The 1,153,433-nt window shown below is 45.3% G+C and overlaps 1 protein-coding gene, 3 long non-coding RNA genes and 1 pseudogene across 13 annotated transcripts in view; 2 read left to right on the top strand and 3 right to left on the bottom strand.

The window, feature by feature from the left end:
* Positions 1-180,504: 180,504 nt before the first annotated feature.
* PTPRT (protein tyrosine phosphatase receptor type T) lies at positions 180,505-1,123,672 on the bottom strand. 9 transcript variants are annotated; one of them, XM_081096943.1, is made up of 33 exons: positions 1,123,408-1,123,672; positions 859,980-860,105; positions 782,744-783,015; positions 773,619-773,700; positions 766,031-766,146; positions 747,892-748,066; positions 683,991-684,284; positions 524,211-524,507; positions 508,300-508,409; positions 419,138-419,339; positions 417,662-417,764; positions 381,467-381,740; positions 360,326-360,362; positions 346,936-346,992; positions 329,405-329,540; positions 323,521-323,550; positions 297,541-297,689; positions 259,443-259,633; positions 241,031-241,118; positions 226,738-226,814; positions 218,595-218,631; positions 216,948-217,045; positions 214,706-214,765; positions 213,925-214,041; positions 210,121-210,275; positions 206,413-206,548; positions 204,243-204,392; positions 203,474-203,647; positions 199,604-199,735; positions 186,047-186,172; positions 184,839-185,002; positions 182,079-182,214; positions 180,505-181,373 (listed from the first exon to the last, which is right to left on the bottom strand). In XM_081096943.1, exons 1-33 carry the CDS (start codon positions 1,123,493-1,123,495, stop codon positions 181,320-181,322), a joined length of 4,443 nt encoding a protein of 1,480 aa, XP_080953069.1. In that variant the 5' UTR covers positions 1,123,496-1,123,672; the 3' UTR covers positions 180,505-181,319. The 9 variants fall into 9 exon arrangements, with proteins under 9 accessions (XP_080953069.1, XP_080953071.1, XP_080953070.1 ...); XM_081096945.1 differs by lacking the exon at positions 214,706-214,765; XM_081096944.1 differs by lacking the exon at positions 346,936-346,992.
* LOC308523217 lies at positions 186,062-187,752 on the top strand. Its single transcript, XR_013996312.1, has 2 exons — positions 186,062-186,153; positions 187,574-187,752. It is a non-coding gene; the product is annotated as an uncharacterized lncRNA (long non-coding RNA).
* On the bottom strand, positions 1,056,368-1,057,048 carry LOC308523523 (HAUS augmin-like complex subunit 2; annotated as a pseudogene). The gene has a single exon. The product of its transcript is annotated as an HAUS augmin-like complex subunit 2 (transcript).
* Positions 1,123,673-1,123,815: 143 nt separating the features above from the next.
* LOC308523063 lies at positions 1,123,816-1,134,547 on the top strand. Its single transcript, XR_013996287.1, has 3 exons — positions 1,123,816-1,124,002; positions 1,125,937-1,126,048; positions 1,128,858-1,134,547. It is a non-coding gene; the product is annotated as an uncharacterized lncRNA (long non-coding RNA).
* An 11,969-nt stretch (positions 1,134,548-1,146,516) lies between these two features.
* The window catches only part of LOC308523064, a 16,580-nt gene continuing 9,663 nt past the window's right edge, over positions 1,146,517-1,153,433 (bottom strand). The window contains exon 3 of the long non-coding RNA XR_013996288.1: positions 1,146,517-1,146,571. This is a non-coding gene — a long non-coding RNA (uncharacterized lncRNA). The remainder of the gene's footprint in view (positions 1,146,572-1,153,433) is intronic.

The following is a 1,153,433-nucleotide window of genomic DNA, read 5'->3' as shown; positions in this document are numbered from 1 at the left end:
CCGACCTGCTTGCCCCCAAATGCCCCCCCCCACCAGCATGATCACCCCCAACTGCCCTCCCCTGCAGACCTGCTTGCCCCCACCTTCCCACCCCACTGGCCTGCTAACCCCCAGCTGCCCCCCTGCTAGCCTGTTCACTCCAAACTGCCCCCCCCTGCCCCTGCTGTCCTGATCACCTCCAACTGAACCCCACTGATGGCCTGCTTGCCCCCAACTGGCCCCCCTGCTGGTCTGCTTACCCCCAATGGCCCCGCCCCCCACCGGCCTGATTACCCACAATTGCCCTCCCCTCTTGGCCTCTAACCGCCTCTACCTCGGCCCCGCCACCATGGCTTTGTCCAGAAGAACCTCCGGAAGGTCTCCTGGAAGGTCTCCCAGTCTAATTAGCATATTACCATTTTATTAGTATAGATTCCTTTTTTCCCTAAGTGGGTGCCATGTGTCTGGCATGAGTTGCCCCCTTCCATGCCTACTGCCAGCTTGGTCTTCCCTCCTCATGGTTCCATTTCATTCTGGGCTTTGCTTTTACTACACCTGTACCCTCTCCTTGTTTCCTCAGCAGCAGTTCCTAGTATTGCTAGCTTCTGTCTGTCTTTCCAGCCTTGTTTCCCTCCTAAACTTTTTTTATAGAGTCAAAATCCACACAAGATACAATTAACCATTTTAAAGTGTACCATTCGGTGGCATTTAACGCGTTCATAACATTGTGTGCACATCACCTCTAGTTTCAGAACTTTTCATACCCCACAACACCTCAGTCTTTCCCCATCTTCTAGTAACCACTAATCTCTCTCTCTCTGGATTTTCCTCTTCTGGGTATTTCATATGAAAGGAATTGTACACGTGACCTTTGTGTCTGGAGTCTTTCCCTCAGTATAATGTTTTTAGGGTTCATCTATGCCTTATACTTGAGTATGTATCAGAATCACCTGGAGGGCTCGTTAAAAACCAGCTTCCATGAAGGGCAGGTGGGCCTGAGAATTTGCATTTTCAATAAGTTCCCAGGATTGCTGCCGCTGCTGGTCTGGAGACCGCCCTTGGGAACCACCAGCTTACAAAGCAAAGAATTAAGGGGATTGTGATATGGCCATATCAAAGAGTATTACTGCCACAGGCCTGGGCAGCCATAACAGTGAATGAAGTACTGATGTAAGTCGTCTAGTAAGGTCCCTTCAGTTGAACCATCTGGGGTGAATCCATTTCCTGTACATCCTGAGCAGGGCAAGGGGTCTCAACAGCTTCAGTCTTAGAAGTGGAGATGAGTTACTTGAATTTCCTCTTGTTGCCCAGTGTACTCAGGGAAGCCTGGGGACTTGTGCTTGCCTAGGATGAGTTCTTCCAGGTAGTAAGCTATAGGCATTGCTCATGTTCATGGCTCAAGCCCAAGCCAGAGCTAACTATTCATCTGAACAAGAGCTGGACTTGAAGCCCAGAGAGGAAAGACCCTCATTTTCCCAAGACGAAAGGGAAGCTGGAGTGGGAAATGGAGGTCAGAAGAACTCTGGAGAAAAATGCTCTGTTTGATGAATAACAATTTATAGAAAAACAGCCTCACGTGATTCATACGTTTTGGGTGACTGTGGTCCCAGCTGGGTCAGAGCTGAGTCTGACACATACTTGGCTTTCAGAAATAGGTAAATGAGACCATTCTTCCCCCTCACTTCTTTGTGTTCACTTACATTGATTTCATGGATGTTAGGAGTCTCCTACAAAAGAAATTGAACATGGTTCACATTTGGGGTTAAACATGTCTGATGATCCTTAGGCAGGCTCAAAAGAAGCGAAGGGCTTAGGTAAGAGCATCTGGATGCCTAGGAGAGAATTCATCACAGGAAAAGAAAGCATGTAGCCAACTTGTTAGTTTCTGCCACAGGCCTGGGGAGTAGGGTGTTCCAGGTACAACGTAAATTGTCCCCTTTCCTCATTCAATCATTTTCTGAGCATGTATGTTTTCTAGAAGAGATGGGTAAAAAATACTCATAATATTGCTAGACCTTAGGAGTTCAGCCAACTCCTCTGTGAGATCCCTCTACTAGAGGAGAGAAGAAAGGAAGTGGGAGAATGAGGTGCACACACAAACCCCCAAATATAAAAAAAGTCCAGAGTAGTGTCAGCAGCAGGGCATACGTGACCTGAGGGATGTCCAGGTCAGCCACCTAGATTGAAGTCATTGGGGTGGGTCAGATAGGAATCTAAGGTGACATTGGACCTTCTGTGAGAAACTCCTCCTTGGGGAGTCTCAGGGAGGAGGACTGTCAAGGTGTGTGTGTGTGTGTGTGTGTGTGTGTGTGTGTGTGTGTGTTGGGGGGTGAGGATGACAGCCTGATTTCCTCCCACCTCCCTCTCTGAATAAACTACTTGCACTTGAATCCTTACCTCAAGGCCAGCTTCTGGGGGCCCCAAGCAACATCCACCTGATTGGCCATCCTGGAAGAATGGCCAGTGCAAATATGGGTATGAGATCTTAGGATTCAGATAACACTTGTTCTGTTACAGTCTGGAACTGATCGAAGAGGAAGATTGTCTTTGGGGTAAAGTGGGTTAACAATGGAGTTTAATTCTGTTAAATAATTGCCTGCTCTCAGGTACTTGGTGAAGGAAAGCACATAGCCCTATTTGGGATTCACCTTGAATGTGTTTAATTCTCCTGGTTCTGGGTTGCTACCATGGTAACAAGAGTAATTAACTTTAATTGCTACATCCCTCTCTTATTTTGTTCACCATCTCCCTCCACTCCAGTTCATTCTGAATTTGCTTTGAAGTATTTTAGTGAAGCAGTCAGAACTCCTATCTGCCTTCATCTGCACATTGAGAATATCCTCTTTCTGATTTTATTGGGCTACATGTTCCTGCCGTCTGTACATTCATTTATTTGATGATAACGCACATGCATATTATAGCTGAGGCCTTGAAACAGGGTTCAGCAGTTAGAAAACAGAGCGATAACTACTAGGGCAGTGTTTGGTCCCCTTTGTCAACTCAAAACATCTGTTTGGCCTATGGGGGCACCTTGGTTTATTACTGTCATTAGGAGCTGTCAGTCAGAGGAACTGAGACCTGCATTTCCCACTGAGATGTTGAATTCTAAAAACCTACATTACTTACCAAGAGCTCAGTCCTGCTTCACATTTTTTTAAAGAAGAAACTTCTGAATTTATGTTCATAAATTTGTATTCACTTCTAGGAATCATTCAAAAGGCAAATTATGGTGTTTTTGATAGATATCTCTCACACAAAAAAATAAAATAAATGAAGGGGCTCTTCTGATAACTTTGTGCTACATCTTCTTGGTCTACCTGATTTCAGAATTGCGGGGGTGTACAGCTTCACACTGGTACATTCATAAAATGGAATGCTATGCAACATTAAAAACAAGTTAAGTCTGCTCATCCACTCAATAGCACCTGGCCATGTGATAGGTTCTTGGAAGTAAAAATGAGTCAGACATGATCCCTGATATGATGTATCATATCACAGTCTCACAGGAGTTGATGAACACAGAAAAGATAATTAAAATATACCCTGACAAGTTCATGGAAATATAGGGAGTAAGACAGGCGGGGTGATGGACATATTTTGGGCAGAGAGCCCAGATCATCGTGTATAAGTTGTGGCATTTATAGTCAGGGACCAGACCTAAAGTGTTGTAAGAGCTAGTCTTAGAGGAGACAAATGAACTGCCTGTTGTTCATAGGCCTGTTAGCATTGTAGGTCCTTGGAGGCCAGCTGGTCCAACCTTTACTTGTATCCTCTTCACGGAATCCTTGCAAGGTAATCATCCAGTATCAGCGTGGCACTTCCTGGTGCTCTTCTGGCGAGGTCTGTACCCTGACTGGGGAGCACAAATGGGAGATAGCACTTCTTTGCAACTTTGCTCATTGGGTAAAACGACTGGCTTTACCCAATCATTTCTGCTTCTGGGTTGGCTTCGCATATTCCCCTGCAGAATGAATAGACCCTGGTTTGTTTAGCTGTTCCTCACATAACATCTTGCAGCCCTATCAATCCTTCCTCCTAAATATCTCTTGAATCTGGTTCCTTCTCTTCATCTCCATAATTAATTAGCATAGAAAAAGAGACAAAAAGGCATGTGGTCATTACCTCAAGTTACTCTATTTTGGACCTCTCTCTTCTCTGCTTTAGACAAATGCAGCAGCCTGCTCCCTGGCTTCCCAGCTTCCGTTTTGCCTTTTCAACTTCATTTTTACTGTAGGAAGAGCAGTTCTTCTAAAATGAAGAATTGCTTCTAAATGCCATGTTTCTAAAATGCCTTTCCCCTTTTTGAGACCGTCCAGTGGTTTTCCCATCATCTTCACATAATATGCCCCTTAAGATTTGCAGTGTCTGGTCTAATCACAGCTCCCAGCACTTCCTTTGGCAGAGGACGCTCCTTTCAGAAAGTGCTTTAACTCTTGGTTGTGCCATGACACCTCTGGTCCCAGTGTTCACGTAGATGTGTCCCTTATTCTGCAGTGTATACCTCTGATCCTCCTGGAGAACTGCTCACCTTTCAGGCTGTAGTTCATCGATACCTTCCTCTGGCAAACCACCACTGAGAGGACCCACCTCTCCAGCTCAGGGGTCTGTGATACAGATTTTTCCTTCTAAATTAAGATAACTTATATACACTTAAGTAGACCCATTTTAGTATACAGCCACTCAAAGATATAAATCATCTCCCACACCCCAAAGGCTCCCTCATATTTCCTTTACTAGATCCTTCTCAGAAGTAACTGCTGTCACCATAGGTTAGTATTGCCTTCTTTAAACTTCTTACATACGGAATCATGCTGAATTCACATTTTGTATTTGGCTCCTTTCACTCAACTGTGTTGTTGCATGTGGCAGTAGCTCACTGTTTTTCTTTCCCATGTGTTATTCCGTTGTATGACCCATTTTATGGCGATCCCATAAGTTTTTGATCCATTCTACGCTTGATGGGCATTTCAGCTGTTTTCAATTTTTGCCTGTTATGTGTATTGCTGCCATGAACATTTGTGTCTTTTGCTGAACATATGCATTTATTTTTTCTTATACTATATATAAGAATATATATACTGAAAGATTTCATTTCTTTTCCAAAATATTTGTTGCCTCTTTGTTTTCTGAGCTTTTCCCCATTGGACCCATCCTTACAAGTGGATTTTACTTTCCACCCAGTTGCTACAAGAGCTGACTGTGTGACCTGCTTTGTCCAATGAAACGTGATAGAAACAATGTGTGTCACTTCCGATCAGAAGCTTTAAGAACGGTTGCATGGTTCAGCCATTGTGCTTTTCACTCTGACATGAGATTGGCATAGAGACTGGTCCTCCATTCTGGGTCCTAATATAAAGATCAAGTGGAGCAGAGCCACAGCTGACCCATAATGCACATCAATAAGAGCAAGAACTAAACATTTGTGGTTATAAACAAGTGGAATCTAGGGACTGTTTGTTACTACAGCAAAACTTACTCTAAGCTGACTGATACAAAGCTTCTCCTTGCTCTCACAGCACCTTATAAATTCCTCTATCATTAAAGGCACACATTCCAATGAAGTGTTTTTTAACTTTCTCTCCATTTGCCTCCTTCTACCACACCCTAACCTGTAGAGGCTGAGACTATGCATGTCTTGATCATGATTGTTCGATAAACAAACAGTAGGTTTACAATGCATAGTCACTCAATGGGAATGTCTTTCAACCTTTTGTTGATGGGAAAGTCAGTTTTCCTAGGTGCCCTCCCCATAGTGAGAGGTCTGGAAGGGAGCACTATTTCCAAGTGGAGCCTGATTAGTGAGGAGAGAGAATAGTTCTAACTTGCTTTCCTATGGATATGCTTCTCCTAATGATGTGGCTCAGGGTGGTTTTAGCCTGTCTGATAGTGACACCCCACTTTTGGTTCATGTTGACTTCACTGTTGACTTGGACTCTGGAATTTCTCCTTACTGCACTGCTGCTAAGCCAGTTTCCCCTGGCTTTGGGCAGAGATGTCCTTCATGACCTTACTGATCCTCATGTGCCTCTGTCAATAAGCCCACTCTCTCATCTTTCCCTGGAGTCTACGTTTACTTGTTTGTTTGTATATTTATTTTAACCATGCCTTCCTCACTGCTTTTTCCTTTCCCATATCTGCTTGTTCTATCTCACCCTGTCTGTCCTCCAGCAATGCCAAATTACCCCATTTTGAATCTTATCGCAAACCTTTGTCCACTTCTGATTGATGTGGGCATTTGTCAGCTCCCAGCAAATTGAGCTTCATTGTGTTGGAGTATAAAGGTGCCAGAGTAAGAAATAGCTTGGTCAAAAATTAGCACCTGCAATTTTGGACACCTGCTATTATTGTAACTTTTGACTTGGGGATCAAATTTGAAGACTCTGTATTTTCTTATTGTCTTGTAGGTGTTCTTTACATGCTTGGGGATTTAATTCTTGATTGTCTACATGCATTATAAACAGTTGTACCCACTTTGTCCAGTCTTTTCACTTTCTTTACAGTACCCCCTTTTTTATAGAGAAGGCTTTAATTTGTCAGTCTTTCCTTTATGTCTTGTGCTTTTCTCTCTTGCTTAAGAAAAATTTCCCAAACTTGAGTCTACAAAGGAAGTGTATATTTTCTTCTAAAATTATTTTCACATTTAGGCCTCTAATCCATCTGCAATTTAAAAAATTATATGTGGCATAAAGCAAAGGTGTAATTTTATTTTATACAGAAGTCAAATTGCCAAGCTATGGAATGACTATAGAGATACATAATGCTTTCATATAGTTCATTCACTTATACAGGTAGATTTGCTTTTGTGCTCTATTCCGCCCCACAGGCTATGGTTTTATTCCTGCACCAATGCCTTTCTGCCCATTATTGTAGTTTAATCCTATCTTTCCTTTCTTTTAAGGTAATCCTACCCTGTCCCTTGTTATTTTTCAGAATTGCCTTGGCTATACTTGGATTTTCACTCACATGTGAATTTTGGAATTAGCATAAGTTCCATGAAAAGCTCCATTTGGATTTTGATTAGAATTATATGGAATTTATAAATTAATTTGTGGAGAGTTGGCATCTTTATGTCTTCTTTCCTGTACATAATGTAACTTGCCCTTTGTTCAGGCCTTCAAAAAGTTATATAATATGCTTTGTAATTTTCTTCATAAATCTCACACTCTTTGGAGTTAGATTTGTTCCCATTTACTTACTATTTTTGACTAATGTGAATACTGCTTTTTAAATTATAATTAAATTTTTATTTTTGAAGTATATTTTTTATTGATTTCAGAGAGGAAAGGAAAAGGAGAAAGAGATAGAAACATCAATGATGAGAGAGAAGCATTGATTGCCTGCCTCCTGCACACCCCACATTAGGGATCGAGCCGACAATTTGGGCATGTGCCTTGACTGAGAATCGAACCGTGACCTCCTGGTTCATAGGTGCATGCTTAATCACTGAACAACATAGCCAGGCTGAATACCGTATTTAAAAAGTTCTCTATGTATTTTCTAATTGGCTATATTTAGTATATAAAATAACTATTTTTATTTGAAAAATTTGAACTTAAAGTAAGCAATTGAACCAAAATATTTCATTAGTTCTAGTAGTTTTTAGATTCTCTGGGATTTTCAGGATAGCAATATATTGTAGGCAACTAGTGACAATTTTGCTTTTTACTTTTCCAAGCCTTGTGCCAGTTCTTGTATTTCTTCTTTTTCTTTGCCTGTTGGATTGACTAAGACCTTCAGAGGAACAGAAGGGGGAAATAATAGGTGCTTGAGTGTTTTCAATTTCAATGGACATTTGAGATTTAGCCAGAAGTACTATGTTTATTATAGTTATTATTATTATAGATACATTTTTAGGTTAAAAAACCCATTTCTCATGCTAAAATTGTAGGAATGACTTTGAGTTTTATTGGAATACCTTTTTCTATAACTATTGAGATAATGTTCTTATCTTTTACTATGCCAATGTGGTGCATCACATTGCCAAATTTGCTTGACTTCTAACCATCCTTGTATAAATTCATGGAGTCAATTCTATTTGACCATATTTTATAATTTAAAAATTTGGATTTAGTTGGCTATTTTTTAGGATATTCATATTAATATTTATAAGTGAATTGGCCTTGTTAATAATTATTTTACCTTGCCTATAAGATATTTGTATGTTGTCAATATGACATGTGTTGCATCCCTGTAGCTGGAGGTTCCATGCCCTTTGTCAAGTTTGATCACATGACATGCCTAGACCAATGTGTATAGGAGTGACTCTGTATCAGTCCAAGCCAAAACCAAGAGATTTTATTTATTTTATTAATAAATCTTTATTGTTCACATTATTATAGTTCCTCTTTTTCCCCCCCATAGCTCCCTTCCACCTGGTTCCAACCCCACCCCATGCCCCTTACCCCCGCCCCTTCCTCGTCCATAGGTGTACGATTTTTATCCAGTCTCTTCCCTCACCCCCCACACCCCCTTCCCCCCAAGAATTGTCAGTCCACTCCCTTTCTATGCCCCTGATTCTATTATATTCACCAGTTTATTCTGTTCATCAGATTTTTTATTCACTTGATTTTTAGATTCACTTGTTGATAGATATGTATTTGTTGTCACTTTGTTGTTCATAATTTTTATCTGTACCTTTTTCTTCTTCTTCCCCTTCTTAAAGAATACCCTTCAGCATTTCATATAATACTGGTTTGGTGGTGATGAACTCCTTTAGCTTTTTCTTATCTGTGAAGCTCTTTATCTGACCTTCAATTCTAAATGATAGCTTTGCTGGGTAGAGTATTCTTGGTTGTAGGTTCTTGCTATTCATCACTTTGAATATTTCTTGCCACTCCCTTCTGGCCTGCATGGTTTCTGTTGAGAAATCAGCTGACAGTCATATGGGTACTCCCTTGTAGGTAACTAACTGCTTTTCTCTTGCTGCTTTTAAGATTCTCTCTTTGTCTTTTGCCCTTGGCATTTTAATTATGATGTGTCTTGGTGTGGTCCTCTTTGGATTCCTCTTGTTTGGGGTTCTCTGCACTTCCTGGACTTGTAAGTCTATTTCTTTCACCAGATAGGGGAAGTTTTCTGTCATTATTTCTTCAAATAGGTTTTCGATATCTTGCTCTCTCTGTTCTTCTGGCACCCCCATAATTTGGATGTTGGTATGCTTGAAGTTGTCCCAGAGGCTCCTTACACTATCTTCATATTTTTGGATTCTTTTTTCTTTTTTCTTTTCTGGTTGGGTGTTGTTTGCTTCTTCGTATTTTAAATCTTTGACTTGATTCTTGGGATCCTTTAGTCTGCTGTTGGATCTCTGTATATTATTCTTTATTTCAGTCAGTGTATACTTAATTTCTGATTGGTCCTTTTTCATACCTCGAGGGTCTCACTAAATTTCTTGAAGGTTTCTAGAAAATTCTTGAAAAACCTTATAACTGTGGTTTTGAACTCTATATCCAGTAGTTTACTTTCCTCCATTTCTTTCGTTTGTGACATTTTTCTTTGTCTCTGCATTTTGGCTTCTTCCCTGTGTTGATATAGTGGCTTTTGTGCTAGGTGTCCTATAGGGCCCAGTGGCTCAGCCTCCCCGGTCACCTGAGGTTGACACTCTTGGTACACCCCTTTGTGGGCTGTGTGCACAGTCTTGTTGTAGTTAAGCCTTGATTGCTGTTGGTATCACTGGGAGGAATTGACCACCAGGCCAATTGCCTGTGAGGACCAACTGTGTCTACAATGGGAGAACTGCTGTGCTGGAGACACCCTTATGGAGCAGGACTTGCTTCAGTGGGGCTTTGGTGCTCACTGAGTCTAACCCCTTGAGTGTGTCGCTTATGGATGTGAAGAGTTGTACTCTGGTATGGTCTCACTCTGACCACTGGGTATGCTGGCTCTTGGATCTCCAAGGAGTTGCAAAGTCAGCCACTACCTGAGGCTACCCAGCAGGAGCTACAGAGAGATCTGCAGATTCCTCCTCTTTGTTTGGGGTTTGGAAGTGCCCAGATGAGCCCAGCTGTGAAGCAATGCCGGCTGCTGTCTAGGCCTTCTTTTGGAAGCTTTAGCGCTCTTTGACTCAGCTGCAGTTTGTTAGGTTTTAGATTGCAAAAGAACAAGCCATTCATATGCAAAAGCCTCTGCTCACAGCTTGGGTAGGTTTGTAAATTGGGTGGGGCGGGATCTCAGGGAATCATCAGGACAGAGCAAACTGCAATGGCTGCCAGTCTGCTCTGCCTCAGAGAGGTCCTGGGGTCTCTGTGTCCCATGGCTCCATGCAGGAACAATGGTTGCTGCAAGCACCTCTGTGAGAAAGCTGCCCTCAGGTTCGGCCCAATGCCAGACAGTCCAGTTTCTCCCCGTATGAGTCTGGGTCCCCAGAGTCTCGCCCGGAACTGGAGTTCAGAGCAGTTGGGAGCTTGTATCTCCTTCCCGATTGAAAAAGACAACCGTGTACCCAGTTTCCAGCCCATTTCGTGCGTGCCTCCTTACCTCTGCACTTCCACACCTCTGCACCTCCTACCGGTTTCAATGCGCTTTTCTCTTTCCTTCTAGTTGTAGAATTTCCACTCAGCCAGCCTTCCCGTGAAATCCAAGAGATTTTAAAAGAGGCATTACAACTATTTTACTACCTCTCTGGCTCCCTCTGCCCCCTGAAATGGGCCTGGTCCACATAGAGGAAGTTCCTTCAGCCTGGGCCCTGAATGTAGAATCACATGGAACAGAGACGCATTCTGGGACATGGCTGACCTGTAGCCCATATGTAATATACATGAGGAATACATGTTTGTTTTTGTTAGCCATAGAGATTTGTTGGGTTATCGCCACAGTAAAACTGACTCATTAGTTATCCACATCTGATTTTATTTTTATTTTTTATTTTATTTTTTAAAAAATATATTTTATTGATTTTTCACAGAGAGGAAGGGAGAGGGATAGAGAGTTAGAAACATCGATGAGAGAGAAACATCGATCAGCTGCCTCCTGCACATCTCCTACTGGAGATGTGCGTGCAACCAAGGTACATGCCCTTGACCGGAATCAAACCTGGGACCTTTCAGTCCGCAGGCCGACGCTCTATCCACTGAGCCAAACCGGTTCTGGTCACATCTGATTTTAGAATCAAGGGTAATCTAGCCTCATAAAATGGGCTGGTACCTTTTTTTTCTCTCCCCTGCAATATTCTGTTCTTCAAATGTTTGGTAAAATTTGATTAGAAAGCTGTCTGGGTCTGGTATATATGTTTGGGTGTAGATGAATTTTGACAAATGATTCAATTAAACGAATAGTTGTTGAGCCCTGGCCAGTGTTGCTCAGTGGGTTGGGCACCTAGGAGTTGCTGGTTTGATTCCCAGTCAAGGCACATGCCCACAACCGGGGCTTGATCTCAGGTAGGGGGTGTGCAGGAGGCTGCTGATCGATGTTCTGCTCTTACATTGATGTTTCTCTCTCTCTCTTTCCCTCTCCCTTCCTTTCTCTCTAAAAATCAAAGACTCCTAAAAAAAATACCTATTGATATATTCAGGTTTTTTCCTTGTGTCAATTAGGGCAATTTATAATTTTATGAAAAATTCTCTTTTTATCTATGTTTTATGTCAACCTAAAATTGTTTATAATAATGTTATGATGAAAAACCAAATTTTTGTTGTATTTTAATTATGACTGAATGAGACTAATATTTGTGCCTCATCTCTCTTTTTCTTGATCAAGCTTGTAGAAAGTTTATCTACATAATTAGTATTTTCAGAGAACCAGCTTCTTTGTCAAAACTGGTGTAAAAATTTCTACTTTTTCCTATTATTAATTTCTGATGTTATTTTTATTCCTTCTATTTTCTTGCATATTTGTTCTAGCTTTAAAAGTGAATGCATAATTCATGTATTCTCAGTATTTCTTATATTATTCATCATTATAAGAGTTGGCTGTATATAGCAGAGATGGAAAATAACAGTTGCTTAAGTAAGATGAAAGTTTATTTTCACACATAAAAATTCAGGGCTGGCATGGTAATTATGCTTTGCCAAAGCCTTAGGGAATCAGGATCCTTCTGTTCTATTGTTTATAGAGCATTGCTCTTATCTACCTGATGCAAGATAATCTATCTCTATGTTCCAACCAGCATGAAGGAGGAAGGGAATAAGAAATGATTCCCTCCCTCAAAGATACGACCTGGAAGTTGCATGTTCATATCTCATTGGCCAAAAGTCAATCTCATGGCCACACTAGAGAGGCTGGCAAATTTGGTGTTTATTCTGAAAAGCCAAATGTCCAGCTAAAAATCAAAGGATCTAATACTATGGGTTAAAAGGGATAGATACTGGAACAAAGATGTCTCTGCCACAGTCCAAGGAGAGAACACCAAAGCTCCTTGTAGTTACTGAATCTAACTAAAAGTCTATAGGATCTCTGGGTAATGCATAGTCCTGTCCATCAGGTCTAAATGTGCTTCCTCATGGTACTTAAAAATTACAAGATAAATTATGTGCCTGTCATGAAGCCAACAAGCAATGCTGAAGTAGGAGCTGGAAAACCAACAAACAAAAATCTCATTTGGACAGAGAAGGTGAAACACACAACAGCAAATGCTCCCCATTGCCCATCTAGCAGGCTCTGACTCTCTTTCTCTCCATCATTCTTTATGTTCCATGGATCACTTTTTGGATTTTTTTTTCTTGTCCATTATCCTTCCTGGCCACATCTGGCTCTTTTTGTGGACAAAAATGCTTTTGGAGCCCACTTCTTGCTGGTCCATGGAAAGTCAATTTTTGGTCAAACATTCATAGCCACCTCTCTTGTTCAGAAATAGATTTTTAGGCCTGAAGAATCTTGTGTTACTTTAAAAATTTTCCTGTGTGCCTTGCTCATTATTTTGTCTCTCAACTTAGTGGCAGTTAACTAGTTGCATCTTTTTTCAATAAATATACAGTTAGCCCCCAATATCTCCGTGTTTTGAATCCATGATTTCAACCAATTATGGCTCAAAAATAGTATTTTTGATCCATAGTTGGGAATCTGTGGTTGTGGAGGGCCGGCTGTATACATTGTTCTATGCCATTTTATATAAGGGACTTGAGCATCCATGGATTTTGGTATCCAGGGGATGAGGTGGGTGGGTCCTGGAACCAATCCTCCATGGACACTGAGGGGACAACTGTAGTTAAGTTTTGGGGAATCAAAAGTTATATGCAGATTTTTTACTTTACAGGGGTTGACGCCACTAACCCCAGTGTTATTCAAGGGTCACTGAATGTATATTCCCCTAGCCTCAGTGACCATACAGTTTATCTTCCAAAGCAGAGAATTTCTATTGCTAAATATTTAGTCTCTGCATAACAAAGATTACTAACTTTCCAACCTTCAGTATCCGAGTCAGCACTGCCCATGACCCTGCCAGTATTCTAATGCTAAATATACGTTTGTTACATTCAGCACTCCACTTCCAGGTACTCAAATTAGGTGTCTTTGTGTTTAACATAAACAGTGGCTTTCACACGATAAATGTTTATTTCTCATACTAATTTCTGGAGGTAGGCAGTCCCGGCCTACGAGGAGGAGGTTCTGCTCCATGAAATCCTCAGGATCTTTTTGTTTTGTGCTCCACCAGTCTTAAAGTGTTTTCCTTGTCCTTATGACTCTAGAAGAACCGCCACCTGGGGCGATTTGTCCTGGTTTTAGTTCTAAAAGTCTCATGTCTGGGAAACCCCTCAGTGCTGGGCAAATTAGTTGTTCACTATTTTATTTCCACCCCAACTGGGTGTCCTGCAATACAATTCTGATTCTAACAACCCAGAGTGAGCATCAGATTCCACAAGTTAAGGGCTCACTCTTTCACAAGACTGCCCCCACTTCAGACACCAGCTACAAGTGGGATCCCCAGGCCACTTGAATTTCTAAACAATTGGCCACCAATCCAGAAGGTTCCCACAACCCCCCTTAGGTGTGATAATTTGCTAAAATGATCCACAGAACTCACTGAAAGTGCTAAACTTAGAATTACTGTTTTATCATAGAGGATACACATAGGGAGGGACCTAGGAGGGTTCCAGATGCAGAGCTTTCTTGCCGTTGGCCTGTGGAGTCAGGGTTCATCACCCACTTGGCACAGCAGTGTGCACACCAATCAGGTAGCTCCTCTGAGCCTTGGTGTCCAGAGTTTTTATTGGTGTTTCATTATATAGGCACAACTGATGAAATCACAGCCACATGGATAAACTCAATATCAAGCCCTCCTCCACTGCCCAGAGGTTGGGCAGTTGAAAGTCTTAGCCCTCTAATCACATACTTTGGTCTTTCTGGTGACCAGTCTCCATCCTGGTCATTTCATTAGCGTAATAGAGATGCTCAGGAAATTTCCTAGGGTTTTTGAAGCTCTGTATCAGGAACCTGGGACAGAGACCAAACAAATTATTTATTATACTATAGTCAACCTACTGCTACCATATCTATATTTCTGTCAGCAGGAAGGTGAAAAGTGTCAAGAAGTCACTTTGAGGACATGATCAGACAATTGTACATATTACTTCTGTTCACAGTCCATTGCAAAACTTCAACACTGGGCTATTCTAACTGAAAGGGAGGCTGTGAAATGTGGTCTTCTGTCTTAGCAGCCATGTGCCTACCTAGAAACCAGAGGTTTTGTTATTATAGGAAAGAGGGAGAATAAATATTGAGGTACAGTTACTAGTGTAAGCCACATTTATTTCTTTGATAATTTATTAAGGTTATACTTCTTTTCTGATGTCCTGTTTTAGCTCTGTCCTTACAAGATGCATACATAGTCTTCCCATGGTTTCTCAGTTCTAAATATTTTAGGATTTCCCTTGTGATTTCTCTAATTCCCATGTGTCACATAAGAGTGTCCTTTAATTCACCAAATGATGTTTTCCTTTTTAGTAGGCATTTTGTTGATTTCCAATTTAATTCAATTGCTCTTACATAATATAGACATGATGTAATTCTTTGAAATGTATTAAGATTGTCTTTATGATCTACAACATGATCAGTTTTTATAAATTTTTATGTGGGCTAAAAAAAAGAATATAGTCTCTATTGTCTGATGCAAATTTAAAATAGGAACTCTCACCACTGTGTTGACCAAAGGCTATATCTGTATCTTTCCCCCCCCAAAATAGGATTATATTATATATATTATCTTGCAAATTTCTTTAACAATGCATTATGGAAATATTTCTATGTAAATACATATGACTTGATACACATTCTTAACTATTTTATCAGGACAAATTCCTTGTGTGGGATTGGTCCTTCCGAAGATATTATTTTTAAAAAGGCTTATAAATTATTGCCATGATTGTCCATTTGCCCCCAGCGGGGTCGAACCAGTTTTATTCTCTTCAGTCCCATAGAACATAGCCCATTTCTTGTACCTCCTTGAGCACTAGTTCATATTTTTTTATCTTTGCTGATGGGCAAACTGCTTCCCTTTGCTGATGAGGAGTGAGAAGCTCAGAGATGTACAGCACTTGTCAAAATAAGGCAGAGGGAACTGTAGGCATGGATCCTGCCTCTCATATCCTGTCAAAGGATTCAGGGTGGAAAAATGTCAAAATCCAGCAGTGCCTCTCTTTCACACCCAGAATTGTGAATTTGAGAATTCTTATGCTCTGTCCAGCACCAACTAGGCTGAAATTTTGTGAGGGAGCTGTCCTTCTCCTGAGGGATGGGTCAAGCCTGCCAACATCTATGCGTCATCTAGGACACAGAGCTTGACAGAATTTTTCAGCCAAATGTGTTTTCTTAGCTGGAAGCTGGAGAGCAATCACTTTCCTCTTTTGCTGGCTTGTGTAGCTCAGCTGGGTCCTGGTAGCTCTAGTCTTTGCCCAAATGTTTTTTGGACTTCCCTTCAGAAGCTGGCATCACGGAGGCCACCCACCTATCTCCATTAAGGTTATTGGTCCTTTGGAAGCAAACAGATGTAGCCAGTTGAATGCAGAAAACAGAATAACAATTGAACTTTTATACTTCTGATCCCATTGGAGCCCACACAATCCTGTGAGCTAAGGATGATTGTTATCCCTTTTATAGATGAAGGTTAGAACAGGGTAGGTAACTTGGGTTGGTTTACACAACTAGAAAGAGGCCTTCCGTGATCACCTTCACTGTGTAACTGGCTGTCCCCTGTCTGCCAATCGCTGTCAACATTTACTCTATTTTCTTAACATCACTGGCCACAGTGCATAATTATTGCCTTCTTTATTTGTTTACTTATTGTGTTAGCCTCCAAGATGGCACCCAATGACCCTCACCTTCCAGTGTTCAGGTCATTGTATAGTCTCTTCCAATTTTGAATCATGCTTGTCTGAGTGTAGCAGAAATGATGATGCATGACAGCTCTGCCCTGTTTGGGGAAGCCAGCTACATGGCCACAGGACACCCCAGCACCCCATAGAGAGGTCCACATAAAGAGTAACTGGAGCCTCCTACTAATGTGAGCACCTACTAGCCAGCCATGTGAATGAGCCACCTTGGAAGTGAGCTAATGGATCAAGCCTTCAGGTGACTACAGTCTGGATGACTCTACCTGCAATCTCACAAGAGACCTTTAGACATAACTGCCCATCCAAGCCACTCCCAGGTTCCTGATCCACTTGCCATCCCATTTGAGGTTTTGGAGTTGAAAATATGAGAGATAATGTTTATTATTGTTCGAAGCCAGTATTGGGTAATTAGGTATGCAGCAAGAGATAGCTAAGACACTATTTGTCAATCTCCCCTGGTAGATTGTAAACTCTGTGAGGGCAGGGTTCATGTCTCTCTGCTTCACCATTCCCACACCTAGAACAATGCCAAGCACACAGCAGCAACTTAATAAATATTTAGTGAATAAATGAATCGCTGAAAGTAGTAATGAGAGGATTGAAATTCGTGCTCTCACCTCACCTTCTGGCCCTTCCCCAAGTGCTCTATTCCTTCTCTTTCCTCCAGTGTTGATCCCCACAACTACCTGGGGGTGGGTTTTTTCTGTTGCCTATACAGCAATTCATAGTTAATTAAACCTTTGCATAAACAGAACAAGAGAGGATGTAAAAGTAATGAGCTGATAGCCCAGTGTGTATTATGTGGAGCTGAGAAGAGAATTTAATTTAGAGAAGAATTATGCACAGGCAAAGAGCAGTCCATTAAAACAAACCAACTGTCTGGAAAGAAGCTAAAACAAAAATGGATTCTGCATCCTGTGAAATAAACAGTGAAGCTGCACATCTGGGGCACTTTGGAATCTTCAGAGCTGAGGCCCATGTTGAATGGATAAGGGAGGCACTGTTATGTCAGCGAGAGGGTAGAAGGGTTCCCCTCCAGTGGGTTGCAAAATGTTCTTGCTGAAGCAAAGTTCTTAGGTAGCTTTGCTTACAACACATCTGTCTTAGTATGGGGTCCCCCAGAGTAGACTCTGAGTCAAGGATTCAAGTGCAAGCATTTTATTGGGAGATGCAAGGAATATGAGTAGATGAGGAAGGAGGTAATTTAAGGAAAGAAAGGTGGCAAATAAAGAATGAATTATTAATCCAAGTACCACGTTGGGCAACTGGAAGTTAGTCCCATGGATGGAAACTTTGAGAGACCCCAAAACACACACCTCAGATTTATCCCAAAGGGTGAGGGAGCTGGGATTGTTATACCCCCATACATGGGGGATATTCTCTTTCAGGCGCCAGGTGAATATAGGTACAGTGGCAAAGCCTGAAGGAAGGTCTCTGACAAAGATGCAGATGTGGCCACTGGAAGTGAAGCTGGTGTGATATAGTTGGTAAGAGGATCTGGGAATTATGGCCAGATTGCTGATGAGAATTGGCTGTGCCATGCCTGACTCATGAACTCTACCAATTTGGCTCCTGGGCTCCCAGAGGTTCTCTTTGACTTCTTCATTACCCACCAAGTTTGGGCATTGCCCTTCTGTCATTTTTCACATTCTCTCCATTCTCATTATCCTGATTCATTTTACCTGGATGAGGCATTCACTCCACAGAGATTTATTTCCTGCCCACTGAGCTAGATGCTGGAGATAGAGAGTTAATAAACATAGATGTGGAAGTAACAGTCTGGCCTTTTCAAAACCATAGGAACTCTTTAACATGCCCCTAGGAAAAAAATTGGAGTACAGGATTTCACCAATCTACCCAATTGTGCAAGATTCCCCAAACTCGTACTACAGGCCCCAAACATCCCCCCTCAAAAAATTAGCTCCTAAATCATATTGTTAGAGGCATTACAACAACCATGGTTTGGGGAAATCTAATTTCTTTTTTTATCTGTTTTTCTGCAGTCCTCTTTCTTCTCTAATCCTGAGTATTTCAAGGAGGCACCACCTTGCTGTTTCCTTTCCAAGAACTTTATGAGGCAGATGTCAAATTAGTATCTTAAAATAAACCTAATTCCTAATGATTTTTGTTACTGCAAAGGCTTAAACATTTTTTTAAGTTTCCAGACTTCATGGGGGAGGTATAGAAGCATCTATAATATACACTGAAACAAAAAACAAGTAAAAAAAAAGAGCAACCATGTTCATTTTTTTAGAGACAAATTAACTCCCAATTATTCAGCAATACTAAAGGAAGAAGACAATGCGACATTCATTTAGTGAAAAAAATATTTATTGAGCACTTATTATGTTCTAGGCTCCATGCTAAGCCCTGAAGATTACCAATCTATAAAGTGAGATGACATTCAGAAGTCAACAAGACCAGATCATGTAAGCCATGGTGAGGCATTTGAATTTTATTCTATGTGGGATATTGTGGTTGGTTGGTTGTATTAATGACCCCTATCCTTATAGACATGATCTTTGCCATGTAACGTAGCACTTCCCTTCTATCTGATTCTGGGCTTGGCCATGTTACTTGTTTTGAGCAATGTTATGTTAGCAAATAAGATTCAAATGGGAGCTCAAGAAACCCTTGCACGATTGGGCTTACTCATTCCTGCTCCTCTGTCTTTGACGTGGGAATTTTCCTAGGCTAGCCTGCTGGAGTATGACAACTGTGAAAAAGGGCTGAGGTAATCCAGTTATTCCAACTGAGGCCTTCCTAGAACAAACACTGTGCACCTGACCCCCTGGCACAACAAACACTGTGCACCTGACCCCCAGAGCAGCTGAGCCCAGCCTAGTCAGCAGAAGCCCACACATTTGTGGTTTTATGCCACCAGTGGTTGTTTACTATCCAGAGAACGGATACAGATGGGAAGTCATTGGAGGGTTTTAAGCAGAGAGCAATATAGTCTTATCAAGATTTCTCTGGTTGCAGTATAAATAATGTTATAATTCAGCAAGGATAGAATCGGGGAATTTAAAATTAGTAAAAAATCAATAGCAATCCTTGGGTGGACTCATATACACATTGACAATTTCCCAACATTTTCACAAGAAGATAATAGCTTATTAAGGGGAGGTCAGGACCTTGAAAATATCATGATAGGATATTGAACACTTAAGCACTTCCATTTCGATTGCAATCCATGTCTTTTACCTGGGATAACTTTAACTGTTAAATACCATTTCTCTGGAGAAACTCTTCCTAGTTCTTTTCTCAGATGAGGTGAGTATACCCTTTTAAAAAGCCTTCCCCCTTGCACTTATCATAATTGTAATGAAAAATTATGTAATTTATTTAATATCTACCATATCTCACTGGAAGCTCCTTGAGGCCGGGGATCAAACCTGTCTTCAGTCTTATGTCCCTAGCATAGTGCCTGGCACACTGAGGGCTCACAATAAATAGTTGTTATGTTTATGATATATTCTAACTCTTACTTGTAAGTAAATAGTTACTTACTACATTAGGGTATGCTAGGCTGCAGTAACAAATATAATCAAATATGCAGTGAATCATAATAGAATGTATTTTAAAAATATTATATATAATTTTAAATTTATAGAAAAGTCATAGGAATTGAACAAAGGATTCCTCATGTTTTTAACTCAGATTCTCCAGTTGTTAACATTTAAAAATAGTATTTGCCTTATTATTCTTTCTCTCTCCCACTCTCCCTTCCTTACCCCTCCCTCCCTCCTCCCTCCCTTCTTCCCTCCCTTCCCCCCCCTCTTCCTCCCTCCCACCTTTTTCTGAACCATTTGAGAGTAAGCTGCAGCATGGTTAATTAACTCTATATAGGTCAGTGTGTATTTTCCCCAAACAAGGACTCTTTTACATAACCTCAGTATGGCTTCAAAAGTAAAGACATTTATGGTTGGTACAGTAATACCATTCAATCACAGACCATTCAGATCTTGCCATCTCAATAAACATTCTTTATAAGCACCCTTATTTTTCGGGCCCAGGATTTATCCAGGATCCTGCATTACATTTAGTTGTCGTATCGCTCTAGTCCTCGTCAATCTGGAATAGTCCCTCAGTTTTTCCATTCTTCCATGCCTTTGACATTTTGGATGAGTACAGGCCAGATACTTCTGGAATGTTTCTCAGATTTTCTCATTCATCTGCTGTTTCTTCATGATTAAATTCTGGTTATACATTCATTGGTGTATATAAACTTTTAAGGTTCTGCCAGGTGGGTGTGAGATCTATCTACTAGTCTTGCAGCCACTGAAGATAAGCCTCATGTGTAAGTCCTCTTGCCTCTGTCCTTTGGTTTCTGTGATTGGTCCCTGTCATTTGCCTCTGTCTTTGATTTCTCAGTTTTTGTGTATATTAAAAATTCATACTGATGTCTCCAGTTCCAACCTCATTGCTAGCCTCCCTCCTTTTCCATGCTTTATCTCCCTCTCCGGCAGTGAGAAAACCGCTCTCATTGTGCTTAATCTAGTACTTCCTTTCTCAGTTCTTCTGTATGTAACCAACCTCCTGATTGTGCAGACTGGCTCCTTTGCCTTGACTCCTGTGAGCCTCTTGGTTTTGCACTGGGGACTGATCTTCCCCATTTCATGGTGGCCTTGCTGGACAAGCTCCTCTCTGCCTGCCCCCACATGTCCACAGGCCTGGTGGGCCCAGACCCCGGTTTCTCTGTGGTTGTGCAGGCTAAGCGAGCACTGACCCTGACTTTGGGCCCCATTTCTGGTACTGCTAGGTATTTACTTTTTACTGACATAACAGTCATGGGCAGGTGAAGAGTTCTGTGGTATAGGAGGAGGTCATAGAGAGGATGTGACTGCTGGTTGACCTGAGTGATGGACCCAGGCAATGGAGGCTCCTCCCTGCTTTCCTGTCCTTGGAATGTATGCTCTGTTCACCATTCCTATAGCCAGAGCTGCTTCAGGGATGCAGCCTTGAGAGAGTAAGGTGTAGCTGAGACCATCTGAACAATGTATATGACTGAACCCCATTAAGGCCTCTATATAAACATTTATAGTTCTGCCAGATGGGTGTGGAGATCTACCCCGGGAAGCTCCCAGAGGTGTAAACCATCAGAGGTATATGTATAGATTAAGTTTGACAGGTAAAATTCAGCATACTCTCTCTCTCCCCATCCTGAACTTCTTGTCCGTAGCCTTATTCTAATTAGAGAAGCTGCAGTTTTAGGATGGTCCCTGTCACTGTTCACTGCAGACGTGCAACCTTTTCCTGTCACTGTCTCCTTCAGCAGGAGAGATATCCTCTGAGTCCCCTGTGTTGTGTGGCTGTGCATGGACTGTTGCCCTTGGAATTGCTTTTTTATTTTGTGTTCCAGGTTTAGGAGGTATGGAACAGTGTCACAGAGCTCTGAGTTCAAATTCCAGCAGCACTGCTGACTGGCTGTGTGACCCTGGCCGAGTCATTTCACTTTTCTGAACTTTGCTATCTTACCTGTAAAACATGGTCCTACTTCATACGGTTGTGGTGAGGACAAGAGAACATAATATGTGTAAAATGCTCAAGGCAGTGCTTGGCATGCTAAGCACTCACTTAAATGGTAGCAGCTGCTATTCTCACTCCAGTTTTTGGTCCACTTATTCTAATAGGATCCTGGAATGTGTCATCCACATAGCAAGCATTTTAATCTGCTATCCAAATACAATGGGTTAGGAGTTATGCTGAAAGCCAGACCCCAACTCACTGTACGTGGGCACAGAACTGCACCAGGCCACCCCCTTTTCGGAACATCACACCCGTGGGCATCACAGGCTTCAGTTGTAGGGGAGTGCCAGTGTCTCCACGGCCTGCAGGCCAGCACCAGAGATGAAGGGCCTTCTGAGTGTCAGGCAACGAGGAGGCCCACATTGTCCCTACCCAGGGCTGGCTCATCGTACGGCAGGCCTCAGAGGAAATGTGAGAGGGCTCAGACAGGGCCCTCTTGTCACACAGACCACAATTGCCTGTGAGAACTGCCTCTGACAGGTCCAGGGAGATTGTCAGTACTCCCCCCGACTGGGCATTGACCACAGCCACCAGTGTTTCCCAACGACCAGCCACCATGCAGGCCTACCTGGCTCCCTCCTTGGAGCTGGTGTCTGTGTCTCCCTTATGTCCTCACCCCCTTGAGCCCAGGGCAGGGCCAAGAGAGAGGAATTGGAGAGCACCAGCCCCTGTTTAGTGTGGGTGAACATGTGCTGACTAATGCTGGAAGCTTCATGCACCCTCGGATGCCACCCATGAGATATTCAGAGATCATGGGCTGAGTATTAGACAATGAACAGTTTACCTGCGTTGGTCTCTTAGGATTGAGTGGGGAAACTCAGGAGAACTGGTCCTGGCTAGGTGTGGTTTGATTTGGCGATTCACCTTTCTTTCATGCTGGGGGCTTCTGTGCAGAGGAAACTACTGACAAATTGGCCTTTTAGGCTGACTTGAAATTGCCTTGGCCACTGACCATTACACTAAGCTGACTGCAAAGGCAGGAACTCACTGCCTGAGAACCTGGTCATGTTGCTATGGCAACCAGAAATCTGCTATCGCTTTGGCTCTCTGGGGTTAGAAGTGTCCACTGGGAGTAGAGGGGCCAGGCCAGAGGGGGTGAGGGGTGAGTAGAGTGGGGGGGGGCGTGGAAACAGGGAATTTGGTAGGTGAGGTTAGGAGATGGGTTAGGAAGTCCCACTTCCTGAGGTAGGAACTCAGTTCCCGTTCTCAGCTGGGCTTTGAACTGAGCCCCTAGGAACCCTTCCTTCTGAGACTCTCCTCTCCCAGGCTTCTGAGCTGGCTGAGACCTGGAGTGTGTCTTGGTATTCCCTTAGCAGAAATCATCTGTTCAAATTCGTCAAGGAAACTCCTAGCAGAATAGGGTGCTGGCTGACTTCAGCCCTCAGATAAGTCCCCCGCACAGAGCAGCAGATTGTGGGCTGTGAGCTGGTCTGTTCTGAATGTGCACACGTGGCCCTCTCTGTGCCCCAGTCCCCTCACATGAAAAATGGCATGAAAGATGACAATACGATTCCCATTTACCTATATGGCTGTTGTGAAAGTGAAAAGTAATGGTGCCTGTGAAAATACTTCATAAACTTTGCCTTAAGACTTGGGGGGCTTGGTGAATCTCCACTTCAGGAAATGGTGGCCAGTAGTGGCCCAGCCCCTGCTGTAAATCCAGGTGCCTAATCTGCAGACCCAAGGCTGGCTTGATGCATCCTTCATTTCCTCCTTTCCCCATCTCTGTTTCTCTGTGTGGTCATGGGCCAGCTCCCCTGTCCCCAACTAAATGACCGTATCTCATTCATTTCTGCAGCTTGGTTCCTCCCCCGGGCCCTCTCTCCTTCCTGCTCTGTTTCCTTTCTTGGACTAGCACGGAACTTGATCCCTGGTAGGAATGCAATAATTATTACTTAGAAATATGATATTTTAAAATCTAACCAATATTTATCATTATCTCAATGTCTCTGGCTTGTCTGTGTTTTGAGGGGGCCTCCCAGGAGCAGACCTTGAGATAAGGGTTCAAGGGCAAATAGCATATGTAGGAGGTGATCCCAGGAAGCACCGTAGGGGAGAGGGAGGTGAGACAGAAGGTGTGCACGGTTGAGAAAGTTACCACTGTGGGAATTCTGGGGGCCAGTGCAGATATGCCTCATTGTTACACTGCCCCAGGAACAAGGGAACTGGGGTACATATCTCTCAATGCCCATCAGTTTTAGAGGAAGTCGTCAAAAGAAGTGACTACTGGTTGATTCTCTAGCTGGACCTGGGCAATTGGAGACTTCTCATCCTCCCCTGTCCTTGGACTGTGTGCTCTGCCCGCTGTTCCCATAGTGGGAGCTATTTTCAAGCCTCAGCCTTGAGAGAGTAAGGTGTTGTTGAGACGGTCTGGACTGTGTATGTGACTGAGCCACATTAAGGCCTCTGTGTAAACTTCAAGATTCTGGTGTGCGGGTGTGGAGATCTTCTCGTCTTGTGACTGCCCAAGACAAGCCTCGAACGTGAGTCCCCTTGCTCATTTAAACCTGCCACCTACCAATCTGGAGTGGCCCGCCTCTTTCTTCCATCTTTCCCTGCTGTCCACGTGTGGGGGCCAGTTTCAGATTTCACCCAGAAAGCTCCAGAGTTTGCAAACCAACAGTTAGGCTGAGGGCTGTTGGGGACATTAAATCCCTGGATTGGGCTGTAGTTCATAAACGCCAGTGACTGTCAGAAGCACTTGGTGGTAATTCACAGAGTATTAAAAATGCAGATTCAGGCCTCCAGCTGGGAAGAGCCTAACCTGGCAGGCATGAGGGGGCCTGAAAACCTGCATTTCTCAGAGCCCTTGCCATCTCCTGTAGGTGATTCTGAGGGACAGATGACGGATCATTTCTCTTCTTGTTCTGCTTTTTGTTTAGAGCAGGGTCTGCAAATGTTCTCCGTAAAGGAACAGACGGAAAAGATTTTAGGCTCTGTGAGCCGTGTGGTCTCTGTTTCCACTATTCCATGCTGCTCTTGCAGTGAAAGCGGCCACAGACAATATGTAAGCAAATAGTGTGGCTGAGCTCCAACACAACTTTATTTTCAAAACAGGTGGCAGGTGGATTGGGCCCGCGGGTCATGGTCCGTCAACTCCTGTCTACAGGAAAGAACATGGACTTCAGAATTAGACTCATGTTTGCACCCTGGCTTGGCTGCTGGTCAGTGGTGTGACTTCTAGATGAGTCACTGTTTCTCTCACCCTCATTTTCCTCATCTGGACAATGCATATAATAATTTCCATCTCTCAGAGTTGTTTTGAGGGTAAATAGCATATACTAGTACATAGTTCCTGTCACAGGGAGGGGCTTAACGCCTGCCGATTTCCCTGTTCCCCTCTCCCTGCCTCCATGCCTGGAAGCCCGTGGCTGATTTGCTTGGTGGTGAACTCACCCACTGAACAAGGCTGCATTTATAAACTTAGACCCATATGACTTCTCATAACTCTGCCAGGCTCCAGGCAAATGAGAAGATCCCCTGGTCCGGGCCATCAGCTCAGTGCTGGGGTGCATGGCAGGCAGCAGCGCTGCGGGTGAGAAGGACCCCCGCTGGAATGTGATGATGGGTAGATCCGAGGCACAGACTGTTCTATAAGAGCCTCGGTGCTCAGTTTGGCTGTGAGCTGGCCAGACCAGTGGGAAAGCCTGTCAGTGACATGATTCACAGGGACGTATATAGGATTCATCAACCAGCTGCTTAGAAGAGTTATATTGCTTGTTCTGATAATCAGAAGAGAGAGAGAGAAAGAAGGAGAGAGAGAGTTCTCCTATAGGCTCTCATTGTGGATAAGGCTTTTAGCCCTATCATCAGAGCAAAGACAATATTGGGTTTCATGGGGCTTTTTCTTAAGTCCCGTAAGACAGGGAAGTGGCTGAATGCCAAAGTGCAGTTCAATAAAAGCAATCCCACGAGGGCCAGCATGTGGCCCTTTCATTCTCCGATGATGTGGCCTAACTCAAGGACAGCACTTAGAGTACCTGGCAGGACAGAAGGGTGCTGTAGGGTCCAGGCACTCTTCCACAAATGTTGGGCTCTTGATAAGGACTGAGTGTCAGTGGGTTGGAGGTCACTTATCTGGGAAGCAGCTATTCTGTGAAGCTCATTAAAGGCAGAGCTGTGTTCTTTTGACTGACTGCTGGGCTGGGGCGCACAGGTGACCTCTAATGAATGTGGAGGACCCACGCCTGAATACAGGGCCATCCCACCTCCCTAATAAGGTGAGTCTGGGACATACCTATGAGCAGATTAAGGGTCTTACATTGCCATTATAATTTTAGCCTGGATGATTTAAATAATGAGGGTTATGAAATGTCAAACTCAAACATAAAAGATTTCAAAACATCTAACTTTAAACAAAATAACTTTCTAGGGAAGCTTCCAATACTGGTTTAAAATATGAAAATTTTGACTTATGTCAGTTAGTTTTTACTATTTAACAAACATTCCAATATTTTAGCGTCTAAAACAGGGTGGGCAAACTTTTTGACTCCAGGGCCACAATGGGTTCTTAAACTGGACCGGAGGGCTGGAACAAAAGCATGGATGGAGTGTTTGTGTGAACTAATATAAATTCAAAGTAAACATCATTACATAAAAGGGTACGGTCTTTTTTTTTTTTAGTTTTATTCATTTCAAACGGGCCGGATCCGGCCTGCGGGCCGTAGTTTGCCCACGGCTGGTCTAAAATCATCAGCCATTTACTGCAGGGCCCAGTTGGGCATTTCTTCTAGTCTCTGTGGGGCTCAGTTGTGTGTCCGCATGTCACTGCCAAGTTAGCTGGGAGCTGGCTGGTCTAGGATTGCTTCAGTTGGGATGCTGTGTCTTGTTTCATATGATCTCTCATCCTCCAGCAGGCAGACTATCTAAGGTTTGCTCACATGGCATCTGGGTAGGGTTCCAAATAAGGAACTGTGAAGGTTTCTTGAGACCTTGGCTCAAAATTGATACAACATCACTTCTGCCACATACTTTTATTTTACTTTTTAAAATTAAAACGTTTTTTAGATAATTGTGGATTCACATACAGTTGCAAGAAATAATACAGAGAGATCCTGTGTACCCTTTACCCTGTTTCCTCCAATGGTGATATCTTGCAAAACTGTGGCATACTACTACAGCCCGGATGCTGACCTTGATACGTCAACATACAGAACATGTCCATTACTGCAGAGATCCATCTGTTTTAGAACCACATCCACTTCCCTCTTTTCCTCACCCCCACCTTAATCCTGGACAACCAGTAATCTGTTCTCTATTTCTATAATTTTGTCACTTTAAGAATGGAACTGTAATATATGTAACGCTTTGGGATTAGTTCCCCCCCCGCCCCCCCCCCCCCTCAACATAGTTCCCTGAAGATTCATCCAGGTTGTTGCATGAATTAAAAGTTTGTTCTTTGTTGTTCCATAGTGTGGATGTATCACAGTTTGTATAACTAGTGACTCATTGAAGGACCTCTGTGTTGTTTCCAATTTCTGGCTATCCTATATAATAAAAGCATAATATGCTAAGTGTCTAACTGTTCATTTGACCTTACGTTCAACCATTCTACCAGTCACTATGATGCGCACTGACCACCAGGGGGCAGACGCTCAGACTGGTAGATTAGCTAGCTTGCTTTTGGGGTCCAGCCGATTGGGACTGGGCTAGATGGGCTGGACACACCCTGGAGCCCTCCTGCAGTCCCTCCCCAGCCGGTCAACCTCCTGCGGTCCCTCCCCAGCTGCCTGCCCCCATCGGTCCCCATCGGCCCTGATCAGGACTGGGAAAGATGGCCCCAATCGGCCCCGATCGCTGGCCAGGCCGAGGGACCCCACCCATGTACAAATTTGTACACAGGCCTCTAGTTATGAATAAAAGCTCTATAACATTTGCATATTGATTTCAATGTAAACATACATTTTCATTTCTCTTGGATAATTATCCAAGAGTACAATTGCTGGGTTGTATGGCAATTACATGTTTACACCCCCACTGGTTGTGTATGAGCGATCCAGTTTCTTTTCATCCTCCCTGGTATTTGGTGATGCCATTTAAAACATTTTGAGGCATTCCAATAGATGTATAGTGATAATCTTTTTGTGATTTTAATTTGTGTTTTCCTAATGGCAAAGGATGTTGAGCATCTATGAATTTTAATCACCTATATATCCTCTAAGTGAAATGTCTCTCCATGTCCTTTGCCCATTTTCTAATAGCATTGCTTTTTTTGGTTAGTGTTTTTTTGAAAGAATTAATTATGTATTCTAGAGACTAGTCCTCTGTCAGACATGTGGTTTACAAATATTTTCTCTCACCCCATAGCTGTGTTTTAATACTCTCCAAATGGTCTTTTAAACAGAAAACGGGGAGAGAACCAAGATGGCGGCATAGGTTAACACCGGAGTTTGCTGCCTTGAACAACTACTTCAAAAGTGAAACTAAAAAACGGAACGGACATCACCCAGAACCACAGGAACGCTGGCTGAGTGAAAGTCCTACAACTAGGAGGAAAGAGAAACGCATACGGACACTCAGAGGAGGCGCAGTGCTGAAGTCAAATTCTGAGGTGCGGAGTGTGTGGAGCGGGCTGGCGGTGGAGGGCTTGGTTGGCGTTTTCAATCGGGAGGGAGTCGCAGACTCTGAGCTCCAGATACAGGCGAGTCTTTAGGGACCCAGACTCAAACGGGAGAAGCGGGACTGTCTGGCTTCGGTCAGAGCGAGTGCAGCTTTCTCTCCGAGGTTTGCAGCGGGTGCTGGGACTCAGAGAGGCAGAGCCCCTGGGGACAGGACTGAGAGCCACCATAACTGCTCTCTCCGGCCCACCCTATTGATCCTGTGTGACCCGCCCCGCCCAAGCCCTGCACAGAGGCATTTGCCGGATAGCCTCAGGCAAAGGCTAAATTAGCACCTCCCTAGAGGGCAGAAGTTCTCTCACTGCAGACACAGCTGATTCTCACAGCCACTTGGCCTGGAGGTCAAACTCCCCCTGGTATTAGCTACAACAATCAAGGTTTAACTATAAGACTGTGCACAAAGACCACTAGGGGGTGCACCAAGGAAGCATAACAAAATGCGGAGACAAAGAAACAGGACAAAATTGCCAATGGAAGATAGAGAGTTCAGAACCACACTTTTAAGGTCTCTCAAGAACTGTTTAGAAGCTGCCAATAAACTTAATGAGATCTACAAGAAAACTAATGAGACCCTCGATGTTATATTGGGGAACCAACTAGAAATTAAGCATACACGGACTGAAATAATGAATATTATACAGACTCCCGACAGCAGACCAGAGGAGCACAAGAATCAAGTCAATGATTTGAAATGCGAGGAAGCAAAAAACACCCAACCGGAAAAGCAAAATGAAAAAAGAATCCAAAAATGCGAGGATAGTGTAAGGAGCCTCTGGGACAGCTTCAAGCGTACCAACATCAGAATTATAGGGGTGCCAGAAGATGAAAGAGAGCAAGATATTGAAAACCTATTTGAGGAAATAATGACAGAAAACTTCCCCCACCTGGTGAAAGAAATGGACTTACAGGTCCAAGAAGCGCGGAGAACCCCAAACAAAAGGAATCCAAAGAGGACCACACCAAGACACATCATAATTAAAATGCCAAGAGCAAAAGATAAAGAGAGAATCTTAAAAACAGCAAGAGAAAGAAACTCAGTTACCTACAAGTGAATACCCATACGACTGTCAGCTGATTTCTCAACAGAAACTTTGCAGGCCAGAAGGGAGTGGCAAGAAATATTCAAAGTGATGAATACCAAGAACCTACAACCAAGATTACTTTATCCAGCAAAGCTATCATTCAGAATTAAAGGTCAGATAAAGAGCTTCACAGACAAGGAAAAGCTAAAGGAGTTCATCACCACCAAACCAGGATTATATGAAATGCTGCAAGGTATCCTTTAAGAAGAGGAAGAGAAAGAAAAAGGTAAAGATACAAATTATGAACAACAAATATGCATCTATCAACAAGTGAATCTAAGAATCAAGTGAATAAATAATCTGATGAACAGAATGAACTGGTGATTATAATAGAATCAGGGACATAGAAAGGGAATGGACTGATCATTCTTGAGGAGGAAAGGGGTGTGGGAGATGCAGGAAGAGACTGGACAAAAATCGTGCACCTATGGATGAGGACAGTGGGTGGGGAGTGAGGGCGGAGGGTGGGGCGGGAACTGGGAGGAGGGGAGTTATGGGGGGGAAAAAAGAGGAACAAATGTAATAATCTGAACAATAAAGATTTAATTTAAAAAAATTAAAAAAACAAAACAAAACAGAAAACGGTTTTCATTTTAATGAAATCCAATGTATTAATTTTTTCTTTTATGGATCATGCTTTTGATGTCAAGCCTAAAGACTGCCTAGCTGTAAATCCTGAAGCTTTTCTCCTATTTTTTTGTAAAAGCTTTATGGTGTTGTATTTTATATTTAAGTCTGTTCTCCATTTTTTTTTTAAAAAATATTTATTGTTGAGATTATTACATGTGTCCCTCTTTTTCCTCCCATAGCTCCCCTCCACCTGTTTATCATCCCCCCCTCCCCCAGGTCCTTGCCACCTTATTGTCTGTGTCCATAAGTACTGCATGCATGCATATAAGATCTTTGTCTAATTTCTTCCCGCACCCCGCCCCCCCCGACACCCTCTTTCCTCTGAGAGTCATCAGTCTGTTCCATTTCCATGCCCCTGATTCTCTTCCATTCACCAGTTTATTCTGTTCATTAGATTTCTTATTTGATTTTTAGATTCATTTGTTGATAGATATCTATTTGTTGTCACTTTTTTGTTCATTTTTATCTTTACCTTTTTTCTTCTTCCTCTTCTTAAAGAATAACCTTCTGCATTTCATATAATACTGGTTTGGTGGTGATGAACTCCTTTAGCTTTTTCTTATCTGTGAAGGTCTTTATCTGACCTTCAATTCTAAATGATAGCTTTGCTGGGTAGAGTATTCTTGGTTGTAGGTTCTTGGCATTCATCACTTTGAATATTTCTTGCCACTCCCTTCTGGCCTGCATAGTTTCTGTTGAGAAATCAGCTGACAGGCATATGGGTACTCCTTTGTAGGTAACTAACTGTTTTTTTCTTGCTGCTTTTAAGATTCTCTCTTTGTCTTTTGCCCTTGGTATTTTAATTATGATGTGTCTTTTTGTGGTCCCCTTTGGATTCCTCTTTTTTGGGGTTCTCTGTGCTTCCTGGACTTGTAAGTCTATTTCTTTCACCAGGTAGGGGAAGTTTTCTGTCATTATTTCTTCAAATAGGCTTTCAATATCTTGCTCTCTCACTTATTTCGCACCCCCATAATTTGGATGTTGGTATGCTTGAAGTTGTCCCAGAGGCTCCTTACACTATCTTCATATTTTGGGATTCTTTTTTCTTTTTGCTCTTCTGGTTGGGTGTTTTTGCTTCCTCGTATTTCAATCATTGACTTGATTCTTGGGATCCTCTAGTCTACTGTTGAATCCCTGTATATCATTCTTTATTTCAGTCAGTGTATGCTTAATTTCTGACTGGTCCTTTTCCATTTTTTTTGCATTCTCACTAAGATCCTTGAAGGTATCATTAAGTTCCTTGGAGGTTTCTAGAAGATTCTTGAGTAACCTTATAACTGTGGTTTTTGAACTCTATATTCAGTAGTTGCTTTCTCCCATTTCTTTCATTTGTCACATGTTTCTTTGTCTCTGCATTGTAGCTGCTTCCCTGTGTTTGTTTCTATATATTGGGTAGCTGCTAAATCTCCTTGAGTTGAGAGAGTGGCCTTGTGTAGTAGGTGTCCTATAGGGCCCAGTGGCTCAGCCTCCCCAGTCACCTGAGGTGGACACTCTTGGTGCACTCCTTTGTGGGCTGGGTGCACAGTCTTGTTGTAGTTGAGCCTTTATTGCTGTTGGTATCACTGGGAGGAATTGACCTCCAGGCCAATTGTCTGTGGGGACCAGCTGTGACTACAGTGGGAGAGCTGCTGTGCAGGAGACACCCTTAAGGGGAAGGACTTGCTTCAGTGGGGCTTTGGTGCTCACTGAGTCTGCCCCTTGAGTGTGTCACTTATGGATGTGAAGAGTTGTACTCTGGTATGGTCTCACTCTGACCACTGGGTATGCTGGCTCTTGGATCTCCAAGGAGGTGCAAAGTCAGCCACTGCCTGGGGTCACCCAGCAGGAACTACAGGGAGATCTGCAGATTCATTCTCTTTTATTGGGTTTGGAAGTGCCCAGATGAGGCCCAGCTATGAAGCAAGGCAGGCTGGTGCTGGTGCCAGCCTTGGGCCTTTTATTGATAGGTTTGGGGCTCCCTGACCCAGCTTCAGCTTGTTTGACAGGTCATAGGCTGAGAAAGGACAGGCCATTCATATGCTAAAGCCACTGCACACAGCTTGGGTGGGGTTGTAAATTGGGTGGGGTGAGGTCTCAGGGAATCTCCAGGGCGGAGCAAACAGAAATGTCTGCCAGTCAGCCTTGCACCAGGAAGGTCCCAGCATGGGAACAATGACTACTGCAAGCACCTCTCTCTGGAAGAAAGGTGCCCCCGTGTTCCTACCCCAATGCCAGACAGTCCAGTTTCTCCCCATATCTGTCTGGGTCCCTCAGAGCCTTGCCCAGCACTGGAAGTCAGAGCAAGCAGGAGCTGGCCTTTTAAGAGGAGCAGCTGGGTCTCTAGCAGCCTACGTGTCACTGAGCCCCAATCCGCACTGGTTTTTATAGTCTGTAGTTCTTACTGCCCGTAGGGATTTCTTTCCCCAGCTCTGGAACCCTGGTCTGTGGATCTGGTGTGGGGCTGGGACTCCTTGCTCCTCTTGGCGGCCTCCAAAGAGGTGATCTCTGCCGGATTAAAAAAGCAGCACACCCAGGTGCCAGACCAGCCTGTTCAGTGCCTCTGCACCTCCTACCAGTCTTGATGTTGCTTTCTTCTTTACCTCTCTAGTTGTAGTACTTCCACTCAGCCAGCTTTCCCGTGGTTCTGGATGGTAGTTGTTCAGTATTTTAGTTGTAATTTTGATGTGGTTGTGGGAGGCAGCAAGTACAGGCATTTACCTATGCTATCATCTTGGTTCCTTTCAAGTCTGTTCTCCTTTTAATGTTAAATTTTATGTAAGTTAATTTTCTTATGTTAGAATTAGGTCAAGATTCATTTTTCTTTTGCCTATGGATGTCCAGTTGCTCCAGAATAATTTATTGAAAGGCTATATTGCTTCCACTGAGTTGCTTTTATACTTTGTCAAAAGTCAGTTGGGCATATTTGTGTGGGTATAGTTTTGGGTTCTTGGTTCAATCCTCTGATCTGTGTTGTCTACCCCTTTGCCAATACCACACTATTTTGATGATTAACTATATAATGTATTAAAATTGGGTACACTGATTCATCCCACTTTCATCTTCTTTATAAGATTGTTTTAGTTATTAAGCCTTTGTGCTTTCATATAAAATTTAGAATAATCTTGCCTATATATACAACAAAATCTTACTGGGATTTTGATAGAAATTGCATTAAACCTGTTTATCAATTTGTGGAGAATTAGCATCTTTACTGTGTTGAGTCTTCCAATCCAACATGTTAAATCTTTCAATTTATTTAGGTCTTCTTTGATTTCCTTCACCAGGAGATTGTAGTTTTTGTCATACAAGTATTGTTCTTATTTTGTCATAATTTTTCTTTCAACCATCAAACATAATTAGAAAACTCAAGAGGAGAAGGAAATTACCCACAATATTTCTTCCTTGCTAATGTTCCAAGATTCTCTCTTTTATCATTTCATTTCTATTTATAGAATTTCCTATAACTATTCTTTTTTGGGTAGTACTGCTGGTGAGAAATTCTTAGTTTTCCTTCACCTGAGAAGTCATGTTTTTCCTTCATTCTTGAAGTATATTTTCACTGGATAAAAAATCTTTTAGTGCTTTAAAAATGTGCCACTTCCTTCTGGCTTCCATGGTTAGTGAGGAATCATTAGATTTCAAATTGTCATTCAAATTGTTTGGAGTTTACTTGCTTCTTGAATCTGTAGGTTTATGTATTTTTTCATATTTGGAAAGTTTCTTAGCTATTTTCTTTTTGAGTACTTTTCTGTCCTGCTCTTTCCCTTCTTTTTCCTGGACTCAAATAATATGAATGTTAGATCATTTGCTGTAGTTCCAAAGTTTCTGAGGCTCAGTTTCCCCCCAGTTTATTTCTGTTGTCTACATTAGGTAATTTCTATTTTTATATCTTTCAGTTCACTAATTCTCATCCCCCTTTTATTTTGCTTTTGAGCCCATCTATTGAGTTTTAAATTTTTCTCTATAAAGTTGTCTTATCAGGTTTCTGTATAAGATGTTAATGAGTATATAACAATAATCAATAGAATAAATGGGCTCAGTGATTACATCTCATATAGAATATTGGCCTGCAAAAATGAGAAGGGCCTATATATGCAAGGATGATATAAGTCAGTAAGATTGGTAAGAGCTACTGTTTTCTCATCAGAGCAGTCTTGAATGGTCCTGGAAGCAGGAGATATTCCACATGTATTTTTCAGAGTTTGAGCTTTTAAATAAATTTTATTTTACGAAGGAATATCATGAAGGGACAGGCAGAAAGCAGACCTGGGTCAAAAGTTCAAGGCACTTGCTTTTGTTTTTATTTTTTGTTAATCCTCACCTGAGGACATTTTTCCAATTGATATTTTTAGAGAGAGTGGAAGGAAGGGAAGAGAGAGAGAAAGAGAAAGAACCATTGATGTGGGAGAGACACATTGATCAGCTGTCTCCTGTATGCTTCCCAACTGGGTCTGGGGATCAAACTTGCAACCCAGGTACAAGCCCTTGACCAGGAATCAAAACTACGACCTTTTCGTTCATGGGCCAATGCTCTAACTACTAAACACTAGTCAGGGCTTGACTTTATTTATAAAGCAAAGCATGAGCCACTGCCTTGGCTCCCATGGCTCCTAGTGTTAGAATCCTACCTTGGGTCATTGTGATCCAGTTTCTTCAATGGCTCATAAGGACCCTCAGGATCTTACTCTTCTGCTCTCCAAAGGTACCTCTCATCTCTTATCCATCTACATGCACATCCATAAATGTTTTATTTTTAAAAATTTTTATCTTTATTGCTGAAAATATTACAGTTGTCCCTCTTCCTCCCCGCCCCCCCCCCCCCCCATTGATCCCTATCCACCCCACACCCGCCCCTCACAGGCCTTCACCACACTATTATCTGTGTCCTTGAATGTTTTCTTATACCTTCAAACATTCTTCCCCCATTTGTCTTCTTTGCTAAATCCCACTCATTGTTGAGACACAGTTCAGGAGTCTTACCCTGATGGAGACTTACTGACTCACTGTGTGGGATTAATCCCCTTGTTCTTTGCATCCACCCACCTTGATTTTCCACAAGTTTCCATTTCATTGCCTGTGACCCCTTTTATAAAGTAACATCTCTAGGGCAAAGTTGCAGTCTTCTCCACAGCCCTAACTCAGTGACGGCCAGTGTTTATTGACTAGCCAAGGTCTCTTGGCCTTGGTACGATTTCCTCTGCCATCCTACCTGTGCTTCACAACCAGCCTTCTTCTGTCCCAATCTGGGTCACAGGAAGGGGCATGTGGCTTTTAATTTGTAGTAAAGGCCTGTTCACACTTCAATTACATTTTCCAGATCAATTTTTAGAAGTAGAATCACGGTGCAAAGTGTATGATGAATTTTACAGCTTTTGAAGTGTATTGTCAAATACCCTCCAGAAAATTTACTCAGTCCTTCCATTTTCTTGAACACTTGCCATCACTCAAAATATTATCATTAAAAAACATTTTCCAATTTGGTAGGCAAAACAATGTTCTTTCATTGTTTTCTTACTATATCCATATATGTTTTAATGCAGGCTCTTATTTTTATGCCCTAAATTTCCATTCATAGTATTCCTAGAGGATCAACGAACATTTATGTAAATGCTTTCTACCCTCCTCCTGATCTTTTCTGGACATCTCAGAGTTCCATTAGGCAGGTATGAAGAGTGGGCCTCACACCAGGTTCAGTCTGTGTGTCCAGTTCGGTTTTAATCTTCCACACAGTCCTGAGTTGTTACGCAGTGTTGAGGGATCTCTTCCCCCTGTGTTCATGGTTATTTGGGCATGAGTACTGGGGATTCTTTCATGTTCTGCAATCATCATACACCCGAATCTGCTCTGGGCTGAGCTCTCTTGTCTTGTTTGGTATTAGGAGGAGATTAGAAGTGGCCTCCACAGGTGGTGAATAGAGCAATAACTGGAAAAACAAGTGAGATCAATATCTAATCCTGTGTAGCCAGCCAACCTTTTCAAAGCCACATCTGTATTGATTTGTGTGGGCGACACTTCCCTTTCTTGGGTAATCAGTCCCTTTGCTCAGCAGGTGAACAAGCGAGCAGTACTTACTCCAGCTTTGGAAGGAGCAAGGGTGTTTGCTTAACTCTGAGCTGCTGGAGGGGTGGGGGAAAGGCCCAGGGTGGACCAAATTCTCTGTGCAGTGGCCCAGTGATGTGGGATATTTTTCTGGTCTCATCCTTGTTCTAGATTGAAAGTTCACAATTCTGGAGATGGGGAGGGGTGGGTGGGGCAGAGGGATGTGACTCAGCACCATGGTGGAGAAGGTCAGTGAGCTCAATGAAAGAACAAATTATATTAAATGCCACTGTAGCCTCTAGTGAGATAAGCATTACAATTTTCATTGTACAGGTGAAGAGAATGGGGCTATAGGAAGACAAATTAATCACTCAAAATCACACAACTAGTGTCAAAGTTGAACTCAGATCTGGAGGACACCAGAGTTACTGTGTTCTGTACTTCATCTGAGGAGCCCAAATCTAGTGTTGTGTGGTCAAATACTACCTGGATTAAACTCTTCAGTCTGGGGCCTTGACAAGAAACCAGGGACATATGAGTTTGGGAAAAGGGGACATGTTATCAAGTATCTGAAGGACTATAGGATATGAAAGGGAAGTTAGAATTTGTTGTTGTTTTAAAGGCAAAAGTAGGATGAGAGAGTGGAAGTTACAGGAAAGCAGATTGTGCCTCCATGGGAGGAGCTGTAGGTCTGAGCATCTGCAGGTTTTAAACAGAGTACTGGGTTGCCCTGAGAGCTTTCCCAACATGGAGGCATGTTTTTGCGTAATGCTATACTTTTTAGTATTCTGTTCCTTTATCCTGGAGTGCCCAGCGAATTCCTACTCATCCTTTAAGACTTAGTGCAAATGCCATCCATCCATCCATCCATCCATGCACCTCCAAGTATTTATTGAATGCTTACTACATGCCAGGCAATGAGTTAGGAATTGGGGATCGTGATGAAGAAGACAGACACCGTCACTGACCTCATGTCATGGAGTGAATCTCTCTGTGGCTTTGTGGCATGAGCTTACTCAAGAGCTCCTAGTTGAGCCCAGTTTTTGCCCCCATGTCTAACTGCCTGAAGCTTTCTCTGGCAACCAGAGCCCACTCTGCTAGCGAAGCTCAGCAGACCAGAAGAGCCAGAGAATTAGCACCCTCTGGAAGCAATCCTCAATAAGTGCCTGATGGGAGTTGGTGTATTAAATACCCAGGATTCCTCATCTCTCAGGTGGGATAATTCTGAGGTGTCTGCTCTCCACCAACCCAGAGTTTCTGGTACAACTAAGATGCAGTTGCCCACAGTGATAATTGGTGGGTAATACACCCTGCGTTGGCTATTTCCGCCCCCCCCCCCCCCCCCCCCCCCCGTCTTACTTTCCCACTTCCCTATTGGAGTTTCCTGAGATCATCTTTTAAGTGAACTCCTTGCCCTTGAATTCTCTTGGTGTATACTTTGGAGGAACACAAACTGAGACACTGTTGATGGGTAAGAGTGGTTAGGAGGAAAAACAACCACATGAGAATAAAGATATTTATAGTCAAGGGCAGTGACTGTTGCCTATAATGCATGTACGTGGTACATGATTTTGTAGAGGTGATGATATAGTTTGTATATTGGTTTAGTTAGTAATAAAATGTGTGTGCATTGATGGCTTTCCTTTTCCCCTGGTACCATAAGAAAGACCAAGTCAAGCCAAAGATATGAAGTGAGGCAGAGCAGGGTTATCCCACATAGAATGTGAGCTCTGTGGGGCCAGTGATCACATTTTCTTTACTGCTTTAATTCATGGTCTGCAAAAGACCTCGATTCAGAACAGGCATCAGCGTTGTGGCACTGACCTGTAAATTCAAGTGTGCTCCCTATGGGTTGCAATTTTCACCACCATATTTAACAAGAAAAATCACAGCAGTCACTACCACAAAATTTATAGGGGATTTTTCATGGACCAGGCACTATGGTTGGTGCTCTAGATACATTTTCTCATTTAATATTCCCGACTTCTCTGTGAGGTAGTTCTATGATATCGGTGTTGGTCTTTAGCAGATGCTGGTGATGCCGCGCCTAATCTCACCAGCCCACCAGAATTCACCTGCAGCTGTGATTCCTATCAGTATAACAGCTCTCTATCCGAGTAGCCTGAGGGCTTTACCTGGCACCATGGAAACTTGCTCTACTGCACATACATAGATGGAACCTGAAAGTAGAATTAAAGATCTTGGGAATAGCCCTTACCAGTGAGAGAATGGAGTCAGCAGGTAATCTTTCTCAGCCTCTGACCCGTGTGAAGATGCTGGAGCCTGTTTTATGCTATTTCTCAGAGCTCTCCTTGTGGGATTGCGCTTTGGTGGCCCACAGCAGTAACCTGCTTATTAACACACACTTAACTGGCTTTTTCCCCTTCTCTGTGTCACTTTCTCTACTTCCTCACCCACCACAGAGAACCACCTGCATCCAAGTCCTTATCTCCAGGATCACTTTGAAGAACCTAAGCTAAGATTACCATCATATTACAATGAAGAAAATTGATATTCAGAAAGGTCAAGTGACTTGATCCTGGTTGCTCAGTTAGTAAGTGGTAGACCTGAGATTTGAACTCATTTATCTTTTCTGAATATAATCATGCAGTTCTATGTTGTATCCCAAAATAAAGACAAAAATTGTGTTCAGCCACAAAGGTAGGTTCCTTCATTCATTCACAGGCACCTACTATGTGCCAGAGTATTCCTTAGGTTCTAGAAATAAAGAATGAATAATGGCAGTGTTCCCAAGCATTTTAGAATCTAGTAGGGGAGTATCTTAGTCACTCAGGCTGCTATAATAAAGCACCACAGCTGTGATTCCGATCAGTATAACAGCTAGGTGACTTAAACAATAGGCATTTATTTCTCATAGCTCTAAAAGTCCAAGATCAAGGTAGTGGCAGATTTGCTTCCTGTTGAGGGCTCTCTTACTGGCTTGTAGATGGCTGCCTTCTTGCTGTGTGCTCATGTTGATTTTCCTTGGTGCATGTGTGTAGAGGTAACTAGATGATAGATAGATAGATAGATAGATAGATAGATAGATAGATAGTGAGGGCTAGCACTCATGTCCCTTCCTCTTCTTGTAAGGGCACTAAATCCATTAGGAGGGCAGGCAGTATCCTCCTGATCTTATCTAAACCTACCATCTCCCAAAGGCTTCACCTCCAAGGAACATCACATTGGGGGTCTGGGCTTCAATATACGAATCTTTGGGGAAACAAACATTCCGTTCATAACAAGGAGGCAGGTTGAAAGTAGTCACAAATACTGTAAAGAGCAAAAAAGGCTACAGAGAATAGAACCCATCAGAAATATTCTAGTTCGATTGCAGAAGAGCACAGTGGAAAAGTCAATGATATGGTTATTAATCAGCTCTATAAGAGCAATAACTTGGTAATTATATTTTATACATTCATTAAACATTTAAACCTCATTCTTATACACAATGGGGTTATAGCAAGACAATGTTAGTTGGTTCATTTTGTATTCAGTTTCCAAAGATGTTAACTGACATTTAATAGTTTGGTAATTGATCTATGTCATCTTAAATTATTGGTACAACCTTCAATGGAGGAAAGGAAAGTATTTCTGAAGCCCAGTGTACCTTCAGTGTTTTAATTTCTGTCACTTGTAGGTAAGAATTGCATCACTCTAAATTGTTACAAACAGTCTAGGGAGATGTACTCTTCCATGAGATGGTGTCGGAAGTCTCCAGGGGTAGCTTGCTTCATTAGTCCTTCACAATGGCCCTTTTGGTTAGCATATGGTATTTTTCATTTTCCTTCTTTCCTGTCTCAGCTCATTGTGATCTCTCCCATCTCTGATGAGGTCCAAACTTCACAGACCTCACTGCATCAAAGCTCTGCATGCTGATGCCTGCTGGTGCATAATTGATGCTTCAATCCGGGGATCAATGTCCAAACTGCCAGTGCCTCCACCTCTGGCTGTCAAAGGAGATGGCAACTGGTGTCCTCCATGTCCCTGTCTCTTAAAGGAGCCTTGTCTGCATTTCCTGATCTGCTTGTTTCCAAGGGGCCAATACCAGGCAGTGTTTTGTACTTGAAGAGTGAATCCCACAAGTCTCCTCATTCGGAAAGTGGGGTAGGATCTGTCTTAAGGACTATAGTAGACACTCTTCGTGCTCCATCCATATCTCTTTGGATCTTACCATTTCTGTGCATATTGACCTAACTTTTTATTGCTAGCACCTGCATTTCTTTTCCTGGGGGCTCTCTCACGCTGCCAAAGACTGTTCTCACAAGCATGGCAGCCGCAAATGCCAAGGAAATAATGTTCCCTGAGAGCAGGGACTAAAGGGAGTTGTTGTATAAATGTCTCAGCTCCTTCCCTCCTTGAATGGGCAATTGAAGTACATAATCTACACAGTATCCCAGAGCTCCCTGGTGGTATGAGATCCAATTTCCCATGGTGGTAACTGCTTGTGATAATACACCTTTTCTGACTTCCTGCCTTTCTCTGTCTCACTTCTCCACACCCCTACCAGTATTTCTTGCAATTATATCTCAAATAAACACTTGCACTCAAATTTTTGTCTCAGACTGTGCTTCTGCAAAACCCAAATTAAGACACAGGGTTGTGGCAAAGATTAAATAACATACACATGTGTACCTCTTAGCACAGTGTGTATACATATTAGTTGTCCAGTAAATATTTTGTTAAATAAATAAATTGATATATCCAGCTCCTTGAAATCATAACAGTTTTATGTTATTGTTTTATTGAAGCCCCAGTTCTGCATTTTTTTGGGTGGTTCTTGAATTCAACATCCCCATTTATCTCAATTTATAAAGAACAATTTCTATAGTTAAATAATTTAGAATCTACTTGTTTTCTTGGGTAACATTAGATTATTAAAAGTTTATAGTTTCCAAAAAGCAATATCCCATGGTCTGAGGGGCCTATAACAGAAATATTCACACATTTAAGATAGCATACACATTTATTCTATAGCATACACATCCTAGTAACAACAACTGCACATCTGCATTGAAGAAAATGGCTTTGGGTCATCTCACCAAGTCTGGGTCTTACGCATGTCTGCACAAGGATCCGTGGACCATGTCCTGATTGTCTTGTCCTTAGAATGACCACCACATTGCCATGACCCTTTTAATGCTTTACACAACTAGACTTTTAGTTTTAAGTATATAATAATTACAAACTAGTGATCCACAGGCTAATTCTGGATGACAGATATGTTTTGTTTGGTATAAAGAGTGAAAAAAAAAATCAGCCAGCCTTTAAATATTGGGGTATTTTATTGACTATCTGGATTTATGGCTTCTGTTGAAAATACTGAGCCTGAATTTCCATATGGCAGCATTCAGCAGGTGCTAAATAGCCACTATCCCTTCTCAGTGGGGCCTCTGGGCATAGCTTCTTGGTCTGCTATAGTCCCCACCACTCCCTATTCTCATCTATCCCACCTCTTTCAGTTATATTAACTGTCTTAGTTATTATCTTAGTTGGTGACCGTGGCTCTTTAGAGATGGGATGAGAACAAGATTCTCTTTTTCTTTCTTTCCTTTTCTCTATATTTTAAGGCTCAAAACAAGGCTCAGGGCGATTGGGGTTGGGGAGGGACCACAGGAGGGCTCCAGGGTATGTCCGGCGTGTCCAGCCCATCTTGCCCAGTCCCTACCAGCCAGACCCCAACAGCAAGCTAATCTACAGGTCGGAGCATCTGTCCCCTGGTGGTCAGTGCATGTCATAGCAACCAGTCAAACGGTCGAACGAATAGTCAGACACTTAGCATATTAGGCTTTTATTATATAGGATATATGTAACCCATATGCACAGAAAATAGTGTGGTGAAGGCCTGAAGGGTGGCAGTGCGGGTTGGAGGGAGTAAAAGGGGACATTTGTAATACTTTCAACAATAAAGATAAATTAAAAACAAATAAAACAGGGTACAAATTTATAGATCTTAAAAGAAGACTACATTAAATAAACACTTTAGCACCCAAATAATAAAATATAATTATGTTCTTCACAACCTACAAGATTATTTCATGGTGCATTACACATGGTGAGGCCTGGTAATGAGACAAAAGATTAAACTGTATGATCAGCATTAGTCCGTTTGCTCTGCGACTGGATACATAACCAATCCATTGAAGACAATGCAAAAGTCTGTTTGAGGTTATTTGGAAATGGGGTAGGAGGGCTGGGAGAAATGGCCCTTTTTGTCCTGTCCAATAATAGGTCTTGTTTTATTTAAAAAAAAAAACACACCCCATATTTATCTATATTATACCCACCTGGCCCCATACATATTTATCTATATTATTGACAATATTCCCTTACCTTAATCTACATCTCTGGCTGTTCTGTAACTTCCAATTTGTACTGCTTAATCCCTTCACCTTTTTCACCCAGGCTCCCAACCCTCCTCCCCTCTGACAGCTGTCAGTCTGTTCTCTGTATCTATGAGTCTTTTAATTTTGTTTGTTAGTTTATTTTGTTCATTAGATTCCACATATAAGTGAAATCATATGGTATTTGTCTTTCTCTGAGTAGTGCGTGTTTTAAGCACCTTAAATTGGTTTGCAATCGCTAATTTAATGTCACTGTTCTTTGCCTTTAATTCTGAGATGACTCCTCTTCTCCTTGGTTCCTTGGACAAATATAGTAAGAAAACCTCTTTGGCTAGAGTTATTGTTAACAAAATATAAAAGGGGAGGCATCTCTGAGTGTATCTGTGAGAAGATCACATGTTCTTGCTCTTTTGGTAGAAAGATGTTGTATGTAATTTTCCCTTTAAGCAGCTGCATCCTGAATAATACACAGAGGTTTGGTCTAGTCAGGAATGTGAAACACTTGTTTATCTGTCTCCCTGTTCCCCACCTCCATGGGGGGAATTGAGACAAGAACAAATACTCTGCTTTTAGAAATTAAATCCACTCTGATTAGTGTAAAATTCTTTAACATCACATGATCTCAAAACTCTGTTCTCTCAATTTGTCCATACTCTTCAAACTAAACATGATCCTCACATATATAATGTTGATGATCTTTAAACAGTCATTCTCAGCAAATGCCATTGTGTTCTCTGGGTGAAATCCATCTGGTCCCACACATAGATTAGGTATGCTGTGCCTCTCTCTTAATTTTACATTCCGTGGCGACTTGGCTCCCAAATCATGAGCACACTCTCAGATTTAGTGACCTCATTTCTCACCCATGGCAGCTTTAGTGACACTCAAATATATCATTCACTTTTTCCCCATTCCAAAATATACCAACATTATACACCATCATTTACCCATCCTGGCTTGTAGGTTATTTTTTTAAAAATCATTCTTATTCTGTCTAGACAAGGTTGATAATTTAACTGGAACTTACATCCATAGTAATTCAATAATTATCAAATTTGGAGGGAAAATGAATTCCCAACTTGGTGTTTTCCTATTTTAACACTGGCCCGGTTTTTTGAAATCTGTCTGTGACTTTTTTAAAAAAAAGACAGAACAGATTTTAGACCCAATTTAACTTTCAATTTATCAGCATCCTGTTCCAAAGAAATGAATGTAATTTCCACGTTTGAATTAATTCCTGATGCACTAGAGTACGGATTTAAACAGTAGGCAAATACAGCACTAATAAAAACAACAATTTCCCTCAGCTCCGTGCCAGCTCTTTAGCTGTGTGAAGGGACCACAGATGTCACCGTTCTGTGCCTCCAGCCTGTGGTAGCTTTCCGAAGAACGATGGGCATGGGCCGAGGTCCTGCAGCTCTGAGCAGGCCTCCCAGGAAACGTCATTTCTTCCTTTCCTTTCTCTGGTCTCTCTTTGAACTAAGCTCCTACATCTTCACTCTCTCTCCTTTATGGGGAGCTTTTCAGTTCCTTCACACACCCTGTGAAAGCACCACGCCATATGTAAAAATATATAAGAACAAAAAATCCAATTTCTTTCTAATACTCCCCCTCCCCATCCTCCTCCCACTCTTCTCCCTGGAGGAAACCATGGCTAATATTTTTATATGTAAATTTCTGTGGACAAATCTCCCTTTCTCGTCATGTTCCATTTAGATGCTGTGAATTCTTAGCAAAGTGGAAAGTAATGCAGATATAAAGGTAGAAGGATCAATTGTTTGGTGTGTGGGTAACCAGTCCACAGTTGACTTGTTTTGAGATGATATAGACTCGGCTTAAATGTAGTGTGCACATTGTCTTATCTTGAGAGATCCATATTCCTACCACCACTGTTCCAGACTCATGTGCTCCTTTGGGGGCTGTCAGTCACAATACCACATTCCTCTTGACCTCAGAAACGTGATGCAATCCAGTGCCAGTGAGCGCTCTTCTTTGTGACTGACAGATGAGCGTTGGGAAAGAGGACCTCTTTCTTTTAGACTGTGGGCCAAAGGGATAAATAGGGTCGAGGTTGCCAGTGGCCATCTCTCCCACCATGAAGAAAGAGCCTGCCTGAGAAAGAAGACGAAGCCCTGATGATCTGGTGCCAGAGCCAATGTCAGACTTCTTGAGTTTCATGAGCCAATATAGTCCCTTTATTTTAACTCAAGCCAGTTGGAGCCGGCTTTCTGTCACTGGCGATTGAAATGGTCCTGATGCATATGCTGAGTGAGTCATGTTTCTAGCAAACATCTAATTGTAAAATCTTCCCAAATCTGTGAATGAGTCAGAAAATTTGGCTTGTGTATACAGCTTCTGTGTAACATGAAGGCAACTGCTAAAGTAAATAATACACCAGCAGATCCAGTCTGTGGTATTATGACAGCACATAGAAGAGGTGTCTGATAAAGATGCCCTAGAGAAGGGGAGGGGGAATAGAAGCTCCCCAGGGAAGGGAAGGTGGGGCCACAGGTGAGGGCTAGGTTTGCTTTAGGGCAGAACAGGAGAGTTTGAAGATGGAGCTGCATTTTTCATGATTCATAGAGCTCTGATTTACTGGGTGGAAAGATGTGGGTAAGATGAGAGCAATGTGGGAACGGGGCAGGAGAGACAAAGCACAGAGCAGAGTGGGAATATAAGTATGGGAGAAGACAGCTAAGAGGAGAAACTAAGATCACCAGTTAACTAGACATAAGTTATAAAAAATATTTAGTTTCGGGGGAGGGAGTAGTGGTTGGCTCAGTCTGTAGGCATTAAGGGTACCTATATGATTTGGAGACAGTCAAGTGCTCATGTCTAAAGTAGTGATCTATTGATCCATTAATCCCTTTCCTTCCTCCCTCCTTCCCTCCCTTCCTTTCTTCCTTCCTTCCTTCCTTCCTTCCTTCCTTCCTTCCTTCCTTCCTTCCTTCCTTCTTTCCTTCCATGCATCCATCCTTCCATCTTTTCAGCCTTTATCCATCCCTTTTCAAGCATGCATTGAACTTCTATCATGTACCACGTACTGTGTTGTCAAGGATAAGGATGAAAAGATATGACTCTTATCTTTGGAGTACTCCAGTCTAGAGTGGGAAAAACATATATAAACAATCATTGCAACACAGTTTGCTAAGTGCAATAATAAAAGCTTTTGTAAAGTGTCAAGGGAAGGCATGTTGGTTATGAAGATTAAATGAGATTACATGTGTGAAAAGCACTTTGTGAGCTATTCAAATATTAGTCATTATTATAATCTTTAAAGCAACTCTCAGAGAAAGGCTTGGATTATTATCTCTTTAATTTTTTTTTATATTATAAGAGCTATCTAAAGTAACACAAATTTAAAAACAGAGAAAATAAGAACTTGCATGTGATTTGGCTGCTTTAACACTGGCATTGTTTTACATTTTGCCAAGTATCATTAGTGTTTTTATTCCTGGAATTTTATTTAATGTTTCCACATCTATATATATAAAAGTCTAATATGCAAATTGTCCCCTCAGGAGTTCGACCGGGAGACTGGGAGTTTGATTGCTTGCTATGATGTGCACTGTCCACCAGGGAGAGGCACAGAACGAAGGAAGGCCCCAGCTGGCAGTTGGCAGCCAGGGAAGGGAAGCCCCGGTTGGCAGCCAGAAGTCCCTGATCGGCCCTGATTGTCAGCTAGGCCTAGGGCCCCTACCGGTGCATGAATTTTGTGCACCGGGCCTCTAGTAGTTAATAACACTGCATATATCACAATACTGATTCTTTGCTTTTTAAGTTAAATTAGCTACATTTTAACCATGTGTACACCCATTTCTTAGGTCACATCCATGAGTGGGGGGAGTTGCCATAGTAAGAGTTGTGTTTCTGGCTCAGCCTTGGCCCAAACCCCACACTGCTGGTTCCTTATGAATTACTAGGACACTTTCAAAGAATGGCCATGTATGTTCCCTGCCTCTGCCATGGCCCTCTCTGCTACTCCAGGCATGGAGCTGTGCCCATGTCACTTTCCTCTCTGGGTTCTTGATGACTCTGAAAAGCCTCTTGGTCGGCTGATAAGCGACCCCTCTGTTCTGAGCTCTGTCACCACAACGAAGGGGAAAGTGGCCTTTGTGCCTACCTGAGTCACATCAGTGAACCAGTTTGTGCCCATAGTAGGTGCCCGAGATGGAGGGATATCCATGCTCACCCCACTTCCTCTCCTTTTATTCTCTTTTAAAGCTGATCCTATTAGGCTTCTTTTCCATCACTCCACTGATACAACTCTGTCACCAGTGACGTCCATGTTTCCAAGTTTAATGGTCAGTTCTCAGCCACCATCTTACTTGACTTATCAGCAACATTTGACACAGCTGATCTCTTTTTCCTTAGTTACCCTCCAGGACACTTTTTAGTCCCTTTCACTGTTTCTTCTTCATCTCCTTGACCTCTAAGGATTTCTCAATAGATACCGTATCTACACTCACTACTTAGATAATCTCACCCAGTCTCATGGCTTTAAATATAGGTAGGTAATGCCAAAATTTATCAATCCAACTTGGATCTCTCCTCTGAACTCCATATTCGTACATTCAATTGACTATTCAATATTTCCACACCAGAAGCCTGATGCATGAGATTTGTGCAAGAGTAGGCCTTCCTTCCCCTGGCTGCCGGCACCGGCTTCCCTTTGGCACCCGGGACCCAGGCCTTTGGTCTGGCTGCAGAGGAGAAGCCAAGCCTTGAGGCTTGGGTTCTCCACTGTGGCCGCAGCAAGGCTTGGCTTCAGTCTTCAGTCTTCAGTCTTCACTCTGTGCCTGTGTATGCAAATTAACCGCCATCTTTATTGGGTTAATTTGCATAGTCACTCTGATTGGATGGTGGGCGTAGCAGAGTGACACCAATTTGCATGGTTCTCTTTTATTAGTGTGGATAGCTATCGAACAGTTATCCTGAATCCCACCACTTCTCGCTACTTCTGCTGTCATCCCAATCTGAGGCACTAGCTCTGTCACAGATTACTGAAACAGCTTCTCCACTGGCCTCCCTGCATCAGCCCTAGTCTCCCTGCAATCTAATCTCTACATGGCAGCTATGCCACTTCTCTGCCCCAAACCTTCCACTGGCTCTCGTATCATTCACAGTCAAAGCCAAAACCTTGCTGCAGCCTAAAAGAGCCTATGAAGTGATCTAAAACCTTCTAGGTCACCTCATTTTAGTGTTACTAGCCTTCTTGTTGTTCCTCAAATACACTCCCACACTCCTAAATCAGGGCCTTGGCCTTAGCTGTTCCCCTCTGCTTGGCATGCTCTTTTTTAGTTTGTGAGGCTCATTACCTCACTTCTTTCAGATCTCTGATCAAATGCCATCTTTGCTCACCCTGTCCCATGTCTAGCAGTCTCTTACCTTTCTGTCTTTCTTTTATTGCACTAATCACTTGCTGACCATATGTATATGTATATGTATATGTATATGTATATGTATATGTACACATATATATGTATAATGCATATATGTATACATATGTTTGTTTATTACTCACCCTCTTGCTAGATTTTAAATCCTATGTCATGAGATCAAGAGCTTTCCCTCTGTGCCCACAGCAATTAGTAGAGTGGTATCTAGTTCATTAGTTCATGTTCAATAAATATGTATTTTTCCTCTTTGTCAACTCTTTCATATGTTCTCCTCCTCCTATGACATAGGAGAATATTCTACTCAAATTTTTTCTCCAATGAGGTAAAATCATATACTTCCCAACTTACTCTCTGAACCTCAGTTTCCTCATCCATAAAATGGATCTGATAATAAGTACACACTTTATTGGGTTGTTAGAAATAAATAAGGTATTGCACCGAAAGTCCATGCTCACAGTGCTTGACCCACAGAGTTGTTTTTAATGCAATTTTGAGCATTATAGAGTCAGACAAATCAGGATTTAAATGACTTATTATATCCAAAGTACTGAGAACAGTATCTAGCACATTTTATGTAAGTATGAGGTCTAATAATAATTATAATTTGATTCACTGTCAAGAATTATGCAATCTAGGACAATGACTTCATGTATCTTACCCAAATTCCTCATCTCTACTATAGGGACACAGTGGCTATTGTTGAAATTAAATAAAATATAGTATGTGTCATATCTACAACTCAAGATGCTATTAACTATTTCTCTATTGTGGGACAATAGGCTTATTTCGTTTTTTAAAACACTAGACAATGGTGCGATGAACATCTTTGTGCATAATGGTTTTCACACATTTTAGTTCATTTTCTTACCTTGGAATTCCAGAATCAAGTTTTTGAGTAAAAAAATGTATAAATGTTTTCGTGGCTCTTGTTACATATGCTGGATAGATTGGTTATCATTTGCAGAGAGTAGCTCTGAGCCTTCACTTGGTTGGTAAGTGTTAGACTCAAGATTGGTGCTCAGCGTGTACTGTATTTTGCTGCCTCTCACTCTTGTCCCCCTCTCTTCTTGACTGGGCATTGCCCCATTCACAGTTCTGTGGGTCAGGAATCTGGGAGTTGGTGAGCTGGGTGGTCTTGGCTCAGAGTGTCTCAAGAGCCTGCAGTCATCATGAGGCTGGAGAACCATTTTCCAAACTCACTCATGTGGTTCTTGGCAGGAGCTCTAGTTCCTCACCATGCAGATCTGTCCACAGGCTGCCTGGGTGCCTTCATACATGGCAGCTGGTTTCCCCCAGAGCATCCGGTCTAAGAGAGAGGGAGCCTGACGTACAAGACACAGCTTTTTAGACCCAATCTCAGAAGTAACATGCATACTGTCATTCCTGCTGTTCGATTGGTCACACAGCTCAACCTAGGTAAACATGGGAGGGTGGGGGGCTCTTGGAGGCTGGCTCCCACAAGAGTGAACTGTGGGATCACGGTTGTATCCTTGTCTCTCTCTTGCTTCTTATTCCTTAGCCACGTTCTGCCTTGCTTTGCAACTGCTTTCTGACATGACCAGACATTTAGGTACCTACTGTGTGCCAGTCACTGTGCTAGTTGCTTTCATAGATCCATTTAACCCTCACAATAACCAACGTGAGATTAATAAGACTCTGTCTTGCCAAATGGTCCTAGGACAAGCTAAAATTAGAGTGGAGATTCAAACTCAGGACTGGGACTGCGGAATTGTGTCCTTTCTATGACACCTTCTGGGCAGATGCTCAGTCTCTCTGACTACCATTTTAGCTCTTAGGAGCACCAAGAGCTGGCATTCAGAGAACAGTTGCCAGCTGGTCCTCCCTTGCCTGAAAACCACGAAAGCCTGGCCAGTGAGAATATATCCAGGAGAACAGATACTGCCCCAGTCTGCTCCTGGCTGGAGTCATCTCCAGCACGATGTCCAATATCAATACCAAAGTATGATTGGCAAACAATTCCAGCTTTTCATGTGTGCTTCATTGATTTCTGAAATCTCTTAATTCCTGTATTTTTCAGCAGTGGTTTTATTACCTGTGATTACCGGTGTTAAAGGTTATCTGTACCAGCTGCTCAGATTTAGTGAGGTGTCTTAGCCATTTCAGAGTCAGGCTGGTTCCCAGGGCTTCTCTGCCTGTCAGGTTTGATGGGATTTTCTTATTTACGTCTACCAGTTTTATAAGAATAAAAAAGAAAATCAGTTTTCTGAAAGAGCTATGAAAGGAAGGGTTATTATTATTATTTAATTAGAAATAAAACAGAGGAGTGTGGTGGCCATGAGAATAGAACGCACCTTTCAAACTTCCTGTTTGAGGATGTGCAACTGACTGAAGGCTCCAGCTGCTCCATTCTCTGTGCATCGCGGCTGTCTACTATGGCTGTCCTCCACACGGGCTGCTTTCTACAGAAAATTAAGGAAATTTACAGGAAACAAAATTAAGTAACTGGCCTGTAATCATTCAATTATAAGTAGAGCAGGTGAAATAAAATTTATATTTGAGATGTTCAGAGCAGGCTGGGCTCTCAGAACCAACATATCTGAGAAAAAGTGGAAGAAAGCCAAACTCATGGGAGACATGAGAACTCTTCTGAAATACTGCAAGGACTGTCATGTGAATGAGGAAATAAACTTATTCCTAATGGCTCCAGAGGGAGGAGCTTGATGACTCTCAAATGGTTATCTCTTGCCAACATTTTTCTTCTGAGCTCCAGCGTCATAAATATAACTACCTCCTGGACTTATCCATTTGCATGTCTCAGAGGCATTTCATACTTAACATGGCCAAAACTCATTTTGATTTATTTTCTTCAATGCTTGTTCCACCATTTGGGTTCCCAGACTTAGTAAATGACATTGACATCAATGGAATTTTTCACGATGAGAACATGGCACCATCCTGGACTCCTCTGTGTCCTTCACCCTGGACCTCTGATTGGTCACTCCAGTCTCCTGGTATATTGAGAAACCATACTTTGTTCATTTCTCTAACTGTATCAGTTATCTATAGCCGTGTAACAAAACTTAGCAGCTTAAAACAACAAACATTTATTAGCTCATTTTCTTTGGGAGAAGGACTCAGGGGCATCTTAGCTGGGTCCTCCATGTCTTCCACAATACTTCAGAGTGTCAGCTGTGGCTGCAGATAACTCTAGACCCAATTGGAGGAAAATCCATTTCCAAGTTCACTCACATGGCTGTTGCTAAGACTCAGTTCCTTGCTGGGTATTGACCCGAAGTCTCTCTCAATTTCTTGCCATGTGGGCCTCTCTCTCAGAGAGCTAATATCCTGCCTTCCTCGAGTGTGAGTGAGAAAGAGAAGGCAAGGAAGATGGAGAGGGGGTCATTATAATCTAATCTCAAAAGTGACAGCCCATAATTTTTTAAAGAATGTTTTTATTGATTTTAGAGAGGGAGGAAGAGAAGGACAGAGAGAGAGGGAGGAGAGAGAAAGAGGGAGAGGGAGGAAGAGAGAGAGAGAGGGAGAGAAATTGGCTTTTAAGCTTGCATTATATTATCTTGGGCTTTGGAAGGACTAGGGCCTCTTTCAAACTAACCAATCAATTTCCCAATTCTTTTCCGGCTGGTGTTGGGCCCTCCCCTAACCAACCCATTTCGTAGATCTTCCTGGATTCTGTGTCCCTTATCCAATCCAACCCTTTTCCAAGGCTAGACAGATAGGCCTCTATGGTTGCCATCTTGGCTCCTACTGGGAGTGTGCCCGGCAGAGGAATTTCCCTTTTATTGTTTGTTTTTCTCCTCCATAGTCTGTGCAAGTGGACCGGTGGTACACTGGGGCGATGGGAAAGCTGGTCCTTCCTCCCTACATGGTGGAGGGAGAGTGTTAATCTCCTTGGTGGGCCAGTGCTGCGATCCCCTGGGGTGTCTGAAACTGTAACTTTCAGACTTAATCAGGCTTACTGTCTGATTCAGCTCCCTAGTTGATTAGGATTGATGTTTGTTTTCCTTTGCCCCCTTCCTTTATTAATATCTAGCTACCTACGCTAACACCAGTGCAATGCATTGCCCTGGCTAGATACTCAATTTGTTAATTAATTTAACAGACATTGAGTACCTACTGTGTGCCAAATAATGTGATGTTCAGTGGTAGATAAAGAGATCTCTGTCCTTTCTAGGTGCTGGGATATTCTAGGTGCCAAAAGTCTAGTTGAAAGACAGGAGTTTCAGGAAGGCAGGTTTTGATTCCACACAATGAAGTTTTGTCCTTCTCAGAACTTTCCTGAGAGGCAGTAGCTTTTCTATGGAGGGGGTGAGTTTCCTATGGTCAGAGGTGTTCAGCAAAGCCAGAATGGCCACTTGGTGGGGATGTTGTAGAGAGGATAAAAATATAAGAGAGTTGCTTGTAAGAGAAGATTAAGGTCCTTTTCAGTGGCTAGGAATTAACATTTAAGAGAAACCTGGATGCAACAAGCATGATATAAATACAAGATAGCACCTTCTTAAAGCCTGTGGCTGCAAGTCAGTGTGAGGAAAAGGGGGTGGTCTTTGAATTTCCCAAGGCAGGAGTTTGAAGGCAGTGCTGACTTAGGATGGAGCTGGAATTGCAGCTCACAGTTGAAGGGACCTCCTGCAGCTGTAGAAATCACTCTTTGGACTAGACAAAGGACACCTTGCAGACACCCTGTGGTTCACAGCATGGCTGGGGAAATTGCAACCAAGGAATGGCTGTTACCCGCCACTTGGACAGGAAATGTCGCAGACAAAGCCTTGTTTTTCTGCTGTAGGAATTAAAGTTCAGAGGCAGCTGCAAGGAAATCAATACTGAGCTGCTAAACCCTTAATGAACAACAGCAAAAGGCTGATCATGTTGCCTAAAACAGCTTTTTTCAAAGCTGCTTGTCTGGAGTGGGAGTGCTAACAAGAATTGATTGGGTTCCTACTGGGTGTGGTTTCTGAGTGCAGCTATGCGGTGCAGGGAAAAGCAGTTGTGACAGGTTCAAGTCCCACTTGTTGGCTGAGTCATCTAGTCTGTTGTTAATGGCTTGGGGGTGGGGTTGAGTGGTGATCTAGTGGTTAGGTCTGTATAACGCTACTCATCCCTCTTTCCCTATTCCTGGGTCCTCTGGCAAAGAATCGCTAGATGAGAATCAAAGCCCCAGCTTTAAAGAAGATTGAAAAGGTGCTTAGAATTTCAATTCAAAGACCTCTGGGAGAAATGCAGTTGGAGAAGGTTGCTCTGGCCACTAGGCTTAACTGGGCTTCTTAGTCACTTTTGCTTAAACCTGTGTTCGTTTTCACCAAACAAACCTATAACTCTACAGAGAGAATGAACAGCTTGGCAGAAGGGAAGGCTCATGCCATATCATCCGTCACTGAGAGGTGGCCCAAAGTCACCCCCACATTGATCCTATTAGCCCGCCTCCTCCTGAGGGAGCTGGAAGTGTGGGTAGCAGTTTCCTTCTTTAGGGCCTGGAGAGAAATGTGAAGTGTTGTGGAAAAGGATGTTTCCACTGAGCCATTTAACTTGTCTGACTTTCCATTTCCCCATCTATCAAGTGGGCACAGAATTTCTACCCTATTTTCCATGCAGGGTTGTTGTGAGAAGCAAATGAAATCACATCAGTGGAAGTGCTTGCGAAACTAACTTGCTTCCTCCCTCTGAATGGGTCCTGATGCTTTTATTTGTAACCTAGGGGAGCAAGCCTGAGGTACAGAAGAAAAGCAAAACAAGGAACTGGCATTTATTGGACCACTTACTGTTTCTGATACTGCAGGAGGCTCTACAAAACCTCCTCACCCTCACAGCATCTCTACTGGCAATCATTAACACTCATATTTCACAAAAGAGGGAATGAAGTAGGATGATCAACCAGCAGGTTTGCCCATTAGAAGGGATTTCCTGGGGCACAGGACATTCTAGCCCCTGGAAAGTACTGGGTAAACCAGGATGAGCTGCCACCCCAAACTCAAGCCCAGAAAGGCTGAATAGTTTCCCTAGAACTCCACAGATGGTCAGTAGCAAGGTCAGATGGGAACTTGGGTCAGTGACCCTAAGACTCCTGTCTTTTCCTTAGACCTTTCTGCTTAAACTCTAGTTGGGCTGATAAAATGTGTAGATCTGAGTGGATTGCATGTCAAGGAGCTGCAGTAATCACTGTGATGGGGCTTAACAGGAAACAGAAAGCTTTGCTATAAAGGTGAGTTATTGGCCGTGCTACCTGAGACTTTAATCTCAAATGGTTCTCTTTTAAGGGGTTTCTTAAGGGGATATATAAGTTGGATGTGGACATGGATAATGTCCTGCATTATAAGCCAAGTGGTAGTACATTGGCTGGCATCTTTAAGGGGGTTGTTTAATACTGTTAGTGGGCCGTAGACCTGAAGAGCAGGGGCAGCTTATGAATAATGGTGGTTCCTGATTTGGTGTGTCCTAGGAGGAGCCCAATAATTGCATCCGGGTGACCTAGTTAAATCATCCTTTTCCTCAGAACGATTGTAACAGCCATGTACCTGACCTTCTCTGCAAAACATTCCTCAGTGACTTTCCATCAGCTCCTGAATCAACTCAGGCTCTTTAGCTTGGCTGACAAAGTCCTCCAGTGGCTGGCCCCAAGGTCCCTTACAGACTCACCTCCTGCCATCCTCAGCCTGGACTCCAGGAGCTTCCATCTGTGTGTATCTCCAGGCTCACTGTGCTGTGGCTGCCTCCCACTGTCCCCCCACCTCAGCTTCCTCCTCCCACATCTTCAGGCACTCACTTTCTCCTGCTCTTTATTCAAAATTCAGTTCAGGCAGCCCCTCCTCTAGGAAGATGCCCCTGCCTTGCCCCCTCTACCCCACCCACTTTAGGTGGCCTCCTCAGTACTGTGTCAATCACCCATCAGGCCTACCTTTCCCACTGGACTGTGAGTCCCTGGGGGACAGAAGCTGGTTCTAGTCTATCGGAAGGACTCCAAAGATGCTGTTGAAACAGACTGGACCAGGCAGGGACAGGAGCTGTTGTTCGCTTGGCACTGGGTCTATGAACTCCCATAGCTGGCTTACCCACACTCTGAGCACAATGGATTATGGAACAAGGAACTCAGCAATATTGCAATCATCAGTTTCAATTGCTGTGTGAGATGGGATTAGGGAATAGCAAACTGACAACCTGGCTTATTCTAAGGGCTAAATTAGGAACAAGATTGGCATGCTGGTGAGGAAAAGTGAGAGTCTGGGAGGTGTATGTGAGAGGGGAACTGGGGAGTGTGTATGTGGTGCCACTAAAAGTTAAAGTCAGAGGGCTTCAGGTTCAGAAATTAACTCTTGCCAGAGAGGCCACCTGTTGGAATTAAACTTTTTTTTTTTACAGCTCTTCTCTCAGTGGTTAAATATAACAGATTGGTAAATTCTATAACCAATTTGTCTATAGACAATAACTTGTCTATTGCCATTGTATCATTAGTGCCTGGCATGTGGTAGCAGCTCAAGAAATACTTCTTGAATGAATGAGTGACCACTCTAAAAACTGCTATAGGAGAAACCAAGATGGAGGCATAGGTAAACACTGGAAATTGCTGCCTTGCACAACAACTTCAAAAATACAACTAAAAGACAAAACGGACATCATCCAGAACCACAGGAAGGCTGGCTGAATGGAAATTCTACAACTAGAAGGAAAGAGAAAAGCACACTGAGACTCAGAGGAGGTGCAGAAGTTAAGTGCAGAGGTATGGAGGCACACGCGGAAAGGGCTGGCAGCTGAGGATGCAGTTGTCTTTTTCAATCGGAAGGGAGTCTCAAGCTCCTGACTGCTATGAACTCCAGTTCCAGGTGAGTCTCTGGGGACCCAGACTCATATAGGAGAAACTGGACTGTCTGGCATAGGTCAGAACTCGTGGGTGGCTTTCTCTCAGAGGTACTTGCAGCGATTACTGGGACACTGAGACTCGGGGCCTCTTAGGGTAGGACTGAGGAGCTGCCATAGCTGCTTGCTCTGCCCTGTTGATCCCCAGAGACCCAGCACCACCCAAGCTGTGTGCAGAAGCTTTTGCATATGAAAGGCCTTTGCAATCTGAAAATTACCTAACAAACCGCAGCTGGGTCAGAAAAACCCAGAACTTCCAAAAGAAGGCCCAAGGCCCCACAGCAGCTTACATTGCTTCACAGCTGGGCTCCTGCTGGGTAGCCTTAGGCTGAGGCTAAATTAGCACCTCCTTAGAGATCCAAGAGCCAGTGTACCCAGTGGTTAGAGTAGGACCATCCAGATTACAACTCCTCAGATCCATAAGGGACACACTCAGGGGGCAGACTCAGTGAGCACCAAAGCCCCACTGAAGCAAGTCTTGCCCCAGAAGAGTGTCTCCAGCACTGAAGTTCTCCCACTGCAGACACAGCTGATTCTCACAGCCAATTGACCTGGAGGTCAATTCCTCCCAGTGATACCTACAACAACCAAGGCTTAACTACAACAACACTGTGCACAAAGCCCACAAAGGGGTGCACCAAGAGTGTCCACCTCAGGTAATTGGAGAGGCTGAGCCACTGGACCCTATAGGACACCTAGCACAGAAAGACACTCTATCAACACAGGGAAGCATAAAAGATGTGGAGACAAAGAAACAGGTCACAAATGACAGAAATGGAGGAAAGCAAACTACTGGATATAGAGTTCAAAACCACACTTACAAGGTTTTTCAAGAATTTTCTAGAAACCGCCGATATATTTACTAAGACCCTCAATAAGTCTAGTGAGACCGCCGATAAATTTAGTGAGACCCTCAAGAAATCTAGTGAGACCCTGGAGGATATGAAAAAGGACCAACTAGAAATTAAGCATACACTGACTGAAATAAAGAATATTATACAGAGTTCCAATAGCAGACAAGAGGATTGCAAGTATCAAGTCAAAGATTTGAAATACAAAGAAGCAAAAACACCCAACCGGAAAAACAAAAAGAAAAAAGAATCCAAAAATATGAAGATAGTGTAAGGAGCCTCTGGGACAACTTCAAGCATCCCAACATCTGAATTATGGGGGTGCCAGAAGAAGAGAGAGAACAAGATATTGAAAACCTATTTGAAGAAATAATGACAGAAAACTTCCCCTACCTGGTGAAAGAAATAGACTTACAAGTCCAGGAAGCACAGAGAACCCCAAACAAGAGGAATCCAAAGAGGACCACACCACGACACACCATAATTAAAATGCCAAGAGCAAAAGACAAAGAGAGAATCTTAAAAGCAGCAAGAGAAAGACAGTTAGTTACCTACAAGGGAGTACCCATATGACTGTCAGCTGATTTCTCAACAGAAACTATGCAGGCCAGAAGGGAGTGGCAAGAAATATTCAAAGTGATGAATGCCAAGAACCTACAACCAAGATTACTTTACCCAGCAAAGCTATCATTCAGAATTGAAGGTCAGAAAAAGAGCTTCACAGATAAGAAAAAGCTAAAGGAATTCATCACCACCAAACCAGTATTAATTATATGAAATGCTGAAAGGTATCCTTTAAGAAGAGGAAGAAGAAAAAAAAGGTAAAGATACAAATTATTAAGAACAAATACACATCTATTAACAAGTGAATCTAAAAATCAATCAAGTGAATAAATAATCTGATGAACAGAATGAACTGGTGAATATAATAGAATCAGGGGCATAGAAAGGGAGTGGACTGACAATTCTCGGGGGGTAAGGGGTGTGGGGGGTGCGGGAAGAGACTGGAAAAAAATCGTACACCTATGGATGAGGACATTGTGGGGGAGGTAAGGGCAGAGGGTGAGCTGGGAACCGGGTGGAGGGGAGCTATAGGGGGAAAACAGGAACAACTATAATAATCTGAACAATAAAGATTTAATTTTAAAAAATAATAATAAAAAATAAAAAACAAATAAAAACTGCTATATGCCTCTACTTCACACAGCTGCTCTCGGTCTACCTCTTCCTGATCCTTTAAGCCCGTCTGCCAATCTCCATCCCATCTCCTTGCTGGTCCAGGAAAGTGAACCCTAGTTTCTGTCCACCTCAGCTTCCCTACCTTTATTTGTTGCAGAACTGCTTGGGCTCTGGTTCATCTCGGGGACAAAGACTTGTGGCTTGTCTTTGGCCCTGATCCTGGGCTTTATCTATGTGTTGCTTGGCATCTAGACCTTGGCTTACCTGTGTCCCTGGGCTTGGTCTACCCCTCTGCTCCCAGTGCTCACCTTTACCTTGGGTAGTTCTGGCATTAGCACTGTGGAAACTGCCATCTGGATGGGCTTGTTGGCATGCCCCTGGGCAGTTCAGCCCCAGCCCTTGTGAGAAGAGGATCATGCACTTTTGCAATGGATGGCCCGGTGCTGCCCCTTAGCACACCTTCCATCTCTGGCTGTCACTTTCCACAACCATTAAGATGTCAGGGTAGGCCAGATGCATACCTGCTGCTTCTCTGCGCCCCTCCTCTTTATCTGAGAGTTGAAAAGCCCCCACATTTATACAAGTCTTGGGTTTTGCAGCTTGATTTTGGCATTAAAAAACAGACACTGAGAACAACAGAACAAGACAGATAATCCAGAAGTAAACCCATGTATATAATTTTTGATAAAGGTGCTAAGAGTACAGAATGGAGAAAGGATAGTCTCTTCAATAAATGTTGCTGGGAAAACTGGATATCCACAAGCAAAAGAATGAAATTGGACCCTGTCTTACACCATTAAAAAAATCTACTCAAAATGGATTAAAGACTTAAACACAAGACCTAAAACTGTAACACTCTTAGAAGAAGACATAGGGGAAATCTTCTTCACATTGTTCTTGGCAATAATTTTTTGGATCTGGCACCAAAAGCAAAGTCAACAAAAGCAAAAATAAACAAGAGGAACTACATCAAATTAAAAAAGTTTCTGCACATCAAAACCATCAACAAAATGAAAAGGCTACCTATGGAATGGGAAAAGTTTTTCAAACCATATACTTGATAAGGAGTTAATATCCCCAAAATATAAGCAACTCTTACAACTTAATAACAAAAAACCAAATAACCCAATTTTGGGCAAAGGACCTAAAAAGACATTTTTCCAAAGAAGTCATACACATGGCCAATAGGTGTATGAAAAAATGTTCAATATCATTAATCATCAGGGAAATGAAAATCAAAACCACAATGAGATATCATCGTATATCTGTTAAATTATTTATCATCAAAAAGACAAGAGATAAGTGTTGGTGAGGATGTGAAGAAAAGGGAACCTGTTGATGGGAATGTAAATTGGGGCAGCCACTGTGGAAAACAGTACAGAGGTTTCTCAAATTTAAAATAAATTAAAAACGTTAAAACAGAACTACCACATCATCCAGCAATTGTACTTCTGGATACATATCCAAAGGAAGGAGGTGAAATCACTATTTTGAAGAGATATCTGCATTCCCATGTTCATTGCAGCATCATTCACAGTAGCCAAGATGTGGAAACAACCTGTTGATGAATGAATGAAGATGTGATACATATATACAATGCAATATTATCCAGCCATAAAAGAGGACATCCTTCTATTTGAGACAACATTGATGAACCTGGAGGACATTATGCTAAGTGAAATCAGCTAGACAGAGAAAGACAAATACAGTGGGGCCTTGACTTACGAGTGTCCCGACTAATGAGTTTTTTGAGATACGAGCCGTCTCTCGGCCGATTTTTTGCTTTGAGTTGCAAGCTAAAATTCGGGTTACGAGCCAGCTTCAGATACCCCACTGCTAGTTGGCGCAGCAAACGTCACAGTGAACGCCACAACATCAGCCCAGCATCACGTGTCTCACTCGTTCACTTTTTGATTTGACATACGAGTAATTTGAGTTACAAGCTCATAAGTCAAGGCCCCACTGCATGGTGTGGTGTCACTTATATGTGGAATTAAAAAATTATAGAAACAGAGAATGGAATGGTGGTTGCCAGGGGCTTGGTGTGGGTGGGTGGGAGAAATGGGGAGATGTTGGTCAAAGGATATAAACTTTCAGTTATATGATGAGTAAGTTCTGAGGACCTAGTGTACTGCATGGTGACTGTAGCTAATAGAGTATTGTATTCTTGAAACTTGCTAGGAGAGTATTCTCAGACACACACAAATGGTAACTATGTGAAGTGATGAATGTATTAATTAACTTGATTGTGGTAATCATTTCACAATGTAGAGTTATATCAAATCATCATGCTTTATACTTTAAATATATTATAATTTTATTTGTCAATTATACCTCAATAGAGCTGGAAATAGTCTTGGGTTTTATATTAAAAAGAGCCACAGAAATTAGAATTTAGGTTCCAAGGAAACAGTCACCTTTGGTTAGGCTGGATCAGAACTGGCCACTCTGGAGGAATTTTGGTCACATTGAATGCTGTGTGTGTGCATGTGCACATGTGTGGTGTTCATGAAATGTCAACCTGTGTAGGAGTGTATAAATGTACATATACATATGTGTGACATGGTGTGTGGAGTATAATGGGATATGTATATGTGGTGTGTGTGCGCATGGTGTACATGGTTCATACACATGTGTGGGCAGTGTACATGGTGCATATATACACATGTGTGCATGCCACACACACGTTTATATATTTGTGTGATGTGTCTGTGCAGAGTAAACCCACTTTTATACATGTGTGGTATGTGTAAACATGTGGGTATGTCATATGAATAGTATGTATACATCTGTGTGGCTTGTATAATTTATGTTTCTACACATATATGGTGTGGATGCACATGGTATGCATACACTTGTGTGAGTGTGGTGTGTGTAAAGAGGGAATATGTGGTGCAAATACATGTGTGTGGTGTGTGAGGGGATCCTGAAGTCCAGAGTCCTCAGTGGCTGCTCAGAGCCATTTGAGAAGGAAATGACCAAGGACACATAAGCCAAGGTCTCTGGTGGAGGAGCAGGGTGGAATCTCAAAATCCAGGAGCTCGAGGCAAAGCTGTAGTGCCTAGGTCAGGAAAGAGAGCAAGAGGCCTGTGGTCAGGAAAGAGAGCAAGAGGCCTGTGGAGACAAGGCCGTGAGTAAGGGGTGCTGGCATCTCCCTTCTCTTGCTGTGCAGGCTGGGTCAGCTGGCTTAGGGGCAGCCTCTGGGAAGGGAGCGTGGTGGTGCAGGCCTCTGTTGGCCATCACGGACAAGGTTTATAGGCATTCACACAGTGGCAGGGCCTGCATAAGGTGCTGAAAATGCTGAGACGAATCAGACGTAGTTCCTGGCTCACAGAAAACAAATGTGAGGACTGAGATCCCAGGGTGCCATGGGAGTGGGGAAAGGAAAGGAGGGAGGGAACGTTGGAGGGGAAAGGTGGGAGAGAGAAGTAGATATTCCTAGGACTGGGGTGGGGCACATTGACCAGAGCCCTCTGCTTGGAGTGTGGAGGACTGGCTGGAATTACAAGCCTGCATGCGATTTCTGCTAACTCTCCTCCTTTAAAATATATATTGTATATATTTGTATGGTTTTTAAATAAAATGAAGTGGGAGCCATCTCCTGGTTCCACTGGCCTCCCAACTGCCTTCCTACCCATCTTCCTCACTGCACCCCAGAAACCCAGGCCACTAAATCTGGTCCCTGTAATCCTGATTCAGCCCAACCCCAAATCCCAGGCCTTTGGGAGAGCTTTATTAGGTCATTTGGGAGACAAGAGCCTGAATTTTTGCCGTGTTTGCAAAAGTGATGAATGGTGGCAAAAGCTTGAGGATAAAATATTGTAATCAGGAGAGTATCCCCTCCCTCCCTCCCTCCTCCTCTGTCCCTGGATCTGGTGCTCACTGATTTCTGTGGAGTCAGCAGATAGATGGATGGCTTTTGCTAATGCTTTGCTAGAGATAGAATGTGTGGCAGGAATAGCCCTGTAGGCTCCCCAGAAAAAGAGAAACAGGAATAGCTCAGGGAGATAAAGGGAGTGAGAGGTGAAGTGGGCTGGGCATATATCAGAGTGAACAGGACATTCCTGCTGCGGCCCTGTCCACAGTGCTGAATCAGACACCGAGTCTTTGCTAATGTGCCCATGGTCTAATCTCTGTTACTTGACCTCCAAAGCTGGACACTTGCAGGAGGCTTTTACATGGTATACTCAGCTCCAGTCTAGAACCCCTCGATCCTTCCACCGGCTCTCAGCCATAATGATTTCCTAAGACACAACCCCCTCTCAGTGCTGCCTCACTCTCATACCTCCCAAGGCTTCCCATTGCCAACCAAGTCTTGTGCAAACCCCACAGTCTAGCATCAAAGGCTCATCATTTCACCACGACATCATTTCACCTCCTGGCACTCCATTTGGATACCATTGAACAGTTGTGCAGACAGATATTGTAAAACATGGCTTTCTGGTCTTTTCCTTCTGTTCTTCCACCTTGGCCTTTGGAAAATCCCATCTGATGTGTAAGGCCCACTTCAACTGTCATCTCTGCCATGCTGAATTTGCAAGGCCTACCACCAGATGCTATTTTGTCCTGTTACAGTATTTATTTCTCCAGGACTGTGGTTACTGTTACTCATGTTTATGTCAGTCTCCACCATTAGGCTGTGAACTTGTGAGGACAGCATCAGATTTCTTCTTCTGTCCTGCTTCATGTTTAACATATATTCAGTCAAGGTGATGCATTGAAATTTGTTGAATTAAAGTAATTGCAAAATATCCTACCTAATAAGGCAAAATTAATGTTATGGCAGTTTGGTGCGGAGTGCATCTCGGCAAAACCATCACCTTTATGGAGGAGAGGTGAGGATATGGTCTGTAGAGGATTTCTGAGCACATCATCTGAAGGCCTCTCTGTCACTGTTTCGTGGTGTATCCATGAGTTTTTGCTGTATAACAACTAACCTCAAAAATCTCAGTGGCTTATAACAACAGTTTATTTTATTGCTTGCAGGTTTGTAGGTCAGATAAACTTGGCTCCAGATTCATGGATTGAATAGTATAGAGGGTAGGGCTATTGCCACAGATGCAGAAGAGGGGGGTCATCACCAGTGACCCTTTTTTTTGAAAATACAAAATAGGGAAGAAAAAAATCAATATTTTTATTGATTTTAGAGAGGGAGGGAGAGGGGGAGAGAGAGAAAGAACCATCAGTGATGAGAGAAATTCATTGATTGGCTGCCTTCTGCACACCCCATACTGGGGATTGAGCCTGCAACCCAGGCATGCTCCCTGACCAGGAATTGAACTTGGACCTCCTGGGTCATAGCTCAACACTCAACCACTGAGCTACACTGGCCCAAGCACCAGTGACTCTTTTATGCCTTCTGCTTTTTCCCTGTGGGAATGTCTATCCTACACCTGGCCCACCATTGAATTTTGAAAGCAGATAACTTGTATATTTCATTTCACAGGTCCACAGATGGAGAGAAATTTTGCCCCAGAATGGATCATATCCAGAGTCCCACTGATACCTGATTTAGATGGTGAGATTTTGGACTTTTGTTCCAATTTCTTGAGTTGATGATATTTAGATTTTGGATTTAGAGTTGGTGCTGGAATGAGTTAAGACTTTTGGGAATGTTGGGTTGGGATGAATGTATTTTGCATGTGAGATGGATGTGAGTTTTGGGGACAAAGGGAAAACTGTAGTGGGACTGAATAGTGTTCCTCCATATTCATGTCCCCCTAGAACCTCAGAATGTACCTTATTTGAAAATAGGGTATTTTCAGATGCAATTAGGATGAGTGTCAAGAAGAGATCATACTGGACCCTAAGTCCAATGAGAGTGTCCTTATGAGAGATAGAGAAGGACACAGAGACACAGAGGAGAGGACAGTATGAAGATGGAGGCAGAGATTAGAGTGAAGCATCTATAAATCAAGGAACTCAAAGGGGCAAGAAGAATTCTTCCCTATAGCCATCGGAAGAAGCGCAGTCCTTCCCACACCTTGATTTTGGACTTCAGACCTCCAGAACTGTGAGAGAATAAATTTCTGTTGTTTTAAGCCAACAAGTTTATGGTGATTTGTTATGGCAGCTGCAGGAAACTAACATGGTTTATTTCAGGTTTATGCCTGTGTCTCCCTCTTCCCCCTGGACTGGTAGGTACCTTGGGTATGCTTGTTTTATGGAGGATCCCAAAAGTGCCAGAGGCCACGCCAAACCCTAGATGTATATTGTAGCTTCCTTTTGGGTTATTGCCACAACCCCATTGGCTCAAACAAATCACATGTCCAAGCCCATCATCAATGGAATGAGGAAATATACACTCTGCTTAGGTGGTGGCAGGAATTTTAAAGGGCTTGGAGGTGTGATTTTAATACAGGGAGGGAGTGAAGAATGGGAGACAGCAATCCAATCTACCTCAGCTTTGGGGAATAAAACACTCCAAGGAATAGGAGCAATAGCACATGGTTTGGAATGAAAAGACCTGTATTCATATCTTTGACCAGACTGGAACTTCTTCACTACATGTTTGTGATTAAGCCCCTTAAATTCTCTGAACTTCATTTTCCTCACCCAGGAAATGGAGACAAAAGTACCATTACTTATTGGGAAGATCAACTGCAGTGGAGCAGGTTAAAATTCTTCTCTAGTTTTTTCATGTGAAACCTGTGTCAAGAGCCCAAGTCAGGGAAAAAGCTAATGGGAACGCTGTCCCTAGTGGTTGGCAGGCAGAGAAGCTGAGAGAGGACCTGGCTGCAGGATGCAGGAGCCTCGCTCCCAACTCCAACCGGCCTGCCTGGGGGTGTCAAGGTTTCCATCCCAGCCAGGATGGGGCTCAGCCCTAGGTCCCATGTCCACACACACACTTCTGGGCTCTGCCCCATCCCATGCCCATCCCTGTTTCAGATCCTGCTGTCACCCAGACCCACATGACCAGTGGGGATAAGACCTCAGTGTGTCTGTAAGGATTCAACATGAGGAGGCGCGGGCACAGTGCTGGGCCCATGGTGCAGGCTCAGCACGTGTTGACAGCGCTGAAACACAAAACGGTGTGTTTACCAAATGAGCAAGGGCTTATGCACCCATCTGTTTCAGAGGTTTCCTCACTCAACAGAATTTACAGAAATGCCACCTGTTCATCTGCAGCCATCCACCAGGATGTGGAAATGGCTTAGATTAACTTGTTAAATCCATCAAAATGGTATCTGTTAAAATGGGATTTTATGTGTTGATCACATAAATATTCATAACTTCATGGCCATGCCCAAGCACATACCATTTGCTTCTGCTTTCCTGCCCCTCTGTCAGCAGAAAACATCACATGACAACAGAATGAAGCCAGTGTTATTTACCCAACACTGTGTTGGGACACCCCAGAGCAGGACGCTGCCAAGATAAGGTTTTTCTCACAGACAGCATGCAGCTGCTCCTGCCTTTCCCGCCATCCCTGGCACAGCTAACTCATGGCCTACTTTCCCCGTCATTCCAAAGCACACCGAGCACTGGCTTTATCCATCAGGCTTGTGTCCTTTCTTCAGGAGAAAGAAATCGATAGAAATTGATTTGAAAATGTCAAACCTTATCAACTGCCAACTGTCACTCCAAGACAGATATTTTATGGATAATGTAAATGTCTGATCTCACCAAGGCTCCAATAGTGTGGTGTCACTAATCAACCTACAAATATTCCCTGGGGGCCTATTACAAAGAGGAGCACAGTGGTGAAATTTGTAGACTCAGGAGCCAGACTGCCTGGGTTTACATCTTGGCCCCATTATTTAATTGCTGTGTGACCTTCAGAAAGTTATTTAACTTCTCTGAGCCTCAGAGGTCTCATAATAATGGGATATATGTCAAAGGGTTGTGACAATTAAATGATAACTCACATAAGCCACTTCTAAAATGTGGAGAACATTATGAGATCATGAAAAACATTAATCACTATTTATTATTCTATGTCATTTTACAAGGCATTGAAGGTTATCAGTCAGGCTAGTTGGAGGAGGCAAGGCACACAGAAGGCAAATGGGACACTTGATACATGGAAAGATTATAGAGGCCGGAGCCTGAAGTCCTGAGTTTGAATTTCACTCTGCCACTCATTAGCTCATGACTTCAAGCAGTTTCCCTGGAAGTTGGGGATCAATTCCCCTGTACCATGGGGATAAATCACAGTGATTGAGATGCAGGCTTGCTATATGTTCCTAGTTACAAAAACACTTTGAGACTAGAAATGCACAGGGCATGGGCTAGTAAATTTAGGAAAAGGTCATTACGTGGTATGAGTGGTAAATGCCAAATGCCAAATGCCAAATGTGTGGGACAGAGAAAGGTTCTGTGTCAAGATTCTGGGCAGGGCTTGTCATAAAGGGCCTATCAGAAAGGGTGGGATTGGACTGGGCTTTGTGAGGGAGCAGGCTTTGGATATTCCAAAGAGGACTGCCTGCACATACTGGGCCTACTCATAGCAAATAAGGGGTGAGCTTAGGAGAGCCTTGATGCAGCAAAGGGGAATTCTGGCATGATTTTTTACACTTTGGGAAGAATCTGGATTATTACAGTCAGTGTATCACCTGATCTGGGGTGAGCAACTACCTGGCTTTTGCAGAGTGTGGCTCTGAGGGGGGCAAGGGTTGAGGCAGGGGCTCATACAGTTGGTCAAAAATGATGTGGACTTGGGCTAGGACAGTGGTCGGCAAATTGCGGCTCGCGAGCTACATGCAGCTCTTTGGCCCCTTGATTGTAGCTCTTCCACAAAATACCACGTGCGGGCGTGCATGTACAGTGTGATTGAAACTGTACAGTGCGATTGAAACTTCGTGGCACATGCGCAGAAGTCGGTATTTTGTGGAAGAGCCACACTCAAGGGGCCAAAGAGCCGCATGTGGCTCGCGAGCCACAGTTTGCTGAGCCGCAGTTTGCCAACCACTGGGCTAGGACATTAGCAGAGGCAGTGGAGAAATACAGACAGATGCGAGGTCTTTGGAGGTAGAGCTGTCAGGACTTACTGATTTATTCATTCAGTTCATTAGTTCAACTGTTCTAGGTTCTGTGGATATAGCAACACACAAAAGGAACAAAAATGTGCTTATGTAGCTTAAGTGCTGGTGGGAGGTGGAATTCAGAGGAAGGAGAAGGAGTCGGGAGGGTGATTTTCTGCCTGGGGGGGATGGTGTGCTGCTATTTGCTTCATGATGCAGTTTGGAGGCCTTTAGTCACAAGTTGCTAAGGTGCATGGCTTGTCTTGACTGCTGCAGTTCCTCTTCTCCTTGGTGAGGGTTGGAGCCTTTTCTGGGTGGCTTGTTGTATGGTAAATGGGAACGTGGGTCCCTTCCCAAACTCCAACTCCCCTCCCACCCTGTAGGAATATGGTGAAGGCCATCAGGAAGCGGACTGTGGGACCGACCTTGGGAGCTTGGCCAACTCCTCCATCAAGAAATGGCCAAACAGACACTGCTCTCAGATATAAGCCTGGACTGTGAACAACTGCAGAGAAACAGCTTGAGTTTTGATCTCACACAGCTTTTGTGCCAGCATGTCCCCCTCCCCTTGTATGCCCTGTTTTGCTTCTTTTTTTTTTGTTACTCTATATAACTTTGTATTGGGAAAGTCTGGGTTTTGGTAAACTTTCACTGGCCTGCTGCCCCTGGTGTGGTCTGTCCACAGGCGGGATGGGACTTGACAGAAAACTTCACTGGTCAGCCACCTCCAGTGTGCACGTAAGTCCCAATAAGCCCATGTCTTTCACAGCTGTCCTTCGGGTTATTTTTTTGGAATAACCCAACAAAAAATATGCTGAGGTTTTCTCAGACCTTGGCTCTTTGAATAACACTTGTGCATTCTGTGTTCCACCATCTGCATCCTAGTGCCAGGGAAGAGTGGAAGTAAGGGCAGTGACTCCCCAGTGTCTGAGTTCCCATGCTGAAAGGTTACTCTTACAAACAGTCCCTCCACTCAGCTTGCACAGCTCCATCTATGCTGCAGGTCCAGGTGGTACTGTTATACTCTGCAAGGTGCTGTTATCATGGGAGGGTTCATCTCCTTCCTTGCATTTAGTAGCACTTGGTAGCTTCTAGGTTGAATCTGACCTTCAAAAGGCCCCACCTGGACAGGTAATCCAGCTTCCACTGCACTTTCCATATGTCACAATCAAAACACTATGACCATGTCTTGCTGACCAAGCAACATTGGACACATTGAACTAAGGGGATGAAATTCTAGAGGAGAGGCACAGCAGGAATAAAGGTGTGGAAGCATGAAGCTGCAGGAAGAGTTTGGGGCCCCTCCAGAACCTATGCTTGGGTTGCCCTGTGGGAGGTGGCCAGTATTTCTCTGAGTGCCTAACACCAGCTGGTAGGCCACCTTCACCTCCCTGCTGGGAGAATACATGGAAGAGGCCTCTCACTTAGAATTAAAAAGCGATCCTAGTGAACATAATTTCAGCAATTACCAAGGTTCAGTAATTATGCTAATGCTGATTCACAGAGGGCTGTTATCTGCCCAACATGTTCTCTGCACATTCTCTCCTTACCTGACGAACAGTGTTTTCGCACCACACATATGGTTTGCCTGTCATGTTAAGTGATGTTTGCATTTTTGAGCTTGTCAAGATACCAGGATGAGAGCTGAAGCTTAGTTCCCACCCCTAGCCAAGATTTTTGGGTGGGCTTCCTGATGGGTAAGGAAAGGAAAGGGGGGGAAGAAAAAGATAGCAGAAAAAAGAACCCCATTGGCTGAGGGGGGGATTATAGTTCGGAGGTGAAGTGAGCTGCATCAGGACCTGAGAGCTAGGATTTGTAACCTATCCTTCTGATTTCACATTTATCCAGGGTGAGTGGGAGGGTTGAGAGCCTGCCTTGTAGACGGTCTCCTCCTTTTATAACACAACAGCACTTTGTTTGGCTTGAAATGGTCAAGTACCATTTCTAGTTCTTGCTTCAAGTTGTAAGAGTGCTTAGAGATGATCTAAGTCTAAGACACTAATTCTCAAAGTGTGGTCTCTGGACCAGCAGCAGCATCACTGGAGAACTTGTTAGAAATACGAATTCTTGGGCCCCACACAGATCTATTGAATCAGAAACCCTGAGATTTCTGTGTTTTTTAACCCAGTAATTTATGCTCGATGCAGCCCTCCACGCGATTCTGAGGCAAGCTTAAGTTTGAGAATTACATTCTAGGTCAGTGATGGCGAACCTTTTGAGCTCGGCGTGTCAGCATTTTGAAAAACCCTAACTTAACTCTGGTGCCATGTCACATATAGAAATTTTTTGATATTTGAAACCATAGTAAAACAAAGACTTATATTTTTGATATTTATTTTATATATTTAAATGCCATTTAACAAAGAAAAATCAACCAAAAAAATGAGTTTGCGTGTCACCTCTCACACGCGTGTCATAGGTTCGCCATCACTGTTCTAGGTCCTTGATACTCAAAGTGTGGCCCCAAGCACAGCAGCATCAGCAGCAGCTGGGAGGTTGTAACTAAGGCAACATCTCAGGCCACACCTAGACCCACTCAGTCAGAGCCTGCACTTTAATAAGACCCCAGGTGATTTGCATGCACACTAGAGTTTGAGTATCATTTATGTAAGTTTCAGTACTCTCATTTACTGTTGACAAGAGACAAAATGACTTACTTGGTGGATGACTCACTAATTAGTGATAGAACTAGACTGCTATTACGATTACTTATTTTAATAACTAGCATTTATTGTGTACTTATTGAGGTCATTTCCTGGGAGCTTCTATCACCTGTGCTACTGTTTATACACTCTAAGGAGGGTTTACCATGTGCTGGCATGGCCCCTAATTTTTCCCATTTAATTCTCACCATACCCCTTTAAGGTAGGCATAGGAGACATCCTCTTATTTAGAATGAGTCTCTGTCCAGATAATTAAAAAAGTAAATGCAGGCAGGAAATCACACCTTAAGCATTTAATTTTAACATAAACATAGAAGTGTATGTTCATCCAGTAGTCTTTTGATGTGTGTGTGTGTGTATGTATGTGTGTGTATGTGTGTAGGGGGTTGTCAGTGTTTTTTCCGAGTACCAATCTTAACTTTTTTCTTTCTTACTTTAAATTGTTATATCTTTTGAGACCTAGTTTGGCTTTCTTTGGAGTGGGCAAAAATTTAAGGTGTGAAGAAATCTTAGGGCAGAATTTTTCTAGAATTTCATTTTTCTCAAACTCCTAATCCTACCGAATTTTTAAGAAAAGTGATTTGCAAAGTATTCAAACTCAGTTTTCATAGACACATTGAGTCCTAGATGATATTTAAAGTCGTGACGACAGTAACAAGTATAACTGGTATAAGCTTGGAACCAGTGCAAGAGTAAACAGCCTGCCTATGAGAAGCAGGAGTGATCGGGCGTTTTGGGAGCAGCATGCTAGCCCTGAACGTTCTGTGCCAGGGGCCTGTCCGCATGCCTGATGTCGGAAACAGAAGGAAGGTGCAGTGGCAGACAGCTGAGCTCTTAACCCCACGTTGTCATTCTCTCTCTGAGGTTTAGAAAGGTTAAGGACTCGTCTCAAAGTCGCACTGCTGGGAACTGAAACCCTGCCAGATGGCCCTCCCCTGATAGTCCCTTTTTGGTAAAAAAAAATTATATAATCAGCTGTTTTACCTATACGAATTAATGAATGCTCGTCTTTTATATGTAATTATAAATACGTCTCCAAACACACTCTTCTTTTCTTCCTGCACTCTCCCTGCTTCTGCGCTTACTTTGGCAAGAGGACTCGGTGTTCCTGACAGATGATGAGGCAAGGGAAATGGATGCGCTAATTGATTTAAATGTCCAAGAATCTGTATTCTCTGACAACACATTGTCCTTCTGGCAGAGGACCGCTTAATGGGGAAAATAGCTGCCGAAGGGAGAGTCAATGAGACTGAAATTTTAGTTGAACCCCTTGAAAAAGTATCCATGGGAAGCGTGTTATTTCATCTCCTCATCCTCCCATAGCAACCCATACATATATCTCATGTAAAGTTTCCTACATCCAGTGAAATACTATACCCATACATACGTCTTATGCAAAGTTTTCTACATCCAGTGAAATACTATACCTATACATGCTTCTTATGCAAAGTTTCCTACATCCAGTGAAATACTATACCCTGTGATCCTGGTTCTGGTATTACTTTTCTGCCTCATCTCTTTCCATGTGAGTTGTTGCAAGTTACTGTACTTCTATGCACAATCTGTAAAATGGGGATAAGAATAGTATTTGTCTACCAAATAGGGCTGCAGAGAGGTGTAAGTAGGAAATACTCCATATAATATCTGGTACTTGTAAATTCCCAATAAATGGTAGCTATTGTTTCTTTAATCCCTCTTCTCCAGGGAAAAGGCTTAATTAGATATAGGCAAACAATCTGTTTTAGGCTCTTTAAGTCTTCTTTTATGATCCAACTCAGTGCCAAGAACACAGTAAGTGCTTGATAACTATTGTCGGAAAGTCAAATACATGGATCTTGGGTCAGTGGTTCTCACTGCTCTGCTTCTGCACCTCACGATGGTCTGTGTGATGAGTTGTTTCCCTGTGTTAGTGCCTTTCATACTTCAGAAGTTCCAGTCTCTTCATCTGCAATTGCTTACAGTCTTCATGTTTCCTAGTTTAGACTTTCTCTGAACTGTGTTTTAAAGGGATCTTTTGTTGCTCTAATATTCTTAGCAAAATGCCTACCGGCAGTTGCTGGTAGAAATGGCAAATGGCTCATGTGGTTTACTGCTCTGTTCTGTTTCTCGGATCTGGGTGCCCTGTGGTCTGAGCGGTTTGTCTGTCTCTCGCTATCTCTGAGTACCACTTCGGTTTGATAGCCCCTGGCTTTGGGGCAGACACAATAACTTCTAGATTTGTCCTCCAGCTCTCTGTGTGGGAGTCTTCATGCTGCAGTACAAGTAATGGAAGTGTGATGGGTGGGAAGGAAGGAGTCATGGAGATGGCAGAGCAGTGCTGGGGCAGATGAGGAAGCTGAGGCAGCGTTCCCGGCAGCCTGGAAGTAAGTCCTTTGTGTCTCTGTGGAGTTTTAATCTGGAGTTGACTGGGAGAGGACCCGGATGATGGAACCCAGGTTGGGTGGATATGCAGGCCGTATGGTAAATGAGAACGTGGGCCCCGCCCATACGCCCACTCCCCTTCCCACCTGTGGGCCATCAGTAAGGACTGGGAGACCTTGGGAGCCTGGCCAGCTCCTCAGTCAAGGAAACAGCGTTTTGATCTCACACAGCTTTCACACGGCCCTCCTCCCCCTGCAAGCCGCGTTTTTCTCTGTTTTCTGTCCTCTGTAAAACTTTGTGCTGGGAAAGTCTGGACTTTAATGGAAGTTGATGCATTAATTGATTTAAATGTCCAACATAGAAGTGTATGTTCTACGAAACAACAGCACCGGTGCTGCCCTTCCGCAGTACGATGGGACTTAGCAGTTTACCTTCCCGGTTGGCCGCCACAGGTGCACACGTAAGTCCTAATAAACCCATGTCTTTTACAGCCACTCCTCTGGGTTCTTTCTTTGGAATGCAAGAACAATTCGCTGAGGTTTTCTGGGACCTCAGCACTTTGCATAACACGGGCATTTGGAGATCACCCGCAGTTCTTCTTATCTTGGTGTTTGTGCCGAATGCCTTCCAAGTGCCTCCCGCCCCTCAGATGTCCCCTTCATCTTCTCCACCTGCTCTTTTCCCAGGACGCCGACTCTTAAGGATCTCGTCAGCAGGTTCCTGTGCCTTCCGGCGTCAGCCAGGTGTCTCCCATCACTAGGGACGGAGGGAGGAGAGAGCGGTCAGGGCATGATTCCTCTCGAAGACCTGCCTCAGTCTGACTGTGCCTCTCACCTGAAGGTCAGTGTCCCTCTCAAGGTGGCCCCTTTTCCGTGGCCGTCCTTCTCGTTCTGGTACCTGCTCTCTCCCCTCACCATTTTGAGTCTGGAAAGGGTAACAGCCACACTGTTACTAATCTTGGGTACTGCACTATCCTTTGTAGTTTTCCTACTACCTGCCCACACCGAGGTAAACTGTCTCTTTATTAAACCCTCCTCTAATGATCTGGTATGAGTGTGTCTATTGCTATATGCCAAGCTCGGCTGTTACAGTCTCTAGTTGCTCTGCTTCTGTGGGAAGACGGTGGTGCCTGGGAGGCAGGAGGCACTTAGAGATAAAAATAGCCCAGTTGGTATGTAAGAGACATGGTTTCATTGTCAAGCAATAGAAAACAATTGTGGCTAATTTAAGCAGAAAAGGAATTTATTGGCGGGATAGTGGGTAACTTCAGAGAAAGAAGTTGGAAGGCTGAGGAGCAGGTAGGCAACTGGGCTGCAGGGACCACAGGAACATTCTGGTTGGGATGTGGCTGCTGGTTCCTGCTGTGCTGGGCCCCGTGGTGCTGTGGATGCATTCTCAACTGTATCTGCACCTTTGCATCACCCCACAGGGTGCAGAATCCCAGGGGAGAGCAGCTTTTGTCTGATACTAGGGCACATACAGAACCCTAGTTTCAGGAAGAGGGAAGAGAAGTTCAAGCTTCTCTCTTCTCTGACCTTATTCCTGTTTCAGACCAGAAGCCTACAGCAGACATGGAGGTTGTCCAAGGCTGGCTTCTTCCCTTTCCTCACCGCCTCCCCTCCTCCCACCCTGCCCCAATAGCTACCCCTGGCTTCTTCAGGGCTGGAATTGGGCAAGAGGGGAAGATAGGTGATGTAAGGAAGGCAAAGTCTTACTTGGCTGCTACTACCAGGTCCCGGTGTTACTGCTCTCTGGGTGTTAATGTTGGCGGGGCGGGGGGGTCTCTGCTTATTGGGTAGGCTTGGCAAGTGTTCAAAGCGGAATCTTGTTCTTCTTAACTGAATCTTTCTTCCTTCTGGCTAGTCATCTGGTATTCCATCCCTCCTGTTGGGGTCTCATCCCTGCTCCAGGCATTGTTGGGAGAAATCCAAAATGACCCAGGGCGGCACCCCCCAAGGACTGCTTAAAACCTATTGTTTCTCAGCACTTGTAGAAGGCCAGAGAGGGTTTAATTTTAACAACCTCATACAGTTCTGGTTGCTCATAATGGAGGCACGTCAACTAGCTGGTTTCAAGGTGCAGGGTGGCTGTACTTACATACCCAGAGAATTTGCCCCCTGGACATCCCTACACAGTGGCTGGACTTGGTTCCGTAAAGACTATGCCAGAACGACCTTTCCAAGCCCTGGGCATGAGCCAAGATGGAGAGAGCCCAGAAGAAAGACATGATTCTGTCAGGACAGGTATTCTCTGATAAAGGATTCTCGGAAGATAAGGAATTCCTCGAATTCTTACGTATTTCTAAAAGAACAAAGCCCCTTCTGATATCTCGTGATATTTAACACTTCTAAGTTGCCACTTGGCCAAGACCAAGTGTGCTTCAGTCTGGCTAAATTGACCTTTTATCTTTTCTTTTTTTTTCTTCTTTTTTTTTAGTGGTTGGTCAACCTTCATTCTGTTTCAAAGGCCTCATTTGCCACTTTGGAATAAGCAAATTTACTTTGCTATGTGTCAGCCCATATACTCAGGGCTGTTAGTTAATCTCAAATCTTTTTCTCAGTAAGAAACCTGGATACATGTAAATAAGGTGAATGTCTTTAGCCTAAGTATCGCCTACATTAAACTGGACCACAGAGTTTGGGATTTGGCTCCAGCTTGTCAGTAAGGGAGAAGATACCTATCCTGCATGATAGGTTTTTAAAATTTTTTGCTTCCCTGCCTCCCCCTCCACCCAACTGTAAAAGGGCAAGACACAGGATGGAGGTAAGGAAGGCTTCCCTAGATCATTACCATCATCCCAAACAAACAGATTCTCATTTTTCTGTGATGCTAAATTTTAGAAGAGATTTTTAAGATATTAAAGGAGAATGAATATATGAAATATTGATTTTATTATGCAAATGGAACTTAGAATCATGTTAGTGTTGGAAACTTTGGGAACCTCTGCTGATTGGGTAGGATGGTTTTTATTTTCCATCTAGTCATTTAAGGTCACAGATTATCCTATCTAATAAAAGAGAAACATGGTAATTAGCATACGACCGCTACCCTTCCCATTGGCTAATCAGGGCGATATGCGAATTAACTGCCAGCCAAGATGGTGGCCGGCAGCCAGGCAGCTGACGCGAACAAGGGGGCTTGCTTGCTTCAGTGACGGAGGAAGCCAAGCTTCCCCGCCTGCCTTGCCAGCCTCTCAGCCGCACTCTAAGCAACATTGTAACAAATATAGAAGCTAAACAAAACCCTGGGCTTCAGCCAGCAGGACTGCAACATTGTTTCAAACACAGAAGGTAAACAAAGGTCAGAAATCTGCTTTCAGCAGCGGAGGTCTCATAGCTGGAGCCGAGCCTCAGAGCTAAAGCTGGTCCAGAATAAAAAAAAAAAGGAAAAAAGGACAGGTTGGGAGCTTCAGTCACCCGCCAGCCTGAAAACGGCCCTCAGCCCCTCACCCAGGCTGGCCAGGCACCCCAGTGGGGACCCCCACCCTAAAGGGTGTGTGACCAGATGCAAACAGCCATCATCCCCTCACCCAGGCTGGCCAGGCACCCAAGTGGGACCCCCACCCTGAAGGGGGTGTGACCAGATGCAAACAACCATCATCCCCTCACCCAGGCTGGCCAGGCACCCAAGCGGGACCCCCACCCTGATCCAGGACACCCTTCAGGGCAAACCAGCCGGCACCCACCCGTGCACCAGGCTTTTATCCTATATAGTAAAAGGGTAATATGCCTCCTAGCACCGGGATCAGCAGAGCCTCGAGGCCTCCCAGCACTGGGATCAGTGTGACAGGGGGCAGCACCCAAACCCCCTGATCGCCCTGTGGCTCTGTGTGTGACAGGGGGTGGGGCCACAACCTCCCTATCTGCCCTGGTCTCTTTGTGACAGGGGGAGTTCCTCAATCCCCTGATCGGCCCTGCTCTGTGTGTGACAGGGTATGGAGCCCCAACCCTCCTGATGGGCCCTGCTCTGTGTGTGATAGGGGGCAGCGCCCCAACCCCTGATCGGCCCTGCTCTGTGCATGACAGGGGGTGGTGCCGCAACCTCCCTATCGACCCTGCCTTGAGTGTGACAGGGGGCAGTGCCCCAACCCCCAATCGGCCCTACCCTGAGCGTGACTAGGGGTGGCATCACAACCTCCCGATCCGCCCTGCTCTGTGCATGACAGGGGCGGCGCCCCAACTCCCCAATCGGCCCTGCTCTGAGCCCGACCAGGGGCTGCACCTAGGGATTGGGCCTGCCCTCTGCCACCTGGGAGCAGGCCTAAGCCAGCAGGTCGTTATCTCCCGAGGGGTCCCAGACTGTGAGAGGGCACAGGCCGGGCTGAGGGACCCCCTCTTTCCCCCGAGTGCACAAATTTTTGTGCACCGGGCCTCTAGTCCTATATAATAAAAGGCTAATATGCAAATCAACCAAATGGAGGAAGGATCTGTTGCTATGACATGCACTGACCACCAGGGGGCAGACGCTCATCACAGGAGTTGCCCCTTGGTGGTCAGTGAGCTCCCCCTGAAGCGCATGCAGCCAGAATCCAGGCTCACTGCTGGCAAGTACAGCAGAGGTGGCAGGAGCCTCTCCTGCCTCTGTGGCAGTAGGACATCACCCAAGCGCTCCCAGACTGCCAGAGAGTGCAGCCCAGGCTGAGGGACCCCTGAGTGCATGAATTTTGTGCACTGGGCCTCTAGTGTGCATATAAGTTAAAGAAATTCCTTTCTTTTGAAACAAAAATTTGTATCTCATCTCAAATTTTTATCATTATCATCTATAATCTTTTTATAAATCTTTATGTACATCCTTTATTAGTTTCTTTGGATAATTTTTAGAGATAAAATGACTAGGTAAAATATGAACTTAAAATATTTTTCATAAAATTTCAAACATATTACAAAAGTTAAGAGAATAGAGTATAAAGATTTTAAAAGCTTGTAATGTGCTTTTGAATGTTACCTAGCAGGAAGGTAACATTACTCAGTTACCTTCTAAATATATATATTTTTATATTTTTTTATATTTTATTGATTTTTTACAGAGAGGAAGGGAGAGGGATAGAGAGTTAGAAACATCGATGAGAGAGAAACATCGATCAGCTGCCTCCTGCACACTCCCCACCGGGGATGTGCCCACAACCAAGGTACATGCCCTTGACCGGAATCGAACCTGGGACCCTTCAGTCCACAGGCCGACGCTTTATCCACTGAGCCAAACCGGTTAGGGCCTCAGTTACCTTCTAGAAAGTTTCAACTTATACTCCCAAGTATTGATTTGTTTGAGAATGCCCATACCCTGACATTCTGCATGTTACTGAACTTTAATATTTTCTTATCAGTTCACTGAATGAGGAATGGTGTTAAATTATTGTTTTAACTTTTATCAATTCAATTACTAGGGAAGTCATTTTTTTTTTCTTGTATTTAGTGGTAATTTGTCTTGTTTCATGCATTTTCTAGCCATATACTGCATTCAATTTTATACTGCCCCATTCTTCTTTCTCTTGCTAATTTGTAAGGGGTCTTTAAATATTAAGGATATTAACCCTTTGGCAGGCACACTGCAGTTATTTTTCTCATTTGTCATTTGGCTTCCAATTTTCTTCATGGTATTTCTTGACATATTGAAATATTACATTTTTATATAGTTAGATCAATCAAGTTTTCACTGATGTTTTTCCTTCTTTTGGTTGCTTGCTTAGAACTCAAGCTTATATAAATTTCTACATATATATTATTTAACACTTAAATAGCTTCACATCTTACATATAACAGTCTTTAATACACCTGGGATTTATTTTGGCATATGGATGGTACAGGTGGTAGGTACTCTTTATAGTTAAGTAATTTGAGGAATGTTTATTAAATATAGTTTTTTTCTTATTGATTTAAAATGCTGCCATTATCATATACTAAATATTTATACCTAAGGCTTTTTATTGTGTTCATTGATCTGTCTAATCTTTTACTCCATCCAAATGGTTTTTATAATTGAAACTGTTTATAATGTTTTACCTCTTGGCGATTTCTCCTGACTCCCATTCTTCCAGCCAGTATTTCCTTTTTTTCCCCCAAAATTTGGGGCTTCTTTCAGATGTATATGCTAGCAGTTAGACTCTAGAATAATCCTTAGAATTTGATTAATTGCTTGAAATTTATAATTGATTTGGGATCATTTATATTTTTATGTGATTGGGTCTTACATCAGGACAATTCTATCGTTCTCTCTTCTGTGAGATAAGGTTTTTCTCCCCCCTGTGGCTTTAGTAAAGTTTTAACATTTTCTTCTTAAAAGCCTTATGTGTTGCTAATTAAATTTATTCTTAGGTATTTCATATTTTTTTGTTGCAATTGTGAATGGGATTACTTCCTCTCTGTTTTCTTACTGGTTATGACATATATGGGAAGCTGCTTAGTTTTTTTAAAATTTTTGTTTATTTATTGACTTTGAGAGAGAGGAAGGGAGGAAGAAAGAGGGAGACATTAATCTGCCACTTATTTATGCATTCATTGTGTTGATTCTTGTATGTGACCTGACCAGGGGTCGAACTGGCAACCTTGGTTTATTGGGATGATCTTTCAACCAACTGAGCTACCTGGCCAGGGCAGTAAGCTACTAGTTATTTGTAATATTTGATTTGTTACCACCAAGTTTCATGAAATATTTTATTAGTTCTGATAATTTAAAGTTGCTTCTCTTGGGTTTCTAAGTAGAAACTGGCATAATCTGCAATAACTATAATTTTGTATATTTTTCAATATTATTTTTTCTTCCTTTACCCTACCCCCTTTCTCCTTCCTCCCCATCTTTCACTCCCTTCTTTTTTTTTCTCTTTTTCCTTCCATTACCAGCACTTCTAGAATACTGTTAAATAATAATGAGCATTATTATGTTATGTTCTTGAATAGAAATGCCTCTCATGTTTTTCAGCTGTTTTTAATTTAAATTATCCTATATAATAAAAGGCTAATATGCAAATTGACTGAAGGGTGGAGCAACCAGTTGCCATGACATGCACTGACCACCAGGGGGTAGATGCTCAATGCAGGAGCTGCCCCCTGGTGGTCAGTGTGTTCCTACAGGGGGAACACCGCTCAGCCAGAAGCCAGGCTCAGGGCTGGCGAGTGCAGTGGTGGTGGCGGGAGCCCCTCCCACCTCTGTGGCAGTGCTAAGAATGTCCTACTGCCGGCTTAAGGTGTCAGTAGGACATTCCCCGAGGGCTCCCGGACTGCGAGAGGGTGCAGGCCAGGCTGAGGGACCTCCCAAGTGCACTAATTTCGTGCACCAGGCCTCTAGTATTTAATAATATTTCATGAGTTATTTGGCAACTATACTAATAATGATGTTGACCTGAGGTTTTTACTTTTCCTTCTGTTTTTTTTTTTGTACTCAGTTCTGCTAACTTGGAAAAATAGAGGAGGTGGTCTTTTAGTTTTTTTCTGTGCTCTGGAAGGGTTTACTTATTATGGTACACTAGAGACCCGGTGCACAGATTTGTGCACTGGTGGGGTCCCTAGGCCTGACCTGCAGGGATCTGGCCGAAACCAGCTCTCTGACATCCCCCGAGGGGTCCCGAATTGCGAGAGGGCTCAGGCTAGGCTGAGGGACCCCACTGGTGCATGATCAGGCCAGGGAGAGACCATGAAAGCTCCAGGGTGTGTCCAGCCCATCTTGCTTAGTCCCGATCGGCCAGACCCAAGTAGCAAGCTAACCTACTGGTCAGAGCATCTGCCCCTGGTGGTCAGTGCGCATCATAGCGACTGGTCGAATGGTCAAACAGTCAGACACTTAGCATATTAGGCTTTTATTATATACTAGAGGCCCGGTGCACAAAAATTTGTGCACTCGGGGGGGAGGGGGGTCCCTCAGCCCGGCCTGTGCCCTGTTGCAGTCTGGGACCCCTCGGGAGATAACGACCTGCTGGCTTAGGCCTGCTCCCGGGTGGCAGAGGGCAGGCCCAATCCCTAGGTGCAGCCCCTGGTCAGGTTCAGAACAGGGCCGATTGGGGAGTTGGGGCGCCGCCCCCTGTCATGCACAGAGCAGGGCGATTGGGAGGTTGTGATGCCACCCTCAGTCACACTCAGGGTAGGGCCGATTTGGGAGTTGGGGCACCGTCCCCTGTCACACTCAAGGCAGGGTCGATGGGGAGGTTGCGGCGCCACCCCCTGTCATGCACAGAGCAGGGCCAATCAGGGGGTTGGGGCACTGCCCCCTGTCACGCACAGAGCAGGGCCCATCAGGGGGTTTGGGCACTGCCCTCTATCACCCACAGAGCAGGGCCGATCAGGGGGTTGAGGTGCCGCCACTCTCACACTCAGGGCAGGGCCGATGGGGAGGTTATGGCTCTACCTCATCACACACAGAGCAGGGCCCGTGGGAGGAGGGGTTGGGGTGCCACACCCTGTCACACACAGAGCAGGGCCGATCATGGGGTTGGGGCGCCGCACCCTGTCACACACACAGCTGCAGGGCGGTCAGGGGGTTGGGGAGCTCCCCCCTATTAGGCACAGAGCAGGGCTGATCAGGGGGTTGGGGGCGCCTTCCCCTGTCACGAACAGAGCAGGGTGGATAGGGAGGTTGTGGCCCTGCCTCCTGTCACACACAGAGCCGCAGGGCGATCAGGAGGTTTGGGCACTGCCCCCTGTCACGCTGATCCTGGTGCCGGGAGGCCTCGCAGCTCCGCTGATCCCGGTGCTGGGAGGCATATTACCCTTTTACTATATAGGATAGAGGCCTGGTGCACAGGTGGGTGCCGGCTGGTTTGCCCTGAAGGGTGTCCTGGATCAGGGTGGGGGTCCCCACTGGGGTGCCTGGCCAGCCTGGGTGAGGGGATGATGGCTGTTTGCATCTGGTCACACCCCCTTCAGGGTGGGGGTCCCACTTGGGTGCCTGGCCAGCCTGGGTGAGGGGCTGAGGGCTGTTTTCAGGCTGGGGGTGACTGAAGCTCCCAACCGCTCCTTTTTTTCTTTTTTTATTCTGGGCCAGCTTTAGCTTTGAGGCTTGGCTCCAGCTCTTAGGCCTCCGCTGCTGAAAGTAGGTTTCTGGCCTTTGCTTACAATGTTGCGATCCTGCTGGCTGAAGCCTGGCAGACTAAAGCAGTTTTCTGGGGTTTTGTTTAGCTTCTATATTTGTTACATAGTTGCTTAGAGTTGCAGCTCAGAGGCCTGCAGCGGCAGGTGGGGAACGTTGGAGTCCTCCGTCACTGAAGCAAGCAAGCCTCATGTTAGTTTCAAGCTGCCTGGCTGCCGGCCGCCATCTTGGCTGGCAGTTAATTTGCATATTGCCCTGATTAGCCAATGGGAAGGGTAGTGGTTGTATGCCAATTACCATGTTTCTCTTTTATTAGATAGGATTAGGGGCCTGGTGCATGAAATTCATGCACAGGTACGGTACCTAGGCCTGGCCAGTGATCAGGGCCATCTTCCCTGTTGCCTGCAGCTGGCCCTGCCTCCCGCTGCCACCCACCCCTGGCTCCCTGTTCACCATAGTGTGATCAGAGCCTGCTGGCCAGGGTGAGGAACTGAGAGATTGGCCGTTCCCGCCCCCTCACTGGCCCTGCCCCACCACAGTTGCCCTGTGTGTGGGGAAACTGGTGGGGTGGGAGCCTTGGCCTGGTGCCACCCACCCCTGGTTACCCATTCACCGTCAGGCGATCAGAGCCTGCTGGCCGGGGAAAATGGGACCAAGAGGTGGTCAATGCACCTCACTGACTGATTGAGCAGGAATTCTGGTTGTTCTGCTGGGTCAATTTGCATATTACCCTTTTATTATATAGGATACTATTTGAAAATTTAGGAGAACCTACTTGTAAAACTGCTTGGATTTTGTTTGTTTTATGAGGGTAATTCGTTCTTTTTCTTCCCAGTTTTATTGAGATATAATTGACATATAGCACAGTATAAGTCTGAGGTGCACAGCATAATGACTTGACTTTCATATATTGTGAAGCGATTACCACATTAAGTTTAGTTAACATTCATCATAATTCACTTTAAGTGTATAATAGCTTTCCCTTTCCTAGCAGTGACTTCAGTTTACACTGGTGGACTCCCAGTGTTTTCCAGTGTTTATGGGAGTTTGCTCCTATGGCTGTAGCTGATTGAGTCAGCTATATTTTGATTTGGAAGTAGGGTCCTCTCCCCCCTTCTTTTTTATCTGACTTATTTAATTTTATTATATATATATATATATATATATATATATATATTTTTTTTTTTTTAAATTATAGTTCACATACAATATTTAGTTTAAGTTGTACAACATAGTGATCCAACTTTTTTTTTTTAAATATATTTTATTGATTTTTTACAGAGAGGAGAGGAAAGGGATAGAGAGTTAGAAACATCGATTAGAGAGAAACATTGAAGAGCTGCCTCCTGCACACTCCCCACTGGGGATGCGCCCACAACCAAGGCACATGCCCTTGACTGGAACCGAACCCGGGACCCTTGAGTCCGCCGGCCGACGCTCTATCCACTGAGCCAAACCAGTCAGGGCCCAACTTTTATATAACTTACAAAGTGATCACCATAATAAGTCTAGTAATTAGTTGTTATGAAATTACTGACTATATTCCCTATGCTGTACATTACATCCCTGTGACTTATTTAATAACTGAAAGTTTGTACCTTTTAATTCCTTTCTCCTTTTCCACCCATCTCCCTATCCCCTCCCCTCTGGCAACTATGAGTTTGTTCTCTGTATATATGAGTCTGTTTCTGTGTGTGTGTTTTTTGTCCATTTGTTTTGCTTTTTAGATTTCACATATAAGTAAAATCATACAGTATTTGTCTTTCTCTGACTTATTTCACTTAGCATAAAACCTCTAGGTCAGTGATGGCGAACCTATGACACGCGTGTCAGAGGTGACACGCAAACTCATTTTTTGGTTGATTTTTCTTTGTTAAGTGGCATTTAAATATATAAAATAAATATAAAAAATGTACATATTTGTTTTACTATGGTTGCAAATATCAAAAAATTTCTATATGTGACACGGCACCAGAGTTAAGTTAGGGTTTTTCAAAATGCTGACATGCCGAGCTCAAAAGGTTTGCCATCACTGCTCTAGGTTCATCCTTGTTGTTGCAAATGGCAAGATTTTATTCTTTTTTTTTTATGACTGAGTAATACTCCATTGTGTATATGTACCACATCTTCTTTACCTGTTCATTTATCAGTGGGTACCTAAGTTGCTTCTTGGTTATTGTAAATAATGCTGCAATGAACATAAGGGTTCCTATATCTTTTTGAATCATTACTTTCATTTTTTAGAATTAAACACCAGAAGTGGGATTGCTGGGTCATATAGTAACTCTGTTTTTAATTTTTTGAGGAATCTCCATAGTGTTTTCCATAGTGGCTGTACCAGGTTACAATCCTACCAACAGGTCATGAGGGTTTCCTTTTTTTAATATTCTCGCCAACGCTTGTTATTTGTGTCTTTTTGATAAAAGCCCTTCTGGCAGGTGTGAGGTGATACTTTATTGTGGTTTTGATTTGCATTTCCCTGATGATTAATGAAGTTGAGCATCCTTTCATGTGTCTGTTGGCCGTCTGTTTGTCCTCTTTGGAGAATTGTCTATTCAGACCTTCTGCCCATTGTATTGTTTGTTTTTATATTGAGTTAATGAGCTCTTTATATATTTTGGATATTGACACCTTATCAGATATGTCATTTGCAAATATCTTCTCCCATTCAGTAGATTGCTTTTTTGTCTTGTTGATGGTTTCCTTTGTTCAAAAATTTTTAGTTCCATGTGGTACAAATGAAATCCCCTTTTGATTGTGAGAGCCTTGATATGAGGAATCAGGAATTACAGCTAAACTGGATGCTTGCCACATGAAGGACAGAGGAATTGACTACTCTTAGAAAAACAATGAAATGATGAGAGAGTATTGACCACTCAAGTGTCTGGCTCTAGCTGTTCCTGATACTCAGCTCTAGGGAGTGCTTCTCATTCCTGTAGTTATAGGGATGCCCCATTATCCTCCCAATAAATCCCTTGTGCCAAGGTGAGTTTGAGTGGGATTTCTTGTACTTTTATTCATAAGAATACAGGCACTCTCTCTTCAAAATATTTCTTACACAATTAATGATTTTCTGGACTTTTTCAACTTTTCAGGTATTCTTTAGGAAAATATAAGTTACCCAAATTTATTTTATTCAGGATTTCTAATGTATTAGCATAGAGTAATACATAATGCTTTTTTGATCAGTAAAAAAAGAATGTACCCATTATTGCAAAAGATCCCATATACATTTTTTCTGTTTCTTTTTACAATCTTTTCTCATATAAAACAATCATATTATTAGAAACACGCATTTCAAAGATTGCATTATGAAAAAAATGGTTTCAATGTGACAAAAGAAGGTTGGGAGTTGGTTTCAGACCCACAATAAGTAGTTTTTCTTACAGAAATGTCAGTAATAAAGGTTCACTTATTTTTATTTCCTGCAGGTATATTTTATTATTAAAAACTAAAAATGAAAAATCGATTTATCAAAACTTACAGAAACAAAGCCAAATATCTCCTTATTTTCCCTTAAATTTGTAGAAGCAGAAACTTCCCATTCTTCTTGAGTCACCTTTGAACTTGACCTTACACTTTTGCTTGCAGCCCAGTTTACAAGAGCCAACGGTACAACAGAACCAGAGGATATGGAGACAAATGAACATATACATTTCTAGGATAATATTCAATCACTCAAACAAGACTGCAGGGGCCTTTCTGTTTTCAGGCTACAGCTTGTCTAATTCTGAACCAATAGTGGTTCTCATCAGTTAGCTGTGTACCAAACCACTTCAAAATGTAGTGCCTTAAAAAATCAACATGATCTCGTTGGCCATTGGGGCTGAGTTCAGATGAGATGTTCTTCTGGTCTTGGATGAGCGGGCTGCTGCCAGGCCAGCTGGGGACTGGTTAATTGAGGGGTGATCTCAGCTAGGATGGTTTCTCTCTACTCCATGTACTCCCTCATTTTCTAGCAGGCTGGTCTGGGCTTGCTCACAAGATGATGGTAGGGCTTGGAGAGAGTAACAGGAAGTGTGTAAGGTATCTGGAAGCCTGGGCTTAGAACTGCACAGACACTCAGAGTTGCTTTTGGACCTCTGCTCCTTTTGCCCCCACAAAGTAACCCTGTCCTGACTTCCATGATAATTACTTCCTTGCTTCTCCTTTTACTATTCCCACCTACATGTGTGTACCTAAACAGTATAGTTTAGTTTTTCCTGATGTTTGAACATTATATAAATGGCATAGTGCAGTTTATATTTGCCTGTCTGGCTTATTTGGCTTCATATTACTAGTATCTTTGTGAGATTCATTTGTGATGTGTAGCTCTAGTTCACTCATTTCAATTGCTGTTTATTTCATTGTATGAATACACTACAATTTATTTGTTTATTCTATCACATGAATATACCACCATTTGTTTGTTCATTTGACTACTAATGGGTTATTTTGGTTAATGGGTTTCTCCAGCTCTCTGGTTAATGAGTTGATAATGGATGTGTTGAAATGGGGTTAAATGGTTTGTTTCCAGTTCTTCTCTTTTATGAATAATGCTGTTTTAAACATTCTTATATATGTTTCTTGATGCATGTCAGCCTGCATTGCTGCAGAGAAATTGCTGGGTAAGAGTGTCTGAGCGTCTTTAACTTTACCTCCAAACTGCTTCACAGGGGCCATACCCCTGTGCGCCTTCACCAACAGTGCAGGAAGGTTTCCAGTGCAGCCATCTTGCCAGTCCCTTGGCACATCAGACTATTGATTTCAGTCATTCCAGTGGGTGTGTAGTGGTGTCTTGTTTCAATGCTTCTCTGATGACTGATAAGATTAAGTATTTTTTTACATTTTTTTTTTTTTGGTTGGGGAGGAGGACATTTGGATTTTCTTTTTTGGACAATATGTATTCGTCTCCTGTCCATTTTTCTATTGGGTGGAGTGTCTTCTTATTAACTTACTAGAGGCCCGGTGCATGAATTCATGCATGGATGGAGCCCCTTTATCTGGTTGGCAATTGGGGCTGATTGGGGCCGGCCGAGGGGAGGGACTGTGGTAAGTTGGTCAGCCAGGGGAGGTTGTCTGTGGGAGCGCACTGACCACCAGGGGGCAGCTCCTATGTTGAGCATTTGCCTCTTGGTGGTCAGTTCAGTGGACCAGTTGTAAAGGTCGCTTAGGCTTTTATATATATAGATAGGAGTCCTTTAAATATTCTAAGTTCTTTATTAGTTTTATAACTTCTTCTTTGGATTTCCCTGTTCATGATCTAATGGTATTTTTAAATAACTATAATACTTAATTATAATGTAGTTCAACTATTCTGTTTCTTATTTGGTTCACACTTTCTGTGTATGGTTTAAGAAAACTTCCTCTACCTCAAGACACTCTATTCCATTTTACTTTTCAGTTTCATTAATTTTTTTTTTATCAGGCTTTGTTTCTTTCTTGCACTTTTTTCAGGTTTAATTTGCTGTTCCTTTTCTAAATGTTTGGGATTGAATTCGTTGCTCATTGGTTTTTCAACCTGCATTTTCCCTAATATCTGCATGGCTTTAGTTATATTCCTGAGATTTTGATATATTTTCATTATGATTTAAATAAAAATATTATCTCATTTCCTTAGTGATTTCTTCTGTGATCCATGCGTTGTTTAGAAATGTATTTCTATTTTTAAATGTTCAAACATATGGGATTTTTTTGCTATTATTTGTTTCTGATTTTAAGCTTAATTTCATTGTAGTGAGATACCTTCCTTTGCATGATTTAAATCCTTTGAAATTTGCTGACTCTTGCTTTAGTTTTAGGATATGGCCAGTTTTTGTAATGACTGTTTTTCGTGTCTTTGTATTAAGCCTTTGTCTTATTAATTTCCTGGAGCACAACAGCTAAGACATGACAGTGGCATCTTCATTAGGAAGCCTAGACTTCATCAATATATGACAATTTTTACAGTCCTATTTAATAAGTTTTTGTGCCTTTAATTTACTTTATCTGATATGAATGTTGTACTTAAGCTTTTAAAATTTGCATTTGCTTAATACACATTTGCCTTTTTATGTTTAATATAAAAAGACACTTCATTTGTCCCTCTTGAAAACTCTGTAATTGGATTTTGTCTTTGACTTAATTTGGGAATTCTTTTCTTTTAATAATGGAATTTAGCTCATTGGCATTTATTGTTTAAACTATTTGATGTTACTTCTTTGGCTTTGTTTTATGCTTTTAATTTTTATGCCCTGTTGTTGTTTTTCTTTATCACTTACTACAGAACTATATTTATATTTTTTAAAATGCTATTTTGCAAGATGTATTTTAATTAGAGTTGTAGTTTTTATTAAGTTTTCAAAAGCATTCTTTAACTGATTGTTTTCTGATTTTTATAACAAAAAATCCTATTTTTGAGTGTTTCTACTTAATATACACTGTAAGCATGTTTTTATTCTCTTATCCTCAAATTCTTGGGTTTAATGAAAATAATCTAGTATCTTGCATCATGTTATTATTTTTAAAGAATAATTTGTGACATATGCATTATTTTATAAACAGATTTACAAGTATCATTTACAGGTTTCTCTTTCTAACCAGATGCAAAACTTATCATTGTCCTTTTATGTTTTGATATTCTTGAAGTTGAGCTGTTAACTTTGTATCATGTCTTGACTAATTGGTGTTCATTTCATGTTGTTTTTTAATTCCAGCAGTATTTTCTAAGTCCTTTATTGAGAATGCTGTTTTATTGCCTCTATACTGAAAAAGGACAGCTTTTCTGGGTCTAAAATTCTTGGGTCACAAAAGTTTTCAAGCTGTGTCCAGATATTCATTTCACCTGATGTTTGAAATCAGATATCTGAAATGTAGAGATATTTATAATCATCTTATTTACTTAATTTGGGAAAGCATTCTGTTCTTTTCTTCTTTTTATTCCTTCTGTTCTGTTCTAGCCTCTGCTGAAAATAAATTGTATGTTACATTGTCATTTTCTACCCTCCATTTTTATTATCTTCTTTTTTTTTTCATTTTTATCATTTTTTCTCCTAAATCGTGGGAAAGCTCCTAGTGTATTTTAAAATCTGCATGTGGATATATTTTTTCCAGTATAAATTTTGATTTTTTACCTCCATGAATTAAAAATTTTATTACATTTTTTAACTTTTCCTTTACTCAGATTTGTAACATTTCTGGCTTGTCTGTGTCAGGAAAAAGCTACACTATTTAAAATGACCCAGGAGTAGAGTACCTCCCAAAGTCTTTTAAAAAATTATAAATATATATTTTTTATTAAATTTATTGGGGTGACGTTGGTTGATAACATATGTTTCAAGTGTATATTTCTATAATCCTATCTAATAAAGAGGAATATGCTAATTTACTGCCCTGCCCTCAAAGATGCTGGTGCCCACAGCCAATACAGAGAGAATATGCTAATTGACTGCCCTGCCCTCAAAGATGGTGGCGCCCATAGCCAATAAGGAGGGAATATGCTAATTGACTGCCCCGCCCTCAAAGATGGCTGTGCCCACAGCCATAGGATGGCGGAACCCAGTCCTCTCAGCCCCGCCGCACACCTGCCTCAGGAGTCCCCCAGTCCCCTCAGCCCCCAGCCACCCAGGGCCGCCTGAGGCTCAGGTAACCAGGGGCGGCCGAGGCTTGTGCTGCCGGCAGTGGCAGCAGCAGAGGTGTAATGGGGGCATTGCCTTCCCCTGATCGCCGGGTCACCTCGCACCCCTGAGGGCTCCCGGACTGTGAGAGGCGGCAGGCCAGGCTGAGGGAACCCCTCTCCAGTGCATGAATTTTCATGTACCGGGCCTCTAGTATTTCTATAATGTGTACATCATTTGAAAATTGCACTATGTGCTCACCTCCCAAAGACTTGTCTGTCACAATGTATTTGACTCCCTTTACCCTCTGCATCCTCCTCCACCCCCTTCTCTGGTAACCACCCTACTGTTGTCTTTGTGAGTTTGTTTGTTGCTTTCTGTTTTACATCCCACATATGAGTGAAATCATACGGTTCTTTTCTTTTTCCAGCCGACTTATTTAGCTTAGCATGATAGTCTCAAGATCTATCTGTGTTGTCTCACATGGCAGTATTTTTTATGGCTGAGTAATGTGCTATTGTATACTACATCTTCTTTATTCAGTCATCTATCAAAGGACACTTAGGTTGTTTTCATGTCTTGGCTACTATGAATAATGCTGCAGTGAACATAAGCGTGCAGATATCTTTATGAATAAATGTTTTAAAATTTTTCGGATAGATACACAGAAGAGGGATTGCAGGGTCATTTGGTAGCTCTATTCTTAATTGTTATGAACAACCTCCATACTCTTTTCCATAGTGACTGTACCAATTATATTTCCACCAGTAGTGTATGAAGTTTTCCTTTTCCCCATTTCCTCTCTAACACTTATTATTTCTTGTTTTATTGATAATAGCCATTCTGACAGGTGTGAGGTGGTATCTCATTGTGGTTTTGATTTGCATTTCCCTTATACCTAATGAAGTTGAGCCTCTTTTCATATATCTATTGGCCATTTGTATGTCTTCTTGGGAAAAGTGTATGTTCAGGCCCTCTGTCCATTTTTTGATAGGATTTTTTTGTTGAGTTGTATGAATTCTATATATATATATTTAGAGTCCTGGTGCATGAATTCGTACACCAGTGGGGTTCCTTGGCCTGGCCTGTGGGATTGGCTGAAACCAGCTCTCTGACATCCCCTGAGGTGTCCCAGATTGTGAGAGGGCGCAGGCCAGGCCGAGGGACCCCACGGTGCATGATCAGGGCCAGGGAGGGATGCAGGAGGTTGGGCACCTGGGGAGGGACCGTGGGAGGGCTCCAGGGTGTGTCCAGCTTGCCTCGCTCAGTCCTGATTGGCTGGAACCCAGCAGCAAGCTAACATACCAGTCAGAACATCTGCCCCCTGGTAGTCAGTGCACATCATAGCAAGTGGTTGAGCGGCCTTAGCATATCATTAGCATAGTACACTTTGACTGGTTGAATGGCTGACCAGACTACCGGATATTTAGCATATTAGGCTTTTATTATATAGGATATATATATATTTTATTTCTTGAGAGAGAGATTTGTTGTTCCACTTATTTATGCATTCATTGGTTGATTCTTGTATGTGCCCTGACCAAGGATTGAACCCACAACCTTGGCATATCAAGATGGTGCCCTAACCAACTGAGCACCTAGCCAGGGCTATATTTTGGATATTAGCCCCTTATTGGAGATATTTGCGAATATCTTCTCCCATTTGGTTGGTTGCATTTTTGTTTTGTTGATGGTGTCTTTTGTGTGCAAAAGCTTTTTAGTTTGATATAATTCCATTCATTTATTTTTGCTTTTATTTCGCTTGGCTTTGGGATCCTGAAGTCTTTTCAGAGTCTCATCCACTCTCTCCCCAGATGGACCACTTTTTACTTAAAGAGATTATTTCAAACTCTTTGCCTTCGATCTGGTTTTACCTGTTTAGTACCTATGAAAACGCCATGGAAGTTTTTGGCATTCATTTAATAAATAGGCATCCATTGAATGCTTATTTTGTTCCAGGTACTGTCTTAGGCACTTGCAATCTATCAAAGAATGGGTAGATGAATATGCCCACTCTTAAAATTTTTAAAAATATTTAATAGTGGTAAAATATAAATAACATAAAATTTACCATATGAACCATTTAAAAAAAAACTGAGTGCGCCCCCTCTGTCTCTGACGGGGCTGCACTGCCTTTTGTCTCTGCATCTCTGTGCCCTGTCTGCCTGCATCTCTCTGCAGATGGGCTTTCTGTCCCACGGTGTTCTTCTGCCCCCACAACTTCGGCCTTGACCTGTGTGACTTGGGTTTTGAACTCCTATCATCTCTTAACTCAGTGGTTCTCAACCTTCTGGCCCTTTAAATACAGTTCCTCATGTTGTGACCCAACCATAAAATTATTTTCGTTGCTACTTCATAACAGTAATGTTGCTACTGTTATGAATCGTAATGTAAATATCTGATATGCAGGATGGTCTTAGGCGACCCCTGTGAAAGGGTCATTTGACTGCCAAAGGGGTCATGACCCACAGGTTTAGAACCGCTGCAACTGATCCAAACTCTGGTTCATCTAGTTGAGATTCTCAGTAGGGGAACCTGGTCACCTCATCCTACCCGTGTCACCAGATCCCGTAGGCCAGGTGATTAGGGGCGAGCAGTTGTGGCTGGAGAGGTGTACAAGTGGGATATCTATGTTGTAGGATGTAGGCAGGGCTAGGATGTTTTAGAAGAAGGTGAGCATAGGGAGGCAAAGCTTAACATCTTGAGCTCAGTTTGGATAATTTCTTGAATATTTCTAAGCCTCGGCAGTCAAAATGGAGAAGTTTGATCACATGAAGGTGATTGAGCAGAGAAGCTTAAATTAATTTCCAAAAGTTTGGATTATCAAATGAGATCATCTGTAGATAATATATCCGGCACAGTGCGGGGCAGGTGAGAGACAATTGATGAAAGTTAGTTTTTCCTTGTCCTCTGCTTCTCTTTTCTCCTCTTTAAAAGAAAAAAGACTAGGTCTCTTGTCTTAGCATTTTAAGGTGCGAGTCTTCCAACCTTATCCTCCTCCAGTTCTCTGCTGAACCCTATGTTCTGGTTAAACTGTTCTTTTAAAATAATGTAGCAAATGATGAGAGATTTCTTATGTTTTCCCAATTATAGCATAAGTATTTTCAGTTTCAAAATAAACATTTCAGGATGAATGGGCTATTGGTCAGTTATCCAGAAATCATACAAATCATGGTAGTCAGAGCCAATCCCTCTTTAAGTACTTCAATGTTTCCTATCACTGAGAGGATAAATTCACACTTTCCCCTTGTTCTACAAGGTGCATATGATCTTGTGTCCATCATCTCCCCAACAGAGCTCATTAAGCTCTAGTCCAACCATCTCTTTACTTATTACACCAAGCTCTTCCCCACATAAGATCCTCCACCCTTCCCTGTTTCTGAAATAGTCTTCTCTTACCTCTTCACCAAGATAACGTCTAAGTCTTAATCTAAAGAACACTTTTTCAGAGAGGCCTTTGCTGACCCCTCCTCCTACTCTCGGCTAGGTCAGGTCCCTAGTTCTATCCTCTTATAACATCTCTACATTGTTTGTTACATTCATTGCAATGCTAATAATGATAATATTTGTGGGATGATTTACAGAGTATCTATACTCTATTAGACTATAAGAGTCTTAGTCCATTCAGGCTGCTATAACGAAAATATCATAGAATGGGTGGCTTAAACAACAAACAGTTATTCTCACAGTTCTGGAGGCTGGGAAGTCCAAGAGCAAGGTGCTGGCAGATTTGGTGTTTGGTAAAGGCCCCCTTTCTGGTTCATAGATGGCCATCTTTTCATTGTGTCTTCACATTGTGGAAGGGTGGGGAGAAGCTCTCTGGAGTCTCTTTGATACGGACACTAATCCCATTCATGAAGGCTCCACCCTCATGACCTAATCATCCCAAAGGCTCCACCGTTAAATACCATCACATTAGGTAATAGACTTCAACATATAAATTTTGCGGGGACACAAGCATTCAGTCCCTAACAGTAAGCAACTTGAGGGCAATGATTATGTCCCATATCATTCACAGTTGCACCTTTGATGTTTATATCATTGCTTTGGCTCAAAGTAGGCATTGAGTCATTCATATGAGTGAGTAGAGAAGCTGATAGCTAATGCTTCTATAGTATTTGTAACCTGCCGGGCATGTTATAATCTCAATGGTGAGAATGAATGAATGAATAAATGTGCACAGTATAAACTCTTCTCCTGATTTTGGATGGGGTCAATACATTTTAAAAGCCTTCCCATACTGTAGCACACATACTAGGTGCTCAGTAAATGGTAGCCCTTGTTATGCTATCAAATTACTTGAGTTTGGCCGCACTGTCCAAAGAACCAGCTGAGACTCTCCGCATAACAGAAGAAATTGCCTATTGCTGTCATTGCGATTCTGAGTGAAAGGGGGCAAGATTGGTTTAGCCTTTTCTTCATGTTTCATTCCGTGGTTTGCTCAAGTTTTCCATGACCCATAACACCATCTGATAGAAGATTCTCAGGGCCTGATCATTTTCAAATGTTTATTTGCTTCTCTGCTCGCTAAGCTGTTCATGCCTATTTATCACCTGAACTAAAGAACAGGGCTGGCTCTGTCAGCCAGTAAATAGCTGACAGATGAGGTTGTATAATGAGAAAATTAGAACTTCACAGCTCCTGTGCAGGCTTAGAGTCCACTGTAATAGCTTGGAGCCCGCAGCAGCTTCTGAGCGGAAGGGAGACCTGATTCCAAGAAGAAATATGATAATTGGAGGCCTGGGGGAGGCCAGACGGCTTTGGCCAAATAGGAAATTACCTTCGGTTGCTCTGTTGCTATAATTCAGCAACTCCAATTATCACAAGGTGATAAAGTGTTGGACTGTGTTGTATAACACCTTTCCTTGTACATGTCCGAACCCATTAAAGGAGCTTTAATGAAATCATTATCCTTATGATACCTAATTACAGTAGATATTACTCCCACGATCAGTGTGGGACTAGTGAAATATAAGGAATCAAAGGACGGTGCAATTAATACAATATGTGAAAACTCCTCTGTGCTGCTTCAGGTGTAGGGCAGGGCTTGGGTGCTTCCAGGGGGTGCAGAGAGAAACATAAATCAGGACACAGCTTCTCTGGGAGGGAAGCAGAAGTAAGTGCTGCTAAACTAAGGGGCTGATTGTTACTCAAGCAATAAATGGGATTCTAAGCTTTCTGGTTGCCATGGCAGATAAAGAAACAAAAAAGTGCGTAGTGTTCTTTTCTTGACAATAGGCAGCACACGTGTGTATCTATCCAAATGGCATTCCCCCCTACAGCTTAACCCAAGTAGGAACTTATCACTTGGATTCGGGTAGCTGCTTCTTTCCTTTACTCTCTCTCTTCCCTGTCAGTCCTCCTAACCTCCCTTCTTCTTGTCTCTCCTTTAATCCATAGAAACAGAGGTGATTAGACTTTACCATTGGGTGTGCTCCCATTGCCCTTTCGCTAGGCTCAAGAGTGATTCCTAAGCTTCTTTGTACGTCTTTCTGGGAACAAACAGTTGGGTGTCTTAGCCAGGCTAGAGATTCTGCCAGGATTTTGAAACCATTTGATAGAATGATGAATCTAGAAGTGCCGATCACCTCTCCCTGCCTGATGGGCTTCCTGGGGGAGTTACGTGCTAGAAGCAGATGCCCAATGGGAGATGCAGAACTGCTTTATTAGGAGTGGAAGACAGTGACTAACACCTACTGGTGCAGAAGTCTGCTTGCTGCTGGGCCTGACTCCCACTTGGAAGCAGGAAGCCAAGAGCCTCACACCGCCCACATTTTACCACCACGACCCTGCCCGTTAGCACCTACCTTTAATCAATGTCTTAGATTTTGATCAGTTAGACTGGTGATACCTCTTCCCTTCGGGGTATTTAGGGGAGAGATTGGTGGGGCTTGTAGCATCTTTTCTCTGTGGGATTAAGGAGCAGCACTGCCCCACACCTGCACCCCAGTCCCGTCTCTGCATCTGCACAGCTTTTTCTGCTCTATAAACCTTGGGAAGCCCAACAAGGAGCATTTGCACCAGCTCCAGTATCCAGTCTCCCTGCTTCTCTGGGCATTTTCCCTCTGACCCTTTTCTGGCGAGAGTCTGGCCTTTCACCCCTTAAAGACTGCAAGTGCCTGGCCAGGTGTGGTACTCTTGGCACTGCCTCTTCTCGGCCTTCCTTTTCCTTCCCAGGCTTGGGATTGGAAACTTCTGACTTTGGTGCTGGAAGGCAGACTGTCCTGTGTTCTCCTCAATCAGAAATCATCTCAGCCCTTCGGGAGGGCCTGCTTGTGCTGGCTTGGATTGCATCTGCCAGGCATTGACAAAAGCTTTTTGGACCTATCATGCAGTCATTCCTTGCAAAGTGGCTACAGGGTGTCGGCTCTCTCTCTCTGTACAGGTGTGTATGTGTATGAATGTGTGTGTGTGTGTGTGTGTGTGTGTGTACATAAATCAGAGTCTTTTCTCCACATCAATTTTATTTCATTTATTTAGTATTCATTGAGCATGCATCATATGGCAAGAGCTGTACAGCTAAATACTGGGGAGATAGAGGCAAAAAGAAGACCTGGCATCTCTTCTCATGGATCTTAGATTCTAACAGGAGATAGAGGACCCCTATTCCCAACCCCTCCAGAAAGGAAAAAAATAAAGTATAAGCCATAATTCTGTGATGCTATTGATACAAGGTGTTTCCCTTACAAAGTTTTATTCACATTTCTTGAAACAGCGTGGTGCAGTAGGTAGTACATGAATAGGTTACCTAAGCTTTCTAAGCTTTGTTTTTCCCAACTGCAAACGGGAGATTCTAGCTTGAACTAGCTTGAGTGGGCAATCCCTGTGAAGGTTCATGTCTAAATACAGTGCCTAAAGTGAAAACGAGTATAGTTAAAATTTCTCCCTCAAAAATTCTCAAGCCCTTATATTTCCAGTATAGTATGATGTATAAATTCATAACATAAGCAATTCATAGGCAGTCACATGGAGTATATGAGTTAATATGCAAACTGTAATTTATAGTACTGTGTTTGTAAATTTTTTTTTAAAAAAGGTTCGACTATGTCAAACAGTCAATATTTGGATATTTTAAACTCATAAAAATGACAATTTCATGTTATTCAACCTAATAAATTGCTATTTTTCTCTTTTGCTTTTGTATAGCATTAAGGTTATTTTGTATGGGACACTAATCTCAAAGGATTGCTCTGGAGCTATCTTCAATGGTGGTGATGGTTGTACAACTTCATAAATTCACTAAAAACATTAAATTGTGCACTTAGGATGACTACATTTTATAATACACTTGAGGCTGGGCACATGAAATTTGTGTGCGGGTACGGTTGCTAGGCCTGGCCTGCAATCAGGGCCATCTTCCCCGGCTGCCCGCAGTTGGCCCCGGCCCTGCTGCCACCCACCCCTGGTTCCTTGTTCACCATTGGGCGATCGGAGCCTGCCGGCCGGGGGGGAGGGGAAGGGACCAAGAGATTGGCTATTCCTGCCTGCTCACTGGCCCCGCCCCCACTGCGGGTCATCCTCTGTGTGTGGGATGACTGGCGGGGTGGGGGCCTTGGCCTGGCACTGCCTGAGTCCCCTGCCACCCACCCCCAGTTTCCCGTTTGCCATTGGGCCCTGCTGGCTGGGGAAAGGAACCGAGAGGTGGTCAGTGCGCTCATAGTGACTGGTCAAGCAGTCGTTCTGGTCATTCACCATTAAGGTCAATTTGCATATTACCCTTTTATTATATAGGATCATTATACTCAGTAAAGGTATTAAAAGGAATGAAGGAGCTTGCTTGGGACAGGTGTGTGGTTGAGTTTGGTATATAGTGTTTCCCATTGTCCCTTTTGATGGGGAACTCGTAACATCCCTGTGAGGCAGGGAAGTCAGGTGTGGTCTCTATAAGGAAAAGACCCAGAGAGGTGAGGTGACTGGGCAGAGCCACAAAGCAGGTACGTAGCAAAGTTGGGGAGGAAACACCATCTGAGGCCCCAGGCTGCTTCCATTCTTTCCCCCACTTGGGGGGTGGGGGTCCCTCTCCTGCTACTCTGGCTCCACATGCTCTGAGGAGCCTGGAGTCAGAAAGCTGTGGAAAATGGATTTGCACAACGGCCTCCCTGGGGAGCCCACTTTGGAAATCATTTGTGACCTGTAATTGACCGTGACGTTACAAAAATTGGAACCTGAAAATCACAAACATGCTGGGTTATTAGATGGTGAAATTGCAGTTTCCCGTCAGCCTGCTGCTTCCTGACTTCTCATTCTTATTTTGGGGCTGGAGCTTGCAAATCCCCACAATTGACCCTCCTCCTTTGCCTGTGTGGGCTTGGGACACCTGGTTTTTCTGCTCAGGGGCAAGTGACAAGAGCCCTGGTCTCCAGCCAGGTGAGCCATTAGAGGAGGAAAGACAAGCTCTCCTTTATCTCATCAAGTCATACCCTTCCCTTTGGAGGAAGGGTGTGCGTGTGATCTGAGCCCTAAAGGGCTGACCTGGTTGCCTTTCCTTGGAACTTGTTCCCTCTTTGCTCAAGTTGCTCCAACTCAACCGGAGCTATTCCTCCAACGGGCTGTCATATTCCTTTCCTCAGGCCTTGGCACTGACTGTGCCCTCCACTGACACCAGAGATTATGTGGAGTGCCCCTGGTCCGGGCCGCGGGAGAAAGGTGCAGACACATGTGCTTAGGCTCTCAGGAGTCACCTTGGGTGCAGAACCTGCTGTATAATTAGTGGGCTCCGGTATAAATGAAAATGCAGGGCCCTGGTGAAAAAAATATTAAGAATTTCAAGATGGTGACAGCAGAGCGTTAAAGCAAGTATGGGACCTTCTGCGCACGGGGCCTATGAGACTGCTCAGGTCGCATGCCCATGAAGATGGCCCTGCTGGAAGCTTGGTCCCCCTCAAGACCCACATCCGTGTCTCTGGTGTCCGCTTCAGACACATCCCTTCATCCGTGCTTTCCCAGGCCGGACCCGCCTTGTGGTCTCTGTCCTGGGCATCTGCCTTCCAGTCATACTGTGCCCAGAGGGATGGCTGTAGAACAGCTGCGATCATTTGCCCCTGTCCTCAGAAGTCTCTAATAGCACCCCGCTGACTGGCTGTGGTTTTTAAGTCGTGATCAGCAGGACCCCTCTGGGCTCTGGGCCTGCTGCTGAGGGGGAGAGGTTGTCTCGCTGCTTCTCATCCCATTCCAAGCACAGCAGAGCCATTTTTATCTGTTTTGCATATATATTGGGCTTCCATATATGCTTTCATTTGAGGACATGTTTCTACTCCTAAAATAAAAATAGTTCTGGAAACTGCCGGCCACAGAATTAAATCCAAACTTCTTAGCTCAGTATTTAATGTGCCAGCTCAGAAGTTGGCAAACTTCGGTCCACAGGCCAAATCCAGCCAGCTGCTAAGGATAGTTCTCACAATTTTCTGAAGTGGTTACATTTTAAGTGATTGTATAACACCCGACATTTTTTCCTCAGTTTTGCCTCTTGGTCTGTGAAGCTTAAATATCTACTATCTGGCCCTTGAGAAAAAGTTGACTGATCCCTGATCTAGCCCTGACTTTCCTTCCCCCGATGAACGCCCAGGACTTCGCACACTTTCCCTACAGAGCCTGGCTCAGCACCTCGTTCTGAGGGAAGCTTGTCAAATAGAAAGCTAGGGTGACTACAGGCCTCGCTCACTGTGCTGGCAACATCATTCATATTAATTGAGCCCTTTTCACTCTTTTAAGTGTCTTCTCTGGGCAGGAAATGATGTGGTCATCCTATATGTAACTGACAGGAGAATTGAATGAAAGATAAAAAGCAACCAGCAAATTGTGTGATGAGTTATATTATCTTTGATTTTAAGGGCAGCTCCTAAAAAGGGTCCAAGTTCTGGCATTTGAGCAAATACCCAGAAATGACAAGCATTAGGAAAAAGAATCGCCTTGAACATCACTATGCTTCCATCGCATGTGTGATGGGTTTCTAGAACTAATGGCATCTTTGCTTGCCTAATTTCCTTAAAAGGATTTAAGCAATCTATCTGATTTTTAAAAGCAGCATGAGGCATGTTAACGGAAACCCATGTTGGGACACAAATGTAATCTCATGCCAGGTACGGAGTATTGTGTTTGGAGAAAGGCTGTATTTAGGGGGTGAGGGAAGGAGTTGTCTTTTCGTCGGCTGCTCTAGGAAATGAAGCATGTTGCCACTTTTTGTGCCTGGAGCCCAGCATGGGTGTTTATCTATAATGGGTCCAACTTTTAGAAGATGCCGACTCCAAATGACCTGGATATTGTCCAAATAAGTGTTTTAAAATTCCCAGTAATAACTAACCGACCATGAAGAATAACTCAATTGTGGATGACTCTAATTTTATTTCTAAACAAGCGCCTGCAGAAATCCTGGAGTTTAACATGATTTAAAAAGTTAAGGTACAGAGGCATACTTCTTAATGATCTCCCTCGCATCCATTTTGTAAAATCCATCCAGTCAAGCAGCGTAGTTTAAGGGAGCATGTATGCTTCCAGACTCTGGACTAGGCACCAGGAGGATGCAAACGATAACCCCACACACTCTCTGTCTCCCATGGGCTTGCTGCATAGATTTAGAGCCAATCGGCGCCCTCGGTGGTATGGCAATGGCCCGCTCGCCAGGCGAGAGGCTCTGAAATCATGAACAGGCTTATTGTTTATTACTGTGATAAGTGGTTTAAGGAACAATAAAACAGGGTAAAGGAATCGAGAATGATGGAGTTGGTGTGTTTATAGGGGGTAGTCTGGGAAGGTCTCTCTGGGGAGTGACATCTGAGCAGGGACCTATAGGAAGTGGGTCCAACAAGGTTTTATAATCCTTATTCTTCATTCTTGATGTGCTGTGTCAGTGTGTTTGGTATAAGGTCTCTAAATCCCCTCTAGGAGCCTCAGCTCTCCTAATAATAAAGACCAGTTTCTCTCAAGGCCCAAAGGAAAACATTCAAAGAACTGCATGAGCAGCTTCAACCTGTCACGCCTGGGAGCTGCCTTATGCTGAGGTTACAGACAGTCCTCTCCTATCAGTAAGTGGGGGAGAGGGGCTGCGAGTTCAGCCTGAGGGGAGGGTGTGGTAGAATAGGAATAACAGGCTCTGGAATGTAGGGCACCTCTCAGGGTTCCTGCTGAGATAAGGTGGCTGCTATTACGGACAACTCACATTTGTTGAACATTTGCCTTGTGCCAGGCTGGGTCATGACCTCTCCATGCATTAACTCAGTTGGTCCTCCCAACATACTAAAGATGAGGAGAGGGAGGAGGGTTTAAGAGGCAGAGATGGTGGAAATGGGCCCCTGGACTGTAAGTTTCATGAGGGTTGAGACTGTATCTTTCTTGTTCATTACTGTAAACTCAGGAATTAGCACAGAGCTTGGATAGTATCGATGCACAATAAGTGGTTTTGAACAAATGGACGAGTGAACGAATAGCACTAACAAAAGCACAGAGGGAGGTGTGTGTGAAAGCTATGTTGGGATTTAGAGTGGAGACAAGGAAATAAATACATAATGTCTTTTTCCTGGGACATAAGAGGGCTCTGTTTTCCAACTTCCCTTAGGATTAGCTTGGGGCCCTGCGACACTTCTGATCATGGACTAGTGGGAGTGACTTCTGGACTGAGGCAGTCAGGAACATACATGCCTCGCCTGGTTCTCCCTTCCCCTGTGGCAGCAACATTGGAAGCAACATAGCAAGACGGCAGAGCCATAAAATGTAACAGCCTGGATCTCTGAGTCACTGTATGGAAGAGGGCCACCAAATTAGCACCAGACTTTATGTGGGTGACATAGCTCTGTTATATTAGCCACTGAGATTTTGGGGTTTTTAAGTTATTATAGCATATCTTATTCTATTCTGATTAATACAGGACCAGATTGCCAAGGGTCTTGGATGCCAGGCTAAGGACTCTCTGCTCTTAAACAGCAATAAAAACCACCAGCAAATTTTGTCCTGTGCCTGTTGAGTCCCACATACTCATCTAGCGTAGGTCTATCTGTGGGTGTGAGAAAGCCTGACAGCTTATCCCTGCGATTGTGGCAGGAGACTCAATGTCATGAGAGCTTGGCTCCCTATGTCCACTTGAAAGACAAGAGCCAGACAGATTCCTGCTGAGAAAAGCCTTCTCTCCTTCCCCCCGGCCCAGTGGTCATTGTGACAGTCCGAGCACGTTGGCTGGCCTCCAGAATGGGCCTGGCAATAAGGCCTGATCAGAGACTAAAATGTCAGGTCGGGCTGGATGTGAATTTTATTTTGGGATGTTGAAAGTGGCTCAAACTTCAAAATCTATGTGATTGTCAATAAAGAAGCATACCTTACATATTAAGACAATGAGGCTGGAGGAAGGAAAAAAAACAACTATCAATTTAATCTTCAAACTGTTTATTTTTGAAAAACAGGAGCACACTTTACATGAAACTATTCTGTGCTTTTCTTATTTGTTTTACTTTATAATATGCCATGAACATCTACCCCAGCCTTTTTAATGGGTGCTTCTCCTCTCACAGAATGGGGTACCATCCTTAAGAAAGCTTGAGGCATTCTACTCTGGATGGACCGATTGTCTCTGGTTTTTCAGTACAGTGTGTCACAAATAAGGCAACGATGACTACCCTTGTACACATCCCTTTGTACACAGCCAAGTGTTTTTGTAGTGAAATGTCTGGGTTAGAGACATTTTTGTTTTTTTCAACTTGATAGGTGCTGCCAAATTGCTACCCTAAAGGGATGTGATAATTTACATTCCGGAGAATGGTGATATTTAATGGACCGATTCCCCGGAGAAACTCAGCACCTGCCTCGTGGTTGGGTATGAGGCGGAGCCCGCAGACCTTTGGAACATGTGTTTGACTTAAACTCTTTCATTTAATCTGTGGCTCAGGTCCTTCGCAGGAATCCAATCCAACCCGCAGGTGTTCCCCTCCACAAAGCGCACATTTAAGCCCTGAAAAATGGGAGGACTTAATCCAGTCTCTATCAGATCTAAATCAGAACATTTTTCCCCTTTTGCCATTTTAAATTACCTCTCAGCTCAGCCCCAGACTGAGTAATTCAGAGTTAATGGGATATGAAAGTCATGGTCCGTGGCATGATTGCGGGTACCTAGCCAGAGGCAAGCAAGATTTATTCTCTTGGAACCCAACTGGGTTGAAAAGGGCGATAAATCAGCAGGGCTATTGCTAGCTCCCCTTCTGCGGCAAGATTCATTCCAGTTTATCAGAATAATCATCTTAGGCCCTGAGGCTGGAGATAAACAGCCAAATGCAGAGCCCCCTATGTGGTAAGAGGCTGAGATGTCTTTCTGAAATTTCTTTTCCTAGATATGTTTGGATGGGGGTGGGTGGGGAGCTTGTTACCTTCTCTCGCAGTCCAGAGAAAGGAATTTATCTGTGTTCCCCTAAGAGGCTGGGATTTTGTACCCAGGAATACTGCTGGCTGCAGCTTCTGGTTGATCTGGCGATGTTGTGTAAAAGAGGATTTGGCGTCTCAGGCTGATTCATGTTGTCCTGTGCCCCGAATCCAGGGACACCCTCCTCCCTGACTTGGTCATCCTGCTGTTCACCATTCTGGCTCTTGGATCCTCTTGGGTTTTCCTTCTACTGGTGTCATTCCCTCAGATGATATCTTGCTGTTTTGTGGTGGTTGCTAGACTTTCCTTTGACCCACTTCATTGGTAACCACAACATGACACAGGGCAAAAGTCATTAAATGATCAGTAGCATGGAATCTTAAAGGGGCTTGTGTGTACATGCAAACACACAATTACCTCAAATGAGATGCCAAAGTGGCAAGAGCCAGCATCCACTGGCCACTCACTTAGGCTTAAGCCAAACTTATTTACTATCTCATTTTATTTCTCAGAGAATTCTGTGAGGTTGGCGTTACTGGTATACCCAGTTTACAGATGAGGAGACTGAGTCTTGGCCAGTTAGGAGCCATCTCGTTCTTCTCACATGGCCCTGCCCAGGTCTTTAGATCCAGTTCCTATTAATTTGCTAGATTTGATTAACACAAGGGGATCTTCTTAAGAAATGCTTTGTTCTGGTCCCCAAGTATTGAACATATTCATTGTAGGAGATGCCATTGGTGTCCCACACATATTCCATCATCCAGCCCAAAAGGTCACCTACAGAGCGTTCCCAGATACATCGAAGGCTTCCAGTAACTTCTCTGCCCAAATGAATAAACGAAGGCTGTTTCTCGGTGTCATAATAATCATAGCAACAAAGCATGATTCAGTACATACTAGGTTCCAGACACCTTTCTAACTGCTTGACGTGTATTAACCCTTCCAATCCCCATAGTTGGCACTCACTGCCTATTTGCTGGATGAACTGAAAACAGGCATGAGGAAATCAGGTCCTGGTGGAGCTGCTGGATGTGCCTCAAATCCATGGAGTAACCAGAACTTTCTGGTACATTCCAGGCTTCTGGAAAGAGCTTCCACCTCCCCTTCAAAGTTGATGGTATTTCCTAACCTTATAAAACCATCTCAGAGCCAGGTCCTACGGCGCTGCGTCTGGCCTGGTGCGTGCAGTTTCTAGGCCATTTCTCCCCCCTGCCAGGAAGACATAGAAGCTGCCGCTTCACCGAGCCCCCTAATAGCCAGGCCTTATTTTCCCTGCCACCCGGGGCTCTCTCTCACCATGAGCTTACTCTTGTGAGCTCTACACCACACACTGTAAAAGGAAAATGGTAATTAGAAGGAATGCTTGAGCAGGAGAACTTGTGTGGAAAATACTTTAGTTAAACGAAGCAGTGAAGATTGCCTTAAAGTGTTACTAGTATACCCCCCTCTTACCGCATCCCCCCCCCCCCCAGTGTAGCCATTCTCCTTGTGCAAGGAGGAGACGAGGAGGTACACAGGCTGTGTTGTGCCTCTGTGGGCGCCACCTCCCTAGGGCTTGGGGTCAGGGTGGTCCCCTGGCTGCCATGCCCGAGTGGTTGATGAGACCTGCAGGTTTAGCTTTGTCCCCCTTCACATCTCATCAACCTTGGACCAAAGGCCCAGCCCAGGTAGGTGGGGTTTAACTGGATTACATCTGTATTAGGGCCTCCATCTGAACCCCAAACAATTGCACAAGGAGAAGATTGGGGAATATACCATGGCAGTCCATGCAAGGACATCCCAACCCCTGCTTGCTTTCTCTATAGCATTTATTATCATCGGGAACTGTGTTATTTGTTTGTTGCCTTATCCCAACTGGACTGGGAAGACCATGGGGGCAAGGATTTGTTGGTCTGGTTTGCCTCGGTACCAGTGCCATGCACAGAGGTTGGCACATAATGGGCCCTCTGGGATATCGCATGAGGGAAGATCCTTTGCTCACTGCAAAATCCCCAATGTCTCAAACATTGCCTGGTACTTAGTTGGGCTTCTAGAGCATAAGGTCTGAGTAGGGACTGTGTCTCTTCGTCACTGTGTCTTCAGTGTTTAGCAGCCTACTAGGCACTCTAGGATGGAATCAGGAAACCTTCTCCGTAGAGGGACAGGTAGTCAGAATTTCCAGCTTTGTGGGCCATGTGGTCCCGGCATAACTACTCAACTTTGCTGTTGTAGTGTGAAAACAGACAGACCATTCATAAACAAATGGGTGTGGCTCTGTCCCAATAAAACTATATTTCCAAGAATAGACAACAGGCTGTATCTGGAGTAGCTTACTGACTCCTGCTATAATATAAGCTCCATAATAGCAGGTATCATTTTTTAATCTATGAATCTACACCCCATATCTAGAACAGTGCCTAGCACATAGTAAGTATGCAATAAATATATAATGAATGGATGGATGGATGAAAGTGGTTTTAGTCAACAGTTTCCTATGGGTCAGAGAGGAGGCAGGTAACAGAAATCTCCTTTTCTCTGGATGGTTTGATCAACATTATTCCCAAAACTAGAGGCCCAGTACATGAAATTTGTGCACTGGGGATGGGTGTCCCTCAGTCTAGCCTGCACCCTCTCCAATCTGGGACCCCTCAGGAGATGTTTGACTGCCGGTTTAGGCCCGATCCCACAGGCAGTCGGACATCCCTCTCACAATCTGGGACTGCTGGCTCTCAACTGTTTGCCTGCCTGCCTGCCTGCCTGATTGCCCCTAAACGCTTTTGCCTGCCAGCCTGATCACCCCCTAACCCAGCCGTGGGCAAACTATGGCCCGCGGGCCGGATCCAGCCCGTTTGAAATGAATAAAACTAAAAAAAAAAAAAAAAGACCGTACCCATTTATGTAATGATGTTTACTTTGAATTTATATTAGTTCACACAAACACTCCATCTATGCTTTTGTTCCGGCCCTCTGGTCCAGTTTAAGAACCCATTGTGGCCCTCGAGTCAAAAAGTTTGCCCACCCCTGCCCTAACCACTCTTCTGCCAGCCTGATCGATGCCTAACTGCTCCCCTGCCAGCCCGATCGCTCCCAACTGCCCTCCCCTGCTGGTCCAGTTGCCCCCAACTGCCCTCCCCTGCCAGCCCGGTTGCCCCTAACTGCTCTCCCCTGCTGGCCTAGTTGCCCCCAACTGCCCTCCCCTGCCAGCCCGGTTGCCCCTAACTGCTCTCCCCTGCTGGCGTGGTCGCTCCTAACTGCCCTCCCCTGCAGGCCTGGCCCCTCCCTTGCTGGCCCGGTCACCCCTAACTGCCTTCCCCTGCCAGCCTGGTCAACCCTAAGTGCCCTCCCCTGCAGGCCTGGCTTCCCCCCCCCCCCCAACTGCCCTCCCTCCCTTGCTGGCCTGGTTGCCCCCAACTGCCCTCCCTTGCTGACCTGGTCGCCCCCAACTGCCCTCCCCTGCTGGCCATCTTGTGGTGGCCATCTTGTGATGACATGGGGGCGGCCATCTTGTGACCATATGGGGGTGGCCATCTTGTGCAAGGGCAGGATGGTCAATTTGCATATTACCTCTTTATTTTATAGGATTGGGAGCCTAGAGGGCTTGGAGGGGACTGGAGTGGAGTTGGGACAAGTGATTTTGTCACATGGAGAATGGTGGAAGGAACTGGAGAGATTGAGCCTGGAGAAGAGAAGGGTCATGGAGGAAACATAGTTTATATATTGGAGGACTTTCCAGAAGTTAGTTAGTGGTTGTGGGACTTGGCTGATATGAGTAGCTTGGTAAGAAAATGAGCTCTCAATCTACTGGGAGCATTTGAATAGACATGGGGATGCTGTAGAAAGGATTCAAATATTGGATGGAGCAGGATTTGATGATATTTGGTTCCTTCTGGCCTCAAGAGCCCTCCTCATATGCATGTTTACAGTGTTATTCCCCAGGTGATAGATGGTGATTGCCCTTCAATGAAACCAGACTCCTCAGCTTGGTACTGGAGTCCCCTCAGGATTGGCCCCAGCCAACCACTCCTACCTCAGTGCTCCTGTTCGCCTGTAATCTGGTCCACTCCACCAAACACCATCCAACATCCTCCAAACTCCTGGCCTTTGCACATACAGTCCTGTATTGGCTTAGGTTCCCCCAGAAGGAGAACCTGAGGCAGAGATTCAAGGACAACTGAGACTTGATCCCATGAAGCCCTGAAGGGAGAATGGGAAAGTGAGATTGGGAAGGGAAGGCAGCCAGTAGGGTTATCAAACCTGTGGTGGTGGAGTTTAACCCCCATGGGAGTTTCCAGGAGTCAATGGAGAACACACCTCAGAGCTACCCCACCTGAAGGGTATTTACACATCAATCCCCCTCAGTTGTTAGCTAAGGGCTATTTTTGGGGTGGCATGGGAGAGTAGTGTGAGGAGGGGCTAATTTCCTAGGACCTCCTGGCCTCCACTTAGATGGGTAAAAGTGAGCATTGACAGTAGGAGAAAGCCCCCAGGCAAAGCCTGCAGGTAATGGCAGTAGGAAGTCCAGCACTGATGTGCTTTAGGAGGAGGGGCCATGAGGAGGGCATCCAGCAACATGGGCTAGAGCTTTTTCCTGTTTGGAACCCCCACGCTCTCTTCCGCTCTGATTTTGGTTTCTCCTCATGGTCATACAGGCTGCTATCTGGGAATGGAGAGCACCTGGTGCAAAAAGGTGTTATGAGTCAAGCGTTGATTGGCTCTAGCTCACATCAAATAAGATTTTGGTTGGACTAACGCAGTGGTTCTCAACCTTGGCTGCACATTAGAATCTCCTGGGAATCTTTTTAAAATCCTGATTTCTGGGCCTCATTCCGGAGGATTTTGAAAAGATTCCCAGGCGATTCTAATGTTCAAGGTTGAGAACCACTGGACTAAAGGATGTTTCACATGGATGTAATCTTACTTGCTGGTCCCGGGAAATGGATGGGATTCACTCATTTGGGCAAAGGCAGGTTGTACGTACAGTGATGGACAGTGATAACACAGGATAGCCTGAGTGTGCATTCAGTGTCCACACAGCCCCCCTCTGACCATTGAACCACTCAATCCCAGCCATTGTCACCCTGAAACAAATCCACTCAGACCCTTAGGGAGAGAAGGTTCACAACCCACTTCAGACCATATGTTTCAGGCTGCTGGCCTTTATGGGGGCCAGATCATTAGGGTTGTTTGAGCTCCCCAAGACTCAATCTTTCAGCTTCCTCCCCACTGGCTTCCAGCGTGCCTTGTGGCTGAGTGGCAGAAAGTAAGTGACAGGTTGGAAAGAAGTTCCACCCTTTCCACGTGCATCTTTCATTCATTGTTCATGCTATAAATATTGAGTGTCTCCTGTGAAACAAATGCAAACAAAACAGGGACCAGCCCTGTTCTCATGAAGTTCACCTCCTAGTGGGGAAGATGAACTTTAATCAAATAACCACACACGCATGTGATCACTGAATTAAGTATGTGTGTGGATCTGTAGACTGCTTGCTTAACATTTCGGGAAGACTGGCTAGGCCCTTGAAAATGCATCTGTGTAGCTTCAGGAAGAACAGCAGTGTATGGTAGAGAGCAAAGGAGTGGGGTGAGTGTGCTGATCTTGTGGCGGCCGGTAATTACAGCTGGTGCATTATTAATAAGCAAACACGCTGCCCCTGCCTCCCAGTTATGAACTGCAGCTTTGGCCGAATGCTGTTAAGCTTGAACCCTGAGCCTCGAATAGGATGTTTTGTCTTCTTGTTTAATGAAAGGTTTTAGGAAATAGAGATCTGTTACCAGGGGCATGCAATTATTTCTGGCATCAAGAGAGCCCGGCAGATCTTAGGAGGGTGCTGCTGGTGATAGTGGTGCTGTGGTGTCTGATGGCCCAGCTGAGCTTCCAGTGGGTGGGGACAATGGGGTGGGGGGAAGAGGAAGAAAGACCCTGTTGCTCGCCCCCTGCTAGGAAACCAATTGGAAACGTGAGGGATGGAGCCGCTCCACTTGTTTCCAAACTTCATCTGTTTTTCCTGTCACTGTGAATTGCTTTCTAGTTCTCAAGAGCATAATGCAATAGCAACCACTGTGACTGGGGTTTTCTTTTCGGAGGCAGTTAGCGCATTAACAAGAGGCAGTGCAAAGCCAGAAGAGCAGCCTTGACCCCTGAAGTCCATTATGCCCCAGGAAACTTCCCGCACAGCATCATCTACACACAATGACCCCTTTGGACAGATAGGGAATGGCCTTGACAAATGCAGAGGCCATTTGGGTCCATCTGCAGATGATGAACTTTGGCTTGAGAGAAGCAGAATTAAAAATAAAAATAAATCAGAAGTCCTACTCAGCTGAAAACAAGTTCAGATGTTGAAAAATGAAAACTGCGTGGATTTTACGCTCAGCTGTGTGTCCTTGGATTTAAGGCAGTGGTGTGATATTGGGCATCTTGACATCTCTGAGCCTGTGCTTTTTCATATGTAAATGTGTTTGTTCAACAGATATTTAAGATGAGATATTACATTTAGGGATATGGGCCGCTATGCTTTTAAGGGTCAGACATAGGGATGAGGTCAGAGAAGGAGAGAGGTATGTGGGACTCTGTTCTTTGGTGAGACACAGAAAGATGGTGAAAGGAACCTCTGTTTTGGACATGTCATGCATCCCAGGCCCTAGGGAGTATGGGTGAGATGAGGCAGATTTGAAAGGCCACCACCTAAGAGTGTCACCATCAAGAACAAATTGATTCTTGGCCTTAGGGAGGCAATAGGGATGGAAGGGAGACAGGACCTCAAATTTCCTGAATACTTACTGGGGTGCCAGGAAGCACATCACAAACATACTTGCGTCATATTGAGTCCCCAACTATCCAGCTGGGGGGATATTTTGCTCTTGTTTACAGATAACAAAATGGAGAGCCACACAGCTCGTAGATGGAAGAGCTGAGGTTCAAACCCAGATTTGACATCCCTGGTTATTTAAATAATAATAACGACAGCAAAACTCCGGTGAGGTTGTGCCACCTGTCAGATCATCATTTGGATTATTTGACTTAATTTTTCACAGCCACTTTATGAAGTACGGAGTATTATGATTTTTACCAATGAGGAAACTCAAGCTTAGAGAGCTGGTGTGACTTGCAAATAGAAGGGGTTTCAAAGGAGTGAGCGTGCCCTTGTGTGAGTTAGTGCTTTTAACCTCCTCATTGCATCATCCCGTGTCTGTGTGTGTGTGTGTGTGTGTGTGTGTGTGTGAATGAGTGAGTGTGGGTGTCCATGTTGCATAAGTAGGGGCATCACTCTTGGCTTATGGAGAAAATAGAGGCCACGGGCAAGAGTGATATTTATCTAGCCAGTGAAAGTGTGGTCTTTCAAGCACATTTTGCTGCAAAAGAAACCAAGTCCAGTCTTTGATGGGCTACACTCTGATGTGCTAACTGTAAGTTAATTCCTACCAGTATCTGCCCATTAAAGCCAGACCTGTTTAGGCAGCCCTGTTGGCAGCGTTTGTTTTTAAAGGTATTTGTAATTCAGAGGCTTCCGCTTAACTGATTTACCCCCTTCATCTCCTCATTAGATCTCAGGCACCCCTTGGTCTTCTCATCTTTTCCCAGGATCTCTGACTGGGGGTAGTCCTCTCCTCATCAATGAGCTCCTCTAGCTGGACCCTGTATCCCACGGATTAAAGGCAATTAAATGAGATAATGCATATGACATTGCTTTAAAACCATAAAGGGCCACACAGATGCAATGGGATATTATTGTAAGTCTTTCCCGTTAATGAGTAGTAATGAGCTAAGGCTTCAGATCCTGAACGCTACAGAGACCTAATATTTACCATATGGAAGCCTAATTTTCAAAGAGAATTAGAATGAACTGGGAGATGAAACACAAAAAAAATACTTTTTGATTCGTTTCCCTCTCCTTGTTCTCAAGATTTTGACCACAGTCTGCATGACGCTAAACGGTTGTGTGTGTTCTTAGCTAATTGCTTTAGGATAGCTGCCCCTACATTATTCCACATTTTCTTGGTCCTTTTGAAAGGGCCCTGGATTTTCTCTGTCAATTAAGTAACATCTCTAATTTGAGTTTGGGGAGGCGTGGGTGCTAGAATTGAGAGGACACAGCAGAATTCAGGATATCCCGTTTCTGGAAGTCAAGGTGTGGATGGAAACATCACTGCCAGGATGCCATCACTGAACTGAGACTTGAGATATTCCATGTAATGTTCTGGCACAGAGCCTAGCACTGAAACCAGCAGTTAGATGTAGTATTATCATCATTAATCAATATTGAGTCTCTGATAGATACACAGGCATGTTTCAAGTTTGGATCTTGTTTTCTTGACAGTGGGGAGCGAGTGAAGGTTCTTGAGAAGGTAGAGGGTGTTGAGCATAAGTTTTGTGTTTTGGGGACTTCAACTATGGTAACTGGTATTGGAGGAGGTATGTATAGCAACTAGAGTCAAGAAATCAGGTGGCGGCAGTTCCAAAAATCTTGGAGAGCACTAATAAGGGTCTGAAGTGGGTAGGGGCAGTGGGCTAGAGAAGAAGGTTAAAACGTGAGAGGTTATGAGACTGAACAGGACTTGGTGATTCATCAGCTATGGATTCTGAGAGTCTAGGTGACCCCCAGGTTTCTGGTTTAGGCTGCTGGATGGATACAGAAGGAAGAGCTATTGTGTGTGTTGGAGCGGAGGGAGGGGGGAGGAGGGATGATGAGATATATACTTGGAGCCAGAACCTTCATTCCAGTGGTTGGCATGACTGTTGGTTCTAGGACTCTTTTAGGATAATTCCCTCGTGGATTATTAGAGTCAGTTGTGCCCCAGAGACCCAAACAGAACATGAAAAAGCAGGATAGAATTATAAAATTAGAAGAACCTTGGGTGATCTCTTATTCCAACCCCTTCATCATACAGTTGAGGAAACTGGAGCACAGGAAGGGGAAGTGTCTTAGGGAAGGCCGTGTAAATACTTTATCAAGGATGTAGGTCGGGTATCTGAGCCCCCCCCTTGCTCCTCCCACCCCAAGACCTGGAGCTTCTTCCTACCCCACCCACAATGTTAAGGATTGAATCTACCTCAGACCAAATAGTTTTCCCAAAAGAAGTTAGACTTTGCTAATACCTCCAACTGGGGGAATATTTTTCTTTTTTAATTTTTTAAATTAAATTTTATTGGGGTGATATTAGTCATCATGGACATATATGTTTCATGTGTGGATTACTAATTTACAAAATCCATATATAGGGCCATGTGCCCACCACCCAAAGTCAAATCTTCTGTCACCTCATATTAGGACCCCTTTTCTCCCCACCCCCTCCCTCTGGCAACCATCACACTGCTGTTTGTGTTCATAAGTTTCAGTTTTATATTCCACATACGAGTGAAATCATATAGTTCTTAGCTGAAATATTTCAAGCTTCGAGTATAACTTGTTTCCTTTTTAATGAGCCCAGTTTGTAGACATATTAGTGCATGCACATGGCATCTGAAGAAGTGACTGTATGAATGGTGGAGGGTGGGTTGGAGGAGGAGAATGGGAGGTAGTCATGGGGTGAGAAGAGGGCAGACTAATGGATAGGGGAACAAGGCCAGATAGAAGTGCTGTGCTGGGGTGTGGAGGGAGAGGCACCCAGAGGGGTAATTAAAGAGAGTTTACAGAAAGGATAGGCCGAGTTAGAGGAAAGTACCAGGAGATGGTGAAGCATCAAAGGTCTTTCCCAACAGTGGGAAACTGCTATTCCTAGATTTGACGGATAAGGAGTGGGCACAGTTACCAGTACCCAAGAGAGAGCTGAGACTTTAGGAGAGAGCTCTCTAACAGGAGCTGTGGCCTTGGGTCTAGCAGGGAGGGAGCTGGAATATAAACACCTTGACTTTTCTCTTCCCTCCCCTCTATCTCCATCCATTGCTCAGTCCCAGCCAACAACCAGAGAGCAAAAGAGGGTGGTGATAGAGCCCATAGGGGTCATTCTCGGGGAGTTCATTGCAGAAGGGTAGAGAAGGGTAGTTGAGGGCAGGAGTGGCTTAGGGGGGCACAGCTATCACAAGACATAAATTCATATCTCCTCCCTTGCTTGGTCTTCCTACTCTTTTAAGCCAAACTGTGAAAGCCTGTCTTGTTACAAACCATTTTTCCATCCCAGCTTTTTGGGGGCTTTAGCTTCCTCATCTATTTTTCCCAGTCAGTGTCACACTCACAGCAAGCACCCCTTGGTTATGTGTCAAGTTTTCATCTCTGCCTGACCTTTAAAAACTCATGTCCTCCCCCGAGATCCCTGATGCATATGTTCTACTTCCCTCCCCCTGGGGCTACAAATGGCCAGAATGTCACAGCCTGCACCCATCTTTACCTGGACTTTTTGAAAAGTTCTTTAAGTTTTAGGGTGTGTGTCCAACCTTTTCTTGGTCGTTAGGAACTCTGAGCTGATATGATCACTTTCCCTCAAGCTCCTGTCACTTACAGTTTGCCAGCCAGTCCCTCTTTGCTGGTCATAATTAGGTCCGGAGAAGCGAGTCTCACTGGGAATTATGGAGCGAGGGAGGGAAGTCAAGAATCTCTTCCATTCCCTGTCTTCAGGTAAGTGGGACTTGGAGCAGACAAGTTAACCTCCCATGACTTCTAGAGTTTGTCTGTTCTGGGCTCCTGCCTGGACTCCTTTGTAGTCCCTGAAGTCCTGTCTTAATTTCAGCCCAGAACCCCAGTACCTTCTCCCCAGATGCCCAACAGCTATCACTGCCTGCCCACCCATGTGCCCAAATAATAGGACCTCCAAATAATGCCTCTTTGCAGTCTCTAGTCATGTGTGAACTCAAATCCAAATCCATCTATCTGCACATATCACCACCCATATCCTTTACCATTTTCTCCAGGTTGATTAATCCCATGTATAGGAGACAGAATAATGACACCCTTCTCCCCAAGATGTCCATTAGTCTAATCCCCAGAGTCTGTGAATATGTTACCCTACTTGGCAAAAGGGAAATTACAGATGTAATTAAGTTAAAGATCTTTTGATGAGAAAATTATCTTGAATTATCCACATGGGACCAATATAATCACAAGGATCTTTATAAGAGGAAGGTAAGAGGATCAGATTTAGAGAAGGTGATGTGATGATGGAAGCAGATGTTGGAGTGCTGCCATTGCTGGAAGGGGGTTATGAGCCAAGGAATTGGGGGGCAGCCTCTAGAAACTGGAAAAGGCAAGGAACCTCAAGAAAGAATAGGGTCTGGTCAACACCTTGATTTTAGCCCTATAAGACCTATTTCCAGACTTGTGACCTTCAAAAATTAGGAGAATAAATTTGTATTGTTTTAAGTCACTAAACTTGTGGTAATTTGTTACAGCAACAAGAGGAAACAGATGCACATTGTTACACAAGGCGTGTCCTATGGCAATGCCATCCCCTCAGAGCTCTTTAGAAAACAAAGGCCTCAGACCCCACCCCAGACCTCTCTTCACGATCTATTAATACCACATGCAGATGATTTCAATGCATATTAATCTGTGTGCTTTAATCTTCCCCTGGGGCCCCATATCTGCAGATTTAGCTCCAATTTGAATCAATCCAGATTAGGAAGGACCCAGAGCAAAAGGTATAGAATGCTGTGAGACAGAAGAAAAAATGAGCCCCTCCCCCCAACCTTTTTTATTGTTCACTCTTATTTAAGTCTGGTAAATAGAGGACTTACTTTTTGTTGTTGTTGTTAATCCTCACCCAAAGATATTTTTCCATTGATTTTCAGAGAAAGTAGAAGGGAGGGGGGATGTTGAGGAAGGGAGAAAGAGAGAGAGAGAGAGAGAGAGAGAGAGAGAGAGAGAGAGAGAGAGAGAAAAGAAAAGAACAAAAGAAAGAAAGAGAAAGAAGGAAACATCAATGTAAGAGAGATACCAGTACTTCAATTGCTTGCCTCTAGCATGCATCTGACTGGACCAGGGATTGAACCTGCAACCCTTGACTGGGAATTGGACCCGAGACACTTCAGTGTGTGGGCTGATGCTCTAATCACTGAGCAACACTGGCCAAGGCAAGGACCTGATTTTTCAAATTTATTTACTTGTTAATGTCTTATTATTTTTCCACTAGTGGCCCAGTGCATGAAATTTGTGCACATTAAAAGGGGATTAATTAGAGGAAATATTTTACTATTGCTATTTGCCCTTTCTCTATAATAGAAGTGTCAGAGATGAAAGAAAATTAGTAAAACATATATGAAAATCTTCCTCCTGTCAGAGTCTGGGGCATGCTGTGGGACCCAGAGTCAAGTCCCTGCCTACCTGTGGCACCTCAAAATCGTGCAACACCCAGACCCAGCTGGCACCACCCCCATTGGGCAAGATCCAGACCTGGCTGGCCCCACCCTTGTCAAGCCCCACAGGGTGGAGGTGCAGCCTCAGGTCCCCCGTCAAGCCCCGCTGGGCAGGGGGCATAGCCTCAGGTCCCCAGGCCTGGCGTTAGGCGGGGGGTGCAGCCTCAGGTCCCCTGGTGCATACTGGGTGGGGAGCACATCCTCAAGTCCCTCAGCACACCCTCAGGTCCTCCAGCCTGGTGCCGGGGTGGGCGGCATGGCCTGATGTCCCCCGTCAAGCCCCGCTGGGCAGGGGATGAGGCCTGACATTCCCCGTCAAGCCCTGCTGGGCTAGGGGCATGGCCTGATGTCCCCTGTCAAGCCCCGCTGGGCAGGGGATGAGGCCTGAGATTCCCCGTCAAGCCCTGCTGGGCTAGGGGCATGGCCTGAGGTCCCCTGTCAAGCCCCACTGGGTGGAGGGTGTGGCCTCAGGTCCCCCGGCCCGGTGCTGGGGTGGAGGGCGCAGCCTGAGGTCCCCTATCAAGCCCCACCAGGTAGGGGACACAGCCTCAGGTCCCTGCTGATTGCTTGTTAAGGCTCATTACGGGAACTCGACATCTTTGTGGGCATCTTTGTGATGGCGTGATGGTCAATTTGCATATTTCCTCTTTATTAGATGGGAATGGTGCTGAGGTTAGGGCAGAAGCAAATCCTTGATTCTGAAATTGTGGCCATCAGTCAATCATTGACTGGTCCTCACCATACTTGTTAAGGGACCAACTGCATTCCCAGCTCTGACTAACCCGATGAGCAAGAGGCACGAGCACTTGACAGTAATGATGAAGTGGGACTTGCTACAGCTGTGGAAATTAGATCTGCATGCTGTCCAGCCAGCACTGATGTGAACCCTGCTCTGGCCACGGCCTGGACAAGTGGATGGATCCAGACCCATTAATGGCTAGGAAACAAGGGGAAGAAACCCACACATGATGGGGGCCAGCACCAGATGAGCATATGTATTAGGCAATGAAGCCCAGTAATGTCCTCTCATAGTATATCCTTCTTGTGAAATATAGCATCTCTTTTTCTCAAGATAAGAAGGTTGTTACATTCATTGTTAGGCCAGTACAAGAAGCAATCACCTCACATAGTCTAGGAGGGAGCATATCTTTTGGATAGAGAGCTCTCCAATGGGCAGTGGTTGGGTGTCTTTCCTGCTGCCCCACTTAATGGGGTCATCTGGTTCCAGAACCACCTACTTCTAATGTTATTTCCATTTGCTTCTTGAATTTAGAACTCCTGTTTTGGGGTGGCCAGAATATCCTGAATTCTTTCACAAATTCCCCTTGGGAGAAAATCCTTAATAAAACTCCCTGGAGAGCCATGAGTTCTCTTCTCCCCAAATCTTGACATAACGAGAGAGCCCTGTGGATTGCCAGCCAGCATCATACTGGTTACCTCCTGGAGCCCACATGGGAAGGAGGCCTCATTGCTTTGAGCTAGTCCCTGGGTTGAAACAGGATTCTATGATAATTAACCAAATGAGGACACAGACATTCATGCCTTCCAAATTTGAAACACACATTGGCTAATTAATTCTAATTAGAGGCTGAAAGTTCCATGTGGCACAGTGAGCTTGTGTAATAGGTGGGATTTTCCCATTGTGTCTTGAACTTTTCCCAAGTTCATGAATGAAAATGGGCCTGGGGGACTTCTTTCCAGGCCTATGAGCTAGCTTGGCACCAGAAGTTACCCTTTCTTGGAAAAGGGTCTTTGGTGTTGTGGGAAGCAGGCATGGTGGCACTACAGGAAGCCCATCCATTGACAACGCCTCTAAGTACTCAACAAACACAGAGTGAACACCTGCATTGGCTAAGAATTGGGTTAGGTGCTGAAAGAGACCCCTTCCTCACTCCTTAGAATTTCAAAGTCTAGGTGGGGTGGTGCAAATGAATTGAGTGGATCCAATGGCACCCTAGCCAAAGCAGTAAGACAAGGAAAAAAAAAAGATACAAATATTGAAAGGAAGATCCAAATGACATGATTTGTATTCAGTTTATGTGACATTTGGAAAAGGCAAAATTATAGTGATGGAGAACATCTCGATGGTTACCAGCAGTTGGGGAGGGGAGGAGGCATTGACTAAAAAGGGGCAGCACAAAAGAATTGTTTGGAAATACTCTGTATCCTAACTGTGGTGGTGTTTATGCAAATCTATACCATGTGTTGAAACTATGAAGTGTACACAAAAGAAAAATCAAATTTTCCTGTTTATTATTTAAAGAAAAACAGACTATAGGTACATGTATCATCATCTATTCATCTCATAGTTTTGAGTGAAAAAAAATTGTTTTGTTTGAATTTTCAGACTATTTTGAAAAATGTGTCTTTAAAAAGTAATCCTTAGCTAAGTATATATACATGTGTTTTTATAACATGAAGATCTTTTGAGATGATGTATAAACTAATTGAAGTAAACAAAACAGGAAAGGATTGCATACTTTAATCCAAGCAAAAATTAATTAACATTAAATTGCTGAATTTAGGTTCATAAGGACAGATGGAGAGAGAATTCTCATGGCATTTGAGACTCTGATTCTATTTGTTTCTGAGCCCTTGGGTTTTGTTTATGCCTCAATATCCTTATGATAAATTTACCATAATTGCTTAAACTAAAACAGTCATGATTTATAGATGAGATGGCTGGGTTTAAAAAAAAATTCAAGAGATTCAGCTAAAAGCAGTTGATGCTAATAAGGGAGTTCAGTAAAGTAACTGGATACAAGATGAACATGAAAAAAAATAGCATTCCTATTGATCAGAAACATGTAATCAGAAAATGTAATGTATAAAAGGACCTCATTCATAATAGCAGCAGTGACAAAAGAGATAAATAAACTCTTTGGGATTAACTAGAAATAATGCCAGATTGATATGAAGGCAATTATGAAACTTTACCGAGGGCCATGAAGAATGGCCAGAATCAATGGGAAGACAGATTGCTGTCCTGGATGGGAAGAGTCAGTAGTTTAAAGATGCCAGTCCTTGCCAAAGTAGTATGTACTCTCACGGTGACATCAGTGAAAATCTTCATGAACAAAAGCATGGGGCATGTGAAAGTTGATTGCTTGGAAGGTAAGCTGTCCAGCTGGGCTATGGAGTTGGTAGAGAGGAGTAGCTAGATGTTCACCTGGGCCAGATCATGAAGAGACTTAGCTGCCGGCCCAAGGACTGTGACCTTCCTATGGCAGCTCATGGGACGCTTTCAAAGATTTAAATTTCAGCCCCAATAAGGTCAGACTTGTGTTTGAGAAATATATGTTGGCTGATGTGGATGATGGAAGGAAAGGGTGAGACCAAAGGCAGGGGGGTCCAACTAGGAGGCTGCTAAATGGAACAGCCTGAAATGACTACCATGTTACCTGACTCAAAGAAGTTTCTCAGTGAATGTTAGAGTCCTTTCTTTCCCACCCGCATTGTCTTCTCTGAAGCAAAAGTCTGGAGAAGATGTGAACTAGCACGTTTTTCCTGAGAGGGGTGGGTGGTTTCTGCAAACCTGGGATCCTGCGCCTCAGTGTGGTCAAGTTTCTTAAGGAAGATGCCAAGGTGTAGAGTCTGGGAACCTGGGTGGATAACACTAATAATAATTGCTACTCTTCATTAAGCATTTACTAACTGTGAGACAGGAACTAGCATTATCCCCACTGTTTCCCAAGGAGGTCACTGAGACTCAGAGGAGTTAAGTGCCCAAGTTTCTGGGACTGGATCTAACCTATGCATTCCCCTGTGACATCCCAGCACCTGGCAGAGACTTCAGCAGATGTTTGCTGTGTTAAGTCAGATGACCAGATGTTGCTTCTCTGGGAATTCACTTGCTGTGGGCTTGGCTGATGCCTCATCTTTATCAGTAAATCCTCTTCCCTCCCATAAATAAGTCACCAGTTGGCAAGAAGGGGCAGAGAAGGGTGAGGGGAGAGGGTGAAAGCAGGAAGGAAGGGGCTGAGTAATGGAACTGGATGTGTTTCTATAAATCAGGAACCACCCAGCTTGCTGCTGACCCAAGCGTCTTTATCAATTTGCTCCTCCACACCCCGTCAGCCTAGCACAATAAAACTTCCTGTCCATTTCAGGCCTAATCATGCAGAACGCAAATTCCTCAGCAGAGAGGCAGCTGCAAGGGTTGGGGCGCAATCCGCAGGACTGTTCATTTTCATCTTCTGGCACATAATGAAATCAGGGATGCACATCAGCTCACCAGTGCTGCTTTCCTCCACCTTGTTAAGTAAGCATCCCTCCTCCACTCTCATTAGGCTGCCGCAGGAAGGGGGACAAACATTTGCTGAAGGATTCCGGTGTGCTAGATACTGATATGCGATTCAGGCCCCTAAAGAGCCCGTTGACATAGGTATTATTCTCATTTTACAGCTGAGGAAACAACTCAGGAAATGGAGTGGTCCAAGGATGTAGCCAAGTGAGGGGTGGGCCTTGAAGGGACATACCTGTACAATTTCAAATCCTACATAAGTTGTTTGTTTGTTTGTTTTTGCAGTTGTGTTGATGATAATTTTTATATAATGTATTTGTTTTTTTGAGGGGGTTTCTGACAGAGAGATGAGAGAATTGAAGGTTATATTACTTTTCATCATTTACTTGGGTTCTGTAAATTTAATAAACATTTGCCAAGGGTCACATCCACTTGGCTCTGTTTTTAAAATATAGCTTGCCTGTCCACATTTCATGCTACATAGGAACAACAACAACAACAACAACAACGAAATAGTCCTGTTCTCCAGTTTCTGCTGCCTTTTCTTCTTAGTGTTTAGATGTCTTGGTTTACATTCTAGTCCATAAGATCTGCCCCAAGATCCCCATTCTTGCTTTGGAAACTATACTTAGCCTGCCTTCTCTTATTACCCCTTGTCCTGCCTCATCCAATTCCTCTTTTGCTCCCTCTCCCCACCCTGTACTACATAGGGACAGCTGCCTGTCCAGCTTAGACGAGAAACACCTGCGAGTCCCAACTCCACCCATCTGAACAACTTAGCACCTAGTTCTCCTTCGGGGAGAATTGAACACTCAGTATTGTGGGTATAGAAATGACAAAGACACCACTATTTTTTTTATTGTTGACGGTATTACAGATGTCTTCCTTTGCCCGCCTCCACCCAGCCCCTGTCCTACCATAGGCCTTCCCTACACTATTGTCTATGTTTATGGCTATGCTTATATGCATATATGTTCTTTGGTTAATCTTTTCCCATTCCCTCCATCCCCTTCCCCTTTGAGATATTTCATTTTGTTTCATGCATCCATGTCTCTGGACCCATTTTGTTCATCAGTTTATTTTGTTCATTAGATTCCACAGATGAGATCATATATCTGTCTTTCTCTAACTGGCTCATTTTGTTTAGCACAATAATCTCCAGGTCCATCCATATTGTCTCAAAGGGTAAGAGATCCTTCTTTTTTATGGCTGCATAGTATTCCATTGTGTAAATGTACCACGTCTTTTTTATCCACTCATCTACTGATGGGCACTTGGGCTGTTTCTAGATCTTAGCTATTGTAAATAATGCTGCTATGAACATAGGAGTGCATATATTATATCTGATTGGTGTTTCAGGAGTCTTAGGATATGTTGCCAGAAGTGTGATTGTCTGGTAAGATGGCAGTTACATTTTTAATTTTTTGAAGAAATCTTCACACTGTTTTCCATGCTGGCTGTACCAGTCCGCATTCCCACCAGCATTCTACTAGGGCAGTGATGGTGAACCTATGACACGCGTGTCAGAGGTGACACACAAACTCATTTTTTTGGTTGATTTTTCTTTGTTAAATGGCATTTAAATGTATAAAATAAATATCAAAAATATAAGTCTTTGTTTTACTATGGTTGCAAATATAAAAAAATTTCTGGTGACACAGCACCAGAGTTAAGTTAGGGTTTTTCAAAATGCTGACATGCTGAGCTCAAAAGGTTTGCCATCACTGTACTAGGGTTCCCTTTTCTCCACATCCTCACCAGCACTGATTGTTTGTTGATTTATTGATGGTAGCCATTCTGGCAGGCGTGAAGTGATAACTCATTATCATTTTAACTTGCATCTCCCAGATGATCACTGACTTCGAGCATTTTTTCATGTTTCTTGGTCATCTGTATGTCTTGGAGAAGTGTCTATTCAGTTCCTTTGTCCATTTTTAAATTAGATTGTTTATCTTCCTGGTGTTGAGTTGTATGAGTTCTTATATATTTTGGAAATTAACCCCTTATCAGATGTATCATTGGCGAATATGTTTTCCCATACAGTGGGTTCTCTTTTCATTTTGTTGGTGTTTTCTTTTGCTATATGGAAGCTTTTCAGTTTGATGTAGTCCCATTTGTTTATTTTTTCCTTTGTTTCTTTTGCTCGAGGGGCTGTATTGGTGAAAATACTGCTACACGAGATGTCTGAGATCTTACCGCCTATGTTTTCTTTTAGGATTTTTATGGTTCAGGACACATTTAAGTCTTTCATCCATTTTGAGTTTATTCTTGTGTATGGTATAAGTTGGTGGCAAAGACACCATTTTTGTCCTACATAAACGTGGAACTATAAATTGGGAGAGGGACACACACCAAGTAACTAAAAAATAGGCCATAATTAAATATAAAGGAAGTTGTTTTATAACACAAAGCCAATTAAGTCAAAGGCTTACTCAACTGATATAAGTCAAATATATCAATTGTATATGAGGACAAACATGAGCGATGACAATGAATGTACCTAGGTTAAATTTCCTTAGTAAAAGACAAGTTCATCTCAGATTTGGTTCAAAATGCACCAGAAGCCAATTACAGCTTTTGTGAAAGCTTCACCAAAGAGAGAGAAAAAAATATTAAAAATAAAACTGAGAATAAGAGTGACAATGTTAATATCAGGAAACATATATAGTGCAAGGCAAATTCAGTTAAGATACAGGGAGCCCTTTTAAACACACACACACACAGCCCTGATATTCAGAGATTGCTAAGCCTGTTTTTCTGTGATTCAGAATCACTGTTGATGAGCACATATGGCATCCTTCAGATGTTGGGGCAATGAACAAACAGCCCTACAAACGAACAAACAAAAAACACAAACCCAACACTCAAAACCAAAATAAAAACAAGAAAACCATCACATGGCCTTTGGCAAAAAATAGAAAAGAAAATGGATGATTAAGAATAATGCTTTTGATTTCATGGATTTGGATTAAATTTTGTGTTCTGCAAATGGATAGAAAAAATATGTTTCATTGTTCATAGACCACAGTGAACCTGTACTAATGTACAAAGAACACTGACAGTCTGAATATCAGAAATGGTTCTGGTTAAATTCTTTGATAGGTATCTTCCATATCTTTTAAGTTCAAGAGAATAGAAAAAATAGTTACATATTATTTGAAAATTAGGAAAATGACAACCCTGTATTTAAAAACATATAGAAAATGTCCAAATGTGTGTTTAAAGGGAAGTTGTGTCTCAATATTTTCAATTTAAACAAGATAGAATTAAAAGGAATGAAGCATAAAATAAAGATATTTGAAACTAGTAATTGCACATAAAGATAGTAATAGTGAAATCAGAAATTTATTAGCGAATGGGAAAGATAAATAAATCCAATAGTTGGCTTTTAAAAATTACAATAGAATAAATAAACTTCTGGCAATTATAATTTAGAAAGAGAGAAGGCTAGCTCAAATGCATAAAATTAGGACTGAACTAAAAAAGGAATTGAGTAGATAGTGGAGAAATGATATATTCTAAGAAAATATTGTAGACAACTTAATTCTAATATATTTGAAATTTTGTAAGAATTGTATGATTTTGAAAGCAAACATGAATTACCAAAAATGAAAAAAGAATTAGATCAATTGAGATTTCCTCATTTCAATGAAGACACCATTGCTTAATATGTAAGAGAATTTATTTTAGATTCAACCTTACCATTTTTTACCAGTTACTATGTAACCTTGGGCACAGTATTCACCTCTTTCAGCCTCGTTTTCTTCATCCATAAAATTGGGAGACTAATTTCCCCTCATGGTAATTTTGTTACCATCATATTAAATGATACCCATGAAATGTTTAGCACAGTGTTGGCCCATCATGAGTGTCTAATACATAATGGCCAATGGCATTGAACAAAAATTGGAAATAAGCCATCCAGCACTTTGGGTCCTACTGGATTTATGAATGCATTCCTTCATGCAATTTTCTACATGTATATTATATGCCAATATAAAAATAATTGTACCCCTTCTAACTTTCAAGGCATAGTTATCTTCCAAGTGATACAAAGAAAAAAAAAATTTCCATTTGGCACACAGTGACAAAGATGGATACCACCATTCTAAATAAAACAATGGCGAATTGAATCTACTCCTGTACTGAGTGAATGATATGCCATGACCAAGTAAGATTTACTTTGGAAATGCCAGGTAATTGAGCATCTATCATGGGATCATCAGTGTGTTAGACACTCCATTTGCACTAGATTAATTAGTGATCACAGAACATTATGAGTTACGGTTATTATTGTTTTACAGCTAAAGAAACTGTAGCAGGGAGAGGTTTACATAAATTGGTCAAAGCCAAGATCAGCACTAGGGCTGATATTCAACTCCAAGTCCAACTTACTCCAAAGTGTGAAAATAGTTTCTGCACATCATTCTGCGCCTGATTTAATAAATGCCTAAAGTTGTAGTTGACAATACTCACCCCCATTATTGAGGAAGATTCTTTAATTACTTAGGGTAGATACACTTTATGTAACATGATGAAAAAAGTCTATATTAAGCACTGAATTTCATGCTTAGTGATGAAATACCCAAGTCATTTCCAATAATTTCCTTTTTGTCTCCATTTAAAAATTTTATAGAAATTCTAGTCAATGTAATAATACATCAAGAATAAAATGAATAGCAATAAAAAAGAAAGACATTATCTTTATTTGAAAGTGATACATTTATCTGAATAGCTTATCCCAAATGATCAACTGAAATGATAATAAGACAGATCTAAAAGGTAAACAAATATTTATGAAATAGTAAAAATAGCTTATATATAGCTTAACATTACCATTTAGAAAATATAATGGAAAACAACTCAGATTTCTAGTAGCAATACAAATACAAAATAGGAACTTTAATAAGAATTGTAGAGGATATGCATGGAGAAAATGACAGTGATCAATTGGGAGAAATAAATGATGATGATTAAATGGGGAGGCATACCATATTACTGGTTGAGAACACTCTGTCTTACAAAAATGTCATTTTTTTTTCTCATCAATTTTATAGGTTTGAGCTAATCTTATTATAAATTTTATTCAGTAGGGGCAATGTCTTAGAATTCAGTGAGGTGATACCAGAATACATGTGAATGGAAAAAAAAATTTACGTTTTCAGGGGAGTGGAATGGGAGAATAAACATTCACTAAATGTATTCATTGATTTTAAGATTTTTAAAAACATTAAATTATATATCTAAGAATGGAGGGGATATGATAATCAGTAACTCCCAAATCTCCATGAATCCTTAAATTAAGACTTCTACTCCAGCACATACTTTCCTCCCATAAAGTGCATTAAAATTTAACTGAATAATGCATGTTTTCTTCAGAGCCCAATGATTCTATAAATACATGACTATAGAATGCTTAAAGCAATCAACTTTTAAACCAGGAAACACAGCTCTTAGCACGTCATAAGAGTTATTGCAATGGTGGAAAGGAACAGAAAAATCACAAAACCATGTTGAGATGTGAATGCTGGTGGTCAGCTGGGCATGGCCAGCTGGCCGTGGCTGGCAGATAAATGTCTCATCCACCTTCAAAGAACAGGTGATGAGAACCCATGCCTTAGCACAGTTAAGACTTTCTCAGGCATTACCTTGGTTTCTTTACAAGCAGAGCCTGAGATGAGGATTTTTGTGCAAATGATAACAGTGAAGGACACTTCAAAGGGTGTCATAAAAGCAGGACAGCAGGGAGAGAGAAGTCAAAATGCCCTTTCAACTGAAGTTTCACTTCGGATTCCACAGGAAGCTGGAGCATCAATGGGACTCTAGAGTTTTTGTGCTGTGAGGGAGCGGAGCTGAGCTTCTGTAACTCAGTTGTAGCCTGTCTTTGGCTCAGATGGGGGTAAAGTCTCCCAATCATCTCAGCTGGGGGTATCTGTGAGCCTTTAGCAGCAGCTAGGGGATGGGTGATCTGGTCTGTAAAGAGGGTCTTGGCAGATCTTATTGTATTCATGGCCATGGGTTATACTTTGTGGATTAGTCAAGACCATGAATTCATAAATGGCACAAATATCTACCATAATGTATAGAAACAGTTTGAACAAAACACACCCAAAATTTTGACAGCAACTATTCCTTTGTGATGGTCATTTTTATTTTGTTCTGAATCTTTAAAATGCTGCCCCCATTCTAAAAAATATGCACATGTATTAAACCAGAGAAGCGAATAACAGCTGCCCTGGGCAGTTGACTTGACCAGATGGATCTGGGTTCAGTTTGGCTTTGCACTCTAACATGTGACCTTGTTGCATGCTCCTTAGCCAGAGCCTCAGCTTTATCATCAGTAAAATGGGATTCACAGATGTGAAGCATTATATGAGTTGAGTGGCCTGGTGCATGGATTTGTGTACATTGAAAGGAAATTAATTAGAAGGTGGCTGGCAGGCCGGGACTGGGTGAGATGGGCCAGACACACCCTGGAGCCAACCTCCCATGGTCCCTCCTGGGCCAGCCACACCTGGGGCTGCAGCATGGCTCAAAGAGTGTCTGCACAGTGAGCGGGGTCCCTCTGGCAGGTGGGGTCCTTCCACCTGGCCTGTGGGGATCGGGCTGAAACTGGCTCTCTGACATCTCCCGAGGGGTCCCGGATTGTGAGAGGGTGGTTCTTGGGTGATGCACCTGGCTCCCTCCTCTCTGGTTCTGGGGTGCATCACCCAAGAACCGCCGCTGCCGAGTCACCACAGCTCAGCAGCTCTTGCGTTGAGTGTCTGCCCCCTGGTGGTCAGTGCACGTCATACCTACTGGCCAGTTGGCCGGACGGTTGCTTAGCCTTTTATATATTTCGATAATGCTATTTACTGGCCTAGAATCTGTTTTTCATTTTTCCTGATGTGGCATCTCCTGCTTGCTATGAGAACTGCTTCTGTCTTAGTCCATGCGGTTCCCAGGGGAATACCATAATCCTTTATCCCCATGTCTACAGTGGTAGATGTGTAACCCAGACTCAGGTAACCCCACCTTCAGAATCTCTCTCCAGATTTTGCCAAGTTGGAGAGCAGGTTCACCCTCTTTTCCCTAGATCACAGGTTTTGAGACTGTGATGTGGGACCTTCTAGGAGCTGTCCCAGCTCTTGCGTGGAGAGAGCCTTTCTGAACAGAACATGCCAGAGAAACAGAGGCAGACATTCTGGAGGCCACGTCCCCATTTCTGGCTTTGCCCTGTGTCTTCAAGTCTGTGTCTCAGCAGCTATCTTTCCTGTAAAGCCCCACCCACCCCTTTTTCCTTTGAGCTGGTTTGAGTTAGGTTCTTGGGACTTGCTGTTGAGACCCTCATTAATACAGGGCATGTTGCTGAGACAATTGCTCATGTCATTTCCTTTTCCTGGAATACCCACTGCTCACTCAATTCTGCTCATTTTCTCCTCCAGCCCGTAGAGATCTGCCTTTCTTTTCCACTGTCATGCTTTCCACCATCGATTTAGCCTTTGCTTCATTAGATGTCACAGGCTATTAGATCAGATCATAAGCATCTTTTTGTTCCCCTGAGTCCACTCCAACACAAACTGTTAAAATCAGAATTTAAAAGTCAAGTTAGAGAAAGAGAGAAGGAGATAAATGACCAATTCTGTAAAATAGGGAAACTGAGGTTTAGGCTTATGCAGCTTCTTGCCCAGATTAGAGACAGGACTGGATGCTGAGCTCATTTCTTGTCTAGGGTCCTTGACTCTTTGCAATGCCTGGACACTAGATGCCAAGACAAAATGAACATGGCCACACCAACAAGAGGATTATTTCTGTCTCCTTGTGACCACTGGTCCTGCGCCAGTCCTTAGAGCAGCGGTTCTCAACCTGTGGGTCGCGACCCCTTTGGGGGTCGAACAACCCTTTCACAGGGGTCACCTAAGACCATCGGAAAACACATATATAATTACATAGTGTTTTTGTGATTACTCACTATGCTTTAGTTATGTTCAATTTGTAACAATGAAAATACATCCTGCATATCAGATATTTATATTATGATTCATAACAGTAGCAAAATTACAGTTATGAAGTAGCAACAAAAATAATTTTATGGTTGGGGGTCACCACAACATGAGGAACTGTATAAAAGGGTCGTGGCATTAGGAAGGTTGAGAACCACTGCCTTAGAGAATCTCGATTTAGCTATGATGTGGTGAGAGGAGCTCTGGACATGGAGCCTGTAAAAGATGAGGTTAGGGACCTAGTTTCACACAGTGATTGCTGAGATCAAAGATAAACTATTCTTGCAAACATTTTTTTTTTGGTAAGTTGTAAGATTCTATAGAAATGGTGAGCATGAGGTCTCCTCTAGGTCTAAGATATTTTTGGTTGTCTAAATAAGTCATTGACTTTTTCCATCATGTGGGCCTGTGAATTCAGTGGAAAAATATGGTTAATATGGTTAAGTATTCTGAGTATTTTGATATTCTGAAAAGCCTCCTTCAAAAGCTCTCAAAGGCCAGTGATTTGAGCCAGATTTAGCAGAATAACTTAAATACTGAAGGTAATTTACCCAGGTCATGATGGTCCCTGGATTATTTTCCCTTAGAAATAATTCGAATAATTTAATTCAAGAGTAATTTTGAATTACAGTGATCTACATTATTTATTGATGCACTTCCTTTTCCCCTTTCCTAATATAAACACAGAGTTTCTGAAAGAGAATTCAGACCTTTTAATGTGCGTCTGTAGAAGGGCTGTGGACGCTGTGAGTAAACTTTCCTTCTTAAGCAGTTTAGTTTCATAGTCAAACTATTTAAATATTATGAAAGAGAGGAAAAAACCCATGAAAATTTAATTATCATTGAGAGAATAATGTATTTCCACATACCACATAATTTTAACACACCAAATATTTTTCAGAGTAACAATTATATTCTTCACTCAGGCATAAGATCACCTGGGTGTGTATGGATATTTCTCAAGAGATTGTTGCCATAGTGTTTGAACTGTGTGGATAGACACCTGGGGAGTGGTTATTTTAAAACTGGAAGTTTTCCGGCATTATGAGCAACATCTCAATTGGAATGAAATTTCCAAAAATGAAGTCTGGTCCTTTCTCTGTTCTCATAAAAGGGATTTCACCCTTGGCCTTCATTCACTATATAAACTCTTCCACCAGTTCCTTAGAAAAATAAAAATGAAAATAGTGTGTTTTTCTTTCGTTACAGATTGAATCACAATGGTAAATTGTCCTGTTAAGATAAATGGACAGAGCTATCGTTTCATCCTTGTCTGAAGAGATAACCAGGTTCACAGCATAAAAGAATCCATTTCCTACCCTCTCTCCTTGTCAACACGACGTCTTGCCACTGACTCGGGAAGGGGTGAGTTACTGAGGACACTTAATTTTGCTCCTTGAGTTTGTTCATGGTCCTGTGCTTATTGTAGATGAACTTAAAAGACACGGAAGGCCAATAGCCCTTTCCTCTTGGCATCACCCAGGAAATATCAGAATGGTTTTTCTTTTTTTCTATCTCTGTTTGTGGGTGTGTGTTATCAGCCTAGTCACAGGAAGGTGACTGGGATGCTTGTAGCTACTACTCTGTGCCATTTACCTACACAGGGTAGGGAGTTTACACAGATTAGCCAGCTAGTCTTTTACAATCTTTCTGTAAGGTAGGTGTTGTGATGCTCGTTTTACAGACAAGGGAACAGGTTTGGAGACGTGACATAACTTGACCAAAGCCACCTGGCTGGTAAGCAGAGGAGTGGTGTATATGATCGCAGTGTGGAGTTTTACCCCTTATACAAAGCAAGGAGAATATATTTTGTGAGCCAAAAATACAGATGCTAGATTTTCATTTGGCACAAAGGGCATTTGTACCCTTTTATGATATTTGTAATCGGGGGTTTTCCAGCAATCCAGGAAGTAAATGAGGTGTGTTTCAGTTCTGGCTTCATTTCCCACCCTCTGTCTTTCTCAGCTGAGGTTGTCTGTGTCTAAGGTAGGTCCCATCTGTAAGCACAGGGCAAATGTGGTAGCAAAGATGAATGTCAGTGGGAACACCTGAGTATCAATGTGGCAACATGATGACCTGTTTTACCTGGAGACTGTTATTGTTATCAACTTGATTTTGATGGATATGATTGATTATTTCATTTATTTAACAAACATTTACCAAGCATCTACCGTTAATCAGATAAACTTAAAGGTGCTGGAGAGAGAGTGATGAATAAGACAGAAATCTTTACATTGCTTTTTTTTTAAAAAAAATATGTTTTTATTGACTTTTAGAAAGAGAGGAAGGGAAAGAGAGAAAGATAGAAACATCAATGAGAGAGAAACATAGATTGGCTGCTTCCTGCATGTCCCCTACTGGGGATCAAGCCCACAACCTGGGCATGTGCCCTGACCCAGAATCAAACCAGCGACCTCTTAGTGCATGGTTCAACGCTCAACCACTGAGCCACATTGGCCAGGCAATCCTTACATTTCTTGAGTGCAAGACAGATGCTATGAGGATAAAAAGATGATGCCTATTCTTTTTTTAAAATTTCTTTATTAAGGTATTACATATGTGTCCTTATGCCCCCATTGTCCCCGCACACCCCCCCCCCCCACTCATGCCCTCACACCCCTGGTGTCTGTGTCCGTTGGTTAGGCTAATATGCATGCATGCAAGTCCTTTGGTTAATCTCTCCCCCTTACCCCCACCCTCCCCTACCTTCCCTCTGAGATTTGACGGTCTGATCAGTGCTTCTCTGTCTCTGGTTCTGTTTTTGTTCATCAGTTTATGTTGTTCATTATATTCCATAAATGAGTGAGATCATGTGATATTTATCTTTCTCTGACTGGCTTATTTCACTTAGCATAATGCTTTCCAGTTCCATCCATGCTGTTGTAAATGGTAAGAATTCCTTCTTTTTTACAGCAGTATAATATTCCATTGTGTAGATGTACCATAGTTTTTTAATCCACTCATCTGCTAATGGGCACTTAGGCTGTTTCCAAATCTTAGCTATGGTGAATTGTGCTGCTATGTACATAGGGGTGCATATATCCTTTCTGATTGGTGTTTCTAGTTTCTTGGGATATATTCCCAGAAGTGGGATCACAGGGTCAAATGGGAGTTCCATTTTTAGTTTTTTGAGGAAACTCCATACTGTTTTCCACAGTGGCTGCACCAGTCTGCATTCCCACCAGCAGTGCACAAGGGTTCCTTTTTCTCCACATCCTCGCCAGCACTTGTTGTTTGTTGATTTGTTGATGATAGCCATTCTGACAGGTGTGAGGTGGTACCACATTGTCATTTTGATTTGTATCTCTCGGATGATTAGTGACTTTGAGCATGTTTTCATATGTCTCTTGGCCTTCCTTCTGTCTTCTTTCGAAAAGTATCTATTTAGGTCCGTTGCCCATTTTTTGATTGGGTTGTTTATCTTCCTTTTGTTAAGTTGTATGAGTTCCTTGTAAATGTTGGAGATTAAACCCTTATCAGTGATAACATTGGCAGATGATGCCTATTCTTAAAGATTTTACAATGGAGTTGAAAAATCAAACGTTTTAACAGCTAACTTGACTGGTAGGTAATGAAACTAAACAGCCATGCAAGCACAGAATAGGATGGGGCAAGGTGGTGGTTAATTTTCACAGCAGAGATTCAAGAAATGGGTTGGGGCTCGGCTGTTTTAAATTATGGGACTGGAGAGATGAACTCTGTGCCCTGAACTCTGCTACAAAATCTTGGAGACCCCTGAACACAGATGTATAATCCCAACATATCTCAGGCTCCCAAATAGACCACTTTCTATGGAGTTACATGGTCAGGAAGAGTACAGGAGCCAAAAATTAATTGTGAGATTTTCAAGTCCATACTGAGTCATCCTTATTTCAGAGAAAACATCAGAAAAATTCCTCTCTCAGAGCACTGCCTTTCCTAGTATTATCATCCTTTTCCCAGATGGCAGAGGCTCCTGCTAACCCTTCCTTCTTACTCTTATATTCAACTCCTAACTAATAAAGTCTCACAAATACCCAGCTCACATGGCTTTCGTTTCTCTTCCTGACCTTCCCGCCGAACTGTCTTGGTTCCTTTTCTATGTGTATTGTTTTACCCTCTCTGACTTCTATTAATGTTTTCTTTTGCTGGCCAATTATCCAGATTTTCTTTAGCAAAAGTGCTGATGGAGATCAGAGAGCAAGAATCATTTTTTCCTGGGAATCCAGAGGAGGATGGACAATAGTGAATAATTATGTATTCATAATACATTTTGTCTGTATGATATCGGCACTGTGTGAATTGCTTTGTTAAAGGTCATCTTTGAGCAGAATCCCAGGTCCCTGGGAATCTTTGCAGAGCTGTCTTCTGGGAACTCTGGTCCTGATGGAAGAGGCCTTGAATCCTGTCATTTTGTCCAGATGTCCTGGCCCGCATTCCCAGCTTTCAGGGGCTCCCTGAGGACCCAGCCTGGGGGATGTAAATGTTTTCCTCAACTCTTGCCTTTCATCTAGTCTAGACTTCACTGAGGGCTAGAGTAAAGTCCCTCTCTATGTCAGGTGGGGATTCTGGCTGCCACTACAAATAAATACAAATGTTTCAGCGGCTCAGCACGGAAACTTCCTGCCTCCCGCACCTCCCAGTGCAGTGTTCCTGGTTGGCACATATTTCTCTTCCTTGTGGTAATTCAGGGTCCTGGCTGTTGGAGGTCTGCCATCATCAATAAATGTCTTCCAAGGTGACCCTCTGGGTCATTTCTCTTCCTATTAGCCAGAAGGGAAAAGACAGCAGGCATGAGTGGGCTATTATGCGAGGCCGGGAAGGGGTACTTCTGCCCATATTCCACCGGCTGGCACTCAGTCACATGGCTCCCAGAAGCAGGTCCTGAGCCACTGACTAATGTGCAGGTGATTTATGTAGGTGGTGCTCCCAGGAGAAACCCATGAAGAAGCAGGCAGGACGGGGAAGGGGAAGAGAGCGAAGAAGGGGGTAATTTCAGACCGAGTCCCTGAAGTTGGCGTGATCCTGTGGGGAGCTCTGGAGCATGAATTACACCTCGGTCTCACCTCAACCGAGGGCTCTAGGCTTTCAAACTCGGGCAGAGGGCTGCCCAGGGGCATGTGAACTCCTGGCCATTCCTGGCTCTTTGCCTCTGCAGGGCTCCATTAGCCAAGGACAGGCTCCCAGACAAGTTGCAGGTTAAAGCCTTGGAATAGAGCTCTCCAAAACAGGAGGATGGACATGCAGAAATAGTACACAGAACCCAAGGAGATTGGGCCACGCATGGAGAGCATCTACACGTACTACACTCAGTTACAAGGGGAGCTGAGAAATGCAATGTGACTTATCCTCAGAAAGAAGAGAAAAACATGAGCCTCAGTAAAATACAGCAGTGTCTTCCCCACATTTTTTTCAAAGGCCAAATTGCCTTTTTCTCTAAATACAGTGAATACAGTGTAAGTGAGTGTCTCATCAGACTTCCACAACTGAGCATGCGTGGGCGGCAGGGATGACATGGGGTAGGAAGAGAGGATACTTGTGTATTCTGGGTAAAATAAAAATTGTACAACCTAGCTCTTGTCTACAGTGACAGAAACTTCCAAAAGAAATTCTACTCTCCCCCCGCCCCCGAATGCCTTTCCTTCGGTCTGCCATGGGAACCCCCCTACCTGCTGATGTGGTCTTGGAGTACATCCCGGGCCTGGGAACAAAGCTGGAGCTCCTGGTCCTGGTTCCAGCTGACCTCCTTGGCCTCGTCTCCCACCAACCTCCTCTTACTCTCAATATTGCAGCCATTCCCAAGCCCACCTGGCTACTCCTGTCTCAGGGACCACTTCCCAAGTCCTTAGAATGCCAACTCCCTTCCTGTTGACCTGGTGAACTTCTATTTATTCTTCAAAGCCCAGCTCAGATGTCACTTCCTCTAAGTACACTTCCCAGCCTGCACAGATAACACTCTGTCTGAGTATCTTACAATCAGAAGTAGTAATAATGAATGCTATTTAATGAGCACGTACTCTGCACTCTACGGTCATTATCTGTCTCCGTTTTCACATTAACCCAGAACAGGAAGTGTTGTCTTATTTCACAGGGATGGGGTGGAGGGAGGTCGGCAGTTAAATTGGATGGCAGTACTCTACTCAAGAGTTGGCTGAAAAATCCTGAATTTGATCCTGTTTATTTTTTAAAGTGTGATCAAAATGAAAACACATCAAAATGTGTTTGTGTGTATATTTATATATACAAACATGCATAGACTATACTAGAGGCCTGATGCACGAAATTCATGCAAAGGGCTTGACCCTCGCAGCTGTGGCAACTGCCTTGGCCCTTGCAGCCCTGGCTTTATCTGGAAGGTTGTCCGGAAGGTCGTTCTGCTATTTGTCCATCTGGTCTAATTAGCATGTTACGCTTATATTATTATAGATAGGCAAACATAAACTTATATACATACACACATACATTTCTGTCATCTCCATCTCCATCTCTGTTTCTATCTGTATCTCTATATGTCTATGTCTGTCTCTAAGGGGTTCAGGGAGTTCAGTTTGAGAAACATTTTCCTGACACATTGCCTTTCTCTCTCTTCTACCAAGCTCACCATCTTTATCTCTGCTTTCCTCATCTTTTTTTCTCTGTTTCTTTGCTTCTCTCCCTCCTCCTCTCCATCCTTCTCTCTCCCCTTCTTCTGGGATGGGAAAGCCTGCCTGGCCCTTTGGTCTGCATTGCCTGTCCAAACTCCCAGCAAACAGGCTGTGTCACTGGACTTGGTTTCTGCAGAGAAACAGCTTGTTTAAATCTCCATCCAGGCTCTGTCCCCTTCCATGGGCCGGGGTGATGGATGGAGGCAATTATGGTCAGCATGCTTCCATTAGGGCCCTGCTAGCCCCAGGTACTGGCGGCCCCAGTGGGGCAGGTTAATTATGGTGTGGACCAGCAATGGTGAGAGGCCCACGGCAGGAGGGGCTGGGCTGCAGAACCTCAGAGGCTGAGCATCAGCACTCGGCAGTGTTCTGGGTCTAGCACATTCCTAATATGGGCCCTTGTGCCTTCAGAGCCATGTCCTGCCCTGTCCGGGGAATTCATGCCCATGCTGGGGCACCCATAAGCTCCGTGTGCCAGGAATCTGAGCTCTGGAGCCAGGCTGCCCGGCGTCAGCTCCTGTGCCTGCCTGGCCTTTGCGAGCTGGGGCTCCTTGGGCAAGGACTCACCCTCTGTGCTTCAGTTTCCTCATCTGTTAAATGGGGACAACAATGGGACTGACCTTTAGAGTTGTGAGTGTCAGATAACATGATCCAGGCAAAGCACTTGGCAGAGTCCCTGGCACACAGGGAGAACACAAGCAAAGGGAACTGTTACCATGGTGTCTGTAGACCACTTTGCTGAGCCCTCACAAGAAACCTGGAAGAGGGAATAAAGTCTGTTTCATAGGGGAGGAAACAGGCTCAGGCACATGAAATGACACAGGTGGAGGGTCGGGATGGGAGTTGAAGGATTTTAACTCTAAGCTCAGTGCTCCTTCTGCTGTGCTCAGCTGGCTATCTCTGGCCACCCCACCCTTTTCCTTGATGCTGGGATTGCCACATGCTCCTTTGCCTTTGAACGTTTGTTCCTGTCCCCTCAGTGCGGAGTCTGAAATCCTACCACCTTTGCATTAGAAAGAGCATGTCCAAGTTCACTCCCAATGTGGTTGGTGTAACGGGGGAACCTGTCCTGGCACTTGGCTCCCAGATGACTCCTCTCAGTTCTGCTACTAATGTTTTATGTAACCTCAAGGAACTCTTCCCTGCTCTGTGCCTCAGTTTCCCTATTTGGAAAATTGTCTCAGCCTTCCAGGTATCTGTCTATTGTTCAGAAATACTGGAGTGCCGTGCGGAGATGTGTGTACTAGGCATATTTATTGCAACGTTGCTCATAATAGTGAAAAATTGGAAAGCAGCTGATTATCAAACTGTTGTAGCAAATGAAGATAATGAAGAGGAACTCTGTGTACTGATGTGAAAATATGAGAAAATGTGGAAAGATGCATTTTTGAATACCAAAGACAAGTGACAGAATTGTATATATAGTATAGTCCTATTTACCTAAATAAAAGGATCTGGAAACTCTTGATATGCACATAGACTCATAGGCAAATGCATGGGAAAAGGTCTAGAAGGCTACACAACAGACTCTTATTAATAATTACTTCTGGGGAGAAGAGAAGGATGGGAGTGGTGGATAATAGGGGGGCTTTCACTTTTTATTTTATGCATTTTGGAATAGTTTTATGATATTGTCTTGATATATTGCTTGTTTGATAAGTTTGCTTGTTTTGGTAACAAAATGAAGGGACATGATGGTTTTCTCAGCTGTGACCACACCCTAGTCATTGGTGGTCCTGGGGTTTGGAGTTCCCACGCATCCTCGGTCTCCTGACCCAGGTCAGGGAGGGTCTCTGGGCGGTGAGGAGGATTCCACACTTTTGCCACTTCTAATTCTCTCCTTTTTATTGATTTTAGAAAGAGAGGAAGGGAGAGGGAGAGAAACATAGATTTGTTGTTCCACTTATTTATGCATTCATTGGTTAATTCTTGTATGTGCCCTGACCAGGAATGGAACCCCTGACCTTGGTGTATTGGGACGATGCTCTAACCCAGTGGTCAGCAAACTCATTAGTCAACAGAGCCAAATATCAACAGTACAACGATTGAAATTTCTTCTGAGAGCCAAATTTTTTAAACTTAAACTATATAGGTAGGTACATTGTTATTAACTTAATTAGGGCACTCCTAAGGCTTAGGAAGAGCCACACTCAAGGGGCCAAAGAGGCACATGTGGCTCGCGAGCTGCAGTTTGCCGACCACTGCTCTAACCAACTGAGCTACCTGTCCAGGGCTCTGGTCCTCTTCTCAGCGACTCAGGCTAGCCTTGATGGACTGCCTCAGGGCTTGGGGGAGGAGTGGAAGGACAAGGAAACTTCTTTCAAGCTGGTCCTTTGCGTAAGAAGGATCCAGAACTGATTGGGGCCAGTTGAGCCCAGCAGCCACCCAGACCACAGTCTGAGGTGTCAGACAAGATTTATTTATCTTCCCTGGTCTCCAGCAGTTCCTTCTGCTTATGTCACAGGCGGCTGCAGGAGCCCAAGCTCCAGGGGAAAAAACGCCTAAAGAGAAAGTCAGTATCGAGCTGCAGTTCCATCAGCCAGTCTGACCGGCTACCTCCCTTCACCGGGAAAACCTGCGGGACTTCAGGAAAATCGATTGGTTTCAGATCCGCTTCACTTCAGTCTCTCTTTGACCTAAGAACTGATTTTGTTGGGATTGTTTTCAGTGCCATCGAGCTAAAAACGACCCCCAGGGAGCTGGGGCAGGGACTAGGTCATCCTGGAAGTACCTCGAATGTGCGGTGAAATTATTTTCTAATAACAACCCAGATTAGCAAACGGGGGACACTCTGGCTCAGTGTTTTATGTCACCCAGCTCTCAGAGTGTGTTTACCTTTGTCCCGAGAATGGTTTTCTTTCTTGTAAGATGTACTGCTGTGTAGAGGTCCTTTATAGACAGAGGGATAAAGCACCGAAGTAATGCTGCTTGGCACGTGGTGTGTCAGAGGGGGCGGGAACAGGTGAAAGAAAGTCTTTGAAAGCCAGAGCTAAGTGCAGCTCCACACCTGAACTGTATCACAGCGTGCTGAGCCTTTCTCCTCGCCCAGCGGCTCAGCGTTTTGTCTCCCTTTTTCTTTCTCACCACCCTCTGTATCCTCCCACTCTCCCCTCTTTCCCTTCTCTCTGGGTCTCTTCTTTTTCACCCCGGGCCAGCCTGCCTCTCTGCTTCTTCGCTCCTCTCTCTCAGCCTCTTCCTCACTGTTGTTTTGTGTGTGTTTTTCTTTTGCCCTGCACATTTTCCTTTCTGTTTCACTTCTTTCCTCTTAAGTTGCCATCATTTAAAAACTAAATATATTTACTTCCCTGCTGTATTTTTTGTACTTGTGTTTTCTGTTCTGAATTTGAAGGCAGAGGAAATGAAGAGTTCATATTTTCATATCCTCGGAGTTACAAAGAAATTGGAACTCAAACAATAACAGCCCTAAATTCTGTATGGGATTACAGAAGGTTCTTTTTTTGGGGGGAGGAGGGGGAGATGAGGGAATTGGGAACCCTTGATAAAGGGAGTTGCTACTATAATCTCTGGGAATGTTAAAGCTTTAATTCTGATTTTTGACGTTGATTAACTTAATGATTAGATATTAATCATTACAGAAAATACAAGAGGAAATGCATTGGGAGATCTAGTCTTTTCTTCTTTAGTGACCCAATAAGTGGTTCGTGTTCTCTCTCTCTCTCTCTCTCTCTCTCTCTCTCTCTCTCTCTCTCTCTCTCTTTCTTTTTCCAGAATGTTCTATAGGACACAACAAAGACAGAACTGGCCTAGAGTTGAGAAATTTGTGTTTGAACCTTCGATCAGCTGTTTATTCGTTTTCTGACTCCTGGTAAGTCAACCTCTTTGAGGTTCAATTTCCTCACATGTGAAATGAAATTCATAAAGGTACTTTTCAGATTTGTGAAGATCAAGTAAGACAAGTGATGTGAAAATGTGCGACTTATCTTAGGGGTTTAATGAATGTGAGTTGATTGTCTTTCTTTCTAGGCTCTTCTGTGCTTCTCTCATTCCACCTGGGACATGTTTAAGCACTCAGGGCTCTGGGGCTCTGGGCAGGGGTCAGGACAAATAAAAGAAGGCTAAAAACCAGACCATCCTGCAAAACTCAATTTCAGTGTCACCTCCTTCAGGAAGCACCCCTGACTTCTCACTTCCCAAGTAGGGTTGGGTGGGCTCCCTTTGCCCCCACAGCACTCTTTCTTTAGCCTGACTCACTCCTCTGTGCCTGTCATGGAACTGTGCTCTCTCCAAGGCATGGGCAATATCATGCTCATTCCTGTACCCCCGGGGCAGAGCAGAGCCCACTGGAAGCCCTCAAGCAATGTGGGGTAAGCCTTTATTGAGCCTGGTCCTGTGTTGAATACTTTACATCTTTACATGTCCCGTCTCATTTGGACTTCAGAGCTGTGTGAGGGGACCGCTATTAGAATTCTCATTTTATAGACAAGGAAACCGAGTCTTCTAGGGATTAAGTACCTTACCCAAGATCACACATCTGGCAATGGGCAGAGACAGTTTATGAAACCCAGCAATCTACCTCCAGAGCTCATGTGTGTTATCACTATCTCCAACAGCAGAGAAAATGAAAGAATAAACATATAAAAATAAACTAATGAACCATGTAGCCTTGTAGGGACCACTCAGGGCTTAGTGATATAATTAACTTCAGTTTGAAGTTGGTCATAGTGAAGCAATAACAGCCCCAGAGACTAAATCCTGGACACTTTCCTCTGCTCTAATAAGAGATTTGAATAGCCTGAAATCCCTTACCTGTCTTGATAAATACAAATACAAAGAAATAAATAATGCAATAGCTTCTTTCCCTTACAACGGAGACTTTAGAGTCATAATTCTGCCCAAAAGCAAGCAAATTTGGGGAGGTGGAGGAGGAGAGTGAAGTTGCTTCTTAAACAGGCTAAAATAAATTTCCCAGGGAAATTACCAACCAGAGTAAATTCCATACATTTGATTTAATTGGCACCAGGCAAATGAAATAGGGAAGGAAAACATTCTTCTCAAAGTCGTTGAGGATGTCTGAGAAGCAAAAGCTGGGAACATCAGGATAATGTAGACACTAGCAGCAGCCACCAGACAAACTTCACATTAGCAGTAGAGGAAGAAAGAGCTTCCGTTCATTGCCTTCTCATTTGTCAGACACTGTACTCGAAGCTTACATATATTTTCTAATGCAATTTGTATGACTAACTTGAGAGGTAGGTATTATTGGCTGTTGCATCTCTTAGCTATTGCTGTGTAACAAACCACCCCATAACTCAGTGTCTTAAAGCAATAGTTTGTTATCCGTTACATGTCTGTGGATTGGCTGGAGCTTGACTTGTTCAAGCTGAACTTGCCTGGGATGGCTTTGTTTTTCACTGCAAGTCTGTGGGGTTGGCTGGTGTAGCTCTGGTCCATATATATTTGTTCTCTCCCTGTTAATAGTCAGTTAGATAGACTACGTTCATCCCATGTTGATGGAACTTCCATTCATACATCATCTCCCACTCTTTCCACCTCCTTTAAACCTTGGACTTTCTTGGATTCATTGCATACAAAACCAAGGTTAACCATCATCTCTGCTACCCCTGCCCTCACTCTAATGACCTTCCACCAACAGATCCTATCAAGCAAGGCTCCCCCCGGGATCTCATCACCACCCTATGGATGGTGATGCCTCTGTGGGGCCCCATCTAGGCTCTGCTGTGAGTCCTGGAGCTGTCCAGCATCCTGAAACAACAGACCAGGAACCTGGCATAGTGAATCCAGTTGTTGGCAATTAGACTGCTGTTCACCAGGCCCCATTGGATTCAGGAAGTTTCTGTTCTGGCTTTCTGCCTCAAGTGCACTGGGGAACGTGAAATACATGGGGAACTGTTAGTAACTGTAAGCAAACTCTCAGGGCTTAAAACATTTTGCTATTGGCCATGTTGAAAGCAAGGGATTACTGTGGCAATTCACACCTCACAAGGGAATTCAGTAAGACTTTTGTGAGGCGCTTTGCAGTTTGTAAGCCCCTTTTACACACACCATTTGCTCCGCGCTATCGAGGCAGAATTACTGTGCTCATTGTACAGATATGCAACTGGGCACCAGAAGACATTTCCTGTTCTGTGAACATAGAATGAGACTAAAGGAAGATGCAGGCCTGTGGACTTCTGAATGACTCATCTTTTTCCTTCCATTTCTCCTCTCAACAAATAGGATGGATTCAGTTGAATGAGTTGAATCATAGTTCTTTGGGGGAGGAAAACACATAGCAATATACCTAAGAAGATTGCAATCATGCATGCGAGTATTTGGTGAGGGCAAGGTAAGCGAGTATACAAGCAGGGATAATGGAAGATCAGCTATGAGCTTCATCCATTCATTCGTCCAACAAATATATATCAAGTGCCTACTGTGTGCATGGTCCTCTGAATGGCACTAGTGATATAAGAGTAAATAAGGCAGATATCATTCCTGCCCAGTCTAGAAAAGAAGTTACTAGAGAAGTAAGTTGGCAATGAAGCTCATAATTATCAGTTTTAATGAATTCTATTAAATGAGCAAATGAATACAATATTAAGATGGAATAATGGGGGTTAGCTACTTAGGTAAGGATATTTGAAAAGACTTTTCTGGAAATGTGAAGCTTAAGGTAAGACCGGAAGGCTGAAAAGTCATCTGGGCAAAGAGATAGGATAGGGTGTTCCAAGCAAAGATCATTTGCAAAGGGCCTGCGGCTAGAAAGAGTTTGGCATGTTGGAGGAACTGCAGAGACGCTCCTGTGGCTGAGGAAAAGTGAGTGTGGGAACAATGGGAGGTGAGACAGTAAAGGTAGGCAGGAGCCAGGGCATGCTGGGCCTTCTAGGCCCACTCCTTCTTTGTGTTATTAGTTACTTGGCAGAGAGTTTGGCACAAAGTAGGTGGCCGTAACGGGATGTCCTGGATTGGATACCCTAGAAAATGACCCTGGGATAAGAAAGTGAATGCTGGTGGTGATCCCAGGGAGCACCAGTTCATGAGTGGGGAAAAGGGAAGAAAAAAGCCAAAAAGGCAAGACGTGGAGCCGGTTACCTCTGTGGGCAACTGGGACTCAGTTTTTCAGGAAACTTCTGGGAGAGAGTGTCCAACTTTCCTCCGTTATTTGAACTGAGGGGCAGAGGAGCTGGGGTGTTTATCCACCAACCGCCATCAGTCCCTGGTTGAAGGCTGCACCTGAGGGTGGGAGGTAGGAGCTGTCACTTCCAGCCTGCCCTGAGGCAGCATCTCAGGTGTGCCGAGGGACTGTTGGGGGGCACTTATGGTGTCTGCTTCTGTAAGCCAGGTATGTGGCTGGGACGAGGTGAGCAAGGACAAAGGAAGGAGGAGATGCCAAAGGTATTGGCAGAAAGGAGAAGGAAAACCCCACCCTTTGAAGGACACCCTCCCTAGAGACGGTGCCAGGGAGCAGTGGCCAGAGGAGCAGGCCATCTCCCTGAGGGCTTGAGGGTCATGTTGCCACCTCATGGGGTGGACTTTGCTCCTCAGCTCTCCTCCTGAGGGCGTTCACCAGAGGCCTCTCCTCTGCACGGCTGAGGAGGAAGCCCCAGCTCTGCCCTTTTAACAAGGAGACCTTTCTTCTCAGGCTCGGCCCCTAACCCACTGTGGGGCCAAGGACACCCTGTTCCACAGGTGTCCCGTGTCGCCACTGGCCTGTGCACCTTCATCTCCCCCTCCCACCTTCCCCAGGCTTACCCTTTGCATCTTAGCCACAGTCCAAGCCTGGGAAGTGCTCACATTCTAAGGGAACATGTGGTATTTTGGGACCAGACCAGGGATGTTGGAAATGCCTTCAGAAGCACATTCAAAATAAGAACTTGTGTTCTCCGCAGCGTCCTAGATGATTAATGAGAAAAATCATATATTCCTCCCTCAGTTTTATGGGTAATAAAACCAACTGAACCTGTTTTTGTAGCTTGTGAAAGGCTAGCTAACAAATGATCTCGTTTGCTCCCCACAACAAACCAAGGAGGCAAATCCTGCTATTAGTCCCACTTAACAGATGAAGGCACCGAGGTTCAGGGGGCATTAGTGCTTTGCCCCTAATCCCGCGGGCAGTGAACAGAAGACACTCGATGAGTGCTTCTCTCCTGCTGACAGAATGAGCTCTTTCCCTTAGGAACACCTCAGCATTTTTTATGATGAAATGACAACCATTTCACTACAGTACTATTTAGCATAGAGATACCGGAAATGATCTATGTGCAACCAGAGGGAATCAAATGCCATGGAGCCAGGCATCTGAGGATTGAGGCCTATGAACCCAGGTGGCTAAATGTAAAGAAAGCAGCTTACACAGTTGTACTGTAGGTCAAGGTCAGTAAACTTTTCTGTAAAGGGCTGGCTGGATGGTAAATATTTGAGACTTGGCAGGCCATATGGTCTTTTGCCACAGCTACTCAACTCAGCCATCGTAGTGAAAAACAGCCATAGACTGATTTGTAAATGAATGGCTGTGGTTGTGTTCCAATAAAACTTTATTTACAAAATCAGGCAGAGGGCCAGATTTGGCCTCCAGGTGGTAGTTTGTACTGAGAATCCCTGTAGTAGTGAACATGATAAACTGTATGACTATTTCTGTCACTAGATGGCGCCCCTCCATTAGTGAGGTGCAGGTGCACTGAAAGCTGGGCTGCTTAACCACAGGTGGGAACTTGGGGAAGGAATAGATTATGGCAGGAATTGTACTGTAGGAGGGTGGGATCTGAGAAGAGTCTTAGTATAATTCAAATGACAGAAAGCACCCCCCCCCCCCATGTTCCAGGCACAGTTCAAGGCAATGGTGTGCCAGTAAATATTTTTCTTTACAAAATAACAAAATAAAATAAATAAATAAATAAATAAATAAATAAAACTTAAACTGCCCCATCCCCTCAGTATGTGGCATTTGTTGAGTTTTGTAGTGAAACACTTACATCATGACTGATTTCAAGCTGCTAACTTGTCATCAAACTGTTTCAAAACTCCCAACACTAAATAACGGAGGCTCACAAGCCAATACAAGCCAGCCTCAGCTTTCTCATTTCTCATCTTGTTTTCACATTCAGCTGGGCAGGTAGATGCTGCTACTACTACTAACTAACATTTGTTAAGCAATTACAATGTGCAGATACTCTGCTAGAGGTTTATATCTATGGTCTTATTTTGCAATCCTCACAACTCTGTAGGTACAGCTGTCAGGCCACTTTGCAGATGAGCCCATTGAGGCTTTAGAGCAGTGGTTCTCAACCTGTGGGTCGCGACTCCTTTGGCGGTCGAATGACCCTTTCACAGGGGTCGCCTAAGACCATCCTGCATATCAGATATTTACATTACGATTCATAACAGTAGCAACATTACAGTTATGAAGTAGCAACGAAAATAATTTTATGGTTGGATCACAACATGAGGAACTGTATTTAAAGGGTCAGAAGGTTGAGAACCACTGCTTTAGAGAAACTCCATATTGGCTCAAGGTGATATCACCTGGATTCAGCTCTTGCACTTTGATTCCCGAGGGCAAGCACTCAACCAGACCATACTCCATGCCTCTGCCATGGTTGGGCAAAGTGTAGGTGTTTAAATCTTGGCTTTACAGCTAAGGATTAAGTTTTTAAAAAGGTTAAACAAGGTGACTCACCTCTCAGACAGCGAGTTGTTGGTCACATTTGGATTCGAACCCAGTTCTTCCTGACTTCAGCATCTGTGTTTTTTCCACATGCCAAGGAGCTGAATTTAACCAGTTGTTCCCAGAGAAGGTGAGTTTGAGTAAGGATTTGAAGGAGGGGAGGAGCTCAGATGGACAGAGAAGCGAGAGACATGTATTCTTCCTGAGACGGATGCATGCTCAAAGGGAAGGTGTAGAAAGAAGCAGAAGTACTCACCACCTGAAGGGTTGAGAATAGGTTTTCTTGCTTGGGTCAGAAAGGGTAAGCTGGAAATGAAGGGGGGAAATGAGAAAGCCCAAGTAGAGAGGGGTCTGGTTTTGAGTTGCTGAATTAGAGGGGGACACGTGATGCTCTTCCAACAGAACAAGTATGGAGAGCTGGAGCCGGACTCAGAGCTGATCACTGGGGATCCAGGGAGGCATGACGTCACATGATGTGTGTGGAAGACAATGACAGGGGAACTGCTACTCTTCCCTACTCTCCCCCACCAGTCTGCTTCCATGGGGGAGACGGGATTCCCAGGCTCCTTAGGATGTTGCATGTAAAGGAAAGGGCATCAGACTAGAAATAAGAAATGTGGATTCTAGCTTCAGCTCATGGCCTCTTCTCAATTGCACTAATTTCTCTGAGCTTCCGGTTACTCATCTTTAAATTGAAGTAATGGTGGGTCCTTGTAGACAGTATATATATGGGTCATGTTTCCACGTCCACTCAGCCACCCTATGAAGTAGTGGATGTTAAGACATCTAGTTCAGTGCCCGGCACACCGTGGAACTCCAGCAATTGTTGCTCACTTAGCCTCTTCCAGACACCGATGTCCTGAGGAGGGTGGGCAGCAATGCTTCCAGGATCTTCGTGGTAAGCCCACACACCAGAGATCCTGTCCAGGCCATGACTGTCCTGCTCCACTGAGCTCCGTTCAGCAAGGGGCTGACTGAACACAAACTATGAGTAGAAACAAAGCCAGGTTTTACCTGTCAGTCTCTGAACATGGTTAGAAGAGACATAAGAAATAATATTAGTTACAAATGCACACTTTTCCCAAGGGAGAAAAACTCATGAGTATAAAAACATTGAAAAAGTTGACTTCAAATCTTAATCTATTGCAAGCGGGGAACCCAGAATATTCATGGGACAACAAAGGTCTAAATATCCTAATTTCCCTTAACTGTCCAGAATGGTGAGATCATCTAGGATCTCATTCATCCAGCACTTACTAGCCAAGCAATCCGAGTTATCTAGAATACATCTCAGAACCAAGGAAGAAATACCCTTTCCTCCGTCATCAGAACACACATATAAACTCATGTTTGTGGCAAAAATAGATGTCAGCAAATTCATGGGCTCCTAATGGCTCAGTCAACTTACTCATGGAAGAGAACCTTAGTTCTTCATTCTGAGCATCCTTACTCTCATACTAAATATAATTCCAATAGAATGGTTATCAGGTTTTCCACCCCAGAGGAGTTAGAAAGGATAGTGTGACTACATTTCCTATAAGCAAATTCTGTGAAAGCAGGAAGAAGGATTTGCTGATTACTTGATAGTGGAGGGAGAAGATGACAAGGCAATTTCAGAAGTGAAGAATTTGGAGCCATTTGGTATAGGAACAAATACTTCTCCACACTTTATCAGATATATCTGAGCATAGTCATTCAGACTCATAGCAAGCACATCCAAGTCACCTGGAAGAATTTAAATGGTGCTTAGGAAACGGTATTAGTCCATTCATTTCAGAAAGATTTCTCCAGTATGCCTTCTTTTCCTTTTTCTTTTTAGTTTTCCCTAAAAGTACATCCTGTCTTATGGAAAAGGTAGGGTCAGCTAACTGGGACACTGCTGTAGAATCTTCAGATCCTTCTGATTAGCTATAAAACGTGACAACCCTTAGTGTCGAGCAGGCTTTTTTTTTTTTTTTTTCATCTGCTCTAAAATACTCTCTTCTTGTTCCTTGGTTGTGGGATTTGATGAGCAAGTTCATTTCCACCTTCTGTTCTTCCTTTGTGCCCTGTGATTTTAGGACCCCTTTGAGGCTCCCTTTTCACAGATTGAGGCAGTTTGATTCTTAAAATCTGTTCTTTCCCGTAGGGCAGTCCATATAGTCATCTGGCTCCTGCCACCTCATTCTAGCCAGGATGCCTCCACACTGATCAGTGTCATGCCCTCTCTGCTCGCTTCTCTGAGTCACCAACATTTGCCCAAATAAGTTAATGTCTCATTCTTTTCTGCTATGAGTAACCCTTCTCATATAGTTTTTATTCTTCATGATCTTCTTGTAAGAGAAAGTTCTTCAAAGGAAAACAAACATCTTCTACTAACTTCCAGGGCTATACCCCTGGAAGTTAATATGTAATGACGGCAAAGGGTTTTTTCATGATGGGCAGATATGATCCAATCTGCACCTTCATAGCACCTTCTGGGCCCCATGTCTGTGGCCACCATGGGCATGTGCCACACCCTTCAGGGTGACTGGCAGCCTCCTTGCTATGCCTTCGGACTCTCCCTGGCACTCAGGCTAAGGCCAAGCTTCCCCTGGACTGCTCCTATCCCAAGGTTAACCACTTCAGGAGAACCATAGCCACGCGATTCTTGCTCCTCGAAGGGGCAACCTTTGCCAGGGTTCTTTCCATTGTCCTGACCAACACACTCTCAGAAGTGCATGTGGTCTGAGCTCTTCCCCTATGCATCTCTGTATGGGGCTCTCCCCATTTACTCTTGCTCCCTTTATCTTTCATAGGCATTTCCCCCAAGAGTGTCCTGCAAATCTAATCCCATCTTGGTTTCTGCTTCTCAGAGAATTAGAACTCACACAGTTTGTGATGCACAGTAGATATAAAAAATGTCAGTTGAGTTGAATTTATTGTGGTTTTATTGATCACCAGATATAGTCTTCAACAGACCATCTCTCCAACATGGGGGTGCCATAGCAACATGGTTAATCTTGCAGCACCAGCAAAGCTTCCTTCAACAAGACTGAACTCTCTGGGTGACTCAGGATCATCACCATGGGCAGTTGTTGACCAAGGAGCGAACTCTCTGGTAGCAGAATCTGCTGAGATAGTTAAGCCTGCTCACCCTTGTATGAGTGGCCCCAGATAGCTGTACTCATTGAGCTATTGTGTGTTTTTTAAATAGTTTTATTTTTCTGTCTGCCTTTCCTATCAGTGTTTTTAAATGCTGGAGCTGGGCTGGGCTTTAACCCCTAGAGTGCCAGGGAGCGCGATCGTGCTCCTCCTGTCTTTTGCCAAAAGTGCCGGGAGCGCTATCACGCTCCTCCTGCAGTGTCACTATTAGATGCTAGTAGTTCACTCTTTATTGACAGGTGGCACCTAAGTGCAGATTAGTTATGATGCCGAACGTTTGTAGTTCTAAAATTGACCACTGGCATTTATCTGCCTAATTTTTTACAGGTACTACAATTTTATGAAGTTTACTCAGATTTTGTAGCCCTAAAGCTTTGAAATGGCGTCCAGTTCTAAGCTTGCTTTTATTAGTGATGATATTGCTAAATATGTCAGTTCTTGCTGTGAAGATGACGATTTTGTGGAAGATATTGGAGAAGGGTGTCCCTCTATTTTAACATTATATGTTTTGTTCAAATTTTTTTTCTACTAGTATTTTATAATACAATCAGCAAACAATATATGTCCAAGATGAAAACAAATATAGTAAAGGTTTCCTTAAGTTTTTGAATATATAACTTCATTTACTTGCGATTCATAATTTTTTTCCTAAACTGCTGTAAAATCAGCAAAAATGCCTTGGCAATTTTAGCATAGTTCCTAGGATATTGGTTGGCACTCAAAGGGTTAAAGATCATTCATCAGATCTTCAGAACATGTCATCACCAGGCACTGGTCAGGGGCTGGAATTGAGAGTTAGATGAGAAACAATTCAGGATGACACTGAGTTGCAGGCTGGAGGTGAGGTGGAATGCCCAGTGATCCTTACTCAGCGCTCTGGCAAGTGCAGCACTTACAATGTTTGGGGAGTCTGCGAGGCCACAGGGCTGTTGCAACTGCACGACCTGATAGGTTGGTCAGTTGCTTGAAGAACATCACCTGGATGATGCCCATGCTCCTTGCCTGATGGTTCTTCATCAGCCCAGGAGACCAGGTAACTCAGTGGGATTCAATGTAGAAAAAAAGATCCACCAAGTTGGTGTCTAACCACATCTGCCAAGCACATCATCATCCACGATGAGCAGGTGGTGGGATTCTGGTGAAGGGTCTGAATATCTCCCTCCTCAGCCCTCCCCAAGCCTGGAATACTCATTCCATTGAGCTATTACTCCAGTGTTAACACTTTCCCTGTGTTATGTTTGAAAAAAATAAATAAATTTAAGAAAACCATTAAAAAAGAAACAATGATTTCCCTCAAGGTGGGAGCAAGGTCCAGCTCCTCATTTTACAGATGACAAACCAACTGGACAACATGTCTCAGTAGAGCCACCATGAAAAGGAAGATACAGGAAGTTAATGTGTAATGACAGCAAAGGGTTTTTTCATGATGGGCAGATATGATCCAATCTGCACCTTCATAGCACCTTCTGGGCCCCATGTCTGAGCCAGTCCACGATGGCAGAGAATCTCCTGCATGCCCACTCAGCTCTCACAGGCAGCTCGAGATTTCTGTGACTAAACAACATACTGAAAAAGATATTGCTGTGAGCTGACTGTATCAACAGGGACCTCATGCAGCTCACTTAATTGTTGATTTATCCTTTTGAGAGACTAAGCAATGCAGTGACTTGAGAATGGTGCCAGGCACGGGCATGGAGGAGGATGGGTTTTTCTGCATGGTGCAGAGTAATTGGGGTCTGGGAGCCTGTGTCTACTCCCCGCTCTGTCACTAATGCTCTGTGTGACCTTGGACAAGACATTTAACCTCTTTATGCTTCAATTATCTGCAAAATTGGATAATAATAAATACTACTTCGTTGCATTGTTGTTACAAAGAAGGGAGAGTCTCTATCTGAGAGCATTTTGGAAACAATTTGGCACTATATAAGGATCAGAGATAGTGATTATTAATTGTATTCTGGCACAACCTTTGACAGGATCATGCATTCATTTAGCAAGCATCTTTGTAACACTGTGTCTGACAATATTCTAAGTATTTCATAATCTTCTCAATACTATGAGATATGAACACTATTATTACCATGATTTTACAGATGAGGAAAATGAATAACAGAAATTAAATAACTTGCCCAAGGTCACACATCTGCATATCCAGGATTTTAACACAAGCAATCTGCTTTCATAGTCCATGTGTGCCACCACTACACTGAGGGACAGAATGTCCTGGCTTTTCTTCAAACCGGAATTTGACTCAGCAAAGTAGGCCTAGGGCAGAGAGAGAGAGAGAGAGAGAGAGAGAGAGAGAGAGAGAGAGAGAGAGAAGAAAGAAGAAAGAGACACAGACTCAAGAGGAAAGATAAAGGCAGAAAGAGGGGACAGGATCTTCATAGGAAGGGCCATGAGGTGGGGCTGAGCAATCTGACCAGGAAAGTAATGGTCATCCTAAAACACACCTGGGCAGGGTTGTCTTTCCACTCAGTCACCTGGAAGAGAACAGACAGAGGAGGGAGTTCTTAGGTGTGTCTCCTTGGAATAAGTTTGTTTGCCCATCATCAGAGAGGCCGTCATTCCTCATGATGGTTAACAGGCCATAGAGCCCCAAGCTGGTGCAGGGCCCAGGCCAGCAGCTCAATGTGCAGGAAAGGGACAGAGCTACTCACTCCAGTCTAGCTCCTAGCATGTGTCAGCATTGGGAAAGTATCTAAAAAGATGTAGTCCTGTCCTTAAGGTACTCACAGTCTGGTGGGGGAGGGAGATGGATAAATAAAAAAGTATAATGTCTTAGTCATGAGAAGTGATTATGTCGCAGACAAGCTCCCGTGATTCCCCCATTTCTTGGTATTCACATCCTTGTGTGATCCCCTCTTTTTGAGAATGGACTGGATTTACAGACGCGCTTCTAATGAACGGAATATGGCAGTAGTTAGTGACAGGATGCCACTTCTGAGATTGGGTTATAAAAGGACTGTGACACGTGACACCTCTCTCTCTGTGTCTGTCTGTCTGTCTGTATCTCTTACATCAAGGGAAACAAGCTCCCACGTTGTGAGAAGGCCTATGTTCCCAAGGAGTGGTGAGGCCCACCCTGTAGTGGCTCACGAGGAAATGAAGCCTATCAGCAACCACATGCGTGAGCCCGGAAGTGGCCCTTTCAGTCCCATTGAGCCTTGAGGTGTCAGCAGACCCTACTGACACCTTGACTGTAACTTCAAGAAAGACCTTAGCCAGAAGCGTCCAGTTAAGCTGCTCCCAGACACTGTGGGATAATAAATACTTGTTATTTTAAGCTGCTACATTTGGGGTAGTTCGTTACACAGCAATAGATAATTAATGCATGATAACACAAAAACTTCTCCAGACTAGCTTTAGAGAGGGAGTTATAATCAAATTGATAGTTAAAATAACAGATGTTTGCCAAATGCAGAGGGGTATTCTGAACAGTGCAACAGCCACAGAGGCTAGAGGAAATAGTCAGAGTTTGACCTGGCTAGAAAATAGAGGGTATCTGTAGGCCTGGTGGGGCCACAGTGGGAGACGAGGCCAGAGAAGTAAGTCTATAACATGGGCTAAGGAGTTTTGGTTACAGAAGCAGATTCCCCAATAGAATCATTCTCCAGAGATTTGGGTGGATTATCTGAACGAGGAGGTATGGAAAAGCCAGAGTCTGAAAAATCCTTGGAATAGTGGACCCTTTAAGACTCTAAATTCAGCAGCTTTCACTGCCATCGATTTCAAGCCTACAGTTCTCTCTGCCTCAGGGGCTTTTATTTTATTCCTCTTCTAATCATTCTCTATTGTCCTTAATGTTAAAATAAAATGGGATGCATGCCGCTTATTGCATGATTAGGGGGCTCACTGAAGACTTATTGACATTGTGTTCCCCCCACAGCCTCAGACATAGATCTGGGAGCTCCTTGTGAAACTGCCAGACTTCATATCATGGATGTGGAAAACGGAGTCTGGGCTGGACCCTGGCCCTCCTTCTCGGCCTGTAAAAGGCTCCCACCCCTTTTGCAGCCCAGTAAGGGCTATAATGCAGTGGTTAAGAAGGGAGGTTCTGAAGCCAGAGGTCTGGGTTAAAATCCTGGTTTTCAGCAGTCTTTGTGGGCTCAGATACATGACTTAACCTCTCCGCGTCTCAATTTATTCATCTGTAAAGCAGGGATTGGATCAGTGCCAACACCACAGGTTGTGGTGTTGATTAAACAAGATGCCATGCCTGGGAGTATCCCTGCACAGGATGCACTTACCAGGAACATCGCTTACTATTATTTGTCATGCGTCGGAAGGTTATTTCCCATTCAGATTCATTTTCGTTGTCTTGCTTTTTCCCTGTTGCTGACTGTAGAATAATTATGTGTATTAATTATGACTCAGAGTCCTAATTATGGCCCCAGCACATTGTTATCAGTAGCAACCAAAAGAGCTGTCTATGTCTACATGGGCTCAAGAATCAATATACTAGGTGTTCTAGTTCTCTGTTGCTGCATAACGATTTACCCCCAACCCCAGCAGCTTAAAACAACACATCTTTATTGTCTCCTAGTTTCTGTGGGTCAGGAATCTGGGCACAACCCAACAGGGTCCTTTGTTTTAGGGCCTCTCCCAGGCTGTAGTAAGTTGGCCGAGGCTGTGGTCCCATCTGAAGGACTCAGGACCTGCTTCCCAGCTCACGTTTGTTGGCAGGATTCACTCTTGTGAAGACCATTGGACTCATGGCCTCCGTTCCTTGTTGACTGGCATCTACCCTCAGTTCCTTACCTCAGTCCCAGAGCAGATCCCTGCTGCTGCCCCGAGCACATGGAGCTATAAGTATTTGCCACTGGCCCCAGGTTGGCGAGTTCTGGAGGGTAGGAGCTGGGTGGTATTGCTAGCACCTGGCTTAGTGCCTGGTACCAAAAAGGCACTCAGTAAACATTGATGGGGCTTGGGGATGCCATAGCCATTCCCTAGTGGGAGCTCCCAGAGCTGGTTGTTTGTATGCAGCCCTTCAGTTGAGTGGTGCCTGCCCTTAGTTCCATGTGCCATCATAGCACTGGCCACACCGATTACAGTGGACACTTCACTCATTTGCCTCCTGTCTTAGCTGTGTGCCTCCCCCCCAAGCCCCACAAAGTCGACCTTGAGACAAGGGTTTGGGTGTAAGTAGTTTATGTGGGAGGGGCTAACAGGATGAACTGCTACTGGTGGGGGGCGGTTTCAGGGGGGTGACTGGGGCTCAAGCCACTGGAGCTATTCTTATTCTCATTTTAAGAGCAGGAAGCTCAGGCACAGAAAGGATGTGTAGCTTGTCCAAGGTCACACAAGTAGAAAGTTAATTACTCCAGATAGCCTAGCCCAGAGCCCATCCTCTTACACCCTACAGCATAGTACTTCTCTGACAGTCAGTGTGCCAGGCACTGTGTAGGTGAGTTGTAAATGTGACCTGCTTTCATCTCCCCAGCAGTTTGGAAGATAGACCATATAGTCTTCATGTTATAAATAAAGAGAGAGGCTCAGAGAGGTAAAGAGGCTTTCCCCAGGCCACACAGCTCATATGTCAGGGAAACTGGATTGGAATACATGTGCCCTTACAAGCATATGAAAAGGAAATGAGTCCAAGTTATACCTCAGATTGTTAAGAATCCTGACAGGAGTACCAGGCGTGATGTAGAAATGCAAGGGTGGGTCCAACTCAGGGGATGTGGTAGGGAGCTGTGGAGAAGATGGGATTTGAGCGGGGCCTGGAAAGGTGGGTAAAGTGGAATAGGGGTGGAAGGGCACCCACAGGAGGGGAAATGCATGAGGCAGGTGAGTTAGACACGTGGGAGCAGGAAGGTGAGTTCGCTTAGGAAACATGGAGAGCTTCCGAGTCCGGGGGAGGCGTCCCCACCTGATGCTTCAGCAGTGGAAAGTGGGGGAGAGGGAGCCACAGGGGGCATGAGGAGGGCACACCCATGGCTCCTGCCTGACCCCCGGTCCTCCTTCCCTCACACCAGCAGCCTCGGGGGACCCCACAGGTCACCTGGGTCCTGGAGTCACATACACGGGAGCTGAGGGGCCTGCTGGGGTCTTTGCCAGTCAGGGCGGCTGGCCTGGGGTCTGCTGATCTGAATTTGTATCAAGTTGAACAGAGGCCCCTCCTGTTTTTCTGTGTGGGCCTCACATTTACTGACCCTGTCGGGAGATGACTGTGGAGAGCTAAGAGTCGCTGAGGGTGCTCGGAGGAACCCCACATGTTTCTCTCGGACTGGAATGGAGCAGGGTTGGCTTTGTGGTCACATTGAAACTTCAGCAAGATATTTTAAGAAATGAGCGCAAAGCAGTGTAAATTCAGAACTCTGTTTTTTCGCAATAAACATGTATTTTGTGTGTTGGGAAGGAAAACGGACTAAAGTGTAGGAAAGTGTGATGATCAAGATCTGACATAAATACATCAGCACAAAATGCAGACTCGGAAGCCAGGAGAGCCTTTTTCCCACATGGCTGGGGACGTCCCCATGCCATCTCCAGGGGCAGAGTTGTGAGCACACATTTTTTAATGCCTCCAGGGGCCCTATCTTCGCTGTGATGCCGGCAAAGCCTCAGTTGCTCTGATCTTTGGGCCCAGAGTCAGCTGGAGGAGGTGTTTCCAGTGCCATGTTACAGATGCCGGGCAAAGCCTGGGTTAGGGCTTCCAGGGGATGGTGCCCTGCGGATTCGGTCTGACTCCGGCTGGTGCTCATGTTCCTGGCTGTGCTCAGCTTCTCATACTCAATCCTTAGGCCCTTTGGCATCTCCTGGTGACCTCTCTATTGGTCTGTGCTAAGTTTCCCCTTTAACTGAGACTGTCTACATCAGCGGTTCTCAACCTGTGGGTTGCGACCCCTTTGGGGGTCGAACAACCCTTTCACAGGGGTCACCTAAGACCATCGGAAAACGCATATATAATTACATATTGTTTTTGTGATTAATCACTATGCTTTAATTATGTTCAATTTGTAGCAATGAAAATACATCCTGCATATCAGATATTTACATTGCGACTCATAACAGTAGCAAAATGACAGTTATGAAGTAGCCACGAAAATAATGTTATGGTTGGGGGTCACCACAACATGAGGAACTGTATGAAAGGGTCGCGGCATCAGGAAGGTTGAGAACCACTGGTCTACGTGTTCATGGAGTCTGGGTGGTGAGAAAGCCTCACCCGGTACTGACCGTCTGTGCTCCTGTTTTGTCTCCTCTGCCCTGTTCTGTGATGGATTTTTTTCCTGCTAAAGAGAAGTGCCCGAAACAGCCATTGTTACCATGAAACAAGGCTGAAATGCTGGGTGAACATTCCTGCCCACCAGGGAAGGTCCCGGGTTAAGTCCCAGTCCCTAGACATCGCTTCTCAGACTGGACTCCACATACCACCTGCATCTTTAAGTCGTAATGCTCTTCACCTTCCAGAAAGTCTGTAGTTCTTGGGTTGGTTTTGCTTTCTTCTGTTTTAATATCTCTTGTCTAGACATGCAGGAGCCTAGTGATACATTGCATTGTTTAATACTTTCACATTTATTTAATAAAGCACTTTTGCCTATATTAGGGGGCAGTGGTTTGGAGCACAGACTTTGAAGACACATTGCCTATATTCAAACCCTGGCCCTGTTACTGCAGGCTGTGTGACCTTGACCAAGCCCTCTTTCTGGACTCTTTCTCATATAATGGTGACAATAATATAGCCATAGACTTTATTATTGACATAATAAAGTCACAAATTGTTGTGGGGATAGATGAGTTATTAAATAAGACCTGCACATAGTAGGCCTACATAAGTGTTAGCTACTTTTATTTATGTTAGTAGTATTACTATTATTATTTACTCTCATAGCCAACTGGCAGGGCCCAGCTAGTGTCTGACTGGACCCATTCCCTAGACATCGCTTCTCAGACTGGACTCCACATACCACCTGCATCTGAATTACCTGGGAAATGTGCACAAGAATAAATGCCCGGGATTTCCCATGACCTACCAAATCAGAGCCTTGGAAGGTAGGGATGAGGAATCTGAATTTTTAACAAAGGCCCCCTGAATGCTTTTGCATCTTGACGTTAGAGAATCACAGCCCTATGTTGTAAGCTCCATTCAGGCAAGGATCTTAATTATATTTTTCAAGCTGGACACATAGGAAGAGTCCATCTCCCAGTTCCTTGCAGTTAGGTGAGACATGCACTGATATGTAGCTATTGGGCTGTAAGTAGAAACAAATTGTGTTACTTCTAGGCAAAACTATAGAAGAATAGGGGTGGTTCTGCATGTTCTTCTCTTCCCTTTCTGTCATCCTGGCTCCCTGGGTGGCTGTGTGGAATAGAGCCCCCTCACGGAACCACTATGGACATGGACTGTGAGTGAGAAATAAACTCCTGCTATGTTAAGCCCTGAAACTTCAGGATTAATTTGTTATTACAGCATAACCTAGCATTATTATCCTCACCAATACACAAGCTAAATTCATCATCTTTCAGTTGAATGTTGGACAATTGATTTATTTTCCATTAAGGCATTTAATGAGATTTGCTTCAAGCTCCAGTAATGGTTGCTGCTGAAATAATATCTGACTGCAGTGGACACAGCTGGGACACCTATGATGTACAATTTAAGGAAGTGCTCACTCATGGGTTTGTGCAAGTACAGGGTTAGCCAACGGAGAGTGAGTGCCTCCTTAAATTTTATACTCTAGGTGCTTCTCTTGCCTCACCCTGGTCCTGACCTGGCATTGGAAAGGCCCAACCTATTAATCTAAACATTGCTGTGGAGAGCAACTGATTTTTAAAGGAACAAATAACAATGATTTGTAATCTCACCCCGCTTCCATGTAACAATGACTTTCTGAGACCCACATGCCAGAACTAGGCACTGTCGCATTCCTTAAGGAGGTCACATTCAAATGAGGAGGCAGGCCAATAAGGGCAGCAGGTGTCGTTGGTTCTGAGAGGGGGGACAAGCTAAGAGCTCGGGAGCCTGGATGAGACAGAGGCTGCTCAGCTTGAGCTCTGAGGACAGCTTAGTTCCCATAGCAGGTGATGATGTGAAAATGCCACACAGAACAGTGCCACCTGCTGTGTTTGGAAAAGGGTTGGATGGTGACTGATGGCAATTATTCAAATGCCCCAAATGGCTGATGATTTGTAACTGGAATCTTACCGACATTCCAGCACAGACTTGGTCTCGTTTTCTAGAGAAGGTAGTTCCAGACACTCATCCATTGAAGAGGCGCATGTCAAGTGCTGAACACAGTGCCCAGCACCATGCCTGGTCATAGGAAGTGCTCAGGGAAGGTCAATTCTCCCTCCTCCTACTCCACTGGCTGGAGTGGAGTTGTGGGAATGATCAAAAGGATAGAGGCAGCAAGACGCTTTATAGTGAAGACATTAACAACATTAAAATAGTCAAAATAATAGCAATTTAATACTTATGATTTTCCAGACATGGATCTAAGCACTTTACCTGCAAGAACTCACCAAAAACTCAACGAGGGAGATACTTGTGTTCCTCCTCTACGGTTGCTGTGATAAATCACCACAAACATGGTGGGCTAAAACAGCACAAACCTATTATTCTACAGCTCTGGAGGTCAGAAGTCAGACTGGAGCTCACGGGGTTAAATTTACAGTGTTTGGAGGGCTCTCTTATTTCTGGAAGCTCTAGGAGAGAATCCATTTCCTTGCTTTTTCAGCTTCCAGAGGTCACCTGTGTCTCTCGGCTTGTGGTTCATTTCATCTTCAAAGCCTGCAGTGCCAGCTGAGTCTTCCTCCTGCTGCCATCTCTCTGTTCTCTCCTGCCTCCCTCTTTTCCTTTTAAAGATGTTATAATTACACTGGGTCCACCTGGATCATCCATGCCACTCTGTATCTTAAGGTCCGCTGATGAGCAAGCTCAACTCCATTTGCAACCTTAGTTCTCCTTTAGGTAACCTGACGTATTCACAGATCCTGAGGGATAGGACATGAACATCTTTGGGGGGTGGCATTATTCTGCCGACTAGAGAGAGTGCTGTTAATGAAAGAGGTGCAGTTAAAGGAAAGACAAAGGCCACCATGGAGAGTGGAAGAGTGATCACCGAGTTTACTTATTTACCAGCCAAGGGAAGACATGCTGGGGAGAAAATTCACCAAGTGGCTCCCTGAAGGGACAATGTCAAGGAATTTTATATGCTAGGAAAGGAAGGTTCCTTGTGGTTATGCTAATTAAGAACTGTAGTTTGCCTCCTGGCTTCGATGGCGAACGTGACTGGTTAAATGTCTCACTGTGTATTGGTCAAGAAAGAGTCTTCCCTTAGCTCTCTGCAGGGGGTCCTGTCCTGGTCACTCCACGTCCGTGGCTGTTTATCAGCTTCAGCTGATAGAGCCAGTGTGGGGACGTACAGCACTCAGTACTGTTCCAGGTGTAAAGGTGCCCTTTTATTTATTATTGCTCCCAATTTACAGATGAGGAGCCTGAGACTTAGAGAGGTGACATAGCTTGTGCATAGTGTTGGGGTCCAGCCCCAGCAGGTCCAGGGGTTCCCAAAGGTGTGGGTGGAGTCGGCAAAGAATGAATGACACGGAGACAGCGTTTGGTTGATCAGCATAGCGAGGTTCTTTTTTTATTCTCCTATTACATCTGTATTTATACCAGTTGATTTTAATCCTATCCATTCTATTCCAAAGGTTGGGGCTGTTTGTTATCTCCATTCCAAGGTCACTACTCTATTGTTCTGTTAAGCTACAAGGAAGTAACTGAAGGAGATTATCCTAAGTAAAGATTATGTAGTTTAAGTGTGATTGTTCGTAGTTGAAGTGATTAATTACCCGCCTGGCACTTAGGTAAGGGGTTTTATTCCCTTCCTTAGTCCTGTTAATCCCTAACTCCAGGAAAAAATCCCCACCTGGGGAAACAACCTTTCTCGGAGAGGTGACATTGGTTAAAACACATAGCGCTAAGAAGGGGAGCAAATATATTAAGAACAGTATGCCATATACCCCAGGTCCCTTGAAACATATGCTGTGCAGATGTTTCTTCCCTGCAGAGACTGTGTCAAGCAGCAAGGATGGACCGGCTTCCGGCAAATTCCTCCTTTTTTATTTTTTAAATGATAGCACATGTAAATCAGTGGCCACCTCTCGGATTGGGTTATTTAAGACTCGGAAGACCTGTTTGTGACTTTGCCAGCAGGTCAGTCTGAGGCTTAACCCTATATCGGCTCCCCACAGCATAGTAGAGCCAGGATTCAAACCTGAATAGTCAGATGCCAAGCCTCTCTTCTTAACCACTCACTCCAGGTCCTAAACTCCAGGCCTGGCTGGCACTCTTCTCTGTCCACCCGAGCCAAGGAAGAGGCTGCCATGGGGAAGTTAGCAATGGTACTTTCTGCAGGTCAAGAGTCTCAGATGGGAAAATCAATGCATAACCCTGCCAGGAGTTTTGGAAAAATGCATTTCCTGAGTGAACGGGAACATTTGCAGATGAAACTCACCAGCCATCAGGCAGTAACTCTAGCAGCAGAAAACATGATCAGCTTCTGACATTAACCTCAGGGCAGAAAGGAGTAGCTCATTAAGCTCTGGTGGGATGCTGACAGACACAGTCATGAGGCCGTGCTTATAAAGGACTTACAGTGGGGACCAGTGACACCTCATTACAGGTGCCCATCAAGGGCCTGTTCTTCCCTTTTCATCTCCCACCATCAATCTTCCAGGGCAGAGCCTGTAATTAGGACCTGTATTGACTCTTGATCAATTTGTTTTGTTAGGACAAGGAAGAGCACTTCTGGTTATGTGCACATTGGGAAGGTTGTCACTTGAAAGTGGGTGGGTGTGTTGGGGGTGGGGATGGGGGCAGTTGCTGGTGGTGGGTGGTACACCTGGGATTCCTGGCTCTGCCTGTAGCCATAGAAACGTGCCTGAGGGACTCATTTCCTTTGGGGCAACCATGACAGCTAGGACACACCCTTCTGTGAGATGAGCTGGGATTTCTGATACCGTCACTCAAGAATCACTTAGCGTTGCCACCTGCCATTTACCTGGCATACCCATCTGTGAGTCAGGCACTGCGCTGCATGTGAGTTAATTCTCACATGAAAAATGGAGGCTTATTGTGAAAAAGTAACTTGTCCCCATCAAGAGAGCCTGCGAGTATTTGTGAAGTTGTCTTAAATACATAATGACATTTAGACCAGAAGTGGGACAAGATCTTTGCTATAGCCCAGTGGGTGATGCTGTCATGTCTAAGGAAACTGTCATTAATTGGGTGGGAGAGGGCGGCTGGGAACAGTCCCATCCTAGCAAACAGGGGCCCCGGGGGCCAAGTTGGCTGAAGATGCGTTCCTCCCCCACCAGCCCCAGGGGACTGCTGCCGGCTGTCAGAATGCTTGTCTGCTTGTCTGCTCTGGAGATAGCAGATAAGCACCTCCTTGGGAAACAGACCATCTGACCCTCTGCTTCCAGCTTGTCACACATCTTGATCACAAACCCAGCTCTGCTTGCACTGCACCCACGGTCCCATGACAGCTGTCTGGTAATGAATTGTTCTCCCGTGCAGATTCTCTATGGATAGATAATGGCTGATTTTGCCATTGCACTTCCCACGTGAATTTAAATGTTGGCATTCGGTGTATGCATTGGCTTCTGGTAAGCTTAGAATAGGAGTCTAACCCCAAGGGATGTTCACACCCCTTATTCTGGACAAGCCACAGGAATACCGTCTGCAGCAGGAACGGCTCATGTCCCGAGTTGTGGAGGAGAGTGAGGGATGGAGAAGGTCCCTGCTCACTCAGCAGGTCTAGAGGAGCAGTGGTAGGGGCTGCTGTGCCCATGATTGAGTCACTATGCCCCTGAGGGGGGCCAGCTGCTATTACTGACACAAAATAGTGCCAGGAACTGTGTGTGATCCCAAAACACAAATGTATGAAAATAGCATTCCCTGTGGAGAAACATCAGCTCAACCAGGGAGAGTAAAGCCTGCATCAGGGCCACCTGCTGAGAACAGAGTGGGAGAGAGAGCTCCTGTAGCTGCTGCAAATGCATTGCACAGGAGAGGCTTAGAGATTAGCTACAGGATGCTGAGAGGTGCTCTGATCCTATCTCAGCACCACCAAGGAGACCAGCCCCCAGTGATAGTCTGAAACCCCACTTGTCACTCACTCTGGCCAGTGTACCAAAAGTGGGCCCAGTTCTTCCCCGAGCCCTAAAAACAGCAGGTGGGTCAGCAGATTCATTTTGGTGGTCTGTGCCTGGGCAGTCCCACTGTCTTAGCTGGGTGTCTGCTGGAGCAGGCTCTCGGACAGTGAATGGGTGCAGTGGTTATTTGAATGGTGATCTCAGAAAGCACTATAGAGAAATAGGGAAGTGAGGCAGGGAAGGAAAAGAATTATGAGCATTCATTCTTATCTTGCTTTGTCTGGTCTTCAGCCTCCATCAGTGGGGTATTGTGACAACAGACACTTACAAAACACAGGCAGGTCCCCCAGGGAGAGTGCTGAGGGGCAAGGGAAGGCTGAAACCAGCAGTGAGGGTGGGTGTCAGGCCTTTATGGGGACTGGTGGAACACCTCCTTCTGATGAGGGAAGCAAGGAGTGAAGTTGCACTAAATACCGAGGTTGCATTCTGGATCTCCAGAGCACTTATTTGGAGCCAGCTACTGTTTTGGCATCCAGGAATAGAGCTGAGTCAAACATTATCTTTGTCTTCACATTACTGTGATTCATGTGGCCAGTGAGGAAGAGGGGTCAGTCTTTTATCAGAGTTAGGGATCAATTTGGGGCAAGAGTCTGGGCTGCATCAGGAGTCAGTCTGAGGCCCAGGGTCAGGGGTCAGTCTCTGATCAAGAAACACGGTGAAAGTCACTAAACCACATAAATCTATTTCTTTGAACTTCCTTGCCAAAAGAGGCTTTAAATATTGGGTGGACTTGCTGGGTAGTCTGACGCACAACATTAATACCAATCATGATAGACCCATTCCCAGACACCAGGGCCCATTGACCTTGAACAAGGTGGGGAAGGGACTTACTAGGAGTTTAGAGCATCTTCTTACATTCTCATTATAGTATTCCCTGCTCATTGGGGTGAGGGCAGGAGGCACATAGTCTGATCAGAAAGACCCCTTTTGTAGAACTTGTTTGGGGGTGAGAGGCACCGTAAGATTTAAAGATCAGCCCATCTTAAGAATAAATCAGAGTTCCAAAGCAGAAAGATGTTTTGCACTGTAGAGAGACAGTAATTTCATAAAAAGGAATTGCTAATGTACCGCCTAACTATGCCAGTGATTTTAGCTGAACATTTTTCCATGTTAAACTCACAGAATGTCAGAGCTAGAGGGGTCCCCAGGGGTTGTTATGAGGAGTTGTCTTTAAGCTGTGCTCTCCGGAATCGTCCATTTCTCTGATGGTGCCTGTGGAGATGCTGGGGTTGGGATGTAAGGGGTCCACCCACATTCATTACCTCTTTGCATGGGGAATAAGCATTTTTGCCCATTCAGAGAAGACCTACTCAGTTCTTCACCAGTGTCCAAGTGCATTCACCTGAGGAGAGGTGGGTAAGAGATGCAGAAGAGGTGCCCTTCAAGGCAATGGCCATGTCATGCTTCTTGTGGACAACTGGGCAGTGAGGGACATAGACTGACAGAGACCTGTCACCTGGAGAAATGTTGTGGTCTGTCTCTCCAAAAGACCCACCCTGTGGAAGAGGAGTTGTTTTAAAGAAGCTTTTGTCCACATGCGTTCATTGCTTTTCCTGAGTATTTCAGTGAGAAGGTGCGCTTACGTGCATGTCCAGGTGAGTCTCCAGCATTACCACCTTCTGGCCACCTCTTAGTTTTTTTCCATGAAAAAAATAAAAGGGCATATCCCAATGACACTTAAAACCTTGGAAAGTTTTCTCCCAATTTTTGTGTTATCTTCTTCCTTCAGATCGATCAAGAGCCTCTTCCCATGGTTGTTTTAGATGTATTCATTCTTGTGATGACTTAGTCTTTTGCCGACTGTGTCAAGAGCTAGGAGTGAGGATATCAGAGAAACTGGATCGCTGTCTTTGAAAGTCTAAGTCAGGGGAAGAGGCAAGAGAGAGAGGGGGCAGTTGCCAGAGTGTAGGCAGCCAGATTAGCAGAGTGTTTGGTTTGAAGAGCACATTTGAGTGCTTGATCTCTGAGGGTATCGTTTACATAAACCACAATGTGAGTGGCGCCCCTGGTGGTGGGCGGTGCAGCCTGGCCTGACAAGCATGGTCACTCACTCTTGTGTTCCCCTGGCCACCTGTGTTTCTTGTGTGATTCCTGGATACAGTGCCAGGGCTTGGAGAACGGGATGACTGCTGGGGGCTGGTGGAAATGGGAAGGCATCATAAAGGAATAAGAGAAAAAGGGGTGCAAAAAGAAGAAAAGAGCATGTGGAGCAGGAGGTACTGTTGGTGAAGGCCTGGAAGCTAAACTGGACCAGGGCACATGTCTCTTCTTGGTCCTTGGTGGAACAGAAAGGGCAGAGAAGTAGGAGAGTAAATCTTGATCCATGTTTGCCCAAGTTTATTCTCTGTGGGAAGATAGCTGACTGTTCTTGGTCAAAGCGTGTGTGTGTGTGTGTGTGTGTGTGTGTGTGTCAGTGTGTGTGCATGCGCGCGCATTCTCCATATGCTTTATGCTGCCTTCCAGAACATTCCACCCTCCTGGTCCCCCTCTCAGTCCTCTAGTGCATCTGTTGTCCCTTTAAGGTCTTGGTGTTCTTAGAAGCTTGTTTCTCTCATCCTTATTGAAGTTCTCATTGTATTGAGAGGAATTTAGGTTGATTTGACTGGAGATGGGCTTTCAGGAGCCAATGAGGGCATTTCCCTTTAGATATTTAGCAGTAATTGTCTTATGAAGTGTTCTCAAGTCCATACTCGGAGAATAACCTATAATTTCTATTCAAATAGCCTCTAATGAGATTATGCTTTTATCAACTTCCGAGGCCAAGTCAGGCGGTGGAAAACATATATTTCGGATTCCTTGGCTCTTGGGCAAACTCAAAATGTGCCCCGAATATGCTTTGGAGTCTCATGGGGGCATGAGAAATAGACAGCTGAGGTGAGATGGAAGGCTTGAGAAGTCTGAGGCCCTTTAGAGGCTTTTCAATGCCTGCGTTATTTATTCACTCATTCAGAAAACACTGGCCAAACACCTACTGTATGCATATGCCAGTGCGCTAGTGCTATGCTATATGTGGGCATGAAAGGATGAATAAGGACCAGATTCTGTGCCACAAGAACAATGCACAGAATCCTGTGTGATGTGAGTGTATGCGGCGTGTGTATGTGCATGTGCATGACTTTGTACGGCAGACAGCGACATGGAGTCAGTGACAAAGTGTGATAAGAGCATCACTGGTTGGGTGACCGTACAATGTATCATCCAAATTGGGATACCTCTGGGATAAATGCTAAACCCTGGGCAACAAGCATAAACTGGGACCGTCCTAGGCAAAGCAAGACATGTGGTCCCCCTCCATGATGCTTGGCACAGGGAAGAGCAGCAGACATCCTGACAAAGTTCCCCTGGACCTTACAATGACCTCTCCCCATCCATCCTCATCTCCCTCCAGTTAGTAAGTCTCACTCCCTCATCCCTTCCCCTCGGAAGCCATCCGAGACCTGCCCACCAGACCTCGTCTTCCCCATGTACTCTCCTGTCTCTTTCCAACACTCGCCCTACGATGGTTTTACATGCACTTGTGCGACCACTTCATTGTGTATCTGCCTCCCTCACACCATGAAGATGGGGCCATCCGTGACCATTTTGTTTACCATGAGTGGGCATTCAATAAATACAGGAAGAGTGAGCAGGCTTGAGCCTTGCAGTACTGTCCTGCTTGGCCAGGTGACTGGGCACCCGGAGAAAGAAGGAGAGGACAGGGAAGGACCTGACTCAGAGGGTACTCGGTAGAGCTGGGTGGATGTGAAGTGTGGTGCCAGGAAGGTGCATGTGGGAGGGACACATGACCCAGTGTGGTTGATTGCCGGGTTTGGGAGGGGACCATGGAGAGGGGGCCACATCTTGGGTTTGCAGCTGCCTCACCTTCCTTTCCCGGACTTGGATTTGACTACATGAACTCGAAGTCATCTGCAAATATTCCTTCCTTTTACTGATATGGCTAACTGTTTAAGGACATTTCTCCTAACTGCCCCACCTTTTTATAGTCCTCACCTTGGTCAGGATTTCTCTCAGTTTTGGATAAAAGTTGAGAACAATGAGGAACACTCATAAAAGAGATGCTAGGGCTGGGTCTGGAAAGCGTGCCGCTTCCATGAGATGTCACACTGAGCACCGAGGTTGGGGGCTTCCTGTGATTAGTGGCATCGCAGGAAGACGCCAATCTCCAAACCATCAGGGACCAGCTGGATGACCAATGAGCATCTTTCTAGCTCGGAGAGGTCACGGGCTTACAAAATATGCACTAGGTAACACTATTTTTCATTCTTTTCCAGCTATAGGATTTTTGTTAAAAGTGTGTGTGTGTGTGTGTGTGTGTGTTTTCTCAAGGAGATTCTCTTAATTCAAAATGTGACATGTCCATCCACAGGGCCCCTGGAGCCTGGGTGGTCCTAACAGCAATTCGCCTTCCCCAGAGCACACAGGTGGGCATCCCACAAAGAGGCCTGAACCCGAGTCACTCTTCCGAAACCATGAGCCATTTCCTTAAGTGTATGATTTGCTTCCTTGACATCTCAGCTGCTCTCATGTCTTCTGAGCCCCGCACCAGCCCAGAAATTGCAACAGATAACAGCTCCCCAGTCACCTTCCCAGCGCCCTTTTCTCATCATCTCGGCTGACAGAGTCTGGAAAGGAAACGGGAAGAGAGGCTCATTTCCAGCAGCAGCGACAAGAATTTGCTAATTAAAATGAAAAGCCTCCATTCCCCCTATCAGCGAAGGAGGCTTCTGAGAGGCACCTAGAGGAAATCTTTCTCCAAACGAAATGGCCTTCCGACTGGGTCCTGGTAGAGCCCAGGCATCCATCTCGCGGCGGGAGGCGGGAACTGGGGCTTGCAGACCTGCCCTCAAAGTCTAAGGAGACCTCAGGACCCTTTCCAGGAGCTCCTGTCCCTTCCTCAGCCCCGGCAGCTCACGGGGATCCACATACATCTTCAGAGGTTCAGTAAATGTGAGTCAGAGGGCCTTTGGGTCATCCAGTCACGTGGTTTTCAACCCAGCTACAATAGGAAGATTGCCTGGTGAGGGTTTAAGATACTGATGCCCAGACCGATTACAAATGAATCGTTGGAGGGGCCTGGGCATCTGCATTCCACAAGAGCTACCCAGGTGACTGTTGCACAGGGAGGAGTGGGAGCTGCTGATCTTGTTTAATAGCCTTGTTTCTGGGTGAGGTGCTGAGGACCAGAGAAGGAGATGAAGCTGTCCCAGGCCACACAGTGGCAGAGCCTGGATTCCTGACTTGCTGGGTCTTTCCTCTACGCAGGGCTGCCCCCTGCTCTGCCTTCCTCACAGAAGTGGCCCCTCTCCATGGTTCCCTCCCACACCCTGCAATCAACCCCACTGGGTTATCTGTCCCTCCCACTGCTCCACTATGTGCGGAGGCAGCAAGATGAAAGGAGGGTAGGAAGGTGCTCTGTCCGAGGGCCTGTGGGCCAACGGTGATGATGTGTGTCTAAGCAGGTCTGGAGAATTGTCAGCAGAGGTCTCTGCATAAAGAATGAGGAGCCTCATGGGAGATGGTCACCCTAAGAGGAAAAGGGGTGAGATGTGTGAAGGTGGGCCAAGCAGCAGGGCCAGGTCCAAGGATGGGGAGAAGCATGGGGTACCTGACACGCAGCATCATGTTTCATTAGGTTGAATCATATGAAATTGTGGTACCTGGCCATTTCTGACCGACAGAAATGACAGTTCTACACGATGGGACATCATCATTCCGACAGCATTAAGGAGGTGATGAGGAAAAGGAGACCCAGCGACCGCCACAGGCGGACTCAGCGTCTCTCGGCCATTACGTTGTCTCCCCTCCTCTCTCTGCTGCCTTGGCCTCAGAGCTGCAGCCTGGGCCACACAAAGAAAGGAGCTGCAGCTTTCAAGTCATAACCAGTGATGACTGGGCAGCTAGAGGCCCAGGGGCCTAGTCCTGGTTTTTTTCACTTACATATTCTTCTTCTTAATATTATTATTTAATGATATAACATCCATAATTCCAGTAATTCTTCTAATTCTTGGACAACCCACTGAGACCTCAGTTTCCCCATACATAAAATGGGAATGTGACCCGGAGGGCTCTTCCTGCCTCCTCCATTTGGATGGCCTACTTAAGTCACCATGTACAGTGGCAAAGCATTTGCAGATTCCCGGAGCACCATGACCTGTATTGTTTGGTTTGAACTTTCCACAACCCAGTGAGATGGAAATAATTATCCCCAAATTTCAGCTGTAGCACCTGAGGTCCCAGGAGACCCTGGGCAATTGTGCAAGTCACAGAATGTTTTCCTGGCAGACGTGGATCCTGAATTCAGGTTTCCTGGCCCCTGACTGTAAGGGTTTTTATTCACAAAGGGGAGGCCCCCCGGGAAAGGCTGGAGTTTAGAATTGACCTCTATGGCCTAAGTTCCCTCTGTTTCATCACATGAGGGGTAGCAGGTGTATCCCATGGGGGTGGGAAGAAAGGACTTAACACCCAGCTTGCCTTTCCAGAGCTGCCCTGCCTCCTCACTCCCCTAGTCCACCCTGTTTCAACACCCCCAGCTTTCTAGAGAAGAAGGTATGTGGCCGTGAACTTCTTTGCATTTTCCTCTAAGATGCCTCTGTGAGTGGGAGCCAGCCTGGCAGAGTGGTTAAGAACATGGACTGCCTAAGTTTGAATCGTTGGTCTGCTGCTCACCAAATATGAGACCTGAAAAACACCTTTCTCCGCCTCTTTCCTCTTAATGGGAATGATAGTGGTTGCCTATATTACAAGATTATCAGGAGGAGCATATGAGTTATATAAGCACCTGCGTTTTGTCTTCCAGTCACGCTGAGTCTGATGGGAGTTGGGTAACTCTCCAGGGCCCTTGTATTGGACTCAGAGGTCCAGATTCCCTTCGCCCTGTGAAACACTTTAACATGTGGCTTCCAGAATCTCGCACATAGCACTTACCGGAAGTGACGTGTATTATCGCCCCTGAAAGGCAGGATTATTTTGTGAGTGCCACTGTCGCTGGCAGTATATATCAGTTTTGTTAAATATAAAATACTGTTTTATTTTTTTAAATATCAATTTTTCTATAGCTCTAGTTTATTTATTTATTGTTGTCAGTATTACAGGTGTCCCTCTTTCCTCCCCTCTTCCCTCCCCCCTCCCCGCCCCCTAGGCCTTCCCCACACTGTTGTCTGTGTCCATGGGCTATGCATATATGCATATGTATTCCTTGGTTAATCTCTTCCCATCTCCCCCATCCTCCTCCCCTTGGAAATTTGTCAGTCTGTTCCATGTATCTATACCTCTGGGCCTATTTTGTTTGTCAGTTTATTTTATTCATTAGATTCCACATATAAGTGAGATCATGTGAATATTTATCTTTCTCTGGCTGGTTTATTTCACTTAGCATAATAATCTCCAGGTTCATCATAAATGTTATTTTTAAAGAAGCCTCATTTTTTATGTGCTGATAGTTTAATCTTCTTACTGGAATCTTGTATTTTATTTCTGTTTGTTATTTCTTACTATACTCTCAGTTTAAAATGATATCACTTCTTATTCTTTTATGTGTTCTATTAATTTTGTGTTGTCTTTATAGCCACCGTGAGGAAGGAGTTTGGCAGGAGCAGTAGAAGGGAGAAACCCTATTGATGTCTGGGAAGTGTAGGGGCTGACATTCTTCCCACTCCAGCTACTTCTGTAGCCACCTCTGGATCAGTCATCTGTTCATTCAAAAACCTCACCTGGGATGCATATGGGATCCATGGTTGGCCTCCCGGGGCTTTGAGTCTTCACCTCTGGTTGCATGCTTGAGTTGTTGGAAAGGCGTTGCCACTGACATTTCCTCTAGGCCTGATGCGAGCCGCTGTATGGTTTTAAATCCACGGTTTCTGACGCTTGTAGCTTTGCCTTTTGAAGACAAACAAACCATGCCAGTAGCAAGCACAACCCAGTAGGGTGGGGGGGCTCACAGAGGTCCTATTCAGGAGGGTACCCCAGCCCAGTGTTGGGAAAGAGCAGAGGGGGCTGAGCTTCCCTGCAAATACCAGGAGGCATGTGGCACTACCCAGCCCCCAAGCCTCCTGAGCTATCACCTCCCACCTGGCAGGCCTGAGGAGGCCTCAGGGGCCAGGCCCCTTCCTCCCTTCCCTCTGTGGAAAGTGCTAAGCAGCAGCCTGCAAAGAGGAGCATACTCTTTAAGTTTTTGAATGGAGTCAGCTGGGAGGTCAACTGCGTTTGTCAGAACATATAGTGCCATGTGCTGGCTGAGAATTCTAAAATCTGAAAAGAATGGAAGCTTTCCCCCTGCAGAGTAGGGGTCTGGATCCTGGGGAAGCTCTTGGGGCATCAGGGGGAGTGAGGGCTGGGAGTCTCTGCTCCACATCAATCTCTCCAACGGTTGGTTGATGCCTTTCTAGGCAGCCTGCAGGGCTGTGGGGGTGCCTCTGCAGAGGGATTTCATCAGCTTACAGAGTGAAAACCGTAATGACAGTGTGCCCAACATCATGCACATTTAATCTCCTCCATCCCCATGACCTCGGGAATGGTATTTCTTTCACACAAAAGTCAACCACGGATCTCACCACTGATCTCTTGCCCTGCCCCAGACAGAGGCCTCTCCCTGCTTCCTTGTCTTGAAGGAGTGCCTGGACTCACAGGTCCTCCTCTCGCCTATGCCTACACCACTGTTCCTGGGAATTTTCTATGTTGGCTGATGTTCCAGCAATCCTCACTCCAATCTTAAAAACCCTACAAGCTCCTTAACCTGCTTCAGGAACTGGTAAGCAACAAATGACTTTGCATTGGTTGAGGGGGGCTCCTGAGAGTCAAGGGGAACTGTTTCTCAGCCCCTGTGAGCAGTGGAGCCCTCTCCACAGAGACCAGGCATCTCTCCTGCACTTACTCGTTGGGATGATAAAGGCATAAATCCCAGTGTGTTGTCTTAAAATGTAGGTTTTAAGCTTATTTTTTTCCCCAAGGGACCTGGAATTTAGAATATTTATCTCATCATACCCATGGCTTCAGATATTTTTCTCCCTCCAGTGGCATAGGAAAAGGAAAACTGTCCAGCAGTTTTCTTTCTGCATATGTCATGTGCCTCTCTGTCTCCTGTGACCAGGACACTTTACCTTTCAGGTTGTGCCAAGTAGGACATGAGCTGCCTTAGCACACTTCCCTCTGAAGGCACCGCAGTCTGTGTGGACATGTGGCACCTCTCTGAGGCTCTTTCAGCTGGCACCTGTTCCACACCCTGGGCAGCATCAGTCATCTCTGGGGAACTGGATGCCACAACCATCTGGGTGTCCCTGGGGCCCTACTTGGAGCCATTAGTGATGGCTGATTGCTCTCCTAGCCACTCAGAGAGACAGATGTATTCCCCAGTGAGGAAAATTCCTCACCTAGCTTCTTATTTTTGCACAGAACCTGATGGAGCTGAAAGGTGGGATATGGCATAAATCTTGGGGGCAGCTTTGCCCATTATCTCAGCTGGGGTCAACCTGTTAAAGTTGGTCCCTCTCTGCTTACTTCCATCTTCTCAACCAGGTAAAGACATTGTAATCCTTGGAGTAGTGCCTTGGAACCCGTTTGTCCTCATGGTTGCTTAGAGAAGTGAGAGGATCCGGAGTAGTAAGATGGACCAAAGACTTTTCATTGTCTATTGGGGAGGGGCTGGGGATTGGGTTGGTGGCCAAAGAGGGCCTAACTGTATTAGTAATATTCTGATTATTTTACCAGGTGGATGTATTTGTGTAATTAAAAATTAAGCAAAGGAATAATATGAACCTCTTAGGTCTTAGACAGTAACATAAATGGATGTACTGGGAACAATAAAATGAATTGAATTGAACTAAACCCAAAAGACAAAAAAGAAGAAAGAAAAGAAAAGAAAAAAGAAACAGCAACTCTGCTTTGGTGAATTGTAAGAGAGAAGTTGTCCCTGTCATTTTCTCTTGTCTTTGATCAATGGTGCTTAATAACATCAAACCAGTTTTATTCGAATTGTTATCTTGACAGATGTGAAACTTGTCCCTAATATCTAGTGTGACAAGAAATCCCAAGGAATTGATCAGATTGCATTCCTACATTGGTACTATGTAGTTTCAATTATTGTCTACAGATTCTTTGACACTTTTTTTTTTTTTATAGAGAATGAGTCTATGTCCTCCCCTTCTGAATCAGAGCTGACCTCACAACCAGTAGAATTCAACAGAAATGGCCCTTTGTAACATAGGAGGCCAAGTCCAAAAAGGCTGCTCCATTTCTGCCAGAATCTCTTGGGACACTCACTCTGGGCAAAGGTAGGGGCCAAGTGATGAGCCTGGCTCAGAGATCACGTGTAAACCTTAGTTGATAGCCCCGCCGACCTTCTAGCTAATAGCCAGCACCAACAGCAGCCATGTGCGTGAGCCATCTGGGACATCCGGCCCAACGAGGGCTTAAAGGTTCCCATAACCCAAGCCCACATCTGACTCTAACCACAGGACAGGCCCACACAAGAACTGGCCAGATAACCCCTCCCTGAACTCCTGATCCACAAAGTCATGATCAAAATTCAAACGGTGGTTTGGACTAATTTGTTATCCAGCAATAGTAACCATACAGTAGTCTTTTTCTTGTCTAATTATACTAGTTGGATTGGCATTGGCCAATAATAATAATAGCAATGATGTAAGCATTTATTTTAATGGAAACACACAAAATTTTCTTTATTATTTAATACATTGGCTGTATATATTAGGCATTCTGCAGTAATGTAGAACTTCAAATGCTCAGTGGCCAAGTACCCCAAAGTTCTGGAGGTCCAGGTAACCCCCAGGAGCGACTGTTCTCCATGTGGGGATTCAGTGACCCAGGCTGACGGGGCTTCCCTATCCTGTCTCTGTGCCATCTGAAACACAGACCTTCTTGATTGATGAAACGGGAAGAATATGCTGTAGAGTTTCAGCATTGAAATATGCAGCAATTAATCACTGTAGCATAGGATTGATGCCATTCATTTCTGCTCAAGCTTACTGGCCAGGACTTGTCAGACAACCCCTTTAGCCTGGATGGACAGAGAAGTAGAAGGTCATGCTTGCTACTCATTATTTTAACTCTTGTGCTAATAAAGTATTTTACTAGCTCGCTGATGCTATTATATTTAATCAGAGATTGATATTCAATTTTGTCCAGTGCTTTTTCAGTAGTTAAGAAGATACGATGTCTCTATCCTTTTTCCTATAGACTTCCTAATGTTGAGCTCTTCTAGAATTCCTGACGTACAGGCTTCTTGGACATGGCTTAGTATTCTTAAAAAGCAGCTAAATGTAATAAGAAATAATATTTAGTAAAAATCTTTGCAGTTTTAAATGTGACTTTAGATTGGGTATCTGTGCTATTTTAGCTGGATTGGGAAGCTTTTCCTTGTTTTCATTGTTCTGGAATAGTATATACAGCATAAAAATTTTTTGTTTGTTTGAGAGTTTGATCAAGTTCACTCATAAAACTATCTGTTCTTGTATCTTTTAGGAGAATTAACAACTTCAATTTTTCTTCTCTGATAATTGGTCCACTTGGGTCTTGTATTTTTAAAAAACAATTTTGGTAATACTCATAAATTTCCAAAATTATCTACTTGATCAAGATTTTAAAATATACTAGCCAGAGGTATTCATAATAATCCTTTTAAAATGCTGTGTAATTTCCTCAATCACTATTAAATCTCTTTTCAGTTTCCTAATTTTGGGTATTTGTGCTTTATCTTGATTAGAGTTGTCAGTAATTTGTTTTGTTGAATACAACAACAAAGAAGGTTCTTGGATTCAGTTATCAAACCTAGCGTTTTTCTTCATTTGTGTTTGTTGTAGAATGTGTTCCCTTTCCTGGCAGGGACTTGAGTTCATGGGCAGGCACTTTTTCTCATTCCTCCAGGTGTACCTCTGCTTTGAACTCCTGCATATTTTTCTGTGTCTTGGGGATGTTTTCCTGTTTGTTCATCCTTACAAGGGAAGTTCTGAGCTTGCTCAGAGGTGGGAGCTGCCAGGCCACGGTGGAGGGAAAGAGAGAGGAGGGGAAGGGAGCTGAGATTTAGTGTTATTTTTCTCTGCCAGTTCAGACATCCAACAGCCTGTGGGGGCAGGGGACTTCGCCAGAGCTGGGCTCTCGGCACAGGGAGCTGCATCAGCCCTGAAGAGGTTTGGCTCTGCATTAAGTGTTGGCTGGAACTCCCCTGCCCCTATCTTTCTCTGGCACATTTTCCCCATTGGGAACTAGCTGCCTACATGGTTCCTCAGGAGACATGTCCTGCCAAGGGCAGGACCACAGTTAGAATTGCTGTAGGCTCCTGACTTTGTGGGCCTGAATCCCCCATCCAGATAACTCCCCTATTCCACTGGCCAGTCCCCGTTGGTTGTGCTAATTGTGAAATTGGGCCCCCTGTGGGGCCACGGATAGTCCCTCTTACTGTTTACTGGGCAGGCTTTTGATTTGCAGCAAAAATATGAGATGGTATGGCCCCTGCTCCCAAATCTGAGTAGCAAATTAACACGCGACCCTTGGGATGAGCCTGGGATAGCTGGCCACCCACTGTGTGTGCAGGGTCCCATCTCGGACTAACAGCTGGAGGACGGGGTAGTGTGTATAGCTGAAGCCCAGTTTCCCAGGTGGTGACCCCCTAATGCAAAGCCTCAGACAATGTTTTATTTGGAAATATAAATCCAGGAAGCAAGGGGGGTGGGTGTGTAAATCAGACCAGGAGGGCGAGAGAGGCAACACAAGGTTGTGTTATGGAGTTGGCTATTTCTATGAGTCCGTTTGCTTACTCTGGAACCACTTGAAAAGTTATGTGAAATATAGCTCAGAACTGCCTTCAGAGGAAAGAAAGGAGGAAGCATTTCATTTGTTTGCAGGCTCGTCTTCCCTTGGTCAGAGGTTGCCCAATGGGGGCTTAACGCCCTGGATTCCTTGGGTGACACACATATGAGTAGGATCCTGTGGGCATCTCAGCACAGCATCAGGAATCTTGGGGCAGGAAGAGAGGTGCAGCGCCTGTCTGAGGGGAGGCACCATGGCTGTCCCTGCGGGAAACCTGAAGAAGTCTGCTTGGACATGGTGAGCACAGCCGTGGAGAAGCGGGGAGGCTGAGAATATTCAGTGATACGATACGCATCTATTTCACCTGGTCTTGTACACATTCCACTGACAGTGTGCTCCCTCCGGGGGCAATCCGCTGGGGGCATGAAGCTAATATCCTCAGCATGCATTTCTATAAGGTTCTCCCTGCCATTCTCCCTCCCACAGAGGTTCTTCTTAATGTCATTTCCTCTCCCAGGAGCTGGCAATGGACGATTGACCAGTTTTCTGAGTGAGTGCAGACCATCTGGAGGGTTGAAATGCTTCATTTTCTTGGAGGCCCCTTTACATGATCTAGCAATGCATGATTCAGCATCAACCCCTGGTGATTCTCATTTTAGCTGCTGTCTTTTAACCAGAGGAAACTCCTCTCGGGCCTGGCGGCAGAATTCCCAGCTTTTACTCTGCATTGTAGATATAGTAGAGGAGACCGGGGTGAGATGGAGTCAGTCATGATCACAAGGATGGCTTCTTGGTCCTGCCCTGCTCACCCTATGACCTACAGAGGGATGACTTCACCTTTCTCTTTAGGCACATAGAGCCACCAGGGTCCTCGTCATTCAGAAGGAGGTGGTAACCTTCCTCCTGGCTCAGTTGGCTCTTAAAGCCAGGCTCCCCATTCAACCATCAACTGAGGTAGGTGGTGACTGTCTGGAACAGCAGCCTCTAGCCTGCAGGCACTCCGGGTGGAGAGCAGGGTGGTGCTTAGGCTGCAAAATATCCCAGATTCTGCAAACCTACACCTGGCACACAGGGGTGGCATCCCTCACTGTGCATGCTGGCCCAGAGGCCAGCATGTGTGAGAGCACCTGAGTCTGGATGCACCCAAACCAGGTCAGTCAGGCTCAGGAATACTGGGGAGTTGTCAAGACAGATAAGGGATATTTAAGCATATTTCTATGGAAATATGACCATGGCATGGTGTTAAGTGAAAAGAAGTTTGTCTCAGAATGTGTGTGTGTGTGTGTGTGTGTGTGTGTGTGTGTGTGTGTCTGTATCTGCATAGAAAGGTCTGGAATGGCATAAAATATTAATAAGTACCTTTGAGAAGTGGTTACTTTCATCGTATGCCTCAAACAATTTTGAATTGAGGTTTTTCAAGTGAGTATATGCTATTTTTAAATAACTCTAAAAGATATTTCCATTTGGGGGAAAATGATAGGCCCCACAGCAAATTTGTTATTAGGAGATATGTAAAGTGTTAACCTTTAAAAATATTGTATTTTCCCAAAGTCAACTGTTACATTTGTGGCAAAAAAGAGTAAATACAGTGGGCAGAATTAGTGAGATTAACAAAATTAGGGACAAAGGGACGAGGATTACTGGCTGGCTGGCCTCCAGGTTCCCTACTCAGGACCCAAGCTGGGAAACACGTGTTCCCGGGTTCTGTGGCTTACCGGGGTCTGCTGGGCACTACACCCAGGTCCCTTAGGTTGCAGAACCCTGCCAGCGTTCCCAAGGCTGCATGGGAACAAAGTGAACCCTGGGCCCAGCCCTGTGGCTAATCTAGCTCATACTTAGAACTAGGGAACCAGGGTACTCTCAGGAGTTGGTTCTGGCTGTTTCTCCTGCTCATTTGGAAAGTAGAGCATGTGCATCCAACTCAGTGATTGGCAGCCTCATACCTTAGTTAGGGAACTGGTTTGTCTCCTTGTCACTTCAGGCCCTATCTGTCTCTCTATAACAAACAGCACCAACAGTTAGTTAGTGCTTGCGTCACTTTGCAGATGAGAAAGTTGAAGTTCATAAATATTAAGGGATTTTATGTGACTACACATTGCACTATAAAAGGGTTGGGTCTAAAATTGTTGTGTTAACTATCACCTGGGCACTGGGTAAGCATGTGGATTCCTGGGACCCTCCTGGACCTACTGAATCTGACTCTGCATATTTGGAAGTTTCTCAGGTGAACTGGCATAGGTAATCTATGGACCACTCTGAGATGAGAGGGTTAAAGGCTGCGCCTGGCACCATTAGTTTGGTACCTAATCACAGTATTTATTGGAACATTGAGAAGCAGGGTCCCTATGTCAAGGGGTGGAGTGTATTTCCCTGCTCTGTGATTTTGAGTATTGTCATGCAAGTAGCTTTGTCCAATGGGATGTTGCCAACATGACTCAGAATAACTTACATGATTGGACTTTCTCTCTCATGCTCCTGCTATCACCATGAGAAGCGGTTGCCTAGGCTGGCTTGCTGGCCCAGGAGGAGGATGAGACACCTGGAGCAGAGCTGTACCAGGCCAGGTGTCCCAGGCAAGCCTGGCCTGGAGTAGATAGAGCCCATAGTTGACACATGAGCAGGCCAGCTGATAACAGCTGAGCTCAGCCTAGATCAGTCAAGCCCCAGCTGGCCTCCCTAAAGGACTGCGGTTTCAAGTCACTGAGTTTTGGGGTGATATGTTATATGCAGATCCTGACATTGTGATTCTGTCGGGGCTTAAACATATGTGTGTTTAACAAACTTCCCGAGTGTTCTATGGACCACACTTGAGAAAAACTGTTTTAGACCCAACCCTGTTATAGTGTAATGTGTAATCATGTAAAATCCCTTAATATTTATGAACTTCAACTTTCTCCTCTGCAAAGAGGGGATACTATTTCCGGTGTCAGAGATATAAGGATTAAGGGAACATAAATATAATGAAACCTAGCTGATAATAGGTTTTTCTCCTCTTTCTTCTTTGACTCATCTCTACCTGACCCCGACCCAACGTCAGGAAGACACCAGAGCGAATATCTTAGGAAAACATGAATCTCAGGGTCACAGCTTTATTGTATAGATTTTCAACACAGCCATATTACAAACATTGTCAGGGAACATTTACAAGAATAAATAAGATGGACTTGCAGGTGTAAAAAGATTACACTTCACTGTAATGTACGTCAAAAAATATATCTGATATTCATTGACCTGACATTATTTACTTCTGCTTTTTTAAGCTAGAATTGGAAAGAAAAAGGAAGAAAAAAAAAAGAACATTGACAGCACAGTGCTGGCTTTTAAAAAAGTTGATTTATTTTGTTTTCTCTTCTCATACGTGCTTTATTTATCAAACACCCAAACTGTACAAGTGCAGGCCATCGGGGTTCACGAAGGAGGCTGATAACACTGTGGAGACTTCAGTCTCACGCAGTGGCATGTGCCCAGTGGATGTGAAAATGCCAGTCTCCATGGAGTTGAGTGAGAACCCCATGATGCTCCGAGAGGGCTATGATGGTATCCAGTAGTCAAGGCAATGGTAGAAGAAACCTGATCCTTTGCCTTTCATTGGGTAGTAGGATATAGGGTGGAAAGAGAAGGTATAAAAGTGCTTTGAGTCTGATTGCCAATATAGGTTAGCCTGGATTAGTCTGGCCTAGCTCAGGGTCCACCTGGCAATGAGATGAATAATAGTATAGGGATGGTTATAATTGTGTATCAACAGTCACTGTGCTTTTGCTTTGCAGTCTGCTCCAACAGGCCTAGAGTGGGGAGTGGGGCATGGGGGTAGAATTAACCTCTGGAGATAATGTATGTGGTAAGCAAAATCCTGTTCTGGGTCCTGCTTGGACCTTGATTGGTTCTGGCTCCCACTGGCAGCCTTGTTCGCCTTATGGCTGGTCTAGTCAGGGATCTTGGGCATTTGCTCTATACAAAAGCAGCTGTTCTTTCTGGGCTATTTGGTGATAACCAGCCTGGATGAGCCCTAGATCTGTTGCCAGAGCAGCATCTGGGCCTGCATGGTAGGGAGATTCGGGTAGGAGAGCAGGGATCTTCAACCTGCATAAACCAAGCACAATCTGCTTGGCTTTGTGCTCTGAGGAATAAAAGAGTTCAAACGTGATCCCAGCTCCATAAGCTCTCACCCTCCTCAGGGGAAGCAACTTAAAGGCCCGTACAGCAATGTTCCTGCTTCCCTTTAAAGAGATGCCTGGCTTCTGCTGGACCGCTGCTGAGACGGACAGCCTGTCCTCTCTGGCAGGCAGCAAGTTCTTCCTTATAGCTACTAAGTATCACCCATTGATCTTAGTTCCACTCGCAGGAGCGACCTGGGACTAACAAACTGCTTGAATTTTCTAACAATCTACAGACCAGGGGAGGATATGGGCACTAGTATTGTGCCTGACCCTTCAGAAGACTGATTCGACCTGGGATGACAACAATTTGCCCTCCGAGCCTCCATACAGCTTTGGGCACTTTGACCCAAGAAATATCTTATATCATTAATTTCCCATAGGGGAGATGGGGGCATGGTAGGCACTGAGAGTTTGTTGAACCATCATATGAGAGGTCCACTGATTTGTACTTGCAAGCTCAAAGGCGCTGAAGTACGTGTATTTCAATTTTGCAATTGTAGCAGGTTACATCACATCCCCCTTCCTCCCCCCAAATCTAAGGGTCTAACTCATCAGCCATCCATAAATGACATTAATTACACTGAGCTCCAGTCTTTCATACCAATACCTTTCTGTTCAACACTCTAAGGTCCCCAGACCCTCATTCTCTGAACATTCCAACCAGGGACCAGGGTTCAATTCTCACCACCCAAAGCAACTCTCAGATCCAGAAGGATGTTCCAGTAGCTCTTCCCTGTGGACCCTCTGCCATCTGAGTCCTCCCACATCCCTTGTATCAGCTCCAACGGGTATCCCCAACCTCTTAGATAACTAGGATGCCAGGCCTGGGGTCTAACATTGCGGGTGTGCTGACTGCTCATCCTGGGGACCTAACATTCATGGGTGGCTTTCAGAGGGTGATTGTGGCCCCTCTGATGACCTTTTCCTGCCTCTTCTGGAGGTAGGTAGGAGTGACGCAGAGATGACCTTGGTCTCTATAAGACAGTTGTATAGCCAGCCAATGCCATGCAGAAGTCTTTCTCTGGTTATTAATGAGCCAGAAGAGAATCTGCTCATATGAGCAAATGTGACTTAGACATCTCTGCTGTGCTTCTCAGGATCATGTCCCTGACTCTGAAATGAGACTAGAGGCCCTCCAATCTCTGCTACTGACTTCTCTCCCTGATGTTCAGACAATGTGTGACCTCAAAGGCAGGTCTCTGGGAGGTGAGGCCAAGGCCCTGCATTTGGTCACCTCTAGATAAGGATACAGGGAGAACCTCCAACATGGAGCCCTTGAATGGGAATTAGGAAAAGGCTGAATCTCAGCTGGTCTCCTCCAGTTGGACTTACTTTCCCCGCTTCCCTGTTTTATTCGGCTGTGATTTGGAGCTGGCATCATTGGCTAAGGAGCTCAGACTAGTTAGATGATGAGGCAGGCAAGTCAGGGCTTTGAGATGAAAAGGCCATCATGTCTCATCTTTAGAACTGCCCTGCAGCTTGGGTCAACCATTTGTTCCTAAGTCTGTTGGCCCAATATAATCTGTTGGCATCATGGCTTAGGATCCTGTTCATTTAACCCTTGGAATCACCCATGTTTTTCATGGCATTACTTCTGCCTCATCATGGTGCTGATGGCCTGTCTGTCCAGCCCAGGAGTGACCATTTACAGGCTAAGGGAGGGCAGCTTTCTTCATTCTGTTCTAAGGCAATGAGGTGCAGAATTATCCATCTCCTTCAATGGCTCTGGCTCTGGGCTGGGCAGTGCCTCCTGGATGCTCCTCCCTGGCCTTCACGTCTGCTGTCTGCAGCAGCCTTACTAGACTCACACCTCTGTGCACACAACAGATTCACCTGGAGCTGAGGAAGTGTGGGTCCTGGTGAGGGCATACAGTAAGAGCTAGCTCAGCCATGGGGAACGGGTGTGAATAAACATGATTGGCCAGAGGGAAAATTACCATCTTTGTCCTAAGATGCCGAGACTTACATAAAGCAACATCCTTGCTCTAGGTGGTTCTGGCTGGTCCTTCCCCATCCCCTGGCCTGCCGTATCATAGAAGCGATGGACCCAGTGGACCATATGCATCCTTGGTTCTGAGTATTCCTTTTAGGTCCCAACTTCCTGGCCTTGCCTTCCTGTTTTCCTGTCTGTAGCTTTCCAAATCTACCTCTTCTATTGGCCGAGGCTCTTCATTTCACATCTCTTCCTATTAACTGGTTGACCCAACAATCTATAGCCGAGAAATGGCTGGGCTGGGATTGAAGCTGGGCTGGGAAACTGAAGGCTGAGCTCTTTCTACCACAACCCATGCCTCACCAATGGATGAACTGTACCATGGCAACAGTGCTTCCTGGTAGCACCCCCTGCAGGGAGGGCCCTGTGTGTCATAGGAACCCATAAATATTGTGGTTTAAGTAAAGTGAAGAGCCTTCCAGACCCCAAGCCCTCATGTGCAGTGTGTGCTCAGGTTTGCTGCATCAGCAACCGTGTGGACTCCACCTGGACAAAGCTGCCGACAGCATAAACATATGCAGGTGGGGATGCTTCCTGGCTCCTCGTTCATACCTTCCTCTTCTCCCAACAGGGCACATAGCTGGGAGGTGAGAACCACGAGGCCCTGCACTAAGTGAGGGCACTCCCTTTGGGATCCAGAAATGAGAGGCTGGTCCCACTTGTGGAGACGCAGAGACCACAAGCAGGTTTCCTCTGCAGGGAGCAAGGTGAGTCCCCCTGTAAGTGGAGGGTGGGAAGGTACCATAGGGGAGGAGGTGTTTGAGAAAGCTCAACTTCTTAGGCACCGGTGCCCCGTCTCACCCAAGCCCTGGCCATGTGGGATCTTCGGGAGGCATCTCCACTCACCAGCCTCAGTTTCTTCTGGGTAAACTGGCCTAAGACCTGCTCACTGCCCTGCTATCTTGGGAGGTGGCTGGGTTGTGAGGAAATGAGGGACGAACGGCGGGAACCATCACTGGCCCTGGGCTGGGCAGTGGTTATCCCACTGTGGTCTGAGTTTTTACAGTTTTCCTTCTGCCTGAAGTCACATTTTAAATCCCTACCATTTGAAAGGATAGAAGCCACTGCCATTTTTTATCTGCCAGCTGTTTTACCCCTTCCTGAGCAGAATAAATCTTGGGATTTGTGTTAGTAGCCTTAGTCCCCTCATTCTGTATGGATGAGCCAAGATCTGAGAAAGGAACATATAACAGAGTGATTTGCTAGGCTGTAGGCTCTTTGAAGGCGGGGGAGCGCCGGCTGGAGCCGTGGACTGGAGCCAGGCGAGGCCAGCAGAACCAGTGGGGGCTGGGGCCCGGGGACCCGCTCGAGCTCACGGGGAAGGGCCCATGAAAGGAGAAGAGTGAGTTCTTCCTGGGGCTCCTTTTTCTTCCTTTGCTTTGAGATGTTTCTTTTTGAACCTCCAAAGTGACAGCCCTTCCTTGATCAAGTCCCCGGACTTCTAGACAGCTTCCGAGCCCATGCCACTGGGAGCAGCGTCTGTGGGTTCTTTCCATGTCCCCTCCTGTGGGCTCTGGCTGGGTCACCCTGCCCCTGGTAGAGCAGAGACCCCGTTTCTCACAGAAGCAGAAGCTCACAATCCCCTGCGTATTTTGTTCCAGCGACAAAATAATGAGCAGACAGACAAATAGATGTGATAGTAAAGAGTACATGCTGAAGGGAGTGTTTTCACAGTGTCTGATGAAGGGGAAGAGGCCGCCTGCCCAACACTGAGCTGAGTGCGTCACCCCGAGCTCCCTGTGGCCCATGGGGCGAAGCTGCACTGTTGGCTGAGCATTCACCCCTGACCCTGGCTCCTCTCCTGACCTCTGGGTGGGCTGCCCTTCCCCCCATACTGCCCCCACCCCAGGACTTCCCACACCTCTTTGCCATTGCCCATGCTGATCTTGGCCTGGATTTCCTGCAGTGGAGACCCAGCTGGGGTGGGAGTCACCTCCTCTAGGAAGCCCTAGGCAGGCTCCCTGCTCCGTGGCTCCTGCGCTGCACCGAGGTTCAGTTTCCCCAGTGCACTCTGAGCTGCTGATTCCTCCTGTCTGGGGCTAGAGCAGCCTCCACGATGCAGCTTCCTCCATCCCAGGCAACCCCAAGGCTGTCAGGTCCTGAGCCCAGGCCCCTGTGAGAGACAAGGTAGGGAGTCTCTGGTGGCAGACAGCATTGCCTGAGGGAACAGGGAATGGTTTTCACTGGCGAAGGAATGATTACAGGAGACTAGCTTTTCCTGGGGAGCCAGGAACGAGGCACTAAAATAGAGCTGAAATTCTGGGCCTCCCAGAAGAACTGGCACCAGAAAGAAAGAATTAAATTTCCATTTGTGGAGTTCTCTGCCCAGAAGTTTCTGGCCCTATTTTCCCTCCATAAAATAATTGCTTGGCTGAGGAAGGATGGAGAAAGTAAGGAAAATAAGTGTTATCGCCATTATTCGCCTTTCTGGAGCCCAGAATTTCACCGCCGAGGAAGATGCCTCGGCTTCCTCACGTAACATGGAGATAACGAAAGGGCACGCACTCTCCCCGGGGCGGGGGTGTCCCTAAGATTGTGGGATGGCACACGGAGTGGTTCACCCGGACGCACAGGAGATGCCTAGCAGATGCCGGCTCCCTGTCACTGACTCACGCATCCTTGGGCAGGACCCTAGTTTCCCAGGCCTGATCCCCTCGGCCTATTTTAAACCAAAGCATAACTGGCCCACAGTGGCCTTTGTCAGGATAGCAGCTGGGTTTCCTCGGAAGATTATGCTGAAAGCGGGGACTCAGCTGCCCAGAAGCCAGAGGAGCGGCCTCCGCCCAGCCGACTCTGCCTCGTCAGAGGCTGGGCCGTCCCAGGTGGGACCCTTTAAGGATGTTGCCTGATGACAGGCCTGAGCGATTGGTCCTGTAGCTACACATCCAAACTTCCTTCCCAGCCCCGCTCCCCCTTTTTTTTTTTTCACATAAGAGACTTAGATTTTACATCCCCCAAAAGAAAGTTTCTTTTAATATATGCTTTGGAAAATAATCAAATCTTATCCTGTCATCTCTCCCAAAGGGGGCGCCACCCAAGGGTCAGCAAGAGCCCTGCCTCCAGGCAGTGGTCCCTTTTCACAGACAAGGAGGAGCAGCCACCATCCCTGCAGTTCCACCCCCTCCCACCGAGGACAAAAAAGCAAAGAAAACCTTCATCCAAGAGTGCTGTGGACCCAGCAGGCTGGCGTGAGTGACAGAGGGCCAAGGCCCGGGCTGGGGAGGGTACAGAATGCTGGAGGGCTAGCTCCGTGCAGGCAGGGGGGCAGGATGGGGCCCCTGCTGTGGTCTCGGGACAGCCCCAGGTCACTGAAGGAGACTGCAGAGGGCAGCAGGGCAGGGACCCCAAGAGGCCAGTCACTGCGCCCACAGCGTGGAGGCGGAGACAATCCCCTCACTCCCAAGGAGAAGCAGGCCCGGAGGTACAGCGAGCCTGCATCTCCGAGCACCCCAGCTGGCTTGCCATGAGGTCCACACACTTGGAAAGCACAGAACAAGAGGTCGGGGAACTGGGAAGTCCGGGGCCTTGTTGTGGGTCCGCGTCTGTGGCCGGTGGGGGTGCAGGAAAAGCCTGGACCTTTCAGAACCTATTTCCCAGTTCCAGGAGCCCCTCAGAAGGTGCAGGGCCCACCCCAGGCATGAGATCACCAGTCTTCTCCTTGGAGTTGGGCCAGGTGCCGCCTCTTAGCCCGTCACTGCCATTCACAGAAAAGGGGGTTTGACTGCAGCAGCCTCTGGACTCCAGCAGGCTCCCCATCCCATCAGGCTAAAAGGAGCTTAAATATTCCAATGCCACCTCGTATACGAATTTATACTGTTCCTGAGAGGAGGAGAGAGGCAGACAGGGAGAAGGGAAGGCAGGAGAGAGAGGGAAAGGAAAGGAAAATGCATTTAGAGGTACGATTTTGGAACGAACTTTACCTACATCTGTGCTAACAGTCAGCTCAGAATTATCCGTGCAGATTCTGATTCAGTTGCTCTTGGGTGGGACTCAAGATTCGGCATTTCTACCAGGCTCCCATATGCTACTGCTGGTCTACACACCAGACTTTGAGGGGGACCCACTGAGAGTGGGTTAAAGACTCACATTAAAGTTATGTGTGGTCTGTCCCCATCATTGCACCAGGTCTTCTCATCGGGGGCTCTACCTGCCCAGTCTCTTTCCATCCCTTTCTCCAGTGTCCTATTCCAATACCGTATTCAAAAAATTAGCCTAAGTCAATTAGACTGGGATGGAACTGGATCCAAAACATAATCCACACTGTACAATCCAGAAGCCCTTCCCCTAAGCCTGGGTTAGTGGCACTTCCCTAAAGAACGGGCAGAGAGTAAAACAGAGTGGGGTGTATCAGGGTTAATATGTGGGCTGCCCTGCAGGAAAGAGAAGTTGGTGAGACTGGGAGCAAAGGATGTCGATTGTAGGTGATAAGTCACTGAGTGTTTTACTATTTGATGCTGGTTTCTTCCGGCACAGGGAACTAGGGTCACGCCCTGCCTGGGGGAGAACAGTTCTCGGGACACTCACCAGGGTCTCCACCATGTTGGACTTGTTGTTCCGCAGCGTTTTCACGATGTGGAACACATCAATGATGTTCTGCTGCTGGATCATCTCACACACGCTGCAGATGGCACAGAAGGTCCCGCTGCGGCCTCCCCCATTTCTAAACACAGGGGGAAGGGTAAGTCAGACTCCTTCGTGGGTGCCCCACTGGCATGGGGGAGTGACTACCTTGGCCAAGGTAAGGCATTGGCGAAAGCCCTAACCCGAGCCACATGTCAGGGTCTGTGTGCCCTGAACCTGCTGTGACCTTGGGTAAGTCACTCCTTGTCTGAGCTCCAAGTTTCCCATTCATGTAATGGAGGGGTTGGACTAGAGGACCCGGGAGAGTTCCGTTAGCTTGATGTTTCCTTGATTCTGTGAGCAGGTTATAGTCTCCATGGCACACCGACCCCAACCTTCAGGCCTTGTGGTGTCTTTATTCATGTGCCTGCATCCTTGTCCAAAGGGATGCTCTGGGTCCACCCACTCATCCAGTGAAGGCAGCTGAAGGTTGTGTATGATTTTCCTCCTAGTTTTCCCACCCACTAGGGACAGCCAGCCCAGGTGTTTGGGTGGGGGCCAGGCTGGGTCTGAGATACTGTGTCCTGAAGTGATAAGTCTCTATTTATACACCTGCGTAAGCAAGACCCTACAGCTCTGGAGAGTAGAGATAGAGAGTCCTTGGCAGGGCCAGCTCCCTGCCACTCCTTCTTTCTGAGCCTCCACATGTCATCTTCATGGAGACATCTCAACTCTTTACCGAGAGTCCCTTTTGGAATCTGCCTGATTCGGAACTCCTGGGCGTGTTGCCAAGAGTAACTAATGATTTCATGTAATGGTCTGTGTCTAAGGAACATCTGGATGAAACTAAGGCACTTGATCTCCCAGATGTTTTATCTATAGGACATCCAACGACCAGATGCTTCAAGTACAGACAATCGCCCTCATTCACTAGCCAGCGCCTGCATTTCAGGGTCTGTTTTGGTGACGGTGGCTCCCAGGGGTGCCAAGGTCCCTGTTGATAGAAGGACACCCCTGTGCTTTCCTTTGGTTCAAACTGCTGGTCACCTTGGACAGGGAAGAGAGGGATAAAAACCAATCACATAGGAAAGAGGAGGGAGGGTTCAGTATTTTCTGGAGCAAGAACAGCAGAGCCCAAGAGGAAGAGGCATCTCGGGCCAGTGGAGGGAGACCCTGGTGAGATGGGTGTGGCTCTGGGCTGAAGGAGAGCCCCCTGAGGGTGTGGGAGGGAACTGAAGGGAGCAGGGAACCAGCTGCCAGTTTCTGGGATGTGGGGAGAGCCAGCTCAGCCTGGCTGATGTCTCCCATCAATGAGACATGCAACACCTCATGGCATCTTCCTGGACTACAGTGGGCATCCCTTGGGAAGGGGGATTGCTACAGGTGATGGCCCTTGAGCTGTGTGTGTTGAACTTCGCTTTAAGCTCTGTGACTTTCTGACCTGCGTGTGCACCTCCTTTTAGAAAGAGAATAAGCTGGTTTTGAAAAGACAATTCTGAGGTCAGTAGGTGTTATTAATGCCTCCACTAACTCCACAAACAGTTATTCTGAAAAGGGGAAGTCTCTGGCCCAGTCTTCCTTAACACACCTTTTTAAAGAGGGGGTCCTCTCATTCATGTCTCCCCAATGACTTTAAGGTTCTAAGAAGCAAAGGGAATGGTTGTGAACCAGATGTTCCACACGAGCTGTCATCGCTCCCGGTTTGTTTTGGGTCTGAGGTCTCTAGGATCCTTCTCTTTATACTCCTATGGTGGACTTGGACACAGGCATTTGCATATTTGCTACCATGATATTGCAGATTTGTATGTTGGCAGATAAACTGTGTTTACTTTCTAAATATGTCACAAAGCCCCACAGAGCCTTACAATGACCTAATTCAGTGGATGAGTAAACTAAGGCTCATAAAATTAAGTGATTTCCGTGAAGACAGCTTGTCAGCCACAGTCCTCTAAGGGACCTGCCCTCCACCCTGCGTGATGACCTCAGGGTCTGTTTGACCCGGAACCCCTGCGCCCCAGCTATGCCTGTCCTAAGACAGGAGGTGAAGGTTCCATTTCACCTCAGTAATGGAAGTATGAACACAGCCGACCTGAGCCCACGGTGCCCTGGGAAAAGTGTTGCAGACACAGTGGATGAACCCCTTGGTTTACTCAGAGTGGGAGTGTGGGTTAATGGCTGGCATGTTAGCCTGGAGGCCAGTGGATTCTAATCAAAGCTCCTCTCTTAACTACTTGATGCCTCACCGCGACATGATAAAATCTACCTCACAGATGGAATGAGGTGACTCATTTTAACTGCCTGGCATTGAGCTCACTTAACCCATTCCCCTGTCCTCCTTTTCTTCAGGAAATGATAGAAGAGGGTTTAGTTGGTGGAACCCTCTTCATCCTGAGCCTTCTTGTGACTGGCAGGCCACATCCTGCTGGAGGGTGGGACTTACCTGCCTCCTGGGAGCATAGGGGTGTGGTCTGACCACACTCCATGTTTGGGGAAAGGCTACCAGGTTTTGCATCAGGAAAAATGTCACATAACATTAGTTCAGGGCAACCCCAGTCCATCGAGGGTTGAGATTCTTTGAATACACTCCCGTTGGCCTTTCAGGGATGTTGAGATGTGGTATAGCCAGGTGTGCCTAGGACTAGTGTTTGTGGCCAGCATCGTCAAGGCCGTCCTATCACCCACCACCCCGTGGCCCTGGAGATGCCTCCCTAGTACAGTACTCACAGGCAGTGGACCACGGTGCGTCCCTCCCGCCCGTCGTACTGCTCCTGCCACTTCTCCAGCCGCCGGACCACTTTGAGCAGAGAGCGCTTGGAGGGGGGCGTGTCCCGGTAGGCGGGCCAGCCAATGTACTGGAGGTGCTGGACTATACGGTACCCATCCTGAGGCTGAAAACAGAGAGGCTGTTAGGGCTGGTGCAGCATTGGGTGGAGGACAGACTAAATGAGGTCTCAGCCATGTCATCACGGGGAGTCACAGACTCTTTACCCATCTCTACACTGTTGTGCACACTGATTCTCCTGCCATGACTGCCCTGCACCCTTCTCAACCTGGAAAACTCCTACTCAGTCTTCAAAACCCAATTCAAACATTCCATTCCTCAGGAAAAACCTGCCCTCTCCCTGAGGTTCATGTGCCAGAATATGTCTCACTTTCCCACTAGATCAGTGATGGCGAACCTGTGACACTCATGTCAGAGGTGACACGTGAACTCATTTTTTTGATTGATTTTTCTTTGTTAAATGGCATTTAAATGTATAAAATAAATATCAAAAATATAAATCTTTGTTTTACTATGGTTGCAAATATCAAAACATTTCTACATGTGACACGGCACCAGAGTGAAGTGAGGGTTTTTCAAAATGCTGACACGCCGAGCTCAGAAGGTTCGCCCTCACTGCACTAGATGGTGAACTCTGAGGGCAGGAGCTGAGTTCTGGTCCCCTGGGCCCCAATAAAGGCCCGTGTCACTTTAGTCAGCCACCATTCCATAGGTTACTAATCTGCTCCCTTCCACCCATACTCCTCCACCCAGCCAGTGAGTTTCCTCTTGGAAGTGGCTCTTCTTCTTTTTGGTGTGGTTCCCAGGGTCTAGCCCAACGCTTACTGGATCCAATCAAAGGCTGCATCTACTGCCAAAACAGCGCGACACAGTGGGAAAGCGCTAATTTCTAAATGTTGTCTACATGGCAGCAAGTGTGTCAGGAAACAGGCAGATGGCAGGTGGGATGTCTCCCTGTGTGAACCTGTGTTGGAACCATGGCTGGAGCTGGCATTGGCAGAGGCATCGCTTCCCCAAGGACGAAATGATCCGAGAGTTCAGCCCGGACGCTCATTAGCGGCGGGTTCCTCTCCCACAGGCTCCATCTATTTGTGTGTGTGTGCGGTGGGGGAGAGGGCGGCGTGGGATGCAATGGCCGCCGCACGCTTACCCGAGCCATGTTGCAGATGCGGAATATTCTGTGGATGATGTCCTCGTCGATGTCTGCGGAGACGAACTCCACCTGGATGGGCCCGTAGCACCCGGAGGTCTTCTCAGGCCAGTACTGCATACAGAGCTGGGGAAGAGGCCACAGGGAGAGGCCGTGTGGGAGGGCGTTAGTCTCATGTATCACTAAGCCTTTCTTATCGTAGGCAGAACTCACTGGCTAGAGATGCAGAGTGTCATGTAGGAAATTAGACTCCGCTTCCCTATTGGGGAGCAGCCACCCATTTTGGGGTGTGTTGTTGAAAAGTCGAAGTTCTGAACACACAAACACTTTGCTGTGATGATTTCACACCATTTGCTAGACTTGCTGGGCCTCACTTTCCTCATCTGTAAAATGGGGAGAATGGTATTTACCTCGAAGCGCTGCTGTTAGACTTAAGTAGAACACTCCAAGGGAAGGGCAGGTATAACCTCTAGTTTTCTTTTCACTAATGTGAACCTCGGCAAACACTTCCCCATTCCAGGAAAACCTTTACAATCATTTCATGATCAGATCATGAACACTTTAGAATATATGTAAGCTTTGGCATCAGACATGCTTGGGTGCAAATCCAGGCTCTGCTCCTTACTAGCTGTGTGGCCCAGGCCTCAGTTCTCTAATATGTAAAATGGGGATAACTATGCTTACCTTACAAAAGGTGATGTAGCATGGTGTTGAGAGGTCTTGCCTGTGATCTTTCCTATTTTTCTGGAATTGTGAATCAGATCCTACAGCTGAGAGCAAAGGCGACGGTGGCCCCACAACCTAAGACAGTGTCTCAGCCAGAGATGGTTTTGCCACCCAGGGGACATTTGTCAATGTCTGGAGATACTGTTGATGGTCACACCTGGGGGTTTCTATGGGTATCTAGTGAGTGGAGGCCAGGATGCTGCTCAATATCCTCCAATGAGGGTATACCTTTCCCCCACCCAGGACTCTGGCCCCCAATATCAATAGTGCAGAGATTGAGAAACCATGGCCTAAGATCACAAGGGATTCCTTAGGTTTATAGTCTCATCAAGAAAGAGACAGACACTTCATTCTTCTCTATCTGTTAAGCCACCAGATGACTTCAGTTGGAAAAAGAACATTGAGATAGTTGGCAGGGGATGTGGCTCAGAGGGGCAAATGTGCTTCCTCAAATTCCTGCTTCCCAAGGATCATGGGGGTGAACTCTGTCCAGGTTTATAGGCCTCAGCATTGGGCACAGAAAAGAGCCAAGTTGAGGTTGTATGCTTGTCAGGGGCCACTCCAGCATGGACCCTCCACCTGGGGGTTGCCCAGAGGATGGAGCCAAGATTCACAAGACCCACCGAAGCCTCTGAGGGCCACTTGGTCTGCCACAGCCTACACCAGCTTGCAGACAGCAACCCAGTGGCCTCCTCACAGCTACCACGGATGCAGGATTTTCATGAAAGGGATCGATGTCCCTTTGTGGAGAGAGAGCAGTCACATGCAAAAGTGGATTTTCTCTATTCTTTCTCTCTCCAGAACTGGAACCAAATGGAAAAGCCAGGAGGAGGGAGGATGAAGGAGAGAGAAAGCACACATCTCCAAACATCCTAGCTGTGCAACCCAAATTCCGGTTCAGGGACAATATTGGTCACAGAATAGGCCACACCTGGCCAGCACCGATTCTGTCAGTAAAGTTTTATTGAAACACCGCTGTACTTCTTTGTTTATGTATTATTGTCTTGCGGTTGCTTTCGAGCTACAATGGCAGAGCTGAGCAGACCACATAGCCTGCAAAACCTAAAATATTTCCTATCTTGTCCTTCACAGAGAAAGTTGGCCGACCCCTACACTGTCAGCTTGTTCTGGGAATAAAGGAGATGGCGCATGTGAACAAACAGGCATGGCATAAGCACCCACTGAATCCCAGCGACTCACAGTATTATTGAGCCTATCAGTGCTCCACAAAATAACGATTATGATAATGCCTCACATTTAAAGCTGAAGGATTCTTCTTATCACCTGTCTGTAATAGTAAAGACCTAACGAATGGTGGTTGCTTTCCTGGCATCTCCACTGGGGGTTATCCGAGCATGTGTGTGGGTGGCTGTCACAGGGGCCCTGTGGCTGGACAGTCATCTGCTGAGCTGGGCGGTTATGACAGATCCACAATTTGACCTTCATTTCTCTTTGCCATTGGCTCTCCTGCCTTGTACCCTTCCCAAGTGGTGAGGGACCAGCACTGATAAGTCTGTGACTGGCCAGAGAAATCAGAACTCATCAGAACTTCCCATTAAAAAAATAATTGCCTTTATCATTTGCACTGAATTTGGCCTTGCCAGAAGTTGACCGTGATCCTGACATCAGGTACAGTGGTCCGAGGCATCAGGGAAAGTCCCCCCAATATTTTCAGTCTGGAGAGAATGTGGAATTATTTGTCTCTTTTAATAAGATTTCCAGACCAATTTCTCAAGCTAATAGGTTCTACTATGCCTCAAACAAGACTCCTACATTTGGGACACTTCCCTGCATTTGATTTTCCAGGTCACCCTCCCGTAATGCCTAGAGGGCTGGGGAAGTGTGTGGGGCCTTAATCCTAAATCAGAGCCATCCTTTCCCTTGAGTTCCCTCACTTGTGAGATGGCGGCAGCAACAGTGTGGGTGACGTGGCGTTTGAGCTGCCAAGGATCATCAGGGTCTCCCCACAGCTCAGGGGCCACACATAATCCAGCCCTGGGGACAGGAGGGAGGGGCGGGAGCCGAGTGTTCCCAGTGACCCTCTGGGGCTCAGAAATGATTCTCATCAACAAGAAATGTCCTCTGTGGTTTAGCTCAAGGCTGTCCTGGCCTCCAGCCGCTGGGGTTGTGCCTTGGTGGGCGCGGCCTTTCTGGCCATGTAGGCAGTGTAGCAAAAGGGCTCCCTGGGTTCAAATCCCAGCCCTGCCACTTTCTAGCTGAGTGGCTTGGCCAAATCTTTTAGCTTCTCCGAGTTATGAGTGGCTGTGGATCTGAATGTGTCTGCAAGTAGTGAGCACTCAGTAAATGTGAGCTACAATTATTAGGCAATTTGGGGGAGTGCCCCTCAAACAAGATGGATAAAGTGAAGTTTTTTTTTTTCTCCCTCCACTTAGTAGCTCTTAGGAAAATTTCTCTTTAAGATAATACCTAAAGGACTGCCCTTGTTAAAATTCCTGATCAACCAGCTTAGGGGAGCTGTGGGGACTGGACATGTTCTGCATGTCAAAGGAGAGAGACCTGTGGAATGTTCTGGAGGGGGACCCAGGAGATGGGAGAGGGAGGTTGGGATGCAGTGAAACGAAAATGAATCGATGTGTCATGTGACCCCCCTCCTAACCTAAATATTCAGCAAATTTATAATAATGTGCACAGTGCTCAATATGTATTGATTTCCTGTGGAAACCAGCGAGGAACTAAGCTTTCTTCCTGGGTGACAAAGAAACAAAGCAGAAACATATATGTGGTCTGAGGGCCAGACCACGAGCACGAGCATCAGCATTTTATAGAAATCTTGGGGGTGAGGACCCTGGAAATGGGGGGATTCAAAAGCCCACTTGACCCTCTGAAACAGCGGTTCTCAACCTGTGGGTCACGACCCCTCTGGCGGTCAAACGACCCTTTCACAGGGGTCTCACCTAAGACCATCCTGCATATCAGATATTTACATTACTATTCATAACAGTAGCAACATGACAGTTATGAAGTAGCAACGAAAATAACTTTATGGTTGGGTCACAACATGAGGAGCTGTATTTAAAGGGCCAGAAGGTTGAGAACCATTGCTCTAAAACCATGAGGTCCCCACTGACCTGGGGCCACATGTACACTCAGTACCACTTTGGCATTTTCTTCCTTAGATGGAAAACTGTCGAAATGGCTGTCTCCAAGAGTTGATTCACATCCTTTAGCCTAGAGCTGTGTTTGGCAAACCGTGGCTCGTGAGCCACATACGGCTCTTTGGCCCCTTGAATGTGGGTCTTCCACAAAATACCATGTGCGGGCGCGCACATACAGGGCGATTGAAACTTCATGGCCCATGCGCAGAAGTCTGTATTTTGTGGAAGAGCCACACTCAAGGGGCCAAAGAGCCGCATGTGGCTCGTGAGCTGCGGTTTGCCGAGCCGCAGTTTGCCAACCGCTGGCCTAGAGCCTGGACCAACAGCCTTTTTCCACCTTTCACTTCAGTATCTCCCTCCTTACCCAGCAGGGAGGGTGGTGCTGCCAGTCTGAGCGCTTCCTCACTTCAGACAGCAGGCTGTGCCAAGGACCACACCTGAGGGGAGCAAGCCCTGCTCGGATGCTGGTTAGAAACGGCCAGGCTTCCTCCAGCAAAGCAGAGCAGCTCTTGTTTACTGTCAGAACAAGTTAAACCAAGCGGAAGTCATGACGCCTGTGTGGATGGCCGGGAACAGCTGCCATATATTGTTCCACACGGTCTCCATGGCTGTGTGAGCCGTGCAAAGAGCAAGTTCATACGCGAACAATAACAAACACAAAGGCAGCTCCACTGTTAAACATCATCTGTTTTCACTGATGGACTCAGAAAGCTTGTTAGTCACTGATATAAATGTGCCCTGATGCATTGAACGGAAACTAGCATATGTCCTATTTGGGGAATAAACAACTTTAAAGCACATTTCTGTACACCTTAGTCTGCCTTTTGTTAATTAAATAATACTTTCACAAAACGGAAAAGCCAAGGAATATACAACTTCAGAAATTAAAGGCTTACTTGTCAAGGTCCCTCTAATCCACAGAGCAGGGTGGGTGGGGTGGGGTCGGGGGAACCTGGCCCAAGCCACCCAAGATGAAGTGAATTAGTATTTTTAAGAGAAAAACAGAAAAGACCCACCTGAATTGATTTTAAAATTCAGGTTCATGATTATAAAATTCCTTTAAATAGGTTTGATAAGGCGTCCAAATCAAATAATTGGTTTCAATACTGTGGCCAGTTAAGGAAGACAGATGGTGCGTGAAGCAGTGGACACAAAGCAAGGGACAGAGAGAGGCACATGGGCCATAATCATAGTGACCCGCACACCCCTCCTCCATGCAGCCTCTCCATGGTCGGACGGGTGAACAGTAGAGTCTCCATCAGGGTTGGAAACTGACTTATGACAGCTGCATCAGCATGCATTTCCAGAAAGGAAGGGGGGCCGCTTAGGAAAAGGGTGGGTGGAAGGCAAAGGCCAGGGCATGTTAGAAACAGGTAGGAGAGAGACAACTGAGATATGCAACTTAAGAATGGATCAATTTTTGGCTTCTAGTCAAGATGGAGGTGTAGGTAAACAAGGTATGAGAATCCTCCCATAACCACATCAAAAATACAACTAATCTTCAGAACACCCATCATTCAGAACCACCTGAAATCTGGCTGAATGGAAGTCCTACAACTAGGGAATTAAAGAAGCCACATCGAGCCTGTAGGAGAGGTGGAGGTGCTGAACGGGCAGGTCCCACACCCATGTGTGGCCTATTTTAATCTGGAGGGATACCTTGGCTGTGGAGGTACCCCTGAGAAGTGAGGGGTCCCAGCCCCACACCAGACCCCTCATCCCAGGCTTCCAGTGTTGGGAAGAGATGTCTTCACAAATTCAGGCTGTAAAAACCAGCAGGGGTTGTGGCTGAGTGACACCTCTTAAAGGGCCTGCACAGGGACTTACTCAACTCCCTTCCTCTGAGCTCCAGTGCTGGGGCAGCAGCTTGAAAGGAAACAGGGACATACGGGGAGGAACTGAATTGTCTGACATCAGGGCAAGAGCTGGGAGGCAGCTTTCTCCCACATAGAAGTGCTGGCAGAGGTCACTGTTCCTATGCTGAGACCTCCCCTGTCACAGAGTTGACTGGCAGATACCATATCTGAGTCTCCATCAACCTGGTTCACACTGTTCTCACCCTTCCCCACCCCCCCGCCCATCCCCCACCCCGGTGATTCCCTGAGACCCTGCCCCACCCAATTTTTGGGCTCATCCAAACCCTTTCCAGTGGCTTTTCCATACTGCTTTGGACTTTCCTAAACTCTCTCAAGTTGCTGCTAGCCTCAGGGTGTTCTGTACCTCTTGCTATGTAACCCCAGGCCTGGCACTAGCAGCAGCCAGTCTTGGTTCACAGCTTGGCCTCTTCTGGGCACCTCCAAGCCCAATACATGTAGCAGCCATCTGCAGATCCCTCAGTATTATGCCAGGTGGCCTCCAACAGGGTACAGGCAGGGTACATCTTGGGAGGCCGCAGAGCTAGTGCACCTGGTGGTCAGCTTCAGACCACACCAGATTACAGTCCTACCACATCCACAAGTGAAACACTCAAGAAGTGGACTCGGTGAGCACCAAAGCCCCACTGAAGCAAGTCTTGCTCCATAGGGTCGACACCTGCACGTCAGGTCTTTCACTGTAGTTGCAGCTGGCCCTCCCAGCCAATTGGCCTGGGGATCAATACTTCCCAGCAACACCAATAGCCATCAAGGCTCAACTACAACAGGACAGTGCACACAGCCCACACAGGGGTGCACCTGGAGTGCCCAGCTCAGGTGACTGGGGATGCTGTGCCACTGAGACTTACAGTACACCTACTACACAAGGCCACTCTACTAAGTCCCTGGAGACATAGAAGTTCTACCTAATACATAGGCACAAACACCAGAAAGCAGCCAAAATGTGGAGGCAAAGAAACATGTCACACATGAAAACTGGAGAAATCTCCAGAAAAAGAACTAAATGAAATGGAAGCAGGCAAACTACCAGATACAAAGTTCAAAACAATGGTTATAAAGATGCTTAAGGGACTTAGTGAGAATTTCCACAGCATGAAAAAGGACTTGGGAACCATAAAACACAACCAGTCAGAAATGAAGGATGCACTAACTGATATGAAGAATAATTTATAGGGAATCAACAGTAGAGGACACTGAGGATCAAATCAGCAATTTGGAATATGAGGAAGCAAAAACACCCAATCAGAACAGCAAAAAGAAAAAAGAATCCAAAATTATGAAGACAGTATAAGAAACTTCTGGGACAACTTCAGGTATACCAACATTCACATCGTGGAGGTGCCAGAAGGAAAAGAGGGAGCAAGAAATTGAAAACCTATTTGAAAAAATAATGACAAATTTCCCCTGCCTGGTGAAAGAAATAGACATACTCTGATCCTCCTCCTTCCACTTATAAGGATCCTGGATAACTCAGAACAATCTACACATTTCAAGATGCCTAACTTCATCACATTTGCTAAGTCCCTTTTATCATGTAAGATAACACATTAATGGGATTAGGATGTGGACATCTTTTGGGGGGCATGATTCCGCCCACCACACAGCCACACCCCAGAGCAGTCACAGAGGGTCTCCTGAGCTTTCTAAACAACGTGGTGGGTGTGGCATGGCCATGAAGAGGGCTTTCTTCTGTTTCTAACCCCTTCCCCCACAACTCTGGTCTAACCATAGAGGCCATTAAAGATGGACAAGCTCTTGTCAACGCTATTGGGGGTGACTGAAAATGTTCTTTCTGGTGTACCCATCAGAAACCACAGTGTCATTTACTGGATGTTGTGGTTCTGGGATTTTGCCCCACTAATCTGGCCATAGGCCTTTGGAGTCCCACAGAGCTAGAAAAGCCTCTAAGGTTGAATGTAGTTGCTTTGAGAGTCTTTACCTTGAGCCCCACCTATTCATAATTATCTTTGCACGACAGCCATTGTGGAGAACAGAAGAGTAGCTGTTGCTGGGGATGGATGGATGACTGAATGAAGTAATATTGGATTCTAAGCAGAGGCTGGCAGATCTGGCCAGCAGTGCAAGACAGCGAAGCACTCAGATCTCTCATCCAGTTCTCAACTTTATTTGCTGCAACTTATAGATACACCACCAACATGAGCCCCTATAGTCCCTAAACCACAGGATGTGGCATTGGTTTTCTTGGGAGCAATCTGATGTGCCTGGGACCTGGGGCTGCCCTGTTGGTGTTGCTGTGATGGCTGAAGCTACAGGCTGCCTTGGCACAGGCACCCTGGCAGATAAATGCTAGTGCCGCTTCAAAGAACACCCCTCCAGGTGCTGAGGGCAGCTTTTCTGATGCTCACGCTGTGTCATTGTTTATTTTCGCCAGGTGCCCAGCTGTTGTGGTGATATTTATATCAGTAAGTGCTCTATTCATCTACCAATTTCAGGGGATGCTTGCCAGCTGCGTATGGCAGCCAACCTCGGGGAACGTCTGAGCCTGATTGTTTGCATTTAGAGAATCAGTCCTCAAAGGCTGTATCAACATCTGGGGCTGAAAGATCTTCTTCATCCAGGGCCTGCCCTGAAAGGGGAAGCTACAGTCAATGAATGACCTTGACCTTTGCTTCTCTGTGTGTCCCAAAGTGAGGCTCTTTGAAAATCCTCCTCTGTGCCTGAGATCTGGTTTTGTAAAAAATAGATCTAGAGACATAGAAGCGTGGCACAGACTGTAGAATCTCAGAGGGAAGGTGGGCGTGGGTGGGTGGGAAGAGATTAATCAAAGAACTTATATGTATATATGCATAACCCATGGGCACAGATAATAGTGTGGTGAAGACCTGGGGGGCAGCGGGTGTAGAGTGTAGGGTGTAGGTGTAGGCAGTGATGGCGAACCTTTAGAGCTCGGCATGTCAGCATTTTGAAAAACCCTAACTTAACTCTGGTGCCGTGTCACATATAGAAATTTTTTGATATTTGCAACCATTTGCCACCATAGTAAAACAAAGATGTATATTTTTGACATTTATTTTATATATTTAAATGCTATTTAACAAAGAAAAATCAACCAAAAAAACGAGTTCGCGTGTCATCTCTGATACGCGTGTCATAGGTTTGCCATTACTTGTGTAGGGGGTCAATGGGGAAAAATGAGACATCTGTAATACTTCCAACAATAAAGATAAAACAACAATAAACACACACACACACACACACACACACAAAATGGATGTTGGGAAAAGGGAACAGTACACAGGCTTTCACTGGTTCTATTCTGCTCATGGGCTCATGCAGCAGCATTCACTCACTGTTTTACTTTTTCAGGCAAAGAAACCTGGCGGTGATACCTTCTGACTCTGGAACCCTGCAAGAGTCTTTGTTTTATGGAAATTGGTTTAATTTCATGGTTATCTCAAATTCCAACCATCTGTTGTTTGGGCCCAACCCTTGGGGTCATCCATTTTTCTCTCAACTTCCATATTTTGTTGGATCTATCTTATATACCTAGAACCCACTCCATTGCTACCACGGAGGTTGAGGCCACCATCTCCTGTCGCCTGGACTATTGCCGAAGTCCCTCTCTGTTCTCTCTGCTTCCACTCTTAGCAGCCACCCTCCCCCTCCCCACACCAACAGTCTATTCTCAACACAGCAGCCAGAGGGTTGCTTTTTAAAAAACTTTGAGTTACTTTTTCAAGTCACTCCTTTCTGCAAAACCTGTCAGTGGCTCCTCATTTCTCTCCAAGTAAAACCCAAAACTCTCCCTAGGAGCCTCCCCAGGCCTTCCGTGACCTGGTTCTGCTGTGTCTCTGTGTCACCTGCTGCAGCTGTGCCCACACTCACCCTGCTCCAGTCTCAGTGGCCTCCAAACTGTTCCTCAAATGGGCCAGGCCATGCCCCCCATAGGCCTTGGTGTGGGCTGGCCCTCAGCCTGGAATGCTCTTCCTGAGATGCTCATGTGGCTCGTCCTCTCACTCCTCCAAACCTCCCCTCGAATGAACTTCTCCATAGGGTGCACCTGGGTCACTCTATCACAGCGGCATCCTGTGCTTCAAACTAGCCTTCCGATCTTCATCAGCCTCTCATTTTTCTTTTCCCATCCATGTACCTTCTAACATGCAATTGAGGACACTATAGAGTGTGTGCTGTTTGTTGTCTCCCTGCTTTAGAACAGAACTTGCATGAATATTTCACAGATCTCCATCAAATATTCCAAAAATTTATATAAAACCAAGAGACCCAGGATAGCTGCAGAAATACTGAGAAAGAAGAATGAAGTTGGAGGAATCACAATACCAGATATCAAACTATACTATAAAACTACTGTAATCAAAACAGCCTGGAACTGGCCCAAGAACAGGCCTATAGACCTATGGAACAGAACAGAGAGCTCAGAAATTGACGCATGCCAATATGGCCAATTACTATTTGACAAAGGTGGTAAAAGCATACAATGGAGTAGAGATAGTCTCTTCAATAAATAGTGTTGGGGAAATTGAACAGGTATATGCAAAAAAAAAAAAAAAAGAAAAAAGAAACTAGTCCAGCAATTTACATGCTACACAAAAATAAAATGGATAAAAGACTTAAATTTAAGTCATGAAACCATAAAAATCCTACAAGGCAATAAAATCTCAGACATCTCTCATAGCAGTATTTTCACCGATACATTACCTAGGGCAAGGGAAACAAAGGGGAAAATTAACAAATGGGACTACATCAAACTAAAAAGCTTCTGCACAGCAAAAGAATCCATCAACAAAATGAAAAGGGAGCCTACTGTATGGGAAAACATATTTGCCAATGATGCATCTGGTAAGAGTTTAATTTCCAAAATATACAAAGAATTCATACACCTCAACATTAGGAAGGCAAACAATCCAATTAAAAAATGGGCAAAGGACCTGAATAGACACTTTTTCAAAGAGGACATACAGATGGCCAATAGATACATGGAAAAGGCTCAAAATCACTAATCATCAGAGAGATGCAAATTAAAATGACAATTAGGTATCATCTCACACCTGCCAGAATGGCTACCATCAATAAATCAAACAAGTACTGGAGAGGATGTGTAGAAAAGGGAACCCTAGTACACTGCTGGTGGGTATAGTCACTGTGGAAAATAGCATGGAATTGGGTCAAAAAATTAAAAATGTAACTGCCATTTGACCCAGTGATCCCACTTCTGGGACTATATCCTAAGAATCCCAAAGTACCAATCAGAAAGAATATATGCACCCCTATGTTTATAGCAGCATTATTTACAATAGCCATGATCTTGAAACAACCCAAGTGCCCATCAGTAGAAGAGTGGATTAAAAAAAAGCTGTGGTCCATTTACACAACGGAATACTATGTGGCTGTAAAAGAGAAGGATCTCTTACCCTTTGAAACAGCATGGAGGGACCTGGAGAGTATTATGCTAAGCAAAGTAAGGCAGTTAGAGAAAGACAAATATCACACGATCTCACTTATAAGTAGAATCTAAAGAACATAATAAACTGGTGAACAAAATAGGGCCAGAGGTATGGAAGTAGGAAACAGAATAACAGTCTCAGTGTGTGTGTGTGTGTGGGGGGGGGCGGGGGGCAGGAGGGGTGCTGGAGGAGATGACAGGAAGAGATTAGCCAAAGAACATACATGCATAACCTATGGACACAGAATAGAATGGGAAAGGCCTGGGGTGGGGCAGGGGTTGGGTGAGGGGGGCAAAAAGGGAGAAAATGGGAGACATCAGTAATACTGTCAACAATAAAATTTAAAAAATTCCATGAAAAGAAAATGAATAGAAGTTGCACGAGAGATGGGAGTTTTCTGCTTTCTTCCTATGTCTCGCTCAAGGATGCATTCCAGCACCCAGAACAGCGTCGGGCAAACAGCAGATATTCAGCTAACAAGGTCGAATGAACAAGCGGAATCTGTCCGGAATGTCTCTTGGGTGTGACTTGTCTCACGCCCAAGTCACACTCCTTTCCCTTCTGTAACCTGCGCCTCTCTTGGTCTCCCCAACCTTCCTGCTCCCTCCCCAGCTCCTCCCCTGCCTTCCCCACTGGGGCCAGTCACATCCCCAGACGCCTGATGACCCAGACTGGAACCCTGTCCATGACTACTTCTCATTCACCTCCACATCCACCTGGTCCCAAAACCTGGGCACTTCAGCTTTGGCAGTGTTTCCACATCCAGCCTCTGTTCTCCCGCCTCCTGGTCACCTGCTCAGCCAGATAATCCCTTTAATTCTGCACATTGGCAACACCCTCTGCCCCAGTCTCCCAGTTTCCAGATTTTTCCTTGTTTTTTTTCTCTTCACTGGTTCCCAGACTCAGCTTTCTAACAGGAACTCTGTCACACCACTGCACAATCTCTCAACATCTCTCCTCCCTGTACAGTATTTTCAATCCTGTATTCCTAGGAACCCCAGGGGTTCCACAAAGGTACCCAGATTAGGTGACTCTCTGAGAGGAATCTGGAGAAACTAAAAGAGCAGGTGGGTGAAGCTCTAGGCCCCCTGCCCCCACTTCAATGCTAGCAGGTCTCAATCATACCTCCTCCAGATATTGGGCTTGCATGGAAACTTCTAATCTGAAGAAAGGATTCTGTTGCATACAAAATAAAAGTCTTCAAAACAACCACCACTTACCTTGCTGCAGGCCAAGGCCCAAGCTCCTTACTGGGTGGGCAGCCCTCTGCAAGCTGGGCCCTGGCGCTTTCTAGCATCACCACCTTCTCCTGCTGACACACCCTGGGGCCCAGCCACACTGCACAGGAGCTGTGAGCTGCTCTGTGGACAAGCCTGCCCACATTCACCCCACCCTGCCTTGGCCCCAGCTGTTCCTTCTGCCTGGAATGTCCTTTCCCAGTGACTTCATCCCCCACAGCCGCATCTCTGCTGCCTTCCTTCAAGGCCACAGTCGCCTTCCTTTGAAGCCTTCCCTCACCCTGTGGGCAGAATTAATTGCTCCCCGTTCCCCGCGCACACAGCACTTGCCGCTGACCTCTATTATAGCGCTGCCCTGTGTGGTGGGACAATTTGCTCATCTGTCTCTGTAGCCAGACTGTGAGGTTGAGACCACAGCTCGGACCAGCTTTATCTCATTCCCACACAGGTGCACTGCGTTACTGCGAGTTTCCTTCAGGAAGTGAGAGGACTGCTTTTGAAAACCCCAGAGGAGGTGGCCAGTCTCCCCTCCTCTACCCAGGAGTGGCTGCCCTGCCATGGGATGTGGGTTCTAGAAGCTGTCTCAGAGAGGTGCTGTAGGCACATGATGCTTGGAGCCCTCAGACCCAGAGGGGCAAGGCATGAAGCCTGCTGGACATGAGGGCCACCTGTGACAAAGCCTGGGCTCGGTTTGGAGGTCAGTGGGCAAAGGGTCCAAGGTGCAAGCCCCAGGCTGTCCCGAAGGCTGCGTTGTGGAGGGGGTAGGGTGGGGTTGTGGCCAGGATATTCTGCAGGGCTGGAGACCCTCAGAGCTGGGGGCGGGGGGTCGGGGGGCGGTGGAAGCCTCCTCTGTGAGCTCTGTATGACTCAGAACAAGGCCCTAACTAGAGCCTGGGGAACGGAGCACAGAGTCAGGCTGGGCGGTGCGGGGCCAGACAAAGCCCGCACAAGTGGGAGTCAATACTGGGATATGGAGGGCCCTGGGGTGCAGGGCCTGCCAGGAGGTGCCCTGCAGAAGCGGAGTGGGCTTGCTTGGTGCTCACAGCCCCCGTGCCCATCAGACGGCAGCTCGGTGGGGCAGAGGCCCACTCTGCTGGATCTCAGGACTCTCCCTCCAACTCTAGGGCACGGCTGCCCTGACGCACCTGAGCACCTAGGGCAGTGCTGGGCCTCCTCCTACCTGGGCAGTGTCCATCTCATTCAGCATCACCACGGAGGAGCAGTTATAGTCGAACACCAGCCTCCAGAAGTCCGCCACGGTGTTGGGTAGAGGGTGCTGCGTGACCACGAAGGCCGCGGGCTGCTTGTGGCTCTGCAAAGGAACGACACAGGCTTCATAAATTACGCCCATCAGCGATGTTCTAATGCTGATGAGGCCCAGATGGTGTCAGAGGCCCCGAGCCTGCAAATAGGTTACACAAAGCACCTGGCCATTCTGTTATCTCTGGGTGCCCTGGCAGCAAAGGGGCGCCTCATAATGAACTCATTCTCCAAAATAGGACATTTCATTAGGAAAGTGTCACTTGGATGGGGATTATCCAAATAAATTTTTTGTGTCTTGGAGCTCAGCAAATAATCATCATTTTACTCCGAAATGAAAGGTTCTGGATGCAGATTTGCTTCTCTGCCGACCAAGGTTCCTCTTGGGATAAGTGGGATATCCGTGTCCCTTGCCCAGAATCCTGTAGGAGGAGTTGGCTAAGCCCGTGGCAGAGAGCATCCTGAGGGCCTTCTATTGCAGGAGGCTCATCCTGCCAAAGGCTGGAAGGAGGGCTGAGCTGGGCCGGTGGAAGATGGGCACTAGAGTGTCCAGTGGAGCAGGGAAAGGTTCCCATGTTTTAAAATCAGGCAGACCTGATTTCAAACCCAGCTTTGCCGCTTGTACATTATGTCATCCATCCATCCATTCATCCATGCATTCACCCATCATTCACTAATCCATGCAATCATTCATCCATGTATTCACCCATCTATGCATCTATCCACCCGTGCATCCATGCATCCATGCATCCATTCTTTCATTCATCCATGCATCCATCCAGCCATGCATTCATCCATGCATTCACTCATCCATGCATTCATTCATCCATGCATTCACTCATCCATGCATCCATCCATGCATTCACTCATCCATGCATTCATTCATTCATGCATTCACTCATCCATGCATTCATTCATCCATGCATCCATCCAGCCATGCATTCATCCATGCTTTCATTCATATGTGCATCTATCCATTCATCCATGCATTCATTTATCCATGCATTCATTCATTCAGGCATCATTTGCAAAATGACTTTTTTTGGTGCTAAGCACTGGCAAGTTATTAGATCTCTCCAAATCTTGGGTTCTTCATCTAGAAAATGGGAATCATAACTCCAAATGGATGATGTCCTACATATTGAGTGAGATTTGCCTGTGAAAGACCAGCAAGCAAGAACCAAGCTGTGAGCCCGCTGTCAGGGCAGACACACTCCTGACTTGGTTCTTCAACCTTGGCACGGGCATTGTGGGATATTGTGTTGGCACACTGACACCCAGTACTGGTCTAGCAAACAAACAAATTCAGCCCCATAGTCAGATGGGGAAACCGAGGGCCAGAGTAAATGGCCTAGGGGAGTCTGGACTACTCCTGAAGCTTCGACAGGGCTCTATTTATTACAGTTCCCTGAGAGAAGGTGCTTGGAAAGATTGGGAGCTTCTCTGCCCCACCAGTGGTCTGTGAAAACTGAGAAATAACCCATGTTTGCAACGAGTTCTCCTGGGAGCTGGTTCTTGTTGGAGTCCCAGTTGTTTTCAGTGGAGTCAGGAGTCAGCAGGAAGGTGGGGAGAGGAGAGGAGCTCGCCTATCCCAACCAGGTGAAGACCCTGCCAACGAGATTACCCAAAGCACCTGTCCATTCTGTGCTCCCTCAGTGTGCTTGTGGCAAAAAAAGAAAAAAAGAAGCCGTGTAATTGTGGATGCCACCTGTGCACTAAGGGGTCCTGTCTTCTAAGGGCCTCTTCCTGGTCAGTGTTATGGCCAGAGGAAGGTCTGGGAGGGCAAAATAATTTCCCCCAAAGCTGCACTCTAGCTGCAGACAGCATGTCTTTGGGCCACTGGCAGCCACGGAAAAGAATCCAGGCTTTCAGAGTAAAAAAATTGGTTCAGACTCTGACTCCATCGTTTCTTAGCTAGTTGGCCTGGAAAGAGTCATGGAAATACCCTGACACTCAGGGCTCATCCAGAAAATGGGGATGATAATAGGCAAATGAGGAGTGAGACGGTGTAAGTCCAGGGCCCGACGCGCGCCCAGCACTCGGTGAATGTTAGTTTTCTTCCCTTTCCCCGTCTCTCTGATAAATGCTCTATTAGGCCAGCACACCCGACAAAGCCTTATCTGAAAATATGTTCGAGATCCATGCTCCTGCCAGGTTTCAGGGATCGGCCAGCAATCCATTTCATGGATAACATCATCCTTTACCAGGGAAACATTAAAAATTAACCCAGAGGACTTCATATTTTTCTGCTGGGAGCGAAGCTGCTATGGTTACCAGATAAAGCACAGACTGAGCTAGAATACAGATAAGGACCTTTTCTTTTTCTTTTTTTGTAAGAAAGGCAAAGGCCCCAGTGATGGCTCACCGGAGAACTGCCCTGCGGACAAAGAGAATACGATCAGCCTCAGAGCTGGCTTGGCCGAAGGCCTGTGTCTCCAGGCAGCGTCTAACCTACTAAGTGGAGGCCAGGAGCATGTTTGATCCTTGCTTGGATGAGGCAGGCAGGGAGAGGCAGCCATGACAAGTGGAAGACAAATCTAGGAGAAATTGGAAGTGCAAGTGGACCCCCAGGCTCCACATTTTACCACACACACACACAAACATATATACATATGTACATATGCACACACCTTGACTTTGGAATGCTCTAAGCCAGGGTGGGCAAACTTTTTGACTCGAAGGCCACAATGGGTTCTTAAACTGGACCGGAGGGCCGGAACAAAAGCATGGATGGAGTGTTTGTGTGAACTAATATAAATTCAAAGTAAACATCATTACATAAAAGGGTACGGTCTTTTTTTTCAATAGTTTTATTCATTTCAAATGGGCCGGATCCGGCCCGCGGGCCGTAGTTTGCCCACGGCTGCTCTAAGCCCATGGTCGGTAAACCGTGGCTCGCGAGCCACATGCGGCTCTTCGGCCCCTTGAGTGTGGCTCTTCCACAAAATACCACGTGCGAGTGCGCACGTACAGTGCGATTGAAACTTCGTGGCCCATGCGCAGAAGTCGGTATTTTGTGGAAGAGCCGGTATTTTGTGGAAGAGCCACACTCAAGGGGCCAAAGAGCCGCATGTGGCTCGCGAGCCGCGGTTTGCCGAGCCACAGTTTGCTGACCACTGCTCTAAGCCAGTGGTTCTCAGCCTTGGCTGCACATTAGAATCACCTGGGAATTTTTAAAAATCCTGATTTCTGGGCCTCATCCTCCAGAAATTCTTTCTTTGTTACTAATGTTGCCCCACCCCATAACAAAGAAACAGGAGACAGGGCCCTTATCAGACTAGTCATGCCCCCTCCATGCTCCCTTTGCTGCCTCCCACCGCACTGACTGCGTGCCTACGAGGTGCCACCCTCATTCTTGCCTCTGCGCAGGAGTGGTCTGGGAACCTGCCTGGGCGCTCCTGCAGGGCAGAACCTAGGTCTTCACCGCCTTGTGCTCCCAGGGCCCACAAGGCCTGGCACGTCCAATGTTTCCAACACTGAACTCAAGGTGGAGAGTCGGCCTGTCGGCAGCAGGAGGGGGACTAGGCAGGCTGTGGCGTCGTGGGAGCCACTTTAAGCTTTTGGTCCATTCTTTCCAGACTCTTTATGGGAGCAAAGAGCCAAGAGCACAGCTTATACATGGGTTTGGACAAGAGCCTTCAGGGGAGCAAAGGTCCTCGGGGCCAGCAAGATCAAACGCAAGGAGAGAATGCCCGGGGAGGGTGGCCAGGGCCCTGGGTCCAGGCACCTCCACCTGGGGGGAGGCTTTCCCCTAGAGACCAGCAGGAGCGCGCCCCGAGGCTCAGCTTACATCCATCAGGGCTGCGTTGATGTAGTTGCTGGACTCTCCGTCCACGGAGATGAGGAAGGGCAGGCAGCGGTCCAGAGGCAGGACATCCATGCTCCGGTTCTTATCGTGGTTCCGAGGCAGGAGCCCGATGCTGCAGTCCTCGGGCCGGACGTGGGGCGTCACGATGTTGAGGGTCTGTGGGCGCAAAGGTGGACAGACAGACACAGCTCAGATGAGCGCCCGGAACCGAGGGGCAGTGATGTGCAAAGCCAGCCTCCCCCCATCTCCATCCTCCCAGCTGGGCCCTCCCGTGCCTTTCCCAGGACGGGCTCTCTTCTGCGGCGATTCTATCATCTGCGGGCCTCTCCAGCCCTGCGCGCCGAGAGCCCCTTCCAGGGGCTGTGACACCGCCACGCTGCCAGGGCTCAGGGGCTCCGACACAGCTCCCACCTCCTGCCAACCAGCTGAGCTAAGCTGCTCATCTCAGCCAGCGCTGCACTAAAGGGCGGGCCAGCGAGGAGGCCGTAAGGTGGGGGCGGAGATAGGAAACCCCTAATGAGGGTTAAATATCCCCTAAAGTGTCATCGAATGGGGGACAGAGTTTTTCCAGCATGCCTCTCAGAGAGAGAGCGGAGAATGGAGATGCCTGGATGAGCTGCGCAGGGTGGGTGAGACCCCGGGGGTTGGGGCGCGTGTCTGGAGAATTTCAGGGCTTGTGCTCTGCAGAGTAAGTCTTGCACGTACGGGGCCAGCGCTGAGCGGCCCAGCCAGTGACTAGCTGTGCCCCTACCTGAAATTCGTCTTTGATTTGGCTGGAGTTGGTCTGGGGGTCCAGTCTGCTGATGTTGTAGTAGAGGGAGCGGAACTCGCACACAGGGATGGCTGTGTTGCCGCAGAGGCACGCTTCCAGGATGGCGTCGTGCACAAACACGTACTGCTCCTGCAGAGGGAACAGGGCCCGGTGAGAGCAGCCGCTGGGACTTTGGTGTCCACACTGCACGCTGTGGCTGTGGGGGGGGCGTGACCAACACCACAGAATCGCTACTTTCCGTCCTAGAACCGGGAGGCCAAGCTTCCAGGTGTTTTGGTGGCTGCCTGCGCTGCGGTGACTCTTGTCCCTTTGTGAGACTGAACCGCACAGTCACTGATAAACGTCAGACACGGTGGACGTGCTGCAGCAGGTGCCCTTGGTGTCCTGCCCGTGTCCCCTCAGCGGTCACCGTGACCTGCTGGAGGCTGCTGATGCAAGTGCCCGGCATTCAGGCCGAGGGCTTTTCCTGGTCCCAGGGGCACCGCTGAGCTGCGTGCAGGGTGAGCCCGAGGGTGGAGAGTTGATGCCCCAGGAAGGAGCCTCCAGCGATGCCAGGTGGAGAGTAGGGGGACGAAGACCTAGGTCCCCCTCTCCTCGGTGGGTCACTTGGAAGAGTGTGCTCCCCACTATCTCAGAGCCCCCAGGGCTGGTTCCAGGTGTACACGGTGTCAGAGAACTTGGCACACACCTTACCAGGGTCCGGAAGCTTGCGTCCCCCCCCCCCAACCCCCACCAATTCTCAGTGTGCCTAGGGATCCCTCCCACTAATCCACTTGCCCTCAACTGCTAGTCTCAGGGGCTGCTCCTAAAACATGTGATGCCCCCTGTGCCATCTCAGCTCTCTGCACCTGGTGGTTCTCTTCTCCTGGGCACCACCCCCCCTTCTATGCCTCAATGTCTCGCTTCCTCTGGAAAGTCTTCTCTAAATTCACCAGGAGGAAGTTGGCGCTGTAACTTCCTTCACAAAGGTTTGCTGAGTGACTGTTTTCTGCAGAACTTGGCCCAGCTCTTTATATGAAATGCTTATCCAGATGCAAAAGATGATGTATTTGAATGTGCCTCTCCCCCACCAGACAGCAAGGACCACAATGTGTCCAGTGCCAGTCAGCCGTCCGCATGCCTGCACCTGGGGCAGGAGGAGGCCTCTCGGCTTAGCAGCCTCACCCAGAAGCTGGGACTGCCCATGGGAGCTGGCTCAGAGCCCACAGCAGGGCCGTATGTGGACAAGCCTACCAGCGGGGGCCTCCCTGCCGAGCCAGCAGCACCTGGCCAAGCCCAAACCGCGGGCAGTTTCCCTCTGCGGGGCTGACGACAGAAGCAGCTCTGCGTCCCATGCTGCCTGTCCTGGCTCCCACAGCCATCACTCAGACAGAAGAGGGCAGTTACAGGAATAACAAACCAAGGCTCCAAGGAGGAGGGACGGCAGAAGAGGCTGCCTGGCGAGAAAGTGTGATTCAGGGGGAAGAGCATGCCCAGAGGTCACACCAGCCCGGGCTCTACCATGATCTGGCTATGGGAGGCTTTGGGGACACAGTTGCTCAGTTTTTCCATTTGTAAGTGGGGGTGCAAATAGGATTTACCCCATAGGGTTGTGGTGAGGAGCAGAAACAGTTTCCTGAATGCAAAGAACCTAGCATGATGCTTGGCACATAGTAGGTGGTCCACAATAATGATGAGCCCCTGCCAGTTCCCTGGGTCTTGGGCTCAATAACTGGACAGAGGGGTGCCTGAAGGCCTGCTTCACCTCAAAGGCAGGGACTGTGCGTTCTCAGTAAGTTCACTGATTAAGCCATTCCGGCAGTGACGGAAGCAATGCTGGCCACAGAGTAGGCATTCAATATATGCTAGTCCTTCCCTATCTCTTCTCTCTTTCACCCAAGTTGACGATGCTATTCATTCAGTCCCTGTGCAGATGGGCTCAGAGATGGGGAACTTGCCACCATTCCTCATTGCTGAAAGTCTCTGAACTGTGGGACCCTGGGGTTGGCAAGGGCACCCTAGCATCAATGATGGTCTCACCACAGCAAGCCACCTACTCACTCACTGCCTTTTCTCTCACTCCCAGGCCCCTTTCTATAGGACGCCACCACCCATACTTCTCCTTGGCCAGGACTGCAGGTGGCCGGCTGGCTCAGGCCCCAGGACCCACCTCCGTCTGCACAAGGTTGACCCTCTGGGCTCTGAGCTCCCGCACACAGTTGAAGATGTCCACCACCCCTTCGTTCTCGGCCATGTCGAGCATGGTGTCGATGGCGATGAAGCAGCCGGTCCGCCCGGCCCCGGCGCTGCAAGAAAGGACAGGATCTGTGTCAGGGACCGTGGGGCGGGACCAGCCCTGGGAGGCTCCTCACACTCAGCCCTGTCGCCAGGACCCTGCAGAGGTGTGCGCTGCGGACGTCAGAACTGGGAGATTCCGATCAAACTGCGAGCCCAGTTCTCTCTTTTATAAAATGGGAGAATACTATTTGCCTTTGGGGCTATTTTATCAAGATTGGCTTATTTTTGTTGAATGCATTTAGCAAACACTCACTTGGCACTTACAAAGTACCAGGCATCAGTCTAAGTATTTCACCAATGCTACTTATTAATAATTCTCTTAGGAGGTTGTTAGGAAGTTTCTCACCCCATTTCACAGGTGAGAAAACAGGCACAGGGCGCTTACATTGTGCGATGTCACACCGCCGGCTGGTGTTGCAGCTGGGACTTAACCCAGGCAGTCTGGCTCCAGAGTCTGTGCTCTGCCACTTCCTTCTTAATAACAGTCATTGCACATACTCACGCTTACACACACACACACACACACACATACATGCTTACACTCAGGTATGCACAGTTTCCTCACCTGATGGCCAAAGATAACCCATCTAAAAGGTACCTAGCACACTGCGGATGCCTAATAAACATGTTCCCCCACTCTCTCCCTCCAAATCACCCTTTCTTTTATCTTCTTCGATAAATGGGTTGACAGATGGAAGCCAGGAAGGAGAGGAGAGAAATCGGAGAGCAGGTGAGTGAGAGGGCAGAAACCAGCTCTTCTGCACTGTCCCAAAGGCAGAGAGTGAGTCCCAGCCCTGGGTTTGGCTCCTCCTGCACCTGCTCCCCCTGGATCATGAGGCAGTGCCTCCATGAACTCTAAGAGCTGACGGCCCTGAGAGCCTGGTCTGGTATCAGGTCTCCTGATCCACACTCGATTCTGATGGCTGGTGGCTTCCTTAGGAGAATCTCAGACCAAGCACAAAATGGCAAATAATAATAATAATAATAATAATAATAATAATAATAATAAAAATCAAGGAGACCCTATGGACCACAGCTGCCCTCCCCAGATCGGCGCTGGGTTCCAAAGTCATGGTAGTGAGTGGAGGCCACTGGAATGTTTGCCTCAGAGCAGTGGTTCTCAACCTTCCTAATGCTGTGACCCCTTAATACAGTTCCTCGTGTTGTGACCCCCAATTTCATTGTTACAAATTGAACATAATTAAAGCAGTGATTAATCACACAAACAATATGTAATTATGTATGTGTTTTCCGATGGTCTTAGGCGACCCCTGTGAAAGGGTCGTTCGACCCCCAAAGGGGTCGCGACCCACAGGTTGAGAACCGCAGCCTTAGAGGCACACAGTTTTGGAAGCGAAGGCCAGACTGCCAGGGAGGCCACCTCGGCTGCGTGTTCGTCTGGCTTCCCTCATGGACGAGTGTCCTTGACTCACAATGTGGAAATGAAAGGAACACAAAGAGGAAGAAGGATGGGCCGTAAGGAGAGCGATGCTGGCTGAGCGTGAATCCAAGCAGGACAGGGAGTAGGACCAGCGCTGACAATGATGGGAGAGCAAAGCCCTGGAAACGCATCCTCGATCCGGAAAGTAGCCCGTGGGAGGCAGTCTCCACTCAGGGCACAATGCCACGGTTTGAATGAACTTCCCTACAGCATTCCATCCCCCACCGACCCAGGCCCCTCGGACGGGACGTGGGGGGCTGGCCCTCGGGGTCTAAGAGCCGCCCCAGCCAGGTCTTCTCTGAAATCTCGCCCTGGACCTGTTTGAGGGGAAAGAACTAACCTGACTCGATTTCGGACCTCGGATCCCTCACTAGTGAACAGCTGCTGGCGCCCATGAGCTCAATTTTCTTCCACGTACAACACACCTCCGTGCAGGGTTCTCTGGGAACCGAGCTGTGTTGATTTCAGCATCAGGCAGCAATTAAGCCCATGCTATTGGGGGTCAGAACCCTGGGGATCAAATTCTTACTCTGCCACTTCCTAGCTGTGTGACCTTGGGTAGATGATTCAACCGCTCCGAGCGTCAATACCCTCATCTTTAAAATGAGGCTGAAAATAAAACAGACCCACCATCTAGCGTTAATAGCACAATATGTGTAAATTGCATGAAATTATGTTGAAAAAGCATAATCCATGTAAATTGCTTTGCCCTGTGCCTGGCTACATAGCAATTTCTCAGTAAACGGTTGCTATTTATATTCACGAATATTTATTGAGCACCTATTAGGTAGGCATTAGAGGCTGGGTTTGGGAGTGGGGACGTGAGGATGAGTGAGACATGGCTCCCATCCTGCAGGATGAGCAGGCTGGAGTGGGGGCAGCAGTAAGAGGCAGAGAATGTCCGGAATCCCCTCTGGCACCTCGTATATGGTGGCCACCCATTCAATCTTCAGAAGCGCCTCCGGAGCGGGGCCACTCTGCGCAGGGGCGTTAAGGTGACTGGCTGTGGAGACAAGATCTCGTGCAGGGAGGGCCTGTAACTGTTTGCCATGGTCTCCCTTGCCCAGCTCTGGCTGCGCTTTGGGGCGTAGGACTTGAGGGCTAACATTCTGTTGTCATTGGATTGTAAAGAGATGGTAAGCGGAGACTATATGTAAAGCTCTCAGAGAGCCCAGGGTATGTGATGTGTATGACCTCCTAATCCTCAATGGCCTCATCTGTGAAATGGGATTTCTAATTCTCACCTCTGCGTGGTGGGGAGGGGACATGATGCTATGTGAGGAAGGGCTGGCTCTGAGACATCCTCCTTGACTTGACACAAGTCCCTGACTGACGGGGCTGTGCCAGGGCAGGGCCGAGACAGCCTGCCTGCAGGGCCTGAAGGACGGGCTGGCCCAAAGTCACGCTGGAAAAGAGAGTCCCTGGGAAGGAGGCGGGGAGGGCGCAGGCCAGCCAGCCCTCAGGTCTGGACGTCCACTCTCCTCCAATTCTTCAAGTCCTGACACAGCGCTCCATCTCCATTTAGGAGGATTCAGAGATGTGCTAGTCATTCCCACTGTGACTTCCCAGCTCGGAGCTGAACCTATCTCTTCTCTACAATAAGGTGAAACCTGGCGCTGTCCATTTTCTCTCTATTAGGGACCCTGCAGGCTGGAAATTGATTTTTAAAATAATAGAAATGAAAAGAAGCCACTTCCTCTGAGACACCCGCTCCTACTTCACAGGGCTGAGGGCGAGCGTCTGGAGGAAAGCAGGCTAGATGTCCCAGCTCGGTACACCGTGTGACCCAGGCCAAGTGTCTGCCTGCTCGGTGCCTCAGTGTCCTTATCTGTAAAATGGGAACGATAACGGTGCCCACCCGTCAGTGTCGGGTGAGAAGTAAGTTAAATAATGTGGGTAAAGGGCACATAGAGAAGATGCTGTCGGGGCCAAGCCCTTGTCCCCAGGGGGCAACAGAGATAACAATGAGTGCTACCGCCACTGCTATTGTTCTTGTGAGACCTCAGGACCTGGGCCTTATCAGAAAGCCCTGGGCACAGTGGACAGACAGGGGCCATGGACAAGATGGTGTCTCCCTCCCCGAGAGCAGATCTTTCGAGCGGGGGTGGGCGGGGGGGCGGCTGGGGGACTTTCACTTACCTGCAGTGAACCACGATGGGCCCGGCTTCGGGGGGGTTGAGGAACTTGACTTGGCGGACAAAGCCCAGGAGGCCAGTGGCATAGCAGGGGACGCCGTGGTCGGGCCAGCTGGTGAAGTGGAAGAGGCGGAGCTCCCGGATCTCGTGGTAGCCTTTCTGAGGAGAGAATGGGCCTCTCTGTTCCTGCAGCTGCTGCCCCCATATACCCTAGCCAGCGCCCGGGGCGCCACGGCGGCGGCACCGAGGAACCAGTCTCCTCCTGTTGGGGAGGCAAGGCCCTCACAGGGTTAATAGGCGCCCCTGCACAGAGGGTCTGTGGTCTGCCACATCTGGGAGCTTGGGAAGTAAAGTGAAAGGGACTGCAGTACTGCAGGACTTGTCAGAGCCTTTAGTGTGCTAATATACATCTGCCTCCCCGAGGGGGGCGGGCATTGTGACACCCCAGAGTTGCCCATGGACCTTCTTTGGACAAGTATTGCATGGAACTTGTATCCAGCAGAACAGATTCAGAGAAATGTTGGCCTTAAACACCAAGTTCAAATCATCTCCTGTGGAATACGAGGTCTTTCAGTGATTAGGTCTGGGGTCCTTCAGTTCCCAGTCCTGTCTATGACAGTTTCCGTGGCTTTAAAATAAATTAGCAGGCTTGTAATCAATTAGATTATTATTTAGAATAAGATATGGAACAAGTAAAAGTGGAGCTTCTCTGACGGATGGGTGTGTGTGAGTGTGTGTGTGTGTGTGGGGGGGGGGGGGGTGGGGGGAAGGCGGTGAGGGGGCGGGCTAGAGCTCCGCTTGGTTTCCCTTCTCCTCTCACCACCCCTCACACAGACACCCCCAGTCCAAGTGACGTTCCATGGCTATTCTATGGTCAGGCCATACCTCTGAGCCTTTGCTTATGCAGTGCCCCTACCTACTGTTTCCACTTAGCAGTCTCCTGCAGATATCTGGACAGCACTGAATAGGAAGCATGTTCAATTGTTCATTCTTCCAGTTAAAGAATATTCTCTGAGGGTTATCTGTGCCCGGCCACTAGGAAGGTGGAAATAAAAGCCTCTGTCCCTGGGACAGCTCATGATCTAGTCAGGGAGGTAGACTCCCAAGTGGATAATTCTATTAAAGCACATAAAGGAGTGTCAGCTAACCCCTTCTGGGGAGCGGAGAAATCAGAGAAGGCTTCCTGGAGGAGGGGATGCCTGAACTGTATCTTGAAACATATTGGTACTGAAAATAATGGCTAACATTTATTAATCATAGACTAGATGCCTGCCACTTTCTGAACACTTCCATGTATTAATTCACTGAATTGTCATACCAGTCCTCATACTGTTCTCTCTTTTTTTATGGATGAAGAAATTGAGGCTAAACAAGGTTAAGTAACAGGCCCAAGGTCACACAACTAGTAAGTTGTGAAGTTGCAATCTGAACCCTGGCTGTTGGCTCCACAGTCTGAACTCCTAAGCATTGTGACATACTGATGCCTGTGTGTGACTCGGTGAAGAGATGGAGGGATTCCCAGGCAGAGAGGCAGCACAGGCAAAGCATGGGGACAGGACTTTGCACGATATGTGCACAGAATCGCAAACAGCCCAGGGCAACTCCAGAGGAAAGTGGAAGACAGGCGAGGGCAGACAGCAGGACTGCGGGTGGGAGGTGGGGCAGGTGCTGGATCTTGGAAGGCCTGGAATTCCACCTCCAGGCCTTTAGACTTTGTCCCAGAGGTGCTGGGGAGCCCTAGGGAGGTTGCCCAGATGGTGGCACAGAAGAAGCATCAAACTTACATTTTGGGAGGACTGGATTTGGCTGGGTGTGTTGGAGGGCTGTGTAGAGGGCACTGTTGATACCCACCCAGATCCCCTTTCCTGGGCCAGGGCACCCCCCGGCTACTCTGAGTGTGGGCTGCAGACAGCTCAGAGTAACCCACTTATTCAGAGAATTGCTCTCAACCCAAAAGGAGCCACCTCCCCTGGCTGGGGCTGAAACTTAGAGTGACCGATTGACTTTGCCGGTCTGCCCAGGATGGAGGGGTTTCCCAGGAAATGGCACTTCCAGTGCTAAATTCAGGAGGGTCCTGGGCAAAACAGGATGATGGGTTACCCTAATGGGGTACCAAAGGCCTCTTGCCCAAGGATGGGATCATCTCTGTGGTGCAGTTCATGCCCCCGAGCTCCCGGTGGGAACAGGCTGAGGCTGGGCTCCAGCTGAGACCAACACCCTCACTGGCTCCTTCCCTGCCCGCCCTCACCTGCCTCCCTCCCCTTCTCAGCACACCATCAAGGGGACCCGAATCCTATCCTCAGGCTCTGCTTCGTGGAAACTCAAACTGCAAGACAGCAAGGCCAGAGGCAGGAAGCCCTGCTCGGAGGCTGCTACAGAGCCCGGCGGGAGTGAACAGAGGCCTGAGTTAAGGCACCTCCGGAAGAGCTGAAGTGGGAGAAGAGAAAAGAGCTTCAGGAATGCTTGGAGTTTTTCTCTCCATCCTCTGAGGCCAGGGGTCAACTCTATGGCACAGTTTATGCTTCGGAGGCCCCTATAAATCAGGCTAGACTTTCCCTCCTCTCTTCTGCTTCCCTTCCTCTCTTACAAGTTCCTCTCCAGAGTGGTCCCTAGATAAACCATGTGCATCCGAATCCTTGTCTCAGGCTCTGCTTCTAAAGAACCCGATCTAAGACCACATCGATGTACCTGTGGTCCTCCTTCCAGTGGGGGCGCTGCAGGGAGCAACCTGTATGTCCAGTACTCAGCTGTGCACACAGGACCTGCACCGTGCAAGGGCCAGCTTTGGTGCTCAGGAGGACTTGTCAAACCCCGACGGCACGGCTCTCAAGGCACTGAAGTCCCCGGTGCTTCTGCATCGCCAGGTCTGTGGCCACTGGACCCTGAGTGCTGCTGCTTTTGGAAAGTGGCATGGGGTGGAGTGGAGTGACAATGAGCTTCCAGCCAGGGGCTCACGCGTGAATCCTGGGCCGGCCACCCTGCGGCTGGGCCACTTTGCACGATTGACTTAAACACTCTGCCTAATTTTTTTCTTCTATAAAATGGGAGTAATCATCAGACCTACCTCAAGGGGTTGTTGGAGGACTACATGAGTTAATTTATGCAGAGCAGTTAGAAAAGCACCTGTTTAGTGAGTGCTCACTAAATGGTAGCTATCACTACAATAGGTATATAATAACAACGGTTCTGTAATAATTAAATCATAAATAGGAATAATAGTTTGCAATCCAATTCCTGTTCTCAAGCTCCTGCCACCCTGGCCTCCTTTCAGTGCCTAGGCCAGCATTTCTCAATCCCAACGCTGTTGGCAATTGGGGCTGGGCTATCCTGTGCATTGCAGGATGTTCATCAGCATCTCTGGCCTCACCCCCTAGAGGCCAGTAGCTCCCCTCCTTCCTCTGTTTTGACAACTGAAAATTGCCGAAGGTCCCCCATGGGACAAAACCACCCTGAGTTGAGAACCACAGGCCTAGAACATGCCAGAAAAGTCCACCCCCCTCATTATTTGCTTAATAATGGCTCCTCCTCCAGGCAGCCCTCTCTGACCACCTCATCCTCCCGTCTCCACTCGTGGCATATTTCTTTCGTGGCTTTTATCACAACGTGCCATTATTACTTTTCTTAGTCTGATGAATGCTGGAGGTGGGATCCTCTGGAGCAGGAGCGACATCTGACTCAATCGCTGATCTGTCCCTGGGACCAAGCACGGGATGGGTGCAGAGTGGACCTCGGTCACTGTGTGTCCTGAATGAACAGACCAGCTGGCTTACCTAGTGGACAGGCTGCCCACAGCCACAGGGACGCTTACCTTCTGGACCGTGAAGGTGCGTATGACGTATTCTGCCAGGGGCTCTGTTTCAATCAGGGTGACTTTAATGTCGCCGTAGACCTCCGTGTCATCCGGCCAGTACCGCACACACTTCACCTGCGAGGACGGACAGAGACGAGGACAGGTGAGCAGGTGGCTGGGTGTGAGCAGCCGCCTCACCTGGCTTTCCCGTTCAAATAAACCCAAGGGTGACTTTGGTGACATTTTGGTCGGAAGGGTCGGCTGGCCAGGGGTCGGCAACGTGCACGGGGCCAAGCTCACTCCCAGAGGAATTGGAGCCCTCAGGAATAATGGTAGTACCTTCTTTTGCAGAGCTCCGTATCATTTTCAAATCCATTATCAAATAGCTCTAGGCAAGCTAGGCAGATGGAATTCCCCGTGTTACAGATGAAATTAATATTCAAGTCTGGAGGTTTTGGTGGCTTGTCCTAGGTCACGTGGCCAGTTTTCTACCTTTGGCTGAATGGTCTGTCAGGCCGGGGCAGCTGATACCAGCAGAGCAGAGATGAGAATACAAGGAGGGAAACAGTGAAGAGGGAAAGCAGAAGTGGTCGGAGAGAACATCACTCTTCAGAGCGGGTAACCGGGGGCTGCGAGGACAAGGCGCTCTGCTGGGGAAGGATGGAAGGTGCTGGGCTCAAAGGGAGGACGCTGCCACCGCTCTCTGCTACCAACAAGCCATTCCCACATGTGACTGAGTCACACTCCACAGGAGGAAGAAGAGCTCATGGTTTTCCCCTTAAAAGAACAAAAGCATTACCATTCCGGGGGACGCCGCACGGCCTAGAGTGGCATTTCCCACAGTGTGTTCCGCTGGGTGCTAATAGGTGTTAGGTAAAAAACAAGAAAACAAAAACAAACAGAAAAGGTTTTGTGGTCAAATGAGTTTGGGAAATGCTGGATGAAACAAAGATAAACAGGCTGTTTTGCTACAGGACTACTCAGCTGGCTTAATGGACTAATGCTAATGTTTTCTTTTCTTTTCTTCTTCTTATGTTTGACTCTCCAAAAGGGGGCAAAGAGTATGGAGCATTTCCCAAACGTATTTAACCATGGAACCCTCTTCTCACTAAGCATCCTGCAGACTAGCATCCCATGGAACCCACTTAGGGAAATGCTGGTAGAGCGCAACAGGCTTTGGAGGCAAATGGATGCATTGCATCATGCTAACACTCAGTAGCTGTGCAGCTTCCAGAAAGGGCTGAGACCTCTCTGAGCCTCAGCTTCTGTCAATGATGACAGCTATCCTGACTGAGTGCTGACGATGTCTCACACTGTCCTCTGCAAACACTTTCCTGCATTATTGTAATTACTTATCACTATAACCATATAGCTAGCATTATTCCCATATTACAGATGAGGAATCAGAAGCACAGGGAGGCTAAGAAAATTGCCCCAGGTCAACAGTTAGGAAGGGATGGAGCCAGGATGCACAGCCAGGGCACCTGAATAATCGCCAGCAGAAGATCTGGTACCGCACGTGGCTCCTGGCCGGAGTTCCATTAGAGATGCTCTACTGCCCGCTTCCCAAATCCAAATGAGCTTCACGATTCACCCCTCCAGGGAGCCTGTCTGCGATGTGGGATGCGTTATAGAACAGGCTGGAAGTTGCCTCTGGATTCTTAGTCCTGGGATGGCATTTGTCCGCAGTAGGCACAGCCTGGGCCTCAGTCCCTGGGAAGCAGTCCTGGGTGGGGGCACCATGAGCACTAGCGTGAGAGTGGAGTTGTAGACCCTGCCCTGGGTCTGGCGGGGTGACGTCAGGGTAGTTACTCCATCCCTTTCCTCATCTGTAAACTGGGGAATGGACTAGACAAGAGTGGGCTCAAGGATCCAGTCTCTCCTGGCTCTGAACTCCTAGGAAGACTCGAGACGCCCACAGCCCTTTCCTGGGTTATGACTCACAGCCCAGATCTCCCTTCCCCACTATCTCGGAGGCCGGGACCCTATGTAACAAAAACTTACCTGCCCCCTCTTTCGTCAGCCCTCTGAACTCTAGTGTGTGTGCACCCTGCCGTGAACCCCGCAGCCCGCCCGCCCACACGCCACAGTTTACCAAGGAGGCGGCCGCCCGCTGGGCACAGCCTCCCGTTTCTAAGCCCTAGGAGTAGCTGAGGACCACACAGGGGAGGGTGAGAGAGAGCAGAGCGAGAAACCAAGGCCTGAACCCCAAAGAAGGTGGAGGTTGAGAGGTCAGGAAGCAGAAGGTCAAATGCTGCTGAGAGGTTGAGTACAATGAGAAGAGAGAAGTGGCTGCTGGACCTGCCCCATGAAGGATGTCGGTGATTGACAGCATCGCTGTGGATGGGATGGAGGAGGAGCTACGCTGGAGCGGGCAGAAGAGAGCCGAGTGCAGACACGGAGCCTGCGTGCCAGTCTTTAGAGTTTGGCAGAAAGGGAGGAACAAGAGCATCATTCCTGTTCGCCTGTCTCACAGTGTTAAGGGGGAAGGCACTCAGGAGGTTTGCATGCAAACACCTAGCAATTAGAAAGAGAATTACTTTCCAAGTGAAGGGGGCCTTGAGAAAATTCTTGAACAGAATCTGTGATTCAATGCCCTGTGGTCGCCTTGGAAGGGCAAGAATCACTTCCTCCTTCATATTAGGCTGAGCCAAAGAATCAGCCGATATTCTACCATTTGGGGTCAACAAAAACAGTCATTTTTCTGGTTCAACCTGACAATAGAGGGAAGAATGAGATGGTTGTAGACACAAGTAGATACAAGCTTTGTGATGTGAAGATGGCAGCGTTCACGTCTGATGCCTTACATTTCCTCAAACTCTATGAGATGACGTTGTCCTCGGAGAGCGAGGGTGGAGAGAGGAATGAGGGGTCTGAGGGAAAAGGACGTTCTTAGGGTGTGAAACAGAAGTGAGGATTTCTCCCTCCTAGGAGGCTGGGAGGTGAGATTTGGCATAGGAGGCATCTGGCACACGAACAGACACATGCTCAGGTGTGCGCCGCCAGCACTCTCTAGCCAGGCCACTGCAGGAGGGGCTTACCCTGCCCACTTCCACGAGGTTCGTGACCATGACGATGCTGGCCGAGTTCTCCTGCCAGATCATTCTCCAGAAGTCCTTCACGGTCTCCTGCATCGGACCTGCCAACAGAGAAGGTGACGGCAGGGTCAAAGGTCACAAGTCTCAGGAAGCAGCCAGGAGGCCGACCCTTCTGGCTGCTCAGCCCTGACTCCACATGGGTGAGTGACAGCGAGGCCAGAGAATCCTCGCGGGGCACCCAAGTAGCTGGGACTGGGGCCTGAGGCGTGGGAGGTCAAAGCATGGATAAGAAACCCACATTCCAAGCAGGCAAGGTCTGTGGCTCCCCTGGGAGTGCTACCAGCTTCTCTCCTCCTCCCTCGCTCATCCTCCTGCTCAGCCCCTTTCCACCAGCCCCTGATCCTGACCCATCACCTTCTCTGGACTATACTATGGGTTAATAATAGAGCTCAGTGGAGTTTTCCTAAACATTGGGCTCCAGACCTCAATGAGACAGAAGGACCCTGGGGTAGAGGGGCGGTGCTGGGAGCCAGATGCTGAGAGCACAAAGAGAAGATGCCGACTGTGAGCGTTGGTCTGAAGCTCAGACAGAAGGGGGAAGTAGACAAGGAGTGGGAGACAGGAGGGAGAATCCAAAGCCATTTCCTTGGAAAGTCCTCCTTCAACATTCTGGGCTTTCATTGTTTTTAAAATTACAAGAGCAATATATGTATTTGATATAAACGTTTGAGTGAGATACACACACACACACACACACACACACACACACACACACTCTAGAGGCCGAGTGCACAAAGTCCATGCACTGGTAGGGTCCCTAGCGGCTGCTGGCTGTTGGCTGGGTACTCCCTCCGGTCTCCCGGCCCACCCCTCCCCCTGGTCAACTCCTGGACAACCTCCCTAGTTGAGGGGACAATTTGCATACTACGCTTTTATTATATATATATATAATAAAATATATATATATATATATTTTATATATAAATAAAATAATTATATATATATATTAACAAGCATCATATCTATAATTTCTATTGTATGGATTTTCCCAAGCCCTTCATAATTCTTACCAAGCAGGATATTTCTCATAGCTGCATAATTTTTCATTATAGGGAACTATCACACCTTAACCAATCTACCAGTCGTTGGGCACTTAAGACTTTTCCCTTGTTTCCTGTTCTGGAAACACCATGAAGAGTATCTTCATATACAAGTCACTGTCCACATATGCAGCACCCACAGGAATTCCTCCCAGAGGGTCTGAGAGGTACGATGGGTTGTCAGCCTTCTGATCACACCGCCAGCTTGCTCTCTAGCCAGCTGGCTGCTCCCTTCTTCTGGGCTCACCCCCACCAAGGAGACAAGGGACCATCGGGTCCGCTTCTGGGTGGTGGATATCAGGGGCACCCCTGAGCCTGATGCTTGAGGTCCATCCTGCCTGACCATGTCCTGGTGCCACCTCCTTCCTCTCACTCAGGTTCCTCCCACGGTAGCTGAACTTGTCACCTCCTTCCTCCCCAATCAAACATTAGAACCTCCAGACCTCCGGAGGCTCTCCAGCCTGACCCTGTGCAACTTCTTCGCTGGCAGAAGCTCATTTCTTTCCTCAGTAAAGGGGAGGGCCCTTTAGAGGGAAAGGAGGACACTTACCTTGAGTCGCAATGTAGTGCCGAGGTCGATGGTAGCCCTGAGTAACAGAGAAAAGCACAGTGAAGGGCCTCCCGCCAAGCTTGCAAACAGCAATAATTATCCTTTCCAAGACACGGCTTCCTCATAGGCAAAATGGGAATAGCATTAGCCATTTCCCAGAGAAGTGGCAGAGATGAAATGAGGTAATGCATACAAAGTGCTTAGTAAATCACCGAATGTTCGCTATCACTATATGACTATAGCTGGGAGGTGCCCATACAGGCTTGCCTTGGAGCCAGTGGACAGGGAGCAACATTAGGTGGGCATCACTTATGCCCATGCACCCAGAAAGAGGTGGAAAAGAAATTTTGGGATTTCTGTGGGATATCAACCACCAAAAAGGTTTTCCTGGGCCATGATTATGTGCAGAACCCTGCACGAGGCCCTGTAGGGCCCCCGAGAGGAGAAAATAATTGCATTCGTGGCTCCTTGCATTAGAGACAATTAGAAAAACAACACTGGAACAGATGCTACACTGCCTCCCTGGGCAACATGGCTGGGCGTGGAATCGCAGTCCTGCTCAGTGGGAGGACCCCGCGTAGGTGTGACCCAGAGGCTGACAAAGTCACTTTCTGATCCCAAGATTTCCCTGTATGTTACAGAGTGGTCCCCTAGGCCCTGCGGGGCTCTGGTGGGGGTGACTCTGCTGCCCATAATTCTGATAGTTGGAGAAGAGGTTGAAGATGACTTTCTCTTCTGCCTGGACATGGCATACATGGAGGATCTGCTCTATTACAGAAAAGAAGCGTATCATATTGGGTAAAAGTTCACGTCTCGGAGGCAGATCTGCATTTAGCACATAGCACTGAATGAAATTAGCATTTATTGACTGAATAAATGAGTTAGTGAATGAATAAATTTAAGAAAACACACATATGAATTATGGAGTCTGCTGGTGGAGAGGCTGTTGACAGTCCTGAAGACCACTTTCCCTTATGGATAACCATCTCAGGAGATGCTGATTCCTACAGTTTGATGAACACCTATTTCTGTCTTAAGCTTTGTGGTCAGACTTTCTGTCCTGCTGAGGAAGAGGAGCTGCCTCAAGACCGCCTTCTTCAGGACTGAGCCAGACTTGGCATCTGTGTGGCTTAATGTGAAATAGACACAGCATCGTTGAGGTTCTAGATCTGCTTTCTGATTCAAAGACTAATTTCTGAGTCCTCCGCATTTCTCGACCTGTCTTCTACTTGCTCCATAAATATTTACCTAGGGCCTTCTAATCACTGGTAATGCTTGGGTTGACCGTCAGTACAACCCAAGGCCAATGTCATGACCAGATCTGTGGGACTGACCACCAGTAATCACAGCCCCTTCCGAAGTCTGTGTTTGAGTGGGACTATCTTCTTAGCGAGGCTGTCAGCTTCTTGAGGACAAACACTGCCTCCTAAGTGAAAAAAAGAATCCCACAGAGCCCAGTACAGCGTGAAGCTTAGAGCAATGCTCAACAAACAAGCTGCTGAGAGGACAGGGAGGAGGTAGCATAGCACTGTGATTATACGCACAGACCCTGGACCTAACTGCCTGGGTTTGAATCCTGGCTGTGTCCCTTCCACGCTGTGTGGTCTGGGGCAAGTTACTTAGCCTCCTTGGGCCTCAGCTGATTTTTTTGCTGTTCAATGGGGATAATAGTATTTACATTAGAGTGTTGCTGTTAGGATGAAATGACTTAATAGACAACAGTTCCTCTGTGCCAGGCACTATTCTAAGATTTAACATAGAGGTCTTTGTTACTGTTGTTATTTTATGGTTTATGTGCAAACATTTATCGAGTGTCTATCACAACTGAAAGTCAGTGTTGGCCCCTAGGGAGGCCCTGAGCTGGTAAGCCCTCCTCCCCTCCCCTCTGTTCTGCTCTGCCTATTAATGCAGGAACTGGGCTCGTCTTGGGACATGAGAGGCAGGAAGGCAGGTGACAGGTACAAAGAGCTATCTCTCCCTCCAAGTCAAGGTGGACAGAGTTTCCCAGGCTCACAGGGAGAACTAGACTCTAGGAGTGTTCTTGAGTAGGTTTGGGAACGAAAAATAGTACCTGAGAGTGTGGAAAGGTGTGGTTTCTCAGTCTACCCTCTTCTTACTTCTTATAGTCCTCATCCCCCCTGACCTGAGCCATGGCACCAGCCTCTTGCTGGCCTCCCTGCCTCCAGTCTGGCCCCACAGCCCATCTGCTTCCTGCCAGAGTGAATTCCCAATGCACATCTGATTAGATTATTTCCCACAGAAAAGCTGCAGGGGCTCCCACTTCCTGCAGAGTAATGTCCAAATGCGTTCGCCCGGCCGGGACTAGTCATCCGTCTCCATCCTCGTCCCCAGCCTCACTTCCTCTTGCCCTCTCTGTCCCCTTCCACAGCCCCACGTGCCTGTGTCCCAGCTTCCCACACTGCACTTCAAATGAGACCTCCCGCCTCCTGAGAGGCCCTGCAGGGCTCTGTATGTGCCCAGTTACCACACTCCCAACATGCACTGCGTTACGCTTTCTGTGCCCCGCCCCCCCCCCCCCCCCCCTGCCCGCCGGGCCATGGGACAGGTCACCAGAGCCGGGTGGAGTTTTCAGCCAAGGCTGGTTGGTGGCATACAGGCATGAATGTCTCTGAGGTGAGGCTGGGTCACTCTAATGAATGCACCAGCCAGAAGACAAAAGACCCCGTGGCGGAAACTGACTTGGAAGACCCTGATGTGCTTGAAAGTCGATGGGATACATTCTGAGCAAGAAATTCACGTTTCCATTGTGGAGTTAGGTGACTTGGGTTCCCTAGTTTGTTCACTCATTTGTCCTCTCGGTCATTCGATATTCAGTCAACAGGTGTTAACTGAGCACCTACTACCATGGACAAGGCCCTGGAAATACAACAGTGAGCCAGATGGAGGTGGACTCTGCTTCTGGGCAGCTTACCGGCAACAACAAACTGGGGTAGGGAAGGGGTGGGGCTTGTGGAGTTCCCATGGGGAACTGACTCAGCTGAGAAGGCAGGGAAGTATTCTCTAAGGTGGCTTGTAAGCCGAGCTTGGGCATCACTGTTATTCCCATTTCATCCCCTCAGCCATACTCCCAGTTTTCCTGCCACTGCCCCTGGACTCACTGGCTGTCTTGCTCTTCTTCAGAAACAATCATGTTTCTATCTGGAGGCCTTAGCAATGGCCATGCCCTGTGTCTGTCCCCAAAGAGCTGAACACTTGCTCTCTTCCTCACCCAGGCTTCTGCTGGCTGCCCGTCACCTCCTCAGAGAAGCCTTCCCTGCCCATCCTGTCAGCCTCTTTCTGCTGTCTCTACTTCCCTTCTTTTCAGAGCACGTATCACCACACGGCACAATGTTCTGTGTTTATTGACATGCCTATCGTCTGTTTGCCCCGTGGAACGAGAGCGCCAATGGGCAGGGCTGTGTCCGGCTTGCTCACGGCTGTGCCAGCCCAGAGAGTCTGCCTGGGCCACCAGCCTTGCTAAATGCACAGTGAGTGCATGCCTTCCCATGCTGCGTGTGAGCAGAGAGATGCTGCCTGGCCTCCAAGAACCCATACGGTCCCCAGAGAGAAAACATTCTAACCAGGAGCGAGACGCCGGCAGTGCTGATGAAAGGAAATGAACTGCTCCCCGGGGGCTCCTCTGGGGACCTGCCGATAGCTGGACAGAGATGTCCTAGCCTTAAAAGAACTTGGAGTTCATCGAAGCCCCACCTATACAGCACGCAGACCGCCTGCCAACCAGCACTGGGCCGGCCTGTATCTGTCTGTGAGCAACGGGAAAGAGGTTTGCATCCAAAACACATTCATCTCACTCTGCACTCGTGCATCTGTTACTTGCTGGGGACCCAGATACGATACTCACTTCCAGGCGGGTAATTTATAACAGATTCAAGTGGCCAGCACATTCTCAGGTGTGTAAACATCGCGGCCAGCGGGATGGTTCCGGCTGCAGCAGAAACCCGGCCTCCAGAGGCACAGACAGGGCCGGCCCATTCTGCTCACTGTCCATATGGAGTCGGTTTAATGGACTGTCAAGATCCCATTGTGGATAAGTGGTCCTAGTGTGGGCATTGGGAGAGCTGGGAGGATTTGGCTGGAGTGGAGACCAGGACAGAGGGGCGAGGACAAGAGAGCAGTCTCGAGCAGCGATCGCCAACCTTTTGGACCACCATTTGGTGACTGCTGCTCCAAAGGTTTCTTAAACCAGTGGTCTCCAACCTTGCGGACCTCACTGGACCACCAGTGATCCGCGGACCACTGGTTGGCGACCGCTGGTCTAGAGTATCGACTTGGCAGGAATACCCACAGAAACCCCAGGAGTTTTAGCTTTGCTGGAGTGTATAGCAGGTTCACAGTGAACGGGACTTTTCTGCCTTCTGGCATTAGGGACACTCCACCCTATCCTGTGGAGCCCCCTCAATCCTGTTCCACCCTTATTAACCTCTACTGGGTTAATCCCTTTGAGCAAGCCTCTGTTTCCCAGGGGGACCCTGACAGACAGACACCTTACATGAATTATCATGTTCTTGTGGAGGGACATGATTATCCCATGTTATAGACATCAGAACAAGTAAATAATTTACCCTAGACGTAACACTAGTAAGCAGAACTGCCGGGGTTCAATGGGCCCTAGGAGGACTGAATTCATGACTTTGGTCTGTGCGCCCTTGACTTTAACACTGAGACCCACACAGAGCCCAGCATCACATATTAAGACAGCATCTCGCAGAGGCTGCCTGGCCGTCTGCACACCCTGCTCCTTATGGAGGGAGAGGGCAGTGGTGTGTCCTGGGCAGGCAGAGAATGGATTCTAGCTGTGTGAACTTCAGCAAGGCTCTTAACCTCGGCCCTGGCTGCTTTTCCTCCTGGCCTGCAGAATGCACTGCAATGACAGGGTCTGGGAGAAATGGGAGGTGCTATTAGTATTGACACTGCAGAGATTTGCTTCCCTTTACAACAATTTCATTTGCTGCCTATAACCACCCAAGTGCACTTTGGCTCTGACTACACTCAGATGTTCACCTGGCTTTGGATGGAGTGTCTACCCAGAAAAGTGATTTCGGCTGGAGGTTACCACTCACATGACTCAGGCCTGCAGACCCCACATGGGCCATGGCCCTCGAGGCTAACACAGCCACTCAACTGCAGACAAGGTCAAGGGGAAATGGAGGGGACCGACTCAGTCTGGTTCAGCACACGCAGGAGGGGCAGCAGGAAGAGCCCTAGATGGAGCCATTCGGGTCTGGTTCCTTGCTTAGTCCTGCCGCTGACCAGCTGCATGGCCTTGGACAAGCTTTGCCATCTCTGCTTTCCCATCTGGAGAATGGGGTGGCTGCCTACCTTGGAGAGCTATTGAGAGGTCCCAATAAACGGACTCACTTAAAACCACTTACCACAGGGCTCAGGAGCGACCCATGTAGCACCTCTGGCTCTTGTCATCGCTTTTCTGTTGTTACTAAAGCCCGCAGGGCATGGAGGGGGAGGCACCCCTGACTCAGGCTCCCGCTCCCTCCTCCCTCACCTCCTAGCAGTGTGATCCTGAGGAAGTTGCATGACCCAGAAGCCTCAGCTTACTCTCCTGGAAATTACTTTGTGAGGTTGTGGTGCTAGTTCAGGTCATGCGGAAACAGAGGAGGTGATGAGTAATTCTTAGGTTGCTGTCAGCCCTTCTTGCCTGGCTGACTTTTACTCACAGATAAGGCAGCACTGTGTCTCCTCCTTCGGGAAGGCCTCACTGGTCCCCACCTCCACCTTGAGGCTTTGATTTTCCTTTGTGCCTCCATAGGCCCTGCTCTGTGAGGGTCTCTTTTCTAATCTGACTCCCTCATCAGACTTGAGTCCCTTTTAAGGTCTGTGTTCCCAGCACCCTGTGGAGGATCTGCTCGGTGCTCGAGGAATGAACCCTAATGCGCGCGGGAAAGGCTGAGTGCTCAGGTGCAGAGCAGACACACAGACACACTCACACACAGGCTGGAGACGGCTGTTCAGAGCTGCCATCTCCCGTGCGCTTTCCTGGAAGGGCCGAGGTGGCCGAGACCATGTCTATCGGGACTAAAGCTCCAGCCCCAGTTTCTGACAACCTGTGGGGCCTCTGTTAGCCAGGGTTGGGGCCGGGGGGCGGGGGGAGGTAGGAAACGCTCCAGGTGTTTCCCACAGGGGGAATTCAGTGTAGGGAGTTGGTCACACAGGTGATGAAGGAGCTGAGGAGCCAAACAGGGAACAGTGGGGCAACCAGAGGTCAGCAACAGTGGGAGGCTGCGACCACCCCTAGAACGAGCAGACAGTGGGAGACACACGCTGCCAGGGCCCAGGAGCTCGGGCACCTGTGGAGGCCGGGCCTGTGGCAGCCTGCCTGACAGGAGCTGGGGCCATGGCGGGACGCAGCCACTGCTGGAGCTGTCACCCAAGGCTGAGAAAGAGGAGGAGACATAGGCTGGCTTCTCCTTCCCTTCTCTTCACCCTCCAATCTCCCTTTAGTGCTTGCCATGCAGGGGTCAAGCTCACTTCTTTTCCTGCATATCTCTCTCTCTCTCTCTCTCTCTCTCTCTCTCTCTCTCTCTCTCTCTCTCATATGCACATACACAGATACACAGACACACACATTCACATATAGAGACACACACTCATACAGACAGACACACACAGACACACACTCATACCAATAATACAAAGCAGAATGGGGAAGCACAAGCAATAGATCTAAGGCAGGGGTGGGCAAACTTTTTGACGCGAGGGCCACAATGGGTTCTTAAACTGGACCGGAGGGCCGGGACAAAAGCATGGATGGAGTGTTTGTGTGAACTAATACAAATTCAAAGTAAACATCATTACATAAAAGGGTACGGTCTTTTTTTTTTTTTTTTTTTAGTTTTATTCATTTCAAACGGGCCGGATCTGGCCCGCGGGCTGTAGTTTGCCCACGGCTGATCTAAGGGCAACAGGCAAATGAGCAACACAAGGCTAATGCTTGTGGAATTAACAAGTCATCTGGTTTGAAAGCATTTTCTAGCTGATCTATAAAACACTTGCTAGTCCGAGGAACCCCGGTGGCTCTCTGAGCCCTTCACCAAGGCCCTTGGCTGCCAGCTGAGGTACCGAGAAGCTTGGCTGGAACCAGTCACCCTGGGTGTCCACCTAGCCCCGAGGTCATACGCCCCTTTGCGCCCTTTCCCACTCCCTGGGCGCCTGTCTTGGCCCTTATTGTATTAGTTCCCTCCTCAACAGTCTCTGGACACTGAAGCGCCCCTTTCCTATTCGGTGTCCTGATCCCAGCTTCTGATCTCTCTCACCCCTGGAATATGCCAGTCATCCCAAAGCTCAGCTCACCTCCTGGATCAAAGCCTTTCCATCACGGTTTCTTGCCTGCAGGATAAAGCCCGATCCCTGTTTGGCCCTAAACCACCCATGGCCTAGCTCCAACCATATTTCCCACTCCTTCCATTTCGGAGTCTGCTCCCCTCGAACTGAGCAGATGCATATCCGCGCTCCCAGCTGCTGCATCTCTGCCTCTGCTGTTCTCTCCAACCAGAGACCATCTTCCTCCTCTTTGCTCTCCAATGCTATCGGTGCTTGAAGCTTTGGTTCACACCACATTTTGCATTCCTGATGGAAGAAGCAATTTCCCCCCATCTCTGAACCCCTATAGCATTTTATCTGAACTTAAGACTCAGCCACTTTCTAGTTTGTTCTGAAATGATTGATGGGCACAGCTTATTTTCCTGCTAAGGTTTTAGAGGGTAGGACCATGGCATCTTAAGCTTTATGGTTCCCATAGCCTCCAGCACACAGTAGGCACTTTTAAATTCTTGTTTTCTAAATGGCTGTACCTTCAAATGAATGAATGAATGAATGAATGAATGAATGAACAGATACATATACAAATGAGTCAGCGGGTGAACAAACAAGACTGGCCTTTGTCCTGGGGCCCCGCAGAGCAGGCTACTCCAGCCCGCCTGAAGGTAGGCAGCTTTAGGTGGGGAGTTAACATGGGTCACGCTACTTTCACAAAGCAGGGAGGAGCCAGGCGGCTCTGGACATATTCTGGGAAGGCCACCTCTGGGGGAGAGTCAGGGGACAGCCACAGATTTTGAGCCTACGGCAGTCAACCCCAGCCCCTGGCTGCCCAGCCCCCAAAAGCACTCACATCAATGTAGTTGGCGTTGATGTAGTCGGAGTGTGGGTCTCCATCCAGCACCAGCAGCCTCACTCGGGAATGGTCATCTGCAGGGAGGTGGGGGGAGGAAGAGAGAGAGGGAGAGAGAGAGAGTAAGAGGATGGGTGAAAAGACACCATCAGGTGAGGAGCCAGCCCTGCCCTCTGTTAGAGCCACATTTGTTAATTACTGCACACTTGGCATCATGAGACTTTTGCACAAAACTTCTCATGTAACCCACCAGCTACCCTCAGTTATTGTCCCCATTTACAGATGAGGAAGCTGAGGCCTGGGGAGATTACTATGCCCTAAAGAGGACCTGTTTCTTCTCTTTTCCCCACCTGCCCTCCTGATGGCTTTGTCATTACCACCTAGGTGAGTCTTAGTGATTTTATCTTAAAACTAGAGGCCTGTTGCACGAAGAGATTCATGCAATAGGCCTTCCTTTCCCCTGGCTGCTGGCACTGGTTTTCCTCCGGCACCCAGCACCCAGGCCTTCGCTCTGGCCGGGCTCCAGCTGGAGCCGGCCCTGGAGCCATGAGGCTTCTGCTGCTCCACCGGGCCCCGGGGCCTTCGCTGCTCCGGCCCCCGGGCTGTCAGGCTTCGCTCCACTGCTTGGAGCCTACCTATGCAAATTAACCGCCATGTTTGTTAGGCTAATTTGCATACTCTCCTGATTGGCTGGTTAGCATAGCAAAGGTATGGTCAATTGACATGTTTGTCTATTATTAGGTAAGATGGGGATGGAAATACCTTCTCCATAGACAGTGCAAGGGAGACTATGTGAAAAGTCTCGGGAAGCAAGATGTATGGATGGGGATTAATGCGCTTCATTTTCATGCTTGTTTAAAAACGGCAAATTTACCTATTTTCCACTTGGGCACAAATTGCTTTTCTTTTGCCTCTTGGAGTATTGCTGCAAATAGACTGTTGGCCACATACTGCTATCAATACTATCATTCGAGCGGAGCTGACTAAATCATTATAAAAGAGGTCATCAATAACTGAAAACCATGTCACAGAGCATACCATTCCAAACACAATCTAGGCATAAACAAGATTTGCAGGCTTTGCTCGATGGCACGCTGGCTTCAAATAACACCAAATAAAAACCATTAAAAAAACAAGTACAGCAGAAGAATCAGATGAATCTTTTACAATTAAGTAAAGTGAGCTCCGCTATAGACACAAACACACGCAATCAGACCGCCCTGGCTGGGTCTGGCTGGGAGGAGGGGCTCAGCTGGCTGCCCAGGTCACTGTGCAGGTCCCTGAATGACTGGACATGACTTTAGGGCAGGGCTAGGGTTCTGAGTCAGTGGGTGGCAGAGCTTTGAGCATCCCCAGGGGTCCCATGCGGCAGGTCCTCATGGTGCTTGGTGACTGTATGAATGGATGACCTCACTGGACCCTGACAGTGATGCTGGGAAAGAAGCAGGATGGGTGCTGTTAGCCCTGATACAAATGAGGAAACTGAGGCTCACAAGGACTCACTGGCCATGGACAGGGGGAGATGAAGGTTGGAAGAGTGGGGTCCTCTCAACTCTGGGTCCAGCTCCTCCAGCCTCCAAAGAGGGGTGTAAGTGGATATGAGAAACCACTTCAAGTGTCCAGAGCAGAAGGAATTAACGATAGAGAAGTGGTCACATGGATGATGGACAAGTTGAAAAGCCAAATAGAAGAGGGTGAAGTAACTCAGAGGTCAGTACGGTGTCTCCTTAGGCATGCCTCCTGAGGGACGGTGGGGCAGAGGGAGGAGGTGGAGGTCCTGGAGCTCCGGGGCTGAGGCACCTGTGGGGACTGCAGCTGCAGTGGCTTCTTTGGTGAAAGCTGGAGAAAAGCTGGAGCCTGTGGTTGGGACAGACGGGGAGAAATACTCCTCCCCTGGCCTCTTCCTTTTTCCCACCTCCCAATCTCCCACCGGTACCTGCCATTGGCCAAACCTATACAGAATCCAGCTGCCCAGAGACTGAGAAATGCAACCTGCAGAGTTAGCTCTCTGTGAGCAAAAAGTGAGCAGAAGCAGGCAAGAAATGGGTCCCAGGATGAACACACAGGCCCAGGGCTGGGCAGCATACCACGCCCTAGCCATTAATTCACTACCTAATTCATTAATTAAAAAACTATTCATTCAGCATCTGCCATGTGCCAGCAGGGTGCTAGGCACTGAGATATACTGGATGCCACTTTAAAAAAATAATATATTTTTATTGATTTTAGAGAGAAGAAGGGAGAGGGTGAGACAGATAGAACATTAATGATGAGAGAATCATTGATTGGCTGCCTCCTGCACGCCACACACTGGGGATTGTGCCCATAACCCAGGCATGTGCCCTTGACCAGGAATTGAACTGTGACCTCCTGGTTCTTTGGTTGATGCTCAACCACTGAGCCATGCTGGCCAAGCCTGGATGCTACTTTTTTACTCATCATGGGGAAGAGTTCCAGTGGAAGCCAGTAAAGGAGTAGATGGGAGGTCTAAGTCACCCCTTTGGGTGGCTGGGGGAGTGGGGTGTGAAGGAGTCTGAAGCTAACCTTTATGGAGCTAATGACAGGTACCGGAGACTTTACATCCATGACCTTAATCCATCATTTATTCCCCCAAATAACTGAATAGATTATTGTAATAATACCATTCTGATGTAGTGTTATTATTCTTTCCATTTTACAGATGCAGAAACTGAGGCTCAGAGAGATTAAGCAAGTTTCCCTTGTTACACAGTCTGTAAGTAGCAGAGCTGAGATTCTATCCCAGGCCTTTCTGACCCTGGACCCCGATTCCGTCCACACGATGTGTAGTCCCTGGACTTTTTGCATCTCCCAGGCCCCACTCCTGGAGTCTGTGCAAGTGGTTGGTCCCCAGCCCCTGCAGTATTCTAGCCCAGAGATGGGGAACTTCCTGCGGGACAACCCACCCAGCAGGGGTCACATAGGGCTCAGCATCGAACTCTGAGCTCGGGCTGTTAAGCTTTGTCACCAGAGGCTACAGAATCTGTAAGCCTTAAAAAAGTGAAAATGCATATTGTGTTTTCACTCATTGGTCTCACTAATGACTTATCGATTCAAAAATCTCCTTCACTTACTGAGTTATGCTCCAGGGGTCTACAGCACTGGGAACAGAGGTTCTGGTATAAAATGTTGAAAGGTAATTTTCTTTAATATATAATGGAACTTAAAGTCTGAAAGCCAAAACTATTAAAAACAAAAACAAAAGGAAACAAACGTACTTCGTTCAATATTATTAAAGATGAACGTTGCCTCTAACTGCCAGATGATGGTGTTTGCCAACCTTCATTCACTGAGCACCTACTATGTGCAGGCTTGTTGAGGGGATTCAGAAAGTGTTATGAAAGTGATGCTCAAGCATAAGGAGAATCAAGCATAAGGGGACAGACTGTACTTAGAAGTGAAACCTCAAGATCTAAAAATAGAGAATAGAGGGCTCTGTGGAGCAATATATGAATGAGGAATTAATTAAAAGTGAGTAAGACTGTCCAGTGGACAATGAGGAAGGTCTTGCCATCAGAGGGACCTGCAAGGGAGAAGGCAGAGCTCCTGAAAAAGCAGGCACACTGTGAGCTGAGGAGTTCCTGTCTTGTAAATGCAGAGTGTGAAGGGATTAGCAGTGGGAGAGGAGACGGAGGAGGTGGCAGGGCTAGATGACAGAGGGCTCGCCACGCCATACTTGGATGCAAGTAACCATTCCCTGGGGTCGGCAGGGCATCCGCGTACAGACTCTGTATTCTGAGACTGTGAAAGGCTGTTTTAGTATGAAATGACCAGGACTCATTCTTACGTGATCTAACTTGTGGCAAGTGGGAATGTGAGGTATGAGGATGAGGTCACATCTGGGTTCAAATCTTAGCTCCACCATTTAGTACGTCACCTGATCTCTCTTAGCCTTGGGATCCTTAGCAAAATGGGGCCAATACTATATAGTTCACAGAATGCTGGGAGGATTGAGGAGGAAATGCAGGCATGGAGAGTGAAAGGACATTAAGAGAGTGAAAAGACGAGCCACAGACTGAGAGAAAACACCTATAAAAGACATATCTGATCTAGGACTTGTATTCACAATATATAGAAATACTCTTAAAACTCAACAATAAGAAAACAAATAAATCAGTTTTTTTTTGAACATCTGAACAGACATCTCACCCAAAAAGATATGCAGGCGAAATGTTCACCATCATATCTCATTAGGGGATTGCAAATGAAACACTGAGATACTTTTACACACCGACTAGAATGGCCCAATCCAGAACGCCAACAGCACCAAATGCTGGAGAGGATGTGGAGCAACAGGAACTCCCATTCATTGCTGGTGGGAATGCAAAATGCTTACTGAGGAAGACAGTTTCCTCCCACACTAAACACACTCTTACATGACCCAACAATTGCTCTCTCTGGTATTTACACAAAGGAGCTGAAAGCTTATGTGCACACGAATGTTTACAGCAGCTTGATTCACAATTGCCAAAAGCAAGATGTCCTCTGACAGGTGAATGGATAGATTGTAGGATATCCACACAATGGAATAGTATTCAGTGATATCTAGAAAGGAGGCATCAAGCCATGAAAAGACATGGAGGAGCCTTAAATGCATATGGGCAAGTGAAAGACGCCAGTGTGAAAAGGTTTCACAGTGTGAAATTCTAACCCCATGGGATTCTGGGAAAGGCACAACTATGGAGACAGTAAAAAGAGCAGCGGTTGCCAGGGACTTGGAGGGAGGGAGGAACAGGTGGAGGGCAGTGAAACCATTTTGCATGATACTGTAATGGTTGACACACGTCTTCATACACCAGTACATACCAAAGAACTGTACAACACAAAGAGTGAACTCTACAAAGTATGGACTTTCGTTAGTAACAATGGATCAATATTGGTTCATCTATTGGAACAAATGTATCACACCAATTCAAGATGTTATAACAGGGAAACTGGATATGGGGGGTGGGGGAAGGAGGGAGGAGGCATACGGGGGCTCCCTGTGCATTCTGCTCAAATTTTCGGTAAATCTATAAGTGCTCTAAGAAGTGTTAGGACAGTGCTGGGCATACAGCAGGTGCTTAATAAATGGTGGTTGTTGGCTGGATGTGAGGCAGGTTGTGTGCTGATGGCAGACACTTAGCAACTTAGTGCTCCCATCTGCCCTTGGTCCCACATGTCTAGTCACCTTTGTGCAGAGGCGAAGAGCTGTGTGTACTCATCAAAGGGCAGAACCCGGCCGCAGGTCTGCGGAAAGGCATTGCAAGGAGGAGCAGTGTCCTCATGGTTTATTTATTCCTTCCAGGAGATGCTAATATTATTCTGTGTCCCCTTCCTCGTCCAACTTTATATAATTAGAAGGATAAAAAATTGTGTTTATCCACACGCGCATGGAGAGAGATGGGGCAGCGGGCGGTGGGAAGGAGTTTACACAAGGTAATTTACAAGCAGCCCAGGACATTCATTATGCTCTATCTGCACTTTGCAAGCTTGAAAAGCGGCTAAATTGGTCCTCCTTGTTTGATATTCCAGACAAGGACTGAGAAGAGTCATACAGAGGAGACCGAGCTCCTCCAGGTGAGGGGAGGCCGGGGCGTGGCTCCACCTGGCTCCGGTGAGGAGGGGATGGCAGGAACTGGCTGGTGGGGACGGGACAACCGCTGGCAGCTGGTGGAGGGGAGGCACAACTGCAAGGACTTGGAGATCCAAAGTTGCCCCCCCACCCCCCCCACACACACACTGCCTCCGGCTCCTCAAACACAAATCCAGAGGCACAGAAACATCATCCCTTGGGGATCGATCTATTCCTGGTAGTTTCAGGACAGAGACCCATGGTCTGTTGGCAAATGTTTAACAAACAGCTCTCTGACGAGAAAAAGGCCCTGAGCGGCAACGGCTACCGATTTCTGTGCTATAAATACTCCGGCCATGACTGATCACAAGCTACCAACGTGGCCTCCCCTAGCTCACGAAATTCCTGAAAATGTAACAATCTGTTCTTGCAAGCTGGCGAGACCTGGCTCCAGGACACCACAGACAGAGAAGAAAGCCTTACTACGCGCACATGCCTTGTCTGATCTGAAGGGGTGGGACCCCCTTCCCAGTGCAGCCTCATGCACTGCTCCCCACACACTACTCTGGTAACCAGCCTTCTTTCAGCTGCTCAAATGCCTGATGTCTGCGGACCTCAGGGCCTTTGCACAGGTAAAGGAACACCCCCAGCCCCATAAGGCTGGCGACATCTCATTCCTCAGCTCAATGTCCTTTGTGACCAGAAGGAAGTCTTCTGTGATCTCTCCTCCCAGACCCTGAGAGCTCCCGGTACTAATACTTTCCTTCCCAGCTCTCAAGCAGTTCTATTTCTGTGACTGACTAACCCGTGGCTCTCCCCAGGCTCTACTTAAGGAAGGGCACCCTACTTACTATAGTGTGGGCCACAGAGCAGGTGCTCAATTATTATCTGTCCAATAAACAAATTCATATTTGTGTCTGAAAGGCTGAGAATGAGAGAGGGACAGGCCCCTTGTTTCAGCCATTCTGAAACACCGCCTGCTGCCCCATCTCCCTCCTGAAGGACAAGGCCAAGGCACCTATCTGTTGATCTGAACAAAGTCAGTAACAATGGCAAAAGGTGATTTTAGGGACCCCACGCTCTTTCCTGTACACAGGCTGGCAGAGTGTGCCTGGATCCTGTGCTCGAACTCATCCTCTCCCCACAGCAAACCCCTCACACTGCCTGCAGACCCAGCCTGTCCTGTCCTAAAATTGGCAGCCGATTCTTGTGTCCAGTAGGAGAGAGGCAAGGGGTTGGGTGGCTCTGGAGGCAGACCCCAGGTCTGTCACACACTAACCATATCACCCGGGGCAAGTTATGCACCTTCCCTGAGCCTCAGTTTACCCAATTATAACATCAGAATCACATCTACCTTAGCAGAGGTACAAGAGGAGACGTATAAAAACACCTGGAGTGGTGTAAGGCATCAGTATAAGTGTATACATTCAGTTTTACTATTATTCTAGAACAGTGGTTTTCACAATAAGTCCCTGGATCAATAGTATCAACATCTGGAAACATGCTAGAAATGAAAATTCCTGAGTCGCAATCCAGACCCGCTGAACGAGAAACTACGAGGCAGGGCCCAGCCATCTGTGTGTTAACGAGTCCTGCAGGAGATTCTGGTCCCACTCGGGGTTGAATGCTCAGACCAATGTCCAATTATTTAGCACAGAGGTGCCCTGGCCATTCACTTCCATTTGTCCTGGGAAAGACCAACAGTTCTTACTGGAACTGGGCCGTGAGACCAGAACCTACCTGTGCGAGGTGTGAGGTCCAGGAATGTCTTTACCTCTGTGGAGTGAGATGTTCCAGGTACTACTCTAGAAGCCTATGGATGCTATGCCATTAGCTTCTCATTGTCACCCTGTGAGGTATATGTCATCACCCTGTTTTATGGATGAGAACCTCAGGCTCCTGGAAGTTTAACTCTGGTGAAGGCACAAGGGTGAAAGCTTTCTTGTAGAGTGTGGGGTCCCTAACCCTCCTGGAACCCCAAGACCCGCTCCTCCACACCTCTTCCAGGCCAGTTCTCACCCCAGCTCTGTCCCAGCCACTGCGTTCCCACACACGCCCAAGGACTGGGCTCAGTTTCCTCTTTTGCACAGTTCTATCTCTCAAAGCAAATAGCCTCTTCCCCCCTCAGCAAAGGTAGCCCAATGAGTCACTCTTTTCAAGTCACATCCCCTCAAACAGAGGGTCACTTCCAGGGCTGGGGCTGGGAGAGACTGTCCTTGGGTACCTGATGCTCTTTCTTCCTGTCTCCTGGGCACTGAGGAGGGTAGAGAAAAGGTGCAATTTGTCAGAGGAAAGAGATTTGGCTCATTACGATGAACAGTGGAGCCGAAAAATCATTTTCCAGAAGAACTGGAAATGTTAATGCGTCCTCTTGCACAAGTGGATGGGGGGGGGGGGCAGAGGATTCCGCCGAGGCTGCCCGGGGAACCTCATTGAAGCAAAAGGTCTGCACATTTAGTCTCGATTGAATTACCATCATCAAGAGAGGTGGCGTGGGAGGAGAGCGAAACAGGAACATTCGTGCACCTCCCTGGCCCAGCAATTCCATGGTGGCTGAGGCTGGGCAGCTCCCCCTGCAGGGCCCTCTGGGGCAGCAGCTAGACTGTTAGAGGGACAGGGCCCATCTGGTGAGCTTCTCATTTCCGCCTAAGCAGGCCAAGCCCTTACCCCACGAGGGAAACTTTCAAGAAAGAGGCTTTGTACTTGAATTCCTTCAGAAACAGAATCTGAGGCAAGGATGTGAGTGCACGGAGTTGATTTGGGAGGTGACCCCAGGAAACACCAGGAGATGGGAAGTGAGAGGGAGAAAGGAAGGAAGCCAATATGGGTGAGTCATCCAGCAGTGACCACTGTAGGCACCTGGGCGTGGTCCTTCCAGGAACACTGGGAGAGAGTGCAGAACACAACCCTCTGGGCATCAGACTCTGGAGAGGGAGCTGGGGAACTTATACACTCACCCCAAGTCATCGGTTGGGGACTGATCCTGGGGACACAATATCCTGGCAGTCCTGGCCGGCCCTGCAAGCGGGCGGAGAGGCGCCAGTGCAGAGCACCAGGGTCTGTCGAGCCCAGGCCAGCGCCACCCTCAGAGACCATAAAATAACAACAACAAACCAACAAAAGGGTTGGGAGCACTGAACGAAGCCTCCATCTTGTCACCCCAGCTCGATTCCGCAGAAACCAGCAGAGAAATCTGCTGGGATGAAAGGCTCTTGGGCCTGTTTGGATCCTGAGTTCCTCCCTGGGAAGTGAGGACAGCTTCTCTGAAGAGCTGGTCCCAGGCTGCCATCTGTTCTGAGGTCGAGCCTTAGTACGTTCTTCCCCTCCCCCAAAGCATGATGTGCCTCGATGCAGAGGGACCCTGGGCAGGCAGCATGAGGCGTCCAGGCAGCCCATGTCCAGAGCCCTGGTCGTGGCTGCCCTACAGACGCCCTGTGTGACCCTGCTGACCTCTGGACAATTGCTCCTTGCCTGTGAACTCAAAGGGCTGAGACTAAGTCTCGTCTAGGATTACAGTCTGCACAGCAGATTCAATATTCATTCACCTTGGCATTGAGAGATGAGACACTGAGTGTCAGAGAGAGGAAGTGCCCGTGTGGAAGGTCATGAATGAGGTAAAGGGTGGAATTGAGACCAGCTTCCAGTCTGCCTGACCCACATCCAATACTCAAGTCCAGCTGAGCCCAGGGGATTGTGTTGACTTAGGAGAAAATAAGCCTAGAAAACGTACTGGCACCTGGTTCTCTAGTCCGGGAGGCTGTGGACAAGGTCGGAGGTTCTCAAACATGAACGGGCATCCGTGTCACCTGGAGAGCTTTGAGAAACACAGCTGGCTGGGCCTCCCCCCAGGATTTGATTCAGGAGGTCTGGGTGGGGCCCAAGAACGAGCATTTCCAGGTGACGCCGGTGCTGCTGCTCTGGGGCCCACACAGTGGGAGGCACTGGATGCGGTCTGCTGATTCCTTGTCCTCTGGCTCCTGGTGGGGTTTAGCCAATGGAAAGCACAGGCAGCAGGTGGGACAAAGAGAAAGGTGTGCATCAAGGTACTTCCTCCTTCTGCTCCCTTGGTGGGTCCCCATGCACACGATCGAGTCATGCTTCTCTGGGCCCTGGTCGCCTCTCCTTGCTGAGTCCTCTGGCCTGCGTGTAGTATTGGCCCCAGGGTGCTTCACTGTATCCGCATCTCCCTGAACCTAGCGCGCACTGTTGTAAAAACTCATGTCATTAAGTCTCCCTAAACCCCCTTATTTGAGGGTCCCATCTGTTTCCTGTTGGGACCCTGCCTGATTCCGGAAGGGAAGCCTAATTTTGTAAAATCTGCAACCCCCCAAGATCACTTCCTCTCCCGGGTGTAATTTCCTGTTCTAGAACTGCCCCATGGGGAATGCTCTGGTGTTCTTGAAATTTCCTCTTGTTCACAGTCCCCGCCGCCCAGAGCTACTTGAAAGCAAAGAGCCCTCTGTTCCGTTTTCCCCATTCATTTCCTTCCCTTTCACTTCCTTTTCATTCCCAGGCCCTGGAAACCCCACGGTCTCCATTACTAACTTCTAAACAGAATCCTGTGGAAGAAAGGGCTTATTTGGCCAAGGTTTCTCTTTCATTGCTTCATTTGCAGGCGGTGCCCTGTCCCCTTCTCTTTCCTGCTAATCTTTCCTTTCTCCCGGCCTGTTCCTTGTCCTCCACTCCAGCCGTCTGGCTTCCTTAAGATGCTAATCACTCCTGGTTTTCCTCTTGTGCCAGGGATAGTTCTAATTATCAAGCCTGGGCAGACTTCGCCTTCGGGATGGACACCTCCAAGGGCAGGAAGACTTTCTGTCCCTCAGGCTGTTTCTCTTTACCGTTCACATGGCAACTCCAGGACTTCTCTTTTCTTCCTAGGTTCCCTGTAGGTCTTGCACAGCTTTAGAACCCACTGGTTACCTTGGCACTGTCCCTGCTTCAGCCCTGATTTGTTGCAGAATCATGGACCCTTAAACTAGAAAGGAGACTCGGGTTTATTTAAGCCCAGCCAGGTGGTGTCATGAGGTGTATGAATTCCCTCTGCCTCAGTCTGGGTTTCCCCAGAAGTAGATGTAAGATGAGGATTACAGTGCTAGGAGTTGACATAGGAGGAGAGGGGTCACCCCGGGAAAGGGGGCAGGGAGACAGGTAAGAGAAGGCCACCCAGAGAGAGTGCGTTTTCAAGGCCATTCCTTCCGTGGGCAACTGCAGCCACCTCCCCGGGGATTTAGGAAAAGGTGTGAAATACACACCCAGGTGAGGAGCTGGGCTATTTCCTGGTCCAGGGGGAACCTGCCTTGTGCGTGGACAGAGCATCCTGACCAGCTTTGGAGAAAGTCCCAGGCAAAGAGACGCAGACATGAGGGCAGGATGAGGGGGAAGCAAGGGAGGCGCTTGCTCTCAGGGTTGTGCAGGTGCAGGGTCAAGGGCTGAGAGGGAGGAACCTCCTTGAATGTTGCAGACTGAGTGTCTCACCCACCTTACCCTCATCCTGGCCCTGGATGCTGGTACAGCCAGCTGGCATCGCTGCACAGGGAGGTAGTGAGGCCGTGGGGTGTGGGTGGGGCTCAGCACCTTCTGCACCCCAGTGGCAGAAGTCTAACCCCTTCGTTGTTCTCCCTGCTGCCTGGGATCCAGCCCCTGTTCTGCTCATTTAGGTTCACTGCCCTCTTCATCACTAAGAGACATTACTTGGACGTCTCTCCAAGTATCATCTTGATCCTGCCTTACTTCATCCATCTTTTTGAGTGTTCTCTATTTTATTTGGGAAGCCAGAGGGAGAGACCCACGGTTTAAGGCCTGTGGGGTCTTGCGGAGAATCTGTGTTTCCCAACATTCATTCCTATTTACTGAGCACAAACTATATGTCAGTTTTGGGGACACAGAAGCACAAGACAGTTGTGGTTCTGCTGTCACAGAGCATCTACTTTTGTGAGGGAGTCAGGCAGTCAACGGAGAGTCATGCAAATGCCTCCAACACCACAGTGATGAGGAGAGTTAAGGAAAAGTGCTCTAGGAGTGAATAATGGGGTTGTGTGCATATTCAGAAGATCTGAAGGATTCCCTGAGGAAGTGGCGACCTAGCTAAGGTCTAAAGAAAAAGTAGAATTAGTAGAAGAGAGGAGGAAAAGGCACTTTGATAGAGAGAACAAATGTGCAAGGCCCTATGGCATAGATGATCCTGGAAAGCTCCAGGGGCTGAAGGAAGGCCAGTGTAGCTTGTAGAGACCATTATGAAGAGGACACCGTGGGAAACGAGACCTGAGAGGCGGCTAAGAGACTCTGGACAAGGCGTGTTCATGAGCAAAGGGCAAAGTTTTCAGTAGGAAGATGACATGATCCAATTCAGGTCCCTCTGGCTTCTGTCAGGATCAGATAGGTAGACAGTTGGGGACAAAAATGGATATGGAGCAACCAAGAAGGAGGCAGGGCAGAGACCAGGGGAGAGCCAGTGATGGCGTGGGCAAAGGCGCTGAGAGCAGAGGGTGAGCAGTGGGGTCTGGAGAGATACATAGCTTTGCGTGGCCCCTCATCCTTGGCCCCCACAGGCTTTGGCCCTGATACCTGACCTAGCCTGGGTATCCCTGTCTCTCAGGAAGGCAGGGTCTCTTGTCTGTGCACTAGTCATCTATTTTTTCTTATCTGCACAACACCTCTGGGAGGAAAACATCCTTGTACCCATTTTACAGACAGAAGATTAAAGCTTAGAATGATCACATAATGTCTCACAGCCTATAATTTAGTGAGCATATCTGGACTCACAATCTAATAGGGGCAACAGACATGTGACCAGGTATTTTAGGGCTCAGTCCTCAAGCAGAGGATGGTTGGAGTGAGCAGCCACGTGTGCCCCAAATGGGAGCCCCCTGGGAGCAGAGGCCCAGGGTCCCACAGGGACTGGCACATAGGATGCCCACAAATCATAGGTCTCAACACACATTTCCTGATTGTTTGAATATCTCTTTCCAATGCTTCGCTTGCAAGAAATCTTGCTGTCTGCATTACTATCATCCAACAGACAAATTACAAATGTTTTTGATTAGTTCTGCCATTCATAGCCCATTCCTAAATCTGCACAGGAAACAGCTAAGCTGAAACTTCTGCCTCCTTCTTCCTCGACAAGCTGCCTGTATCTTACGCTTTTCTCTCTCCAAGCTTTTACTTAGGCAATGTCTAGACAGTTAACAAAACACTGAGTTGTGCTAGAAATAATCTGTTCTTCATGATCTTTTTTTTCTTTTTCTTTTTGGATGAGCTGGGTTACCCTGAGAGCTGGGACTAAGGAATGCTATGCACCTTGGTGAGATGTCAAAGGTCCAGGTGAGCTACACCGTGGCAGGCAAAGGCTGCTGCAGACTTCTGTTCTAATGAGATATGTACTCAGCACTTTGCACGAGGTAACTTTGTCCTCTCTGTACCTGTTGTGTGGAAGGCTGCACACACCAATCTTTGACAGTGACCATACTTGTGTGTGACCTGATATTTAGTTATATGGAAGCCTATCTCTCTCCCTCTTCTCTAGGAACTCCACCATGTACCGTCACACACAAGCATTGTTACTGACTTTGTTCAGGCCTCACCATCCCTTGCTGGGCCCAGTGCAGTCGCTTCTTGACTGGTTCCTCTGTTTCCTGCCTCTCCCAATCTAATCTACCCTCCCAATCATCTACCCGATAGATCTTTCCAAAATGGACATCTGATCATGCCTCCCTCCCCAACTGGCTTATTCCATGAGCCACATGGGTAGTCAGTGAATTCTGGTTAAAATGTGGTGGGATGATACATCCACCACACTGCTTATCCATCCACACTGCTTATCCGTGACTCTGAGAAAGTGAACTCCAAGCTATGAGGAGGAGGATGTTGGGCACTAAGGCCAAGGGTTCTATGTAGCTTCTTTCAACGACCCTATCTCTGTTATTATCGTCACTTTAAAGGTGAGGAAGTGAAGCTCGGAGCGGCCAGGAAACCTGCTCCGGGTCCCAGAGCCAGGACAGAAGCCAGGCAGTTTTTTTCTGCAGAGGCTCCAACCGCTCTGCACCACATCCCGTCAGGGCTGCCTGGAGCTCATTGCCAAGCAAAGCAATGTCCTTCCATGCCTCCCTGAGCTCCATGTAAAACATGCCTGCCCCCTGCAGGCTCAGTGACAACAAATGCCTGTGCCAATGCAGCCCTGAGCAGCAGGCACTCACCTTAGAGCCTCTGCCCCACTGGCGGTGGGGTCTGGCAGAAGTCATGATGCCCTAAGCTCAGAGCTTCTGGCTCCTTCCGGGCATCAAGCCTTGCTTGGGACTCTGCCTTCTGAGAGGAGCACTATTCTCTTACCTGGGTGTCCTCAGCCCCTCCCTCACGGCCTGGATCTTGCTCGTACCCTGAGTGACTTATAAGGTGGTACTCTGCACTAGAAGAACTGCTGGGAACAGGAACGATTCCTTTGCCTGGGCTTCCTTCCCAACCTGAGCAATTCTTGAGCAATGGGCAATGCCAGGCCAGACGCAGCTTCCAGAGGCTTCCTGGATCTACTCTGCTTGGACCCAGCTTCCCACCTGCCTCCTGGGCCTGAGGTCAGTCATGCTCTGTCACCCAGGCTGAAATACAGCTCCCAGCTTGGCATGTTGACCCAAAGCTGGAAACACCAAGGATAACTTGACAACAAACTCTAGGTAAATAATAGTAATGGTTTGGTTTCCAAAGCCTGGGACCTCCCAGAAGGGCACTTACAGGATATGATGTTTCCATATCGGTTCTTATTGCGATTTTCATCCTCCTTGGCTGTGTCCCATGAAGCAGTCTGCCCCTCTGGTAAGGCCTACAAAGGAAGGACAGAGTGGTTAGGATGGCCATGATAGAAGCACTATGCAGGTGAAGAAGAACCAGTGGGGAAACAGTACCCGCTGTAGTGGCTCACTCAGCATAAAGGGCTGTGTGGTGGTGGATGGGGCCTGGGGAGAACATAGACTGGGCCTCTCCATGGCCTTATTTCCTCCTTCATTGGCTCAGATGCTACTGAGGTCTTCTGTGTGCTATGAGCCCAAATCTGGTCCAGCAGGGGAGTCATTCATTCATTCATTCATTCGACAGATTTTTATTGTGTCCCTAATATGTGTTTGGCACTGTTCTACGTACTTGGGACACAGAGAAATAAACTAAGTGCTCCTTGAGCTTCCAGTCCTGGGAGGTGTAGCAAATGAACCAGAAAACATGTAAGTTTAGATGGTGGAAAATGTTATGAAGAAAATGAAGCTTGGAGAAGGGGTAGTATAGAGGATGAGGATTGTTTCAGATTACACAGTCTGGGAGGGCTTTTCTGAGAAGGTAACAGCTAAGCTATGATGTGAAAAGCCACTCATGCCAAGAAATGTAGGAAGCACTTTCTAGGCAGAGGGAACAGTAGATGCAAAGGTGATAACCAAGGACCAAGGATGAGGCAGGGAGAGCAGTGACAGGAGCACCGGAGAGGATGGAAGAGTTAGGATTAGAGGGGGCACTGCAGTCACTGGTAACCAGCTGGGTGTTACTCTAAGTGTAATGGGAAACCATCAGAGGGTTTTGAGCAGGGGAGTTACCGGATATGATTTATGTTTTACAAAGTACATTCTGGCTCACATATGAAATACACGCTCAGGGAGATCAATTAAGAAGTTGTTGCAATAGACCAGGTAAGAGATGATGGTACCTTGGGCCCTTGTACCAGGATGGCGGCAGTGGATGCAGTGAGAACTGAATATTTTCAGTTGAAGTTTGTAGGTTTGGGTTCAGGAGCAGACTCACTGCTTTTGCAAGAAACGAGGATCTGAATATGAGACTCTATTTGGGAGGCAGTCCTAAGAAGCATGGTTGTAAGAGTCCGGGAAGTAAGCCAATCAAGGGAAGAAAGTTCAACACAGGGTACATCAATGAACAGGTTACCACTGTGTGCCTGAGGCTTAATGCCATGGGCCCATTTCATTCTCCTACCAGAGGGAGAAGGGAGTTGGGCTGTTTATCCACCAATTTCCATCTATCATTGTTGAGGTTGACTCTTAGGAACTCCCTTAACGCTCTGCTGTGCTCTGTAGACAGGGTGTGCACATTCTTTTGTGCTGAGGAAGTCCTCAGGCAAAAAGTCACAGGTGTTTCCAGGAGGCAGGCACTGGGGACACTGTGTGGAGGGGATATGGGCAGGTCACCAACATATCCACTGAGGACGTGGACTGTGAAGCTGAGGCCCAGGCTGTTGGCTCGGAGAACTGAGTGGAGAGCCATGACAGTCACCGAGATGGAGAAGAAACAGCTAGGGAGAGACAGGATTGGGAGGCAAGAGATAAGTGTGTTTTGGGTACATACAGGGCTTAGAACAGTGTTTAGCCCTTGCTGAATACTATGTGCTTCTTAACATGTTCAAAACAATAAAAACAACAGTAGCAGCGACGGCCACGTTTGAGATGACTATTCGACATCCAAGCGAAGATGTGGAGCAGGAAGTTGGACAAAGAGGGGGAGGAAAGAGATGGGAGTTGTCAGTTTAAGAGGAGAAAGACAAGTAAACGACCAAATGGAATGACTGAACAGAGTTATGAGCCAAGTGTTATGGAAACACAGGGAGGGTATAGTTCAATGATGGCGAACCTATGACATGCGTGTCAGAGGTGACACACAAACTCATTTTTTTTGGTTGATTTTTTTTGTTAAATGGCATTTAAATATATAAAATAAATATCAAAATATAAGTCTTTGTTTTACTATGGTTGCAAATATCAAAAAATTTCTATATGTGACACAGCACCAGAGTTAAGTTAGGGTTTTTCAAAATGCTGACACGCCGAGCTCAAAAGGTTCGCCATCACTGGTATAGTTAATTATCTCAAATAGAAGGAAGCTGGGCATTTAAGGGAGCAGGGACAGCTTTAGCGAAGCTACAGAAGCATGAAGGTTGGGCAACACTTGGACTAGTGTTCCCACCCCTGCTTGTGGCCCTTGCGCTGCTTCTGGGATGGAATTTGCAGTATCTTCAGTCTACACAGGTCCTTGTTAGTAATGCAGGGGAAAGGAGCACCCACGCACCTCAATACACCAGCCTTGCCTTTGCCTATCTATTCCTTGCTAGGTCCATCCCGAGCAAGGAGGAATCTGTATCCTGCTTGGTCAGAAATTCAGCCATTCAGCGGGCCATGTTGGACAGATAGGCAGGACCACTGACTATAAGAAGCCCAGCCCATGCATGATGCCCCCTTTCTTGCTTCTAGTCTCCCACGTGTTAAGCCAGCTTGGCTGGGTCATTTTTAGAGCGGAGGTTGGCAAATTTTTTCTATAACGGGCCAGATAGTACACGGCTTGGGTTCTGTTGTAATTACTCCTACTCAGCTCCACTGTCGTAGAGTGAAAGCACTTGCAGACAGAGTGCAAACAAATGGGCATGGCTTCATTCCAATAAAACTATATTCACAAACACAGGTGTTGGATTTAGCCTATGGCTGTCATTTGCTGACTTTTGTGCTAGAACAGCGGTTCTCAACCTGTGGGTCGCGACCCTTTTGGGGGTCGAACAACCCTTTCACAGGGGTCGCCTAAGACCATCGGAAAAACACATATATAATTACATATTGTTTTTGTGATTAATCACTATGCTTTACTTATGTTCACTTTGTAACAATGAAATTGGGGGTCACCACAACATGAGGAACTGTATTAAAGGGTTGCAGCATTAGGAAGGTTGAGAATCACTGTTCTAGAAGGATGGCCATGGTCGTCAACTACGCAGCAGTTGGGTAGGTAGAATTGATGCCCATTCCAGATGGAATGGAGATGAGGTGGGAGGTCCCTGCCTGGGCTTCCTGAGCTAAGTCATGTTCTCCAATTTCGCTTGCCCAGGGTTTTAGGTTGGGGTAATGGAGTGCCTTCCCAGCTATCAGGGGATCACAACTTCGTTGTGTGTCTGAAACCGTTAGACAGACATCCTGGGGGAGAACCAAAATAGCAGTGTGGCTCTGGGCACCAATCTCTGCCTTAAATCCGAGTATGAGAAAAGTGCCATGGAGACAGTGACATGCTTATTTTACTGATGGAGGGCTTGCCTCCCCTGCCCTCTTCCTCTCCCTCATCCTCTTTTTGCTCCTCACTCGAGGTGACCACCACCCTGCATCCCTCTTGCCATCAGCACAGGCCATCTCTAGACTGCAAATGGCTCTTGCTTTTGCATGGAACTCTTAGAACTCAGATTCCAGGCCTTGGTCTCACCCTCCCACCGTAGCCTGGTGGCAACATCTGTTTCGGGGAACTTGCCAGGTCAACTTAGTATTCCTGGCTCTCCGCACGGGTGTGGCAGGCTGATCTCAGTGGCAGCACTGAACTTCTCAATGTTTCAGCTTATATTCTGGTGGTGATTTCCTATCTGAAACCCTCTGTGACAAAAGCCAACTGTATACCCAAGGATACCCACCAAAGTGGCATGAAGACAAGAAGCGGGCACTCCGAATGTTTACACACTAATTTTCTGGGGAAAGTATCTGTTGGGTACCTGCTATGTACCAGGGTTCGGGTTACAGTTCACGTAAGGTTTTGTTATGGCTACACAGTAACATAATCTGGGGGAGCTTTAAAACTCCCAAAGCCATGGCCCTAGCCCAGACCAATGAAATCAGACTCTGGGGATGAGACGCGAGCATTGGTTATGTTTAAAGCTCATGGGTGAGTCTAATGTGCAGCCATGATTCTTGCAAAAAGTGAATTTACCTGGAGAAATACTTTCCCATGGATCTCCTCACTGGTTTCTCTTGCTTTGGATCTGTCCCCTCCAATCCACTCTCCACTGTAATCAGAGAGATCTTTCTAAAATGTGAATAGGACCCAGTTACTCCCCATGCCATGGTCTTCAGGATAAGTTCTAAAGTCTTTAATATAAGGTCCTTAATGACTTCACCCTGCATCGCCTCTGCAGCCTCAGTGCTTGCCCTTATATTAATATTCCAATGATAAGGAACAAAATACAACACTGTAGACAATTTCAGGTGTTTCAAACTTCTGAGACTGACTTTACACATGCTGTTCCCTCTGCCTGGAATTCTCTTCCACCTGAGTCTACCTGGGAAACTTGTACATATCCTTCAAAACCCAGTTCAAGCATCTTCTCCTTTTGGAAACCTTCCCCCGTTCACCCTCCCACCACCCCACTGCATCCTCAACAACTTAGGCACTTTTTGTATTATTACAGGGACTCTTCTACATCTAATAATTTGAGTGTATTGTCTCCCAACTTGGTGATGGATTACTCCAGGGAAAGAATAGCATCTGTAACTCCAGAACCCAAGGCTGGCTCTGTACTCCATATGTGCTTGAATCACCCCTTTTGAATAAATTAATGAATGGGTAGATGGATGGAACAATGAGTGGGTAAGGTGGCTCCTGTGCATGCAGAAGGCAGAGATCCTGGAATCTCAGAGGGGCAAATGACTGGAAATCATCTGGTTGTGTTTCTATCCACAATTGCCTTCTAGGCAGCTGATAAGCTGATCTATAGCATCTGCTACTTGGATACCCTTAGCAATGTGCAACTCACTACCCAATAAAGCTTCCTGTCTCACTTTTGGATGGACCCACTGGACAGTGTTTTGTTTATTCTGACCTTTGCCCTGCTCCCTGGGTACTCCCCTCCCGAATAAGCAAGTACCCTCTGTACCGTGACACTGCAGGGATTTGATAAATGTCCCTGTCCACCCCTGGAGTCCTTGAATGATACGCAGTTGGATGTCTTCTCAGCATCCGACCATGCTTTTCAGGATGCACCCAGCATGCAGATCGCTTTTGAAAAATCTCAAACTAAACACCTGTGATAAAGGGCGCTTCTCTGTGGGAAACCATGCAGGACCCTGCCACAGCCCTGAGGGCCTCGGCCTCGCCCTGGCAGGGCTGAAGAATAATGTGGAGCTTGGGGGCCAGGAGGATGGTGACAAAGGCAGAAGAGGCAAGGCCGAAGGGAGCCGCCCACCCAGGAGTGAGCTGTAAGGATCCCCTAATTGGCATACTTTGATCACACATCCATTTCCCTTTTTAGGGAGCTGCAATCTAATAGGGGATAATCTCTTGAAAGAAAAAAAAATACGAGGGGGTAAAAGTATGAGAGAGAGACTCATCTCCATCTTCAAAGCAAGCCAGCGAGGGCATTATTTTTACATCAGCGGCTGGTTACAGTAGATTGACCAGGGAATTGTGGCAGTCATTAGGAGCTAATCACATTCTTTTGAAACCAAAATTGCCATCTCATTATCTCCATCCATTATCAGCCTCTGCTTTCCTTTTCCCGCTCTCTTCTCCTTAGAGGACTGAGCTCTATTTTCACACTCTTGTCTGTGAAAATGTTTCCTACTCAACAGCGCTGCTTCTCTAAGATGATCTCTCTCTCTCTCTCTCTCTCTCTCTCTCTCTCTCTCTCTCTCTCTCTCTCTCTCTTAGACCTAAAAGATGCATGTAGGGATGTCTTATTCACAGAATCCTCGAAAGTCAGATCTGTAAGGATCTGATGAAAAAAATTATTACCTCATTTTACAGATCAATAAAGTGATGTCCAGACAGGAAATGACTCGCTGAGTAATATGCACTGAATGGGTCTGCTCTCCTCCCTCCCTCCCTTCCTTCCACAGTGACCATCCGGGTTCTGGGCACCGTGCCGGGTCCTAGAAATAACAGCAATGGACATGGCAGGCGACTTCATGAATTTTATGTTTTAGTTGTGGGAAGGTGCAGACGATAAACAAATGCACAAGGCAATGGTTTCTAGTAAGTGCTGTGAAGACAATTAACAGGGTGCTGGGACAGATTGTGATTTGGGACAATGGGCTACTTTAGATGGCGTCAAGAGGGCAGGACTGTTTGAGAGAAGACATATGAGAAGGAGAAGAGCAGCCCCTGGCTCCTGGGGGCTGACACAGCACTCACAGCTGGACCCTGGTGCCCTCCGGTTGAACACAGACAATTTCACAGGATGCCAGCATCAGACAAGGCTACTCCGAGATCAAGATGGAGCAGATCCAAACCTGGCCACTCTGCAGTCATATACAAACACAGACAAAAATATGAACATTGCCCAAGCCAAAAATAAATGACCAAACATCTACTCTGGCTGATATGAGTGACTGCTTTTTCTTTGATATTTACAGCTATAGCCTCAATCTTGTGTTCCCTTCTTAGAGTTAAGATTTACTAAAACACCCAATCATTCCTCTCCCTACCACTGTCCAGTTGGGAACAAAGCCCTAAGTCACCTAACACAGCTCACCCACATTCCATGAGTCCCTTCAAACATCCTCTGCCCAAGCTGTCCCTTAGTTCCTAACCAGCCTGTTCAACTCCAAGTGTGTTCCCACGGGTCTCCATTGACACACTTGAGCTGAAAATGAAGTGCTGAGCAGAAGCTGGGAGAAAAACGTGCCAGGCTGAGGGACGGTGAGTGCCGAGGCCCTGAGATGGGAAGAGCTTGATGTGTCCTAGAACTTGAAGAAAGGCTCTCCAGAGCAGAGAGAATGAGAGCGAGAAAGCGACATAAATGGGGAGGGGTGGTGCTCAATTGAGATCTGGTGGACCCCAGGTAAGAATGGGAGTTTAATTCTAAGTCAATGGGAGTGCTTTGAACATTTTTTAAGCTGGAAAGGCTGAGCCAGTCCAGCATCATGACAAGTGGCTAACAGCATTTGTCTCTTTTTTAAAGATATATATTTTTTTACTAATTTCAGAGAGGAAGGGGGAGGGAGAGAGAGAGACAGAAACATCAATAATGAGAGAAAATCATTGATCAGCTACCTCCTGCATGTGCCCCGACCGGAAATTGAACCATGACCTCCTGGTTCATAGGTTGATGCTCAACTACTGAGCTATACTGGCTGGGCAGCACTTGTCTCTTGAACCCTTCCTTCATCCTTGCTGACAGGCTTCATAGACTCTAGGATAAAACTGTCATCTGGTTCCTGCCCCAGACTAACTCTTCCTATGGTTGCAACCCACACATCCACACATCCATCCATCCCCCCACCCACCCATTTATCACCCAACCATCCACTCACCCACCCACCCACCCACCCACTCTCCCAACCACAGAGCTGTACCCCCAGGAGGCAGTGTGGGCTCAGACCACATGACCACAGTCACAGGCTTCTTATGTCCTGTTGTGCTGAGTCAGCCCATAGGACTGTGCGACCTGCCCGTTTCCCCAATTACTACTTTAATTTCCAACTAGAACTGAGAATTGCCCCTAGTGCCTCCTTGGCTGGTTCCTTCTCCCCCTGTTGATTTGGCCCTGTGGAGATACAGGGTCCTTTCTGAAGCTTGCCACCCTTCTTTGGATGCTCTTCTTTGCACTTACGCCTCTTGGAGTTATTCCCCAAACAGTTAGATGTCTTGATAGAACAGAGCTTCTGAGAGCAGCTCACCTCCAATCCAAGACTGAGAACATCCTGGTCCATTTAATTCACCTGTTCATCCGCTATCCTCAGCAGATTCTGTCAGCTATGAGGCCCCCCTCATTGCCTTTGGCTTGACTGTATCCCTGGAGATAATTGGAAGTGATATGCCTTGAGGTGAAGCAAAACCAGGCCTGGGGGATGCTGACCCAGCAGTTCTTGGCTGATGCTTCAGAGCACAGCCAAGGGCCTGCTTCCTCCATGACCAGTCCTGGCGGCCAGGATTTTCCTGCGCCCCTGCCCACAATTGTACTCTCCTGGGCAGGGAGATTTCAGTCTTCACCAAGGAGGTGCCATTTTTACCTTGGCCTTTCATTCATTTATCTTGTCCAGAAATACCTCTTAATACCTCTTGTCCACTAACTATATGAGGCAAGGAGAACGTGGCGGTTTGCCAAAGACAGACAGAGTGTTTGAACATTTTTTTCTGCAAATCATCTCACCACTCCAAGTCTCTGTTAATTTTCCCGACAATGACGTCAATAATATGCCTTTCAGTTATGGTTGGGGGAAGGGTTTGACTACGAAGGGATAGCACGGGGGGGGGGGGGGGGGGGGGAGGGAGATTTTTGCTGATGGAACTCTCGTGTATTCTGATCCTGTTGGTGTTTGCATGACTATAATTTGTGAAAATGCATAGATCTGTACACCTCCCTCCCCAAAATGAATTTTACACTATGTAAATGAAAACCATAATGTGCCTCACGCAGTTCTGTGATGACCAGTGATTATTGAGAGAATGCCTCCAGGCACCCAGCACAATGCCTGTTCCATAGTAGGTGTTCTGAAGCTCTCCCATCCCCCTCTTTCCCAAGAATATGCTATTGGGCCCCCCTGGCTCACTCCTAAAATTCGCTCTCTGCCTCTCTTTGATTAGAAACAGCCAGTTTACTGTCACAAGACCAAAGATGGGGACTCCTGGCAACATCCCTACTGTTTTGTCTTGGACCCAAGGATTCCTAAAATGTAGGACCCTATGATTTCACTCATGTGTAGGAAAGCAACAAATGAACAACAGGAAAAATAAACAAATAAAAACTCACAAGCACAGACAACAGTATGCTGGTTACCAGCAAGAAGGGGGCTGGGGGGGTTAGTCAAAGGGGTCAAATACATGGTGATAAAAGAAGATTTAACGTTGGGTGGTGGGCACACAAGGCAATATATAGATGATGTATCAGAGAATTGTACCCTTGAAACCTATATAATCTTATTAATCAATGTCACCCCAGCAGATTTAATTAAAAATAAATAAAACTGGTACCATTCTGGGGAAACTGGGACAAGTTGCTTACTTTAGGTGCAGGTTGGACAAAGTATGCAGGAAGTGAGAAAGTTTTATAAGCTCTTGGAAGCCTAAGGTCTGGTTGCCATTGTGGTCCCTGGGTTTAGTGAACGCCCATGTTTCCCGGCGTCCGTGGCTAGCTGGGGGATGGCCGTGCAGGTTGTGTACAGAGCACCATGTCTCAGAGAGAACCATGGCCTGGTAGACATGGGAGATTTCTGTATAGTATATTATGAACATATTCTGGAAGGTGATAGTCCATTATCCTGAGACAGGTGTACCTTTTGCTATTTCACTCTAAGGGGCTGTATGAGTTAGTGGTGGCCCTGGCAGAGGCCGAGCTTTCAACAAATGCCTCCTTCTGTGCTGAAAGCACATGCCTCGGGGATTATAAATGTGGACAGAGAAGGCAGGAAAGGATGACTGATGACGTCTACTCGGAGTGGCATCAGGAGAGCAAACATTGTTGTGCACCATGTCACTAAGTAGAAGGTAATTTATGAGCCCTGCTGGGGAAGCTAAGTAGAAAACCAGATCCCAGCAAGACCGACAGGAGCTTTAGCGGGACAGGATGGCGAAATGTGCGTCTGCATGTTGAGTCACAAGACCTCCTTTAAAAGGCCCCGTGAAAAGCTACACAATTTTAAACGACAAATTTTAGGCCCATGGTTCCCAGAGTTTGGTAGGGATCCAAATTTCCCATGGAATTTTGTAAAATGAACAGGCCTGGGTCCTGATCCATGTCAACGAGCTCGTGTTTTAATGTTCTTCACTAATGTTCTAGCTGACTCTGACACGCAGGACTCACAGGTCTAGGAAGCATTTTAACTAGCATTCTGTTTTATAATTACACAGTGTGGTAAAACCATGATCTTCCTTTAAAGTAGGGTCTTTATTTTCTTTATTTAGCTTTCTAACTACCTCAAATGCCCCAAACAGTGCAAGGCACGGAGTAGGTACTCAATAAGTATTTCTGACAAAATGAAGTAGATGCCTATACTACCAGGCTTCAGAAGTCCATGCTATGTAGTCAGACCTTTCCCAGAAGATGAAATGTGGACCCAGAGATGGAAGAGTCTTGTCCAAGACCATCCAGTATGCAGAGCAGACTGAGACCGAGGTCTGGACTCTCAGCCAAGAGCTTTTTCTGTGGTTCTGCCTGAAACCTGCTCACTTGGTTGGGAAGGGTTCCTATATTAAACACAGAAAATATTGTCTCCTGGGTTACAAATAGAATTAAGTGGAAAAAATAACAATAAACTCAAAGGAAAAGAGTAAGTTAATAGAGCTCTTTCCTGTTGGAGAAATTTCCAGGTCTGAAACCTCTTGAGTTACTGATGTCTTTTGGCTCCCCCTGGAAATGGCCAATTCCCCACTTACTGCAATCCGCTGGGAATGGAGTGAAATGAGCAAGCAGGTGGAGTCCAAGATTTCCTATTTGGGTCATTATGAGTTCCCAGAGCTAGAGAACAACCACAGTCTTCCCTCTCATGATTTGGGCATCTGTTACAGATTCCCCCCGTGTCTACCCAGCATCACTCTCCTCTGGATGGAGAAGCTGGAAGAGAGTCTCTAAGGGCTCTGTTACCAACCGAGGAGAGAAAAAGCTGTGGGGGAAGCAGAAAGTCTACTCTGCCTGTGTTTAGCTGGCTCTGATCAGAGAAGAGGGCAACTGGGGCGACCTGAAGCATCCATCACAATAGTTACACCCCCGCCGGAGGCTGCCTGCCCACCACCATCCACAGAAGACAATGAGAAAGACAGCAACACCGGCCTCTCCCCACAAAACCATGCACATGGTGTGTCAGCACACAGCGTGACCGCCTGAGCTGGAAAACAAACTAACGCTTGCTCTTGATTAGGCTGCATCTCACTCCACACAGCTGTTCTTGGCTGCTTAAACAGTCTTAATGGAGCTATAATAAATAGATACCTTCTGGTCACCCTACTGGACTTGTTCCATTCATTAGAATGACAGACTGCCTGGACTGGACTGGTATTATTAACAGCTTCCCTTCCTTCTCTCCATTACAGTCACCTCTTCCTGTTGACCCCCATCTTCCCCAAACCCTCTATTCTTCTGATCATGATGATGGCTGGGGTTACAGGGCTCACAGACAGCCCCACTCTCCAGCTAAGTTCTCTGGGCATTTGCTGGCATGCTTCGTTTTGTTTTGTTTTGTTTTGGGGCAGGTGAGAGGATATGGGCAGGAGAAATAGGGTGGGGAGGAGGGAAGACTCTGTAGTCCACAATCAAATGCAGAAGCCCTTTGACTTTCCTGTGGCTGTGTGCCATTAGCAGGTCCCCACACCACTCCATGGGCATCAGATGTGACCAGCAGCAAGTACAGCTGGTGAGGTGATGGGTCTTGGGCATAAGCAGAGCATGTACTAGGGACTCTATGGATCTTTCTAGACCAGTGTCTCTCAACTTTATAGACATCTGGAAAACATAGAAAATGGAGATCTCTGGATCCCACCCCCAGGGAATCTGATTTAATTAGTAGGAAGATAGCCTGGATATTGGTGTTGTAAAAACTTCCCCAGGTAATTCTAACATGCAGCCAAGATTAAATACGTCTAAGACTCAAATCTGAATAGCAGGTGCAATTAATTTGCATTAGGCCTCCTTGAGTTCTTAGCAACTCAAGGCCCCTGGTCAATCACGGTTGCTAGGACTTCAGACACCTTAGTAGACATGAAAATAGATAGTTGGGCATATGAGTTTAGAAATTTGGGGGAAAAAACCTGGGCTGGAGAGAAAACTTTGGTAGTAGCCCCAGAGAGCGGGGTCCAGTAGGACTATCAGTAGGAGGAGAGCCAGCTGGCTTGCACATTAGTGCCTACATAGATTCTCAAAATATCCTGGACAGAAGTGCTCTTTGGACCATTTTGACCAACCCCCTCACCCTCATTGCATAAGTATGTAAATGGAGGCTCAGAGAGAGGGAGCGACCTGCCCATGGTCACCCATACACTTAATGAAAGAGACAGGATTTGAATTCAGGCATTTTGACTATCAATTCAGGATGATTCATACATAACTTCAAGTCATTGAACTTAAAAAAATATATATATCAAGAGACTCAAGTTTTCAGGCCAAAGAGAATGAGCTGATTTTATGGCTTTACATGAGAGAATGCGTGTGGGTTTGTGTGGGTTCCGGGCCAAGTCTCCTGTTTCAGGCAATCCCACCTTTTCCCTGAATCACTGTCCCAGCCACCTACCTATCTCTGCTCTTCCTGCTCAGATTAAGTTACATCTAAAACACAAATCCAGCTTTAAAACCCTGCTCCCTTCAATTTATCCCATGGCCCCTGGAATAAAATCCAAATTCCTTAGCCTGACAAATATCCCCTTGTCCCCACGCCATGCCTCCTCTACTGACAATTTCAGTCCCATCTCCCTCCATCTTTCCTCCCTGGTTTATATGTACCAAACTGCTCCCAGTTCTGGTAACTCAACCTACTGTGCATAACTCCATGCCAAAGCTTGTCTGTCCTAGTCCTTCCCTGCTTTTATTTGGTTATTCCTACTTCTCCAGCTTTTGTTCAAGCTTTATGTTTCCTAGAAAGCCACCGGCCACCAACCTTGAGGCTAGGCTTACTGCCTCCCATCCCCATGGGCATATCTCTATCATGACATTGTGCCAAGATTGTGAAATGATCAGTTCATATGCCTGTCTGTAAAAACAGACTCCAAGCTCCTCAGAACGCAAGGGCTCCATGTCATCTCCTCAGTTCCCATAACCTAATACAATGTCTGGTTTGTGGGAAGTACTCAGACATCTTAAAGCTGAAATTCCTTGAAGTTCCATCCCTGGTCCCTATCTTTTTCTCTGTTCACCTACTTGCTGACTATTAAGTCTTATGGCTTTACTATCACCTGTGTGTCAAAAACTCCCAATGTTTTCTCCCCAGCCCAGGCTTCTTGCCCAAATCTAGACTCATATACCCAACTACCTACTTTCCACGTCTACTATCTAGTAAACATTTTAAATTCTGTTCAAAATTAAACTCACAGTTGCTCCATTGTCCCCAGGTCTTCTCTACCTGCAGCTTCCCCATCTCCACTGGTGGCCACTCCATCCTTCCAGGGGCTCAGGTAGTAATAACCTTGGAGTCACCCTTGATTCCTCTGTTTCTCTCACATGCCACATCTGAGTGTCAGAAAATCCCATGGGCTCTATGCTGAAAATATATTTAAAATCCAACCACTTCTCACCACCTCCACGGCCACACCCTGGCTTGAGTCACCATTGTCTCTCACCCAAGTTTCTGCTGTGGCCTCTTAACTGGTCTTCCTGCTTTTACTCTTGCCTCCCGTTGACTATTCTCAAAGTAGTAGAGAGAATGAGTCTTTCAAACAATGTCAGATTGTTATCAGTTGTCTTCTGAAAACTCTGTAGTGGCTGTCATTTCGTTAAGAGTAAAAGCCAAAGTCCTATAATGGCTTAAAGGCATTATGTGGTCAACCCTCTTTATTTCTCCAATAGCATCTTCTATTAGTTTTACTCTTTGTTCACTTACTCATGACAACCTTGGCCTCCTTGTATATGCCGGATACATTACTCCCTTGATCTGGAACTCTCTTCCATCATGACTCTACTCAAATGCCGTCTTCAGATTAAGGACTACCCTTCTCCCCTATTTAATACTGGAACCCCCTCCTTCACTCCATGTCCCCAGGATACCCCATCTCCCGTCCTTGCTCTATTCTTTCCCCCCATCTATGGTATATTGTATCATCCAAAGATTGTATTTTCCAATACCTCCAAGTTCTGCATTCTCTCTTAGAATCTTGCAACAGCTCCTCCATCTATCCTTGGAGAGAGAGAGATGAGAGAGAGAGAGAGAGAGAGAGAGAGAGAGAGAGAGAGAGAGAGAGAAGTACTACTTCCCCTTCCCTAGAACATATACAGTTATTACTTGCTTATAATCAATAGCATGTTGTAGTAGTGATGCTGTGATGTCCAAGTCTAGGTCACTTACTTTCTTTCTACCTTGTTAGCTATGAAGCTCACTTTGGATCTATGAGGTGCCATGTAAGAAGTCCACTATCCTGAGGCAACCACGGTGTGAGGAAGCCCAGTCCACCTGAAGAGGCCATGTGTAGGTGCTCTAGCTGACAATCCCAGCTGAGATCCCATCTGGCAGTTTGCATCAATCACTAGACATGAAGTGAAGACTCTTGCAGATGCTTCCAGCCCCCCAGCCTTAGAGCCTTCCAAGTCCAGGCTTCAGACATCATGAAGCAGAAACAACTATTCCCCCTGTGCCCTGTCCAAATTCCTGACTCACAGAATCAGTGGGCACAATAAATTAGTTGTTTTATGTCACTCATATTTAGGATAGTTTATAACATAGTAAACAGTATTTGTCACTAGCACATGGCATTATTTACTAACATATCCCATTAAGTGACTGTAAAATAACTTAGTTTTAAGTCTACTGCTATTTCCTGTTTCCCCTGGTAGAACAGAAGCTTCGTGAGGGCATGGATCTTTGTCTGTTTTGTCCACTGTCATATCTAAAATATCTGGACCAGTCCTTGGGAATAGTAAATACTCAGTAAAAATTTAATGAATAAATTTGTGATTGTACAACTGAACTGAATTTTAGAAGACACGGCTTCCTTATTGCTGAGAGGTCCCTTCTATGTCAACTTGTCAAACCCACGCGTTGGTAAGAAAAACCAACAACACACTGAGCAGTGTAGGGGAGTGACAGGCAGTAAACAGAGCGCATAGCATGCTGTTTGAAAGTGGGATTGAGACCCAGGCATTTTGTCTTTAGAACACAGTCTTCAAGCAGTGCTGTGACTCCTGCGCAGCATGTAGACTGCGGGCATCACAGGGGCCTGATGATCAAAGCCATTCCCAGCGACGGTCTAGGAGAGGGAACTGGCGCACTGTGGAAAGACTCCCATTAAGTAATGTTTTTCAATTAACCTCCAGTTAATTGAAAAGTGCTGTTAACTAGAAGCTAAGCATTCCAGCTAACTGGTTAATATAATTTGGAACTAATTGAGGTCAAGGCTAGTCTAGTTAGTGATATTTCCAAATGATGAAACAACATGTATTATTTTCTTTTTCATTATAAAGGCAGTTTACTTCCATGCCAGAAAGTTTGGGAAAAACAAATGCACAAACAAACAGACATTGTATCAGTGTTAAATTGCCTCACTTTTATCACTGTGTTATGGTTATGGAAGAGTGCTGTCATCTGAATATTTGTCTGTGAGGTGTGTCCCCCAAAGTCAGGCATTGAAACTTAATCCACAATGTGATGGTATTAGGAAGGGAGGTCTTCGGGAGGTGTATAGGTCATGAGGGTGGAGCCCTCATGAATGGGATTGGTGCCCTCATAAAAGCGATCCACAGAGATCCCTCACCCCTTCCACCATGTGAGGGCACAGTGAGAAGATGGGCATCTATGAACCAGAAAGTGGGCTCCCACCAGACACTGAACCTGCTGACACCTTGATCTTGGACTTCCCTGCCTCTAGAACCTGTGAGAAATATTTTCTGTTGTTTATTTGAAAACCAGAGGCCCGGTGCATGGATTCGTGCACTGGTGGGATCCCTCGACCTGGCCTGTGCCCTCTGGCAATCTGGGACCCCTCGGGGGATGTTGGACTGCTGGTTTCAGCCCGATCCCTGCAGGCCAGGCCGAGGGACCCCCCTGGTGCACGAATCTGTGCAACGGGCCTCTAGTATGCATATAAGATCTTTGGTTAATCTCTTCCTGCCCTCCCTCTCCCCACTTCCCTCTGAGATTCATTAGTCTGCTCCATGTTTCCATGCCTGTGTATTGAGCATCTGCCCCCTGGTGGTCAGTGTGTGTGATAGCTACCAGTTGAGCGGTCAAATGATTACTTAGCCTTTTACATATATAGATGTTTAAAAAGTGCAAAAAGGCAAAAAAAAATTTTTTTTGACATCAACCACACAGGGATGGACACTTTTAAAAGAGATATCAATCTGGAAGGCAATGCACCAAAGTAGTCAAGTGTTTTCGTTTTCAAACTTTAGATCCCAAGTTCTTACAACCGTGTTTCTCAGGCTTTGACTACTTGTCACCCTTTTTGATGTCACAACGCTCCCCTGGTGTTATTTAAAACTTTAAAGCAAAGTACATATTATGACTAACATAGTAAACTACCATGATATTGAATATGCCTTTGCAAACAACACACCTTTTCCCGAACATTCGCTTAACAAACGGATCTATGTAGGTGTGGATAAGCACACAAACACACACACACACACACACATCATCCCTCATACTTTAAGGCAGTGGTTCCCAACCTTCCTAATGCCATGACCCTTTAATACAGTTCCTCATGTTGTGGTGACCCCCAACCATAAAATTATTTTTGTTGCTACTTCATAACTATAATTTTGCTACTGTTATGAATTGCAATATAAATATCTGATATGCAGGATGTATTTTCATTGTTACAAATTGAACATAACTAAAGCATAGTGAGTAATCACAAAAACAATATGTAATTATATATGTGTTTTCCGATGGTCTTAGGCGACCCTTGTGAAAGGGTCATTTGACCCCCAAATGGGTCGCGACCCACAGGTTGAGAACTGCTGCTTTAAGGGCTTGGGACCATTCAGCCAACCCACTAGGAGGTAAGGCCCAGGCATAGGAGGGAATGAGACAACCTCCTTTAACTCTGATCCTGACATCCTCCAAAAATTTGCAGGCAGCATATGAAAAATGCTGTTTTCCTTTGACCACATTTGCAATGAACTGCCGGTTCTCCTGAGCGGGTTGGTAATCACTCAGGTGCATTGACACAAACGCGTCTGCTCTCATAAATGTGTCAAGCATGCCCCTTGCCACCACATTTTACACTCTCATAAAGGTTTAGGACCAGACAGGTCCTTAGAAGTCACCTTATCCAAACTTCTCACTCAACCAACAAAGGAATTTTAATGCTCAGGTGACAAGATGAGATGCTAAGATCACACAGTGTGTTGCGTTGGAGCCCAGCTGTCTGGACCCCCTCGGAGCACAGTTTCATGACCTCACAGAGCTCCTGCAATCATTGCTTGGTAAGCTCCTTCTCAGAATATAGTCTGAGAGATAAACTTAGTCTGCATGATCCAGAATTCCAACTGGGTAGAGTCTGAGTCCATGCCTTCTCACGGTACACATGAAACTGAACCGAGTATAATGGGGGAACATGCTGAGTGTGGAAAAAGAGCCACAAAAAACCAGCTCATATAACTCAGAGCCTAGGACACAGTAGGTGCTCTCTAGATATTCTGGGGAGGAGGAGAGGGAGAGAGGAAAGGAAAAGTGAAAAAGGGAAATTCCCAAAGCTGGCTGCGATTGCATTCAGACTTGGGGTTGGAGAGTTGCGGGGCTCCTCTGGGAGAGTGAGGTGCTCTTTAGTTCAGGAAAACATCTTAATGAGTTTCCCTTCAAGTTTATTTCACTTTTTTTATTTGTAAAAGGGATCGCCTAATAGGCAAGGTTTGAAACAAAAGGAGTGAAACAAAGAAAGAGAAATTGTTCTGCCTCAGAAAGGAAAGGGTGTGTGGAGGCCTTTTCCTGGCTGCTGGGAGAAGGGAAAAAAAGGGAGTTTTGAGGACAATAAAAAGAACTTTTGGGAAAGGCAGTGGGTGGAGAGACCTGTGAGGAGATGAGAACCGTAGGACCGCTTGTATTCAGGCACTTCCTGTGCTTTGCTGCAAGCCACCACCCCTGGCCCAGCTACTACCCAAACCTCAGTAGCAATCATTACTCAAAAAACGCTAGGGTTAGAGATGCTTTGGGAGTAAGGAAAGGGGTGTCCGATGCAGAGGTGAGGAGAAGGGACAGAGAGAGGGCAGAGGCACTGGAGATGAGGCACTGACGTGGGGGCACTGAGAACACAGCAGGAGTGTGGTAATGAGGCAAGAAGTGCCCAGGAACAAGCCAGCCTCCCAGATGCACTGGCAGGGAGACCTGCCGGCTTCCCACAACATGTGGGCTGGGGGCTGGAGCCATTGGAGGTGCACACTGAGCAAAGCTGTGACTCCAAAGTGCAGAAACTTTGGAGATATCTGAGCAATGAAAGGAAGAGAGAGAGGGAGGGAGGGGGGGGGAGAGAGAGACAGAGAGAGAGAGAGAGAGAGAGAGGGGGGGGGGGAAGGGAGGGGGGAAAGGGAGGGGGGAAAGGAGGTTTAAGGGCCTTCAATGGTGCTTCTCAAATTTAAAGGGTATACAAGTCTCTCAAGTTCTGTTAAAAGCGGGTAAGTGATTCAGTAAGTCTGGGTGGGGCCGGAGATGGTGCATCTCCAACCGGCTCCCCGGAGACGCTGATGCTGCGGGTCCAGAGACTAAACTTTTAGTAGCAAAGCTTTAGCCCCAGAAGCTTCTGCACCCATCTGGGAGTGTCTGCACAGGCGGTCCCTTACCTCGTATTCCTCCTTGAACCCGTAGCCCTGGCCTCTCTTCATCTGGGTGATGTGCTGCAACAGATCAGCCACGCGGATGGCCGGCTGGAACTGGTCCCGGGGATAGCTCATCTCCATGGGGTCGCAGGCCCGGTAGGGGTGGGTCTGGATGGTGAGGGTGGGCTGGGACAGCTCTCCGCGGCTGCCATCTGCTTCAAAGAGAAGAGGCAGAACAGACCATCACCTATGGGAGTTTTGCCCTCGGTCTTCTGTGCCTTCCCTAGCGGGACCTGAGGAGGCCAGAGGGAACTAACTCATGATTCAACTAATAAAGAAATCAGAGAAAGAAAAGAGACACATTGCTTCCTGGGCATGGCTGTGGGACTAGACTGAAAAATTAAATCAACAAACCAACGTGTGAACACAACAGCCCTTGGTTCGTTCCATCTCAAGGGTACATATCGATGGAGTAAAGACCAAGTCCAGGTTGGCTGCCATCGCCGCCCTATCCCAGGCCTTCAGGATCGTCAGGGTGGTGTTGGCCAATCCTGGCCAATATCAGAACCACCAAGAAGCCAGGCAGGCTAGGTACTGGGAGCGCCCTCCTGTTTAGGAAGCAGGTGCCTGCCTGCAAAGCCTCAGGGTCCTGGAGACCAGGGCCACGTGCGTGCTTGCTTCGGATCCACCTGCCTGCATCCCCGGGACCCGGTGTCTCCACCAGTTTGTCTCTGTTGGGTGGTAGCCTGGGAGGAAGGAACTGGAGCCCCTCTCCAGCTGTGGGCTCTACAGCAGTGACCACCTTCGGCTTCCTGTCCAGCTTCCCCACCACTGAACACTCTTGCTCCAGGAGGGTCACGGAACCCACCTTGCAGGTAGGGAGGCCCGAATCTCCTCCTTTAGTTCTGCCCTTCGCCTCTCCCAGGCCTGGGTCCTAAGGCTCATTATCTCCTTCATATCATCCCTCCTTGATAAACGATCTCTATTTCCCCCGGTAATAATCCTTACACCCACTGCGTTGCTCTAACTGGCCTCTGTTCTTTGGCCACCCTGGGAACCGATGCCTGCTGAGGTTGGATTTGAGATTCTCTGTTCTCCTTGGACAACCACCTTCTAGTCCTACCCCCTCACTGCTTGGCATTCCTTGCTGGTCTTTTCAGGCTGGTGTATCTTCCCCAGAACCTCTGGGGTTGGTCTGCCCAACCTTTTCCCAACGACATGGACAGTCTATGCCCTGGACCTTCTGTCGGTGGCATGTATGAGATGAGGAGTCAGATTTGATGTATCTCAGCCAGGTATGTTCAGGCTCAGCCAGGCACCCCGGCAGGACCCCCCTAGGCCTATGCCATACCCATTCCCTGGGTGGCTTAACATATATTCCTGATTTTCTGCAACTTGTCATTTCAAAAACCATGTTTCCTTTAGCTTGGTTGTGCCTCATGTCACAATAGCCCATCGGACATTGACTCTGCACGTGAAGGTGAGCTCTCCTTCTGTGTGGCAGCCTGAGAAACACTGTTGCCAGGAAGGAAAGAATTGCCAACATAAAGATCTAGTTTACAGCTTTCTGCACAAGGAAGAAGGGTCTAGGTGAGAAGTTAGCACATAAAAATACCGATTACGTTTTCTCCGGGGATTTTAAATAACAGGGAACACATCCTCACTGGCATTGCTTAAACGTACTGCTTGGCAAACGTGGGGGCTGCTTCTCTTCTCCATCCATCTCACCCTGTGATGGGGAGTTAGACGTACTGGGAACCCACTCTATGCCAGGAACACAGGTTGGCACTGGCCGTGCACAGAGCGATGCAGATTCCACCCTCAAGTCTTGATGGTCTAGTAGGAAAACAGACAAGAACAGGAGCCGGAGAAGCCAGGTGCTTTTGGGTAAGAGCAAGGAGGTGGACAGGGGGTGATGGCGGTGGGTGGAAATGTGATGGGACAGACCGTGTGAGGGCCTGTCTAGAAACACCGTGAATGTGCAAGCATCTCTAAGCCAGTGGGAAGCTGTCGGAGGGTTTGAAGAGGAATCCTCTTTAAGGACTCCCACTACTTCATGTAGGGGTCATGCTGTCACGTTAGCAGCCAGGGAGATGAGGCATCTTGGGAGCACCATTCCAGTGATGGACTGGGAGGGGGCGGGAGTCGGGGACGGAGAAGCAAGGAGTGCCTGAGCTTGCTCCTCTAGATTCTGCCCTGCTCCCAGGAGAGGCGGAGCTGGCGCCTGGTGAGTGTCTCCTACCTAAGCCCCCATCCCCAGATGCCTTCAGAGACCCATGGTCTCCCCAAGGACTTGAGGCACGGGCTGCCTGGGAGAACGGCTGCCTGGCAGAGACAGGCTTCTTGGCAATGGGCACCTGGCAATTTTTGTGAGATGCCAAATGTTTCCAAAACCAAAGAGCTACCAATATGAATATTTTCCCTAAACACACGGCTTGACAGACTGTAAACTTGGTGTCGGCAAAACCAACGCTGCAACGGAAAATAAATGCATTTGAAATTGAGCAACTTGTGTTGCTATAACATTTGTAATAATGTCAATGCTGGAGCTAATGGTGCTATGAAGACTCGGAACCAAGGGATTTTCAAGGTTTATTAATTCAACTAGTTGGACTCTTTTTCCAATGCATCCGACCTCACCTATTCCCTTATTAACCTCCAATAATGCAGACGTGGTGCCTTTTATCACACCCCATTTCACCCGCCGCACTATACTTAATTTTCCATCATTAGGTTTAATGAAAACCCAATTTCACAACTCACTTCTCTCAGGAACCTACAAGTAATGCTACGTTTTTATCAGCCCCAATTAAAAAGCGTTATGATGTTCCTATTCGAAAGGGAGCCTTAAAACTAATGTGAGACTGCTGCTAATTCAAAAGGGTGCTGGAACTCACACGCCGTGCGTAAAATGTAACTCAAGCCAGCTGGCCCAGAGAGAGGGCATTTTTCATTTTTCTCCTCACCAGACCCTTAATTCTCAGGCCATCTCAACTTCTCATTTATGGGTCCTGCATGTTTATCAATCACATAATAATATTTTGGGTTTCTTTTGCCCTTTTCTGCAGCTGTTGCCTAAAACTGTGAATTCCCTTGCAGTAACTCTAGTCACTGTCTGTGAGGGCAGGTGGGGCGGGCAAAGGGATTTTGGTGACATGTCTGAGGTCCCGGGTCACCACCGTCCCCATTCCTCCTTTCTGCCTCTCTACCAGGTCCTCCTTCTTCTTCCTTGGGAGTCTGGCTTTGACCTTCTCTCTCTCTCTCTCTCTCTCTCTCTCTCTCTCTCTCTCTCTCTCTCTCTCTCTCTCTCTCTCTTACCTCTCTGCTACCAGCCACTATATATCTCCCTCTAGCTTCAGCCACATATTTCCAATTGCTTGCTAGGAACTGCCACTCCAACTGGTTAACAAATATTTACTGAATACCGACATTGTACAAAGCACGGTGTTAGATCCGTGTTCACATGGGGGTGGTGGTGCGGGGTGTGCTCAGAGGGAGATAAGTGCACCGCAGCCGAGCAGGAGGAAAGGAGAGATAAGAGTGCGTAAACAAGCCTAACAAAGGCGGGAAGGGACCCGCGTCTAGGAGATGGATAGGAGGATGATGTGCTACAGAGTTAGGCACCATGGAAACGCTTCCATGCTTTAGGCATTCACCATCCCATCTCTGTGGGTGTGGCCATATCTACCTACGACCTACTTCACCTCTGTCCAGTGGACCTTTCCATGGTGCTGGAAACGGGTCGTGCTGTGCGATATGGGAGCCCCTCACCACATGTGAAATATGGCTAATGTGACTGAGGGATGGAATTTTAAATTTTGTTTCATTTCAATTACTTTAAAGTTAAATTTCCACATGAGGCTACTGTGTCGGGACGCACAGATCTAGAGGAAGAAAGAGACAGGAAGATGAGAGCCTTCTGGAGCTACATGGTGGGGCAAAGGGGTCCAGTGGAAATATAGCGCAAGCCACATGTGTAACTGAAAATTTTCTCGTAGCAACATTAATTAAAAAGGAACAAGAATACATTTTTATTTAACCCAATACAGCAAATTAATATTTCAACATACAGTCCGTATAAAATTATTGCCGATGTATTTTACATTCTTTATCCTCATATCCACAGGTGTTGTGCTCTCACTCAATGTAATGGCAGATGGAATGAATGAAGTTCTCTGACCAAATGCAAAGGGTAGAACTTGTAAAACTAATAGTAAGTACAATGCCACCCACTGTACGATGTTTTACGAAGTTGAAATGGACATGATATAATTGGCAACTGACACTCATATACTTTGTTATTTGAAGTAACAGCGGCCTGAAGGATAGATAAAAAGTGTTTTTCTTTTCCTACGTCCTTTCCGGAGCTCAGAATCAGAGCCCCTAACAACCAAATATGAGGGGTTGGCATCTCCAAGCCCTTTCTCCCCTCAGTCCCTTTACGGGGGTCTCCGACGTGGCAACAACAACAGATGATGGATAAAGGCCTTTGTGCCCTGAATGCAGATTCAGTATCAGGAAGATTCTGTGATGGGAACACTCATGGGGATGGTGCCTTCAGGATTCACCTATTCCTTCCAATATATAAATCAATCCTCCATCCTCCTCTCTGTGGAGGGAGCATGCACTCCGCCCCCCCCCCCCCACACACACACACAACACACACAGCACCACATCGGAGGGAAGGATGGTGTCAGACAGGCCATAGGGGGGTGGGGCTGTGAAACTCCTGTTTCAGCCACAAGGAACAGATTCCAACCAGCTAGACAGCGAGGGCAGCAATGAGACCTGCCTGCTCGGTTTATGGAAATGCGTCCTGGAGTGGTATCTCCGCCGCCTTTAGAGTTAAGTGAACAGAAACAAAACAACACGGGTCTTAGAAAACCCCCATGTTACAAATAAGGAATAGGACACTCTTGGGTGCTGAGAAAAAGACAATTTTCAAAAGAAAAAAGCAGTCAGTGTTGGCTGTCTACCCAACCGCCATCTGGTACCTCCTTCCTTGCTGGCAGAGCCCTCAAATGAGTTTGGGTGCCTACATATTCCCATGTGGTGGGAGGATGACCCTCTCCCAGATCTAGGGGCACATTCCACTTTACTTGCAGGTGTTCTTATCCGCTCTGTCAAATTTTCAATGAGACAGAAGCTCCTAGGAAAGGGGTCCTTACTTCTATTTTTTAAAAATATATTTTTTTTTTATTGATTTCAGAGAGGAAGGGAGGAGGAGAGAGAGAAACATGAAGATCAATGATGAGAGAGAATCACCCATCAGCTGCCTTCTGCACGCCCCACTCTGGGGATTGAGCCCACACCCAGGCATGTGCCGTGACCCATAATCGAACCATGACCTTCCGGTTCATAGACTGACACTCAAACAACGAGCCATGCCGGCTGGGCTGTCCTTACTTCTAAGAGGAACATTCCAGTGGCCTCCCTGCTCCCCACATATTACCATACGTGGGGGTGATGCCTGCAGCTGCTAGAGCGATCGTGCATCCACACGGCCAGGCTGATGACAATGCCCCCGTGAGGTGGGCAAGTGGAGAACTTGAAAGAACTTGGGTCCTTAATGACATCCTTAAGCATCTCCTTCAGCCAACCATAGAACCAGCTCCAACTCCTGACTTCTGATCCTGTGAGATAATACATTAACTTATTCTTTAAACAAATTTGACTTTTTTCCTGTTACTGGAATCGTAACCTACATGACAGAAGATAGAAATGCATTGTAGAAAACGTGGAAGAATAAAGGAAGTGAAAGATTAAATAACAAGACAACAGATATTTCAAAACTTGGATCAAGTTAAGAAGCCACTAGAAAAAACTCTCTCTGGGTGCCTGGCTGGTGTGGCTCTTTGGTTGAGCATGGACCCATGAACCAAGAGGTCACCAGTTCAATTCCTGGTCAGGGCACATGCCCGGGCTGGATCCCTGGTATGGGGTGTGCAAGAGGCAGCCGATGGATGCTTCTCTCTCATCAATATTTCTATCTCTCTACCTCCCTCCCTTCCTCGCTCTCTAAAATCAATAAAAACTTTTTTTAAAAAAAAGAAAGAAAGAAAAACCCTTGCTGGGTGAGGCAAGGGAAGATTGTGAGGAAACCAAGAAGCAATGGCCGAATTGAAATGAGCGTTGGAATCTGTAATGAGAATAAGCAATAGGCAGAAACTTGCGGAAGATGAGTTTGAGAGCCTTGCAGTGAAAATGCAAGGGTATAACAATGAGATGTCTATTTCCTCTGTATCTATCATCTGCTCATGTGTGTTCATGTGCAAAGGCAACAAAAAGACATTTTCAGAGAAAAGAAAACAGACACATCGCAGCCAGATAATTGGTGTTGCTAAAGGAAAGAACCGAATAAATGGAACAGAAGAAATAATAAGAGGCATAATTTAAAAGCAGTTCTTTGGCAGAATAAAAACCTAAATCTTCAATAAAGAGTTCTCCACGTACAACTTAAAAATAGGACAGATCTCATAATTCAATTGTTTAAATAGTATTGACATAGAAATGCTCAGATAAACATCAAGGATGGGGAAAATGATTATCTGTAAAAGAAAAGAAACAATGCTAACCAAATTTAAATGCCAGAAAGCAGTGGAACACAATTTTTGAGGGGAAAATACTGTGCCCCAAACGATACACTCATATACGTTGTTTTTCATTAGGAGGCTACCGGCTCAGATCCCTGTCCAGAGGCATGGGGAGGTGGGGCAAAAACAAACAAACAAACAAACAAACAAAAAACTCCACAAGGTTGGAGGTAAGCATTTTATAAAAGAATCAATTTGTTAAACACCAAAATCAGTTTAACACAGATGTGACTATAAAAATGGAAACAAATGTGAATAAAATAGAATAAACTACAAAAAAGGATTCTTCTAGAGAAACTATATAAAAAGCGAATATAAAAATTCTTGCCTAACGTTTGAAATTTTACCAGCAAAAACCAGGAAGTAGGTGACGGATGCATCACTAAAAATACAAGTATATCAACTTCTGGTTGCCAGATGGGAGGGGGGTTGGGAGACGGGTGAAAAGGGGAAAGGATTAAGATGTGCAAATTGCCGGTTATAAACACAGTCCTGGGGCTGTAAAGTACAGCATTGGGAATATAGATAATAATATTGTAATAACTATGCATGGTGTCAGACGGGTGCTAGACTTATGGAGGTGAGCACTTTGTAACTTACATAAATTCTGATCACTATGCTATACACTTGAAACTAATATATGTCAACTGTAATTAAAAAATATTTTAAAAGTATATCTTCACCTTTCATGACAGACAGTCGACATATATTAATCTTGTTCTTAAAGGATCTCAAGCGTGTATGGTCACATCTCTGTAGTGTGTGTGTGTGTTTAAGTTAAAGGTATCAATTAGTAGAAAAAGAAGGGTATGTAGCTTTCAAATAGAGGCGAGGAAACCATGGGCCTTTACCACATGTGGTCTGTGTCCGCATTTATGTCACCGGTGTGATAGGCAAAATGCAAACACAGAAACCTGTGCAACCACCACTGAACATCCCCTGTTCTGACAAGTCAATGAAAAACCACCCTCTAGAGGTATTTTCATAATTCAACACACATTAATGCCCTCCACCCCCAACCAAACTGCCTCCACTGAAGAGAAACTCACAGAGGGAAAATAAAATATAAAGAATGGCAAGCCATCTGAGGAAGCTTGTCCCCATGAGGGGGAGCCGGGAGACGTGAGACACAGAGAAATATGCCTCCCAAGAATGGAAAATAATAAAACAATCAAAGAGACTATAAAATAGCCACATTCCGATTGATTAAAGAGAAAACGGAAGGCCCATGCACCACAGCAATCACGCAACCCATCACAGAGGAAGGATGGGCAGGTTTGAAAGTACAAACTTAACTTCTAGAGATGAAAAATCTAGTCACTGACAGTAGAAAGCAAGTAAATAAATATAAGAACAGATGTTAATGGAACACAATAGAAGTTAAAGACACAATAACGAAGCTGAGAAAAAGTAAAAGCTGGCTCTTTCCTTTGAAGACACCAATAAATTAGACAAACCTCTGCTAAAAATGACAGAGGGGGGGAAAAAGACACAAATAAACCACTTCCCAATTGTTAGAAACTGGCAGAACACGTTTATCACACGCTCAGACTGGCGAGTGAGTACATGGCCCGGAAAACCGTGAACACATCTGCAGACGGATGAAGGTGGCAGAGTCAGCAGCCACAGGTCAGATCAGCCCATCACCAGAGCACCGGCTTTTTTTTTTTTGACAAAGATGTTCTTTTTTGAGATAACTGTGGATTCACAGTCATAAGAAATAACAAAGAGAGGTTCTGTATACTCTTCACCAGTGTTATTATCTCGCATAGCTAAAGTACAACGTCACAATCATGGATACACTCCACGGACCTCACTCAGGTCTCAACAGGTTTACATGTGCTTGCGTGTGTGTTCATGTTGTGCATGTGTACATGTTTCATTTTATGCAATTTAATCACGTGTGCAGATTGCTGTGACCACCACCACAGCGAAAAGGATCCTTCATGCAACAGAAGGAGCCTGTGAGTTTTTCTCTTGTCTCTTGGCTGAGGGCTGCCTACTGGACCCTGGGTGGCTGTAGCAATAATGAAAAAAAGCATCTCTCAGTGTAACCCTGAAGTCTGCCAGAGCCCCACAAATGGGCCCCACATTCCCTGATGCTCCTATAATCCGGGGGTCCATAGGGCCACCATGTGTGGCTGTTTTGTTGTGCACTGCTCAACATTAGAGGGGCCATTCTTGTAAGAGCCTTGCTCTGTGACTTACTAGTACATCCTGTTCATTAAAAGCCATCAGTCTTTACTTAAGTGGTTAGTGGTGGGTCGTCATTTTCATTTTTCATAAATCATAAAGTGAGAGGTTCAATTGTGTAGAGAGGCAGGAATGAACGAATTATTAGTCTGTGGACTTAGCATCCTAAGAGCTGAGGCCGATTTAGGAAGGGGATCTCTTCTGTGGGCAGAGAATTGGACTCCCATGAGGGGTCTTGGGGATGTACATGTGTGTGTATGCATGTGCAAGTGTGTGTGTGGGGGGGCATGGCCTAGAAAATACATGGGTTTTCGCCCACTTCTCCCACCAGAGCTAAATGTTTTTTTAAATCTCTGTTTTATGAAATAGACTTCTAGGTAGGGTTGTTTTTGAAGAAAGGATTTTACTATAAACATAACCTTTGAAAACCATTGTTTTCTATTTTTTATGAGGGGGTCACAAATTTTTGAAAATCCATGGGAAAGCGAGACAGCAAAAGTGCTGACACCAGTGCTCCCTGGCACAGGCTTCATAAACCTAATTCAATTGAAACAAAAATGAAGCCATTGGGTGTGTCAGAAGCAATAGATGTGCAGCAGCAACAGGATGCTTAGGCCTTAACCACTTATTGATCCAAGAAGGAAGGAGGAGCATAAAGCTGAGGGCAGTGTACGAGAGCCTGGAAATACACTGTTAACTACAAAGGAGAAGAGATGTAATTCTGGACTTTCGGCATGTTTTAGCTCACTGGAAACACAGCCCTTTCGTGGAACACCTAAGTCTAGTGATTAATTACTACATATTCACCATTCGTTTGTACTATTAGACACATGTATGTGTGAATGATCCCACGTCCTGCGTGGTTCAGGGTTTGGGCTCTGGAAGACGAGCCGTACGCAAATGAAAGAAATGAGACAAGAAATAATTTGGAAATATTGGGGGCCAGGCGGACAAGCCCAATACAAGAGAAAGGACTTCCACTGGTGCCCAGGCCTCGCCAACCTTTTATTCAATTTTGGATACACATCTAGCTCTTAGTCAGGCAGGTAATTGCAGTAACAGACAGACTATCTTAAATGTCAGTAAATATTAGAAGGATTTACTCTGAGACTATTTGATCAGGAAATAGCTTGAGCCCCCATTGTCTGGACTAGACAATCGGTGCATAACTCTGGTCCTTGCCATGGCTTCAAGGTTCACCAGCATTCTGGGATCCTTGTTTACACTTCTCTGCTAGTGAAGACAATAGGTGGCTTCCTGCATATATGTACCACCAGAGGCACATATATGAACTTAATGAGTAGAAAAATATTCCATACTGACAATGAGATAGGTGTCTACACAATTTTGTAAACTAATGATAAAGTATGGTACAAATATTGGCTGGGAAGAAATGCGTTCCTGGGGAATGCTTACTTATCAGATGAGAGTGAAGTGTGGTAAAGTAAGAACTGTGAGTTTACTCAGTGTTGGAAAGATTAATACTAGTGTGAGGTTATTAAATGTTCTTAGTAAAAGTTCTGCATATGGCTGTGCATGTTAATATAAATAGTCGAAAGAGCTTAGAAGAACGTGTCTAGGTGAGTTAGTTACTTGAAGCAGAAATAATAAAGAAAAGTAATTTTAGAGTTTTGATAATATTTTAAGCAGGAAAGAGAATGATATTGGATGGCTTTTGAGAGGGAAATTGTGCAAAGAGATAGGCTGGGGTTGTATGAAGAAGGGTCTGAGTTACACATAAAGGGATCTACTGGGCCCGCAAGCATGACAACCTGCAGGTGGCTCCTGCATGCCATTTCCGTGTTTGGCAGGGCTACAAACAGTGGAAATAAAAACAAATAAAACTGGGTATTGGTAGAGTCGATTGGTTGACTCACCTTCCCCCCATCCCCAAATCATCATTAAGGTGAAATCTGGGCTACAGATGAACTTATCCTTAAAGTAAACCCAAATTGGCTGGGATTTCTAGTAACTGGGGAAGACTTCCACCTTGAAAATTCTGGGGTGGCTGAGAAATCTGATGTAACAAGGAAATAAATTATTCCAATTGGAAAGACTGAGAGACTCCCATCATATTTCCCTGAAGACAGGGAGGTGGTCAAATGTGTATTGACTTTGAACATAAATCAACCTGAGTAAAAACCCCAACACCACCACTTACGGTTGTGTGACTTTGGGCAAGTTATTTAACCTCTCTGAACCACAGTTTCCACAAAGGGTTTTTGAATGGTATCTATAAAAAATCATTAGAGAAAGGGAAAATGTAACACTATGGTTTATAATTGTTAGAAGTGCCAGACATTATAGGTCAACACAATAGAGAAAAAAGAGACGGTCCCTTCTCCCCATGTCCAGGACCCTCACATATGCTACCCCTCTCTTTCCCCAAAATGGCTGAAACAGCATCCTCACAGATCCCTGAATTCTCTTTTGTTTCTTTACAGTGAGGCATGAGCATTTTTTAGAAGTTCAAAGCTAAGCATGGCACCTCCTCTCTGAAGCCATTCATTGGCTGGCCACTGCCCTATGGCCATATTCCTGATCTTTACTATGGCTCTAAGGCTATGACTACTCTAGCTCCCACCTCTCTCACCTGCTGCATCTTGTGTCTCTTTGTCCTTTGCTCATGAGGCTGTAGCCATACACATTCTTGGCCACCTGAGAGTCTGCATGTGTGTGCTATTCTCCTGGAATGGTTAACATTCCCCAAAACTTCCAATTCCAAGTGGACTCCTATTCTTCCTTCAGAACTCAGCTCAAAAGTCACTCCCTTTTCTAGAACAGAAAGTTGATCTATGGTAGAAAAGAAGATCAGAACAGGGGTACCAATTGGCTTGAGTGGGGCAAGGTTTGCCTGGGAATGGCAGGAGGGATTTTCCTGGCCTGTATGCATATTATTAGGGGGTTGAGTGGCACCAATGTATGCAACTGTTGAACTCATGGAATGGAAAGCTTAAGATTTGTGCATTTATTTATATGTAAATTTTACCTGAAAGGAACAAAAAAAATAGAACACCCAGTCTGCATTATTGATATGCATAGTGCAGTACTAGGGCAGGGGAAAGCGTACTGATGTCTGAAATTTGCCTCTGCAATGCATAAAAAATCAAGATGGATTGAGGGAGGGATAGACAAAAAATAAGTGATAAAGTAAGTGTTATAAAATGTTAATGGTAGACTCTAGGTCAGCGGTTCTCAACCTGTGGGTCGCGACCCCTTTGGGGTTGAACGACCCTTTCACAGGGGTTGCCTAAGACCATCCTGCATATCAGATATTTACATTACGATTCATAACAGTAGCAACATTACAGTTATGAAGTAGCAATGAAAATAATTTTATGGTTGGGTCACAACATGAGGAACTGTATTTAAAGGGCCAGAAGGTTGAGAACCACTGCTCTAGGTGGTGAGTAGATGGGTGTTTACTGGAAAAAAATTATTAATTTTTCTGAATACTTGAAGATATCAAGGAACACACACCTGTATGCCCCATCCCCATCTGAGAGTTCCACGTTACATCCTAACAATATCACCTTCAGGAATCACAGTGTAGCTTTCTGAACCTGTATGTTGTCTCCATAATTATAATAGTGATTGGAAAATTCATAGTGAAATTATTTAATGTCTGTATCCTTCACTAGACTGTAAGCTCCATGAAGGCAGGTGCCCTGTCTCTGCTGTTTACTGTGGCATTTCCAGGACTAAGTGGCTGCTCACCAAATACTTATTTGTCAGGTAGGGACACCTGCCCCTCTGAAATCTGTCCTCCAACTTGCTAATAGACTCGACACCTGTCTGCTTCCAAGGTTCACCTCTCATGTCTTCATGTTCCTATGGTGAGAGTAGCAAGATCTTCTTTTCCTGCCTCAGTTCTATCAGCCTTGGGGGTTTAGGTAGCAAAGTCAAATTTACTGAAAATTCATTTCTTCCCCAGGTGGGCTTCTGGCATTTTAGTGACACCCAGATCCACTGAGCATCTCTCGGCCTGAAGGGTGTCAGCTTCCCTGAGATGGACATGTTTAGTTTGGGATGGACATAATTAGTTTCTCATTGGCTTCAGGGTTATGCCCAGCTTCTTGTGTTGTGTTTGTATCACTGCTTTCCAAGACCTGCAGCCTCATAGGACGATGCGTGATGGTAGGAAAGAACCTCAAACAATGCCTCACACTGAAAACATGGGCTTGTCTTATTTTCTCTCTCATTCATCAAAAATCGTAATAAGACAAAGGTATACAAAATAGTTGCAGAGTAATCCTTAGCTAAACTGGAAAAATTCCATTTTGACAGGTTGTGCAATCTTCAGTCTGACAGGTGACTCTGTGTTTCTTTGATGTGTAAGGAAGAGAAAATGAAGTGACTAAACTTGTCGGGGAGAGGAAATTTAAATGTGCAACAGCAGTTTGAAATGATTTTGTCATTGTACTGGCGGATAGGAGCCTGATTTCTCCATTTTAAACTATGCCCTGTATACTCAAGCGGAGTTTGTGGATATAATATACCACAGAGACAACAGCACACTGACAGCGGAAATAGTTATTGAGTTTTCACCCTGAGTTCTCATCCTGGTTTTGCCACGAAATTGTCTTGCACAATTACTTTCACTTTTGTGGATCTCATCTTTAAAATGGGGGAGTTGTTGATTTATTGGTGATAGCCATTCTGACACGTGTGAGGTGATATCTCATTGTGGTTTTAATTTTCATTTCTCTGATGATTAGTGATGTTGAACATTTTTTCCTATATCTATTGTCCATCTGTATGTCCTCTTTGGAGAAGTGTCTATTTAGGTCCTTTGCCCATTTTAAAATTGGATTGTCTTCCTGTTGTTGAGCTGTATAAGTTCTTTATATATTTTGGAGATCAACCCCTTATCTGATGTATGATTGGTGAATAGGCTCTCCCATACAGTGGATGAGTGGATAAAAAAGCTTTGGTACATTTACACAAAGGAATACTACTCAGCTGTAAAGAAACAAAATCTTACCCTTTGCAGCAGCGTGAATAGACCTGGAGATTATTATTATTATTTTTTTAAATATATTTTATTGACTTTTTTTTTTACAGAGAGGAAGGGAGAGAGATATAGAGAGTTAGAAACATTGATGAGAGAGAAACATCAATCAGCTGCCTCCTACACACCCCCTACTGGGGATGTGCCCACAACCAAGGTACATGCCCTTGACCAGAATTGAACCTGGGACCCTTCAGTCCCCAGGCCGACGCTCTATCCACTGAGCCAAACTGGCTAGGGAAGACCTGGACATTATTATGCTAAGTGAAACAAGCCAGTCAGAGAAAGACAAATACCATAGGATCTCACTTACATGTAGAATCTAATAAACGAAATAAACTGATGAACAAAATAGAAACAGAGTCATGGATTCATGAAGTAGACTGAGCTTTCAGAGGGGAGGGGCATGTGTGGGGGACTGGATGAAGGGATTAGCCAAAGAACATATATGCAGAAGCCATAGACAACATTGTGGTGATGGCCAGAGGGAAGCGAGGGTGGGGCTGGGTGGAGGTGGGCAAAGTGCGGGGAAAGGGGTGGAGAACATCTGGAATAGTGTCAAAAAAAAATTAGGGAGTTGGATTAGACCAATGCTTCTCAAACTTTACTATACATTCTATGGGGATAGTTGGTAATGCAGATTGTGACTCAGTGGGTCTAGAATGTGGCCTGAGAATCCGCATTGGTGGTGAGCTCTCAGGTAATGCCCAGGCTGATTGGTGGTCCATGAACCTGAACTTTGAGTAGCAAGGGATGGTCTCTAAAGGAACTTCCAGTTCAGAAATGCAATTTGTTCCTGAACAGTTCTAGCATTGCTCACAAAAAAGCAAACACTGTCCTTTATGCTTTTAGTGTGTGAATGAGGTAGTGAAGCTTTGCATTGTCCAAACACAACCTACAAAAAATTCCAAGCAACAAAGCCTTTACTCCGGGGAGAATAGACACCTAGCACCCTCACAAGAACTAATAATGCATTGTGTGCTCACCGAGGGGTAGCCTGGCAGATCCTCAAGGGCTGGGCTACAGAAGTTGATCACTGAAATGGCAGCCTACTTTGTTTAACGCAGCGGACCCCAAATCCTGGTGCTGGACGGGTCACTTAGAAAGTGTCTGAAACACAGATTCTTTGGCTCCTGACTCTGGACCTAAGAACTTAAAAGTTTTAGTTTGGGGTCAGTCATGTTTGGAAACTGCTGTTATAACCATGCAGTGGGGGAGGGAACAGGGACTAGAGCCAGAAAAAGGAATTTTGATTCAATTTCTGATGAAAACATGGTAAACATCAGTGCTGCAAGCCTGTTCACCAGCTTCTTCACACCTCATTGGCTTTTTTCTTTTTCTTAAAATTAACTTATATCTTTTCACAATATACAAAATAAGTCTATTACCAGGTTGTAGATACAAAATAATTAGCCATTTCCATTGGCTTTTTTTCATGGTAATGAAGGTGTGCAGGTCACAAAGGAATTGCTGTCATAGAGTAATAGACTGAATGGTTGCACTTGTGGGATGTCGGAGCTTAAAGGACCCCTCAAAGTCCGTCTACTGAAATGCACCAGAAGAACCAAGGTTAAATCCTGGCTCCACTGCTATTAACCGAAAGGCTTTTGGTAAAATTATTACAACATCTCACTTGTTAAGCTATATATTAACTGCTACATAAGAAACCCTAAAACTTAACAAGTTAAAATAACAAGTATCTACTATTCACCGTTTCTGAGAAATCTGAGTGCAGTATTCATGACTCAAGGTCTTTCACGAGGTTTCCCTCAAGCTATCAGCTGTGGTTATGTTCAAATCTCCAGACTCAACCCTGGAGAATCTGATTTCATGTTCCCTCACGTGATCATTGGTGATTAATTTTCTCATGGTTCCTGGAGCAAGGACCCAGCTCCTTGCTGGCTGTGGGCTGGAGACCTCCCTCCATTCCTGGCCCAGTGGACTTCTCCATAGGCAACTCCCAACAGAGCTCCCCACAGAGCAAGCAAATGAGACAGTGAGAGAAGATGAGAGCCACAGCCTACTATTGAAAGTTACATCCGAACTTACTTTGTCACATCCTAGTCATTAGAAGTCAGTGGCTAGATCCAGCCTGCATTCAAGGACAGGATTATGAGAAGATGTCAAATAGGAGGCAGGGATTATTTGGGTCATTTCAGAGACTGCCAACCACAAATCCTAAATGTCACTCCACAACGCTTTTGGGAGAATCCAAAGAAATAATGTCAATGCAATAGCATGTATAGACATTACAGCAATATAACATATAAGATTTCATTATGACAACTTATTCCAAGAGGCCCAATCAAAACCCTCCAACTGATTTTACTTAGCTTTGCTAAGTGTCTGATCCATTCGGCTAATGTAAGTTCTTTAATTCATGAAAGGTTCTAAACTTCTCTTTCTACACTTCTCCAAACATTTTCCCAACATCTGACACTTCAAGGGAAATAAATGGTTTTAATTTTCCTTAGAACATAAATTGCCATTGACAATAACTTTAATCACTAAAGAGTTAACAATGCACCTTGAATGGCTTTACCCAGATAAAAAATTCATTCCCTAAGTAAATGAATTAGCCACATAATTGACAGTCGATTCCAGTAATAAAACACTAATTAAGTGATTCTGCTAAGTAAAAAGTGCGGTGTGATGAATTTGCTAGACAATGGACTAACTAATAAAGTTTCATGTTAAGTAAATGGCCCATAATGGTAACTAAACTCTTGCCCTGTCTAGGATCAGTTGAAAAAGCAACACGGCTTTTAGGAAACAGTGACAGAAGTGACTGTGCCAGCCAACATCCTAACAACATTACACTGGGCTCTTTTCCAAGCAGGGACCAAGTCATAAGTCTGAATGAGATAAATGTACTAGATCTGGGGGCAAGGGCAGGGCAATCACTGTGGTCATAGCAAAGGTGACTGACCTAAAGGAGGACTTGGCCTATTCCAATATAGCCAGACTGCAGTCATAGCAGAACCCAGTAATGGGCAAGTGCTGGTAGCATTCAATGCCAGACCTTACTGGCTAAGGAAAGTCAGAATCAGCACCAAGGAGAGATCCTGGATGTGGTGGCTTCAGGAGAGGTTCCTAGAGATGGACATGTGCGTTGTCATAGACAAGGAGGTTGGAGGTTATCGGTTTGCTCTCTGCTTTAGGAAGCTAGGATGGCAATGGACTCAGCTCGCATAGGTACAAGGGTCTTTGTTGTCCTTGGGAAGCTTTATAATAGTGCTTCTGGAAGGATCTGGGTTCAGAGAAGTCCATGCTTCCCATGGCTTGGACTTCCAAGTCCTATCCAGCAAAGAACACTGCAGACTTTCCATCATTAAAACCTGTTCTCTGGACATTTACAGTTGGAACATGGTCTTAGTTTCCTTGCTTCTCCTTGAACACATCAGGCACACTCTTGCCTTGGGAGTCTCTAGCAAAAACACTTTTTTCTGACATGGCTTATACAGCTTATCTTTTTCAAGTCTTTGGTCCAATTTCATCTTCTGTAATACTGAAATACTTCCTCACACATCACTCCCAGCCCCACTTATGTTCTTCCATTTTTTCAAAGTACTTGTCATCGTACCTAAAAATAGACAAACATGTAAATAGACCATACCTCCACTATGCTCCCCAGCTAATCAGGAGAGTATGCAAATTAACCCAACAAAGATGGTGGTTAATTTGCATACGTAGGCCAAAGCGGCGGAGCCACAACTGAAGGCTCTGGCCAGAGCAGTGACCACTGAAGGCTCGGGCCAGAGCGAAGGCCTGGATCCCGGGTGCTGGAGGAAAACCAGTGCCGGCAGCCAGGGGAAGGGAAGGCCTATTGCACGAATCTCTTTGTGCAACGGGTCTCTAGTTTTCTATAATATACTTTTTATCTTTTATTATTGTCCATTGTTTATTTCCTATCTCTCTCTGTCCCCTACCACCACTACCATGTAAGTTCTATGAAGTCAAGGGTTTTTTTTTTTCTGTTTTATTCACTGATGTAGCAAGAGAGCCTATGACATGTTTAGTACATGGTAGGTGCTCACCACACATTACTGATTTAGTAACTGGCAGCAGGGTTCTGAAGCTTGTTATTCTCTAACCCAGTGGTTCTCAACCTTGGCTGCACATTAAATCACCTGGGAATCTTTATAAAATCCTGATTTCTGGGCCTCATCCTCTGGAAATTCTGTTTCTTTGTTACTAATGTTGTGGCCTCACCCCATAACAAAGAAACAGAATTTCCGAAGGATGAGGCCCAGAAATCAGGATTTTAAAAAGATTCCCAGGTGATTCTAATGTGCAGCCAAGGTTGAGAACCACTGCTCTAACTATTAAGGAGAATAGTTCAATACTAGAAACAGATGGAGTAAGGAACATCCTGTATCCTGGGATTTGAAGACATCACTAATAAATTATGCCATTCCCCCAGTGGCCTTTGAAGTGGGAGAAGCAGGCTACAGTAGTAAGATCATATGCAAGAGAAGGATTAGGTTTGAATTTAAGATCTATCACTTACTAGCTATGTGACCTTGAAAAGTTACTTAATCTCTCTGAGCCTCAGTCTTTTTATTGTGAAAGAAGCCTAGTGTTAATAATAATTGTTGAGAACCAAGATGGCGGCATAGGTTAATGCCGGAGTTTGCTGCTTTGAACAACTACTTCAAAAGTGAAACCAGAAAACCGAAGGGACATCACCCAGAACCACAGGAATGCTGGCTGAGTGGAGGTCCTACAACTAGGAGGAAAGAGAAACGCATAAGGACACTCAGAGGAGGCGCAGTGCTGAAGTCGAATTCTGAGGTGCGGAGTGCGCGGAGCGGGCTGGCGGCGGAGGGCGCGGTTGGCGTTTTCAATCGGGAGGGAGTCGCAGACTCTGAGCTCCAGATACAGGCGAGTCTTTAGGGACCCAGACTCAAACGGGAGAAGCGGGGCTGTCCTTCCGTCAGAGCGAGTGCAGCTTTCTCTCCGAGCTTTGCAGCCGTTGCTGGGACTCAGAGAGGCAGAGCCCCTGGGGACAGGACTGAGAGCCGCCATAACTGCTCTCTCAGGCCCACCCTGTTGATCCTGTGCGACCCGCCCCTCCCAAGCCCTGCACAGAGGCATTTGCCGAATAGCCTCAGGCAAAGGCTAGATTAGCACCTCCCTAGAGGACAGAAGTTCTCTCACTGCTGACACAGCTGATTCTCATAGCCACTTGGCCTGGAGGTCAAACCCTCCCTGGAATTAGCTACAACAATCAAGGTTTGTAAGACTGCGCACAAAGACCACTAGGGGGTGCACCAAGGAAGCATAACAAAATGCGGAGACAAAGAAACAGGACAAAATTGTCAATGGAAGATCTAGAGTTCAGAACCACACTTTTAAGGTCTCTCAAGAACTGTTTAGAAGCCGCCGATAAACTTAATGAGATCTACAAGAAATCTAATGAGACCCTCGATGTTGTGATAAAGAACCAACTAGAAATTAAGCATACACTGACTGAAATAAAGAATACTATACAGACTCCCAACAGCAGACCAGAGGAGCGCAAGAATCAAGTCAATGATTTGAAATGCGAGGAAGCAAAAAACACCCAACCAGAAAAGCGAAGTGAAAAAAGAATCCAAAAATGCGAGGATAGCGTAAGGAGCCTCTGGGACAGCTTCAAGTGTACCAACATCAGAATTATAGGGGTGCCAGAAGATGAGAGAGAGCAAGATATTGAAAACCTATTTGAAGAAATAATGACAGAAAACTTCCCCCACCTGGTGAAAGAAATGGACTTACAGGTCCAAGAAGCGCGGAGAACCCCAAACAAAAGGAATCCAAAGAGGACCACACCAAGACACATCATAATTAAAATGCCAAGAGCAAAAGATAAAGAGAGAATCTTAAAAACAGCAAGAGAAAGAAACTCAGTTACCTACAAGGGAATACCCATACGACTGTCAGCTGATTTCTCAACAGAAACTTTGCAGGCCAGAAGGGAGTGGCAAGAAATATTCAAAGTGATGAATACCAAGAACCTACAACCAAGATTACTTTATCCAGCAAAGCTATCATTCAGAATTGAAGGTCAGATAAAGTGCTTCACAGATAAGGAAAAGCTAAAGGAGTTCATCACCACCAAACCAGTATTATATGAAATGCTGAAAGGTATCCTTTAAGAAGAGGAAGAGGAAGAAAAAGGTAAAGATACAAATTATGAACAACAAATATGCATCTATCAACAAGTGAATCTAAGAATCAAGTGAATAAATAATCTGATGAACAGAATGAACTGTTGATTATAATAGAATCAGGGACATAGAAAGGGGATGGACTGACTATTCTTGCGGGGGAGAGGGGTGTGGGAGATGTGGGAAGAGACTGGACAAAAATCGTGCACCTATGGATGAGGACAGTGGGTGGGGAGTGAGGGCGGAGGGTGGGGCGGGAACTGGGAGGAGGGGAGTTATTTGGGGGGAAAAAAGAGGAACAAATGTAATAATCTGAACAATAAAGATTTAATTAAAAGAAAAAAAAAAAGACTATCCAACCAAAAAAAAAAAAAATAATAATTGTTGCTCTATAGTTTGTGAGAATTAAAGGATATAACATATGTACAACATCCTGCACAGTCCCTGACACATAGTTAGGGCTCCATAAATGTTAGGTTTTTCTACTTTCCTCTTTACAGACAATAAAGCATATCCCTTAATTCATAAGGGTAAGTAGGACTTTTCATGTTTTCCCAAACATTGACAAGATCCAAAAGAGAATAAAGTTGGAAAAGAGGAAGTAGTGAATGGAATGGGGGAGGGGAAGGAAGGGAAAAGAAGTTGGAAGCATTGGGCCTTCTGGAGGGGAGAGGAGAGGTCATGAGGGCAGAAGCAGCAGGGGCCACAGAGTAGTTCTGAAGATGTCCCTTTGGTTTCCAGGCCTTCACACAATTACAGAGTCTAAGGAAGCTAGTATTTGATTATGAGGCCTTTAGAGTTGATGATTAGGACAAAGATACCAAGATGAAGGCTTCTTAAGAAATCAAAGTGCATAATAATCTGATGTACAGAATGAACTGGTGATTATAATAGAATCAGGGACATAGAAAGGGAATGGACTGACTATTCTTGGGGGGGGGGAAGGGGTGTTGGAGATGCGGGAAGAGACTGGACAAAAATCGTGCACCTATGGATGAGGACAGTGGGTGGGGAGTGAGGGCGGAGGGTGGGGTGGGAACTGGGAGGAGGGGAGTTATGGGGGGAAGAAAGAGGAACAAATGTAATAATCTGAACAATAAAGATTTATTAAAAAAAAAGAAATCAAAGTGCTCGCCATATAGCTCTCTAAGACTAGTGCAAGGGTCTCCTTACCTCCACTATGGGGTCAAACCTAAGAACAGCATCTCCACGCCTCCAAGCCTTCATTTTTCCCAGCAGTGCACAAGGACAGTTGGGTGAGTACAGAATAATTAAAAGTGAATCACTGTGATCCACCTCGAATCACAAAATTAACATATGATTCATTCAACAAGCACTGATCAAGCATCAATCATAGGCCAGGCTCTATACTAGTCTCCAGAAATACAGTGGTAGCCAAAACAGAAGTGGTCTCTGAACTTTGGAGCTTACAGCCTAGTGAAGAAGACAAACATTAAGCAAAAAACTCCTAAGTGAATAAACATGTGCACACATGACACTTGTGGTTCATACCATGAGTGACTAAAACATAGTGCTATTAACAAAAAGGTCACTATTTCGATTGGAGATTGGGAAGCCCTCAAAAGGTGACAGTTAATCATAGATATGAAGGATAAATAGGGGATAAATAATAAATGATAGAGAGGAAGAATGTTCTAGGGAGAGGAAACAGAATTGTGGAAGCCATGAAGTTGGAAAATATTTAATGTTTTCAAAGAATAGGAAGTCAATATGAATGGACTCTATTGAGCAATCCAGAGAGAGGTCAAAGACGAGACCAAATCTGTAGACAGGAACCAGATCATTCTAAGCGTTAGAGGCCATGAAACACATGGTGACCCAGTGACGGGCTTTTAGTTGGACAGTAGCACGGGGATGCTTGCATTTTAAAACTGTGGAAAAATCCAGGCAAGTAGCTATTTTATAAGTAAAGCATGATAATGACATTGAATTATCCAGTGAACCTCTGCTGATGGGTCAATTTGAAAGGACAGTGATGTGTCAGAATGAGAAGAGATATAAATAAGCAAGTGTCCAGGGAGCAGCTTTGCAAGTGCATGCATTTGCCAGGGCACAGCTGGCGGAAGACTCGGTAGAGGGCCACATGGGTCTACACTGCGGCAGAAGCAGAAGTGACTGCTGGTTTGGAATGACTCTCTTCCTTTCGAAGCCTCTGTCACATCTGTAGATCAGAGAATTTCACCTAACCTAGATCAAAGACCCTGAAGATGAAAAGGGGTTTTTACTTTGGAAAAACTGAACTGGCCCAACGAGACATTAACTGAATAAGGACAGTCATTTCAAATATCAAACATGTCCGAATATTTCCAGGCATAACACCATCAAAATATTAACTGACCAAGCAGAGAGACAGATTCAATACTTGTGAACTTAAAAGCAGTCTTCCAAGTGGAATGCTGTAGAGCACCCTCTCTCTACCACCTGCTTCATTATGAAGAGCTGGTCACACCAACCGGTTTGCAGTGTCTGTTGATTCTGCAACCAGATATGTGTGGGTATGGGTGTGGGTGTGGATATATGTGTAAAATAAAATTTCCATGTACACCAATATTTTGTGCTGTCATTTTTCTTGAATCTGAAACAATACTTAGCTTTTATTAGCCTTATTAACTCCCACTCCAGTACTATTCTCCTCACTGCCCTAGAATAATCTTTCTAATGTTAGACATAATCCTGCCCTTCCACTTCTTAAAATCTGTGTTAGCTCCTTGCAGAAAACAATATATTTCTAACTCTCTAGTTTTTGAAACCTTTTAAAACAGTCCTTGATTTCTTTTCAGGTTCATTTCCTACCACTTAACCCCATGAAGCTAAAACTCCAAATGCTCCAGGAAGGTAAAAACACCCACAATTACAAATACAAGGGAAGGGACTTCCGGAGGAAAGGGTCAGTGTCAGTCTGACCTCTAGAAGGATCAGCACCTTGGGCAGAGACCTGCCCTTCACATTCTCTCAAGCCCTAGAGCAGTGGTTCTCAATCTTCCTAATGCCATGACCCTTTAATACAGTTACTCATGTTGTGGTGACCCCCAATTTCATTGTTACAAATTGAACATAATTAAAGCATAGTGATTAACCACAAAAACAATATGTAATTATATATGTGTTTTCCGATGGTCTTAAGCGACCCCTGTGAAAGGGTCATTTGACCCCTAAAGGGGTCATGACCCACAGGTTGAGAACCACTGCCTTAGAGGGACGTTCACATTATCAATGTCTTTTGGACTCTGTATTTTAGAAAATATATCTACACTCATAGGAAATTGTACAGGAGAGCTAAAGCTCTTTCCAGATTCTGAAAATCTTCAGAAACCCTGATGAACCATGTGCTAGTAATGGAAAAATTACCATTCTAACCCAAGTGGAAACTGGATATTTGAAAAATATTCCTATTTATTCTTGATTATATTAGCCAAGTAGATTTTCTAACACCTCAGTGCCTTATATTCTCTTCTTTTAGAACAGTATGGTAGTTTCTGTAAGATAACTATCGATTTCTTCTCTTCGTATAGGCATACACCTTTCCACTTATTGACAGGCGGAGCCTGTTTCTCCACTCTCTGAGGTGGGCCTGTGACTGCCTTTAATAATCATGTGCATCAGAAGTGATGCTGGCCAGTCTGGACCAAGCTTTGAGAAGACTGGCATTCCTCCGGGTGTTCTCAGAGCACTTGCTCTGGAGGAAGCAGCCGTCATGCACGAGTCTCATTTCCATGAGTCAGCCATGCTACAAGGAAGCCCGAGTTAGATGCAGAGGGAGAGCGCAATGCCGGCCAGCTCCAAATGTTCTAGTCATTTCAACCAAGGGGTCTGGCATGCAAATAAAAGAACCATTTGGGCATTCCATCCTCAGCAGATGCCACTCAAGGGAGAACCAAAGCCCCTGACACATGGCCTTGGAGAGCTGTCCCAGTTATATCCAGCCATGCAGGCCATTCCAGCCGAGTCTCCTCATGTTCATACAGACACAAGATACCCCTGCTGTGCCCTACCCAAACTCCAAGCCTACAAAACTGTGATAAACACACAGGGTTGTTGTTTGATGCCATTAGGTGCCCATATGGTATGTTATGCCAGAGCAAAGAGCAATAATATGTTTCTCACTTTCTGCCTTGACAAACTTGGGCCACTCATCCTTTAAAATTCAACTCCTCTGGGATATTTCCTTGATCATCTTGAAGCAGCCCAAGAAGCCTATTTTCATTTCCTATTTATATTCTACCAACTCGTCTTGGCTTTTTTCTCACCTCATAAACCAACATGATCCAAACCCCTTCCTAGTCAGCAAGTTTCAATAACTAAAGAAACATCTTAGCTCCCAGGACAAGGGGTGTGGGGAAGCCAGCTTTTCATCACCATATATGTTGAACCCATATAACAGGTGCCCACTGTCTCCCATAACCTTCTCAGATAACTGATGTTCCCGCGGCTACTTGGGAGGCCATCCAGTCAACGGAGTACCACAACCTGCTGTTACATCTTCTTCCTGTGTTTACTGTGTTTCTTGCTTATTCCACCGGCAGAGCCAGATAGCAGCCTATATGAGTCTGAAGACCACCAGTGGTTATCCTTTCCTTTCTTCCTGACCAGAGAAATGATCATATCACATTCCCAGACCAGCCAATGGTCGACTACTTGAGGACACTTTGAGTAGCAGTTCCCAGTTTTGCAGGAACCATAAAAAGAAACTTGTAAAGTTCCTGCTGGTATTGACAGACGAGGGGTTGGTGGCAGGGGTGGGAGACATGCTGAAATCTGGCAAAGAAGCATTCTTTGACTCCTTTCTGTCTGCACTCAATTCTGGATGCAGGAAACAGGACAACAGTATGTAGTGTGAGCTGTACCAGGCTTTCTAAATATCCATTTTTATTCTTTCTTAGTATACAGGATTGCTATGCCTGAGTCCCATCTGTGCATACATCCATCCACCTATGCACTCAACTAAATCAGAATTGGGGGGCACTCTGTGCTACACACCATGCTATATGCTGGGGATAGAGTAGTAAGCAGGACATAAATGGTCCCGCTCCCCCCTTGGAGCTTGCCATCCGTCACAGGGGTTGGACCTTCAATAAACCCATTTGGAAGATGAGGTCAGTGCTGAGGAAAAAGGGAACAAAATTCTATGACAGAATCTAACAATGAAATCCAATCTAGTCTGGGGAGAACGGGGTGGAGAATGGAAGAAATCCATGAGTTGAGATCTTACAGAGTCATTTAGGGACAGAGTGTGGGTGTAGCCAGTGCTCTAGACGAGGAGTTGGGAAACATTTCAGCTAAGGGCTAGAGAGTAAATATTTTAGGCTTTGTGAGCTAGATGGTCTCTGTAGCAATTACTCAGTTCTACTGATATAGCACAAAAGCAGCTACATATAGACTATTCTTTAAAAAAAATCATGGCTGTGTTCAAATAAATATTTACAAAAACAGAGAGTGGGCTGTATCTGGTCTATGGGCTGTAGTTTGCCCACCCTGCTCAAAATACAGTAACAGCATAAACAAAGGTGCCGTGGTAGAAGGGGCGTGGAAAAGGGGAAGCACCAAAACAAGAAGGCAGTGTAACTGCTGGGGCCCATAGAGAAAGGGGCAGTGAGATGTGAGAACCTAGAGAGGATGGCCAGGCAAGACCTGTAAGAAAGGTCAGGATGTGGACTTTGGCTTATAGCTTAAGAACAATCAGAAGCCAGGGATGGATGAGGCAACATGCTCAGATTCACCTTGAATAGCTCTCCCTGGCTGTTTAGAAGAACGTGGATTACAGAATGATAAGAATGAATATGAGGCTTATTTAGAGCAGTGATTTTCAACACTGGTGTGCTGAAAAAATTTAAAACATGCAATACCTGCCTGCTTAGTCAGGGGAACTGACCTCTCTTCCCCTATATTGTCAAATAAAATAATGACAAAAGCACACACAACAATAGCTGCCTGGTGTGAATGAATAAAAATTATAGCTATTTTTTTGTCAATCGATTGGCAAAAATATAGATTTTTTTTTTGGTGTGCTGCAGAATTTTAGTAACTAGTTTATGTGTGCCATGAGATGAAAACGGTTGAAAGTAGCTGATTTGGAGGCTACAGATCTTATTGAGGTAAGAGATCCTGTGACTTGGACAAGGATGGAGGCAGTAGATGTGGATGGATTTTCTAGACATATTGAAGATGTAGAATAATCCCAACTTGGTGTTGAGCTGATGTAGAGCGTAAGGCAAAGGGAAATGTCATGATGAATCTATACTGTATCTTTGATGAGTGGACCTTTACTCTTGTGTCTACGTATCGCCTCCTGTTTTAGTTCCAAGAAATATAATTTTTATTTTCATTTCCAGCCTCCATAAAATTAGGAAATCAACTCACATGGCTGGTAAGGTGAAAAGCAAACCACCTGAAGAGAGATGAATCACATAGTTAATGGGCCAGGACAGCTTCCTCTCACCAGGCACTAGCATCTCTCTACTACATCATGCCATATCACTGTTGCCTGTGTTCACTGTCATATCATGGGCTTTTTGAGGGTAGAACTGCTTTTGTCTTGTGTGTGTCACCGACACTTAGTAATTTGGTTGGGGGATTTTCTCACTTGATGTATGCCCATTCTCGAGGTAGGCTTGGGTTAGAGATGTATTAGATGTGATGTGAGTAGTTCTCTCAACACAGTCAAGAGCATTCCACCGAAAGTCAGCCTGAGTAAGCAACTTCAGGACACCCTCCTTCTGAAATGAGGAGACCATCAAAGGATGATGGCAATGGTAATGCAGAGGACAGAGGGGTTTTGCCTAACCTTGGCACTTTAATCTTTTCTTCCACTTCCTCAAATGCTACTTTTTAAAGACGTGCCCTTTCTAAACGTCTAATTCCTATCTTCTCTCTGCTGCCCACCTCTGGGGGCCATGGGACAACCTTACACCTGGGCAAGAACTTTAGGAGGGCTCCTTGACCTTTGTGGTAGAGTTAACCTTATGACTTCATTGATTTTCTAAGGTATGTAGATCCACCCCAATCCCTAACATATAAATCAGACTTTAGGCTCTTTGAAATTTCTACTTTGAATCAGAAAATTCTGCTTTAAATACTGAGATCCTGTCCTGGCAAGTGTTGCTCAGGGGTTATAGTGTTGGCCTGAAAACCAAAGGGTCGCAGGTTCAATTCCCAGTCAAGGACATTTACTGGGTTGCAGGTTCAATCCCTGTCCTCAGTTGGGGTATTTGTGGGAGGCAACCAATTGATCTTTCTCTCTCACATATCTCCCTCTCCTCTCCTCTCCTCTCCTCTCCTCTCCTCTCCTCTCCTCTCCTCTCCTCTCCTCTCCTCTCCTCTCCTCTCCTCTCCTCTCCTCCCCTCCCCTCCCCTCCCCTCTCCCCTCCTCCATACTTTCTTCACTTGAAACCTCTCTCTTAAAAACAACAACACAAAACTGAGATCTGCCAAAACCAGTTTGGCTCGGTGGATAGAGCGTTGGCCTTCGGACTGGGGGGTCCCGGGTTCGATTCCGGTCAAGGGCATGTACCTGGGTTGCGGGCACATCCCCAGTGGGAGATGTGCAGGAGGCGGCTGATCGATGTTTCTCTCCCATCGATGTTTCTAACTCTCTATCTCTCTCCCTTCCTCTCTGTAAAAAATCAATAAAATATATTAAAAAAACAAACAAAACCAAAACAAAACTGAGATCCTATCATAACCCAGGCTGAGTAGACAACCAGGAGGCCACCTAATCAATTGACTCCTTCGTACACTCTGAGTTCCATCTCAGGGCCCAGGTGGATGACCAGAAGGTTCTGCACTTGGACCACATCCACACAGCCCCTTTGATAGTCCCCTGTTTGCCCTCAGCTTTTACTGACTGCTTTTTTTTTTTTTATCAGCACTCCTCATATGTAAATCCTGGTTCAATGTTCTGGCTCTTTCATTTACTTGCTGAGTGACCCTGGGCATCCCACTGAATGGGTTTCATCTTGATGTGTCTCCGCTTCCTTATTCATGGCCAAGTCTTCAACCACCTTGTACACAATGAGATGCTTCAGTGGTTAGAAGACAGAAACCGGAGGAAGAACTAGTGAAGAAGCTTAGGAAATGGCTGGGGAGGAAGGAGAAACCCCAGGAGAGTAGGAGTCAAGCAAAGAAAGTATTTCAAGAAGGATGGGCTGCTGATAAGTCAACCACAAACCCAGGTCCAAACCCAGGTTTGGTTTCTCAGTAGCTGTGTGCCCTTGACCCAGTTACTTAATTTCTTTGAGCTCAGTTTCCCTAACCTGCCCCACAGAGTTGTTGAAAACATGAAATGAAATGATGCATGAAAAGTTCTTTGTCCAGTAATTACTCACAAAATGCTAGCTAGTCGAATTATTAGCTATGTTTTCAACTTACCAAGGCGGTAGCTGTGAGCTGAGGGGGGGAAAAAAGGTCTCTAAGCTGGGTTTCTTCTGCTACCTAGCAACTGTGTATTTACATTTTCAACATCACTTCTTTATCCCTGATTACTTTAGCAAGCACTTTGTAAGCGCCCCGTTGTAATTCAGGACCACCTGTGAGGTGTACAGAACAATTCTATTTTCTCCTCAAGATATAGAGGCCTGGCATAAATTGTCAAAAGCAACTTCAGCTTTGCAGCTTTACTGAGGTCTCTTTGGAAGGGTATTGAGAAGCAATGCCTGGCCAGCTCACAAAGGAAAGGCCTGTCGGTGATAAAACGCTGTCCCTACTTATCCACCATGCAAAGCTGAACCCAGACAAATCAAGACAACATGAGGCCAGGTTCCAACAGCATGCAAAGGCACCTAACGCTAAGATCACTCTAATTTCCTGGAAAGTGAATCTGATGAGGCTAGAAATGTTAAGTCCCAGAGGCAGAGTCCACATCTCTGGCCATATGAGCTCAAACCATAGCACCTTGTGCCCCAAACCCCCTTCTCTGAGCCCACCATGCTCCTTATTCCTCCAAGCCTTTGTCTCTTCCACCTGGGACAATCTTCCTCTGGTACTTCCTTCAAATCAAAATCCATTTCCTTGCATAGTACTCTGATCAGCGTTTCTGGGGCACTATCCATGCCTTTTCTCTATCACTTATCACATTAATTGAAACCAATCCACTTCCAAATCTCCTCTTGAAAGACAGTAATATTCCTGAAGGGAGACACCGTGTCTTATTTAACTTTACAATTTCTACATTGCTTGGCATATAGTCAGCATTCAATGAATATTTAAAGGAACACCTCAGCTTCTCCCATAACCAGGAAATGAAAAATATAATTCAATTACAGAAGGATCTGTTTTGTGTAGAAATCAGATTGGGGGTCTACAGAAAATATTTTAAGACAAACCAGTATTAACCAAAGTTTAGTCTTCTGCAGGAGACCATGGGACAAGGACTAGAGTGATCACAGCCCTCAATTCTAGCCCAGGTTCTGCGAGTGACTCAGTGAATGACCCTGAGAAAACGCAATTCTTCATCTTTAAGATGAGGAGTTGGATCAGATGGTGTCTAATATAATTTTTGGGTTTTGATGATATATGATATCCCTTTTTGAGTTTAATATCCTTCTCTGAAACTTGCCTTCATTTAACTCCTTAATGTCTGTGATGGATAATTTGTCAACTTTTTCAAGGCTACTTAAATTTCCATGTTTCACTTCCCAGGAATAAACAATCCCATTCAACACTGAGTTACCAGGAACTTAATAAGTGTGCCCTTTAATCTGTCAACCAAGTGGATGATCACAAGATATTCAATAACCCCTGTAAAATACTCGATAAAACTGGAGGCAGCGAGCTTGTAACATTCAATTCTTTTCCCAGATTCAATTTAATCCCGGAGCACCCAGAAAATATAATTGTGCCTGCAAACAGAATTTCGGGCATGAAAAAAAAATCATCTTCACAATGTTCTGTTGAAATCTTGGTTTCACTGTGTGACTCATGATTGCTTTTCCTTGTAAATTTCCACTCCTTCCACCCTGACTATTAGGATGTTTGCTGTTCAGACAAAAGGAGAGAAAGTTCCAGAGATGGTTGGGAGGGGACCTCTGGGCTTGGGACCCTCACAGCTATCCACAGGCTTAGCAGCCTTCAGGTCCTCTAAGTGTCAATGTCTCCTTGGTGAATCCACCTCGAGAAAGCGGAGGTCGAGCCTTCCTCTCCCAGGGTGCCCGTCACTCTACTGTTGCCAGGACAACAGCACATGGAGAACCAGGGCTTTGGAAGATGGCCGTCCTGGGCTTTACTATGTACTAGGATTCTCAAACTTGAACATGCGTCAGCATCACCTGGAAGGCTTGTTACAGGCAGTAAGCTTGAGGTTTAGTAGGCTTGGGGTGAGGCCCAAAAATTTACTTCCAAAAAGTTCCCAGGTGATGCTGATGCTGCTCATCTGGGGACCACATTTTGAGAATCACAGCTTTGAGCAAATGACTCATCATCTGTGGACTTTGGTTTCTCCTCTATAAAATGGGAATAATACTTCTACCTTACAAAGGGAAGCATAGTGGAGTGGTCTTGGCTGTGGGGTGTCAAACACACCTGGGCTTAAGTTCCAGCTCAGCTATTTAAACCTATAAAGTCTGGGGCAAGTTCCTCACTTTTTAAACCTCAGTTTCCTCACCTATAAATAATCAGGGATACTCATAACAGTTATTGAATCCTCCCAACATACTGATGAGATAAGATTATGCATATAAAACTCTCAGCTGGAAATGGGCTCATAATTAATGCTCAATAGATGATAATTGGTATTATGAACATTAATAATTATTACATTTTGAGGGCCCAAACTGGGATGATTAAGTGAGCTCACTGGCTGAAATAATCAGAAATCAAAAATATTTCAGTATGCTGGGATAACAGGGTCAAATCTCACAAAAAGACTCTGCTTGGATGAAATATAGAGTCCTTTACTTGGGCCCTCAAATTCATCTTCACCTGGGCTGAATGAGGCTGCCTTGTTTGGTAGATACGTGATAGACATTTGGAGGTTAATTCAAACATGAGCCTTGTATTCTGGACCCAGGTTTGGAATCCAGCAGAAGGGTAATGACAGCTCTCCGAACTGCCAGCAATTAAGCCCCATGAAGGGGGTCATATTTGTCTTGGACATAGACATAGGCCAAATGGAGACAGAGGTGTCAATCAAGATTTTGAGTAGACTGAAAAAGAGAAATGTATCCAGAAGAAGGCTGATGTGGGGACTGCTTAGCCTCAGGGAAGGACCTCCAGGGCATACAGGTGGCAGCAGTCCAACAGCTGGCGGAGGGGTGGGAGAGACAGGAAGAGAAAGACTGACTTCATTATCCATGTGACACCAGAGGGCAGACAAGGGCCAGCATATGGTTGCTGACCAATACATATTTGTGTGCAAAACCAGGAATGAATGAATGGGAGTTACAAGAGTAGATTTCAGGTTAAAAGAAGACAGAATTCATTACCAGAAGAATTGGAACCAAACATGGGCTTGGAGCTAGAAAATCTTATTTTGAATGCTAGTTCCATCACTCACTCATTCATTCATTCATTCATCCATCCAAACAAATCTCAATGAATATCAAATGGGCCAGATAGTTGAGCAATGGCCAGCGTATGTACTGGTCACCAACCATGAAGGGCCCAGAAATTCATTCTGAGGAATTTAGCCTTAATCTACCTCAGGAGCAATGGGGAAGCACTGAAGGATTTTAAGCAAAAGAGTAAAAGGTTAAGTTGGGGTATTACAAAGATGGGACAGCAGAAATGTATTTAACCTCATTGAGCTTAGGTTTCCTTACTTACGACATCAAGACAGTAATTCCTCCCTGGTAGCAAAGTTTTGAAAATTACAGATTATATGTGAACAGCCCTTAGCAAAATGACTGCCCCAGAGGAGCTCCTGAACAAAGGGAAGGTGGCATCAGCGATCCTTACCATGGCATGCTATCACATCCCTCATTTCTCCCGGGAAGGTCATGGTCACACCAATCTTTCCGGAGACCCATTTCTGCAGCTGGCTCACCATCCTCCTGAAAGGGTTAAGGAATCTTCCTCGGGAGTTTGCCATCACCCCAGCCAATCCCCACTACATTTAAAAAGTCATGATCTGTCTTCTCCATTTGAATTGTTTTAGTTACATAACACGTTTCTAAAATAATCAGGTTAAAATCTTGCCTGGTGCTTCCCTCTGCCTGATCCATCTCTGCCAAACCACCCCAGGGGGTATCAAGCTTGAACATTTCCATACCTGCCTGTAAGGAAACACTCTTATGTGGTCTGTGGGCTGAAAGACAGGTGGGGCATCAGGTGTCAGGATCCGCCCTCCTCCTAAGCAGCACATATCTCCTAAGGCTACTGTGTGCTGCCTACCAGGTATATGCTCAGTCACAGTGGAGGTGCAAAGTCAGGGGAAGGGCCTGGTGCCTCTTAGTGCAGGCTGCTAGTGCAGCCCCTGTTGGGCTGTGTCAAGATGCTCATTGCTGAGCCATCTGTTTGCACTGCTAGGCTGTGAGCTCTCTGTGGACAGGGGCCATTGCATGCTCACCTCTCTGTCCACCTACAGGGCTTGGACCAGCTCAGGAATGCCCAAGGATGGGACCATGGGTCTACAGTCCCAGCTTCTTAAGAAGCGGTTGTGACAATTCCCACAGATTCTGCCTGTGAGAGCATCCGATGCCCTAGGACCGTGGTCAGCAAATTGCGGCTCGCGAGCCACATGCGGCTCTTTGGTCCCTTGAGTGTGGCTCTTCCTAAGCCTTAGGAGTACCCTAATTAAGTTAATAACAATGTACCTACCTATATAGCTTAAGTTTAAAAAATTTGGCTCTCAAAAGAAATTTCAATCGTTGTGCTGTTGATATTTGACTCTGCTGACTAATGAGTTTGCCCACCACTGCCCTAGGAGTTCAGGCTCTGAAGCGGACAGAGGAACCAAGGGAAGGCCCTGAGCTCCCAGCCAGCAAGGCTGCTCATCTTGATCTCCTTTCTCTCCATCGCTAGCTTTGAGGTGGAGAGAAAGCTAAAGGTGAGAGGAAAGACAAAGGCACTTGGTTTTGAAAGTAAAACATGTGCTTTGGGGTCCAGACCTCACTATCTCTTCATCATGTGACTCGAGGAAGATCTTTTGATGTCTCAGTGCAGCAGTTTTCTCAACTGTAAACTGGGGCTAATAACAAACATACCAATTGTACAGGGTTCCTGTGAAAATGGACTGAGATGCCATATTTGAACATGCTGATCTCAGAGCCTGGCACCTCGTGGGGATCTGATTGGCTCCATGACAGGGCCTGCCCCAGGCCTCCATGTAGGACACAGCCGTGGCCGCAGCTTCTGCCCACATGGCTGAAAAGCTGGGTGACCATCGGGAGAGAAGTGGAGCTGAGCTCGCCCACAGCCTCAGTGCCCCTACTCAGTGAGACCTGTGAGCGGTGGGCTGCCACTGATGGTACAGGAGAAGCCAGATAATACTATTTGGCTTCGATCCCATCGTACTCTATGTGTGCAACGTTGAGCTTATTTACTTCAGTTCTTTGAAACTAGGTTTCCTCATTTAGGAAATGGTAATATTATTTAATTATGGGGTTCCTAGGAGACTTAAGTGTGGGGTTTGTATAAAGCATCAGATCTAGTAAGTGCCAATAAAAGTTATCTGCCTCTCTGGGCTTTCACTACTAGGAAGCTCAGAGGCAAATTGGAATTTGAAAGTTACCAGCTTGCATAGTTAGATTACTTTTTAAACATAATATAATTCCATTTTAATATAACCTGTTTTTGACCTCCGTGTCTTCATTTATGTTTTCCTGATCCCGATCATTTATTTCTCTTACAGCTGTCTTATTTTAGGTACTCTGACAAGATATTTCCCAAAGTCTTTGCAGAACTAGGTGGAGAGAACCTAACCGATGTCAGGAGAGATGGGTCCTCACTATGACTGTGCAAATGCCCGTGTGATGTGGGGCATGGGGTCTCTCAACCTCAGTTTTCTCATCTGTAGAATGAGCGCAACAATAAACCTGCTAGCTACCTCATGGTGCAAGAATAGGATCTCTCCTTTGCAAAAGTACTTTCATAAACTATGAAAACTTGTAAGAGAAAACATTTATTCTTTGTGAAACGATGCCCCATTTTACTTATTTTTGCAATAATCCCCTTCTTCAAACTGTGCCTGAGACTCATGGCACAGGGACAGTTATATATTAAGTGCTGAGAAACGGCCAATGAATCTCATCTCCGAGGCCTCAGCCATGCCCGTTGCCTTACTCAGCAGAGAGCTTGAAGGCCCAGTGTATTTTTGACCTAGATTGTCTTCACCCACCAGAGATGGAACCATTCCACAGAATGGAAGCATAAAAATAAAGACAGAGCTAACTAACAGTACCCAATGAGTGAGTCTGTCATATGCCATATGGGAAAGGCAGGCAACCAAAGTCCCTATCATAGGGAGTCAACAGGGATTTGTTTTGAAGCATTCTGACTTGGCCTGAAAATGAACAAGAAGATGACACCATGAATAAAAGATATAAAGATAAAGATCTAAATAGGGATATAAGAAGAAAGCCCCAGAAAACAACCCCAGTGAGTGAAAGATCTCAGAAAAAATAAAACACAACCAGGCACACAGGGCAATAAGATCAAAATCAGATTACTTGATTAAAGCCAGCATTTCTTTAAACTGAAAACAATGCATTGTTGGTCCTTGAAATATGACATGCACTCCTTTTTTCAAGAACGTCAAAGCAATGGCCCATACCCCACACAGCCCCATCACCCTTGCCACCCAGAGGTCATTGTTCCTAATGCAAAATTGGGGGGCTTGAATGAATGGATGTTGCAGAACTTAGCATAGCAATGACTTGGACTAGAAAACCCCAGAAAATAAACCTTTGCATGGAAAAGCAGAGTTTGAATTAGGTCAGGGCCCACCTGTTCAATAATGAAATAATTGCTCGGGGCACGTTCATCTGTAATCTTTTCCAATGTGACATCTATTCTTGTGCTCTGCTACTCTCAATGCTTCCTCACCATTTGCAAATAATCCTAGGCTAGGGCCTCCTAAAGACACTGCCGCCAAAGCAGACAGTCACTTCCCTAATGCCTCAAAAATAGATTCAATTTTATATACAGCAGGGTGATTTCAGAAGCAATTTCAACATCTCCAGTGTAAGCATTACTTATATTTTTTTCTCCCTCAAATCTTATTCCAGTGGTTCCACAAGGCACTTGGAAAGGTACCTGATGCATTCCAGGGCGCTCAGAAGGACCCAAGAGCATGTTTGTGGCTATAGCCTGAGGACACTAGCTGCATAGATTCAATCCTAACATGTTGATTGATGCAAACAAATGCAAAATTTCTTAATAACTGAATATAGTGTCAATTGAAATTTGTTTTTCCTGTCTTTTTAAAAAGCAGTATCATTAAAATGAATGCATATACATATATGTCTCTGTGTGAGTATATATAAAACACACATATCAATCCTCTTGAAATAGTATCTCTGGATTTTAAAATATCTGATTAGATTCTGTACAGTATTCTGCCTGTTCCTCTCTGGCTGGCTAATCCACCTCAGTCTTAGGCGCTTTCTTCTGAAGAGTCTAAGTTTTGGCCCATGAGGAAAAGGGTGATGATGTTTCCCCTTAAAATCTAAGAAACTGGTGTTACCCAGGTTTTTATTTCAGGTCAGAAAGCTTAAGGTCAGAAAACTTTGAGGTCACAATGATTGTCATGCGTCTTAGACCATAACCTTTTTGTCATTCAGAGTTCTCCAAGGACATTCTTATAAGTGCAAAAAAGGTGTGCACAAGAAACTGGCCTGTACAGGAAAGGTTTTGGGCAAATGGGTGGCATTCAGTCAGTATGTGTCATCAGCTAGACTTGCCCCGGGCCAAAAGCAGCAAAGTCAGTGACAAATTAATACAGCCAGCGGCTGGGGGGAATCCATAAGGGCATACCAAGCCCATTTCCTTGCTCATCCCTCTTTCGCTCTCCTGGTCCACGCCACTATCCCCTTTCCCCGGGCCCCAGGGAATGTATGAGTCCCAGCAATTGACTTTGGTTGAGAATGGAAAAGGACTGGCTTTATGGTTCGGCAGACCAGAAACTTGCTCTGCACTCAGAAAAATGAAAGCTAAGTATTTGTTCATGAAATAATCACTATGTGCCATTAGACTTTGTCTTTAAAGCCATTACTCAACTACAAGAAGTGCTCAGACTGAGCTTCATTAATAATGGGCAAACTGACAGCATGTGTCTATTGATAGAAGGCAAGGAGATGCACATGAAATCACCTATGTTGTATTTTTGCCAACATGTTTAACCTGAATGTAATCATGATGAAAAAATCAGATAAATCTGAATTGGGGAATACTCTATGGGACAACTGGTCTACCCTTTAAAAAAAAGTCAGCATCCTGAAAGATAAAATATAGGTGGGAGGGCTATTCTAGATGACAGGGGCTGAAGAGATATGATGACCAATCTAATGTGATCACTTCTATTGGATTAAAATAATAATCATGATGATAATAATAATAAATGTTAGGGCCATTGAGGAAATTCAACTATGGGCTGGTATATTAGGTATTGAACTAAGGTTACATTTCTTGGGTAGGATAAGTTCATTGTGGTTATGTTGAAGAGCTGTCCTAGTTCTTAGAAAACACATACTGAATTCTCTGGAGAATATATATGGAGAGAGCACACAAATATCACAAATATGAGCAATTTGTGAATCAAGCCAAAGTCTATAAGAGTATTCATTTTATGCCCCCTCCCAACCTTTTTATACATTTTTTATAAGTTTAAAACTAATCTCTCTTTCCCAAGGCAGCACATCAATATTTGAAAAAGCCATTTCTGCCCTTGAAGTTCAGTATTCTTAACCAGGGTCCCTATAGAACTCCCTGAGTGGCTTTTACCAAACCTACATCCCTCCTTACTCCTCATCCCTGCCTTACCCCTCGTCCCCTCCATACACCTCTTCCTTAAGGAGATTTTGATTCAGTGGGTAAGGCCTGGAACCCAGATATGCGTATTTTGAAAACTGCCTTGGATGGGTTGGTTCTGTGCTGCACAGGAGGTTAAGAACAACGGGTCTGAGTTACCCTCAGATCCTGGGTCCATCAGGAACTAGCAGTGGAACTCCGGGTAGGTCAGCACAACACCCTGAGCCTTGGAATCCTTTTCCATAAAATGGGAACAATAACACTGGCTGTGGTAGGGAGGAGGGCGGTCAGTAGACATTTGCTTTTTTTCTTTCTTCATCTTCTGAAGATCTGAATCATCCCAAACTGATCACATCGAAAGTGATTTTTACAAAATATGGTTTCTTCCATTTGTCATTGACACAGTGTGTGGAGGTCATCTGTCCATGCTCACATTCCTTTAGATTCCCTGCATTCCATTAAACCCAGAAAAAAAACAAAAAAAAACAACAAAACAAAACAAAAAAAAACACTGGCCGACAGAACGATCTGAACACAAGTCAGCTCTCTGGAGTCTGATCACCAAGGTAACGTTAGGTCACCCGTCTGGAGGATGCCCTCTGGAGGAGGGCCAACCCTGGAATCTCAGCCATTTCTGTTGGCTCGGGGTCCTGTATTAACTCCGCGTGAGGGCTCAGGTGTTCCTGACTAACTGCCACTTGGAACATTAGCTGGAGCTTGGAACTGGCCAAGGTTTGGGAGGCATAGCTTCCAGGTCTGAATATGCTACTCATCAGCGCTGGGACTTGAGAGAAGTTGCTTCTCTAAGCCTCAGTTTCCCAAGCATTCAAAACAGATACAGCAATAATCTATGACTCATCTACCTTACACGGTTTATATCAAATGTTGTTTTAAAAACTGTAAGACACTCAATTCAATATGGCATGTTTTTCTCCTTAAGTGCATAACCATGTCTTCCTCCTCCTTTTTTTTTTATTTTATTTTTTTTACTGTTATTAGTTTTAACCTGTCTTTATTTATGCCACAAACAGTTAAAATGGCTGACTCCATTTTAAGGCAATTCTTAAATTCTCCTTTTCACCCCACGATGGGTGGTCTCAACTTTTTCCCTGGAGAACTTTCATCCTGGGCCGTCCCAGGGAAGCACCTCAACCCCATGCCCGGCAGCACCTGAACACTGTGAGGGGTCCACAGCAGAGGTACCAGGGTCAAGTAGGACCACAGATATTCCCTTCCCTTGAGTGAGCTCAACTTACTGAATCCGTTAACATCCTGAGAGCTGGAGGAAAAGCCTTCATCATTGCGGCTGGTGCTGAGCTTGGTGGTGGGTTTGTCGGTCGAGGCCACAGGCCCCATCTCCCTCTGGGCTCCGCTCTGTGTCTCCTTCTGCTTCTTGGCCAGCTTCCTTTGGGACATGTGCAAGGGAAAAAATCACAGTCAGATGGTGCCAGTTGCATTGAGAAGACCAGATTGCTCTCTTTCCCTACCCATCATCCTCAACCCCAAACCTGGTTCAGTCTCCAGAAACAGAGTCAAAGTGGGTCCTCCAGTATCAAGGTGGAATAAACCTAAATCCTTCTAAAACCATTGGTGGCTTCTGTTTACTCAGAAATATGATATGCATCCTGCCTCATCCCCAACTATGGTGTGTCCTTGGAACAGGATGAACTTAGATGAGGTTAGAACAGGAATTCGGTGAGACTAGCATGATGCCTCCCTTACTCTCCTGTCAAAGGCATGAGAGGCCAGATTGATCTTTCTGTTCCCATGGCTCTGAATGAGATTTAAATGGAGTCTGACCTTTCTCAGGAACTGAGCTCATGAAATAGTTAAGAAAACAATGGTAGATTGAAGTAGGGGTTGGTGGTTGGCAGTGGGTGAGGGTGGAGTTTAGGTAGCCTTGTAGCTCAGAAGGAGAAAAGTTAAAGCTAAACTTGATGTATAGCTTTTAACTTAGGCATAACAGACTCTCAGAACCAGATGGGCATTTATAATAACACTAGTTTAGAGCAGTGCTTTTGAATTCTGGTGTAAATTGGAATCATTCGGAGAGCTGAACACACACATACAGGCCCAAGCTCATGGAAGTAGGACAGTGCCCGGACCTTTGCATGGCCACCAAGTTCCCCAGGTTATTCTGCCACTGCCCATTGAAGGTTAAAGCCATTAGTTTTAACAGCAGGCAGGCCTGGGCTCATACTCTACCTCTACCACCTGGCAGCTGCATGACCCAGGGCAAGTTCCTCTGTGTACTGTGGCAAATAACAGGACCGGCCTCAAAGGGATGTGAGAATTAAAAGAGACAACGTGTGAAACACAGACAGCATAGTGCCTGGCACACAGAGAACACCCAACCCAGCTGCTATGCTTGTTCTGATATCATCGCCACTGGATCAACTACATTCCAATGTCTGAAACCCCTTCCAACAGCCCCACTGTGAAATCCCCAGGTTATATCAAGTGATGGAGACTTTGACACCTAAGGAGCTAAAGGGTTAAAAGTTCTTCTTCACATGGATTTGAAATCTATTTCCCTTAAGTTTTAACTGTTTTGTCTTACATCTATCATCAGAGACATAAAAATAGGATTAAGCCCTCTTGCATATGATAGTTCTTCAAATGTGTCTGAAAGGCAGCATGGTCCCTCTGGGTTTTCCCAACATTTATGCATCTAAATATAGTTATTATGTTCCTATGACATGAAAGGCTATAGGTAAAATCTCAAGAGGAGATTCTTCTGGTTGTCTTCCTTCATTTTTCACAGAACTTGGTTTCAGATTTAATCTTGGTCCCTCCTATCTCAACGAGAGAAGAACAGATGTCCAAGAGAAGCCAAATACAGTGCCATATAAGAAATAATTCTTTAAAGTTGAACCCTCCTGATTATGAAATAGGCAGCTTCAAGAGGTAATGATCTCCCTGTCAGAAGAGGTATTAAGTGAAAGGATAAACCTGGACTTAGAGATGTTTGAGAGCAGTTCATCTAGGATCAATTCTAGTTGGACACTATGCTAGCATCCTCCTTTGCATGGGCCCCTTGACCTAGGTGTAGATCACACAGAATGACCAATGGCACACTTATCAGTAAATGAGTGTAACTTGAGAAGAGTTTATACAGGGGTGGGGAACCTTTTTCTGCCAAGGGCCATTTGGAGATTTATAACATCATTCTTGGACCATACCAAATTTTCAACTTAAAAATTAGCCTCTATATTTGGTCAGACTTTCATTAACTCACCCCTAATGCCTTTGCAGGGCCAGACCAAATGATTTCATGGGCCTTATATGTCCCACGGGCTGGATGTTCCCCACCACTGGCATAGAACCACCAACAAAGGCGAGAAGGGTGTAGGGAAACCCAAGGTATAATATATGACCAGAGAGCTGTCTACCACTCATGTGTCCAGAAGGAAAAGGGAGGAAGCAGTCACCAGAACCCAAAAGGAAAGAGTCCTGAAGAGGCCACCTGAATAGAAATGGCCTTCTCTTGAAGGAGCCAGCCAATCCTGAGCCAGAGGCATCATGGTCTGGCTACCTCCTCTACTCTACCCTGACCTCCTACAGTGGCTCTCATTCGCTGAGCCCAATGGGAAGCCAGTGACATGGAGTCCCTATGGATCCAGCTCTGAAAACAGAGAGCAGAGTGCAGAAGCTTGGAGAGTGGATCTGCTCCAGGAATCCCTACCCAGAAGAAAAGAAGTGATTCTACCTCCCTCCTTTGGCCACAAGTTGTATACGGATGCAGCCTAAAATGGAATTCTTTACCTTTTCTTTTCACCCATTGGTTTGGGGAAAGCTGGGCACTTAGGAGAAGGAATGTATCTTTCTTACAATGCGTTGGCCCCAAGCATACTGTTCCCCTAGTGAAACTATTCCAGGCAGATAGAAAAACCACAGGAAAGGTAGCATTGGATCAGTTTTTCCCACCACCTACCGGCAATCAGATAGGGAGCGGGGAACGCCAATGAAAGAAAAACGAGCAATTCTGCTACTGATGACATTTTGAAGCTTTATTCTTCATTTATTATCAAAAAGGAATATGTTTAAAAATGTATATGTGACCTTCTTAATCATAAATTTGATCAGATCCTTTGCCTCTACCTGAGCTTTGCTCACATCGCCCCAGGAGGAAATAAAAGGAAACTTGATAAGAAAGTAAACTTTAAAACTATAAATGACTATGTATTGGAGTCTTTGATATTTCCCTGGGGGCAGGACTCCTAACCAATCTCATTCCATTCAGGGTAAAATAATATGGAGAGAGCTGTCTTTGGCACAAATCATTGCTTTCCAAAGGGATAATATTAATAAAAAACAGCCTCGCTGCTTCTATGAAAAATGGCATTTCACAGAAATGTTTGGGCAGCTCTGAACACCTGGATAAATATATGAAACACTGAGCCTCTCCAAAACACGTATTTAAAAATTGGACAACTGAGTTGTAAAAACCGACATACGACATCCCTAGTACTTAGTAGCTCATGGTTGATGCTACCTGTTCATGATGATGATGATGATGATGATGATGATGATGCTCTATAGCAGTGGTTCTCAACCTGTGGGTCACGACCCCTTTGGGGGTCGAACGACCCTTTCACAGGGGTTGCCTAAGAACATCAGAAAACCCAATATAATTACATATTGTTTTTGTGATTAATCATTATGCTTTAATTATGTTCAATTTGTAACAATGAAATTGGGGGTCACCACAACATGAGGAACTGTATTAAAAGGTCGCGGCATTAGGAAGGTTGAGAACCATTGCTCTATAGTAATTTATAAAGGTATATACAGGTGTTTCAGCAACAGGTACACATGCTACAAAGTGGAAAGGGAGCTAATACAGAAGGAAATAAAATATAAAAGCACAGTCTGGGGACCTAACTTTATCAGAATTCAAATTTTAAGTATTAAAAATCCTCTCGGTAATAAAGAAAAAATTATAGCCTTTCCTATTGCCATAGAGTTTAATTGATTCCCCTCCCTTTTAAGAGAAGGGATAATCCAAGCCAGTGAGGAGGCCATATGAGACCCTCAGACTGTGGCTCCAGCTTCAATTCAGCCTTCTCTTTCACACCTGTCTCCTTGTTAGGAAACACCAATTACTCATCTCCCTTCTGCACCCATTCCTCAATACTCTGTTTCCTAAACATGCCCCCATTCTCCTCCACTGGCCACCACCTCTTCATCCTGAAAGGCTCAGTGGCTTTCCAGAGTCATATCTTGTTGAGATTTCCCCTAAACATACTTCCTCTTTTCTCTGCTTGGTTGACTCAGCCATTTAACTAGTATTTATTGAGCACCTACATGTGCCAATCTCCGCTAGGTGGAAGGAGGTCACAGTGACAAATCACTACACATAACTTTGACCTTCATAGAACAGAGATGCATGGCAAAGACAGGCACTAAACCGATAATACAGAACAAACATCAAATCACAAAGGTGCTAAAAGCCAAGGAGGAGAAACACACGAAGCTCTGAGAGACGTAATAGCTGGTTTGCGTCCTGGCAGGAGATCAAGCAATGCCTTGTTGCCATGTCAGCTCAGCACTTGACTAGTCCGCACACAGTGATTCAACTCTCCTGCCCACCAGGGCAAGAACCTCTTGAATGAAGGGCTTTTGACTTCTTGCACCTACTCTAGTTTCTTGCTGAGCGGCTGTACCGTAACTGGTGCTCAACAAATTTGTTGCACAAATTTATACTTAAAACCCTACAATCTGAAGTGTAGAAAGATTGTCATCCTACTCTGACTGCAAATTATAACCACTTAGAAAAAGACACATACAAGGAAAAAGGAAGAAAAACCTGCATGAAATTATTTCGTGACTTGGAATATTTATACTTATGAATATTTTCGGCTAATAACTTAGCATTTCCTTCCTGTGGTTGTCAACAGAACTCTTGGGATGCTCAAGGAATTAATGGAATGTTTACCAAAGTCAGAGATTTCCCCCCCCCTCAGGGCCTGCAGAAGAGCCACAGCTATAGATGTAAAACAAAAAGCAAAAAACAAAAACCTCATAAAATAGTCATGTGATACAGGGAATGGTCCTATAACTTATGGAATCCTCATATCCTTCAAGACTCACTTATTTGTGACTTCACAAACTTGGAATTTTCTTTTTCTCCTTGTTCTGAAATTCTTGCCAATTGGATCACACAATTTCACCAGCAGGGGGTACCAAAAGCTGGTGGAAAGAGAGCGTGCAGAAGCCTACGTATTCCTCTGCAGGTGCATTTATAGAGCTGGGGAATGTTTTAAGACCAGCAATCTGAAGTTTACTGCTTCTGACAGGTGGGGACAGTATGACATGGCCACAGCTCTTGGCATTCTTTGTTCTAACAGATCACTGCCAGGTCTCTCCGACCTTTGCTTGTTAGCTGAGTGAGGGCAGGCAGCAGGGCTGTGCCTGAGCTGGCCCTTGAGTCCTGTGGTTTAGTCTGAGCACCACACTTTATAAGGGAGAGCAGCAGGTGTGATGGCTCAGGGAGGGGCCTTAGGGCTGTGAAGGGTTCTGAAGTCATGCTATGTGAGGAGCAGTGGCCGAAACAGACATGTTTTTCATGGAGAGGGAATATTCAGGAAGGTTCTCTTCACACATCTGACTTCTGGCTCCATGTGGCCCCAGGGCTTAGGTTGGCTTGACAAAAGGAAGGCATTTCTAGCAAAGCAGAACTGTATGGGTCTCTTTTGGAAGTGCCTAGTGCCTGAATTGCCCTTGACATTCTTTCTCCTTTGGCAACCGTCTCTTTATCTTTTAAGGTCCAGCCCAAATTTCCCCAATTCTTAGAAGTCACTGTCCCCTTACCAACATCTCTAGTTTCTTCCCCTTTGCACATTAAGTTGTTGGAAAAATACTTAATGAGCACCTCCTTTGTACCAGGGGCTGCTAGGCAGAAGGTGACCATGAGGTGGAATGCCAGGTATGCCTGGCGCCCTATTTAGGCTTTTGGAAGTAAAAAGCTCCCTCTCATTGGAGGAGTTCAAGTAGAGACTGAGAAACTACCTGGACGAGAGGAAGTCGGGGATTCCAGCAACTGGACTCTGCAAAACCCTTGAATGTCCTCTGGGCTGAGAACAGGAGGCCCAGGTCTATCAGGGGAAGTCTTGGGGATCCACCAACGGTTCTTCCCTGGATGTGAAGAGCCACAGAGTCTCCTGGGGAGACACTAGCCAGGCACACTTCCCTTTCCCCATAGGGCTCTTCCCCCGACTCATCCTCCATTCGCATCCCTGGACAGGCTTCCCCAGGATAACAAAAGATCGGGACCCAGAGGGCCATCTCAGCCCATAGGATGTGGCCAAGAAAACACGCAGCTACACTCCACTCCCGGTGAAAGCTGGCTTCATACTCTTTGAAGCTAGGTTGCTGCTGTGTTTGGATCCACGATTGGATCTAATGCTGGAACGGAACTGAGCCATCTCTCATTTTACAGAAGAAGCTGAGGCGTAGACAGAGGAGAGGGGCTTAGGCAAGGCACACAGCCCCTGGTGGAAGCCACAGGCCTACCCTGCTTCTGCCTATGAGCTCAGGACACCTGCTCCAACTTTCCCCCACCTCCCTTTTCGGGATGACATCTGAAGTGCAAATGCAGTCCACCGTACACATGGCTCTCGTCCCTAATGAATGCAGCAGAGCCTCAGGAATCCAAACCCACTGACCCACAACTACTATCACTGAGGTAGGGGCCGGGCTGCACCATGTCAGAGTCAATATGTAAATGAGGGTATGGATGTGCGCAGGGTTTCAAGGAGAACACGCCCCTTTCTCTTATGTCAGGAGGTAGGGTGGAGTAGCAGTTAACACACTGGCTTTGGTGCCAGGCAGCCTGGCATCAGAACCTGGCTCCATCTCAGACTGGCTGTGTGAGCTCTCGCGAGTGACTGGTCCTTCGGCATGGCAGTGGCCCCCCACTGAGAATGCAGGTCTCGGCAGTGCTCATCTGGAAGATGGCTGTGGAGAGTAAACAGCAAGTGACCAGCAAAGCATGCTCCCCAGGGCATGGCACATAGTAAGCACTCAATAAATGCTCCCTGGTTATGATACCTTTTTCAATACAGGAAACAGCCATGTTGATTTAAATGACCTCATTATGTATTAAATGCAAATCCTCTAAAGCAGATGCTCTGAAGAATGGCTGTCCTCTGAAAACACTCTTTGATGTATTTTGGAGCCGTGTTTCTCAACCCTGGCTGCACAACTCACATGGGGAGCTTTAACAATTACAGATGAGATGCTAATGTAATCGGTCTGGGGCGCGGCCTGGGCGTCTGGGTTTTAGAAGCTTGCCAGGTGATTACAATGTGCCACCAGGCGTGAGCACTACTGATGAAGAACAGGGGTTCTCCAAGTGTGGTCTCTGCATCCGCAGCATCAGCTTCATCCAGAAATGTATTAGAAATGCAATTTCCTGGCCCCACCCCTGACCTACTGAATCAGAAACTCCAGGTGAGTAATAAGCCTTCCAGGCAATTCTAATGCATGCTAACGTTTGAGAACCTTGATGTTGAGTCCAGAGTTCTTATCAGCCCAGACTGTGTTGCTCAGTGGTTGAGCATCGACTATGAACCAGGAGGACACAGTTCGATTTCTGGTCAGGGCACATGCCCAGGTTGCGGGCTCACTCCCCAGTAGGATGCATGTAGGAGGCAGCTGATCCATGATCCTCTCTCATCGTTTATGTTTCTGTCTCCCTCTCCCTTTCCCTGCTTCTCTGAAATAAATAAAAATGTATTTTTTTAAAAAGAGTTCTGATCATGTTTCATCAGAAGGATCAGGAAGCTGGAGATATGGGTGCCAGCCTTGGGTCTCCAAAGAACTCACTGAGTTACCATGGACACACCCTTTTACCTCTGTGGGTGTTGATTTCCCTATAAGGTGGAGTTGTCATCTAAGAACCACAGCCAGAACTGACGCTTTATTTACCTGGCCAGTGTAGCTCAGTGGTTGCGCATTAACCCATGAACCAGGAGGTCATGGTTCAATTCCCAGTCAGGGCACATGCCCAGGTTGAGGGCTCGATCTTCAGTGGGAGGCATGCAGGTGGCAGCCGAGCAATGATTCTCTCTCATCATTGATGCTTCTATGTCTCTCTCCCTCTTCCTTCCTCTCTCTGAAATCCACAAAAACATGTATTTTTAAAAAGAACTGATGCTTTTTAAGTGACTGTTATTGGCTTGATTGTGCCCCACCTAAAAGACATGCTGACATCCTAACCTCTGGTACCTATGAACGTGACACTTGGAAATAGAGTCTTAACAGATGTCATCAAGTTAAGCTGCGGTCCTTAGGATGGGCCCTAATCCAGCGTGACTGGTGTCTTTAGGAGAAGACGGTAATTTGGACAGATGCACAGGGAATGCCAAGGACTGCTGGCCTCCACTAGGAAGAGGCAAAGAAGGATTCTGCTCAGAGTCTCAGAAGAGCATGACCCGCTGACACCTTGATTTCAGACATCTACTCTCCAGAACTGGGAGAGAATACATTTTGTTGTTTTATACCATCCAGTCTGTGGTACTCTGTTATGGCAGCCTTAGGAGATGAACACAACGACCACGAAACAGTACATCCTAATCTTATTTCATTTATGTACTAAACACTTATATAGCATTTATTCCATGCCAAGCACTATTCAAGGCTTTTACAAACACAGTGTATTAACTTCTGTAATTCTCCTAATAACTTGGATTGCAATGAAATTCCAACTCCTTAAGATCAAAGAGCGAGGCAGAGAATGTCCTCAGCCTTGGGTCCCCAAATAACTCACTGAGTTACCATGGACAGCCAGGCAGCCACGCCTCTAAATGTTCTCTGAGATCCCTGTTATGTCAGGTTCAGCCAAGGACCCATACCTATCTGTCCTTGTCCCAGGCTTTCTCAGCTGGCTCCCTTCCTCTCCAGGCAAACACACACACACACACACACACACACACCACAACACACACACACAGACACACATACACACACACACCACACACCACACACACACACACACACACCACAACACACACACAGACACACATACACACACACACACACACCACACCACACACACACACACACAACACACACACACAGACACACATACACAGGAGCGGCAGAAAGCTCATGTTCACACCATTCACATCCTTCAGGCAATGCACATCCTGTCTGCTCATTACCTCTCGTGGGCACCAATTCTGGAGCATAGCTGGTGGTCCTTCCTTTCCTACCTGTCACTTCCCCTTGGGGCTTCTCTGTGCTTCCACCAGAAGGGCAGTAATAGGAACAATAGCAGCAGATCTTACTACAATTTGAAAGGCTAAGGGATCTTGGCCACCACCCCTGCCCCCTCCAGCTCTCTGCTGTCTTGCTCTCCAAGGCTGTGCCTCCACAGTCTGTCTCTGCTGTCTTCTACCTGTGGCTGCATGTCTGTCTTCCCTGCCTGGATGGCTCTCCTTACATCACACTCTTTCCTCTAAGGCAGTGGTTCTCAACCTTGGCTGCACATTAGAATCACCTGGGAATCTTTTTAAAATCCTGATTTCTGGGCCTCATCCTCTGGAAATTCTGTTTCTTTGTTACTAATGTTGTGGCCCCACCCCATAACAAAGAAACAGAATTTCCGGAGGATGAGGCCCAGAAATCAGGATTTTAAAAAGATTCCCAGGTGATTCTAATGTGCAGCCAAGGTTGAGAACCACTGCTCTAAGGGCAGAGCCAGGCCCAGTCTAACCATCTTCTGGAACTGGCATGGGGACCAGCACAGGAGAAGGCCTAACACAGATGCAGGGCCCTCCTGCCTCTGGGCCTACGGCCATTCTGCCCCTTGGATCTTGAAGCAGAACTCAGTGGGAACAGCATGGGCTCTGGAGCCAGACTGACTGGGTTCAAATCTTGGCTGCAGCATTCACTAGCTATGTGGCCAATGACTTCGCCCAGTGGTTCTCAACCTTCCTGATGCTGCGACCCTTTCATACAGTTCCTCATGTTGTGGTGACCCCCAACCATACAATTATTTTCGTTGCTACTTCATAACTGTAATTTTGCTACTGTTATGAATCGTAATGTAAATATCTGATATGCAGGATATATTTAGGCGATCCCTGTGAAAGGGTCGTTCGATCCCCAAAGGGGTCGTGACCCACAGGTTGAGAACCGCTGACTTAGCCTCTTTATAACTCAGTTTCCTCATCTGTAAAATAGGAATGACCATAATGAATGGCCTCACAGCCATTTACAGTAGACACTGACTTATAGATATTAAAATTCTTACAACAGGACGGTCACCTACCAAATAAGCTCTATATAAAAGTTTGTTGAGTAACAGGCAAGGAGGAGGGAAAACATACCTCCTAGGAATAAGGGCACAGAATCTGTGATTCAGACAGTGGGAATGGCCCTGAATGCTCTCAGGCCACTGAGCTCGGAACCCCTGGCGAGGCTAATGGCCCTGTGTTCTTGGGGCTATGGGACTACCATGGACTTGGGCCCCTGGTTCTAAGCAGCTGTGAAATCACAATTGGGTCTTCATCCCCATGAGACGAAGACTCAGTTTCCTCATCCTTAGATTGGTATTTGGTACATCACAGAGTTACTATGGTGATTAGAAATAAGAAACGTTAATTTCGTCCTTTTTTGCCTCCTAGTCATTAACCTGCCCCTCCCATCACCTTTCATTGTAATAACTTACATAATATACATTAGTTCATATTTGTATTTCCTCTAGCATCTTGTTCAGCACTTGGCATAATGTTGTGAAAGCTTCAACAATGTTTACTGAATGACTGACTGAATGAATGGCACTTATAACTCCTTTATTGTTGCTCTGTCCCATGTCGTAGCATCCCCAGGATTTACACTTGACACTTGAATCTATTTCTGCATAAACTGCCCGAACTTGAACAGGTCCTACTTGTTATTATACAGGTTGGCCTTTTTCTGCAGACGGCGCACGTAGTGATTCTCAGACTTGAGGCGGTGTCAGAATCACCTGGAACGCTTGCCAAAATGGGGATTGTTGGGTTCCACCCTCAGAGTTTCTGATTTATTGAGACTGAGATAAGGCCGGTGAATTTGCATTTTCAAGTTCCTCAGAGATGCTGGGCCTTGACTTTGAGAACTACTGAGTGTCATCTTCCATCCCCCTGGGGACACATTCCATGTATCTGCTGTCTTTTCTCCATCAGTCACTTTAAATCTTACTCCCATCTCCCACCCCACTCCACTCCTGAAACTGCCAATGGGCATAATATACCCTTGACCCAGGATCCCCCATTTCCTCAGGACTTTATTCCAATGCAATAATAATAAAAAAGCAAATACACATATGTTATGTAGAGAACACTGGAAAACACGGCTTCATTTATTCCAGGGGCTTCTCAACCTTGGCACTATTGACATGTTGGGTGGGACTGTCCTTTGTTGTGTGGGTCTGTCTTGTGTATTTTAGGATTGTTGACAGCACCCTTGACCTCCACCGCAGAAGCCAGTAGCTCCCCAACTCCTATTACAAATATCTCCAGACACTGCCTAATGACCCCAAGTGGGAGTACAGGGCAGAGTTGCCCCTGGGTGAGAACCAGTGGTAAATACATATGAATGTATGACTGACATTAGTAGATACCAGCATTTGCTTGGTACCTTAAACATATCTGTAATCCTCATGGCAACACTATAAGGTGGTGACAATTTCCTTTGTTCTATAGAGGAGGGATTGAGGCCCAGAAGGGTTCACCTTAAACACAGAAAGCAGGTGAAGGGACCAGGTGGGATTTGAACCTGGTGCTGCAGCCTGCAGAGCCCTGCTCTCTCCCTCAGGCAGCTCTGCTCCTTTCCTGAAGAGCAAACAAACACTTACAGCCTCATAAATGTCTAACGAGAGGGGACCGGTTCAGTAAATTATGGTGCGTCCCCCGATGGAATATTATGCAGCTATTAAAATGATGGAGTGCCATTAAAAGGAAAACTCTGTAACAACATGGAAAAATGCTAACTGGATTACATTAAGTTAAAAAAAACAACACAGCAGCAAATAAAATTGTGATTACCACTATGAGAAAGTATAACTGTGCTGAAGTGTTAGATGGGAGGTATTAAGGATAATTTTCTTTTCTGCTTTGATATCCATTGTTATCAGAATGTCTTTGCAATCATTATTTTTAAGTAGCAGCACAGTAACGAAATCTGAGATGTTAGTTTGCCATTGGCCCTTCTTCCATCTGAATTAGTGGAATAAAGCTGCTTTAAATTCTTTGAGTGTGGGAAGGGTTTAAGACACTCTTACACCGCCCCCCAAGAACACTGTTGCATGTATGTTTCTGAACTAGGACATCTCCCCTTGCACTGACCAGCTTCCCCAACAGAGCAAGCTGCAAGCACAGAGAAACGTCTCTGAGGGCATCGGTGTGGATCACTGGGAGCAGGGCTTGTAGGAGCACGCGGTCTGTGAACATCAGCTGTGTCTGCCTGTCAGCGGGTACTGAGCGGAGCACCGGCCTCATGCATTATGCATAGAGAGTGGCCTGGCACCCTGGCCCAGCCGCGCAGGAGAAGTCGTGCATAAGGAACATCTGATGAACTGATTGGAATGTCAAAATGTCATTAAGGATAAATTAATAGATGTGTTACTTTGGCTGGAAGAGGCCATGCCAGCAAGACAACAGGCAGCCGGCGGGCTGTTCCCTGGCGCAAGACAGGCAACGTTTGCAAGAGATTCATGGTCTTTGTGCAATGTGAGGGGCTTTGCTGGGAGAAGAATAAACAGAAATGCTCCAGCACTTAAGCGCCGTAAAATCACAAGCATGAGATAAATTAATTAGCGTACACTAGGAAGGCGGCTGGTCCGTCTGCACTCCTGGGGAAAGCTAGAACGGATGGCACTGGGCTAGAGATGACAGTCTCCACACCAGCCTCCTAAAGAAATTTAGGAGCAATTGAATTTAATGTGCAATCATAAACTGCAGCTGATGGAAAGATAGGTCGGGTATGCGTTTGTGTTTTCATGGATACTATTTCTGTCTACTGTTTCACGCTCTTTGTGTCTGTAGGTCAAGTGTCTTAGGTGATAGGTGACTGGGGAGACCTGTGGCTGCCACTTGCTTCTAATGCCGCAGGAGGAAATTATAGTGCCTCAATGCAAGGGGCAACTCAGGGGAGCCTGACTCCCCTGTGGTATCCTACATAGGGGGTGGTCCATTCTCCCATGACGGGAGGCTCACTACCTCACATTCAACTTCTTCTATTGTCAGACAGGCATTGTTAGAAAGTTCTTTATACTTCCTTAGACTCTTCCTCCTTATAACTTAACAACAACAGCATAAGTAACAGCAAGAACAGCTAATGCGCATTGAGCATTTGCTAGGGGCTAGCCACTGGGACATGGTCAAGTTATAACCTTAACATGTGTCATCCCCACTTCCCAGTGTAGGAAACTGAAGACTAGAGAGGTGAGAGATATGTTCAGGACCACACAGCTAGTTTATAGGAAAGCCAAGATCCACACATAGGCCTGCCTAAAACCAAGTCTTAACATTTTAATTATCACACAGTTCTAAGTTCCATAACTTCCACTCATGGAATAGAGCCCAGCTTTTAGAGCACCACAACATAAAAGAAGGCAAACCAGAGAGGAATGAACCTTTTGAGCCCATATTGGGCACTTTGCTAAGCACCTGGCCTGGGTTGGTTAACCTAATCCATTTTTCATGCAACCGTCCTTTTTCTCCATCTGAGACCTCTTTTCTTGCCTTATTTTTTTTTTGTTCCAAGTACATTTATTTATTTATTTTTTAAATATATTTTATTCATTTTTTACAGAGAGGAAGAGAGAGAGAGATAGAGAGTTAGAAACATCGATGAGAGAGAAACATCGATCAGCTGCCTCCTGCACACCCCACACTGGGGAAGTGCCCACAACCCAGGTACATGCCCTTGACCGGAATCGAACCCGGGACCTTTCAGTCCGCAGGCCGACGCTCTATCCACTGAGCCAAACCGGTTTTGGCCCAAGTACATTTATTTTTAAAATATACAATAACCAGTGTCATTTCTACATATTAACAATGAATAATCAGAATATGGTGTGTGTGTGTGTAGGGGGAATACCACTTACAATAGCATGAAGAAAACAGAACATTCAGTATAAGTCCTCCCAAACATGCATGGGACCTGCATGCAGAAAACTGCAAGAGAATGCTGAAAGAAATCAAAGCAGACCCATGCCAACGAAGAGACAAACCATGTCCTAGACCAGAGGACTGGGTGTTAAGTCATCGATTCTCACCACATTGATCTGCCGATTCACTGCGAGCCCAATCAAAACCCAGCAGGGCTTCTTTCTTGCAGATACCAACAAGCTGATTCTAAAAATGCCATTGCACATTTATTTTGAAAGTGAAACGAGGAAGCCTCGAACCTCAACTCCCCAGAAAATGCAAGCTGATGACGCCTGTTGTCATGTTAAACATCATAGTCACCTGGGTGCATTTTTAATAGTGATTCTCTATGTCTGAGATGGCTGACTTTGAATGAAGTCCTCTCCATGGCACTATCCTATTTACAAGACACCAGAAACAAAAACAAGTTAAGGGACACAAGATTACTCTCCAATAAAGATTATACAATTTCATATAATTGTAAAAAGATGAATGATTTTTGTTCTTGTTTGATTCTTGTCCTATTTATGTAGTGAGTGCATGTAAAGTAATAAAGTAACCTGACTGGCGTGGCTCAGTGGTTGAGCATTGACCTATGAACAGGAGGTCATGGTTCAATTTCCGGTCAAGGCACATGCCCAGGCTGTGGATTTGATCCCCAGTGTGGGGCGTGTAGGAGGCAGGCGATCAATGCTTCTCTCTCATCACTGACGCTGCTATCTCTCTCTCCCTCCCCCTTCCTCTCTGAAATCAATAAAAATATATTAAAAATAATAAAATGGTTGGTATAGTTTTCTCTCCCCTTTATTATACTTTGGGGCAATGGTAAAACATTCAGGTAGGGACCACCTTTGAACCTTACTCATCACATAGTCTACCTGATTTCAGAGGCTGTAATCATTATTAGTTTTGCTAAAGTAGCTCCTTCAGAATCCTGTCACACCTTCTTCTCAGTCCATGACAAGAACATAGCCCCAGGAATCGACAACTATCTGTTCCATGGATCTCTTTTTACACACAGCCCGTGCCCCTGGCCAATTTGATGAGCTTTTATTGCCTTACATTTAAAATACTTCCTCATCAGAGCGACTTGCTGATTTCATGAGGTATCTATACGTAAGTGCTTTATAAACTGAAAAACACAAGTAGACACAGTACTATCTATAATAATAAAAGCATAATATCCTAATTAGACCAGATGTCCTTCTGGATGACCTTCCGGATGAAGCCAGGGCTTTGAGGGAAGCCCAGGTCCCGGGTGCTGGAGGGAAGCCCGTTCTGGCAGCTTGAGGAAGGAAGGCCTATTCTTGCACGAATTTCGTGCATCAGGCCTCTAGTAAAACATAAAGCACAATAATAATAACTGCAATGTTCTGAGCACCTTTTGTGCATCAGACATAGAGCTCCTTGTTAGGTATGGATTACATTATCGCAAGTAACCTAGAAAATCCCATAGCAGCCTTCACATTTGGTACAACTGTCCCTCATTCACAGAGGAAACTGAAGCTCAGAGAAGTTAGGTTAGAAAGCAGCAGAGGCCAGGATTCCAACCCAAATGCAGGAGTTCATGCTCCCTTTACTACAATACTACTTCTCGCTACGGAGTATTGTTTCCTTCGCCCTTCAGAGTCAAGGCACAGGCACAGTGCAACACCATTAAGGAGTGGGAGGTGAGATTGCGGAAGTATAATTTATTGAGCAAATTGCACCCAGCCTAGAAGGCTGAAGAAACCCTGTATATAGTAGGTGCATACACTTTGAGTCAGCCATAATCTCCTGGAAGACCCTTAGATTCCACATTTCCCGTAGCATTGCTGAATAAAGCAAAGACAAAAGTGTGGCATAAAATCCCTTATCAATCATATCTGAGCTTAGATTTTTCATCGGAAGTTGTCTCCTTGGTGGTAGATGTCCAAATCATAAATGACATGAGAAAGAGAGAATAAGGTAAAACACAGATTGTCTTAGCTTTTCTCCATTTCCCAAAATAGTGCATTGTCGTTAAGCTGTTTTGCAAAACAAAACAAGCCTTCTTTAGTCTGGAGGCTCAATTTGGTTTATAACCTTAATAAAACCATATTTTCACTCTTACAAAAGTCAAGTCTCCCATTAAAAACAGGTTAATGACCACACTAATCTTTCAATTCTTCCACTTAACGTGGGTGGTTGCAATATACACAAATTCCCACCCTCTTAGGATATTCTCTGCACAGTCGTCCTGAGCCATTGGAATGAAAAAGTGCCCCAGAAAGAAGCTCAGCCAATGTTTTCTAATTCTGCTTAAAAGGAGACTTCATTCATAAACAGAAGTATTGGGCCCTTGAGGGTTCATTGATGAAGAGAATGCTTATGAGCAGATATTTCTCAAGAGATTGATCGTGGCTGAGGGGTCTTTACTCCTCACAGGGAACCAACACCACTTTGGGGAGTGATTGTTATGAGAAATTAAATACTATTTTAAAATGAGCCTGGGGCATTTTTGCTATTCATTACATGGCCTCTCCACGTTTATTAACAGAATAAGAATTATCTACTTCAATATTTAAAGGAAGGAAATGGTGCTGTCAAATAGCATTCTATCTGCGATGAACTGGGCCCTCCAAACTCAGGTTCCATCATCCAAACCAAAGACGTAACTATTTGATGATGCCATGAGACCAAATTCTTAACTGAGGGTTACGTGGCCAGACACAGATCTCAAGCTACTCTTCCAATAGCCTATGTGCTATGATTCTAGCTTCTCAAACTCTCCCAGATGGATGGGTGATTCTCAATCATGGAACAGCTGTCCCAGGGAACTTGAAAATGTCTAGGCCTCAGTTAAGACTAATGCAACCCATCCTCCAGTCTTTCTTTATAGGTTGTGGCTTATAATCCCCTTTACCTGGCTGCCTCTGCAAACATACAGCAACTGCTCTGAGCTCCGTCCCCAGAAAGGAGGAAGGATTTCCACTGGGCCTGTGCAGAATCATGCCTCTTCTAAGGCAGGTTTTGGCCGGAACATTACAAAAGACAAGCCTGTCTCCTACCCCTTTCATTTAGACACAACCATGGCAGCCCTTCTACCTTCAACCACCACCTTTTTTTCCTACCTACTGGTCTACAGCCTTTCTGTATGACAGTGCCATTGACTACCCTGTGGTTCTGCCCAGGATCATTAATTAACTCTCGCGGATCCCCTCGCTGCTATCAGCAGGGAGGATGCCAAGATGAGGGATGTCCTACCCAATTGCTCAGAGAAGGAAATTGGTAAAGTTTAAGAATCACCATCTCAGTTGTCCTACTTCATTCTATTTGACGAACTCTTCTCTGTCACTTAGTTTGGTGGTGACAACCTCTATCACCCCACATCCCTCAGCACATCCAACCGCTGCTATGTGCTCGCTCAGCTCTAGCATTTAATGAATGACAATGATTTTAAGACAGTGAAGCCAGAAAGAAAAGGGGTGACTATGTCATTTCTTTAGGGAACCATTTTGCATCTGGCCTATACCAGGCACCCTGGCAGGACTGTTAGCAGGTGGGATCTTTCCTCAACACAGAGTCCAACTTCCTCCCTTTGTTATGGCATCACTGCTCCTCTTCATGTATTTATAACATTATGTTATAACTATTTGTTAACATGTCCAAGTTGCCTTTGACCTCCTTGAGAGAAGGATATTTCTCCCTAAATACATAAGACCTAGCTCGGAGTGTAGCACCAAGAAATTGCTCAGTAAATGCTTAAGAATGAAAGAGTGTGCCATCGAAACATCAGAGCTGTTCTGAAGTGCAGCGTTATTACCCCCATTTTCCATATGAGAGACTGACATGAGGGTGGAGTTAAGTGACTTAACTGAAACTGTGGGGCTGGAATGCCCAGGCTCTCTCCCGCATGGCACAGTTGTCTATGTAGTCATATCTTGCTAAGTACCTCTCAGCCCAACCAGACAACTAGGTAATCGGTGGGAAAGCACTTTGGAAGAGATAAAGCAGCATATAGTACAAACAAGATGTAATCGTTATCATCCTCATCACTGCAGAGCTTAACTAAAGCACCTCCTTCCATTAAAAGCACGATGCTGAGCACTTAGGCATCTTCCCGTTTGTGTATCTCAGAATCCTCTTCTAGCTGCGAGAGTCACTCCCGCTTTGGGGATGCTTGCTGGAGGCAAGCGCTTTCAGCATGAAACCCAGTCCTGCCCTGATGACCCATTGCTAAGGACACTCGCACTGGGCTCTTGGAAACCTGGTTCTCTGCTCTGGCTGGCTCAGCGCAAAGATCTCACTACAGTCTCTTTTGTGCTACTCCGTGAGCTCCCCCAGGCAGAAGCTATGAGTGAAGATGGGCACAGCCCTTGTGCCCAGCACAGGCACAGGTGAGAAAAAAATGCCTATGAATGAATGGCTGCCCAAGGGAGGACTTTGTAGAGTTTATTTATCATCAGTGAGCAACAAAGAGGTGACTCCAATTAGTTGGTGTACAGTGTCCACAGGCAATGAAGTGTGTGTGTTCAGGGGAGGAGCACACCACATGCTCAAATCCACTTGACGCTAGAGGCCCAAATGAAGAAAAGCCAAAGGGAGTGTCACAGGTGCGCTCCCTGAGAACTAGAGGCCGAGACAAAGATTGACAAGTGGGAGATGAATTATGAGGAAATTCTGGGGTCAATCTATGTGGAAGGGAAGAGAGCAGACGGGGAGGGAAGGAAAACGTGGGCAGAAGGGGAAGCTGAATGGCGATGCATTTGAAGTGATGACTTGAGCCAACCCCATGGAAAGTTCTGAAGCTGGGGTGACTTTTCCACCCCTGTGTTGACAGAATATATACATGACCTTGGGGGAGGCAGCTCTGAGTGGCAAGTGGTCCAGGAGGGGATTTTAGCCAAGAGCTGACTGCCAGCAGCAAGGAGAGTAACCTTCATTCTTGCAGGGGGAGCTGAGCAGCACATCACCGCGTCTGCCACAGGTCACCCCTCTCTGTCAACAGAGAAACCTTCTCCTCCCCCCTCTCCTTTTACATCTTCTTTACAAAGTTCAAATGCATACACAGAATAGAAGCATTTAGGATCACAGGCAGACCTTTCTAAGCCTCAGGACATCCTTAATACCTGCTTAGTATCAGAACTTAAAGTATAAACGTAAAACCTAAGTAGAAACATCTTTCACCACCTTTGGAGGGGAAATGCTCATTTGTATTCCCCTGATTAAGGTGACAGGTTCTGCCTTGTAGATTTGCTGTGTTTGGTGCTCATGACTGATGTGTTTAGACTCTACTTCAATAGAGTAAACAGTAAAGCACCATTCAGTCACACCCCTCTCCAAGTCTATCTGTACACAAGATGTACCAGTGCATTCATATCTATCTTGTTCCAGCAGTATTCATTAATTTTATCCATTTATAATTGTGGCATGTGAGTACATTTTGAAACCTAAAACCAAAATACAATTACAAAATTGATCTGAAAGCTGTGCTGTCACTTTCTGCCAAAATAAATAAAAATGCATATGAACTAACTTCCAGAGAATGGAAAAATGTAACTCCATGGGAGATAAAACAAAATGGGGGGCAGCCACCTCACACGTACGCTCATTTGTGTGTGTATTCATTCATGTCAACAACACAATCTTATGACGCCTGATTTGTTCTGGGCACCAGGCTAGTCACTGGGAAACGGACGATGAGGAATACACAGTCCTCCTCGACAAGGAGATAGATGTGCAAACACACCAAGGGCATTATAATCCACGGACGGTTCCTGAATGAATGAGTCAATGGGTGAATGGATGAAAGGGGAAGGCAAGAACAAAAATATGAGCCCAGGACTATGTGGGAGTTGGGATGGCTACCTAAATCGGAGAATACCATCTTCCTTCTTATTTGTTCATTAGTATTATTTAAATATATTTTTATGGATTTCAGAGAGGAAGGTAGAGGAAGACTGAGATAGAAACATCAATGATGATAGAGAATCACTGATTGGCTGCCTCCTGCACGCCCTCTACTGGAGATAGAGCCTGCAACCCGGGCATGTGCCCTGACCAGGAATCAAACCGTGACTCCTGGTTCATAGGTTGACGCTCAGCCATTGAGCTACACCAGCTGGGCCCATTTTCCCTTTTTGAAGGTATTGGACTTTTCCAGGCACAGAAGCTGGGTAGGTGTGCCAGAAAGAGGGCACCGCAAGTGCAAAGTACAAGGGAGGGACAGTTACATTGGGGTGATGTGAGGATGTCAGGAGAGGAGTTGTTCTCAGAGTTGTCATACAAAGTAATCATCTGAGAAGTGGCTTAGAATGCATATCCCCAGGCCTCACCCCCAAAGGGCAGGGCCAGGGAATCAGAATTCTCACCACAGTCTTCCTCTTGGCAGAACAGCAGAAGGATGACAGGCATCCTGACTTGCCTTCCTGGTAATGCTTTAGATTTTTCACCTGCCAGCATGTTTGCTGTTAGCTTTTGGTAATTGATACTTACCATTTTAAAATGGTTTCCTTTTATTCTTATTTTTTTCATCTTTATTTGAAGTGACTGATGAATTATATAAAATGCTTTTTGAGTATCTTTTGATATAGTCATTTTAAATTCCTCTTTAAATGCATCGAGGCAATGATATTTGACTTGTAATATTTACTGTGCAAATCTGTGTGCATTTGAGAAAAGGAGGCAGTTTCTTACTTTGGTTGAAGACCTACTATTATGCTAGACATTTCCCAAACATTACCTCATTGAATCCTTGCAAGATCTCTATGAGACATGCATTTTTTGGTTAATCCTCACCCAAGAATATTTTTCCATTGATTTTGAGAGAGTGGAAGGAAGGGGGTGAGACAGAGAGCGGGAGACATCACTGGGAGAGAGACACATTGATTGGCTGCCTCCTGCATGCGTCCTGACCAGGGCCAGGACTTGAGCCTGCAACCCAGAGGTATGAGCCTTGGACCGGAATTGAACCAGGACCCTTCAGTCCGTGGGCTGATGCTCTATCCACTGAGCCAAACCAGCTAGGGTGAGCTATGCATTTTTAAATCTCCACTTTACACATTAGGAAACTGAAATTCAGAAAAAAACTGAGTGGCTTGTCCAGGTCACCAATGCTAGACAGGGGAAAGGGTCCCTAAAACCCCAGAAATAAGGAAGATACAACGTCAGGAGTTACCTAAAAGTGGTAGCTCTTTGTTTCTTTTTAAGAACAGGTCATCTCCCTAGTGACTGTCACTGTTTTACCTTTTAATTTCATCTTGTTCTTTCATTCATCCACATACTTTCTAGGATTTCACTGTGCATGTGAGGGGCACCATGGGAAACACCCCAATGAACAAGAAACATCCTTAAGACATACTTGCTCCCGCCCGTGAGAACAAAGTCGCCGCAGTGAGAGTTTGGAGAAAAGGCCGTTCTCCCGGGTGGAGAGAATCAGGGAAGAGTTCCTGTAGGAGCCAGGGTTTGATCTGGACCTTGAAGAATAGATGTTGGATTTGAATATGTGGAAATGTGGAGAGAGAGGAAGAATACGGGAAAAGCCCAAGAATCCCAGTGTGTCCGCAGACAGGGACGAGCCCAGACCACCACTCTCTGCCTCTGTGCACCCGCGCAAAGCCTCCGTCCAAGGCCAAGTGCGTGAGGTGAGTGCTCCCTCCGCCAGAACAGCTGAAGATGTCTTAGTGCTTTTACACGAACGACTACACTAACATGTCTCTGCTCGAAACAATGCCTGCGCCCATCACACGCCTGGCGGTAAATCAGCCTGTGAACACAGGAAAGGCGAGGAGGACTCGGGAGGAGCATTTCTGTCAGCTCAGAGGGTGAGGGTAACAGCTGCGCTGTGTAACATGCCGCCCTTGTGTTGGCCACACTACACTCCCACTCTCTGATCGCCCCTGATGAAAATGCTGGAGAGTAAGTCACGGTGGTCATCACCACTTTGCAGATGAAGAAACTGAGGCTCAGAGTGGTTCCATGATGGTTCAAGGTCAGAACAGTTTGAGGAAGAGGAGGCAGACCTAGAATTGTGATGGAGGCCTGACATCCAAACCCACATTGTTCTCATTTTCTGGTGTGTGCACTGGACAAGGAAGGCTCCTGTTCTAGACTCTCCTGTGTCCCTGGATCTCAGGCCCTTCTGTCTGTGGCTGTCTTTATTCTGCTCATTAGAGCTCCCCTCACTCTAACCCCTTGATACCCCTGATCTGGCCGCCCAGTACTTTCAGCTCGGACCATGTGGCAAATCATGAGGACCACAAAGGCAGGATTGCCCCAACGGCCTCTGTGCTAGCCAGGAATAGCCACCACTTCTCGTCCCTAGCAAGGTACTGATGGCCATGCTCAGAACTGAAGCTCTCCAGGCAGCCAGTCTGGCATCTGAATCCTGGGTGTCCCGCAGCCTGGCCAAGGGCTCTCCTAGCACATGGTCCAGGCAGGACTCCATTCCTTCCCTGAAGAATAGGAATTGGTGAAAAGGATGAGTATGACTTGGGGGTATGTAGTCCTGGGTTCAAACCCTAGCCCTGTCACATCCTGGCTGTGGAATGTACTAATATACAGGTCCTCAAACCTCAGTCTTAATGTCTAAATATACTCAACACAATAGCACGTATCTTGAAGGGCTTGTAAGCATTAGAGGGGCCTGGCACATGGTAGCTGCCAACTGGGAATTCTTTTCGACTTCCGCCCCTTTCTAGGCTGGTTCAGGTGTGCTGCATTCACCTTTGTGTCTGCAACAGCAAACTCAAGGTGCAGCTCATAGTAGAGCTCAATGAAACAGGACAAATCTTGAACTTCATCCTGTCTGTATCTCCAAAGTCTAGGGAAGAGATTGGCAAAGTAGGACCCTCAGCTTAAATCTGGCCCACTGTCTGATTTTTTAAAATAAAACTTTTTTGTAATAAATCCATGCTCATTCATTTAATTGTTTATGGCCACTTTCATGTCATGATGTCAGCATTGAGTAGATGCAATGGAGACAGTCTGAGTCTGCAAAGCCAAAAATATTTACTTGCAGAAAAAGTTTGGGGACCCCTGCTCTTGTGTATGGGAACTTTCAGTGGAGGGGGGGAACCTGTGAGGGTCTTTGATGAAGAAGACATCCCCCAGCTTCTTCCTCACCCACACGTTATATCCTCTTTTCGTGGTTTTTCTATTTTTCTCTTTAGCTGTCCGGACCATCACATAACTTCTCTATCACTCATTTCCTTTCATATGTTGTTTATTTTCTATCAACTCCACTATAAAGCTCCACGTGGGCAGGGATTTTTGTTTGTTTTGCTCTTATATCCTGAAACTTTGACCAGTGCCTGGCACACAAGTGGGCACTCCACAAATATTTGTTGAATGAATAAACATGGATTTTATGGAAAAAAGTTGTTCAACCAAAGTGTGTTGGAGGCTTTCTCTTTCATGGACTAATTTTGAACTTTTCAAGGAACCTAGTAACTTCTCTCCCTCTCCCCCCTACACACACAACCCCTGGGAGAAGAGTATTATTTTTCTTATCTTAGAGATGAGACAACTGAGACTCTGGTTAAGTCAGTGCTTCTCAAACTTGAACATGTACATGAGTCACCAGGGATCTTGCTACCATGCAGGTTCTGACCCAGGAGGTCCAAGCAGGAACCAAGGTACTCCCAGGAGGTGCTCCCTGTCCCTAAACACTCTACCTCCAGTCCTTCCCTTCTGTAGCCACCCCACCTCCAGCATCTTCTGCACGGGCCCCTCGACTTTACCTACACACGTGCCCAGAACTTTCTGATCCTTCAAGTGGCTAATCTTACATTTCTCCACTATTTCAGGGCCTTTGGTTAAAAATAATTTCTTCTTTTCGTGGGCCCCAGACAGGCTGGCTTCCTTTCTCAACTCTACCCCATGACCTGTACGGGTGACTACTGATGGCCAAATGTCAGGGCTATGCCCACTCCCTCCACTTCCATCTGTCTGCAGCAACTCTGCTATTGTCAACCTCTCCTCCTGCAATGGCCTTCTCCTTGTGGTCCTTATAGCTCTCTTTCTGCTTCTATGTCAGCTTTTCCAAGTATTCTCTTCCTTCAAACATTTCACCATGGGCTGGCATGAGTTTCACATTCTACGATCTGTGACTCAGAACTCCAAGTCTGCACCAATTGAAGGGCTTTTGGTTATCCCTGTACCTTGAACTACAAGCACCTGCATATTTATCTCCTACACTCCCAAACTGTTCATGTTTGATTTCATCAGGGTGTCCAGCATAATCAATGCATGATAGAGAGTGGGCATCCAAAGACAGTGCCATGTACACTGGCTAAGAGACTGAAAGGGTGAGGTGCCCAGAGGTTGTGATGGGTCATTACATGCCCACAGAGACTGTGGAACATCTATGCCATAAGAACCCCTGGAAGATCAAGGAGATCTCAGGGGCCACCATGATAATGCCTTGGCCCCTTACAGTTTCTGAAAGGGGAAAGTAAGTAGTATTTCATGAGTGGCAACTTTGTGATAAGCACTTTACAAAATCATCTCATTTCTTCTTCAAGGTAACTCTATGAGCTAGGCACACTGATCCTACTTTAGAGCTAAGAAGAAGGAATCTCAAAGAGTTCAGAACATTTTCTCAAGGCTGCTTAACTGATGAGCTAACGTCCTAGTCATCTCTCCTACCACAGAGATGGGACTTGAACCCAGGGCTGCATAATTCCAAAAGCTCATAATTCCAGTATTGTGTCCTACCCCTATCCCTTTGAAGATGCAGTTCCCTTTGTTCAGAATTCTTATTTCTTCAATATTGGGTAAACCTGTCTCTAAAAACACTGATAACTATCCCTGCCCCATTAACAGTGAGTCACCCAACCAAGTGCGCTTACACCACCGTGCATACAGACACCTCTCAGTTGACGTGTCAAGTATTTGGTGTTATGCTAGTCTCTCAGGTAGGCTTGAGCACTGTTAGGGTGAGGCTCCAAGTCCTGGTCATCTCTCCAACCACAGTGTCTGGAATATAATGTGCATGTTCAATGTCTATTTGACAAGTGAATGAATGAGCAAAGGAAGCAAGTTCGTTGGTACTCCTAGTGTTGCTGGCGGGGCTCTGTTGATTTCTAGATAACACACAGGTAGTAATATCAGAATCTTATCTGCTTATTGCCTGGATCTAGTGACCTGTGGCCCTAAGAACTGAGCAGAGTGGGTGGAAGGGGCTTTTAGCTCCGTCTTCATCTGTGAAGGCTTCGGCAGATGATCACTGACAGTCATGGCCCCTCTCACAAGGCTGGGTTTCCCGGGGTGGAGGACAACATGGAATGATGGGCAACATACTTTACCAGGAGTCAGGCATTCTGAATTGAATCCCATAGTTTTGATAACTGAATGTGTGATTTCATATACCTCTCTGGACCTTGATTTTAAGGTATGGAAAATGTGTAATAGGAATATGAGACTAATTCAGTGGTTTTCTAATTTTACATTACCAAGAACCTATTTATGAAATATTTCTCCTTTATCCTCATGTTTTGTAAAGGTCTGGTTTAATACTGAGAAAAATCATCATCATTACTTAGAAAGTGTGATAATAAATGAACCGGCAATCAGCCAACAAAATGCAGTGACAGCATGAGAAAACTCAGGCTAAAACCCAGCTGAGATACGTCTAGTCCAAAGCAAAGACCTGGATGTCACCTGTGAAGCTGTTTTTAGATAAAGTCATGATTCCCTGTAGACTTCCTGAAAGAGTGGAAACAGTTGAGGAATTTCTTCCTAACCTTTAAGCCCCCAGCGCTACACAAATGGACTCCAAAGTTGCTGAGACTGTGAATCTGTTTTATGTGCTCAATTCTTGCAGGAGGATTAGGTTGATCTCTTGCTGGAATTTGAGAATTTCTACCTAGAAAATTACACTGACAACAGAGAAACAGCCCTGCACATCTCCAAAGATAGGGGGTGAAAAATCCAAGATGGCAGAAACATAATGGACACGAATAATGACTGTGTTTTCAAATGGCAAACATCTACACAAAATAAAAACTGGGGCTACAGACGGCTTAGACAGAAGTGACTATGAGAAACCCACAGACGGTTGGTTGGTGCAGGGAATGCATGCTACAGGTTCCCTTACAGGGCACAAAGCAAAGTTAACCCAGGGTCGATACTTACAAGTAATAGGAGTAGGAATAAGCATTTCTTCTATATATTGATGGGCAGTCAGATGAAGGAAATGTCCAAAAAGGGGGAAAAAGAAAAGACAAATAAACAAGAATTAGATTTATATAAAACCTCGATTCTTAGAAATGCACATAGTATTTCAGCATCCCTAAGCTCAAGGAGATGCACGTTTCTCTACTAGTCATCTTTGCTAAGAATCAGACACTTTCGGTGCTAGAAAAAAAATGAGAGCGCCCTCTTCTATGATGGAGAAACGCACTACTCATGCGGAGGAAGCCACCTCTCACATTGGCTATGTCAGTTGCTTGAACGTTCTTTCTTACGGTCACCTGAAACTAGCATTGTTGATGATGACATTTTAGTCTTGGGTCAGATTTCTCTGGCCTGGAACTAGTCTATCACTCTTTCACATGACAGTGCTGCTATGATCAAAGGAAAACCATAATGACTTCTATCTTTTCTGTTTCAGGTCAAATCACATCAGTCTCTATTTAGCAAGGTCATGCCAGAAGCAAGGAAATCGTGTAGCCAGCATCCAAGATGGCTTCCCAGAGATCCACAGGTCCCAGTGCTCATACCTATGTGTACTGTCTTGCCCCACACTGAATCAGAGCAGGCCCTATCTAACCAATAGAATGTAATAGATGTTATGCTTTGGGACTTTCTAGAATAGGTCAAGAAGAAGCCTTGCAACCGGGTCTTTGCAACTCTCATTTGAACCCTGAGTCTCCGTGTCAAAAGTCCAAGTATTCTGAGTTTGACATGCTGGGGAGAGCATGCAAAGAGAGCATGTGAGAGGCCCCAGGAGGGCATAAAGAGCTCCAGCCAGACCAGCAGTTCATAACCAGAGCAAAATTCAAACTTCATGAAAGAGCACTGCACCAACAGAGAGGAATTCCAGTCTTTAGTCTGAAGAGACTACAATGGGAATAAACGCTCTGTGCCTTCATTTCTTAATCTGATTCTTAGACTAGTTGAACTAGGTCAATGACATGGATAAATACCAATTTACATGCTTCGAGCTGTGGAAACATATGATGCCTTAGCATCCCAGTACTACCACTTGCTAACCGATGGCCTCGAGCAAATCACTAAATATCTCAGTTTCTCCATCTCAAGGTTGAGGGTAATAATTATCTATTGGCAAAAGTCACTGTGGGCATTAACATTAAATTATATTAATCTAAATTACATTTATATGATATATAAAGTATTATAAGAAAATTATATGAATCTAAAGCAATAGATTATATTAATCTAAACACCTGAAATAGAGTAGGCCTCAATAAAGACGAATTTATGACCCTACCTCATTCACAAATATAAGGTTTGCCGCTTCTCACTCTGGTGACCAAGAACAAAGTGTTCACCTCTTTAGGGATATTAAAATAGTAATAAAATATACTTAAGTAGCACTATTGTAAAGTCAGGCATTGTTCTTGGCTGTTATCAGGCATTAAATTATGTATTCCTCACAACCACCCTGGCAGATAAGTATTACTATCACCTCCTACATTACAGATGAGGAAACTGAGGCAAAAGGGGTTAAATATCTTGCCTAAGATCACTCAGTTGGTAACCAGATTTGATTGAGACATGGCTCTAAAGCTCATGTTCTTGATCACTAAACGGCTTTTTTTTGAGAAAGGAAGAAAACAGATGTGTGAGTCAGGCATTGAGAGGCCACATATTTATCTCTTCTAACCCGACCCACATCCCCAATAATAGAGCATTATTTTCATTTTTATTTGAGGAATCTCAGGCTCTAAGAGGTCACTCTTCACTAGGTCTAAGGTTTTGTGTATTTTGGGGCCAGTTGCAAGACCTCCATCCTGAGCCAGGATTTCATCACTGTCAGTAGCCCCAGGCTGCACTCAACATTCTGGACCCTCTGGCTTTTATGCTGCTAACCTTCAGGACTCACCTCTGCCTGGACTACCTCCTCATGACAACATGCTTCCTTAGCCTTCAACCTCCACTTCCAAACAGCTTTTCTGAGTTATCCTTTTTGTTACCAAAAGCCAGTGCTATCAAGGCAACTCCAGAATGACTACAACTGACAATCTTTTATTAATTGAGTAGCTTTCCCCAATTAAATGGCAAAGTGTTCCAGGCAGGAATTATAGTTCTTTATTCTGTGACCAAAACACAGTATATATGTGTGCTTTCTGTAAGGCTTAAAGAAGATTTACTGAAGGTCTAAATTTACAAGGATACTGTGATATTGCAAGTAACAGATTGCCTAAGACCAAAAATCCTGCGCAGGAAGACAGCTGTGCTTAGAAAAAAAACCAAAACCCAAACTTAACAAATAATGTACTGCAAAATCTTATTTTCAGCTGGCTTGTAAGACTGACTTGAGACACACTTCCCTTTTTGTTCCACGCTATGTAAACAGGACTAAATTGTCTATTTAACCATCTAGTTGGCCACCTACCAATCCATCTAGCACATACTGGTAAACCAATCCATCCCTCTCTCCATCCAACCATCCATTTAGCTACCCACTAAACTATCTATCCAGTTAGCCCATAAACACACACACACTCATCTAAATGGAGATACTCCCCCTGTGTATCTCCATGCAGCCCCGACTCTATAGGGCCCTGCTTTTAAAAAAAAAAACCAAGTCCAAAGAGCCAAAGGTATACAAAAAGAATTCTAAACTTTAACTTGCATCTTTTACAAACTGTAAGGGAACCCTGTTTGAATCACCCACCATCTCAGAATCCTTTCTGCAACCTTTCATTTTTCAAGGTCCCCTCTACCTATTACAAAACAACCAAGCAACGACAGCAAAACATCCCCTCTCTCTTTTCTCTTCTCTCTTTTTTCCCCTTACATTTTGAATGTAATTGATTTAGCTTCTTCAATTACTAGTAGTAAGTCCTTCCCCTGGTCCCCTGTACCTGTGACCCCATTCTCTGTCTGATGTCCAGTTTAATATCACAAAAGAAAACAACTAACAGCAAGAGAAAAACTCTCTTTGGAGAGTGACAAAGAAGCCCTAAGGCCAAAGAGGATGAGCACTGCAGGGGAAGAATCTAGGGACATCTTATGTATCCTGGAAATATTTGGCCACAACTTTGGTGAAGACTTTGAACCAGTTGGACCCACGAGGAGCAGGGAAAATGGAGCACCATGCCCACGTCCATGAAGGTTAGGGAGAAGACCTCGATCGAGCCAGGGAAGGGGATACAGCAGGTGTTGGACTTCTGGACCCAGGAACTAACTGTGGATCCTGATGGGACTGAAGAGATGCTGATACAGGATCCTGAGTTGTGATGATCTGCCTATCACTTAGGGGTTTCTTTTCCTTTAATAACACTTTCCCTTTAGGTTGCTGAGGACAGTGTTCTCGCCAGCAGTAAGTTAGCGACAGACTCAATCGGCAATGAAGTTTTCCCCATAAGAAGGAGCCCATGAAACCCTTTACTGGCCTTTGGGAATTTCTAGACATGAGAAAACATTGCAGGTCAGTGGAAAGAGTGTCGGTCTAGGCTTAATTTCTCCTTTTCTCCCTCTTTACCTTCCTCCTCTTTTCTTCTCTCTTCCCCTTTGCCCATCCGTACATGATTATCAACTAGTTCAGCAAAACAAATTTTCTCCAAAAGACACTGCCTATGTAAACACTGATTGGCAAACTCCCAACCTCCGCCCACGGCCACAACACCTGAGATTTGCCTCTTGGGGAGAAATGGTGATCATGTGACAGCTGCTGGCTGGGTGTGATGGATGATTTTCATAGAGGTGGAAGATGAAGATATGCAGAAGAGGTTAAAAACACACAAAGGGTCTCCCTTTATACTTGCTCTCACCCAGGAAACAGAAAGCTCTTTCCTCCCTCCCCAAAAGTCACACGTTTCAGAAATAGCTGTTGGGAAGGAAGTGAAATTTCTTCACAAGCTCGCAGACGATGGTGACGTGGGGGTAAGCCAGGCTTTAGAAAGAGCAAAATTGGAGGAGCATATCTGACTTACAAATCAGTGACAAAGAATGAGAACACTGCAGGTCTATCAAATAGAAATGCAATTTTATTGAACTGGCTACTTTTCCCAGGTAGACAATGCCAGTCTCCAATGTGCCTGCGATTCTAAGAAACATGATGATGATCTTGTAAATGCAATGCTCTTACCCCCCTCCTTCCTCCCATCCCAATCAAACCTAGCAGCTGACTTATCACCAAGACATTCAATACGGCCACATTTTAAGGATGATGGTAATAATATGACAACGCAGTGCTGTCCTTAACCCTCTGGGGGATTTTGCTCCCCAATATTAACATAGTGCCTTCCCTTCCCCTAATCTCTCCAACCACAAAATCAGCAGCTGGATGAGAACCTTAACTCTTCAGTCATTCACTTGGGAGCCTGAGGAAGAGAGCAGTCCTGTTAGACAAATGATGTCAAAAAAGGACAAGGTCCTACCAATAAGATGTTCTGGCACAGCACGCACTGATTGATTGAGAACAGAACCTACTGAGACACAGGGACATTCTGGTGCCACAATGACTAAGAGAAGGCTGACTGTGTGTATAGTGGGAACCATGATATTTCTGACTCACTGATGGCTGAAAATGGGAAATTATTATTATTTTTGTTTCATTTTCTTCATTTATATATTCACATGATCCCTTAAGTAGAAGCTGAATCACCTTGTCTTTGGGGCAATCTGTCCCTTTGTTTTTGTGGGGAATGAATTTCAGGAGCACTTTTTATTCTACAGATGGAAGCAAGGCCCTGGTCCTTATTACTGGGCTTGCCCTGAACTCTGTGAGTAACCAAATCCAGAGCTTCAGGCTGAGGTGTTAAGCAGTTTGTTCAATAATGTAAGAGTCTCTTTAACTTGGGGGCAGGGAAACTTGCAGGACATATTCTTATAATATAGGTACATGTTTGGTTTGCTCTGGCAGATCCAGGGAGCGGAAAGGTGGAGGCCAAGGTTGGGACCATGGTATTGAAGCTCAGAAGACATGAAGATGCATGATAGGCATGGAAACCTGGTACCAGACAGGGGCTAAGCAGAGGTAGGCAGGAGGACCCTCTGTTTAGAAGGATAACCAGTACACTATAGGCACAGTCACAGCTAATGTTGACCAGCTTTCCTGGTGGATATTTCCCTTCCCTCTCTGCAATTCCGCTCATTATCCTCCCCTTGCGAGTGCCCTATAAACAAGATGGCAGTGCAGGAATCTTGGGGATGAGGGAGGGATGGGTACCCTGGCTTTCATAAACAATACAGTCTAGAGAAAACACACACGATAGGAGAACATTGTGTTAGTTGACGTGCGCAGGGAGCCATCCTGTTGAGAGGTGACAAGCAGCACCAATCCAGCTGGGCAGGTTTTGTGGGACACAGAGGAAGGAAGGAACTGTTCCTTGAGACTATCCCACTACTGAAAGTTTTATCCCAGTCATGCCGAGCAAGGGCACCGGGAATGCTGCTGCTTGACCAAGGGAAATCAGGGGTAAAAGAGGATGAGAAGAGCGAAGCATTACTTTTCTGCATCTGCATTTCTGGGCTCATCTGTGTTCCTGGGGCTCCTCAGTTATTTTGATGACATGATCAATCACAACAGAGCAGTGAAATTAGAGAAGACCTGTTTCATGATATAAAGAATCCCACAGCACATCAAGGTGGCTGAACCACTATCTCATAAGAAACTGACCATCTCAGGGCCACATACAATGCAGGCAGCACATGCCCTTAGTCACCAACAAGATGAACCACAACTGGTCCAAGTATTTCAGGACCTTGGCAACCATAGCCATAGGTCCTTGCTGGAAAGTGATTAACAGAGCAATGACCTGCCCATGTGGCAGTGTTGTGGCCACCTGCAGTCGCTATAGTTGGCAGGACAGCAACCCAGACTCACCTCCTTTTGATGGTGAGCATCACGCCCAAGAGAATGATGATGAACATGAGAAGACCAGCAATCACTCCAGCCATCTTCACGGTGTTGTCCACCTGCTTCTCTGGCTCCACAGTGTTAGAATTCTGGGTGGAGGCACCTTGCAGGGGAAAAGGGGAGGATAAAGATGTTGAAAAGGCTCATACATGTAGCCAGACAATAATGGCAATGACAATGGCTTACATTTATTGAGAGCTAACTGTGTGCCAGGCACTGTGCTAAGGGTGTTACACATATAGCACCATTCAATCCTTCTGAGGATGAATCCCTTATGAGGTTGGGATTATTATCATATCCTTTCTTTTTCTTTTTTTTGCAGATGTAAAAAGGGACATTCAGAGAAATTGAGTCCCCTAGGGTTACCCAACCTTATCATCCTCTTTATTTTCCTTATCCTCAGTTGGAGGATTTTATCCCTCATACTGCTTATCTCTAGGATCAAGACATGGAATTACAGTTTGATTCTTGGGTTCATGAAATTATTCCAAACCCTACTTCATCCTTTCATGTAAGTGGTGAAAAAAACAGCTTTATGTTAAGGTAACACAATAAAACTCACTGTATTTACAAAGATAAAAACACAGTTTTGTGTTGTGCCTTACATGGAACAAATGGTGAGGTAGAAATCTAGTTTTTTAAAAGGAAATTTCCTTGGATTTGAATGCTTGTATGTGACTAAATCCATGTTTTGAATGTAGTGCTCATGCTGCAGGCTCTGCCAGACTCGAACTCAGTTCCAGATAGAAGTGTCCTCTGCCCTGGGCTGGGCCCTTTCATGGATCCACCTTTGTCAGTCCTCACAAACACTCCAACAAGCAGAAATGATTTTCCCATTTTGTAGATGAGAAAACCAAGGGAACTTGCTGAAGGTCACATGGCTGATAAAGGTCAGGGCCAGGATTCCACAGGTTTCTGATCCGAATCTAGGCCTCAAGAGTCAGAAACTCTGTATTCCACTTTCAAGTCCCCTGCCCCCATACAATGGTTTTGCTAATAGCAAAAGCAAGCAGGCAGAGAATGCCTCAGCTCGACCTCTTCATGCAACATACCAGGGAACAGAGGCTACTTCCCCCTCGAGACACCTGTGTGAACACTGCTGGAGAGCACTGCTGGCCTGGCACCCCTAGAAACCCCTACTGCTGCTCTTCAGCTTCCCAATGGTGCCAGGGAGGTCCCTAAATCCAAAGGATCCTCTTCCTCACTCATGCCTATTTTTCTGCTACCTCAGCACCAGCTCATCCATCATCAGCGACATCTTCTCTGGTTGCCTGTGCCCCTGGGAGGGTTCTTGTCTTTCCTCTCATTTCTGATAACTCTCTGTAACACTTTGTGCATACCTTAATGTCCCAATATTATTAGTTATTTGTTTCCCTATTTGTCTCCTCCAGTGGTCTGCAAGCTCCTCAGGGGCGAGGTTATGCCTCCTCTATCTTTGCTTCCTCATGTTAGCCCAGAGCCTGGCTCCTAATAGGTGTTCCCGTAATGTTTGCATTGTTCAATGTTTAGCTGAAGGGATGACATCGCTGCCCGCACACATTTGTTCTCATGAAACCAAATTGAGTTTCTCCTTTTCCAGCCACGTGTTCAGAGAACTCAGCTGAGTTGAAGGGACATTAATGCCCGTAAGCTATGATTCTGACTCCCCAGACTCCCTGATGGTTAAGAACATCCCTCCAGCACACGGATGCATCCCCTCTTCTTGCTTAAGAGCGTCCAGTGTTTACTTTATTAGAGCACCTTCCCCAGACTCTCTTGTAACTTAGACAAGCTGGGTTTACTCAGCCAACCCTCCCTAGTGAGAAGGCAAGTCTTCCAGAACAGGGAGTGCGTCCTAGTCACCTCTCTAACACCAGTGTCTAGTCCAGGCCTCCTTCCTTATAACTGTTGGTTAACAGATGATTATTGAATGTCATATAGGCAAGTGAACCAACAGTTATTTGCTTCATTCATTAATTTGCTACTGAGTACCCATGAAGTGTGCCAAACTGGGCTGTGTGCCAAAATGCTATCAGTGGGGTCAGAGTTCCTCCTTTTGGAAGGAGTTATGCAGGAGGGATTTTTTTTTTTCAGTTCCCCTCACCAGCTAAAGACAAAACTAGAGTATCAAATCCCAACACCATCTGCAGAGGCTTTACTTATCTAGAGCCAGAGAATTCCTGGGGGAGCCAGCTCACTGCCTCTTTGGCAGGGCTGGGCTCACATTCCAGAGTTGGGGCTGGTTCCCAGTAGCCCCCATGCAGCTCCCCTTTCCCAGTTTGGAAACAAGAATTCTGAGCTATGTCTAGTCCCAGAGATACATGACGTGACTAAGCACACAGGAGGCTGAGCAAACTCAGTGCAGTTTCCTTAATAGCGTCAGAGTCTTTGTATTTGGATTTGAAGGGATGGTCAGCTCTGGAGCATCCGCTCACAGGCGTAGCTGAACTTGACTTAGTGCCTGCTATGAGATCCTGTTCTAGAGACTGGGGTACAAAGGCAAAGGAGACCTGCAGAAGGTCCCAATTCCCCAGGAACACTGTTATTAGCTTGGTCTATGAGAGTCACACTTCATTCCTTCCAGACATAATCACAAGCACCCTTCATGTGCCAGGCATTTGGTTATACACAGTGAGAAAACAGGCACAGCTCCTGCCTTCAAAGAGCCTACAGTGAGTGTTGGATGGGGCTTAGGGGACAGGCTTAATGAACCAAGAACCAATAATAGTAAGCTTTCAACTCTATTAAGGATCAGAACTGCGAGGCACGTGACACTTGGGAAGTGTATAACGGGGAAATGAATAAGTGAATCTCTTCTGGGAGGAAGTGGCCAGTGGGGTGAGCTCCGAGGGAGGACAGGCTCTAACTAGTGGAAGAGAAAGGGAGAGGGTCACATGGGAACAGAAGAAAAAACAGCCTTGGCCCAGGCTGTGTGATGGGGCAAGGAGCCCAGAGCATTCAAGAAATGAAAGAGACGTAGTGTGATGAGGGTGAGAGAGAAGCTGGAGAGGACAGCACAGGTCAGTCCACACTGGACACAATAGGCCACAATGAGCGTTTTTGTCCTTAACCCCAAGAAAAATAGAAAGCCATCTGAGTGTTATTCATGGGGCAATGATGCAGTCAGATTTGTATTTCCAACACATCATTCTAGCTTCACTGTGGAGCCAAAGTGGATGGGAGAGATAAATTTTGCAGGCAAATGGGTGGGGGATGATAGTTGCCAGACTCAGATAATGGCAGTGCAGACAGAAAGATGCAATAAGAGAGATAATTACCTGAATTAGATATAAATAAAACCTCTTGATGGATTGGCTAGGGGAATAAGGGAGAGGGAACTGACGAGGAGGATCACAAGTCTTGGGCTTTCATAACAAAGTGGATGATGGTGCTTGCTGTTCATGGATTCAGGAAACAATAGAAAAAGAATAGCTTTAGAGGGAAAATGTGTGTGTTTGGGGAAATCTGAGCTTGAGAGATACTCTAGAAAAGTAGGAGCTCTAAAAGGAGGTCTGAGCTGGAGGTAAAAATGTTTGATTCGTATGCACCTAGATGGTACTTGAAGCTGGGAGTTGATGAAGTCACCCAGGGGGAGAATAAAGAGTGAAAGGAGACGCAGACTTAGATAGAGACTGGAAGGTCTGTGGTATTTAGTGAGTGGGTCGAGGAAGATGAGCCTGCATAGGAGAAAGAGAATAACTGGCCAGACAGGTAAGAAAAAGAACCAGGAGAGTATTGTGTCCTAGCACCAATAGAAGAGGGTGTTTCAAGAAGGAAGAAGAAATCAACAGTGCCAAGCACTGCTCCTAAGATAGAATCAAGCTCTATACCCAGGTGAAAGTGAGACTTTGGATGAGTACTTGAAAACCTTTCCCAAACAAGTTCTAAGATGTTTCTAAACAGAAGCACCTTCAGCAGTGCTCATGAACTAGCAATGGGACATACTTGGGGGGGTCACAGAGAATCTGTGACATTCAGAGAGGCCACCTCAACGGCCACAGCCCAGTGATTTAGACAGATTTAATAAATTCAGCCTAGAGTCATCAAACTGACATGCCAGACTCTATACAGCCAAGTTACTATGAGGAGCCATGCTTGGCTGGTCCACCTAGGCTCCAGATACAGGGACGTGAACATCCCCTGGGACATGGCAAGTCTAACTCCCACTTCAGCATCCTTTTAAGGGCCTTTGCTCTGGCTGCTGGGGATCTGTGCCTATGTTCATAAAGGAAGTGCTGACAGTGTTCAAAGGGGATACAGTATAGAGGAAAGGGCTCTGGGATCAAAGGCCAGGCAGGATGCACATGTGGCTGCTACATCTGAGAGGAAAACGAGAGGGATAGAGACAGAGGATAAGCCAGCCCTGGTCTTGTTGCAGTCAGGAATGTGTCTATGGGGCTCACATCTTAAGTGCTCCCAGAGCAGATGAGAACCTGTGAGAGGACTTAGGAAGCACATGAGGCTGGCTAATGTTGGGGGCTCCTGGCATTGTGATCAGCTGTCTCAGGCAGGCGCAGAGCTCCTTATCAAATAGAAGCTCATATCACTACTTCTTAAAAATTTAGCTTAAATGTACTGATCCATTACTGGGTGCAGAGCAATGTGCCAAGCACTTTTCATATAATAAGTCATTTGATCTTCTTAGCACTGGCCGCAGAAGGAGCTGGTTTTATTTTCTCTTTTATATAGATTAGAAATGTTCACAAAGGGTGACGTGACTTGTCCGAGGCATTAATCTAACTAATGAGTTTCAGAGCTGGGATTCTGTGTTTGGGACTCATCCCCTATCACTACAATGAACTGTCCTTGATGGAGTTGTAGTTAAGGAAATGCCAGCTCTCAGTCCACATAGAAGAAAAGCCATCTGACCCACTGGCCTGAAATCCAAGGGAGCTCATCTGAGAGGCAGAACTGGGAACCATTCAGTAATATGGTAGTTACATTCCATTTGTCCTAAGCCCATCCTTTTCACGAGAGTCAAACTCCCCAAAAGCTCTGTCCCTGGCCCTTAATGACTTCTATCAATTAAGCAGGAACTGAGTCCGAGAACTGAGAGAAAGGGAGGCATCTGAATGTATCTTCATCTCCGCGCTCTACTGGGAGCCAACCTGAGAATAGTCCAAGTAAATCAGAACTGGCAACAAGGTGCCAGGTGGTGGGTTTATCCACCTGGAGTCACTTCAAGGCTCCACTGGAGTCCTTTGTAGGATGTGGTCATCAAAACAACCAGTGAACTCAGCCTGCACTGGCAGAGGACCCCTGTCTACAACATGAGACTGCGCGCCCAACCTCCTACTCTAGCCAGCTGTGCCCTCCAAGCTCTCAGTGCCCCAAAAGGCTGAACCAGTCCTCTCCAAGCAGCCGATGCTAACCCTGCTCTTGACTCTTTCCACAAAAGCTATTGTGGCATAGAATCTAGTCCCCTCCTAGCTCCAGCTCAGAGTCCACATCTGGCTTTCACCATACTACTTGTCCACTTTTGCACATGGACGCATGGTACCCGAGGCATGGCTCTTGGTCTCTTGAAGTCTGTGCCCCCCTCTCAATATTCACCCCACACATAGGACCCTGTCACCATGATCTGTTTCTCCTACTGCCTCCTTTCATGTTACCAAACAACCGTGATGGTTTATATTCTCCCAGGTCTCCTAGGACCCAGCAAGGGCAATGATATTCAGCTCCACTCTGCATTAGAAGAACCAATTTGATGAGGCTTGTCCAGGTGGGGATCCCAGCCTCTGAGAGAGAGCTCCATGGTGAAGATAGGCCAAGAGCCTTGTCACTCAAAGTGTGGTCCACTGACCAGCAGCATCAGCATTACCTTGGGAACTTATAAAAAATGCAGAATCTCGGGCCCCACCCCAGATCTATTGAATCACCATTTTATCAAGGGCCCCAGGTGATTTGGGTGCTCATTAAAATCCAGATATCATTGACTTTGGAGGAGCAGAAGTCAGAATCAGGGCTTCTCAGCCTAGAGAAGGGAAGATTCATATGAGACCTAATCTTGTGTTCCAAAAGTTAAAGGACCATTGTGAAGGATGGAATAGACGTGGTCCCTTGAATTTTAAAGGTCAGAGCTAATGGTAGAAGAGTCAGGGATAGATCTGGGGCCAACACAAGGAAAGGATTTAATGTGGAAGCGCTAGCATGCTGATGCCCAGCCATTCTCTTTCAATGTGGCATTATGATGTAGAGGAGCACAAAAGCAGTCATGGTTCCCAAGTCCTTTTCAGAGTTAGCCCTCCCTTTACCTGCCTACTCTGTCTCCACCGGGTATCACCTCCTAGGCTTCTTGGATACTCAACCAAGCCCTCTCTATCTTGACCTTTCTTCTCCGCTATTGACCCCATCTCCCACCTCAACCCAGCACCCCTTGATTCCAGGGACACCCATGCTCTGGGTAAAAGACAATCTTCCTGTCATCCTTAGAACCATGAGACTCCCATAGGGCGCATCCCCAGACCCCCAAGTTACCAACAAAGGCAGGAAAATGTGTCACCAACAATGAAAGACATTGTCTGGGCACACAGTGTTCTCCCCATTAAGCGGAAGAGACCAAATGACCTCTAATGCTCCTTCTTGAGGTTTGAGATGCTATGGTTTTATGAGATGGGTCTAAAGTAATGGATTTAAAATTAGAAATACATGAGCTTGCTTCCAGACTCCATCACTCACGCATTGTGTGACCTCGATCAAAGCTGTTAACCAAATGCGATTTGATATCCTCATTTATAAAATAGGGAGTAAACACCAAGTTCACAGGGATTTTTCTAAGGATAAAATGTAACAATGGAAATAAAAATGCTTGGAAAACTCCGAGGAACTGCTCACACATGTGGCACACTGATAGCATGACCTCGGAACTGGTGCCAGAGAGACAGCAGGGTGTTTTGGTGTCTATAAACTGTGGGTGCACAGTGGGCACTGGGGCAATGCCTCCTTGCAACCTCCTGCCTGAGTTCATCCAATCCTTAGGATGAAGGCAGGCAGAGCCCCCCGCGTGATTCATTTCACTTCCTCCTATAGGCCAGGCCTGTCTCGGGCTCACATGTGGATGACTTAATGGCAGCAATAGCATAATTTGGCAACAAGGGATTCATGATTCATTCTCAAAGTGCTCTCACTGGCTACAGGCCCAGTTCTATAGCTATTTGCTCCGTAAAGATACGGAGCAAAAATAGAAGTTGTAGATAAAGAACATCTAATTGCAATTGATAAAACCAAGTAAATCCCAGTGGAAGCCTAACCCACGCTGATGATCATTGCTGACGGCGAGGAAAGGAAGCCAGCTCTCGGAGACACAACTCCTGAAAGTTGAAGTCTTTAAAATACTCAGTCACGCCGAAACCGGTTTGGCTCAGTGGATAGAGCGTTGGCCTGCGGACTGAAAGGTACCAGGTTCGATTCTGGTCAAGGGCATGTACCTGGGTTGTGGGCACATCCCCAGTAGGAGATGTGCAGGAGGCAGCTGATCGATGTTTCTCTCTCATCGATGTTTCTGACTCTCTATCCCTCTCCCTTCCTCTCTGTAAAAAATCAATGAAATATGTATTTTTTTTAAAAAAAGAAATTCCAAAAAAAAAAAAAATACTCAGTCGCCTTTTAGCCGTCCGAGGATGGACATATTATCCCCCAATCTTAGTGTGTTGGCAGTTCACCCATCTACTTAATGAGTTCCTTGAAGAGTTTCTCTGCTTTTACTCTGGCTTTATGTGCATCTAACGCCCAGTAGAGAGAAGCTTTGAAACCCTGCATCTGAGCTGCTGCTACCTCTATGCCAGAGAAAGTGTTAAGCATTGCAGGCTTCTTTGATTATGGGGTTTTTCCAAGCGGAGGCAACAGGGAAAAGATGAGGAAGCTGGGCAACTTTCCAGTTCTTCTAAAGCCAGGTACGCACCAAATCCCTTCTTGATTTTGCTGGAAGCGAATTCTCAGAATGGTAGGCTATTTTTAAGATGAAACTGAAGTCCAGATAGGAAAAGAGGTGGTAGGAAAGCATCTGCACCCTTCATTAGATGAAAGACTCCAGACTTTACAAATTGCACCCCAAGGGGTCAAGAGCATTTGTGACTGTGACCATGAACTAGGTTGGCAGTATTTGAGGACAGAGATCGTAGCACACAGGAGGGGTGCGAGAAGCCTGGGGAGAAACAAATGCTGTTGCTGACTTTTCTTTTAATGGAAAAATGTGGATTCCAGATATTTCACACGAATAAGTGTGATGTTGATACAGAAAAAAAAAAATAGACTGGATGATTAAGTCAGATTTTCTTTTCATTCCATTTACTAAAGGAGAGAATAACCACTAGAAACCAGCACAGGATCCACGTTAGTCAGCATTCAACCACGAAAAGGGAAACTGCTCCAAACACTTAAACTGGAGCAAATTTAGCAGAGAAGTGGTACCCAGGGTTCAGGAGAGGATGGTGAGGCAACCCAGAGGGTGACATCACAAGCTACTACCCAGCCCAGGCTGAGGAGACAAAGGGCAGAGGTGGGGCCATCTGGGCCCAGAGGTCAGGGTCCCCAACAGAAGTGAGACTTGGAGAACTGTGTCAGGCCTGTACGGTTCTTCCCTCTCGAGGCCACAAGGGAAGCCTTCTCCTTCCTCTTGCTCCACAGTTGATGTCTCCTTTTGGCCAAACCCGGTCACCTCTTGACATGAGGCCCAAGGGTCACCTGCACATCCCAGCACAGCAGGGGGTGAGCAACGGATGGATCTGAGGCCAAATGGGCCAAGGGCCAGCATGCGCTTTTCTATGAACGTGGGATGCTAGTTTCACCTTGTTGGCACTTCTGAGCGGTGTCTGGACTTGTACCTCCAGAAGAATGTCCAGTACTGTGTCTTGCACAAAGTCATGGCCAATATGGAGACACTTTGACTGGCTTTCAGGACAGCCAGGTGTAAAACTGGACTCTATCTACATGAGTCAGGATACCTGACCACATGTGAAACAGAAATATTATTAACAATAAAGAGTTAACATAGACTGGGAGTTTTCACTACAAGCCAGGATGCTGTTTTAAGCCCTTCATATATACTATCTCTTTTAATCCTCACTACAATGCTATGAAGTGGGTTTTCTCATCATACCCATTTCAGAGATGGGAAAGCTGAGGCTCAGAGAGACTAAGTAATAGTAGCAAGTGGCAGAGATGGAATTTGAACCCTGGCAGTCTGGTACAGAGTTTATTCTCTTTAAATCATTATACCATTCTGCTACCTCTCCCACAAACAGTGGGGAGACATTGCTAACCAGGGAAATCTGGTTGTCTTTCCTCAAATATCAGGAAGAAAAATGTAGACTGGTTTTTAGGGAATTTAGACCCTGATCATGACCGGCAGATTAAGATGCCTTTGCATTTATTCCTGTCCCTGCTCAGTTTGCCACCTGCTTGTATCATGCAGCTCCATTTATTCCAGCTTTTCTTTAAAATTATCTCATCTCCTCTCATGCCCTCTCACCAACATATAATATTCTAATATCCAAGGGATTGATGAACATGTCATATGAATCTTGTTATAAGGGCCAAATTATACAGACTTTGCTCAAATGATATTTACACTTGACCTTTTAAACTTAAGTTCCCTCATCCTTTTCATTTTCCTTGTAGATCAGCCACCATCTCCAAACCCTTAATATATTGCATTTAGCTTTATTATTAATCTCTGGGCTTTCTCTATAATACCTTTTTTGGTATTTAGCAACCAAAGCATCCCATAGAATTTCACAGAGAGACGAGTCTTGCTTAAGTTTAGGCAACTATTTTCTACTTTATTTCCAATACTCTTTCTTTGATCTCACGATGACTAATTTTTTAAATTGCTGGCTACCTCCCCCGCATCTCGGAATGCACCTCCATCACGAGATCTGGTGGATAATGGAGTACATAAGAAGGATTATTCCATCATTCTTCTAAGTGATATCACCTAGGATGTTTCTCAAAGTAATAAATAAATTGCCTCAATTCATCATATGACAGTAATTGCTTTTACCCAAGATTTAACTCAGAGGCAATGTCAAGTAGTTGGAAAATACTACAGAGAAACAGGATTTTCAAAGATAGCTCTACCCTGGCTGTGGAAAGCCACTGAATAAGTACTGAGTTAAGTATAAAGAAGATACAGATTTATAACATCCCAGACCCCCTCAGTATTACCCAGCCAGTCCTTAGAGGCGGGGATCGACTTCATCACAGACTCTACAACGGAAGCCGCTAAACACTGGCGACAGAGGCTGTTCTCTTTCCCGACTTTAATGGAGGTTAGCACCCCAGGAGATAGAAATAGCTTTAATTGATTGTTTGAAAGCACGCTGGCCACACAAATAAATTGTTCCTTAAGGTCTGATTCCACTTGTTCCCAGGCGTCTCCTGAATCTCTGTTTTCAGGTAGGCCTTGTTTTGCACAGCGAATGCTCTGTGGTCAAATTCTAGTTCAATCATGTTACACACGGTAGGAAAGGAGGCTAGAGAAACCCCGAGGGTGAATCGCTTCAGGGTGCAGGAAAACTCCTTTATTCTAAATTTTTAAAAAAATGCATTTGGTGCCCTAACCGGTTTGGCTCAGTGGATAGAGTGTCGGCCTGCGGACTCAAGGGTCCCAGGTTCGATTCCGGTCAAGGGCATGCACCTGGGTTGCGGACATATCTCCAGTAGTGAGTGTGCAGGAGGCAGCTGATCGATGTTTTTCTCGCATCGATGTTTCTAACTCTCTATCCCTCTCTCTTCCTCTCTGTAAAAATTCAATAAAATATATTTTAAAAAAATGCATTCGGAATTCAGCACAATGGACTTAGTTAAGACCAATCATGACTGACTGACATCAGGCACTGTCATTATTGACACAGCCCTCATAAGGCACATCCTTTCAAGGCTGTACTGGTGGTGGGCGGAGAACCCCTTTATGTTTCCCAAAGTCTCAGTTGCTCCCCCTTGTACCCAGGAAAGGCCTTCAGCAGGAGTGCCAGGACCCTACTCCATGACCAGAGTAGGACTGTAAGCTACAGCTAGAGTTGGGTTTGACACTGTCTAGGAACCCAGAGATGGGTGCACTTGGTAGACTGGTCTAGGCATCAGGACACAGTTAAGGTTAAGGACCAGGATGTGTCTGGGATAAGGGTCGAATCTGAAGGAGGAATCAGAAGTCAGCTGGCGGCTAGAGTTTGGGAGGGTTCTGCTGGCCAGTCAACCTATGCCCATGAAACCACACAAAGCTAAGTGGCCTCCAAATGGATCAGACCCATATATTGGCCTCATGAGCACCAACTCAACCCTTGGCCACCGGGGAGAAGTCTCGGCATTGCCCAATGTATCTTGGTGCCTGGATGATAATGAAGATAGTGGATCTGCCTGTGAGGTGATTACTAGACACACCTGCTGTCTGGGAGCTCACTAACATATTTGGAGAGAGAAGTGTGCAAGCTGACAATCCAAACTCAGTGGGATGGGTGCTAATAAACAGCTATGTAAAGAGAAGGGCAAGCATGATTCTGCTTAGGCACGGCTGGACTACACACCTCATTTCCACATGTCGTGAGCAGTGTGGGACAGGTCGGGTGGGCATCCCCGAGACCAGCCGGTGGCCGCCTGCCACCACTCCCTCCCCAGCTCCCTGTGGTCCAGACCAGTCTGTCCCGCTGATGAGGATGGAGAGGCCAAGTCTGCTCAGCCTGAGGCCCTGGCTCCTGCAGCAGAAATCTGTGTGCTGAGCCAGGAGCCCAGGCGGCTCAAAGCTGCTTAACGGTGGCAGAGAGGAGCACCCACGGCCTGCGCTGGGGATTAAGGGTTTAGTCTGAAGAGCAGATGTAAGAGGGAACACTCGCTCTTTTGGATGCTCTGTGGTAAAGTCCCTTTAGATTTTCCCAGGACCAGAGAGCGTGTAGCCACACTGAGCAGACTCATTCTTCCTGTGGGGTCAGAGCAGTCCTGGGGCAGCTGGCGGACAGGGGAGCCTTCGCAGGAGCAGTCAGTGGAGAGAGAAGCACAGAAGCCGACCAGGGATGGTCTACGGGTCATACAGTGCCAGGACTCTGAGAACAGGTTACGACAGCCTGGTTGGTGAGGGAGAGGCCAAGGCCAGGAGGCGACCAGCACAGGTGCCGAGACCATTCAAAGGCAGGAGGCAGGACCAGGAAGCGGGCATCAGAGCCACAGAGTGGAGACCAGTCCTGAGCCAGATGTGGAAAGGGGACCCACAGGGAGCCCCGCTGAGGTGGCAGCTCTTGGCCTTGGTCTCTGTGAGGACTTCAGGGCACAGCTCTGACAGTGGCCCCGCCCACTGCCCAGCGGTGAGGAGTGTGCGTCTCCAAGTACATTAGTTCCTGGGGCTGTTGTAACAAATGATCACAGGCCGGGTGGTTGAAAACCACTAAAATTTGGAGACGCAAGGTCTGAAGTCAAGGGGTGAGCAGGGCTCCCCTGAGACGGGGCAGAGTCCTTCCCGGCCCCGGCCTGGCTGTGGTGGTGGCTGGCAGTCCTGGGCGTTCCAATCTCTGCCTCTCGTCACACAGAGCTCTCTTTGTGTCTCTGTCTTCCGTGCCGTTTCTCTTCGTGTAAGGACACCGGTCATATTAGATTAGAGCCACCCATGACTTCATCTTTACTAATAACATCTGCAAAGACCCTCTTTTAAATAAGGTCACATTCACAGGAACGAGGGGTTGGGACTGCAACCCGTCTTTTCTGGGAGACACAATTCAACCCATCACGGCAGGTTCAGCTGAGTCATGATCTAAGCAGCCTGGGAATGGGCCACCCCTGGAAGGGAGGTCTTTGCATTTCATAAGTCAAATCAAATGCTAATAGGAGTCAGGGCCCAGTGGAGCACGTGGGAAGAGGGACAAGACTCCTGGGCGGTTACAGACTTAGCGGAATAGAAGGCTTCTAGAAGGACATGTCCTGGCTTTATCTGTCTGAACAGGGTAGCAGGGTGCACCAGGGGCTGAGGCGTCCCTAAAGCTCTTACTCAGAAACATAATTCAATTCTTTCCAACCGACTCCGGCCAAATTGATGCCCCCTGAAGTGACAGCACTGCCTGACTCAATGGGGCAGGAAGGGGGAGGAGAGGCAAAGATCTGCCTGGCTCAGGCAGCTTTGTCCAAATCTTGCCTCTGGAACAGGCAGCTTGCAGCGAACATCAGTGCGCCCGAGAAGGAGAGAGGTGCACAGGAGGGGGCGAGCAATCTCTAGGGAGGATTAGTGGAAGCATGAGCGGGATCAGAGAGAACCGCCAGTCAGCATGCAGCACGGAATTCAGATTAGTGCGGCGAAACTGAGCGAGGGTAATAAAACCAGCAGCGGGAATGGCATCGATTGTTGAGATTCCAGCCAAATCCACCACGAACATGTTTTCTTTCTTCCAGACTCTGCCCCTCGGTTTTGAAAGCAGCAACACTGAATCTCTGCTCTGTACTGAAAGCTGATCTGTGCCCCTCCCCAAAGGATGGGAAAGCAGCTCTTCTGTAAGCAAGAGAGGACAGAAGCAGAAGCCAAGATCGAGTGTGCAGTGCCTGTTACTGCTCACCTGGAGGCCTGGGGAGGTCTCCCCTGTGACGCCCAGGCTCCCGCCCCCAGCCCGACTTCCCCTGGGCCAGTACCATGCGAGCCCAGGCTGGGCGGTGGGCCCAGTGGGGCTGCACCAGCAGATCTGGGGGAGCCCCATTCAAAAGCTCCGGAAAGTCAGTCTCTAGAAAGCTTGGCAGGGGGAATGGGATAGAGGCAACTGGCCGTTTACTGAGCCTCCACACTGTGCACATTCACTTCTGTTCAGCAGCTGGGCACAGAGGCAGTCAAGACCTTTGAACCTCTAACTCTGCACTGTCCACAATGCCACCCGTGGTTTCTGAGCACGTGACCTGTGGCTGGTGTGACTGTGGAAGCGCCGGTTAAAGTTTATTTCATGTCAACGGATTTAAATTTAAAAACAGAAGCCGTGCTTGATTGTAAACACAGGGTTGACCTTTTTTAGGGTTACATTTTACTTTAACCGTTTAAAATGTAGCATCTGATCTGAGAAGTGCTCCACGTGTAAAATGCACACCAGATTTCAAAGACTTGGTGCAAAGAAAGAATGTAAAATATCTTTTATTCATAATTTGAAAATATTGATTACATGTTAAAATGATGATTATTGTATACATTGTGTTCAATGAACTGTGTTTAAATTAATTTCACCTGTTAGTTTTCTAATGTCACTTTAAAAACTTAAAATTATGTAACAGCTGAAATGCTATTTTTACTTAACAGTGCAATTCTCAGGGTTTTCAACAGGGGGCGCTTTTGCCCCTCCAGGAACATTTGGAAAGTCAGGAGATCTATTTGGTTGTGACAACTCAGAGATAAAGTGCTACCGGAATCCAATGGATAGGGGCCAGGGATGCTCCTAACTGTCCTACAATGTCCAGGATAGCTTCTCCCCCTCCCCGCCCCCCGGCCCCAATAAAGAATTATCTGCCCCCAGATGTCCCTTGTGCCAAGATTGAGAAGCCATGTCTTAGAGCAGGGATGGCGAACCTATGACACGTGTGTCAGAGGTGACATGCGAACTCATTTTTTTGGTTGACTTTTCTTTGTTAAATGGCATTTAAATATATAAAATAAATATCAAAGATATAAGTCTTTGTTTTACTATGGTTGCAAACATCAAAAAATTTCTATATGTGACACAGCACCAGAGTTAAGTGAGGGTTTTTCAAAATGCTGACACGCCGAGCTCAAAAGGTTCGCCATCACTGTCTTAGAGCACGGGGTCCTTGAAGGAAAGGCTAGCAGGTCAGAGCGACCTGAAGAGCTAGTTGGAGTCAACTGAGCAAAGAAGTGAAAGCTGCTCTCACACTGAGCGCCCCCCAATTCTCCAGAGGGAGCGGGGAGCCCGGAGAAGAGAAGTAACGTGCCCAGGGTCACAGGCAGGGAGTGGCAGAGCTCAGAGCTGAACTCAGTCTCAGCCCCCTCTGAATGCCACCTCTTCCTCGTGGTTCTTGCGCCGGTGACGGTGACGGTGTTTACTGTCCTCTACCGCCATCACTCAGACCCTGGCGGTCATCACTTACATCAGCCATTCTTGCTTGCAGGGGACGAGCGTGCACAAAACACACTTCAAGGGACCACCAGCTCAGAGAGAAACGCTCGCCGGCACCTCACCCATCAAACACGGCTAGGAAGGCAGGGAATAAATGGAACCCAGGGCAGTAAACCTGTCAGAGGGGGCCATTCCAACGCCTCAGGAGGCGAGAGGGAGGAACAAATGTGCCCTGTGGGACTGGCTCAGCTGAAAGGAGGCATTATCAGGCTGCTCGACGTGAACAGAGCCCAGGGAACAAGGACCCGCAAAACGAGCAGCTCACACACTCTGGGACGCACGGCTTCTCCACAACGTGGGTGTGAGCACAAGGGTGAGTCACTTTCCTCTCACCGTCATGTGTGTCCACCTGCAACTGCAACCCCTCCTGGGATGAGGGGGGCGCTGGAGGGCTGTGGCAGCGTGGGCAGGGGGCTGGCACTTGGTGCAGGGCTGCTCTGCGCTGCTCCTGCATAGAGCCCTCCCGGGGGTCCCCAGATGTAATCGTTTTTCCTTCCCTCGACTATTTGAGAGTAAGCTGGTGAGTCCCTAATGTAGCCTTTAATACGACTCTAGAGCAAGTGTGACAATTAGCGGTGCAGGTGAGACAAGGTTATGCAACTTGCTGAAGGTAATATGCCACTCCTGGGCAGTCAGTAGTGACGCATGGGGGTCAAGAGCAGGGACACAACCTGGCTGTGGTGACTACTGATGGGGCGTCGCCCAGATCTGTGGTGCTAACAGCCCACAGATACCCCTGTACCTCCAGAAGTGCCATCAGACCAAGGCTGTCACCTCCCCAGGAAATATGCACTCCCACGGCAGCCCACAGCCAGTGGCCGACTGACAAATGCCTGTTCCCTTGTCTCAGGGTAGAAGCAACTCTGTGATAGAACCCACACTCCAGAGCCCCTGTGGGCTCAGCTGATGCGGCTGCACATCCTCCCCCAGCTTCTTCCCCTGCCCCATTCTGACTCCCTCACATTCTTCTGAAGATGCTCCTCAATGAATAATCTGCACAGGAACCCCCGTCTCAGCCTCTGTGTCTAGGGAACCCCACCTTAGATACTCACTAGGAGCAATGCCTCTGAGTCTGGGAAGGGGGTGGACAGCACTGGACTTTGAAGGTATAGGGATGGCTGGACCCTCATCATCCCTACCTCCTGCACCTCCTCTCCCACCGTGCTAAATGGGCCAGCTAGGAACTAGGAGAGAAGAGCCACTGTCTGAGCAACAACTTTGAGAGGCAACAGTCAAATATTTGAAGTCTCCAAGAAATGTCCCACTGACCAGAAAGGGCCCCTGCAGTTGAGGTTCTAGGTCAGCAGGGTCTCTTGGGGACAACCTCTGACACACTTGGGCTCTGCAATCCCAACCTTGAAGAGTGGCAGGTGTTTATGTGAAATGAGCTCAGATTACCTGTTCAAGGGAAGGGCCTGGTGGTTCCTTCCAACAGCTACCTACTCCCACCCCACTGGTTTTCACACCCATTATCTTGCTTTCTCACAGAACACAACTCCAGAAGACCCTGCAAGTGCAGAGCATGTAAGCAAATGGTAAGAGACAGGTATTGCTATTCCTGCTTATAGATAAGAGCAGTGGGGATTGTCACATTTAAAAGGTTTGTCCAGGGCCTGGCCAGCATGGCTTAGTGATTGAGCATCGACCTATGAACCAAGAGGTCACAGTTTGATTCCTGGTCAGGACATATGCCCTGGTTGCAGGCTCAATGCACAGTGGGTGGGGGTGGGGGGTGGGGGTGAACCAGGAGGCAGCCAGTGAATGATTCTGTCTCATTGTTGCTGTTTCTAGCTCTCTCTTCCTATCCAAAATTAATAAAAATATATTAAAAATATTTAAAAAATAAAATAAAGGGCTTGTCTGAGACAAATGGTAGACCTGGGACCAGAGCCAGAGCTACTAACTTCCTAAGCACAGACATACTAGGCCACTTTCCTAGCCTCAGACCACTGCGTAGTTGTGAGTTGCCTGGGAAGCACTCCTTTAGTTCCTGGTGTGTTTGCTTGTTTGTTTTGAACACCACACACCTCTCCTTTGCAGCACCACCCATGGTTGGAGTCCTACCCTTATTTGTGTAGTGTTTTTTTTACTCTAATGGCTCTTTCCCCTCCCAGAAAGGCACAGGAACATGTCTTCTTTTGCTCATCATTGTATACATTGGTGCCTAGAACAGTACCCGGCACATAGTAGGTACTTTGTAAGTGTTAGTAGAATGGATAGATGGATGGATGGAGGGAGGAAGGGAGGGAGGGAGGGAGGAAGGGAGGGAGGGAGGGTGAGTAGGTGAGTGGATGGGTGAGTGGAAGAATGGGAGGATGGGTGGGTGGGTGGGGTGGAGGGACTGCCAATTCCTCTATGGTGCACCTGGCCTGGAGGACCTGCTGAGCGTGGGACACTCTCACTCCCCTCCCACCCGCCCAGGGCTCTGGTGATCACCTGTGGTGAGGAGGCAGAGTGGAGTCCCCGGGGTCACCTGGGCGCTGCCCATTGGTGCTGACCACAAGGAAGCCAGTCCCCAGGCAGCATGCAGAAGAGAAGGAGAGAGAGAAACACACATGAAAACGTGCGGCACAGTGAACAAAACGGCAGTTCTTGTGGCTCTGAAGAGCTCACACTAAACAGCAAAAGAACATCATGATCTAACCAAACAGGGCCTGAAATAGATTTTTAAAAAATGGAACAAGAATAAGAGTCACCATTTATCAAGCACCCACGACATGCCAGGTACTCTGCCAGGTACCTCACATACAATGTTTCTAAAACTTAGAACAACCAGGAAGGTCAGTGTTATTATAAATGAACCCATCACCTTTCCACCCGCACATCTCCTCTCCCAATTTCCCCTCCCTTAGTAAATGGTGCCACCATCCATGTAGCTAGCTGCTCAGTCTGGAAGCCTGGAGTCGTGCTTTGGCCCTCTTTTTTCCTGACCTCCCACTTCGAGTCACTCAGCATGCCTTATCAATTCTACCCCAGAAAACTTTAAGCTTCCGCCTTCTCTCCAATTCCATTTCCACTCAGTCTGAGCCACCCTCATGTTTCTCTTGGATCATTTAAGCAGCCCCTGAGCTGGACTTCCTGCCTCCAGGCTTGCTCCCCTTCAGTCCTCGTCCACCCTTTAGTCGAATGCATCAATGGCCCTGTCATTCCCAAAGTAAACTTCAGCTCATGGGCGCTCAGGGACAGTCCTCCGCCTGCCCCTCCCCTTCTCTCCACCCCCAGGATCACACTTTGTTCTGTCCAAGCACAGTCTCCTTTCCATCATCAACAGGCCCCTCTCTTCTTGTCTGTGGGCCTTACCTAAGCTTGTCACTTTGTGTGAGACACACACACCCCCTTCCTGCCTCTGCACCTGGCCACCAACTGCTCATTCTTCAGGTGACAGGTCTTTCTCTCTAGGGAGTCTTTAGTGTCTCACCTGGGACAGACACCTGTCCCACCGTATTATAAATGGCTGCTCTCCCCTCATTTCTATAATCTCCTTGAAGGAGGCCACAGTAATGTCCCGTTAACTGGTATACTTCTGTGGCCTTGCACTGCACCTGGCACATAGTAGGTACTCACTGAATATCTGTTAAGTTCTAGTAAATGAATGAACAAATGAAGAAATGATGAGTTAGAGAACTGATGTAACTTGCCCAAGGTCACAGACGTAATAACTGGCAGAGGCGGGAGCCAAACCCTGGATTGCCTGACTGATGTTCCTGTCCATTCAAACCCACCACTTGCCTCTCTAAAGAAGGTGAACTGGAAGGCATGAAAGTGTCCTACGCTGGCCAAAGGCTGCTGGTTTCTCTGGTGATTCATCCACAAAACCGCATAAAGTTCTTACGCAAAACAGAGAAACAGCCAGGGCATTTCAGACCAACTGGTAAACAGGAAATACATAATTGCAAAAATTCACAGGAAGGGCAAGCTTGACTAACAGCCGCGAGGTGCTGTAAAATGTCACCAACAATAAATTTGGTCAACAGCAAGCATAATACTCCTCCCTTCGAGGTGGGCGATGTCCCGTTTTCAAAGCACACTCCCAGGGAGAGGTCAGCAAACGATGGCTCATGAGCCAAATCCAACCACCCACTGGCTGTTTTCTGGGTGGTCATGAGCCCACAATGGTTTTTACAGTTTCAAATGGTTGAGAAAAAGGTAAAAAGAAGAGAAATAGTTTTTGACATATAAAAGATTATATAAAGTTCAAAATTCAGTGTCCGTAAATAAATGTTATTGGAACACAACCAGGTTTATTTTATATGTATGATCTATGCTTTTGTGCTATAATGACAAAGTCGGATCACTCTGACAGAGACCATATGGCCTGCAAAGCTAAAAAATATTTACTATCTGGCCCTTCAAAGAAATGTTTGCAAACCTTCTTCTAAGTGGCTATTTTTGTTAATTTTCCTTCCCATCTTTTGAGATAGGCAAGACAAACACTGTTGGCCTTGCATGTCAGAAAAAGAAATGGAAGGCCTGGGAGAAGAGATGAGTCATGTTTCCACCTGGCGTTTCAGCAGCATCCTCTTGTTCTCCCCTGCTCCTGCCTGTCCTTGCCCAAGAAGCCCTTCTCTGCCCAATTTTCTAACCTGTGAATAGGTGGCCTTCTGGACAAAGGCAGTCTGCTTCAGCACCTCCAAGGACCTCCCCTGTCTCGGGACAATGTGCTATGTATGCCATGGGGCCACCCAGGGTCCTTGGCGTCCTGGGCTTGCTGGCCACTTCAGCCTCACCTCTCATCACATGTGGCCTCTACTGGTCACATAGCATTCCAGCCATTGTTGCTTTGCCTTGTCCTATGCATGCTCTCTTGTCTCGTAATGAATTGCACACGCTCCTTCCTCAGCTCAGAAGATCTCCTTCCTCTCCAACCTTGTTCAATATGGTAATTATCACTCTTCTTTCAAACTGTGCCTCAACCACATACCTGAGAATGCTCATATGTGCTAGTATATATGTCAGACATTGATGAACATATTGAGACCATGCAGAAAAAAAAGGTCAGAATGCTGAGCACCTCAGACTTCCTTTCTGTTTTGTTCCCCCCCCCCCCCCCGCTTCTAAAGCAATTACTGTTAAATGCAAAAAGATGCTGATGAGCTAAAGATGGTATTGAAGCAGATAACCTCGAAGACAAACTAATTTCTTGGTTTATTAGCTTCAATATGTTGTGGAAGTGAAGACAGCTGATGGCTCCTTGAGTTTTCTGCTCCAGATCCCAGGACTTGGCTTGGACACCACTGAAGAGAGACCAAAGACCCATTACACCCTAAAGATTCTATTATCAACTATTTCTAGAAATAAAATCCTGAGAAGGAGTTAACAAATAGGAGTCAGGGAACCCTGACAGTGGTCCATGGAATATAACCCAGACCTTGGTATTGATAAGATTCAAAATGGTGCCATAGAAATGCCATGAGCTTTGGAGTTAGAGCTCAGCTATAGTTCTGAAGCACCTTGAGCTCTTTATTTAACCCATTTGAGCCAGTATGGCTTCAATATTTTAGTAAGGAAATTAATAATGACTATTTATTTAGTGCATAATATGGGCCAGATTTTAGTTCTATCATTGCATTGTAACTCATGTCAACATACACATGACTGGTACACAATGGGTGGTAATTTTGCATATCCCCTTTACCTTCAACTTCAACACAACATTGAAAATCCATCAATGAAAGCTCAAATGGAGCTTTATTATCTTTATTTATAACTAGAGGCCTGGTGCACAAAATTCATGCATGGGTAGAGTCCCTAAGGCTGGCCAGCAATCAGGGTCAATTGGGGCCTTCTGGCTGCTGGCCAGGGCCTTTCTTCCCTGGCTGACGGCTGCCAGCCGGGGTCCTTCCTTCATTCCGTGCTGCCCCCTGGTGATCAATGCATATCATAGTGAGCAATCAAACTCCCAATCTCCCGGTCAAACTCCCGAGGGGACAACTTGCATATAAGCCTTTTATATATATATATAGATATTTGTCTCCAGCCTACCCAAATTTTTCTCTTTCTTTGACCCCTTATTTTAAAAGACCTCTTATTTCCTTTGTAAGATGCAACCACTTTTGAACAACAGATTTGAGCTAAAGTCAAGGTCTTCAGTAGATAATTCTCATTTCTAGTTTACAGGAATGAACTGAGACTTCTTGAAGGACAAGTTGATCTTGGCTTTTGTTTTCCTGAATTCCATGACACCAGCTTTGTCTTCCTGAGTGGGGTGTGGAGAAGGTAGGCATGTGTGTGTTTGTATGTTGGGGAGGGTGGCAGTTTGAGAGAATCTACAGAGTAGGGGGTAGGTAAGCAACAGAACACTAGTAAGATGTACCAGCTATTATAGCAAGACAAATGTTAAAGAAAGGGTTGGGATATTTAAAGGTAATCTTTAGTTATTTTATGGTGCACTTATAATTAATTCTCTTCCTCCATTTTTGTCACAAGACCTTCAGGAAAATCCATACTATTCTCTTAGCATGTTAGGACCTAGAAGACACTGGGTGAAAGCAAAGGGGGCACAGATCAAGAAACCTTGTTACACGCAAGTAATTCTGAGAGCCCCAGCATGGAAAACTCATCTCAGTGGGCTTGGCCAGGGAAGAACAGCACCATCCTATGCAAACCTCAAACACACACCCTGGGCTTTCCCCTCTGAAAATCTGGGATTTCTAAGGACTGAACAACAACCAAAAGTTTTCCAATAGACTAGTCACTACAGTCTGGCCCAGGGGTGGGCAAAGTTTTTGACTCGAGGGCCACAATGGGTTCTTAAACTGGACCGGAGGGCCGGAACAAAAGCATGGAGGGAGTGTTTGTGTGAACTCATATAAATTCAAAGTAAACACCATTACATAAAAGGGTACGGTCTTTTTTTTTTTTTTTTTAGTTTTATTCATTTCAAAAAGGCCGGATCCGGCCCGCGGGCCGTAGTTCGCCCACGGCTGGTCTGGCCTCTCACAAGTGGTCCCTCATTATGGCCCCTACTCCAGTTACCATGGCGACATTTGGGCATCCTTTGGTCCTGAGACCCTTCTGAAATTTCTGGGAAGATGATGAGAAAAGGAAAAGTGTCACAGTCAAAGGTCAGCAAGTGGATGAGCAAGATCCTCTATTTTGTTAATAATTATATATTATTGTTATGTACGATCTCATCAAAATACAATGACCTATTAATGAAAAGGTTAAATGCTAAAAGCCGAGATCAGCATCATTCCTATCCCCTTTATTTCTGCTCTCTGAATCTAGCTGGAGTCTATTTGACAAAAGCCCGATTTGTACAATTGTATGAGATGTAATTAGAGTCCAGTCTTTCCTTTTCTTCCTTAGAGAACAGCAGAGAGAAAGATGTGCTGAGTAGACCTCAGTCTCCAGGTCTCATATCAGAGAAGGTCTAAAAGAGAGAAGGAAGCTCAAGTTGTTTATCATCTATTATTTTCTTGACCTTTCCCAGGCATTATCTCAAATAATCAGGAGAAAGAACTAATAATCTCAGGCTTAAAAGTGAAGTGATGGACTCATAGGTTGGGACTTGTCCAAGGTCAAACAGTTAAAGGTTTGGATGCAGGATTTCAATCCAGGTGTCTCTGATTCCCCATTATTCCATGCAACTGCTCAGGGAAACTTTACACGTAAAATATAGGACCTTCCATATAGCATTGGCCCAGTGGGGAAGGGAAGGGCAGGCATTTCAATCTTGCAGCAGACAATTCCTACTTCTGGCTTGGCTTCTCATATCACCTGTGCATGCTATCCCTGTGGACAAGGAAGCCATGGCCACATCATTCCCTCTCTCAGCTCCAGTCTTAGTATCTGAAAAATAAGGGCATCTCACTGGAGATACTGTCTGCAGGGGTGACCATCCACTATGGAGAATGAAGAGAAAATACTGGATGAAATGCTCTTTTTTTCATAATGGCTGAGCCACATTTACAAAAGGCCATCGCCCAAATCTCTTGTCTATTGCCATTGGGACAATGGGTTTAGTCCACCATGACCACCGGGCACCATGGAGCTATTGCTGACACTGGCCCCTTATCTCATGCTTCATTACTGAGGTTAGCTTTCAGCACCTACTCTGAGCGTTGGTTTTAATCATCGTTAGAAAGTGTATACTAGATTAAAACTGTGGCTGTCTTCTGCAAAGGAGCTCTGCAAAGGGCTTTATGAGTTTCCAGATTTATTTTATCTCAATGACTCGTCTCAGTTTGCAAATCAAATCAAAGCTGATTTTTCTAACTGCCACTTGGGTGCACCCAGCGGGAGTTGGCAGAACCAGCTGTGCTTCCTTGATGGCTGTGCCAGAGATGGGAGTGAAGATGCTTGCTGGGGGCCAGAGAGGTTCTAGAGCAGTGGTTCTCAACCTGTGGGTCATGACCCCTTTGGGGGTCGAACAACCCTTTCACAGGGGTCGCCTAAGACCATCGGAAAACACATATATAATTACATATTGTTTTTGTGAATAATCACTATGCTTTAATTATGTTCAATCTGTAACAATGAAAATACATCCTGCATATCAGATATTCACATTACGATTCATAACAGTAGCAACATTACAGTTATGAAGTAGCAACGAAAATAATTTTATGGTTGGGGGTCACCACAACATGAGGAACTATATTAAAGGGTCACGGCATTAGGAAGGTTGAGAACCACTGTTCTAGAGAGAAGGCAGCAGACAAGCAAGTACCTGCTCAATTCTACCGGGGTAGGGGGAGCAAGTCAAGGGAAGTGAATTTTATTTTCTGGAAAGAAAAAAGACAGACAGGACCTATGTGGCCTCAAAGATTGAGCGGCAGATTAATACTAGGGAACCATTTTGCGCTCATGACATTGAGGCTCTCTCTAACTGAGTGTCCAATAGTGGAAGGAACTCCCTGGGGGAGTATTGAGGTCCCTGTCACAGCAGGTACCAAGCAAAGCCTTGGGTGGTCTTTTTATTAGTGGGGATTGTAGATCACATAGTTAATCCCCACCTCTATCATTTTACTTCTACTTTCCAAGAGATAGTTCTGACAAGTAGCTTATGTTTGAAAAAATGAAACCGTGGAAGACTGACATGTTAGCATTCTATCTATCTATTGATTAATTTATTAATCAAGTGATACATCAATTCATTTATCCATTTGTTCATTCAACATGTTTTATTGAGCACCAATGTATGCTAGGATATGGGGACACAACAGTGCTCAAAATAGGCATAATCCTTTCACTTCACTTAGAATCTAGCCGAGAGATAGACAGTCAACATGCAAGTAAACATGATGAATGGTTTGAAAAAAGTACTGGGTACAATGAGAGTGGAGAATGCTGGGGATATATATTAGATTGGAGGTCAGGATGGTCTTTATAAGGAAATGAGGTTTCAGCTACAGTCAGAAAGATGTTATGCCTGTTAAGCAGATGCATATGGTGGCCAGATAATTTCAGGCAGAGGGGGCAGGATGGGCAAAGGTCCTGAGGTAGGAAGGAGCTTGATGTGTTTTGAAGAACTAAAAGAAGACCAATGTGCTGGAGTGTCTGTAGCAAATAAGAACATAAAGCCTGGATGAGGGTGGAGGGCAGGAAGTGGGCAGGTCACGCACACAGGTCTTGTGGATGCAAGGCCTGTGGGCAATAGAGAGTGGCAAAGTGCATGGAAGGGTGTCTGCAGGGAGGCAGGGGAAGAATTAGACCAACAGAGAATCATTTGGTAAAGAGGCTTGGATGGAACTGACTGTCAGTTTCCAGAAGAGGAGCTGACTGGTATGGTGCATGAACTGAGCCTCCAGAGCAGAAACCATTCTCCCTTAGCCTGCCATGTCTGAGCCAGAAGACATGGATTGAGCGACCTGGGTACCACCTGCAGCAGCTGCAGCCTGGACCGTCTTCCACCCGATGGGAGGATCATCTGCCATGGGAAGGTCTGTTTTATCTCTCACTGGAGCTTCAGCACCTTGGAAGTCTAAGTATCCCATCCCCAACTTTCATGTGATCCATTTTCTAAGGGTCACTTGGGGCATGTTTAGCTTACATCTTCAACCTGGTTCCTAAACTGAGTCCACGCCTCATCTTCCAAATGTAAACATTACTGAACGGGTCCAAGTGTATCTCCCACCCTCTTACTTGCCCTTTCTCACAGTTGCTGTTTTAACTGCAGAATAAATCTTACTTTTTAAATCAATTGGTGTGGTGTTTTTTTTGTTTTGTTTTGTTTTTTGTTTTGCTCTCTGATTCTTTAGTGCCCTCCCCCACTTCAAAGTCTGAATAATAGTTTTTTTTGTTTCCAAACCAAAACTTAATGTTTGTTACCTACTGTCTGCAGTTCTCTCTCTAGAACTCTGGGCAGATTCCCAGAGCTAGAGTGGGCCAAGCAAAGGGCTTTTAACTTTTTCTTTTAGCTCTTGAGTTGAGGCAATCCATTGGCTTGTTGCTATGCGTCAACCCAATGGTGAAATACAGCCTTTATATAATAAGAGCCCTGTGGTACCCAGATCTTCTCTTCAGGTTGGTATGCCATCTGCCAGATGCTGTGAGTGTTGAGGCTAAAGGTGTAAAGGCTTACACCGGAGACCTTCTCCAGAGACCTGTGCAAGTCTCAAGGGTGCCATTTCCCCTGGAGCCACCTGAGAGATCCTGGAGAGGGAGGGGGGAGGAGAAGAGGAGGTGCCAAGGACTGTGTGCTATGGGGGAGGAGGTAGCAACCCTGATCTTCTTGTCTCAAGGCAGGACAGGACAACTCTGGAGAAATTTACATTTCACCGGGATAGATTCTTGCTCAGCATTTTCTCACTCCCTGTCTCACTTCCCTCCTTCTCTTACAGATTTCTTCCAGGAGCCCTCCCTCAGAACCTCCCAAGCACCAAATCCCTGCCTCAGGCTCTGCTGCAGGGCAGCTGTCTTAAGACTGCTCCCTTTCTGCTTCATCTGCTCTTTGATAAATTCCACTTTCCCACTAGGTTCCTCAAAGTCAAAGCTAATGACAGCAGACCCCAGCTGAGGTAGGAGATAAAGAAGAATGTGAATCTGAGGCAATGACCACAGCCCCCATCAATGGAAAAGACTGCCCCCAGGCTTCTGAGATGAGCCCATCCTGACCCTGGAGTTAACCCTTCTATTGACAAACACCAAACACACCCACCCCACAGTCCCTTAGCTGCGTCTTCAACTTAAGGTTCTGATCTGCCTCTATAAATAGAAGTTGCCCTTGGTGACATGTGGATCCCCCAGCAGGATCCTCTCTAAACACAGGGCACTTGGCTCTTCCTGTGGGGGCGGGGAAGAGGTGGGCCAGGAGGGTGGATCCCCTCACAGTTTGAGGTTTGAGTCAGCTAGCCTCCCAGATCCCATCCTTGCTCTGGGTACCACACAATCCCAGTGCTAGTGGAGAAGGCGTGGTGCTGGGACAGGGAGGCAAAAGCCTCCTACACGGCACCAGTTCCGAGGAGCAGAGCCCGAGATGATGGTCTGGGGCACGCATGCCGTGACTACATGGGGCAACTTCAGTCCCGATTCTCTTTGGAAGCACTGGTCACAATGATCTGTAAAAGCATCCATATAATGTCTGTGTCCACACTAGGCTGTGAGCCTGCTGGGGACAGGAACCATGCCTGCCAGCTCACCACAAAATCCCAAGTTCTTTTCAAGATGCCTGGCTCATGCATGCTCATCGAGGAGCTGACTCCATGGAGGAAATAACAGTCATGGATAATAATAAAAAAAAATTCCAAAATACTTTGCAGTAAATAAAACACTTTTAAGTTTATCATATCATATCATATCAAAGAAACGGTGGGAGAGGTGTTGGCATGCTGGAGCTGGCTTGTACCAGTTGTCTAGAGCTGGTTGTTCAACATTCAAGATTTCTTTTTTTCTTTGTTGCCAGCCAGTGGTTAAACCATTGGCAATGTGAAACTGGACCTGGAGGGGATATTTATACCTGAATATCCACAAAGACAACAAATGAGGGCTTTTCTTTGACAAAGAGCAGGTCCATCAGCAAACCACTGGCAGTAGGTATGTTCAAAAGGTTCTATGAACGGGTAGATGGGGATCGCTTTACATGGGATGCGGCTGAGTTTCAGGAAGATCCAGGGAGACACCCAAGGCCTCTGAGCCTTGCTGCAGTGAGATGCTGACTCCAATGCCTTTACTCATTTTAGCAGGCGTTTTTCGAATGCCTACATGCACCAGGAACTTCCTGCCGTGGCAACACCTGATTGGCAAATTAGTGGTTAACATGGAGGGAAGTGCTGGTTCCTTCCCCAGGAAGCCCAGCCTGTTCAGGCCCCAGACCGTGATTGGATCAGCACCTGATGCTCCATCTTCATGTCGGGTCTGAGGAGGGTCCTGCTGCTACAGACTGGGGTCCTCTGCCTGAGGCCGCCTCATCTCACTCACCTTTGAAGGGAGCAGCAGCCAAGCTGGACCTCTAACCCCCCACACCCTGGCAGGGCTGGTTCCTGCTCCTTGCACAGCCTTGAAAGCTATGGGATCGCACTGTGGATGGCGAATAGACAGAGGCTCTGGTGGGAACCACATGGACACGCCCCTAACTGCATGCTTCCTATTTGGAGTTGAACAGTGACTCCCCCCTAAATTCAAATGTTAAAGTCCTAACCCCCAGGACCTCAGAATGTGACCTTATTTGGTAATAGGGTCCTTGCAGATGTAATTAGATAGGATGAGGACATACTGGAGTCGGGTGGGCCCCTAATTTCAATATGACCAGTGTTCTTGTACAGAGAAATTTGGACACAGAGATGCACACAGGGAGAACGCCATGTGACGGTGAAGGCAGAGATTGGAGTGGTCCTTCTACAAGCCAAGGAACCCCAAAGATTGCCAGCAAACGACCAGAAGCCGGGGAGAGGCCTGGAGCTGGTCCTGCCCTCACAGCCCTAAGGAGGAACCAACCCTGCTGGTGCTTTATGGCCTCCAGAACTGTGAGACAGTACATTTTGTTGTTTAAGCCACTCGATCTGTGCGCCTTTGGTACAACAGCCACAGAAAACCAATGCAGGTCCCTTTCTTAGCAACCCTCCAAACCAGGCAGCACTCCATTGGAGTGACACACAGTGACGTGACACGCAGACAAGGTGTGGCATCTCACAGAAGATGCGCGGAGCCTGGGATCAGGTCAGCATGGCCCTGCGTGTGTGTTCGGAGCTGTTCCGTTCCGAGTGGCAGCCCTCCAGGTCTGCGAGACTCACACGGCTAACCACACACACTGCCTGGTGTCACCATGGGCAGGGACAGGACACAGGCAGCTGCTTTCTCACCAGAGCCCTGGCCTCAAGCCTGCACAGAAGCTCACGCGCCAGGGGCTGAATGCCCCTGGCAGACACTTGAGGAGGTGCCGTAATGCCAGAGGTGGAGGAGCCTGGAGGAAACAGATGGCCCGTGGAATCTGCCACTGGGACTTCCCATACTCCTGGCACCTGAGGGATTCCCGGTATCGTATTTTCCTCTATTAAAAAGAATAGTGTTTTCAGCAAACCCACAAAGAGGGAAATTTGATTCAGAAAAGAAACAGGTTAAATATTGATTCCTAGCCTTCGATCCTGATACAGAGGCCCCATGGGCAGTGCATGGATTTAGATGGGGTTTGCCTTTAATCAACCAGGATGCTCCATTAGCAATGCCAGGCACAGAGAGACACTAACCAGACGCAGGTTCCCTTCCCTTGTCTTTGCTCTGCAGTCACCAAGTGCCCTCTTATCTGATGGGTGCTGTGCGGTATCCCTCCCTGAGCCGTGGTGGAGGGCATTCTACATCATCCAGCTCCCTGCCCCGTTCCCATGTGCTGCTGGAGCCCCGCTCTCGGGGCCACAGTGACAGCCCTCAATGAACTGGAAACCCCGCTGTGGCTGCTCAGAGCCACTCTGACTCCCGACTCCTCCAAGCTCTGCCGGGGCATGGCCAGCTGGGCACATATCATTCATTCATGTGTTGCTATCCCTCCAGACCTAATAGGTGCACACATTCCAATAAGGATGACTGTGATCTATAAGGTCAAACAGGAGGAGAAGCCCTAAGGGTGCTGAGGAGAGGTGAGAGCTTTCTGCTGCAGTTCTATAAGGACCACTCAGTTCTCCCGCAGACCAGCAAGGTGGCTTGGCAGCAGCATGCCAGGGTGGGCCTCTGTGCGCGCACAGTGGGTCCTCAATGTCCCAGGAAGCATGGTGGTACACACTCTCAGAGTCCCCATATATACCTACTGCTTGTCCAGTCACATGTTCCCAATTCTTAAGATATGATCCAACAAACTACTTGTTAGGTGGCCTATGTCTCAGAGGGTATCCTTAGATGCCCACATACCCCATGGTGGGCAGAACGACCACATCAACCCTCCCTTGTCTAGAAATCAAAGGCTAGAGGGGAAGCATGGAGCAGCATCACAGGGAGGGTTTCTACGTAAGTTGCTTCCCTCTCCTGGCTGCCTGTGTAAGCCGGACGCCACCAGTTGCCCTGCTTGCCGCCTAGAGCTCTAGAGCTACCCAATGAATGGTGCCCTCTTCCAGGTGATCTGTTTTCTTCAGGGGAAAAGTCTGCAAGGCTGTGATTTGTGTCACTTTTGCTTGCAGGCCATCCGTTCTCCTGGCCTCCTCACAAAGGGCATTTTATTTCTTTCTGTCTAGTAGCCTGAGTTCCCCAGAGGTAATAAGTTAGGGACATGCTGACCCCTCATGACTTCCGTGAAATCAGGAGATCTTGTTACAATGAGCCCTTAGTGCCCTGGCTTCTCCTTCCTCTCGCATCTTCTCTGTTCTGCCTACAAATTGATCTTATTTTCTTCAAGGTTGTAAAAGCTGTGTTTGGCTGGTCTTGGCACATGTTTGCCAAATAAACATAGATATTCTTTTCTTCTCTCTCCTTCTCCCTTCTGCCCTCCCTCCCCCTCTCTCTTTCTCTTAGTCTCTCTCTGTCTCAATCTGTCTCCCTTCCCCCATATATCTGTGCATTTTCTCTATATGTGTGCATGTGTCTATATATTCATATATACATATATATGTAGTTGGGCCATTGTTTTTATCTATACTTTATATCTATGACTATATTTATACTTATATTTATAATCGTCATTTCTAAGGAAGCAACCTATAAAACTGTATATGCTGTTAATAAAAGCAAGGAACAAAATAGAACTGCCCAATTTTGGTGTGTTTATATGGGAAGGATAGCTGTTAAAAATAGCAATTCTATAACAAAAAGATAAACCTGATATCTAACCATTCAACCCTGTAATAGGTTAAATGATAACAAACTATTCATTGATTTTTTAAAAAGAGTAATAAACAGAAATATGTACCAATTGAAAGAGCCAGACAATTCAATTATAATTAGGAAAACAAAAAGTGATGAGCCTGAACAATGTTGCCTTAGTTTTTGGAGGAAGTGTTGAAAATGCCAACTACAAAACAAAGCCATGTTTCTTTTCTCATTATTAAAGGCATCAACAGTAATCACCTCATTTTTGAAAGCCATGTGCCAATTGAATAAAGTACAAAACCCATAAGATAGGTTTAACAGACATGCTTAAAAATTTCAACATAAACAAACATCTAAATTCAAGAATATATAGCAGAAGAATATTTGAGTAAATTTATATTACCCACTGATTATTGTACCAGTTCATCCATCCATTGAGTCAACAAATATGTTCTGAGCTCTTGCTATCCTTTAGGCACTGTGTTATTAATATATACACAGTCAGGTATACATTAATGCCTAGATGCAAATGATTCCACTAAAAATAACAATTCTTTCTTGTTATTGTTGCCTAAACTCTCCCTGTGTGGCTAGAGGGAGGAATACTTAAGTGACTAAAGAATGGCTGAAGACAGACAAGAACATGCCAACATACCTTTCGTAGCCAGACGAACACAGTTGATTTTGGTCTCCTGTGAACAACAAAAGTAAGGCTCTCGTTAATTAGTTGTGGGTTTGGTTTGCTATATAAAGAAAAAATATATATATATATATTTGCATATATATGCATTAATATATACTTTTAATTATAATTTTAAGTTTGCCCTTTCCATTTTCCCCCCATTGGAATCACTTTTTAATTCTGTTTCTTCATTTCTTTTCAGTCTAGGCACACACTTTGTTCCTTTCACTTCCTGGTTCACATCACCTCATAAGCTTCTTCCCCAGACAAAACCACTGTATAATCATATCAGACATTGCCCACCAGAGAACAACTTTAACAACAACACTAAGTGGACACACGATGGCCTGCTGTGTGCTTTATTTAGCTGCATGGGTTCCTGAGAGAACCCATGGGTTTGTAGATGGAACCAAGGGCATCCTGGGGAAACTTTGTTTGCTATATATATAAAAGCCTAAGTGACCATTACGATCAGATGACTGGCTGGTGGGTGTGACACTCGATGCAAGAGCTGCCCCTTAGTGGTCAGTGTGCTCCACAGCCAACTTCCCATGGTCTGCCAACCTCCAGCCAACCTCCTGAGGTCCCTCCCCCCAGCCAATTCTAATTGGCCCCAATTGGGACTAGGTGAAATGGCCCTGAACAGCCCCGATCGCTGGCCAGGCCAAGGGACCCCACCCATGCATGAAATCGTGCACCGGGCCTCTAGTAGGTAACTAATGCATCTATATGCACAGACTGAAACAGACACGTGGCAATAGCCTGCCAATATGAAGGTTTAAGATTTAAATTGAGAAGTTCATGTTCAAAAAGTCACTTTGGCCCTGAGATCTCTGGTAGACGACAGTTTTCATAGATAATGTTGTGTGTGTGTATTTATGTGGCAATAGAAACTTTGCAGAGTGAACTATCTAATCATTGTTGGCTGGTCCCCTGTGGACAGAATCCATAAATTTTTGGTGTTGCTGGGCATGAAGTTGAATTACAGAAGATAATGAGCTTAGCCTATTTTATCAGGATCATCTCCCAGGAAGTCCTGGAACAATCTGAAAATTCCAGTTCACTAAGTTACGCCCCCGGCAACAGTCTGAATGCAGTGTGTAGCAATAAAAATAAAAGACAAAGAATGCAATGTGTGCGTGTCTCAGGAACACACTGTTGCCTTGCGAATGCTTCCTCATAGGAACAATTGCATTTTGAAGGCACTTGTGTTAGTTAGGCTAGAAAAGGTTATGCAAATATAACAAAACCCACGAACTTCAGTGGCTAGAACCAGCAAAGGCTTATTTTCCACTCCAGTTACATGTCCAATGTAGGTGTGTGGCTGGGTCTGGGAGGGCAGTGTGGTGGTTTTGGGAGATTCTCATCATGGGAATCACTCAGAGACAAAGGCTGAGTGGCACCTGCACTTCAACACAAGGCGTCAGTGTTCACTGAGGCAGGAGAAGAGAAGGCTGAAGAGTCTTGATTTACATACCACACTTTGTATCCGAAGCAACACTTCAGTTTTGACTCGGGTTTCCTTGGCTAGAACCAGTCATGTGGCCATGCCTAACATTAGCGAGGTTCCTGGAGTCACCCATGCACTCAGAAATAGAGAAATGATAATGTCTACAGCAGAGTCTGTTTTATCTATGCACACTTCTGAATGCTAGAAATTGTTACTTCTATTAAACTCAGGTATGACTCCTCAACGGTCTTGATTCTGTTCTCTAAACCAGCGGTCGCCAACCGGTAGTCCGCGAACCACAGGTGGTCCTTGAGGTCCGAAAGGTTGGCGACCGCTGCCCTAAACCATAGATAGTCTGCTCTTGTTTGCATAGGAAAGATGTCTGTATATTGTAAGATGGCTTTCAGTTCATTAACATTCTTGTTCCTCAACAATTTCTCATATGGTAAGAGTCTAAGGCAGGGGTGGGCAAACTTTTTGACTCGAGGGCCACAATGGGCTCTTAAACTGGACCGGAGGGCTGGAACAAAAGCATGGATGAAGTGTTTGTGTGAACTAATATAAATTCAAAGTAAACATCATTACATAAATGGGTACGGTCTTTTTTTTTTTTTTTTTTTTTTTAGTTTTATTCATTTCAAACGGGCTGGATCCGGCCCGCGGGCCGTAGTTTGCCCACGGCTGGTCTAAGGCCTTTGAATCATCCTAGCCACTCATCCTAGGACATCCTCCAGTTGTCCCTCTTAGTGAGAAAGGGCTATAAAAGGAAGCAACAGTCTCCACGTGGTCTTGTCAACATATGATCACCTAGCTAGTGACTTTTTTTTTCTACTTTCCTTACTTATACAGGGCTTCTATTAGCATAGCAACATCCTAATTTATCATTGATCACAATAAATTTGCCAACAACCTGTAACTCGTCCCCCCACTCCCCCAACCAAAATATATCTGCCTGCGTCTACATCTACAGATGTGGTTGTATTTCTGAAATTCAAGTACAGTCACACACACTATTACCTTCCATCTTCCTTGACTCATCTGATTACTACAACCTATCACCATATTCTCCACTATCTGCAAGTTTTGGGGCCTAATTTTTCTCGAACTTCATCCAGATAACTAATTAAGTAGGAACCTGTAAAAGGCCAATGGTAGAGCTCTGTGGCATGCACTAGAATACTTCTTCCAGGTTGGCATTCATCTGTTCATCAGTATCGAACTAGTTACTCATCTCCCCAAGTGCTTTGTCACTCAGGTGTTAGTGCTACATTTTCCCACAAAATAACTTGGGGAATAGGGTCAAATTTACTTCAGAGACTGATTCCCTGTCTATTGCATTGCTCTAATCTATCAGCCCAAGAACTCCCTTAAAGAAAGAAGGTTGGGTTGACATGACTTGTTCTTTGGGACAAGTGTTTTCTTTCCTCTCTGTTTTTATACTGAAAGTGTTCCCTTTTATAATAAATAATTGTTTTACTTTATAAAATGGAAAATGCAGATTTGTGAAAAGAATATGACACATTATGGTTTTAATATATGAAGTATTCATTTGAGGTGTTCATAAGATATTTGAAGTATGCTATATTTCAAGAAAATTTTTTTTAATAAACACATTCAGAATATGGAAAAAAGGAAGAATAACTGATAAAAAGATAGAAATAGAGTAGAACTCTCTACATAGGATGCCAAAAAAGCTTATGTCACAAATGAGTTAAAACTTAAAAATGATGACAAAGGGGATCAAACTAGTTTTTGTTGTTTTCATGATTGGAGAAAAAGCAAACTTCTTCACATCTTCTTGGCTTCTATTTTTGTTCTTTGGTTAAAAGGTCAGTGAACTGAAGCCTGAGATAGTTAAGGAAAGTACAACTGCAGAGAATTGAAGATCTGCTAATCATCGTGTACCACAATGATCATCACTGAGAAGTTGAATCTCATGGGAGAGGTGCTAAGAGACCAGAGATGGTCAGCAGGGCCTCCCACTTCATATTAAGACAAAGAAAAAAGATTTTGTAAATATTACATTAGAAAACTTGCCAATTCTGTGCATGATTGTTGAATATAGCTGTGGGCAAGGGTTTGAGAAGCCAACACTGTTGGGGGTAATTTGTAGTTATGTATCGAGACTTTAAAGAGAATCAATCTAATCTCTTTACCTCTAAGAATCTATTCTCAGTGAATCACCTTCAATGTAGAAGAACCTTTATATTCAAAGATGCTGGTTCTGGTGTTTTTATAAACGTGACAATGAAGAGCACCACATCTATCTAGCCCTACAGACATGATAAAGGAATTTGTGGCCTACCACACAGTGGAGTATTACCAAGCTGTTAACAAAAATGATTACAGGGCTATGCAATTACATGGAATAGTACACATAAGGAAATTAATGAATAAAGAAAAGCACAATTTTTATTACAACAAACAGGCAGACATAAGCATTGAAAAATAAGTTCTGAAGGAAATATATTAAATATTAAAAACTGTAGCCCAATCAGTTTGAAGTATAACATGTATGTGAATGGTTATAATGATCTTAAACACAATTTGCTAAATTCTCACAAGTAAATGCATATCGATGGCCAGCGCCTAGATCTAAACACCCAAAATTGCCAGCATTTCAGAAGCTTATCCTTGCTTCCCTGAGTCACTTCATCCTGAAAAGATGACCACTAATATATATATATTTAAACTTTAAAGATACAGTTTAAAGTGTGTTACATCAAAGGGAATCCTGAGTAGCTGCTACGGTTTATTCTACGTACTACCTTCTCTTCCCCACCACGTCATTTGAGAGTACTTTCTAATTCTCATTAGCATTCTCTTCCTTTCCACACTTGATGCATGAAATTGGGCCATTTCCCAACACCACCTTCTCCACCACACATCTCTTAAAATCTGTCCTCTGTAATCTTGTGCATGTCTGATTATGCTTAACTCTCCCTGGCTCTCACAAACATGACACTGACATGTACTCTTTCTTCCAAGTTCCTGACACTTTTAATTCCATAACCAATTTGTCTTTGTTGGTTTGACACAAGTACAGAATAACAAAGGCCTGGGCCACTCTCTTGACCTTCTGGGTGACTGAACTGTTAGCAAGCAAGTCTGGAATATGCTTGAAGTTTTGTATCCTATTGTATGGGAAGTCTGGCCAGTATGCACACGCCCAAAGTCCCCAATCAGTTCCATAAATAGGAAATGAGTACTATTTTTTTTTGTGTGCTTGGATTGAGTAAGGCTTTGGAAAGAGGAGAAACATTTCCTATTTTCTGTTCTATCTCCACAGTACAACACAGTTTCATTTCCCCATCATTTTAAAAAATTTATTGTTTTAATAATTAAAAAATATTTTTATTTGATTTCAGAGAGAAAGGGAGAGGGAGAGAGAGAGAGAAACATCAATGATGAAAGAGAATCCAATTGATTGGTTGCCTCCTTCATGCCCCACACTGGGGATCATGCTCATAACCTGGCCATGTGCCCTGGCCAGGAATTGAACCGTAACTTCCTGGTTCATAGGTCAACGCTCAATCCCTAAGCCAGGACAGCCGGGCTTCCCCATAATTTTAACCTCACTCATACTGCCTTCCTATGCCAGATTTGCAAATCTGCACACTTACCTTATTTTTTCATAATGTGTCACACCTATACCCCCTTACTTATTCATAACCTCCATTTTGAGACTAGGCCCAGTCTGATCCATCCATCCATCCATCCATCCATCCATCCATCCATCCATCCATCCATCCACACATCTATCTTTTGACTATTTACTGAAATTAGAGGATGTCTCTAATTAAGGGTCTTACAGTAGCTGTTATTTATTATCCAGAGGACTTAGGTTAAGTTTTATTGCCACCCTGATAAGAATCACTAGTTACCTGTGAAATACACACAATTCTTACTCTACTCTCCTATTTAATAGGAGTTAGCCCTAATCTCAGTTTCCAGTTACTCTAACTCAGGGGTGGGCAAACTTTTTGACTTGAGTGCCACAATGGGTTCTTAAACTGGACCGGAGGGCCGGAACAAAAGCATGGATGGAGTGTTTGTGTGAACTAATATAAATTCAAAGTAAACATCATTACATAAAAGGGCACGGTCTTTTTTTTTTTTTTTAGTTTTATTCATTTCAAACGGGCCGGATCTGGCCCGCGGGCCGTGGTTTGCCCATGGCTGCTCTAACTCATGCCTTTGTCTTCCCTAAGACTGAGCTGCTCCAGTTAATATGGGAGTTAGCCCTGATCCCACAGTCATTCTATAGTTTTCCAAATTACTTAAATCTATATAATTTTTACTTGTTAATTATACCTCCACTAGGGGCCCGATGCACAAAATTTGTGCAAGGGGCTTGGCCCTCACAACTGTGGTGGCTTGCCTGAGTTCTCGCAGCCCCAGCTTCGTCCAGAAGGTCGTTTGGCTGTCTAGTCTAATTAGCATATTATGCTTTTATTATTATAGATAATGCTGGAAAAAATGCTGGTAAACTAGATAGGATAAAATTAAATAAGAAAAGAGAATATTAAAAGAATTGAAAAGTATAAGGACAAAGATAACTACTGGAACAAAAAATGCAAAACTTTCTAAATATCAAAAGAAGTTTTAAAATAAAAGAGTAAGACATCGTAGCATGTATTATGAAATTAGAATAGTAAATTATGATATACAGAACATATGACAGAGTTAGGACCAACTATATTAGTCATATCAACAAATGTGAATAGGCTTAACTCATATAATTAAGTGAAAAAAAATTCAAATTGTGTCATAAAGCAACACCTAACTTTCTGCTCTATATAAAAGTCACACCTAAAATAAAGTAATTCAAAAAGGAGGCAACAATAAAGAAATGAGAGGAACTATAAAAGGCAAATGAAAAAAAAAAAGCAGCAGTAGTGATCCTGGTATCAAACAGAGTAAAATGCCATTTAAAACACATTAAACATAACAAAGGATACTTTTTCATGCTGAACCCACAATTAACAAGAAATATAATATCCATGAATATCTATAAACCAAAACCCACAATAATCACCTTTAGGAAGTAGAAACTACAGGAGATGCAAGAGAAGAAGAAAACTACTGTCAGTATAATTAACATCAAGTGGCAAACAAATAGGCAAAGATATAGAAGAGCTGTAATAAGTAAGCAGATCTGTGGATATGTATCAATTCCTACAGCCTGATAATAGAGGAAAAACTTCTTCTTATGAGCTTCTGAAACAGTCACAAAAATTGACCATAGATGAGATAATTAAGAAAGCATTGTAATGTCCCATGAAGCAGAAATATTGTAAGCGACATTCTACGATTATAATGTAATAAAATGAGAAATTATTAAGAATATGAAAGCCCGGCTGGTGTGGATCAGTGGTTGAGTGTTAACCTATGAACCAGGTGGTCACAGTTTGATTCCCGGTTAGGGTATATGCCCAGGTTGTGGGCTGGATCCTCAGTTGGGGGCTTGCAGAGAATCTGATTAATGATTGTCTCTCATCATTGATGTTTCTATTTCTCTCTTTTTCTCTCTTCCTCTCAGAAATCAATAAAAATAAAAAAGAAATCCATTCTTATAACATTGTGTGGACGAAAGGGGCCACACGCTGACCTGACAAGCTCAGGGAAGGCCTGCGTGGCAGCCTAGCAGACTCAGAGACCTAAAATAACCACAAAGGATGGTCTGAAATTAAACTTTAACTAAAAGCAGTTATGGTGGCCAGTTATGTCCTAAGCCAGTATCTTCACTGACAAGATCAACTTTGATCCTTACTGAGCCCATTTGCCTTTTTGCCTCTAAGATAACATTCCTTTGAAGTGTCTGGGTAACTTGTAACTTCCCTTTTTCTGGAACCCCTGGGGCATAACCAAATGTTCTGGGCACCAGGGCAGATACTACAAATTCCTTCATTATCATGTTGATTGATCCTGCACCCACCTAAGTAAGTGTCCATCATTTTACTTTTTACCCTATCACAGAGGTTCCCCCCCCTGCTTCGCTTAATCCCACCTCCTTAAATCTGTCACCAATGAATTTCATGTATAAATACGGATGTAACCCTGCCATTCTCCGGAGCACTATCTCAATTCATTGAGGTTCTGCTTCCCAGCATATGTCGACAGTTTGGCTCAAATAAACTCACAAAAATTCTTTACAGGCTTCAATGTTTTTTTTTACGTTAACAATAGCATTTTAATAGATCAAAGGAGAAATTTATACTTCCTCTACTCATGCAAAACAGCATTGGACATGGTTTTAACACCCATTCCTGATTTTAAACAAAACTCAAGAAAATAGGCATTGATGGATACTTTCATTACATGACAAGAATATATCTTAGTCCTAAAACCAGCATCTTATTTAGTGGGGACCTAGTCAAGGCATAACCACCAAGATCAAGAACAAGAGTAGGGGGTCCTTTATGCCTACTCGCCCTTTATATTGCACTGGAAGGATTAATCAGTGCAGGTGGATAAGAGAAATCAATTAGAAGCATACACTCTGGAAAATGAACTATCTCTGTTTGCAAATGATTTAACGGAATATCTGAAAACCCAACAAGAATCAGTAATACAAGGTAGCAGGGTATAAAATTAATATACAAAGTGAACAGTATCCATACCATCAGTCAAAGGACATCAAGGCAGCAAATCTCAATTTCAATGGCAACAAAGATTAAATACTTGGTAACAAACTTGAAACCTATAGAAGAGAACTTTACAACACCCCTTAAAAACACAGATGTAGACTTGAACAAACAGTACAAAAATATCCTCTGTTCTCAGCTAGGATAAGTCAACATCTTAAAGATGTCAGTTCACCCTAATTAATGTATAAATTTAATGCAATCCCAGTAAAATTAGTAATAGGCTTTTTATGGAGATGGACAGGTTGACACTAAAGCTTATATGAAAGGTGAATATCCCATAACTATGAAATCATGAGAGGCAAATTGAGTTGGGGGGGACCACCCTGTCAGATATTAAAGCACGGAGCCTCTAATTTCAACAGTGTGGTGCTAGTGAGGAAATAGGCAACGGGCTGGTGGAATAGAATGCAAAATTCAGAGGAAGACCCAAGAACACACAAAAACGTAAAATAGAAAAGTGCCATCTCAGATACTGGGGGTAAATATGAACTTTTTAAAAAATGTTGCTAGGACAACTAAATAGACATTTTTTGGGGAAAAGATATTGTTAGATACACACTTTATATCATATACAACAATAAATACCAAACATCAGAAAATTAAATGTAAAAAAAAAATTTAAACTTTTCAAGGTCTAGCAGCAAATATGAGTGAATTCCTTTATAACCTTGGCATACGAAAAGGCTTTTTCTATGTGACTCAAAGTCTGTATTCAATAAAGGGGGAAAAATAAAACACTTGGTTCCATTTCTTTCTTTTTCTTTTTGGCGTGTCAAAAACACTATAAGCAAAGTCTATAAAATTGCAACATATATCACAAAGAATTAATATCCCTGATACATAAATAGCTTTTAAAAATTAAGGAAGAAGAGGTATAAATCATGATAGAGAATTGGGCAAAAGACATACACAAGTAATTAAAGTTAAATAAAAAGTTTCCTAAACACATGAGAAGATGTTGACTTCACTTTCAATAAGAGAAGGGGGATTATTACTATATTAAGATAAAATGTCTAGCCCAGCAGGCATGGCTCAGTGGTTGAGCGTCAACCTATGAACCAGGAGGTCATGGTTCGATTCCTGGTGAGGGTACATACCTGGGTTGCAGGCTAGATCCCCAGTGTGGGGTGTGCAGGAGGCAGCCGATCGGTGATTCTCTCTCATTGATGTTTCTATCTCTCTCTACGTCTCCCTTCCTCTCTGAAATCAATTTAAAAAATTGTCTTATGTGTAACTTTGTCAAAAATTAAAGTTCGACCACAAACTGCTGGCGAGGCTGTGGAGAAACAATTAGTCTGGAACATTGCTAGAGGAAATGAAAATTGAGTCAACCCTTAAAACAGGGATTTAGAAATATCTATGAAGATTACTGATTTGTCAACCTTTTGATCCAACCATCCCTCTTCTAGGAATGTTCCCTGACACGCCTCCAACAATACAAAATACATATGTACACATTCCTTTACTGCAGAAATGTTTGCGATGGAGAAACAACCTATATGTCTACCTGTGAGAGTGACTGAATAAATTAAGATATATCTACATAACAGAGGACTATGGAAGCTATAAAAAATGAGGACGACCTCTATGAACGACTAAAAAATTGATTTCCAGGTATCTATAGTATGTTATCTTTTCTATAAGAAGGGGAAATAAAACACATATGAATCTCTTAATTTTGTAAAAAAAGACATTAAAAAGTTACAGTGTCCTCATCTACAGAATAGTAGCAATACCTTCCGCACATCTCTCTGGGTTGAACAAAATTTTGAGTGCACAAGTGCCGGAAAGTTGCAAAGACTACACATGAGTAGCTATATTATTGTAATAAATATATATTAGGACCATTGACAAGATGATTTTTCCTGCTTTCAACGGAATAAATTCCAAGCTTTTTGCATGGCATGCAAGGCCTCCCCCCTTTGTCTGGTTTCTGTCTCTGCCCCGCCTTCTCTCTATATCCTGGAACCAACCCCACCCCTTCTTCCCAACCTTTGGGCCTCTGCCCAGTAGCTCCCTTTGCAGGACACACCATGTCCTCTGCCCTGTTGTCTGCCTGGGAAATACCCATTTATCTTTCAATATGCAGCTCAAATGTTACTGTTTCTATGAGACTTTGCTAAGCACCCGCTCATCCGCTCCGCCCTAAGCTTCCAGCTGCACTCTGGGTATTCCACCAATGGGATTCCTGGTACAGTCTATTGTGCATAGTTGCTTTCATAACTGTCTTCCCCACTGGACTTTGGGTTCCCTGAGAGCAGGAACTATATCTTATTTATCTGTGTACCCTCCCCTCCCCCCGACTCAGAGCAAGCGCTTAATGAACGATTGGATTATCATCGTCATCATTGTCATCATCATTGGTGTGCTCACTTCCCCACTCTGGACTTCAGTTTCTGTTTCCGCCATCAGCAGACAACTGCACAGTCTGCAAGCTCCCTTTCCAAACTACTTTTTATGCCTGCCATCCACAGCACCAGGACGGAGCAGGAGAACAGCTGAACAAATCATCCCCTAATTGGGATGTCAGAAGTGCGGTTCTTCTGAACCTTGTGGAGAGAGGTTTAGACCTTGCACCAGGGACTGGTGACTCCCAGGTCGAAGCCAGCCTCAGTGAGAGCTGCCCTTCATGCCTCCCTGCACAGCTCCTCCCCGACCTCCATGATCCCTGCTCTCTGTGAGCATCCTTTGAGCTGTAATTACTAATTGATGTTTGTAAAGTCTTTGAAATTCTCAGGTGACAGATGTAATCAGAGGCCAATTTATTATGATAATTGCTATTAGTACAGCTCTTCATTATTTGTTGATGCTAATGGCAGGGCCAGCAGGTGTTTCAAGATTGAGAGGGGGATGGAGGCTGGCCACGTGTGGTGGGAGAGAGGGAAAAACATGGATGTGTCGGGGATTTGGAGTCTGTTAGGGACTCCCACTGGTTTCAGTCAAGTCAGATTCCACTTTGTGGGGTTATGACTCAGCAGGAAGCATGGCACTGAATGCACAGGACTGCCTGGCAGCATTTTTTATTTATTTTATTTTTAAATATCTATTTGTATTGATTTCAGAGTGGAAGGGAGAAGGAGAGAGAGGCAGAAACATCAATGATGAGAGAGAATCATTGACGAGTTGCCTCCTGTGCTCCCCACACTGGGGATCAAGCCTGCAACCCAGGCATGTGCTCTGACCGGAATAGAATCATGACCGCATTTTTACATGCACAGGTTCAAATCCAGCTTGGTTTCTTGGTCCTGGAAATGAAGATACACATGACACTGATTTACACATAACTCTTCTTGTTGGAGAATGGGTTTGAGACAAGGAAGGATGGATTTGGTAAGACCAATTAAGAGGCTGTTGGGGTTTCCCAGGCAAGAGATAATGGTACTCAGGACCAGGATGATGACACTGAAGATGAGAAAAATATATGGATTGGAGAGAAATTTAGAATGTAGAACCAGAAGAATTTGGTGACAACTGGATGGATATAGAAGTTGAAGTGTTTTGGCCAATCCACCCTTCTGAAATAGGAAAGACTTAGGAATGTTTTTGGAGGGAAGAACAATGTAAAAGATGGAACTTGACCAAAATACAGCCTCTGGGAAGAATTCACAGAAGAACTGTCTCACTTCTCCACCTGTCTTTCTATAAGTGCAACATTCCCAACCTTCCCTTGAAATTTTTCTCTCCTCAATGGATCCAGGGTATCACTTGGTGTCTCTGTATATGGGGACTTCACCGATTTTCTTTCTCCTCCCTGAACTCCCTCCTCCTGCATCCTGCCCACAGTCTATTGAAATTATTAAAATTTAATTGATAGGTTAAAAATCTCTGTGCACCCCTAGATTTTGCTTGTTCTTTCCTTCATGCACCTCCACACTCTGCTTTATATAAACCATCTATGATATTCTAATAATGATAGCTGGCAATGTTTATTGCCTGCCAATCACCATGATAGAATTTTTTATACATCGTCTCATTTAATATTTTCAAACATTTGTATAAAGTTGATACTAAGGACATTAAAACTGTCCAAATGAGAATGAGACTCAAGAGAGTCAAATTCACTTGTGTAAGGTCACATAGATGGTCAGCGCCAATCTATGTAATAGGAAAATAGGAAAGACTCCATACTAAGCATATTCATTAAAAATTCTGAGGGGAAAGAAACTTGAGATTCATTAATCTTATTTAATGGCATTAATTAATAGCATCAAGGCCATTATATAGCACAAGAAACAGACAGATTCCTTGAGTGTAAATGGCTCCATTAAATTCTAGTTTAATGTTGTATTATAACATTGATGGGGTATTTGAGAAAACTTGATATTATGATACTAGCTGGTTTCTCTTCAGGGCCCCTTATATATGGTCACACACACATGCATATGTATTTACACACACATATGTACACATTATATATATATGTATGCATATGTATATGATGTCATAAATACATATTTATATGATGTCATATATGTGATAAATCCCTCTTCTAGCATCTCTCGTGAAAAATATGTAATCTTCTTTCTATCTGGTAAGAGAGGCTATGCTAACCTGACATACAACCCTTCCTTTTTGCCTTGGCTTCCAGGAAACTCAAGAGTAAGAGATAGTGTTGTATTTCATTAACTACCTATACTAGGCCTCAGGTGCAATGATAACTTTCCTTCCATTTAGATTCTAAAGCTACTTTAAAACTTTGCTTTAACTGAATATGAATAGATACACATTCATATATACATGTGCAAATATATACATGCATATATGCACATGCTAAAATATTTATGTGTATGTATGTATATAAACACATATGTTGAATTGGCACACACATATTTACATTTGGAACACCTTCATTCGAGAGGTGTTGAGGGATGTGCAGAGTAATCACACCTACTGTTCCTCCTCACAAGGACCCCAGCGAGCTTGGGAGGGCACATCTCATGCCCACATGCCAGATGGGAAAACTGGAGTCCAGTATTCAGTTCATGTAGCTGAAACATGGCAGAGCCAGTACTGAAACCCATGCATCCAGTTTCCAAATTCAGAGATTTTCCCACTTTTTCATCATTTGGGGACCAATTGGACTGAACTTCATGGAGACTCTCAGTTTGGATGGGGCCTGATGGAGGCAGAAAGCTGCATAAGGAAACTTAGGTTGCTATTTCCATGAGCCTTTTGAGGACAGAGTCTAGAGCACTGATGCCTCAAGACTCAGGCTGACAAGATTATCAGCTGTCAACATTTGTGTAACCTTCATTTCCTTCTCCAAATGAGTTTAAAGTATATTTGCATTGAAAAGAAAATGTTCTTGGTCCCTCAGGTCTCATACCATGATAATAAAATCTGTAGGAACTGTGTGTGAGTGAAAAAATAAATTAGCAACCTGGGAGAGCTCATCTTGGTATTTGTACAAGATGACATTCAGGGAATTTCCCTCTCACCTGGAAGGAGGTGTTTGAGACCCAACAGGGTGTCAACAGAAGTTCAGAGCTTTCATGAGCAGGTGATGCCTCAAATGGTAGAACAGAGGCCTGGAGGGCTGGTGGTTCCCAGGAGACAGGCTCCACTGAGGACTAGAAAGGAGTCCTAGGCATGGAATGTAGGCTCTGCTGACAAAAGCCACACCAAGGCTTTCAGAATTGGTTATAAAAAGGTTGTGATGACAACCTCGGATTCCAAATATCTATTTCAGCCCTCTTCCTCACTTCCATAGGGCTGCTTCAGAGCTAATAAAACCCAGAAATATGCTCCTAACAGGATTATGCCAACAAGTCAGAAAAAGGGTGTAGACATTTGGTTCAGTTTTCTGTTACCTTGGCTCTGCCACTGATGCGTGGGAGAGATCTGAGGTTTTCTAAAGCCTCTCACCGCACTTCATGGGAGACTTAGAAGAACCACTGTCTTTCAGGTGGGGCAGTATCCCAGGGGGCATTAGATGTTTCTTTATCATATCTCCATGGAGGGAGGGAGGGAGGAAGGGAGGGAGGGAGAGAGAGAGAGAGAGAGAGAGAGAGAGAGAGCGCGAGAGAGAGAGAGAGAGCTGTTTAAAAGTCCCCCTTCATGTCCAATGTCAGAGGGAAGGCAGGGTTGGGTGGCTCAGTGGGAAGAGATCAACCAAAGAACTTATTTGCATATGTACATAACCCATGGATACAAACAATAGCATGGGGAAGGCCTGGGGTGGGGACAGGTTAGAAGGGGTCAATGGGGAAAAAAGGGGGAAATCTCTAATACTTTCAACAATAAAGATGAAAAAAAAGTCCTTCAGCAGGGAGTAACTGAGGCTCTGTGAGATCCCAGGGTGCACCTGGCAGTCCATACAGCCACTGATTTAAATGGAGTCACTTTGTCTGTGAGACTAGTCAGGAGTAGTTCAGTGGTCGGCAAACTCATTAGTCAACAGAGCCAAATATCAATAGTACAACGATTGACATTTCTTTTGAGAGCCAAATTTTTTAAACTTAAACTATATAGGTAGGTACTGTTATTAACTTAATTAGGGTACTCCTAAGGCTTAGGAAGAGCCACACTCAAGGGGCCAAAGAGTCGCATGCGGCTCGTAGGCCGCAGTTTGCCGACCACGGGTAGGTGAAAGCACCTTGCTTACTGTCTGGGTTACAGCAGGTGCTCAATAATAGAAAGTCCTCAGGACTTGTGGTAGGAGCTACATAGATGCTTCAAGATGGATTCTGGGTGTTATGGGAACTTGCAGGGAAAGCGTAGGTGTGATGAGGGAGTGTGGTGGTCATTAGGATGTTCTCACATATCCCCCTTCGCCCTTAGGTACACAGCTGGAATGTACTGCCTCAGTTTTGGAAGTTAAGCATGGCCACATGACTCGCCTTGGCCAATAGAATGTGAAAGCATTCCATATCATTTTTATGTGGAAGCTTTTTAGAATCAGTTACCCTACTTGCCACATTTCTCTTTCTCTGCCCTGGCGATTGTGAAAGCACGTGTCAATCGGACTTTCCATTAGCCTGAGTTCCAGTGTGACAATGATAAGCAGAGCCCTCTGCTGACTCATTGAGGACATGTAGGAGGAATGACAAATATTTTTCTGGTAATACACTGAGACTTCACGGTGGTTTGCTACTACAGCATAAGTGGTTAGAACTTTATCCTAAGCCAGGAGTTATCGTGTGTGGTCTTAGCTCATTTGAGTGTGGGTCCCCCACACCTTATTCCATGGCCCATCTGAGCTTTCCTCACGTGACATGTGAACTGTTAATAAACTAAAAAGAGAATGAGGACATGGGGGTGGGAGGGGCAAGTTCGTACCCAAAAGACAAGATCAATTATGTTAAAAGGTTCAATAGGAACAGCTGTCAGGCTTTACACCATGTATGAAAAGTTAAACAGAATAAAGCCTGTGGTGGGGTTGCAAAACATGGGTAAGTCAGGACAGTCAACAGCTGTTGACACAGTTCAGGAAGTCTTCCAGAGTTAGGAAGATATGTGCTTCCATGTGGAGCCCACTGGACAAATTGGCATATGCCAGGTAAGGATGCTCCAACTCCACCCCCTTCCCAGAGAAAGGGGAAAGAGAACAAATATTACAATAAACTGCCACAGACGCCTTATATGCATTGTGTCATTTACTCTCCCCAAAATTTGGGGATGTAGATCATTAATCACATAATGTATCTTGAGATGCTAAGTCACAGCCATAATTCAAAGCCCCGTCTGATGTCCAAGTCTCAGCTCCTTCCATCTCCCCATGCCATAGAAAACCCATCCACGTGCAAACACTTTTAAACAGTCCTTGGTCACAACTAAATACAGTTTCTTTCACTTCATTCACAGACACAGATTTTTCCCCCTTAAGCTAGCTCTACCTAGATTATCTCAACTATTATAATGTGATCACACTACAAACAATAGTCACCCTTCCTTCTCACTTCACTTATTTAGCTCAGCATCTGGCAGAGGCATCACCCAGGTAAAAAGTGTCCCCATGTGATAACAAGGATATGGCCAGGAAAGAGTTTTCTTTCTGCATAAAAAGAACACACACAACTGCATTGCTCCACAAGAGATGGCTTCTGACAGATATCGGGATGAATTTGCCACACTTGTTTTGCATTCAACCGTTAATTATGGTCCTTTCAACTTCACAATCATGGCTAATGATGGTGGGGAAACAGAGAACAGTAGAGTCAGCAGACCTCATTCTGGGAAGAGTGGGAGAGAAACAATACAAAACTGCACCCACCCACTGTTTACAACTGAGACTGCTACTCTGGGTACCATTTGGAGGAAATCAAGGCTGCCCAGAAGCCTGGAGTTTTGGAAATGAGACAGCTGGGGGAAAGTTTTACTACTCTAACGGAAGGAAAGTCCTTTAGGGCTCATCTATCTATGGTGGAAATAGCTCAGAACCACATCTCTCATGCTATAGTGAAATTCAGACTGTATTCACACTTATTTAGTACCTTTCAGTATTCAAGATCTTTTTTTCAATTCACTCTCAAATAAGTATTTCTTTTTTATAAATGAGAACACTGAGACTTAGAAACAACAAGAAACAAGTTGTAACCTCATTCATTCATTCATTCATTCATATAATGGTGCTGAGTATCTACTATGTGTTAAATATTATACTCAGTATGGAAGATACAGCAGCAAACAAAACAGAGTTCCTACCTCCTGAAGCTTAGTCTAACAAAGGAGTCACACACTATGGAAAAACAGGTGCAATTTAAAAACACTGAGCATTTTAAGACAATGAACAGGTTGGCATGCAAGTGAGTACTGGTGTGGATGAATCTTAGATAACATAGGTAGGGAGTTTCCAGAGGATGTGATATTAATGATGAAGTCTGAAAAATGAGAAGGCATTAGTTCTTCAAGGAATAAATAAAAGAGATTCAGGCAAAATAACGCTTGTGTAAAGGCCCTAATAAGTGAAAAATATATCTTGGGATGTTTGAGAAATAATATCTTAGAAAATGATCACGAGAAGAAGGGTGGTTCAAGTGTAGCAGGCAAACCCACATCTGAAGTATAATGTTAAGTCTGTCTATGAGAGAACAGGAGATAGGATGGAAGAGATACAGAAATCATGCCATGAGATAAACAGAAGTAATTGCATATTAAATATCAATAAGAAACGGCCTGGGTGGCCAAGGATGGTAGTTGGTGCTGTCATATTTCTCCAAAAGGCTGACATAGGAAAAAAGATTCGATTTGTTTCAATCAATACAAGATCTCAAGTGGAGAGAGTTAAGGAGACTGAATTTGCCTTTGCAGAAGAAAGAAAGTGCTGATAATTTTACCGGCTCCCCAAAGAATCAACTCTCTCTCCAGAGAATTGCAACAGGTCAAGCTGAAGCTATATAATGACCTGCCAAGAATGCTTTATTGGAGATATCATGTTGATTTCTAGTCTAGTCTAGACGACGCTTCAAAATCCATCCAACTCTAGAATGCTCCAGATCTCTAAGATAGTTGTATTCAAAACAAATGGTTACAATATGGCCTACCACAAGGAAGTGAGGTCCTTAGAATTCAGCACCAAGGACAGTGCCTATACAGACAGAATATTATTTCACACATTTATTTATTTTTTATTTCTCCCCTACTAGAATGTAAATGCTATGAGACAGGGAGTTCTTTGTCTGTCTGGCTTACTACTTTATTCCCAGCACTTAGAAGGGCATATTTTATTTTTACATATAGTATGAGCTTGCTAGATGTTTACTTAATCAGTAATATCTAACTCTTTTAAAAAATACGTTTTAATTGATTTTAGAAAGTGAGGAAGGGAGAGGGATAGAGAGAAACATCACTGAGATAGAAACATCGACCGACTGACTCCTGCACGCCCTTTACTGGAGATTGACCCCACAACCTGAGTGCGTACATTGACTTTGCCCTGACTTTGGAATTGAACTGGTAACCTCTTGGTTCATGGGTTGACGCTCAACCACTGAGACACACCATCAGGTTAATATCTAACTCTTAATTGCTTACTCAAAGTCACACAGTTAATATGGTTTTGTGTGTAGGCAGTGTGATTGTAAAGGCTGAATATTTAGCCATTTAATATTCATAGAATAAAGACATCTGGACCCTAAAATTCTTACCATGCTCTGACTGAAACTTTCAGGTAAAGTTGGGAGTAATGAACTTGATTGATAGTGAATTATTCAACTGGGACTACAACTACCCTGCAACAACTGGCCTTTATCCTTTTGTGTAACTTGTTTTAATTTAATATAACTTGGCTTCATCCTTTGTTTTTTAATCTTCCAGTACCAGGGATTTGCTGAATTCTGGTTTTTACTTGACCCAAGGTATATTTTCCACCTATTTTGAGGGGAGGAAAGCACTACTTTAAAAAAATCAAATCTAATGCATTTGTCTTACTTTATAGTTGCTTATTTTTATGTTTACTTATAACTTCCTTTGTTTCTCCCCCTTTACTTTGTAGGTTGTTGTTTTCTGGCTTTTTAATGATAGTTTGGAAGACTGCCTTTATGTTTAAAAACTATACCTTAAAAATTCTTGGTATCAAAAATAAAATAGCAGTATTTATTTCATCTTGTCTAGAGTAGAAAACCTAGCAGATTTTTATTTAGACTCATAAATCCTCTCTTTCTCAGTTTCTATTGACATAATAGTGAATTGCAGACCCAGATCACAATTGTTATTATTTTACATTACACATCCTCTCTTTAAGTATTAGTTTTTATATTAATCTTCTCTTTTGTAACATATTTGGAGCAAGTATTTAGCATCAACACTATATATAATTAGTGTCCATGCTCACTGTGGGTCATTTTATCCCATATTTCTCTACTCTTGATTTCTTTATTTTGATTCTTTGCTCAGCCAAATGCTCTTTGAATGATTTATTAGAAGCGGGGCCTGTGGGAGCCTGTGGATACTGAAAATGTCTTTCTGATGTATTGGCACAAGAACAACAACTTGGCTGATAAGGAATTTGTGGGTTATACCATTTTGACTCAAAAGTCCTCCAGGCTTAGCTGCACTGTGTGCTTGCTTTTTGATGTGAAGAAATCTGAGAGGGACCAGGCAGGGATTTGTCAGACTGAGAATAGCTTTTCTGCTCCTATGACCTTTTCACACAAACCCTGTTCAGTAAAACTTAATACTAAGTACAGTAATTGGAAGCAGTGTGGAATCTCTCTCTTGCCAGAAAAATACAACAGCTCCACAGATTTTCCTCTCTGTTCCTGTGAGGCCAACTGCACCCTCAGGACACCTGGCCCAAGCACCTTTCTGGTTCCATTCCTGCTTGTGTGTCATTACTGCAAGTCTTAGATCCAAAAGGGGAGGACACATGGTGTGGGCTTGAGAGCACAAATAATTACTGCTTACTGATTAGCAAGACCTTGCTCATCTTGGAAGGAGTAGTAGAAATTGCTTCCTAGATCAGCTAGCTTAAGAGTGGGGGGGGGGGGACACTTCATTCCCAAGGGCAAAACCCCATGTCTTGAGAAGGGGACTGTGGTGTGGTGTTTGGGGAGCAGAACCTCCAGAAGCCCTTCTTCTTCACCTGCTCTTCTGCTCAGGGCCGACAATGTTCCTCTTGGGGTCCAGTTGTCAGTGTTTGGGTTCTATAGTCTGGGTCTCTTGCTGGGTTCTTATGAGCATCGTAGCAGGAATGTAACAGAGTATGAATTGGGTACAACTATTACTCCTCTTCACAGCATGCAAACCCAACAGCATCTCCTGACATGTTGCCAAGAGCAGGAGAGCCACGCCTTCCCAGAGCTGTGCCGAACCAATAAACTGGCCGTTATGGGATGCAGTGAATCAGGAACAAGGTGGGCCCCAAGATGCTTCTGCCCATCTTCATGTCCCCCGCTTAATGCATCCGTGTTACATGCAGACGGAAGACCAGATGGGCAGGTGGAAGGCAGTTTGGCTGCTTCTCTTTGTAGCTTTATACTCTATGTGAGGAGTGTTGCTTGAACCAGTAATAAATGTAGAACTGAAATACCAATGTGGAATTTAAATGGGTCTGTGGACATTTTAAATGTTAATTAGCTCCTCAACCCAGGTTTCTCACAAGATGATGACTGCCACCAGAGCCTGCACAGGCTCTTCACACGTCACCAAATCTGCTTTGGCTCAGCTTCCCCTTCTCCAGCCACACTGGGGAGCAAGGCACCTGCTCCACTCCCTTGCATCACTATAAGGGCACATCTACATAACCTTAGCTATAGAGGCCTAGCATATATCAGTTGTTCATTATAATTTGTTGAATAAAATATATTAACCTGGAGTATGTCCACAAAGGCATCCTAGAGAGAAAAGATAAACTCGTGTCATAAGAGGGACTAGCTTGCAGAAAATAAGACCAGATGGTTGTGTTGTGCAGAGGGGAGGTGGAGAGTAGGAAAGATCTTCTGCAACGGAAAGACTACCACCTGAGAAGGCGATTGCATGGGTTTTATTGGTCCCCAAGAATATGGACCAAGAGCAATGCATAGAAGCTAGAATAAAATATATATTTTGTCCAGAAAAAATGCTTGACACACAGAAAGGTTACCTTGTCTTTGGGAGAAAAATATATTTTCTAATGGGATTAACCATAATAATAAAGGAGTTGGTATCCACTGATTAACTAAAATATGCTTATCCATTCACAGATATCAAATTGATAGGTATTTTATAGATGAGGAAATTAAGACTCAGGCCATGTGATTTGCCCAAGTGAAACACCATTTTTTTTTTAAATCCTCCAATACAGGGATCTACAATTTTTTTTCTGTAAAGGGTCATATAGTAAGTATTTTAGGCTTTATGGGGCAGAGAGTCTCCGTGTCAACTACTCAGCTGTATGGTCGCAGCATCAAAACAGTCATAGACTATATAAATGAAATGTCAGTGCTGTAGTAAAGACAAAATAAAACACCCTATTTGCAAAAAAAAAAAAGTATGATGCTGAATTTGATCCACACTCTGAAGCTGTACTGCCTTCTCATATGAGAAAGGGGAAAATATAAACAAGAGGAGCAGCGGCCTCCATGTGGCCATACTTACGCCATTGGCTTTGCTGAGCGCTTGGAAGTAGATACTGTAGCTTTTCAGAGGGGAAAGAGGAGGGTTCCAGTAGCCATTGTATGTCTTGTTGTCACCCACTGTGAAGGGCTGTGTGACAGGCAGGTTGGCGGGCTTCAACTCAGCAGCAAAGTAGTGCAGAGAATCCAGGCTGGAGGCGTTCCTATAGCTCACAGGCACCGAAAAGCACTCGATGATGTCAGCTGCCCGCCGTGATTTCTGAAGTCTTTCCTCCTTGACAACCAGCTGGTAAACACTGGACAGGATAGAGAAGAGGCAAATGAATGCTACTGGGTGGGATGAACTTGCTAGTCATTACCATCACCTCTCTCTACTGCTAAACCTCCCTCCTGGGCTCCAGACTTATAAACCACTGCTTTGTAGAAATCTACCTCCATTTACATGTTCCAAAGCCAGCTCACACTGGATATGTCCTTAAACGCAACTCTTCCCTACAAACCCGCCTGCTCCCCGACATTTCTTCCTTAGTGAAGGGTAGTGCTGCCCATCAAGTGGCCAGGTCTTGCACATGGGGCTCATCCTCAATCCTACCTCCTTATACTTCACTCCACACCTCGAATCAATAAGCCCTGTTGACTTGACATCTGCAATCTGCAGTTGCTCCTCCGCCTTCTCCTTCTCCCACTCATAATTCTGAGGATGGGCACGTATCCACCTCTTACCCAGACTCAATGGGTCTCTTTGTCTCTAATTTATTTGATCAACTAACCAGTCAATCTATTGATCTTCCTAATCATATAGCAGTGTCCCTTTTCAAACACTGTCATAAGCTGTCCATTATTTGAATGACATAACCAAAACTCCCCATCTGGCATTTGGGACACTTTGTGCCTGGCTTCGAGTCCACCTTTTGGAAGTCTGATCAAGGAGAAGAGAAGAAACAGCACATACAAGTTGTGCAAGTTTCGTGGCCCTAACCCATCCACTTTGGGAAGCAGTATGGGAAGAAAGAAAAAGAAAGTGGGTATTATTTTTGTTGATTGTAGTACCTTCATCCCATTATCAGTGCCTTGAAAATAGATTTATCTAAGCTGTTTTTACCTCACTGGCAATGATAAAATCATATCTAAGTGAGAATAACCCCCAAGAGACATATTCTAGTGCAAAAAATGTGGTTGCAATAAACTATTTAAGGTTATTTGTAAGTTAACAGGATTTTTTTTCTGTAGTAGAAAAATCCTGATAACATGAAAGAAGAACTTAAAATGCTCACCTCACAACAGAGTGTTTACTCACCCATTTTCCCTCCTGTGATACCTTCTCTATTTCTCCCAGTCAGAACACTGACATTTATGATCATATTTTCTGCATGACTTAACCCAGGGACCTCTTCTTTTAGGGCCCTGAAAACTATGCTGCAGCCCCACCTCAATGCATAAGGTCAAGGAGAGTCTGAACCTTCTGTCACCTCCTGGTTCTGGCATCCTTGCAGCTGCAGCTCACCTTCAACGCTACAGTGACTGACACCATCCTCATCTCTCCAGCTTTTCAGACCCAGGCTTGCCAGCAACTTGCATCCTGTAGTTTCAGTGTCTCCTGAGACAAGAACATTCTACTCCAGTCCCAAGTCGCAAGACCCCCCGCCCCCAGAGAGGACAGTTGCCTCAAACACCTTTAAGAGCAAAGCTTGCAGGAATTCCTCTGCAGGCTTTAGAGAGCCCCGCCTCTAGACAGTCATGCTTCCTCCAATTCTTGAACTAATGGTTTAGATGATCACTCCTGCTTCACTGAGAGAGATCATGGCCCTATCAGACCCATCCATCCATCACTGACACACCCTGTGGCCCCCTTTCTATATTTAGTGAAGATGTCTCCAGTCAAGGGCTGTATGCGTTTAGAATGCTGACATCAGATGATACAGTATACTGTAGCTCAAAATGGAAGGCTGCCTGACTTCGGAAGGGCACCTTTGGGCTCCTGTTCTCCCAGAAACAAACTTGTTTTAGTTCCAGTTCTCCCAGAATCAGGCTCTCAGCCAAGGTTTCAATGAAATGACGTGTTGCTAAGAAAGTGGACCCAGGAGAAACCAGTAAGGGAATAGGGAGAGGAGAGGGGAGGGAGCCAAGCAGGAATGTGATTTCGGGCAAAGATCCAGTCTCTCAGTCTGATCCTATTGGGAGCCCTGGAATATAAACTGTACCTCAGAGTTAATCTCATCTCAACCCAAGGGCATTTGGGCCTCCAGTGCCAATCAGTGAGTGGGTACGTACTCCACTGCAGAGACAGAAACTCCCAGGCACTCCCAGTTCATGTGGGGGGCAGAAGAGGTGGCTGTGGTAGTCTAATGGGGAACATTGGAAGAAGGTCAGGACGGAGAGCCATTCGCATCAAAGCACACAGAAGCTGCTGATCAGCACCCACAGAGTCCCCTACAGGGCACATGCGACTTGTGTAGGAGCAAAGATCCAGGTGTACAAGGTGGATTTCAACCTTTGTTTCCAGCCCCACTCAGCTGAGGCACATGGGATGTCCCATCGTTCACAGTGACGTTTCCACCACTGATTATTTTCTTGGATGATTCCACGTGTTCATTTGTAAACTTGTTTTACTTTTATACTTGTATACGAGCCACAGGTACAAAGAGTTATAAATATGTAAAATATAAAATATCTAAGAAATTATAAAATTAAAATAGTTCCAGTCCAGTGGGAGTCCTGCCGGGCAGCGCCCACATCCTTTAGTGGCTCCACTGGTCACTGTGCCCACCTTCACTTGCTGGCACTACAAGGTGTCCGTGGCTTACCTGTGCTCTTCTTACCAAGATTGTAACCAGGCATTTCTCCAAATAAGAAATTTAGAAGGAAATATCTGGATATTGAGTTAGCTCATGGCTACTGTGATTCCACTGTTCCTATGTCCATACATTGGACAGAAAAAAGCAACATGTTTTAAACATCAAAAATTTATACTGGCCGAAACCGGTTTGGCTCAGTGGATAGAGCGTCGGCCTGCGGACTGAGGGGTCCCAGGTTCGATTCCGGTCAAGGGCATGTACCTGGGCTGCGGGCACATCCCCAGTGGGAGATGTGCAGGAGGCGGCTGATCGATGTTTCTCTCCCATCGATGTTTCTAACTCTCTATCTCTCTCCTTTCCTCTCTGTAAAAAATCAATAAAATATATTTTAAAAAAAAATTTATACTGATTGTTCAGGCTGATATCGCCAATTCAAATCCAAAAACACAAAAGTCTTCCTCACCATCCCCATTCCACATTTGTTTTTCCTTTCTTCTTAAAAAAAATTTTTTTTTAAATTGATTTTAGAGAGAGCGGAAGGATAGGGAGAGAGAAACATCAATGTGAGAGAGAAACATTGATTGGCTGCCTCCTGAAATTCAGGCATGTGCCCTTACCAGGAATGGAACCAGTGGCCTCTCAGAGCATGGGGCAATGCTCAACTAACTGATCCACACTGGCCAGGGCTATTTTTCCTCTTCCCTACAGTGAGAACCCTCATTTCCAACATCAACATTTTCACTCATAAACTCTCTCACACAATACACACAAAATCGTCAGAACTAACTCATCAATGCCACAACCAACCTTAGTCCTCACGAGTAAAGTTTACAATTTCTGCCCTGCCCTGCTCTAGCTCCTTCCCAAACAACTCAGTCCCAACCCATTAGGCAGGGAGGAACAAGGCAGGTACCTGTATGTGAAGGGGGAAGCCCTGAGGGAGCGGAAGCCCACCCGGTGTCCCTGACACCTGTTCACATGATTTGCGAGGTCAAAACTAGTTTTAGAATAACATTAAGACATTCTCTGCCTTTTGCACATTCAATCTCTCACAAGGGTACTGTGGAGTTCTTGCATAGCCATAGGACTTCATGACCGCAAGGGGCTGAACTCTCTCCATTTACTTCAATCAAGCAACATAATGCCATAGTTTGAATGCAAAAACAGATAGAACCTAGCAGCCTTCTGAGTCCACTGGACGCTAGAGGTTAGCAAAAATGTAAAACAATGCTACACTTCTCACTAAATCACTAAATCAAATTAATTATTTTCATAAAAATATTTTATTGATGCTAACATGTAATGGGCTCACTACTATTATTTTCAATAAAATGATTTTTATTTAAAGTTTTGTTAAATGAATGAATATTTTAAAATATTTCTCAGTTGCGTTTTCTAATACGGTAAATTGATATCTAATATTAGGTATAACTCACGTAAATTAAACTCAAGATTTAAAAAATTTTGTTTGTATCCTTTGACTACCAATCAACCCCAGCAATCACCAATTTTCTTTCTGTTTCAATGAGTCCATTTCCTATAAGTTGGTTTTCCAGTATTATTGAGGTATAACTAACAAATAAAAATTATATATATTTAAGGTGTACAATGTGAGGCTTTGATATATGTATACATTGTGAAATGATTACTACAATCAAGCTAATTAACATACCCATCACCTCACATAGTAACCATTGTGTGTGGTAAGAATATTTAAGATTATTCTCTTAGCAATTTTCAAGTATAAAATGCAGTATTTACAGTTCTCCAGAACTTATTCATCCTGTACAACCCCTGGACCAACACCTCCCCATTTCCTCTACCCTCCAGCCTCTGACAATCACCATGCTCTAGTCTGCTTTTATGAATTGGACCATTTTAGACTCCACATATAAGAGAGATCATGCAGTATTTGTTTTTCTTTGTCTGACTTATTTCACTCAGTATAATGTCCTTCAGATTCATTCTTGTTACAAATGGCAGCTTTTCTGAATAATAACCCGTTGTTTCTTCATACCACACACTTTCAATTTCAACATGGACACAGGATTCAAGATCAATATACAAAAATCAATTATACTTTTATCATTAGCAAAGAAAAATCTGAAAATGAAATTAAGTAAGCACTTTCATTCACAACAGTATCAAAAAGAAGGGAGGGGGCAAAGGGGAGAGACCAACCAAAGGTCTTGTATGCATGCATATAAGCATAACCAATGGGCACAGACACCAGGGGGATGAGGGCATGAACGTGAGGGGGGAGGGGCAATGGGGGAATAGGGACACATATATAATACCTTAATCAATAAAGAAAAAAAAAGAATACTTAGAAATACATTTAAATAAAAGAATTGAAATATTTGTACAATGAAAAGTACAAAACATTGCTGAAAAAAATTGAAGACGATCTAAGTAAATGGAGATGTATTCCATGTTTATGGTTTGGAATAGTCAATTTTATGAAGATGGAAATTCTCAACAAATTTATCTATAGATTTTTAAAATTTTCTATTGAAATTATTGGGGTGATATTGATTAATAAAATTATATAGGTTTTAGGTGTACTATTCCTCTAATATACCTGTATATTGTATTGTGTGTTCACCACCCAAAGTCAAGTTTCTTTCTGCCACTATTTTTCCTTCTGTCACTATTTATCCCTCTCTTTACCCTCTTCGACCTCCCCCAGCCTTCCCTTTCCCTCTGGTAATCACCATACTGTTGTCTGTGTCTATAATTTTTTTTCTTTTTTGCTTATCCCTTCAACTTTTTCACCCAGTCTCCCAACCCCTCTCCCCTCTCTATCAGAAACCCAGAACACTTTTCTAAAAATGAACAAGCTGATACTAAAATGTACATGGAAATGCAAGGGTCCATAATAGAAAAAACAATTTAAAAATAAGAATAAAGTTGGAGGACTTACAGTTCCTAATTTCATAATGTATGCAAATCCATAGAGTAATAGATATAAAATAGACTTATAGATCAATTAAAGAGAATTGAGAGTCTAGAAAAAAACCACTATATTTATGATCAATTGATTCTTGACAAGATGCCAAGACAATTTCGTGGTCGAAGAATAACCTTTTAAGCAAATGATGCTGGGTCAATTAAACTCATATGAAAAAAAAATCTAAATTTAAATTCACACTACATAAGAACTAACAGATCTTTTTTTTTAATATTTTATTGATTTTTTACAGAGAGGGAGGGAGAGAGATAGAGAGTTAGAAACATCGATGGGAGAGAAACATCGATCAGCTGCCTCCTGCACATCTCCTACTGGGGATGTGCCGCAACCCAGGTACATGCCCTTGACCGGAATCGAACCCGGGACCCTTCAGTCCGCAGGCCGACGCTCTATCCACTGAGCCAAACCGGTTTCGGCCTAACAGATCTAATAGATAATAATATAACAAAACCAATAGATCATGGTCCTAAATAAGATAAGCTATAAAACTTCTAGGAGAAAATCTTCATGACCTTTGATTTAAAAAGGAGTATGTTGATATAACACCAAAATCATGAGCCATTAATGGGAGAAAAACACATAAATTGGATGTCATTAGACTTTTAAAAAAATTATGCTTCAAAACACACCATAAAAAGACAAGCTACACACTGAGAGAAAATATTTGCAAATCATGTGTATAGGACTCACATCCAGTATATGTCATTACAATTTAATAATAATAAGACAAACAAATCAATTAAAAATGGGCAAAATATTTGACTAGACATTTCTAAATATGAAATACAAGTGACCAACAAACTCATGAAAAGATGGTCAACCTCATTAGTCATTAGGGAAAAGTAAATTAAAACCACAATGAGAAACCACCACGCACATTCACTAGAATAGCTTATCAGTAAAAAGACAGACAATAGCAAGTGTTGACAAAGATTTGAGAAAACTGGGACCCTCCGGGGAGAAAAAATGGTTCAATCGCTTTGGAAAATAATCTAGTAGTTCCTTGACAAGGTAATCAAAAAGCTACCTTTCACCCAGCTCTTGCTATCCTAGGTTTCTACCCAAGAGAAATGAAAAAAATAGGCCTACACAAAACCTTGTATACACATGATAATAGCAGAATTATTCATGATAGCCAACATATTTAAACAATCTATATGTCCATCAACTGGTGAAAAAGTAAGCAGTATGTGGTACATCCATATAATGAAATATTCTTCAGCAACAAAAGAAACAAAGTACTGATACATTCTACATGGATGGAGCTCAAAAACATTATGCTAAATGAGAGAAGCCAGGCACAAAAGACTATCTATTGTATGATTTCATTCAGATGAAATGTCAAGAAAAGGCACTCTCATAGAGGCAGAAGCCTGATTAGCGATGCCCAGGACGGAAGGTGGGAGCAGGCGCCCACTGCACAGGGTGTTTTATGGTGTGATGAAATGTACTAAAGTGGAATCGTGGTGATTATAGCACAACCCCATACATTTACTGAAAATTATGGAACTGTACACTTAAAATAGGTGAACTTTATGGTATGAAAATTATATCTCAATAAAGCTGTTAAAGAAATGAAGGAAATGGACTGAATAATCTTGGATGTTCTTTCTCCCTTCGAAAGTCTGTGCCTTAGCATTCAACAGTGCACGTATTTTTATGCAAAAATGCTATAATAAACCTTTGGCATTATTGCACCAGAGGGGCTAAGAAACAAGTGTGAGTTTTGTAATCCCCAACAGAACGTAGCTTTGAATTACATTCTTCACATTAAAGGTCACTGGGAACTACGGAGCAGAAATTTACAATGGTATGTCTTAGTTAGTCAACCTTTTTTCCAAAGCTCTGGGAATTCCTGATTTTATTCACTATTTGCCTAGTCGCAATAGCTCTTAGAGGAGGCAAGGAAGTGGGAAGAGGTATGCATTTGCAATTTAATTTAGTCAGAATCTGTGCGTGTGCTTATTTCCTTGGCCTCTGACTAGCTGCGTGGCTTACTGACCCCTCTCTCAGCCTTTCATGTACTTATTCATTTATTCATCAGATATATTGAGTGATTATAGTGGAGCAGGTGCAAATTTGAATGGCACATGGCCCCTGACCCCAGGAGCTCAGAACTGAGGTGGGAAAGATGCATACTAACTGGATTCCACAATCCAGTGAGATGAGGGCAGGAAAAGGAACTCGGCTGCGGAAGCATTCTGAGAAGAGGGTGAGGACTAAATGAGATAATGTGTCTTAAAAGAGTGAAGTCTCCATAAAAGTTGGCTGGAGACCACAGCGTTGCTGCATGCATTATTATCACTGTGTTATCGAATTAGACAACAGAGACTTGCCTTGTTTTCCATTTGGACCCTTCTTTGATTGAATTGCACTTGATGCATTTAACAAAAGTGGATTTTGAGTAGAAATTTAGAGGGAGAAATTTATATTGTGTAAAGGAACCATAACAATTCAACTGAAGAGTTCAAATTAAGTTTTACTTATTTGCGAATGAAAGCTAAAAAAAAAACCCCCTGTAAGGAAAAACCAGACTTCTGATGATGGCCAGAGCTTCATCTCTTCTTTTTCAATATTTATTTATTTTTATTTTATTTTATTTTATTTTCCCGTCACCATTTATCCCTCTATGCCCTTTTCCATCTCCACCGCCGCCCCCCACCCCACCACAATCACCACACTGTTGTCCATATCTATGAGTTCTCTCTCTTTTTTTTCTTTTTTGCTCAATTCCTCCATCCACTCCCCAACAGCCCTCCCTCCTGAGCTGTCTGCTTTCTATCTATGAATCTGTCTCTATTTTGCTTGGTAGTTCAGTTTGTTCATTCAATTCCACATATGAGTGAAAAAAGAAATGTAACTGGCTTTAATTGAACTTGTCCTTTGCTTGAGATGTATTTTAAATCAAAATGCAGAAGACCTGGCTATTGCCCTCACATACTTCCTCTCTACCATGGGTCCTCTCTCGTTCACAGTAATGTACACAAGCAACTCATAGTGGCTCTAATTTCAATGTATAGCCTGAATCTGACCACTATCATCTCCATAGCTAACAGCCTGGCCCAAACTCCTCCCACTGGTCTCCCTGCTTCCACTCTTGCTCCCAACAATCTATTCTCAAAACAGTGGCTAGGGTGACCCTTCAAAAACATGACTGAGGGCTTGACACGCCTGTGCTCAAAGCCCTCCTATGGCTCCCACTTTACTTCGAGTAAAAGGCAACATCTTTACAATGTCTCTGAGGCCCTTTCTTATGAATTATCCGACTTCACCTCCTACCATTCTTCTCTAGGCACAGGGTCTCTTTGCTGGTCCTTGGCCACTCCAGACATGCTCCCATCTGAAGGCCTTTGCATTTGCTACCCTCTGTGCCTGGGGTGCTGTCCTTTAGACACACACAGCCTTTGGAGGGCTTGCTTCTTCGTCTCTGCCAGCGATGTCTTACCTGACCACCCTGCTTAAAATAGCAACCCCAACCCTGACACCACCATAGCCGATTACACTTCCCTGCTTTAGTTTTCTCCATATCATTTATCATCATCACTCACACTGTGTGTGTGTGTGTGCGTGTGTGTGGGTGTGTGTGTGGGGGGGGGGGGTGGTGTGTGTACATGCGCCTAAGAGGTTAAGTCATTTTAAAAGAGAACTGTAAGCACTGCAAATGTCAACCTTCCTTCAGGAAACAGCAACTGGATAGATAGACAGATATGAGGCCCGTTAGTTGATCTTTGGAGAGATGACCTTGATTTGGTGACCTTTTCTAAAGCCAACAGTGAACTGAAAAACAAGGTTGAGGTTTTAGTTCTGTCTCTACCACTCACTGGCTCCGTCTGACATGCTGAGCAAGTCACTTCACCTCCAGAACCTGCTTCTAAAATGGGATCTTCTGGCCACTGCGATAAGACACAAAACAGAAGAGAGATACATTTTAGAAAGGAAAGCAATTAATCATCATTCGTAGATAATATGGCCATGACCTATCGAAGAGAATCAACTGAAAGACTTTTGAAATTAATAAAAGAATTCAGTAAAGTGGTTTGAAAGAAGATAGAGATAAATAAACTGTACGCATGAAAAACAAGCTGGAGGATGTAAGGGGAAAATCTTGCTAGAAGAGAGTCCTTTAAAACAGCAGGGAACACAAATGAGAAATGTACAGGGCTGACACGGGAAGAAAAAGGCCGTTTCTGCCAAGCGGGCTTGGCAGAGTGGGTGTTAAATAATTGTGTGGAACGAAAGATGAATAAATGAACAAAATGCCGAAGTCCTGGGTGAAAGCATCACATGTTGTAAAGATGTCTGTTCTTGCCAAATCGATGTGTTTTCTTTGGGGGAAAAAGCAAACTGTATAAAATATGAGGCCGGTTAGGTGACATTTGGGAACCCTAAAGATGTGAATGACTTTAATTTAGAAATTCCAATAACTTCAATGAGATTTTCATATGTTTGTTTAAAATAGAAAATATAGCTAAGAAATGTTTTTAAACAAACAAAAAATGAGAGTTAAAAACCACTCCTGGATATTAAAGCATATTATGAAGTTAAAATAATTACACTATGGGTACTGTGGTATGATTTAAAAAAACACACACAAATAAGTGTGTGTGTGTGTGTGTGTGTGAATTTTACATATAGAAATAGAAACAACACAAATCAATGGAAAAAAGAAAAAATTATAAAAAAATAATCCTGGGTTGAATTTTTTAAAGCCTTATAGGAAACTGGAAATCTGAATATAAGCTATATGTGAGATGCTAGTTTATACCAATTCTACATTTCTTGAGTGTGTTGACTGCATTGTGGCTGTGTAGGAGATTGACCTTTTTCTCAGGAGATACAAACTAGAAGTCTTAAAGTGCCATGATTACTACAACTAACCTAGCAACCATTTGAGAGAGAGGAAAAAAGAGAGCAAGTAAATATGACAAAAATGTTTACAACTGGTGAATCTGAGGGAACAGTGTGTGCATGTTTATTGTACTATTCTTGCAACTTCCTGTAGGTTTACAATTTTAAAAAATCTTGAATGGAAAAACACATTTTAAGCTTTAACAATAGAACAACTTACAAAAAAAATAAAAAAAATGTGTCTGTGTATAAATTTGAAATGTCTAAATACAAGAATAAAAAACACAACAACAAATTAGAAAAGCTACTCCTCCCAGATGATATGACAGAGAGGAATCAATATTTTGATATTTGGTATGGAGGATAAAAATAACAAGGGGCCTACATCAAAATCAATAGTGTCTCTGTGCAAGTAAAACTATACACTATGTCTTCTCTGTATAATGAGATAGAATAGAACAAGGAATTATTAAACCAAAATTCTAAACAAATAAAAACGCCCAACTGGGAAAATAAGAACCTTCGTAAGTAACTCTCATGTCAAATAGGAAATCAAACCACAATTTCATACTCTTTAGAAACTATTTTGATGAGAACAATGATGTGTAATGCTTACGGGGTAGGACCAAACCTGTTTACAGAATCTGAGAAGTCTTTGTTATTAGACAAAAAGGATGACAATAAATTAATTAAGCATTCCATAAAATGAAAATCAGAGTAAACAACACTGGAGCCAGATGGCTTTTCCAATGAGTTCTTTCAATCTTTCAACAATTGATAATTCCCATGTTATATAAATAATTACATAAGACAGAAAAAGAGAAAAGGCATCTCCAATTGTTGCAATTTGTTCCTCTAATACACCATGACATTGGTTCCCCATAAGCAGGTCATTTTCCTTAGGAACCGAGAGATTTAAGTATAGAAAATCTGGGAAAATAGCACATAAATAAGTGCAAGTAAAAAACAATATGCTTATAGAAATAGATGATTATATAAGCATGTATTTGATAAAATTTAACACCTGTTTCTGATTTTTAAAAAAATATTTTTAAATTTATTTCAGAGAGAGGAAGGGAGAGGGAGAGAGAGACAGAAACATTAATGATGAGAGAGAATCATTGACTGGCTGCCTCCTACACGCTCTCTACTGGAGATCACTCACCCACTGAGCCACTCCTAGCTGGGCCTGTTTCTGATTTTTGTTTTTGTTGTGTTAATTCTCACCTGAAGATATTTCTCCATTGATTTTTTAGGAAGAGTGGAATAGAGGGGAAAGACAGAGAGAAATATCGATGTGAGAGAAACACAATGATTGGCTGCCTCCTGCATGCACCCAACCAGGGCTGGGGCCAGGGAGGAGCCTGCAACTGAGGTACGTGCCCTTGACAAGAATAGAATTTGGGACCCTTTGGTTCACAGGCTGATGCTCTATCCACTGAGCCAAATTGGCTAGGGCAGACATTAAGAGTCATGAAGATAAGTGGAAGAATTGAGATATTTTTCCTTATCATGTTTTAAAACACCTATTTCAAACCCACAAGCAACATCACACATGGGGGACATTTACTAGAGGGCTTGTCTTTGAGGTTGGGAATAACACATGCTGGTCAACTGTCAACATTATTTGGCAACATTGCTCAGAAAACTCTACCACACACAACAAAAAATACAACCAAAATAAGAGCTATAGCAATGGAAAATGAGGACGCAAAATTATCATTATTTGCAGATGATGTGATTGTTAGACTGGTAAACTAAGATAATAAAATTTAATGAAAGAAACTCACAAGAGGTTCTAGTAGATTGAATAGGCACAACATGTGCGCGCACACACACACACAGTTTCCCTAAAAAACAGCAAAATCCACTTAGTAAATATAATGGGAAAAAGATAGCACAGCTTAATATTAGCAAGAAACCATTTTAACAAGGTAGCAATGGATATCATTTACATGAAAAAAATCTGTGTACTTTTCCTGAAAAATAGTAGACTTGAACAAATAGGTTCGCTCTCTTTCAGTGTGATTTTCTAAGTTCATGTTAAATACTGCCATTTCAATTGATCAAGAATCCAGCAAATAGCTTGACTAGCATGATTGAGTGTTGACCTATGAACCAGGAGGTCACAGTTCGATTCCTGGTCAGGGCACATGCCCGGGTTGTAGGCTTGACCCCAGTGTGGGGAATGCAGGAGGCAGCTGATCAATGATTCTTTCATTACTGATGTTTCTATCTCTCTCTCCCTCTCCCTTCCTCTCTTAAATATATATATATATATATATATATATATATATATATATATATACACACACACACACACACACACACACACACACACACACATACTAGAGGCCCGGTGCACAAAAATTTGTGCACTCATGGCGGGGGGAGGGAATCCCTCAGCCCAACCTGTGCCCTCTCGCAGTCTGGGACCCCTCGGGGGATGACCACCTTCTGGCTTAGGCCAGCTCCCCGGGGGATTGGGCCTAAGCTGGCAATCAGACATCCCTCTGGCAGCCCCGCAGCCCTCAGGGGATGTCCACTTGCCAGCGGGGAGCAGGCCTAAGCTGCAATCGGACATCCTTAGCGCTGCTTAGGAGGCATGAGAGGCTCCCACCACGACCGCTGTACTGGCAGCCATTAACCTGGCTTGTGGCTGAGCAGAGCTCCCCCATGTGGGAGCACACTAACCACCAGAGGGCAGCTCCTGCATTGAGCGTCTGTCCCCTGGTGGTCAGTGTGTGTCATAGTGACCACTCATTCCCAGTCTTTCTGCTGTTAGGGTCAGTTTGGATATTACCCATTTACTATATAGGATAGAGGCCTGGTGCACGGGTGGGGGCCGGCTGGTTTGCCCTAAAGAGTGTCCCGGATCAGGGTGGGGGTCCCGCTTGGGTGCCTGGCCAGCCTGGGTGAGGGGCTGATGGCTGTTTGCAGCTGGTCACATCCCCTTCAGGGTGGGGGGTCCCACTTGGGTGCCTGGCCAGTCTGGGTGAGGGGCTGAGGGCCGTTTTCAGGCTGGCTGGTGACTGAAGCTCCCAGCCTCTCCTTTTTCTCTCTCTTTTTTTTAATTCTGGGATTTATTTACCTTCTATAATTGAAACTTTGTTGCTGTCACTGCTCTGAGGCCACAGCCTGCTGAAAGCAGGTATCTGGGGTTTGTTTAGCTTCTATAATTGAAACTTAGTTGCTTTCAGAGCTCAGAGCCAGGCCGCAGGAGGTGGGGAACCTTGGCTTCCTCCATCACTGGAGCAAGCAAGCCTCCTTCTTGCTCCAGCTCCGTGGCTGCCGGCCGCCATCTTGGTTGGCAGTTAATTTGCATATCGCCCTGATTAGCCAATGGGAAGCATAGCAAAGGTACGGTCAGTTACCCTTTTGTCTTTTATTAGATAGGATATACTAGAGGCCCTGTGCATGAATTCATGCACGGGTGGGGTCCAGCCAGCCCTCCCCGATTGGGGCCGATTAGGCCAGGCGGGCTGGGGGAGGGGATGCAGAAGGTTGGCTGGCCAGCCCTGCCCTCGATTGGGGTTGGGCAGGGGCAACTGGGGGCAGGGCTGGCCTGGGGGATGAACCGTAGGCGTTTGGCTGGCTGGCCTCGCCCTCTGGTCAAACTCCCAGTCGAACTCCCAGTTGTGGGGACAATTTACATATTAGCCTTTTATTATATAGGAGATATATATATATATATATTCCTATCTAGTAAAGAGGGAATATGCTAATTGACCCTCACACTGTCTCAAAGATGGTGGCACACACAGCCACCAGATGGCGGCACCCAGTCTCCTCAGCCCCATCGAGGTAGCAGGCATGCGCCTGCCTCTGGAGTCCCCCAGTTCTCTCAGCCCCCCAGCTGCCCAGGGCCAGCCCGAGGTGCAGGCAAGCCTCGGATGGCGGCAGACCAGCCGCCCAGGGCTGCCTGAGGCTCAGGTAACCAGGGCCAGCTGAGGCTTGCACTGCCGGCAGTGGCAACAGCAGAGGTGTCATGAGGGCATCACCTTCCCCGGATCGTTGGGTCGCCTCCCACCCCTGAGGGCTCCCGGACTATGAGAGGGGGCAGGCCGGGCTGAGGGACCCCCTCCTCCAGTGCATGAATTTTCATGCAGGTGCATGTGTGTGTGTGTGTGTGTGTGTGTGTGTGTGTGTGTGTATTCTAGCAATATATGGAGAGTTGACTTAGTTTACAGTGACCATTGACCAATAGCTCTCATTAGCTAATGGTGATAGCTCATTTAAAGAATAACTTTAAAACAGTTTACGTAGACTTAAGTAGTAAAGAGTGTTTGCAGCCAAGGGTGGCCATCTACAGCAGCTAGGAGAAGCAGAACACTGGAAGACCTCGCTACTCAGGGGTCCAGGAGCCAGCAGCATCCTCACCACCTAGGAATCTGCTGGAAATGCAGGCTCTCGGGTCCCATCCCAGATATCCCACATCAGAATATGTATTTTAAACCACCTCAGGTTCATTCACTTATGCAGTAAATTTTGTAAAGCAATAAAGTGAAGTAGAACACTTAAGGGACGTGAACATCTTCCTCTTTTTGTTTTTTTTTTTTGTGTGTTTTAATAAACATTCGGAGCATTTTATGTTTCTCAGTGGAGATCCAGGCTGTTTTCCTCACCCCAGGCCTCCCAATATTGGTGCCTTCCTCAGATGACCTGGGAAGCAACCCCTTTTTACCCTCCTGCCAAGTTCTTGGTTGAAATGTCATTGTTGTTTTCTAAAATCACCTTATATTGTGAGAGGAGCAAAGAAAAGAGAGAAAGTTGAACAAGGCTAGCTTCAGTGGGGATTCAGGCTCCAAAGTTCACAATTAAAACCCACCGTGATGCTTTCACAGAGGAAGATGCTACAGAGACTGACTGTTTTTAGAGTAATCAACAGGGTGGCCTTGCATGTCTCTACACACGACAAAGGCATTTGCTTAAGGAAAGGAAAGTGTCCGGGTGAAAATCCTCGAGTACTTTTCTGTCAGACCATCTAAAATCAATTATCCTCAAAAAGCCCTTCTAAGCTCTAAAAAGGTAAAAGGAATGATTATTAATGAACCATTAAATTAACCATAATAACTGGGATAACAGTGCCAGATAGGTCAAATAAATGCTACAGAAGAATTATAACACTAATTAAAATATTTCTCCTGTGGGAACAAGTGGCCCAAGATGAGGTTATTTGTAGGAATGCTGGGAGGTGAAAATCACCACCGATGTGTAGAGAATTGAAGGAGCCAGGTCTCCATCTGACACAGAATCAGCTGTGAATTCGAGCCCCTGCGACTCTCTGAATGTGGGCTTGGAAATAAGAACTTTGAACAAGCTCACCAAGGTATTTCTATAAACACCAAGTTTCAGGGATCTGCCTGTGGAAGGCTTGTCCTGAATTTGTGATATGAATCAGAGACCTTTGGGCACCATATCACTACCTAATGTAGCAGTTCTTAAGGTGGCCCATGAACCTCTGGAGGTCCCCAAGACCCTTTCAGTAATTCTGCAACATCATAATGATGTTAATAGTATGCTAAGACTGTCTTTGCCTTTTTTCACTGTGTTGATACTTGCAAATGCGATAATAGGGGTACAACTGCTCAGCATAATTCAAGGTAGTGGCACCCAACCGTTTGTCATTGTACTATATTCTTCACCAGCATATAGCAACTTGCTATAAAAAACAAGAATGCTGCTTTTCCCTAAGATATCCCAGATGAGGCAGTAAAAAGTGTTAATTTCAAACCTTGCATACACGTTTTTTAATATGCATGTGACACAATGGGAAGTATGCATATATCATGCCTCCTGCTCACTGAGTGACGTACTATGGTTTCTTAAGGAAAAATATCCCTGTGATTGTTTGAGTTGCAAGCTAAACTCATCACATTTTTAATGAAGGACGATTTTTCTTTTTTTGCAAGAATGATGGATACTTTGTGGTTTTTCACTTTGGATATTTGGTAAACATTTCCTCTAAAGTAAATGAAGTTTACATGTCACTGTAAGGAAACCGAGTATTTGTTCATAATTGAGCTTTCAAGGGAAAATTAGAATTTGAGAAACTTATCTGTCACTGTAAATTTGACAGGTTCCCAATACTTAAAACTTTACGGATGAGATTGGTGGTGAAGTTAGCAAATGTGATATTTTGATGTTATATCATAAAATGTGTCAGCATTTGGAAGATTTTTATAATTCAATGATTTTTTTTTTCAAATGAGGAATGCATGCCAGGATAAAAATCAAGGATAAAATATCTATTCAAAGGGCAATAACATTGATATGTTTTAATGTAACAATGTGAAAAGTTCACTAATATGGTTTTCTTGCAACTCAAGTTTAGGAAACTGCCACTCTCTGAGTTTTGGTGCAACATCAAAGAAGAATATCTACAGTTATATTGAAAGGCTATTACATACTCCTTTTTTTCCTAATTACATACCTGTGTGAATCTGGACATCCTTCACATATTTCAACCAAATCAAATCATGAGAACAGATTAAGTTTCAAACAGATATGAAAATCCAATTGTCTTCTATTAAGCCAAACATTAAACATATTTGCAAAAATGTGAAACAATGTACCTCTTCTCCCTAATTTTATTGTTTTGAAAAACATTAATGTTATTTATATTAATGTGTAATGTATTATTAAATGAATTATAATATTTTCTAAATGTAGCTTTAATGTCTAATACTATAAATATTGATGACAAAACCCAAATGAACAAAAAAAGCTCTTAGGGATCTTCATTATTTGTTAATAATGTAATGGGGTTTTGTGACTAAAAAGATTAAGAAACTTTGATCTAATCATGTATAAACAAACAAACAAACAAATAAATAAATAAATGGCTATGAAGATAAAGTTAGGGCTTCTCAATCTTGGTACTATTGGCATTTGGCTGGATAACCTTGGTGATGGGTCTGTCCTATACATTGGAGGGTGCCTAGAGGATCCCGGACCTCTACTCACTGGCTCAATGCCAGCAGCAGCCCCCATTTCTAAGTTGTAACAACCCAAACTCTCTCTAGACAGTGCCCCTGGAGGAGGAATGAATTCTGGTTCAGAACCGCAGCCATTGGTAAATGGGAAAAGGATGCTTAAAAAATGGGAAAAGACAACTTAAAGAGACTTCAATAGTATAAAAATACATGGAAAAATTCTGCCCTGCCAGTAAGCCAAGAAATGCATATCAAAATGATAATGTGCTTCCATTTAAAATCCATTAGGTTATCGAAGTAAACGTAAATGATAACAGGCCCTCTCCGGGAAGCTATGGTGAAGTTGGTGGGATTGTATAATTCCAGATAAGAAAAATTGATGCATCAAATTGGGGAAATAATTTGCAATGGCTTTCAAGGTCCATAAACACCTTTATGACATAGAAATACAAAGAGCATAGATTCTACAGTGTTAACATAGGTGCAAACTGTGCTATAGTTCAGATAGAGGTTGTATGTCAGGAGCTGGATTTGACTATAAAATCCCCCAGTCCAGAAACTGGTTTGGAAGAAAATGAACATTTTCACGACAAAAAAAATCAAGATATCTTTTTGTTTATAAGCTGAAGCCTTAAAATATTAAACACTTTTTGAAAAACCAATAAAAAAAATCTATTGTGAAAAAAATAAAATCTGCATTAAACTAGAATTTTGGGCTCTGAAACTTTACTAGCTGTGGGACCTTCTTTTAAATATTTAAATAACATTTGAAAATCTGAAGACAATAATATTGTCTCCATAAATGATTATTGTGAGAACTGGCTTAGACAATAATGTAAGTGAACGTCCAGTTAAAAGTGGAAGATTCAATGCACTCCATTTATCTCCTGTCTCTGCTGAGACGCCACTAAAATGACAGTAAAAGATTTAAAAAGGCATAAAAAATATATAAGAAAAAAAGAGCAGATGTAAAGGGCCATTCGTAGATGAGAAGTTTCAAAAAAATTCTGGAAGACTAAATGTGGTCAGAGGAGAGGAATCTGGTCTAGCAAGATAAAGAAAACGAAGTGGTAAAGTGATGCGAACAAGGGGAGTTGACTTGCCCAATGGATCTCGCTTAAGACTCGGATCCTGGATGGATGAAGTTTGGAGAGTGTGTAAGTGAAATGTGAGGCTGAAAACAGGGGTGCTGATCAAAAATCTGTACATGAAAAAATCAAACTCTTGAACCTGGGATTCTATGTGTCTATCCACTACCGCCCAGGCAGGAGACAGGAGGTTTCATCTTCGAAGAGTTGGAGTACCTCCATACTCCTTTCACGACACCTGACTTTTAAATATTGACTCCTGAGGCTCCCTGGGTTAGGGGAGAAACACTGCAACATGAAAGAGAGCAGTCAATTCAAATGTGAAAAAGTGACCCCAGAGAAAATAGAGATAATACAAGAGTCAGAAAAATCTCTCTTCTTCCCTCCCTCCCACCCGCCCCCCCCTCCTAGTCAAAATAGTATCTTCAGAAAAGTTAGAGAAATGATTGCCTCTATACACAAGAGTGATGCTATGAGGAAAAGAGGAAACATTTACAGAACAGTAAATGGTTTTTAAAGGGAAAATGTATGATTGCTAAAATTTTAAACAAATGCTAGACAAGGATTGGTATTTGTCTAGAAAAGAGGATGGAAAGACCAAAAGAAGAAAAAGAAAATGAAAAAAAAAGAGAGAGTATTTAACAGTTAAACTGAAATGATAGAGTTCTGTAGGTGAAAAAATGTATGAATACTATAATAAACATATTGCCTGAATAAAATAGAATAATTGTAAATTCTATGATGAATTAAAAAAAAGCACCACACTATCAAAGGTAGACACCATAATGGTTAACAGTTCAGATTGTGGAGCCAGACTGCTATGTTCAAATCCCAGATCAGCAACTACAAGCTGCATGAACTTAGGTAAGTTACTTAACCTTTCAGTTCTTCGGTTTCCCCATCTTAAAACACGGATGAGACTTGTTCTTTCCTTACAGGGTTTTGAGAATTAATGGAGTTAACATATGTAAAGGACTTAAAATAGTGTCTAGTACATAGTAAGCTTTAAGTTAATTATACAATACTATAACAAAAATAGTATCCCAGTTGGCACTGAAGTGACCTGCTTTTATAGAATTACAAAATTAGCCACTCTGTATTTATTTCACTAAAAATAGTGGCATAACTACACCGGGAAGCTAGAAAGAAGGCATTGGATGATTTAAAACAGCCAACGTCTCATCTGTAATAGCAGGATGTAAATAGATAATGTCTGTAATCAATTACTTTAAAATAGCACATTATGTAGTGACATTGCCAATTCCCAGAAGAAACGGCAAAGAATTTCAATGCAGTTGCCCCTGGGCCACAGGACTGGGGAGTTGAAAAAGGTGAAGCAAGGAATGATTTGACTATTTGATTTCCCAACTATGTGCCCTGGTTGGTTACTTTGAGATTTTTTAATTAAAGAATGAAAAAGGTTAATATATATGAATTGGCTGTCAGCGCCTGGCATATAAAAGTAGGCACTCAATACGTTTTAGTTCCATTTTATTCATTTCAGTAATTCCACTCCTGGGGATTTTTCCTATTTCAAGATATAGTACCAAAAGAAAAACATGAATAAATATGTTTATTGCTGGGTTATTCATAACAACAAATAACTGGAAATGACCTAAATTTTCAACCATACGGGAATGGTTAAGAATTATGCAAAAACCTGATGGAATGCTATGAACCAAGACCATAAGTTTATCATTCAGACGGCTATGAATTGGCTATAACCTACCACACACACACACACACACACACACACACACACACACACACACAGGGTCTCTGATGTGTTCAGACTAGGAAACAGAAACCTGAGAAAGACAAGGTATCTGAGCAGAGGAGATGCAGCTATAGTGTGTCTTAGGGCAACTTCCTCTCGCCCCCAGAGTCTCTGTGGATGGCTCACAGATGCTTGGGTCACTATGCCAGGGGAGTTGTTTTTTTTTTGTTGTTGTTTTTTAGCTGTGGCCTTTTATACTTAGAATTCACATCACTATTCAGGAGCATATATATTCACAATCTATGCCATTAATAGCAATTATTACTGATATGAAGGAGCCCCCTCCCTCATTTTACAGTCAGACCCAGCATCAGCAAAGCCCGGGCTCTCTGGAAGGCATCCTTAGCAGTGGCTCAGCCTCCAGCCAGACAAGACTTAGCAAAACCATTTGTTGACAAAGATATCGATGAAAACTATGACAATGATGAACAAAATGTATGATGTAATGCACTAGAGTCTCCATCAGAACCTACAGACAAGGCCTATAGCTCTCACAGATAATATGAGTTGGGCAAGCCAGGCTCTTGAATCTCTGGATGTGACCATGGGTGTCTACCACCCACCTCTTAGATTCATGCTTGTCAGCCTCTTCATTCATCAGAGCCTCTGGGAGGCCTCGCTAAAGCTCAGATTGCCAGGTTCCCCCGCAGAGTTCCGATGCAGCAGGTCGAGGTGTGGGAGTGTGGTTATGTACACTCCTAACAAATTCTCAGGTAATGCTGTTGGTTTACAACCAAACTTTGAAGACCATTGTGTTACAGGCACAGCATTTACCTAAACCAACTGGGATGAAAATTGAGACTTTGAAGAGGGAAGAGAAAGGCAGGTGGAAAAGTTTTCTAAGGGTCCCCCATCTGTCCTTTGTCCCAATGTCCACTGGGGTGAACCTTGCTTTGGTGGCCTTACCATTGCCACCCCCTTCCTGAGCTCCCTCCCAAGATTCTCCCACTGAACCAAGCATCCCCGATCGGCTTCCTGAACTGAAACATGACAACCTTACCCCATCTGCCTGCAGCCCATGAGTTGATGCAAGGGGCCACCTTTGCAGGTTCCAAGAAATTATGCATTCTTTATGGAGGAAATGAACACCTCAAGGCAAACTATAATTAGGAATTCTTCAATTCGGTTTATGCTTTTTCAATTAGACACTCTATAATTTTAATCATGGGAGCATTAACATGTTTCTGTAATTTATATACCTGGGGTATAATTAAGCCCGGGGAACACATCGCTCTAAACCTGAATGTGCGTGATTGTTTCCTGTCACACTTGCGGTACCACGGGTCCCTGGTGGCGAGACGGTGCCAGTTTCAGAGCCGTCTGTGGGCTGCAGAGGTCGGTGAGCAGCCCCCTGGCTTTGGGAATGTAAAGGCTGTTGTAGACCTTGTGCTGCCCTTGAACATCTGGCTCATGTGTGGAATCTGCATCCCAAAGCTTCAGCTCCTATTGTGACTTTCAAAACATTGCCACCATTGGAAACTGCTTTAGACAACTATTCTTGGAAACTAATTTCAATTAAGCAGGAACAGGGTGTCCTGGCAGGGGAGACGTTATCTGCGAGCAGATGGCTTTGAAGCTAAGAAACTGAACAATAGGCTGAAACTTAGCCTGGATGGGGACCAAGCTCCTTTTTTCCCCCATTGATTCCTCTTCTCACTTACTCTAATGCTGCTCCTCTCTCACCATTTCTCCTCTGCCTTTTAGCTACAAAGCAGGCCCTGCATCCTATGTGCAAGGTAGTTCTCTTGGGATTCTGAGCAGTTCTGCAAATTCAAGGAATTCGGAGGCACACAGAAAGTTTTTTGTGCTTATTCAGACTGCACCTCTGAACTTTCTGAAGGTTAAAAAACTTCCTTCCCACCCCCCTCATCTTCCTGCTCTCCCCACAATAGCAAATTCAGATTTGCTGACTGCAATAAAAGGAGAAAGAACATAATCAAAACTGGCCCGGGGGACAATGCCTACAGATTCCATCCCTGCTGAGTGACATGCCCATATTGCTGCGGCATTTGGGCACTCAATAGATTTTGTCTGATCTTAGGAAATATGAGACTTCTTATAGCGTGAAAGTAGGAATTGGATTTGGTGCTCCCAGACTGCACTACCCTTCCACAGGAGAATACAGATCTGTTCGGATCCTGCTGCTCAGGCTCACCAAACACCCATCTCCTCCCTAAGCCCCACATCTGCATAGAAGTGATATATTCAGATATGCTATCAGCATGCAGCAACACAGCACGGATTATGACAGGCGCCAGTCCTTGTCGTCACCATCAGAACATAGGGGCGTGTTTTCGGCCCCCACGTGGACAAGGATAGAGGAAGGGGGTGGCAGAGATCTGAGTTCAGCTCTTATGAGCTAACACTGATTATCTCCCTGCTGAAACACATACCAAAAGAAACACCAGAGTTTCAAAAGCTGTAAAACCAACAGGGGCAGCTCCACAATGAAATGCAAAACAATCGCTTCTCCAAGCCTTGAGAATGCGTCAACATTGGCACCAGGGAAGACAATACCTGGCTCCCTGCTCAGGCTCCCTCCCCGACCCCGAGGCCACCTACAGACTAGCCCAGGAGTGCTCAAGCTGTGGTTCAAGCCCAGCAGGGTGGGCGTTGTCTGGGAGCTTGTTCAACATTGGGAATGTAAAGGCTGTTGTAGACCCTGTGATGCCCTTAAACACGCAGATTCTCAGGCCCATCCCATTTCCCCTGGGATGAGCAGGGATCTACATATTTCCTTGCTCCCCAAGTGATATTCACTGAGGTGTGAAAACTCGGGGTAACCTATTTCCCAGACTTCATCCCAGCGAGGTGCAGCAATGGAATGTGGGAAGTCTAGTGTAGGAGGCCAGTGTCTCAGCAGCACATCAGCTCAACCATAGGTCCCTCTCTGGCTGCGGGGACTTACTTTTTATGCCTGTGTCTAAGCCCCCATTATAGTTCTTAATTCTCATAACAGGATCCCTGGCTTTTTAAAAATATATATTTTATTGATTTTTTACAGAGAGTAACGGAGAGAGATAGAGAGTTAGAAATATCGATGAGAGAGAAACATTGATCAGCTGCCTCCTGCACATCTCCCACTGGGGATGTGCCCGCAACCAAGGTATATGCCCTTGACCGGAATCGAACCCGGGACCCTTCAGTCCGTAGGCCGATGCTCTATCCACTGAGCCAAACTAGTCAGGGCAGGATCCCTGGCTTTTTACCTGTGTCTCAAAAGCCTACATTCATGGCCTCTCTGAAACCAAACCTGGACCTTGCCCTCTTTTCACTAGCCCTCCTTGGGCCTAGAGCAGTAGAATAAAACAGAATCCTTTGTTTTATGGTGGAGATGCTGCTCAGTAGGGTAGCCACTAGCCACACAGGGCTACTTAGGACGTGAAATGTGGACAGTACAACTAATGAATTGAAGTTATAATCTAATTCAGTTTTAATTAATTTAAATATCCCACGTAGCTCTGGTTGCAGCATTAGTCAGTGTAGATCTAAAGTCTTGTCCTTGATTACCGCTTGTGTTACTGGCGCTGCTGCCCCTTGCCCTGGCCATGAATACGCCCTTTTTACATTTATAATCTTTATAAATTGCGTAGTGAGCCTACAACCAAGTAGACATGTACTGGAAAAGAAGAGAATGCGTTGCGTAGTGAGCCTACAACCAAGTAGACATGTACTGGAAAAGAAGAGAATGCGTTGTGTTGTGAAAGGGGGTTAAGCACCCATTTCTTCTGCCTAGTGGCGGAGACTTGAAGCTTTAAGCTGTTCTTTTCCTACTAAAAAGCCAGAGCTTTCAGGATCACTTCTCTCACTGCTGCCCGGAGGAGGCATCCCTCTGAGCGGCTGCCACTGGCAGGAGCCAGCACTGTGCAGAAGGCTTCTGCAGGAGAGCCAACCTCCGTGGATGCACTGGCTCAGGAGAGCATCAGTGGATCAGGCTATAGAAATGCACTGATGGAGTTCCGCATGCAAAGTCTGACCTGTGGGCGGCTGCAGACCCAGAGAGGGAGAGCCATCGGTTGTCAGCTGTGCAGGATCTGAGGCAAAGCAGTGATGCCAACTGTCACAGGGCCGGGGGCAGCATGAGAAGGAAAAGTCAGCAGGGAAAGCACTGGGAAAAAGTGAGACCCAGGAGAAGGCATCTTGCAGAGACACTGGCTCCTGCAAAGGATGTCACCAGCTGCCCAGGGGGAGAGGATTAACATAAGAATTAGCTGCTCAGACTGTCCTTCCATCCATAGCCTGGACTCTGTATTCCTTGACCCACTGGCTTTGGTGACTGACCTTCACCATGAAGCCATTACCATCCATCCACCATCACTGCCAACATGGCTACACCTATGGCCATAGTATTCCATAGCAGGGTTCCATTACTGAAGCCTCCCCTTCGATCATCTTACTCCCCGAATCCCTCTTCCGGTCTCTGCAGCCTCTCCCCACTTTGTACCCCTGTATAAGAGTTTTCAACAGGCTGAGACCGGTTTGGCTCAGTGGATAGAGCATCGGCCTGTGGACTGAAGGGTCCCGGGTTCGATTCCGGTCGGGGGCATGTGCCTGGGTTGCGGGCATATCCCCAGTGGGAGATGTGCAGGAGGCAGCTGATCGATGTTTCTCTCTCATCGATGTTTCTATCTCTCTAACTCTCTCCCTTCCTCTCTCTAAAAAATCAATATATATTTTTAAAAAAAAAGAGTTTTCAACAGTATCGAGGTCGTCTGACCCTCAATATCTCTGTTACCTGCACCTCTACCTTCACAGGCTTTGTAGGTCAAGTCTGGAGTCTATGCTCCATGTCCAAGCACTTTTGTTGACACCATCAGCTTTGTTTTCCTGTGGCCCTCTATCAACTCGCGTGTCTCTCTTTGACGGTAAGACCTGCTCACAGTTCTTGGAGAAAATGAAACTGCACAATGTTGACCATCTTTCTTTTTAAAAAATGATTCTTCTTTTGACTTTCATGTTTGAACTCTGCTTTGATTGTCTTCTACCTCTCTGGCCAGTCCTGCTCTGCCTGTGTGGTTGCTGGAGAAGCGCAGATCTCTGTCTTGTCCCTCGCCTCTTCTCATACACATTCTCCCTGGATGAGGTCGTTCACTCAAACACCCCCTGAATGTGAATCCTAATTCTCAAGCCCCTGCTCAGATGCCTCCCCAGCACCCCAGCCTTTTGGGATTTAAATAGTCCCTGTGGTAGGAGGTGAACATGACGACCACACTCTGCTTTCCTTCATGCCAGCAGCAGTCTCGTCTCCATCTCTCCAGATGGCAGACAGTCCAAAATAGAACACTCTTCCCTCTTCATGTTCCAGCAACTGCTCCTGCTCCCTTTAAAATATTCTTTCTGAAACACCTGCTCTTCTTCCTTGGTTTGAGCTTAAGGACTATAATCCAGAATCCGTCAACACCAGACCCAATACTTACTAAGCTCGGTTGTTTGGGGGGCTGATAAAAGGAGACCTGCAATGCAATTAGGATGAGCAGATGTGGATGCAAAGCCACCTAAATTATTTGGGTGTCACCCTTCTTTCCTTTTCTTTGCCTGGGTAATCGGATTGCTGTTCTGTGCCACCCTCACCAGACTGACCCTGTCTCCTTGGATAGTTTCACTGGTGGTACTTATCTGTCCCATTAGTCATAGTTACATGGCCCCTTAGTCGCCATATGTACACGGTGGAACAGCCCCACAGGGAATAGCTCTGCAGCCATATTTATCCCATTATTCCTTATTGCTGGTCATTTCTTTTTGTATCTGGCTCCTCCTCTTTTCCAACCTGGTGCGATGAAGTCCTAGCACTTTCCGGCTTGGCGACAAGCGGTATGACTTGCAGAGCTAAGTCTCCTTGCCCATCTCCCAACTCCAAAGTGGAGTGCATTCTGTTCCTCATCTTCAGGCTCCAGAAAAGGTGGCCCAGAGAGCCAGGAACAAAGGAAAATCAATGACGTTTAGAAAAAGAGCATCTAAATGTAATCTCAGTTTCTCCTCTCTCCCCACGTGGACAGGGACTCATACACTCCCCAGGCCACACGTCAATAAGCCCTCCAGAGTTTCACTTGCCCATCCTCCTTGGACACCATCGTAGGCTGCTGTCTGAGAACCAGATGATAATGATGCCAGTTTTGCTCGCTGCAGCTCCATGGTCCAGCAAAGCCCTTCTGTGATTGTTTCAAGCGCTCTCACCCTGGGCTTCACAGCTATCACAGGGGTCCTGGAAGAAATTTGGCAATCGTTTCCTTTTCTTACCAATGATGTTTCTTATTTCTTTAAAAACTAGAGGCCCGGTTGGGCCCCTCAGCCTGACTTGCAGGGATCAGCCAAAACCTGTGCTCTGACATCCCCCGAGAGGTCCCAGATTGCAAGAGGGCGCAGACCAGGCCTAGGGACCTCACCGGTGCTCGATCGGGGCCAGGAAGGAACCAAGGGAGGGTTCCAGGGTGTGTTCGGTCCATCTCGCTCAGTCCCCATCAGCCAGACCCCAGCAGCAAGCTAACCTACCGGTCGGAGCGTCTGTCCCCGGGTGGTCAATGCACATCATAGCGACTGGTCGAACAGCTGAATGATCCGTCAGACACTTAGCATATTAGGCATATATATCTATATATAGATTGGCTGGATCTCCAATCTGTCCTGGAGCTCATCCTTGTGTATTTCAGAGCCTATAAGGCTAATTAGCTGCACGTGTCAGATGCAAAGGGCTCATTGGAGTGACGAGAACTGGCACTGACCTCAGAAGCCATTTGGCATGTTACACGGTCTACTAGCATTCCATCTGACATACCCCTCGTGCTCCACGCTGGAGTGGCACCCTCTGTGCACCATGCCTCAGGCAGGCCGTGAAAGCAGTCCACACATCCTAACTGCCTTGGAGAAGGTGCCTCAGAGGCCCCAGTGCTCACCTGGTCCACACATCAGGTCCTTGTCCAACTGGCTCCTAACACTCCCACTGGTTCCCAAGCCACCTTTACCATCAATGGTCTCTCCTGGACTTCCCTCCCTCAGTAATCCTCAGCTCAGAGAACGGCACCATCATCCACGCCAATGACCAACCCAGAAACCTGGGAGTCACCTGGACAATGTCTTTTCCTTTACACCCACCACCAGCTCCATAGAAAAGTCACCACCTAGTCATCCTCCCTCAAGTCTGAGCTCCATCACCACCACTACTCTGACCTGGTTCATCCTCTTTTCTCATCCTGACAACCATAACTGTCAACTGGTCTCTCTGACCCACTCTTGTCCCTCTGGTCTATTCTCCACAACGATGTCAGAAAGACCTTTTAAAAAAAGTAAGATGGATCACATTGTTTGCTTGCTTAAAGCCCCCCCCCCTTTTTTTTGGACTCCTCAATGCTTTTAGAATAGAAACAAAGACTGCGGTCTCTGGCTCTCTCTCCCAACCTCATCCTGTGCCTCTCTTTTTGTGTTTTCTCCCCATTACTGTCCTACTGGCCTCCTTTCAGTTTCTCTAACTTAATCCCTGGACTGAGTCTGACCCTCCTCTTATAAGAAGGAGTGAGACGTAGAAGGAAAGAAAACCAGTAAAGTGTGCATTGTCGAGCTGGCTCACATTTGGGAAATGGGCTCGATCCTAAAGCCAATGAGAGAGGAACAGTGTGGCAGCAGCCTCAGAAGGGTCCATCTGAAGGACAGGAGTCAGGGCATGGATGCCTAGACTCCCCTCCCCCACTGGCTGAAGGTTGCTCCTACAGTGTCAAATCCTTTGCACTTCTGACCTGCCTGCTCAGACTGAAGAAGATCCACAGGGCTTTGGAGAAAGCACCTAGGCCAGCGGTTCTCAACCTGTGGGTCGCGACCCCTTTGGCGGTCGAACGGCCCTTGCACAGGGGTCGCCTAAGACCATCCTGCATATCAGATATTTACATTACGATTCATAACAGTGGCAACATTACAGTTATGAAGTAGCAACGAAAATAATTTTATGGTTGGGTCACAACATGAGGAACTGTATTTAAAGGGCCAGAAGGTTGAGAACCACTGACCTAGGCAAAGCAGAAAAAGGCGGGACCTTGCAACTATCCATGGAACTGTCCAGCACAGCTACAGCTGAAAGCAGAGGGGGGTTGGTGACATGGACCCAGTAAGAATTGGCTGCTGCTAATAATAGCCAATCATTAGTGTCCGTGGCTCCGTCTGCACAGAGCTGTCTCTACCATTAGGATTTCAGCTGCACATGGGCCTGTTTTGATCATTTCTAAATCTTCAGTGCTCAGCAGTGTCTGGCACATGGTGTTTGTTCAAATTCAAATTAGGTATTTACTGACTTAATTAGTTAATGAATTGATAAACAAATGAAGGAGGGAACAGATAGACCTGACTCATCTCCTAGGATCTGGTCTCACCTCTCCTGCTTGGTGTGATTCTGTCTACCCACTCTGTGCCCAATATTGATAAGATCTCAGTTGAGGGAGCTCATGTGGATCCCAGTGCCCCTTCCTGAGGGGGATTTGGATTTTCTTTGTTTTGATCTCACACCCTAAGGAGGCATCTCCTCCAACTTGAGGGTATGGCTGACCTTATCTTGCTGGTCCTTCAGCAGCTGAGACACCCTAGCACTGTCTGCTTGCTTTGGTGTTTGTGAAAGGTGCTCGAATCTCAGGATCCATTGTTAAGGTAACATTGTCTCAAGGATTTGGGGACAACCTTGTAGATAACTGCACATTCCCTGATGCGTCACATGCTTGCCAACACCTGGCATGTGACAGCGCTCCCGTGCTGTGGGAGGAGCCTAGCACACAGGCACCAGCTCACAGCAGGGCTCCAAGAGTGCCCCATCCCATAGCTAGGGGGCAGGCAGCCGCTCCTGTCCCAGCAGCATGGCCACGCCAAGGAGCAAGTTGAGTAACTGCCAATTGCACTTTACACATTTTAGTTGACTGGATCTTCAAAACAATCTGTGACCTGGTAATGTATTCCCATTTTACCAACAAACAGCCTGAAGTTCAGAGAAGTAAGTAAATGGCCCAAGGGTGCCCCATGAGTCAACTGCATCAGATTTGATCTGCTTCCAGGAGCTGTCCCAAAGTACCAACTGGCAAGTTTGCTGTGGCTGGAAGAGCATGAGAGATGGAAGGTCATGGTCAGGGCCACACAAGAAGGTCACAGGCTCGTGGAGATGGAAAACGCAAGTCCCTGATAGAGGAGTGACCAGGACAGAGTGGGAGCCCAAGGAGGAGCTGGTGCATTCTGCTGCAGATGGGAATGGTCCTGCATGTGCCCACCAAATGCCCTCACACCTGTCAGGAAAAAGACCAAACCGCAAGTGGAGGTCTCTTTACCTGGCCCCTGCGGCTCATTGACTCTCACCCCTTCTCTGCTGCAGCCCACAGTGGTTCCATGAACACACTGTATGCCTTCTCTGCCTTGGCTCTTGCATAGGCTGCTTCCTCCTGGGTCACTAAGCACACGCCCCCTCATCCGACTGGTCCCAGATCAGGTAACCCTGCCTCCAAGAAGCTCTCCCTGCCTGAGCCACCAGGCTGAGGATGAATGCCTGCGCACCTGAACTCTGGGGAATCTCTGGCCAAGTCCACAGGCTCATCAGCAGTTTTTTCTTTTTCTGAATGTTCTTCCTATAGACCTGCACCATCTAAATTGGTAGCCATTAGCCACAACTTAAAAAAAAAATTAATTCCTCAGTCATATTTTAAGTGCTCAACAGCGACCTGTAGTTAGTGGTGACTATTTGGAGAACACAGAGATAGGACATTTTCATCATGGCAGGAGGTTCCACTGGACAGTGCTTACAGACTAGGGGGCAGATAAAACGGGCCAGTGAGGGGCACCTGCACAGTCCCGGCACCTGGCTCCTGCCAGGCGTGCAAAACAGATGTGCCGATTCACTCACTTAGGTTTTTTGTTGGTTTTATTTTTAGTGTCTACTAAATGCCAGGCACTGTCCCCAGGAAAGGGGATCTATTAGTGTCAAGCCTACCCCTTTCTTGGAGCTCACAGTCTAGTGAGGAACACACACGAAATAAACCCAGAGAAAACATGCAACACACGTGTAGCCCAATGAAAAGCTCAGGAAGGAATGATGAAGAAAGCACACAGGGCACTTGAGCAAAGCCTGGTAAGAGGGCAAGGCGAAAGGAAATAAAACCAGAAACGGGTCAGGGCCAGATTCTGGTGGGCCTTGAATTCCATGCTAAGAAGCTTGAACTTAAATGCGGTAGAAAGCCAGTGACCCATTTAAGAATTTTAAGCAGAAAAGTTAACTTGATCCAATTTGTGCATCTGAAGGACCATTCCAGCAGCTTGTGGGGGCTGGATAAAGATGATGAATGTATGCCAGGGAAACCAGCAAGGCGCCCTGGCAGGCTAGGAGAGTGGGGGGCGGGGTAGGTGGGGAAGGAGGGAGGGACAGAGGAGAGAAGAAAGAGATAATTCCCAAGCTGAGTCTGAGGTTGAGTGGACGGGCACCCTGACTGACTGGGTGAGGAGAGGGTGGGGGGAGAAAGGGGCGCCTCTAAGGAAGCCAGCTGGGGACCCAGGGGAGGGTCTGCTACAGAATCCGGGGCTCTTCCCGGCCCTACTTCAGGGACTGCATTAGGGGTGATTAATTCATGGCCAAGTTACTTTCTGAGGAAGGTTACTACAGATACATCAGCATGACAGGTGGGGCGTGGGGGAAGAAGGCCCGGCGTGTTCAAGTCAGAGCTGAATATTAGATTCTAGTCACTGTTTGATTGATCTTTTAAGCAATTCTGGGATTCTGTCACTTAAAAACCAATAAATCTTTGAAGGCCTGGGGAAAGCAATGCAAAAGCAATAAATCTCTATTGTGGAGCATTAGAAATATAGGCCAAGCTGCCGACGTGGTTTGGCTGGAGAGATGAGGGTGCGGGAGCCCACAGGGCAGTTTTCCCTCCCCATCTCCCCTCCTCGCCTCTGGGCCCGATCAATTCCACCAGAAAGTCAGACCCAAGGGGCTCCCAAGGGGCAGCAAGGGGCTGAGCATGGACAGAGCCCTGCTGGTGAGGCCGGGGGGCTGGGGTTCAGCTATGATGCTGTTAGAGGACAGGCAGACCCCACTCAGAGAGAGACATGCTGAGGTTCAAGTTACAGGCTCGCCCACACAGCCCAGAGTGAAGGGCCCCTGAGACCTCCTTTGCCTCCCCGTCACTTCCGAGTTGATGGCAGTTCCCTCGCCAGCATCCCCACTGAGTGGTTACTCAGTCATCACTTGAGGCCCCAGGCATGGGACACTCAGAACCTTCTAGGGGAGCAATGAACGCAAAGGCAGGAGGTGAGGTCCCTGTCCTGCGGTACAGGTAACAAGCTTGGTGACCTTGGGCCAATCATTTCACACCTTGACTACAGCTTCCTCTTCAGAAATGGAGAAGGTGTTTCCACCCACCTGATCTACTGGGTAAATGGCAATCGGATGATACAATGAAATTAAAGGAACTATCAGCTATGAATAGCATCCCGGGCATCCCTGACCCCATGCACTTAGTAAGCTCTTCATGTGCTGCAATCATGGCCTTTGTTGTTTTCTCAATTTTCTTCTTCCTTGACCTGCGGGACTCCACGTGGGCCCCCTGAGCTCATCTCTCCAGCCAGTCCTCTCCTCTCAGCCAACACAGTCACTGTCCTTACTGGCCTTGTCTTGCTGGTCCAGTTTCATTATCTGGTTTGTTTCCCTGCTGACGCCCCAGCTCCCTGCCCCATTCCCAGGAACACTTCCTGGATGCTAAACCTCAGGAGGACAGGCATGTGTGTAACCCACTTACCTCCCGCTCCTGGGACACAGCAAACGCTCAATTTGTTGAGTGACCTAATGGTCAGCTGCCTCCCAGCTGGGCACCCTAGTGCCCTGGCCTCACGGCGGACAGAGCTGAGGTAACGGAAATCTACTGTGACAGAGCCACTGCTGCCGTTGCGAGCTGCCCTGAAAGACTGCTGGGTGGCACGGGTTAGTCGCTTGCCCCTTCGTCAAATGCCCAGGCACCAGTCTGAAAATAGTCCCGGAAAGGAGTGTCCCCACCCTCAATGACCCAGAGCCCTGGGAAGAAACGCAGCCAGACCTCCCCACACGCGAAGCATTGCCCCTTTGGCAGTGACATTTATTTTCATTTTTTCCCATGGCAATGCCACCAAAATATGGCATGCCCAGCTTCCTCCTAGGGAGGTGCTAAGGTCTAGAGCAGGGGTGGGCAAACTTTTTGACTCGAGGGCCACAATGGGTTCTTAAACTGGACCGGAGGGCCGGAACAAAAGCATGGATGGAGTGTTTGTGTGAACTAATATAAATTCAAAGTAAACATCATTACATAAAAGGGTACGGTCTTTTATTTCAATAGTTTTATCCATTTCAAACGGGCCGAATCCGGCCCGCGGGCCGTAGTTTGCCCACGGCTGGTCTAGAGGAATGAGGGTTGGCTTAGGGTCAGTTTAAATGCTGCCCACACCGCTTGCTTACTTCGTGGTCTGCATCAACTCTCTGGGGTCTGTTTATCTCCGTTCCCATGACTGCAAAACGGGGAGACTGCTCTTGCCATGTTGTGAGGATACAGTTTATCTTTGGTGACAGGCATGCAGCAAGTCCTTGCTCATTAGATGAACGCTAGCAGGTCCTTTGCACTTGAAGACATGGAGCCTCATGCTACATTTCTGGGGGTAAGCCAGGAATCATGGGTGAACAACCATGGCCGTGAGGAGCTGCAGCATGCAGACCTCCTAATTTCTTGAGTCCCTGTGTCAGTTTTATTGAGTTCTCCTGGTTTTTTGTTGTTGTTTTTTGCTCCCTGCCAACTGTCATTTTTCACTGCTCCCCGGCACTTCCATTCCCACCTCTTAATTTACTGTGGTCTTAGGATGCATGAGATTACCAAACAGATGGGCAAGCTAAGAGCATGCAGGCTCAGAGGAAAGCGCAAGGGGCTTCTCTCTGTGGGAACTGGAAGAGCTTTCCCAGGAATGCCTGTTTGGGCAGCTCAGAGGTCCCCTTTGCTGGTCTCTGGAGGCAGGCAGGCCTGGATCCTAGTCCCAGCTTCATCACTTGCGGGCTCTGTGACTGAACTTCAGCTTCCTCATTTCTAATAGAAAGATCCTACTCTTAGGTTAGTCAAGGTTAAATTCTGGGAACACAGTAGTTGCTCAATAAAACATGGTGCTAATGACTTTGATGAGTTTTCAGAGTTTCATGGACATATAATCTGATTTATCCTGAGGATGGGACTCTAGTCCTCTGTACAAAATTTAACTTTATGCTGCTGGACCCATATTGCTTATTTCTCAGTACAATTTTTAAAAAAAGTTTTTTGGAAACTTTGTGCTGGAAAGAAGGTAGGGGATCTTAAGGAAAAAAGCAAAGGCCTTCCATCCCCACCATAGAATCAGGGTCTCGAAAAGCTTTGAAAATTTGAATAGGAAAGAAGCAGGCAACACTGTGACCTGGTGGCAGGACAGATTTTTCAAAATCCACTTTGAGCAGACCTTCCTAAGTTCCAAAGAGAAGCAGAAAAGCCAACGAAGAGACTCACTCTGACAGCCTGCCTTGCTGTGGCTTCTATATTTTATTTAGCCTCTGTGGAATCATTACCCTCCATACTTTCCAGATAAGCAAACCTCAGGCTCAGAGAGATGAAGTATCTGGTCCAAGGTTGCACGGCAGTGTTCTGAACCCAGGCTCCCTGTCACTAAGCTCCCATCCTTTCCATTGCCCCATAGAGAAGGCTGTGGGGAGTGGACGGAATCCACACCCCCAGGAACCCACCGTGGAAGCCAGGTAGCCAGGTCCCTCTGGAGGTAGTTTCGTAGGCTTGCAGCGTGAAAGGGGTTGCCTGGGTCTATTGTGTAAAAGTCCTGGGTGTGGGGTCAGCTGCACATGGATTGTGCAACATGGGATACACTGTTTCTCGTTTCTGGGCCTATTTTGCCATCTGGAAAGCTTTCAAAGATGTTGAAACATGACCAGTGCTGCTTCGTGAAAGAGGCACAAGCTGTGAAAGGGAGGCAGGCAAAGGTGGCCGAAGTGCAACATGTGCTTTAGCACCTGGAGGACCTGGGTTCAGTCTCAGCGTCCCTGCTTATTGTCTGTGCGCTCGTGGGAATTTCTGAGCCTGAGGATGAGAATAATAATATCTGAAAAGGAGGATAATAATATCTCAGTGTATAGACAGAACTGAATGACAATGTTATACGACAGTAACAGGAACAAAAGCAAGTAACTCAGCAACTATTTATTTGGTGTAAGAGCCACCAGCTGCCTGGGCTCACCACAGCCAGGTCCTGCAATGACCTATGTACAGGTGACAAGGCAAAAGTTCTCAGCTCAGGTGTCCCACAAACACTACACACGCCTGTTGCAAGGTCTGAAGATTCACCTGACTTAGAACAGAACATTGTTCAAAGCCTACGGAATTGAGGGGAACTTCCTAATTGCGGGCAACTGATTGGATCTGCCGCACTGCCTATAATTTCTGGGTAGAGTTGGATCCAGGTGGGAAAACAGATAACGAGCCCATCCCAATAGCCTCCTTCCTGGCTGGTCTCCTAGTCTCCAGTTTCATAAGAGTCACACTGCATCTGGCTCCCCAGGGCTCCTCAGAGAAGCCCGAGCATCTTAAACATGGCCCCACCGCCACCCCACCACTGCTGCCTTCATCTTTATGCCGAAGCAGACGGAACCACTCCTGGCTGCTCCCAGGACAGCAGGCTGCGTTTGTCCCCCATGCCTTTGCTCACGCTGGATCCTCTTACTGCTTTGGCAAAATCTCATACAACATTTAAGATCTAGCTCAGTGTCACCTCCTCTGGCAACTCTCCCCTCCGAGTCCTCATCATGACCCAGGCACATCTCCATACACATGCACTGTGTTGTAATTATCTTTTCATGTGTCTGTCTCCCCAGCGACAGTCTGGCTTTCTTTCGACCATGACTAGTTCACTGCTGTCTGCTAAGCAGTTAGACAGCCCCTGGCACAGAGGGAGTGCCCCATAAATACTTGTTGAATGGCTAAGTAAATGAATCGTTTTTATCCCCTGTGGCCCTCCCCCATTCCGGGCATCTAAGGTACTCAGTGCGTGCTTGTTGAACTGGACTGAGCCCATCTGAAAGCTGTTTCACCCTACACTCAACTTGATTTCAAGGGACTGCCGTCCTGTGATCGCTGAGCAAAGCTGGCAGTCAAGCTCGGAGCTGCTGCCCCTGTGCAAAGTGTAGCTGGTTTAAAAGAGATGCCCGCCTTCCTGGTAGCCACGTGCCAGGACCTGGCACTGGGGCAGCTCAGCCATGGAGAGGCTTTCATCACCTGGGCCATAAGCATGCTCCTGACCCCCAGCAACCTCTTGCGAAAATCAGCAGTAGGGCTGGGACTTCAAGCCCCAATGGGGGACCCTAGGACGCTAAGGCCCTACGCTGGCCCAGCCCAGAGGTCTGGCCCCATTCATGTCTCTGAGCAGGCAGGTTTCAGAGTTCAGCAAGTCTGCCCATTTGTCTGCTAATGCCAGTCAGACATGGAAAGATGATCTGGGCAGGAGGCTCAGTCTCCAGGCTCCCAACCCACTAAATAAATTTACTGTCCATGTGTTCCAGAAGGTTCTCTCCCAGCCTCCTCAGGTCCGCCTCGGCATGCTCCCTCAGAATCAGTTCCAACACCCATTGTGCAGAGAGAGGCTCCTGGCTCAGGGGCCCCCTGAACTGGGCATGGGCTGCTGGCCCTCCTCCTCCAGGAAGCCTGGCTCCTGGCCAGTCCGGCCCGAGCATTGATGGTGACACGACTCAGTGGGAGGTGTGCCTGGTGCAGAGAAGGAAAGTGTGAACTCTCGGCAAAGGCACCTCCTACCTGACAGGGGCTCCCCGGGACTGAGCAGGCTTCAGCATCACCGTGATGGTCGTGTCCGTTTCGTTGAGTGGGGTGTCTGTGTCATACTCAGGCATCGATGGAGCTGGGCAGAGAACAGAGAGAGTGTGGAGCTCAGCACAGGTCCCAAGCCCCACTCACTGCGGTGAAATCCTAGACCGTCCTGGCTTTGTAGCATTCATTCATTCATTCATTCATTCATTCCCCTTAAGGCCACCCCTAAGACACTCAGGATGACTGGAAGGAGGGTGTGTGGGGAAGCTTAGATGAGAGGCACATGGCATCCTAGGATTTCAGCAAAGAAGGTCCTGATCTCCAACCAGGCAGAGGGCTCCTCCAAGGTGCTGCAGAGCCTGGGGAAGGGTGGCAGTGATGTGGCCAGTAACCCTCAGCAATCAAAAAGTCCCACACGAATAAACAGATAAATGCAGGAAATGTAAGTACTCAACAAGGATGTGAGCACAGTCAACCTTGTTAAGCACATTAAAAATGTAAATTACAATGGTGATGAGTGATTCTTTTTTTTTTTTTTTCCTCATGAGACCCTCCCTCTCTCATCCCCAGCCCCACAGGAGTGAAACTAAATCTGATCCCTGGGGAAGGTAATTTAGCCATTTGCATTAAGTGCTATTAAAACCCACATCCCTTTTAATTCAGTATTTCAATTTCTGGAATTTAATCCCAAAGTTATAATCCAAACTGATGAATTAAACTTTATTCTGTAGCATGTTTATTGAAGCGTTATTTTATAAAATCATGGAAGCCGCAAATATATCCAACCACAGGGGAATGTTTAATTAAATTACGTCCGTCCGCTTGACAGAACATTATAATGAAAGCAATGTAGCAACATGGAAAATGCTTATGGTATAAACAGAAGTGAAAACATTAAGCTACCAAAAACACCATGGGTCTGTTATGCAAAATGTGCATGCATGCCAGCCAGAATTGCATAGACATTCTGAAACAATATAAATTGTAAAAAAGGCTCCCAGGTAATTCCGCCTGATGCTGACTGATGATGGAGGGGGCCCTACTGCAGACGGCAGGTGAAATCATGGACCATTGTGGCTTTGTAACATTCATTCATTCATCAGACATTTCATGAAGACCTCTGCTGTGCCCTGCCGTGCGTGCTAACAGGAATATTCCTGAAAATAAATCACATTTTTACAAGCCAATGTGTATGAAAAAATAAAGTACTACTTAATGCAACTGTGTAGTCTAATTTTTGGTGAATCGCTCAGTACGCCCTCTGGTCCGATGAGTGTAACTTTTACACATTAGTAAGTGTGTGGATTGGGTTTTCTTTGTGAGACTACAGAGGTAACATAGGAGGGGCAGCATTGCCTTGATCTCCAGTACTACACGGCGACAGCTGGCTCTGGCCTTTCTTCACTCCCAGGAAAATGAGGCATGGGGAAAAGCAAAGCAGCAACCACTTTCTGGAAGAGATACCTGAGATTTTGGTGGCGATCCTCGTGGTGACGGGGGGTCCGAAGCCCTTGGCTGTGCTGGCCTTGATGGTGAAGGAGTAGGTGGTCCCTGGGTACAGACCCACAAAGAGGTGGTGGGTTTCGTTCCGGAGCTTGAACACCTTCCCCCTCTGGCTGGAGAGGTCGGCACTCGGGTCCAGGGAGCCAACAGCCTTGTAGTTGATCTGCACAACAAGCGAGCAAGCAAACCGATTAACCCCTGGCTCGGGAAGCTGGCCGGCACTCAGGTGGAGGGACCTCAGGGGAGGACAGGAGAAGGCACACAGGCTTGGTCAGTGAGTTCCGATGCTGCTGTCCACCTTACAGGTCACCCAGCCTCGAAACAAGCCACCGTGGGCGCTCTGCACCACTGCTGCCCAATGGAAACACAACCCACACCATAGACATGCAATTTAGTTCCCTAGTGGTCACACTGAAATAGAAATAAAGTTAAAAAAATTAAATATTATATTTTGTCAAACCTAATATATGCAAAATATTTTAACCTGCAATTTACAGAAAGTTACTGCGATATTTTATACTCATATTTTATAATGTGAATACAATCTACATGTATTCACATGAAGTCCTCGACATCTCATATGTAGTTTGCCCATGGCACCTCTCCATTTGTACTCACACTAATTTTTGGTGAATCGCTCAGTACGCCCTCTGGTCCAATCAGTGTAACTTTTACACGTTAGTAAGTGTGTGGATTGGGTTTTCTTTGTGAGACTACAGAGGTAACATAGGAGGGGCAGCATCGCCTCCCATCCTTCCAGTGGCTGTTCACTGCCAGGCACTTCCTGCCAGCGCCTAAGCACAAAGCCCTCAAGCAAAGAGGCAGGCATGTGTCGCTTGCCTGACAAGGGCTCAACCTGCCCAGGCTCTGCTTGCAAAATGCCCAAATCTTTCAACTCTGGGCATTTCTCCTCCGGGGCTCACTCTGCTCCAGGCAGAATCTGGTCTCTCTCCTAGACACGTGGTCTCAATTGCTACAGCGCTTCATACAAGAGAGAAAAGTTACCTCTTGCTCCGAAAGCATGTGATACCCTTGCCAGAAAGAGAGAACTGCTTAGTTTTGAAGTGAAGTGGGTGTGTTCCCTTTTCTGCCTGGGTGTGGCCTTCCTGTCAAGCGTAGGACATTCATGGTGGAGGACAGAACAATGTAGGCGACTTACTTCGCTCTAGAAGAGAGGACCCAGAGGACGGGGTCTAACTTGCATTCATTTGGGGGCCCCAGCAGCACCCGATGCAGGTCCTAGAATCCAGGGGTGTATGGGAAACATTGTGAAGGAGCACTAAGTGAATGAATGAAGGTGCCCTTCCATTGATGCAGTGTGACTCCCTGTGGGGCAGGGGGATACAGAATAAAGAGCACAGGTTTTCGAGCCTAAGGGGCCTGGGTGTGATCCTGGGCCCGTGACTAGATACTGAACAACCACGAGAGCGCACAGTCTGTAGCTGCACGTGCATTTCATGTAGCTGCATGAAAGAGGCCAGGCACTGGAGAGCACCCTGTGTGTGACTCCATTTGTATAAAGTTCAACTGTATGCTGTTAGAGAAGCGTAGTAGTCCCGCGTGGCTAGCGGCCACCACATTGGACAGCGCATCTGTAGAGCAATGCTAGAGAGAGGCATCACAAGAAGAATTATTTGGAAAGATAGTGAAAAATGCAGTCCTCGGCCCCTACTGCAGGTGGCGTCATCTGCATTTTCTCATGCATTGCACTGCTTGTCTTCCCCCAACCTTGGGGGCATCAGGATACTTAATTCTCATTTTAGCGATGCAGAAACTGAAGCTCGGTTTGAAACAACTTGCATTAAATCATCATGTCTCAACATATCTTTGGGGAAGGCCCAGTTCTGGGTTTCCTAATCCATTGCACACTCATAATAATCCAAAGACCACATCACATGTGACTTGTCATGTGAGTCTGGCGATAGCCAGACTGGTCTACACTCTGTGCAAGAAGACATGACCCTTGACCACGAACTTGGGTGCCACGGCAATGCCAAGGCACTAGAGATGTTTCTAGGTGCTCACGCTCAAGTTCTGCACTTACCTGCTGTGAAAGTAACAAAACGGTTGGCGTCCTGGCAATGGCCCCATGGATCACACTTTGAGTACCCATGTTTCTAAATTAAACATTTGTGAACGTGGCAAATACAGGCTTTTTTGTCTATTTTATAAAAAATATATTTTATTGATTTTTTTACAGAGAGGAAGGGAGAGGGATAGAGAGTCAGAAACATCAATGAGCAAGAAACATTGATCAGCTGTCCTGCACACTCCCTACTGGGGATGTGCCCGCAACCAAGGTACATGCCCTTGACTGGAATTGAACCTGGGACCCTTCAGTCCGAGGCCAATGCTCTATCCACTGAGGAAACCGGTCAGGGCTTGTCTATTGATTTTTTCTAGTTTGTTCTATTAAAATATATTATTAGAGTATAAAACACACAGAAAACTCGGGCACAGTTGTATAATCAGCAGCCAATTAAGAGAGAGGACATTACCAGACCCCAAATTTCCCCCTCGCACCACTTCAATCCTTACCCACCACCTGTGGCAAGGTACCTTCTATCCTTGCCTCTAACAGCATACAGTTGAACTTTATACAAATGGAGTCACACACAGGGTGCTCTCCAGTGCCCGGCCTCTTTCATGCAGCTACATGAAATGCACGTGCAGCTACAGACTGTGCGCTCTCGTGGTTGTTCAGTATTCAGTCACGGGCCCAGGATCACACCCAGGCCCCTTAGGCTCGAAAACCTGTGCTCTTTATTCTGTATCCCCCTGCCCCACAGGGAGTCACACTGCATCAATGGAAGGGCACCTTCATTCATTCACTTAGTGCTCCTTCACAATGTTTCCCATACACCCCTGGATTCTAGGACCTGCATCGGGTGCTGCTGGGGCCCCCAAATGAATGCAAGTTAGACCCCGTCCTCTGGGTCCTCTCTTCTAGAGCGAAGTAAGTCACCTACATTGTTCTGTCCTCCACCATGAATGTCCTACGCTTGACAGGAAGGCCACACCCAGGCAGAAAAGGGAACACACCCACTTCACTTCAAAACTAGGCAGTTCTCTCTTTCTGGCAAGGGTATCATATGCTTTCGGAGCAAGAGGTAACTTTTCTCTCTTGTATGAAGCGCTGTAGCAATTGAGACCACGTGTCTAGGAGGGAGACCAGATTCTGCCTGGAGCAGAGTGAGCCCCGGAGGAGAAATGCCCAGAGTTGAAAGATTTGGGCATTTTGCAAGCAGAGCCTGGGCAGGTCCAGCCCTTGTCAGGCAAGCGACACATGCCTGCCTCTTTGCTTGAGGGCTTTGTGCTTAGGCGCTGGCAGGAAGTGCCTGGCAGTGAACAGCCACTGGAAGGATGGGAGGTGGGTCACGCCTTTCCCAGGCCCCCTTGCCACTGCAGCCCCCTAGGGGACTTCCCCAGGGGAGATGCTCCTCTGGCTTCCACAGGGAGCTGGCTGGGAAGCATACCCACCACTGGCTACCTTCCTTTCTCTTCCCCACCCCCTAGTGTCTCCCAAACTTCTCAATAATCGCTGGTATTCACACCTTAGTCTCAGGGGTCTGCATCTGAGAAACACGGAACTAAGACAACACAGGGGGTATCGCAGGGCAGAATTGAACTAATGCCCGAGGATGACAGGGATTCGGAGCAGGGGACAGGGTGTTCTAGGTTCTGGGCTGAGGGAGTTGCCTGAGCAGAGGCCTGGGTGGGAAAAGGCTCCTGAGAATAGAGGAAAGCCCAGTGTGACTGCAGAGTGGTGAGCAGCTGGGGGAGGTGAGGGTTCAGTGTGGGCTGGACTCCAGGTGTCCCCGGTGGCAGAAGGAGGAGCAGGTTCAGGGAACCCTGCCTGTGGCTGGGAACCCCAGCCCACAGCGGGGGGGGGGGGAGGGGGAAGGCATGCATATGCATCCTTTTGAAATCTCCCCCTAGTCCCCCTGGCTGGGCTGGTAGCAACTGCATTGATATACAGGCACTGGGAGGTAAAGCTCATGCCTTATTTACTAGCCAATTCCTTTCCTGCCCTCCAAATTCAATCCAGAAGCAACTCAATTTCCACCGAGCTGTCAATATAATCTACCGTGTTCCCCTGCTCTCCTAACCTTTCCTGGTATTACAGGATCCTCACTTACTTGTAATGAAACACTATGAATAAATCAATGTATGTTAATATAGCGTGTCTTCAATTTTTTATGGAGGGCTTCACCAAGCCGAATCCCCGCTGCTTTGTCAGAAACCGTCTTTGAAAAATTTAACTTGCAAGTTTTATGAACTGGCAACTTGGGGGGGGGGGGGTGGCTTGGGCTGGGAGGGAAAGGAGGAAGGTGAGAAAAATGGTATGGGATGGAGCTGTGGCCATAAAATACATAATGCAATGTGAATCTTCACTTGGAAGAGGAGAGAGAGAGAGATTTGTTGGAACAGCAAACATAAAATAAAGGGTGAGTTGGGGAAAAGGGTGCTGAGCTGCATGTCGACACAGACTCCAGGGACTGGGCTCTGGCTGCAACAAGGTGATCGAGGCCACCCAGTCTCTTCTGGTCTCCATCAGTGGGATCCCTAGCCAGGAGCCAGAGCGAGGACTTCAAAATGAGAATCTAATCACGTCATCCCTTAGAATCCACAGCTCTCCGGATTCAGACCGCATTGTTATCCCATGTTATCTTCATCAGCTCACGCCATGAGTTGGCCTCTCTTGGGCTCCCTCTTGCAACCGAGGCCTTATTACAGTGTCTAAAACGAGCCATGGTCCTTTTTGCTACAGGACAAGCTATTCTGTCAGCACAAAACACGGCTTTCCTTCCCCTGCCTCCCTCTCAACTCGTTACTGACTCCTCATCCTTAGATCTCACTTGAAATGACACTTGTCATGAGCACCTTCCCTGACTCCCACCTCCTCCATGTACCCAGCGTCACAACTCTCCTCTTTGAACTGTGAATGTGGATTTTACATTCAGCCATGCAATTATTTCATTGTGAGTCCCTTTCCCATTATCCCAAGGTTTGCAAAAGTAAAGCCTTAAAGCCAAACCCGGCCCCTAATCTGGTTTTGTAACTAGAAATGTATTGTAACACAGCTGTGCCATTCACGTATGCTTTGTCTTTGGCTGCCTCGACACGACAATGGCAGAATTAAGTCGTTGTGACTGAGACCCTGTGGCCCACACATTCATGAATATTTTCTCTCTGGGCCTGTGTAGAAAGCAGTGGATGACTCCTGTACTAGACTTTAAGCTCCAAGAGAGCACAGATCTTATCTGGTTTTTCTTCCATATTTCTTACTTTTGCATGGGTAAGTGAATGATCAAACTAGCCACGTGGCTTGAACCATTTGCTTAACCTCTCCGAGTCTTGGGTTCTTTAAGGGTTAAATAATAATTTCAATGCACCTTTAGCCTTTGCATCACGGCTCCATCAAAGGAGCAAAGAACAAGTTGCCCCTCTATCCTGAACTGAAGAGGCAGGGACAAGAGAGGCAGGGAGAACAGAAGGAAACCATTTCCCTTGAAGAGCCCCATCAGGAAGGACTTGAACATGCGTAGATTGGGCCACGCTGTGCTCCAGGCACTGGGCTCGGTACGACATAAGACCCTGTAGTCCCAAGTTCAGATAGAGCAGCTGTCTGACAAGACTCAGGTTCTGAGGATGAGATGGTACATGGGAGTTAAGGGCAGATCGGAGATAAGGATGAGGGATGCAGCCAGGGCTCAGAAGCAGCTGATCAGAAGATGCAATCATGACAAAAACACCATTTGGGGCACTTGCTATGTGCGAAGCACTGTGAGACGGGGTTCGCATAAAAATCGCCTTGTTTAAGCCTCAAAAAAGGGTATGGATTCTTTATGGTTATTCCCATTCCTCTGCTGAGGAAGCTGAGGCCAAAGGAGGTGACATGCTCAGTATGTGAGCAGAGGTGAGGGCAGCTATGTGTGTGACTGTGGGGCCTTCTGGAAGAACAGAGGGAAATCCACAGCTTATGAAGTTTTCTCTGCTGCCTCAACTTCACCATCATAGGTGCCGTGACGTGACAAAAACTTGGATAAGTCTATTCAAACACCCAGGGATGCCTTACTCTGCCTGGCAGAACTGATTGCTCCCAGATCTGTGTTCCCCAAAAGACTTCGTTCCCTGCAATATCCATCAATCCTGTCAGGAACGGGGATTTCTTCATCGATGTTTCCTCAGAACCCAGACCAGAGTCTAGTACAGAGTGGGTTCTCAATGAACATCTGTTGTTCATTGGGATGGGCTGTAAAAAAGGCTCACTCCCAAACAGATGACCCCATATTGAGCAAACACATGTAGCATCAATTATCATATAAAATGGGTCACAACCTGCCCACCTGAGCTTGACATTCCAGAAACATCCTCTATAGCTTTTACTATATCCATGGTAAACTATATCTTCATCCTAAACCCTTTGGGGGAGAGGGGAGTCAGCACCTTAAGTCATCCATCCACCTGCTCCCAAATTTCTCCAAATGGCTTCCAACTCAGATTCTGGAATTCTCAACACGGTAGAGTACTAATGAGACTACATGTGAAATAGATCAACGTGGATAGTTCATTGTATAAACGGTTAAATTCATTTAATTTTCTGTAAACTCAAATCACTGGTTAAAATATATACTTCCTTTTTGATCCACTGTGCAGGGATGGTCTTGGCCATCTTGGTGACCTCCAAGGCAAATGTACAAAAGGAGACAGTTCAAGGCAATCTCTGCCTGACAGAAGTGTAGTGTTGACTCATTGATTTCCTAGCAATTTAAAAATAACATGGGGGCGCATTCCTTCTGAAGAACAGTGAGGATGCACAGATGGCCACAACGCACGTGTCCGTGACTTCTTGCCCACGGGCCCTCATTGTCCCTAGAGAGCCTTGGACTATGGTAACCGCAGGAAAAAAAGATTATGATTGACATGCGGACTGCTGTGCCTGGTGTTTCCAGTACTATTGAGCCAGTGAGAGTGCAGGGACCTGCCACTTCTGTGCCCAGACAGCTAATGCTTCTGTTCTATTGAGATGAACTCATTCTCTCAGTCAACAGATGTTCATTGGGAACCCATTCTGTACTGGACTCTGGTCTGGGCTCTGAGGAAACATCGATGAAGACATCCCTGTTCCTGACAGGACTGATGGATATTGCAGGGAATGAAGTCTTTTTGGGAACACAGATCTGGGAGCAACTGGTTCTGCCAGGCAGAGTAAGGACAGCTTCCCCAAGAAGCTGCCAGGGGGCTGGGCTGGGCTGAGCCAGCGGTCCTCAACCTGGACTCCAGAGCATAGAATGCCCCCGGGGCTTTCTAAAAAGCACCAATGCCTGACCCTCCCCAGACTAATTGAATCCATGCTGTGGATACACATGCCTGGGCACTGGCACATGTTGAAGTACTTCAGGAGATTCGATTGCACAGCCGTGGCTGAGAGTACTGGAGCTGAGTCCTACGGCATGAAGGGACTAAGGAAAACCGCAGAAGGCAGCACATGCCACAGAAAACTTTCCTAAAGTTTCTGGAAGGAACTAGAAACTCACCATTCAATTCAATTATAATGGCTGTAGGAAGGATTCACTGATGAATGCTGAAGTTGGTGGGTGAAACAATATTCCCATAGCTTTATCTTCCCCAGATTTCCCAGCTACTGTTGTGGTTTCATCCTAAAAGCACAAATTTGTTGACATCTCCCAGAAGGAAGGTCCTAATTCCTCTCTCCTTGAGGGTGGGCTCTCTTTGAATGAATAGGGAAAACAGTAGCTTTAAAGTGGAGAGGGTCAACACTGTCCATGGGCTGAAGGTCAACACTGTCCATGATAAATCAGGTTGAGATTAAGGGCCCCCTGGCATGATGTGATGAGAAGGGTATATACCCTCTGTGGTCTCTTTTCCCCCCACCCAGAATCTCAGTCTATTAATGAGGAAAACATCAGACAAACAATGAGTACTCTTAGAAAATGTCAAAGTCATGAAAACAAGGAGAGATTGAGAAACTGTCACCAGCAGGAGAATGAGGAGACATGACACCTAAATGTTATGCAGGAATCTAGAAGGGAGAATAGGATATCTGCAGGAAACCATAGAAAATCAGGAAAAAGCAATACAAAACAACAATAAAAAGGTGTGGATGTTTAGGCCATCGTAATGCACAGACATGAATTCTTTATTTTGACACATATGCTACGGCTATGTGAGATGTTAGCAGTCAGCAAAGTTGTGGGAAGGGTAGAGAACTCTCTGCATTATTTTTGCAACTTTTCTGTAAATTCAGAATTATTTCAAAAGGAAACATTTAAGAAACAGCAACAAAAAGGTGGCCTGCTGGTTTGGGCACTTGTGAGGTCTTCGTGGCTGCAGAATAGAATCTACAACAGCTTCTCCTTGAGCTCTTGACTTGTGCTGAGCACTGGGGAGCCTATAGAAACTTCCAGTACAGTGAGGGGGCCAGGAGGGCCACAGGGATGAAGGACTACTGCTCTGAAGGAAGGGGAAGTGATTCTTGGGAGCATATAATAGAGAAGGCCTCTGGGCCAGGCAGTCTTCCTGTGTGCAAAGCTGCTCACCAGATGAAGGAGGTGGGAGAAAGGTGGGAGGGAGTAATGGGAAACGGAGGCAAGTGAAGCAAGAGGAAGCCTGAGAGATGCGCTTGGGTGGGATGACTACTGGGTACTGTGATGCTTTTGTACAAAGTAGGAAAAGGCCCCTCTCCAGGTTGATACAGTCCCCCCTCCATCCCAGCCCCCGACACTTCCATGAGCTAAGAGGGTCTTTGTGAGAAAAGATATCTTTATCGTGCCTCATCATATTCCTCCTGTCAGACACAGCCCAGAGCTCAGTGCATTCCCTCCTTTGGCGTGTGTTTCTGTGTCATACACACACTGTGCAGTAGTATGTGGCAGCCCTCTATTGAGGCCAGGTCAGGAAAGGCTTTATGTGAATACTCAGAGGCTTGGGTTTTATCGTGAGGATAATACGGAACTAGAGGGAAGGTGGGTTCTCCACAGGGGCGCGGGGTCATTCCCAGATTCAGCAACAGAGCTACTGAAATTGTGGCCTGGAGAAAAGAGCACATCGGTGTTAGAGGTGCTCACTGAAGGGTGCATCCCAGACCTACTGACCACAGTGTTGGTTAGGGGTAAGGGGGAGGATTCAGATCTGCAGGTGATTCTCATGCATGTCCAATTTCGAGACACACCTTCTCTGGCAAGGGGATGGAGAATTAAATTGACCAGAGGAACAGAACCACTTTGGAGGGTCTGGCTCTCACCCAGAGAGGGCCTGGCTCAGACTGGAAACTGGGGGGATGGAGAGAAGGAAGTGGACTTGAGAGCCACTGAGTCCTGGCTAGTGAGGGGTGAAATCCTTAGAAATGTAGGAATAAGAGAGAGCCAATATATGGCACCAGGCCTCGGGGAGATGAGCCTTCTACTGGAAACTATCTGTGAACATCCAGGAGGCTGATCCTCCTGATGATTCTGTCCTTCAGGAATGAGAAGAGTTGGGGAGGGAAGACCATTGGATTTCGGCCTTGCAGAGCCTGTGCTGAAGCCCAGATCTGCCATTTTCCAAGAGATGAGTGATTACTCACCAGCCAAAGTGCTCTATTAACAACTGGATGAGCGCAAACCCCTGGGCAGGGTTGCCAGGCTTCTTGGTTTCCCAAGCTGAGCTCCAGGCTCAGACTCAGACTCCGGGCTTGGTTGGCTGTGCCAGGGCTGCCTCGGCTGTGCTCCTTGCCCAGGGCTGCCAGCACAGGGGACAGTGCTGGCATCTACCCAGCATGAGAGCCCTGCTACTGCCCCTCAGGGATCTTATGTCCTCAGGGATCAAAGAGGCATTGCAGAAGGGAAATGGGTTTGTTTGCCCAGCATGGCTTTTGCAGATTCCCAGTCAATGCCATGTGGTCTGACTTCAGCTGGTTTCCTGGTGGCTTTGGGATCAAACACTAGGAGATAGCAAGCTGGGAATCCAGCCGGCCCAGGGTCTTTCCTATTCACCATCTATCAACCAAAACTGCAAGGTTAGCAGTCGGCAATAATAACAAGAATTAACATATATTGAGTGCTGATCTGGCGCCCAGTCTTCCCCTAAATCACCACCCTGCCCCCAGCTCTCAGACAGACTTTGGGAGGGAGGTCCTCCTGTTAATACACATCCTCCCAACCTTACCTCCGGGCTACTTCTCAGTCTACCCCCCTTCTCCCCCTCCACTGACCCATGGGAGGGATATTCTGACAGTTTCCCTCTTTCAAACTGCTCTGAATTTCAAAGACACAGTTAGGGCCACCATCAACTCTGATGGCTCTCAGCTGTCTCTCACTAACAAGTCATAATGCAGTTTAATAATATGAAGCTTAAACCTCCTTTCTGTTTTCAATCTCATGATGGGGTGTCCTGGGTGCGATGATTTCGTTACTTTCACAGAAACTTTCTTGCTTAATGAGTCTGTGATATTCCCAATTGCTTTTAGTCTGCGCTGCCATATTTCTTGGGCTTTTAAATGTGAGCAGCTTGCCTTCCAACGTCACACTCAACTGATTTCTGTTCTGCTGAGTTTAACCCGGTTACATTGCTAAGTTGCGTGACCAATTCCTTTCCGATTGGCTTTGGGTGTGGGGTGCAAGAGCAGTCGGATAATCCCTTGACCCTGCTCCCTGGAACCTGGCAGCCCGCCAGGGGCCTTTCTGGCAGAGACAGACAGCCTGGGGAAATCCTTCACTGAGGGCAGGGCCTGGATTCTATTTATTCATTGCTCTAACTGCCAGCTTTCAAGCTTGGCTCGGAGAAGTCAATGAGGTTTACTGAATAAATGAGGATTAGGAATGAACACGTAACAAACACAGAGTGTAGTACAGCTGGGTTTGCAATGAAGCCATTTTGATGCCAAAGTCCAGCATTTCCCACCCCACCCGTCAGTGCCCTTTGCAGACGTCCCTATGTGACCAGTTGCCAGGGGGGAGGACTGGCAGCGGGCGCCTGCAGCTGTCAGAACACAAGGTTTGTGGTGGGTCTGTCGGGGTGGCCACCCCCGGGAGAGACTTGAGAAGCATTCCTGGCAACTGAACCGATGCCCGTCTGGTATAGAGCCGGAACTCAGTTAAATGATTTATTTAATCGTTAGTGAGACCCCAGCTGGCAAAGCTCTTGTCCTCTGGGGTCTGTTTCCAAACCTGTAAAGTGGAAAGACCCTTCAGTACGTTTCCATTTTTGGTGGTTTTTCAAAATGGCCACAAATCATTTGACACTTTTCCCATGAAAGGTGAAGCTTACTAGTATGTCTCCTCTGGAGTCTAGGGGGACTTGTGGCTGCTTTGAGCAAAAGAATGTGGAGGAAGTGATGCTGTGTTACTTCTGAGACTAGGTCGCAAAAGGCAATGCAGCTCCTGACCTGTCCACAGGGGCACTCACATCTAAGCTGCAGTGTAAGAAGTCCCACCCCCTTAGGCCGCCATACTGTGAGGAAGCACAGGGCATGTGAAGAGGCCATGCGCAGATACTCTGGTTGATAGCTCCAGGTGCATCCAGTCTGAATCCTATCTGTCCGGGTCAGTGAGCAAGCCTGCAGAGATTCTGGTTCTCAGCTGTCTCATCACTCCCGGCCACTTGAGATTTCTTAGCTGAGTCCCTGGGCATCATGGGGCTGAAACAAGCCATCCTTGCTATGTCCTTTCAAATTCCTGACCCACAGAATCTGTTGAGCACAGTGAAATTGTGGCTTAATGCTACTAACTCTTGGAGTGGTGTGTTACACGGCAATGATAACTAGAACACTATTTGTCCATTATACTTGAGTGTTTCATTAAGAGCATGGATACCATTTTATTCACTTTTGTATCACAAAGAGGAACCACAATAGATGCTGGATAAATCCATAGTAACTTCTTAACCAAGTGATCAAAGTTAACTCCCGATAAATACTCTGAGTAATGCATATCACTTGTGTGGTATTTTTGCCAAAAATGCATAACCTAAATTGAAGTCTATAAAATGGACCAGAATAGAACAAAAGAAACCATCATCTTCAACAGTGCCAAGGACTGGAAAAACAAAGAAGGGCTGAGCGCTGGCCCGGATTGGGGGAGACAGAGGAGAAAGAACAAAGTAGTGCAAGGGCGGGTCCTAGACTGAATTGTGAACTAGGAAGAGGACATAAGTGGGGAAACAAGTGAAATTCAGATAGTCTGTCAACTATGATTTTCATCATATTGTAATTCATAATACTGACCACTGTTTCCTTCCTGGTTTTAATCATTTCACTATGGTCATGTATAATGCTAACATTAAGGGAAGCTGCGTGATAGGTATATAGAAACTTTGTACTTTCTCCAAGTTAAAAAAAAAAAAGTATTTTTAAACTAAATATTTTTCAAAGGAAGACAAAGGAAAAGTGTGCGAACTCACGTTGATTAGCTAACCTGGACTTGTGGAACCACAGGTCAGAAGCCAAAGGCTCAACCCTCTACTTCCGGCCACCTTGTAAAAATTCATTACAATAATGAGTTAACATTTATGGCCACTTAATGTTTGCCAAGCAAGGGCCATGCCAAACACGTTCATGCATCACTCACTATCATCACAAATTTATGAGGCTAGTCCCCTTTTTATTCCCATTTTACAGATGAGGAAACTGAGGCTTAGGGAGAAGTAAATTTCCAGGGTTCTCACATCAAGAAGGAGGCAGGGCCAGGTCTTGCCCTCAGGCATTGTCAATCTAGAATCCATCTGCTCAACCTCAGGGATCTGCTGGCATCATACTGAGTGGCTAGTCTGGTTTCCAGGGGCTGGGAGGCCAGAAACTCTGCTGTGAGAACCCATTTGTAGAAGAGGTAGCTGGGGTGAGAGGCATGCCTAGAGTGTGGAGGGACGGGGAGAGCTCCTGGAGAGGGACTTGGGGATATACAACCAAGGAAAGATCGGGGTAGAAGTGAATTTGGAGAGTGGAGGGAGACGAGGAGCCCTGCCACAGGAGGCGCTTCCCAGGTCCCCCAGAGGGTTTGTCCTGCCAGCCTGGAGCTCCTGCCTCCTACCAGAAGGCTAAAGCAGGGGCAGATTCCAGGCCCTTCAGAGGAGGAATCCACTGACCACATAATCACAGATTCGGGTCAGCCAGGGCTGAAGTCTGAAGTTCCACTGTTGCATTTTTTCCTTCATTCAGCAATTTTCTTATGAAATTAAAATAGAATTGATTTCCTCCATCCCCTTCTCTTAAATTAGGCATTAGGAAAGACATAAGCGATGGGCATATTGGAGATTTGAACATCAACTCAAACCAGCAGAGCACATTTGCAAGATGGTTTTTTAGCCCCTGTTATTAGGCGAAGGCTTTGTGAAAGTCTGTTTTTTTGGTTGTATCTCCTCCTCCCCAAGAACGGAAAGCTTTTGTTTCTCTTTTGGGGTAAAATGGGCACTTTTTCCTAATTCTCTGTTCCGCGGGTCTCAGGTTGGAAGCTTTCTCTTTTTTTCTAACCTTGCCCATGTGACATTTCCCCAGAAGCAGACACACAGCAGGTGACACTGCTATTTAGGGAACTGTCATTTCTGGAGAAATAGTTCATTATCAGGAAGCCCACACCCTCCTATCTGCAGTGACCGCAGGCCCTCAGCTGGGTCCAGAATGGAACCTCAGAGCTGGAGGAAGCTGCTTCAATTACAAAGCACTCAGGAGAACCCAAGGCTCAGAGAGGTCAAGAGGCATGCCTAAGGTCACACAGCACGTGGGTTTTTTCTAAGACAGCTGTGGGATAACAAAACAGCCTGGGAAGGAGTCAAAAACTCAACTCCGGCACAAATCCTGATTAGCAGATGTCTGTCTGGAGCAGGGCAGCCCACTAGAAATGTGAGCCACATTAAAAAGTTTTAATTTTTTTAGGAGCCAGGTTTAAAAAAGAAAAAAAAAAAAAAGCCATGGCCTGTGTGGCTCCGTTGGTTGGGTGTAGTCCCTCCCATTGGAAAGTGGCTGTTTATATTCCTGGTTAGGGCAGATGCTCAGGTTATGGGTTGCGGGCTCAGCCCTTGGTAGAGGGCGCTGGTTAGGGGAAGTTGCAGGAGGCAGCTGATTGATGTTTTGCTCTCACATCGATGTCTCTCCATCTCCCTTCTTCTAAAAATCAATAAAAAAAATCTTTAAAATATAAAAAGAAACAGCTGAAATTCATTTTAATAATATATTTCATTTGACTCAGATCTACAATGTTATTATCTCAACATGCAATCAACACAAAATAATTAATGGGGTATTTTATATTCTGGTTTTCCTAATAACTGTCTGAAATCCAGTGTGTATTTTGCACATCCTGCATACTGGTTCGGACTAGCCACCTTTCAAGTGCTCCACAGTCATGTGTAACCAGAGACTAGACAGTGCTGGTCTAGACCAGGGTTTCTCAACTTTTTAAAATGTTCATTTCCTAAGAAACCTATTTAGACATTTTTCCTTCATTTCCCCCATGAAATTTTAATCCTACAGGTATGTTCTATAGCTATCCGTGGGCTTTATGCACATCTTATCGCTGTTTATGCACTTTATGAATATGATGCATATGCATAAGAAGAGGATGATTTTTTTCACCCATCTCCTCCCTCCAAGAACCAATTTTCACCTCTTGTGGGCGGTAGCACCTGTGATGCATGATGTCGAACCAGCAGGAACGGCCCTGAACTTTCCGTTCTGATCTGTAAAATGAGGACTGGTGAGTGGGCAAAGCAGCTCTTGTGGGAAAGCCTCTCGCATTGCTGAGTGTGGCACTCGTGCTAAAAGTGGGTTGAGCTGGTACTTCTCAGACGTCGTTCCCTGCCACACTGTTCCCTGCCACACTGTGGGCAGCACTGGAGAGGTAGACCCTCTCCTCGGCCTGCATGTAGTTCCAGGGGTGTGTGCTATTTGCCCTGGTCCTCTCCTGCCTCAGGGGACTCCACCACACCGTACAGGGAGAGGTCAGGGGTGCTGTCCTTCAGCCTTCCACAGCTGGGCCAAGGGCAGTAGGACCTTTCGGATTGCAGCTTCATGTCCAGGGGACATGGACCAGGAAAAATGAACACAGATCCAGGATGCTGAGGAAAGAGTCTAGGAAGATGACCATGACCTACCCAGCATGCTGTTCCCAAGCTGAACCTCAGGCGTGTGGAGCTGACTTGAAGATGCCAAAAGCTCCCAAGCAGAGCTCCTGCAGGAGAGGACCCAGAGCTTGGCAGGGGGAGCCTTTGGTTTTAGCCTCCCACCAAGTCTGAGATCTTACAACCCATTGGCTCTTCTAGTCGAGGGAATTGGGCCGAGGCCCCCGCAGGGCTTTGGAGACCAGATACACTGCAGAGCTAACATTGAAGGTAACCCTAACTCTTGATGAGGCCCGCTCCTGGGATCCCAGCTCCTATCAAGATGCAGAACTCCCAAATTGCTCAAATGTGAAGAACAACTCAGAGGTATGCACATACAAGGCACAGGGTAATTCATAGGGGAGGTGGAGAGAATCATTCCATTGATTCGGATGAAGTCTTCTCCACCGAAAAATATCAAAATTTGCATGAAAGACATTTGCTAAAGTAGCAGCAATTTAAATACACTGTGAAGAGCTCTGAATAGAAATATAGACATTCTCACATGGAAACCTGTCTAGAATGGCTTCCCATCTGATGGCTGTTCTATGGGTTCACTGTTAGCCTGGGGCGGGGGTTCACTGATAGCCTGGGCCACCTAACCTGTGTGTGGGGGTGGAGGATCCTGACTCAGAACCGCCTCTCTGCCTGGCTCTTTCCTTCAATGATAGGCAGCCCCAGAGCCCAGGTTTTGCCTCCAAAGAGAGAATTCAGGATTCATGACAGAACTCCAACAACAAATGGGGCCCTTAGAGGAGGGAGCACCACAGGTCTCCCAATCTGAGCACCCGGAGAGCTGCATGGTGCCCAGTGCCCCCTCCTCTCCAGCCTGAATCTGTGTGTTGAAAGCTGCCTTCCCCAATCCCTCAACCACAGCTACCATTTCTGAGTCAGTGAAGGCAGTGGTTCCATGGACACATCTGCCAACTTGCCTTTAATTGCTCCGAGGACAGAAACGGTGCTAAGCCAAAAGGGTGGGCTGGCGCTCAACAGGCAGACGTGGTGGGGCCAGAGTTAGTCCCACTGCAAGCTGGAGATACACACGCTTTGAAGCAGGTGGCAGGGACACCAAGAGCCATGCCAAGAGAAAGGTCAGTGTGCAGAGGAGGATGGGACAGACAAACCAAAGGAAGCGGAGGCAGAGACAGGAGAAAGAGAGAGAAACCTGGGTATTCGACTTTCGGATGACATGTCCTTGACACCAAACCATTTTCCATCCACTCCCCAGGTGTTTCTGTCGAGCCAGTCTGAGCTATTTTGAGGGACTTCTGTTTCTTCAAAGTCTATTTCCCTGATGAGTACATCTCCTCTACATCATCACCTCCCTTGGATCTTCAATCCATTCCTTGCTCCTTCCTTAGTAAACAGATAAATGATCCTGGCTTTCCTGGCTCAGGAGCTGCCTCCGTGTCCCCTCCTCGATCTGTGTCCATGGTCCCGTCCTCCCCATCCCAAGTCCTGCACCCTGGGCCGCGGGTTCATCCAAAGTGCAGACTCCAAACCACTTTAATTCAAATGGGCACCTGGCACTCCCCGAGGCAGCACAGCTTGTCCAAGAAGCAGAGCTGAATGTCAACACCTTCATTTCACTGCCATGTAACTCGCGGGGCAACAGCCCAGGAAGCAGCTGTGTGGGCTGATAAGGGCTGCTCTGCCTTGTCAGAGTCCTCAGGCACCACCTGCAGAAACGGGCCAGCAATGCAGGGCCAGCAATGCGGGGCCAGCACGCGTGTCAGGTGTCCAGTCTCCCCCTTGAGCCACCTGCACACAGGCACACCATACCGCCGCCAGGCCACGTCCACAGGGTCCCTCAGGAGATGGGCTGGTTTTCTCCTGCTGTACCTAAAGCAACACTAGCCCCTCCGCCCTTTTCAAAACCAGGAGACAGCTTCCTGCAGTAGTTACGGGCCTGTGCTCTGCCACTTACTAGCTCTGAGACTGTGGACAAGTTGCTTAGCTTCTTGGTACCTCAATTTCTTCATCTGTTAAATGGGGATAATGAAGTCCCTATCTCATAGGTCTGACTAAGGAAGTATTGAGACAATATTGAGACAATACTTGCAAAGCCCTTAGAATAGTGCCTGGGACATAATAAGCACTCAGTAAAAGTACCTGCCATTATTATTGTGAAAACATTCAAGTCCTTCACTGGTTTTTCTTTGCTTTCACAATGAAAACAGCTATCTACACTGTGGCCCACAGATCCAGCATGGTTTGGCCCCTGCTGTCATCCCCATGCCATCTCAATGACCGCATGTCCCCTTGATCTTGCACTCAGATCACACTAGCCTTTTCCCTGTGCCTGGCACTGGCCCTGCATCTTCCACCAGAGGGATTGTGGCCATACTGCTCTTTCATCCCTTCCTGTTTGGTTAATGTCGTCACTTCCTCCGCTTCTCCACCCCATTGCCATTCCCTCAGGCAAGCCTTCCCCGTCCAAGTCCAATCTGCCATGATTGGCTCAGGAAGGACCAGACCACTGTGCACAACTCCAGGGAGCGCTGCTCAGATTGCAATCACGTGGAGGGCGCCCCCTAGAGGTGTACACAGTGCTTCCCTGCAGATCAGGGGTTGAGCCAGAGACAGGATCCACATCATTGGATAGTGAGGGAATAAGAACATGAAAACAACATGAACATTTGCCAACATTTTCTTTGTGACTCAGCACTGATGACTTAGTCTTATTCTCACATGGCTTCTTCTACCATTTTTTCCACTATGGCCTGGATATCTATAGCTAAGGTCCCACTTATAGAGAGTAACGAGGAAAAGGCTACTCTGGTCCTTCCCTGCAGCTACCTCGGAAGCAGACCTGCGCAGCCCATCTTACGTATGTAATTTCACATTTATTTGTTTGCCTCTGTGGTTAGTACCTGCCACTCCAACCAGACTAAGTAACATGCAAACAGGGGCCACATCTGCTAAGCTCCTGGCAGTTCCCTTCAGCGTCAGTGCCCAGGGTTGTCTTCCAGCCCCAAATTGCCAAGACAAGTGCCAAAAGTTCCAGCCCACTCCCTGGTGAGCGAGAAGGAGAGTTAGGAGCCTCAGCCACACCGGCTAATAAGTTCATGAGCCAGCCCAATCATCAAGGGAGGTATTGAGAGTTGTGTCCAGGCGAGCTGCTGGGTTGGAGCCTTCCTAGCCCTGTGTACATGAACCGGGGAGCAAGCCTGGGATCACCTTGGAAGGGTCAGATGAAGGACTGGCTGAGGCTGAGGACCCGAGTAAGCTGGTCTAGAATGTGGCTGGGCCATCGGCATGTTGGGCAAGCCTCCCCGACTCCTGGGATTGTCGGGGGAGGGGAGAACAGCTGAGAGGCTCTGCAACAGGAGGCCCCAAAGGTCCTTTACTTCCCTGGGAATCCAAGGTGTGATAAAGGAATAGAAAGTCCAACACTCAAGGATGAGACGCTGCTTCAAGTCTTGGCGCCCAAGTGAAGAAGAAAAATTAAAGACAGATCAGCAAGACAGGTGGTTAGGAAACAGGAATTTTGAATTGGAGGAAAAGAGGAATACTAAATTGTTGTTTTTTTTTTTTTAAAAAAAGACAGGGTCTACTCAATTTTGACAACAAGTTCTTAATTCAGGTTAGAGGATATCTAAATAGAGTATTAAAAACATTGAGCATTGAGACTTATATAGAAGAAACCCAAGTGTCCATACAATGGAAAGACTGACCAAGCTCAGAGGGAGGGGGAGGTTAACCAAAGAATTTGTATGCATATAGGCATCCATGGACACAGACAATAGTGTGGTGAAGGCCTGGGAGGGAGTCGGGGAGTGGGGGTGGGGGTGGTGGAGGGGGTCAATGGGAGGAAAAAAGAGAGCATATCTGTGATACTTTCAACAGTAAAGATAATTTTTTTTTAAAAAAGGAATGAAATTCTGACACATGCTATAAGATGAATGAACCTTGAAGACATTTTGCTAAGTAACTTAGACAGTTGCAAAAGACAAATTCTCTCCCATTCCACTTATATAGCGTGCCTAGAGCCGTACAATTCATTGAGACAGAAAGTAGACTGGTGGCTGGCAGGGACTGAGGGTTTGGGGCAATGGGGAGTTAATGGGTAGAGAGTTTCAGTTTTATAAGATGAAAGAGCTCTGGAGATGAATGATGGTGATGGCTGCACAATGTTACGTATGTATTTAACCACTGAGATGTACACTTAAAAATGGTTAAGATGGTACATTCTATCTTAGGTTTATAGTGCCACAATAAAAAAAAAAAGGGATACAAACCCCAAACACTGAGACTTTAGCTGCATTCTGGTAAGAAAAAAATGGCAGAGATCCAGCCAAAGCAGGCCTTTGGATATGAAGGACACACATGTTTTGAGCAACTACTGTGTGCCTGGTGCTATGCTAGGCTCCCCAGTATACACTGTACTATTGTTTACATAGTAGCATTATGAGATAAGTATCACTCCTTCAATTTACTGTTGACGAGACAGGCTCAGAGAGGGTGAGTGACTTCTAGGCCACGGAGGGAGAGGACACTGCTGGGCTCTGACTCCTATCTGACGAACAGGCAACAAGTCTTGTACGTGTCAAAAAGGGAGCATTTGAGGACAGAATTACAAATCTATCAGCTCATCCATATTTATTTTTCACCATTATTTTCAGGCAGGGGCTTAGGGTTTCTAAATATTTAGATTTTCATTTGTAAAGTGACAGGATCCTGCCAGTGACAGGAACTCTCAGAGGGAACAGGATTCACTCCTCTTTGAGTGTCACATCCCTAATGACCTTTCGTGCTGTGTCAGTGCTTCTGGCCGCCTCGATGCTAACGCTGGCCAGCAGCAGCCGCCTCTGACATCAAATGAACCTGTTGATGCAAATAGTCATTTGCAGCAGCAATAATAGAAATTACGGGCAGAGAGAGAGAGAGCGTTGCCATTTGCAAAGTGACCCTGACTGGGAGGCTCATGGGCGGGCAGAACAGGTGTGATACCATATTACAGAGGGCAGGGAGGAGAAGAAAGCCGGGGATGTGCACAGCCAGGAAGGGAGCCACCTGACCCCCAGGTGCACCATTTGATTCCAAGTTCAGTGCTCACTGCACCGGCCTACCTGTCATCAAACACATGATGGAAGCGACAGCAGGCCACGGTGACAGAGAGGCCACCTCACAGCATGAGCCATGCAGGACCCAGGGAGAAGCCTGAGCTGAGACAGAGGGCTACCTTAGGGGTGATGGGGAGGAGTGGAGAGGGGCCGATGGCCCTGTTTGGGGACTGGCTATCTCCCAAGGCATGGGGCATAGGAAGGGGCAAGGAGCAGCCCAGGGAGCAAAATGGGAGGCTCTTGCAAGTCTGCACCTACGAGTGAGCATCTCACCTGCCCTGGGTGTCTCACCTGTCCGACCTAGTCACTCACAACTGAGCAGGAATGCGGTGAGTCCTGGGGTGGTGGGGAGGGGATTCAACCTGTGTCTAGCCCAGGGGTGGGCAAACTTTTTGACTCGAGAGCCACAATGGGTTATTAAACTGGACCGGAGGGCCGGAACAAAAGCATGGATGGAGTGTTTGTGTGAACTAATATAAATTCAAAGTAAACAGCATTACATAAAAGGGTACAGTCTTTTTTTTTTTTTTAGTTTTATTCATTTCAAACCACAGCTGGTCTAGCCCCAGGGCAATCCTGCAGCTTCCAAGCAGACAGCATCCCTGCAACAGCACCGCCCCATCTGCCTCACCCTCAGCACCTGTTTATATCCCCCCCCCCCCCCCCCCAGTACAGAGGGAGTGTCTGCGGACCTCTGGGCTCAGGAGGTGTCTGGGTGTGGTCTGTAGACAAGAAGAAACTTCGCTCAACAAAGTAGCCAAATGTAAAGTAACTGAATCAGAAAGTAATTAGAAGTAAATGAAGGCGGCTAGCTGTTGGATACCTGGCCTAAACTTGTGAATCATGCAAGTAAAGAAAGAAAATGTACCTTGGAAAACAGAGTGCTAGAGTTTAAAATCAGGTTTAAAAAACATCAGAATCTACCATCAATGTTACTAAGTGCTGTTAAAAGGAGAATCACAAACTAAAAGATACATAAACATATATGGTAGAGAAAGTCAATGTCCTTAATATAGAAAATGTTCTTATAAATCAATAACAAGGATGAGTGTGTAAACAGAAAAAAGAAATAGATAACATGAATAGGAAATTCACTACGATTCACGTCATCAATGAGGAGTCAACGTCTCTAAAATCCAAATTTAAATTAGGCATCTAGGTTTGCTTTTCTAAGCAGTAAAGAGCTTTTAAAATAATATACAGCACTTTGCTAGCATGAAATTAAAAGGGCAGCTCAGTGCATTGCTGGTGGGGTTGTAAATCTCCTTGTGGGGCTGACCTCCGGGCTGGAAGCCGCCTAACAAGAGGTGAGTCACACTGAGGCTGCCACAGAGAGCAGAACCAACCATAACGAAAGAAAGCCGAGAACCAAAACTGCAGGCCAGGGCATCAATTTTTAAAGGACAATATACCACCAAGAATAATCTATTCCAGAAATTCAAAGATTATTACAATTTAGCATCCCTCATGTAATCAATTGTATCTATAGGTCGAAGTCCATCCCCAAGGATATCAAAATGGATTAGACAAAATTCCTTATCAGCTTATAAAGAAAAATCGAGGCATCCGTAATCCAGGAGAGAAAGAAGGCTTCCTTGACGGGAGGGGGAAACGTGCGTTATATCAGCATCTACTGCGTACCTGCCCCATGTCGGGGGTTATAACGGAGAGCCCACATGCAGGTTACATTCTAGTGGCGCGACAGGTGATAACCTAGTAAACAGATGAACAAAAAATTTAAAAATAAGTGATAAGAGTCTATAAAGAAAATCAGGACCAGGGCTGAGGGAGTGATGAGTAGCTGACTTCCTGTCTTCTGGGGGAAGAGTCAGGACAGACCTATAACGCCAGGCGCAGGTCAGAGGTGCCTGCTCCAACCACTATGGGTCAAGATGGCGATTAAGATGCCAGCACTTAGAAACAAACAAACAGACAAACAAACAAACAGCAGCAGCGACGAGCAGAGCAGCGTGTGTGAGGGTGTAAAGATTTTTGCAAAATTCTTTGGGGAAAAAAATGTGAAAGCTACACAAATTAGAACAGGTCCAGAACCCAAAGACTGGATTTTTGTCAACAGCAATGATCCCAATGGAGGGGGAAACTGCCCGGCCCCTCCACTAGGAACCTGTGACAAACAGGGCCAGGAAGATAGGGGGTTTCCATATGGAAGATGGAGCCCCGCTCCCTGCCCCAGCAGGGGAAACACAGCAACTCCCAGTTCCAAGAGCAGAGAGACGTTTAAAGTAGTTGATTCAGTGCAAAACTGCCTCTGAAATGTCATCAGGAAGGAATTTCCCTCACGCTGAAGACCTCATCTTACTCTTAAGAGCCCCCTATCAACCATACTCTTTCCCCAGGAGGGCTTCCCCAAAGTGTGTCCTTTCCGGCCACAACTGGTGGCATGTGTGACAGTGATCCGTGGCTCCGAATCTGTCCTCTGCTCCCTTTCATCCACCGGGCAGTCCAGCTGCCTGCTTGGAACACGCCTGGTGCTCCTGGCCACACAGGTGGTGGCCGCTCTGGGAGATGTCCACACCCAGCCCTCACCCCGCCCTCTCCTGAAGGGACATTCCAGGAGGCACAGTGGCCAAGAGCCCAGACTTCCGTGTTGGACAGACATGGGCAATGCTCATGACATGAAATGGGACTGAGAAGATCTGAGTAGACCGGGACAAAGAATTCCAGACAGCAGGAACAGCCGAGGAAAGGTCCGAGTCACAAAGCCGGGGCGTCTGAAGAATGGTCAGATTCTGGGCAGGGGAGCATGTGGAGAGGGAGGTGAGCCGATGTCAGATGGCTGGCAGGGCCCTGAAAGGCCCGATGAAGGGCTCAGGCTCGGTGACAGAGCAGCAGGAAGCCCACTCAGCATTAAGCCAGAGAGTGACATTATCCCATTTTCCTTTTTAGAGAAAGAACACGGTGGTGATGGTTTGAATCCATGCAAAGAAAAGATACAGAGCGAGAGGCGAGTGAGGCTGTCAGCTGCGTGTCTCTGAGCTCGTTTTGCAATTACTCCTTCCTCTGATAACTTGGATGGTTGCCATTCTTTCCACTGTTTCCTTCTCAGCAAAGGCCCAAGTTTCTGGTGCAGGAGGCCAGGGGGGAGAGCTTCCCAGGGCACTGATGGCAAACAACCCTCACCTGTGCTTGAGCAGTGTCCCCAGAAACACTCACAGGCGGCAGCAGTCAGGCAAGCCAAGGTCTGTCTGTGAGTCCAGGTGGGTTTGTGCACCCCTGGGCCCAGGCATGTGTGCCGACACCAGAAACCCTTAGGCAGGAGGCCCGCCATGGAAATCCAGAGATGCCCAAGCCACAGTGCTGTGAGCCGATGCTGGCTACTGTCCCGCATTTTGCTCCCCAACACACATACGCATGCATGCACGCGCGCGCGCACACACACACACACGTGAATGCATGTCACACATACACACCCACCTGCAACCAAGTGATTTATAATATTAACAAATATTCTCCCCTAAGTTCATATATGAAGGCTATAAAATTATGTCTGGCTGGTGACATGATTCCCTTCAGACCCTTGCCTCTCACTACCTCTTTATTCTGACCCCCACAAAAGGGAGTTACCCTACTAACTTGCAATTCACACTCATGATTCTGTGTTCACTCTCATGATTCTGTGTTTACTCTCATGGTTCTGTGTTCACACTCATGGTTCTGTGTTCGCACTCATGGTTCTGTGTTCACACTCATGGTTCTGTATTCGCACTCATGGTTCTGTGTTCACTCTCATGATTGTGTTTACTCTCATGGTTCTGTGTTCACACTCATGGTTCTGTGTTCGCTCTCATGGCTCTGTACTCACACTCATGGTTCTGTGTTCACTCTCATGGTTCTGTGTTCACACTCATGGTTCTGTGTTCACTCTCATGGTTCTGTGTTCACACTCATGGTTCTGTGTTCGCTCTCATGGCTCTGTACTCACACTCATGGTTCTGTGTTCACTCTCATGGTTCTGTGTTCACACTCATGGTTCTGTGTTCACTCTCATGGTTCTGTGTTCACACTCATGGTTCTGTGTTCGCTCTCATGGCTCTGTACTCACACTCATGGTTCTGTGTTCACTCTCATGGTTCTGTGTTCACACTCATGGTTCTGTGTTCACTCTCATGGTTCTGTGTTCGCACTCATGGTTCTGTGTTCACTCTCATGGCTCTGTGTTCACTCTCATGGTTCTGTGTTCACTCTCATGGCTCTGTGTTCACACTCATGGTTCTGTGTTCACTCTCATGGTTCTGTGTTCACTCTCATGGTTCTGTGTTCACTCTCATGGCTCTGTGGTCACTCTCATGGTTCTGTACTCACTCTCATGGTTCTGTGTTCACTCTCATGGTTCTGTGTTCACTCTCATGGTTCTGTGTTCACTCTCATGGTTCTGTGTTCACTCTCATGGCTCTGTGGTCACTCTCATGGTTCTGTACTCACTCTCATGGTTCTGTGTTCACTCTCATGGTTCTGTGTTCACACTCATGGCTCTGTGTTCACACTCATGGTTCTGTGTTCACTCTCATGGTTCTGTGTTCACTCTCATGGCTCTGTGTTCACTCTCATGGCTCTGTGTTCACTCTCATGGTTCTGTGTTCACTCTCATGGCTCTGTGTTCACTCTCATGGTTCTGTGTTCACTCTCATGGTTCTGTGGTCACTCTCATGGTTCTGTACTCACTCTCATGGTTCTGTGTTCACTCTCATGGCTCTGTGTTCACTCTCATGGTTCTGTGTTCACTCTCATGGTTCTGTGTTCACTCTCATGGCTCTGTGTTCACTCTCATGGTTCTGTGGTCACTCTCATGGTTCTGTACTCACTCTCATGGTTCTGTGTTCACTCTCATGGCTCTGTGTTCACTCTCATGGCTCTGTACTCACTCTCATGGTTCTGTGTTCACTCTCATGGTTCTGTGTTCACTCTCATGGTTCTGTGTTCACTCTCATGGCTCTGTGTTCACACTCATGGTTCTGTGTTCACTCTCATGGTTCTGTGTTCACTCTCATGGTTCTGTGTTCACTCTCATGGTTCTGTGTTCACACTCATGGTTCTGTGTTCACTCTCATGGTTCTGTGTTCACTCTCATGGCTTTGTGTTCACTCTCATGGTTCTGTGTTCGCACTCATGGTTCTGTGTTCACTCTCATGGTTCTGTGTTCACTCTCATGGCTCTGTGTTCACTCTCATGGCTCTGTGTTCACTCTCATGATTCTGTGTTCACACTCATGGCTCTGTGTTCACTCTCATGGCTCTGTGTTCACTCTCATGGTTCTGTGTTCACTCTCATGATTCTGTGTTCGCACTCATGGTTCTGTGTTCACTCTCATGGTTCTGTGTTCACTCTCATGGCTCTGTGTTCACTCTCATGGCTCTGTGTTCACTCTCATGATTCTGTGTTCACACTCATGGCTCTGTGTTCACTCTCATGATTCTGTGTTCACACTCATGGCTCTGTACTCACTCTCATGGTTCTGTGTTCACTCTCATGGTTCTGTGTTCGCACTCATGGTTCTGTGTTCACTCTCATGGCTTTGTGTTCACTCTCATGGTTCTGTGTTCACTCTCATGGTTCTGAACCACTTGCCCAGCCCTAGTGGGAACAGCATCATCTGCTCTCTTCCTATGGGGCTGTGGGATGAAAGGCCACCGTGGATTCGTGGGCATTTTCAGTGTTTGCAAGCTTCAGCAGGCAACCACACCAGACTCTGGCACAGAGAGGTTCTAAATATTAACAGGCTTGGCAGCCCATTCTCTGTATCACTCTGCAAGCACCGCTGGACTGGAAATAAATAACGTGGACCTAAAGCCCTGTGCTTCCACTTGTCAGCCTCATGACTATAGATGAGGCGTTTCCCAGCTCTCAGCCTCGATGCCCCATCTGTAAATAACGCCTGTAGGAGTCACGGCACAGGGTCAGGACCAGGGCAATAAATATCAGTGGCTTTGGAGCGGGGGGAGGGAGGAAGAAAGGGGAGAGGCGAAAGAGCAAGCCTACATGAAGTGGGAGCAGTATTATTTGCAATAATAATAATACAGGCCGCACCAGCAGCGCTGGTATCACAAATCCTCCAGCAGCAGCAGAGGAGCAGTGGCCATAAAAATAGCATCGTCCTCACTCACGACACACCAGGACTCGGGGTCCCGCCGACAGCAGGTGCTGATATGCCAGCAGCAGGGGTGGGGGCAGAATAAAAGGAGGAGCAGACATACGTAGTACATCTCACTGCTTAAGAATCCAGACTCGAGCCAAATGCTGAGTGGAAAAACCAAGTCTTCCCCTAACTAGCTGAGTGACCCTGGGAAGGTTGTTTCACCTTTCTGTGCCCTGGTTTCTATGTCTGTACAATGGCACCTCTCTTTTAGTTTCCTTGTGAAGATTACATGAGTACCCATAAGGGGGAGGGCAGGGTGTAGTGGAAGGGGCCAGGCTCTTAGAGGCAGGGTATGAATTATTCGATATCCAAAGAGGGCTGCTGAAATAGACTCCCCTTGCCCAGGTCTACAGGGCCCCACCACACCCTAACCATAGGAATGAGATCTACAGGAACCCCCTTTTCTGGCTTGACAGCCTTCCCTAGGGCGTCTCGGGCTGAGGGATTGCAGCTGGGTGTTTGGGAAGCCCGAGTGCACCGTCTGTCCATCCATTCATCCCTGGCCTTGGCTGAGCAGGAGAGAAGGGAAGGAGGGCCACTGTACACATGGGGAGGGGGGGAATCTCTGAAGTCGTAGCCAATGTCCCTTTGCTCTTCTGGTGGCCCCCTTCACTGGTCCCCATGCAAAAAGTAAATAATAAATAAGGCAATCCACTCTGTGTTTGCTGACTGCCTCAAAGGAATGGTGTGGCGAGGTGGAAATCATCTCATTGTACATAACTGTTAGGATTTTCCGTCTTTGGGAAGCTGGAGGAAGGCTTAAGCCCTTCACTCTATTCCCCCAATGTTCTGCTCATGGCAGGGGATCTTAGAGAAGGAAATACTCTGGTTCGGGTTTGCTGTAGGGCTGAGCATGGGAGAAGTAAAGGTGGAGGTCATCTTTCAGTAGAACAAGGAAATGGTAAAATGCACTTTGTATTGCACAGTTATAGGTAGCCAGGCAGCACAGTGTGGAGGAAAGAACATAAGATCCATTGGGAGATAAGGGGAGATGCAGCATTCTCATGCTGATGACTAGAACAGTGGGAGGCACACAGCAGGGACCAGGTAAACAGCTATTGAATCTATTAGTTTTGGATTCTTTTCTCAACTCTGATGCCAACTTCCTGTAAGACTCTGAACAGATCTCTCCTCTCCTTATCCTCAGTTCCTTCATCTGGCCTTGAAGACCCTTTTAAGCTCAGGTATTTTCTTCTCTTGATGCTCTGCTTCACTTTTTTTGCAACCTGATATTATCTTTTTCATTAATTGTCCACTGATTTTCTGTCTTCCCACAGGACAGTTTGCTCCACATGAGACTGTAAACTTGCCATTTGCTAAACCCTGTCTTCCCAACACTTGGCACAAAGCCCATTTCATAGCTGTACTCATGAATGCATGTTGAACAAAGTAAGGAGCATATGAGCTCTCTTTTATCAAGATCACATGAGGCATCTTAGCATCATGATTAAGATATGGGCTCTAGGTTCAGACTGCCTGTGTTCAGGCCTCAATCCCAGCACTTACTGGCCCTGTGGCTTTCTGCAAATTGATTAACTCCTTGAGGCTCAGTTTCCTCATCTGTACAATGGGGATACTAATGGTATTCACCTTGTAAGTTTGTGAGAAGATTAAATAACCCTCGCAAAACAATTAGAACAGTCCTGACATATAATAAGCACTCACTACTTACTAGCCACTATATTAGGACTGTCATCCTATATAATAAAGAGCTAATATGCAAATGGTCATCATGCCCCCATGCCCTGGTGCCAGGGGACCTGAGGCCAGGTGGGGAAACCTGAGGCTGCGCCCCCTGCCCCGGTGCTGGGGCCAGGGGATCTGAGGCTGCACCGGGGGACCTGAGGACGTGCCCCCCACCTGGCGGGGCTTGACGGGGGACCTGAGGCTGCGCCCCCTGCCCTGTGGGGCTTGACGGGGGTGGGCCAGCCAGGTCGGGGTCTTGTGCGATTTCGAGGTGCATGTGGGTGGGCGGGGACTTGACTCTGCATCCTGTGGCTTGCCCCAGACTCTGACAGGAGAGGGATTTTCATATACATTTTAGTAATTTTCTTTCATCTCTGACACTTCTATTATAGAGAAAGGGCAAATAGCAATATTAAAATAATTAATTCCCTTTTAATGTGCACGAATTTCATGCACCAAGCCACTAGTTCCTTAATAATTACCTAAGTAATTTAGAGAGAGAGAAAAAAAGAAATTTCTTGTGAATTCCACACATGGGTTGACAGATAAGACTTATTTCATACTTAGTGCTTCAGCTGTGCCCTCCACCCCTCCACTTTTCCACTTGGAATCCTGCATTCCATTTGTAATGTACACGCCTTTGCCTCTGCCTTAGATTCTCATCTCTCACATCTACCATCCCCTTCCTACTCTTGTTCCAGCAAAGTGCCTCTGGGCCTTGGCACATGATGCCCCCTGTATGTGTAATGGACTTCCCAGTTCTGCCAACTCACTAACGCCTGGTTATTGTTCAAGACCAAGTCAGGCCCCTTTATGCAGGAAAATTTCCCCTATTGCCTAAGCTGATGAAACACGTGATAAAATTCTATTTATTTCCCTGCAGAAATATAAAATTCCCAAGACAGAACATGAAAACAAAGACAAACTAGTGGGAGTGCTTTGGTATAACTCAATTGACGAGGATACCTCAAGGACACCAATTTGTGGGGAAACCTAGAACTAGGGCCCAAGTTCAAAGTGCCCACAGCCATGCTTCCCAGGTCCTCTCTGTCCCCAGAGCTGCCTGGGGTGCCTGGAGCTCACGCTCTCACTCCACCTCTTCTTCAAGTTCCTAAAGAGCTTTAATATGCCAGGTACCTCCTCTCTGGGCCTTCGCTCTGGCTGGGTGATTGGGAAAATGAAACACACTGGTCAAGGCCTGATACCCCCAAATTGTAATTTCAAGGTAATTTGACCTCCCTTCCTCTTGGGGATGCATGGGAAAGCTAAAGTCTCCTGGAATCAGTGTTGTGAAACTCAACAAAGAATGAAGGCGCCCCTCTGCCTTGCTCCGAAGCCTGTGTGAGACCAGCAGGACAATCAATTTCACAATCCTGTAAAGCTGATTGGAAGGTGATTACAAAGCCAGCCAGAGCATTCTGTCCGGGCTTTAAAAAGGCCTGTTGCCACGGGGAGGAAAGTGTACTCGGTCTGGCTAGCCACAGCATGGCCACCAACGCAAGGACTCCCTTCACTTCCTGAGCTTTAATCCTTTGCTCCTGAGATCCAGAGCCAATCCTGCCAAGGCCGATAGGGTGCATGTGTGGTGGGCGGTCCTCTAAGGATTAAGTTCAACTTGAGTAGATAGTGTTTGCACCAAACTGCTCCTGCAGGCTGACTGCGGAAAACCTCAGACTTCAGCAACGCCCTCCGATAAGCTTCTGCCTCAGTTTCCTCATCCCACTCTCTAGCTCCCTCTGGAACCTGGGGAGCTGGATTAATGCATGGATTTCCTTCCTAGACATTAAGCCCCAAGTAGAAAAGAGGAAGGTGATTATATAAGGAGCTTCAGCAAAGCCCCCAGGAGGTCAGCAAAGTGCAGAGAGAATGAACCCCCTTGGCCCTGGGGCTCCTGGAACAACCTCACACAAACTTACCATGTTCTGTCTTGAGTCTGTTTTTCTGCTTCTCTCACTGGTCTCTGGGCTCCATGAGAACAGGGTATGTTTCTCACTCATTGGGGCATCCTCGGTTATTATATTAGCTGACCCATGGGAGGGGCCTTTGGGATTCAATATCGGGTGATACTTCTATAACCACTTTAAAGTTAGGAATGACCAAATGACTTAGTCTGGGCAATGAAAAGTGAGTAAACATGACCCATTCTATCCAAGTAGATGCATTAAGAACTAACTGACTATATTAGTCTTCAACTCTCTTTAGAGCTCAGTTTCCAACTTAGACAATTGCAAACTAAGGTTAATCTATTGTGCTCCCTCCATGTCCAACATTCTGAGAATCTGGGAGTAGTCAGACACAAACACCCATGCAAAATTCCCTCCTCTCAAATCCAATGCACAGCATAGCAATATTTATAGAGAAAGGTGGCAGAGAAATGAGGCAGGAAACAAAGCAATTGTAACATTTTGGTAATATATCCAAGCCATAAAGATTTCATTAGCTTCCCTAATAGATTGCTAATGAAAAATAAGACCCTTTCCTATTTTACCTACGTTCTGAACATTAGAATCAACTTGCCTTTCCAAGCTTTGCACCCCATTTACATTAATTAGAAAGTTCCATATTAAGGAAAGCTTTTAATGGGCTGTTATTGCAGATGATTTTACTGGTGAGCCGCATTGTTCTGTTTAATAGCACATCAAATGGGATCTATAGAGGCTACTGTGATAAAATTGAACTTCTGATGGACTCCAGGGCTGAGCTGGCCTTTGTTGGGGGCTGAGGTCCAGGGAGAGTCTGATGAGGTGAAATGGCTCTTCCCTTTCCTGGGACTGGAGATTGTTTTGAAACATCCAAATGTTTCTGACTTCAGAAGTCCATACCGCCCCCTGCCTGGGTATACCCTTGACAGACGACTTCTGGATCCTTGCACAATACCCGGCAACATCATGCATCATGGTGGGCAAAGATGGAGCAGTCTTAGAACTGGGACCTAGGAACAGATTTCAGAAGAATGGATCGCCTGGCCAGGTGAAGAGTGTTGTGGAGCCAGGTGTCAGCTCTGTCCAGGGAAAGAAGGGATTTGAATATGTCTAGGGCAAAGGTAAGAGGGTACAGTGCTTGGGCAAACTGTGCTTCTAGACCTTAGGAAGTGGTTGCAAAAATGGCATAAGTCAGAACAACAACAAAATATGCCCACACATAACAGCAATTATACCAAAAAGAGCAAGGTGGGGTGAGGGGACAACTGCAATATCAGGGTGGATATAAGAGATGCGAGGGTTCTGGCATGCCACTCAGATGAAATTCTATAGGACAAAACCGGCTATTCCAGTTGTCTTGTCCCATCCGTGCTGTGCTGAGTGGTCCCACCACAGGTGTTCTTGCAGAGTGTCCTTGGTCCTGGCTTCCAGCTGCATATTGGTCATGGGCTCCCCACCTATCCCGTTAGTGTGCGAATAAACTGATTCTGGAGTCAATATGGGGTATAGTTTAGGAGTTTGAGCACTGGGGTTGTGTCTGGGTTCAGAACCCCAACTCTCCTGCTCTGGCTCCGGCAGCAGACGTTAGCGCTGGGCGGGACCGTGGTGCGCGGGAGCAAAGACTTTTCAGTAACCACCAGAGGCTCGCCCCGATGACAGCGACCGGCACCCTGCCTTGGTCTGGTGCCTCCGCTCACGTGCTCCACCATCCTGCTGCGGCCGATGCCGCCATGTTCCATGCTCTGCCACCTGCTGCCGACACCCTCCATGTTCCGCCCACGCCCCCTGGTGGTAAGCACACATCATAGCGACCAGTTGTTCCACCGTTCGGTCTATTTACATATTAGGGTTTTATATATATATAGATAGAAAAATATAGGAATAAATGCAAGCATATTTCACTGTATCCTCTTCTTACTTGAATATGATGTTCAGGACAAAAGCCCTCCATACTGTCAGAATCCATCATGCATCTTAGATTTAGTTCTACAACAGATTCCAACCAGGGAGATACATTGGGGTGGGACCTGAATATCATGTCACCCAAGGAATAACTAGAAGAATTTTTCAAGAAGAAAAAATTTTGTTGCTGCGTAGTGTTGGTTGTAACCTAGCAATCTGATGTCAGCCATGCTCAGAGGGAGTTTATGTATTCCTTCTAAGGGGGATCAGTGGGTGGAGGGGAAAGGGAGGTAGATATGGTAATAAAGATGGAAGATATATCAATCTGGGTTTGACATGAGGCACATCAGCTTGCTGCCTTGCAATGTTGTGAGTTCCCATCCCTGTGCAGATTCAAGATAAATATGGGTTCATTCATCAAATGCTTATGGAACATGGACCAGTACAGGGTCAGCGATAATAGCTGGGAACATGGAGATTAATAAGATGTGGTTCTTGCTTTGTAGTAATTCACCCTCCAGTGGAGAAGACAGGCCCATAAACAAATACTTAAATCAATGAGGCATGACATTCATCAGAGTAGAAACATGTACAAGGTTGTGTCAAAGCAAAGAGGTGATGGAGGGGAGAAGACAAGTGGGGAGTCAGAAGATGCTCTGGTGGGTGGTTACTCCTTTAGGTCTGATGGGAAAATGAGGGTGGTAGAGAAATAAATGAGTCTCTAGACAAGGAAACAACATCTAAAACAGCACAAGAATATGAACCAGCACGCAGGACTCTGCCGGAAGTTCAGCATTGCTAGAGCACAGGGTGAAAGGTAGGACCTAAGAGAGATGAGGCTGCAGAGGGAAGCCAGGACCCCATTTTGGAGCCCATGGGACTATTAAAAAGGGACAATCAGGGGGTGACATGGTTAGAATTTATCTATAGTTAATTAATTGGAACATCAAGGCAAAGTCCACAAAAAACATTACGGTGGCCTAACTGAAACGCGGAGGTAAAACTGAGTGGATTTGAAGATCCTCTGGATGCAGAGGGAGAGGGAAAAGCTGAGGATAGGAGCTCCCAGACTTCCCGAGGAAATGTCTCTTAGGGATGCTTAGGAGGAGTTGAACCGGATAATCTAAAGGAAAGAGGGACATTTCATTTATTGGACAGCTATTGGATGCCAGACATTGCTAGGATCTTACATATCTTCTTAACAACCCTGCAAGGGGAGAATTATTATCTTCATTACCCATGAGGAAATTGAAACTAGTTTATGTGTCCAAGATCATATAACTGAGGCCAAATTTAACCCAGAAGTATCTGCATTCCAAAAACCACATATCCCTAGAGATCCTCTAAGTGCCCTCTCACTTAAGTTTTCGGGATTCTAAGCACACCAGCTAATTCTTATCTGTTAAAATTTGCAACAGGGCAAGTCTTGGTCTCTGATTTATGCACAGCCTGGTTATATACTCTTTCCACATCAAATATATTCATATACAGCACATAATTCAAACATAGCATATACGTAGTACCTATAAATATCTTTCCTATGAAAGTGAGGCCATGTATTTCTGAATGATAAGGCCCTGCTTTAGGCAGTGATATAAACCAGCAGGCTGAAGGCCAAATAACTCTAGCCAGCCCAGAGATCCAATAAGGTAAAATACGCTTTGGAAGACAGCTTCAGGCCAGACATGTTTTTTCCTTGGCAATTATATGGAGACACCTTATTCAGCACAAGCCGACTGGCGCTAGAGTGTGAATTTCTGTTTAAAAGGCACCAGCAAGTCTTGCAGGCAAGAGTCTGATCTGAATTGAAGCTCCAGAGCTAGAGTTAGGGAACCAGAGTTTTTGTTTGTTTATTTTTGATGATTTTTTTTGGGGGGGGGGGTATTTTATTTGGAAATATCTGTCAAGAAAAATCTCACTAACATCCCCTTTCCTCCTCCTGAAATGCCCCTCCCTTCTATACTTTCCATTTGAAAACTCCCTCTAGGGCAGTAGCTTTTAAGTGGGGGAGATTTTGCCCCAAGGAACATTTGGGTCTCTCCAAAGACATTTTGGGATGTCACAATTTAGGGAGGGGCGGAGGGCATCTAGCAGGGGATAGGAATGCAGCTCACATCCTACAGTGCATAGGGCGGTAGGATTACACAACAGAGAATTATCAGTCCAAAATGTGCATAGCTCTGAGGTTGAGAAAGAGGGCTTTCCCTGATTTTCAAACTAAATTAGATCCACAAGACAAACGTTTTCATAGCAACGTAAACTCTTATTTTGTATCAGTCCTCACATTCTGTGGTGATATGCCAATGGTGTGATTACTTGATTGACACCCCTATGAGGGTGGGGACAGAATCTGTTTTCCTCCTCATTGTATTCAGGTAGCTAATACAGTGCCTAGCATGCGGCAGGTGATCAGTAAAGAGTTGATGAATGCACCAAAGCATAATGAAAGATGGAATGCAGTTAATTGGTGGTGTGTGCCTCTGAAATTATCTACATTCTCCACCGCTGCAGTTGGAAAAATTAATGGAAATATATAAATGGGTTAAGTGATTAACTAATTTAAAAAGTGTGAACTAGAAGTCATTTTTCACTCTGGCGCTGCCCATATGCACGGCACTCCATTTCAGCAAAGCAAGCTTCCAAGTTGGCTCCCAGTGATCCCTCCCTCCTGGTTTGCACACTCACGTGTAGTGACTCTCGCCTCCGAGGCTGGGTCATAAAATAGATTGTGATTTCTTCCTCTCTCTCTCGCATGACTCACTCTGGTGGAAGCCATCTGCCATGGCGAGAAGAGGCATAGATGATGAGGAACAGAGGCCTCCTGCTAACCAGCATGTGAGTGATCATCTTGGAAACAGATCCTCCAGCCTCGGTCCAGCCTACAGATGACACAGCCCCAGCTGACATCTGACTGCCAACTCATGAGACCCTGAGCCAAGGTCTTTCCTGAACCTCACAAAGTAGGTAAGATAATAGATACTTACTGTTTTACATGGGGTAAAAAATTATCCAAGAGGAGGGGCTGTCTCAAGTACTGAGCAGGAGGTTGCCATGTAGGAGTAAAAAGTCGTATTGTGGAGTCAGGGCTGAATAAAAAGCTTATTTGGATTTACTGCTGCATTATACTTGGTCCTGAGCAAATTACTTAGCTCTTTCCATTGCTTTTACAATAAGAAAGACAAATGCCACATGATCTCACTCATCTATGGAATCTATCGAACAATATAAACTAATGAACAAAATAGAACCAGAGACATGGATACAGACTGATAGATGGGAGGGGTGGGAGGACTGGATAAAAGAAAGTGAAGATATTGGCCAAAGAACATATATGCATAAACCATGGACACAGAGGAAAGGGGGTTGAGGACTGGGTATAGGTGGGCAATGGTGGGAGGTGGCCAGAGTGGGCCACACTGCCCTTACCACCACATCATGCCCTGCTCTGCCCTCCTGCCTCCTGCCCAATCTTGCTTCCCATTAGCTCTTGAGTGCCTCTATCCCACTGTTATACCTGGCACCACCTCTCTACCCAACAGACTCTACATGTTCCCTCATGTTTTGCTTCCATGTAGCTAATTCCAGCAGAGATAATCTTACTTCAACTCATTCAGTTCTTACACAGTCGTACATTTCCTCCCGTACCTTTTCTCAGACCTGACAGGGCATGTCTTTATTCCTGCCCTCTCTTCTAGCTGTGAGTCAACTAAGAATCTGAAAGTAAGAGGGCTGTTAGCATATATCAAGAAATATGTTTTCCATAAGAAAATAGAGGTTGACATTTTCTTCTGGTGGAGGGCATTTACAAGTCTTTTTTCTGATGCTTTCTCAAAAGTAAATCCACTTTATTTTTCTTACCTTAACCCACATCTTTACCTTTTAAAAATATAACTCCCGTTTTGCAGTCACCCACAGTTCACTTGGCTTAGGAGGAAGTGGGAGCTACAGAATCAGACAGAACTGGGTTTGGTTTCTATAAAAGATTGCAACACAATCTTAGTTCTCTCCCCGTTTCCCCAAAGATTCAGGGGGTCCCAATATACTGATAGGAAAAGGCCTGCCTGTGCCCTGGAGACTTGGAGGGCGTCCATATGCAAGAACTTTGATGCAGATGGAACCTGATGGAAAGGAACATCGATGGAAAACTTGGTGAAGTCAGTTCTGTTATAACACTTGTTTTGAAAATGCAAATGTGTACAGTTGTGAATCATTTGAACATAAGTGTTTGACTATATGTCGTTTTTAAAAGGTGAACTCCAGGTGATGCAAAACACTGCACCCAACTGAGCCCCGCCATATAGATACGCACAATGTGCACAGGTGCCCCCAACGTCCGCCTGCTCCCTCAGCTCACTGCCTGTTATCAGCCACATCTGGTGTTCCAACTTCTCCTGGGATCTCAGAGGAGCTTCCTCTCACTGCTACACAAGAACTCACCAACTTTAACCTGATGGCCACCTCCATGTGCAAACTGTAAGACTTTTACAAGGGAAAGTGCCGAATGTATGGTAGCATTTGTGTATTTCATAACTGTTTGCCATATGTAAAACTGTGTTACCATTTTTACTAGATTTCTTTTTATTTTTGTTACTGATAAAATTTTTTGAGTGTTTTCTCCCTAACTCCAATTTTCCCATAAGCCCATGTTTTGTTGTTGTTGTTGTTTTGCATAGTATGGTGATTTTTAGGAATGCATGAGTTACAGGGTGAGGCAAAAGTAGGTTTACATGAAATACAGAGTTTATTCTTGTATTATCATTTATTAATGATTGTATTATTTTCCATATGAACAACTGTAAGTCTACTTTTTCCCATCCTGTATTATATCGGAACGGACTGTATTCCCATGTGCTAGGTAAGTAAAGGGGAATGGATATCAACAGAATCCTACTGAAGAGTCAAGAAAGACCAGAGCTGGAAATACAACCTTCAGGGTGCCCAGTAGGGCAGGACTGGCCCCAAATGAATAAGTAGGACTTATTCATAAGGACTGTAAAAATGTACCAAGTCTATGGGGACATTACGAATCATTTTTTAAAAATTGAACTACTCAACGCTGGAGTGAGAGCCAAAATAATGGGCAGGAGGCTGGCAGGAAATCTGATAAGATGCCTTAAAAAAATCATCTTAGTAGAAGATACACTTGTTTATGTAGCATCCATTTTTCTCTCTCCTCTCTTCTTCTATTCTGCAAAGATTGATTTGTTGGGGTATCTGCCCTTCTCTAGGAAGGCCATTAATTCAGCACAGGGGACCTTATGCCTATCTAAGGAATAAATGTTGCATAATTTCAGCCAATCTTGATAACTCTAATTCCCTTACTATGATTGGTTTACGTGTGGGCATGTGACCAAGTTCTGGTCAATGCGATGTGAGAAGTACACTTTGAGCCTCTGGGAAAACCTGCTCACCTATAAAAAGAGACTGTTAGGAGGGGCTAGTGCCGTGTTCACAGGTGACTTGTGCGATCAGGACAGCTAGTTTCTGACTCTGAGGACAGCCTGCCTGAGGCCACCAGGGTTGGCAGAGCAGCTGACAGAGCAGAAACCTCTGATGATGTCTTTAAAATGATGCAGCCAGCCATTCCTCAGGATATGATAGGATGTCTTATATGATGTAACATATTTTCCATATTGTCTAAGGCATTCTGAGTTGACTCTTTGGTTCCTTACAGCCAAATGCATCCTGATTATTATCCTGTTTGTTTAGCAATGCTATTTTCAAAAGGAAGAACTGAAAAATATGAGTAAAAGTTGATATAAAAGGGAATTCATTGAACTATGATTTATAATAATGAACAACTAGAAAAACTAAATGTCCAAGATTAGGACATTGGCTAAATAGGTTGAGTCTATTTTATAGAATCCCTGAAAACCATTGGAATTATGCTGATATAAATGTATTGTTAGTGGAAAATGTTCAAAATGTTCTGGTCTCCTTTTCCTTCCTTAAAGTCATTTGTCAAAACATGAACTCTGATGAAGTCTACCTTCTCACCTGCTCTGAGCCTGCTGAACAACTGTAAGAAAAACAATGAAAAATGCTAGCTGGTCTCATTATAACTCCTGTACACTAGCTTCAAGCGATCCCTTAGTATTTCCTGGTGATGCCTGGACATTTCTCTATTTCAATCATTGTTTTAGATTCCCAAACCATTTTCTACTTTATAGAGTCTCTTCAAAGTTCCCATTCCTCCACTTACTCCTCACTCTTAGCTAATTACCCTGCTTCCTATTTCACTGAGACAATGGAAGCTCCATGAATGTAACCATGTCAACTGCCTCACATCCATCCACACACTCTGCCTCCTGTTGTTTTTGGAGGAACAGTTCATGCCGTATCTAAGGCCATCTCCACATGTGTGTGAGACCTCATGCCCTCTCACTTGCCAAAAAGACATTCCAATAGCAGTGTAAACCTCTTCATGATTAATTTCTATTAGATCATTCTCATCAGCTCTAATATTCCTCCCATTTAAAAAATACACAGAACTCTTCCCTTTCACCTAGAGAGCATCTCCTGCTACAGCCTCACATTTCTGTCCCCCTCTGCACTCATTCTCTCCCATTATTCACCACCTCCTCCTGCTTTCCTGAAACTCCCTGTAGTCAGGTTTCTGTACCCACCATTCCATAGAAACTGCTCCTAGAATGTCAACAACGACCTCCAGGTTGCTGAATCCAACGGTCGATTCTTAGTCCTTAATATACCTGAACCATCATCAGCATTTCACACAGTTCATCATTCTCTCCTTGAAAAGCTTTTTCACTTGACTTTCTGGACCCTGATTTCTTTTGGATCTTCTACCTCGTTGGCTGATCAGGTCAATCCCATTTAATTATTCTGCCTCGAATTCCTTACCTCCAAAATCCAACTATGCCGAAGCTCAGTCCCAATATCTCTCCAGTCTGTCTACACAAATACCCTATGATCTCCTCCAGTTTCACAGCTGTGAATTCCGCCAATAGGCTGGTATTTCCACCCTCATCTTCCAGAATTCAGACTGACATATTATCCAAAATATCTAACAGAATCCTGAGACTTAACACATCCTACATCTAAACCCAAATCTTGCCCCTGAAACCTGCTCCTTCCACTGTCTTTCCCACCCCAATTAATGACAACTCCACCCCTTACTTTATTTAGTCCAAAAACTTGGATTCATATCTGATTCCTTTCTTTCTCTCACATCCAAAATCTAATTTGTTACCAAATTCTACTGGCTTTACCTTCAAAATAGATCTGGAATTCTACCACTTTCCATCACTCCATCCTACTGACGTCTGAGATGTCATCATCTTTCACCTGTATTGTTGCAACGGCCTCCTAATCAGTATTCCTACCTCTACCCTTGTTCTTCTTCAGTCTATTCCCAGCAAAGCAGACAAAGTGATCCTTTTAAAAACAAGTCAACTCTTTTCTTCCATTCTTTCCCTCACTCACATGTTCCAATTGTACTAGTCTTATTTTCTTGGATGTAAGAGACACGCTTGCCCAAAGGAGCCTTTGCACTCACAGTTACTCTGCCTGGAAGAGTCTGTCCTTCTGGTGACATTTGCCTTCCATTTTTTCTCTGCTTAAAGGTCACCTGTGAAGCCAGATCTTCCTTTACCGCATTTAAAATAACAAGGTCCTCCCATACAGACACCTGTACACCATCTCCTCCTTACCTGCCTTAGTTTTTCTGTAGCTTTATCACCAGTAGGATAGGATACTATACAGTTAATTGCTTGTTCACTAGCATGTAACAGGTGTCACAGCTGCTGGGATTCTGTTGTTTTTTCCCCTCCACTGCTATTTTAGTGCCTGGGACAATGCTGGATCCACAGTGCATATTTAAGTACTAATTGCATGAATGAAAATACATTGTTAACTTAAATACAAGCTAACTGAAAAATTACATATATTTGTCCTGATTTTGTAAAGCAAGTATATGTGAAAGCTAATATTAATTGTACACTTTGTTATTCAAGCATGTTTGTCGAATACTTTCATACCTCAGCAAAATCACTAGTATCTCCATTTTCTAGAAGAGGAACCTGAGGTTTAAAAAACATGTAGTTAACTTTGTGTGTTAGATAAATTGAAAGTACCAAAGTAGTAGCAGCCATTTTTATCTAGTGTGAAGGCCCATGTTCTGTGGTGCAATTCCTCTAGGGGTGTGTGTGTGTGTGTGTGTGTGTGTGTGTGTGTGTGTCACAAAAAATTGTGAAACAATATGCTTGCAAACATGAAAGGGCCATTCCTTAATAAAACAATAGGCAAATAGAAACAGCCAGCAGACATGTATGATGTGATTAACCTCCTGGTTAGTAAAATGGAAGAAAATTAAAATAGTGAGATATGCTCCTTTTTGATTATATTGGCAAAAATAATTAAGCAGTAAGGCCCACAATTTTCTAACAAAATGATCATTTATGTGTGGAAATGTTCATGTGCAAGGATTTCCATCACAGAATTGATTATAACAGTGAAAAAATACCAATAATAAGAGCAGGTTAAACAAATTATGCACATCTTAAAGATGGAGCATTATACAATCATTAAAACGATGTAAAAGATTAGTTATAAGAATTGAAAATGATGAGTGCATTATTACATGAAAAAGGCAGACTACAAAACAGTGTGTTTAGTGGTATTGCAATCACGCATCAATAAGAACAAAAATACTTTGTATGTAAAAACTCTGGAAGGACATAAGTTTTAATAACAATTACCTCTGCAAAGAGATATTATGAGTGATAATTTTTAATATATCACCATCTAGGATACAATAAATTTAATTGCTTTATTATTTGTATTTTTGTATAACATAGTACTAAATTAGATACCTATTGGTACATCAGTGTTTAGTGGCTTAAAACAGCAACGACTTATTATTGGTCACTAGAGGCCTGGTGCACGGCATTCGTGCACTTGGGGTGGGGGTCCTTCAGCCCAGCCTGTGCCCTTTAGCAGTCTGGGAACCCTCAGCAGATGTCTGACTGATGGTTTCAGCCACAGTAGGACATCCTTAGTGCTGCCACAGAAGCAGGAGCGGCTCCCGCCACTGCCGCTGCGCTTGCCAGCCATGAGCCCAGCTTGTAGCTGAGTGGCACTACCCCTGTGGGAGTGCACTGACCACCAAGGGGCAGCTCCTGTGTTGAGCATTTGCCCCCTGGTGGTCAGTGCACATCATAGCGACCAGTCGTTCAGCTGTTCGGTCAATTTGCATATTAGTCTTTTATTATATAGGATAGTTGTGTGAGTTACAATTTGGACTGTTTTCTGCTGGGCTGGCTTGGGGTCACTCAAGTGGCTGCTGTCAGTCAGTTATCTGAAGGCTGGGCTGAGCTGGCCTCACTCACACATCTGGCAGTTAATGCTGACTACTGGTTAGGACACGTTGGTTCTCGTTTGATTTATCATTTTCCAGAAGGCCAGACTTGGCTTCTTCACAGAATGGTGACCTCAGGAGCCAAGAGTGTAAAAACAGACATTTCAAGTCAAGTCCTTGGAAGACTTAGCTTTCATACTTGCTCTTCATCACTTCTACCATATTCTGTTGGTCAAAGCAATTCACAGAGTGAGCACAGATTACAGGAGGTGGAGAAATTAGAGTCTACTTCTTTCTGTTCCCAGTGTCACAATGCCACATTACAATGGGGCAGAGGCCCAGGGCCGTGTGATTTATTGGTAGTATTACTAAGCAATCTAAGAGATGAACTACAGTAAATTATTCAATTTTCTCCTAATCCAATAGGCCTTCTCAAGATCCTCTCTTGAACCCAACTTATGTTTGCCTTTGGATTTAGTTGTCTGAGACTCTCTGGGGACTGGTGAGGTGGTTCCACAAGCACTTTGCTATGCACAAAAGACACAGTGGGATCATTACTGTACCTTATTATAAGAACAAAGATAGTCACAATGATGATATATTACCTATGATCATGGATTAGTATCTGGGGTGGAGTTATACTGAGTATGATATGGTATCTTACATTCAGATTGTCCCAAAGACTCATGCCTGAGTCATAGGATAGGGAAGAAAGAGTGCTGGTTTAGTTACTGTTAAATGGATTCCCCTGCTATAGTTGTAGCATCATTGTTCTCAATGCTAGAGCTATCAATCATCCCCATTTGGCAGGTAGGGATGAAAGAGCCTGCCCCACAACCATCAGCAGTACTGGTCCAGATATCACGATTAGTTTAGTGTCAGTGCCTTCCACGGATACCCAAGGATTTCCAAAACGATTCTTTGGCCGTAGGAACTGTGGTACCCTCAGAGGTCACCGCCCACATAATTACAACACAAGGACTACAAAAATATGGGCTAAATACAATTCTGTTGGTCCTAGCCACCAATTACACCACTTCTCACCATGGAAAAGATCATGTATTTTTCTAATATCTGACTTACAAAATGACTTTGGCAATATCACCTTTTGTAAATTGAAGATGGCCTGTAACTTGGTTGCCTTAGCAACAAATTAGAACATTAACATATGAATCCAGATGGTCATTCTAGGAAGACAAGAAATAGCCTCAGTCCACTTTGGAATGCACCCATCAGTACTGTCCACATCAACATTGGACATGATCCTAAGATATCTCATGTCCTTAACCTGATTCGGAGTCATGCACCTTCCCAAGGCCGGATTATGTTTTTCTCTTTGTTACAGAGACAGCAAGGTAGAGTAAAACTGATCGCTGACTTGGAGGCAAAACCCTTCTAGTCTCTGATTCAGGATCAGCAGTGTTAGAATCATACAGGGCTCCCATATGGCTACTTTTCCCTCTATAGAAGAATGGCTCTTGATGGGCACTATTGATGGATTGATTCATGTATTCAAATAATTTCTAGTGATAACTCACCTTTTGCCAGGCCCTGTGCTAGGTCCTAGGGATACAAGTATGACTATTATAATTTCTGCCCTCAAGGAGCTAAAGTCTGAAGAGGAAATGACATTTAAATTACTGCTGTGTGCTATGAGAAGGGACAACATAAAGATATTTGCAAAACCGGGTGAACCCAGGGGAGCCCAGATGAGGATGGGCTCATTCCTCTCTGAGTGGTTCAGGAAAGACCTTGAGGAGCCACAACATGCTGGATAAGGAAGTCTAAACAGGGCAGAGGGGGGACGAAGGAGCACCTTACAGAAGAAATGTTTGAGTAAAGGCCAGAACTGGGAGCTCATGGTGCATTCAGGGCAAGCTGGGCACTCTGATGTACCCAGGCTGAAAAAGTGAAAGGCAGGACCCTGCTGGGGCTTCACAGGTGGTAACTACTGAGGGTCCTGAGCAACAGGATCAAAGGCACATCCTAGAAAGCTGGTGGCAACTTTGAGGATGAGTTCAAGGAAGACAGCAAAGCAGTGTGGCGTTGTTTCCTTAGTTGAGGCAAGGGATGATGGGATTTTCACTGATGAGGCTAAACTGAGGGAGTAGGTGTTTGGTGGCCAGTTGAAGAAGAAGGGGGTTTGAAGAAGAGGGTGGAGCCCAAGATGTCCCCAGGTTTCTGGCTTGTAGATGGTGGGTCTACTTTTTACCAGGGCAGAAATACAGGACAGAAGCAATTTTGATAATTCAGATTTCAATTTGGAATAACTAAAAATGTCAAGACAGTTTTTTTAAGAAAAACCCCCCACAAAATTCAATATTTACTTAAAAAAACTCTATCAGAGTTGACATCTTAATGTCTTGCAGGCTTAATATCTTAGAAGCTTATTGATTTAGTCCTCCCACCCCCACTTACCATCCCTCTGAATATCTCCTAACAAAACAACCTGAAAGGAAAGTTCTGCCAAATCAAACCACTGCTTAAAGTGAACCTTGACAGGCTGGCATGGAGGAGCTGGGTAAGTGCATAAAGTGATAATAATATTTATATCCTATTTTGTAGTTTGCAGAGTGCTTCTACCCAATCCATCTTGCTGTAACAACAAGCCTTTAAGGAAAATATAAGTATTATTTTTAACCACTGTTTTAGGATGAGGAAACACACACACACACACACACACACACACACACACACACACACGGAATAGCACAAAGGCAGCCATGGGATACTGAGTCAGAGCCGGATTGAAATACCATCCCTGTAGATGATGCTCAGGTGTGAGTCTGGATGCATCATTGTTCTCTCCAAGCCCCAAGCCCGACCCTGTGGGATGGGGTTGGTAATGTGGTGAGGATCACATGCGATAATGGATGTGCCCGCACCAGCTTAACTAAAGGATGTTCAGATCCCTGGCACCATCGCTTTCACAGTCAGCCTGGTCAACCAACAGCAGAGGCAGATCTTTGGAACAAGCCCAGAGCCCTTGAAATGATCTCCATCTTCCTGTTAAAGATCATATTTAAAACACTTCCTAGCTGTAGCTTTTGACTGGCTGGACATCAGGGGTGTCTTTGCCATCCAGAGCCTGCTAACCACCCCACTGGTCACAGTTGGTGGACACCTGCCCTTTCAATCAGATCTTTTGTCCTGAGAATTTGAAATTGGGTCCCTCTGGTTCTAATCAAGCTAAGAACGGTTATAAGGAGCTACACTGGCACATTCCGCATGTGAAGGAGTCGGGGGAGAGCAGAGAGAGGTGATTAGTAGAGTGAAGTGGTTTGCAGAGGAAGCAGGGGAGCTGTGAAGAGCGAGGGAGAGAAAGATGGAGAGAAACAGAGCCAGCTGCTGCCTCAGTTTGTTGTGGGTTTTGGTTCCTCAAAGCTTTACTGACTTGAGATTTGTGAGTTACCCCTGTACCTTTCCAGCCAATCTTCCTCTCTTGATTAACCCAGGCGGAGTAGGTTTCTATTATTTGCAACCAACCAAGCCTAAGCTAAAACAAATGAGGGTCTATTTTTTCAGATAATTGGGCCCAAGAGGATGGAGGCAAGCACACAACCAACACATTTGTGAAAAACGCAAAGACATTTACATGCTCATTCTCAGAATGATGCCTATTTGATTATGGAAGGTAGAGCAGTGAAAAGGGGAAAAGCTGGGAACAGTATTGAGCCAGTCTGAACGGGATTGAGTGTGACCCAATGACCTATATCCAATGAAATTCAGCCATTGGGGGGGGGGGGGGAGAAAAAAACAAAAAGAGAGAGAGAGAGAGAGAGAGAGAGAGAGAGAGAGAGAGAGAGAGAGAGAGAAATGAGAGAGAAAGAGAAGGGGACTCAACAATCTAGTTTTCAACAAAGCGAAAGAGATAACAATGCCCAGTGTGGATCATGAGGCCTTGAATCTTGAGGAATTTGCAGTTTGCAGGAGCATCTGTGCTGCTCTTGCTGCCTTGGGTCTTGATTCTCTGGGAGAATTGTGGTGTATTGTGGTGTGTGTGTGTGTGTGTGTGTGTGTGCATCCTTGCATGTGTATACATGCTTATATGTGTTCACGCATGAATATGTGGGTTATGCAAAGGATGCAATAATATTTGACTCCAGGACTAGCTGAAATCAGCAGCTCCAACAATGACACAATTTTAAAAAAACATGTCTTTTGCCTTGGCCAGTGTGGCTCAGTAGGTTGAGCATCATCCCATGCACAAGTAGGTTACTGGTTCCATTCCCGGTCCAGGTCTCATGCCCAGTTGCTGTTTGATCCCAAAAGGGGGCCTGCAAGAAGCAGCTGATTGATGTACTCTCCCTCTTCCTTCCTCTTTCTCTAAATATCAATAAACTTAAACAAATAGAAATAAAAGACATCTGCTTCATTATTTGAAATGCAATATGCATAATATTTAAAAAATACGTAAAAGAAGGGGGAAAAAGCCCGAGTCCCATTATCCAAGACAGCATACTAAATATTTTCATGCATCTCCCCCCACGTTTCCTTTTCCCCTACTCATTTTTAAATGGCTTCTACTATTCTACATATGCAATTTTGCATTCTTCTTTTGTGACTTATTTTATTATGTAACCCTGCATCCTTGATTTTTGAATCTCCTAATAAACTTTATTTTTCCTTTTTATTGAATTTATTGAGGTGGCGCTGATTAACAAAATTATACAGGGTTGAGGTGCACAATTCCACAACACATCATCAGTACACTGTATTGTGTGTTCACTACCCCAAGTCAGGTCTCCTTCCATCACCATTTGTCCCCCCTACACCCTCTTCCAACTTCCCCCACCTTTGCCCTCCCCCTGGCAATCACCACACTGTTGTCCCTGTCCATGAGTTGCTTCTTTTGTCCTCTCTTTTGCTCTCCTTCCACCCCCTCCCACAGCTGTCAGCCTGCTCTTTGTCTATGAGTCTGTAATAAACATTTTTAATGACTCTAATATTCTATCATGACAAGTACCATCATTTACCTAAAAAAAAGTTTCTTGATATTTCAGTAGTTTCATTTTTCTCGCAATTACAAATGAGGCCATGATGATTAGTTTTATTAGCACAGCTGTTTTAAGCCTACGCCGGACTTGCATTGGCGAGTGTGTCACAGACAATGACCTTTCTCATGTGCTTCACAGATGGCTACTTTGCTAGCAACATGTGAGTGATAGGGACATGGTGTGCAGATGACCTTTTTAGGACCTGGGGAATTAAAACGAATTGACCTCCGGGTTAATTTTAATATTAAATAGATTAATTCATTTTGCCCTGAAGACTTTCAATCCTTAATTGCTCCCTTTAATAAACATGGCAACATTTTAAGTGACATCTTGGGACAAAATTGCCCTATTCAGTGATTGGCTGCATAAACAAAGTCCTACAGAAAAGTGTCTGAAGCCAGGGATCTCTCTCAGCCCTCTCACCACAACTCCCTATTTCACTCCCCTCCCCCACCTCATTAGTTCACAGTAGCAATGCCTTTACCCTTGGGCTCAGCCAAGTTCAAACCAGCCTGTTTGGGACAAGTGATCTATTCTCAGAATTGATGGTGTAGAGACTTATTCTGCTCCCTTTATACCTAAGGAAGAACTGGGCTCTTTTGTCTCCTTTATATGGGAGTCCACCCTCTCACCCTTCTAGGTCCTCTGGGCTTTTGCCCCCATTTCCAAAAACAGCACAGTTTTCCCAAGTCCCTTTGGAACCTCATCCTGATCCTCAGATGAACAGGAGCCCTGGGCTCTGCTGAGCTTCTCCCCCGACATCCAAATTCAATGCTATTCTCCACTTGAGGACGAGATGTGGTAGAGGCTGGCTAGATGTTCACCAAAGCCATCCCTCTGGCCACAAGCTTAGCTGTGGAGTATGCCTGAGTCCTGGCAATGGAAAGTGGGTGGAAGTGCTGTGTGCCACTTCTAGGCCTGGCTCATGAAACCCCGTGTGCAATTCATTCCTCTCTCTCTCTCTCCCTTTGCCCACCAGCCATGTCCCACAGATGACTCGAATGCCTAGGGGAAGATGGAGACACCAATAGAAAGAATCTGGGTCCTTGAATGACTGAGTAAAGCAGATCTCACACCCACACTCTCCAGCATTCATTCACTCATCACTCTTAGAACAGAATATGTGTGTGTGTGTGTGTGTGTGTGTGTATATTCATCATTATTTCCATTTTTCACCTATATCAGACCATCTACTATTGTACTTTCATATAGAAGCAATCTGATTCCAGAGCACGGGGAAGATACAGTATGGCAGGAAGCCCCCAAATTGACCAAATTCACTCTGTGGCTTTGAACCAAGTTCCTCTCCTTTCCCATCAGTGAAGCCAGGAAGCTATTCTACATCACACATAAGAATTTTTCTAGTCCTAGCATTTTATTCATTCGAAAATTTACAAGTGACAAGGGATTAGGAAAACATTTGATTTGACACCTTGAAAAGTATAAAGTCTAACAGTCATAAACAACATAGAGTCAAACATAAAATACCTGAAAACTTGAAGAGAATGTGATAAACATAACTGAAGTATGAGGTTTCACATTTCAAAAATTACTTTTTCAGAATTTGATGGATAAAATATAAAATCATGTGAGCACAGGCAGGATTAATAAAATCATATATATATATGTCTATATATGCATACACGTGCAAACATATCATGTATTTAGTGGCACACTTATACACTTAAAGTGCTTGAAGTCCCTTGAATGTACTTTCTTTCCTTATTTCCTTGATAAATACATATATATATATATCATATATATATCTATATATCTATATATCTATATATATATAATTATATGGCTAACAAGAGAATAATAATAACTTGTATTATAGGAACAATTATTTTTACATTTCTAATAATATTCTCATCCAATTAAAATAAAAATCTTAATTTCTTAGAAGTTAAAAAACTTGACCTTAAATACCCAGTCCTTAGATCAAACAGTTTATAGATATTATAAACTATCTAGAAAATAATGAATAAAAAAATAAGCGATTTCATGTTAAAACATGTGGCAGCGGCTATAGCTATGCTCAGTGTACAGGCATCCATGATGTTCCATTTTACCAACTAGAAAAAAGTAACAAAATAAACTAAATGAAATTAGTAGAAAATGAGGGTTGGAAATAACATTAAAAGGAAAAATATAAATAAAACCCTAAAGCTGCCCTTTTGAAAGCATCTGCACAGTTGGTGAAGCAAATAAAGAAAGTATAATATAAAGTAGTAGAGGCCCGGTGCATGAAAATTCATGCGCTGGAGGGGGTGTCCCTCAGCCCGGCCTGCCCACTCTCACAGTCCGGGAGCCCTCAGGGGCGGGAGGCAACCCGGTGATCAGGGGAAGGCGATGCCCCATCACACCTCTGCTGCTGCCACTGCCGGCAGTGCAAGCCTCAACCACCCCTGGTTACCTGAGCCTCAGGCAGCCCTGGGCGGCTTGGGGGCTGAGGGTACTGGGGGACTCCAGAGGCAGGTACTTGCCGTGAGCCTGCCACCCCAGCGGGGCTGAGGGGACTGGTTGCCATCATTTTGTGGCTGTGGGCGCTGCCATCTTTGAGGGCGGGGAAGTCAATTAGCATATTCCCTCCTTATTGGCTGTGGGTGCCACCATCTTTGTGATGGTGTGAGGGTCAATTAGCATATTCCCTCTTTATTAGATAGGATTAGGAAAAGGGAGGTGAGGTCATCATAAATTGAAGATATTAAATGCATTTGCAATTTTAAAGAGAGTACGCATCACTCTATAGCAGTGCATTTTAAAATCTAGAGAGTAATGCTATTTTTAGAAAAAAATAAATTCAATCAAGGAGCAGACAAGAATGGAAGAGTCTAAGAAAGTTTATTAGACATCTGTGATAAAAATCATATCAGGTCTAGATCCTTTTTCCAGCTGATTTTTTTTTTTATCTAGCCTTTTTATAAAGATAATCTGTGATAGGTAAATTATTTCAGTCCATATAAAAATAAAGAAAATGTTCCTACTCTTATTTTGTACAAAACATAATCTTGATGCTAAAACATGATACAAACAATGCAAAAAACCCCACCAGTGATCCATTTTGTTTATGTGTACAGATGGAAAATTTTAAACAAATGGGATTAATCAGTGCATCAAAAGGATTCACCAAGACTAAGCAAGAATTAATCCAACGGTGGTTCATTATCAGCTAATATATCAAAACCATGTATTCTAACCAGAAATTAGTGGGAAAAGCCATATGGTTGAAGCAATCGATGCTAAAGTGACATCTGTTATTGTGTCGCTCAGTATTTGTTTTCTCTTATTCTGGTAACTGAAACCAAAACTTTCCTCTGGGGATGCACCTGCTTCTCTCCACTCGGAGAATGAGGCCTGGATGGGACTCTACCCAGTTCGGGGAGGCGGGTGGAGCGTGTGCTGTACATCAGCCATTCAGACATTGCATTACCCTGATTATGATGCTTTGATTCAGGGGCAAGCCTGTGGCCCTCCCAAAGCCAGTGAGAGGGAACAAGATATTCTCTGGAATCCTAAGAATACCTCCACTTCTGCCATCACTGGGCTTGAAGCTAAGTGTATGAGTTTCAGAGTTGTTACAGCATATCAAGTGGCCACAGGGGAGAGTCCATAAGAGATACCAGATCTTAATGGCACCTTTGAGCTCTTATATCAAGCTGGACTCAAGCCAGCTTTATCCTGAGCCTTTTCACCTATAAAAGCCAATGCCTAGGGCAGCGGGGAGGAGTGAAGCGGAGTGCATCAATGGGGAAAAAAGAGGGACATCTGTAAAACTTTTAACAATAAAGATAATTTTTTTAATAAAGAAGCCAATGCATTTGATTTTTTTTCATTTCAGTTAGAACATTTTTTTTAATTGTTTTATTACTTAAAGTATTACAAAGGGTATTACATATGTGTCCTTTTTTTCCCCCTGACCTTAACAATCCCCTGGCCTCCCCTACCCCCCAGTGTCTTATGTTCATTGGTTATGCTTATATGCATGCATACGAGTCCTTCAGTTGATCTCTTACCCCACTCCCTCCTGCCCTCCCACCCTCCCCGGCCTTCCTGCTGCAGTTTGACAATCAGTTTGAGGCAACTCTGCCTCTGTATCTATTATTGTTCATAAGTTTATAATGGTCTCTATTATCCATGAATGAGTGAGATCATGTGGTATTTTTCCTTCATTGACTGGCTTATTTCACTTAGCATAATGCTCTCCAGTTCCATCCATGCTGTTGCAAATGGTAAGAGTTCCTTCTTTTTTATAGCAGCATAGTATTCCATCGTGTAGATGTACCACAGTTTTCTAATCCATTCATCTACTGATGGGCACTTAGGCTGTTTCCAGATCTTAGCTATGGTGAATTGTGCTTCTATGAACATATGGGTGCACATATCCTTTCTGATTGGTGTTTCTGGTTTCTTGGGATATATTCCTAGAATAGACACCTCTCAAAAGAGGACATTCAGAAAGCCAAGAGACATATGAAAACATGCTCAAAGTCACTAATCATCTGAGAGATGCAAATCAAAACAACAATGAGGTACCATCTCACACCTGTCAGACTGGCTATCATCAACAAATCAACAAACGACAAGTGCTGGAGAGGATGTGGAGAAAAAGGAACACTCGTGCACTGTTGGTGGGAATGCAGACTGGTGCAGCCACTATGGAAGACAGTATGGAGTTTCCTCAAAAAAACTAAAAATGGAACTCCCATTTGATTTTTGTTTAATCAAATTTGAGTTAAGATTTCCTGGCACTTGTGACAGAGGGACTCTTCATTGATATATGTATATGCCAAGATACATGTGATAAAATCCAGTAGACATTGTAATGGAAACTTTAACTAAAACAGGAACTGATGGGCACTACTTAAATATAATAAAGGTTCTTTAAAAAACCTTAGTACACCAACTACAATGAGATATCACCTCACACCTGCCAGAATGGCTACCATCCATAAATCAACAAACAATGAGTGTTGGTGAGGATGTGGAGAAAAGGGAACACTAGTTCACTGCTAGTGGGAACGCAGACTGGTGTAGCCACTATGGAAAACAGTATTGAGTTTCCTCAAAAAATAAAAAAATGGAACTACCGTTTGACCCAGCAATCCCACTTCTAAGACTATATCCTAAGAAGCCCAAAACACCAATCAGAAAGATTATGTGCATCTGTACATTTATAGCAGCATATTTACAATAGCTAAGGTCTGGAAATAGCCCAGGTACCTATTGATAGATGAATGGATAAGAAAGCTGTGGTACATTTACACAGTGGAATATTATGCAGCTGTAAAAAGAAGGATCTCTTACTCTTTGTGACAGCATAGATGGACCTGGAGAGTATTATGCTGAGTGAAATAAGCCAGTCAGAGAAAGACAAATATCACATGATTTCACTTATAAGTGGAATCTAATGAACATAATAAACTGATGAAGCATGGAGGCATGGAACAGACTTGACAAATCTCAGAGGGGAGGAGGGCGTGGAAGACAGGAAGAGATTAACCAGAGAAAAATCTATCTATATATATAAAGAGCCAGGGGCTGTCACATCCGAAAAAACTGAATGGACGACCGAATAGGCTGAGTGGGGCAACAAGACCGGCAGGGGGGTTAGTGAGGGACAACCAAACGACTGAACAGCAGGCTGCATGGGGTGACCAGGCCGGCATGGGGGGCAGTTGGGGGCAATCAGGCAGGCAGGCAGGTGAGCAGTTAGGAGCCAGCAGTCCTGGATTGTGAGAGGAATGTCCGACTGCTGGTTTAGGCCCAATCCACAAGATCGGATCTAAACCAGAAGTTGGACATCCCCCAATGGGTCCTGGATTGGAGAGGGTGCAGACTGGGCTGAGGGCCACCCCCCCCCCCCCCCCGCCGCCCATGTATGAATTTCATGCACCAGGCCTCTAATCTACACTAATAAAAGAGAAAAATGGTAATTGGCGTACGGCGATACCTTTTTCATTGGCTAATCAGGGCTATATGCAAATTAACTGCCAACTAAGATTGGCAGTTAACTGCCAACTAAGATTGGCAGTTAACTGCCAACAAGATGGCGGCTAATTTGCATATGTAGGCACAATGCAGGGAGGCGAAAGGGAAAGCAGGAAGAAGCCCCCTGCCACTGACAGTGATCTGAAACCCAGAGGGGGAGCTAAGAGCTGGGGGGCAGGGCAAAGGCGGCCCTGAGGCCGCCTTTGCCCTGCCCCCCAGCCATGATCGGAGAATCAGGCGCCTTTGCCGCCCTGGCCAGTGATAGCAGGAAGTAGGGGTGGAGCCAGTGATGGGAGCTGGGCATGGTCGAAGCTGGCAGTCTCAGGAGCTAGGGGTCCCTTGCCTGGGCCTAAAGCGAAGCCCATGATCGCGGCGCCCCCCACTGCCACTGCAGGTCCCCGCTGCCTGGGCCGGACGCCTAGGCCAGAGGCGTTAGGCCTGGGCAGGGGCGGAGCCTGCAACCGCGGGGAGCTGGGGGTCCCCTGCCCAGACCTGACACCTCTGCCGGAGGCCTCAGGCCTGGTCAAGGGGCCGATCCGGTGATTGGTGACCGGAGGGTGATGAGGGTCAACTCCTCTGGCTGAGGCATCAGGCCTGGGTGGGGGGTGGAGCCGGGGATTGGGGGGATATGATGGTCCCCTTGCCCAGGCCTGAAGCCTGGGTCAGAGGCGTCAGGCTTGGGCGGGGGGTGGAGCAAGCGATCAGAGGGAGATGGGAGTCCCCTGCCCAGGCATGATTCCTGGGCCAGAGGCCTCAGGCCTGGGCGGGGGCCAGAGCCAGTGATCGGGGGGAGATGGGGGTCCCCTGTCCAAGCCTGACACCTCTGGCGGAGGCGTCAGGTCTGGGCAAGGGGCCGATCAGGCAATCGGAGGGTGATGGGGGTCAACGCCTGAGGGCTCCCAGTATGTGAGAGGGGGCAGGCTGGGCTGAGGGACACTCCCCCCCCACACACACACCCAGTGCACGAATTTCGTGCACCGGGCCCCTAGTATATATATAAAAGCTTAAGTGACCAAACGGCCAGTCGCTATGATGCACACTGACCACCAGGGTGCAGATGCTCAATGCAGGAGCTGCCCCCTAGTGGTCAGTGAGCGCCCACAGCATGAGTACCGCTCAGTTGACTGACGGGCGCCAGACACTGGGCTAATGGCTGGCGAGCGCAGCTGTGGCAGCATGAGCCTCTCCCGCCTCCAGGGCAGTGCGCTACCGAGAGGCAGCAGGAGCAGTGGGGCCAGGATGAGCAGGAGCGGTATGGTGCCTGGCCTGGGCTCAGGTTCCACCCCAGCTGCCTGCTGCTTTGCGTACTACTACGTCCCTCGGGGGATGTTGGACTGCCAGTTTCGGGGTCCCGGATTGCAAGAGGGCACAGGCCAGGCTGAGGGACCACTGGGCCTCTAGTATATATATATGACTAATGTACATAGACAATAGTGTGGTGAAGGCCTGGGGTGGGGCAGTGCTGGGATGAGAGGGATAAAGTGGGGGGGGAAGGGTTTGGGAGACATCTGTAATACAACCAATAATAAAATTAAAAATTAAATTAAAAAGTAAACCTCACATTAAAGGGTAAAATACTGAAGCCGTTTCCTTTAAATCAAGAACATGACAGGCATGCTCACCTCCATTTTGATTGAAAGCTCTTTCGGTGGTTTAAGCTAATGTACTCAGTCATGAAATACTCGGGGAAAATACTGAAAAAGAAAGAACTGAATTGAATCTATCCGCAGATGATGTGATAGTAAACTCAAAACTTGAAAGACTGTGTTAGAAATTTGGGGGATTTATATAGGAGTTACTGATTTGGCTAGAACTGATCTAAGTATATAAAAATCAATGGCAATAATCAGAAACAAAAAATAAAAATCTTAATAGAAATTAAAAATAATGAGACAAGTAAGAAAATAGTTGACAGGAATGGTTCTGGACTTATTTTTAAAAAATCAATTAAACAATATAATGCATTGAAGACATAAAAACATGTCCTGAACAAGCAGAAATACCATATGTATTAATGAGAAAACTGAATATACTAAATATGTCAGTCCTTTCAAAGACAATAAGTATATGGAATATATCATTCAGAATCTTTATGACTTTCATAAAATTCACTACCAAACTATTTTAACATTTATATGGAAGACTATGTCTATGAAACCAAGAAATAGAAAATAGTAAAACAACAGAAAAAAGTCAATGAATTTAAGAACTGTTTTTGTATGTTGTTGCTTTTTTTATAAGACAAACAAAATGGGAGTTAAGGTATTACAAAAAATTAGAAATCAAATCAGGAACAATGTTAAATTGAATGTAGTATTTGTGCAAATTGGTGAATTAATGATTTCTTGGGTTAAAAAAGTACCAATAGGTTATTAGAAGGCAAAATATTTGAAAGAAGCAGCAGCCTCAAATAATTTGTGACTATTGTTTTCTGATTTAGTTTCAGAAGAAACTGTTAAAGGAAATATAAGAAAACTAAGATAATGCAAGTTAGTGTTTTAATAATCCCACCAGGACAGGGTTTGGCACAGCGCATGGATCAAGCCCAGCCTTCCCTCTGTTTTTGTAAGTTAAGTGTTATTGGAATATGGCCACACATATTTGTTACTGATTTTCTATGGTTGCTTTCACACCACCTACTTGGATTTAAAAAAAACACACACACACTTGTTTAATACTAAAAACAGCACAGACTGTACAGTTTCTGGTAATTCTATAAATTTAGGAAGACATTACAAAAGTAGGAATGAAGAAACAAAATTCAAAACCATTTGAAAATTTTTAAAAAATGTAATCAAAATTTAATTCAAATAAAAAATCAAAAGTACAGTTTGCTCCAGAAATTTTAGAAAAGAGCAATAACTATTATGCTTCATGCAAAAATTTAGGGAATGCTGCCCAAACTGCATATTTCATTGTTTCATTACATACAAAAATAGTGAAAATAAATTACTGAAGGCATTTAATTTGCCCAGCCTGGGTGGCTCAGTGATTGAGTGTCGACCTATGAACCAGGAGGTCATGGTTCAATTCCTGGTCAGGGCACATGCAAAGGTTTTTGGTCTCGATCCCCAGTGTGGGGGCCTGCAGGAGGCAGCCAATCAATGATTCTCTCTCATCATTGATGTTTCTGCCTCTTTCTCCCTTTCCCTTCCTCTCTGATATCAATAAAAACATTTTAAAAAACATAAAAAACACATACACATCCACAATATAAATATCTGAGATAAAAAGAAATTAATAAAGTAAAAAGTAGATTCAAAAGATATGTTTAAGATTTAATTTGTTGGAAAGCAAACCAATAATGGAACAGATAAACCAACAACTAATAAAATAAATAAAAAATAGAAAATAAAACTGTATTAAAAGGCACCTAATAACACAGCTACATAAATATAACAAAATATACCCAACACAGATATACATAAACCAAGTTTGTGGAACTGAAAAGAGAAATCCACAAATCCACAATGATAGCTGGAAACTTCAATACACCTTTCCCAGTACTTGATAGAACAGTAGATAGAATATCATTAAGACTAGAGAACAGGAGCCAAGTTAAATTATAAATGAACATGATGTAATTAGCATCTGCAGCACTCAACACCTACTACCAAAAGATATATTCTTTTCATGTGCACCTGACACATGCACCACAACAGACTTCATAGTGGACTATAAAACAAAACCCAGCAGATATAAAAACCTGTAAACATAGAAAATGTGTGCTCTGATCATAGCAGATATAAACTAAAAATTGTTAAGTATGTGAAAGTCTCCTAATATTTGTAAATGACACAAAATACTTCTAAATAATCCATGGGTCAAATAATGTACCATGAGGGAAATTAAGTTAAGGATAAGAACATAGTATTTCAACTAAGTGGAATAGTGGCAGACAGCTGAAACAGTACTGAAAAATTTACAGCACTAAGATGCCTGTACTAGAATATAAAAGTTCTCATGTTAATAATTTAAGCTGCACATTAAGAAACTAAAAAAAAGAGGGCAAATTAAATATAAAGAAAACAGAATAGAGGAAGTAAAAATCAGAAGTCAGTACAATCAGAAGACCAATAAGATGATGCAATAAAAAAACTGATTTAAAAAACCACAAAATTAACAAAACCATAGCCACCATAATCATGAGAGAAAAGGAAAAAAAAAAGCAATCATTAATGTCAATAATGAGAGAGGAAACATCACTACAGATCTTTGAGATATTAAAAGGAAAAGGGGGGATATTATGAATAATTCAATGCCAATATATTTATAACATAAAGTGAATTGATTGAAAAACACAAACTACCGAACTCACTCAAAAAGAATTAGAGGATAATAACCCAATTATCCTCATGTCTATTAAATAAGTTGCATTTGTAATTTAAAGAGCTTTCCATCAAGAAAAATTCAGACCCAGTGTTTTCATTGGAGAATTCTAGCAAAAATGGAAGAAGAAATATAATACAAGAGAAAGGGCAGTATTTTTAATAGGTGGTGCTAAACAGACATCCATATGTAAAAAATGAACCTTGACTCATACTTCACCATCCTATCTAATAAAAAAGAAAAAGGGTAATTGACCATACCTTTGCTACGCTTCCCATTGGCTAATCAGGGCGATATGCAAATTAACCGCCAACAAAGATGGCGGCCGGCAGCCACGCAGCTGAAGCAAGCAGGAGGCTTGCTTGCCCCAGTGATGGAGGAAGCCAAGGTTCCCCGCCTGCTGCGGCCCAGCTCTGAGCTCCGAAAGAAACAAAGTTTCAATTATAGAAGCTAAACAAACCCCAGATACCTGCTTTCAGCAGGCCGTGGCCACAGAGCTGGAGTGAGTAGGAGCCGTCTCTCAGCTCCAGTGATGGCAACAAAGTTTCAATTACAGAAGCTAAACAAAACCCAGATACCTGCTTTCAGCAGGCCATGGCCTCAGAGCTGGAGCGAGTAGGAGCCAGCTCTCAGCTCCAGTGACGGCAACAAAGTTTCAATTATAGAAGGTGAATAAATCCCAGAATAAAAAAAAGAAAAAAGGGAGAGGCTGGGAGCTTCAGTCACTGGCCAGCCTGAAAACGGCCCTCAGACCCTCACCCAGACTGGCCAGGCACCCCAGTGGGGACTCCCACCCTAAAGTGGGTGTGTACAGCCTGAAATCAGCCATCAGCCCCTCATCCAGGCTGGCCAGGCACCCAAGCAGGACCCCCACCCTGATCCGGGACACTCTTCAGGGCAAACCAGCCAGCCCCCACCCGTGCACCAGGCCTCTATCCTATATAGTAAAAGGGTAATATCCAAACTGACCCTAACAGCAGAGCGACTGGGAATCACTGGTCACTATGACACACACTGACCACCAGGGGGCAGATGATCAATGCAGGAGCTGCCCTCTGGTGGTCAGTGCGCTCCCACATGGGGGAGCTCTGCACAGCCACAAGCCAGGCTGATGGCTGCCAGTACAGCAGTGGTGGTGGGAGCCTCTCCTGCCTCCTCAGCAGCGCTAAGGATGTCTAGCTGCAGCTTAGGTCTGCTCCCCGCTGGCAAGTGGACATCCCCCGAGGGCTGCCGGGCTGCCAGAGGGATGTCTGACTGCCAGCTTAGGCCCAATTCCCCGAGGGGTCCCAGACTGCGAGAGGGCACAGGCCGGGCTGAGGGAAACCCTCCCCCCCACCTGAGTGCACAAATTTTTGTGCACCGGGCCTCTAGTATATAATAATTAACCCAAAACCAAACAGAAGAAATATGTTGTGACCTTGGGTTTAGGTGAACATTTTTTAGATATGACATAAAAAGCACAAAGCAACATATATTCAATTTCTTCGAGTTTGTTAAAATTAAAACCCTCTACTCTTCAAAGGACACTGTCAAGGAAATAAAAGAGAGATGCTGCGGACAGGTACAGAATGTGTGTAAAACACGTATTTGGTAGAGGACTATGTTTAGAATATACTATAAAGACCTCTTGAAATTCAATAATATGAAGGTGATCCAATTTTTTAAATAGGCAAGAGAGTTGAACAAACACTTCGCCAAAGCAGATATCTAGAAAGCAATAACATGAAAAATGTTCAACACCATTAGTCAGGAAAGTCCAAATTAAAACTATGATGAGCTCTTAGCCCTCACTCACTCACCTACTTGTATGGCCAAAGAAGTGGGGGTGGGGGGTAATCATGCAAAGTCCTAACAAGTGAGACACCTACATACCACTGCTGGGTATGTAAAATGGTAGAGTCACTTTGGAAAACATATTGGTGGTGTCTTATAAAGTTATACATATACTTTTACATGTGACCCATCCCACCCAATCCTAGATCTTTACCCAAGAGAAATAAAAATACATTTCTTCTGAAAGACTTGGACATAAGTATTCATAGCAGTTTTATTCATATTAGACAACATTGGAAACAACCTAAATTGCCATCCGTGGATGGATAAATGGTGATATATTCATACAATGAAATAACACTCAGCAAATAGGAAACAAATGTGATTGATGTTAACTAAACTTACTGTGGTAATCATTGTACAATATATACATATATCAAATCATTATGTGGGACACTGTAAACTAACATAGTATTATATAATTATATCTTAATAAAACTGGAAACAATAAAAAAACAAACTACTGATACATACAATAATAGAGATAAACCTTGAAAGCACTATGCTTAATGAAAGGAATCAGACTCAAAAACCTGTGTGATTCTATGTGATATCCTGGAAATAACATAACTATAGGGACAAAAATCAGACAGTGGTCTCCGGGGCCTGGAGAGAGGGGACATGGGGCTTGGGAATGTGCTTGGGGTTAGGGGTATGTTCTACATATCAATAGCAGTGGTGGTTCTACATCTGTACTCACTGGTCAAAATTCACTAAATCGTCTTGCTAACAAAAGGTAACTTTTAGTATATGTAAGTAATGCTTTTTTTTAAACTTTAAATTAATACACACAATATTATTTATAATAAAATAATCATGGACGATGATGAAATTAAAATGATATGGCTCATGTTTTTCTTAACCCTAGCAGTATTCTACTTGAAAGCCTAGATGAATTTCCAAGTATTCAGAAACTAACAAATTTGACTGAAAATAAAGGAAACTCTAAATAAATCCATAACCACCAATGAAACCACATAAGAATGTTCAAATGACCTGTGTTCCTCTCCTCTTTCTTCCCCAAAGCACCAGGACACCTGGTTTTATGAGATAATATTTTCACTTCTGTAAGAAATAGATTATTCCTATGGCAATGAAATGGTACTAGGCCATAGATGAAAGACAGACAACTTAGGAATTCCTGTCTTGGAACCATCTAACAGACAAAGCACAACTTTACAAAGATAGGCTTGAAAAACCTCCGGGCCAAACTTAGGAATATGGATGCAAAAATCCTAAATTCAATATTGTCAATTTAGCAGCCCACAGAAATAACTTTTACCATGTGATGAAATGAGATTGATTTGGGCTGTTCAAGATGATTCCACATTAGGAAATGTGCCTTCATTCATTACAACATTAAGAGGTCAAGGGAAGATCATCTGATCATTTCTGAAACCACAGTTTGATACCTTTTTTTTTTTTTAAATATATTTTATTGATTTTTTACAGAGAGGAAGGGAGAGAGATAGAGAGTTAGAAACATCGATGAGAGAGAACCATCGATCAGCTGCCTCCTGCACATCTCCTACTGGGGATATGCCCGCAACCCAGGTACATGCCCTTGACCGGAATCGAACCTGGGACCTCTCAGTCCGCAGGCCGGCGCTCTATCCACTGAGCCAAACCGGTTTCGGCCACAGTTTGATACCTTTGTCCAGGTCTCTCTCACACAGCTCACCACAGCCTGAATCCAGATCTCCTTCAAGGGCCCCTCCCTCCGAGTAGCTCTCTAGGGCTCTATTCTTTGAAATGCTGCCTCCCCTCCTGCCCAGCACCATCGCTCTCCATGAGAGTAAAGACTTTGCTGCCTCCAGCAGTGCCTGGTCCTGCTCAATAAATACTTGCTGCATGAATGTCATTAGCTGCCTATAAGGCTTTTAAAGGAATGAAGCATCCATTTCTGATAAAAGGCTTGGTGAGATGGAAATAAATCTGTTATATCTATATTATTGATTTTGGAGCGAGAGGAAGGGAGAGGGAGAGAAATATCGATGTGAGGGAGCAACATGGATCTGCTGTCTCCTGCACACCCTCTACTCAGGATTGAGACTGAAACCTGGGCATGCCCTGACCCGGAATTGAACTGGTGACCTTTGGTTCATGGAGTGACTGATGCTCAGCCACTGAACCACACCAGCCAGGCTCCAAATTGTTATATATTTTAAAATTACAAAAAAGAAAGGTACCTCAAATCCAAATCCTGCTTCATGTTTAATGTTGAAATAATTTAAGTGTTTCCATTAGATTCAGAATAAGGCTAGGATGTCCTCTATTCCAGACATAATTGCTACGGCAATTAATCAACAGGTTGAAATAAAAGGTAGGCCTGTCATTAAAATTGAGGTAAAAATAATTATTATTCACAAGTCAACGTTGGTGAATCAACTAAAAAAACATATCAGAGAAAAGAAAAATGTACTAAGGTGGCTGGTTACAAAATTAATGCAAAAATGCTAATTGCTTCACAATGTACACAAACTGAAAATGTTAGGGCAGGAATGATCAGTTTGAAAATGTAATGCTAGATAAATACTATACATAAAAGTTTTCAAGAAAGAAAAATCTAGAAACAAGCTTAACCAGAAATATGAAGTACCCACATGAATAAAGCTATGAAATTCTATTTGGAAATATAAAAGATTTTATGAAGCCATTACTAGGTGTTAGATGAGAAATTCAATATCATAAGGGTATCAATTCTTCCTAAATTAATACATAAATTCCAAGCAGGTACAATATAAAACCAATAGGGTTTATATTGCAACTTAACAAAATTCTCTACTACTTACCTGGGAAAATATATAAGTGAAAGTATCCAGTAAGTTTTCTAAAAAGAGAATGGAAATGGGTCTCTCAGATATTAGTAATGTGTTGTAAAGGTACAACATTAAAACCAGATAGTGGCAGTGTAGAACAGAACAGACAATCCTACAAACTTAAAATAATTATACATATATATAGATGGCATATACATACCATGTGTATATGTATATGTATGTATTTGCCATCTATATATATGTATAATTTTATATATGTGTGTGTATATATATATATATATATATATATATATATATTTGGTTAATGGTATTGAGGAAACTAATTAGATATCTTGGGGTAAACTGCACCAGTGGTAGTGATATTTGCATGGGATGTTGATCTTCAACATCATTTATAATGATGAAACTTTATTCACTCACATGATTAAGAAAAAGGTGATAAGTGGCCTTATAGTGAACTGCATGCTATACAGTACTTGGTAGTTGATAAAAATGAACTCAGGAGTTCTCTTTAAAGTACACTGATAGGAAAACAATATCCCTAATATATGTTGAGTCAGACAAGAGATGATAGGCTAACACATATGCAACATGAGCCAGCAATAAATAATTGTGCTCATGAATTTAAATGCATTCTCTTCCTATAGTGGGTTGAATGGTCACCCCTAAAAGATACGTTCACCAGGAAGATGGACTGTGTGTGGCCTTATCTGGAAATAGAGTCTTTTGTGGACGTTAGGTTAAGGATTTCAAGATAAGGTCATCCTAGACTAGAGTGGGCCCTACATCCAATGACAAGACTCCTTATAAAGAAGAGGGCGGTAGAAGACACTCACAGAAGAGGGCCATGAGAGAATGAGGCATAGGTTGGAGTTCCACAGCTACAAGCCAGGGAATGCCAAGGATATGGGCAGCCACCAGACGCTGGGAGTGAGGCGGGTAGAAGACTCTCCCCCCAGAGCCTCTAGAAAGACACTAGCACTGTCCATGCCTTCACTTTGGACTTCTGGGCTCCAGAACTATGAGAGAATAAATTCCTACTGTTTTTAAACAGCCACATTTGGGATAATTTGTTACAGAAGGCACAGGAAACCCATATGCTTCCCACCCTCATCAAATCCCCCTATTTATCTTTGAAAAATCGTCTTTCGTTCACTGCGTCCTTCAGCTCTTCCACACCCTCCAGGACTCACCAGCCTTCTATTTGCTGCCCTGAAGTTAAACAGAAGAAATTGCTTGTAACCTGACCCTATGCATAATTCATGGCTGAGTCTGGCTGTATCTGCTTTGTCAGCTTTTGATGCACCAGCTATAGAGATAATAGTGTTATCTGTATTAGAGGAATAGTGTCCAATAACAGGGGAATGGGTAAGTAAATTAGGATCCATCACCATGCTGAAATATTACATAGTCACTGAGTAAGATAATGATAAAGACTGGCAACAAGGGGGAAAAAGGTTTCTGACATAACTGTAAGTGGAAGAAAGTAGGCTATCAGATCATATCTGCAATGTAATAACTATGAAAAAATTCTTCCTAGATGTAGGCAAAGACTTACACAGTTTGATTTAGTGCTACAGTAAAACAGAAAACAGAAAGGTCACGGAAGCCTACTGTTTACCCCAGGGTGCCATAAAACCCACAGAAGGAGAAAGGGTGGCAAATGATCACCAAGTGAAGGGCCCTGTCTAGAAGCCCCACCAACCTTCGTCCTGAAGGGGAACTGAGGACTTCTTATGAAAGTATGGAGTATTGTGTTTTTGAATAAAGTTCAAGCTCTTCTGGCAAATTCCTCGTAAATAATACCAATCACTGGATCTTTCCAGATCTACCTCCTTGTGTCTAGCAACCCCCGCCCCCAAACACCTGTGCTGCACCTTGTGAAGACTCCTCATTGCCTGTACACCCCTTGCTGTTTTCTTCCTTGAAAACACAAAATAGGACTGTCCCTTTCTCCTTTCTCCCGGTTTTTGAACAAACACACCACCTGGTCATTCTTCAGGGCTCAGCTTGACTGCTCACTCATCCCTGACGTCTTCGGGGACTTCCCTGGTAAGGCCAGTTCCCCTGTGGGCTTCCAGAAGAGACCTGTGGCTCCCTCAGATGAGGACACTGAGTTGTGGATATGCCCTGTCCTAGGAGGCCACCTGGAGCTCAGAATCTTAGAAACTGACCAGCTTCCCTGGTTGGGAATCTCCAATATCTATCTAGGCCAGAGGCAGAGCTCCTGAGGGCAGCAGGCTTTCAGGCGATTGCATCTGGGAATGTTGAGGTCAGGGTGGACTCCAGCAGCACAGCATTAATGAGTCATGGAGGCAAAAGTCCAAGTGCTTATATGCATACATGCATAGCCCATGGACACAGAAAATAGTGTGGTGAGGGCCTGGGAGAGGCGGGTGTGAAGTGGATGGGGCTCAATGGGGAAAAAGGGGAACATCTGTAATACTTTCAACAACAAAGATAAATATATATATTGAAAAAAACCAAGGGCAATGGGCTGAGAAATGAATGGGAGGGAGAAGTAGAAATAGTTCATTGAGAGTGTATTATTTCCTTGGGCTATTATTGCAACAAATTACCAACAACTGGGTTATTTCCATGACAGATATTTATTTTTGGACAATTCTGGGTGTGGGCAGGGCCATGCTTTCTCTGAGAGCTCTATGGGGGCATCCTTTGGTGGTCGCCATCCTTGTAGGCAGACACCTTGGCCACATCCTTGGAGACACCACTCCAATCTCTGCCTCCGCTGTCACATGGTCTTCTCCCCGTGTCTGTCTCTGTGTCCAAAGGTCCCTCTTCTTATAAGGACAAGTCATTGGATCAGGCCCATCCTAATCCAGGATGACCTCATCTAAACGTAATGGCATCTGCAAAGGCCTTATTTCCAAATAAGGTCGCATTCATCAATACTGGAGGTTGGGACTGGAACAGATCTTTTTGGGGGCTGGGGCAGGGAAGGGATGCCCTTTCACTCAGCACAGAGAGTAATCTTCCTAGACATGTTAGGGATAAAAAAAAAATCACAGCTGGAGAAAAAGAACAAAATAATGAATAAGCTAATATCTATTACGTTTTCAAAACTCATTTATCTTTTGAGGCAAACATTAAGTCCTGCCCAACACACTCAAAATGGGTGACTAGCACGAAAGGGAGCCAACGGGGCCGCACTGATCCCTGCTCCAGGAGCGCTCACATGTGCTCACGCTGCCCTCGTGGCGAGACCCAGCGGCACTCACACCCCCCCGTGCCAAGGCGGAGACTGAGCTCTGGCTGCCGAGCGATGAAATGCAGGTAGAACAGACTGAAATGCGCTTTCAGTGGAAAAGCACCCGTGTTCCAATGTCTGCGCAAGAAAACAAAGTAAACTACCTGGATATTTTTCTACTGATTACATGTTCAAACGATACTATTTTGGATATCCCGGATTGAGTATGTTTACTGTTTCTTTATGGTTTTAAAAAACGTGGCTCCTATAAAACTTTACGTTACACCCACGCCTCACATGTTTATCTGATTTCATTGGAAGGTGTTGGTCTAAAGCAGTGGTCGGCAAACTCATGAGTCAACAGAGCCAAATACCAACAGCGCTTCTTCAAAACAGACTCGCCCGGGCCGCAAACCGACTTCTGCGCACGGGCCACGAAGATTCAATCGCACTGTATGTGCGCGCCCACACGTGGTATTTTGTGGAAGAGCCACACTCAAGGGGCCAAAGAGCCGCATGTGGCTCGCGAGCCGCAGTTTGCCGACCATGGTAAAAGTGACAACTGAGAAGTACAAGAATATGGATTAGACCCAAGGTTAGGACCCCTGCACTGACCCTTGCTTCCTTCAGGCCTCTGCCTCCATAGTGAGGACCACAGGTTAACAAACAGTGTTTCAGAAATAATGTGGAAATGGTTCACATATACACAGGGAGTGTGTGTGTCTGTGTGTGTGTGTGTGTGTGTGTGTGTGTGTGTGGTGGGAGGGCGGGGCGGGGAAGGCGGGGGGGGGGGGGGCAGTGATCATTAGTGTGGTTTGTAGCCAGGAAATGAAAGATAAGAGGAATGCGGCCATCAGCTTGCCCTCAGCATCACCGTCCAAATCAGATCAGAGCAGATGTAAACGGCCTGGACGGGGAAGAGGTGCTCCTAGATTATCAGGAGTGTTCCATGAAGAAAGAACGACCCTGAGGCTCAGATGGGGCTAGGAGCCTCCAGCCACATCATGGAAGTCCCTGCCACAACACTACCCCAGTCCTGTCCATAGGAGAGGCTGTCCTGGCTGGAGGACACCTCCTTGTGGTCCTGGGGTAGGCAGAGGCCATGAAAACCCTCACCTGCCTCCTCTTGCCTTTGACCAAGGCTCACTAAGCCTTCCTAAAGGGCTGCCTCCTATTAAAACATCCACTCCAGGGGGAGAGCCAGTGTGTCTCTTTGGTCCACTGATATATCCCAACTCTCTAGAACAGTCCCCAGGACATAGTAAGTGTTCAGTGAACAATGAACAAGTGAATGAGCGAGTGATGAGTGAACTGACCTCCCAGGAGCACTGCCTATAGGGAGAGGCCATGATGGCTCCATGAGGCTGGTCATCACTATGACTGCATGTGTGTGTGACTCTGTGTGCACCTGCTGTGCATGTGTCCACTCCTTCCTATGTCCCAGCACTACTACTACCCAATGCGTGACAAAGCCAGAAGTCAAGCCCAGCTGGCCAGGGTTGGAATCAAGCCCATGCCCAGCACATATGTGTCTGAAAAACTCAGCCATGTGTGGATGAGGGAGGTGCTCCCTCTCCTACAAGGAGAGCAGGAAAGGCCAGATGTTTTGCTGGAAAAAATATAGTTTCTCCTACTTTAGCATCTCTGCATTAGACCCTCTCCTCCTCACAGAACTTAGCCTCACCCCATTTTGGAACCTGGCATGTGGTTTGGGTGTTAACACTGTGGATCCTGGAATAGAGGCTCAGCTCCCTCTCCCCCTTGCCTCTCTCCTCCATCTCTCTATCCCCCAGCCACAGATCCAGCCACCTCCCACTCATGTTCCTCTTCTGGAAGTGGAGGGTCAGCTGAGGACCAACGGAGCAGTGGGATGCGAAGAGGTGGGTGGGATCTAAGATGAGGCATGTGGCTGCTTGCTCAGGGTGGAACTAGAGGCTGGTTGCTCCCTGCCACCTGCAGACATGAAAAGTATGCGGTTGTTAAAAGGTAACTGGTCACCCAAATCTGTGTAAAATCTCATCACAACCATGTTGCCAATGGGTGGGGCTCACAACTGATGGGGAAGCAGTGACGTGTGGGGAGGAAGGGAGGTCCGAGGGAAAGGCAGTTGTCCTGAGTAACACCTTGTCTGGTGGGGCAGGCCTCAGAGTAAGCCTGGGACATCTGATTGGGTTAGTGGTTCGCTGTGGGTTGACAAAGATACATGGAAATCTCAAACTCCTGTATCTGTGAATATGAACTTATTTGGATATAAGGTCTTTGCACATGCAATCAAGTTACAATGAAGTCATTAAGGTGGGTCCTAATCCAATATAACTGGTGTCCTTATAAAAGGAGAAGAGAGCCCAATCTGCATGGCTCAGTGGTTGAACATCAACCTATGAACCAGGAGGTCACAGATTGATTCCTGGTCAGGGCACATGCCAGGGTTGTGGGCTCGATCCCCACTGCAGGGTGTGCAGGAGGCAGCTGATCAATAATTCCCACTCATCATTGACGTTTCTATCTCTTTCTCCCTATCCCTTCCTCTCTGAAATCAATAAAAATATAGTTAAAAAAAGAGAAGAGATACAGACACTTAGGGAGAAGAACCATGTGAAAACTGAAACAGATCAGAGTGATGCAGATACAAGCCAAAGACTGCAGGGATCACTGGCACCACCAACACTAGGAGAGATTCATGTAACAGATTCTCCCTCAGAGCCTCCAGGAGGAACCAACCATGCCATCCTCTTGACTTTGGACTTCTAGCCTCTAGAGCTGTGAGGGAATACATCTCTCTTGTTTTAAGACACACAGCTTGTGGCAATTTGTCATGGCTGCCCTAGGAAACTAATGCATCATCACTGAGCCAGTTTTCTGGTCCCTTCAACCTTTGGAACCAAAGGGGAACCCACATTCAATGTCCAGAAGGTGCCCTGTGAGCAAGAACTCAATTCACTTGCATAGACCTTAGATCTCTACCCTACTGTGGTCACAAAGAAGGGACAGAAGCTCTTGGGTGCTGTCCAGGTTCACCTGGGTTGGTCAAGTTGTTGATGGTGTGTTTTCAATAAATCTGCAAATAAATGATGTGTATGGAGAGTGGAGGTGTTGGAGGGCAAAGTGGAGGCTTTGAGATACTGGCTTGCTGATACTGCCATCATTTCCTTTGATAGGTTTCAGGAAGGATGGTGATATGAGCAAATTGTCCTTTTAAAAACACCCTTCCGGTCACTCCATGATGCATGGAGTGTGGTGGGTGTGGACCGGCCATGAATAAAGGAGACCGTTAGGGCATTGCCGTAGTTGGGACAAGAGATGCTGATGGTCACAACCTGGGTGGTAAGATTACAGGAATGTGTCGGAAGCGGCACTTTGAAGACTGTCCATGGTCTGTGTGTTTGGGGTAGAGGAGCAGAGAGTGAAAGGGATTGGAGATGAGTCCATTCCATGCCAGGTATTATCAGGATCTTTCTCACCCATCACAGGCAAGGTCTAGGTTACCAACTGGCCAGAGTCACCATTGTTCTCTCCATGTACAGACAAGCGATCGGGCCCCAAAGAATGACTTACACAACATCACCGAGGGACTGGTGGCAAAGTCAGACTAGATCTCTCTTTACCACATGGTTCATAGTCCACTGTCTCTTCTGCCGTGCCCTGAACCTATCCTAACCTTGTGCCAAGTACACCCTTGCCTTGGCCTCCTTCCAGCTGAGGCCTCTGTGCTTATACAGCCCTTTTGACCAGAGCATGGGTTGATGCGATGCACCACTAAAGTGTAAACTCAGCATAAACCCAGAATGATGCCACGTGGCTATGTTCTTGGACATCCTGATCATAGTTCTGGAAATTTATCTAAAGGAAACAATGTAAAGATTGAAAAAAAGCAAATGCATGAAGATGTTCATTGAAGCTTCATTTATAATAGAGAAATATTGGAGACTGCGAATGCTTGTGGGGCGGTTAATAAATCCTGGTAGTGCTACTTGATGGGACATTGTGCAACCATTAAAACGCGAGGAATGTAACTGTGATATACTTTTAAGTGAGGAAAAAGCACTTACAATTACAGAGGTGCAATAATTACAAGTATATAAAAATTTCATATGCATACAGACAGGGACTAGAATAAAACACGGAAAAATGAAAATGTGAGAATCTAGTAATTAAAATTGTTTTCTTTGTGACTATTATTACATTTGATAAACATGAACAACTAACTTTTTATAACAAATTTAAAGTTTGTGCTAAACTCCAATGTAGCCCCCTATGTGTCCCTATTCATTTGGCACCTGCTGAACTCACCAGATGTTATCGAAATGCCGAAGGGACCCATCTCAAAGTGGCTTTTTGCCTCAGGAAACATATTTTGTTCCTGCCATATCAGTGACTTTGGATACTCAGGCTTTTCCCAACATCAACAAAGAAAACCTTGCTTTCCTCAGCTGGAATCCAATGTCACAGGTGCACTTTCTCTGTGCAAACAAATACCCTCAATTTACTAATAGAAACTTAAAGCCAGCATTGCAGCTTTCAAGGTTATACCAAGGGCATTGGCACCCTAGGACTCCTATAGGTCAGGATATATGACTCCCACCAATGGATTCCTGAGCCTCTGGCAGGAAACACTGGGTTAGTAATTGACAACTCATGCCTCCCTCTGACTGCTCATCTGAGAGATTCTGGTCCAATGGACAGTGCCGGTGGTAGAGAGGGAACACTGTTTTAAAAGCCTCAACCGCAGGCATAATGACCAACTCAGGGCCTGATTTGGGGATGACTTTCTCATGTACACGGTGACTGACATTCTGGCATGACTGACTGGTGTCATCTGATTCACGTCTATGGGGATGACGTGGCAGCCATCAGACCATGCCAAGCGCGGCGCAATCATAGTGAACTGCAGTGCTCCTGGGCATGGCAGAATAGACTTGGCCACTGCAGCCACAGGGGTATTTGGTTCTTCTCCAGGTGAGGACACAGACATAAAACTGCCGTTAGCAACATTATTCTCAAGGCAAGAATGCAGGAGGGAATCTGAGCCGGCATCAAGATATTACGCAGGGAGAATTCCAAGCTACAGAGAGGGGCATGTCTGTGAGGCATGCAGAAAGAGGATGGATTTAGGTGGACAGCCAAGGATAGAAGAGAACTTGGCAAAAGAAAATGGGCGAATTTTCCTTTTCCATATTTCTTTGACATTAAGTAACTTAATGCTCCAGCTAAAATTGGACAGATTAATTTTGGGGGGAAAGAAAGGACAAATAAAGTCATCCCACTGTGCATCCACCATGTGGCAGGCACTGTTCTAGATATTGTGGAAACTGGTAAATAAGACAAAGTCCCTGCCTTGAGATAGACACACACACACACACACACACACACACACACACACACATGCACGCACACACACCACTGCAATGTAATGACAGAATAATGCATGGGGGAGTGCATATACCACTTGGAGGAGGTGAAAAGAAATTCTTGAAAAGGGGTAACAATTGAGATGACTGACAAGCAAGTATTACCCCAGCGAACAGGAAGTGGGTGAGGGAGAGGGGGCTTGAAGGCAAAGTATCAACATAAACAAGTTCACAGGAAAAGAGCAGCTTCTGCATGGAGCTGCCAGTGAGTGGTTCAGTGCAGTTGAAACACAGGGATGGAAGCAGATGTCCAGGAAGGAGAATAAAGAGGACATGGCGGTCAGGGAGCAGCCCGGGTGCTCCATTGAAGAGCCCACACTCCGCTCTGCTGGTGAAAGGTTGTCCACGTTTGCTGGCCTGTGTATTTAATAAGTTGCTCTCATGGTTGATGTGAAAGGTGGATTTCAGAGAAAGATGACCAAGCACAGGAAGATCAAGCAGGAGCTGGAAGCAGGAGTCTTAGAGAAGGTGAGACCCCAACCAGGGCCAAGGCAGTACAGAGAGATTCCCCACAGTGGCTCTAAAATCTGGCTGCACAAGGGGCTCCCCTGGGTTCCAATTATAAGTACTGCCTGGCACTGCCCCTGACTCTGACTCATTATCTTTAAGGAGGACCCCGACCTCCCTGTCTTTGCAAAGCTCTGGTTTGAAAGCTCAGCTAGGTTGGCAAGCAGCTGATTTGGATGGTCAGATCTACTCTCCCTCCTGTCCTCTCTTCTTGCTTCCTTTCTAGAACTTTCTGTTGAGCACTTACAATAACAAGAATTTATTAATAGATTCGGAGACATAGAAGCATGAAACAGACTGCAGACTCTCAGAGGGAAGGGAGGGAAGGGTGTGTGGGTGGGTGGGAAGAGATCAACCAATGAACTTGTATGCATTTATGCATAACCCATGGGACTCAGACAATAGGGTGGTGAAGGCCTGGGAGCAGGAGCAGGGGAGGGCTAGAAAAGATCAATGGGGGTGGAAAAGGGGACATATGTAATACTTTCAACAATAAAGATTTCTTTAAAAGTCACTTTGGAGCAAAAAGTGTAAAAAAAAAGAAAAGGGAAAAGTCTTTTCATCTTCCAGTATTTCTCAAGCTCAAACACTTGGACACCCCCGAGCATAAGTGTGTGGACACCCAGGCGCGGGATCCCAAGGACACCCACAGGAGAGGCACTGCCCCGAGGGTGAGGGGTGACCACTGGGGGTTGGACTTGCTCTCCTGGGATTGAAACCACAAATTGAACTTCGTCACTGGGCACTGCTGTCCACACTTGATGATAGAAGCCATCATCCTATGGCCCAGGATAGGTTTCCTTTGTTATTTAAAGATAATAATTGATTTAAAAATGTGAAACTTCATAAACTGCCATGGTTGTTTATAGGGAGCTCAGCCCATTTTGACATTGCTCTGCAGATGTTTGAAAAGTAGTGTTTGGTTTTTTTCAAAATTGACTTGAAAAATAAAATGTTTGTTTTTTATTGATTTTGGAGAGAGAGGGAGAGGAAGGGAGAGATAGAAACAAAGATGACAGAGAAACATCAACCAGCTGCCTCCTGCATGCCCCCTACTGGGGATGTAGCCCACAACCTAGGTATGTGCCCTGACTGGGAACTGAACTGGTGACCTCTTGGTTCATGGGTCGACACTCAACCACTGAGTCACACTGGCCCGGCTCAAAACTGATTTGAAATGGGACACTTTTTACCACTATTGAGACATATTAACCCAATTTGCCTCCTGCAATTTTCCTTTGATGCTGACATACCAGACAGGGCATATTCGTGTCAGAAACGCATGTCAGAACCCTCCCGAAGCCATCGGGTCATGCACGCCATTCAGCTGCATAAGAGGGGAGGTCAGCACTTTGAATGCGTCCACTCAGCTGCAGAGATATTCAGGTTGAATGGGATTTGCAAACAGAATCATGACGATGAAACCACCTCTGCTGGGGACCATGAAGCTCCCCCATGTGTTCCCACCTGCTCTCTCCCTGCTCCGGCCCTTGTTCTGACTGAGAGGCACTCCAAAGACTTGACAGTTCTAGCTGGGAAGACTGTTCTAGCTGGGAAGACAGTTCTAGCTGGCTCCAGACCTCTGCCTCCCTCTCTGTCTCAAGGCTGCCTCTTTAACTCCCATCTGCGAGCTCTTGATCATCCCAGTCAGGTGGACTGACCATGACTGGGAGTTCAGATCGATTCCATGATCATCGAGTGCCTGTGGAGGAAGCACTATGGCTGACTAGTTAAGTGGATAGGTTTTATAACCCAACGTGGTAGGAATCCAGATTTTACTTACTAGTTGTGCAATCTTTGGCAAATTATATCGCCTCCCTAAGCCTCCATATTAATGGGGATCATCCTTGCTTGATGGAGTTTTGGGGTTTGAGATCAAGTCCACTCTGAATGGTACGTGGCAATGGTGACAGGGGTCTCAGTGGGGTCCCAGCAGGAAACGATGGATAATTCAAGGAGGAAGTGTTGACCCTGTCGGCAGGGTGAGGGAAACGAGGCAGAGTTGGAGAGGGTGGAGGTTCAGTACGGGAGAGATGGATGGAGGATGGAGCAGGTCCCAGAACTCAGAAGGTCACCTTGAGAGGAGCCTGGACCTTCCCTGAGGGAGCTGAGCAATAACGACCTTTCCTTTCTCCCCACCTTCTATCTGCTGCAGGGAGCCCTTCAGCTGAACAGAAGCGAAAAAGGCAAGGCACCTCAGTGATGTCTGAGAGTCAATCTCCAGAGCCAGAGGGCAGGCAGAGAAGGGTGGGGAGACTGAGAGTGGAAGGGAAGTTGTCCGCGCCACTGCCCTCCATGGAGGCCTACCATGTGCCGGGTCCTAGAATCTTAACAGGGAATGAGATATGCTCTTGGAAGTCTGAGAATTCTGAGCCTCACTGTAGACAGATGTAGAAATTAAGCAATCAGAGCACAGGGCAGTATGTGCTATCGTAACATAACAAGAAGGAAGCTCTCCTCCAGGTGGTTCAGAGAAACAGTCTCCCTGAAAGGGTCCTCGAGCCCTTGAGGTGCGGAGGGGCGCACAGACTTCACTCTAAGAAGGGAGGCATTGGGAGAGCATCCTAGAGAAAGGGAAGACGAGAACAAGGACAGTGTGGTATGGATGTCAAGTAAAGCCTGTGGATTTGGGGAGGCGGGAATAAAAACAGGAGAGGATGCTGGGGAGGCCATTCAGTGAGGAACCTGCTGGTCAACTTCAAAATGATTCAGATTCTATCTTGAGAGACACTGGGATCTGGGGGTGGATTTAGGGAGTAAAGTGATTAGTAAGACCTGTGTTTCAGCAAAATGGCTCTGGCCCCTCAGGGAAGAAAGTATTGGTTGCTATGACCCTGACCCATAAGAAGTGGCATCTAGTCCACAGATGGGCAGGGGAGGAACCTCATGCAGGTTAGGGAATTCTTGACTCGGTGCAGACCTAGTGCAGGGAGACCATGGTTCTAAAATTGGGGCTCCCAGATGTTCCCAACAGGATAGAAAATCTTGGCCCACAGGTAATTTCATGCTGCGCGTGTCAAACTTTAATGTGCAGAGAGGTCACCTAGGGACCCTATAACAATGCCGACCCTGCCTCAGCAGGTCTGGGGTGGAGCCTGAGATGGTGCATTTCTGAAGAGCTCCCAGAGGATGCTGATGACAGGAGAACACACTCCTAGTGGTTTGGCTTCAGAGCCCAAATGCCTCAACCTTCTCTTTCACAGATGAGCTCATTGAGGCCGTGGGAGGTGTGACTGGTGATGTATCACAGTCCGCTGGTGACAGAGCCTCTGGGAACCTTGCTTTGAGTCCTCCAGCTCAGAGTTCCATGGGGTCCCCAGGACCTTCTTGGAGATTAGTGAAGGCCAAGGCACTTAAAGGGCCTAGGGGAGGGGAAGTGAGCAATGAGTTGCTGAAGCAAGAGTGTTTCTGGCATGTCCTTGGAGAGCGTAAATGGATCTGCCAACATGTGATAAGCTCTTCACACATCCGCCTGCTCTGAGGGCATCATGAAAGCTGACATAAATCTCTGGTGAGCTGCCAAAGGCCTGCTTCCCAGACACAGTGATTGGCATTTAAAAAACCACGGGGCTCAAAGCACATGATCACACTTGGAGAACAATCTGTCAATATATATCGAGAGTCACAAGAATGACTCTTCAACCCTGTAATTTCATGGGGGGGGGGGGGAATTTCTAACATAGAAATACACCAAGTACACCAAGTAGAGGAGAAAGTAAAACAACCATGACATTGAATGGCTGCTAGGTAGCTATGACTGCAACATACTGCAGGTCCTCAAATAACATCGTTTTGTTCAGTATCACTATCTTATAATGTTGATGAGATGCTATAGGAACTTAACTCTTGTTCCTATCATTTAGCCTATGGCAAGATTGGTTTTGTCAAATGCATTTCGCTTAAAGCTGCAGAACTTATTGATGATGTTAAGTGAGGAATTACTGTATATCTAATTCTTACAATACTCCTAAATTGTAGGCTTGAATACTAATTCTCTTACATGAATTTTTAACAGTTTCAGAGTGTTAATTGGCCCAAGAGCTTTCCATCTAGTTAGTGTTAGAACTGGGATTTGAATCCAGGTCCATCCGATCGGAAGGCCATATTCTTTCTACCGGGACACAATGCCACCATATGCACGAGGTTCATTACAGAGTTATCAGAAATATGGAAACACAATAGAGGAATGAATAAGTAAACTAGGGTATATGTACACTCAATGGACAATTATGCCATCATTAAAAAAGATAAGCTGTTTCCATGGTGCTATAAAAGCTTCATGATTGTGATAAAACACTTAATGAAAAAGTACGATAGCAAATTTTATGTAATTGTAATTAGTTAGGTGAAAGATGCATGCATATTAACAGAGATAAAATACAAGGCAGAATAATTGTGCTAGGAGAAGAGTTTATAGGTGATGCTTTTCCCTTATACCCAGACTTTCTGTAATATTGTTATAAAAAATTCCTGGGGAAGTCTGAAATTACAGACATTTGTTGGTGGGAAGTGCATAGAGCTGGTGATATACTATATGATCCTGAAGGGCAGTTCCAATACTGTCTTGAAACCTCTACCCAGGCTCCGTGTTCCTGGGGCCCTGCACGTGCTCTGTGGTCCCGTGGCTCTGTGCGCTCTCCGTGTTCCTGCGGTGCTGCTGTGTTTCAGTCACAATCACGAAAACTCTCTCGATGGGTGATTAGTTAGACTTTCTCACCTATGGCATCTTCCTCCCTCCACAGAACTGGCCCCTTACTCCAAGTAACAGCACAGTCATTAGAAAGAACTGCCTTCCAGCATTGCCAATAGCACATTTACTCAGAAGGCGGGAAAGGACAAAGAGAGCAGCTAAGCCTCACCGAGTACAACATGCCTGATGCTAGGAGTGGCAGGACTAGGGTCCTAGACCATGGCTCTTGGGGCCAGTTCCTGACGGCTCCAGGGAGAGCACAAGTCCATCTCGTTCAGGGATCAAACAGCTGGAGAGAAGGGAGTGGCCAAGGCTATTCTCAACACCCACCTTGCCCACACCTACCTAGATACAATCTCCGTAGGTCTTTTGAAGTCCAAGCTTCACTTTGGGCCAAGGGCATAGCAACAGCTGCAGCTAGTGAGGTCTTGATACTCAGGAGCCCGGGGAAAACACAGCCACTGGTGTGCCTAACACAGTTTCTCCTGGAAGGCTGCTGAACCCAACGGGTTACATAGGACGGAGCATTTCTCTGCGCCTCTGCATACTCCTGAGGGTCTTCCTGGAGACAGGTGGACCCTCAGGAAACTATGCCTGCTGTCTGTCTTAATTTCCAACATCTCTAGTCCCCTTAACTTGCCATGCTTGATACAGACATATCTGAACTGTGCTTCAATCTACTGTCAACCGGACACAGCTGCCCAGTGGGGCTGGAGTACCTGGGAAGTTTCCCCAGAATCTGAGACCAGCTGTTTTATCTTCTTACTAGAGGCCCAGTGCACAGGATTTGTGCACTGGTCGGGGGCATGGCCTGTGGGGATTGGCCCACTGTGGGAGTGCTGCTCATCCCAGGAAGCTGAGCAGCTGTGGACCCGCCCTCTCAGTGGCTGCTCCCTGGTCCGGCATCTTCTGTGGAGCCAGAGCACTCACCTCTCCAGGGGACCCAGTTTGAGCTGGGCCCAGGGACAACAGCACTGAGAGGTAGTGGAGTAGGCCTCAGTCCCGCAGCGGCCACGAACCTGCCCCCAGCCTCCGGGGTCAGTCAGCTCTGTGAGTCCAGCGGCGGTGGGGCTGTGCAGACTGCAGGAGTCTGCAGGAGGCAGCAGGGAGTGAGGAGGAGCAGCCTGGGGGGAGGAGGCGACAATTGCAGCCCAGGTTTCTGCCCGCCAGCCTGGGGTTCGCAGTGGGAGCAGCCGCTCATCCCGGTCAGCCGCTCATCCCGGTCAGCACACTGACCACCAGGGGAAAGCTCCTGCATTGAGGGTGCCCCCGGGTGATCAGTGCACATCATAGCGACCGGTCGACCGGTTGTTCTGGTCATTCTGTCGTTCGGTCGCTGGGCTTTTATTATATAGGATTGGTCCATAATGCTGAGGTCCCAGCAGGCATTGCGACAGAGTTTGTTAAGAATATAACTATTGTAAAAAAGATCTAAAACTGAAACATGCTCGAAGTATAGAAAAACGAACAAAACAAAACAAGGAAGTGCAGTAAAAACAGCTTCTGGAGGACAAAGCTATGAGTGAATGCATCGGTTCTCAACCTTGGCTGCACATTAGAATCACCTGGGAATCTTTTTTTAAAATCCTGATTTCTGGGCCTCATCCTCAGGAAATTCTGTTTCTTTGTTACTAATGTTGTGGCCCCACCCCATAACAAAGAAACAGAATTTCCGGAGGATGAGGCCCAGAAATCAGGATTTTAAAAAAGATTCCCAGGGGATTCTAATGTGCAGCCAAGGTTGAGAACCACTGATACAGAGCTTCACCCACCCCACAGCGGTGCACTGAAAACAGGCTGGGAAGGTAGGTAGGCCTCATCCTGAATGCTATTCCCATTCCATTCGATTGGAAATGATCACCAAGCATGCTATGAGAGAGATTCCAAGGCCATGTCAGAGGTCAGTGAAAGGACATGCCCTGATTGATTATTGATCTGTCATGGGATTGGTATTAGGCAGGCATGGAACACACATGTGCTCCACATTGATCTCCACTTGTTAGCAAATAAGCAAACTGAGACTCAAACTTTAATACAAGGAGGAAAATATGACCACCACTTCTAACTCTGGGTTTATAGATTTCCATCCAAATTTGGACATATTGTTCTGTGCCCCTCCCTTAGGTCTATTCCTGCTGAACAGAGAGATACAGTATTTTGAGCGAAGTTCTGTGACCAGTGGAAGGCATGCAAACCCCTCTGCTTGCTATTGACAAATCTGCTGAAAAGGAAAAGGAGAGCAGATGGTCAAACTTTGCTAACCAGATATTTAGAGAGACCCAGGCCACCCTTTTACCCTAAACTTCTGTCTTACATCTAGGAAAATCAACGCACTCCAAAACAGAATGATTGGGAAGCAAAGTATGGCCTGTGTGCCTGGGGATCAGAGGACCAGGAAATGAAGAAGTTACGTAGATCACATTGAAATGGGAAAATGTTCAACATAGTGAACATTCAAATTTTGCAATATGGCCATAATCATGCACAAGATGTACTAGTAAATGCACAAGGACTAGAAAAAAATAAATCCATGGAAGCTGTTGAAGTGTGAGGGAGTAAGATAGGGGTTACTTTCCACTCCCCATCTTCCTGGCACCGTATAATGTTGTTGTGATGCCACTAACATTCACACAGGATAAATTATTTTTTAAAAAATCAAGCAGTCATAAAGAATATTTAAATATCTGTTGTAGCTGTTGCCTTAATTTTGATTCAAGGTTGGAATCCAGGTTTATTCATTAAGCAGATATATACTGAGTAGTGCTTAATGCCAGGTCCTGTTTTAGGTACTTGGGAAAAACAGATCCCTAACCTTGATAAGTGTACCTATTAGTGATTGGGTTCTGTGAATTAAATGTAAGCTCAGTGGTCACTGGAACCTCAGGTAGACTATTATAGATTATTAAAGGACTTAGGATATAATCTTATGTTTTTATATGGTTGTATCTGTCATATCTGTGGGCTAACTGAAGCTGAGAGTTATTTCTGACTATCATTGTACATCAGATCGAATGGAACCTCTCAATCTTCATTCATTAAAAAAAAATAGGGAGAACATATTGGCCAATGTTATATCCGATAAGGGCCTAATCTCCAACATCTATAGGGAACTCATACATCTTAACAAAAAGAAGATAAACAACCCAATCAAAAAATGGGCAAAGGACTTAAACAGACACCTTTCGAAAGTTGACAATACAGAAGGCCGAGGAACATATGAAAGCATGCTCAAAGTTGCTAATCATCCAAGAGATGCAAATTAAAATGACAATGAGATGCCATCTCACACCTGTCATAATGGCTATCATCAACAAATCAACAAATGACTGGTACAGCCACTGTGGAAAACAGTATGGAGTTTTCTCAAAAAACTAAAAATGGAACTCTCATTTGACCCAGTAATCCCACTTTTATGAATATATCCCAAGAAACTAGAAACACCAATCAGAAAGGATATATGCACCCCTATGTTCATAGCACCACAATGCACCATAGCTAAGATTTGGAAACAACCTAGGTGCCCATCAGCAGATGAGTGGATTAAAAAACTGTGGTACATCTACACAATGGAATATTATGCTGCTGTAAAAAAGAAGGGATTCTTACCATTTGTAATCGCATGGATGGAACTGGAGAGCATTATGCTAAGCGAAATAAGCCAATCAGAGAAAGATAAATATCACATGATCTCACTCATTTGTGGAATATAATGAACATTATAAACTGATGAACAAAAACAGATACAGAGACAAAGAAGCATCGAACAAACTGTTAAACTTCAGTGGGAAGTCAGGCGGGGGGTGAAGCGGGGAGGTAAGGGATCAACCAAAGGACTTGTATGCATGCATATCAGCATAACCAATGGACACAGACACTGGGGGTGAGGGCATCTCCTGGGAGGTGGGGGTGGCTGGGAGGAGGCCAATGGGGGAAAAGGGAGACATATGTAATACTATATGTAATACTTAAAACAATGAAATAAAGCTTAAAAAGTAAAAAATAAATAAATGAACTGAGCTTCTGTTTTCCAGACACTGGGTTCTCCAATGGTGAGTAATATAGATGTGGGTCCTGCCTTCATAGCACCTACCATACAGGGAGATGCACTCATAAATAAATACAGGAGTGGGCAAAAGTGGGTTATTAATAATAATAAATAATGCAAATTTTTTTAAAAAAATTAAATAAATAATGCAAAAATTAATAAATGAATACTAATCAAAGAATAAACTCCATGTTTTACATACTCACAACTGTAAGCCTCCTTTTGCCCACCCTGTATGTAATAATTAGTAATTGTGATGCATATTATTCAGGAAATGAAAGCAGTGATAGAGAATAGTGGTGAGTGGCTGGAGTCTCCTTTGCGACCGCTGGGGAGGGCCTTTCTGAGGAGGTAGCACGCCTGTTGGCGCCTGCAGTATGTGAATGAGTTGGCTATGGAAGACGAGGTGGAAGAGCTTTCAGGTACCTAAGAACTCCATGCACAAGGAGCCTGAGGCAGGAGGGCCCTGGGCACATGGAAGGATATAGAAGAAGGTCCTTGAGACTAGAGAGAAAAAGAGAATGCAAGATGCAAGGTCTTTTGGACCTAAGTTAGCAGTTTGGATTTTATGTCAAATGCAATCTCTCCATAAGTTAGGTACTAAAACTCTGGGAAACATTATAAAGAAGTTAAATAAATAGAGAGAGAGAGATTTAAGAGAGAGAGATTTAATTGTGTAAAGATGTCAGTTACCCCCCATGTTGTTCTACGCATTCAATGCAATTCTAATCAAAACTACAACAGGGATTTGCATTAAACGTGATAAGTGGATTCTAAATCAAAGAGCCATGGGCAAGAATAGCCACGATGTTTCTGAAGAAGGAGGAGGAGGAGGGGTCTGCTTTGGTAGAGATCAGGTGTAAGGGGGAGCTACAACTGTGATGACTGTATGTGGCTGTAATGCATGGTAGCCAGTGGGATGGAGAGCGCAGAAATGAATGAATGCATATGAGGAATTTGAGCACAGGTCAGATATGGCTGGCAGATCAAGGGAAAAGAGGGACTATTCTTAAAAGGGCCTGAGAAAGGTATTTATCCACATAGGAAAAAACGAATGTTGTACCCCATTCTCACTCCTTTCACATTAATTAAGAGCAGATAGGTTAGGGATTTAAACTTAGCAAAACTGTACATTTTTTAGTAGCACTCTAGGAAATGGTCTTTCTTACCTTGGTTTGGGGAACAGCTTAAGAATACAACGTGCTCACTATATATGCAAAGACTGATAAAATTTTCCATATTATAACCGAGGGCTTTTGTCATCAAATAATCTCTTAAAGAAAGTAAAAATGGCAAGTTACATATGTAACTCACAAAACAGTATTCAAAATACATAAAGAACTACTAATATCAATAAAAATAGGACAAATAATCCCATAGAAAAATGGGCAAAAGACACGAATGGACATCCCACAGAAAAGGAAATATAAATGAGGAACTAATATACTACAATATATTCAGCCTTGCTGAATGACTGAGGTGATACAGAGCAAGACAATGAGGAGATGCCATTGTATACCGATTTAAGTAGCCAAAAGGAAGAATGCTGACAATACCAGATACTGGAGAGAATTTGGAATCATTAAAGCTCTTATACTTTGCTGGCATAAGTGTAAATTGGTGAGAATAGTTTGGAAAATAGCTTGGCTCTTTTTTTTTTTTTTCCTTTTTGTGAAGTTCAACATTCATTGACCATATACCTAGTTTCTCGATATAAACTCAAGAAACTATTTTGCACAGATGCAATAGAAGGTATGTACAAAGATGCTTATATCATCACTGTTGATAAAGGCAATATACTGGAAGCAACCCCAGACACCTATCAAAGAATAATGTATAAATGTGTTCTAATGTCTTCGCAGGACGGAATACTATACAGCAGTCAAGATGAATGCACTGCAGCAGCACTCGCGGATAGGAATGACTGTTAGCACAAAATATGGAATTAAGATGTGCCAAAAGATTATATACAACTCAGAATCCTTTATTAAAGTTAAAAGACTGATAAAACAAAACAGTATGCCCTTAAGGAATGCATATAGGTAGTAAAACTACATAAAAAGGAATTATGTACATGATTCAGGATAGCAGGAGGAGTCAGGAGGGTGAGATTGGAGGACCTCATAAACAGATACAAGCTACTGCAAAAAGTGCTGGTTGTCCCGGTAGTTGGTGTGTTGTTACAAAAATGAATAAATACATACAAAAGAAGGCCACAGACAAACCAATGAGGAAAGTGTTTCATGAAACTAGGAGTAAGATCAATTCCAATTGGGGCACCTGAGTGGTAGGTCAGAGGAGGAAGGAGCCTTTGAATCTACCTGGTCCAATTCTTCCAGGTCACTGGTGTAGAAAACAAGGCCCAGGTACGGAAAGGGGATCACTATGGAAAACCAAATGTCAATAATCAATTTCCTCCTTGCACACTTCATGATTTGATTTGTAATGACACATGTGCACTAAACATATGCATGGAATAAAAGGGAGACCAGGAAAGCAATGATGATTTTTATGACGTATGTTTTGAAGGCCTCTGAAGAAGAACTGGTTTGTAGGTATGTATGTGTGTATGTATGTATGTATGTAGTGGCATGCATATGCATTTAAGTATGTATGCATGCATTGAGTCCATAATTATGTAGGCCAACACCCTGTACTTGGGTAAATTTTAGGTAGTCAAATAAAGGACCATTGACTCAGTGGGAGAGGAGGGAATGCCATCTGCCATCTCCTTTGTCTGATGAGAGCATAATCTCTGAATCAGAAATTTGAATTCCAGTCTCCAGAGACATCCCAGTAAAGGCTCCCAGTGCCCCATGGTGGGTGAATACTCGCAAACACCCTTCATTTAGGTCCCAAACACAGAGCTCTTTTGACCAAAATACATATAGAAGGGCTGGCCGGCTGAAAGCGGCAGGTCCATGCTGCCTTGCCCAGTCCTGGAGGAATTCCAACAGGAGTCTGTGACTCAGGTAAAACAGCTGAGATGAAAGGGGAACAACTTATGATGTTTAGAGACCCTTGGCAGCTTATACACCGCCTCGGGACAGAGCTCAGTGAAAGGACCACACACAGCCAGAGAGAGGGTTCCACTCAGATGTGTGGGCTGTTTCTCTCCAAAGCCTGCTGGGTGCACAGTGCCCCAAACATAGTTTCCCCCCCTGCAAGGAATGTGAGGAGAACCCAGGCTGTGCCAGACGCAGAACTACCTTTTCGTTTCCTTCCCTCCACTCTCCTAGGAAAACTGTACATGCCCAGGAATAAATTTAGCCTGCAGATTATTATTATTATTATTATTATTATTATTATTATTGTTAATCCTCACCTGAGGATATTTTTCCATTTATTTATTTTTTTTAGAATGGGAGGAAGGAAGGGAGTAGGGGAGAAAGAAAGCAACATCAATGGGAGAGAGACATTGCTTGGTTGTGTCCCACATGTACCCTGACTGGGCCAGGGATCGAACCTGCAACCCAGGTACGTGCCCGTGACCAGAAATCGAACCTAAATCCTTCAGTGTGTGGGCTGACACTCTAATCATTGAGCATACTGGCCAGGGCAAACTACAGATGTTTTTTAATGCAAAATTTTCCTTTATCAAAAGTTCTAACAGATAATTATGATAGAAGTTCACGAGAAACAGCTGGGAGCCTATTGAAGGTACAGGGAGTTCTCCTGTGACATTTGAATCTATGTCATGGATGTGAGGTGACCTGGCTCCTCCAGTCTAGGAGAAAACAGACATAGTGTGGTGTCTATGACACCCCCTATCGTTAACTCTCCAAAGAAATAGAGCAATTCCGAAGATGCAATTGAGAATGTGGGTACAGCCCAATCATGAATGATTCACCCATGCCTGCCTCAGGCCCATAAATGCACATGTGCATATACGTGCCAGTGTACAAGTACATAAACTCACAAACATACATGTTTATGCACCACACACAGCAAGACAAACCTACTTATCCACATGCGCACCCTGCAGGAGTACTTGCCATGCAGCAACCTCTGCTGTTTTCCTGTAGTCGAGCTGAATGATTAATGCTTCGTGCAAGGAATGTCTCCTTGCCAGGAGAACGTGATTTGCTGTTCTTTGGGTAACGAGCGTTATGCATCTGTTGATTCCTACTGTCAAGTTACCTGGCTCCATCGCAAACAGGTTGTAATAGCAAAAGGGAAAAAAACCCAAAACCACCCAGAGGCAAACATATAGGCATTCTTGATATTCCTCCAGTGGATGACAGACAGCTGTAATAGTCTCACTTACATAAATGCAACTTACTTCAGCACACAACTCCCCGTCCTTGCAGACGCCCAGTGCCAGAAATCATTCTTTTCAACCTCAGGCCATTCCTATTGAAACACCTGTCAACCTGTCTGTCAGCCCAGTGGACCCGAGTCTGGCATCTACTCGGGGATGCCTGCATTTTTCAGGTCTCTGGACGAGAAACATCCTATGGAGATTGAGTGATGGGCTGAAGATTAGGAAAAACAGCTCCTAGACATCCCAGGGCCCTGACTCTTAAGATTTAGGGGGGGCCTCTGGGCAAAATCTATTACATTTTGTGTGTGCATATGCCTTTTTTAATCTCACAAATAAACAACAGAACTGATTTCTACGACACAGGAAAAGGGAACAGATCTATAAGGTAAGGTCTGTGGTGGGCTCAGCATCAGCGTTGCAAGATGCCATTAGCAAAATGCAAAGGGAAACTGACAGAATGATACGGCCCTGTGTGTCTCCATTTACTCCACAAACTATCTGGTTAGCAACCTTGAGGAGAAATAGCCAACGCCTCTTGAACTTGAACCTTTAAAAACCAGCACCTAGCACCCACCTGTGCTTGAGTGAGTTGCCTGTAGTGTCCTATCTGACAGAGTTGGACTCTGGCAGAGTGAGAATGAAGACAGGGTCGCCTGTTTATTTAGGGGGCATTTGGCTAGGATAACGTAGCAAAAGAGATTAAGTGAATTCATTTTACTTCCTCCCAACTCTGGATGTATGTTAGAATTACCCAAGGAACTAATAAAAACCCCACATGGATAGAACCCTCCCACCCCCCAGGGATTCAGATTCATTTGGACTGCAATGAGGCCCAGGCATGCATCCATCATCCATTTATGTATCGACGTACCTATATATTTATCTACATTTGGGAGGCTCCCAAGGTATGATTCCAATCTCCACCGGGCTGTAGAACTACTAAACTGGTTAGAACACAACTTTCACCATTACTCCTTGTTAAGCTGAAGCATGAATCCACATAGTCAGCCAAGGAATATTAACTGAGCACATGTGAAAGCTCCTCTCTTACCTCCTCAGGATACGCTACTAAAAAGAAAGAACAAATATGGCAAGTATTAAGTTCAAGGCCAAAGGCTTTCAGGCTGGGGAAACAGGGAAGCGCTAACGTCACAGTTTACGTCTGAGGCTCATCTGCAGGTAGAATTCCCTCTTGCTCAGGGGAGCTCAGTCTTGTGTTCTATTCTGACCTTCAACTGATTGGATGAGGCCCACCCACATTAAGGAGGTTGATCTGCTTTACTTAGAGTCCACTTAAATGCCATCTCATCCAAAAACAGCATCACAGAAACATTCAGAACAATGTTTAACCTCATATCGGAGCACTGTGGCACCACTAAGTCAACACAGAATAATAGTCACATGGCCCATGATGGGCTAAACGTCCAGGAGGAGGCTGGATGATACTGAAGCACAACAACAGAACCAGAGCAGAGTGTGAAGATGGTACGGAATGCCGGGTGACGTGGAGAGTGGGCAGGGAACGCCTCCTGGAGGCGCAGAATATGAAGGAGAGGCATAGAATGAGAAGTATAAAGTAAAAACTCTTGTAGGCAGAAGGACTGAATCCACAAAGTCCTATGAGCTGCTAAGAACTGGGTGAGCTTGAGAAAATGCTAGAAGGCTGCAGGGGCTGCTACACACACAGCAATGGGGGGAAGGGCAGGACAGGACATTAGTGAGGCCAGCAGGGGCCAGGTCCTTCAGAGCCCTAGAGTTAAGATGAAGCCAAAGCAGGGAAGTGCCCGGATTAGATTTACATTTAGGGTGTTGGGTCTGGCTGAAGGGGGAGAAGTGGACTAGGGGAAGCATCAGTGGGGGGTGGGCAGTGAGGTCCTGAAATGGTCCCGGTAAGAGATGAGTGCTCAGATGCGGCCATGCGATCTAACTCGTGTCTTCTTTGGCAGCAGTAAATCAAACTTTCTAGAGCATTCGATGTTGTGGCAAGTGGTGAGGGAAACAGAGAATTCCCACATTTCTGGCTTAAACAATTCAAAAGAAACAAGAGCTTTTATCCTAGTTACCAGCCTGGCTCAAGTTATACCCAATAGCAGCCTGCATTATGCAAATTGTGTATCCTAATTAATGTAGATCCAGTTTGATTTATGCAAATTCTTGCTTTGGGCTGTATTAGTCATTTCCTGCCTGCACTACCTCTTGCCCATCAGGACCACTTCCCCCCCGCCTCCCCCCCCCCTCCCCCAACCCCTCATCCCATTGCTGCTCTATGGACCAGAGCCATGAGCATGTCTGGGGTCAGTGAGCTCTGAGTGGCCATAGCGGCTGAGTCCAAGGACAGGAGGAAGGTGTGTCTGACATCCAACCTGAGCCAGTACCGCCTATGGGCCTCTCTCTTTGAGAGTTTGCTGCTGAGCTCCTGTGTGCCACTGGTCCCTCTCTCCATCAGTGTGTGACTGCTCCAGTCCCTGGTAGAACTCCTCTGTCTCAGAACTCGCGCCCAGCCCTCCTGCCATGCACTCCCAGTACACTCGCTCACCATCTGCATGCTGCAAAAATATTGACCACCCCCCGACCCCATCGTACCTTTTAAAGGCACTCCCACACAGGAACGCCGCCTTATGTTATTGAGGCAGAGTGTGTGTTTTATTCAATTCTGAACGCCAGGCGCCTAGAATAGCTCACCAGATAAATGTCAATCAACTCTAGCATAATCAAGACACCCATTCCTGACTCATTAGGGCCTGCTCATTCCCTTTAAGCTTCTCAGATTTATACACTGTAATTAGAAACTTGGTGATTTTGACTGCTAAACAGAAAAGCTTAGAGGGACGCTTCCCATGTCTGAATTTTAAATATTTTCACACTTCGTTAACCCCGTTGCTGGTGTAACATCTTCTGGCCCAATTCCCTCACACTGCGTGATTTTTATTTTTGGATAGAGATGAGCACAATTAATTGAATTCAGACACATATTGATTACTGTTTTTCATGAACTCTGAACAGCTTGTCTGGGAGTGATTTTATTGAGGAGTCATTAAACAACTGTTTGGCTGGGCCGTGTCCCCCACGTCCGCATCCAGGCTGTAAGTGCCTGTCTGCAGGGTTGATGGCCTATTTGTGGGGAGCTGTGCTGTTCACAAGAGCAGTCAGAGCGGGAAAAGCCATACCCACTCTCTTCACACACTTGTCCCGCCTGGGGCACACTGAGATCCACTCAAACCCAAGCACGGCTCTGGCGGGGTCTGTGGGAACGGCCTGATTCCACTCCTGGTGAAAATACTCGGCTTGTGGGCCCCATGTGAGCAGGGACATCACTCAGATCGTTCAATGGCCACATTATTCATCCAAGGACTGCACTGCTTTCAGCAGGCGGAACTTTCCAGATCCAGACAATGAAGTTTTAGAATGTCTCTTGGACCAGTGCTTCTCACACTTCAATGTGCACATGAATCACCAGAAGATCTTGTTAAAACACAGACTCTGGTTCAGGGGGACTGGGCTGGGGCCTGAGATTCTGCATGTCTGATGCCCATCTGTGGACATGAGGCCTTTGACGTGACCTAAATCTGCACCGCCTACCACTCTGTGATCGAGAAGAGCATTCTGCGTCTCCCACTAAAGTATAGGTCCCTGGAGATCGGAGACCATGGTCAGATTCCTAACCTGAGTTACAGCAGGAATGAGGCAGATGTGACAAAGTTTCCACATCTCTATCTGGGCACAAGGTCTTCCAATAAAAAGCCGAGCTCTCATTGCAATTTCATAGATGATGGAAATGTCCTCGCCTCCTGGCACACTCTTCAGATGTTCCCAAGATGCTGATGTACCCACAGCCAGTTAGCCACACACCAGCCAGGTAATTGTTTAAGAATATAAATATGATTCCCAGGGCTCTTTATTCTTCTCTGGATAAAGCACACACTCTGCCCCTGCCCACCCATGGTCTTATCACTGTCCTTCACGCTCACAAAGCTTCAGTCACTCTGACCTCCTATTTGTCAAACATGCCAAAGCCATTTCTACCCCAGGGTCTTTGCACTAGCCATTTTTCTCCAAGTGTCATCACCTCTTTGCTTTCAGTGACGGGCCACAGGCAAGATTCCAACAGTAGAGCGACTCCAAAATGAGTTTTAAACCTTTGGTTTTGTTGGTTTGACATACATTTATTTTTCTCTTGATTCTTGCCCAGTTGGAGACTGGACCAGTCTGACACTTTCATATGACAATGAGAAGACTGAAGCCCAGAGATAGAATGCAACAGAATCAAAGCCACTCATTTTATGGGGGGGGGGGGGGGGCGCAAAACTGTCCAAGGACAGACCCAGAGGGGTTGAAAGTTAGAGTCATAGAGAAGAAAATGTAATCTTAACACAATACATAGTGCTTGGACCTGCACTGCTTAATAATATTTATAGTATTAGACCATTACAACCCACCTATACCTCTCCATTTTTGGCTTTTGACTTTGCTGAGTTCAAGGTTGAACTTAAGAAGAGGGAGACAATCTTGAATTTCTCTTTCATTTGTGTTATCCTATTTTTCTTTGTCACAAAATATACTTTTTGAGGCCAGAGAGGGTGATTTTTAATTTATGGATTTCTCTCTACAATTACAACAAGAACCTAATTTTAAAAATCAAATTGGTTTCATCTAATTAAATTTGGAAATTGCCTCATAAACATATACTCTGTTATAAATGTCTTTAAAAGCAAAGGCTCCCGCTTCCTGTCTGGAGCAGAATTAGGTTGAGCCCAGCATGGTGGTGGTGGTAGGGGGGAGGGGGAGACTCCCCATCTCTCTTCTCAGGAGGACACACTCCTTAATCAAGTGTCAAAACCCTCTAAAGACTCCTGGTCTACAGCAGTGCTTCTCGAACTCCAATGCCCACGTGAATCACAAACAGGCATCTTGTGAGAACAGAGACTCTGATTTGGGAGCTCTGGTGAAGCCTCACATGAAGTATGTCTAACCAGCCCCCAGGCACTGCTGATGCGACTGGTCCACGGACAACGCTGACTAACGGGCAAGACACTTGCACTTGAATTCAGGATCCATGAATTTGCCATCATGTGACTTTGGTCTTTTCACTTCACCACTCTGAGTCTCAATTTTCTCATTTTTATGCAATGATAAGAGCTAACATTTATTAATGAGATTTCTAAATGCCAGAGTACTAAACATATATTTATATATGCTTATAAATATAAATGAAAGGCTACCGGATAAACCCAAGGTTACATAGCAAGTAAGTGGCGGAGGATGAATCCTGGCCATAGTCCAATACTAGAAATGAGCTCTATCAGCCTTATCAAAGTTTAGTTTGTTCTTGTTTTGCAGTGAACTTCTATATAGCTCATTCTAATTCTGAAAGTATTTAGGAAGCTGCATTGCGTTGGCTTGAGTCCTTCCTGCCTGAGGAGGATCTGCTCCGTCTCTGATATAAGGTCCTGCTAATCCCGGGACAGCATCACTTGGAGGACAATAAAGAATGCCTGGTCCCCAGAGCAACGTTACAGCTCAAGAATCATGTGCCCCCAGGGAAGGGAGTGACGCTGGGATTCTTTTGGAAGCCCAGGGACTGGTGTGGGTAGGATGGGCATCATGCGAGCATTGTGGATGAATCGTAACCACTGCTTGCCAGGCCTGGGTCCTCTTGGCCGTGCCAGGACAGCCCAGCTCCCTGCGTCCTGAAACCTCTGCTGAAGCGATCGAGAATCTCTTCAATGCATCGCATGCCCATTTGCTTGGTCATCGGGGCTATCATGACAGCACAACAGTATGCCCTCATTTTCCTTCCACCGTGTCGGTGATTGTGTCTCACTCCCCTTTATGCCCTCAGTGGAGCTCTGAACAGAGCAGGTGTTCGCCAGCCTCAGGCTGAAGTCCATAGAAAGGAGCCTGACAAGAGATACAGCCAAAGGGGCCTCCTTACCTCGTACAGCGTGATGACCCCATTGGTCTCATTGGGAGGTTTCCACTGGATGTAGATCTTCTCCTCAAAGGGCCCCCCTTGGATGGACTCTAGAGGAACAGCACCTGGAACTGCAGAAGGGAAAAGTTAGGAGCTTGATGCCGCCTTCCGTCTCATGTCCCCCGCCTCACTGACCTGGAACAGGCGTTGGCCAAGTTTTCCTGTAAAGAGTCAGATAATCATTATTTTAGGCTTTGTGAGCCATACGGTCCCTGTTGCAACTACTCCACTTTGTGTTTGTAGCACAAAAACAGCCTAAGACAATCCATCAATAAACGGGCATGGCTTCATTTCAACAAAACTTTTATTTCTAAAAACAGGCAATGGGCTGGAGCGGACCCACAGGCCATAGTTTTTTCACCCTCCTCTAGGAAGCCCGATGGCTTTTGACCTGCAGACCGAGCAAGTCTGGTCTTGAACTAAACCTGACCAGGGTTGGAGGACATCTGCAGGTCCCCCCAGTCCTGCCAGCATGTGGGATTCTGGGGCTAGACTCGTGCCTTAGGACTGGTATTTGCAGAATGCAAAGTGAGCTTCACTTGCCAAACCTTGCCCAGTTTTCTCCAGCTACAGGAAGTGCTTCCTCAGCTGAATCCATCGGGAACTATGTGCCCTGAAGTCTCAATCCAATTAGAAGGAGCTCGCCATGCTCCGGGGAGGCAGCGATGCCGTCTCGCTGCTGAGCCTCCAATGTCTGGAACACGGGAGATGCTTGATAACCATTTGCTGGTTGGGTAACTAGGGGAATAAATGACCTATGCCAGCAGTTTGCCCTAATGAGCAAAACCTTTCCTAGGCTGCTTGGTACCCAGGTCCGTCTCCCAGCCAGCATCCTCCTGCTGGACCCCAGCATCGTGTGACAGCCTGCAAGATGCTGAACCACAAAATAAATAATTCCCCGAACTTCTTTATAACCCCCAAGGGAATCTTGAATTCATGTAAAGCATTACAGGACCTATTTATATGGTGGCCTTATAAAAGCAGGTACTTTTATGAAGCGCTTACTCTTTGATCAGAATTTTACATACATTATTTCATTGAAGCCCCAAACCAGCTCTGCCCAGTACTGATTAGCTCTTTTGCGCTGAGAAGGGAACTGAAGCTAAGAGAATCAAGTAACTCGCTCAAGGTCATATGGCTCTTAAATTATAATGAGGGAACTGAATACCTAACTGTGAGTTTCAAAGCATATACTCTTAATCACCACGCTCGCCTCTCTAGATAGAGCCTTGGCCATATGTTGCAATCAGTTCCCTATTGTTAAATTAAAATATATTTAGTTTTTCTCATTATGGACACGATACGCAGGATCTGTTGACTATTAAGAATATACAAAAAGATTTAAAGAAGAAAAGAACAAAATCACTCCTATTCCCCAGAACTGGAGATATTTTTATGCCTATGCATATACCTATTTATTTAAAAATTAAACTCCTACTGTGCATTTCGTGTTGTGATCCTTTTTTATAGCTAAACAAGTCACACTTAAAAAAACCTTTACATGTTCTTTGGGGCCATGTGTTTTAATGGCTGCCTAGGGAAGGACAGGCCCCATTCCAGCCACCAGCCCTTTATTACGGGCATTACATTTGGCTTAAATTCTTTATGATTATAAGCAACACTGTGATGAACATTCTTATAGGTATTTGCATGAAACTCTGATGTCCCTAAGACACATTTTTGGAAATCAATCTATTGAGCCAACATAGATGAACCATTTTATTTTAAAGGCTTTTGATATATATTACCATATTACCAGAAAGTTGGTACAACTCTGGGATCCCCAACAGAAAAATATGCCGATTTTCAACCTCTGCCACCACTGACTATTTAAAAAAATAAGTGTTTGTGTGTGTATCTTTTTTTAGAATACTGGAGAGAGTGGATTTGTTTTTCAGCTTAATTGGCCATTTGCATTGATTCTTTCATGAACATCCTCTCCATACCCTGTGCTCATTTCCCTGTATGGCTCTTCATTTTTGTTCATCATTGTTTTATGAGCTGGTAATTATAATCTGTTTTTAAGAACATAAGCTGTTTTGCATAAGTTACAAATATTTTTGTCAGTTTCTCATTTGCTTTTAAAATCTTTTAGGTATGTAGAAGCTTCGGAGTAGTCAGATCTCTTATTGCTTTTCCTTAACCATTCATCCTTTCCACAAATATTTACTGACTCTTTAATATGACCAAGGGGATGGCGGTGGTCCACTAGGGATACACCAATGGCTAAGAAAGATAGAGTCAAATCCTTGCTAAAGCTTGTGTTCTGAAAAGGGAGACAGACGTTAAATAAATAATTACACTCACAATTAAATTCTTAAAATTGTTATCAGGACTTGGAGATAAAGTGCAGGTGTCAGGAGAATTATAACAAGCAGAGAAAAACCAGTCTGGCAAATCAGGATAATATGTGAAAATAAATTCAAGTCAATGGGTAAGTAGAAGTTACTAGGGCAAAGGCGGGGAGGGTGTGTATTGAGTGGGGTGGATACCTTTGGGAGGGCAAGAGCAGGAGGAGAAAAACCATCTTGGGGAGGGGGCAGATATGGTAGCTTGGACCAGGGTGATGGTATACAGAGGACGTGCAGGAGATTTGGGGGTGCTGAACTAATATGAATTGGTGGTGATGGATAAGGGTGAAGAGCTGGAGAGAGGTGTTAAGGAAGACCCAGCTCTTCTGCTTTATACAACTGGAGTGGATCAGAGTGTTGTTCATAGAGAAGAAGCTCAGAGGAGAGTTAGTTTGGGAAAGCAGCCGCAGGTGGGCATTTGAGGGCAACCAGGCCATTGGGGGGGGGGGGGGCGCGCAGTTGGGCGATCAGGCCAGCAGGCTGAGGTAGTTAGGGGAGGCAGTTAGGGGTGACCAGGCCAGCGGGGGGTGGGGGGGGCAGTGAGGGGCGATCAGGCCAGCAGGCAGAGGCAGTTAGGGGTGATCACGCAGGCAGGCAGGTGATCCCCAGGATCGGGCCACACTTCTTTGGAGGCGTGTATGTGCCCTTGCGGCAATTTTGAGTTGCGGTGTTGGATATATGAGACTGGGACCAATGTTTAGAAATTAAAACCATGGGCAGGGAATAGATATTGTAGTAAGAATGTAGAGGGCAACAAAAAAAAGTAGGTCTAGGACTAAGCCCAGAGGAACTCCAATATTAACAAATAGGAAGAAAACAAAGACACTGAAAAATAGAGGCTGTGTTCAGAGAGGCAAGGGAAAACCAGGAAGGTGAGCTGTCATCTCAGCAGCAAAGGGAGGACCCAGAAGGGCTGGTGAAGAGTGACAGGTGTGGCCCTAGCCAGTTTGGCTCAATGGACAGGTCATCAGCCCGAAGACTGAAGGGTCCCAGATTTGATTTTGGTCAGGGGTATGTACTAGATTACAGGTTGCAGGCTTGATCCCCATGCAGGGAGACCACCTGTTTCTTTTTCTTTCTTCCTTTCTTCCTTCCTTCCTTCCTTCCTTCCTTCCTTCCTTCCTTCCTTCCTTCCTTCCTTCCCTCCCTCCCTCCCTCCCTCCCTCTCTCTTTCTTTCTTTCTTTTTTTCTTCTTCCTCCTCTCCTCTCCTCTCCTCTCCTCTCCTCTCCTCTCCTCTCCTCTCCTCTCCTCTTCTCTTCTCTTCTTTCTCTCTCTCTCTCTCTCTCTCTCTCTCTCTCTCTCTCTCTCTCTCTCCCCTCCCCCGTCTACTCTCTCTAAAACTCAATGGAAAAAATATCCTCAAGTGAGGATTAACAACAACAACAAAAGAGTGACAGGTGTGGCTAAGTAGTCAAGTAGGATGCAACCTCATATTTTCCAAGTGGATTCAGTGTCTCTAAGATTACTCATGACCCAAGCAAGAGTAATTTAGGATGAATGCTGGTGTTCCAAGCCATCCTGTAGTGGGTGGAGAAGGGAGTGGAAGGTGAGGGATTGTGCTGAGACAAGTGAACTATTTCGGATGTGATTGGGAGGAGAATGCAAGAAGTGGCAGGGACGAGATATGGAGCCAAAGTAGCGCCCCCTTCCAAACACAGGAAAGGTCATGGCATAATTAAGGGCAACCAGAAAAAATCCAGAATGGAAGTAAGAGGTGGAAGGGTGGGAAAGAGAGAGGAAGTAACTGACATTCGTGGGTCCGGAAAAGGCAGAAGCAGGGTGGGAGGAAAGAAAGCACCCTTCCCTCGGTGAGGTAAGAGAAGAGAAAGAGACTATGCAGCCGCTTAGAGGAGGGGAAATTGAAGTGTCCTATTGGCCCCATTTTCTTGAAAAGAGAAGGTGAAACCATCAACCAAATGTATAGTGAAAAGAGGAGATCCTTGAAGAATTTGGAGAAGTTTGAAAAGGTAGAAAGTGAAATGAGCACAGAGATGCAGTCTACTCATTAAGAAGAGTCTAGCTCTAGCCGGTTTGGCACAATGGATAGAGCGTCAGCCTGCTGACAGAAGGGTTCCAGGTTTGATTTTGGTCAAGGGCATGTACCTTTGTTGCAGGCTCCTCCCTGGCCTGGGCCCTAGTCTAAGTGTGTGCAGGAGACAACCAATTGATGTGTTTCTATCACATCGATATTTCTCTCTGTCTTTCCCTCTCTTTTCTACTCTCTTTAAAAAATCAATGGAAAAATATCTTTGAGTGAGGATTAAAAAAAAAAAAAAAGAAGGATCTATCTGATAGAGTGTGGGACTGTGAACATCAAGCTGTATCACAAGGAAGGCCTCTTGCTTTCTACCCACTCCATTCCAGATTAAAGCAAATTCTCTTTCTCACCCCAGATCATATCAATAGTCATCTGTATTTTCTCCTATTTATTTTATGATTTATTCCTATCTTTTTCTTTGTTAATCTAACACTGCAATTTATCTGGAATCTGTTGACCCTAAACAAACAGACAGAGGTCAGATATTTCTCCAGGAAAATGGATTTACTTGGACACAATGAAGAATTGATATTCAGGATATATGGTCTAATGGTGAACCACATGCAAGTCCTGAGAAACAAAGGAAAGGAAACTCATAGAGAAGAGGAAGTTGGGAGAGCCATTATAAACAAAGAATTCTTCCTGTTGGGATCCACCATTGATGTAGTGTGAGAGCTTCCCCCAGAGACCCTCCCAAATCCAATTTAAATGAGGTTTCTGTCTATTAATCTTTACAGTCTCTTTTTTATAGTTTGAGGTTCTTTGCATATTCTTGACTGATCCTTTCATTGGCTATCTATCTATATAAAAGCTAAGCGACCATCGCAACCAAACAGACGATCGAACAGGCTGTTTGGGGCGACTAGGCTGGCAGAGGGGTTAGTGAGGGGCAACCAAATGACCGAGCAGCAGGCTGCGTGGGGCAACCAGCCTGGCAGAGGGGTTAGTGAGGAGGGGCGACCAAACAACTGAGCAGCAGGCAGGTGAGCAGTTAGGAGCTAGAGGTGCAGGTTTGTGAGAGGGATGTCCGGCTGCCGGTTTAGGCCCGAGGGGTCCTGGATTGGAGAGGGTGCAGGCTAGGGGGATCCTCCCCCACCATGCACAAATTTCATGCACCAGGCCTCTAGTGTTATAAAAATCTTCTCTTGGTTTGTGTCTTCCCTTTCTCATTATGTTACCTTTGGATAAAGATAAACTCTTCAAAGTTTTTCTTTTATTATATGAGAGAAAGGAAGAGAAAGATAGACTTTGTAATTAGATTGTGGTAATTACTTCACAGTGTATATTAAATCATCATGTTATATATATTAAATATATACAATTCTATGTATCAACTATACCTCAAAAAAGCTGGGGGGGATGGGGGAGACAGACTTAGTAGCACATGCTGTTGGTAACCCACCCACATGCTAGCTACGCTTACTATGAAACCCTGGCTCCCTTCCTGAAGGCTGTGGAAGCAAACTTGGTCTCCATATAGGGCAGTGATTGGCAAACTCATTAGTCAAAAGAGCCAAATATCAACAGTACAACGATTGAAATTTCTTTTGAGAGCCAAATTTTTTAAACTTAAACTATATAAGTAGGTACATTGTTATTAACTTAATTAGGGTACTCCTAAGGCTTAGGAAGAGCCACACTCAAGGGGCCAAAGAGCCGCATGTGGCTCGCGAGCAGCAGTTTGCCGACCATGGACATAGGGCAAGCAATAAGTGTCAGAGAATTAATGCCCCCAAAACATCCTTCAATCAATGAAAGACAGGAAGCTGATGGTTAAATGTCCCAGTGTTCTAACAACTCCATTGGGTTAATTCTGAGACATGTCCTATTAGTATTTCCTAAACTACTCAATACTGAAACCCCAGTGCTGCTTATTATTATCATTTCTATTGTTTACAACCCACTACGGAGTGATACTATTATAAAATACACACACACACAATTAATAGGAAAGTAAAATTAAATAGTAAAAGTGAAATTAAAAACACAGAAAATGCAAGCGCCTTCTTTTTAAAAGCTTAACCTTTATTTATGCAATTGTCTTGTCACGAACCAGGAAGAGTGCACCGTCAGTGCCAGTCCCTGGATCACACTTAGAATGTCACTGTTCTAAACTCCAGTTATTCACCCAGTTATTTTCTTGACTAGAGGCCCGGTGCACAAAATTCATGCACTCGGGGGGGTCCCTCAGCCTGGCCTGTGCCTCTTGCAGTCCAGGAGCCCTTGGGGGATGGCTTAGGCGGGAGAGGCTCCTGCCACTGCCACTGTGCTCGCCAGCTGTGAGTCTGGCTTCTTACTGAGCGGCGCTCTCCCTGTGGGATCGCACTGACCACTAGGGGGCAACTCCTGCATTGAGTGTCTGGCCCCTGATGGTCAGTGTGCATCATAGCGACTGGTCATTCCACTGTTCGGTCAATTTGCATATTAGCCTTTTATTATATAGGATAACACGCCTTGTATTGGCTTATTTCTCTTGTCAGATTCAATTCCTTTCTTCATTACTAGTGTGCCCTAAGCCAACTCTTAAACTACTTGCATTTAAATCCATATCTCAGGGCCAGATAAACCCAAACAAAAACAATAAACCTAAACAAAAGTCTTACATAAAAATATTTTCTCTATGCTGAGATCACAAGAATGTTTTCTTAAATTTTCTTCAGTGTTAAAGTTATGCACTTTATAAAATGTCACCAAACCCACCTGCAATGGTGTTTTCATGTATGGTGTGAGGTAGGATCCAATTTAAATTCTTCTTCTCTATCCTAGGACCACTTAACGAAAATAATTTATTTACTCAAGTGGCCAGACATGCTACCTTTACCTTTCCTCACATTCCCATATATGTGTGTGTCTATTTCTAGGCTCCCTCTATTTTGTTCAATTGTTCTGGAATCTGTTAACTATCCTTGTGTTGAAACCACATCTTCTTATTAGGAAAGATTTGTAAGTCTTAACATCTGGTAGAGCAAGACCTATAACTTTGTACTTTTTGTTCAGGACTATCTTAGCTATTCTTGCCTTTTCTTCTTGCATATACATTTTAAAATGAGCTTGTAAATTACCAAAAAGTATCTGATTTCTGTATTGAAATAGCATAAATTAACCATCAATTTGAGAGATAATTTTTTCTTTATATATTATGTCTTTGGAATATTGTGGGTTTTCCTGCCCATAAACATAGTATACCTTTTATTTAGGTCTTTAATGTCTTTCAGTGTTTTCTGCATTTATATATACTATGCATATTAAAAGCTTTCATTAGGTTTATTTCTAAATACCATATATTTTATTGCTATTGTAAATAGCATCTTTAAAAATACCACATACTTGTTAGTTAAATGGAAATACAGGTGACTTTTTTAATGGTGACTTCTTTGTCAAACATGTTTTAGTCTCTTGTTAATTCTAATAATTTGTGTGCAAATTTCTTTGGGTTATCTATATAAATAATCAGGGCATCTGTGGTTAATAATAGTTTCATCTTTTTCCAGTCTTTTACTTTTTGTTTAATTTTCTTGTCTCCAACCAGAGCCACCAATACAATATTTAGTGATAATAACATGCATGTTTTCCAATGTTAATGAAAATGATTTTGTTATTTCATCCTCAAGTATGGTGTTTGCAGGTTTCTTTTAGTTATTACCCTCTATCAGCTTTAACTGATGCTTTCTCTGTATCTATTGCAGTAATTATATACTTTTGCCCCTCTCTTAGTTTGTTAATGCAGTGAATTACATTAATGGACTAATTAATGTTGAACCAATATTGATTTCCTGAAACAAACCAATCTTTTCCTAGTTGTAAACAGTGCCGGATTGGTTGTTAATGTTTTGTTTGGGGCATTTGCAGCTCATTGCTCTTTTTCCCATAATAAGTTTGTCTGGGTTAGATATCAAGGTTACACTGGTGTCTTGCTAGGGGTGGTGATGTGATTTGCCTCCTGGTTTAACAAGGTCATTTGAGCTGCTGTGCTGAGAAGAATACAGGGGCCAGAGCCTGAAGTAAAAGACCATTTAGGAGACCATGACAACAATCCAGGTTGGAAATCACAGCGGCTGGAACCAAAGAGCTAGCCGTAGAGGCTATAAGAAATGGTCAAAGTCTTGCTATATTGAAGGCTGAGTCAGGAGAAAATACTGGTGGGTGGGGTGTGAGGAGTGATCAGGGCTGCTGCCTTCCACACAGCAAGGGGGCACCAATCAGAGTGAATACAGAATGGTGTTCTCTGGAGTTGTGAGAGCCAGGGCCATGGATGTGATAGAAGCGAGGAATCAAAGTTTTTGACTCAAGCCACTAATAAAATGGAGTGGCCATTCACTAAAATGGAGAAGACTGGGGGAAGAGTGAGTTTTTTGGTGGCTGAGGGATGATCAGGAGGTTAGCTTTGGACGTGTCTAATTCCAGAGTACTATTAGCAGCCCAGGTGGTTAGGTTGTACAGGCAGTTAAATAAACGATTCTCAGGGGCAGGGGAGAGGTCTAGCCTGGAAATAACACTGGAGGAAATATTTAGCATGTAGGTGGATTTTAAAGCCCAGAGACTGGAGGAAATAATTAGAAGGAAGGAGTGTGGATCGATGGTTAGCAGACTATGCCGGCAGCCAAAGGCAACCGGCTAGCTGTTCAGTAAATAAAATTTTATTGGAACGCTGCTACACCCATTCATTTCTATGGTCAGGGTGAGATACAGAGGGTGAAATCGAGATTACAGAGGTATGGTAGGTTATTTTAAAATGGTTCTTTGCCCACGACGAATATAAATTTTGTGATGATCCCTGGTTTGGTTTTCCCTAGTTATGTATCTGATTAAAAAGCCGTCTTGCCATTGTCTGATATTGACCACACACCACTTAACACAGGGAGTGCATTAAGTGCTTCACATACAGACTTTCAGGTAGTACACCTTAAAGTGGCTGGTGGTATTATCACCCCCACGTCACAGATAGGGGCACTAAAGTGTGTAGCAGCAACTAATTTAACCAAGGCTGCATAGCAAAGTAGTGACTGGAACCTGGATATAGAGCAGGTCCTTCTGTCACCAAAGTATTTTCTGAATCACCCCTTTCTCCCATCGCCTGGTGACATGTGGGTTCAGAAAGGCTGCGAGGCAGCCACACCACTTGTGAGGGGCAAAGTCAGGAAGTCCCAGCCCCAGCCCCAGGCTTCTTTGCCACACCACACCCTCTATAGGTCAGGATGTCCTTTACGATGAAGCAGATTCATTCTCTTTTGCTTCAACTGGGTCTTTTTCTTCTTCCTCTCTCTCATTGTAAGGAAAAAAAAAAAAGACTTCTTGGAGGAAAATTCCTTCTTTGCCTTATCTTCTAATTCTGTGTTGTATTCCCCTTTTTTTTCCTGTATAATTTGTTAATGAATCCACATATTCCCGTTCCACAATTTCCTTTCTTCTTCTAACAGCATGGAACTTTCCATCCTTTTGACACAGTTCTACAACAAAGGTTAATTACTTTATAATTTCTTTCTCTTAAAAAAAAAAGGCACACTAAAATTGCTAATTTTAACTGTGCTTCTTGTCAGTGGGTTCATGGAAATTTACTGCAATTAAACCAGATGTTTTCTTGCACCTAAAAGTCAGGTGGTAATTTAAGGGAAATTTTCATTTCAACATAAAGAAAGACAGAGGAGGATCAAGGGAAGTTCCTCCTCTCTTCTCTTCTTTCTTCTCCTCCATTTTCATTTCTGAAAAGTGGGGCTAATAATGGTGACCTTGAGGGTAGTTGTGGGAAGTAACAAACCAGCTTATGTAAAAGCACAAAGTCCTTCACAGTCAACAAAGGTTTCCCTTCCTGCTTATCTGTCTAGGTGATTTCCCCCCCCTCTTATTACAGGTGGCATTTTTGTTACTTGGATGGTTTATTATAAAGAGAACCAGAACTAACTCAAGAAAAATCAGAATGATTTGAAAATGGTTCATAGGCCACCATTAATACGATTGCTAGTGAGCCTTCTGGAGATAAGACAGATTGAGACAAGTTCAATCTACTTGTGTTTTCCAGCTTTGTGGGAGGAAAAATATTTTTTCTGGATATATGTTTACATCTTAAGATGTCAAATGTATTTTTTTAATGGAACTAGACAGTGGTGAGTCAGTGAATGTCTCACAATAAGCTCTCTGGGTAAAACAAAACACCAATATGTCTGCGGACTTACATGGTGGAAATATCCCTACCATAGCTAATTTCAAGCAACAGATGTGATATCATGAAGCTCGGAGGCAGGAAGAAAGGCTAATGATCAGCTCTAGCAAGGTGATATGGATATTGTATGTAGCCTCCCCTTCTTAAACAGTGTATATAAACAGGGCCCTGTGCTATCATGAAAGAGGCATAAGTTCTGATGTTCATATATTCACTCAACAAATAGTTAATGAACACCTACTATGTGTCAGGCAAAAACTAAACATCTATATGCACACACACAGATAAAGCAGAGAGAATGTTAGGGAGGTTTTAAACAAGTATAAGATTGTACATTAGATAGTCAGGGGGATTATCAGGACCAAGATGTGTGGGTATATTTCTGGGCCCTTCCATTTGATACTTGGTAACCGTGGGCAGGTTCCTGACACTCTCTGAGCCTCAGGTTTCTCTTCCACACATCTGTGTCAACAGCACCTACGTCACAGCATTTGGCAACTGCACGAATGAAGCCTATCGGCAAAATGCCTAGCTTACGGTTAGCATTTGGACACCATAACTGCATTTCTCCTCACCCTTTATAATATCTCAAGGTCATCTGTATAAACACCAAAAATGTACTGAGCTCTAAGTGAGGGATGCCTTCAGGTCATACTAACATGTGCGTAGCTTCTTCCTGTTGGACTAAATGACTCTGAGCTGCATTACATATCGTCTGGCTGTCACTGCCTTTTATACTTCTCACTTTTTTCTTCTCCAGACTTCAGGGGCTGCACCATGCTCCCATATCTACACCTATCCCTAGCAACATGTACCCTCATTCTGGCTTCTGGTGCCCTGAGAAGCATGGTGAATAGGCCTGTTGGAAACGCATATCAAATACAGGTGCTCATTCCTGAGATACGTAAGTCTTCCCTACAATTAAAGTACATTTAGTATACTAAATGAAATAAGATATGGAGTATATGTGATTCATCATTTTATATATCAATTACGGTTACATATTGTATACTATATTATTAATCAGAATCAATTAAATTTTTTATAATTATTATAAATTATATGGGAGCCTAAATTTCTTTATTGTAAAATAAGAAAAACAATGTTGTTTCCTTGTTCACAATTTGGGGGTAAGATTTAATGAATCTGTGTTACTGGTGAAAGTGTGGAATGATACGTCTAAAGAAGAGTATGTCAACATCTAACAAACTGCATATGCCTTTACCCTTTGGTGCCAGTGATCCCACTTTTAAGAATTTCCCCTGAAAATACATCTCCACAAATACCAAGCAACATGTGCACAAGGCTATTTGCTACAGTTCTATTTGTCATAACAAATGATGGGAACAACCTACGTGTCCATAGGATCCTGCGTGAATACACGACGGCACAGCCACATGCTGAGGCCCCACAAAGGAGTGACATAGTCCACAAAGCGACACGGAGTGATTTCCGGGATGTATTAAAGTAAACAAAACCAGAAGATGTAGAGTACACCTATTATGCTATCTTTTATATAAAAAATAAGAGAAGGAAAAATCGTTTGTCCTTTTTTTTTGCAAGATAAACTATAGGAGAGATATTCCCGAAATGAATAAAAATGGTTCCCTTTCAGCTCAGCCGGTGTGGCTCAGTGATTGAGCATCCACCTATGAACCAGGAGGTCATGGTTCGATGACTGGTCGGGGCACATGCTTGGGTTACAGGCTTGATCCTCAGTAGGGGGTGTGCAGGAGGCGTCTGATCAATGATGCTCTCTCATCATTGATGTTTCTATCTCTCTCTCCCTCTATGAAATCAATACAAAATATATTTTTTTAAAAATGGTTACCTTTCAGGTGTAGATAGAAACAGTGGGGAAAAGGTAGAGTTGGTGGCAATACTCTGAGTGCACCTTTTTATTAGTTTGACTTTTGAACCATGTGCCTGTTTTGATATTAAAAATAATGACACTAAATAAAAAGGATGAGAGGGAAAGCAAGCCTCAAAATTGACACAAACAAACCTGAGTATCAAATTGATAATATAACCATGTAGAGAGAAGACGGAACCTTGAGCACTATGTTTTGACTGCCTAAGGAGAGAAACACTGAAAAGAAAATCTTTAACCTCACTTAGTTTGTTAGAAGGATTGGTATTGCAATTGTGAAACTATTTCATTTATAGTAGGATGGAGCAAATGAAAAAAAAAATCTGTGGGTTTTGGGAAACAGGGTTCTCACTGTGGGAAAAGGGAGATATATGAGTGGAATGAGGGCAAGTGCAGAAGACTCCTGAGGGGCTGGATTTGAGTCAGTATGAGCTCTTGATTTAAAAAGATAAATGATACCCCCCAGCTCTACTTACTGGAAGAGACTAGAGGCAATGACACCCCACCGAGCAGAGCACACCCAAGTTGTATATTTTAGTGCAAAGGTAGCACTGAAAGCACCCAGGAATCCTGAGAGGAGTGGCTGACTTCAGGCCTGGGGCCGAGACATTATGAGCACAGTTTAGAATATTTTGTGCCAGCAGCAAGGAAGACTAAAGAGAACATGTCAGAAGGACCCAGGAGCCAACTCGAAGGGACTCCCACTACCCATACATGAGACCATCTGAGCACTGAAAAGAATTATAAATAGTACTGGATTTTAATACATTGGGTCAAAAAATGACCTATGAGTCAATAGGGATACTAACTATGGGGAAGGGGATGAGGAGAGAAGAGCTCTCTATAAATATGAATGTTAATATGATTCAGGGCAGGATTGTGAAGGTGTGCTAAAATCACTGGCTGAAAAGTTCTAGAGGGATGGGATAGTCACAGCACCTCAAATATCACTGCACAGATTAGCTGATTTACAAGGGGAAAGGGGAGTGCATTTACAGTGACGGGACCGGTGGTCCCCATCTTATCTAAGCGACTGGTAGGGGGGCCCCCGACACATGGCACAGTGAGAGTACACACCACCAACCCAGGTGGCATTTTTGCCAAAAAATATCTCATATGCTGGTTTGTCACATAAAGTCAGGTTTAACTTACTGGCGCTGTCTATTTGATTATCGTTAAATTAATGCTAAATTTCTTAGATGCTCTTCGATGTTGTGGACATGTAGGAGAATGACCTTATCCTTAGGTCACCTATGCTGAAGAGTTCAGAGGTCAGGTGTCATGATTTCTGCCATTTCTTTTTAAACAGTAAAAAAAATATCACATGCATTTTTGTAAAGATTTCCCTACCATATGTATCATACATATTTATGCAAAGTGTTCACAAATGTTGAATCTAGGTGAAGGGTTTAGGGGTCTTTGTTTGATTACTTCAATTTTTCTATAGCTTTGAAACATTTCAAATGAAATCCTGGGTGTGAGTCATTGTATATAACAGGCCCCTGAGAGCCCAGAGCAGGGTAGGTCTCAGTTAATGGCAGTCGCAAAGACCATCACCAACATCGTCTTCATCTTTCAACACACTTGGCTGTGGGCTGATGAAAGATGGAGAAGGAACCACCAAATAAGTGAGCTGTGGTTTTGGCTGAGATTTTTGTGGAAAAGGGAAAAATAAAAAGCCTGTTTAGTCTCCTATCTAAGATGAAGCAGCAGGGCTCCGCGGCCATGAGCTTCTCTCACCAGCGGTGGATTACTTTGCAGGCCCTCAGCTGAAATGACAGACCCACAAATTCCCCAGAAGACAATTTTGTCACAGGGACAAAAGCAGCACGCGTCCAGTCAGCTCAACGCGAGAGGCTGCTCCTTGGCTTCCTGAGGGGGGTCATGGACTGGAGCCTGGCTCCAGCCTCGGCCTGTCCTGAGATGAATGAGTCCCACGGGAGCCCTCTTCAGGGGGATGGAACCTAATCCTGGTGGACAGAGGGTCCTGTGCTCTCTGAGACCTTCCTTCAGCCCAGTGGCTCCCCAGGCGGGACCACAGGAATAGCAATAAGACTAAGGACTGGTGTCTCATGTGCTGGTGTTTTTAATATGACGATGTCCACACATCTCTGCAGAGTAGGAATTAATGTTTTATTAATGCTGCTTAATTAAAATTTAATTTCAAAGCACTGCTGTACTCACGTTGTTTTGATAAAGGCTTTGTGAATTTTTTTCCCGGGTGACAAGGAGGAGAAAAGGAGAGGTTGGAGCAGGGCTTAAAGAAGGGACTTGGGAATTGCTGCTGCATATGCAGGTAGCCCTCCAAAAGCAGCCCAAAGTGGGCAGAGCATCTGGACAAAAACCAAACATCCTGAGCTGCTTCTGGATGAAGCCCTACTATTCATCTTCTGAGTCTTGAATATTCATGCTGGGTTTCCTTCAACACTGGCTCCTCCCTGTCTAGCAACCTATGGCCACGAGTTGCTAATCCATCCTTGCCCTGCCTCTGCTTCTCAGGTCAGGCACTGGCCACACTGCCATTCCTTGAGCATCTGGGTCACCTTTTCTACACCAGCTGAGGTAGTTGTCTAGAACTCTGGGGAGCTTTCCTAGGGCAGGTGTTTGGTTTCCGGGTTGCTGTGCTAGAAGGTCCTTTGCCAATAAATATTTTTTCCCTGTGATTTAGTGCAAATGTGACAGCGGCATTTATTGAAAACATACAATCTGCTGGGCATTATTTGAATTCTTTATATACCATCCCTTTTTATGAGCACAACCTAGAAGGCACTGGAGATATTTTTATCTCCATGTTATAGATGCAGAAACCCAGGCCCTGAGAGGTTAAGCAACGTGTCCTATGTGTTGCTTAACAAGAGTCCACCTTCTCAGATGCGGCATTATTCTACCTGCTGTGGGAGGGGCTGCGCATTTGTGAAACAATGGAGCCAGATCTGGGGAAAGGTCTGGAGGCTTTCTGAGGGGCCAAGCTCAGGGCCACAGCTCCTGGATGCAGGCAGAAGCCCGTGTTGGAGGCTGAAGGGAACAGGTTTACAGAAGCAGAACACACAGATCACCCGGAGAAGCCAATCCAGGGAGAGCTGGACCCACAAAAGGTTGAGGTTCATTGCAAGCAGGAAGGCGGGGCCAAGGTGACAGAGGCTGAGTCCCCACTGCTGCTTTTACCTAGAAGTACAGTCTGCGGGGGTTGCAAGGAGAATGGCTGCAAGGAACAATTTCCAGGGAGTCAGGAAGGGTTTGTCATGAAGGTGGGCTGTGTACAACGTCAAGTTCTATGGGAACAGCGCCCCCTGGAGTTGTGCAATGCATAGTCTGCACTGAAGACCTTGGAAAAGAGCAGATGCAGAGGGGAGATTACAGAAGTGGGAAGGATAAACACCTCAGAGCTGAGGGACATGGCCCGGTAGCAGGTCCAACATCCCCCACTCCCAAGTAAGGGCGCTTCCCTGACTCACCGTCCTCCTCTGTCTGCACCACCAGCTCCTCGCTCTCCATCCGGCCCTCGGGGTTGGACAGCAGGAGCCGCAGCCGGATGGTCATGAAGGGCCGCAGACCCCGCAGGGTGTAGTGGGAGGAGGTCTGGATGACCTCCTCAGCCTCGTACTGCTGCTGGTTGAACACGTACTGGTACTGCACCGTGAGGTTGTAGCTGTGGCAGCGGGTGACCGCGTAGCCAAAGGGCTCCCACTGCAGGGTCAGCTGCCGGGCCCGGATGTCCACAATCTCCACGTTCTGCGGGCCGTGCACTGGGTCTGCGGACACAAGCAAGGCACAAGAGGAGACTGTCAGGAAGGTGGGGTGGGGGGCCCGTAGAACAGTGGGGAGCAGCTCTTCCAGCCTATCACAGCCAGTCAGCCACTGCTTCGTGGGTTTTGCTGCATAGAATACAATTTATGTTCCTATAAATCAAACTCCTTTTTGTTACTTAAATACATGCATCTAAAAGAAACCATAACCATATAAAAGGGGAAACATAAATCACCTGCTGTAAATAAACATTAGCCATCAAAATAAACGCAAAATTGTTAAATTCTTAAGGGTTCATCAGGGTACCACGGAAAACCATCTTGGGTACCACCCACAGCACACCCAGCACTTTGGGGATGTGCTAAGAGAGAAGGCTGCAGGAGTTCTGACCTGCCTTCAATGAAGCCCCATCCGTTCCCCTGGGAAACCAGCCCCTCTCTCCAGTTACCCGCACACAGGTGCACACGCTGGGCATGCGACCCGGTGACTGCGCCTTGGAATTTCCCTTCCTTTCATTCACAACGCAACCCACCATTTCCTAGCCTTCAACCTCCTCCTCTCCTGTCCTCCTTTCCCAAACAGGCCCCTCCAGGGACATCATTCTAAACACAGATCTGACCATGCATTCTTACCCACGGGCTGTCTCCCACTCCATCCCTCCCACTGACCCTGCTCCCAGGCCCCCATCTAGAACATGAGCTCTGAATTATTTCATTATGAATATTCTATTCCTAATTTATACAAATGAAATAGATGTTTTTGTACAAAACAGATGATAACAAATGAATGCATTTTCTCTATCCCCACAAGCAAAGCTCATTCTAAGGTTTAGGCATTCATTAGAGTAGAAACAGAACTTCGTTTGTCATCAGCAGCCCCACAGGTTCTGTGTCAGAGTCTCTGTGACAGCAGTTAACACTGCCTGGAGACTGAATCCATAGATGTTCCCCCAAAGGACTTTACCAAGTTATGTAATCTCTGGGTCGTTGTTCTTTTTTATTTGTAAAATGGTGATGATAGTAGCCACCTTCATTCAGAGGAAAAGGGGGAGTCAGGTGAGATGCTGCTTGCAAAGCATTTAGAATTGCACCTGGAACTTAATACACACTCCATACACGACAGTTTTTCTTTTGCTGTAATAGGAGTAGTAATAAAAATAACAATAATGTTTCATACGCTGTATCTATTCTGAATGTCTTATAAGTGACAGTGCAGGGTAGCGTCCTTATGCAGAATGATGGATCCTAGCATCTCTCTGGTCCCCTCACAGCATAGGGTAAGGTTGCCTCTGCACCGATGCAGCCATAGGAAGGGAGAGAGGGGTCTTGATGCCCCTGAGTTTCCTGATCTGTCCTGAAATGTCTGCAACTTGTGCCAGAGCCTTACCAAAACCACTTCAAAGCATTCCTCGTTTGAGAAGGATCCCCAGATGTGTCAGCAGCCTGGCAAGCCAGTGCAGACCTGCTCGCGCACTGCTGGGGACAGTGGGCAGCCTGGCCCCAGCTCAATGGAGGAGCTCACGGTCACTCTCACAGCCCAGTTATCCATGCTCACGGGTCCTCTGTGTAAAGGAGAGCCAGCCTCCCAAAAGCAAGCGGATGACTTTGAAACTGTGACATTGAACAAGCTGTTGCTGAAGGTCCGCTGTGCTGAGCCCACGTGGAACGCAAGGTGGAAAGTGCGGTCCCCATAGCTGGGGGGGGTTATGATCCGGTGTGGCGGCGGCGGCTGCTGCTTGGCTTAAAAGCTCACACTGGCACGGGGACCATGTGCCAGCACAGGGACCGCGAGAGGCTGTTTGCTGGGAGCCCCCGGGCATCCCCACCAGCTCGCCCAGCTGGAGCCTTTCTGTTTGTCCAGAGGCCAGAACGGCCCTGGCAGGGAGGCTGCCACCCCTGCTCAGAGCCCATGGAACACTCCTTCTCAGGGTGGGTTTTCAAAGCCAATGCCCGGCCCTGAGGGGGTGAGTGCCCTCGGGCTCCCTCTCCCTCTCATTAGTGACTGAGAACAGGAACATTTAAGCCTCATTGAAGTCCAAAGCTGACACCCCATTTTGTCAGATATCTTAAGATATACCATATAATGTTACATATAATTATAGGATCTCCAATACTCGCTGAAAGCACAAACAAGACAAACAGACACTCTCTGATGGCCAGCAGCCACAGTGCTGAGTTCTGTCATCCGCATCATCGTGTGACACCATAGGAGAGGGACTGCCAGCCCATCTACAGACGAATAAACTGAGTCCCAGAGAGGTCCAGGAACTTGTATAGAGTAGCGAGACTACCAAATGGCAGACTGGGTTTTGAACTTGTGTCTGTCTGTCCCCACACCTAGTGTGCAAAGTAAGAAGACGTGCCTGACAGAGGGGCCTGGGAAGGGTGTGGGCAGGTTCTGTGCCTGCACCTGGGGAAGGGCATCCCGCCCCTCCCCCTCTCTCCTCTGCTCTGCTCTGCTGGCTGCCCGTCTCCTCCCCCTGGTGTTTCAACCCCTTCACTTGCTTCCACTGTGAAGGCTTCCCCCCTGCACTTCTGGGCAGACGTCTGGCTATTGCTTTCTCATATTGTTAACTGTTTCCTTATATGTTAATCACTTTACACTGTGACAGGTTTTTGTGTGTGTGTGTGTGTGTGTGTTTAATCTTCACCTGAGGATATGTTTTTATTGCTTTTCAAGAGAGAGGAAGGTGAAGAGAGAGAGAGAGAAACATCAATGTGAGAGAGAAACATTGATCGGTTGCCTTCCATATGTACCCTGACAGGGAAACCCACAACATAGGTATGTACCCTGAACAGGAACCCAGCCTGCAACCAACTCAACCACCCAGCCAGGGCTGCACTGTGACAGATTTTTAGAAACTGCCTCTGCCCAGTGGAAGGTAAGTTCCTGAGAGCAGATGATCTCTGCTCCCCCTCCAGCCATGCCCAGCCTGGGTCCCAAAGAGGGGACCTCAGCAACTGCCAGTCAAATGGATGCCCTGTTTTGTAAGTCTCACCATGACCTGTGAGGGCAGGCTGGTCCTTGCCTCACCCTAGAGCAGCGGTTCTCAACCTGTGGATCGTGACCCCTTTGGGGGTCGGACGACCCTTTCACAGGGGTCGCCTAAGACCATCGGAAAACATATAATTACATATTGTTTTTGTGATTAATCACTATGCTTTAATTATGTTCAATTTGTAACAATGAAATTGGGGGTCACCACAACATGAGGAACCGTATTAAAGGGTCGCGGCATCAGGAAGGTTGAGAACCACTGCCCTAGAGGAAAGCGAAGGTCTATGAGCTGAAATGGGTGCTCAGAGCCACATGGTAAAATCTGAAGTTCATGAGGGTCCTGTGATTCTGTGTCTGATCTGCACCGTGACACCCTGAGGGACTGGAACCAGGGGAAGGACACGAACAAGGGGCATGTCACAGCCATCAGGGCCTGGGAAGGCCTGGGGAGGATACTGTGAGAAAGCCCAGAACCATCAGGCAGGAGTGGCCGGAGCTTCAGGAGCCTGGGGTCGCCGCAGGGGGCAAAGACCACTGCCCTGTCCTCTCATCTGCTCTCCGGCTACTACAGCACTCTCCCCCTCGCTCACCTGTGCAGGTGTGCACGCAAACACCTCTCTGCTTCTCCGAAAGGAAGGAGCAGGCAGGGCACCTATTCAAAGAGGGCAAGAGATGCTGCACGCCTGCCACCAAGCACGGAGACTTCCTCCCAGAGCTGGAGGCCAGGGCACAGGGACAGTCATTGTTCCCTCCACCGCACCGGTGGCTGGCTGTCCTCAGACACACAGGGACCGCGGAGCCAGACAGAGCATGGCCTGAAGCCAGGCTCTGGCGCTCATGAGCTGCGTTGTGACCTTGGGCAAGGGCACTTCAGCACTTAGCCTCCACTCCGTCATCTATAAAGGAAAAATTATTGCGCTAATCTCAGAGGGCTGTTAATGACTATAAAATGAACTGAAGAGAGAGAGAAGAGAATTGCTTCTGCCTGACAGTGGGCATCCCTCTTAGATGGACGGGCCTCGCGTGGAGGGGAATAGAAGCTGCATTCCCAGGGCCCTGGGCTCAGTGGTGCTCAGGCCTCGGAGAAGGAGGAAAGTGGATTCCCTGGGTTGTTGGGATGGACCAGGAGAGGATGGGTGATCAAGATGGAAGACGGCTGGGTGGAGCCCAAGGTGACTGCTCTGTGTGTGACTCCTGGATCTCCCATACAGTCCTCAGAATACAGCAAAAACGGTTTGCTGTGATTGGACTTCCCGTGGGTTCGAGAAAGGGCTGAGGTTTGCCTGACTCACTCAGGCCAAAGGGGATACCGCCTGGAACCCAGTGACCAGCAGCAAAGGGGACTTGGCGAATATGTCCACATGCTATCACGCCTTGAGCTAGGATGTTGAGGGTACTCCGCACTGCAGAGATGAAGAGGCCAAGGAAGTCTCAGAGCATACGCACAGGGCAAGGAGGAGGGCTACACCATGCAGCAGGCTGTGTCCTGTAAGTCCGAGAGCTCCCATGCAGAACGGGAGAGGCCGTGGCTATTTATTGAGCACTAGCCCGGGCTAGGAAGGCACCTGCAGGATGAGAATGCTTCTCTGGCTTAGCGAATGGAGGCCAGTGAAGGAACATGACGTACCCAGGGCCACAAGCCAGGTCCCCGGTTCTGGGCTCCCGAGGCTCTTTGCACAGATGTCCAGCCCACTCAGCACTTGTCATGCTTTCTAGGAATTGCTGGTTCAGTTACTCATCACTCCTCCCAGCTGCAAGGGACCCATTCTGTTTGTCCAGAGCCCCCAGCACATGGCACGGGGTCTGCTGAGGGCTAGTTCATGTTTGTTAAAACGAGAGGAACAGATGGCGATCTGCCCTTGGGAGCTGAGCCCAGACCTCCAACGCCACGTCCCGTTCCGTAGCCTCCAGCAGGCCACCGAATCTTTAAGGGGAACGTGTCTATTTTTGCATTCCAGCAAGAGAATGTCCTAAAATCCCAGACAATGAAAACTAGCCTTGAGAACTAGTGTGACGGAGGCATTCACACGTTCAATCTGACCCCCCAAACCTCGGCCGCCAGACCCCGCTCCCGCTCCAGGAATAGCCTGCGGCAGGGAGACGCTCAGCTTTCCGTCCGGGTTGGTGCAAACAGGCTGGAAACTGCTGACAACGCCTGTGTGCTCAGTGGAGATTGGTTTTGTTGAATTGACTTTTTCTGTGTAAATACGTCCAAGTCTGGAGCCGATGCTTTCTGCCTCCAGATAAGGCCCCGTCCACACGACCTTCTTGAGTAACAGCCTACATGCATGCCACCGAGAGGGCAGACAGCACAGCAGAAGAGAGGGTGGCTCATCTGGGAGCCGGAAAATCATCCTCTGATGGAACAACGAATAGCTTATCCTCTGCGTGCACACGCTCTATGCCCTGAGACTTGGCGACGGGGCCTGTCCTGAGCCCAGGGCAGTAAGGACCCTCCGATCCTCTTCTGCTGTGGCCGCCTGGACAGGAGTCGGTGGTTCAAAGTGTTCCCTTTCCCGACAGGCTTCAGACACCCGAGTTCCCTGCCCCAGTGGCTTCAAACTCAGCGTGAAGCTTTGTTCAAACCTTTCCGCGGTCTGCCCTTTCAAGATCAGGTGTATTCCACATGTGTGCACCCTTAGGCCCACTGGGTGACCGAAGGATGGCTGTCTGGGGACAAGGCTTGAACATGAGGACTGAAGTCTCTGGACACATGTGCCTGAGGCCCTTTGTGGGGAGGACGGAGTCAGGTGAAAGGAGAAGGGATGTGCCACAGGCCTGTGTTTGTGTTCGCAGTCCCGGCCCAGCTGTGTCCTTGCACACGTAGGGACAGGAACATGTGCGTGCACGTGTCTGTGTCTGTCTGTGTGACTGACTGACTCCCGGTTTCAGAGGCTGCTTTGCTTTTGCAGCTGCCTCTGAAGGCAGGTTGGTCCTCCAAAAGTCTGGTCATGTCTCCCCTTTCCTGCTTGGGTCTCGCTAAAGCACTGCTGTCGATCTAATACCTGAACCCAACATGCACCCTCTTCCCTCCCAGTCCCCTTCCGCATTCCCACAGCTCTCTCCTGGAGCCCTTCCTAAAGCAGTAATGCATCCCGAGCCCGTCCACACCTCCACACCTTTGCCATGTTCTTCCCTGTGCTTGAGATGCCACAGGGCAAACTCCTATTCAGTATATTTAAAGCCCAGCTCCAATGCCAGCCTTTCCTTGTAACTTTGTCCAAAAGCCTTTCTTGCCCGGGCAGAGTCAATACCTGCTCCACCACCTGCTTCCTTGAACACACTGGCATGCTGCTTCCATTGCTCTTATCAAACTGCAGGTTTCTGTTTGCTTCATGCTCACCTCCCCTGCTGACTTGTTATCCCCTAGATCGCTTCGTTTCTATAATTGGAACATCTAGCTGTTTAGTAAATAAATATATCTAAGAATGAGTAAATACAGAAAGCAGGGGATGACTGAAGACCAAACCAGAATGATGGCCCTAATGTACTGCAGGGGAAAAGCCATAAGGAAAGAAGAGGGGAGGGAGGGGGGGATGAGGGCTCTCTTCACACTCCAATTGTTAAGGATAACCGTGTGGTTAAGTCAGACTTCGAGCCTTTTTTGTTCTCTATGGACCCAGTCTCCATCCCTGCTGTCAAAGGCAATAGCTGTGGAATCTCCTGATGACCTCAATCAAGGTAGAACATCTTATTAAAAAAGAACAGCAAAGCAGCTTTCCAATTCATGAATTTTCCACGTATTCATCTTTTGCATGTGGAGTTGGCTGTAACATATGTACTGTTCAAAGCTGAACCTAAACTGAGATAATTTGGGGCACGGGGCTGAAAATATGGAGGTGGATAACTTAAAATTAATTTTTTTAAAATCCATTTGGAGATGCAATTTGAATTCCTTTCAAATTAAATTGCAATGGAATCCTGGACAGCTGGAAACATTATTGCCAACATAATTTGATACTACAAGAGCAGTAATACATTGATAGATAGTTCGATGTGAACATTAATTTGCAATTTCAGCATGGAAATGACGCATGAAGAGAAAAAGAGGGAAAGGGAACTAAATTAAGATCCATCTTCTTTCTGACATCATCCAAACCCCACTCACTTGCTTACTTTCCCTCACCCCCTGTACTTTATTTCAGATGTCGGGTGGACAGGACTTTGCTGACTATCACCACAGACATTTAGGAAGGCAGGTAAGGACAGGGATTCCGAGGCTTTGGGGATGCTGGTCGTCTCAGTCCAGGGCCTCTGGGTCCTACCAATCCCGACAACCAGAACCATCTGATGCTGGAACATGTCCCCTTGTGAGAAGGTGACCTGGTTGTCACCCCCTTGTGGCAAGGCCAGAGAGAAGGTAACTCCTTCACACGTCCACTGGCTTACTCACTAACAAAAGAAGACGCTTTGAGCATGGAGGCATCCTGATGTGCTGAAAAGACTGGCTCTGTTATCACCTGGACCCAAAGCCCTATCCCATCCCTGTCTGTGCCTCATTGTTCTCGTGTGTAAAACATGAATGACACTCCCTGCCTTTTAGGGCTACGAGGTGAATTAAGGAGACAGTGTCCACCAAGCCCCCTGGCACAGCTACACTCCCTCAAATACAACTCCCACCTCCAGAAGGGAGGGAGGCAGGCGAGCCATTGAGGTAGAAGAGGAGTCCTGTAGGTTACCGTGGACCCCGGTCTGCTTCTCAGTCTAGTCCAGGGCTGGGTTCATTCGTTTAACCAACTTAGCAAGCGTCCAAAAATCAATTAGGTTCAGATATTGCTGCACCTACCCCTTCCTGTCTACAAACATGTCCTGTACTTCTGAGATGGGCAAGGCACGAGGGATACAGGTGAACGAGACAGACACTTTCTTGCCTTCCTGAGACTCATGTTCTAGAGGGGGATGCAGAGACAGCTGTGAAGGATGGAAGGATGCCCCCTGATGAGTCGTTGGCAGGGGACACGCGGGGCTTTCACGCAGCACTTGGCAGAAAGACAGCCTCGCGTCAGAAACTCAGCCGTGCCAATTTCATCACGGCTCGGGCACAACCCTTACGTTCTTTTGCATAGAAACCAGAAGCCACCAAAGAAATTGGAGGTGAGTTAAGGTTAATGATTCCCCAACAACTGCATTATTAGGTTATAATAAAAGCAAGTCTCGGGGCAAAGTCTCCTACACAGATGAGCATCAATTACACCACTGTTTATCAGTGAGCAGGTGCAAAGCAGGTCAAACAATTTATTCCATAAATGTCAACGTAGTCCCAGCAATCTGTCCTTGTAGGTGAGCTGGTGACTACCTTGCATGAGAAGGTCACCTGTGGCAGTTATGACAGTATTCTCAGGGAGGAGTTGACATTTTTTTTTTTTTTGTAAAGGGGCAGACAGTAAATACTTTATGCTTTGTGGGTCAGACAGTCTCTTGCAACCACTCATCTCTGCCCTTGTAGTGCAAAGGCAGACATAGGCGATACGCACACAAGTGAGCGAGGCTGTGTTTCAGTGAGAGTTGATTTACAAAAACAAGGCCACAGGCTGTAATTTGCCTCCTTTGTTCTAGGGGCAAAATCAATTAGCTACTGTCACATCAGAAAACCAGGAATCCCCTCATCCAATGGACGACACAGGACTGTTTAGGAATCCTGGCTTGGACACCATCCTAGGGTTAAAGGCTAGAAGACTTCTTGGGTTCCTCTTCTTTGCATAAGTCTGGAAAGTACTTTAAAAAATTGGCCAACCCACATATTATTGAGACCTTCCACTTTACCAATTAGAGTCCATTTATAATACTTATTATTATGCTAAGCAACAGGTCCCTGATTTCAACCACAACAACTAATTTCTGACATTTCCTGTGATAATTAGCAAAATAAAGGTTGTTGATCAAGGCATCAGAAGTACCTGGGCACTGTAGCTTTGCCTCTGGAGCAGTGGTTCTCAACCTTCCTAATGCCGAGACCCTTTAATATAGTTCCTCATGTGTGGTGACCCCCAAGCATAAAATTATTTTCGTTGCTACTTCATAACTGTAATTTTGCTACTGTTATGAATCGTAATGTAAATATCTGATATGCAGGATGTATTTTCATTGTTCGCGACCCACAGGTTGAGAACCGCTGCTGGGGCTTTTGACTGGACTACCCAGGATCTTCCCTAACCAGTGTGGTTTTAATTAGAAGGCTGGCAGCGTTGGGTTATACTAACTTAACCTACAGCTCGACCATAACATTCCCCTGATAACTACTGGAGAGTGAATCACCAGCAGTGCCATGTGGCATATACAGACCAAGAAAGCTGTCCTGAGGAAGGGGCCTTAGAGGAAGGATGGATAGGATTTAACAGGTGAAGGTATGGAGGAATGGGGCAGGGAGGGCCAGCAGTCAGAAGGTTAAACACCAGGCGAACAAGGCAGCACATTTCACATCCAAGAGACAAGAATCAAGGAGCAAGGGCCATCGAGATTCTGATGCAGGAGTGGGCAGGCCACAGGGGTAGCACGCCACCCCGCGCTCCCCCCCACCCCGCCCCCCGCCCGGCACAACCACACACACACACCTCTACACAGTGATGGGTGAGGCCAGTCTGGGTGTTACAGATTATAACAACCCCTCCTCCCACTCCTAAGAAGTGAGAGTAACAGCTAAGACAGTTGTAACAGTGTGATATGAGCATTCTTTACACTGGAAAAATTCAATCTTTTAATAAATATTTTTGAGTTCCTACCAGGTACAGGCACCATAAGAGATGTAGAAGTGGACCAAAGAGACAAAAACTCTCTCTGCCTTTCAGGGGCTTATGTTCTAGTGGGAAGGGGCGATCAAATAAATCAGAAGATTGCACAGTATGTCAGAGGGCAGTTAGTGATCTAGAGAAAAACCGAACAGGGAAGGGAGATTAGGGGCTCAGGGAAGCTTGTGCCTAAAACTTTACTTTGTTGATTTTAGGTTCTGCCACCAGCTCCTTGACCTTTTCTGATCTTTCCTCTTCATTTACACTGAAGTTCTTACTCTTTTTCTGAACACAGTTTATCTTGAAATGTTTATTGAGCACCTCTGGGGTGGTAGACTGAGTGTTGGGGACATAGTGTTAAAAATAGATGTAACTGATGGTTGCCAGGTAGAATAGGAAGGGGGATGGGCAAAAAGGTAAAGTGATTAAAAAGTACAAGTTGGCAGTTACAGAATAGTCATGGGGATGTAAAGTACAATATAAAGCATATTGTTGATAATATTCTAATAACTACGTATGGTGCCAGGTAGGTGGGCACTAGACTTATTGGGGGGATCACTTCGTAAGTTGGATAAATGTCTAACCACTATGCTGTACATTTGAAACTAATATAATATTGACTGTCAAGTGTATTTGTAAATTTAAAAAAAATTAAATATATGTGGTTCAAACAAACCACATCTCTGCTCCACCGCCTGGCTCTATGCTAGTTCTGCCAACAGGAGGCGATAGAGGGAGCCTGCAAGGCTGAGGAGGAGAAATAGTTTGCTGGCATCACTCCACCATCACTTATCCCTGGGGGTCCATTCTGTCACAACAGTTGGATCTAGTTTGCAGTTTCTCCAACACTTAAAGAGCCAGCCTCACTGCAGAACCTCAGAGATACCAGCATCAGCCAAAAAGCGCTACCTCTTCCAATCCTCAAATATTCATAATCCCAGCCTGTTCTCTCCAGCCCTTACCAATACCTGCTTCCCAAGCTGCTACGTGTATAACACCCTCCTGTTCTCTTTTCACCTTTTCGGTTTCCTAGCTGATCCTTTACATGTAGGTAACCAAAGCTTTCCAGACTTTCTCTGTTCATGGTGCACTTGGTATTTTGGTCATTTTTTTCATAGGTTCCTAACCAAAGAAATACCTAACAGTTTCCTTCATTAGTTAGACCAAGCAACTTAAGTATTTACAGCTTAACAACCTAACAACGGTTTGAGAAAACAGTACACACAAATCAAAGGAAAAGTAGTTTACTTCCGTTCTTAAATAAGCACAATTACTCACTAATGGGATGTGTGCATCTGTTGACCACTGAACAACTTCTCAGACTGGATGGAGATGAGACACGACGCTGTCGCCTGGTCCACACTGATCTTTGTGAAATACTTGCCTTTCTTCATGGCATCTACCAGAAGCCCAGCTTTGAGGGGCATAATGTCACCAAAAGCAACAGAGCCCAACCTCATGTTGAAACGGTGGACCACCTCCACTTAGTAGCTTGTACAGTGTCGCACAGATGACACTGTGTGTTTCATGATCATTTAAAGTTAAAAATGGAAATGCCCTCCCGTGGTGCCTTCATGAATTCTATGGTGTCCGGGGCTGCCTCGACACAGTTGAGAACCACAATTATTAACAATTTTTATAGGCAATCCACTCTGTTAAAATAACTCGGTGTGACTTATCTCTGAAGTAGGCCTTGCCTCAGGCCAGATCCCACTGTCTGAAATCCATGAACATTCTGCGGCCCCACCCTTCCTATCCATTCTGCCTGGTTAGCCCTGTTGGCCTCGCTGGCCACACTCTGCTTCTCAGCTCTGGCTCAGACCTGGGTCTCTGGCCTCTGCCCCGCCCGGAAGCAGCCACCAGGATGCTGCTGAGCTGAGCTGAGCTGAGCAGCAGCCTGATCAGCTGCACCTCTTACCAAGCCCACTGCTCAGGGCTCAAATAGCGGGAGGAATTAAATGGACACAGGCACAAGATTGCAGCCTGGAAAGAAAAGCTTTCGGATGTTTAAAAATTACTTTGGTGGCAGAGGAAATCAGGTTGGAAAGAGAGAAGCCATTTCTCAATTACATGGCTTCAGTTTCCAGAGAAAGGAGAAGAGTTTCAGGGTGGGAGTGGGGAGGAGGAGGCGAGCACATTGCATCTTCCGGGCTTCACTTCAATTCACACTTGATTCATGGCAAGTCCACTTGTCTATTGGGAAAAAAATGAATTAAAAAATAGAGGCTGGAGAAAGAATAAACCTGAAATATCTGTGATGGGCAGAAGCCATCTAGTGTTGGGCCAGGTGAGGTGTTTAGCATTCTGAGCACTTCCCTTCTCCTCGGGAACATTGGCCGAGAACAGCATGGGCCCTGGAATTAGGAACAGCCTTTGGTGGAGCTAATTTGCCATCACTGCGAGGCTGATGAGAAGCCATGGGTAAATCGAATTATTTCCAGAATATGTAAAACAAACAACCTGAAGGATTATCTCCTGGGCCCTGATAGCCCCTCTCCCAGAACTACTACTCCCTTCCCGCTCAGTGGCTTTTTATTCAGATCTGTGGCTTTTCAAAGCTGAGGCAACTCATAACTGTGAACCCCACCCCAGGACATCCTTGATCTCCCAAGGAACGGCATTAATCTGTAGCCAAGACTCGGGACTGCTGGACCTTGACGAGCCCGCTGTGTCAGCAACCCCGGAAATGCCTACCAAGCTTTTTGATGACGTCCAAAGCGTTATTCTTTGAAATGTACAAGAGTATCATTAAATTGAGGGGAAAATTTCAAACAAAGACCACTGTCAGTGAAAGGAGGCTTATTCTCTGTCGCGTCTCATTGGGGATTCACCTAGACAATGAGAAAGGGCATGCAACAAAGTGAGAGCTGCCCACTGCAGTCACCTGGAGGCAAAACCCAAGAAGAGAGCCCCAGTGGGAGAGGGGACAGCAGGACAGCAGATCGAAGACCCACCCACCCTCAGACTGTCTGCCTCGCTCATTTGGGAAGCGAGCTCTGGCCTCGCTGAGCACCTCTCAGCAAAGGTGTCGGGCTAAAATGTACGCCTTGTTTCCTGGCTGACCCCTTTAATAGGGGGTGGTGGCCCCTCACCATGACATCGTGAGACACAATCATAGCACAGGCTTGTGCATAAGCCACTAAATGATAATTCTTCACATCAGAATCGTGAAGAAATCAGCATCCTTCTCCTTGATTTTTACCTTTGAACTCCCCTTCTAAAGCTGCCCCTGAAAAATGTTTTCCTGTCAGTGTCATCAGTCACAAGGCCCTTCCTACGTTTCCCCTCCCCTCCATCTGCAAATAGTGTTGCTCATGTGCCCAATATTTTCACACACACACTCTCTCTCTCTCTCCTGACCACCAAAATTTATTGATGAACGTGTGACCTTGAATCAATCATTTTACCCTTTTGAGCCCCGATTTTATAACATGGGAAGTTACGATTCTTGTGAGGTGGCAATGAAACTCTATGTGCTCCTTTATTAGTGGGACACTGCTGGATAACATACCCCCTAACTCAGTAGTTTACAGGAACAGGCAGTTATTCTTGAGCTCCTGCATCTGTTTGTCTAACCTAGGCTGGGCTCAGCCAGGCTGGCTCCAGGCTGAGGACTGTGGCCAGGTCTGCTCCATGTGTTTATTCCAGAGCTCATCTCTAAGGCCAGGTGCTTTCCAGGATCATGCACCAGAGCCAAGCTAACCAATGCAAGAGCTCTGAAGGCCTCCCTCATGTCCTGTGTGCTACCACCGTATCCATCAAAGTAAGCCATTGAGCCAGACGAACACCAATGCGGCCATTCCTCCCACTGTGGTGAAGTAGGCGTGGGGGAGGTGAATATGGCTGAATGATAACCCAAACTATCACAGAACAAATGAGTTTATGTTTTGGTTAACCTGACCAGCCTGCACTTTTTCATGTAGCATAGATGAAATCTGACTTTGGGTCAGACCTTTGGGGAGCCAGAAGATTCTGCTATAAGACAAAGTGTATGCCATTTCCTGATCTACCTCCATGTGGACTATGATGTGATTTGTCCCTGTGAAAGACGGGCAGAAGAGAAAGCACACTGGCATTTGAAATCCTTCTCAATCTCCATAGGAACCTTCAGATCCACCAGCCCATTTGGTCAGGTAAATCATTCCTGCCCTCACCTCCCAGTGCTGGCTCAGACCATACCCCAATACATACCCTAGTATCCTCTGCCTCACATCAAAACTCCTGTGATTTGCCAAATAATGCCCCTACCCCCTAAGGATGCTAATACCCAGAACCTGTTACCTTATGTAGCAAAAGAAACACTGTGGATGCAATCAAGTTAAGGAAAATTATCCTGGATTATCTGGGAGGGCTAGATGTGCTCACAGGGTCTTTATAAGAGAGAAGCAGGAGGTCAGAGAGGAAAGAGACTGCTATGTTGCTGGCTTTGAAGATGGAGGAAGGGGTCATGAGCCAAGAAATTGAGGCAGCCTCTACAAACTGGAAAAGGCAAGGGGACAGGTCCTCCCTGAAAGTCCCCAGGAACACAGCCCTGCAGACCTATCTGAGACTTCTGACCTCCAGAATAATGTGATGGTGTTGCTTTAATCCATTATGTCAGTGTTGACTTGTTACAGCAGCCATGGGAAACGAATACAGCCCTCTGTATTGTTCTGCTTATTTCTATATTTTTCATCCACTCTCTTCACTCTCATTGCCTTTCCTTAATAGACACACATCATAGTTCACATACGTTCCTTTGCTTGAATGAATTCTTGTAAAACACAAGGCACTGTTTAGTATGCATGCATATCATTATGTAAATTGGAACGTCCTAGAGCTCCTTTACATCACTCAGCACTCGGCTCTGGCATCCACCCTCACTGCTGTGCACCTAGTCCATGACTCCAATCACTGCACCATGTTCCATGGCGTCTGTGCTCCTTGATTTACCCACCTGCTCCCACGAGGGACAAGCAGTTTCCAAATCATCACAACCAGAAATGGTGCTGCAGCACACCTCCTCAGGAAGCCCTCCTAGATTTGTGTGGCTTTCGTTGGGGAGTATAGTCCTGGGAACGGATGGACTGACTGACTTATAGGGTATGTATAAACTTAATTCAACAAAGTGCTCCTGGATTGCTTCTAGAAGAGTTGCACCTAAACTCCTTAGCTGTATGTGAAGGTTCCTGTGGACTCAGTCCATGGCAACAATTAGCATTATCCAATTTTAAAAATTTTTATCACCTACAAGGTATTTTCCCCATTACTATGTTAATTTACATTTTTCTAATATTAATGGATTTGATAATTTATTCATACATTCATTAGCCTTTTAAATTTTTATCTTTGTAAACTCCCAGTTCATCTCTTTTGCTCAATTAACTCCTCATTTGTAGGAATGCTTGGTATTGTCTAGATTTTTTTCTGTTAATTCTGTTTATGGTAATATGTGTTGAATAAAAATCCTTTGCTTTTGGTGCAGTAAAATCAACCACATTTTTAAAATTGATTTTTTAGAGAGAGAGGAAAGGAGAGAAACATCCATATGAGAGAGAATCAAGGATCCATCGGTAGGCACTCTAACCTCCAACCGGGGTATGTGCCCTGACTGGGAATCAAACCTGTGACTTTTCAGTGTATGGGACGATGCTCCAACCAACTGAGCCACACTGGCCAGAGTTCAACCACTTTTTTGTTGTTGTTGTTGTTGTTGTTAATCCTCACCCAAGGATATTTTTTTCTTTTTTTTTTTTTTTTTTTTTTTAGAAAGAGTGGAAGGGAGGGAATGAGGGGGAGAGAGGAAAACATAGATGTGAGAGAGACACATCTATTGGTTGCCTCTTGCCCAGGCCCAGACCCATGCTGGGAATCAAACCCACAACCCTTAGGTCTGAGGGCCGACAGTCTAACCACTGAGCTAGGTGGCCAGAGCTCAACCTCATTTTAAGTGATGGTTTGTTATTTTTAAAAATTTCTACCAAAATGGCAAATATGACTTCTGTCCTCAAGTTTTCTCCTTGTCCCAGACATATGGTCCAGTTGCACTTTTCAGTTCCGTTGAAGTTAGGTGTGGCCTTGAGACCTGGGTAGGCCTTGAGACCAGCCCCTGTGTGATGGTCCATTTCACTTTCCCTGGCTGCATAAGTTGTAGAACCTCTACAGAAATGAAGCAACTCTAAGTCTGGGTCCCTGAAGTCTTGAGGAAGCAGAGCCACCCTGCCAGCCGCTGTGGTCATAGGGCTTGATAGAGAGAAACTTCTGGGGTGGTTAAGCCACTGAGATTTGGGGGTCTTTGGCACTTGATCATACCTAGTCTGTCCTGACTATGTCCTGACTTGTTTGTTTCTTTATTTCTTTTCTCCCATTCCCTACTCCCTATCATAGGCAGCCCTTCTAATATCTTTATTTTGTGTCCTTAGAAAATCTATTGTATTATATGTGCATTTTTATTTAGATAAATATTATGTTTTCTTTTTCTGTTTTTTTACTTTCTTCACTCAGTACTATGTTTGCCTTCTATACTGCTGTCTATACACATGAAGTCAGTTGCTGCTCACTGCTGTGTGGTACTCACAGATGAGTAACTGGTGTCATTTCCCTCTCCTTCTCCCAGTGAAAGACATCCACTTTGTTTAAGAAGTCCTTGCCCAGCCCTGGCCAGTGTGGCCCAGTTGGTTGGAGAGGTGTCCCTTACACAGAAAGCTTGTGCTGACTGATCTCTCCCCCCCTCTCCCCTGTCTCCCTCTCCCTCTTCCTACTCCTCTCCGTCTCCCTCTCCCCCTCCCCGCTCTCTGCTTTTCTTTAAAACCAATTTAAACATTTTAAAAAGAAGTCCTTGTTCAGCACTAGGTTACAAAGTCATTCTTCAATATTCATTTCTAATTTTGTCAATTTATCTTTCACACTGACATCTTAGGTCTCCTGGAATCAGCCACCTTGGTAGGAGGTTTTAGTTTTCAGTTTTATTTTCTTCCACATAGTAAAAAAGTCTCCTTAAAAACACTTACTATATAGTTGGTCCAGCTGATTTGTGGAGCCTCCTTTATCCCACCTGAAGTTTCTGTATATGCATGGGTTCTATTGGCTCATTTGCCTCTTTGAGCATGAATACCAAGCTAGTTTCATAATTATGGCTTTATAGCATATATAATATATTTATACCTGTTAAGATAAGTCCCTCTTTTTTAAATCCCCCTCAAAGTTGACTGCTAACTATTGGTTTTTATTCTATATACATTTTAGAGAAAGTTCATCAAGTTCCTTAAAATTCCAATGGAAATTTTTATTGCCATTGCATTAAGTTTATAGATGAATTTGGGGAAAATTTTTATTTGTGTAATAATATCATCCCATCCATGAGCATGGATTTTTTTCTCCATTTATTCAGATCTTCCCTCAAATCTTTTATTAGTTGTAACGTTTTCTCCATTGAGATTTTATATATTACTAGAGGCCCGATGCATGAAAATTCATGCAAGAGTAGGCCTTCCTTCCCCCAGCTGCCAGCTCTGACTTCCCTCTCTCCTGCAGCCGACAGGCACCCAGGACCCAGGCTGCTTCCCTCCTCCAGTTGGCTTCCCTCTTGCCCTGGCTTGGTCAGGAAGGACATCCGGAATGTCGTTTGGTTTAATTAGCATATTACCCTTTTATTATTATAGATTGGGCTATTTAAATCCTAAATATCTTAAAATTTGTATTACAATTGCTTTAAATTAGATGTTCTGGCTCATTATTCCTAGTATTGATTTTTGCAAGTTGATCTTATATCTGGCAACCTCGTTGAACTTTCTTATTGTTTCTTACAATTTTTAAAATGTTTCTAAGAGGACTATCATGTCACCTACAAAGAATAAATTTTATGTCTTCTAATCTAATCCTTACACGTCTTATTTCTTTTTCTTTCCTTAAAGTGTGGACCAGAAATTCCAGCATGTTATATAGAGGGCTTTCTAGTCTGCCTGATTTGAAAAGGCATGCACCTAAATTTTCTATATTAAGTATATATATATTTTTTTTATTTTTAAATTCTTTATTAGTTAAGGTATTACAAATGTATAATGTTTGCTGTAGGATTTTGGCTTATAACCTTTGGCAATTAAAAAAAATTATCTCAAAATTATCAGGTAGGAATGTAAACTTGTACAGCCACTATGGAAAACAGAATGGAAGATACTTAAAAAATTAAGAATAAGGCTACCATATGAATCAGCACCCTCTTCTATGTACCTACCCCCAAAATTTGAAAACATGTATGCGTAAAGATGTATGTACCCCTATGTTCATTGCAGCATTATTCATGGTAGCCAACACATGGAAAACAATCTAGGTGTCCTTCTCTGAATGATTAAAGAAGATGTGGTACATATGTGCAACAGAATACTACTCAGCCATAAAATAAGATGAAATACTGCCATTTGAGACAGAGTAAAGAGGGTCAAATATATGGCGAGGGAAGTAGACTAGACCTTGGGTGGTGAACACACAATGCAATAAACAGATGATGTATTATGGAACTGTATACCTGAAACTTATATAATGTTATTAAGCAAATAGAGGCCTGATGCAAGAAATTCATGCAAGGGGGCTTGGCCCTCACAGTCCTGGCTTTATCCAGAAGGTCGTCCAGAAGGACATCTGGAAGGTCGTTTGGCTGTTTGGTCTAATTAGCATATTATCTCTTCATTATATAGGATGTTACCCCAATAAATTTAATTTTTAAGTTTCTTCTATATTTAGAAGCGTTTTTCAAATCATCATAAATTGATAACACACTTGATCAAATGCCTTGTCTCACTGATTAAGATGATCATTTGATTTTTATTCCTTATTTTGTTAATATAGTAAATTATACTAAAAAGGATATAGCTCAGGGACAGCCAGGTGAACCTGTTGGACAGGTGAGGCATGGGAATGGGCTGAGCTTCCATGCCCTCTCCCCTTGCACCACCCTCCCGGAACCTCCATGTGTTCACCCACCTGGAAGCTCTCTACCCTCTCCCTCTGGGTTTGGATGGAGGATTGATGACATCACTGTCCATTGGTGATCCAACTCTATCTCCTTCCCTCCTCTCCCCAGAGGCTGGGGTGAGACTGAAAGTCCCAACCCTCTAATCACATGGTTGGCCATCCAGGCTAGAAGCCCTCCCTCATTCTTAGGTGGAGTCTAAAAGGCACCGCATCCACATAACAAAGGACACCTTTATCTCTCTCATTACTTCAGAAATTCCAAGGGTTTTAGGATCTCCCTGACAGAAATGGACAAAGACCAAATATACAGTTCTTATTATAAATCACAACATCACAAGGGTTATTATGAAGAAACCTGCGATAAACATTCAGGTACAACAGTGGTTACCAACCTTTTTTTGGCCATGCCCCACCTAAGCTTCTCTAAAATCCTGATCTACCCCCCTCCCCAAATATAATTCTTATTTTTCAAAAAGTGAACGCCTATTCACATGGAGGAAGTCTAAAAAGGCCATTAACTTGGTCTAAACAAGTTTCCAAAAAACATGGCATCCATGAAAGAGAAAAAATAAAAGAATGAAAGGATAGTTAAGTACTGAGGAAGAAATCACTAAGAAATTGTAAAAACAAAAACAAAAAACAACACCACAATAATATGAAGTGATATGAAAAAATAGCAAATAAAGTTTCAAAACATATAACAGAGAACTGAAATCATAAATATCTCAGCATATATATTTTTATATGCTATATACGAGGCTCCTAGAACCATAAGAAATGCAAAAACTTCATTGTTAATAACTCATTCTTGAGTTGCCCCCCTTAAAAATCAAATTGCCCCCCTGTGGGGCATGTGCCCCATGATGGGAACCACCGATGTACAAGTTCCTGTGTGAACGTAAGTTCTCCTTTCTCTGAAGAAAATGTCTAAGAGTATAACTGCTGGGTCACATGTAAGCTCATTTTTAATTTTAAAATAAATAGACCAACTATTTCCTGGAGTGACTGGACTATTTCATCTTTCCACACGTCATGCCTGAGAGATCCAGGCTCTTCATCACCAGCATTTGGTGTGTTCACTATGCTTTATATTAGCCATCCAGGTAGGTGTAGTGATGCCTCCTGGCTGTAATTTGCATTTCCCTAATGGCTAATGATGTTGAACATCTTTTCATGTGCTTCTTGCCATCTGTATATCCAGCTCATTTGTTTTCTACTTTGGTTTCCTAGTAAATGAATTTAAAGCTCCAGATTTTCCTTTAAGTATTAAACTCGGCTCTGTTCTACAATAATACATGCTCTGCTTTCGTTACCATCCACTTCATGATCTCTTTAAGATTTCCTTTTTAATTCAAGGGTTATTTAGTAATATGCTACTTCATTGCCAAATTCATGAGATTTTTAACACTGCCCTTTAGTTATTAATCTCTATTTTTATTGTCTAACAGTTGGGGAACATGGTCTGTGTGATATGGAATCTTTAGAATTTAATTGGGCTTTTTTTAAAGTTCTAACACCTGTTCTATTTTTGTGACTTTTGTGTGTGCTAAAAAAAGTGTTTTCTCTGTGTGTAGCGTTCTATATATTAAAATTGTTTAATATTAATTTCCAGTGTATTACTAAGCTTGAGTTTTTGAGTTATATTTTTCAAATCTTCAACATCTGTTTATTTTTGTCTTTTGATATTGTTTAAATAGATTGATATCCTAATTTGGTCATTAACTTGCTTCCACTCAAATGACCATAACAACAACCATAATTTGTGAACACTTTCATATACATTTACATAAAATTTTAAATTCTGTGTGCCGGCACTTGGCTAAGCACTTTGCTTATCTCACCTTCACTTCTCACAATTATATGTGTCAACATCCCCCATTTTACAGATGAGGAGGGTTTAGAAGCCAAGTGATTGGGTCATGCATCCAGGAAACTTGTGGAGCTGACATTTAAATGCAGATTCATCTACTAAGTCCATGCTTTTAATGACTGCTCTACACTCAGCTTGCTCACGTGCAAAAGGAGGGGGTTTGGAGGTCTCTGAAGTTCCTTTTTCAGGTTAAGAAATTCTCCTCTAGTTAACATTTATTGAGTTCTTGCTCTGTAAGTCCCAGGCTCTGTGCTAAGCACTGTATGCGTATGATCTTAAATCAGGAAGCACTATCAGAGAGGGTTCCCAGCTAGCATCTGAACTCAGTGGTAATATGTTCCTAATCCAAATGCCCCTTGGTCTTCTATACTCAACCAGAGGTTTTAGAGACAAGAGCCTTCAGAGGGAGGAAGTCCTGTACTTATGAACACACCCCTCCCACAGTCCTCTGGTTGGCCCTGGGGACTCCTGGGAGAAGTCCCCTGTCCTCTTACTTGATGGAATTGCCCCTTCCACTTGCTTGTAATCTGAAGAACAGCATCTCTCTTTGATTCTCCAAAAGTGTAACACTCTGAAATACAGCACATGGCCCTTGCCCCAGGTACTTTCATGCTATTACCCACTTTCTTCTTCTTCACAGGTTCCTGCATCTCAACTCCCCATTTTCTAGGGAGGTACACATACTCCTTCACATTGCTAATTCTTCCTGTTTTCTTCCTGAAAAGCCCCACCCTTAAATAGACTGCTAAACCAAATACAACTTACAGTATCTTATGAGATGTGGGCTTTTCCCAATCATCACAACGCTTTTATCTACCTGCATTTTCTCCTTCCCCGTGCTTCCCTGGAGTAAGTGAGTTATTACCATGTTCAGCTTCACTAAATGGCTTTATATTATGGCGAGAGACCTCTGGAGAAATAACAATGAGATTACTGCATCTTTTGTTCTTAGAAAAATAATGTTGCAAAAAGACGCCTCTAATCTTCTATTTTAATTTGTTTTTATTGATCTCTTTCAAAATTAGGGAAACAAGTTTTCTCACTGCACATGTTATGACAATGCACGGGGAGGCCCCCGTTATAGAGAGTAATGAAGCTGGGCCCTGAAAGAGCCTTTTCATAAGGCAGGTGGAGAGAGGACGGAGGGTGAGCAAGTGCCTACAAAAGAAAATACAGAGAAGGAAACCCGCCAGATAATAATGGTCAACTCCTAGCAGTGGGTTCATGGGTGATGCGGCATCAAACACGCCTTCCATGCTCTCAAAAATACTAAGCCCTTCTCTCAACCACCATGTCACTATCGCATCAGTCCTCTTTATTTTCTTGGCACTTGTCACTTGCAGAAGTTATCTCATTCATTTATTTATGGAATTTCCTTGCCTGATTTCCTTTACCTTAGCCTGAATAATGCACAAAGACAAGAACTTTGTATATTTTGTTTTTCTGCTATTTCCCCAGTGCCTAGAATAATACTTGGTACATAATAGGTAGTCAGATATTTGGATAAATAAATGGATGAGCATGTGGATAAATGGATGGATGGATGGATGGATGGATGGATGGATGGATGGACGGACGGATGGATATGTGGAGTAAATGTTTTTTTCTGTCTCCAGTCTTCTGTGATTTCTAAGTCCCCTATAATGAGAAAAAAAAATCACTCTCTACTCAGAAAAACAATTAGGTTTAATTTAGCATCATTTCTCCTTAGAAAACGTCCTTAGGAACAAGTGGGTCTTCCTCCTCTGCTCTCCCGAGTGTCTGTACTTCTCATTGGACAGTGGGCTTTGTCATCCTATTACTCTATTTGTGTGCATTTCTTGTTTTCCCCACTGGAATCTAAGGCCCTTTGGTGTTTGACTCACAAACTGCTAGAGCAGGAAGGAACTTAGCAGGCCTAACTTTTCCTGTTCTAGATGAGGTCAGTGACACTCAGAGATGTGATCTATTCAAGCTCAACAGCAAAAGATAACCTAGGAAAACACTGCATTCTCCCTGCCATCATTTGTTGTTGTTCACACTGTCCTATGTCATTGGGTAAATCTGTGGGAGTTCCAGACTTTTACTGGGCGCCCAGACCTCTCACCTCTGCTGTCTGGCAGTGCCTTCTACATCTATTTGCACTCATATTCCCTACCTCAGGGCATCTACTCAGCTTCTGGAAGAAACAGGAAGAGCAGGCAAGTTGAAAAGCTACGCTGACATCTTTTCTCCTTATTTTGTATGCCATTGCACGTAGTATCCTACCCATTAGGCCCAAATAGCCAACAAGGAGAAGGGAAAATAGAACCATTTTCTGGAAAATGTCAAAAGGCACACAGACCATCCACAGTGATTTTCTGATAAATATGTGTTGAGCCTCTTTAAGCTTTGCCATCAGGAAGAGGTAGCTTAGCTCTCAAAAGAATTTTACTGTGAGATATGTAAGAAATGTGGAAAAGTTGCAAGTAAAACATAACAAACACTCCAAAACCTAGCATCACAGACCCTGAATTTAGGGTTTGGCATTCCATGAAGGCACGGGTATTCATGCTCTTTTTCCACTGACATGCATCTAAGAATTACAAAGTGTTTGCTTGCCGTTTTAAAAACTATATTATTGATATTACACATAGGGGTGGGCAAAAGTAGGGTTACAGTTGTAATACAAATAAATAATATAAAAATTAATACATAATAATAAACTGTTTCATGGTCTCACAACTGTAAATCCACTTTAGCCCACCCCAGCATGTATTTTTCTTCAGCTTCTATCATTTTAGTTCGATCCATTTATGTTGATATGTAGAGCTTGCGTCTATTCATTTTCACTACTACACTGTTTTTCACTTTATGGTTATACTACAGTTTGTTCATGCCTCTATGAATGTGTTCATTACTCTACTTGGATGTATTGATTTTTAGTTATGTTTGTGATTTGGGTCCTTTCATCTACTAACATAGTATGTCTCTCCATTTACCTCGGGCTTTTTAAAATTTCTTTAGTATAAATTTTATAATGTTCTAAGTCTTACCCATTGTTTAGTTGTTTTGTTGTACCAGGTTAAGTAGAAATAGGGTTGGGCATTCTTTCTTCCGTTTTTCTTGGTTTTAAAGATAATGTTTTAAAATTTCATCATTTATTATAATGTTTATTGTCTGCTTTTTAACCATGCCCCTTATCAAATTAAGAACATTATTTCTTATTCCTAGATTTATGAGACTTTTTAAAAATTTATTATCAATGGGTTTTTAATTTTACCAAATGATTTTATGCATCTATTCAGCTTTGAGTCCTCTATTTGGAATAATTAATGAGGTGATTACATTAACATATTTTCGAATGTTAAATGTGCTTGCATTTTCTCAATGAACCAACTTTGCTTTCATCTATTTATTCTTTTTACTTTTTAAATTTAAACTTTAATTGTAATATAACAAAATCTGTGGATGGTGGATATTCAAGTCCCTTATATAGGATGGTATAGTATTTGCATATCACCTATGCATGTCCCTTGTATACATACTTGAAATCATGTCTAGATTGCTTATAACACCTAATACAGTGGTTCTCAACCTTCCTAATGCCTCACCCCTTTAATACAGTTCCTCATGTTGTGGTGACCCCCAATTTCATTGTTACAAATTGAACATAATTAAAGCATAGCGATTAATCACAAAAATAATATGTAATTATATATGTGCTTTCCGATGGTCTTAGGCAACCCCTGTGAAAGGGTCGTTCGACCCCCAAAGGGGTCGCGACCCACAGGTTGAGAACTGCTGACCTAATACAATCTAAATATTGTATATATTCTTATATCATCTATATTCTTCTTTACCATACATTTTTTCACTCAAACATCATGTTTCTGACAGTCATCCATTTTCACATTGGTAATTCATTTTGGTGTTGGTTCACTCATTTTTACTGTCTTGGAAGATGAGATTATAGGAATGGATATAAATGATGATTTACTCATTAGTTCTCCTGACGTGGACATTTATGTGTTGGTGCCACAGTTTTTAGCTACTGTGGGCAAAGCTGCTCTGCTTGCTCATGTGTATAACTCCTAAGGGTACACGTGCGAGAGTTCCTCTCGTCCAGGCTTTATATCTGTGAATGAAATTACTGGGTATTATATTATACACACCTTCAACTTAATAGGTGGTGGCAAAATGTTTATCAAAGTGGTTCTAGCAAATTGCATTCTCATGAAAAGTCTTAAAAAGGTACTGTTGTTCTAAATAGTTTCTAATACTGGGTAATTCAGGCTGTTTGATTATTTCCAATCTTATATTTATCATTTTAACATCAGCTATATTTTTAGGCATCCTCTTTTATTCCTAATATTGTGTATTTATGCCAACTTTTTTTTTCCTTGAAAGAAAAACAGTGGAGTTTGGTGCTTTTTTTTTTTTTTTTTTACATGTTTTCAGAGCTTTGGCTTTGCTAACATACTTTGTTGTAACTTTCCTTATTTAATTAATGTCCACTCTAATATTTATTATTTCTTTTCTTCTATTACCCTTAGGCTTAATCTATTGCTCTTTTCTTACCTTCTTAAGATGAATCCTTAAATCATTAAATATTTGGCTATTCTTTTTTGTTGTTAATCCTCACCCGCGATTATTTTTCCATTGATTTTTTTAGAGAGAGTGGAAGGGAAGGGGAGAGACACAGAGAGAGAAACACCAATGTGAGAGAGACACATGAATTGGCTGCCTTGGGGATTGAGCCTGCAACCAAGGTGCATGCCCTTGATCAGAATCAAACCCGGGACCCTTCAGTCCATGCGCCGACACTCTCTCCACTGACCCAAACCGGCTAGGGCAAATATTAGGTTATTCTTTACAGCTATATAGTTCCCTCAAGGCATGGTGTAGCCAAAGCCCATGAATGTTATTTGTATTATTTTCACTGTCATTCAATTCTAAGTCATTTACACAATTTCCTTGATCATATATTCATTGATTTATAGAATGTGCAGGAGTGCTTTTACATTCCAAATATACAGGTTTCTATAAAGTTATATTTTTGCTTTTCATTTCTAACTTAATTTCACTGTGGTCAGAGGATGTAATTTGTGTGAAAATGACTAGGGTTTTGAGACTTGTTTTATTGACTGATGATCAATTTTTATGACTATTTTATGTGTTCTAGAGGAGAATGTATATATTCTCTTATCTTTAGATGCAGGATTTTATATTTTTCAACTGGATCTGTCTTATTGTGTCATGCAAATATTTTATTTCTCTACTATTTGCCTGCTTGGTCTGTCAGTTACAGAGAGATGTGTGTCTGATATCATCTCCAGGCACACTGCACAGCAGCCTCCTTGCTCTTCTTAGATCAAGTCCAGAATCCTGCCTCCTCAGGGCCAGTGTACTGGTGCTTCTGCACCTGAAATGCTCTCACCAGTCTATGCCCCTGCTTTCTCCTTCATTTCATTCATGTTATCTTATAAGGAAGCCCTACCTTCATCACGATCTAAACCACACCCCCATGCCCCATCACTTCCTGTCCCCTTACCCTCATTTATTTATTTTTCCTTCTGAGCATTTATCAAGAGCTGACACATTAAATACATGTTTTTCATTATCTTTTTCATCCAGGATGGGCTCTTCATAAAAAGCAGAAATTTTGATGTATTCATTGTTATTTCATCAGCACTTAAAAGGAAGCCTGGAGTAAAATAGATGCTCAGCAAACATTTGTTTAATGAGTGAATGATACCGACAGATCTGAAATATTCTCTCTGCAATTTTAAAAAAATTGGACTTCATGTATTTTCAAGGCATGTTATGACATGCACGCAACTCCCAGAATAAACAAAGCTTTTATGGCTGGGAAGAAAGTCAATCCTCTTTTAGCAAAAAAAATTGTTTTTTCAATTACATTTTACTTTGTTTCTTTTGTCTGATCCAAATAGGGTTTTGCCAGCTTTTTTCTATTGTTTTCTGATATATTCTCTCCACATTTGACTTTTAATTTCTCCGCATCTTTATATTTAGGTGTATATCTTAAAACTGTATAATTTGGATTCTGTTTTCTAGTCAAATGCAACAATTTCATATTTAAACTAGAGAGTTTAGTTCATTTACATTTGTTGAGAATATTGTTAAGAATTATTTTACCATTTTATGTTGCCTTGCTTTAGACATATCTATGAAAGTATACATTCAGATAGCTTCCATTTAGCATGTTTTATATTCTGGAAGCTGGCTGGGAGCACACACACAATTCAAATACCAACTCCCCCAACAAGGAAGTCCTGTTCAATTTCTTATTGAAGGTGAGTCTTCCTCTTTTCCTTTTTCTTTATTTTTAAGCATTTTTAAATGATTTTTAGAGAGAGGGGAAGGGAGAAGGAGAAACATTGATTGGCTTCCTCCTGCTCACCCCCTACTGGGGATCAAGCCCAGACCCGGGTATATGCCCTGACAGGGAATTGAACCCACAAACTTTCAGTGTACTAGATGACACCCAACCCACTGAACCACACAGGCCAGGGCAAGTTTTCTCTTTTTCTCTCCCTATTTGACCTCCAACCAAAGAGCTCAGTCACAAAAGGTACTGTTCTGCATATCAAAGGGTTGGTTCTTAAGTTGCAGATATATGCTCAACAGACTTCATGAATTTATTATTTTAAGTGGCTATGTGACAAATTAGATTCCTTAGTTATTTGTGGAGATGACAGGTTCTTAGGGTCCTAGGTGAGTGAGTTTGATAGGAGCAACAGGAGCCGCTGCTTTAAATGTGTAAATGGCACTTCTCTGCATATCAACAAGATGCTCCTACCCTTCTGCCTGGTCTCCTAGGGACACAGATGGCTCACAATCCTCTGTGACATTGAAGGAGGAAAGAAACATGAGCTATATTTGCTCTTTGTGTTTTCCATTGGAATGTGATTAAAGAATATTTTACTTTGTTCATTGTCCTTTTAAAAACATTCAGCTCAGTGAAAGGTTGAGTCAAAACAAGAAGTTGAAAAGCCTCCCTGTGTTCCCTCCCCATGGGTGCCATCACCGGTGGCAACAAAGTCAGTTCCAGGAACACAAAGCCTTTGACTCAGTAGAGGTTACCTACACCCTCACTCATGCTCAATGACCCCTTGGAGGATGTGGGAAGAACATTTCTATTTATTGACTCATCCTTTTAACATTCCCCTTTGGTGTATGTTTTATGTATAATACTAGAGGCCTGGTGTATGAAAATTTGTGCACTCAGGGGGCTCCCTCAGCCCGACCTGTGCCCTCTCGCAGTCTGGGTCCCATCAGTAGATGTCCACCTGCCAGCTTAGGCCCGCTCCCCAGGGGATCAGGCCTAAGCTGACAGTCAAACATCCCTCTGACAGCCCTCGGGGGATGTCCAACTAACAGCTTAGACCTAGGCTGTCAGTCGGACATCCTTAGCGCTGCCGAGGAGGCAGGAGAGGCTCCTGCCACCGCCACTGTGCTCACAGCTGTCAGCCCAGCTTGTGGCTGAATGGAGCTCCCCCTGTGGGAGCACACTGACCACGAGGGGGCAGCTCCTGTGTTGAGCGTCTGCCCCCTGGTGGTCAGTACACATTATAGCGACTGGTCGTTCCTGGTTGTTCCACGGTTACGGTCACTTTGCATATTACCTTTTTATTATACAGGATGTACCTATAATGCACATAATATATCACTCCAGTAATCTGTTTATATATTTATCTGTAAGTATATGTATGTATTTACAGGAAAAGTGAGCTCAGAAGTATTTCACTGATGAGATCTGACATTTTAAAAAATGAGTCCAATGGTTTCTGGGACAGATCTGATTGTCCATCCACACCATTCTGTGAGCATAGCCCAGGGGTGAGCAAACTTTTTGACTCTAGGGCCACAATGGGTTCTTAAACTGGACCGGAGGGCCGGAACAAAAGCATGGATGGAATGTTTGTGTGAACTAATATAAATTCAAAGTAAACATCATTACATAAAAGGGTATGGTCTTTTTTTTTTTTAGTTTTATTCATTTCAAACGGGCCGGATCCAGCCCGCGGGCCGTAGTTTGCCCACACCTGGCATAGCCCTATGAACCCACTGAGTAATATAATCCCACTCATATCTGGGGCTTTCTTTCTTTTTTGACCTTATTCCTAATGGAGACACTGGCACCTTCCAGGTTAATCTATTCCCCAAGTCCTTTCCTCCTACATTTTTTTCCTTCCTACTCTCTTTGTTCAAGACTCAGATTATGGCCACTCAGTTCCAGATATTTCTGGAATATTTTACTGTTCAAGGCAGTAAATAATATGGCACAGTATCTTATATAATTCCTGAATATATCTTTCCTGACTCAAGATAAAATGAGGGTCTCTTTTAGTATCAGGGCTCCCTGGAGGCCAGGGACTTTGAATAATCTGTGGTATTATTTCTAATATAATATGAAAAATCAAGATTAGGTGACTTTAGTAGGACACTATTCTCTTGGATCCTAGGGTATGACTGTGCCTCATTAAAAGAGTTGGTGCAGCATGGGTGGCCCTGGAGATTATTATGCTAAGTGAAACAGCCAGTCAGAGAAAGATAAATACCATATGATCTCAATTATATGTGGAATCTAATGAAAACAATAAACTGATAAACAAAACAGAACCAGAGGTATGGATACACAGAACAGACTGACAGATGGCGGAAGGCGGGGCTAGAGGAGGGCTGGAGAAAGGAAGGTGAAGGGATTAGCTAAAGAACATATATTCATAGCCCACAGATACAGACAACAGAGTGGTGAAGGCAGGGGGTGAGAGTGGGGGCTGGGTGGAGGAGGGCAAAGCTGGGGAAATGGAGGACATCTGCAATAGTGTCAACAATAACAAATTTAAATTAAAAAAGAAAGAGTTGGGGCAGTAAAAAGAGCAAGGTCTCTGAAAAAAACTATAGAACCACATTTACATCTCAGTTCCCAGATCCACCCAAGCTGTGAGGCCTTGACCACGTGTATTCATCAGGCGAGGCCAGGTTACTCTGCAGAAAAAAACAAGCCCCCAAATGTGGTTTAAAATGACAAATACTCATTTCTTACTCATGCGGTTGTCTACAGGCAGGCTAGAAGTGGGCGTGCACATCCTTATTACAGGTGGACCCAACCTGAAGAAGGGTCTGGAGGAAGAGCACACGGCGATCCATAACCTAGCTCTTTCAGCTTCCACCGATGAGACCTGCCACTTACCCTCACGGGGATACACCTCACCCAAGATGGCAAAGAAGCGCCATCCTATCATTAGCTCAGGAGGAGAACGAAAAATATTTGAGAATCCCACTAATGCCAATCACACCGCGTTCTTTAACATCTCTGATTCCCGGCCTTCTCTGTTAAGACAAGATAGTGATAAGGATAAAGATCGGATAAATCGGATAAATAGAACTAATGATTAACACAAGGCGTGCCCAGTGCAATGTCTGGTCAATGGCGAGCCTTAACGGATATTGTTTCCCTCCTTCCTTCATTATGTCCTCTTCCCTCCAGACCTGAGAATAAAGAAAATTGGTAGGAGCATGCCAGGGGCCCCGTTTCCAATTCCACTAAGAAACAAATGAAAATGGGCCGTGACAGCAGCCAGAGGGCAGGAGGCCAGGGTAGCCAGCCAGGCCCCCGGGATCAGACAGAATTTCATTACCCAGAGGATTTTAGCACAAAATAACGAGCCTCTAGAAAATCCAGTGAAGAGAAAGTTCACAACAGGGTCACAAAGGTACCCGGCCTCTCCGAGGACAATGCGCCATGTGCATCTGGACGAGGCCTGGCACTTTCATTAACATATTTAATCATGCTTTTATCTTTAATCATCAAATGGCTTAATGGTGTGCATTGTATTCCCAGGCCTGAAATAACCATGGTTATGTGGTTCTGTGATAGATGTTTTTAATAAAATCAGTAATTAGCCTGTGTGTGTGTGTGTGTGTGTGTGTGTTTTGTATCTTTCTGTTTCCCTTTTAATTTTGGCTTTTAGATATGTCAGGAAAAAAGACTAAGGTAGAACACTCAAAATACCATTTTCGTTTTGTTTTGTTTTGTTGTTGTAGTGCCTGAGTGTTGGAGGGGAAGGTGTGGTCTCAGGTGTGGATTACAATGCAAGCGTCCTGTAGGAATAGGTGAGAGTGGGGGTAGGTCAGGCCTGGGTTCAAGCTGGGTTTGAATCCCAGCCTTGTGAGGGAGGTTAGTCACATGAGCCCCCTGTGCTGAATTCTAAATCTGTAAAATGGCACACAACATCCCTCATCAAGTTGCTGGGGAGAAACACAAAGATGCTTAAAAAGTAATTAATTTAACAAACACTTAAACAGACTTTACTATGAACCAGGAACTATTCTAAATGGTTTAAAATATTAACTAATTTAATCCTCAATGCAACTGTACCAACATAGTTACTCTGAATATACCTCGTTTATAGCTGAGTAAACTAAGGCACAGAGAGGTTAAGCCACCTGCCCATGGCTCCACAGCTAGTAAGCAGCAGAGTTGGAATTGGAACCCAGACAGCCTGCCTCTAGGTCCATGCTTTAAACAGGTGAGCTGTTACTGCTGCTGTGATTGGCCCCATAAGCCCGTTTTTACTTAGCAGACTTGGCTTCTGGATTGGACATCGGGCTGCACACGTTGAACACCTGCCCCTCACAAGTTATCCCAACACCCCTTGCCTTAATTTAAGTTTCTAGTCGAACTGCTTTGTGGTGTGAGGTGTTCCATAGACTCATTTCTCAGTATCCGATAAAAGAAAAAAATAAGTCTGGTTTCTCTAATAATATTGTTTAAGGCCAATCACTGCGAACCTTTGCACTCTTCTCTGTAAAAGGAGGCTGCACCGGCCATTGTATAAATTGAAGGGATAGTAAAGCATGATCAGCTCTCATTCATTTAGCAACTATGTATTGAGACTCCACTTAGAGAAGTCTCTCTGAGGATACCCAGTGCTGTCCACACTGTGGCTTTCAACTACCCCTTCTCGGGGAGAATGGTCTTGGTAGTTTCCGTCAATCCTGACACCGCAGCTCCAGGACCCTCCCAGAAGAGATACAGCCCTCAGTAAGGAAAGAAGACACACTGTGGAACAAGAAACCGAGCTCCTCTACTGCAGCGGGACATGTCACCTCACCTTTGAGCCCCATCTATACAATAGGGTTGCCCTGAAAAACCAAGAATTTGAGAATGCAAAAATGTAACACCGTGCTGGGCACAGAGCAGTTTCTAATTAGATTTTACCACGTCCAAGAGACAAGGACCTTCAAGGCACATGGTGTGCCAGGTGCAAAAGCACCATCATCTTGTGTAAATCTCAAATCACATTGTGTGGTTCCAACATCCACTCTGCTGACCTGGGTATTGTGCATTCCTGGGGGCCTTCCTTCCCTAGGAACAGTAGCTTGTGGCCTACATTCTTCTTCTTGAATAGTCTGGCTTGGTTTTGTTTTGTTTTTTTATGAATTCTTGGGACTTTGTTGGGTTAAAATTCATTTGCAGTTTTGCCTTCCACATGGAAGAATTTAAACCCTATGAACTGTTAACAACAAAACAACAACAAAGAAAGGAGTTCCCAGGACAGACATACACAGGGGGAGGCAGGAGTGCCATAATGAGCACACAGGAGCTCAGATCCCCCCACTAAGGAAGCTTTTTTTCCAGGCCAAAAGGATGGAGTAAAACTACCTTTCCCATTATCCCCTTGGGCAAGAAATCAAGACACAGGGGCAGAACCCAGGGGCAACTGGCAAGAGGATAAAGGGAAATCCCTCAGAATGCAAGAAAGAGAGCTGTGGGTCCTGCAGGCAGGTGGGGAAGCTGTACTCCCCTATTTTTCTGTAGAATGAATTAGGGGAAAGGCCCATTCCTCAGCAAGAGCCCTGGTAAAAACTCAGAGTTTAAAATACCTGTTGAGCAAAAGCATTAATGAAAACCTTCCCTGTTCTGCAGATTATACAGATCTTTATACAACAGAACTATCCCAGCAGAGACCCAGCATGAGACAAGAATGGTGAGAAGTTGGGGGAAGCTGAACTTGAAACTCAAGGGGATGAGGAATTAAAATGGTGCTTGGACATAGACTTATATCTTATTCAGAGAGAACTCATCATCTCTAGTTTTTGATGACATACTGATGGTCAACAAGTTGAAGAGCAAATTATTAGTTCTCAGGTGATAAGTGTTGACCGTATTCCTGGAGCAGCCCCTGAACTGGGGACCGCAAAAATAAATCTGGAGATCAGGATTGGATACTCCCACCTTGACTGTTACTGCCACGATTCTGGTGACAAATGATCAGAAACTGGTAAAGAGGCTATTTTTTAGAGACCGATGTCTTAGTGAGGTATATCTCTGTCTACAAGTTCTATACCCATTGACTTTGCAGGTCTGCTTCTTGTTTTCAAAACCAAGGCCAAGTTCCTACCAATAACAGAAAAACACTTCTCCTCCACAGTAACCTCCATTCTTTACCTTAGGACAAAATTTAATTTTACACAGTGTGTACATCACTATCCAAAGTTTTCACAGCATGCTGAGCAAGACACAATATCCAGGAGGTACAAAGTGTAAACAGGAGAAGGCTCTATCCTCCCCTCTCCCCAAGCTGAGCTATCTGCTTCATTTCTCTCCTTGGAGGCAAATACGCTTAGTATTTTTGGAGGGAAGTCTTCCAAAGATATTCTGTATATATATATATATGCTAGAGGCCTGGTGCATGAAATTCATGCACAGGTAGGGACCATAGGACTGGCCAGCAATCAGAGTTGATCTGTGGAGCAACTGGTGGAGCAACTGGTGGGGCGACTGGGGGCCCCTACTCGCATCCACCTTGGCTGGCCTGGTGCCGCCCACTTGCCGGCCCCACCCCCCACCACCACCATTGGTCAGGGCCTGTGGGCTGGGGGCAGCTCCTGCGTTGAGTGTCTGCCGCCTGGTGGTCAGTGCGCATTATAGCGACTGGTTGTTCCACCATTCGGTCTATTTTCTTATTAGGATTTTATATAGATAGATTAAACATATAATTTCTAAAATTATCACAAAAAATATTTCTTGTGGTGGGTTAAAATTCTATGAATTATAATGTATACATTTCATGTACCCACCACCACTATCACATACAGAACAGCTTCATCATCCCCAAAAAATCTCTTGGTCTCTCCCTTCATAGTCATAATATTGCTGTCAACCTCTATCCCCAAACATCTAACCCCCGGCAGCCACTGGTCACTTCCTTTCACTATAGTTTTGTCTGTTCCAGAAGGACATGTAAATGTAATCATACAATATATAACCTTGTAAGCCTGTCTTCTTTCACTTAGTATAATGCCTTTAAATTTACTCAGTTGTTGAGTGTATCAATAGTTAATTCATTTTTATTGCTGAGTAATATTCCAATGTGCGGACATAGTTTGTTTAGCCATTAACCTATTGAATGCCACCAGTTTTTGGTAGTTATGAAAAGAGCTACTATAAACATTTGTGTACACAGTTTTATGTAAACATAACTTTTCATTTTTTTTCTAGGATAAATACTCGGGACTTGGGGTACTGGGTCATATGCAGGTATATGTCTTACTTAAAAACTAACAAACCATTTTTACATATTTTTAAGTTTGTTTTTTAACAAAATGGAAGCTGATTTTATACTTTGTTCTGCATTTTGATTTTTGATGTATCGGTACATTAGGTCTATCTTACTTTTTTAATTATGCAGTTTTGCTGTTGCTGTTATTGTGTTTTCTATTGATTTTTTTTGGTGTTTCCTAAGTATAAAATCACTCATTGTGCCAATTACTTCCTAGACCCTTGAAGATACCATTTATTTTTCTTAATTTATTAATTTCTGGATATTTTCTTTCTTATACTTCCTTTTGCTTATTTTGTTGACAAAATTATGATTTTTTGAGTTAGGTCCTTAATTCACACACATTAAGCATGAAAGAGTATAAATTAAGTCAATGAGTGCACATGGGCTATATCCTACCAGTTCTGATAATAAATTGTTTTACTGTAATTTTCTAGCTATTCTGTAATTTTAGTATTGATTTCTTCTTCTACATGAGAGGCATGTGAGAGGATCTCTCATTATTATTATTATACTAGAGGCCTGGTGCATGAATTTGTGCATGGGTGGGGCCCCCTGGGTGGCCTATGGTGATCGGGCTGAAACACACAGTCCAACATCACCTGCAGCATCTACCTGCTATGGGAGAGGCTCGCACTGCCGCAGTAGCACTCACCAGCCATGAGTCCTGCATCTGGCGTCCTCCTGAGGGAAGTGGCCTGTGGGATCAGGCTGAAACAGGCTCTCCGACATACCCTGAGGGGTCCCAGATTGCAAGAGGGCACAGGCCAGGCCAAAGGACCCCACCAGTGCACTATTGGGCCAGGGAGGGAACGGGGGAAGGCTCCAAGGCATATCCTGCCCATCTCATTCAGTCCCCATGGGCCAGACCCCAGCAGCAAACTAACCTATTGTTTGGAGCATCTTCCCCCTGGTGGTCAGTGCACGTCATAGCAAAGGTAGACTGTCCCCCGGTGGTACCTCATAGTGAGTGGTTGAATGGCCTTAGCATATATTAGCATATTACGCTTTGATTGATTGAACAGTTGACCGGTCACCAGATGACCAGACACTTAGCATATTAGGCTTTTATTATATAGGATACCTGCTATATATAAAGTTTAAATAATAAATAATAGAAAGAACACCCATCACCAACAATTTAAGAAACAGAACAGTATCAACACCTCAGCTCTGTTTTCCTCCCCTAATTTACATCCTTTTTTTAAACTAGAGGCAAATACACTATTCCAAAATTTGCACTAATCCTTCAATTACTTATATTTATAAATATGCAAATTATTGTTTTACCTTTATGTCAATGGAATCTTAATGAATGCATTCTACAAAATTTGCATTTACCTCTCAACACTGGAACTCACCCACTTTGATATTTGTAGCTATCATCATTTGCTCATTTTCACTGCTGCATAATATCCTATTGAGTGTAAGTATCACAACTGATTTATTCATTTTACTGCTGATGGGCCATTTGGAGTGCTTCCAAGTTTTAGCTTTTACAAACCAATTTGTTAAAAATAACCTGTGCATAAACCATAATATACAGGAACGAAAGTTTGTTTAGGTGAGGCTAAATGGAACAGCTAGGATGGAGGATAGATCCATCTTTATAGCTTTATTAGAGGTCCAGCACACGAATTCGTGCACCAGTGGGGTCCCTCGGCCTGGGCCAAAATCGGCTCTCTGACATCCCCAAGGGGTCCCAGATTGTGAGGGGGCATAGGCCAGGCCAAGGGACCCCACCGGTGCATGATCAGGGCTGGGGAGGGATGCGGGAGGTTGGACAGCTGGGGAGGGACTATGGGAGGGCTCCAGGGCATGTCCAGTCTGTCTCGCTCAGTCCCTATAGGCCGGACCCCAGCAGCAAGCTAACCTGCCAGTCAGAGCATCTGCCCCTGGTGGTCAGTGCATGTCATAGCACCTGGTTGACCGGTCGTCTGTCTCCTTCCTGGTGATCAGTGCATGTCATAGCGAGCCATTGAGCAGACTTAGCATATCATTAGCATATTACACTTTGATTGGTTGAACGGATGACCAGACGACCGCACATTTAGCATATTAGGCTTTTATTATATAGGATAATAAAATGCCTAATCTTAGGCAAGGGGTTTTTTACCAGTTCATCCCTCCCTCTAGCAGGGTACCAGCTATTGCTCCACATCCTTGCTCATCTTTGACATTAGATTTTGTAACATTTTTTTACATGTCAAATGTGATATCAGATCACACATTACTTTTAATATCTATTTCTAAGATTTCAATAAAATTGAGCACTTTTTCAATTCTTTGTGGTCATTATTATTTTATGAAATGTCTATTATTTGATCATTTTTAATTTTCTTTTTAAATGCCTTTATTTTATTGATTCACTAAGATCCAGTACATTCTGGATACTTATTTTTGTTGGCTCTGTCTATTGCAAAAATTTTCTCCCAGTGAGTGGCTCATCTTATTAATTCATTTGGGGTGCCTTTTTGAGAAACAAGAATTCAACATTTTAGTAGATTTTAATTTATCAACGTTACTATTTGTATAATCTTTCAGAAATCTTTCTTTAACCCACAGTCATAAAGTACTTTCTCTATATTTTTCTTAAAATACAAAGTTTCCTTTCTCCATATGAGTTCTTATTTCATCAGGAATTTATTCTATGCATGGTGAGAGATGGTATTTAAATCAACTTTTCCATGTGGATAATCAATTATGCTACTGTTAGATAATGGATTTTTTTCTCTACCAATTTACAAACCAGTTCCCTATTGATATAGGCTTATTCCTGGACTTTCTATCCTTTTCCATTTATCTATCCCTGTATCAATACCACACTCTTAATTTTTATTTTTGGTATGCCTTCATCACTGGGAGGGCAACACCCTCCATGGTTTTCTTTTCTTGGATATCCCCTTCTAGATATATTAGAGAATCCAGTCATCAAGTTGCATTGGGATTTTTATTTTAATTGCCATTGAATCCATAGATTAGTTTGGGAAGAATTGACATCTTAAACACATTGAGTCTTTCTATCCAATAACATATCTCTATTTATCTAGGTCAGTGGTCAGCAAACTTCAGCTCTTGGGCCACATGCGGCTCTTTGGCCCCTTGAGTGTGGCCACAAAGTTTCAATCGCACTGTACATACGCGCCTGGACTTGGTATTTTGTGTAGGAGCCACACTCAAGGGGCCACAGTTTGCCGACCACTGATCTAGGTCATGTTTAATCCCTTTCAATAGAATGTTATGATTTTCTTCATAAGGATCATGGACAAAAATGTTCAGTCCTAGAAAGGTACTACTTTATTGTATTTATTATCATTTTTGGATGCCTTTTCTGTTTGAATTTGGGGTATAAATATATAACTTACTTTTTTATCCTCACCTGAGGATATGTTTATTGGTTTAGAGGAGAAGAAGGGAAGAAGGGAGGGAGAAGGGAAGAGAAGGAGGGAGGGAGGGAGAGAGAGAAAGAGAGACCAATGTGGGAGAAAAACACCTCCTCCACACATCCCCAAAATGGGATGGAACCCATACCTAGGTACATGCCCTGACTGGGAATCAAACCTGCAAGCTTTTGGTGTACAGGACAATGCTCCAACCAACTAAGCCACCCAGCTTTTACAAACTTTTTATTGAAGTATAATGTACAGGAAAGTGCACAAGCCACAGGTGGACAGCTTTATGAATTTTCAAAGAGCACACACCCATGGGATCAGCACCCAGATAAAGAACTGAAACATCACTATGACATGAGAACTGCCCCCCAACTAGTGATGGCCCCGTATATATATGACCACTATGCTGACCCCCTTTGATGATAAATCCATTTTACATCTTTCTGACACTCATGGGATTGTACAAAATGTATTCAATGTCTAGCTTTTTTTCTCTCCTCAATATTATGTTCTTGTGAGATATATCCATGTTGAGTGTGGTTAGAGTTTGTTCAATTTCTTTTATGTATGGATTTACATTGTGTAAATAGATTAAAATTTATGCATATTAATGTTGATAGATTTTTTAAAATAGTTTCCAGTTTGAGGGGATATGGCTGTCAAGAACATTTCTTCTTTTGTTGTTAATCTTTACCCAAGGGAATTTTTTCCATTGATTTTTAGAGAGAGTGGAAGGGAGGGAGAGATGGAGTGGAAGGGAGGAAAGAAGGAGGGAGGAAGGGAGGGAGGTTGGGAAGGAGGGAGGTTGGGAGGGAGGAAGGGAGGGAGGGAGGGAGGGAGGGAGGGAGGGAGGGAGGGAGGGAGGGAGGGAGGGAAACATCCATGTAAGAGAGACACATTGATTGGTTGCTTCCCACAGGCGCCCCAATGGGGCTGGGGAACACACCTGCAACCCAGGTACATGCCCTGCACCAGAAATTGAACAGGAGACCCTTTGGTGCATGGGCAGACACTCTAACCACCGAATGCACAGGCCAGGACAAGAACATTACCGAGTATGTCTATCTGTGTCCTTATGCCCTCATTTCTGTGCATTTGTCCCCAGGAGTAGATTTGCTGGTATGCATATGTTTAGCTTTAAAAGATCCTGCCATATAATTCTGGTTTTCCAAAGTGGTTGTAGCAATTTTAAAAAATTCATTTGCAGTATGTAAGAATTCTAGTCAGAATACACCTACTCTTGGCATTTTATTATTGCTTATGTATAGGAACTTTGGCAAATTCTTATATTTACTTTAATAGTTTATCCATAATAAGCTAACATTATGAAACTGAACTTACGTTAGTCATCATGTTACTTTTGTATATGATATGGCTGGCTCTAATAAATTTTTGCTAATACATTTTTGGTTTCTAAACGTTCGTGAGCCAATTAAACTGTAATTTTTCTCGTGTCTATCTACTTTTAGCATAAAGTTTATATTTGTGCCCAAACCGGTTTGACTCAGTGGATAGAGCGTCGGCCTGTGGACTGAGCGTCCCAGGTTCGATTCTGGTCAAGGACATGTACCTTGGTTGCAGGCACATCCCCAGTAGGGGGTGTGCAGGAGGCAGCTGATCGATATTTCTCTCTCATCGATGTTTCTAACTCTCCATTCCTCTCCCTTCCTCTCTATAAAATATCAATAAAAATATATTTAAAGAAATAAAGTTTATATTTGCTATGTAAAATCAATTGGAGAAAGTTTCTGCTATTTCTCTTCTCTGGAAGATTTTGTGTAAGATACGAATTTCCTATTCATTAAATATTTGGTGAAACTTCCCTATTAAAAAATTCGAACCTAATATTTATTTATGGTTATAAAGTGAATTATTTCAGATTTTTAGGTCTATTTAGATTTTTTGTTTTTCTTCACTTTTTATAATTTTAAAAAATGTGTCTACTTCACCAAATTTTTCCAATTAAAGATTATAATATGTTCTTTTATACAACTGATGCATTTACATTGTCTTCTTTTCATGTGTAATACTGTTTATTTGTATCTTCTATTTTTTTCTAAATAGAAGGTTTATCAATTATTTCAGCTTTTATTAAAGGACTAACTTCCACTTTGTCAGTCTTTTCCATTGTACATCTATACGCCATTTAATTAAGTTCTGCTTTTACTCAATTCTAATTATTTACTCCTTTCTATATTGTTTGATTATTCTAACTTTGAAGTAAAATGCTTAGTCCATTACATTTCAACTTTTAAGTCTTTGCTAACATAAACATTTCATTGCTTAAATTTCCCCTAACTACTGCTTTAACTGCATTTCATGTATGTTGATACATAATATTTTCATTATCATACAGTTCTATTTTCCAAATTTCATTGTGATTTCTTCTTTGACACCTGAGTAATTTAGTGGGGATTTAAGTCCCCATGCAGACACTAATGAAGTTAATTTTTATTGATTTTGTTAATTACTTCATAATCATAGAATGCAGTCTATGTGATACAGATCATGTTCAGAACTAATTTATGCCCAATATAGGGTTACTTTTTACAAATAAATTCTATTAATGCTTGAAAAGAATACATAGTCTCCATTTATGGGACTTTGTAATTGTGTTGTTCAAATCTTCATACCGACACTTTTATTCAGATTAAAATATCATTTGCTGACTTTGCTCACAACAATGGTTTATTTGTTATGGTCTCCTTATAATTCCAACATTTGCTTTACATTTTAATTTTTTTAAAATGTATTTTTACTGATTTCAGAGAGGAAGGCAGAGGGAGAGAGAGAGAGAAACATCAATGATGAGAATCACTGATCGGTTGCCTCCTGCACGCCCCCTACTGGAGATCGAGCCTACAACCCAGGCATGTGCCCTTGACCGGAATCGAACCCGGAACCCTTCAGTGGGCAGGTCGATGCTCTATCCACTGAGCCAAACTGGCTAGTGCTGCTTTACATTTTTAAAGTCACATTAGTAGTGGCTTATTCCGTTAGAATGGGTTATATCATTAAGATAAATTAAACATTTGTCAGTATATAATAGTTACATTTATGGCTGGCAATATAAGCTTTCTTTTAAGTAGTGTTTCCTGATATATCCTCTTCCACACATTTATCTCCTTCCTTTCCATTATCTTACGTTTTAATTTGTGACTCCTCTAATCAGTGTATAGCTAGATTAAAAAGAGAAATTTAATTGGAAAACTGGTCTTTCCCTGGATAATTTTATACCTTTGTTTTGGATGTATTTCTACTATTTTGATTTGTTGTCTGTCTAGATTTAGTTAATGGTCACAATTAATACAGTCAAGTTACTTCTTTTTGATTGAACCTTGGTGTTTCACTTCTCTTGGACATTGTCCATTTCTTCTAAGTTTTCAAATTTATTGGATAAGGTTACCCATAATACCCTCTTATATTTTAAATTCTTCCAAATCTGTAGATTAATCATTGTTTCCTTTAACATATTCTGTGTGTGTGTGTGCGTGTGCGCGTGTGTGATTTCTCTTCCTTTTGACTTTGTTCATCTTCTCTATGGTACTTTTTTAATGTTTCATTAATTTCTATCCTTTTGATAATTATCTCCATACTTTTTTCTTTGAATTTGTTTAATAGTTTATTTTTCCTGCTCATTAGTTTGAAAGACTAGCTTATTAACTTTCAGGCCTTTTAAAAATAAAGATTAAAGACTATAAATCTTGCTTTCACTGTATCCTTCATGCTTTAATCTACAGTGTTAAATGTATTTTCTATTAAATGCTTACATTTTGAGATAATTGTAGATTTACATCCAATTTTAAGAAATATTACAGAAAGATACCAGATGCCCTTTATCCTGCCCTACCCCCAATTTCACATCTTGTAAATCTTTCATCCAATATCATGCCCGGCTTTTGACATGGATACCATCAAGATCTAGGACAATTCCATCACCACAAGGGAGGATAACTTTTCTAGCCACACTCACTTCCCTCCCATGCTCATCCCCTTCTTAACACTGGCGGCTACTAACCTGTTCTCTGTTTGAAAATCTTACCATTTCTAAAATGCTATATAACTAGAGTCATATAATGTGTAACCTTTGGGGATTGAATTTTTTCACTTAGCCTGATTCTCTGGAGATCCAGCCAAGTTGTTGTCTGTGTCAATAGTTCAATTCTCTGATTGCTAAGCAGTGTTCCATGGTATGAAGGTTCCACCATTGGTTCAACTGTCACCCACTGAAGGAGAATATGTGGGTTGTTTCCAGTTTGGGGCTGTTAAGTGTAAAACTATAATAAATATTCATATAAAAGTTTCTGCATGAATTACTGTTCACACAAAAAACTATAAACAAATGTTTACAGTAGTTTTACTTATAATAGGTGAGTATATTTTAATATAATTTCATTGTTAAGCCATGAATGGATATTTGGAATTTCAAAAAAGTATTTATGTGTCTACATTTACTAGTTTATAGGGTTATATTTTTGTTGTTGTTGACTTTTCTCTCTCTCAATCTCTAAATATGTGGGTTGGCATTAGGTGTTAAATTTTGTTGCATTATTTGATCAGTTTTATACATTTTCCATGTGTACTTGAAAAGAATATGCATATCATTTCCAAATGTAGGATTTTTCACACTTCTGTTAGATCCTATTAATTTTATTATTCAAATTTTTTAAATCCTCCATAATGTTTATATGCTTGATTTCTCAATTACTGAGATGTGTGTAAAACCTCCTACTACAGTGGTACATTCAAACATTTCCTTCCTAGTAGACTCAAGTTTTGTTTTGTTTTAAGCTGCTTTATTTGGTGAATACAAAGTTAGAATTATTATCTGCTTAGTGAATTTGTCCTTTCATCATCACAGTTTTTTTTTTAAATATATTTTATTGATTTTTTACAGAGAGGAAGGGAGAGAGAAAGAGAGTCAGAAACATCGATGAGAGAGAAACATCGACCAGCCGCCTCCTGCACATCCCCCACCGGGGATGTGCCCGCAACCCAGGTACATGCCCTTGACCGGAATCGAACCTGGGACCTTTCAGTCCGCAGGCTGACGCTCTATCCACGGAGCCAAACCGTTTTCGGCCATCACAGTTTTTTTTTTTAATATACACACACACACACACACACACACACATTTGCCTAAGGTCTGTTCTGTCTGATATTACTGTAGCTATATAGCTATATTGGCTTTCTTTTGGCTAATTTTTGTCCATAATATCTTATTTTTAAAAATGTGTCCATTTTTTTCATCTCTATTTCCAATCTTTTTTCCTTATGTTTGGCAGGTATCTCTTAAGTAGTATGTAGTTTTTATTGTAAAATGTAGTACAAATTTAAAAAAACCCAGAATAAAGCAAATATGAACACAGAGAGAAATAAATGTTTATGAAGCAAATATCCTTGACATTAACACCTGGCTCAACAAATAAGTTTTGCTAGTCAGCCCAGAAGCCCTCCTAGTCACAAACCCTCGTTTCCCAAAAGCGTAACCAGTATCCAGACTCTCATTATTATTACACTCTGCTTTATTTATAGCTGTATCTTCTAAATACCCCTCCCCAAACACCTCAGTTTACTGCTTTATCCCGTTTTTATGTGCTTGTATTAAAAGAGATGTCTTATCCAGCCAGCAAGGCTCAGTGGTTGAGCATCTGCCTATGAACCAGGAGGTCACAGTTGGATTCCAGGTTGGAGCACATGTCCGGGTCATGAGGTGAGCAGGAGGCAGCCAATCAATGATTCTTTCTCATCATTGATGTTTCTCTTTCTCCTACTCCATCTCCCTTCCTCTCTGAAATCAATAAAAATCTATTTCTTTTTTAAAAAAAAGAGATGCCTTAAGTCTCTTCTAGTCCAGATTTCCCCCTTCATTCCGTTTACTCCCTGCTCCCCAGTGTCATTTATCTGTTAAAATACTGGGTCATGATTTGGTTTCATCCTATATTTTCTCTGCTCCAGCTCTGAATTATCTACTTGTGTAAGGAGGCCCAACTCCTTTTTTATGAAAGAATGGTATTTAGAAACCAAGATCTGGGTGTTACCCGTGTTCACTTTTACTGGGGTGTCATTGCATTTAGGTCTTCTCAGCAGACAAAGCCTGGAAACACATGTATGCATACTAACCCATGCATACACACATCTATATCTATCTATCTAGTCTATCAATTAAGCTTTCCACCTCCAACCCCAATCCAGCTGTGTTCACTCTTGTCTTACCAATCTGGCCACTTCATATGAAGTTGAGATAAAACAGCTCTTGAATTCATAATAACACTTCTCAAATTCAGGGCTGCAAGGATTTTACTCTACCTCTCCTATCTTAAATCCGTATTGCTTTTCTTTACCAAGAATCCTGGTTCTCAAGGCGACAAGACTAAAACAAAATTAGGATATCACATAATCTCTCATGTGCCTTTTTCCATATTTTATGCTTAACAGTCTCAGGATAAGAGTAATGATACCAGTACTAACTCCACTAATTTTATTTTTACAACAGTACAGCTTTCTTACAGACTCTCTTCCTGTATCTCTGCATTTTTAATAATTGTACTGAATGTACATAGTCAGAGCAGATAGCCGTTTAATACTATACTTTTTCCATAAAAGTGGAAAAAGTTTTTTTAATGGTATGAACAGCCTTTATTGGTTGCAACGGGAAGTGAAAAAGGAGTGGGTAAGGCAGCTCTGGCTCCAGGAGCCCTTCACAGACTCTGTGGCTGCCCTCCGGATGAGCAATATTTCTTAATTCTTGCATGTTGATAGACATTTGTCTGTAGTCTGTATGCTGGAAGGTCAGCCTGGCTGTATATAAAATGCTTGGCTCACATTTTCTCTACTTGAGCATCATAAATATATTGCTTCATTTCTTCCTGGCACAAAACATTGCTATCAAAAAGTCTGATAATATTCTGATTTTCTTTTCTTTATATATAACTTAGTCATTTTGCCTGGAAGCACATAAGATTTTTCTTCTCTTTTTTTAAGTTAAAAAAAAAAAAGACTAACATGTACCTCAGTGTTGGCCATTTCAGTATGTAATTTTCAGTTGATTTGTTATTTCAGGAAGGTTTCTTCGAATTGTAAGTTTGATATTTGCCTCTTTGGGGACTCTGCTACAGCTATGATGAGCTTATCCTGTCCTCTACCTCGGCCATGTTCTCTTTAATCCATTTATCTCTTTCTTTTGTGTGTTTCCTCCTTCAGCCTGTTTTTCCCCGGCCCTACTGCCTGGCTGATTTACTCCTGGGCCATTTCTAGTTTAGTCTTCAATCCTGAAATTCATTCCTTAAATTACCAATTATTTCCCGAGTCTTATGACCTCATTCTTGTTCTTTCTAATTCAGATTTGTACTGTTCTTTCATGTCTCATATCATTTTCTAACTCTCTTCAGCACGTTTTGAAACAGTGTATTATCATTTTCATCGGACGCGTAGCCACATTAGCTGCCATGCTTTTATTGCCTGGGGGGAATGCTATTCCTTTCCTGGATGTTACTGGGTATGTGTTCCGATTCCAATCATGTTCTGTCCTCTCTTTTATGTGAAAGCAGTTTTCCTGAACATTCAGACAAGGATGCAGCCTCACATTTAATTTAACTCCACAGAGCTCTCCCTGCTGCAAGTTTGTATCGTGTTCAAGTGTTTGATGGCTTCCCCTCTGACACTCCCAGCCCTGTTTCTCTCCAGCTCTTCGATCTGGACCTTCCATTTCCTGCAACTATTGTCTCTGTGCTGCTCAGTTTAGATTCTTAATTATAGTACTTTTTCCTGGGACGGAGCTTGGGCTGGTTACTTTTGAGGGTTCACACGTCCAATCTGCTCCAGACATTTCACACTTTCCTGTTAACCTTTATTTTCATCCACTGTTGCAGTGTGCAAGATCGATCCCAGGTTCCAGCTACCATCCCCAAGCTCCTTTTCAGCCTTTCCAGTGGGCACCTGCTGGCTATTTTTTTTATTTTGGAAACCGTATATTCCACACTGCTCTCTTCTCTTTCCTCGCCTGACACCACACAGGTTTTGTAGTTGTTGGTCAGATAATAATCTGACCGTCTTTCCTTTGGGTTGACTTAGTTTTGCTTTTGTTTTGTTGTTGTTGTTGTTGTTTTGTAGAAACATCAAAGATGAGAGAGAAGCATTGATCAGCTGCCTCTTGCATGCCCCCTATTGGGGATTGAGCCTGAAACCTGGGCGTGTGCCCTGACCTGGAATCAAACCATGTCCTCTTGGTTCATGGGTAAATGCTCAACCACCAAGCCACACCGGCCTGGCTATTTTCTTGTAAAGTGCATAAATTTTATTTGTATCTCAGTGATGACTATCCTGGTTGTCAGTGGTTTGATCCTCCCACTCATAATTTGTAGCTCATGAGGACAGCTTCTCACCGGGTATTTCATAGATATTATCCATGGGTTTTTCTTTTGCTGTTTAAATATTTTGTCTGTTTGTGTAAGGGAATTTGGTAATAATTAGAAACTAAGTCACCAGTGCTCATTTGCTAGTATGTTGCTTTTCCTTTTCTTTTCTAAACAACTATCTGATAATTTCTCTCCTAATAAATGAGTTTACTACAATATCACAGACATCTATTATGGTTACTAATAAATATGGTATTTGTTCTTTATCTAGTTTTGTATTTTACGTTGTCCTAAAATTTCAAAATAATTTTTTATCCTCTCCATAATTCAATTTTCTTTCTGCTGTTTTGGATATTAATCTATATTATGTCTTTTTATTTTTAATATATTTTACTGACTTTTTTACAGAGAAGAAAAGAGAGGGATAGAGGTTAGAAACATCGATGAGAGAGAAACATCGATCAGCTGCCTCCTGCCCAGCCCCCCACTGGGGATGTGCCCGCAACCAAGGTACATGCCCTTGACCGGAATTGAACCTGCGACCCCTCACTCTGCAGGCCGATGCTCTATCCACTGACCCAAACCAGCTAGGGCTATATCTATATCTTTTAGTTAAAATTTTATTATGCTTATTTTATATCAAGTCTAAATATCATCCACCCCATTTCCCAAATAATCCCAGGATATTAGAACACCTTATTTCAATTAACTCCTTCCCACTTTGAATGTTATTATCCAATAGTTTAATTCTATCATGTTCTCAATACATGCACAATACAGGAGCATTATTATTTTTTCACAGTCCATTTTTATTTAGATTTTTCTATTCTATTTACCAAATGTCTTCACTCACCTTTCTTTCTTGCATACTAATCCTTTATTGTAGGATGACTTGATTTCCTCTTTCCTGAACTAAAACCTTTTGACTTTCCTATATGGAGATTTTTTATCATGTATGCAAATAAAGGTGTGTTTTTTTCTCCCTTCCTCTACAGTTTGCGGATTTTTTGCTGTTTTCTGGCTTCCACTGATGCTAATGAGCAAGCTACTTCTGATAGGTCATTCTATGGTACTGCGGTCTATTTATTTTTCCTGCCGCTTTTGGAGACCTTCTGGTTCTCTGAAATTTTCTATAATAAGTCTATAGGTCTTTTAATCTGTTTTTTAAATTCATCCTGCTTAGAATTAACTGGGCTACTTGAAACTGAGAATCATATTCTATCAGTTCCAGAAAGTCCTTAGCCAATTCTCTTTGAATATCGCCTTTCCCCAGATTCCAGTTACAGAATATCTACGTGAGTCTCTCTTGTCACCCCTCCTTCATGCTTGCCTTTTCTGTCTTCCTGTGTATATTCTAGATAGCTTATTAATTTCTATCTTCCAGGTCATTAATTCACCTTCTATGTATGTCTCATTTCCTTCATAACATGTCCATTGATTTTGTAATTTCGTATCTAAATTATATTTAAATATTTTTCTATTATGCCTCATCAACATTTGGGGCTTTCTTGATCCATTATTCCTTTTATTTATTATTTTTTTAGTGCTTCAAATATTTGTTTCCCTCTCTTTAGCTGTTTGCTGAGGGCATACCATTTCAAGTGTGTTAGCTTTATTGAAGATGGGGCCTTCCTGCTATTAGAGTTCAGGCTCTAGGTTGTTGTTTTTTAAACGGAGACATTCCCGTAGGGCACGCAGTGCTTTACATTCACTTATTCCTCTGTTCTTGGCTCTCTTTTCACTTTGTCCCTGAATATTACCTTTAATTACACAGCATAACTATTCACTTAAAAGCACATTTGTGATTTTCTAGCAAATAGGTAATTGTTAAGGGGAGATTTTTTAAAGAATACCTTATTTTCAATATTGGTTATAGTGGAAGTCAGTAGGGTAATTACTACATTTCCATTTCTTTAATTTTAATTGCGAGAAATGAGGGATTTTTGAATGAAGAAGTTACAGCAAAAAGGGTAGGCAGAGAACACTGAATCTAGTTATCTGTTGTTTGCTGAAGTTTATATTCTAATAATTTAACGAGAAATATTCATTGAATATTGTGCTCCTGGAATCCTGTGCTCAATAATGTCTGTCTCTTGCATTTATATGTAAATGGAAGTTTAGCTAATTACAGATTTTGAGGATCAAACTTTATTCCTCTGAAACATTTAAAGATATTATCTTACTGTCATTTAGCATTTAATGATTCAATGGAAAAGCCGTTTTCTTTTATACTCCACTTGAAATCTTTGCTTGTACCAACAAATGGCTCTTTAGAATTTAAATCCATTGATTTTTACCTTGATACACCTTTATTTTGAATAATCTGAATAATGTTTTTCTAGAACATAGTGTGACTTTTCATCCTTTAGATTTGAGTCTTCTATAATTCCTGGGCCATATTCTTGGTTTCCTATCTTTGAATTTTTTTTCTATTATATTTTGTTAGTTCTCTCCCTGGGTGCCACCAATCATGTGTATATTGGATCGCCTTTCTCTTCCCTGCTTATTGTTTTCCCTCTAATGCTTTTCAATGTTTTGTTGATTTCCATTTTGTTTTCCCCACTGCTATTCGTGCTCTTTAATATTTTTAGGACTGCTCACTTTCCTTTTTAATGCTTCACATAGGGCTCCTTTGTTTCCGTAAAGTTTTATTTTGCTCTAATATACGCAAGACCATGCTTTATCTCCTACTTGATCTTTCTCCATATTGAGTTTTGGTATAAAGAGGTAATTGCTTAATTTTCTTTCTGAATTAATGGTAATACATTTGGTCCTAACTTTCATTTTAACTGTAGTAATATGCTTTCTAACTCTCTCTCTGTGTGTGTGTGTGTGTGTGTGTGTGTGTGTGTGTGTTTACTTGCCTTCTCTCCATTCATTTCCTCAGTTTTATTATATTATCTTTATATACTGGTAAAATCTGCACTAGTTCCTTTTTTAGATAAGTATTATCACCAACCTCTAATTGAGGCAAGTTTTACTTACTTTAGCTATTTATTGGATGTGGGGCAGGGCCATGTTCTAAGCTAGCGGGAATCCTCTCTAATTCACAGTAAAATTCCTTATGGTGCAAAGTGCTGAGTGTGCACATCCACTATTTTACCTGCAGAAGTCAATGAATGCCTCAGGCTCAGTCCCCGCTGCCCTGATGCACGAACAGGCTGCCTCCTTGGTTCTTTGTGCAGTTGCTCTTTCATGGCTTCTCTGTGGTGTCAAACTGTATCCAGGAATTGTTCCACCCCTGTGTTCTCTATCCCTGACCTTGACCTCGAAGGGATTATTGGCTTTAGGTTACACGACTACCAATCTCATAAACTGTCCTGCTGACATTGTTTGAGATTTGCAGCCTCAGAAGTCTTCTCCCTGCACCTGGCCACAGCCTTGATATGCACACTGCGGGCCTTCCTTCCCCACAGGTATTGTCCAGAAGGACATATTCGCCCTCGTTTTACAATAGCATGTGCATTTTCTTTTCTTCAGATGTTTATTTTGTATGGAGGGTTAATTTCTGAGAGCAGAAGGGGGCAGAGGATCTTTGTTCTGCCATCTCACAATCAAAAATCTATTACTCACCTTTCTTAACAACCTTTGATATGGAAAATGTTCGTGGCTTTTCGCAAGTCTAAGTAGATTATAGGCTGTCCACCCAAATGTCATTTGTAATTAGGTTGTCTGGAATCTGGAATGCATTTTCTTGTAGAAACCTAGTTATAAATGGTAGTTGGCAACCAAGGCCAGCGTTTCAATAGGCTGTCTAGTTGGATACATTGTGCTAATAGCATTCTTCTGGCTTCACAGAACTACCATTAAGTTATTTCTATGGAAAATGAATTTCAAGTTCTAGCTAGCAGAATATAACATATTTTGAAATGTAAAACTATGTCGCTTTCTTGATTAAAATCCTTCAGTGGTTTCCCTTCATTCTTAGGTTGGAGACAAATTCTTAACGTGGTCCAGCAGGCCCATGATCTGGCTCTGTTGGACCCTCTGATTTGAACCATTATTCAAACTGGTCTTCCTATTGTTCCTGGAATGTGTCATGCTTCTTCCAGCCCTGGAGCCTTTGCATATTTAGTTCCTTTTGGCTAGAATATCTTTCCATCACGATTTGCTTTTCAATGCCTATTCACCCTTCAGAACTCAGCCTAAATTTCATTTGCTTGGGTAGCCTTCACAGATCTCAAAACAGGCCAAATAACTCTGCTGTATACATGCTAAGGGCATCCAGTAGTCTTTATTTATGTTCACTAATAAACGCCAAACACCCCTCACAATGCACAGAATATAGTATATATTCAATAAGATGAATTAAAAAATGAACGACTAAATATTTTGTGTCAAAGGCAAGAAAGAACTCTTAAACTCAAACCCACTTTCCTGGAACCAAGGACATTTCTGTGTCCCTTACCATTCCTGATGTCCCTGGCCTGGATGTTTTGGCTCTGGGTCTCAGCTGAATCATGGGGTACATGTAACTCCAAGTTTCATCCTCACGATGAACAATGCTATAAGTAGCCCTTATTACAATGATATGCAAACTCTAAAAAGTAACTAAAATCAGTTTATTATCCAATGTCTCATAAGATCACAGTTTAAAATCCCTAAAATAGATACACGGAGATATAAAATCAGTTGCATTTTATGTCTGTATAGTCTTAGATGTCTCTCAGCTTCAACATTACAGAACTGTGGCCATTTTTCCAGGAATTTTCTGGGATAGTCTCATTTAAAAAAAAAAAACACACAACTGGGCGCTTGCACTTAGTACATCTCACCTCTTGGCCTTGTGCCCTAATTTTTTTTTTTTTTTAATAAAACCCGGCCACTATCCATTTATGGTCCTGTCACTCATCAGTTTGCCACAACTGTCTTTTTGAATCCTTGTATGCTTCCAGCCAGACCTAGTTCCTGTAGAAAGAAGTTTATAACCTGATCAGTGAAAAAGACTGACGGTTTTTATTCTACGTTTACTTACTCCAGTTTACTTGTATGACCCTGACCCAGTTTCCTCACCTGTAGGATGGAGTTAGACAGTGTCTAGCATGGTACATGGCACTTGGCAGGTCCTCTGTAAAGGCTTATGCAATATAATTGCTGATTCAAAAGAACGAAGGGAAGAACTCCCCAAAAGAATGTTAGCTAAAAGATCTGTCTGGCCAAGGTGCGAAAGGGCAGCTTGAGGTTGAAAGATCTCGGTGAATAATATGCAGGAGTGCACCCTGACGTTGCCAATAACAGACGAGCTGTCCGACGGCTGTCAGACAAGGACATCCACAAACATTGCAGGAAGAATGAGAGAAGGCAGAACCTACTGTTGCTAGTACGTATTATCAAGTTTGGAAACACCCTCTAGGCGCCCAGCTCAAAGTAAAATATAAAATAACCTTACTCCTGAGCCACTCATTAGGTCCAAAAGATGACTTCGTGCGTGGGTTTGTCATTTGAGCAAGGAATGGACTTTTTATTGAAATATCAGTGCCTGAGCTACTGTGAAATGGTAGATTTAGCACCCCCATCCCCATCCTCCTCCTTGTCACTAGGCTATCTTGTCACTCTATTTCTTCACCTGATACTGGCTAAAGGCCTTCATGGTCCATGAGCAAATCGAGGCTGTTTGTTAGATTGACCTATGTTGACACTGGATATAAGGCTATATACTTGCTGTCTGCTTCTTCTAGCTACTAATTGATTTCATCTATCTTGAGAAAAGAAAGGGTTTGTACATAGTCCAATGAGGTAGTTTTCATAGATTCAATGAGAAACTAGAAATGGTTCACTGAAGCAAGACCAGATAAATGATTTTGGAGGAAGAGCACATGTCTTAGGATCACTTTCTTTTTCAGAATATGGGGTCCAACCAAGCACTCCTATGAACCCTCTCTCACTCGTCTAGCTGGCCATTCCTGAGATACTCCATGTCTGCTGCAAATCAGGTGCTATGTACCATGACTGCCATCTATAATGAGTGTGGAGTCTAGTGGGAGAGACAGACACAGGTAATCAGATAATATGCTAAGTGTTGTATTTAGGGAGGTATAAACTGCTGAGTAAGCATTGAAGAGGAGCAGTTAGCTTAGCCTGGAGATCTCAAGAAAGCTTTGCAGAGAAGGTGACTTTTCGGTCAGATTTTTGGGGAAAAGAGGTGCTAACCAGGTCAATTATAGGGAAAGGGAAGCCCTGAGTACAGTGTTGTGTCTTCCCCTTCACGTTTGTGAGAATTCCGGTGCTTTCCCCGTGGTTGAAGGCTTCTTTCTGACCCACTGGCTTATTCAGTCACCACCCCAACATTATGAGCTGGGGCCAAGTGGACAGGGAATGAAGGGTGGGATTCAGTCATTCAAATGAGCAGTAACACAAGTCGGGCACCCAGAGGCACTGCTTTTGATTTGGTAGGGCTGGGGTAGGGCCCAAGGTCTTGCTTTTTGAACTAAATCACAAGATAAATTGGATACCCATGATTCCTGCAACACAGTTGGAGAAGCATGGCCCTAAAATCTTCCCTATGACACAGTGCCCCCCACCTTCAAACCCAATACAAAACACAGGAAAACACTGGATAGGAAAACACTAGAGAGCAAACTACTTAATCCCTAAGGCGAAAATGGCCAGGTATAACTCCGACTGCTACCTGTTGGTGGCATGCAGGTTTGACCCACCTTAAGTTTGGAAGTACCATTTTGGATTCTAGGCAAGTTGATAACTTCACATCTGAAGGTTAGGGAGGTACTCGTATATGCTGAAGTGCCAACTGTAGTTTTCTTCAGGAGTTAACTTTTCTCTGTTTAAGCTAGGCTAAGATGTTCTGAAATGTTATTAGCATTTTGCAATTAGTGAACAAAGATAATAGAAAATTGAAAATTGACCTATGGGCCATGGGGGTGAACAAAGGACAGTTTATCTACTTAGTTAAAAGGGATTATAAATAGTCAAAGGGCATCACCAGAAACTGGAAAAGAAGAGAGGCCCCTATAAGTTGATTACCATCTGATTGATTATTGTTTTTACTTGGGGAGCGTGGATGTGCCTGACGCACAGTGGGGGACATTAATAAGAAAGTTAACAGCATTATCAAGCACTAATTTAATAAATACATATCGCATGCCTCTTGGCTCCCAGGCCCTTTTGATTCCTGCTCCTAGCACTTTCATTTTGGAGGACAGCCAACCCTGAGGACAAGTAGCTGCCAGTGGAATCCAGACTATGGGTAGATGCTCAAGAATAACACCCCATGCCAGAGACAAACCGCAGAGCAAGGATTCCCAGTGCCCCGGGGGAATACTCACTCATTCTAAGACGAGACAGTTTTCATTTTGGATAGATGTTGGCTACCTTCCAACAGCCCTACAGATGCAGCTTCATAACGCATCAGAGATGGAGGGCACCCCAGACCTCAGCATGTAGCTACCCCTCTAATTTTGCTGAAAGGGAAATCAAAATAGAGAATAGGGAAAAGACTTGATGAAGCCTGCATTATCTGAGAAACAGAACTTTTCTCTCTCTGCGAGATGCTGAAGCTAGAAAGACAGGCATGACGGGGGCCCTTATCCTCCTGGGAGCTTGGGGAGGTAGATGCCCACATGAATAAGGTATTGCAGTGTGGGAAGAGCTGGTAGAGTTACAGGCTGCATAACTTGGTTTGGGGACAGGCGAGGCTGCAGGAAAGACAGGAGGCCATGCTGTGCTACCCTTTGCCTGTTTCACGCCTGGGGAGGGAACAAAGCCTCCTGGATACAGACCATGGATATAAGTATAGCTTGGGGTGCATGGTCAACCAGTATGGGTTTGGGGTTCAAGCCCCAAGTTCATTAAGTTCTTTGAGCCTCAGCTTCCTTTCTGTAGTCCCTACATGGTAAGATCGTTCTTGAAGCTCATAAAAATGGTGCACAAGTGCTCAGCACCTGGTAGGCTTTCAGGGAATGACATCATCCTACAGTCCTTCAGGATCCCTTCACATTCCTCTAGAAAAGGGCTACACCAGCCATGTCCCATTCCACCTTTAATGAAGGAGAAGGCCCTGGCGAAGTGCATTTGCCGCTTTGGGCCCCAGGCCATCTCCCCAGACCTGACACCATTCCCCCAACTTCTGTCATGAGACCCTGGGAGGTGCTCAACATTGGGGCTCCAGGTACAAACCAGGATTGGTTTAACACAGACTTCTCCCTCTTCTGAAAGCATACCTAGAGCTCTGGGCAGGGGAGAGGCCACACCTCCTCCTCCCATAAAAAAATGCCCCATTGAGCCCCAGCACTACCTACAAAGTCATTTAACAGAAGCCTCCCCAGCCCCCAAACCCCCTTAATACAGGGAGGTGCTGGAGCCCCTGAAGCTCTCTTTAATGCAACTGGATTAATTGGCTGCTCAGAAAACAGCTCGATTCTAAATGATCCTAAATGGCCTCTAATACCTGTAATCTTCCCTCCACCACGCTGCCCGGCTGCATTACTAGAGTGGGGTTGGTTCCGGGAGCTGGTTTGCTCAGTAAACAGCAGGCAGCGTTGTGGGAGGCCGAGGAAATCAGGCCCAGTTCCAAGGGAAGGCTGAGAAATTGATGAACATGCCACTGGCCTATTCACCAGCCTAATTTGATTCCAGAAAATCAAGCAGAGGAATTCAGGCTGGCCTGTTCCACAAACTCAGTGTTCCTTTGCAGGACTGGGTAATCAGACATGGGTGTACTCCAGCTCCAACCCTGGATCTTCTTCTTCAAAGCCACAGAGGGAGCGGACAAGGCACCTGGTAACTTTCAGTCTGATAGCCACCCGTAAGGCAGGCATAGGCTGGGGCTGGGGCATGAAGGGCAGTGTCTGGCTTTGGGTGTGCAACTGCCTGGTATACGGGTGAGCATCACCATTAAGAGAATAAAGTCTGGGTGGTACCTGGCTCTGCCGTTCCTAGCTATGCAAGCTTGAGCCAGTTACCTCTTGGTGCCTCTGTTACCTCATCTATAATATGGGGGTGATTGTAATAGCACCTACTCATGGGGTAATTGTGAAAGATAAATGCCTTAATATATAGAAGGTGCCTCAAGAATATCTGGGTCATAGAGAATGTTTTATATGTGTTTGCTTTCATGGCCCCAGCTTTCTTGCCTATATGTGGACAGGCACGTGTCCTCTGTCAGCTTCAATTCTGTCTGTAAACTGAGGACAATGGCTTTCCCGTGGGCGAACAAAGTGAAGGTGCACAGGACATAGCACTGAGATGTCCCATGGTAGGCGCTAGTAGCTGCCTTCCTCTCCTCTGAGCAAATGCCGAAAGCCTGTCTGCCTTTCGATGCACGCTGCCACAATGGGGATGCTCCTAGCTGGCTGACCCCTCTAAGCACATCTGCAGTTTCCATAGAGATCCACATCTATAAAAATAAAAGTGTAACATGTTAATTAGACCAGATGTCCTTCCGGACAAAGCTGGGGCCAGAGGGAAGCCCGGGTCCTGGGTGCCTGCTGGTGGCCGGAGCGAAGCCAGGATTCTGGGTGTCTGCCAGCAGCTGGAGAAAAGCCTGGGTCCTGGGGGCTAGAGGGAAGCCGGTGCCGGCAGCCAGGGGAAGAAAGGCCTACTCTTGCACGGATTTCGTGCATCGGGCCTCTAGTAGAACAATAGTGGAAGACACAGTCACCTGGTGGGGATGGGGTGTGCAGGTAGGAAGAAAGTTGGACAGAGCCAGAAGGTGAGTAGACAGTGGCCTGCATTCCCTCCCTTTGGGCCAGCAATGGTGAGGGCCATGGGGAGAAAACAGGCAAGCTGCGTTTGCTTGAATGTTTCAGCACTTGAGCCTGCCACCCTACTGTCCCTTCCTTGGGAGCTTTTACCACACAGATGCCCAGCCCTGTGACTTCTGAATCCTTGGCAAGCACAGATCAATAGGTTGGCAAACATATAAGAATGCTAGACAGTGCTACATAGCAGAGCTGTGGGGTGTGGAAACACTCAACCTCAACTCTAGGAGACTAGCGTAGCGATTTTGAAAAACCATCTTCAGTTACTTAGTCCAAGAATATAATCCAGGATCCAGAAATCCAAACTCCCATTTACAGCCCAAAGAACTACTCACAGTCAACAAGTGTCAGGACGTTATGTGTGGTGAGGATAATTTGGGGGTAATCTAGGCACCCATTCTAGGGGAATAGATTTTTTAAAGTGTGGAATACAGTGCAAAGATTAGAACTAATGAGGGAAATGTGTATATAGTAACCCAGATAAAACTTTAAAAATATATATATTGCTGAGTGAAAATTATGGGGGAAAAGAATCAATTATAAATTATTTATTTGTGTCAATTTAATAAAATACTCAAAATAATAGAGTGAATTTTTCCAGAACACAAAAGAATGTAAATTAAATGCATTAAAGACAGTGGGAGTGGGGAGGGGAACAGGGATATATGGGAATAACTAAATAAATGAAATAAGAGAGGGGAGTTTTGCACCATTGTGATAAGACGTCATAAAAGAATGTATATCACTAACTCAATACCTGCACTAGAGGTCAAAAGGAACGTCAGGTTCACCTTACCTCTATGAACGAAATATTAAACTATCATTGCAAAGCTATCCATGTGAAGAGGCACCCACGTACTCATCTGCCTAGAACCCTGTGTAAAGACATTTCCCTCGGTGGCAGCCTCTCACCATAGCTGCGGAATGGAAGGGAAAGGTTGCAGTTAGTGCTATGGACAATTTCCAATAGCCCGCTGTGGCCCTCCATCTTCTCCTACATTGATCAGGTATACCTAGAGCTAGCTAGCTCAACACCACTGAAAAAACTTGTGGTACTCAGTTTAGACATGCTCAAGGGCAGAGATCCACCCTGATTCATTTTGATCTCGAAGACCTATCTCAAGAATCCATTAAATGAATAATTTTTAACTTAGCCAAAAGAGCTTAACAAAGACCAGACTGCTACAAATTAAAATATGGGCATGAACTGTGAATACTTTGAGATTTTGTAATTTTAGAGGGTTACTATGGGCTAGCTCAAAATTCAAAAAACAAGGGAGCCCTTTATTGAATAACAACTATATGACAAGCACTCCCCATTTATTTTCCTTTATACTGACAACAAAGCTTACAAGATAAATCTCAAGCCCATTCTGTAGCTGATGAAATGATAGCTGCACAGTAAATAAAATGGTCTATTTTTTGTCTCCTCTATGCCCCTTGCTTTTGTGAATTGTAGCTCTCCTTCTCTGTGTTCTCCTGGTGGCCTGCTTATCACCTTCTCAGTTTTTCCTGACACAGGGGTCAGCTCGTGACCTCAGCAAGGGCACTGAGAGCCTGCCATGAAAGAGAAGGCGTATCTCCTGACCACCCCTGCAATTTCCTGAAGGGAGTAGACCCCTGGCAAAGGAAGATAAAGAGAAAAGCAATGCTGGGGGTGAGAATGGGAATGGCACAGGGCAAAGGGAGAAAATGAGAGACACAGGCAAGTCATAACCCTAAACTTTCTATTTATATGAGTCAAGGAGTTATTATTTGGGTTAGGATTTCTGAGTTGGGTTTCTATCAGTTGAATCAAAGGAACAGATGACTCATCCACAATCGCACAGCCAGGAAAGGGTAGAGTCAGGTGTCTTTCTGATACAAAGCCAAGGCTCTCCCTATTGAACCACACTGTCTCCTGTCTAGGCACAAACTAAGACCGGTTCAAAGGGGCCCACCTCAACCCCAGCATGTGGAACAACCACTTTGGAACTGCCTCAATATGGAACCAAGCTTCATCCATTACAGGTAGATCAAGTTTTTAGAAATTGCCCAACCTTAGGGCTTTGGAATGAGAAAAAGCAAACAAACAAACAAACCAGAAAATATTTTTCAAACTATTGGTGTGCCTAGAAGGAAAGGAGAATGACATACCCATCATCATTTAAGTCAAACTCTTGCTTTGGAAGGCATTTCTCAGTGAGTCCAAGTCTGGTTGGAGCATGGCCCCCTCACTACAGCAAGTGAATTCCACCCAGGGAGGCGTCTTTGAAGAGATAGAGCTCACAGAGTTGGATTCAGTTCCCCCTTTACTGGGTGTGTAAGTTGGTAAGCTATTTAATATGTCTCCAGATTTCAGGAGCCTCATTTGTAAATTGGGGATGGTGATACCTTCTTCTTGGGGTTACCTTTTATAGATGAAAGATAATAACATACATAAAACATCAAGAGGAACTCTTGCACCTTGTTGACCCCCAATAAATTACATATTTCTCTGTATAAGGTACATGTCATATGTGTGTATGCACATTGGACTTTTTAAGGCATTAGTGCTGGCGTGTTGATTGAAACATCTGCCTTGTTACTCTGTCATCATATCCAACAAAGCGCTGGACCACTCCCACTTTATACACCCCCACAGTGGGCTCATTCTTTTAGAAATAGTCGTCAGGCACACACAAAAAGCAATTTAAATGGCTCATCTTTCCTCTTTTCATCCACAGACAAATTTCAATAATTATCTTAGTCAACCCATTAATTAGTCTAAATTTGCCCAGGCATAATTGATGCTGCCTACACAATTTTCTATAAAAATTTGAAATGGATGGCTAAACAGAGATTTTTGTTTGTTTGTTTGACTAAGTGCATTTTCCCCTTATGCAAAATGTGTTAGTCAATGCTTATCTAGTATCATAAACTAACTTTTGGTGTTCTTGTCTGCATCATAAAGAAATCTGAATCTCTGAGTCTAAATCACACACTGGCCATTTCTAACTGGCTGACCTAGAGGCTGCTCCTTGAACTCTCTGAGGAAATCTCCATTGTCTTGCTTGGTGAATGGGGACCTGTTTGCCTATGTCTGCCTTCTGGAAACCCCCTCTTACTTTGGCTTTCCTAGGTGAACATTGGTCTAACTTCTACACCCATATTTTTGAGTACTTTTTTTTTTTGGCCCTTCCAATAAGGACTCGTTGGGTTTCCCTAGGTTCAATTCTTTTTAAAAAAAAAAAAAATATTTTTATTGATTTCAGAAAGGAAGGAGAGGGAGAGATAGATAGAAACATCAATGATGAGAGAATAATTGATCTGGTGCCTCCCACATGGCCCCTACGGGGGATTAAACCCTGACCAGGGCATGTGCCCTGACTGGGAATTGAACCATGACTTCCTGGTTCATAGGTTGATGCTCAACCACCAAGCCACATTGGCCCCAAAGTCCCACTCTTAATCCTCTTCTATTACTTGGCAGCATGCCATTCCTGGCTAATCTATTTGGTCTCAAACCTGCTTACCACCTGAACACGTATCAATATTAACTGTAACTCCAGCATTGCTACGTGTGACTCTGTTCTAATGTCTAGGCCATTCTTTTCAATAGAGTCTCTGTTCCTCATGGAAATAATTAAGGCAATAAACATGAGGAACCCTGCAATAGTGTAAGGACATCAGTGCTTTCTGCTGGAGTCATAATGAAGGTGAGAGCATAATGAAATAATAAAAGAAAAGTGATAACTTTCAAACCAGCTTCTTGAGAAATTTCAGACACCCTATGGATCAGATCCAGGAGAACAACACCTCCTTGACTCTAATGGGGAGGAGTGATGGTTGTGGCTGTAGAAGAAGCATATACACAGTAGAACAGAATATCTAGAACACAGAGATAGATAAAAATTCAGAATCTACGGGTGGCATTTCAATGCAGCAGAATCATGCCGACTTATTCAATAATATTGTCATAATTGGTCAAAGATACAAAAAATATCCAACCTTGCCCCCAGATAATGCCAGGTGGAATGAAACTCTTGGTATAGCACGAAAGCAAACAAAGAAAGGCACCACAATTTAGGTAATTATGAAATTTGTACAGGAAGCTTGCAAAGATGAAACCATTAACAACAGATATATGTAATTGCATAAAAAGGTAATATTTTCTCATCGTCAAAGGCCATTAACACATTCCAAAGTACATGCCTAAATGTGAAAATATTTGCCATACACAGAACCAATCAAGATTGATGCTGTTAATACATAAAATGTTCTTACAAATCAATAAGAAAAAGGTGAGTACCCCCAAAGACAAAGTGTGAGAGAGTTGAATTTGGAACTTACACTAGAAGAAATACAAGTAGCCACCAAAAATGAAAACTGTTCCACTTCAAATATCAAAGAATTGAAAATTAACACAATATTTTTGATATATGATATTGTTCTGGATTAAAACGAAAAAGAACGCTAAGTATCCGTGAGGGAGCTGGGCGACAAAGAACTCCCATGACTAGAGTACAGTCAATTTCAGAGATCAGATCGCCCCTCTATAGTTTGCATCTATAGCTAAAACCACAAAATGTAAATTCACTCAGAAATTCTATTTCTAGGAATTTATCTGAAAGAATCATATGCGTCTGCATTGATGCATGTACAAATAATGCTTTCTGAAATGGTATAATGCAAATTGGAAATAACATAAAAATGCAATGATAGCTCAGATAAAATCTCTTCCTCAAAAAAGTTCCTTAAACTTATTTCCACTTCCTCACCACATTCCATTCTGTGCCCAACCCATACCAAACACCAAGTCCTAAAAACCTCTGGAATCGTGAATTCTAATGAACGCATAAAGTCACCTAATGGCCTCTCTGTCAATAACTTCAAGGTTCTCTCTCTGGCCCTTAGCTCACCTGTTACCCCAGCCACATTCTATATACCTGCCCCTATATACCTGCCCCTTCTCTCCTGAAGCATTCTAGTTCCTGAGTCAACTCTTGCCAGTACCCCTTCCTTGTTACTTCTTTAATTTCTCAATTTCTCCTTAGACATTTTCTTTTTCTTTCTCTATACTGATGCTGGTAAAAGTGAGGGCCCTGCACCAGCATCATCAGCATTACTTGGGAATTTGTTAGGAATGTAAAGTATTGGGCCCCACTCCAGATCTACTGAATCAGAAACTCTGGGGTGAAGCCCGGAAATCTGTATTTTAATAAGCCCTCCGGAGCCTATAATGCCCATTAATGTTTGAGACCCACGATATTAAATTATTCTGTGCTAGTGAGAGGAGTCAGGACAGCATAGCGATCTCATGCAAGAGCATGGGATACATACCACCTGGGTTCAATATTCTCCGCTGCACTTATTGTGCCCTTCCACTAATGACTTACCTCTCTGTGCCTCAGTGTCTCCATCCATAAAATGGAGCAATAACTATGCCTACCTCCCAGGCTTGTTGTATGGGTACAATGAGAGAATGAATGGGTTAGTGTCCGACACAGAGAAAGTGGCTACTAAAACAAGGCCGTGTTCACTCATAAGGGAACGTCTGTAGGCCAGACCTCTTCTCTGAGTCCTCACAGCAGCATTGCCCGTTTACCATCTCCACTTGAGTGTCCCATATGCACATGTCCCAAAATGAACTCTCCAACTTCTCCCCAAATTGTACACCTCTGGTGCTCCCATCTCAGCCCTGACCACCACCAGCTCTTGGTTTCTAAAGGGAGAAACTCCACAGCCACCTTTGATTTTGCCTTCAATTTTACCTGTGTCAGGCAACCACATGCTGAGTCCTAAAAATCTCGGGCATCCACCAAGCACGTGTTCACCTGCATTCCTAGCACTCAAATTAAAATTCAGTCCTGTCTCTGCAGGAGCCTCCTTACTGGCCTCCCCACTTCTGCTCTGCTCATCTTCACCAACCCGTCCACCCCACAGGAGCCAGAGTGATTTTTCAAATACAAAAGTCCTATCCTGTCACTTCCCTGCTTAAAATACACTGGACGTTTCTGTGAGGTTGTTTTAGAGTGAGATTAACATTTAAACTGAGAGGCGGTGTAAAGCAGGTTGCCCTACCTAATGTGGGTGGGCCTCACCCAACCAGCTGAAGGTCTGAATAGAATTAAAAGGCTGACCTTGTTCTTAACAAAAGGAATTCCTCCTGCCTGACTGGATTCAAGGAGGGACATTGGTTTTATCCTGCTCTCAGGCCAGAACTGAAAAATCAGCCTTTCCCAGTTCTCAAACCTGTGGGCCTTCGGACTGGAGCTCTCCTGGGTTCCACCTTGCTTACTGCAAACCTTGATATTTATTAGTCTCTATCTCTTCTGTAGCTCTGTCTATATCTATATCTATATCTATATCTATATCTATATCTATATCTACACCTATATCTATATATCTATATCTATCTACAGCTACATCTATATCATCTATCTATATCTGTAACTATCCCTATATCTATGTTAGTTATGTTTCTCCAGAGAACACTAATACATCTCCTCCATAGCTTTCCATGACTCGCAAGATGATTTTAGTTGGCCTTTTATACACCTACTCCACAGTCTGTAATTCTTCTTTGTAACACCCAGATCTTCTATATCTCCTTGTCAGGCCACAGAGAATGTGCTAATTTTGTTCACAGCTGTATCCTCAGTAGCAAACACAGTGCTTGGCAAATTAGTGGACTATTATGTTTGTAAAATGAAGACTTATATAGAATATCCTATTCAGTTATAAAAAGTTATTGTAACAATATTTGCTATCATCATGAAATATATATATATATATATATATATATATAAAGCTACAAAAATGTATATACAGTATAATACCATGTTTGCATAATATGAAAAAATATTGAATATAAAGACAAAATTGCTTAGCTCTGGTTAGTTTTTCTGTCTTCGTCCATTTCTATTTCTTTCTAAGCTCTCTGGCTTGAATATGCATTTACTTTTGTAATTAGAACATTTAGTAATAAATATTATAATTAAATTCCTCTGCATATCTAAAATGCAGTAAAAGAACAATGAAAAGTAGAAATAATATTTATAACATATGAAATGACATGCTTCTATTTTATATGTAAAGATCTCTACAAATCAATAAGTAAAAGACAGGGAAGTTATTAAAACTGGGAAAAGGACATAAACAGATTGTCTACTTTTAGAAAAGAGGTTAAGATGACTGATGGTGTATGTGCAGCATAACTATTAACTAAGAAAAAAGAAACTATAAACAAAGGATCCATTTTGTTCTTGTTATTGGCCAAGATGGGAAAAACAACAATGGTAAAACCCAGCGGTAGCTTGAGTCCAAATAATTTGACTCAATAATTCAAATTCTTGGACTTTATCCTAAGTAATAATGATGTAAGACATAGATACCTCTGATCATATATTTAACAGTAGTAAAAATTTTGGGGAAATCATAAAAAAAAAATTGGGAATTAATTAGATCAATTGTAGGCTATCCATAAAATAGAATACTTTTCCACTCACCACTATATATAATGCTTTGGAAGAATATTCACAACATAAAGAACTATTTTTATGTATTCAACTATAAATATAGTGTGCTGAGAACTTTACACACTGCGATCTCAATTTTGGAGGGAAATAAGACATTCTAGAAAAATATGTGAGAAATAAGGAGTTATTTTCAAGATTCACCCTAAGTGCTAGAGTTGCTAATTACTTTTGTTTCTTGTGTAAGTACTTTGGGATATTTCCAATCTCCCACCAGCGTGCACACACACTAGAGCAGGGACCCAAGATGGCAGTTATTTCTGTTTTCTCTATGCCCAGCACTCGGGTCCTTAGAAAGTGTTTGTCAAAGGGAGAAATGAAGCTCTGGGAAAACTCCCAACTTGAAGACAATTTGAAACTGATGAAACAGTACCATGCACAAGCCAATCATAAATCACAGGAGACCGTTCTATTCTACTTACAGACACCCCCATGCAGAAGACCACAAATGTTTTTTATTCAGTCCAGCTCTTTAAAAAAATGTACTCTCAAGGACCGACATGCCTGAAACATCAGGCACATTCCTTCAAGAAAAAAACAACAAAACGATTACGCATTAGATCTACGTAGTGTGTTCTATTTGGCATTCATTAGCAAGCCAGTTTGACATGGTTTCTTCCTGTGGCTTGTGTTTAAATATTGTACTTTTGCCTGGACACTTATGCTTGCTCTTGTCCCTAAAGGTTAACTTACCCTTATGCCCCTCCTTCCGTCTATAGCAGGGGTGGGCAAACTTTTTGACACAATGGGTTCTTAAACTGGACCGGAGGGCTGGAACAAAAGCATGGATGGAGTGTTTGTGTGAACTAATATAAATTCAAAGTAAACATCATTACATAAAAGGGTACGGTCTTTTTTTTTTTTTTTAGTTTTATTCATTTCAAACGGGCCGGATCCAGCCCGTGGGCCGTAGTTTGCCCATGGCTGATCTATAGCCACAGAAGATGAACAGAAGGAAAGTAACATGCAGAGAAGCAAGCTGTTCACGTGTGCATTGTGCATTTCCGCTCATGCCACGGTAGCCTGGACCCAGACCTCAGCCATGAATCCTATGTGCACGTGAAGCTTAATCGGGGCAGAGGTGAAAGGGAAACCTAATTGGTGTCTCCGGCTTAGGAAATGTGGGTTGAAAGTCAAACAAGGTTTGGCTGGCAACCTTCCCCCTGTTTTCCTCTAGGATAACCATGGTGGTACCTTCCAACCACCTGCATTTCCTTCCCGAGGAACTGGGGTCCCGGCAGTGCGCAGAGGTGTCTAGTGTCATGAAATAGCTCATCTCTAGGTAATGCCCTCACCTGTGTTCTCAAATCATAAACAGCGGAGGCTTTAAACCTGACCTGCCAACAGACTCCGCAGGACACAACTCCAGGTGCCCACACACCTGCTTCCTTCTGATACTGCGAGAGTCAGGTCTCCTGTTTCCTAGAAAAGAGAATCCTGAAAAGAAGCCAGACTCAGCTCAAAAGGAGACCTGCCACCTTTGCCAGAAGCTGTGGAAAGGGCTCCAGGCACACGTGATCCTGGGATGGGACCTGGATCTGTCTTTCTCATTACCTCTCTTTTAAATTTTTTTAAGATATGTTTTTATTGATTTTAGAGAGGGAGTAAGAGAGCGGGAGAGAGAGAAACATCAATGTGAGAGGGAAACATCGATCGGTTGCTTCCCACACCTACTCTGACCAGGGATCGAACCTGCAACCTGGGCATGTGCCCCGACCAGGAGTCGAACTGGCACCCTTTCAGTGCAGAGGATAACACTCAAACTGAGCCACACTGACCAGGGCTTCTCCCTTTTTCACTCACTCTCCCTCACTCTTTCTCACCTTTCCAGCTGCAATTTCTCTCAACTTTTCACACCGACTTTCTTTTTGTCTCCCAGCTGGCTCACTTGTACTTTTCCTCCCTCACATTAATACTTTTTCTCCCTCCCTCCACTCCATTTTATTTTCTCTCTCACCCACACCTTTTCTGTCTCCCAGTTTACTTTCTTTCTCCTCACACTTCATCTCCCTTACACCCGGCTTCTCTTTCTCTCTCCCGTACGCACTTTTCCTTCCTCTCACTTTGACTTCCTCACGTGTAGTCTACTTGCGTCCTTCGCTTTTAGTTCCTTTTTCTCACACCCTTTCACTTCCTCTCCCCTGGCTTGACTTTCTCTCATATGCCCTTTTCCTTTCTCTCTCCCCCCTCCCATTCACTTTTTCTTTCTTGGTTACAAACTTTTACTTTTACTTTCCTAAATGCTTTTGTTTTTTCCCTATGTAGACACTCACATTCCCTCTCTAACTCTCAGGATTTGAAGCAGAGGGGAGTGGCCAGACCAGGGTTTTGCAGAAGTGCCTGGAAGCTGGGACTGGGGTGAGATCTCGAGCAGGAAGTTTGCTGCTTTGTTCAGGGACAGAGCTGAGTTCTTTCCACTCAGCTCGGCAGCCGTGGGTGGGAGGGATGCTGTGGAGACAGGATATACTGCAGGTGGAATGGATGGGCCTGAGTAACTACACTGATGCGGGGTGAATGGAGGGCAGAATCCAGGACAATGCCAAGGTTTCTGGCTGGGGCAACAGCGTAGAAAATGCCACGGAAAGTGGCAGAAGGAGTCGGTCTGGGTACACCTTTACCCTGGAGTCACTGTAAGGAAAGTAAAGACGTGTGGCATTTTCAGACAGAAAAGGCTCTTGGAAGAACAGAAAAGAATTCATAATTACGCACCCGCAGTCCTTCAGTTGTGTTTGTTCAACTTTGAATAACTCTCCCTCTGGTATATATACTCATCTGGGACATCCTTCAAAAACCTCTTCTCTGTAAAACCAAACTTTGTGCATTAACAGATTAAAAAAAAAAAAGAGCTATCACGTGATGTCAACTTTTGCTGTCCACCAGTTACATGTGGCCACACACTCCTTTGCACGATATTATTGATGTAATTATTACGCCGAAGGGCTTGCAGGCTCCATGAAGACAGGGAAGCTGTTCTCACTGCTCACCACCAGGCCCAAACTGCTTAGCAGAGTGACAGGCACGTAGCAGGTGTGCAGGACAGAGAACTGAAATGCATGGATATTTGCAATCTCTTTGGGATGTTGTCATCCATTATCACTCTGTGCAAAGAGAATGCTGGGATGAAGTTGTGGAAGCACTTCTATCTGTGCTGAGAAGCGCTGTTCCCTCAACCGCAGGCAACGATGGGAATCATTAAGCCATGTCGAAAGTGGTACATTTTTAGCCTCAGTTGGATGCTCACTGGACATAAACTGGTCAAATTTGCCCTCCATTGTCAATGAAAAGAGTACAATTAAAGATATATTAAAAGCAGGAAATAGAACACTGAAGCTTTTATGTTAAAGGTGAGGACAGTTGGAGGGTTATTATTTTTGGATTTCTTGAAACAGGCCTCCTCACTTTGCTGGCAGAAAAAGAAACACCTACTGCCCTAACATCGGAGAGCCGCCTTTCGGCACGTGGTCAGGAAAGCACGTTTCCTGCAGTGGGTCTGTCTGTCCCCATTGCGCATCCTGACACGTCATCCAGAGGGAGGTGAGTGCTTGTCAGCAGACAGGACATGGGGGCTGAGTGACAGACAAGCCCTCTGGGTACGGCCACTAGGGCACCTGAGGACAGAGGTAAATCCAACCCAGGTCAGAACAGGGGTAGGCCTGGAGGGGAGGACCTAGTGCCCAAAGAGGCACTTGCTACCCATCGCCCACTGTCATCTTCACACAACAGATGGAGGAATGAATCAGTTCAAAGTGGTTATGCGACTGCCCCAGACTCTGAGAATACATCTGGGGATACACAGACAGAAACTCCTGCCCTCTTGGAGCTAACATTCGAGAGTGGTCAGATACAGATAGACAGACAATTAAATACTAAATGAATTACACAGAATAATGATACAGCATAAGGAAACACATCAGGGTAGGCATGCTGGTGTTGGGGACAATTGCAACTTTAAATAGGATAGTCAGGGAGGGTGAGGTACCTGTGTTATTGTTCAGAATCTATTGCTGCTCCCCCTCGCCCAGGCGATTTATACATACTGCTCATGCCCTGTGGCCTGTACTCCTTCCCTGCTGGTGGGATACCTCTCTGACCCAAGACATGAGGCTTGTCATGTGACTTGCTCTGGCCAATGAAAAGTGAGCAGATACAGGAAGCTTTGAATGCACTAGTGTGTGTAGCTCAGTTTCTTCTCTCTGGGTCCTGCCATGAGAACTGAATGTCCCAGGCTAGGGCTGGCCCCTCCCACTGGTTCTAGAATGAGAAAACGTGTGACAGAACCACAGCCTCCAGCAGGTCCCATCTACGAGGAATGTGAGCAAGAAAAAAATTGTTGTTGTATAAGCCAATGATATTTTATTTGTTACCATAATAAAACCGATCAATATAAAAAAACTTTTTGACAAGGTGCCATTTAAGCCAAGTCCGGAAGGAAAAGGATGGCAAGAGTCAGGCTCAGAGACGTGCTGTAAGTCTCTGAGGGCACACATCTATTAGGTGGTGAAGACTGTACTGGGAACTCTGCCGGGGCTTGGTCTCACTGTCCTCTCGGCAGGGGCCCGCCTGGCTCAGATCACAGAAGTCACATTGTCACAGTGTTTCTCCACCCTGGTCAGTTGTGCATCCATTCTCTCCTTACAGGATCTCTTCATTCATTCATTCATTCATTCATTCATTCATTCATCCATTTATTCATTCATCCAGTTGTATACTGAGTGCCCACTATGTATCAGTTATTATGCTAGACCCTAGGTATATAGCAATGAAAATGTGGTCAGGCCCCACTCTCCAAACAGATACCCACAAGTCCTCGGCACTGTTTCATTTTGAATGCAAAAATGGCTACTCAGACCATATTCTTTGCTCTGTAAAGGGGACCTCTGCAACCAGCAAAACAGTCCAGCAGATCACAGGAAGGTGTCGTAGTGACAGAGAGGTGGTAGGGATACAGTATTCCCCTACAGCCCCATCCCTCTAACCCCACCTCTCATGAGACCACCAGCCTCAGGCAGCCAGGCCCAGACAACCCTGCTCCCAGGGGTCAAACCCTTAGCCAATCTCACCACTTGGTCTGTTTCCTGGCTCCTGGAAGAGCCAATGGATCCAGACAACCGATTGCTAGGGTACAGAAGGGTCCTTTTGAGCAGTACTTTTTAGCTGCATACAATTGTTAAAAAAAAAAAAAAAAGTCATACAAAGAAAAGGTTTGAGCTGTTAAACAAGGGTGGGCAAAAGTAGGCTTATAGTTATAATACAAGTAAATACATTACTTAATAAAGAATACAAGAATAAACTCTGTTTCACATACTCACAACCATAAGCCTACTGTTGCCCCACCGAATAGTGAAGGACTAGAAATGCCCGCCTCACTTCCTTTCCTCTACCTGGTGAGCCACAGAGTAGCTCAGACCCGGGAGGATCTAGGAAAGGGTGCTCTGGGAGCTGGGACAGGCATTCCTCTGACCCACAAGACCTTGCCCAGGGCAACACTTTCAGAAATCACAGATACACTATCCTTTCAGTTAAATGGATCATGACTTTCATTAAAAGATAGTACCGTCACTGTCGGTGTCTGACGTAGGCTCACATGGCACAGAGGGGAACTGGGATCCACCCCGGCTCTTGGGAAGAAGGCCAGGCAACAGGGCACGTGCAGGCAGTAATGACCACACAGTCAGTGAGCTCCCAGATGGAGCTGGAGGTCACTGACGTGGGCCTCCCTCACCCTTGTGGTTTAGCTGACATCCCTCTCATTACTTGATGGGAGTGACTCTCTTTATGAGTCTGACTTCATATAACCACCTGCAATCCACCATGTCTATTCACCCTCATGTGCTCTTCAGTGCTAGTCTGTGGCCGATGCAGAGGTATGGAAGGCCAGAGCGATTGGGAAAATTGTTGTGGTATGGAAGAAACCCTAACCTATATAAAAGCTTCGCACAATTACGCCTTTTGAGGAGGACTTAATGTTTAATGCCACATTGCCTGCTTCGCGATGTGTGGATTCCAAGCTCTGTAAGTCCCCTGAGACTCTGCAAGCCACCCCGGATGTCGTCTTCAACCCTTTCTTTTTGTGACTCCAGAGGCCACAGCGATAGGGAAAGGAGGGTGTGCAGAGGAAGCGTCTGGTTCTGGCAACAGAGACAACTTGGGCCAGCATTTAGCCATGTGCCTGGCACCCAAGAGCTGAGCAACAAACCTATGTTTTCCTTGCCCACACACCTACCTCTTTTTCAATACATTCATTTAATAGATTTACAACATAGTCTTATTTTCTGTCTCTTGGCATCTAAAGGCACGCAGCTATTATTAATGGATGGCAGTACGTAACCAGGAAGAGAATGGAACACTACCTGGGCGCTGGAGGGCATGGCCTGACATTACAGTCCCCTCCACTGACGCTCTTTGACTTGAAGAAATGGGTGCTGAGGAGAGAGAACAACTTGGTCTCTAAACATCCTTGCTGATGCTATTCTAAATGCAAAGAAATGTCAAAGCTGAAATAACCATAATGCAATTGTACTTGGCCTGTTTACTGCAATATCAGTCATTGCCTCACACAGCAATTCCATTTTTAAAGTTCATTGTGCTGGAAAAACGTTGCAGCTCCTTAATTCTGACTTTCGCATCCAAGCCAGTGGGAGGTGAGAAGTTTTTGAACTGTCTGAAAATCCACATGAGACATTTTAGCAGCATTTGGGGGCTCTCTTTCACCATCTTGCACTCTCTCTTCCCAAATCCAGATAAAGCTCCCCCCAACACACACACCCTGCCAGGCCTGCCCTCATTCCGAAAGCAAACATTAAAAGAGCAGAAGCAGAGACAAAAACGAGGACAGCACAGGGATGCTCAGCACCTGTCCTGCTACCTGAGGAGGACCAGGGCTCCCTTGGAGCTGTGGGGAGAGCCTTGTCCCCTTGCCTTGTAATGTCGGCCCTCTTGCCTTAATAATTAATGGATATTGGCATCAACAACCAAAATTATGGAACTTAATTTCTCCAGATTGCCCCACTAGGTTCTCGTGGGGTTCAGCCAATCGGAGATGAGAGCAGGAGATGAGAAGACAGGATGGAGAAGTTGGAGTGATCATTCTCTTCTGCTCTCCATGGTGTAGACAGTGACTACCTTCTTCTACAGTGGAGTTTCTCAACCTCAGTTCCATTGGCATCTGGGCTGAATAATTCCTTGAAGTCAAGGGGTGCCTGGTGCACTGCTGGATATTTCCCAGCATCCCTGGTCTTCAAACACTAGGTGACAGCTGCGCCCTCCCCAAGCGGTGCCCAAAATGTCTCCAGACATTGTCAAGGTCCCCTGGGAGGCTGAACTGCTCTCAGTTGAGAATCACTGCGTTCATCTTTCTAGACAGCCCTTCATTTAACTGCCTTTGCCAACCCACTGAGCATGCCATCTGCGTGCACCTGGGACCCCAGGACACATGTATAGCAGAGTATGTGCCTTGATCTGGACTCTCCTTGTGAATAAATGAGGGTACGCCGTGTCTCCCAGGGGATTCTGAGCTCCCAGAGGGCAGGGACGCAGCGCTCACATTTGGGACACCCCACCCAGGAGGGTTTCTAGGTGTCTCATGGGATCCCAGGGGCTTCTGTGAAAGCCTCACTCTGGGCTTCCTCCTCAGTGGAAGAACATAGTCACGCTGCCCCGCCCACCCTCCAGCTTCTTTTTATAACAACGCCTCGATTGTGGGCAATTTCCTCCAGGGTCCCCAAAGGTCTAGGAGGCTTCCAAATTAGCACCAGTACCCCGTGGTTAACCTGTAGCTGGCAGCAAACGCTGCTCTTCCCCGGGATGAGCAATCGCTTCTAAATGAGGTCTGCCTTTGCCTTCATTTAAGGGCTACAACAATTGCTTTTCTTCCTCGGAAATATAACCTTCGAGATGAACTGCTTTTGAATCAGTAAACGCGTGTGCTAGTTTCCTTAGCAAGTTCTGTGAAGAGGTACTGGCCTCTTCCTGCAAACTCAAGAGGAAAGCACAGACCCACAGTCATTGCCTCGGTGCCAAGTCCCTGCACAGGGCTCGGGCTGGGGCTGACGCTGAGGGCTGAGGGCTGAGGGCTGAGGGCTGAGGGCTGAGGGCTGAGGGCTGAGGGCTGAGGGCTGGGACCCCAGCAGCCAGCAGGAAAGTGTGTTGGGTCTGATTTGCTTTGGAGTGCAAGCGTCACCAGTGAGTATTTAGACTCTGCAAGGCTGTCCTAGTGTTCCATGCGTGCCCTCAGTGCACCATGCATGCCACGGGGATATCCTAAGACAAAAACTGCCACGAGTGATCCCACAGGTGTGTACCAGGGAAGCCAAGTGTGAACTTCTATAGAGTGTATTGAGACGCTTGCATGGCTCCAGTTCTGGAACTGTGTGGACTTCTGCTTGCTTTTTGCCAAGATTTGTTTCTCATGGACTTGAGGGGGAGGGGAGGGTAAGGTGAGAATGCTGGTCGTCTCACTATATCACTCGGCCTGCAGGCCAACTGCATGTGCTCTGGGAGCGGAGAGATCGGGCAAACTCTGCTCCTAGGATAGTGCTATGATTCCAATACGCATGTGCTTACAGCTCATGCCAATGTGCACTCATGCCTCAGTTTCCCCGCTGAACATGCCAGATTTCTGTTGGGACTGCAGCCTCCTTGACTGAGGTGCTGATAATGAAATACTGGCTGTGGTCCCCCAGGGCCCCCTTGGGGCATCATCATCCTACAGCTACTCTAAGAAGTTGGGATTCTACCACCACATGGCTCCCACCCTGAAGTCAGACAGCCCTGTTATGAAGCATCAGCTGCAGCAAATCACATCACCTCTCTGGGCTGCAGCTGCTTCACCTCTAAAATGAGCTGGAACATTTTTATCCATTCCCAGGATATTTTTTTTCTTTGGAGTTATAATAATTTCTACTCAGTACAATACACAAATCTCAAGTGTGCAACTTCATGAATGTCTGTCTATGTCTATAGCCACATAAGTGCCACCCGAACCCATACAATGGACATTTATTGCCATCATGCCAGAAGCACCCTCCTTCCCGTCCCGGGTAATAATACACCCCACAGGTAACTACTCTGACTTTTATAAGCCTTAGAGTTGTTTTGCTATTCTGGGAAGCCATATAACTGTAATAATACCATACGCATTCCTTTGTGTCTAGCTTTGTTCAACATAAAGGCTTTGAGGTTAATCTACATTATTGAGTGTGCCGATAATTTGTCCTTTTCTATTGCTAAGTAGCATTCCATTGTATAGATATAACATGATCATTTATTTGCCCATTCCCTTGTTGAGGGCCATTTGGGTTGTTTCCAGTGTGGGGCTATTATGAATAAAGCTATTCTGAACATTCTTATGCAGAAATGTTTGTGGGCATGTATTCATTTCTCAAATCTATCCCAAGGCCCAGTCTCTGAGGTTTCACCATCAGCTTCCCTCCTTCACCCACCAGCATATCTGGGTGACCCACAGGCTCCTGGGGGCACCATGTTGTACGGCGTGTCCATCACCCTCACACTCAGGTCCTGCCTCTCCGGCGGCCTCGGCGCTGTGCGCCCCGCTCCAGTGCTCCCGGCCAGCCCAGCGCCTTTGAGTGCTTTGAACATGCCTGGCTCTTTCTCCCTTCCTGGCCTTTAGAGCAAACTCAAGGCAGATGGCTATATCACCTCTATATGAAAATACATTCTAGAAAGATTGAAGGCTGAAAGGCAAAAAATGTATGATAAAAATGCTAGAAAATCTACAAAATATTTTCATATTCTGACATTAGTTCCCCCAAAGTATACTGATGCCCAAAACAAGGAAGAAAAACTGAAATAACAATTAAAAACTTCTCTACAGAAAGAATATAAAGAGCATAAATATATTTGAAACTAAATAAAATCAAAAGACATATTAGTAATGTATTATCCTTAATATGCAAAGGGCTTTTCAAAATACTAAGACTTATGTAAAGCTTCAGCAGAAAAAAAAATGCATAAAGAAGAGGTCATTGATAACATAAAGTTCCAATAAACATGAAAAAGTTGCTTAAAACTATCAGTAAACAAAGAACAACATATTAAAACAAGCTATTACTTTTCACTTATCAGCTTAGCATTGTGGTGTTGACAGTTTGGGGAAATTAAATCTCTCCTATACTCCTGATGAAATTATAAACCAATGCCTCTTCTCCAAGAAGATAATCCTGTGATGAGTAAAAACCATTTAAACATGGTCAAGTAATACAATTCCTAGGAATATGTCCTAAGGAAATAGTTGGAAACATGCACAAAAACACGTACCAGCCTGTTCATAACAGAAGTGCTTATAAAGTTTACAAGTTGGGAGCAATCTATCCATCCAGGAATAGGGAGGTAGTTGAATACATTATGGTATATACATAGAATGGAATAGCATGCCTACATTGAAGTGATTGGTTAATCTATCTTTGTCATCCATAGATGTTTACACCATAGTTGAGAGACTAACGCAGGTTGCAGATCGAACCTCATTATTTACATGCAGGGCGTGTGCACATGCATGCCAGGGCCCAGGGCAAGTGTTTGGAAAGTGCTTTGTTCAGGGTAGACTAACAGCTATAACCTGAGGATGAACACAAGAAAGATGTATTTATTTTTCCTATAAAGGTCAAATACAGGTCTGCAGGGAGACCCTGCTCCCCTAGGTCACTGAAGAGCCCAAGTTGCTTCTATCAGTAGCTCCACTGTCCCCCAGAGTCCTGAAGTCCCCCACTGGGTCCTCTACAGCTGACCATCAGAAGAGGGATGAGACATTAGGTGTGGAGTGTTTTTAGGACCAGGTCTGGAGGTGGTACACTATTTCTAGCCACACACCAGAGGCTAAAATGCAACCATGTGCCCAACCCTAACTGCAGGGGTGGGGGCTGCAAAGTGTGGCCAGGCTGTATGCCCACCAAGCGGTTAGGCCTGGCTAGAAGCAATTGCAGTCAATGTTGGTTTCTGAGTTCACACTTCTGCAGTGCCTGAATTTTCCCAAAGGACAGCGATCATTTTTAAAATCAGGGAGGAAAAGCCCAATCAAGCCATTTCCATTTTGATGGCCACGGAGAGGAATGAGGCACAGTTCTCCAATATGGATCAAGCCCCAACTTGTGCCCTGGGCCCTAGGGCCCTCCTGTCAGGGCTGGGCGTGGCCAGTACCTGGAACATCCCTGGGCTGCCTCTCACACCTCAAGACAGACATCAGCTCCTGAAGCAGCTCAGAGCCCACCGCCAGGAACTCTCCCCGTGCCTGCGAGGACTCAAGCTGAGATGAGAACCCCCCTGTTGATTTCTGACAGGGCTTGTTTTTGTCAGTCTAGGTTCCCACCCCATCACTCAGAGCAGTACTCCCCACACCTCCATTTGTCACTGTCATCCTGGGGAGCAATTATATCCCATCCAGTCAGAAATAAACAGACACGGGCATCACACGTGAGATGATGGGTGACCCGCCGTCCCTAATGCAGTGCCATTCCCATGGTGCCCAGCTCCGACAGAGCCTCTGGGCACAGATGCAGTCGGAGCCTGGAGGCCAAAGCACATCAATTTGGGTTCCTTAGAGTGCCTCTCATATCCTCTCTCATCACTTGCTCTTTTCAGGGAGAACGAAGGAATTTGGGACAAAGCCCTCCTCCTGCATGGAACAGTTGTAAAACTTCAGATAAAATGCCCTTATAGAAACATGAGATAGACACGTATCTCCGTGGCTCATCTGGATGATCAGCCTGCTGGTCTTACAGCCTCTGGATCAGGGAATGGGCGCAGTTTGGTCTGGGTGCCCAGGTAGAGCTGGGGGGGAGTTCTGGCAGCTCTGCTTAACCGCTGTGCCACCTGGGCTGAGAACTATAACCTAAAATGGCAACAACAGCATGTGCCCTTTCCCTCTTCCATCAATGGAATCTCTTCAGCTACAAATATAATCCTATAGTCTCCTGTGGCACAGACAATGAGCTCTCCACCAAATGCACCCACTCCTTCCCAGGATACAGCTGTAGTGAGAACCTGCTACTCAGCTAGAGAATACATTTCCCACCCTTTGTTTCTGCTGTGAATGGTCTCAAGACTAGTTTTTATTAGTAGACTTCAATTTTTAGAGCAATTTTAGGGTCATAGCAAGAAATGGGAGCAAAAGGGATGGACAGGTTGTCCCTAAGCCATCAAGCACCTCACAGGCACCCCTCCATTCTCCTCCCCGCTGGTGGGGTGGAGATGACCAGGACAACCAACCTAAGAAGCCATCTGTTGAGCATCTCAGAGCCTCTGTCCACCTCGGTCCCTGAGTGACCAAGTGGAGGACTGTTCATCTGGTCTGCTTGTCCAGAGTGAACAAAACGTAAACGTGACTAAATGCAGTGTGGTATCCTGGCTGGGATCCTGGGACAGAACAAGCACATTAGAAGAAACAACCAGGGGAATCCAAATAAAATCTGGTGTTTTGTTCATGGTAACACGCCAATGTTAATGTCTTAGTTTTGACAACTGTATCATGAAAATGTGAAATATTAACATTAGAATAAATTGGATGGAGGGTAGATGAGAACTCTCTAAACTGTCTTTGCAACTTTCTATAAACCAAAAATATTCCAAAATTAAAAGTCTATTAAAATAATTTAAAAAAAAACACACCTTCCAATGTATTAAGCCATTGTACCTTTGGGGGTATTTGTTACTGCGGTCCAGCCTACCCTACCCAAAGCAGTCCTTGTCACCTATAAAAATCCTGGTCACAATTCAAGACTCAGATGTGCCATTTTCTCCACTAAGAAGCTTTCTGGGAACCTGGGGAGGGGGTTGAGGCACCCTGCACTGTACGCTTCCTTCTTCTATCACACTCAAGAGAAGCAACTAAGAGACCGGCCCCGTTCCCCAACCACCATGAAGTCTTTGCATCAGGAACCTTGTCTCTGTCATAGCTACAACATTCCTCACGGTGCTCAGGGATATTTGTCCAAAGAGTTAAGGCCAACCTCCGCTGTTGCTGTGAACACTTAGTAAGCCAACCAGAGTGACACTGCTGCATTAACTCGGAGGTACCGCACTGACGTAGGCGATGATGAATCAGTGGCACCGCATTCATCGAACACCAGGGCTGCTTTACAGTTGTGACATATTTTTCTGGGGGCCTACAGTGTCTGCATTGATGCATGGTACCTGGTCCCATTATTGTGATCATCTTGATTAGAAGCAATGTGGCCAAATGGCTTACATAGTCAATTCAGTGCCTTCCATGGAACATGCGAAGGCAGTAAGGGGGGTGCTTCCATTGTCTGAGTGCCTGCCGGGTGCCAGGCAAGCATGGGTTGGGGCTTTCACTCCTATTATTTCCCTGAATCCCAGCAGAACCTTCTAAGGTTGGGATTATTATCCTCACTTTACAGGTGAGGAAAGTGAGGAGCAGAGAGAATAAGTGATGTGCTCGCCACTGCTCACTCTGCTCACTCTACGCGGGGCTTGGTCTCCAAAGTCCACCGATAACCCACTTTCTTTCAAATAGCATCTTGACGTATGATTGATCCTCAGTCTCCACTAAGATCCGTCATAAAAGTAAATCCAATTTCTTCCATGCCCTTGTGGGTGGGGCCTCCAATAAAGCTGAGTGCCAGAACTCAGACGCACTGCTGTAAACTGAAGGCCCATGGTTGCAACTGGGACTCGGGGCAGAGGCGCCGGCCCGACCCACAGAGTGATGTCTGAGCTGCTGAACCCAGGAACCTTCAAGTGTCCTGGAATCATCTGGGGATAAGAATATGTCACTGCGCCCTAGCCAGCTTGGCTCAGTGGATAGAGCGTCGGCCTGTGGACTGAAGGGTCCTGGGTTCGATTCTGGTCAAGGACATGTACCTTGGTTGCGGGCACATCCCCAGTGGGGAGTGTGCAGGAGGCAGCTGATCGATGTTTCTCTCTCATTGATGTTTCTAACTCTCTATCCCTCTCCCTTCCTCTCTGTAAAAAATCAATAAAATATATTTAAAAAAAAAAAGAATATGTCAGTGCAGCCCTGGCCAGATAGCTCAGTTGGTTAGAGCACTATCCCGATTCACCAAGGTTGCAGGTTTGATCCCCAGCCCGGGGACATACGAGAACCAACCAATGAATGTGTAAATAACAAACTGACATTTCTCTCTTTCTCTCCCTTCCTCTCTCTCTAAAATCAATCAATAAATAAAAATGTCATCAGCTCACAGCTCATCAAACCCTTACAACAACCTTAACAACCTTACGAAGAGCTGAGAAAAGTGAGAGTCAGGTATATAAGCTAACAATTACTGTGAATAAATAACTTATTTCTGTGTGAGATAGCCAAAGCCTTCTTTTCCAATAGATTGCAAGCCACTTGAGGGCAGGGATGCCCCTGCCTTGTTCATGTTTCTATCTGAAATACACATCACAGTCCTGCATACAACAGGTGATAAATAGCTGCTGGATAAAGGCATGGAAAGTTCACAGTTGCAGGAAATGTGGGGAATAAGAACATCTTAGGAAGGCCCTAAATAAAACACCTATTGATTTAGGCTCTCACATGAGTATCAGCCAAATGCCTGAGCTTGTAGCCTGCCTACCCACCCACTCTGCCAGCTCCTCTCCCCTGGGCTCATACTCAACTGCGCTCTCACAGAGCACCCAGGGGAGAGGCCTCCATGATGCCAGGTGGTGGTGGATTCTCTTTAGGCCTCCCAATGTCCTTCACACCTCAGCACTGAGCCCTGAGTTACTATGACTTGTGCTCAAGATCCCACAATTCCCCTTTGAAGACAGTTACCAGGATCCAGAAGCCATTACCCAGAGCCTTCTGCCTCCCCTATAGCCATTCCCTTCTCTTTTCCCTTGCAGGACCCTTGCCACCATGTGTATCAACTCCTGATATCAGATGCCTGGGACCTGGGACGGCAGGGCTCACCATGACCTGTGCAGCAGACCGTTCAGATTCTGAATTCTAGTTTAGGCTGTTATGAGACACAAGGTATCTGCCCATTGTGAGCTTCCTACAATGGACACCATACACTTGGGGAGATGTTTGGGGTTAGGGAGGGAGGACTTCAGTCATTACTGCAGGGCTGCTTCACAGCCCCATATCAGCAGGCAGAGCTGGTCGAGCAGAGCATGTGTTCAACACGCACCTGGGTTGGAAGTCTATGGAATGTATGCCCTGCACAGCTGGATGTAGGAGCCTGCCTTTACTCAGTACCGACCATGTGCCAGGTACTCTGCTCAAGACTTTACCTTAGAGCCCCTTATTATAGTGTAGTCCCTATTAGCACCCCTCCCTTTCCCTTTGTAATATTTACGATAATTGCCGTTAATTAATTTTTGTGTGTGTACATGACTATCTGCTTAATGTCAGACATGCTCACTAATCTCTAAATTGCACAAAGGTGCCTTGTTCAGAACTCCATGTCCAGCACACATAAAACATGTTGCTCTCCATAAAAATAGAAGTCATAGAAAAGAACTATGTGGCAGGTTATACCGCTGGCTTCACATTTTCACCCTCCCTTTTTCGGGGCCCTTTCCCTAGGACTGTCCAGTTCTTCCCACTGCAGGAATGGCACGGCCTTTGGGCTGGGCCTTGTGAATTGATTTGGCTGATAGAAAAAGACAGAAATGATGGCGTGTCAGTTTTGACACTAGTCTTCAGGGGCCTTGGATGTTTCCACTCACCCCCTATGCTCCTGCCTTCATGAGAAGACAGCAAGCCCTGACTAGTTCTGGGGCCCAGAGAGGAGAAAGGAAGACAGAAGAGTAGATGCAGATCCACAGAACTATGTCAAAGCACAGAGCCTGCCTAGCCACCGGGACCAGCTGACCCCCAGTCAATCTGCAGATGCGCAAACAAACTCAGCTGGGATCATGCAACCTGCACATACATGAGCTAAATAAATGCTCATGGTGATTAGACACTCATATGCCTTACAAAGTTATCACCCTAGTAAGTCTAGTGCCCATCTGACACCTTACATAGCTATTACGCTATTATTGACAACTAGAGGCCTAGAGCACAAAATTTGTGCACTCAGGGGCGGGGGCTAGGGGGAGTCCCTCAGCCCAGCCTGCAGCCTCATGCAGTCTGGGAGCCCTCAGGGAATGTCCAACTGACAGCTTAGCGCTACAGCAGAGGCGGGAGAGGCTCCGGCCATCGCCGCTGTGCTTGCCAGCCATAAGCCTGGCTTCTGGCTGAGCGGCGTGCCCCCTGTGGGAGTGCACTGACCACCAGGGGGCAGCTCCTGCATTGAGCATCTGCCCCCTGGTGGTCAGTGCACATCATAGCGACCAGTTGTTCTGTCGTTCGGTTGAATTACATATTAGCTTGTTATTATATAGGATTATATACAATAGTCCCTAGGTTATACATCTGAAACTAACATAATATTGTATATATCCTGCTGGGTGGCTGAGTTGGCTGGAGCACCATCCCATACACAAAAAGGTTGTGGGTTTGATTCACAGTCAGGGCATATACCTGGTTTGTGGCTTCAATCCCTGGATGGGGCATGTATGGGAGGTAACCAATCCATGGTTCTCTCTCACATCGATGTTTTTTTTCTCTCTCCTTTCTCTTCCTCTAAAATCAATAAAAACATATCCTCAGGTGAAGATTTAAAAAAAAATACTATATGTCAACTCTAACTGGAAAAATCAATTTTCAAAAACTCCAAGAAAAAAATTTCTTATAGTTATATGCCACTGTTATTTCGTGCTTGACTTCTAACATAGGAATAGCTGACTAACGCAAGTCAATATGCCCCATATTACAGAAGAGGAAGCTGAAGATCAGCAAGATTAAGTAAGTTGCCCAGCTTCGCATAGTGAGGGCAGATGCTAATATTTAAATTCAGAGCCGTCTATCTCTGAAACGGATGTGCCCTTTATCCTTTTAAAGGTTCACTTACACATGGCATTAGTGTTTGGGGCCTCTCTGCCATCTGTACCTCCCGAAAGTAGCACAAAGGTGACCCCTGGGCAGATGCTATAATATAAGTCAAGACATTAAACCTAGACACCCTGCTTGTCCTCGCTGAGTAACTGCCCTTGACTCTCTCAGCAGGTACAGGTATTCCTCACTTTAATGTGTAAATGCCATTCCAAATAACCAACCAAATCCACCAGGGAGGGGAGCCCCCGGTGATTAATGCATCTCTCAGGTGGTGGAAACCACTTCATCTTCAGCTGCAAATTTCTGACTCCACCAAAAACAGCTCTAATCGCCCACAACTGCACTGCCTGATGGGCTTTTATTGCTTAATTACCAAGGTGAGAGCCTCGTAATTAATACACCATTTACTCCGACATTTAGATGTTTCCAGGAAATGTCGCCAAAGATTTTCCAAGGAAATTCACATGATTTGTCATCTTCCTCGGCACCTCCTACAGCCTGTGCCAGTCACCTATCTCAGTAGTCCCCAAACTCTTCTGCCTGCAGCCAACTCAAATAGGCAAGGTAACGGCCCCAGCTTATCTCTTTTTCCCCATCTCACTTTCTAACTGGCAATGAGCTGGATGATATATTAAAGTCAGACATGGACAGAATGACCAAAACTGTAACAATGCAGCAATGACAGGCAACAAAAATAAAACCCAATAGCACTTCTGTAGTTATATTAACGCAAGAAAAAGAGTTACTGAAAATTACAACTAATTTAAGACCACACTTAGGATGTATAACAAAATGTTCTTTACAAAAATTGGGGCGAGCGCCACTGTTTGTAAATGTGCATATCCGCAGGTTCCGTGGTTAAGCTGTCTGAGCATTAGTGCCAGCAAGGCAGCCAACAGTTTTAGCAGAATAATGAATTAGATCCTCAGAAAGCTCTGCTAATGAACTAATTTTAGTGCAGAAACACAAATTTTCATTTCCCGTACAAACGGAGGGACTTTGTGGGTTACTAATAGGTAGCTTTAACTGCATGTAGAAATGAACATCAATGGAATTGAGTTACTGTATCCGGATGGTGCACAGTTCTAGAGATGTCCCTCTGTGCCCACATCTCAGCCACCCTTGCTGGGAAATGCTAAGCAAGGCCATGTGCGCTGGGTGGGTATACAGTCTGTCACCAGGGAGCCTACTGCACCTGGGCAGACACTTCTGGCTTTGGGTAGCCATTTGATCACACAATTAAGGAATGTCATCTGCAGCAGGACCAAGGCAAACAATGTCCTTTGTCTATTGCTCACGCCCACCCCCACCCCCACAAAGTGGCTGATGCCTAACACCTAACATCAACAGGTGACTGGGGAGTTAAGACCCATCAGAGCATTGGGTCAACCATCAATTTGGCTCCAGAGAATCTTGAGAAACTTGCCTCATTCTTTCCAATCTCTACCCACACAAGGCTTTCTTTTCTTTTTTTTCTTTTCTTTTCTCTTTTCTTTTTCCCTTTCCTTTCCTTTCCTTTTTCCTTATTTCTTTCCTTCCTTCCTTCCTTCCTTCCTTCCTTCCTTCCTTCCTTCCTTCCTTTCATCAAGGCTGATTTTTAAAAATAACCAATGTGTTTCTTATGAGAAATTAGTAAACTGCAGAAAGTTAGAAACTAACAAATAAATGCACATGATTCAACCACCAGGTATAAGGAATGTGAAACATTATTCCCTGGTAATCCTATTTGTTCACAATTATTCAACTTTTTTACACATTATGCAAAGCATATGACAAGAAAAAAAATTGAGATGTTCTAAATTAAAACTGCAGTGGGTAGATAGTGAGAGAAAGAGACCAAACAGTTAGCCTGTTAATAGCTGTGAACCAGTTCTGACAAAAGACTGTTCATATTCTTGTGTATCTGTTGAGATTCAAGATTAATTTCCAGGTGGTTATTTTCACGATTATCCCAAAGAGAGAAGAGCCAGGCACCATGGCAACCAGGAGCCTCAGCTTCTTATGTGCTCATGAACTTTCCAACTGCTGCCCACAGCCAACATCCGCAGGCACAGACACCTGCTGCTTGCAGACTCTATTGCCCCATTTCACCTTCTCCTGTTCCCTACATCTCCAGCTAATGTGAATCCTTTCAGAACAGCTTACATCTTCCTCTCCCAGATTTTATGTATAAAAACGCTTCCAACACTAGAAGGATGGACATGTCTGTCTTTCCTACCCAGCTATGCTGCTGGTGGTTTAGGCTCCATGCCCCTGTCTGCCAGCCATGGCCTAATAAACATCCTCTGCATTCTAGAGCATCCTAGATGCCCCCATGCAGAGAAACAGAACATCCTCTGCATTCTAGAGCATCCTAGATGCCCCCATGCAGAGAAACGGAACATCCTCTGCATTCTAGAGCATCCCAGAAGTCCTAATACACATGCCCCTTCTAGTCAGTAAGGACTAACCACCCCCCTCCAAACAAAAAAAGATAATGTCCAGCTATAATAGAGAGATTCATTTTGCATATGAACAAGATCTGTACTTGGTCCTTTTAAAGTATTTATCTCCCTCATTGGAATATAAGCTCCATGAGGGCAGGGCCTACATGCATTTTGTTTGCCAGCCAAGCCCCAGTGCCTAGCACCTTTGCTCAACAAATGTGTGCAAAGTAAAGAACGAATAATTTAGTCATTAACAACTGATGAATGTTGTGGGAGCTGGGCAACAAGGTGTAGGAGGTTCGCCGAGCAAGGTGTCCACAAGAAAATGGAGATGAGAAATGACGTGCCATCCTGATGGATGAAAGGCAACCAGAGGAGAGGGGGCTGCTGGCCACCCTGGAGCTGAATGTGGGTGTTCACACAGTGAAGGAGAGAAGCTCCCAGCTAAGCTCCTGGTGATGGTGTAGAGGGGGGATGACGATAGGAATAACCCTGGCAGTGCAAACCTGGGCTGCCCCGGGCCAGGCAAGCACGCTGGCCACTAGGGCAGTGGTCGGCAAACTGGCCCCTGGGGTGTGGCTCTTCCACAAAATACCACGTGCGGGCGCGCATGTACAGTGCGACTGAAAATTCGTGGTCCATGCCGCGGGGCCAAAGAGCCGCATGTGGCTCGCGAGCCGCGGTTTGCCTACCACTGCACTAGGGGATCTCTCTGCTGGTGGAATGATTGCCCCCAACTGCCTTTCTCACGATGGTCTAAGTGAAATCTCCCCTGGCAAGAAGGGGCTTTTCTAGGAGACAAAGCTGTTGGCCCAGAGAGGCTCCTCAATAAAGGGGGTGGGGGAACCTGACAGCACTCTGGTGGGAATTAAGCCAGAACCTGTGAGTCTCAGACCCCGGGAAGAATTCTAGCCTGTAGCCCAGCTGTAAATTGGTGGCATTTACCAGGTGACTACAGCACAATCCAAGTTCTCACTTCACCAGACCCCGATTCCTTCTTTCTTTATATCCTTCCATTCAAACCTCTGTCTACACAGGTATCAAGACAGACCCTCCTGTTCCAGTGGGGGGAGGGGGTGAAACAGCCCCATTGCCAGCAGGTGGTCTCTGAGTAGACCAGCACACATTCTTCCATGCCTCAGCTGAGGGCAGGCTGGGCTCTGAGCAGGGGAGCCTTGCACCTGCAGATGTGGGCTGGGGGCTGTGAGCCTGTCAGAGCATCGCAGGCTGAGCTTCTGACATTCCCTAGGCAGTTGGAAGGCGGTGCCAGCTGGTATTTTATTAAAGACACTCAGGGTTCACGGGGAAAAACTGATTTGTCTGAACAAATTCTTTAACTGGCAATGCCCTGCAAAGGGCTCTGTGGTCACACCATTTCCATCACGCCTCAATCAAGAGGGTGCTGGGGACATCACTGCGCATTACCGCTACTGACATTTTCCAGCCTACTCCTCTTTGGTTAAAAAGTGGGCGTCCAAAGATGCCACTTAATAACCTTGGGCGTCATGAAAATGTCACTTTGACATGTAGAAAAGTGGATTTACACACCCACCAAAGGTGAACTGCCTTAGAGGAAGACAGTCATAGCAGGTCCAAGTCCTCACATATCCCATTGCTGGAGCCGAGCGGGTGAACAGGGAGCACTAGCCCAGGTGACTTCCGGGCACTGGTTCAGGTGGACCCACAGGCTGCTGGGACTTTGGCAGCACAGCTGGGGGCAGATCCAGTTCTGATGCCAGAGATGGGTGACAAGTGCATGGAAAATCCCAGGAATGTGGGCAGTGGCCCAGAGGTAACCCTGTGCTCAGGTGAACCCGAGGTCACAGCTTTGGAAGAACAGTCCACCCCCAGCTGTGGGCCAGCCAGCTTTTCTGGGCAGGAGGCTGGGAAGAGCCAGGTGAAGTCAGGGCCAGTTGAGAAGCAAGGCTGGAGCACGGCTGGAGAGACCAAGGCGCTCCTTTGCCACTCCTGGGTTTCCATCTCACCAGCAGATACTGACGTACAGAACCTGGTGTCACCCTCAGGTCCTCCTCTCCCCACCTCCCCCAGAGCCTCCCGTCTAATTCAGGCCTAGACACACTGCTTCTATAAAAGACCAGGGAGTAAACATTTTTGGCTCGGAGGCCGGAAGGTCTCTGTGGCAACTCCTCAATCTGCCCCTGCGTGCACGTGTCCTCCACCACTTCACAAACCAGGCCCGAGGCCAGGGTGGCCCACAGGCTGCTATTGGCCAATTCCTATCTAACAAATCGCAGGCCTGTCCATTTTACCTTCTAAAATCCCCTCAAGTCTGCCCGCTGTTCTCCACCCCCTCGATGGCCCCGCTGGTGCAGCCACATCCTCTCCTGCCTGGACAACGACATAGCTGCCTCCTTGAATATTCTGTCTGTCCCCTACCGTCCTCCACCCAGCAGCAGTGAGCATCCTAAGATGCAGGTCTGATCATGTCCCTTCTCTGCTTAACACTCCCCAGGGCCCCCGACACGTTCCCAATGAGAGCCACACTCCTAACTGGCCCACGGTCCCTGCAGAAACCAGCTCCATCCACATCCCGGCCAGTGCGAGCCTTGGGGACCATAGGTGACCTCTCCCCTCTGGGCCTGGCGGCCACCAGATGTCCCTCTGCCACACTCTGCCCCTTTCGTCCTCACTCTGACTACTCCCACTTCAGACATCACTTCCTCTGGGCAGCCACCCCCAAGTCCTGAGTCACCCCAAGTGTCTCCTCTGGACCCTCTGTCTGCTTCTCTGCTGAGTCGGCATCTGGAAGGGAGTCTGTTCATGCTCAGCGGCGCAGCCATGCCTTTCAGCACAGCGCCTGACCCGATGCCAGTGCCAGCACCTGCCGGCTGACTCGGTGCACCAGTGAGTCAATGAACGACCTGTCTCAGGCAGGAGGACTGGAGTCAGAGAGCATCCAATCGGCCATCCTGTGCAGGGCCCCGGAAGCATGTGGCATGGGCTCCCGGGGCCCTGCCTGCCCTGCTCGGGATGGCTTTGAGCCCTCCTGATGTGAACGAATGTGCTGTTCTGACCCAGCAGGTATCCCAGTCAAGAAAAGGAACCGCTTCCAGAACTTTCTGTGCTTTTATAAGATGAACTAAGGTTTGGAGAGACCCAAAGGCATGGATATGTTTACACATTTTCCTGGGTAGGAACATAAGTGAATCTGTTAGCATTTCCTCTGTGTGATTAATTTATTAATTCCTTCATCTATTCGTTCATTCTGCAAATGTTCCCTGAGCTGCCAGGGGCATCTGCCCTGACCTGGCTGCCACAGAGGTGGCCGAAACCCAGCTCCTGCTTTAACCATCTGGTGGGGGAGACAGGCCATTGTGATAGAGTGTGCTAAATGCCATGGCAAATGGATGGTTAGGGCTGATGCTGGGGAGTAAAACGGGGAAGAATAAAACTGACAATAAAGTCTACTGGAATGTTCAGGTCAAGCAGTATTTTAGAAACAAGTGGAATTAACAGTCTGCAAAAAAAACCCAAACAGGCCGGCACCAAGAAAGAGGACCAATATAGAGACAGTTAAAAAAATAACGCTAGATAAGTCAGTTTAACACCAATGGCTGTTAGGACAGAACAGAAAGGAAACATCAAGCTCTTTGCAAAATTCGACCACAGCAGCATAATGTGGTTGCAAGAAAATCAACTAACTTTAAAGAGGTTCAGTCCTCAAAAGGTGCCAATCGTGGTCACCTCCCAATGGGAGCTGAATGAATCAGACTCTTGGGATGCAGGGAAGGAGGCAGCCTGGTGACACCACTCAGGTGGTGGTGCAGGTACCCCAGGGGAGGGGGAGGGGGGCAGGGAGGGAGAGCCAAGCAAGCAGGTCTGAGGACATGGGGAGTCACGCAAACCTGCTGTTTCTTTCCTGACCTGGGCCCCTCTCAGTGTAAACAAAAGGGTGTGGCAGATCTGTGATGCTGGCCTCTGTGTGACTGAACTGCCGCAAAGAGGCCGCCGTTCATTCCCTGGCATTGACGCTCTGCTCTCCCGTCTGGTGTGGCACCAGGAAGGGCCAGGCCGCCAGACTGTGGGCCAGAGGCGGTCACTGGAGGCCCAGGGAGATGGCATCTGTCCAGACCCAAGAAAACCAGCCGAGCTGGGCCGAGAGAGAGAGAGAGAGAGAGAGAGAGAGAGAGAGAGAGAGAAGGAATGCATGCACATACACAGATGTGAATTCCTGATATGAGGAAGGACACCAGCAACCTGGAAGGCAGAGCCCCTCTAACCCTGAGGTCCTCACACTCATGCAACCTTGATTCCAAACAGACCTGAAAGGTGATTCATGCCAGCTCTTACTTCAGAAAGGAGGAAGCTGAGGCCCAGAGCGGGGAAGTGAATTACTAGAGTTTATTAGTTCAGATGGAATCCCTGGCCTTTCTGGAAACGTGCCAGGCAGGGACACACCTCCACAGCTCCTCTGGCCTCCAGGACACACCTGCCCTATCATTTCACCCTCCGCACCACCTCCAGGGCAGTGCACCTGGGAGAAGTCCCTGCCTTTCAGGAGTGCGACATCTGAGACTCAGGGATGTTTGTGCTTTTCTGAAGAGCACAGAGCAAACAAGTGGAGATGTGATTCCAATGAAGGCCCGTCTTCCTACATGTCTTGTTGTCTGTAGATCCCCAGGGGCAGTCCACACCTCACATGCCCCAAACGGAATTGCTGACCTCCCCAGTGAGCCTGTTCTGTCCGCATCCTCCCCCACCCCAGCGCGCAGCCATCCAATGCTTGCAGGAGCCCAGGCCTCACCTTCCTCTCTTTCTCTCACCTGTCTTTCTCCCTTCTTTCCCCACCACCCCTCCACCAGCACATCCTTTGGCTGGATCTTCAAAACATGTCTGAAATCCAATCCCTTCCACCAGCTCCTCCCTTACAGATGTTACCATCTTCTGCATTCTGGGTTTGCAATGGTCTTCTCCAGTCTGTTCTCAACTCTAGCCTGAAATATCCTCTCCCCATGCAAGCAAACCATCTTACTCTTCTGTTCAGAACCCTTCAACACCTCCCCTGTCGTGCACAACAGAAGCTGAAATCCTTCCAGTGGCCTTGGAGGCCGTGGGAGATCCAGTCTCCAGTTGCCTCCCTGCCTTCATCTCCTCCACACTCCCCCTCACACACTCAACTCCAGGCTCCCTGGCCTCCTTGCTGCTCTGTGAACACAGAAAGCAGGCTACTGCCTGGGGGACTTTGCGCTGGCCGTCCCTACGCTACAAAGCCTGCCTTCTCCCCCACCCTTCAAGACCCATTTGCCTAAACCCCTCTCACCTCCTTCAATTCGATCAATATATCCATTCCTCAATGAGGCTGAGATGAGCTGCTCTCTTTAAAATTATAAACCCCATCCTCTGCAAGCATCCCCAATCTCCCTTACTCTGCTGAACATTTTCTTAAAGTACTTAATACCTTTGACTCTACCATAAACTTTAGTCATTTAATATGCATATGGCTTATTTTCTGTCTTGAGATCATAAGCACCAGGAAGGCAGGGATGTGACTGTTTTGTTGCCGATGTACCCCAACCGCCTAGAACCCTGGCTGACACCAACTGGGAGCTCAGTAAATAATGTATTTATTGAACTGAATGGTTTCTCTAATTGGTGACTGCAGAAGAAAAGGGCCTAAGGTTGCAGGACCGGTTGTTAAATCACAGAGTCATATTTTATCACTACCCTAGTCCCAATTCTTCGACAGGTGGGGCAGAATATGTGACCTTAATAAAGGTGTTTGCATAGAGGAGGAAATCAAACTTGAAATGAGAATATGAAAGAAACTCGGGAAGGGCAGATTATATTGTGTTTAAACGGGGGGAAAAAAGAATATCTCAAAGCAATACAAAGTGTATCTCAAAGGTACACTTAAGACATGATCACTGCACCCGGAAATAACACAGAGGTTGAGGGGTGCTGCTAGGTATAGGGGAATTCTTACTGTTATCTGGGCTCCTGCCTGAAGCGTTACCGGGCTATTTACAGTCCAAATCAATAGACAACTTAAATTCTGCTCTAAATCAATAACTGAAATGAATGCACAACAGTACAGGACACAAAAAAGGGACTTGGATCCTGGCTTTGGTTCTCACGAGTGAACCCAGCACTCTGGGTTCCTGCTAAGAACTAAGTGATGGTCATAATAACAGTGGCTTGGCCAGGAGAGTGTCAGCTCAGCCCTCCCTCGCCAATCCCCATAGATGCATATGAAGGTGGTCTGTGCACAGAGCCCCAGACGAGCTGGCCTGAGTTAGGAACGCTAGCTTGCTCAGAGACCTAGACATGCAGACAGATGAGAAGGCTCTAGCCCAGGGGCGGGCAAACTTTTTGACTCGAGGGCCACAATGGGTTCTTAAACTGGACCGGAGGGCCGGAACAAAAGCATGGATGGAGTGTTTGTGTGAACTAATATAAATTCAAAGTAAACATCATTACATAAAAGGGTACGGTCTTTTTTTTTTTTTTTTTTTTTAGTTTTATTCATTTCAAACGGGCCATAGTTTGCCCACGGGCCGTAGTTTGCCCACAGCTGCTCTAGAACATTACAGACTCCATGATCAGATTCCTGATTTGAGCTACCCATTTGACTCCCTATCCTCTTAGATTTATTACAAAACTACAGGCCCAGTGCACAGATTTGTGCACCAGCAGGGTCCTTCGGCCTGGCCTGTGGGAAATCAGGCTGAAACCGGCCCGGGGCACGAATCCATGTAAGATCTTTGGTTCATCTCTTCCTGTCCTCCCCTCACCCCCTTCCCTCTGAGATTCATCAGTCTGTTCCATGTTTCCATGCCTGTGTGTTGAGTGTCTGCCCCCTGATGGTCAGTGCGCATCATAGCTACCAGTCGAATGGTCACTTAGGTTTTTATATATATAGACTAGAGGCCCAGTGCATGAAATTCATGCAAGGGTAGGTCTTCCTTCCCCTGGCTGCTGGCACCAGCTTCCCTCTGGCACCCGGGACCCAGGCTTCCCTCCATCAGGAAGCAGGCACCCAGGACCCGGGCTTCCGTTGCAGCCCTGACTTCGTCTGAAGGTCATCCAGAAGGTCATCCAGAAGGATGTCCAGAAGGATGTCTGGTCTAATTAGCATATTATACTCTTATTATTATAGATGGCCATTCATTCAGGAGCTTCCTCTTCTTTTATCACTGTGGGTGTCCTGGGTGTCCCCAAGATCTTGATCCGTACCCAGCATGCAGCAGTGACCAATAAATATTTACAAATGAGTGAATCAATCAGAGAATGCATACACTTCTTATAACATCTCTTGAATACATTTCTTATATAGAAATCTTCCTATGTTTTTCTGATGATTCCTCAAAATAACTTCCTATAAGTTAAATTGTTGAGTTGAAGGAATCACACTATTGACAATCTTTGAGCACTTACTGAAAAAATTCCATATAGACAGAACTGAACTGATTTCTGCTGTAAGAGTACTAATTTCCTTGCATCATCACTGCTATATGATAAAATCACTCAAAACTATTTGCCATTTGGGTGCATGAAAACAAAAAAAAGGTTACTTTTTGTTTGACTGCATTTCTTTTGGTCCCTAGGAACTGGGCTCCTGTTTATATGCTTACTGGCCACTAGAATGTAAGTTTCTTGAGAGCAGGGTCTTAGTTCTGCTCCCCACTGTACCCAGTGTCCTGGGAGTCCACTGTACAGCAGGCACATGGCAAACACTTGTTGAAAGAATGAATCATTAGTCCAGCCGGTGTGGCTTAGTGGTTGAGCTATGACCCATGGATCAGGAGGTCACGGTTCGATTCCTGGTCAGGGCACATGCCCAGGTTACAGGCTTGATCCACAGTGTGAGGCATGCAGGAGGCAGCCGATCAATGATTCTCTCTCATCATTGATGTGTCTATTTCTCTCTCCCTTTCCCTTCCTCTTTCTCTTTCTGAAATCAATAAAAAAACATATTTTTAAAAATAAAAAAATAATAAAGAGAAGAATTAGAACTTATTCTCAAGAGGAGAAAAAGAGAATGAGTCATTACACATGTCTTCTTTTATGATTGACCTATTGAAGCCCTGGTTTCCGTTGAGAAGTCTCTTCCCTTACAGACTTGAAATAACTCCTTTCTGTCTTCTGTCGTCTAGGTGGAATTTTTCTGTCTTCTAGGCGGAATCTTAATGTCATTTGCATTCTATTTTGTATATGCTATTCTTTTAACATTCAGAAATTCTAAAATTGTATATAGTCACGTCTATCATTTTATTTTGGTTCCTCTATTTGATTTCACATTTAGAAACAATCATAATAGTTAACACTTACATAGCATTTTGTACATGCTAGGAACTTTTCTAAAGGCTTTACAGAGATTACTCATTTAATCACCACAAAAATCCTATAAAATAGACACTGTTATCATCTCATTGTATAGATGAAGAAACTAAGGCAGAAAGCTATGAAATAAATCCCTATACAAGACCATATGTAGATTTTTACCTATATATTGTTTAAATTGCTTTCTGATTTCAGTCTTAATATTTGTGATTATTATTTAATACCAGTAATTTGTGGAGATTTTTTTTTTGGGGGGGGGGAGTTGTTTGAAGGTGAGGACATAATTATTTTCCTCCAAATAGTTGCCAAGTGCTTCAAACGTGTTTATTGAATAACGTGTCCCTCTTCCACTGAATTAAAATTATATTTTTGACGTATCTTCAACATATTGTAATAATACACACATACACAACACACTTGAAGACACACAACCATGTGCACCTACAGTGTTTGCTGATATTCAGTTCAACTGCACTGCCAATCTTTTCAGTTATTTAATCATTTTGTGGTATGTGCAGTGAAGCAAATTTATAATCTAGAAATATAAAGAAACATAAAAGGATTACGAGCGATTCCCTACAAATCCTGATTAAATACACGTTCAATGTTGTTCTCATGAAATATGTACCTGTCAAACAAAAACATAAGCGCTCTGAAACTGCGTTATGAATGCACAATCGCTTTTCGAAGCAGTTTGCTTCAGTCCTTTTGCAGCCACAACACGAAAAAGCCCCTTCTACCCAGAGGGAATACCGACAGCGTGTGGATGTTTAGTTCTATCGCTTCTCACTGCTTCAGTTTTCTTGCAAAATCATTTTTGTTTCAGTTAAAACTAATCAGCAAGCGGCTTATGGTCAGGTTCCCAAGCACATTTCTGCCCTGATATGGCAAGAAAGCACAGGACAACGGCTTCAGGTCGGTCCCCTGGCTCTCGGGGGGGGCCGCTCCATTGGACTCCTCCCAGCTCACTGCCGCACTCAGAGGAGGATGTGGACTTGGGGAGGTGGCAGCAATGAAGACTTGCCCCCTCCTCCTCCCCCGCCGAGTGCCTGGGGCTTGAGAAGCTATCCAAGACCCCGACGTATGGCCCCTGGACAGCGCTCGGCCCCTTGTTAAGAAGACTCTCCTGTCAACCTCTATAAAAAGGAGAACTCCTTTTCTTAGCATCTCATACATACTTTGACTTCTTTATTTCCACGTTTTGTTACGCATAAGAGAGCATACTACACATCCTATTCCTACCTTGCTTTTATCTTAAAGTTTTACTTGAAAGTTGTTCTTCATTCATTTCTATACTGAGTAACATTTCCCTGGATGGCTCTACCATCATTTATTTAACCTGTGCCAGCAGTGACCCTCTGTGGCCTGCTGCCTGACACTTGATTTGCTCTAACAGAGCCTTCCAAGCCCCCGCCCGTGGCGCCCCCCACTCAGCTCAGTCCTCAGGAGTGAATGGCATGCAGAGTTCTGAGCTCCCCAAATGCCCTGACCCACACCATGGTCCAGCCCCACTGGCTGAGTCCCTGTGAGCGGTGCCTGGCCTGTCCTGCAGGCTCACTGGGTCACTCTGTGTAACAGGGCTGCTGCTGGAATCCAGTTTCATAGATTCTGATTCCCTCTGGGTGGATATGGTGGAGGCGTCTCGCCGCTGTGTGCACCCAACATCCCTCGGGGAAGTTACGGCTGCTACTAAATCCCTCACCTTCACGGCAGCTGCACCTCCAAACAAGCACATGCAGTGTTCCCCAGGTGGCCTGGTCACTTGCTTCCACAAAAGGCAGAGAAAGAACAAGTCCTGGCATTTTCAAAGGTATTGCCAGGCATGTGGTCAGCCCAGGGCCGACCTTAAAACTGTGAACTCTTGTGAGTTTGCCGCATGCACTACTCTGTTCCCTGGACATGAAATGTGCTTAGACCCTGACTCAAAGCAGAGGCCTGACCTCAGACTCGGATCAAACATCAAACTTTGACCTAATCATGAGCTGAATCCTGACCTTGGACATACACTCAACTGTGACCCCTTCACAGACTGGAACCAGATCCCAGCCTCACAATGAGTCACGATCCAGGTCACAGACACAGCCCCGCTTTCAAATCCTGCCTCTGCCCAGCTGCATGACTTTGGCTAAATGAGTTCTTTGGCTAAACAGCTGCTGGGAAGATGGTTGTAAAGATTAAATTATATGGCACATGTAATGTGCCTGGTATATAGTAGGTGCTCAATAAAATTCATCTCTCTGCCCTCAAAGGCATCTTGTCAGCTCTAGCTGAGTTTATGGTGGTTCCAGCCATGCAGGACTATCAAGCCCTTGCGATGTAGCCAGTGCAGACTGAGATGTGCTTCAGAAACACCCCATATTTCAAATACCAAAGACCTAGCGTAAAAAAAGACATGTGACGTGTATCAGTCATTTTGTATTGGTTTTATATTGAAATGATACTATTTTGGATATATTGGGCCAACTTAAACATATCACTCAAACGAATTTCACCTATTTCCCCTTTTTAATGCAGCTACTAGAACTTGTAGAATTATCTATGCGGTCTAGAGGTCTGGGGAAGCAGTGTGTGAGTAATGGTGACAAGTAAAACATTGAAAGCAACAGTGTAAACAACAGTTAACGCTTATTGGGTACTTATTGTGTTCTGGGCACCGTTCTAAACCCTTTGCTTAAATCCTCACAACAACATGGAATAACAGGAACTACCATTGCCCCTGTTACTGAGCTGGGACCCTGGAGGCCGTGCGAAGTGAGGCCACATGCTCCAGGTGCAGCACCAGGAAGTGGCAGAACTAGGACATCAGCCAAGAACGTGGAGCCAGACCCTATCCTCCACAGGAACCGCCATGCTCACTCAAGGCGGTCTGAGAGCCATGGAGGCTGCCTTCCTACAACAAGTCCCCACAGAGGCAGACGCCACGCTGGACAGTTCAATGCCATCACTGAGACAAGAGCAGAGCAACACCCGCCCCTCCACCCCAGTACCAGGCGTCTCATCAGACAGGTCAAAGCCCAGCAGGGTGGGGACTTCTCTCATTTGACTTCCTGCATCTCTCAGACCTTGCCCAAGTTCCCTTTACCTGGCAGAACCCACGAGGGCAGCTCCTCCACCCCTCTTCGCTTCCTCCGCTAGGGAGAGGCACCTCTGAGAGCAAAAACAATCAACACGATGGTCCCAACAGCAAGTTCAGTGCTTCCATTTGTGGGCAGCACCTTCCATCTGCACAGCAACCCCACATTTCAGCAGAAACACTTAGTATACCGTCTCTCCAATGTCCGTCTTGTTTAAAGCACTCACTTCAGAGAGTAGAGACGGGAAAGCAAACTCAGTGCTTTGAATGGGAGAGAGGAAGTTTATGACCAAGAACTCAAAATGCTTTACCGACTCGACTGCACAAATCATGGCACGGCTCCTGAAACTGCTTCCTAAATGGGAGAACTCTCCCGGGAACCCAGCACCTGGCTTCCCACCCCACCTGGGGAGGGCATTCATTGCAGGCACCTGCTGTTCACTGATAGGTCAGCAGCTCTGGGTCAAGTCTGGCCGCAGCGTGTAACCATCCCAGTGATGTTGAATCGTGCATTTACAAATATTTGACAAGCATGTCTGGGGCACTGTAGCAGATTACATTTTCCAGAGATGGCCATTACTATACTGCTTATTTCACGTCGACAGTTTGACTCTGCCACTGCCTACTAAGAAGTAGGGTTTACATCTCCTCTTGAAACTAGGTGGACCTTTGAGACTGCCTCACTCCAGAAAATACGGTGAACATGTTTCAGTGTGATTTCTGAAGCTATATCATAACAGGCAATACAGCCCCCACCAGGCTCTCTTGCTCTGGGAGCCCAGAGCCATGCTGTGAGGAAGCACATGGTGAGGCCACAGTTAGGTGTTCCAGCCAACAGCAACCAGCTGAGGCCCCAGGGGACAGCCAGCAAGAGCCACCAGACTTGCAAGTGGAGAAGCTTTAAAGATGGCTCCAGCTACTGCTGGGAGCAATCACATGAGGGACCCCAAACATGGAGCCACCAAGCTGAGCTCTGTCACGGTTCACCACATGAGGGAGAAAAAAAGAAAGCATTGTTGTCTTATTTCCTGAGTTTCAGGTGGTTAATTATGAAGCAATAGGTCACTGGAGCAAGTCCCTGCTGTGTGCTGGGCACTGCTCTCTCTGCTAACAGATGCAACAGTGAGGCTGACTCTGTGTTGCCCTCAGGGAAAGCATGGCCGTGGGGGATGCGGAAAAGCAGCCAATCGTAAGCCTGTACCATTTGAGCAGGTGACAGAGGAGACCCCCTGGGAACAAACCAGAGTTGGAGAACATGATAAAGCCCGAGGACATCAGGGAAGGCTCCCCAGAGAAGAGGATATTTTTAATTGAATCTGGAGAATGAGTCAGTGTCAATTAGATAAAGGAGACAGAGCTTTTCATCCATTCTAAAGGACTTAGGGGAAATAGAATAGCAAGAATAGACAAAACTATGGGAAAGCCTTAGCAATGTATAAATACAACATAAAACCTCAAAAGTAACATCTTAATTATTAAACCTCAATAACTGTCATATCAACAGACCAATGGCCAGTGGAACATGAGAAAGTACAGAAATAGATCCAAATGCCATAAGGATTTTGTCTACACTAAAAGGTGGACCTTCCCAAAAATGCATCATATTGTACACTGTACAACAACATCAAATCAATCAAAATTTAAATACAAAAATTAATCCACTGAAACTCGGAAGAAAATGCATGTGCTTTCTTTTAAAACTTTGGGGTATCTAAAGCCTTTCTGTTTCTTTACACAAAATCCAGAAACCCTAAGAGAAAGATCAATAAGTCCAAATACATAAAAAATGCTATATAATGTCAAAAGAGAAAGAGAAAAAGAGAGAGAATGAGTGAGGGTGCGTACAAAGCTGTTTAAAAACAAAGACTTCTATCAGGTTTGAGGATGGGTACAGTGTCAACTTGGAAACTACTGCTTCTCCTTAGCAACCCAAAGATATCTGTAGCTTCCTGCACCCATCACAGGCCCTGGGACAGAGCAGAGGTTTAATAAGACATACTGGACGATGCAGTTTATAGAGGTCCGGACTAAGATAAAAGTTCTAGTTTGGTCCTGACACATCACGTAACCTAAGACATAAACAGATAGGTGTGTGTGTGTGTGTGTGTGTGTGTGTGTGTGTTTCTTGGATTGGGGGAAGCAGGCAGTCCATTGTTTTCCCACTGTTCCACCTCATCCCTGGAAAACCCCATCACTGTTTTCGAGATAATGCGGTGCCATTAAAGTCATCACGATTGCCATGCAAAGCCATTTTTAATTTTTAAAATGTTTTTATTGATTTTAGAGAGAATGGAGGAGAGAGAGAGGAAGAGAGAGAGAGAGAAATCGGTATGATAGAGAAGCATCAATTTGGTTACCTCTTGTACGCACCCTGACCAGGGATGGAACCTGCAACATGGATATGTGCTCTGACCAGGAGTCAAACCAACAACCTGTTGGTGTGCGGAATGACACTGAACCAAATGAGCCACAAGCAGCTTTAAAGAAGCCCAAGAATCAAGAAAACAGCTAAAATACGGCACTGCTTTATGGATTTCAACTTGTTCCACTAACCCTAGGCTCATTTCTCCAAAATGTAGAATCTGGCTATATCTTGCTGAAACTCAGTTTTCTCATCAGCAAAATGGGGACAATGACAACCGCTTTCAGAGAGGGTTAGAGGGCTCCACCAGGAGTAATGCACATACAAAGTCAAGGGCGAGGCGCAGAGGACGTAACACAAGCCACCACTTAAGCTCTGTGGCCGCCACAATTACTGTTGTGGTTGCCCTGCTAGGAACTCCATCATGACAACCGTGCAGGCCAGGCCCTCCGTGGCCTTGTAAGCAATCTCCACTTGCCTGCCTCTGGCCAGAGGAGAGACCATTTGTTCCTGTTCTTCTTCCTGCCTGTATTCCTATCGCACAGATGAGCAGAACGTGTTACCAAAGACACAGGGGAACACATACACGTGCACACCCGGCACATTGAGCTGCTCCCGGACATCGGACATCGGTCACAGGCCACACTCCCGTGATTTCAGGCTGAGACACGGAGCCTGTAAAGCTGGGTTGGTGCGTCTCACTCCTCCCTCAATCCCGAGAGCTGGGGAGGCACTAAGTGGATTAGGCATTTTCAGAACGAGGTGGAGAGGAGAAGATGTGCAGGTGGGTCATGCTTAGAAAACATCTCCCAGGAGTCGGCCTTCTCACAGGCCTTGCAGAGCTGGCACTGGGGTGCCTGCCGGTCGGCAGAGGCTCCCTGGTTTCCACCAGGAGGCCTCTCAGGACTCCGCCTAACCATGCCTTCAGTCCCTGCCCCTTTAAAGCAAGGATTTGAAAGGCAGCTTCTAGGCATTTCCTGCATCTCCGGGAATAAAAATGACATTGAGGGATACCCGAAACGTTCCCTCCATTTCCAGTGTAGTGAACGGGTTGGTGAATATCCTGCACATGAAAAACTCGGCTGTTGGAAAATGAAGGGGTCAACTAGGTCATTAATGAACTGAATCCAAGAGCTGGGGAGTGTTCGACTAAGTAATAGTGCAGCGAATGTATGGAAAGGAGACAAACACGGGCTGCAGCTTCTAGTTGGCGAATCTTGCCCACCCAGGTCTCGGCGAAGGCACATTATGTGATGGCAGAACCATCAGAACGAGGTCCTAAAACATTGCCTACCTGGTCCTGATTGGAGAGCAAAATCCCCTGCACACCTTCCTACCAAGCGGTCACCCAGCCTCGGGCAGCCTCCGGGGGACACTCTCCTCTGATTATCTGGAAAGAAGGTGAGGCTCCCCATTTGGACACCAACTCCCAAGTCACCGCTCCAGAGAAGCCTGGCCTGCCCACCCTCCCTGTCACTGTCCCATATGTTATTTCATTTTCTCAATAGTTACACTGGAAGCTGTGCCATGCACTGGGGTTTTACAGGCTGTGATGCCACGTAGCTCACTTATTGCCATGTAAGCAGAGCGGAGAACCTGTAGCTAATCTGTGAAAACGAGATTTGGAGGAAGGGGCTATTTCCATATTTGCTGACACACCTACGCTTTCATAGAGGAGTGGGAAGCTGCTGCTCGGAATCACGCTGAGGTAGTAAGGACAATAGATGACAACTCTCCTATTCATAATGGTGGCACTGAGGGTCCAGTCCCCTCCTCAGCCGCACAAGGAAGGGTCGCACTGTGAGCTGCTCCGAGACTGCTTCCCCATCCATGGGGGTAAGATAAGGCAGGCGCCACTTCGCATTTTTCACACTGATGGATGGGATGGCTCCTTTGCTACAAGTAGAGGACAGTGGGAGGAAAGGAGTTTAGCCTCATAATGTGCTTTTACCTCATTGGCCCACAGGTCTACAGCTCAGGGAGAGATTGTGGCTGGAGAGTGGATTTAGGAGTTACCTGTGGAGTCAGCTCCTTGAGGCCTTGGGAATGAATGAAACTGCCATAATAGAGACAGGAGTTCAGTGGAAGGCAGGAGGGGTCCCAGAGAAGAAGCCAGCAGAGAAACAGTCGAAACAGCCAGAGTCGGAGTATCAGGAGGCCGATGTTAAGGGAGGGGGGTGAGAGACAAGAGGTAGCTCCTGCCAAGCAGAAGTTACGAATGGCAAGGATGCCACTGGAAAACAGCATGGAGTTTCCTCAAAAAAAAACCCACAAAAAACAGAACTGCCTTTTGACCCAGTGACTCCACTTCTTGGAATATATCCAAAAACAAAACAAAACACTAATTCAAAAGAGTACATGCATGCCTATGTTCATTGCAGTGTTTTTATAATAGTCAATATCTAGAAGCAGCCCAAGTGCCCATCAGTAGATGAGTGGATAAAAAAAAGCTGTGGTACATTTACACAATGGAATACTATGCAGCTGTAAAAAGAAATGAAATCTTACCTTTTGTGATAGCATTGATGGACCCAGAGGGTCTTATGCTAAGTAAAATAAGCCAGTCAGAGAAAGACAAATGCTATATGACCTCATTTATACATGGAATCTAATGAAGAAAATAATTTAACAAACAAATAGAAACAGAGGCATAAATACATAGGACAGACTAATAGCTGTCAGATGGTAGAGAGGTTGGAGGGGTGAATGAGAAAAAGGTGAAGAGGTTAAGAAAAAAAAAAAAAATATATATATATATATATATATATATATCACATCACACAGACACAGACAACAGTATAGTGACAGGCAGAGCAAAAGGGGTGGGGAAGGTGGAAGAGGGAAGGGGGGGATAAGGGGGATGGAGATTTTGCTTTGGGCGATGGGCGCATGATGCCGTCACTGTGCAGATGATGTTTTGTTGAGTTGTACACCTGAAACATGTAGGGTTCTGTTAACCAATGACATCCAAATAAAAAAAAAAAGCAATTTAAAATGATAAAAACAAAGGAAGCTGAGGATCCTCTTGGGATTACTGGCTGAAAACTCAGCCTCGAGGCAAATCCCATTTGCCCTGTCAATCCAGAATCCATCCCACCAGCGCCATTTCTGAGAAACAGTCTGGAGACACAAATAAGATTTCTTTCTTAAAACTGGTTTATGGAAACAGAACACAGGCATTGATTGATATCTGCTATGAGTGACAATTTAGGGCCAATCTTTATTCTTGGCAATGCTTGCTCTCTCCCTCCATCTCTATCTCCCAGGACAGAAAAGAAGGATGCCAACATCAACAAACGTTAACGAAGACAGAAAGGAAAACCTGTTCCACCTGAGCCAATCTTCACATCTGTGCCCAGCAGGTCCTCACCTACCGATGTCAATAGGTTCTTGGAAACTGAGACTTCAATCAAAACGATGAAATGACGTTAAAGGAAACCAATCTGACCACAGGCTTATTGATTTATTTTTAAATAAGAGTTAAGTTCCTACGGCATATTTCTGGTCACCAAAACATCACCAAATTTCTAAATGAAAACTTCTAATATTAAACATTGAAATCAATGTGAGCTATACATACATCTCAGGAAGAGGAATAAAAACAAAGATTATGATTTTCCAACCCATTTATTCTAATTCAGGGCTGTGGGTGGCTGGAGCCCATCCCAGCAGCTCAGGGCGCCAGGTGGGACCCCACTCTGGACAGGACGCTCTACAATGGAAGGGACACTCACACACACTCACACACACTCACCCAGACCCACACATTCACTGAGATATGACAGCTTAGACACGCCCATGAACCTCACGTGCACAACTCGGGGTGTGGAGGAAAATGGAGCACCTGGAGAAAACCCAGGCAGACATGGGGAGAACATGCCAACTCTACACAGACAGTGGCCCAGGATGGGAATCGATTTCTTTTATCTCGTCAACCTTATAATGAAATGGAGTTGAAAAGACATTATTCAAGGACCTGCTGCGGGGTATACACATACCTGTTTTCTCACAGCTTTTTAAATCTTTAAACTAGCTAGACCAGGGGTGGGCAAACTTTTTGACTCGAGGGCCACAATGGGTTCTTAAACTGGACCGGAGGGCCGGAACAAAAGCATGGATGGAGTGTTTGTGTGAACTAATATAAATTCAAAGTAAACATCATTACATAAAAGGGTACGGTCTTTTTTTTTTTTAGTTTTATTCATTTCAAACGGGCCCGCGGGCCGTAGTTTGCCCAGGGCTGAGTTAGACTGTGCTAGTTTATTTCAGTGACCCCTTTTCTCTGGACAGCTTTAGAAGACCACTGCTCCAGGAGCTGAAAATCCAAATAGTCTGTTTTAACTCTCATGTATAGAACATGCAGCTCATGCTAAGACTTATCAACCATTTCTCCCCTCCCAGACTTTCCTCAGCCTCCCCCCGCCTCCCACGGCTAACCTCATCTGGCAGACATGAGCTTTAATCTGTGAAGTGAACAGATCACCAGAATCAAAGCTGCTGTCAGTCCTCTGAGGGTTGGTACAAGACACGGGAGCCTGGCCCAACGGTAGTGAATGTTTATACGTGTTAGACGTGGGGTGTGAGAGGACAGATCCTGCTGTACTTCACAAACGGATTTGCTTTCCAATCTCTCCAGCTTTAGAACAAGCAGAGTGGCTTGTGGCCAGGACTCTGTGTGGGGGGAGGACGGGGGAGCTCAGGGTGTTGAGTCCTCACTCCCTTGCTCAGTCTCAAGTGGTACCCAGCAGAGACCCAGGGGATGAATACAGGATTCAGGGCGGTCAGTTATCATGGAGCCTGGTGCAGGGCCAGGAGACGCTGCACACATCTCTAACTCAGGCAGATAATGAATTCACGCCATCCCTGCTCCACCAGGGGTTTTCACCCTCAGCCTGACTGATGTTTGGGGAAAGATCATTCTTTGCCGTGAAGAACTTCCCTGTGCACGACAGGGCATTTAGAAGCATGTCTGGCCTCGACCTCCCAGTTATGACAACCAAACATGTCTCCAGATATTGTCAAATGGCCCCGGATGGGGGCAAAATGGCCCCCAGCTGCGAACCTCTGCATGAAACAAACCAGGCAACCAAGGGAGGTTTTGAATGACCCACACCTGGGCTCGGAAGAGCCAGAGGCCTTCAGGTCCTCAGCGTTGTTACTCCAGTGTCTTCCCTCAACTCCCACCGGTGGGTGACCCCAAGCAGGTGTCAAGCCTGTGCCTGATGGATCTTCATTTCTGCCACCAAGGACTGTGGGCAGCATTTCTTCACTTCCAGTGGTCTGAGGGATCTACTGGAGTCTAGGGACAGGACAGGCTACCTCCTCTGTTCTTGCCAACAACATCACTGGAGGCTGCTCACTGCGAGGCTGAATGCCCCTTCCCACTCACCCCACCGCTGCCTGGAGACCGGGCTGTGCAGGGTGTTGGCAGGGAAACCTCTCCGGCACCAGGCACGTCCAGGTGGGTTCTTGTTTGAGCGAACAGCCCTGCTCATCTGCTCAGCCTCAAAACCGTAGGTTCGGCTGGTGAGGGGAGTCAAAGAAAACACAGAGGGAAGCTTTTGTCTCCCAGGAAGGGAAGAAGGGCCTGCAGGATGATTTTTCACCCTCCCGCTAAAAATAAAGGCACGAAGTCTGTTCTGCCTGGTCTCCGGGGATGTGCAGGTAAAGTCCTGGCGGTGTAGTTCCATGAGGGAGAAACTTCCTCAGTGAACTTAGTGCCTTTGATGCAGGCAGGCCCCTGCACCCCCAGCATTTCACCTCTGCGTCTTCATTTCCCATCCAGTAAACAGTCAGTTGGAGAATCCAGGCTTTGCCAATTCCATTTCTAAGATGTCTCTGGGCTCAGACTCTTCTTACCATCCGGGCAACACCTAATGTAGTTCAGGCTTAATCTTCATGAGCTCACCTGGACCAATGCAATTGCCTCTTCGCTGCTCTTACCACCAATGCATGACTACCAGAGTGGCCTATCTAAACCTCCACCAAATGAAAAAACATTCATTCCATCCTCATCAGATAGTATAAATATATGAAATAAAAAAACCAAAATTGTCAAGCTTGGAAAATAAAATGTACTTGCAACATTTGTAACACATAAAATGATCTCTATATTTCTGCCTCTTTCCTGACCTCCACATATGTAAAAAGTTCTCATAAGCCAATAAAAAATTAAAAAATAGACAAAGGATATGATTAATAAGACATATCATGAAGGACAGAATATACTACAAATGAGTTGTTTTGCTTTTGTTAATTCTCACCGAGGATATTTTTCCCATGGATTTTTAGAGAGAGTGGGACGGGGAGGGAGAGAGAAACATTGATACAAGAGAGACACATCAATCAGTCGCCTCACGCACCCAACCCCACAGGGGCCAGGGATGGAACCTGCAACACAGGTACATCCTTGACTAGGAATCAAACCTGAGACCCTTTGGTGAGTGGGCCGACACTCTAACCAGTAAGCCATAGCAGCCAGGGCATACACATGGGTTTTAAGATGGAAATAAAAATATGAAAAATGTGCAACCTTACTTGCAATTGGGGACCACATAGTAAGGTGTTTTTTTTAACCTCTTGAATTGGCAAAGATTTAAAAAGTTGGCAACTCCACTAGAAACGGGAGCTCTTGAACTGGATGGAAGTGTACATTTGTGTACATTTTATCAAAGGCAGTTTTCTTATATGTATTCGTTTTTATTGCTCTATAATAAATCACCAAAAATTTATCAGCTTAAAATAGCATGCATTTATTATCTCAGAGTTTTATGGGTCAGGAATCCAGGCGGGGCTTAGCTGGGTTCTTTGTTCAGGGGCTCCAAGGCTGCAGTGAAGGTGTCGACACAGCCAGGGCTGGGATCAGCTGAGATCTCGGGTCTTCGTCCAAGCTCAAGAGATTTTTGACAGAATTCATTTCATTGCAACTGCAGGCTTATGGTGGCTTGCTTCTCCAAGGCCAGATAGCCTCTGGTTTCTAGACCTTCTCTTAAAGAGCACACCTGTTTGGGCAGGCAGGTTCTCTAATGACGTAATCTGCCTTTTGATTAGAGATCTTAATTATATCTGCAAAATCCCCTCACTTTTGCCACACAACAGTCACAGGAGTGGCATCTTCATCAGCTTTGCCACAATCTATTGGTCAGACACAATCACAGGTTCCGCCCACACTGAAGGGGAATTAATTATACAAAGACATAGGTCATCAAAGAAGGTCATCTGACAATTCTGCCAGCCACATATAGGGACCCAAACATAAAATTTTCATGGTTTTTGTCATAGCAATTTCACTTCTCAAGGAAATAAATGTATGCTCACACAAGCCTTTTCATCATCCTGCTATCTAAAATGAAAATATAGAGGCAACTTAAATATCCATAAATATGAGCTTAGTTGTATAATTTATGATATATCTACATGGAATATCACTCAAGGTAAGCTCTCTTTTGGTTAAAGTCATATAGATGTTATTATATCAAATAGTCATATTCTATAGATTTTAACAAAAATTTAATTAAAATATATTTAATTAAAAGAAAGCTGTAATTCAAGGTGGGGCAACTGGTTTATAGCTGCTAAGTGGATAGAGCGTTGGCCCATGCTCATCAAGGGACTGAGGGGGTCGATTCCCAGTCAAACCTAGGATGCAGGTTTGATCCAGGCCTGGTTGGGGTGCCTGTGGAAGGAAACCAATCAATGTGTCTCTCTCACATTGATGTGGTTTTTTTGTCTCTTTCTCCCCCTCCCTCCCTTCCACTCTCCCTCTAAAAAGCAATGGAAAAAAATATCCTCGGTTGAGGATTAACGCAAAACAAACAAACAAATAAATAAATAAACTTGTGGGTACATGAAAGAGTTTATTCTTACATTATTATTTATTAACTATTGTATTATTTTTCATTCAAACACCTGCAAACCTACTTTTGCCCCACCCTGTGCATTCAGTAGAAAATCAGGTTAAAGATCAAGCCTACCTACACCTATATCTATATTTACATTTATATCTAAACTAGGTATATAAACATAACATTGTGAAAGAACACACACACACAGGTATTAGTAGAAGGTATCTCCAGGTACGGGAGCATTAGGTAATTTTTGTTTTACATGTAGTTTTCATCTTGTTAAATTGTTTGAAATAGCTCTGTATTCCTTCCATAACAAGAAAGAACAATAACACTGCTTTTTAAATGCTATGGTATCTGTTCATAAAGAGCCGTATACAAAATAGTAGACCCAGAGGCATCTCCAGTTGTGTAAAATATAAATCTGAACACAAAATTTGTTAGGGAAAACACACAATTTTAATACTATTTTAATACTGGCTAGATAGAGGTTGAGACGACGGGGAAGCTCAAGCTTCTGTTTGCCCCTGTTTTCTGCATTGTCAATACAGCACAAACATTACTTTCATAGTGTCTTCTAATAAATCCTTGGTACTTTTTTTAATACCACATGATCTCACTCATTCATGGATAATCGAGACCATTATAAACTTTTGAACAATAATAGATACAGAGGCAGAGCTGCCTCAAACAGATTGTCAAACTGCAGCGGGAAGGCCGGGGAGGGTTGGGGGGCAGGAGGTAGGGGGGTAAGAGATCAACTAAAGGACTTGTATGCATGCATATAAGCATAACCAGTGGACATAAGACATTGGGGGATAGGGGAGGCTAGGGGACTGTCTAGGGCGGGGGGATAAAATGGACACATATGTAATACCCTTTGTAATACTTTAAGCAATAAATTAAAAAAAAAAATCCTTGGTACTTTTTTTAAGTGTAGGAAAGAAACTGCAGGCAGGGAAAAGAATGAACCACAAGGCCCTCTCCCTTCTCCCCTGGTCCCGGGTCAGGGCTGGCCTGCCCCTCAGAGCCCCGCAGCCCAGAACAGGGAATTCCTTCAGTGGCTCAGCACTGCCCTTTATGGTGCTGCCTCCCCCTCAGGCTGTGAGCACACAGATGGCAGGGTCCTCCTGCTCATTGGCCTCTGTCCCTCCAGAGCCCATCACAGGGCCTGCCACACAGAAAGTACTCCACGGCCGGTCGCTGCATAAATGAATGAAGACAATCCTAACAGGCAAAGGGGCAACCAAGCTTTGTAAGGCAGATTCAGGTGGTGGAGGATGGAGTCTTGGGAGCAGTGCCTTAGGTGGGGCGCATTGAGGGCCTAACCCAGGGCAACAGCCAAGGAGTAGAATGGGCAGATTTGGGGAATGTGTGGTGAGCTTTAAGGCAGGCAAGTGTTGAGGGCACCTCCCGGGGTCTGATCTGGACAAGTGGTGGTGATATTTGCTTGAATATAGCAAATAGAATAGATGTTCTTGAGAGAGGAAAAAATGACACGTTCAAATGTTGGCACACTGGGTTTGAGATCCGAGTGGCAGCCAAGTGGAGACATCCGAGGGTGCCACAAGGTGGTCTCTGTGCTCTCCCCGCGGTCACAGGCACATGGCCGATTCTGCAAACCATAGGAGCTTAATAGATTCAGGTCTTATGAGTAAAATCCACTTGTCCCTCCTTAGAGATCAAATGCCCTCCGCCTTAGGATTCCATTACTTCCTGGAGCCTGGAGAGAGGATGGGGCGACAGGAGGGTTGGTGACAATATTGGGCGCCACACACGCTGAGTGACTCCCTGTGGATCAAGGCCCTGCTATGCTGCTCCCTGGGATGGTTCTCAAGTGCCTGACTCCTCTCTGGTGTGTGTGTGTCTTCCCCATCTACCTCCCATGATGTTAGGTGCTGTCTGTATCCCCCACCTTGCAAACCTTTCACAGAATTGGGTGTGCATTTCACAAAGCCGTGGGTGGCTTCCAAGACCAGCTGTCCTGGGAGAAGACTGGGTCTGGCTGTAAATTACATTTATAATTGAAGGATGCTCATCAGGTGTCACCAGGTTATCATGGCAAGGTGGCTCCTACAAACACGAGCCCCTCGCCCAGCTCAGCGCCTGCCTGGTACTCACACTATTTGCAAAGTGGTTCCTACCACCATGCCCAGGTCTCCCCTTGGAGCCAAAGCCAGTTTCTAGACTTGCCACATGACTCTCTATGCTGCTCTCTCCGCTTGACTGCCCTTCCTGGCATGACCCACAGGGCAAGCCCTCTGCCGCCTTCAAGACCAACTGAGTTAGCAGCTCCCCTGGGAATCCTCCCGCCCATCTCTAACCAGGTGGGGTTGGGTTCCTCTGTCCTGAGCCCTGGCAAGGCACTACGCTGTATCTTTCTGTTTATGACTCTGTTTCTCCTAAAAACTCAGCTCTCCGATGGCCATGCCTGGGCTCAGTGTCTTCCATCCTCACCTTATAACACGATTAGATACTAGCAAGTGGTAGTCGTTACCTGGTTGAATGAGCCACTCCCCACAGGGAAGTCGTTTTCCATTTATTCCAATCAGCACAAAAGACAAACGCTTTGAATGAAGGCTTGGGGCCAACTTTGGCTTTTCTCTGCTCCACCCCCAACATACAATCTGCCCTCCACCCTCCACGATGGCCCCTTTCATTTTCCGTTATATTATTCCAGTGGCTGTAATTCCCTGCTTGCAAATTATCATCCTACCAGCAACAAAAGCATCATCTACAAATTGCTTTACAGCCCATCAAGCATCAGCACGTGTTATGATTATCTGGGTGCTCATAAAACCCTAGTGCAATCCACAGGCCAAACACCACCTTCCCCACATTAGAGATGAGGAACCGAAGCTCAGTAAATCACTCCAGTTCAGATACAAAGTGGCAGTTCAGATTGGAACTCAAGACTTGTAATTCTCAGGCCTGAGCTCTTTGCATGGTACCTCCATTAACTAGTCTTCCATGAGAGTTAATTGTGTGTGTTTTACTCTGAAAGCAGCAACCTTCTTGATTTTCTCCAGCACCTAACTTGGGGCCTTGCAAATTTGCTCAATAAATCATTGCTGAATTAATGAATAAATAAGCGTCCCCTTCCATCACGTCTTTAGTTTTCTTGTTTGCAAATGAGCATGTGTAGGTGGAATGGCTCCCAAGGACCTCCCTGGGATTCCCTTTTCCTGTAACTAGAGATTTCCAGCCACCAGCCCAGCTGTTGGGCCAAGCTCTGTGCTGGGTCCGAGAACATCAGATGCACTGATTGTGAATAAGAAAGAATACAAAAAAGTAAATTAAGACCATTTAGGAAAAAAATAATTAACCCATACTTTCCTTGGAGCTAGAAATAATAGGGGGCTCTGTGCCTCATTACTGGCTCTGCTTCCTGAGGTCTTCGCCATCCCAGCATCCTTCATTCCCCATCTGCTTGCTGTTCTTGCAGAAACATTACTTAGTGGGTGGCTTTTCCCACAACTCTGTGTCACTAACACATCCATTTCCTTCTCTGCTAGATCACACTAGGCCTTACAGGTCACAGAAGCAGGGCGTCTGAATTTTATCCTGTGCCCAATAGGAAGCTCTCAGGGGATTTTAAGGAGGGGAGTGACATGATCTGATTTATGGTTTCGGAGCTCATTCTGGATAAGAAGTGGAGAATGAATAAAAGGGAGACAGTGGAATATATTTAGAGGTGAAACCTGGAGATTGAGATAAATGTTAGATTTCAAAACTTCATTCAATAGATGGACAAGAATGGCATTCCTGCTTCATCTCCCTAGATGAGTTTCCCAAGATACCTAGGAGAGAGGGAACTGGAGCCAGCAGCGAGTAAACCACCACTGTCCACCCACCTCTCAGACTCCTGCCTCCACGGGTATCCAGCTGTTCTCCTTCGGGAACTCCAGATTCAACACCTGCCACAGAACCAGCATCTCCTTCCTATGCCCGTTGTCTCACTGTAAAGACACCCTTGTGGCAACAACCGAACAGTAAGGGATTGGCATATAAATGAGCTGAAAAGGAAAGCTGAGATGTAGACCCCCGAGTGTGGAAGCAGTTCTTAACCTTCCAACCACAGTGGCACCGTCGCCGGTGGCATCCGGCACCCAGGGCCCCGTCCGGACTTCCTGCTGGCGCTGGATGCCCATGGACCAACAACTACGGGAAACGGTACGGAGGTTCCTCATGAAGTTAAAAACAGAACTACCGTATGAACCAGCAATCCCACTTCTGGGCATTTATCCAAAGAAACAAAAGCATGTCTCAGAGAGAGATCAGTGCGTCCACGTTCACTACAGCATTATTCACTACAGCCAAGGTAAGAACACAACCTAATGATCTGCCGGTGGATGAATGGGTAAAGAAAATGTGGTATGTGTGTACAGACAATGGAATATTACTCCACCTTAAAAAAGGAAATCCTGCCATTTGCAATAACAGGGGTAAACCCGGAAGGCACTATGCTAAGTGAAAGAAGTCAGGCAGAGAAAGAAAAATTCTGTATGAATTCACTTATATGTAGAATCTGATACCCTTTGAGACAGCATGGAGGGACCTGGAGAGTGTTATGCTACCGAAATAAGACAGAGAAAGCCAGTATCACATGATCTCACTCATATGTGGAATCTAATGAACAAAATAAACTAATGAACAAAACAGATCCAGAGACATGGAAACATGAATAAACTGATGAATCTCAGGGGGAAAGGGGTGCAGGGGCCAGGAAGAGATTAACAGAAAACCTTACATGCATATATGCATAACCCATGAACACAGACAATAGTGCAGTAGGCCTGGTAGTGGGGGGAGGCAGGTTTGGGGTAAAGGGAGTTGAAGGGGGAAAAGGAGGACATCTGTAATACTTTCAACAATAAAGATAATTTTTTTAAAAACTCAAACTTATAGAAACAGAGAGTAGAATGGTGGTGGCCAGGGGCTGGGAAATGGGGGAACAGGGAAATGTTGGTAAAAGGGTATAAACTTTCAGTTATAAAATGAACAAGGTCTGAGGATCTAATGTATAGCATGGTCACTAGAATTGGTGACACTGTATTGTGTAAGTGAAATTTGCTAAGAGAATGGAAGAGTTCCCATGCCACCCCCCAAAATATAGGTAAACGTGTGAGGGGACAGATGTATTAAGTTGATGGGAGGAAACTTTCACAACATATACATATATCAAATCATCACTTTGCATATTTTATCTTATTTTTTTTAATTGCACATTTTAAATATATTACAATTGTATTTGTTAATTATGCCTCAATAAAGCTGGGAAAAGAAAAGGGTCCATTAACCCCTGCCCTGGAGCCCATGGAAATGGGCCGCATGGTCAGAGCCACGTGCCATTGCTGAATCCATCTCCCAGATGGGGCTCTGGCCACTTTCTGCCTCAGCCCAGAAATGACCCTCAGGACACAGCCTGCAGAAGGGGGCCCTTTGACCTTGCTTAGGGATAGGCAAAGGGATTCAGAATCCACGTGGGAGCTGGTGGCATGGACCTCCCAGGCCCAGTTCTGCTCACCAGCGTCTGTGTGAGAGAAGCTGTGGGTCTGCAGGCCCTTGTCACTCTCCACTGGTATTAATTTACTCATTTCTAAGGCATCTCTGCAGAAAGGTCAAGGGCCGGATGAGTAATCATGGCTGAGCGAACGCCTCGGATCCAGCCATCGATTCTCAACCTCAATTTTTGCAAATGTCTTGCTATCTTATCCAAATATGCTCAGACCTTGTAGCAAAGGGTGTTCCTGACAAAGTTTGTGAAAGATTGACTTAAGGAGTTGAGGCTTTTAAAACTGGCACAAGGAAGAGTGTGAGCAAAGACCGGCTTCCTGGCACAGGAGCCACCTACTAGGTGCTGCTCTGGAGGGGTGTGTAAGCACCAGGAAAGGGGTCTCTCCCCCTCCCGTGAGAGCTCAGAACTCCCACCTCAGTCCACAGATCAGTGGTTCTCAGGTTCCAGGATCATCAGAATCACCCAGAAAACATGTACATCATGCAGGTTCTGTGGACTGTTCCAAGCCTCAAGAATCTCCACGTGATCAAGATCCCCAGTGAGCCCAACTGAGGTGGGTCTGAGACCCTTGCTGTGCAAAATGTGGTTGGTGGACGTCACCAGCAGCATCACCAGAGAGCTTATCAGAAATGCAGGATTGCAGGCTCCACCCCAGACCTACAGAATCAGTCTGCCTTTAGCAGGCTCCTTAGTGATTCTGGTGCATGCTGAAGTGTGAGAAGTCCAGACTTAGACCACACTGTGGGCCCCTGGGCCCTCCTCTGGTGCCTGACTTTCCCTGACTCTGTTTGTGACTCCCCACCCCCTATACCTCTGCTTCTCCAGTAATAAATACAACTGTTCTCCGGGACCCAGTCTCACAGGGAGACATGCACACACATACATGTAACTGCCAGGCCTGATGGGGCAGGGACGAGCCCCTGAAGAGTGGGTACCTCGGCACAGCCAGCCTGAAGGCAAGAGACATAGCGTGCTGCCTGCTTATAGATTTCAGCAAAGAAAACAACAATCACTAATTCAACCAACATATGTTCAGCAGCTGCTGAGTTCCAGGCCCTGGGGGAGTGACGGATGCCATCCATATAATGCCCTTTGGATGATAAAATATGCTCACATGCATTCTCTCATTGAGCTGCGCGTGCAATGACAAGACTGTGATACAGAAAGCATGACACCCATTTTACAGGTGACAAAACTGAGGTGCAAAGAAGCTAAGTAACTTGTCCAAGGTTAAGAAACAGTATTCCAGCCCTAACTGGTTTGGCTCAGTGGAAAGAGCATCAGCCTGCGGACTGAAGGGTCACAGGTTCGATTCCAGTCAAGGGCATGTACCTTGGTTGTGGGTACATCCCCAGTAGGGGGTGTGCAGGAGGCAGCTGATCAATGTTTCTCTCTCATCGACGTTTCTAACTCTCTCTCTCCCTTCCTCTCTGTAAAAAAATCAATAAAATATATTTTAAAAAAAAAGAAACAGTATTCCAGCTGCAATCCCCACAGGTCTGTCTGATTTTAGATGCTGGGTTAATACAGTGAAGAGGAAGCAGAAAGCAGTTAAAGGGAGAATAGCAACATTCATAGATGTGTGTTGATTTTGTTTAAAGAAAGTTAAAGCAACTCAGGAGAGGATGATCCCCCAGTGGTGTCTGGGCTGGTCCAACACATGATGTCAGTGAGTCTGTGGTCATTCCTCTGGCTAAGTTTATGGGCAACCTGTTCAATGTTGTCCAACAGAACTACCTGGGGTGATGGGCATTGCTGGACATATGCTGTCCCACTAGCCAGATGACACTACTGAGCCCTTGAAGCGTGCCTAGTGCTACTGAGCCTGAATTTTTACTGCTATTTAACTTTAATTTAAATTTAGTAACCACACATGGCCAGTAGCTACTGTAGAGGACAGCACTGGATAGAAGCTCACTAGGCCACTGCGCTTTGTTCAATTGCATCTAAACAGGATAAACTATAACAAACAGAAAAAGAGTTGATGGGAGTGCGAGAACTTCTGAAGGAACCCAAAGTTGGCTGCTTCTCTTTAGCCCCCTGTAAAGCCAGCTGCTGAAGCATGTGTTCTCAATAGGAACGAGAGCGCCCCCTGGGAGTAAAAGTTGGTTCTTGGGGGTGAAAAAAATCTTAATCTTTTCTATACATAAAGTACAGATATACTTAACAGTAAGTAAATGTTCACGGGAGTCAGGAAAAAAATGTCCTAAACCCGTGGTCGGCAAACTGCGGCTCGCGAGCCACATGCGGCTCTTTGGCCCCTTGAGTGTGGCTCTTCCTAAGCCTTAGGTGTACCCGAATTAAGTTAATAACAATGTACCTACCTATATAGTTTAAGTTTAAAAAATTTGGCTCTCAAAAGAAATTTCAATCGTTGTACCGTTGATATTTGGCTCTGTTGACTAATGAGTTTGCCGACCACTGTCCTAAACGGTTCCTGAGGGGGAGGGGCAATAATTTTTAAAAGACTGAGAAACTGTTGAAGTGAAAAGCCAAGTGACACCACAGCACAAAAAGAGGTTGTCTGTTCTCACAGCCATGCTGTGATCAGCTGTTTTTTTGTATGTGGTCATTTGAACGTTACTCCGGAGGTCTTTTTGCGTTTCCACCATGAGCATCCACTGTGGAGAAGCGCCCTGTTCAGTGCCACTGTGTGCCCATTAGGTGGCACCTCTCATTCTGAATTAAAAGTGGTCTTGCGTACACCCATGTTCACAGCAGCAGTATTCCCAGTGGCTAAAGCATGGAACCCAAGTGTCCATCGTGGAAGGAGTAAGCAAACAAGGCACATCCACACAGCATAATGTCATTAGCCTTAAAGAGCAAGGCAGGTCCGGCACTGCCACTGTCAGTGCTTCCTGCAAGTGGAATCCTGCAGCATTTGTCCTTTTGTGACTGGTCTATTTCACTTAACAGAAATGTCTCAAGGTTCATCCATTTGAGGACATTTGTTAACCTTGAGAATGTTTTTAAAGTGAAATAAGCCAGTCACAAGGGACACATGCTGTATGAGTCCATTTATATGAGGTGCAAGGAGCAGTCCAGAGAGACAGAATGGTGGTTGCTAGGGGCTGGGAGGGAGGGAACAGAGGGGTGTTGTTTAATGAAGCGTTTTGCAGACTGGGTACACCAGGTACACTTAGTAATGGTTAATACCTACATTTTATGTTACATGCATTTTATCAAAATTTTTTAAAATTGAAAGGAAAAAAAGGAGTTCTAAGCAGCATTTATGCAAAAGCCAGATCTTGAAATTGGAAGTTATGACTGAGCCACCGGCCGTGGGCGGGGTGACTGGTCTGGACAGAAATAGACTGGTGTGTCTGCCTTAAGTGTGGGTTTGTTATCGCTCATCAATGATCATTCGAACACTTGCAGCTACAATGCAACACTTCCTGAACACACAAAAATAAAGACATAAAAGAAAACCTGAATGACTGAGAGAGCCAGCATAGGAGGGCGATGCGCATGAGGAGGGTGCCGGAGGTGGAGGCATTGCGGGGCAGTGCAGTACACAGGACTGGGAGTGCAGGACCGGGGGAACTTGAGTGGGGGGCGGGGGCTCTGTGGGTGCTGTTGCTGCAGGTCTTCATCATCATCATAATCCTGGGTGCCCAGGGGCTCCTCACTCTGCCCTGCTGACCCTCTTCCTCAATGCAGCTGCGGATACTTCCGGCAACTATAACTAATTGCAGCATCTTCACTGAGACACAGGAGCAATGACGATGAACGGGAGTGTGCTGGTCACAGCTTCCAGAGCACCTTTAGGTACCATCCGCTCGTCAGGAAAACTCCATGCCCTGGTGGGATCAGACTCTCCAACCGTCTGACAGACGAAAAATCTGTCAAAGCTCTCTGCACAAGGACCGCCCACAGGGTAGACTCACCCCCAGACCCAAGTGTCAAGTTCTGCGATTGGCATGTCATGGCCCCATCTGCCCCTGGGATGAGTGAGTCCTCAATGGCCCCAGCTGGGGTGGCCCATGGATCACCAGCAGCCTTGACTGCTGCCTCAGGCCCTTTTTCTGATGAGCACACATTAAGATGCCACCCTAATAAAGGGACTGCTGTTAGGAGGGACTAATTCATGAATGAATATGAGGCCTCTGGAAGCCAGAGTGTGAGATAAATACCCAAGTTGTCAGCTTTGCCTCTCAGTTGCAGAATGAAAAGGACCATAGTCCCCTCATTGTCCTTGGATAATGGCTTCGATTTGGTGCAGAGCAGGAGGAAGGAGACTGTCTGGGGACAAACAATGCTGGGCTGTTCCCGCAGCACAGGCGGGGCAAGGGAGAGAGGGCTGGGCCTTCAGCCTCCCTGAGAGCTCTGTGCCTTTGCTCCTGAGCGCCTCCCACACTGGCCCTGATGCACACGGTCACACACGTGTGCATGGCACATACACATGTATGCACACACACACACTCATTTACTTATTAGTCCAACTCATAATGGCCTCTTGTGAAGACAGCAAAGATAACTCACATCTATGAGCAGAAGTGTGTGTGTAAAACTAAGCGACCAGTTCACACTTTACACAGACTACAGTCATGGTGACCAAGGGGCCAGGCAGCAAATGCCAGGGCTCAGGTTGGGTATATTCCAGTCTTCTGCTGCTGCACAGCTGTTGTGGTCAGCTCGGGCTGCTGTAACAGCGGAGTACCGGCTGAGCAGCTTAAACAGCAGACATTTCTTTCCTCATCATTCTGCAGGCTGAGTCCAAGGTCAGGGTGTCAGCGTAGTCAGGTTCTGGTGAGGATTCTGCGAATGGCTTTTAGATAGCCGCCTGCTCACCGTGTGCTCACACAGCCCCTCTTCGTGCATGCTGGAGGGGGGAGGGAGTGGGAGAGGGAGAGGGAGAGGGAGAGGGGGAGGGAGAGGGAGAGGGGGAGGGAGAGGGGGTGGGGGAGGGAGAGGGAGAGGGAGTGGGAGTGGGGGAGGGAGTGGGAGAGGACACAAGGGAGCTCAGGTACCTTTCCCTCTTCCTCTAAGGGCGCTAATCCCATCATGGGAGTCCTACCCTCATGACTCCATCTAAACCTACCCACCTCCCAAAGGCCGGACTTCCAATACCATCACATTGGGGTTAGAGCTGGTGGGATGAAGGGGACATTCAGTCGATAACTACAGCAAACACTCCAAAGCACGGTGGCCGAAGAAAACAACAATTTATTAGGCTCATGGATTCTGTGCCTGGGGAATGTGGAGGCACCCAGCAGAGAGGGTGTGCTCTGCCTGGCAAGGTCTGGGACATCAACTGGGAAGACTGGAACAGCTGGAGCTGGGGGGGTTGGAGGAACGCATTTCCAACGAGACTTCTTCAGTCATGTCTGGTGCCTGGGCTGGGCGGGCCGTGACTTCACCTGGAATGCCAGGATGTGGCCTTTCCGTGTGGTGGGCTTCTCACCGCATAGAGAGCGAGTTCTGAGAAACAGCATCTCCGGAAGGAACAGTGTCCCAGGAGATCACCCTCGGAGGTCACAGCCCTCCAGCTTCTCTCCAGGGAACAGTGACGGGCTGGCTCAGATTCCAGGGAGGAAGCACAGACTAGTTCTCAATGGGAGCCATGCCTAAGAATTTGGGACCCAGTTTTAAAATTGCAATAGGAGATGTCAGAGTTTGCTGTATGACTTTAGAATTGGGCTTGAATACCATGGTCTCAGACACCAGCCCCCAGTCCTTGGGGGGTAGGTAATTCAGAGCATCCCAGCATTCTATAGTCTTTCTTATTCCCTTGAGGCAAAAAAAGGGAGTACTCCAAATTTTAGGGCTCTTAAAGGGCCTACATCCATGCCTTTATTTTATCTATGAGGAAACCAAGACCAAGAGAGGACCCCTGCTATACCCCAGGTCACATGGCCGCTAAGTGGGGCAGCTAGTGTTTAAAAAGCTCCCAACCCAGTGCTCCGTCTGCTCCTGGGTGGCTGGCTGCTACAGGAGCCAGAGCTGCCAATTCCTTCCTGTTGAGGTAAGGAAACCGTCTTTAGAGCTAAGTAATCTGCTGCAAAGAAGAACCTTCCAGTTGCCTTCCCTACAGGGAGATGGGAAGGAGCGGGTGGCAGGGGATGTTTACAGATGGGGAGGCTGTGGGCTGGCAGGCCAAGGTGAGGAGGTCGGCTCGCCCGCCAGGGCGGGTCTGTGATGGGCAATTGGATAAACACATTCGGAGCAGGATGTGTGTGCAGCCGAGTGTGTGCACATTTTTAAATATACATTTCACATCCATATGCAGATCCTACTGACATGTGACAAATGTGCGGTGGCCTCCAGGAGCTGTTCTCCAAAGAGGCACTTATTCCATTTGACTCCAGGCATCCAAGCTGCCAGGATTCAGAGGGGCCGTGGGAAGCTGACTTCAATTACAGAAGGAAGACGGGAGCCAGACAGCGGGAAGAACTTCTTTCTTCTCCAGAACAACAGCTTTTTTCAACAGACCCTCCTGCAGTGTGATATTGCGGACTCCACAGAGATGCCCATAAACGACAGTGCTCTCTGGAGGTGTGAGAAAGGAATCCAGTGGATAGAAACTGGCTGGGATTTTAGCTCACACCCCCTATTTTCTAGAACACAGCGATTCCACAAGGAGTGTGGCCCTGGTGAGCCCTCTGACTTAAAGGAAGGCTCGGTGTCTCTTTTTGGAGAGCTGGCAATTTAAGGAGTGGACTATGAAGACTTGAACTTGAAAAGTAGAGAACAGAAGCCCTGCCAACCTTTTCCAAACTAATCTGTGATACAGAAAAAGGCTTATTGTTTAAATACCTGCAGGGCCCTGGCCGGTTTGGCTCAGTGGATAGAGCATTGTCCTTTGGACTGAAGGGTTCCGGGTTTGATTCTGGTCAAGGGCACATGTCTGGGTTGCAGGCTCGATTCCCGGCTCTTGGTAGGGGCACATGAGGGATGTTTCTCTGTCTATCTGTCTCTTCCCCTTCCTTCCACTCTCTCTAAAAATCATTGGAAAAATATCCTCGGGTGAGGATTAACAACAACAAAAATTAAATAAATGCACAACTCTTTTGAATGAATGAATGAATGAATGAATAAATAAATAAATAAATAAATAAATAAATAACCTGCTGACATCAGGCACTTTTTTTTTCCTTCTGCTTCTGTTTTTGGGTGTGTGTGTGCGGGGGGAGGGAGGTAACACTTTTACTGAGATATAATTAACATATTATACAATTCACCCACTTGAAGTGTACAATTCAATGAATTTTAGTATATTCACAATCACTTTTAAAACATTCTCATCACTCAAAAAAGAACCCCACACATTAACGATCACCTTCCCAATCCCCCCTAATCCCCAAGCCTAGGCATCCACTGATCAACTTGCTGTCTCTATAGATCGACCTATTCTGGACATTTCACAAATGGGATTATATAATATCAGGTCTTTTGTGACTCTCTCTTTTCACTTAGCATGTTTTCAAGGTCCATCCATGTTGTAGCATGTGTCCGAATTTCACTCCTTTTTAATAGTCAAATAATAGACCCTTGTATAGATATAGCATATTTTATTCATCCATTTATCAACTGATGGGCATATGAGTTGTTCCCACTTCTGGACTAATGTGAATAATGTTGCCATGAATATGCCTGTGGATGTATGTTTTCCTTTCTCTTTGGTATATACTTAGAAATGCTGGGTCACATGGTAACTCTCCATTTAACTTTCTGAGGAACTCCCAAACTGTTTCCCAAAGTAGCTGTTCCACTGAATTCACACCAGCACTATATGCGGGTTCTCATCTCTAAATCTTCACCAACTGTCTGTCTCTTATCAGAGCCATTGTACTAGCTCTATAGGCTCTTTCCTTATATTATCTCATTTAATCTTCACGACATTACTACCAGAGTAGGATCACCAGCCCATCTCACAGATCGCGAACGCGGGGCTCAAAGAAGTCAATTCACTGACCTGCCGAAGGTTCACCATCGGTAAAGGGGAGGGCCAGGTCTGCCTGATGTTCCTCCACTGCCCTGGGGCCCGCCCACCCTGCGGGTTTCTCTTCTTGCTAAGATATCCAGGAACGGTTGCAACTGAACACTCTCTGCAAACTGTCCTCCCTCACTTGAGTCCTGAGACTGCCCATCCCCTTGGGCTGTCTGCATCCTCCTGCTGCTGGTGGGTAGGAACCCGGGTGGCTAGGAAGGAAAGCAACAGGCCTCTCTGTCCCCATCCTCCGTGTGCTTGTAGGTTTCCAGCCCCAGCTCCACAGGGGAGCAGTAGCTCAGCAGCACCCGCCCACTAGAGAGCACACGAACAACCTAGAACCTCCATAAAACACCCACGAAGGTGGGATCTTGGTGGCGAGATGCACCACACAGCCTCAAGGAAGCCAGGGGCCTGCCCACCACCCACCCATCCCCCCTGGCCCAGCCCCCTCCCCACCACACAGGAAGATGAACGATGCTGGGGAGCTGTCAGGTGTGTTGTATTTATGTGATGCCGCCATTCCTCATTCCCCCTCCATTGTTCTCTGATGTATGACAAAACTCCCAATTTGTCAAACGCTTAACGGCAGTCAGGATAATCTATTCTCAACACATTCACAGAGCTTTTCATTTTACACAACTGTCACCGAGAACAGTTTATGAATTTTCCATCATGAGGAATCCGAGAGGATGGAGGAACAAAAAAAAGAACCACCGCCCGCCACAACCTGCTTCTCCTGTGAGTTGCAGACCGAGTTCGTGAGACAGGGAGCAATGCAGCTTTGGGGGAGCCCGTTTCATTTTACCCACAAACCAACTTTGCACAGAGGCCCATTCTCCGCGCAGCCTTCTCCCAGCGTTTCGCTGTTTGCATCAAATCCTTCCCCACGTTGTGCAAGTGAAAATCAGGCACTGACCTCCTCCCAGGGGATCTTGCATTTAGAGCTCAAATGAGTCAGCGTGAGAGCCTTGGGAGCCAAAGCCGTCTGCACCCTGGCTGGCCTTCCACAGATTCTAATGCAATCCCCAGAAGCCTTGAGCTTTAGAAAAAATACATACTGAAAAATGTACATCGAATCATTTGTAATAACAAAATTCTAGAATCAACCTAAACGCCCAGAGAGAAGGGATTAAATAAATGACGATGATGGAACCTGGGGTGCCACTCACATCCTGTTTCTGTGGCATGGGGATGGGGACAGGATGTCAGGTTAACTAAAGCAAGTTCCAAAACTCAGGATGTATCTCAGGGTAATTCCAAGGCAGTAATATGTGCATGTATATGTAGCACGGGGGGAGACCAGATGGCTTGACATTCTAAATGTTATAACTGAAGAGATTATCTTCTTTTTCCAAATATATTTATTTTCATATATTTCCCAAATTTTCTTCAATGAAGAAAACAGTTATTTTTCAAAATAAGGTATTTTTAAATTGTGGTGTTTTTTTTATTCACTGCAGTCTATTCACGTGCTCTCCCTAAAACTGAAACTGGGCAGAAAGCGGCCACATGTACAGTAGACAGAATTTACAGCCCAGTGGCTTTCTGACAGTGAGTACTTTTTCATTCACACTGGGTGACACCACACTGAACAGCAGCTGTCCATAGGATTTTAATCACAGTTGCTTCTGAAACCACAACCCACTTTCCCCCTTATTTTGTGCCATCAGAGAGCTGTCTCTCGAAGCTAATGAGCACATCCTCCGGGTGCTGGAACCTAGGAAAGGCTGAGTCACGGGGCAAATAGCCCATTAAATCCACGCGAGTCATACAGCCCTTTGAAGACACACACAGCTCAGACAGACAACTTCAAAGTCGCTCTAAGAACAAATTCGATCTTTGATTACCATATGTAAATGTAAGCCAGTGCCTAACAAGAAATGATTATTTGCAAATACCTAGGCTATGATCTAAGTCACAGTTCTAATGTGAGGAGTAAAACAGTGATCACGTTAGCAAGAACCCACAGGCTAAGATTACTTTGTACAGGAAAATTCTTAATAGCGTTGAGATTTTCCCAAGAGACTGAGATCCTAGGAACTACTCAAAATTACAACTGGAGGAGCTGAAGAGAGCATTTCAACACCAAATCCCTTAGTCTTTTCCTTTTTCTATTTGTCCTCCCCTGTTTTATCCTCTTGCCCTACGCTGCTTAGATTCCTTAAGCTCTTTCTCTAATAATATTTTTAGAATGTGCTCTGGAAATGTTGGCCTTAAGTCCTTCACAACCACTTGAGGATAAAAAGGAAAATAAGCAATCGACCCGATCCCTTGTGTACTGAGCTGCCATAACAAGGAATTACACACTGGAGGCCTTAGACAACAGAAATGCATTGTCTGTTCTGGAGGTCAGAATACCAAGATCTGCAGAGTTGTTCCTTGTGAGGGCTGGGGGAGAGAATCCATCCATGACCTCCTCTAGCTTCTGGTAGTTTGCTGGCACTCTGGCATTCTTTGTAGAAGCATCAACCCATCTCTGCCTTTAACTTTACAAGGTGTTCCCTTTGTGTGCATGTATCTCAATTTCTCCTTTTTAAAAAAATATTTTTTATTGATTTCAGAAAGGAAGGGAGAGGGAGAGAGAGAGAGAAACATCAATGATGAGAGTCATTTATTGACTGCCTCCTGCAGACCCCACACTGGGGATCAAACTGTGACCTCCTGGTTCACAGGTCGACATTCAACCACTGAACCACATTAGCTGGGCATCAATTTCCCCTTTTTATAAGGATACCAGTCCCATTGGATTAGAGCCTTAATGACCTCATCTTAATTGCATCCACAAAGACTGTATTTCCAAATAAAGACACATTCTTGTATCCTGGGGGTTAAGACTTCAACATAGGAATCTGAGGGTAACAATTCAGCCCATGAAATCTATCAACCCAACCATCTTTGCCCCAACTAGCCTGCTGGGCTCTGTTCCAGAAGACTGCACACCTCCTGGACTGATGGATGGTTTCCGATGTCAGCTGAGAGACTCCTTCTCCATCTCCCTGGTCACCCCCCACCCCCATTTTCCACTGTTGCTTTATAAACTTCCACCAGGCTCCTGAATCGTTGTCTATCTTCCCAACTTTAGGGGATGATCTCACCTCCTACTTCATAGAAGGAAAAAGAGGCCATCACAAAGGAATATTCTGACCACTCTGCCATGAAGCCTTCCTATCAACACTATAAGTTGCCCCAATTTCTTATCTCCGTATCTCTTATCTCAACATCTCAGGTTATTATCCACACCCTTCCCTCCATCTCAGTAGGCACATTTATTGAAAAAAAAAAAATGAAGTGATTTCTACTTTTCTTGTGCTCAACTTTTTCTATCTGGCTTCTACCCTCACCTGTATATTGGAAATTCTCCTGCCATGGATCCCTTGTGGTTCAACTAAAGGTTTCTTTTGATCCTTTTCTTAAGGAAGTGTGAAATGACACTGACCCACCTCTCCTTTCAACACACAATTCCTTGGCTTCTGAGTGATCCTATGACTTCCCAGTTCTTTTTCTTGGTTTACTTTGCTGGCCCCTCATCCCCTGCCCATACATTCAAATTGTATGTGGTATTGGGTACTAGATCTTTCTCCCCCTCTTTTGATCTGATCTGTTACAATGAATTAAATTACTACCCATGTCCTGGTGACTCTCAGGTCTATACTTCCTGCTACTTTCTCCTGAATTCCAGATGTCCATATTCCTCCCTGCTATTATACCCGCCCTCATATGATCCACACACAATGATAGTTATGAAAGAGGACAGCCAACATGGGGTGGAGTAACGAGTTCACAGAGACTCACAAGGCAAAGATCCCCCTTGGCAGAGTAAAGACAAGCAGAGGAGAAATGAAGGCTGAGGGACAGTTAACTAAATAACTTGATATCTTTAAAAAGTACTCTCAAATCCAAATTTCCTTGATTCCTTGCTATTTCTGCATGCCTATATCTAAAAGGAAGGACTCTCCTTGACATGAATTACATTTGAATATGCTTCTACCTTGGAAAGTATATTCTTCCTCCACACTCTGGCATATGGAGACTGTCCGCTGAAAATCATGCATATGTCATCAAATTGCATAAGGGTAGCTTAGGAGTGGTTATCACATTTTCCATAGACATGCAGTTTAAGTGGCACGTCCATATTAAATTATGCTTCCCACTGCCCACTCAGCTTGATGCTTGACTCCATTGCTGAGTGGAATTCTAGTTGCTAGAAGCTGGAAGTTAAAGTCAGTGTAGAACAATAGATGTCAAGATAAAAAACAAGATTAGCAATGTAAAAGCTCATGGTTTCCAGACATATGTTAGTGTGTGTGGGGGGGGTGGGGGGGGGTGGGGGGGGGAGGGGACTGCTTTTAATGACACTGCCTCATATCGTCTATAATAATAAAAGGGTAATATGCTAATTACACCGAATGTCCTTCCTTCCAGACAAAGCTGCAGTGGGCGGGGGCGGGGGCAGAGGCAGCAGAGGCCCCCAGCTGTGGCCACAGTGGGTGGGGGCCGGAGCCAAGGCCCTTGCACGGATTTCGTGCATTGGGCCTCTAGTTATTAATAACATAGAAATATGAACAAAGACATGAATCTTAGAGAACATGGGGTCCAGCAGTCTCATTTATCAAACATGGATCCTGAGGCCCATGGAGGAGAATGGTGAAACTTTCTCAAGGTTAAACTCTGTGGAATGGGAGGAGAGGATGAAAGAATTTGGTGTTTGCTCCATGAGCACATGAGAAACCACGACTTCAATTTGCTAGGGCCTTTGAGTTAGAACCTGTGCAGAGTGTGTCAACCTCCTACCCAGTAGGACGTCTGGCATATGGAGACTGTCCGCTGAAAATCATGCATATGTCATCAAATTGCGTAAGGGTAGCTTTGGAGTGGTTATCCTCTGGAATCACTCACCCTCACCAGCTCCGCCCCCTCATGCAGCAGGTCTCTGGATCTTCCTGGATTCCAACGGCCCATGCCCAGCCCTGCCTCTTCTCTCAGACTAACCTCAGCCCCATCTGCTCTGCTAGGATCTTCTAGTTTTCTTCCTCCTTTGTTTTCACCACAACCAGACTCACCAAGCAGCATTCTGCTCACCCATCTGTGCTCTCGAGAACTCTGCAAAGTGCCCTGAGCTCATGCCCATGCCCAGCTCCATGGATGGACCTGAATGAGAAAAGATGGTTGTTTGCAACCCTGAGCACAGCAAAGGAAGAGTGACGGGGGGGGGGGGGGACCCAAAAAAAAAACAACAAAAAACAACGAAGCAAAACCCCAAACCTTGGCTGAGCGCAGACGCTGATTCAGCTGTGACTTGTGCCAAGCACTGTGCTAGGCGCTGGTATCGGCACTGTCTCCTTTAAGTTAACCTCCAGCCTTTGATAGAATCCTGCTCTGCGAAATTCACACAGGGGCCCGAAAGGAAATCAGGAATTATTTATAATAATTGGCTCACCATTATCCTTTCGCTTGGTCCTGCCTGGAATAACATGATGGGCCTTTATGCTATTCACAGCCTATAAAAACGTAGTTCTGTTGTGATTCAACATATAGTAATCTCCACTTTAAGAGGACAATAGTAACACTCAGCCATCATTCATCCCAGAGCCTTAAACAGCAGAGGATTCCTTTATCAGGAACATAAGGTCAGAACACATGAGTTATTAATATTGCAAGTAGCCCAATGCATTCATCGAGGTGCTTAAACTATAGAAAAAACCCCGAGTGATTTTAAAAAGCCATATCTAGTAAAAGGCTAGGACCCAGCAGCACTTTGAGAGAACCGTGTAAACTGTTCAAAAATTTCACCCCCAACTCACTCAGTCCTGAATTCTCTGAAAAAAAGTAGACAAAGGAGAAAAGTAATGGATGCTCAGAAACTCCGATTTGAGAGGGGAGAGAAATGTGACCGGAGTTGCAAACCAAAGTGAATTAACAAGCATCAGGGGTCTGAGCAGAGCATGCTTGGTATTCAGTTAATGGTTCATTCATTTATTCACCACCAAACTCTACAAAGGATTGGAGACAGCCCACAGGAAGACCGTGATACTAGAAGGACAAAATGTAAAGAAGAACAGAATCAGGACCAGCACAAAGACGGCTATGATCCCCAGGGCAAGAAGACCACACCTGTGCGGGCCACAAGGTTCTCCATAGCACTTTTCTTTCAAAAGAGAGTAACATAAACATTGACGCAATGGCCCCACCCATAGCTACAAAAATAGGAGGCCAGCTGAACTGTGATAAGATGTAAGGGGCCATACATGGGAAAGGACTGCAGTTCTGGAGCTGGAAGTCCTTACGAGGAGGTCTCACTGAACTCTGAATGGCTCTGGAGAAAATCCTTTGTTATTTCTCTGAGGCACATCCTTATTATTCACAAACTAGAGACTTAAAAATACATATATTTTTTTATTTGCTAAATCATGTGTCAGAGAGAAAAAGAGAGAGAGCCTGGCTGGTGTAGCTCCATGGTTGAGCATCAACCCATGAACCAAAGGGTCACTGGTTCGATTCCCAGTCAGGGCACATGCCCAGGTTGCAGGCTCAATCCCCAGTAGAGGGTGTGCCGGAGGGCAGGAAGCAGCTGATCGATGTTTCTCTTTCATCGATGTTTCTATCTCCCTATCCCTTTCTCTTCCTCAAGAAAAACATATTTAAAAAATAAAAGAAAAAGAGAGAGTGAGACAGACAGAGACAGAAACAGGCAGAGACAAAGTGAATAAATGAGGAATGATACGGTAGGTGAGGTCCTGGCACCTGAAACATTCCAGATCTTTCCCCGGGAGAATTTTCTCTTTGGCTTTCATCCTTTCTGTGAAATTAAAGCTGGTAGTAAGAGTATGGCAGCCTGTTTGTTCATCTGGTGGCTGTTCAGCCTCTCTCCTGCTTCTCCTACCCTCTGCCTCTCCCACTCTCTTCACCCCCACAGGCAGTGTAGCCTCATCCCAGTTTCGGAATGCTAGCGTGGAACACAGTGCAGAAAACCAAGGATGGGTCAACCGACAATTGTCAGAGCATTATTCGAAGCAGCTAGTGGTGATGGGCACAAGACCAACTACCACAGCGTGGGGACAGAGGCAGTCAACTCCGAACCAATAAGTATTGATTGATAATCACTGAAGGCTTAGGAGGAAGAACCATCTCACACTGACAGGTGTCGGTTTATGTTAGGTACTTCTACCTTGAACACTCTCTCACAAATATTCACTTCCGAATCTGTTTTGACCTCAATGGAAAGTTCTACGTTGTAGGAAATGTGATACAGGCTCTCTGGGTGCTCAGCGCTTTCAGACTTCAGCTAACAGCATGAGTCTCACTATTGGACCTTCATGTTCCCAAACTGACCATATTTTCTAAGCCAAACATCAAAAAAAAAAAAATCCATCTGCCTCCAAAGGCTGTATTCTCCAATGCTGGGCCATGCAATAGGAAGTACCTGAGCTTTGTCTGCATGACTCCCGGGCCCCGCGGGTGAGCTGGCCAGGCTGGGGTTATGGTCATGACAGTAGAACTGACTTATATTGCTTAGTAAGTAATACTTCATTGATGATAAAAGCCAGTGCAAACTTTTTTCCACCCTGGCGAAAGAATTATAGAGATGAGTGTTGATGCATGTTTTGACTTAGCTACAAAAGTAGTTCTGTCTTCTGTGCTTTAAGTAATTACATTTGTTTCTAAATAAAGGACATAAAACTATAGTTGTCAAAGAAGGCATAGATCAGCTGTTTTCATTTATGGTGTGCTAGGCAGGATAAAAGTTAAAGCAATTATAACATTCTAAGGAGAGATACTACAAAGAATCTTGTGCACACCCAATAGGTGAGTGCTACCGAGCGCCTGGTGAACCAGAAGAAACAGGAAGAGGACGTTTTCACACAATGGATCTAGTTTCAAACAGCTTTTGCTTTCACGATGCCCTACAATTGCTTAAAGCATTTCAAATGTTGCCTGGTGTGAGGCATAAGCCCTGGGTGTTCCTTGGGTACCGTTTGATTTTTCTGGGGCTCTGGGATAGTTCACTTGGTGTTCTGAGTGTAAAGATACCTTTTGCACAAAGCAAGCATCTTAATAAGCAAGCAGTGACTTGTTAAGATTGACTTATTAGCTGCAAAGAATAGGGAGAGGCTGGATTCCAGAACTGATAAACCAGAGTAGTGATAAGGGAACTGGGCGGCCATAGACCAAGGATCCAAAGGGCACCTGCACTATGGGGGGTGGGGGGTGGGGGGGGGGTTAGGAAGGGGGAGATGTTGCTGGCATTGACTTCCACAGCTCATACAGACTCCCAAAGATGTCCACATCCTATCCCCAGAACCTGTGAATATGTTATCTTACATGGCAACAACAATAACAATTACTCTGTAGGTATGGTAAGGATCTTGAGATAATGATATCAGCCTCAGTGAGCTGGGTGAGCCCAATGTAATCATAAGTGTTCTTCAAATGGAAAGAGGCAGGAGAGTTAGAGTCTGAGAGAGATCTGAAGATGATGTACTGCTGGCTTTTCTGATGAACGAAGATGCCATGAGCCGAGGAACGCAGGTGGCCTTTACAAACTGGAAAAGGCGGGTGAATGAATCCTCCCTTAGAATCTCTAGGAGCATAGCCTGGTCAACACCTCAATTTTAGCGCAATCAAACCTATTTCAGACTTCTGACATTCAGAAGGTCAGAAGATGATCAATTTGTAATCATACAATAATAAATGTGTGTTGCTTTAAGCCATTAATTTGGGGTAATTTGTTACAGCAACAATAAGAAACTAATACATTACTGAAGACCCGGGGCAGGAGGGGAAATAGCCAGACACTATCTAGGCATGGACTCTAGGTCAGTGGTTCTCAACCTTCTGGCCCTTTAAATACAGTTCCTCATGTTGTGACCCAACCATAAAATTATTTTCGTTGCTACTTCCTAACTGTAATGCTGCTACTGTTATGAATCTTAATGTAAATATCTGATATGCAGGATGGTCTTAGGCGACCCCTGTGAAAGGGTCGTTCAACTGCCAAAGGGGTCGCGACCCACAGGTTGAGAACCGCTGCTCTAGTTTCACATCAAGCAGCTTATAGGGTTCCAGGCCCGCATGCAAATAACATGTTCACTAATTCTCGGCTCTGGTGTTGCTTGATTATGAGTTTAAAGACAGAAAAAAACCCTTAGTTTTCAGAACTTGATTCATCCCATGAGCTTTAATTTGAAACCCGACATTATTTACCCAAAAATCTTTATGTAAGTATCTGCATACAGGAAAAGAAGTAGAAGTACCTGTTGAGCAGCTGGCATCAATAAAAAGGAATTAGAGGTCAAGAGCACTTATTGTGCAGGTCTGAGTGAGTTCACAGGGTGGTGGCTACCAGAAGTGCTCATGGATTAGTGTCAATGACCACAGGACCGTGGAAACAACCTTGTGCAGAGTCCAACCCCACAGACACTCTCTGAGTGACTGAAGATCTGCCTATCATGTGAGTGGTACCCTGGAAGTGATCTTGGCCCCTGGACCTCCTTAACTTAGTCATGATGGAGTGATGAAACTCTCATCCAAGTAACCATTTCAGAGTAAGAAAATTCCTTAGTATGAATGAATGGATGGTAATAAACTTGGGAAAGTTACACTTGTATGTATATTAAAAATTGCCCTGACCGGTTTGGCTCAGTGGATAGAGCGTCGGCCTGCGGACTGAAGGGTACTGGGTTCGATTCCAGTCAAGGGCATGTACCTTGGTTGCGGGCATATGCCCAGTAGAGGGTGTGCAGGAGGCAGCTGATCGATGTTCCTCTCTCATCGATGTTTCTAACTTTCTATCCCTCTCCCTTCCTCGCTGTAAAAAATCAATAAAATATATTTTTAAAAAAATAGATAGATGCATGTGTCCCCAGATGAGAGATAATAACTATGTAAATAAAATTTGAAATAACCACTTTATAGTGTAGAGAATTTCAGTATCAAGAAATGATTTAAATTCTATGCCATGGTTAATTTTATTCCTGAAATCTATGAACAAAAGGGCAAAGTTATAAAAAAAATGGATATATTTTAAGCTGAAATGCATGAACAAGGAACTGAAAAATATAGTAGGCAACAATGGGCTGTATCTCAACATTTAAGAGGCTTGATATCCATATTTTCCTCTGATGTGCAATTATACTAAATTATAATCCTTGAAAAAGTGTTATTATTTTTGTTGCTAGAATTGCTTGTAATAAGAATAACAGATATGTTTAGAAATATACCTAGATGATTATATCTGAATAAACATCACAGTAATAATTCTTACTTTTGGAAATGCTAGGACTCTGGAATTACACATGAAATTCACAACTTCTTTATCTGGAAGTCTTGGGTTTTGTTTTGTTTCTTAGTTTTAAGACCAGATAAAAATCCAACGTTCAGACAATGGATACTAAATTCCAGATCCAGTTGCTAGAACAAAACACAAATGGAGCTCAAAACACCTGCTGAATAATACCCGTGAATTGTCAGCTTAAGATCCATCACTAGCAGTCCGAAGGCCGAGTGTCCACATTGAGTTCTTAAGGACTTGCATACAATTCAGTTACATTACTCATAAAACTAATTATTAACTACTAGTCTGGGAGGATTCTTCCTTTGGCTTGTAAAGAAAAGTCCTTGAGTTAGTGACGAATATGTCCCTAAAAATTGGTACTTGTGGAAATAATATAGTTGAGTGACGCTTTGAATAGTATTAGGCCACATTAACTCGTATTTGGTTACCCTTATACACAACCAAGGAACCCTGGGGAAGGGCTGTGGCTCTTCAGTTCATTGTGGCCACATAGAGGTTGCTTAAGCCCCGCCATTCTTTTATAATTTCAAGGGAGGGCAAAAGTCTCCAGTGGATAAAGACTGAGACATAATTAAGATGATATAGATTTAGCATCATGAAACAATTCATACCAGTTGCAGATGAGTTATATAACCTTTATGCTGTGTAGTGCAGCAAACTGTTCTTTCTGCTACACTTCAACAGAGGCAGAGGAACATAGAAAAAATGACCACCATGGGGGTACACGCCATAAAACTGTTTGAGGGAAATCAAGCCTCTTAAATATTTAATGAAGAAAGTGATGTAATCACTGTTGGCTTTAAGAATTCACAGGTAGGATCTTCTAAAATAATTTTTTCTATTTTTCAATTACAGTTGACATCCAGTATTATATTAATTTCAGGCGTACATCCCACTGATTAGACTATTTTATAATTAACTAAGTGATCATCCAGATAAATCTCGTACCCATCTGACACCAGACATAATTATTAGAGCATTATTGACTATATTCCCTTTGCTGTGCTTTACATCCCTATGACTGTTTTGTAACAACCAATTTGTAATGGAGATTCATGATGGGAAGTGTGGTAAGGAGTGTCTCAGCAGCCAGCCCAGCACATGCAGATCTGATGGCCTGTGAAAATGTCGGGGGAGGGGGGGGTGGGCTATCCTGTATTCTTTCAGGAACCAAACAGTATTGACATGCAAGATGGATGAAAAGTAATGCGTTAGCCTTCAGGGAAGATGGTGGCCCTGATGTGGGAGGGATAAAAGGAAGTGAGAGCACTAGCTATAGTCTAGGCCCCAAACTCCAGCACATCAGCACACCCTGGAGGGTGGATTAGGCACAGACAGCTGGATCCATCCCCAGGGTCTCCAATTCAGTGGGTTTGGGATGGGGCCTAAGAATATGTATTTCTAGAAAGTTCCCAGGTGGTGCTTATGCAGCTGGGGTGGGGGCTATACTTTGAGAATCACTGGTCTAGGTGCTCCACCCAGAAGCCAAAGTGATCGACCCCTGTTCTCTTCTCACTGGGCTTAAACTCCAAAGCACTAAAGGCTCGCCATGATCTGAATCCTGGCTACCTTCCTGGCACCATCTCCTGCCACCCTCCCTGTGGCTGCCTCCACTCCAGGCTCAGGATCCTCCTTCTGTTCCTTAAACATGCCAAGCTTGCTCATCCCTTGCAATGCTATCCCCTTAACTCAAAATCTTCAAACGGCTTGCTATCTCATTGCATTCAGAGAGACCTTCATAATTGCCCCTTCTCTATCCATAGGCCCCTCCTCACTTTCCATCCACTTCCATGGTACTCACACTGTTTAATTTTTTTCACATCACTTTTACCTGAATAAATAAAACTTTCTAATAGTATGTCTCCTCCACGAACAGGGACTTACTTTGTACATTGCTATGTTCCCAGGGCACAGGCAAGTAAGTGATATATAATAGGCATTCAATGATATCTATTAAACAAAAGGACAAATGATGGATTGAGTAAACAAACTCAAGAAGGAGCAACTGCAAAGAAGCCAGCCTCCATGCTGAAAAAGCCAATGGGGTAAAAGCATAAGGTTTTAAAACCAAACCTGGGTCTAGAAAAATAATCTATTAATAAAAGAGTACATTACAAGAAGTTGTTAGGCAGAACTGTATCCACTCCCAGGAGTCAATTGTACACATCTCTTTCCAACCCCACATTCAATGACTTTACACCAATAATTTAAAATCAGCTCCAGTAGGAATATTTACACCAAAGAAATTGGCAAACACTACAAATCAAGGCTTCTTTTTTTCCCCCAGAAAGCCTGTTCATCAGGCTTCTGGTGCTCAGTTTGATAGCCAAGCCCAGAGCCCTGTCATCAGATGAGCTGGTTACCAATTGAAGGAGGAAAAATGAGACATATCAGCAGAATAATTAGAGACAGACTTGTTGAATGCATCCAAATCCTACTCTGGATGTCCTCCACTGGGGCTGGACATCTACTCTGCCTGAGCAGTCCAAACCTAAGACAGGTGCACATGGGACATGGGTTTTTTGTGTGATATCCACACGTCCTCCTGCTCCACATGTACTATGGGAAAACTGATCCTATTCCTGGCCTAGCAGTGGAATATAAGGGTCAGGATCATGCTGGTCAACCGTAAAGGCAGACCCCACAGATGGATTTCAGTTACGTAAGTCCGTAAATCTCCCTCTCACTTACAACTGAGTAATTGTTTTAAAGGCAAGATACAAAACAGTACAAGCCCAAGCAGAGTACAAATAAAACACATATTCAAGGTCACAAGTGACAGAATGGCTTAAGTACCAGTAAAAATTATTTTACTATGGGTGGTTATAGGGTTTATTCTTTGTCTAAACATGTTTTGCTTAAATTTTAGTCACATTTTCTCATCAATTAAAAAAATTTAATTTATTGGTTGGATATAAGTTTTCGACTGTGTTTGTAAACTGTTTGCTCATACACTAGAAAGAATCTATAATAATAAAAAAGTAATATGCTAATTAGACCAGACAGCAGACAACCTTCCAGACGAAGCTGGGGCTTCAAGGGTCGAGCCCTTTGCACAAATTTTGTGCATCGGGCCTCTAATATACATACATATATGAAATACGCACAAATTATTAAGGAATTAAAATGACAGAGCTGATTTAAATGGCTTGAATTCAAAGAAAGGCTAGGAAAAAATTTTCTTGTAACAAAGATTGCTATAGCACCTTAATTATAAGGTTTCAGATAGACTTTTTATAACTCAAATGTGGGAATATTAAATTACCTTCCCAATTGTTTCTTTCAGCCATTAACGTCTTCCACAGGAGGACAAGGTGACCTTTCAGCTTGAACCAGTTCAGAAAAATGCCCAGATTCTCACTTGACTTTTGCAAAGAGCTGCTGTTTAGTCCCCTGAAACGTGATCCTCTTACAGTCCTTCTGTGCCAGCCTGACATGGGCACTCACACACTTTTTAAAACCAGAGACAAATGGTAGGGGGGGGGGGGGGATGTTAGAGAGCAACCAAAGGACTTGTATGCATGCATATTAGCATAACCAACGGACATAGACACTGGGGTGGTGGGGGCTTCCCTGGGGTGGGAATGGCTGGGGGCGGGGGTGGGGGGGTGTCAACTGGGGAAAAAGGAGACATATGTAAAACTTTAGACAATTAAAAAAAAAGCGCAAGAAATACATGAACGAGGGGCACTGGCAGTCCCTGATTGAAATCTAGGTTTCCGCCTCTGTTTTGCTTTACCACCAGTTGGGGCTGAAGTGTACCTTTCCTCATTTTCAGTTTCCCTTGAGGTAAAGCAAGGAATTAAGATCTGCACCAGGTCCCCTGGGCCTCGGATGCCCTGTCTGCTGACAGCCTTTACCTTTGGTCCCTGCCCTTGCACTCAATCAGCTCTCTCTCTCTCTCTCTCCCCGCTCCCACTAAGACTCTGCATTTTACTAAGCATTTTGCAGAGAACAGAAGGGTGGGGTCCCCTTGGCCAGGCCAGGCTGTGTGCTCTCCTCTCTGAGCATGTGGCTCCACCTCCTCCTTTGATGAGGTCCCCTGGGGCTGGGAAACAGGTCCAGGAAAGGAAGCTTCGAAGGATACAAGATCCTAAGATTAAGGGATGGAGTGGTGTGTGCTCCTCACCGCGAACCGCTCCTAAAGCCCTGGCTGAGTGAGGAGCTTGGGCTGGCCCAGGGAGACGCTCTTCCTGCCACCTCTCAGGAAAGCTCCCAGCATCCACTACGGAGGCTCCAGCTGTATGAGCAGGCTAACAAGATGCACAGGCATGTTTTCACGCACACCTGTCGTCTGGACCTCTGGGGCAGCCTCTTCTGGGGTCCTGCAGCCTTGCTAACCCTCCCTCCCACACCTCAGACCAGAGCATTTTCCCCAAAGGCACATTGGCACTTGCCTCTCTCTGCTTAAAACCCTGCAATGTGCCCCTGAAGGGAAATACCTGAATGCAGCACACAAATCCCCGGCCAATTTGTCAGGACACCCTCCGAGATTTAGGGCACTCACCGCTTGTTCCAGAGGAGAGCACAGGTTTTCCCTTGGCCCATGTTCATGCTCCTCCCTCTGGTTTAGACCAGAGGCTTAGACCAGGTCAGACTCTTACCTATGCTGGGTGAGTCTGGGTACAGGTCCCGGGCAGGGGCTGTGGGATGGATGGAGACTAAGCTGATTTGCATGGAGAGCCATGGTCTGGGATCTGCCTCCCTCTGGCCATGAGTCCCCTGAGTTCAGAGACTCATCAAAGTGGTCTTCATTGTATCCCCGTAGTCTGGCCCTGAGAGCATTCATAGAGCCAATCTGGGAGGCAGGCTAAATAAGGAGCTTGGCTGCACACACATTAAAATAAAGACCTAGGCCCTGGCCAGTGTGGCTCAGTTGGTTGGGCATCATCCCGTGCACTTTCAAAAGGTAGAGGGCTGGTCCCTAGTAGGGAGCCTGCAGGAGGCAGCCGATCAATGAATCTCTCTCACCAATGTTTCTATTGCTCTCTCTCCCTCTCCCTTGCTCTCTCTCTAAAATAAATAAAAACACATTTAAAAAAATGACGACCTAGAATAATGATGACTAGTTCATTTACACAGTTTTAATCACGGTACTTAGTCTTAATCAATAACTTACATCCCTAAATGCTCCCCAGATTATTAAGGATGAGCTCATCTATTACCTCACTTGAGGTAGAGCAAAAACCTTGCCATCACTCCCATTACATGGAGGAGGAACTTAGACCTAGAAGGTCGATCAGCAGCAGTCAGACTCAACGCTCATCCAGTGCTTTCCTGATGTCATCGCCCCAAGCTGACAAGTCTGTAACTTCTCCCGGAGCGTGCAAACTGTCAAGCAGAATCTACTGCACTGGAGAAATTGGCAACAAATCCCTTCAACTGAAAACGTTCAAACTGGAAAACACTAGTAGTAATCAAAACAGCCTGGTATTGGCATAAAAGCAGATCAATAGAAAAGAAAGAAAAAGCTCAGAAATAAACCCACGCATATATGGTCAATTAACTGATGTCAAAGGAGGCAAGAATATATTATGGGGAAAAGACAGTCTCTTCAATAAATGGTTTTGGGAAAACTGAACAGGCACATGCAAAAGAATGAAACGAGACCACTATTTCACACGATACACAAAAATTAACTCAAAGTGGATCAAAGCTTGGAATGTAAGATTTGAAACCATAAAATGCCTAGAAGAAAACACAGGCTTACGGTAACCTCCTTGGCATCGGTCTTAAAGATGATTTTTGGATATGACTCCAAAAGCAAAGGCAACAAAAGAAAACATAAACAAGTGGGACCACATCCAACTAAAAACCTTCTGCACAGCAAAGGGAAGCATCAGCAGAATGAGAACCACCAGTAAAGAGAGAAGGGTGAGTGTGGCAGGTGCTACCATGATCCTGCCAGGAGCCCAGAGCTCACAGGCAGCCTGCTTGTAGGTCCCTGCCCGAAGGGAAGGGGTCCACTCTGAGGGAAGACGCTGGGCCCTGGGCTGTGTAAAGGGTTGGGAAGTAAACCCTCCAGGATAACCCTCACCCGATGTGAGATGAGGGCGGGTGGATATTCTAACTTTCTAGGGTGTGTGTCCACCACGGCCTCCAGTGGGGAAAACCTCAGGTGGCCACAATATAACCCACCCAGTGACCCACACGTTAAACACCATCTATTGCATTTATTCCCTTCCTTTTTGCTTTCCTCCTGCTTTCTAAGATCACCTCCCAAGGAAGCTACCTGCACCCAATCAGGATCTGTTTTGACTCGAAACCTAAACAAGATGGGTTTCCTATCAGATAGGAAATCTGGGCTGAAAAATAGACCAGCTTATTGAGGTCTCTGGGAGTAGAGCAAAGCTACCTGGCAGAAAAAAAGCACATGACAGGTACTTGGTGACATCATACCTACATGTCAGATCAAATATGTGTGTGTGTGTGTGTCTGTGTGTGTGTGTATAACAGAGAAAAAACATCTTGGAGGTAACTGGTAACTAACAAATGAAATTATAGTGATGAGAAATCAGTGAATTTTACAGTAATGCACTAAAGATACTTGCATTACATTTCCCATAAGGCTCTTTTGAGAACTACATTAATAGCATCCCTGTGAAGGACCTAACACTGTGCCTGGAACATAGTGAACACACAATAAAGATTGTTAGTCATTATAGTAGACACTGCACTGTGACTCCTAGCTTCTTCTTCCCTGGCCACCACACCATCTCTGATGGAAAGATGCCTAAGGGATCACAGCACCCACCATCACGCTTGCCCCACTCTGAGAGATGCCCTGAGCTGATGGAACCGCCTTGCCCAGGAAGTACCATGTCCCCCCAGGTGGCCTGCACCCATGGCAGAGACCGGCGCAGGCTAGCGAGGCTGGCCCTTGCTGGTGTTGTGAAGGGGCAACTCTGCCGTTTGCTTTATGGTCCATGGGCCACCCAGCTTGCCACTTGTTTCTGTGAACATGGCACATGGCCACACCCACTCCTTTGAGAGGCTGTCTGTGATGGTTTTTTGCTACAACGGTAGTTGAGGACTTGCAACACAGGCCATGTGGTCCACAAAACCTAAAGTGTTTACCCACTGGCCCTTATGGAGGAAGTTTGCCCAGTCCTACCCTCGAGCTGCACTGTCCAGCATGGTGGCCATCAGGCATGGGTGAGCAGGTAAACGTAAATAAATTAACATTAAATAAAATGAATATTTCCATTCTTTAGCCACACCCACCACATGTCAAGTGCTCCGTAGCCACGCGGTTGGTGGCTGCATTGTTGGAAAGCAGATACAGACACTCCCATCACCTCAGACACGCTGCTGCTCTAGCGCCTGTGGTCTGTGGGTCAGGTCAAGGCTAGATGCTGCCTGATCACATTGTTCCTCCCCTCCACTTCTGAGCCCTTTTCCCTCTCTCCTTACAGGGCCCTCCTTCCATCAATCACATGTACCTGCACCCCTATTTCAGGCTCTGCTTCTGGGGAGCCCAACCTCAGACAGTCATTTATATCTTTGTATTGCATCCACAGGTCCACATCTTTGCCTCTCTTGTGACAGAGGCTTTGAACTACGGAGTCACGGGGAAGAATGTCAGATTCCCCCTCAATCTCCAGCCCCTGGCACAGTGCCTATCACGGAGAAGCAATTCAATAATTATGGAAGGAATGAATGAAGTAGGTAAATAAATGACCCCTCACATGCTATAGATGAGATGCCCAGCCAACAGCCCAGAGTTCCTCTTGACCTGTTCCTACTGCAAAACTCGGGCTCAATATCTCAGCCATTCCGCCTTGCCCAGGAGTCTGGCTGTGACAGCTAATAGATGAAACCGTTCCATTTTCAAGTCCCCCTGAGCCCAGGCTGTTGAATAAGCCAGATCTCTGGGATGCTCCACCTGGATCCTGCCCTCAGCCCAGGACCCCACCTCTGCAGACACTGCTCTTGAACATTCCACCCTCCGCACCTCTGAGAGGCAGGAATAGCAGACAGGAGAATGGAGAATGCGTCTGCATCTTCCCGAACCTGCTAACAAGGACAGTGTCTGTGAGCCCGGTCGATGCTCATTAAATGAGGGCTCTAGTGGCCAGTTCCTCTCAGATTTCAGGATCAGGAAACAGGTCTGCCTATCTAGACTTCTGGTTTCATCAGAAGATGCTGCAAATCACATCTGAAGTGGCCAGAGGAAAAAGAAATCATTATGGTAGGAATGTCTCCTCTGAGACACGCTTCACAGGAACATTCCGGCCCCACTCAACATGGCATCCAGGAGCACCCGGGGCGGCGGTGTGGGTGCGGCCTTCCACGGTGCTTTGCCCGAGTCCAGCTGAGAGCACTTCCCTGACGCTCTGGGGACGGGGCTCGCCCTGAGGTTTGCTGGGTTCTTACCACGCTCTGCCAAAGCCCCTGGGCCTGACCCGCAGGGCTGGGCACGCTGCTTAATACGCTGGGTTGTCTGCAGGTGTATTGGAGACAAAGCATCCAGGTTCAGATGGCAGAATAAGAGCTCAGGTGGGGGGTCCTTCAAGAATGCCCTTCATTCACAGAAAAGGGGCTGTTAGGGTGCTGTGTCCTTGTCCTTTGCCAGCCTTCCAGCCCTCCCAGGTTCCTTTGTCCCCCCGGCAGGCCAAGCCTCGCAGAGAGAGAAGCCCTCAGAGGACTGCAGTCAGCCATAGCCATATTTTGTCTCTTATTAAAACATTTGTTTGATCACCACACTGTGGTAGGGAGGCAGCGCTAAGGTGAGGAGGAGAAACAGCAGATTCTGTCATCGGGTGAGAAAATGCCCACATGAAGGGTTGCGCTGTGACCCTGAGTAGGGCCAAGAGCAGCCCATGAAGGTCCTTGTAGCCACAGCCTCGTACCTGAGCAGAGTCCCTGAGTGTCTAAGGCCATGCATCCTGGGACTCCAGGGCACACCATCCACATGAAAGTCTATGTCAGTGGTGCCCCCAGCATGGGCAAGGCCACAGCCCTGAGTGACAGCACATGCCTCGCTGGCCACGCAGAACACTCATCTCTCTTTGTTCAGCCATAACTAAGCAATTTGACTTCAGAGTCACTCACTCAATATATTCACCACGGCCTACTGTCTTAGTCCACCTGGGCTGCTATAACAAAATACCCTAGTCTGGTGGCTTATAAATAACTATTTATTTCCCACAATCTGGAGGCTGGAAGTCCAAGTTTTTGGTGCTGATATGGTTCTAGTGAAAGCCGTCTTCAGGGTTGCAGACTGCTGACTGCTCTGATGTCCTCACATGGTGGAAGGGGCCAGCAAGCTCTCTGGAACCTCTTGTATAAAGGTACTAATCCCATTCTTTAGAGTTAAAAAGATACAGTTGCTGGTTAAGGTAATCACTCCCTAGTCCCTGGGGATTATGTGAAAGTCCTTGATGGGTCCATGGGCTCAAGCTTCCTTTACTGCAAAAAATGGTTTGAGAGCAGACATGCCCCTCAGCTTCCCTCTGAAGTTTGGAGATAGAATCCAGCAGCAGTTTGAGAACCTCTTTGTATTTGCGTATCACTCAACAGTCTACAGGACAGAGCCCATCAGAGCCTTGTTCCAGCTACTGGATACCTGCAAGGCTCAGTCACCTCAGATCTGCATTACCCAATCAGGGGGTAGAAGAAGAGAGCAGTAAGGGGTCCCCACCAATCTTTGACTCTTAGAAAAAGCTCTCCCAAAAGTCCTGTCCACAACTCTATCTACATCTCATTGGTCAGAATGTGGTCGCATGCCTGCGCCCAGCTGCAAGGAGGGGCTGGGAAATGTAGTCTTTTAGCTGGTCTTATCACTGCCCAAATAAAATCCAATCTCAATAGAGAAGAAAGTGAAAGTAAATATGCATCAACCACCAGTCCCTTCCACCTGGCTCCTTTTTTGCAGGTGATAAGGAAGCACAGAAGAATTAAGAAACTTGCCCAAGTAAACAGTAGAGCCAGGACTAGGAATCCAGATTTTCCCACCCAACCCTCTTGCTCACGGCTTCCCTAACAGCACACCTTTGGAACAGTTGAGACTTTCACAGAGGTCACTGCCAGAAGCCATTAACAATATAATATTTTCTCACCCTCCTCCAATCTCTCAATCTCTCTCTCTCTCTCTCTCTCTCTCTCTCTCTCTCTCTCTCTCTCTCTCTCACAACACACACACACACACACACACACACACCTCTTCATCTCTCCAGGCTCACCAAGATCATGAAAATCAGCTTCACTTTCAAAAATAAATCTGTCACCTCCATCAATCATGAAAAACAATTGGTCAATTGGCGGCAAGGGTGGGAGCCGTGTCAAATCAGGGTTTGGACTAAATTGGAATTGACCGGTGGATTCATCCCCACCTTCACCTTGACAGCTCCAGGAGACACAGTCGCAGAGGGCTGCCTTTATTCTCTGCCGCCTGTGCTTCTGTCTTGGCTCTGCAGCCACAATAAAGTAGAGGTCGCCTCCCACGCTGCTCTGAGATACCGGAGAATACTTATGCGAAGATAAGGCAGAAGAGAAAAACCAATCTCCTCCCGATATTTTTAGCTTCTTAGGAAAACAACTACAGTGGAGAAAATATTCATCTCTGCCACGGCAGCAAAGAATGACAAGGGTACAAAGGAAATGACACCGGGCCTCACGTGCAGTGAGCAAACACCATTAAGAAGCCACTGACGCTGGAATTCTTGGGAAAGTGCGCAGACCTCCATTTCGCTGGTGACGCTCCCCAGAGGGGTCCCCAAAATAAACCAAAGGCTACTTTATTCCCTTACTTTTCAAATGGGTCCTTTCACATGTGCAACTAAGTGGTTTTTAAAACTGGACAGTGTTAGATTGTAAAGGGTTCTACTAGCAAAAGGCATTTTGTTGAGAAAAGTGGGTTTGGCATCTATCGTGAGAAAACCAGGGTTAATGCCTTTCCAGGGAGGAAGTCTGAGGGGGATGACATCGCATGTGACAACAGAGAGATATTAAACTGGAGCAAATAGGATAATGAACATGCCAAAAGCCACTGTCTGCCAACGTCAGATGTAAGAAAATATGGGCATATTACAAATTGATTTATAACATCAGAATCAATTGACATTAGTTTATCTTCTATGTGCCAACATCTGTGTTATTGTCACAAATGTTATCCATTTAGTTCTTATTCCCAGACTATGAGGTAGTGATATTTTATTCCCTTTGCACAGACGAGAAAGCTGAGGCTCAAAGGCAGTCAGCCACAGCCATTAAGGGACAGGAGCAGGGACAAGTCTGGAATCCACTGGCTGTAACTGCGAGTCCAGGGAGGTTTCCTGGCTCCAAAGAGCAGGCTGCTTTCCGGGACACCAGTGATGACATCAGCGAGGTGGTGTTGCAGGGACACACCAGGGGCTTCACGCAGCGTTCAGAGCTCGGGTCGAGCCCGCATCAGCCCGTGAATGGACAAGTGACTTCCTTCTCCAAGCTGCTTGCTCATCTTTACGAAGGACATGACACTAGAGAATTAGGTACACTGATCACCATATATTGTTTCCCTTCTAATTCTATTTCTAACCAAAAATGGCCCAGGAGACCTGCATTAGGAAACCGGGGTACCTGGAGAGACCCCTCCATGGGAGTTATCTGCTCTGAATCCACACTGCCCTTTGAATGATGTTTAGACAACTTTGCCCCTCATTAATCCAAGAGATCTTCCCTGAGCACTTGCCTAGTGAGATCATCCCTGAGCACTTGCCTAGTGCCAGGCTGCTCGGGGCACTAGGGGACCAGAGCTTAGAAGGCACTGTGGTCGCTGCCCGTGAGGTATCTGCTGAAGGGCAGTGCATGGAACAGGTGAGGTCAGTGATTTGCAGCTTGTGTCTGCTGGTGGCTACTGTGGCTCAGAGGATTATCACTGTGTCTCCACCTGCCACCTGCTTCCCTGGTGGAACCTCAGCCTACCCCTCCACTCACAGTTCCCTAGGAACCTACACTCCTGCTCTTAGCACCAACCCTGCGCCTGTATCCCTTTCGTCTCTGCTGTGGAGGCGACAGAGAACTCTGATGCCAGAGGAGCCTCTGATGGCAGGCAAAGTCAAGGGCCTGCTCTCTTGCCAAGGGTGATCGCCCACCTGTGTGTAACCGCCCCATCTCTCTGGCACATCACTTAGTTCATTGTTCCTGAGCAGTGTGCCCTTCTGGTCACATGGGGTGCACGGGATGGCAGGATCTGAACGGGTCTGGCAGCACTCAGGCCTAGCCCTGAGCACCCCATAAAAGGCGAATTCCTCCCACAATCCCGTTCTCCATGACAACTCCCAGGACCAGCCGGCACTCCCTCAATTAATAACACCGAAGCCTGCATTGCCCTTCAAGTCCTGTGCTCTTTGCTGGGACCCAGCAGGTGTCATGGCTAACACATTCTCAGCCTTGCTGGGCCTCCAGCCTCCTGGGGGCAGCACCACACATCACAGGATTCAGTGACAAGACAAAGGAAAAGGTGTATGGTTCTAAAATCAGCAGGTACCATACCTGGCAGGAGGCAGCTAAGCAGTGAGGGGCTGGAGGACAAGATAAAGGGAAACCCCAGGCTGTGTGTGATCTTGGAGCTCTCCTTCATAGCATATTAAGATGCACCTACATTCTGCCTCCAACAATGTGTAATATTTTTTGTCATAAAATTATTTTGAAAAAACTTTTAAATAATCTTGCTTGCAATAATATTTGGCTCCCAGTAACTTAATAATTTATCTTTGCCTATGGCTTCTCCAATCACTTGATTCCTTTGGGAATTCTTGATCTTTTGAGAAAAGCTAGCCTATAATTTATTGTTAAATGTAATGAAATTTTGAATAGACATTTGAAAAAAAATATCCTATATAATAAAAGCCTAATATGCTAGATGTCTGGTCAGTTGGTCGGCCGTTCAACCAATCAAACCTAATATGCTAATGATATGCTAAGGCCGCTCAACTGCTCACTATGACGTATACTGACCACCAGAGGGCAGATAGTCAACCAGTCGACCAGTAGCTCTGACCAATAGGTTAGCTTGCTGCTGGGGTCCGGGACTGAGAATGATGGGCAGGACACACCCTGGAGCCCTCCCGAGATCCCTCCCTGGCTGGCCAACCTCCCGCGTCCCTGGGCCTGGCCTGCACCCTCTTGCAATCTGGGACCCCTGAGGGGATATCAGAGAGCTGGTTTCAGCCTGATCCCACAGGCCAGGCTGAGGAACCCCACTGGTGAACAAATTTGTGCACCGAGCCTCTAGTATATGTATAAAACAGACATGCAGATGTATTTCATAGATAGAGAATTAAGTGCTGATTAGCTTCAATATAGTTTTCATTTCATGTTTTTGAGGCTATAAATTGCTTTTCCAGGTCTTCAAATATTTCTATTAAGCCTGACCTCTTCTGACCACAGTATTTAGTGATGAAAAGCCTGGGAAGGAGGAGGAAAGGGCAGGGGAGGTAGGGAAGCTCATGAAGGGCCTTGAATGGCAGGGAGGGTATGGGCGCCACTCAAGGGCAGTAGGGGCCCACAGGAATGATGTAAAACAGAAGGAAATAGGGCCAGACTTGCATTAAAATGGTGGCCTGGCTGTCCCAGGGAGGATGAATGGTGGTGAGGAGACTGGTGGGGAGAGGAAGGCCTGGAAGTAGGGCAGTTCAGGAGGAAGAAGCCTGGTTGGCAGGTTCTGGAGAGACATGAAGAGGCCCTTCCCAGCACAGCGAGCATCAGGATGGAAAAGACAAACATGTTCCAGGCAGGCGAGAGGCAGGGGAGTTAGGGAGGGCACCTCTGAAAACCGCCGTGGGACAAGGAAGCCACACTGGCCACAAATGAGAGCATCCCACCCCTGACACCCAGTGCTGCTCTCTCACCTGGAACATGTGGACAAGGGCATGCAGCCAAGAAGGTTTCCATGGAGACAGGGTTTGGGAAACCAAAAGAATATACTCGGTCCCACACACCCAGCCAACACCAGCTCCCAACCCCCACCCATAGGTGTCTTTTCCTGGACACCTATGATGTCCTGGGTACTCTGAGTGACTCTTTACAGACAGCTGTTCATTTAAGTCTCACAACAGCCCAGGGAGAGGAATACTGCTATTCTGCATTTATAGATGAGGAAATGAAGTTTCAGAGAAGTTTAGTGACTCACCTAAGGTCACACAGCTAGTAAGTAGTGAGGTAAGAGTTAGAATCTGGAAAGTCATCCTCTCCCCACAATACCCTGTTGTGTTCAAAAGCCCACTAACATCAGGGCAAGAACATGATTATCACTGGCACTAAACCATATTCCCAGACAACTTCTTATTGTGCTAATATCCTACAAATTTAAATCCATTTACTCAATTAGTCACCATGAGGCTATTGCTTCAGCAATGACAACCCAATGGCCAATAGTGTCATCTTGTATTTGATGGATCCCAAGGCAATAGGGTCTGTAGATGCTCCTAACACCCTGAGAGGATCCACTGATATGTACCAAAGATGGAATGATACAGAAGTAGCAAAAAAAATTACATTTTAAAATGGAACATAGTTTACTGGAAAGAAAAGAAAAAAAAACACCTCATCTTAGAAATTTATCAGGACTCATGGACCTGGTAAGACAAAGATTGGTAATGAGTGTAAAACCAAATGTGAGACTTCAATACGTTGTGGCAGCAAAACATCCTCAGGTCACGGATATGGGTAGGAGAGTAGGTTTGGAGGAGAGGAGGCAGATCGAAGGGATAAGCAAGGGAAATGTACAGTTTTGTGGCTTAAATGTGAGAGTGGGAGAGAAAAGGAAGGATCCCAGATGATTCAAGTTTCTGAACTGGCAGGCAAGCTGTTATTTATCAAATAGAGACAAGCTGTTTTTGGTTGAGGTGGGTATAAGACAGATAGAAAAATCAGGTAGGTGTGCAGACCTAGAGCTCAGAAGAGAGAGGAAATGTGTTTATATGGAAGCCATGGAGCAGGTAAGACAGTCAGAGAGTGAATTGGGCAGAAGACACACCCTAAGAAATGCGGAGGGGTATAAAAATCAGAAGTGAGAAACAGTGGGCATATGATCCTAGAAGCAAGTCCTTATTGTACATGAGCTGAGTCGAGTTTTCATGTGAAAAACAGAGCCGACATTGCAGCCCTGAGGGAGGCAAAGGTGGGCATCCCCTCTACTGACACAGGTAAGATGGGGTTTTTATAGAAAATAAAGGCATGGCCTGGCCTTAAAAGGATGAAAAACTGTGGCCAGACAGGAAGGCCCTCAGGAAGACAGAGAAATGGATAGGGGAGGGGAAATGTCAGATGCTAAAAATTCAGAGCCTGCCTAAACCCAGCCTAAAGAAAGATAAGAACCTGCAAATATTTGACATGTGTTAGTACCAACAAGGGAACACATTGATTCTGCTCCAAATAGGGGGCTGTGACTTGTAAGTAATGATAAGAAATAAAAGTCATTGATTATCAGCTCCAAACACCAAACCACTTGTTGGCAGAGTTACTGTCTCAGGGGAATGAGAAGAATAAAGAGAGACTGCAGACTCGTGATCACTACAGATGAGCAAGTCCAAATAGACAAAGCTGCTCGGCCACTGTAGAAGGCAGGGTGCAAAATGACTCAATTTTTGAAGAACTGTCTCAACGTCTTAAAATTGCTCACAGATCCAACAACAATATAGCAGGCATTTTTCTAGGAAAAATAATAGATATGTGCACACAGATTTATATCTAGGAGGATATTTATTACAATTTTTAAAAATATCTAAATATCCAGAAATTGAGATTAGGGTGGAATCAATGGCACATCCATATTAGAGCATAGTATTTCTTTAATCAAAACAACATTCCCACTTGTTCACCCCCGTTTCGCCTGCTGTGCCACCTGTTAGGTACCTATTACTCAGCCTTCAGAGGTGTCAACAACTTCCTCCATCCTCGGTCTTGCTGTTGGCCTGAAGGTACCACATTTTCATTCTGCCTCTCTAGCTGCTTCCACATCTCCCTTGCAGGCCCTGTCTCTGCAATCCTGCATCGCGGTGGTGACCTTCCTCAGGGCTCGCTCCTCCTGTCTCCACACACGCTCTCTAGGTTGATCACAGTTATTATCGTGGCTTTGTAAGCGGGAAACTGCATTGTCTATGGCACAAGCTCCCTGTATCTGATGCTGATGCTATGGGAGCTATTGCACAACTTTGCAAGTTGTAGGCAACAGACAGGAAAGCAGAATCATTTTTCTATGGACATGCAAATGGTTCTGAGGGAGGGGACAGGAAAACAAAGCCACTTTTGCCTCCATTTGCATATTGATGTCAATATCCCTCATCTGTAAGTGTCTCTGATTTTTGGATTTGCCTCTGGACTCGTTGGGACACCTCGCCAGTGTCCTGGTAAATGAATAAAATAAAATCAGGTTCATTTTTCCATCTATCTGCAAATCATGATTTTACCTTTTCATGAAAATTCTCTCTTAACAGTTTTAAGTGTTATGTGAAGCCAAAGAACCCAAACGTATTTCTCCATCCCTGACCCACGCACCTTACTGGTTTGTCCAGGCGCAGTGGTTCTCACTGTTTGCGATGGTTATGCTCTAGCAAGTTGCACGGAGAGCAAATGCCGAACTACAGCTCCTACAGGAAGCACGGGCCTGGGTTCCTAGAGCCTCTGACAAAGCACCTTTAACATATAACTTTGCGTCACGTGTTTTTGTTTTAAGACACGTTACTTAATATATATTGTTAATGTATTAACCCTGAACTCACAGCAGCAGCACTGTGGCTCATGCCTGAATAAAGCTTTCCCCACACATGCATTTTCTCCGGGAGGCACATCACAGCTTCCTTGCACTTAGGAACCCTCAGCAGTCTTCAGTGCTACCTTTGGGGACCATTTTAAACAGCAAAATCACCAACAAAAAGCACAGAAATGGGGGAAATAGGGCATTAAATAGACCACGAAAAGGATATGTGTTTACAGTAGGAGACATGAAACAAAAAGGCAAAATGTCACCTTGTCCGACCTCATCGGGGAACGTGTGCATTAGGCAACTCCAATGTTCCACCCTCTGTGCATGTGTGCGAATGACTGGGGAATCCATGAGCATTGATTTTTGGTGTGATGAATACATTTTAGTGAGTAGGTGAGTTTGCAAATACAAAGTCCGCAAGTAATGAGGATGGACTGTGTATCTGTATTCACATGAATTGTAATGAATGACCCTCCCATCAGTCTTCAGGATCCATAAAAACCAAGATCATGTCTAATCCACCATGCTCCAAATGTAATATCAACTTCCATACCTGGTATATGGAGTTATTCAATATAGGTTTGTATTTATTCAAGTAAAAATGGGTAAGCACATGGAAATATATTCATTATATACTGTTAAGGAAATCAGTTACAGATCAATATGTACAAGTTGGCTCAAGTTTGTCTAAGGGGAAGTACAAGTCTGCATTAAAATTAAAAAGATAAAACCCTAATGGGAAGTGTTCATTATACCAAAATGTGGAGTAGCTATATCTGAGTGGTGATTTATGGGTGCTTTTACACTGTTTCGTGTTTTCCTGTATCTTCCAATACAAAAATAATGAAAATATATTTCTTTCCTCGTCTCTACAAAATTTCATTATAACGTGAAACCCAGCATTATCTTTCCCGCCATATACTCTAGGCACCGTCTCTAATTTGCAAGCAAACATCTTGGCCAGCATCTTCATCCAGCTCACACAATGGGTTTCACAGCTCATCCCCATGACACTAGCACTCTCCTAGCACTCTTTCATCCCGTGTCTTGGTGAATATGTGGCCAGAATGAAGTGTCATGCTCTTGGGATATCGTATGTGGCATATTACACACTGCCCACTCATTCGGAATCCTAAACTCCCCGTAATACAGAATACTGTTGCTTTGATAGCCACATCTGACTGAGGATGAGTACTCCTCCACTCTTCAATCCCTGGGTATGCCGGCCAGACACAGGTGAGATGCCCAGAGTTCTGTGCTCAGGGAGCTTAAAGTCTAGTGCAGCGCAAGACAGCGGTAGGGCCCTCTGCTGTCTGGACGAGGCCTTTAAACATCTAAGATGCCGCGGTGTTGATCAGAGGCTTGGGAGTGGGTACAGCAGTCAAGCGCATGCACAAACTCTAAGGCAATTAAGGATCAGACTCCTGACTTCTTTCTTCTCAGAGATAGTCCTCTGGGCTCAATTTTATTGTGTTTAGTTCACATACCATCCTATATGAAATAGTCTCAGCCAAGTTTAAATGGATTTGCTGTTTAACCTTCAAGTAATAAAAACAAACATTCAACTAACCAGAATCCCTGCCTTCTTTGCCCCATCACCCCCACCTTTCTTCCAGGCCATCTGGTTAACCCGAGATTCATAGCACGCAGCAACCTTCCGCGGTGGCCTGAGAGAGGAAAGTGGGAGAGCCTGGAAAGACAACATTATTCCACACCCTGGCAAAGTCTGGAACTTAGGGAAGGCCACTTGACTCCTGAGAGTTTCAGGGTTCCCCGGTGGAAAATGGGGGTGATTAGCCCAATAGTCTCTGACTCGTGGTGAGGAGAAATAGAGATAATATTTACAGGAGGCTCTAGGAAGGTAGTACCGGAAAGGATCTGCAAATGCAGATGGTGCCGGCCCCTTGGACAGGGTTGGCGCTTCCCTCCCAGAATGAGCTTCGGGAACTGCAGCCTGGGGTCTGCCCTGCCATCCTGACAGGCAGCAAGCTCACCATTAGGGTCCGCGCTCTGACACACTTTCTGCTGGGAAGCATCTTTGGGTCCCCCGCCCAACTTCCTTCCCTTCCCTCTCCCTAAAGCAGTGGTTCTAAACCTGTGGGATGTGACCCCTTTGGGGGTTGAACGACCCTTTCACAGGGGTCACCTAAGACCATCAGAAAACACATATATAATTACATATTGTTTTTGTGATTAATCACTATGCTTTAATTATGTTCAATTTATAACAATGAAATTGGGGGTCACCACAACATGAGGAACTGTATGAAAGGGTCGGGGCATTAGGAAGGTTGAGAACCACTGCCCTAAAGGCTTCTCACCCTGCCTCCACAATGCCTCTTTGTTTGAAACCTCATCATTTACCAAACACCAAAATCAACAACCCTACATTGATTCACGAGTTAAGTATAAAACATGAAACTATTTTTAAAAACCAACTAGGTAACAGTTGTTATCACTGAGTGATGCTGTATGGGGTTATTATATTTCTGTCCGTCTATTTTTATGATTTTTCAAATTTTCTGCAGTGCACACATCTATCTACACAACATGCATGCATTCAACTCCCATTTATTGAAGGCCTACTACGTGCCAGGCATGGTGCCAGGCATGAGTGACCAGAACAGATGAGGGTGCACTTCCTCAGGAAGTGCATCGTCTGATGGAAAAGGCATGCAATAAACAAACAGGCACACAAATAATTAGCTGATTACAAATTAGGGTAAGTTCTAGGAAGAGTGCCATAAGTGGTTAAAAGGAAGGTGGGAAGGAGACTAATTAAGAACAGGATGTCAACCAAGGTCTCTCTGTCCTTTGACTTTTAAAGGGACAAGGAAAGGATGATGATGAGTTAACTGGGAAGGGGTGTGCATGGAAAGAGAGTCCCAGGGAGGGGGAACAGCTTGGGCAAGAACCCCGAGGTAGGGAAAAGCTTGGCCACGGTGGTTTTGGGAAACAGAAAAAAGACTAGAATGGCTGGCACATGTGAGCAAGGCAGAGAAGAATGCAAAACTGGAGGTTAGAGACAGACATGAATTAACGTAGACTTGAAATATCACTTCATGCCTATGAAATTGGCAAAATTAAAAAAAAATTATATAGTACAAAATTCCATCAAGGTTACACTGAAAGTGCTCATGTCATTATAAAATAGCATAATTATTTCACTGGAAGCAATCTGTGAAATGTTGCAAAGCCATAAGGTTACCTCTACCTTTTAATGCCGCACTCCTTAAAATGTAGTCTAAGAAAATAATTCAAGCGGAAGGCTACCGGCGGAATGATGGCAACATTTTGGAAAACACCCAAATATCCAACAATACAGGAATCATTTAGTAAATTGTTGTAATTAGACCCTATGGGACACTATGGGGCCATTAAAACAATGTTGAAAACTCCTTAATAATCTGTAAAGTACTTACTGTTTGGCGTTGAGTGACAGATGGGGACTATAAATGGCACATGAGACATAATTACATAATAAGAATGAGGTCAATGATTGAAACTGAATATGTGCCAGCAAAACATTAATTGGTATTCAGGATACACATATTTTCTATTTTCAAAACTTTGCTTTGGTGTTGAGATTACTCTGTTTTTCTCATGCCTGAGGATGAAGAGGACAAGTGGGAACAGCAGCCCAGCCCCCACAGTAGCTGTAGCAGCTGCACCCTCTCTCAGCCCTGGGCCCAGCCAGGAAGAGGGTTGGTTGGAAGAATTACATGCTCCTAATGATCTAAGACACCCCTAGCTAGGCACGTCTACTAGTACATGGCAAATAGTGGTTGGCCAAGCACTCCCTGCTGGGTCCCCATGGAGCCCCCAGCTTTTGCCACAATGTCCCTCAAGAATCTTAGAATGACCGTGAGACCAGCCCATGGTGGGTGTGATTGAGAAACCACGCCTGACTGTGGCTGCCCGCATGTCTGCCTGCACAGTCAGCTTCTCTCTGCCTCCAGGCAGGTGTGTGCTCTCTGCTCTGGGCAGCTAACTCTCCCATTCTCCCCAGGGTAGCAGAACCGACGCATTCCCAAGTAGCCAGTGACAGGCAAGGCACCCTGGGATTCCTCTGGCTCTCACATACTTTTGGCTGAGGCTGCATATCAAGCCCTTGAAATCATGGGTCCTCCCAGGTCCCTTTGGAAACACAGCAAGTAGCTCCTCATTTCCCCCTGATCCACTGCAGTGAAGACTTTGGGGGGTTTACTGGTGAGGAGGACCTGGGTAGGGAGAGAGAAAGAGAGTCTAGGGTGTTAACTTGCCAAAAGCTCCCAATTGCTAAGCACCTACTAAGTTCTGGGCATTATGCTGGGGACTTACAGTTATATCGCCAGGTGGGGGAAGAGCAGGGACTGGGCCCGGCTAATGTGGCTCAGTGGTTGAGCACTGACCTATGAACCAGGAGGTCAGGGTTCAATTCCCAGTCAGGACACATGCCTCGGTTGCAGGCTCGATCCCTAGTAGGGGGCATGCAGGAGGCAGCCTATCAATGATTCTCTCCCATCATTAATGTTTCTATATCTCCCTCTCCTCTCTGAAATATATATATATATATGTTTGTGTTTTTTTAAAAAAGAGCAGGGACTGGAATCAGACTCCAGGGGCCCTAACCTCAGCCACTTCCTCAGCTTTGTGCTTGGAACAAAGTATTTAACCTCTCTAAGCCATGGTAGTGACGGTGATGATGGATCATACCTTCCTCGTGGATTGCAAGAAGAGTCAGTGCATTCTTAGCCATCATTAATATTAATGACCCTTATTTCTACCCAATGAGGTAAGCAGTATTATCCCTATTCAACGGATGAGGAAACTGGTTCAGAGAGGTTCAGCAGATTGCCCAAAGCTATCCAGCATCTTAATGACAGAACCTGGATTCAAACCCACACGGACCTAAGGGCCAACCTCTCATCTGACTGTGCTCTGCTCCATTTGAATGTAGTCTAATGCAGCCCAGGGTTCTGCAAATGTGCAGCAATTCCTGTATTTTGCAGGAATGTCAATCACTCACTAAATATGATAAAAAAAAATAACCTCCCACATTTATACAGAGTGCTTTAAACTTATAACAATCTCTCACATTCACATTTAATTCTAAGGGGGAAACCTACTTTTAAGTTGTATAAATTTTATACAGTGCAGCAAAACAAAGAGAAAACACTGACAGTGACCCATAACCTCACACACTCACACACACACACACACACACACACACACACACACACACACACAATCTATACCATATATATGCTATGTGTATCTGTGCACGTAGTACACGATGCAGATAAATTTAAAAAATACTTCTGAGGGAGGGCTGTTCCCATTAAAATAAAGGCGTTGATCTCAGCATTAGCCACCTTCCCCAGGCCCCCCTTAATGTTCACCTCAATGCAAAAGATGTGCAAAGAGGGGCCTGAACCTGAAGCTGGAAACTGATTTAGGGAAAGGTGAACTGCGCTGGTAAAGAGAACACTTTGCAGCACCTGTGGGTGATCTGGGGGGAGGGGTGTGGGAGAGGGAAAGGTGAAAAAAACCTGCCCGCTGAAAGGACTTTACGTCTGTGGGAGGATTTTGAATTGTTTGCTGGGTAGCAGTCCCTTGCCCGAGTCCAGGCTAACACTAAGAGTAGTTCCACGCTGCAGGAAACTGCCTTGTGCTCCTGTAGCTGTGGCGAGGGTGTGGGAGGGGCCAGATCCACACCAGTTAGGACGGCGCGGAGAAACAGTGAGGTCCTGTAAGTCAAGGCAGGCGGTGAATGGGGCCATATGTGCTCCCCGGGGATCTCCAGAGGTCTTGTAGCAGGATCTGGAACAGGGGACTCATGCCAATGCTTTAGAGCTCTAGCACATAAACTGGTCCCAGCCGATAGGTGGGCTGCGTAGTTATATTTTGAAAAATTGGGACTTATTGGCATATGTGGTTTTGTAAGTTTTTTGTGTGTTTTTTTTACTTATTATAGCATGAACGCTGACCCATGCCATCAGATATTCTGTACAAACATGGTTTGCAATACCAGCATAGATTCCCACTATGGGCGTGCACAAAATGTATTGAACTATTCTCCTACTGGCGATGCACTTACGTGATTTCCAAGTTTTTGCCCTCACAAAGAATGCAGTGATGCCCTCTATGTATACAACCCTTTTTGAGCAGCTCTGATTATTTTGCTAAAAAGAAATTAGCAAACTGTCCTCTAAGTATTCTGTGCCAGTTAACCCACATGCAGACATGCCTGCTTCATTGCTCCTTGCTAATGCTGGTTAGTAGCAATTAAACATACATATACTACTTTGGTAATGTTATAGGTTAGAAATGCATTTATTTGTTTATCTGGGACACGAAACATTTTGCTTTTCACCAAATTCTTTTTTACCATTCATATTTTGTTTGTCAATTGCATGATTATACCCTTTAGCCTTTTTTGTAGCAGTGAGATAGCATTTTTATTGACTTGCTAGAGCTCTTTTATATGTAAGATTATTTATTTATTTCTCAATTTTGTTACATATTTCCCCACATCCAGTTTATCCATTTGCTTTTTTAAATTTTGTTAATACAGTATAGAAGATTTTTCTTCTCCTTCTTTTTCCCATTTGACGTAGTAAAATTTGTAAACTCTGATTCTACAGTATATTTGTTTGCATTTAATGAATTGAAAGTCCCTCCTAGTACAAGAACAACACTTTATTTTTTTCTGGTTCTTGCTTTTTCAGCTTTAAAGTTAAGTTCTTAATAGGTCCAGAACTTACAGAGCATATCATGGTATGTATGCAATGGGTTCCATTTTTCCAAATTATTAACCAATTACAAATATATTATTTGTTAAGCAGGTCTCCATTCACATAAACTTTAAAAACCTGGTCTCACTACACCCTGAATGATTTTTCTGGGCTTACTTATTACAGCTATAACAAATGTCGATGTTCACAGTGAATTCCGCCCCCCACCCCCCCACCCCCGCCACCACCACTGCTTTTTCAAAGTGTTCTTCACCCCCTTCTCCTGTAAATTCTTCCACATCAATTTTCAAATCCCTTTGTCAAGTTCCAAAAAGAATCCCATTAGGCTTTTGATTGCAGTTGTATTAAACCCATAAATTAATTTGGGGAGAATTGATATCTTCCCAATATTAAATTTGCTAATCCAACAACATGATATATCTCCTCATTTATTCAGGCCTTGTTTTATCATCCTCAATAAAGTTTTGTAGGTGTGTGCATTTTTGTATAGATTCTGCACATTTCTGTGTTTACTCCTAAATATTTATATTTTAATTGCATTTGAGAATAGGATACATTTTATTATATTTTTATAATGGCTATTCCTGGCATATGGCTATTGATTTTTGTTTATTTGCTCTGAGTCAGACCATAATACTGAAATGTCTTCGTTTTAATAACCTTTGGTTTGTTTGTTTAGTTTATTCTCTTAAGGCTTTGAAACTACAAGAACATTTTCTGCTACAAATAAGAAAGTGCCTTTCTGTTCCTAGTTTACTAAGAATTCTGATCAGTAATGAAGGCTGAAGTTTTTAAAATTACTTTCAGTCTCTCTGGAGAGGATCAGATGGTTTTTATCATTTGACCTACTGATATGAGGCATTATACCAATAGTTTTTCTTACATTCAACATTTTTCATCAGTGTATTTCTGGAATGAAACCAACTTGGTCATGGTGCCTTATGCTTTCATAATGATGCTAGATTCTGGGGTCACATTAGAAAAAGCTTGAGTTTGTAGCTATATAATTAAGGCTCGATTCCCAGCTGAGCCACTGGGCCAGATATATGGTGTTGGGTAGGTCATTTACCTTCCAGTCAGTGGAGATAATTATACCCACCCCACTAGGTTGCTGCAGGAATTACAAGAAAATACTCAAAACAAGCCCGACACTATGGGCCTTGCATATGATAGATACTCTAATTGTGTAGCCACTGGTTCCATTACTATAATCATCCATTTTCCTTCTGTTGTTGCCTCAAGATTTCCAAAGCTATACTAATGATTGACCTCAAATTTTAATATAGTTTGGAGTTATTTCTTTTAAATTCAACTAGCCTGATAAACAAACACAGTTAGCTTTTCTTATCATTAATGCCTCTCTGTCGCTCATTTTTCCCTCAAATCTCAACCTTCCAAGGTAGGAGGGATTGGGGAAGTATTTACCAGTTATGTTTATTGAGCTATTGTACTTCACCTTCCGGGTGGTCCTCGTCCTCTAGGGAGCATGGGGTGGCAGAAAAATCTAAGATGTTTAATAGGGCTTTTCTTGATGCTTTAGGATTTTAGCAAGGCTACAACATCGAGACGATTAAGCGGTAACTACTGCCACATCCTGCAGAGGGTAGCTAAGGCACTTGCAGGTGTCCCTTCCAGTTGGCCCCCCACTCTTCACTCCAACACCACACTCAGCCTATACAATAAGGAGACTGTGTGGACTGCGACTCTGAGGTTGTGTATTGTAGGCATAAGGGGAATCGGCTTCATCTTTTCTCCTGCCCTCCCATAAGCCAAGTGATGGGCACTTCGGGAACCACTTATAGACACTGTGTGTGCAGTGGAGGGAGAGGGTCTGCAAGGAGAGGAGATGATGTCTCCTGCCCTAGCAGAGCCTGCTCATCCGCAGATATGTTTTGGCTCACACAGCAGTTCCAAAACGAGTGTGGTCAGAGCAGGCTTTCCTCTCCTTCATCCCTCATCTCTCCTCCAGGGCCCTACCCGCCAGGGGAAGAGCAGAGGCATCACAGAAGCTGGGTGGAGGGGAAGTGCATGAATGGACCTTATCCCAAATCCACATCTTTTTAGTAAGTGGTCGTCACAGTCCACCTTCAATGGCTGCCTTCAAGCGGGCTCACCGGCACCACTCTAGAAACAATGTCCCTTGGGCAGGGCACGGCCTGCATGGGAGACCCGTCCCCCTTCCCCAGTTTTTCACAATGTTGTGGATTTCTCCATTTGTCTTTACACATTGCTTTGATGTTGAGTGAGGTGGTGATTCCACTTCTATTGGCTAATTTTGATGTGTTTTTCTTAAGATTTGTGGATCATCTCACCAGGATATGGCAGGGCAGTTAGATGTCTGTGCCCATATCATCATCCTTCCCAGAAGGAAGTTGTGTTTACTTCTAATTCAGAGCCCTAAGAGTTAATTCAGGTTATGGTTATCCCCCGTCCACACCCCCCCCCCCAACTGTACAGCGAGAAGGGGGGCGGGGGGGGATGGAAAGGCCTTCCAAGGCTACTTACGTGGCTTTTTTCTACCTAGACCCTCAATGATTCTTTCCCTCTTTCTATGTCTCCACGCTGTCCTAGAACGGCAAGCTAGACTGGAAACTCAGTGCCCACCTCAGGATGCTGGTTGCAGAGGTTCAGGACTCACTCCTACCTGATGTTTGCAAGGCTTCATCCTTACTAGCCTTGACCTCCCATAAGAAAGAGGCTCTGGAGAACATGCCTCTCTCTTACTCACAGAGTCAGAAAAAGGACCAGTCCCATTCCTCCCATCATGAGGTTCCATCGCAGCCACCCCCAAGGCTAGCAGCCATACATCAAGGACGCCGCAACATCTGCATGACCACACACGCCCCACCTTCGCTGCAGCAACCAGAGCTTCTGCACTAACCCACGAATGTCTGAGAAAGTACAGCAGCAACTAGAGAATTCCTTCATAACAGGGTTCATCATGGCACAGTGAGGGAGAGCAGTTTAGGTGCTGACACCCTCTCTGCAGGCCTCAGGTTTATTTCTAAATAAAGTTCATTAAGGGGCTTCTATATGCTGGATTCTCTGAAAGACATAACTTATCTCACTAAAGCTTCACAACAAAATGGTGTTTTGCACTACCCCATAAATTGAAAAAAAGGGGGGGATTGAGGCACAGACAAGCAACCTATTATCCAGCTAGCAAGTTGTGGCTTAAAATAAAAACCAGATTCTTTTTGGTTCTAATGCCCCTATTTTTTTCACTAAATTCTAATGACCTGCTGGATAAAAGAGGGTGGTAGACACATACCACTTTAAGTAGAAATCCATAAATATGTAAATAGCATTGAATGTGCGATCAACCAGAAGGTGGAGAGAATGGGAAGAGAACCCTCCAAACAGCAGCATCTGTCCTGTTTCTGGCTGTACACAGTCACTCTTCCCGTGGAGAGCCTCAACGCCATGAGATCACAAGGAAGTGGGCTCCCAGGCACTGGGCCTGACATTCCCAGGAGTAAGCAATTATGGGGGATGTATGACCACTTGACTTGCTGAATTGTTGCTTGGTGACTCCATAACTATGATGAAAAGACTGCTGCCCAGATTCTGGCTCAATCAGGACTCTGGGGGATGAAGGGAAGAGCTTTCTGGAGATTGATACCACTTTAGGTGGCTAAAGACCTGTTTTGGAGATAAGGAGGAATATGCCCCGAGAGCAAAACCAGGATCCATAAGTGAGTGTTGCATGGAGACAGATTTAGGCTACAATGAGGGAGAGTTTCTCTGCCTGATGCTGGGTGATGCAGAGACAAGCTGGACCAATGTTGTGTCTGCATCTCTTATTTCACCTGCCTTCTCTACTTACTGAGCTTGGTCCCCATTCTCAGTGTCATTGTCCTTGGTTCTCCTTGTGGGCTCCAAATGGATGATAATTCTGAACCTAAGTTTTCTGCCCATCTACCTCTGCTGCTCCAACTCTTTTAAACCTAATGAAGATTCTCTGCTCTTACAAAGGACCCCGTTTAGAAGTGCATGATAACCAGGCTAACACTGGGTAGAGAATACCAGTAACCACCCCGGATCCCAGCAGTGAGATAGTCTGCTATGGAAGAGTGTGAACTTCCCATCAGAGGCAGCATTCAAAGTGAGGCTGCGTGGGCACCAAACAGGCCTCCTAGGCCCAACTCATATCACTGCACGTCTGCAGTTGGGGCTGTGCCAGAGGAAGCCACCCACTGTTGTAGACAAGAAAACCTCTGAGAGTCCATACGACAATATGATCATCATGTTTGGAAGTGGGATTTCCCATTGGATGAAGAACAACAAAAGAATATGTCCACCCTTCCAGAAGCCAGTCAGCCCAGAGAAATGGACAAGTAAGACTTCCTGCATTGATATGATGATTCATAATCATAACATGCGTAGCAGCAGCAGCAACAAATAATGATGATTGGTTTCATTATAGGCATCTAAAGAGTATTTTGAGCTTTCCAAAGCACTTTGATGTACATTAGCACATTTGCTCCCCGGGCCTGTATCTCAGGAAGGATGGTGAATGATTAAATGGAGCAAAAGGAACAAAATGATGAATGAAAAAAGCAAGTGAATAGGGCATCTCAAGAGAACAGCATGAAGAAAGAGAATTAAATTGCGTTCATTGGTGCTAAGAAGTCCCTTTGATTCTAAAATCCAGGTGCAATCAGGTGCCTCTCACGGCAGAGGGAGAGGTAATCTGCTGGTCTCCCCTGAGCTCCAGGTTTACATACAGCATCACCAGTTGTACGTCTTCACCTCACACACAAGGTATGCAGACCTAAACCTACTGCCTTTCCCCAGCCCATCTTTTGTGTTTTCAACCTCAGAAAATGGCTCCACCAAACTCTTATTGATGATATCTACGCTTAAGGGGTGGACCTTGCCAGTGCCCTGATGGTTTACCTGCTCAGTGCCCTGTCATGTGGATGTGTTCCATCATGACTGACATATTAGGAAAAAATTTGAGCATAACACAAATTTCACATTTGTATGCAGACACACGAGTGAAGCAGAAAACTGCACCCATCTGAACGGAGACACGTAGGAATACACATAATACATCCCCACCTGCCCTTGCTGACTGGGCCCTCTGGTATCTTACTAAGCTATACCTGAACTTGTACATTTTTGCTATGCGCCTCTGCCTACTTTTAGCATGTCCTTCCTAGGCCAGCCTCTGCCCTCAGTGCCTAGTACAGAGTCTGGCACATGGAAGTGACTCAGTAGATGTCTGGTGAAAAGGACCACTGCGACAGGGCACGGCAGCCATTCATTCTCCGCTGGTCTCCATAGCGACCAGTCTCCCCATCACCCAATCCCACACGCAAGCAGACACTTGCAGAGGAAGCTCCATCAGTCCACATACTGGGGAGTTCCTCAGGTCAAGAGATTCAGCTCTAAGCTCTGAATTGATTTGTAACCTTGGTTTGATCACTCTGAGCCTTAAGTTTTCCTCCTATCTACCTCTCACCGATGCCTCAAGGATCAAGCGTTAAAATGGGCATTCTGAGAGTGGCGTGTTGGTGTGTCACAGTCTATGAGTATTTCTTAAATGTGGGTGTGTATCAGCATCACCCAGAGGGCTCCTTAAAGCATAGATCTCTGGGCCCCAATCTAAGAATTTCTGAATCATTAGGTCAGGGGCGTGGGGCCTGAGAATTTGCCTTTCTAACACGTTCCCAGGGGTGCCAGTGCAGGGGGCCTGGGGACCACACTTTGAAAACCACTGCTCCAGATCATTCTAAGAGCATTGCTCTTTCCACACCAGACTTGTTTCCCTCCATGAAGTTTGGTATTTCAATACTTGACTTTATGTTTATGTTTTACCCTTTATGCTGTTTTGTTGGAATCTAAACCCAGCCTGAAAATTCCTCTGAGCAGAAATTATACCTTCCACCCTCCACACTCTCTCGTTTTCTATTTTGTAAAAAAAAAAAAAAAATGAGTATGTTTTCAGTGCTATTAATAATGAATAGGGAAAGGGTAGGAGGACTCAGACTACTAACCCATAAATGAATATCAACCTTGGGATTCTCTTAAAAATTAATTACGAGGCAAAGAACATTCTACCATCAGTGGAACTGTGGGAAAGATTATCTTCTTAATGCCACATTTTAGAAAATGTGGGTTATTGAAGATTTTAGTCATAACTTACTTAAACAACATTTTTTTAAATATAAAGCTATAAACAGCATTTCAACTCATAATTTTTATAGTGATAGTCAGACAACTGTGTTTTTAACATGCAAAATCCATTGCACGGTCATGGCAACAATTTTCAATAGATTGTAAATTTTTATTGAGATGATCATCTTGCGATTGAATTTCAAACTGTATTATATGATCATCAGCAGTAAGTCCATGGGGGCTCCTAACAGTACTCTGAATATCATTTATAAAGATCGAAAACCTTGGAAACCCTTAGATTTACCCTGTGGAAAGAGGCAAGTCTCATCGGCAGGATAGAATCAATTATTTTTATGGATGGATATTGAATTGCAAAGCTGAGATAAGGCATTACCTGATTTAATAACATATCCCATGTCCTTTCAAAGTAGTAAGTTTCATAATCAGGTTTCAATGAGGAATTTTACCAAAGGCCCAGTTTTGAAAATAATCAAGAAAACGGCACTTCCATTCATCACAGTGGTTCAATAACTTTCAAAGGAATATTCCCAAGCAATGGCAATATTAACTTTGGGTTACATAGAGCCAAGATACGCGACTGAGATACTTTAGAATGGTTCTAGTCAATTCCTCTGGAACTCTTATTTTGGCAATGTGGATGTGTTCCATCATGACTGACATATTAGGAAACAATTTGAGCATAACGCAAATTTCACATTTGTATGCAGACACATGAGTGAAGCGGAAAACTGTACCCAACTGAACTGAGCCGCATAGGAATCCACACAGAGCACCCACCTGCAGCATCTCCCTGCTCCCTCAGCTCGCCGCCGGCGTGATGAGCCACATCCAGCCACACCTGGTGTATCACGCTCCAGCACTTTCAGACGCCCTCCTCACCATCTCACATTGCCTTTCAGGCTGCAACCTTTCTGACGCACACTTCCACAAACAAATGTCAGGACTTTCCAAGCTAACACCCCACATGTGCTGCAGTTTTTATGCATACCCTGGCCATTAACGTGTGTAAAATTGTGCCACCAGTTTTACTAGGTTTCTCTCCTTTTTTTTTAAGGTGACACTGATGACAAGTACGTGTGTCATGCCTCACAAGCCCATTTATTTTTATTGCATGGCTTTGCATAGTGCAATGATTTTTAAGAACACGCATATCACACTGTAGCAGAACGGACTGTTTTACTTGGCTTTTTGTTCCATGGTAGGCACTGTGCTGGCATGTCTTTCTCTCCCCACCCCGAAGCCAACAGTGACGCCTTTTCCCCTGGAAGCCAGCAGCCCGTGCCATGGCTTCCCTGGCCCCCCCGGAAATACCCCCAACTATTTGTACCTCACAGTTGGCACACACCTCTCTGCTTATTCACCATGCTGCAACCAATGACCAAGGGCATTGAAGTCAGGTGCAAATCCTGGCTGCCACTGGCCAATTCTACAACTTGGAACACAAAGTTTAAAAATACTGAGTCTCCATTCATTCTCATATATGTGATATAAAAATACCTATATTGAATAGTTAGAGGGGGGAATGAGATAATAGAAATAATGTGATTTGCCAAAAAAAAAAAAAGTAAACACTGAGTTCTTTTAATTTCTTGAGTTGCATTCAGAGCTGGGACATCTCAGGGATATAGTTAGAGACAGAATCTCGGCCAACACCCCTTATTAGAAACAGCAGAGCGTCCCGGAGCCCTCAGGGACACAGCAGGATCCAAACGGTCCTCCCCCAAGACACAGTCCCAGCCAGCACACTGGTAAGCAGCATGCAGGAACCTCAGAGAAACAGGTGGAGCCAAGGACCCCCGGGAACATGGGGCCAGGGACCCCCAGATGAATGGTCAAAATCAAGAACTCCTTAGGGTCAGAGGCCCAGCCCAGGGATCCTCAGGGACACAGCTTCAATCAGAAACAAAACAGGAACTGGAAGCACTCAGGGTAAAGTCCAAATGAGACCTTCAGGGGTCACGGTCAGAGACCGGAGCCCTCAGAGACACAACGACAAAGGCCTCGGACAGTGATGCTCAAACTAGCCTCGCATTGGCAACACTGTCAGAACCGGACACAGCCAGAGTCTGTGAGAGCCAGAAGGTCTGCACAGATGTCACCAAAGCCAGGAGGTCCTCTGAGGCTACACCAACACCCTGACTGTTTTTCTCCCCAACAGGACGCAGGCTCACACCTAGAAGTTTAGGCGTGATTGTCACAGAGGAAGATCTGCCCAGCCTCCCCAAATGAAGCCAGGATGGAGGCTCTTACCTGCACACTTGGTCCTGGTGGTGAGCGGAGGCCCCGGGGGCCCTGTGCCCCCCTCTCCTGGTCTTGTGAGTAGAACCCGGATCTCATACTCCACATCCGGGTCCAGATGCCACAGCTTATAGTTGGGCGAGTCCACGATGTGGGTCTCGGCCCAGGTGCCCGTGGTGGTGCGGTACTCCACCTCCTTCAGGATGATGGGGCCGTCCCCAATGATGGAGTTGGCGTTCGGCTTGATCCATAGGTACGTGGCCCCCACAGCCAGCAGCTCTGGGGGGGCAATAGGTGTGGGAGGCTCTGAAAGACAAATGGTCAGAAAAGGACATAAGACTCTCATGGTTACAGAACAAAACCCAAGCACGCAAGGGACAGGATTCCAGACAGGGCCATAAAACAGCCCAAATCCCTCTTTAACCCCATTGAATAGTTGGAGGGGGAATGAGATAATAGAAATAATGTGATTTGCAAAAAAAAAAAAAAAAAAAGTAAACACTGAGTTCTTTTAATTTCTTGAGCTGCATTCAGAGCTGGGACATCTCAGGGATATAGTTAGAGACAGAATCTCGGTCTTACTATGATTTTCACTTTTTTGTATGTAAGTACCTGAACCAGTATTTCTTCACTAACTACATGTCATACCTCCCCTAGCTCTTTCATTTAAGAAAGAAAAGGGAGAGGGCGCTTGTGAGGGAAGGGTCTTTCCAGAACACAGCAAAGCCATCTGGGTTAATATTCCACTTTCAATCCTCAAATAAGGGCCTGCCTTTACTGAGGCAGAGTTTGGTTCAGAACCCAGGGTTGTCTGAGGTTGACACACATTTCTTTTACAGGAACACAGAGATTCCTAGTGGAAGTTCTCCCTGAGAGTGACTTGAGCCTCAGGAGTGAGAGGATGACGGCACAGCAAGCATCCAGCGTCTCCCTCGATCCCAGCAGGCTCCTCCAGCAAGGACAGTGCCACTGGCCAGAGTGGCCCCGGTGGGAATCAAGGGTCAAGGGAAGAGTCATGACAAGTTACACTGTTCTAGAGGCCCGGTGCACGAAATTCGTGCACAGGTAGGGTCCCTAGGCCTGGCCAGCGATCAGGGCCGATCTATGGGGCGACCAGCAGGGTGATCGGGGGGGCCCCCACTTGGCTGGCCTGGGGCCTGCGGGCTGGGGGCAGCTCCTGCATTGTCTGCTCCCCGGCAGTCAGTGTGCGTCATAGCAACCAGTTGTTCCACCTGTGTCCCGCTGTTAGGTCTATTTGCATATTAGGCATTTATTCTATAGGACTTGTGACCTGTTGCCACTGTATGTATCTTCAGCTAAAGAGACCAGGCTTTCAACATGCCTTTGTAGTGGCCTCCCACCGGCAAAGCTACAGAAATCAACGTTTGTTTTGTACTTCTCATTGGCCAAAAGACCTCACATGCATTACTTTGCATAGTTCTTGAGACATTATCACCTCTGTTTTTATAGGGAGGAAAAAACTTAGAACTCAAGTGGCCAGGTCACCGAACCAAGATCATGGAGCACAGGCAGGATGGAACCCACAGCCGCATGCCTTCCGACACTAGCTCTCCCCTCGGGAGGCAGTTTGCCTCTTGATGCCCATTTTGTAAAAATCAAAGGGGATATATTTTTTATTTGTTGCAAAAAATAGCCGTGGAACAACAATAAAGAAAGTAAGAAGCAAGAGAAAATGTGTTCCCTTCCCTACCACCCAACACAATAGCCTTTTTTATTTCTCTATGTTCCATTCCAGTTCCTATTCATATACGTAAAATTTTTTTCATGCGGTTCCGGTAACACATAGATACAATGTACATTTGTTTTCCCTTCAACTTATTATATCCTAAGGGCTTTGCATATATACTACCTGGATTTTACCATCCCTGTCTTTAACAGCTACCAAATAACCCATCAGGTGATCACACTAACTATTCTCCAGTTGTTAGGCACATGAGTTGCTCTAGGTTTTGCTAGCATAAATAATGCTCCAATGAACTTCCTTGTGGGAATGACTCCAGTCCTGCTTGTCTCATGTTTTCTTAGGACCAACTTCCAGGAATGGGATTATCTGTAAAGGGTTATGAGCAGATTTAGGAAGTGGAGGGTTGGGGAGACATTTGGGAGTAGAGTACAAGATTCAAGACCTTGAAGAGAACCTCTGGGTTATTCAGGTGACTGAGGCAGGTATGAGCTTCCGTTTGGAACTCAGGTGAGCACTCCCGGATAGATAAAACTCATTCCATGTTTTCTTTCTAATTAATTACCTAACAACAAAGATTCTCCGCAAACAGAATAATTGCTATGAGACAGGGTTGGACAATATTTTCTCAGAGTGGCTCAGAGCAAATCTTAAGGGACAGCTTCAGATTGCCTCTATTATAGCCTGCCATTTGGTCAGAGAAGGAAATTAAGCGGATTAGTCAAGCTAGATGCTTTTCTTTACAAAGCCATGGAGGTTATTACTCAAGGCCTTGTTATCTCAAAGGTGTTTGCAAATTGATTTTTGGATAATTTGTTCCAGGTAGAGAAGTTAAGTTGGCAGACAGATAATTTCTGGGCTCATCCTTTGTGCATTTTAAATATACGGACCCATATGGTCAACTCTCCCGAGTTTCTATCCATCTCCAATGAGGCCTCATGGGTGATATCTGCAGCTCTGCGAAGACCCAGCCCAACCCCTTAATCGAATTACTCACTGAAGGGCCCCGGACAGAACTCAGAGCAGCCGACTTCAATACTTCAGGGCTGGCACAAGGGGCCACATTAAACTCTCTTCCATCGACTTTCTACTATGGTTTGTGCTCTCCAGTTTCAAGATTAGCAGTAAATTGCTGACCACCAGAAAGAAAATAAAGTATTAATCTTCCCAAATGTTGAGTCTCTTTTCACGTATTTCTGATGGTCGGTGCAAGCATCGTTGCAAACATTCCCTCGAGTATATAAATGTCTCCATCTCCGATGACTTACTGGCTCACAAGTCCCTGTGCAAACGGACCAATGCAGCCATCTCTCCCTCTGTCCTCTCAAGAGAACATCGTAGTGTTTCCTGTCCTGGCACCAGAAAGCAGTCAGATTATTGTGTTACCTATTCTTTTTCTTGGAATTCATTGATTATGATTGGCAGTCTTTAAAAGTCACATGTACTAGTGGCTCCAAGAGACAGAAGCTGGGATAAGACACACAATCAACATTTTGGTAGACACCACCCTTTCACAAAATGCACAGGAAGATCATGCTGATTTGTGTCAGCTCTCCTCCCTGCCTGTGATGAACTGTTCAACCAGACAGTGCAAGAAGCCTAGGGAGCCATCTAATCCAACCACCGAGAGTCAGAAAGGAAACTGAGGCCCAGAGAGGGCTCAGGGCCTGTGAAGCTAGAAGAAGTGGGGGTGGGGCATCATAACTCGGGGCTCAGGTAGCATCCCTGCTCCACCCTTTCTACTCTTGTACTTGAGAGAGATACTTCAGGAATTAACTAGAAGGATCATTAAAGGAACCTGACACCAGTGGTTCTGAAAGGCGGATGCAGGGGTCCTTGTGAAAATACGGTAAGAAATTCCAGGCTCCCATCCCAGGACAATGCACATAAGCACAATAGCTAGAGTTTGCACATCATTTCCGGAACCCTAGAACCCTCAGGAAGCCCATGCACAAAGCCCTGAAGAGTCTATGTTGAGAATAAAGGAAGAAAGACCACATGCCATAACAGCTTACACATCTCTGGGACCCCGCAGCCACCCTTTGTTGTACGAGCTAGAGGATGGGAGTCCAATCATGTCCAAGGACAGAAATTGATGAAGAGTTCACAGATCTAGTACTTACAGGCTCTCAGATTCCCAAACATTTGGGTGAAGATGAACATGCTAAGATTTCCACAGGACAAACTCAAGTAAATGTCTAGCTTTCCATGACCATGGTCCACCAAACGCATTCATAGGTTTAATATGTGGTCTAACATATTTAAAGGATGAAGACAAGCCCCTGCCCATGAAATGTTATTTCCTAAGTAGAAATCATCCACAGAGGATGTCTGAGCAGCTTGGGTGGCCATTACACACACCACAGACTGGGCAGATTAAACAACAGAGGCTGGGGAGTCCACGATCAAGGTGCTTGCCAATTCAGTTTGTGGTGAGAACCCTCTTCTGGGTTTGCAGACTGCTGTCTTCTTGCTGTGTCCTCACACAGTGGGAAGAAAGAGGTCTCTAGTCTCTTCCTCTTCTCATAATGGCACTAATCACATAATGGGGGCTCCACCCCCCATGACCACATCTAAACCTCATCACCTTTCTAAGGCACCCCTTCCTAGTACAATCACATGAGGGGTTAGAACATCAACAGATGAATTGGGGGGCGGGGGAAGGCACAAACATTCCATCCTTAGCAGAGGGCATGTTCTCAAATCCACTCTCTCTTCACAAGGACTTTGTCTAATGGCTGTGGACTTGAGAGGAACAATCTCGCAGAGAGAAAGTCCCTCTGTAAGAAGTCTACCCAGTACGTACCCTGTGCTTCTCATGGGCCAGAGTGCTGAGTGTGGAATTTAGTGGTGAAAAGAAATACAGGTGGAAAGAAATAGAGGAGTCAGAGGGTAGGGGAGCCAATGAGAGCAGCAATGACAATAAAGTGCAATGAGCGTCATGATGGGAGTGACAGAGGTAATTATGGGGCTGTAAAGGGACCTCGCCTGGTCTAGAGGTTTGGAAAGCTCTTATAGAGAGAGCTTGAGTGTGATCAGTGGGCCCCGAAATTCATGTAAGTTTGTGGGCAAAGAAATTGTCCTGAGAATCTTGTAGTTGTGATTTGAATGGGGAAGTATACACAGGACTAGAATAGAACACAATGAAAACGATGTGTTCTGAACACTGGTTCATTCCTTCATTCGTTCATATACACACACTGGGCACCTGCTATATGGCACACTCTGTCCTGGGCACTGAGGGTACAACAGTGAACAAAACAGACACAGAGCTGGTTGCCAGGAGCTCACATGCTAGCTTCCACTGAAGGACTGAAAGACAGAGACGTCAGGAGAGAAAGAAGTTGATTCAGAAGCTGTTGGGTGCTTATGATTCAACCAATTGATGCATATGCATACAACAGAATACTACACAGCAAGGAAAAAGGAACACACTACAGATACACCACGTGGATGGATCTCAAAAGAAAATGATGTCCTGTAAAACAAGAAAAGGGGAGGATGCATGATGATTTCATTCATAGGAAAAGTTCAAGAATAGGCAAGTTGATCTATAGCGATAAACGTCAGAATCACAGTTACTTATGGGAGCAGGTGATGAGCAAGGTGAGGCATGAGAGAACGCTCTGGGGTATTGGGATATACTACATATCAATTTGGGTGATCAAATATTACTAATAATCAGAAAAGCATTACCTCTGGTGGGGTGACTGCCTGGAAGGGGGCATGAGAAAAGTTTCTGCAGTGATAAAAATTTCTGCCCCTTAGTTAGAGTTGTGTAAGACCCATCCAACTGTACACTTAAAATACAGGTATTTTGTTGTGTGTAAATGATACCTAGAAGACAGACTAAGGAAAAGAAACAGACAAAAATATGACTTGTGTGTAACCCAGCAGGTGGGAAACGTGGCACTACATCTTACTTGGAACTGAGCCATAGAATATTGGGGGAATGAGCCTCAAACCCTCTATCATACTTCTCAACTGTGCAAAGTCAGGAATAACTGTATGACATTTGATGGCACCCTACACTCACAAAATCTGGAACCAAATAAGGAGGAAGTCTGGCCTCCAGGGAGCTGAGACCTAAGCGGGGACATGGCATTGGCCCCCACCAGCCAGGCATCAAAGCACTTCCAGGACAAGACTCTCTGATCCCTCCCTGAGGCCAGGCGGCAGCCCCCCTGACCTGCCGAGGCTCTCCTTCGGCATGGAGGTGGTGAGGTGACCCCTTAATGTAATTCTGCCTGGTCCTCAGGCAGCACCTCCAAACCAATTCTGTCTTCCTTTTCCCTGCTGTGAGCTCTTGTAACAGTTTGACTCCCCAGAAACTCCTACAGAGAGCAAAAATGCTTCAAATAGCCGGAGAACAAGTTTGGTGCTGACGCACTATCCGCTCCAGATAGAAATCAAACGTTTTTGAGAAAAATTGAATGTTTCTAAGATGAGAAGTGAGCCTTGACATGTTTAAAGTGGCTGTAACCTGGCCTCCAACACCATCCACCAGCCTCCTGACCCTACCTGGTCACCTTCCCAACTGCACTGCTATTTACTAAACCCAAGGGTCTGTGGGAACACCCTGCCCCACGCACCAACATACACACATGCCCACACGCTGTTTCACCTTCCCACGGCCAGACTTCTGCACATGCCATTTCTCCCAATGGGGATGTCTTTCCTTTCACTTTTAATCAAACTATGCCTTTTTTTTCTTTTTTTTCCAATTCTGCTTCCCGACTACTCGGGTGTGTGGTCTACAGGGCTCAGGACAGAGTAGATGCTCAAAAGTGTCACGCTGATTAGATATTCTACTGATTTGCATGCATCACTCTTTCATCAAATTATAAAATGAAGATCAAAAAACAGAAAGGAAACTGGCTTAGAGCCGTGGGCCTGTCTTTTTTTGCCCTGGTTTTACCATGAGCCACTGCACAGAACACTCAATCTTTGCGGGTCTCAAACTTTTCATCTTTACAATCAAAGACTGATTTAGAATTCTAATTAGAAAGGTATGTGAATTTCCTGCCAGAGACCATAAGGATTCTGTGACTAAGGTCACTGACTCCACCCTGACTGCGAGTCATCAGCTGCGGACCCCACTTCCTCTTCCTTCCCTGGCCTGAGCCCACCAGGCCCGTGAGCAGAAGATATAAGTAGATACAGCCATTCCTTGGGATCCATGGGGGATTGATTTCAGGACCCTCATGGACACCGAAACCTGTGGATAAAATGGTGTAGTATGTGTATGTCATCTCTTCATATCCTCCCGGATACTTTAAATCATCTCTAGATTATTTTCATACCAAATACGATGTGAATGTTATGTATATAGTTATTATACTCTATTGTTTATGAAATAATGACAAGAAAAAGTCTGTACATATTCAGTACACATGTAACCACTACAGGCCTAACTACATAATACGTGTCAGCAACATGTCACTTTTTTTGGTTGGTTGACTGATTGGCTGAATTCACAGATGTGGAACCCGAGAATACCGAATCCACCGGTAGGTGCCTACTAGAACTAGTCTTTGTGACCTAGCCTAACATATGGTTAATGTTCAATAAATACTTGATGTTTTATGTAAATGGATAGAGAAAATATTTGATAAGTTTTCCCAAAATAAGGTGTTGGGGGTAGCAATACAGAAATGAACAAAAGCAAGAAGGATAATGTTACCGAGACTAACAAATGGGCATCCAAGCTAAGAATCAGAAGTGTTTGGGGAGGACATAGCAAACAAATGGAACAGAACGATAATCAAAGACAAGGCTAAAAAATGTCCTTAAAATAAATGAAGTTTGCCGACTATGAGGAGCACAGTGGGTTCCAGACAAAATCAATGACAAGACTCAAACTTAAGCCCATCCTGGCAATATTTTGAAATACAAGACTAAAGGAAAACTCCCACAAGCATCTTTCTAGACAATAAAAGATCTCCATCAAAACAACAAGACTGCAAAGTCAGTTCTCCGACTGCATCGCTGCGACCGGAAACACTGGATGTGATGGTGGAGATGATAATTGCAATAATACAGATGACAACAGTGGCAGCTACTAAACACTGCAGATTTTTATGTACCTGTCACTGTTCTTATGCCTTAACATATTAACTCATTTAATCTTTTTTTAAAATATATTTTATTGATTTGTTACAGAGAGGAAGGGAGAGAGATAGAGAGTTAGAAACATCGATAAGAGAGAAACATCGATCAGCTGCCTCCTGCAAACCTCCCACTGGGGATGTGCCTGCAACCCAGGTACATGCCCCAGACCGGAATCGAACCCGGGACCCCTCAGTCCACAGGCCAACGCTCTATCCACTGAGCCAAACCGGTTTCGGCCATATTAACTCATTTAATCTTTATAGCAACTCCAGGGCTAGATAGCATTGTGATTCCAATTTTTCTGAAAATGGATTAAGTAACTTTCCCAGTGACAAACAATTAGTAAATCAAAGAGCCAGGACTGGGGCCCACGCGGCCTTTCTGGGGATCTGCATTCCCTCCTGACCGCAATGGCATATGGCACACACACGAGGTGTGAAGAGGGTGTTGCCTGTCCCCAGAATATTATAGCCGCTAAGTTGTGGTTCATTTATTCCTCATCTCATACCACGAGGTAAGTACTATTACAGTACCCATTTTACAGAGGAGGAAACTAAAGGAATGTGCTAGTTATTTACTTCCAGTTCTTTATGTTTAATACGGATCTGCAGCTGTAACTTCTGGGCTCCCTTTGCCAGCTTCGGTTCAGTCCTACCAATGGGAGGCTGTGCTGGAAACTAAAGGCTTGGAGAGGAAAGAAGATACTGGGAGAGGGGAAAAGATACTCTCTACCTGCTTCAAGGTCCTTCCAATATCCCTTCAGCAGATATTGCTGAAGGCCTTAAATTCTCCTGGCCCTCCCAGCGCCCTCAGCACAGCATCTTTTCAGAAGTCAGGCCAGGCCCCTACAGATGCAGTACCATGTGTGGGGCCTCCCGTTACACAGGTCCCAGCAGCCCTACAGGCCCCTCCCCTAAACCCCACCTAGTCCCTGGTGCTCCCCTGGCCCCGGGTGTGGTAGATGCTTCCTGCAAGTCCTGCTGCTTTGGTGCCCATGTTTGCTCTGGCAACCTGCCAACCTTTGTACAATTCCCCACAACAAAAACTCTGTTTGAAATACCCAGTAGCTTTGGGGTTTCCTTCCTGGACGCTGACTGGCACAGGAAGATATTATAAGTATCTTCATTTTGCATGAGAGGAAGCAAAGGCACGGAAGTTAAGGAACGAGCCCAAGGTCACGCAGCTAGGACATGGTGACTCTGGGACACTGGCAGTCTTGCTCTAGTCTGTGATTTTGAGGATTTTAAGGAGAATGTCCCAACATTCTCAACAGTCCCGTCAGTGAGACTGAGGCAGGCAGATGGGAGCCGGAGAGATGTGGTCTCCTGTTCAAAACAAGTTCTGAGGGCCAGTTCTATGTTCTGAGGATAGAGAGTCAAAGTCAGTAACTGTCTCTACCCTGGAGGGCTGTAGGAGACGAGGCAGTGAAACCGATGCAGAAATCAATCATCTTCAGACGAAAAAGGGCTGGACTGTAGCAGAACCAGGATCTTGTGGACACGCAGAGGAGTGTGGTACACAGAATAATGGCCCCAAAGATGCCCACGTCCCAATCCCCAGAACTATGCAGGGTAAAGGCACTTTAAAAATATGATAAAGGAGAGTGGCGAGGGTGTCTGGGAATATCCACCTGGGCCCACTTGAATCACCAGAATCCTCATACGCGCAAGAGGAAGGCGAATGACTGGACTCAGAGGGGTTGAGGGATGTGGCACTGCTGGCTTCGAACACGGACGAAGGGGCCACGAGTGAGAAATGCAGGCCCCTCTGGAAACTGCAAAAGGCAAGGGAACAGGCTGTCCCCGAGAGCAGAAGAGAAGCAGCCCATTTGATGCTGAAACCATTTTAGACTCTGACTTCCACATATGTAAGAGAATAAATGTGTGCTGTTTTAAGCCGCTGTTTGTGGTCATTACAGCAGCCCTTGGAAATGAATACAAGGAGAAGATCAGAGGGAGGAGATGAGGGGAGGTTTCTGGGGAAACCAAATCATGAGATGAGGAGAGGAGAGGCCACCAGGCACCGGGAGGAGGGAGCCTTCACAGAGACGAGAAGACGCTGGTTCATTCCGAATGGCACATCCTGCTGAAGCATGAACAAGGGTGGGGAAACAGCAAAAAGGCTTGTAGTAGTCAGCAGTGGTTCTCAACCTTCCTAAGGCCCCGACCCTTTCATACAGTTCCTCATGTTGTGGTGACCCCCAATTTCATTGTTACAAATTGAACATAATTCAAGCATAGTGATTAATCACAAAACAATATGTAATTATATATGTGTTTTCCGATGGTCTTAGGCAACCCCAGTGAAAGGGTCATTCGACCCCCAAAGGGGCCGCGACCCACAGGTTGAGAACCGCTGTGTGGCAGCACAGAAAGTCATGCCCATTTCTGAGGGGAGAAATAATGGAGGTCTAGACCAAGATAATGGCCACGGGGCTGGAGAGACACAGTCACAGGGACTGGACACAGGACTAGGAGACTGGACGGGCCTTGGTCCTTGATTGGATAAGCAGGAGGGAGAAGGGACCAGTATGAGTAGAAAGCCAGGGCCCAGCAGGCTGAGTGAGTCGGGGCGAGTGCATGCCTGCAGGGCCTCGGTCTTTCCTTGAGCGGCAGTGCTTGCCCCATCCATCTAAGTGAGTGCCCACCTCATGTTCCCTGCACAGCACCCCAGGGCACTGCCCGGCTTCTCCAGGCCGTGCCCAATGCTCCGTGCTCCATCCCTTTGTGTTTTCACATTCATTTCCACCCACGAAGGGCAGTGTGGTGCATTGAAAGGGCACAAGCACCAGGTCAGACAGATGGAGCTGGGCTTATAACTTCTGTCACTTGAATGATGGCTTTGGGCAAGTTACATAATTCTCCTGAGCCTCAGCGTCTCCATGGATAAAACCCAGGTATTGGATCACATCTCACTGGATCCCTGTGTAAGGACCAAATGGAAATGCCTGAAACTCAACAGGCCCCATACAAAGGTGAGAAATGTGAGTTATTCCTTCCTCCCACTCTTCTCGGCCTCCCACACTGGTCCTCCTCCCCATCCCATCGCCCTCTCCCTTAATAGGCCACTCGACCCAGCTTCTCACACCTCCTGTGATCTCCACTCTGCACCTCTCGGGGCCCTGCAGCACATGTGAGGAAATCAATGTCAGCTTTATGCATGAGGAAGCCGCAAGTCTCCCACTGGGATGGTTAACTCACACTCAACAAGCACCAGGGGGAAACATGGCAACCGTCTTAACAGAACACGTCTGAGAAGCTAGAGAAGAGGGAAAGGGGGTGGGGGAGGGAAGAAATGAGCAATTCAGGGCCACCTGAGTAGGGCAGCTTCATCAGTTGCTATGCTACCAGCCACAGTGAGAGAAAGAACGAAGGGGCTGGGGCTTTAGAGATATTGTTATTTCGCTAATTTCTCCCCTTGGCATATCCCTATTGCGGGGGGAGCTGCGTAATTAGTCTCTGAGCTGCTGGAATGGCTGGAAGTGGCTAGGAGTATCGACTGAAGCTCTGAAGCGTCGGGAGAGGGTGTCCGGATGGATTAAGGGGCTTAGTCATAACAGCCCGATCGGTGTGTGGGGGGAGTTTAAGAGACGATTGCCCCCTTTATGTAAAGGAACTGAAAAATGAGCCTCTTCCCAATTCCCTTGATCCCCCAAGGCTGCCCTGGGCTCTGTCACATTCAGCATGAAGAGAGTTCGCAGCCTCAATGGCAGCTCTTTGGAAAAGGACTTCGAAACAACTGAAAGCTGCAAGGTCTCATGGGCCTCAGACCACGCCCCATCCCCCGGGGCCACAATTCTGGACATTGGGCTCTTAGAACAGTATCAATGGCTCCAGGCTGGTGCCCACTGCAGGCCCCTGAGGCTGGGTACTTCTGTGGCAAGTAGAGAGTAGTATGAGGGGACAGGAGAAAGCAAATTTACTGAGTGACTATTGCATTTCAGGCACTGTCCTAGATATTTCCAATGTCTCAATTATGCACTTCTTAGACATAGGAAGAGGGAACCCATAGAAATATACAGTGACTTCTAAGAGAAGCTACAAAATGACAAGAGTTTTAGATAAAACAACTTCCTTGGACAGAACACTACTTGAAGATATACAGTAAAATAAGCTTGAATTTTTACATGCATAAAAGGATTCAAGGAAATACCCCCATTTACACAAATCACTTTGTGGAATACAAGAGAAAACATACTTCCGAACTCACTTCACAAGCCCAAGGTAACTGTCACGCCAAGACCTTACAGGATATCACAAGAAAAGAAACTTTTGGGGCCGTCTCGCTCATAAACATAGAGATAAATATCCTCCGCCTGATACTAGCAAACCAAACCCAGTGATATAGAAATGAATAATTGATCATAATCAACTTGGCTTTATTCCAGGACTACAGGATCAATTTAACATTAGAAAATTAATCAGTATAACTCATCATATGGGCAAAAGTAAAATCATGTAATAATCTCAAGATTAATAAGGAAGCATTTGCTGAAAGTCAACAGATAAAACCCTTAGCAAGCTAGATACAAAGGCAAGTTCTTTAATCTGGTAACAGGTATCTAAAACATACGTCTAACATCATAATCAATGGTAAGATACTGAATGCTTCCCCCTGATTTTCCCAGTTTTACTGGGTGCTGTAGCCAGAGCAATGAGGCAAGAAAAAGAAACAAAAGATAAAAGAATTGGAAAGAAAGCTTTCATTATTCACAGACCGCCATATTGTATATGGAGAAAACCCCAAAGATGCTCATATTATGAGGAAAATTAAAAAAGTGAATATATTGAAGCCAATGTACTTTACTTGCATGCTAGATTTCAATGAACAAAAAGAGTTTTAAATCATCCGTTTGTACCATATGCATAAGCCTTCTAACCTTGCTCCTACTTCTGTCTCCTTCAGATCCATTCTCCACCATGTAGCCCAACAGATCTTCCTAAAATGACAGCTCCGGTGTGTTCTAAGGCCTCAGGCCCATGAGTGATGTCTACCAGATGTCCCTGTCTACCTGTTCAGCCTCTTCTCTTGACCTTCTCACTGCTCAGGCTCCAGACATGCAAGTTTGTTTGTAAATATCCCTGAGTTACTTTCTACCTCAGGGCCTTTGCACACACTTTAACCTAGTTCACTCTTCATATCAGCTCAAACCTCGCTTCCTCAGGGGGGTCCTCCATAACTTCACCCATGTTTCCAGGCATTCTTCTTTATAGCATTTATATTTAGTGTGACTATTTATGCTGCTCTTCCCCCTAGCCAGTGGTCAGTAAACTGTGGCTCGCGAGCCACATGCGGCTCTTTGGCCACTTGAGTGTGGCTCTTCCACAAAATACCGACTTCTGCGCATGGGCCAAAGAGCCGCATGTGGCTCGCGAGCCGTGGTTTGCCGACCACTGCCCTAGACTGTAAGTACCATGAGAGCAGATACCACTTCTGTATTTCTCACCATTTTATTCATAGCATCTGCCTTGATCCTTGACACATAATAAATGCTTCATGAATATCTGTTGAATGAAGAGTCAAAATAAATTCAGAAGAATCCCGTTCTGCTGTCAGCCAATCTGATTTGTTCCTTAAAGCTTGGAGTGATGAATATTTTGATGAATAGAATTGGTGCAACAATGGGTAGTTGGATGTTACTGGGAAACCCAGCAGTACATGAGGTCTTGAACAGAGCCCGGTACTACATACAGTAAAGGGGACTGCCACACCCCTGCCCAGAAACGGCCCACCAGCTGGGGCTGAGCACTCAGTTTGTCACTTTAAATGTCAGTGTTAATTCTTTTTAATTAAGCTTTTCTATTTTGAGATAATTATAAGTTTATACTAGTTGTAAGAAACAATAGAGAGACCCTGTGTATCCTTTACCCAGTTTCCCCAATGATAACTTCGTACAAAACTTTCATACAATTTCACCACCAGGATACTGACATCGGTACAGTCAAGGCATTTCCACCACCACATGGATCCCACATGTGGCTCTTTTATACCCACACCCACCTCTTCACTGCACCACACAGCCTCAATTCCTGGGACCACTAATCCAGGCTTCATTTCTATTTTTATTTTTTCCAGTTTTATCGAGAAATAATTGACATACATCACTGAAGAGTTTAAGGGGCACAGCACATTTTAAAAATTGGGGTATTTTTTAAAAAAATGATAATATCTAATTTCTTGGGATTGGCTTTTTTTCATTCAGCATTAACCCTAAAGATAAAACCAGGTTGCTGCGCACATCCACAGCCCCTCCTTCTTTCTGCTGAGTGGCATCCCATGTCATACGTGTACTCCAGGTTGTTTAACCATTCACCTGGTGAAGGACATCTGGGCTGTTCCCAGGTTGTAGCTCTTTCAAGTAAACCTGCAAAGAACGATCATGCTTGCCCAGGTTTCTGTGTGAACGGAAGTTTTTCTTTCTCTGGAATAAATGTCAGGATTGGTATTGCTAGGTCAGATGGAATGTGGAACTGCCAAACTGCCTTTCAGAGTGGCTATGACATTTTACATGCCCGCCATGAGTGTAGGAGCAGTCCGGTTTCTCTGCATCTTCACCAGCACTCGGTGCTATCATTTTTCAGCCACTCTAAAACGTACCTGGTGACATCTCATTGTGGTTTTACTGGAGACTATCCTAGTGACTAATCATGTTGATTGCTTTCTCACGTGCTTGTTTGCCATCTGTATATCCTCTTTGATAGAAGGTCTGCTCATAACTTTTTGTCCATTTTCTAATGGAATTGTTGGTTTTTGTTTACTTTTATTTTTTTGCTATGGAGTTTTGAGATTTCTTTATATAGTCCAGGTACTAGTCTTTTGTCACATATGTGGTTTACAAATATTTTCTCTCATTCTTTAGCTCGTCTTTGCTTCATATGAGCTCTCACCAAAAAACAGTTTTATTTTAATTAGTTCAATTTATCAATTTTTCCCCAGTTATAAATCATGCTTTTGATGTCAAGTGTGTGTTAAATTTTTACTTTTGACTCTACTCACATTCATCAGTGCTCACAAATCAGTTCAGATTCCTGACAAAAGTGCTCAATCAAACACTAGGTAGATAAACATACAAGTACAGTTGATTCTGTTTACAGCCACAGCAAGTTTCTCGGTAGCACACACAAAAAAAATCTGTTTCGTTTTGCAAGTTTTAGTGGCACTCTTCATTTATTTTTTACAAGTAAAAAATTTTTAAATTATGTTTTCAATCAGGATGACGGGCAGTTGCTTAAAGATGGGAAAATAGGAAGTGCATGCTCAAGCTATTAAACAGATGTAAGACAGTAGAACTGTCTGCATAAACACACCCTGCCCTCCAGTCCCCTCACTGAACCTGATGGAAGAGAGCAAGGGAGGGCTTCCCCAGGTGCAGCCAGCGGGCCACCCGGAAAGTGTAAGACACACTCAGGCACATATATAATAGGTGCCTTTTATCATTGCAGAGCCACAAAGAGCTACAATGCAGTACCTCTTGAACAAGAAAGTAACGCATAATATCTACAAATGACCATCACTTTTATGATGTTTAAAGACTCCAATTGCTGTGGGCAGTCAGTCTCTAAGATGGCCCAGTGACTCACTGCTCCTGGTGTCTCCACTCTTGTGTCACCCTGACCCTTTGAGCGTGGGCTACACCTCCTGACTCCCTCTAACAGAGTGTGGCGAACGTGATGTGATGACGTTCCTGCTGAGAGCAGGTTACAAAAAGATGACCGCCTCACTTGCCCTCCCTTCCTTCCCCCTTCTCCACATCTGTCCATCTCCTTCTCCCTCTTCTTTCTCCCTATTCCCTCTCCTCTTCCTCCTACTTTCCCCTCCCTCATCTACCCTGTCTGCTTCCCCTCCCTCTTTCCCATCACCCTCATTATACTCTCCCTCTTTCTCTTTTTCTCCTCCTCTTCTTTCCCTCCCCTCTCTGTCCTGTTGTGAGTTGTCTTAAGGCAGTGGTTCTCAACCTTCCTAATGCCACGACCCTTAATACAGTTCCTCATGTTGTGGTGACCCCCAATTTCATTGTTACAAATTGAACATAATTAAAGTATAGTGATTAATCACAAAAACAATATGTAATTATATGTGTTTTCCGATGGTCTTAGGAGAGCCCTGTGAAAGGATCATTCGACCCCCAAAGGGGTCGCATCCCACAGGTTGAGAACTGCTGTCTTAAGGAGAGGCACACATTGCAATGAAATGCTATCTTCAGCCAACAGCTAATGAGGCTCTGAGGCCAACAGCCATGTGAGTGACCTCTTAAAAGGATCTTCTAAGGCAGTGGTTCTCAACCTTCTGGCCCTTTAAATACAGTTGCTCATGTTGTGACCCAACCATGAAAGTATTTTCGTTGCTACTTCCTAACTGTAATGCTGCTACTGCTATGAATCGTAATGTAAATATCTGATATGCAGGATGGTCTTAGGCGACCCCTGTGAAAGGGTCATTCGACCGCCAAAGGGGTCGCAACCCACAGGTTGAGAACCGCTGTTCTAAGGACTCCCAAAGCCACCTGAGTGAGCCTGGGGCAGATCCTCCCTCGCTCAAGCCTTCGGTGACTGCAGCCTTGAGAGAGCCCAGCCAGAAGCATCAGCCTGGCTGCCCCAGGACTCCTTACCCAGGCCTGTGAGATCATAAATGCTTGTTGGTTTAAGCCACTACATTCCAGGGTCATTTTTACGTCCTCACAGATGACTAGTACATTACAAATGCTCCATATATAGCTAAAATTTTTAAGGTATATCCATCACCAGACTTTTTTGTAACTAAAATAAGTAAAGTCTTGTCTAGAGGTTAATATAAAAAGGCACACTTAAATGTGCGCGCACACACACACACACACACACACACATATGCATACGCATACGCACACGCACACAATGCTTGAAGCTTCCTTTAAGAATCAGTTTCAGAATCACCTTTGAAGGTGAGGCTCACAGCCAGGCAATAGACTGGGGAAGGCACGGCTGAATCTATTTGAGATAAAAATAAAAAGAGGACGCCTCATTGAAGGATGCCCTCAAAGAGGACATGTTAATATACTTAAAAATGGACTTGAACCTTGGTAAGCCCAGTATTTTATTCTGCAATGGTAAGCAAACAAGGGAATTAACACCCGGCCATTTTATACATTTCTCCTGTGTATTACACCATAGCAGGATCTGTGAAGGCATTCATTTGCAAAATATTTCAAATGAAAATAACTGGGGAGGAAATTGTCAACAAGATCTGGATGGATGTTGCATGGATGGGACTGGATGTAAGATGGACACGCTGTAGGGCGGGGCAGAGGGGTCTGCACCAAGGCACTGTGCTGTCATGTGTCCTAGCAGGTGGAGCGTAGTTTAGTAAAAAAGGCTAGCCCTCACCTCTGCCTCTTCATTTCTTGGCGGGGTGGTATAAAATGGAGAAAAATGTTTAAAAGTCACCTTTGTAGTCATATATGCAATAAAAGGAGCGGTGGATTTGAAAGCTTGCCCTGCTTCAGAGATATACACTGGCCTATTCAATGAGGCACGTTGATGGTCTCAGTGAAATTGCTATCATTCCTCATTGAGGGAAAACACACATAAGGAATAACAAAGTTTTATAAAATCTCGCCTAAAACCTCATCTAGACCTTAATCTGGAATGAAATCTGATTAAAGCCAGACTTACTACAGGACAAACAGGTTTAATGTAGCAATTTCCCAAGGCATTCACATTTTTTAAAGGAATTGATCTCTAAGGGCATCATCCCTACCCAGCTCCTCATAGCGGGGAGGCCTTTACAGCCTCTTCAAACAGCCCCATGAATTCCCTCCCCTCCCTTTGACTCCCCTAAAGAGAAGGAAACATAACTCGGATTATGTGTTCCTTGTTTGAAACCCCCGGGGACTTTTCCCCACAGATGAGATGTACTCAAGACTGACCCCAAACTAGCCATGTTCTGCCCAGAAGGCTGATGTGGGGACCTGTGGGAACCTCAGGGTCAACTCCAAAGCAACCCGTTCCTTTGTAGATGAGAAGCCTAAGCCAAGCGCCTCTCAGAAATGGGACGATCGCTATTTACACTCCGCAGGCCTGGCGCTCACAGGAGCCTCGAAGGAGCTGAGCCAGCCTCGCACCTGCACAGACAGCCCAGGGCCCTCCGAGTCCATTCCCCCACAGGGCCAAGTGCTGCTTGTGGAAGGGCCTTTGTGCAAAGCTATCCTTACTACCAATCCTTCGTGGATGCACAGTGGCTCGTAAAACCTAGCTGCCCTCACAGGCTGAGGTTATAAGCCTCCCAATGTTTAGTCCTTACCCCTTACCAATTTAGTAAAAATCTCTGGGGTGAGACCTCAAATCAGTATTTTGTTAAACTCCCCTCATTTTTCTCCCAAGGTTGAGAACCACTGGGCTACACCATTCATTCTTTCATTAAAATACTTCCTGAATATCATTATATATGACCTCTGGGTAACTCCCCACCCCCCCACAGCTCTTTAGTTAAGTCGTGCATCTGTCTGTCTGTCTGTCTCTAGTTCCAGCACTGAAGCAGTGGATAAATGCATGCATGCATGGATGGGTGGGTGAAGGAATGGCCTCTCTCATCTATCTGTCTCCTCTTGGCTTGGTTATTCGGGAAGGAGTCCTAATGCCTACAGACAGCCCTATGCTGGTGAACCCAAGGACCATCACACTTACATGGTGGTAGGCACAGACACCAGGCAGTGAAGGGGAGTGATGGGGAAGAAATCCAATCCAGGAGGTTTCCCTGGCAAACAGCCTAAAGAGAGGCACAAAGCACAGGACCAGGGGGCCAGTGCATCACCTCTTACTCTACACTCTCACCGAATCCTTGTGCAGAGACACCTCAGATTTGCGCTGAATCGTGTATAAAACAGTCATGGTCACCTCACACTTGCTGAAACAGCTCTTCCCTTCAAGGCTAACACCTCGCCTGCCTCCCTGACCCGCTGCTGACTGTGGTACATGCTGTGGGACACGGAGTTCAATTGGCTACACACTGTGGGCACTTATCTATAAAGAACCATAATAGTTGAAGATGTACTTTAGCTTGTAACAGAAACCTATCAGACTTCCTTTCATCACAGTGATTACAGTGATAGGAATTCTCCTCTGAAAGATCAAGGCAAGCGTGTGCCTTTTTAAAAGCAAAGTATTCAATGGGTAAGAGACTAGATGAGGCAAAGAAACCAGGATGGGGAGCAGGAAATACTGATGAGTGGACAACGTGGCCAGAGGCCTCTGCAGCTCACGATCGCCTCCGTTACGCCTGCTCATCTGCACCTGTGTCTTTTCCTATGGCACAGGGTGGGGACTGTGGCCAGGCATGCTGGCACCCCTCACTGTGCCCAGCACCGGGCCTTACACAGGAATTTTGAATAGAGGCCATTTTCTCCTATTGCGTTACCAGCCCCATTTAGGTTGAAGGCAGGTGACAAAGGAGTGAGCCCATGAAACAATTCAGGTCATTGCTAAAAATATAAAATTGATAGCATCCTCAGGAGCAGCCTAAATAGATGAGGTGTCATGTCCCCTCCTTCCCCTCTCACTCCCCAGCTCCCACCTGACCATCCTGCTCCTTCTCCCCGACAAACAGCAGCCAGGGCCAGGCCCAACTCCTCTCCCACCAGCCTGGCCAGTGGTGACAAATCCGGGCCGGCACCTAAGTCACAAGGGATTTGAGAGATCTCTTGACGTAGTGCTCAGCCCTCTCGAAACAAGTGTTTGGGGTTTTTCAGGGAATTAGCTCTGACAAAACATAACACAAACCTCACCTCATTGTGACTACCGGCTTGAGAAGGCGGAGAGGTCACCTTGCCCTTCTGGCCGGGCTGCACAGGCCGCAGCATGGGGTCCCTGCAGCGCACAAGGCCCCTTCCTGCCCTCCCACCAGCCCCAGGCCCACTGAGGAGCCTGCAGACTGGGAGCCCCGCACAGAGCCTCTGTGGTATCAAAGGGCGGGACCCAGCTTAGGAAATGGGCCGACGAGAAGCGACTCAGGCACACAGCAGATCTTCTCTCAGTTCAAAAAAAATGTGTTCTCACTTAAGAATGCTAATGGCCCGTGCACAGAAATAAAATCCCTGACCTACTTTGACGCTGAACTTATTAAACAAGCCAACCTTATTACTCAGAAGAGACTGTGAAGCAGCAGAATAAAGCCCAGATGGAATCTGCCCCAGCCCTCGGTGACAGGAGCTGTCAAGGAAAGCACAAAGGAAACAGGGAGCCCGGGTGGGAGGCAGGAGCCGGGTTCACGTCCAGCTCTCCCTCCCGCTCTCGCTGGGTCACCGGGAGACATCACTGTCCCTCTCTGAGCCTCAGGGCCTCAGCTAGGGGCCAGGCACGGTGCTCTCTGAGGTCCCTTTTACCTGTGACTCTTTTTTTTTCCCCTAAGAATTTAATATTAAAATGAAAACATAAAAAATAATCAATTATTCAGGGCATATTATGCCAGACACCGTGAGACAGGTGAGGGACGGAGACATACACTGTGCCTCCAAGGAGCCCGGAGCGGAGCAGAGCGCGGGGGGCGGGCCATACTGATTAATGGATCCGGTGCCGCACAGCAACCTGAAAGCTGCCACAAGGCTGGAGCAGACATAACACAACTTGTGTCTGCAACAAGAATTCCCTCTGGCAATCCACCTGACAACTTCGGTTTAGCTGAATGAATCTTTCAGTGCATTTTAAACCGCGGCACAGCCACGAGCGGCCATCCGCAAGTTATAATCAAATTTATCACACTGGGAAGGAAGAGAGCCGAGATACATTTCCATGGGGGGTTAGGGCAGTAACGTGAGTCATTCCTGCTCATTCCGGGGAAAATCCTGGCGCTGTAAGGTACGTTATCCAAACAAGAACGGGAGCGAGGCAGGAAAGGTTACTGATGTAGCAGTAGGCGTCAGTAACCCACACAATGTCGGTTAGTCAGTAATGATGGATGCCACCCTGGGACGTGTAATGATTCTCCTCGGGAAATGTCACGGTGCTCGTCACTGGAGGGCCCCTCCCTGACCAGTTCAGGCACACAGATCCCCTCCCCTTCATTGTGTCTCCAGGACTTGCTGCCCGCCCAGAGCTCAGTAAACAAAGCCAGTGGGGAGAAGCGATTCCCCAGAAGGAATAAGTGGATCTGGGCTTTGGGTATAGAATTGCAATCACCCGCAGGGTGAATTCAGGCTCTGGAGTTGAATACAGAAGGATACAGGCAGAGTAAGATGTGGAAAGTCTTGCAGGACCAGATGTCCCGAGACCTAAAATCAGGGGTCCTCAAGCTACGGCCTGCGGGCCACATGCAAATACAAATATTGTATTTGTTCCCATTTTGTTTTTTTACTTCAAAATAAGATATGTGCAGTGTGCATAGGAATGTGTTCTTAGTTTTTTTAAAAACTATAGTCTGTCCCTCCAACGGTCTGAGGGACAGTGAACTGGGCCCCTGTTTAAAAAGTTTGAGGACCCCTGCCTAAGATTGTGAGGTCCTCAGGGAAGGATATGGAGGACCCAAGCCAGAGGCATCTGGATCACAAGCTTTGGAGATATTTGCAGCGCCCAAAGGTCCTGTCAGACAACTAGAACCAAAAGTATTTTTCTCCCCATTTTATAGATATGAACACTGCGGTTCCGAGAGATATGCCCAAGGCCCCTAGTGAGTGGCAAAGACGGCATGGGAGTGTGTGTGCAGCCTCACATCACTGGAGTTAACCCCAACCCTAACCTGAGAGTGGCCTCAACTGACAGCCGGCAAAGGTGATGACTTCAGACCTATAATCACAAGGAACAGATTCTGGCCAACAAGAATGAATGTGGAAGCGGATTTTTCCCTGGTGCCCAGAGGTGAGAATCCAGTTGGCTAGCACCTTGATTTCAGCCTCAAGATCCCCTGAATGGAGAGCCCAGCCACATCGTGCCCAGGATTTGGACCTGCAGAACTCTAAAATAGTCATGCATTACCTTAAGCCACCAAGTTTTGGGAATTGTTATGCAAGAATAGAAAACCAATACAGGCCTGGCTGGTGTGGCTCGGTGGTTGAGTGATCAGGGCACATGCCTGGGGTGCAGCTCAATCCCCAGTTGGGGGTGTACAGGAGGCAGCTGATCCATGATTCTCCTCATCATTGATGTTCCTACCTCTCTTTCCCTCTCCCTTCCTCTCTGAAATCAATTAAATAAATAAATAAAGGTAGGTTCATTCATGTCTAAAATTGTTAAATATAAATTTGTCAGCGGCCATCAAAGAACGCACAAAATATGTGCAATGTAACATTAACTTAAAAAAATATGTGAAATAAAAATGGCACTTTCTCCCAATGGCATCTCTGCCAAACACATGCACATGTGGATGAATTTAAAAAGGCAAAGAAACTTCAGAGGTGCTAGGGTGATAAGACTGTAGGTTCAAAGTTGTCTTTAGTCTCTGGTATCATTTTAAGAATTTTAGAAAACTATAAAATAACAAGATGTTTTTGTGCCTTCAGCCCACACTGAACAGACTAGTCTTGGAATGAGCACAGCCTCCCAAGATTTCAAGCTACTTGAAAAACAGGGCCACATAGAGCCAAGGTTTCCTGAAATCCCATCAGAGAGAGGGAATTTCTTCATTAGATTAATATATCATCACATCACAAATGACTTTTCTCCGGAACTTCCACGCAAGCCTCCCTGCGGCCATTCGGCTCCCTGCCCCGGGGAAGGCACAGAGACCCAGTCCCTGTGGGTAAACGTGTGCGCTGTGCAAGGGCCAGAGGTGGCTGGGCTGCTCTACGCTTCCCACACTCACAGTCCTTTGCCCATCAGGGTGCCGACTCACTCGTTCTATTTGACTTTAAAGTCTCTCCATCACTACCCTGCTACGTGTCCATGAACCAGGTGCTTCATGTCCTGCGGCCTCAATGTCCTATCAGAATGAATAAATCAGGAAGATAACTGCTCAATAAATAATACTCCCCTACTATTTTGCTGTGTGCCTTGAGGAGACATTTCGTCTCTGAGCGTTTCAGTTTTATAACCTGAAAAATGGACTGTAACTACCCACACCTCCCCCACAGGGATGTTGTCAGGAATGGCATTAACAAGAACTGCACTGTCAAAAGGTCAGGGCCCAGAGAGGGGACACCACATTCCATCCACAGCAGAGAACAGGCAGCAATACCCATTGAGACCACCAGGAGGAGGTGTGGAGGCAGGCAGCTGCCCCAGGTAAGTGACAGCCATGTGACCCATGTCAACTCACAGGGATGTTGGGCTTGCTTTCATTGCTAAAAGACAAGTGAAAAGTCACTTCTGTTTCCTAGAGAGAAATTTTCAGAGGCAGTGCTCAGGTTCCCCATAACCCCTGTTTCTCTTTGTCACGGTCACCCGCAAAATTGCAGATGGTGGCTGCTCTACCATCCTGGGTCTCGGACAGAAAGACCAAGTATAGAGTACAGCCCTATCCAAGCTCTGATGGCCAAGTCACGTGAACAAAACGTAACCCGTGCTGTTTGCTTGTCATGCAGCATCACCTAGTGCATCCTAGTGAGTAGGCTTCATGTTTCCCTCCCTATTTTACAAGCGGGGATACTGAGGCTGAGGGATTAACTGGTTGGCTCACATTCACATAACTTCTGAGTCCTAATGACGGGACTGAGACCCAAGCTCAGGTGGCCTCCCTCCAGAACCACGACTCGTATCCACTGGGAAGACGCTCCTTGCTTGTCCTTGGTGCTTGAGCGATGGGACACTGCGTTCAAGGGGAAGCAGGGATGTCGGCAGGAGTCCCCCTTCGCCGTGAGGAGACCCTGTGCCCTCTCTACCTGGATGAGTGAGTCAGAGGCACTGTGGGAGATGCCACGTACAGGGGCATTTTGACTAAGATAGGGATGTCATTAGGTAAAGAATCTTGAACGACATTTCTTTTGTCCCCTGAAGAGACTTCTGCTCCCAGGTGCCAATGTGACCCCTTTCTGCACGTCTCCCAGGGTCTAATTATAAGCTCTGCCCAGCCTGGATGTCAGCTTAGTTTTTCTTAGGCCGCAGCTGGCTTGCCAGTGGCTACCCTAACTCTTATTTTAAGAGAAGCAAACATCGTAATGCAGCCTGGAAAAGAGACCCCTGCGGAGAGCTTTGGATACTGAGGCAGGTTCTGCGTGCTTCTCTAATGAGGTGAGCATGTGAGGACATGCTTTGCCAGGGGCCACGCACATCTGGGTGTCCTGAGGTTCTGCCGACCCTCAGGCTGAGCAGCTAGGGCACTGCAACTCACAATCAGCATGATCTTGGTCCTACCTCCCAGCCTCAGATTCTTTATCCGTAGCACAGGGGAAAGGGAAAAGGTGCTATATAAAATGATTTCCAGCTTGAAAATGCAACAATCAAAGCGGATGCCAGCTCTCACACATTGCTGGTAGGCATGTAAATTAGTGCAACCTCTATGTGGAATAAGTTGGCAATATCTATCAACGTTAAAAATGTTCAGCAACCCCAGGCCTGGGAAGTGATACTGGAGACATGCTAGCACAGTGAAAGGACTGTTGCACAAGGTTATTCGTTGCAGTATTGTTTGGTAGCAAAAGACTAGAAGCAAACCAAATGCTCATCTATAGGAACCAGTTAAGTAAATGGTGGCTCATCCATTCAGTGGAACACCCCGAAGCTATTAGAAAGAAGGAGGAAGCTCATTCAGTCTAAATCCAGAGAGATGTCCAAGACGGATTGCGTGCAAGGAAAAGTAAGACTTACAAAAGCTTGTGTAATGTGTTACAATTCATGCAAGAAAAAGAAGACAGTGGAACGGGGATGTGATTAATACACACATAAACACCTCCGGAAAGATTCACAAGAAAACAGTAACACGGGTAACACTATCATCTCCAGGGCAGGGGACCGTGTGGCTGGCATGAGGAGCAGAAGGACAAATGTTCAGTGTACAGTGGACCCCTGAACGACACAGGGGTTGGGGGTACTAATGCTCGTGCAGTCAAAAATCTGCTTACAACTTCTGACTCCCCCAAAACTGAATGACTAACAGCCTACTTTTGACTGGAAGCCTTACCAATCACATAAACAATTAATTAACACATATTTTACACGTTATGTATATTATACAGTAGGTTTACAGTTGTGAGTACACAAAACACAGTTTATTCTTGTTATTATTTATTAATTCTTGTATTCTTTACCATACGAACAATTATAAACTTACTTTTGCCCAACCCTGTATACTGTATTCTTATAACAAAATAGGTTAGAGAAAAAGATGTTTTTAAGAAAATCACAAGAAAGAGAAAATACATTTACAGCATTTATTGAGAAAAAAACTCCACATATAAGTGCATCTGCGCAGTTCAAACCTCTGTTGTTCAGGGTCAGCTGTATATTCTTTTTCGTTTTTTGATTTTTGAACCACTTAAGTATAGTACCTCCAAAAAATAAATAAGGAACGATAGTACAATTTTTTAACTGCTGCCAGACACAGGTTGAACGAGAATCAAGAAAATGCTTGTGAGCACATTCAGAGGGTTCTGAGGGATCTCACATACCTTCTTCCTGGAGCCCAGCACCCAAATGCTTCTCCTAAAAAAATATATATTCTTTCTTCCTAATATACATTGTGCCATCTGCCTTGCTGCCACCCCCTGCTCCTGAGAAATTTCACCATACACCCAAAGGCAACTCTTAAGACTCCTTAACATTTTCTTTTCATTTTGAGGAAATGTATTTAAGTATAAGAGACAAGAACCATGGAAAGGAGTAAGCAATACTAGGTATAGACAGAGTTCTAATTCCCCATAAGGCTGTTGGACAAGCCCCTTGCCTTCTCAGGGCCTCAGTTTCTCCACTGGTTCAACAAGGGCCATAGAAAAAGTAGGCGATGCCCCAGGCCACCTTCCTCCCAGACATATCTTTATAGAGTTCAAAGGATCACATAGATAGAGCAAACGCAAAGCCACATCCTAGAAGGAGCTTTGGTTCTGTTACCTAACATGTGCTGTCATGTTCTACTGTCATCTGACGACACCCCAGATGGACCAAAGAGTGTCCTGAGGGTGGCTTCTAGCCCCCAGGAGAGGAAGGTGAAGTCCAAGCAGAGGATGGCCATCTTGCTCAATTGAGGAGGCAGAAGCCCAGCTTTAGGGTTGCTGAGGTGGCTGTAATTTGTAAGGCAGGGTGTCAGAGAGGACACCTGGGAACCCACTGCCAGAGTTTGGAAGATCGCTGGCCTGTACGTAAGCAAAGCAAAACTCTGTAAGGTCTAAAAGAGAGTAGCTGACACAGGGCTGAGAGCTAAACAGAAATGCCAGGGGTTGCACAAGGCTGAGAAACACTGGTTCCTGATCCAGCTGCAGTGGAGATTCAGTTACGACCCCAGAAAGAACCAATCACAGAAATGAGCATCACATCTGAAAGTAAGGACCACACACCAAGATGACTGAGAAAATTGGAGCAGATCCACTCATATAAAGAATAAACAATTTTGATAGTTCCAGAAGGATGGGCCAGTAATTTAACTGCCTACCAGGATACAATTCAATACCATTTAAAGCAAATTGACATAATCAATTTTATTAACAACAGTTCTTTTGTGAAGGAGGCAGGCATACACGTGCACGCACGTGTGCGCGCGCACACACACACATACACACACACACACAACACACACAGTCAAAAGAACAGAATCCAAGATGATTCAGATGTTAAAATCTGAAGGTGAGAACTTTTAAATGTACTGAAGGTTTTAAAGAAAATTTGGACAGGGTGAGAGAACAAATAAATCACAGCAGAGGAATGGAAAGTAATGTTTTAGGAATGAAAAGTACCACATCTAAAATGAAAAGTTTACTCTGGGCTTAGCAATGGTTCAGACAGTATAAAAGAAAGCATCATTGAACATGAAAACAGATAAACAGAAATCTGAATTACACAGGGAGAAATTATTAAGAAATAAAGAGACTCAGTAACCTGTGAGATAATATCAAGTGGAGATATATATATATATCCTAATAAAAGAGTAATATGCAAATTAGCTATCACTCCTTTACTCCATCACTCCCTCACAAAGATGGCGGCGGCCACAGAGCTGGAGTGAGCAGGAGGCTTGGGTTGCCCTGGCAATGGAGGAAGCCAAGCTTCCCGTCTGCCCTGGCTGGCCCTGAGCTCTGCTCAAGGCTACAAAGTTTCAATTATAGAAGTTAAATAAATCCCAGATACCTGCTTCCAGCCCGCGGGCCTGGCCAGCCTGAAAACGGCCATGAGCCCCTCACCCAAGCTGGCCAGGTACCCCAGTAGGGCCCCCCACCCTGAAGGGGCTGTGGCCAGCCTGAAAATGGCCCTCAGCCCCTCACTCAGGCTGGCCACACTCCCATGGGGTGAGAGTCCCCACTGGGGGGCTTGACCAGCCTGCAAACAGCCATCAGCCCCTTACCCAGGCTGGCCAGGCACCCTAGTGGGGACCCCCACCCTGAAGGGGGTGTGACCAGCCTGAAAATGGCCCTCAGCCCCTCACCCAGGCTTGCCAAGCACCCCAGCGGGACCTCCACCCTGATCCAGGACACCCTTCAGGGCAAACCAGCCGGCCCCAACCCGTGCAACAGGCCTCTATCCTATATAATAAAAGGGTAATATGCAAACTGACCCTAACAGCAGAACGACTGGGAATGACTGGTCACTATGACACACACTGACCACCAGGGGGAAGATGCTCAATGCAGGAGATGCCCCCTGATGGTCAGTGTGCTCCCAAAGGGGGAGCTCTGCTCAGCCACAAGCCAGGCTGACGACTGCCAGCACAGTGGTGGTGGCGGGAGCCTCTCCCATCTCCTCAGCAGCACTAAGGATGTCCGACTGCAGCTTAAGCCTACTCCCCGAGGAGTAGACATCCCCCGAGGGCTCCTGGGCTGCCAGAGGGATGTCTGACTGCCAGCTTAGGCCCGATCCCCCAGGGAGCGGGCCTAAGCCAGCAGGTGGACATCCCCCAAGGGGTCCCAGACTGGGAGAGGGCACAGGCCAGGCTGAGGGACCCCCCCGCCGAGTGCACCAGGCCTCTAGTGTGTGTGTGTGTGTGTATGACAGAGCTGAGAAAATGGACATAAAACTTATTTAAAGGAATAATGTAGCAATGCCACAAAAATAACAAACAAAAATAGAGAAACCATTTTAGCATTGTTCAGAAATTTTTCTAAAAATCTTAATGAATCAAGAGACATTCCTCATTCATGAGTTGCACAATTCAATTTATTAAGTGTGGAAAATTCTCCCAAAATTACTCTAAAGACTCAGTGCAAATTTTCAAAACCCCCAAAGCCATTTTGTTTTATAACTTATGTATTGAGGCTAAAAATCGTTATGGAAATGCAAGAAACCTAGTAGAGTTAAACCAACCTTGATAAACAAGAGCATGTGTGTGAGAGCAGGATTACATGGGAACTCGGATTCGTTCCACTCAATTTTGCTATGAACCTAAAACTGCTCTAAAATTAGCATCCTTTTTAAATGCTCGTGCTCCAGGGCTTTCCTTTTTGATCTTTCTGTCATCATCATAACAGTCTTCTAGTTGGATAACAGCTCTTTCCATTCTTGGTCCCAGAATAAAAACAGAGCAGTGATCTAAGCTATTCTACCCACAACTTGAATAGAGCTGTTCTGATCAACCCGGCCTGGATCAACTGACCTCTAGCTCACCCACAGACATGTGAGCAAGTAAATAATTGCTGTTTGTTGATTTTTTTCTATAAGAAGCAGAGTTGTAGGAATAATTTCAAGACTTACGATAAAGCTACTTGTTAATCAGGACAATAAGATATCTAAATAACAATGAACAAACAGATCAACAGAAAAGAACAGAGAATCCAGAAATGAACCCAGACATTTACAGACACCTGATAAATTACAAATGTTTAACAGCAATAAATTGGGGGCAAATTATCTTTTTAATAATGGTACTAGGTCAACTGACATCCATATGGATAAAATGAACTCTGGTCTCTATATGATACCTTATATAAACATCAATTCCAGATGACTCACATAGACATACATATGAAATGCAGAATAATAGAGCTTCTAAAAGATAACATAGGAAAGTAACCTTTTGATGTGGAATGCAAGTATTTATTAAATATGGCAAAAAATTAAACAAATGAGAAGACTGATAATTAGATTTCATTAAAATTAAAACCATTTTTATTCATCAACACACTATCAATTATAAGAACAGAGAAGCCATAGAACATTATATATATACTAGAGGCCTGGTGCACAAAAATTCGTGCACTCGGGACAGGGGTCCCTCAGCTCGGCCTGCGCCCTCTCGCAGTCCGGGATCCCTCAGGGGATGTCTTACTGACGGCGTAGACCCGCTCCCTGGGGAATCGGGCCTAATCTGGCAGTCAGACATCCCTCTGGCAGCCTGGGAGCCCTTGGGGAATGTCACATGGAGCGGACCTAAGCCATTAGTTGGACATCTTTAGCACTGCTGCGGAGGTGGGAGAGGCTCCCGCCACCGTCGTTGCAATGGCCAGCCATGAGCTGGCTTCTGGCTGAGCGGCACTCCCCCTGCAGAAGTGCACTGACCATCAGAGGGCAGCTCCTACATTGAGCGTCTGCCCCCTGGTGGTGTGTGCACATCATAGTGACTGGTCGTTCTGCCATTAGGGTCAATTTGCATATTACCCTTTTATAATATTGGAGATATGGGGTGTCCCAAAATTCACGCAAGAAGTAATTTTGATGGAAAACACAGGTTTATAATTAAAAATTGTAAATTTTTTATTGATTCATAAAGTATACAGTATAGAGTTATGTATAGAATAGCACATCGGGTAAATGGCCTCCACGGCTTTGCTGGCACATATGCAAAGCCATGGTCTTCATTGGTCTTCATTGTCCCTGCTCCTGGGCCATAATTGGTACTTGGTAATGCTTATCAAATTGAAGGGATTGAAATCAAAGGACAACAGATATTAGAATCTGATTCAATAAACCAAGTAAAATTAGGCTTTTATTTTTTGTTGTTGTTGTTGTTAATGCTCACGCAAAATTCAAATCTTGCATGAATTTTGGGACACCCTATATATATCCTATACTAATAAAAGACAAACATGCAAATTGACCATACTTTTGCTACACCTTAAGCCACGCCCACCAGCCAATCAGAGCGACTATATGCAAATTAACCCAACCAAGATGGCGGCCGGCAGCCACGGAGCTAAAGCGAGCAGGAGGCTTGCTTGCTCCAGTGATGGAGGAAGCCAAGGTTCCCCAACTGCCGCGGCCCGGCTCTGAGCTCCACTGAAAGCAACAAAGTTTCAATTATAGAAGGTAAATAAACCCCAGATACCTGCTTTCAGCCAGCCGTGGCCATGGAGCTGGAGCGAGCAAAAGTGGGTTGCCTCTGGTGATGGAGGAAGCCAAGCTTTCCACAGGCCTCCACTAAAGGCAACAAAGTTTCAATTATAGAAGGTAAATAAATCCCAGAATAAAAAAACAAAGAAGAAAAAAAGGAGAGGCTGGGAGCTTACGTCACCAGGGTGCTTGGCCAGCCTGAAAATGGCCCTCAGCCCCTCACCCAGACTGGCCAGGCTCCCCAGTGGGGAGCCCCCACCCTAAAGGGGGTGTGGCCAGCCTGAAAACAGCCATCAGCCCCTCACCCAGGCTGGCCAAACCTCCATGGGATGAGGGTTCCCACTGGGGTGGACATCCTCCAAGGTTTCCCACACTGCAAGAGGGCATAGGCTGGGCTGAGGGACCCCTGGAGTGCACAAATTTTTGTGCACCAGGCCTCTAGTATGTATGTATGTGTGTGTATATATATACACAAACACACACACACACACACACACACACACATACATACACTAGAGACCCAGTGCATGAAATTTGTGCATGGGTAGTGGTCCCAGGCCTGGCTGGCAATCAGGGCCGATCTGTGGGGTGACCGGCAGGGTAATTGGGGGACACCCGCTGGCACCCGCCTTGGCTGACCTGCTACCACCCGCTTGCCAGCCCCCCGCCCCCCGCCGCTGCTAGTTGCCTCCCTCTGTGGGGTGACCGGCAGGGCAATCAGGGGGCCCCCACTGGCACCTTCCTTGGCTGGGCTGGGGCCTGCGGGCTGGGGGCAGCTCCTGTGTTGAGCATTTGCCCCCTGATGGTCAGTATGTGTCATAGCAACCGGTCGTTCTGCCGTTCAGTTGATTTGCATATTAAGCTTTTATTATATAGGATATATATATCAAGGAGACATATCCAGGAGATTTATAAGAGCTTTTATAAATCAATAAAACACAACTCAATTTTTTTAAAAGGCAAAATACTTGAATAAGCAAATTCTAAAAGAGGTTATGTAAATGACAAAATATATATGTGTAAAGATGCTCCTCTGGCCCTTGTGCAAAGGTTCTCATCACAATATAGTGTACATAAGATGTGTAGAATTGTACCTCTGAAGCCTGTATAATTTTGTTAACCAGTGTCACCCCAGTATATTCAATAAAAAAATAAAACCACAATGAACTATCACCATATACCTGACAGAATGGCTAATGTTAAAAGACTGACTACATTAATTTGTCACATTAGAATACTGTCTGGCAAAATGCATTTAACACCCCCCCCCCCAAAAAAAAAAAACAATTCCACTCCTACTTGTGTCTCCAAGACAAACTGAGCCCAATACTACCAAAAACACATATAGAATATTCATGGTAGCATGGTTCATTACACCTAAAAGAGGAAACAGCCCAGATGTCTGTCAGCAATCGAATAGATGCATTTTGAATAGAATACATATAAAAAATGCTATTCCAGAATGAAAAATGAACTCTTGCTATACACACATGGATGAGACTCACAAATATAATTTCAAATGGAAGAAATAAGACAAAAAATACATACTTTATAAATCTATCTATATAAATTCAAAACCAGGAAAAACTTGCCCAATGGTTAGAATGCTTTTAGGATGGAGAATTAAGGACTTGGAGAGGATACAGAAGGTTTTCTGTGGTGCTGATACATTCTATATCTGGATCAGTATGCTCTTAATGTTAGTATATTCCATTACTGTGTGCCTTTCTGCATTTATGTCATGCTCCAAAATAAAAGTTTTACCTCTCTTGCCCTGCAAAAGCACTGCAAGGGTCCAGTTGAGAACTGGTGAGAGTTGATGCAATGCTAATAATGACAGTGGGAAATATATAGTCAAGAAATATTCAGGTGATACACTGAAAGGGCCATTTTGATCGATGAGATATGTGGATGGGGTGGGGGAAGAAATGAGGAAAAGGTAATAATCCAACATAATCTTTCTGCTATTAGTGATGAAATGAATGGTGGGACCATTAGCGGAAATCAAAAATTCAGGAAGAACATCTTGAACTTAAGGTGCCTGTGGCAATCCACAGGACTATCTCTGGCAGCTAGTTAATTGGGAGCTCAGTAGAACTGTCCAAGCAAGAGATATGGGTGTGGGAGTCATCATCATCCCTGGTCATAATTAAAATAATGAGACTGGACGAAATCATTCATAGAGAGAACACAGAGCATGAGGGGTATGGGAGCAGCACCCTGTGGAACACTACATTTAAGGGGAAGCACAGAGACAGGAACTCATGACCAGAACAGAAGAGGCTCAGCTGTAGAAACAGGAAGGAAGCCAAGAGACATCAGTCCTGGAAGGCCAGGCCTAAGGGGATGCAAGGAAGTGCAACCAATAAAGTGACTTCTCTCAAAAGCATGCTGGAAGGCAAGGAATTAGCTCTGTAGCTGTGGTCCTTGGACAATTTATTGCTCCTCTCTGTGCCTCAGTGCCTTCAATTCTAAAGGAGGAATATTAGAGTGCCTGCATTAAAGGGTACTATAAGAAATAAATGAGATTACATAAAGTGTTTAGCAAAAGTGAGAGGCCATTACCTGTAATCACCATGATCCCTGCATGTGCACATCAAGGTGCTAGTTTTCAGGATGGGGGTGATGGGGACAACTTTACAGGCCCAGCAGAAAGCCAGCAGGAGCAAGTCGCTGGATACATGAGAGAGGAAGCAGAAAGAAGAGGCCCAGCACCACAGGTGGGTGCACCAGGTGCTCTGACATAGGGCTTGAACCGATGTGGAAACAGAGGCATCTGATGAAGAAGTGATAACTGCTGCAATGAAAGAAGTCATTCCTACCAAGGCTTCCACAGTGAACTTAAATGCCTTGGGCAGGACCCCCATCTCGGAAACAATTGGTGCAGGTATGAGATACTGCAGAATATAACAAGCTTCACCTACCACCCATTCATTCATTCATTCATTCATTCATATTGGATAAACATATACTAAATGCCTACTATGTGATTTATGGGAATGATAAATAGTTCTTACCCTGGAGGAGATTATACTAGGACAGGGGTGGGCAACCCCTGGCATGCGTGCCAAACATGGCACACCAGTAACTTGCTGGCACGCGAAACCCTCTCTTATAATCTTCCATTTACAATTTTTTTCTTAATATCGACTTTTTTATTTTTCAGATAAATTCAGTGTAGGTGCATCTTAGATAAATAAATAATTTTACATAACAAGTTATCTTAAAGAGCATAGACATGGATTGACAACAGAAGGGAAGAGCAATTTCTATGCCTCTGCCTTAACTCTCTCTGCCTTCCTAGATGGGACCAGTGTTTTGGTTTCATCCACATACACTTGTGAATCTTTGTTCTCAGTGATGAATTTTGTTAAGTCTCCTAATAGGAGTAGCCTGACGGATGAAAGTAGCTCTTGCATATCTCTGAAGGTCACGACATATAAACCTTATGTAAAATCTCTGTCATCAGTGATGCAGCAGCAAAAGTCCCACTGATAATATCCAATGGAGTCATAAAGTTTTCTGTTGGACTATCAGTGTACATGTATACATTAAAAAATAAATGTATTTTTCATCATCATATACTGTGTTTTTGTCGCTTGAATGAATTTTATTATTTCTTCAAGGTTCTTCCCATACATCTTAGATATCAAGTAGGCGTAACATGTTCTCAAAAAATTAGGGTTGTCACGCAGAAGAATTTTGAGTGAGAGATTTTGCTGGTTTTGGCATGCACTCACAAAAAAGGTTCCCCACCCCGGTACTAGGATGTCGAATAAGAAAGGGAAGAGGAGTTGACATATATTGAACTGTTCCTATGTACCAAACTGTGGGCTTTACAGGTATGATAATGTATTTATCTTTTAGCAGGACTGGAAGGTAAAACTCAGTATTCCCATTTTACATACATGGATACTGAGGCTTGAAAAGTTAGGTAAATAATCCAAGGTCATATGATTGTAAATGGAGAAAGATAGATGATATCATTATCATCATACTACACAATAATTACTTGCATATAAATATACTAGTGACTCAGTGCATGGATTCATGCACACTGAAAGGCAATTATTTAGAAGAAATATTTTAATATTGCTATTCACCCTTTCTCTATAATAGAAGTGTCAACCAAATTCATGATCAACAATGACAGATCGAAACACACACATGTAACTGGCGCCAGAGAGAGCTTTATGTGTATCGCGCATGTGCGAGTCAACTTAGCCTTTTATATATATACTAGAAGCCTGGTGCACAAAAATGTGTGCACTCGGGGGGGGGGGGGGCAGAGAAGGGGTCCCTCAGCCCGGCCTATGCCCTCTCGCAGTCTGGGACCCCTCGGGAGATAACGACCTGCTGGCTTAGGGCAGGCCCAATCCCAAGGTGCAGGCCCTGGTCGGGCTCAGAGCAGGCCCGATTGGGGAGTTGGGGCACCACACCCTGACATGCACAGAGCAGGGCGGATCGGGAGGTTGTGATGCCACCCTCAGTCACACTCAGGGTAGGGCCGACTGGGGGGTTGGGGCACCGCCCCTTGTCACACTCAAGGCAGGGTTGATGGGGAGGTTGCAGCGCCACCCCCTGTCATGCACAGAGCAGGCCCCATCAGGGGGTTGGGGTATTTCCCCGTCACTCACAGAGCAGGGTCAATCAGGGGGTTGGGGTATTTCCCCCTGTCACTCACAGAGCAGGGTCAATCAGGGGGTTGGGGTATTTCCCCCCGTCACGCACAGAGCAGGGCCAATCAGGGGGTTGGGGTATTTCCCCCTGTCACTCACAGAGCAGGGCCCATCAGGGGGGTTGGGGCTCTGTACCCTGTCACGCACAGAGCAGGGCCCATTAGGGGGTTAGGGCGCCACCCTCTATCACCCACAGAGCAGGGTCGATCAGGGGGTTGGGGTGCCGCCACTCTCACACTCAGGGCAGGGCCAATGGGGAGGTTATGGCTCTACCCCGTCACACACTGAGCAGGGCCTGGGGGGGGGGGGGCGCTGCACCCTGTCACACACAGAGCAGGGCCGATCAGGGGGTTGGGGTGCCGCACTCTGTCACACACAGAGCTGCAGGGTGATCAGGGGGGTTGGGCGCTGCCCCCTGTCACGCTGATCCCGGGGCCGGGAGGCCTCACGGCTCCACTGATCCTGGTGCTGGGAGGCATATTACCCTTTTACTATATAGGGTAGAGGCCTGGTGCATGGGTGGGTGCCGGCTGGTTTGCCCTGAAGGGTATCCTAGATCAGGGTGGGGGTCCCCACTGGGGTGCCTGGCCAACCTGGGTGAGGGGATGACGGCTGTTTGCAGCTGGTCACACACCCTTCAGGGTGGGGGTCCCCATTGGGGTGCCTGGCCAGTCTGGGTGAGGAGCTGAGGGCTGTTTTCAGGCTGGGGGTGACTGAAGCTCCCAACCGCTCCTTTTTTTCTTTTTTTTCTTTTTTTATTCTGGGCCAGCTTTAGCTTTGAGGCTTGGCTCCAGCTCTTAGGCCTCCACTGCTGAAAGTAGGTTTCTGGCCTTTGCTTACAGTGTTGCGATCCTGCTGGGTTTCTGGGGTTTTGTTTAGCTTCTATGTTTGCTACATAGTTGCTTGCAGCTCAGAGGCCTGCAGGGGCAGGCGGGGAACGTTGGAGTCCTCCGTCACTGAAGCAAGCAAGCCTCATGTTATTTTCAAGCTGCCTGGCTGCCGGCCGCCATCTTGGCTGACAGTTAATTTGCATATTTCCCTGATTAGCCAATGGGAAGGGTAGCGGTCGTATGCCAATTACCATGTTTCTCTTTTATTAGATAGGACTAGAAGCCCCGTGCACAAAAATTTGTGCACTCAGGGGGGGAGAGGGGGTCCCTCAGCCCGGCCTGTGCCCTCTCGCAGTCTGGGACCCCTTAGGAGATAACGACCTGCTGTCTTAGGCCTGCTCCCGGATGGCAGAGGGCAGGCCCAATCCCTAGGTGCAGCCCCTGGTCGGGCTCAGAGCAGGCCCGATTGGGGAGTTGGGGCACCACACCCTGTCATGCACAGAGCAGGGCAGATCGGGAAGTTGCGATGCCACCCTCAGTCACGCTCAGGGTAGGGCCGATTGGGGGGTTGGGGCACCGCCCCCTGTCACGCACAGAGCAGGGCCCCTCAGGGGGGTTGAGGCTCCGTACCCTGTCACGCACAGAGCACGGCCAATCAGGGCGTTGGGGCGCTGCCCCCTGTCACGCACAGAGCAGGGCCCATCAGGGGGTTGGGGAGCTCCCCCCTTTCACTCACAGAGTAGGGCCGATAGGGGAGTTGGGGCACTGCCCCCTGTCACACACAGAGCAGGGTAGATCAGGGGGTTGGGGCACCGTGCCCTGTCACACTCAGGGCAGGGCCGATGGGGAGGTTATGGCTCCACCCCATCACACACAGAGCAGGGCCCGTGGGTGGGGGAGTTGGGGCACGACCCTCTATCACCCACAGAGCAGGGCCGATCAGGGGGTTGGGGTGCCGCCACTGTCACACTCAGGGCAGGGCCAATGGGGAGGTTATGGCTCTACCCCGTCACACACAGAGCAGGGCCCGTGGGGGAGGGGGGGGTTGGGGCGCTGCACCCTGTCACACACAGAGCCGCAGGGCAATCAGGGGGTTGGGGAGCTCCCCCCTATCAGGCACAGAGCAGGGCTGATCAGGGGGTTGGGGCTCATTCCCCTGTCACAAACAGAGCAGGGTGGATAGGGAGGTTGTGGCGCCGCCCCCTGTCACCCACAGTGCCACAGGGCAATCAGGGGGTTGGGCACTGCCCCGTCACACTGATCCCAGTGCTGGGAGGCCTCTCGGCTCCGCTGATTCTGGTGCTGGAAGGCCTCGCGGCTCCGCTGATCTTGGTGCTGGGAGGCATATTACCCTTTTACTATATAGGATAGAGGCCTGGTGCATGGGTGGGGGCCGGCTGGTTTGCCCTGAAGAGTGTCCTGGATCAGGGTGGGGGTCCCCACTGGGGTGCCTGGCCAGCCTGGGTGAGGGCCTGAGGGCCATTTTCAGGCTGACGGGTGACTGAAGCTCCCAACTGCTCCTTTTTTTCTTTTTTCTTTTTTATTCTGGGCCAGCTTTAGCCCTGGCTCCAGCTCTGAGGCCTCTGCTGCTGAAAGCAGGTATCTGGTTTGTTTGGGTTCTATAATCGAAACACTGTATCAACTCCAGCTCTGAGATCCCCGCTGGCTGAAAGCAGTTTTCTGGGGTTTTGTTTAGCTTCTATATTTGTAACAGTATTTCAAACTGCAAGCTCAGAGGCCTGCAAGGCAGGCGGGGAATGTTGGTTTCCTCTGTCACTGAAGCAAGCAAGCCTCATGTTAGCTTCAAGCTGCCTGGCTGCCGGCTGCCATCTTGGCTGGCAGTTAATTTGCATATCGCCCTGATTAGCCAATGGGAAGGGTAGCAGACATACGGCTAATTACCATGTTTCTCTTTTATTAGATAGGATAGGATAAACTTGCTTAATTGTCAGCAACACAGCAGTAAATATCAACATGAAACAGATTATGATTATAGATCATGCAGGGAGAACAAAGGGTAAAATATTTAACTGCATCAGTGTTTGACTATATTCTGCACAGTGAGAAAACCTGAAGTCATTTCAAGGTCCAACATTTCTTACTTCTTTTCAGTTGGGTCAAGTTTCTAAACTTTCTAAATCTCCATTTTCCAGCTAATGAAAAGAAAATAGGATTCTACTGAGTCGCCTATCTACCAACTCCAGGACTTCTGTGAGGATCAAATGAGATGAGGCACGGGAAAACGCTTCAGAGACATTTGGTTAAAGTGTAAAATGTTTGCACCTGGCTATAAAGCAAGCCATGTTCCTGGGCTGAAGAAACTCCAAGGAGGCTAGTCACTAGGGAGAGGAAGCCAGGCGTTGCTATGTGAGGTCATTACCTGGCACCCACAGTAACCATTTCTGAGCTGGGCTGGACTGTGGGCCGCATTTTTCGCCATGGGGTCTCAGCAGCATTGGCTGCAATTTGGAAGGCTGTCGCTCTGGGGTAGTGCAGGGCCTGTGTCCCACTTGGGGGAAGCCGAATGTTGCTTTGTCAGCGCCAGGTCCATGGTGCCATTTCTTTGTAAATGGCCAGTGCACACCATGGCAGCTCCTTCATTGAGCGTCTGCCCCCCTGGTGGTCAGTGCATGTCATAGCGACTGGTCAGATAGTTGGAAGGACACTTAGCATATTAGCCTTTCATATATAGAGATAGCATGCCATATAGGCACAGAATAATTTGCATATACATATGCAAGTAATCATTGTGCAATATGGTGAGATGGGTGTCACATTGTTATGGGAATTATAGAGAGTTCAATGCATTATGTCTTAAAATAAGAGCTTTCTCAAAAGAAAAAAGGTCAAGAGAAAGAAAAAGTTGACTAATACACAAATGTTACCAGAACATATGTGCCATAGCCTACTCCTCCTGGAGAGGGAGAACTTATCTGTAGATCTTGCCTCATTACCAAAATATAGGTCCTTCTTGAATAAACACAATTCATTTTTATGACCAAAGTTATACTGGATTTTCTCCAAGCTTTTCTGAGTACACAGAATTGTCCTTCTGCACTGTCAAATCCCCAGACCGCATACTTAGCAGCTGTTTTCAAGATATTTTGTCAAAATCGCATGTCATATGGACACAGAATAATTTGTTGCAGGCATTTTTACATCTGGTTGACTCCAATCAAATCATCCAGAGATTAGGTACAAACTTACACATTTTATCAGTTTTAATTACTTAAAACAACTCTGATGGCCGTTTGAATCTCTCCCACCCCCCCAGATACTCAACACAAAGTTTCAGAAATAATAGGGAACAGATGGCAGAAATATTTAAAACTCTGGTGGTTTTAAAAAAAAAAAAAACACAAAAAAAACCCAAAAATAATCAAGATTTCATTTATTTGGAATTTTCTCTATTTAGAAGAAAACTGTTTTCCATGAGAAAGAGCATCTTCACAAAATCCAGCCCAACTTTTAAAAAAATCCCTTTAATCTAATTTAAACCAAAATGAAGTGTTCTTCCCAATGCGACCTGGATCAAGATTGATTCAGAACTTAGATGGATCTCAGACGTGTGTGTTAATGGAAGAGCATCTGTGGGCGATTTGTCTGGTGTCTGAGGGCCCTCCACAGATCCCACGCAACTGACCCCTGAACAAACCACATCTGGACGTGGAGGAGCCCTTGTGCAGACTGGAGCTCATGCTGCTTAAATCTCCACACACTCCGAGCACTGCAGGGAGAAGGGGCCTTGGAGCTGGGTGGTAGTACAGAATGCCCAGCACCCAGAGAGATCTGAGAGTTATCTCCCTGGGCAAGAAGAGACCCCTGAGGGGGGCTGACATCTGAATGCCGCAGAGGCAGCCATGTCCCTGCTTCCTTCTGCAAAGCAGAAATTGAAGGCAGAAGTAGAATTTGAAGTAGAATGCCCAAAGCTTTTGATGGAGGCTTGGACCAAATGGCCTCGGGGCTTTCTTCCAGCTCTGAGTTCTGAGGTCCTCAGGCTGACCTGAGGGAGAAGCATCTAGAAGGATGCACTCTGATATGGATATCAAGGGATAGATGAAAACCAAGCCCTTTAAGGCCATAAGCCTTCGATTCAACTCCCCCTTATGCAGCTAACTAGCTGGACAACCAGGACAAAACAGTTAACCTCCCTGAGTACTGCTCCCCTCATTCATAAGTCCTTCTCATTCAGTGTTAAAAATACCGTAACATGGGGTCTTTTACCACAGAACCAACAATAAGGAGGAGAGCCTTCCTCATACTAACCCCACTACAAGTGGCCCCCAAACTGCAAATGAGTTCAAATGGGTAATGGGCTTCTACTCACCTGTGTGGCTCATACTCATGCTTCATAGGGGCCTCTTCCAACCACGCTGTCTACAGTAAGTGACTTCACCCAGTGAATGAGGGGCCTCCAGGGTCACACTGCCACAGATGAGCCCTGGGCCTGGCACTAGTAGGGGTTCAGTTGTCCTTTGATAAATAAATGAAGATGATCTCACTTGGCAGAAACCCTCTCACAGTTCACAAGCCTGGGTCCCTTTCTTCCTTGGCACAAGGTAGCTGACACTCCTGGCCTCCCTGCAGTTAGGTGCAACCATGTGGCTGAGTTCTAGCCAATGGAAAGTGAGTGCAAATATGTACACTGTAGACTGGGCCCATCAAAACAAAGAAACATAAAACAGCAACAGAACACAAATGTTTCTCTTCAAACATCTGGTGCTGAAGAGCAGGGTAACCTTCAGAGCCACATGGTAAATAGGCTGACAAAGGACAGAAAGAGCTGGGTCCCCGAGTCACCACTTGGAGGAGAGCATCCATTTTTAGATATGTCAAAAGTCCAAGTGTAAATCTCTCTTTTGCTTTAATCATAAGACACTATTTTGGGATTTGTTATGGCAGTTATGCCCTAAGTCAAGTGAGTCTCCAATGTTAGTGTGCACCAGAACCTCCTGGAGGGCTTGTTAGCTCTCTAGACTTCTAAGCCCATCCTCAAACATTCTGATTCGGTAGGTCTGGGGTGGGGGTCAAGAATTGGAGTTCCTGTCATGTTTCCAGGGGATGCTGACACTGCTAGTCTAGACTCCACTTTGAGAATCACTGTCTCTAACTAACACACTTACAATTCTTGCTTATCAGGGCTGGGGCTAGCTAACCCTAATGAACTCAGCAAGCCTGAGAGGCTTCTGTGATGTCAAGCACTGTCCCAGCGGCTCTGAGCTCACAGTCTATTTGTGTGAGAGGACATCCCACTAAATGCTCAATTGACAAAATGTGACACGTGTCAAATGAGAGTACGAAATGGGTGGTGGGGACTGAACTGAGTGTTACCTCCGAATGGGAAGCACTCCTCCAGAGATATATGAACAGGGCATGAGCAGCATGAAAGAAGGCAGAGAGCCTGCATCTTTAGGGCAATTTCAAGAACAAAAGTTATCCAGGCCTGGACAGCAGTGGGATGCTTGGAAATGAGTTGACAATGGATGTTTGAAGTTTGACTCGGGAATCTGAAATTTATTTTAAAGGCAGCGGGAAGTCTCAGAAAGACAGGGACCCAGGGGATATCAAGAAGCAAGAATTGAGATGGATCAGTGAGAGGCAGGATTGGAGGATAATGTGAATGATTTGGATGACAGGAGGATGTTGACATAACTCAGGCCTCAGCAGTGTGGTAGATGACAGTGCAGAAAGTGTGCTGGTGTGATCAGGTGACTGACCAGGCATGGGTGGCCAGAGGGAGCAGTCAGACCTCTGGCTGAATGGACAGCCATGCTGTGAGAAGGACACAGACAAATAAGGCTGGAGGAACAGTCAGTCGGTTCAGTTTGGGATATGAGGGTGGAAGGCCCATGGGACCTGCAGGCTCTGTGGGGTCCAGGGACTGACATCAGAGCATTTGTGTTCCCATCTGCAATTCTTCTGGAGGCTCCAAGGGAGAATTTGTTCCTTTGTTTTCTTCAGATTCTAGAGGCCACCTATATTCTTTGGCTTGCAGCCCCATCCTCCATCTACAAACCACTAGCACACCATTTTCCAATATCTATCCATCTCTATTGTCAAATCTCCTCTGACTGACCCCCCTGCCTCCCTCTTATAAGGATACTTAGGTTACATGAGACCCAGTATAATTCAGTATAATCTCCCCATCTCAAAACACTTAATCATATCTGCAAAGTCACATTAGCCATGTTAGGTAATAGATTCACATGTTCTAGGGATTATGACATAGGCATCTTGAGGTGTGGCCATTATTCTGCCTACCACAGGACCCTAAGGCCTCCGAGTGGCTGGAAGCTTGCCCATCACCAAGACTGACTCTTACTATTAATGTATCACCAGCAACAATGTCACCTATGCAGAGCCACACACAAGACCAGTATTCCAAGGCCCTTTGGCAAAAGGGGCTGGTCCAGCCAACGGGCAGCTGTGTGACCCTGACTCAACCACTTTACCTTACTGAGCTTCACTTTGCTCTCTGTGAAATAAGAGCAATGCCTATTCCCCATGTTGAGGGGACTACATGAGCTGGTAAGAACCAACACAGGTAGGACACCCCCATCCCCACCTCTCCTCTTGGCCCCCTTCTGCCTTCCATTCTCAGGACACACAAGTGCAACCCATGCTCAGTCCCTCAGTGGCTGCCATCACTACGCTTCGGGGACTGATGAGCTATTATAATGGGATTTTTCCGAGGGAGAAAGGATAATAGAAGAGCTTCAGCACCTCACTCATCCTGCTAAGACTTTGACACAGACACCAGTCTTAGGAGAATTAAGCAAAGAAGCAGAAATGCTATGAATTAATGTCAGTGCCCCTCATAAAATGTTACCTCCTACAACCTCACTTTTTGCCAGAAAACACTCTGATAATGTCAAAGCGTCTCTCTGAAGCGGCTCTGATCATGTCACCCGCCTTTTTCACATCTTTCAAAGTCTATTCTGCTGCTGACAGGACAGATGAGCCCTCCTTGGTCTGGAACCTCAAACAGTCTTGTGCCTGTCTACTGATCATCCTTCCAGCTTTGTCCTGCAACCTGCATGTCCCAGCACACACACAAAAAAGCATCTTCCCCAAACCTGATGTCCCCTTTGATATCTGTTCCTTTTCAAGTCCCAATACATGTAACACCTCTGAGTGAGGTGTCTTCAGCTAAGAAATGGATCACTCTGAGGAGTAGGTGAAACTACAGTTGGGACACCTGAGAACATTGCCGGGGAATAGTAACTATCAGGAATCATGCTAACAATGGCATTATAGTGTGCCAGGTGTTCAGTGAAGGTTGCCTTCCTTTCCTTATCACAGTGTCTAATAAGCACATGCGACATGTTCCTCAGGAGGCTATGGACCATGGTTGGGTAATGATGTCGCTTCACTTGTCTTATGTGTGCGTCCTTGAATGCCAAGAGCCACTGCCTATACTCAGTGAATGTTTACAAGAAGCCAGATGGAAGAATAAGCGAAAAAGGACAACTGGTCGACCAGCCCATGTTCAATTTCAGTTCAAAGTTTCTTCTGAAGACTCAAGGGACCATTGTTTGCCCACTGATCCACTGCTACCATCCTGAAGGCTCCATGACTCATTTTCTAACAAATTATGTCTTGGAACCTCTGTCCCAAGATCTTGGCACTATCAAGCTCAAAGTCCTTTACCTGGGCAGGTCCGTCTTGCTCAGTTATTGAGTGTCAACCTATGAACCAAGAGGTCACAGTTGGAGTTCCGGTCAGGGCATATGCCGGGTTATGGGAAAGATAACCAGCAGGATTGTATGCAGCAGGCAATCGATCAATGATTCTGTCTCATCATCAGTGTTCTCCCTCTCCCCGCCCCCCCCTGAAGTCAATAAAAACATATTTTTAAAAAGTCCTTGACTTGGTCAAACCAGACCTTGTGATCTGGCTTCATCAGGCTGGGTCTCTACTGCTGTGTTGTTAGCAAGCCCGCTCTTTTAATTTTTTGCCGGAACAGCACCAAACTTTGCACCATCCTCCAAACACTACTGTGCCTTTGCCCACACTGTGCTTCCATCCAGAAGTGACCTTCCTTCTAAAAATTCCCTAGTCAGCCTCCTAGAGCTGGCTCAAATGAAACCTCCCAGTGAAGCACGCTGCTCCCTTTCTCACCACCTGTTATTTTTTGCTCTCATTATAATAAGAGCTACAAATACCTTTACCAATCATCAATATTTAGGCAGGTCATGTGCTGGACAACTTTAACACCTTATCTCTAACCCAGTGCTTCTCAGATTTTAGCACACATCATAATCCCCGGGAGGATTTTTAAAACACAGACTCGTCCACCCTACTCCAGGTTCTGATTCTATAGGTCTTGGGTGTGGCTTGAGAATTTGCATTTCTAATGAGCTTCCAGTAATGCTGAAGCTGCTGGTCCAAGACCCCACTTTGAGTAGCATTGCCTTACTTGTGAGTAAAATCATATTACCATTCTGCAAGGAAGGAGAAGCTAGGTGACTTGCCATGGATTAAATGATGCAATGATGAGGCCAAATTTTGAACCTGTCTCAGGAGCCACAGCCTGAGCTTCCTTACTCAACAAGAGCAGGGACAGCAGCCAACAGATACTAACAGTTGACCCCACACCAGGTATTTCACCAAGCATGACATACATTCTCTCATTTAATCCTCATAAGCTTCTGAGGTGAATTCTACCTATCCCCGCATTATAATAGATTGGGAAGCAGACACAGAAAGAGTAACTTACTCAAGATCACACAGACAGTATTTGCTAAAATGGAGACCTGGGCTACAAGACAGGGACAGCACACCCACGCAGTAACAATGACCATTTCTAAATGTGATGTTGTCCATCCTTCATTGCATCCTTTACATGCAAGTCTCCCCAGCCAGGCTGTGAGTATCTTTGAGGTCAGGGAAATCGCCTAATTTAACTTTGCATCCCAGGCACTGGCAAAATGCAAGCAATTCACAGGTACATAAATAAAGGAATAAATAAAGGACGTAAAAACAACTGAAATCTTAACCATTTAACCAATAGGTGGCTCCTCCCTATAAATGGATCCACAGAGCTGTCCATAGAGGGGCTCTGAGGACCCCCAATTTGTCTTCAAATACAAAACAATGAAGGAAAACAACAATGACAACACAAAAAACACTTCGTCCCCAGAAGCTGTGGGTTTGCATTCAGAGACGGCTCCAGAGCCAAGCAAAAGACTGCAGGTTTGGAAAAATGAGGTTCCCACCCTGAATGAAAAAAGCTTCTCTTGTTTCCCTTTTAGCTAATTTCTCTCCTTTCTGAGGCTTGGTGTGTGTGTGTGTGTGTGTGTGTGTGTGTGTGTGTGTGCTGGGGGAAGGGGGTGAGGGGAGGGTCGGTCTAGCAGCTGCTTTTCAAACTAACAGCTGCAAGGTGGGGGAATGCAGAGGAACTTTTCTGTTGCTTGTAATCAAGGGTAAAAATAAAAGAGGCATAATGAAAATTAAGGAAAATAAACAGTGATCAAGCCTTTTCTTTTCCATTTGCCTGTGGAGTCCTGCTGTGTGTCCAACAATGAAAGAGGAGCTGGACTGGGACGTGGGACTCCACATCTGCTCCTCCTGCCTGCAAGACAGAAAGACGCCTACACGGAGCCAGTGTTATGGGACTGGGGAGACAGGAGCCTCACAGCCCCTTCTCCTACGCAGCCGCGAAGGCTGGGGCTGCATGAGGAGAGAGCTGGGTGGGAGGTCATACAGACAGAGAAGGGGAGTGAACCAGGAATGCATGCTGTTTGGCCTTTGGTTGTGAGGTGGGAAGTTACATTCAGGTGTAGCCCTCAAGGTATCCATACGCTCAAATCTATTGGGAAATGGACTTAGACGTGGCTGGAGGCCCTATCACCAAATTGTGGACACCCTGCCTCACCATAGCCACCTTCTCCCTTCTCAGGAATTTCTGCTACATCCAGCACTTCATGCAAGCATCTGGGTTCTAACGTGACTCAGATTTGGCCCGCAGGCTGAGCTGAACATAGTTTTCAATGAAGGCGACAAGAATGACAAGCTACCCTATGCTTGGTGTGATGCTGTGGTCCTGTCATGAACACCTTAGTCCTCACAGCAGCTCTACCATTTAAGTAGATGCACTCCAATTTTACAGATGTGGAAGGTTCAAAATCATAAAAATATGAAACAAAACATATAAATCCAGTCTGTGTCCCCAGTGTCAATAAAGAGAAAACCTGGCTTCCCCAGTATCGCTCATCTGAAAAGTGAGGGGATCCTCACTCTGGTCCATGTGACCTGGATCCCGCCTTCAGGGTGCTCTGATGATGATGGAAGTTGGGCTTCCAGACTCTCTGCTGGGAATTAGACCACCAAAGGGAAGAACCATGGTGGGAGTGACAAGTGTGCTTCTCACTGTCTGAAGGCAGACAGTTGACCAGTCATGGAGAACAAGAGCAGAAAACCCTAAGGTGGGAGCCCTGGAAGCCAGTGAAGGTGTTAGGAGCAAGTAGGAAAGAGGAAAGAGGAGAACTGGATTCTGGGTAGTCAGCGGACTTTTCCATTTCATCCAGAGCAGGTGGAGGACAACGTGAAGAGAACTCGAAGAGAGGCGCAGGGGAGTTCAACAAGTGGGAGTTGCTTAGAGTCAGCATCTGAGAAGATCAGGGATTCCCGGGGACCCAGGGCTGTCAGTTCTGGCTGACCTTGTAGTGGACACCAAAGTAATCTGCTGACAAGGAGGCAGGTGCACCCTCCAGAGGCTGGAAATGTCAACTGCTGATTGCTCACAGCTTCATCCCTCCTGGGACCTGCCTCACCCAAGGTTGTGTGCCGGGGGAAGGGATATGGCCAGTGACTGGTTGAAGTGTGAATACAAAAGCCTGGTTCTCTAGCCTCCATTTGGGACGACTCCGAAGGGCAATGTAGGCTCCGGGGTTCTCCCACTGCCTAAGCCCTGCGCCTTCAGTTGTAACCACATCACAAGCAGCTTTCCCTCTGCCCGGTCCTGTCTTCTTCACGCCCCTGTAAGTGCAGCAGAACCTTCCCAAATAAACCCCCTGCGTGAACTCTTTGCCTCAGATTTGATTTCCAGGGAACCCAACTTAAGACACTCCCTCTGCCTCAGTGCTTCCCACGCCTTCCTTCAATGACGCCTCTCAAGCAGTGGTTCTCAACCTTCTGGCCTTTTAAATACAGTTCCTCATGCTGTGACCCCAACCATAAAATTATTTTCGTTGCTGCTTCCTAACTGTAATGTTGCTACTTTTATCAATCATAATGTAAATATCTGATACGCAGGATGGTCTTAGGCGACCCCTGTGAAAGGGTTGTTCGACCGCCAAAGGGGTCGCGACCCACAGGTTAGGAACCGCTGCTCTAAAGAGACGTTTGGCAGAATTTGGGGGAGGATGAACAGGTGAGGTAAACCCCTTTACCTGGCCCCCCAGCACAGGCTCCTCCTGTCCAACCAGATTCCTTCATGGTTCCGTGAGCAAGCTGCAAGATTTCCACAGTGGTTTTGGCACCAGACATTCAGCAGAGTCTAATTGCACCAAATTTTATTTGAGTCTTCGCTGAGGCTGTCACTTCATCCAATTAAGTGGAGGTTACAGAAGGATCCACTTGTCATTACAGCAATTCCTCCTTGTGCTAAATGCTCCCAGAATCTTAACTACCAAGCAGGCATGATCAGAAAAGATGGCTCCGGCGGAGACGGTAGTATTTCTCTTTCACAGAGACAAACATGGACAGGCCCCTAAGCCCGACATGCACTACCCGTGTAGAGCAGCTACATAAATTAGACAGGCCTAAATAACTCAGGCTGGAGACAGGGATGGAAACAGAATGCAGATGAGGCTTACCACCAGGCAGGCACTGCACGTGGAGGCCGGGAGCCCACATTACTTGGGCAGCATGGTGCAGTACAGGTACTGAGCTAACAAAGGAGACGTGGGCTCAGTGCCCTGCCCTTTCTTGCACTTCCAACAAGCCCCATCATCTCTGCCATCACCTCGAACACCTTGCAGGATCTGACCTCTGACCATCTCTCCAGCTTGCACTGCCACAACTCGCCCAATCCATTCCAGTCACACTGACCACCTTCAATTCCTCCAACATGCCATGTTCATTCCTACCTCTAGTGTTTCTGACTCACCTGTTGCCTTTCCCTAAAAAAGTCTTCCCTCTCTTTAAATGGTGACATCTTCTCACCCTCCAAGTCTTAGATCAAAATGTCACTTTCTCTAAGAAGCCTTTCTTGTTCTCTTACCAAAATAGGTCTCCCCACTTGTTTTCCACCACTATACTCTATTTGATCCCAACACGCCTCTAAGCATAATTTGTAATAATATATGGGTTTATTAACTCTTTCAAAGTCCATCTCTACCTGTAGAATGGTGCTGTCCAATATGGCAGCCACTAGCCAGGTGTGGCTATTTACGATTAAATTAGAAAGAATTCGAAATTCAATTCCCAAGTTACAATAGCCACATGCTGAGTGCTTCACAGCAACACCTGGCTATGGAGTCACAGACAGCAGACAGCATGGGTATTGACGGCCATCATCACAGAAAGCAGTATCTGACCGCGCTGGTCTGCAACGGATGCATTGCCGGTTTGATCAACTCCAGTATCCCTGGCCCTGCAATAGTGCCTAGGTGTACAGTAGCCACCCAGGAAGTATCTGAGTAGATAAATGACCGAACCAACAACAAATATTTTAAACAGAGATAGTTCAAAAGAGCTAAGAAGAGGGAATGTTCATATCTATCTGGGAGGCTGAAACAGTCTTCATAGAGAAGGTGACATCTAAACAGAGCTTTGAAAGATGACAGTGTGAGAATAAGGTAAAAGGACAAAGAGGACCGCAGAGGCACTGAAGAATGAAAGATCATGCAGGCAAATGTTCAAGGAGCTAGTGAGTTTCTTGATGTTGCTGTTGGTGGCGGAGCTGAGATCAGAACTCAGGTTTCCTTGCCTTGTAAGTCCGATGCTCTAGGGCTCATGGCGGAGATATTTGCTTCAGGGGCCAGAACTGAAACCTGTGCTAGTGAAGCATACCTTTGAGAAACACCAAAAATGCTGGGTAGTGATTTTTAAAAATCCAAGGTGAAAGAGGAATGCCGCCGTTCATATTTTGCTAAGTAGCAAAAGATCCCCGTCTCCTCTTCCTGCCGCTTGTGGCTTCTGTGAAGACACACCTCCACACACTCCGCTTGCACAGGAGACAAGGTAGCAAGCTTGGGTGCGTAAATAGAAAAGCTGGCCTCCTGGGAAGGCTTCTGGGCAGGATAAAGTGATGATGCAACCCCTGCAGAAGTCAAGTTGCCCATTCAACAGGGCGGCACATGTCTGCTTTCAAACAACTCGCTCCCAGATTCAAGGCCTAGCCACTTGCCCTCCAGATGACATACGCATCCTAACACTCCCGTGAGAACAGGATGACTCAGCCTTGGGAAGCCAGGAGGGTGACAAGGATCACAGGCACAGGGAACAAGGCAAATCCTTGGGCTTACTGTCTTTAAAGGAGGAGGGTTCACTCTCTTCTGAAAGACTGGCACGTTTATACCAGCAAATAGACCGGAAGATGATAGAGGGAGAAATTCCCAGTGTATGCCTAATTCTTTGCTTTGCCTTGTGGAGATGAAAGGAAGAAGAAGCAGACTTAGGGAGAGAAGCCAGTATGAGCCCACGAAGCTGCTTAGCATTAATCACCTCAGCACCCACTCTCGCTAGTGCCCCGTTCCACAACAGCCCCAGGTCTTCGCTGGGAAGATGAAGGTTGAGATGTAGCAGCTGCAGAGCTCATTAGCACCTCACCAGAGCCAAGGGCTGCCCACCTTCCAGGAGGTATTCTGAACTCTCACTTCGGTTACTTCTTGCACTCAATATAAGGCTCCTGCAGTAGCTCCATCCACTGCCCTTGCAGCCTGCTTGGGCTTATCAGCACACACAGCTTCACTTCATAGGAAATGGCATTCCATCCTTTGCACATGGGTTCCCTGGGATCCAAACACAGCAAGGCCCAGGTCTGGGAGAAGCACTCCCAGGGATGTGCTGGGAGTGGGGATCCAGGCTTTAGCTGGGTGCTGGGGCAATGAGGGCAGAGGCCCTGCTGACAGCAGGTGTGGCGTGAGGAGTCCTGCAAGTAGTTCCAGAGGTGGCTCAGGAGTCCCACCCAGAAACCACAAACCCTAGAGCAGCGGTTCTCAACCTGTGGGTCGTGACCCCTTTGACGGTCAAACGACCCTTTCACAGGGGTCGCCTAAGACCATCCTGCATATCAGATATTTACATTACAATTCATAACAGTAGCAACATTACAGTTATGAAGTAGCAACGAAAATAATTTTATGTTGGGTCACGACACAAGGAACTATATTTAAAGGGCCAGAAGGTTGAGAACCACTGCCCTAGGTCTCCCACTCAGATGTAAAGCCTTGAGAACATTATGTCTGACATCTATTTATGACTCCTTTGCCATCTAGACCAGCTCTTAGCTGCCCTGCATATGGCCACCAGGGCCCAGGAGAATCTTAGCTCCACATATGGCCTGGCAGGTCCCAAGTCTCTGGAAGGCCATCCCTCCAGCTCAGCCAGGGGACTCTGGGACTGGGATCTTCAAGGACCTCTGGACAGTGAGTCCTGTGGAACACCACTGACTCCTATTCTGCAGGGCAGCCTTCCAGAAGCCAGTTCCTCTCTGGAGGGCAGAGGACTGCTCTCAGCCCTTCCAAACATCAGTAGGAATCCAAGAGATGGAGTTCCTTCTTGGCCTCAAATTGTCTCTCAGTAGACTCTTCATACCCATGGCCAAATACTGTGACCCTGTTCTTCAAGGCCTACTGACCACAACCTGAATAGAGAACTGAGGCTTCTAGATCCCAAGGCTTGTGATAACAGAAGATCAAAGCTTGGTAGGATCCTAGGAGAAAAGGACCTAGTCCAACCCTATATGTAAAATGAGGTAATACTTTACCTACATCAGAGGATTTGCTGTAAGAGTTATCTAAGCTCATCCTTTCAATGTGCTGTATGAGTCAGCTTTTGCTGCAGTAACAAACATCACTGAATCTTAAAGATGTACACAGACACTTATTTCTTGCTCTCAAGTCCCTGTGGGTCAGTGCGGCTTGGCTGCAAATTGGATTTAAATCTGCTTCTTATGCCCCTCATTCCAGGAATGAGGCTGAAGGAGCAGCTGCTGCCTGAAGCAGGTTTTAATGATAGATGGCAACAGGCAAGTAAGGAGGCAGAAATACATGGTACCTCTTCTTCAAATTGGCACACTGTTCCTTCTGCCCACCTTCTACTAATCAAAGTGAGTCAAATAGCCAAGCTCCAAGTCAATGGGTCCTGTCAAAGTTGATCAGGAAGTGCATTTTGCCCATAGGGTGGGATCAGGAAAGGTAAACATTTCCAAAATACGTTGTTCCATAGGTGCTTAGCAAGGGCTTGGCACATAGTAATCTCTCAGAACATGTTAGGTATGATCAACTTTCATATCATTACTATTGTTAGCAGTGGCATTTTGCTGATGATTCACTAATGCTCAAATTAGGTTGAGGCAGAATCTGGGCCTGCACTTGAGTGTGGCCTGTGGAGAGCACAACCCCTCGTGCCCAGTCCAGACTGGCTTGAAGAATGGTGATGGGGCCAGCAGTGCTGAAAGGAAAGGGAAGAGGCTGCAGCCAGCCTGGCTCTGACCCCGCAGCTGATCTTGGGACCAGCAGAAATTGACATCCTCCGGGAAAGAGAGCTCATGGCAGGGCCAGGGCTTAAGCCCAGGCCACTGACTTCCAGTCGTAGATTATATTCCCATTCTACTTTAGCTAGAGGGAGAGCAGGCTGAGATAGAATTGGTATTTTTTCTACATATTTTTCTTTAAAAAAAAAAACTCTCAATGTTTATTTTTATTTCTTTTAGGCTGAAGCTTAAATCCAAAAATAGACAGTCTTTTTCAGTAGCCCTGTCATTAGCAGTTGCGACAAACACTTTGTCCCCCACACTGAACTAAAAGAACAATACTTGAAAAGAGCAATGAGAACAAAAGTCTCCTGAGAATCGCTATGAGGACAGTGGCTGCAGTTCCTGGTGCCCAGTCTCCACGAGGGCGTGGCCAGGAGTCAGGCCTCCCCTAGAGCTCCCTGTGTGTCTGCTTGGGTGTCCCACACCCTAGCATTTGCTCTCCTGTGTTTCTGAGTATGTGCTTCCCCCAAGAGAACTAGGGGCCACACATCCCACCAATTCCACTCTAGCCGTGGGTCCTTAGCCAGGTCACTGAACCTCTCTGAGTCTCTTATTCCTCACCCCCCAAAACAGAAATCATAATAATTATTGGTTATTTGGGACATCTTCATTATTTTGTACATATTAAAATACTGCTTAATTTTATGCTAGCAGCCACTAACAGAATTCCTCCAACTAGCACGAAGTAAGTCCTACCCTCTGTAATTTCCATACATTATTTCACTCAGAAAATGTGAGGCAAGTAGCATCATTCTTTCCCTTTTACCAATGGAGAAACTGGTACTTGGTCGCTTGCAGAGTTTAATTCAACAGCAAAAAGGGGGCAGAGCCAGGCACCAGACCCAGCCCCGCCTGCTTCTCAAGTGCAGCCTCCTGGCCTCCCCTCAGAAGGGGCATTTTCACCTGCTCCCTAAGAAGCAGCAAGTCGCAGGCCTGTCTCACGGGGCCCAGCAGCTCCCCACTCACACATGTGAGAGATTAGCTGCTGATGAGCTCAAACAGGAGGCTTTTCCTCACTAAGAACATGTGATCAGCTGCTTTGCCAATAGCTTTCCGCTCTCCCCCCGCCCCCAACACACACACACACACACACACACACACACACACACACACGCCCCACCACCACCACCACCAGTCTGAGTTCCATCAGAAAGGAAGAGTTCCAGTTACAGGGCCACAGCGAGTCACATCTGCCTCTGGATATGCATCTAACACAACTGGCCTGCTACTTTATGAGCGAAAAGCAGTGGAAGCACACTTCATTTAAGAGAGAGACCAAATCCTAGCCTCGTTTTCTACCAGGGCTCAGGCAGCATGAAAGAGGAGGAGGATCATATGCATTAAGGGAAAACAAACACACACACACACACACACACACACACACACACACACACAGACACACACCTTTAAAGAAGCAAAGACATGCACCTGCCAGGTGGTGGGGAAACAGCCTTCATACTGTTCCAGGAGCCCCCTGATTCTGCAGGGCTGAGTCACCTGTTTTTTATATTATTTTAGGAAGGCTTTCTATTGCCTAAGTAAGGAATAAGTTTGAAACACACTTGTATAATACAACCCTCTCATCTGATAAATGGAGAAGTTGAGGCCCAGAGAAATGGTCATTCATATCTAATTAGGAGCAGAATGGAGGCTACCTCCCCTCTAAGCTAACCCCTTCCCCCACCCTCACCCCCCTCCAGCACTGGCTCTGCTTTCCCTGGATCAGGGAGGCAGCACAACCTGGACAGGGTACATGCAGGTGAGTTTAAAAACAGCAAAATGTGGCCTGACCGGCGTGGCTCAGTCAGTGGTTGAGCATCAACCTATGAACCAGGAGGACATGGTGTGATTCCCGGTCAGGGTACATGCCCAGGTTGTGGGCTCGTGGGACGTGAAGGAGGCAGCCAATCCATCAGTCTCTCTCATCACTGATGTATCTCTCTCTCTCTCTCTCTCTCTCTCTCTCTCTCTCTCTCTCTCCCCCTTCCTCTCTGAAATCAATAAAAATATATTTAAAAAAATAAACAGCACAACATGAACATAACAAACCCCACTGTTTCCATTGGGAACCCACCTCCCAGTTGCTGAGAGACTTTTTTTTGGCATCTGCCTCCTGCTTATTGCTCTAGCTTTTATGCACAAATATGTTGCCATGATTTCTTCAGGGGGATCCTATCTAAACAATGGGTGGTACTTGTTTTTGAAATGCAAAATGCTTTTACTCTGCTCTCTCCCCACATCCCCAGTTGGAGTCACTGGGCTCCACTGATAAGTGAAGTGATCTGAGTTGAAGAGGTGGTGTGTTGGGGGAGTCTGGGCATAAGGACAGACCCAGGCCAGCTGGGCTGACTCAGACAGTTCACCTGGACATCTGCGTCAAGCATCAGGTCCTCCAGGAACCAGAGCCCAGGCCAGCCCCTACCAGATATTCTGCCCTCCCCTTCCCTCACATATGGCTAGTGTCCCTACACTCCCATGGTTCCTGGGCTCCACAGCCACAACCTAGGCCAGGGGTCGGCAAACTCATTAGTCAACAGAGCCAAATATCAACAGTACAATGATTGAAATTTCTTTTGAGAGCCAAATTTTTTAAACTTAAACTATATAGGTAGGTACATTGTTATTAACTTAATTAGGGTACTCCTGAGGCTTAGGAAGAGCCACACTCAAGGGGCCAAAGAGCTGCATGTGACTCGAGAGCCACAGTTTGCCGACCACGGGCCTAGGCCATCCCAACCCCTTTTCTTCCCATAAACACACACTGCCTGCCCTCCCATGTTATTCTGGAATTTGTAGGTTCTACATCAATTAATAATGGTTAGGAAGAGATACTTTATCTTTTTTTTAAAAAGCAACACCTGACAAAAAAGGATAATTTTCCAGATTTTGGGCTGTACTGAAATTGGAGTTTTGAGCCCAGTATTAGTGGCAGAGGGAAAAAGTATCTTCTCATCTCCTTTGAAGTAGGTTAGAAAGTTTTCTAGCCTGGAGAGCTTGCTAATGACTTCTCTTGATCCAACTTGTATTAATTAGTATAAAGCTAGCTGCTGTAACAAACCCCAGGGCATCGTAGCTTAACAGAATAGTTTATGATTGTTTAAATAACAGGCCCGATTCATGGGCAATTTTTCTCCACAAAGAGATGCAGGAACGCAAGACTGGTATTTTGACTCTGTCACCTTCTAGAGCTGTCTACACTCATCCAACCAAAGAGGGAGAAGGGGATGTGGAGAATGACTCCCTACTTTTTTAACCACTTTGGCTCTCAAAAGACCTGCAGTCCTTCTGCTCACCTTCCTTTAAGAACAAATCACATGGTCCTACTGAGAACAAGGCCGGCTGGGAAATGTAGTCCCTGGTTAGGCAGCTGCTCCTGAATCATAACTCCACGTAGTGGAAGGGGAGGCTCGTGTGTTTGGTAGACACGGAGCAGCTTTATTGGCCTGGGAGTTAGCAGGAGCATCACATTCCCAGCACTGCGTGCTCCTTTTCCTGGGGCTCCGTGGGTAGTGAGAAGACAGAAGGCAGGAGGCCCAGAACCACCAGTCAGCATAAACCAGTCAAATGCGAACTTTCCAGACAGAGAATGGGCCTCAAGGAAGCTGAATCCCTTCTTCATGGCCACACACCTAGCTCTACCTCCTTTCTCCCACACCCCACGCCCCACCTGGCCAGAAGCCCACAGGATTACACATGGACACGAGAGCATTAGAGACACAGATACCTCCCACGGGAGGAGCTCTGGGTCAGGGTTTCTCGACCTCACTCAGCCCAGTCAGTGGCCTTTGGTGCTGGATAATCTTCTTGATGGAGCCTGTCCTGTGCATCAGAGGGAGGTCAGCAGCGTCTCTGGCTTCCACTCTCTATGATGCCAGTACTTCCCTCCCAGCTGTGACCATTCAAAAGCCCTCCAGGCATTACCAAATGTCCCCTTTGGGACAGGATCACCCTCAGTTAAGGACCATGGGGGTAGGCAGAGGCTGTAACATTTCAGAGTGAACTGGTCTCCAGTTGGGGGACAGAGGCAGTGACCTGGAGCATCCTTCCGAATCTGGGGCCCCCGGTTTCACAGAGTCTGACTGAGCCTGAAACTGAGGTCCTCAGAAGCAATATTCTGTGCGTATCTGCCACAGAATCGGACATTATGGAAAATCAGCATTAGAAGAGCCAGAAAATAGTATCAATCACAGGAGGAGAGACAAGACCTCGGGCAGTGAGACCCTAACGAGGCTGGGTAACCAGGCCTCAGCATCCTCCCCAGGTCCAGAACACGCGAGGATGAAATGGAATCCGTGTGGAACATCCAGGGCAGTGTCTGGCATGCAATAAATGGCCCACAGTGTTAGCTAACTCCAGCCCTCACAGCTCATTCCATACCCCAGATAATTCTTCCATTTGAACACAGGAGGGTAATGTTCCAAGTGAATGAGAATTTAATGCAATTGCTGTTTGATTTAATTTCCAAATGCGCTAAAAGTGTGAATGCAACACATCAGCTTGCCGCTGATGAAGAAGTCAAAATAATTCAAGGAAACCAATACTCGTTAGGTTTTATTTATCCACGTGTACGCTTTTTCAAAAATAAGCTGGTCTTTGTGCCCCTATAGAACACAAGATACATATGTATCTCCTGGTTCTCCCTCTCCCAACACACACACACACACACACACACACACACACACTCTCTCTCTCTCTCTCTCTCTCTCTCTCTCTCTCTCTCTCTCTCTAGTTGTTTCCCACGTTCCTCCCATCTGTCCTTTGTCTCTTCCCAGAAAAAGCTAACGGTGACATCATCCAGGAGTCAGGAGTCAGGGGCTAGGACTGGCAGCTGCAAATGTGGGGCTGAGAGAGATGGGCGCAGACGTGCATCAACATATGGGCAGCTCCTTGTTCACAGAGGATGGACCTACCCATGGCCCCTGTCCTGAGTCATAATGAGGGAGCCATGAAATGATGCCCCCAATTCACATAGCTAAGACGGGGAATAACCAGGTTTGAACCCAAGACCTCTGAGCTGCAATCTATTTGAATGGCAGCCGTGGTTAAAAAACAAGTGATGTCACCCATGAATAAAAGCTATGACTGAGGAAAGATAAAAAACCAGATCCCGATCATCAGGACATTTTTCTACAGAGAATGAAGCTTGCAGAGCAGATGAAGACGCTGAGGTTTCCCTGAAATAGTATCTGCCAGGAAAGCCAAGGTCAGGCATGGAGTGGGAGGAGGAGGTGGCTAAGTCTGACATGAAAAGGTGTTAACCGTCTAGATGTGAGTGGGAGCAGGTTTACTCCAGTGGGCAGGACTCAGGGGGGACAGGGAGGGCTCACCCCGAGGCCAGCCTTCCCTGGCAGGCATTAAAGCAAGTCCAGCGGTTTTCAATCCACCATCAGCATGGCAACGTGGCAGACTGGATAAGAGGATGGCGACGGCAGTCACTTGAGACCCCCACATTGCAACCAGAGCATGACAAAAAAGGCCAGAGGAGGGACACAGGGCATTACAAAGCTTCCAGCTTCCATAACTAGGACAAACATAATGAAGAAAAAATACATGAAGGAAAAGACAGGCGCCCATAAAGGAGACGCAACGTGTTTAAAGGTAGGAGTTCAAGCAACAATGAGAAGCTTAGAAACAGGAAGACATGAAGAGGAGTGGAAGATGCTATTGCCTCTGTGAAGCGGGGACTTGAGACCTTTCCACTGGATAGAGCAAACGGTTAAGTCCCTTTGATAAGCCAACTACCATCCCAGGTGTTGTGGGCCCAACAGTGTCTTCCTGCAAGAGGTCATGGAATACACAGACCTACATGACAACGGCAGGCAGTGGGAAGAGCGAGGAAGAAACCACAGAACAGGACCCCGGGGTGGAGTGACAAGAGGTAGGCATGGGAGCTGTTTCAGCTAAAGGTGGCCAGGGGAGACTCCCTGAGAAGCTAATGTCTGAGCACAGATCACAGTGAACAAAACAAATGAGCTGCATAATTACCTAAAAGAAAAACATTTCAGGCAAAGAGGGAACATCAAGTGCAAAGGTCCTGAGGTCAGAACTATTCTCAATATGGTTTGAGGAAAAAGAAATTGGCCAGTGTAGCTAGAGAAGAGAATGAAAGGACAGTTATGGGGATGGGGAGGTCAGGAATCAGACAGATCTAGAGACCATGTTAGGAAAGCTGTACTTCATTCTGAGTGTGATAGGTTTTGAGCAAAGAAGTACCATGATTTAACTTGTTTTCACATTATCACTCAGGCTGCTGCATGGAGAACAGACCTCAGGTGGGTAGGAGTGGAGGAGGGGGGAATCGGCAGAGTCTTTCAATTGAAAAGGGCAGGGACGGGGCAGGATCCTGCGCAGTGATCAGCAAACTGCCCTGGCCAGGGAACCAAATCCAGTCCTGCGTCCATTTCTGAAAATAAAGTTTTATTGGCACACAGCCACACTCATTCATTTACACACTTTCTATGGCTGCTTGTGCTACAGCCACAGAGTTGAGTACTTGGAACACAAAGCTGAAAATACTGTACAGGACTCCCATGCCTTGTACAGGAGGTTTGCCAACCCCTGGATGTAGAGGTGGCAGAGTGGCAGGGTTCTGGGTAGACTAGGAAGCGGGGTTTACAGGGCAGAGGCCAGATTCCAGCCAGGCTCTTTGTGTGTGCGTGTAGATAAGCAAATGAGAATTGATGGACTGCAGCAAAATTATACTTAGACCGTGAAACAAGGAAGGGCATAGAAGAAGCAGCAGGAGAGCCCAGGCTGGGCTGCTTTCACTCACTGAGAAGTCAGGGAAAAGGGGGCCCTGGAGACAGGTTCAGGGGGTTAGTCCAAGACGAGCTGCTGCTGCCCATTGCTCCCCTGGTTGCAAGTCTCATGGGGACCTTTAGAGGTTAGGGGATACGTGCCTGTGGGGGAGGGAGAGGGAGAAGGGAATGGCACGGGTGTACTCCCTGGAGGGAGAGCACCCAGCCCAAGCTTTTTTCCCCAAGCCTGCTCTCAGCCTGCTGAGCAATATGGCTCCCACCTCCAGCCCCCCCCCCCCCACACACACACCCCAGAGTTCTGTCTTCTGAGGGTTGGCAGAGAACAGGGATGGGCGGATGCTCCAAGTCCAGTTCTGAACTGGACTCCAGGGCTGTCCAGGGTGGCTGCTGGCTCTGCCTCTTCTCCAAGCACAGTGTTCCCTACGGCTGCTCCCACTGATAAGGTGGTGGACAGCAGCCCGGTCCCCTCAAAGGCTGCAGCTGCCACAGGATCCCTGGAGCAGGAGCTGCTGTATCCCACTTCCGCCTCCCAGGCCTGAGCGCAGGCCAGCTTCCCTGTCATGTCTGAGCCTCGATGCCTTGGGCTTTCTCCAGAGCCCCAGGAGCTCCCCTCTGTGTCCTGAGCAATGAGCCAGAAGTGCCAGGAAGTTACTGCCCCAATGAACGGTGGAGGTGAGCGTACAAATACCCCGACTCCATCGAATGTGCCCCCAGCACTGAGCTCTAGATGCCCTCAGTGGTCACTTGCTTGAAAATGCCCCTTTAAGGACTGCCCTGCTCCCTGTCTCGTCTGTCTATTCCCCAAATAAACCTCTTACACTGGAGTCCCTGCCGAATCGGCTTCTGGAGGTCCCAATCCCATATGCCTCTGACCTTCACTCCTCTTCAAACAGAGGCAATGCCTTTCTCCACAGCCACGGCCTGACAGTGACTTTCCACTGGGCACAGGAAGGACCAGGGAAGAGAAGAGATGGATGCAGAGGTCCAGCCTCAAGAGAGTGTGTGTACCGCTGTCGTGGACCATGGATGGAGGGCACCATCCGAGCCCTCTGACTTCCACAGAATAAAGCTCCAACTCTGCTCTTCAAATGCCCCCTCTGCCTACATTCCCAGCCTCAAACATCCACCCACTCACGTCTCACAACTGTGACCCAGGCTGTCCAGCGTGGATGGGACCACTCTTAGAAGCCTTCCGACACTCCCCAACTGCATCAGCTGTTCCACCCTCTGTTTTTCCTCAGCTCACACCTGTTTACAGGGCCTCCCATGTTGGATTTTGTAATAAATGTGGTATAAGAAAGAGCATGACCTGAGGCACAAGCAAGTCTAGGTTTAAATCCTAACTCTGCCACATACAGGCTGTGTGATGTTGGGAAAGTTACCTAACCTCTCTGAGTCACCATTCTTTCATTTGTACAAGGGAGATACTAACAGCACGTATAGCAAAGAGTGGTTGATGGGATTAGTAAGAGAGTGTAGCAGGTGCCAGACACAAACCAGATGGCCATGCATTATAGGTTTGTATCACTCTTTCCAGTACACGATGAGCTTATCACACTACCTGACACATCACTCAGTAAACTATTACACAAATGAACACAGGGACAAGTCAGCTACTCCAGCCATGAAATCTCCAACCCAGAGGCTGGAAACTCAAATGCCTAAAGCAATTAGACTAGTTATGTGAGCCAAACAGGCCAAGAGTGGGCAGTGAGCGAGTGTGAAACACACGCCCCAGAATGGAGCGGCCACACTTACCTACCGGTGCAGGCTCAAAGTGGCCAAACCTGATACTATTTCAAGAGGGATTTAAATATTAGAACTATATTTTTTAATTTTTTTAATGAAAAACAAGACAGTGCAACATAAATGAAGCATTTCTGAAACTGATTTTGACCAATATGCTGCATTTGATGGCATCAACTCCATTTCAGAGGAGGAAAGGAGAGAGACCTGCAGATAACTAAATCTAAATCTCTACAGTACAGCTTGCCATTCCTTTAAGCAGGACAAGGAAACATGAACCACCTACTCGAGTATCACGCCTTATTATGACAGTAAAAGATGATGATGGACAGTGACAGCTGTAACTGCATGCGTGTCCACTTTGTGCCAGGACCTATACATATAATGTCTTCCCCTCATAAGGACCCAATTAAATATATTCACCCCCATTGAACAGATGAGGAAATTGAGGCCCAGAGAGAATACAGGATCTGAGGCCAGGACGGAGACTGGAAGTGTGGTGGCATCCAAATCCCTACGCCTGAAACTACCCAGCTGCCCTGGCAGGAAGTCGCATCATTACTTAAATCCGAACATCTGACTCAGCAGCAGCATTAGATTTCTTCTGGGCACTAATCTGCATACTGATAACAGGGCTCTGGGCCCATGGAAGGTTGTTAAATGGAGCCGGGAGCCCGATTTAAAAATCACTACCCATGACACATTGTTTTTACATTAAGGAATTTTCATCAGGACCACGTCCGTCTGCATCACTTTGATCGAAGAGAACTCCATCCTTGGGATAACTTAAGATGCCTTGAAATCAAAGAGAATCGGAGACCAGGAATGAGAGAGAATCAGCACATTTGTGAACACTGGTCTGAAACAGGTAGGTCAAGGGGCCGGATTGTCAATTGAGCAAAACCTCAATTACAGAGCAATCTAATATATACCCAGGTACGTTATCACAACTCAATAAACAGCCCTTCAGAATTAAGTAATTCCAATTTGCTTTCATTTCGATCTGTGTGTTGCGCTGAGCATTTGATATCACCTGCACTCAAATTAGGCGGCGTCTTCTGAAGCACAGAGGCTCCCAGTCCCAGGATAGCACGTTAGCCGTGAGCAAGGCTGCCCGAACCATGCCTGTGCATGAAGCGACAGAGACGCAGGCTGGGCCTCACTGCTTGGCCCAGTGCAAGAACCTGCTGTGAACGCCATCAGAGTGGCCGCCAGATCCTGCCACCCCCCGGCACAATGACTTCCCAACCCCGAGTTCTGAATGAATGATGCCAGGTGGAGTGGGGCCCACGTGGTCAGAGGCAGAGCTCAGGCAGGAACAGCCACTTTTCCTTTGTCCCAGATTTCTGGCTCAGTGATGGTGGAGACGGGAGCAGGCTAGGGAGTCTGACCTAGTGTGGAATCCACGACCCAAATGTTCCCAAGCACACATTGGGTCCACTTTGTATTTTCTCCCTCCTTTCATATGCTCAGCACACGAGTGTACGGGGAGAGAGCTCTGGTCCCCACTTGGCAGAGGAAGCCTTAAATGATTGCGTCAAGGCCACACAGATAGCAATCAGCACCTGGGTCAGGTGTCCAGCTTCTACCTTCCCACCAACTGCATGTAAAAAGGAAGAAAACACATGGAGGAAGGGGGGAGGGGGGGAAATGAGCGCTAAAAAAGTGATATCCCATAAAGGATTCCATCAAGGTGTAATCAGAAGGGACCCGGTTACAGGGAGCACCTACCTGTCATCGCCATTGGAAGGAGACTGGGAAGGAGGCTACCCAGCACCTCCCTTAAAACAGCAGAGAGGGCTGCAGGTGAGGGGTTCAGAGCAGCAGTGCCTGCTGGCTCTTGTTCACAAACGTGGCCAGCGCACAGCTCCCTGCAGGCGGAACTCTGGCCCAGGCTGCACAGCCAGCCGAGGATCGATCACTTGTCCCCTCAACCCCTGCCACCCCACCAAATAAAGGCAACGATGGTCCACCATGGGACTCACATCCTGTCCCAAAGTTCTCTGCATTTGGCCTTCCAGACCCCTCCCCCACAACTGGGTTCCATCCCCCTGATGTGAAAGTGCAGAATGCGACACTCGCTCTCTCGGTCATTCACTCCCTCTCTCAGGGCCAGCGCTGTGCCCGGCATGTGGAAAGTGCGGGGAGCATGACAGGACACAGCCCGCTGTCCCACGGGCTTCTATTCCGGTGTGGAGGGCCACCGCACAAAAGGTATAATGAGCTCCAGGGGGAGAGCTCAGGAAATTACATATTCATTGAGTACCTGAAAGGCCTGCAAAGGCCACTTGTCACACAAATCAATCTATTGGCACCAAAAAACCCGAAGATAGGAGCCTAATGCAATCAAAATGTGGTTTCTTTTATATGGTAATGGCACTCAATATAAACGATTTTGAAGATGATTTTTTTTTCCCCTCTTGGTTGTTTTGTCCATGACTGCCTAATTTGTTGAACTTCAGCCTAAGTGTTCACCGCATTATGGTGATGAAATGAATTCCTGCTGAGGCCAATAATCCATTCACTCATCCATCATTCAACAAAGGTTTTAAGGGTGAGCCTGCTGATACGAAGGATCGTGCAGGTCCACACAGTCAAACACACGGTTTCATACGGATGTGGTTCTGGTGCTCAGCACTTGGACCAGGCTCTCCGCTAAGCTCCGGGGGCTTACTCTGAACCAAGATGCCCCTCCTTTCACAGAGCTTATATCCTGAAGGATGAGACAGGAAATTACCAGGAAACCAAGGAAAACTGTAATGTTGAAGTGTGATGTTGCTATATAGAAAAAGAGACAGGGTGATGTAAGAATGCAATCACCAGAATGGGGGGCCAAGGAAGCCGGGAGTCAGCCATGTGAACACACATAGAGTCAGGACAGCCCAGGAGAGAGAATCCCAGACTGCAAACCCCAGTCTGGCCCAGGACAGGCCACCAGTTCCATGGGGCCAGCAAAGAGAGGGCAAGGGTTTCATACCAGCCAAGGAAACACACTCAGGAGCCTTCTGGGGGAGCGGGGGTGATCATGCTGTTACCTTCAAACACACCAGGTACCATTCCACAGCTAACACAAGCAGAACAGCTTCATTATTTCATCCACTAAATTATGCTATATTAAAATTTTAATCGGTGAACGTAACGCTGGGAAACGAGTACATTCATATGCTGCTGTTGCCAGTGTAACGTGTCAAACCGTTTCTTGCAGAAGCAATATTGCAAAACAAAGATAATCCATAACAATGCTCATATTCTTTGGCCCACCAACTCTACCCCCAGGGAATTTATCCAAGGGAATAATCCTGTTCAATAGAATAAAAATGTTCTCTTCTGAGGAACACCGTTGAGGAGTTCATTGTTGCACGCACAGAGGAAAGATGCACAAACAAAAACACCTGGAATTACCTAAAGGTGTACAAACAGATTTGAAAATACTCGGTGACCCACTGGATGAAATAGCACACCGCCATTAAGCGCCACAACGAAGATTACACAGCCCCCCAAGGATAAGCGGGACACCCAGCTCCTTGAGCAGCAGAAAGGGAAGCAGTGAGAATACTGCACTAGAGGTGTATCAGTGCTACGTCAAGGGGAACAGGAAAACTGAAAAGAATGAAGTCAAGGCCAGTGGGGCGAGGAATTACTGATTTCAAAAGTCCTTCCAAAATACTGCCATTATATCATGTTTTCAATTTTAAAAAATCCCCCAGAAATGACTGTATTCTCTGAACGCTTCAACAAAGTGCCACCAACACACAAGGACGTGGATTCTTCTAACTTTAAGTGCAACACGAAGCGGAATGCGGAGATGCCTTCTACGTTCCATATTCCCAGACTTTAACATATAGATCCTACAAGTAAGACCCAACTCTGAATAACAAGGCAATAGTGCATGACTTTACCACATGTCTCTCTTTTCGGAGGGGGAGGTGGGATTGGAAGTTGTGTCTATGGCTCCTGAATGAGAGGAGGAGAAGCAGCGGAGGAGCAAAGGCCCCTTCATCCCTCCTTTGCAGGGGTTTAGCCAAGAAACCCTCGCGCACCCACGGGCTGGGGAGAGGCAGGGCTGGTGGCACTCACCTTTCACGATCAGCTCAGCGTAGTTGGACACGCCAGAGCCACCGTCCGAGCGGATCACACAGCGGTATTTGCTCACACTCCGCTGGGCAGTGTCCGCCACACTGACCGTGGCCGAGAAGCGCCTGTGGTTGACCACGCGGGTGACCATGAGCGCGGTGTCCCTGCCGTTCCATTGCTGCAGGACAGAGGAAGGGAGAGGAGAAATCATATCATCAAGTGCTCCCAGGTGACCTGGAGCCTGGAGGCTCCACCCATCCCACGCCCTGGAAGGCTGTGGGGGAGGGGGGAAGGCGTGGCTTTCCATCATAAGGAGTTTCCATGGCTGGTTGATTCAAGAATAAACATTGTTGCTGAGCTGATTCAAGAGGGCAGATGAGAGTGGGCACAGGCCGCTTCTAAACACCTGGCTCCTTGCTCAGCTTGCACTTGGGGGTTGGCACTTAGCCCCGTAACCTTCCTCCCATTTTCCTTCACCTCTTCTTTTTTTAATATATTTTATTGATTTTTTTTTTTTTTTACAGAGAGGAAGGGAGAGGGATAGAGTTAGAAACATCGATGAGAGAGAAACATTGATCAGCTGCCTCCTGCACAGCTCCTACTGGGGATGTGCCCGCAACCAAGGTACATGCCCTTGACCGGAATCGAACCTGGGACCTTTCAGTCTGCAGGCCGACGCTCTATCCACTGAGCCAAACCAGTTAAGGCTTCCTTCACCTCTTAAGCAGGATCCACACAGTTCCTCCAAAGGGAGACACAGATTAGTAAAAACCCAACCCATGAAGTGATCAAAAACAGCCTGGCCCCCACTGGTGTCCTGGTACCCCGAACACAGGCTCTGAGTCCCACCCACCAAGGACCATCCTGGCCCCAGGGTAGAGTATGGACGGGGACTTTTCAGCACCTCCCCTCCGTGGCATATGCTCTTTCCTCTGCCTGGGATCTCCTGTGTCCCTAGGGATACTCCCTCTCCCTTAAAACCCAGTTCGGCTCATCAGGTTCTCAGGTAAGTTCCCCCAACTGTCACACCACCTTCAGGGAGCTAGTCACTCTGTGTGTGTGTGGCACAAACTTCCCACTGTGTCCTGGGAGCTCCCAGAGAGCGGACTTTGCTCTTTTCATCTCCAGCACCGTGCCAGGAAAGCTCTCGACAAGACAGAATCAAGGTGACTGCACAAGTGTCTTTGCCTTTACCCTCCTGAACTGTAGGGGTGACATTCTGAGTTTGAATGAGATCCTTTTACAGCAGCAGGTTATAAAAACTGGTAACACACACAGGGAAAAAACACAGGCATGAAGATGCAGTTTGAGTATTTACTAAGCACCCTGAATCTCCTTTTTAATCCTCACAGACTTGCTTGAGTGTCTATTATTGCTGCTCTCAGAACTCGCATGGTGGCGAAGTTAAGTAAATATGTGGAGCAAATAAGTCCCTAATCCAGGGTTTCCAACTTCAAGCCGAGCATTCTTTTCACTCAGGCCTTCTCCTCACAGCCTGCCTTCATTTAAATATTTTTCCCAAAAGTAAAATTGAGTGTTTTAATGGTCTGGTTGGATTTAGGAAAGCCTTGTGATTTATTAGTTCCCCCATGCCCCCAAGTCTTCTTCATTTCCTGCACAAAGAAAACAGTTCCACCACAGGCACGGCCCACTTTCATCCGTGTTGTCTTCCACCGCCCCCGGGGGAGGTGTCAGGGCTGGGACACCAGAGAGGGTGGAGCCACCTTGCAATGGGTGGGGCCCGGTGATTGAGGTGGGACCGCAGGGGAGGGCAACGAGCAGGAGGCCAAGGACTTGCTACAGACTAGACAGGTTGATTGGAGCTGATAGTGACTTACTCTTTGGCATTCTCTGGACTTTATGCCTCAACCATGTATTGTCTTTATACTTGAAAATAATAAAAGAACTGGTATTTTTAAAAAGCCATGGCAGTATATGAGGTAGTCACAAGCCCCTCCCATACCAGAAACTGAACCAGATGATTAAAAAAACAACAGAAGGAAATGGGAGGGGAAGGAAGCTCATTGGGGCTGAACCTGCCAACCACCTGCCTCGGGGCACAAGTAGAATCAGACAATGGAGAACCACCCAGGCTCCAAGCACATCTCCCTTCCCAAAATAGTGCAGAGAAAGTGGAGCAAATTCTGGAAAATTGCAGGGATGTGCCCTGATTTGAGGAAGAGTTGGCCAAATGTAGAGGAGGGCTGGGAAGAGATGGAGACGCCAAAGAGCCCATTCCGCCCCCCCCCACCCCCCCACCCCCGCTGTTGCGCAAGGCTCTGCAGGGCCACCCACCGTGGCGGATACAATGGAGTGAGTGATGGGTGGAGGTCGTCTAAACTGACTTACTCAACAGCATGGACACAGTTTTCTTTCTTTTTTTAAGCTAATGGTGACTATGCACTGTTACGGGCTGTGTTACATGCCTTCCCATTAATGCCTCACCAAAGCCCTTGAGGTGGGCGCACATCGTCTGTACACATGAGGAAGCCGAAGCTCGAGGAGTGACACCGCAGGCCCAAGTTTGCACAGCTGGGAAGCGGCCCAGCTGGGATCCAAATGCAGGGCATCGGCTCAGAGCCCGTCCTGAAACACCACCGGTGTGGCTCTAATGTGGGGGTCACTACTTCCCCATCACTCACCCCCTGGAGCCCCCCATTCCCAAATGTGGGACAGTGTGAGCAACGGGTGTGGGGGTGTGACCAGGATCCACCGATTTTGCTATCCATTCCTTCGCTGAGGGCCAAAAACAAGGACAATGACAAGGCGTGGAGGGCGGGGTGCTGTGTAGAAGGTGGAAGGCAAATAAGCAGAAATGTCCCAGCCAGACAGCTCAGGAGACACCGACTTTTCCTCAGGCTTTTCCGTCCCAGGCTTTGAACAGCTAAGAAATCCAGAGGATAAAAAAGGAGAAAACAAGAGTGATATTGACACATGGGCTCTAAGAAACAGGAGCTGAGAGGTGAGTGGCAAAGGAAATGTACCAAAAAAGAAAATAAACCTAGAGAAGATAAGGGAAGAATTACAGGAAACAAACAATGCCGGCTGCAGAATTCAAAGGGCATTTGAAGTGGATGAGTCGCAGGACCGACGCCGCAGAAAACCAGCGACCTGTGACCAGGCTTGAAAAACAGAACCCAGAAGCCAACAAGCAGAGATGAAAGAAACTGGAGAGACGGACTGATGAAGAAAGCGGAGACCAGACAACTAACCACCACACGGTAACGGGTGTCCTAAGGAAGAGAGCCGAGTGAAAGGAGCACAAATCGCATCCCAAGAAATACCAGGTCACTGTCCTGCACTAAAATAAGACCCAAGTCTTCAGCCTGAAATGGCCATCCACTTGATAAAATTTATGAAAACCATAACAACTGAAGTATATGTTCATAAGAATATGGACTAGTGAGGATAAGGAAGATAAAAATATAATGTGCCAAAATAAATACATAAGCCAATCTATGTAATAAAAACCCAGTGGTTGTAACGCCATAACGACCAAAGACCAGTCACCATGAGGTGCATTGATGGGTCCCACGGCACTGGTGGGACTTGATGCTGGGTCCCTCGGCGAGCCGGGTCTGGGTCTCACGCGATTTCACGCACTGAGCCTCTAGTCTGGTATAAAACTCCTCGTCTGCAATTGTTTCCAAATCTAAGGCATCCCCTCCTGGATATGCTGGTCCCTCAGGGGCCACAGGGAGTCTCGGGAGACTACAGTTATTTAGATACTTGTAAGAGGACAGGGCTGGAGCTAGGGAAAGACAGGACAGGAACTGATCGTCAAACACGCAATCAAATGTTCAATTTGTGCACACTTGGGCGGGCAATGTATTCGCTGAGCGTCAGTTTCCTCATATATGCAACGGGTTGGACCCCGGTGTCTATCTGACAGAGTTATTATGACGAATGAATGAGAAGGCGTGTGGAACACTCAGCACCTGAGGCATAGTCTGGCATTAGTGGAGCTCTCAAATGAACATGAAATTAGCTGCACAAAGTGGGGTGAGCAGGAAAACACCCCCCAAAGATGTCCACATCCGAATCCCTGGAACCGGTGACTGTGTCACCCCCCATGGCAGAAGGGGCTGGGATTAAAGACCTGGAAGTTACCCAGGTGGTCCCAGTACAATCACCAGGGACCTTGGGTGTGAAGGAGGGAGTCAGAGGGGACAGAGACAAAGAAGACGTGGTGACAGACACAGGTCAGAGAGACAGGATGGAGGGCTTGCAGACGGAGGACGGAGCCAGGAGCCACGGCATTCGGGCAGCTTCCAGGAGCGAGGGAAGGGGCGGGAAGGAACACAGCCCAGCCGACACCTTGCTTTCAGCCCAGCAGAACCCAGCTCTGACCTCTGACCTCCAAAACCGGAAGGTAATACATCTGTGTTGTTTTTAAGCCACTGAGTTTGTTTAATTGTTATATCAGCAATAAGAAACTAAAGCAAAGAGCAAAGGGCTGGTTAAGTACAAAACATTCATTTTTCACATGTAGTTTAAATTGTATTTTGATGTCTCCTCCAGTATGATTTACTTTTCTTCTTAATGATGTCATACCCAGCCGGATCAGAGAGGATTAAGCACGTCCCCCTGAACGATTCACATTTTTCTGTCTAGCTCCCGAACCACTGGCCTTTCTCCCATCGAAGGATAGGAAATTGCAGGTTGTCTTATAAAATCTCTAGAAAACAGGCCTTTTGATAATCACACTTGTCATATTGGGAGCAGGCAGCAGCAGGACAGGGACGAGCAGGAGGGCCCAGCGCCACGAGAGGAAACAGTGCTGTGATGGACTGTGGGCAAGGGGAAATGAAGGGCAAGTTCAGAGAGACGAGACCGGACAGAAGGTCAAGGCAGATGCAGTCACTCAGGAATCCAGAAATAGAGATCAGGAGGCACTCTAGAAGATCAGCGGTGGGGAGAGGCCCAGTAGAGTGAATGTGTAAGGAGCACAAGTCCCAGCCACTTTCTCAGCCCCAGACAGAGGAACTGCAAGGGGAGAACGCAAGGGGAGGGGTCATTAAGCAGGAAAGAACTCAGAAACCCAGGCCCATAGGCAATGGAGCAGGTTTGCATGGACACAGGGAGGCAGAGAGCAGTGGCTATGCCGGGAGCTGAAACAGGACCACAGCCAAGAGACAAGGTGGTGGCAAACCTTCCCAAACAAGACATCAGTGCCATGTAAATGCACAGGAATGCGAATGTGGGGATGCCAGGAAAGAAGGGAAGTCCAAGTCCTGGGAAAAGCCAGAGAGAAGCATGACATGGGCGATGCAGAGGGAAGATTCCTTCTTAGGCCCGTGTTACCACTCTGGTTTGTTGGAAATTTTCTTCTGGCTCCTGAAATCCTTTTCAGACATACGTATATCTTTGCTCTGAAATTTCAGGGCAGGGTTCCTTTCCTCTGTGGCAAAGTCTTTCAGACCTAGGTCTGTTGTTCTAAATCCGAATCATCTTCTAGCCCAGTGGTTCTCAACCTTCTGGCTCTTTAAATACTCCTCATGTTGTGACCCAACCATAAAATTATTTTCGTTGCTACTTCATAACTGTAGTGTTGCCACTGTTATGAATTGTAATGTAAATATCTGATATGCAGGATGGTCTTAGGCGACCCCTGTGAAAGGGTCTTTCGACTGCCAAAGGGGTCGCGACCCACAGGTTGAGAACCGCTGTTCTAGCCCCTCTGAGTCTAGGAGCCAACTGAGCAAATGCCCCAGTGCCTCAGCTCAGGCTCCCTGACGCAGGGTCTGAGGCACGGTACTTACTGAGAGCTCTCAGGAGATGGGGTGCAGGAGAGGGCAAGGCGAGGAGCTCAGCAAGGGTGTGGTCCAAACTGGAATCCAGAGCGTGGAGCAAACCACAGGGCTGATCCCACCTTGAAGCAAGGAGCCAGCATTTGAACCCCATGGGAGTCAGGAATTGGCCCTGGCCTTCCAAGTTGGGGGGAGAAAGAAAGTTTGAATTTGACCCAGGACACGTCTCGGGGGGAAGTGGGAGCTGCGAGCCTTGAGCAGCCAAGAGGCACAGTGCCCAGGGTTAGGGGCACTAAATCATAAAGAATACTATCACACCTGGCCAGCCGGCGTGGCTCAGTGTTTGAGTGTCGACCTATGAAACAGGAGGTCATAATTTGATTCCCAGTCAGGGCACATGCCCGGTTTCCGCCTCAATCCCCATTGTGAGGCGTACAATGATTCTCTCTCATTGATATTTCTCTCTCTCTCTCTCCCTTCCTCTCTGAAATCAATAAAATATATTTTTTAAAAAAACTTAAGCCGAAACCGGTTTGGCTCAGTGGATAGAGCGTCGGCCTGCGGACTGAAAGGTCCCGGCTTCGATTCCGGTCAAGGGCATGTGCCTGGGTTGCGGGCATATCCCCAGTGGGAGATGTGCAGGAGGCAGCTGATCGATGTTTCTCTCTCATCGATGTTTCTAACTCTCTATCTCTCTCCCTTCCTCTCTGTAAAAAATCAATAAAATATATTTTTAAATAAATAAATAAATAAAATAAAAAAACTTCAAAGAAAAACCACTGGTAGCATCCCTCTCACTCAGCACCCTCTGTCTGCCTCCCCCTACAGGATGTATACAGGGGTGTCCTGAAATCCAGTGAGCCACTGCCTTCTTGGCTGGTAGTCTGCTCTGAAATCTATGTCTTTAAAAACTGGGGCAAAGCTGACCTCCACAGAACACTGACAGGGTAGGGGAGCTGAGCACCCCTGAAATAACCCATCTTCCTCTGAAAAGGCACCCTGTCTCCCACACATAGCATCCCATAACTGGGTTTGATAAATGTATTAATGCAATGAGATTTGTCTGAGCACTTATTTAGTACAAGTCACATTGGCGAGGGCTCAGTCTGTGCTTGGCATTGTGTTAGCTGGCTCACATGATAGAATTCACTTGACGCTCTTAAAATCCCTAGGCACGTGCTTTGCAAAGGGTGGTTCCTGGGCCAGCAGCATCCGCATCACCTGGGAACTTGTTAGAAATGGAAATTTTTAAGAGAATTCCTGGGCTGCTATCCACTTGCAGATGTTGCTGATTAGGCTCAGTAGCCTGAGATTTGTTTTCCCCTTTCCTTATTCTATTATGGATCACACTGAAAATGTACTCATTATTTAACAAAACAGAAAATGAGAGAGAGTAGCGTGTGGAAAGTATAATTTGTGCCCAGAGGAATTTACAGGCTGGGTGAAGATTCCAACAAACAGCATAAAGGGTAAAACATAAAGTCGAGTAAGTACTGAAACACCAAACTTCCTGGAGGAAAACAAGGCTGGCATGGAAAGGGCAATGTTCTCAGAAAGATCTAGAGCAGTGTTTCTCAAAGTGTGGTCACGAGGCCCCCTGCATTGGCACCCCTGGGAACGTGCTGAAATGCAGATTCTCAGGCTCCGCCCCTGACCTAATAAATCAGGAACTCAAGGGGTGGGGTCCCATTTTTTGTTTAAACAGAGGCTCTTGGTGATTCTGATGCATGATAAAGCCTGAGACAAGTCCTATTAATACTCCTGCTTTACAAACGCAGAAACTGAGGCAGAGAGGTCAAGCAAAGACTGTTTCCTTTGCCCAAAGGCTCTGTCTGCTTGCCTGGCTATGTGCGCCCCCCCCCCCCCCCCGCCCCGCCGGGGGGCTGAATCTGCCCAGAAGGCGAACCTTTTTCCAACTCACCCCTCCAGGGGACACATGTGTTCTCAATTGAAAAAGGCACTTTACAGTTGACTCAATGGCCTTGTTCTCTCTTTTTTTCTTTCTCCTCTTGAATCTGTCTCCTTGAAAATAAGTTGAATTCCACCTTCCCATAGTTTGTAGTGTTTTGTGTGGAATAAACTGTCTTGGTCTGAAAGCACACTCTTTGCAAGAGCAGAGGTCGCAAGCACCCGCACTTGAATATGCCTGACCCTAGCACACGTGCTTCCTCCCACCCCCGGGCCTCCCATCCCCGGGCCCTCATCTTCAGGATCCTCCTAGAGCAGTGGTTCTCAACCTTGGCTGCACATTAGAATCACCTGGGAATCTTTTTAAAATCCTAATTTCTGGGCCTCATCCTCCGGAAATTCTGTTTCTTTGTTACTAATCTTGTGGCCCCACCCCATAACAAAGAAACAGAATTTCCGGAAGATGAGGCCCAGAAATCAGGGTTTTAAAAAGATTCCCAGGTGATTCTAATGCTCAGCCAAGGTTGAGAACCACTGTCCTAGAGAGAACAACAAGAGAAGCACCTGATGCCCCGGAGAGTCTGCTGTTTTCATGGGACCCGATTAGCGATCAAGGTATCTTGTAACAGCCTCGCCGGTTTGCAATTCCCCATCCTCTCTGCTCTTGTGTGTCATGACATTACTCCCTTCACAAAGAGATAAGACCGAGCCGGTAAAAATGACTGTCATTATTTCAGAGAGAGCATGCAGGCTTGTAATTGATTTACAATCGGCAGGAGGGAAGCATCATGGTCTTTAATAAGAGGGAACCGTGTGCAACAGAACATTATGCCTGTTTTACAGGCACTGTTCTAATACAGGGTCCTTCCTGGAAGCCTTCCAGGATTTAAAAAAAAAAAGTAACCCCAGACTGTTCGCTCAGTGGTGAGCGTCAGCCTATGGACTGAAGGGTCCTGTGTTCAATTCCAGTCAAGGGCACATACCTCAGTTGCAGGCTCGATCCCCAGCTCTGGTCAGGGCCAGTGCAAGAGGCAACCAATAGATGTGTCTCTCTCACATAAATGTTTCTCTCTGTCTCTCCCCCTCCCTTCCACTCTGTCTAAAAATCAATGGAAAAAATATCCTCAGGTGAGGATTAAAAAAGAAAAAAAAGAAAAGTAGAATAAAGCCCAGCATTTGCAGCTGGAATTTGTTCTAATTGCTCCAGAAATCTCCTGGCTAGATAATATTTAGGTAAAATTCCCACAATTCGTTTGTAATGAATATTCTTTTCACTTTGAGTCACACTGTTTCAAAGGCGTTGACATTTAGGAACTCGCTAGAGCCTGGCACTTTGATTCTCTTAAGACCATATTTGTGCCTCTTTGGCAGTCTCTAGAGAATTGCTTTTGATTATTCTTTATTAAAAGTTAAGAGAAACCTAAGTGGACATAAATCATTTCTGATTAGCTGTGCTGAAGCGCTCCCAAGGGCCCACTGCATGCTTGGCTGGCTGCTCACTGGGGGTTGATTTCTGGGTCCACAGTTCCTGCGGAGTCAGGAGGGTCCTGGCATCAATCCCCAGGAGCCGAGCCGTAGCTCTGAGCCACGAGGACGAGCAGGTGGTGAAGGGCCTGCCCACCTGCCATCTCCCAAAGTGGCACAATCTCCCTTTGACTCTTTCCAGTTCACCTGACAGAATGCTCTCAAAGGCCACGTCTTCCTGGAGCACTTACCTGGTAGGCGTAATCCTGCCCTCTCTCCCTCCTCCCACCCCCCAGCCCCCGGTAGCCTGGCCACATTTGTAATGAAATGTTTAACTCTGTGATTAGTTGCTTAATGTCTTCCAGAAGGAAAACTCTGAGAGCAAGAAGCAGGTCAGCCTTGCCCAACACTCTCTCCAAGCTCCTGTGCACTGTGGCCTCGATGAGCTAGAACCAAGACCTGAAATGTGTAAACGGAGGATGGGCAGAGGGAAGATACTGATGAAAAGGTCTGAGAAAGTAAGGGAGGGAAGAACGAGTGGAGAGGGGGGATTTCCAGGTCAGAGTAGGTGAGGGTGCTCAGAGATGAGCTGCACGGGGTGAGGAGGGGGGAGGCATCCAGAGCAGATGGATTTGAGAGAATGCATCCTTCTAGAAATCCAAAGCCCCGGGATTGTTCTAAAGGGGCTGTTTTCTCATGTGAAAAGAAGGAAAGACAAAGCATGGGATGATGGTGCCATGGCTTTGTAAATACACCAAAACCATCAAATTGTAGACTTTCGGAACTAATGGTTTGTACATTATATCTCAATAAAGATAATTAATAAAAGGAGGCTAAAAAATGGTGATGGATTAAGTGGATGCGGCACAGTTACGCTCCCAGGTCCAAACTGGAGTTACAAATAAAATACAGAAAAACTTACTGAATACTCAACAGAAGACTCACTAGAGAGAACCTGATAATCGAGGACCAAAAGTGGAGACGGCATGGAGGCTGGTAGGATGGCGGAGGCACGAAAGGGCTGGTGGGGCCCTTCCAGACAGCAGCTGAAGTTCCAGAGAGAGATATCTCAGCTGTGGGGGGTTGCCACTGAGAACTCTGGGGTCTAATTCCTGAGCGGGGCTCCTGCAGAGAGCACCAGAACTGAGAAGGTACCCACATTGTATCTGGCTGTGAAAAGCAGCAGGTAGCTGTCTGCCAGGGAGGGATGGCTGGAAATTCAGGCATCCTCTTAAAGGGCCAACACAAAAAATTCCCTGTGGAGCCACCCACCTTGTGCTCCGGCAGAGGGACAGCAGAGTGGACTGGAGCTGGGTGAGCAGAAGCGAGGATCGAGGACTCTGGGGTTTGAGCTGAGAAGGCAGACTCCAGGGTTTCCTGAGCTGAATCTGAATCATTCCCTCACACTGCAAAGGTCATCTTTCTCGCACAGACAATTGCTATTATAGGTGGCATTACCTGGGGGGAAGACAGCTGGTCCACCCTATTGGAAAACACCTTGCCCCTTTAGGAGACTGAGAATAACAATTAGCCTCCAGGCAGAAACAATTACCCCACCCTACTGAAAAAACCTTGCCACACCTGTGGGCGATTGCCTGCGAGCAAATCAAGAGGAATCCTATCAGTCTGCAGCCTGATCTAATTAGTCAGAAACAGCTTATGACTCTGTCCTGCACTAGAGATTGAGCGGTGTAGCAGATCTATAATACATAGTCACAAACCCAGACAGACAGCCAAAATGAGGAGACAAAGAAACAACCCACAAATGAAAGAACAAGAGAATTCTACAGAAGAAATTAATGAAATGGAGATAAGAAATGTATCTGAAACAGACTTCAGAATAATGATGGTAAAGATGCTCAACAGCATGAGAAAAGATATAGTAACTATGAAAAAAGAACAGTCAGAAATAAAGAATGACATGGCACAAATAAAGAACACACATGAGGGAATACACAGCAGATTAGGGGAAGCTGAGGATCAAATCAGTGAATTAGAAGACAGGGTTGAAAAAATCAATCAGAGAACTAAAAAGAAAAAAAAACAATTAAAAAACAGTAGGACTGCTTGAGGGAGCTGTGGGATAAAGTGAAATGTAACAATATTAGAAGAGCAGGTGTGTCATAAGAGGCAGGAAGGGAGAGAGGGATAGAGAACGTGTTTGAAGAAATAATGGCAGAAAACTTCCCTAACCTGGTGAAGGAAAAAGTCAAGTACAGGAGGCACAGAGAACCCCAAGCAAGAAGAATCCAAACAGGCCCATGCCTAGACACATCATAATTAAAATGCCCAAAATTAAAGACAAAGAGATAATCTTAAAGGCAGCAAGAGACAAGCAAACTGCCCTAACCCATTTGGCTCAGTGGATAGAGTGTCGGCCGGTGGACTCAAGGGTCCCAGGTTTGATTCCGGTCAAGGGCATGTGCCTTGGTTTCGGGCACAAACCCAGTGGGGAGTGTGCAGGAGGCAGTTGATCGATGTTTCTCTCTCATCGATGTTTCTAAGTCTCTATCCCTCTCCCTTCCTCTCTGTAAAAAATCAATAAAATATATTTTTAAAAAAAGAGACCTAGGGCGGAGGGATGAAATGGGCACATATGTAATACCCTTTGTAATACTTTAAGCAATAAATAAATAAATAAATAAATAAAAATTAAAAATAAAAAAATAAAAAAAGAGACAAGCAAACTGTTACCTACAAAGGAGCTCCCATAAGGCTCACACCTGATTTCTCATCAGAAACTCTATAGGCCAGAAGGGAATGGCATGAAGTACTCAACGTAATGGCAAGCAAGGATCTGAAATCAAGATTACTATGTCCAGCAAGGCTATCATTCAAATAGACGATCAAATAAAGAGCTTCCTGGACAAAAAAAGGCTAACGGATTACATCACCACCAACCCAACACTATAAGAAATGCTAAAGGGACTGCTGTAATGAGAAGAAGAAACAGAGAGAGAAACATAGACGTACAGAATTAAAATGGCAATAAACAAATACCTATCAATAATAACTTTAAATGTAAATGGATTAAATGCTCCAACCAAAAGACATAGGGTAGCTGAATGGACACAAAAACATGATGTAACTATATGCTATCTACAAGAGACCCACCTCAGAACAAAAGATGCACACAGGATGAGAGTGAAGGGATAGAAAAAAATTTTCCATGCAAATGGCAAAGAAAAAAGATAGTAATAAAAGATTGGGGTTTCCCAAGACAGGGTCCCTCAGCTATGACACCAACCTACTGTATACAAGCCCCACCTTGATCCACCCCTACATCATCCCTACAGGACCTGGGGGACAAAAACAAAAGAAAACAAAACAAAACTGTTGCAAACATGAAACTCACGCTGCTTGAGGTGGGTGAATTACAAAGTAGTTTGTCTCTGACCCAGGAGACTCACATCTCCTGCCAACATCTATGAAACTCACAGCCTAACTCATAAGCCTGCAAATGAGGTAAATCTCAGGCCCCTTCATTTTGTTGAGAGATGACATCATTGAATCAAGAGGGCAGGAAGAGCTGGGCAGATTGGTTCAGTGGATTGAGCGTTGTCCTATGCACCAAGAGATCGCTGGTTCAATTCCTGGTCAGGATATATCCCTGGGTTCTAGGCTGGGGCATGCAGGATGCAACTGATTGATGTTTCCCTCTCATTGATGTTTCTATCTCCCTCTTCCTTCCTCTATCTCTAAAATCAATAAAAACATATTTTTTAAAAAACATTTAATTAAAAAGAGGACAGGAAGAGTTTCAAGGAGGGAGCATCATCAAATACTAAAAGAATCAAGTAGAAGGATGGATAATAATAAGATATAATAATCACCACCCTTGGCTTTAGCAACAAAGAAAACAGTGCTCTTCATGAGGGCCGCTCTGGGAAGAGGTGGGAATTGAAGAAAGCCCCACCGCAAGTGCAGCCATCACATTTAATAAATGTGGCTGAGACAGGAGAAGAGAAGGAAGAAGGCAACCGGAGGGGAGTAACTTGAAAAATATTCCAGGGGTATTTTTATTTCATTGACTATGTAGATTTGAGAAACTCAACTCTATTTAAGTATCTAGTACAGTGCAAATGAGAGGCATGTCAGTATGTGCTAAACAGATGATTACTTTAATAGAAAGCCATCTGTATGGAAAGAAAGGCTGGAGTGGTGACACAAGGTGACAGGCCCAGGAGGTGGGCGTGGAAGGGTGAGCCCAGGACTTAGGAATATGACACATGCAACACTCCAACGCTGCCTCTACCAGGCACGACCTGGGTTACTCTGACCTGTGCCACTCATCTACCCCCTAAGGCTCAGCCCCCTCGTCTATACGACGGGTTAGACATAAGATCTACATGAAATACAGGTTATGAGAATGAAATACATCATATGTGTGACCACTCAATAAACACCAGCCGGAATGAGTATTATTAATTTATCATTATTGTTTAGCTATGGCGTGACCACTAGATTTTCAACAGAAGTCCAACAGTGCAAGGAACATCCGGTACAGGTGCAGAAGGAGGAGCTGCTTCCAGAACACTCACAGCCCTGGGAGCCAGCGCTAGCCCTGCGGGGAGCGAGAAAACGGGTTTCCTGGGAGACTGGGCTGCAGCAAGGATGAATGTATCCTCTTATCTCCTCAGCCTGGTGCAGCTGCTGTGCATCTGATGCGCTCATGAGGCAGGATCCTTTTCCTGCCAGGTTAGGGTGTGCAACCTGCTCAATGCCTGTGATTCGTCTGAACACATACGCGGCTCTTGCAGAGATCTGTGCAGAACATTTGGACACATGGTCTTATTTCTGGGACTCTTCAAATGTTATTTGTTGTAAAAACCCCTGGAGGAGCAAGTCCTTTGTAGGGATGCCTGCAAATTAGTCCTGCAGTGGGGCTGATAGGGTCTCCTCTGGAACCTCTGAGAAGCGTGAGCAAGGCCCCCATGGGCCACGGTCTTCCATAAAGACCAGGTGATACAGGAAATATTCCTAAATCCCCCCATGGATGAAGAGTAGCTGATGGACCCGGCTGGTGTGGCTCAGTGGTTGAGCATAGACCCATGAACCAGGAGATCACAGTTCAAGTCCCAGTCAAGGCATATGCCTGGGCTGCAGGCTCAATCCCTTCGTAGGGGGTGTGTAGGAGGCAGCTGATCAATGATTCTCTCTCATGATTGATTTTTCTATTTCCCACTCCTCTCTCTGAAATCAATAAAAACATGGTGTGTGTGTGTGTGTGTGTGTGTGAGTGTGTGTGTGTGTGTGTGTTTTACAAAAAGAGTAGCTGATGGTGGCGATGAGGGTGTGGGGAAAACCCAAGGGTCATTTTACCTGTAGCCTCAAGAGGGGGCGGGGGCCTGTGCTACCCCCACTGAGGAATGAGCTACCCCAACACCCTGCTAAGGCTTCCTGCCATCCTTAGAGTATCCTTGACCATTTTTCTCATTTTAATTGCATTTTTCTATTTATATTAGTTATCCAAAACTCATTTTAGTGTATGTAGATAAAATGGAAAAGAATAGAGATGAAAATAAAAAGCACGCAGTACAGCAGTTCCACCACATCCATGGGGGATGAGTTCCAAGACCCCAATGGATATTTGAAACTGTGGATAATATCAAACCCAATATACACGATGTTTCTTCACAGATACAGATCTTTTTACTCTCAGGAAGCACTTTATGGCTTCTCTCTGGCATATTCGAATTGTCAGCATCACTGCTCTGGAGCTTTGGGGTCATTATTAAGTAAAATAAGTGTTATTAAACGCAAGCACTGTGATACTGTGCCAGCCAATCTCATAAACAAGGTGGCTACTGAGTAACAGGTGGGGCAGCGTATAGAGCATGGACACGATGGACAAAGGAATGGTTCATACATAGCCTGTGTGGGACAGAGCAGGAACGCTTGAGATTTCATCACACTGCGCAGAAAGGCATACTAATTAACACAAATGAATTGTCTGTTTCTGGAATTTTCCATTTAATATTTTAGGACCACTGTTGACCACAGTCAACTGAAACTGCATATAGGAGGGACTGCTGTATATGTTTGCTCATAAAAATGAATACCTTGAACATATAAATTGTTTTTAAAACTTGCTCTTTTCACCTAAATACATACGGTGGCAATGTCATTAGAGAGACTTCTATAACCGGAATTTAATGACGCCATTCCAGCATTTACTTAATCAGTCCCTTTTTTTGTACACGTGGGTTGTTTTCCGTTTTTCATCCTGTTGAACACACTGGCAGATAATCTTCCTGTCTCTGGTTATTTGCCTGAGTAAACTCCCATAAGTACAATCACTTATTGGAAGGATGTGCACATGTACGGCTTTGGGTATCTATTGCCAAATGATCTTCTAGGAAACATGCCCACATGCATTCCTGAGCTACACTGCTCCTCCTGGCGGTCCAGTTACGCCTACCTTACCCTGCATAGTATTCTTCTTACTGTAAAGGGCTCCCCAAACCTTAGACTAGACCAGTGGTTCTCAACCTTCCTAATGCCGCGACCCTTTAATACAGTTCCTCATGTTGTGGTGACTGCCAACCATAAAATTATTTTCGTTCATAACTTCATAACTGTAATTTTGCTACTGTTATGAATCGTAATGTAATTATCTGATACGCAGGATGTATTTAGGCGACCCCTGTGAAAGGGTCATTCTACCCCCAAAGGGGTCGCAACCCACAGGTTGAGAACCGCTGGTCTAGACAGTCTACTGAGAATGCACACTGTCTATGTGTTTGAAAAAAAATGCTTGAAAACGTGCAAGTTTGGGTCCTTCAGACCAAAGTATCCCACAAGAAAGCAGCAAGTTATGAATGAGGCCACAGAGCGTGCACCATTCACTGGGCATTACTCTTCACCTCAGGAGGAATCATCGCAGAACGAGATGAGCTGTTTATAACTTGTAGTGGGCCTTCCTCGGCCTCTTCCCTGCAGGATTAGAGTTGTTCTAGGCACAAGTGCACGATTCTGTCCATGAATTCGTAGCCAGGACTCACGCTGTAAACCCGTGAAAGCCAGCACCAGCAGATGGGGTCTTCTAAAGAGCATATTGAGTTTCCAGGAGACTGTAAAGCATGGGTACAGTCTGGCTTCCTTTTTAACTTCTTAATTTATCACCTGAACCCATTTAAGGATGAGCAGGCTACAGAGTCCTGCTCTGTAGAAAGGAAGGCAAGCATTCTCTACAACTCGGGTGATAGGATTGATCTCACACTGACTGCTCCCCAACCATTGCCAGAAAGAAGGGCCACTGACATGCTATTCTGGAAACAAAGTGTCTTCCTTCCCGACTTAAAACTGGTGGGTAAAACGGTCTCTGCCTTTGCTGACTCAGAGATCCCTCGGCTTCTCTTGGAAGCGACAGCAGGAAATTGCCTTGCTGAAACTTAGACCTGCGGTGGGTGTCTTGTGGAGACTCTTGGTCACGATGTGTCTATTTCAATTCCTTTGGAAATTCTCAGGCTCAGTCGCCCCAGCGCCGTTAAATGGAGCAGAGCTTTGGCGAGTCTGTAGGCTGCACCTCTAGGTGCTGGAACAAATCCATAGGAAAACTGCATAAGAAATCTGCCACGGCCTCAGCCCGTCTCCAATCCAGGCTGCAGCTGTCTCCTGGGCAGCAGGTGTAGAAAGATGTTAACCTATTTCCAACGACACTGGTGGATATAACTCTGGACTTAACTAGCCGAGCAGGCATTTGCCGGAGTGCATAGGGGAACTGTCTGTCTCCCAATATTTCCTGAAATACAGACGAGGGAGACAATATTTGGGGAGGTTTCCTTAAAGAAATATTGAATCTGTTCACTCACCAGATACCAGAAAAGAACCCCAGGACACAGATGGATCAGCAGAGAGCGAGAGACCTCTGTCAAATCGGACTGCCCACCCCCCGCCCTCTCCTCAGCCACGTCCCCAAGCTGCCTTTACGCCAAGCATCATTATGTGGCAGAAGCCCATGAAACTCACTCGCGTGCCCTCGCTAAGACCGCAGTGGCGAGAGCAGTTCCTTACATCACAGGCTGTTCCTTTATGAGGACTCCTGGGAACAATTCCTGTCTGGCCCGTGTGAACCACAGTTAGAATTTTCCCAAGCAATCGGTTCATGTTTATCTCGTGGACACTGGGAACTGTGGATCTGACAAGCTGCCTTTATTCCGTTGGCGGCTCCGCTGCTGTGGCCCACGTGAGCGGCGGACGTGGAGAAACACCGTGTTAGCATTCTTTCCAGCTCCACCATATTCTTTTCCTTCTATCTCGCCTCACTTTTAATTTCTGCTATCTTGTCACGTTTTATGTGCCATCGTAAGCCACCTGGAAAGCATTCTGTGAGATAGGATTTGGTTTACACTGAAAAGTAGATAAATCAGACGAGGGAGAGAGCCACGCCACATGTCCCCACCTATTTTCTTCAAAACTTCAATTACATTCTGCGTTAACATCCTTCCACCCATAGACTCAAGGCGTAGGGTGTGCAACTCAGAACTGCAGCAATAATGATCATAAAATTGGGAAAGCCAAATAAAGATGCGAAAGTGCTGTGATTGTCCCGTCTCTTTCTCAAGGCTCAGCTCAAAGCTTCTTGGGAGCCTGATGCACTTGAACACTAATTATAATGAAAAGAGTAAATAACTCCACGTAATACTTGAGTGACACGTGGAAGTGTGCTGTGTTCTCCTGGGTCAGTAGGCAGCCCAGGGGAGCAGGAGAGGCAGGCATCGCTGTCATTTTCAGTCTACTGTCCTGCTAAGGAGCAAGGAAGAAAGAACAGCTAGCCCCTAGGTGCGCTCTGCATCCGGGGATTTTCCAACTGCGGGAAATGTGCTCAAATCCAAGAAGAAGAGCGAAACTATGAATGCTGATGCCTACATAATAGAATTAATTGCTATTTAATAAGATCATGGATGCTAAATATCATCTAAGGAGCAGAGGTACTCCCCTTCCCCACCAAGTCCTTCATCACAGCAGTACATTCTTTCCTTACTAAGGTGTGAGGAGGGGGCCTCTCCCATCCTTACCTGGAGCCAAAGTTTGTCATGCTGAGACCACTTCCCACCAGCAATGCACTGGAACGTGGCATTCTGACCCACGTTCACCTCGACATTTTGGAGCCGCAGAAAGTGAGGTGCTTTTCCTAAGAGAGAAACCAGAGAGCACATGAGAACAGATCTCAACAGTGGGAACCACCTTCCCTGTGGGCACCTGGCAGCGCAGCACAGCACCTGGCAGGGTGGAATGTGTTCCTGGGAAGTGGCCTGGCTCAGTGAGGAGCTACTGTTGATGGATCGCTTACTATGAGCTGGGTATGTTCTGAGAGCTTTCATGCATCCTCTTGCCTAAAATCTCACAAAAATCCATGGGGTGGGCAGTATCTCCATTTCTCAGGTCAGAAAATTAAGGCTCAGAGGGGTTACATGATTTGGCACAGTCAGCCAGCCAGAAAGTGGGGGAACCAAGCCATGAATCCAGGTCTCTGAGGACCTCAAATCCATATTAACTGCTGGGAAAAACTGCCATGTTTGGAAGAAGAAATTGGGGGAGGGGTTCACCATAGAAAATTCCTCCTATAGCCTGGGTGAGTAGAAAGAAGAAAGCTGAAGTGAAGCACCTTTGGGTCTCAGACTTCCAACCTGGCCTTGTTACTAATGAAGATACTGAGGAGGAAGAGGGGGAAGGAGAGAGAAAGGGCAGAGGTGGGGAGGGAGGAGAGGGGGAGATGCTAGTAGCTTTCATTCCCACAGGTGGACTGTGAGTGGTGTCATGTGCAGTGTCTACCCAGTAGCTCTTTTAAACCGATGCAGTTGGTGGTTTTATCTCTATGTCACAGTATGTGAACTGAGGCACAGAAAACTCAAAAAAATGTTCACAGTCTACATTCTTCACTCTAAGCTACGGTGTCTCAGAAAGATGGGAAGGAAATGGGAACTTACTTTGGGGGCTTGGCAAACAGAAGAAAGGACTTTCAAAAGAAACTCAGGGTCTATAAGCGATCAATTCTAGAATCAAACATATGCTGGGTGACTTGGGGCCATCTCCTTTTTTGTAGAGATAAGTCCTCACCTATGTGAGCACTTCAAAGACAAGTGGATTGATAACCTACACCTAGAAGAACGACCTTCGTCCATGAGGTACAAAAATGCCATGGGTCCTTATCACATCAACCACTCCCAGAATGGGATCAAATGGGGGGCTGTTAAGAGGCTCAAGGAGGTGCAAAAGGGCCTATCTGCCAGAGCGAGTCAAATATCCAGAGACACAAATAATAATGATAATGTCATTTATTTGAAAGCTCCTACAATGCCAGGTACTAGTACTGTGATAAATGCTTTAGAGATTTTATCTAATTTAACTTCATAACATTCCTGTAAAGCAAACACTGATATTATTTCCCTTTTAGAGAAGCAGAAACCAAAGCTCACCAAGTTTAATTTGCTCAAAGCTACACAGCAATAATGACAGAAACAGAATTCAGACCAGGTCCATGTTAGCCCCAAATCAGCATTTAATGAGCACATTCAAAGGGAGGTCAATGATGTCACCTGGACCCTAGGGTTCAAAGAAAGGGCTCACAGGAAAGGCTGTGCTGATTCTCCAGGCTCCTCTCATTGCTCCCAAATATTTATCACCAGTGATCCCTTTCCTTACCTTTCATCCCCATCGCCTTCACCCTCTCAACTATCTGGTCTACCAAACTGCATCACCGCCTCTAGAGCTCAGCAAAACCAGGAACCTTAGTGAGATTAGGCAGACGGTGGTGCAAAAACATATACCTTCTGCTCTGGTTTTTAACAAATAACAATAGTTCAGAGACCCCCTCGTGCTACCTTCTGGACCCACGGCTAGAGTGGAGTCAACAGTCCAGGGCCCAAGGAAGACCTCTCCTGTGAGCATCTCAAAGTTGAAGATTCCTTGCATCTATTCGACCTGACACATGTCATGCTGCTCTGATTGTCTGAAATCGTTTCCTTTCTGCTCTCCTATATAATTTGCAGTTATTTTTGGAACTATCCGTTCAAGTCAATTCTTCACATGGGAATATGTTCCAGGAGCCCGAAGCCCATTTATGCCACAGGTTTAAAGGGCAAAGGGAACATCTACCCCATGAGAGAAGGGAGCTCAGACTCTTAACTGTAGTGTTGGGAGGCTTTGCGTTAGGCTTTATAAAGGGATGCCTCCCCTTGCCCTTGGGGAACAGTGGGCAGATGGATTAACCTTTGGGATTTATGCAATTAGAAATGATCTTCTCTGGTCCAATGTCCCCGCTTTCTTCTGACACCCCTTCTGATTTGAAAAAGCAGAACGTTTGCCTTGATTCTTTCATCTTCCATCCCTCTTCCTTCCTTCCTTCTAGGTTCAGTGGCAGAGAATTTAGAAGCTTAATCGTCCTGAGTGTTAACTTTCATCAATATGAAACAATGATGGTCTCTGATCTTTGATGAGACCAGGGCTCTCATCCCCAGATCATGACAGGCATCTCTCTCTGTGGACATTCTCCTTATGTTGGCGACCTGTTTGGTCCACTTCTCTGAGCTCCTGAGCTCTCTGACCCTCCTCTCAACCCAGCCCCACTCTCCTGTTTACTTCTAAGCCCGGTGCTCGCTCAACTGTTATTTCCCCCAGCATCTGCATTATCATTCCACCAGCTTCAACTCACTGACCTTCGGCCAAATACAGTTGACCTCAGGATCCAGACCAGCATTCCACACTTACTCCCCACTGAGACTCAGCCCCCCAAAAATGGGATCCAGCTGAATGGGCTTATCAGAAAACTGCTGTGCATTTGGGGTAAAATGCCTTGATGTTGGTGACATTTAAACTCCTGCAGATGTCATTGCAGCATCTGAAGACATATTATTCTGCCCTTTATCTCATGCTTTAAACCTGACAGTGCTCAGTGGGAAGCCACACAATTGAGGAGAAAGCTCAGTACATACATCAGAACCGTGTCACAGACACTCCACGGGTTCAATGACACTGTCCCACAAGGTTGGTGTAAAAAAATAGTTTTAAAAATTCTAAAAGTCAATTTAGCTAGAAACTTTGAAATTGGGTGGAAAATTGTGCTGACATTTCTCGTACACAGTTACAGCTGCAGTGGCTATCAGCTAACACTGAGAAACAACAGTGCAGGGTAACTGCGGCTGAAATACTATTAAAATAACACAAAAATGTTAAATGGGCTTTAAAATATAGACGAGAGATTTTGGTTCATATGGGAAAATAATTTCCTTCTAGTGGTATGCCTATCTTGCCTTAACTGTTTTGGAGACTGCAAGGCAAGCGTTTAAAGCACTAACTCCAGCTCAAATTGATCAAGAATACAATTGCAAATTGGGCACCAACCCCCCTGGAACTTTTGGAATACTTATTAATAAATGCTGACCACATGTTAATAAAAATGATGTTTTGGAGGACAGAAGTGGAGAATTAAAAAGCCTGACATAGAGAGAATGCATATGTCTCCATCTAGTTAAATGTCTAGCAATCTTTGAGTGAAGTTATAAATGCATTCATATTAGTCTGGAGTCGGGAAGAAGGCACTGTCAGTCCAATGGACAGTCCGAAGCCACCAGCAGGTTGCATGACCTGTGATCTCATGAGCACAGTCAGTACCTTGGAAGACAGAACACAATTCTCCCCAGACTCACACCACCTGAGCCTGTACCAGTGGCTTAAGCCCCAAAGCTGGGAATGCTCCATTTCGGGTGCCTCTGGCTCCCAATCTAACCATCACATGGGACCAGTCAGCTTTACCCCCTAAATGTATCCCTAATCTATCCACTTCTGTCCATCTTTGTGTTTTATGTTTCTTCACAGCATGGGTTGCCATCTGCTATGGGCTGAAGTGTACCCCCAAATTCATATGTTGGAGCCCTAATGCTCAATAACTCACCCTGGGATTGTATTTGGTGAGAGAGCTTTTAAAGGGGTGATTAAAGTAGAAATGAGGTTGTTAAAGTGGGCCCTGAGAAGGGTGTCCTCATGACAAGAGAAGACCTGGACACACAGGCACACAGGGGCAGGTGTGCATAGAGGAAAGGCCACGTGAAGACAGAGTGAGAAAGCAGCCATCCACAAGCAGAGGAGAGGGGCCATGGAGGAAACCAAACCTGCCTCTTCATCTCGGACTTCTAGCCTCCAACACTGTGAGAAAATAACTGTTTGGGCCCCCAGACGGTGATGTTTTGTTACGGCAGCCTTAGCAAACGAATATACCATCGGCTATAGGTCATATAATGACCTGATATTTGTTTCATTTCCAGTCTCTTTCACTTTGAGGGAATCCCATGGCAGCAGAGAATGAAACTGTCTTATTCCCATCAACCCAGAATAGTGTGGGTCCCTGCTCAGTAAACACTTGTTGAATGATGAGAGGATGCCTCTCCACTCCCCTGGTCTAGGCTGCTGTCATGATCTCTTGCATGAATCCAGAACTTTCTTTCTAATAGATCCCCTGACTCTATTCCCCTTCAACTCTCTCCACAAGCAGCCGAAGTGATCTTTTAACAATTAAATGAGATCATATCAGTCCCCAGAATAAATCCCTCTAGTGGCGCCCCCTACACTTAGATTACAATAGAAACTGCTCATGATGACTCTCAGGGCCCCGCCCGCATGGTCAGGCCCCGGCTTCCCTCCCTCCCCCGCCCCCCCACCCCCACCCCCGGCCCCCGCTGCCTCAGTATTAGCTCAGTCCACCTTCCCTGCACACGATGGCCAGGATACCCCCACCATCATTGATTGCTACTGTAAGGCCTCTGCACTTGCGTTTCCTCTACCTGGAATGCCCCTCCCCAAACCCTTATGCAGTGAACTCCTTCTTGTGACTCAGGGTGCAGCTCAGATCATGCCTTTAAAGATTTGTCCCCTGGCCACTCTATCTAAGGAGCCCTCCCATATTCTAGTTAGTTGCCTTTATTATATTCATAGCACTCATCGCTATCTGAAATTATATTAGTGATTTATTTAATACTATTTATCTAGTGTATTTCCTCCCTCTGCCCCTCTGCTAAATACGCACCTGAAATTTAGGTATCCCCTGTGTCCAGTAGAAGTTCTTGACATGCAACTAATGCTCAAAAGTCTACTTATTGAAAGAAAAGATGGATGGACACCTGGACTAGACTTGGACTGAGCAGGGGACCTTGGGAAGGGGCGTAGGCTAGGCTCTGCTCAACTCCCCATGCCTCATGAGCGGTGGCTGGGTCTCTGAGGACTGTATGTACTGCCAGTGTATGTATACATAGCTAAATGGAATTTTTCCCATTCCAACCACTATCACAGGGTCCTCACACTTTGATTTCTGGGAAGTTTAAGTTTCAGCCGCCTAAGCATCAAGGCTGAACTCGGCGGAAGCACATTATGCAGGAACTCAGCCAGGGTCACGTCTTCCTGAGTTATATCCCATGGCCCATTTGCTGGGTAACGGGCTCTCAATAATTCCATAACCATGCAATGCACCTCCTCAGCAGGAGGACGATGAGGCTGTCAGGAGAATTCTAAATTCAGGAGCAGCCCCCACCCGAGGAGGATTCTAAGAGGAGCCAAGAGACTTGGGGGATAGAAAGGCATCCATGTGCCCTCCAGGGGACCCTCTCCCTTGGAGATTTCTCAAGGAGAAGGAAATATTTGGCTGCAATGGCAAACCATGAACGGTGCTGGGAGTCAAGGCAGAGCTTCGCCAATCTGACCTTGAAGGTGGTTGAGGCTGTGATCAGAGACAGGTGTACAGTTGAGCCTCATGGTGGAGGTACAAATTCTCATCAGAGCACAGAGTTCTGGGGTCCTGGGAGAGAACCAGGCCAGATTCTCCTGGGAAGAGGCAAATACCACCTGCCAGGAAGAGCAAGGGCAAACCTCACACACAGGGTCAGGAGCAGGAAGGCACTGGATGCAGCAAAGGTACGCGTCCTCTCTGAGGATGGGGTGTGTGCACGGCTGGGGCTAAGACTGAGACTTGTTTCAGAGAGACTGCCTCAAAACTGATGGCAGTGCAGGCTTGAGGTTCAGTGACCAACAGCTAGAGTAGCCCTCTCCCCATGCAGTTGCCCAGACTGAGGACAAAGCTCATTCCCCAATGGGCAGTTGATGCTGATGCCAGGAATTGAGGGAAGGGAAGACTTAATCCCAGAAAAGGGGACTCATCTGCATATCCACTATGTAAATCCTGCGTAGCGGGGACAGGGAGGATTTCTGGGACCCTTTCCATATGAAGTCTAGTTCATCAGAGACATTTGCCAGGCATGATTGACTGGCCAGACCCATCGAGAGAATTCCAAAGACTCAGAAAGTAACTCAGAGGGTAAGGGGTACCTTAGCCAGAGAGAGTAATGGAGAGCAGAGCAGAACCTCAGCATTCCTGAGATGCCGGCAGATTTCTGGGAAAGAAGGGTCTCTTGCACCGACATCAAACACAGTTACCCCAAATACTGTCTTGCCCGCCCCCCTTGGGACTTTCCCTATTTCCTCCAGAGAAGGTGCTCCCAGGCAATGAATCAAACAATGGCATTCTAGTGTCAGGGGAATGAAGGCTCTGATACATTCACTGCAGCAGGAGTAGGAAGAGTTGTTTAAATAAAGCAGCATGGATGGGGCTGAAATGAGAACAGCCCCCAAACGGGAGGACTGAAAGGCATGTAAGGACAGGGCACTAGATGTCTCTTGAGGGAACAGCAAATTGCACCATCGCCAATGGCATGACTCATGGCTACAGAGGGGGTGTAGAGAGAGCCCTACTAAGAGTTGCCTGGGACCAGATGGCTGCTGAGAAACTGATGAGAATCCCCAATATGCAGAACACTAACTAATGGGGCCGGCATCCCAAAGAGTCCTCCTAGGGCTACCATAATCCCCACGCACATCCCTTTGACGACAGCCCTTCCCCCCACAACATGGGATATGATGTCATCTCAACTACCTACATCCAGGACTTGTCCCCTCTCAGATTTAATGAACCTGAGAACTGCAGCTCCTTGCTCAAACACACTCAAATTATCTTACAATAAATACAGCAAAGAGGGAGAAATTCAAGGGGAAACTTGATTGGCATGGAGGAGTGGTATGCCCTTGAGGGTTCTTGACACTGTACCATAAGTACTAACCACTGTGAGAAATCTTTCTCTACGCCTACACAGAGCTGATGAGTGAATTTAAAATTACTTTTAAAAATTAATAGCTTTGGGGTACTTTTCCCTGCGATTGAACAGTGTACTAATTTCTTCAGTGTTTTGGTGTTGTTCCTTTTCTTAAAAAAAAAAAAAGGCAATTGCACACAATTCTATCCAAAGCCCTCTAATTCTTCCACTTCAGTGGTCTGAATCCCACTAATAAACAATCAGGACTTTAGACTCCCTTAATAATGGAGAGAGATTCAAACGAAGATGTTTTGCCAGTCTCTGCAAATTCCTGGAGGTGCTGCCTGTGGAACAGGCCGGCAAAATTATGGATTTATTCAGAACTGATTGCATTGAGTACGTAAGCACTTTGGAAGAATTAAAAAACAGAGAGAGAGATGTTTGTGAGCTGAATGAAGAAGGGGGTTGCAGCCCCTAAGCTACCCAGTCTGATGAGGAATACGGCTGTGTTAGGAGAAGGGAACAGACTTACTGCATGGATGCGCGAGGACCCGGACCTCGTCCACAGCGATGTAGCCAGGATGACCTTTCAAAGAGACAGATTCAAATATCACCTGCAACACACACAGGGCGGGAGTCAATTTCACAGAAGTGGTTGTAGGCACTGGGCATAGGAATCTGCCCACCCCCCAAAACCCTTTATGATTCTGCTTCCCATCAGAATCACCCAAAGAGGCCTTATATTAGGCTAGGATGCTCTCCTGGCAATTGAGTTGGATTTTCAAAACAAGGTAGAAAGGCCTTGTGATGAGCAAAAGGAGAGTCAGCCACATGGAACATTCTTAATGGATTTCAGAAACAACACTTGGATGCAGGAACAGCAACCCAAATATGGCCTGCAGACCCCAATCTGCACCTTTCTCATGGTTGTTTCAAGTGAAACACAGAGTAGAATTACTTCCTAATACCCCAACTTTCTTATGAGGGGTGGGGGAGGAGCTTACCTTGGAAGCTCCCATAAGAAAAGGGAGGTTTATCCTGACTTGGTTCTATATCCCCAAGGAACACCAACAGTCCATCTGAATTTCTTAATAACACCTTTCAAAATCTGCACAACTGTTGGTATCTGGGAATCCAAGGGCAACATTTTTTTTTTTTTTAGTTCTGCATTCTGACTCCCACCCAAAATGCTAATTTCAGTAGAGACTGTATGGCTCAGTTCATGGCTTTCTTTGTCACACAACCTCTACCTTCATCTCGGAGCTATGACTATCCATGTGGACAACCAGACCAACCCATTGACCTCCCTAATTCTAATGGCTTTATCTCCCACTCAGCGTCAGCCACAGGCTCAGACTTGTCCTTCTCCACCTCACAGAGTAGAAATTCTATCTTCCTATATATTGGCACAGCCTCCTACCCCACACCCCACTCCCAATTCATTCCTCTTAAACCTGATCTCAGGTTCATGCGGTACCCTGGACCTCAAGTTTCCACAGTTTTCAGGCTTGCCTGGACCTCCCTATATAGGGTGTCCCAAATAATGTATATATATTTTAACAGCTGATAACTGACTTAATTTTGAAAATGTACTGTACGTTAGTCAACACTGACTTTATAATCCTTCAAAGTGTGCATACATTTTTGGGACACCTTATATTTTCAACAAGCCTGGGGTACCCCCACTACATTGGATAATCACACATACCACTCTTGCCTATAGCACCACTTCCATAGCAGCTTCATTACAACTCTGGCAAGCCCCTTACAATACCGCCTTCACCACGGGAACTGGTAGAGAGGGTGGTGATGGCTTTGAATAGGCAGCTTCCTCTTGGTCAACATATGGCTGCCTGGGAATTACATAAAGTGACTTGGGAATGGCAGTCACACCAAACATAAGCAGCTGGCATCAGCATGACAACCACTGGGGAAGAGGGATTTACTAAGACACAGGGTCCTTCAGAGAGAGTTAACAAACAGAACCGTGCAGGAAGGAGGGGAAAGTTTGCAGAAATGAAAGTGATAGCTGTCTCATCCCGCAGAGAGGAAGTCAGCAGAAGGCCTTTCTATCAATAATCACATATCTAATTATGTTTTTATTAATTCAAATGAAACCAAAAGCAAAGTCCTATTGAAAAAATAATAAGAAAATAGAACAAATACAGAAGATACGTTTATAAAGAAACAGTATAAAACTATTCAAGTTGTATAATAAAAGTGACAAAAGTAGCAAGAATATTTGTGACAATAAATAGGTTAAAATAGAGAAAAGCTCTCAAGACTGTCCAAGTAGACAAAATCTAATCGTATGCTATCACATAAACACCTAAAGCACAATGACTCAGTAACCTTGAGAACAACAAGTTGAACAAAGGGAAATAATAGGGAAATACAAATAAACAAAAAACAGTTATTGCAAAAATAATGGAAAAGCATCAAAGCAGAATTTAAACCAAAAGGGAAACAAAAACCATTAAGTGGACTAAAATGGTCATTTAAAAGAATGCATGGCTTGGCCTGCATGGCCCAGTGGTTGAATGTGGACCTATGAACCAAGAAGTCACCCTTCAATTCCCTGTCAGGGCACATGGCTGGGTTGTGGGCAAAATCCCCAGTGTTGGGGGTGCAGGAGGTGGCCGATCAATGATTCCCTCTCATCACTGATGTTTCTATCTCTCCCTCTCCCTTTCTCTTGGAAATCAATAAAAATATATTTTTTAAAAAGAATGTAGGAGTCAATAGACTTAAAAGAAGAAAATGATGGAAACAAACAAATAGTAGTTACAGTTTAAATAAAACTCACTTATACCTATTTAACCCACATTTTACATTCTGACAAATTAAACAGAAAAAAATACATCTATCAAGTATGTACATAATATAAACAATGATGCATTTACTAAACAAATGTTAATGAATTTAGAGAATAAAATTTCTGTTCACACATTCATGGGTTATTTATACAAAGATCATATAACAGACTAAAGCAGTGGTTCTCAACCTGTGGGTCATGACCCCTTTGGGGGTTGAACGACCCTTTCACAGGGGTCGCCTAAATACATCCTGCGTATCAGATATTTACATTATGATTCATACAGTAGCAAAATTACAGTTATGAAGTAGCAATGAAAATAATTTTATGGTTGGGGGTCACCACAACATGAGGAACTGTATTAAAGGATCGCGGCATTAGGAAGGTTGAGAACCACTGGACTAAAGTATAAGTTCATCAAAGAAGAAACCATATAGATTTGGCTCTGTACATTTTCTAACTAAATTCATTAAAGCTAGAAATTTATGACAAATGCTTCAAAATCAATCTCTTAAAATTGAAATATGCAAAAATTGAAATAACTATGATGTCAAAATATGTTTTGTATATTAACAAAGTCTGAAACAAACTTAAAAGTCAAATGGCAAGCTGGAAAGAATTTGTAATTATATATGCCAGCAAAAAGGTGAATGACCTGTTTTGTGTAAAGAATTCTTAAGACTCAACAAAATAAGTAAACTCTCAAAAAAAAAATTGGCAAGTAACATCAGTAGGCAATTCACAAAAGATGAAATCGGAATGGTAATAATCTATGAGTGCAATTTTTTAATGACATGGGGAAATTATGGTAGATGATTATTTTCTGATTTATACTTTTCTAGATTTTCCAAAATTTCTGCAGTAAAAATGAGCTACTTTATATTTATACTAAAAACAAAATGTTTTATGGTACATTTGCATATCTCCCTTCATGTTATATTATTATAATGCCATGTACCACCATACAATTAGCACCTATCACACCCTATTGCCATTGCTTGCTCACAAATCATTTCATTCCCTAAACTCTAAACCCGTTGACAATAGGAAAAGTGTCTTCATTCATCTGTGCATTCATTTATTCAGTCAACATTTAAAGACACCCTTCTCTGTAATAAACATTGAGACACATGCTGCATGATAAAAATGAACACGAATATTGAGGTCCTAGCTCCGATGAATTTCACATTTTAGTGAATGAAAATGAAAAGTAAACAAATCAATATGAAAAGTCAAACTAATTGTGTGATTGGCATTATGAAGGAAAGAAACAGAATATTGTGCTTAAGGGTAACTAACAAGAGGGTGTATATTCCTTAGAGTGCTTAGGAGAGAACCTTGAGGAGGTGGTAATCACTATGACACCAGAAGGATGATAGTGGCCAGACAAGGAAGGGCGGTGGTGGCAAGTGCAAAGGCCACAAGGAAGCAAAGAGCTCAGAGATGATCTGGGAACGCAAGAGGGAAGCTGGGAAACAGAGCAAGCTAGAGAGGCACGAAGCCAGGCTGGAGTGTAGGGAAGTCAGGTGACTTGGGGTCTTATAGGACATAGTCAGGAGCTCGAATTTTCTTCTAATTCGCTGAAAGATTTACAGCAAGGAAGAGACACATTCTAATTTATATTCAGACCAATCTGTGGAAAAGGACTGACTGGCAGGTGGGCAAATGAGAATGAATAAAGCAAACAGACCTATCCCTTGGCTACTGTAGTCATCCAATCAAAAGATGAGGATAGCTTTGGGCCCTGGCAGGTAGCTCAGCTGGTTAGAGCTTTATCCTGATGCCAAGGTTTCTGGTTTGATCCCTGGTCAGGGCACATATGGGAATCAACCAATGAATGCATAAATAAGTGGAACAACAAATCTCTCTCTCTCTCTCTCTCTCTCTCTCTCTCTCTCTCTCTCTCACACACACACACACACACACACACACACACACACACACCTTTCCTCCGTCTCTCTAAAATCAATAAATAAAAAGAAAAAAAGTGAGGATATTGTTTATAACTTTGGTGGCTATACGGAATAAAGGTTGGTGGTTTAAGAGAGATTTCGAACGTAGAGACGAAAAGAACTGCTGTTAGATTAACAGGAGAAGAGTGAAGGAAAGAGAAGGCTCAGCGAGGACTCTTCAATTTAGAGCTTGAGCTTCTGGGCTGAGTCTGGTGTCATTTACTGACATAGGGAAAGTGACATGATGAACACGTGTGCACAGGCACACAGGTCGGCTATGTCAGGGTTTCCTGGTAGCTATGTTAAGTTGCGATGACAATTAAGCATCATAATGGATACGTTGAGTAGGAAGCTGACATTATGTTTCTGAAACTCATGGGTAATTTAGGAACCAGAGTTACAAATGTGGTAGCTTTGGCATCTAAGTGTCATTTAAAGTTATAGAACTAGATAAGGTCACCTTGAAAGGCAGATTAGATAGTTCAGAGATGAGAATTAGGGCCCAAGGCCACGTGCTAAAAGCCCAATAGAGAAGGTATTTTTTAGGATGGTAGAGACTGGAACATGATGTTAGGTAGAGAAGAATGAATCAGGGGAGTAGCATAGAATATGAGTGAGGGACAGATGAAACAAGATTCTAAAGGGGGCAGGAGTCAGTCCATTGGTGTCAGGATACCAGTGGAATAATGGGTATTGACCAGAGGGGCACCTCATCAATAAAAACAGAATGATAATAAAATAATGCAAATGGAGAAATATGCCCACAATAATAAAGGTCACAATACTGACCACTTATTATGTGACCTTGAACTAGCCTCTCAACAGCCCCAATTACCAAAACTCAGAAAGGAAGCCACGGGTGGCTGAGAGTTGAGGTCCTGGTCTCCTGGCTCACAGTACATGGCCATGGCCATTCTTGAACTTTGGTGAAACACCCTCACTTAACCAAAAGCCCTGACTAAGCAGAATCCTGGCTTTTATTCCAGTTAATCAGTTTAACTTAATTCTTCTAACGCTTTGTTTCTCATATCCTCACCCAGTACCTATCCTATATCACAATAATTAATAAATACTCCATGAATGAACACAAGGCTTGGCATGGGAGGATGGATGTGTGACAGTGAAATATACATTTGTTCACTGTTCTTTTTTCTTCCTTCGCAGAAATAAGAGTTCTATAATGAGACAGGGTATCTTTCATTCATCAGAACTCCTCCTGGGAATGTTTCTGTAAAGCATTAGGGAAGGCAAGATTCTGGTTTCTCAAATAGGAAAGAGTAATATTCTGTAAGAAACATGGGAAAGCATGTTCTGGTTTTCCATTAAATGAGTTGGTAATTCTCAAGGGCTTACAGTAGACATGGTAAGATATCTGTAAGTGTCACGAATACTATTGTTCTTGCTCTGGAGAGAGGGATGGGAAATTAGAAGAAAGACAGGAATGGTGCTAGATCTAGGGACAGGGAGAAAGTAAAGGACTGTCCATGTGACTACCCCCTATTACCCCCATCCCAAATTTCCACTGAAGTTCTTACACTCGGCAGACACTGTGATGTGAGTCATGACTGGTAAAAACTGGTGGAGGGATTGCTCAGGGTGAAATCAAGGAGGCCTGTGCAGACATGGAGGAGGGTTTGGTGCTTAGCTGAGAGGGTGGGTGGATGAGAGAGGAGACAGGGTGGAGTTCCGGGCGGGGGGGAGTGGCCCCCTCCCTTATGCATCCTCCTGAACTGTGCATGAAGTTACTAAACCTGCAGAGTGTAGAGTGCCTACAGGGACTGCTCAGGAGGCCTGAGGGACTGCTGAGAAAGGGCTCCGAGTCCAGTTGAATCCAAATCAGGCGACTCCTAAATTTCAGGGGTCCACAGAGCAATTACTCTGCGGGATAAAAGGTAATTTCACCCAGGCAGGTGATGGAGAAGAGAGGGAGCCAGTGGCTGCAAAATTAATAATGAGTTCTTTTATTTTTAAAAAAATCTTGGGATGGATAAGTTCAGAATCATTAAAAACATGAAACAGAATTAATATCCCCTGGAAAGGGGCAGCGATCTGAAGCAGGGCTTGCTAAGCCCTCGCTGGCCTGAGAGACGCCAGGTGGGAGTGGAGGTGAATGGCAGAGGGACATTCCTACCCCAGGCCCTGCTCAAGGCCTCCTGCCAGAACGCCCACTAATAAGAAAGATAAAATTTCCCTGTTTATTACGGAGCTAAAAGTCCATTGTAGGACTGTGAAATATGGCTTTAATAAATGAATACATAAGCCATCCATATGTGAAAACCAGCACTACTGAAAACTAAAACTATTTAGTATCACAGCCTCATACATGCAGGACCAGAACTTGGGGGTCTGGTGAATTTAATATCCATTTTGCAAAAGTCTTCGAATCTCCTGATAGGTCCCCTCTCCTCTCCCGCAGACGTATGTGTGAGTGGGTGAGTGGGTGCCCCTGAGTCCGAGTGAGTCTGGGAGCATGCAGGTGTGTGAGCCTCTGTGTGTGCTCCACTCTGGGTGCATGGCCACGAGACCATCCACTACTGCCTGTGTGTGTGTGTGTGTGTGTGTGTGTGTGTGTGTGTGTGAGAAGCACATGTTTGTTCTAAACTGCTGCTCTCAGCGCATTAGTGGCTTTTTCACCACGAAGCTCACAGCAAAGGAAATGTAATGTAACAGCACTATAGTGGCCAACAAGCTGGAAATCAGAAAATAAAATTCTCCCAGATGAAGCTGCTTATCACAGGGCCGGTTCAGAGTTGATCCAGGACAGCTCAACCACAGAGGGTATTTCTTTTAAAAAGTTCTCCTTCCTTCTTCCTCTTTTTCTGTTCTCCCCTGGCTTCCTCCTCCTTCCTTCCTTCTGACAATTGCTGACAAGACATTATGTATGTGCTGCCTTATTTAATCCACAGAAGAACCCCTCCTTGGACCCATTACCGTCTTGTCTTACAAATGAAACAACTGTGATTCAAAATGATGATGAGATGCATTCACCATCATAGAGCCAGTGAGTGGAAGATTCTCAGAATGGAAAGGCTATTTGCCCTAAACGAGGAACCTGAACTTGGAGCCACAGGACCTGAACCTAAGTTTGCCAATAATACCCCCTATTCTGGAACACAGGATATGCTGCTACCCAACACAGGAGTTACTGGACAGGTGAGTGAGGGGCAATATGCTTACCACAGAGCTGGGACACAGGGATGCTCAAGAAACTTCTTATTTCCCCTCCATACCCCATCAGAGACCATGACCAATAGTGTGACTGTCCCTCTCCTGGGTCACTTACCCTGCTCATTATACTTGCACCTGTGGCCCCATCCTGTCCCCATTGGCCGGGGCTTTCTGACTGGGACTTGAAGGTATCCATGGAGGTATCCATGGGCTTATGGAGACACTTGGCATTTACACACTGAGGCATCTGGGCTCCGGCCCCAGCTTTGCCAGTGATTTGCTGTGTGCTCTTGGACTTCGTGGTCTATCTCTGGACCTCAGCTCTATCACCTACATCAGGGTTCATCAAACCATGGCCTGGAGGTCAAGTCTGGCCCATCACTTGTTTTTTGTCCATAAAATTGTACTGAAACACAGCTACATCCATTTGTTTCCATATTGTCTAGGCTGTTTCCATGACGCATCTGAAAGGACTGCACCTTGATGTTGAACTGAAGGACATCTCAGAAGCTCCCAGCCACTAACCTTGCCACCCTCAGGTCCACCTTCTGCTCCAGACTCTAGAGAAATTTATCCAAAACGCACATCTAACTATGTCACTTTCTTACTTAAACACTTCCAACAGTGGGCATGGGGATTAACTGAAAATAGGCACAAGGGATCTTATTGGGATGGTAGAAATGTTCTAAAACTGGTTTGTGGTGGTAATTGCACAACTCAGTGGCTTTACTAAACATCATTGAATTGCACAATTAAAATAAGTGGGTTCTATAATATGTGAATTGTACCTCAAGAGTGTTGTTTACAAAAAAATCTTTCCACAGTCCCAGGTCAGGATGACCTGGAGCTCCGTGGGCTGGGGCTGGCATGCATGCTGCGTCTCAATCCCCAGTGGGATGAGCAGGGAAAGTGAGAGAGGTGTTTAGAAACTGTGACAGCAATGTGGCATGGCTGTGACGTTTTTCCTGCCATTTGTAAAACTATGGGTCCACACTGAGTTGGGGAGGGGACTGGTCTTTCACCAGAGAGTGTGAGAAGCACTGCTCTAGAGAAGTGAATACAGGTAACGTCCTTGGCCTGGCATTCGGGGCCCATATGACCTCCTTGCCCCTGCAGGCTCCGTGCCCTGTATGTCTCCTTTGCAACCTCCCCTTAGTCCACTTAGATGTTCAAACTCTGCCAAAATCTCTCACCCACTTCCTGAGCCCATGGCCTGCCCTATCCCTAACAACTCAAATGCCTTTCTCTTCCTTCTTCAATAATCACTTATTCACCCTTCCAGACTCGGCCTCAATGTCATCTCCTCTTAGAAGCCAGCCTAACCTCCCCCCCCACCCCCCGCCTGACACCCTCTTCTCCAGGGGTGGTCTCTGACTAGTTATCTCCTCTCTCTGAACCTCAACCTCTTCATCTGTAAAACAGGGAAAATCATAGCATTCTCCTCATTGGATAACACTGTCTCCCTCATCAATTCTTGTACAATAGGCTTCGATGTCTATGTTCCTGCAGCATTGTGGGAACTCAAATGCACCTGGCTGTGTTGTCATCATTTATTCACTGGCCTCCTCCTCCAGGGTCTGCTAGAAGGAGAAGCTCAGTAAACATGAGTGGAGCCAGTGAGCAAATGAAGTCCTTTCTCCACTGCACAACTCCAGGCAGGCAAGAGGTGAGTGGGTTTATGGTTAACTTAAAAAAGAAGCTGAGCCATGGAAAAGCCCCTACCTGGTAGAAATGTGGCCAGAAGGTGCTGATGGCCAGCTCTGCCTTCACCCAGCCCTCGGTGACGACTCCGGACACGTTCCAGACGGGGTTCCCCTGGGGCCCGCCGTTCACCTTCACATAGACGTTCAAGGCGCCCGGGCTGGACCTGTCGCGGCTGGAGAAGTAGTAATGGAAATCGATGCAGTGCGTGTCATTCTCCTTCAAGGTGGGCAGGAGGAGGTGGGCCTTCTGGCCGGAGGCCCTCCCGGAGCTGTTCACCATCATGAAGGAGCCTGGAGACCCGCAAAGGGGTCAGGAAGGAAACAGGGAGAGAGAAAGAAAAAGCCTCCTGAAAATCGGTCACACCCCTCATCACGGTGGCCAGAAATGGGGTCACTCCAGCAGGGGCTGGTTGAGCCTGAGGAAACCACATCTCCTCTCTCAACCTCTGCGCCCTCTTCTGTAATTGGGAATAACAACCCTACTCAACAAGGTGGTTTTAAAAATGAAGAGCTAGTAACATGTACAACACATTTCTACAAAGTGGACGCTCTGAACACTTACGGAAGAGACATTACATCCAGCAGCTCCTGCAGGAAGCATGGCATAAAACCCTAGGAATTTAGTTAATGGCAACCTCCACGGGTAAAATGGGGTGACATATAACCTCACGTAAGCGTTGGCTGTCTCAGTGGAAACAACCTTGGCAATATGGAAGGTGTCACTGTTCCAACACAGCCCACCTGAGCCTTGCGTTCAGGACAGGGCACAGCAGAGGAGGGCGTATAAAGCACACGCTGATTCCACTCAGCAAGGAAGACCGGGAGGAAACATGGAGAACCGCTGGGAGATGCTCGGCCTGGGCAGGAGGGGAAGGAATACTAAACACGTAAGGAGTCCCAGTGGGATGCTAGGTGTCTTATTTATACATCATTCAATTTAATCTCCAGAATGGCCCTGGGGGCGGGGGATTCTCCTGTTATTTAAAGACTGAGTGGCCTTCCCTGTGCCACGCAGACAGGGAGCGATGAGACCCAGATCCGCTCCAGCCTCAAAGTGTATGCTCTCATTACTACTGGCAGCAAACAGGACTAGTCTTTTCAGGACTTAAAAAGCTATTTCCTAGGAAGGATGGGAGCCTCTTTGGAGTTGCTCTGACAGGTTAAAGGGCTGTTTCCAGTTCTTCGCCCCTCCCTGGATCTGCATCCTTAGCCTCTTGCTTCTCAGAAGAGGCGGAGGGCGTGTCCCCATCCTGTGACTTTGGACTGCACTTGCTTTGGTCCAACGATGCTAACAGAACAATCCAAGGGGAGGCTTGCCCTCTTGCACAAATGCCACCTTTCATGGGAAGCATGCCCCCCAGGTGGCTGCTGCCCCTCAGGTTGGGATGGAGAACAGAGTCACGTGGAGGAGTACTGAGCAGAGGCGGCAGCGAAGAACCAAGCCATGCCATCCCCGCAGCAAGAAGCACAGCCACGCAGCCCACAAGCCCAACCTAGATCAGCAGAACCACACTCGATGCTCGGACAATGAGCGTGAGAGCAAGTGCTCATTGTTGTTAACCCTGGGTTCCCTCTCGGTACTTTAGGCAACATTATTGTGGCAACAGCTCCTTGATGCAGGTGCCTGAGAGGGCAGACTTCTGAAAGGAACCACCAGAAGGCACACTTCAGTGCAAAAGGACCTTCTAAGGCAGCGGTTCTTAACCTGTGGGTCGCAACCCCTTTGGGGGTTGAACGACCCTTTCACAGGGGTCTCCTAAGACCATCGGAAAACACATATATAATTATATATTGTTTTTGTGATTAATCACTATGCTTTAATTATGTTCAATTTGTAACAATGAAATTGGGGGTCACCACAACATGAGGAACTGTATTAAAGGGTCACAGCATTAGGAAGGTTGAGAACCACTGCTCTATGGAGTAGTGGGCCCTGCAGCGGAATTCTAGCCAGTGGGGCCAGGCCTCCACCCTCCCTGACCCCCCACTGCTCCATCCTCTCTTATCTTGTCTCTCAAAAGATGGTCCTTGGAGCAGCAGCCCAGCACCCCTGGGAGCTTGTAAGAAAAGCAGGACCTTGGGCCCCATCCCAGGCCTACAGAATCCAAGTCTGCATTTGTCAATATCCTCAGCTGGTTTGTAGGAGGCACATGAAAGTGTGAGCATCACCGCTCCATTGTCCTTCCCACCCACCGGCTGCAAGCACAGGAGCCCAGGAGCCTAAGTGACAGCAGAGCTGCAACCAAAGGAGCCTGGTCCCTGAATGGCCATGGCCATGAGAAAGCCCACCCACCTACTGAGAACACTCATTTCAGGCCTTTAGTAAACAGGGAATCAACTATGACTGGGTTATTAAGCCATTCAAATTCTGTCATTTATTTTTGCAGCTAGCATTCTCATTATTGGCACCCCCCGTGGAGTCCCTACTTTGTACAAGTTCCTTTATTTAGGAAGATGAGATGAGTAATGACAGCTACCAAGCAAAGCTATAAGACACCCCAAATAGGAACATCATTACAAGCAGCATCCTGGGTAAAAAGCAGAAAGAGAGGAGAGAATGGAAAGACTGGGCTCTGAGGATGAATCCTGGAGAAGAAAAGGCATACCTTGGAGCTTCATTAAGAGAATTAGTGTCTTAGGTGGGCCAGCGTTGGGTTGGGTCAGGGACGCTTACCATGTTTCCCACCAGCACCCTGGCCCGTGATGTCAATTTGTGTAACTTAATGCGCATGCTCTGGCCCTCAGACTAGACAGAAAGGTATGTGTTTTGGTGCGAGGCTCAGAGAAATAGGCGGCTCTCAGGCCACCCTCCATGTTAACCAGATGTTTGATCTGAAGTAGAAACTTGCCCTGTGGTTTGGCCACTCAATACCTGAACTCCCTTCCTGTGGTTGGGGTATCTCACCAATGTTTGAAGCATGGCCCACGTTCCTCTATCTAAAAGAAAAAGCCCAATGCCCACTTTCCCAGTCTCCTCGGTCACTAAGACTTGGGCACACGATCTGGGCGCCACCAAGAGGTGCACCCAATCCCAGTGTCTGAACCGGAAGCTAGGAACTAAGTGGACCAGGGCTCAGTGAACCACAGGCTGTGTCGAGAGGGCAGCAGCCGTGAGGAAGGTGCCTCCAGTTGCGGAGGCAGCGATCCCAGTGACCGAGCAGGAAATCCAGTCTTGACACAGAGGCAGGGTGATGAACTCAGCCAGGTGGGTCGGCATCTTCCAGGACTGAGCTAAACTGAGCTGGGGTTTGAACAACAAAAACCTCACCGGTTCATGAGCACATTATGAACCCTGACAGTGGAATCTTACCAGCCCCTACCTGTACCTGCAGGAACTCCAGCTCCTAGCAATACTCCCTATATATCCCCCCAAATCCCCAAGGCACCTTAATGATGGCAACCCCCTGTCCCCGCTGCACATCTAGGCACAGATCCCTCATCTGCCTTTGCCACCAGTTGTGGTGTCTCAATGACTGGACAGGTCCTCATTAGTGTCTCTTTGCTCTGGGACACACTCGGAGGACACACAGCAGCATTGCTTTAGCCCCGAAATCATCAGGGTTCAAGGGAAAGCTCTTTCTGCAGACCCCCGTCCGTGCCTTCTTTTCCTCCTCCATCCAGATCCACACTCACCTAGCACCATGTCCCACCATGTCCCCTACAGTTCAGCTCTCACTTCCACTTGGCATCATCCTTTGGGATGGATTTTCTCTCTGTCCATGGCCCTACAGTCAGTCCCTATAACAGGCCCCTCCAGTCTGCAGGACACATGATCCTAACTGCACAGGGATCACATTTTTCTCTCCTAAGGCCCCTTCCCCAGGAATATCCTCAGCCACACCAGGTTAGTATACATCCGCAAATATAAATAGAAACTAGGGGTATATCACTAAACTCCACACATCAGAGCGCGTGAGCCTGTCCTCTTCCTCAGTGGGGATCCCTCCCATGGAAGTGTGCCTGGTGATGATTTGGGAGAGCATTTCAAATAGAGGGAACAACACGTGCAAAGGCACAGGGGCAGGAAGTCACAGCATCCAGCAACGCAAGCACAGAGTCCTAGGGGAGGGTGGAATCCAGCCAACTCTACAGAGGTGTGGCCACGTCCCCCCAAAAGAAGGGAGCCGGACCTGAGAGGTGAGCACAGACCTGCGCTTTACAGCCTGTTCCGGAGTGAAGCCCTCAGGCATCAGCGGCTCAGTGGGGCCCGCTTTCATCAACAGGTTGGCTTAATGACTATCATCCCGAGGCTGCCAGTTTCCTGGAGATCAAAAATGAGCCAGTCATTATGCCGGGATCAGTCAGAAACAAGAAAGAGGAAGACTGTAAATACATTCTCTCTCTCTCTCCTCTCTCTCTCTCTCTCTCTCTCTCTCTCTCTCTCTCTCTCTCTCTCTCAAAAATCCACTGACGTGATAAGGGATATAAAACAGCATTAGTTTCCTCATAGTTATTATACATAGCACCGAAAACTGTGAAATTAAACCAGGAAGTGCTCTCCGGCTGGCCATAAATTTTCCATTTTTCCCCCTTCGTGCATAATAACGCCTTGATAAGTGCCCCATTATTGATGTGTCTGCAGCATAGATCCCCCTTTTGGAGGCAAAATGCTTCTCCGTAGCAGATGGCGGCTATTGTGTTTACACATGAGCACCTCACGATTGCATTTCCTCACGTTGGCAGTAAAAAGAAAGCCCAAATTGAGTTTTTAATGGCTTTGCACATTGTTCATTAAGATTACATGAGTGTGCGCGGCGACTGGCAGCTGAGCGCCTGGAGCTCTGAGAGCTCAGAGCCGTCCCTGCAGACAGGTGGTCCCGCCAGCTTCCAGCGCCAGCACCTACGGGAAGGGAGCGGAGGGCTGCGGGGACCAGGCGCTGCCTGAAGCCAAAGCAGCTGTGGCGCCATGGAACGAGCCCTCAATTTCCAGTCAGGAAAACTGGGTTTCCGCCCCTCCCTGTCACTTCTTCATCGTATGATCTGAGCAAGTCAGTAAAAGTTTCTGCGCCCCCGTGTTCTCATCTACAGAAGGGGATCATGACAGCTACACGTCAAAGTTTTTTTGTTTGTCTGTTTCCAGTCAATAGTAAATGAAACATTGGTCTTAACTCAATACATGTTAATTTCACAATAATCGGCCAGTAGCAGATGATAGGGGGGCCCAATGCAATTTACCACATGTTTAATGTTACTAGTGTTTACGGAAAACTTGGTACATGCCAGGCACTGATCTGAGCATCTCTTAGCATCCCAATGAGGTGGTCCCATGCTGTCCCTGCTTTAGTGTAAGGAACTCTGAGGAACAGAGGGGAAGCCTTTTTGCCTAAGCAGCCCTCCTTCACTCCGCGGTGAGCAGAGCAGTGGCTTAAAGATGTCCATGTCGTCATCTGTGGAACCTGTGCGTGTTGCCTACATGGCAAAGGGGGACTAAGGTTTCAGGTGGAATTAAGGTTGGTAATCAGGTGACTGGAGATGGGGAGGTTATTCTGATCGAGAAAGGCAAGGGACGCAGAATCAGAGAGGGATTTGAGGATGCTAAGACCCTGACTTTGGAGATGAACATGGGAGCCACAAACCAAGGAATACAAGTGGCCTCGAGAAACCAGAACAGGCAGGCAAACAGAGTCTCCCATAGAAAGGAACACAACACCTCCAACTGCTTGATGTTAGCCCAGTGTGACTATGTAGAACTTCTGACCTCCAGAACGGTAAGACGAAGAAACGGGTGCTGTTGTTATGCTCTAGCAGCAAGGGAAACGAACTCACACTCCAGACTCTGCTCAGGGCTGGTGCTCCTGAAACCCACACTGCCCAGCCCAGTGGTCGTCCTTCACCACTGACTTTCACAGAACACTTATTTCCGCATCGCTTACCCCACACATACCTCTACTACAGCTATTCTGGACAAGGCCTAATTTAAAAGCCCAGAATGATAACATGTAGCTATCTGGTCACAATAAAGGAACAAGGGACACAAAAATCTCAAAAGACTCCACCATAAATTAAGAAAATAGGTGGAAGAGAAGCGCAGAGTTCTGCCAGCAGTATCATGAAAATGAGCAGTCATTCAGCTAACCACACACATAACAATTTACCAGTCGCCAGAGTAACAAGCATATCAGCATTATCCATATCATCAGTCAAAGCAATCTAATTGTCACGTGTCAAAAAACGCAAAAAAAGCAAAGACATTAGTTTCTTTTTTAATACACTGGACAATAGGGAGGAAGGGAGGGAGAGAGAGAGAGAAGGAGGGAAAGCGGGGGAAAGGAAGGAGGGATGAATTACAGGTTAATGGATACATAATATCTATTTACAACAAGGAAAACACCCTGCAGTTTCAAAGGAGCTGAGCACTGAACACCACCCTGTGTCAGAGTCAGTCTGCGTGAACAAGCAGCAGCTATTGCTGTAATCACTCGTTCAGACCTCAAGTTGGGGTCTGAGCATTTCATATGCAAGTCTGTGAAGGCAGTTCTCCAGGAAACAGCTCTCTGATCATCCATGTGGGTGTGGATAATGTGGTTTAAGATGAAAATAAGCCCAGGTGACTGGTTGTGAAGGCCCCGCTGGAAGAGGCTCTATACGTGGGCCTTTCCCCAAAAGACCAAGTACCTGCGGCACCTGCACTCTTCCCCGCCCCTGAGGAGAAGGCGGAAAGAGAAGGGAAGAGGGAGCAAAAGGAGAGAAGAAAGGGAGGAGAATAAGAAGACGTAAGGAAAGGAGAAAGGAGAAGAACAAACACAAAGGAAGCTGAGGAGAGGACGGAGAAAGGGAAAGAGATGGCAGGAGGAGAGGTGGGGAGAAGGGAAAAGGGAGGCGGTGAGGCCGGAGAAATAAAATACAAGTGAGGAAGGAACACTGGGAGGGAGGAAGGAGCAGAGAGGAGAAGGGTGATGGACACAAAGCAGAATAAAATCGAAACCATGTACCACCCCTTAACTACTTCTCATCCCCTTCACTCCCCAGACAAATAAAACATTTTCACATTCTCCTCTGGACCTTACAATAATCTTGTGATGAAAACATACCCAAGTAAAATGTTGTGGGGCCCAGCAGGCCTGGGGTTCTCTCAATTTATAACTTCATAACTCACCTCCCCCAACATCTCCGTGTAATATCTCTCCATCCCAGGAGGAAAAATAAACGTTACTGAAGGAGAAATAATGGAACCCAGCACACGACAGAACGAGAACTTGGCTCCATAAATGGTGACATATAAGGCCTTGTTTGCGTTGCTTTTTGACATGGGAACTACCCCAACAATGTTGGCAAGGTCAAGGTAGAATTGAAGGGCAGGTCACGACACTCTCCCTCCAGATTCTGACCTCTTCTGTGCACCTGGTGTTAGTCATATGGTGCCTCTGAGGGCAAGAAAGTCTCTCTCCTTTCTCACCTGTAAAATTGCTGAGCAGATAGAGTTTTTGAAGTTCCCTCCAGCCAGGCAAGTCTAAGGTTCCAAGACTTCACAGTCACGTGACTGTGACCAGTCGGTGGTGAGTTAGATGCCAGGACTGGCTTGAATTTTCTACCTAGACGCCTTCTAGAGATGGGGAGAGGGAGGAGCGGCCTTTTTCTTTGGGGCTTGCTCCTGGAGATACACCGTAATTTTTGTGTTCCCACAGAATTGCTTTTCTGCTCTAGTCACACCTGCTCATTGATAAGAGCAACAGCTGCAAACACATACCATCACATTTGACTAATACTCATTCATTTAATTCTAATAGTAACCTAGGAGATAGTCACTATTACCAACCTTCTCTTACAAACGGAGGTACAGAGAGGTTTGGTAACTTTCCCAAGGCCACACAGCTCATCCCACAGCCAAAATTCTCACCCAGGAAATTCTAACCATCATTTCGGTCTTAGGCTCCACATCACACGTGGGCGTGTTGTATCTGGTGGCGAGGACTGACCCCACATTCCCTGGGGCCAGCTGGCTTTGCCCTGGGGAACTGGTACAGGTAGGAAGAGGGGCAATAAGTGGGAGGAAAGAACCAAAATGAAATCGGTTGTCAAGCTGCTGCCATATTAACAGCAAAGAGAACAATAGGCTTGTCAGGAACACTTGCAGACCCCAAATTGTTCTTGACATTCATTGGGCTGAGCTCTTTGCTTCTGCAACTCTAAATCGCTAAATCGAAATGACATGGAACTAAAATGTATATATATATTTATATATATTTTTAAATCTCCAAACTCTTCCCACATCTGCTGGCATGGTAATATTTTGATTAGTTACATTTATGCTCCAATTACACTCGCAGAATGTTCAACTGTGTCTTATATATAGCATGTTTGCCGTGCTCCGTGGAAAATACTGGATTATTACCGCGTATATTTGCAATGGGAAAAGACACGATTGGAAACGGCATGGGGGCGAGGGGGGCACATGGAGGAGAGCCAAACAAAGAGAGGAGGAAGCCTGTTAAAACAGTGCTGTCTTGCCTTCACATTACTAAACTGGGTCACTGCTATTCTTTCCCAAGCTCTAAAATGCCAGGGCTTGGAGAGACAGAAAGCATTTAAATCGACCTTCCCCTCAACTGACACCTTTATCTCCCCCGAAACAACGGGGCCTGACCACGCACCCACTGTGACTACGTACCCACTGACCGGCAAGGTCAACAATGGGGCTTGCTCCTGGAGAAACACCGTCATTTCTGCTGCCCTTTTATACTGGAGTGTCCATCTATTTCTCAAAGAGGTTCTTAACCCTATCCATAGTAATTAAATAAATATATCTATAATAATCTATAATAATAAAAGGGTAATATGCTAATTAGACCAGACATCTTCTGGATGTCATTCCGGTCTTCCTTCCTGATGAAGCCAGGGCCAGAGGGAAGCCAGCCCACGTCCTGGGTGCCTGCGGGCAGCCCAAGGGAAGCCAGCCTGGGTCCCGGGTGCCTGCCGGCGGCTGGAGGAGGGAAGCCCAGGTCTGGGTGCCGGAGGGAAGCCGGTGCCGGCAGCCGGGCAAAGGGAGACCTACTCTTGCACGAATTTTCATGCATCGGGCCTCTAGTCTATTAATAAAGGTGAAGAGCACCTCTGAGCTTTGCAAAATGCCTGCCCTGGCGATGCTGGGAGGGCCTTCTTACCATGAGGGCTGGCAAGATGCCATGGCATCATTTCACTCTTCACCAGCAGACCCCCCACTGTGGGTATTTGGGGCGAGAGTATAACACTACCTAATGCCAATATCAGATGGGCCCCTCTGTGCCATCTGAGCTGTCTGTACCCCAATCCACAGCCCCTCCCTTTAAATCAGCCGTGGGCAAACTATGGCCCACGGGCCGGATCCAGCCCGTTTGAAATGAATAAAACTAAAAAAAAAAAAAAAAAAAAAAAAAAAGACCGTACCTTTTATGTAATGATGTTTACTTTGAATTTATATTAGTTCACACAAACACTCCATCCATGCTTTTGTTCCGGCCCTCCGGTCCAGTTTAAGAACCCATTGTGGCCCTCGAGTCAAAAAGTTTGCCCACCCCTGCTTTAAATCCTCAGCCACTGGGACTTACTTTCTCCATTTGTTCTTCCGGCCACTGCCTCCCTAAGTCAGTCGGCACCTCCATGCCTCAGTTTCCCCATGTAGCCCCATGCATGAAGGGCAAGCCCTCCAGCGATTTGTTCAAAAAATCCGCTAGAACCAAGCATTCTATAAATTGGATGAAATTGGTTCTGACCTCAAGTGTTCCTTGCACACCCAGTATGTATCCAACACCAGAGAAACAGCAGTCAGCAGGGCAGAGTTTGTGCCCTTGTGGAGAGTACAGACAAGTAAAAGGCCGTTACAGGATGTGGGACGTTCTATGATAGGCCGGGCACATGGCGGGGTATTCACACAGACTGGATTTGGAGGAGGAGGGATAAAAAGAAAGAAAAATCAATGTGCTGGAGCAAATAACCTCCACACTGAGGCCTAGGGTTATTCAGGTGTCAGACAGGCCAAGAGGAAGTAGGAAGAATGTTCCTGGCAGATAAAGTAGCCTGTTTCAAAGCCAAGAAGAAAGACAGCCTCTAACATGTGGAGGGACTGAAGCAAATACCTTACAGGCCATTCCTCTAACCTCCCGCCCTCATTTGATAGATGAGAAACTTGATGTACAGAGAGGTACAGCAACTTGCCTTTGGCCACACAGCCAGAGGGTGGCAGTGCCAGGATTCAAAGTGAGGTGTGTCTGATGCCAAAGTCAGTGCTATTCCTGCCTAAAACAGTGGTTCCCACACTGAAGCATGCACCAGAATCACTCGGAAAGCTTGTCGAAAGATGGCTGGGTCCCACACCCAGTATGTTGTGGGTGGGGCCTGAGAATGTGCAGTTCGAACAAGTTTCTAAGTGAAGCTGATGGGCCACACTCAGAACCACGGGGCTGGCCAGTCTCTAGTCACCAACCCTGAGAGGCCACAGTCCATAACCTTGGGCTGATGGACAAGCAGTGCTGTCCCTTCTCTCCATCCAGGGCCAGCCAAGATGCTAACTAACCCATTTAAGGAGGCTCTCTCCCCCCTTGGGCCATACCCTACACACCTCTCTCAAGGGCATGAAAGCTCTGGCCACTGGCCATCATACATGAAGACAAGGTCTCTCCTCGTCAATCATTGCCAATTACCAGGAATATCATTAGACACTTATTGACTCCCCCAAATGTACTTGGGTCTGCATAGAAAATAGCACAATAATTATTCCTCCTCTTTACCATCCTCTAAGGAGCTACAAGAATTTGACAGCTGTTATCCAATTAAACCTTACAGCTTTTTTTTTTTTTAATATAAATGCATTTCTTTGCATCTACAATGGGAAAAGCTATTTCCTTTTTTGAGGTAAGAAGACAAAGAGAGGCCAAATAAGTTGGCCATCATCACTAGGGTCATTTCTTGCCTCCTTTCCCCTGCAGGGTCCAAGGAATAATATGGGATAAGAACATAGACTCTGGAATCGGACTGCCATATGGAATCCCAGCTCTGCCAACTACCAGCTGTGTGGCCTTTAGCAAGTTACTTAACCTCTCTGAGCCACAGTTCCTTCATCTGTAAAATGAGCGTGATGATAGTAATTGTACCTGCCTCATAGGTTCGTCGTGAGAACAAAATGTGTTCATATGTGTAGAATAATGCCCGACACATTGTAAGACCTATGGAAATGTCAGCCGTCGTGTTCATCATCGCTGTCAGCGGCATCCCCAAGCCCTCTCATGGATCTCCAATGAGTGAGATAGTTGGCCCTACAAACCAACAGGATAAGGTAGGTCCCAGTGTCACCTTCCAGTTGTAATGACCCCAGGAGGCACCAGGAAGCCAGGGCTCCCCCCACTTTACGCCCAGGAGCATCTCTCTTTGCCAGTGGTCCTCCAAATGCGGTTCCCAAACCAGCTGCATCAGCACCACCAGGGAACTGCATAGAAAACCCACTTCCACTGAATCAGAAACTCTGGGGTTAGCCCCGACCTGTGCTCCCACAGCCTGCCAGGTGGTGCCAATGCACTCGAGTTTGAGAACCCCTTTCCTTGTAAACAGGAACCCAGGACCTCAGCCTGATGTATAGGCCATGATAACCCAGGGGATTCGTGCCAGTTCCTATCTATTGGATGTTCCCCACATTTTTCAAGAAGGGACAGGTCACCTCAGGTCACAACATTGCAACACCGGTCCACAGCCTGCACTCTGGACCACTGCCCTTTACCACCTCACATGAAACTGCCTCCCACTGCCACTTCCAGGAAGGCCGTGGGCACCACCCCTGCGGGCCAGCCTGGGAGGGGCATTCACTGCCCCAGGAGGTGACCATGGCCGCCTCCGCATGTCAGAGGCAGGAAGAGGAGGGCACTTAGAAACGCTACTCACAGGAATGACACAGGGTCTCCCAGTCCTGCTTGAGTCCTTGAAGCCACCAGGATGTCCCATCGCTGTCAACTGGGGCCTCTTGAAATCAAGTCCCTGAACCCCCTGACCTTCTTCGTGGCCTTCATCCCAATCAGCCACTCTTCCCTCTTATTCTTCTCCTCCCGTTTCTAATCCTGTCCACTGCAGATCGGATTCCCTACGTCAATACCCAGCCCCCGTCTCCCTTCCTCGTCCCACCTCTCCTATTAAAGTCCACTTTGGACGTTGGACTCCTTGACCACAATGCAAACGTCCCTCCCCCTTTGTCACCCTTCCTCCCGCTCCTCTCCACCCCCCTCCAGCCGTGGGTTCTATGCTCCACACCATTAAAGAGAACGGCCCTGCCAGCCCCACCCAGCTCCACAGCAGGCCTGGATGGGAAGACAGAGCAGAACAAGATAAAACGACGACGTGAAGGGAGCCATGGACTGAAAGCTGTCAGGTGGGCAAGGAGTTATGTACCATTGGCTAGGGCTGCCGAAACAAAGTACCACACACAGGGTGGCCCCAACAACAGAAATGTGCTGTCTCACAGTCCTGAAGGCTAGAGTTAGGAATTGCAGCGTCAGCAGGGCTGGCTCCTCCTGCGGGCGGAGGGACGTTCTGTGGCAGTCTACTCCTCTGGCTCCTGGCAGTTTGCCGGCAATCTTTGGCTTTCCTTGGCTTGTATATGCATCACCCCAATCTCTGCTTTCAAACTTATGTGACATTCACCCTGCATGTGTGTCCCTCTCCAAATTCCCCCTTTTTAGAAAGACACCAGCCACATTAGATTAGGGGCCCACCTCCTACCCTGTGACTCATCCAATTCATCTGCAATGGCCCTACTTCCAAATAAGCTCACCTCCTAAGGTGCATCCTAGGGTTAGGAGAGCGACATATGAATCTGAGTGGCAGCTACAATTCAACCCATAACAAGCTTTCCAGAGCCCGACTGTGCTCGCCACCCAAAGGGGTGTCTAAGGCAGTGGCTGAGGAGGGTTTCTGGTTTACAGATGACTAACCATCACATGTGCAGATGTGGTGAGCAGTCATTGGTTTTCATTGTCAAGTGAACCTGGGGAAAGCAGAGTGGAAGGGAGGGGAGGAAATCGGCCACCATAGAAAGACAACCACATGGACATCTTGAGGTGTTCCTGGCATCGGGGGGGGGGGGTGGGGAGTAGTGCTTTGTACAAAGTTGTGGCATTTAATTGGGTTTTTGACTGCAGTTGGTAAACTTTTCTTGAAGAAGCAGATTCATGAGGGATTGCAACTTATAGTGGACGTGTTTGCTTTGAAGCTACTATACCAGGTGCCATTGGGAAAGATGCGAGCACCCCTCCCCAGGGCTGCCGGTTCACTGATGGTGCCAGTTTGTTCCACAGTGAATGTATTCTGAGTGCCTGTTATGTGCCAGGCCCTGTTGGAGGCCCCGGGAAGGCAGCTGGGAACCAAACAGTCATGATACTTAATCACAGACAATTTGCTGAGATGGAAATTCTTCATGAGAGCTTTGGAAGAAGTTGATAGGGCTTCTGTAGGTGCCCCTCCCAACCTCCAGGGATGGTCACGAGCCTTTTATCCCATGATTTCCTCATTTTGATGTCTTGATTTTCAGCTAATCTTCTGATGCTCTGAAGTACCTTTTCAGTGATTATTTCCCCCAGGAAGACTCTATGAGTGGTAAATTTTCCTGAGCCCATGCATTTCTGATTCTGCATTATTTTTATAGTATAGATCATGAGACTGCAAGTAAATTTCTTGAGTCTCAACCCATTCCATTGGAACTGCCATAGTCCCTTGCTTCTCATTTTGCTAATAGGAAAAGAAGGGAAGTCTGGTCCCTTGTCGGTCAGATTCTCTTCTTGGAAACACACCTGGGAAGCAGGTAGGTAGGCACATCTCACACCCTAACTCTGAATGTATAGAAGATGCTTTTATCCTGTGGGTTTGTACTTGAGAGCATAGCACAGAGATGATGATGCAGGGTCTGGAGTCACATCCTGCTTCCCAGAACTGCCCGAAGTCACATCCCAGCTCTGCCACTTCCTATAGTGCATTGTTGGGCAAATTACTTAGATTCTCCATATCTCTGTTTCCCAATCTGCAAAATGGGGATAATAAGAATACCAGCCTCATAGGATCATTGTGAGGATGAACTGAGTTAAAATACGTAATGGCTCGGAACAGAGGCTGACAAACTTTTCCCATCGAAGGTCATTTAATGGATACTTTAGGCTTTGTAATTCATACAGTCTCGCTCAACTCAACTGTCAGAGCCTCACAGTAGCCATGGGCAATGGATAAATGAATGAATGGGGCTGGGTTCCAATAAAACTTTACAAAACAGGTGGCAGAGGCAGCCATGGGCTGTCATTTGCAGACCCCTGACTTAGACAACCAGCAAATACTAGGCTCTCAATATATATTAGCTGGTCTTCTTAACTAGGATTAGATTCACAAGGATGCAGGTTGGATTGTCTCCTACGCTTATGGTCTGGTTCTCTGACATGATGAACAGATGGTGTACATAAAAAAAACCCTACCATCCACAGAAACTTTCCCCCCAGCCCACCTACAGCACTCTACTTGTGAAAACTACACCTTCCAAGATGCAACGTGCTGCCACAATTTCCCTGCTAATTTTTGCCGAGTTGTATTTGTGAGTTTCAGCCTCCAGCAAGATGTAAAAAGCAAGGGTGGGAAGGAAAACAATAGAACTCTGAGTGCTTCCAAAAGTCCTGTGTACCCTCTAAAGCAGCGGTTCTCAACCTGTGGGTCGCACGACCCTTTTACAGGGGTCGCCTAAGACCATTAGAAAACACATATATAATTACATATTGTTTTTGTGATTAATCACTATGCTTTAATTATGTTCAATTTGTAACAATGAAAATACATCCTGCATATCAGATATTTACATTACGATTCATAACAGTAGCAAAATTACAGTTATGAAGTAGCAACAAAAATAATTTTATGGTTGGGGGTCACCACAACATGAGGAACTGTATTAAAGGGTCGCGGCATCAGGAAGGTTGAGAACCGCTGCTCTAAAAGAATGTCTGCTCCATTTCAGGTTGGCATAGACCTTGATCTTCTACTAGAGAAATGGGAAAGAATTAAAAAGAATTGAAGCCGTGTCCCACTTTTGTGAGGTCACAGCATAGGTGGCTGATTTAACTTTTTTTTTCTTTTTTTTTTTTTTACCATTCCAATTCGTTTCAGATGCTGCCAAAGGGCTGCCTGTTTTAGTGCCATGGCCTTCGCCACTGGTGCTGTCCTCATGGGAACTTTCATGGTAGCTACAAGAGGCTGGATTCCCAAAAGGTCTTAAGGTTTATTCCCAGCCTGGATCCTGAGCATCCTCAGGAGAGTTCCTGAGCCCTGTCCTCTCTGGGGTGCCCACTGTCTCACTCCAAACATGAGGATCCAATTCTTTATCCACTTCTCAGGTTCTTCGGAGTTTGTCCTCCACCTACACCAAGGGGTAAGTTATACCCCGTTTTTCCCATCATCACCAAAAATGATACATTAGGACTGAGAGCCAAAAGCATAGACGAGAGGTATGAGCCAAACTTCTGAACTTCTTTAAGGAATTTCTACCTGTTTGGGCTTCAATCCTGCCCATATGTTTATATTCATTCATTGATTTATATAGTCATTCTGTGTCCGTCAGAAACAATCACTGAGCAAACATGATGGGCATGGCACCAGGGATGCAGAGCTAAATAATAAACATGGTGTTCCCTTGAGGACTTCATGGTCCAGAGGGCAGAGGAGACCTCGTGGTGCACTGCCCAAATCCCTATGAAAAGAAGGTCTTGTTGCTCTAGCTGCTGGGACACTTTGATACACCATCCTCAGCCATCTTCCCCTCCATGCACTGTCTCAGCTGCAGAGAGGGCCTCACCCAAGGCCCGCCCGTTTGGTGCCAGGCACCCAATGACAGATGGTGGCAGGCGTGTAAAGCCTCAGCTGTCCCTGCCCCCTGCAGACTGGAATGGGCTGTGTTAGTTCCAGAGTAGCCTGGGGATTGGCTGGTACACTGCCAGGTCTGCATCCCAGCTCAAGTGTCTCGCTCTGCCTGCTCCTCCTACCACAACTGCCAGTCCCAGGGGCACTTCCTAACAAACATCTGAACAAACTCCGTCTCTGCTTTGCTTCCCAGAGAACTCAGCAATGGGTCTGGCACGCAAAGTTACAGAGGGACCTATAATCTGATATATAGAGCACCTGCATTAATCTGAAAAATAATCATGTTATTTTAAATCTTAGAACACATATACTTACGTGAATAGGGGGTTAAGCTTCTTATATTGGACTAGGGGGTTAAGTTTTTCTTAAGTTTCCTCTTCAAGGCCTGTGTGAAGTGATTGAGAAGGTGGCTCAGCTGTGAATCCAGGAAACAGACTGATAAGCGGGGTCAGACTGACCCACCAGGAGTCAAAACATCATCTCATCAATATCATCTCATCACCTGATGACTAAAGACAATAGCTGATGTCTGTGGACCCCAGGCCTGCACGTAGCTGCATTCCCATTCCCCTTTATAATCCTGTCCCCTGCACCTTGCTGGAAGACAGGATTTGATGCTTGTAAGCACCCTGTCTGCTTGGTTGGCTAGCCTTCTCAATAAACGCCTTATGTGATTCAACCCTGCCTTCATTATTGGACACAGCGACAGTCCAACCGGGGGTTTTCAAGTAACGAGAGAAGGAGCAAATCCCTCTGTCTGGGAGGCTTGGAGGTGACATTAGCATTGGTTCTTAAAATGTCATGTAGGACTATTGCAGATAGAGAAAGGGAACAATCACTTTGAGCAGAGGAAACCCAGTGAGAAAAGACCTGGCAGGTGTCCCCCAGCCAAGTTCCAGAATCCTTTACTCTCCTGGTGTGACTGGTGTGTAGGGACCTGTGAGCCAGGGTGAAGAATGAAGCCAAGGCCTTGCTGGTCAAATGATGAAGCTGACCATCCACTGGGATCTGGTGAATGTTTTTAAGAAAAACTGAGACATGATAAACTATTCATTTCACAAAGAAAAACCAAATCCACTCTAGAGCGTTCGTAGACTCAGACCTTGGCACAGCCACGGGAAGGCTGAGCAATGGTAGTCAGGGAATTCTCGTCAAGAAATCCCTACGTCCAAGAATCTCAGGAAACCTAGTGCCTATAGTTCTGGCTCCTATGGCCCCAAAGTGGGTTCTCAACAAACACAGGCATGACCCTATGTCTGCCGACTGCCCACACCCCAACACGTGCTCTTAGCATCTGGAGACTGTGGCTTCCCAGCTCTTCGGTCTCTGAGAGGCTCACTGACACAGTTCCAGACACCGGGGAAGTAGGAATTCACTAACTGTTGCATCTGGATCAGGCACCTGCCCCTGGCCACAGAGTGGTCTCCCAGGACTGGCCGGGACTTGGAGAAGGGCCCAGCTCATGCAGAGCTAACACAAAGCATCCAGCCCAGTTCACACGTAGGATTGGACTAGATTGCCTCAAAAGTATTCCCCAGTTCCAAAGCCTATGATCGTATGAAACAGCCTCCGAGGCCTGCAGTCCCTCACCTGTTCAATGTCCATGACGGATGGATTGATTTCCAGACGCTTTCAGCTCTCACAGCCTATGGTTTTGGAGTTTCTAGAAAAGCTTGGGCATTAGATTCATGACAAGTAACTAACTCGATAACTGAAATAGTGCCCCCCACCCACGAGAGGAAAATCAGTTTCAACAGGAATCACTTCCAGCCACGAAGGTTTTTAAGACCGCCTCCTGCTCCTGCTCATGTCGAGGCCCACCCTGTCCCATAATTCCCAGTGCCCCAGCCTCAAAGCTGGATCCGTGGCTCTGCTACTTGCTAGCTACGTAACGTAAGCCCTGTTGCACCTTTTTTGGCTTTTTAATTTTTGAAATTAAAGGTATCAGAAAATAGCGAAACCCACAAAAAATAAGATAAACATCCATAGCTCCACTATCCAGGTTTAACCTCTGTTCATATCTTGACTTTTTTGCTTTGCCAATTATTTATTGATTCATTGATCAATCCTCACCCCAGGTTATTATTTTTATTGATTTACAGAGAGAGGGAGGGAGAGAGAGAAAAATATTTATGTGAGAGACAAACATAGATTGGTTGCCTCTGGCACATACCCTGAATAGGGATGCAACCTGCAACCTAGGTATGTGCCCTGACCAGGAATCAAACCTGCAACCTTTTGGCGTATGGGATGACGCTCCAACCAACTGAGCTATCAGGCCAGGGCTGCCTTTTTATTTTTAAAGAAATATCACTTTGTTGTTATTGCAAAAATTAGATACATATTCTTTTTTTAATGTAAATGTATACAGTTTATTTTAAAAAATCATTACCTAATAAAGTTAAACGAGATACATATTCATTTTGAAGAATTCAGGAAATGAGGAAAATACAAAGATCCAAGTTTAAAAAAATCCCAAGTCTCCCCACCCAGAAATAGCCACCATTGACACAGCAAAGGTATGTCATTGTAAATACCTTGATATAGACAGGCAAAGGATGGAGGGCAAATGATTGGATGGACAGAAGAATAGGTAGAAATAAATACTATCAAATGTGGGACAAAAAGTTACATGCTACTTTAAATATTTTTAAAATATATTTTGTTGATTTTTTCCAGAGAGGAAGGGAGAGGGATAGAGAGTTAGAAACATCGATGAGAGAGAAACATCAATCAGCTGCCTCCTGCACACTCCCTCCTGGGTATGTGCCTGCAACGAAGATACATGCCCTTGACCGGAATCAAACCTGAGACCCTTGAGTCTGCAGGCCAATGCTCTATCCACTGAGCCAAATCGGTTAGGGCTACTTTCAATTTTTTATGTGTTGTATTTATTGTTATTTGTATTTAACAGAAGATAATTAAAACCAAATTGTAGGAAATCTAAACCTTCAAATGTTTCTTTGCCATCAGATATTTGCCAAAAGATCCCTCTGAGGTTAAGGATACAGAGTGTGAAGAAAACATAAAGAGTGTGGAGTAATTATGCTGCCTTTTAACTATTTATTTCCATTTTGCACCGTCTTTAATGACGCCCTGCTGTGAAGGATGCCATTAGGACTCTCAGGCTTCCTCTCAGCTCCCCCGCCCCCACTTCCCATCCCTCAGCTTTAATTGTTGGTGCTGCTATGCTGCCCAGTTTATAACCTTCACATCCTGATCTATAACTGTAATTGCCCAAGTTGTTTATTGTTAGTTTTCTATTTATAGGGAGTCATTCACCACTCATCATCAATCCTTATACCATGAGTTCTGCATTCATAAACCTTTTCTCTTTATTCACCCTTAATTAGCTGGTCTTGTGATCCAGTATTTTTTTTCAAGATCTCATGGAAGTCATATTTATTCTGAGTACGTTTATTCTTGAGGACAATTGCTTGTGAGCTCTATATCCTGGATATGCTTGGGCTATGCTTTCCTCCAATCATCTCTATTAGACATTATCATACCATTGTCTTCCAAAACCAAATGTTGCTGCACAGAAGTTTGAAGCCAGCCTGGTATTATTTTTCTTCTCCTTGTGGAGGATGTTCGTGTGTCTGGAAACTGAATAATTTCTTTCTTTACCTTTAGATTTAAGAGCTTAACTAGGATATGTTTTGGTGTTCCACATTCTATACCAAGTTTTCCTGCAACACATTATCTTTTCTATCATTTTTTTTTATTGTGGTAAAATATAAAACATAAAATTTTCCATTTTAACCATTTTTAAGTATACAAATTAAGTGGCATTAATTACACTCACAATATTGTGCAACCATCACCAATTTTAAGGTGGGACCTCACCCTGAGGGTAAACTTTCCTCCTCTAGCATATCACTGGCCATGTGGTTCAGACCTTCCCCTGACGTCTCCTCTCCTGGCATGTAACTAGTCACACGGTCGACCCCCTAGAGGAGGAACAGGGGGCCAGAGAATGGCTCATAGACTCCCCTACAAGCCATGCGTGACCACTCCCTTCAGCGCTAAGCCCAGAGATAACATCTAGGCCTCAGCTGTGTTTCAGCTCCAGGCCCAGAAAAGCAGCAAGGCCTTGAGGGGCAACACCATGGCTGACTTCAGGACCAGCTTGATTAATGGCCCCCTGCCCTGGCACTGGCCAATCAGTACAGACCATGACCCTGAAAGGACACACCTGGAAAACTAATGAATATTCCATTGAATCCTCACTTGAGACCTCCAGATAAAAGTCCTTAAGAGGAAGGACCCAGTGTGTATACTTGCTCACTCTTTCTCTTGAGTATGTCCATGCCTCTCGCACCCCCTTCTTACCCCAATATTCTATCTCTCTTTTTTCTCCTAAGCTCCCAGGACCATTCTTTGGCCTCTGTAATTTGTTTCCTGAGCCCACACAGCCCATCTGACTCACTTCTTCCATGGCTCACTTATTCTACTTCAGAGACTTTCTAAATAAACTTTTGCTTGTCTTTGAGTCTTGGCTCTGAATTCTTTCTTAGCCAAAACTCAAGGACTAAGATCTAACATCTAGTGCCATTCACCATTAACATAACCACTAAGCAGTAATACCCCATTCTCCCCACCCCCATCTGGAAACCTCTAAACTACTTTCTTTCTCTAAGAATTTGCCTATTGTACATATCTTATCATTGGAATCCTATAATAATAATAAAAAACCCAAACAATAAAAAGTGTTGGGGAGATGTAGAGAAATCGGAACCCTCCTACAATGCTGATGGGAAAGTAAATGGTGCCCCTGCTTGTAACACATTTGTCTTTTGAATTGCAAATTTAGCTTTTTATTCACTTCAGGAATTTTTTCTATTCAGAAGTAGAACAGCATAATCCTGCTCTTTTGAATCACAATTCTGCAATACACACACACACACACACACACACAAAGAGTGTACACTTGGACAAGTCAGTATGTCTTCATTTCCTCATCTATAAATTGGAAATACTAATAGTCTTGACCTCATTCATACTCTTGTTGTAAAAAATTAATTACATGTAAATCTCTTTTAAAAAACTGCCTCATACATAGCCAATTTGAAAAGGATGTTTTTATCTGCTATATTAGGTTAAGCAATATTATGCTATATATTTGATTAAATCATGTTCTGTACGTATACATGTATCTACATATCTATATCTATCTTTGAATAAATCTTCTTTTCCCTTTTAGCTATTTTTATACTAATCTTCCCTTCACTGGTTGCATCAGTCTTTCATCTGCATTCATGTGCTCATTAAGACTTTCCCTCATACTTTCTTTCCTGCAGTGTATATTTGATTTGGCGTTTGGCTGATTTTATTTTTGCTGCTCCTAGTTTACCTAAGGACTCTTTTATCCTATGAATACTATCTGGGGTCTCAACCTGTTTCTGTTTGTCCCTATTAATATCATTCTGTAAATGTATCACCTCATCTTTTAACTGTTCCTTACCTTATTGACTTTCATATCAAGTTGCTCGGCAAAGTAATTGTGAATAATCCAGCTCTGCTCCTTAATTTATGCCTCTTTGCAGGTTGGAAATATTGTCTTTGCATTCCCTAGACCCCTGTCTGTTTGCTTGCTTTCCTCCCACCCTCCCACCCCCCTCCTTCTTGCTCTGCTTGGGTGGCTCTGCCTGACATTCTATTTGCTGTGATATATGGCATAGGTGACACCTGACTCTCTCCCACCATAGCAGGGAACAGTTTGTTTTCCCCTTGAAGCTGAAGTTTGAAGATTGAGTATTCTTTGTTTTACCAGATTTCTGTAACCTACAGAAACAGTGACAGGGAGGAGAAAGCTCCGCTAGGGTGACTTTTAGTCATGGTTAGAATACAGGCGATCTATTTCTTCTTCCTAGATTTTGATAAAATATCCTATGATTAGATTCACTCCACCTACTTGCAGATATTTATTCTTAGCCATGAGGAGATATTCTCTTCTTTTCTATTATTTCTCCAATCCATTCTGTAGTCCTGAAGCGTTTGTTACCTTCAGAGGGTTAACCACCACCATAACCTTTCAACCTTTCTTCTTTTACTTGTCTCTACTCCTACCCCTGCCCCCTGCTATTTCTCTTACTCCTTAGATCAGAGGTTCTCAACCTGTGGGTCGCGACCCCTTTAGGGGTCGAATGACCCTTTCACAGGGGTCGCCTAAGACCATCGGAAAACACATATATAATGACATATTGTTTTTGTGATTAATCACTATGCTTTAATTATGTTCAATTTGTAACAATGAAATTGGGGGTCACCACAACATGAGGAACTGTATTAAAGGGTCGCAGCATTAGGAAGGCTGAGAACCACTGCCCTAGATAGACAGGGAAATGAGAATGTTTCCCATTCCACTTGTTGTCCTCCAGATGCGGGAGTATCAGTGAGGAACCTTAGGGTATGCTTTGTAGTGGATGGGGGAGGAGAAGCCCAGCTCTAGCTCTCTACACAACAGTTTTTTTCTGTTTATTTCCTTACCTACCAGTTTTTAAAGTTTATTACATTTGACTGTTCCCTTTACCTTGTTTAGATGTTGTGGTAATTTTATTTTTATTTTCTTGTATTTTGGTTTGCTCAATTCAATAATATTGGGCAAGAGGAATTCTGTAATACAATTTCTGTCAATGATCTTAAGTGAACATCTGAGTCACGTTTTCCGTATGCAAGCTGAGAAAATATTATCATAGTGTACTCACGGATTTTTTTAGGAGTACTAAATTAGATAATATATGTAAATTGCTTTGCAAGCTCTCAAATTTCTTATGAAGAGTAAGTTTTCAATAAATGTATTTGTGAATGAAGGAGCTGTTATTGCTCTATGAAAATGAGTTTAGTTATCTAATTCATAGGATTATAAAATGTTAGCCCTTAAAGGAATCCTAGGAATCATGTAGCCAGGGGTTTTACATGGAAGGAAACAAATGCCATGCTGTCTTCTTCAGGACTAAGTTTCATCAAGAGGTGAGTGACACAAGAATCCTAGTGTCTGTAATCTGACAGAAAATGTTATTCACGAGAATTCCTCTTGAGACTAACCCCTAAGTGTGAGAAGAAATACATTTACTTTCTTATTTTGCTCAACACCAAGATGGATTTAGGTATGCAGAGATGCAAACAAAGCTTAGTTGCTTTCCATAAAATGGAGTAAGAGAAAAGAAGAGTTAAGTAAAATCAGAAGTACAGATGAGAATGGACATTGAAAAATAAAAGTTTGATACTAGTTTTCAGTTGTTTCCTCTACAATATACACTCTCTCATTCTCACACAAAGAATTTTTATCAAATCTATAATACTCACTGATGTTTACGTTGTACCTTTTTTTGGAAGGCTCTTTATTCACCTTAGTAAAGAATGAGCAGATACACCACATTCATTTACAGAAACTAAAGAATGTGGAGCCATGGAATTATATAGGTTGGTTAGTTGTATCTTCTTGTATCTGAACACAGCCCTGGAGCAGGGAGCAGTCCGGATAGAAGGCTGGCCTGGAGGGGGTTAAGGTTTGTAAGATGACTAAGTGAAGATGAGTTTTAACATAAAACTCAATGAATTGCCAATAGCAAGGGAGAAAGCAAAGACCAAACCATGATGGAAATCTGCCATGATAAATAGCAGACAGAATCAGCAGCAAAAGAAGTTTGCATCATTTGTTTCAGCCCAACAAGAAGGAATTTTTCTGCCAGTCCCAAATCTAGAACTTGTCTGCTTTCCAACATACTCGAGGAGGTTTGCTTATACCTGATATTAAGACCAAATGAGCCGAAACCGGTTTGGCTCAGTGGATAGAGTGTCGGCCTGCGGACTGAGAGGTCCCAGGTTCGATTTCGGTCAAGGGCATGTACCTGGGTTGCGGGCATATCCCCAGTAGGAGATGTGCAGGAGGCAGCTGATCGATGATTCTCTCTCATCGATGTTTCTAATTCTCTATCTCTCCCTTCCTCTCTGTAAAAAATCAATAAAATATATTAAAAAAAAGACCAAATGAAATAGAACACAAAATTTAATAAATATTTTCAGATTCAAATAGCAAACTAATCATTGAAAGTCATATCCCAAGGCTTCTCTGAAATAATAAATGAATTTTTTAAGTCTTTAAGTTTAAAAACAACAATGATAACAAGAGGGGGCCTCAGTTGACAGGGTTTCTAATCAACCACTTTGGATGCTAAAAAAAATGTCACAATAACTTTAAATTTTTAAGGAAAAGGGGTTTTCAACCAAAAATTGTATACCCAACAGAACTATCAATTAAATCTGACCCAGACATTTGAATCATATAAGCTCTCAAAATTTTCACTTCCCACATATTCTTTCCTTGGGAGTTATATGAGAATATAGTCTTACTTAGATTGGAAGTATTTAATTTGTGAGTTCTCTTTCATTTTATTTTAATACCAGGCTTCCGTGAGCCTTCTAAGATGTGTTTGGAAGCAAATAAACTTCCAAGCTTGGGCCCGGGGTGGGGGGAACCTTCTGTGTTGGGCTTAAGCCATTGATATTAATTGTGATGGGACAACTCAGATGATGGTCATGATGAGTATCTACAAAGATTTAACAATAGGACAGAGGGCTATGGGCGTGATAGAGATCTCTCATATAGAAGAGGATGGGTTAATAGTTTAGATGGTACGATAAAGTAAATAGTGGAATGTGAACAAAAGAAAGATTCCATTCAACCTGGAAGCTAGGCGCATTCTTCTCTGAGAACTACAGAAGATATTCCTGAGTCCGGCAGAAAACAAACTCTGATCCTCGCACACTGACTTTGCAGTGAAACAATCTGCATGGTCATAATAGAAGTGCTATTTATAGGTTTTTCTACTTTCTATAATCATGCAACTATTTGGTCATGAAAGACAAGAACAGTTACAGAGAAAAGTCTAAACATTACCCACCTTGGCCACAAAAGAGTGAAGACAAGGCTGACAGACAGAAAAGAAGGGGTGAGTGGGGAAGGGGAGAGCACCAATGGCCCTCTCATATGACCCAGGAGACGCTACCGATGGAGCTGGGACAAGAAGTGCAGCCTCAGCATGGTCTCTGAATTGGCCAAGATCACCAGTGGGAGGCATGCAAAGCAACATCTAACTATAATGGGAAGTAGAGGGTGATTTAAGAGGGCAAGTCCTTCTTTCTCTTAACAGAAAACCAGTAGATAATGCATAATAAGTCAAGAAAAGCACTTTAAGCAAAGTCTTTACAAATTCAGAGGCAACTATGGGCTCTGGGGGGCAGAGGCTCTAAACAGCATGTGGTGGTTTTTCAATATGAGCCCTTCCCAGCTACTTGGTATCTAAACCATGTTTATTTTTAAGTTTAACAAACCTTGTAAAATGTTTTGAAAACTAAATTTAAAAACCATAAAACAGTCTCATCTATAAATATGTACAGAGAAGTTGCTCCCTGAATTTATATATATAGATATATATGTGTGTGTGTATGTATATATGTATATGTATATATGTATATATATATGAGCCTAATATGCAAAGTGTCCCATCGAGAGTTTGACCAACCAGGAGTTTGGTCTCTCTCTATGCCATGCACTGACCACAAGGGGGCAGCACAGAAAGAAGAAAGGCCCTGGCCGGCAGCTGGCAGCTAGGGAAGGGAGGCCCCAGCCAGCAGCTGGCAGCTGTTAAGGATCCTACCCATGCACTAATTTCGTGCACTGGGTCTCTAGTATGTAATAATTATACAAATAAGAAATATATGCATATTCCAGGACAATAAGCTTATTCCAGTAAGGGGAAATATTGTTTGAAAATGCATTTACATGTTATCGATTTAGCAGGACGAAGGTGAGAATCACAATCTTTAATCTACTGTTGCTAAAGAAGCTCTTAGTAAAACCTCTTCAACATGTTTGGCTTTTAACAAGTCAGTATTCCAGACATGGAAAAACACTTCCTTAGAATAACAGAATGGCCGTCTGAAACTAGAAGACAGCATCACATATATGTATGTGTCAAAGACTGAAGTTATTTGCATTACATTTAGGGAATGAAACAAGGTTACACTAATATTATTCAACATCGATCTGTAAGTTCTAAGGAACAAAATTCAAAAGGGAGGGAGGGAAGGAAGAAGTGAGGGAAGAAGAAAGGAATTATTACTAATAAAAGGCTTAGTCATCACACTCTCACACCGTCACAAGATAGCTGCGCACACAATGGGGGCGGGGCCCCAACAGCCACTCTGTGCAGTCTTCCGCTGGGTTCCCACGGCCCAGTGCGCACGGCCTACCTCTTTGGGCAATCCATCGAAGAACCACAGATCCCCCCTCCCCGCCCCCGAGTGGACGAATTTTGTGCACTGGGCCTCTAGTCCTATATAATAAAAGGCTAATATGCAAAGAGACCGAACGGCAGAACCAAAAAACCAGTCGCTATGATGTGCGCTGACCACCAGGTGGCGCGTGCGGAACATGGCAGGCATTGGCAGCAGAGCGCAGAACATGGCAGGCGTTGGCCATGGAGGGATGGTGGATCAGGTGAGCGGGGGCACCAGACCAAGGCACGGCACTGTTGCTGTCATTGGGGCAAGCCTCTGGTGGTTACTGAAAATTCTTTGCTCCCGCGCACCGCAGTCCCGCCCGGCACCCGCACCTGCTGCCGGCACCGGCCCTGCTCACACCCACAGCAGGATCATGGAGCAGGGGACCAGGGGCTGCGACAGGAGGGGCCGGGTGGGAGCGCGCCCCTGTGCCCACTGCAGCCTCGTGGTCCACAGTTGCTTTCAAGGTGCACGAATTCATGCACTGGGCCCCTAGTATATAATAAAAAGTAGGAGATAAAATGACTATCATTTACCTGATGAGATTATTAAAAACCTAGAAAACCCAAAGCACCAACTCAAAAATCTGTAGGACTGATGAAAAGTCCGGTAAGGTGAGTGGTTAAAAAGTTGATAAAACACAGCAGCTTTCTTATACAGCAGCAAAACCACTTGGAATATCTAACCAGAAATAAATTAAATCACAGTAGTAGCAAATACCTAGGAATCAACTTAAATGGAAATGTGTAAAGAAACCCATAAAACTTTGCTGAGAGAAATTAAAAAAACCATGAAAAAGTGAAGATATTTGCAACGATTCCAAATCTGAAAACTCAGTAAAGTCAAAAGGAAAATTCTCACACACACAAATAATTTGCACAATAATTGCAGTTCTAAGAGAAGCCAAGAGTTTTGTGGAATTTGATCAAGTAATTCTAAAGATCATCTAAGGAAACAAAAAACTACACTTTGTTTAGGAAAGTGTAAAGAGAAGGGGATGTCCTATCAAGTATGAAATACCTGATAAATCCATAATAATTAAAATAGTGTTGCAATGACAGCTTCGGCCTTGCACCAAAGGGTCACAAGTTCGATTTCTGGTCAAGGGCACATACCTGGGTTGCAGGTTTGTCCTCAGCCCCCAGTCAGGGCATGGGAGGGAGCAATTGATCCATGTGTCTCTCTCACATCAATGTCTCTCTCTCTTTCTCTTGTCTCTCTCCTCCTGTCCCCATCCCTTCCACTCTCTCTAAAAATCAATGTAAAAATATATCAATAACAACAACAACAAAAAAACAGATAAACTAACACCACCAATAATAGACTCCATAAAAGAATGTATGATTTAAAAAAAAGTTTCTACTTCAAATCAGTGGAGAGAAAGTTTAGACTATAAACCCATGTTCCTAGGATACCAGTTAACTATTTGGAACACAACAGACTTAGATTCTTAACCACATGATGAACCAAAAATTAATTCATTAGTCAATTAATACTGAAAAATAAAGAACTGAATATGAAAAAATGAAAAAAATCAAATAATTAAAGACCTAGAAAAAATATATGAGAGTATTTATTGCATTTGGGGATGGGGAAGTAACATTTGAAGCCCCAAAGCAAAAGAAGATATGAAGTTTCTATAATTGCAAATAGAAAGTAAAACTATTCTTCAGAGACATCAAATACTATTCTGAAAGCAAATAAAAACTGAAAAACTATATTTTAATATAAGTAGCAGGTAAACTTATTCCATAAAATATCCTATAAACATATCTGAAAAATATAAAAATATTCATGAACAGGTAATTCATAAAGGACAAACATAAAATATGTGCAGCTGCAGAGGTTAGAAAGAAAATCCCAATTAATATGTGCAGTGTCATTTCCTCTTTTCAAATTAATAAATATTTTAAAACAATGATAATTCCTAATATTAGCAAAGGTTTAGTAAATAATCCCTGATGCTTGGATTAAAGTTGGCACAAAGATTTTTTGAAGGACAACTTGACAATATTTATCTTTATGGCAACATTATTACTTTATGAATCACATGCTGCAATATAAATCACATGCCACACTCAAATGCCCACATCATCAAATGGACAATCCCAATCAAGAAGAAATAATTAGAAATCCTAACTAAAATTTACATGAAAAATGTCACAACAGTACTATTTATGATAGTGAAAAATTAGAAGCAAATTCAATGCCCAAGACTAAGGACATGATTAAAAAAATAATAATATGGCAATATGGTATAATTTAATTGATGCAAAACTTCAGTCATTAAAAAATATTCAATAACAGAAAATGCCAATGATGTAATTTTAAATGAAAAAAAAAGCTATCTAATAGTACTTATGGCTTGTTTCCAAATTTTGTAAAATAAAATTTACATATTTAGCAAATGTGTGTATGTGTGTTTGTGTGCCTGCTTGGTACTCACTAATCTACAGGGGGGGAAAAAGACTTGAGGAGAATTTATGTTTAACATGGTAGATTAACCACAAACATTAACCTCCCTTTCTCCACAACTCTCACTAAAATTACAGTGTAGGAATTAAAAAGACATAAATGGGTAAGGACCAGGAGAATGGGAAAGGAAGTGATAGCAATTGAGAGATGTCAACATTATAGAAGAAGAACAGAATTGTTAGACAAATGGTAACTGATCAAACACAGAGGAATTCATGACCTGCTAAGGATGGGCAATGTGCCATAAAAAAATCAGGGGTATCCAGGGAAACCAATGCACTAAGTGGAGACAGCATCCCCCACGTGGCTCTGAGAATACTAGGAGTCAGCATTATATGCACTGCCCATCCCTTCCGAAGAGCAAAGGGTTTATCTTTGGGGAAACGGATCAGATAAGAAGGAAAGACCTTATGTGCCAACATTCCAAGAGTCACCAGTAAAAAGGCCAGTTCACTGCCTTTTTCTCTGTATGGTCAAGCCCATCAGTGAGCAAGCCTTCTCCTACCCAATGGACACACTCAACATTTTAGTCCCCCTCTCTTAAATATGCATGGACAGTCAATGATTGCCAGCATACCAGGAAACCTCTGTCAGGGGCAGAATAAAAAGGAGGAAAAAGGAAAAAGGACAGGTAGAAACCAAAAAATTCAAAAAGCGTTTTATGAAACTTACAGAGAAGATATTTCATCCAAAAATAGAATATCATAAAAAAATGAGCATTCTGAGAACCAAAAGAGAACTTTCAGATGTTTAAAAAAATGAAAGCTGAAAAAAAAAACTACAAAAGTTGACTTCGAAGAGAAAGTTGAGGAAATTGTCTAGTAGAACAAAAAAGAGAAGAAAGGGGATAAAGAAATTAGAGGATTCGCCTAGGAGGTCCAAAAGTTGATTAATAGGATTTCACACACACACACACACACACACACACACACGAAGACAAAACTAAAAGTATGTTATCAAAGAAATGATATTAAAACATTCCTGGAACTGAAGATAACAAAGTTGTAGATTAGAATGGTAACCCAAATAACCCTGAGCTATGAATAAAAAATATCTACTCCAAGGCATTATGAAATCCTCAAAACACTGGTGTTAAAAATAAAAAGAAGATGCTGAAGGTTTATAGCAAGAAAATAATTCTGACAGATTGACAAAGTACAAAATTAATCTAATGTTCAATAGAGAAAGAATGAAACGAACAGTAATGAAACAATTGAGCATTTATATACAACAAAAGAACCTTAATCCATACCTCTCCCCAGATATAAAATTTAACTAAAAATGGAGCATAACTCAAAATGTAAAACCATACAGGAGAAAATCTTTATGAACTTGAGTTAGGCTAAGAAATCTTAGATGGAGTGTATCAAAACTAAAAACCTTTTGCTCTGTAAAAGATACTAGTACGAGAATGAAAAGACAAGCTATAGGCCAGAAGAAAATATTTTAAAATCACCTATCTGACAAAAATGCTTATGTTCATAATACATATAAAAATATCAAAGATCAATAAGAATACACCAAACAACCCAATTTTTAAAATGGGCAAAAGATCTGAACAGATACATCACAAAAGATAATATATAGAAAGCAAATCCTATCTAATAAAAGAGAAACATGGTAATTATTTGTACCTCCGCTACCCTTCCCATTGGCTAATCAGGGCGATATGCAAATTAACTGCCAGCCAAGATGGCGGCCGGCAGCCAGGCAGCTTGAAGCGAACATGAGGCTTGCTTGCTTCAGTGATGGAGGAAGCCAATGTTCCCTGCCTGCCGCTGCGGGCCTCTGAGCTTGCAGTTTGAAACATTGTTACAAATATAGAAGCTAAATAAACCTGCTTTCAGCCAGCCCGGATCTCAGAGCTTGAGTTGAAACAGTGTTTCAATTATAGAACCCAAACAAACCGGATACCTGCTTTCAGCAGCGGAGGCCTAAGAGCTGGAGCCAAGCCTCAGAGCTAAAGCTGGCCCAGAATTTAAAAAAAAAAGAAAAAAAGGAGCGGTTGGGAGCTTCAGTCACCCACCAGCCTGAAAACAGCCCTCAGCCCCTCACCCAGACTGGCCAGGCACCCCAGTGGGGACCCCCACCCTGAAGGGGGTGTGACCAGCTGCAAACAGCCATCAGCCCCTCACCCAGGCTGGCCAGGCACCCAAGCGGGACCCCCACCCTGATCCAGGACACCCTTCAGGGCAAACCAGCCAGCCCCCATCCGTGCACCAGGCCTCTAGACTATATAATAAAAGGGGAATATGCCTCCCAGCACCAGGATCAGCAGAGCCGAGAGGCCTCCGGGCACCGGGATCAGCGTGACAGGGGGCAGCACCCAAACCCCTGATCGCCCTGCGGTTCTGTGTGTGACAAGGTGCGATGCCCCAACCCCCTGATCGGCCCTGCTCTGTGTGTGACAGGGTGCGGTGCCCCAACTCCCCCCCCCCCCCGGCCCTGCTCTGTGTGTGACGGGGTAGAGCCATAACCTCCCCATCGGCCCTGCCCTGAGTGTGACAGGGTGTGGTGCCCCAACCCCCTGATCCGCCCTGCTCTGTGTGTGACAGGGGGCGGTGCCCAAACTCCTCTATCGGCCCTACTCTGTGAGTGACAGGGGGGAGCTCCCCAACCCCCTGATCGACCCTGCTCTGTACCTGACAGGGTATGGAGCCCCAACCCCCCTGACAGGCCCTGCTCTGTGAGTGACAAGGGGCAGCGCCGGAACCTCCTGATTGGCCCTGCTCTGTGCATGACAGGGGATGGCGCCGCAACCTCCCCATCGACCTGGCCTTGAGTGTGACAGGGGGCGGTGCCCCAACCCCCCAATCGGCCCTACCCTGAGAGTGACTGAGGGTGGCATCGCAACCTCCCGATCCGCCCTGCTCTGTGCATGACAGGGGCGGCACCCCAACTCCCCAATTGGCCCTGCTCTGAGCCCGACCAGGGGCTGCACCTAGGGATTGGGCCTGCCCTCTGCCATCTGGGAGCAGGCCTAAGCCAGCAGGTCGTTATCTCCCGAGGGGTCCCAGGCTGCGAGAGGGCACAGGCCGGGCTGAGGGACCCCCTCTCCCCCTCGAGTGCACAAATTTTTGTGCACCAGGCCTCTAGTCTATATATATAAAAGCCTAAGCGACCAGAATGACCAAATGACCGAACAACCAGAATAACCGGTTGCTATGACATGCACTGACCACCAGGGGACAGATGCCCAACACAGGAGCTGCCCCCAGTGGCCCGTCCCGTTGGCCCACCAGCCCAGCGACAGCCACTCACTCCCTCAGTAGTCCTACAGGTCCAATCTCCGGAGAATGGGCCATGCACTGACGGACCAGCACCACTGGCATGATCCTGTCCGCACTGCTGGCCTCCTGGAAGTCAGCTTTCTGCACCATGGCCACTTCCCCTCCCTAGACACTCCGCAAGGAAGAAATGATATAAAAGCAGCTGCCAGATGGATCCCAACAACCAGTGCGAATGTCAGTGGGATGGACCGGCAAGGGAGTCCCACTGCCTTCCTGGAGGACCGATCATGTCTCAAGCTCCCCCACTTCCCCCACTTCCCCTCTTCCCCCATCAGGATTCCACCTGTGCATGAATTTGTGCACCAGGCCTCTAGTAAGCATATAAAAAGGTTCTCAACATCATTACTCATTAGGGAAATGCAAAGTAAATCTAAAACATACTCACGAGAATTATTTTTTTTTAAAAAAGGGAATACCTAGAGCTGATGAGGACATGGTACCCTCACACATTGCTTGTGGGTATGCAAAATGTCACGCCACTGGAAAACAGATTGACGGTTTCTTATAAAGTTAAACAAACACTTATCACACAATCCAGTAATTCCACTCCTGGTATTCACCCAAAAGAAATAACTTACATTGATACAAATATTTGTGTGCCAATGTTTGTAACAGATTTATTCATGATCAACAAAAACTGGAAATAGTGCAAGTATCTTCAAGTGCTAAATAGATACACAAACTGTCATAAATCCAAGCCATGGAATGCTATTCAATGATAAAAGAATAAAATGGTGATGCACACCACCATAGAGATGACTCCCACATGCATTATGCTAAGTGAAAGAAGTCAGACTCCACAAGCTAGGTAATATATGATTCCCTTTATGTAGCCAGGCATAACCATGGGGACAGAAAACATACTAGTGGTTGTCAGATGCGGGGAGTAGGGAAGGAGGGGGTTGACAACAAAAGGTCAATATGAGATAATTTTTTGGAGGGATGGATCTGTTCTACATGTGGCATAGATACAGGATTCCATGCATTTCTCAAAACCCATGGAACTATATTCAAAAAAGAGTGAATTTTACCATATGTCAATTTAAAACATTAATTCTGAGGGAAAATTATACCCTATTAGAATTCTATACCCAGACAAACTATCAATCTAATATAAAGGTAGAACAAAATGACTGTCAGCCATGTAAGGTTTTTTTTTAATTTTTCAGGAAGCCTTTCTTAGGGAGCTCCAGTGGAATGAGGAGCTCGTGGGACCTGGAAAAAAGAGGGAGACAGCAGGAAATCCCAGGAAAACCTCTGTGTCTAAGGTATAGAGAATAAGCAGGTCAGATAGTAGTAGGAAATTAGAGGGCTCCAGACATATGAGGACAATAGATAACCTGATGAGTTTGAATATAATAAGATGAGACTAACTCTTCGGGGAGAAGAATCAGAAAATCTTAGTGATCAGTTAAAAGAATACAAAATCATCAATTATAAAAGGTGATTATTAACTCTCACAGGATAAATTTTTTAAAAAGATAGTAACCACAGTATACGATATCACCTGGATGTAAATAATATCAATAAAGTTAAAATGAGGCCAAGCCTGAAAACGGAGTTTCCTCCATCTTGACCATATGAGCATATCAGGAAGGATGAAGAGAGAAGCTGGGATGTGTGAATGTCTGTGGTGGGGAGAAAGTTGTAAAAAGCTGCCAGACAAGTCGATAGATAATATGCAAGTGAAATAAACAAGAAATAGCAGAATTCATGTGTTACTTACCAATGCAGTGTTAAATACAAGAGGGGAGAACAGCTAAAAGAGGGGAAACTGGTCGCCTTGTGGGGAGGGAGTCAAGGGGGAAGGGGCCGCTGCTTGCCACGCAAGTCTTGCAGATGATATTATTTTTAAAACTGTTGTAAACAAGAACACAGGTTTCCATTTAAAAAGAAAAAGAAAAGAGATGATGTATTAGAGGGAATGATGCCAAAATATTAACAATTATCTCTGGCTATTGGGTTTACAGGTAATTATCATTTTCTTCTTCACAACTTCCTGAATTTCCCAAACTTTCTATCTTAATAGTCAGAAGGGGGCGGTGAGAGACAAACAGAGTCAGACAGACAGGGAAACAGAGAGAATAAGGGAGAAAGAAAGTGTGTTCAAGAGCAGACTTTACCCTTTTCCATAATCGGGCAAAACATAACGAAAATCCATGTCTCATTAAGAAGGAACTCTGCATTTCAGAACAGGGGGATCTCCTGGGGCTGAGTAAAGGTTTCTGAGACAGCATGCTGGGGCGTGGTTATCACGGCGCCTCACACACAATAGGGTTCACACAGCAAGAACCTCTCCGCAGTCCCCCTGGTGAGTTCTCCCATCTGTATTGTAAGATGGAGGCTTGGGGTCAGCCAGCTCTCTAGGTCTAGAATTTGACTCTAAGAAGCTGTCACCCAAGGGCCTTCCAGGGACAAGTTACCCCTGCTTCCACCTGCTCAGACTGGAGGCAAGAAACCCTCTGCTGCCTCCCGTCAATGCAGACACCCCATCCATGGCAGTATGTTCCTGGAAGTTTTACATCTCCTCTCAGCGGCCCACCGCCCAGGACACAGGTTACCCAAATCAATTATAAATGCCTGCTGGGACTTCAGTGTCTGCCTGGTTTGTGCACTCCCAGCTGTTAAGTAAATGGCCACCCCTGGACATTCCAATTTCCTTCAATGCCCTCCCAAATCTGAGGCCGATCCTCATGACTCTTTGCAAGCTCGGCAATTCAGAGCCAAGCAGAGCACTGAAACATGAAGGAAAAAAAAGACCAAGTCTTTAGAGCAGCAGTCTCAACCTGTGGGTCGCTACCCCTTTGGGGGTTGAACGACCCTTTCACAGGGGTCGCCTAAGACCATCGGAAAACACATATATAATGACATATTGCTTTTGTGATTAATCACTACACTTTGATTATGTTCAATTTGTAACAATGAAAATACATCCTGCATATCAGATATTTATATTACGATTCATAACAGTAGCAACGAAAATAATTTTACGGTTGGGGGTCACCACAACATGAGGAACTGTATTAAAGTGTCGCGGCATTAGGAAGGTTGAGAACCACTGCTTTTAGAGAAACTCAAGCACTTAACCTGGAAGACCTGGGCGTGGGCCAACATGTGGTTTTAAGAGCTCGAGAGTCAGGAATAGCAACAAAACACAAGGGGATGAGCCAAGCTGTGGAACAAAACAACCCAGGTTTGACTCCCTAATCAGCCACTTACTTCCTGGCACTAATTCTGATACCTGTTGGCAGGCTTCTCATCTATAAAACTGGGACAATTTTACTGTCAATTCAATTTTAAAATTTGCACTTAAAAAGGCCTACTTTACATGTAAAATGACTAGCCAAGAATGATACGACAATAGCTAATGTTTATTTAGCACCTGTTATGCCTGTGGCACTGTGCCAGGCATTTTATGTTCATATTTGTTAGTCCTCACAAATTAAGTATCTAGAAGTATTACCTCCTCATATTAAAAATAAAGAAACTAAGGCACAGAAAGACTAAGCAACTCATGTCATGTCATTCAGCAAAGAAGTGCTACAGTTGGGATTTGAACCCAGGCAGTCTGAGGTCAGTGCCTTGCGATTTCTTCCCGAACATCCTGAGGGTGAACCGTTACCAGCTCTCTCTCCCTGCTCATATTACAGATGGGGACATCAAGTCCCGAAGCAAGGTCATGGGTGTCCCCACAGTCACCCAGGGGCTGGGACAGCTAGGATTCAGCTCCCATTCATGCCTCATGCCTCCAGAGAGTGGAACCACAGGGACCTATCCAGAGGATCCCAGCACCACTGTGAGTGTGCCCAGCCTTGGCCTGCCCAAACCTTTGTCACTGGCAGTCCCCTGGACAAAGCGGGGACTAAAATCCCCTGGTCTGACAGGCCCATCATCTTCCATTGGGAAAGCAAGTGTCTGGGCCCTGCCACCCTCAGCCACAGGTCCCAGGCTCACCATCCTATCCGGACACCTCCCCTCACCCACCTCTCAAATTCTCACTCCCTCCTCCATGTCCACCAAGAGCACTGCCCATGCCTGCCAAGGGTGGGGAATGGACACATCCCCAGGCCCTGGCTACCCCAGGCCTGTGGAGTCAGAAAGCTCCGCCTCCCCTGGCATTAACACCAACTCCATTCACATGCTCTGTCCATTCGTGGACCATAAGGTCATCCTTGGCTGGACCCTCAGAGCCTATGACAGTGCCTGGCAACAAACAGGAGTTCCGTTAATAGTTGTTAGGAGTCAGAATAAACTGTGAGCTTCCACTCCTCCTCCCCATCTGGAGAGACGAGGCCCTCTCATGTCCCCTGACTTGCTGGGATGTTGCCTTACGAAGACAAACCCAGTTCAGAACACAACACAGTAACTGTCTTTTGCTGGAGGATTTTTCTCTTTCTATCCTTGAATGAAACCCCTACGTTTCTGCAGAACAAAACATTAAATCCCTTCTGTCCAGGCCAGGGCCTAGGACTGAAGTCCCTCAAGTTAGCACCAGGTGGGGTAGAAGAAAGGACATGAGTTTGGGAGCGCTGGATTTTAGTCCCCACTTTGTCACATGCAAACTGGGCAAGTTATTTACTATCACTGAGCCTTCATTCCACGCATCCATTCGCCAGTCATTCATCCATTCAATGGATACTTATTCAGTCCCTACTGTGTGCCAGGCACTGTGCTAGGCACAGAAATATGAGACTCTGGAAAATGGTTTGGCAGAGGGAGGGGTGGGCAATAACCTTTTATCCATAACCATTCCAATAAATTTACAGTTGTAAATTGTGGTTTATGCCAGGAAGGAAAAGGACTGTAAGGTCTGTTGCCAGGGCCTGTCATCCTTCGGGTCTGACCCCAAGGAGGTAACATTTGAGTTGAGAGTTAAAGAATGAGACAGGGGTGGGGAGATGCCAGGCAGACGAGGAGAGTATATATTCCAGCTGAGGAAACAGTGTGTGCAAGAGTCCTGGGCAGAGCCCACTACATTACACATTCAGGGTGCTGAACAGACTCACAAAGCCTTGAACACAGTGCTTGAACAAAGCCTTTTCCCTGGGTTTGTTTGCCCTTGGCTTCTGGGACCTCACCCCCAGGCTACTTGGCAAGGCTACTGACAGCATGCTTCCCAAGGCCTCTCCCCATGAGAGGTATACTGTGCCGTCCCTGCCCATCCCACTCTAGCTGGGGCCTCACCTCAAAAGCAGACATCCCACCATCTGCCTGGCTCCTCCCCCCTGCAGGGGAGCATCATGGCTCAGAGGAGGACCCTCCCCCATTAATGAGTCAAAGCCCCTTTGAAATCTGTGATGTTGGATCTAGCTGTGCCTTTCTTTCACAAGCTGGGTGTCCTTGGGCAAATCACTCAGCCTCTCTGAGGCTCTGTTTCCCTAACTTTAAAAATGCAGATTGTCACCTATGTCCACATCCCTGATCCAAAACCTTCGAGACAAGAACTACTTCAGATTCAGAATGGTTCCGATGACCTCCCCAGGGGGATCTGGGGCAATATTTTGTGCTCAAACACATAAATATTTCCACCAGGAAGCATAGGAAAGCTCATACAACGTGAGGTAAGTAAAGACTATAAATAGCTCCACAACAGCTTAGGTCAGATTTGGCAGCCAAATGAATTTAGGGTTAAAGTTATAAAGAATAACTTTCCATTTCCATAGCGTCTTGGATTTCTGGACTCCATGGAGAGAATTCGACCCGAACCCACTTGGTGAGCGTGCGGTGCCCATTCCGAGGGAATTCACGTGCAGCTCCCTGCAGGAGGGCTGCTGCAAGACATTCATACTTGGGAACCTGGGACCGAACAAAAGCTTTAATGCAGCTCAAGCCGAAGTTTGCTGCCCTCCTTAAAACGCTGTCATTTGGCCTGAAGGCCCTGACTTGCATGGTAAGTGGCTCCACATCCCAGCATGCCCCCTGCTCCCCACTTCATCATCAGCCCCAAGCCGAGGTCTCAGCATGTCACAGAAGCCATGTTCTTGCTAATCATCAGTAGCGTGAGGTTTTGGTTTCTGTTTTTAATTAGATCAATTCCCCCATCTCCTAAGACTTGGCACAAATCCCTGGTACAACGAGGCCCACTCTTAGAAAAATTCTCAGGATTAGGAACCCCCGTAGCCTCTGACAGCAACTTGGTCTCATGAAAGGCAGCCAGACATGGAGAGGCCTCCCTCCTCGTGTTGGAAGAGGTTCTCAAACTTCAGAAGACATGCAAACGGGGAAAGGGCCCAGCATCTGCAGAGCATGGACCGGCCCTGTAAGACATCGGGGCAGCCAACCCCAGGAGGCCAGAGTCAGGAAGAAGCCCATCTAATCCAACTCAGTGTGACCTTGGACAGGTGAATTCGCTTCCTGGATCTCAAACTCTCCACCTGCTAAGCATGTGGGTAACATTCCCTCCAAAGGAGCTTCCAGCTTAAAAATTCCAAGAGGAAGGGACTCTTCCAGGGTGAGAGAAACTTTGGTTCCCTCGGGAGATTTGGAAAATAAACTGCAGCTATTGATAGCTCCCGATAGACAATTGCAGGCGGGAGGTAAATAAGCAATTACAGAGCGCGCACGGTGCCCCACATGCTGCCTCGTGTGCTGACGAATCACAGGGTCAGCACAGCTCCGCAGGGACCACGGGGACTCTGCCCCTCGCAGGCCCGCAGACGGCCGCTCCCATCACGGCCTCTGCTGGAGCAGCTGCCACGACCAGGGACCTGTCAGAAATCAGCCCAAGGAATTACTTCTTTTTGGAAGCAGAAACCCCAGAATTGGAGGCAATTCAGGTAAATGTGGCAGATGGTAGCATCTCAAGTTGTCATTTCTCCAAAGAAAACTGGAAAGGGTGACAACCTCTGGTGGCCTGAATCCAAAGCTGAGAAATAGAAAGGACGTGGCAGGTGTAATGGGTACCTGACAGGGAGAGGGAATGGATTGGAGCAGAGCTCCCCGAGATGTGCCGAGAGAGGGGGCCATGCCCATGGTGGCAGCTTTGATTCTCAGGAGGGAAGTGAGTGGAGGGAATGCGGGGGGGGGGTGTAGAATTGGACTAAAGCCTTCTCTGAGCTTCATCTGGACATCATATCTTATTCATGTATCATCACATATGGTGACCTCATAGAGTACATCTCCTTCCTTAGGAAGCAAATTCTATAGCTGGTTAGGAAAAACTAATGTGTGTGAGTATATATGTGTGTAAAATCTTAGAAACTCAGCCGAGAAAATTGCAAGATCAATAACCTTCATAAGATTTGTCAGAACAAGAGAAGATAATGAGGAAAAACATTGAATGTCAAAACAAAACAGTCAAGTTAAATATGCATGTTATATTTAATAGCACTTATCCAGAGGAGCCTAAGAGAGTAAGAGAGGGGATGGCCTTTGTCTGAATGCTGTGTACCAGGCACTGTGCTAGGCATTTTAGATGTATTATATCACTTCACTCTCACAAGAAGCATATGAAGTAGTATTGGCAGTTATGTAGCAGCAATAATAGGGAAAACACCATTAGTAACAGTAATAGTATTTGTTTAAATTTTATTGATGAAAAAGTAACTTAGCTTCATGATAGGAAGTCCATAAAATTCAAAAAGAATAAAGGGGAAAATGAGAACTTTTATAAATTCATCTTCAAAGACAAGCCTGATGGGGTGCTCCTGCCAGCACAGCGTCCCCCTTTGCCATTTGAATTAAGAGTCCTTTCTGCAAGGTGACACCTGGATATACAGAATGTTCCCAGGACCAGTGACTTCAGAAATGCCACTGCCTCATTTCTTCCTTGTGGTCCAGGACACACCCTTGGTCAAAACATCAGCTTGGTTACCTGAAGTGGCAGAGGCACTTTGTGGGATTCCTGGAGGACATCCAATTGACCACAGGCTTGTAGGGCTGCTAACACCCATTCCCACCCCCTCTGCCTCTCTTAAGTCACCAAAATAAACTGTCCTTGGGTACCACCAACATACCAAAAGCCAGCGTAATGCCACTCTAGCATTCACCCATTCATCTACCCTTCAGTGAGAGTCCCTATTTTGGATTAGACCCCATCTTGGGATTTAACAAGTGACCTGCTATGGAGGACCCATGGTCCATGCCTGCGCACCCATGACTCTCTATTCAGCCTCCCTGTCCAGGCCCTCTGTCCCAGCATTTTCTGCTAGTGCGTCAATAAAGTGCTGAGTTTGGGGTCTCCGAGACCCAGCCCTCTGGTAATAGGCGCTTTTCTTGATCTTGGACCATCACATTAATTTGCCATCCCCTATTAATATGCAGGAGAGGATGGAGATGCCGGGTGGGAGAGATGTAATGGCTAAGGACAAAGGGCCTGGACACTGCTCAGCAAGGAGCCCACCCACCCCTCGCCTGGGCGTCAGACAAGCACCTGATTCCAAGCCACATGTTGTTTTATTTGGTTTGCACGCCCGGCCCATGATCACTGTCATGGAAGGAAGCACAGCCTGGGGAAACCGCCAAGGAATAACGTGCTGTGTGGGATGGCCACGTCGCTTCCCCTCTGGGTCTCAGCTGCTGCTTCTGTCAAATCAGAGGATTGTACTAGCTGGTTGTCCAGGGTTGTCCTTTTCAAGTTCAATGGTTTATGATTTTATATACATCTACGTTCTATCCTATCACAAATTGAAGAGTGAGTGTGTGTGTGTGTGTGTGTGTGTGTCTGAGTGTGCGTGTGCGCGCGCGTTTATAGTCTATAAAAACTCTGACTCTGCCCTAGCCAGTTGCGCAGTGGTTAGAGCATCAGCCTGCAGACTGAAGGGTCCTGGGTTCAATTCCAGTCAAGGTGCACATACCTCGGTTGCAGGCTCAATCCCCGACCCTGGTCAGAGCACATGCAGGAGGCAACCAATCGATGCATTTCTCTCACATCTATGTTTCTCTCTGTCTCTCCCCCTCTCTTCCACTCTCTCTAAAAACCAATCAAAAAATATCCTCGGCTGAGGATTAACAACAAAAAAAGATACCTCTGACTCTGGGTTCCAGCTGAATAGCACCACTAGACTCCTTTAAAAGTCTACAATCCCAGACTCTCCTTGTCGAGCACAAACAGCCTCTGCAGGGGGTGGGGGGAGGGGAGCAGGTGCACACAGGACACACAACCTATTTGCTGCAAGAAGGTGGACCAAAGCCTGGGAGAAGGGCATGTGCGGATGCTCCCAAGGTGTGATCTGGATGCAGGAATCCAAGGCAGGTATGGACAGAACTCTGCAGTCTGGTCTCTGGAAATAGCCACGGATGTAGTACACGCTCAAGGGCAAGCTGGATTACCCCAGAACACCTCAGGAAACCAGGGGCAGCCCCACACCTCTGAGAAACAAGGATGGGGAAGAACTGAGCAGGAGAAGAATCAAACCTCCAGCTGATCCAGAGCTCAGGAGTCAACCCCGGGATGCTCCCAAGGAGCACACACAATCCTTGCCCTCCATCACGAGACAGCCATGCCTGCTGGGTCCAGGGTGTGCCTCCCTATGAAGACAGACCTCTTTGGGGTCTACACGGGAGCTGAACACCTAGAGTTAACTTCCCATCCCATCATCTACAAGCACCCCAGCCCCTGTATGTCAACCAGAACCATGACTCGCTTGCTTCCTCCCTACTCCTGATAAGGTCACCCGCCGTGCTTTATAATGCAAAAATAATATTCCCGTTGCCAGTGAAAATTATGTCTGAACCCTCCACCCTTCCCTGCCTTATGCAGAAAGCAGCTCCACAGGGGAGAGGCGGGCCAGGCTGCAGTTACAAGGCTTATTAAGATACCTAATGAAACACCTCGTGGAGACCACCCCCTCCCAGGGGAGCTCAGCAAAATGCATCACAGAAGTAGGTGTCAGGCTTGGGGCAAATGCTTCCAAAGCACAAAGCCATGACAGGAGGGGCTGGGGCTAGCTGTATCCTCACCAAATGTCCCCCGAGTCTGGGGTGCTGGGGCGCCTCTCCCAGCTTCACAGTCAAGATAATCACAGCAACCGCCTCACATCTCTTGGCCTCCAGGGGGCACAAGAGGCACCACTCTTGCTTGATATGACGGCAACAGACATTTGTTGAACCTCATATACAACAGGGATAAAGTTTTACTTTAACTAAAGGGGTTAGAAACTCAGGACTCTGGGAAATAACCTCTATAGGGCTCTTTTGGCATACCCCTTAGGAGGGCTGAGCCCCCATGTGGCTGGATCATTCCTACCATCTGTGACCCTTGAGAGTCAAAATGAGAATGTGGATTGGATGACAGGTTCCTAGAAGGCTACACAGCCTGCTTCTTCCTTTATTTCTGTCTCCCTTTTCTCCTGTGTCTTAAGTCTGCTTAAAAAAGAGGCAATGAAAGGAGGTATCCTCATGTAGAGGTGAAAAGTATGGACAGCCAGGATGCAAACTCTGTCTCTACCCCTATGAACATTGAAACTCTGGGGAAAATGGCAGGAGCATTCTATGCCAGTTTTCTTACTTAAAAATAAGAGTGATGATAATAATAGTCCCTATCTCTTCTAGTTTTTTACAAATACCAAATTATATACCACGTAGGTATCAACCAGGGTCACACTTGGCATGTTCCAATGAGGAGAATCCAGGAGATAGTAAAGGTACTACTTAGGAGGGTACAAGCAGGGCAAGAGCTGTAGAACTGTAGTCACCGCTAGGGGGGAGGAGGGATTAGGGGAGGGGACAGTCACCAGAATCAAACAAGAGAGACCAGCGGTGAGAAGGCCCCCTTGAAAGGAGCAGTGACCTTCAGCCAAGGCTACAGTTGGTCTCAGGTGACTGCATAGAAGGTGTCTAGGGAACAAATATCCAGACCACACTCTCCTCTGTCCCTCCTTCAATCTCTGGCCATATAAAAGCCAACAGGCATTGGTGTGGTCCCTATGGGTCAGCCTTCCAGGTCAGTGAGCAGGATGGAAAAGGGTAAGGAATGGATGAGAGGGCCACATGGAGGATACCAGCACAGCATACAAGTGCTCAGGGAGTGAGAACTCAATACACATGAGTTATTGTTCTAGTCATTACCATTGCCTAGGATACATGGGTGCGGCCCTGGCCAGCAGAAGACTAAAGGGGAATTGAGTCAGATGCCATAGTCATCAATGTCTCTCACAGGCTTGTGGCTGTACTGTTGGGTAAACCTGTGGGTGATGGGAAGGCTACCTCCAGTTGGCACAGCTCCCCTAGCCTCTCCCTAGACTACCAAGTTGACCTGCCAAGTTCACCTTGAAAATGCCTAAGCTTTGGACCAGGGGTGGGCAAACTTTTTGACTCGAGGACCACAATGGGTTCTTAAACTGGACCAGAGGGCCGGAACAAAAGCATGGATGGAGTGTTTGTGTGAACTAATATAAATTCAAAGTAAACATCATTACATAAAAGGGTACGGTCTTTTTTTTTTTAATTTTATTCATTTCAAACGGGCCGGATCCGGCCCGCGGGCCGTAGTCTGCCCATGGCTGCTTTGGACACATGGCTTAGGACAAGAGGCAGGGGATGTTTCCATCCCTTAGAAAATAGTGGTCCTTCCGACAGTCAAAATGGCTCTTGCCTCTTACTGGGTTGGCAGAACTTGTTAACCGAATGGAAAAAGTTCATCCCTCTAATTAGAGTCCCACGTCCTCTTAAGTCACAACCCATCCCCTTCTAAGTTTCTGCCATTTGCTCTAACTCTGAATTCAGAGCTCCACAGAACAATGAAACTCTCTCTTCCACAAAGAGCCCCTTGTAGTGGCAATTCAACAAATCAAGTCAACTCATCCAACACTTATGGAGAGTCAAGCATGTGGGGCTCCTGGGGAGCACCGAAACAGCTCAGGCACATGCAGGTGCTGTCAGTGGTTTCTCTTTCCCCAAAAGACCATCTTGCAACCCTTTCCTCACATGTCCCTAGGTCAGCCCAAACTAGGAGTGGCACATTCTCCAGATTAAGATGGAGTAGTGGGCAGAGCATCAACTGTGGGGCCACAATCCCCTCGATCTGAACCAGCTCCATTATTTACTTACTAGAAGCCCAATGTACGAAATTCGTGCAAGAGTAGGCCTTCCTTCCCCCAGCTGCTGGCAACAGCTTCCCTCTGACACCTGGGACCCAGGCTTATCTCCAGCCGACCGCAGGCACCTAGGACCCGGGCTTCCCTCGCAGCCACGACTTCATCTGGAAGGATGTCCGGTCTAACTAGCATATTACGCTTTTATTATTATAGATTATATAACCTTGGACAAGTCTCTTTGACTCCCTGAGCCCTATTTTCCTCATCTGAATCTTTTTGGATTGCTCTGAGGATTAAATGAGATGAAGTGTATGAATCTCCTAGAACAGTCCCAAGCACACAGTGGGTCATCAATGAGTGTTAGCGCTTCAGCCCTACAGGCAACTCCATGTATCCAGGTGCCTCAGTTAGTGTTCCCTGTGTCTCCCCTTGAAATCTCAGACACAGAGCTAGCAAATCCTGCCATTGCTGTCTTCTGCAACTTGGGCTGTGCGCCATCCGTCTCATTTCTTTCTGGGTCTAAGCTTCATCATCAACAAAATAAAAGGGTGCTGGCTACACAATACACTAGACAAGTGGTTCTCAACCTTCTCTATGAGGATACTTCTCCCTGGACCCTGTGTTTTAAAAGATGTGTCGACTACATAAATGGCATTTCTGAAGTAAAAATTACTTCTTCCTCCATTGTCTCTTGATCAAAGCAACACATAACTGCCCCCTTCAAGGACCCCTGAGCAGCATGAAATCACCAGTCTTATTCACTAGGATGATTCCACTTGAACCCTAACCCGAAGAACTTGAGATTTTTTTTAAACCTGTGCAGTTTAGGCATATTGTCACACAAGCTATCTTGAAATATGAAAAGTGATTCAAGCATTACCACTTCCTCCCATATCCCCAGGACCTCAAGTTGAAAAACATTGGACTAGCTGATTCCTAAGAAGCCTCCCACATCTGTCATGCTAAGATCCTAGCTGGAATAACTAAGGATGATCAAGCCCAAATGAAAAGGCATTTGCTGACATGAGATAGTCTGTTGCCATCTAGCAAGGTCTGGGCCCACTGAGATGGAGCACTGTGCTTCTGTTAGGGGGCCGAGTGCCAGCATCCAGTGTTATGAATTTATCCACCGCTGCCAAATCTGTTGGCATCTCCCTGGCAGTAGGAAGCCAAAGTCCTTTATTTTAATTGTCAGATACCAACTGCCTGTGGTGTCACCCCTGAAGGACCTATACTTGCACATTCCTTCATGAGACCAGCTGTGGGTTTAGCCTGCAGCCAGTGGCCTGGTCCTTACTCCCCGTGTGCAAGGAGCATGCTCAGAATCCCAGGGGCTTGTCTGCAAAGTTGTTCTCCAGGACCTCACCTTGGAGCATCCCCTCCTGACCAAGAAGAAGTGATTTGCAATTAGATGTCCACACAGAGCATCCCCAGGGCCTACAAAGCTCCCAATGGCCTTTCTTTTCATCACACAGAAAGCTCACAAACAGGGAAAAAACAAAATTATTCTTGTATCTCATTCCCCATAAGCACCTTCACTCTTTGGTCATCATTAGAGCCCTTAGTAGCTGGCCCGTTGCTAAGTCAAACTTGCAAAGCACTGTTTTATGCCACTTCCTTAGATGTGCCCTTAATTATAGCTGTTCCTTCCTGTTGGCCATTCTCCATGAATGCAAACATCTAAGTTACTAGTCTTCTAACGTTCTTCTTATCCACTCATTAGAGTAGAACATTTTGTTCCTGCCTTACATCTTTTATTCTGCCTCCTGCACAGCTTAAGAAGTACTTGAGTTTTTGTCTCTGCCATTATGTTGTATAATAAATAGCATTCTGTCTGCTGTGGGATTGAGAGTAACTGCTGATCGACTATTTCCTATAGAAAATATCTAAAGATGCATTAAGAGTCAAAAAGCACCCCCCTGCTGTTAGAGCACTGTGCTAATCTCTATCATTCTTACCGAACTTTATTAATTATTCTTACTCAATTCTAATCCTCACTGTCTTGCATTTCTCCCTTCTAATCTAAATTTCAAAGATCCATTATAGCTATATACATATAACACCTTCCTGACTGCCTTGGGTATCTCTTTCACTCTTGAAATTGGGACAATAAGTATATATGGCCACCCAACCATAGAAAACAAGATGCCTTCTGTGTATCTGCCATTGCTTCAACTCAAGTTCTTGCTAGCCAGGTGACAAAGCAGGGGTCAGCAAATATTTTCTGTAAAGAGACAAATAGAAAATATTTTCGGCTTTGTAGATCACACTGTCACTGCAACTACTCTCAACTCTATCACGCTAGCGCAAAAGCATAGACAATAGGTAATTAAATGGGTGTGGCTCTGTTTCCTTACACTTTATTTACACAAATGGACTGAAACCATTCAGACAACCAAATGAACATATCATGTTGACGGCTGGATATACCAAGCTAGAGCTTGAGGAAGGCCTGAGCTGGAGATAAAATATCAGGAGTCATCAGCCCTCTTTAAGCCATGGCCCTGGATGAGGTCACTGAAGGAGTCGTGTAGCTGGAGGAGAGAGAGCATCCAGGGGTCACCACACTCTAAGAGGACCTTAAACCAGCAAAGGAGAATAAGAAAATTAATGCCATTTGAGGACCACTAAGAGAATACGGTGACTTGGAAGCCAAATGATGAATGAATTTCAAGAAAAGAGCGACTGACTAGACTGAACGTGTCTGACAGGTCAAGTGACACAGTATTGAGCAATATGGGGATCAATGGAATCTTTGACGAGAACGGTTATAACAGACAGATAGGTGGGAGCAGAAAAGGAATGATGTCAGCAGAGACTGAACAGCGAGAAATCGGAGACAGTGAGGATAAGAGTTCTCTGAAGTTTCCTGAAATTGGGGAATAGAAAAAGGGGGCACTTTATTTTCATTTATGATATTTTTAATGTTCATCTTCACATATACAATATCAATATTACAAATACATAATATATATAGAGAGGCAACCACTCATAATTTACATCTTTGATTTTTGTCTTTTGAAATAGCACTATCATTCTAACATCATACAAAATACAAATACATTATGTTTTTCTTTTCTACATTTAACACACTAGCAATCTATTTTCATATGAACTGAGTTAATGATCTGACTTTCCTCCTAAACAGCCAATTTTCCTAGCAGCATTAATTAAATAATCTATTTTTCCCCCCACTGATCTGAAATCTACCATTATCACATAATAAATATTTACATATGCTCAAATCTTATTATTTTACTTGCTGTTCTAATTATATTTCATTTCACCAACCACTAGACTAAATTGTTTGTTGTGTTAAATTATTTTTATAACCCTTTATAACTTTTTACCATGTAAATCTCCCTTTTATTATCTTAGGGTAATTTTTTTCAAGTTCTAAACAGCAATTCCTTAAGGATTTTGATTGGAAGAACATAAATGTGTAATCAATTTGGGGGAGAACTGACATATTTACACAATTAAACTTTTCCATTCAGAAACATGGCACTTTTCCAAACAATCACGTCTTCTTTGATGTTTCTTCATGTTTTATGTTTTTGTGTAGGTCCTGCATTTTTTATCATCATCCCGAGTCCCAAGCTTTTAAATATATTCTGTACTATTATGATTGGGATTTTCTTTGTTCTATACGTTACAACTCAAAAACTGCTCATATAAAAAAGCTAAAAAAAATTAGAAATGTATTTTGTATCTGTCCCGGAAGCCTCTTGCTAATGCCAATGGTTTCTTCCTTTGATGCTCTTGCACACATTTTTTTTAGAATACTAATCACACTTGTCCAGAGGGCTATGTCCTTTGATTTTCAAAGCCACCGGAGTTTTTCATTGGTTTGAAAAATTTTTTCAATGGATTTATTCTGGAGGTATATCTTTCACTGAGTCCCCACCATAGGCTGCTTCCTGTACTTCACAAAACCTCTCACCTGACCTGTCAACACATGTTCTAGCACATCTATAGTCTTCTGAGGCTTGGATGGGATTCATACTAGCTCAACATGACTGGGTGGGGAAGAAAGACTGGGAAGTGGGTAGCAGGGGGAAGACTGGATCTACCCAGGGATGGACACAAGTCCAATCTGACTGATCAAGAGAATACAACAAATGCAGGTTCCTCCCACGCTGCCAGGATAATGAAGAATACAACTGTTGGTAGAACAGGACAGCACAGGTGTTCAAGTCAAGGGACCAGGATATGGAGATGCTAAGAGTCAGAGACTGGATGATGAGGAACTAGCAACAGCTTTGTTGCATTTTGGTATAAGAACAAAGAAATCTAAATTTCAAGTACACTTTGGTTTGACATATCAAAATGAGTTCAGTATTAACAGTGTCTCCTAGCTCATGTGGCTTGGCCCTGAGTATTTGGTCCTATCCAGGAACCACAGATTTATGATTAGTCAAGGAAACCAAAACAGAAGTCTCTTTTTAAGACCTGATAAAACAGTTTTGTATTAAGGGAGATTCCAGTTCAGGCTTTCCCCCGAATGCGAGCAAGTCAGGATTGGCCAGCAGGCTGACTCCAATTTCCACCATCTTGTCTCCTAAAACACAGCTAAGCTGAGTCATATACTGTATATCTGAGTAGACTGAACCTGTGGCTGAGTGCATCTGGGCGGGACTAGGTGGGAAAATAGGATGATTCTGTACTTCCTTTTCTCAATCAAGTATATGTATAGATAAGTAGCAGCAAATCCTTTCTGACCGGCCAAATCAAACCACTGAGAGTGGAAGTGGGCAGGCATGCCGCACCATCACTGCTCACAAAGCCTTTGTCACATCATGACTTTAAACCCCTTATACCCAATCAGTGTCCAGAGAGTGAGCCTGCATCTGGAGATACAATGGTGACATTCCATTTTCCCTTCCATAGGTATCCATTTGTTTCCTTTCATTTGTTCCTACATTCATTTATTCATTCATTCGGCAAATGCTTACCAAGCCTACTTTCTGGCAGGTCCCCTGCTAGGTACTGAGAAATCAGACAAGAATGAGACACACTATCCTTGAGGCACACACATGGCATGGGAAGCTAAGACTCCACAAGCTTGAACAACTCAACAAAGGAAATCAACTAGTCTGGTACAACCAGGGTTTTATCCAGGACCGCCTAACCCCTTCCATTCTGGCTACCCCTCAGAATTCACACCACCAAGTTTCCCTAGGCACACAGTGATAGAATGAATGGAGGAGACCCCTCCTAACACTACCACCTAACATGTGCCTTGTACCCATCACAGGCATGACACCTTGAAGCAATGAAACAGACCAGCCAGGAGAAATGATCCCACATCCACTCCACCCCTCTCCTTCCTCACAGCCCCTCAGACAGAGACTCATGCTGCTTAGGAAGTAGCCTGGCAGTCAAAGCAATCACTGGGAAAATTTCTGAAATCTCTAAGCACTGCTCATTAGCATAAACCTTGGAGAGGGCTGATAAAGTTCAGAGCTTATCTGCAAGCCTGCTTGCTCCCTCTCTGCCCAGAGCAGTAGCTGGGCCAGAGATCACCTTCTTTGTAAGGAAGCAAATTAAATTAAATTTGATCAGTTACTCTAGTACAAGCCACAGCAGCCGCGCCTTAAAAAAAAAATTAAGATCATCAAATGAAAATAAGGAGATTATCTTCTGAAAACCTAATCCCACTGCCCAGTGAAAAGGCACTCACCACTGAGACCTTCTGTGGCAACTGGACATACACACTTGGGCAGGGACCAGGGAGCCCTGCGGTATCTTTGGGCAGCCTGGAACTGGGTCTTTTGTTTGTTGCTGTTCTACTCTATCAGAAACACATATCCAATAACGTACTTGACACATAAATAGGCCATTTCAGTGAATATGGTCATTGAAAACCTTTTCCAATAAGAGCATGTCATACTGGCTGCGTAAGAGTGTATTTATAATCACACAGCATGGCAGAGTGGAGAGAATGCCAGGTCTTCCAGAAAAGATGGTGGTTTGAGTGCCATTTCACAGAAGCTCCATCACCAAAGTGGACTAAAACGAACACAACAAGGTGTGTGTGTGTGTGGTGATGGGGGGAGCTTGCGAGGGGAGGATGTCTATTAATGCGGAAACACAGATAGAGCTGTAACTTCATGCCATAGTGTGAAGTGTCTTCTTGAACCAAAACGAAAGGAGAAATATCCACGCACATTTCCCACTTCCAGAAGGAGCAGAGCTGTTGGAGGGGGAAATGTTGGGTAAACAGAAAAGCTCAATGATAGCGCCCAATTCGAAGGGAGTGAATTCAAAAGTATTGCCAAACCATGGGACAGATGTGAACCATCCAACTGGAGTTTGTCTACCTCCCCCCTATGGATTTCCATCCTTCTCTAATCCCTCCCCAGAACTGCCTGATGGGCAGAAACCAATTAATCTCTCTCAAGGGTCTCAATGGGCAAAGAAAGACAATGAATGGGCCGAGAAAAATCAAAACAAAGCTCATAAGACATAATGACCTCTCCTGAAAGTGGCTGACTCACAAACAAAAGCTCCAGGTCCCGCCCCTTCCAGAAACAGGATCTTACCAACTCAGCAGAAATGTTATCCTATCTAATAATAGCCAAACATGGTAATTGACTGTACCTTCGATACGCCTCCCATTGGCTAATCAGTGAGATATGCAAATTAACCACCAACAAAGATGGCGGGTAATTTGATACTGCAGGCAGGGTGGGACAGAGCGAGCTGCCAGCACGAGCCGCCATCCAGGCCCCCGTGGGCGATGCCAGAAACCGCTTTCCTGCCTCCTGGGACCGGATCCAGTCTGAGGCCGCAGGCAGGCTGGCCCCACAAGTGCCAGGAGCCACCTGCCTGCCACCCGGGACCAGATCGGTCCCAGGCCGCTGGCGGGCCCCAGAAGCCCCAGAAGCCGCCAGATATGGCAGTAACTCTATCAGTAAGCACTCTGAAAGTCAGTGGCATAAATGCACCAATTAAAAGACAGATTATGAGGGTGAATCAAAAACAAAACCCACTTTAGATATAAAGACACATATAGATTAAAAGTAAATGAATTAAGCTGCAGCCTGTTTTGCTCAGTGGATAGAGCATTAGCTCTTGGACTGAAGGGTCCCAGGTTAGATTCCAGTCAAGGCCATGTACCTCAGTTGCTGGCTTGATCCCCAGTCCCTATCAGAGCATGTGCAGGAGGCAACCAATCAACGTGTCTCTCCCTTTCCCTTCACTCTCTCTAAAATTCAATGGAAAAATATCCTTGGGTGAAGATTAACAAAAATTAAGTAAATGGATTAAGTAACATGAAAGAGATTATGAAAAAAAATATTCCAAATTTTGTTAGTTGTATAATGGTTATGTTTAAATTATTAACACCTAATAAACTGGGTGAAGGGTACATATAATATGCTGTAGTATTTGATAGTTTTTTTTACATGTATGAGATTATTTCAAATTAAGATATTAAAAAATTAAAAATTAATAAAATATTAATTGAAATGTATCTTCATTACATGAAAAATCTCCTAATTGCTTCTAGCATAATTTATTAAATTGTGCTAAAATTTACAAGGGTTCAATTAAAAAATATCTTAATTCTAAATGATATAATAGAAAATATATAATAGTGCAGTTATAAGCACTTATTTTTTTTTTCTTTTTCTTTTTTTTTTTTTTAATATTTTTTATTGATTAAGATATTACATATGTGTACCCTCTACCCCCCCTCTCCCCGCTCACCCTCTCACACCCCCGTTGTCCGTGTCCATTGGTTAGGCCTATATGCTTGCATATAAGTCCTTTGGTTGATCTTTCCCCCTTGCCCCCACCCTCCCCTACCTTCCCTCCAAGGCCCGACAGTCCAATCAATGCCTCTCCGTCTCTGGATCAGTCCTTGTTCATCAGTTTATGTTGTTCATTATATTCCACAAATAAGTGAGATCTTGTGGTATTTATCCGCTCTCCAGTTCCATCGATGCTGTGGCAAATGGTAAGAGTTCCTTTTTCTTCTTCCTCTTCTTAAAGAATACCTTTCAGCATTTCATATAATGCTGGTTTGGTGGTGATGAACTCCTTTAGCTTTTTCTTATCCGTGAAGCTCTTTATCTGACCTTCCATTCTGAATGATAGCTTTGCTGGATAAAGTAATCTTGGTTGCAGGTTCTTGCTATTCATCTCTTTGAATATTTCTTGCCACTCTCTTCTGGCCTGCATGGTTTCTGTTGAGAAATCAGCTGACAGTCGGATGGGTACTCCCTTGTAGGTAACTGACTGTCTTTCTCTTGCTGCTTTTAAGATTCTCTCTTTGTCTTTTGCTCTTGGCATTTTAATTATGATGTGTCTTGGTGTGGTCCTCTTTGGATTCCTTTTGTTTGGGGTTCTCTGCGCTTCCTGGACTTGTAGGTCCATTTCTTTCACCAGGTGGGGGAAGTTTTCTGTCATTATTTCTTCAAAAAGGTTTTCAATATCTTGCCCTCTCTCTCCTTCTGGTACCCCTATAATTCTGATGTTGGTACGCTTGAAGTTGTCCCAGAGGTTCCTTACACTATCTTCATATTTTTTGAATCTCTTTTCTTTTTTCTTTTTCGGTTGGGTATTTTTTGTTTCTTTGCATTTCAAATCTTTGACTTGATTCTTGGGATCCTCTTGTCTGCTGTTGGATCTCCGTAGATTATTCTTTATTTCAGTCAGTGTATGCATAATTTCTAGTTGGTCCTTTTTCATGACCTCCATGGTCTCACTATACTCCTTGAGGGATTTATTAAATTTATCGGCGGTTTCCATAAAATTCTTGACAAACCTTATAAACGTGGCCTTGAACTCTATATCCAGTCGTCTGTCCTCCTCCGTTTCTGCCAATTGTGACCTGTTTCTCTGTCTCCGCATTTTGGCTGCTTCCCTGTGTTGATAGAGTGGCCTGCGCGCCAGGTGTCCTGTAGGGCCCAGCGGCTCAGCCTCCCCAGTTACCTGGGGTGGACACTCTTGGTGCACTCTTGGTGCCTTTGTTGTAGGATCACTGGGGGGAATTGACCTCCAGGCCAATTGGCTGTGGGAAGCAGCTGTGTCTGAAGTGGGAGAATGGACCCCCTCTGACCACTGGGTACAGTGGCTCCTGGATCTAAGGAGGTGCTAATTCAGCCCCTGCCTGAGGCCTCACAGCCGGCCACGAAGAGGCTCAGCTGTGACCTTGGGCCTTCTCTTGGAAGTTCCGGGTCTGGCTGGCCCGGCTGCAGTTAGGTAATTATCAGGTTGCAAAGTTCTGGGGCATTCACATGCAAAAGCCTCTGCCGCAGCCTGGGTGGGGCGGGGTCTCAGGGAGTCAAAGGGCGTAGAAAGACGCTATGGCTGATTCTCCGCGCCCGGAGTCGTGCGTCTCAGTGTCCCGGTAACGGCTGCAAGCACCTCTGAGGGAAAGCGGCCCCCAAGTTCGCCCGCTGCCGCCTGAGAGAGCCGCCTCTGCCCGTATGAGTCCTGGGTCCCCAGAGACTTCCCAGAACCAGAGATCAGAGCAGTCGGGAGCTTGTGATTCAAAAAGACAGCCGCGTCCTCAGGTGCCACCCCCTTTCCGCGCGCGCGAGCTGCCGCCGTACCTCTGCACTCAGCCTCCGCAGCTCCTCTGGCTCTCAGCGTGCTTTTCTTTTCTTCTAGTTGTAGAAATTACACTCAGCCAGCCTTCCTGTTGTTTTGGACGATGTTTGCTCCGTCCTTTGGGATAATTTTCAATTGTTGTGGGAGGCGACTATTTCCCGGTGTTTATCTATGCCGCCATCTTAGTTTTCCGCTATAAGCACTTATTTGAAAATAAAAATTTAAAGAAGTGAATTTAAAGAAGGGATTAGCCAAAGAAAACATATGGACAACCCATGGACACAGACAACAGTATGGTGATGGCCAGAGAGAAGGGGGGGCAAGAGCTGGGTAGAGGGGGCAAAAGGGGGGAAATAGGGACATCCTATATAATAATAATAAAAGATTAATATGCAAATTGACTGAACAGCAGAATGGCCGGTTGCTATGATGCGCACTGGCCACCAGGGGACAGACGCTCAATGCAGGAGCATCCCCCTGGTGGTCAGTGCACTTCCATATGGGGAGTGCCACTCAGCCAGAAGCTGGCTCATGGCTGGCCAGTGCAGAGGTGGTGGCAGGAGCCTCTCCCACTTCCGTGGCAGCACTAAGAATGTCCAACTAACAGTTTAGGCCTGATCCCTTGGGGGCCTGAGTCTTTAGTCGGACAGCCCCGAGGACTCCCTGACTGCCAGAAGGATGTCTGACTGCAAGCTTAGGCCTGATCCCCCAGGGAGTGGGCCCAAGTCAACAGGTGGACATCCCCGAAGGGGTCCTGGACTGCAAATGGGCACAGGCCGGGCTCAGCGCCCCCCCCCCCGCCCCCGGAGTGCACAAAGTTTTGTGCACTAGGCCTCTAGTTGACTATAAGACTTTGGATAAACAGAGAGGGAGACTAGAGACAAAGCTCCCAATGACTTTTTGGAAGTCTCAAGTTATTTCCTCTCGCATTAAGGGAGGAATCAAACTGTACCCAAATAAACAGGAAGAGTAGCAAAAGGAAATTCAGCATTCACTATTTGGATCAAATATAACTGACTCCGTTTACATATATAGTCAAGTAGAGAAAAAAGAAACTAAAACCAGCATAAGACTTAAATGAATACTCTGTCAGACCCCAGGTAGGTTTGACATGCAAAGATAGTTTAAAAAACAAAACAAAAGCAGAACCCCTCACTCTGGAAGAAGAGGTGCTCCAGGAAACATAGAGACAACTACTGCCCTAGGTGATTTTGCTCAGTGGATAGAGCGTCGGCCTGCGGACTGAAGGGGCACGGGTTTGATTCTGGTCAAGGGCATACACCCAGGTTGCAGGCTCAATCCCTAGTAGGGGGCGTGCAGGAGGCAGCCATTCAGTGATTCTCTTTCATCATTGGTGTTTCAGTCTCTCTCTCCCTCTCCCTTCCTCTCTGAAATCTATAAAAATATATTTTAAAAAGGAGACAACTAGTTTGTAATCATAGGGAAATTAAAGAAACAATAAACTCCTGAAACAAGCGGTTAAAATGTGAGAGGATACGATAGTTCTTTCAAGACTGGGACTGCATCAGCTTCTAGACACAGCCCAGGTCTGCATGTTTCAGAGAGGGCTGTCCCCTCATCAATACTGGATCCGCAGTTGCTAAACATGTTTTGGCCAAGCGTGTGAAAATGTACACACCATCAGGACTGAAAGGGCCTTCATCTAGTCCCAGTCAATGACTGGACAGGGAAACCAAGGTCAGATATTTAGTATATACAGTGGGAAAGAAGAGGGAGGGAGAGAAAGAAGGGGGAAGGGAGAAGGAGAGAATGGAAGATAGAAACTGCAGGTAGGGGGGCAATAAAAAGAGCATTAGACTAGTAGTCAGAAAACCCACCATGGGTCAAATCTGAGTACCTGTTTTCAGTTCTTTTGGGTATATTTCTAGGAGTGGAATTGCTGGGTCATATAGTAACTGCATGTTCAGTTTTTTGAGGCACCCCCAAACTTTTCTCACAGCAGCTGTGCTACTTTGCATTTCCACCAGCAATGGATAAGCTTCCAATTTCTAAGCTCTAGCACTTTCTATGTTGTCGTGTGACTCTGAATAAGTCAACATCACTTCTCTGGGTCTCAGTTTCCCCATTTCTAAAGAGGAGGGGTTAGGACTGGCCACCCCATTTCTGTCTAGGGTGTTGCATATCCACACATGCTTTCTTTCCAGCTGATTCTGACCTGCCAGTGCCCACTCCTCATTCCAGGAGTTCCCCAGCAGTGGGAAGTGCTGTGACGAATAAGTCCTGGCTCTGCTCCTTCTTAGAGCTGGAATGATCTTAATGCGTGTTCCCAAGTTATATTAATGCGCTTTCGCTTCCATCCATATCTCTTAGTGTACTTTTTTCTCCTGTCTATTCTTTTCACCTTTTTGCAAGCGTCATCTTGTTCAGTCTGTCGGCTGTCAGCTTTTCTCTCCAAGCTTTTGCAGAGTTGCGAGATTCTTGGCTATTTCTCCACCCGGGGCTCATAACTGTTTTTCCCTGGAGCTCAGCGACTGCTCAGTGGTCTTTGTGAAATCCTATTAGGATAATCTCCCTGTCCGTGTCTCCTCTCAGCTAGGCTGTCTCTGGAAACCTCAGCCGTCTTCCTTCGCACAGTCTACACATTGTAGGCCAGCTCCTGATTCACCCAACATCATCCTTATTCACAAATGTATTTACAAGGCTCTGAACCTGTGGGCACTTGCAGACCACAAACAACAGTTCAACTCAGTGGAGACCCAGCTCAGATGTCATCTCCTGCAGGAAGTTTTCTTATTCATCTGGGACTGCACACTCTTCTCAGAACCCTGGGAATAAGGAACCTGCCCCTTCAATGCTTTCCCTGTTTATGTTTGCTTTTATTATCTATCTCATCAAACTGTGGGCTTCATAAAGGCAAAAGCTGGAGTATCTTATTCACAGCTGTATCCTAATGCCTAATGTATTACAGGTTCGTGATACATGTTTGCTGAATTAATAAAGTAATGAGCTTCTCTTTTATACAGCTGATCATGCATCTGCCTATCAGTCTACCCATTAAACTCAAAGCTCCCTTTGGGCATGCTGCGATTTACTTGCCATGGTAACCACTGTCAAAGAAAAAATTACTCTGACACTTGTTTCAATGGCAAGGAAGAATCTGCAATAGAGGTACTGCAATGGGAAGAGAGATTGGGCTCAACTCTGAATACAGCAAAGATAGCTGGGGATTGATAACCAAGGGGTGAATCACGTAAGGGGGTCAGTGGGTGGAAAATTACAAGACGATGGGGGGAATCTTGCTGAAATGATTTAATAGGATTCTTGCTGAAGGCAAGCCAGGATGATCAAGGGTAAGGGGATTCTTGCCATCCTGACTTAGCAGGATTCTTGCTAAAACAAGAAGTTTTCTTTTTCTTGGGGTAGGCAGGCCAAAGACGGGTTGGGGGAATGGGAGTTTTAGGATAGGGGGCAAGGTCAAGGCCTAGCTAAGAAAGAAATCAGAGTAACCTAACATGTGGTCAAGGAGATAGTCTCTGTGAGCTCCAGGTTTGGCACAAAATCCTGTCTTGTATGTGGTTGGTGCTAACTAAATGCTGGTTCAGCCAAACTGAGCATCTGTCCTCAGAGTGGCCCTGCTTAACTGAATCAAAGGTTCAAGGCTCTCTCTTTGTTTCTCCTTCTGTAGCTGAAATGGCAGGAGAAGGTTCCCCAGCAGATAGCATCCAAGGGGCTGGGAGTAGAGAGGAAGGCAACGAAGTGTAACAGACCCAGATTAATAGAGAATACACACCATTTTCATAGCTGCAATGCTTTCTCAGGCAGCTCATCCCAAATGGCCCTCACAGCCACCTGCAAAGCAAGTTCACTTATCTCCTTGTACTATGGATGAAGACAAGGACACTTTGGGAGGTCAAGTGTCATGTCATAGGTCACACACTCTGAATTTTTCAAATCATACTTATCTCTAATTATTTCCTTTGAATACAGTTCCAAAAATAAAATTTCTGATGAAAAATATGCACACTTTATGTCTCTGACAGATATTAAGTTGTCCTCCCTAAATACTGTACCAACTTGCACACCCACCAGCAGTGTGCAACCGCCCATTTCTCAGACGTCTCACTGACACTGAACATACAGCCAATGGATCCTGTGTCTTTCTTATTGATCTGTAAGTGCTCTTTGCATATGAATGATATCAACCATTTGTTTTGTATTGTAAATAGCAGAGCTCAGTTTACTGTGGATCATTTCATCTTGTTTATGGTATTTAGGGACAAATATAAAAATTTTGTTTCTTCATTGCTTCTACCTTTAATGATACCGTCAGAAAACTGTCCTGCTCCCAAAGATAACTTAAATATTTATACATGCCTTCCTTCCATATCTTAGATGCTTTCAGATTTTTACATTTAACTGGAATATGCTACATTTATCTAAAATATATTTTGATACAGGTATGAAAATTCAACTGGCTCACACCTTTCTTGGTGGGTTATCACTGCAATTTCATCTTGACTTATCTCACCAATTGGAAATGTTAAGTTTATCTAACACACACACACTTCCCTTCTAGGGATATATTTTGTTCTATTGATCTGTCTTTTCTTGGATTGGTATATGCTGTTAGACCTCTTTTAATACCAGGATATATTTCTAAAACTTACAAATAGAAGTCTTCCCCATTATTTTCTTTCAATAGCTGCTTCATAATCTGTCACAACTTAATTGTCCAGATAAACTTTAAAATCATGGTGCAACATTGCTTACAAACTCCTATTGTAATTCACATTATATATTTTAAATTAAATTGGCACGTTTTGAAAATATAAAGTCTTCTCACCCAAGAAAAAGATAGATCCATTTACTTTTTTTTTCTTGGTTTTGCTTTATAGCTTCCTTCTACGGGTCATTCATATTGCCTCAAGTTAATTCCTCAGCCTTTTAATTTTTGTTGCTTTCATAAAATGAATCTCTTTATATTTCTAACTGCTTATTGCGAGGATTTAGGAAACTGTTGATTTTGTATGTCTATTCCTTAACTAATCACCGTCTGGACTCTTTTAATGGCTTCCAATAGTTTTTCACTTGTTTCTCTTGGAGTTTTGATAGAAAACATTTTCAACAAACTGTAACTTTATCTCTTCCTTTCCCATAATTATAGACCCAGTTCTGTTACCAGAAATCCCTGAGTGATGTCAAATAATTTTAGTGATCATGAGCATCCTTACGTTTTTAGGATACTGGCTGTGGTCTGGAATAGACATGTTCTAGCACATTAAGAAAATACTTCCCAGGCCATTTTCAGGAGGACAGTTATTGTCTGTGTGCCCCACCCCCACTCTGGACCCACCTTTACCCTGCTCTGATCTCTGAGAGTCTGAGTCTGTGGATGGAACCTTCCGGCCTCCCTCACCCTCTGCTCTGGCTGAGGTTGAGCCATGGCGGGTACTGGCAGAATACCAGAGGGTGGGGGAATGAGTTTTGCCAGTGGTTGTGATCCTCTGTAGTGCTGCAAGCTGTCCTGTAACAACACCCCCTACCATTGCCCTTCAGTCCCAGGGGCGGTAACAGCTCCCCCACTGTGGCCAGCACCCACTGCTCAGCATCCCTTGTTAATTCTCTCTTAACCTCGATCCCATCTCTAGTCCATCTAACTCTCCGTGGAAGCCCCATATGCCATATGCTTCTCACCCAGAACTTCCAGAACGGACTGATTACAGGACCCACTAGTAAGTGTTTTCAAATATGTTTTCAACGTCTCAAACTGATCAAAATAGCTTTCTCCTTTGGGACATTTAAACATTTATTCATTCTTTAAGAAAAATAATGCAGTACCTACTTTGTGCTAGTTGCTGTGGTAGGTAATAAGACTAGAACAGGAAAACAACAACAACAGATGAGCTCTCTGCCCTAATGTTCTCTTAGAAGAAACAAATGCACAAACAATGAAATAAAATACCCAACTATTACAATAGTGACTACAAAAGGAAGGGCATTTTGATGAAGAATGACAGGACAGATATATTTAGAGAAAGTCAGAGAACACTTCTCACAGAAGATGATATTTATGTTGAAAAAGAGCTGAGGAAGAGCCTTCTGGGAGAGGAGAATAGCAAGTGTGAAGGCCCCGAGGCATGAAAGAACCTGGTTAGTTAAAAAACTGGCAGAAGGGCCACTGGGAAGGGGTTGGGAGGGGGTTGTTGGTAGAGGATATAAAGGAATAGGCAAACAGGGGCTAAATCAGTTATGTCCAACAGAAATATAATGTAAGCCCCATATTTTAAAAGGTAAAAATAAAATAAGTGAAATTTACTTGCATGTATTTTATTTAACCCAATTTATCTTTTCAAATTTAACAATATAAAAATTAATAAGATTTTATATATAATATATAAGATTATATAATATATATTAAGATTATATATAAGATTATGTAAAATATAGTAAGATTGACCCAGGTGCTCCCTTAATGCACACACACACACACACACACACACACTAAGTTCTTGAGATGTGCTGTGTATTTTATATTTAAAGCACATCCCAATTTGGACTGGCCACATCTCAACCTGGCGAGGCTGGTGGCCACCATGTTGGCCAGCATCAGACTACATCATGCCACTCAGGTGACAACAGAGATTGTCTGGGAGGGGCAGGGCACATGAGATTCATCTCTATGACTAACAGCATCATGCATGGCATACAGTAGGTGCTCAGCAAATGTTTGCTGGGCAGAACGACAGAAGACCTGCAGAGCAGATGCCAGGGTCCACAAGCAGAGGCATCATTGAGGTCACTCAGTTACCTCCTTTAGGAAACTGGATCTGCTCTGGGTGCTCAGCCAAGAGAGGAAATGGGGGTCTGCCTGCTGGGTCTCCTGCTGTGGGGACCATTCCAGGCCACCTCTCTTGTGCCTCGGGCACTTGGCCCAGCTGCTCCCTTAATGCAGAAAGATCACACTGCAGGACAGGCCAGGGAGCAGGAGGGAGGGAGGGCATTAGCATTCATTGTACACAGCTTTCCATTTGGAAAAGCACCTCGAATGTGCCGATCCACATTGCTTTGCTTCATTTTTCAACATTCATGAGTGTAATTGCATTTATTTTTCTCATCAAGACTGTAAAACAAGTGATAATTTAGTACATTACAGCCTGTATCGGCTGGGTTTACAGCCACAACACTTCTAATCTGCCCTCAGAAGGGCTGGGTGGGTGGTAGGGCGTGGTCGTTTTAGCTGAGAGCAACACATTCCTTTGCAATAGGAAACCTGGGCCCAGCTATTCATCAAGATCACAATAACAGCGGCAATAACTAACCATACAGACAGTGAGCCCTCAACTCATGTTAACCTCTACTATCTAGACTGCTTTTTATAGCAGTAGATCAGGGACACATTTACTCCATTCTCATTTCACAGAAGAGACTGAGGTTCAGAGAGGCCCTCAGTCATACAAGGTGGCAGGGTGGTGAACATTAGAGCTAGGGCTCAAACATGAATGCATGTGATAGGAAGCCCCGTGCTTTGCCCATGGTGCCATGTGGCAGCGCTCGAGCTCTGGCAAAGCCTGGAATCCTGCTGTGGTGTTGTGTGGAAAGTAGCAGGCATGATCTTAAATGTCTGTCAATCTAAAGGGCTTACAGCAGCTGGGACTCCCGAGGCGACCTACTTCCTTGAGTCTACACCACAGACCCATGCTGACTCTCAGGGTTCACACCCATGCTGAAGGGCACAGTTTTGTTTGGGATTACCTAGACATGAGCGTGGGGAAGCATTGTCTAGCCTAGTGTTTGGGGATCCCTCACCATGAAATTTATTAGTTATGAACGGGAAAGCCGATTCCTGCTCTGATGGAGAATAAATCTGACTGAGAGAGGTGGGAGTTAAATGTGAAATTCCATAAACTTTCTCTGTATTGAGCTCTCTATATGCACGACCTGGGGCAGAAACTGGGGGCACAGGGAATTATGGACCTTGGTGGTCCTCAAGGCAAAGAAAAGAACCTGGAAGCCGCAGAGAGGACAGAAAAGAAAAGCAGGTAGTTGAGGGGTTAGGGATGCAGGAAGGCAAACCACAGAGCTGGAAAGAAGAGCATCAGGGCACAAAGACTCCAGGGGAGGGAGACGGGATGGGGCATGGGATAGGTGCTTCAGGTAACACAGACTTGCCCACCCCCCATCTTTCTGAATGAACTAGTCCATCTCCTTTTCAGGCATCTGCGCATCTCCCAGAGTGTGGGAATTTTCAGTTCTGCTCTCTTCCCTCTGCTCTTATTACTCTCCTGGGGGAACTTGACCTCAGTCCGGAGGTTACCCGGCCAGGCCCCAGTCAGATTGCAAGTCACCTGTAGAACTGGCGTTCCAACTCCCATTCATGTCTTCCACATGCAAAGAACACAGTTACGTAACTCAGGACACATGGTATTGAAAATTGTGTCTTAGTGCTTTGTATCAATCCCACCTTTCTGAGCTCTTTCACACATCCTTGGGGCTGGAAGCCGAGAAACTACATCTTCCTTTTAATGATATGAAAACCATAACATAGCCCTGGCCAGTCTGGCTCTGTGGAAAGAGCATTGGCCTGTGAACTGAAGGGTCCCAGGCTCAATTCTACTCAACCTCGGTTGCAGGCTCAACACCTGACCCTGGTTGGGGCACATGCAAGAGGCAACCAATCAATGTGTCTCTCTCACATCAATGTTTCTCTCTCTGTCTCTCCCCCTCACTTCTACTCTCTCTAAAAATCAATGGAAAAATACCCTTGGGCAAGGATTAACAACAACAACAAAACACCCACAACAAAATTTGCCATCTTCACCATGTTTAAGTATGCAGTTCAGTAGTTTAACTATATGCACCCTGTTGTGCAACAGATCTGCAGGACTTTTTCATCCTGCAAATCTGAAATTGTGCACCCACTGAGCAACCCTACCCCTAGCGCCTGACAAGCACAATTCTACTTTCTGTTTCTAAGAATTTGACGACTTTATACTACTTTATATACCTCAAATAAGTCAAATCATACAGTATACTTGTCTTTTTGTTTCTTATTTATCTCACTTAGTATAATGTCCTCAAGGTTCATCCATACTGTAGCAGGTGCCAGAATTTCCTTCCTTTTAAAAGCTGTATATACTTTTCTTTATCCATTCGTCTGTTTATGGGACATTTGGGTTGATTCCACCTCTTGGTTGGTGTGAATAATGCTGCAATAAAACACAGATACACATGTATCTCTTGAAGATCCTGCTTTGGGTACTTTTGTCTATATACCCAGAAGGGATTGCTGGATCATATGGTAGCTCTATTTTTAATTTTTTGAGGAAACCCCATACTTTTTTCCATAGTAGTTGTATCATTTTACATCGCCACCAACAGTGCACAGTGGTTCAGATTTCTCTGCATACTCGCCAATGATTGTTATTTGGTTATTATTTTTATTGTTCTTACCATTCTTATTGTAAATGCCATCCTAATGGATACGAGGTGACATCCCATCATGGTTTCATTTGCATTTCTCTGATGACTGGTGGTACTGCACATCTTTTCATATGCCTGTTGGTCATTTGTATATCTTCTTTGCAGAAATATCTATTCAAGTCTTTTGCTCATTTTTAAAATTAGTTCATTTGTGTTTATTGCTCTTGAGTTTTGAGTTAGTTCTTTATATATTCTGGGTATTAACCCTTTAGCAGATATACAATGTGTAAATATTTTCTCCCTTGCTGGAGATTGCCTTTACATTCTCTTGTTTGCTTCAGAGTCTGTAAGTTTTATGTAGTCCCTCCCACTTGCCTATTCTTGCTTTTGTTGTCTATGTTTTTGTTGTCATATCCAAAAATAAATCACCGTCAAATCCAATGTCATGAAGCTTTTCACTTATGTTTTCGTTTAGGAGTTTCATAGTTACAGCCTTACCTTTAGGTAGTAATTGTGGAAAAATAAAATCTGAAGCTGTGCCCCTGATCTGCACGGGGCATGGGTGTGATCATCGCACTCCGTGGTGTCCTCTGAGAGCACAGTAAGCTCGATTGGGACATTTGTCTCCCTGTGCCCCATCCCCACACACACAGGAAGGCAATTGCCCCTGTTGAGGAGTCAGAAGCAGCTGCCTTGGCTACTGACAGACAGACAGATGTGGGGCTAGGACCGCAGGATTTTCCAGACATTTTATTTTATAAACTAGAGGCCCGATGCATGAAATTCATGCAAGGGGCTTGGCCCTCGCAGCCCGGCTTTGTCCAGAAGGTCATCTGAAAGGTTGTCCGGAAGGTCATTCGGCTGTCCGGTCTAATTAGCATATTACGTTTTTATTATTATAGATATGTCACTCAATTTCTACATTTAAAAATGTATCCTTTTCTTCTTGTGTCATAAACTGCAAATCAGAACCAGAAGCTATGGGCTCCTGATTTTATATGTAAAATAAATAAGGCCAGGGAGGATGGAGCTTGGCATGAAGTCGCAAAGCATGTTCATGGCAAAGCCAGGACCAAAGCCAAGAATTCCTCACTTTTAGATCTACTCACTCACAGAGAAGGATGCAGGAAGCAGAGAACAGTGGCCCACCTGCTCCAAGTCTTGGGTTAGCAGCAGAGCCAGGAAAGGCACCCAGGAAGCCTCCCTCCCACCTACGATAGAGCCAGGCTAACCCATAGGCTTCGTGGAAGAGACCGTGCCCACCCCCAGTCCCATCATGCTCCTGTAGCCCCCACAGAAGCACAAAGAAGCCCCAGGAAGAGCAGGGCAGGAGGGGCCTGAGGGATGCTCCAGCTGACTCCTCACTAGGAAACTGAGGTTCACAGGTTCACAGGGTCAAGTCAGTAATATAAGACAGAGACAACAGTCTTGTATCTGTGTGCCAAAAGGAGGCAAGCCTGGGAGACATCAGTGTGGGCACCCCTCTCTGCCACTGCTGCCTCTGTAACTAAGGGCAAGTTATTTAACCCTTTTGTGCCTCAACTCCCCCAGCTGCAAAAGACAGGAACACCGTGGTAACTCCACCACACAGTGTTGTTATGAACCATAAAGGAGACAACGGTTAGAACACCAGGAACACAGTGAGTACTCAATAAACACCAACTGTTAATATTTTTTAAAACATATTTTTATTGATTTCAGAGAGGAAGGGAGAGGGAGAGCGAGATAGAAACATCAATGATAAGAGAGAATCACTGGTGGGTTGCCTCCCACACACCCCACAGGGGAGTGAGCCCACAACCTGGGCATGTGCCCTGACTAGGAATGGAACCGAGCCACGCAGACCAGACTAATTGTTACTATTATCAAGGGAAGACATCTGTGTTGTTGGGAGTACAACTGACAAGATAGAAATCTGATCTGCCAGGGCAGTCTGGACAACAGGAGTACAATGGCAACCACATAAGTCATTTTAAATTTTCTAGGAGCCACACTAAAAAAGGAGGGAAATGGGTTACATTGATTTTCATAATTTACTAGAGGCCCAATACACGAAAATTTGTGCAAAAGTAGGTCTTCCTACCCTCGGCTGCCAGCACCAGTTTCCCTCCAGCACCCAGGACTCAGGCTTCCCTCCTCCAGCCACCCGCAGGCACCCGGGACCTGGGCTGCTTCCCTCCTCCGGTCACCCACAGGCACCTGGGACTTGGGCTGGCTTCCCTTAAGCCACCCATAGGCAGCCGGGACCCAGGCTGACTTCCCTCTGGCCCCAGCTTCGTCAGGAAGGATGTTTTGAATGACGTCTGGAAGACGTCCGGTCTAATTAGCATATTACCCTTTTATTATTATAGATTTTATCTAACCCAATATATCTAAACCATAATCATTTCAGTATGTAACTAATATAAAAATTATTAATGGTTGTTTTATATTCCTTTCTTTCCAGTAAGTCTTCAACACCTGGTATATATTTTACACGTACAGAACTAGCCACATTCCAAGTGCTCAAATGGGACTAAAATGAATTATGAAATTTTCCAGATTATTGGACCTTATTTTTATGGAGTCGCTCATGCCATCTGATTTTTTCTTCTACTAAATTAAAAAAAACTACTATATTTGTACTACACTACAATTTTCTTTTCTTATTCAATCTTCCATAATTTAAAGCATAAAGAAAGCCTGTCTCCTCATTAAAGACAATACAATTCATATTTTCAAAATCGAGGTATTCAGTTGGTAGAGCCCTGGCCCCTGAAACAGGAGTTAAATGAGATGACCCGTTGGTGGACACATCACCCACCCACTTGTTGCCGTCACTGTGACTGTGATGATGCTAGTGATTGCTTCCTCTGGGCTATCCTGGGAGTGGCTGGGGAGTGGCTGCCATGGAAACAGCAGGAGACTGAGGGGCATTGAGGGAGGGCACCTTTACGAAGGGTGAGATGTCTCTGATTCATGAATGCTTCCGCGGGCTCAGGATGTCTGCATTAGGTGGGCACTGGTGGGCCTCGTCAATTCAACAAGCAGATCACATGCTCAACCCTCAGTGACAGAAGTGGGGCACTCCCTTCACTTCCCCATAAAAGAGTTTCCAGTCACTTTAATACGTGAAATTTTCAGGGTGCAGAAAACTCTGTCAACTGTCTACATATGGTGTCTAAGATATGATTTAATTGCACGTGCATACTTAAAGTCACAGGTTTCTAAGATATCATGTTACATTAAAAATAGATACAGGTTCACAGCACAGACTATGGCACCACATTGCCCGGGTTCAAATCTCAACTCCTCCAGTTACTACTAATTTGGGGTAAGTTACTTACACTCTGGGTCTCAGTTTCCTCTTCTGTAAAATAGGGGCCATAACAGTACTCTGGGCTGTTGAAGTATCAAATGAATAAAAACATGTAAAGCCCCTAGAACATGTGTTAGGTTAAAAACATAGTGGTTTACCCTAATAGCTGCAGCAATCCTGAGAAAGAAGAACAAAGTTGGAGGGATCACAATACCAGATATAAGCTATATTACAAAGCAACTCTTCTCAAAACTGCCTGGTACTGGCACAAAAACAGACATATAGATCAATGAAACAGAACAGAGAACCCAGAAATCGACCCAAGCCATTATGCTCAATTAATATTTGATAAAGGAGGCAAGAGCATACAATGGAGTCAAGACAGTCTCTTCAATAAATGGTGTTAGGAAAATTGGTCAGATACATGCAAAAAAAATGAAACTAGACCACCAACTTACACCACACACAAAAATATACTCAAAGTGGATAAAGGACTTAAACATAAGATGGGAAACTGTACAAATCCTAGAAGAATTCATAGGCAGCAAAATATCAGATATATGTCATAGTAATATCTTTACCAATACAGCTCCTAGGGCAATGGAAACTAAGGAGAAAATAAACAAATGGGACTGCATCAAAGTAAAAAGCTTCTGCACAGCAAAAGAAACCATCAACAAAACAAGAAAGCCCACTGCATGGGAGAACATATTTGCCAATGTTATATCCGATAAGGGCCTAATCTCCAAAATGTATAGGGAACTCATACATCTTAACAAAAGGAAAATAAACAATCCAATCAAAAAATGGGCAAAGGACTTACACACTTTTCGAAAGTGGACATACAGAAGGCCATGAGACGTATGAAAAAATGCTCAAAGTCACTAATCATCCAAGAGATGCAAATCAAAATGACAATGAGATACCCTCTCACACCTGGCTATCATCAACAAATTAACAAATGACAAGTGCTGGCGAGGATGTGGAGAAAAAGGAACCCTCATGCACTGCTGGTGGGAATACAGGCTGGTGTAGCCACTGTGGAAAACAGTATGGAGTTTCCTAAAAAAGTTAAAAATGGAACTCCCATTTGACCCAGTAATCCCACTTCTAGGTATATATCCCAAGAAATCAGAAACACCAATCAGAAAGGACATATGTACCCCTATGTTCATAGCAGCACAATTTACAATAGCCAAGATTTGGAAACAACCTATGTGCCCATCAGCAGATGAGTGGATTAAAAAGCTGTAGTACATCTAAACAATGGAATACTATGCTGCTGCAAAAAAGAAAGAATGCTTACCATTCGTAACAGCATGAATGGACCTGGAGAGCATTATGCTAAGTGAAATAAGCCAGTCGGAGAAAGATAAATATCACATGATCTCACTCATTTGTGGAATATAATGAACAACATAAACTGATGAATAAAATCCAGAGACAGAGAAGCATTGAACAGACCATCAAACCTCAGAGGGAAGGTGCCGGGGTCCAACCCCAGCAGGTCCAGGGGTCCCCAAAGGTGTAGAAGGAGTCAGCGAGGAAGGAAGGACATGGAGACAGTGTTCAGTTGATCAGCAGCCTAGCCAGGATCTCCAGCAAAGTTCTGGTCTGGATCTCCAGAGAGGTTCTGGTTAGGATCTCCAGCCAGGTTCTGTGTCCATGTTCTCTTGCTAGGTTCTCCAGGTTCTCCAGCCAGGTTCTGTAGCCATGTTCCCTCACTAGGTTCTCCAGCTAGGTTCTGTCCAGGTTCTCCAGCCAGGTTCAGTCACCAGGTTCTAGTCAGGTTCTCTTGCCAATTTCTGTAGTCAGGTTCAGTCCAGGATCTTTTGCCATGTTCTCTCGCTAGGTTCTGTCTCTAGGTTCTGAGGCCAGTTTCTGTCCAGGATCTTTTGCCATGTTCTCTCCAGCGAAGTTCTTCTGTCTCTAGAGAATGTTCTGTGTAGGTTCTGTGCCTCCTGGTTCTGTCTTCTAAGTTCTGTCTTCTAAGTTCTGTGTTCTAAGTTCTGTGTTCTAAGTTCTGTCTTGTTACATCTGTATTTATACCAGTTGATTCCAATCCTATCAATCTCTATTCCAAAGGTTAGGGTGTTTCTTATCTCCATTCCAGGGAGTAAAGATTATGTAGTTTAAGCATGATTGTTCATAGTTAAAGTGATTAATTACCCGCCTGGCACTTAGTTGAGGTTTTATTCCCTCCCTAACTTCAGGGGAAAATCCCTACCTGGGAAACAACCTTTCTCAGAGACCTTGGTTAAAACACATAGTGCCAAGAAGGTAAGCAACCATATTAAGAACAGTATGCCATATATGCCAGGTCCCTTGAAACAGCAAGCATGGACCGGCTCCCGGCAGGAAGGCAGGGGAGGGTGGGGTTGGGAGGTAAGAGATCAACCAAAGGACTTGTATGCATGCATATAAGCATAACCCATGGACACAGACACTAGGGGGTGAGGGCATGTACTGGGGTGTTAGGGGGGGCACTGGGGTAAAAAGGAGACATATGTAATACTATATGTAATACTTTAAACAATAAAGAATTTTAAAAAAACAGTGGTTTAGTGTCCATTCCCATATATCATAGAGAATTTTATTCAAACCCTTCACCCACACCGCTGGTAACAGGTCTGTCACAGGAAGCGCCTTCTTAGTCCACATCACCTTCATTTCCAGTCACAGTGTTCACTTCTAATGCTTTTTGAACCCAGTTTTAATGTCACAGGAAACTGAACACTCAGTCAAGCATCTGCGTGAGGATCAGAACAAACACGGTTTCCCATTCACCTGACAGATGTGTGCTCTGATCTGACCACAAAGATCCTCTGTTGCTTTTCCAAACCATCTGTACTACTCGTCACCATTTGATCATATTCTCTGCACTAATACTAAACTTGTCTTCAATTTCTACCCCCCCCCCCATCAATTCTGTGATCGTCGTAAACAACCCAAAACTAGCATTGATTGGGGTCACTGCCGGATAATGGAGTTTCCTCGATTAACTCTGTAGTTCAAAGTATACAAGAGACCATCTCATTATATGAGATGTTTTGTAAGAACATTTCCAAGAGCTGTTTGGAGACAAAAATCTGGCCTTTTATTTGGGCATATGGGGTATGGTTTGATTGTCATCGTTTCTTCTCCCATTGCCATTTGTCGGGTGCTAGTTAGATAAACCGTGCTGCATCCATCCAGTGGAGCGCCATGTGGCCTGGGAGGGGGGAACCAGATCTGAACACAGTGACACAAGTCTGGGGGCTAGGATCCTATTCGTCTGCATTCTTAGGAGGCACTAGACAGGTGGCCGAGGGCACAGGCTCTGGGCCCAGACTTCCTGCAGGCAAATCCTGGCCCACATATGCGAACTATGACCATGGGCAAGTCATTCAAGCTTCTTGTGCCTCCAGTTCCCCAATTTGTAAAATGCAGGTAATTATCTCTACATTAGAGTGCTGCTGTAAGGATTAAACAAGTTAATGTATGTAAGTGCTTAGGAGAGCACATGCTACACAATTAGCCCCACATGAATATTGCTTCCTTACTATGATTGGTACTATTATCACATACATATGTTCTCTCTTTCTCCCTCCCCCCCTCCTCCTCCTCTTTCTTCTCTCTCTCTCTCTCTCTCTCTCTCTCTCTCTCGCTCTCGCTCTCGCTCTCGCTCTCGCTCTCTCCTCTCTTATCAATACACCTCAGTCTGTTAATAGTGATAATTTGAGGAAACTGAGATGGGGCTGGAGAAAGTTAACCTAAATGTACAAACTCAGCATTCATTTAAGGTTTAAGAATAAGGTGGGGTTGGGTGGGAAAAGATTAACCAAAGAATTTATATGCATATAAGCATCATCCAGGGACACAGACAATGGTGTGGTGAAGGCCTGGGGCAGGAGGCGGGGGCAGGCTAGAAGGTCTCCATCCTGTGTGCCAAATATAATGCGGTGTGCTCGGGACCACCTGTTCCTGACTTGGGGTTTTAAGGTTTTGGAATTCACAAGGCGTTTTCCCAACATCAACTCCTGGGCTAGTTTCCAGGATTCCATGTTTGGCATGTGGATAATGTTCTTCCTCCAGGTCTCCCAAGAGGAGACAGTATCCCTGAACTCACAGGACGGTGGCACATTAGATGAAATGCATAGGAAAACGCCGAACCCAATTCTTGGTTAGAGTGAACACACAGTGAGTGCCAGCTCTCTTCAAAGAAAGCAAAGGCTCCAATACTCACAGCGCTCTGGCGTGAGTTCTCGCGTAGAAAAGGTGATGGCGCCAGGGTGCCGATGGGCGAGAGCCAGTGAGAGTCTCCTAGGGTGGCCGTGACAAACTACCACCAACTGGGTGGCATAAGACAACAGAAACGTGTTCTCTCACAGTTCCAGAGCCTAGGCGTCTGCGATCAGGGCGATGGCAGGAACACATTCTTTCCGAAGGCTCCAGGAAGAATCCTTCCTTGCACCTCCTGGCTTCTAGCGTCTGCTGGCAATCCACAGCATTCCTTCGCTTAACACCGCATCGCTCCGATCTCTGCCTGTGCGCTCACATGACCTACCCTGTGCGTCTGAGTGTCTCTTCTCCTCCAGTCATCCTGGAGGAGGGCCCAGTGTGGCCAGCACGGCCTCATCACAACTTGATTCCATCGGTAAACACCTAATTTCCAAAGAAGGTCGCACTCACAGGTGCTAGGGGTTAAGACTTCACCTTATCTCTTTGGGGAACACAATTCAACTCATACTAGACCTGCATTTCTCTCTGTAAATATCCGCAGTTACATCGAAGAAGGAATACACAGCCCAGGGCGCAGGGGCTGGGAGGAGGAGCCCAGGACCCTCCTGAGGGCATGTCTGCTTCCACAGCAGGCTGGGCAGCTGGCTATTCCTGCCTGTGCGTGTGGTGCCTGTGTGTCTCCTCTCCCTGAGTCTTCCCCATACCTGCCCCTTCCCACCAGGCCACCGCTAAGCTGGTATTTCTCTGCTCTGGAAAGTTTTGCTGGAAACAAGAAGCTGCCTTCAGCAAGGTGTTTTCTAAGTCACGCCTACTGAAGAGGTTGTGCTGTGGGTCCCAGAGGGGCGGGGCGGGACAGGTGTGCCTTGAAGGGCTGGGAAGGTATGTGGAGAGGTTCTCCCACACTGGGAAGGGGAAGAGATGGACCTGATGGCCCCGCACCGCTTGGCGCCAGAGGGCTGCTGGGTGATGCACCTGGGCTGGCTGGACCTGGGACAAGGCTCCAAGCCTGGGAAAGAGGCGGCAGAATTACAAGACCCATGAGATCCACAGGACCCACAGGAAATGCAACAGTGACTCTCAGAGGGAAACCACAGTGACCTCCTCAAGTCCCCAGGACATTTGTAGACCCCCAGAAGAGGGGGGCATAATGACTGGAAATAGATATCTAACTCCGTGGAGGTTCAGGGTCAGATTCAAGGTGATGCAAATGCAGTATTTCCTGTGCACCTGGTTTTCAGCCTGAGATGCAATCCAAATTCATTCCAACACTTCAAAGAATGTCCTACAAGCATTCGAAGGAAATAGAAGGAAACTCCCCACGCCTCATTATCTCGGACTCCAGCCCTCTTTAAAACAACACTTTCAGCCCATGCATCTCCTGCAGGGCCCTGGGCTGCACCTCAGCGAGGTCATGTGGAAACCATGCCAAGAGAGGGGAAGGCAGAGCGAGGAACCAGTGGTAGCCGGTCAGCTCCGTGGAAAGATAGAGGCCTGGAGAGAAGGTCTGTGGCTGTAATAACCCCACTCCTCTGTGGAAGCCCCAGTTACGATGAGGTCGGGGGAGAACCAGGCCTGAAGCCTGGCAGGCTAGCCCAGACTTTTCCCACAGAGCGGGGCGAGGAGAAGAATGTGACACGGGTGTGGGTAACGCTGAACCAACAGAGCCGAGATGCAGGAGGTGCTCCAGCCCTCGGGGCAGCGTGAATCCTGGGGATGGAAAGGTCTCTCAGGTCCCTCGGGGGTCCATGGCAGACCTCCCGCTGGGAGGCTCACCTGGGGAAAACAGCATGGGTGGCAGGTGAGCTTGCAGGAGGGGGCAAGGTTCTAAAACAGACTTAGACAGTAAGAACCAGAGGAGAATTTAGGGGAGCCAGCATTGATTCAGCCCCATTATGTGTGGACACTTCTCAGCCACACAGGCATCATCCCATTTAACTCTCACACTGGTTCCCATGGTGAAGATGAGGAAACTGCGTCACTCGGCTGAGGCAGAGTATGGAGTAAGTGTGTCTGTGATGAGGACTTTGAAAGCAAAGAACAGAATGCAATGAGTGAGAACGAGGGAGTCCTTCTTTAGATAGGCCAATGAGGGACAGTCCCCCTGAGAAGGAGTCATTTGAGCTGAGACCTGAAGAAATCAGCCAAGTTGAGAGGGGAGCCCTAGCCCATGTCACTCAGTGGGTGGAGCATCAGCCCGTGCACCAAATGATCCTGGGTTTGATTCCTAGTCAAGGGCACGTACCTGGGTTGCAGGTTCGATCCCTGGTCCAGGTCAGACGCATGTAGAAGGCAACCAATTGATGTGTCTCTCTCATATCGATGTTTCTCTCTCTTGCTCTCTCTCTCTCCCTCTCTCCCTCCCTCCCTCCTTTCCACTTTCTCTAAAAAAAGAAATGGAGAAAAATATCCTCAGATGAGGATTAACCTAGGGAGGGAGGGAGGGAGGGAGGGAGGGAGGGAGAGAGAGGAATTCCAACAGAATATGCAAAGGTCCTGAGCAAGGAGAGAATCTGACATGTGTCCAAGGAACTAAAAATGACCAGTGTGTGTGCAGCATTTTGAGAGAGAAGAAAGGGGGCTCAGAGAAGACACTAGATCATACAGGACCATGCAGGCCACAGCCAGGAGTTCAGATTTCATCCTATGTGACCAAGGAAGCCACCAGAGGGATAAATGCCCAAAATGACATGGTCTGATTTACCCAGGGTCTAACACGGAGCTTGTCACACAGAAGCAGTTCAGTGAAAGGTGATGGACTATCTGAATACATAGACTCAAGCTCGATTTCCAAAGCGATGAAACTTCTGGCTTTACAGAAGAAAAAGTAAGACTTCAGCCTGTGCCCATGGGAAGAACAAACAATTTCGTCTAATCCAAATTCACTTTCATGCCTCTCTGCCTAAGAAGCATGGGGCGCCGCTGAAATCCACAGGCACATCACGACAGAACAATTTCAGTGATCGTTATCAAATGCCTCTACTTAGACAAGCTCCAAAGATTGTATTAGCACAATCCAATATTTATGAAATGACAGTCTGCCGTAATGAGGGGATGAGAAAATTAAGATCAGAAGCCAGAGTTGTCCCTTTGGGGAGAGGCAGTGGCACGGTGACAAAGGCAGCAATGTCACTGGGCTTCTCAGCCTTGATTTTCTGATCTGTAAAATGGAAGGACTGCCGAAACCGGTTTGGCTCAGTGGATAGAGCATCGGCTTGTGGACTGAAAGGTCCCAGGTTCGATTCCGGTCAAGGGCATGTACCTGGGTTGCGGGCACATCCCCACTAGGAGATCTGCAGGAGGCACCTGATCGATGTTTCTCTCTCATTGATGTTTCTAACTCTCTATCTCTCTCCCTTCCTCTCTGTAAAAAATCAATAAAATATATTTTAAAAAAATGGAAGAATGGCAGACAAGACTAAAACTATGTGGTCAGTTCACAGAAGGCTAATGGCGTTTAATAATGTTTATCATTCAATCCTTCATTCAAAACTATGTGATAGAGACGCTTTGCCCATCTATAGGCATCCATGTAACAAAAATGTTATTTCATACATACTATGCATGATGCGCTGCATTAAGCACTGGAGATAAAGCTGCAGACAAGATTGTCATGGTCCTTAGTCACGTGGAACTTCTCATCTGGGGGTAAAACATACACTGAACCAATAGCATCCTCAGGGGTGGGTGTTACTGAGAAAGAGAGCGGGGCGATGGGAAACGTACAGAGGGCTGACCCAGACGGGGGCACCCAGGGAGAACTACCACAAGGAAGTGATGTCTAAGCTGAGGTGTGAAGGGAAAGGACAAGAGCACGGAGAGAAGAAGGTTCTGTGAAGAGTGCTGTTCTCAAGTAAGTTTCTGAGGTAGAAAAGAGCGTGGAACATTCTGGAAACTGACAGAAGTCAGTGTGAAGTGAGCACAGGGGGCAATGGAAGATGGTGCAGCTGGAGGAATGGGCAGGACCAGTCATCCCGGACCTGGAGGCCACCATAGGCCTTGGTGTCCTTCCTCAGGACAATCCGAAGCTTCAGAAAGATTCTAAGCAAAGAGGTGGGGACAAGAAAGGGAAGAAGTAACATGAACAGGTCCATATTCTAGGACTAGCTCTTTGGCTTTTGTGTGGAGAGAAGATTTAAATAAAAGAGGAAGCCAAGAAACCTGTTAGAAAACCTTCGTTTCCCAGGGAAGAGCTGATGGTGTGTGCACCAGGGCAGTGGTGGCAGAGGTGAAGAGATGCAAGCACACTTGATACGTGCTCAGGAGGCCAAGTGGCAGAACCAAGTGACTGGCAGGAAGAGGGGATGAAGAGAGGGAAGAGAGGAGTATGAGCCCTAGGCTTCGAATCAGCACCAGAATGGACCAAGTGGCCTTTCCTGAGACAAGGAACTAGAGGAGGGGTCCTCAAACCACGGCCCGCGGGCCACATGCGGCCCGCCGAAAACATTTATCCGGCCCGCCGGGTGTTTTTTGCCGCCGCTGCCTGTCCTGCTTAGCAGCCGACTCGTCCCGGGCCCGCAGTGCGCATGTGTGGAATGTCTGAGGGACAGTGAACTGGCCCCTGTTTAAAAAGTTTGAGGACCTCTGAACTAGAGAGTGAGTAGATGAGGAAGGACAATGGATGAATCAAGAGTTCAGTGTTGGAGATGTTGAGTTTGGAGAGCCTACAAGAGCCTATGGGGCTCCGGGTGGGCTAACAAAGAGCAGAAGGAGCATGTAAACACACACACACACACACCCACACACACACACACACACATGCTATAAGATCTAGATTTATTGGCCAACATCAAGGACAGCCACACAGAGCAGAGCAGACGTGGTATTTTTCAGCACAGGTTCTCTGGATTATTGGGATCCCTAATGGAATGAGTATTTCTAGCATTTAAACCAAGACACTTTAAAAAAATATATATTTTATTGATTTTTTACAGCGAGGAAGGGAGAGGGATAGAGAGTTAGAAACATTGATGAGAGAGAAACATCGATCAGCTGCCTCCTGCACACCCCCTACTGGGGATGTGCCCGCAACCAAGGTACATGCCTTTGACCGGAATCGAACCTGGGACCCTTCAGTCCACAGGCTGGCGCTCTATCTACTGAGCCAAACAGGTTAGGGCCAAGACACTTTTGAGAGTAAAAATTGTAATGGGGCAACAGGCAGAGAGGTTGTCCCATGGTCACTGTACTAATGGGCATGTGTAGTTGTTGGTGACTCTGCTTATGCAAAGTGAAGATCCCACCAGATCTAAAAGGCTCAGTTTTGTAGCACAGCACATCTTCCTTATATGTGGGGCTCATGTCTACACTCAGAAGAAACTTATCAAAACAATTTACACCCATAGTAGGAACTATACTGAGCCATCCAGTAGCTTCCTGCTTTGGAGCAAAACTTAAAGTCAATGCGGCCACCAAGACCATAACCTCCCCTAGACACATCTGAGCACCTTCTCTGTCCTCAGATAAGTGACACCCTGGAAGATCCCTCCCCCGAGAATCCGCTAAGGCATGCACAGTGGATTGTGTAAATGCAGAGCTCAGAAGAGATGTCTGATGCGACTGAAGCCACAGGCATGGTGGAGGTCACCCATGGTGGGAAGGTTTATTTTGTGTCAACTTGACTGAGCTAAGGGATACACAAACAGCTGGTACAACATTATTTCTGGGTGTTCTGTGAGAATGTCTCTAGAAGCGATTACCATTGAACTGGTGAACTCAATACAGCAGACAGTCCTCCCCAATGTGGGTGGGTATCAGCCAATCCCTTGGGGGCCCCAACAGAACCAAAAGGCAACGGAAGGGTGAATTTGTTCTTTCTCGGCTTGAGCTGAGACATCTATCTTCTTCTTCCCTTGGACACTGGTGCTTCTGGTTCTCAGGCTTTCGGACTCAGATCAGGGCTCATACCATCCCACCACCAGCTTTGCTGATTCTCCAGCGTACAGAGTGCAGATCATGGACCTCTCAGGGGGCTTCTCCATAACCGTGTGAGCCAATCCCTATAATAGATCTCCTCTTATATGTTTGTCCCTGTATATCCTATGGGTTCTATTTCTCTGGAGAACCCTAAGACACATGCAAAGGATGTAAATGAGCCTGAAGAACCCCAATTTTAATGGCCAGAGTGAGCTGACCAAGGAGCCTGAGAAAGAACGCCGAGAGGGTTGCTTAAAAGCCAAGACAGTGTAGGGGTTAGAGAGAGCTCTTGGTCACAGAGGAAGAGTGGAAGATGGCCTCCCTTATCCAACAATCAGCTATCCTGATAACTGCAGCAGCGATCACACTTTACAGAAAGGTGATCTTAATGTTCTCGGAGCTGTAATTCTTCCAGGCTTACCATATCAACTCACCGAGGCACACCCTACCCTGAGCACACCTCTTCCAGGTGAACCTCCCCTCCAACACATCTCATAAGCCTGACTCATGCAGATCTCCATCAAGGGTGCACATTATGGTTTCAGCCCGTTGGTTAAGCATAAACGTGGTATTCAGGATCTCTGGACATTAACTTCATGAGCAATATTTTCACTGTGGAAGTTTCCCAACCTACATAGAAGCTGTGTCTGTGTGGCCTGAAAGGAAAAACATGACCTCAGATTCTTCAGAAGTTCTTTCTTCCCTAGAAATGCCACTCTTATCAGGCTCCCAAGCAAAAGTGTGATGCTCTACGTGGAGCTAAAGATCAGAATATCAAAGCTAAAAGAAACCCTAAAGGTTCCTGCATCCAGGCAGCATGTGACTCTTACCACATTCTTAAGAGTTCACTCAGCCTTGTTTTGCATACCTCTGAGAATGGGGATCTTACTACCAACAAAGTTGTGTATGGCCCTCTCAGACACCTTAACCCATCAGAAAGTTCTTTCCCATGAGTCATCATAGAAGATACCAGCCTCATCACAGGCCCAAACACAGTGGCTCACCTACCTGTGGGCACAGCTGGGTCCAGCATTGGTTTCTCCCACGTGTTAATCTGCTCCCAGGTAAATCCATTGGTCCCCAGGGCCACGCTATAACCACAGTTGCTGTAGTGCTCATCAAAGGAACAGCCGCCTGCAAACAAAAGAGATATGGGTAAATACATCCTCGTATCTGGGGCTTGGTTCGTTACTCCTGTCTCATCATTTACACCTTTGAATTTTAAACTCTGGAGAAGATTAAAAATAAGGGCAAGCAAATTGGATTTTTATATTTGCTTTGGTGCTCTCAGGAAAGGCGCTGGCATCTGCAAGTCCCCCCTATGTTAAAAAGTTAATAAGGCTAGCTACATTGATTTTAATCTTCCTTCCTGAGAAAGTAAACAGCAACGTCTCATTCTAAGCAGGAAGAAATGAATGCCGGGCCATGCCTTGGTAGCTGCTTCCTGCAGCACAGAGAGATGCTGCGAGGCAGCAGAGAGCACAGCTTCGGAGTCCCGCAAAACCAGGCCCGATCTGAGCTTTGCAAAGCTGCGTCCGCCCGGGCCGGGGGCTTCAGCCGTCTGTCTAATCAGTACCTCAGTTTCTCCACCTGTGATATGGAGGGAAAGATCCACCTGACAGAAGTATCATGAGGATGAAATGGAGTAACATATGAAAAGTAACTGGCACAGAATAAGTTCTCAACATCCGCCTCCACCCCTCTAAAAGCGGTTTTTGAAATATCATTTTCATAAAGTAAAAATCAAATATGTGAAGCATTAGATAAGCATGCGCCTGGCAGATAATACAGTCGATGTTGACAGCGTTTAAAGCTTTCCCCTTTAAAATCTAAGCCATCTACCATTTTACAACAAGCTGTATCAACTCAATTTTGACAAGAATTTACTCTGAGCACTTGCTATGTGTTGTAAGCCCCTCCAGGTAACACTGGAAATGCTGGTCTGTCCAGAGAAACAGGAGCCACAATATCCAGGAGGAGGTGCACTGATCAGGGCTGTGAAGGAGGCGAGCATCCAGGGATGGGGAACAGGAGGAAGGACAGTGCAGGTGAGCGAGAGGATACAGAGAGAGAGGCCACGCCTAGACTGAGGTCTGCAGCCTCTGATGGTCTCCCAGACCCAGTTTCATGCCCCCCCCCACCCCCAGTCCATCTTCCAACTGCCCCTTTCTTGTCTCCTTAGGGTTCAGATCGCATCACATCCCCATAAACACCAACTGGGTCCATGTCACACATCCAAGCCAGGTTCTGCTCGACTTAAAGAAACCAGTCCCCATGAGCCCCCACCCGCATCTGCATTCTCAGGTACCATCACCATCATCTTCATCAGCTGCAGAGGACAAAACCCCTGCGATGTACCCCACACCTGGGATTCCCTCTACATAGTGGTGGTGGGAGTCCTGTCGACAGATTCCATACAGAATCCGGTCACAGCACCGCGGAAGGACACCTGGGAGGTCAAAGCTTTCTCCACCTCCCTTCCCTGCTGTGCATGGGAACCCGGAAGATGGGCCTTTGGCACCCCAGTGAGTCGCGGGCTGGGCAAAGGAAGGCTGACCCTCTTTCACTAGCACCGTGTTTGGGAAGTGAGTTGAGTATGAAATTGCTTTGTACTAAAAAGTAGCAGAAATGTGGGGTGTTTTATGTAGACAGAGAGAGGAGAAAAGGAGAGGGGTCCAAGAAACACCGTGGAAAGCAGAAACCTATAGAAGATGATGGCTAATGAGAATTTTTTCCCCTATGATGGGGAGTGGATGATACATTGATAGAAACTGAAATATCTACTTGCTCTGATTTGTTCATTCAATAATCTGACAATGACTTAATTGAGCACCCAGCATAGATCGGGCAGGGTACTAGCTCCTAGCTATATGGTGGTTTACTAAAGAGAGATACTATCGCGATTTAACCAGACAGACAGCAAACAAAGAAACTAGTAAGTAATCACGCACTTCAGTACTTGCTAGGAAGGCTGCAGTGGGGTGGGTGGGAGACTGCTGAGTCGGGATGGTCCAGAAGGCCTGTCTGACCATGAACTGGAAACAGTTCCCTGTTCTGTTCTGTGACAGCCCTCCACGACTCCCCGCTCCTCCACGAGACAGGACAGCCACATGCGCTGGTGCTTTGGGGAACTGAGGAAATTAGGACAATGGCCAGTACGGACTAACAGGAGTCGAGAGGCAAGGATGGGAGGCCCAGGAGGCCAGAGGAAAGGCGAGGAAAAGGTGACAGAGGAGGCTTCGCCCCTGATACAGTGGGGAAGGATGACCTTTGAAAGGCAAGAAGGGAGGTAATCAACCCGCTTCCACTAGACCAGTGGTTCTCAACCGTCTGGCCCTTTAAATACGGTTCCTCATGCTGTGAACCAACCATAAAATTATTTTCGTTGCTACTTCATAACTGTAATGTTGCTACTGTTATGAATCGTAATGTAAATATCTGATATGCAGGATGGTCTTAGGTGACCCCTGTGAAAGGGCCGTTCGACCGCCAAAGGGGTCGCGACCCACAGGTTGAGAACCGCTGCACTAGACAGTAAAGTGGAAATGGTGCTGGCACAGAGTAGGCGCTTAATGAACATTGAATGGATGAACCAATACATGTTAGTGGGATGCCTGACACAGGCCAGCTACACGGGAGGAACCGGGAGCCCATGCCAGTCCCCCAGCTCCAGCTGCTCTTCCAAGTCTCGTACCTGCCCCTTGTACCTAGAAAGCTCCTTCCCCACACTGCAGGCCTGACAAATCCCAAAAGATCCCCCCAAGTCTCTTCTAGAAACCTTCTCTGACCAGAACAGCAGACCGAATGCCCCAGATATGGAAACACAACACGCTGCACCTACAATGTAAAACACGCAGCAGCTGCAGTGGCTCTAAGAGGTCACCCTCCTTTCCCTAAATCGCCACTGCTCACTGGAGCCGGCCTGTGGAAGACAAATGAATCAGGTCAACAGCATCGACAGCAGATGGGGCTCCCTGGAATTGATAAGCAGGGGCAGTCTGCAGCATCCCTAGTGTTCCTGGGAATTGCTGACTGAGAATCAATCCCAAGCTAAAAACAGCCTCTGGGGCTAGCGACAGAAGGTGGCCGAGACAATGGCCTGTGCACATCATGCTGTTTAGGTCTTCTTTCTAATGCACACAAGGACACCATGTTTCCAGGCCACCTTGCATCTGGGGAAGACCACGTGATAAGCCCTGGAAATGTGTAACAAAGGGATATCCACTGTTTGTAGGACTAGCCCATAAAAAGCCTCCCTTTTCATCTTCACAGTTATTGTTGAAGGTGGTGGCATCAAAGGAAGAAAGCTATCTAGACCCCTGAGATGCTCATTAGAGGACAGCCACCCAGAGAGTCACTGAAGCAGTAATATTGGCATTCCACTTTTCAAGAGCAAAATACCAGCTTTTCTTGTCTTACACCACTGACATCTTAGTGGTTAGCTGTTACCACAGCAGAGCCTTGCCCATCCTGACTAACAGAAGAAACATGCTCTCTCGTGCATCTGCTGCATGCCAGGGGATACACTAGGCACTGGTTGCACATGCCGTCTTATTTGCTCTCACTTAATTCTCACAACTTTATTTTATCCCTCCTTTAAATAAGGTAATTGATGCATTGAGGAGTTAGGTGACCTGTTCAAGTCACACAGAAGGGATGTGTTGGAGCCAGGTTTAAATCCATTGCAACTTAACCACAGAATCCATGCTCTTTCTAATGGACCAGAGAGAAAATGTACTCCCCCAGACCAAGGGCCAAATCTTTCACTTATGAGGTGATGAGAGGAGAGCAGAAAGATAAAGAACTTCCAAAGTGGTTGGTCTCTCCCATTTGAATCCATTTCCTTGCTTATTCTAGAAACACTTAACAAAGGGGCACAGAATCAACAGATATGATTCTTACCCTCATAAAGTTTGCAAAGTATAGAGGAAGACAACCAACATACACTTAAGATACAATGCAGAAAACACCTTCATAGAGATATATCAATTCTCAAAGAAGAAGTTATTAATAACTTTTTGTCAATGGTCTAATTAAACCAGTTCTCTGCCTCTTCTAGACAATATTTAGGAGGACTCACAGTTATACCTCTGGGCCCAGCTTACAGGCCCCAAGCAAGGTCACATTAACCATTTGTCCCTAGTCTACTGGACCAGTGCCCACCCCTCACCTCCTGGCCTCTGCCAATGGTGGGTGGCCTGCTCAGCTAACCCTGAGCTGAGAGTGGATTGGTCCTAGCCCTCTAAGGGGACCTATCACAGCCACCTTTCACAGCACACCCTGGGCACCTTGCTGCCTCCACCCACAGAGCTCCCGTGGTCACTTCAACCTCAGCCAGTGAGCCAACGCCTTTTTCTCTAACAGCCTGCTCTTTCACACCAGTCCCACAGCAGCGGGCCTGGGACCACAGTCCTCTTTTTCCCCTCTCCAAGGAGCGGGCTTACAGTGGAGTCCAAAGCAGCCTCTCACCCTATTTGAGTTATTCTTTCTTTGGGACACTCAGGGCCTCCTGTGGGTTCTATCCCACTCTGTCACAAGCTTCCATCCCTCAGGGGTCCTCGGTGTCCCTCCCCACAGAGGAATATCTAGAAACAGGTCCCCGTCCTGCACATTATCACATACATATGTCCAAACTCCTGGGGTAACACAGGTTCACGACTTTTCCCTGGAACTCCTGGGCTCCCAACAGAGCAAGATAGAATTAAATGACCATGTAAGCATCCCCGTGTTTTGTGTAGATGAAGAACATAGATGCCATTCAAAGCATGTTGCCTAACTGGTCTACCCATTATCAACTCCCGTCCGCCCAAGGTGGCCTGATAAACACAGAAGCATGGTAGCAAAAAGCAAACCGAGACCTGGAAAACAAAGACAAGCAGGGCAGAAGGGAAGAGTTGCAACTCCGTGCCGCAATTTCCTGTATGTCCACCTGCTGAAAGGCAGTTACAGATTGAGCTCTGAGCTTCTGATGCCCCCCGCAAAAAGTGGGGGGGAGGTAATTTTCAGAGACTGGACACTGTGTTCATAAAATAAAACCCAAATTGATCAGGAAAATTACAACCATTCCAGGTGTTTAGATCACACAAGAATTTCTCCACAGGAGCACTGTTCACAGAAAACCCATACTTCACAATGAACACCATCAGAAACAGCATCAACAACAAGAGTGCATGGCAGTTTCATGAGACAATCGCTCGTAATCATTCTCAATATAAACTGATAGCATTACCCAAACAATTCCCAAAAAGCAACTCACTGGGGACCAAAATGATGCAGCCTAGAAATCAGCTTCCTGTTGGTCTGGCTTGACCCAGAGATACGTTTTAAAAGCTTGTCCTGGAGAGAAAATATACTTAGTAAATATTTTTAAGTAATCCTCCCTGAATTTTCTTCTTCTCAATCAACAGATTGAAAAAGAGAGTGTATGAGCTTCAGATTATACAGCCTGACAGCAAACCCCCTGCCCGCTGGGAACAGCCCCTTCTGTTCACATTCTTTTCTCATTTCTGAGCCTTCCTTTTCTGGAGTGCAAGGCAGGGGGCTGGACAAGGTGATCATCAAGGAACTTTCTAGTGACAAAGATTAAGGATTCCAGAGACTCAGAAAGGACGGGGAACTCGCGGGAGCCACGGAGATGCAGAGCCATGCCACCAGCCCTAGGACCAGCTACTGAGAGACTCAGGAAAAGAAGAAAGGAGAGGCTAGCTCCCCCTGGACAGCACGCAACAGTCAGACCCATGGTCCTGAGTCTCACTGCAGCTCTTCCTGCTCTCTCAAAAATCATGTTTATCTGTCTTGGTGCAATTCCTTGGAGCCATCACACCTGACACAGTAGCCTACCATCAACACCTGGCCTCCTCTGCAGATGTTTGTGGCAGATGACTTGCAGAGGCAGATGACTTGCAGAGGCTTATCTATCCCCTAAAGACCCTTGTTTGATTGCTCACCTCATTCCGTTTTAAAGAGTAAACAGCCCCATTTAACTGATGTCAACCCATCACAATCATTTTGGGGGAAATCAAAACCCTCCTAAACCTACCCTCATCCCAGGAGTTGGGCTCAGCCTCCAGAGGACAGGTTCTGGTTTGGGGAAGACCCACATAACTGAGGGCAGACAGGGCAATGCAGTCACAGCCAAGGACCCAGCACTACCTGCCTGCACCTGACAGAGGAGCTATTTATCTGGTCAGGTTGAAGTCAAAATGTGCCAACGGCCTCAGATGCTCTGATGTGAGTCAAGCATAAAGTCAACAGAGAAATGGAAAACTGTAGCCAGGAAATTGGATTTTGAAAATCCATTTGGGTTTGGTAATGTATAGCATTTCAGCATCTGTAAGGGGAGTAAAAATAGTGCAGGATACATACTTTAGGATACATTAAAGCATAAATAAAGTTTATAGTGCCAATCAGAGTATTTTTTTAAACATGAGCCCTTCTTTTGAAAATGAGAGAGGAATGGAATTCAATAGAAATATAAATGTGTCTGCCTCTGCATTTCTGATATGATCCTGTGTATTCTTGAACAGAATTAAGTGCAGAAGAGGAATTAAGGATTTGTTGGGCATCTGTTATCTGCCATGCACCGTACTTGAGCTATGTAAGTATGATTTATATATGTGTGTGTGTATAAATGGAGGTAAATTCGACTACCACCACTAAGTCAGGGGTCAGCATTCTTTCCATGTAAAGGGTCAGATGGTAAATACTCTCAGCTTTGCAGCCACACAGTCTCTGTCACAACTACTCAACTCTGCCATTACAGCATAGAAGCAGCCAGAGGCAACAGGTAAACAAATGGGTGTGGCTGTGAGCCAATAAAATTTTATTTATAAAAACAGGTGGTGGGCCAAGGGCCACAGTTTGCCAACCCCTGCTCTAAGAGAGTAGCGTTGCTCTCTGCATTTAACACATACAACCTTGTCATCAGAGCTCCTAAGGGACAGGCCTAGCTGGAGAGCTCAGGAAAAAAGGGTGACATCACCTTCAGTAATAAGAATAGTGATACCTCTCAGTCATTTAAAAAATAAAATAAAAGATGTAATATTGCTATTTGCCACAACATGGATGGATCTTGCGAGTATTGTGCTAAGTGATAGAAGGACAAGACAAATGACAAAAGACAAGAACTTTATGATTTCACACATATGTGGGATATAAAACAAAAAGCAACAAATGAACAAACAAAACAGACAGAAAAACAAACTCATATACACAAACAACATAATGGTAGTTAGCAGAGGGGAAGGGAGCTAGGGGAGGATGAAGAAGTGAAGGGGGTCAAATACATGGTGACCGAGGGAGACCAGGCTTCAGGTGGTGAGCACACAGTATATAGAGATGCCACACTTATAAAGTTGTACACCTGAAATTCATGTGTTATTAACCAATGTGGGGGGAGTCAGGTCTCACATAGTCATCACACTTGGAAACTATTCAGACAGATCCAAGACATAGCAGGACTAAATGGTTAGGGGGCCCTGGAAAGGGAGATGTCGTAGACGTGGATTGTACTGTTTTTTGACTTGGGGGTTGGCAAACATTTTCCATAAGAAGCCAGAAAGTAAATATTTTCACCTTATGGGTGTACTGGTTTTCTATTGTTACCAAGCAAACTACCACAAACCTAGAGGCTTAAAGCAATACCCATTTCTTAGCTCATGGTTTCTGCAGGTCAGAAATCCGGGCAAGGCTGGAGTGGGCTCTCTTCTCAGGGCCTCACAAGGCTGAAGTCAAGGTGTAAGGGAACTGCATTCCTTTCTGGGCTATGGGTCCTTGTTCAAGCGCCAGTGGTATTTGATAGAATTCAGTTCCTTGTAGTTACAGGGTTGAGGTGTCTGCTGTCTGGCTGGCTGTCACCCAGTGGTGACTCTCCACCCCTAGCAGTCACCCCGTCCTTGCCATAAGCGCTCTCATGCCTCAAATCCCTTCCTTTGGGTGGGTTCAGTCCCTTTCAAGGGCTCATCTCATTCAGGCAGGCCCATCCAATATCATCTCCTTTGTGATTAACTACAGTCAAATGATTTGGGGCCTTAATTACATCTGCAAAATTCCTTTGTCTTTTTTGCTCACATAACCTAATCACAGGAGTGAAACTGATCCTGTTCACAGTCCCACCCAAGGAGGACTTGCACAGGATATAAAACCCGGGGGTCGGGAAACTTGGGCACCAATGTAGAGTTCTGCCCACCTCCCGTAGTCTTTGTCACTACTACTCAGCAATGCCACAGTAGCACAGAGGCAGCCACCAACAGTACAGAAAGTATGGGCAGCATTGTGTTTAACAAAACTCAATTTATTGACACTGCACTTTGAATTGCATATGTCACTCACATATCATAGAATAGTATTCTTCTCATGATTTGTCTGACCACTTAAAAAAGGAAATGCCATTCTTCCCTTCAGTGCTGAGAACAAACCAGTGAAGGTCCAGACCTGACCTGCAGGCTGTAGTTTGCCGACCTTCACTTCGATACCGTGAAAATTTCCAATTTTAACACAGTCACAGAAAAGTGCCTCATTTCAGCATTTGAGTGTTGGATGCCATGTGCTTCTGACACCCCCTTCCCATTTCTCAGTAGTAGCCTGTTTCTTCTTTCCTCTGGGAAATCGAGGGGAGCACATGCCCAACTGGCCTCCGAAGCTACACTCCTGGCCCATAGGATTGAGGGATACAGAAAAGCACAATAGCTCCCTGGATTTAATAACCACTTCACCTACATTACAGCATGTTGTATTCATGGGCAAGGAGTTCTGCAGCAGACTTCCCATTTCACAGATGAGGAAACCAAGGCTGGAGCGAATGACATACTCAACATCACATGTCAATCAGGGGCAGAGCCAAGACTCAAATCAAAGACTTCTTCCTTGAGTCAAGGTCTGAGAACCAGGGCAGATCTCAGCTACACAATTTGTGGGGCCCAGTGCAAAACTAAAATGCTGAGCCTCCTGCTTAAAACAATTAAGAAACCAAGATGGCCAATAGTAGAGCAAGGGACCCTTTCCAGGTGCCAAGCCCTGTGTGACTGCACACGTCACACACCCATGAAGCCAGCCCTGCTCTGTGGACACACACATTCCAACACCAACGTATGCCAAGCCCCAAATCATCGGGATTCCGTCCACGTGCCGTCGACTGCTTTGAAGGCAGGGCCATATCTAAGTGGGGCTTATTAATCGCGAGCAGCCTGTCGCGGGTAGGCAAGTCCTGCCCCCCGAATGAATGTAAACCAGCCTTGCATAAATCGAATTCCTTTTCTGAATATCTAATTGAATTTGCAGAAGTGTATGCCAGAGGGGTGTTTAAATAAGTGCACAAATATGATAAGAAGGCCTTCACACCATTATATCTAATTCAGTAAGCAAAAATAATGGCAGGGCACGTTCCAATTAGTATTTGATTTATTTGCTCTAACAAATCCAATTAGTAGAATGTTTTATAAAGTCATCCAATGTCAAACACTCATGGACTCAACAGATAGAAACAATAGTCCTAATAGAAGAAAAAAATATGTTAAATCTCTCCGAACATTATAAATTTATTATAAATAAGGCAAAGTCTCTCCGTGGGCGCAAGCATTCCCCAGGGACCAGAGAAACAGTGTCTGATCTGCTCTACTGGTTCCTTCTCCCAGAGACTCCGTAAGGCAATTCAGGTTAATTTGGCCGATTATAATAAGTCCAGGAATGAAAACAACAAAGGTGGAAGTTAGCCACGGGACTTCAAGGGAGAATAATGAACTTGCTGCTGGGTGTTTTCCAGCCCAGAGTCGTGTCCTGATGTCCAACGCAGCGCCGTGGAGCGGAAAAAGTCAGGGCTCACAGAGACAGCCACCTTCTGGAACCTGAGGCAACACTCTTGTGCCCTTTCCATGAGCCAGCTTTTCCATCTGTGAACTAGGAAATTCAAGGATGGTGGTCGGCTACCATCCCAGGCATGCCCACGCAGGAGAATGGGTGGCCTTCTTTGCCCAATGAGACACAGCATCAGTAGGGATTCAAGTGTGGCCGTTCCAGGGTCTGCATCCTAGCTCTGCTATTTTTTTTAACTGTGTGACCTTGGTGAAGTTATTTAACCTCGATGCGCCTCAATGTCCCCATCTGTAAAACGAGGATAATAATAGTATCCATCCCTCGGGGGTTTTATAAAGATTGAGTACATTTAATACTGTGAAGACTTAGAATAGTTCCTGGCACACAGTAGGTGCCAAATACATTTGGTTCAAATAATATTAAATCCCAAGGTATAAATTAGAAACGGGAAGGAGAACTATGCTACATGTGCTCAGGTTACACAATCTCAAAAACAAAGGATTTAAACAAACTCTCTGAATTGATCCCTCGTATCGTGTATGGATCAGCAGTGCCTTTGGTGATAAGATACTGATCCAACTTCATTCACGGCTTACTGCGGTGTGACCTTCGGTAAGTCACCTACCCTCTCGGGCTGGAGACTTCTCCCACGTAACAGATGGCAATAACTTAAGTCCTCCCCAAGGGCACGTCCATTTCTAACACCCTCTGAGACGGTGGCTGTGTCCTTCCGCAGGTTACATCTGGATGTCAGGCAAGAAGACGCAGTGGGGGTGCCAGGCCGACGTCCGTCTTCTCACATGCCCCTCCTCCCAGGCACTGGACTGCACGCAGACTCCAGAGCCGCTCGGAGAAAAGCCAGCTTCTCTGCCCCAGGCAACCTGGCAGATGCTGTCTCGCAATGTGACTGGCAGGAAAGAGCAAAGAGGAGGCCATGAGGGGGGGGTCAGCCCCCAGCTTCATCCTGCCAAGGAGAGGAGGGGGACAGGGGACAGAGCCTTCACCTTCAGTTCCAAGTGAAGGTGGCTCAATTCAGAGCCCCAAATGGTCCGGGGGCCGATTCAGGGATTCAGCGGCTGCACCATGCTTGAAGAGGGAAGGGGTCCTCTGATTCACAGGTGGGGAAACAGGCATTGAAAGGATAAGGCTGCAAAGAAAGGGGTGCAGGGCTGGGATGGAACCAGCTCTCCTGGCCTCGGGCTAGAGCTCTGCCCACTCAGAGCCAGAATAGCATCTTTCATCTTGTCTCAGGCGATGGCAATATCCTTTTATGTTTATATTTGAGGGAGCAATGGAAGACAGAGCCGGCCACAAGTCATAACCCGTCCCGGGGAAACTTCAGATCTGTTGAGAAGAGGTGAGCGCAAGTTCCTCTACATACAGCTGTACCCGGGCTACTGGCAGGAGCCGTGGCATCTTCTGAAGGCCTCCCAGGCCCACAGCAAGCTCTGGATGGCCTCGGGGTCTTTGCACTGCTGTGCCCCGTGCCTGGAATATTCTTGCACTCGAGTTTCATGTGGCTCCCGGCATCTGCCACATCAAAGACCAGCACCGCCTCCTCAGAGAAGCCTCTGAGCACCCCTGGGAACTCGCCTCCCCCCTTCTCCAATTCTCTGCCATGCCGACCTGCTGCTTCTGCTCCCTGGGGCTGTTGCCGAGACCCCTAGTAACCCTGCAGTGGTTTCTGTACTTCTTGTCCTGTCTTCCCACCACCAGCCGAAGTTCTCCAGGGCAGGAAGAACTGGGTGTCCCTTTCCTTTGCCACCGAATCCTCAGGACAAAGAGCCTGGCTCTCCGAAGCTTGAGAGCTAACGGGAAACTCAATAAATGCTTCCTGAATGGAGTGTGGTAAAGTGTCAGGCGCACAGACTTGGCATCGGAGGGCCATGCACAATGTGGTTCTGGCACTTTTTCTGTGACCTCGGGTGAATCAGAGAACCCTCTGAGCCTCTATTTCCTCGTCTGTGAAGTGGGAATGATAATGACAGCAGCTAGCGTTTACGGAATGCTTACTGTGAGCTGTGCACTGTGCTAAGCCATTTCCATGGATTATCTCACCTAATGCTCAAAGAGCCCCAGGCGGTGGCCATGATTGCTTATCCACACGTTATGCATGATGAAACTGACAACTGGTTAAATAACTTGCCCAAATCTCATAGCTAGGAATTGGCTGGTTTGCAATTTGAACTGAGGCCATACCGCCTAAGTGTTGTTGCTACTGCTATAGGAATATCTGACTTCCTAAAAACCTCGTCTTCCAAAAGTGACTTATTTTTAACATGTAATTTTTTTCAGAGGCAAAGAGAAGCAGCCACATGTCCTGAGACTCAGTTGATAGGTCTAGCCCACAAGGTCAGCTCAACGTCAGCTTCCTGCATCTCCACTCACTGGTCTGGTGGCTCGAGGTCATGTGCTGTCCCATGGTCCACACGGGGCTCTGACCCTACCCCAGATCTCGGCACCATTAGTGACCGGCTTGGAGAACCTCAGGGGAGACCTCAGCCAGGTGTTCCCCCCTGGCCCTGCGAAGAGTGGACCCTTGTAATTATCACTTTGAAATCATCAAAAAACCCCTGGGAGAGAGCATCTCCGGGTCATTTAAAGCTTCCCTGAGCTCCAGCATGGGAGAAGTCAGCCACTGGTGCCCACGCAGTAACTCAGACAATCCAGGCACTCACAGCACCACCGTATCTTCCCTCAGAGCGGCCCTGTCAGTGCTCTTTGGGGTTCAATATTTGATTTTGCAAGTCTGGAAACTGAGGCTCAGAGGAGTTGCATAACTTCCTCAAGGCAACAGCTCGTAAAGGGCAGCATGGGGGGTAGAACTCCTTCCCATCTGACCGCAGAGCACAAGCCCGCTGGACCGTATCACTCGGAATGTCTGCTGCATGGAAACTGGTGAACTCCTCCCGTGTGGCAATTCCCACTCCTCATTATCCTCTCTGATCTAATGCAACCCAGGCTTGAATGTCACTCATGAGCCTTGTGTTGAGTGTCTACTGGGAACCAGACATTGCTCCAGGCACCAGAGAGAGCTCAGGGGTCAACAACAGCTGTGGCCCCTCTTCATGGAGCCCACGTGCTAGTGCGGGAACCTGGCAATGAAAGCATGGGGAGAAATAAGGCGGGGAAGGTGCCCACCCAACTTGTCACAATGAGGTAGGCACTCGATAAACGGATCCATAAGGTGAACAAAGCCAGTGATCTGGCTGAGCAGCTACTCTTTGCCTCACATCTGGCCCGCCATGCCACGGAATCCCGCTTAATCATGACAACCACCTGTGATCCAGGAATTACTCATTCTCACTTTAAAAACGAAGACACTGAGATTCCAACAACATAAGAATTTGGTCCAAGGCCCCTAGATTTGTGGGATCCGTTCTGTTCCCTTTCCTCAGAGCCATCCTCTCTTCACTGCACAGCGCGGTGCACACAGAAGCCCAAGAAACTTCTGGGACTGGTTAACAGACACTGGTTTATGGACTCGGTACTTATAAATATATTAACATTTAATTACATAAAGGAAGAGTTAGGGTTCCATACAGTCAATTAAACTCAATAATAGTACCCAGCATTATATAAATCATCAAACCGGTAATTGTGTAGATAAAATATTATGAGTGCTATCATAAGCACAGTGGGTGTGAAAGCTCCCTCGGAACAGGTCAGCTTTGGCAAATCTGTCTGTGGTTGCCAGTCAGACTTCACTACCGAGGCCTGGTGAATGTGCATTGAAAGTGGAATGAAAGGGGATGGAGGGAGGTGGAAGAGGGTACAGGGAGGCTCAATGGTGATGGAAGAAGACTTGACTTGAGGTGGAAAACACACAATCCAATTTACAGATGATGTGTTATAGAACTGTACTCCTGAAACCGATATAATTTTATTAACCAGTATCACCCCAATAAATTCCATTTTTAAAAAATAACTTTTAAAATGTAGAATGAAGAGTTTTTAAGACCAGAGCATAAAGGATCCTCGACTAAGTTACATCTCAAATGACCAGAATGCCCAGATTGGGTCTGTCCAAAAGGAGTGGTGGACCCAGCATCTTTTGGGGTCTCAGGGATGGTGCTGGGCCCTTCGTCAACGACAACTAGGGCATTGCTAGCAGGTCACCCCATTGAATCAGTAAGCCTATCTACTCTTCCTCTAAAGTGTTGTTGACACTCTGGGTACATCATGCCGAGACAGAGGCACCCACAAGTGGGAAGTGGGCACTGTCCTAATAATTAAGGAAGTAGCCTCTGACGAACATTTGAAAAAGAGACCCCAGGGCAGTCACTAAGATTCCTAAGCATGAGAAACAGCCTCCCTCCCACCTTCCCATGCCTGGGGATTCACGGCAAGGACACAGCAACGTGTTTCTCTACTTTGGAACAAGCACTCAGCAACTTTCAGCTCCATACACAGTTTTTCTAATCTGCAAAGGCCTTAACATAGGATCCTGTGAGTGCAGCCCCTGCCAGCATGACGCTACCTCAGGCTAAAACTCTTTGGAGCAGAAATGAGATTCTAACAAAGCCACCACTTGCTAAATCACATCATAGCTCAGGTCCTGACAGGACGAGAGCAGGTGGTCTTGAAGATGGAAGAGTTGCCTGGGAGAAAGGAGCCCTGCATTACGGACTGGGCCCTGCCACCAGCTGGCCACATGACCTTGGCTGCCTCACGTTCCATTTGAAATGCATCTGGCTGGAAGCTCCTGACAGTCTATCTCAGAAACTCGCTGCAATGCCTACGAAAACACTGGAAAATGTGAAAACTTCCAACAGAAGTGAAAACAAGGACTCACAATAAAACTATCAGTAGCATTTGGAGAAATTTGAAAGGGGTTTTAAAATGCAAATGGCAGACCACCTTTGCTATAATCGGGGGAGGTGGTGGGCAGGGAATGGTGAGTCCTTTCTACCTGGAATTAACTAGGGAGACTATGTGTCTCCTACCTGCAGTCAAAAAATAAAATAGTCAGAGGAAAAAAATAAAAAGTCTTGTGAGTTTTTTAAAAAAATGAATAGAAAAGAAAAAGCAAAACATTCATCACATCTAAAAAGAAAAATCATCACGGAAACTTAAACAGAAGACCTCTAAAACAGCTACTACAGGAACCTGAAGATGCCTTAGAAAACCTTCAGCATCCTCAGTAGGGTGCAGAGACTCAGCTCTTTGTGAAACAAGAAGAGAAAGCTACAAGGAGAAACTCATATAAGATGCAAAGACAATAGGACTGGATGACAGATCTGTGGGTTGACAGAGGATTTCAGAGAAAGTCAAAATGCAAAACTCAGAATCAAAACCAGAATTAGTAAGAAAGTGGACAAATGCAGGTTTCTCAAACCCTCTGACCTCAATAATGACTGAAATGGATAAAAGGAAGCAAAAGTAGCCAACACCAAAGCTACACTGCTATATTTTCTTTTCATTAACTTAGAGGATGCAAGACAATTTGGGCCCACCCCGAATTTGGGCCAGCAATTTATATACCACTCAATTCATTCTTCAGAAAACTGCGCAGTGTGAGAGGAAGTGGATAAATTTCTGAAAAACCTGGTAATAACTGCCAGTTGGAATGTCAAGGGCTATTGGAGGGAAGAGCTGTGTAAAAACGAAGGATGCCTGACTTGGGTGCCCTTTGCCCCATCTCCATCAACAGCATTTTAAGGCTGTATCAGTTCCTTGTTTGTTTCCTCCTCTAACCCATCCTCCCCAGAAGCCCTGAGACCTTCTCTCACCTGGGAGAGCCCCAGACTGACAGGTTAGAGCTGGGCCAGAGTGAAAGGAGAGAGAAATGGCAGCCTGGTTTTCAGGTGAGGACCAGCCGCAGCTAGGACAGTACAACTTCCCCCAGGAGCTGACTCACCTGAAGCCAGGTCAAAGGCAAGTTCTGTACCACAGGAAGCACAGGAAGGCTGCCCGAAGAAGCAACAAGCCAAAGGCCATGAAGAGGAGGGGCCAGAGAACCCTCCCACGTCTCCAGGGCTCTGGCCACCAGCAGCCGCAACCCCACTAACACAGAGAGAAGCAGAAACACATCGTGACCACAACCCACTGGGAAGGCAGCGCCAGGTATGGGTGATGAGCATCCTGGAGCCTAGCACGTGACCGTGTGGCCTTGGACAAGCCTCTTAACCTCTTAGTGCTTCAACTCCTCATCTGTAAGAAGATGATAATAATATTACCCTCCCAGGAGCAGACTGAGTGTTGTGGAGCCTGAGCTTAGACATTATTTTTAGGGAAATGAGTACAACCTTAGAAGAGAGACTATTTATTTGAAGTGGAAAACAAAAATCACTACAAAAACAAAGTTCTAACAGCCTACAGGTTACTCAAACATTGTGCAATCCAGAAAAATAACTTATTAATTATTTCCCTGAGAATATTTCCCCCTACGTCCCTGGCTGCATTCTTTCAATTATCTTTTCATGACATTAATTTTACAGTATCATTTTTTTTATAGGGACAAGGAACTCCAATATCCCCTCTAGCAAGTGGATTGAAATGCATTTATTATTAATAATATTTTTTTAAGTTTCCTTCAAGTTCACAAGTCATTATTTATGTAATGTTATAGAAACTTTAGAATTGGAGAAACCACTATCAAATTTCTTTCATGTATAGTCTGCAATACTTCGGGGCATTACAAGTGTTTCTGTGTACTCAGCATTCACAAATAACATTTGCTTTGATGACTTGTATTCCTGCAAGTCATGTCCACATCAGGGCACTTAATGATGGTGTTATTAAACACAAGGGGGAAAAAGAAATACGTTTATATATGGATATAAACTACATATATGCTCTATATGCATGTGCTCACAAATATTATATTGTGTATACATGCATCCATAGTATAGGCATAGTATACATAGTATTTACATACATATCATATATACTACACATAACATAATATATATGATATGTGTGTGTGTGTGTGTGTGTGTATACTAGAGGCCGGTGCATAAAAACTTGTGCACTTGGGGGGGGGGGGTCCCTCAGCCCAGCCTGTGCCCTCTCCCAGTCTGAGACCCCTCAGGGGATGTCCACCTGCTGGCTTAGGCCTGCTCCCTGGGGGATCGGGCCTAAGCTGGCAGTCAGACATCCCTCTGGCAGCCCAGGAGCCCTCGAGGGATGTCCACTTGCCAGCAGGGAGCTGCAGTCGGACATCCTTAGCACTGCTGAGGAGGTGGGAGAGGCTCCAGCCACCACCACTGTGCTGGCAGCTGGCAGCCTGGCTTGTGGCTGAGCAGAGCTCGCCCTGTGGGAGCGCACTGACCACCAGGGGGCAGCTCCTGCATTGAGCGTCTGCTCCCTGGTGGTCAGTATGTGTCATAGTGACCAGTCATTCCCAGTCGTTCTGCTGTTAGGGTCAATTTGCATATTACCTTTTATTATATAGTATAGAGGCCTGGTGCATGGGTGGGGGCCGGCTGGTTTTCCCTGAAGGGTATCTCAGATCAGAGTGGGGGTCCCGCTGGGGTGCCTGGCCAGCCTGGGTGAGGGGCTGAGGGCCGTTTTCAGCCTGGCCAAGCCCCCAGCGGGGACCCTCACCTCATGGGGGTGTGGCCAGCCTGGGTGAGGGGCTGAGGGCTGTTTTCAGGCTGGCCACACCCCCTTCATGGTGGGGGTCTCTACTGGGGTGCCTGGCCAGCCTGGGTGAGGGGCTGATGGCTGTTTTCAGGCTGGCCAAGTCCCATAGCAGGGACCCTCACCCTATGGGGGTGTGGCCAGCCTGGGTGAGGGGCTGAGGGACGTTTTCAGGCTACCCACAGTGCTTTTAGGGTGGGGGGGGTCCCGCTGGGGTGCCTGGCCAGCCTGGGTGAGGGGGTGATGGCCGTTTTCAGGCTGGCCATGCCCCCTGGTGACCCAAGCTCCCAGCCTCTACTTTTGGGCTGGAAGCAGGTATCTGGGATTTATTTATCTTCTATAATTGAAACTTTGTAGTCATGAGCAAAGCCCAGGGCTGGCCAGGGAAGGTGGGAAGCTTGGCTTCCTCCATCGCCAGGGGCAACCCGAGCCTCCTGCTCACTCCAGCTCCGTGGTCACTGCCATCTTAGTTGGGTTTACTCTGCATACTCACTCCTGATTGGCTGGTGGGCATGGCTTGTGGGTGTAGTGGAGTGGCAGAGTGATGGTTAATTTGCATGTTTCTCTTTTATTAGTGTAGATGTGTATATATATATATATATATATATATATATATATATATATAATTAATCATTAAACCTAGCTAAATTTCAACTTCCACTTAATCTAGATCCTAAAATGCCATGTCTACTCCAAAAGCCCCACCGTCAACCCCCAGCCCCAGCCAAAAGGAAGGTATGATAAAGGAACATGCTGCCTGGGCGCTGCCCAGGGCCTTGGAAGGGTGATGGGACAGTGAGAGCACAGAACGCAGGAAGGGGGCGTGGCACAGTGCCCAGCTCCAGGAGTGATGGATGTCCCGCCACATTTCCCATGGAGGCCTCTGCCACCTGCCCACCATTGACAAACCAGGGCTGCACCTGAGCAGCTGCACATCTCACCTTCCTAACTCAACACCAGACCTCAGGCAGCAGACGGGCCAGGCCTTGGGGGGCAAGATTACATTCACCAATATTCACTTACTTTTATACAAACATTTTGGATTTTACCTCAGGGAGAAGACCATTCAACAACTGTGTTAAAAACACACACCAAAAAAAAACATTGCTATTGTTGCCAGCTCAAGCAAAATACTATAATTCAGACATTTGTCTGGTTTGCTAAAATAGGCTGAGACCACCCAGCCAGTGTGGCTCAGTGGACTGAGTATCATCCCCTGCAACAAGAGGTCATCGGTTCATTTCTGGTCAGGGCAGATGCCCAGGTTGTGGGCTCAATCCCCAGTCATGGACATGTAGGAGGTAGATGATCCATGTTTCTCTCTCATTCATGTTGCTATCTCTCTCTCTCTCTAAAAAAATCAATAAAAAACATATTAAAATAGGCTGAGGCCAATCGTTATTTCACACTCTTGTTAATTTTCCCACTCCTCCCTTTTCCTGTTCTCACTTGCAGCTCCCTCCACCCCTCAATCACACCTTTGAACCTTTAAGCTGACATGGTAAAGCTGGTTACCTCATCCCCTAGAATCCCTGCTAGTGGTTTGGCAGAAGATATTTTTCACAAGAAGCCTGAGGCCACATCACGTGACACACCTCAGCCCTCCATCTCTGAGGACAGCCACACACCTGGGAGTCTGAAACTGTTTTAATTCAGATTCACTAGGATTGCCCTGATCTCCTCCTTTGAGCTTTTCCGTGGATTTCTCTCAGCAGCTTCCCAACCACCCGGGGAGGCTCCGCGAGGCATGCCTTACGAAGCAGAGCGATGCTTCTGTTTGGCAACATCTGTGCACCAGGAATTTGTTGAGAAGCAGCAACCTATTTGATGGTAGAATGAATGGCAATTTTCATATTCTCCTTTATCATTTCCTAGTTATTTTGGAAGTAACAAAAGTTATGTAAGACAGAGAAACTGTTGTCTAGTTCTTATTAAAAACTTAGGCCGGAGAAAGCATGTGGCTGGAGGGTGGGCTTAAAGGGAGTTCATTCCATCTACCCCTCAGGGAGTCTACAATTTGCTCCAGGATAAAAGAAGACATCGCTGAGACAACATGCTGAGTTCGCACGCGCTGTAGTCCTTGGGAGCCTTGGTACCCACAAGAGCATCATAAGAGTCCGCCACACAAAATAAGGGTGCAATTGAGGTGGAGGGGGTAACAGACCGCAAAACCTTCTTTAAAATTACTCACACAAGCAATGTTCTTAAATCATGGTACCCCCTCCAAAAAAATCTAACGTATTTATCTTATGTACTCTGAATCTTGGTTTACACACACTCACACACACACACACACACGTGCACACTCACACACACTCACACATACACACACACCCCTCGCAAAATTTCGTAGGGGAATTCAAAGATACCATGAACATGTAGACCCTAGAAAAGAGTCTGGCACATTTTAAGAGCGAAATATATATTAGCTATTATTGTTAGCAAGAGTAGAGTACCTATTAGATGTATTCACAATTTTACAACACACATTTTATCAAGTTGTAACTGTTGATACACATTAACTAGTAACTATTCAGGTAAGCATTAAATCCCAAATAGTCAAAATTCTCACTGGCATTGATGCATCTGACATGGCATTTTTTTGGTGCAATTAATCTCTGAAAGGTGTGTACACTATAATGGAGTACGTTACATATGTTATATATAAATCTAATCAGGTTTCTTAGTTTTATTCTCATTGCAAAAATAATAACACTTTTACTGCAAATAATTTGGAAAAAACAACACAACCTCTTTTAATCTTCTCTCTCCAAGAGTCACCACTGCTCATATGGATTTTGTGACCTTTTCCCCCACTGATAGGTATATAAACTTACTTTCTAAAAATAAATGAGAACCAATGTGAACTCAAAAGCTTTGCAACCTGCTTTTAAAGTGCATTACTGCATCAGGCATATTTCTCACTAAACGTTCTAAAACCTAATTGTAATGATTACCATTCTATATGCCATAATTTACTAAACCAAATTTTTTTTCTTTTTCTTTTTTTCGTTTTCATGATTACTATTTATACAGCAAGGAGATAAACCTTAGGACATATCCACACTTATTTCCCTAGGATAACGTTCTGAAAGTTGAACTTTCAGCGTCAAAGGGCACGCATAATTTTACATCTGCATATAGTCACACGCCTTCCGCGACAGCTGTTCCAAGTGGCACTGCCTTCTGAGGTCTGAGACTGTCCACTTCCTTGGCATCCTCACCAGTACGAAGGATCGCTGTTTTTAATCTTTCTCGATTTAATTGGTAAAAGGCAGAGGCCCACTGTTTTAAGTTATCTGAATACTAGATGAGGTTGCATGTTTTTCATAAGTTCAAAGGGCCACTGACATTCCTCCATTTGTAAATGGCCTGTTCATATCCTTCACTCACTTTATCAGTGGGCTGTTTATCCATTCTAACGTGTAAGTGCTCTTAATCCGTTAAAGACATTAGCCCATTTTTATATTTTTAGTTATTAATGGTTCTCTAGTTTATTTTAACCTCTAAATTATTTTGGCCATTTGGGCATTGTTGAGTATAAGGTAAAATATGTGGATTGTTTCCCACTCTGGCAAAATTGCCTCTGGAGAATATCAGATGTTCTGGTATTTGATACTGCAGAAGAAATAAATATTCACCTGTATTGGCCTTTGATGCTCTCGTTAAATCATGAATACATTTAAATACTTAACTGGTGCAGAAGTATGTTTAATGTATGATGTGGCTTATAAATATAATTCTGTATTACTTTTTAAAATATATATATATACACATACATACATATATACATGTATGTATATATACATATATATTGATAGATTGATTTCAGAGAGGAAGGGAGAGGGAAAAAGAGAAAGAAACATCAATGATGAGAAAGCATCATTAATCGGCTGCCTCCTGCATGTCCCCAGTATGAGCCCGCAACCCCGGCATGTGCCCTGACTGGGAATCAAACTGTGAGCTCCTGGTTCATGTGGTGACGCTTAATCCCTAAGCCACACTGGCTTGGCTCCACCTTACTTTTTAAAGTAGTCTCATCATTGTCATAGCACCACTGGATAATCCACCTACTCCTTGATAACTACCATATGTGAAATGCTCACATACTATATACACCGCGTAGCTCTGAGCTTTCGATCTGTTCCACTGACCTATGTGTCTAATATGCCAGTACCAACATGCTGTAATTATTACAGAGATGAAGATGCCACAATTAGCGGTAATGTTAGGGATTAGTTCAAACACCAAATATGGCTACTACTTAGCAGTAAAACGGAGCAAAGCTTTGATACATGCAACAACATGGACAAATATCAAACACTTTGTGAACTAAAAGAAACTAGATTCATAAAGCTACACGATATGTGATTCCATGTATCTGACATTGTGGACAAGTCAAAACTAGTGGAAGCGCAAACAGAGCAGTGGCTTCTAGGAGTTGAGAGTGAGGGAAGGACTTGGCAACAAAGGGGCAGCATGAGGGAATATGGGAGATAATGGAAAAATATGTTAACAGTAACATCAGGGGTAGTGGATGGGGCTACGGGGTGAGACAAAATTGGCCATGAGGCGATCATTACTGATGCCTCGTGATGAGGGTTCATTATGCTATCCTATGTCCATCTTTGGTACATACAGTTTTAAAAAAAAAACATACACACAGCAGCAACTCTGTGTAAGGCAGGGGCCTGGAAAACATGGCTTTAGGGCACCATTTCCAACTCCAATTATCAAAACCCAATCCCTCCCTGGATGGATTTCATGACTGTGCCAGCCAATGACTTAATAAAGCAAGAGCTAAAGAGGAAAAAAGAGAGATGCAATTAAGGAATCAGAGGAAGCCCAACCTTTGGCCCATCCCAGTGAAGCAGCCATGCTAATATCTTCCTTAAATGTCGTGCAGTCAGAGCAGAGAGAGAATCGCTCCCAGGATTATAGCCTCTGCCACGTTAGGGCCTCTCTGAGAGTCCAACTGCAGTGTACGATGAGCTTCGAACTCTGAACTTCTATTAAAAAGTTTACGGCACAACTGAGAAGCTCCCACAGCAGGGCACACTTGGCCTCTCATAACATGATCGTGAGGCCTGGCCAGGTTGTAGGTGTGGCTTGCTGCTCTCCACCCCGTCAGCCAGCATGCCTCTGAGCTTGAGGGCCCTCTGCAAGCTGCTTCTGTCTGCACCAGGGCTTCGTGTCTGAGGCCTGGCTGCTGCTCCCTAGGCCAGGCAGGCTGCCCAGTGAGGGGACAGGGTGCATCCACAGGGTGGGGACCAGATTCCCTGTGCTCTCTCCGAGGTGTTGATGTGTCAGTGAGTCTCCACGATGTTTTAGTAGTGGAGGCGGCTGCTCCCTGTGTCTACAGCTCTACTGCAGGAGACAAGTAAATTGCTATTGTTTTTAAAGACCATTTCCCTCACTAGGCTGACTTATTACCAAAAGAAGATCTCAATCCACCAGTGAAATCACACTGATTCCTGCCTTCCCATCACTCCAGAATGGAAGGGAACTCCTCTGTGCATAGGTTCTTAGAGGTGAGGCAGGTGCCACCGTACCCATTCTACTGATAAGGATGCTGCCTTTGCCAGAAGCCATGCAGCCAGTGAGGAATAGAGCTGAAACTAGAGGTCGGTTGGAGTGAGTGGGTGGGAATGGTTACCTCTCCTCCCTCATCCTTTTACTAATGGGAAGAGTCACGCGGTGTCAGAGGGAGGAAAATCTCTCTGCTTCTACTGCCCCTCTGCCCCCTGAGCTCATGTGCCAGTCCTCTGACTTGCTCTTTCACCTCCCACGTGCAGGCTCCGGTGCAGTAAGCCTACCTGGGCAGGGTCCAGCACCATCATTCTCTCTATCCTGGAGACCAGGGTTGTTAGTACAGAACCAGCTCAAACTGGCCCATCCTGACCTTTCCTCCCCTGGCATGTTGCTAGTCATGTGGATTAGACCCCCTGAGGGGGAAGGGAATGAACAAGGGAGGCAAAGAATAGCCCTTAAGCATTAAGTCCCCAAGACAATGAGGTTTTGATCCCCATCAAATATACCTAGGCCTCAGTTGTGTTTCAGCTCCAGGCCCAGAAAAGAAGGAAAACCAAACAGGCAAGGCCATGGCTGACCTCAGGCCCAGCTGCATGGACTAATGACCCCCTGCCCTAGTGCCAACCAATCAGTGGAGACCACCACCCTGAAAAATCGCACCTGGAAAACTAATGAATGTTCTATTGAGATCCTCCCCTGAGACCTCCCCTAAAATTCACACCCTTAAAAGCCTTTAGGACAGAGGACCCAGCCGCACTTTCCTGTCTCCATCCTCTCCCGCCCCCCCGCCACCAGGCTTCTCTCTCCTAAGCTCCAAGGACCCTTCTTTTGCCTCTGTAGCTTGTTTCCTGAACCCATTTCCTGTACTGCTCACTTCTTCTACCTTTGTAACTTTCTAAATAAACTTTCTCTTATAGTGTGAGTCTTGGTTCTGAAAACTTTCCTACCCAGAACTCAAGTCTGAGTTTGCTGAACCCAGGTCCAGTCTGATTCCATCATCTAACACCTGGTGCCATTTTCGCCACCAACAAAGGGACACCTTCTGATGTGGGCAAGCAGCTGGGAATTTAAACAGCACATGTCTCAGAAACACAACTGCCAGGGGCTTTGGGCAGCAGGAGAACAAATGTGTTTTTCTCCCCTCCTGTGACTGAGCGTGCCCGGGCTCCACCATCTGAGATGCCCCTGAGGACTGAACACTGAATGCAGACACAGGACAAGGGGATTAGGAGACCAATATTCAGTGCACGAAAGTAATGGCTGGTCCGTGGAGCTGTATCAGAGATCGGCAGCTGGAAAAGACTCAGATCAGATGGCAGAGTTCTGAACAACTTTCCAAAAAACAAGGGTTGCCCGGGATTCTGATCTGGCAAGAGGTAGACTCAAATCCATGAAACACTTTGTGTCATACGCTGTGTGCCAAACCCTGGGATAATCCTTCTTGCAAATATCTCATTAAGTCCCACTACCAAAATATGAATAAATAAATAAAATCACTTGAATTAAAGTTACAGAGACGTAATGCTAAAATAGAGCAGGAAGACCTTAGTGCCCACCCTCTAAATAGAGAACGCCTTCCACTCTTCCACAGTTATTTTCTTTTTGTTCTTCCCTTTAGTCTAGTTCAAAGGATCTTAAACTGCAGTATGCATAAGAATTACTCCAGCAAACATACTTTATCATGGGAGTCTTAAAGGATGTTCCAAGAGTAATTGTGACAACCCTGCCATTCCCAATTTATCTGTTGTCTTCAGAGCCCAATCCCCACCTAGGATCCCAGTCCCCTGTGTCAGGATGTGTGATCATCAGGTAACGGGAGTGTGGTAAGCCCAGTACAGGTGGAGCACTCAGCATTTTGATCTTCCTAGGTGATCAAAAACATTGAAAGAAGCTCACTGACTGTTTCTGTCACTCACAATTTCAGGATGTGAGTTGAGTTGAGTGAGACAGGAAACAAAAAGTAAGCGAATGGATTAACAAAGCGTGTAGAGATCCTTATGATGGAAGACTACTCAGTATGAAATATTAATACCTGCAACAAAGTGAATGGATCTCGCAAACAGGAGAAAAAATCAAGTGCAAAAATCCATATGCCATATTATTCTTTGATATAAAACTAGAGGCCCAATGCACAAAATTCATGCATAGGTAGGGTCCCTATGCCTGGCCTGCACTCAGGGCCAATTGTGACCTTCCTTCCCCTGGCTGCCGGCTGCTGGCCAGGGCCTTCCTTCCCCTGGCTGCCTTTATTCCGCGCCGCTCTCTGGTGGTCAGCATACGTCATAGCAAGCAGTTGAACTCCCAAGGGGACAATTTGCATATTAGCCTTTTATTATATAGGATTGTAAAAACAAAAGAACTACAGTACCAAAAAGCAGATAATTGGTGGCCTGGGGCAGGAATTGGGGGGAGGTAATAGGAAGTAAATGGTGGGGGGAGAAGGAGGAGAGATTTAGGGTGAGAGAATGATTCCTATCTTGATGGGATGGTGGGTACAGTAACCAAAACTGACAATACTGTGCACTTAAAGTTTATACTCTGGAAATAACATCTTAATACATTTTTACCGAGAGTGGGGATGGAAGTTGTGGTCACACACATGAAAGGATTAGAGAACTGTATCCGACACAAAAGACTCTTAAGAACACACAGAGCAGAACCAGAGTCTTCCCTTCTGATGCCTCTCTCACATTTGTGAAAGGAAAGGAAAAGGAAAAGGAAAGGGAAAAGGAAAGGAAGGAGGGAGGGACAGAGGGAGGGAGGGAGGGAGGGAGGGAGGGAGGGAGGGAGGGAGGGAAGGAGGGAGGGAAGGAGGGAGGGAGGAAGAAAGAGGGAGGGAGGGAGGGAGGGAGGGAGGGAGGGAGGGAGGGAGGGAGGAAAGAAGGAAACACATTTGAATCCTTGCTCGCGTATCAGGGCAGTAATCAGCGCAGAGAAGTGGGTAACGAGTAAGACCAAGAGTGTTTAATTAAACTGAGCAATCATTAAACTGGATTTAAGAGTGCTTGTTTTTGCAAAACAACAAAATATTTACAGACATTTTCTTCATCCCCTTCATTAGTTTCAGACTCCACAGGAAATATGGAGGTTGGAAACAGGCCCTAATGAGATCATGCAAATTTTAAACTCCACGGTTACTGTGGCAGAGACAGCATGGAAAAACACTCGCTCAGGATAAAACGTTAAGTGAGAAAAGCAAGATAAAAAATGATCCTCTAGATACAGAGGCAGAGCTGCCTCAAACAGATTGTCAAACTGCAGCGGGAAGGCCGGGGAAAGTTGCGGGGCAGGAGGGAGGGGTATAAGAGATCAACTGAAGGACTTGTATGCATGCATATATGCATAACCAATGGACATGGGACGCTGGGGGTGGGGGAGGCCAGGGGATAGTCAAGGACGGGGGAAAAAAAAAGACACATATGTAATACCCTTTGTAATACTTTAAGCAATTAAAAAAAATTATCCTGCACTAACATAACAAGGGGTTAAATATGCATGGGGGGAGGTAGCTAAAAATTAAAATATATTCTATCAGTGATGGTGCAAGAGAGGTAGGTCTAGAGTATTATTTTCCTCTTCTCCATCTTCCAAATTTCTTTTATTACTTTTTTCCTTTAAAAATAAAAGCTACTGAAGGGCCCTAACCAGTTTGGCTCAGTGGATAGAGTGCCAGCCTGAGGACTGAAAGGTCCCAGGTTCGATTCTGGTCAAGGCATGTACCGTGGTTGCGGGAACATCTCCAGTAGAAGGAGATGCAGGAGGCAGCTGATCAATGTTTCTCTCTCATCGATGTTTCTAATTCTCTATCCCTCTCCCTTTCTCTCTGTAAAAAAATCAATAAAATATATATTTTTAAAAAATTTTGAAGGCATGTAGGGTATACATGCTCACTATCTTTTTGCTTCCCCTCAGAACAAGACACTGAAAAGAGTTCTCTGTAGTCACTGTGTCGATCACAAGCCATTGTATCGGACCGCCATTCCAATCATGCTTTTGCTGCCAGCAAGAGAGGGAAACCACACTCCCCCAGGTCACCCATGACCTCTGACGGTCACGCTTCAGCCCTCACCCCACTGGCCCTGCCAGCAATGTTGACACGGTTGATGGTCCACTGGATTCCAGAAGCTGTTCTCTCATTGCCCTTCCTGCTCCCACTTTCTCAGCCTCCAGACTGGACCCCCCTCCCTCTTGACTTCTAGATGTTGAAGAGCTCAAGCTTAGTCCTCGCATGTCTTCTTCTCTGTACTTCCTTGAAGACCTCGACCCAAGCCATGACTCTCAATGGCATCTATACACTGAAAAATCTTCCATCTTTATTCCAGACCTGTCCCCTGGACTTACAGGCTTGAGTATCTAAGTGCCCAAATGACATGGCCACACAGATATCCAACAGACAGGTCAAGCCTACGGGACCACCTTCCAAACCTGTTCTGAGCCCCCCACACCCCACCCAGGGTGCCTCAGCACTCCTGGGGGGCTCCCTCAGCCTTGCCTACACCTCCAGGGCTGCTTCATGAAATACGCTTCACACGCTTTTCAGTAGAATTCTGTTTTCCTGCAGGAACACCAACTAATACACGTAGATGGCAGCCTTGGAGAGGAGAGTCCCCTCCCCTCCACCATCTGCCTCATGCTCCACATCTCAGCCTAGCTTAGCTGGGAGTCACTCACACACACCAGCACTTCATGTCTTTGTCTTGGCGGTGACGCCTGGACTACCCTTTCCCCGCTGTCTCTTCACCCTTGGAAATGTCCTTCACACATCCAGGTCTCCTCAGGAAAGCCTTTCCTGACACCCCCACACCCCCACCCTTCTGCCCGCAGCTGAATTAGTATCCACCCATGGTTCCCAACATGACTGTTTTGGGAAGGGCCTACATCTGATGTTGGTAGACAAATGATGTTCATTAATATTCCTCCCCCACCCCATCACTGCTCGACTGGTGCCAAATCATGGCTGCAGGATGGCCAGTCATACATGCAGCACGTTCTTCCACTGCACCCGGGACTATACCTGGGAATCAAGAACTTAGAGGTCGCTTCCAGGAATTTCTCTGTGCAACTAAAATATATATGAGCAAAGCCATAGACTGAGCATTACAGAGGAGTAGGATGTTCAACAAACCAAAGAATATGGATCCTATCTAAAGGCATCCCAAAGCCATGTTTAAAGCATACCATGTACTCAGGAGAGTTTGTGCATCGAGCTGGACTCATGGTCCACGAATTTGCCATCTCTAAGCCAAAAGACATACAAGGTCCCTACATATACAAGGCCATGGGGATTAAAACTGAAGCAAGGCTTCCTGGCAGACAGAAAATGCCTGCGCACAACTTTCCAAGTGACAGACGGCCAAGCACGTATCTCCATTTAGGTGACAAGACACTTTCCACCTGTCTCTTCTCAGCCCATCCTCATGATCACCCCACGAGGCACGTTCATTACCTTCCCCATTTTGCCTTTGAGGAAACTTAGGTAGAAGGCAGATGATTTAACAAGGTCACACAGTGAGGACCTCAAAGAGCCAGAAGCCCTGGCACCAACCCTCAGTCCCCTCCCTCGTGCGTTGCTGGGCCCAATGACACCTCATACGCTGAGGCTGCCCAGATGTCCCTGGGCTGTCAGTGGTCAATATTGTCATTTGTTGTTGTTGTTGTTCAATTGCAGCCTGTACAGCAAAGTCCTAGGAGAGCGCCGGGGTTAAACAGCACACAGCGGGCTGAGCGAGGCCCTGGCATTCGTGTGTGCAACAGCCTTCCATTCTGGTCATTGGCCTAAGGCTGTGTTTTCAGATTTGAGGGTGAATCAGAATCTCGTGGAGGGGTTGCCAACTGCATGTAATTTTTGGGTCCCTTTGTAAATTCCCAGCATCAGATATCCTGTTGTCCCAAAGCCCAGCTCCACGTAAGGCCTTCAACCACTGAACTCTGATATTCTTCCAGAATCCTTCCCTGAGGAGCTACACCCACCAGCTGGGTCTTTTGGATGGACTATCTCGTCTTATGGTAACTCCTGGGACTGGGGGTCAAGAAGTCTGGCTAAGCATGTGGCCCAGTGACCCCTGGGGCTGCACAGGGTCATGAACCTCCTTCAGACCAATTGTGTTGTCTCTGTGATATGGCTCTGCACCTCCCCAGGACCAATTCTGGTCAGCCCTCCATCCCTAATCAAACTGGAGTCATATTCAGACATCTAAAAGCTCCCTTGATCCCATGTAAGTGATGATTCACTGCCCTTGGTTCCCCCACACACACACTTCTCTCCTCACTTCCTGGACCGGCCTAGACCCCATGGCACTGCCTTCCCAGGTCACAGACCCCAGCAAAAGACTATGTTAGCCTGGCCCCCCCTCCTGGCTCCTTCCCAGTAATGATTAGGTTCAGGTAGCGAAGAACAAATATTTTTTCAAAGCAACTCTTACTGCAGTTCATTCCATTGCACCTGGCGCTTTTCAGGAGCTTAGAGTATAAAAGAGGTGATCAAAGAAAACGTGTTTCGTGGGGGATAGGAATGTTCCACTGGAAGCACTTCCCAGAGAACCCTGGCTCTGGCTCTGGCTGCGACCCCAGTGGGATGGCATCCTTGAGCTGAGAAGTCACCGATGTGTCAGAATCCATGCAATAGCCACTGGGTCTACACAGCCAGGCTAACACTCCAGCCTCACACTCACTTCCTGTGTGTCATGGGGCCTGTTTCTGAACCCTTCATATCTCCTTTCTTCATCTGCAAAACAGAGAAAATCACGCTTATCTGCAGGACTGTTGGGCGTGATGTCTGCCCAGCCCAACAATTATGTCTGCCAAGCCCAGCAGGGGGGCAGCCAGGCTACAGTGGTTCTCAGGAAAGAATGGCAGCTGCGGGCAACACCACCACTATTATTACTGATGGAACAATAGATAGAGGTCATCTAAACTCCTGCTCCAGGACACAGAGTATTAATGCCAGGGAAAGTGTGTGTGTGTGTGTGTGTGTGTGTGTGTGTGTGTGTGTGTGTATCTGCATGCATACACAAACTTATTCAAGGTCCCAGTGATCCTGGAAGATAAAACATAGGTTATGCTGATTTCTTAAGGTTGCTGATGAAATGTCTGAATGTCTGCAATAAGAGGGTTGGAAAACCTGAGACCCAACAAGGAATGAAGAAACCCCATCATCCAGGGCTTCCTCCTTGCCCACAGGAATAGGACAGCGTTTGGCAATTCCCAGTGTGAGGTCTTTGCCTCCTGAGCTGAGGAAAAGAACACAGGAAGAAGCGGGAGGGCGAGCCAGGCATGCCCTGTGATGGGCACACACCTGCAGCTCAAAGCCAGTACCCCACTCACCGTGTGCTCACACACACGACTTTACCGCCACAGGGCTCCATTTCCTCTTCTGTACAGCGTGAACTGAGCTGTCAGGAGCTAAATAAAATTCCAATATAAACAAACACTAATTAGGCACTTACTCGGTGCTCCGGCCTCTGCATTATTTCACTTGATCCACAAACCATGTATGACAAAAGCTAGCAATTCTTGCATTCTACAGAGAAGTTAAGTAACCTGCTCAAGGTCACACCGCTAATAAAAGACAGAGATGGGATCTGAACCCATGCGGTCTGGCCCCAGGTCGCACACTATTAGTCATGAATAGCACAGCACAGTGCAGGAACATTGAAGTTGTTCATAAAGATGGGGGGTCGGGGGTGGGGGGGTGCTTTTCCAAAGCCTCTCTCTGGATGATGAGAAGGGGAGTAACTCACAGACCTGATTAATCTAAACCCACGTTCACCACCACGCAAGGCTCTGGTTCCCTGCCCCACATTTCAACAGCTGCTCTCTCAGTGTAATGGAACGCAAATGTCTGAAGAGCTTCGAGTTTTAATTACCAAAGTCCTGATGAAAATCTGAATCAACAGCTGCTCCCGGCAAGGCAGGCCCCAGAGATGCCCCAAGAGGGGCAGAGGAGGGGAAGGGAGGACACAGCTTAGACAGGACGCAGATGACTGCAGCTGTCTGGGGAGAGCGGCACCTGCAGCTGTGAGCTGTGGGGTGGACGAAGTGGGCTGGGATCCAGCAAGAGAAAGAGGAAACCTCTGGGGTGCACCTGTCTTTGTACCGTGGGATGTGTGTGTCTGGCATATGTCCTGTGAACGTGACAACGTGGAGGGATGAAGCAGGGGCTTGGGGGTGTCCTACCACGGTGCTTCTGGGGGTAGAACAGGGATGTGGGTACAGCTGCCCAGAGAGCCAAGAACTGGTCAGTGGGACAGGAAGCAAGTGCCAGAGAGACGGCCTTCAGCAACTAAGAGCAGTAACTCCTGTTTCAGTTACTGGGGCCTCTACCCATCCCTACCACCTTCTCTTCTCCAAGCGAGAAGCAGCCCCCATTCCACAACTATCCAGGGTAGGTGCTGCCACTCAACCCCTATGAAACCCATCCTGTTTGCTTCAGCACAGAAGAAAAAGGCTCTCTGTCCCCAAGCACTGACCTTAGCACATCTAACATCGAACAACTTTCCTACCACTGACTTTGGATAATTCCATGCTGGAAATACTAGCACCACAAAAGGGCCAGGAGAACAAAATGGCCCAGGAATTTGGCAAGATGGCAGTGAAAGTTACTGCTGGTGGGCATCTAAATTTTTAGCTACATTTCCCCAAGGAAGTTTGGCACGTATGTCATTTTTAATATCCTTAGAGGTGGATAGAGTAATTCTCTCCTAGTAAGGTATTTTATGACTTGCAGGCAAGGATACACAACACTAGTGAAGTGTCATCTATACCAATGCAAGGGAATTCAGAGGTGTTTGACACCAGGGACTGGTTAAACACGCAGGTGAAGGACACGCCGTTACCAGTAACTGAGAACTCCAAATAGTCCAAAGTGTGGGACAAAGTGTGAGACAATTTTATGGTAAAGCGTTAGGTCCTAAAGCAGGACATGAAGTAAACTGTCACATACATAATTATCCCAGTTGTGTGACCAATATTCAAACACAAAAATGTGAATATTAAAAAAAAACTGGAAGGAAGGGCTCCAAATATAACATTAATCACCTCTGTTCTTATGAATGAGTTTTATTTCTTCTATGTGCTTCTTCATTTTCTCCACATTTTCTACAGAAAACATGCATTATGTATAAACTTAAAAAATTTTAATAAAAATATTAAAAACTAATAAAGGAGGAGAGAGAGGTTACAGTGGGAGAAACAGTGCTTAGACTTGACAGGGCCCAAATCCCGGGCATGGCAAACCTTCCCCAAACTACTCTCACAGAGCCAAAATGATGAGGCTGTCTTCCCCTTAAATCAATTTATAAGACAGTATTTGGCCCGATGTTTGTAGGAATACACGTGTCCTCAGCCCTAGCAAGCAGGTCAGGGAAGGTGCCTCCAGAACCCCTTCCTGAAGGAACTCTCAAGGATTACCAGTTGCCATGACAACAGGTTAGCAAACAATTTGTTAAGTACTTGGAATTCCTCCTTCACTATCGATTAGTAAATGGGCATTGGACTGGTCATGTAAATCATCGTGGCCAGTTTGGTGTCCCCAATATCAGTGCCTGATCTGACTGCAGAGGGTCCCCAAATTAGGGAGCCTGGCTCTAGGCTGCTGCTCTCAGCATGCCTGGTATCCATTCCAAAAAACAGTCACTTGGGAAAAGTTTAAGCATCATCTCCCTGAATTAGCTTCTGATAAATCAGAAGGAAAAAAAAAGGCTTGCATGTGCTGGTTGAGGTGAGGAAGATGAGCTCTGGGCCTTTGCACAGATTAGTTCTTCAACCTAGAATGTTCTCTGTTCCCCTCGATCTTTATCCTGCTACTGACCAACCCATTTTATTTGCCTGCTCAGAAAAAGACTATTTTTTTCCTTCTCTGTGTCCAGTGGGTTGGACCAATTGATCTCTTTGGACTCCCACAGAGCCTAAGCCATCGCTGCATGAATTGTGATTTTTTTCCATTTACATGTGCTGTCCACTACTATTCCATGAACTCCTTGATAACAGGAGTGGAGTCTTATTTAACTACATTTTTCCATCAGTGAGTATGGTTCTGGCCATAAAACAGGCATACAGTAGCTGTTTGCCTACTGTTAATGGATTGATTGACTGGTTGATTGATTAAACTTAGCTCCCCTAAACCCTTCCATGTGAGACTATGTTTTTCTCCATGTTTTCAGCCGTTACAAATGACAGACAAGACGCCTCTTTAAATTTCCAAACGCTTATCTCAAAGTGTTCCGTTTTTGTCAACCAGCTTGGCCCGCCAATGAGACGAGCCTCACAATGTTTCTGTCAAAGCACCTTCCTTTTGTTGATTTACTTTAAAATGCAACTCCGTGGCTTCAAGTCAGAAAAAGAATGCAGCTGTGTCCTCAGCCTGTCCTCGAACATCTATCACCAGGCAGCTGAGGAGATGTGACTGTCGTCTCCCCAACCAACAAGATGATTTTTCTCCTCCACTATACAAGCCCAGTGAGCCATGCAAGCACGCTGAATTCCCCATCAGCTCAACCTCCTACACAATTTTTCAGAGACTATGATTCTATCTGAAAATAAGTGCAACAGTCTGGAACTCATTTTTCCCCAGTGCCTAACTTTCAGCTTCCTATAAATACCAGACAGATTTCCAGGCAATGACACACCTCCGCATTATCGAACAAGCATCGCTTAGGACTCTGCCTTGGGCAGTGCCAAGAGGTGCTGAGAATGAATGTACCCGTCTTAATTATGGCAATGCTAACAGGGTCTCAGGTACTTTGCTGGGCCTCAACATGTGTCATATGCCAGTGTCAGGAATGCCCCAAATTAAAGTGTGTGTGTGTGTGTGTGTGTGTGTGTGTGTGTGTAACTGAAGAAAATTAAAAAACTAAAAAACAAGCAAATGGAAGTGGAGAATTCAACTTCTCTAATAAAGGAATATAGTTTTCAATGGGCTAAGAAAAAATCTAAGTTTATCAGCTATCTACTGCCATGTAACAAATTATCCCTAAACTGAGCAGTTTAAAATAATATACATTTATTGCCCTGGCTGGTTAATCAGTTGGTTAGAGCAATGTCTTAATACACCTGGATTGTGGGTTCAATCTCCAATGAGGACACATACAGGAATCAAACAATGAATGCATAAATAAGTGGAACAACAAACTGATCTCTCTCACTCTCTCTCTCTCTCTCTCATCAATAAATTAAACAATTAGCCTGGCCAGCATGGCTCAGTAGTTGAGCATTGACCTATGAACCAGGAGGTCATGGTTCGATTCCTGGTGAGAGCATATGCCCAGGTTGCAGGCTTGATCCCCATTGTGGGGCGTACAGGAGGCAGTCAATCAATGATTCTCTCTCTTCATTAATGTTTCAGTCTCACTGTCTCTCTCCCCTCTCCCTTATCTCTGAAATCAATAAAAAAAATTTATAAAGAATAGCAAAAGCTATTCCTTTTAAAAAATAAAAAATATATTAAACAAATATATAAAATAACACACATTTCTTATGTCAGTTCAGTGGATCAGAAATCCAGGCACAGCTTATCTGGATCCTCTGTTTTAGCATCTCATCAGGCTACATCAAGATGTTGGCTCGGGCTATGGTCTCATCGGAAGTCTGACCAGGGAAGAATCTGCTTCCAAGCTCATTTCAAGCAGGCTTCAGTCTCTCCTGGGCTGTCAGACTGAGGTCTTAGCTCTCTATGAGGCAGTGGTAGGAGGCCACCTTCGGTTTCTTACCTCATGGGTCTCTCTATAAAGTATCCCACAACATGCCAGCTTGCTTCATCAGAGTGAGCAAATTAGGGGGCAAGAGAAAGTGCCAGCAAAGAGACTGCTAGCAAGATGGAAGTTACAGTCTTTTGTAACCTAATCTAAGAAGTGACATCCCATCACTGTTATCATACTTTACTTGTTAGGAGCAAATCTCCAGGTCCAGCCCTGAAGGACTTACACAAGGGTGTGAATACTACTTGACAGGAATTATTGGGAACCAGGTCAAAACCTGCCTGCCACAAAAATGCCCAATGAAACCCCAGGAAAGTATCATCAGAGCCACCTGTTTAAGGTCTAGCACATACACGTCTTTGGGAAACTTATTCATTTATTTTTCAGAAAACATTTAATGAGCATCAACTGGGAGCCACTTCTAAACGGTACATGAACAAAATGTACAAAAATTCCTGCCTTGATAGAGCTTATGTTCTAATGGAAGGAGAAAGACAGTGAATAAGATAACTAATGTGTTGGGTAGAGAATGCTGGGAAGGGGTGAGGGGCACAGAGTGAAATAAACAGCACGTAGGATGACCCCAATGAGTAGGTGACATTTCAGCAAAATAATGAAAGAGATCAGGGAGCAAGCCACCCAGCTACCTGAGAAAAGAGCATCCCAGATAGAAGCAGCAGAGGCAAAGGTAATGAGGCAGGAGTGTGAGTCAGTGGGACTGTGGGGCCAGAAGTCAGAGAGATTGGGACAGAAGAGCAGGGATGAGGTAAGACAGGTGATGGGCAGATCATATAAAGCCTTGAAGGCGTGTGAAGAACTCTGGCTTTCATGCTGAATGAGATGGGGAGTTACTGGAAGGCTTGGGACAGACAGCTTCACAGGCCTCCTCTGACTAGTGGGTGGAACCAAATTTAGGAGGATAGCAAAGACACAAAGAGGGACACCAGTTAGGGGATTGCTGTTCTAACCCAGTGGTAGTGGCAGAAATGAGTAGGTTGGATTCAGGATATATTTTGAAGGTAGAGCCCAGGATCTGGTGATGTGTTAACTGTAGAGCATGATATAAAAGAAATATTATATTATATTGCATGATATAATCAGTGATAGCTACAAGGTTTTGACCCAAGTAACTTGAAGAATGGAGTCGAAGATTGAGCAAAAGGGGAGTTTAGAAGTGAAGGTGAGGAGCTCACTGTTGGATGTGACAGAAAACAAGGAAGACCAGTAGACTTGGCGGGGGCAGGGAGAGGTAGAGCCCCTAAGAGTGCGTCTCAGCCAATCTGGATGAGCCAGCATGGTTCACAGCACACCTGGACTCGGTTTCCTTACGGGAGCTGCAAATGGCCAAGCCCTCAGAAGTCACACAGCCAGCTTTCCCTATCATGTATGCATATCATGTTGTATAAAAATTTAATGTTTTACTGTGCAGGTAAATGATACACCTCTTCCAAGAGGACTTTAAGCCATCTTTCAATGTGCATCTATTGTGTGCCAGACAGACACTATTCATGCGCTACCCACACAGGTGCACAGGGTCGCTAAGGACTGTGAGGCTGTGGCTCTCTGGCAATGGACGAGGGTCGTTTTCCTACGTGTGCCTGGGTTTCTCTACATTAAGCCTCTCAGAAATGGGGGACAAGGCTGGGACTCTCTTCAGCACTGCGGTTACCATGAGCAACCCGGGCTCTGCCTGTGTGCTTCAGAGCTGGAACCTCACTTCCCCAAGAGGCAGCCCAAACCATCATTACAGCGAGTAGTTAAAAAAAAAAAAAAAGTCTTCCTTATTATTATCAACCAAAATCTAATCCTAGAGTTTCTACCCATTGCCCCCAGTTCACCTTCTGGAATTGCTGGAGAACATTTTTGAAATCACAAGGTTTTAGAACAACTTAGGAATGGTGCACTCATGTCCTCCCTACTCGAGCGAGTGAGGATCTGAACTTCGTTCTTCATGACTCTTTCCACTTCCTCACAGTGCCCTCCAAGGAAAGCTCTAGAAAACGTCAACTGACTTGTTTTTAAGCCCCAACTATAAAATGGTTAGGCCTTAAATTGCTGGCAACATAGGAGAGAAGGACCAGAGAAAGGCTCCGGGGAAGAACAAGTTCAACAGAACATGAAGTCTCTGGCTCTGCATTTTTCCATGTCAGTAACAGCCCTGTGCTTCCCCTTCACTGAGGCCTATTTCTCATTCAGTTGCATGCTGTGCAGGGTATTTGTAGGGCAGGGCAAAGGCAGGTTTACAGTTGTTCATATGGAAAATAGTACAACAATTAAGCAATAATACAAGAATAAACTCTGTGTTTTGCATCCTCAGGACTGTAAACATACTTTTGCGCACACACACACACACCCAATATTTCCAGCCTGACTCCCCTCCCCCCAAGCTCATTAGAAGGGCTCCCTTGTGCAATGAAAGGAGGGACAGGAATGGGGATCTTCATGGTTTTGGTTTTACCGAAAGTCTATAGTGTTTCAATAGCCTCTTTGTTCGTTCTCTCTCTCTCTCTCTCTCCCTCTCTCTCTCTCTCTCTCTCTCTCATCTCTCAATAGTTCCTGTGTCTTAAAAAAATCATAAATTTTCATTCTTTATATTGCATTAGTAGTTTGGGGGTAAAAAAAAGAAAGAAAGAAAAGAACCCAATTAAAAATAAAGTTCTTAGGCTTCCGAACGGCATTTATAATAACTTCACAGGTCTCACCTGCACTTACTGCCAGCAGTTTAAACAGAAGGTTCCTTGAGAGGTGAGCAATAAAGAAACCATTTAGTACTTGCTCTCCAGAGACGCTTTTATCAACTCACTTGCTCCCTTCACTGTCGCGGGTGTCTGCATAATCCCCAGAAAGAGGAGAAGTGCCAACCAGCTCTCATACACTTGCATGGGTCAGGCCTCTTACTGAGTTTCCCCCAAATGGCAATGCTTACAGTACTCTGAGGGTAAATACTTAATCATCTCATCAGTTTCGATGGGCTGTCAATTTCTCCTGGGGGGCAAGGTGGCCTAAGCTAATTCTGGGTGAGGAAGGGGAGCCAATTCCAAAGTAGAATGTGACTCTGAGTGCTTTCATTCCAGGTGTTGCTCTTTCCCACTCCCTCCGTTTCAGCCCATGTTTCTACCAACACTGGCTCAGAAACGGGAAGAGCTGAGACGCCAGCTTTCTGCCTCACCCTGGAATGAGCTTGCCCATTTTCCCTTCTTTTCTTCTTAAGAGCAGAGTCTGTCTTATTAACTCCGTATCCAATGTCTACCTCAATAGTTGGCCCAGAGTTGGTGCTGAGATTGTGTCTGTTTAATCAAATTGAACGAAATCCTTTAATTCAATTTGTCATTCACTCATCAAATATGCACTTGATACCTACTATGAGTGGCATTCTCAACTAACACGTGTGGCCATGGCAGTGACTCAGACAAGGGTCTGGCTTTCAAACAGCTTACATTTTAGCAAGAAAGAAAGGTAATAAACAAATAAGTAAACGAATGGTATCATTAATAAAAAATAATATTTCACGCAGAAATAAGGTCTCAGGGGGCGGGGGGGAGGAGGCAGGGTAGAGTGATAGAGAGTGATGAGTGTTGAAAAGGAAGAAATTCGTGTTATCTTTATCTACCCAACAAAAACTCAAGCGTACCCTATTATCCATTCAGGGAGTATTTGTTGGACAGAGAGATGAAAGTAAAGTAAATTATCTCCCCTCTCAACTTAAACTTCACAAGCTACTCTCATAGTCCCTGCTTGGCCAAGAACTCTTTTGAGGCTGGGGAAGGAACTGTTAGTAAAATGGGATTATCCTCCCAGTACAAAATTACCCATTATGAAGGGGGGAGGCTGGCTATATGATATTGGGCATGACATGTTCAAATAACATTGTCTTCAGTGGCCCCTGAAGTTATAACATTAAACGCACAACCCAGAGAATGTCATGCAAGAGGCCGTCGCACATTGCAGCTGAGAAGTCATTATTCCCACCAAAAAGAGCAAAACACAGCTGTCTCCAATGAGTGAGAGCAGGAGCAAAGGGCTGAGCCCAGGAGGAAGAACACTCAACTGCAGAAACCCAGGCCATGGTCAAAGTGAAAGTTAGGCCACCCAAGGGGAACCATCGTCCTGAGAAGTCAATCGATAGAGATTTGATTCCAAAGGTACCATGCAGCATTTGCAGATGCCCAGCCCAAAGACATTCTGCAGATAGAAACGATATGGCATGTCCATCCGGGCTGGCAAGGGATAAGAGGGACAAGAGGAGGATGGGACATGCAGCAAGTGAGAGGAAAGAAAAATCATCTACCACCCATCCCAGCCATAGCTCCCAGAGAAGAACATGTTCAAACTGATGGCAGAACCCAACTGTGGGATTTCCAGGTGGGAGATGAAGTTGGGCTTAAATGGCTTCTGCCCATGAAGCCTTTGCTGGCCATCCCCATCCGAAAAAGAATAGGCTAGTACCCCCCACACCCTCTTTCTGGACTTTGTTTCATTGCCTTTATATTTTTGTGCTTGTCTAGGTGTTTGTCGAGAATCTGCCTCTTTGCACTAGACTAAGGATGAAAGGGGCTTTTTCTTGTTCTCTCTCATACCCTTATAGGTAGTACCACCAATAGCTGTGGCTAAATGACCAGCGGAAAACTCTTCTAGGTCTCAGTTATTTTATCCCCAAAAAGGATATTAGAAGCACCATCCTCATGAAGTTGACAGAACATTCCAAGAGATAATATGCACAGAATAATTTGGCACTCCCTGGCATACAAGACGTACTCAGTAAATGTCTACTATTACTTTCTTACTGAGGTCAGCCATCCATAAATGCTTGTTGAATGAATGGAGAAAGACTTACATCAACTGCTTATTCAACTCTGCAACAGGCCTTGGCACTTCCATTCTTCAGGAGGGAGGCTCATGATTTATTATCACTTGAAGTTTTTCTATGGCATTGATTTCAAACATCCATTTATTTGACCAAAACTCAGACGCAACTTGAGGGGGAACGAAGTCTTTCAACAGGGCTTCCTGGCTCAGCCCAGACTCCCATTACAAGGACATGCAGGCAGAAGCCTAGTTGCCTGGCTGCCAAAAGGGCTGAGGTTAGGAAAATGTCAGTGTGAAAAGTGTCCCCCAAAGTCCCCTAGACACCCAGGGATATCAGCCCAGAGCACTAAGATCAGAACTCACCAGCTGCTGGAACGGACCCAACTGCTCTAAAGTCACCCCTTTGGGGGACTGGCTTGCGGCTGGGTATGCAGAGCCTTCAGGTTTGAAACTGTTGCCAATGTTTGGAGCTGAGCAGGCACGGAAGCCTGACCTGATGGGAAATGCTGCCCACTGAAGACCCAGCAGCTCACACGCCTTCTCCCTGGCGCCAGGTGCTGAACAGCAGCAGGCCCTCCTAGGGCACCCCTGCTGCCCAGTGGCTCCAGTTCTCCGGAATGATGCAAATTGGGCAGACAAAATAGAAGGCACACCCTCCACCCCGCCCAGATCTCCCACTTTCCTTGCTGCTGCATCCTTCCCATTTCCATCCTCCTTCATAAAGGATGCAGCCACCCAGCTGACAGTTCAACACAGTAAACCTCCTTGACGTTATTGAAGCCCCTCTGCTCCAGAGGCGTCTGGTCATGAGTTAAACCTCATCTGTTAGGGTCAATAACTCACGGGTAAAGACAGCAAATTAAGGAGCCCAGGAAGGACCTGGGTTCGTCTACCTCCAAAAAATATCTTCCACACCCCTGTGCCCAGTACTCCCCCATGGACCGGTGAGTAATTTTCTACAAGAGCAAAAGATGGGAGAGCAGAGGGAATGTCCATTTAGGATCATGGAGCTGGAGGACCCAAAGGAGCTCCTGCTGGGACATCTACCTTCCCAAGCAGACGAGAAAGCAGTGGTGATTCCCCTGGGGACAAACGCAGGAACCTGCAGCTGCTCTTCCCCGTCCACTCACAGAGCTCTCCAAAGCAGCTTCCTCGCAGCAGCCAAGTGACGCTCCTACAGCCAAAACCCAGTCACTTGCTGCGCTGCACGGGCTTCCCTTTATACTCAGATAGAACTCACTCCTGGAACGGGCGGGCGAGGTGCTCACTATGGGCACACCAACCCCTGCTCCTCAGACCTCCTCTGGAGCCACATTCCTGCGAGCACCCCTCCTCACTGCTCTTCACTCGGCTCCTTGAACAGGCCGATGCTCTCCCACCTCACAGCCTTTGCACCTGCTGTGCTCTCCACCTGAAAAGCTCCCCATGTGTCACATGAACAGACCTTCTCTTTGGCCAGGTCTATGTTATATAGCATCTCCTTACAGAAGCCTTTTCCAACCACCTGATAGAAAGCCCGCACTCAGCTATTTCTCCCTTAAGCACTTCCTTACTTGTTCTTAGTCATAGTATTTACCAGAATTTGCAGCCATGGTTGTCTCTGATGTCTTATTTTATTTCTCCGCTGGCATGTATGCTTCATGAAGGCAGAGAATATGCTCTTCTTAGTCACTGTGGAGTCCCTGTGCCCGGGACATATTAGGAGCTCAACAAACTCCATGAATGATTGAATGAATGAATGAATGAATGAACCCAATCCACCATTTTACAGGTGAACTGAATATTCACCAGCATCATTGGTGGGCCAGACATTGTGTGTCTATCATATTACATATATGTTATATATTATATATATGGTGTTTATAGTCTACATAAATATAAATATTTCTATATTGATATTACAGTATATAGTATATAATAACTAGCATTAAAATGTATGTTAAATGTATTTATATTTATGTGATATATACATAGATATATAAATATAAGTACATATATTTATATAGTCTAAGCCCCACAAGTTAATGTGGGACAGGCATTATCATCATCATTTTGCAGATAAGGAAACTGGGGCACAGAGAGGTTAAATAATCTGCCCAAGGTCACACAGCGAATAAATGACTGCTATTTGGCTTTTGTCACCACTAACCAATGCTGGTGGATAGTTTATCTCAGATCTGGGACTAAACACAAGCATCATGTGCCCTCCAGGGTGGACCACAATGGGGTGGGGGGTAAGTAGAAAGGTCCATTTCCTATGCCCCCTCCCGAGCTCGGCCTTCTATCCTGCAGAAGCCGCTACTGAGGAGGATTTAAATGTGTCTGCTGGAGCACTGGCCGCCTCTCCTGGGACTAATCTGCCATGAAGCCGATGAAAAGCTTCATTTATCACTTCCAATGGGACTTGAAAGAGACAAACCCCAGCAGATGCTCCCTTCTTCCAGAGTCCAACAGGGGAGGGCCTCTCCCATCAGGTCTGCCAGGGACTGGCTCCCCCGAGGGAGAGCCTCTCCCCTGGTTCCCACCCATCCCCTACACCATGCAGTAGTCCCAGGGCGCAGTGGCCCATGTCCATCGAGTTATCTTTTCTTTTAATTGCAGTGAAATTCACTTAACATAAAATTAATCATTTAAAAATGTATAATTCAATGGCATTTTTGGTACATTCACAATGTTGTGCAACGACCACCTCTATCTAGTTCCAAAACATTTCATCACTCCCAAAAAAGACCTCCCTACCCATTAGCAGTCACTCCTCATTCTCCCTCCCCCCAGCCCCTGGCACCACCAATCTGCCTCCTGTCTCTATGGATTTGCCTGTTCTGGACATTTCACCTAAATGGAATCACATAATATGTGACCGCTGTGTCTGGCTTCTTTCACTTAGCATCATGTTCTAGGGGTTCATGTGCACTGTTAGTGTGGATCCGTGTGCCCCTGGGGGTTTGGGCCATTTGCCAGATAGAGACCTCACAGCGTCGGGTGAGGGGCACTGACAGAGAATGCAGAGCTGACACCCGCCTTCTCTCAGTCTCCCAGACCCCAGACCCACTAGGAAGTGGGAGATCAGAGTCATGTTCATCTGGGAACCTCCCTCTGCAGGAGCCCTGAGGTGGACACATCCCCAGGGGCAGGTGGCGGGGCCAGACCAGGTCGGGATGCCAGAATCCAGCGCTGCCCAGCCCTGAGAAGTCCAGCACTCATAAAGAGAAAGGAAAACATTATTATTTATGTGACTTTATGCTTTGTTGGGGGGAAAAACAGCAATCCCAAAACCTAAGCAACCCTGAGAGTTCAAATTTTGCTGTGTTTTAGCTGTGAGGATGACAGATTGTGGTCTGACCCTGCTATGGCATCAGCAGAGAAAGCCACACACATGACACGGGGTGAGAATGTTATCAGGGCCCTGAGTTTTGACTCTAAGTGTGACCATTGAATTCTCTGGCCAAAACTCAGTCCCAGGACTGAACAGCCCTCACTCTCTGGCATAGTCTCCGAATCATCCGAGGTTTATATTTGTATAGTTCTTGCACCACGTCTTCCTTTCTTTCATCACCTGCACCACAAAAAGCACCAGGGCTTCTCACCCTCAGTACTGCTAACATTTTGAGCAGGTAATTCTTTGTGCTGGGGGGCTGCCATGAGCACTGTAGAATGTTTAGCAACATCCTGGTCTCTACCCACCAAATGTCAGTAATGACCCCCCCTCCCCCAGTCATGACATTCAAATGTATTTCCAGACTTTTCCAAATGTCACCTGGGGAGCAAAATGGACCCCCTGATTTAAAGTCGGGTGAAAAGGAGAAGTTATAAAGAGGTTCTAACAGGGTTGCCTGAGAATTGCAGGTATGCGATTTGCACCGTGCTTCCAAAATCAGGTTAATTATAATCAACTCTCAATTATCCAGGGGCCAATTATCCACATTATCCCTGCCCCTGCCCCCATACTACCTGGGGTCCGCCCAATTTACCATTCCCAAGCTGCTATCTCCATGGGGGGAAAGAAGGAATTTAGAATCAAGAATGCAGACTCACTCACAGGGAGGCTGAATTATTTATTTTGTTGTGTTTAGGATGGAGAGACTTGAGCCTGTGAAAATGCATCCTCCCAGCCTTTCCCCGTCCCCTGGTAGCACAGTCACTAAAGGAAGGTGGAATGGCGGTCTCCTCCCCTCTCCTCTGGATGGCAGGACCCCTCTGACCTTCTCCTTGGGGGCAGAGAAAATTCTAGTATTACCTCTCTCCCTCCAGACCCTACCTGTATCTCCTACAGGCACATAGACAATAGAGATGTCTTTTCCAGGGAAACAGACACTACACAACATCAATTTGCAGCTAAAAAAGAGTAAGTAACATACACACAGAAAGGGAGAGCCCACTCTCATTTAAAAAACTGCACACAAACCTAAAAATGTTCACAATGTCCCTTGCACTCCAGCCCCAGATCCTTTTCTCTCCTCCCTTTGTCAACCAAACTTCTTTTTTTAAAAAATATATTTTTATTGATTTCAGAGAGGAAGGGGGGAGATAGAAACATCAATGATGAGAGAATCATTGATTGGCTGCCTCCTGCACGCCCCCCCACTGGGGATCGAGCCCGCAACCTGGGCGTGTGCCCTTGACAAGAATCAAACCTGGAACCTTTCAGTCTGCAGACTGATGCTTCATCCACTGAGCCAAACCAGCTAGGGCTCAACCAAACTTCTTGCAAGAGCTGTGAGGACTCTCCCATCATCTCACCTTCCACTCACTCTCCCACCCAGCACATTCTGCCACTGACCCCAGAGCTCCACTGAAACTTCCCACCAAGGTCACCGGCTAGTGTCCACTTTGTCATTGAATCTAGTGACCACTCTTCATTCTTGCCTGAGCTGTAAGATCCCCAAGGGCAGGAAAGCATGTCTGTTTTGTTTATTTTTATATTTCCAGTCCTAGCCTGGCCAGCGTGGCTCAGTGGTTGAGTGTCGACCTATGAACCAGAGGTCATGGTTTGATTACCGGTCAGGGCATATGCCTGGGTGGTGGGCTTGATCCCTAGTAGGGGGCGTACAAGAGGCAGCTGATCAATGATTCTCTCTCATCATTGATGTTTCTCTCTCTCTCTCCCTCTTCCTCTCCCTCTCTGAAATCAATAAAAATATATTGTCAGTCCTAGAACAGTGTCTAGCACATAGTAGGTGCTCAGTATGTATCTGCTGAATGAATGAGTGACTCTCACTTGGTTTCTGCAAGGCATCTCCCATGCTGACCACTCCATGCTTTTGAACAGCATCCTTCCTTTGGTTTCTAGAAAGCTACCACTGGCTTTCCTCCCACTATCCCTCAGACCCCATCTCTGCCTTCTTGATGGTGTCTACTTTCTTAGCCCGCCCATGACCCCATTTCTCAGAACCTTGTCATGGCCCATTCTCACTCAATAACACACTCTTCCTAGACCTCATTTATTCCCAAGGCCTCAATTACCATCTGGAGAGGGCAGTGTTCGGGCGCTCTCTCTCCATTCATCATTTGTCTCTAAGAACACCTAGATCAGCTCCCCCTCCCACTCTCACTCAGGAGTGGGCACTTAATGAGACCACCATGTGCCTTTGGCCAGTCTGAATGGTTTAAGGATGGTCATGTGACTTAGCACAAGCCAAAGCAAGTATGGCCTAGGCTTTGAGTGGTTGGTGATGAGCAACTCTTTTCCACTGATCTTAGAGTTGTAAGAGGGAATCATGCCTTGGAAGGAGTTCCACCAGTTCATAAAAGGCAAGGTGAAAAGATGAGAGAGAGACCAGGAACTGACAACCTCATGTGAGAGCCTTGATCCAGCTATACATGAAGGACACAACCCTAGGAGTTTTCAATTAAATGACCCAATAAATTTCCTTTTCGTTTATGCCAATGTAGGTTGGAGTCTGCTATATATAATTAATAGCCCCTGCTAGAATAATGACTGCCAGATCTATGTCGCCATGCCTGATTCCATTCTGAACATCAGACCCACATATCCAATTGTCCAGGGACATTTTTATGACCTGTGTCACATGGAAACACAGCTGGGAACACACTCCCTGTATCAAAATCTGAGCCAAGAGTCCTCACCGTGTGCACAACAACCCATGTTGTCCTCATCCCACCTACTGGATCCATTGTCCAACAATAACCCCATCACAACATGGACTTCCTCTCCATTAGGGTCCCACCACAGCCCTAAAAACAAAAATTGGGAAGCTTCAATGGGGAAGCTCATCTCCAAGGTGTCTGCCATCAACGCCTTCACTCCCCATACAAGCATGCCATTCCCCTACTGAGAGACAGGGCCTATTTCTCCCCTCCCCTAACATCTGCTCTAGCCTTGATGGCTGGTTTTTCCAATTGAATGCAGTGATAGTATTGCTTTGGAACTTCTGGGGCGAGGTCATAATAAGCCTCACAGCATCCACTGCCATAAAAGAACTTCAACTATCCTGAGGAGGCCATGATGTAAGGAAGCCCAAGCTACGGGCGAGAGAGAGCTTGATGCCAACCAGCCCTCAGTTGTTCTAGCCATCCCAGTCAGGTGTAGACATGCGGATAGAAGAGCCACTCTTGGACATTCCAGCCCAGACATATACCAGGAGAAGAACTCATAATCAAAATAAACAAACCCATTTGAGCCAGGTCAGACATCATTAGCCTTGGAGCCACCACAGCTGAGGCCCCAAACATTATGGAGCAGAGACAAGTCTTTCCACTGCCCTCATTTCCAACCTACAGGACCATGAATGTGTAAAACCATTGTTGGTTTATACTACTAGGTTTCAGGGTAGCTTGTCAAGTGGCAAACATAAATGAACCACTCATATATTGCTTATCTCTGCCAAACCATCCCTGAGATCCACCCAAAACCATGCACTTCTCGCTAAGGGAGCCCTGGCCAGAAAAACCTCTCTTGTAGAACTGAAATAAAGCTATTGATTTGCCTGTCTGCCTCCCTTACTGTAGTGTGGACTCCTCCGGGGCTTGGCGTAGTGTCTGGTGCTAAGATATCAGTACGTATCTGAAGAACAAATGAATGGAAGAAAGGAAGGAGGCTATGCAGGCTGCCCTCTGTGAGAATGCTCTAGGAACCCTAGAACTAGCTGTGTCTTTGGGGGCTCTCTGGAAGGGAAGAAGCACTGCCAGTGTTATTATAATAATACTGACAGGTTCCAAGCCTGGTGATCATTAACTATCCCCAGGAGAGCTAGTTAGCTAGCAAGGAAGAAAGCCCCCCTCCCCGGGGTTGGAAGTGCTGGTGCCTTGATGGTACTTGGCTTCAAACTGAACTCCCCACGCCTTCTCACAGAGCCGATGTGTCTATAAAATTGGTGGTTTCTATAGAAACAGAAGCACAGTAGTAAAGTGAAGGGAAATCGTACATTCTGTCAGCGTGCAGAGATCAATCCCGTTCTTATACAGGGCCCGGCCTCTTTTACGCTTTATTTTTGAGCATCTCAACTTTCATTTCCATCCCAGCCATCTCATCTCATATTTATGAGGCTCCTGCACTGGTAATCTTGCCCCTCCTCACCTAGCTACCTTTGTTAATGCTGACCACAGGCAAAAGTCTATGGAAGCAGCGAGGACTCCCCAGCTATTGGGGTGCCAACAGCTCCAAACCCCAACCTCAGCGGTAGAGCTGGCTTCCCTGGTGCTCTTGGGGCACCCAGGTGGACAGGGGCCCTACATGTGAGGCTCTATGAACCTCCAACTGACTGGACATTATAAAAATCTGCTCTGTAATCGGGTACTTGTTTTACATGCCTGTACCTTAGCTTAGGCTCCAAGCTCTTAAATATTAATATGTCTGCAATCTCTATTTTGCACCCTGAAGTGCAAGTGGCTTTCTAACAGGCAAGGAATCAGAATTTCGCTTGTATTTGAATTACTCAGGCTGTCTCTGATCATCTATGAAGAAAATCAGAAACGGTACAGGTTGTAGTTTAATATTTTAGATGAAGGTCCAACTTTTGAGACACGTTAACTCATAAAAAGTGCCTTCTTTTATCTTGATTCATTCTTTTCTTTTTAATATATATTTTATTGATTTTTTACAGAGAGGAATCGAGAGTTAGAAGCATCGATGAGAGAGAAACATCAATCAGCTGCCTCCTGTATACCCCCTATTGGGGATGTGCCCATAACCAAGGTACATGCCCTTGACCAGAGTTGAACCTGGGACCCTTCAGTCCACAGGCCGACGCACTATCCACTGAGCCAAACCGGTTAGGGCTTGATTCATTCTTTAATAAGAAATATGTTTCCTTCATCAAAGAGCCCTTTTATAAAACCTGTTTGAGTCTGACCTAATAGCACTCAATGTGTTTTACCTTTTTCCTGATCTGATATATGATTGATTAGACAGACAAGAATAAAGGATGGATGAAGGATAAATGGATGGATGGATCGATGGTGGGTGGATGGATGAACAAGTAGGCAAATCCCACCCACCAGCATAATTTTTCTAAACTATAAATCTAATCACCCACCCACTTATTTATTCATTTCGTTTGTGAGAACCTTCCATGTCCCAGGCACGATGTTAAGCACGGGAGATTCATTAGTGGACTTGCAAGGTCCCCATCCTTGAGAAACTAAGATTTTAGTATGTTGGAAGCAAGACATGAAGTGCAGTGCAGGGACAGTCTATCACCATGGTTCAGAGAACAGTCGATGGCAGGTTGGCCTAGCACCGTGGTCAGCAAACTGCAGCTCGCAAGCCACATGCGGCTCTTTGGCCCCTTGAGTGTGGCTCTTCCTAAGCCTTAGGAGTACCCTAATCAAGTTAATAACACTGTACCTACCTATATAGTTTAAGTTTAAAAAATTTGGCTCTCAAAAGAAATTTCAATCATTGTACTGTTGATATTTGGCTCTGTTGACTAATGAGTTTGCTGACCACTGGCCTAGAATAATGGCAGTGGGTACTGGGAGGCAGGAGCAGATTTGAGAGTTCTCAAGAGGCTATGATGATTGACTTGAGTCCAATAGCCCTGAGTCTAAATTTCAGTTCACCCAGTTACATGCTGGGTGAGCCTCAATTTCTTTAGCTGTAGATCACAGATAATTGTTCCCCTCTCCTAGAGTTGATATGAGGAATAAATGAGACGAAGTATGTGAAAGAGCCAGGTAGAGAGCTGGCCAAAAAAACTGTTTTTTAAGACCAAAAACGTCCATTTCAGGGAAGACAACAGACCCCCTGGTTCTAGTCCCCTACACTATAAGCTCTGAGGACCACCAGAAGTTGTCAGGGTCACAGAGCAGGCAGACGATCAAGAGAGAGAACTCAAGGCACAGCAGAACAGGGTCATTGGCCACACAGTGTCCAACCTACTCCCTCTTCCCCTCCAGACTTCAGCCAGATGCCTGCCACAGGCCTGCTCCACACAGCTGGGTCCATGCATCATAGCCCTCTCCTTGACCAGGGGAACCTTTCAAGAGCCTGGGTCCCGTCCATCCCATGTGGGGAAATCACCAAACCAGAGCGTCCAGGGAGCCAGCGCCAGGAGGCTGCAGAAACCAAGGTCACCATGTCTTGCTCCGTCTGAAGCTGCCTGTCTCTTTTTGTACAGCCACAAAGCACACTGAGAACAAAAACAATAACGCGCACCCCTGCTGCCTCACTAAGTTCTTAAATGTGCTCTTCCACTTGGTCCACATGACAGTCCTGAGAGTGGGTTACCTACAGTACAAAGTGTTTGGAAAGAGACCTGCCAGCACCTTGCTGTGTGACCTTGGGTAGATACCAAACCTTTCTGAGGCTTTCCTTTCTCACGGATACAAGAGCACCATTTCCAGGCACCCAAAAAGAGAGTGGGGTTTTTATGTGTACTTGGGCTGGATAAATAGTGCCTCTGTAGACACTTTCATGCCCTTTCAGTTCATGACTGAAATGGGTCCCTTCTCCACCAGCTCTCCTCTTCTTAATACCACTCCTTCCTCTGCAGGACCTGCAAAGAAAGCTGGCCCCAGCTGGCCCAAAGGAGAACACAACAGAAGGAAAGAAAGTAAATCCAAACCAAGGGTTTCTCTGGGGCCTCTTTTATAAGAACACTGACCTCATTCATAAGGACTCTGCCTACATGACCTAATCTCCTCCGTGAGGCCCCACCTCCAAACACCATCACGTTAGACATTAGGATTCAACATATGTATTTGGGGGGGGGGGGGGCGGAGCACAAACATTCCGCCTGGAGCATCTTTGAATTAAAAGTGAGTGCTCCTTCATTCAGTGGCAAAAAGCATTCGACTCATCAAGAATCCCAGTGCCCAAGACATCTGTATCAAAAATGCAGATTCCCGGACCACATCTCAGAGCTAAAGGAACATCCTCTTTCAGGGATGCGACTGTGGAATCCACGTATCTGAAGCAAGTTCCCTAGAGACTCCCATGCACACTAAATTTCAGATACATCTAGAGCAGCGTGCGTGAACTGCCCTGAGCGTGCCTACACTCCCAGACTCATTTCAAGGGCGAGAAATCGAAACCCAGAAGTGATTAACTACAGATCAATAGAACAGAGCAATGACTCACACAGACGAACAGGCTGCGGTGCACAGAAGCACATGGGAGACCATGGGCAGGGCACGCCAACATAATTAGGGGCCCTCACCCACGTCACCCGCTCACACACATCTACAAAAACAGGTCTCCTGCGTAGGAAAGGAAGTTAATTTTTCATACAGCTGTAGATAAAGCAAATTTGTCTTTAATAGCATACTCTCCATCAATTTGATATTCTATTTCTTTCTGAGCAACCAAAAGACTCAGTCTTTGTTTACCCTTTATTGTGGGAGAAGAGCCACAGGGGAGGGAGGCCCCAGTGCACGTTCTCTCCTGGAAAACAATGAAAAACTTCTGATTCTTCCACAGGAAGGCTTTCTCTCGGTCCTCGCAGCCCTCACTGACACAAGGTGCGAGTTAATGGAGATAAATGATGCCCAGGGAGGGAGGTCGGGCATGGAAAGGGGGCCTCGCTGTCAGTTCTGCGTGCGAGACTTTGTCACTTGTGAAGATTTCCATTAAGAAACCTTCTAGACAGACTGTTCCGGTGTAATGTACCCATCTCTGGCAATTTTTAACAAACTCACATTTAATTTCCGTTTTCATTAATTAATTTTTGTATTAATCTCATCCATTAGAGGCTAATACCTCCCAATTACACATAATAAGCCTGGAGGAAAGCTAATTGAGACTGTCCCAGGATTCCAGGAGTGCCCTGTTCAGGATGTCTGCTTTAATTAGGTTTTCATTAATTACTTTTGTATCAATTAATACTTTGTCCTCTCAGCCCAATACTTACAATCCCCACATCTCCTGCCCTTAAATGACACCTCATTGAGGTAATCAGCGGAGCACGGGGTCCTGAAGAGCTCAGCAGGAAGAGCTGGTACTGTTTCAGCTGGTTACCAGGCCTTGTTCCAACAACTTAGCACGCTTTCAGGGTGAGCTTCACCCCAAATGTGTGCTGTGAGCATCTAGGCAAGCTAGGACTAAAAAGGAAGAAAGTGCCCTGGCCAGTGTGGCTCAGTTGGTTGCCATCCTGCGAATCAGAGGGTGGCCAGTTCAATTCCCGATTTGGAGGGCTGGGGGTGGTAGGCAGCCGATCAATGTCTTGCTCTTACATTGATGTTTCTCTCCCTCTCTCCTCCCTTCCTCTCTCTCTAAAAATAAAAAATCTTAAAAAAAGGAAGATAGAAAGAAAGAAGCATAAACAATGGCTGGTGAAGCAAATCATGTGCAGATCCAGAAGATGCCCAGGGAGGGAGGTGGCCCCACCCACCTCTCAAGACATCTGACTAGACCAGTGGTAGGCAAACCACGGCTCCCGAGCCACATGCGGCTCTTTGGCCCCTTGAGTGTGGCTCTTCCACAAAATACCACGTGCGGGCACGCACGTACAGTGTGATTGAAACTTCGTGGCCCATGCGCAGAAGTTGGTTTTTGGCCTGGGCGAGTCTATTTTGAAGAAGTGGCTTTAGAAGAAGTGGGGGGTGTCGGTTGGGCGAAGGGAGACGCAGCAGCAGGCGGGCCACGGGATACGCAGCGCAGGGGAGGCGCGATCCATGCACGAGTTGAGTGAGACTGGCTACAAGACAAGTGTGGATGGGAGAGTTGGAAGGGGTTGACCTTAGCAAACGTACCTCAATCAGATTGAGAACGTTTTTAGCAAAGGCCAGCTTAGGAGTACCCTAATTAAGTTATAACAATGTACCTACCTATATAGTTTAAGTTTAAAAAATTTGGCTCTCAAAAGAAATTTCAATCGTTGTACTGTTGATATTTGGCTCTGTTGACTAATGAGTTTGCCGACCACTGGACTAGACCATTTTTTGCACCTCCACCTTGTTCCCTGCACCTCCCCTCTCCGCTGTACCGGGCACTTTTGAGAGAGAAAAGGGCTGTTATTACTAATTGTGCTGGGGAATAATAGACACAAACAAGGCTGTGCTCAGCACACTGGGATACACTGTCACCCAACCCGTCATCCCCGCACCCCCCTGCCCCGTGCAAGCTGTCCCCCCTTGGCTGTCACCTTCTAAATCTCCCCGAGAGCGAAACATCTCTGCAAGGTGGCACTTCTACCTCTGCAGCCCTAATGTAGCCCAGGTTTTGCCTGGAAAATCAATACACATCAATTAATAGTAATAATATGATATAATCGCCACTTCCTGAACTCCCTTACCATTCCCACTGTCTTTTCTGTGACTGGGGAGAGCTCACTTACCATGAGCTCTCCCCACTTAACAAAATTTAAGTGTATGATACAGACCGCTAACAACAGGTGCAATGCTGTACAGCGGACCTCGAGAGCGTATTCATCTTGCATGACTGAAACATTTTTTTAATCTTTATTGTTGAAAGTACTACATGTGTTCCCTTTTTTCCCATCATTGAACCCTTCTAGCCCACCCCTAACCCCCATCCCAGGCCTTCGCCACACTATTTTCTGTGCCCATGGGTTATGCATATATGCATACAAGTTCTTTGGTTGATCTCTTCCCACCCACCACCCACCTTCCCTCTGAGATTCAACAGTCTGTTCCATGCTTCTATGCCTCTGGATCTATTTTGTTCATCGGTTTATTTTGTGTACCTGCTGAATCACAACTCCTCATTCTCCCCTTTCCCCAGCCCCTGGCAACCACCATTCTAATCTCTTTTTATGTAAATTTAACTATCTTAGATATTTCATACAGTGGAATCATACAGCATTTGTCTTTCTATGACTGGTTTATTTCACTTTGTATAATGTCTTCTACACTCAACCGTGTTGTCACATGTTTTAGAATTTCCTTCTTTTTAAGGCCAAATAATATTCCACTGTATGAATAAACCACCTTTTCTTTATCCGTTCACCTATTCCCTCCCATGCTCCATCAATAGAGTGCCTGTTCCCAGGTGACTAAGAACACCTCTGCACCTTGGCCACTTCTTATCTACCAGAGCACACTCAGATACAGTCACCAAGCAGGTCACATGTATATCCAATGTATGTCCCTGTATATTTGGATAGAGGTTAGTACAACATCTCAACTAGTCAAGTCAACAGAAGTATCCCTTCTGCAGGTACCTGTACCTGTCCCCACTCACTCTCCTCCCCACACTAACACAGACAATGTGTACACACACACACACACACACACACACACACACACACACACTCACACGCACCCCTTATACAACTGGCCTTGCTGAATGAGCAGCGGGTGACACAATGACATAAGCAGCAGTTGCCAGGGTAGTATAATATCCCAAACATCACCTGAACTGAGAGCAACTCGCACCCCAAATAATTCAGTTCCCTACTTTAGGAGAAGATAGCAGGACACGTAGGACTGTCCCCATTTATAAAAGAAAAATATAACCAATATGGGCCTAGGAAGCTGTTTTGTAAATTAAACCAGAGAGAATAAAGTATGCAGGGGAAATGTGCTTTCCTAAAATGATTTATTGCATGAAAATGCCATTAAATTTCTGGCTACCTGCTTGAGTTCTCCATAAATTTAAGAAAACCTGGTTTCTAAGAAAAAAGGAAATTTAAAAAAAAAAAGAGATGACTAGATAAAAATAGATCTAGTTAAAAGACTAGGGAAAAAACTTAAAGATAGGTAATTAAAATAAAGAATGTTTTGAAATTCAATGGCTGAGAAGAGAATTTTAATATATTGAAAGCTATAAGAAGACCTGAGGCTGTGGAACGCTGACGCAGTGACGTGTAAAAGACAACTTTCCAGGAAGGAAAAAGAAAAGAAGCAGACGATGAAGATTATTCTGGTCTTTGTCGGTTCTCTAGGAACATAAGACCTTATTTTATCCCCCATTAAAAGCAAACTTCCGTATTACGGTATTCCAGCTCAAAATGAGGACTATTTTAGTTACTGTGTACAACTGAGTGCTGTTTGGATGAGGAAAATAAATACGAAGCAAGTTCCTAAGAAGAAAGATGACAGTTACATGTGGCTGGAAGGAATGGGTGTCCTGGTAGGAAAATAAAGGGTTAGTACACCCTATTTCCATATAGCAGGCACTTCATAGAAATGAGACTGGTGTGCAGGTGGGACAAGGGACAGAGGAGAGGAAAACAGGCCATCCAACTGCCTTCTAACAGGGACCGTGGGTGAGGGGCCCTGCATGTGTCAGGGAAGGGGGCTGCAGTGAGCTGACAACGGCCCCTAAATGTCCATATCCTAGTTCCTGGGACCTGGGACTATGTTATCTTATGTGGCAAACAGGATTCTGTGGACATAATTAAACTAAAGATCTTGAGATGAGGGATTCTCCTGGATTATGTGTTGCGCTCCATGTAATCACATGGGTGCTTAGAAGTAGAAGAGGAAGGCAGGAGAGTCAGAGAAGGAAATGCAACAGCAGAAGCCAAAGTCTGGATGCTGTGGGGCCACAACCAAGGAACCCAGCCAGCCTCTAGCCTCCCGAAGGAAGGCAGCCCTGCCGATACCTGACACCGTGGTTTGGAACTTCTGGCCTCCAGGTACTGAATCTGTGCTATGTTAAGCCACTGAGTGTGTGGTAATTTGTTACATCAGCCACAGGAAACCAACGCAGGTGCTTGGTTGGAAAGAGGACAGAGATGTGGAATTAACTCTCAACTTTGATATCTTATCCTGACTGACAATGTTGATACCGCCTAGGATTAGTGGAAGTACTAACACTTAATATGATAATAAATGTAGAATCGGCATAAAGAGTTACAGGGGACTGAGACACTAGCATACTGGGGAAACCTCTTACAACAAATAACAGTGTTGATAGAAAGTTCCCAATAATGAAATGACCGGAAAGAAAATTAAAAAGATGAAAGATATGAGAGGTATATCAATAATGAGAATTCCTAAAATAGATTAGATCCGATATAAAATAAGTTATAATGAATATCCTAAACATCCTGAATAATAATTTTCAAGCATCAGGGGAAAAATAGTATCTATGAGGGTAAACATGAATATAATTAAATGACTGATCTCAGACGTCTCCTCTACAATACTGAACTGCAGAAGCTAGTGACTAAACATCTACGGCGTGCAAAGCCCTCTTTGTCCGTGAACAGAAGCAGCAGAAGATATTTACGAATATAAAAGGACTTAGACGGTAATGCAAAACGACACCACCACCACCCACCCCTCCGCCTACCAACAAACTTTCCTCAGGAAAGTACTAAAATATACTCAAACTAAATAGGAGCAGATTTTTTAAATGAAGAATGGGTAGTTACATTTTAAAGGTCTGCTAAGCACCAAAACAAGCTAAATATGGAATTTTCTTAAAAACTGACATATACATTGTTATAAACAATATAAATATCACTCATAGTTATTTTTAAATATACAGACATATAAGTTTAAATAACAGTGATCACATTAGACACGGGTAAAAATCCCATACCGCACCCTCAACAACTGAGGAAATGAATGAAGGTCATATAAGGGTATGGCCTACCCTAGCCTGCACAGGGGAAGCCAATAACATATTTTGTATTTTGAAGACAATTAGAAATGTTGTAGAAAAAGTTAAATTTTAGACATGTTTTTAACACAATTGCATGTATCCAACAGCAAAGCTAAAAGCATGATGTAATATAAATACCTAATTATTAAATGAGGAATTGGCAAGCTCTTTATGTAAGGACCACATGGTAAGCATTTTAAGCTTCTGAGCCACATACAATTATTGCCACATATTCTCCATTGTTTTGTTTTGTTTTGTTTTGCAACCATTGAAGAATGTAAAAGCCATCCCAAGCCTGTGTGCTGTACTATGGTTAGAAAGGAAAGGAGGTAAGGAGCAAAAAGAATCCAAAAACAGAGAAATAGAAAGCATGAAATATGATAATGAAAATCAGAAAAAAATATAGTAGCTATGACATTCAGTATAAATGGCCTCAACTTCCCTAGCAAAAGGCATTGACTCGCAAACTGGGTCAAAAATCAAGTATAACTAAGTATCTTCCATAAGACATAATCTTAATTAGATTAAAAAAATGTTAGATATGAAAAATTGGCAGGTTTATTAGGCAACTGTCAGTGGGGAAAATGCAGGTGTACCTTACCCATATCAAAGCGAAATTCAAAGAAAAGGTATTAAATAGTACAAAGAAAGTCATTTTACATTGATAAAAGGTATAATTCACAAAGAAATCCTAACTATTAGACATTTTCTGTAGCAAGTAACACTGCGTTGAAATATATAAAGCCAACTGTTAGAAATCAAGAAATCAACAGAAACATAACAATAGTACATAGCTCTCTGAGTCTAACTGATCAAAAAGGAAAAATTTACATAAAGAGGAGGAAGCCATAACTTGTGAATTAATAATGCTGATTTAAAATACATATGTATAAAACTTTTTTCTTACAGAGAATTATTTACTGTGCTTTGAATATTTTTAAATGGTGATTTTGAAAATAACAAAATAATGCCACAAAAGAACTTATTATTTTTACAAACACATTATTTTTAAGTGTTTTATAAGCTGTGTTACCTGATCGCAAGGCCAAACGTTAAGCAACATTTAACTAATAAATTTGAACACACCACTATTCATCTTGCAAAGATTTCTGTCATAATCTTCACACCAAAATTTGACCAAAATCACAAGAATTATAAAACTCTAATCCAATATCATGTTTATAAATAAAAATCCAAAAAACGAAACCAAGTCCTATCATATATGAAAAAATGACATAGCATGATCAAGTAAAACTCATTCCAGAAATACAAGGCTATTTCAGCATTAATAAATCAATTAACATATTTAATCCAAGGAGAAATATATTTTAAATTAAAAATCATACAAGTGTATCAAGAGATGCCAAAATATATTTGATTAGAATACATATCCATTCTTGATTTAAATTCTTAGTAAAACAGTTTCATTATCATTATCTGAAAGTGATTATCTACTTAGGAAACGTAAAAGGACACAGACAGTAATGTGGAAACAACACCACTGCCAAAACTGTAACGTATACTGAAACTGAATAAGATAGCCAACTTAAAAGTAAACAAATAAACTCATAGCTTTATCATATAACATCAAACAGGTCATTCCCATCCCTGTGGCAAGTGCCGTGATGAGAATAGCCACAGATGTCACAGGAAGAGCGACATCTGAATAGATTTTCCTTTTTGGGTCTTTTGACATTGCTGCTCTGAGTTGCCCTGAGTTCATAAGTTCTAAATTCTTCCCAGCTACACCAGAGTAGGTTCGTTCTCGAACCCTGCCCACTGTACTAACTGTTGGAAACTTAGCCCAAGTTCCTCCTTTATCCTCTGCTCACTAGTAACAGGTGTCAGGTCCGAGCCCCTCTGCCTAGGGCTGGACCTCCTAGGACGCTGGGTCTTAGACGGAGAATCCTTGAGAGGTTGCGGGTATGTAAGAATGAGTCTTTCTTGTAGAAGCCAGTGGCCATATAGCTATCAAACAGTCCTTCACAACAAGTTCTGTATAGGTGGCCGCACATGGGCTGGTAAATACTATCTTTCCCACACGGTAGTGGTCTCTACCCACGGTCATTATCTGAGCAACCCCACGCTGGCCCTGGACTTACCGCCTCACACAGTAGCAGCACCTGAGCTCTCTAGCTCTGCAGCTTCCCCATGTCTCTCCTGCCCAGCACTCTGGTTAACATGGCAGCTATATCTGAGCTCTCTATGAGCTCTTAGCCTTACATCAACCATGTCCAACTCAAAGGCTAACACGGGCCAAATAAACGAGGCATGCGGCCCGCAAGCCGCAAACTTGACATGCTTGCCTTACATCAGTGGTTCTCAACCTGTGGGTCGCGACCCCTTTGGGGAGTGAATGACCCTTTTACAGGAGTCGCCTAAGACCATCGGAAAACACATATATAATTACATATTGTTTTTGTGATTAATCACTATGCTTTAATTATGTTCAATTTGTAACAATGAAAATACATCCTGCATATCAGATATTAACATTACGACTCATAACAGTAGCAACATTACAGTTATGAAGTAGCAACAAAATAATTTTATGGTTGGGGGTCACCACAACATGAGGAACTGTATTAAAGGGTGGCGGCATTAGGAAGGTTGAGAACCACTGCCTTACATCATAGCAGTACCAGCTCTCAGCTCCGTCTGATCTCTCTAGCCTTCTCCTTAGCCCATTGGCTGGTTAACAACATGTATATTATTCCAGAGACAAAGGCTTCATGCCAAGAGTTACATCAATCATATTTTAGCCACAGAAGGGCACGCACGTGCAATATACCATGGGATTGCTATGCTTGTGTCCTTGAACCTGCTTATGGTATTTTAGGCAGTGGAGTGGCCTTGGACATTCATTCGGCGAGTTGACAACAAGGCCTCTGTGCTTTCACTGGCCTTGACTATCAGGCATATCTGGCATGGCTCCCACAGACTCTGTCACCAAATGTCTTTCCAGAAAGCTTATGCAAGCCACATTCCCAGCACCAAGGTGTGAGACTGTATTTATTAACATGCTCACCAACATGAAGTATTATGCCATTTTTATTTTATTTCCCTTAGTTTGACGGGTGAAAATGGTACCTTCTCTTAAGTAGCATGCCGGATGTCTCACCAGGCTGGTAATATTTCACATACTTCTTGGGTATTGCGACTCCTACTTCTGTAGAAATCCATCTCTCTTCTGTGCTGCCTCATCCCCTTGCGCTGCCTTATCACAGCCCCCAATATACCGTGTCATGGCCAAGGGCGTCCATTCTCCCTACCAGACTGCAAGTAAAGAGCAGGGACTGTGTCTAGCTCCGTAGTCGGCAAACTGTGGCTCGCGAGCCACATCCGGCTCTTTGGCCCCTTGAGTGTGGCTCTTCCTAGGCCTTAGGAGTACCCTAATTAAGTTAATAACAATGTACCTACCTATATAGTTTAAGTTTAAAAAATTTGGCTCTCAAAAGAAATTTCAATCGTTGTACTGTTGATACTTGGCTCTGTTGACTAATGAGTTTGCCGACCCCTGGACTAGCTTATCCCTGGATCTGCTGCAGAAAGCACCACCCAACCTCTAGCATTTGCTCTGAGAGCAAACAACGGGACAGCGGGTTCCCGAGCACTTGCAGCGTCTTCACGTGGGTGTCAGCAGCAGCCGCACCTGAACCACATAAAAACGGCGCTAATTTCCCAGAGACACAGTTCTGCCAATATTATTAACAGCCACTGGGCACAGACAAGGAGAAAAACAAAAACAGAGCGAGGCTGTAGTTCATTCTATTGTATGTGATCATCAGGCAGAGCAAAGTGTGTAAAATTCAGGGAGAGCTGTCTTCAGAAAATACATTTTGCTTGCAAGACTGCTCCAACGTATCTGTGGAAGTGTCAGCAAAAATCCGATTCTCCGCAGGGAAGAGTCACTTGAATTTCTACTTCATTTCTAAAGAGTTCTACTGCTTTAACTTCTATTTGTTGTTGTGTCTTTACAACACCCCCTTTCAGAGAGGCAGGTAGTCTGGCATTATCTACTCATCAGACATGGGAAAGGCACTGTGGGGATATGACAGGGCACTTCGGCAGACCCCGAGTTTATATAGTTGGCTGGAACATTCATGGGACAGCCCAACCCTTCTCCAACTACTTAAGGGGACCTGGGAGCAGAAGCTGCTCTGTTCATTCCATAGCTATAGTGGGTGGAATGGTGCCTCCACCCCTTAAAGATATGACCACATCCTAATCCTCCAAAACTGTGAATGTGACCTTATTTAGAAAGCAGGTCTTTACAGATGTAACCAATTTAAGAATGTTTCGCAGAGATCACCCTGAATTACCCAGGTGGGCCCTCACTCCAATGACAAGGGTCTGCATAAGGAGAAGAGGCAGAGACTGGAGTGACACAGCCACAAAGAATGCCAAGGGTTACCGGAGCAGCCAGACGAGGAGTGAGTTGTCCACCAGAACGGACAGGGGGAGCGCAGCCCCTGAGATCTTGTTTCAGATATCAGAGCCGAAAGTGAATAAATCTCCATTGTTCGATCCCCAGGTTCATGGTCATTTGCTACAGCAGCCCTAGGAATCTACGTAATGGCCCATCCTGTTCTCTAGCACCTGAACGCCTTTGCAGCCTGTGTCCCTGATGCCCCATCCTGCTCCTTCCCTTAGATTGTCACTCTGACCACACAGCAGTCTCCTCCTTAGCCTCCCTGCCTTCAGCCTAGCCCCTCCAAGCCAGCTCCCCACCTCTGCCAGATGTCAGGAAGAACTTCCAAAAACTCAAACCAAAGACTGATACTTCTAAAGACAGGAACCTTCAATTGATGGCTGGCAACCCAATCATGGACATCGGGACAACTCCAGATGCTCAGTCCCATGTGTGAGGATTCACATCCTCTGGCCCCAGCTTGCCTCTTGCACCTTATATCTGCCAAGACAAACCCTCTGAGCACCTTTACTCCATCCAGGACTGGCCCCTGCACTCAGTCCCCTACACATGAGAGGCTGTCACATGGTATTCCAGGATGCCCTTTCCCCTGTGGGACAGGCAAATACCTCTTAAGACTCTGCCCACGTGTCATCTCCTTCATGAGATGACATCTGGCCCTTCTCTCTCCATCTACAGCTAACCCCGACAGAACTGAGTTCTCTCACTCATGTCCTCATTGTCTGGATCCTCATTAGTACCTGGCATACAACAGGGATCTAATGAAGAGGTGGGTGGGTGAGTGGAGGGGAGGGTGGGAGAAGAGGTGGGTGGGTAGGAGGTGGGTAGGTGGAGAGGTGAGTGGGTGGGTGTGTGGATGAACACACAAACTGGCAAAGTATCAGATGGACTAACTCATGGACAACTTGTTGAAAGAGGAGTGCTGGCACTCAGGAGAAACAGCTGAGAGTTACATAAATGAACTCTACGTGGCAAATCAAAAGTTGACTGAAGATAAATACATCACAACAAGACTGACATTTCCTGAAGCTTCCCAGCTTATAAATCACTTTCATGTGCTTCGAGCCATTTACTCCTCTCAATGACCTGTGAGGTAAGGGATTGCTATTATCTCTATTCACAAGAAAGGAGGCCAAGGATCATAGAGCTTGTGGACATCAGCCAAGGCCTCAGAGCCAATGAGTGGTCTGTCCATCTTTGCCATCCGGGTATGCTCTTCCTGCATGGGCCCTACCCGGTCTCTGCTCTAAGCCACGGACTACCCATCAAGCACAGGTAGACAGATGAGTCGTGGTGTGCATTCCACTGTGTCCATGTGGAACCCAGAGACACACACTGTTTGCCTGAAAATGACTGATCGGATGAAAACTGACAAGTCATCATTCGCTTCTGGCGCTGCCGTCGACTGGTTAACGTGAATATTGTGTTGATTCCTGCTAGATGGAAGGAGATGTCACTTATCGTTAATGGAGTGTCACACATATGCTTGCCTAAAGGAAGATGCTGTTTTTGTGGTTGTTGTTGTTCTCAATTCTCCCCTCATTTTACAGCCATAAAAAAAAGAAAGGAGTCAGCAGAAAGGATGATTCTACCTTAGGGGTGAAATGGGAACATGTCCTTCTAATTTATTTCCTTCTTTCTTGACTGGAACAACCAAAAGCCAGTCAAAACGCTGGTGTAAGTCAGAGGAGGCACCCAGCTTCTGAGAAGAGCTGTGTGCTCTGGGCCCTAGATCAGAGCTTCAGAATCGAAGTCACAGGTACCAGGTGGTCAGAGTCCAGCCAGGACCACCAGGCTCTCGGTCAGGCTGGGCCCACCTCACTCAGCAATGATGATCGAAAATACTCAGAATCACGGAGAACATTACTGAGCACTTCACCATGGACTATGGGATGTACTGAGTAAGCACTCTACTGTCACACAATCTTACATTCACCCTGGGAGGCAGGTCCACACCCACAAACCCACAGATCTATGTGGTGCTAAGACTTAAGTTAAACTGATGTGGCTGTATTTGTAGAGTTACAACATCCATACTTCTTAGAGTTAATATCCACACTCTTTGCTGCAAAAATAACAACATGCTTGATTTGGGGGTGTTATTTACTTCATATATGTACTCCATTGCTACCCTAAAATGTAAATCTGAATTCAGAAACACATTTGGCCACAAAGGCTGCCAGATAAGGGGCTGAAAACTCATTCAACCCATTTTATGAAGAAGAAAGCAGGCTCAGCGAGGCGAACACAGCAAAGGAGCAGCAAATGTGAGTGTGGACCCAGCAGTCTCGCTCCCAAGCTGGGGTGGTTAACCATTGTGCTCTGTTACCTTCCACAGATGCCCCTTCCCGCCCTCTCAGCCCCGCCCTCTCAGCCCCTCAATTCACTCCTCTTACCTCTTCAGCAGGAAGGCAGGGTTTGCCTTCTTAGACATCTGACCTGTGAGATGTCAGGACCGTAATTAAAAGGCTTTATTAAAACAAATCTTGGGATATGGACCTGTATTTCAAATCCAGAGTCAAATACAAGGAGAACATCATTCATAGGTGGGTCAAGGATCAGGGCCCATGCTTGAGTTTTTATGCTAAGTAGCAAAGAAAGGCATCTATCAATTTGCTGATGGTCCACCCGCACCAAATTTTCACATTTTCTCATACTACAGAGGTTAAAGCAGACCCTGGAGCTAGACAGCTTATGTTCAACTCCTGCCTCAAATCTACTTTATAGCTGTGTGACCCTGGACAAGTTATTTAACTTCTCTATGCCTCCGTTTCTTTATCTGGAACATGAAGGTAATCATAGTATCTACCTTGAGAGTGGCTCTGAGGATTAAAAGTGTCTGTATTAAAAGCACTTAGAATATAACAAGCCTTATTTTAGCCCTTGATTCAAAGATAGATAGGCAGGTACATAGGCAGATAGATAGATGATAGATAGATGGATGATGATAGATACTTTGCTTCACATTTTAACTTCCTTGAAATGGGAGTACTTCTTGTCATTGATGTGTGTTTTTAATATAATGTTTATGTTGTTGTTCTCAGAAAGCTTCAATGTAGCCAACAGTGCCTCTTTTTCCTTCATAGTACCTTAGAATTGAGAGAAAATGGTAAATAATACTTTTCAAAGAACTCAATGTGTTTTTCCTTTATTCTTGAGAAAAGAAATTGAAACAAGAATAAGTTATAGATTCAAACTGTGCTCACAGGTGTCTCTGCATGGAGGTCACCCTTTCCTGTTCTCAGGCAGATGAATCCTAAAATCAAACACCAGCCAGGATAGATGTTCCCACTCAAAGGAAGAGCTGTGCAAATTATTTGCATTTCAAAACTCTAACAAATGGCCGCAATCAACTAGCTGGGATTTTTCCTGATTAGTTTTACTCTGTGCCTTTGTCACCTTTAGGGGAAAGGTGAAGATTTTGACCTTCAAAATTAGCTGCAGTGCATGCCAGAAAGCATTTCAAAGAAGACTCAACATGTGTTTGGGACCTAATTGCTTGGCCTGAAAATGTCGTGTGAGGGTTTTTCAGTCTTCAGATAAGCAAACCCCACCTCTTGGAAAAACCAGTCCTAAAACTAAAAGTTTCCCCAAAGCATATACTTGAGAAATATGTTAAAACAGACTTATCCACAACAGCAAAGGAATAAAACTGTGAGAATAAATATATCATAAATCAGATGTCTCTCTCTTGCTTAAAGTCCTCCAATGGCTTCCCACTGTGCCTGGAATAAAGTTAAATTTCCTCACCAGTTTTCTGGGTCCCTCGCGACCTGTCCTCTACCTGTCTCTCTCTCAACTTTTGTCATTATAGGCCTCCCTTTAAAAACTGTGTTCCAAACATACCCGTCCTTTTTCTCTTTCTTTTTCTTAAACACATCAAGCATATTCCTGCCTCAGGTTCTTTGCACTTGCAGAGATCACCCCCTTCCCAGGGCTACCAGGCTCAGCTGTGCAGGATGTGCATTATACAAGCTCAGCCAGAGCAAAGGGTACCTTTTTCTAATTCATACAGAGAAGACATACGGGCTAGAACAGCCGTGGGCAAACTACGGCCCTCGGGCCAGATCCGGCCCGTTTGAAATGAATAAAACTAAAAAAAAAAAAAAGACCGTACCCTTTTATGTAATGATGTTTACTTTGAATTTATATTAGTTCACACAAACACTCCATCCATGCTTTTGTTCCGGCCCTCCGGTCCAGTTTAAGAACCCATTGTGGCCCTCGAGTCAAAAAGTTTGCCCACCCCTGGGCTAGAAGCTGCCCTGCTTCCCTGTGATGATTCATTCATTCCTGAAACAAACACTAGCTGAGCATCTACTATATGGCAGGCACTGTTCTAGGCACTGGGATTATAGCTTTGAACCAGACAGACAAGCCCTTTGTCATTTGGGAGCCCGTACACTAGTGGGCGGAGACGCACAACAGACAATTCAACAATAAATGAATAAGCAAAACACCAGACAGAAACCAGAGTGTGAAGACAACTTAACTTGGTTATATGATAGTGACTGGATGGCTGCTTCAAGTGTGGAGAGTCAAGGAAAGCCTCTGGAGGTCGTATTGATTTATTGTGGGATCTAAATGGCAGCAAGGAGCCATCAACACAAAGAATTTGTTTGGGTTGGAGTGCCGGGAGCCGGTCCATCCTTGCTGTTTCAAGGGACCTGGCATATATGGCATACTGTTCTTAATATGTTTGCTCACCTTCTTGGCACTATGTGTTTTAACCAAGGTGTCCTCTCTGAGAAAGGTTGCTTCCCCAGGTAGGGATTTTCCCTGAAGTTAGGGAGGGAATAAAGCCCCTTAACTAAGTGCCAGGCGGGTAATTAATCACTTTAACTATGAACCATCATGCTTAAGCTACATAATCTTTACTCCCTGGAATGGAGATAAGAAACGCCCTAACCTTTGTAATAGAGATTGATAGGATTGAATCAACTGGTATAAATACAGATGTAACAAGACAAGACACAGAACCTAGACACAGAACCTAGACACAGAACCTACACAGAACCTAGAGACGGAAGAACTTTGCTGAAGAGAACATGGCAAAAGATCCTGGACAGAAACTGGCCTCAGAACCTAGAGACAGACCTAGCGAGAGAATCTGGCTGAAGACCTGGCTACAGAACCTGGCTACAGAACCTGAAGAGAACCTGACTAGAACCTGGTGACTGAACCTGGCTGGAGGTCCTGGACAGAACCTGGCTGGAGAACCTAGCGAGGGAACATGGCTACAGAACCTGGCTGGAGAACCTGGAGAACCTGGCTGGAGAACCAAGAAAGAGAACATGGACACAGAACCTGGCAAAAGATCCTAACCAGAACTTCGCTGGAGAACCAAACCAGAACTTGGCTGAAGATCCTGGCTAGAGATCCTGGCTAGGCTGCTGATCAACTGAACACTGTCTCCGTGTCATTCCTTCTTCGCCGACTCCGTCCACACCTTTGGGGACCCCTGAACCTGCTGGGGTTGGACCCCAGCATTGGAGGAGGGAAGGCAGGCATTCCAAGCAAAGGGAACCCAAGGTGTGAACTCCTGCAGAGGCCCCAAAAAGTGAACAAGCTCTTGGAGTTCCAAAAATAGGAAGTCCAGGTGTGATGGTGATCAAAAGGGGGAGAGGAGTGAGATGAGGCTGGACAGGTGGGTAGGGTCCAGAGCTCGTGGGACTCTGTAAGTCAGAACAAAGAGTTTGGATTTTATTCCCAGTGAGCTACGAAACCATTTGAGGTTTCAAGAAGGGAGTGTCATGATCTGGAAAGATCACGCTAACTCAGGGTTATCCAAAGAACGTCCTGCAGTGATGTCCTCCATCTAGACCAGCGGTCGCCAACCTTTCGGACCTCATGGACCACCAGTGATCCACCGGTTGGTGACTGCTGAATTCTAGACCACGGGTGGGGAGCCTTGCTTCTGCCAAGGGACATTTGGATATTTATAACATCATTCCCAGGCCATACAAAATTATCAATTTAAAAATTAGCTTGCTATATTTCGTCAAACATTTAATAAACTCATACCTAATGCCTTAGCAGGGCCAGACCAAATGATTTTGAGAGCCTTTTATGGCCCAAGGGTTGGACACGCCCCACCCCTGATCTAGACTGTCAAATGCAATAGCCAATAGCCACATGTGGCTATTGAGCACCTAAACTAAGGCTGGTGGGACTGAGAAACTGAATTTTAATAACTGAGTTATATTCTATTTTAATAACATAAATTTAAATACCTACCCACAGCTAGTAGCTACTGTATTTGTCTGGGCACCTTAACTTCAGGTGGAGAATAATCACAGGGTACAGAAAGAGAGTAAGAGTGGAAGCAGGAAGGTGAATTGGGAAGCTATTACACTGGTCCAGGGAGAGGTGATGAGAGCGGGAGGCAGAGCTGGAGAGAAGAAACAAGTCTGGAATATCTTTCAGGAGTGGAGACAAGAGAGTGAGGGGAGAGAGGGAAATGAGGAATCGAATATAACTCCTAGGTTTCTTTTATTCGAGCGTGTGGGTGGATGGAGCACCATTTTATTGGAAAGACTGAGGAAGAAATAAGTTTGGGGGAGGACACAAAACTCAACAACAACCAAACTTGCTCTGCTTAAGTCATGTGACAGGTTACTTTTGACATCTGGACCTCAAATGTCAGCTCAAAGTCACCTCCTCTGTGGCTGGGCACAATCCCCGCCCCACCTGCTCATCACTTGCCCACATTCTTCACTGCACTATTATCTGCAATTATCTTACCACTAATGCACTGCCTCCCTCTTCTATGAACTATATATTCTCTCCATACAAGGCCTCCACATACACACACACACTTTCCTAGAATGGTACCTGTAAATAGTAGGTACTTACTAGTAAATATGTGTTGATGTAATTAAAGAAATAGGGATACATATTGTTATCTTGCAAAACAAACAAAGAAAAACAAGGCTGAAGCCTCAAAGGGTAGGTGTCCCGAATGAATCTGTACAACATAAAATCTGTACAACATAGTGGGAAACAAAATGTGCTCACACACCTGCCCCAGGTATAAATGGATAAATTCTGCCTGGGGGTATTTACCAGTGTTTAAAACAAGCAAACAAATAAAAACTGAGAGTAGGTTCCAGGTAATGATCTACCTCACCTGACAGGTGCAAAAGTGAGATGCTAATCAGGGCATGGTTCCCAGCTCTGCAGGCCCATTAGGAGAGAGCTGAAGGTGTGTAAAATGAAAGCCAGGTAAATCCTGGGCGGCTGTTTTTAAAGTTCAGAATGTCCTTGAGTGCTACCTGCCTTTAGTCAGTCATTGCAGGTCACCATCACTCACCTATGTCCCTCCAACCAGCAGCAGATTGTATCCCAGCTCAACAGGTACACTGAGGAGGAGCTTTGCAATGACCCCGATATTAACTTGAACTGAGATGTGCAATCTTAACAAAGTCAAGTAGCCTCCCTGGTCTCCACTCCCCAACCCCTTGCCCTGCATATATCAGGCCACTCTGCACTCACCGACTACAGGTAGAAACCACAGCACCCCAAACTATTTGAGTTCCAAAGTAGATTTTTCAATTTGCTCACTTGAGTATGTCAAGCAGGAGTTGCACACTGCTTTGTCACAATTACCATCTTCTCTCAGACTTCATCCTCTCTAAAGGCACTGCACCCCGACACGCGCTTGCTCTCTCACACACACCCACACCCACAGGCACAGGCAGAGCTCCCTGCAGCTTCTTTCACTCCACACTGACTCGCAGTCCCGAGAACACATTTCCTTTTCCTCTTCACAGGCTCCCGAAATGAGATTGTCTCTGCTAAAAGCAATCATAAGTGCTGGGTGAACAACTCCAGAAAATTAGTACAAGTTCCACTAAGCCTAGAGACAGAGAGGAGAAAAATCTGTTCAATTTCGACTGTATTCACATTCCCACAGTATGGAACGTGACCCTCATTTTTTTTACTAATCTTGGTTCTTAAGAAAAATTAAAACAAAAGCTGTTCCCAGCAACACCCCACACGGAGGTTTTTTATTTGCCACCAGCATTCTACTCGGGAAGGCACCAGTCTCTTCACTTCTCAAAGCATGATCCTCATCAGAGCTGCTTCAACATCTCAATTTCCAGTGGAAATTACAGACAACATAACATTAAAAAAATAACTGGAATGAATTAAAGACTTAACCATGAATCATTGCAGGCACTGGAAGAAGGTGTACTTCTGCCAGCCCCAAGCATGACAGACATTCAGGAATATCTGATCTAGATTAGAGGATAAGAGACTGAAAATAGCAGATATGGAAAACAGTATCGCTTTCCATTGATTTGAAAATAATTGAAATGAGTAACTGTCTATCTAATATCCACCGGATGGAATAATAACATACAGCTATTTAAAGCTACTTTTACCAAGTTTTTCATAACATGAGGAAAGTGTATATTATGTGGCCAGATGGAGAAACAAAAACAAGATGCATGATAACATATACAGCATGATTTCAATTATAAGAAAACACACCGGCAACCCCGAAAGGAAACACGTGACAATACTAACCGTGCATCGTTGTTCTCCTAGTCTTTCTACTTTTCTATATTTTCCAAACTCTGTGTAGTAGGTACATATTACTTTTTAACAAACCCTTTTCATTCAGCAAATTTTTATTTTAAAATAAAGTTTATATAATATTTGTGAACTCCTTTTATTTGGTGAAAACGTTTTTGGCAAAAACTTCTGCCTTAAAGTGCCCTCATGGCATTATGATGTTTGAGAAAACAAGACAGAATTGCCCCCATGCCCATATCCACCTCTAGGGGAGCTGGCTAGGGATGCAGCCAACACTGCTTCTGGGAACTACAGATGGGTGGGAAGTCTGTTCCCCCAGTGTTCTTCAGGGTGCCCAGGAGAATCAACACAGAAGGCTAAGGTATCCACAATTCCCAGACCAATTCACCAAAAAAGGGGAATGGCTTAAAGATGATCATGAAGCACTGTTCTTTCCTGCCCTGCATCACATGCTTTCTCTCCTCCCCTACACACCAACTCCCTGTAAGACTAGCATTATCATACCCATTTTACAGATGAGGAAATGGACAACAGAGAGGGGAGGCACAGTTTAAGGTCACGAGTCAGTCACCTATGAACGTCTGGATGCAGACCTGTGATTGCTGATGCCAGTGATCAGACTCTCTGCATTACCCCGTGTAGCCTCTTTCATCTAGTCCACAATGATTGAGAGAACTGTGTCTGGTATTTGGAGTCCTGCACATCACCATCATCTACAGACCTGTATGAGGCCTCCTGCCAAAGGAGCCCAAACTCTATGGGTTTCATGAACATAAGCAACCAGATTTATGCCTCATCTCCTCAGACCCTAAAAAGCATACAGGGTTGGAATTCATGATAGATAAATTATGGTATCTATGACTTATTATCTTAAGACAATATTTCCCAAACATAAAATTACTGAATCAAAAGATATGAAGACACATAAAGGCTTCTGATATATTTTCCAAAGGTTATGTAAGTTTATATGTCCATGAACATAGTACACAAGTAACCATTTAGTCACACCTTTGCCACCACGGGAAATTACAATTTTAAAATAACCAAATCAACAAGAGAAAGAGGGAAGAAACCTAAGAGTCCATTACTCAGTATGATATCATCTGAACCTGCCCATTCAAATTTTCAACCTCAGCAATGTCAAAACCAGACAACCACTGTGACTTAGTCCTCTTTTGAGAAAATGGAACAAGTGGCTATGGTTAAATAATTAGGATACACCCAAAACAAGCACGAAATCAGAGAGTTCAAAGGCCAATCTAGACCCTTGGTTCCAAATCCAAAACGCCAGGAAGAGCAACAGTGAGGATAACAAACCCTAGTTAACATCCAGTGCCACATTCTTTACTTATATTCTGGATTAGTCCTTAGAACAACCTTGTGCAGAGCTACATTTATCCTCATTTTATAGATGGGAAAGAAAAGGTTCAAAAACACTGACAAACTCAACCAGCTACTAAATGCAAAGGTCAGATTTAAACCCAGATCCCTTTATCCCACACTTCTTGATTCTTTTTCGTTCAATTTTATTTTATTGTTTTATTTTCATATCATTTATTAGGTTGTAACAAGGAATACTTGTTTATTATAATAAATATGAAAAATAGTTTGAAAGTGTCTCTACAGAATAAAAATTTCCCATCACTTGGAGCATATCACTCAAAGACAAGAATTGCTAACACTTTGGTTCATTTTATTCCGTTATTTATGTACGATTATATGTAATTTAAATAAAATATGTACTAGATTATATATAAAGGTTAGTTTCTTAATTTTTAAACTAAACATAGCTTGGGACTTTACACATGGCATTCAATATTACTTGAAACTATCATTTTTTTACATATGCAGATAATCCCATTATATGAAAGCCATGTAATCATTTTAGCTACTCTCTGTTAGTTGGCATTTAAATTGCTTTTCTTCATTTTTCTCCATCCCAAATAATGTACTGATAAAAATGATTTTATATTATCTTTCATGTACATCTCTAAATCTCTCTCTATAATAATAAATTCCTGGGAATGGAATTATAAGGTCAAAAGTTTGCATATTTTAAGATTCTCAACCCATTCATGAAACTTCCCCACAGAAATAACTGCAGAAATTTATACTCTTTGATAACCATATCACTTCATTCTCATCAATATCATTGTTTAAACTGTTGTCAATGCAAATAGAGAAAAATGGTACCTTTATTCTTTATTAAATAATTTATATATCAGGAGGATTTTGAAGATGGCAGCGTAGGTAAATGCCTGTACTTGCCCCCTCCCACAACCACATCAAAATTACAACTAAAATACAGAAAAACCATCATCCAGAACCACTGGAAAGCTGGCTGAATGGAAGTCCTACAACTAGAGAAGTAAAGAAGAAAGCACGCTAAGACTGGTAGGAGGTGTGGAGGTGCGGAATGGGCTGGTCCAGCACCACGTGGGACACTTTTTTAATCGAGAGGGAGATCATCTATGTGGAGGCTGCCCACCAGGAGGAGCAAGGGGTCCCAGCCCCACACCAGACCCCCAGCCCATGGTCCAGAGCTGGGAAAAGAAGTCCCTATGGGCAGTAAGAACCATGGGTATAAAACCCAGTGAGGACTGGGGCTCCGTGACACAGAGGCTGCTGGAGACCCAGTTGTTCCTCTTAAAAGGCCGGCACCATGAACTAAACTTAAAAGGTCTTGCTTCCTCTGAGCTCCAGCACCAGGACGAGGCTCTGGGGAACACAGACACATATGAGGAGCAACTGGATTGTCTGGCATTGGGGCAGGAACTCAGGGGTGGCTTTCTCCCAGATGGAGGTGCTCGCAGGCAACTATTTCTTAATTGTCTAGTGTCACATTCTTTTTCTTCTTTTACTACTGAGACACTGATCTTTATATATTGATTATTGGCATTCTTTTTATATTAAGGACAGTTGACCACTGTAAATCATATGTGTTATAAATATTTTCCCTAGGCTGTCTTTTAACTTTTTTGTCATTTTAATTACATGTTTATATAAAATGTTTATGATAAACATTATGGTAAATATTTATCATAAACATTTATCGTTTTATTTTTACTTAAATGTCTATATAAAAAAACTAATGATTTTGATGTAACCAAATCTATCACTCTTTCCCCTTATAGTTTATTTCTTTGCTTTTATTCTTAGAAAGCCTTTGCTCCTCTTGAGATCAAATAAATATTAACCTATATTTTCTTAAACTCTTGCATTTTCCACTGCGCTATGCTGATTCTTACTAGTATTTCATATGGTTAAATGTCAAACAACAACAGAAAAATAACTGAAAATATCCTTAAGGTAAAAAAAAAAAAATCCATCTGAGAAGCCGTATTCACTGGCAGATAAATTATGGATGATCCTGCCCCCTTTGTAATCTCAGGGATGACAACTACCGTGAGCATCACTTGCCCTTAGAAAAGCTTCCTTATCCCAGGTCTTCGGTCTGGACCTCGCGGGGTCCCTAATGCTGCGATGACCCAGGGAAGTATGAAACTTTGGTCCAATGTAGAAGCAGGTCATTTCTGTCCCAAAATCTCAAACCAGCTGTATATACCCAGAACCTCTGCCCCATGCCCATCCCAATCTCTGCCAGGGAACCCAGGAGCACACAGGTGTGCCTAGAAGGGTCTTTCTGAGGTTCCAGGAGCTGGGGAACAGGCAGGTATGCCTGGAGGGGGTCGTCCCTAGAAAAGGTAATTAAAATTCACATCACAAAAGGAATGAGGCTTTTTTTATTCTAAGCTGCAAAACGTGGTGTGGTTAATCAGAGCAATTATAAATGGTAACATCATTATTCAAGCTTCTATTTCCAAACGAAGTCATTTAAATGAATACATTTTCTGCCTTGGAGCAGTAGCTGCCAGTGAGCCTTTAAAAAGAAAAGAAAAAAGAATGAAGAAAAAAAAAAAAACAGGAAGAAGCCACTGGTGCAAAGTCTTGGAGGATGGGGCCAAAAGGACTCAGTGCTGAGAAATAGGAGTCTAGAGCCTTAGCCACTGCTTCAGGACTGACCTGGTGGGTTCACTCTGTGACCGTGGGCAAGACCTGGTCTCCCACCTAAAATACCCAGGGGAATAAATTAGTTTGTATTCGTGAGCCCTTTGGGCTCTGATATTGTGCGTCTAAATTCTACAGCTTATTTTAGGGTAGAGTTTTTCTCTATGATGCATCTGCAATTTTGTAGGAAACATCCATGTGTTAAGTGCATTCTCTTATTCAAATAAGAAGGCACATTCATCAGCAGCTGCCCAAGCTGCCTCTAAATGACAGACTTACCTCCTCCACTAAAGTCTGCATTGTGTGTGGTTACTGTAAGCTCTGAGGAAAGGAGAGCATCTGTAGGAATCAAGCAACCCAGGTTCAAATCTCAGTTCTGACTATTACCCTGGATTTGACCAAACTATATGCAGGTTTCTTTCTTACTATAGAGCCCTTAGCTCCCTTTGCTTGGAGCATTTACTTTAAAAAACTTGCAATTACACACCCTTTCTCTACCTCTTTGAACTATATATAAATCTTCTTCCAGCTGCTTACCTGTTTTGCAACCTAAGAAACAGTCTTTCTCAAGGACCTAGAAGCCATGTTGAAATGTAAGCTTTTTTACCTTGTCTCCCAGTCTCTGTGGGAGGACAGGAGCCTAACTTCAGCGAATACCTTGCTCCAGCTATAAAACTCCCTCTGGCCATGAAGACAAGGGAAAGCTGATGTTTCCTATGGTAAGAACAATCAGCAAACACAGAGAGCCTAAAGAATCCCCACTCCAGCTCTTGAAAGCCACATGGCTTCAGTGGAGTGGAGTTCAGTCTCTCTCCCCTGTTGCAATCATATTGAATAATGTCTCCCTTCCTGCTTACCTTTGTCCAGTGCAATTTTTACTTAGTTCCAATGGTGTGGATGCATCTCCTTCTACTTCCCTGCACCTCAGGGTCCCTATCCCTGAAAGACGACCATAAAAATCTTTACTTTAAGGAGTGACTGAGATTGTTCAAGGAATGAAGCAAATCGTCCATGCGACCCCCTGCCATAAATCAGAGTGGTAAATTGTTTGTAAAATCTACCTCCCTGTCACTATTACCATCATAATTAGCTAGTTAGTACTAGAAAGAGAGCAAAGGGGAGGCCAGACATTGTAAGCATGGTCCTCTGGACAGCTTCCCCAGGAAGCTACTCCCCGGAGAACCACCAGTCCATTCCCTGTGGGTCACTGGGGTAGGGACTGAACAAAGGAGATGTGCACAGTGAGGAACAAGTGAAGTTGGGGTGATGTAGGGAAGGTGTTTGACTGTCCGTCTAGCTGGGAAAAAGATATGGTCTAGGAGGGTGAAGCCACTGCAAGTGAACGATTAATCTTGGAAGGTTAAGCAGGCAGATATCACTAAGGCCCTAAACCAGGGGTCCTCAAACTACGGCCCGCGGGCCACATGCAAATACAAATATTGTATTTGTTCCCGTTTTGTTTTTTTACTTCAAAATAAGATATGTGCAGTGTGCATAGGAATTTGTTCATAGTTTGTTTGTTTTTTAAACTATAGTCCGGCCCTCCAACGGTCTGAGGGACAGTGAACTGGCCCACTGTTTAAAAAGTTTGAGGACCCCTGCCCTAAACGCTTCTGCAGGGAAATGTGGCTTTCCTAACAACCGTCTCTAGCCAGCAATATGTGGGTGTCCTGCTTCGGGCTCAGGAACCCTAGTGAAGGGACACTGAGTCATTGTAGAACTGAAATACTTTCCTTAAAGGCCCCAGGAAGGCCACCCAGGAGTTCCGACCCTTGGACAATTAGCACCCACCAGGGACCACGAGCACCTACTTAGCCAGGATGATCAGGAAAGGCCTTTCTGAGGAGGTAAGATTTGAAATAAGAACAAAGGGTACGAAGAAATCAGTCATTCACAAAACTAAAAGAGAGAAAAGGTTTCAGGCAAAGAGAATTGTGCAAAGGCCCTGAAGCAGCCTTCGAGAAGTCAGAGGCAGCCAGTGTAGATGGAGTCTGATGAGCAAGGTATAGGGTGGTGAGTTAGGGTCAGCTCTTCCCTGCTCGGCTTCCCCAGCATGAAAAGCCTCCACCCCTTCCAACCTCTCTCACACCACCCTCTGAGGACATGCTCCAGGTTGTCATCATTACTCTGAGTTGTGGAGGTCAGAGGTCAAGAGACCTGCTGACGGGAGGTGCTATTTCCGCCATGGCTGACACTGTTACTTTCTAACTTCTCATAACCCACAAGGAAGCTACAAACCCTACCCTCACATACCCCAGAAGGATTAGGTGGCTTGCCCACGGTCACATGACTGGCCAGGGTTGGCAGGCTGCGGCCAGTGCTGGGATCTGTGCCCCACCTGTTTCCACAGGCTCAGGCTGTCGGGTCCTTGGTGTTGAGGTCACATAGCTCTGTCTCTTCTGTTCTTGCTTATCTCAAGTCCTCCAGTCCTCTGCATACTGTGCTGGTCATTTCAGGAAGCCCAAAATGAGGCCCTTATGTTTCATTAGGTTAAATTCAGGCCACTTATCAGCCCGTCAGAGCCATGCTGGCTACCCAAAGCCCTGGGATCTCAGAGTCAGAAATAACAATAAAGGTTAACTGAGACTCTATTTATATCACAGAGTTGTTTAATCCCTTGATCAACTGCGGGAGGTGGAGCAACTTCCCAAGTTCATGGAGCTACCAAGGGCAGAACCACAGTGGGACAGGCACCCACCCAGTCACCTCCCCCAGGCTGCCAAGTCTGCGCTCAGAGAGACGTCTTCAAGTTCCGCACTCGGCTCTTCTCCAACCCCCTCCCCATTCTCCCACTCAGACAGCTCCATCTTGACCTCAGCCCCCAGGCCTGGCTCCATCTGGGCAGGTACGCCACACTCACCTGTGCTTTGTCTGAAGAAAAGCCCAAAGTTCTCTCACAATCACACGCATGCAAATCAACATGTGGACTCACCCACACCATATGCATACATGTTAACAGACAAGCATTTATCTACATGTGTACAAGTTCACAGTCCCCATGTACGTGTGTGTACGCTAATGCACATGCACACACATCCCCACCTCAAAGAAGTGATGGCTCAAATGCCACAAAAGTCATCCAGAAGCCAAGCAAGGAGTGGGATTGGCAGGCCATGTAAAGAGAGACAGAAAAGGCCCTGAGCACACCATTCAAAGGCCCCTACTATTGTCTATCACACAGAAGCTTGTAAAATGACCACATTATCTCTGACACAAATACAGCTTGCCTCTTTCTGTAGGATTCCAATAAAGATAAGAGCTTTCTCATTATTCTAATGTGGAACAAAAACAATCTCCTGTTCCACAAACAGCACACTGGAATCAAATATGTTCAGTTAACATGCAGTTCCTGCCCTAACTGCTTTGGCTCAGTGGATAGAGCGTCGGCTTGCAGACTGAAGGGTCCTGGGTTCGATTCTATGCCCGGGTTTCGGGCTCGATCCCCAGCAGGGGGCATGCAGAGGCAGCCAATCAATGGTTCTCTCTCTTATTATTGATGTTTCTATCTCTCTCTCCCTCTCCCTTCCTTTCTTAAATCAATAAAAATATTCTTTTAGGGAGAACCAAGATGGCGGCATAGGTTAACGCCGGACTTTGCTGCTTTGAACAACTACTTCAAAAGTGAAACTAAAAGACGGAAGGGACATCACCCAGAACCACAGGAATGCTGGCTGAGTGGAAGTCCTACAACTAGGAGGAAAGAGAAACGCATACCGACACTCAGAGGAGGCGCAGTGCTGAAGTCAAATTCTGAGGTGCGGAGTGCGCAGAGCGGGCTGGCGGCGGAGGGCGTGGTTGGCGTTTTCAATCGGGAGAGAGTCGCAGACTCTGAGCTCCAGATACAGGTGAGTCTTTAGGGACCCAGACTCAAACGGGAGAAGCGGGACTGTCTGGCTTCGGTCAGAGCGAGTGCAGCTTTCTCTCCGAGGTGTGCAGCAGGTGCTGGGACTCAGAGAGGCAGAGCCCCTGGGGACAGGACTGAGAGCCGCCATAACTGCTCTCTCTGGCCCACCCTGTTGATCCTGTGCGACCCGCCCTGCCCAAGCCCTGCACAGAGGCATTTGCCGGATAGCCTCAGGCAAAGGCTACATTAGCACCTCCCTAGAGGACAGAAGTTCTCTCACTGCTGACACAGTGGATTCTCATAGCCACTTGGCCTGAAGGTCAAACCCTCCCTGGAATTAGCTACAACAATCAAGATTTAACTATAGGACTGCGAACAAAGACCACTAGGGGGTGCACCAAGGAAGCATAACAAAATGCGGAGACAAAGAAACAGGACAAAATTGTCAATGGAAGATATAGAGTTCAGAACCACACTTTTAAGGTCTCTCAACTGTTTAGAAGCTGCCAATAAACTTAATGAGATCTACAAGAAAACTAATGAGACCCTCAATCGTATATTGGGGAACCAACTAGAAATTAAGCATACACGGACTGAAATAATGAATATTATACAGACTCCCGACAGCAGACCAGAGGAGCGCAAGAATCAAGTCAATGATTTGAAATGCGAGGAAGCAAAAAACACCCAACCGGAAAAGCAAAATGAAAAAAGAATCCAAAAATGCGAGGATACTGTAAGGAGCCTCTGGGACACCTTCAAGCGTACCAACATCAGAATTATAGGGGTGCCAGAAGATGAGAGAGACCAAGATATTGAAAACCTATTTGAAGAAATAATGACAGAAAACTTCCCTCACCTGGTGAAAGAAATGGACTTACAGGTCCAAGAAGTGCAGAGAACCCCAAACAAAAGGAATTCAAAGAGGACCACACCAAGACACATCATAATTAAAATGCCAAGAGCAAAAGATAAAGAGAGAATCTTAAAAACAGCAAGAGAAAAACAGTCAGTTACCTACAAAGGAATACCCATAGGACTGTCAGCTGATTTCTCAACAGAAACTTTGCAGGCCAGAAGGGAGTGGCAAGAAATATTCAAAGTGATGAATACCAAGAACCTACAACCAAGATTACTTTATCCAGCAAAGCTATCATTCAGAATTGAAGGTCAGATAAAGAGCTTCACAGATAAGGAAAAGCTAAAGGAGTTCATCACCACCAAACCAGGATTATATGAAATGCTGAAAGGTATCCTTTAAGAAGAGGAAGAGGAAGAAAAAGGTAAAGATACAAATTATGAACAACAAATATGCATCTATCAACAAGTGAATCTAAGAATCAAGTGAATAAATAATCCGATGAACAGAATGAACTGGTGATTATAATAGAATCAGGGACATAGAAAGGGAGTGGACTGACTATTCTTGGGGGGGGAAAGGGGTGTGGGAGATGCGGGAAGAGACTGGACAAAAATCGTGCACCTATGGATGAGGACAGTGGGTGGGGAGTGAGGGCGGAGGGTGGGGCGGGAACTGGGAGGAGGGGAGTTATGGGGGGGAAAAAAGAGGAACAAATGTAATAATCTGAACAATAAAGATTTAATTAAAAAAATAAAAATAAAAAAATAAAAAATAAAATATTCTTTTAAAAAGGCAGCTCCTCACCACCCCCATCCCATGACTGCACAGTCACTCAAAAATCACTCAACAAGTTTTCTTGAGCACCTACTATGGGCTGTAATGCATGTTATCCTATTTAGTTTTTACAATAGCTCCCCAGGTAGGTATCATTATTCATATTTTTAGAGATAAGTAAATAGACTTAGAGAAATTTTTTTACTTGATCTACTCTAATAAGTAGTGGCAAGAGAATCTGGATTTGCCTGACACCAAAGTCCAGTCTCCTTGTGCGATACCAACCATAAGCATGAAGCATTAAAGGACTCAAGCCCTGAGAATGGTCAGTAAAGGAGTGAGTATCACAAGTCGAGCAGAGCTGACATGTGCTAACAAGAGGCTGGCAGGATGGCTGCAGGAGCCTTAGGAGGCCTGCAGGTGGGTATATTACCTGGTAGAAAGGAGAAGAGTAAGGCAGCCCTATTCAGGAAGGAGAAATGAGAGATAAAGCAAGATAAAGGTCAAGTGAATATGATCCACTTGGGAGCCAGAGCAGAGTGGATGTTGAAAGAGCAGAATGAAGGTTGATATTGGAGGTCAAGGCCTTGACTAGCAGGCTAAAGAGTCTGGATGCCTACTTATTTAACATTTTTATGGCTCAAATACTCTATGTATAACCAGACTCTGTTCTAGAAAATGAGGACACAGCAGGGAACAGAATAAAAAGGAACTAAGATTCCCTACTTTCGTAGAACTTACCTTTTTGTGGGGGGGAAACAGGTAAAAAATAATAAGTATGTCAAACAAGTGTTGGTAAGGATATAGAGAAAAGGGAACCCTCGTGCACGGTTGGTGGGAATGAAGATTGGTGCAGCCACTGTGGAGCACTGTATGGAATGTCCTCAATTGAAGATAGAACTACCATACGATTCAGCGATTCCTCTTCTGGGTATATATCCAAAGAAAACAAAAACACTAATTCAAAAAGATATATGCACCCCTATGCACTGTTTATAGTAGCAAAGATTTGGAAGCAACCTAGGTGTCTATCAATAGATGACTGATAAAGATATGGCATATATATACAATGGAATATTACTCAGCCATAAAAAGAATGAAAGTTTGCCATTTGCAACAACAAGGATGGACCTAGAAGGCATTATGCTAAGTGAAATAAGTCAGACAGAGAAAGATAAATACCATATGACTTTATTTATATGTGGAATCTAAACAAACAAACAAAACAAAACAGAAAAGAAACAGACTCGCAGATACAGAGAACAAATGAATGGCTGCCAGAGAAGAAGGAGAATAGGGGGTTATGGGTGAAAATGGTGCAGGGGAGTAAGAGATAAAAACTTCTAGTTATTAAATAAAGCCACAGGGATGCAAAGTACAGCACAGGGAACACAGTCAATAATATCATCATAACTTTGTACAGTGACAGATGGTAACTAGACTTATGGTGATCACATCATATGGTAAATAAATTCAAATCACTATGTTATACACCTGACACTAATATAATGTTGTATGTCAACGATTCTTCAATGAATAAATAAATATGAGTTTTAAAGTAAATTACATAGAATGAAGGTGGTGAATTGTATGAGGAAGAGAGAGTCAGGGTAAGGGGAGGCCATCATTGTACACGGAGTGGTCAGAGCCCTCCTCATTGAGAAGGTGGCCTTGAACAAAGAAGGAGAGACAGTGAGCCCTCAGACCTCTGGGGGAGGCTGTGAAGGATGCTGTAGGGATCCAGAACAGCCAGTGCAAAAGCCCCAAGGCCATGTGAGTCCTAGCTCAAGGGACAGCCACATGGCCAGTGATGGTGACTGAAGCCAACCCTGTGAACGAGGAAGAGGAAAGCGGGGCATGAGGTCCAAATAACCCTGCGAACCAGCGATGACTCCAAAGGCGAGACAACAGAGGAATAAAATTATCCCATGGTGTAGAAAGGCTGAGCTCACTGGGATTTTTTCCCATTCATCCATAGAAATCACTCATTCCAGAAACTGGGCAGCAGGAAAAACCATAATATATTAATCTGATATTCAATGAATATCTGACCTCAATATGAAGACCTAACACTACTTGAAACTACATATGTGACCTTCCTGAGGCCACCGGAGATGAGGACCTCAAGCCAGACGTTCTTATCTAACAGAAGCACTCCCACAGCGCCATTGGCTGTGGGCACAGATCTGGGGGTGTCCCCTGATCTTCTGTGAGTCACTAAGGCGCACCCACTGTCCCCAAAGCCAATCAGCTTCCTGGGACTTCTTTGGGTCCATTTTAAGATGATGAGCATGTGATGAAAATGGACCAGAAGGTTCTGGTACCTCTCTCCTCCTGAGCCCACATGGGCTCATCGATTCCCCTCTGCAGCAGCCGGTGAATCCAGTCCCAGATTCCCCTTAGTAACTGCTCAAAGGCAGTTCCTGGATCAGGCCCTTTGAGCCCTGAGGCTCGCGTGAGGTCAGGTGCGGTTGGCCCCTGGAGCTCGAGAATCCCAGCTCAGAGATGATGCTGGTGATTATGAGAAGGCAATCGGCAGCTAACAGTCATCAATCTATCATGTACCAGTCACTGTGGTAAATGGTTCAGATGGATTTAATCGCATTTGAGGCTCGGGGGATTCCTAAAGGTTGACAGTATTAATATCCAATTTTTGGATGAAGAAACTGAAGTACAGGTAGTAAATAAAGTACAGGCAATGTACGACTGTGCAGATACCCAGCTGTACCTGAGCCTTGGAAAGCGAGCTGCACAACATGGACTTCTGCAGCAGCCAGGAGCTGGCGCCAGACCCTCCCTCCTCTGCCAGAGAGGAGCCCATCTGGCCCCTGCAGCCTCTAAGAAACATTGTCTTGGAGGCCACACCCCTGCATCAGGCACTCCCACACTGACACCCCATCTTCAGCATCTCCAGCCCTCCCATGTTCCTAGGGCCACAAGAGGGCAGGAAAGGCCACAGAACCCAGAGTTGCTGGTGGGGCAGCCATCTTCACCTGGACCACTGCATGAGCCTCCCCCCACCCACCTTCCACCCCTGTCCCCACAGTAGCCAGCAAGATCTTCCCACAGACACCTATCAGACCATGTCCCTGGCCTGCTGGAAACCTCCCCAGCTTCCCTTTGAACTTTCTAAGCTGTTCCATATAGTATCCACTTGACACATGTGACTCTCCCAATTTAAATCCAATCATGTTCAATAAAATGAACAACTCAGTGCCTCAGATGCACTAGCAACTCTTCAAGTGCAAAGCAGCCACCTATGGTGTCTGGCCACCCTGTTAGACAGCAGAGGTGTTGAGCACTGCCATTGCCACAGGAAGTTCTACTGGGCGGAGCCAACTCAATGATAAAATCCCAACTCCTCAGCACATATGGCCTATAGACCCCTGTGTTTAGCCCCTGCTCACCTCCACAGACCCCTCTGGTAAAGCACTTCGTCACACTTTTCATGTTCCGGGTACTTGCCTTTCTTCAGCTCCTCAAACAGCCATGCTCTTGTCCATTTGGGGTCTGCAGCACATGCTTCAGGACCGCTTCCCACTGCACGTCTGCAAAGGGGGCTGACATCCCTACACTCTATCCACACATATATACACACGAATACACACAGTAACCATTCTGATCTCACTATGCCTGTCTTTCCTCCCATGGCACGAGTGAAGTTTGTAGCACCTGAAGGCATCAGTCATCTGAAAGCTTGGCTGGTGCGGGTGGAAGGGGACCCTCCTATTCCACACACACTCACATCGCTGTGGCTGCAGGTGATGTGGGCCCATCACAGGATGGCTCATGATACGGCAGCTGGCTGCCCTCGGAGCGAGGGATTCCACAGAGAGGGAGACCAATATGCAAGCTGCAGTTTTTACTATAATCTAATCTTATATGTGAGGACTCATCACTTCTGCCAAATTCCATCAGTCACACACCAAGGGATGAAAGGAAGGTGTGAGACCAGCAGGCAGGGGTCCCTGGGGGCCATCTCAGAGGCAGGCCACCACCGGCTATCTGTCCTGCTTGTCACTATGTCTCCAGAGTGCTGGGCATGGAGTAAATGCTCCATAAATATAAGGGGGAAAAATGATCAAGTGCCTTTCTCTCCTCATCTATGAACCAAGGAGTCAGGCCCAAAACTGTTCAAGGCTCCTTCCCATCCACAATATCCTTGGTGCATTCTGATGACAGTATCTATCTTGTCCTTGCTCTTAAACTGCTGGCATGAACATGAAGGGGTGTAGGCCAGTGCTTCCTGGGGTTGTTCTCTCGGGAATAGGGTCTGGGGTGTGTGTGTGTGTGTGTGTGTGTGTGTGTGTGTGTGTGTAGTACATGGTTTCCCACCCTCTGACTTCGCTCTCGTCCAGAGTTCCCAGCCCCCATGTGCGAGTCATTCAGCCTTACATCACACAGGGAACGACAGGTTCATGGCTGTCAGTGAAATTATATGTCCCAAGCAGCAGGGAAGCACACACTCACGAAGGACCAGCAGAGCCATTGACTTTTTATTAGATGCTTGTCCCAGGCAATAAACCAGGAGAGACAGTGGCTGCAGCCCCCTGGTCAGAACCTGCAATCAGGTCAGTCTCCGAGGCAGAGATGAGCACTGGGTCTTGACACAGAGTCAAAGGAGCAACTGGTGTGACATGCCAGGAATGAGGGCAACCATCTGACAAACTAGCCATGTACCTTGTGACCTGAGACTGACAACACTAATGAGCATAGTGACGATGGAATGGTCACAGCTACCATATATGAGCACCTCCCACCGCCCAGGCACTACACAGGCCTGATTCCTAAGCCATGCAACATCTCCTAGATAGTAAGTCCACATCTATCCTGTGTCATAATGTCTCTACATCATCACTCTGTGTTGCACACAGTAGGTACTCAATAACCACTGTGTAAATAAATCAGTGAATGAATGGGTGGATGCCATAAGGTGGATATTCCCATACCCATCTTATAAAATAAAAAACTTAAGTCTATGCATCTGCTCAAAGTCATGTTAAAGATTGAAAAAAAAAAAGCATGATTGTGAATGCTTTAGAACAGGGGTTGACAAACTATGGCCTGTTTTTGTAAATAAAGTTTCATAAAAAAATATTTACTAGTTGGTCCTTTTTTAAAAGATATGTTTTTATTGATATTTAGAGAGAAAAGAAGGGGGAGGAGTAGAGAGAGAGAAACATCACGTCAATGGGAGAGAAGCATCATCCATCAGCTGTCTCTTGCACTCCCCCTACTGGGGATGGTGCCCACAACCACGGCATGTGCCTTGACCTGCAATCAAACTGGTGACACCTTGGTCATGGGTCGATGCTCAATCACTGAGCCACAATGGCCAGTCCTAGTTGGTCCTTTATGGCGATGTTTGTCCCCTGACTGAGACAGGCTTAGTGAGGTTGTGTTTGGTGTTGATATTTATGAAGATGTTAATTGATAAGTGACTGATAGCAAATTCATCTGGTACATAGGATTTGGGTTTGTTTTGTTTGAGGAGAGCAAACTGATTGATTTCTTTTTTAATGTGTGAACTTACACACAAATGAGCCCAAATCAATAATGAACAAAACTGCTGACAGCCACGGTGTTACTCAAGGCCACAAGAAACCTGATGTTCTAGTGACTTCCACCTCATTCACTGACACCACTCTCCCCAAAGAGTATGTTCAACAGGCCGGTTGAAATGATCAGTCTTGGAACAATAAAGCAAAATGATCATCTGAATGGTACTTGTAAACAAATGCACAGTAAAAAGAGACATGACTTTGAACATGGATACTGTCACGGTTTTATTTATATATTTAAATATATTGTTATTGATTTCAGAGAGGAAGGGAGAGGGAGAGGAAGAGAGAAAGAAACTTCAATGATGATAATCATTGATCAGCTGCCTCCTGCACGCCCCCTACTGGGGATGGAGCTTACAACCCAGGCATGTGCCCTGACTGGGTATCAAACCATGACTTCCTGGTTCATAGGTAGACAATCAACCACTTAGCCACGCCAGCCAGTCTCCTGTCACAGTTTTAGAACTCCAGGTCAAAATATTATTTTTCTTTATGGAGGGATGAAATGATAACATAAAGAAAGGTCAAAATCTAAATAAGGAGAACTAATCCATTCCTCATCTTAAGGTAAAGGCGAGCTTGCAGAAGTAGGTATTATAGCAGATACTGTTTCATAACTGTTTAGCAATTGTGTGGAGTGGGCAGTATTGCTCAGAAGAGGTTTCTATTTCATGGAAAGGGACGGAATAAAGATTATAGAGTAGAAACAAAAAGGTATGAAATTAAGAAATTCGGAGGTGGAAGAAGAGCTGTGCAGGTCCGTTAGAGCCCGGGGACTGAAACAAAACCAGGGAGAAGCCAGGCGGAACTCTGAAATGGTTTGCGTTCTTTTAATGATCAAAATGAGCGAGGTTGAAAACAGAGCAGGAATTTGATACAGCAGAGTCAAAGGTCTCAGGTACTTTAATTCTGTAAAAGCCCACCCTCACTGGCTGGAAAAGAGGCGCCTTTCCCATGCTAATGAAATAATCATGGAGGTCAGCCACCCTCCAGCCAGCTCAGGGATCTGCAAACTCTTTCCGTAGAGCACTCAGATAATAAACGTTTCGGCTCTGCAGGCCTTACAGTATCTATGACAACTTCTTACCCCTGCTCTGCAGCGCAAAAGCAGTCACGACAATACATAAATGAGTGAGCAAGGCTGTGTTCCCATAAAAACTGTATTTGTGGTTTTGCTTTATAAAAGGCTATCGCCCTGGCAGGGTGGCTTAGTTGGTTGGAGCATCAGATCCCATACACCAAAAAAAGGTTATGGGTTCGAATCCCAGTCAGGGCTTGTTCTGTTATACTGGAGGCAACCGAGCAATGTTTCTCTCTCTCTCTCTCTCGCTCTCGCTCTCTCTCTGCCCCCAACCCCCCTAAAAAAAGAACACATATCCTCTGATGAGGATTTTTATTTAAAAAGCTATCTAAAATATCGGGTGATTCCACTTCTATGAGCACCTAAAATAGGTAAATTCATAGAGCTGGAAAGTAGAATGATAATAGTCCCAGGGGCTAGAGAGAGAGGAAGGTGGCGAGTTAATGTTTAATAAGTACAAAATTTATTTGGCCGTGATGAAAATTTTCTGGAAATGAACAGTGGTAATGACTGCACAACATTGTGAATGTACTTAAATGCCAGTGAATTGTACACTTAAAAATGATTAAAATGGAAAATGTGTGTTATATATATTTTACCACAATAAAAATTTTAAATATATTTAAGCACAGATATATTTATACACAAAAATATATACACATATATCTGATTTCTTGCTGCAAACATCTGTGTCTCACCACTGGGATCCCCATGATATCTTCCACTTAATGGAGTGAAAGTCCCACGGGTCGGCTTTACAACCAGATTCGAACCACCTCAGCCACACAAAGCCTTAGGATGGCCAGGAGGTTGAACACTCTTCCAAGCATGGCCAAAAAACTTTTATTCCTAGTACATTTTTTTTCATGATGGAATGAGACTAACCAACAAATTCTTTCCTGGTTTTCTATTTATTAAAGAAATAAATGGCACAATTGGTCTTAAAATATATTGAATATTTTTCATGAATATTTATAAGAGATAAATATAAATCAGTGCTATATTGAGAGAAAAAATAGTCTGTCCCCTTAGCCCCAGGTCACAGCTTGCTATCCCCTGCATGGCTAGCCTTGGAGGACAGTCTAGAGCAGGTTTATATGGCACACCGAGAACGAGGGCATGAGGAAAAGAATTTGAGGTCTGGATAAAAGGCTTAAGAGTGCTTCCCCGATAATTTTAGATAAATTTCTGTAGGTCCTAAATGGTGTAGATATATGTCCAAGTTGCCTTACTTGTTTTACTCGTCAAAGCCCACCCCTCTGGAAAACTGGGGGAAAGGAGGAACCCCAGTCTGTGTAAACTGGCCTAGGACCTAAGGAATCTAGCTGCCTGTACACCCACCCCTTCCTGTCTCCCAGAAGGGCAGTGAGCAGAAAAGAAGTTACCATCTTAGTTCAGCAATCAAGACAAAAACTCATAGTGTTTTGATGACAAATGGCAAGATAGCTGAGATAGAAAAGGAAATTGGAGGATTGGACTGTTAGGGGTGATTAGAGGAAACTGCTCCAATTATATGTTGCTGTGTAACATACTACCCCAAAATCAGTGGTTTAAAACGCTGATCTTTTATTATCTCTCGTGGTCTCCATGGATCAGGAGTTTGGGAACAGCTTGGCTGGGCATGCAAGTTATTAGTGACAAAGAAAACATTCTTGGTTCTCTTTCTTTGCTCTCAAACCCCTCTGACCAGCATTTCCCAGAGATGGTAAACAAGACAATATGCTATAAGCAACCTTATTCTCATCACCCAAACCCACCGACGTTAGCTTAAAACATTGCATCATGCCACCGGCCAGCAGCATTCAGAACCTCTCTGTGCACTGATTGCCCCGGCATCACTTGTAACACAGTGAAATAACCAATTTATGTGAGGAAGGCCTGGGGAGAGATTGTGACACAAATAGAAGAGAAATTGCCTGGACACAGAACCCAAAACGCACCGTCGGCTCTCTCGCTCAACATAATCTTCCAGGTGACAGTCTCGAAGCAACACCATCTCACCCATTAAATAACAGAAATAGTAGGAAACGTTTTCGATGCTACTGTTTTGATAGTAATTTAAAATATTTGTGGCAGAGGCAGTGGTATGTATTTGGCAAATCCTGTTTAAAGGATGTCTTCCTGGGCATTTGTTACCTCCTCACACCAATCCTCTCCCACAGTCCCACCAGGACCCTGGGACTGGGCTCCAGCCAACTGGATGGGTGATAGGCCACTTCCAAGCTCGGCCGTAAGACGCCCAAATAATGCTCCACACGCACCCTCTCTCCCCTCTCTCTCCATGCTAACCTCAGAGGCACATGTCATTGTCACCATATAAAAGGACCCCACGTCACCACTTGTAGGAACCACAGAACCCACCCTGGAGTGTGATCTGCATCAGAAGTCATCATTGCCTGTATGTGTATTAAGCCACTGATAAATATTTTTTTTCTTTCCTGCCCCAAAGTTAAGAGCCGAATTAAGAAATCCAAAACTCAGACAGTAATGGAATTTGGGTCAATAGAGTTTTCTGTTACGCCAGTTGTCTCAGACTTGGAAAGACTATGAGATGCCAGGTGCATTCCCCAATCAGGAAGGCCACTGAGATGCTTGGAGTTTATTTGTTATTGTAGTACGACTGAGAGTGGCCTGACTAACATAACATTATGTTAAAACCAACATGAATATATTAATGAGAAGAATTAAAAATTCACAGGGATTTTTTTTTTTTTAAGTTAAAACATGAAACTTTAAAGAAATGTACTGCTTGAGGCAGGCTACTCTGGCTATGCCCCAGACCCCCAGGGAGCCTACACACATTCTCTTCTGCTATTAGAAAAACTTCAGTGTGAATATGTGAGAAGCATCCTAAAGCATTTGGCAGAGGCAGCCTCTGCAGCCAGATGAAACCCAGTTCCCTTATTTCCTAACTGAATCCTTAAGGAACTCACTCCCCTTCTCTGAGCCTTAGAGTCCGTGATGGAGGAACAATGGGTATTGTAAGCTGGTTAGCATTTGGGCGAGCTGGCCTAGAAGAATAGCAGTGTCCCATAGAGAAGCATCAGGCTTTTGTCTAGTGAAACACCTGAATGTGTTCATAAAAGATATCCATCTTGACATGGCCAACAAGAGAGGGAGATTTAGACTTTTTTTAAATCTTTATTGTTGAAAGTATTACATTTCCCCCTTTACACCCCCCGCCCCACTGACCTCTTCTAGCCCCCCACCCCACCCCAGGCCGTCACCACCCTATTTTCTGTGTCCATGGGTTATGCATATATGCCTGTTGGTTGATCTTTACCCATGTGCTCATCTTCCCCTGCCTTCCCCTCTGAGGTTCAAAAGTTTGTTCCATGCTTATATGTCTCTGGATCTATTTTGTTCATCCACTTCTTTTGTTCATTAGATTCCATATATGAGTGAGATCATGTGATACTTATCTTTCTCTGACTGGCTTATTTCGCTTAACATAATACTCTCCAGGTCCATTTGCTGTTGCAAATGATAAGACTTCTTTCTTTTTTACAGCTGCATAGTATTCCACTGTGTGTATTTTTTTTAAAAAAATTTAATTGTGATAAATAAAAGGAATTTTGGATGGCCCAGCAATCTCTTGAGAATGGTCCTTAAAGGACAAATGGACACAAAGGGATCAGAAAGGGGACACAGCAACATGGAGCAACATGGTGAGAGAACAGAGCCTTTAAAGGGTATGGGCCACTAAGAATTCCCTATTGTACTAGTTATCTGTTGCTCTGTAACAAATCAGCTCAAATCTTAGCAGCTTGAGGCAATGAACATTCATTACCTCACAGTTTCTGTTGTTGATCAGGAATTCAGGAGCAGCTTAGCTGGGTGGTTCTAGTGTAGGGGTCCCTCATGAGTTGCAGTCAAGATGGATGAATGAATAAAAAACAAAACAAAAAAACACTGATTCTGTTATAAGTCAGAATGAGAGTCAAGAGACTCATTCTGGTCTTGTCTCTACCTTTCAAAACTTGTGTGAACCAGAGTGGCTCGCCCAATTTAGGAGTCCACTTGAGAACTGATATCATCCTTAAAACCCTCTGAAACTCTGGTGTTCTGGGGCCCAAATGGCCATCCCAAGATGTTGGGTATGAGAGATGCGGGCAGAAGAGCATCCTGCGCTTCATGCTACACTGACGATCAGGAAGGTGAACAAACCCAATGTCCAAGGAGGCAAGCGCCCCTTTTCTCCTGCTGGTCCCAGCTGGGAGGCTGGCATAATGGGCAGTGCCTCTTTGGAGCTCCAGCACCACATGGATTGAAAAAGGAGAATCAGGAGACAATCGTTAAGCCTTCTTTCTTTTCCTTTAAGTCAAGTACCAAGAGTTTGAGACACTGTTCCTCAAGGGAACATCTGTTCCCTCCATGGAAAAGTAAAATATGCAAACATTGACCAGAGAATATATGAGAATGCATAATTCACAACTAGCTGTCTCCCTGGACTGAAGCCGGAAGGAGGAGGTTGAACTTCAGGTCAGGGGAAAAAATTCTAGCTGTTGCATCCTAGCACCTAAGTATTCAATTACCGCGAAGTTTTAGCCCCTGGGGAGACCACTGGAACCTGCATCCGCATCGAAACCTTTCTTAATGTGCTTCTGCAGTAAGCTGAGATATGCAGCACACCCTGGCAATTGATATGCAAATTAAATAAACAAAACGCCATAATAAATAATTAAATCAGTCTGACATGATGAATGAATTAATCATATTGGAGTGATGAGAAGAAGCTGGCACTGTCACCCAGAAGATCATCAATTTGAGAAAAATGGAACGCTCCTAACAAGGCCATTTCAGTATAGGATGGTGTCTCTTGTATTGATTACCTGTATAGGCCTCTGAGCAGAGTAACAGAATAGGTGCTCAATAAATGTTAGTGGAATCAAATAGACTTTGGCCACCAAGATTGTCCTTCTGCAATACATGGAATTGTTCATTCAATAAGCAATCGCACAGACATTTTCTCATTCCAATTTTATTTAGGAAGAAATAGCTCTGTAAAATAGGCAAGGACAAGTGTTGCCATCCCTTGTTTTAAACTTGAGGGAAATAAAGCTCAAAGGACAAGTAACTTGCCCCTAGTCCAGCCATGGGCAAACTACAGCCAGCTGGCCGGATCCAGCCGTTTGTAATGAATAAAACTAAAAAAAAAGAAAAGACCGTACCCTTTTATGTAATGATGTTTACTTTGAATTTATATTAGTTCACACAAACACTCCATCCATGCTTTTGTTCCGGCCCTCCGGTCCAGTTTAAGAACCCATTGTGGCCCTCGAGTCAAAAAGTTTGCCCACCCCTGCCCTAGCCCCACGGCTTGGATAACAGGAGGCTGAACTCACCTTGGGACTCCTGACCCCTGGTGTATAACCCTCCTCTGTACCTCACTGATGGGAATATGTGTGTCTACATGAGGATGAGTGTGGGGGGGGGGGGACACGCTACATCCAGCCACTACCTCCCCAACCATGTCCAATAATAAATCAATTATCTATGTAGTTCAAATTTATATCCAAAATACATTTTGTGCCTCACCCATTTTTGCCTTTTGTTAAGTTCTATACATAGCATCTCTTTACAGACAACTAAGAAACACAGGTATGCCTGAGGAGAAATAAAAGTACTCTATAGCCATTGAATTTAATAATGAAAAAGTACATGCAACAGACTGATGAATCTCAGAGGAAGGGAGGGCAGGAAGAAATTAACCAAAGAACTTGTATGCATAACCCATGGACACAGACAATAGTGTGGTGAAGACTTGGGGAAGTGGCCAGAGTGGGGTGGAGGGGGTCAATGCAAGGAGGGGCATCTGTAAACTTTCAACAATAAAGATATATTTAAAAATAAAATAAAATTACCCCCCCACACACACACACACAAAATAAGAATATTTAGCCAAATGGGAAATTTTCTACAATATATTGCTATCCAAAAAGAAGGTTTCCATATAGTATGCAGATTATCCGCATTATATTAATATACATAGGTAAGAAGACAAAATATGTGTCAAAAAAATAAACCATATGGTGAGATTATAAGAAGCTTTTGTTTTCCTCTTTGGGTATTTAAGACTTTCAGAGATTTATACAATGAGAATATATTATTTTTGTAATTAAAATTTTTACTTGTAAAACTAAGGCAAATTGCAGTGGGATGGTGAGGGTAGGGAATAAAATGCTTCTGAGCCCACATCTAAAAGAAGCCATAATAGTTCAGTAGGTTTTTTGTTTGGTTTTAATGAAAATTACTGAACAGCATGGCTAAATTCTGAGAAGCTGTGGATGAGAAATTATTTGGAATCTTCTCCCACAATAAGACAGTATATGCCCTCAAATGGGTGTCTCTGAGATGTGATAAACTAATGAGAGGATAGGAGGGAAGGGAAGGGAAGGGAGGGAAGAGAGATGGCCTTGCCTGTGACCAAAAAATGAACACTCATAATAAACAGAAAACAGATTTAAAGGCAAAGATAAAAGTTAAACTAAAAGTGTAGGTGGAGTGAACTCATCAGTAACAGATTCTTAGAATGAATCCAAAACCAATAAAAATAAGTATATGATGTTTATCAAGAAGAAGACTAAAGCTGTAACTCAAAAATGGAAAATATACCACACAAAAATATTAAGACAAAAAATAAACCACATAAAGACAAAAATATACCAGAAAATTCAAATAAAGTGAAAGTAGAGATTATTTATAGGTGATGAATTTGAATTCAGTGATGGAAGTAGTCTTAACTTTGACACAAAAAGATCATTTTTAAAGTGACAAATGGCTATTTCCACAATAAAGATATCACTGTCAAAATATCCATGGCCTAAATAACATAGCATCAAACATTATAAAGAACAAACTGTTGAAAAAACAAAGTTGGGGATGAAGAAAGAACATAATACCTGCAACTAACCAGGAAGATAGCCATCAAAGTAGGAAATTTGGCCAATATTATTAAAGTCAATGTAAAAGCTTCATTCATACTTTGTATACTGCAAACAAGAAATTTAGTTCCTTTCCTCATGCCCACTAGTTGTAAAATCAACCAATATTAAACAACCAAAAAAAATCCCATTAAATGCCAAAAAGAAATTAATAGATTATATTCTCCACTCACACTATAACAAACTATAAATTAATTTCCAAAGGAGAACAAAATAATTATTCCAACAGCCTGGAAATAATTCCTGGGTCAAAAATAAAACCAAAATAGCAATTACAGAATTTTAGAGACTAGCAATAATACACATATCAAAATATATGGAGAATGGCCAAAGTGAAGTGAAAGTAAATTTCACAGCCTTAAATACTTTAATAGCTGAACAAGAAGTAAAATAAATCAATTATTTAAGAAATCAGTCAACTCAAGAAGCTAGAAAATAAAAATTTGAGTGAAGGAGGAAGGAGGCCTTACTAAAGACAAAAGCAGAAATCAATTCATTAAAAAATAGAAAAACACCAAAATTAATACCATACAATAAAGAAGTGAAGTTTTTTCCAGGAATGTGACAATAGTTTATTAATAAATCTATTGACAGAAAAAAAAATGAAGAGTGAATTCATACTTTAAAAGTAATAATTTTAGGCTGGGGAAGGCTTTTCTGAGTCTGGTTTCCAAGCCAGAAACCATCAGGGCAATAATTGAAATACTTCATAAAAGTTTTTAAAACCATTGCAAAAATCACTACAATTACAAAGAGAAATGACTAACTCAGGAAACTTATATGAAGTGTCTGACAATGGGTTATTATCTATAATGTATAAAGAGCTCCTAAAACTTACCAAGAAAAAGACAACCACTCCCAACAAAAAAATGGAAAAAAGATATTAACCAATTCACAAGAGAAAGGCAAATAATCTGTCTTCATTCATTCAACCAGCAAGCATTAAATGAGCATCCTCTATTTCCTAAGCACCTTTCAAAGTTCTGTTCTAGGTTCAATGAACAAAACAAAGTAACTTCCTATAGGTAAAGATAATATAACTAATAAATTATCAAAGAAATACCAAGTAACATATATTCACCCAACTAACGGACAGGCATAAGATTAAAAAGACAGATTAATATTCTGAGTTGACAAGAATGTCAGGAAATGGACACCTTTATCATCAAAGATGGAGTTTAAACTGATACACAATTGTGCTGGCTTTTAATTTGGTTAAATAATTTTTTTCAAAGGCATACTTTTTAAGAGACGATAACCCCAGAAATAGATCAATATGTATGAAGAACTTCATCAAAGCATATATATATATATATATATATATATATATATATATATATATATTTACACTAATAAAAAACAAAGATGCTAATTGGCCATACCTTTGCTACACCCATCAGCCAATCAGAAGAGTATGCAAATTAACCCAACAAAGACAGCCATTAAATTTGCATACTACAGGCGGGCAGGGTGGGGCAGCGCCATCCGCGGCCCGCCCCAACCAAGGGATTGGGCCTGCCCTGTGCAACCCGGGGAGGCGGGACAGGCACCGCTGGATCGGGCCTGCCATCTGCCACTCAGGGAGCGAGCCTAAGCCAGGAGGTGGTTATCTCCCGAGGGGTCCTAGACTGTGAGAGGGCACAGGTCGGGCTGAGGGACACCCCTCCCTGCCAGTGCACAAATTTTTGTGCACCAGGCCTCTAGTATATATATAAAAGGCTAAGTGTCTGTGTGTTCAACTGGTAGCTATGATGCGCACTGACCACCAGGGGGCAGATGCTCAATGCAAGAGCTGCCATGATGTGCACTGGCCATTTAAAAATAAATGGCACCACAGACCTGGTGCCAACAAACCAAGACTCGGCTTCCCCCAAGTGAGACACAGGCTCTGCCACCACCCCAGAGCAACACCCTACCAAATCACAGCCAATGCTGCCAAGACACCATGGCACAAAATGTGGCCCACAGCCCAGCCCAGCCTGAAATGGTGACTGTGGGTGCCAGGTAATGACATCACATAGCAACACCTGGCTTCCTCTCCCTAGCAACTAGCCTCCTTGGAGTTTCTTCAGCCCAGGAACCCGACTTGCTTTATAGCCAGGTGCAAACATTATACAGTTTAACCAAATCTTTGTGAAGCATTTTCCCGTGCCTCGTTTCATTTGATCATCACAGAAGTCCTGAAGTAGGTAGATAGGAGACTCGTTAGAATTCTATTTTCTTTTCATTAGCAAGATGCGAATAGTGATTAAATTAAAGTATTTCTTGCCCTAGCTGGTTTGGATCAGTGGATAGAGCACTGGACTGCGGACTGAAGGGTCCCAAGTTCAATTCCAGTTAAGGGCACATGCCTGGGTTGCAGGCTCAATCCCCAGTGTGGGGCATGCAGGAGGCAGCTGATCAATGATTCTCTCTCATCATTGATGTTTCTATCTCTCTCTCCCTCTCCCTTCCTCTCTGAAATCAATAAAAATATATTTTAAAATATCTATATTTCTTCTAATTATTAATTTCCTTTCAATGTGCACGAATCCGTGCACCAGGACACTAGTTTATCTATAATAGTGAAAGCAACCTAAATGTCCACCAACAGAAAAATGGGATACAAACTTCAAATAGTATTTCTTAATCTCATTCTTTGTTCACATATAGACACATGTATTATTTTATCACATCAGTAGCAGGATAAAATGTAGTTTTGAATTATTTCATTTATTTTGCAGCATTTCAGATCCAACACTAAGACATTTAGAAGCAATAGAAAACCCTAAAACCTTTTAAATGATGATAATGAGATAACTTATGTGAGGATTCAGTACTATCTATATAATAAAAGCCTAAGTGACCTTTATGGCAGAACAACCAAAACGACCGGTTGCTATGATGCGCACTGATCTCCAGGGGGCAGACGCTCAATGCAGGAGCTACCCCTGGTGATCAGTGTGCTCCCACAGGGGGAGCGCTGCTCAGCCAGAAGCAAGGCTCATGGCTGGCAAGTGCAGCGGCAGTGGTGGGAGCCTCTCCCGCCTCCGGGGCAGCGCTAAGGAGCAGTGAGCTGAGGGGTAAGGAGCAGCAAGCAGGTGGGCGGTAAGGAGCAAGGGGTTCTGACTGCGAGAGGGCACAGGCCAGGCTGAGGGAGCCTCCCTCCCCCCGCCCCCCGCGAGTGCACGAATTTTGTGCAATGGGCCTCTAGTATGTAAAATAAACAGGTTTAGGGAAATATCACTCAAAGTTTCTGAAAATGATGTCCAAGGCTGCCAAGCTGGATCCAACAATCCTGAGAACAGGTGCCTTCATCACTCTCCTTCCTGATACGCACATCCCCTCCTGGGCATCCATTCATGCAGCAGCCAGGCTCTTCTTTAAAATGTGAACTAGACCCCACCTCTCCCTCCACTGGTTTCTCAGTGCTCCTACCACAAAAAAATGCAAACTCCCAGCAGTAATGGCCCACAAAGCCTCCCATGTTGGAGGCCCACCACCCACACCCAACCCCATCTTATTCTTTCCTTCCACATCTTATGCTCTGGCCACATGCACCTTCTAACAGTTCCCAGTCCCACCTCAGAGTCTTTGCATGTGACGTTCTCCACTACATGGAATGTCCCTTTCCATGTTCTTCCAGAGCAGGTTTTTACCGCCCTCTCAGCTTAAATATCATCTCAAAGCAGTATCCACTAACCAGTCCTCTTGCTATTAGATATTACAACTCCCTGCCTGTCTCCTTCCTTGCATTTAACACAATTTTTTTAATTGACTGTAATTTTTTAAATTAGCTTTTGCTTTACTTATTCAGTATCTGTCTCCTCCAGTGGAATGCATGTTCCAGAAAGCAAACTCTATGTTTGTTTTGCTCTCCACTGAATCCCCAGCAACCTAGCTCAGAATGGGCCATGCTGAGAGCATTCAAATGTTGTTAAAACGAATAAACGCATGTGAACCCCATTTTGAACAGTGCTTCAAGAACCTTCAACACATTTAAAAATATATTTTTTTATCCTCTTTTCCTATTTCTGGGACTCAATCAGAAATAATCAGAGAAATACACAAAGATTAATATCTAAAATGAAAGATTAAAGTCAGTGGTGCATGGGCAGGCTAAATAGCCATCTCAGATGGTAACTAAAGAAAAACTGAATTTATTAAAAAAAAAAAAAAAGAGGTTGAGGGACTGGGATACTCAAAGGGAAGGGTTACACAGCACCAAGACAAAGGGTACTGGGTCCATGATGGCAGCAAAAATATACTTAGGACAGTGAAACAAGGAAGGGCATATGAGAAGCAACAGGAAAACCTAGGCTGGGCTGCTTTCACTCTCTGAGAAGTCAGAGAATAGGGGGCCTTGGAGACAGGTTCAGGGGGTTAGCCCTGGACGAGCTGCTGCCGCCCATTGCTCCCCTGGTTGCAAGTCTCATGGGGACTTAGAGGTTAGGGGATACGTGCCTAGGAGGAGGAAGCAGGGGAAGGGGTGCCGGGGTTCTTGTCCCAGCATCAAGAAGTGTTCAGGAATCTTATTTAATCATAGGTGTTAAATCTTATTTAATCATAGATGTTAAATAAGAGTCCAGAGACTAATAAAGAGTCCGGAGATGAGATATAATTTTGAAAGGCTTTTGGGGGTCAGAGGAGCTTAGCTAAAGGAGCTAAGTTCTAAGGTCTTAAGTCTAAGGTCTTAGGTTCTCTTTGGCCCCAGGGCCCCATGCTTTTTATTAACACAACTTGTCCTGAGGCAAGGCAGAGATATACACTTCAAAGGGTCAGGGCTTTGTACAGAGTCCACTGTCAGAATGGGGGAATTAGCCTACAGCCATTCAGGTATTTGGCCAGCAGGAGGCAATAACATGTAGATTAAGAGGCCTTTTAACTGTCTGGCAGCCAAGAAATCAATTTAATGTATCCTCTTCAGGTCTGGGGAAATGCCTTCAGCCATTCCCAGATGCAGCCCTGCTGTCTTGCTGGAACTGGTCTCCAGCAAAGGGGAAGACCAAGGTTTGCTCCCTGGAGGGAGGGCAGTCATTGGTCCTTTGTCCCCAAGTATTTCTCTCTCTAGCAGGTGGAGATCTTAGGGAAGGTCTCAGGGGAGGGTCTCAACAGAATATTCATCAGCTTCCCAGGTGTGCTCTTTCTGGGTAGTGGTCTCCACTGATTGGTCGGTGCAGGGCAGGGGGTCAGTAGTCAACGCAGCTGGTCCTGAGGCAGCCATGGAGTCACGTGAGACACAACTGAGACCTAGATGTTATCTTTAGGGAGGAAAGGGTCAGGGGGCTAGGCCAGGGGCGGGCAAACTTTTTGACTCGAGGCCACCATGGGCTCTTAAACTGGACCGGAGGCCGGGACAAAAGCATGGATGGAGTGTTTGTGTGAACTAATATAAATTCAAAGTAAACATCATTACATAAAAGGGTATAGACTTTTTTTTTTTTTTTTTTTTTTTTTTTTTAGTTTTATTCATTTCAAAGGGGCCGTAGTTTGCCCACGGCTGGTCTAAACCAACAATGTGAAAGATCAGGGGTCCAAACCACATGACCAGTGATATGCTAAGGGAGGATAGGTTACCCTAGCAGTGGTCGGCGGCTCGCGAGCCACATGCGGCTCTTTGGCCCCTTGAGTGTGGCTCTTCCTAAGCCTTAGGAGTACCCTAATTAAGTTAATAACAATGTATCTAACTATATAGTTTAAAAAATTTGGCTCTCAAAAGAAATTTCAATCGTTGTACTGTTGCTATTTGGCTCTGTTGACTAATGAGTTTGCGGACCACTGCCCTAGGGGCAAGATTCTTGTTTCCCCAGTTTTGTCCCTTGCCAGGCATCCAGGTCTTTCTGCTCTGGTGAGTTGCTGTACCTGGCCCATCATCCTTGCTCTGCTCATGTCTGCCTAACACAAAAATATTCATTAGAACATTCTTCTAAGAGCAATAATTGGAAACAACCTACATACCCAACAAGAGGGAAATATTTTACTAAGTTAATAAGTGGGATGGAACAGTCAACTATAAAGTATGGGGCAGTGTGTTAAATTTGTAAAAGGTTACAGTAAGAAACTCAATGCGCAGTTGAACCCTACATTTATAAGAACAGAGCATACAGTCCTATATGTAAAAGAGAGGGAGGAAATACTCCAAAGTATGAGTCATGACTTTTTTTCCCCGTAGGTTCCCTACATTTTCCATTCTACAGATTTCTAATTTTTGACACTGAGCAAGTGATATTTTTAAAACACAAATGCAAAATAAACGTATTTTTAAAATATATTTTATTGATTTTTTTACAGAGAGGAAGGTAGAGGGATAGAGAGTTAGAAATATGGATGAGAGAGAAACATCGATCAGCTGCCTCCTGCACACTCCCTACTGGGGATGTGCCCGTAACCAAGAATCGAACCTGGGACCCTTGAGTCCGCAGGCTGACGCTCTATCCACTGAGCCAAACCTGTTAGGGCAATAAACATAATTTTTAAAAAATTTTAAAAACGGGTCACTCCTCCCTGAGTGCCATCTTCAGGTTTCATGGAAATGGAAACTTTTACCTTCAAATACATTTAACAATAAAGCAGACTGGCTAACAGCATGCAAAGCATGGTAATAGCTTATGATAATTTATTCTGACCTCCCCCCCCCGCCCCCCCCCCCCAAAAAATCATTAACACGGGCTCTTTTGCCTCCAAATCTACAGAAATGCAGGACATCCTCCAGCTGCCATTCAGGGCCTCTCTGCCCTTTTGGGTTCTGCTCTGGAGTCCCCTTCACTGTGCTCTGGCTTCTCCATCTGTCTCTCTTTGCTTTTATATTTCATGCTCAGCTTCCTTCGACTTCCCTTTGAACTTAACATCCTTGTCACCCTTATTCTCCGCAGGGCTGCCTTTTCCTTTCTTGGCCATAATATGAAAATAATAAGAAACACGTATTGAGCTGTTTTGTCTCCTCCCATTAATATAAAACCAGAGGAGTGAAGTCATCTGTTTACATCTCTTTCAAAATGAGCCTAATTAAATTATTTTTGTTTCTGGAAGTCAGTGACTTTCAGTCGCTCATCAATACCCCTCCTGAGAGGGCCCAGGAGGACAGACGTGCCCCTGCTGAGGAGTCTAGCACATAAGCAGACATTGATGGTAGCTGATTAAAAGTCATCTTATGAAAAAGCTGTGAGGCAAGGTGTGCTTTGGCAATTTGAAGTCTACCCAGAAATCTGTAGGTCACAGTAACTGTGAATCTCCTAAGAGGTCATAAAAATAGTATCTCATTCTAATTCAGGGGGACAGATCCTTCCTACATCAGCATGAATTGAACCCGGATGAGTCTTCCCCAGAAAAATCATTGCAACCAGAACAATCTGAAAATATGAACGGCCAGGGAAGTCCAGAAGGAGAGCAGGTTATAGCTCATGAGATCATGCAATCAAATGGTTAAACAAGATTTGAAGCAGCATTCAAGCAGAAAGTAAAGTACCAGCAGAATACAAGTGAAAGCTGCCTTTCAGCTAAGCAGTTTTGCTCTTCCCTTTGACAATTAAAAGGGTTCAGAGGCAACAACAAAATCTCGAGAAGAAAAAGTCCTTTGTTCTGACTTGGAAATAGAAACACATATTTGATTTTAACAGTTCTCAGAATGGAAATATTGGCTTCTGAATTTAAATACGTGCAGTATCAGATCTTACTCTTCTTCTATCTTTAGCCATTTTTTGCCTTCATGAGTTATTTATCATTTCACTTTCATAACTTTGATATGTAAATTAAGTCCACTGTACCAAATGTTATGATTTAGCTAAAGATCTAGAAACACTAATATTTCTCATTACAGATTTTGCTTATCCAACTGAATCCAACAGAATCGCCCAATTTGAAGCATGAAGAGAAATTGCCTGGAGAGAACTTGGTGGACTATGAAGCCACTTAAAATCCAATCTCAACCAACTGAAGATTTCCTTCTTAGTTTGTCAACATGGCACACTTTCTGTCAACTTTACTAGTAAAACCATGATCAAGTTTTCTGTTTAAAATGTTCTGTTTACATTTAGAATCATTCCTAAGCCCAATATGAAAAGTTCTGAGTCTTTAGGATCAGAAAGGTATAAGGCATAGTAGTAGATACTTCAGGCATTATTTGAACTTACCAGCTGTGTGACCATGGCCTTAACTGTAAAATGGGTAAAGAAATAGAACCTGCCACGAGTATGAACTAAAATAATCCAAGTAAAAGTGCTGACTCAGCCCAGGGCCTGGCACAAGATAAGTGCTCAATAAATGTGAGTAGAGCACTGTTCCTTAGTCACAATGCTGCACTAACAGCTCTGTCAGGTTCTTTAGACTGAAGGAATCACTCCTCTTGAAGACTGAGAGCTGGTCATGGCTGTGAGGAGGTCAACATGGCATGAAATTCAAACAAAGCAGCAAAGACTGACCTCTCTTTTGACCACGCATGCCACACTTCCCTGCCTCTCTCCAGAGCTCTGTGATGGTCAGAGTAAAACACAAAGCTACTCTAGTCACCTGTCAGGTGACAGTTTGGGGTTCTCCACCTGATGTCAAGGGTATCTTTCTGAGAACATTCTGAGAGTCCTGGTCTTCACCAGAATGTGGTGGCCCAGGAGCACCTTGTGGTTAAGCTAATGATCTTATTATCTTGGTAAGAAATGACAGGAGCTATGGGCAGCTATTGGCAAGGCAGAAGGAGTAAGAGGTAAGGGGGAGGGTGAAGATTACCTCAAGGTCACTGAATGTTTTCTTCTCCAGCACTTCCAATGTTTCTCAAAAAACAAAAAACAAACAAACTTAGAACTTGAGAAGAGCTACCCCCAAAAAAGAACCATAAATGGCATTTCATCTCTCTATCCATTCATTCACTCATTCACTCACTCAATGATCCTTCATACCTTCTGCCCAGCCCTGGGGAAAGGACCCAGAGCGTTACAAACTATGAGATGCTGAGTTAGGATGTTGGGGGGCCTAAGAGGAGGTTCCAGGAAAGGGGAAGGGCAGGTGCAGAATCACAGAGCGAGGGGATCACCATGTGTTCTTCTAATTGCAGAAGGTTCAGAGAGGCTGCAGTCAGAGGGGGTGAGAGAATGGTGTAAGATGCAGTCCAGGCCTCAAGGAACCAAACACGCAAGCTAAGGAGTTGGATGTCACCCTGAGAACAATGGGGGACCAACCCCTGGAGGGTAGACAAGACAGCGATATGCTTAGATATGTGTTTTAGAAAGATCATTCTACCATCTTTGCTTCTTGTGCACTCTTGACTCATTCCATTCACGCGCATCTGTGACCGTGGCTACATTTACATAAATTCTGATCATCTGACACCCTCAGAGAGCAGGGGCTCCTCACACTTCAGTACCCTTTACTTAAAGTTTGCTCGAGCAGAGCAAAGAGGGAAAGCATCTCCCAGCTGCAGACCATATTTCCAGCTGTCTCATAGATATCTCCAGTCTGCCTCCCAGAGGTAGCACTAACTCAACACATCCAAGGCCAAACTCATCATCTTTCCCACAAAACCAGCTCTTCCTACTTAGCATTCTGGTCACCCAGGTTCAAAAGATCCTTCCCACCGCCACATTCCATCTCTCACCAAGGCTTGCAGTGTCTTCCTTCGAAAATGTCCTCCTATCCCCGTTTCCTTCCCAGCCCACTGTCCCCAACCTAGTTCAGACTGGAGTGACCTCACTCATGAACTCTTTTCACACTGACCCACCTGGGCTCTTTGCCACAAGTCATCCCCGCTTTCAACCTATTTTCCATTAAGTCACTCCCTTACCAAAGCTGGCAGACTCCAAACTCCCAGCTTGTGTAGAATTAATACTCATCGAGGAGGTATTCAGGCCCAAGACAACAGCACCCCTCATTATTTTATTCCAGCAGAATCTTCTTCCTTGTCCTCACCGGATTAAGTCTTCCTGTTGAACGGCGCACCCAGCTCACCTCACGCTTCCTACTCTGGCTCCTGTTCCCTGTGTGTACTGAGAGGTCAGGTGTCCTCCAGGAATTAATGTCCACCCGAACCTCAGAATGTGACCGTATTTGGAAAGAGCGTCTTTGCAGATGTAATTAGTTAAGATGAGGTCAAACTCGACTAACGAGGGCCCTAATCCAATGACTGGTTTCCTTATAAGAAAAGTAAGCAGAGACGAAGACACACAAGGAGAAGGCAGCCACCTGGCAACAGGCACAGATCGGAGCCACGTGTCTGAAAGCCAAGGAACGCCAAGGATTGCCAGCAACCACCAGGAGCTAGAGGAGAGGTACGAAACAGACTCTTCCTCAGGTCTTCCAAGAGGAAACTAGTCTACCAACACCTTGATTGCAGACGTCTAGCCTCCAGAACCGTGAGCGCACACATTTCTGTTGTTTGGAGCCCCATATATGGTACTTTGTGAGAACAGCCCTAGCAAACTTAACCACAGGGCCCTGTGCCACCACCTAGAAGGCTCCATGCTCATCCCTCTGGCTTTCCAATAAGACCTTCCTCAAAGGCCCCACTGACGCCCCTCGTCCTCATGCACGAAGCCACAGTGCTCTCCCATTCCTCTGAAGAAACTTTGTTGTGTCCTATCAGTCCTGGGTCTCTGAGAGCACTACATTCGAAGGCCACTAATACAGGTCCAGTCACCTGGAATTACTAATTGGCAACTGATGAGCTTCCTGATCTGTTTGCCTTGCACATGAGGGCCTATGAGATGGTTTGGTTCATCTCCATCAAGGGTAGTCACTGTTTTATTTTATGGCCCCTCCAAATTTCAGCCATCATTTGCTAAATATCCGCCTGTGGTCACCAGTGGAGGCAGATGCATAGCGTTCAAACTTTCCATCTTTTAACCTCAGACTCCCTTTCTACATTTATCATCCTCACATCACCCACCATTGCCATCCCTCACCCCCAGCAAACCATCCCATTCATCCTAACGCAAGCTAAATATCCAGCCACATCTGAATCCCAAATAAACCCTGCATACCCAAATTCAATGCCTGCTCTGAAATGGCCTTCTCTATTTTCCCATCCCCTTCTCTATTTTCCCATCCTTCTAGTCCTTCGAAGCCCAACTCAGATGCTACCCTTTACAAAAGCTCTTTCTTCATCACAAACCATTAGAAGTCTACTCCCATCCTTTATGCTTAGGGGCTGCCTTACATCTACATTAGGGTATTGTTACTATAAGCTACATTGCAACATGGATGTAAAACTCTGCCTCTTACCATCTGTGTGACCTGGAGCAAATCCTCACCTCTTTGGCCCTCAGTTTCCCCATCTATGCAATTGGTACAACTATAGCACTGACCTTTCTGTGTCATGAGGGTTGGATGAGATAACGCAGGTAAAGCATTAAGCACAGTCTCATACTTAGTAACGCTCAATGTATATTGGTTGACTGTATTATATCAGCAATCATCACGCCATCATCATCAAACTGTATTTTCAAATATCTTCCATCAGCTAGGAACACAGAGTTGCAAAAATTCACTGCTCGCCAGGAAGAAAAAGAAGAATAAAAAACGCTCTTTAAAATTAATGCCCCCCACTAACCATGAGTACCAAGCAGGTTTTTCACGAATCAAGGACAGCATATTATTATCCTCATAAAATTCCTTTCTTCCTGAGAGATTAAAGAGCTAGAAAGATCTTATTCCACTTGATTTCACAAGTCCCCTGAGAGAGAAGCCACAGGTAAGATTGCTTTTCCATTGTCCTCAGGTGAGTCAGGACAGAGACAAAAAACATGACAGGCGTCCTAGAGCTGGAGGTTGCCCTCTCGCCAGGCTTAGGGAATTAAAGACACACGCATCACCCTCCTGCGTATTCCTTAGGCAGATGTCCTTTGCTTACTCTGAAAGCAAATGAGTGAGCTGCAGGCTGTTGACTCAAATCCAGGGCAGACTCACTTTCCATATATATACACTTGGATTCATTCATTCATTTATTCATTCATTCACTCAAAATCCTTGCTGAGCCTATGTTCCCACATGCTCTGTAAGCATCGAACCAGTTATGGAGAATGGAAGGGGCCAGAGAGTCAAGTGCAACCTCGTAAGGAAACATCCTAAGCAACAAATGGACAGGGTCTGTCCTGTCTGCTGAACACAAAGGAAAAATGTTTCTAACACAATTTTAATTTTTCTCCTCTTGTAATGTCATATAAAATGGAATTTAAAAATCAACTCAATTTTTAATCATGTTTATACCCCCAAACAGGAGAGTCTTTCCTGCCCAAATGCAAGACCCCTCTCACCTCTGCTGAAGCCATCCTGCTCCACAACCAAAATACCAATGATGGGCTGAGGTCCACCGAGGTGAGGATGCAAAGATGAGTCATACTCTCCCCAAGAACAATGCATCTGAGCATAAAATCTGAACAAGTAAACAGATACTTGTACACCCATGTCCATAGCAACATTATAACCTACAGGTGGGAGCAACCCAAGTGTCCCCTGATAGATGGATGAACAAAATGTACATACAAAGGAATATCATTCAGCCTCAAAAAGAAAGAAAATTCTGACACAGGCTACAACATGGATGAACCTTATAGACGTTATGTTAACTCAGATAAGCCAATCACAAAAGGCAAAATAAATACTGTGTGATTCCACTTTCCTGAGGTACCTCGAGTAGTCAAACTCAGATATATCATATATCTATTTATGTACCATCACCTTTGTGCTTTTTACATGAAAAGAATAAGAACTTTCCTCTCTCCAATGACCCATTTTTCCCTCTGGGAGGCGCTTTCGCCCCCACTGCAATGCAGCCCAGAGAACCTGACCTACCAATGTGGCTGTGCCTAAGTGACTGATGCTTGAAATATGGAATTCTCCCCCAAAGCATTGAGTGCTTTGAAATGATTTCTGCTATCATTAATGCATTTTATTCACAACAAGCAACCCTCAAACCAGCTCGTGCAACAAAATATAAAATCTGCTACCTCCTATGTGCCCAGGAGCTACGCTAGACCTGGGAGATACATAAAACTATGAATAAGTCAGATGTGGAGTCTGTCTGCATGCAGGTTAAGAGTAAACAAACAGACAGATGCTGGAAGAGCTAAGAGAAAGCGCCAAGCAAGGTGAGGGTGCAGAGCTGGAGGGGGGCCTCCTGCTCACAGGCCCTTCCTTTCTGGAGCTGGGGCTCCTCTAGGGATACACATCAGCTTGGTGAAAGGTCACAGGGTAAGCATGGCCTGAGAAAAGGGGGACACGCTGCTTTTACTCCCTGGTTCGTTCATTCATTCATTCATTCATTCATTCCTCAGCAACCATTTCTGAGCACCTGCTCTAATACTGTGCACTGTGCCAGCCCTGGGGGTTCAATATAAACACAGCAAGAGAGAGGCTGGAAGAAGGCTTGAGACACACAGACCTGGGTTTGAGTTCTCAGTGGCTTATATTCCTTATCTGTGACAGGGGGTAACAGCAAATGTCTCAAGGGGTTGTTGTGAGAATTAAATAAGATGATGAGCATAAGGCAACGCGGCTCATCATCTAACGGAAAATATTCAGTACACACTAGATATTGCTTCTTTTGTTACCTACTGGACACATTTCCTTCCCTCCAGAACCTGGTGCAGAGATCATTTTTTAAAGCATTGTGCCTGTGGCACCATTGGAAAATGCATCTTGCCCATCATTTTTGGAAAATTCAGTTTGCAAATTCAGTTTGCTTCTCTGTGTCATTTCCCTGTCCTGACTCCTGGCTACCCACTCGGATGGTCGGACCTTCCTCGGCAAGTCCCATGGCTCTGTTATCTGCATATAACAAGATAAGCCTACACTTCCAACTCATTTGGCAGAGACGATGAGGAACTAATGCCTACAACTGTCACCGTTTAGTGGAAAATTTAATAAACGGGGTGTTTTTCCAAGTCCAGCTTCATGAGCCAAGCTGAGGTCTCATTCCCCTCGGTGTTAATGTTGGCATATGCCCACCGAATGGATACCAAGGGGCAAAGCATTATTTTTCAGCCACATTCAGACCTCCAGCCACTTCTGAAAGGAAAGCCACACATCCACGTGATAAGATAAGGAGAATAAAAATCAACATTCTGGGGATGGCATCATCGACACTGAATTTCAGGGGGTTATTTATTTATTATGTGATAATGGCTCAAATGTATATATTACTCCAAATCTGCCATGGAAATTCAAAACGTCTTTGTAATCCCTGTTTACAAAGCACACAGAGAAATTAAAACAGGCTTAACTGAGCAGTGTTTGTGCATAATAATGAACCTAAATTCTAAATCTGGATTTTGGAAATAAAAAGGGTAAAAGAGGATTCATTTCAGACTAATTTGCTTTTGAATATGACACTTTGCATGTCAAACAGTACAGGGGATGTGCAAGCGGGGGCCTAGATAGGCACTTTAAAACATCTGCACACAAAGTCATGGACATAAGGTCTCTTAAAGGAAAAGGACTTTGCAGGTTCTAAGGCTTTTATAGTACATGTCCCTCTACAGTCACCTGAGTCCTACTCAGTGAGGGAACAATGGTGGGTCCCCACTCTGACCATAGACTCTTCTTCTTTTATAATCTGTATAACCTTTCCTCAGCTGGTCCCACTATTCCATTACAAGAGCACTGGATGACATGGACTTGGAACTTGTACACAAAGGTCCAGGAGTGCTTGGTTCTTAGGAGGCAAAGAGGTAGAGAGAAGCCAGCACTGGACGCAGAATCAAATAGACCTGAGTTAGAATCCCCACCCTACCTCTCACTGACTGCAGATTACTGACTCTCCCAGCCTCGCTTTCCACATCTGCAAAATAGTGTGATAATTCCTCTCTTCCAGCATAACAGAGTAGGTGTTCAAAGGTGTTCCCTTTGTTCCCTTTACTTTTTCTTGGAGCAGTAATAAGTCAGGGAGGCACGAGTAGTATTTTATGAATGCTAAAATTCAATGCATAAGCAATAGCCAATTTCCTATGGTCTGGTTCTGCGGGAAAGGAAAGATACAACTCAAAAAGATCCCGAAGGGAGCATTTAAGGACACAGATGGAGACTGGGATGGGAGTGGACATAAGCTTGGGTGTCCTGACTGAGGTCCTTTCTGGCTTGCTTTCCTTAGCATATGGCACATGCTACAGCCTGGCCGACCTCCAGCACTGAACAAGAACAGAGTGTGGGGCTGTGGACTCAGACCTCCAGGCTCTGCCTCTTACACGTGACTGTGCAAGTCACCTCACTCTTCCAGGGGTTGGTTTCCTCACCTGTAACCAGGCACAACCACAACACCAACCTCCCCAGCTTGCAACTTCTATAAGTTACCTGCCAGTAGGTTTCTTCAGAGGCATAAATATATGATCCGGGAAGAGGCCTACGGAATTATACACAAATCAGAAATATCCAAAGAATAAATAAATGCACACTAAATATTCCCCACCCCCCAAAAAATAAAAGAAGTCATCCCACACCGGACTTGGGAGATGTCCCCTCTTCCAGAACCTGAGCGTTCCAGCCTAGCCCCGGAGGACTGTCAGACCAGAAGTCCCCTGCCTCCTCCACTCTTAGCTCCTGTCTAAGAGGGGCTGCAGATCAGCTAGTGTCCAGTGGTTGGGGGACAGGGCCCTTCCCCACACTGGACAGTGATGCTCCCAGCCTCCCTTCTCTTCTCAGCCTCTATCTTGGGGGCAGGTTCTCCTTGCCTTTGGCCAGTCTCTTCCCCCTGCTCCTGGGTCCTCACTCCCTCTCTTCCCTCCCCCTAGTCCCCTGATGCCTCCCTCCTTTCTCTCTGCACTGTCAGTCTCTCCTTTCCTTCTCCTCCACCTGGATCAGCCTCCCCTCCTCTCTCCTGTGGCAGATCTGTCCTACTTGTCCTCACTACTCATTCCCCTGCTTCCTTCACTTCCTCCTCTTTCATGCTCTCTCCTATTTTTCTCTTACCACTTGCTGTCCGTCCCCACCTATCCCCTCTCCTACTTCTGTTTCTCTTTTCCTCTTTCCATCAGGTTCTCACTCTCTTTCTCCCGTTCTCCCGATGTATTTTCCTCTCTCTGCTTCATCCCTTCAGGGCCAGGGCTAGGGTGAGGTCAGTAATGCACACATTTAAGGAGATACCAATAAATTCAGCAATCAAAATAATCTTATTTTAATGTCATCGTTTTAAAAATCAAAATTAATGCAAAAAATTTCCATCATGATCAAAGAATCAAAAATTTATGAAAAGACAGAATCCAACCTGCCCTTGTCCACTCCCCCCTCCCTTGTCTCACCCCACTCCACCCCTCCTCTAAAACTTCATTTACAAGAACAGGTGGCCGGCCTGATGGCTGGAGCTTGCCAATTTGACTTTTTAAAATATCGCATTAAAATATTATTTATCCTGCTCACTGGGTTTTTTTGGCATCCCCTGAATTCTGCTCTGGAAGCAAATGTTTCTGTTGGGGTCGTGTTCCCTTTGTATGCATTTCCCTTTCTGTCTCCTGCTCTCTCTTTCCCTGTGTTCTTCCCTCTCCACTCCTCTCTTCCTTTCTCTACTTCCGTGAACTGTGTCTCTCTCCTCCTTGCCCACCTCAGTCCGTCTCTGCCTGTCTCTTTCCCCCTCCTCTGACACGTATTTGCATACACACCCCGACCATGACCGTGTCTCTCTGTCTTTCCTTCCCTGGATCTCTTGGTCTCTCTCCTCCCGTCCCTGTGGCTCTCCGTTTCTCTCTCTCCCTCTCTTGTCATCCTCCGAGGCTCTCCTCATCTGGCTGCACCTGTGGCCAAGCCATCAAACCCGAGCACTGCCAGGAGGACAAAGGAAGGACAGAAGGTTTCCTCCTGGCAGGAAGACAGGACTTAGAAAGGCCCTAACTCCGTCCTCCTACCTCTGACCTCCAGATCCACCACCATCTGCCAGCACTCCTGTCAAACCCTCCGTGAGCAATAATGCCTGAGTCCCAGAGGCAGGTGAGGAGGCTGATGCTCGATCCCACCCCAGGGGAGGAAGACAGGAGCACGGCAGGGGGCAAAGCCAAGCAGAGGAAGCCTGCTGGCAGGAACTGGAGACACTGCACCTGGAGAGGACCCAGATTCCCCAGGACAGAGCAACTGTCCCCAAGGGGCCCTCTCAGGCCAGTAGTGTATAAAGGGAAGCAGAGCCCTGGCCCGTGTGGCTCAGTTGGTGGCTCAGTTGGTGGGGCATCCTCCCGTGAACCGAGTAGTTTGCCAGTTCGATTCCTGGTCAGGGCACATGCCCGGGATGCAGGCTTGATTCCCAGTAGGGGGTATGAAGGAGGCAGCGATTAATGTTTCTCTCTCCTAACCTCGAATGTCAAGGGGGGGGCGGGGGGGAGGGAGAAGGAGACGTATGTAATACTCTTTGTAATACTTTAAGCAATAAAAAAATAAAATAAAATAAAGAAAGCAAAAACTAATAATTAATAAATAAAATCAATAAAAACAAAATAAAAAGTGAAGCAGAAAGGACTGGCCTGACATCTCTGGTTAGGCAGGGCTGGCATGTTCTGTTTCATTTAATCCTACCCTCCACCATAGGTAAGATTTTTTCTGCAATTGAAGGAACTGCAGTTCAGAGAGGGTGAATGACCTGCCCCAGGACTCACAGCCTGATCCCAACTCCCAGGCCAGAGTCCATTCCTTCTACCATCTTATCTTTTGCAAGAGCTACCTCCCTCTCACACACCTCAAGGACTAAGAAATAAAGGCAGCCCAGTGCTTCCACAATCATTCTTTTTCAGAAAACCACATTCACAATTAGCTAAATGATCTGGAAAAACTAAAGTGAGATCTTCGGACCACACCACGCTCAATAAGTTACAGATGAATTAAACAATTAAATGCAAAAGGGAAAACATAAAATTCCGGGAGGAAATACAGGCATATGCCCCTAGTCTGAAGGATAGGAAGACCACTTTGAAAAAGATTTGAAACTCACACAGACAAAGGTTGACTGTGTTCATTTTTTTAAATGAGGTTTTGTGTTGTAAAAGACACCATAAACAATACTGCAAGCCAGCTGGAAAATACGGAAAACATCTGCAATCTATGTGACAAAAAGGTAACATCCTTCAAATGTGAAGAGTGCCTCTCAATCAACAAAAAAATCTAGTAGCTCAAAGAAAATATGGACAAAGGACTTGAACAAGCAACTTATGAAAAAGTACTTACATACACCAGATAAAGGAAAAAGCAAAAAACCCTCACAAGTATTCAAAATGTTGTTTAAAACTATGACACATTTATCAACCGCTGGATTCACAAAGATTAAATACCCACTGTCATTAAGAGTTTAAAGAACTAGAAACTCCTACAGAATTGATGAGAGAGGACGTCGCTACAACTCTCTATTGAGAAATTTGCCAATAGTTATCAAATTTCCAAGAGTACATTACTTTTGATCCATAAATCCACTCTATAGAAATACATAGATATGGATACAAAGTTACTCATCACCACATTGTTTGAAAGAGCAAAAGAATAAACAGGAAGCACTCTTAATGTCCTACACCTAGGTACTAAGTCAATTATAATACAGCCAGGCAATGGAGTACAACACAGCCAATAAAGAGAATGAGATAGATCAATATGAAAAACTAGGGAAAAGTTTTCCCAAAAAATCTAGATATAGATATGATCCCTTGTAAGAAAATGTGTATGTATGAGTGTGTGTGTGTGTGTATGAATGTGTATGTTTGAGTGTGTATGAGTGTGAGTGTGTGTGACTGTGTGAGTATGAGTCTGAATATGTGAGTGTGTATGTGTGTATGAGTGTGTGGGTGTAAGTGTATGTGAGTGTTTATGTGTTGAGTGTGTAGGTGAGTGTGTGCAAGTGTGTGTATTTACATGCATAGGAAGAGGACTGGAAGCACAGCCACATAAACAAGCCATAATGGTGCATTGTGGAGGAAGTCACAGAAGATTCACTTTTCCCTTCAGGCATTATCCAACTATTTACATTTGCACAATGAGTGCGTGTTATTTCTATATTCATACAAGAGGATTTATTTCTATAACAGAAAAGAAAAGTGTACAGCAACCATCATTTGAAATAGGACAGTTCTGAACATGGAAAGCGGTTTCCCACCTCAACACTACTGTGCCCCAGCACCTGCTCTGACCACTGAGCCAGCCTGCCCTCAGCGCTGGGAATCCAAGACACTGTTCCCTCAAAGGGGAGCCATGTGGCACACACTTACTTCTAATTAAATTAAACCTGACCATGTTTCGGGATTGTCTAGGAACCATGACACATTTTGAACCAAAGCTAAAATAGTTTGCCATCTCTTGAATGCCTGCATCATGATTTTTGCTTTTAAGCCTCTATCTCCCCCATCGTCACAATAGTCCTATTAAAGATAACCATGTCTATGTTACTGAAGAACCCTAAGTGCCCCCTCATGGTTAAGTGGCAGAGCTGGGATTTGAACCCAGATCTCTTGGGCAGAACAACCCATGTCCCTTCCAACACTGACCCTGAAGATGACCAAAGACAGCCCAGGCCACTGGCCAACCAGATTTAAAGATACTGAGCAGACACCCCTTACCCAGAGTATACTAAAATCCAGAGTCCACAGTGATAACTGTGTGGTGCCATGTGAGAACTGGAAATACCGGGGGACCACATTGTAAAGTATATGGTTGTCTAGCGACTATACTGTACACCTGAAACTAATACAAAATAATAGTCAATGTAAACTGTAATTGAAATATAAAATAAAAAGAATACACCGTAAATAATCTCTTCAGAGGAAACTGTAAGATCTTGACAGCGTAAGCCAACAGAGAGGAAACATTCATCTCATACAAACCTCTTCTTTGCCAAATCCAGATATGAGAGGCTGCAGAGAGAGGTCTAAGGAGGACACCCCCAAACACACCTTAACTCAGTCTGTTGCATGAACTGCACTGTCATGGCTGAGCCCGCGGCTATAGAAAATTCTCTGTATTTCTTTCAGGTTAAGATTTCTCCCTCAAACACAAGAACCTGCTCATTTTGCCTAAAACCCACCCAGCGCTCGCAATCCAAGAACTGACTTGAATTCAGTTGAATGGAGTGGGTTATAGACCCCACAGGGCAGGAGACCTGGGCCAGGTGAGCAGGTTCCCTGGTCTGCCCCCTCCGGCCCTCCTGGGTGTGTTGCGGGGTGCGGGGATCCCAGGGGCCCCAGCTGATCCCAACCAGAACCCTTTCAAACCTCTGCCTAACAGCGGAGACACAGACAGTTAAGGGATTCAGACAAGAGAAGCAGTGTCACTACATATAAATCTTAACAAGTGTGCTCAGCTGTAACAGAAACCAAAATAATGTGGCCTAAACAATTAGGGTTTTGTTTTTCTCACATAGTGAATATAGAAAAAACAAACAAACAAACAGCTGCTGGCATTGAGCCAAAGGCTTTAGGTCATTGTAAAGTATGTGAGTGTCTAGCGACTATACTGTACACCTGAAACTAATACAAAATAATAGTATTGGTAACAAAGAAGCAGAATGTCTGGAGGATGAGGCCCAGAAATCAGGATTTTAACAAGATTCCCAGGTGATTCTAATGTGCAGCCAAGGTTGAGGACCACTGCTTTTGGTTGTCAAGCCGAGGGCTCCACAATTCTCTTTTCCTCCTGGTGCCTCCGCGGTCACAGGAGCCGGCTCCAGCTCCAGGATGGTGTCCCTGTTCCAGTCAGCAGGAAGGAGCAAGGAAAAGGACATCGGAAGTCAGCCTGCTGAGGGGGCCAGACCTGTGAGGGACTCTCTTGGAAGCCTCAGCCAACAGCTGCTTCTTCCATCTCATTGGCCAGACCTGCGTCACATGGTTACTCATTCTGCAAGGATGGCTGGGAAATGGAGCGCTTCAGCTAGACCAGTGATGATATCTTTTGAGCTCGGCGTGACAGCATTTTGAAAAACCCTAACTTAACTCTGGTGCCGTGTCACATATAGAAATGTTTTGATATCTGCAACCATAGTAAAACAAAGACTTATATTTTTGATATTTATTTTATATATTTAAATGCCATTTAACAAAGAAAAATCAACCAAAAAAATGAGTTCGTGTGTCACCTCTGACATGCGTGTCATAGGTTCGCCATCACTGAGCTAGACAAATCATGCAACAAATCTAGGATTTTTGACTGAGGAATAAGGGAAGAACTGATACCGGGCAAGCAACTAGCTGAGTCTAGATTATGAGATAACTCATGGGAATAAACATTGTGAATTCCTCGGCGCACTAGGGACAGAATGGGTGGCACGTAAGCTCAGAAAGTTTGGGCCCAATGTTTGCATTGGATGGAGATTTTCACAAGAGTCCTCTGACACAAGGTAGTCTTGTACTTACTGTCTCCTCACATGGCATCAAGGTCTGAATGGGGTGAATATCAGAGCTGGCGAGAATGGGCAAGAACGGGCAAGAGATGCCAGGCAGGAGCAGTTCCACAGCTTAACCTCTGCCTGGCCGGGGCCTGTTTTGAAGAGTAGAAAATGTGGCTACACTGGACCCAGGAGGGAGTTAAGTAATGGGGTTAGGTAAGGATGTACTAGAGTCCCTGGCGCTCAAGGGTAAGGATGCCCAGCCATGGCAAGATGGCACAGAGCAAAGGCTCTCACAGCAGAGGATGGGTCTTTGCACCTTGCAGCCTGGCCCTTCTCAAAGGAGAACTTATACTTTGACTTTGACATCAGCTGCCTCACGCGGAGAAGCACTTCTGTGCCTGATGACTCCTGGGATCTCCACAACACCGACTCTGCAGGACCAGTCCCCACCCTGGTGGAAAACTGCCCCCACCTCTGTGTGAGCCAGCTTCCCAAACAGGGTTGATCTTTTAGCTTCTGTTGCATGAATAACATTGACCGATTTTGTGTCCCAACTTAGATATGACCTGAAGCATTCCTGCCAGGGTCTGCTGCTACAGGCTCCAGATGGAGACATGCAATGGGCCCACAAAGGGGCTGCTGCAGCACTCAGCTCATGCCGCTCCCTGCACCGTCTGTGTGCAGGGAAGAGGCGCCAGGTCCACGGCAGAGCCACATGGAGGAAAGCCAAGTGCCGATCTCCACTGACAAACACGCTGAGGGACACTCCCCTGGGGGCCGGATGGGCTGCCCACACTGGCCGGCTCTCCTGTTCACCGAGCCCCAGAAAGCCCGTTTCACTTCCCAATTGCATCATCCCCTACCTTCCCGAGGGGAACTGAGACATGTGGGCACCCCAGGCCGACTGGTTACTTGGCACCTCTTCATGCCGATGTTCTTTGAATATTTGTCAACGTTTATTTAGAGGAGAGACAGCGAACTGCCTGAGCAAGGACCTAGTGGCATAGGCTGCCCCTCTCCTTCCCTCCCCTCATCCCCCTCCAGCTCACTTCAGCTCCAGCCCAAGCCCACGTCACCTGCTCCACAGCACAGCCCGCAGTCCTCCTGACCCCTCTCCTCCTTAAAAGGAGGCTTCAAAGGCTATTTCTTCTTACTTGAGATCGCCTCTTGACCTCACTCTCTACTCCAGATGTCTTATCAAAGTGTCCCTTCCCGCCCCACAGAGCTTCCCCCAGAGACAAACATTCTGGTAAATACAGGTTTTCTTCCTTCACATTTCGTTCCCGGGGGACACTTATGCCTCTGGGTCACTTGGCATCTCGGCTCTGCCGCTTGCCAGTGGATGCAGCTCCAAGGAAGCAGCAAGTTGCCAGGCCTCGCAGTCTTTGCAGCACCATGGCGCAGCGAGACTGGGCACACCGTGGGGATAAAGCCCGGCCTGCCACCGGCTGCTGGGAGGACGTGGGCAAGTTACTCCCTCTCCGTATGACGCGGCAGTGTCAGTGCTTACCTTACAGGGCTGTCCTGAGGGTAAGATGAGAGGGTGCATGGACAGTGTTTGTCACGAGGCTGGACACACAATCACAGCACTAGTAGTATTTAGCATCAGGATTACGACTAGCGCTGGTACAGTGTCCCCAAAACATTCCCCTGAGAATCAAATATGCCCCTGAAAACATGTAAATGGAGTGGTTTTAATGATAAAATCATAGACATTAATAGAAATGCCGTCCTGCCCAGCGTCCAGGGTTAGGTCCCCCAAACTCGGAAGGAAGCCCCTCTCAGAGCACCTGTACTGCCCCTTCTCAGGCCGGCGTACAAGGCTCCACACAACCTCACGCCAGCCAACCACTCCAGCTTCGGTGCCCACCCACCCCCAGGAGATCAACTCTGCAGCCCCAGGTGCCAGGGCCTCACATATACGTTCTCGCCTCTGACCTTCTGTGCATACAGTTCTCACGCTCTTCTTTGCCAACGTGAAAATTCAAAAACTCTTTAAAAGATCGTTCCAACAACACCTCTCCAATGCCTTCCCTGACTGCCACAAAGACAGCCAGAGCCTTCTGTGACCCCAGAGCCTTTAGTGGCCTGGCTTTCCCGTGACACCTCATTTACCAGGTGACCTGCTCTCCCCAGACAGTGCAAGTCTAGTGGGGAGACTTCCATGCCTGATGTGTAGGAGGTGCGTTACGGTTGCTGATCTGCTGCAATTGCAGATGAGCAAATACAATTGTGTCGAAAAGTTCAATAATCTAGGGATCCTGATTTTCAGGTAATAGCTCATCCTTTTACTCTGTTGGTGAAAATCTTAGCAACATGTTGGCTTCTGTGGTGCTTAACAGCTTACAGAGCACTTGGAAATGGAGAGGCAACCAGGGTTCCCTCCTTACCTTAAGATTTGCTTCCCAGGACTTTAACCTACCCACCCAGACTATCTTTCACAAACACAAATAACTTTCTGACAACAGCTCGTCAAAGTTCTACTGACAACTACAATGTCCTCTCCTGTCTGATCTCTCTGAGGTGACCCGTGCCCAGGACTTCAGCATCCCTTCCGTTGGCTTGGATCCCAGTCCTCTCACCACGCTGGGCACCCACCTTGGGAGGGCTCTCTGCTGACCTTCAGTGAGGGATGCCAACAATGATGAGGAGGTTGCATACAGGAGGGGCCTGTCCAGGAGAACTTGCTCCACTTGGGTGTTTCGGTCTTCCAGAGTACAGTTCTATACTGCCTAACTGTGAAAGCGAAAATGTGTCCCTCAAAATTCATATGGTAAGGCCCTAACTCCCAGTACTTCAGATTGTGACTGCATTTGGACCAAGGGCCTTTAAAGAAGTGACTAAGTTAAAAGAAGGTCATTAGGAGGGGCCTAATCCAATCTGACTGGTGTTCTTCTAAGAAGAGGGAATTTGGACACAAAAAGAGACACCAGGAGTGTGTGAAGAGAGAAAAGACCATGTGAGGACTCCGCAAGAAGGTGGCCCCCTGCAAGCCAAGGGGAGAGGCCTCAGGAGAAACCAAACCTGCTCACACCTTGATCTTAGACTTCTATCCTCCAGAACTGTAAGAAAATAAATTTGTGTTGTTTAAGCCAAGCCACCCAGTCTGTGGTATTTTGTCATGGCAGCCACAGCAAACTAATACTTTAACTACACATATAACTCATTTACATTGTCCACACAGTCCCAGGAGAGCATTAAAACTGCCAGTTTCTCTGGTCAAGAGTTAAGTGACAAGACACTTACTTTCTGGAATAAATCTCAGAGCCAGGTCTGCTCTCTTCCTGAACCTCCAAAGAATGGCACACAGCCCCACCATCATTTCTATCCCATAGTGTCATTCTCTTTAAGAAACAGTGATTTTGCCTTGGCCAGTTTTGCTCAGTGGATAGAGCGTCGGCCTTCAGATTGAAGGGTCCTGGGTTTGATTCTGGTCAAGAGCACATGCCCAGGTTGCGGGCTCAGTCCCCAATAGGGGGTGTGCAGGAGGCAGCTAATCAATGATTCTCATCATTGATGTGTCTATTTCTCCTTCCTTCCTCTCTGAAATCAATAAAGAAATATATTTTTAAGAAAGAAAGAAAGAGAGAGAGAGAGAGAGAGAGAGAGAGAGAGAGAGAGAGAAAGGAAAGAAAGAAAGAAAGAAAGAAAGAAAGAAAGAAAGAAAGAAAGAAAGAAAAAGAAAAGAAAGAACAAAGGAAGGAAGGAAGGAAGGAAGGAAGGAAGGAAGGAAGGAAGGAAGGAAGGAAGGAAGATAGATTTCTGTTAAAAGGAAAGTGATACAGGCCAGAATTTTCTGAATTCAGATGTTTGTTTTTAATGAGACATAAAAGGGAAGATGATCAAGTCCCAAAGCAACAAGAGTCACTGCGCATGTCCCTAAACTATCACACCTGTCCCTGCCCCTCCCATGAAATAACAGAGAACAGAGGCCCCACAGTCATCAGGCATGTCCTTCCTCCTCACAAAAGACCTCAGGCTCCTTCAGAGGCTGTGGGACACAGGCATTCCTCCTTGGATTTCCTCCTCTGCCTGTGCTTTGCCCTTTAAACCTGATGCACAGCAATTATTGTCCTAGGAAAAAACTTACAAACTTCCCTAAATTGTAGTAAATGAAGTACCCTCTCTTACTCAGTGTAGCTCTGGAAGCTTCTACCATCCTGCACCGTCATCCCTCAAGGTTTATCCTAGTCCTAAAGAAAGAAATTGAACGTTTTAACCAATCCCTTCTTAAAATGACTTGAGCTCCACGGTCTGACCCTCCAGAGGTCTAATATTTCAGGGGAGACAGGCTGGGGTCGCGAAGTACCCTTAAGGGTAAAGCGCTGGAGAGAGGTCTCAGACCACCAAAGGAGATGCTGAGTGCTACTTCTCTCAGCCTGAGCATCCCAGAGCCTCAGGCAAGATGCAGATCCCTGGGGGCCGAATGCAGAGTGAGCGGGGTCTGATCTAACTGCCTTATAAGCAACAAAGGCTAAGCCTGAGAAAACCTCCAGTAAATGCCAAGTCTGAGAGCAAAATGAGAACTGAAACAGGGGCCAGGCTAGGAAACAAGCGAAACGGAACAAGTGGGAGGCAGTGGGTGGTATATGATAGGGTCCAGAGGGTCTGGAAGGCATGCGGTCAGGCTCCTCCTGGCCATTTCCCTATGCATGACCCCTCTGAGTCCCCCAGCCAGCAGAGCTGTGCATCTCCAGGTCAGAGCAGGAAAGCATGAGAGCGGGCACAGTCATCCATCAGTGCCTCCTCCCAGCTGCCTGCACAGAGGTGAGAGCTTTGACGTCCACCTCCAAACCACGCGGTCTGCCCTGTCAGGGTATCAGCTCCTTCCACAATTTATTCCATCCTGTGACTGATTGGAACAAGCCTTTAAAAAGGTGTTTTTCAAAGCCATGATGGCACAGCAGTCCCTCTGTCTGGCCCCTGACAGCTCCAAACAAGTTACGGGCCCAGAAATTACATGGAGCAGCTGTCCATCAAGGGTCTCCATGGTCCACCAGCTGCTGGTGAGATACAGTTAAGTCGGGCATACAGACCACCAATAGCCAGCCCATGACTAGAAGGGTTTCATCATTAGCATCGGTTGCAGAGACTGGCATCACACCCAACAATGACAGCTTCCAGAAACAATCAGATGCACCATGTAGCGGTCCCTTCTCCTACCTTCCATAGCAGGCATTCTGAACTGACTCCAAAAGACCCTTGGGCAATTAGCTTGGGATACCACTGTGTTCTTCTTTTCACTATACAGTATTTCATATTCTATTGTTCAGGACTCTTGCTGCTGCAGGTTTACCTCACCCACCCCACTGATATTCGGCTTGCCCAGGTGACTTGGGGTGCTTCTCCCTGGAGAAGATTAGACATCCCTGTCCCAGGAGGAAGAGGCGTGGCCATGTCATCTCTAGCATCTTTCCTAATAGACGATACAGCCCCATCTACTGAACTCAGGAGTGGCAATGTGACCGGCCTTGGCCCATTAAACATGGACAGCCATGTGTCATTTCCAGGTTAAGCTTAAGATCCAGTTCATGGTTATCCATGTCAGCCTTTTCTCTGTGTCACGGACCTCCTATTCTCCAGGTAGAAGCTATTCCATCGGCTTGAGGAACAGATTAAAGCTCATGTAGTGTAGAGAAACAGCCAACCCCTGATGGATCTGGAACATGGATCAAAAGAATTGTTGTAGTTGGAGTTCACTGAGATTTGGAAGTCATTTATTATGGGGGATCGTTTATTACTGAAGCATAACCTAGCACATCCTAACTAAAATACCTTCTTTCCTTTTATCTTTTTTCCTCCACTATAATTTATCAAGCACCTACTATGAACTGAGGACCTTGCATGAATTGAACACCTACTATGTGCCAGACATTGGGTTGAGCAGGAAGTGAAAATAAGAGATATGCATGATGGGGAGAAGATGATGTTACACCGACACATTATGATGCACTGTGGCAAGAGTTTGGAATATGATGCATCAGAAGCTTGGGGAGGGAGCTTGTACCTCTATCTCCTCTACAGGAGGAGAGGGAGCACTTTATAGACACTAGGCATATATAATGCTCCACAGATTAATAAGATCCACTAAATGACTTTGACATAGGAATTGAATTTGAGAGGAAAGCTGGGGTTTTCCTAGCAGGGGGGAAAAAAGGCCATTCCAATAGCAGAAAATAGGGAAAGGACATTTCCAGCAGAGAAAATGGCACATGCAGTATAACATGAGCAAACCTCTGTTATGCAGTGAGGACGGTGCTTCTGATGAAAAGATGAGGAGTTAGATAAAATGAATCTAGAAAGATCCACTGGGCTCTGGTTGGAAAGAACCTGGAAAACCATGCTAACGAGGTTGGACTTAACCTTGAGGTTGTGAAGGAACACACGCAGGCTTTTAATTAGGGAGTGCAGCAGCCTTCCTGTGGTGGGAGGCAGTGTGGAGCAGGGTGTGGCTGGGTTTGGGAGTCAGAAAGAAGGAAGTTCACTGTGGGGGGGGGGGGGGGCGGGGGGGGGGAGAAAATTAGAACATTTAGCACAGCAACTCTCAAATGGACCAAGGGGAAAAGCACATACTTCATCTTAGGTCAGCTTCCCTGGGAAACAGACTCCAAAGAGATTTGCACACAGGAGGTCTAATGAGGACCAGCACCATAAAGGACAAAGGAAGCAGGATGCTGAGGGGAAGTCATGCTGCTATGCAGTCACCACAGAGGCCTCAGCGGAGCATCCAGGAAGCTCTCAACGTTGGATGGCCATGAGGGCTGTCCTGAGTTGAGGCAAAGGTATTAGGCCCTTGTACCCTCACATCAAGCAATCTTAAAAATAGTTATTGGATATGGGCTGTCACAGGAAAGGGGTGTGATCTGGGGCAAGGTACCTTCCTTCCACAGAGGGCAATTGTGGTGAAGGGGCTCAGCTGTGCACTGTCAGCAGCAAATGCTCCCAGCTGCTGGGAGTGAGTTCCTGGGGCCTGAGGGGGAAATCGGGAGGCAGATGCCAGCATCCACTACACACCGTCACAGGGGACAACAACTAACACTTACTGAGCACTCACTGTGGGCCAGGCACTGTGCTAAATAATTTAGTTGTATTATATCATTACTGGTATATCTTTGTGGTAGATTCTATTATTATAAATAATAAAATTGAGGGTCAAAGAGGTTACGTTATTTATCCAAGTGACAGTGGAATTAAACTGAAGTTCAACTTCAGCTGTGTCTGCCTCAGAAATCTACATTCTCCCCAGACACATCAGTGTTTATTTTGGAAAGACCTGAACATCTCAGTACAAAGGCAGGGCAGACTGATCAAAGGGATGACCCATGAGATTCTCACTGGGGAGGACCCCTAACGCCTGCCATGGCTTCTCAAACACACCTGAGGTCTGAGCAGCAGGACTTTGAAATTCAACTCAGGCTCTGCACCAGGAAACTCCACTCCCCAATCTCTACAGTTTTCTTTCTTGTCCTCTTCTCTGCCCTGACTAAGGCTGAGCTTGGCTTAAAGGGAAGCAAAAGTTTGGCTAAGTAAAGAGTAGCCAATAGGCAATCTGAGATCTGGGGAGCAATACTCAACAGTAAACATAGGCATCATGCATGAGTACTGACTACATGCCACAACCCATGACATGCATCACTACTGCATGAGTACTGACTACATGCCAGGCCCTAGGACATGCATCACTACTGCATGAGTACTAACTACATGCCAGGCCCTATCACATGGATGACCACCATTATTACTCCCACGTTAAGAAACTTGAGTCTCTTGCCTGAGATCATACAACTTGTCTGAAGTCAATGCAGAATTTTGCTTTTTCCTCTTGGGCCCCCATTAATGGAGAATTAAATAAAACTAACTGCACTGTCCACACAGAGTTCAAGTGCTCAGTGGCCACACGTGGCTAGTGGCTATAGTGGCTACCATATTGGGTAGGTCGGATATAGAACATTTCTGTCGTTGCAGAATATTCTAGTGGACAGTGTTGAAAAGGGGCTCTTTGGAGTCATCGCCTGAAGGACAATACATATTTTCTCCATGCCCCTCACCCACTGCCCCACATCTTTTCATAGGAAAAAACGGTGGCAAATAAATCTAATGAATCCAGCGTTGGATAGGGCAGAGAGGGGAGGCATGGGGGGACATACATAATTAATCCAGAAGGGAAAAGAGAAAGCATTTTTGTGCCTATTTATTTTCACTTGATAAACAAGGAAAGCTAACGACTCTGTCGTTCCAGAAAAGTCCACAGGGGAATTGGAATCTCTTATCTGCACTCCCCACAGCGCAGAGGGCCTGTGCTCTGAATCCAGCCTGAGATCAAAGAGGGTCTGTGCATGTCATTAGCAGATTTCCTCCCAGTTCCCCCTGTTTTCCAGCCCGCTCACATTTCAGAGGCTGGCCTACATTACCGGCCAATAAAGAGCGAGGCTTTATTCCACAATCATACTAATAAAGAGCAGCAAAGGAGCTGCAGCCAGATGTCCAGGTCCCTTTCCAGTCCCTTCTCCCAGACACAAATGTGTGATGGGCAGCACAGAACTGCAGGGCCTTGGAGGTTCTTGGGCCCAACTTTCCGTCTACAAAATTCATGCTAAGCCATGTGTGTCTCTAAATCTGACTTCACTGAAATGTGTCTTGCAGAGTGTGCGTGTGGATGGGCAGTGGGCACCCGAGACCTCCCAAGGAAAACAGCCCTATTTGCAGGTACCTATGGATGTCACAGCAGTGGGCACATTGCTCACGTTGCACCAAATGTGCCTCCGGTAACCACCGCCCATTTCTCTTGGGTCTCTCACTGGGGACTCAGAGAGCCAGTGCAGGTCTATGTGACATTCAATTTGAAGACAAGCCCCTTGAGCTTTCCCTTTTCCCTTTGGACCGTTTCCAGGGCTCTCTCCTGTCCTCACAAAGGCCTTCTGGAAGCTTCCCTGCTCTGGCTGTCTCCACCCTCTGGGTGCCAATCTCCTCCTGGGAGGGGAACAGCCAAGCCTGAGCCCCAGCCTGCAGGCGGTGGGAACAGGCCTCTACACCATCAGGACCCACCATCGAAGGCACTGGGAGATGGCGCCCAGAAGCTGCCACAGAGAAGGACTCCAGCATCCTTATACCAGCTCCCACCACTCCTGGATTCCTCCCAGGCCGCTCATCATAAAGGCCAGGGTAGGAAGGAGCAACATTAATTAGTTATAAATTGAAAGCTATTACCATAATAATGAAAAGATGAGTGAATGCAAAATCCCCTTCTTTCACAGTGGTATTTACAAAAGAAAGATTAATAAGGTAATTTTACCCCCAAATCTATAAGGAGCTCAGCAGATGCAGCAGACAGCAGGGAGGCAGAGGGAGGGCAAGGCGTCTGGATTCCCCTCCTGCTCTCAGGAGTGTTCCCTGGTGATGGAGGGCCAGGTGTCGGAACAAGTACACGGAGGGCACCACCTGGCTTGTTGGTCCCTGGGCACGATACAAGGGCCTCTCATCATAAAGACCAGGATAGGAAAGGCAGACCCTGGCACTTGGCACACCACCCCAACCTCGGCCTCACCCACCCCCGCCACCACCACCACCTCCCTGTGAATCAGCAGGGAGGATCCAGGGCACCTGTTTGTGTGAAGGATTAACGTCTCCCTGTACCTGCAAGGCAGTGAAAGGAAAGACAGCTTTCATACTTTTCTCCCCATTTTATGAAGGATGAAACTGAGGCTCACAGGAGGGGGGAAACATGCCCCACCCTCACTGGCTAGAAGAGGGAGGCTGAAAGTCAAGCCAGGCTCTGTGAGCTGTCCCCTACACCGCGGACACATACGGCACGCCCACCACACCATCTTGAGATCAGCCTCTGCTCTGCTGAGCCCCTCTCCAGAGCGCAGGCACCCTGGCTTGGAACACCAGCTCATTAGAGCTGGAAGGGCCCTACAGGTCCTCCCATCTGGCCCACTCACTGTGCCAACACTGATAAACATCACTGTGAGGAAATGATAAATAGGGGCCAGGTGTCTCCACAGTCCTGGTCCCACCTGTGTCCCCGCCCTCTGCCGGTGCCACTCCACTCCGAGAGCACCTCCACACCCGCTATTCTGAGCAACCTGGGAAGGAGGAGAGAAAGTCTTATCCCCAGTTTAGAGAGAAGGACCCTGGTTCTGCTATGTGGACAAGCCATCTAACCTCTGAGCCTCATTTTCCTATCAGTAAAATGGGCGGATGGCAGTGCTACTTCACAGAGAGGGTGGGAGGATGAGATGCGATCATGTAGGCCAGGGCCTGAGAGTAACTGGCAGTGTTTGCAGGTTCTAGGGTCTCTAATGTAACTACTCAACTGCGCCCTCACAGTGCAAAAGCACCGCGGGCAACATGTGGATGTGCGCCAATAAAACCTAATATACAAAAATGGGCAATGGGCGGATTTGGCCTGCAGCCAGCCTCTGACGTAGGCAACGTCGTAACACATATTAAGTCTCAATGAATAATAGCTACTCATAATAATTATGCTCAGTATTACTTTTATTACCCTTATTTCCAGTGTTATTGTTCAAGGTCATCCTGCTGTAAGAGGCATGCAGACCCAATGCCATACTCAAAGAGGGTGAGGAGGAAGAAGAGGGCGAGCTGGTCACTCATCATCTCACAGGCCCTCACCTGCAGCCAGAGGAGGCTCAGTGGGCTGGTACAGGGCAGGGTGTGTTGGAAGAGATCCTGTAAGTGCAAGAGAAGAGGCGCGCAAAGCTGCCACCGGCCTCTACCCTGGCCCCCATGGGCCTCAAAGGCTTTCACTATTTACAAACACGTAACAGCACTTTCTCTGTGCTCTTTGCAAATATGAACAGAGGCCGATGAGAGCAAAGTGCCATTCTCTGGTTGGCTGGACTTGGGCACCCAATTCCAGCCCTGAGGCCCCTGGGAAGTGAGACCAGGCTCCTGAGCATGGCCCTGCCCCCCTGCTGGCCCCACCGAAACAGGCTGTTCTGGTTGGTGGGCTGCCTCCCGGTGAGCAAAACTCAGGAGGCAAGGAGAACACCTGCCTCCCAAAAGAACCACGTAGAAAATGGGCCCAGCCCTCACCAACAACATGGGAGCTGTAGGTATGTTAGCGTGCCTGGGGGTCGGTGTTATCTTTCTTCATTGACCTTGACTTTCTACATCAGGGGTCAGCAAACTGTTTAGGCTCTGGCCATGGGGCTGGATTTGGCCACCAGGCTGTAATGCTCTGGCCGCTGTTTTAGAAGACAAGAGTCCTGTCTGATTCATACTTGCTTTTGCCTCTTTAACACTGTAGGTGCTCTGTGTGGAAGGAGGGAAGAAATCTATGTTCAAAAACCAGAGGATTAAAGATAACTGCCAAGCCTGATACGTCCGTAGGTGTGCCTGGATGTTGAAGCCCTATGACAGTGATGGCGAACCTTTTGAGCTCGGTGTGTCAGCATTTTGAAAAACCCTAACTTAACTCTGGTGCCGTGTCACATATAGAAATGTTTTGATATTTGCAACCATAGTAAAACAAAGACTTATATTTTTGATATTTATTTTATATATTGAAATGCCATTTAACAAAGAAAAATCAACCAAAAAAACGAGGTGACACGCGTGTCATAGGTTGGCCATCACTGCCCTATGATGAAGGGCCAAGAAGCTCATAACAGTTTAAGGAAACAGAATTTGGAGTTCACTGAAGAAGGTTAATTGCTCTCCTGTGTCAAATTTCTCTTTTCCACACTCACAGCAGGCCGCCCCGTTGAGGGAAATTCCAGACAAGGCATATTTATGGAGAATGTACGTGGCATCATCATAACATAAAGGAGTCATCTCCGTGCTCATGCCTGGAGCTGAGGATGCAAAGGCCTGGCCGGCACTGTAAACGTGGGCGGGGCACTGCCTCTGGACCGGCTGTTCCCCACCAGTGTTCCCATCTCTCTGGGTCCCAGTGAGTCTGTCCCAATATCTGCTGGGAATGGGGCTTGGAGAAAGATCTACTGAAATGCTTCCTTTAGAGTCAGCAAAGGAAAAATGACATTATTGTATTTTATGCTATAACCTGTATTATGAAACTGAATGAACTGCTCAGGTGGATCACATGTTACTTTGTTTTTATATTTTCTCCCCCCAAAAAGGAGATTTTTAAAAAGACCTCATATATAATAATTAAATAAATGCCACCTAACCCATACTATTCAATTTTGGTAGGAGGAATAACTCTTCTCCGATTTCTCATAAAGTTTTGTGGGAGTGTTGTGGGGATAAAAGAGGAGAAAAGAAGAGGAAAACTAATTTTATTTTTAAGAATTTATGAAAACTAAGCAAAAATAAGTCCCCAAGGTTAAATCATACAGGTATTCCTCTATGATCACAATGACATAAAATTTGAGAGATAAAATATTTAAAAGCTCAAGCCCTCAAAAACTTTAAAATAATATAGTCAACTATTGCATTAAAGAGGAAGTAAAATTACAGACTAATTAGAAAAATAGGACAGAGATAACTACCATTTCGGGATAAAGCCAAAGCTGTATTCAAATGAAAATGCATACCTTGAATTTTTCTATTGAGTTAGAATGAAAATAAATGAACTGAGCAATCAACTTATAAGTTTTAAAAAAAAGAAACAGAAATGAATTAATAAGCTAAAAGAAGTATCAAATGAATTAGAATAATCTTTAATGACAGGATTGATGAATGTAATATATGGTTCTTTTCAAAAGCCTCTAATATGGATAAAGCTTTGGCAAAAGGGAAAAAGATAAGTGGGCAAAATTAGTCATTGAAAAAGTGAATACGCCACATTCACTGATTCTTGCATTCGGCAAATATTCATTGAGCATTTATTAAGTGTCACGAATTGGTGATACAACAATGAATTAGATGAAATCTTTGCTTTAACTTAACTCACGGTAAAGGAGAAAAGAGAAGAAATTGCACTTACAGTATGTTATGAAAATATGCAAATTTTATTAGCAATGATTCTGTTCATGAAAGGCATTATCTTCTCAGGAAGAGAGGTTTCACTAAATCACTAACCCTTATTTTAAAACTCAAATGTTTGTCAAAAATTTACCTCCACAAACTGAGTGCTGATGGCTGGCTTTACAGGCTTTTTCTGGAAAACTTCAGGGAACTGATGATTCTGATGCTCCACAAATTCTGCTACAGTCCATGGAAAGGGAGACAAGTTCCCAGGCTACGCAGCTAGTAAAACCCTGCTACTAAGCTTGTCTGGAGTGTGACAAAGCAGCTTCCTTCACTTTGAGATATTAAGGCCAAAATCAAATACGGGCGGAACCTCGTATCCAGAATTCTGAAAGTGAAAAGTCACCAAGATCTGTTTTTTAACTCACTGGGTGGCAGGGGCCTGTGCTGTGGAAGCACAGAACCCCGGGCCTTTGTTCCTTGTCAGTGCACTGAGTTCTGGGGCACAAACACTCGGCCCCCGTCCCGATGGAGCCAGGGTCACCCTCCCTGGTTTCCTTCTTTCCCTTCCGGGTCATACGTGTCAACGTATCCATCCGTTTTTCCTGCCAACACTCTCATCAATTATCCTCATGTGAGCCCTTGTCTCATCGTCTGCTGCTAAGGAACCCATTCTAAGATGGCAGGGAACCTGACCTGGAAGTCACTGGCAGCCACCCCTGATCTGAGACTATTTTTAGAATTTATTCATCTGACTTAACTTTGCATTCGTATGTTTGGCCACATAAATATTAATGTGTCTGATAAAGAGGCACTTCCTCAGACTCCACTGGGGTGATTACATAACAATCGCATCAGATTACCTTCTTAAAATCTAATAAAATAAGAATTGCAAACACATTCCAACCAAAGGATTTCAGATAAGGGATTGTGAAGCTGTATAAAATACTAGCAAATCAAATCCAGTCCTGTATTAAAGGAATAATAAACCATAACCAATTGAAATTAATTACAATAATGGTTGCATATTTGAAAGTTCAGTCATACAATGTGCAAAAATAATATGTCAATGGAGTAAAAGATACAGATGATCTCATTTATTTCTGATGTGAAAAAATACCAACTCGGTAATAGAATGCTGATTCTTTAAAATGATAAAGAACATTTATCTCAAAAAATAGTCATCGTACTTAATAAAACTCTGCAAGTGTTGTAACTGAATCAGGGAAAAGAAAAAGAATACTTACTATTTTCACTATTATTTAACCTCATTCTGTAATTTCTAGCACAAGAAAAAATTATAAATAAGAGTGAATACATATTAAAAGGGAGAAGATAGAAGTGTCATTATTTGTAGATGATATTATTGTCTACCTTAAAACCCAAGGGCATAACTGAACATTATTAAAACTGAGAAGAGATTTTTAGTATGGAAGCCAGATATAAAATAAATGCCTAAAAACCACATCTTTTTATAGCAGCAATGGCCAATCAGAAAACATAATAGAAACATTTATCCCATATAAAAAGAAAGATGTAGGAATAAACCAGAAATGTGCAATACCTAAAAGATGGAACTGTGAAACCCCACTGAGGCCATAACACAAGAGATTTGAGTAAATGGCGAAACTAATCTTGTGCTAGATGAGAGGACTAATGCTGTAAAGATGTCTGTGGTCTCTAAATTAATCTATAAATCCAATGCAGAGCAAAACAAAACCCAAACATGATCCTTTTGGGAGCATTTGACAAAATCATTCTAAAATTTTTCCAAAAGAATAGACATGCAAAAATGGGCAACTTGAACTTTTAAAATATTTGGGGCATAATCCTCTCTGATAATAAAACATATCATAGCGGCAGTAATAAAGCAAGATGGTACCACTGTATGACTAGAAAGAGAAATAAACAGACGCTAATTAGACCCTAAAATACATGGAAATCTTATTCAGGTTGCATTTCCTATAAGTAGGAAACATAAAGATTATTCAATAAAAGATATGAGATAACTAGCTGTTGTCTTGGAATAAAATAACAATAAAGAAAGATCTCTACCTCACCCCTTATGTCAAAATAAGAACCTTTGATATATTAAAGATTTGAATTAAAAAAAGAAAGAAGCGACTATAAAGGTACCAAGTGTGTGCTGGGGGGGGGCGGGGGTGGATCTCTGATGAAAGTAAGGAAAGCCTTTCTGATGACATGAAACCAAGAAGCAACAAAATACTGATAAATTTCACCACATAAAAATTAAGAAAGCAAACAATTAAAAAAAAACACACCCCACAACCTCAAGTAAAAAGAAAACGACCTGAGAAACACCTATGTTGCCTGTATGATAAAGAACTACTGTTTCTTGATATCCATGGATCGGTTTCAAATGAAAAAGAAGAAAACCACCTGAAAGGAAACGTGCAAAGGGCATAAGGAGCTGAGGCACTGCAAGGGGAAATGTGGAAATAAGCAGACATTTAAAACTATTTCCTACCTCACTAATAACAAACAGTTTCTCATCTATGCAATAAAAAGGCCAAAAAGACTGATAAACAGTGCCAGGAAGGGAGCACGGGTGTTCCCAGCTCTGTCACACGGCTGCTCAGCATGATGGAGAACGATGAACGATGCGAATCAATGAAGAAAATGCCCGAGAGAAACACCCCAAATGGCCAGTGGTGATTACCATCAGAGAACAGAACTGAAGAGGGAGGAGAGAGGGTTTTCACAATACACACTTCTGAAACAAGAGATTTCTTCTTACAATACACAAAATAATCATCACTAATACTTTTTGGCTGCTCACCGTATGCCAACCGCTGGACTATAAAGCGCACACCCAGGCTCGGAACTTAAATGACCTGCTCAGGGCCATGCGGCTGGTAGTGAGTTGCCAACCTAGGATTTGAACCCAGATCTTCCTGATGACAGAGCTCTATTCTGACACACTATGCTGTACTGTAAGCCTGTCAAACTCGTGGCCCCAGGAGTGAGGGGGGCCGCAGGAAAGAGGCATGAGGCCCGCTGGCTGCGAGTTTGACATGCTTGCTGTACTGTCTCCTTACGTATTGCCTATGTGATATTCATTCAGTGAACACAAGTTTTCTTTTAAAGTAGAATGTTCTTAAATGTTGCTATGATTAACGTTAGAATTGACTTTTCCAAGTGTATGAAGGTGACCAGAGAGCAGAAAATTATGCTAATTTAACCCCCTCTTTCTCATTTAGTACCACCTATCCCACAAGCCTCTTGTTCAGACTGTAGGAACAAGTCTCCCCTGTTTCCCCAAAGGCAGCAACATCCAGTGGTGGGAAAGCAACTAAAAGAGCCTGGTCACCCGGGAGGGATGGCAGTAACGTGCCACAGTGATGTCGCGGCAGCTACACCAGAGCAAGGCTCAGCAACCAGCGGCCCGCAGGCTACGTCTGGCCTACTGGCCGTTTTTATAAATAAAGTGTTACTGGAACATAGCTCGGCTTATGTGCTTACGTATTATCAATGGCTGCTTTCATGCTGACAGAAAGAGAAGCCGAAAATATTTATTACCTGGCCCTTTACGAAAAAGGATTGCCAAGCCCCGGTCCAAATATTTGTCAATCCCTGGAGAACAGATTTTTTTTTTCAATCATGCCTAAGTTCAAATTCTAGGTCTGTCATTCTAAGTCTTACCTCCAGCAGGTCCTTTAACCTCCCTCAGTCTCAATTTCCTTATTTGTGTAATAGTTGCCCCATAGGACTGTGGTAAGGAGTAAATGGGACAAAACGTGTTAAAGGCCCACATTAGGGGCTCCTTAAGGGCTAGGTAGAGGCGCTGCTCAAGACCCGTGAGCGACCACAGCCCTGACACCGAGTGGGCACGCTGTCTGCTCATTCAAGGTCAACTCCCCGAGCGAACTCAGAATGCAGAGGCACAAGCCCGCAGGCTGCGGTTTAAAATGTTTCATCGTCCAGCGATCGGCGGGATAATTTACTAACCAGGCGGCACACTTAGATGCCACACATCATCTCCTAAAGCCAAACCTGTCCTGCCCAGAGCCAACAGTCGGCTTTGCCCTGGAAATGAAAAATGGGCTCCAGAGACGGCAGGCCCCCGGCTGCGGGAGGGAAAGAGAAAGCAGCCTCATTTGTGTAATAGTGCTCTGTGCCCACAAATCGCCGCCGCAGGAAGAACCCTACTTGGTGATATTAGAATCTCCCACACGCGGCAGTTCTGTAACCCCTGACCACCTCAGAACAGAGAACTAAATCTGCCTGTCTTCTCAGTCAAGTCCAAGAACGGCCAAGGCAGTGGGACAGGCATTCTTCCACTCACCTATTCATCAGTCCTCCCATCTGTCACCCCTCCCAGACTTCCTGCCAGCCTCCCAGACCTCCAATATCTCACGTAACCCAAGCCCCAGTGTCCAAGCCTCTCCTTCCTCCTCCTGATTTGAGCTGTAGCCTGTCAGTTCATCTAAATGGGGAGCTTTATGACTAGTCTTTGCTATTCTCTCCCCCTATTTCGCCTGTACCCCAGTGATGTTACTATTCATGTGGAACCATTGATCACTGTTACGGATTGAATTTGTCACCCAAAAGAGATATGTTGGAGTCCTAACCCCTAGTACTTTAGAATGTGGACTTATTTGGAGATGTAAGGCCTCTTCCGTGAAATCAAAGTAAAATGAGTTCATGAGAATGGGACCTAAGCCAATATGACTGGGAGCCATATAAAAAGGGAACCTGGTCAGAGACACATACATGCATGGGAAGGATACCAAGTGATGCAGAGATCAGGTGATGCTTCTATAAGCCCAGGAATGCCAACGAGTGCCAGCCAACCACAGCACGCTAGGAGAGAGCATGGCACAGATCCTCGTCGGGGGCCTGCAAAGGACCATGGCTCTGCCAATATCTCCATTGTGGACATCTAGACTCCAGAATTGTAAGACAATAAACTTCTGCTATTCAGGGTAGTGTTTCAGCAAACGAATACACCACCAACGCCAAGTACTCTGAGGCCAGGCCTACTGGGCAGTGGCCCTTGTACCCACGGAATCACATAATTCTGTAGGTGCTGGATGTGATAAACCCCTGTATCTCTAACCTCTAGGACTCTGGTCCTAATGACAGGTGAGCCTTCTCCAGGCAGAGCCCGGTCTGCCAGCTGCCAGGCACCTGAGCATGTCCAGGGTTGCAAGTGCACGTTGTCCGGTAGATGTCCCAGAGGCCAGGAACGGACACCTTCCTTCAGCCCTCGGAAGGCGATGGGAGAGCCTGTTTGATGAGTTGATTACTTTCAATCCACAAGACTCAAGATGGAAGAGCGAAGGGCAAGAGAAAGAAAAGGGACGAAGGCCAGGAATTAGGGCAAGAAGGAAAGAGAAGGAATATGTAACAGCTAATATTTAATCAGATTTTATTGTGTCCCAGACATAGGCTAACCACGTTGCCTGGATTATCCTAGTCAATCCTCACAGATAACATCTGAGAGAGGTTCTAGGGTTGACCCTCCCCTACATATGGAGAAATGGGGGTTCAGCAAGCTTAGCTGGCTCACCCAAGGCCACAGAGCTTGCACACAGCCAACCCCATCGAAGTTTTTCTCCTTCAAAGGTTCGTGACCCTAACCACTAGGTCCCTTCACATGAGAGTGTGTCAAAGTTCAAAGGCGGCCAACGAACAGACCACTGACTTGGGAAATTATCCGTTCAGCATTCCCACTTAACAAATGGGTTAACTTGGGCCAGGGCAGGGACATGACCTTCCCAGGGTCACCCAGTGAGTTAGTGGCCCAAATAACACAATGAATGTTATAAAGTGCTTTTTATAAAGTGCTTCCAAGTCACAGGTCTGGGAAGAGGGTAAGATGTGTCAGGCTCAGGGCTTCTCAAATTTCAGGGCTGGTGAGTCTTCTCTCCTGCTTCCTCCCCTAATTTCTCCGCTGAGAATGGCTCATGTGCACAAGTCTAGCCTCTTCTGATGCTGGGTTGAGGGGACCTTAGGGGCCTTTGGAATGGATAGCCAACAGGAATGTCTAAGAGATGGCACCACTGTGGCTGGGGTGGTCCACAGAGGTGGAAGCAGGATCCCAGAAAGCAGCAGGAGAGCAGTCCCCAGAGCCAGAGTGTGAGAGGCCTAGGGAGAAGCAGAATCCAGGGCCCAGCAGAGCCTCTGGTCCTGGCAGGAAACCAGAAAGTAAATCCGTCCAGGGATCCTAGCACAGGTAGGCAGGGGCTAGGAGAAGGCAGGGCTGTCTGGAGGGCAGCAGATCAGGGTGACCACCTGCACACTTCAGGGACAGGGTGGTCCCTGTAGGCAGGGCCTGTCAAGGAGACTGGCCTGGGATGGCTGTGGTCATCACTGCAGAGAGGGCTGCACAACTGCCAATTCTCTCTCGCATGTTGCTCCTACTACCATCCATCACTCAGTTCCTCAGGAAAAGACCCCCATCTAGCAAGAGTGTCGGCACTGGGATCACAGGCATGTGGCCTGCGATGGAGGCACCTCTCTAAACCCACTTGGCCACCTGCAAACCTCCGATGCTAAGGCACCGCCCCCAGCACGTTGGCAGGAGAATTAAATGCAGCGAGGAGTGTCAAAAGCTTGGTTGGCTGTTCTTAGCAATCGCCCCAAGTGGTAGGGAGCCTTTCACCAATACCTCCCACCGCTTCCAAGCCAGTGTAGACAACTCAATAAAATGTTATTGAGCACATTTTAAAATCTCATACTGAATGCACTTAACTTGTTAAAACAAGGAAGCAAACAACTGTGGTGCAGGGCCTCGGGCGTTTAACTATCTAAAATCAACTTGCTATTCCATTCTCCTAGCCCAGCACGCGCGCCAAGGTTATCTGGTGTCTGGTGTGTGACTACTTAAGGGGTAACAGCCTCAAATTAAGCCTGAAGACATCGACGTGCGACAGGCAGGCCCTGAGCAATGCCTCTTCGTGGAAACATTTCTGGGGCAGGCTTGGGCCAAAGAGCTATCAATCAATCAACTGTCCTGCCTCAGAGCTTTTACACTTGATGAATTTCGAGAGCCAGAAGGGAGGATCCTTGAGCATAATTTCTGTGGATCACAAAGCAACCCAGGTCCCAAGAGGCCAGAGGATTTGGTCCAGGTCTCCTGAGGTAGCACTTCTTCCACAACACCTCTTGCCCCTAAAATTCCCTCCTTTTTATTATTTTATTAGTGCTATTTGTAGTACCCTGTAGCCAGGTCAGGTACAGTGTACTGAGCACCTACTGTATGGCAAGTAAAGACAAAGGAAGGCCCTGCCCGTTCAAGCTCACAACCTCATGGGAGAAGAAAGATACGAGGAAGAAAACAAATAGTAATCGCAAGTAGCAACTGCAGATGACAGAGAGAGTACTTGGGGAAGGGGGCAGAGGAGGCAAATCTAGATTCTGTGGCTAAGAGGTGTCATCTAAGCTAAACCCTGGGAACTCAGGAGCACCACGCCATGCAGAGTTCAGGGGTCGGTATTCCAGAGAGAGGGGAAGTGCGTGCAAAGGCCCAGGAGTGGTAGAGAGCAGGGATCGGAGGTTGGTAGGAGCCAAGTCATACTGGGTCTCTTGGGCCACGCTCATGAGTTTGGAGTTTATTCCAGGTGAAAAGGAAGCCAGGTGCAATGCAGAGCTAACAGGGTCAAGTGATGTGTGTTATACTATAGTTCACAACAAAGAAGGCTGGGGTAGTAGGAACACAGGGAGGAGCACTCAGGGGCCCAGACCAGTTGACCTGCTTCTCCCATCCCACCAGAAGGTCTAAAAAGGCTCTTCATCCCTGGGAGAGAATGGCTCAGGCGCCGATTCTCCAATGGTTACCCCTCATCTCTCCAGGAATCCCCTCGGGCCCAAGGCACCAGTTCTCACAATGTCGGCATGCTGCATGGATCCAATCCCAGCCCAAGACACACCGCAGGACTTCAATAAACACTTGTTAAACCGAAATGAACTCAGTAGACAATCCCTCAGGAGATACAAATTCTGCTATTGACGAAGGCTCACAGTGAGACAAGGATAATGGGCTCAAATCTCGTTAGCAAAGTCAGAGAGCTGAGAAATCTCCGAGCTCAAAACAATCATTTCCCTTCTGCTTTCAATATTTTTGCATAGGAGGAATCATTTATAGGGCGGCCAGGAATAATTCTCGGGCAATTATTCAGCATGGTTCAAACTGGTTTTGCTCTTTTTCATCGAAGTTAAAGATCAGTCACTCATCAGTTTCTTTTCAACATGGCCCTCCCTCCTCACTATGCTCCCCTCTCACCCCTATGGGTGCCTCACCATCGAGCTGTTTTTCTTGATTCTCTCTGCCCTTCCTCCTCCACACTGGATGTTTCCCATGTCTCATCTTTCTTGGGAACCCAGAGTGCTGTGCTTAAGCTCAGTAACCCCCAACTTTCTTATTTGAGGTCCCAGTGTGTCTCCAGGCGTCTCCAAGGGAGTTGTGAAATTCATTTTCATTCGCTTTAATTTAAAAAAGAAATATAGGCCATTTAGTTCTTTTAGGAAGGAAAATGGAGTGTCAGTCAACCAGCAGGGAGGTGAATCCTGACATTAGCTATGAGCTTCTTGGGCAAAATGGCTGTCTTCCAAGCATTCTTGGGTAGCTTAAGCAATTGAAGTGTTTTGCTAACGTCTGAGAATCTGTCACTTTTGGGGGAAGGGAAAATAAATTTCAGAAGAGAACTTTAAGAGAAAAATTAAGGTTCTTTTATTAACTCCATTTCAGATGAAGTAGGAACTCAACAAAACGATTCATTTCACTCGTCCATTTAGTCCTTCTATTCAATAAGAGTTTATTAAGTATCTAGCATCGTCTAGAAACTGGCAATGATGATGATGGTGATGATGATGATAATGATAATGATGTTGATGATGATGACATTATCTAACACTTACTTAGTTCACTTATTCTGTGCCAGGTACAATTCTATAAGAATTAATACCCACAGTAACTCCATAAAATAGTGGCTGTTCTGTCTCTGTGGCAGGACTGCTAAGAAAGGGTAACCAAATTACCCAAACCACACAGATGTAAGTGGAATTGGAACCATAACACACTTTTCCTGCCTCAGGGGTTCAAAGATAAATTTAAGGCACCGCCCCCTTCCTGCAAGGACCTCACTGTGTGTAGTGAGCAAAACAAACAAGTAATCACCTGTGTGAATTGTTTGCAAAAAGCAACATGGAAGAGAATCTGCGAATTCAGAGGCAGGTCCTGGGAGCAGCCAGAATCAGAGGAGGAGACGCAAGGATGCACTCCCAGGAGGAAAAGAACTCATGGGAGTTGGCTGGGCAGATGGGATAGGGCCAGACAGGGGTAAGAAAGTGGGAAGGGGTAGCCTGAGAGAATGGGCCCCGCCTGGGGAGACCTAAGCACACAGAGAGGCTGGACCAGCAGTGGGAGGGCCGGTAGTCCAGGAGCCCTTGATGGCAGGAGCCAATCCATCATGAAGACACTTTCGGGCAGGCTTCAGATGAGTCATGGAGAGTCAGGGAAGGGTGTGAGCGCCAGGGTGGCACAGCCAGTGGTAGAAGCTTACAGACAGCCCTGTGGCCATCAGCTCAGATCAGGGATGAGGAGAGAGGATGCAGGGAGGCCACCTGGAAGGCAGCTTGACAGGAGTCTGGGTAGGCATAAGAGAATGGGGCTTGGCCCCGGGCAATGGCCACGGGGAAGAAACAGCAGATATCTGAGAGATGCTAAGAAAGTAGAAATGACAGGTGTTGCCAGTGCCTATAGAGGCACCTAGGAATGTCAGCTACCATTTCTCCAAATATTTGCTGGGGGGAGGGAGGACATTTCTACTTTTATTTTTCTGGCGGTGGTAAATTCCGAATGTATTTTTACCCTCTGCTCCCCAACAGAGAGCAACAAGGTGGCAAAGTTGGTGACATGCCGAGATGCCCTGTCCCATGCCTGACACCATGCTGAGAGAGAGATGCTGACCAACAGCTACATTTCTGCAAGTGACCTTCAAGAAGGTACCTGCTCACCTCTGCCGGCCACCGCGCTCCCATCGTAGGCACCACACCGCCCCTCGCAGTTCCCTTCGACACCCGCACCTGACTCCAAACAGCAGTGGGAGAGTCCCAGGCAGCCATCAGCACCAGTGTTTGATCGCTGAACAAGAGAAGGAAACGTGGCCTGAATATTCAGTGGCTGGCTCTGCCTCGGAGGCTGTCACCCTGTGCTCATCCTGTCAGCCCCTCAAGCCCAGGAACATGGGAAAAGAGACCCAGTCACCCTCGGCGCCCCGCATCCTAGACCTAGAGTCCCAGCCACAGAGCAGCTTGTTGGGAGTGGCATCCAAAATCCTCAGTCACAGCCCCCTGCCTGGCAAGGAGGGAAGATTCATATTCTTTGGAAAGAGTCCATTTCTAAATCTAATTTATAACCTGTTGACTTCATGAAAGGCCTGATAAAAGTAGGTACATATAACACACATACATATGCACACACATGAATACCCTGAAATTGCAAAACACAAACTTCAATATCTAAAAAATGATCTTTTAATGTATTCCCCACAAGGCATGAAGTTGGAAATAGGAGTATAAATGGCATTATAGAGTTTGCAGCCTGATTATCATCTTGCATCCAAACATCTCAGACAAACGTAAACCTAGAGCTTTGGAGAATGAATTCCTCATGTAAAACTGAGTTCCCACCAGAGCCAGCAGGGTCACAGCCTAGGACAGAGTGGCTCTGCATTTAAAGTCTAAATTATACCACTGACATGAGGCTTTCTGTTCTCACATCCTACGTATTCCTGCCCAAGTGTTTCCTGGGAAAATCTCTCTGACAAACAAGCTTCACGCTCCTGGGGAAAACTGGCACCTTCTTTTGATCTGAGAATGCTTTAAGGAGCTTCATGAGGCCTATTGACTCTCTTTTCTCCTAAATGAGACAAGAGCTAGAGGACCTGGGTTCAAGGACCTGCTTGGCCAACTATCTGATTGTATGAACTCAGACTAGTCATGGACTCTCCCTGAGCCAGTGGCTATAGATAACAGGAATATTTACCGAGGTACTGTTGTGCTACCAGCTTTAAGCTAAGCCTTTTCACATGGGTCATTTCAGCCAATCCACCCCATCTTTTATGATCCCCACTTTCTGGGTGAGGAAAGGGAGGCTTGTGAGTGGGAGAGCTGGGGAGCTGAGCCCAGGGACAGTCCTTTAGTTCCTGGATCCAGCTATGCCGGAAACCCAAGTCAACGCTTAGACTTTGTAGATACATGAACCAATAATACTGCCCTCCTTCTGCTAACTCCAGTTTGAACTGAGTGTGTGACATCTGCAACAGAGTCCTGTAGAAAGCATGGTCGGCGAGTTTGCTACAACGATTAAGTGAGATCCAGCTAAGTGACTGCACACTGCACACTCAATGAAAGCTCCTTTCCGCCCTAACCGGTTTGGCTCCGTGGATAGAGCGTAGGCCTGCGGACTGAAGGGTCCCAGGTTTGATTCCAGTCAAGGGCATGTACCTTGGTTGCAGGCACATCCCCAGTAGGGGGTGTGCAGGAGGCAGCTGATCAATGTTTCTCTCTCATCAATGTTTCTAACTCTCAATCCCTCTCCCTTCCTCTCTGAAAAAAAAAATCAATAAAATATATTTTAATGAGAAAGCTCCTTTCCTTCCTTTAGTTTCAGGTCTCTTGTCCTGGGGAGGTATGGATGACATCTGAGAATCAGTAATAACTACAAAATATTTGTAGAAATCTAAACTGCCATCAAGGTATTCTTAATAGACAAAACTCAATCATTCAGTGGTAAGAGTACACACAAATATTTTGCCAATTCATTTCTCTTAATTTCTTAAAATTCTGATTGAATCAACCTGCTCCAGGAAGCTATTCCAAACTCGGTCACTTATGGTCCTTCTATTTACTCTATAGCTATAAAAAGAAAAACCTACTACATTGTTTTAATAAATCAAGTTTCTGTGTTTTAAATGTAATTTTTTGATTACTTCTAATTAAGTTACTGCAATATCTCTCTCTAGGAAAAAATAATCCAAGATAATATTTTACTTACAAATTCAATAAACTTTAAAAACACTAAAGAAAGAAAAGTATAATATATATTGATAGATATAGAGATAAATAAACATGTATATATGTATTCATAGATATGCATAGAAATAAAATGTATCATCCGTCTATCTATCATATTTCACTAATGACTTTTTCACCAAATTGGAACTATATGCCTCCAGGAGAACAGAAAATTACCCAAAAAAATTTTACTTGAAAATGTAGCAAACCCTTTAGAAAACTAATCATTTAAAGCAAATTTTATATTTTAAAGAATAAATAGTAATTAATGAAAAGTTCCTAGAATTACCTTTGATACTCGGACCATTGAGCTCAGGAAAACAAAATAATGAGATGAGTTGAACAGATCACACACAATAGAACAGTCCTGGGTCCCCACCATGGGATCCCCAGGTCCCTGTGGACAGCCCAGTCTTTGGCAGTCCAGCCTCCCTCACTGGCATGAGGTAAAGCTACTGGCTTTATAGAGGTCAATTTGGCAGGAAGCACAGAAACACACCAGGGGTAATGATTCAAAATGCCACATAAATGAACAACGGAACACAGTTACTAAGCCCAGAGCCCAGGGAACCTGGCTACTCTGTAAAACAAGTATTATGTGCTGTATGTAATAAAGGTCCCTGGACTACAATAGCAATTCATTCATTGACTTGGCAGATGCTTACTGGGTATTCAGTATGTGTCAAACACCATGCAAGCAGTGGGAGACGCAGCACACAGGTAGGTGTGGTCCCTGCCCTCATGCAGTGTTTATTTCTATCATGCAACAAACATGTAAACAAATAAACGCATAATTTTGAACTGGAATGAGTGTTTTTGTATTTGTACTGACAAGTTCACTAATGCCCTAGGACAGTGATGGCGAACCTATGACACGCGTGTCAGAGGTGACACAAAAACTCATCTTTTTGGTTGATTTTTCTTTGTTAAATGGCACTTAAATATATAAAATAAATATCAAAAGTATACAACTTTGTTTTACTATGGTTGCAAATATAAAAAAATTTCTATATGTGACACGGCACCTGAGTTAAGTTAGGGTTTTACAAAATGCTGACACGCCGAGCTCAAAAGGTTCGCCATCACTGCCCTATGAGGAACTTCAAATAGGATGAGGTCATTCTATCTATTCCCTTTTTAAAAAACAGACTTATTAACATATAATTTACATACCAGAGAATTCACCAAAATGAATTCAATGGCTTTTAGTATATTTGCAGATATGGGCAACCATCACCACAAAGAGGAACCCTGCAGCCTTTAGTTATGACCCTCCAGTCTCCCCCAAATTCCCCAAGCAACCACTAATCTACTCTGTCACTAGAGATTTGCCTATTCTAGGAATAACCGTATCAGCCATCAATTCCATTCTTATGTATGTACCCAAAAAGAATTGAAAACAGGTGTTCAGGCAAAAGCATGTACACGAAATGCTCACAAACAACACTATTCTCAATAGCCAAAAGGTACCAAGGGAAGAACAGACCATCAAAATGTGACTTGCCCATATGAAGGAACATTATTCAGCCCCAAAAAGAATGATACATGCTTAACCATGGATGAACCTCGAAAACATTATGCTAAGAGAAAGCACCCATCACAAATGACCACATGCTATATAATAAAAGGCTAATATGCAAATAGACCGAATGGCAGAACAACCAGAACAACCGAACAACTGGTCGCTATGAGGTGTGCTGACCACCAGGGGGCGTGTGTGGAACATGGAGGCGTTGGCCGCAGCAGAATGGAGCAGGTGAGCAGGGGTGCCAGACCAAGGCAAGGGCCCCAGTCGCTGTCATCAGGGTGAGCCTCTGGTGGTTACTGAAAATTCTTTGCTCCCGCAAACCACGGTCCCGCCCAGCGCTTACACCTGCTGCAGGCACCCAGCGCAGGTCCTGATCACTCAGCGCCATCAGCAGGTGTGAGCAGCGGCTGCTGGCCCCAATCGCCCCTGAGGGCTTCTCCACTCCCCCTGCTCCTTAGGGACAATTGGGACAGCAGCCGCCACTCACACCCACTGAAGGTGCCGACCACACTCACACCCATTGCTGGCGCTGGCCCCAATCGCTCAGCGCCATCAGTGGGTGGGAGTGGGGCTGGCACTGTCAGCATGTGGGAGCTGCGGCAGCAGGGCCATGGCAGGAGGGGTGGGGCAGGGGAACAGAGGATGGGCCTAGACCAGCTGTGGGCAAACTACGGCCCGTGGGCCGGATCCGGCCCGTTTGAAATGAATAAAACTATTGGAAAAAAAGACCGTACCCTTTTATGTAATGATGTTTACTTTGAATTTATATTAGTTCACACAAACACTCCATCCATGCTTTTGTTCCGGCCCTCTGGTCCAGTTTAAGAACACATTGTGACCCTCAATTCAAAAAGTTTGCCCACCCCTGGCCTAGACCCACCCCTGTGCCCACTACAGCCTTGCGGCCCACAGTTCCTTTCAAGGTGCACAAATTTGTGCGCTGGGCTCCTAGTATTATATGATTCCATTTATATCTATTTCCTCCTTTGACCTGGAAGTTATCTTCTTGTGTCCTTTCTCAACACACCCACCCACTCCATTCTATCCTTAGGGCCACTGCTCTTAATGTAGAGCCACACCCTCCTCCTTAGTCCCTTGATCCTAGGCTTTCCCCTCAAACCTACCCCATGTACCAGCTGCCAGAGCAGACTCTCTTAACACAAATCTGATCTGGCTTATTAAAACCCTTTAGCCACATCCCCATTAACAGCTACATTAAAGCAACTCCTGTGGCATCACACACACACACACACACACACACACACACACACACACACTCCCAGGCCCATTACCCACCATTCCCATGACAGACACCCGGGGATCCAGGACCACCTGGCCAAGTGAAGCTGCCTGAACCCTGCACTCTAACACATTTTTGTTGCTGCCTGTCGGTGCTCTTCCCCCTGCCTGGAATGCCTGCCTGCTCTTGCCTAGAAATATCACATCATCTTCCACACAGTTCAAGCCTTCCCACTCCTCCCCCAACACTGAGCTGTCCAACACCTTCACAACCTTCATGTCCTCACACTGTTCGGGACTGTGCACTGGCCAATGCTGGGGGAACCACTGTAAGACAGGAGCGGGATCTACTCACAGCTATATTCCCAGGAACTAGCACCCAGCCTACATTGCGCATAGTAGGTTCCCAATGAAAATGCGTTGGAGGAAGACAGGTAGCAAGGGCCAGGGAGAACTGATACACATATGTCAATAATTTAGGTGCCTATTTTATTTATCAACAAATAACACTGTCTCAGATATTGGAAGTTCCTGCCCTCTAGGTTTTTCCCAGACTCCCCCACCCCAGTCTGAGCAGGAATAAAAAGACCAGAGTTGATCACAATAGCAACAACAAGGAAACCCCAAACACAACCCAGCTCAAGCTCCAAGCAGGGTAACAATGGGAAGTCTTGCCTTCCTGGAATCTTGTTCATTTTAGACGTTTTACCTCCAAACCTACTTGTAAACAAAAGAGGGACCAGGAGAGAAGAGTCAAACCCAGAGATGGTGCAAAGGACCTTGATATTAATCTAACTCCCAAATCTGTGAGCTTCTGGGGGTTTACCTTTATATTTCCTGGCTGCTGAGTCCCACTGATGTCTCATGTTCTCAACTCACGTTCAGAGAAGCCCCCGCGGACTCTGGCAGCCCCTCTTTCCAGATAAGATGCCGTTAACAGCAGAGATAATAGAGATCCCTTTTGCCTCTAGGGGGCGATATGATGGTTCACAAATCATTCTAAAGACCCAGCTATATCTAACTCTCTATGATACTCAGTAGGGAAGAAAATAACACAAAATAATAGCAGTATGCATGAGCCAGATCAAAGACTTTCTTTTCAAAGATAAAAATGCAAAGGTGTAGTTCCCGATGATTGAAAGCAAAGAAGAATAAGCAGTGACATTCCAGATTGGTCTTGATCACTACTAACTGATTTCCAAAACCTCCCCATCATCCTACCATTGTAATTTCCTGCTAATTACTACAAGCAATTTTATTAATATACTTTTCAGCCTCATTAAATATTACCTTGGGCCTCACATTAAAAATGATGAGGCTCAGTAATCTTAATGAGCATCCAAGTTTCATCGACCCCTGAAAACCCAGACGACAGAGAACTGAACGCATTGCTGAGCTGCTGCTCTGTTCCCCGGGCATGTAGAAAAGCAGCTTCGGAGACATGAAAGAGATGAAATGTAAAGACCAAAATGAAGTCTGACTTGGGAACACACACGTTTGCCCGGACCTCCTTCAGGTCCTGTCAATTAAGGGCCAGGGGAATTGTTGAAGGGCATTTTGGCTTTATCTCTTTGTCCTCTTTCACCGGATGCACACACAGTATCAATCAGCATAATTTTCACAATTATTAAGTCTTTCTTGTGACTTCTGACTCTGACAGGTAGCGCCCCTGGCAACCAGGCTGGGCCGAGGCAGGCCAACTGGGAATGAGAGACGCTCACTGCTCTAGACACTAGAAATCCTCGACTTTCTCTGAAATGACGGTGGAAGGACAGGAGAGGCAGTCGAGGGCCAAAGAAGATTCTATTTTTCTTTCTTTCCTGGCATGACCAGAATTGTCTGTATTTCTCAAGCAGCAAGCTAAGCAAGAAAAGAGAGACCAGCTTCCCGGTCCTCAAAGTAAATTATTTATCAGGAGCTGAAGTTACTGCTCTCCTGGCTGAACTGTCAAAACCCTCCCATTTCCAACTGCAGTTGAGCTGTGAGGTCCCAGGGTTTGTTGTGTTTCCCTTCGCCTCCAGGTTAAAGACGAGTGGGTCAACGTGGGGGTGGTTTAACAAACCAGCCCAGATTTACCGAACCTGCCTTCAGGCAAGATCTCAGAGAGCTTTTTCAATGTGTCAGAGACCGATAAATTGAGCCCAGTAAAAAACCATTAAATATTAGAGAGGAGCCTTTTGTATTATCTAATTTAACCCACTATTGGTAGATAAGAAAACTGAGATACAGAGAGCGGGAATGATGTGCCTTGGTTGCATGAGAAGAGTCACACCTAGAACTTGGACGCTTGGATCCCCATCCACTAGTCTGCCATTGATACTGCTAGCCTAAAATGGGGTTTTTCATGGGGACGAAGGCAGAAACAGCCAGTCACCAAAGACCTGTGGTTCCCCTCTCCCATGATGTAGCACTGCCTCCAGGACGTGGCTGTCCCCAGGAACTACATCTTCCCATCCCTCCACCCACTCACATTCCACCCTTCACAACTGGGTCCTAGCGCATGCATTCTAGCCCACGAAATGGGAATGGAAGTGATAGACAAGCCCAATGCCAGGCATGTGCCATGCAAACCTGCTATCTGGTTCTCCTCCACGCTCTGCCCTCTCTGATGGCCGGATTCAAAGGACTTCAAGGTCCTAAGAGACAGCAGAGGAACAAGACCTAGGTCTCTAAATTATCTCATGGAATAAAGCATTTTATTTTGTTTATTTTTTGTTATTCCTCACCCAACGATATTTTTCCATTGATTTTTAAATAGAGTAGAAGGGAGGAGGAGAGACAGAGAGAAACATCGATATGAGAGACTCACCGATTAGCTGCCTCCTGTACGTACCCTGACCAGGGCCAGGGGTCAAGCCTGCAGCCAAGATATATGCTCTTGACCAGAATTGAACCCATGACCCTTCAGTTCACTGAGCGAAACCATCTAGCAATAAAGCCTTTTATTTATTTTTTTAAAATATATTTTATTGATTTTTTACAGAGAGGAAGGGAGAGAGATAGAGAGTTAGAAACATCGATGAGAGAGAAACATTGATCAGCTGCCTCCTGCACATCTCCCACTGGGGATATGCCCGCAACCCAGGTACATGCCCTTGACCGGAATCGAACCCGGGACCCTTCAGTCCGCAGGCGGACGCTCTATCCACTGAGCCAAACCGGTTTCGGCGCAATAAAGCCTTTTAAAGATGAGGCATATGCACATGGTCTGAGACTAGCGCAAAATATAAAAGCTTACAAGGGGTTTGTTTGTTACAATGCCTAGCATTAACCTAACAAATACAAGAAACATTTCATAGTTGAAGGGAGGTCCTCAAATACGTAAATCCCAAAGAAAAACCTAAGGCCCATGAAAAAACTTTGTTACAACAGTGGGAAAACACTTACAAACCAAATAATTAAAAATAATATTCTACCAACATGTCAACTTGCTAATCAGATTCAAATACATTCATTTCTCTGGGACTCTGAAGGGGGGAAAAAACAAACCTTCATAAAGGTTAGCCTTGGAAACAAAGTGAGTCTTGTCACAAAGGAATTTCTTCCTCAAGTGTCCTTGGCCTGATTCCTCTCAAGAGTGATGACAAAACCAACTGTTGATACACGCAACAACTTTGATGGCTCTTGAGGGCCAATCTCAAAAGGTTACATACTATCTGACTCCATTTATATAACATTCTCGAAATGGCAAAATTATAGTGATGGAGAACCTTCTAGTGGTTGCCACGGGTTAGAGGTGGGGGAAGAGTGCGACTGGTAAAGCAGTAAGAACCACTCGGGAATGTCTTGGTGGTGATGGAACCAGCCTGCTTCCTGATTGTGGGAATGATCGCCTTCCCACAAATGTCACAGACCCATAAGCCAAAGAGAAGGGGGAGTGGGAGGGAGGGAGAGAGAGGAGGAGGGGAGGAGAAGTGGCAGCATGTCAAAGCTGGTGAAGGCTGAACCAGGTCTACCCATGAGCTCACAGTCAGTTCCCGGTTCTGACAATGTACTGTGAGTATGTATGATACTACCTCTGGGGAAACTGGATAAATGCCCAGGATACTCTCTATACTATTTTTGCAACGTCTTGTGTACCTTGAACTATTTCAAAGTAAAAAGTTTTGTTTGTTTTTTTAACATGATAGTGTAGGCCCTGGCCGGGTGGCTCAGTTGGTTAGAGCAGTGGTCGCCAACCGTGATCCGTGAGGTCCGAAAGGTTGGCAACTGCTGGGTTAGAGTGTCATCCTGGGCACTAAAAGTAGTTTATGGTTCAATCCCCAGATGGGGTGTGTACAGAGGGCAACCGATCAATATTTCTCTCTCACATCAGTGTCTTTTCTCTTCTCTTCCCTTCCCTTCCTTTCTTTCCCTCCCCTCCTCTCCCCTCCCTTTCTCTTCCCTTCTCTTTTCTCTTTCTCTCTCTCTCCCTTCCTCTCTCTCTCTCTCTCGAAATCAATACAAGCATATCCTTGGGTGAGGATTTTTTTAAAAAATGTAAAGGCTAGTGTAAGCCCTGAACTATGAAGTTCTGATTCAGGAAATCAGCTTTGTGATTGGGCAACATGCATGTGATAACTGCAGAGAATTGAGGAGCTAGTTCATTATAGGACTCTCACAACTAATTGGAAGATTACGTGTTTACTAGTAGTCTTTATCTCCCTTCTAGAATATAAATGTCTGAAACCAAGCCTGTCCTGTTCCCTGCTCAATGCCTAACCCATAGAAGGCACTCAGTAAATACCTGTTGCATGAACAAATGAAGAATGCAACAAGCAAGGAAGAAACGATTGTCCACGTTTTGCAGAGATCTCGCGCCCTGCCCTTGTGCACACGGCTAGAGGAGGGGTGGCAGGTGGCAGCCAAACATCAGGGCTTCTGAAGGACCCAATGGACTTCCCATAGCAACACATGTCTCTCAACGGTTTATATTCCTGCTAGCTGCTTTACCTTAGGAAATAGAATGAGAAAGACAGAAAAAAAAAGAGCAGAAGCATAAGAGAGTGAGAGTAAAAGTAAGGGGAAGAGAAAGAGACATGAAAGATGTCAAGAGAAAGCAAGACAGAGCAAGGAAGGGAGGGAGAGAGAAGGAGAAAGAGAGAGGGAAGAAAGGAGTGGTGGGGAAGGAGTAGGAGAGGAGGGTGGGAGGGAAGGAAGGGGGAAGAAAAAAGAGAAAATCTGCCCCAACACACACTATGACATTGAACAACTGGATCCCAACTATCAACAAGCTCGCACTCCACAGACCCAGGGCTTTGCCCTGAAATAGTATAGTCATGTGAACAATCTGTCACTGAGTAATAAATAGTACATGCAAAACGACAAAATGGTCAGCAGTGAGGTGTAAATTAGGAATAACCTAAGGAAGCTGTGCTCCACAACGCACCATGCTCCAGTTACCAGACCGTGGTCTGGGTTCTTTATATCTTTCCAGAAGGTGCTGTGTGGGAAGCCGCCTATTGTCTTCTCTAGCAGAGAGGTGTGGACAAGGAGCCTGGAAGGCTGGTGACCCTTGAAGCCCTGGCAAAGGTCAGGGCTATGCACCCACTGTTTAGTCCAGACAATGGTAGCTGAAGCAACTTCCCCACCAGATAGTCATGTAAATCCTTACGGATAAGATAGTCTGCCTGTTACTGGAACTTGCCTGCCTAAGGGCTATGGGTGGATCCCAAACTGAATAAAAAGATGGCGAGGTCTGAGCACAAGCGGAGTCCATCCTCTTGGGATGGGCTCTCGCCTGGCCCCCCAATTTCCAAATTATTGTTTCTTGTCTCGTCTCTTTCATTTGTGTGCAGTCCCTCTTCCAGATCCTGAACCCTGAACCACGCGGGACGTGGAGGGAAGACATACATACACACCTTCGCATCGCTGCTGTTTGCAATACAGCGCAATATAATGTGAGACGCAATTCACAGAGACTGAGGAAAACCGTGTTGTGCTCCAGACACAGCAAAGCTTGTGTGGCCATCAGATCCCAGTTTGCATCCAGGTGGGCCAGTTATTTAATTTTTTGAACGTCAGCATCCTCAAGCAAAAACCCACAGTTTGCAAGGTTACTGTGAAGATCCAACAGAATAATCGCTACAAATGCCGCCAGCACAGTGCCCAGCATGCTGACACTTAACAAAAACCTCCCTGTTCTCCCGGAAGCTAGGCACAAAGCAGCACACACTGTACGAGTCCGCTCAGCCGAGGTTCTAGAACAGAAAGACGTGTCTGAGAGAAATCAGATTAATTATTGCTTGATGAGTGCAAAGGGGCCTAAGGGAACGCTCTGGGGGCTGGAAATGTGTTGTGTCTTGGTAAGGCTGCAGGTTTTACAACTGTGTATGCAATTGTCAAAACTTATTGAACCATATACACTTAAGATCTAGGTATTTAAATTATACCTCAAATTTTTAAATTAGAAAATAAGATATAAATATCTAGATGCTAGAGAGCTAGGTAGCTTAGTAGTTAGTTATAGAGAAAGGTGAGAGAGGGAGGGCAGGAGGGAGGGAGGGAGGGAGGGAGGGAGGGAGGGAGGAAAGGAGGGAGGGAGGGAGAAAATTAAGTGAAAGTACCAACCATAGCATGTGGCTTATGCTAAGGGCTCCATGTATGTTTATGAAATTCTGGAATCAAAATGAACCTTCCCACTCTTTCTCCTCCACAGACCACCCACTCAACTGTAGAACAGCACAGCCAGTTCTGAAATCCTGAATCCTGGTCCCTGACACTCCCACCCAAGAGGCCAGGTGGATGACCTCTGCCCACCTCCCGCTCAGGACAGAGCTCAGAGGTCCTAACCACCAAACCTTCTCTGACTCCAGGTGAGCATCTTTAAGTCCTTCACTACACTAGTCACACCCAACTGCTCAAAATCTCCTTGGAAGGTGAGCCAGGATGGGCTGCCAGACGTCATCTATTAAGGATGTGTCCCACTCAGGCACTGGGCTCTAGGCAGCTCTGTCGCTGTGTCTGCCATTGTGAGCTCCGACCTTGATCTGGAACACAGTAACTGCTCCATCTTTTGGGCACCTTCTAGATGCCCAGCATGCTCTAGATTCTACATGTTAGCATTCTTTCAGTCCTCACAGTAAACCCATCAAGAGGTCTATCTTCCCCATTTGACAGTTGAGCGAGCAGAACTCAAGGTACCCCTCACTCCAGTCTTTTCAGATTCCATGAAATCCCACCTGCAAATCTGGTCTCCGAATCTTAGTCCCACCCATCACCAGGAAGGCACTGCCGCAGCTCAGGAAGAACACCTCTCATCTAATATACACAGGACAGGAGCTTGACAGGGGAGCCTTGAATTACAAATGACTGATACATCAAACGACATGGGTGAAGCATAAAAACATGATGCTAAACACAGGAGAGGAACATGAGAGATACTGCAGGATTCCATTTCCATGAACTTCTAGAAAAGACAAATCTAATCTATAGTGACCAAAACCAGGTCATGGGTGGCCTGGGGCTGCAGGTGAGAGGCGGACCGCAAAGAAGCACGAGGGGAATTCCTGGGTGAGGAAAAGATTCTACACCTTGATCCAGGTGGAGTCTACAAATGGGTGTGCACATTTGTCAAAATTCAAACTATACACTTAAAATGTGTGCATTTTATGAACTGCAACTCAAGCTGATATTTTTTATGCAAAAAATTAAAGAAAAGCCTTCACAATCAACAGCCCTCACTTCGAATCTCGCTTTGCCTCTCCCTGGCTGGTGACCTGGGGCAAGCAGCTTAACACAACTGAGCTCCGGTTTCAGGCTGCTGTCAGGGTTGGAGATAATACATGCCAAACACCTGGAAAAAGAGTAGGCCTTCGAGAAATAGCAGCTTCTACTATTACTGTTAATTAATAATAATGAGAAATAATAATCTGAATAACAGATTCAATTCTCTGCTTTGCAGGGTAGATCTCAAACTGCTAAATGCGCCTTGCTATTAGCTCTCACTGAAAACCAACACACACTGTTTTGTAGCGTGCAATCATTTTAATATTATGCTGGAAAAGATAATCAAGAATGAATACCAAATGGATGTAAAGAATTCATGTTTATATATGAATATTAGAGGCCCGCTGCACAAAATTCGTGCAAGAGTAGGCCTTCCTTCCCCTGGCTGCCGGCATCAGCTTTCCTCTGGCACCCGGACCCTGGTCTTCCCTCTAGCACCCTGGACCCAGGCTTCCCTCACAGCCCTGGCTTCATCCGGAAGGTCATCCGGAAGGATGTCCGGTCTAATTAGCATATTATGCTTTTATTATTATAGACTATTATAGATTGGCCATGGAATCTCAGATCGATGCAAACCTGAACACTGCTGACTGTTACCATTTTCTTCTCAAGGAATCAGATTTTCAGTCTAAGTAAGTCCATGGGGAGTTTTCCACTATATTGTTATCCAGATACAATTTCTCTAATAAGGTCACTAGGAGAAAAAAAAAGAATTCTGGACTCTATAATCCCTTTGCATTAGTTTTTTCCTCCAAGAGTGTCTTTCTTGAGGGATAAGACATAGCAGCATGGCAAACTTCAAATGCACAGCAATCTTGTTTGGGTGGTTTGTAAAGCTAAAATCTGTGAGCACAGCTCCCTATTTATTGGTCACCTCCTTCCACATTCAGAAAATTGCTTCCAAGACTGTTCGGTTCCATTTAGGCTTACAAATAATTTCCCTGGAGCTGGAGCAAAGGTGAATTAGAAAGTGTCCAGATTCCTGGTAGACGTGAGATCTCAGTGTGAGGTTGCAGAAGACTGAGCAATTATGGTGATTCTATGGGAAATGAGTGCGGCAACGGGCTCAAAGTTGCAAAGGTGTCAGTCAATCCATCTTTCAGTAAATGCCTCCAACCACGCTTCATTTGGGGATCATCCTTGTCCCACTTTCTCTCAAAGAGCCAACTTCCATTGCTAAATGCTATGCTGATTCATCCCAGGGTGCTCCCAATCTCAGGACAGGTCACATCATGGTCAAGAGCTGTCTCCCTTTGTCAAAAATCCTTTGGTGCTATTATTCCACAATGGGGACCTGAGGACCTACTACATACGTATAAAAGGCTCCAGAGAAAGAAGGAAGCAGTTATGACCTAGAGAGGAGCCACTGGAATATGACTCTTTAACCCAACAGGAAGCTTTGCAAGTTCCCGGGCATTATGCTCCATCACAGCCTGAGTTAGGACCTAACAGTACAGGGGTCTCAGGAAATGAAGATTCACTAATTCAGTTTCACTTGGACTCTCCAGGATATAAGCTTTGCTAAGGGCATGACAGTTCTGTTTTATGATCTGGCTTTCCTTGGACTTACCTGTGAACCAGCTTTTCAAGAGACCCCAGCAATTTTTCTTAAAAAATGACCTCCCTTCTAGAGCAGAGACTTCTACCTGTTCATTCCACCGCATTTCTCTTCTTCCTGGGAACATAGTGAGACCACATTTCCCAGAACCCCTTGCAGTTAGGCACTTAGGTGCAGCCATGTAACTGAATTCTGGACATTGGCATGTAGACAGGTATAACAATGGCAATTCTTAAGCCTTGCCCAAAAGAAACCTCCCACACCACCTACACCCCCTCTTTTCCCATCCACCCACTAAATGGAAAGAATTCCATGAACCTAGAGGATGGCAAAAGCACAATATGGGAAAATCTTTAGTCCCGAATGACTGTGGGATACAACTCCTCCTTCAATCCACACTGGATATGGTGTAGGAAACAAAGTTTTATTGTTTTAAGACAATGAAATGTTAAAGTGGCTTGCTACAAGAGTTAGCCTATCCTGCCTAACACACCTTTCTCCGATAAGAGTTATCCCCTCAAAACCTCCACTAAATGATTTCAAATCGAAACACAACAAAAGGATCCAACATCCAGCTAATGCAGAACCAATGTTTCTTGATCAAATGCCACCATAAGTCATCCTGAGAGCTGCTGCTTTGAGCTCTGAACTGTCTCCAGGCATCTCATCCTTCCCTCCCCACAACATCAAGTTCAAGTAGGTCTTCTAGAAGTCAAGAGGTGGCAGGAGCTGGCTCGTGTCAAACAGGAAGCCCACATGTCTCAGGCTGCCTCTGGTAACACTTCAATTACCCACCACCTGCTTATCGTGAGGTTCTCAGTACAGCTTTTACCACTGTCTCCCAGAGAAAAGGTTAATTGGGAAGTGTCAGGATCCACTAGGCAGGAAAATCCCAGTGGCTGATTGAGAAAATGTTATTTCTAGACTCAGTCATGGTTCTGGAAGCTAGCATATATTATCCTGATCCTCTCCTGTCTTCACGTTTGCCCTTCCTGTCATGCTGACATGGCTTGTGTTCATCGCTAAAGATGGTCCTTCTATCCATGGCCAAAGTGCCTCCAAACCATGCTCCTGAGCAGTCATGCTCTAGACTACAGGCACCTCCAAAGGGAGGAACCATTCCCTTTCCTTCTGCATCCCAGCCCCAGAAAGTGCTCTACTCTGCACTGGCCAACTACTGTACCAAACAACAGCGACACTTTAAAGCAATGAACATTTTCTTTGCATGCATGCAACAGTCCAACATAAATGTATAGACTCAGGCTCCTATAGTTGCAGCAAACCCTATAGCCTTAGAGTCCTCTGCCGTCAAGACAAGAGAACAAAAATCCCATGTAGTAGGGATGTATGGGCCACGCCCTACCCACAGAATCCCTTGCAGTTAGGCACTAACCGTGTCACCACAGTCACCCACATCCCACTGGCAGAACTCAATACAGGCCCACATCTGACAACAAAGGGTATAGGAATGTATTCTCACTGTGCACCCGCCCCCCCACCCCCCGCCAAAAAAAAGAGGAGATGTGGATTTTAGTGACCACATCGTTTTATGTGACCCAGTGGGAGAAGAGAATGTCTCCCAGAAGGCAGCCAGCTTTTGAGCACCTGATCCAACGATCTATCGATAGAAAAATGAAATGTCCCAGAGCTATGCAAAAGAGAAACGTTGCCTTTGCACAGTAAACCAGGATGACGTACATCACACAAGTTGGGAGCAAGGTTATCTGAAAGGGAAAATTCATGTGTGTATAACATGGGCCAGGAAGGTCCTAAGACAAAGCCAGCTTGTGTTGCCTCGTAGATTCAAGCAGACTCACTCACAGTGTCACAGACCGACAGGGGGCTCAGAGTAGGGGACATCTCAGATGGGGGAACGAAGGAGTCCAGAGAGGCAAAACAATTTGCAGGTTGCACGTCTAGCCAGGAAAGCCAAGACTGGAACTTTGCTCCCCAATTCTATCACCCCAAGTCTGCGTGTCAGTTATGTCTATATCCCCATGTCCACCCAAGTGTGGGCCTTCAAAACAGCAACTAGCCAGAGTATTCTCTCAGACAAAAGATTTCTGGAAACCACGCTTCCCACCCTGGCAGTGTGCTCGCTCTTCCAAAGTCTCTCCTTCCAAACTTACACAGCCTGCACATGTGGAGGGCCTGAATGCGGCCCAAGGACGGAGACACCCCACCCCCCCAGCCTGTGTCACCCAGATGGCTTCCTGCTCATGCAAGAAGGACTCAGCTCAGTTTCCTTCCATAAATGCTTCTTTATTTGTCCCCGGAGGCCTTCCTATCACCTGCAGGAGCTCTTCTCTGCAAGCTCTGTGAATTACAACTCTTTTAGAGGGTATGTTCCAGGCGATGAACTTCTTTCCTTCCATCTTTTAAAATGAGATTAACCCAAGATCACTGCAGAGGCTCCGTGAAAGGCTGCCAATGATAAGTGCTTCTCTAACACGATGTGAGAATTCTCCATACTAAGAAAGCGTGAAAGCCCAAGCTTTGCCTGAAGAAGGACAGCAGACAAACAATTCAGAAGACTTTAGCAACCTGCCATTCAAGCTCTCAGGGGCCGTGAGTCAGCATTTGCTCTCCGGGGTTATTTCTAGCTACTCTCCTTTGTACTCCAACTAAATCACGCTTACCTCTTCTCCGACCACACTGTCCGGTTTGTTTTCCACCCTCCACCCCCGTGGTCCCCTCTATCCTGTTTCATCTGAACTGTGGGACATAGCAAAGAGTGGGGGAGGTTATGAGTGATGTTAGACTGGGATGTAAGAGCAAGATCGAGGCCAGAGAAAGAGATGCAGTGGTGTTGCCATGAGAGAAGAGAGGAGAAAAGACTGGGACAAACACCACAGAATTCGATGGGCACAGGTGAAAAGGGAGCCATGGGAAGGGTTCAGGTGGTGGCACCAAATGCAGTACAAGCACAGGAGAGGCACTGGTGGAGAAAGAAGAGGAGGAGGAGGACAATGGCGACTAGTGAAAGGTTAACAGTGGAGTTCAAACTCTACCTCCTGGTTCTTGACTTTTCCTCTGAGAAGCTGAGGTTGTGAGATAAGTGAGGCCGTGCATAATGAGGCCATGCAAAGGGTAAGTCAGGACGATGCTTAGCACCTAAAAGGGAATAAACTCCAAAGCGTGAGCTCTGCCCTTCCCTGGCCCTCAGCCCCATGCTTGGAAAGGCAACACAGGCAAACCCCAATACATACTCGGTCCCAACGAGGGCCCCAGGGCCAACCCTGAGCTCACTCCTAAAGCCTCGGGTGTCTGTAAGAGCGGCACACTCAGTGCCCCCAGGACCCCTCAGTGACCACGTCGACCCAGCTGGGGTACTGTATATTGATGTCACCGCTGCCCAGGGCCTTCTGGCATCAGTGGCTGCAGAGTGGACAGTGCTATAACTGTTTCTATTTGCAGCAACAAATCCTCTACGATATTACATTAACTTCAAAATGATGACAAGTAGCGTATTAGAGCAAATTGATTCTTTAGAAACAGAATGAATTTTACTTGCCATTATTACCATAAGTGAAATCCAAAAACGCTATAATAAATAATATAACCACCTTCTATTTATTCACCCTTGACTCTCCTTTATAATATTAACTAAAGAGGTAAGCACCATGGAGGAGGAAGAATTATCTCCAGCATGACAAGGAAAGAACTTGGTTGGGGGTGAGGGAGGTGCCTAAGGAGAAGCAGTGAGGTGTCTTTTAGCAAAGGCAAGTTTGTCATGGGTACCGGCTGACTTTTTTAAATAAGAGCTATTCAGGTGTGAAATGGGCTCCCCAGCAATGAGCTGGGAGTCCCTCCGCTTCTCCGAGGCCATGATGATGGGTTAGTCATGTCTGACAGCCTGCATAATGGCTCCTCCCGTCTAGGAGACTTTGGAGAGCCTGCCTGTAATTTATCCAATATCAGTTGGAAAAGCATCCTACCTTTCCAGGGAAAATGTTCTGGAGAACCAAGCTCGTTGTGGGCTGCTATGGTGAACCCTTCAAGCTAACTTCAGCTCGCTATTTGGAAAACATCCACCGGCCCCAGCATAGGCCTCCTTGGAGAAGGTTTTTTTAAAAATCGTTAGCCTGTTTCCAAATCTTGGAACTGGAGAGCATTATGCTAAGCGAAATAAGCCAGTCAGAGAAAGATAAATATCACATGATCTCACTCATTTGTGGAATATAAAGAACAACATAAACTGATGAACAAAAACAGATCCAGAGACAGAGAAGCATTGATCTGATCGTCAAACCCTCAGAGGGGAGGTGGGGGAGGGGAGGGGTAAGAGGGAGAGATCAACCAAAGGATTTGTATGCATGCATATAAGCATAACCAATGGAAACAGACACCAGGGGGGTGAGGGCATGAGTGGGGGGTAGGGCTGGGGGGAAATGGGGTGATAAGGACACATACATAATACCTTAATCAATAAACAACAACAAAATCATTAGCCAAGAAGTGAGTGTACAAGCCAACAGGCAGCATGTGAGCAAATCTGGCCTACAGGTGTGTTTCAACGACCCTGCCTAGTTTCTGTGTGTGTGAGGTTTCTTTCATATCAGAATTGGTTCCCAATCCTGCAAGCTTGAGGGATGTGGTGGATGCTGCTGGTGAACTGCCCAGATCTTCGTCACCAGGAGGTGGCCACTGCCCAGCTCACAGTGCCCGCTTCTCTAAAGAATTGCCTTCAACCAAACAAGGGCCACCCGCCTCCTGGTGACAAAGGGACAAAAGATAAACACAAAGGACAAAAAACCTGCCAAAAATTGTCTCAGGGTGGTACCACGTTTGGGGAAATTTGTGTTCCGAGGCCCACCCTCCATCCCCACCGTGGGGTCAGACTGCAGCTGGACATGAGCCACACCTTGCTTGGTTCCTGTTCCTTCCAGTCCTGCTTCCTCCACCTCCAATGCCCTTAGGGCGGTGGCTCTCAATGCCTGGTCCCAGACCAACACCAGCATCTCCTGGGCACTGTTAGATCTGCAAATCTCAAGCCCTATTGAGACTTTCTGAATCAGAAACTCTGGAGGTGAGGTCCTGCAATTTGTGTTGAAACAAACAGCCCGGTGATGCTTGTGTGTGCTAGAGTTTGAGGACCAGAGCCTCAGAGGGCGCCTCAATTAAATGACTTTCACCCGGGCCCCCATCCCGGGTTCTGCTGGTAGAGAACCGACACAAAATAGGAACGCTCACATTTTTAAAATCTGCTCTTTCCAGCTCCTCTTGAAAATGGTGTCTTCCCTGCTGGGAAGCAATCAGCTTGACCTGGAAGGGTTGTTGCCCCGTTGAAACAGTTGCCGTGACACTCCATGGGTTTACACCAGCCTGTGTCATGCATACTGGCCTGGCCTGTGCCTGTCTGGGCATCTGATCTAGCTCTCTGGACAGATCAGGGCTCAGCTTTCTCAGCTCTGTATCCTCACCGCCTGGCATGTAGCGGGCACTCATCTATTTCTATTGAGTTGGGGTGAACTGAACCAACCCTAACTATTAAATCTGGCCAACATTTCTGAGACTCAGAGGCAAAATTCATGCAATTAAGAACCCAAGAAATAATCCCCGCAACAAATTAATATAATGACCTTATAGACATTATAGCTATGCACTGGCTATAATTGTGCAAAGATGTAATATGCAGGAGAAATTGGTCGCTGAATCACCGGATAGTCATCCTAAGCCCCGAAGCCTCCAGATTAATAACCCCTGTAATTTTATCCCAGTCCATGTAATTGCAGGTGCCATCTTGACTCATTTAACATCTAATTCCTCAAAGTAGGTTTGCAGGCCTCTGACACACGGTTCCCATATTCACAATGTCTCCTTAGCCCAGAGACATTTTTTATTAAAGAACCAAGCTGAATATGAAATAAAACAACACCAAATAAAACACGGCTGCAAACCTGAGCTCCGGAAACAGGAAAAGTCATTTCCAACCCGGCACTAGCTGGCTGCTCTCAAATTATCCATGTAGAAAATTGTCGAAACTTTCTCACCCAAACTGCATTTGTTTCTGTTTTGAACCACGTTTCTTTCCTAATTTTTCTTCCTTTCTCTAAAGCTTCTATCTTTAGGAAATATGGAGCCCAAGTTCTATAATTTGCACCTCATTTGAACACTAATGAAAAGAAATGCTCTTCCCCTTCAAACCATTTCCTCAGTCAATTAAACAAACCCTCTAAGTGGAATGTGTGAAGTGATTTGTGTCCAAGAACTTAATTAGTACTTAATTCTGGAATTTGTATCTTCCTAAACCCACATTTTTTTTAAGTTTCCACCAAGCTCAAGGGTCCAGGTGTGGTCCCTTGCCGTAAGATCCCGTCTTTGAAGACGTCAAGAGGAACAAAAGACCATCTGTGTGTTCAAAAAAGGCCACAGCCTCCAGCCTTAGATTGCAGGCAGCCTTTTGCCACCGACTAAGATCCTTTCAGGTCCACAAAAAGGGAAGGAGCAAACAGCACTTTGCAGAATAACAGTTGTCTTATTGTAAATGAAATCCATGCTCACTGTAGGAACACTGTGGGGAAATGCAGAATAAGAGTGAAGGAGAACAAGAGTTTCAGCTACCTAGGGATAACTACCCCTAACACAGATGTCCTTTTTTTAAAATGCGGATTATACAATGGCTCTCTTATACTGTAGATCACACTTTTGTCCATGTCTCTCATTTTCCCCATAGTATAAAATTCCCTCTATTATTCAAAATTGTTTGCATGCGTCTCTATCTTATCCCAGTGAGAATGAGGACCTGGTGATGTTGCCCCCAGACCATTCTGGGCTGTTCCTCTGTGTCTTGCATTCTCAAACCTGGGGGTGGGGGTACAAAAATACCTCATTCTTAAACATACAGTATACCTGTGGTGTTAAAATTTTGTGGGGGAGATGTAATCAGGGGGGAAATATGTCTGAAAGATTCTTTAGAAAGGGGGCTGAATCATGAAAGAAAGGTTTGGGAACTGCAATAGATAACTTAAATAACGGAACTGACCTAACCAATCCTTTTAATAAAATCCCGCCAACACACAATTAAAAGACTGCTAAATAAAAGCAAAAACTAAACAAAAATTTGTAACGTCTGTTCTTTGTCCCAATGAATGAATGAACGAATAAGACTTTTACTCTCCCCAGTCTGAGTCCTGAAAGCAGGGGAAACACAACGGCTCTACTTGTTGGCAATCGCAATCTGCATACGGGACTTCGCGAGTTCCTCATGCCCATGTTTCCGCCACTCTGCAAGAAAGTAACACGAACAAGCCCTCTGCGATCCTCAGCAGGACGCCACCAAGGCAGTCCTCTCTCCACACTCCCCCTGAACCTCTGTGAAGTTACTCTCAGAACGTTCTAGAACTTAGGTGTCTCCACCTGTAGAATGAGATTTCTAATCCGGGTTTGCAGTGCTAAGCTTCCACTAATCAAGCAGCTAAGTGTTTGGGTCCAGGGGTCAAACACCAGGCTGTCAAAAGAAAGGGAAGAACAGCGTTCCTCCTCCCACTCTCCCGCCTCATTGTGGAGGCAGCACTGCCGAGGTTCCGCCCACAGGGCCAAAGCTTTCCAGGAAGGGTGTGCTGACTTCAGCTCTGAAAGCACATGTGCACGTGCCCCTTCCCCCGCTTTCCCTCAGTCTCCCTCCCAGCGCAGCGCCTCTGGAGGGAGCCCTGCGTGGGTGCAGAAGATGTAAGCAACCCTGAGCGAACAGAATTTGTTTTTCGCCAGGCCGTTGCCCTGCTTTGAGCGCTCAACACGGAGATGGATGAGCATCCTAAGACCACTGTCTAATTAAAAGCAAGTTTTCAGAACTGGGGCCCTCGTGAGATTCCTCACCAAAGTATGAGCATCCCTACGCTGAAAGAACAGGCATATTTTAGCAGGTACCCTTGGATGGCACCGCTGCAGGTGCAGATGGCCCGCTCTGTCTTTCCCCATCTGTCTGGCACCGGGAAGGGAGCTCTTCTGTGGAGACGCACACCCAGATGTGGGCAGCTCAGCAAGGGCTGGGAGGCTGCGTGCGCTCACAAAGGCAGGATGGCTGGCAGCATTTCTCCGGTGCGATGCATGATGCCGCCAGGCCATGTTCTGCTACACACTTGTCAGGCTCCGTCCCACAGGTTGCTGCATCTCCGTGATAAAGTTGGGATCCCTGTGCGGGTGTGCCTGGCAGCCTCCCGGGTGAAACATGCTGCCCAACTGGAAATCATTCTCCTTTCACCTGAACTCCCCGATTTAAAGGTAAAATCAGAATAAATCTACCCTGACTTTGGCCAGCACGCCATTCTCTGACTCACTGGGGCCCTTCCCCTGACTAATCTACACCCATCTTGTGGGCTAGATCTTCATGGACCAAAGAAGACCTGAGAGCAAGTACAATCTGGAATGGAAAGCACGTCTCCGAATGTGGAAAAATAAATAAATGTGCAGAATCGGAACTGCTCACTGAACAGGTGCACGCACAGTTAGGGTTTCACAGTCCTTTGCAGAATCAGTAATGAGAGCTTCATGCTCACTTGCAAAGCGAGAAACGTGAGTTCCCAGGGCTCGAAAGATTGAAACCCCGTTTTCACTCACCAGAACTCCAGAAGCCCATGCATTACAGAGTTGAGGAACCTCTGGTTAGAGGCTTAATTTCATCTCAGCAAGTTTCTAAACATCCAAGTCTGTCAGGGACCTTAATTCTGATATGGAAAAATCAGTTCCACTATTGTAATTGGGGAAAGACAATAATTGAGGGGCGTTTTTTTAACCTATTGGTGACAACAGTGTAACTAAATTCTTTCTCTTGTTGGGTGGGCAGATAACGCCTTTTTCTTCCAGTCGAGTCTTTTAACAAGAGAAGCCCCACCTCCCCAGCTCCCACAGGACTGCTGGGGTCCCGTGCTAATTCCTGGGGTCCAGCATCTATTCTCTGACTCACCTGGGAGACCGTGTCTTAACTGTGCACAACATGAAATTAAAACCAAGGTTGCCGTGCGAGATATTTAACAGGATTCCACCTTATTTTCCTTGATTTAAAATGCAACCCAAATGAAACACACACACACACCACTCTCAGAAGAGAACACTAATGAGCCTGCCTTTTACTGTGATGGGGTCTTCAGCTGACCTTTTACTGTAAACGTGTGGTCCTTAATTGGAGGAGAGAAAAATAGTCTTAAGGTTCTCCTAGGATCCCAAAACAGTTCCCAAAGGATACAGTCCAACCCAGAACGCTGGAGTTACCTGCTCCTTGAGGCAAAGAGAAGGCAAAAATCCAGAGCTGCCACCATCACCACCTCCACACTCTCCTCCCTTCACTCCATGGTGGTGTCGCCTGAGACACAGGTCCTGGGACGATCTCTTTCCTCTCGTTCCCTCACCTCCCACAACTCCACACACGTCTGCAGGAGCATCCTCCTAAGCACTTCTCCACACCATGCCTTCCTTTCCTCTCCTCCTCAAGCCACAGCCTTCACCCAGGCCCTTTGGGCATCTCAGCTGGATTCCCAGCCAGCCTCCAAGAGGACTTCTGGTCCTCCTTCCTGTGCCCCGTGTGGTGGTTCCAAACCACGCATGAGACCACATCAACTCCCGCCTGGGAAATACGGGTGAGGCTCAGAACGCCAGGCATGACTCCCACGGTCAGTGTGGTCCGCCCCAGCCCACCTTCTGATTCCATCTCCACTCAATGAATGGTAAGGTTCAGGGGAACTTTTCTTAATGAGTAAAAGGACTGCAAAATAATGACAACAATCACCACAAAACGCTTACCCTGAGGAGAAGTACCAAATGACTTATATGCACTACCTCACTTAATCTTTTCAACAGCAAGAAGGCAGGGATTATCACTTACCCTGTTAATCAGGCAGGAGAATGGCGCACAGCCCATGAAGTGATACAGGCAGACGTTCGACCCCAGAAGAGGTGATAGGGCCCAAGTGCTTCCCTACTATGCCACACTGCCTCCCACAGGACGTCATCATTGACGGTCTAAGGGACCTGGACCTCGTGGTGTGGAGCAAAACTTCACTGTAAACGCCCACCGGGGACTGGTCATGACACCCACTTCAGCTAAACCTCCTAAATGTGCAAAAGGGAGCTCCCTGCTGACACAGAGTTCAGCTTTGAGAGGGCCCAGAGGACATCAGGAAGTGTGCGTTCCAACCAAAGTGGAGGAGCCCGGGCATGCAACCTAAAGCTCAGCCACTCCAGTGGTCTCTCCCACCCAGCCCTGAGCATGTGCAGAGCGGGGAGGAGATGCCGAAGGATCCCATCTGCCAGGATCCTGTCTGATGGGCCCATGCTCACCAGGAACCATTCTTACCCATGTTGGCTTTAGGTGCTGAGATACCTACAGAAGTGAGAACGTAAGAGGCAGTGGACCATGGCCTTTGCCCACACTGCTCTCTCTTCCTGGACTGCTCCTCTCCCTTCACAACCCCCTCTCTTTGTTCACTGTATTTTCTTTATTATTATTATTATTTTTATAATACTTTTATTGCTTTCAGAGAGGAAGGGAGAAGGAGAAATAGACAGAAACATCAATGATGAGAGAGAATCACTGATTGGCTGCCTCATGCATGCCCCCCACTGGGGATCAAACCCGCAACCTGAGCACATGCCCTTGGCCGGAATCGAACCTGGGACCCTTCAGTCCGCAGGCCAATGCTCTATCCACTGAGCCCTATCCAGTGAGCCAAAAACTCACTGTATTTTCTTAGCTTAGCTGAAACCTATAGTAAATGCTCAATTATCTTTGTTGAATAAATGAATGAACGAATCAGACTTTTACTCTCCCTAACAGTTATATTTGTCATTATGAATGAACAAGTTTAGCATCTGGTTTGAGCAGCAGTGTCTTGTGCACTTGGTCAGGGAGTCAACCTGCCTGACACTGACCCCCCCGAGAGGCCCTGAGTACATGAGTCTGGGGGCCTGTGAAGAGGAAGAGTCAGACCTAGATCTTGGTGACTCACCAAGGCCCAGCTTAGGCATGCAAACAGCCTTTGTCTCTAACCTTCCATCTCATCTCTAGCACCAAGGAAATTCAGTGGCGGGCACCACATCACTTGCAGACAGTACTATCCACACATAAAATGTGCTGTGATGGCTCCTGTTTCCTGCATATTCACTCTCTAAAGTCAAATAACAAATGCAAGGTGGCAGGTGGAGGGAGCCGTGAACAGCAAATGCCTTGTGAAAAAGAACAAAAATCTAACTTAGGCCCCTTCCACTTAGGGATGATAAAAGCAACATGCCATGGTGACATAAACTGGAAGCAGGCTACCCCTTTAAAAACATAACCATCAATCTGTTGTTAAGCCCACACACCCAGTTGCAGTATTAATCACACTCTTTTGGCAAGAGAATCCATTTCCCAATAACATTTGAGTGGCAGAGAAAAGGCAGCGCCAACCATCGGGAAATAAACTACGCTTCCAAACGATCCACGGAAAGCTGCTCTTCTCACCGGCAGCTCTCGCGCCACCCTGCTGCTAGCACCAGACACACATAAATACACATGCCGCTCCGCGTTCCCCACATCGTATTTCCATCGTGGCAGAGTGCTCAGCAGCTTGTTCTGGGCTCGTTTTTCACTTTGTGCCATTTCTGTACACTTTGAACACAGACCTCCCTTAAAAATTAAGAGTTCCTTCTTAAGCTCACTGCCATCTCCAGTCTCTTGCTCATGGCTTCCCTCTTGCCCTCTCCCTCTCCCTCCCCCTCCCGTCTACGAGTAGTCTAGAACCAACCTGCCAAGGAGCATTTGTGTTCTGCCTCACCTCCTAAAGGCTGAACCCCTGGGAGGCGGAGTCCAAAACTTACTCCTCTTTTATTTCCGCATCGCCTGGCACAAAGTAAACATTCAATTAATGCTTAGAGAATAGGGTTGTGTTCACTATACGAGATAAATTTCTCATAAATGATGCAGACTTGGAAATCGGTCAACTAGAATGTCACTTAGAATAATTCACTAATTACTATAGCTACATTAAGTTTATAGATTAACTTGACAATATTAAATCTTCCTTCCTATCCATAAATATAGTATACCTCTCCACTTATTAAGGCTTTCTTTCATGCCCTTTAGAGTTTATTCAGTTAAATCTTATGCATTCTTTGAGTAGATTAATCCCTAGATACATTGTATCTATTGCTTTTAAAATATATATATATTTTTATTGATCTCAGAGAAAGAAAGGGAGAGAGAGATATAGAAACATCAATGATGATAATCATCCATCGGCTGCCTCCTGCACGTCCCCTACTGGAGATCAAGCGCACAACCCAGGCATATGCCAGACCTGGAATTGAACCATGACCTCCTGGTTCATGTGTTGACGCTCAACCACTGAGCCACACCAGCTGGGCACTATCGCTTTTTGAATGATATCTTCAAATACATCTTCTGAGTTTATTATTCTGATGCAGAGGAAACCCGATATTTGTATATGTGAACTCACTACTCCTGGTGGTTAGACTGTTAATTGTTTTTTCTTCAAGTAAACGGTATTATGTGAAAATAAGGACAATTCATCTTTTCCCTTCCAACCCTTATGACTTTCCTCTGTTTTACTGCCTTATCCAAAACCTTGTTCAGTGTGCAGTAGCAATAACCACAGGTATCCTTACTTCTTTCTAACCTTGAAAAGGAATGTTTCTAAAACGTCCATTTAACATAATGTTTGCAACAGGCTTCTTGGAGGAAAGCCTTTATCAGGTTAATGGTTTCCTTTTCATACAGATTGCATTGCTGTTCCCAATTATTTGCTGCCTCTGGATCTTCTCCTTAGGGCAAACTATTGATCCTATCACAATGACATCAAGCTTGGCTGTGTGACTTTCTCTGACCAATGGATTTTGAAAGAGGTGATCTCCACGCGGACACATCGAACCACCATCTGGTGCTTCCAGCACTCTTTCTCCTCTGTGGCTGGCTCACCACATCCCAGATAGGGCTGCTCCTCCAGCCTGGGCTCCAGAGTGAAAAACAGACAGCAAAGACACAGCCAGCTGACAGCCAACATATACCATGAACCAGAAAGCAACCTTTGTGGTCATAAGCCACTGACATTTGCAAGCATAACCTAGCAAAGAGTTGATTGATATACCTAATCTATTCCTATTTTTCTCTGGGCTTTTGTCATAAATAGGTGCCTTTTCTATATCCTTTGAGATTATCATATGGTTATTCTCCTTTATTCTGTTAATGTAATGACTTAGGCTGATAGGTTTTCTGAGGTTAAATCAGTAGCAGACATTAGCTATCCCGTCAAAAATATCCGTGGGGCATTGTCACTGGGAGATGGCTGCCCAGCCCGGAACCACACTTACCAGCATGCAGATGTGGCCATGGGACTAGCCCTCATCAACAGTGTGAGCAGAAATTCTATGCATCCCTACTGGCCCAGAGCTCTTACAAAGAGATTCTCCACATTCTTTCTTGGGACTCTGGGGCCTTAGTGAGTAGCTGAACCACAGGATGGAAAGAGCCGGGTCCTTGAATCACCACATGGGCCACCTGCCAAATGCTGTTCCACTTTGCCAGCAAGAAATCAACCTGTATGGATAAGGGAGCTTATTTGTTAGAGCAGCTAATGTTACCCTAATACACCACCCTTGCACTTCCAAGGATAAATCCAATCACATGATTTTTAGTTGTTGTTGTTGTTAGTCACAAGAGTATATTTTTCCATTGATTTTTAGAGAGAATGGAAAGGGGGGGGGAGAGAGAGAAAGAGAGAGAGAGAAACATTGATATGAGAGAGAGACATTGATTGGTTTGCCTCCTGCATGCCCCAACCAGGACAGAGAGCAAACCTGCAATCCAGGTAATAATGCCAGTGACTGGGATTCAAACCCGCAACCCTTCAGTGCTCGGACCAGCTCTCTAACCTAACTGAGCAACACCAGTGGGGCCATATACAACTTTTAATATGATACTGGATTTAGAATCTTAACGTTTTATTTCAGATTTTAACTGAAACTGACTTTTAATTTCTCTTCTCTGGTGCTATCTTTCTTTCAGTTTTGATATTGAGGACATAACTTTGATATTAAGCTTTATATCAAACAGCTTTCCCCTTTTTCTCTGTAACAACTTGTACAAGGCGGGGACTATAGATTCATGCAAAACTGTGTGGGCCCAATGACTTCTGGAGGAGGAGGAAGTTTTCACCACTATTTCAATTTCTATTCAAGTTGTCCATTTATCTACTCTCTGACTTTGGACCCTTATATTTTTTCCATAGAGCTACTCACTTCATATGGTATTTCACATTTATTTGTGAACAGTTGTTCATCCAATTCACTTAGGATATCTAGTTTGCTTCTCTATCTGTAGTTATCTTATAAGCACCACCTCTCTTTTTATCTTTGATAAGTGTCACTACAGACTTGTCCATATTCCTAATCTTTTCAAAAAAATAGTATTTGGTGTTTTTGTTGTTGTTGTTTTTTGTGTGTTTTTTTAATATATATTTTATTGATTTTTTACAGCGAGGAAGGGAGAGGGATAGAGAGTTAGAAACATTGATGAGAGAGAAGCATTGATCAGCTGCCTCCTGCACACCCCCTACTGGGGATGTGCCTGCAACCAAGGTACATGCCCTTGACCGGAATCGAACCTGGGACCCTTCAGTCCCCAGGCTGACGCTCTACCCAGTGAGCCAAACCAGCTAGGGCAATATTTGGTTTTTTGAAGTGTTGCTATTTTTTCCATCCCTCCTTTATTAAATTCTAGCATGTTTTGTTATTTCAATCCTTCTGACTTCATTGGGTCAGAAAATATGGTCTGAATAATGTCAATTTTAAGAAATCTGAGACTGGCTTTCTGGTCTATAATGTGATCCACATTTGTAAAAATTCCATGTATGCTCAAAAATAATATGCATTTAGTATTTTCTGGGCGCAAGCTTATTAATCATGTTATCCAAATATTTTAGAGTCTTGCTTATTTTTGTCTGTTCGATGTTTCCAAGAAGATATATTAAAATCCTTACCTAAGATGGTAAATTTAGCTATTGTATTACTATAATTCTGCCAATTAGTTCTTTATGTTTTTTGAGGCTGTGTTGTTGGTTATATTTATTCATGACTATTATATCTTCTTGGATGTTGTGGTATTGTGGCATTTCCAGAATAAATCATCACTTTTCATCTCTTTTCATGTTGTGCACCTTAAATTCTATTTCACATGATACAGAAATTGCTTGCTGGGTGTTATTTTGGTTATTTTCCTGGAATGCCATTTTTATCCTTGTATTTTCAACTTCGCTCTGTGCTTTTGCTTATGTGACTCCCTTATGACCGTGTATTGCTGAATCTTTTTATTAACCCAGTCTAAAAGCTCCTGTATCTGTATTTATTTATTTATTTATTTATATTGATTTTAGAGAGAGAAGAAAGGAGAGAGAGGGGGAGAGAGAGACTTTTATTTGTTGTTCCATTTATTGATGCATTCTTCTGTTGATTCTCATCTGTGCCCTGACCAGGATCGAACCCAAAACTTTGGGTTTAGGATGACACTCTAACCAACTGAGCTACCCGGCCAGGGCCAGAGCTCCTGTGTCTTAATCAGTGAGATCAACCTATGCTTACTGTCTTCACTGGTACTGTAGGATTGATTTCTTCATCCTATTTTGTGTTTTCACTTACGGTGATATTTTTTCTTTCTAGTTTCCTATCTCTTGCTTAATCGATCCATTTTTCTTTGCTTTTTTCCTAATTTTAGTTTGAAACCTATAAAATATGTTTCATGGTTGTCCCTAACTTATAAAGTAGGACCCATATTACTGCTTGTTTTATCCTTGGTAGCTGACGGTTTTCCATGACCATGCCCACCGGAGTACTGCTTTCCCCACCTCTGACCGTTCACAGACACACACACTTCATGTCCGTGCTGGCGCTGTCTGGAAATTTAGTTCCGGAAGGTTCTGGGATCCCGGACAGTTTTTCCTGGCATATAGGGTACCATGAGCAGAACGTGCTTTGTTTATCACATTGAACAGAACCAGAATTCTCCTCTTTGTTTATTGTTATTTTGGGTAGGGCAATGAAGATTTGCACGTCTATGAATATTCTTATTTTAATAGCTTTATCTAGGTATAACTTTAAGTGTATGATTCAATAGTTATTATTATGCTTACAGAGTTGCACAACCATTAGTATAGTTTTAAACATTTCCATGACCCCAAAAATATCCCTTATGCCTCTTTGTAGTCAAACCCTATTTCTAACTGTAGCCCAAGACAACCACTAACCTACTTTCGGGCTAATTTGCTGTTTTCTGAACATGTCCTAGAAATGTAATCGTCCGATATGTGGCCTCTTCTGCCCGGCGTCATTCACTCGGCAGTGTCTTTGCTGTTCATTCATATTGCTGCATGTATTAGCACTTGAACGTATGGTAAGGATGGGCCACAGTCCCATCTCCCATTCCCCAGTTCCTGGACATCTGAGCTACTTCCGGGTTCTTGGCTATTTTAAATAATGTTTCTATGAACATTTTCCTGTGCACACGGGTTTCATTTCTCTTAGGTGGCTGCCTAGGAGTAAATTGCTGGGCCACATGAAAATTTTATGTTTAACTTATTTTTCTAAGAAACAGCCAACTGTCTTTGCAAAGTGGCTATGCCATTTTACATACCTACCAGCCACGTCTGAGGGTTCCAGTTTCTCCACATCCTTGCCAGCACTTACTATTATGTCTCTTTTATTATACTCAGTGTAGTAGAAACATTTATTGGTTTTATAACCAGAAAAAAATAGGCAGTTAAATGAGTATATGAAAACTGTGTCTAGGTCCTATGATCTTAATGAAGTTAAGGGGTGAAGGGAGGAGAGCAAAAATATACAAGGAAACACACCAAAACTGTAAACACAGCTGCCTCCAGGTGATAGGATTAAGGGTGTTTCTTCTTTCTACCCTCCTGTATCTTTCCTTTTGATTAGGAATAGATCTTTACTTTGATAATGGGGGGGGGGGGGTGGGGAGACACCATTTTTATAAAGTAATAAGTAAACTGAGGTGTTTTACAGCTACTATAACCTTATTTTTCTTACCTCAACATTTCCCGACAGTGACAATTAAATATTAAATTTCCCTCCAGTCTCCAGATTGACTCTCAGAGAAACTGCTGGTTTTATTAAGTTCCAGAGAAGCGCAGAGCTTCCCGGGCCCTCTCTCAAGTCAGCTAAGGGGCCTGGAAACACAACAGCTGCCGCCACCATTCCACAGTGCCTTCTGCAGCAGCAGCCGGACACGGACCTGGGCTCCTCAAGCATCTCCTTCCTTTAGGAGCCTCCTGTGACTGTCCAGGCTTCCCCCATCCACATTTGGCTCTTACCCCAAACTCCGCAAGACGCACAGGTCTCCAACTAGTTCTATGTTTAGCTGGTGATCCCAGAGGCCACCTCATCATGCATAACTGTAAACGCTACGTGGCTAGCACGTAAACTAGGAATGTTGTTGAAGCCATTCATCCAACAAGGAGTAACTGAGCACCAACTATGCAGGAGGCACCTAGCCGCACTTCCTTCAGTTTACAACCTAGTAATAAACCAGGCGCCTGTCAAAGAACAGGGCACTAAGAATTGTAAAGGACAAACACACAGAGAGTCTGTAAGAGTTTAGAAAAGGATCCCTTCTTTTTCTAGCTGAGAAGTAAAAAACATTTCTAGGGAAAGGTCACCTGAGAGTTTGGGGTGTCTGCTGAATATGGAACCCAGAGGTCCCAGAATGACAGGATGCCCCAAGACAAGTACTGAAGGAGCAAGGCCGAGGGAAGAGCTCAGCTTCCCTGCACCGTCTCCCTCCCAGATGCTTCTCCCTCGCTCTTCATTCCCGGTGACCGCCAAATGTCTGCCTCCCTCCAGACAACGGTACAGAGGCCAGCTCCCCTGCTTTCCACGGCTGCCTTAGGCAACCAGAAATCCAAATAAGCCAGGCAAGAACCCTGTAATTCAACTTGTCCAAAATGAGACCTCCTCCCCCCGCCAAAAAAATACCACTAGAGCTGTGTTTATACCATAACATGGCACTTATAAGCTCTACATCCTTTTAAGAATAAAACATTTCACCAAAAATAAAAGCATTTTAACTGCACATCATATGCCATCTTTTTATGCTAAAGCTCATACTTTGCTGAATAATTTCAGAAATATCTTTATCATCAAGAGCCAAAGTAAAACCTTCAAGTAGAGGGGACTGTGTTTTTTTGGCCTGATAACTAATTTGTGCTCAATCATAGGGAGTCATCCAAGCCACTAAACATGAAGTACTAATTTTCAAAAGACCCTAAAAATAATAAAGTACATTCAATCTTAAAACCATTCTAAACATAATCTCTTCCTTTGAGGATTCAGAATGCCTTGGAAACACTTTAAATTTGTGAATAAGGACCACAAGGCTGTCACTTCATACAAAATTATTCACTAAAACCCAGCAGGCTTAGGGCTTACTAATCCTTCTGTTCTAAGCTGAAAAGAGCTGTTCTTCTAACAGTAAATGTAGATAAATGCGCCAGAACTGGGTAGAGGAGCTGTGCCTATTAAGAAATGTTTCTGGTCCTATTTTAATTTCTCCCAGGTTTACTGCATATCGCAAAATTCACTCTCTGTAGGTATGTAGGTCTGTGAGTTTTGAGTGACAAACTTGTACAGTACTGCAAGCACCACTATCAAGATATAGAATATTTTCATCATCCCCTCAAATTCCTTCATGCCCCTATACAGTGAGCCCCTTCCCCTTCCCCCGGTCCCTGGCAACCATGGACCCAATTTCTGTTCCTAGAGTGTTGCCTTTGCCAGAATGTCATATATATGGAATCATACAGTATACAGCTTTTGAGTCTGGTTTCTTTCACTTAGTATAATCTTCAAGAGCTATCCATGCTGTTGCATTGATTTTGTTTCTTTTAAATAAAGCAGAACTGGGACATCCAAATGGGGGCTGGAGGCCTCAGGCCAGGTCTTGGGCATTGTTCACCAGGTGTGTGACTCCTTTTCAGGGGGCCTCCTGAGCAACCTGATACCTTCTTCTCCGTATGTTAGAGGTAAAAACAAACCTTCATTTTTTGAGAGTGGGGCAATGTCTGCAAAGAGCAAAGCTCTAACCCATGAGATTTTACTCGAGGACACAAACCCTGGCCCATGGAGCCTGGTGGCCCAGCACTGCAGGGGGATGAAGCCCACTGGTCAATCTCACTTGAGCGAAATATGATCAGCGGTCAACTCAGAGAGGACCGTTTAGTTTGAAAAGAAGATTTCTCAAGAAACGGCAGAACATATTACTTTGTTTTGAGGGGGAGGGGGGCGGGGGGGGGGGGCGGTGCGTAAAGCTGGCTCTGAAAACATTTCCAAAACATTTCCTTTGGACAAAGGCAGTGTTTTTGAAATGAGGGGTCAGAGCCTACGGTAACTCTGGAAGGAAAACATGTGCTCCAATAATGAGGGGACAGCCAGCCAGGAGGAGCCTGCTCAGATGGTCCCTTGGTGTCCATTTCCCAGGTCGCCAGAGGGAGGAGCTGAGGCTCCCAGCAGTCATATCCACCCAATTGAACACCTCCCTCTACAGCCCTCATGTCCATCATCGCTCCAGCACCTGCACCTTCTGCCAATATTTAAACGGTGCTCACCGCAAGGGGCGATTCAAGTCCTACACAGTCAGGACTGTGTCAAGTACAGACTGAGTCAAGATGGTGCTGAGTTCAGATTCCTCCTTTTGCCCTTCAACCCTCTAGAGCAGGGGTCCTCAAACTTTTTAAACAGGGGGCCAGTTCACTGTCCCTCAGACCGTTGGAGGGCCGGACTATAGTTTAAAAAAACACTATGAACAAATTCCTATGCACACTGCACATATCTATTTTTGAAGTAAAAAAACAAAACGGGAACAAATACAATATTTGTATTTGCATGTGGCCCGCGGGCCATAGTTTGAGGACCCCTGCTCTAGAGCAGTGGTTCTCAACCTGTGGGTCACAACCCCTTTGGGGGTCAAACGACCCTTTCACAGAGGTCACCTAAGACCATTGGAAAACACATATATCATGACATATTGTTTTTGTGACTACTATGCTTTAATTATGTTCAATTTGTAACAATGAAAATACATCCTGCATATCTGATATTTACATTACGATTCATAACAGTAGCAACATGACAGTTATGAAGTAGCAACGAAAATAATTTTATGGTTGGGGGTCACCACAACATGAGGAACTGTATTAAAGGGTCACGGCATTAGGAAGGTTGAGAACCACTGCTCTAGAGATTCCCTAACAAGGCCACACAGACAGAGCTTGAGGCCTGAGGGATTCAAACCAGGCACTCACTCGGCCCAACCTCTCTGTGCCCATCCCCACGGTCTAGGAACCTAGCTGGGTACCAGCGGGTTTGGGGGACTTTCTACACATCTCACAAAACATTCACAAGAATAACTTGAGTCTGGAACTCCCATTACCTAAGGAAAGGACTCACTCTGAATTGGTTTGGATTCTCTTTCCCTCCCGCACATGCAAGCAGCTGGACAGGAGGACAAGAGCAATGGCTCGAGAAAGTGACAAATTCCTACGTCTGCTTTCCCTCATCCGTAAAATAGAGTAAATAATCCCTCCCTGCGATAAGGATTAAATCGTGGATAATAACAATGGTGGGTATCATTAATTGAAAGCATATTTAAGGGAGAAAACCATGAAATACCCATTACTTTCATTACTGGTTTTAGTCCCTGCATTCAATCCTAAGAAATAAGAATATCATTATCCCCAATGAATAAACGAGGGAAATAAGGCTCAGAAATGCTGAGCGACTTGCTCAAAACCACCAGCTAGTAAACGGTACAGTGAGGATGTGACTGTTCTCATTACCATAACATTTAACCTTATTCCACGTCCAGCAATCAGTCCCCCAAAAATAATGATTGGCGGTTTAAAGGTTTTCTTACATAAAGATGTTGCTAAGAGGAGAATAATAAGAAAACAATTACACAGCCAACAACCCGGCATTGCTAACATAAATCTGGAGGGTTTGAAATCATTACAATGAATGGCTTACGATGGCCAGCTGAGATGTGTGTCCATCTCCCTGCCTCTCCCCAAAAAACCCTTGGTATTCTAGTAAATAAGTACAAATAGGACGAGGTGACATGGACACCAAGAATGGGAGGAATGAGAGGGATCTATCTACAGGAAGGTTACAGGTGCTGGCCTCCCCCAGTCTCACCCACCACCCCTCACCTCTTCCCCCGGGAGCAGCAAAGGCGCTGTCCTAGGCTGAAACAGGAGGTATCATTTCTCAGGACACAATCTTCAAAGAGGTGCTTATACTTCCAGGCTGTGAATCATCTGCCCAGAACTTTTTCCTCTTTGGCTAAGTGTGAGGGGAGCAGGGTGGTACAACTCGTCTACTTTTGTTCCATAAATGTCCAAATGAAGCCTGCCAATCAACTCCGCCGCCTGTGTACGCGGTGGTAGACATCCACACCACTCCAGTCACCTGTATCAGTCGCCCCAGTCCTGCACTCCTGGAGTGAATGACCCACCCAAATCATCAAACAATACCAAAGAAGGGAGTGAGCCCACAGAACTGGCTCCAAGGAAAAGAGAGGGAACCCAGAAACAGACAAGGACTTTCAAAGAATTCTTTTTTTTTTGAGAGGGAAATCGTTACTGTTTTCTGTATAAAAATATCCCATCAGATACAAATGAAAGGGGCTGGGGGCAGATGCTATACAGGAACAGCAAGTGGGCAACCCCAGAGTCGTCTGACCCTCTCCCATGCAGGCCTTGTCAGAGTCCCAGCGATTCCCAGGTCCAGGGTGAACAGCGAGAGGGGACAGTGGTGGAAGGCTCAGCAAGACAGCCAGAGGAGGGTCAGCAGCGGTCATGAGAAGGCCAGAATCCACGGCATCGAAAAAAATATTACACACACAAAACAGGAAAGAGCAGGTGGCTATTTTTTTTAAGAAAAAGCAAAGAAACAAAGGAAATCAGTTTATAAACATTGAGAACATCCTAAAACAAACCTCAAAACATCAGTAGAAAAATTTAAGGAAATCTCTCAGAATAAAGAGCAGAGGTAAATATTTGGAAAATAAAAGACAAAGTCAGATAGGTGGAAGGCCATTCTGTGAAGTAAATATCCTCCTACCAGGAGCTCCTAGAGAGAAAACAAAGAAAATGGAGAGAAGAAAATAATCACAGCCCAGACAGTGTGGCTCAGTGGTTGAGCATCCACGCATGAACAGGAGGTCACAGTTCAATTCCCAGGCAGGGCATGTGCAGGGTTGCAGGCTCCATCCCCAGTAGCAGGTATGCAGGAGGCAGCCAATCAATGATTCTTTCTCATCATTGATGTTTCTATCTCTCTCTGAAATCAATAAAAACAAACAAACATATTTTTAAAAAAAAAAAGGATCACAAAAGAATTTGAAAGCAAATTCACAGAATTGAAGAAAAAACTAAGATTGAAAGGACCCATCAAATGCCAAATAGGATAAACAAAAAATATCATAAAGAAAACACCCTAAATCTTCCAGGGGCACGTGTGTTAGGGAAAGCAGCATGTGCACAGAACAAAACAGATTATCCATAAAGGAATGAGAATTTCCTGTTGAGCCAATTAGCAATACTCAGCGTTAGAGGAGAACAGAACATATTTTAAAATGTCAAAGAGAAAATTATTTTGATTCTAAATTTCTAGAGTCATACAAACACACACACCACAGTATGAAGGTTAAAAATATTTTTCAATTCTCAAGAAGAGAAGGTTTTCCTATACCTATCCATGTACAAAGTTAATTAGAAATACAGTGAAACACAATGAAAAGGAATACAAGAGAAAAGAAGATAGGGAATTCCAGAAAGAGAAGAATCCCAGGCAAGCAACAAACAAAAGCCCAGAAGCTGGCTGGGCACAGACCCACCAGGAAGGTAGAACACCTTACATCCCGTCCTCCCTAGAGAGTGCGACTGAACAGCTGGGAGGCATTAGGGATGCGGGGAAGAAGGCATCTGCTCCTCCATCAATGGGAAAAATGAAAGACAGTTAGCAAACAAAAAGCTGCACAGGAAAGTCAGATTCCAAAAATACAGTATGCCATGATTCTAGCAATAGATCGAATGATAGAGAAAGCAAATCCATCTGACTTTGGTGCCTGGAACTTTTGAGGGGCAATTCTAATTGCAGGAACATTTGTGCTTTTCTTGCGCAGGTTTTCCTAAAACGCAAAACTGTTATTAAGCAGTTTTATCCCCAGTGAGTGATACCTTGTACTTTTACCCTGTCACGTGCCATTAGTAATGTGTCCCACCAGCGCTGCGGGGGAAATCGCTATTATTATTTTTCAGCTTTACACTGAGAACTGAGAAGCCTAGAGGTTAAGTGACTGTCAGAGTTAGCAGCTGGATGGGATTGGAATTCAGCACCTGTGAGCACAGGCAAGGCCGGGGCCTGCAGCCTTCACGCTTCTGGGCACCCAGGCCAGGAGGCCCATGGGGTCTGGATGTGTCCCTGTGGCTCCCCCCACGCACCTGAACATCACCCAGCCTTCAGGCTGCCCCCCTTTCCCTCTCCCTGCCCCCCCCCCCCCGACTGCAGACAGGGGTCAATTCACTTGCCTTCTCTTGACACTATCAGAATGACAAGGTTTGTAACCCACAGCACGTGAGGAAGGGCCGAGATCCTGGGGCCACAGCACAGAAACATCCCCTAAGAGGCGGCTCCAGGAAGAGCCTCACACAGGAGCCTGCTCCCATTCCTCCTCCCAGAGCTCTAGACAGAGGGCTCCCTCCACTCCTGGCCGCTCTCGGCCCAGCCAGCTCCCTGTCCACAGCCCTGCCTGCCCAAAATGCTAACGAGGCCCTTCCAGATGGGCCCTTCCAGATGGACAGAGAAAGCCAGACAATCCCTCACTCACAGTGCCAGGGCTGGCTGGACAGGGTGGGCCCCAGTGTATCGATGGGCAGGCCAGCTCACGATGGCTCCGCTGGTATGTGGGAACCAGAGGAGGCCTCCGATTTCAGGTGACAGGGACAGGGCAGGAGGCTGCTGGCTGAGGAGGCTGGAGGCAGAAGGCAGAACTCAGCAGGTGTGGGTTCACAGCTCCCCTCCACCTCGCACACAGGCAGGCAACTGCCAGAATGAAGGCCCAGGTACTTTGGAGGAGATTAAATTCAAAAGCCAGAGCTCCTGAGTACCAGGAGGCCATGGCAACCATAAATCCATCGCAGAGGAGCACTCAGAACAGGGGCCAAGCCAGCTTGCTCCACGTCACTGCTGAGCGCTGGCTCCGCAAGTGCATGCTTTGGCCACACATGGGCCTCGGCGCCTGGGTCCGAGCAAAGCCCTGTAAAGGGCATCGCGGAAAGGGAAGCCAGAGGCAGTGAAGAGGGTATGGGCTGTGGGTCAGAAAAAGGCTGGCTCAAATCCAGCTCTGCAGCTTACAGACTGTGCAACCTCAGGCAAGTCGCCTCTCTTTCCTGGCTCAGAAAATGGGCTTAAATCAAAGGATCCTGGCAGAGTCATTGTGAGCACCTGCCCCACAAGCACCACTCAAAATGACAGCCATGAGGGCAACAGAGCCGATGATGTCGGAAAGCAAAATTAATGTCCACAAAACATTAATGAGAGTGAGAGCAGAGAGTGACCCCCTCCCCCTCCCCCCGCCCACACACACAGCACACATGCACGGGTATCATACTCTAGATAATAAAAGCCTAATATGCTAAGTGTCCAGTTGGCCATTCAACCAACCAAAGCATAATATGCTAATGATATGCCAAGGCTGCTCAACCGCTCACTATGATGTGCACTGACCACAAGGGGGCAGATAGTCGACTGGTCAACCAGTTGCTATGACATGCACTGACCACCAGGGGGCAGACGCTTTGACCGGTAGGTTAGCTTGCTGCTGGGGTCCGGCTGATCTGGACTGAGCAAGAGGGGCCGGACATGCCCTAGAGCAAATCTTTCCTCTATACCCCAGATTCAAAAAGTAACAATATTAACTATTTCCTGTGTGTTTGCGGAATCATAGTTCACAAGATAACTTCAGAGCCACCATCAGCTTTGAATGTCATGACACCCAGTGTGGCTAGTAGGTCAGGAATGTATCCTGTTTGCCACAGATGAAGGAGGTATGGATCAGAGAGGGGAAGCAGTTTTATGAAGGACACACAGCAAGTCTGGAAGAAGAGTGGACCTCGCATTTTGTCTGCCTCCCCAGTGGTCTCATGGTCTTTTCCTCCCTGCTCTGGGTCTACTTCCTGAAGGCACCAGAAGGGCTGGTTGATAGGACAACTTGCTTCCCCAGCCATCTCCATCCCATCAAAGACATTCACAGTTCTCCCAAACTAGTTTTCCATCCCTGCCTTTCAACTTTCCCCTTTATAAAGGATGTTTCCCAACACCACCCTGCCCCCAGCACCTCTGGGTCCCTGCTTCTGTCTAAAAGTCTCATTCTCATCTTTGCACATCAACCTTACCAGGCCCAACTCAAACAGCTTGTCTTTGAGAATTCTCTCTGGCTGCCCCTCTCTGTATCCCCACAGCACTTGCTTCTTCTTCACTGGGTCATTATTTCTGGTCTTGGGGCTTCTTTCCTGTTTACCCGGGACACCTTGAGGGCAGGAACCATGCTGCATTTTCCCCGGAAGCTCCCACAGGCCTCCCACAGTGCCTGACACATAGTAGGGACACAATCACTATCTATGTATCAACAGCATTAACCCTGGAAGGAAGGACTATGTGTGTTATGTAGAGAGAGGTTTACCAGTACAAGGACAACCCCCTTTACAAATTCAAGAATATGGACAGAAAGTAAACTCACTGCACTAGGTCAGTGTAGATTCAGGCAACAACTGACTCTGTCTATGAATTAAAAGAGGCAAGTTCTGCCCTGGCCAGTTTGGCTCAGTGGATAGTGCATCGGCCTGTGGACTGAGGGGTCTCGGGTTCGATTCTGGTCAAGGGCATGTACCTTGGTTGTGGGCACATCCCCAGTAGGGGCTGTGCAGGAGGCAGCTGATCGATGTTTCTCTCTCATCGATGCTTCTAACTCTCTATTCCTCTCCCTTCCTCTCTGTAAAAAAAATCAATGAAATATATATATTTTTTAAAAAAGAGGCAAGTTCAAGCATCATTAAAACTGGCCTTAAATAGGACCTGAAGCTCTCCTAGGCCTTGGGGCTGGATCCATAGTTTTCATTCCAAAACATAACAAATGTCTCCTTCATTCCAGGCCCTGAGCTAGAGTCGGGGACAGAAAAGACTCATATCACAGGCCCTGCCATGACAGAGCTCACAGCAAGTGGGGAAAAGAGAACGCAACCAAACAAGGACAAACAATATCAAAACACACTCATGGGGCATGTCCAGGCGGCCACAATAGTGCAAAATGGGAAGGTGTCCAGGCAGGAGAGGATGGCCTGAAATATAAAGACGATGGCAGTTACCATGCAAATGTACATACAGGTGGCTGTGTGTGTGTGTGTGTGTGTGTGTGTGTGTGTGTGGTAAGTAGCAGTTAAAATGTTAAAGGTTAGAAAACTAAAATTTCCAGGCAAAGCCCAAGATGCAACTAATTATCAAATAAATTTACCCCAAGTTCAGATAATATGCACAATCGAAGGAATGTCTGGTGCTAGAGAGACAAAACACATGGCCAACTTCTCCTTTGCATCCGAATGTTTTGATGCCACATAAACACACACATTCATGACCACGTTTAAAGCTGATTTAGACATCATTCCCTTAAAGGAAACAAAAACAATAACATTTAAGTTCTCTGAGCCGCCGTTTTCTCACCAACAGCACCAGGATAAAGCAGACCTCCCGGGATCTGCTGCAGTTAGAGTCCATGAGATGATGTACGCAAAACACTCGCTGCATGAAAATCACAGAGCAGGCTCTTGATTACTTTGAGCGTAAATGTTGGGAATCAGCACAGCATGATAGGGGGGAACACGGGCTGGAGTTCCAATCCCAGCTCCACCTCTCACTGGCTATGACCTTGAGCAAAGCTAGGTAGCCTTTCTAAGCTCCAGTCTCCCAAGCTGTAAAATGGAAATTCTAATGCACAGCTCATCAGTCTAAGGATTAAGTGAGGAAGTATGGTGAAACATTTACCACAGAATAGGTAGTAAGTTCTAAATAAAGTATGACTAGTGTTATATTACTTTTGTCAAATATTTTTGTCTAGTTTTTCAAAGGTAATTCAGAACATTGAGTTTACAATCCACATGTCCCCAGATACCCAGGTGTTAGAAGTAGGGAGAGAACATGGCATGGGAAACACTGAGGAATTCTGGATCTACTTTTCAGTGTGGCTGCCTAACACAGGGCTGACTCTGGTAACAGCCGCCCCTGGCAGCCTGGCAGTGTGATGGGAGTAGGAGTAATTCTCAGGAAAAGAAAAAAATCAAAGTTGTCGGCTAGATGTCTCAATTATATATCCAATGTACTTAAATTGTAAAGAAGACCAGCTTTTCATTGGAGGTTATTGATATACATGCACACAAACACACATACACACACACATATATAAAACCCCAGATGATTTTTTCAATGTGTGTAACTAGTGCAGGGAAATGAAATAGTCAGCTGACCTAATTTTCACATTGGGAATAGGAGACATAAGTGTATTTTCCATACCAGTAGATCCAACAAAATATTTTCTTCATTTCAAAGATGTAAAGAGTAAGAGGAAGTGAGAAACAGAGTATGGCACAGTATCAGTGCCTACATCCCTTTGTTGCTCTACAGAAGTCCTTGTCTGCACATGCCTTCCATCTATACCATGGCGACCTATGTCTTGGTGTAGAACTGGCTACCAGCATCTGACAGACATTTCTCTCACCACCCACTGATATTCAGGCCAGCAGTGTCCCCAGCCGGCCTGGACTATGGCATAGGCAGGCTTTATCTGAGCCGCATAAAGGATCCCAAATCACACAGTACAAACCTCTTAGAAAATGACGTCTACCACAATAAGAATGCAACTCCTCTCTGTCATCTAATATCCTGTGGAAAACAGACGTCACAGGCAATGCATGGAGAGCTGAGGCTTTATAGTGCACTGCTCACCATGTGTAATCACACTTCTGACTTTTCTAGCACTTTCCATGAATGCCAGAGGTTATCTTAATCTTTGCCACCCTGCAGTGAGGCAACAGAAATGAAGAAAGATAATGGCCATTTTGAAGTCAATTCTAAGACCTATTGTTTAAATGAGTCATCCTGGGTCACAGACTAAAGCTCCAAAAATGTCAACATTCGGAGTCTTGCCCTTTTCCACCATCATCCTGAACACAGCCCGCATTTTGGTGAATTTCCTTAAGCTCAGCATGTCCAATGGAACCCATCTCTTTCCCCAGACTTATTCTGCATCCCAAACCCCCAAGGTCACCAGCTACATCATTTTGAGGTGCCCAGCAAAAATCTTGGCATATGCATGACACAGCCAGTGAACCAAGCAGAACAGCTAAGAGCCGGGCTTTGAAACCTGCTGTCCCCAAGTTGGAAGACTGACTCTGCCACTTGCCAACGATGACCTCAGGCAAGCTACGTATCACTGAGATGCCATCTCCCCCTGCAAAACAGAAATAGTGGCTACCTTCCCTGCTGAGGAGCGACATGGTTTAAACATGGTGAGATGTGCGAAAGGCTTAGCACAGCATTGGACACAGAAGAGACGCTCGATAGATGGGACTCACTATTGTTGCCAATGCGATGAACATTGGGGATGTCTTTCCTCTCTGGACTTCTAAAACATTGCATAATGTCACTTGAAAGCATATCATGGCAGAAGACGGACAAAGTCTCATCTCAGCTCCATGGCTCACTAAAGAGACTCTTCGCAGAATTCATTCCCTCATTTATAAAATGTGGGTAACATCACAACTTCTACCTTGCAAGGCTATTGTGAGTATTAAACAGACAATGCACATAATACACACAGCAGATGCCCAATGAAGTTTGGTGGCTGCCACGCTCTTAATGACATCCTATTTCAAATCATCCTCTAATCATTTCTCACACAAAATACTATGTTATAGTACCTGGCCATTCAGGAGGGCAAAATACCAAAGGGGATTTTGGTATTTTGGTTTCCAAAGCCCTCATACAACTCACAAAATCAGGCATTGCAAGAGAAACTTAGCTCTCATCCAGCCAGCCGAGGTCTGAGAACATGGCCAGATGACAGAGGAAGGGAGGGTATGGTTCAAGGCCAGGGGTAAGGGGGCTTCAATCCGGGGCATTCAGTAGAACAACGTTTAGGAATGCAAATTCTCAGCCATCGGAGCCTACTGAATCAGGGGCCCTGGCAGGGGCCTAACAAGGTGGGCTTTCCCAAGGCCTCTGGGTGATTCCCATGTCCAGCACATTTATTCCATTGGTCCATATAGATGGTGTCAGATGCTTCCAGCTTCATTTCCCCAATGCCCCCCTTTAAGAGGGCCAATAATTTAACAGAACTGATTCTCTGCCCTTTCTTATGGGATCTGTTACACCAAATTCTTGATGTTTGCCTCCTTAAAGTAATTCAAAGGGGCAAAGTGAAAATAAGATAGCACATGAAGATGGCTTATGGCAGTATTTCAACACTGTTCCCATGTCCTTTGGCCCTGGTGGAAAGTGGTCCATGCTTGGGTGGTTGAGAAGGTCAAGCCTCAAACAAATTCATTCTTCGAGACACCAGATGCTAGTTTCCAACATCCAGGGCACTGGACACACTGAGGCCCTTCATTCCCAAGGATGCAACAGGCCCAGGAGGGGAGGCAGGTCACTGGGGTGGGGTGGGGGTGGGGGGTGGGGGGGAGGCGGGTGCGGGGTGGTTGCTGCTCTAGACAGAATGGTCCTGGATAAGCCAAAGCTGCCCCAGACCAGAGGGGAGACAAGACAACAACCAGCCACTGAACTGCTGGGCTGCCCTGAGCAAATTGCCTGCTGTCTCTGGGCCTCATCAATAACATCAAGGTTTACACCAGTTTTCCCAAGATCCCTTCTAGCTCCATGCTTCAGAATCCAAAGGTTCAGTAAAACATCAAAAAGAAAGTAAAGGGTTAACATTCCTCCGCCCAGACGTTTTCCAGATGAGGAAGATACATGTGTGAGGAAAGTGAAAGTTAAAATGATATTAAACTATATATATATATATATATATATATATATATATATATATATATATATATCCCTGCCCAGAGTGGTTAAGTGGTTGAGTGTCGACCTATGAACTAGGAGGTCTGGTTCAATTCCCGGTCAGGGCACATGCCCAAGTTGTGGGCTCCATCCCTGGTGGGGTGTGTGCAGAAGGCAGCCAAACAATGATTCTCTCTCATCATTGATGTTTCTATCTCTCTCTCTCCCCTCTCACTTCCTCTCTGAAATCAATAAAACAACGTAAATATATAAATAAAAATATTTTAATGTTATTTTAACTTTTCTGTTTCCACTTAAAGGGAGAAACGGATGCAGATTGCTTTAAGGAATTTTCAAGGGAAATGAACTCAAAATCTCCCAGCAGAGTCAAGTGGAGGGGGGAATAGTCTCGGATTGATATGCAGCTAGGGGTGTGGGAGACAGCTAGTCTGCAGTGGGTGGACATTTCATCTTCTCAGCGATTTATCACCTTGAGAAAAGTTTGCTGAAAGGAAAGCAGCCAGGAAAAGAAGAAAAACATGCATTTACCAATTCACTTGACCAATCTCTCCCAAAAACTAACATGGCAACACAACTTGAAGAATTTCATGTCCCCTGGTTAAAAGAATAAAATAAAAGACAGGACACCCTCTTCCATTAGGCTTTTTAAAAAGTTGGAATAAATGATGTAACAGAAAAAAAAAAAAAAAAACCAGCAGTCATTTAACACCAAGGCTTGCTGGTTAATGTCTCAACAGGTAGAGGGAGTCAGATGCATTAACAGGCACTTTGTTCTCAACTCAAAGGATCAATATTGCAACTGCACGACGCCAGCAGAAATTTAAACAGGTTTACTTCTGAGGGTTATCTACAGGCAAGAAGTAAAGGACGGATCTGCAGGAACCCGGTTCCTACATGGTGGTTACAGGACTCCAGAAAAACAATTTAAACTCAACATAGCCCTGTGTGTGTGTGTGTGAGTGTGTGTGTGTGTAAAACTGTGGCAACAAATGGCATCTTAACCTGACATCTTTTCTACTTATTTATCTAACACCTTAACCATGCAGAGGTCAGTAGTGAATTAACGCTGGGCAACTGCTCCACATAGGGAATCGTTCCCAACGCCCACGGCCGTTGGCATAACTGCAGGCAGGGAGAACGGGAGAAATGGAAGACAAAGTGCAGCAGACTGTATTTTCCAAAGTTGGCTGCGGCCATCTCTCCCCGGCCACGTGCTCTTCAGCAGAGTGACCCTGACACTCCCCCGTCAAGAGATCGAGTCTGGACCTCCACCGCTTGAATCTGGGGTGGCCCTCTGGCTTCTCTGACCACTAGGATATGGAAGAAATAATGCGGTGCTGGCTCCAGGCATACAGAGTGCTAATACTATCCCCCTGCAAAACAGAAATAGTAGCTACCAGGGTGCTGTGTATGTGGCTGTCTTCAGTTTAAATAGGTCTTCTTTCCCAGCATATTGTGTTTCCTGCTTCCGGGGACACTGGTTTCTCGGTCACCACACGGTGCGAAGCTTCTTGTGGGCACTGTGATTGACAGTCCCAGCTGAGTTCAAAGCTGGTGCCCAGTATCAACGGCCAATCATGTGGGGGAGCCTCCTTGGACATCCCGCCCACTGAGCCTTTGCATGGCGCCAATCCCAATACCTCCGACACCGTCTCCTAACAGACCTGAAGCAGGAACCGCCCAGCTGAGTCCATGCAACCCTCAGCACCATGAGAGATAACACATGGCTATGAAGTCAGTAAATTGAGGGGTTGTTTGTTACACAGCAATAGACAACCAAAACATGTAACTTGAGCGACAGAGTTGGGGTGAGGGCTAGAGACAATAAAGAATCTGCCCCCTCAAGTGTCTTCTACAATAGTTGCCCTTATCTGCTTATGAGGAACTCTTCAAAAAAACAGCACTCCACATTCCACAGCACTGCAGAGAGAGAAGGTGAAATGTACTTGCAACCAACAATGTGAAAAACACAATAAGCCTCTCACTAGACACACCATTATAAGGGTGCTAAAATCACTGCTCGGAGCCACAGCGATGGGACAATCAAACTGAATATTTAAGATCTGAAATCTTAAAAGCCTTTTAAAAATGTAAATAACCTTATCCACTTTAAGTCTCTATTTCAGAGTAATAAAAAAATGCATTAGCCAAATGCATCGCCTCTGGCACCGATCTAGGATAAAATTGCTTAAATCCCAAGACCGGCCCCCACAGCTCCACAGTAATTGGATGGCCACACCTGAGAAGCTGGCTAAGGAGGTCAAGCCCTTACCGAGTTTTCCTATTTTCTTTCATTTTTCTTTCCTTCTCTGTGTTTTGCTTACTCTCCGATACACACTAAAGCAATGGGTAAGAGCAAGTGTCATTATGCAAGGACTGTGGTCACATGAAGGAGCACATCCAGGCAGTCGGGAAAGGGACCAGACCTCATTAGGGAGAGAATGAAAACACCGTAGACTGTGGCCACACTACAGGTGGGTTTGGGGCCCCGTCCTCTTGCAGATTACTCAGCTGCAAAGTGACAGTGCGTGCCATTCAACACTCGCCAGACAGAAAGGTCTCAAGCATGTCCAGGGCTCAGGAAGCACAGGTGCCCACCAGGATCTGGCTTCACCTCTGAGCTCTTCACTGCGGGACATGACTCCACTCCCTGCCTCGGTCCCTCCAGATTGGACCCTCATACTCAGCCCACGTTGTGCTCATGTTTTCATCCAATATGTACTTAGCACCTCCTGCACTAGGGGCAGAGAATATGGCAGTGAACAAGTCAGACATGGTCCCTGTCTTCACTTGAGCAGACATACGAGTGGAAAAGACAAATAAAAAGCAAAAAAACAAGCAAACAATAAAAACACTTAGAGAGTATAGACAGTGGTGAATTAATACGGGAAGAAATAGGAGATGTGACAGAGGGTGGACTATACAAGAAAGGCTAGTCTAGGTTAGGTGGCTGAGGGAAACTTCACAGAGGTGGTAGCATTTAAGCTAAGGACTGGAAGGGGAAAGGGATTTGGAGGAACAGCATTCCAGGCAGAGAGCTCAGCGTGTGCAAAGGGCCTGAGGTTGGAACGGAACTTGGCATGTTCTAAGAGGTTAAAGGGTGACTGGTGGCTTGATAATAGAGAAGGAGGGGAGCGAGGGGTGGGAGATGAGATGAGAATGAATGCAAAGGTTTAATGCAAAATGGCAAAAAGTTTGACTTTCAGCTCAGGAGCAACGGGAAGCTGTTGAAGAATTTTACGTGGGAGGTTGACAAAATCTGGTTGATGATTCCAAAAATTGCCCTGGTGTTAGGACAGTGCTCATCCTCTAAGCCAGCAATTCTCAACCTGTGGGCCGCGACCCCTTTGGCGCTCGAATGACCCTTTCACAGGGGTCGCCTAAGACCATCCTGCATATCAGATATTTACATTACAATTCATAACAGTAGCAACATGACAGTTATGAAGTAGCAACGAAAATAATTTTATGATTGGGTAACAACACGAGGAACTGTATTTAAAGGGCCAGAAAGTTGAGAACCACTGCTTTAGGGGGAATGGTGACTAGGACAGGAGAGACTGGGGCATACAGAGGCTAATACTATCCTAACCAGGGTGCTGTTTATGTGGCTGTCTTCAGTTTAAATCAGTGGTTCTCAATCTTCCTAATGCCGTGACCCTTTAATACAGTTCCTCATGTTGTGGTGACCCCCAACCATAAAATTATTTTTGTTGCTACTTCATAACTGTAATGTTGCTACTGTTATGAATCGTAATGTAAATTTCTGATATACAGGATTTATTTCCATTGTTCGCGACCCACAGGTTGAGAACCGCTGGTTTAAATAGTTAAGGTACATGTCCTTTTCTGTATACAGGGTGGGGCAAAAGTAGGTTTACCGTTGTTCATAGGGAAAATAATACAATAATTAAATAATGAAACAAGAATAAACTGTTTTGTGTACTCATAACTGTAAACCTACTTTTGCTCCATCTTGTATACGGCATATCTCAATAAAATATATACTACAAATTGCTCTGGCTTCCCAGGAAATGGATTTTGGAGAAGAGGGAAGGAGGTTAAAAAGGAAACCTGTGGAGACGCCTGGGGTGAGAGCTGAGGCTGCTCCGGTGGTGCTGGGAGCAGGGGAGAGGAAGACCAACAGAGGGAACCAGAGACCCCTGCCCTTCAGAGGTGGAGGCCTCTCTCCTGACCTCACATCTCCCGGCATCCCGGAAAGGCACTCCATCCCTGTACTGTCCTCAGGGACTCAAGCGCCATCCTCTCAAATGGGTAGAGTGGAGGGAGAAACTTAGATAATGCAAGAGAAACCCACATTTTCCCACCAACAACGAATCCATCGAATATTTGTGGAGCACCTCCTAGGTCTCAGTTGCTGGGAAAGGCTGGAAAAGAAGAAAGGGGAGGCTAGGAAGGGGAGGGACGCACAAGCTATAACGTGGACAGGGTGAGTCAGGGTAAGGGGTAGCGAAGCAGCTGGAGAGGCCGGTGGTGACCGGGAGTTAGCAGGCATCTGAGACGCTCTGTGTAGTCTGGGCACAGAGAAGCAAGTCCCTGTTCACCCTCCTCCCACCACTCCTCACGACGGGCCCGCCATGGGACCCCTTCAGTTCTTTGCTAGAGAGCTGTATTGCTACTGCTTTAGTTCTCCGCTTGAGATCTGGACTCCGTGAGCTGTTTTAAAGAACAGAACCGTTTAAAGAAGAAAAAAATAATCTAGTGAAAGGAAAACCTCAAAAGCAGAGAGCTGGAGAGCCCTAGCCCTCGAAAGGATGGGAACAAAGTGATCTCAAGAAAAATTTGCATAATGGATTACTCTGAGAACTAATCACCTTTTGAGAAAGAGGCCATGCTAATTATTCCTGGAGTGGGCAAACAGCTCTTGAAATGAGCCCCTAGTTTCCAGACTGCCAGGCTTAATCGTCAGCCACAGCATCTGTTTAAGATACAGAAACCCATTTGCCTGCCACGGTTCAGCACCAGGGGGGCATCGACTCATCACTGGGCAGGACAGTTAACCTTTTCCTGAAAATGACATTCTCTTCCGACTTCCCTCCCACGCCGGGTGGGAAGTCTCCGATCTACAGGAACGGCAACATGTCCTCATATGTGGATGAAGATGCAAAAAAGGGACCCAAATTACATCTATTGATTTAGCAGAAACGAAACCCACACTGATAACGGAGGGCCAGAACATTCTCGCAGCATATGACCAGATGTCATCTAGCATCTCTCTCGAATCTGAGGATGAGCGATTTTTATCTGATTGGCTAGAAGGCAAAATGGTGGGAACACTTGTAAGCTACACTTCAACAAACACACCCCTATCCGAAAAGACAAATGCCATCTACCCAGGACCAAAGGGTTCCAAGAACCATTGATGGGAGACTGCAATCTCGCATGGGGCTCCTCGGTGCTTACAAACAGGGGCACAGGAACTTTCCAGATGGCGTAATGAGAATATGCTTGCCTTAAAAAGCAGAAATTGTTCATTTCTTTCCACTCCATTCTGTTCCATGCTGTCCTAGAAAGGTCATCAAAGGGTCAGAAAACTAGATGAAGAAATAATGAAATTTGAGGCTGTCTATGTGGAGGGGAAGACAAGTGAAAAGGAAGGAAGGCAGGCAGGAAAATGGAACATTGTTTCAAAGTAAGAACCTAGTGAGTCTGAAATGAAAGTGAAATCAATGTGGAAAGGAAGGAAGCTCCCTCCACTAGTTTCCAGGAGTCTGTACAGATTCAAAAAGGATTATTTTATAAGTGAAATTGAAATTCAAAAGTTGGATAGGGAGATTCAGGCACAGCCTTTATTAAACCCCTGTGGCCCACGGAGACTTTCAAAATAAGGACCGTGGCTGCTTTCCCTACCCCTAGATGGTTGGGTTTCTGGATGCAACTCATTCATGATATAAATGTGTCTCCTGCTTTAATTAAACTCGGTCTCTCATCAAGGGAAGGAGAAATAATCCCAATCTAACATCTCGTCTGTGATAAACTTTGCTGTCTCTCTTCTGTTTCCAAATGAATTTGGCTTATTAAAAAAGTAATGAGTTATTAATTAACTCTACAGTCATACAAAGCTGTTTAATTCTCAATCTAATTAGCAGCAATCTGTTGAAGGGTTCTAATGATTATTTTAAATTTGCTAACAGAAACATCTTTTCACTTTTCATAAGTTATTTATAGCAGAGCTCACACTGGATCCTGCTTGGTTTTTAATTTGATAATATTTTTATTAAATGCTCCACACTTTTCCCATCTGTGACAGGGTTTAAAACTGTCACCATTGGAGCCCTAGCCAGTTTGGCTCAGTGGATAGAGCATCGGCATGCAGACTGAAGGGTCCCAGGTTCGATTCTAGTCACGGGCATGTACCTTGGTTGCGGGCACATCCCCAGTAGGGAGTATGCAGGAGGCAGCTGATCGGTGTTTCTCTCTCATCGATGTTTCTAACTCTCTATCCCTCTCCCTTCCTCTCTGTAAAAAATCAATAAAATATATTTTTTTAAAAAAACTGTGACCATTGGAAAGAAAGCAGTACCCTATCATGCATGGCCAACCTATCTTTGAAAGAAGCCCCAGAGAATGAACTCTGTGAGGAAGGGGGACTGTCCTACTGATGTAAGTCCCAAGGAGACAGACCTCAAGTGTGGACTTAAAGCTTCCAGGGGGAAGACGGGAGGCTAGGCGGTACTGGTGGGTTGGATGGGCAGGGCGGGAAGCTTGCCATGCCACCTACAGGAACATAATTTTCATAACTGATGCAGTATAGAGCACTCCTGAACCTCTTGTTTAAGAAACAACACACATTGTGTCACGTTTCATTTCTGTGTAGCATTGTTGCTGTAACCACTACAGTAAAATGTAAAAATATCAAGTGATGTTTTGCATGCATGTTCTTTATGATCTGCATTTCTATCTATATACATTAGAAGTGAATATATACATGTTAAAGTAAAGGGCTATCTACTCGAAACTATGGATCAAATAAATACACAAGCTCCACATAAAATCAAATGTGTTTATAGAGAGGCATTTTTATTCTGCCCTATAAAGTATAAGGGATTAGATGATCATCAGTGTGCCACTCTACTTCTCTGAGATCTAATGCGAAGTAAATCTGTTCTACAGTCTGTATCACTGCTTAGAAATATCCAGAGAAAGATCTGAGGGAGGAAGCAACAGGTTCATTAGCTCTCCCCTAATATTCAAGGGAAGGAAAACCATTTCCTATATCACCCCCCATCTCTCCTCCTTGGTATATGAAGAGGCAATATGCATAGTGGTTAAGAAGCTGAATTCTAGAGCCAAACTTCCTGGGTTTGAACCCCAGCTCAGTATGTACTAGCTGTGTGCCTTTGGGCAAGTTACTAAACCTCTCTGTGCCTCCGTCTACTCATATAATAAAATAGGAACAGTAACAGTATACCTACTTCATAGGATTAAATTAACTAATATTTCTAAAGTACTTAGAACAATTTCTGATACATACTACAAGCTCTATTATTTCCAAACTAGAGGTTCGATACATGAAATTCATGCAAGAGTAGGCTTAACTTCCTTCCCCTAGCTGCCAGCACTGGCTTCCCTCTGGCACTGGGACCCATGCTTCCCTAGCAGCCCCAGCTTAGTCCAGAAGGACGTCCAGAAGGATGTCTGGTCTAATTAGCATATTACACTTTTATTATTATAGAGATAAAATTTGCTAGGAACTTCTGCCTATAGAATACACAGAGTTGGGTACACTGCAAGGCCATTATCCCACTGATAACAGCACTTTTTTTTTTTTAAGGAAATCCAGAAGTTCAGCCCGGCCAGAAGTTTGGTGGTGGAGCGTCAATCCATAAACCAAGAAGTCATCAGTTCCATTCCAGGTCAGGGCACATGCCCAGGTTTGGGGCTAGATCCCCAGTAGGGGGCGTGTAGGAGGCAGCTGATCAATGTTTTTCTCTCATCAATGCTTCTACCTCTCTATCTCACTCCCCTTCTCTTGCCTCTCTCTAAAAATCAATAAAAACATATTTTTAAAAAGGGAAAGAAAAGCCAGAGCTAAAATTACAGAGAACATTTAGTCACAGAGTAGAATTTCTTGTAGACAGTTTTTTTCAGTTTCTTTTTTGAGAAAACATAGGTAGGGTGCTAAATTAAATGGCTTACATTAGAACTTTAACTAGTGTTACTATTTATTAAATGTCATTATTCATTAAAATGCTAATAATTCACTAGGTTTTTAAAAAATTAAACACAGGACCTTGAAAAAAATTAAAGTTAAATAAGTAAAAGTTGCATAGTAATGGATCGGAAAGCTTGGGGAAGCATCTTCTAGAAACTAGTTATTTATTTTTTAAATGTGCTATAAACGGTGTTAATAATAACAGTAATAATACCCGCATTTATTAAGCATTGCCCACATGCCGGGCCCTATGCTCGGCGGGTTACACGACCCTCTCGCTGCAGGCGGAGATGCGTGCAAAGCTTTCACAGGGGTAGTCCTCTCCTCTCGGGTTGCTTCTCTCACATCTCCTCTCCCCAACTGCTCACCTCCTGGAGCCAGTGCCCTGGGCAGGACAGCTGGCCACTTCTTGGGAGGAGATGCCTGATTCCAATATCCCTGCCCGAGACGGTCAAGCAGAAGTGGAGAAGGTGCAGGAGACAGAGGGGACAAGCAGGTGGGTGAAATCTTGTGTAGCCCATAAGCTAGAGGCCAAAGTCCTGCCATGGGCCTGTATGTCTAGTTCGTCAAGATCAGAGTGTGGCACTTAAATCCAAAGCCCACAGCTCTCTAGGAGTTCTCCACTCTGTCTATGCCCCTCAACTGGAGATCCTGGGTCCCCCTGGTTACTCCATCAATGATACCTTTTTTCTGTCAAAGGCCATTTGGATATTTTTTTTTTTTAGAAATTTTTTAACTATATCTTTATTGATTTCAGAGAGGAAGGGAGAGGGAGAGAGAGATAGAAACATCAATGATGAGAGAGAATCATTGATCAGCTGCCTCCTGCACGATCAGGGATTGAACCCGCAACCTGGGCATATGCCCTGACTGGGAATCAAACCGTGTCCTCCTGGTTCAAAGGTCGATGCTCAACCACTGAGTAACCATGGCTGGTCCCATTTGGATATTTATAACATCATTTGCGTGCCATACAAAATTATCAATTTAAAAGCCAGCCTGCTATATTTGGTCAAATTTTAATTAACTCACCCCTAATGCCATGGCAGGGCCACACCAAATTATTTTGCGGGTCTTATATGGCCCTCAGGCTGGCATTCCCCAACCCTGGCATAGAGCATGGTTCTCACTAAGGGGCGATTCTGTCCCCCAGGGGACCCCTGGCAATATCTGGAGGCATTTGGTTGCCATGACTGGGGAAGGGAGCATCTAGTGGGGAGTGGTTGGAGATGCTGCTGAACGTCCTACAAAGCACAGGACAGACCCCCACAACAAAGCACTGGCCAGCCCTAAATGTCAATTCAATTTCCAATTTCAGCCAAAGATGAGAAACCCTGCCCTCGGGTGGCTTACAAACAGCACAGCCTTTGAGTCCGGGCAGGCTGGCTCATAGCTTCTCTACAGGCAGTCAAAATAGCCTTGCACAAGTAAAACCCCTGAGCTTCCCTTTACTCATCTACAAATTAGGAGTCTAATAAAGTCATGTGAAAACCCCCTGACAGCACTGCAAACTCAGCAATCTGCCGCTATCAACATCTCGGGCGTGTCCTCAAAGAGTAATGCAATCCATTTTCTGTCCCTACCAACTCCAGGTACTATCTGCAACCTTATCTCAGGGTAGTAAGTTCCAGTGTATCTAACTGATCCTTGCAGGGGGCTGAACTCATGCCTTTGGTCTCATCAGCTCCACTAAAGAATCTACTGAGCTGCACAAAGGAAGGTAGAAAGCAGAGCTTTTCCATTGAATAACCTCCAGCAGCTGACTCAGCACTATCACAGCTCTTCAACCGCAGGTCCAGCCCTCTAGAACCATGAGTCTGGACTTCCACATAGAACCAGTGACTTCCAGATACCCCACTGGGCCAATCACTAATGGTTACAAACCAGAACACCAAGAGATGGCGGGGGACTCATTAAATGTTAACATGAATATCGTGAAATCAGCCCTGACTGGTTTGGCTCAGTGGATAGAGCGTCAGCCTGCAGACTGAAGGGTCCCAGGTTCGATTCCGGTCAAGGGCATGTACCTCGGTTGTGGGCACATCCCCAGTAGGGGGTGTGCAGGAAGCAGCTGATTGATGTTTCTCTCTCATCAGTGTTTCCAGCTCTCTATCCCTCTCCCTTCCTCCTTATAAAAAATCAATAAAATATATATATTTTTAAAATATCGTGAAATCAATGACATCATAGGACCTCACCAAAGTCTAACAATTACTTACCAGACTTTCCTGTGTGATTATAAATAATACAATGTTCACCCCACCGCCTTATTCACTCGGGCAATGTCTACTGTGCTTCTTAGCTCACATATGACCTCCCCCGGAAACCCTACAGCTGGGCCCTCACCCCAGGTCTAGCCACCCTTTGTGTTGCAGTAATGCATCAGGGCTTACTACTATCACCACTGCTTTCCTGCTTCACCATAATAACCTCTTTCTTTTTCTACCACAAGTCTGTGGACTCCTAATGACAGAAAATATATTTTTGTCTGGGTCTATGTTTGCAACAGGTGGTATGGGGCTAGTACATGCCACTGTTGAACAGCTACCAATTGTGGTTTCCATGAGGGTTAAAACATGGCTGCATCAGATAGCTCTTGCCACAGAAATGCTGGACACTTCACTCAGCGGCTAAAACAAAAACATACTCTGTGTTTGCACGTCTGTAGGCTGTATGCTGGACAACTGAGTGTGGTACGGCTCAGCTGGCCTTAGCCTGAACCTCCAGTGGGGTCCAGGTCTCTTCCACATGACTCTCAACCCCCTTGGACCAGTGGACTAGCCACTTACATTCTTCTCGTGGCAATGACCAAACACAAAAGGGACATCTGTACTTTGTTGGCTTAAGGAAGTCACATGGTTGATGCCAACCACACCAGGTGGGGAAGTAGGCTGCACCTCTACTGGGAGGAAGTGCAAAGTCCCGGGCATAGAAGGTGGGATGAAGAATTGGGGGCAAGGACCCACTCTAGCATTAGAACTCTTACATGGAAAAGAGGGGCCTGTTTCCACAGACTTCTAGAGTCGTGTGTAGTTATGGAATGTTTACCCCAAACTCCCACTGGCAGGAGCTAATACCTGCATTATTCCATTGCAGTAGCCAGCCCTCTGCTGGTCCTACCTATTAATTAGCCCAACGTCACACAACTGGAGAGGAGCAATGATATACACAAACCAAGGTCTGTCTACTTGAAAGCTCCCTACACTTCACTGCTCCCAGCAAAACCTAGTCCCCATGGAAAAGACAGTGTCTGAGGCCCTGCTCCAATCATGCTCTCTTGTCCCAAACTTTGTTTGTGAAGTATTTTGGAAGCAATTCGGCACAGTCCAAAGAATGAATAGTAGGTGGGAAAAACAGCAAAGGGCCAGCCTCAGGAACTGAGCCACGTGGCCAAGGTCAACCCCTATCCACACACCCAAGGAACAGAACCTCTCGGACATTCTGTGAGCCAAGTACAAGGCATGCTTATGCAGCATCAGCTTCAGAAAAAGAGGTCATTTCAGTGACAAGAGCAAAGAGCCTGTCCTACACTCATATGACAAATGCTTCCAAAACATTCTTGATGAAGCTTCAAGTTGTGCAGTGCCGGGTTCTGCTCTAAAACACAGACAGCACAGATAAAAAACACCCCCAATCTCATTTGAGGTCACCCTGGCTTTTTCCCAGGGAAATCTAAAACGATGTGTGTGAAGATCAAAGTGAGAGGCCCGAATCTTCTTTTTCCTTTAGTAACAGTGTAGCATCCACATTCAACAGTCAGCTCAGAGCACAGAGGTTGGGCCCCTCCCCTACCACAGAAAAACTTTGATTTTAGAAGGACAATGCACTTATCTATCATGACCTCAGAAATAAATATTTTGTGGCTGGTAAAAATTCGGCAAAGTTTTTCTGCAAAGGGCCAGATAATAAATATTTTTAGTTCTGCCACTGTAGCGTGAAAGCCGCCACAGACTGTACATACAGGAATTTATGTTCCAATAAAACTTTATTCACAAAAACTGGGAGTGAGATGACGTTTTGGCCCATGCGTTGTACTTTGTGGACCCCTAACCTAAAAAGATGAGAATAACTCTGGTCAGTGTGGCTTAGTTGATTGGAGAATTCTCCTGTCTACCTCAGGATGGCAGATTCAATTCCTGGTGAGAGCACGTACCTAGGTTGTGGGTTCAATCCCCAGTCTGCGCACGTACTAATAGGTGTTTCTCTTTCTCTCTCTCTTCCTTCCTTTCTTTAAATTCAATTTAAAATTCTTTTAACTAAATAAAAAGATGATAATATTTTGGGCTAAAATTCTAGAAAATTGGTTAAGACCTTCAAGAAGACAATGAAAATGTATAAAATTTCTTCAGCAAAGTCTGATTTAAACAAAGCCTCCTAAACACCTGGGGTACTCATTTAGTCCTTTTTTATAGATTGATAAGATGGAAAACTCAATTCCCATTTTACAAATGGAGGTGCTGAGGCTCCCTGAGCTTTGCGACCCACCCAAGATCACACAGTTAGGATGTGGAAAAGCCAGGATTCCAACCAAGGCCTGTGTTAATTCTGGTTCAGTGATTTTTTTTCCAGCATAAGTGTTGCCATTATGCATCCTGAGCCTAAAATGGTTATAAAGAATAATCAGAAAATGCCACTTTTAGTCTAAGAAAATCATCAGTGATGAACTCAAATTTATGAGTAAGATCTTCATTAAAGCCCTTTTTACAATACTGTAAAATTAGAAACAATCTGAGTGTCCAATATTAAAGGGAAGTTTGAACAAATTATGATTCAGCCATTGGAAATAATGTTAATGAGAATATGCAATAATATTGGAAAATGTTCACAATAATGATGTTAAAAAATAACCAGAAAGCAACACAGTGGCTAAATCTTCACTCTATTGTTCAGCATGTATATTACAAAAGCTCTGGAAAGAAAACGCTACTTGTTTATGATCAGTTGGCCCTCCCTGGCTTAGGGTTAGCAGGTAATTTTATTTTTTGAATGTTTCTGATTTTGCCATGCTTTATTCAGTATATATACTTAACTTAAAATTGGGTAAATATGTTTTTTAAAAGCAATTTTTCCCTAATTATTTTCTAGCTCTCGCCTATGGTTCTGTTTTATGTCTTTTCCTATGGGTAATTTGTACATAAATGAAAATTTTAAAAGCAACCTATCCATCCTCTGAATTCAAGGGAGGCTCCCACGCACAATCCTTAACTACAAGCTGCAGCATAAACCTGGGTTCATATCTCTAATCTTTAAAAGGCTGAAGCTGTGGTCCTTCGAATGTTCAGAACTACCCTCAAGAGCAAGGCAGACATACCTGAATCCAGTCCTGTTTACAAGACTGTTGAGTAAAAATAACTTGTTTCAACATTCATCCTTGCTAGGGTTACCAGTTAAAAAAGAAATAAACACCTTACCACTAATATTATGAATACTATCCCAGTACCATTTGCAATGTGTCTGATTTGATCTGTGTGGTTTTTCATATTGCCCGAGAGGTTAGCAATGAATGTGTCAGGAGTTTCCTCCCAGGACCTCATAGCAAGGTAAGAAAAGCAGGTACGAGACCAGGCTTGAGTCCCCAGAAAAGCCACTTAGGAGATGCGTGACCCAGGACGAGCCATTTACACACTCTTCGGCTTAGCATCCTCATCCTTCAACCAGGAATGGTAACCACACACTTAACACCTGCCAGAGTCCTGAGGATCTAATAGAAAATGAACATCATGAACACGTTAAATATCACAGGGGTTCCTGCCATAACTGCCGGACATAACACTGGGGTTGTCTCCTTCACCTACCACTTTCTGATCTGGATTTTAAAAAATAATTTCCTTGGAAATTGGTTACCTACTTCTATACTGGAGACAGACACAGTGTGAGTGCATGTTGCTGTGTGTGAGTGTGTGTGAGTGTGTGTGTGAGTGTGTGTATAACCCTTGCTTTAATCAGTTGTACAGAAATGGGAGTCAAGAATATGTGAAAACAATTCTTCTAGCCAATGTCAGTCCTACTGTCCCCTTAATCATGCTTTTTGGAGTTTGTTTGTTATTGTTGTTTTAGATTTTAGAGTTTTTTGGAAGAATGGATTTTCAACTTTCTTTTTTTAATTGAATTTATGGGGGTGACATTGGTTAATAAAACAATACAGAGCTTTTTGTTTTAGTATAAACATTTTGCATAGATATTGTAAGTAAATGTACTGATATAAGCACACATCCAGAAAAGTGTACAAAACATGGATAGATTGCTTAATAAATTTTCACAAACACTTGGGTAATTGCCATCCAGATCAAGAAATAAAATACTACCAACCTCCCAGAAGCACCCTTCGTGGCTCTTCCCAGTCAGCATCCCCTCACCAGCTCAAGGTACCTACTCTGTTGACTTCTAGCACCACAGGTAAGTTGCTGCCAGTTTTGGAAATACTTATTAATGGGATCATACACTACTTTATCATCTGTGTCTGGCTTCTCCTGCTCAAAGTTAACTGAGATTTCCTCACTTTGCTGCAGGTGGTAATTCATTATCTTCACTGGACTCTATTCCTTTGCCTCAACATAGCATAATTTATCCATCCTACTGGGCATTAGGGCTGTTTCTAGTATCCCTGGGTTTTCATGAATAATGATGTTGAGAACATTCATGTACATGTCTATGAGTAAATATATTTACCCATTTCAGTCAGGTATATATCTAAAAGTGAAATGGTACCTCACAGGTTATGCATATATTTAGCTTTACTGGACCTGCCAATCTTATACTCCCAGGAGCACTGTATGAGAGTTCCAGTTGCTTGACATCGTCACCAACATTCAACAGCATGTCTATCATTTAATGAATCTGGTGCAGTGAAATTTCCTTGTAGTCTTATTTGCATTTCTGGATAACTAATGAGATTCAGCACCTTTGCATATGCTTAGTGTCCACATCCTCTCTGGTAAAATGCCTCCTCACGTCTCTTAACCACATTGCTTTATTTCTTAGAAGCAACTCGTGATTTACCTATGCCGTGGCAGGAAAAATAAAAAATGGTAGACATCTAGGAAAAAATCACTTAAATTTATCTTTCAATTTCAGCTTTTATTCTGTTACTTAAATATGAATTTCCTGGAACTTTCTGAATTCATAATAACAATGCCATCCATAGAGAAGCTAGAAAATAATGAGAGCTGTCACGTACCATGTGCCAAGCATTTTGTCATCTCACATAACTCTGACATGTATTCTCAGGACAGCGCTCCCTTTTACAGATGAGGAAACTGAGGTTCAGAGAGGTTGAGTAACTTGCCCAACACTACACAGCTATTAAGTGGCTGAACCATAATCCAAACCCAGTCCAGGGGCTCTGAAGCCTATGCCCTTGATCACCAAGCTATTTCTCAGCATCCCAGCATTCCAGTGTGTACTGAACTTGGGCATGGCTCGGAATCCCCTGGAGGGCTTATTACAACAGACTACTGAGTCCCCCCTCTCACAGTCCCCAGTGATGCCAGTGGGGTCACACTCTGAGAAACACTACTCACCAAGATGGCAGTCACGTCTTTCATTTCTCAGTATACAAAGGCCCCGCGCCAGTGCCTGGCAGACACCAAACATGTACCTGCTTATGGAATGATTCCTTTTCCCACCTGGCCCCCTCAGGCTGCTGCAGGCTAACGCGAGGGAATGCCGTGCCCCTCCGGAGAATGCCGTGCCCCTCCGGACTTGATGAGGGCCAAGAGAGGGGTAAAGCAATGCTCTGTTTAGAAATGCTGTCCAACAAACGTGAAGGAAGCAAGTGCCTTCACAGATTCCCCGCCTTCTTTTAATCCACCAGGGAAGAGTCAAGCTGCTTCCTGGGTTGCACCTTGCTTCCAGGCAACGGAGCCCTTCTGTGTCCAGCGCCCCCAGCCCCCAGGAGGCTGCTGGTAGCTGGAGACAGTCCTGATGGATGGAATTCAGGCCAACATGCCCATGCGCTGCTGAGTGCATGCCCTTCACGAGGTCTTTCAGGTCGCTGGCTGTAGCACACCCTGTCCGTCGGCCCCTCAAACAAGTCTTCCCTTCCTCGCAGAGTAACAGCACCCCAGTTTTTGCCAAGCACTATGTTTCCCAGATAAAAGACTATTTTTCAGCCTCCCTTGCATTGTGACATACCCACATGATGAAGTTCTGAGCGATAAGATACAAGCAGAGGTAGACCTTCCACCGAGTCTTTTTTTTTTTTTTTTAATCCTTGTAAGTTTTAATGAAAAGTGGGATGAAAATATATGAAAAACAATGGAAAGTTTAGTTTGGTCTTAATGAACTTGGAATCTTAGTAGTTCAATATAGAGAGGGCTTTTTCAGTATTGCTCACAGCAAAGCCTATAAATACCCACGTTATCACTGACTAGAAATGGACTTCACATGACTACACATAATTAAGCAAAATGATTTATTTTTGCTTAATTGGATCAGTTGAATCATTTGGCATTAATAGTTTGGACATGAATTTTAGAAGTAAAAGTTAAAGGAGGCATTACAACATCATGTTTAGGAAGATAAATTTCTTCAGGTAGTATTTTACAAACTTCCTTTTGTTGCTCTCACCACTTGAGTATATTCTCTGCCAGTTCTTCTGTCGCAGTCACCAAAATGCCCATCTTGGCTAAAGCCTTGCTCATTTTCTTTAGATTTGCATCTAAATGAGGAATATTTCAAATTGTCTCAAGATGGGTTTCTAATCTCTCAGTGAAAGCCACTGCCAAGTCCAACAAATGTCCCAGGTATCTGTGATAAACAGCTTCAACAGGCAGATTTTCCTGGCACAGGGGTTTCAGCAGCCTTTGCCTGAGGGACCTCTTCTCATTCAGCACTGCTTCCAAATGATCATTCATGCTTTGCAGAGTATGACACTTCTGAGCCAAAAATGAAGGATGAACAATATCTGCTGTATCTTTTTCTAGTCTTAGAAGTTCAATTTCCAGGTTTTTCTGATTGATGTCAGCTTGAATATTTGTGATCTGCTATAGCCTGGAGAAGTTCACAAAACAATGAGCTGATTTCTTAGGTCCATTTAGCATCTCCTGAATGACAAAAATGGCCCAGCAATACCCAGCAGCGTTTGGCCCAGACACCAGGTCCCAAGGGTTCGCCACAGCCATGGCTGAAACCCACCTCTCAGAGAGTCTTAAAAGGGAAGAAATACACTCTTCTCTATCTCCATGCAGCTACTCCACATGCAATGGCTGGAACTTAAGCAGGCACCTTGGCCCATGAGGTTGGGGGCCACAAATCATGTAAATGATGAAGAAGTACATGGGAAGGAGTCTAGGAGCCTTCCACAACTCTTTAGTGCCACTGGATGAGCTGGACTGCCTCCTCTGCGACAGTTTTACAAAAGGTAGACATTAACTTTCATGTTGTTTATGCCACAGGTATGTGGAGACTTCTTTGTTATGCAGCTGAACTTAGTCCTAACTAGTACATAGATGTAAATAGGCACTATGAGCCAGCTGGAAGACCACGTGACCCGGTTTGGCCTCCCTCTCTCATAGTATATCCCAAGCAAGTCACTTTAGTTCTCTGTACCTCAGTTTTGCAATCTGTACAGTAGGAAAAAGAAGTGCAGTGTGATTGCTTCAAAAGACTTTTGTGAGGCACAAATATTACCTAGTCCAAAGATGCCGTATGAAATATAAAGTCCTCCCATATATAAAGGGCTTTTATTTCCTACAAATTAGAGAATTTTTAATATGGAAATGCAATAGAAGAAAGCCAGGTATGAAAAGTCTCTTCTAATTAAGTAACTGAATCAGACCGACAGTTTCTCTGCTCATCTCTGCCAAGTCGCCCCTCCCAATCCCATCCAGGTCATTCTTTATTTTCCAAATGAGAATTTAATTTTGCTCCAACACCATTACATCTAAATTAAATATTTATAGGGATGAATATCAATTGACTTTTAGAAATAAAGATTTGAACTCTATGAGCTGAAGATGCATGATGGTGGCAGATTAGATGGAAGCTACACTCACCTCCTTCCAGGATCAAACTGGAATTACAACTAAAATATAGAGCAAACAGCCTGAATAACCAACTGAAGACCAGCTGAAGAGAAGTCTTATAACCAAGAATTTATAGAAGAAGCCACATCGAGACTGGTAAGAAGGGTGGAGATGCAAAATTGGCTGCCCTGCTCCCACGGGTGGTGGCTGAGATTCAGGAGGGATATCTCCGCTGTAGGGGGTCCCCTGAGAAGCATGGGGTTTCGACTCCAAGACAGGCTCCCCAGCCCAGAGCACCAGAGTCGGAAGAGGCACCCACATACTGTCTGGCTGTGAAAATCTGTGGGGATTCTATCTGCCAGGCAGAGACAGGGGTGTGCTAGAGACACAGGTGCCCTCTTAAAGGACCAACACACAAAATCTCCTTCACGGCCACTCACCCTGGGCTGCAGGGGAGGGAGTGAACTAGTCATGTGAGGAGACACTGGGGTGTATGGCTCTGGGGAGAGATTGAAGGAACAGTGCCAGGAGCCCTGTGCTGATCATGCTCCCATATTGCAGACACCATCTTTCTTGGGTGGAGCACCCCTCCACACAGTATGAGCCTGGAGGAATGCAATAGCCCCCCCCCCCCGGGCTCCCTGTCACCCCACCCTGTGGAGCGCATGCCCTGCTGGAGAGTCAGCTGCCTGGGCTGGGGTGTAGAGGTCTGGGCAGACTCAGGGGGTGTCACTGACTTGGAGTAGGCCATTCCCCTCACCTTTCGTGAACCTGACTGGCACCTACCCTTCACAGGAGATCTGCAAGCCCCACTCTCGGGGCTCCCTGCAGCTCCACCCTCCCAATTCCTGGTTTTAATTTGCATTTCTCTGATGATTAGTGATGCTGAGCATCTTTCATACGTCCATTGAATATCACCTGCCAGAATGGCTACCATCAATAATAAATCAACAAACAACAAGTGTTGGCAAAGTTGTAGAGAAATGGGAACCCTCGTACACTGTTGGTGGGAATGCAGACTGGTGTAGCCACTGTGGAAATCAGTATGGAGTTACCTCAAAAAATTAAAAATGGAACTGCCTTATGACCCAGTGATTCCACTTCTGAGAATATATCCAAAGGAATCCGAAACACTAATTCAAACAAGTGTATGCACCCCTGTGTTCATTGCAGCATTATTTTAAAAAGCCAAGATTTGGAAGCAGCCCATCAGTAGATGAGTGGATAAAGAAACCTGTGATACATCTACACAACAGAATACTACTCAGTCATAAAAATGAAGGAACTCTTACTTTTTGCAAGAGCATGGATGGACCTGGAGGGTATTATGCTAAGTGAAATAAGCCAGTCAGAGAAAGACAAGTACCATATGATTTCACTGAGATGTGGAATCTAATGAACAAAATAACTAAGAAACAAAATAGAAACAGACTCATAGATACAGAGAAGAGACTGACAGTTGTCAGAGGGGAGCAGGGGTAGAGGGGGCTGGGTGAAAAAGGTGAAGAGTAAAGCAAAAGAGACTCATAGACACAGACAACAAACAGCATGGTGATTACCAGAGGTAAAGGGGGTTTAGATAAATGGTGATGGAAGGAGACTTGACATGGGGTGGTGAACACACAATGCAGCATACAGATGACGTGTTATAGAATTGTACGCCTGACACCTATATAATTTTATTAACCAATGAAATTTATGAGCTAACACAGAGTAATTCAATAATTGTAAATTTCACAGCCGGGCTTTGTAATCAATTACTGTTTAATAATGATATAAATGCACCTTCTCCTCAGGAGACCCTGGACAGCTATAAATTAGATTCTGCACACACAACGATCTGGCAACATCTCCGTACAGGCTTTGGCTCTCCCGAGGAGTAACCGAGGCCAGGGATTAATCCCAGGCTGGCTTCCCCCGGCCACGCATTTGGACCCCAGTGCACTCATCAGTCAGGCTGTGCTGAAACTAGACTTAATGAGTACTCACACAAAACATCATTGAGAAGATAAATCACCTGGAAGGAAAACCTCACAGACCAACTCAAAGAAACGCTGACAGTGTGTGGGTAACAGAGACAATAATTCATGCATTCAGCTATCCAACAGATAGTTATCAAGTGCCTACTACGTGCCAGGCACCATCCTACATCAGTGTAAGAAACAAAGATACCTGCCCTCCTAGAGGATGAGAATAAGGTGCAATGAACAATAAATGGTAATCAACATAAGTGAGCAAATTAAACTGGGCTCAACATCAATTGACTTTTAGAAATAAAGATTTAAAATTCATCAGCTAGTACAGAGTATTAGGTCATAAAGGCTATGAAGAGAAACAAACTTATAAAGTATTACCCTAATTTTAAATATAAGGGAATTATAAATAAAGGTTCAAAGAAGAGAAGTAACTTGCTCAAAATCAGAAACTAACTTAGATTTGGGATTTTAATTCAGCTCTACCTAATGCCAAATTCTGCCCTCTTTCTACCTCCCACACTGAAAGGGTGGATGAATGGCCAAACTTACTCCTACTACTCTGACCTCATTTATCGCTGACTACAGCACAGAAATTCTTGTTCATAAGTTTCCCCTTCAACTATGCGTGTAACAGACTCTCTAACTCGGAAAATCAGGCTGAGATTAAAGAATGCTCAGTAACTAGAATGGACTATCAGTACTATGTAGCTATCCACCAGGCTTACCTCTGCACTGGGCTTGAGCAAAATTTCCCTTCTAATTTCTATGTGATAAATGTTGGCATTATTTTCACTCTGAAATAACCTTAAAGCAATGTGTTAATCACTGTTCATTTGAAACCCATTCTTTGTCGTCATAGGACTGGCCGACTATATGAGAATGCATTATAAATGCGGCTTCTATTGGGCCTGAGCTTGGTAAAGGGGTGCTGGGACCTTGGAGGAGACCTCTGTCACAAACCCACAGATCCTGGTAATTGATTAGAGAGCTTTTAAGTGAGCTCAGTGATTGCATTTTTGAATTCTTTTATATTAATTATTAAGAGCAAATTATGTTGTTGAAAGGAAGGCCATAGAAAGATGGTAATTTGATGAAATAGATTAGGGAGGCATGCTGGATAAGGTAATTGATTTTTAAAATGAAAGGCATTTGGGAGAAGGTTTGTCAAAATGGATTTAAACCACTGAAAATTGTGTACTTAGACACTATTTATGTGTTCCTTGAAGATGAAAAGAAAGTAGCCGGTGATTTGGTAGAATCTGGGCAAAAAATGAAGAAAAGGGTATTTTGTTTTATATAAAACAGGCCTGCCCACTGGCATAGTCATGCCTGACAACACCATCCCTGCATTGCTCTATCCAATCTTCCGTGGAAGAGTTCACAGGAGAAAGATTTCACCTGAATGCTCTCATTTTCGTAGGCTGTCCCTTTTCATCAGAAATGCCAATGCCTCCCTATAATATGAAAAGATGTCACAAAAGTCAGAGCTCAGATTTTAGAATCACTGTCATTTAAACAGTAAACTTGTTCTAAGAAGGACACCAACCCCTCAATTGTCTTCCCCAATTTCCCACTCTCAGTAGGAGGCAAGCATCTTGTAGTATTAACAGCAGCAACCAGAAGAGTAGAAACACTATGCACACCCATGGTGCTTACTAGTGGTAAATAAACATCCACTGACCCCCTTTGGTGGATCCTTATGGGGGGCCGGTGGGGGGACATTCAGCTGGCTGCTTGAGGCCACAGACTTTCCATCCTAGAACCATGGCCCAATTTGTCTGTGACCTCGAGGAGAAGGTCCAGGCAGTGAAAAAACACTGCTGTGACTTACACGAAGCCTGGAGGGGCCATGTTTTGGCACTATGCCAAGGTTGAGCTATTCCCCTGCTGAGATCCCTGCAGCTAAGAGAAAATAGGCTGCTCAAACTGGCTGCTTCAGACAGCTCACAGCTAAGGAAGCTCTGTTGAAAGGTTTAGTGGCCACTGAGTTGTGGATGTTATTTAATGTCAGCGAGATCATAGGCAAGGGCGGGCTCACTGGCAGTAATGTTTGAAGACCAATCTTTAACATCTGTTTCTTTTTGGTTTATTATTTGAATGTTCTTGGACCACAGTGTGTAAGTGTTTTATTGAGATCTTGTTTGGGGGTTCTAGCAGGAGAGCGCAGCTACTCGTATACCCTGGGGGGAAGGCCATCCTCTTTAACCTAGCACACAGCTTTGGGAGGGACCCACATGGATCGCTGAGGGAGGAGGGGGACACCCACCTAGCCAGTCAGATCGGCCGAATCAACCCTGGCGATCAATGGGGTGACAGATGTCACAGCCAGATTAGCCTTACGTCCAAATGATGTTTTATTGAGTTGTACGCCTGAAACCTGTATGGTTTTGCAAATCAATGTCACCCCAATAAATTCAATTTTTAAAAAAACAAGCTCTGGCCCTGTGTCTCTGTTGGTTGGAGCATCATCCCATACACCAAAAGGTTGCAGGTTCTATTCCTGGTCAGGTCACATACCTAGGTTGGAGGTTCCATCCCTGATCAGGGCATGTATGGGAGACAGCTGATAACGCGTGCGCTCTCGCGCTCTCTCTCTCCTCTCTCTCCTCTCTCTCTCTCTCTCTCTCTCTCTCTCTCTCTCTCTCTTTCTCCCCCCCCCCAAAAATAAAAAATTAAAAACACATACACATCCTCAGGTAAGGCTTTAAAAAGAAGATATGTCAAAATCAATGTTTTCTATATCAAACACTGCATGGAAGGTCACAATTTCTCTTGATATTAGGTTGGGTTGCCTTTTGCTTTAATAATGAATGTCAATGCATGTCTTTGCTCGGTCTGAAAATGGAAAGCATGTGCAGTATGTGAATATACCAAGCTGGTACATATATTTATGAGGATAGCATTTTAATTTGTAGGTTGGAAAAATGATATTTCATTTCAGGAAAGTCGGGGGGTGGGAAGTACTTGAGAAAACTAGAACTTGTTCAAGTAGGAGAAATAGTGATACCATGTACCAAAGTTAAATCATGTCAGTAGTTAAAGAATAAAATTTGGGTTGTTTCTCTTTGCTAAAATCACAGAAAATGCCTATGTATGTAAAATGTTGGGATACTTGGTGGTATTCTATGTACCTATCTTTGTGACATTTTTAATCTAATTTTGGTAAGTGGTTATCATTAATCTATCTGGCTTTATAATTTTTAGAGCCTATCTTTACAAAAATAAAATACCCTATGAATATTTAAACAGGGTTATAACATGTCATCCATGGATCTAAGAAGTATATGTTCAGAAATAAATGGAAGTGATTGGGTATCAGTCAAAAAAGAAAAAAAAAACCAACTCCATGGAATGCAGCTTCTGAGCCAGGGGCCAGTCATCACTGAAAGGAGGGGCCCAAGGGGTGCCCTGAGGGCCACCCCACCAGCACCATCTGCACCAGATTCTGCACTAAGAGAAATTGACCTCATGTAATGACCTTCATTCCTTCTCCTCACTGCACCACAAAATGAATGAAATATGGCCAGGGTGAAAGGTTGGTGGGCCAGCAGTACCTATGGCCATGAGCTATTTCCCCTCCTTTGAATTCCTCCTTAAAGCTTTGTATGAAAAAAATTGCAGTCACACAAAAGAAAGGCTAATCACAAAACACAGCCAGGACACATCTACACCCTAATGCACCTCCTGGCATTAGTAAAAGCAAAAAGAATAAAAAAGCCCGGAGGGCACGTCACTCCTAGCTGGCCCCTTGGCCAGCCCATAGCCATGTTACTGCAGCCACAAGCATCATCAAACAGCCACAAGTAGGGCTGATGCAGAAGAAAGCCCAGGTCATTACACTAAGGCGCTTCCTTAGTGTCACATGGCAAACGTAGGTCCAGAAAGAGGTTAAAGCAGGAGTGGGGAACCTTTTTTCTGCCAAGGGCCATTTGGATATTCATAACATCATTCCAGGGCCATACAAAATTATCAACTTAAAAATTAGCTTGTTATATTTGGTCAAACATTTATTAATTAACTCACCCCTAATGCCTTGGCAGGGCCAGGCCAAGTAATTCCTAGGGGCCTAATACAGCCCGCAGGCCAGACATTCCTCACCCTTGGGTTAAAGCATCCAAGGTGGGAGTGCCATGGACATGTCCTCCAGCGGGGCATTCCAAAGAGAATGTCCCGATGGGTGGGGTACAGGGTCTGAGCTTGAAGGTCCTGGGACTCTGCTCTGTTCCTGATGGCAGGTGAGCGGACGCTTTACATGCCAGACTCGGGGTAACCTCCACCTCGCACTTGGTTTTGATGAATCTCACTATGATTGATTGATTGATTTTCCCAACTTTCTTCCCACAGGTGCAAATCTGAATATTTCAAGATGTTGCTAGATCTTTCATGCTGACAACTGCCGTGGAACACTATGAACTGAGGCAGGGTTGCACTCTTTCCATAGTAGTGGTTGGCATAAACACTGTTCCTCCGAGCGCTGAGCCTGGGAAGGCAATTAGTTAGATGGATGAAGAGGATAAAATGCCTGCTCTGCAAATGATGAAAACCAGAGTAAGTCTGTCTCCGGCCATCAGATCAGAGGCAATGAAGAGAGCCGGAGGCCCTCCACTGGACCAAAGAGGAGGTATGCAACTGTCACTTTCATGGCAGCCATTAAGAAGGACAAATAGATTAAATGGGGGTCAGAGAACTTTTAATAAGCAAAGAGGGAGAAATGACCAATTGTTGACTGATCTGCATTCAGTCTTGTATTAATAGGACCAATGGCTTTATCTACCCCATTTCAGATAACAACATGCAGAGCTTTGAAAGCCTCAAGCTCCTACAACAAACCAGGCAGTTGACAGTCTTGTGGTCAGCAGCCCACTCTTTCTAGTCTGTTCCAGCACAAACACTACTGGACCCCAAAAGAGTCAGGTGGAGAGGTCTGAAGGCAGAACAGCACCTGCACTGAATATAGCATGAAAGGAGAAGGGTCCAGCAGAAAGAAGGGACTAACAGCAAGGAGCTGGAGAAGGGCTGTAGGTCTCACCAGGCTCCCATGCCTACCACTGCCCCTGAAAGACCACAGGAGTGCCAAACCCTGGCTCCAGTAGCCTCCAGCTTTATTGAAGGAAAAACAAAAATCAGATTGTAGGCTACCATCCGTAAGCCCACTCTGTCTGCAATTCAGACCTGGCTGGGCTAAGAGTTTCAAAATTAGAAGGTGGCCTGTATCTTTATCCCACAATTCCAGGCTGTAAGCCTAGGACAGGTACCCCAGTGCATTCTTAAACTATGCATGTCATAACATATGAGGATAAGCTCCCCTTCATCACAACTTTAAGTACACGTTTTGAAAGTGTATCTACATATAAATATGTATGTTTATATATACATATACATAGTTTGTGTGTGTATATAGTCCTGTTTTCTGACCATCAGCCATACAAAGCTATAAGCTCCACTGTGATTCTTCACGGTGCTCCCTTCAAAGGAGCAAGGGGTCTGCAGCCCCCCACCCTCCATGTACTTGGCCACAAGGGCCTGCACTTTTTTCTAATTTGCACAACCAGCTCGTTACTGAGCCACGCCCCACGTTCTCTTTCTGACTCCATAATCTTTCTACTCTAATGGGAAAAAGGGGGCTGATTCATTGCCAACTTCCCCCTTTCTCCTTACCGAAAGGGAGCTACCTTTAGCTGCTTAGCTTCTCCTCTACCTCCACTTCCCCTTCCCTACTCCAAAGAGTTCTTTTTTTAGAGATTGTGTGATACAGGATCAAGAGAACACAGAACAAGAGATAGAAATAGAGAGGCAGGAGACAAAAAAGGAAAGAATTTAGGCCAAAAAACTAAGCTGATCTGTGTTACAAAGACTTTACAAGTGGGGCAAGGGCAGGAGAAGAGAAAGTTGGGAAATATGTATTTGGGTTCCCATTAATAAATAGTCTTTAATAGATGTGAGCAAATAATTAAATGTCCTTTTAATGATCTCTATAATCTTAGAAAACGATGCCACTCAGAGACTGAGCCACATGGGTTTACAGGTTGCCAAGGGTTTTATCTCATTGATCCAGAGAGAGTGTGAATGCCAGAAAACTAGATAGATATTGGTGGAAAGTGGAAAACATTGGAATATATTGTCTTCTCCCCTACCCCAACCCCTGGATTAAAGAATGCCACATAGGAGCAGAAAATTTTTTAAGCCTGGTACCAATGCAAGAGGAATTTTTTAAAGCCAAACCTATGGACCTATCCAACAGCCATGAGACGGAAGAGAATGCTCAGCTGCCACACATGAATAATGCAGTTGCCCCTTCCTGCTTCTCCATAAACATGGCTTCTGAACAGATCGCATCCTGCTCATGGGAGAATAAAGAGAACAAGAAAAAACACAGAGCTTAATTTTCACATACTGCAAAGCAAGAACATCAAACAGCATCGAGAGACTTTGGAGGTACATACCTCTGAAAACAATCTACTACAGGATCCAGAAGAAAATCTCAGAAATCTGTTCATCATGCTTTTTACCTTATCTATGCTGAAACTGGCAATAACACCTCTATCCCCACTTCCATTGCCATATGCTTGTTCCCAGGCAGGCCTGCTTTTCACCAATATGTTGTAGATGTCAGTACAATGGCTCTTATATTCCTTTCACTTTCTGGAACTTTCACATTGTTCTGTAATGATTATGCATTGTTTCTATAATAATTTTAAAAACTAACTTGACAGGAAATAAAATCATCTCCCTTAACCAAATATAAATTTTCTTTAAAAAATGATTCACTGCCCTGACTGGTTTGGCTCAGTGGATGGAGCATCAGCCTGCGGACTCAAGGGTCCTAGGTTCAATTCCAGTCAGGGGCATGTACCTTGGTTGCGGGCACATCCCCAGTGGAGAGTGTGCAGGAGGCAGCTGATCGATGTTTCTCTCTCATCTATGTTTTTGGCTCTCTATCCCTCTCCCTTCCTCTCTGTAAAAAAATCAATAAAATTTATTTTAAAAGAAATGATTCGTTTCCTATTTAAAATAAAAGATCCCCTATCTTTGTCAAAGAATTAGTCCTCAAAGAAACACTCAGGCCTAGATGGATTCAGAAATGATTTATTTAGTCGAGCTTTTATTTGTTAAAGCTAGCATAATACTAATAACAGATTTTGGCAAAGACCAGAAAGAAAGGACTTGAAATCAATCTAATGAACATAAACAAAAATCCTAATTAAGCACTTAGCAAATAGAAACCAGAAAAGCATTTGTAAAAATAACACATCATGTCCTAATAGAGCTCATCCCAAGAACAGAGCCTATTAAAAATAATCACCATGTTAATATATTTAAAAGCAAATATTTTAACTCAGTAGACACCAAGAAACATTTAATCAAATCCCTCAGTTATGCCTGAGTTAATGAAAAATAAAAGAACCTTGATAAAGTAAAATAGAACTCTTACTTATTAACTCAATAAAAAAATTCACACGCCATCACCACCCCACAAAATATTCAGCAGAGTACTTAAGAATAAACCCCTGGAAGTGTTTCCATTCAAGAAAGAAAAAAAACAAAGATGCCCATTATCACCACTGTTACTTAACATGGCACTGTAAGTGCTATTCAATGCAAAAAGTAGTATATATTGGAAAAGAGACAGCAAAATCATCTTTATTTGTAGCTGACTGAATACTTGGGAAAGCCCAAAGAATCCATTGAAAAGTGAATAGAAAAAAATAAGAGATATCAGTAAGAGAACTAAATTTTAAAACATTTAGAAAATCAATATCTTTTTATACCAAGAATAACTATATTTTAAAAATGGGAAAAGATACTTCTCCAAAGAATACAAATAAGCAAAATCAATATTTAGGAATGAATTTTACAAAAACATACAAAACCCTAGAGAGTTTTGTACTAGAGGTCAAAGCGGAACTCCCGAATCCACTGAATGTGTTGTTCCCAGACACTTTGTAATACTCAGTTTTGTGATATTGTAGAGGAAATTCTAATAAAAACTCCCAATTCATGAACCTTGACAACATAATTCCAAAATTCATCTGGAAGAATGGACTCAGCAAGAATAGTCAGGAAAAAAGAAATCGGAAAATGTAATTACTTCAAGGATTTGGGGTGACTTGGACTGCCAGATGGTAAAACCTATTATAATACTTTTGTACAGAAGACACAATACAAATGTAACAGAACATCAAGACATAGATGCAAGTATATATGGAAATTCACTATAAGATTTAAAAAAGACATTTCAGATCAGTCAGGGGGGTGGGGAGGATTCAACAAATGATGTTAGAACAACTAGCTAGTCATTTGGAAAACTTGGATCAAAATATATATATTAGCTCTGGTCAGGTTAAGTTCAGTGGATAGAGCATCAGCCTCTGGACCAAAGGGTCCCAGGTTCAATTCCCAACTGGAGCATGTACTTCGGTTGCAGGCTCCATCCCTGGCCCTGGTTGGGACATGTGCAGGAGGCGACCATTCAAAAGATCTCTCAGATCAATGTTTCTTTCTCTGTGTCTCTCACCTTCCCTTCCACTCTCTCTAAAAATCAATGGGAAAATATCCTTGGGTGAGGATTAATAACAACAAGAACAAATATATATATATATATATATATTAGGTATGGGCATGGGTAAGGGTATAGATAGATATACACATACATGTACATATATAATATGTATACATATACATATACATATACATATACATGTACATATACAGCTGGAGGAAAAGGTATTTTATTGTCCTGGGTTGGATAATACAGTTCATAACATCAAACCAAGTCCAGAAGCTGTGAAAAAAAATGACTATTTTGATTACATAAAACAAACTGTGCTGAGAGAGATGGCATAAATACAGCTTAAATACAACTGTTTGCCCTGGGGAGGGGACATCGACTGGAAAGGGGCCAAGGGGCCTGGAAATGTCCTATATCTTAGTCTGGATGATGGCTGCATGGGTGTGTGCATACATAAAATCCATTGAGCTGTACAGTTAAAATTTGTGCATGTTATCAGATATAACTCATGCCTCAGTAAAAAAAGAAAGAAATAATAAAGGAAATAAATCAAGCATTTATCCTGTCTTTCCCGTAAAAATTATATTTCAGGGTAAGCAAAGACATAATGAGGAAGAATTCTTCTTCATACAAAAGTTACAGTTAATAAATGCAAAAGGAACAAAAGAATTAGAAATTCACCATTTTGCAATACCTAATGAAAGAGTTGATCTAGAAAGTGCCTGTCAATGGCTGTTAAAGCCACTCCAGCAGTGGTTCTCAAACTCTAGCGTGTGTCAGAATCACTTGATGTGATGGTTAATTTTATACATCAACTTGATTGGCCACAGGGTACTCAAATATTTGATCAAACATCATTCTGGGTGTTTCTGTGAGGGAGTTTTTGGATACAGCTAACATTCTAAATCAGTAGATGAGTAAAGCAGATTGCCTCCATAATGTGGGTAGGCCTAATTCAATCAGTTTAGGGCCTGTGCTGAGCAAAAGGCTGACCTTCTGCCCAAGCAAGATTAGTTCTGTATTGTCTGCTCTTTCTGTTTCTATAGCATGTCTTTTGGCTTCATCTGCAACATCAGCTCTTAGACTAGAGTTGTGTCATCAGCTCTCACCGGGTCCCAGGCCTACCAACCTACTCTGCAGATCTGAACTTGTCAGCCTCCCTAATCTCGTGAGTCAGTTCCTTATCCTAAGCCAATCTGCCTATATCCAGATAGATAGATAGATAGATAGATAGATAGATAGATAGATAGATAGATAGACAGACGGATACAAATATATGTATCTGTTTCATTTCTCTGGAGAACTCAAATACACCTGGAGAACTTAGGGAAACAAACTGCTGGGTCCCACCCCAGAGTTTCTGATGCAGTCAATGTGGGGTGGGACATAGAAATAGCATTTCTCACAAGTTCCCGGATGATGCTGATGCTGCTAACTGTGGGACCACATTTTGGAAACCAAGGTATTATATGTGGAATCTAATGAGCAAAATGAACTAACAAGCAAAATAGAGACAGACTCATAACCACTGTCAGGGTTGAGTAAGGGGGGAGAGGGGAGAGGGGAGGGAGAGGATTGAGGAAAAATGGGGAAAAAGAGAAAAAACTCATGGACACGGACAACAGTATGTGGTTGGTGGGGATTAGGGATGGTAAAGGGAGGTGGAGGAGGGTATGGGAGGATAAATGGTGATGGGTGGAGACTTGACTTGGGGTAGTGAACACACAGTACAGATGATGTGCTGTAGGTAATTTTGTTAACCAGTGTCACTCAATAAAAACAATAAAAAGGAAAAAAACTTAAAAATAAATTTAAAAATCTAAAATAACTAACTAAATAAACAATAAAATAAAATTTAAGAAAAAGAAAATCAATGTGTTAGACAAAAGGTTGATTGGGATGTTTATAATGAATAAATCAAACTGACAACACCTAAACTCACTGATCAATCTTAAGTTCAGTTGACAGGAAGTGGGGCAATAGAGGAACAGGATACAGAACACCATAAACACGCAGTCATCCAAATCCAGGGCATGGGAAAATCTACAGGGGAAAAAAAAAAAGACCCAGAGTCTTCCACAAATAAATGCCATGAAGGAGAGTGAAAGGGGGAACTGTCAATGACAGAAAGAATTTAAATGACCTTTGAGGGGACTGATTCCAACTAGCTACCTATTGTTTCAAGGGAGAAGTTAAAAAAATTTTGGTGGTTTTAGAAAATTGTCATCAGTGTTATTGGATGGGGTAATGGAATTATGCATATCCTTTTTCAGCCCCAATCTGTTAGACCAGGGTTTCTTAGCCTTGGCACTGTTGATGTTCTGGGCCAAGTAATTCTGTTTTGGGGCTATCCTGTGCATTGTGGGATGTATGGCAGCATCCCTGGCCTCTCTCTGCAAGATGCCAGTAACAACCACACCAGCCCCAGCTGTGAAAACCAAAACTGTCTCAGACACTGCCACGTCCCCTGGAGAGCAAATTACTCCTAGTAGAGGACCACTGTGCTATATCTCCTGAAGAATTTGCAAGCGGAGTGATATCGCTGGGGTTCTGTTCTAAAACGCTCCAGGAAACACTGTGGGGAGGGGTGGGAGGCGGAGTTACTAGATTGGTAAAATGGTGACAGCTGTTGAAGCTGGGAAGTGAGTGTCTGGTGGTATCAGTCTAGTCCAGTGGTCGGCAAACTGCGGCTCAGGAGCCACATGCGGCTCTTTGGCCCCTTGAGTGTGGCCACGAAGTTTCAATCGCACTGTATGTGCGCGCCCGCACGTGGTATTCTGTGGAAGAGCCACACTCAAGGGGCCGCAGTTTGCCAACCACTGGTCTAGTCCCTGTGCTTTAATATATGTTTGAACACTTCCAACGAAACGTTTTTACAAAAACACATGCACACACATAAAGAAATACTGCAGAAACACATTTCTGACGAATGTTCATGATATTAGGTGGGAAAAAAGAACAGATCGCCAGGTAATAGGTATATTGTAACTCCCGGGTGATATAAAAGAGAGATAGCGATACTCAAGGAGGATAGTTCGAATATTTACATTAATGGTCTCTGGGTGGTGGAACTCTGGGTAACAATTCTCTCCTTCCAATCAGTAGTTTTCCACATGAATATACACATACTATTCAATGTAAACAAACAAATAAAATAAAAACTAATAAAGAAGAACGAGATTGCTTTAGAGCGGCGGTTCTCAATCTGTGGGTCGCGACCCCTTCAACAGTCGAACGACCCTTTCACAGGGGTCGCCTAAGACCATCCTGAATATCAGATATTTACATTATGATTCCTAACAGTAGCAACATTACAGTTATGAAGTAGCAACGAAAATAATTTTATGGTTGGGTCACAACATGAAGAACTGTATTTAAAGGGCCAGAAGGTTGAGAACCACTGCTTTAGAGAGACACCATATGGGCAAGAAAAGAAACAAAAAGACTATTCAAAACGAATACAAAAATCTCAAAAAGTATATAAATTATGGAGCTTTTGAGTAGAGGGGAAAGATACCTCATAGCTAAAGCAAGTTCATAGACATACGTGTTGTGTTTCTTGATACTGATCTTAGTCACCTAAATTCCACTTGATTTCCCATTTCAGACGGCAGAATTACATGCAATAAGTTTTAGAAAGACTTCTCTCTAAACAGAGACTGGTATTTTCCTTACCAGGCAAATATTTAAACTAAAGTTTTTAAAATAATCATGTTGGTGCTTAAATCCAAGTGGAAAACTCAGCTATTCAGCTATACTCATGCCCCAAAGATTCTGGGTGTCAGGGGTTTTGCTCTCTTCGGCTTTTCAATGCCAAATATAAATTATTTGCTATTTAATCACCTGCTGCTGTGGCTCACCTGAGTGGCTGCAGCCTGACTTTGGCACAAGTAATTAACAGTGAGTAGAGTTCCCAATGTGATGGTTCCTTCTGCAGTATCTGGCCTAAATTTCAGTTCCCTGTATTATCTTCAACCTTCCCGCGATCTGCTGTTAGTTCATCTCCACCTCCGTGGTCATCCCCTCCCCTATAAGGTGGAGCTCATGAAGACAAGGCTTTTGTCTTCTTCAGTGCTGTGTCCCCAGTGCCTAGAAGAGGGCTTGATGCACAGTAGGTGCTTACTGCTGAAAAATGATTCAATCCTGTTTCCCTTCCTTTCCCCCACTTCCGGCCCTCTTGGGAAACATCCACTATTTCTGGGGCTACCAAACGTCTTCAATTCTCAGCAGACTCAGATTCCATTAATGTGCTGCCCACCCCTACTTCAGGTGGGTTAATGAAGATGTTCACATACACCAACTCGGTACTATATGCACACACGCACGCGCGCACACACACACACACACACACCACTCTGCACACCCAGACACCTCCACACCTTGCCCCCCGTGACACTTTCATTTATTCTTTGTGCCTCAGCCAATCTGTGCTCAATCTCGTTGTCTTCTTAATAAAACTAGTTAATTAATTAGTTTCCAGAGTTAAAATTCATGAGGCAGCGCAGGGAACGTCTACATCTGTAGCTGTTTCTGAATTCCCTCTAGCTGCAGGCTTTTTTCATTCTGCCCACAAAGACTTCTAAGTTTATTTGAAGACATGTCCCCACGGCCTCCCCCAGGTCCTCGGCAGCCCACAGCAGATTTCCCTTCTCCTCCCAATCATTTTCAGCTCAATTCATGCCAGTGTTTGGTGTGAGAATTGACATCACATTCTGGAACCAAGGCCAACTCTCAGCTAACAATCCTCTTTCAGGCCTGTCTCCTGGCCCTCTGCCAAGATCCACTCAGGGTCCCCATAAAGTCACCCCAAATCCTCCTGTAGCCACTTGTTAGTGTAGCCACTAGTCCTACCTCTCCCTGAGGAAAAGAGGACAGTGAGGCCCAGCAGGTTGAAGCAGCATGTCAGGGTGACATGTGAGTGAGGGGCAATGCAAGGACTGTGACTGAGGTCTCCTGACCCCAAGAGCCCAGTTTCCATTCTCCAGAGCATGGATCAGCAAACTAACCACCTTGTGGGCTAAATCTGGCCTTCTGCCTTTTTGTGTAAATAAAGTTTTATTGAAACACAGCCATGCCCAATTATTTTCATACTAGAGGCCCGGTGCACAAAATTCATGCATGGGGGGTGGGTCCCCTCAGCCCAGCCTGCACCCTCTCCAATCTGGGACCCCTCTGGGGATGTCCAACTGCCTAGCCCGATCCTGGGACCACTGGTTCCTAACTGCTCATCTGCCTGTCTGCCTGATCGCCCCTAACTGCCACCCCTGTTGGCCTGATCACCCTCAACTGCCCCCCACCCCGTACCAGCCTGGTTGCCCCTTACTGCACCCCCTACCGGTCTGATCACCCCATGCAGCCTGCTGCTCAGTTGTTTGGTCATCTCTCACTAACCCCCCTGCAGGCCTGGTCGACCCACACAGCCTGTTTGATCATCCATTTGGTTGTTTCAGTTGCGATGGTTGCTTAGGCTTTTATATATATAGATTGTCTGTAACTAGTTTTGGCAACAACAGCAGAGTTGACTAGTTGTGACAGAGACTGCATGAACTACAAGCCTAGGATATTTATTGTCTCGCTAGTTGGCTGACTCCTACTAGAAGGTTCAAAACAGCAGGAAGGAGGAGGGAAAGGCTGATACAGGCACCCCACAGAAGGCCCACTGAGCATCTTGCTAGTCTCCTCAAAGGCAAGCAGCTCCAAAGAGGAATGGGAGGACCCCCTCGGGCAGAACCAGTCATCTCCCTCCCCCTTGCTCTCCCCTGCTGCCCATGGCATCTTGGTAGACTTCACAGAAATGCAGTTTCACCCACTGTCAGCACCTTTGGCTGTTCCCTCCAACACACATACACACACACACACACACACACAGAGTTTCAGGTGTACAATGGCCTCCATAAAATAGCTCTGGAACATTAAGTTCAGGCTACCACAAAAGAGAGCCCCTGGACTCCAAAGCATGGGAAAGGCCAAGAGCCAAGGGACCTCCCCCCGGGCAGGAGGCTTCTGGGTGCATCTGGTCTCCCCTGGATGAGAATCACAGGCCCGGAGAACCCCAGAAGGTGAAGCTCCCCAGAGAGGTCCCGCTGGGTGCTGTCGTCTCACATGGACACCTCCCCCTTCGAAGGACTTGCCCCCAGTGGCAGCCACTCCATTTCCACATGGCAACAGGAGGGGGCCCTGGGGGAGCCCTAGAACCAGACCAGAGGGGGAGGCAAGCTTCCTTCCTTGGCTATTTCCCAGGGTGAAGGTCCTGCTCACTGCTGAGGCATCCAAGTTCAGAGCCTCCGCGTGGCCTGCACTCCAAAGTGGGCGCTGCCAACACCTCCCCATGCGGGGCTCCTTCCTGCTTCTCCGGAACCAGGGGCACGGGCTCATGGCAGGGTGAGGACACAAAGCCTTCGTGGGGCTTGACATGGAACAGGAGCAATACAGTGATCTTTCCTCTCCCGCAGTTTCACTTTTCCAGTTTCAGTTTCCCCTGCGGTCAATCACGGTCAGAAAATATTAAATAGAAAATTCCAGAAATAAAGAATTCATTCGTTTTAAATTGCAAGCTGTTCTGAAGAGCATGGTGAAATCACTGGACATCTCGCTCCATCCGGCCCCATCCTGCCCAGAAATGAATCATCCTTTTGTCCAGCGTCTCCAGGCTATAGATGGGCCCCCCGCATTAGTCACTTAGCCATCTCTGTGATCAGCTGGGTTATGAGAGGAAGAGAGACCCCATCCACATAACTTTTAGGACAGCATCTATATATATATAAAACCCTAATATGCAAACAGGCCGAACGGCCAAACAACCAAATAACCAAACCGAACTATGACGTGTGCTGACCACCAGGGGGTGCACGTGGAACATGGTGGGCGTCAGCTGTGGCGGGATGGTGGAGCAGGTGAGCAGGGGGTGCCAGACCAAGGTGGGGCGCTGGATGCTGTCATTGGGGCAAGCCTCTGGTGGTTATTGAAAATTCTTTGCTCCCGTGAGCCGCAGTCCCACCCAGCGCTTGCACCTGCTGCCAGCACCAGAGCCGCCACTTGCACCTGCTGCCCGCGCCCAGCTCAGGGCTTCTCCACCTCCTCCCTGCTCCTGAGGGGGTGATCAGGGCTGGCAGCTGCCTCTCGCACCCCGCTGCCAGCACCAGAGCCACTGCTCACACCCACAGTTGGTCCCGATTGCTTGGTGCTGTCAGCGGGTGCGAGTGGCGCCTGCTTGCCCCGATCACCCCTGAGGGCTTCTTCACCTCCCCCTGCTCCTGAGGAACAATCAGGGCAGCAGCCACAGCTTGCACCCACTGACGGCACCGGCCATGCTGGCACCTGTTGCTGGCACTGGCCCCAATCACTCTGCACCGTCAGCAGGTGCGAGCAGGGCCAGTGCTGTCAGCGCATGGGAGCAGCAGTGGTGGGAGCGGGGATGCCGGCAGACAGGGGACTAGGGCCGTGGAGGATGGGCCAAGACCCACCCCTGTGCCCACCGCAGCCTCGCGGCCCACAGTTCCTTTTAAGGTGCATGAATTCATGCACTAGGACCCTAGTATTGTTATAATTGTTCAATTTTATTAGTAGTTATTGTCATTAATCTCTTACTGTGCCTAATTTATAAATTAAGCTTTACCTTAGGCATGCATGTACAGGGAATAAACAGAGTATATATAGGGTTCCATACTATTCATGGTTTCAGGCATCCACTGGGGGTCTTAGAACCCATCCCCACAGATAAGGGGGGACTACTGTTTTTTAAATATATTGTAGAACAGTTTTGTAAAGATAATCAAGAAATACAGGGAAAAGTAAATTTAAAAAGCCCAGCTGGTGTAGCTCAGTGGTTGAGCATCGACCCATGCACCAAGAGGTCACCAGCTGGATTCCCAGTCACGGAACATGCCCCAGTTGTGGGCTTGATCCCCCGTAAGGGGTGTACAGGAGGCAGCTAATTGATGATGTTTCTCTCTCATTGGTGTTTCTATTTCTCTCTCCCTCTCCCTTCCTCTCTCTGTATAACAACAACAACAAAATCAATAACATTTTTTTTAAGTAAATACAAAAGAGTATACAATAAAATCTTCCTCTTATCCCCAACTGCAGGCTGCCCAGCTCCCTCTGAGGCTATTAGCACTCTTGTAATTCCTCTGCATATAAGTCTATGCATATAAGTCTCTGTGTATACAAATATGTTGTGTGTATGTGTTGTGAATGAATATCCTTTTGTTACAAATCAGATAAACCACTAGTCAATGTTCTATACCTTGCTTCATTCAACCAGCAAATCTTGGCTAGTGTTCCAAATTAATGCTTAGAAATCTCACAATTTCTCCTTACCAGTAGCATGGACATTTATACTATGTATGAGAAACACTGCAATACATACCCTAGTCCATACAATCCCTGAGATCTTCTGGTTGTAGAATATTAGAGCTAAATTGAAACTCATCCTAGTTCACTTCAACTGCTTTATTTTGAGTCTGTTGTTCCTCAATTTCATCGCACTTTTGGTTATTAATACCCCCATTCAATGTTTCATATTCACTAGCCCTTCTTAATCCAGTTTACTTTTTTGAGGCTTAATACCCTCACAGAGACACCGTGTGTGAAATTATCTTTTACAATGCTGAATCCAAGCAGTTGATAGTTTTCCGTCAATTACTCCCAGCTGCCAGAGCTGAGCTCGGATAACATCTCTGGCTAAATTTCTTCCTTCTTGGATCATGAATTCTCAGGCAGGACTAATCCTGGTGTCTGGTGAGGCCACGTATTCGGACTCACACTCAGACCAAAGACACTCTTCGAACTTGGAAATCCACACTCATAAGCCACACGCATTCTGGAAAGTTCCAGTACAAATGCCAGACTGATAAGCTGAATGGTACTTCACAGCCCCCGATTGAGAGCTACCTTTTAATGAACCTTGTAACAAATCCATTTGTGTACTTTTTTCTTAAATCCTTTGGCCAATAAAAACAATTCTCTGGCCATTTAATTCAACTCTATCAGTTAGTTTTTCCTGTGTAAGAAACTATCCCCAAAACTTAGTGGCTTCAAGAAAAACATCATTTACTTGCCTCATGATTCTACAGGTGAGGGAGCTGATCTAGGCACAGCTGGGTAGCTCTGCTGATGGAGGCTAGACTCAATTGTGCAGCTGTGATCAGCAGCTGCTCTGTTTTGGGACCCTGCTTCTAGGTGAGGCTGGTTATCAGCTGGGGAGGGGTTATCAGCCAGCAGGCCAGCATGGGCTCCCTCACATAGAGAGGCAGCAGCAGGAATCCCAGGAATCCAGGAGAGAAGACCCTAGTACACAAGTACTTTTCAACCCTCAGCCTGTGTCACATTTACTACTGTCCCATTGGCCAAAATAAGTCACATGACCAAACCCAGCTACAAAAGGTGGAGAAACAGACCGCACCCCTGCCGGTAAGGGGGAGAATATATAGCCATTTTTTACAATGGACCACATCAACTGTTTATAAACTCATCAAACTGAAAAAATACTTTATAAGGCTTTGCAATACAGAGTTGCTTTCAAATACTGGCTTTATTCCTAGAAGAGTGTCCGAAAACAAAATCTACCTAACGCAACTACTAAAGAGACCTCCAAAGCCAACAGTTGGGTATTCATATAACCACTCCAAGTCATCCTGCAAGTCAGCATCAAGGCACCCTTGGGGCTCTGAAGGGCTTTCCTCAAGGCGACCATGACACAGAAGAAAAAGCACCTGACGTGGGCTACAGAAAACTCAAACTCCCAAATCTCAGCTCCCAAAGCAAGTTATTTCAATTCCATGTACCATCGCTCCCCTCCTTTGCCAGCGGGGATGGCAGAAGCACTATAAATAAGAATTGCTGGGAGGCCCTGACGGATTTGGCTCAGTGGATAGACCGTCGGCCTGCGGACTGAAGGGTCCCAGGTTCGATTCCAGTCAAGGGCATGTACCATGGTTATGGGCCCATCCCCAGTAGGGGGTGTGCAGGAGGCAGCTAATTGATGTTTCTCTCTCATCAATATTTCTAACTCTCTATCCCTCTCCCTTCCTCTCTGTAAAAAATCAATAAAATATATATTTTTTTAAAAAAAAGAATTGCTGGGAGGATTCAAGTGAAACAATGTTGTGTCTGTGCCCCAGGTACCTGAAGTGCCCAGTGTTGCATAGAGCAAACCCTGAAATGGTGAACCAAGCCCAAAGTTCTAAAAGGACTTGATTACTCAAATACAAATTACATGAGCAGAGGGCTCAGAGGAAGGCCAAGGCCAGAAGCTGGCATTCAAGGTAAACGGAACAAGTGTGGCCACAGGGCATAGGGCTGCACCCGGTCAGGATGTAAAATTTTGAAGACAGCAGAACTGTGTGTTCTCTATGCCCTTTGTGGTAATGGCCAGGTCTTGGCCCTTATCTCTACCGAAAGGAAATTAAGTCCCTGGGCGAGTTCTTGCTAGGAAAATAGCCCTACACAAAGAAAGACATGAAAATTCATGTTGCTCCACTAAAGGCCTGAAGGAATCATGCAACTTGCTCTCTATAAAAGAAATAAACGTTCCATCACAACCACTTTTTATATTTGCAGGTAACAAGAGCAGTAGCTATGAGTTGCTGAATATCAACCACATGGCAGATACTGCTACATTAAATAATTAGCATTCAGGCCACTGAGGACCTACTATGTGCCAGATTCCACATGAGGGGCTGGAGACGCTGTTGATGTGCCAGGTACAGTGCCTGCTATATGGAGCCTTAAGGTCCAAACTAATGCTACTGTTGCTGCCTCCACCACGCCACTGACAAAAGATTGCACCTCGCTTTTATGAATGATTACTCCGTACCAGCTTTGTGCACACTTTCTCAGAAACACCCACGATTACCACTAGACATGGGTATCATGAGCTCCAGTCTACAAATAAGTAAACTGAGGCACAGAGGGCTTGTCCCGGAGCACACGGGCAGCATGTGACAGAGTTGGACCCAAACCAGGGAGCATCACCGCACCTCCCAGGAAACCCTATCTTATCAATAACTCCTCTTCTCCCAATAAAGAGGGAGTCTTGTGGAACACCGCAGGGTTTCCGTGGGATCGGAACCCCGCCTCCCTCACTGTGAGTTATTTTCAACCATGCTCTGCACCTGCTCTTCCTAAGACTCTCAGACAAAGGCAAATGGTGCCTGTTCCTGCCATCCCTCTCCCATCTCTTTTCCACTTCCCAGTCTTCAGCAAATTGGTCAGATATAAATTCAACAGCTCACTGGCTCTAAATCTCAGCTCTAGCTCTTTATCTGCCTAAAGGGCTAATGGGGTTGCTAATTTGTCTTTGAATAAAAATCTAACACACATCCATGCACCCACTCATTCATTTGACAAAAAGAAAATGCCAAGTGCCCACCAAATGCCAAGCCCAGTGTGAGAGCATGAGGAAATGCTCAAGAGTTGGTGACGCGCTTACACTGATGTAGAAAGGTCACTGTGGCCACTGTGGCAGTGGGGTGGTCCAAGGCAGGAACCGGGCACTGACAGCTCGCAATGTTTCCATCTCAGCCCAGCAAGAAGCTCAGACATGTTCAACACAGAGGGAGAAGCTAACTAGGACAGAACCCCAATCAACTTCAACCGAGAGAACAAGCCCACAGAGGAGGCTGGAAGGAGCTGCAAGTCCCCCATCCCAGAGAAGCCAGAGGGAGAGGAGTGACCGGTCACTGGCATTAAAGGCTGCTGGGCAGTGGCTGGGGGGAGACTTCAATCGGGTCAAGAGAGAGGTATGGCTTTGCCTGATTGTTCATTTTTTCATTTGCTAAGATGAATTAGTTGAGCATATACAAGCAGGTGGGAAGGTGTCTTGGGAGACACCAAGACAACCCCTGACTGTCAATGGTTTGGCGGAGGACTCACAGCACTCGGCACTGACTCATACTCACAGTAATGATTTATTACCGTGAAAGGATACAAAGAAAATCAGCAACGAGTAAAGATGCACAGGGGGAACCTGCCAGGCCTGGAGAACGACGTGGCGGGCTACGGGGGAGACTGGGAAGGCTGCCCAGGCACAGGGAAACATTACAGAGCCACCTGCAGGCCCAGGTGAGACTGGGCACCACACGTCTGGACAGGCCACATGTTTAAGATCTGAGGAATTTTCCTCCAGCAGCTTCCAGTCCCCTGAGAAGAAGGAGAGAAGGAAAAGGGCTGAATTTGTCAGGGATGGGACTTGACATAGACACAGAGGGACAGGGAATTGGCGTAGACACAAAAGGAGGCAGCCAGGCAGCCAACTGAGTGAAGGATCTGGACATAGGCACCTCCATCCAAAACGGCAATGTGACTGATTGGAACAATTAGACCAGGTGGTATCTGGACTTCACCTAGGCACAATGCACCTGATGCATGAATGCCTTCTATAGAATTGTGGGCAAGTGGTCATGGGGTTCTGCTTGAATACATCTGGCAGCAGGAAACTATGCTACCTTAAAAGAAACCCATGCATTTCCGGGTATTTGTAATCATGTGGAAGTCCTACCTACTGCCAAGTGATAATCTGCCTGCTGAGGTCAGGCTCTGCCATCCACAGCTACACAGAGCAAGGATACAGGAGAGGGCACTGTATCTCCAATACAATCACGTTCGTGTCACAGCCCTTGGTTCTTCCCGATGCACAGCTGTCCATCACTCCCAAGACGCAGTGGCCATCTGTGTGGCAGTGACTCTAAGAACTAAAATTCTAGCCTCTCTTCAAACTTCACACTCATATACTCAACTGCTTACCAGACACCCCCACTGCAATACCCCATGGGCACTCACACCCGGAATGCACACAAACCCGAAGTTGTGGTCTTGTCTCTCCACACCCCATTGGAAGATGGATCCTATCTGGTTCCCAACAGGGCATCAGATTGACTTTCTGTCCTCAAACAGCCAGACAAACATCTCTCTGGTGAATCACCTCCTCAGTGGTCCTCAAGCCCATCCCCCTAACCCCCTCCATCCTCACCACCACACTCCATTTGAAGCCATCATTATTCTTCTCAAAGACCTCCCTTCCGCCATCTCGCCCTCTCCATCCATTTTACCTGCACAAAATTGAAAGTGATGTTTTTTAAAAAGTAAAGTTGGTCACAACACCTCGCTGCTTAAAACTCTTGAGTGACTCCCACTGCCCTGGGGAAACAGTCATAACTTGCCCCCATGATCTCACCTCTTACTCTGTAACACCCTCCACCTCTAGGCTCCAACCGAGCTGGATCTTTTGTTACCCAAAGTGCCATGCCAGCTCACCTCCGAGCCAATGCAAAGGTTGCTTCCTCTGCCTCACAGTACCCCTGGCTTCCACATGCAGTGCTGGACCTCTCTTCTTATGGATTCTCCTGCCGTTCTGTAATTAACTGTCCATTTATCTTCCTCGTTCAAAGCCCAAGGAAATATGTCTATATGGTTTACCAATGTCTCCTCAGTCCTAGCACATAAGAAGCCCTCTATAAGTACCTGTTGAAAGAGAGCAAGAATTTCCATCTATCACCTCCAATGGTCTATTCCAGTCATGGCGAACCTTTTGAGCTCAGCGTGTCAGCATTTTGAAAAACCCTAACTTAACTCTGGTGCCATGTCACATATAGAAATTTTTTGATATTTGCAATCATAGTAAAACAAAGACTTATATTTTTGACATTTATTTTATATATTTAAATGCCATTTAACAAAGAAAAATCAACCAAAAAAATGAGTTCGCGTGTCACCTCTAACACCGTGTCATAGGTTCGCCATCACTGGTCTATTCCCTATTCTTCTATTAATGCAGCACCAAAAAACACATTTTTTTTTTTAAGTTGCCACAGTTCACTGTAGATGCACATGTAATTCCCCTTGAGATTTTTTTCACCTCAAGATTTTTTTCCATTACCCATTGTTAGGTTTCCTCCAGCTCAGAGCCAAGCAATTCCCTAATCTAAACACTTGCTGCAGGAGTTTCTTATCAGGACAGAAGGAAGGAAAACCCATTTTCAGGATGAAAAAGGGAGCATGAACAGTTTCAGCTTCCGCTTTCCTCTGGTCCTGCTCTGGTTCACAGATTAATTTCTGGCACCAGGATCCGCAGCCAGCTATAGCAGGGAGTCATACAGAAAAGCCGTCCGCAGAAGCCAGCAAGAACCATGCTCTTCACAACCGTCCATTTTACAATGTGTCTAATTATAACTGAATAAATTGCTTTTGCCATTCTGCGGAAATACTTAAAATAAATAGCTCTCTTTCCTTGAATTAAAATCATAGTCTTTTGTTCACTGTTGTCTGTTCCATAAAGCAACACAGCCTGTTGATTAAAGATCATTTATAGGACTTCATTTTCTATCTATTTTATGATACCACTTTAAAATACCCCCAAATAATCAGCTGCAAGGAGGGATAAGAACTTCTGGCAATTGGCTCTTTGAGACTTGCTGATGAGAAATGAAGTTGTGGATGTAACTCTCAGCAAAAGAACATATATTAGAAAAGTCTATTTTAATAACTGCTTGGCTCTTCTCCCTGGATTTTTTCCCCTCTACCCAACTTCCTATATTTTTCTTGAGATTACAACATAATCCCTGCTGACACTCTAAATATTACCTCTCTGTATTGAATGGATGACACTGAGACAATAAATCACTTTGAGCTAACACAATATGCCAACCAGCCCCAGCTAAGCCAAATATTTGACGAAAGACACACAAACTGAAATTTAGCAAGGCACTAACACTCTGTGAATTATGCTCTGAATATAAACCAGCTCTAAACCCTCTGCAGTGAAACAAATAGATGTGCAAGGAGGCCATATGTGAATGCATAAGATGATCCCGTGTCCAGAGAAACCAGTGAGCCAATCCCGGGACACACGTTGGACACCCTCCAAACTGGGGGATGGGGGGTGTCCCAACAAAATAAAGACTCCTCAGTTCTGGCCTAAAAAAAGAAAAGGGGGGAACAAACAACATGAAGCACTGTTTTCCTGGACTGGGTGCAGAAATAAGTGTGATGTCAATGAAAAAGTCTACCCAAGGCTGGATTTAACATGACGCTAACAAAGCCGACACCTTAAGGCCCCTCACTTACACACACACCTTTCCAAGGCCCTGTACCTGATGTTGCATTTAAAATGTTGCATTCCTGGCCTATGGTTAGAGCATCAGCCCTTGGAGCAAAGGGCGAAGGGTTCAATTACCAGTCAAGGGCACATACCTGGGTAGCAGGTTTGATTGCTGGCCTATGCTGGAGGCAACCAATCAATGTTTCTCTCTCACATCAATGTTCTCTCCCTCCCTCCCTTCCACTCTCTCTAAAAATCAATGAAAAAAAATCCTCAGGTGAGGATTAACAAAAAGGTTTAAAATGTTGTATTCCTTTTCTTAAAGAAATCCCTCAGGTTCTGTATGCTTCTACAGAACTTCCTGGTCCTGCACTGTGGATTCTGAGTGCATCCTCGGAAATGCACTCAGTTGTCAGGAGAAACAGACTGTGTTCACAGGTCATCCACTCTCCCCTAACAGGAAGACAGAGCATCCTTGGCCAGCACCCAAGACCCTCCCAGAGCGGCCCAGCAGAACCTCTCAGACTCCAATCGCACTCCCCGCTGCCTTCCACCTGGAAACATTCGGCCCAGCCCTACTCAAGCTAAGCACACTCTGCCCATGTCACCTCTCGGGCACTTGTCTGCCTTCAGACCCCACTGAAGGGGCACCAGCTCTGAGAAAGCTTTCCTGGGGCCCCAAGATGAAACTGTTCACACCTCCTCTGTGCCCACCAGCTAGGACCTCAATAACTACCCTAGGTCCGAATTCTGCTTCATGCACTTGCCAGAAAGCTCCAACACCTCAGTTTCCTCACCAGCAAAGCAAGAGTCGTTAGTACCCCCCTTGCAGAAAGGACATGAAGGTAAACCTTGCTGCAAAACAGAAACTCCATAAATGCCAGCTATGTCATTGTCATCATCATCATCAAAGAATCCTCCTCCATACCCCTCGGTAAGAAATCCCTCAACAATCCATTCGACCTCCCCCATACGGCTGGGACTCCTGAAGGGCAGAGACGGAAGCCTGTGCCCAGAGCTTGGCTGGTGCTCCATAAGTGTTTGCTGAACACACAAAGGAATGAAGTGATCTTTATATTCTGTCCAACAGAGGTGGGAGTCAATAATGCAGCCCACAGCCTTGTTTGCTAACATGTTAAGTCTGTATAGGAGAATTTGATGAAGCATGGAAGATGACAGGAAGAGTGGGGAGCAAGATCCCTTTGTGAAGGAAACAATTTACCATTTCTAAAAATATGCATCTGTTCATTACATTTTAATAAAATAAAAATTAGTAAATATTTGCCTTTCTTTTGTATTTCAACAAAATAAACTTTGTCATGAAAATTCAGGTTTGAGAAGTCTCATTATATGCCTGGAAAAATTGCTTCCACTAGCCTAATTCTTCCCATTGGAGAAAAGCCAGCCAAACATTATCATTATCAAGAAAGGCAATTGTAACCCTGGCCGGGTGGCTCAGTTGGGTGGGTGTCATCCACAGAAGGGTTGCTGGATGGATTCTTGGTCAGTGCACATGCCCAGGTTGCAGGTGTGATGCCCGGTAGGAGGTGTGTAGGAGATCACTGTTCCACTCTCACATCGATATTTCTCTCTCTCTCCCTCTCTCCCTCCCTCTTCCTTCATCTCTCTCTAAAAATCAATAAGCTATTTTTTTAAAAAAAGAAAGGCAATTGTAGAGGACCTACTCTGTGCAAGGCATGGTCCAGGGAGGCACTGATGATGGCCAGGACTAAAGGGAAGTGACACCTCCGTGACCTGGTGAAGCCCCCCTCCTCTGGAGTGCAAGGCATGGACAAGAAAGTGAGTGGGGCTCGGTCTCTTACCAGCTGTGCACCCTGAGCAAGGGATCAAACCTCACAGAGCTTCAGTAGAGTGGAGGTCACCCCACTCACTCACCATGCAGTGAGGATTAAATGAGATAATGAGATAATGTATGGCAACATCCCTAATACAATCTCACTTGGGCAGTACACACATCAAGCCATAGGTGGTTGTTGCTGCAAGAGTATAAATCATAACCTCCTTTACTGCTGTTGTATTTTAATTTTCAAGATCACTGCACAGCCTCTATAACAATGGGTTCTCTTGGTCTCACATTTTCAAAAGTAAAATGACAACAAAGTGGACTCATTCAACGTAGGGGGACAATTGTGAAGAGTCCAGGGTAAGAATGTGTGCACCCCCTAAAGATGTGCATGGAGCACAAGGTGGGAGTGGGGGAGGGATGCAGAATTCTCAACCAGAAGGAAAGTTCTACATAATCCTAATTCAATTAGTAACCCACACCTAGGTTCTGTTGTGTCCACACAACAAAATAGCTTTTGTTGAAAATGTAGCCAACATTTAAAATCAGATTCCTATCAAAAGCTGAATGTAGACATTCTCTTGAAAATGGAAAGCACAGTCAGGACTGGACCCAAGATGCCTCGCGTCGCCAACTTGCTGGAGCCAAGAAGTGTTGCCTTCCAGTTGGCCTCACCCTGTAGGCTGTCCTCCACTGTGCTCATCATTTGCATAAGCTAAGGCACCCCCTGGGGCAAAAAAACTTGGAGAGTCTCAAGTGGATTTCCAGACAATACAAAAGTGGCCAGCAAAGGATTGTGGCCTACATCCCCAGCTAATGCTCTGCCGGATCTGCTGGAGCAGATACTTGCTCTTCCCAGGAGCCATCATTACAGAGGCTGTCATGACACCCCATGGCCTTCAAACACCTGGAGCTCACCCAGCCCCAGGGAGAGAAGAAACTCTACAAGAAAATTATTACCATGGAATGTTCTCCCTTCCTGGAGATGAAGGCAGGCAAAGTCTGTCTCCACATTGAACCTTACATGTGAGAAGGGAATGGACAGATCATAGCTGGTCTGAGTTGTCCTGAAGATTCTCCACCTAAATATTCAAGAATGTGTCTCTAATCTTGGCACCCCAGTGGGTAAAAGATGTCAGAGAGCTTCTTACATGGAGAGCTAATAAAGACAAGAAAGCAGGCCCTTGCTAGGTGGCTCAGTTGGTTAAAGCATTGTCCCAATTTGCCAAGGTTGTGGGTTCGATCCCCAGTCAGGGCATATTCAAGAATCAACCAATGAATGCATAAATAAGTAGAACAACAAATCGATGTTTCTCTCTCTCTTTCTTCTTCTTCTTCTCTCTACAAATCAATTTTTTTTTTAAAGAAAGAATGTAAGAAAGCAAGCTATGCTAATGGGAAAACTGAGTCTCAGAAAGTTTTAGTAACTCAGAGAGCTTTGAATTGAACCCAGGAACTTGGACTCCAGATATGAATAAACAAACCACACACCCATACTGTTGCTTTCTAATTAAATACAGTTGACCTCTGAACAACACAGGCTTGAACTACATGGGTCCACATATTCACAGATTTTTTTTCAATAACTACTATAATGTGTTTTCTTTAATAACAATTTCTTTTCGCTAGCTTACTTTATGGTAATATCATATATAATATATATAACATACAAAATATGTGTTAACTGACTATGTGATCATTAAGGCTCTGGCCAACAATAGGTGATTAAAGTTTCGGGGGAGTCAAAAGTTATATGTGAATTTTCAACTGCACCCCCCCATTCCTGCACTGTTCAAGGGTCAGCTGTATACACTCCATTAAATCCATATATGCGTCAAGATTAAGAAATCAAGAAACCAGAAGATTGGTGAGACTAAGAGGCACCACTTCAGCTCACCTGAAGATGGAGAAGGACGACCTCAGCAAACCCGCCTGATGGAGCCAGCAATAGTATGTAGGACTTGACACTTCTTTTTACAGTGGCATCTGGATGAAGCTTTAAATGTTTCATTCTGGATTCACTCCTCATCATGGAAACAATGGTTTCATTGAATATGAGAACTGCTCAGGAAAAGCCTCTGTCCTGAGTTCAAGTTTACCACAGCCTCAAAGACTAAATAGCAAGTTTACGTTTTAAGTGTAAGCCAGAAGAAAAAAGAAAGACTGAAAGGAAATTTACCCAACTATTGAAGTGGCTGACTCTATATAGTAGGATCACAGAGAGACACCATTTTTTGCTTCTGTCCTTTTTTTCTGTAGTAGCTTTGTTTTCTTAAATGAGTTGGTCTGATTTGCTTAAAATAACATACCAGTAGACAAGAGAGATGAAACATATGAATTAACCCCACTTAAGTGAGGAAGCTGAGTCAGGCATCTGGTCCTAATCTGGGACCCAAAGATCTATCCCAGTAGAGCTTAGCTCATACTTCTGTCTCCTGCTAGACTAGGCAAGGACCCTGTAATGCCCTACTGCAGTGGTCGGCAAACCCATTAGTCAACAGAGCCAAATATCAACAGTACAACGATTGAAATTTCTTTTGAGAGCCAAGTTTTTTAAACTTAAACTATATAGGTAGGTACATTCAACTTTAAATTCAACTTTAAATTCACGGTTTTTGTCTTCCGTTTTTCTTTGCTTCTTCTTTGTAGCCATCTCAAACAGGGCACCTAAAAAAATGTTTCATTTTATAATAATAAAGCCACCAACACAAAAGAATTACAATTCTTAAATTGATGAGAAAAATACCTGTAGGATTTGCAGCTGGTTGGAAAAATACAAGTAACTTTATGCTTCGAGTAGGTACTTTTGTCACCCGCGCGCGATTTGTGGACGCGACTAGCACTAACCACTGCACATGAGACTGCTGACTGACTGGCTCACTCAACTCGTGCATGAATCGCATGCGCCTCCCCCGCACTGCATGTCCCGCGGCCCGCCAGCGCCAGATCTCCCGTCGCCCGACCCACAGACACCCCCCACTTCTTCTAACGCCACTTCTTCAAATAGACTCACCCAGGCCGAAAACCGACTTCTGCGCATGGGCCACGAAGTTTCAATCGCACTGTATCTGCACGCCCACACGTGGTATTTTGTGGAAGAGCCACACTCAAGGGGCCAAAGAGCCGCATGTGGCTCGCGAGCCGTGGTCTGCCGACCACTGCCCTACCGTATCCACTGTACCCCCCAATCTGAGCAGCAGGGTCCACAGCACATAGTAGGTGCCTAATAAATATTTGTCAAGTGAATAAATGATAGTATCTTGTATTTCCTTCACCCACTCTCTGGATCTGTCAATTAGGAGGATGTTACTCAGTTGAATGATATTTCCTGGAAGAGATCATACAATCAATTACCCTTGTAACCTCAAAAATCATATTTGCAATCAAATCTGCACAAGTGACAAGTAGAGGGTATTAAAAAAGGCACTCCCTTCAGCCTCTTAATTACATACTATTTATCAAGCTCTGCAAATGTCCCATTTAACATTCTACACTTGGCATTCAGTTCCAAACCTGAAATGGAGATTGTATTACCTAAACACTTCCCTGATTTTTTACTAAAAAAATAAATAAATAATAATTCCCCATTTTTACCCTTCAACCAGGTTTTATCGACCCCCAGGTACTTCATCATCCTAAGATGAAGGGCACCTACCGGTGGCAAGTACGTGAGCACGCTCAGAGGACATAGAGAAGTCAAGTGCCATCCGATACGTAATGACAGAAAGATCGCTGCGGCAAAGGCATGTGAAGACGCACAGAGAGAACCATCCCTCTTCAGGAAGCTAAGTATCTTGAGATTAGAGACCAATGAGTATAGCATGACTGAAATGTTCTTTAAAAAGTATGTTTCCAGCCCTGGTTGGACATCGTCCAATGCACCAAGAGGATGCTGGTTCAATACCCTGTCTAGGCACATGCCCAGGTTGAGGACTTGATCCCTAGTAGGGGGTGTGCAAGAGGCAGCTGATCAATGTTTCACTCTCACATTGATGTTTCTCTCTTCTCCCTCTCTCTCTAAAAAAATCAGTAAGCTGTTCTTTTTTAAAAAGTGTGTGTGTGTGTGTGTGTGTGTGTGTGTGTACTTAGCTGCCAGAGCCCCTAGCCACTTCTCAGACCCACAGTGAACATCCACAGGGAGAAAGAGGTCTGGCTTCCCCTTGGTCTCCTCATGAGCCAAGTCAGGGTCACATGCCCACTTATTCACCAAGTGCTGTGCCCAAGGAAATGCATGAGCTAACTGGTTCAAGAACCCACGCCTAAGCCAATCACTGTGGCTAGGAAAGCTTTTGACCCTGATTGGCTAAGACTACATCACAGATTGGGGGTGGGGATTGGGTTGTTGGAAGTGAGATGAATTCCAAGGGAGAGAGAATAAAAATCTAGGGGCAATGAGAAGAAGGAAAGGGAAAAATAAGTTTGAGTAGGCATCAACAGACAGGGCTCCATCTCCCTTTTGTAGCCTACAGTCAGGATCCTAGGAAGGTATCCTAGACTCTCCTTTCCCTCAGCATCTGCTCAGTCATAAAGTAATGTCACATCCATTTCCTTATCAATTATCACACACACATGTAGCTGCTTTTATCTCAAAATTTACAAACCTTAATCTGAGCTATTCTATACTCTTCTTACTTGTATCCCTGATTCTGAGCTTCTCCTTTTCATTTCATCCTTTTACTAACAATGAGAGCAATTATTTTAAAAAGCAAATTGAACTACATCCGTTTCCTGCTTAGAACCTGTCAATGGCTCTCCACTGTCCTCAGAACTCCTTGGTGTCCCTGCGTGGTAGGGCCCTCTCGAGCTGGCCCAGCCTGGAGTCCAGCCTCTTTTCCCACCACACCCCCTTCACTTTCTCTTGCCAGCCTCACAGTGCTCTCCAAACCTGCCAGCTGACTCAGGATTCTGCCTGTTGGCTTAGTTCACACATCTAAATCCCTTGCCTTTCACAATGGCCAACTCCTATTCCTACCTTAAGACCCAGATCACCTAACTTGCTGTACCCGCAACAGAGCTGAGGAAGCAAAGCAAGCCTTCCAGAATAAGGTGGCTTGTGGAGAAACTTCTGGAGATCTGTGCTCTCTCCCCCAGGAAGAGACCTGCAACAAGTTCCTCCCAAGGTGAGAAGATATCCACCTTCCACATCCTCATCCTCGGGTCTTGGAGGGAAGGAAGCACCAAACTGTTACAGCCATTAACCCTTTGCAGTCGTTTGTCTACTCTCAGCCACTAAAGCTTTTTTACCGTTCCGGTCGTATGTCTGCTCTCAGCCACCACATCAAGGAACCGTACGAATCTTAACTCTATTCATTCATGTATCAGTTCATAATTTCTCTGAAAGCTCTTAAGTGTCTAAGCGACCTTGTCACGAACCAAAACATTGCCCCGACAAATCAGAGATATCGAAACTCAATATAAACAAACGCAGTTGTTCCACACTCGCCATGCAAAACACCGTGGCGAGTCAGTCGCCTTTTGAGAGTGAAGAAATCGACAAGCTTCGGGGATACTTCGCAGAATTTCAAATAAAGCTTTACAAATTACGTTTAACTGTAATTAGGCATTCTCGCTTGTTAAGATATTTCAAAATAATACTCCAAAATGGCAAAAAGAAAGTTACTGAAAGAAGTGTACTGCGAATCTGAAAGTAACAATGAAGAGTTTTATTTTGGCAGGAAGACCATCGGCCTCAGATAAAGATGAAAGGCTTAATGGGAAACTGCATATATTGCGGCACCATGAAGGTGTGAAAAGCAAAGATTGCTCTGTATGTTCGAACAGAAAGATTAGGGGCGGAAGACGCCAAACTAATTATTTTTGCGATACATGTAGTCAAAAACCAGGACTGCATATTGGAGACTGTTTTTGAAGATACCACACAATGGAGAAATATAAAATATAATTTTTACATAAGAACATGTTATTGAAACACATTATTGTCTAAACATACATCTAATGTTCAAAAAAGAATTAATAAATCTTGTTTATCCTTCATAATCTTGCATGTTATATATCACTGCTCTTTCCATGGAAATTAATTCCGACCAGTATGACACCCATGTCCAAATTTAATACGACCGCAAAGGGTTAATACTCTTCTACAGGAGACATATTCCTCAAAACTGCTTACCTCCCTTAACAATGTAAACTGACTTCTCACTCTTCAGAAATTAGCAGCCTGGGCCCTCAGCACAAGACTTCCGCTATGTGAAGAGGGCAAGTCCCCTGCCAAGTCCTCTCTGTTCTCAGCACTCCTGCACTGAGAACTTCCCTCCACCAGTTTAAAACCTGGCCATCATTTCCTCCAGCTCCTGACACACTATCCACATCAATGCCAAGTGACACTGAACTTCACTGAGGCTTACAAAGGTCCAAGGAGTGCTGGCCGGACCTCGTGCTGGGGCTTCTCTGCTGGCTCCTGGTGTCTGGAAGGTCAAAGGTTTCATTTCTTGGTCAGCCCTGGGAACAGGAAGAGGTGAACAGCTCCATTCGGGTCAAACATGAAGCGTGACCATGACAGCAGCTCAGAAGTAAGAGCTGCAGACCCAGAGGGTCCTTAGCAATACCCACTGTGCAGATGAGGACACTGAGACCCAAGTAGGGAACATTATCTTCCAGGAAGTGAATGACAGAACACAACTGAAATCCTGGGTTCTAAACTCAAGGTCAAATGATAGATGGGTGGAGGGAGAAACAGATGGATGGGAGGGAGGGCAGAGAGAGATGGCTTGCTGGCATCTTGCTATAAAAAGGAGAATCAGAACAACGTCTTATCCCCAGGCTGTGCTGTTCTGTGGTTCCATGTCCTGGACCCCACCCAGCCACCTTAAGCACTCCTCCCATGGTTTACAATGCCAACACCAAGAATGCCAGATTCTCATCAGTTCTAGGTTCCTACCACTCCCTGATCACCCAATGGAGAAAGTTGTTACAAGGCTGGTGTATCTGGGATGATCAAGAGACACCAATGGCTTCCCTACCTGGCTTACAATGGGGGCTCTGTGTTGATGCTTTCGAGGTTAAAAGAGGGGTAAATCTATACATCGGCCCCTTGGCCAGGATTCATGCAGAGGCGGTGGGCTTTGGGTGGGATGAATCGATTATCAGAAATCTCTTGCCCCTTCATTCATGCATTCAACGCCTATTTATTAAATGCCTAGAGTATGCCAGGCACCATGCTAAGACATTGGAACACAGCAATAAAAAAGTCACAAATCCCAGTCCTCTTGGGTTTACATTACTAGGAGTGGGACATGGAAACACAGTAAACAAGAAATATAAAGTACACTGTGTAGACGGAGCATGCCAAGGGAAAAAGAAACAAGAGGAGAGCCACCCGGTCCCCTTGTTAGCTTACTCAGAGCTGCACCACAGGTGGGAGGGAGCATGAGGTACTCCAGGGAGGCCTCACTAATCTGCCCAGCACAGCCAGACCTGCCTTTTTCCTGCTGTAGCCCAGTTGAAGTCTGCTAGTTACTTTCAGTGCCACCTTTCCTCTCCAGTGTATTCAGGTTTGGATGATAAAGTATATGGGCATCTTATTAGGAAGTATGCTTTAAGACTCCGAGGAGGCAAGGGAATTAGCCCAGCAGGTATCTGGGGAGGAACAAGTAGAGCACAGACCCCCAAGCAGGAAAGCCCAATATATTAGAGGAAGAGCAAGAGGCCGGGGATGGGAGCATGGTGGGCAGTGAGGTCTAAACAATCCTGTGGGTCCTTCACGAAAGGACTGCGGTTTCACTGAGGGACACAGAGAACCAGGAGAGGGTTCTGAGCAGAGGCAGGAAGTGATCTACTTCTCATTTTAAATGAACCATTCTGGCTGCCATCTTGAAAGTAGATCCCAGCAAGACAAAGGCAGACGGACTGGGAGATTCTCAAACTAATCCCAGAGGGAAAAGAAGGTGGCTTGGCCAAGTGGTAGCAGTACAGGTGGTGAGAGCAGGAGATTCTGGGTGTATGTGGAAGACAGTGCAGGATGCTTGCTGATGGATTAGATGTTGGGTGTGAGAAGAGAGGAGGCAAGAATACTGGAGTGACTTGGCCCGAGCAACTGGAAGTGTGGAGTTTCCATCAACTGACTTGGGAAGGTGGTCTGGAAAATCAGGACTTCAATTGGCCAAGCTGAAAGTAGATGTCTATTAGATGTACAAGTGGAAATGACATATGGTTGGATATCAGAGGCAGGAACTTGAAGAGAGTTCTGTACTAGAGATTCAGATTTGGGAGTGGTCATCTTGGAGAAGTTCTTTAAACCATGTTTACCATCAAAGAACATCTGGCTTTTAGTCCAATTCCAAACAGAACAAATTACGTGGTAATGTGTTATCTTCCCCATCCTATCATTAAAGCTACTTATGATCCCAAAACATATAGCTAAACCCCACTGGAGGGCCTGAGCTATTATAGTAGCAAGGCACCCCCAGGGGCCTGAGCCCCTCCTGAAACAATTCCACTCCATGATAATGCAAGTGTTGCTAAGGACACCTTGTGTCAAAACAGGCAGCTGGCTGAGGACAGCACTGAGATGGAGACAGAAAACCCATAGGAGAAATCCTGGCTTTGTTAATGGTATGACTCTAGCTGGGTGAACCTGGACAAATCACTCAACCTCTCTGAACCTCATTCCCTCACAGGTAAATGGTAAGAATACCTACATCATAGGTTTGTTATTGAGCAATTAGCGAAAAATCCATCTAAACATGTTAGTACGGCACCTGGGACATAGGAGTTGCTCAGTAAACATCAGTGATAATTATGTTGCTACTGTTATTATTAGTAGTAGTTGACTTAGCTTGGGTTCCTCCAGAGGCAGTTTTTGAGACCAGGATTAGAGAACAAATAGTTTATTTAGAAAGTGATCCCAGGAAACATTGGTTAAGGAGAGAGGAAGTGAGAAATGGAAGGAAAGACGCCAATAGAGCAAGCATGTCCAACTTGCAGCCGGCAAGCTGCATGCCTCTTTTAAGTAACCGACATGCTTGCAATAGGGGGTCAGTTTCAAGCAAGTGACCATTGTGGGCAACAAGAACTTAATCCCATGGGGCACTCGGGGCTCCAGTGCAAAACACGTGACTACCAATTACCCCACCTGAGGGTGAGGGAGCAGAGGTATTTAGTCTCTGGGTGGGGGCTGCTTGCAGCATGGGGGTGGGGATTTTTAACATCTGGGAGAAAGACCAACATATACAGGTGGGACACTGGCCTCTGCTACAGCATTATCATTGTATGGCTTTGCCCCTAACATTGGGCAACCCACTCAGCTCCCCTGTGCCTCCGTTTTTCATCAGTAAATGGGGTAATAACATCTGCCTCTCAGAGTTGGTTAGAGGATTTTACAAAATAATGTCAGTAAATGCCCCTGGCACGAGGCCTGGCGAATAGAATTTGTTTCCCTCCTGCCTTTCTTCTTCTTCTCCACGTCACACCCTTCACACATAAAGAAAAAGGCTTGCTTCCTCGCAGGCCACTCGAGCCCTTTCGAAAGGGCAGTTTCGGTTTTATGGCATTGCTCCCCAGCGCCGGGCACCCCTCCCATAATGCACTCTCCGACATCGATAATGGTCTTCCTAACTATTCCCTTGTGGATGGGGGAAGTGGAGGTGCTTTGAGAGCAATGAGGGCGATTCATGTCCCCAAGGTACGTTTAACTTCTGTCACTGCCCTTGATGGCACCCTATCGCCAACGCAAACCGGCGAAGACAGAGTCGTTGGAAACCCGATTACACTCAGCTCCACCGTGTGCACGTTGCCGCACTGCTGAAAGGAACGCTGGCAAGCTGACCCACAAAGGAGCCAACCCCTCCTGCCCAAGCCTCCCCCCAAAAGCCCAATCTTGAAAGGGCCCCCGCAGGAAGCAGGCCTGCCTCGTGCATCCCGCCAGCCCATACAGCGGAGCCCCCCGAGACAAGTGCTCGTGTGTGAGCGAGAAGCCACCAGCATACAAACGAGCAGGGAGGCCTCGGTGCCAGCAAAGCCCCACAACGGCTATTTGTTTGGTGTTCTGGGAAAACCAAATGCCAACAGAGGCCTCACGGAGGCAGCCCACAGCCAGAACAGGGCTGAAAGAGCTTAACCACACTGGAGGCTGATCGGGGCTGGTTACCAGCATGCAGATCAGTCCGGTTGATTGATAATTGCTCTCGACTTAGAACTAGTGACAGTCCCAAAGAGTGGCACCCGCTGCACCCAGTGGCGTGCTCACCAACGTGGGTAATGCAACTGAACTGATGGAAAAATACAATTAGGTGGTTTCTGTATACAGGACTGCGTTAAGGACCTGGAGTAAGGCATCTGATTGATTTCTCATACAGCCCCCGGCACAAGCATTAATTCCCCATTTTACAGGTGAAAGAACTGAAACTCGAAGGGCTTATCGATAATTTGATTGTGGTGTTAGAGCCAGTCGATAGGGGAGCCAGAGCCAGCCCACTCTTCCTCATGTATCAAGTCTGCCTCTCAAGAATAACTTTTAAAAATCTATGGTGTTTTCACATGCAGGATTGATTGTAATATGAAATATATTTACTGTGTTTAGAAGCCACTGGTTATCTCTGGGGTTGGAGGAGGGATAATAATGGGAAGAATCTGAAGGAACCAAGAGATCCTGGTCCTGTGCCCCTTCCTAGACCCCCAGCTAATCTCATGGGAGCACCATCTTGTGATGATAACTCATCAAGGCAGACACTTAGTGACTAGTGAACTTTCTCCATGTATGTCATACTGCAGGGATCAAAAGTCAGGGCCTGTGGGTCAGCTGCCTGTTTTTGTAAATAAAGTTTTATTAGAACAGAGCCATGCCTGTTCATTTACATATTGTGTCTGCTTATCTGAGCCTTTGTAGAAAAAGTCTGCTGAGCCCTGTGTACACTGTACGCAAAGCACGGAGCTTGACTTGGCACTCCCATGTAGCTTCCTGCGGTGTTTTTCTTAGCCAGTCACATAAGTGAGTTTTCAGACTTTAAGAACATGTCAAATGACCAGGAGAGAGAGCTTAATGTTAGCCTGACATGCTCATTACAGAATTTAAATGTTAACTTATAAAAATACATATAAGCCCATGAGAATACAAGTAAGGATAGCAGAATAAGTGGAAGAATCAAGACCAAAGGGGAAATCGCCTGTTGTGACAGCTTCGATAATGACTACGATTGGGCTGCAAATCTAACACACAGTTGCCTGGACACCCAAGCAACAACGGTAACACATGCAACACGAATGTCAGGAAGCCACTGGGATGTTTAGATTTCCCTGCACAGACCAGAGAGTGTCCGAATCCATGCACACCGCTGAACGCTGGCTGTTCTTGATATAAAATAAATAAAAATGAAACACCTCTACCCCCATTTTCCTGCAAAAAGACAACTCATTTTTTGCTCCAATGGACAACAAAACCCCCAGGAGCCTAATTTCACCAACTGCCATGTGGTGCTGCCCGTCCCATCTGGGCGGCTGGCACGGGACCCGGCGAGCAGAGCAGGGGCCCCCAGAGGGTCCTCTGGTCATGGCTCCATCGCAGTGACCTACTTGGGATGAGAACAACATTTTAGAGTGTAACTGTGTTTTATGGGTCATAAATATTGCACAGATGTTCCTTATTTACATAGTCTCGGTAGATTATTATGGTGACATTACCATGCTAATACGGTGATTCCTGCCTCCGAAACTGGAGGGCAGGAAGCAGGGAAATGTAATTAAACAAGCATGGTGCACATTTGGGGGGCTTGTTCAATAAAACAAAACCACATACTGAAACTGCTATGCGTTACTCAATTTTATTCCGCAACTGACATTTGATGGCAAGAGTTAAAATTTTCCCAGCTTACCATTTGATAGATTGAGAGAGCAATAAGTTAAAGGGGAAACATAGCAGTAATAGGTACCAGTGACTGTATGTGTTTTCCAAATGTATTAACTGACTTAATTCTCACAACAACCCTATGAGGTGGGTTTTATAATTACGTCCTTTTAACAGATGATGAAACGGAGGCTGAACTAGACTAAGTAACTCCCCGGGGTCTGAAATGTTGTAGAGGCAAAACCAGTGTCTGATTCCAAAGCCCTTGCTCTGTTAACAAATACACAAAAAGCAAGAAGAGTAACAGCTCTCTGCAGAAGCAAAAGCTATTCTGTGCTGTGCTACCCCGAGTCACTGAAGCACAGGACTAGTAATGCCCAAAACGATCGCAGTGATCCCTGGCAACATAAGACCGCCTCCTGCAGACAGAGGTCTCCATGGTCCTTGACTCCAGAGGCAGCAAGGAGTCAAGCCTTTGGATCAGATCGTAAGTCTGTCTCTCACCCCACCCCAACCCTCCCGCCACACCAGCTCGGGCTCCGGAGGCTCCTACACAACAAAGGGCTTGACTTTCACAATGACCTGCAGGGCACTGGCTCAGCCCAGGCAGCTCTCCCATGCCCTCACCTGGCTCACTACTCTACAGACAATCATCAGTATCTTCCAGAACCATCCCTGGCTCCAGGCTAGTGAGCTGTCCCCCAGGCTGCCCCTTGCAGCATTGTCTTGCATCCACCATCTCTGTACGGTGGTGGCCAGCACACCCATCTGTTTCCCTAAACCAGTGAGCTCCTTGACGACAGGAACGGTCCTTCGGTCCCCCATGTCTCCCCTGCTGATGTTAGCTCCAGAGGGTGACCTGGTGGGGCAGGGGACCTGGCTAAGAAGCGTGGAGGCCTGTCTTTGACAGCAGCAAGGATGCCCTGGTAGAATGGCAGCATGCCTACTCAGATTTGCCAAGGAACAGTACCCTCGTAGCCTCTTAGCAGCTTTTGAGTCTCCAAAATAAATATCCCGGTCAACATGAGATGAAGAGAGTGCTTGCTTCTTGACATGCCACTCTACACCGCCACTCACATTCTCCCTCAGTTACATCAGTGTTTGCACAGCCCGGGCTGAAGAACAAGCTGGCTGTGTAAGGCAGTAGCTGGTTCCTATATGCTATTAGGATGGTTCTGTGGCTCCTGCACTGGCCCCGTGTCCTCAGGGAAAAGCCATCCAAGGATGTCCATCCACAGCACATCTATCTCACCTGTACGTATCCATGTATGTGTATAAAAAGGGAGGGGGAGAAAGAGGAGGAATAAATACATCTATTCCACATCGTCTCTTTTAGAAAACACGTTCCCCCCAAATTAGTCGCAAGTTGAAAGTTTGAAATCTGGAATATATAGATTCTTACATGATTTCAGAGGAGAACAGAGGAGGGTGACTATCGGGGGACAGTTTTAAAAACTACGACATTTTAATTACGATGTGAATGCTTCATTTCCTTACTCCTTGAGTGCAGTACAACGTATACCTGATTATCAGGATCATTTAAAATATTACAAAATAAATTAAATTACAAACAATAAAATATTGTGATGTCTTATCTTAAATTCCAATTATCTCAGCTTATTGAAAATGACATTTCTGTATGGAGAAAATGAGTTGGTTGTTGGAGAGAAGGATGTACGTACTGGCACAGGCATGGCAGAGGGTCTAGCTGTATATTCAACACTGATTTCCATTCATTCATGCAGTCTGTCAATAAACACTTATAAAGCACCCAGTATGTGCCAGGCACAGTCAGTCAACAAGCATTTATAAAGACCCCAGTATGTGCCAGGCACTTCCTAGGGAGTGAGAAGGCCATTACTGCTCCAAGAGCTTCCATTCAAGTGGGAGAAACAAACTAATAAGAAAGACAGAAATATGAGTTCTTGACATATTAACATGTCAATATATTCAAGCTCATGGGGACAGTAAGTGAAGGAGTAATATTTGAGCAGAGGTTGAAAAGAAGCAGCCTCTTGGCAGTGAGAATAGCAAGTGCAAAGGCCGTGAGGTGGGCACAGGTTTTCACTGTTCAAGAAGGGAAATGGCCCAACCGCTGTTGCTCAGTGGTTGAGTGTTTACCTATGAACCAGGAGATCATGGTTCAATTCCAGGCACACGCGCAGGTTGCAGGCTCAATCCCCAGTGGTGGGCATGCAGAAAGCAGCCGATTAATGATTCTCATTGATGTTTCTATCCCTCTCTCCCTCTCCCTTCTTCTCCGAAATCAATAAAAATATATTTTTAAAAGAAGGGGAAAGGCCCAGCACCTGTGGCTCAATTGTTCCATGCACCAGGAGGTCAATGTTTGATTCTTGGTTAGAGCGCATGCTCAGGTTGTGGGCCCAATCCCCAATAGGATGAGGCAGCCAATCAATGATTGTCTCTCGTCATTGATGTTTCTATCCCTCTTTCCCTCTTCCTTCCGCTCTCTAAAATCAATAAAAACATATTTTAAAAAAAGAAAAGGAAAAGAAGGCCAATGTGGCGAGATCGGGAGTAAGCAAACCTTTTCTGTAAAAGGCCAAACAGTAATTACTTTAGCCTTTGCAGGGTACACAGTTTCCACTGCAACTATAGTTGCCCCCTCTTATCCACAGGGGATGCATGCCAAGACCCCAGTGGATGCCTGAAACCTCAAATAGTACTGAACCCTATATATACTAAGCCATGTTTTTTTCCCATACAGACATGCCTATGATAAAGCTTAATTTATAAATTAAGTAGAGTAAGAGATTAACAATAATAATAATAAAGTACAACAATGATACCAATACACAGTAATGAAAATCATGTAAATGGCTTGGGGGCCATTACTAAGTTAAATAAGGGCTACTTGAAAAAGCACTGCAGTAACTTGACAGTTGATCTGGTCATGGAGACAGCTACTCAGTGACAAATGGGCGGGGAGCCCCCTCCGCGTGGTGTTGCTGGACAAAGCACCGTTTCACATCCAGGGCGGGAAGCGGCAGATTGGCATGAGATTTCAACAGAACTCCTCAGAAAGGCACACAATTGAAAACTTACCATTTGTTTATTTCTGGAATATTCAATGTTTTTTGGTGAATATTTTTAGACTTCGGTGGGTAACTGAAACCACAGAAAATGAAAACTCGGATAAGGGGGAACACCTGTACTCAATTCCACCCTTGTAGTGCAAAAGCAGCCACGGACAGCACGCAAATGAATGGACAAGGCTGTGTTCCAAAATGACTTTTATATGGATGCTGAAATTTGAATTTCATACTATCTTCATGTCTTAGAAACTATTCTTTTAATTTGTTAACAACTATTTAAAGATATAAAAACCATTCTCAATTCATGGGCCACACAAAACAGGTGTTGGGCCAGACTTGGCCTGTGGGATGAAGTTCGCTGGCCCCTAGGCTAGACTCAATCAGGTGTGGCAGGAGGAAGGGGAGGGAGGATGGAGGACATGCTCAGGAACCAGACTTTACAGGCAAGGAGCAGCAGTTTGGGCTGCGGCTTTATTCATTCTAAGTGCAGGTGGAGCGATTTGCAAGAGAAAAGGGAGATGCTCTGATTTATGTTTTTTTAAAATTACTCTGGCAGTTGCACGGCGATTCTGATGGTGTCATCAGCTTTCTTGGAAAATGTGTCAATAGGAAGCTGAGCGCCGTCCTGCTGATTAAAGAGTCTGGAGCAAACTGTCTTCCCATCAAAAGCTCCATGGATCTGTTGATTCTCTGGATTTGACTCACTGGAGGGTTTTTTTTGTTGTTGTTTTTTTGTCTTTAATGTTGATTCTCAATCCATAATTTTAAAGATTTCCCCTTTCCTCCATCACCAGACACGGCCTCTGAGACATGACATTTGAGGATGCATTTCCAGCAGTTCATGCGTGTTCTTTCCCTTTATTTCCTTTCACAAATGTAATCATCTGATCAGCAACAAGTCAAAGCAACACAGTAGACACTGACTGTACACCAAGCAGGGCCCCCCTTGGCCTCCAACCTATTGCCACGAGTTCTGGCATTTTCACATTTCCTTTTTGAACTAATTTTGATGATATAAGGGAAACTCAATCACAGCTATGCAGACCAAGGTGGTCGGAGAGAAAAACTGGCCTCATGGTTGGCAGATGTCATGGCTTCAATTGGTTTTATGAAGTCCAAATTCAACACTGGGGGTGCACGAATAATGAGGAAAGCACAGTTTCCCTCCCATAATTCTAACTTATATGAAAGGAAAGGCTGTCAGGAGACTTAGCCCTGTTAGGCTTTGTTGTGTTTCTCTGGCTGCCCTTCCTGCATCCTGACTTCAACATCCCCTCTGGGGCCTAGCCTGACCTTCCTATCTGCTCACAGACTGTACCTGCTATCTTGACATTCAACTTGGCCCAGTGGCCCAGCTCTAGCTAATCCTGGCCCTTGCAGAGAGGAAGCGCCCTCAAGTTAGTCAACGGCAGCAAAGCCTTTATCCTTGATGCCTTCTGTTCAAAATCCAAGGGCTCTTGACCCTGTGAGCTTGGACAGGGTTCAAGCTTGTTTCTAAATCTTGGCTCCCTCATCTGCTGACTTCTCAGGGTTGTAGTGAGGGTGAAAGGAAATCGCGGATTGCAAGCCCTCTGCAAGACACTTGATAAGGTAACCAGACCAAAGTCAAAGGGAACTTTTCTTCCCTCTTTTTCAGCCTCTTCGTTAAATCTCAATCTCTCCCATCCTCATAGAAGCAAAGTTTCTGTGGCTCTGAAGAATACAAGAAAGGGACAAGTTTTGAGGTGTGGGTCTGTGGCAGGCAGACTTGGAGATTGATCCTCACTTCCCCAATGATCCTCACTTCCCAGCACTCGTGCCCTTATGTAATCCTCTTCCCTTAAGTGTGGGCTGGAGTAATGATGACCTTCTAACCAACCAGAATATGCTAAACTATAAAGAGAGAGAGAGAGAGAGAGAGAGAGAGAGAGAGAGAGAGAGAGAGAGAGAGGGAGGGAGGATATGAATGAGAATGTCATTTCTGTGATTAGGTGAGTAAAACAATGGCTTCTGTCTTGCTGGCAGACTCTCTCCCTTGGTGGGGAGATGCAGCAAGCCATTGTGTTGGAAAGGGCCATGACAAGGTACTGAGAGTGGCCTTTGCCCAAAAGCCAAAAGGAAGTAAGACTTTCAGTTCGGAGCCTACAAGGAAATGAATGCTTGCAACAACCACATGAGCTTGGAAACAGACCCTTCCCCAGTCAGGCCTTCAGATGAGACCACAGTCCTAATCAACACTCTGACTGCAGCCTCATGAGAGCCCCTGAGCCAACAGATCCAGCTCAGCCATACCCAGATTCCTGACCCACAGAAACTGTGAGATAACTTATGTTTTCAGTAGTTTATGTGGTTTAGTAAGTGTTAAATGGCTAACTTGGCTAACTTTTTAGTGAGCGACAGTTAACTAACACAAAGTCCCACTTCCATGTGAATTTCTCAGGTCATCCTAACCCAGAAATCACATGCAGTCAACGCTCCACACACCTCCAACTGCATGACGCTAGGCATTCACAAATTTAAAAGAATAGTTTAGACTGATTTCTTTCAAAGAACCATCTTGATTATTAAACCCATCTGGATCCCTTTTCTCCAACAAAGGGACATCATTTGCCTAATCTTCCTTTTTGACACAAGTGACAAAGAAGGAAGTCAAACTGTGGCATGGTTATCCCTGCATCTAGGAGGAAGGGCTGACAGCACTCTGCTGGCCCTGTTTCCCACCAGGAATGCAGTTAGATGGTCCTGAGCAATGGCCGCCCCTCCATTTGGAGAGGACCAGCATCTGAGGAAGACAGAGGTGGGCTATCCTTCCGTGGCTATTATGTCATCATTTGCTATCAAACCTCTATTCCACAGCAATTTTTCCCCATGCTAGTGTGAATTTCTCTTGCCAAATAAGAGTTATTTTTAACCAAGATCCTTAGGCTGTAAACCTGCTCCTCCAGAAGAGTCAGGTGAAGCAAAATCAAAGGAGTCCCAGAAAGTAGAGAAGACGCGTACTCCTCCAAGAAAACGGCATGTGCTCCCCACAACTGTCCTCTGAATGCATCCCAGGCCCTCAGCCCTCTCCTTTTTCTCAACTGCACTCTTCTTTATGCATTTCCTCCTACCAGCTCGCCCCCTCCACTATGCCTTCATTCAAGCTGCTCCTAAGAAAACTTGCCCTTAAGATCACAGTGCTTTCCAGATAGCTAAGGTATGCTCTTTACTTCTATTTACTACTCCAACTACTTAAATCCAGGGTTCCTTCGGCTGAAGGCATCATCTGAGCACCACAGCTGACACTTGAAGGGTTGTGTCTACAAGGCCTTTAAAAATCTTCCACGAACTTCCCTTCCCTCTTATGTGATAGAATGGGGCCACGGTGCACACCCCGGCTGCAAAATCTAAAAAGCAGGTTTTAGTCCCTGTGTGGCCTTGGGTTGGTCCCTTAATGCATGTAAAAGTCAGTCTCCCATCTGCAAAAGGGTGGTAGCACTTATTAAGAGCAAAGGATCAAAATGGAATGATATGCCTGAAAATACTGAATAAAGCATTATAAAAACAGGATCACTGGGATTAAAGAAAACAATTTCGCGTTTTTAAAAAAACTCAAGGTTATCCGTAAAAAGATCAGTCCTTGTACTCAGAACCCACACCTATTTTTTTCCTCCTGAAAACAATCGCTCGCGTCCTGTCTGCCACTACATTCCTCCGGGGCCATCAGAGGCGAGGAGCATCCCCTGCCCAAGCGCCCAGTGGCTCTGGCTGCTGAGTTTATTGAGATGGCGCCGCTGCTTCTTAAGATTCTCTTCTCCGGAAAGCAGGCCATCACTCCTTTTTCACCACCACTGCAAGCAAGCCTTCCCGGAGCAGCCAGTCTCCTTCCTCCTAAAACCTCTGGGCTTGGAAATCAAACACAGACAAGAACTGTGTGCAAAGTCAAAGCCACAGACACTGTCTGAGAGTCTGGGGGCTGGTCCTTGGACACAGGACGAGAGCTTCGTGCAGGTTTGACAGCTACTGGCCCAGAGGCTCCTTAGCTTCTTCCCAGGGGCCTCACCGCACTCTAGAAGGGGAGCCTTTTAAATAGGACTTGGGAGAAGAAAGGAGATTTTACACACGTCTGGTATATACAGTACCACTTACTATTTCTACACAGGACCTCGCTCAGTGCCCAACTACATGCATAGACGTGTACCTGCGTGTGAAACAGACAACAGCAGTGAGACCACGGATGGATCTGATAGGCAGAGGAAATTCCCACTGAATAGCGATGATCATTTTCACACCATTTATTCACTGTCTCAGCTCATATATGTTACTTTACATGATGCTCATAAGAATCTATGAGATAGGCACTATCATCCCCTATTTTCTAATAAAGAAATCCAAGGCTCAGAGACATTAACTTAGGCAAAGACAGGCAGCTGACAGCAGGATAATTAAGGATCCCAACCAGTCTGACCCCATAGCCAGTCCAGAGGGGAATGAAAATATCTCTAGAGACGGTCGTAAATTCAAGTTACATTATCAGTTTCTCCTAATGAAGAGCAATAAATTCTAAAATCCACCCACTAAATTGAGATTTACCACGATTCATACATGAATTACCAACTCTCAGAAAATTCAGAAATGACCATTGCTATTTATCACTTGCCAGGTATTTTTATATGCACCATCTCAAATGGTCACAACCCCACTCCACTGCCCACCCCTGCCAGACTGGTAGAATTATCCCCATCGACAGGTGGGGAATCTAGGCTCAGAAAGGTATAGTAATTTGCCCAAGGACACACAGCCAATAAGTGGCAAGAGCTTGGATTTCAATTCAGGTCTCTCTGACTTCAATGCCTATTCTCTTTCCAACAAGTTGAGTGACCCAAGATAAAATACTATATTTCAAGGCAAACTATTTTTATGACATAATCAATCTTTGCAATTCTTCACAAGCTTGCACAGCTTTGAAACTGAAACAATACTGGTCTGGAAGTGAGCAGAGCTTGACTGAAACCTGAATTTGACATGAAGAGCTATGTGACTGGGTATGTCTCATACCTTCACTGAGATTAATTTCTTTTTTAAAAATATATTTTATTGATTTTTTACAAGAGAGGAAGGGAGAGGGATAGAGAGTTAGAAACATCGATGAGAGAGAAACATCCATCAGCTGCCTCCTGCACACTCCCTACTGGGTATGTGCCCGCAACTAAGGTATATGCCCTTGGCTGGAATCGAACCCGGGACCCTTAAGACCGCAGGCCGACGCTCTATCCACTGCGCCAAACTGGTTAGGGCAAGAGATTAATTTCTTTATAGTGATCCAACTTCACAGAGGCTTTATTTTTCTCCATCACCATTTATGCCCTCTATGCCCTCTTCCACCTCCACCCCCAACCCCACAATCACCACACGGTTGTCCATGTCCATGAGTTCCCACAGAGACTTTATTTAGATTCAATGAGCTAAAGTGTAACATACTATATGCACCATGGTCCCTGACACACATAGGGTGCTTTAAGTATTCTTTCCTTAATTCGTTAATTATTATTTTTCTTTAAAACTGAAATTGTGGGTTGAGATTTCAGATTGACAGATTTAAGATAAACCAGCCATTATTATATAAAAGAACACAGAATCCTCAAATCAAGACTAAAATTGCTCAAAGTGACTGTAGCAATCACTTACTATCCATTCATTCACCAGCATGAAGTGACTACTATGTACGGTATAGGAATTGTGCTGGGCATCGGAAATCAGCGGTGAACAGAAGAAAGTCCTGGCCATCGTGGCACTTAAATTCTAGCAGGAAAGAGTCAGAAAATAAACACATAAATAAATTAAAAGACTACTTAAGAGCCCGGCTGGTGTGGCTCAGTGGTTGAACATCGACCTATGACCCAGGAGATCATGGTTCAATTCCCTGTCAGGGCACATGCCAGGGTTGCTGGCTTGATCCCCAGTAGGGGGTGTGCAGGAGACAGCCAATCAGTGATTCTTTCTCATTATGGATGGATATTTCTATCTCTCCCTCTCTCTTCTCTCTGAAATCAATAAAAATATAATAAATAAATAAATAAATAAATAAATAAATAAATAAATAAATAAAAGACTACTGAAGAGAATCAAGTGCTAGGAATAGAAATAGCAAAACTCCCTCTCATTCGGCTAAGAGTGAAACTGACCTCCAAGCCAGAGCATGAACTTGGTTGGCCACATGGCCCACATGAAAAAAATGCTGTATCTTTGTTCTCTAGGTCAGTGGTTTTCAAATTCTTATGTGCATTAGAATCATCTAGTGGGGTTGTTAGAACACAGATTGCTGGGCCCCACCCCCAGAGTTTATGATTCAGTAGATCTCTTGGGGGTAAGGAGAGGGAGACAAAAGAATTTGCATTTATGAAAAGTTCCCAGGTGATTCTGATGCCCCTGGGGTAGGGACCACACTTTGAGAACAACTGCCATTGAGAAATCTAGCCATATCAGAAAGCAGTGAGGCAAGAAGAGAGGAGGATAAAACCCCAACCGCTCTCCTCCTGCCTTATAATCTCCTGCCAGTGATCCCATCTGCTAAACATAGAAACCAGAAGGCACAGGAGTCATGCCTCCTGGAACTCAGAGCAGTTCCATGAGCACAATCCCCTCCCCTTGCCCCTTTGCAAATTAAAGGGGCTAATAGTTTCTCACTGTTCCTAGTCACTAGATGTCTCAGCATCCCTTGCAGGTTCCCTTAAACGCAACCCCACCCTATGAATAGTCCCTTGTTAAAATCTCTTTGACACACTGGAGTTGAATTCTGTTTTCTGTCAGGATCCAGAGATACAACACCAGGTCCCAGACAGCTCCTCTAGTGGTGATATTTTCAGAAATTGATAAAAGCTAGTCTATTTCTTCCTACAGTGACATCTATAAAATGCAAATCAAATATCAGATCATCATCTTTTTTTGCTACATGAATATGAATTATATGTGCAACTTGCAGGAGCCTGCACAGCATGTGCAATCAGATCAGTCTGAGAGAGCTGGATGGGCATCAAAGTGACCAATTCACCCCCATTTGCCTGGTACACGCCCGGTTTTAGCACTGCAGGTCCCACATCCTGAACAAGCCAGGACAACTGGTCACCCTAGCCATGCACGCTTTGCTCCACTGAGCTCAGGCAACACTGCTCCAGCTCCAGCACCAGCACCAGCACCACCAATGGCCAGCATTTACTGAGCACTTTCTGTGAGCCTGGCCCCGTGCTGAGCACTTCACACACACCACCTCATTGATTTTTCACAAGCAAGTAGCCATTATTAGCCTCATTTTACAGATGATAAAATTGAGACTCGGGGGGCTCAAATAACTTGTTCAAGGTCGTACAGCTTGTAAATAGTACAGCACTGACTTGAACCCACACAGACTGAGATCAGAGCCTGCACTTTTAACCACTATGGTTTCCTTCATGACAAGCACATGGGTCCACCTGCCCCAGACCCGATTCCATGAAAAAAAAAAAAAAAACAGCCAAGAACTACAAAAGGTCATCGTGGGGACCAAGCTCAGAAACTACAGTCACAAGAGCAGGAACTGAGAGGGGATTTACACATTCTTTGTTGTAAGCACACAATGAAAAAGTCAACGGCAGGCATTTGGTGCCTTTGGAAAATTAGAGATAAAATTACACAGGCCCCACCAATGTCAACCCAATAAATTTAATTAAAAAAAAAATTTACACAGATCCCTATATTTCAGAATCAAAGATTCTTGCAGCAAAGTCTGTGACGGTCAACATTGATGTATCCTACGAAATCAAAGGCAGTCCTATGGGATGGCTTCGACTTCAGCCTCCCATTTATAAAACTGAAATGATAATCCCCTCTGTTAAATACACAGGGAGGCTATCCTGTGTGTTAAATGGACCCAATAAACTATGTCCAGCCAAAAAGTGGTTTCCTAAAATGCTGTGTCTTCTGGAGACCCTGAGGCCTAAAGACCATACATAGTCTGGGATGGACCCCTCATCCCCTCTGAGTTCCTTGGGGTGTGACACCTTCAGCTACTGGGGCCCCAATGTGGAATCAGTGGCAGCCACATCTAGAGGCTCAACTTTTGTTCTAGGACAAGTGAGAGTCCAGCCCTCAGAACTACCTTCTTGTAAGACTGAGATAGTTGGGACTTATTTGGGAGGGAAATGGGGCATTTTCTTAAGAAGACTGCCCCTCTCTTCCATATCGCCTACGGCCATAAAAACCTCCTAACATTCAACGTCATGTGGTGGTTCAGAACCTGGACTCTGAAATGAGACAAACACAAGTGTGACATCGGCCAAGACCTTGCCCCTCCAAGAAACCAATTCTTTTATCTGATGTGTGAGACTGCCAATCCTATTTCACGAGATGATTATGAGAATTAAACAGCCTTGGAACTGCCCCAAAGGAATTCTCACTGAAAACCCTGAAGGAAGGCTTCCCACCCAGGAATTCCAAATAGGATCTGAAGTTTCCCTGAGTATGCCTTTAGCACGGCACTGGGCACAAAGAAAACTACAGAGAAAGCAAAAAACAGTGGCTGAGAACATAGATTCCAGCGTCAAACTGCTCAGGTTCAAGTCCTGGCTCTCCTACTCACTCGCTGTGTGACTTTGAGCTGGCTCCTTAACCACTCTACGCCCCATTTTTTGTGATAATTGTACCCATATAATAGAACTGTTAGGAAGACTCCACGAGCAGCAATTAGTAAAGCCTTTGAGAAAATGTCTGGCTCGTTAAAGTATCTAAAGTATACAACAGCGTCAGTGTTTGCTCCCGGTAGTCATCGCCTCTCCGGCATTTATTCCTCTGGAGTTCCATTTGAATTGTTCATGCTCCGCAGACATACCCAGGTGCACCTGTGATTTTCATAACTTTTGGATCTGGTTCCCTATTATTATTCCCCTCTCATCCATCATTTCACCAAATGATTTGTCATCGCCTTATATTTTCTGCTTTCCATTCCAACAAGAGCCAAATGTTGCTCTCCTCTGTGTGTCCTTGGGGGTGTAGGAATCTTCATCCCAGGAGAGTGGAAAGCCCTCCTGTTGTGTTGAAACAGTCCTGGAAACAGGTTCTGTTTGTCTCACCTCCTAGACCTGGGATTCCACAATGTGCCCTTTTGAAAAAACAAACTATGGATGGTGTCAAATAACAAAATTGATCAATCAGGAAAGGGTGGGTTTTTAATATATTTAACCTCTTGATAGCATCTCGAATGATTTGATTTTCAGGGGGGGGGGGGGATCAAATCTTAACGTCAGAGACTAGAGCATTGGCCCTTGAGAAGCACAGAAGCCATTTCACAGACGGGAAAACTTTGCCCAGGTTCACAGCATCTCTAAACATCGAAAAGGTTGTGTCAGATGTGCCTTTCGGGGCGCCAAGAAAACCCAGAGCCAAAGGCTGTCGCATGGAGGAATCTCTACCATTGCTCCAAGGAGGTCCCAGGAGAGAGAAGGAGTGTGGGAAGGGGGTGGACAGTGGCTAATAAGGCCCCCTCCACCAGGACCCCAACCTCCTGCTCAAATGTCTCCCTGCACCTGTGACACAATTCCCTACTTCTCTCCTTCTAACTAGATGCAGAGGTCTACAATTCCCACAGGGATCGTCATTACAGATGTTGAAAGAAGGTTTTCCATACAGAAATAAAACCTAATTTGTTTCAAAAGACTGACTGACGAAAAGAGTACATATGTTTAAAATTTCTATCATTTGCACTTTACTAACAAATATTAAACCCCAAGAATTTCCTTTTTAAGAAAATAAATGCAGATATATTATAAATGTAATTAAAACCTACGTTCTTCTCTATCAAGAATTATCAATTGCCCTAGCTGGTTTAGCTCAGTGGATAGAGTCTCTGCCTGCAGATTGAAGGGTCCCAGGTTCTATTCCAGTCAAGAGCACATGCCCGGGTTGTGGGCTAGATCCCCAGTGGGGGTTGTGCAGGAGGCAGCCAATCAATGATTCTCTCTCATCATTGATGTTTCTATCTCTCTCTCACCCTCTCCCTTCCTCTCTGAAATTAATAAAAATATATTTAAAAACAAAAGAATTATCAACTGATTTTTAACAAATTTCCTTAACATATGTTCTTCTTTTCAAATGAAATAGATTATTATAAATAAGGCAATATTACCCTTTACCTACCATTCCACTCCCCTTTCTCCTCGTACCTTTTCTAAGGAATGTAGCCTTCCATTCTGCTTTTTATACTACCTTAAATACACATGCTTTAATTATTAATACATAGTTGATTGTTATATACATAAAACTGACTCTTTTTTCTTCCTAAAGATCATCTAGCAGATGAGTTCAGTCTATGAACCAGAAGATCCTAATATTTGTAAATATTCCTTAATAGATGCTCAAATTTGCAGCATAATCTCTTCCAAAGTGCTGATATAAAAGGGCAGCAGCATAGCAAGAGACCTGCCTCTGTGTATAAGCAGGATTCTGACAGTCACTAGCTAAGATGTCACTAGAAACCACACACCCCATAGGGAACCAAGAAGCCAGAAAGGTCAGGCCAAGACATACCACATCTGCTGCTTCCCTGGGCAGTCACCTCACTCCCCTGGGATCCTGCATCTTTAGGTAAGCAAATCAGGGCTTCATGGAAGTTTGATGGGAAAACTTTCATACAAGGTCTATGCCCCATCATCAGCAACCCATGTGAAACTATGCCATTTGGTGTCATAAGTGGGACAGGCATAAAGAGCTCCCCATCGTGACCAGATTTTAGTCAAGGATCAGAAAGCTGAAGTGGGGAACAATGGGTAAAATGTGCCTGAATTATGAGAATTTCTGTGGAAGAAGCAGAGTCAAATAGAATTCATCCCCCGTTCTTCTCCTTCCAGCTATTTGGACCGAACATGTAATAAAAGATGGCTGAGCCCACGACATAACTCCCGGAATCTTCTATATGAGCCATAAGGGTGGCTTGGACTAAGGGAATTCAGACCCCAAAAGAAATAAATGTCTGAGGTTTGACCCAGAATCTATAGATTGCAAAGGGATGCCTCAGAGTAGACATAGGTAAAGGTAACCGGGGGTGAGGGAATACCAAGGAATCCCAGAGCTCCAGGCGGAACAGGTTGGTCAGCAAGGTCCCAGATGAGAGCAGCTAAGGTTTGGAGGTGAGAGGAAACGAGACGGGGACTGAGACATGCTTCTGTGCTTGCTGAGCCAATTCTCAGGTAAGAGCAACAACAGCACATTTTCACACAGGTGAAACGGAATGTGTGCTACCGTCTTACATGTAGGGAGAAGCAAAGACAACAAAAGGAAGGAAGCTCTGACATGATTAACTTTCACTAAAAAAAAAAGTGACCAATAAGGAGAGTGGGCCTAAATTAAACTAAAACGTTCTGTTTTAAAATACACATACACCTCATACAGGCAGTGGTGACCTTGGAGCTCTGAGATCTATTCAGGTTAATTGCACTCCTCCACCAAAAACGGTATTCAGAAGGCCAAGTCCCAGAAATTACGTTCTACCTGGAACGCACATCCTCTGCACAAAAAAAATTCAAAGGACTTAACTGAGATGGAAATTTTTCATTGATTATATACCCAAAAAAAAAAAATGTTTTTGAAACGTCTGTGTGAAGCAAGGATGGTATGGTACTTGGGTTCAACTAAAGTGTTTGCATCTTTAAGCTGAGCATTGTAATAGATGAAAATTATACGTTTCCACAGTTCCTCCATACACCTAATTTAAATGGCCTCGAGACAATGCAACCCAAGTGTTTGAAAGCTGCCCTTTGCTTTGTTGCAGACACTTTTGTTTGGAGGATGATCACCATCCTTAGCTGGAGCCGGCTTCCAAAAATACTGATCACGCCTCCCGCCCCACCCGCACCCACCTCTGGTCTGAGACAGGTTAGAATAGTGATGGCGAACCTATGACATGCCGCATGTCAGAGGTGACACACGAACTCATTTTTTTGGTTGATTTTTCTTTGTTAAATGGCATTTAAATATATAAAATAAATACCAAAAATATGTCTTTGTTTTACTGTGGTTGCAAATATCAAAAAAATTTCTATATGTGACACGGCACCAGAGTTAAGTTAGGGTTTTTCAAAATGCTGACACGCCGAGCTCAAAAGGCTCGCCCTCACTGGGTTAGAACCTTGGCTTGAAGTCTTGGTTTCTGAAGTTTCTGAGCTAAAAACCACACCCCTACCCCAACACACATGTCCTCTAACAAAAGGTGACAAATAATGCAAAAGGTGAAGAAGGGATAATAAGTGGACAACATTCCGCAGAGGGAAGATTTACTGAATAAAAGGGAAAAAATAAGACGTAAACATCAGGAGCTCAGGATCTGGAAATAGAAGTGGGCGTGGAAATGGCTTTGAACTCAAGCAGGAACAGCGGGAATGAGGTCCTGGACCCCATCCTGCACGTGCGGCCGTGCAGGTTCCACATAACTGCCTGCCGCAGCCCTGACCTGGACACCTAGGAAATTATGCCCCCACCTCCCTCACACCAAGGAGGAGGCCTGCCACCCAACCTGCACAACTGGGCCTGAGATGACGGTCCATAAATGAGAACATCCTCAAAAATCCAAGCCCCTGACAGTGGAGGCCAGACAAACACCTCCCCTGGTCAGATGCAGGGCCAACTCAAGGTGTGTTGACTCCTCCTTCCCCAGGGTCACCTTGTGGAAATGACTCCAAAAGGGCCTGGGGTTGGGACCATCATAAATTGGTGACCCTCCTGCCTACATATAGACAACGCCCAGACAAGCACAAAGGGACCTTGGGAAACATCACCACCACCACCCCACTACCCCAAACAAATAGGTAACCTGTGGAAACAGGTAAATTCCTGGAGCAGGTCCCCACCAGGAATTCCAATGCCTGGTCTGCCCATTTGGATTTTGACAAAACCATCCATCACTGGAAAATCTCATGGGCCCCAACCTGAAAAAATACTGTGACTGCGTTTCTTCTGTAATGACTGTACTGTTGTCACAGCAACTGGAACTACAAGTGTAGGCAGGACATATTCTGATCCACATAACAATCTGTATATTTACATGAAAACTTTTAATAGCAGTAACTTATTAAATCCTCAATGTTGGTTTTACGTGACAATTAAAAACCTTCTGGAAATGTGTAAAAAAGGCCTAAAATAAGTACTAATTTTTAGAATTGGGAAGTCTAAGTATAATAAAAACAGTAAATTTCAGCTAAATGATAGTATAGCTCTAATCTATTTGGTGTTTTCTATAAATCGGTTCTTGTGGAACCTGGGGACTAGTGTGAAAGATCTACAGTCTTACAAAAATGTCATAGTACTTCAGCTTTCAGGGTAAGTTTAAAAAGTTTTCTGATGGATCTTTACATTAACTAATTTTTACTTTCTGACATTCCTAATTAACTTTTTTAAGATTGGGGCTAAGTGAATTCTGAGACAGTAAATCTCTCCTTTCAAAGGCCTTTAAAGAGTAAAACCTTGTCAATGAGTTGACACTCATGCCCAAAATAATAAAAAGAATTAAATGATTTAGACACACTTTAAAAGTTATTTTTGTCCAAGATACGATGTTTCCTATCCTTGCCTATTATTTGAGGTCCCTGTGGGAGGCAGCTCCTGAAATGGTTCCCAGTGATCCCCACTTCCCAGGATTCGAGCCCTTGGGTGACTGCCTCGGCCTGAGTGTGCGCTGGACCTATGACTTCCTTCTGACAAACAGAATATGGCCAACATGATGGGATGTTGTTTCCAAATTTAAGTTATAGAAGCCAGACTTCTGCCTTGCTCACACTCTCTCCTGCCCTCTCGATTGCTCCTCTGATGAAGCCAGTTACCAAGTCCTGACGAGGGCCCTGTCTGGCAAGGAACCCAGGGCGGCTTCTAGCCAACAGCGCATGAGAAACTGAGGCCCTCAAGCCAACAACCGAATCCTCTCAACGACCATGCGAGCGAGCCTGGAAGCACACCCTTCCCATTTGAGCTGAGTTGACTGCAGCCCCAGTGGACACCTGATGGCATCCTATGACAGATCCCGAGCCAGAGACTCAGCTAGAGCCACACCCAGGTCCCTGACCCAAAGAAATGGCGAGAGAACAAAGCCACTAAGTTTGGGGGGATAACTTGTTACACAGCAATCGATAGCTGACAAAGTTAGTATCACCCTCCCTAAGAGGCAGATGAGGATTTGTTTCTCTTCTTTTCAGAAAGTTGGCACCCAAGAAACACTGAGCGATGAGACACATCTGGGCCCGTGCACTTAGGGGTCAATTCCAAGATACTTATGGAGAGAAATAAAAAAATGGTGACATCAACTTCTAAGCTAGCCTCTAATTAAAGCACACTGTATGACAATGTCAAAAATATTTTTAATTAGTATCAGTTCTGTGCTCACATCAATTTTTAAAAAATCACAGAGATAAATGGTCATAAACACATGCTGTTGATGATATCTTTTTTTTTAATTAAATCTTTATTGTTCAGATTATTACAGTTGTTCCTCTTTTTTCCGCTCCATAGCTCCCCTCCACCCGGTTCCCACCCCACCCTCTGCCCTTACCGCCCCCCCCCCACTGTCCTCATCCATAGGTGTACGATTTTTGTCCAGTCTCTTTCCGCACCCCACACAACCCTTCCCCCCTCCAAAAATAGTCCACTCCCTTTCTATGCCCCTGATTCTATTATATTCACCAGTTTATTCTGTTCATCAGATTATTTATTCACTTTATTTTAAGATTCACTTGTTGATGTGTATTTATTGTTCATAATTTGTATCTTTACCTTTTTCTTCTTCCTCTTCTTAAAGGATACCTTTCAGCATTTCATATCATACTGGTTTGGTGGTGATGAACTCCTTTAGCTTTTTCTTATCTGTGAAGCTCTTTATCTGACCTTCAATTCTGAATGATAGCTTTGCTGGGTAAAGTAATCTTGGTTGTAGGTTCTTGCTATTCATCACTTTGAATATTTCTTGCCACTCCCTTCTGGCCTGCATAGTTTCTGTTGAGAAATCAGCTGACAGTTGTATGAGTACTCCCTTGTAGGTAACTGGCTTTCTTTCTCTTGCTGCTTTTAAGATTCTCTCTTTGTCTTTTGCTCTTGGCATTTTAATTATGATGTCTCTTGGTGTGGTCCTCTTTGGATTCCTTTTGTTTGGGGTTCTCTGCGCTTCCTGGACTTGTAAGTCTACTTCTTTCACCAGGTAGGGGAAGTTTTCTATCATTATTTCTTCAAATAGGTTTTCAATATCTTGCTGTCTCTCTTCTTCTGGCACCCCCATAACTCAGATGTTGGTATGCTTGAAGCTGTCCCAGAGGCTCCTTACACTATCTTCATATTTTTGGATTCTTTTTTCTTTTTGTTTTTCTGGTTGGGTGTTTTTGCTTCTTCGTATTTCAAATCTTTGACTTGATTCTTGCGATACTCTGGTCTGCTGTTGGAACTCTGTATAATATTCTTTATTTCAGTCAGTGTATGCTTAATTTCTAGTTGGTCCTTTTTCATAACCTCGAAGGTCTCACTAGATTTCTTGAGGGTCTCACTAAATTTATTGGCGGTTTCTAGAAAATTCTTGAAAAACCTTATAAGTGTGGTTTTGAACTCTATATCCAGTAGTTTGCTTTCCTCCATTTCTGTCATTTGTGACCTGTTTCTTTGTCTCCACATTTTTTATGCTTCCCTGTGTTGATAGAGTGGTTTTCTGTGCTAGGTGTCCTATAGGGCCCAGTGGCTCAGCCTCCCCAATTACCTGAGGTGGACACTCTTGGTGCACCCCCTTGTGGGCTTTGTGCACAATCTTGTTATAGTTAAGCCTTGATTGTTATAGGTATCACTGGGGGGAATTGACCTCCAGGCCAATTGGCTGTGAGAATCAGCTGTGTCTACAGTGACAGAACTTCTGTGCTGGAGACACCCTTCTGGGCCAAGACTTGCTTCAGTGGGGCTTCGGTGCTCACTGAGTCTGCCCCCTGAGTGTGTCCCTTATGGATCTGAGGAGTTGTAATCTGGATGGTCCCACTCTGACCACTGGGTACACTGGCTCTTGGATCTCTAAGGAGGTGCTAATTTAGCCTCTGCCTAAGGCTACCCAGCAGGAGCTATGGAGAGATCTGCAGATTCCTCTTCTTTGTTTGGGATTTGGAGGTGCCCAGATGAGGCCCAGCTGTGGAGCAATGCAAGCTGCTGTGGGGCCTTGGGCCTTCTTTTGGAAGTCCTGGGTCTCTCTGACCTAGCTGCAGTTTGTTAGGTAATTTTCAGATTGCAAAGGGCCAGACCTTTCATATGCAAAAGCTTGGGTGGGGTGAGGTCTCAGGGGATCAACAGGGTGGAGCAAGCAGCTATGGCTGCTCCTCAGTCCTACCCTAAGAGGCCCTGCATCTCAGTGTCCCGCGGTAATCGCTGCAAGCACCTCTGAGAGAAAGCCGCCCTCGAGTTCCGACCAATGCCAGACAGACCAGTTTCTCCCCGTATGAGTCCTGGGTCCTCAGAGACTCGCCCAGAACTGGCGTTCAGAGCAGTCGGGAGCTTGAGACTCCCTCCGATTAAAAAAGACAACTGTGTCCTCAGTTGCCAGCCCTTTCTACGTGCGCCTCCGTACCGCTGCACTTTACTTCCGCACCTCCTCTGAGTCTCAGTGTGCTTTTCTCTTTCCTTCTAGTTGTAGAATTTCCACTCAGCCAGCCTTCCTGTGGTTCTGGATGATGTCCGTTTTGTCTTTTAGTTGTACTTTTGAAGTGGTTGTGCGAGGCAGCAATTTCCGATGTTTACCTATGCCGCCATCTTTGTTTCCCATCTGATGATATCTTTTTGTTCTATCCCTGACATCACCAGCAGTCCCTGTTTTATCCTGTTCTACTCCAGATTTCAAATGAAGTACCACAATGTGCACCTCAGTTTCTGATGTCACTGCTAAAAGGGACCAGGGCTCTATTTTAAAAAATGACTGGCTGTATGTTTGGGAGAGAAAACCTAGAGGTGAGCCTAAAGGTCCTAGTTGTCACAGAAAAATACAGACGCTCTCAAAAATGTCCGAAAATGGTGAAAATGAATCTGGCTTGACCAACCTGTGATCATTCATGCAGCAACAATAAGCCATAAGTATAGTCAATCAAAGCAAGACCAAACCTTCCCAAGCCACTCGTAAATGAGGATCAATCATTAAGCGCTCTTTAAATACGTCTCCTTGCTGGCGTGAACCCAGTAATTCATGCTTGGTTCCGAAGAGTCGATGCAGAACGAATACGTATGGATGAATATAAACCCACCCCCAGGAGTCGCGGGTCTGTGATCTTGCGATTGGTTTCGGTACCACAGTAAAGCAAAGTGGGGGTGATCGGAAGAAAACAGCTGTTCCCGGGTCCAGGAAGCTGCCCGCTGGGAGCTGTTCACCCCGTTAGTAAACTAAGGGGCTGGTACCTGTTGCCTCGGCTCCCAAGCGGAGCAGTTCTACTCTTCTCGGCTTAATGAGAGAGAAAATGGATGAATGGTCTAGTCTCGCCCCCTCCCCCCCCCCATCAATCCATACCCTTCCCAAAACCCCAGGCACAAGGTGCTCGCATCTTCAATGCTAACAGACACGGCCGATTTAGCTCTCAAAAGAGCGGTTTCAGTATCCACTACTCTACAGCGAACAAAGCCACCTAATTGCTCAGATCCTTTTCAAAACTTAGTAGTTTTAAACGTCTTCGGTTTTGCCAAACCGCTAAGGGAAAGGAAATGTTACTTCACTGATTTAATTCACAGCCTAAAGAACTGAGAGAGAACCAAAAAACTAATGTCTTTCAAATAACTAATGCAACACATTATTTTGGAAACTGGCAAAGGCTAAGTAATAGTAACGCTATTTACCGAGTGCCTGTTCCGTGCCAGGAGCTTAGCTGTACAACTGACAGGCATTCTCTCCAGCTCTTACAGCACCAAAGCTTTGCTGTGCCCACTTTCACAGCTGCAGAAATATGGGTTCCGAACAGAGAAGTAACTTATCAAGGACATATCCCAAGCTGGGAGCCAGGATTTACACAACCATAACCACCTTCCAGTTTTCAAATCTCTCCATCACTTCAAAATATTTCCCCCATAAATCCCTGCTCCTGGGCCCAGCCCAGGCAACCACTGACCTGCTTTCTGTCCCTATAGGTTTGCCTTTTCTGAATACTTAGTATAGTATGTCACCTTTTGCATCTGGCTTCTTATGCTTAGCATAATGTTTTTGAAGTTCATCCATGATAGTTCATTCCTTTTTATTCCCAGCCCTAGTCCATTGGATGGATTCACTAGTTGGTCACTGGGCTGGCTTCCAGATTGTGGCTACCATGACTAATGCTGCCATGAACATCCACACGTGTGTCTTTGCGTGTCTATGTTTCCAGTTCTGTTGGGTAGATTCCTAGAAGTGGAACTGCTGGATCCTACGGTGCATGTGTGTTTAACTTTTTAAAGAAACTGCCAAACTGCTTACCAAAGTGGTATCACCATTTCTTTATTCCCTCCAGCAAACAATAAAAATTTTAAGCTGAATGTTCAAGACATTGAAAAGACTGTATATCTGCTAGTATTCCACGCATGTACCAGTGGATGTGTGTGTCAGGCAGCAGACTGACTCCAGTGTGAAATGAAAATGGGCCAGTAACACTGCGGATCATGTCAGTGTTAGTTACCCACCAGCCTGGTGGTGGGCCCGCGGGCTCCCGAGCAGCCCTGTCTGTGTAATTACCTAGGACGGGCCAAGTGAAATAACGCTGGCATTTGGGATAAACACACCGAATGATCGCCATCTCTCAATGGCTCCTTACCCTTTCACCACTCCGCCTTTCTGACACATTAATTCTCACTTTTCCCAGTTGACGTCTGATAGGTCCCCTTGGGAATTTATGCCCAAAATCCTCGCGGGGTCCCTCTGTAGCTTCTTTGGTGCCTGAAACTCTTACTAATAGATAATAAGTAAACGGCGTCGGCCTGTTCATTTCTCCATTTTCCAGGCACATAAAAGTGTCCAGCAAGCCCACACCAAATTCTGAATCCCGAGGTCACAATGGCCAACCTGGACACAACACTAGTGATCCCCACTGTCCCTCCAGCTGCACCTGAATGTTATTTATCCATTAAAACAACCCGTGGCTTCCTTCCTCTCCAAACCAATTCGACTCCGTTTTATCAGATTTTGGAGACACTCCAACTGCTTTCTAATATCTACATGGTGTTGCCTCCTAGCCCCGTCTGTAATGTGCTTGTAAATGCTATTACACTTGTCGGACATGGTTTATTTTCAATAACCTCACAGCTTTTTCCTTTCTTTTTTGGAATGCCACAGCCCTCTATATGTTAGCTTATTCTTTGCTTGTTTATAGAGTGCACAACGCACCTGCCCCCCGCTGCCCTGGAGTGCCATGCACTTGATTTCTGGATAAGAGATGGACACGGATGAGGGACAGGGCCCTGGGGGAAGGAAGGTTGGATGAGGAAGGGTGGTAGGAAGGGAGAGAGGATAAAGCCAAACACTTTCCCATTACAATGTGCAACCATGTGTATTTTTTAATCGGTTCTCATTTAGGAACACAAACGTACTTAAAACAGTCCTATCTAAACCCTCGAATGGCCACATGTATTAGTGTCACCTGTTAGAAATTTTCGTTTTAAATCTCCTTCTGGTGGCAGGGAATCAACTTCCAACAAGGAGAAAAAGTAGACTCATCACCAAAACTCAGCCATCTCACTGCCAATTCCTAACTGAGCTCCCCACCGATGCTCCCTTGGCCTGTGTGCCTACACCAGTGCCGAGGCCAGTCCTGGACAAGGATCCGGTAAGAATCAAGTCCCCCTGTGCACTAGTCCCCTATTCACTCTGCATGCACCATCTTTAGTCTTCACAGCATCCAGTGAGGCAGCTATAACTATCCTCTCTTACAAATGAGAAGCTGGGGATCCGAGAAGAGGAATGAAGTGCCCGTGCTGGCAAAGCTAGAGAGAAAAGCAGTGGCAGGATTCAAACTTAGGACTTCAGACTCCAAAGCTCATCCTCATTTCTCTCTGTCAGGCTGCCTCTCGACTTAAACGCCCGTATCGCTCACCATGGTTGCCAAGAGACGCCACCATCTCTTCATCCTCATCATCAATAAATATTTATCAAGGGCCCACCACCTACATGGCACTGCTCGTTTCCACAGCAACACAGTCGGAGAGTCATGGGAGTATCCCATGCTTAAAAGAACAATGCTGTAATGCCCTGTGATCATGGCTCTGAAAGGTGACGGTTACATATGACAGCAGATGCCTCTCGGCTGGCAGCTCGGACAGAACCTGCAGGAGCTGTGCCAGGGAAAAGCAAGAAGAAATTAAGTGGAGGAGAAAGAAAGGTAGCGCGTTGTAACCCAAGAAGATGGTCTGCTTTCACTAGGAATGTGTTTGCAATTGTTGCTGAAACAGGATCCAAGCCAGGTTTGCACGTTAATTGTTCTTTTATTAGGAAACAAATCGAGCAATCCACGACCGAAAGTAAAATCTGACTGTACTGCTAACAGTTCCCCAGAGGTCTCTGGCAATGATTATTGAGTTAAATGACTACACTGCTAACAACTGCAATCGCAAGTCAGCCCCCTCTAGGATCCATTTTTGCTCTCAATGTATGAAGGCTGATACCCAGTAGTAAATGGACCAATTACCCCCTTATCCATTTGTTTAACTGCTTCCCTCTTAACCCATCCTAGATCATGTTTTGCCACAACTCTGAACACGCTGAATTTAAATGCTTTTTTACTATCATTCCTTACAAAAATCATCCTGTCTCATAAAACACGTCTTAGAGTAAGGGAGAGTGACAGGCTTACACCATGGACTTCCGGACACAGTGACCAACATGGTACAGCAAAACATACCACCCCAGCTGTGTGCTAAACGGAAGCTTACAGATGTGACGTTGCTTTCCAGAGTGGGAATTTTCATATTAAAAGAATATAGAGAGCATGCCATTGAATTTAAAATGTATTATTTACCCAAACTTGACAAAAGTTTCAAATAAGAGGCTTTAAAGGAAATCAAGCTATTGTTATATGTATGCTTGATATGGATTCCAACAATTTCTGTATTTAGAAAGAAATGTAAAATAGAAGTCCATTTTTAAAGGTCAACATTTGCAGCATTCCTGCATCTACAAATGTGGATGTTCATGAGGGAACCTGGGAAAATCATCTAATTTAAATAGTCTGGTTAGCCTTAAACCAGAATGAATAGATTATACCGGAAATCCCCATTTTTACAAATGAGGCTTAGAATACACCCCGTCTCCAAAACAATCTACTCCCACTCATTGAAGGAGCCCTTGGAACAAACGCAGTCGCTTGCTCAGTACATGCTATAGTAGATTTGCAGAAGCCACCGGGCTCAGGTAGAACCCAAAGAAACATATGGTGACTTAACAGTCGATTTCTTCCCAAACTGTACTCCAGGATTGCTTTTCTTTCCCCTGTGTTCCAAAGACCAAACAAAAGAAAAGGTGCTTGCTCCTCACACTTCTCTAATGTTTTAACAAAAGGCTGCTGAATAAACACATTACTCATTTAAAAATTGAAAAGAAGTTCTATTCCAGAGATGAAAGCAACTAGATTTGCATTTTAACAGTTGTGGGCGAGCGCCACCTGGCGGGAGCCTCCTGAACCGGCGTGCTTTCAGCACCGAACTGGTCCCCAACCCGCCACGGTTTTACCGCACGCTAACCCAAGAGCGGATTCAGTGAGACCCATGGTGGAATATTTCTGATACTGTTTTTGCTGCGAGAACGTGAGCACACACTATTAATGTGGGCCAGGACTTGGAGGACAGGAAAATCTAAGGCACAAATCATGCCCGGGCCCACAGGACTGTCACCAGCAGCCGCCTCCCTTCCCTCCTTCGCACGCCTAGTACGGACCCAAAAACCTGGAAACGAAGACGGGAGCACCATCTTTAGAACAGGGCCGTGGTTGTCCCTCTTCTCTCCCTTGCTAATCCGACCTCTCATCTTCACACGCCTCAAAGGAGGCGTCCTAGTCGCCTAACTTCTCCGCCAGGGAAACAGGCTGTCCCTTCACCGAAGTCCCACATTCGGCGCCCATTTCGGTTTGGAGCAAGGGAGTCCCCAGTGCATGTCCCATAGAAGGTCACTCCGGCGGTTCTTAACTTCGGAGGCCGCCTGTTTAAAGAGGAAACATTCCCCCAACGCTCCCTGCCTGCCTGTCTGCTGTCTTTTTCTTTCTTCTTTCTTCCTCTCGGCGTGATAATACAATGGGCACCGCTGGTAGTCAGCCATCCAAAGAGCGCCCTTCCAAGTCCCACCTGCTAAGCTCAGCCTGTCCCTGTGATCCCAGCAACCTCCCTTCAGGGTGGTCACTCCAAAGCCAACGGGAGCTCAGAAACTTCAAGGTGATTTTGAACTTGGAAGCATACCTTCGCCACTTCCTCCCTTCTCTCCTTCCCGCCACTGCTCTTTTGGGGGTTCAGGACCGGGAACTGCCCGTGGTACAGTTTGGTGGTATGTAAGCCCCTGAATCGTGGGGGTCTCCTGTGCATGCCAACTTACCATCGGGAATATACCAGGGCACCACACACACACACACACACACACACACACGCTGAGAATTGCCCCTGCTCACCTTCCCTCCCCATGGTCAAACCCAAATATGAGTCCCCCAAACTTTTCAGGAGCGGACATGCTCACAGGTCAAAGCCACTCTACTCGAAAGGCCGTTAACAGGGCGCCCATTTGCTCTAGAAAAAAACAAACAAACACGGGGGGGGGGGGCGGTAGAGGTAGGAAGGGGGTTTGCTCGCTCTGTGACTAACACAAACCCCCACAGGTGCCATCGGCGCTTGTTTGAGGACCAGCTGAAGGGCGCAGCGTGTACAGAGAGAGTCTCGAGCTTCCTGCACCTCCCGGAGAAAAGAAGCCGCAGCCCCGGCAGCCCCGCCTGCTGGCGGCCAGTCCACCGCACGAAAAGCGCGCGCTGCCCGGGAAGCTGCGGGGCGAGAACGCTCCCCGCCGGGCGTCCCAGCTGTTTCTCATCTCGCCGCCCCGAACACGCAAGTGACGGATTCCGAAAAGTGGGAGGCGGCAAGTGGAGATATTCGCAACAACCGCGGAAAGTTACTCCAGCCCGTGGGGGGCGGGGGGGTAGGGGGGGGCCGGCCGGAAAGTGAAGCGGAGAACTTGGCCAAACGCGCGCGGTCGCGGGACGCGAGGGGCCGGGCTCGCTGGCCCCGGCGCGCCTGGCGGCGGCTGCCGGCGTCTGGAGGCCGGGACTCGGGCTCTGGCCACCGAGACCCGAGCCCCCCGCACCCGCACAACTTTCTCCTCCGAGGGTCCCGCGGCGCGTCCCGGGAGGAGCGCGGAGCGGAAAGCGCACTCACCTGCGGCGCTCTGAGCCCGGGCGCCGGGCAGCGGCGGCAGCTGCAGCCGCAGGAGCAGGCTGAGGGCGAGCGCGGCGAGGCTCGCCATCCGGGCGGCGGCGGGCGGCTCAGCCCCTTTCCGCGGGGGCCGGGGCCGGGACTGGGGCGGGCGCGGGGTGGCCCCGCATCGCCGGCGCGGCCGCGGGCTGTGCGCGCCCTGGGCGCCGGGCGGGCTCTGCCGGGTTCCCGGAGTCGGCGCCGCTGCGCTCCAAGCCGAGGCGCGGCGCGAACTGAGGAGGGAGGCTGGGCGGGGGCGGGACGCGGGGGGTGGGGGGCGTTCCGGGGGGCGGTGTCCCCCGAGTCCTAACGCCGCCGCCGACGTCGCCCGCCCTGGCGCTCCGCCTGGGCCGCGCACACACCCTCGCGCGCACGCCCGCGCCAGGCACACGCTCGCCCTCAGCGGGGTTGGCCGGCTCGGCGCCTCTCGCACAGTCACGCGCCCACACACATCCCTCCACCCGCACACACACCCGCACGCACACGCCCCGCAGCTTCCTCGCCTCTTTGCCCAGCGCTGCGCCACGCAGCCAAGCATCGTCTGCCGGCTGGGGCGCAGGTACGGGGAGGGGGGGCGGAGGGGGAGGAGGGAAAAAGGGGAAAAGGGAAGAGCCTTTTGAACTCGGAATGGGAGAACAGGTGAGTGAGGGCGGGGGGGGGGGGGGCGGGTAGGTGCGACGGGGGAAAGGGGGGAGGAAGCCAGGTGAATGGGGTGGAGGTCGGGGGTCGGGGGAACGGGCATCTGCCCTAAACTGGGGCAGGCATCTGCTGGCGAGGGTCTCAGGCCCGCCCTGAGATGAGAATTTCACCTAAGAGTCAGCACCTCCCCACCACACACACACACACACACACACACACACACACACACACACGCTTCTGGGTTCATGGCTGACCACGCTGCTATCACCAGCCCCCCCACCCCTCCCGCCTCCCATCAGCCGCCCAGGTATCCCTCTTATTCACCTACATCTCTCCCTTGTCCTCACCCCCACGTTGGAGGCACAAAGCGGCACCCCTTTCTCTTGCTACCTTACCCCCTTCCCTTTCTCCAGAAACTGAGCCATGTAGCTTTTTCCTTTTTCTTCCTGGTCTGAACAAAGACCTGCTTGGGGCTGAAAACCATAGATCAGAGTCAAAGCTGTCCCTTGGCTGAGACTCTCTGCTCTCCTGGGAGCGGGGCTCATGGACCCTGGCCTGGGGTGGGGGGTGGGGGACTGGGCTCTATAAACCAGGGGCAGGGACACCTGGGCAACGCTCAAGGGACTTACTCCGTGAACGTGGCCAAAGCTTCCTCCTGTGTCAGGACAGCAAGCCCCCCCCCCCCACACACACACACACACACCTCTCATCCTTGTTGGGATTCCAAGAATTGGACTGGACAGACTTTGGGGGCGAGATATGATCAGGCATGGCCAGGATTTCCATAGTGGGGAGCCTCGGTTCTGGATTGAGCTGCTACAGCAGAGAACACCTCTCTCCCCCAGTTTCCACCAGGTGGAGTGGGTCAGTCCCCTTGAACGAGATCCGTTAACACCCCCCACCCCTCACTTGTAATCCTAGGCCCTTGCTTCCATCCTCTGATTCCCACCACTACCCCCACCTTCAAAAGGTGAAGGGCGTGGACTGGTCTATTGGAATAGCCAGTGTGTGTGTGTGTGTGTGTGTGTGTGTGTCTTTCTCTCTCTCTCACTCACACACACACACACACACACACACACACACACACACACTGCCAGGCAGGCTTCTCAATGTCCTGGTTCCCAGACCCCTGTCGGGGGAAGTGGGATTGCACAGATGGGCATGGTGGGAACTTTGAGTGGGACCTTTCACAGGCTGCCTCAGGGATTCTTAATAATTCTACAAATCCTTAACGGAGCACTTAACGGGGCGCCTTGCTCTGTGCGAAGTCTATGGGGAGGCAGAGATGAATGGCCCTCAGGACATTTGGAAGGGGAGATCCCTTAGGCTCAGAGCTAAACTGCTGGCTGTTCCCTACCCTCACCCAGGGCCTGCAGAGAGGCCTGACCCCAGCCCATGACCTATGACCCTAGGCACGGCTGACCCCAGCCCATGACCTATGACCCTAGGCACGGCTGATCGCAGGGCACGGCCAGACCTAGGACAGCGGGCCATTTCTAAGCCAGTAACGAGCTTGGTGTCACACTTCTAACTTGTCCCCGCTCCCTAGGGCTCCTATTCATTCCCTCTCGAGCTTTCTGAGAAGTATAAACAGCAGTTCTCAGTGTCTTCAGAGCACACGCCCTCCTGCACCCTCCTGAGCTTCCCACTATGTTATATCGCTGCCCGAAAAGCTCCCAGGTCTGAATGGGGTTCGTGGGGCCCCGAGAAAGGCTCCATTCCAAAGGTCGAGCTGGGGGAGCAAGCCCAGTGCCCGACCTCGGCCCCAGGCTGTACGTGCCCAGGGTGCGCCCTGGCCCTCCGTGCTGTCCCAGCCGCCCTGCGCATCCAGAAACGGCCCCTCTCTTCTTTCAGGAGCACCGGCTCTCACCTGCTCCCAGCAGGGCTCTGGCACCAGGCACACCGCTGAGCTTTGGCACCTGCTGTTCCCTCTGCCTGGACCACCCTTCCCAGCATCGTTTCCCAGGTAAACTCACACCGGTCCTTAAGGTTTCCTGTGAATCTTTGGCCAAGACGCACTTCCTGCCCAAGACCTGCTGCCAAAACCCCGGGGCTGGCCGCTGTGGCGATGCTTTTCACACTGTAGGGATGTGGTTTCTCCCCTTGGTCAGTTCCACAAACCCCAGTTCTCACGTGACAGGGCTGCTGGGTGACGGGAGGGAGAGGGCTGGCTCAGGCCACAGATGCCTCCAGCCAGGCCCCCTCTGAACTGGCTTCTCCCCTCCTCCTTCACAGGAGCCCAGTGCTCATTAGAAAAGAGGGGCTGCTTCCCTGTCTGCCCCCATCAGCCTGGGGAGCTCAGGGCTGGGCTCGGCCTCAGTGCTGGAGCCAGGAGCTGGAGCGGGTGCACTGGCATTCTGCCCCTTTAATTCTGCCCAAGAAGGCAGCCTCTTTCTTACCTTGGGGTGGCTCGGCCCTTAACCCTTGGGGACCTTTGGCCAGACCTCTCTGGGCCTCAGTTTCCTTATCTGCAGTGGCCTCCCTTCCAGCCCTGGTCGGGGCCGAGACAGGAGTGGTCAGACATTTTAGCTGCAGATCTCTCATCCCAGCAGTCTGAGGGGAGGCCTGCACCTCGGGGCATCCTGTCAACAGGCGAGCTTGCGGTCTGCCGCGTGCCAGGGACCGCAGGCTGTGGGCTTGCAGCTTGGAGCTTACAGTGTGGGGAGGAGACTGGACGGAGAGAAGGAGGGAAAGGGCGGGGAGAGGCAGAGATGGCCTCCCTCTGTCCCCCAGCCCCTCCCCTGTCCCCAGGCATAGTCAACCCTCCGGTGGGGAGCAAAGCATGGGGCGGGGGAACTGGGGAGACACGCTGGGCCAAGGTGCCTCGCTTCCCCAATGGGAAAGGCAGGTGGCATAACTACTGTTTTATTCCCATCTTACGAATGAGGAAACTGAGGCTCAAAGAGGGCAACCACCCTGTGTAAGGAGGTGGCCAAGGCATGGCCACTCCATTCGAGAGAGCCTTTTATCTTCTTAGTGCGAAGCAGGCACCACTAGCCATTTCAATTTAAAAGTTAGAAATTCCATTTTTAGTCATACTAACCCCACTTCAGGTGCTCAGTGGCCACGTGTGGCCAGTGGCTGCCATATTGGAGAGCACAGATATAGAACATTTCCACCATCACAGAAAATTCTGTTAGTGCTGCTCAAGACTGCCCATGGCTGCTTTTTCTAGAAAGTTCCAGGTGACTGTGCTGCTCTAGAACAGAGGTCACACCTCCTAAGTTTATAAATAAAGCTTTATTGGAACACATCCTGTGTATTGTTTACACATTGCCTGTGGCTGCTGTCTGTGCCACAGAGCAGCGCTGAGTCACTGTGGCAGATTCCGGCAATGCCCACAGAACGAAATGGTTGGCTCGTGAGGTTACCCTTGTCTTGCCCTTTACAGAAGTTTGCCGGCCCCCTCTCTCCAGGCAGTCCCACCGCACGGTCTGACAGTCATTGGTCTAAAGCTGGTTCTCGGAGTGTGAGCCTTGGACCAGCAGCACCAGCAGCACCTGGGAACCTGTTAGAAATGCACATTTTCAGGCCCCATCCCTGACTTAGGGAATCAGAAATGCTGGCGGTGGGGCCCAGGAACCTGTGTTTTAACCAGCTTCCCTGGACCTTCTGATGCAGGCTCAAGTTGAGAACCACTCATCCAAACACCATGCCGGAAATGCCGCCCGGTGACGGGCACAGGGAAGGTGCTGCTCGGCTCCCGTGGGAACAGAGGAGTTTGGAAAGATGTCAGAAGAGTTGCAGCCCATTTGCTGCCCGGCCCCTCTGCAGTGATGAGGCCGGCCCACCGCCAGCAGGAGAGGACCTCCCAGCCGGCTGTGCCCATGCCCAGGCCCCCTCCCCCCGCCCGCCGGCAGCCCCGCCCTCTCGCAGGGTTGTCAGCACATTCAGAGCTGTCTCCTCACATAAATTCATGGACCAGCTGTCTCTTTTAATCTGGTTGCAAGATGAAACCATTAATGGATGTCAGACACATTGGCAATGATCTCTTCATTAATTATTTCCTCCTTTCTGAGGAAAAAAAAATTAGTAACAAGCCACCATCAATAATTCAAAAATACAAGTTAACCTTTCTATTAACAGAGTGGCTTCTGCACACACCACGGACTTTTCAGAGCCGGTAGTTCTGGCCTGAATAATGTTTTTATGGCGGGAACGTTAGTGCTGTCTGTCAAGACACGCGATTATAAATAACCCACATGCAACTTAGAAACGATAAGTATTTTTCAAGTGTAACCTCATGAGCCAACCATTTTGCCCTGTAACAACGTGCTGTATCCAGGGGTAGGGCTGCGTCCACCAGCAGGACTTGACGGGGGAAGTATTTGCAGGGCGAGGCCCTCGTGGTTAGAAAGATTTCCCTTGTGGCGACCCACTGCTTCGAAGCCGGCTCCTCTCTCTGGGGACACGAAGAAGCCCGATTTTGGTGACTGGTTTGGGTGTCAGCAGGCTCTGGGAAGCATCCTCTATCCCTTACACCCTTCCTGCTCCTCCTCTTAGATGATTTTCAGGCCCCCAACACCTCGTTCCTTCTCTAGAACATGCTACGTTTGGGGTGAGGCCTTGCACCTGCCCACACCCCCCAGGGCTCCGTTTACCACCGAGGTGACCATGAACTAGTTACTCTCCCGCTCCAACTCTGTTTCTCCACCTGTGAAATCGGGGTGATTATTTCTACCTCGCTGAGCTGAGTGGGAATTAAGTGAGTTAATGGAGGTGAAACACCTACAAGGCTTGGCCCACTCAAAAGATACTTTCTTTTCTATTCCAAGTCGTAGATTGGCCACACCACCCAGCCTTGACTCCAGGCCAACTGTCGCAGACATCTGGGTGACAACACAGCGTGGAGAGCCAGCTGCTTCGTCCTTGGGCCAGAGCACCAGCACATGGTCCAGACTATTGGCAAGCAGACCTCCGTGCCGGAGAGGTCCTGCATGGAATGCCGGACGGCGGCTCGCTTTGCCTAAGTGGGCTCTGCCAGACAGCTGTTTCTCTTAATTAAACACACACACACACACACACACACACACACACAATTAAGTGATGTGTGCCAGGCACCGTCCATGGGTGTTCATGTCTCTAACCTGTGCCCAGCCTCTTGCTGAGCAGTGGGGATGCCAAGCTGAGAGGTCCCGCCAGCACACAGGGGCAGGGTGGTGACAGTGTCAGGGTTTGACTAATGGCCTCAAACATGACTAAGATATGGCCCCAGCCTGGACTTCTTGCCTCCAGGAAAGTGGTTCTCTAATGAAGCAGGAATAAAGCCTCTGCTCTCCCAGCAGCCTGGTGTCTTGGAGGTGGACATGGGTCTTGTCAGAGCACTGAGCTCCCCTGGGACTCTCAGCCCCTCTCCTTGTCCCTGACCCCATCCCCGGATTCAGGAGGGTCCCAGGTAGTCAGGGACTCACCAACCACAGGTGGAGTGAATTTGTTGCTTCTCACATCTCCCAGTGAGCTCAGCTCAAACCTCAGCTCCTCTCCACCTCCTCTCCCCAACCACACCCTACACAGCAGTCAATGAGATCATCATTCCACAGCCTTGTCACCGCCAGCTTAGAACGCTTTGCACATGCCCCATGGCCCTCAGAATAAACTCCGTCACTGGCTGGGCCTTGCCTGCCTTTCTGAGCCCATTCCTCCTGAATTCACCTTGAACTCCCCCTGCATGGAGCCCTCACCAGGTAGAGAAGGAACGAAGGGCATTCTGGGAAGCTGGAACAGCTAGGCAAATGTTCACAGATGTGAGAGTCTGAGCATTCACCAGGACACCTGGAGAGGGTGTGGTGGGCAAGCGGATGGTACTCTCCACATCGGTCCGTGGGACACGCCCATTCCAGAACCACTCAGGGTGTTGGTTAGTATCACGTGGAACCGAATCAGAATTTCTAGAGCAGGGGTAGGCAACCTTCTTTCTGCCAAGGGCAAATTGGATATTTACCACATCATTCTCGGACCACACAAAATTATCAACGTAAAAATTAGCCTGCTGTATTTGGTCCAACATTTAATTAACTCACCCTTAATGCCTTGGCAGGGCCAGACCAAATGATAAGGCCCGCGGGCCGGACAGCCCCAGCCCTGCTCTAGAGGTTGAGGCTCAGGAGTCTGAGTTTTAACTTGGACACTGGCACGTTGGTGAATGGCTGATCAGTGTCAGGAACAAGGGGAGGTGAGAGCCTCCAGGGACAATGCTGAGCCTTCTGAGGCCAGGCCTGCGTCTTGACCAAGTCTGTGTCTCTGGCACCTATAAGGGCTTAGAGCAGTGGTTCTCAACCTTCTGGCCCTTTAAATACAGTTCCTCATGTTGTGACCCAACCATAAAATTACTTTCGTTGCTACTTCATAACTGTAATGTTGCTACTGTTACGAATCATAATGTAAATAGCTGATATGCAGGATGGTCTTAGGCGACCCCTGTGAAAGGGTCGTTTGACCGCCAAAGGGGTCGCAACCCACAGGTTGAGAACCGCTGGCTTAGAGGATGAGCACTGAGCCTGGAACACATACATACGTTGTACTTTAGGCAAGATTCCTTGAGGCCATCCAACTCCAACAAGCAGTGAAAACACAGGGGTCCAGTGATGCATTTAGCTGAACAGCTCATGAGCACGTTCAGGCAAAGCTGGATCCAGGAACTCAATTGCCATTCATTCTCTCTCCCCACCCACCGCTCTCCATGTCTTAGTTGTGCTTCTCTCGGTGGGTAGTCAGGGACATTGGACAATGAAAAGTCCATAAATAGTTCTCACAGCTTAGCACTGTCACTAAAAGAGAGAGAGAGGCCACTTGCAACACCCTTGCCAAACTTTAGTGAGGACGCTGGCTGATTAGAGTCACAGTCCATTTCCTGAGACAATCAGTTTGGCCAGGGAAGTGGTGGGGAAGACAGTGCTCTCATTGGCCAGCCTCGGTCATTGTCCACCCCTCCATACTGGGGACGGTCACCATAACTGCCCCCCAGTGAAGCCTGATGGAGGGGGGAGGAGTGTCTTCTCCACGGGATCTTGGGTAGTCAGGTGACATCTATCCACCTCACTTATGCATCAAGATGTTCATTAACCTCTTTAATGTGTGGTCTATAAACCTACCCACGCACACAAGGTCTGCCCTCTACTTATCTACCCCTCCTCCCACCCCACACCCCATTCAATCCCCATACCTACATAGATCCCCCCTGAATTTTACACAGCCTCCCTCCCCTTCCTCTGTGCCAAAGCCGAAGTGTTATCCTCAAAATGTTCTCCACCAGCCAGCTACTCCATCGCCAAGCCAGTGAAATAAATAATTCTTTCCATTTCAGAGAATGGCATCTGTTTTATTTTTTTTTACTATGCTACACAGAAAGACATTTCACCCAAAATGATAGCAGCAAGCTTCAGCCCCAGAATGTCCCTCACCCCTCCTGGACCCGATGGGATGGTGGCGGAGGAAGCCCAAGCCAGCGACATCTTTCCTTGGCTTGACAGGGCAGGCTGCTCACGGTTATCCAAGCCATTCTCACGTCAAGGAAGACGTTGATAAATCATTATTTCTCTAAGCTAAAAAAAAGAAAAGTGCTAATACCTCAAGGCAGAATGAGAGTGAGTTTGTTGAAATGAATGTGAAGAATGGAGGGTACGATCTTGGAATGTAAAGCCACAGGAAATACCGTCTGGGAACACAGAAATCATCTGTCTTATCTGGAAGCCTGTCTCCAGAGTGGCAAGTGGAAGGACTGGTTGGAGGACAGAGTGGGCCCCGTGCTCTGGGGAGGGGGCTGCAGGGCAGAGGGGCCAAGATGTTGCTTTACCCCAAAACACCATGCATCACTGGCTGCCACCGAAGCTTAAAGACTGGTCATCTTAGGGATGTTCCCCTTGGTTTTGCCTCTGCCTTCCTGACATGCTTGAACTTGAGTTTGCTGTGAAGCAGGCCTGCAGCCAGGAGGCTTATGCATGATTCACCCTACAATTCTCTTATTATTCTCCCATTTACGGGGGGACGGGGAACTGAGGCACAAGGAGGTTTGGTGCCTGATAGTGTATTTAGTTTTTGCTTTCCTCTCATCATCTCCTGGACCTTTTAAAATCGTGTTAATCGTGTCTCCAAACCACACACCAGGAATATTAGAATTAGCAGGAAACTTCAAGCGTGACCATCTCAAACCCCTTGTCAGTTTACAGACATTTCAATAGCACTTTTCCAGTAAACAAAAATAAGTTAAGTTCCATTTACCCAGAAGCCAGATTCCCTGTAATCAGTTCTAAGCAACATTCTCCCCTGAGCAGGAGGACGCACAGGTGTAGTTTGGGTTGATTTTGTTTCTTTGAGGCTTTGTTTTTCAAATGTCTCAGGCCTTTCCTACTGCGGGAGAAACTGAGATATGATCATGAAAACCCTACAGTCCCCCAAAGTCCCCACATTAACAAAGGTGATGCTCCCCAGGGCTCAGGGGCTGTCAGAGCCTCTGCTCCAGATACCCGCCCTCGGTATGATTCTTGTTTCCTGTGTGAAGAACGTTAAGGGCCCGTGAATGTTGTAAAATATAAATGCATGGAATTTCACAACCACTCAATAATCAGGTTTCTCCATTCTGATAGGAGTAAAAAGAAAAAAATCCAGAATTGGCGAATGTTAAATATTTCCTTGCCACTAATAATGCTTCCCCCTCCTTTCCTTATTTCCCTCCTATAACTCTTCTAACATGAATTTATTTTCTATTTGAAAGCCAATCTCACTGGTTATTAGATATTCTCCCCGCTGTCGCTATCAGTAAATTATTAAACAGCTGACCAAGCTTTGTTTTAAAATGATCCTCTTATGAAGCTCAGTGATACATTTGCCATGAATACTGAATGGCACCGCGGTCCCTAAGGACACGTGAATGATTCCTGTTTACTACCTGTAGCAAAACGTGCGGGCAATTAGCAGTAAGAACTTGACTTGGATCATGGTCACGAATGAGGCCCGTACCTCATTTACCCGGCTCTCTCTTTACTCAATAGACTCCCGCCTGGGAGAAGCCTGTTCAGTTTCTAGCCCATGTCACGAAGTAGCATATAGACCTGCCTTTTGTCATTCCTCACCTCCTTTCTTGTCCCCCCACCCTTGAGCCTCCATATACCTGTGGGGATCCCCTCCTTATTTAAAGAAGCAGCTGGTTTTGAGTGAATTTCCCTGTAAAGAAAACAAACTTGATCCCCATCAAGTTAACCTGACCTGTTTGTGGCTCCACTTCCTCATCTGCAAAATGGAAATCAGAATTCCTACCTCCTTCATGGAAACAGCGCTGAGCACAGTGCCTGGCAGGCAGTAAGCACTCAGGAGCTGGTAGCTACTTTTTCCCCCACTGACTCCTGCACAAGTCCAGACTCTCCAGGTTGTAAGTGACAGAGACCCAAAGTCACTTCAGCCAAAGAGGACACGCATTAGTTTAATCAAATATTGGTTAATCGATCAAGCTCTAACCAGGAAAACAGAAACTGCTTCGGGTATTTACAACAGGAAACTGGTTATACAGGTGATAGGGGAGCTGAGAGCCCCCAAAAGGATAGGAAGGTAACAGAAATACACATAAGCAAAAAGCCACTCTTCGCCTTAAGACAGACAGACAAGGGCACGTGGTCATACATGGAGGCGGGATCAGGACAGCTGTATCCAGGAGGAGCAGAAACCAAGGAGGACACTTCTTTGCTGCTGGAGAGAGAGGAAGGAAGTCCCTTGCATCTCCTTTCCCACTGCCCTTCCAGCATCCCATCAGCTCCTCCCCTTGGCCAGACCCAACTGGAAGCCAGCGGAAACAGGAGTCAGGGAAAACCCAACTCCAGATTGTCTGCGTCCAGAGTGCCGGTAACCACTCTAACATAATGTCTCCCTATATAACCCCATGAGCACCACCCCCATTGAGGATACCTGGGTTATAGTCCCTCCCCAGAGGCTGTGATCAGCCCTGTCCTTGGTCCTGAGGGATGTCAGGGGCCCCAGTTGGGTGGTGGGTTCTTCATTGCATTATAATTCCTGGGAATGTCCACCAGACGTGCTCCTGTGAAGCACCCTGCATGCAGCATGACGTTGTCAGCCTTGAGCACCCGTTGGGAGTTACGACAAAGAAGTGGTGGGGCTCCAGGGACAGGATGGTACCCTTAGGGCTCAGCCCCAGGCGTTGCTGGGTCAGGAAGGACCAGGAGTCACTTGAGGAAAGCAAGCCTTCACTTTGCTCCCACGTGAGTGTATTTTTTAAAAAAATAAACATTGAAAAGTGGATGCCGAATCTGGAAACCAGGCTCCGCGAGGCCCAAGTGCAGAATCCGGTTGAATAATCAATCTGATCTTTCAATGAATGATCCTGTTTTGCAGCAGGCTCTGGAAGCAATCTGCTGTATCTTGTTAGGAAATCTAAGTCTACGAATGAGGGGAGGCTCCGTGGAGACTGTGGAGTCAAGACTGGGTGCTGTTCACCCCCAGAAGCACTGGCTCGCATACCCAACCCTCCTTCCTCAGCGCCCGTGTCCCGAAGCCTCGAGTGAAAGAGCATGTTCTCTGTGGGAAAGATTGCAGTCTGTGGAATCCGTCTCTTGATAAGGCAGTAATTACTGGGGCAATTTTCACAGATACAAAGGCATTTTTAAATAATTTTAATTATCTGATTAATTATCTAGCCCCTGCATCAGAGGCCAAAGAGGGATAAAACTGTATCAAAACGGCTGCCGTGCCAGGGGGAGGGGAGAATTCAGTGCCCTCTGCAGAAAGCTCCGCACTGACTCTGCAGCTGCAGTTCTGAGCCCTGCGCAGTGCTCACAGAGGGTGGGCCCTGGGCTGGGCCTCAGGAGGCCTGGGCTCCAGGCCTGTCTCCACACTGACCTCTGCATCCTTGTCTAATTCCCTTCCCCTTATCAGAACTCCATAAAACTAGTGGGGGGCAAAGATAGGAGGGGGTACAATAGATGGCCTCTGGGACTCTGTCAAGTGCTGACATTCTATTGCAACATGGGACCTTTTTAAAGTATTGGCAATTTTTCTAGAACAATGAAAATCCAGGCAAAGTTCATGAGCATGGAAGGGCTTTGGTCATACTTGAGGTTGAGGTTGGACGCCTATGAGGACTAAATTAGTGTGGGGAGAGACCTGTCAGGCAGATGGGTGTGTCCCTAAATAAATGCCTACTCTTGGATGGAAAAACGTCACTCCCATTCACTGAGCGTTTATTGAGCACCTTACATATACCTGTGGCCCTGCGTGCAGCATTGTAGAGACGCAGGCTCTGCCTTCAAGTGCTTGCTAGGGGAAGGATGCCTTGCTCAGACGGTAGTCCCACTGATGGTCTATTTGCATGATGACATCAGAATATTCTAGAAGCAGAGATACTGTCCACTTTTACTGACATGGTAAGTCATGCTGCCAGCCTCTGTGTACACCCTCTCTGCCTGCAGATGCAGTGATGGGCCATCTCCTTAAGCGTGTGCCTTGTGTGGGCTGATGCTTTCCTCGGTGGGTGACTGCCTCACCTCCACATAGCTCCCTACACTCCCCCCTCGCTTTGGTCGAGGTTTAAGTGTTGGCAATCCCATAAAATGTCCCAGATGTGAAATTTTCAATCAACGTTGGGACTGCTGACAAAGACCCTCCAATTTGTTCTCTTGGTGGTTCCTCCAGCACCCCACAGGGCGTTCCTGCTGGGCTGCCTCCTGCATGAACCCCGGAGCAGGGTTGCCTGCTTTGAGTCCTTGCTCTGTTGTTCCCTGGCAGACACATAAGCTGTCTATGCCTCAGTTTCCCTATATGAAAAATGTATTGTTATAAAGATTAAAGTTAGCCAGGCTGGCAGGGCTCAGTGGTTGAGAGTCGACCTATGAATCAGGAGGTCACAGTTCAATTCCCGGTCAGGTCATATGCTTGGATTGTGGGCTCAATGCCCAGTAGGGGGTATGCAGGAATCAGCCAATCAATGAGTCTCTCTCATCATTGATGTTTCTATCTCCCTCTCCCTCTCCCTTCCTCTCTGAAATCAATAAAAATATATTTTATAAAAGATTGAAGTATCTGCTCATAATAGATGTGATATGGATAAATAGCTATGTTACTTTATGCAATTTTCCTCAGTTCCATAGGATTCAGTTACTCCATGTCTAAAATGGGACAATAATCTTTATGTACTAATTCAACAAATATTTACTGAGGTCCTACTAGTAGCAGTCACTGTTGTGGGAGCGTAAGATGCCACACTAAATAAAACAAGATCCCTGTTCTCATAGAGTTTGCATTGTCATGGGCAGAAGGGACAGTCAGAACACCCAAATAAATGTGTGATGGAAAAAACATAAAGCAAATTAATGTTGCAGTGGTGTGTGGAGTGGTCAGGAAAGGCCTTTCTGAAGTGATGACACTTGAGCAGTGGCCTGAGTCAATGGAACAAGTGATCTGGAGGCAGAAAGTGAATTGAAGCCACAGGAACAGCAGGTGCAAAGGGCCTGAGGTGGGACCATGCATGCCACGTGCAAAGGACAACTACGAGACCACCATGGATGGAGAAGAGTTGGAGAGGAGAAGGTGGCTGGTGAGATGCCCAGGGGGAGACGCAGAGGCCAGGGCAGAACATGGAGTGTGTCCTAAACGTGCGTGGAAGCCACTAGAGCGACTTGAGGGGAGGGTGGCCAGGGCCAACACGCGGACAGATTACTGTACTGAAGGCAGAAGGTGATGTGCTGTGGGAACACAACATGCCCAGCAAGTTAGACGAGATGAGTTCTTTCAGACTCAGGAGAACAACAGAAGTTGCAAGGAGCAGAGTAGATGGGAGGAAGCCACCGTTTCAAATGAAAGGAAATCTGCGAACATGACATGTACAGGATATATTTGCTGATCTGCCCATCCATTCACTTACCAGTGTCCCCTCTTTGTGCTATGCCCTGGACTAGCTGCTAAGGACTCAGTGGCGCCTGAAATCCAGCCCAGTGCCTGTCTTCAATGAGCTCACAGTGCCAGCCAGCAGGAGGGAGGAGATGGGACTGCTGGTACCTCCTGTCCAGCCACTAAGACTCCAGGTTGGTTTGTTGCTGCAGCGTAGCATAGCTAGGTGCGCCCTCCAGCACTGAATGAGGTGCTGATCATGCGCCGGCTCCTCTCACAGAGAGGCAGGTGCTTGTCTCACATGTCACCATGACGTGATGATTCTCCCTCTGACCGAGACACTCCGTCAGTAAACCCGCTTCGCCTTTACAGTCATCCTCGGGGAGACCTGTGGTGCATCTGGCTACTGTAATAGTGCCAAGCTCCTCCCCATGGTGCGTTGTCCCAGAGGAAAAAATGAAAAACAAAAAAATACGGAAAATCCATCCTAAGATAAAAAGTCATTCCAAAGGACGGCTGTCTAGCTTTCGTGCCAACCAAGCTCTTGGCGGAGCGCTTACTCCGTGCCGGGGACTTTGCTAAGTGCTTCAGGATAATTAGCTCATTTAATCTTCACAACAGTCCGCCGTCACCCTGCACAGAGCCTTCACCTTACTCCTCCCGTGCGCGAGGTCTGGCTTCCAGCTGCCAGCACGCACACTGCTTCACATGAGGGTTTTTCTCCTCCTGATGGAGCCCATTTTACAGCTGGCAGGGCAAAGCAGAAGTGAGAGAATGGACAGCCCACCCCTGCATGTGCACACACACACACACATGCATGTGCACACGTCACACACACACATGCACACACACATGCACTCACACACAAGAGAAGCCCTCAGAGAAGGATGAATGGGAGTCCATGGATGAACCCCAGCCCCTTCACCTCTTCGGCGTGTGTTGTACTCTGTGGTGCGTGTTTCACAGTTCCCCAGGCTCCCCAGTGGGATCGAGTGCCAGTCCCCCACACTGGTGGCTTGCTCAGTAACTCACTGTCGAGTGGCCATTCTCTTTCTTTCCTGTCTCCATTTACCCTTCATCTACCGCTACCTCCCAGTTAACTTCTTGCTCTTAAATCCAGGTCTCAGGGTCTGTTCCTGAGGCTACCGATTAAGATACAGCCCTGGGAGGTGGGGAGGTACCATATTGTCAACCTTATTTGGCAGCCGAGAAAACTAAAACAGAAAGGTTGAATAATTATCCCAACGTCACAGAGCTGGTAAGCAGCAGGTGCTGGTGCAAATCCAGCCACTGGGCTCCAAAATTCACGCTATGAACCCCAACACTCGCTGCCTCTGGCTGGGAGAACAGCCCAAACCACAGCTTCATTGAATCGGCTTTGTGAGACACGCAGCTTGGTGAGCTGCGAGGATTCATCTACAAGCTCCTCTTTGGAGCTCCAGCATGTAATTCAGAAGGGAGTTTGAGACGGTATTTGCTGTGATTTTCAATGCAGGGGCAGCCACATGGTGATCCATCAGCCAGCTCTTTTTGACAGAGAATTGATCTCCCAGGTCAGGAAGCAAACCCCAATTTACGTGGGATGCACTCGGAATGCACCCGCTTACGAGCACAAGGAAGATAAAGCAGAGTCAGTGACAGTTCTTGTCAACGAGCTTGTTCTGGCAGGAGGGGAGATGTGCGCGCTCTGGGCTGAGTGCCGCCGCTGACACTCCAGATGCACGCTTCTTCGTGTGATAAACACTTTGCCAGTGTCTTTTAGCCCTGCCTGTCGGTGCCATGACGTGTCCAAGTCCTCTCTTGATCTGGCATCTTCATCCAATGGCACAAAAGCAAAATGAGTACTTACTTGGTTCCCGGACCATCAACCATTCTCTTTCTTTTAAACTAGATCTCTCTGATTTTTCAATTTTGCTTCGTGTCTGGATGAGTAATTTCAGAACCAGGAGGTTGGTGAAGTCTGAGCTTCCTCACTCAGATTTCTTGCCTTTGCACAAAAAGAAAAGCCCGTTGTAGCAAATTGTCTGTATGATTCATTCATCACAGGCACTGATGAAAAATTTTTTCCTTAAAGACATTTCGAAGATCCTGGACCATTATGGTAGGAAATAAGCCCAGAAAGAGAGACAAGAAGACACAAAGATTTAATATTAGATTTATTTTGTCATTAGAAAAGCTTATTCCTTTTGCTTTTTGGGTGAAATCTGAGATATAGACGATGAGAAATTGAAGAATGAGAGATCTGATCAAAACTGCCTCAGCTGGCCAAAAGATTAACGTTTTTAAAATACAAATTTATTTTTCTTGTGGCAAGATTTCTGTTCTTTATGCATACCTTAGAGAAATTAAAGATCATTTGGCTTCTTCCTGCTTCTCACACAAGTTTTTCATGCTCAACCAGCTGATAGAATTAAGTTTAAAAGTACAAAAGAGAGGAAGGAAGGAGGAAGGGAGTGAAATGGGAGAGATGGAGGAAAGAAAGGAAAAAACAGTCCTACTATGTGTCCACAAGAGGGGCAACCCAAAATACAGGTGGGACAAATGTAGGCTTACAGTTGTGAGTACGCAAAAGAGTTTATTCTTGTGTTATTATTTATTAGTAACTCCATTATTTTCCACATACATGACTGTGACCCTACTTTTGCCCCACCCTGTATTTTGTGAACAGCAGCTAATGCCAACCACACCCACAACTCTCAGTTCACTGTCTTTTAAAGATGGCGATGCCAAAAAAAAAAATGTTCTTAGCCATTCCCTAGGAGAAGGACAAACTAAATGTCACCAGTTTAAAGGAGGCTGGGCAGCTGAACCTTAAAAAACAAGCAGAGTTTTTACAGGTAGAGAGGATAAGATTTTTAGGTGCACAGAAGAACAGAGCCCAGGTGAGAGAGCCAGACACACGAGTTAGTTGTGGAAGAATGAGTGGGTTTTCTTGTTTGTTTGTTTGTTTGTTTGTTGCCATAAGCAGAATGTGGATTTAGGAGTTCATAAGATCCAAAAAGAGGGTGGGGTCAGCTCCTGGGAAAATTGCACACCAGGCTTGGGAGGCTGGACTTCCTTTTGCACATTGGTCCATCACTCTTTCATTCATTCATTCCTTCATTCAGTCAACAAGTATATACAAGTACCATACTAGGCTTTGAGGATGTAGCAGCAAGGTAATGAAAATGGAATAAAGGGAATGACTTTGAAAAAGATTTTAAAAGGAGGATTGAAATCATTGGGTGAATTTAGGAAAGGTGACCATAAGAGGGTGGGAGCTGAGGCCAAAGGTGACCCTAGAGCAGTGGTTCTAAGCCTGTGGGTCGCGACCCCTTTGGGGGTCGAACGACCCTTTCACAGGGGTCGCCTAAGACCATCGGAAAACACATATATAATTACATATTGTTTTTGTGAGTAATCACTATGCTTTAATTATGTTCAATTTGTAACAATGAAATTGGGGGTCACCACAACATGAGGAACTGTATTAAAGGGTAGCGGCATGAGGAAGGTTGAGAACCACTGCCCTAGAGGTAGAGGATGTTTGGAGTCAAGCACCAGAGGGCGCAGGAAGAATGAGAGGGGGAGGGGTGGCTTATGGGCCAAGGGAGGAGCTGGGTTGGAGATACCCTGGGTTGGAGGTGCCTAAGAGCCACATTTCAGTTCCGTCATCTGGGGCGCCCTCTAGTGGACACTCTTGGTGCTCAGCCTGAGAGCCCTGTGTCCTGTCTGGGGACTCTGCTCTGGGGCCGGTGGGGGATCATCCCTAGCCTTTGCCTCTGACAGCTCACATCTGTGGCCTCTGATGACGGGCACTGGACTCCTGAGCCTTTCACAGGCGTGCACATGTCTGGGTGTGGATACCTCCCACCCCTTACTGGTCTCTCTTGCAAGCAGTTCCCTAATAGCTCTCTTGCAAGCAATGCCCATCTCAGGGTCTGCTTCTGGGGAACCCAGCCTGTGTCCAGCACCTGCCACATCCGGGGCCTTTGAAGAAGACCCAGCCTGAGTTTTCAAGGAGCTCGTCGTCTGGTGGGGAGACCGACCTGCACTGCGATTTCAGTACAGTGAGTGAAGGTGCTGGCCGAGAGAGGTGCTGGGGACTTAAGAGAAGGCCTGATCGATGACAAGGTTAGGGTGCTTCCTCCCTCTGAAGGCGGCAGAGAGGCTTCCTGGAGGAGGTGACCCTTGGACTGGATCTTAAAGGATGAATAAGATTTTGCAAAGGGAAGGTATGGAATGGCAATATAGGCAGGAGGAACAGTAAACACAAGTCAGCAGGGATGAAAGGGCTGGGGGAATGGGGTGTGGAGAAACTCCATGTGGTCTCCTATTGCTGGAGCATAAAGGGAAGAATAGAAGTGGTGGGCAGAGACCCCAGATAACCTGGGGACCATGGGAGCCACCTAAGGGGTAGGATTTAAGCAGGAGGAGCAGGTCTGGCCATGGAGGACCGACACATGGCCTTTAACCTATTCTCCAGGCCACAGTGGTCTCCCAGGGGCAGCCCACCACGCCTGGGTCCCCATCCCAGAGGCCCTCAACAGCGCCCATGAACTCCTCCCATCGGCTGACACTGAGACCTGCAAAACAGGCTCCCGGGGGCACATACAGGATAAATAGAAAGTGCCGACCCTCACCGGGAAAACTTTTCTTCTAGTCGGAGTTTCTTCAGAGGCAGACTGTGAGACAAGGGTCTGAGCAGCTGGACTTGACTGGGAGCTGCAGGAAAATGCCAGTAGAGGCGTGGGGAAGGGAGGTGGCCACAGGGGGTGTTATCAAGCATGCTACCACTGTGGGGCCAGGGGCCTGATTCCAGGGGAGCGCTGGGAAATGGTGTGGCACACCCCCTGAGCTTTCCTACCCCGGGGTTTCTGTACCCCAGCACCCAGCCATCTTTGCCCGAGGGCTGCTCCAGGAGTGTCAAATCCCTGAAGGAGCAAAGTACCAGCGGGGAACAAAATACAGGGGAGACGCTGGAGGTCAGGCCATGCTGCCAGAAGCGGTGAGGACGGAATCTCACCACTTAGTGAGCAGGCGACCACAGCGAGCTTTGTGATTCTCATTCCCGCACCCCAGCTGTAGGGAGATCCGCTCGAAGGCTCTGATTCTCTTCCTTTCTCCTCCACGTGGGGGTTGGAAGAACAGTCAGAAAAGGAATCACTGATTAAAAGGGAGGGGGCGGCTATCAATCCAGAGCCATTCAAGCCTCATCGTCCCTCACCTATTTGGGGCTCTGGAGCCTGCCAGTCGGCACAGATTCAGTTCCTCACTCCGCAAAGCAAGTGAGCAAAAGAGAGAGCAAGCTCATGATCATCCTTCTACAACGTGGAAGCATAATTAGACTTGGGGTTTATAAAGAATCTCCTGGTTCTTTTCACCTAAAAACTTGAGCGTAATGTTGCTCTTAACGTACCACCTTCCAGGAAGGCAGCGACAAGTACATTTTCTGAGACCACGACCATGAGAAATGGAGTGGGGGTTTTAACCCAGGGTTTTGCAAACTGCTCTGGGGCCAGGAGCTCTACAGACATCCCAGGAGGTAAGGAAGCGGGGGGAGGGGGGGTGGTTTCTGCTCTGAGCCCCTATCTTAGCTCGGTTCCCCCCAGAAGCTGACTCTGAGACAAGGATTTTAATGCCAGTCGTATATTGAGGAGGTGATTCCAGGAATCACCAGGGCAGTGAGGGAGTGAGGGAGTGAGGGAGTGAGGGAGTGAGGGAGTGAGAAAGGAAAGGGAAGGAACTAATGAAGGGTGTATTAGCAATGCAATCGCCGCTGTGGGCACCAGCGGCTGGTGCTGCCCGGGGAGCTCTGGGAGTCTGGCTAGATCACATTGCCCACCAGAGGTGCAAGGGCCCTGAGGTATGAATCCCCAGCCCCCATCAGCCACTGGTTGAGGGCTGCTTGTGGGGGTGTTAATCCCAGTGCCTGCCATAAGGTGTAAAATGGACTCTGGCAGCCAGAGAAACTTTGGGCAAAAAAGAAAAAGAGCGTGTGTAGCAGCTGGAATTCAGTGGGATGAACTGGAATGTTAAGAGCAAGGGCACATGGAGGTACTGGAGGCCCAGCTACAGCCCTGCTCTCGCTCCTCTAAGAAAAGCCTACGTCTTACCCGCCCTGCATATCTGGGTGTTGGGTTTTAGCACAGAGATGTGCTAACGAGTAAGTACCAATGCCTCTGGCCTGATTCAATGCACATATATATCAGTAAGGACACAGAGACCCAGGAAAGGGAGCATGAGGCTCCGCGTAGCCGGGCGGGGCCGGAGCTGAGGCTCCTGAGCCGAAGACCAGGCCTCCGACCACACTCACTCGTTTCAGCCTCAGCCTATTTCTGCTGCTGCTCCGTGTGCTCCTGTTCCATTTCCTCACATTATCCTCGCTGCCTGTGGATGCCCCCGCGACCTTCGCTGACGGTTTCTCAGCATCAGCCACGCGGAGATCTCCACTAGACACATCATCCCATTCTCTTTCCATCTCTACCCAGCTCCTCAGACAAAACCTTTTAGACGTTTTCAAACAGTGACCAAAAGCATGGACACCAGAGGGTGGATGTTGGCCCAGCTACTTTGGAATTACAGGTAAACACATCACTCCACCTGGGTGATGCGCTGGGCTCATAAAACAGCTTCTGCCAACTCTGACCCAGGGGTCCGTTTCTAATACAGACGACATTGCCTTTCATGTTTACAGGTGATCAAAAAGAGCTCTGGGCCGCTTCATACGTTAGCATGTGGATGTCTTCATGATAAAACCATTCATTTCCGCACCCTTGCTACCGGGAACTCTAGCACAGAGTAAGTGCTCAATAAATGTTTGTGAAATATATATATATATATATATATATATATATATATATATATATATATATACCCTGTATGCTATGCCTCACCCTCAAACTGAAATTGAAAGGCAGCTGCAATAATTTCCACGTGTGCACCGAGTTTCAATGTCATTCTATCACATATTGATCATGACTTCTTTGCCAAAGATTTTTCTTGAACTATACTGACTAAATAAATAAATAAAATCATTCATTTATGAAATAAATACTGATCCAGTGCTAACTAGGTGAATACTGGGCTACGATGGTGAGAGAGGGGAGAAAAAGTGCAGCCTAGACAGGTATTCATCCAGTAATGTCACAAACTAGGGGTAAGACTACAGCTGTGATGGGGCCTGGGGGCCTGGGTGCTTTTAAAGATAGGCCCACAAATTCTGTGGCGCTCCTCTCCCAGGAGGTGGAACTTACCTCCCCTTCCTTTGAGTGTGGGCTGGACTTAGTGACTCAATTCTAGGGAATGGAAGTGATAGGATGTCATTTCCAAGATTAGGTTATAAAAACACGGGCCAGGTGAAGGGCTTAAACACACACACACACACACACACACACACACACACACACACACACCTCATAGAGAGATAACAGCATGGTGATTACCGGGGTCGGGGGGAGGTAGGAGCAAGTAAAGCGGGGATAAATGGTGATGGAAGGAGGCTTGGCTTGGGATGGCGAACGCATAATACAACATGTGGATAATATTATAGAATTGTACACCTGAGACCTATATAATTTTATTAACCGATGTCACCCCAATAAATTCAATAAATGTTTAAAAAGAACTAAAAAAAAAAGACTGGGGCTCCCATTTTAGGTGCATTCTCATTCTCTCTCTCTCTCTCTCTCTCTCTCTCTCTCTCTCTCTCGATTCACTGCTCTGGGGCAAACCAGTTACCATGCCTTGAGGATGCTCAGGCAGCTGATGGATGGGGGCCACTGAGTGAAAGCCTGAAGCCTTCCAGCAACCATGCGAGTGGTCTTGGAAGCAGAGTCTCCATTCCCCATGGAGCCTTCAGATGGCCACCGGCCTGGCCAAGAGCCTGACTATGACCTCATGAGCGACCCCTGAGCCAAAACCACTCAGCCAAGCCACTCCCATAGGCCGGGCCCACAGAAACTGAGCCAATGTTTCTTGTTTCAGATGCTAAATGTGGGGCGATTTATGAGACAGCAATAGGTAACTCACATAAAGGAGAAACACAAGATGTTAGGTCATGTGAAGCACAGTGCCTTGGCCTAGTTTGGGAAGTCAGAAAGAGTTTCCCTAAGGAAGCAGCTGAGTAATAGAGGAGCGAGAAGCTGGGAAAAGTGACCCAGGGAAAGGAAGTAGCACGTGCAAAGGCCCTGAGGCAGGAAAGGGCATAAGCGAGAAAGACTGCAAGAGACCAGTGTGGCTGCAGCACAGAGATCAACTGGAGAGTAATTGCTAATGAGGCTGGCATGGTGGGGGCACCCATCCACGGAGGGCCTTGAGACAGTGTCAAAAACTTTGGTCTTTACCAGGAAGCCTTTGGAATGGTTGTAAAGAAGAAGATGACTTGATCAAAACTGTGTTTCTTTCACGTCCTTTCAACTTGTATTTCTTATCATGACATTCAGCTGACAACTGCCTCTCACTTGGCATATTTTGATTCCCACACAGACTTTCTGCAAATAATGGAAATCCCATGGGCTAAGAAATCCTGCTCATAATTTGCCGTGCTGACTCCATGCTGGCCCTCACCCCGCCCCAGGGGCTGCCAGTCACTGGCTATAAGCTCTGAGAAGGTGGGATAGACAAGATCTGGGAAGCACAGAATGAAGTGAGGGGTTCCCTTCAAAGTTAATCCCCCAAGTCATTGCCAATGTGGGCATGTGGGTGCATCTGTGTTTTTTTCGGGGGGGGGGGGGCGCGGTGGGTATCATGTTCTCAAGGGGCTCTGGTTCCCTAGAAGAGGGTCTGAGATGAGATTCAGGATCATGTGTGTTACTGAGCAAGAGCTCTCGGGGGACACTGCTCAGGAGAAAGGAGGGGAAATGTCCGGCGAGGATGCAATCTTGGGTCGTGCGTAGCCCTGACCTGATCCACATGCCCGCCCTGGACCGTAAAGTACACCAGAAACTGCACCATAGCGCTGTCCCTATCCTACAGCCAGGGGTAAGCCCTTAGGACGCCCTGTCAGTCCGACACTGGCTGCTGGTTACTCCCATCAATCAAAGAGTTCTCTAGAGAAGAGGTGAAGTTGCCAGATAAAATACGTTATTTTTATTTGCTAAATATGCCAACCCCCTAGGAAGGGGGCCACTGGGAGATATTAGCAGCCAACACTGGTGGCAGCTGGGAGACGAGGAAGGGAAGGAACCCTGGCAGGCCACGAAAGCAGTGTCCCCCCCAATCTGTGACCCTGCAGCAGTTCAGACCCCTCCATGTGTAGGATGGCAATGACTGGATGGTTGGTCACGATCTGGGGAAGCATGAGAAACTCCTCACACTCAGAAGCGAGGGTGGGGCCCTGGGAAAGCAGGACAGAGTCTGTCCGATTGTCCTTGCACACACAGCTGACTCCAGCTTCCCAGCAAATTCACCCCAAACCCAGAAGTTCCAATTTGTTGGAGTGCAGGAAGGAGGCACAAACTAACCAATGCGTTATTAACTAAAGCTGCACAAAAACTCCCCAAAGGCGCCCCTGGAAGAACAGGTCCCCTGTGTTGCTGGGAGTGTGGGGTGGGGCATAGGGTGGTCATTAAAAGCAAAGACTCTGGGTCCAGACTGTCAGGGTTCAAATCCCAGTACCCCCACTTACCAGCAGTGTGACTCTGGGCAAGCTCCAGGACCTCGCTGAGACTCGGTTTCTTACCTGTAAAATGGGGATGATAGTAATAGTTTATACCTACAGGAACCGTGCCTCAGCGTGAGCATCAGCAAGTGTTACTGGTCCATGGACTGCTTAGCTATCAAAAAGAGGGGGCAGAGACTTTTAACCGGAAGCATCCAAACCAGCTTCTCCCACGTTCCTGGAACATCCTCCGCATTCTACTGTTACCTGCCCGATGCCTGGAGTGAGCTTCCTGGGGCCAGTTGAGTGTTGCTGACATCTCTGCACAGTGCCATGTGCACACTGTGGGATCTGATACATATTTGATCAGTGAACGCTGCCACTGCCAGAAATCTCACAAGGAGGCTCGCTGTCATTAGGGTGCTACCCAGCCCCTTCCACCCCACCCACCCCTGCAGCCCATGGCCTGTGGGACCACATGTTCGGAAGTTCTAGCAAGTCACTCCCTGAGCCTGTTTTCCAGGTATGCAGTGGGAGGTTGGTTAAGAGCAGCGGTTCTCAACCCGTGGGTCGCGACCCCTTTGGGGGTTGAACGACCCTTTCACAGGGGTCGCCTAAGACCACCGGAAAACACATATATAATTACATTTTGTTTTTGTGATTAATCACTATGCTTTAATTATGTTCAATTTGTAACAATGAAAATACATCCTGCATATCAGATATTTACATTACAATTCATAACAGTAGCAAAATGACAGTTATGAAGTAGCAACGAAAATAATTTTATGGTTGGGGATCACCATAACATGAGGAGCTGTATTAAAGGGTCGCGGCATTAGGAAGGTTGAGAACCACTGGTCTAGGGAAAATCTCTGGCCGCCGTTTTGGGTCCTCCCTCTGTGCCAGGCACTGTATTCAACATTTCTTAGGCATTACCCCCTTTAATCATCTCAACAAACGCTACAGTCTGATGTCTAGGCCCCTCCCCCAAGTTCATATGTGGGAGCCTCACCCTCAATGTGAAGGGATTAGGAGGCGGGGCCTTTGGGAGATGTGTGGGGCATGGGGGTGGAGCCCTCACCATTGGGATCAGTGCTCTTAGACGATACCCCACAGAGATCCATTCCCCTTCCACCATGTGAGGACACAGGGCCCTCACCGAAACCCAACCACGCTGGTACCCTGATCTTGAGCTTCCGGCCTCCAGAACTGTGAGAAAAAAGTTGTCTATTGTTCATGAGCCACCCAGTCTGTGGTATTCTGTTCCAGCAGCCGAACGAACGAAGACGACAACCTTATGCTCTTAATTGCTCCATTGTGCACAGGGAGAAACTGACGCTCAGCCACCTTCCCGGGTCTTGGAGCTGGTAGGCTCTCTTACTCCCAGGCCTGAGCTGTGCTCAGCAGGAAAGACGTGCTCTTGCCAATGCTGGCTGAGCTCCCTGAGATTTCGGGAACTGTTTGGTAGGCAGGTGCTGCCGCCAAACTCAGAAAGGGGTGATGCTCTTGGCCAGCCACCCTCTTGCTCACCGCCAGAGCTCCTGCTCTCCAAAGCGGGGCCCAGGCCACCAGAGGGGAAGGACGCCCCCTGCATGTCACAGGGGCGCAGCGCCAGGGTCGTGGTGGAAGTAGTGAGAGTCCAATAGGGAGGACTGCTTGCCGAGTACTCACTAAATGCCAGGCTTTGTGTTGAGCCCCTGGCTGATGTGGGGTCCCCAAAGCAGGTTTTGAGCCATGGATTTGGTTGCCGATAGTTTATTTGGGAGGTGATCCCAGGACACAGAGTGAGAGAGTGAGGAAAAGAGAAGAGAAAGAGAGGAAAGCCGAGGAAACATGCGATAATGAGTAGGTCACCTCTGAAGGCGACTGGGACCCAGTCCTCCGTGCTTCCACTTTGGGGAACATGCTACACACGTAAGAATTATTCCACTGACTGTGAGGTTTATCCATTCGCTCCCACCCCTCAATGACTGAGGCACTCCTGAGACATTCACATCCCGGCCCTTCTATATGCCTGTGTGGCTCTGCCAGGTGGCCAGAGAAGCTCTTGGGCAGAGGGAATGGCAGGTGCTTGAGGCAGGAAGGAGACCATGGGCATGTGCAGGACCCACCCGGCAAACCTGCAGGTGACACGAGGGCCAAGAGTATAGCAGAGGGCCTCGCACACCTGCCACAGCACCTCCCAGGAACGCTCTCACCAGCCCAAGGAGGCAGGTGCCATCATTGTGCCCATTTTATAGTGGCGACTCAGCAAAATGAAAGAATGTACTCCAGGTCTGAATTCAGACAGCAGGATAGAGCCATGGTCTTAGGTTTGAAGCCACACTGCCTCCTGCCTGCAGACCCCCAGACAGCGATCTCTGGCTCACCACACTTCTGAAGCCTGGTATCCGTGCGTTGTTGGTACGTTTGGGGAGGACTCAGAGCGGGTCATAAGAGTAGCTCTGCACAGGAGCGGTTTTACCAGGAATGTTTGCTATAACCAGTGAGTCATTTGGGAGGCACACTTACAGCGGGAAACAATGGTCTGCATCCCCTTTCCGGTACTTACTAGCTGTATGGCCTTGGCCAACTAGCTCCATCTCCCTGCACTTCCGTTTTCTCATCTGCAAAATGGAAATGAGGACGGTGTCTGCCCCTCAGGGCCATGGCAGGGACAAAATGAGATCATGAAGACAGAGTTGTCAGCGCTGTGCCTGGTACGCAGCCGGCCAGCGATAATTTCTTCATTCCTCACCCGACAGCACGGATGGGGATTGCTGGGCAGGTGTGCCGGCAGGTATGTTTGTGGTGACAGATCCAACAGGCCGTAATTGAGAGCCGCCTGTGATGTGTGTGTGTGTCACTTGCTGCACTCAATCCCATCCCCGCCCCCACGCGCTCTCAAGTGATGGTGAAGAATCCACTGAAACACATCATAAGCCTTGATTGCAAAGAAAACGTGATTTTCCTGAAGTGGCTCTTGCGCTGACGGGAAGCGGCCAGGCCCAGTGGCAGGGAGATAAGCAGAGCCGCGGAGAAACTCCTGGAACTCGGCACTCGGAGTCCTCAGCACAAAGCACACTCCTTCCCCCAGCGAGCCTGATTGACAAGGCCCAACAAAACCCACGGAAAACCCATCCAGGGAGCCCAGCCCGCAGAGCTGCCTTGGAAATGGACGATAAATGGCGCCTTTCTATTTGTGAGCGCTTTCCATTACAGGCATAATACTCCCATTCTCTCCCCGGTTTGTATATAAACATCACAAAATAGGATTATTTTAAAAGACCTTGGGACACAATGCTGCCGTGAGAGCGGCTGGATGTGCTTGCTCGCCTCCTTCCGGAGCCCTCGGCAGCCAGTCACTCCGGAAAGAGAACAGACCTGCTCAGAAGCCGTCCAGCCCCGGAGCCCAGCGGGCCAGCTTCTGAGTCACCAACCACTTATGGTCACGTGGCCAGGCTTGTGACGGGCGATTTGGGGACACGTGGCCCCTTGAGCCATAATAAGGATTTGCATTTTCGGGAAGATGCCTGTTTCCAAAGCCCTGGTCACTGGCTTTAAGCTCGTTTGATCCGCACACACTTGAGTTAGTCATTAGTCCATGGAGTTAAAAGCCTTAACCGCCCCCAGGAGAACCGGCAGAGAAGCTCAGAGCTGGGACCTCATTCCCCTGTCACCCGGTCCCTGATGGGTGACACCCCCTCGGGACGGGTGCTATGACCTCCAGACTCAGAGTCACTGTTACCAGCCCAGAGCAGGACTTCCAGAAAGTTCCTTCCAATCTTTGGGCCTCCATTTCTGTGTGTGTTTCTCTGAGTTGAGGCTGCCTCCAGAAAGAGACCTTAAAGATTCAAGTGCAAGTTGTTCATTTGGGAAACGAAGAAAATATGAATAGGAAAGTAGGGAAGACAAATACTATATTTTATCTATTTCATTATGACAAATTGACCCCAAAACTTAGCAGCTTAAAAATAACAAACATTTGTGATCTTACAGTTCCTAGGCATCAGAAATCCAGGCACCGCAAGGCTGGGTGCCTCAGGCCTGGGCTGGGAAGGGCTCCCACAGTTGCTGGCCCACGGGTGCTGTACTATCTCGAGTGGGTTTCCCCAAAATCTCCCACGCCTTGGAAACGATCCTTTTATTAAACTCTCCTTAGGTAAGCGTACCTCATGGAAGACCGAGGAGATGACAGCGCCTTAGATCTAACACATCTCCCAGTCATTCTCTGTTCATAAAGCAAAGATTCTTCAAAGATTTTTTTTTTCTATTCCTGTCCTTTCTCTTCACTTCAGAGCCTCAGAATTTTAAGTCCTGGTTCTCTTAGCTCATCCCTCACCTTCCTTTCCAGTCACAAAAAGAGCTAGGTCTATTTTCCACACTGTCTGCTCTACACTCTCCACATTCTGAATCTGGATGATCCAAAATTTTTGTGGTTTAGTGTGTTGTGTGTTTTGTTTTTGTTTGTTTGTTTTTTTTTCATTTATAACTTTTAGAAAGGAGGGGCACTATCTTTATTGCTTAAGGAAATGCCTGTCATCAGTTCATTCTAAGTGCTTACAGAATGAAATTAAACATGCATTCTTGCTGAATAAACTGGGCAGGAAAGAAAGAAAAAGTTTAGGTATGTCCACCCACTTGAGTCAAAGCTCAGGAGCCAGGGGGTTACTTGGCAATCAATGCCCTGGGAAGGGAACCTGGCAAAGCAAACACATTTTACTCTCAGTGTTTCTTGGATGTCAACTAATTATCTACCAGTGCATGGGGACGGGCTTATCATCAAGTGACCGTGGTCTCAAGCAGAAGTGCTATTAAAAATATTAAATAGCAAATGCGGCCTGGGCAGGAGCAATCAGAGCAGACGCCAGGAGGCTTGCTGCACCGGAGGAACCCGCTGAATATCAACCTTGGGTCTGGGTCACGTGTGTCCGACAGTCCCCAGCTCCCCATGAACTTTGCTGCTGGGCAATTTCTCTTCTCCACAGGAAAGCAATCTGTTAGCATCTTTGCGAAACACTTCGTGATCTGTGGGGAATTGTTTTTCCACAACCGAGGAGTAGTCTCTTGTTTCCTTCTTAGTTCTAAGTAAATTGGGTTATTTAGCCCAACATGATTTACTCTGCAGATACACTGTCACAGCGTCAAGGTTAATAATTCATTAGCGAATCTGCCTGAAATCACTAACCTTGTATTTGCTACAACTCTAACGTGATTATGGAGCCCTCTCTCTCCTCCCCCTCCCCTTACCAGTCCAGTGCTTTGCGTGGAAAATTTCCTTATGAATGAAGCTTTGAATCTCTAGGCCCAGGTCAAAAGGCCTGGGCTGATTCTCAGCAGCTAAAAATGATAGCACCCTTTACCCATCTCAAGGCAGAGGGTAAGTGACTTGGGCTTTCATGATCTATTTTGGAAGGCTAAGTATAATCTATATTCTTTTTAAAAAATATATTTTCTTATTGATTTCAGAGAGAAAGGGAAAGGGAGAGAGAAATAGAAACATCAATGATGAGGATCATCAATTGGCTGCCTCCTGCACACCTCACACTGGGGATTAAGCCCGAAACCTGGGCACACACCTTGACTGGGAATTGAACCATGACTTCCTGGTGCATAGGCCGACGCTCAACCAGCTGGGAATAATCTATATTCTATCTAGCAAAACTTTATATGGCACTTATATGTCTAATATTATTCAAAATGCATTTCAAATATTAACTCACTTTAACTTCATCACACCCTTATGAGACAGGTCATCTTATTATCCCCAATTTGTAGATGGGGTGCTGAGGATCAGACTTAAGTGACTTGCGCAAGGTCACACAGCTAGTATTGTAGAAGAGGTAGAATTTGAACCTGGCCTGCTTCCGAGTCTCTATTCTGTACCACTGATCTATATGTCTGTTTTTATGCCAGTACCATGCTGCCTTGATTACTACGGCCTTGTAGTATAGTTTGATATCAGGTAGCATGATTCCTCCAACTTTGTTCTTCTTTCTTAATATTACTGTGGCTATTTGGAGTCTTTTGTGATTCCATATAAATTTTTGGAATATTTGTTCTAGTTCTATGAAGTACACCATTGGTATCTTGATAGGAATTGTGTTGAATCTGTAGACTGCTTTGGGTATTATGGATATTTAATTGTTCCTATTCATGAACATGGTAAATGCTTCCACTTACTTGTATCTTCTTCAGTTACTTTCTTCAGTGTCTTATAATTCTAAGTACAAGTCTTTGACATCCTTGGTTATATTTATTCCTAGGTGTGTGGTTTTTTTATGCAACTGTAAATGAGACTGTTTTCTTAGTTTCCCTTTCTGATAGTTCATTTTTGGCATATAAAAATGCAACTGATTCTTGGATATTTATTTTGTAACCTGCTACTTTACTGAATTCATTTATCAGTTCTAGCAGTTTTTTGATAGAATCTTTAGAGTTCTTTATATACAGTATCATGCCATCTGTAAATAATACTTCTCCTTTTTCCTTTATGATTTTCTTTGTTTGGGTCCTCTCTCTTTTTTCCTTGATCAGTTTGGTTAAAGATTTGTTAATCTTGTTTATATTTTTGAAGAACTAGCTCATTTCACTGATCTTCTGTATTTTTTTTTTTTAGATTCTATTTTTTTCATTCCTGCCCTAATCTTTATTATTTCCTTTTTTCTACTCAATCTGAGCTTTGGTTGTTGTTCTTTTTTATTGTTGTTGCTCCTGTAATGTATAGTTAGATTGTTTATTGAGTTTTTTATTGCTTCTTGAGGTAGGCCTGTAATGCTATGAATTTCCCTCTTAGGGCTGCTTTCATTGCATCTCATAGATTTGGGGTTGTTGTGTTATCATTTTCATTTATTTCAAGGTATCTTTTGATTTCTTCCTTGCTCTCATTGTTAACCCTTTCATTGTTTGGTAACATGTTATTTAGCTTCCATGTTATCAGGTTTTTTCTTGTGATTATGGT

This window comes from Myotis nattereri (genome assembly GCF_964212035.1).
Source record: "Myotis nattereri genome assembly, chromosome: 8".
Lineage (NCBI taxonomy): Eukaryota > Metazoa > Chordata > Mammalia > Chiroptera > Vespertilionidae > Myotis > Myotis nattereri.
This window is presented reverse-complemented; position numbering and strand designations above follow the sequence as displayed.

Excerpts from the sequence above, each read along its gene's own strand:
- PTPRT (XM_081096943.1), bottom strand. The coding sequence starts at position 1,123,495 with ATGGCGAGCCTCGCCGCGCTCGCCCTCAGCCTGCTCCTGCGGCTGCAG. Across the intron at positions 210,276-213,924 it reads GCACCTTCACGGTCCAGAAG|AAAGGCTACCACGAGATCCG; the intron begins GTAAGCGTCCCT and ends TTCTCTCCTCAG. Across the intron at positions 203,648-204,242 it reads AAATCAAAGACGAATTTCAG|ACCCTCAACATCGTGACGCC; the intron begins GTAGGGGCACAG and ends TTGCGCCCACAG.